General features: G+C 45.0%; 1 protein-coding gene, 5 long non-coding RNA genes, 1 other non-coding gene and 1 pseudogene across 77 annotated transcripts; 4 read left to right on the top strand and 4 right to left on the bottom strand.

Annotated features, from left to right (window-relative positions):
- Positions 1–49,515: 49,515 nt before the first annotated feature.
- Positions 49,516–71,084, bottom strand: LOC147353371 (uncharacterized). Of its 2 annotated transcripts, none has more exons than XR_015145120.1 (3): positions 70,925–71,084; positions 51,005–51,132; positions 49,516–49,684 (listed from the first exon to the last, which is right to left on the bottom strand). It is a non-coding gene; the product is annotated as an uncharacterized LOC147353371 (long non-coding RNA). The 2 variants fall into 2 exon arrangements; XR_015145121.1 differs by lacking the exon at positions 70,925–71,084 and adding an exon at positions 59,358–59,784.
- Positions 71,085–220,646: 149,562 nt separating this feature from the next.
- On the bottom strand, positions 220,647–220,753 carry LOC147353370 (U6 spliceosomal RNA). The gene has a single exon (XR_015146755.1). It is a non-coding gene; the product is annotated as a U6 spliceosomal RNA (small nuclear RNA).
- Positions 220,754–241,757: 21,004 nt separating this feature from the next.
- On the top strand, positions 241,758–249,278 carry LOC147353369 (uncharacterized). The gene is made up of 2 exons (XR_015145119.1): positions 241,758–241,911; positions 247,078–249,278. It is a non-coding gene; the product is annotated as an uncharacterized LOC147353369 (long non-coding RNA).
- A 7,381-nt stretch (positions 249,279–256,659) lies between these two features.
- Positions 256,660–734,812, top strand: LOC147353366 (uncharacterized). 50 transcript variants are annotated; one of them, XR_015145070.1, is made up of 10 exons: positions 256,669–257,376; positions 259,992–260,162; positions 269,800–269,894; positions 308,135–308,335; positions 505,560–505,986; positions 508,631–508,676; positions 559,551–559,711; positions 650,005–650,128; positions 668,443–668,648; positions 692,857–693,015. XR_015145070.1 is itself a non-coding variant. In XM_086349561.1 (8 exons), the coding sequence occupies exons 5-8, from the start codon at positions 505,978–505,980 to the stop codon at positions 656,652–656,654; spliced, it is 393 nt and encodes a 130-aa protein (XP_086205687.1). In that variant the 5' UTR covers positions 256,660–257,376; positions 259,992–260,162; positions 269,800–269,894; positions 308,135–308,335; positions 505,560–505,977; the 3' UTR covers positions 656,655–658,456. The 50 variants fall into 50 exon arrangements, 2 of the variants coding, with proteins under 2 accessions (XP_086205687.1, XP_086205688.1); XR_015145050.1 differs by lacking the exon at positions 668,443–668,648 and adding an exon at positions 340,069–340,243 and having other exon boundaries at positions 256,783–257,376; positions 650,005–650,265; XR_015145054.1 differs by lacking the exon at positions 668,443–668,648 and adding an exon at positions 490,683–490,798 and having other exon boundaries at positions 256,784–257,376; positions 650,005–650,265.
- On the bottom strand, positions 359,330–364,107 carry LOC147353368 (uncharacterized). 3 transcript variants are annotated; one of them, XR_015145117.1, is made up of 3 exons: positions 363,797–364,107; positions 363,134–363,370; positions 359,330–359,613 (listed from the first exon to the last, which is right to left on the bottom strand). It is a non-coding gene; the product is annotated as an uncharacterized LOC147353368 (long non-coding RNA). The 3 variants fall into 3 exon arrangements; XR_015145116.1 differs by having other exon boundaries at positions 363,134–363,817; XR_015145118.1 differs by lacking the exon at positions 359,330–359,613 and adding an exon at positions 362,387–362,551 and having other exon boundaries at positions 363,134–363,817.
- On the top strand, positions 470,759–470,978 carry LOC147353367 (cytochrome c oxidase subunit 6C pseudogene; annotated as a pseudogene).
- On the bottom strand, positions 699,927–848,053 carry LOC147353365 (uncharacterized). 17 transcript variants are annotated; one of them, XR_015145103.1, is made up of 6 exons: positions 845,462–845,928; positions 824,506–824,688; positions 807,418–807,477; positions 777,940–778,036; positions 705,743–705,811; positions 699,927–705,528 (listed from the first exon to the last, which is right to left on the bottom strand). It is a non-coding gene; the product is annotated as an uncharacterized LOC147353365 (long non-coding RNA). The 17 variants fall into 17 exon arrangements; XR_015145097.1 differs by lacking the exon at positions 807,418–807,477; XR_015145100.1 differs by lacking the exon at positions 807,418–807,477 and having other exon boundaries at positions 699,927–705,525.
- Positions 843,400–848,557, top strand: LOC147353364 (uncharacterized). 3 transcript variants are annotated; one of them, XR_015145115.1, is made up of 4 exons: positions 843,400–844,565; positions 845,409–845,531; positions 845,928–846,059; positions 847,009–848,557. It is a non-coding gene; the product is annotated as an uncharacterized LOC147353364 (long non-coding RNA). The 3 variants fall into 3 exon arrangements; XR_015145114.1 differs by having other exon boundaries at positions 845,928–846,554; XR_015145113.1 differs by lacking the exon at positions 845,928–846,059.
- Positions 848,558–1,023,093: the final 174,536 nt, after the last annotated feature.

Genomic DNA, 1,023,093 nt, shown 5'->3' with positions numbered 1-1,023,093 from the left:
GTGCTAGCCAGCGTGTGCATTCCTATGTGTGAACATGGGCTTACAGTTACTGTCATCAGGAAACGTCTTCGCTGGAGTGCCCTGGTGGCCTAGTCCTTAGGATTCGGGGCTTTCATTGCCATGGCCTGGGTTCAGTCTGTGGTTGGGGAACTGAGATCTGGCAGGCTGTTCAGTGAGGCCAAAAGAAAGAAAAAGAAATGTCTTTAAAGCTGTTTTCTTGTTTTAAAAGATCCCTCCTGCCCCCGCTCTGTCTACGCTGGGCTCTTGGCCAGTACGAGCCGGCAGCCTGGGGAAAACGCTCCTTCTGCTGATGAAAGAGAAGGGCTGGGCTGTGCCCTGGGTAGTCTGCCCTTGACCTTGGCATGGCTGTGGGCAGAAGGGCACCTCAGCTCTGCCCTGTGAGAGGCTGTCAGGGCGGGAGCCTGGAGAGGGTGGAGCTGGGCTTGGGCAGAGCAGGATGAAGGGGTCTTCCTTAGTGTTACGGGGCAATACAGAACTTGAAAGACATGGTGAAGGCTTATGGGCCAGATGTGTGTTTGCGTCTTAGCTTGAACATTTACTGGCTGTGCCGATTTGAGGAAAAACCACTGCCCTTTGGTGAGCCTCAGTTTCTCATCTGCCAAATGGGGACAGTGGGCTCCAGATCCAGCAGAACTTTTGAGTGTGGCTGGTGCAGATAAGAAGCTGAAATTTTAATTTACTTGGGGATGTTCCCCCAGGGATCAAACCCAGGTCTCCTGAGTTGCAGGCAGATTCTTTACCATGTAAGCCACCAGGAAAGCTTCTTTAAAATTTAGTTCAAATAGCTCAGTTCAGTTGAGTTCAGTTGCTCAGTCGTCTCCGACTTTTTGTGACCCCGTGGACTGTAGCATGCCAAACTTCCTTGTCTGTCACCAACTCCCGGAGCTCACTCAAACTCATGTCCATTGAGTCAGTGATGCCATCCAACCATCTCATCCTCTGTTGTCCCCTTCTCCTCTCACCTTCAATCTTTCCCAGCATCAGGGTCTTTTCCAATGAATTGGTTCTTCACATCAGGTGGCCAAAGTATTGGAGCTTCAGCTTCAGCACCAGTCTTTCCAATGAATATTCAGGACTGATTTCCTTTAGGATTGACTGGTTTGATCTCCTTGCTGTCCAAGGGATTTTCAAGAGTCTTCTCCAACACCAGAGTTCAAAAGCATCAATTCTTTGGCAGTCAGCTTTCTTTATAGTCCAACTCTCATATCCATACATGATCACTGGAAAAACCATAGCTTTGACTAGATGGACCTTTGCTGGCAAAGTAATGTCTCTGCTTTTTAATGTGCTGTCTAGGTTGGTCATAGCTTTTCTTCCAAGGAGTAAGCATCTTTTAATTTCATGGCTGCCGTCACCATCTGCAGTGCTTTTGGAGCCCAAGAAAAGTCTGTCACTGTTTCCGTTCTTTCCCATCTATTTGCCATGAAGTGATGGGACTGGATGCCATGATCTTAGTTTTCTGAATGTTGAATTTTAAGCCAAGCATTTTTCACTCTCCTCTTTCACTTTCATCAAGAGGCTCTTTAGTTCTTTGCTTTCTGCCATAAGGGTGGTGTCATCTGCATATCTGAGGTTACGATATTTCTCCCGGCAATCTTGATTCCAGTCTGTGCTTCATCCAGCCCAGCATTTCTCATGATGTATTCTGCATATAAGCTAAATAAGCAGGGTGACAATATATAGCCTTGACATACTCCTTTCCTGATTTGGAACCAGGCTGTTGTTCCATGTCCATTTCTAACTGTTGCTTCTTGACCCGCATACAGATTTCTCAGGAGGCAGGTCAGATGGTCTGGTAATCCCATATCTGTAAGAATTTTCCACAGTTTGTTGTGATCCACACAATCAAAGGCTTTGGCATAGTCAATAAAGCAAAAGTAAATGTTTTTCTGGAACTCTTGTTTTTTCGATGATCCATGGCTGCTATGCCAGATCTACCACTAGAGGGCATCACTGGAGGCTTTCAAACAGTGAATGTGGCACCATCCAATTTCATGTAAACAATAAAGCATCAGACAACTCTTTCTTTGCGCCTCCCCATTTTTTTCTTTTCTTTTGCCCATGAACTCCATCCTTCTTCACTGGGACACTGGAAGGCAGCAATGGGTGTAAAATATCCAGCACTCCCTAAGTGCCCATTGTATTGTGACTTCCTGAATCTCCTGCCAGAGGTTTTGTTGTGACTAAACGCCCAGCCAGCCTGAGTGGGGCCAGCCTGAGGGGGGTGGGCCAGAAGAGTCATCGCTGCTGAGCTTTGTCATCTTCGTCTGAGATGGGGAAGGGAGTAGGGGGTGTGTGGTGGCTCTGTATGCAGATCCAAGTCTAAGGCAAAAATCCTCATTTGTGAGTCTCTGAGGAAGTTAGGCTCAGGGCTGCTCAACCTACTTTGTTCTGAAACCAACTGCAGCAAGAACTAGAGGGAAAATGAACAGCCTGAAACGTGGGAGAAGCCCTGTTCTGCTGCCAGCCTGCCTTGGAGTCTTGGGGCAAGTTGCTTGGCATCTCTGGGCCTCTGCACTCATCCGCTATCACAGTGATGACAGTAGCCGTCTCTTTTGACCCTGTGCAAGGAGCTTTGTGCACACAACCTCATCTCCCCCTTTCAGCTAGTCAGTGGGACTGGATGAACGTTCCCCCAGTTTGCAGTCTGAGTCCCTCTCGGATGAGGGGAGCTACTCAGATCACAAAGCCAGAGAGTGGCAGAGTCAGGTTTTGAACCCAGGTTTGTCTACTCCAAAGTCTATGGTCTTCCGGCCTTATGGCACCAGCTTGCATGGATGGGGGAGGTGGCGGGGGATGGAGATGCTGGTGACAAGGTGGAGGAGGGCACAGCCCGAGTCTTCTCCAGCCACTGCCTCAATACCAGAACCCCCTGATCCTTAGTGTCCTCATCTGAAGAGTTAGGATAATTCTGTAGTCAGCCTCAAAAGCTTGTTATGAAGCTGAAGCCGACTTTGATTGTGCAGATGTCTTGCACTATGGGCGACTGGTCGGTGTTGAAAAAGCAAAAGCATTCAGAACAAGGAGACCCATGAGGTCAGGGAAGCATCAAGGAGGAGGTGGGACTACAGCCTGTGAAGGCCCGGGGTAGGGGTACAGGGAGAAGGGAATCTAGCAGAGAAGATGGGGGAGGGCTGCAGGGTGGGGGATGGGGTGAGAAGACACCAGAGTTGGGGAGCCGTCTCTGGCATGTGGCAGGGGACCCTTGTAGCAGATGCTGGGTGGGGCAGCATATGACAAGTGTTCAGTAAATACTTCATCTTCCAGACACCAGCCCCTTATTGTGGAAGAGAGGGGCAGAGATGCCCCCAACCCCCAAATCAAGAATGAACATGGTTTATTCTTCGCTCAGGGGATACCAAGGCTCCTGTCTGCTGCCCCTGTACTTGCTCCCCTGCCCCTCCCATCAGTGCCCATGCTGTGGTCAAACACTCAATCATGTCTGACTCTTTGCAATCCAGTGGACCGTAGCCTGCCAAGCTCCTCTGTCCATGGGATTCTCCCAACAAGAATACTGGAGTGGGTTGCCATTTCCTCCACCAGGGGATCTTCTCAACCCAGGGTGTGAACCCGTGTCTCTTACATCGCCTGCATTGGCAGGCAGATTCTTTACCACTAGCACCACCTGGTGCCTCTGGACTCTAAAGACTTCTTCCAGGTCACAGCGCTGTGCCTGAGCTAAAGTAACCACCCCTGGGGAGCAGGGTGAGCCCAGAGAGGTTGTGCAGGCTTGCCGAGGGCTGCGTAGCCTGGAATCCATCAGCCCTGGGTGTTGGGTTCCTGGGACAGTGCCCTACCCCACCCCCTGTCCCACCCCAGGTAGAGTCTGTTCCCTATGGCTGGATGGGCCCCTCTTTCCCCCTGTGTCTCCCCAGGGGCCTAGTCTGAGCTGCTGGAGGTTCTGGTCACCTGCACCGTCTCTTCTCATCTCTTTGCCCAGAAAAGAAACAGATTATTTGGGGGACATGAATGCTGAGTTTTACATCTTTAATCTCTCTCTCTGAGCTACATATTCTTGCTTAAGAACTTGAAAAGGGAAAGCAGCCATAGAGAGGTTTTTCTTTCCAAGAAATGATATCTTTTTCCTCTTTTTTTTTTTTTAATTTTTTATGCAGGAGGGTGAGAGCTGAGAATAATTTGTACTCAGGAAAGAAAAGACAAAGGTGCTGCTAGCTGCTAGGCAATGGTCAGGTGTGGCCTTGAACTGGGGAACAGAATATTAGAGGCATTGATTTGTTCATTCAGGTGTTTGTTTGTTCATGAATTTGTTCATTCACCGTGTGCCAGGTGGCATGAGAGATGCAAAGGGGAGCAAAATCCAGTCAGAGTCTTTGCTGGGGCATCTTCTGCAGAAAAGCCAGACTTGTCTTTTTTTTCCAGTTCATTTCTCATTCTGTTGCCAGAGGACTTGTCCTGAAACACAAATCCAATCACATCATGTGCTTGCTAAAACCCTCAGGGCCTCCCCGCTCATTTAGGTCACGGGAATACAAACTGGTGAGGACAGGCACTTTGTGTTATCTCCTTGGGTCGTCTCTCCTCTCCTCCCCTTCCATCGTATCCCCTCCTCTGCCACCCTTCCAGTCCACCCTGCCTATCCATGCCAACAAACTCAGAATGGTCTACATTGTTCAGCCCAGAGTTATTCACGTCAGTGAATTCAAGATGATCTGTTTTGCCAGGTCAGGACTAGCTGAGCTCAAGGTTCAAGATGCTCTGCACCAGCTCTGTCCAATAGAAATACAGCGTGTGCCACATGTTCCAAGTTCTCCCATAGGCACATCCCAAAAGGTGAAAAGAAGCAGGTGAAATCAATTTTAATAATGTCTATTTAACTCACCAGATTGAAAATGTTATCAACATGTACTCAATATAAAAATGATCAATGAGGTCGTTTACCTTTTTCTGCACTGTGTCTTTGAGATTTGCTGTGTATTTCATACTTAGAGCACATCTTAATTTAGAGGTTAATATTTCACTGGAAATACTTGGTTAGAATTTAGATTTCATAGCATGTGAATTAAACTAGAATGCAGTATTTAGTTCCTTAGCTTCACTATGCGCGCGCGTGCTTAGTTGTGGCCAACTCTTTGTGACCTTTTGGACTGTAGCCCGCCAGGCTCCTCTGTCCATGGGATTTCCCAGGCAATAAGATGGAGCGGGTTGCCATTTCCTTCTCCAGGGGATCTTCCTGCCCCAAGGATCGAACCTGCATCACCTGTGTCTCCTGTGTTGCAGGTGGATTCTTTACCCACTGAGCCGTCGGGGAAGCCCTTAGCTTCACTAGTGACATTGCAAATGCTCACCCGTCATAGGTGGCTAGAGGCTACCATTTTGACTGAGCAGTTCTGCACCCTTCTTCCCAGGATTGTCCAGGCTTTCATCCGGGATGGTCTACACCCTTGTTTCTCGGAGGTGGCGCTGTTGACTTTTTGGATGGGTACTTTGTTAGGGATGAGGGTGGCTGCCCTGTGCCTTGCAGAATATTTAGCAGCATCCCAGGCTTCTACCCACCTTGAGCTGTGACAGTAGAAAATGTCAGGCATTAACTAGGCCCCTTGAGGGCAAAATCACCCCCACTGGGAATCACAGGTCTACACTGTCCAACCCGGGACTATCCACGCTGTCACATTCAGCAGCCTATACATTTCCTTCCAAAACTACCTGTGCTGTCAACTCCAGGATAGCTAGCCTAATTCAGAATCATCCCTATTACTCAACCCGTGGCCTCCCCTGTTCTGTGTAGGACTGTTCACCCTGCTCATTCTGGGGGCGTCTAAACCAGAAGCCATGAGTTGATACCCCAAGAGCAGAACCAGGCCTGCAGATTGGTTTTATGTGGCTTACAGAAAGTTTAAGGATATTTGAATTAGTTGCCAGCCTTTTAACATCAGGCGATTTCACATAAAAACCCAGATTTCTAGTTTATCTGGAAAGCTCTGGTCTCACGGAGACCCCATTCCCATTTATTAAAATCAGCTCTCAGTTGGAACTGAGGCCTGATCCCCTGGTGGGCTCCTCTGCCCTTTCCCTTCTGTGTTCATGAGGTCCCCGTGCCCCTCATTTAATGTAACAGTGATGCCTGCCGGAGCCCTCTGGGCCTTCGAGTCTGTGACCCCAGGGCTACATGAGTCTGAACACTGGTCAGTCTGGGCTGGCGTAGGAGAGAGGTCACATGTCAGAGGCCTGCATGTCAGAATCAACCGTGCAGCTCCTGAAACACAGTTGACCCTTGAACAACACAGGTTCGAACTGTACCAAATTTTTTGCTTACCCTAAGATTTCTTTCAGTAAGTGCATACTGCAGCACTGCACAATCAGCAGGTGTTGACTCTGCGGATGTGGAACCGCTTACCTGCAGGGCTGACTGTAAAGTTACACCTGGAGTTTTGACTGCCTGAGGTCGGGGGTCAACGCCCTGAAGCCCTGCCTTGTTTAGAGGTCAACTGTATATGGATTCCCAGGTTCATCCCAGATTTTCTGAAGCAGGAACTGGGGTGGGTGTGGGGAGGCATGTGCATTTTTTGAAAAGTTTCATGGTTGAGTCTGGTGGTACCTTGACTGACATGTAATCATGTAAAAATGTTGATGACACTTGTCTGGGTGGGCCCCCCTCCCCGTCAGTAGTCCACAGTAGATGAGCTGTCTGGAGTGATCCTGGGTCTCCAGCTGGGCTTTGTAGATGCTCCTAGGCTCCTGGCATCATTGTCCCTCAAGGCAGCTCCAGAGTTTGGACCTTGCCTTGCTGGACCAGAGGACTGCAGGGGCCATCGTCTGTGGATTGAATTGGGCAGGTGGTCCCCTCCTCCTCCTTTGCCCCCGAATCTAGCTGTAGCTGCACCCTTGTGGTCTTGTGGACCAGAAGGCTTATGTAGATAGATCACACTGTGGTGAATATTGGGGTGCTTGGCCCAGGTCCCCACCTTGAGGGCTCATATCCCTATCCCTCGGTTGCTGAATGTATCAGTTCCCAGCTGCATCTCTCACTGGGAATTGCCTCATGCAGCGTTATGGTACCCTGAGTCCGGTACACGTGATACCAAGACCTGCCTCCCCAGCTCCAAAACTTTCATTGGATTGGCTGAGACCTCAGCTGCTGCATTGCAGGTCAGCTTCTCCCTCCACCCAACCCTGCCTTCTTCTCTTCCTTTCGAGTGTATCTCCCAGAAACGCTCCCCAGTAAGCCTCATGTGTGCAAAGTTCCATCCCAGAGTTTCCCAGCGAACCCGCTCTAGGACACCATCTTTCTGGCAGTTCTTTGCTAAGAATTGGCATCTTTTCAGCACCTAGAAAATCATCTCAGAACATCTGGGTCCTTTTACGGCTGGAAATTTTGCAGAGAAATGGGCCCTCCAGCTGTGGCTCATGGCCCAGCGTCTGCTGTTGGCTCAGAAAGTCCCTGGATCGTTTGGAGACTGTTGCGGCCACCTCCAATGTTGACATAAAACAAGGAGAGGCAATGAGAAGTACATTTCATTTAAATAAGCCAAATCCAAATGCTTGTACACCACAGCTGTTGAAGAGGAAACTGCTCCAGCTCCCTGGTTTCCTCCAACTGTGCCTTCTGTCCTTTTCAAACCTGTGTTTGTCATTGAGCTTTCATGTACATGTGCACAACCCAAGGTTTTGCTTCCTGGTTGATCAGCCCAAACTGGAAAGGTATGTCTTGTGGCTGGTTGAGCCCTTCACCACATCTCCCATGCCAACCACCTGAGTTGTATTTCCAAAAACCATGTCTTTTCTGGCCAGTTCCCTGCTCAAGAGTTCCTGTGGTTACCCCATCATCTTCATAGTACAGTTCAAGTTCTTTGATCTGGGACTCTGGGCCAGCCATGGGCAGATTTCCTGTGTGATTCTCCTACTTCCTCTCAAGCCAGTTCTCAATGCCCCAAACTCCAGCCAAGCCAAATGAGCTAAACTTTTCTTGAACATCCCCTGCTTGTATGTGTCTAGGTGTCAATGGATGTGCTGTTTCTTCCACCTAGAAATCCCTTTGTCCTTTGTGTGGTTGTAGAACTTCTACTCATCTGTCAAAATCCACTTTTAACATCACCTCCTCCAGGAAGCCCACCCTCATTGCTCCGGAGAGAATTAATCTCTGTTGTCTCTGGGCTTCCCCTGCATCTGTAGCCCTTTTTTTTTTTTTTTCAGCATTATCACTAGTCTCACGCCCATGACGTCTGGTTTTTGATGGGGATGGTAGATACTTGTCCAAGTTGAGTGGTGATGCGAGTCAGGCTCTCTGTGGCCAGCCTTACTATCCCTTGGCTGGGAGTGGGTCCCATACCACAGTGAAAAGCTTGAAAGGCTGGAGATTTGAAAACTTTAAATGAGAAACTCATATCCTGTCCTAGGCACCTTTGGCTAAGAACTACCCTAGATGTCTCTTAGACTCTGGTCTAAATTCTACTCTTCTATTTGCCCCACATGTTCCTAATCTGGGAACAATGCTGAGCTACAACAGCAGGAAGCATCCAGAGATCTCTACTAAAATGGAATTTGAAAAAACCAGGAGGTGAGTTCCATGGCTCCCACCTTTGCACCCATCTCTGCCACACGGCTTCAAGGCAACGAGGTATAGACCAGCCCCCAGACGTTTACTTCCTGCTTTCCTTCCCAGGGAGTTGCGTTAGGGGCCCCCTGGTCCGGGGGCATGATTATGTTCCCTCCTTCCCATTCTAAGATCTCCCCCAAAGCTTCTGTCTCTAAAGGCAAGTTTGGATTCAGACTCCATCTGACTCCCAAGGCATGGAAGACATAATGTGGTTGCTGCATTTTCTACCCTTTTGTTTTCAGTGCACTTAGATGATGTTTACTCTGTGCTGGGCACTTTTCTACACACTTCACATCTTGTTACATGTTCTTCTTCCTGGGGAAGCAGGCTCTGAGTCAGATACTTGAAGGCAGGATTTTCATGAAAGAGGAGGGGTTGTTTTGGGCTCAGCACCAGGGGAAGGAAGGGGGAAAGAGCAGACTGGGCAGAGGGGGACTTGAGCTGTGATGTAGTCCTGACAAAGAGCTCAGCCAGCCCATGGGAAGCTCTGGAGCTGGGATGGTCTTCTGGAGCTGGCTGAGTGGGCACAAGGGCATGGACCTTTATACCCTTGCATTGATCAGTCGCTAACACAGGCTGCCCCGGAAAGAGATGTGACCTTGGACAAAGCAGTTTTCTGCACCTCCCGACAAAGAGGGCTGACAGCTGGAGGCTGTCTTCCAGCAGAAATAAGGCTTTCATTTCTGAAGCAGAAGACACATCATAACATCCGTCACCCACATATTACCTTATTTAATTCTCACAGCAGTCTCGTAGAACTGGTATTATTATTGTCCCCATTTTACAAATGAGAAAGCTGAGGCTCAGAGGAAGATGAACATGCTTTACACAAGGCCACGTGGCTCGTGTGGGGCAGAGCTGTGATTCCAATGCAGGCTGGCCAGCACCCCTCCATCTCTGCTCCTGAACCTGGCTTTGTCTTACTTAATTTGCCCCAAGACCCCCTCAAGGTCACAGCTTCCAAGAAAGATGGCCCAGGCATCTTTGCTAGAAGCTACCCAAGACTAACACAACATTGTAAATTAGCTACACTCCAGTACAAATTTTTAAAAAAAGGATGAACTCCAAGCACTTAAAAAATCTGACTTTTGATTAAAATTAAGTTGAGGCCAGAGGCTTCCAGCTTCAGGACTGGGTACCTGGAGTGGACATAAGCACTTTAAAGGATGCAGAACCCTGAATTAGTCGTTAGCTTTTATTTAGATAGATACGACAAGTGCAACAAATATTTACATAACCAGTTGTCATGGAGTTCAAGAGAAAGTCATATTTATTCTGTATCTTGTCGTCATAAAGTCGATTTTCTGTCCAAGTGCATTTCCTGAGGGGACAAGGAGTGTTCCTAAAATATCAGAAGGTTTCTTCTAATAGTTTCAAGGACTGTCGACTTTCACTTTTGAGACTGAGCATTCGTGATGGAAACTAAATTTGTTAAGAACATTTGTCAAAAACTGTTTGTTTACTTAAAGTTGTTACCTTCGATTTTTACAGGAGGTTGGCTCCTTTCCCTAACTCTGTGAAGATGAGCCCACGTGGGCCTCACAGATCGAGTTTGAATGAGCCCCACCAGCACACACAATGATGCCCCTTCTCAGTTAGGAATATAAATAAAGGCATTCTTCCTTCTAGAAAGAGTATTTCACAAGGAGAATAAGTGAAAAATGAAAACATTAAAAACACAGCACAGAAAACTTGAAAACACGGTGAGAGGCCCCCTCGACCCAGGGTCTGTCTGTCTGTCTGTCTGTCTGCTGACCCGCTCAGGCCAGGACCACCAGCCACACTTCACTCCAGCATCGTGGTCAGTCCTACTGTTAAGGTGGTGGTTTGATCTTGGGGTGCTGTGGGGTGGGTTGTTGGCATCCCCAGGAGTCAGAATGTGACCTTATTTGGAGATGACAGAGGGAATCAGGTAAAATGAGGTCCTTAGGGTGGACCCTACTCCAACGTGACTGGTGTCCTTATAAAACAGGGAAATCTGTATATTGACGCACATAGCAGGAAAAGTATGTGAAGGGAGAAGATGGCCGTTTCTAAGGCAAGGAGAGAGCCCGGAGCAGATCCTTCGTTCCCAGTCCTTGGAGGGAACCAAACCTGCCCGCAACTTGAATCCGACTTGCAATCCCCAGATCCTGGAGACAGTCCATCTCTGTTGTTTAAACCCCTCGATTGTGGTGTTGGGTTGGCTGTAATGTCATATAGAAACACCCGAATGAACTTTTTGTCCAACCCAATACTTTGTTATGGCAGCCCCAGCAAACTTAGACCTTATCAGGGCTTTCCTGATTTCTCCCGTTTTAGTGGGAGTTTCATCAGCTACCTCATTCTGTGCATCCTGCCTGCACACCAAGGGGCAGAAGTCTAACTTCCTGATGAGGGCACAAGCTGCCAGAGTACTTTCCAGAAAGTCACCCCCGACGCCCACCCCCACCCCTACTGCCCTGTGCAGCCACCGTCGTGGCAGGTAGCCCTGGACTCACTCGTGGGCGCTTCTGCCACGCCCGCCTGCTCTGCTAGCCATAGCCTCACTGTCTCCACGCCTGCCTCCCGAGGGCTGTGAACCCTCCGCTGTTCATTTTCACTGGCCTCAGTGCCGTCGTGATATTTCTATCCAGATAGTGCCCTGTGTCCTTGCCCTTTCATCCTGGCCCCAAGACGGCCTGTTAATGGCGTCAGTCACACCAGAGGGACACTCTGGGGCCAGCACCTGTCAGGCTGTGATTCATTTCCCTCTCTAGGTTCTCGGTCTTTCTTGGGTGCCATCTTTTAAAGGGAAATTGGCACCGAGTTGAAGATAGCAGATTCGGAAAGTGTGAGAAGAAATGTATATTCCACTGGAGAGCCAGGGAAATGCTTTAAATATAAGCCACGAGTGCAGTTGCAGAGTTGGGCGTTGTGAGTGAGAGCCCTGTGTGTGTGTAAATCCAGGGGACCCAGGGTGCGGTCCTGGGTTGTGTGTGTGAGCGCAGGTGCTGGCATCTGTGGAAGGATGCATGTACCTCAGTGCGGATCTATGTGTGAGGTGTGCACTCTGTCATGTGTGCAGATAGGTGGGACTGAGAACACGCGTGTGCATGTGGTTTGTAAGCGCATGGGTGCTGGGTCTGCAGCGGGCAGGAGGCAGAGTTGGAATGGGACTGGTTTGTGTGTGGGTCCCAGAGAAGGTTTTCTGAGGGATGAACATCCAGCTCCCTCTGGCACGTGCTGTCCTCGTCACTTGGCTGCTGAGGCCGTATTTAGAGGCAGATGTTCCAGCCTCCTCGGCCCCCTCGGTGAGCTGCCTCTGTCCTGCTTGCCTGCTCTCATGCGTGTGGTCTCTGCTGAGAGCGTGGAAGCACAGGCAGTGTCCTTCTGCCCTGAGCCTGGCTGAAAAGGTTCCCCTCCGCGCTGCATAGTTCATTCTAAGAGGTGGGGGCCGCCGCAGCCCTACTCCCACCAGCCGGGTCATGGTCATGCACCATCTAAGCCTGCTCTGCACATGGTCCAAAGGTGGCTTTTGGCTCTAGCATTCCCTGATCGCTCTGATACTTGCCCTTTAGTTTAATGTAACAACGCAGTATGTGGGGCGCCCTGCTGGGAACCTTCGCCTTCCCAGCCCTTCCAGTTTAGACAGAGAATGCAGGTGAAGTTATCTGCTACTCTGTTAAGGAAGCCCTCAGTAAAGGTTGTCCATGTGGATGAAGGTCAGCAAGGTTACCCTGCCTTCTTTCCTAGCTTTCAGATCTTCATTTTGGGCCTGTGGTTCTGCTGTCTCCCTGGCTTCAGCACTTACTTCTCAGCAGCTGAGAAACCCCCAACCCCCAAGTCCCATGGAACCCCACCAGTGAGGTCAACTTCCACCCTAACTCATAAGGGGCCTTAGACAGGTTTCAGTCAACTTGCATCTGTGTTGAGTCTTGCCTCACTGGAAGTGCCAGTCCTCCAGGTCAGGAAGCCAGGCCTGTCTCTCCTGCTGCCCACCAGGTCCTTCTCCCCAGATGGACCCTCCTCAGGGAGACCTAGGCAGGTGACAGCCTATCATGTGTGATGATGCTCGGTGACGTCAGTGATGATGCCAGGGTGGATTCAGGGGCCAGGTGGGACTGGGGTGTCCTGGGTGCATTTCCCAGGACTTGCAGAGCTCAGGGATGCTCCACTGGGGCAGAGTTGAGGGGTCTAAAGGGCTAAGGACCCCACGGATGCAGAGGTGATGCTCTCTCAGACCACATGCTCAGGTCCTATGCAGGTGTCCTGCCTGGAGCGTCCATCTTATTCTACGCACCCTCTGGTCACTGAAGACACAGCAGCACCTGCCTTACCTTGCCTTTGGGGTATCTCTGTCTCTCTTGCGTGCCCCGCATAGACCTGGACACACAGCAGGTGGTCCCTCTCCGCTTCCATTCCACCCTCGTCTTCTGTCACTTTCTGGGGTCTTTGGACACTATCCTTCTGTCCATACAGTTTCTCCTCCTCATCATTGCTCCCTCTGTGAAATAATTGACTTCCAAGAAGGCAGAACCAGGAGCCAGCTTGTGGAGGATCACGTGATGTCAGTATAGGGTTGCCAAATTAAATATAGGATGCTCTGTTACATTTGAATTGCTGATAAAGAACAAATACTTTTTTTTTCTGTTCTGACAATAGGCTGAATGTTTGTGTTCCCCTAAATTTCATATGTTGCAGCCTAACCCCCAATGTGGTGTTGGGAGTTGTTAGGTCATGAGGGTGGGGCCCTCATGAATGGGGTTAGTGCCCTTATAAAAGGGACCCTAGAGAGCTCCCTGGCCCCCTCCACCATAAGCAGACACAGAGAAGACTGGCTATGAACCAGGAAGTGAGCCTTTCCCAGACATCGACTATGCCGGTTCCTTGATCTTGGGCCTCTGGGACTGTGAGGAATGAGTGTTTGTTGTTTCAGCCAGCCAGGCGAGGGTATTGTGTTATCGCAGCCCAAATGGGCTAAGATGGAAAGAAGTGTGTCAGGTGCAATGTTCGGGACAGACCTGCTGTGAATTGTGTCTCTCTGCAAAATGCGCCCCAGGCCCAGCCCCTGGTGCCTGTGAATAAGACCTCACTTGGAAATAGGACCTTTGCAGATGTAATCAAGTGAAGATGAGGCATACTGGAGTAGGGTGTGCCCTAAATCCAACATGACTGGTATCCTTGTAAGGAGAGGAAAAGAGACCCAGGAAGGGAAGATGGCCACGTGAAGACATGGACACATGGGGAGAATGTCATGTAGTGACGGAGGCAGGGGTCAGAGCTATACGTGTACCCGCCTAGGACTGATGGCAACACGAGAAGCGAAGGGAAAGGCGTGGAGCAGAGTCTCCCGCAGATACTTCAGGGACAGCGTGGCCCTGCCAACACCGTGATTTCCGACTTCCAGCCTCCAGGACTGAGAAGGGTTAATTAAAGCCACCCAGTTTGTGCTCCTTGTCCCAGCAGCTCTAGGAAACAAATGCACTTATACAAATTATACGTTGTTTGTCTGAAACTCAAATGTAACAGGCCGTCCTGCGTTTCTGTTCGCTGCGTCTGCTGCTGGTTTCTCCTCTGTGAGACTGTCAGTGACGCTGCCTTGTTTCCCTGAGGACTCAGCATCCGCTGAGGTCCCCGGAGTGGGTGGGGTCCTGCTGTGAGGCACAGCCCTGCTGTCGTTTTTTGGGACCCCCTGCTCAGTTCAGTAGCTCACGCACCAACTCAATTTCCCTCTTCATTAAAGATGAAAGAAAAAGAAGGGTGTCTTGCCATTTGAGGACATCATGCTAAGTGAAATAAGTCAGAGAAAGACAAATGCTGTATGCTCTCGCTTACATGGGGAACCAAAGAAATAAACAACAAACACCCTAACTCATGGATACAGAGAACAGATTGGTAGTTGCCATAGGTGGTGGTGGAGAATGGGTGAAACGGATAAAGGGGGTCAAAAGATACAAACTTCCAGTTACAAGATAAATAAGTTCTGGTGAAGTAATATGCAGCATGGTGACTGTAGTTAATAATATTGGATCGAATATTTTAAAGCTGCTAAGAGTAGATGTTTAAAGCTGCTAGGATTAGATGTTTAAAGTTCTCATCACAAGGAAGAAAATTTGTGAATCCGTGTAATGATGAATGTTGACATAACAGTGGTGATCATTTTGCAATATATACAAATATTGAATCATGTACACCTGAAACTAATATCATGTTATATGTTATTAATAACATTTCAATTACAAAAAGACAAAAGAACTCACCTTAAAACCCTGCAGGGTGGCCCTGGAGAGGGAGAGCTGACTGCAGCTTGACTCCTGTGGCTGGGGTGGGGAGGTGGGGGTGGAGGAGGGTGGGGTGGGCCCTGGAGCCTCAGGCTCCTGGCTTATAGGCGGGTGGATGGGTCAGTGTCTGGGTGCTTGTGAGCTGAGCCCCTGGGTAGTGTTTGCAGCCCTGACAGGGCCATAAGTTACTGTGTGGTCTTGGGCAGGTCCCTGTTCCTCCCTTTGGTTTCCCCAACTGAAAGGAGAGAGGTGGCTCGACCTTGAAGGCTCTAACAATGCCACCCCCCACCCCTCCAATCCTGACCTACTCCGTGCCTCCTGCTTGCCACGTCCGTTTCTTGGGAGAAGTGCACTTCAGTTAAAATCCTGATCTGGAGCTAATTCTTCCGACATCGACAGACCTGAAGGCACGCCCTCGCCCTTCTGTGCTGGTGTGATTCAGGCACCCCCAGAGGGCCTGCCTGCCCCAGAGCCTGCTTTGAGCCCGACCCTGGTCCTGCCGCGGGGGCCTCCTCTCTCCTTCAGAACAGAGCTGGGGGGCAGGCTGAGGAAGGCTGCTGTCCCCGAGGGAGGTCTCACGATGACCAGTGAGCCACCACCTGGCAGGAGATCTCAATGTGGGCAGCGTCCATCCACCACCCGGTCACCGCCTAAAGTCTGGGGCTGTACACTGAGGTTTAGAGAAGAAGGGAGGCGAGGTAGTGGGGGTCAGATGGTTAGTCACTGCAGAATCCAAGCAGATGAGGGATAAACAGCTGTGTAAATGGGGCTAGTTTCTGTTGGTCAGTTTTAAAAGGGATGATGCCTGTGTATGAAAAGGAAGCAACATCTCTGCTGCAGTTGTAGATACACAGCGCCTAAGTGAGCACAGATGGGGAGGGCTGGGAGAAGGGCCCTGGGCTTTTAGTCCTGGTGTGCTGAATGTGCTTGTCCTGGGCTGTCCTGGGGTATCCTGGGGGTGTTCTGAGCTGTCCTGGGGGTGTCCTGGGCTGTGTTGGAGTGTCCTGGGCTGTCCTAGGGTGTCCTGAGCTGTCATGGGGTGTCCTGGGCTGTCCTGGGGGTGTCCTGAGATGTCCTAGGGGCATCCTGGGCTGTGCTGGACTGTCCTGGGGTGTCCTAAGCTGTCCTGGGGGTGTCCTGGGCTGTCCTAGGGTGTCCTGGGCTGTCATGGGGTGTCCTGAGCTGTCCTGGGGGTGTCCTGAGCTGTCCTGGGGGTGTCTTAGGGTGTTCTGAGCTGTCCTGGGGGTGTCCTGGGCTGTGCTGGAGTGTCCTAGGGTGTCCTGGGCTGTCCTAGGGTGTCCTGAGCTGTCATGGGGTGTCCTGGGCTGTCCTGGGGGTGTCCTGAGATGTCCTGGGGCATCCTGGGCTGTGCTGGACTGTCCTGGGGTGTCCTAAGCTGTCCTGGGGGTGTCCTGGGGGCTGTCCTAGGGTGTCCTGGGCTGTCATGGGGTGTCCTGAGCTGTCCTGGGGGTGTCCTGAGCTGTCCTGGGGGTGTCTTAGGGTGTTCTGAGCTGTCCAGGGGGCATCCTGGGCTGTGCTGGAGTGTCCTAGGGTGTCCTGGGCTATACTGAGCTGTCATGGGGTGTCCTGGGCTGTCCTGGGGGTGTCCTGTCCTGGGGTGTCCTGGCGGTATCCTGGGGTGTCCTGAGATGTCCTGGGGGCATCCTGGGCTGTGCTGGAGTGTCCTGGGGTGTCCTAGGGTGTCCTGAGCTGTCCTGGGGGTGTCCTGGGCTGTCCTGGAGAGTCCCAGGGTGTCCTGAGCTGTCCCGGGGTGTCCTGGGCTGTCATGGGGTGTCCTGAGTTGTCCTGGGGGTGTCATGGGCTGTCCTAGGGTTTCCTGGGGGCATCCTGGGCTGTGCTGGAGTGTCCTGGACTGTCGTAGGGTGTCCTGAGCTGTCCTGGAGAGTCCTGGGATGTCCTGGGCTGTCCTGGACTGCCCTGGGTGTGCCCTATGTGACTTCAGCCAGCCTCTTGGCACTACTAGCCCATTTTCCTGTTAAAGCGGTGATGTTGATGTTCTCTGTCAGGGACATCGTGGCATCTGAAGAACTCGGCAGAGGCCAGGCCCCAGGCCTACGGCTGCCATGTGGTAGGGGCCCTCTCCATGTTTATTCAGTCGAGCCTTGGCTGGGCCTGACCCTAGGATGCAGGGAGAAGCGCTTCTTCCTTGTCTGGAAGCTACTATCCAGACAGACAGACCTGTGCCAAGGCCACTGTGGCCAGGGCTGCAGGAAGAGGTGGCCTGGGGGTTGGGGGGGTCTGTGGGGGAAAGTCAGAGGTGGTCCCCAGCACCCTCTAGTGATTGACACTGCCTGCAAAGTGGGGCTGTCCAAGGGCCTGTCAGGAGCCTGTCAGGAGTGTCTGAGCTGTACACCAGCTCTAAGACCTCCCATGGTTTTCCCAGGATCAGGGACTCTTCCTCAGAGCTTTTCAGAGAGGAGTAGAGCATGAAGGTTCCTATTGACCTGGCACCCTGAGCGGGGAGGAGAGGGACAATAACTCCTGGCTCTGGGGCTGTAGACTTGCCTGTTGAAGCCTGTGTGAGGCCCTGCTCCTGCCCCGCCCTTCCCAGAGTGGCCCAGCCTGCCTTGTTGCACCAGCCTGTCCCCTGACCCCAAGTGTCACCCCTGAGCTGCTCCTGACACCTTCCCCCACCTCCAAACCCTCCCTACCCCCTACCCCGGCTCTGCTGGGGCCTCTGTGCAGGCCCGGCATGTTGAGGGTTGGACTGAAGGGTCCAGGGGCCAAGCTGGTTTCCACACACGGGAGGAGTCGGCCCTACCAGGGATAGCTCTGCCATCAGGTCGCTGTCCCTCGGCTGTTCCCCACCCGCAACAGGCCTGGTCACCCGCTGTGGAATGATTGGGCTTGACATGTTCATCTGCCACCTGTTAAAACTCCATTTCCTGGGACCGAGCCGGCACGGTGGGGCGGGCTTGAAGGCCTCACTGTGGACCAGCTGCCGCAGCCGCTTTACATACAGCATAAATATTAGTCTCTCTGAGAAGGAGGCTCGACTGCAATTGTCTTTGGCCGGGGGATGTGACTGGGCTGTTTGCCTACGTTCCTCCCTGGCTTCGCCTCGTTCAGCAGACCCTTCCAGAACCCTGGAGAGCTGGGTGTTGGCTGACCTCAGTCCCAGGTGGGATGCAGCTCCCAGATTCCCCACAGGGAAGAATCCCAGCCTGGACAGTGGAGGGGGCAAGAGCGTGTGTGGGCGGCAGCCTGGTGTTCATCTGTTGGGAAGCGCTGGGTCGCTTGCTTCCCTCCTTGACATCGGCCTCTTTCTCTGCAGACTGGGAGCAAGGACCCTACCAGGCTTCATGCTCCTACACCTGGTCCTTGACGGGCAGGGCCTCGAGGGCAGAGCTGATGTGCACTGCCTGCTGCCCCACTTGCGGTAGGGGCACCTGCCTGCCCCGCTTGTACCCTGCCTCACCCTGCCCGGGGTGGGCCTTGCCTCTGGAGTCACCAACCTGGGCGTGAACCCTGGCCTCATTGCCTCCATCCACAGTGAGCACCCAGGCTCAGTGTTGCGCTTGAAGTGACACACAGGATCTTGTCCAGGCCACTGTGGACACAGACACACCACTGAACAAAATGATTTCCAGCAGTTTCAAGTGCTGTGACTGCGGGCTCCGCTGACCCGGGTGATGACTGTCTCTGAGAGGAAGTGACGCAACCACGCTGAGATCTGAACCTGTGTGCCCCTGGGTTTCTTCTCTGCAAGGTGGCGATGGAGGCCCGCCCCTTGCCTGAGCTATAAGGCTTAAATGAGATTGTACCTGGGAAGGGTCTGGCCACTGCAGGTCTCGGCCCCTGGGCCTCTGAACAAGTCCCCCTTAGCATCTGGCTGTTCTCCCTGGTGACCACGTGGCTTCTCACCTCATCCTCAGGTTCAGGCTTCCCACACATCAGTGTGAATCCACATCATCGGGGTTGGGGGGAGCTGGAGAAACGTGTTACAAATACAGATTCTCAGGCCTTCCTGCAGTCATTCAGCAGAGCAGGACAGGGACCCTGGAGTCTGTGTTTTTACAAGCACTGCGTGAGACATGGGTAGCTCATGAAAACACTTTGGGAATTGTGGCTTAGAACCCCCACCCCCCAGCACCCCAGGAGACACTGTATCCCTCCTCCAGCCTTAAAGACTCTACTCTGTAAATCAGCAGGCTGGTGGTTTTGGGGGTACAGCTCGCTTCTGCCCCAGCAGACCTGGAAAAAGCTGCTCTGAGAGCCGAGGCCTGTCTGGTCTCAGTTCTGGGCAGGGTTTGCCCGCTGGACCGTGTGAAATGCTGCTTTGAAATAACCAGCTGCTCAGAATCCCAAAGTGTCCTGAATTGATTAGCACGCAGAATGTCTTCTGAGAGCTTGAGGGGGAATGTTAAGTACCACCGCTCACCTGGAATGATGTGCTGAGGGGGAGCGGTTTTCAGGTCCAGCAGCCCGAGAGGGCAGCAGGGCGTGCTTCATCCCACGTGAGCGGAAGACAGTGCCCCAGGGGCGGTCGGCTGGTGGGTGGTCAGTGGGTGGGGAGGGGCGTGTCCTGGGTGCACTGGGGCCACTCTGAGAGGTCCAGAGGCTCAACCCAGGGTCCTCTACCCTACCCTACCGTCTTCCTGCTGCTTTCCTGGCCTGAAGCTTTCTCACAGACCCAGGCGCCTCATCAACATGTATCACACACGCTAGTGTAATAACAGCTGCTAATTATATATCCTGGCTATTACCCCACTGCCGGTTGTGGGAATTGAAGCGGGATGATCGGGGGTGGGGGTGGGGGGGCCAGGAGCACTGCCCCCTCCCCCACCCCCATATGGTATTTTATTCACAAGGGCTGCTCCCGCCCCCTCCCCGTTGGATCCTATCTGAAATTTGTTCTTACTTCCTGCCTCAGCCCCGCCAGCCCCACCCAGCCAGCTGTGATCTGCGGCTGCAGCCTGGCCCTGGGGGAAGGTATGGGAGCCCAGCATGGCTGTTGTCTGGGGCGACTGCCAGCCAGTGTCATGGGGAGGTGGGTGCAAAAGCAGGCAGGGACACCTACCTGGGCATCCTCTTCTTTTGTTGTTTCCTCTATCCCAGAGCCACCCACCGGTGACTTGCTGTGAATGGCCCAAGCCCACCCCCTCCATCCTCTCCCCCAGACAAGACCTGCTTAGACAGCACTAGGGTGGGGGCAGCGCGCCCCTGTCACAAACAGCCAGGCCAGTTACCCCCCTGCTCCGTATCCCCTCCTCCCACCTCCAGCTCTTCCTAAATCCCCTGGGCCTCTGTTCCCACATTTGCATAAGGGGGACACTAGCAACACCCACCTGGCTGGAATCAAGTCCGCGGTTCTCACTCCTGGTGTTCCAGTTGGAATCACCGTGGTGATTAAAACAAGTACCAGTGCCTGGGTCCACCCAGAGACCAGGCCTGAGCGGGTTTCATCAGAATTTCGGGGCAGCAGGGTCTGCACATCTGCATTTTTAAAAAACTGCCAGGCGACTCAGGTCTGCAGCTGGGGGTGAGAACTACCCCTGATCTAGAAGCTTCCATGACGGGGTCTGGCACACGGCAGACCCTCAGCAAGCGAGGGCCCTTGTTTCATGATTGTTTACTGTGTTAAGAGTATTAAGTGGCTTTACCTTTACTTGTTTGTAATCAGTGGACTAGAAAGAGCTTCATTAATTAAAAAAAATCCTCAGTAAAAGAAACGTAAATATATACAGGGTTCGTTAGTAAGGAAAAGTTACCAGGTTCAGTGTCTCCTTCCCCAGAGGAGAAGGGTTGCAGCCAAGGCTGGTTAGTTTCCCCCAGCTAAGGACATAGGGTTTTGGGGGGGATTTTCAGCAGGTTTGGGGGATACGGGAGGTAGCCCACAAGGGACACCTGGGGAAGCTAAGGGTCTGGGCCCAGGGCTCCCTGACCCATCCCCTCCTCAGATGTAGAAGAGGCTTGAACTTCAAACTAGGAACTCAAGGTAATCAGAACACCCCAGGGCCAGAGGCGTTACTACACACCAGGGGCACTCCCCACCCCACCCCAAGAAACCAGGGTGGAATTTCCCATCACCTTGAGGGGCAGGGCTCAGGATCTTATCCCCAGCACAGGGCTTTCAGAATGAGGCACGGGGTCCCTTGGTTAGGGACCCCAAGGGGCCTTGAAAGTGGGCCCCGGCAGGGAGAGGAGGCCAGTCCCTCCTACTGGGACAGCAGGCTGGAGTGTGCTTTTACAAACCTGTATGGGAAAGTTATGACCAACCTAGATAGCATATTCAAAAGCAGAGACATTACTTTGCCAACAAAGTTTCGTCTAGTCAAGGCTATGGTTTTTCCTGTGGTCGTGTATGGATGTGAGAGTTGGACTGTGAAAAAGGCTGAGCGCCAAAGAATTGATGCTTTTGAACTGTGGTGTTGGAGAAGACTCTTGAGAGAGTCCCTTGGACTGCAAGGAGATCCAACCAGTCCATTCTGAAGGAGATCAGCCCTGGGATTTCTTTGGAGGGAATGATGCTAAAGCTGAAACTCCAGTACTTTGGCCACCTCACGCGAAGAGTTGACTCATTGGAAAAGACTCTGATGCTGGGAGGGATTGGGGGCAGGAGGAGAAGGGGACGACAGAGGATGAGATGGCTGGATGGCATCGCTGACTTGATGGACGTGAGTCTCAGTGAACTCTGGGAGTTGGTGATGGACAGGGAGGCCTGCGTGCTGTGATTCATGGGTCACAAAGAGTCGGACATGACTGAGCGACTGATCTGATCTGATGGGCATTAAATGACCTGGAAGAGCCAGTAAAAATACAGGTTCCCAGGCCCCACCTCCGATTTGGATAGAGTGGGTCTGGGGAGTGACTCTGACTTTTTGACAGCTTGCTCAGGCATGAGAGTCATGGTGGTTGGGGAGAGGCAGGAGCCAAGCTCCCCAGGTCCCCCGGTAAATGTGGGGAACCCCAGCCCCTCTCCCACTACACCTCCTAACTCTGCCCGAACACCCTGCCGTTGGGGGTCCTCTGGGGGCATTTTCCAACCTCTCTGCTACTCTGGGCCTCTCAGGGGCCCCCGTGGGCATCCTCTCATAGGGGTGGGTGAGTGTGTGTATGTGTACGTATGCACACGCTGGTGCTGCATTTGCTTGAAATAAGCTTTTTTTCTCTGAGCCAGTGTTATTCCCCTAATACTCAAATATGATATGCTGCTGTGCCGTTCTATTTGCAGATGATTTTTCTCTCTGATGAGGAGAATGTCAAAGACCCCAAGTAAATGAGTGGAGAGAAAGAAAAAGTGCTATAATTTATAGGAATTAGGAAGTGAAGATTTCAAGCCCGGTGCAGGCTTCAGGGCTGGGGCTCAGGCAGCGAGTCCCCCTGTAATGGCAGCGGGGGAGGGGGCCACTTTCTCCGTCTGGTCCCAGGATGCTCAGGGGCTGGCGGGATGCAGGGCTGATACAGCTCAGTATCACCTCACCAGCCCGGTCCTTTCCGCCCTCTGCTGGCTTCTCCAGCTACTGGCCCTGATTGTGTGACGACTTCTGCACCTTCCAGTATCCTTCAAACCTTACTGTTGCCCTGGGGACACATCTGTGTGGCTTGGCGTTCAGGACCCCTCCGTCACTCTCCCTTGCTGTGCCCTCGGCTTCCTGGATGAATTATTTGTGGAGTGTATGAATGAACCATCCCCACCTTGTCTTGAGCAGACCCATCTTCTCTACACCCTTGCTCCCACTAGTTCCTCTGCCCTGAGTACTTCCTGCCTCAACTCCACATGCGCACAGCCCTCCGGCTTCTCCAGGTCCCACAGACAGGCTTCCTCGTCCCTCAGCCTCCTCTCAGGGCTGTCGGCCTCCCTTCTTCTGTGCTCCCACCCCCCTTTGTCTTGATTGCTGAGTGCTGATCACAGCCCGCCTTCTTTTATCTCTGCCTTTTTCCGTATCTGCTTTTTCCCTTACTGTTCGCCTCCATGTGACTTGAATGAGGCTAGAGGCACACAGTAGGTGTTTAATTACTCTTCGCTGCAGAGCTCATCAGGTGGAACACGTACAGTTTTGAGACCTCAGTGAGGGAAGCTGGCACCTGCCTGCAGGACAGAGGCCTGGGAATAAAATAAGAAGTGCGACCTCTCTTCTAAATGGTCCCCACCCCAAGCCTCTGTCCGTAGAAAGTGGGCTCTCATTGAGTTGCTGTTGGAGCCAAGCCAGCCACTGATGTGGGTGATAACCCAGGCTTTATTCCTGGAAACTGGGGCTAAGGGACTCAGCCTTATCTAGCTGTGGGGGAACTGAAGTCCCCCCAACAATGAGGCAAGGGACCCCTTAGGAGGCGTATAGCACTGTGAGAGCATGGGCCTTGGAGTTTGCCATCCTTGCTCTCCTTTCTTAAATCTACTATGTGACCTCAGACAAATTTCTCACCTCTTTGAACTTCAGCTTCCCGGTTTGGAAAATGATGCTAACGATAACCTTTAGGGTCATTGGGAATATTGGGGGTAATGTCTGTAAAGTACAGGGCACCTTACAGGAGCTGGATAAACAACTGTGTGATGATCACTATCATAATCAACAGGCCTGACTTTTAATTCATTTTCTCTTGCAGTCATTGTTGTTACATCCAGCTGCTGGTGCCCGTGCTAGCATCACCTGGGGCCGTGAGCCAGCCGTTTCATAATTAGCTTGGCAGGTGCAGAGTGTGGCGGACCCCTGCCAGGGATCACAAATTAATTAGTGTCGTTTGTGGAGAGGAAGCCCCTTTGGCAGCCTTGCCGGGGACAAGGCAGGCCCGTGGGCATCTGACCTCAGTCTTTGTGGCTCTGCAGAGGGGTGAGGCCCCTGAACGTCAGCAGGAGGTGGGCGCTTTTAGGGACTGCCTGTTTGGCCCATGGTTAGTCGGTTCCCCCCCCCCGGTCCCGGGCTCAGGGGAGCCATGAGAGAAAACTTCTTCACCCCACCCTGGTCTCTGGCCTGTGCATATGCCTCAGTCTTCCCTCCCATCAGTCCCACCACTCTCTGAGCCTGGGTAGTCCCTGCTCTTCAGGCCCGCAACGCCCGCAGCAGATCACTGGATAGCACCCACTCATCTTCTTGCAGCCTCCAGCGGCCCAGAAATCATGACTCCTTCATAAATGGCAATGGCAACTTCTGTGTATGTCTGGGGCCATGGGGACACACTGGCACTGGTGTTTTCTGAGGATTCTGGCCTCGCTTCATCCTCCAGGGGCAGTGTGCAGGCTGGTGACATGCTTAGGTCTGCCCACACGCACCCTTGGGGTCATCCTCGCCTGGATCTCACTCTGCTGCGGGCCTTGGGCAAGATGCTCTTCCTCAGTGCAAATCGTATGCTTTCCCAAGTCTCAGGACTCCGAGACAAACTCTTCACACAGGTGAACTATCTCACTTACTAGCTGTGGTGTAACCAGTAATAGCTGTGTCCTTCCCATTCTGTAGGGAGACTCCAAGGACATGGAGTCTCAGAGATCAGCCCGGGTCACAAAACTGATACAGGTTGGGGTTAGGATTTGAGCCTAGGCGTTCTAACTATATAATGTCTTTTTAAAAATTGAGGGGTAATGATGATATAGCAAAATGCACAGATCCTAGGTATTCAGTTCATGACTGCTGACAAGTGTATTGACCCATGTAAGCAGCCCTCTAGACGGGGTACAGGACACACCCTTCATTCTTCAAGCCTCTGCTCCCCACGAGGAGGCACCCACGTTCTGATCGCTGTCACTATAGGTACACTTCATCCCTGAATTTTGTAGAAGTGGGATTATACAGTGTGTTTACTCCTTCATATGCACTTTAAATATTACCTGTATCACTCAGCTCAGTGTTTCTGAGATTTATCCATATGGCTGCATGGATCAATAGTTGGTTGTTTTTATAGGTGAGCAGGATTCTGTGGTATAGATACCCCATGCTTTGTTGATCCCTTCACTTACTGATGGACATTAGGGTAAATTCTAGGATTTCTTCCCTTCCAGGGGATAGGATTCTATTCATCATGGATTAAGATGAATAAAGATGCTCTGAACATTGACCTATAAAACCTTATGTGGCTATGCATCTTCATTTCTCTTGGGTAGATAGTTGAGGTGAAATCACTGGCTTATAGGGAGGTGTATATTTAACATTATAATTGCTAGACAGTTTCTAGGGCAGTTGGACCATTTGACGCTCTCACGCCCAGTGTAAGAGAGTTCTAGCTGCTTTGCACTCTTGCAACATTCAGTGGTGGTGTTCTTTTAAAATTCTAGCCACTCTAGTGGACAAACTTGGAGAAGGAAATGGCAACCCACTCCAGTATCCTTGCCTGGAGAATCCTATTGACAGAGGAGCCTGGTGGGCTACAGTCCATAGGGTCCCAAAGAGTCGGACTCAACTGAAGTGACTTAGCAGTGGACAAAGTAGTGGTGTCTCATCACAGTGTTAATGGACACTTCTGTGATGACTAATGCTGTTGCTGCTGCTAAGTCGCTTCAGTCCTGTCTGAATCTCTGCGACCCCAGAGACGGCAGCCCACCAGGCTCCCCCATCCCTGGGATTCTCCAGGCAAGAACACTGGAGTGGGTTGCCATTTCCTTCTCCAATGTGTGAAAGTGAAAAGTGAAAGGGAAGTCACTGAGTTGTGGCCGACTCTTCTCGACCCCATGGACTGCAGCCCACCAGGCTCCTCCGTCCATGGGATTTGCTCCTCCATCCATGGGGTTTTCCAGGCAAGAGTACTGGAGTAGGGTGTGATGACTAATGATCCTGGTCTTATTTTGCATCTGCATATTGGTCATTTTCTTTCATGATGTATCTATTCTAGTCTTTTGCCCACTTAAAAATATTTGGTTGTTTGTCCTTTTATCGTTGGTGTGTAGGAGTTCATTGTGTAATGTGGATTTGAATGTATGTCTTCCCCAGTCTGTAGCTGCTTTATTCATTTTCTTAAAGGTGTCACTGGTGGCAGAAATTGGCTGCAGCCCCGCCCCATTTGCTCATAGAGGATTCCTGGGAGTGTGAAGTAGAAGGTTGCAATGTGTTAAGTATACAGTAGGTGCTCAAAAGGAGCTTATTTACTTTCCCCTACTCCCTTCTCCTGGCCAAGGCCTCCCAGATCATTTTCTCAACTGAAACAGATTTCCTGTCGCCTCCATCCATCTGCTCACGTTTTACTCACCCTTGAAAGCCCAGTTTAACACGGGCCTGTGGCACCAAGCTCCTTACGGTGTCCGTGGAAACAACCCCAGAGCTGGGTCAAATAGCAGGGACTCTCTCTCACTGAGGGTCGTGTTCTCCCACTGACTTCCGGGAAGGTGCTACAGATTGAGAGTGTGTCGCTACTGAGTCCATTTGGCTGATGCAGAAACTGAGGGAAGAGGAAGGTCCGCTGACTCACCATAGTTACTGGTACAGCCAAGATGGAGACGGGGTCTTCAGGTCCACAGGCAGCAATCGGCTGTGCGTCCGTCACCACTGACCTCACCCCAGCCCTCCCCGTTGCAGGGCTGTCTCCTCCTCACTCAACACAAACTGTTTGTGTCACCCACTCCCAGGGCCCGCACTCAGCTGCTGACTGTAGTCATTAATCCCTCCAGGGCCTCCCAGACCAGGGGAAACGCAGGTGCTCCAGCTGTTAGAGTACAAAGTGGTGAGAGGCACGACTGCAGATGGATGCACCGGGCACTGTGGGTGTGAGGGGGTCCTGGAAAGAGCACCGCTTTCACTGCCTGGGGGCGGGGGTGTAGGGGGACCCCAGGAGCATCGTCTCAGGGGAGTAACGCTTGAGCCAGGGTTTGCCGACTGAATCGCCTTTTCCCAGGTAGAAAGCCACGTGGAAAGGAAGGGCAGCACAGAGAGAGGGGAGATCATGTGCTAATGTCCGAAGACACTGACAAGTACAAGGGATTCAGGGATGCGCGTGTTTACAGGCACCACCCCGTGGGCAGCGGGGTTTTGGGGGGCTGAGCTTAGAGAGGTCCGTCATAAAACACATGACGTGTCAAGTAAGAAATTTGGGTTTTCTCCTGAAAGCAATGGGGAGCTTTTGGAGGATTTGAAGATGGGGGAGGGCAAGGGGTTAAGTGCTGGAGGCCGCCTGTCTGTGGCAGTTGCTAGGAGGATGTGTGGGGCTATGCTGCTTTAACCTGAGACCCGTGGGACACTCCTCCTGTGGTCGGTCCAGGTGAGAGATGACAGGGGCTGCCTGACCCCGGGCAGAGGGCATGGGAGTGGAGGGAACACCCATTTCCACCCAACAGAGCTGCTGAGAACTCATTGGCCACGATGTAAATAGAATACAGTTCGAGTCACAGTAACACAATGCGATCACTATTCAAAAAGGACAGAAGGGAGGCGTCACTGCAGAGAAGCATCATGCCTTTTGGATGGCCACACGTGGACCCTGCCTCCCCCGTATCTGTCTGGAAATGGACATGGCTGTGTGTGTGACCCTGGAGGTGGCTTTGGGACGGACGAGCTGGTGGTGAGCCTGGATGCAGAGGCATGATGCGGGGGAGGTCAGAGAGCCTGGGGGTGGGGGAGGAGTGGACGGGCCCTGCCTGGCATCTGGAAGTTTCGTGTGGTCAGACAGACGTGCATCTGCCTCCTGCCTCTGGAACTCTGCTGTTGGAATAAATCTCTTAATCCCTTTAAGCCACAGTCTCCTCATCTCTGTAGTAAGGCTGATAACAGCCTCTGTCCTGGAGGTGTTTGGGGATTTAGTGCCAAAATGTATGTGGTTGTTGTTGTTCAGTCACTAAGTTGTATCTGATTCTTTGTGGCCCCTTGGATTGCAGCACGCCAGGCTTCCTGTCCTTCGCTGCTTCCTGGAGTTTGATCAAACTCATGTCCATCCAGTCGGTGATGCCATCCAACCATCTCATCCTCTGTCGTCCCCTTCTCCTCCTGCCTTCAATCTTTCCCAGCATCAGGGTCTTTTCCAATGAGTTGGCTCTTTACAGTTGGCCAGAGTATTGAAGCTTCAGCTTCAGCATCAGTCCTTCCAATGAATATCCAAAGTGCATGTAAAGAAAGCAGTTGGCATGCTATTAAGCTCCATACCTGCTGGATTCTGGGTCATCTGCAGAAATCACTGTGAGTGTTTCCTGGTGTTGTTATTTCCCCTGTCCTGCCTCTGGAAACTGCCCAGCCTCAGGGCAAGGCACAGATATGGGAGCCAATTCCTAGGAAAACCCATCACTGATGCACTGGAAGCACCCCTGCCCAATCCATAGCAGCCATGAGCCCCTAAAAGGGCCTTGGCAAGAGTTATTTGCACTTTTTTTTGGTGAAGGCCCTCCTATTGCTGCTCAACACCCTTTGGCAGGTTTTCTGGGCTGTGCCCACCAGGCAGTTAAGGAACTGACATCCCAAAGGTAATTTCTCCCCAAGGAGGTATTTTATGGGTTGTTGATGCTTCACTACTGCTAGGAGATTTCCCCCTGACCTGTCCCAGGCTAAGCTTGCACCAGCTGCCCGGGACTGTGCACACCGGGTGGCCATGTGCCTCCTCAGCTAGGGAGGATGGAGCAGGCCTGACTGGGAAGACCACGAGGATTCCTGATTGTACTTTCCTCTCTGCCGTGGGCTGTGAGGGGCTCAGGCCAGTGAATAGTGCCGAGATTGCCCGACAGCATTGTTATTACTGAAAACCAGAAAACCGCCTCCCTCACTCCCAGGGCAAAAGGAGGCAGAAAACTCATCGATAAGTGTCTTAATATGCAATTGCCATTGACTCGAGAATAGCTATTAAAAGCTATCAATTATTTAGCTATAGGAATCTGGGGAGGAAAGCCCTTAGGAGCACATCTAAAGCTGGTAGAGTGTCAATAGTAGAGTTATTAATTTCCAGCTCCGAGATGGTATTTAAAACATGGGTTATGAAAGCCCTTCAGAGGAAGAGAACTTTCACAGTCATGCAGATGCTGAGCTAAGGAAACTTCTGGGGGCATCCAGAGTGCTGTTCATACTCTGCCTCCAACACAGTCCTGCGTGAGGTGTCTCAGACTGGGGCTGGGCCCACAGGAGAAGACCAGGTGGTCGTGTCTGCCTACACTTGACCTTCCTCTTCTCTAGCCAGAGGCCTCTTTAGAGCTATAGCTCTGTCGGGTGCTGGTACCCAATACGGCCACTAGGGGGAGCCGAGGTTCTCAGCCAAGAGCTGCGCTCCCGCCTTGTAAGAAGCCCAAGGGGACCCTGCAGCATCGGTGCTTTTTCCACCCAGGATTCGGAAAGCAGGCTGGGCTGGGGACAGCGTGGCCGCTGACCGGCCTGGCAGAGGTGGACAGTATTTAAAGGAACCCCCATCTCTAAGCGATATCCGGGTCCCTCCTCACTAATCTGCCTCCCTCCTGAATGCGAAAAGCGCAGTTACATTCCAGGCGGCACACAGCCGACTTCAAGGTGACCTCTCCCGGGAAACCTTCCAGAGGCGCCTGTCGCGTGACAACTCCAGGCCCCCGCGAGGAGGAAGCTGAGGAAGGTGTTCTGTTTCTTCCTCCTCTTCTTCCTCTTGCTGCTGGTGACTGCCCACCCCGCGCATTTGATTGAGCACCTCTGATTTGCAGGCAACAGTGGGCATTCTGTTGGGGTACTAAAGGATGGTGGGGACTTCTTTGAGAGACAAAGCTCTGTATTCAAGGGTTTTCCACTCAGTTTGGAGATACAGAAATTTGATTCAATACAATAAACATTACCCGATTGCCCACATGGAAACAGTAGAGTATGGGGCAAAAGAACCCATCTGGTGACAGAGCTTTTCAGTTTTGGCTTCACCTCAGAGAGCCAGTGTGACGTGTTACTTAAACCTGCTTGGTCTCTATTTCCTCATCTGTAAAATGAGTCAGACATTCCTGGGTTCGCCACAGACCTGTTTTGAGACTCACATATGGCCATGGAAGAGAGAGGCTTTTTTTTTTTTTTTTTAATTTTTATTTTATTTTTAAACTTTACAGTATTGTATTAGTTTTGTCAAACATCGAAATGAATCTGCCACAGGTATACATGTGTTCCCCATCCTGAACCCTCCTCCCTCCTCCCTCCCCATACCATCCCTCTGGGTCGTCCCAGTGCACCAGCCCCAAGCATCCAGTATCGTGCATCGAACCTGGACTGGCGACTCGTTTCATACATGATATTATACATGTTTCAATGCCATTCTCCCAAATCTTCCCACCCTCTCCCTCTCCCACAGAGTCCATAAGACTGTTGTATACATCAGTGTCTCTTTTGCTGTCTCGTACACAGGGTTATTGTTACCATCTTTCTAAATTCCATATATATGTGTTAGTATACTGTATTGGTGTTTTTCTTTCTGGCTTACTTCACTCTGTATAATAGGCTCCAGTTTCATCCACCTCATTAGAACTGATTCAAATGTATTCTTTTTAATGGCTGAGTAATACTCCATTGTGTATATGTACCACTGCTTTCTTATCCATTCATCTGCTGATGGACATCTAGGTTGCTTCCATGTCCTGGCTATTATAAACAGTGCTGTGATGAACATTGGGGTACACGTGTCTCTTTCCCTTCTGGTTTCCTCAGTGTGTATGCCCAGCAGTGGGATTGCTGGGTCATAAGGCAGTTCTATTTCCAGTTTCTTAAGGAATCTCCACACTGTTCTCCATAGTGGCTGTACTAGTTTGCATTCCCACCAACAGTGTAAGAGGGTTCCCTTTTCTCCACACCCTCTCCAGCATTTATTGCTTGTAGACTTTTGGATCGCAGCCATTCTGACTGGCGTGAAATAGTACGTCATAGTGGTTTTGATTTGCATTTCTCTGATAATGAGTGATGTTGAGCAACTTTTCATGTGTTTGTTAGCCATCTGTATGTCTTCTTTGGAGAAATATCTATTTAGTTCTTTGGCCCATTCTTTGATTGGGTCATCTATTTTTCTGGAATTGAGCTGTAGGAGTTGCTTGTATATTTTTGAGATTAGTTGTTTGTCAGTTGCTTCATTTGCTAATATTTTCTCCCATTCTGAAGGCTGCCTTTTCACCTTGCTAATAGTTTCCTTTGTTGTGCAGAAGCTTTTAAGTTTAATTAGGTCCCATTTGTTTATTTTTGCTTTTATTTCCAATATTCTGGGAGGTGGACCATAGAGGATCCTGCTGTGATGTATGTCAGAGACTGTTTTGCCTATGTTCTCCTCGAGGAGTTTTATAGTTTCTGGTCTTACATTTAGATCTTTAATCCATTTTGAGTTTATTTTTGTGTATGGTGTTAGAAAGTGTTCTAGTTTCATTCTTTTACAAGTGGTTGACCAGTTTTCCCAGCACCACTTGTTAAAGAGATTGTCTTTAATCCATTGTATATTCTTGCCTCCTTTGTCAAACATAAGGTGTCCGTATGTGCGTGGATTTATCTCTGGGCTTTCTGTTTTGTTCCATTGATCTCTGTTTCTGTCTTTGTGCCAGTACCATACTGTCTTGATGACTGTGGCTTTGTAGTAGAGCCTGAAGTCAGGTAGGTTGATTCCTCCAGTTCCATTCTTCTTTCTCAAGATCGCTTTGGCTATTCGAGGTTTTTTGTATTTCCATACAAATTGTGAAATTATTTGTTCTAGCTCTGTGAAGAATACCATTGGTAGCTTGGTAGGGATTGCATTGAATCTATAAATTGCTTTGGGTAGTATACTCATTTTCACTATACTGATTCTTCCAATCCATGAACAAGGTATATTTCTCCATCTATTAGTGTCCTCTTTGATTTCTTTCACCAGTGTTTTATAGTTTTCTATATATAGGTCTTTAGTTTCTTTAGGTAGATATATTCCTAAGTATTTTATTCTTTCCATTGCAATGGTGAATGGAATTGTTTCCTTAATTTCTCTTTCTGTTTTCTCATTATTAGTGTATAGGAATGCAAGGGATTTCTGTGTGCTGATTTTGTATCCTGCAACTTTACTATAATCATTGATTAGTTCTAGTAATTTTCTGGTGGAGTCTTTAGGGTTTTCTATGTAGAGGATCATAGAGAGAGGCTTTCTTAACTGCGAAATAAGTGTCACTTCTTTTTAAAGTCCCCAAACCCTCCCACCACCAAGTGTCTGTCTTCCCACACTTCTCCTGGCTCAGCTAGAGCCATCTGCATGCACAGCCATGATTTACCTGTCATTCAACAGAGAACTCAGAGTAGGGATGGTGGATATGCCTGGTTCATTAAGCTCACAGCCTGGGGACTTCCCTGGAAATCCAGTGGTTAGGACTCAGCGCTTTCACTCTGGGGGCCTGGGTTCAATTCCTGGGCAGGGAACTAAGATCCCGAAAGCTGTGTGACAAGGCCAAAAAAAAAAAAAAAAGTTTAAGCTTACAGCCTAGTGATTTGCAGGAGTGTTTACAGATGTTTGGGGTAAGGTGTTGGGGTGAGGGAGGGGGTGAGAATGCCTCACTGCTTTCCAGTTTAGGGTCCTGGGCTGACGGTGGTACATCCAGGTGTGTGGGGCCAGGTGCAAACAGGTGGCCACTGACTGGGCTTGGGTCTTGGCTGATGCCCGGGGGAGAACCTGACCCTTGAGAAGCTGGCCACAGGGCCTGGGCTGTGGACACACGTATTGGAGCCCTCAGGGCAAGGTGGGCATCGAAGCCCTGGGGGTGGGTGGGCTCCAGCATGGGGTGGGGGGCAGCATTTCGCTCAGGGTGGGCTGGATGTCACTGAGGGTCATGGGGCGGTGTCATCAGAGGCCGAGGGTGTGCACAGTGCTGGGTCACAGAGTGGGAGACCTACCCCTTCTGGACTATCCATCAGTCCTGCCTTGTTGAGGGAGGTGGTTTGGTGCCAGTGAGCCCCTCTGGCTTATGCTAATCTGCCTTTCAGATGAAGAGCGAGCAGGTGCTTTCAGCAGGCAGCAGAGCCCAGCAGCAATTTACACTGGGTCTTCTTTCCTGGTTACTTTTGAGAAGTGATGCTATTTATATATATGTGTGTGTGTATATATATACACACACACACACACCCTAGTGATACTCTGTTTCTTTTAAGTACATTTGTTCGAGTTACAAATAAAGGGAGTCAGGGTGAAGGAAAATATTAAATAAGCAATAGTCCAGGAGGTGCAGGAATACAGTAAAAATCCCTTTGCTCCTTCACCAGTGACTGTAGTGGGGTGAGAGCCCAGGTTTGGCGTCATGGATGGAGATCCTCTGATTCTTCTGGTGGTGGCCCTGGACTTCTGAGCTTCAGTTTTTCTATCTGTAAACAGGGTTTATAAGACCTTCTCAGAGGAATGGTGGTGAGGAGCAAATGAAATGATGCGTGAAGAGCACAGAGCCAGGCATACAATAGGTGCTCAGTCATTGCACATCGTTAGGCATTTTAGCCTGTAGTGGGTGTGCGTGGGGCTGCAGAGTATGGGCAGAGCCTCGGGGAGCATGCCCCTTGGGTGTGGAGGCAGGAGGAGGTGTGGGATGCCTGAGGAATGGTCTGGGAGGGACCAGGGAACCTGTGGGCCAAGGTGGGAGAGCCTGGCTCAGCCCACCCAGAGCCCCTGGGAAGAAGCCAGGGGGCTCTGCTGTATGCTTCAGCCTCAGGAGGGAGTGGCCTTCTCACTCTGCTCCACCGCTCCACCTCCCCTTCCTTCGGGATTTTAATTCAGAATTACAAGTGGGCATATTCAAAATAAGATTCCGGCAATACTGACCTTGGAAGTTCCAGCCTGGAAGGCCCTCTCTTCTCCTAACTTCAGTGTCAGTGCACCGGTGAGAATGGCCCAGTGTCTTCTGGGAGCGGCGGGCTCTGGCTGACAAAATCACCGTTATTCCCCCAACTTGTAGACAAGAGTGCAGGCGCGTGTGCTAAGTCACTTCAGTCATGTTCGACTCTGTGACCCCGTGGACTGCAGCCCGCCAAGCTCCTCTGTCCATGGGATTCTCCAGGCAAGAACACTGGAGTGGGTTGCCGTGCTCTCCTCCAGGGGATCGTTCCTCCAGGGGATCTTCCTGACCCAGGGACTGAACCCGCATCTCTTATATCTCTTGCATTAGCACCTCCTGGGAAGCCTGCAGACAAGAGGACTGCATCCAAAAATATTAATGAACTTTTCAGTCCCTTTGTTGCTCCCTCCCTTCCTTCCAGAGGTGTTTATTGAGGGCATAGCAGGCACTTGCATTTTAACCTTTGCCAAAGCTGAGTGCCTCCTCCTCTGGCAGAGGCCTACTTTCAGTTCTTTAAACACGAGCAAGAGGCAGAAATTCTAGGCCCCGTGTCACTTGGATCAGCCCAGGAGTTCCTCTCTGGTTCACCGGACTCCAGTGTTCACACAGCATTCAGGTCACACGTGCAGGTGCTTTGAGCCCATCTGCCTGTGTGAGTTCACCTTGCTGGTCTGTTGGCTCAGTTGTCCGTGTCCAGCAGGAGATCTGCTTCCTTCTCTCCCCCAGGCGGCCAGGCTGGCTCTGTTCCGCCGTCCTCCATGTCCACTGTTTCGGTCATCACGCCTTTGTGTGTGGGGTTCCCCCTTTCTGGAGCGCTGTTTTCCCTCTTCTTCACTTCTGGGGATGCCCCAGGCTTTTCCTTCTCCAGGAAGTCGCCCTGAGGTTCTCCAGTGCTTCCCTGCCCCGAGGTCCCACGTTTCAGCCCCACCTCGAGCCCACTAGCCCTGGATCACCTGGGGTCCCCACTGGGGAGGTGACTCCCGGGGGCTGGGCCTTAGAATGGGTACTTGCTGAATGCTCATTCCATATCCACCCACGTGCTTCTGTGGAGGCAGGTGCTGGACTGACCCCGTTTCAGGTGAGGAGGTGACAGCTGTGCTCAGGGTCACACAGCAGAAGAAACAGAACCAGGGCTGGAGTTCAGGTGCTCTGGCATCCAGAGCCCCACACTCTGGATGCCCCCCCGCCCCGCCCCACCCTGCCCTACGCACAGTGCAGGCTCGGGGAGCCGAGGATGGAGCGGGTCCAGATGCTGGGTTAAGCATGCTGGTTGGTGGATTTAACGTAGGAGGTGTCCGGTGGGCATTAAGCAAGTTTAGCCACGTGGAGACGGGAGCTGCTGCCTGTGGCTGGGGTTGGTGTCTCTGTACAAAGCCCCCCTGATTACCTGAGTGCTCACTTCTATCCTTGGAATGCCGTCCCTCCTCCGCTACGACTCAAAGCGTTTATTTAGTTTTGCTTTGCTTTATTCCCCCAAGGGTTTCAGCTGACCTACAAGAAAACATTCAATAAAGTCGTAATAAAATATAAATAAGGGCAACAAGGGAGGATGCTGTTCACATCACGACACGGCATCTGCTGCATCTGATGGTCCTTCGTGGATCAGATGATCCTCACTTCCCCAGCCCTTCCATTCAGAGAGGTCATGCCCATCATATGATTTGAGCTTAAATGTAAAGATTCAAGGTTTTTCTCAGGTTGTCCTGTGCAGGCACTGTCAGTGCGTTCGCTTCCTAGAAACAGTGGCTGATTTGAAGGGCCCGGGTCACTGTTAGCCCCCCTGATGCTCTTCTTGATCAGCTCCTCATGCTGAGAAGGTGCCCTGCCCTCTGGCCATAATCTTTCCAGGTGAGATGAAAGATACTGTTATACACAGGCTGTGTGTGCTCACTCGCTCAGTTGTGTCCGACTCTTTGTGGCCCCACAGACTGTAGCTCAGCAGGCTCCTCTGCCCATGGAATTTTCCAGGCTAGGAATACTGGAATGGGTTGCCATTTTCTCCTCCAGGGGGTCTTCTCAAACCAGGGATCGAACCCACATCTCTTGTGTCTCCTGCATTGGCAAGCGGATTCTTTACCACTAGTGCCACCTGTTATAAATCGGGACAGTGTCTCAACTCTCAGAGAGACTCTGGTTGGGCCAAGGGGCCACCTGAGCCAGGCGCCGAAACGCCCTCTCCCCGGGGGCAGGTGCTGCGCCCGGCTGCCTGGGCCACTGAGTCACGTGGCTGCTGGTCCCACAGACGATGCTGAACCATCCGCTGCTCCGATTTGCTTTCCTTGCCTTAAGGAGACGTGGTTACTGGCTTGGGCTTGTGAGCCTCGAGCTCCGAGAAACCAGGGAAAAGGCTATTGTGCGGATGCCGAGTTTTGCTTGCTGGGAGCGCCTGGGGGAGCCAGGAGGAAAGCTGACCCTTGTGAGCTCCCAGGACACACATGGGACCCAGGGATGTGTTCCTTCCTTTCTCATCTGCATGGTGATCTGCAGCCCTGCTGGGGAGGCAGAGTGACCGTGAATATGCAGGAAGCAGGAGATGCTCCACCTGGGGCACCGAAGACCATGGTGACGGACGTGCCACCTGCCTTTTCAGGGAGAACTTTGAGAACTGGGCCGGACAGTAACGGGGAAGGAGCCTTGGGAAGGCCCAAGTTTGAGTCCCAATTGGGTTTGCTCTTGACAGGCTCTGTGGCCTCAGGCAGGTATCTGACCCCTCTGATGTCCGAGGATGACCAGATTGGATGTCTGTGAAAGGCCCGGTCCCCATGGGAGACCAGAACCAGCAGGATGTGGACACCGCTAGGCTACTCTGAGTGGGTGAGGTCCCTGCCCTTCCAGAGCCCGGCTCTGACACGCAGGAAGACACACAGGTAGACTCTCACACATGGAAACAGGGGACTGCAGCAGGAATCCATGCCCCAGGGAAGCCCTGAGAGGAAGCGCCTGACCAGCCTGGAGGTGGTGGTAGCTTAGGACAGGTAGGAGTCAGGCAGATGAGGCAAGCAGGGGGACAGGGAATCCCAGGCGGAGCCAAGGCCTGGAGAGGTGGAGGATCCAAGGATTTAGGGGTGTCTGGGGGATAGCATTTTTTGGGATCGGGGAGCTACGAGAGAGGGGCCTGGCTTGTAGAAAAGGATAAGATGGTGCAGGGCCTTGACCTGTATCCTTCAAGCACCCCCCTCCCCCAAATCCAGTGCCCCCCAGTCTTGGGGCAGGACTGTGGTTGTGAACCCAGAGTGTTTTCAGTGTGTGTCTGCAGTGCTGGGGGGCTTCCCATTGCCCTAACCCACAGGTGGAATCCCATCACGCCCCCACTCTAGACCCCTCCTCATCTCCTCTCTGCCTTCCTGATGAATGAAGCCTGTGCGTTTGGCCTGATCTTCATGGCCTTGTGTGATCCGACCCCACCCCTGACCCCACCCTCACCTCTCTCCCCTTCTATTTTTTTTTTTAAGATTTTTTAATTGGAGGAAAATTGTTTTGCAATGTTGTGTTGGTTTCTGTCATACAACAACACAGAAAGTGAAAAGGGAAAGTGTTAGTTGCTCAGTCATGTACGACTCTTTGGGACCCCATGGACTGTAACCCTCCAGGCTCCTCTGTCTGTGGAATTCTCCAGGCAAGAATACTGGAGTGGGTAGCCATTCCCTTCTCCAGGGGATCTCCCCAGCCCAGGGGTTGAATCCCGTCTCCTGGATTGCAGGCAGATTCTTGACCATCTGAGCCATCAGGGAAGCCCACGACAAAGCAAACCAGCCATAATTCTACATCCATATCCTGCCCCCTCCCCCTTCGCCTTCAGCCCATTCTTCCCTCTCACTGCGCTCATACTGTCTTCTCCTGAGCCTCCTTTACCCAAGTCATTCCTGCACATCCTGTGGGGCTCAACTCAGGCTTTCCCTCCTCCAGGAAGTCTTCCCTGACTCCCTCTGAGTGCCACGGCCCCTGTGCTTCCCCATCTCAGCACATTTTACCCTCATCTCTTTGTCTGGCTTCCCCACCAGGCCTGCACTGATGTGGGAGTAGGTCTGTGCTAGTCCCTCTGTTCCCCGGGTCTTAGCACTTAGTAGGTACTCATTAGTCACGGTTGCATGAAGGAGTGATTGAGTGAATTAATGAAGGGCTTTGATTTCTTGGCAATCTGCTCACTTCCCTGACCCCAGCTGGGGCCTTGCACACTTACATTGCTACTTCAGAGATTCTGGAGCTAAGCCTTTACTGCTTCGATTCACTGTATGTATTTTTATTCTGGCTTTTCTATTGCACTGCCTGGCGCACAATAGCACTCCACTTTTTATATAACCAAGCCCACCCACTCTGTTCTGTCGCCTGAGCCCCTCGGATTCTTCAATAGGAAGACTTTTAATCTTCCTGAGCACAGCCATTTCAGAAGCGTGTTTCAAAGCTTCTTGAAAGCAAGATGCTGCAGCTTTGATGTCTCTGTTAGCACCTCTGCGGGAAATGTAGGCTGGCTCACTGAGGTCTCGGGGCCCCTGTGGGGCCCTGAGGTGTGGGGGACTGAGCCGACCGTCCACTTGGACTGGAGGGGACGAGAGCTTCCCCTTCCACCCAGGCTCCATCCACTGCAGGGCCCTCTTCTTCAGTGACCACTGGGGCTTCTGCACACAGGCCTGCATCCTCAGGGCCTTTGCACCCCTTACCCAGAGGCTGAGACTGTCTTCCAGCTGCACCCCTCCCTGGACATTGCCCTGGGCCGCGGGGACCTGCCTTACCCCCGGTGTAGCCCATTCCCTTAGCTGTGGAAGAGGCTCATGGAAGATGGGCTGCAGTTCTGGAGGTCTTGATTAGGACAATTCCAGGGGAACACCCTGGCTCCAGAGCTCTCCTGGAATCAGCCGAGGCTTTAGTCACTGCCCCACCACCCACTGCATTGCGGTCAGCTCCTCCCTCTGCCCAGCCCCACCTTCCTCTCTCCCTTTCTTGTGTGTCTCCTGGGATCACTTGGCAGTAAGTGTTCTTCATGGACTTTCTGTCCCAGAGTCTGTTTCTAGGGAACCTGCTCTAAGACCTCCTCTCAACTGTGAGGTAACAGGGACTTCTGGTCACCAGCTATCAGGGAGTGACTGAGAGGGTGTGGGTGATGAGGCAGCCCAGAGGAACGCATCCAATACGGATACCTGGAGTGTCATGACCAGAGCCCCAGGGTCCCTCTTCTTCTTTGGACCTGATTCCTGCAGGGCCCCGGGTGGTCTTCATTACAGCCTGGGTACAGGCTGAGCTCTTCTGTCAGGTCTGGGTTTGTGTCTGTCTTGGGATTTTGCCTGAGGGAGTGTGATAGTCAAGGCTTGTTAAGAGCCGGGTACAGTACAGTTCTGGAGAAGGCAATGGCAACCCACTCCAGTACTTTTGCCTGGAAAATCCCATGGATGGAGGAGTCTTGTAGGCTGCAGTCCATGGGGTCGGTAAGAGTCAGACATGACTGAGCAACTTCATTTTCACTTTTCACTTCCATGCATTGGAGAAGGAAATGGCAACCCACTCCAGTGTTCTTGCCTGGAGAATCCCAGGAACGGAGAAGCCTGGTGGGCTGCAGTCTATGGGGTTGCACAGAGTCGGACACGACTGAAGCAACTTAGCAGCAGCAGCACAGTACAGTTCAGTCACTCAATCATGTCCAACTTTTTGCAACCCGGTTGACTGCAGCACGCCAGGCTTCCCTGTCTGTTACCAACTCCCAGTGCTTGCTCAAACTCATGTGCATCGAATCAGTGATGCCGTCCAACCATCTCATCCTCTGTTACCCTCTTCTCCTGCCCTCAATCTTTCCCAGCATCAGGGTCTTTCCCAGTAAGTCAGTTCTTGGCATCAGGTGGCCAAAGTATTGGAGTTTCAGCTTCAGTATCAGTCCTTCCAATGAATATTCAGGACTGATTTCCTTTAGGATTGACTAGGTTGATCTCCTTGATGTCCAAGGAACTCTCAAGAGTCTTTCCCAACACCACAGTTCAAAAACTTCAATTCTTTGGTGCTTAGCTTTCTTTATGGTGCAACTTTCACATCCATACATGACTACTGGAAAAACCATAGCTTTGACTAGATAGACCTTGTTGGCAAAGTAATGTCTCTACTTTTTAATATGCTGTCTAGGTTTGTCGTAGGTTTTCTTCCAAGGAGCAAGTGTCTTTATTTTCATGGCTGTAGTCACCATCTGCAGTGCTTTTGGAGCCCAAGAAAATAAAGTCTGTCACTGTTTCCATTGTTTCCCCATCTATTTGTCATGAAATGATGGGACCGGATGTCATGATCTTAGTTTTTTGAATGTTGAGTTTTAAGCCATCTTTTTCACTCTCTTCTTTCACTTTCAAGAGGCTCTTTAGTTCCTCATAACTTTCTGCCATAAGCGTGGTGTCATTGGCATATCTTATTAATTGGCATCGGCATGGGTTATTAATATTTCTCCTGGCAATCTTGATTCCAGCTTGTGCTTCATCCAGCCTGGCATTTTGCATGATGTACTCTGCATAGGAGTTAAATAAGCAGGGTGACAATATGTAGCTTTGATGTACGCCTTCCCTAATTTGGAACCAGTCCATTGTTCTGTGTCTGGTTTTAACTGTTGCTTCTTGCCCTGTATACAGGTTTCTCAGAAGGCATGTCAGGTGGTCTGGTATTCCCACCTCTTTAATAATTTTCCAGAGTTTGTTGTGATCCATACAGTCAAAGGCTTTAGCATAGTCAGTGAAGCAGAAGTAGATTTTTTCTGGAATTCTCTTGCTTTTTCTAAGTCCCAACATATATTGGCAATTTGATTTCTGGTTCCTCTACCTTTTCTAAATCAAGCTTGAAAATCTGGAAGTTCTTGGTTCTAGTACTGTTGAAACCTTACTTGGAGCATTTTGAGCATTACTTTGCTAGTGTGTAAGATGAGTGCAATTGTGCAGTAGTCTGAACATTCTTTGGCTTGCCTTTCTTTGGGATTGCAATGAAACCTGACCTTTTCCAGTCCTGTGGCCAATACTGAGTTTTCTAAATTTGCTGACATATTGAGTGCAGCACTTTAACAGCATCGTCTTTTAGGATTTGAAATAACTCAGCTGGAATTCTGTCACTTCCACTAGCTTCATTCATAGTGATGCTTCCTAAGGCCCACTTGACTTCACACTCCAGGATGTCTGGCTCTAGGTGAGTGATCACACCATCATGGTTATCCTGGTCATGAAAATCTTTTTTTTGTGTAGTTCTTCTGTGTATTCTTGCCACCTCTTCTTAATATCTTCTGCTTCTGTTAGGTCCATACTGTTTCTGTCCTTTATTGTGCCCATCTTTGCATGAAATATTCCCTTGGTATCTCTGTCTTTCCTTTTCTCCTTTGCTTTCACTTCTCTTCTTTTCTCAGCTATTTGTAAGGCCTCCTCAGACAACCATTTTGCCTTTTTGCATTTCCTTTCCTTGGGCATGGTTTTGATCACTGCCTCCTGAACAATGTCACAAACCTCCATCCTGGGTACGCAGGTGATTTATTGCTTTTCAGTCATTCAGTTGTGTCCAACTCTTTGTGACCCCATGGACTGCAGCATGCTAGGCTTCCCTGTCCTTCACTATCTCCTGGAGTTTGCTCAAACTTATGTCCATTGAGACGGTGATGCCATCAAACCATCTCGTCCTCTGTCATCCCCTTCTCCTTCTGCATTCAGTCTTTCCCAGCATCAGGGTCTTTTCCAATAAGTGGGCTCTTTGTATCAGGCGGCCAAAGTATTGGAGCTTCAACTTTAGCATCAGTCCTTCCTTTAGGATTGATGAATATTCAGAGTTGATTTCCTTTAGGATTGACTGGTTTGATCTCCTTGCTGTCCAAGGGACTCTTTTAAGAGTCTTATCCAGCACCACAGTTGGAAAGCATCAGTTTTTTGGCACTTAGTCTTCTTTATGGTCCAACTTCCACATCCATACATGACTATTGGAAAAACCATGGCTTTGACTATTTGGACCTTTGTCAGCAAAGTGATGTCTCTGCAGGTGCTGACCTCTGGTAAAAGCTGGATCCAGAACTCAGCTTGGCCCTCAGACCTAAGGGATTTTTCCTACATCCTGCTGGGGAATCCAAGGTGGAAACAGGCCCCATGGACCACATGCACAGGAACGGCCATCCTGCCTCTTGCCGTTTACATGCTGCCATAGACTGTGTCCTCCCCAGGCTCATAGGTTGAAACCTAACCCTCAAGGCGGTATTTGGAGGTGGGGCTTTGGGGAGGTGATTAGGTCATAAAGGAGACCCCAAGAGAGCCCCCTCACCCCCTCAGCTGTGTGAGGACACAGAAGATAGCCAGCTGTGAAAACCAGGATCCCATCACACACCCAACCTTCTGGCACCTTGAACTTGGACTTCTAGCCTCCAGAACCGTGAGAAATAAGTTTCCATTGTCTATAAGCCACCCAGTCTGTGATATTTTCATTATAGCAGCCTGAACAGACTGAGACAACCCATGGACATGGGAAGCACAGGCAAGTTTCCTAAAGTCACCTGTACTTTCCACTGCTCCTGGAATGAGTCATGTCAAACTCGATGGCTTAATACAAAACAAGCTTACCATCTTGCAGTGCTTGAGGCCAGAAATCTGAACTAGGTCTTGCTGGGCCCAAATCAAGGTGTTGGCAGGACATCTCAGGAGGCTCCAGGGGAGATCTGTTCCCTTGTCTTTTCAAGCTTTTAAAGGCTCCCGCATTCCTTGGCTTATGGCCTCCCATCCCATCTGCAAAGCCAGTTGCGTCTTTCCACATCTCATCTCTCACATCTAACTCTCTCTCCCCCACCTTCCACATGATAAGGACCCTGCTAATTTCATGGGTCCCACTGAATAATCCAAGCTAATTTCCCCATCTCAGGATCAGCTGATGTAATTCCATCTGGGACCTTAGTTCTCCTTTGCTATGTGGCCTCATATTTGCAGGTTCTGCCCATTAGAATGTGGACATCTCTGTGGGCCATTATTCTGGCTTTCATGTCTTCTCTGTGGTGACTGGTTGTCAGCACACCCTCCACCGTCTGTCTTTTCTTTCCCACACCTGTGGAGGTCCCTTCACTTTTATTTGAAACTGTGTCTTAGGGTCTTCTTTGAGGATTGAGGGATCAAACCAATACACTTAAATAAAGCTTTCAAATTAAAGACACAGCTCAGAGATAAAGTAAACCCAGGCTACAAAGACACATGACTGAAAGCAAGGAGCAGTGATTGGACCTGGCTCATTGGGGCTGCTCTCTGGGGGTGAGCGCCTCCCCCGCCCCACCCCTTGCAGAAAGAGGTACCCAAGTTGAGGCAATGACCAGCCTCCACTAGCCCGTCCCTCCACCCCCCAGACTCCCTGCCGTGCCAGGTACCAGGTGTCACTCTGCTAATGAATGACTCATTTTCCTCACTTAGCAAATTTCAATTTTAAGTAATTGCCTGAATCAAAGTTATTTATTGGATCCTTAATACATTTCAGATTTGAAGCTGGTTTTGATTAGCCTCCATCGCTATTAAAATGGAAAATACGTTTTCCATTTGGTGGTGATTTTCCTCCATAACGACACGGCTGCTAATGAATACTGTTTCAGTCGTCACTGAACTTGGGGCACGCATCCTGGATCGTCCTTTCTGTCTTCAAAGGAGTTTTTTTTTTTTTTCCTCACAATCACAGCCCTTGCTGTGGCCAGGCACACACTGGGCATTCAATAGCTGATTGGATGCTTTCTTGATGGCAAAACAGGCCCTTAGTTCTCTCCAGCAGGTGTTCTGGGCAGCCTGGGACAGCAGGCCCCTCTTGGGCTGCACGAGGAAGGTTCAGCTCATGCCCCCCAATCGACCCTGCTTCCCATCTGGGGCTGCGTGGCCCTGGACGCGCCCGAGCACCTCCTTCTGGGAGTGAAATCAGCTACTGACACCGGGCAGTGGAGGCAGGGCATGGGGCCTCTCAGGGGAGCCACCGGTGGAAGGAGTCTTTTCTGAAGTGCTCTCCTAGCTGGCTGCTACGGCTCTTGCTCATAAGCCACTGCTCAGTCTGTCAAGGGTTGGGGGGGAGGGGTGGGATTTTTTTTTTCATACCCGTGAGGTGTTGGCAAATTTTGAAAAGAACAAGCCCTTGTATTTGTGACAAGCCTCACTGAGGCGGAACAACTCATTTTAGAGATGCCTGCCTTGGAGATATTATTTACCTCATTATAAAAGAATCCCGACAGTCACCAGGTACAGCCCTAGCTCCACCACCTGCAAGGCTCAGAGGGGCCAGCTGAGGAGTGGAGGCCTTGGAACACCAGGGACACAGATGAGGAAGGGACCCACAGTGGCGGGGTTTGAGTGGGAGTGGGGCGCAGACACGCCTTTGGGAAAGCCACCGGGGTGCCATCGGTGGGAGGCATGTCCGGATCATCTAGCCGGGAGCCCCGAGTGTAGGGTGGGGTAGGAGTGACTTCCTCTCCACCTTTTCACAGGCCAGGCGTCTGGAGGAGCCATTCTCATCCTCCCAGTGATGGCAAGGCCCTTATAATGTGTGGATTTTTGTTTTTGAAACACACCGTAGACTAGTCCTGAAGAACACATCTCTGTTTAACATGAGGCTGGGGAAATGATTCTTGTTTATTAAAACATACACACACAACAAAATCCTCTTGACTTTGTATTACCAGAATCCGCCTTGAGGCGAGGGTAAGGCGAAGGAGATTCTATTTTATTTATTAAAGGAAACACATTTCCTACCTGTTTCTTGACTTCAGAAGCAGACACCACGAAGAATGAGACTCCCAGGAGATGGGAATGCAGCCCGGGAGGGAGAGGGAGGGAACCAGGGCTATCAGGCCCCGTTCCACTCCCCAGGGTTCAGTGATGCTGCTTCTGAGGGCTGAGGACCAGCCCTGTGTCCTCTTGTGCCTCTGGCACTTTTCAGGTGCTCAATGACTAGTTTGTGAATGAATGGTCTCATTCAAACCCCAGGACCCCCTCCTGGACTTGCTCATGCCGTCCCCTCCTCCTGGCTGGGTCATGTTGTACCCGCCCCCTTCTCCCTCCTGATTTCTCTTGACTTTGGGCTCCATCCTCTATTACAGGACCTTCAGCCTCACCTGGGGGTTTCTCAGAGTCCCCGATACTTGAGAGCCCCTCTCTGCCCTTTCATAGCGTCCTCCGTCTTCCTGCTCCTTCTACCCACGTTGTTGATTTCCATGAATTATAACATCCTATGGCAGCAGTCTCTCAGAGCTCTCTGAGATGCTGTCTCCCGGGCTGCAGTCCTCATTTTGCCCCAAATAAAACCTAACTCTGGATAAGGAAATGGCAACCCACTCCAGTGTTCTTGCCTGGAGAATCCCACAAACAGAGGAACCTGGCAGGCTGCAGTCCATGGGGTCACAAAGAGTCACATACAACTGAAGTGACTTAGCACATAACAGCTTTGAAGACCGCCCATGCTCAGAGCTCTCTCCCGAGGCCCACCTGGCTGCCCACCCCCAAGGACCCCCGTTGCCTGAGTCCTGCAAGTGCCCAGGGTACGCTGTGTAACCTGCAGAGGTCAGCATAGAGCTTGTCTCCTCCTGCGTGTTAGATGGTCACCCGGTGTGTGTGGGTGTGTGTGGGATGGGGGTGCTCCAGTGCCAGCGCATTGGAGCCGCCCGTGCTTGGAGTTCCACGTGGTGGGTGATCCTTCCGCAGGAATAAAGGCAAACTCCAGGCACCCTGCCAGGTCCCCTCCAGGGCTGGCACCTTCACCCGCCTCTCCCGATCTGAAACACCCCTATGCTGTTTTCAGAGTTTCTAGACTCCACCAGCAGCAGCCTCGTTGCTGAACGGTAACACAAGTTCAGTTACCATTTCTGAAAAATCATCTTAGAGACTTCGTATCATATTTGCCTCTTCAGCTTCTCTGTGGATCATTTTGTGTCCTGTATTTTGACAGTGAATTTCTCCATGCATTAAAAAAAAATCACCAATTAAAGCAAAAACAGAGAGAGACTAAATGAAATTTCACTGATTTCTGCCATCCGGGCAATGCCCCAGATTCTTCATGTAGTCTGGAAAGATATGGAGGCTCGATTACCCACAGAACTGGGTCAGTACATTGTACATGTCAGAACATGTTTTTTTTCACCCTCAAATGGATACTGGGTGTCATTACTAAAGCAGCCGCCACACCTGCGCTGGCTCCGTCTCCCCCAGAGTTCATGGGGGAGAATTTTAACAGCTACTTAGGTCCTTAAAACAAGCGGACTTGTCCTCACTTTATAGATGGGGAAACTGAGGTTCATGGAGGTTTAGCAACTGGCCCGAAGGAACTTGAATTTGAGTTTAGGTCTGTTTGTTCTGTGGCTTCCCACATGGCGCCAGTGGTAAAGAACGTGCCTGCCAATGCAGGAGACGTAGAGATGTGGGTTTGATTTTGATTCTTGGGTCAGGAAGAGCCCCTGGAGGAGGGCATGGCAACCCACTCCAGTATTCTTACCTGGAGAATCCCATGGACAGAGGAGCCTGATGGGCTAGTCCATGAGGTCCATGGGGGTCGCAGACTTGGACACGGCTGAAGTGACTTAGCACGCATCCAGTCATCGTTTGTTCTAATAGCAAGGGTTTTTTCCAGACTATTGAATTATATAGCACATGCTTGGACTCTACCTGCCCTGGTTAGTATGTCTCTGTAACAAATTACAGCAACACTTAGCAGCTAGAACCAATAAGTTAATTGTGCTCCCAGATTCTGTGACTGGAGTTCAGGTAGCACTGTCGGCTGCGGAGACTCTGATTGGGCAGTGACTTGGCAGCAGATTCTAGAGTCACCAGGAGGCTCATTCATTCATTCATTTGTCTGCTATCTGAGCTGGGATGATTGGAAGACTAGGATGTTGAGCTGAACCACCTATACGTGGTCTCCTTACATAGTCTGGCTTCTTCCCAGCCAGGGGGCCACAAACTAGTTTGATGCCTTTCATGGCAGTTCAGAGGGACAAGGTGAGTGTCTCAGAGAATAAGATGAAAGCCTTGTGACCTTTAAGGACCCAACCCTGGGGCCTCTTCTGCCTCATTGTACTGTTGGAGGAGTCACATGCCAACTGAGACCCCAGAGAGGTGAAGTAGACCCCACCTCTCAGTGGGAAGAGAGTTAAGGCCACACTGTGGTGAAGATTTGGGAGGGCGGCATCTGGTTGTGTTGCTGGGAAATGCAGTCTGTCTCTCTCTGAAGCTAACCCACTGTCCATCAGTAGGTTCTATAAATGGGCTGCACTTTAGAAATATAAATGCAACCCCAGTATGGAGTCTTAAGAGGGGACAAGAAGGGTGGTCCACACCATCATCAACTGTCCTTCCAGACAGTAGATCTCTCACACACACGCACGCACACACACACACGCACACGCACACACACATAGCCCACACTTTCCTCCGCTCTCATGGTACTGGATTGGCTAACTTGTTCATTTCAATTGAATCCACCCTAACGAAGGTTCTGGAGTGCTGGGAGTGGGGTGAGGAGCAGGGTGCTGCTCAGGACCTTAGCCTGGGGACACAGGACAATCTGTAGGCCACCTGAGGAGTGTGAGGGAGGGGGACAAACCCTGCCTGTGGGTGACTCGGGGAAGGGCCAGTCTGAGCTGGGAAGAACAATGGAGGGTTTTGAGTTCAGGAAGGTTGTGAACGGTGGTGGAGGCTGGTGGATTTGTGTGAGTAGATTTGTGTGAGCTTCCCTCTTCGCTGGGGAGACCTCTCCTTGCCCGATGGTGTCTGCCTTACCTGTGCGCTCTAAGGAGAGGGGGACCTTTCCAGGGAGTCCCGTGCTTTTATTATGAAGAACAGGATAAAAGAAGGAGACACAGAAGTGAGGAGAGAGGGAGAAGGGCTGGGGAGAACTTGCAGGCTCTGGCAGGAGTGGAGGGAGCAGGGCGCTGGGGAGAGAGCTGAGGTTCAGGGCTCACAGGGACCCTGAGCAGCAGTGGTTTGGGGAGAAGGAGGCAGGAAGGAGGTGGGAGGAAGCATTATCGGGGGGCCTGTTATGACCTGGGACCTCTGAGGGGTCTTTGAGCGCCGCAGGTACAGGTGTGAATGACTTCCAAATCCGTTGTGCATGCTGCAGAGCCCAAGGCCAGGCTGGCTCCCCAGCTAAGCCGGGGAGGGCAGGGCCCACGTCCTGCACGGGGCTCTCAGGTATTCACCGTGGCCGCAGTGGAAGGTGAGCCCTGCAGCACAGGTGTGCTAAGGCTGGAGGGAACTTGAAGCTACAGGATCTGATGGGCTGTTTGTTAAGTCTGACCTTCACCTGCAAGACAGTGGGAGCCACTGAGAGGTCAAGTGGAACAGTGACAGGTCAAAAGACTGACTCTGCCTGCAGCCCAGACATTGAATTAGAGGGGCTGAGAGTGGACACAGCGGGTGGGGGGCTGGAGGAGGCTGAGAGAGCATCCTGGGGGTGCGGACGAGGTGAGGGAGAGACGAGCGCTGGGGAGGACTGGGACCAGAATCACAGGACAGTGGATGAGTGGTTTGAGGGGGTGACGGAGAGGAAGGAGCTGAGGCTGCTGCCCAACTCTAGATGGGTAACTGGGGAGATTAAGTGAGACGAGGACTCACCTGGCACAGACCAGCTCGCTGCCCAGTAGTAGGGGCCAGCTCCCATTAGAGCAATATAACGTTGTCGTGTGTGTGATGAGTTATGAAGCTCTGTCCCTGCTATGAAGCATGAGCCCCCTGAAGGCAGGGACAGCCTTGCCTTCCTTGTTCACTACCGTGTGCTGGACAAGAGGCAGGCGCCCCTAATGTATCCCTGGAGCGAGTGGGTAGTAGTGAAAGTCGTTCAGTCGTGTCTGACTCTTTGCAACCCCGTGGACTATGCAGTCCATGGAATTCTCCAGGCCAGAATACTGGAGTGGGTGGCCTTTCCCCTCTCCAAGGGATCTTCCCAACCCAGGGATCGAATCAGTTCTCCCGCATTGCAGGTGGATTCTTTACCAGCTGAGCCACAAGGGAGTGAGTGAGGAATGAACAAACCCATAGCCACCGCCATAGCCTCCTCTGGTCAGCAGATGGCGCTGTTCCCGCAGGCGTGGTTGGTCCAAGCAGCTGGGTCCCAGGGTCCATGGTCCCACTGGACAGATGTGATGGCTTGGGCTGTTGCAGGAGTGTAACTCCTGGCCCACTTCCCTTAATTAAAATGGCGCAGGGGAGCAGTCGGCCTGCTCCTGGGAAGCTGTGTGTGCCTGTGCGTGTCCCTGTGTGCGTGTGGCCCTGCAGGTGTGTGTGCCCATGTGTGCGGGGCCGGGGGCTCCCCTCTTTGTGGGCAGGTCAGAGATCACGTGGGTTTGAGAACTGTGACTCCTTAGAGCCTTAGGTTTTGGGTTCCATGGAGAGACGGACGAACATTTCTTTGCTGAACATGCTGCTTCACACACAGACAGGGGCTCCCCGCAGCCACTCCTTAGCCCGGTGCTCACATCTCCCTCCTTCTGACCCTTGCCCTCCTTTCCGGAAGTCCCCTTTACCCCCTTGAGGTTCTGCCCTGTGGGCGGGATGCCTGGCGTGGGCGCCTTGGTGTCCGCAAGGTCCTCAGGCTGAAACGTCCTCGCCACACACAAGCCTTGTCCATTCTAGACCTGCCTTGCGCACCCCCCATCCCCACCCTGTGCCCCCCACCCCAATCCCACCCTGCGCCCCCACCCCCAATTCCCACCCTGCGCCCCCCACCCCCAATCCCACCCTGCGTCCCTCACCTCCATCCCAACCCTGCGCCCTTCCCCCCCATCCCCACCCTGCGCCCCCCACTCCCCCACCCTGCGCCCCCCACCCCCCACCCCGCGCCCCCCACCCCCCCACCCTCCCATCCCCACCCTGTGCCCCCCACCCCAATCCCACCCTGTGCCCCCACCCCCATCCCCGCCCTGCGCCCCCCACCCCCCATCTCCGCCCTGTGCCCCCACCCCCCCATCCCCACCCTGCGCCCCTCACCCCCCCACCCCCACCCTGCGCCCCCCACCCCCCCACCCTCCCATCCCCACCCACACCCATACCCTCAGCCCCTCAGCCTCTGGCAGGGTGGCATTTGGCTCTTGTTCTCTTCTCTCGTTCCTGTTTGTCAGTTGGTTACTGAACTCTCAAAAAATTTTCTACAGACCAGAACAAGCTAGGAAACAATTTTAATGTTTGATTAACGCGAGCCTGGCAGGTTGCTGTCCATAGGGTCGAGAAGAGTTGGGCACTACTGAATCGACTTAGCACGCACTCCAAGGCATGGTCCCGCGGAGCAGCCCGTCTCACCAGCGTCTAAGGGTGGTTCACAGGTCTCTCTCTGTGTAAATTTTGGTAAAAAAACATATAACAGAAAATCTACCAGCTTAGCCATTTTTAAGCATGTAATTCAGTAGTAAGGAAATTCATTCACATTGTTTTGAAACTGATCTCTGGAACTTTTTTATCTTGCAAAACAGAATCTCTGTACTCATTAAACAATAACTCCTCTTTCCCCCTCCTCCAGCTCCTGACAGCCCCCATTCTACCTTCTGTGTCTCTGAATTTAACTACTTTAGGTACTTCATGTAAGTGGAATCATACAGCATTTATCTTTTTTTCAACTGGCTTATTTCACTTTGCATAATTCAGGTTGGAGGATGTGACAGGATTTCCTGCCTTTTTAAGTCTGAAGAATATTCGTGTGTGTGTGTGTGTGTGTGTGTGAGAATCTGTCTCAGATATAAAAAAATCCATTCATCTGTCAACAGACATTTGGGTTGCTTCCAACCCTTCCCTACTATGAATAACGCTGCAATGAACATGCGTGTGCAAATCTCTCTTCAAGACCTTTCTTTGAGTTCTTTTGGATATTTACCCCAGAGTGAGATTTCTGGATCATGGGCATTCTATTTTTATCTTTTGAGGAAGTGTCGTACTGTTTTCCATAGTGACTGCACCACTTTATAGTCCCAAGCCCAAGCGTTCTAGTTTTTCAGAATCCTTGCCAACACTTGAAATTTTCTGTTTTTTTTTTTTTTTTTCTGATAGTAGCCATCTTAATGGGTATGAAGGTAATACTGTCCTTTTTGATTTGCATTTATATAATGATTACTAATGTTGAGCATCTTTTCACATCCTTGTTGGCAATTTTATTTCATGTTTGGAGAAATGTCTATTCAAGTTCTTTGGCCATTTAAAAATCAAGTTATTTTTATTTTTTTATTGTTGAGTTGTAGGGGTTCTTGATATATTCTGGATGTGGACCTCTAAACAGATAAAAGATTTGCAACTATTTCCTCTCATCATGTTGGCTGCCTTTTCACTCTGTTGACTGTATTATTTGATGCCCTGGCTGGGACCCTTTGACTGTCTTATACTGGACTGTTAGTTACTCTCTTTGGAGGGTCAGCCTTAACAGTGTTCTTTCATTCAGTCACTCACTGATTCATTAATTCAGGAGGTAGTTTGGTCCCTGCACTCTGCCAGCAGGGTGCTAGGCCCTGGGGTGGGGTGGTGGTGGTCAGTGGTGAGAAAAACAAGTGAACAGGCACAGGGGAGGCCCCTTGCTCCTCGTGCCCTGCTCCCCTCATGCCCGGGCCGGCTCCCCTTCCAGCCTGAGTTGGTGGCTGGTAGCCAGCTCCGCGCCATTCAGCCTCACCTTGCTCTTTCAGCGGCCACATCCTGGGCTCCAGGTCCTGCTCATTTGCTGTCTCAGGCAGTCCCCGATGTTGTGGGGCCCCTCAACTGGCAGTGTGAACATGCCCTTGGGATATGCTTTCATCAGGTCTGTAAGACACGGAAGCGACTCATGAAGGAAGAGGTTTACACCCACAGGTCCCTAGAAACAGGGTCACATGGGGAAGGACCAGGGTGGGTCAGGAGACAGAAGAAGGAGAGCGCTGACCATGCCTGGAGCTTTTATTTTGGATTTCACAGGAAGGAGTGAGAGAGGCAGGCTAGGTCAGCTGAGCTAGCTTAGAATTGGATAGTTTGGGCGGGCTTTGGGCTCTGGGCTGGAGGGTGGTCCCCAACGGTGCTGTGCCTGGGATGGTTTAGGGCAGGGGAAGACTGACATGGGGTATGAGAGCTTAGGGATGTGCACTCGATTGGTTGGTTTGTGTGAGTGGCTGACAGGAGTTAGCCAGCTCTGGAAGGCCAGTGTCTCCAGGATCCAGGCCTCAAATCCCAGAGCACCAAGAATACAGAAAATTAGAAACTGAAAGTGAAGTTACTCACTCGTGTCCAACTCTTTGCGACCCCACAGACTGACTGTAGCCTACCAAGCTCCTCCGCCCATGGAATTCTCCAGGCAAGAATACTGGAGTGTGTTGCCATTTCCTTCTCTAGGGGATCTTCCCGACCCAGGGATTGAACCCGGGTCTTCCGCTTTGTAGGCAGACGCTTTACTGTCTGAGCCACGAGGGAAGTCCCACAGAAAATTAGAAACTCTAGTCAATACAGGGCCTTAATCTCCCTGACCCCTGGGGCAACTCTCAACCCAGGGGGCTGGGGGCTGGGAGCTGGTGGATAAAAGCTGCAGCTCCTGTCCTTGGCAGGTGGAAGGTGGTGGGGGGCAGTTCCAGAGCCTTCTCACTGCTTCCCAGGAGGCCCCCATGTTGCCCATACGCACCTTTCAATGTCTTTTCTTCTTCCCTGGGTCGCTGTCCCTACTCCCTGGCTGCTGCACCCTGGGAGCTCTCCCCAGTACGCTGCCTGCACCCCAGTCCTACCTGGGGCAGTGCCTTCTGGGAGCCCCACTTAAACTACCGACTCCTGCTGCCCTGACGCTTTGCACTCGATTCAGGGCAGACATGCACCAGGAAAGCTTCCTTGAGAAAGAGACATTTTCCTGCAGCTGAAGAAAGACTCATCGTTTAGTGGGTCAAAGAGGTGAGGAGACAGCAGTCTGGGCAAGGTCCTGAGCTGGTGGGAGGAGCATGGCCTGTTCTAGGAGGGCATCTAGCAGTCCCCCCTGCTGGTTCCACACTCTTCCTGTCCCCACGAACCCACAGAACCAGGATGCCAGTGTGCCTTTCACCAAGGTCCAGCCATTTACAACCAAGGGGAGAGTGTATCTGAGAGTGGACACATTCATGTTTCAGTTCTGGGGTATTCCGGGGGGTTGGTGGGTGAGACCCCTTAAGAGAGAAGGGCAGAGACTCAGGTGGTTGGTCTCAGTAGGCTGCTCGGCTTGTTTTCTTTCTCCAGGGCAGTGGTAACAGCAGGGGATAATCAGGCTGCTATGTGTAAGTGGTACACACTCCTCACTTGTTTTCTTTTTTAAATAGTTGTTTGTTTATTTTTGGCTGTCTCGGGTCTTATGGGCTTCCCAGGTTGCACCAATGGTAAAGAACCTGCCTGCCAATGTAAGAGACATAAGAGATGTGGGTTCGATCCCTGGGTCAAGAAGATCCCCTGGAGGAGGGCAAGGCAACCCACTGCAGTATTCTTGCCTGGGAAATCCCATGGACAGAGGAGCCTGGTGGGCTACGGTCCATAGGGTTGCAAAGAGTCAGTCACGACTGAAGTGACTTAACATGCAGTTTGCATGCAGGTCTTAGTTGCTGCACACGAGATCTTCCTTGCAGCAAGCCCGATCTTTCATTGTGGGGTGGGGGCTCAGTAGTTGTAGTATGTGGGCTCAGTTGCTCGGCATGTGGAATCTTACTTCCCTGACCAGGGATCAAACCCATGTCACCTGCACTGGAAGGCAGATTCTTAACCACTGGACCACCAGGGAAGTCCCTCCCCTCTTATTTTCTTCCTTCCAAGATTTCCCCAAGATTCACCCCTCTCTGGGTCCTGGGGTTGTGGGCCCAGTTGGCACAGTGGTAGCCTTGCCTGGTTCCCAACAGCACTCACCCAGGATCAGGAAACTGGATTGTTTGTTTCCCTTTCCACCTCAAAAAGGATTCTGGTTAAGCCCAGGAGCCCAGACATACTGTGGCCCCTCTTTCTTGCTCTAGTTCTTCTTTCCTCTCCCACTGGCCCATCCACTGCACTGGGCTCAGCTCTGTAGCCTGCTGGCAGCACACGAGTGGTGGGGGGAGAGGCATGCAAAGACCTGGGTGGGTTTTTAACAGATTGACTGGAAAACTTATGGAGATTCCAGATCTCAGCTGGGGAGAAAAAAGCCCCAGAAGACACAGAGCCCAGCTCTCTTGTGCTGGAGGCCAGACAGATAAGTCAGGTGCCTAGCAAGGCTTCTGTTTTTGCATCTCAGGCAGGATGGGTGGGTGGGCTAGGATAAGGGAGGACCACAGCTGAAGGTGAAGGTGCAGTGAGCAGCTGTGCTGCAGGCGCTGACGGAGCTTGGAGAAATCATTCTGACAGGCACATCCTCCATGCTCTGTTCTTCCTGGAAGCCTCTTTCCTTCTCTATCCTGGTGGACCGCCCCCAGGCCAGCAGAGCTGGACACACAGAGGCCTGGCTGGGCAGGTTGGGGTGGGGTGGAACGCCTTTCCCTCCTTCCCCATCCCTTCCCTCTCCATCCCTCCATCTCTCTGCCCAAACCTTGGCCTGGGCAGTTCACTGTGGTCAGGACACGCTCATCACCAGACTCTGGATGCCAGAGAACTTGTGGTGAGGCGTCCTGGATCTTCATACAAAACAGAGGCCCTGGCACCCCAGTACTGCCTTGTCTCAGAAGTGAACTTTCTTTTTCTTCCCCTCATCCCCCGCCCCTGCCCCCACCGGTTCCTTTTATCCCTTTTTCTCTTTTGGATCAAGATGGCCTGAATTAAAATCCTATATTCCCCTTGACTTGGGCAAGTTCCTAAACCTCTTTGTGCCTCGGGTCCCTCACCCATATGGGGATAACAGTAGGCCGACGTGAGGGATTAGCCCACAAAATGTTCCTAACAGCTCGGCAGTGAGGAGGCGTCACCTGTTAGTTACTAGGATGGTACAGGGCCGGAGGTGCTCCCGTGCTTTTAGGACCTTAAAACTAAGCACAGAAAAGGGGAACTTTCAGACATATTCTCCACTGCCTGAATTTAAAGTAAGGTCCGGTGAGGACAGGGTTCACACTGGAATGTGGGATTCTGCGTCTGGGTACCACTCTTTGGGAGAAGAGGTAAAATCTCAACAAGAGAAACGTCCGTCCTCTTTGGAGGGGTGTGTGTGACGGCAGCGGGCATCTGCTGTCCCCTTTAAAATATACAGACAGGAGGGACTTTGCCTGGGACTTAATGGCGGCCGTTTCGGGGCTTGCGGCGCGGATGGGGGTACCGGAAGCCCAGCCGGACGGAGACCTTCAGCCCCCAGCACGGGCTCGGGGACTTGCCCGCTGCGCGCTAGGGCTCCACTGGCCGCCAGGGGGCGCTGTGGCCACGCGGCCGCCCGCTCGCGGCCCCGTCCGGCCCGGCCCAGCGAGCCGCGCCTCCCGGCAGTGCCGCGGCCGCGCCCGCGCCAGCCGCCCGCCTACGCTGCTCAGCCTGGGCTCCGCGTCAGCCCCTAACCCCAGCCCCAGCCCCCGGCCCCAGCCTCCATAGCCCGCTGAGACCTAACGCCCTACCCGCCGTTTGCTCATCTGCGAAGTGGCTCCGCGCCCACCGCCCCCTCCCCTTATCGGCCAAACCTCCGTCCCATGCCTTCTGGTTTCTGGTTTGTGTCCTTAAGGTCACGGACCCTGGAACTCGGTGCCCACAGATCCAGGCCCCTTCATTTGCCCCCTCAGAGCTAGCGACCTCTCCTTGCTCCCTGCAGTCTTTCTCTCTCACTGTCCTCTCTCTTGCTCGGGTTCAGCAGAAGACTCTGCGTTTGATCCCAGGTCTCTTCTCTGCGGGGCAGCTGCTCTTCCATGCCCTGGAGCATCGATCCTGCGGCCGCCAGACCTGGGCACCTTCATAGGCACCTTTAATTCGATGCGTCCAGACCTGAACTCGTCACTTCCACCCCCCGCCTCAGCCTGCCGTTTCTCGGTGGCCCCTTCAGCCCCACCACCCGCCAAAGGGGACAAAACCTTAGGCTTCTGAGGACCGGATAGGGCTGTCCTGAAGCCCACCCACCACCTGCATCGGACTCGTGGGCACGTATGGGGCCCTACTCAAGTGCTGGTTGAAGCCGGCCCTCTGAGGTGGTCCCTGAATGTGTATTTTGGACAAGTGACCGGGAGATGCTAAACTTTGAGAGTTCCTGCTCTGAAGGCCTCTGTGGGCACTGGAAGAGTATGGACCCCTGACCTGGGTGTGAAGATTTACCTTTGAGGTGTTAGGCTAAATACATGTGGGACTATCTGTAACCAGATCTATATGAGAGACTGCTAGGGGGGTGGGTCTGTGTGGACCACCCCCCCCCCACCCCCGTAGGTGGTGTGGGGTGCAGGACTGGGTGGGAGGAAGGGGTCTGTGAGGAGGAAGGCCCGGTGGTTTGGCGTAGTGGGAGGGCAGCTTGTGGGGGACTGGGACGGGCAGAGGGCATTGGAGCCCTTGGGTCTTCGTGTTTTTTGAGCCAGGAGGGACCTTTTATTCCAAGCTCCCATTGCTCTATTGACAGGGAAGCCGATCTCGATCCAGAAGCTAGTCCTGCCAAGGGAGGGCAGGCGGCCTGGGCCAGGAGCCCTGTCACCAGGTCAGAGGACTTTGTACCGCCCACCTGCCTGGTGGAGGCAGTAGTGAGATGTCGTAAGTTCGAGAGCACTCTCCAGGATGAGAAGGCCTTTTCTCCAGCTGGAGGGTGGCAGGTCACACGGGTCTGCCCGGCCTCGCTCTGTAGTCCAGGTCCTGGGCCTGGAGCAGAGGAAACAGGGAGAGCCCCTGGGGCCATGGCTAGCCTCCTTCAGAGACTGCAGACACAGACTTGAATGTGCTGCCCTTTTCCTGCTCATCTTTAGGGAGGGGGTGGGGGTGCCTCCACGAGGGGCAGGGACCTCCTGGGGGGAGGAAATGGCAACCTGCTCCAGTATTCTTGCCTAAAACATCCCATGGACAGAGGAGCTTGGAGGGCTAGCCCCGTTGAAGTGCATGCTAACACCACGTTTCCATAAAGTTGGCAGAGTAATGACTAATTTTTTTCTGAACAGGGGGCTTACACATTCATGCTTTCAAAGGCATCTATAGAGGGTACAGAAAGCACGTATCTCCCCTCATCCTGACCCCAGCCTCCCAGTTCCTCTTCCTGGATGCTCTGTGCATGTTAAAGCATACATGTCCATACGTCTTCTCTTAAACACAGAGCACATGAGCCAGCCTGTTCTGCCCCTTGCTTTTGACTTAAAAAAATAATTTAAAAAATCTATCTTAGAGGCTGTTTTCATATCACTCTATGAGATTGATCTGTCCCCAGCTGAGTTGTTAAAAGCATGTCTCTGGGGACACTGCCCGTACTTGAATCAGGGTCCATCACTTACCGGCTGGTGACTGTGGGCAAATTGTTTAACCATGCTTTGTTCCAGTCCCTTCATTAAAAGAACTAGGGTATTAATACTTATTTCATAAGATCATTGTGAGGATTCAAAGACAAAAACAGTCCACGCAGACCCTGGTATGCAGTATGCTCAGTAAATGTTAATTATTAAATTCTTCCCTCATTTACTTTAATTTTGAAAAAGCACAATTAAATTTAAACCTTATCTCACCCCCCGTAGTGATGCCATGCAACAGACACAGGCTCCAGAGACCCTCTTACATCCTGGCTTTGCCACTTGCCAGCTGTGTGCTCTTGAAGAAATGACTCTTCAACCTCGTGAGTCCTGCCTCACCCGTCTGCAGGATGGGGATAATGGTCTAACCCCTGCAAGGTTGTTGGAGGGTCAGGTGAGCAATGGTTACAAAGGCACCTGGAACAGCGCCTGGCGTGTGATACAGAGGACGGTAGTCGGAAACAACAGCAGTCAGCGTCCCGGGCACGGAATGTGTGCAGTCTCACCTGGGCCCCAGGAACCCCAGTCAGGCTTTCCTTGAGCCCGTCCCACATGCCCACTGCTGCTCTGTGTCTGTGCTTCTCTCTGCCAGCTACTGTGTTATCCCCATTTTCCAAAACAGTGAGACTGAGGCTCAGAGATGTTTAGCAACTTGCATAAAATCACACAGCTGATAGAAATCTGATTTGGTGTATGTCTGGTTCCAGACCTAAAGTGCACACCTTGCACACTCACTGGGGCTCACGGGTGCCTGCTTCAGCACTCCCTCTCCCCCTTCCTCCTGTCTCCCTCCCTCCCTTCTCTTTTTTCCTCTTCCTTTTGTTCTTTTCTGACTCTTTCTTTAAATCTCCCTCTCTTTGCTCCAACTCAGGACTGATGTCAGGGTGTCTTCTGGGGGGCACCGGCAGAAAGTAGTAACAGAAGCAGCCCCCTGTCCTCCAAGGGGCTGACCTATCCCAGGGCCTGCCAAGAGACCAGCCCTGCAGGGGAGTGAGAGTGTGTGTGTGTGTATACTTCCTGCATGTATGTTCCATGTATGTGCTGCCTGGGGACACAGAGATGCTACAATAGTCATCATGTATGTGCTGACCACTTCCAGAAAGGCCTGGAGTCCTTTACAGCAAAGAGGCAGAGGCAGGAGGGACGGGAAGCAGGAGCGGGTGGAGGCCCACAGGCCCCAGTATGCGGTTGTGTGAGTTGTGTGTGCCTGTGGGTGGCAGCTCCTGACCTCCCTCTGCCAGGGTCCGGCCTGTGCACAGTGGAGGGACCTCTGCCCCCAAACGCTTTCTCTGCCCACCCCAGCTGTGGCTGCCCATCCAAACCTCTGTCCGTGGCACGTGTGCCCAAGAGCCAGAGGAGGCTGGGGCCGAGCAGTGGAATCTCACAGACCTGCCTTTCCCCTCTGGCTCTGTGACTTCTGAGCCCCTTCGTGTTTCTGAGCTCATTGGGCTTATCTGGAAACCTGGGCAAGTGACGGCTCCTGAGTCTGGGTGGGATGGCGTATGAGCGCTCGGGCCAGCTCAGCAGAGCCGGGGATCAATACCAAGGTCAGTGGTTCTTTCCTGTCGTGGGTGGAGAGGAATGTCTCCGGAGGTGGGCGGTGGGGTCTGGGAGCCCGAGGGCCTGGGCAGGGTCCTCCCCGCTCGGCTCTTAGCCTGGCTGCCAGCGCAGTTCCTGGCCTGCACACATCTGGAAGCAGTTGTGTCCAGCTGCCGGGCGGGGCTCAGGCTGCGGTCAGGGCTGGATGCCCGAGCGCTGGAGACCTCCCCGGGGCCCACAGACACCCCCTCCGAGCAGGGAAGAAAGGCCAAGGAGAAAGAAAAGAACAGGAAGAGGGGCGGAAGGCTGGGGACTGAGGGGCGAGGACTGTCTTTTTGTTCTGAAGAAACTTTTGGCTTTTACCAACAAATCAGAAAATCCGGCAGGGGGAAGCCATTTTTCCCTCCAGGCCCGCCTACGTCTGAATCAGGCAAACCTGAGACACACATATGTTTTTGTTTCTAAACGAATCAGAAGGACTCCAGGCTTGTACGGGGTCCTAAAAGTACTCGTTGAAAATTGCTCACGTTCCACCCTCTCCCGTGAAACTTGTTTCCATGACTTAAACATTTCCAGCAACTTGCCATCTCTTGCTCTAACCTCAAGCGGCACTGGGCCTCATTGAAGAAGTGCCAGCGTGTCCAAGTGTGCTGGGGGCCGGGAAGTGTGGAGCGAGAGGGGGTGAGGGCCTGGGGTTGAAATGGATTGTTCTCTGGTCACAGACAGTGGTCGAACCATCTAGTTCTGCTCCCTCATCTTAGAGCCGAGAAAGCAGTCCAGAGAAAGTCACACAGCCATGCGACATGGGAGGGCTCCGGGCTGGCCTGTGTCCAGCCAGCTGCTTTACAGCCTCCCCTGGATGCCTGGAAACGCATCTTATTTGTGATGGAGCCACGTCTGTGCATGATGTAGAGGCTGTATCATAGGAGGCACACGGTGGGGCTAGCAGTGAGTGGGACCTGACTCTGTGCCTGAAGTTGGGGGCTTTCCCAGCTCAGTTTCCTGGTGTGTGATATTGGGAGCCTCTCGTCTGGGCCCTCCGTGCCCCACGTGAAGATCCTAACAGTTGTAACTGTACTAACATTTGTCATTTAATGAGTGCTTACTTACCTGATGCTGGGAAAGACTGAGAGCAGAAGGAGAAGGGGGTGACAGAGGGTGAGACGGTTGGATGGCATCACCGTCTCAATGGACACGAGTTTGAGCAAGCTCTGGGAGATGGTGAAGGACAGGGAGGCCTGGCGTGCTGCAGTCCATGGGGTTGCAAAGTGTCGGACACGACTGAGCGGCCTCACAGCAGAACGCTTCCTCTGCGCACTTCTTGCATTTCCTCCCGTTTGAGGCTCCAGCACTTTCAGGTGGATCCCATCACTGGCTCCACTCTGCAGATGAGGAAGCCAAGGCTTCGGCAGGTTAAGTCACTCAGCCAAGATGCGGAGTCACGTGCTGGACTTGGGTGTCCAGGGGCAGATGTTACCCTCTTACTGGCTACTCTGCTCTTTGCCCCCATGCTTGGGATGAAGGGTCAGCAGGGTTTCTGGATGGAGAAAGTGAAAAGGGCTGTGTTCACTATTAAAGCAGCCTGGTGGCCGTGGTTCAGAGTGGACTGGAGGCAGAAATCCCCTTCTTGGGTGCCCCCCAGCAGGCTCCCCCTCTTCTCTCCTGGAGCCCTGAAGCCTCTGCAGCAGGGCCCCAGCCCCCCTTGCTTCCGGAGTTAACTCTGAGCATCCAGGCAGGAGACGCTGAGGCTCATGGGCAGCCCCTCCCCGTGTTCCCCCCTAGGCTGCTGGCTCTGCGCTTCATCCCCCACGATGGCCTGGCACGTTGGCCGCTCCAGGCTCTGCCAAGGCAAAATTAGAATGTGCAGCTCCTGTGGAGAGGGCGGATTTAACCAAGCCTCCCGCCAGGCCCTTCCAAGTGGCTGACAGGAGGTCGGGGAGAGAATCCGGGGCCTGTGCCCACGACATTCCCGGCGACAAGGACATCTCCGGGCTGGCTGCTGGTGGCTCAGATGCTGTCCCCCCGTGCTGGGAGTTGCCGAAGGACAGCAGACACTGGGCTCCTCGCCCCTTCTTGCCTGGCTCAGGCTGGGCTTGTCATAATGTTCCTGACCGAGGGAGCTGGGACTTCCAGAACATTCCTCCCTGGACTGGGGGCTTGCGGGCAGGGGGCTGTGTGGATTGCTCCGAGCCCACTAAATGGGCACAGCTTCCTGCTGGTGACAGCTGGTACTTTTCTGGTTTATTATGTTCAGTTTTTTGTTTTTTTTTTAAGTCCCTTTCCTGGGGCTGGGCATTTATCTATTATAGATATGATAAGGGAGATCAAGTTGGAGAAGGTTACATGACAGTAATTGGAGGGCTGTTTGGCCCCTCCTCAGAGCTGCTGTGTGATTTCTGCAGTGTATTCTGTTCTGAGGCACTTGAGGAAATAGCAGCTGAAGTGGTTTGCCGGTTTGCCAGGTAGCAAGGCCCAGGGGGTGGGATTCTGTGCCTGGGTGAGAAGGTGACACCTCTGGGTGGAACTCTAGAGGGTTGGTGGGGGGCAGGGCCCCTTTACCCAATGGGTCTCAGGCCAGGGATCTTGTCCTCGATACTCTGGCTCCAGACTGCTGAGCAGAAGTGGGCGGGGCACTCGCACTGGCCATGGGCTTGGGCCGGGCCATGTCCTGGCTGCAGGCTCCCCGCTGTGTTGGTGTGGGTGGCAAGCCTGGGCCCTCCCTGGCTCGGTCCTGTAACTGCAGACTCTTGTCCTGCACCTCAGCACTGTCAGTTGCTCTCTCTCTCTCTGGCATGGCAGGTGGTAGGGGGTCTGGCCAGGTTCCACGAACTGCCGGCTCTGGGGACATCATGGACTTAGGACAGGCAGAGGGTAGGGTTCAAGGGCTTGGCACCAGAGGCAAAAGTGTGCAGCAAGTTGAAGGAAATGCAAGCCTAACAGATACCTGACTTTTATGCGTCTCCTGTCATGAGATGTTCATTCACTGGGAAACTGCACCAGAGGACCTTGAAGCAAGAGACTGTGTGTGCCCGGGATTGTCTTCTGTGGCCACATCACCTGGGCTTCTGCATGCTCTGGGTTTGGGTTCAGTTTGGCCAGGAGGAGGCAGCAGGGCTCGGCAGAAAGGAGCAGCCTCACATCTCTGAGTGCCCACTATGTGCCAGGCATTGTGCATATGCAAGTCCTTGGGCCCTCCTGAGGCCCTGTGGGGTGGGAACTGGTGCTGTTTCCATTTAACAGGTGAGAAAACCGCGCTTGCAAGAGCTTAAGAAATCTGTTTAAGGTGACGCTATTACTAGGTAGGGGGCAAAGCTGGGATCTGGGCTCAGAATCATCTGCTGCCACACTGCCCCCCACCCACTTCCTTCCAGAAGTCAGGGCCGTCTCCCTGATGCTCCAGAGGCTGGTCAGTGAACGTTTAAGCTTCATCATGTTATTGCATCTCATGAGAACGCACAGCTGCAGAATTCAACCTAGCTGGTAGATAGGTCTCCTCGTATACACAGAATTCACAGTGGTGGGTCCTGGGAGCCAGAGCCTCAAGTTGATGACAGACAACGCCGGAGAGCCTGAAACCAGGGCAGCGAAATGCCTTTTAATAAGCACATCCTCAGAACCGCACGGCAAGTGCTGAGCCCTGCAGGAGCCGACCGGGCACAGAATTCAGATCAGCTGCTGTGCGTTTCCCCTTTTGTCACCTCTGCAGTGACAGCTCCTCTGGATTCTCCCCCTCAGGCTTCTGACAACTTCTGTCCTGCTCTCTGGGGTCCAGTAGGTCTCCGCTTGATCCTCCTTTCTGTCCAGAGGGGCAGGGATCTTCATCCCTGGGGAAACCAGAGCTCCAGGGGCATGGGTGCCTGTGGCTGCAGCTGGGACCGGCAGGGCCTCGTTGCTCCTGGCCCTCCCATTCCTTGTGTGGCAGGAAAGTATGCCTCATGCTGGAGACACGCCTTGAGCAAGGGCATCAGGCCCTCAGGAGCCCCAGTCAGGGGAGCAGGGCGCGTGTAAGGCCAGGTGACTAATCCTGCCGTTTCTCCAAGATCAGATGCACGTCTCATGGAAATATGCGTGCTTGATGGCAGCATCAGAGAGGAATCAATGGGTAGGGAGCCTGGATTAGAGGATATTAAGCCAGGATTTTGTAGTCTGTCTTTCTGTCAGGAGAGTCAACAGTGGGCCAGGTCGATTCATCTTCCTGAATAAACAAGTGGATGAGTCTTCAGAACTGCATCCGTGGCCCAGCTGTGAGTGTGTCTTGTGTTCTCATGCTGGGGAGTGTGTGTGCGTGCGTGTGAGGGTGAATGCATGCATGTGTGGGTCAATGTGCACATGTGTGTCTGTGTGCACATCTGTGCAAGGGTGAGAATGTGTGCCTTGGTCTGAATGTTTATGTGTGTTTGTGTTCTGGTGTCATTGTAAATGTGTGTGTGTATGTGCATGTGAGTGTTTCTGAACGTGTGTATGTGTGCGTGTGTGCATTCTGTGTGTGAGAATATGTTGTCTTCATGAGTGGGTATACAGCATATCTGTGCAGGTGGGTGTGTGTGAGTGTAAAGATGCATGCACTGGGATGTATATATGTATACGTATGTGTGCCTGTGTGTGCAGACGTGTGTGAGAGAGAAATGGTGGGTGTATGCAGCTGGGGTTCAGTTTCTTTACAAGGCTCTCTGAGAAAACATGTCTGGGGTGTTTAGAGACATCGTGGGATGACCGGCCCATGGCCCTGACCACGGGTGGGTGGCTGTGCAGCTAAGCTCATACCCTGTGCTGTAGCCACAGCCTCCTGGCACAGTCATGGGTGCATGACCCTCGGGACCAGTGAGGGACAGTCTTTGAGCTCCTCAGGCCCTGGGTGCGGAGCCCAGCCCTGCCTCCTCTCTGCGGACCGTCTACAAACTACCAGCCTCCTCAGGCTTCTGTTTGCTGCTGTTTGCTGACCTATAAAATGGGGTAGTAACTCCCAGGAATTGATGAGAGACCCCGAGGGGACCTGGGCAGGTGAAGGCGCTGCAACCTTCGAGCACTGGGGACTGCCCGTCCTCCCGCCCCACTCTGCCTGGGCTCCGGGCTGTCCTCGGAGGGTGGCTGTGTGCAGGGCTGTGTGTGAAGGCACCTGGGCATGTCACACCACAGGCTCCAGCCTGGGCTGCACGGGGCCCCAGTGTGTCCACACACATCCCTCAGAGCACGTTTCCACCAGGACAAGCCATCTAGAAACAGAATGCTCCTCAGACAGTCATCTCTGTGTGATTTCAGGGTGACCCTGGGAGCTGGGACAGGACCAGGGCCATCTCACCAGCCATGCAAAGCTGCACGGTCACCTTCTGGTGCTGGGGCAACAACAAGGGCTCCAGAGACACAGAAAGGGGGTTCAAATTTGGGGCTGGTCACTGCCCAGCTGTGTGACCTGGGGCCAGCTCCTTGACCTTTCTGGGTCTTGGTTCTTCTGCTGCAGATCCTAACCACCTAGCTGACTTGCCACCCCCAGGGAACTGCTCTTGGGAGAGTCAGAACAAGGGGTAGGTATTAGTTTCCTCTTGCTGCTGTAACAAATCAGCACAGCCTCAGTGGCTGAAAACAACACAAGATGACTATTTTATTTTAGATCTGAAGTCCAGTGGGTGTCAGTGGGTTAAGGGCATTAAGGGTATGGTGTTGGCAGAGCTGTGTTCCTTCTGGTGGCTCCAGGGGAGGTGGGGTGGGGGGGCGGTATGGATAGCTCTCTTTCCTTTTTCCAGCTTCTGGAAGACACCCACATCCCTTGGCTCAGGGCTGCCTCCTCCATCTTGAAAGCACATCAGTCTGCTTCTCTGTCATTATATCTGCCCTGACTCTGGTGATCCTGCTTCCCCTTTGTTGGGACCCCTATGACCATGTTGGACCCACCCAGTTAATCCAGGATAATCTCCCATCTCAAGTGCCTTCATTTGACTCACACCTGCAGAGCCCCTCCCTTTTGTCATGTGAGGTAACATATCACAGTCCTGGAGATCAGGATGTAGACATCTTTAGGGAGCCATTATTCAGCTTACCATGGTATCCACATGGCAGCATAGATGTGCCCTCGTGCCCCCTTGGAGAGACAAAACGTCCATTGTCCACTGTCTCCATCATCTTACAAACATTTATTAAGGGCCAACTGTAGGCCAGACTGACCCTTGCCCTCAGGGAGTTTATATTCTAGCTGGGCAGACCAATAACAAACAGTAAAATGTATGATGCAGCAGGTGGAGACAAGTCCTCTGGAGAAAAGTAAAGCAGAGGGGGGCCCGGGGTGCTGAGGGCCGCCCCCACAGCCTCTCTGGCGAGGTGATGTTGGAGCAGAGCCCGAGATGAAGCAAGAGAGTGAGTGAGCCACGTGGGTGCCAGAGGGAGGGATGTTCCTGGTTGTTGTGGGTTGAATCGTGTCCCCCACAAAAGGTATGTTCAAGACCCAACCCCTGGGGGCCTGTGAATGTGATCTTGTGGGAAACGGCCTTTGTAGACATAAATCAGGTGGGAGCTAAGATGACCGGATGGGCCCTACACCTGATCACTGATGAAGCTTGCATTGGGCTTCTTCTGTAGCGAGTTTACCTCCGGCTGGTGAACCGATCAGAGCACTAGCCTCTTCTCCTCCTTCTTGGTAAAAAGACAATAAATCACAGCAGCTGTTGTTTATTGTCTGTTCAGTGCCAGGCAAGTTGCCTCTTCATTGTCATCCCTGCCTCATCATCCCTCTTCTCACATGGCTCAGCCAGGCCATTATTGTTAGAGCCCCATTTCACAGATGAGAAAACTGAGGGTTGAGGACACTGAGCAATGGCATTTGCCTACACACACTCAGCTACTGAACTGGGGAGCTGCGGCTCAAGTGCAAGGATGCGCCGTTCCCCACAGCCCTACAGTGGGAGCAACTGGAGGGCAGGGCCTGTTCATTCTTTCCTCTGTTATCTCTCGCACAGAACAGCCAGTTAAAACATATTGATTTTCGCCTCCGTTAATGATCTCTTAAGTCTTGACAAGAGAGTTCAGTTCAATCAGAACTTCTGACGAATCCCAAACCAGCTTTCCCTCCTATGTTATTCATTCTGTAAACATTTGCTGAGAGTCCCTGCATACCTGGGACATGCTGCAGGGTTATTTGCTCTGTTCCATCTTGAATAGACTCTAATTATATCTATAGTTTTGAAAAAGTAGTTTTTTTGTTGGTATTTGGGTAAAATCCTCTGAGTAGCCCCTGGAGTGACCTCTGAGGAGCCCAGAAGTCACAGCTGGAAACCTTGCCTCTCCAATGGGCGGCACCGTGCTGATTGCTGCTCCCCTGTGGCCTTTGGAGCCCTGGCTCTGCAGGGCTTCCTGTCCACCTGTACCTCCCTGGTGATGCCTGCTCCTCCCTGGGGGGACACACACCTCGTGGCCTCCCAGACACTCTGGTCCTGGTTCATCATGCTTTGGTCCCAGAAGTATTTTCTTCCAACTACTCTGGAAAACTGTCTTCCTTCTTTTGACTCGTGCCACTGTCACTAGCCAATCCCAAGAGCAATCAGGATGGCAATGTTTTGGGCATCTTGGGTGACCTGGGGCCCCTGGGGGCAGCTATTCTTAAGAGCCTCTCAGCTGATGGCTGGGATGCTGATGTTTTGTCTGTGCCAGGATGCGTGTGTGGGTAGAAAAGACATAGTTGGTGGTAGGAAGCCCTGAGAAATGGTAGAAGGGCTTCATGGAGGGAGGAACTGAAATAAGACTGTATCAACCAAGATGACAAGATATGGGCTACTGCTTATCCAGTTGCCCCTGATTCAAAACTGTTAACAACAATGAGATAACTACCTGAAAAAGCCCAGACTGCAGGATCTTGCCCCACCAAAATGAAATATAAATGGCACAGTTTCCCCGCAGAGCAATTCAGCATCATGCATTAAGATTTAAACAAGCTCCTACCCTTGATGTAGCAATTGTTCTTCTAGGATGGAAGTTAGCTAAATCAACAGATGCAAAAAGATTTATGTATGAGGTTGTTTATCACTGGGTACAGTAGCAAAACTTTGGAAAGACCCTAAATGTCCAACCATAGGCAAGTGGTTAAATGACCTGTGTCCATCTGTCTGTCCATCTACTCAATGGAATGATATGCAACCATTTAAAATGATGCTTGTGGGTTTTTGGCTGCCATGGAAACATAATAATCATGGTAATAGTGTTTCAAATGGGCCAGTCACTGCTCTAAGCATAGTTTAAAGGAATAACCCAGTAACATGGTGACTCAGGGACAACGGCAGAGCGATGCCCATATGAGAGATGAGAAAGCGGCAGCCCAGGAAGGCGGAGAGCCAGAACTTACTAGCTCACGTGGCATTTGAGGTCTTGAACCCCAACTGCTTCCTCCCATCTGCCACTCCGCCTCTCACCATGACCACAGAGATGGAAAAATCAAGGACACAAAACTGCATGTCCCTCCTGATCCACTTTCACAGGGGAAGGTGTCTGCTACACACAGAAGAGAGTCTAGAAAGGAAAACATCTGTAATGGTGGGAGCCTCTGGGTGATGGGGTTAGGGGGAGTTCTCTTTTACCTATTTTGGATGTTCTAAGGAAATGGCAACCCACTCCAGTATACTTGCCTGGAGAATCCCAGGGACAGAGGAGCCTGGCAGGGTACAGTTCGTAGGATCACAAGGAGTTGGACATGACTGAAGTGACTTAGCGCACACACACACACACACACACACAAATTCTTTACAACAATTTCTATATTACTTTTATTATAAAAATAGTGACAAAAGAGAGGCAGGGGACAGGCAGGTGTCTGGTTGGTTGCTGGGATCCTGGCCACCCTTCTCCTGGGGTGGAGGAGCCATGGATATGACCTCGTCTAGCTCTTGGCTATTTCTTGCCTCGTGGGAGGGAGGTGCGGGGAGGGTTTTGTGCCTCCAAAGAGAGAAAGAAACAGTGACCCCTGTGTCCTCTGACTCTGGTCACGGAATCCTGGGGTAGGAGTCCTTCTTGGAGACAAACTAGGGACATTTCTCCCTCAAGGCCTTCTTAGAACAAAGCATAAAGGCTGGAAAAAGGCCTGAGGATTATTTGGGGCATTGGTTTTTCATCTTTTATTTTTTTTTTTTTTTCCTGGTGGCAGAACACTTCAAGCAAGTCTTACTCATGATGCAGGGCAAGAAGTGATTATCTTGCCCTCAAAGAACACGTTTCTTTTAGAGAAGAGACTTTTGGAAAAATCCCTTGAGAGACTCCTTGGATGAGTGTGAAGTTCTAAGGGTATGAGCTAAAAGGAGACAGTAAAGCAAAAAGGACTTTTCTCTATAAGAAATGAATATGAATTTTGGCATGGAGCAGGGAGGAAGGAGGAGAGGAGGAGGAGGAGCAGGGAGCAGAGAGGATTTGGGAACCAAAGCAGTTGGGACCAAAATACTTTGATTTCTGCTCCCTGATTGAACCTTAACTGATGTGGGGATGAGAGAATGTTTAACTTTGACCTTTGTTTTCACCTCTGGGTTGCTGAACAGACAAATGCTTATTAATTCAGTGTCATTTCTGGAATCTGTGGAATTGTGAGTCATCAATGATTGATCATGGAGATTATCATTATATCTAGTTTGCATAACAACTGGGTAATAATATGAGAATATATATCTTTTTTATGTATTCAGTTCAGTTTAGTCACTCAGTTGTATCTGACTCTTTGTGACCCTATGGACTGCAGCATGCCAGACTTCCCTGCCCATCACCAAGTCCTGGAGCTTACTCAAACTCATGTCCATTGAGTTGGTGATGCCATCCAACCATCTCATCCTCTGTTGTCCCCTTCTCCCACCTTCAATCTTTCTCAGCATCAGGGTCTTTACCAATGAGTCAGTTCTTTGCATCAGGTGGCCAAAGTACTGGAGTTTCAGCTTCAGCTTCAGTCCTTCCATTGAATATTCAGGACTGATTTCCTTTAGGATGGACTGGTTGGATCTCCTTGTAAGAGTCCAAGGGACTCTCAAGAGTCTTCTCCAGCACCACAGTTCAAAAGCGTCAATTCTTTGGTGCTCAGCTTTCTTTATAGTCCAACTTTCACATCCATACATGACTACTGGAAAAACCATAGCTTTGACTAGACAGACCTTTGTTGGCAAAGTAATGTCTCTGCTTTTTTAATATGCTATCTAGGTTGGTCATAGCTTTTCTTCTAAGGAACAAGGGTCTTTTAATTTCATGGCTGCAGTTACCATCTGCAGTAATTTTTGGAGCTTTCCAAAATAAATTCTCTCACTGTTTTCATTGATTCCCCATCTATTTGCCATGAAGTGATGGGACCGGATGCCATGATCTTAGTTTTCTGAATGTTGAGCTTTTAAGCCAGCTTTCTCACTCTCTTTCACTTTCATCAAGAGGCTCTTTAGTTCTTCTTTGCTTTCTGCCATAAGGGTGGTGTCATCTGTGTACCTGAGGTTATTGATATTTCTCCTGGCAATCTTGATTCCAGCTTGTGCTTCATTCAGCTTGGCATTTCACATGATGTATGCTGCATATAAATTAAATAAGCAAGGTGACAATATACAGCCTTAATTTACTCCTTTCTTGATTTGGAACCAGTCTGTTGTTTCATGTCCAGTTGTAACTGTTACTTCTTAACCTGCATACAGATTTCTCAGGAGGCAGGTCAAGTGGTCTGGCATGCCCATCTCTTTAAGAATTTTCCACAGTTTATTGTGATCCATACAGTGAAAGGCTTTGGCATAGTCAATAAAGCAGAAATGGATGTTTTTCTGGAACTCTCTTGCTTTTTTGATGATCCAGTGGATGTTGGCAATTTGATCTCTGGTTCCTCTGCCTTTTCTAAATCCAGCTTGAACATCTGGGAGGTCATGGTTCACATACTGTTGAAGACTGGCTTGGATAATTTTGAGCATTACTTTGCTAGTGTCTGAGATGAATGCAATTGTGCAGTAGTTTGAACATTCTTTGGCATTGCCTTTCTTTGGGATTGGAATGAAAACTGACCTTCTCCAATCCTGTGGCCACTGCTGAGTTTTCCAAATTTGCTGGCATAGGGAGCGCAGCACTTTCACAGCACCATCTTTTAGGATTTGAAATGTATTTTCAAATTTGTGTGTATTTGTATATATGTATTAGTATCTAAACATTCACAATGAAATATAGGTAAACATTCCTTAGATAACTAGTGAGAACCTCCTATATAGCACAGGGAACTCTACTCAGTGCTCTGTGGTGACCTAAATGGGAAGGAAATCTTAAAAAGAGGAGATATATGTGTACTTATAACTGGTTCACTTGGCTGTACAGCACTAACTAACACAACAGTATAAAGCAACTTTAATAAAAAGTTTAAAATCTATATATAGGTAAGCATTCTTGGAGTAGATAAAGTCTGATCTTTTTGTTTACTTGTATTTAGAAATTTTATCAATTGTTGAAGTATAAATTATTGCAGGAGTACTGTAATAATTAATTTTGATTATGAAAGTTATTTTTGTTTGCTAAGTCATCTTAACATATTTTCAGCTGACAAACAAATAGGGAGATAGAGTAACAGTCAATACAAATATTGAGAGTATCAGCTAGATAACTTTAGGAAGAATATGATTTCCTTTCCAAGCCAACCAGTCTTTATAAAATTTAAATATTAATACAGAACAGAATAATAGAAATTAGATTATATCACAATTATAATATTTTAGAGTTATTATTATAACTGCATGCATAACATTAAACAAAATAAAGTAATAACTGCATCCAATTTTTAGTCCTTTAATTCTGTCTAGGCAATCTATTTAGGTCATGAGAATTTGAAGAAAATATTTGGAAATTTTTCCATATCCTGGGAGGATGAATAAATACAATGTCACCTCTGTTACCTCGAAATAGAAGGAAGAATCCAAAATTATGTACCATGTTCATGATGAATCTGACTCACATGTAATTCAGAATATATATATATATGTATAAAGAAAGTGTTGGAGAAAGATGAGGCAAGCCCCCAGGATCTCGCTTCTCCCATGACCTCAGTGAAGAGGGAGTGTTTATTTAATATCACAAATGTGAGCTCAGTGTCCACAGGGCCACCTTACCTCTGGCAGTTCTGAGGAATCACTATTCCTGCCCTAAGACATCGAATGCTCAGCATGTGAGTGCTAAAAACGTACATTATACAATTATAATAATAATTAAATCTAAAAAGATGCCAGAATTGTCCTTTGGTCTTAGAAGGAAGTTCCATGATGGTGTCATTTGGCCTCACTTAGGACTAAACGCTAATTTTGACAAAGCCGTTTGGCCACAGTGTGCTTGCCTTGCACCAAGCGTGTAGTTGGTGATTGCTGGTGTGCCCGTCTGCATCCACACTGGACTGTGACACGCATGAGGCAGAGGCTGTGTTACCACTTCTCTGCTTCATCTCAATAGTGCAACTTCTGGCATGTGTAAGTCCTCTGTCAATTCTTGGTGAATGAACAGAGTACAGCAGGAGGCATCATCATTGTTATTACCTAGTGGGCAGCTGTGAGGCAGCTGCTGGGAAGTCAGGGCCCCCACGGAGGGTGCTCACCGCGCCCCCGCCCCCAACACATACACTTATCAATCAGAATGCTTTTAGTTCCAGGTTGTGAGGAGTAGAAAAATCAATGTGAAATGGCTTAAGTAATATAGAGAATTAGGGGAATTTCTTGACTCACGTGTCTGCAGAGTCCACGGTCTTCGGGGCCATGTGCTTCACCAGTCCCTGAGGTTTGTGGTGCCGTCGTCCACAGCCTGCCTTTGTCTCAGCCTTTGAGGCTGGGACTGTTCATATCCTCCACCTTGGGACTCCCCGGAGAGAAGGGCTGTGGTCGCGGGGGGTGGGGTGGGGGGGGTGGATTGCACTTTGATTGGGCCGATTGGGTCACATGCCCATCTTTCCGCCAATCACTGAGGCTAGAGAGGCTCTGATTCTGCTGATTGGTTTAGGCAAATAGGGCCACCAAACAGGCTCTCGGTGACCCACTGGGCAGGGGTGGAGTGGGGTCTAGGATGTGCTGAGTTGGATGTATGTTTCCTATTTCTTCGAACAAATCATCACAAACTTAGTGGTTTAAAAGAACACACAATTTACTATTTCATGGTTTCCGTGGCTCATGAGTCTGAGAGTGGGTTAACTGGGGCTCTCCGGTCTCACCAGGCTGAGCTGTGACACCTCACAGCGTATTGGTGGTTGGCAGAATTTGTTTCCTTGAGCCACAGAGGTCCCTGTGTCCTTGCTGGTAGTGGCTGGGGACTGTTCTCAACTCTTAGCCCTCAGGTCCTTGTCACCTGGCTGCCTCCTCTCTGTGAGTAAAAAGCACAGCTGTTTACTTCACCCAGGCCAGTGAGATACGCCTCTCTGACTTCTGTCTCTGAACCTGTAAAAAGAGCTCCCCTGTGATTAACCAGAGTCACAACCCATTAGGGACCTTGATTCTATCAGCAACATCTCTTCAGCTTTGCCATATCAAGTAACCTAATGAGGAGAGAGACACTCCAGTGTAGTCACAGATTTCTGTCCATACACAAGGGGAGGGGATTATACATGATGTGTACATCAGGGAGCGGGAATTCTGGGGACCATCTTAGACTCTGCCTGCCAGTTGGGTGAGCATCACCACGTTCCCCAGATTCCACTTCGTGTCTTGTCCAGATATCCCAACCCCAGTCCCAGCTGTGGCCACTGGGACAGCAGTCTCCAGAGAGAGATATCTTTCTCCTTTCTGCCTCTGCAGGGTGCAGACCTCTGTCCTGGATGAAGTATCAGAGCCCCTCAGAGTGAGTTAGCAGCTGGATGTCAGAGTGCGGTGCTGGCCAGAACTGCCAGAGGCCTGGACTAAACATTTTTCAGACAAACATGTGAAGTCTTTATTTACCAGATGACTTTTTTTGGGTGCTTACTAGCTCCCTGGTGGCTCAGTTGGTAACGAATCTGCCTGCGATGCAGGTAGACCCAGATTTGACCCCTGGATTGGAAAGATCCTCTGAAGAAGGAAATGGCTACCCACTCCAGTATTCTTGCCCAGAGAATCCCATGGAGAGAGGAGCCTGGTGGGGCTACAGTCCATGGGGTTGCAAAAGAGTCAGACAGGACTGAGCGAATGAACCATCACCGTCAGATACCAATTATTGCACTATGTATCTTTTCTCTATTATCTGATTGAATCATCCCAACAGCCCATGAGACTGCCATTAGTGGCATTTCCATTTTATTCCTATTTTAAAAAGAAAAGAGGGCTCAGACAGGCTGGCGTTTGCCCCAGGTAGTATGGCCAGCAGGTGGCAGGGCTGGGACTTGAGCACAAGGTCCCGCAGACCATGTAGCACACGAACTTCACCACTCAGGTAAAGGCCTGCCCCCAGAAGGTTCCAGACCATGCAACCTAGCCCCACATTTTGCTGATGGAGGAAGGGTGAGTATAAGTTCAAGGTCGGGGCATTATTGGGTTTAATTTCAAATCTGAGCCTGGGGCTTGCAGACCAAATCCAAATGAGGGGACAATATCTGGTTTGTTCCTTCTCCATGCCTGGGAGCACCATGTCTGGGATCTGTTGGAATAGATCTTGCAGGCTGTAGAGTGCCTTCCACAAGGGAGATCCTCCCAGAAAAACAGTCCTTTCAGCGCCAGCTGGAGAGGAAAATGCTGGTAGCTTTTTAATTTACCTTGTGAAATGGCTGCTGCTGGGCGTGAGTGACGGCCATCAGATCGCAGGCGAGAGCCAGGCACTTTGGCGCCGGGTCCCTACTCAGGAGGACATGGGGGTGAGGGAGGGGGTCTGAGAACACGGCTGGACGTTCCCTGCTGAAACAACACTGCAAAGCTCTGAGCATACTCAGAGGCTGGGCTCTTTGCTTCAAGGCATCTTAATTACTGAGAGAGCTGGCAGCAGGGGGAGAGGGCTGAGCGGAGGACAGCCGGGCTTGGCCAGAGAGAAATGGCCCAGATGTTGCCAGCTGAGCTCTGTGCGGATACGTCCGCAAACACTCCCAGGAGGTGCTGTCCAGTTGAAACAGAATATGACCCATGGATGCAATTTTAAATTTTCTAGTCATTACAGAGGAAATCAGTAAACTCTATTTTCATAATCTATTTTAATTAACTTGATATAGTAAAAATACTTCCAACATATAATCAATATAAAGAGGAAAGTTTTATTATTTTTATTGTACAAAGTCTTGCAAATCCAGTGTGTATTTTATACCTATGGCACATCTTAACTGGGACTCATCACATTTCAAGGGCCCAGTAGCCACGGGCTGTATTGGTTTTGTGCTTAGTACAGCCTCCTCTGCTCAAAGACCTTCCATGGCTCCCTATTGTCCAATCTGTTGGAGCCAGCTATTATTATGGTAATTTGTGTTTCTGCCTGCCTCTCTCTTCAATGCTAAGAGTTTTTATGGGATCTAACAAGGCACTTATTATGCACCTACTGAGTCCTAGTGGGAAGTTCCCTGAGCTGCGTTAATTGTATTTTCTATCAGCTCTCGGCAATTCTTCCTGGGATACAGGAACGCATCAGCCATTGTGTTAAATGCTTTATGTAATTTTCTGATTTAATTCTCAGTACAACCCGTGAGGTAGGTATTTAATCTCCATTTTACAGATGGAGATTGAATCCAGATTTGTTGGTTTCCAAGTTGCTCTTTCAGCTACATTGTGCAGGGCCTGACACCTTATCTGGACTTATCTGTATTAGCTTCGCTGAAGTGAGACTCTGGTTTCTTGGCTCTTTCTTGGGGTGAGCATATGGAAGTGGCAGGAGGGACCAGGAATCTATTGGCTTGTGCATCCTCCTCAGTCATTGCGATGCTCTATCAGCTTGGGCCCCAGGAGTGCGGACAGTGGCCTCCGTTGGGGGCAGGGGTGAGCAGAGCCAGTGCTCCTGGCAGCCAGGCAGCAAATTGGAGCAGTGAGCACCCCCTCTGCCTCAGGCTGATAACTGGACTCAGCACCACGGGCTTCTTGAGCCACCACTCTGTGCCTGATGCATTATTCACGCTCGTTCATTGCCAGAGAGTGTGACGCTTAGCCTTGGTGCCTTATTGAGAGCACCATAAAAATAAAATGTCAATTAGGATTAGCCCCCCCCCCCCACAAAAAAAGAAGCCAATGTTATTGTACATCCTTTTAGTGAGTTCCCTCTAATTAGTCAAATAAATATGCAGTCCTCCCACTCGGGTGTGTGTTTATTTGCTTTAAAACATTGTAATTACATCCTCCGCTTTGGAAACTTCTGGGAACCGGAAACTCTGCACATGGACTTTGGCTGAGAGGACTGTGAGCCAGTGCTTTGCTGGGATGACTACCGCCAGTGGAAGTTGTGGGATAAGCTTTCAGAAGCAGACCATGCCTTGCCCTGTCCTCACTCTAACACTCTCAGTGGCTCCAAAGGGCTTACTGGCATCAGACCAACTCCACTGTATGCAGAGGAGAGGGAACTGGGCAGGAAGCCTGGAGAGGTGGGTTCTGCAGTACCCCAAGTGGTTCCCTAACCTCTCCACTCTTTGCTTCCTCTTCGAGGAGGCAGTTCTAGTTGCACCAGCCCTGAAGCAATGCTGGTTTCCAGAACCATCACTGGGCTCTCCCCTTCCAATCCTGCAGTTTCTCCTCATCCTGCAAGAAAACATTGAGCTTCAGTTTATATTTAGGTTATATTTATTTCTTCTATTTCTGTATATGTTAGAATATACATGTGTGTATGTATATATTCTTTACCAGCTTAGCCACCAGGGAAACCCCCCATATATATATATATATATATATATATATATATATATATACACACACACATATATATGTATTTTGTGACCCTATGTACTGTAGCCCACCAGGTTCCTCTGTCCATGGGATTTTCCAGGCAGGAATACTGGGGTGGGTTGCCATGCCCTCCTCCAGGGGATCTTCCCGATCCAGGGATTGAACACATATCTCCTGTGTCTCCTGCATTGCAGGTGGATACTTTACCACTGAGCCACTGGGGAAGCCCCTATATGTATGTATATATGGTTGGTGATGTGTCCGGTCTGTAAAAACTTTTTACTAAAAATTCTGTGTGATTAAAAAAAAATAAGTGGAGATAGTTAGTGTGAAGAGGGAGGACCCTATAGGTGAAATAAATTGGAATCTGAAGACCTCCTTTAGGATCCTGGTCCTCCCTCTGACTCAGTGCATGGCTTTGGGCAGTACTTGACCTTCCTTGTCCGGAAATAATTCTGGTCTGGAGAGTTCATTATAAGGGAGGATCTTCTGAAGGCTGAGTTACATAGTGCATGCTAAACTGTTTGATAAGTTGCATCCCCTCTCTAATGAATGGGGTGAATACAATGGGGCAAATCCTTGCAGCAGCAGCTCCGGCTGGGTTTTATATACATTTTGGCTCAGGAAAAATAACAAAGCTCCAGAAGGTGGGGATTATTATGACCATGAAAGCTCAAGATTATTATGTCAGAGAGGAGGGGGTCTTGGTCAAGGTCACACAGCTAGTGTGTCTTCCTGTCTGGTTTTGAGTCTAAAACTCATGATCTTCCCATTGTGTCAGACTGTGATTTGATCTTCAGAGCTCACACAGTATCCTGTAAATCAATTTGACAATTTTCTTCGTGTCTCATTGCCAGCCTAGCATAGATTTGCTCATTTAAGATGCCATTGACCTTATCTAATAAAAAGAATCAGGATCCAAGGAGTCTGTTTAATTCATTATTAAAGATCATTTCCTGTTATTATCTTCCCTGTAGCAAAATTAGCTGTTAACTCTCCTGTTAGCATAACCCAGCCAGGATTACTAGGAAATTAAGCAAAAAATCAGTTCAGTGATATGTGAGCTGAGCTCAGGGAATTCCCCATCTTCAGTGCATATTAACATTATGCCTTAGAAGTCGAGGAAATATTCTGTTAAGTGGAAAAAGAGTTGCAGAAATTTTACTTTAAAAAGTCAAGTAAGAAGTTACTTTTTTTTTTCTTCAAGTAAAATTAATTTTTGTCTCAGGGCAAGAAAAAGTAAATTAAAAATCACACGCGCCACCTCCTCGCAGGCCCAGTTCCTTCTGGGTTTCCATCCCAGATGGCTGGAGGTTTAGGTTTCTCTAGCCTAGTTTGGGCCTTGGAGGATGCTGGGCTGCAGGGTTTCTGCTCCGGGAGGCCCTGACTACGACAGGGTGGGGCAACCTGCCCCTCTTTCTCGCTGCCTACCCTTGCAGGTTTTCCCTTCCTCCTGGGCAGTTGTTTGGGGTGAAGAAGGGAGCAAGGACTGAGGTCCTGGTGCCCCAGGGAGGGCCTGTGTTTCATCATGGTCAGGGGGATGACACAGGGTTGCTGGGACTCTGATCACCCCCTCCCTCCCCACTGGGCGGCCAGTTGCCCATGTAGGCGGGCATAGAAGTGGGGAGCTTTGGACTAAAAGGATGGGGCAGTGAGCAGATGCTTCTCAGTAGTGAAAGGAGGTCGTGTCCGACTCTTTGACACCCTATTAACTGTAGCTCACTAGGCTCCTCTACTCACAGAATTCTCCAGGCAAGAATACTGGAGTGGGTTGCCATTCCCTTCTCCAGGGGATCTTCCTGACCAAGGGTTTGAACCCAGGTCTCCTGCATTATAGGCAGATTCTTTACCATCTGAGCCATTTCCTCCTCCAGGGGATCTTCCTAATCCAGGGACTGAACGACATCTCCTGTGTCTCCTGCATTAAGAATCTGCAGGCAGATTCTTTACCTGCTGAGCCATCAAGGAAGCTCTTGCTTCTCTGGTAGGAGGAGCCCAAATGCAGGAGAGGCCTGAGCTCACGGTCTGCAGCCCCCTGGGCCCACAGCTGGCTGTGTGTATGGGGGGCACACGGCAGCCTAATCTGGCCAAGGAGCCACTGGGCTTGGACTAGAGGATGTGGGGTGAACTCCTAGCTCTCTAGTCTGATCATGTTTCTTCACTTGGAAGATATTAATAGGAATTTAATAAGTTCTGGGGTTTTGGTGAGGATTTCAGGCGGCTCCAGCAGCACAGGACTCCCAAGGTCTCAGCACAGCCATAGGTGACCATGCCTGGCCAGGGACACAGGAAGGGACAACACCTTCCTGCTGTTTGCTGGAAGCTCTACTGGGCTCACGACATGTGAATTAGGGCTCCAGTTCTTGTGATCCAGTAACTCTCAAGAATACTAGAGTTAGAATAATCAGAATGTTGACACAGTCAGGGGTCCTGGGAGGCCTTATAGGGTGGTCAGCCTGTCTCGGTTTATCTAGAACTTTCCTGAATTTACCACTGAAGTCCCAGGCCTGGGGAACCCTCCTCTCATATTACCCACTATGGGCACATTTCTAGGCAGAAAGGGACATCTGGTCACTGTACAAATCTTTTTGGTCTAGAGACTTAGAAGCAAGATCATGGTTTGGCTCAAAATCATATGTCTGGGGGCAGCCGTGCCGTTTTTAACCTGAACCTATGATTTTGGGCAAAGATGGAATCCAGCCTGGCTCCTCCTGAGCAGGGATCATCCCACAGGATGGGCATCCGAGGTGATAAAGTTGCCGGGGGTTCCTCTTACCTGTTGGTATCTGACTCACAGTTATTCTCTGTTAACTCCATTAGCTTCCATTTGCAAGAGTTGCAGCCATCAGGAAACCTCTAGATGCTTTCTGTTTAATGAAACACAATTTGATTACATATCAACAGAGTCCCCTGGTGGGACAGACTTTTCTGGAGGCTTTCGGCCTGCCTGCCCACTCTAGCATGGTCTCTGCCCTTTGGAGGGGGCATCCAGTGGAGGCTGCCTAAGTCCCCTGCTGGGCAGGGGACCCCCAGCCCCCAGCTCACCCATTTGCTAGTGGCAGCTGTTGAAAACCTTCTCTCATGGACATGCGGGTGAGGGGTGTTTTGGTGGGTCGCTGGGCCCAGTATACCAGCAATGCTTTGTAGATTCAATCTGTGTGTAAAATTTACTCTTTGTTGCAACTGCCAGTAGTGTCATGGCCAATGTCAAGCAGACCAGGTCTGGGACTGGGGTGATTGAGTTGGTTCAAGGTAAAAAGTGAGAGGGGCTTCCCTGGTGGCTCAGCAATAAAGAGTCCACCTGCCAGTGCAGGAGACAGGTTTGATCCCTGAGTCAGAAAGATCCTCTGGAGTAGGAAATGGCAACCCACTCCAGTATTCTTGCCTGGAGAATTCCATGGACAGAGGAGCCTGGTGGGCTCCAGTCTATGGGGTTGTAGAGAGTCAGACACGACTGAGCAGACAAGCAAAAATAGGCAAGTTCTGTGCACCATTCTGATAAATGATTGAATCCAAGGAGGGGCTCATGGGAACCCCAACTTGTAGCCGGTTGGTGAGAAGTACAGGTGACAGTTGGCCTCTGAAGTGGGACCAGTTTTGTGGGTCAGATCACTTGGCTTGTGGGCTCTGATGTTAACCTCAGGTGGACTGTTGGAGCTGAACTGAATTGGAGGACATGTAGATGGCATCAGAGAATTGCTCGGCTTCTGGGACATCTACACATCTGGCATCAGAAGTAATGGGAGCGTGGCAGCAGTATGAATGGTAGAGGAGAAACACAGGAGTATTTTTCCATTTCCACTTGCACAGCAGTAAAATCAGGGTCCCTTCTGAGGGTAGAAGCAGGGTGAGGGGAGCACGTGGTTCACCCCATCCTGTCCCACAGTTTCTTAGAGGAGAAACTATTTTAATTGTTGGAAACATCCTAGATCTACACAAAATTGCTTGACAGTGGCTTTTTAAATTCTACTTGTATTTGGCAATGCAAAGACCAGAAAAATTTCCATCAAAATTGATAAGAGACACAAAAGCAAACAGCCAGGACTCAGCTGGAGAGGCCACCTCAGTCCTTCCATCGTCGGGTTCCTGGATGGTCCCACCCCGTTCTGCACAGGAGTGGCGTTTATTCATAGACTCCTTTACTGCGTTGCCTCTCTGGCCTCCCAGTGTTCTTTCTCTCCCTCACTGGTTCCACGCATCCAGCCATAGCTGTCTGTGGTTTCTCTCTTTCTGTGCTTGTTTGAAAACAGTGTCACAGCAAATTGCCCTTATCTCACTGTGAATCCCTCGGGGGCTCCTCTGGGTTCCAAGAGTCTCTCTCTCTGCTCTTCTTTCTCTTTTCCTACTTCCTGTGCTTACTCTCACTGGAGACTCGGATTTCCTGGGCAGTCACACGGAGGTGTCGCTTACTTTGCAGGGTTAGCTGTCATCCTCGCCTGGGAAGGTAGTGATGCTGAGGATGACCTCAGGGGCACCCGGCCACTTGTCTCATATCCCTCCCACCACATAGTTAAGAGATGCTGAGCTCATGGGGAAGAGAAGGAAGGAAAGGTTTGAGAGGAGGTGTTTCTTGATGTGGGGAAGGTTGTTGTTTTCAGTTGCCAAGTCATGTCTGACTCTTTGTGACCCCATGGACTACAGCACACCAGGCTTCCCTGTCCTTCAAGATCTCTCGGAGTTTGCCCAAATTCATGTCCATTGAATTGGTGATGCCATCCAACCATCTCATTCTCTGTTGCCCCCTTCTCCTGCTGCCCCCAATCTTTTCCATTTTCATACAGCCAGAGAATCAGAGAAACTGAATCCCATCCTCCCCCTTGCCTGCCAAGGGCTGTAGATAACCCCCTATTTCCCTATATGCAAAATTAAGGCAACCAGATAAGTGAATTATGAAGTCCATTTCAAGCTCTCAAAGCAGAGGAAGCAGGACCGGCCCATAAGGCCTTACTTGGGGCCGAGCCCTGCCCCAGGTCCCCTCCATTTCTCCTTCTAGGAAGGAGTTCTCATCCTTGTTTTACACATGGGGCAACCAAGGTTCTGAGGGATTACGCCTGTCCTGTGAAAACATTTCTAAAGCCAGAGACCAGATCCAGATTTTTCTAACACTGGAGCCCGTTTCCCTAACTCCAGAGATTTTTCTAGCTCTATCCTTTTAAAAAACATGACACTGTGATGTTCCTCTCAGGAAAGTTTATTTTTCTACCCCCATTTGTACAGTGTGTTCCATGTCATGGAGAACTTTTCTTTAAAAAAATTTGCAAGGGACAAGGGATGTGTTATGTCTTCAGCTTTTGGCAACTTTGCACAGTAACCTCAACCGCCTTTTGGCTCCCGGCTTGCAGGGATGGCATTTCAGGCATGTGTGGTTGTGTAGAGCCTGTGGTTTAAAATTTTAACGGAGGACCCTTACTCCCATCTGTCTGTTCTGGCTCTCGCCCTGTCCCTGAGTTCCGTTTGGTCACCGACTCTGCAGGGCCCCCCACCTCCCACTCCTGTCCTCTTGCAGTTGAGACGGGCTGTGTCCCCCCCCACCTTCAGCCACAGGCCTGGGTTTTATCAGCACAGTCGACAGGCTCCACTGGGCCTTTCAAGCTTGATGGCAATTTGGATGTCAGTTTCTGGGAAGATCAAGATTAATATTTGATGACATTACAAAGTCAACCTGTTCTCTTTTCATCCCAGATAGAATTAAAAAAGCAGAGTCCTCACCAGGACACTCCCCAAAGGAAGTGGGAGACAGTTGGTCTGGGAGCCATAGCGGGTTGGTGAGGGTGGCCTGGGCCAGGAGTTGGCAAGCTTGGGTACTGGTCTTGGCTTGGAAACCTGTTAGCTGTTGACCTCATGCTAGGCTCACCGTCTCTGAACTCTCACTTTCCTCCTGCACAAGCAAATAATCGCTCAGGCTAGCAGAACTTTCATTTAGAAATGATGCTGTCTTAAAAAGAGGATCAGCTTGTAGAGATGTTTCTATACTCCATGCAGACTTTAGGAGGGTCTGGGCTTTTTGAGGGGAGGGGTCAGAAGAGCAAGGAGGGGCCCTGGAGAGCAGGTGAAGAAGTCTGGGCAGAGGAACCAGCTCTGTTGCTAGGACCTACGAAAGGTTCAGGATGCCTGCTCACTGTGCTTGGGCTCTAGGGGATGTGGAGGGCAAACAGGTGTTCGTTATGTGGGTGAGTCCAAACTTCTGGGAGTCTCGTTTGATGCTCGAGAGAGGCTCTGGGCTCCACTACTACCAGACTCTCACCTGTCCTGCGCCTTGGCTTCCCCAGCATCTGCACGCAGTACATGTGTCGTAAGAGTCTGTGGAACAAGTCAATTGGGCAGAAGTCTGTTTCCAAATGAGGGTGTCTCTTCATGCACCTCCAGGATGGCTTCTTCGGCTTGGAGTCTGTACTGGCTGGAAGGAGAAGGCAGGACTGATGGAGGCATGGGCTGGAGCAGATGTGATGTCAGGCCACCAGCTGCCATGCTGGGAAGAGGGTGGGCGTCTGTGTCCAGAGTTATATTTGAAGACTGAGCTGAATCAAAAAGTCTTGTAGGGTTTGGTGACACTGGAGAGGAATGGAATCCCTAGAAAGAAGGAAACACGTCCAAATACCCACAAAAGAAACCTCATTTCACTCCCTACAGTCGTTCCCTAGAGAAAGCCTCCATGTTGGTAATAATTTCAGGCAGTTATTACCAGATGGAAGTTTTCAGGGAGACCCTAGCTGACATGGCAGTTACTGGTGTGATAGAAAGAGATCCTCCCTAATCTTAGAAGAATTTTTGCAACAGCTTGGAAATAAACAAGACTAATGTCACCAGGACCTTTGTATGTAGAGGCATTTAATTACACTGGAGCTTGGAATCCTATATTATGGCATCTCATAGGAAACAGTCCCTCAGATGGGAAGCTCGATTGTGGATCATCCTTGAAAAGAGAGGTGTCTTGTCAGCTTTCTGTACGGTGATCTTTGCATGCAGGAAGAGCCATGTTAAATCATGATTTTCTTTGAATATTTTTCCACTGAATGATTTTTGGCCTGGATCAGTACTTTGAGGATGGCATACTGAAGAAACAATGAGAGATGTTTTCCTTATAAGGGTGTCTAAAATAATGCAAAACTCAGGAGCCACAAAATAATAAATTCAATTCCATTAAAATGGACTTAGCTAAGTGAATGATAAATAAAATCAAAAGACAAACATCAAATTTGCAAGATGTTTGCAGGCTATGTCACAGAGGAAGGGCTGGCTTTTCTAATATATAAAGAGATCCTACAGATCAATAACCAAGGACCATGAACTTCATAGAAAAATGGGCAAAGGGTATGAACAGAATGCATGGCATAGGAAACAAAACTTCTTCTTAAGCATATGAAAAGTTGCTTAGTCTCACTAATAAGAAATGAAAACTACATTCAGAAAATCCATTTCATTTTTCAGATGGGAAAGGATCAGAAAGTTTGACAACGACAAGATAGTAAGGAGTGTGTATGTATGAATGTGATGCTGCTGATAATATAAATCATTATCACTTTTATGGGAGAGCAATTTGGTGACATAGTTTTCACCCGTGAGTCCAAGTTGTGAATGTTATATCTACAAATGACAATGGTTTTCCACATACACTGAAGTTTCCCAATCAGTGTTTCATGGAATAGTTTCTCCTAACACAATGCGGAAGAGTTTCAGGGACACAGTCTGAGCAACGCTGAGATGTATGATGCATTACGTAGTTAGAATGTATCTGGGAACCACAAACACCATCCAGGTCTAGCTGTAGTCATGTTCACTGGCCCTCTGTAGAAAGAGAAAACCTCTCTGAAACCTCAACCTTCGCTTTCTGCTCTTTGAAATGCATTTCAGCCAGAAGTATGAATGCCAGGGCCTTGAAAATGGTTCAGAAACCCAGGGGAACTGCCTGGGGACAGACTCTGCTCTCTGTGGCTGGGACAAGGAGATGGCAGGGACTTTCTTTCTGCAGGAACCTCCCTGGTGTGAGATGAGAGACCAGAGACTGCGCTCGCAGCATTAATTAGGAGAGAGCAACATTTGGAGACAATCTGTTCAGGAAACCCTGCCCGGGACACGTTTGCACCTTGGGCTCCCGGCTGCTCTGTGCCAGCAGCCTGGCTCCTCGAGTCTTGATGGCATTCTCTGGCATTCTTCTCCAGCAAGTGTGGGCAAATCTCCCTCTTCAGGTTCTCCTCCTTAGCTTCAAGGTGAAACAGGTGATTTCCTTCATCTCTTCTTCTCTGGAGCCAGCGAGCAGTAATGATGCGCTCAGGGCTGAGCTAGCATCCAGCGGAGCTGCCACAGAGCCTCCAGCCCGTTCCCGAAGCAGACAGGTGAGGAAATACAGACGGGCAAGTGGAAAGCAGGCGTCGTGCCCACAGATGGGGTCCACGGACCAGCTTTGTGCCCCGTCCTCTGCTGACCTCGGACCCCCGGGGGCAGGATGGCTCAGGGCTGGATGGAGTTCCCCGTCCTCTGCTGTCTGGCGACTTGTTTCCATTTTGCCTGCCAGGGAAGGGTGTGTCTTCCACCTGTGACATTGACCCTGGCTGCCCATGACAGTCACTGGGGAAAGCTTAAAAAGTGATCACTGCCTGGATCCCACACCCCCCCTCCTGCCATATAGATTTTTATTTAATCGAGATGTTTATGAAGCTCCCCAGGTGATCCAAATGTGTAGGCAAGGTTGAGAACCACAGATCTGGGATGACCCACCATATATATGAGGATATTTTTGAGTGTGAGTAGAGGCAAGTTAACCATGATTCTGATGTTTGGGGCTGTCCTAGGCAATCTAGAATGCATAGTCTCCCTGATTTCACTTGGAGAGACCCCAAAAATTGTTTTCTAAGAGTACCTGATTATAGTTTGTTGTTGTTTTTAAAATTTCTAAGTGGATGCAAACCTTGGTAATTTTACAGTATTGTAGAGGATTATAGGAAAGTGTCAGGAATCTGATTTTGAGTTCTGTTAAAAATCTGCCTGCAATGTAGGAGACCCAGTTTTGATCTCTAAGTTGGGAAGATCCCCTGGAGAAGGAAATGGCAACCCGCTCCAGTATTCTTGCCTGGGAAATCCTATGGACAGAGGAACCTGGAGAGCTACAGTTCATAGGGTCGCAGAGTTGGACACAATTGAGCGACTAACATCTTCATCTTCACATGTTTTCAATGTCCCAGTTTCCTACTGCATGTACCTCCCCTCTGAGAACCGGAGGGGAGGCAAGGTCTAGTAATTTCAGCCCTTTGCGCTTCCTCTTGTAGCACTGGGGAGTCTGACACTTGCTCGACCTGTAACCAACTGTACAGGTCTCTGTAACCAACTCTGTAACCAACTCTCTCTCCTGCAGCGTCTCGGGCAGTGGTGGGTGTAGAGCTCTGCATCTGGACTCAGCAAACCTCTCTGAGCTTCAGTTTCCTCATCAGTAAAGTGGGAAGGGCACTCCCAGTCTCAAAATGCTGTGGTAAAGATTACATGAGTCCCTTTTATACCACTGGGGGGCCCAACAGAGAGCAGAGTACAGGCCTCTTCCATGGGCCATGGTTTTCTTTGCAAAGAGCCATGTTCTTATTGGGTGACAATCTCTCGATCCTCTTAGAAGTGACAGAGGATAATTCCTGCAGTGTTTAGGAAGAATGGGTGACCATTTCATACTGACATGATACTGGGAATAAGTGAAGTCTGTTATAAATATATTTTTTTATACATACTTGATCTTTGAACAGTGAAGTGAGAAGCTTTGAGCATGCCTGCCTATTCTGCAGATGGAAAGATTGAGGTGCTTTGTGATCTAAAATCTCACAGTAGCTAACTCTGCAAGGAAGAGAGGAGCGTGGCATTTATTGAGAATCTTGGGTGCTAGGTACTTCTACTTACTTTATCTGATTACAACCTTTCGACAACCCTCTGGAGGAATTCTGATTATCTTTCTGTCTAGGCTGAGGAAAGTAAGACTCAGAGAGGTTGTGTAACTTGCCCAAGACCACACAGCAAGGTGGGCAACTGGGTTGTGATTCTGATTCTGCCTGACTCCAAAATGCAAGCCCAGATCCCATTGGAGGGAGCCATGCCTTTTAGGCCATGAGTGTAATATTGAAATCTCTGGAAAATGCCTGGTTGTTTGGGCTTATCTTTTTATTTTTAAAAAGATATTGTTTATTTAGCTAGCTAGCTACCTCCCTAGCTGTGCTGGGTCTTAGCTGCGGCATGTGAAGTCTTAATTGCAGCACGTGGGTTTTAGTTCCCCAAGCAGCGATTGACCCTGGGTTCCCTGCATTGGGAGCAGAATCTTAGCCACTGGACCACCAGGGCAGTTCCTGGGCTTATCTTTTTACACCCCCATCCCAGTGGGGTTCTCCTGGTAAGGAGATATTGGGGCCAAAACGTGGACACCTGGGTCCATGGCTCCGTGAGGCGATGGCTTCCATCTTTGCCCTTGCCTCCCTTCCACCAGCAGTGCTAGCACACCAGCTCCTGTATCCCTGGGGATACAGCGTGCAGTCTGTGACACGACCCCTGTCCTCAGAGAGCGTCCACTTCAGCAAGAGAGAGAGCCATCTGGGAGGCAGAATGAAGGAGGTGCCAAGGAGGGGTGGGCAGAAGGACAGGTTTGGAGACTCAGAGGTCCACAGCAGGGACTGTTCAACATCACACTGCAAGTCAAGGAAGACTGCATGGAGGAGGTGCCTTTGGAATCTCATTTTGGAGCAAGGTTGAGGTAGATAAGGAGAGGGAGAGCAGAGGGAACACGGGCAAGAGCATGGAAGCACAGAAAGAGGCCAAATGTTTGAGAAAAGAGGCAAGTCACCCCGGGCAGGGCCACAAGCAGTGAGGCTGAAGGGCAGCTGGGGGGCAGCGCCTGTGCCTCTGGGACAGCACGTGGTCTGTGAGGGATGCAGACCCTCAGGGATGCAGACATCAGTTCTCCTGCTGCAGTTTGCAGTCAGTAGGCAAGGCTGGAGCCAGTTCCCATGGCCTCGTCTCTTCAAATTAGGCTGAAGAGGTGAAATGACTCCATCGCTGCTGTTTTGCCAGTTGCCTCTTCTCTCAGGACTCCTCCCTGTTAGATCCAAGGACGATGGCATTCACACCCGCCCACGGGCCTCTTGGATCATTCCCAAGGCCATTCAGTAGAGACTCCACCTCACTGCAGTTGTCAGGAGATCTCTGCTATTTTCTAATCCTGTTCTTACAAAAAAAAATTCGCACATTGAAAAGGCCATGTTTGGAAAAATATTATATATATATATTTCTTGGTAAAAACAGGCCATAGTTAAATCATTATGCTGTTGTCACAAGCTGAATTTTATTAGCATTTCACCTGTGGTTTGGTGACAGACACTGGCTGGCTTGAAAACCATTGAAAAGGAATTCTTGGTTGATTAATTTGTTCTTGCTCCTCACAGTTCTGACACCTAGGAAATACTTAAACTGTTATTTTACCACTTTGTGCAAAACCAGTCTGAGTGTCGGAGAGCTGTGTGGGCAGAATGTGGATGTTTTTGACCTCAGTGGTGGGAGTCAAATTTGAAATTCGCAGAGTCCAGCGCACCTGGAATTGGAGGGACTTCAGTGATTGAGAAGTCCAGGGCTTTAGTTGAGAGCTGCTGGTACCCGGCTGCTGACGTGCATACGGTAGATCAATATCTGCTTGTATACCTCCAGTGACAGGGAACTCACTACCTTTACATCAGCTCTGAGATGTTGCTAGTGGGCACGTTTATTTATTTTGAAGTATTTATTTATTTGGCTGCACAGGGTCTTAATTGTGGCATGCCCGATCTTTAGTTGAAGCACGCGAACTCTTAGTTGTGGCATGTGGGATCTAGCTCCCTGACCAGGGATTGAACCTGGGCCCCCTGCATTGGGAGTGCAGAGTCTTAGCCACTGGACTACCAGCAAAGTCCCAGGACATGTTTAATGACGTCACACAGGAAGTAGCACAGCCTCCATGTGTTTCAGTTTTAGCTCCAGGGTTAAGCTGGAACAGCCTTGGGCCTTCAGACCCAGGAAGCTGTTGACTGCACCAAGAGGACAGAGATTCAGGTGCAGACGAATGTGGGCTGCCCCCTGCCAGTGACTGGGAGGTCCCTGGAGTCTGCCCTCAGCAATAGATGTGTAGACTCAGGGTCTGGGGATCCAGGAGGAAGAAACAGACACCCCAGTGCCAGGTGTGGCAGAGGAACAAGGTGGTTTGTGCAGAATCTTGCAGACCAGATGAGCTTGGAGGGTATCTCCTCCCCTGTCCTGGTTAAGGTCCTTGCCAGTCCTCAGAGGGAAAAGCTGGAGCTCAGAAATCACCGAGTACCTGTATCATTCATTCAACAAGTATTTGCCTGTATGTTTCAAATCATGTATTACAGCAAAGTGATTCCTACGGAGTGTGGCCTTGATCATGCTCACCAAACCTTTTTGCTGTTGTCTTAAAGTCAGGTGTGAAAGCTGCCCTTGGAAGGATGATAGACAGATGGTATTACAGATGCATTTCTGGACCAAGGTTGACTAGGAATTTGGCTGGGGTCTGGAGCCCTGGGTCCTGACCTTTAGACTCCAAGGTCTGGGCAGCCACTGGGCCCCAGGACTCCAAGATGGTGGGGAGGGGGAGAGAAGGTGTAAGAGAGAAAGAACTGCTTTCTCATCAGGCTCCCCCAGAGCCACCGGGGGCACTTATTCACCAAGCAGAGATGCAGAAGGTCTGCGGTGGGTCTGGCCTCTGCAGTTTGAGCAGGCTCCCCAGGAGATGCTTGTTTGAGAAAGGCTGCCCTTCAGAGCACCATCGTAACCAGGCATGGCTGTCCTAGGTGTGCCGTGCATCACAGAAAAGTGTTTCTGTGAAAGATGATAAATGTTGCACCAATTTGCATCCTGTAAATTGATTGTGTTGCATCCTCCTGCCCTCTGTGCCATCTCTGGTCTACAGAGAACTCCAGTGTCTGAGAATCTTTTTCTAAAGGGGCTTGACACACTGGCAGGAGTCACCAGAAACAAATACTTCACTCCTTCCCACGTTGTCCTGCTTGACGCCTGGAGAAATCTCTCGTCTTACCCGCTGGACCTTGGCAACAGATGCTGGTCCACAGCTTGCACCTAACAACCCGGTCTGGCCATTTTCTCCGTGGTTCAGTCTGTACCTGCTCCCAGCTGTGGGTCAGAGAGCTGAGACCGCCAGTGTGCAGGACAGCTGTCAGAGCCTTGGTTAGCAAGAAGCAGGCCCTGCTTCCCCGGAGCCCAGAGATGGTGTGAGCAAAGTGGGCTCTGAAGATCCTACTGGTGAGAGGTGCCTTTCTCACTTCAGCTTTTAACACGTCTTGTGAGGAAGAGCAGGGCAGAGCCCCCAGCTGCGTAGGAGCTGTAGACACTGGCATGTGGGCCCATGTCCCCTGCAGTGGCAGCGGGGGAAGGTCTTGTCACAGGGAGTCCCCCTGGGGTTCTGCACCCAGCCACGCTTCCAGCCTGCTTTTCCCCCTTGACCTCCAGGGAACCCGAGCTCCACATCCCACTGAACGTTTAAGACTCTCTACCTGCCTTGCATCGTGACCCTGGCCTAGGCTGGGTGTTACAGACTGAATGTTTGTGTCCTCCCCAAATTCATATGCTGAAATTCTAACCCCAGTGTGATGGTACTAGGAGGCGGGGCCTGTGGGAGGTGATTAGGTCATAAGGGTGGAGCTCTTATAAATGGGATGAGTACAACTATAAGAGACTCCAGAGGGGTCCCTTGCCTTTTCCGCCATGTGAGGACACAAAAGACAGAAACCTGTGAACCAGGATGCAGGCTCTCCCCACACACGGGATCCGCTGGCACCTTGACACCGGACTTCCCAGCCTCCAGAAATGGAGAAATACATTTCTTTTCTTAGAAGCCTCCCCGTCTGTGATACGCTGTGAAAGCTGCCCAAACAGACTAAGACTGGAGTGAAACAGACTGAACTTGAGCAGATGGCGCCACTCGCTGAGACTCAGTGCCCGCATGCACATGGCGAGGCTGCCCGCCTCCCACGGCATTTGTGGAGGAGCGTCATTGGGTTCCCTCTTTCTTGCCTTGCAACAATTTATGCCATCTTATTTTCTGCCTGTGAGGACAGCACAAGCTTTTATTCATATCTGGGGTTCTTCATTGCACCTAGCTCAGAGCCTGTCATTACATGAGAAACCAGTGGTCAGAGGGGAGATCGCAAACCCTCAAAGACTCTGGCTTCCCCTCCAGGTGGGGAGCGAGACCAGGCCTGTGCTTACATCTGTGTGACCTGACTCTGTACTGGATCCATCTGTCTCATGTCAAAAATGAAGCTCAGTTTCCTTCCCAGTTCTCAGTCTCTGAGAGTATCCTCTGCGCCGGGCACAGAGGGGTCCCTGCACGCTGTGCCCTCCCCCTGCCCTCCATCTTGGAGTCCTGGGGCCCAGTGGCTACCTGGACCTTGGAGTCTAAAGGTCATTTTCATCATGAGGTCTTGGTTTTTTCCAGCTTTGAGTAAATAAAATTAAAACTGACTGGGTAATAGTACAACAATGACCGGGGCCTTCAGAAGCATTTGGGGACCTGATTTAGTGTTTTTACCAGTATTCTTATTTTTTGTAATGAGCCTAACCTGCTGTTTAGAGTAAAATGCTATTTTCTCATGTGGCATAAATGCAGTATGTATGCAATTGAGCCCAAATAAAATTACCGTTTATGTTTTCATCAAACGGGGAATAAGCTGATGAGGACAGTTGAAATGCAATTCATGATTATGTAAATTAAGCTACCTTCAGGACACTAATATGTAGATAAATGAGGCTTTCATTATTGTGAATCAAGATACCATTAACCTTGAAAAGTATATACAACTGTCACGAACATTTCTTAAAAAGTAAAAAAAAAGAAATCGACAATCTCGTTTTGTGGTTCTTTTTTTCCTTAAAAAAACTATTGTCCTAATTTTATTTTCTTATTAGCTTTTTAAGATATAGTTAACAAGTAACATTGTGTAAGTTTAAAATGTACAATGTAAGGATTTAATACACATATATTGTGAAATGATTATTAGAGGAGGGTTGTTAATACCTCTATAACTTGACATAATTCCCATTCTTTTTTTTTGTGTGTGGTGAGAAAAATCCCCACTCCAGTACTCTTGCCTGGAAAATCCCACAGACACAGGAGCCTGGTGGGCTGCAGTCCATGGGGTCGCTAAGAGTCAGACACGACTGAGTGACTTCACTTTCACTTTTCACTTTCATGCATTGGAGAAGGAAATGGCAACCCACTCCAGTGTTCTTGCCTCGAGAATCCCAGGGACGGGGAAGCCTGGTGGGTTGCCGTCTATGAGGTCGCACAGAGTTGGACACAAATGAAGCGACTTAGCAGCAGCAGCAGCAGCAGGTGAGAAAAATCTTAAATATATTTAAAATTTACTCTCTTAGCAACTTTCTAGTGTATAATACAGTGTTTACTGTGATCGCCATGCTGTACATTAGATCCCCAGACCTTATTCATGTTATCAAAGAGGGGAAGTTTGTACCCTTCTACTGACATCTCCTCATTTCCTCAACCCCCCAGCCCCTGGCCATCACTGTGCTAGGGCGTCTGAAAATTTCTGAGGCGTTCTATGGATATGCCTGCTCCACTCTTCTTCCTCCTTCTTATGGCAGAATTCTTAACCCTTGTGTGCTTTCTCTTGATCCTGCAACACATCAGGCAGGGTGCTGGCATCCTCCCTTTTATTTTCCCAGAGGTAGAGCTGACTCTCAAGCTTGCGGTGTCCCTGTGGACTGAAGATTTGGCTGGCCTTCTGTGCGAGCTCACAACTGTCTGCCAGAGCTCATTTTCGCGGCCATCGGGGGTGCACACAGAGCGCCAGCCCTAGGTTGGGGTTGCGTGTGGGTGAGGCAGGTGGAGTACTGGGGTGCCCCTGGACCAGGTGGGTGGATCCTCATCCCAGGTGGTCCCAGTGGCTCGTGGAGAGGCTCCTTGATGGAGTCCAGAGTCCTTGCTCCTTTAATACCTTCTGAGGTTTGATCTGCTGTTTCACCACGCTCTTCTTGTCCTCCCATCGCACAGCTCATGACTGTACTCTGCAGGGAGCGAGAGAAACAGGCTTCTTTGGCGATGTCCTGCACAGTGGGGGAAATCGTTTGATTTCCCCACTCACTCACTCACTCACACATTCTCATTTTCCCCTGTGGGACAAATCACGGGCCAGAAGGATCTCTCTTGGTACTGAGCTGTGTCACCTTGGGGGAACCCTCTCCACTGCATCCAGACTTGTATTTTTTTCTGCTGTGACAGTGGGCTAGAACTTCTCTGCTGGAAACCTGAACTTCCACGATGGATCTGTCCTCTGTGACAGATTGTTCCTAAACGGTGTTCTCTAGGGGCTCCTGGGCTGCAGCCAACAGGGGCTGGAACCAGTTTGTGGTCCACTGCAGAGTCAGCAGGCAGGGCCCAGGTTTGTCTGCCCATTACCTAGCACACAGGTGGGCAGACTCTTTCCGTCCTATGGTGTATGGTGCTGGATCCCACAGCTCCCACACAGGCACTTTTGTCCATCAGTGGGCACTGAGTTGTTGCTCTTGGGGGATACAAATAAAGGACATCTTATTCAGCCATGTTGTTGGTATCTTGCAGTTCCCTCTGTGGGTCCTTAGGCCAGGCTGCCTGAAGATTCAGCTCTGAATACAGCAGGTCTCAGGCTCAAAATCACCGTCAGTGCCTTTGTAATGACTTCTTCGGGCCCTGTATTGAACTCAAACAAATGAGGATGGTGCTTTCTGGGTCCCTTCATATGTTTATTTTTCCTTGGAGAAATTAATTCCCCAACACTCCACTCCCAAGTGTCTGTTGTTGAGAGTAGTACATATTGAGGAGGAAGGAGACCTGATTAGCGTTCTGATTCGGTTACTAAGTGGATAGATAACCATACATCTTCCTGGGTCTCAGCTCTGTCATCTGTAAAGTGGGGATGATAAGACATCTTGTGTATCAATTAGGATTCTTTGGCTGTAAGCAGCAGATTCTGAATGTAGCTAACTTGAGCTGGAAAGGACTTTGTTGGGAGGATATGGGTGGGGAATTTAGAAAAACAAAGGAAAAACTGAAGAAACTTCACTGAAAGAATAGAAATCATGGCACCCTTGGGGACTTAGTCAGCAGATTTCAGGCTGCCTCTGCTGAGATGAATGGACAGAACAGTTTGTTTTAAGTCATTGTTAAACAGTTTGTTTAAATCATTCTGCTCATGATATACGTGTGTGGGAGGGTGAGTCAGGTTGGCCTCATCTGGGCCAGGTGTCCACCTCCCGCCTGGAGGAGGGGACTTGTTGACCTCTAGTCCCACCAAGATGGTGTGTGGTAGGTGAGGGGAAAGCAACAGCTGCCTGCAGCGTTTCCTTATCTGTTACTGAGTGTCTGTGGCAAGGGGCAGAGCCAGAAGGTGAATCCAGACCTTCTGACCCCACCCTCTGGCTCCTACCATCTGCTTTCAGTGGCCACTCCAGATGGAAGCAGACAGTGTGGGGGTCCAGCGATCAGAGCTGGGGGCAGCGTAGGGGCTGAGACTCAGCATCCCAACAGACCAGAAAAAGGAGCTGGCCTGAGAACACCCAAAACCCTGGTTGCTTCCTGGTCTGTTGACCTTGGAGGGACTTGGATGATCTCCGTCGGAGCCGGGGTGGGTGGGGCCTGGCTGCTGTGTGAGCTAAGCGGATCTAGTTGTGTTGGGGTGTGGTGGTGGGGGTGCATAACCTCAGGGTGCCCCCCAGCTCAGCACTTGGATCGGCACCGCTCAACTTTGTCTATGCACGAGTGTCACCCAGGGAGCTTTTAAGTCCCTCATGCCTTGGCTACATATCAGAACCTGAGTATCTGGTGGAGGTCGATGTTTAAAAGCTCCCAGGTGATTCTTTGGTGCAACTGGGGCTGGGAGTTCTGTTTCTGGGCTGCAGTCATGCAGCTGTGAATGTTGGCTGAGAATCTCCTGTTGCTCAGGGTTTGCTGTCTGGGTGGCTGACAGAGTCCCTGCATCTTAACTTGATCTGTGGTGCACGGGTGTAGCGTGGAGAAATCTCAGATGTGGGGAGCTGGCTGGAGGCAGAACTCAGGCCTCCTTGGCCCTGTTCCCAAATCTCTGAGGACCTCTTTTTAACTCTCTCAAACTCTAGTCTTTGGCTTTGGAGTTAAGAGCCAGTACCACCCATCTGAATGCAGGGAGTAAAGGGGAAAACTGTAGGATGAAAATAAAAACCCACGTCTCCAAGAGCTGTTCTGACACATGAGATTCTAGATAGAAGTTAAAGGGACCAGAATGTCTTCTTCTATCAATGTGGGCCAGTCTCGACCTGTGACATCTTGCCATACTAGGTAAGGGGACCTCAGTTAGGCTCTTGGGGAAGGACAGTGAAGAGGTGAGGTGGCATGGCGGGGGCGGTGAGAGAGTGTGGAGGGAGGGGTCACAGTGCTCACCCTCCCACTGGGCAGTGTTGGCATTTCCATTTGGTTGCAGAGGCAAGTGTCCACATAATGTGTGGGGCCCAGTACAAAGGAAATGGGAGAACACTTATAAAAAATTACAGAGAATCACAAGATGGTGATTTGTTGTTTAGTCTCTAAGTCGTCTGACTCTTTATCGACCCATGAACTTTAGCCCGCCAGGCTCCTCTTTGCCTGGGTTTCTCAGGCAAGACTACTGGAGTGGGTTGCCTCCTCCAGGGGATCTTCCGAACCACAAGATGGGGCTTCCCAGGTGGTTCAGTGGTAGACAATCCACCTGCCAATGCAGGAGACATGGGTTTGATCCCTGAATCGGTAAGATCCCCTGGAGAAGGGAATGGCTACCCACTCCAGTATTCTTGCCTGGAGAATCCCATGGGCAGAGAGGAGCTGGGGGGCTGTAGTCCATGGGGTTGCAGAAGAGATGGACATGACTGAGTAACCAAACAGCAAGATGGTGATTGCAGAGCATAAACAAAGTGTGGGGCCCTGTGAGATGGCACAGGTCGGCCCCACACCCGTGAAGCTGGTCCTGCCTATTACTCTGGAGTTTCATAGGCCCTCAGGACTTAGGAGGGAGAGAGAGCACGTCCAGATGGGGTTGAGACTGAGGAAGCACCCTAGCAGTAAGCTCATTCCTGGGAGGAACCCTTGACCAGGTCCTGCCCAAGGAGGAGGGTTGAGTGGGTGTGGGGGCGAGCTGCAGGATATTTCAGACCACGTCCACGGGGTCAGTGCTATGGAAGGAAGCTCTGACCAGGATGGGGAGTGAGAGCTGTAGAGAGATGGTGGGGCGTGTGTGTGGTGATTCACATCACTGCCCACCCCCAGCCGTAGGCAGCCTTAGTGATCAAGTGCTGCTTGATCTTCCCAGACGGGCGTCTTCCACCAGTGCCTTTCACATCCCCCGGGGATCTTGTTAGAAAGCAGAGTCTGTCTTTGTAGGTCAAGAAGAGACCTCAAAATTCTTCATTGGCACCAAACCCCAGGTGGTGGTGTTGCTGTGGGTCTGTAGACTACATTTCAGGTGTGGAATTCCTGCTGGATCCTTCCTTTCGATTCCCAGTTCCTGCTGTTGTCTTACTGGCTTTCCTGGGAACATTTCCTACAAAATCACTTTGTTCCAAATCCTCATCTTAGAGTCTGCTTGGAACTTTTCCTACGACATTCATGAATTCATGAGGTGGGTAATGCCATCACCAGTTTGCAGATCAGAAAACTGAAATCCTGAGAAGACAAGTCACTGGTACAAGGTCCTGCAGCCAGTAAGGGGCAGAGAGGGGCCTTCATTCAGGTCTGCTGGACACCCAGGCCCACTCTCCTCTCCCCACACCATTCGTCAGGTGATTCTCCCCCTGGTCCTCAGCCCCCTTGGCCATGCCCAGCGTTTTGCCTCATTGTGTTCAGGTTCGGAAACCAGTTGGGAGCAGTTACAGGCCACCCCTGCTCCCCCTTCTCAGTCAAGCCTCCAGACTTGGAACCCTTTGTGCCGTGAAAATGCACCGAGATCTAATTGCAGCGCCAGCCCCAGGATTCCAGTCCTCCACTTGACATGAAGCACCTCTCAGGGCTCCATTTTTCTCTTATTTCGGCCATAAGACAGTTAAGCAGCAGGTTCTCCGGAGCCATTAAATACGGCAGAATGTCGGGATCAATGGAAAGCTCTTCTGTCCTTTCATCCACGCGGAGACAGAGCGGAGGTCAGGTGTTGTGTTCTCAAAGGGCTCTCTCAGCCCTGCCACCCAACGGCTGGGAGGCGGCACGGACTGCGTGACATCCTGTCACCCCGAAACAGCTCGTTCTGTTCCCTGATGAGATACTCAGGGCAGATGAAACGGCATCGACCTGCTTGTAATGGTAAACACCACCCCAGCTGCCTTCATAACTGCGACTGCCTCCAAGATGCAAAGAAAAGGGACAAATATTTACTTTCTGGTTTGGAGGAAGCACGCCCATTTCCTAAAAGCCCATTTTAACCTCGGACCCTGAAAAGCAAAGCGTTTGTGGGGTGCCTGGCTGCCCCTCCCAGCCAGACTTCAGTGCAAGATGTCTTAAAGCCGGCTTCTCCGGCCGGGGTCCTTCCGCAGGGTAGGGGGCGTTGTGGAGTTAATGCTTCACAGAAAATGAACAAGTATTTTGGTGGAAATAATGAATATGACTGCGAGTGGGTGCAGCAGTGGGAGGGGAAGGGGGCCAGGGTACTAACGAGAAGTGGGAGGAGGCCTGGGTGCCCCGGCCTCCTTACCCAGGCAGACCTCAGTTTATTGCCTCATTTTAATGTGCTTTGAAGATAGGGCGGGGTTTTTTTTTCTTACAAATTGAAAGTTTGTGGCAACCCTGCGTAGAGCAGGTCTGTCAGCACCATTTTCCCAAAGTGTTTGTTCACTTGACTGTCACGTTTTGGAAATTCTTGCAATTTTCACACTTTTTCATTGTTATTAATATTTGCCGTGGTTATTTGTTGGTCAGTGATCTTTGTGTGGCTATTCAAAAAAAATGACTCGCTGAAGGTTCAGATGATGGTTAGCGTTTTTTAGCCAGATAGTATTTTAAAATTAAGGTATGTATATTGTTTTTTTAGACTTGATGCTGTTGCACACTTAATAGACTATAGTATAAGCATAACTTTTATGTGCACTGGGAAACCAAAGCATTTGTGTGACTTATTATTTTTTTTTCAATATTTGCTTTACTGCAGTGGTTTGAAACTGAACCCCCAAATCTCCAAGGTCTGTCTTACAAAGAACCACACTGCATAGAAGTGTCGCTCGCTCCCCTCTCTGTCTGAGGGTCACTTCTTATTGTTGTTCAGTTGCTCAGTCGTGTCAGACTCTTTGCGACCCCATGGACTGCAGCACGCCAGGCTCCTCTGTCTTTCACCACCTCCTGGAGTTTCACTTCTTGGTCACCTTCTTTTAAGTGAGGAGCAGGGGCTCCAGGAGGAAATGACTTTCCTTTAAATCTCAGGTCTGCCCCTGCGTGCAAAGTGACCTGAGCACTTTCCCTCCTCTCCCCACTGGTTGTCTCCTCATCTGCGCGGGGCTCATGCAGCTGTGCGCAGATCACTTTGGACAGAAGAGTGAGTCCTGACTCGGTATGTGATATGCTTGCAATCAGTTCATAGCTGTCAATCTGTAGTTTCCAACACAGGAGAGCCTTCAGGGAAGGGGTGGTCAGCCGAGCTAGGTCAGGATGGTGGGTCAGAGTTACCCAGTGAGTGAGGATGGGGGCTGTTCTCTATAAAGTGCATGAGTCCATCATCTGGCACCTCCACCCCATTTGTATTTTTAGTTTATATTTTACTTAAGGAGCCAACAGCGCTCTGGATCAAATGGCAGCTCAGGCTGTTGGCTCCTTCCTTGAACCCAATCCGTGACATGCCAGCAGAAGAAGGTGGAGGCTGATGGATCCTAGAAGTGCTCTCAGCTACTGATATGAAGCTGTGAGACCCTTCGATAAGCAGAAGAGGGTTGGGTCCTAGTATGGGATGACCTGGTGCCTTAGAGTAGGAACAAGAGGTGGAAGGAGCGATGGGTCCTTTCTGTATCACCCCAGTAACCCTCACTGGGGGAATCTGGGTTTTCCATCACTGCAGCTTAAGGCTCTTCTGGAGCTCAGGTCCTGGTTCCCATGGGCACAGGAAGGGATCCTGTGAAGGCCTGGTCATGTTCAGCCTCTCATGCAGGTACACTAGCAACTCAAGAGAGGAGTTGTAATGCTGGTAGGAGAATAACAGGGAGGGCGTGTTGCTGCTCCATGATGGGTGCAGGAGAGGTATGTCTGGGATGCAGCAGGCACACTGGGGTACCAAATGAACAAATAATAATAGGTGTGGTACCCAGGGAGGGCATGGTACCCAGAAGTCTCATACCTTTTGAAATGAAGGAGTGGCAGGAGCCCAGACCAGTAGAAGAGCTGGCCAAGGGTGTGTGAGAAAAGAGCTAGGGGAGTATGTTAGCTTCCTTTGTGCTCAGCTGCTCAGTCACGTCTGACTCTGTGACCCCATGGACTGGTAGCCCACCAGGCTCCTCTGTTCATGGAAATTTTCCAGGCAAGAAAACTAGAGTGGGTTGCCATTTCCTACTCTAGGGGATCTTTATGACCCAGGGATCAAACCCACATCTCTTGTGTCCCCTACACTGGCAGGTGGATTCCTTACCACTGCGCCACCTGGGAAGCCCTATAGTAGCTTCCTGCTGCTGCTAAATTGCTTCAGTCGTGTCCGACTCTGTGCGACCCTATAGATGGCAGCCCACTAGGCTCCTCTGTCCCTGGGATTCTCCAGGCAAGAATACTGGAGTGGGTTGCCATTTCCTTTTCCAATGGATGAAAGTGAAAAGTGAAAGTGAAGTCGCTCAGTCGTGCCCGACTCTTCTCGACCCCATGGACTGCAACCTACCAGGCTCCTCAGTCCATGGAATTTTCCAGGCAAGAGTACTGGAGTGGGGTGCCATCGCCTTCTCCAAGTAGCTTCCTAGGCCATAACAAATTACCATAGACCGAGTAGCTTACGCAATAGAAATGTATTGTCTCACAGTTCTGAAACATAAAAGTTCCAGATGAAGGTATCAGCTGGGTTAATTTCTTTTGAGAGCTTGTGGATGGCCTTCTTCTATCTTCACATGGTCTTTCTTCTGTATCCGTCTATGTCCAAATTTCCTTTTCCTTTAAGGACCCTGGATTGGATTGGGGTTCTCTCTAATGACTTCATTTTACCTTACTTACCCTTTTAAAGGCTCTGCTGCTACAAACAGTCACATTCTGAGGTACTAGGGGTTTGGATTTCATCACGTGAATTATTTGGGGACAGAATCTATCCCATAACAAGGAGGTTCATGATGAGTATCAAAACCTCAGGACCAATGGCCCCAGTAGGATCTGTGACCTATCCCACTACATCCGTCTATTGTTTGTTTGTTTATTTATAAAAGAAACTGTGACCAGTCACTGTTACCAACCTGGATTCTTGGACGTTTTAATCAATAGAAATTGATAAGAGGCCAGACGAGAAATTCAGGCAAGGCTTTGCTGAGATTTGTGCTGCAGCCCAAGGAAGTGAGAACAAGTAGCAGATGCCCTTGCTGGCTCCCCAAGGTCAGGGGTTTGGAGCAGGTTCCTTAAATGGGCTGAGGGTAGGGGCAGATTGGTGGGTCAGGCTGGAGGGCTGTCTTAGGTGGTCTGCTCACCCTGTTGGTGGTGCTGTGTGCAGGCATCATGTGAAGTACCCTGCTTTTGCTCCCAGCGCCTCAGAAATGGCAGTTGGGTTTTGGCCTTTTTTGGTATCTTTTTGTTCATACTTGACCCAACTGTGCATGCATGCAGGTTATTTTTAGTCCCTTATAGTTTCTTTGTATTCTGTTGTTCATGTTTGGAGGTGCAAGTACTCTGAGAAAGGGTCCCAGGTCCAAGCTCGTTTCATCACCACCTTGAAAAAATCAGTGACAGAACAGAATGAGCTTGACATGGAGCAGAATGGGGTCTGAGCAGTACCTGGGGTGGACTGGACGCTCAGAGCCCTGCCTGTGTTCCCTGGGCACTCACTGTTCTCGGGCACATGGGCGGCTGCCCACTGCAAGCACCTGTGATACCCTCCCAAGGGCTTCCTCTGGTATCTCTGCTTGTGTTCAGGACAGGCAGGAAGTGCTGGGAGTGATGCCCCCAGGGTGGGCCCTGAACTGGTGAAGGAGGAGTTGAAGGTTAGATAAACTCGCTTCTTCATCCTTCATCCAGGATGGAGGCAGGGACCCTAACGAGTGTGCTATGCTTTTTCCCAGAGGTCATTAGTGGGTGGAGCCCCAGTAACCCACAATGTAACTTGCTTATTCATGTATCCTGTATTGGCTTGCTTGCTCCCCTTCCTGTCTCACTTCCCTGCTCTCTTACTGTACTTTTTGGGATCGCTTCCCAAACAAATTACTTGCGTTTATATTCTGTGCCAAGATTTGCTTCTGGGGGAACCTCCGTGAAGATGGGAAGAGGAATGGAACCCCATTTGAGTGCCTGCTGTGGGCTGGGAATTGTGCCAGGCTGTTCACATCCTCATTTCTTTTAATCCCATGAGGCTGGATTTATCATTCCCATTTTAACACATGAGGAAACTAAAACTAGACAATTTCCTGAGGTCCCAGCACCCCGTCCTAAAGTGGTGGAGCCAGGGTTATTTCCGATGATGTGCCCATCCCAGTTCCAAAGGTCAGGGTGCTGATTGTCCTGGGCCAGTCCTGGGCCTAGGAGTCAGGAGCCCTGGGTTCAGGTTTCAGGCATAGCGTTACTTGGACCAGTAACTTTCCTGCTCTGGGCCTCAGTTTCCCTATTTGTGAAATAAAAGAATAGGGTCAGAACATTTCTGAAAGCCCGTTTGGCTCTTGAAATCTAGGCTGGGAGTCAATCAGCCCCATCCTACCCAGGTCTCACCTGTGACTTGTAAGGCGAGATCTTGGAGGCTGTTCTGGAGGGTTTAACCTCTTAACTGATCTCTTACTGAGGTTTATTGACAGGTGGATGTTTAAGGATTATATGGATTATCTCCCTGCAATAAGACAGAAAACATAATTCTCCTAATGTCTTTTGACTCTAGGAAAAGCAAATTTCTTGCCTGTTTTGAAATGTCATGGGGGGAAAGTTGTTGGAATTCATTGATAAAACTGTAATCTTTCCCCATGTATTTCCCACGAATGTCATAGAAGTCTTTCTGCCAGACAGTTTCTATAGACTTAATGAAGAGAATGGAGCAGGGTAGGATGCTGGATGGCAGCAGATTAATGGTTGCTTAAAAGATTATGCATGGATGGCAGCTGATGATGGATGGGAAGTTGGCACATAAATGCTAAGGGCTTTCTGTGCACCAGCACCACACTAGACACGAAACATGCAGGGCTTGGATGAATCATCTCATTTCTGAGATAATTCTGAGAACTATTTCCATTTTTGAGATGAGAGAATTTAGGTTCAGAGAGGCTAAGTGGTCCGAAAAAGGTCACACAGCCAATTGGTGGCAGAGTTGTAAGTTAGACTCAAACCTGGTCTTGAAGAGTGAAGGCTTTGGAACAGGAAAGTGGCTTGGATTTGAATCTTTCACCCACTGGCTCATCATCATGTAATCCTCAGCAGGTCACCTGGCCTCTTTGAGTCGCAATTTCTTCATCTCAAAAGTGAGAATAACACCATTAACGGGATACTGGGTATGCTGTTAACACAGTTCTAGGTGTATGCAAAGTGCTTAGTGTATCACTGTGACATTAGTCTGCTCCTTCCCCACAGGGTTGCTCTGCTCTCAACCTTCTCACCCCACTCCCCTGCCCACCAGTAAGGTGATTCTGGCTGCCTGGTATTTCCCTGTGGGTCATTGGCACCTGGAGCCAAGACCTTTGTCTTACCCCTGCTGGCGTCTCCTGCCTCTGTGTCATTTGCAACCAGAATGGCGTGTGGACAGTTATCTGCACTGGATTCTGTTTTTTTCTCAATGACTTTTTTTTCTTTTTTTTTTTTTACTATTTTTCCATCTTCAGGGCATCTTTGTCCTGTTCTGGAATGGTCAGTGATGTCTGCTGGTCTCAGTAATTTAGGATCCTGTAACTATTCATTGCCACCCAAGCCATCCATCCACTGACTGCTCCTAGCACACAGTCTGTACTCTCTCTCTACTGAAGTCATTGCCCAGATCATATCACCTCTGCCCCTTGCTTAGAAACCTGGCTCTAGTTCATGACTGTCAGAAGGTTATTGGCAAACATTTCTTCATCTATCTGCCATGGTGCCTAAGACCCCACCATTAGAAAGTTACTTGTTTGGTTAAAGGTAAGGTGTCTGCTGTTAAAATGCAACTATCTGTTCAGTTCAGTCAGTTCAGTTCAGTTCAGTCACTCAGTCGTGTCCGACTCTTTGCAACCCAATGAATCACAGGACCCCAGGCCTCCCTGTTCATCACCAACTCCCAGAGTTCACCCAAACTCATGTCCATCGAATCAGTGATGCCATCCAGCCATCTCATCCTCTGTCATCCCCTTCTCCTCCTGCCCCAATCCCTCCCAGCATCAGAGTCTTTTCCAATGAGTCAACTCTTCGCATGAGGTGGCCAAAGTACTGGAGTTTCAGCTTTAGCATCATTCCTTCCAAAGAAATCCCAGGGCTGATCTCCTTCAGAATGGACTGGTTGGATCTCCTTGCAGTCCAAGGGACTCTCAAGAGTCTTCTCCAACACCACAGTTCAAAAGCATCAATTCTTCAATGCTCAGCTTTCTTCACAGTCCAACTCTCACGTCTGTAGAATATGCAAACCAAGTTCTATTACTCATCCACACCTTAGCAAGGAATGCCTTTAAGGAAAGGGCCCCAGAGTTGGTCAGACACTGGTGGTTCCGAAGTTCTCCCTGGTGAGTGAGGAAATCTCAGTTGAGTTCACAGCCTCACCCCTGACCCTTCGGTACAGTTGCCAGGCAAATCTGGGGACTCAGAGCAGTATCAGAGACCAGATGTACAGAGGGTGCAGTTAAAGAGGGAGAAATACAACCAAACATAGCCCCAAACTCAGAAGACTCTGGGCCTCACCCCACCTCCCACACAGTATTTACTGCAGAGCTTGACAGGCAAGTATGAGAACCTCTTTGAAATCGACAGATGCTCTGTTCAGAGAGAAACAGTGCAAGGGAAGCCAACAGGGAGCAGATTGCTACCCATGGGGGCTCTAAAAACCAAGCATCCAGGCCTCCCTTCCAGGGTAGGGCCCGCACTCATGAGAAACTGCTGATTGTGGGATCAGAACCGAGCAAGAGAGGGGCAGCAGAGATGCAGGGAGATGAAGTCCAGGTAAAAGTGGGAGGAGGGACAGGGCCACGAAGTCTCAGAGAGCAAGCCACGTACTTTTGAACACTACACACAATAGTAGATGAAGGATCCCTAGGAAGTTAATATTTCTAGCTTCTGAACAATGCCTCCTAAAAGTTCAGGAAAATTATTTTCACCTAAAAAGAGCCATAGAAAAGAATCAGGATGAAATCCGAGACGAAGTTGTTATGAGAAAGCAAGAGAATAAGGAGCAGAATAACATTTCCTGGGCTTCCTTGGTGGCTCAGTGATAAAGAATCCTCCTGCTGATATAGGAGATGCTGGTTTGATCCCTGATCTGGGGAGATCCCGTGGGCCACGGAACAATTAAGTCTGTGGGCCACAGAACAATTAAGTTGGTGCACCACAACTGTTGCGCCTGTGCTCTGGAGCCTGGGGACTGCAACTACCAAAGCCCGCATGCCCCAGAGCCCGTGCTCTGCAATAAGAGAAGCCACCACAGTGAGAAGCCTGGGCACCGCAATAAAGATTGGCCTCCACTCACAGCAACTAGAGAAATGCCTGTGCAGCACAGAAGACCTGAAAATAAATAAATAAAAATTTATTTTTTTAAAAAAGAAGAGTAACATTTCCTCAGGCAAAGAGACATGCCATAAAGCAGAACAAAAGTGTATTAGTAACTTTCTATTTCAAGTGAATAAAAGACATTATCATACAAAATATGATTAGAAAAATAGACACAAAGTGAAAGAACTCAGGAAAGAATTAGAAATAAAAAGAAATAAAGACTAAATGGTAAAAGAATATAAACATCTTAATAGAAATAGAAGGTGACAGAAGAAAAAAAAAATCAAAGGGAAAGGAAAAGGATTCAGGAGAGATAAGTATTGAAGATAAGCAGAGACAATCCAACACGGGAACAAGAAAGAAGAAAACCAACATGAAATACTCAGCCATAAGCAGGAGTGAAATAGTGCCATTTTTCAGAGACGTGGATGGACCTGGAGACTGTCATACAGTGCGAAGTCAGTCAGAAAGAGGAAAACAGATATCGTATAATATTGCTTATATGTGGAATATAGAAAAATGTGATATGGATGAACTTATTTGCAAAGCGGAAATAAGTCGCATGTGTAGAGAACAAATTTATGGTTACCAAGGAGAGGAGAGGGGGTGGGATGAATTGGGAGATTGGGATTGACATATATACACTCTTAAGGATGAAATAGAGAGCTAATGAGAACCTAAAAAAAATGTGATGCTTAAAAAAAAAAAAATGAAAACCAAGGCTAAAGCACAGAAAAAACCTCCAAAACCATAATTCAAGAAAACTTTACTGAAAAAAATATGATTTAAAATTAAATATTGAAAATATGCTTCATATTTTCTGTCCCTGGGAATATTGAAGCAAATCAGTGAATTCCAAGACATATTCTAGTAAAATTACTGGACAATAAATAAAAGAAAAATCTGTGGGTATCCACACCCAGAGACCTAGTGATTTCAAGAGAAATGGAATTAGATCATCATCAGAATTTTAAAAATTGATACTTCATTTTTCAGGAGAAAATGGATTAACATACTTATTGTACTTGAGGAAGGAATGTATGAGCCAAGGAGTTTGTGTTTACCAACTCTGACATTCAAGTGAAAAAGGGAACAAACTATTATCTGTATGCAAGAACTCAGGAAATTTAATTACTCTGAGACTTTAAAGAGGACTCTACTAGCCACTGAACTTCAGACTGCCCAGTTAACTAGAAAAACATTAATGTAAGGAATTAATTAAGTAAGCTCTAAGTATAGGATTACTTGCAGAACTAACAAAAAATAAAAATAAAAGATTAACGAGAGAGAGACTAGTCTGTGCTAAATGCTAAATGCTCTGACAGTGTAAATAGATTGTAGTTCTAAAAGTGGTAGGAGAATAAGAAGGTACAATTTTAAAAAATTACCTTATTGCTTTTAGAAAACTTTTATTGAAGTCAAGTTGACTTACCATGTTGTGTTAATTTCTTTTGTATAGCAAAGTGACTCAATTATGCATATGTATATCCTTTTTCATATTGTTTTCCATTATGCTTGTCACAGGGCATTGAATGTAGTTTCCTGTGCTATACAGGAAGGCCACGTTGTTTATCCGTCCTGTATATAATCGTTTACCTCTGCCGAACCCAAGCTCCTATTCCTTCTCTCCCCTACCTCCCCTTCCACTTGGCAGCCACAAGTCTTCATATCTGTGAATCTGATTTTGTTTCATAGACATGTTGATTTGTATTGTATTTCAGATTCTATGTATAAGTGATACCATATGGTATTTGTCTTTCTTTTTCCGACTTCCTTTGCTTAGTATGGTAATGTCTAGGGCCATCCACTTTGCTGCAAATAGCAGTATTCTTTCTGATGACTGAGTAATACTCCATTGTATATATGGACCACATCTTTATCCACTCATCTGTTTATGGACAGGCAGGTGGTTTCCATGTCTCGGCTATTGTGAATAGTCCTGCTGTGAATACAGAGATACATATATCTTTTCTAGTTATGCTTTTGTCTGGATGTAGGTGGAGGAGTTGGATTTCTGGGTCACATAGCAACTCTATTTTTAGTATTTTGAGGAACCTCTGTACTGTTTTCCATAGTGGCTGCACTGAAAAAAAATTCTTTTTTAACTTTCAGTAACCATATTGGTGATGATAGTATTAATATTATTACTCTGAAATTATTATGTATGTAGTATGTGGTAAAACAAAAAAAAATCATAAGGTTAAAATTCTATCATCTCCTGAGTCTTGAGAATCATTATTTGTTAGAAGAAGACACAGTTGTAATGGAAAAGTGGTTGTGTGCAAACCCCACAGTCTTGAATTCAAATAGGAAGTGCCACTCAGTATATATCCATGTTTTGAACATCAGTTCATATCACTTTTAGTAGTTAGGATGAGACCTAACTCATCCTTTCTTTTGGCTGAAGAATATTCCATTATATAGTTTTACCATAATGTATTTGAATATATATAAATATATATATTTCTTCTCCAAATTTTACTATTACAAATCATGTGGCAGTATATCTCCATGATATGAAAGAATATTTTTGAATGAAAAATTACTAGAAATAGAGTGCAAGGTCAAGGACTATGATCTTTGAAGTGTATTATATAACTGCCTTCTAAGAAAGGTGTATTGATTTTAATTTCTACTAAGAATGGATGAGAATACTGTTTTCTCACAATCTCATTAACCTGTTTACAGTCTAATGGGGAAAATGTTGCTTTGATGTATTTATTTGATCATAAAGTGATTTGATCAATAATGAAAACCCTTTTTACAAATTTATTGCCCATTTCTCTTATTTTGTAAATTGCCTGCTTAAAATTTGGCTCATTTAAAGTTGAACCCTCTTTATTGTTTATTTGTAGGCACTTTCAACATATTCTGTGTCTTTATACTGTTTCAGTTGTACATTTTGTAATTATTTTTTCTTAACCTGGCACTTATTTTAATATGAGAGACTTAAAGTTTTTATGTAGCGTGACTTGCCATCCCTCCTTTAGTGACTCCTGAATTTTCTGTAACATTTTTTAAAAAGGTCTACTTTACCTTCAAGTCATAATAATTTTCTTGTATTTTCTTCTAGTGGTTTTACATTCCTTTATTTAACATTTAGATTTTTAATCACTGAAATTTTATTGTGTGTGGAGTGAAACAGGAATGTATGTATCCTATCTATAAATCACCTATCAGTCATCAGTCTGCCCAACAGACAGGCAATTTTCCTTTAGAAAATAGTATTTTCCCTGTTGACTTGAGAAGCCACATTCTACTCACTACTGCTGCTGCTAAGTCACTTCAGTCGTGTCCGACTCTGTGCAACGCCATAGACGGCAGCCCACCAGGCTCCCCCGTCCCTGGGATTCTCCAGGCAAGAACACTGGAGTGGGTTGCCATTTCCTTCTCCAATGCATGAAAGTGAAAAGTGAAAGTGAAGTCGCTCAGTTGTGTCCGACTCCTAGCGACTCCGTGGACTGCAGCCTATCAGGCTCCTCCATCCATGGGATTTTCCAGGCAAGAGTACTGGAGTGGGGTGCCATTGCCTTCTCCCTTCTCACTAAGTTATATATAATAAGTGTTCTTTGTCCTTCATTCTGTTACACTGGTCAATGCCTATTTCTTTGCTGGTACCATACTCTTTTTTTCCCCTTAAGGATGAGGGACAAGAAGAGTTTGTGGATTTTTTCTGTTCACATATGTAAATGGACCAAGACAACACAGACCTTGTTATACCAACAGTCTGCTCTATAGATCTTAGGGTCCTCTTTCAACTTATCCCTCTGACTTTTCGGGTCCCTTTCTTGGCTTCCTGGGTCCTCTTATTCTCAGGGTCTTAGTTACCTGCTAAGGGCCATTTCAAGTATTTATATACCCTGACAAAATCTGTACCAAACCGAATTATTTTAGATAATATAAATTTCAACGTTTGGAACTGGCTTTCAGGTTCCCTGCCGTTTTATTCTTTCACATGTGTCTTCACTCTTCTTTCACATTTGCTTCCCACGTGACCTTAATGATCAATTTGTTAAATTAAAATAACAATTAGGATTCTGCTTGAAGTTGCACTATATTAATACATTATTTTGGAGAAGAGGAAAGAAATATACAGAAATATATGTGTGTCTTCACATCCAAGGGTATCATCTCTCACTCTAGGTCTTTTGAAAATGCCTTTTAGTACATTTTCATAGACAGTGCTTGTATTTTTCTTGTTAAATGTATTTTTAGATGCAATATAATTGCTGTGGATATTTTGAATGTGGTTCTGCTTTCCACTGTATTTTTCAGTATATTTTACAACTGATATCTGCTTACATAAAGTTAAGCTTCCACATTTAAAAATATTTCCCCCCAGAAAGCAAGAGGGAGAGTCTGTTCTTGTGGAGATCTTAAGGGACAGGACAGCTGGGCTGGGACTGGGAGAGTCATACGTGATTTTGTTCTCTTCTTCCACATTTGAGGGCTGGCTCTGTTATAAGGTGAGCCTCATTCCTGGGTGGATTTCTGCATTGCTTGAGCCCTGGATATCACTGAGTCAGCACATCAGCTCAATCAGTGACCTTCCAGGATGTCCAGACACCTGTGAGATTTATAACAAAATGCTACTTCTCCCTTTCCCAAGCCTCCCCTCCTGTGCTCAGAGATGAGGATTCGTGGTCGGCCAGAATGGTATCTATTTGCATCACAGAACTCAGCATTTTATGTGGACTATGTAGTCTCCCTTGATAAAACTTCTAAATAAACTTTATGGCAGGAAAATTTAGACATTTCCTGTAATATTAGATATTTTCAGGAGTTCTGGGGTAGAGAATATACCAGCTTATTATATCTCATGTTGCTCATTCCCTGTGGAAATTGGTACAAAATTGCACTGACATGTGCAGGACCAGACCTTAGGCAGTGCGTGAAGCCACTGGGGTCTGTGTTTTTCAAGCCTGTGTATGCATATACTTATATGAGGCTGGCTTTTGGGTAGGCTCCCTGGATTTGGGTTAGGCTTCCTGGCTTTAGGGCAGTCTCAGCACTCAGCAGGACTGAAATCACGTGCAAAGCCTTCAAATTAATATTGAAAACTGTCTAACTAGTTGTACAATTTGATTTAATAGGATGTCTGATGAGTGACACATGGTTGTTTGTCGACTAAAAATATCTTGAAGACCTTTGAGCAAACCAGGGGAGACCTCTCTCGTGTCGCATCTCAAGAACAGCTGCGCCCTGCCCTGGGTGCACATAATTGCTGAAACTGACTGGGGAGAGCTGGAAGTGTTGATGCTGTCATATTAATTTGCTCTATAAATCAACACATGAACTTGACAGCCCTTTAAAATCTTTATCATCATGCATCTATCTTTTGTATTCCAAAGGAGCCTTATCTGACTTCGACCCAAAGCAACTTATATTCATTAAACAAATATGTATTGAGCATTGACAGGAGATGAAGATGGGTACTGGCAGGGTCTGGGACCCGTCTTCAAGGATCTCACTGTCTCATGGGGAAATAGACATATAAGCAAGACATTGCAACTTAGTGTGATCAGGGCAGTGATAGAATTAGGCATCCAGGTTGTGTTGCCACAAAGATTCATTCATTTTTCATTCATTCATTTATTCATGTCACAAAGATCTACCAAGATATAGGGGTGGCCTCTGCAGACATAGGACACAATGGTTATTTCAGGGAGCTCAGTCGGGGAGCAGGAAACAGGCATATAAACAGATCATAAGTAAATACAAGCTATGGCAATCTGTAGAGGGTATGGTGGGGCAGGCCATAACAGGGAGAGGTCAACTCATGTAGGAGAATCAAGGAAGGCTTGTAGGTGAACTGGTGCTTGAGCTAATTCTTGAAAGATGGTCAGGTGTTTATATCCCAGGCAGTTAAAGACGAACAGTCAATGATGGGAATGACATGTGCAAAAAGGCCCTTGTTTGGGGGTGGGGGGGGCAGGCGGTGCAGAGAGAACCTATTGTTCAGGACCAGGAAGTAGTGTGGCATGTACTGAGCATGGTGGGAGTGGGCTGTGGTGAGGGGCTGACCTGAGAATCAGGTGAAGGTCAGTCACATCACGAGTGGTCTTAAATGCCCAGTCAGGGAGCCGAATGTTTTCCCCACACCTCATAGACTGTCAAGTCCCAGCCTGGCTCTTCCTCAGCTTCCTCCCTTTAGAAATGTCAGCTTTAATTGTTGCCATGATATAAAACACAGTGCAAAGTCTCAGGCTTGAGAATGCCATGCACATGAAATAGTAAGCTTTGAATTAAGTTTGATCCCCTGTTTATGAGTTTTCTGGCTTGATTATCTGTTCACTTTTTTTTTTTTTTTTTAATCAGGCCTCACCTTAGAACTAGAGAAGCAAGCTGCATAATCACAAGCTACTCCGTCCTCTCTGCACTGGGTGATTCCATTCTGGATAAAGTATGAGGAGTATGAGGATAAAGTATGAGGATAAAGTATGACCTGGCCCTAAAAGAGCCAGGTCAGTCTGACTTCAAAATTCCTCCTCTTTTTGAGACCATGTATTGCTCTGATTTTGGTTATCTACTGGGTTTATTCCCCAATATTGTGAACAGTTTTGACCAGGGATAATGGATCTGTCCTCAGAGGGTGCATATGGTGTGCTGCTGCTGCTGCTGCTGCTAAGTCGCTTCAGTCGTGTCCGACTCTGTGCGACCCCATAGACGGCAGCCCAACAGGCTCCCCCATCCCTGGGATTCTCCAGGCAAGAACACTGGAGTGGGTTGCCATTTCCTTCTCCAGTGCATGAAAGTGAAAAGTGAAAGTGAAGTCGCTCAGTCTTGTCCGACCCTCAGCGACCCCATGGACTGCAGCCTTCCAGGCTCCTCCGTCCATGGGATTTTCCAGGCAAAAGTACTGGAGTGGGGTGCCATTGCCTTCTCCAAGCATATGGTGTGAGTTTGGGTTTAATATGCTGATATGCTTTATATCAGGGTGTCCCTGATAGCTAAGTTGCTAAAGAATATACCTGCAATACAGGAGACCCCGGTTTGATTCCTGGGTCAGGAAGATCAACTGGAGAAGGGATAGGCTACCCACTCCAGTATTCTTGGGCTTCCCTTGTGGCTCAGCTGGTAAAAAATCTGCCTGCAATGCAGGAGACCAGGGTTTGACCCCTGGGCAGGGAAGATCCCCTGGAAAAGGGCAAGGCTACCCACTCCAGTATTCTGGCCTGGAGAATTCCATGGACTGTATATTCCATTGGGTTGCAAAGAGTTGGACATAACTGAGTGACTTTCACTTGACTGGATGAAGCACAAGCTGGAATCAAGATTTCCAGGAAAAATATCAATAACCTCAGATATGCAGATGACACCACACTTATGGCAGAAAATGAAGAACTAGAGAGCCTCTTGATGAAAGTGAAAGAGGAGAGTGGAAAAATTGACGTAAAATTAACATTCACAAAACTAAGATCATGGCATCGTTCTCATCACTTCATGACAAAGAGATGGGGAAACAATGGAAACAGTGAGAGACTTTATTTTGGGGGGCTCCAAAATCACTGCAGATGGTGATTGCAGCCAAGAAATTAAAAGACGCTTGTCCCTTGGAAGAAAAGTTATGACCAACCTAGACAGCATATTAAAAAGCAGAGACATTACTTTGCCTACAAAGGTCCATCTAGTCAGAGCTATGATTTTTCCAGTAGTCATGTATGGATGTGAGAATTGGACTATAAAGAAAGCTGAGTCCCGAAGAACTGATGCTTTTGAACTGTGGTGTTGGAGAAGACTCTTGAGAGTCCCTTGGACTGTGAGGAGATCCAACCAGTCCATCCTAAAGGAAATCAGTCCTGAATATTCATTGGAGGAACTGATGCTGAAGCTGAAACTCCAATACTTTGGCCACCTGATGCAAAGAACTAACTCATTTGAAAAGACCCTGATGTTGGCAAAGATTGAAGGCGGGAGGAGAAGGGGATAACAGATGAGATGGTTGGATGGCCTCACCAACTCAATGGACGTGAGTTTGAGTAAACTCTGGGAGTTGGTGATGGACAGGAAGACCTGGTGTGCTGCAGTCCATGGGCTTGCAAAGAGTCGGACACGACTGAGCGACTGAACTGAACTGAACTGATGCTTTGTAAGTGATCAGGATGGAAAACATGGCAAATGGGCCCCCAAACTTATAAGACTACAAAAAAGTCTGCATGGAAAATAGAATAGAAAATTCTTCGTTCTAACATATATTCAAGTGGTCTCTTATGAAAAAAAATTCTGATATTAAAAAGAAATCCAATCTTATCAAGCTCATTTATTGGGCAGTGTTTGCTAGCATTGCAAAGTATTTTCTTCTTTAACTGCATAGTGTGCTTACTCATTCATTCACCGATTCATTCATTCCACAAACATTTGTTGCCTGTGCTGTGTCCTGGAAACAGAGGAGTAATACATGGTCAGTGTCCTCAAGGAGTTCATGATCTAGAAGAAGAGAGAAATACAACACTGATTACAGCCTAAAGTCATATATGATAAATTATAGCCCTTTGGTGACACAAACTTTTCTGCTGGTCTCAATTTTAAGCATTTTGTGTAATGTTTAGACCGTGTATCATGTGAGTGTCTCAAAAATTTGTCAAACTGTGTACTGCCACCTTAGTCATATTCTAGTTATCAACAAAGTACTTGAGGGTAGGGGAGTGGTACAGACGAAGGTGAAACTGTTCACCTCAGATTGGAATGTGAATCCATGTGCTGGGACTCAAACCCAGCCATAATCCAGTTGGGGATTCTAACCCATGTGGCCAGGACTCAAACCTGGCCAAAATCCAGTTTGTGACTTGAATCCACACGGCTGGGATGCAAACCCAGCCAAAACCCACAGTTTTTCAACTGAGATCACACACCTGGTTTCAGATTCTTGATGTCTCATTACAGAAAGAATTCAGTGAGAGCCAAAGTGATAGGTAAGAAGTGGATTTATTTAGAAAGAAACAGACTCCACAGACAGTGTGTGGGCCATCACAGAAGGCTAGAGCAGCCTGGAAATGTGGTGTGGTTGGCTTTTATGGGCTGAGTAATTTCATAGGCTAATGAGTGGGAGGATTATTCCAACTGTTTTGGGGAAGAGGTGGAGATTTCCAGGAACTGGGCTGCCGCCTCCTCTTGGTCTTTGGTGGCTGGCTTTGGAGCCGTCACGGTGCCTGTGGGCGTGTCATTTAGTTTGCTAACGTGTTGTTACAAGCGTACGTGTGGGTGCTCCGTTGCTCAGTCCTGTCCGACTCTTTGCGACCCCATGGACTGTGGCCTTCCAGGCTCCTTTGTCTGTGGAATTTTCCAGACAAAAATGTGCATACTGAAGCTCAGGTCTAGTGGAAGTTGGATTTGTCTGCTGTCTTGGATCCATTGGTTCTTATCAGTTTATGTCCATGGGCTATGTGTCATTCTTGTAAAGTCTGTGCCCTGCCTCCTTCCCTCCTGTTTCCCTTTGACCTCCATCACTCTATTTCCCCCTCCTCTAGCCCCTGGCAACCACCACTTGATTTTCTGTTTCTATGAAATAATTTTTTTTGGCTCTGCCGTGTGGCATGTGGGATTTTAGTTTTCTGACCAGGAATCGAACCTGGGCCCCCTGAAGCAGAAGCAGAGAGTCTTAACCACTGGATTACAAGGGAAATCCCTGAAATAATTTTTGTGTGTGTATGTGTGTATTTTTTTTGAAGATTCCCATATAAATGATACCATACAGTACTTGTCTTTCTGATGGCTTATTTCACTTAGCACAGTGGTCTCTAGATATATCCATGTTGCAAATGGCAGGATTTCCTTCTTTTTTATGGCTGAATAATATTCCATTGTGTGTGTCTATGGATTTATAGCACATTTTCTTTATTCACCCCTAGGTCAAAAAGTACAAATTTTCAGTTATAAGAAGAATAAATTATCAGGATCTCATGTACAGCATGCCAACTATAGTTAATAATGCAGTATTGTGTACTTGGAAGTTGTTTAGAATATGTATTAATATTTCCCTGCCACACACACACACACACACACACAAAAAGAGTTAATTATGTTAGTTATGTGAGGTGATGGATATGTTAATAATCTTGATCTTGTTAAACATCCTATAATGTATATGTATATCACACCATCACATTTTTTACACTTTGTAAATGTATACAGTTGTATCTCAGAGAAGGCAATGGCACCCCATTTCAGTACTCTTGCCTGGAAAATCCCATGAATGGAGGAGCCTGGTGGGCTGCAGTCCATGGGGTCGCTAAGAGTCGGACACGACTGAGCGACTTCACTTTCACTTTTCACTTTCATGCACTGGAGAAGGAAATGGCAACCCACTCCAGTGTTCTTGCCTGGGGAATCCCAGAGACGGGGGAGCCTGGTGGGCTGCTGTCTATGGGGTCGCACAGAGTCGGACATGACTGAAGTGACTTAGCAGCAGCAGCAATTGTATCTTTCAATTATTTCTCAGAAAAGTTAAAAAAAGAGAGAAATACTTCTCTGAGGCTGACACATGAGCTGACTTCTGGAAGGAAGACTGCTGGAAGCAAGTGCAAAGGCCCTGGGGCACAATGGAAACTAGTTTTTCCTCCAGCTGAAAGCTAGTGCAGCTGGAAGAACGTGGGCCACCTTGGAAGCTAGCTGTCCTTACTCAGTGTTTGTAGAAATACTGAACTCCCTCTCAGACTTGTGGACAGCAGAGATGTGGCAGAATAGGATGAGACCTGGCCCAGGAGACCACTTACCAGTTTTTTAACCACAGATGCTGACTTCAGTTTCCCCATCTACCCCAGCGGGGATTCTTACCCACTCCCACCCCAACCTGCTTATCTGTAAGACACTGTGGGTGAGAAAGTGCTCAGGAGCAGTACAAACTCCATTGTTATGGACTGTATTATTATGAAGTCCTTGCCTTGCTTCTTCTTACCTCAGGAATACATCTGTGAGGCGAAGTGAGGTAAAGCGGTTATGCTCTCCACTTTCATGTTGAAAGATGGTCGTTAATTAAAAAGACTTAAGTTTTTCTTCTTAAGCACACAGTAGTGTTGGGGAAAGCAGCTGACTGTCCCCAGCTGCCTGTAGACACCCGACCGGAAGCAGCAGACAAAGAGCTGATTATGACAGAAAGGCGCCGGGGCTGTTAGTGCTATGGAGCTGACAGATGCCATTAGCAAGTGGGAATGAAAAGGAAATCGGCCAGTTGCCAGGAAAGACGCCTCTCTGTGCTTCTTAGAAATCCGGTTGGGCAGAACAATAGGGATGGTGCTTGATGGGGTGAGGGTCAGGGCTGGGAACAGGGGTATCTTAACCATAGATCCAGACCATCGCCAGCACTGCAAGGACTTGAGGACATAATTCTTCTCACATTGGGAGTAGGTGGGGGCCAGGAGCAGACAGTAAAGAAATCCAAGTTGAACTTTGAGGGTTAACAGTTTGAGGTACATGATAGGTTGAATGATGTCCCCCTCCTTCCGCCATCCCAAAGTTATGCTGAAGTCCTAACTCCTAGTACTTTAGAACGTGACCTTGTTTGGAAATATGGTCTTTACAGAGGTAATCAAGATGTGATCCTTAGTGTGTGTGTGTGTTAGCCACTCAGTCGTGTCCGACTCTTTGTGAGTCCATGGACTGTGGCCCACCTTGAGATTCTCTAGGCCAGGATCCTAGAGATTGCCTCTAGGGGATTGGGGTTGCCTCTCCCTCCTCCAGGGGATCTTCCCAACTCAGGGGTCGAACATGTGTTTCTTGCGTCTCTTGCATTGGCAGGTGGATTCTTCACTACTAGTGCCTCCTGGGAAGCCCCAGAGGCTTTACGGACCTTATCTAAGATGCCTCTTGGCATTCTACATGACCAACTCTCTGATTATAATTGATGTAGTTAAGACATGATTTTTTTTATTAATTCTTACCTTGTTCTTAAACATTTATTTTTAACTCCACTACAAGACTTCAGTGCGTGGATGTGTTAATCACTCAGTCGTGTCCAACTCTTTGCAATCCCATGGACTATAGCCTGGCCAGGTTCTTCTGTCCATGGAATTCTCCAGGCAAGAATACTGGAGTGGGTAGCTACTTCCTTCTCCAGGGTATCTTTCCAATCCAGGGATCAAACCTGGGTCTCCTGCATTGCAGGCAGATTATTTACCATCTGAGCCACCAGGGAAGCCTGAGGTCCTTTGGGTGGGTCTAATCTGATATGTCTGAGCTCCCTATAAAAAGGGGAAAATTTGGACCCAGCCCCAGACATACACAGAGGGAAGATGGTGTGAAGACTCCCAGGAAGAAGTTGGCTGTGTAACTGGAGTGCTGCCTCTTCAAGTCAAGGGATGCCAAGGATTTCTGGCCAATGCCAGAAGCTGGAAGGGACAAGGAAGGATTTTCCACTGAAGTTGTCAGAGAGAGCACGGCCCTGCAACACTGTGATTTAGGACTTCCAGCCTCCAGAACCGTGAGACCATGTTTCTGTTGTTTTAAGACACCCAGTTTTTAGTGCTTTGTTAGAGCAGCCCTGGGAAACTAACACGAGGCACTCCCCTCAAGGGTCATTTCACTTCTCCCTTAAGACCAAGGTATAATATTTTTGGTACAGATGGGAGGGAAGCAGTCATTTTCTCAGGGCCACTGCCAATTCATTCAGATACTTATATCCCGACAGTGCCAGCCTGCATGTGTGTCTACTCCGTCCAGGTACCGTGAAAGTGGAGCATCTCAGTGGTGAGTAGAAGTAGATGCTTCACAGAAAAGTGGACTTGGACCAAATATCAGCTCTGCTGCTCACAAGCTGCGTGGCCCAGGGCATGCTACTTTCCCAAGTCTCAGTTCTCATGTCTGTGAGAGGAGGACTATACCACCACCCTCCTGGGATGCTGGGGAGATTCTCTGGGAATATGTATGTGAGCTGTTCAGCCCTGACCAAGCCGAGGAAGTGTGGATGGATTATGATTAAAGTGATCCTGTCCAGCAACTGTTTTCTTCAGCTGCAGGCATTTGCTAGCTTGATGATTGTAGACTGTGGGAGGAGTTCAGTGGCACCAAGTCTGACCCCCATGACTGACACCCTAGAGCATGGGGCATGGACACAGCCGTTGGCACCCTCCCATCTCCCTGAGGACTGGCTCAAGGGCCTGGCTGTTGGTTCCTGACTCCAGGGTTCCCCAATCTCCACTCTGAATGCTCCTGCTATGCCGAGGATCTCTTATAAATCTCTTTCCCCTCTGTCCCATGGAAGCTCACAGTCCTTCATGATGGTTAATCTAAACAGGATGCCTTCACTGATTAAAAAACTTTATACAAATCATAATTGTTTCTACTCCTTGGGGGTTTTACCATTTAAAAAAAAGTAGAATTTGTTAATGTCAGAGAAGTTCTGATTGATGGAGTAGATTTGGCAAATATATTTTTGTTCTGGATTTGGGGAATGATACCTCTATAGACTTGTCTTTCCCCACCCCCCACCTATTCAAGTTCATATATTGAAACCTAATCCCCAATCTAATGGTCTTTGGAGGTGGGGCCTTTGGAGGTGATCAAAAGCCCTCATGAATGGGGTTGGTGCCCTTATGATAGAGACCCCAGAGAGCTCCTTTACAGCTGCTGCGAAAGACACAGCAAAAAGACATCCCTCTATGAACTAGGAAATGGGTCCTCACCAGACACTGAATCCGCTGGCATCTTGATCTTGGATTTCCTGGCCTCTTGAATTGTGAGAAATAGATTTCTGCTGTTTATAAGCCACCAAGTTGGTTTTGTTACAGCGATGCACATGGACTAAGACGGTATGAACCCGAGAATAAAAGATCATATGTCAGCAATGGAACATGTTATTTTGAAAGGCTGCCACTGTGGTCTCTCCCATGACAAGCCACTGGCTTGGCATCAGTTTCCACCTCCTTTTTAGCCTAGGAGGGCTGAATCTGGGGAGGTCATACTCCTTTGTCCTGCTTCTATCAGAGATTCCGGGCTTGCTCACCTGCTCCCACTTCCTGATCTGGGTCTGGAACTGCTCGCATATCTGTGGCTTCCCGTCTCCTCTCTGCCTTGCTCTCCCAGCTGGATCTGATTTTCTCTGGATGGATGTAGGCTGGACCTCCCAGCTTGTTGGATACTTTGGCGTGGCAGCATCAGAGGAACTGAGGACCCTGGGGGACGTCCCTACTCACATAGGGCTTCAGAAAGAGCACGGGCTCAGAGCTGTATGACCTGCCCTCAGTGGTTGGGATGTTTGGAATGTGTTGCTACTAAGCTGGCGACAGCTTTTAGACAGACACCCCCGTGTGGTCTTCTGTGGGTGTTCTTGCTCTCTTTTGTCTAAGATGAGTTGTGATTGAGACTGGAGAGGAGCCTATTGTCTGGAAAGAGAGCTGGCCCCCAACAGGTTTTTATTTTTGTTGTTGTTTGTTTGTTTTTAATAAAATCTGTGGTTCTTAAAGGAGAGAGCTCTGTCGATTTTGAGGTCCTGAAGATCTACTTTATACAAAACCTATGTCTGCCTTTGTCTGAAGGGCAAGGTGGCAGGTGGTCTTTTCCCCAAGACTGAACTATATTTGGAGGCAACCCCCACCCTCCCTGTATTAAAGGCATCCAAAGAAAGCCTCAGGCTAGATTAATTTGACTCCTTAAACTTGGGAGATTTTTAAATTCTTATTAGGGAGACTGAGATAACTTATTAGATAAAATAATCCTTGCAAAGTTGGCGATCTTTGGCCAGCCCATCACTTCCCCTGCCTGCATCTCCGTTTTCTTATCAATGCAATTGTTAGACTGATAGTGTCATACTTCATGAAGCTCTGCAGATCAAATAAGTTCACATAAATTATAAAATGTTAAACAAATGCTGAGGTTTGATGGTCATTATTATGAGCATAGCATCAACCATCCATCTCAGAACAGAGGAAATCTGCAAAGTGACCTGGAGAATTAATGGGACCAGTGACATTTATCCTTCAACATCCATCTCTTCCCAGTTGTTGGCTTCTGTCTCCGGGACTCGACATGGAAGGGGGTGGGCAGGTAGTAGAATTGCAGTGAGTTTCTCTTTTTGGTTTTAGCATTTCTGGCTGGGGGCATATGTGTGTGTTGCTAAGGGATACTGTTAGAATATAAAACCCTAGGTCACGTGAGGAGAGAACTGCTAGCATTCAAGCTCTTTCAGTGTCTGTCTGGTGGGTCCTCACCTCCACTTTCCACTTTTATAATCGCTTTTTTGTCTTCTCTAGACTTAGCTCTCTGCTACATTGAGGGAGGCCTCATCCTGGCAAGGACCCATCTAGGGATGGGACCTGGCAAGGTCTCTTCATCAGACTGGGATCACACTTTTCCTTTTTCAGGGAGTGAGGAGTTGTGCCAAGTCTGATATTTTATCACAGCCAGAGGACCCCGGAGAAGGCAATGGCACCTCACTCCAGTACTCTTGCCTGGAAAATCCCATGGACGGAGGAGCCTGGTGGGCTGAAGTCCACGGGGTCTCAAAGAGTCGGACACGACTGATCGACTTCACTTTCACTTTTCACTTTCATGCACTGGAGAAGGAAATGGCAACCCACTCCAGTGTTCTTGCCTGGAGAATCCCAGGGACGGGGGAGCCTGGTGGGCTGCCGTCTATGGGATCGCACAGAGTCGGACACAACTGAAGCGACTTAGCAGCAGCAGTAGCAGCAGAGGACCCAGGAATTCCTGAATCCTTATCTCTATCCAGTCTCCCTTCTATGATGTCCAGGAGGGAAAGCTCTTCCCAGATAAGGGGAAGAAGAAGAAGGAAGGGGAAGACTAAGAGGAAGAGGAAGGGGGAGGGAAGGAAAGTTTGTTACATTGTTTAAGGCATGTTTAACCCCAAGAACTAGATCGATTTCTGCTGTGAAGAACTCCTTTTGAAAATCTAAGTGGACTCTAGAGACATCAGAGTAGCTCTCTCTGTCCATGTGCCTTTTAAGAACAGACCTTGCTGAGAGAAAAAACTTCACTCAGAGACCCTTGCAGAGAAGTTTTGAGAGCGTCAGAATAGGAGAGTCCCCGTTTCTGGGGTGGCTTGTTTATCCCTGGCTTGTTGGTCTTGGGTGGCCCTTGAGTCTGGAGTCCTGATAGAGTGGAGAGAACAGGCAAAAGGGATGGAAAACCATGTCCCTGCCACAGGTCTTTCCACCCTGACTGCATGGAAGGAAGAGATAGAAAAGAAGAAGCCGTATACATACAGATTTGATGCTACCTCCAGCCCAGAAGGACTTTCTGCTCACCTCCTCATCTTGTTCCTTATTGTTTTGAAAGTAAATTTTTTATTTAGAACAAGAAGAGATATAACAAATCACTCATTTAAAAAAGACCCTGACAAATGCAACAAACATGATAGAAACTTAAAAAAGATAATTTTATTATTTTCTTGCCACGTCTCTGATATTTTTCTCCTATAATCTTTGGCTGTTTATTATCATTGTCTCTTCATATGGCAACAAATTTATAGTAATTTTCTACAGACATTAGATGGGATAATTCAATCTTTCCTCTAGCATGACTGATGGAAATATATGTATTATTGGTGTTTTATTGCAGTTTTTTTCCAGCTTCACTGCTCTTTATTGGTAATAGTGTATATATTTTTAGGGATTTAGTCAAAGTTGGGGATTTAGTCAAAGGGATTTAGTCAAGTTTCCTATACTTAAAATCTCTTATAATTTCAAGGCAGATTTTTAATTCAGTTGATCATTTTTTTTTTGGCTTCATGGCATATGGGATCTTAGTTCTCCAGCCAGGGGTTGAACCCATATCCCCGGCGTTGGAAGCACAAGTAAGTGTGCTTACTTCCTATTAGAAGTAAGAGTCCAGTCTTAACCACTGGACTTCCAGGGAAGTCCCTGAAGTTGCTAATTGTAAAAGAAGTATTTTTTTATTGAGATATAATTCATACAAAATAAAATCCATCCATTTGAAGAGTATAATTGACCAAGTTGTACACCCATCATCACTATCAAATTCCAGACCATTTGCATCACCTCCTAAGCAAGCCGGATGCCCACTAGCAGCCACTGCCCGTTCCTCTGTCCTCCCCAGGCCTGGCAGCCACTGTTGTACTTTCTGTCTCTGTGGACTTGTCTATTCTGAACATTCCCTATAAATGGAACTGTACAGTATGTGGCACCTTTTGTCCGACTTTTTCCACGCAACTTAATGATGCCAAGGTTCATCCATGTAGCGTGTATCACTGCTTAATTTTTTATGTGGTTGAATAATATTCCACTGTGTGGATATGCTGCATTTTGTTCATCCATTCATAAGTTGATGGGTGTTTGGATTGCTTCGATATTTTTGCTGTTAGTAGTACTGCTATGACTACTCATGCACAGTTCTTTTTGAAGACTTATGTTTTCATTTCATTTCTCTCAGGTATATGTAGAGGAGTGGGCTTCCCATGTGGCGCTAGTGGTAAAGAACCCACCTGCCAATGCTGGAGATGCAGGTTCAATCCCTGGGTAGGAAGATCCCCTGGAGAAGGGCATGGCAACCCACTCCAGTATTCTTGCCTGGAAAATCCCATGGACAGAGGAGCCTGGCAGGCTACAGTAATGGGGTCACAAAGAGTCGGACACAACTGAACGACTTCACTTTTCTTTCTTTACCATATGGCCAGCAATCGCACTCCTCTACATATGCACGTGTGTATGCTAAGTTGCTTCAGTCATGCCTGACTCTGCCATCCCATGGACTGTAGCCCGGTAGGCTCCTCTATCCATGGGATTTTCCAGGCAAGAATACTGGAGTGGGTTGCCCTTTCCTTCTCCAGGAGATCTTCCCAATCCAGGGATTGAACCTGGGTCTCCTGCATTGTAGGCAGACGCTTTACCGTCTGAGCCACCAGGGAAGTCCTGGCCATATGGTAACTTTGTATTTAATTTTTGATCTGGAGACTTTCTTAAACATGATGTGCAATGATACCTCTTGACCTTGAAGGCAGGTTAAGGTTGGGTGGTGGTGTGGTGGGCCTGGGGAAGGGGGACTGTAGAGCCCCCAGCGGAGGTCTTCCAATGCTCCCTTCTCTCTGTTTTGATTGCCCAGAACAATGTGTCCAGTGGCAGGGGCACCACAGGAAAAATAAACATATTTATGGGTTGCATTTCTAAAAGGTAGAAAATGAGAGTAATTGCATTTAGTCCCATGACAGAAAATGCATTCTTGCCCTTTAATTACTTAACACAGGGCTAAAGAGTGGGCTGTAGACCTGGGCTACATGGGTTGGCTTCCTAGCTCTTCTACTAACTAGCTGTGGACCTTGATTCAGCTACTGAAACTCTCAGCGCCTTGCTGTCATCATCCATAAAATGGGGAGGTACTAACATTGATCCCTTCTTTGTGGATCTGTTGTCCTCACATGATAATACATGTAACACATGAAACAGGGTCCCTGGCAAATGCTCAGCCTATTTTAAATATTAGTAATTTTATTGATCTTCATAGGAAAGGAGACATGTCAGTGAGGACCTGTGCCTAGTCTCTGGCCGCTAAAATGGTAATTTTGGGGGGCATGTTTGAGAAGTAGCTGGCAAGAAATGGCACATGAATGTATGAGCCCAACTCAGTTTGCAGCCCTGACTCCAGCACAGAGCCTGGCCAGGGCTTGGTGGGCAGCAAGCGTGGCTTGACCTGAATCTCAATAAATATTTGAGGACTCTTAATCAATTTGTCCCTGAAATGCAGTATGTGGAGTGGGAGGGACTTTTCTAAAGATACGCCGGCTTCAACTGTGAAATCCTCCTGTGTGTCTGGAAGCCCAGGTCTGGCTTCTTCTGAGATTTTCTGTCTTCTGGAGCTTCCCTGCAGGCTGAGACTTGTCAAAGTAGGTTTCACTCAAAGGAAAAAAAAACTGGGTCAGCGATTCGTGCCCCATGTCTTTTGCCCCTTTTTCCTTTCTAGAAAGTTGAATGTATGAATCATTTGGAGCTTAGAGGAGGAATAGCGAAATCCTAGGAAATCCATGTTATCTGTTCTATTCTGTTCTAGCCTTGCCTCGCCTAGCCTGTCCTATTCTTAGTTTAGCTATCTATCCCGATATCTAGCTATCCAATCTTTATCTTTTTTCCACCTTTGGTTCAGTTCAGTCGCTCAGTGGCTCAGTCATGTCTGACTCTGCGACCCCATGGACTGCAGCACCTTTTTCTACCTTAGCTGTGCCTTTTATGTTTGCTATTCATTTGTTCAACTATCCAGCTCACCCATCCACCCACCAGTGTTTACCCGCATTGGTGATGGATAAGAGATAAGTAGGGAACACATGGGAGGGCACATAATTGCAACAGAATGTGTGGTGTGAGAAGTACAGAACTGGAGCTCTGAAGAACGTAGCAGAGAAGCTGGAAGTGAGGTGACACTGGAGTTTGAACGATAAACAGGAAGTTAACGGTAGAAAAGATGGAGAGAGTGGTACCGGGGCGGGGGGGAGTTGCGGATGTTGGTTTTCAGAGATGGAGAGGTGTCCGTGGGGAGGCTGGGACAGAGGGTGCGAGGCAGGGGTTTCTGGGGGATGAGATTCGACTGGCAGGGTCTTCAACTCTATGCTCAGACATTTGGATTTTCACCCTGTAGCTCTGATGTATTAGAGAAGTAGTTCAAGCAGGTGAGTGACTACAGTTTCAAAAGGTCTCTCTGAGAGTGGGTGTGGAGAATAAGTAGGCAAGGATGGTGGAGGAAGGAGATGGGGATAATGGTTAAAAGACTCTTTTAATCATTCAGTCTGTAATCAATAAGCAATTTGCTGGTGTTTCATGAGCCTTTAATCAGATAATTTGGGACCGTGATCCAGCTTTAATGCTATGTGAAACATACGGAATGCATTTTTACTTTATTTTTAATGTTTTATTTCATTTTGATTATTCATGCTGTCTGGTGGACTTTATTGTATTTTCTTCATAGTGCAATCAAAGACCTGGGTAATTGATTTTTTTTTCTAGGACCCCCTCTCCCTATCATACACACATTATAACACTTGAAACATGTCACAGAGACAGCCTGTTAAGACATGACTAGATTTTATGGGCTTCAAATACAGAACACGGTCATCTCAGGTTTTACATGAGCCCTACAATCACTCTGTGCCTGTGGCTAGAAGGTCTTTGAGGTGGACACACCTTGTTGACCTCCTGGCCCTTCCATTGCATGGAAAGGAGGGCTGCTTAGAGGAAGGGGGTTGACCTTAGAGGTGGAGCAGAATCCGCCTCTGGGGGTGAAGCACGTGGTCCTCCATCAGTGGCCCTGGCCCTCTCCTGGCCATCAGGGGTATTTGCACACTAGAAAGTGGGTGTATTCACGAGGCTTATGCACAGAGGGATCCAGTATCTTCCAAGAGCAGCCATCATCCTCTCTTCAGATTCTACACACAGCCTGGTGGCCGCAGATTGGATTTCCGTGGTCCTTTGATAGCAGGACCAAAGCTCTCTGGGCATAGGTGTGAGTTCCACTGGTGGGGACGATCCATCCTCCTGTGGGAATCAGTGCTATGTGCTCTGGGTCAGTGTGAAGAGCTTCACGTGATCTGGTCACCTGGGGGCAACTCGAGTGTCCAGTCCTGCACAGCTCCAAATTTCTCTGCAGCTCTTTCCCTGAACCCAGGTCCACAGCCATCAGTTTATTTGTCTGCCTGGGCTGGTATTTCTGACCCCAGGTGAAAGGACATTTAGCTTTCAGCTGAAAGCATCACTAGGAGTCTTTAGTAAAACCAAAGCCAAGTTTGTTTGTTCCATCCTGGTAAAGAGATAAAATGGGCTTCTCTATGCTTGTTTTTTCCTCATATAATCATTGATCTTACCTAGAGCTTTTTAAAAAATTAGCTAACATTCACAGTTGAGTTAATGAACAGAGTTGAAAACCTCCAAATTGATGATGCAGGTACCTTCTGCTGGCGGGGCCAGGAATGGTGGACATGGCCCAGTGTGGGGCTCTTGGCTCATTGTGCAAGGCAGGGACTCTCTTTTCTAGAAATCTACATCTCCTACAGCCATCCATTTTTCAGTTTTTCAGTTCAGAATCTTGGCCCTTGGATACAATCATTGTAGGTTCCTTGAATGAATGACTCTCCCAACACTCAGGTCATGTAACCTTAGTTGTCAAGGTTTTTACCTGGCCACATGTCCCTCCTGAAGGCCACAGCTGCAGAAGCATCCTGGAAGGAGGAAGTCCACCCCTTGGGTGAGCCACCAATAGGGGAGTTGCTTAAGATGCTTAAATGCTTAGAGCACCTCGGCTACAGGAAGAGATGAATGTGCATTGTTCACCATGGAGGGAAATAAATCTTCCCAGGGGTGCCTATTGATTTCTCTCTGTAGGCTGGAAGATTTGCGTGCCTTCCAAGAATTCAACAGTGTTGTGAGCCTAGCAGGAACTTAGCTTTCTCCTGAGTTTGGGGAGGTCATGGGCATCCACTCCACAGTTAGATGCCCGCGGGTGACAAACTGGTTCCTCTATGTGAGCATTGCGCTTAAACAACAGCATTAGTAGTTTTGTTGAAGAGACTAGCCTTGTTCTGATCCCTTTATATGCCCTAGGATACAAATGGTGTTATTGTCCTCATTTTACAGATAAGGAAAATGGAGATCTAAAGATAAGCCACTTACCCAGTAATAACAAACACTGAAAGAACTCTTTCTATTAGACTCTCACTCTCCTGCGCCAGGTTCTTCATATTACCCTCATTAAATCTTCCATGATATACGTACTATTACTATTTACATTTTTGTTTACAAGGATGGTCAAGTGCAAAAAAATCAAGTAACTTATTCAGGGTCGTGGAGATGATGTCAAGTCAGGCTTGGGCAGTACCTTGGCCAGGGTTGTTTCAGTTTTCAACCGTCACACCATCCTGCTTCTCAGGAGATATTTAACTAGAATAACTTAGTTATTTGTGAGCTTAACTATGTTGTTGGATTTTCCTCTTCAAGGAATAATGAATTGTCTAAATGATTATTATGCGATGTTCATAACTTATTTTCATTTTTGAAGCCAGTCTGCAGAAACTTAAAATATATCAGACTGAACACTAAATGGGATTTCTACAACATTTTTGTGAAAAGTAATCATCAGTATCCGTTAAAACAAATAACTCACTTATCTTTTGTTATTCACTGTTCTCTCTTTGGGAAATTCTCCTATAGAAACAAAAGCACCAGGGAGATTAGGTATATGATGAAGGCATTTTTTGCAGCATTGTTTGTAATATCAAAAACTGGGATGAGCCTGACAGCCCATTATTGGGGTGGAGAGAGTGAAGATTCATGAGTAGGTGGATAAATCATGGCTTGTCCATAGAATGGGATGTTGCGTAGCTATTACCTGAGGTATGGTTAGATGATAGGAGCAAGCAGCGGAAGACACATGCATTGCTCAGCCACCCAGTCGTGTCCAGCTCTTTGTGACCTTGTGGACTGCAGCATGCCAGGCCTCTCTGTCCCTCACCATCTCCCAAAGTTTGCCCAAGTTCATGTCCAGTCCATTGGTGATGCCGTCCACCCATCTCATCCTCTGATGCCCTGCTGCTGCTGCTGCTGCTAACTCACTTCAGTTGTGTCCGACTCTGTGCAACCCCATAGACTGAAGCCCACTAGGCTCCACCACCCCTGGGATTCTCCAGGCAAGAACACTGGAGTGGGTTGCCATTTTCTTCTCCAATGCATGAAAGTGAAAAGTGAAAGTGAAGTCGCTCAGTTGTGTCCGACTCTTCGTGACCCCATGGACTGCAGCCTACCAGGCTCCTCTGTCTATGGGATTTTCCAGGCAAGAGTACTGGAGTGGGTTGCCAGTGCCTTCTCCGTCTGACGCCCTAGGAAAGTCATATTAAAAACCAAATGAACTGATGTCTCACCCGTTCCTACATGCATGTACATTTGACTGTTTGAGTCTTAGAAGCATGGAGAGGGGTGTGGAAGGACACCCTTGCTGTTAGCATTCATTACATGAGAGGTGGCCCATGCAAGGGGAAAAATGAAGTTGGGGTGTCCTCTTAATATCCTGTGTTATTTCACAGGAAGTGTTGAGCATTTGCTTTTGAAGCTTTAAAAAATACTTTAAAAAAAATGGAAGTGTAATTTGCATAGAGAATGCTTCATTTGGTGCGGGCATGCACAGTGATATCTTAACTGTGCAGCTCCATCAGGTTTGACAAATGCTTCCACCCATGTAACCCAGACCCTTCTCACGTCATAGGACGCCTCCATCGCGCCAGGGAGCCGCTGTGTGCCCCCACCCCACTGCCATTCCCTGCTTAGCCCCTCTACCAGAAGCAACCGCTGTTCCAATTTCTTTCACCATAGATTAGCTTCTCCTGTTCTATGACTCTCTGTGAATGGAATTTAGCATTGCAAATTCTTTTTGTGTGTGCATGGCTTTTACTCAGCACAGTGTTTTTGAGACTCATCTACTTTGCTGCATGTATCAATAGTTGGCTTCTTTTTATTACTGAGTAGCATTCCACTGTATGGATATAACACAGTTTGTTTATCCATTCTCCTGTTGATGAACATTTGGGTTGACTCTTATGAATAAGTTGTTATGAATGTTCTTGTATAAGTGTCTTTTTTCCCCCACTGTGGACATAAGTTTGCGTTTCTCTTGGATAAATAAATACCTGGAATTAGAATTGCCAGGTCAAAGGGTAGGTGTATAGGCATATACTTAATTTTATAAGAAACTGACAAAGAGTTTTCCAAACTGTTTGTAACATTTTACACTCCTATCAGCAGTGTATGAGAGGTCAGATTGCTTTACATCCTTTCCTGGAAGTTTGATATTGTTAGTTTTGTATTAGTCTATTGAGTATATAGCAGTATCTCCTTATAGTTTTAATTTATCTTTTTCTAATGAATCATCATGTTGAGTACTTTTTCATGTTCTTAAATGCAGACTGCCTGGTTCTAGCTATGTATATCAATACCACATTTTCTTGATTAATATAGCTCTATAGTAAGTTTTGAAACCAGGTAGTGTAAGTCCTTCAACTGTTTTCTTTTTCAAAATTGTTTTGTTCTGGCTCTCATCAAAGTTTTGGGTACAGTTCTTACATATATTTGGTTAAATTTATTCTTATGTATTTCATAATACATAATCCTCATAAGGATATTTCATCCTTATGTTTTTTTTGATGCTCTTATAAACACTACTTTAAAAATTATAATTTCAAATTGTTTTTGCTAGATTATGGAAATTCAATTGATTATTTTATGTTGAGGCTGTATTCTGCAGCTTTGCCAAACTCACTTTTTAGTTCTGTTTTTTTTTTTTTTTCGTCAGCTTCCTTAGGATTTTCTACACATGTAACTATATTACCTACACATAAACAGTTTTATTCCTTCTTTTCCAGTCTATATACCCCTCCCCCACCTTTCCCTGCTTTGATGCAGTGATTCAGACATCCAAAAAAATGTTGAAGCGGTGAGAGTAGACATCCTTGCCTTGTTCTCTACCTTAGGGAGAAAGTATTCAGTCTTTCACCATTAAGGATGACATTAACTGCAAGGTTACTGTGGGAAACCTTTTGTCAGATTGAGGCAGCTTCATTGTTATTCCAAGTTTGCTGAGCACGTTTATGAGGAATAAGTATTGGATATTGTCAAGTACCTTTTCTGCTTCTATTAAGATACTTATATGCAGTTTCTCCTTAAGCTGTTAATATGCCACATCACATTGATTGATATTTGAATGTTAAATCAATCTTGTCATCTTCAGATAAACCTATTTGATCATGATGTATTAATATATATACACACACAGACATATATATGGGGCTTCCCAGGTGGCACTGATGGTAAAGAACCTGCGTGCCAATGCAGAAGTAAGAAATGTGGATTCGATCCCTGGGCTGGGAAGATCCCCTGGAGAAGGGAATGGCAACCCACCTTAGTATTCCTTCCTGGAGAATCCCATGGACGAAGGAGCCTGGTGAGCTGCAGTCCATAGCATCACAAAGAGTCGGACATGCCTAAAGCAACTTAGCACAGCATATATATATATATATATATATATATATATATATATATATATTTCAATTTGCTTTCAATTTGCTTACATTTTGTTAAGGATTTTTGTATCTGTGTTCATGAGGGATGTTGGTTTGTGGTTTTCTTATACTTCTCCTTTAGAATGGTTTTAGTATCACAGCCATGTTGGTCTTACAAATGAGTTTGTTAGTGTTTTATTCCCCTGTTTTCTAGAAGAGTTTATATAGAATTGCTATATAGAAGAGTTTACATATAATTACATAAAATTATTCTTTCTTAAGTGTTTTTATATGATTCATCAGTGAAGCATTTTGCATCCGGGGTTTTCTATGTGGGAAGGTTTTGATAATAAATTCAATTTCTTTAGTAGCCATTGGGCTAGTTTTATTTTGTGTTTCCTCTTGTGTCAGTTTTGGTCATTTCTGTTTTATAAGAAATTTGTTAATTTCATTAAATCATCAAATTTAGAGGCATAAATTGTTTAGTATATTCCCTTCTTTTTTCTGTTGCAGTGTAGATGGTGATGTCTTCTATTTCATTTCTGATATTGATAAATTTGTGTCATTGCATGGTATATATTTTTTCATCTTTTTACTTGTCATTTCTTTTTTCATATTTAAAGTAAATCTCTTATAAAGAGTTGTAATTGCATTTTGCCTAATAAAAATGTAATCTGAAAATTTCACCCTTACATTTAACATGATTATTTGTATTATGTATTTGTTACCATCTTTCCAGTTGTTTTCTGTTTGTCTTAGTTATTCTTTTCCTTCTTTCCTGTTTTTTTTTTGGATTAATTGGGCATTTTTGTTTGTTTTTTTTTGCCACACTGTGGGATGTGGGATCTTAGTTCCTCAACCAAGGATTGAACCAGTGAACCCTGCCATGGAAGCAGTGAGTCTTACTGGACTGCCAGGGAAGTCCTTATTTGGGCATTTTTTGATATTACATTTTATCTTTTATAGTGAATTTTTATCTATACTTATTTGCTAATACTATATCACTTATAAATAACCACTTATTGAATAATAAAACCTTGCAGTAGTGTACATCTATCCTATTCTTTATGCTACTGTTTTCATATATTTTATTTTTCCATTATACATTGTTGAAATACGTTGTTGGTTTTGTAACACTTTTGAATTTTAGAGAGATTTTCTCTCAGCCTGAATAACTTTCTAAAGAAAAAAAAGGATTTGTTTTGGCATTCAAGTCTACTGGTGATAAAATTTTAAAGTTTTTGTTTGTTTAAAAATGTTTTTTGTATTTTCATTTTAAAGCTGTTTCCACTGATTTAGAATTATAGTTAACAGTTTTTTTTCCACTTTAAAGATGCTCCATTATTTTCTGCTTTGCATTGTTGCAGATGAGGAGTCAGTGATAAATCATGTAATTGCCTTCTCTGTAATGTGACCCACCCCACCTTTGGCTCTTTTTAAAGATTTTCTCTCTCTTTGGTTTTCAGGATGTGCTTAGATTTGGTTTTCATTACGTTTATCCTGGGGGCTTCCCTGATAGCTCAGTTGGTAAAGAATCTGCCCAGAATGTGGGAGACCTGGGTTCAATCCCTGGGGTGGGAAGAGCCCCTGGAGAAGGCAAAGGCCACCCACTCCAGTATTCTGGCCTGGAGAATTCCATGAACTGTATAGTCCATGGGGTCGCAAAGAGTTGGACACGACTGAATGACTTTCGCTCTACTTCACTTCACTTCAAGTGTATCCTACTTGGATTTTGTTGACCATCTTGAATCTGTGGATTGATATTTTTCATCAGTTTTGAACAGTCTTTGGCTTTATTACTTCTTTAATTTTTGTTGTTTGTTTTTGTTTTGTTATTTGTTTGTTTTTGTTTTTGTAAACCCTAATCTCTCTCTCCTCTTCTTTTGACTTCTGATTTATTCCAGAGGCTGTGGAAGTCTTGTTTATTTAAACAAATTAATAGGCTTTTCTTGAGAGGGAACAGTTTTAGGTTTAAAGAAAAGTTGAGTGAAAAGTACAGAGAGTTCTCATCCACTCCCTTATTAACACCTTAAAGTTTCTGCTCTTGGTAACATCTTATATTTGAATGATTTATTTACTGCAAATGATAAACCAACATTGGTGTGTCGTTATCATCCACAGTCTGTAGTCTTATGTTAGGGTTTACTGTTTGTGTTGTACATTCTATGGATTTTGACAGATGTACATGTATTTACCACTATTATATCATACAGAATAGTTTCTTCATCCTATAATTTCCTTGTGCTCCAGCTACTCGTCTCTCCCTCCCACCTCCTAAACTCTTGGCAAACACTGATCTTTTTATTGTCTCCATAGTTTTGCCTTTTCCAGAATGTCATATGGTTAAAATCATATAGAATGCAGACTTTCCAGATTGACTTCTTTCAGTTAGCAATATGCATTTGTTTCTTCAATTTTTTTTTTTTTAAATAGAATTTAACTTATATGCAGAGTACATCATGAGAAACACTGGGCTAGAAGAAGCACAAGCTGGAATCAAGAGTGCCAGGAGCAATATCAATAACCTCAGATATGCAGATGACACCACCCTTATGGTAGAAAGTGAAGAGGAACTAAAAAGCCTCTTGATGAAAGTGAAAGAGGAGATTGAAAAAGTTTTCTTAAAGCTCAACATTCAGAAAATGAAGGTCATGGCATCTGGTCCCATCACTTCATGGGAAATAGATGGGGAAACAGTGTCAGACTTTATTTTTTGGGCTCCAAAATCACTGCCGATGGTGATTGCAGCCATGAAATTAAAAGACACTTACTCCTTGGAAGGAAAGTTATGACCAACCTAGATAGCATATTAAAAAGCAGAGACATTACTTTGCCAACAAAGGTCCATCTAGTCAAGGCTATGGTTTTTCCTGTGGTCATGTATGGATGTGAGAGTTGGACTGTGAAGAAGGCTGAGTGCCGAAGAATTGATGCTTTTGAACTGTGGTGTTGGAGAAAACTCTTGAGAGTCCCTTGGGCTGCAAGGAGATCCAACCGGTCCATTCTGAAGGAGATCAGCCCTGGGATTTCTTTGGAAGGAATGATGCTAAAGCTGAAACTCCAGTACTTTGGCCACCTCATGCGAAGAGTTGACTCATTGGAAAAGACTCTGATGCTGGGAGGGATTGGGGGCAGGAGGAGAAGGGGATGACAGAGGATGAGATGGCTGGATGGCATCACTGACTTGATGGACATGAGTCTGAGTGAACTCTGGGAGTTGGTGATGGACAGGAAGGCCTGGAGTGCTGCGATTCATGGGGTCGCAAAGAGTCGGACACGACTGAGTGACTGAACTGAACTGAATGACATTTGATGTTGCACATCTTTTCATATGTTTATTCATCATCTGCATATCTTCTTTTGTAAATTGTCCAGATCTTTATAAAAATTGGGTTGTTTGTTTTCTTATTTTGAGTTCTTTGTATATTTTAGATACCATTCTTTTATTAGATATGTGTTTTCAGTGATTTTATTCCAGTCTGTGGCTTGTATTTCTTCTCTTAATAGTGTTTTGGTTTTTGTTTGTGCTGGCAGAAGTTTTAAATTGTGATGAAGTTCAATTTAGCGATTTTTCCCCCCTTAATCGTGCTGTTGGTGCTGTCTCTGAAAAGTCATTGCTAAACCCAAGGTCACCTAGATTTTCTCCTATTACCTTCCAGGAGTTTTATTTTGAAATTATGTATTTTATTATTTATTTATGGCTACTTGCAGGCTTCCTCTAGTTGCAGCGAGTGGGGCTCCATTCTCTTCATTGCAGTGTGTGGGTTTCTCACTGTGGTGGCTTCTCTTGCTGTGAAGCACGGGTTCTAGATACACACAGGCTTCAGTAGTTCTGGCACGCAGGCTGGTTGCTCTGCCACATGTGGAATCTTCCCAGATCAGGGACCGAACCCACGTACCCAGGGTTGGCAGATACATTCTTTTTTTGTTTGTTTGTTTTTTGGCAGATGCATTCTGAACCACTAGACCACCAGTAAAGTCCATCTTCCAGGAGTTTTATAGTTTTGAGTTAGTTTTTGTGAAAGATGTTGGTCTGTCTTTAGATTCAGGGTTTTTTTTTGCATGTAGATATCCAGTTGTTTCAGCAGCTTTTGTTGACAAAGCTCCTTTTTCCACTGAATTGCCTGTGCTCCTCTGTCAAAGATCAGTTGATGCTACGTGTCTGCTGTTTTCTTTTTTCCTTAAATCTCTGTATTTCAGTTTGGATATATCGTTTCTATTACCCCATCTAAGTTCTCTGATGTTTTTCTGCTACAGTGTCCAATCTGCTTTTATGCCCATCCATTGAATTTTTCAATTCATATATTTTAATTTGAAGTTCTCAAATTTCTCTTTGATTCTTTTTAAGAGTTTCTGTATCTCTACTAAAATTCTGAATCTATTCCCTAATTACTTTAAATCTTTGAACGTATTTCTGATAGCTGTTTCAAAACACTTGTCAGCTAATTTCAACCTCTCGATTATTCTTGGTCTGTTTCCTTAGACGTATTTTTCTCTTGATTATGGGTCACATGTTACTTATTCTTCACATGACTAGTAATTTTTGGTATATTGGAAATTATGGATGGCGCATTGTATTCTGTGATTTTCCTTTAAGGAGTGTAGGTTTTTTCCTGGTAGTTAATTGTAATGTAAAAAAAACCCAAAACACCTCAGCTTAATTTTTTTAAGCTTTATAAAAATCTTAGGATTGTTTTAGAATAGTCCTTAGAAAAGACCCTGATGCTGGGAAAGATTGAAGGCAGGAGGAGAAGGGGATGATAGAGGATGAGATAGTTGGATGGCATCACCAACTCAATAGACATGAGTTTAAGCAAACTCCGGGAGATGGTGAAGGACAGGGAAGCCTGTCCATGGGGTCACAAAGAGTTGGGCATGACTTAGAGACTCAACAGCAAAAGAATAGTCCACTTGGTGAGAGTGGTCAGATGTGTTCTCTCTAAAGTCTCTGAATGGCCAGGATTTTCAGGGACTTAATGCTGGGTGGGTGGAACTGCTGTGTTTCCCAGAACTGTGGGATCTCCGTTCAGACCACTATTCCTCAGTAAGTTGTTCTTAGTCAAGCCTTTTGGCATCTTGTCCTGTGTAAGTGCAGCTTAATATTTGAGCAAAGATTTAAGAAAACCTTTATGTGTGTGTTTCAAGTTCCTTTTTTTATGCCACGCCCTCCTCTCCAGTATTTCACCCCTCGGATTCCAGCTGGCTCAGTAGAATTCCAGTCTTCGTGTCCTCAGCTTGCTGAGATGTCCGTGGTCTGCTTGGGCTCCATCTCTTTGCAGGGTCTAGACTCCAAGTTCACACAGACAGCCAGGGCAGCATGAGGCCCCTACTGCCCTCCTTCGTTTCCCTCCTTCTGTTATCCAATATCTGAAAACAGTTGGCTCATATATTTTGTACAGTTTTCTAGTCATTGACAGCAAGAGGGCTAGGAGCTAGTCTGATATCAGTTACTTTGTTACAGTTGGCAGGAGTGCAATCACTTTTTGAAGAGCAATTTAATAAAATAATGTTTTTGTAGAAGAGAAATGAATTGCAAAGTATTATCTAGCCAGAAGCATCTAGGGTCATCGAATGGGATGAGAGAAATAGTAGAACATTTTGGTTTGGGTAACATTTAGGAAAAATGCCTTCTTTCTCATACCCTCCTGGCTCCCCTTCTCCAGGCCATGAACATTTAGAGGGCTGATATCTGAGTTGGCGGGTGGGGAGAGTCGAGGGGAAAGGGGAAAAGTAACCACACCTGTTGCCTCTAACTTAATTAAAGGTTTCTGTCCTAATGACCCAGTCTGGTTCATTAGGAGCCAGCAGGAAATGTGGGGCAGATACACAGCACCTGTTTGTTATCTCTGACCACTGAGCTCACATCCCCATCAGGGCGTTGTGGTGAGGTGGGTGGTGGCTGTGACCTAGAAGATTCAGAGGTCAGGTTCCCAGAATCTCACCATCCCACACTGTCTCCTTTGGCCCACAGAGAAAGATAAAAAAAGCCAGAGGATCAGGGCCTGATAGATGAGGAGACAGGAGAGGTAAGGGGCAAAGATGGGAGCTGAAGGGTGGGGGCCCAAGGCTCTGCTGAGAATGCGGCTGGAACTCTGACACTTACTTGCAGTTGGTTGAGCACTTCCATGGTGCCCAGGCCTACGAGAGGCTGACTTTCTACTTGGGGACAGGATATTATATTGAACTCTCCCAACTAATATAGAAAATCAGGTTTATTTAAGACAAAGCTTCCTGGGACAGTCTGTGGAAATACCAGAGGATTCTCTCTGGGGCGAGGACCCCCACGTAGCTGAGTGCCCAGCTTTACTTACCCTGAGAGAAGTCTCTGTCCTGGTGGGCGGGCTGGTGGAAAAGGGCCTCTCCAGTGTCAGAAAAGGCTTGATCTAGGCTCTGAGCCACATCCCATGGGGCTGTCAGTGGGAGTCTTGGGATTCCTTTGGGAAGGGGACTCTTTGAACTTGAGCCATCTCTCCTGCCTTCCAAGTTTCTGGGCTCCCACTCCTCTAGAGGACTGACCCACTCCTCTAGAGGGCTGACCCCTCCCACTAGGCCAAGGAAGATCTCTGTCTGAGAAACTCCTCCGAAACTGATTTGCTTGCCTGCCTCTCAGGCACAGCTCTGAAGTTCCTGGCAAATTATTTTTAGAAAGCAAAAAAGCAGGCAGATGGAATCCACCAAGTTGATCATCGGGTATGGCGTCTCCAAATTTCTTAATTAAAAAATTTAGGTGATTAAATTAGAAACAGCTCATAGAGATTTTTCTACCTTGGGAAATCTGAATTTTTAATGATGCTGGTGGTAAATGCAAGCCTCGAATCCAGGCTGCTAGGTTGGTTCAGCAGAACAGTTTCTACCACAGTAGACTGTTTCTTGGTATAACGTTGAAAAGGAAAAAAAAAAAAGACCCCAGAATGGCCTCTCTCAAAAACAGCAGTTCTGTGTGGAGAACCCAGGGTGCAGGGATGAAGGTGGATTGCAGCCCAGCAACTTCATGCTGCAGAAATAGAACAGGAGAGCCATAATCAGAGACGTTCCCACCCACCCAGCTCTGCAGCGTGCGATGGTGGGTTTTGCCAGACAAAGAAGTCTTAAATAGGGGTTTTTAGGAACATCCAAACTAGAGTTTCTCACCATGACATTTCGTTGCTTGGAGAGGTTGCTGGGGTGGTTTGGTAAGTTTTCAAGATAAAGCAACACTTGGATTATCACATTCCCAAATCATGACTAAGAAGATCCAGGCTGTCTAAATAAAGGGAAACAATCCTATTTAGTGGCCTCCAAATGTAATTAAACTGTCAAGTCAGTAATTTTCTAAATGTGGACACCTCATGCGTGACTAACACCTTCGTTCCCCAATCAAAACACACTAAAGGAAGGAAGAAAACAAAACAAAACAACAGAGAGATTGCAAAATGCCCTCCTAAGAATTCAGCCTTGAACTCTGCATGTGTGGGACAGGTTTCTAGCCAAGTTAGTCGTTGCTGAGAAAGTCTCTCTTCTTTTCACGAAGCTGGTTGAATGCTGATCAGAATCTTGACCCAGGCAGCAGGTGGGGCTCCCCCATGAAGGAGAATGAAAAAGTTGTAGCTACAGCCCAAGCATCGAAGCTGAGAAGCAGAGGTACCAGGATTGACCTTGGGTGTCTGCCTCTGCGGCCTGCCATACCCCAGGCTTATTGCCAGTAGCAAGAGCTTTCGCCACATGGACATTTGGTGGTTACTGGTTTTCCTGCAGCACAGAGGCCTGCAGGCCCTGAACTAGGGAGTAGCATGTGCCTGTTCCCTTGTGGGTCAGGTCAGAGAGATGGGGAGAGAAGGACAGGCAGGAGAAATTCCAGATCTGTAGCCCTAGCTCTGAGATAACTTGGGAAACAGCAGAGTGTGGTGAGAGGCAGCGTCCAGTACCTCTGTGCTTAGAGGGGGCTGTGTCCAGTACTGACCTCCCTGCAAGAGACAGCCAAGCTGTGGGGAGGGGTCCATTTCAGCAGGAGGCTAAAGAAAGGGCCAGGCTGTTTACTGGGCTCATCTCATGAAAGGAGTTGGAAATTGGCAGAAATTTCAAATTCTGACTGCGGGACTGAGCTATTTCTGTTGAAAACATTTGAATGACTTTCTCCCCACCCCCACCCCCTTCTTCCACAATGTCAGATGGGCACACTTCCAGGCCTGCCTCCGCACCCAGCCAGCCTCCCAAAAGCCGCCTGGTGCTGTCTCTGCTGAAACCGTGAGGAGCCTGGCTGAATAAATGGCCCGGCAGAGTTCCGTGAGCGCTCAAGTTTAATATGCACTTGACCTCTTTGTCTTTCAGAAATGAAATTTATTGAGTTTGGATTCCAGCGCCCCCGGGCCCCCACTAACATCTAATTAACCAGACCACACTTTGACTTCAAAAGTGCAGGGAAATGAGGAGATGTATTTGCTGCAGGAACCTCAGGGGAGGGGCTGGGGAGCTGAGCCAGGGATCTTTTGAAGTGTCTGTGTTGGTGGTCTGCCATCCTGCCAGAGTGCCAGATAAGCAGGTTGGCCTTCCTTTTTGCTGTCTTCCCCTCACCCCCCAATAAAGAGCGATTATCTTTCCTTTTGTTGCCATTGACCCTTCTTGGCCTAAATTTCCCAGGCTCTGAATCTGAGTTCCTTTGATGTACCAGCAGATGAGGGGGCAGCCAAACATATCCCCCGCCTCAAATTGTCTCCTACTGCCTTGCCACTGTACTCGAATCCCCACCACAAAACTGCTTCTTTATCATCAGGGCGATGTGTCTAGGAAACACCATGAAAATACATCATCAGAGACAAGATAATGCATTAATCCCTGAGAAGGAGAATCATGACTTATTGGACTGCAGTTTGAGAACTACTGATTCAGTCCAATTCCCTATTTGTAGGCTGCGAAGGTAGGAGAAGAGAGGCAAGGGAGGCAAAATTTGGCATTTGTCTGAAGTAACTAAGAATAACGGCCTCTGGGGATCCTAACCTGGGAGGATGCTGAGCATGGCTCACCCTTGAGAGATGGGCTGCTCCTCACTGGAGTGGACCAGCGGGGCCTCCTGGGGGCATGGAGGGTGTGTTGGGACCTTGACTACAGATCATGGAGCCAGGTCAGGGCAAACACAGCCCTGCTCACCTAGGTAGAGGACTAGGTAGTTGGCCAAATGCAAAGCGCAGAGGGTTGTGGGCACTTGAGTTAGGTCATGGTGCTTTCCAAGGAGGTCCCATCCCATCAGGCAGGTGGGATGAAGCAGGAACAAGGTTGGGAACACAAGCATGAGGTCACGGTTGTTTGGCAGATAGATGAGATAGTAATCATAAGTCCCTTAACCCAGGGGTGAGTATACAGTATATGCTTAACAAATGGTCTCATTCATCACAGTTACTATATTCAGATACTGCACGTGAGGGGAAAGGAGACATTTCAGAGCCTGGGTGAGAGGGACAGAGAGAGGGAGGGATGGAGGTGAAGACCAAGGACAGGGCAGAAGTCAGGGACTCAGAGAAGGTAGAGGTGAGTCCTGGTGAACCGCCAGGGACAGGTTTTGGAAGCTCCAGTCTACCCTGGGAAGAGGAGGGAAGAGGCACGGGGACAGGTGGCCAGCTCTTTGCCTCCAACAAGTGTCACGTGGTCAGGGACCGTTTCTCACTTGTTGGGGAGTGTAGCTACAGCATGTAGCAGGTTCTCACTGCATAGAAGTAGACATTGAAACCCTGCCCTTATCTCCTAATGCTTATCGTTTAAAGGTCACTTGGCCTGCTTCCCAGCTGCCAGTTTCTACATTTCTTTGCCTAAAGACTTTCTGAGTTTGCTGAAGCCTACCTTGTCCCACTGAATGGAAGACCAGAAGTGGGAAAATTAACACCACAAGAAAAGCAGCCATCAGTCAATGGCTGAGTGTGTAACATACCCCATACCCTAGCTTCTTCCCCTCTTTGGAGGGATAAGTCAAGTCTAAGGCACAGGCTATACAGTGAGTTTCTGAGGTCACCATAGGGGGAACTTGATAACTCATCCCTTCTTGGCCACCTTCCTTTTCTTCACTAACTTTTGTGCTCCTGTCTGGATGTTTACTTCACTTCCCAAATAGATGGCTAGCACTTGAATTCTTATCTGAGGGTCTGCTTCTGGGAGAATCCATACTAAGCCAGGTCCCAGTAGCTGCTTACTGGATAATGGATAAGTATGTGCGCTGGGACCCAGCCAGAGTCACTGCCGCTTTGCCCTTACTGCTGCTGGCATTCCTAAAATGTCCTGGGCACAGGCAGCAAATGGGGTGTCCACAGATTCAGAAACACACCTCCCAGTGTACCAGGAACTCCAGGCTTTGTTCCCAGGCTTTTCCCTGTGTCTTTATCTTACTCCTCTTTCTGGCCCAGTGAAGACGAGAAGATGCTCTCTGCTGTATCTCTCGGCCCATCCTTGGCTGTTCTGCTTGGTGATCCCTCTCGTATCAAGAAAGAAACTTCCCTTCATCACTTATTTCAGAGGCTGCCTCCTCTCCATCTCTCATCCTTAATGATTCTTTAAGGGAATTAGTCAAGAAGTCCATCATGTCTTTGTGGTTTAATCTCCAATAAAGGATGGGAAGATGGGATAACAGTGCCTGTTGTGCAAAACAAAAAGACCTGCATTTTGGAGAGATGACTCAAACAAAGAGATGGAGTCGGGGCATCTAGGGAATCCAGGCTGCCACTGGGCCCTTCCTCTGAGAAATTTGTTAACCAGTCTCCAAGTCTTGCACAATTAGATGACAACATTTATTTGCAAACAGGAAGGGTGATGGTGACAGCACCATAATTTATGTCTCAGTAAGTAGCTCAAGCCCAGCATCAGAATGGATCCATTGCCACTTAATCTTCTGCCTGGTTTTCACATTTTTGCATTTATATTGGGGATGTAAGTGACAAAATAGAGCATGTGACAGGCCAGGTTGTTGTCAACTTCATTCTCCGATTGCCGATCGCTCTGGTTTTTGATAAGATAATTGCTCTACTTTGTGTGTGTTTCTTGCTTCTTGTGTGGCAAATTGGGTGATGTCGGGGCTGTCCCTGGAGCATGTCGCCTCATGAATTTGCAGACGGGAGGAGTAGATAGTGATTGCTTTGTTATATGAGGTTGGAAGCTTCCCAGTTAGGCAAAGAACATTCCAGAAATTCCAGACTGTCAGGTCCTCTTGTTTGTCTTATAATCATAGGTCAGATTGCCTCACTAGCATCACCATAACCTATCACCCCCTCTATTAGAGGGAGAATATAATTCATTGTCTAAACTAAAACCCTTTTGAGGATGAAAGGGGGCACCATGACTGATTATCCTGGGATGACAGCTATAAATTGGCAAGTTGGGACCTACAGTCACACTCTCTTCTGTGCTTCTACAGCCACTGTGATGGGGAGCTTCTTTAAACCGACAAAGTATATATGTAAAAATCTGTTTTTTTTTAAACCCATACTTAATAAATAAATATACATTTATTGTAAAGTTGAGAAGATAACAAGGATGTCTTTTTAACCTTTTCTTTTCACTATTATATTGGCAGTCTAAACCAGTATAGTAAAAGAAGAATATGATACAGAAGGCATAAGGATTAGAAAAAAGAAACAAGACTACCAATTTTATGGACAGTTGTGATTATCTATAAAGAAAACCCAAGAGTCTTTAAAGATCATAGCTAGAGTTAATGAGAATTCATTAAGTTTGTTGGATATAAGATCAATATCCCAAAATCAATTGTATCCTGTCCATTAGCAAGAAGCCATTAAAACACTACTTACAATAGCAGCACAGAAGTGACGCGTGTAGAAGTAAATGTAATGGAAGCTGTATTAGATCTAGGAAAGAAAATAACACTGAAAGAAAACCTAAATGGCCAGAGAGCTATACCATGTTCAAGGATAATATGACCTCTATATTGAAAAGATGTTGGTTCTTCCCAAATTAGCTTATAAATTTAGTAACAGTTCCAATAAAACTCCTAACAAGGTATTTGTGGAACTCCTTGGGCTTATTCTAAATTGGATATGGGATAACAAAGGGCAAAGAACAGCTTTTGGACACTTGGAGAAGAATAAGGTGAATATTCACTCTGTCAGACACCAAGGCTTGTTATAAAGCTATAGTAATTAAGAAAGTATAATATTCTTATGGGGCCAGATAAATAAGCAGAACAGAAGAGAGCATACAGACAAGCACCTGCACAAACCAACTAGTGTCAGAGATGGCACAGCAGACCAATGAATGACGTGGGGGTGATTAATTATTCATACCAAACAATCAGATTAGCAACTCATACAAAAAAAATAGATTCCAGGTGAATTAAACACCTAAGAAACAAAACTTAAAAAGCCGTTAGTGATGATTTAGAAGGATATCTTCATGAGCTCAGTGTAGAAATAACTTTTTTTAATTTGAGTGCACAAAATTGGATTAATCATAATCCTTGGTTTATCATTCTTGTTCCGGTTTGCTTTTACTTTGCTACCTTCAGCTATTATTAATAATGCAGTAAGCGCCTATGAAACCACCACCTGAAACAAAAACCAGGGCCTTGAGATAATAGCCTGCACCTGAAAGGGTGCCCCCTGCGTCCCATCCCCTGAACCACATGCCTGTTATTCTGTTTATTTTCTCTTTATATAGTTTTATTCCAATCAGTTTTCCTAAAAGTGTATGTTTTGATCTAATTGTTTTTAACTTCTAGAAAGGTATCATGCTGTTTTCAATCTTCTGGGAATTACTTTATTTTATATTATATTGCTAAGATTTTTCCATATAATTATGTTGCACAGTAGTTAGATTGTTTTATAATATTTCATGTGTGAATATCTCCCATTTTATTTGCTCTCCCAGTGATAGGCATTTGGTTGTTTTTAGGATGTTTGCTTTTATGAATGATGCTGTGATAAGCATTTTTGTACTGTCTCCTGTTGTACCTATGCAATAGTTTACCTTGGGTATCCTTAGGGGTAGAAAAAGATTTCTCAACAAGATACAAAATGCACTGAGTATTAAAAAAGGATTGGTAACGTGACTTTATTAAAACTGCGAACTTTGGTTTTTCAACAGACATCTTAAAGCAAATGACAGGACAAGTTATAAACTGGGGGAAGATATTTGCAGTATGCACAGCCTAAAAAGATTTAGTATCAAGAATATGAAATAGAGCTTATAAATCAAAAAGGAAACTACAAACTACCAAATTAAAATGGGTAATAAAGGACATGAACTAACAGTCTTCATATAAGACTACATAGAAGGCCCATATATACGTGGAGATATTTCACCTTTCTTTAACATCAGTGATCTGGGAAATGCAAATTAAAGTTGCCATGAGATTAATTTTATCCACTTAATTGGCAAAATTAAAAGTGTGAAAATATCTAGTACCAGAGTGGATCTTGGGCCTTAAGATCTCTGGGACATTGCCCTGTTGGGATAATAATTTTAGAAAACATTTTGTCTTTGTTTCCTTAAGTTAAACATGCATACAGGCGAACCTCATTTTATTGTGCATTAGCTTTGCAGATGTTGTGTTTTTTACAGTGAAGATTTGGGGCAACCCTGTGCTGAGCAAGTCTATTGGCACCGTTTATCCAACAGCATTTGCTTATTTTGTGTCTGTCACATTTTGATAATTCTCACAATATTTCAAATGTTTTCATTATTATTTATATTTGTTGTCTTGTTTGTCATCTTTGATGTTATTTTGCAAAAAGATTATGATTTGATGATGGCTCAGTTAACTTTTTTTTTTTTTAGCAATAAAGCATTTTTAAATTAAGGAATGTATATATATACATTTTGAGACATAATACTATTGCACACGTAATAGACTATAGTATAGTGTAAACATAACTTTTAGGTACACTGGAAAACCAAAATATTTGTGTGACTCACTTTACTGTGATATTCACTTTATTGAGGTGGTCTGGAACCAAACCTACAGTATTTATTGTAGGAAGATTATTTACCACTGAGCCACCAGGGAAGCCCCTGTGTGTGTGTATACATATACATACATATATATATGTATGCATATACACAAGCACATATATATATATATACACACACACATACACACTTACACACACACACATACATATATATACATAGACACATATACACACACACATATGCTTATGCTACAAGGCACAAAAGCCCAAGCCATAAAAAAGGTCAAAAGTTTTTATTAACAAATATTTATTTTAAACCTCTATTATTAAAAGACCACCTTTGAAAGTGAGCAGCCAACTGCTTAGGAGGAGATGCTTGCAATAATATTACAAATAAAGGACAGGAGAATGTGGAAAGAACTACTGTAAATCAGCTAGAAAACAAACACCATTGTGGAAAAGTGGGCCAAAGGCACGAACAGGCAAACTAGGGAAGAGCACAAACAGCGATAAGCAACTACAGTTCAAGCTCACAAGTCATCAGGAAAAAAATGCAAATGAAAACTGTAATAAGATGCTCTTTCATACCCATCAGATGAACGACGACAGCAGTGTGCCCCAGTACCAAATGTTGTGGAGAATTTGGTGCCACAGAATTGTTTTACATCGCTGCTGGGAGTATAAATTAGTAAAAGCAATTAGGAGAAAAAAAAATTGTGAATTTTCAGAAAAGTGTAACATGCATAAACCCTTAGGCCTAGTTATTCCATCCTTAGATGGAAACTGGAAAAACTCTCATGTGAGTTCACAAATGTGTGCAAGACAATTCCTGACCACAGTGTACAATAGCATCGAATTGAAACACCCTGGTCTCCAACCATAAAACAATGAATAAATTAGCTGAGTAATTGTCATAATGGAATGCTCTGCAGAAGGGGTCAGCAAACCTTTTCTGTAAAGGGCCGGATAGAAGATGTGTTAGGCTTTGAAGGGCATGCAGTCTCTATCATAGCTATTCAACCCTGCTGTTGTAGTGGGAAGCATTTATAGACAATACTTATATGAACAGCGTGATGTGTTCGATAATGTATGAAAACATGGCTAGCGGATTTGACACATGGGCCAACTTCTCTAAGGAAATGAGAGTGACTCCACTACAGTGACATCTGTCAACATGGATGAGTTCCACCAACATGAGGTTGAGTGAAGAAGTAAGTTGAAGAACTTGTCTGAATGAGATGGGTTCTTTACCATTGCGCCACCTGGGAAGTAGTAGACTGAATAAAGAAGCGTGCTCACCAGAGTGGGTGGCATCATCTAATCCACTGAGGGCCAGAAGAGAATAAAAAGGCGGAGGAAAGGAGAGTTTACTCTGTCTGCTTGAGCTGGGACATCCGTCTTCTCCTGTCCTTGACATCAGTGTTTCTGGTTCTCAGGCTGTCAAACTTGGACTGAGGGGTACTGTTGTCTCTCCTGGTTCTCAGGCCTTCTGGTTTGGATCAGCACTACCCTGATGGCTTTCCAGGGCCTCCTGCTTACAGATGGCAGATGGAGGGACTTGTCACTCTCCATATTTCTAAGAGTCAATCCTTCAAAATAAATCTCTTTTTTATATATCTGTATTTATCCTATTGGGGCACAAGTGTATATAGTAAAGTATGAAGAAGTGCATGTGATGATAGACACCAAGTTCAGGAGAGCAGTTCATTTGGGGGTGGAGGTAAGGTTAGAGTGATGAACGGGGGGCAGGGGCAGGGGACATCAGCTATACTAATAAAGTTTGATTTCTTAAGTAGGATAATAGATACCTGAGTGACTGGGTAGTATTTCTTACACCTTTTTGTGTATCTTAAACATATCATGTATAGATGTTAGAGTTGGACTATAAAGGAAGCTGAGTGCTGAAGAATTGATGCTTTTGAACTGTGGTGTTGGAGAAGACTCTTGAGAGTCCCTTGGACTGCAAGGAGATCCAACCAGTCCATCCTAAAGGAGATCAGTCCTGGGTGTTCATTGGAAGGACTGATGTTGAAGCTGAAGCTCCAATACTTTGGCCACCTGATGCAAAGAGCTGACTCATTGGAAAAGACCCTGATGCTGGGAAAGATTGAGGGCAGGAGGAGGAGGGGGCGACAGAGGAGGAGATGGTTGGATGGCATCACAGACTCAACGGACATGAGTTGGCTAAACCCTGGGAGTTGGTGATGGACAGGGATGCCAGGCGTGCTACAGTCCATGGGGTCACAGAGTTGGACACGACTGAGCAACTGAACTGGACTGAACTGAAGCATATCATAATATACTTAAAAACAACACAAGAGACTCCTAAAGAAGAAATGGCTTCCTTATTGTGATTCCATATTACTTTATGATGTGTCCCTGTGTCTGCCTAAAATTGCTTCTTTGTCCACATCCATGAAGCCCTGCTCAAGGTCTCCAGGAGTGAGGGCCTCTTTATCAAATGGTCCTTCTTTCCTTGTCTCTTTTGCTTCCAGAAGACCGGGAAGCAGAGACAGAACTTTTTGTGGATGTTTTCTGTTATGATTTCCTGGCACCAGACACTCTAGTTTGTCTATACCAGTGCCAGCGGGGTTGAATGGTTTGGGAAGCCAGGGCAGATTGGAGGGTGGCTGAGTGTGAGTGGTCTCTGGCTTCTCTCAGATGAAGGGGCCTCACCCTTGGAGGCTGTCTCTAGCTCTCTGGTCTCTCCTTAGCATCTCTGTGGAGCCCAGTAGGTAATCACTGGGGAGTCAAGGCTTTTGGACTTTAGGCAAGTGGTTTGACTTCTCTGCGTTTGTTTCCTCAGTTGAAAATGAGGAATCATAAACCTGTGCCCCGTGTTGCTTTCTGTAACCATGAAAAGGGACACTTTGTGCAAAGAAGATGGCAGCCATTCCCGCCCAAGGTTCTAAAGAGAGAAGGGTGCACCATACATTTCTTGAAAACACATACCATCCAATAGCGAGCTGCAGAGAGGACTGAGTCTCCCCCTTCTTTTAGATAATTGCGATACAGAGCCATGTTATATTTTCTGTTTGCCTCTCTGGGTTCCCTACCCACGTTCCACCCATTGGCTCTATGGATTTGACTATTTTAAATATCCCATGTGAGTGGAATCAGGCAGTATTTGTCTTTCTGTGATTGACTTCTTTCATTTAGCATAATGTCTTTAAGTTTCATGCATGTTGTCCCAGATGGCAGTATTCCCTTCTTTTTAAAGGATGCATAATATTCTTGTGTATGTATGTGTGTGTGTGTATGTGAACATATATATTCAGACAGAGAAATGTCATTGTGTGACATTGGACATCAATGTCCAATCTGTCATTGGACGTTTAGTCTGTTTCTGCATCTTGTCTATTTCAGTCGAGCTAAATGAATAAGCTCTAAAGATCTGCTGTTTGTCATTGAACCCGTAGTCAACAATACATTGTACAGTTAAAATTTTGTTAAGAGGGTAGGTCTCACATTAAGTATTCTTTCCACACACATGCAAAGCCACTGAAGGAAAAGGGGTGGAGCAGGAAGCACAGAATTTAATCATGTTTCTTTCAGAGCTTTCTGTCTTGAGAAGATTTATTTCTGCCATGATTACAGTTCTTTCCCTTTCTCTTCACTGTAAATGAGATCTTTTTCTTCTCTTCCAAATTTTTACACTTTGTCAGGAGGTGTTGTCATTATGATTGGTTTTTTAAAGTCTGGTAAATCTAGCATTATATTATAGAATCACAGCATTAGAGAAATCTTTAGAGGGCATTTCATGCATGCAGAGGGAATCTTTACTGTAGCTGTTCTGGGAGGTGAGCCTTGGTTTTTGATTGCTTCTAGTAATGAAGAACTCACTGTAGAGGAAGCAGGTCTTTGAATTCCTTTTCACATTGCTGGGGAGTCAGGAGACCTGTGTTCTAGTATGAGCTCCATCACCAACTGGCTGAGCAACATTGGGCAAAATGCTCTTTTCTGTGCCTTAGTTTTCTCATCCATCTGCAAAATGGGATCATTTCAGTTGAAAGATAGTTGCAAACTGAGCACCAGATCACAAAACTCAGTCAGTCGCAAACTGAACACCAGATCTTCCTCTGAGACCAGGCAGGGCTGGGAGCTTTCTGTGGGGAAGAACTGAATTTTTTCTTTTATTTAAAAATCTTTTTTTTTTTCTGGTTATAGAAATAAATGTGTTCATTGTTAAAAAAAAAATTAGGAAAAAAAATTAGGAAATCACCTAAGAGCATTAGGCAGAAACTGAAAATTGTCCTAAGTCCTACAAACAAGGGATGACTCCTGTTTACAAACTAAGCTGTAAAAGACCTAGTCATCTTAATAAGAGTGATTAAAGCAGGATAATAATAGTACTAAACAATGCTACAAGGAAGCATGAATAGCAGCAGAAACCAAGCCTTTCTCTAAACATTTTACATATTTTAATCTCATTTAATTCTCACAATGGAGACCATTATCTCCGTTTTATAGATGAGGGGATTCTTGCTCAAGGTCACACAGTAGGTGGCAGAGTTTGTGCTCTTAACCACTAGGTCAAATTTAATATGGAATTTTGAACCTGTCCTTTCAAAACATCATGCCCTGTACATTTTACCTTATGAAATGGATGTCGGTGAGTAAGGTGTAACAGCCTCTTGGATTCTGCAACAGGCAAGGTGGATGGGTATGCGTATAGTTGCCCTGCTACGTGAGCTCAGCCACCTTCCAATGAGTGCCTGCACCAGTGGTGTGCTTTTTTTCTTTTTGACTGTGCAGCACAGTTGCTGCTGCTGCTGCTAAGTCGCTTCAGTCGTGTCCAACTCTGTACAACACCACAGACGGCAGCCCACCAGGCTCCTCCGTCCCTGGGATTCTCCAGGCAAGAATACTGGAGTGGGTTTCCATTTCCTTCTCCAGCAGCACAGCTTGCAGGATATTATAATAATTGTGTTTTAAAACCATTTAAAATAAAATTGAAACTGCTGCTGCTGCTGTTGCTAAGTTGCTTTAGTTGTGTCCGACTCTTCTCGACCCCATAGATGGCAGCCCACCAGCTTCCTCCGTCCACGGGATTTTCCAGGCAAGAGTTCTGGAGTGGGTTGCCATTTCCTTCTCCAAAATGGAAACTAATATTCATAATATAAAAACAGGCAAATTTAGATCTTTCTCTAATTTGAGACAAATGATGTTTTACAAAGCAAAAAAGCTTGATTTGTTAGCAACTAGATTAAAAATTGACATTTGATATCATGTTTAGATTTGGGACCTAATTGCATATTTAATGGGATCCAAAATTGAACAATACATTGCAACATTAGAAATAGGTATACACTGATTTTAAGACCTGACATTTAACATGCCTGAAATTTCTCTTAAAATTGTTCTTAAAAGTAAATTGTGTCCTGTTTCCAAAACACGATAAGAGAGAGGGTTTGCAAGCCTGCCTCTACTAAATAAGACACTTTGGGCCGTAGATGTTTTTTATTTCTAATAAGTATAAAAAGTCAGTTGGACAGAACAGTTACTCTCTTTCCTCTTTAGAAAATGACTTGAAGTTGTGGAGACTTCTTGATAAGTTCCTTTAGAATTTTGTTCAGATGAACGCAGTTTCTAGATCTGGCTGAGATGGTCTGAAGGTGCATTTTCCAGGATTGCCTCCCTTTACGTTGCTCTCATGTTTCCACGTCCCAGGGTGAGAGGGCCTGGTGTTTGACCTCTGCCTGGTGTTTGACCTCATGTCCAGTTGGCCTCTGCTGACCTCTGCACAGGACTCCCTGGCCAGCTTAAAGGCTCTTGAAGCATTCTGCTTTAAAGAAAAAAACTCCCACATTTGACTGAAAAATTTTTTAATTAATTTCTTTTTCTTTTGCTGCACCACATAGCATATTGGATCTTAGTTCCCCAAACAGGGATTGGACCCACACCCCTTGAATTGGCAACGTGGAGTCTTAACCACTGGATCACCAGGGAAGTCCCTTGACTGATAATTTTGATTGTTGCTTTTTAAGGGATAAAATCGAAACAGACAGTTTTATTATTATAATGACAGAAAATCCTGGAATCCATTTGTGAACCCTGGGTGGAGATCGAACCCTTGATTGGAAGATGGTCATTTGGATAAATGTCCCCTCTAGCCCTTTGCTGGGTATTCTGTGTTTCCCTTTGGGCATAGCATGCTGTAGATGGAGGCCTAATTTATTTCAACATCCCCATTCAGAAACTTTTCAGGAGTGGAAAGTAGCCGGGTTTGGGGGGGTCAAAGACCCTAGATCTCTTCAACCATAGCTATTTTCTCTCTCTCTCTGTCTCAGTTTCCTCATCTGCGCAATAAACGCATAGAACGACTTGACCTTGACTCGTGTTCGGAAATGGATTCTCTCACAAGACAAGCACCAAGTTCCTTGTTCACCCATCTCATGGCAGCATAATTTTAGACAGCCATCAGTTTCCTTGAAAAAACCCCATGGAGATGACACCGTTCACCTCAGATTGGGACTTGAACCCATGGGACAAAACCCATGGTCCTCCAACTGAGATTACCTACCTGGTTACACAACCTAACAAAGCTCAGGTTCTTGATATCTTATCTCAGAAAGAATTCAGTGAGAGACAAAGTGATAGGTAAGAAGTGGATTTATTTAGAGAGAAACATACTCCATCTCAGAAAGTGAGAGTGGCCTCAAAATGTGGTGTGGTTAGCTTTTATGGGCTGGGTGATTTCATAGGCTGATGAGTGGGTGGATTATTCCAACTATTGTGGGGTGTGCTCAGTGGCTTCAGTTGTGTCTGAATCTTTGCAACCCCCATGGACCGTAGCCCCCCAGGCTCCTCTGTCCATGGGATTCTCCAGGCAAGAATACTGGAGTGGGTGGCCATTCCCTTCTCTGGGGGATCTTTGCAACCCAGGGACTGAAACCGCATCTCTTACATCTGTCTTCTGCATTGGCAGGCAGGTTCTTTACCACTAGCACCCCTGGGGGTAGGGGCGGAGAGTTCTAGGAACTGGAAGTTCCACTACCCACTCTTTGGTCTTTGATGGTTGTCCTTGGAGCTGTCACGGCACCTGTGACAAGTCTCATTTAGCTTGCCGGCGTGTTACACTGAGCCTCCACGAGGCCCAAAGTCTAGTGGAAGTTGACTCCTCCGCCGTCTTGGACCCATTTGGTTCTCATCAATTGACGTTGTGTCCTCAGGCTATGTCATTCTTTCAAAGGTTGTGCCCTGCCCCCTTCCCTCCTGTTTCAGAGAGGCTTCTATGCGGGCAGCCAACTTTGCTTGAAGAAAGTTTCAGAGAGAGGCTAAGCTGCCATTTCTACTCTCATTCTCCCTGATGAACGGTGAGCTGCCTTGAGGCTGTGATTTTAGGGACACCAAGACCCCAGGAAATCCCCGTTATCTTCTCGCTGATTTGAAGCTGTCTTTAATGAACCATCTTTTTTCTCCATGGGGAGGAGAGAGGCAGAGACAGAGTGAAATTTGTGTCTTTTCAGCAGGATGAATTGATAGAGAAAGCAAGAATCAAAATGAAACTCACAGTTTGGGTTCTGCTTCCTTAGGAACCAGAGTTGGGTCAGTCTTCTGGGGTGAAGGATTCTTCTTGGAATCTTCCAGACTCTGGTCAACCTGGAAGCCTTCTCCTTTGGTTTCACACCTGCAACTCCAGTTCTGCCCTCTAGAGGGTGTGGGACCCAAACTCCAGGGCCCTGGACCAGAAGCCCGTTCTGGAATTCTTGAATGATCTTGTGGGAGAAGGTCCTGGGAGCTGGAATTATGTTGCTTGCCTGAGTTCACAGCTGGGGAAAACAAGGCCTAGAGAAGGGAACTCATTCAGGGTCACACACGCTTAAAGGCAGAGCCAGGGCAGGAGCTCAAGTCCACTGGCCCTGAGTTCAGGCCTCTGCAAACCCTGATGATGGGGAAGTAAGGCCCTACGGAGGAGGTGTCCCCAACCTGTCACCTGTCCACCCCGTTCCTCAGCCACTTTGTTCATTGTGAAGGTTTTGGTCTTGGAGTCATCTGAAATAACTAAGTAAATTCCCTTAAGCTAGAAGCTCCCAAGACCGAGACCTAGGCTCTCAGGCCTGCAGGAAACTTGGGAGCACTCTTGATTTGAAAAATCTGGGGAGCACAGGAGATGCAGGGTCTTCTGCTCCAGATGAACTTCTCATTCAGGGAAGGATTCCCAGAGGAGGTGGCACTTGAACCTGAATCAAGAGGTGAGCCTGTGTCAGGGGCAGATGGCACAGTCTGGAGCAGGTGGGTGGTGGAAATGTGGGGACCAGACATGGAAGGTGGTCCTGCCACGGTGGGCACAGCACCTCGTGCCAAAGAGGAGGTGCTTTTCCACACAGGCCACCAGGAGCCACAGAACAGCACAGCTTAGAAAGGTTAACTCCCTCCATGTCTGCCCCAAAGGACTGTCCTTGCAGGCATTTGAGAAGCAATGGGTTAACAGCATGAACGCTGCCTCTCCACCCTCACAAAATGTCTCTGCCACACATTGGGCCATCATTCTCCCTAATAAAATAATATGAAGCTCAATTATACTCCTGTTCCCATGTTCCTGGACTTCATTAAGCACAGAGGGATTAAAAACTTGTATAAATTAATCAATGTACCATAATCCTAAAAATTAGAAGATGAGTCCTTGAGGAAGTAATGTAATACAGGGCTTTTTAATTAGCAGGGCCCCCGAGATTCTGTGCTCTCTCCCCTGCATGTCTTGTGTTTATGAATTGCTTTATCATCTGCAGGGGAAGGGCCCCGCAGACTCCCGGCCTGTTCTAAGGAAACGCTAGAAGCCGTGTTAATTCCCCTGGCTCCTCCCCTCCTCAGAGCTGGAGCAGAATGACAGAGCTGGCCTGGCGTTTCTCTCTTCCTTTTCTGCCCCCCAAAAGACTTTCGAAAGGAAACTCAGAAAAACGATCCAGAGGGGACACTAAGCTATCCTTTTTCCCGGGGGGAGGGTGTGTGTGTGTGTGTGGAACTCAGAGCACAGATTCTAGAGCCACATGGGTCTGGGTTTGGATTCTCTAGCTCTGCACCGTGGGCAGGTGACCTGCCCTTGGAAAGTCTTTGTTTGCTCCAGTTCCTCCTCTGTCCCAGGCCTTGGTGAGGAATGCCTCCCTACAGTAAACAAGAGCTTCTGGGCTCTCTCAGCCACACCATCTCTCCTCCTTTCCGACACAGGCCAGATAGCATCTTCTCCCTGCCGGGGCTTGGCCATCTTTTTCTTTTGTGACCTTTCTCTCTTCTTAACTTGCTATCCTTCTCAGCAACCGTGAACCATGCCAACTCTTTCCATCCTAACAAAACCCACCCATGATTCCTCCTTGACCCCACTTGCTCTCCAGCTCAGGCCCCTTGCCTCTCCTCCCATCTCGCACTCAGTCCACTAGAGCTGGACCCTGTCCTCAGCACAGCACTGACATTCTTTTCATTAGGGTCTCCAGTGACCCTAATAAAGACCCCAGCGTCTTTATCTTACTTACTTCTTTGCACTCGTGGACTCAGATGATCCTTCCCTCCTCCTAGAGCCCTCTCGGGTTTCTTCTTGGCTTTTCAGACATTCCTTCTCAGACTTTTCCCTCCCTCTTCTATCCCAGGAGCATTGGTGTTTCTCAGATTTGTTATCTATGTTCTCCCAGCGATGCTCACCCACTGCAGAGCCTCTCTACCACCTATACTCAGGGCTGTCACAGGCCTCCCTGGCTCTGTCCTCTCTTCTCTGCTCAGACCCGAACCTGCTTGGTCATTCTGCTTGAGCATCTTACAGGCTCTTTAAACTCAGTGTGTCCATGACAAAACCCAACTCCTTCCTTTCTCAAGAGGGTAGGTCTTCTTTAGCGTCCCAGTCTAGAAAATGGCACCAATATCCACCCAATGATGTAGAAACCTGCTTCTCCAACACAGGGGCCAGGACTGAGATACTATATCCCCCAGGCCTGGCACAGAATCTCGAAAATACCCAGACCTTTGGTAAATGGATCTCGTGAATGAATGGAGGGCTCCATTTACTTTCTTTTCCATGAAGATTTGCTGGCTCACTTGATGAATGAGAACATGTGTTCTGTGAGTCCATCTTTCCTAATGGTTTCACTAGGACTGAGGCTGACACTGACCTTGATGCAAATCAGGACTCTTGGGTGGGAAAGAGTCCTCAGCTCCAAGCAGGAAGCCTCCATTTACTTGTTTCTCTAGCTTCTCATTTATCAAAGGGCCTCTGAATTAGAAATAGAAAAGGCCCCTGGAGGATGTCTCTACAGTGCCTGGAGAAGCAGAGATTCCATCCTGTGTAGGGAGCTGCAGGGTCGCAGCTATGCTGCCCCATGCGGGGCCCAGTGGGGACAGGTTTCTTTGGTGACCAAGGGCATGGTGCCTGTCCGGCACCCACCCGCTCTGCTGCCTGGAGGCGCTTCCCCAGCGTCAGAGGCTGGGCTGTGGCAGTTCTGGCCCTTCCCCCTGACCAGTCTTCTCCTGGGGAAGCATTTGCTCTGTCTTCTGAAGAATGACCAGATAACGTGGGACAGTCACTCACACCTGCACGCGAGGCAGTGCCACTCCTGTTTCATTCATTTCAGAATCTATTTTTATCCTGGCATGTTTACCCTGTGTATTTTGGGAAACAAAGATATGCACACACACACACACACACACACACACCAGCAGTGCTGCCAAAATTCACATTCACACTCCTCTCCCACACAGGACTTTCCCTTGAACGTGGGGGCTCCTGCGGAGCCCGAGCCTGCCCCTGGATGGGGCCGAGGACCTGGCCAGGAATCGGGGTGCAGGGCTCTTTGCCAAGTAGTCCGGGCAGTGCTGGGTTCAAGACATCGTGGCAGGAAGTCCCATCTGGCTCCTGCATCTCCCTGGGGTGAGCCCCCTTCTTTAGCGCCTCTTCTGTCTCTTGGGGGAGTCTGGCTGCTCTCTGGTCAACAGGAGCCTGAGCTGGAGAGGCAGAATCCCTCTGCCCCCTTGAAGAAGGCATGTTAAGTGAGTCAGTCGTGTCTGACTCTTTGTGACCCCATGGTCTATAGCCCACCAGGCTCCTCTGTCCATGGAATTCTCCAGGCAAGAATACTGGAGGAGGTAGCCATTCCCTTCTCCAGGAGATCTTCCTGACCCAGGGATCAAACCCCGGTCTCCTGCATTGTGGGCAGACTCTTTACCATCTCAGCCACCAGGGAGGTCCCTTGGATCCCCTCAGATCCATCCTTGCCCCCCTCACCACACTGTCAGCTAATGAGGTGTGACGGGGGCAGACAGGGCCCTGGGTCAGGAGCTGGGAGGAGTCAAGTCTCCATGCAAAGGAACTCTTGCTTTTGTTTCCCGACAGCTCTCATTGACACAGGGTCTTCCGTGCCCTGGGGCTCAGGGAACCTCTCGATAATTTTCTAGGTGGCTCCAGTTCTGCCTTGTGGGCCTCAAGGACAATGGGCAGGAGACCTTCCTCATTCTTTCCCAGACCAGGACTGGCTCCGTGAATTGGGGAGGATTTCTGGAACTCTGAGAGAATTCAGGGAACAACTTGGGGACACACAGGGAGAACGTTCAAGTAGATGCTCCTAAAGTATGGACTCCCTACCACCACTGCACACACAGTGAGTGTGCATGTGTGCACATGCGTGTACACACACATACACACACACACATGCACACACACGGGTTAGCACTGTCTTCCAGAGAAGTTAAGCCACAATTGCCAAGGGCAGGCATATTCCACACAGATCATTGTGTGACTGTGAATCAGCCTGCAGAGCCCAGGCCTGAGTTTGGGACAGTCTGCAGAGACTGGTCTATGGCCCAGCTTTCATAATTTTTAAAAATAATAATAATGAAGAAAAAACAATACAATCACAAAACCCTAATGCTCAAGGGACAGTAAAACCAGAGTGGCTCATTGTTTTCCTTTGGAAATCTAAAACTTGGATTTCCTAACTTTTTTTTAAGGTAGTAGCATTTAGTTTTGAAACAAAAATCCCCATGCAGACATATTCAGTAAAATGCAGAAAATCAAGGTGAGCGGTGGAAGGGGGCTGGGGTCTGTCAGCTCTTGCCTCCCGCTACTTCCCTCTCTTCAGCCTGTCTGGGGTGGTGAAGGGGGGACTTTCAGGAATCTTTAGAGCAGTTTGAAAACCACTGACCTCAGAGAACAAGGCCAGCCCACTTTTTCCCGGGGGTCCAGTGAGATCCTGGGTGCTGAACCCAGATAGCTTTTCAGTATCACAGCAGTTGATGGAAAAGTGACTCAGCCTTGTCTCTGATGGAAAGAGAAGAGGAGGCCTGGGCCGCATCCCTGAGTGGCCCTCTCTAATGGGGATCTGGGTGCCTGGGGGAGCTGTGGCCTGCAGATTCCCACTCACACAGAAATATAACAGCTCCGCGAAGCACCTGCTGGAGAGTAGGACCTGACATCTGGGCAGACCCATGCCCCACTGCCCCACGCCCCAACCCTGTGGTCTCCAGGTCAGACCCAGACCTGTCTCCTTTCCCTGCAGAGCCACCACCTCTTGCAGTAAATGCCTGCAGCCCAACTGGTCTCAGAAGCTTCGCAGCCACAGAACAAGGCTCCTGTAATTTTCCTCACATCTATTAATACAAGGACACCTCTGAGAATTTTAGTATTTGCTTTATCTATTGACACTCATGAAAGAGAGTCATTATGGACCCCACATGTGTTTCAGTGCCCTTTTCTAGTGAGACAGTGGCTTCTGTGGTCCTTGAGTTAAATGCAGAGGAAAGGGGCCTAGAGAGCGGGGGGGTGCTCTCACAGCCTTAGGAGAGCGGTTATCTCAGAATGTTGACAGCAGTGTGAAAGATGAGTTGTTGATGTCTCACTAAAGTTTATCTAAGAAACCTCTTCACCCACTGCCGCACTTTATTCCCTCATCCCGTTTCTGACCTTTGTGTCACCAGGGCAACCCACAGTGCTTGCTGGGGTGGGGCTGGCTTATAACTGTCACTGACCCGTCATTCTCTGGTGCTGGGCCTCAGAAGTTTCCTCCTGGGATGAACTGTCATTTGAAGAGCCCCTTGAAAGCATCGAGGCTTTGCCTAAAATCTTAGCAAAGGGTTATTTCTTGGGAATTTCTCCATATCCAGGATCAATAAGTCAGAGACATTTCTGAACTATGGAGACCTACGTGCTGAGCAGGGATTGTGTTCTAAGGCACCATGGGAGTGCTGTCTTCACTGAGTCTTGCTGCTAGAGAAATCAGCATGTGTGTTTTGACAGAGAGGTGAGGCCTCACCTGGTGGGAGAGGATGGATGGAGAAGAAGTGTTAATTAGAGCAACCCGATGCTCAGCTTCTAGGACTTATTATTTATGCAGGAGCCCTGAACAGCTTTCCCTGGTCCAGCAACAGTCACCCTCCACAGATAACTGGGGATATTAAGGAGAGGGAACGTCTTCCCAGTTCATGGGAGGGTGCTATGTGATCCAAGGTGCCAAGAACCTACAGGAAAAGGTCAGATCACCAGGTGGGCCCTCGGAGGGTGAGGGTGGGTGCTGGCTGAGGAGGCTGCACATCTGTGTGTTTCCTTCTCGCATTGCTCCTCCTGACGCTCTCCCCCCTTGCTCCCATTGCTCCTTGAACCTTACCAGGGGATGTGAGTTGCAATGGTGATAGGAGAGGAGCTAATCTCAGAGAAACCCTGGGGAGGGTTAAAGTCACGAGAGAGAGAGAGGATTCTGATATAATGTCAGCCATCGTCCCAACTTCCCCCAGAGCTGGGCTTCAGGCAGTGTGCCGCCTTTCCCTGCTTGACAGGTGGGCAGGTGGGACCAAGAAAACCTGCCGCCTGCTGAGACTCAGCCTTGTCTTCGTCTCATCCCATTACCCTGGTGACCTCGGGGGTCACAGATGCTGAAGGGAAGGCGCTGTCATGGTAATATTGGGCCCTGGTCTCCATGCCTTCGAGATGGGGCCCTGTGAGTGTGGAAGGGTTATTTTGCTGAGCACAGAGGTAGCTGGTTGTGAGCTGCACTCACTTCCAGGGGCTCCCCTCTGTCTCCTCTTTGCTTTTAAAGGGGCAGGAGGGGCCTCCTCCAAGGTTTTAACGTCTCTCCTTATACACAGACAACCTCCCTGTGAACACTGCAGAGACCCTGGCCTTCACCAGTGACCTTCCTCTTGGGAGAGAGGCATCAGGAGGGTCCTGGAGCATCTCCTGGATGCTGGAGAGCAAGCTCAGCAGTGATTAAGATTTCCTACTGGAATGTTGACAAGGAGATAAAAGATGCAGTTCATATGTTGTTGTTTTTTTCCTTTAAATTACAAATATTCATCATTTGAATGCATCCTTCCCTCCTTTCCTTCCTTCTTTCGCTTTCCTCTCCCCTGCCCCCTCAATCTGCTGAGCACCAAGGCTCCATAACAAGTCTTGAGGATGCAACAAAGAATAAGTCTGGGGCCCTGTAGGAAGTAGTCTGTGACCCGTATTTGAGGAGATAGAGGTTAGACATCTCAACTGATGCTGACTTCTGTAGAGGAGGCTGCATGTGGTGTGTGGGTGCAGAAGAGAGGACAGATAACTGGATCTGGAGGAGTCATGAGAGCATCTCAAGGAAGTGACCCTTGAGCTCCATCTTGAAGGAAGAGATTTCTATACAGGGTGGGGGTGTGATGTGCCTGGCAGAGGGTACTCTGTGCAAGAGTAGGGGACACACTGGGTGAATCTGACCGTTGTTTTCTGTGTTGGTCACCAAGGCCAGCCATGATGGCAGATTTGGGGCACCCCCGTCATCCTCCTTTTCCTCCTCCGAGGTGTTGCCCTCTTATGGTGCAGCTCTAACCTGCCTCCAGGAGCAGTGCCTTCCACTGTGGGTCATCCATCCAGAAGGTCCCCATGCCTCACATCTCAGGCCTGGCCAAGACCAACTCTCTCACTGCTAGTTCTGGGACCTGTGTTCAAGATCTAGAGCCGAGAGATCCCCGAGTTTGTAGGGAGTGATACCAGGTAGTAGCAGACATTCTCAAACAAAGATTCCGTGGCTGGGGTGCAGCATTAAAAAAATCTCAAGTATTAATGTTAAAAAGAACTTGAGGGTGGGGAGGCATAATTTTCTCTGAGTTCTTTTTACCTCTCCAGGAGCTGATATCACTTGAAGTGGGAGGGATCATCTTTCCTAGCCAATCTTAGAGACCTCCTAAGAAAGCTGGCCTCATGCTTTGGAGTTGTGAAGTCTAGGGAGCAGAGGTCAAGATGGGATTACAGGCAAAGCAAGCCTGTTGGACTTTGCATGGGGGAGTCCAGAATTTGGGATTTTTGAGGTTTGTTTCAGGCTTCAGAAAGTCTGGCTACGGGCTGTGTGGAACGTCAAGGGATGAGATAAGAATGGGTCGAAGCAAGGGCAAGACTGCCTCCTCTGATAAGGTTTGCCTAAGCCTTCTCTCCAGAAACAGGGAGTTGGGTTGGGAGGCAGATGGGCCTCTGGGAAGCACTTGGGAAGTTGTTATATTGTTGCTCCTGACGTTTTCTTTCCTGGGGTCAGGTTTGAACCAGGGAATTAGTGACCCGGCTCCTGCAGGGTGAGTCACACCCCTTAGTGTTGTCTCCTAACGGCTTCTATCTGAATCCACATCCTCCCAGAATCTCAGGGGCAGGGCCCGGACAGCGCGTGGGTCCTGTCTACTGTCACTCTCCACTGCCAGGTCCCAGGGCACCCAGGCTAGGATCGTGCTTGTACCAAACCCCCCTCTCACTGTGGCTTACTGCTTCTGCCCAGCAGTGCTCCTCACACCCTCGGCTGTAGGGCCACGCCCTTCTGCGGTGCACGGGCCTCACAGGCCCCTACCGCGCATGCGCACAAGCTACTCCTTTGGCTACGACTGCCTTGCTCCCTCGCCGCCTGCTACATGCGCTCAGAGTCTCCGGTGCACCAGCTCAGATGTTGCCTCCCTGAGAGGGCTCTCCCTCTCTCCTGGGCTAGCGCCCCTGAGTGGTCCTATGTGTTTCTACTGCTGGAACCTGCTCTGTGCATTCATGATGGAGAATGAGGGAGAGGGTGGCTAAATGCCAGCTTGGTGGCTGTGCGTCTGTCCTCACTGTTCCTGTGGCCGCTCCAGGTGGTCCATGCGACCGTTCTTGGATTTGAGGAATAAAAGCTCTGTTTTCAGCTTTCATGCTGGTTTCTGTTTTTCCTTAGAAGTAAGAGAGATGTTAGGCAAGCCACTGGTGTGTCTGGGGTGGAAGCTCAGAGTGTGAGCTCTGCACAAGCTCTGCCCTGGTGCAGCCAGACGGCCACAAGGGAGCACCTGTGATGGGGCTGCCTCTCTAGTATCCCAGGCTTGTGCTGGAGCAGGATGAACGCTGGAGCATGAGTGCCACCTAGAGACCGGGTGTGGGCTGGTGGGTGGGGGATCCTCCTCTGATGCTGCCCCACAGACCATGCTCCTTCAGGAGCAACGAGGGGCATGCAGCGGGTGGAATAGTGCCCCTCCCGCCAAATTTATGTCCACACATAACCTCAGAATGTGACCCAATTTGAAATTAGGATCTTTACAAATGTAATTGGGCTTCCCAGGTGGCACTAGTGGTAAAGACCCTGCCTGCCAGTGCAGGAGACTAAAAGATGTGGGTTCAATCCCTGGGTCAGGGAGATCCCCTGGAGGAGGGCATCGGCAACCCACTCCAGTATTGTTGCCTGGAGAATCTCGTGGACAGAGGAGCCTGGTGGGCTACAGTCCATGGGGTCGCAAAGAGTCAGACACGACTGAAGTGACTTAGCACACACACACGTATAATTAGTTAAGAATCTCAAGATGAAGGCATCCTAGATTTAGGGTGTGCACTAACCCCAATTCCCGGTGTCCTTATAATCAGAGGAGAGGACCCATAGAAACCCAGGAAGAAGGCCTTGGGAAGATGGAGGCAGACTGGTATAGTTACAAGCTGAGGGAGGCCAAGGTGGCTGAGAACCCTTGGAGGCTAGGAAGGACCCTGGAGGGGGTCCTACCTCAGTGTCCCCAAAAGGACCGCATCCTGCTGATACCTGGCTGTGGCCCTCTGGCCTCCAGACCTGTGTAGGAACACAGCTGTATTGTATGAAACCACCAGGTCTGTGCTGATTTGTTAACAGTGGCCCTAGGAATTTTGTGCAGGGTTGAGTTTGGGGCGGGGGGGTGTCTCTCGCTTTGCTTCTCCTCTTCCCATGGCCCTCAGGCTTCCCCATACAGCATCTTCTCTGATATGTGTATGTTCCAAAAGGTTGATGTCACACGGATGAAAAAAACTGGGGCACAGACTGTGGGTGCTAGGTGGTTAGGACACCCAACTAAGGCTGTCATGTTCCCGCCCTCCACACTAACCCCCTGATAGATCTCAGCCTGCCTTCTCCCCTCTGATAGATCTCGGCTTGCCTTCTCTGTCTGTGAGCTTTTCTTCCTTTCAAAATTAGATCCAACAGGGGAGGAGGTAGCAAAGAGACAAACAAAAGGTTATTGGCCAAATTAGGAGTTCAGAAACATCCTTGGTTTAACAGCCTCATTCTGGCAGGTCCTGGGAAATCAGGACTGTTCCTGCCTCTGCCCATGTGTCCTGTGGTTCTAGGAACCAGATAAGCAATGTGTCAGTTAGCTTTCACTGGGTAACAAGCCACCCCCCAATCTGGTGCTTTAAAAAACCAACATTTATTTAGGTCACGATTCTCTGGGTCTGCATTTTAGGGGCAGTTGTGCAGTTCTAGTCTCGGTTGGACTCATGCATTTGTCTGTGGTCAGGGGCCAGGTTGACTGGAGGTGGACTGGTCCATAGTGGACTCCCCAGTGGTGGTTGGATGGTTGTCGCTTAGGGTCATGGGGGAGACTGGGACACGTGCCTCGAATCCTGCAGCAGGCCAGCGGGGCTGTCACATGATGATGGCAAGGTTCAGGGAAAGAGAGCAGAAGCCACAAACCTCTTGAGGCCTCGGCTCAGCCCATCACTTTCTCTGCATTCTGTTAATCAAAGTGAGTCACAGAAGCAGCCCAGATTCAAAAATGGGGAAATAGCCACTGTCTCAAGTTCAGAGGAACTGCTAAATCACATTGCAAAGGACATAGTCACAGGATGGGGAGAGAACTGGGCCATTTTTGCTAACAGTCCTCGCTGGGCAGCCCTTTCTTGGCCTGGGTGCAAGCTCACTCAGCCTGAGTTCTCGGCCATCCTTTGCTGTCCTCTCTGGCTTCCCCGGTGCCTCAGATAGTAAAGAATCTGCCTGCAGTGCAGAAGACCTGAGTTTGATCCCTGGGTCGGGAAGACCCCCCTAGAGAAGGGAATGGCTACCCACTCCAGTATTCTTGCCTGGAGAATTCCATGGACAGAGGAGCCTGGTGGGCTACAGTCCATGGGGTTGCAAAGAGTCAAGACATGATTGAGTGACTAACATGCACACACTGACACAGAGGAGTCCTGTAGTGAGAGGTGAGAATAGAAGCCAGTTTTTAGTATCTGTAAGCCCAGGCTGGACCTGTAGTATGTCATTCCAGAAACCTTTCCTTCATCAAACATTTATTCGAGCACCACCGCAAGGCCAGGTATAGAGACCACACAGGCAGGTAGGAGATCCTCATGGTAAAAAGCTGGGACTTTGGAGTGGGTCAGGTCTGGCTTTGGATCTCTGCTCCTACAGGCTGGGGCAAATCACTGTCTTTTTCATCAGCTTGTTTCATTATCAATAAAATGGGGGTGATAATGTCTGTGTTGCAGGGAAGCCTGAATTAGATGCCCAAGGTAAAGTGCTTCGCACAGCACCTGGTCCACAATGAAAGCCTGCTAATGGTGCGATGATTATTAATAATAAATATGGGCTCAGGGAATGCATACATGAACGAAGGTCTGGGCAACTTTCAGCCAAATGTGCATAATTCAGGCCTGCTTCCTCCCCCACCCAGCGCAAATGAAATATACAAAGGATCTAAGGGACTCCATTAGCCACTGCGAACTTTCTTTCATAGCAGGAAACCTGTCACAGCTGTGGCCAGGGCTTCTTTGTGACTGGGGCACGGGGATGGGTTAATAACACCCCACGCCACTTCCAGGCTCCAGGCAAGCGGCACCCCCTCCCCGCGCCCACAAACGCCCCTTCCTCTTGTGCTGTGTGTGCCCTGTGGAAAACCAAGCCGCACCGCACCAGTGGCAACCAGGAGGCATTTCCCCCTCGGTTGCCTGGACGATTTTTGTCTCCACACCTGCAAACAACCTTGGCTTTCCCCTTCTCTCCAAATCAAAGCCTGTCTTTGCTTTCCATGCCGCCAGCCTCCCAAGTGGAGTCTGTGGGGAGGGCCAGGAGAAAGCTAAGGATTATAGATGCTCAGCCCGGCCCCTCTCCGAGGCTGGAGCTGTTTTTAGCTCTGCCTGTCCTGCAGGCAGGCCTGGCCTTGGGGTCTGGGGCCAATCTGGCAAATTAATAACAGGACAAGATTATCAGGGCCCTAATACAGCCAGGAGAGGGGAGGAAAGCCCCCTCTTGAGCCCCCCTGGGTTGGAGGTACTTCCTTACTTTTTCTTTTATTCTGTTGGAAATGACAGTTTCCCCCTTAAATGTGCCTCTGTCCACATGCTCTTTGTCAAGCGACCCGGTGTAATTAAAGACAACAATAAACTCCCCCCTGCACCCCCCACATATTTTTAGTGGAAAATACAAACGTATTTTCTGATCGGAAACTGCATGCCGGCCTGAGAAATGAAGAGGATGTGGACGCTGCGGGTTTTAGGGGTGGAGGAGGGAGCCTGAAGCTGCCTGGAGGAGAGAAAAGGTTTTCTTAAAAGGCATTTGTAAGTTGAGGCCGCTCCCAGGAGCCTGGGCTGGGTGGGAGTTGGGGTGGTTGGTGCGCCAGCCAGCGGGTAAGTTTTGCTTTTTAAGCAAGAGGGTTAGATTCTGGAGGAAAACGGGCTCCAGTCTGATACAATCTGTTGGCGAAAATAACTCTGGATTTGGATCTAACAAAGACTATAAAAGAGAGGCTCAGAGACTTGTTTTCCAGCCTGGTGGGAGTCAGGGTGGTTTTAAATGAAGGGCAGATGTAGCCTGAAGCCAAAATCTGCCTCCCCCGCCGCCCCCCACCCCAGTCCGGCTGTAACCTTATTAAAAGGATAAAAAGAAAGGCAGTACTTTTATGGTCAGAAAGAAACGGTGTGACAAGGCGGTTTTCCCCGCAGAGAGAGGGGTTCTGGGGATTCTGGTGAAGAGGTGGGCTCTTGCTTCTCTGCAGGGGGAGAGGAGGAAGGGAGGTGGGGGCCGGGGGCCTTGGGCCGGTGCAGGGGTCTCTGACCTGACAGTCAAGGTCAGGGTGGGGGAGGAAGGGCAGGAGGCGGTCCCCAGCTGCCTGGCCTCACAGGTCAGGTCAGCCCCCTCCCCACAGCTCTGCTAGCCCCCAGGATCAGGCATTGTGACTCCAGAGGAAAGGGCCCTGAAGCGGAAGCCCTGTCAGGGAGCACAGTGCGTGCACCTGGGACAAGCTCGGCCCCTTAAACCGGTGACAAAAAACAACGCTCCATGCAGTAGGGACTTCTTACCCTTAAGCACTCTCAGGAGGGGGTGCTTGCTACAGCTCAGGTTTGGGATGCTAGAGGGACCAAGTTTGGGACCGAGTGAGAACTGTCCCTATACCCGTGACCATCTGAGCAGCTGCCCTCTCCTGTCTGCCCCTGGGTTCAGGCATCAGGACCACCAGGTGTGGGGCTAGGGGTCTGTGACAGGCTCTCATACTCCTCAGGACCGGAGTCCCGGCAGGGAAACTGAGGCAGGGCCCCACCACTAGAATGGCAACCCGAGGGGCCTGGAACAGAGAGGCCCACTGCCCAGTGGACCCAGAGTCAGCCTGGGGCTGCTGGGAGGGGGGCTATGACCAAGAGGAAGGGGCCAGCGAGGCCTCCATCAGGTGTGGAGGGCGGGCAGTGGGGGGCTGTTTCATCTGGCTTCAATTCTCCCAGCACGTCCCCTTCTCCTCTGCCTGGTTCCACGGCTCCAGGCTTTCCGGCTGGAATGTGTTTTCCAGAAGGTAGCCAGAGAGGTCTATGTAAATCACATATCTGAACATTTGCTGCTTTCTCCCTCAAATCCTGCCTGTGGCTCCCTGTTACTTCCGGGATGAAGTTCAGACTCCATCATGTGTTAAACAAAACTTCCTGCATCATTCTCTCATCATTCTCTCTCGCCCCGTCACCCTGGGGTCTGATGGACAGAGCTGGGATTCCCTGATTGGACCCCTCACTCACCGCTCGTCTGTGTCTCTCCCAGCCCTGCCCTGTTCCCTCCTTCTGTCCCCAGGGCACCTGCCCCCGGGATGGACAGTCCCGCATGTCAGTTGGCTCTGGACCTCAATAATTTGGGTGTCTCTGCTTGAGGACTTTCTCTGGTCTGAGGAGGACACTCGGCCTGCTGTCTGGGTAGGATAGCGATGGGGGGTGAGGTGGGGGTGACCAGACCTCTGCCACAGGGATCACCTGCAGTCCATGAGGAGTGGGAATTGGAGACTAAATATCCAGCCTGCCAGGGCCTTGAGAGTGCAGTTCCAAGCTGTGCTCTAACGAGTTCTCAGAGGGCCCTGGAAGGGGGGCTTGTGTCCTGGCTGCCTCCACAGGGACCCGCCTGTTGATACTTCCCTATCTTCTCTGGTGTTTTGTACTGAATGCTTGTGCCCCCACCCCCAGATTCATATGGTGAAACCCTGCTCCCCAGTGTGATGGGATGAGGAGGTAGAGCCTTGGGGAGGTGATGAGGTTGTGAGGATGCACCCCCATGAAGGGATTAGTGCCCTTATAAGAGTCTTGAGAGTCCCTTGGACAGCAAGGAGATCAAACCAATCAACCTTAAAGGAAATCAATCCTAAATATTACTTGGAAGGACTGATGCTGAAGCTGAAGCTCCAACACTGGCTACCTGATATGAAGAACCGACTCATTAGAAAAGACCCTGATGCTGGGAACGGTTGAAGGCAGGAGGAGAAGGGGACGACAGAGGATGAGATGGTTGAATAATAGCATCACTGACTCAATGGACATGAGTTTGAGCAAGCTCCAGGAGATAGTGAAGGACAGGGAAGCCTGGTGTGCTTCAATCTGTGAGGCCGAAAAGAGTCAGACTTGACTAAGCAACTGAACGACAACAGGAGTCCCAAGAGAACCTGCTTACTCCCTCTGCTTTCTGCCACGTGAGGGTACAGAGAGAGGTCAGCACTCTGACCCCGAGGCAGGTTCTTGCCCGGATCCAGTGGTGCTGGCACTCTCATCTCACACCTCCAGCTTCCAGAAATGTGAGAAATCAGTTTCTGTTGTTCGTAAGTCATTGAGACTAAGGTGATTTGTTGTAGCCGCCAGAGCTAAGACATCTGTCTTCCCCGCTCTCTCACTGGCTTCCTTGGATCACCCCAGTACATCCCATCACACCCAGTTTTAATCTCTGGATCTACTTTGTGGGGGAGCCCAAGCCATGACACAGCTGCTATTCCTTTTGTCTGGAATGCTAACTTCTCTTATCTGTTGGTTAGCAGATTGGGCATTCCTGGGTAGGCTTTCCTGAAGTTAGCTGCCCTGCCCTGTGCTCCTGGGCATGTGGTCTGCCCTGTGGCTAGCTTGCTGGTTGGCAGAGCATGTCAGCTGGTCTGTGTGGCCCAGGGCATGGGGCCCTCAGCATCAGGGGCTGTGCATTCACGTCTGTGTAGCCAGTGACCTGAGAGCAGGGGTTCAATAGGTGTGTGTTCAGGGTGCTGACACGAGGGACACTTGTGGTGTTAGCTCTCTTCACTTGGAAGCAGCAGCAAATATTGTTTCCCGTGCTTCACAGAGTCCTCCTCCCTTGGCCAAATACATAAAATATCTTGCATCTGTCTAGAGTGAGGGCTTCTTCAAGTGCTTTTCTGTGAGGCTGGGTCTCACCTAAACTCTGTGATGAGCAGACAGCATCACTCCATTTTACAGATTAGGCTAACTGAAGCCTAGGCTGATTGGCCAGCCCAAGACAATAACCAAATAAAGGAGGAGATTGCAGTCCAGAGAGGTTAGGTAAACATCCCAGAGGCACACAGCACAGAGCCAATAGGAGAGAATAGGAGAGACAGGCCTGTCTGCCTCTGGAATCCACGTTCTTGCTCCTGGTCAGCTCGACAGAGTGGATGCCTCCTGCTGTCCTGCTCCTTGTGGGGGGCCCACTCCTCCACTCCTCATTTCGTTCTTAAAACCATCTGCTGAGCTGGAGAGCATAGCTCGGCTTCTCAGAGGAGGATACTGAGGTTCTGAGAGGTTCCAAGCTCTGCCCCCCGTACATCTCTGCAGCCAGTGTTCTTTCTCTGCAGTCAGCCCATTCCTTTCCCCCTCAACTGTCCCACATTTTATGCCCCAAGGCAGCCAGCTCAGGGAGAGGATTATTTCAAAGATGTGTCTGGCGAAGATTTAATGGCAGGCACTGCTCATAAACTTTGGGCAATTGTGTCTGCGGGACCCAGAGTTCCAGGCAGAGATGCAAACGGTGGGCTGGACCAGCAGTGCTGAGGCAGCTGTTTGGGGCTGGCCAGGCCCCCATGAATGTCTGTGCCCTGGATTTATGAGGGTTTGTTGCAGAGTGAGGAGGAGGGAGAGAAGATGGGGAAGGAGAGAGGTGGCAGAGGAGGGAACTGCTTCCCTCAGATGGAGCTCTCCCTTCTCCTGCCAGCCTGCACCAGACCAGTCCCTCGGGGTTTTCTAGAAACAGCCTCATGTATCTTCTTCCTCCTTTGGAGAGGTGGGAGGTCATGTGGAGAAGGCCGGACGTGTGCCAAGTGGAGAAGGGCTGCTCATCATCTAAAGCTCAGTCGGCCTTGGCACCTCCCTTCTCCCGCACCTCACATCCCACCAGTCACCAAGGCATCAATTTTCCCTCTTAAATAGACTCTGTCTCTTGGCTCCTTTCCGCATCGCTCGCCTGGACAACTGGAGGAGCCTCCTTGCTTCCACTCCTGTCCAAAAACTGTCCCTCCCACGCTGGCCCCGGAGTGACCCCTTTACAGACGCACACCTGACCGTGTCGTCCGCCTGCTTAAATGCTTTTGCAGTGTACTGTGATGATAGAGTTCACATACACACAGTCACGTGTTGGTAAACCGGCTGAAAAAGGAAAGCCCTGATTTACAGTGTGTGCCGATTGCCTTGGTATAAGGACTGCCACTATTTCAAGTTGTAAAATCCCGGCTGGCAGCATGCAGTGGCTTTCCTTTAGTGGCAGGCCATGGCCCTAGCACATCCCTGCATAGCACTGACGAGGCGCCGGGCACTGCTTTAGGGTTTGTACCCCTCTGGGTCCTTCCCCTGCCTGGCAGGGCCCTCTCCGCCTGTCTGTGCTTGTCCAGATTCTCTGCACTCCTCCGGCCCACTCCCACTGTTGCTTGCCCCAGGATGCCTCCCCTGACCCACCCCCACTGCTGGAATAGTTGGGAGTACTCTCACAACACAGTTGCCATGTCTTCCTAGCAGAATCCCGGGCCCTCTCCTTTGGGGAGGATGGTTTCTTTCAGAGCCCCAGCCACCATGTGTGCATTCTGGGTGTAATGAAGCCTTGTGAGTCATCAGGTCATTCCAGGGAGCTGATACAGCACCAACAATGTGGTCAGGTTCAGCGTAGCTGTGGGTGGGGGAGACAGAAGAGCCCTACCCTTGGGGACCAGAGAGCTGGCTTTGGGCTTCCTGAGCATCAGGGCATAGGAGCCACGGGTCAGCAGCTCTGGCACTGTGTGCTGATGAGTAATGGCTGTTAATCCTGTGCCTGAACCTGAGGCACTTCCTGGTTGCGCTTTCCCCATCACCGCAGTGGGTGGAGGCCATTCACTGCCATGCCCTGATGGCGTGCCTGTGAATGGGAAGTCAGCAGTGCTGAAGGGGACTTTTCAAGGTCAGGATGTACCTTTTCTATTGCGAGTTCAGTTCTGTACCGAAGGAAAGAATGCTGTTGGTGACTTCTGCCCACTCCCTTAAGGGGTAGAGGGTGCTCCCCAGTCCTGCTTGGAACTTGCTGTTCCCACCCCACAGCTTCCCACCATGAAAAGACTATTGTCTAGATAAAATAAACATTTACTTTCAAGGAACCTATAAAATTTATGTAAGTGCTAGCATAAGTGTATTAAAAATGTGGATTTTTTCTTTTTGGTAAGAGCAAAAAATTGGAAATAACCTAAACATTCATCAGGATGGGATTGCTTAAACCAAGAGCAATACACTTATGAAACACAACGAGATTTTCCATTTTAAAAACTGTGGTAGACCTCATGATTTGGATGATGGCCCAGGTTCTAAGTGGGATAAGTGGGGTAATCTGCAGTTTGGTAAGTGGGGCAGGGCAAGCTGCAGAATGTTTCTGATGGCCCACCGGCGGGAGAGGGGGACAGTGTCTCTTGTTTACAGTTATCCTCAAACCTGGTACAGAACCTGGCCTCAGGAAGGGCTCTGTAAATATGGCTATTATCACTATTGTCAGCAGGCCATACATAAATGATGAACAAATCCTACTTTGTATAATCCTATGTAGAGGCATTGAGAAACCTGGAAGGAACCTCATGAAAACATTAATAGAGCTTACCCCTGTTTGGAGTAAAATTGGCCAGGAGGGGATAAGACACTCACTTAAAATGTAAATATTACCTGATTAAACTTAAAAGCTTTTGGACAGAAAAGGAAACTATAAGCAAGGTGAAAAGACAACGCTCAGAATGGGAGAAAATAATAGCAAATGAAACAACTGACAAAGGATTAATTCCCAACATATACAAGCAGCTCATACAACTCAATACCAGGAAAACAAACAACCCAATCAAAAAGTGGGAAAAAGACCTAAACAGACATTTCGCCAAAGAAGACATACAGATGGCTAACAAATACATGAAAAGATCCTCAACATCGCTCATTATTAGAAAAATGCAAATCAAGACCACAGTGAGATATCACCTCACACTGGTCAGAATGGCCCTCATCAAGAAGTCTACAAACAATAAATGCTGGAGAGGGTGTGGAGAAAAGGGAATGCTCTTACACTGTTGGTGGGAATGTAAATTGATACAGCCACTATGGAAGACGGTATGGAGATTCCTTAAAAAACTAGGAGTAAAACCACCATATGACCCAGCAATCCCACTCCTAGCCATACACCCCGAGGAAACCAGGGCTGAAAAAGACACATGTATCCCATTGTTCATTGCAGCACTATTTACAATAGCTAGAACGTGGAAGCAACCTAGATGCCCATCAACAGATGAATGGATAAAGAAGTTGTAGTACATAATGGAATTCCAATGTGTGATACACGATGGACTATTACTTAGCCATAAAAAGGCATTTGAGTCAGTTCTGATGAGGTAGATGAACCTAGAACCTATTATACAGAGTGAAGTGAGTTAGAAAGAGAAAGATAAATATCGTATTCTAATGCACATATACAGAATCTAGAAGAATGGTTCTGAAGAACTTTACAGGGCAGCAATGGAGAGACAGACATAGAAAATAGACTTATGGACATGGGGAGAGGGGAGGAGAGGGTGAGATGTATGGAAAGAGTAACATGGAAACTTCCATTACCATATGTAAAATAGAGAGCCAATGGGAATTTGCTGTATGGCTCAGGAAACTCAAACAGGGGCTCTGTATCAACCTAGAGGGGTGGGATGGGGAGGGAAATGGGAGGGAGGTTCAAAAGGGAGGGGATATATGTATACCTATGGCGGATTCATGTTGAGGTTTGACAGAAAACAACAAAATTCTGTAAAGCAATTATCCTTCAATAAAACAATAAATTAAAAAAATATAAATATTGTTAGAATTTAGTATGAGCTTGTATTATTTTTGCAATTAGAATAAAAACCAAAAGAAGTGGGGAAAAGATCCCCTAAAAGTCTTTCTCCTATAGGCAAACACACTCAGCTATCCACATACATACTTGGGTCTTTGCAGGCCTGGGGGTAAGTCCTGCTCTATTGATTTCTGCCTGGTAAACTGTGGATAGTAAGAGCTCTTCTCTCACAGGCACTAGAGAGAACCACATGCAGTAACGAGGGCCATGTGCTCAGTACAGCTGCCCCTAACAGAGCAGTGGCTTGTAACCATTGATTGCCTTCAGCCTTCCCATGGAGTTTCATCCACTGACTCACCCTTGTACCTTTTTCCACCCCTGGGCCTTTGCTTGAGGTCATCAGAGTATTATTAGTATCGTTAGTTTCGTGATCAGGGATGAAATTCTCAGGAAGATACAGCCTAACTGTCATTTTGTGGCAGCCATGACCTGGAGAGGTTACGTGGCTTGCCTAAAGTCACACAGCTCCCAAGTGGTAGAGATGGTATTGGCACTAAGCTCCACGGTCCGTGCTTTCCTTGTACTCCACTGCCTGGCGCTTACTTAATGGTTTGTCTTCCCAAGACTCCTAGAGGCAGAGATGCTGTACCAAGACGAAAGGATCACCAGTGGGGCCCTTTAACAATTGGGCAGAGTCCACCCTGCCTAGTGGCCACTCCCTCTGGAGTAAGAAATAGCGAGGCTGGGGTGGAGAAGCACACCCACATGTCTATGGACTCAGGGCCCCCCTCCTACCCCCTCCCTCTGGCCAGACCTCTGTAATTACATACCTGCCTGGGCTGACTTCCCATGAAGAGGCTTTCCTTGGTTGTCACGAGCCTCAGAGCCAGTCAGATTTCTGGGTTTAAAACTCTGCTGTCATTAACTGTGTGCCTCGAGTGACTTAGCTGCAAAATGGGGAAAGAGACCTGCCTGCCAGGCACATGTTGAGAATTAGGGCAGATGGCGGTTACACCTGCCTGGTGTGGGGTCTGGTGCACCACGGGCAGTGGTTGGATGAGAGACAAATCCAAATCCTTGTGATTAAAGGAAGGCACTTTGTTCCTGGACCTGGGGACCACCTGCCACATATAATGAGGGCTAAGACAAGAAAGAAGTTGTTTCTGACTGTCTCAAGTATGTATAGGCGCCTTGCCACTATTCTGCTGCTGCTGCTGCTAAGTCAGTTCAGTCGTGTCTGACTCTGTGCGACCCCATAGACGGCAGCCCACCAGGCTCCCCCGTCCCTGGGATTCCCCAGGCAAGAACAGTGGAGTGGGTTGCCATTTCCTTCTCCAATGCAGGAAAGTGAAAAGTGAAAGTGAAGTCGCTCAGTCGTGTCCGACTCTTCGCGACCCCTTGGACTGTAGCCTACCAGGCTCCTCCATCTATGGGATTTTCCAGGCAAGAGTACTGGAGTGGGGTGCCATTGCCTTCTCCAGCCACCATTCTGGAGGACCCTAAATATGTATGTATGGGAACTGGCTAGTGAAGTGATTGACAGCAATGTCTGAGGAGCTTTAAAGTCCTGGTTTCAAGTCCAGATCCACCATTTTCTAACCCTCTGAACTTGGGCAAGTCCCTTGAAATCATGAGCCTCCATTCTTTATCTGTAACTGTGGGTGAATATTAATATCTACCTTGTTGTGAATACTACATGAAAGAAAGGATAGAAAATACTTTGTCCAATGCCTCATGTGTGGTAAATACTAGTAAATGTCAGCTTCTTTGAGTATTTTATCATAGTTACTGTCACTACTTTCGTAGTACTGTAGTCATGCTATTCACCAAATATTTTCTGTTTCCTTCTGTGTTAAAGATAGGATTGTTCTTCTCTGACCCATGAAAGTTAAGCAGGGCCTCTGACTTGATCTGGGCCAGTGAGTCGCTTATGGGTCACTCTGGGCAGGAGTTTTAAGGGCTCGAGTCCCTTTTGTGGGGTGAATTATGGGAGAGTGGGGGCACTTGTTGCAGCAGCATGCCTCGGCCTCTCCTGACTGACACACCTCTCCTGAGCTGATGCCAGCATAATGAGACCGCGGGTGAGAGATGGCCTTCTGCTTTGCTGTGAGGAGGGAAAAGAGAGAGATGAGTTTGTGCACTCCCTCACATGGAAAGTTTTTTTTTTCCCAGTGGAGTGTTCAAGCTAACAGGCCGAGCATCCTCCTTGCTCTCCCTGGGGGAATTGGGATGCGTGTGGCAGGCTGATCAGATGCACAACGAGATCGCAGCTGGGCATTTCCTCTTCGGCCCTGTGCCTGAACTTGCCCCACCTATTTCTCCGCGATAAGCGGGCTATTTGTGCTTCAGGATCACTGCTCACAAGGATTTAAAAATTGTGCTCCTGTGAGGCAGCCCTGGTGAAACTCCCTGGCGCTTGCTCCCTGCCAGATCCATGAGTGGGCTTCCTGGGCAGGGCCACCAGAACAGGCCTTGCCTGAAATATCACCCCTCTGGGGGGGCCCTCTGAATCTCTGTGTCAGGGGTCATAGAAGAAGGTGGTTGAAAACCCAGGTCCTCATGGAGAGCTAATGTTTTAACTCACACTCAGTGGAGATTTTATTTTCTTGGGCTCCAAAATCACTATGCATGGTGACTGTAGCCATGAAATTCAAAGATGCTTGGTCCTTGGAAGAAAAGCTATGACAAACCCAGACAGTGTATTAGAAAGCAGAGACATCACTTTGCCGACAAAGGTCCATATGGTCAAAGCTGTGGTTTTTCCAGTAGTCATGTACGTATGTGAGAGCTGGACCATAAAGAAGGCTGAGCACCGAAGAATTGAGGCTTTTGAATTGTGATGCTGGAATAGACTCTTGAGAGTCCCTTGGACTGCACGGATCTCAAAGCAGTCAATCCTAAAGGAAATCAACCCTGAATATTCATTGGAAGGACTGATGCTGAAGCTGAAGCTTCAATAGTTTGATCACCTGATGTGAAGAGTCGACTCATTGGAAAAGACCCTGATGCTGGGAAAGATTGAGGGCAGGAGGAGAAGGGGGAGACAGAGAATGAGCTGGCTGATGGCATCACTGACTTAATGGGCATAAACTTGGGCAAACTCCAGGAGATGTCGAGGGACAGGGAAACGTGCTGGAGTGCATGGGGTTACCAAGAGTCAGACATGACTTGGCAACTGAACAGCAACAGTTACAAATGGATGTAAAGTTATTCAACCTAGACTATTTCAGTGGAGGCGAGCAAAAAGAGACCAATTCCTGAAAGTCAGGAGATAGAAATGAAAGGAGTTAAAGGTCATTGAAAGGGAAGATTGGGGCTAGGCTGGGCACCCAGGCGGACTCCCTCTGGGAGATAATGCAGGGTCTCTGAGGTCAGGCGACATGGGTTCAAAACCTGCTCCTGCCGTTTGGCCCCTGTGTGATGTTCCGGGGAAAAGGTGGATGGTTCTGAGGTCAAGCGAATACAGTTGGCTCTGTTCTTGAGACATGCAGATGCCTGTGCTGGGTGGTCCATGGGGCATTCAGAACGTCACTCTCTCCCCGCCACATCTGAATGCCTTCTCCTGTATGCCTTAAAATGTATTTGCACCAAAACCAAGAGCCGTCTTTTCTTTGTTTCACTGCAGGGATGCAATTAAATGAGCTCAGTTAAATTTTACAGTTGACCATTGAGCAAGGAGGGGATTCGGGTGCTGGCCGTCCGTGTAGCTGAAGATCCATGTATGACTGATAATCAGCCATCCTTGTGCATGGTCCTCAGCATCTGCAGGTTCAACCAGTGGCGGATTGTGTAGTCTTATGGTATTATATCGAGACAAATCCATATATAAGTGAAAGTGTTAGCCACTCAGTCGTGTCCGACTCTTTGCAACCCCATGAACTGTAGCCCACCAGGCTCCTCTGTCCATGGGATTCTCCAGGTAAGAATACTGAAGTGGGTAGCCATTCCCTTCTTCAGGGGATCTTCCTGACCCAGGGCCCCCTGTGCAGTTCAAACCCATGTCATTCAAGTGTCAGCTGCATTGAGTTCTCACTCTGGGCAAGCCCAGGGCTGGGTATTGTGGAGAGAGAATGTCGAGAGAAGGATGCTGCTGCTCAAGACACCGATAGACTTAGTCTGGGTAAGGTCATTTCCCCTTCTCCGGGACTCAGGCGCCATATGTCACACAGGGAGAGACCAATGGCATCTCCTCTGACCCATCCTGGGAGGGCTAAATGAGATGGGGTGTGTGAAAGCCATTTTCAATAAGCAAAGTCTATGCAAGTGTAGTGTTTCCATTCTTATTGAATCCTTTGGTGTCTACTCGGAGCTCACCCCTGATTGTGTCCCCGAGGCCCCGGGATAGCTTGCTGGGGTTTTCCATGGGGTGACTTGATCAGAGACTTTCAGCTGGACACGGTTTTATCCGAGGGGCCCCAGGCAGCTTCCCATGTTCAGTCTGGGAGGAGAAGGGCTGTGTGTCTTCGTCCATCAGTGGGTTCCCAGCCGAGAACCAGATCCCTGCATTCCTGTTGTGAGGAAAGACTAGGACTGTACTCAGCGTCTGGTCTGCACGGCCATCTGCCAGAGAAGCGTCTTCAGTGTTGGAATAGCAGAGATTCAGAGCAAGGCTGCGGAGATGCATTGTAATGTCTGCGAGGATATCATATGCAAATAGCAGGGTATCAGCCAACCTCTGTGAGCCCCTTGAGAATCAGGAAAGTAGTCTCATTTTTAAGGTATCACTGACTTTTATGATTACTGAGCCCAGAGGCCCCGAATAGAGCTTCCTGATGGTTTCTTCTCTGAGTTTCTAAGCTTTTAAAAATAAAATTGTTATTGTCATAGTTTCAAAGTTGACCACAAGTTTCCTGGCTTCCCCCCATGGGCCTAGGGCTTCTGGGTTGGCCTGGGCAGGGCTGTGGGTGTGTCAGGGCATGGGTTTTCCCTCTGGGAAGGTGGCTCAAGAGTGCAAGCCACATAAGCTGGCTACTTTCATACAAAACTCTTGAACTGAGGCCTACCTCGAGTTAAGCTTGGTGCTGGGTGATGGAGGAACAAAGGCATGACTGTTAGCTGGTCTCCTAAGGGGTGGGGAAGGAGGCACATGGAGTCAGTGGCAAAGGAATGTAAAGGAAATGTCCCCAGATAGCTTGAGAGTGTGGCTGGCCAAGGAGAGGCTTTTGAGCAGATGTATAAAAGCGTTTTGGAATCCCCAGGTATAGAAAAGGTTCATGAACATTTCAACAGATGGGTCAGTGTGGTTGAGGAGTAAGAGGTTAGGAGTTCAAGTGTGAGAGAAGATGCTGGTGGGAAAGTGGTGTGCGTAAGATGGGGGTGGGGGCAGGGCAGATGGGAAAGGCCTGAAATCCCAAGGAGGAGGTTGATATCATCAAGTGGTTTGGAAAGATCTTCTGTTTGAATGGCTTCCCTGGTGGCTCAGACGGTGAAGAATCCACCTGCAATGCAGGAGACCTGGGTTCAATCCCTGGGTCAGGAAGATCCCCTGGAGAAGGAAATGGCAACCCACTCTTTGGCAACAAATTCTTTTCCAGAATTCTTGCCTGGAAAGAATTCTGTCCATGGACAGAAGGAGACTGATGGGCTACAGTCCATGGTCACAAAGAGCCAGACATGACTGAGCAACAGACCCTTTCACTTTCTGTTTGAACACTTCTTGTGAGGGGAAAGTCACTACCTCTGGGGTAGCTGACCCCACCATCAGCAGTGACTCATAAAAAGTACTTCCTGAGAGCAGGCCAGTGCCTATTGGCCTCAGAGGGGTCTGAAGGACCACCCTAGGCCATTCTTGGTCCTTCCATCCTTGTTTTTGTCCTTATTAGACTGATGGGCCTTTGGCTTTAGATAAGCATGATAACTTCCTTTTACCATGATCATCACAAAGTTTAAGCAGGTGCCCAGAACTTCCAGAACTTTCTGTTAATGAAATGTTACTGAGCTTGGCCTACTCTAAGGAATTCACCTGAATTCATCTCTTCAGTTTTCTCGGTGGCTCAGGACTTGGGGGATTTGAGGTTCAACAGTCCTGCTTCTGAATCCCATCTCAGCTGCTTTGTAGCTTTCTGACCTTGAACTTGTGGCTTTCCTCTCCAAGTTCAGCTTCCTTTGCCTGTCACAGGGCTTGCTGTAAATGCAGCTCCTTCCTTTCTGGTTAAGAGGCATCTCTCTTCCCAGGCTGTTGAGGTAGAGTTTTGGAAGGTCACTGGTCAGTACTGTCATTGAGATGCTTCCAGAGCCCCTGACGCTGTTTTTATTACCTTAGTCCCCCTGGGAATTGATTTATGTGTTTTCTGGATAAAACAGGCCTCTGGAGGAAGACTTTCTCCTGTTTCCGTAAACGTGTCTGTTTTAGGGCTGCACCCTTCGTTCCGGTTCTGTCTGTTTGGGATGGACGTGCAATCTGCATTTTGCACTCTGCCTTGGTCTGTTTTCAGACAAAATATTTTGACAGTGCATTCTTCATCTTGCCTCTCTAACTGTCTTTGGGAGGCCCTGGGATTTTGCTTTTCCTGAGCCTTTGGCTCTGTAATCCTCTAAATCTTGAGTGTCCAGTGGGGTCAGCCAGCCTGGCTGCAGGCCTGACTAGGAATGTGAAACTACCCAGTATTAGAGAAGGCAGGCTCCCAGGGGCTCACCCAGGTCACCCACTGCTGTCTCAGACTGGAGATGGAATCCCAGAGAGTAGGCTTCGGGGAACTGTCTGGAGTCACAGGGCAAACTTGTGGCTGAGAGGCGTCCCTCCCCTCCCTCGACTCCACATCCTGCTCTCAGCTGGGGCCCCAGAGCCCCGTGAAGTCGCCTGAGTGTTCCAGACGTCTGTTCATTGGTGCTGTGCGCATTTCCCAGGCCTGCTCATCTTTCTGTGGGTTACCACCCCCATCACTGCCCAGTTCCATATTCAACCTTATTCATGATCAGGATGCTTGATGTGCAAACCCCAAAACTCAAAGCCAATCAAATGGACACTTCCTGAAGTCCATCCAGTTCCTGGCTGAGGGGGATGTTGTGCTGTGGGAAGGTTCAGGAAGCCTCCCGGGCAAGTGGTGGATTCCAGCAGCTGTGATTCAGGCAACTAGAGCTGTAACTATTCCCACCTCCCCCCAACACACACCCACCCCTGTTTCCACTAACAAACTGGCCCCACCCTGGGCCTTGGGAACATCAACTTGTGTCACAGTTTTTCTAAGAGTGAAATGATGCTCACTCTTCATTTTTATGTCGCTACCACAACAAATGACCACAGACACGATGGCTTCAAACAACACAAATTTTTTCTCGGTTCTATAAGTCAGGAGCTCAGACAGAGTCGTTGGGGCTGAGAATCAACATGCTCTGTGGCTACTTCCTTCTGGAGGCTCAAGGAGAGAATCCACTTCCTCATCTCTTCCTGTATTCTTTGGTTTGTGGCCTTTTTCTTCAAAGCCAGACACTTAGCATCTTCTTTCTCTGAATCTTGTGTCCTCACTCGCCCTGCTTTTCCGTGTCAAATCCCCCTTTGCTGCGGTGTTTGTGAAGACATCTAGAACTCGCTTGGATAATCCAGCTCATCTCCCCATCTCATGATGTTTTATTCAATCATATCTGCACAGTCCCTTTTGCTTGCCTTGGGAGCGGATAGTCACTGGGTCCAGAGACTGGGCCAGGGGAGGTTGTTGGAGACCACCCTTCAGGCTTCCACAGTCAGTCCATGTCTCGCCCATTTCACAGGCTTGGAAGCTGAGGTCTAGAAAGGTTAAGGAGTACAGGGAATTCAGATCTCTGATACCTGCTCCTTAATCCTAGGACTAAGGCTTGTTGAGAGCCTTTGGGCTCTGTAGGTTGCTCTTTAAAGGTGAATAGTCTGACACTTTCTCACATTGGTTGGTCATTTTCTGGGGGTGGGGGTCACTTCATTATTCCTTCAAAATCTCAGATAATACTCTATCCCCTTTCTCCCCCCACCCCACCATTTTCTGCATCAATAAACTGAAGCGAGTAACACTTAGACTTGGTTGGGTTTTAGGGAAGATTGCAATAAGAGAATTGTTGTGGCCTCTACAAAGCTGCCCTGGTGATCAGTGAATGCACCCTTGCTTCCTTCTTTCCCCCGGTCCTCCTTCCTTTCTTCTGCTGTAACTGGGGATCATCCCAGCGGCCATGAGTGTTGGGTGCTGATGACTCACAGCTGCCCCCTTCTCTGCAGACTTGCCCTCCACTAAACAGGGGCTGCTTGACAAGCTGGTGCCCTGCACTGCCCTCTTCCCGCCCCAGCTGTGGCTCCGGGCACCGACTAACCGAGGCACACAGGGCTGGTTTCCTTCTGCCAGGTGGGACCACCTTTGGTGCAGTTCATGCTCTAGGGCTCCCCATGGGATTAGGCATAGCCTCTGCTCAAGGTCACATCCTTCTTAGCTCCTCCTCTGTGCTGCTTCCCTCATTCTGCCTATCCTAAGAGCCCTCCGCCTCCACTCAGGGCACCCCGATCCTGCCATGGGCTCCACTTCTAAGGGACCCACCCTAAGTCACTTTCCCTTCTGCCTTTTCTTTTTTTCTTCTCTCTCTTCTTTGTTAGGAAATCAGGAGAGCACGATGTCATGGAAACCAAGTCAGGAGAGTTTCAATCAGAGGAGAAGCCACCCCCATCAGACGAGGGAAGCAGTCACAGAATCAGGACCTACGCTCATCAGCCTTGGCCTTGAGAATGTTTATTGGTGCCCTCCTGTCTAATTGATCATCAGGTACAGTTAAATGTCACCTTCCTTCTTTTGTGCTGGGTCTTTTGTTGTTCAGTCGCTCAGTCGTGTCTGACTCTTTGAGATTCCATGGACTGCAGCATGCCAGGCTTTTTTTCCTTGTCTTTCGCCATTTCCCAGAGCTTGCTCAAACCCCTGTCCATTGAGTCGGTGATGCCATCCAACCATTTCATCCTCTGTCATCCCCTTCTCCTCCTGCCTTCGATATTTCCCAGCATCAGAGTCTTTTCTAATGAGTTGGCTCTTCGCATCAGGTGGCCAAAGTATTAGAGCTTCAGCATCAATCCTTCCAGTGAATATTCAGGATTGATTTCCTTTAGGATTGACTAGTTTGATCTCCTTGCAGTTCAAGGGACTCTCAAGAGTCTTCTCCAGCACTACAGTTCAAAAGCATCAATTCTTCAGCGCTCAGCCTTCTTTATGGTCCAACTCTCACATCCATACATGACTACTAGAAAAACCATAGCTTTGACTATATAAAAACAAACTTTAATGGTGGAAAAATGTCAGGGAAGTCAGTTCTCCTGCCTTAGCTTCAATTTGCATACCTGCAAAAGAGCTGAATGATCCATCCAAAATTTTCTGATTCTAAGAAGGTATCCTCATGTGATCTTCTGCAAATAAGAAGAGTACCAACAGTCCCACTTCCCAAGCCTGTGATAAGTGTCCTTCACAGGTGCTGAGCAGAGGATGGGTAGCATCTGCTTCAATTCTCCAGCCACCCTGTGAGAAACAAAGTGTCTGTCTTATCCCCCTTTTATTGTTTCATCAACTTGTTTATGTGCCGAGGCCTCCTGGATTCGCGTCTCCAGCCTGTACCTCACTCCTTAAATCAGCTGGCTTTGGTGTGTTTCTTCTAACCCTGTCTTAGTTCAGGCCTGCCACCACAAAAAATACTATAGAGTGGCTGGCTTAAATCACAGGAATTTATTTCTCCCAGTTCTGGAAGTCTGAGGTCAGCATGATGCTGAAGGCTGTCTTCCTGGCTTGCAGTTGGTCACTTCCTTACAAGTTGGGGAGGGAGGGGAAGCGGGAGGTAGGCAAAAGTGCTCTCTCTGATGTCTCTTCTTATCAGGACTCTAACCCCATTGTGAGGCCCCCACCCTCATGATTTTATCTGAACCTAATCACTTCCCAAAGGTCCTCATCTCTAAATACCATCACACTGGGGCTAGGACTTTGACATATGAATTTGAGGGGTTGGGTGGGGAACACAACTCAGTCCATAGCAACCCTTGACCAAGAGTACATTAAACAATCACAGTGGGGCTCAGCCCAGGGCAGGAACTCTGGTAGATATTGTAGAACATCCCTCAAGGTTATCCATCCAAAACAGTGAGGGAGTGGGTTATTCATCCACTGATTCCCATCAGCCATGGATTGAGGACTATTTCCAAGAGGTACTGACCCCCGGCCCCTCTGGTCTGCCTGTGTGAGCTGAGTACTCTCCAGGGACCAGGAAAGGCCCTCGGGCAGGGCCAGGCGCCTGCAGTTGAAGCTGTTGGGCCTGCAAGCTCAGGTGTGGTCCATGCAGAGAAGGGGGTGCCCTGGTGACTTTGGGAGGGGCAGTTTCTATGGAATTGTGGGTGCAGAAGTCCCAGGGCAGTCGGTTGTCTCTGAGCGGGTGGTGAAGGGGCAGAGCTGGATTGAGGACGTCTCCTGAGTGAAGACGATGGGGGCGTGGAGTCAGGAGTGTTCTCAGGCATTCCCTGGTGGTCTAGTGGTTAGGATTCAGCACTTTCCCTGGGTTCAACCCCTGGTCAGGGAACCAAGATCCCACAAGCCATGGGGTGTGGCCAAAAAAAAAAAGGAGAATAAAACAGAGAGTTCTTGTTTCAAGATGGGAGGCTCAGGTACATGCTTTTCCATGGATGGGGATGTTGAGGGTGGGGGTGAGGGAATGGTGGGTGATGCAGGATGCAGGGAGGGAGGTCTGGACATTGAAGATTTGAAGGCAGGTCAGAGGCTTGAGGGAGTGAGGTCCTGACACAAGTAAAGTGACTGGTCGGTGGGAAGGACAGAGCCTCTTTTGAGCTGTGAGCAGAAGGAAGAAGGGAAAGTGGGGACCCGCTGAAAGTGGATTTAGTAAGGTACCATGAAGAGAGTTGATTGATGATGCCTTCTGTTTTACTGGTGAGGTCAAAACAAACAAATGAAGAGAAAGAGGTAGGGAGGGCATGGTATTGTTGCCCCATTTCTTTTCTCTTATTTTGGAGTGGAGCAAGAAAGATAGCTTATTTCTTTTTATACAGAAACACTTCTCATAGCTATCAAAATAATTGCATTTTCTCTCATTGAAAATAAATACACATCAAATGCTTCCATGCATTTAGTAAGTTTCTCAGGCTCTTTGAAATTATGTATTGGTTTCGCTTGTGAGCATTGCATGCATGTGTAATATAAAATGTAGTTGTATTTTTGAAGGGGAATTTGGAATCATTAGTAGTCTTAACAATACATGTAGATTTTGACCTGTCAATTTCATGAAATTTGACAACTTTCAAGTTTGAAAAGCCAATGGAGAAGATATCAAAGGCAGATTAAGAGCCAGGAGAAAAGGATTCCTTGGGTATTAGGAAGAGAGAAACAACTAACATTTATTGAATGATTACTGTGATCCAGGACCTGTTAGCTAGGGTTTTCTAGTCACTGACTTCCACAGTTCTATGAAGGAGATACTATCGCTATCCTGGTTTTAGAAACGGGAAAAACAGAAGCATAGCCGGGTATTAAGTAACTTGCGACAAGTTATAGACCCAGTAAGTGGCAGGACCAGGAGAAGTTTTCCTAGTTCCAGTGCTTATGTTGGTACCACGTATCTTAGCCCTGTCATCTGAGACTCATCTCCATCTGCTTATCTCTTTTTCTGGGTCTGTTAAGATAAAATTGACATCAGTCAGTTCAGTTCAGTTTAGTCGCTCAGTCGTGTCCGACTCTTTGCGACCCCATGAATCGCAGCACGCCAGGCTTCCCTGTCCATCACCAACTCCCAGAGTTCACTCAGACTCATGTCCGTTGAGTCGGTGATGCCATCCAGCCATCTCATCGTGCGTCGTCCCCTTTTCCTCCTGCCCCCAATCCCTCCCAGCATCAGAGTCTTTTCCAGTGAGTCAACTCTTCGAATGAGGTGGCCAAAGTACTGGAGTTTCAGCATTAGCATCATTCCTTCCAAAGAACACCTAGGACTGCTATCCTTTAGAATGGACTGGCTGGATCTCCTTGCAGTCCAAGGGACTCTCAGGAGTCTTCTCCAACACCACAGTTAAAAAGCATCAATTCTTCAGTGCTCAGCTTTCTTCACAGTCCAACTCTCACATCCATACATGGCCGCTGGAAAAACCATAGCCTTGACTAGATGGACCTTTGTTGGCAAAGTAATGTCTCTGCTTTTGAATATGCTATCTAGGTTGGTCATAACTTTCCTTCCAAGGAGTAAGCGTCTTTTAATTTCATGGCTGCAGTCACCATCTGCAGTGATTTTGGAGCCCATAACACTGTGTAATTTTAAGGTGTGGGATGTTACGATTTGATACATGTATATATTGTAAAAGGATGACCACAGTAAGACCAGTTAATATCTCCATCACCTCATATAAATACCATTTCTTTTTGTGTGTGTGTGATGAGAACATTTAAGGTCCACCCTTTGAGCTACTTTCAGTTTATAATACAGTACTGTTAACTATTGTCATCATCCTGTACATAGATCCCCAGAAGTTATTCATTCATCTTATAACTGGGGGGGTTTGTACCCTCTGGCCAGCATCTCCCAGTTCCCCCAGCCCCTGGTAACCACTGTTCTCCTCTCTGTTTCTCGGAGTTTGATCTCATATGGTGAGATCATACAGTCTTTGTCTTTCTCTGTGTGGCTTATTTCATCATTGCCCCGTTTTTTTGGTCCTGGGGCACCATCAAGGCTCAAATCCAGAAAACCCACATGGTGTCAAGAACTCTAGTGGGCTGATACATTTTTTGCAAATTCCATGACAAATAAAAAGTCCCATTAGTGTATTAGTCATGAACTGACTAATACACATTTATGGAGCTGATCACCAAATTACAATGATGAAAGGGATAATTCTTCAGACTTTAGGAAGTGATTTCTAGTGATAAACATCTACTTTTTTTTTCTCTCCTACAGTCTAACTGCGGGAAAAAAAAAGGGCAAGACTTGTTGCATGTAACATGTAATATTCTTCATTTGCTGCTGTGATCTTCACAAATGGGATTCTGAACAAGAAATTCAGCTTGAGTTCAGTGTCCTTTTGTGCTAAAATGATAGGTACAGGAACAAATAAAATTACATATTTTTGTTGTCTTTGATATAAGATACTCAGACTCTCTAACATGACAGGAGACAACTTTATTTTCTTGACAAGAAACAAAAAGAAGCCTGAACGGTGTGATCATTAATGTTATGAGCCGTGGTTAGACATCATGACAGTAAACTCGGAAGGAGATAATAACTTTCAGTGCTCCCAACTTAGATCCTGCGCCTGCCATCACGTGCACTTCTGCATGGTTTATAGTTTTAATATTGTTCTGTGGGTTTGTCCAAATCACGTTATGGTGAAATCCCTCTCAAAGAAGATGCAGCTGAGTAATGAAGAACAGTGTTTGCATTCAGCTTCATGATGAATTCCTTTGCTGCGGTCTCTTATACCCCTTGCGTTTCATTAGGTAGGAATATAGTCAGGAGGAACAATTTGTAACTTTGTAAATTTCTACTCATGCATTGGACACAAAGGGAAATTCTGTGTACTCCATTCTGGAGTACAGATTACCAAGGACATCAAAGATTTTAGTCCAGAGGGGCTTAGAGATGTGCTGTCCACAGTCACATGTGTGAATATCTCGTCTGCAATTTCTGATTTTTTTTTTTTTTTAATCACACATGTGGAACTGAATTCTCAAGAGTTCCTGGGAATTCTGCACAGTTTATTTAGGATATTGAGTCCCAGGATGATACATTGGGGCCGGGAAGTAAGCAAACTCAAATGTTGAGTGCATTGTGGTTTGGTGAAAATGATCAAGTGGCCAAGAGCAGGAGCCCTGATACTGAGTCATGTGTGGGTGGAGGTAGTTTTATTCCCTGAAAAAGGAAAACTGAAGAGCTAGCATGGGACTGTCTCCGAGGCTCATCTCACATAGGCTAGGATTCTACCACCCTAGATCTGACCTCCGTTTCTTCCTGCAATTGGCTCTATCACCTGGGAATTTTCAAAAAGTGGGGAGGGTAATCTTAATGGGAAACCTATTTCCACGTGTCAGTGAGATCCCTGCTGCTGCTGCTGCTAAGTCGCTTCAGTCGTGTCCGACTCTGTGCGACCCCATAGACGGCAGCCTACCAGGCTCCCCCGTCCCTGGGATTCTCCAAGCAAGAACACTGGAGTGGGTTGCCATTTCCTTCTCCAATGCATGAAAGGAAAAGTGAAAGTGAAGTCGCTCAGTCATGTCTGACTCTTCGAGACCCCATGGACTGTAGCCTACCAGGCTCCTCCACCCATGGGATTTTCCAGGCAAGAGTACTGGAGTGGGGTGCCATCGCCTTCTCCAAGTGAGACCCACAGACAAGGTGAAAGGGTCAGGGGACAGAGGGAAATGAGAGGCCTGCTTGATTTTTATCACCATGGGTGATTCAGGTGGGAGAAAGGCCTTTTTCTTGAAAGACAGGTTATTTGTGATGGAAAAAACATACAGGTCAGTTTCTAGCTGATCTGACCACTGGCCAAATATGTAGGGGCGGGTAGTGTCATAAGGAATGTTTTCTACATCTTAAAAGACTGTTGCCTTCTTGAATTGCGCCGTGATAGCATCATGATAATGTGAAGCGAGCAGTTGTAAAGAAATTATTAAAAATTAGCAATGGGCTACAAAATGCAAGGTGGCAGATTGGTGCCCACGGTGCTGGGGAAAGAATAATTTACAACTTCCACGTGAAGTCTCAGGTTGTTTGTTCTTTGTTTCTGGAAGCAGAACACAACATTTGCAGTCTGTTTTCGGGAAGTTAACCTCTTGTTAATTTTGGAAGCTGTTGTCAGCCCTCAGCCCCACCTCCCTTTCTCAGCTTCAGGGACGAGGCACAGGGAACAGCATCATTTCCGTGTATAAGCTCGCTCATGAGCCCCCAGAGGGATCCTGCTGTGCTGCCTGAGGGCCTGGGAGCCCCGGGAGAACCGGGACTGTGTTCTGTATGGCTGGTGTGTGGCACATAGTAGGTGCTCACGGAGGGTCTGTTGACCCTGCAGCTCCTGGGAGCAACTTTGGCACAAAGAGCAGATGAGATTAGGAGGAGATGAAGGGGCATGGGACTGGGGCATTCGTCACCCGCATTTCCCTGCAGCCGACTCCTTCCAGGAAGCAGAGGACAGCCAAGCCCATCTTTGGAGCCCAGCCTCTCTTTGTTCTTCTCATCTGCTCTCAGTGCTGAAGGGCGGCTGGCTGAAGAGCAGGATGGTCAGAAATACATTTTTCTGCAGCTCCTGCATTCAGCAGCCAGGGTAAACATGCCAGTAGCAGCTCCTAGACTGGACTTCTTCAAGGCCCATCCAAGGGCACCGTGGAGGGAGAGGAGCTGCTGTCCCATGGACGTGGCTTCCTGGAGGAGGGCCGAGAATGCCTGTGCTCTGCTGTTTGGATGAGAAGTATCTTGAGTTTCTACGCTCACATTCTCACATGGACATTATTCAGCTTTTGCTAATTGGCTTTACGATTTTCCCAGTAGTTAATATTCATCTGTCAAAGATGGAAGCATAAATAAATAACTTTGGTCGGAGCGCACCTTCTTATTAGGCCATACATCATGTTAGAAAGTTCGCATTCTTTAACCAGGAAGATGAAATTAGAAACATCTTGAAAAAGCCTTCTTGTTATCAATCATGTCATCTTGAACATGTTTCGAAGCTTGCTGCTGGCATCCAGAATAGATGTTTTATTCAAAAGAATGTATTTAAAGAAAATGACAGCACTTTTCGATTTCAGCTTTTTTAAAAACAGGAAATCTTTCACGCCCTCCTGACTCAGAGCATTCCAGCACCTTGGCGGGGGAGCGGCGTGGCTGGAGCCTTTTCCGGATGTCCCCGCAAGGGTGGAGAATTTTCTGACCTTTTAGAAAGGGAGTGAGACAGAAAGATACATGGATCACCACTCAGCAGAATGTCCTGGGTCTTGTGTGGCTTAAAAAAAAAAAAAAAAAAAATCGTTCTTTCTGGGATCCAGGCTATTCATTTATGAAATGAAAAGGTTGTATAAGATTAGCGTCTTAGCTTGGACTGCTAAGACAAATTACCGCAGTCTTGGGGGCTTAGGTAACAAACATGGATTTCTCTCAGTTCTCAGGAAGCCCAAGATCAAGGCACTGGTAGATTTGGCATCCGCGGTGGGCATTCTTCCTGGCATCTAGAGGTGCGTCTTCTTGTATCCTCCCAGGTGGAAAAGCGGGATCCTTCGTCATAAGGGCAGTATAATCCCATAGTGCGCTCACGGGTGTGTGCTATGTTGCTTCAGTCATGTCTGACTCTTTGCGACCCTGTGGACTGTAGCCCCCCAGGCTCTTCTGTTGGTGGGATTCTCCAGGCAAGAATATTGGAGTGGGTTGCCATTTCCTCCTCCAGGGGGTCTTCCCGACCCAGGGGATCAAGCCCAATTCTCTCTGGACTCCTGCATTGCAGGCAGTGTCTTTACCTCAGAGCCACTGGGAAGCCCAATCCCGTAGTAATCCTATCACAAAGGCCCCACCCTTATGACCTCGTGTAACCCTATTACTTCCCAGGGGCCTGACCTCCAAATACTATCCCATCAGTACTTTCCTGGCCTGGGACCACTGCCTGCTTCTCCCAGGGTTGGGGACCATAGCATTAGACGTTCTCTGAGGCCCCTCCAGCTCTGACCTGCTTGACCCCAGGAGGGATGAGATGAGGGGTTCAAGTGGCTCCCCACTTCCAGGAGGGTTCCCCAGCCCAGCCCTGCCTGCGTTAAGTTCCACAGCACAGGGCACATAGGAAGACAGTCCCTGCAGCAGGAGAACAGGATCTTTGCCTCCACTCTGCCCTGTTGGCCTTTACGGCCTTGGACGAGTCACTGCCCCTCCCTGCGCCTCACTTTCCCCATTTGTAAAATAAGGCAGTTCTATGGGCTCCAGTCTAGGAGTTAGTAATTCCTCTGGGAGTTAAAAGATAGTTAAAGTCTGGATATATTTCTGCAAAACAAATTGAACCGGATCTATTTCCCTAAAGCCCAGACTTGATGCTTTCAAACTGTGGTGCTAGAGAAGACTCTTGAGAGTCCCTTGGACTGCAGGGAGATCAAACCAGTGAATTCTAAAGGCAATCAGTCCTGGATATTCATTGGAAGGACTGATGCTGAAGCTCCAATACTTTGGCCACCTGATATGAAGAGCTGACTCATTGGAAGAGATCCTGATGCTGGGAGTGACTGAAGGCAGAAGGAGAAGGGGACGACAGGATGAGATGGTTGGATGACATCACTGACTCATGGACATGAGTTTGAGCAAGCTCCAGGAGATGGTGAAGGACAGGGAAACTTGGTATGCTGCAGTTCATGGAGTCACAAAGAGTTGGACACGACTCAGCAACTGAACAGCAACAACAAATCTTATGGGGAAGCATCTTCCTTATTGCAAAGACATTTTGGAATCTATTTGTCCACAAATGAATTGAGAAAACAAAGGGACTTCAGGTTCAGGCCTCTGGTCAGCAACAGAGGTCATTCTAGGGGCAAGAACCTTTAGAACTTTCTCAATCCCTGTTGGTCCCACAGAGCAAATCCCAGAATCAACAAATTCCATTGAGTTGGCATCCAACGAGTCCTGGAATGTTGGGCCTAGAAAAAGAGTCAAACATCTTCCAGTCCAATCTCCTCACCTGACAGTTGAGAAAATACATGTCTGGAAAAGGACCTAACTTCTCCAGGTCATAGCCCACGTGGTGCAGAGATGAGCCAGGGCTCCGGGGCCCTGCTGCAGGACTCTCATTATGACCCTCAGTTTGCTTTTTGTTTTAAAAGCATTAACACAGCTCCTCAAAATGCACAGCTTGATTTTGAATTCTTTCCCTTCTTTAAGCATAAATCTTAAGTCGTGGTTTGTAAAAACACATAGACACAACCTACACTCGAAGCCAAATGCGGGTAACCACACCCATCTGCTGCCCTGGATTTCCAACAGGAGCGGCTGTCAAAAATCTCATCAGGGACAGTTTGCCAAACACTTCACAGCCGAACCTCGTGGAGAATTAATAATGTTAAGTGTGTCTGTGACATCTCATAGGCGTCAGAGGGGTTGATTTATGACAAACATGTGTTCCCCCCAACCCCCACTTAAAAACGGAAGGTGTTAGATCGAATTACTGAAGGCAGCAGGCCAGGACAGACACAATTAGGACAAATCTCAGCTCCTAGGAGCCCACAGTCCGTTAGGACAGATATGCCTCGTAAGCAGGATGGGCTATCAGAACGACTGAGGTAATTGACACAGTGCTACGGGCCCCGGCGGAGATGGGGACCACTCTGGCAGGAAGATCATGGCAGAGAAGCGTCTGGACCAGGTTCCAGAAGTGGGGGAGGATGCGGCACGTGCAGAGTGTGCCCTGAGGCTCCAAGGTGAGAGTACACGATGCACATTCAAGGAGTAGTGGATGTCAAAAACGTGAATCAATGAAGCTAAAATACTCCCTCACACCATACACAAAAATAAACTCAATGTAAGACACGACACCAGAAAACTCCTAGGAGAGAACATAGGCAAAAAATCCTCTGGCATAAACTGTAGCAGTATTTTCTTGGATCAGTCTCCCAAGGCAAAAGAAATCAAAGCAAAAATGAACAAGTGGAACCTAATCAAACTTATAAGTTTTTGCACAGCAAAGGAAACCATCAACAAAAGAAAAAGACAGCATGTGGACTGGGAGAAAATATTTGCAGACATGTGACCTACAAGGGTTAACTTCCAAGGTGTACAAACAGCTCATACAACTCAATATTAAAAAAAAAAACAAAACACAAAACTGACAAACAACCCAGTCAAAAATGGACAGAAGACCTAAATAGACATTTCTCCAAAGAAGACCTACAAATGGGCAGCAGGCACATGAAAAGATGTTCAACATTGCTAGTTACTAGAGACGTACAGATCAAAACGACAGTGAGGTACCACCTCACACCAATCAGAATGGCCATCATCAAAAAGTCTAAAGATAATAAATGCTGGAGAGGGTGTGGAGAGAAGACAGCCCGCCTACACTGTTGGTGGGAATGTAAGCTGGTGCAGCCACTATGGAGAACAGTATGGAGGTTCCTCAGAAAAGTAAAAACAGAGTTACCATATGATCCAGCAATAAAATGTTTTAAAATTAAGGTACATACATTGTTTTTAGAGACACCAGGCCATTGTACATTTAACAGACTATAGTACAGTGTAAACACAGCTTTCCTGTGCACTGGGAGACCATAAAATTCATGTGACTCGGCTTTATTGTGATATTTGTTTCTGAAACTGAACTCACAATATCTCCAAGGTCTGCCTGTAATGAAAGCTAGCATTTGCTGGTAGGTTATGCACTGGGTTAAGCTTTACCTAACCTGTGTCACTGAATCTCTGATATAACTTTCTGGGGTAGATACTGCTGTTATTCCCATTTAATAGATTAGGACCGTTGTGGTCTCAGGCACGGGCCCCACCTTTACAGTGTCCAGCAAGAGGGCGTCTCACCTCTGCTCTGATGTCGCAGTGTCACAAATGGCCCAGTATCAGCGCTCGCTGCTCTTGTAGTCTTATGAGCAGTCAGGCACATGCTGTGAGTCAGCCCGTCACTTATAAAGGAGTGAGCTGACTCTTTTAATCTTTGCAGCAGCCCTACGAGATTGGTGTATCACTCCTCCCATCCTAGGGTTGGTGAAGCCGGTGCCTGTTCCCATGACAGCTGACATCAGGAGAGCCAGGGTCTGGTTGATTTATCTGCACTGCATCGCATGCCCAAAGATTTCAATTTAATTGCCTGGGGTGGAGTGAGATATTGGCATTTGAAAAAGCTACCTGGGTGATCCTGCTTCGTAGCTGGGCTGAGACTCTGCTGGCCTGGTGGCAAAGCTCATATTCTTAACTAAGATTAAAAAAAAAAAAAAAATCCATGTACTTCTCTATTCATGATGTTCATGGTTTCCAAAACCTAGATCTTTGTTCAGTAAACAGGCTGGCTTCAAATAAAATAAAGTTTGAATCATACTGCTACTACTATTGTTTAAAAAGAAAAGGCAGGGGGAAAGAAGCTTTTTCAAAAATTTAGATATACTGGTACATTAATAGGAGTGCCCAGGGCAAAAATAGCTTTTACTTACCTGTCAAGTTTCTGTCATCACCTGCCATCACAACAAACTTTATTTTCTAAAGATACTGAAAAGCATATGAACCATAGGGTTCTTGAATGGTGGGAAGTGTGGGTTTTAGCAGGCAAGCACAAAACAAGTTTTCATCTTCATTTTTCTCCTCTTGAGAAAAGAACCGCTGTCCCAGGGCTCCTGGAGAAGCTGGGAAAGGAAATTTGACTTTCAGGACTTTAGAACTAAGGAGATGAGTGTGGAAGACAGTTTATAATATGGAAATCTGCCTAGCTGAGCTGCTTGCTTCTGTTTCTTGGGGCCAGTGCTCTTCTGAGTTCAGACAGGACCCTGGTCTCAGCGTGGTCTCCAGCCCTCTTTGGGGCCTGCATGTCATGCCAGTTAATAGATGACCTGCTTTCCTGAGCTCTCACAGCTTCTCTGCCTCTGGTAGTTGTGGACACATTCTTTACCACGTGAATAGACTTGTCCCTGCTTCCCGAAAGGGTTGTGTGGGCTCGGTGTCAGTGCCTTCAAGGAGGGGTGAGGGTCACAGGCTGCCTCCAGGACCAGGCATGAAAGTGAAGTGAAAGTGTCAAGCGCTCAGTTGTGTCTGACTCTTTGCGACCTCATGAACAGTAGCTCACCGGGCTCCTCTGTCCATGGAATTCTCCAGGCAAGAATACTGGAGTGGGTAGCCATTCCCTTCTCTAGGGCATCTTCCCGACCCAGGGATCGAACCCAGGTCTCCTGCATTGCAGGCAGATTCTTTACTGTCTGAGCCACCAGAGAGGTTGTGATTTCAAAAAGTGGATGGATTGCTTGGATGTGTCACATGAGTTAGGATTCCTAGCAGATCTGACTTTGGCAGTAAGGTCCGGCCATGCTTCTCTGGGGCCTGTTTAGAGGTCATGTCTGTTATTGCCAAAGGGGCTTCGCAGGGGAGGGGTGACCTCCACCTGCTTGTGAAGGAGGGACTCACCTCAGTGTGGACATTTAAGTGACCATGAGAAAAAAATGGTCTTCTTATTTTTTTTTTGCTAAAAGTTAATGATAACTATAATGATAGTAATAATATAAATAATAATAACTACACCTAGTTTTGATTGCCAGCACTGTGCTTAACACATAACGAATACTGAGTGTTCTATTTCTCACCATAATCCCCCTGTGATAGGTTTACTTTTAGCCCCATTTTACAGATGAGAAAACTGAGGCTTAGGAATTCAAGAAGATGGTCTTCAGAGGTGGCAGAGCCATTTTATTTTACCTGGTCTTTTTATTTCTAAGGCTCATGCCCTTTTGTCTATCAGGAGTACAGATCTAGAAGGTTATTTATAAATTCAATTGAAACATACCTGTTGGAAAGTTCCTATGATTAGTTCGGATCCGATTTCTGAAGGAAGAGTAGGCATGTGTGGCCTCTTGCACGTGACCTTCTTTCAAAGGGGTGTAAGCTATTGTGATGTCACCCCTTCCACTCCAAGCTTCCCGGCCACAAAACCGGGTGATACCTACTCCTTCAACTGTTTCCTGCTGGGCCCTTCCCTCTCCTGTCATGTCGTCCACTTGATCCATGTTTATCTGGAAATGTTCCCCGTTCCAAATATAAAACTGAAAATACGATCCCACTGGGGGCATTTTTTTTTTTAAAGGAAGGAACTGTGAGATGTGGAGTTTTAGAACTACAAGGGATCTCAGAGACAATGTAGCCCAACTTTGTACATGAGAAAGCCGAGGCCCAGGAGGGAGAGAGAAAGCTGCCCAAGGTCACTGGACCGTCAGTGATGGGTCTACACGCCCATGGTTTACTCATCTCTTGAGTGAGGCGCACAGCACGGCTAAGGGGATGAATTAGGGTTACATTTGTGACATACTTGGTTTCCTATTTACTTGGTACACAGAGGTGGCCAGCTGTATCTTGGGGAGAGATGATGAAAGCTGGCATCCAGGTGGTGGGGATGGAGGGGGAGGGAAAGTATTTGGGCTGTGAGAAGAATGAGACCTGGTGACGGGCTGTGAGATGGAGGAGTTCTCAGAGATGGATGACACCTAGGTTTCCTCAAACGGGTTTCAAAGGATGAATAGGAGTTTACTCAGAGTAGGGGAGGGATGGCCCTTCTCACAGAATGAATGACCTTGTGAAGGCAGAGGGGTTGGTGGATTTGCTGAAGCTCGCGATAGGCATCTTTTGTTAGACTTATGTTACCCCAGAGCACAGACAACAATGAAACCGGCATCTTAGCAGCTCAGCAGCAGTAATAGCCACAAAAACAGCAGGGAGAAAGTGAAAATCAATGCTTGAAACAATGTTTGAAAGACATTTTAATGCCTCTGTTGACTGATATCTCATGAGCGCCATCCAGAAGCTCAAGTTAATGAAATCTAATCAACTAGCCTCCCTCCTTACATGGCTTATCCCGGATGTCACCTGAGCTGTGGACCTGATGACTTCACAGAGACATCCCAGGCCCACAGCAGCTGCCTCTTTCATGGTTGTTATCTGACCCCGGATCACAACTGGGGGTAGTGGGCAGCGGCAGGACTCATCCCTGTAGCCACCAGAGCAGTTCCAACGTCTCCTTCATTCCTCCCCTAAAATTTATATCTTAATCAGACCTCACAGACATGTTGGTTTCTGACCAAATTGCTGAAGCATGCAAAAGTGCCATTTATTTTGGAATGCTAAACCAAAGCCTATTTTCTTCTGTTTTGTTCTTGTATTTGAATTTTTATCTGTTCCATTTCCGGAGCTGATCCTAGGTCTTGAGATCTCAGGGCTGGGAACTTCCTTCTGAAAAGGATGTGTATGCGTGTGTGTGCGTGCATGCATGCACTCATGAGTGCACGTGTGCATATGCATACACATGACTCTGTACAAACTGCTCAGCTCCTGAGAAGCAAAGCTGAGTGGGTGACCTGGAACCACCCCTGCCTGAAGCCTCCCCACTTACTGGGCATGTCTGACTTACAGGCCCCATATCCCCAGCAGGGATGCCCCAGATAAACAGGTCTAGGCACATCAGTCCTGCCTGGTCAGCTCCGCATCATGGTCTTCCCCACTGTTACAGCAGCCTGTGGGCACATTCAAAGCCACAGGGTACTTAACCCAGAATGCTGGGCTCCCAGACTCCCTGGACCAGAGAGTTTGCCATAGTAAAGTCTAAGGAGCCCATTGAACAGCATGTTTCCTCCATGTTGCTCTGAGCTTGCCCAGGTGGAGAATTTGTCACCAAACAGGGTAGATTGCACAGCATTGAGCACAAATGCTGACCTGAGCTCAGCACTTGCATCATCATCTCACTTCATGCTTTCTGCAACCTCGGTGGCCAAGAGAGGTTCAGGAACATGCCCACAATCACACAGCTGATGAGGGTCGGAGCAGAACCGAGAACTGGGACAGTCCTGGGACAAAGGTGGTTGGTGAGCTAAACCATGGTGCGGCTACTGTCCCCACCGTGTGGCTGTGACATGTCTACACTGTATCAGTTACAGAGGGATTAAGAATCATTTCCCCAGGTACCTGCTAGTTGGAGAAAGAGTGAACGAGTCACCCTGAAAGGCTGGGCCTCTCTGGAAGAGGGATGAGGGCATTGGGGCATGCCAGAGGAAAGGATCCATGGTGGGGAGGGGCCCCAATAGCCAGGCTTTGGAAGGAAACTCAAATGACTTGGAAACTCAAATGAAGGAAACTCAAACTCCTCTACTAGCCTAGAGGAGGGGGTTGTAGAGAAATGTCTGAAGCTCTTTGAAGAACCCTAAAAGAATTAACTAATGCCCCATGTCCCCAGTATGTAGTTTCTCCATAGCATCGAAGTCTGTTTTGATGAAGGACCTTTCAATGTTCGTGACACCCAAATGTGGGAGGACCTGACTCATATGGTAGTGAGTGCCCCGTCCCTGGAAGGATTCTATCAAAACAGGAACCATTTGCCTTACTTGATGAGAATTTCAGTCTTCATTAAATGCACTGGGGGTAGGTAGCAAAGAGAGCCTTTTAAGTCTAACATAAAACTGAGCCAAATTTTTAATTAATTTTCCACATTTCCAGGAAACATTAGCAACAGACATAAAGTTTCATGTGGAGAGATGTTCTTTTCAGCATTATTTGTCATGTGAAACATTAGGAACAACCGAAATGTCCCCACATCGGGTATTAGGGAGGCAAAATGCAGTATTACTTTATAATTCAGTATTAGTTTGTCACTATGCTGAGGTTTTATAAACAACGTGTAAGTCCTAAGTCACAAGAGCAACTCACCACATAATGTAAGTGACAAAGGAGGGTGCAAAGTTATATAAATACATGTATGTAAAAGTATGTGAATATATGCCTATGTATTCAGGTATGCAAATCTATGAATAGGAGTGAGTACACGGACCATAAGAAAATGCAAACAGTGTTAATGGTCTTTTGGTGAGCTATTTAGGGCAAAATTTCTATCTGTATGCTGCCAAGTTTTTCCACCAGGGGCTGTATTCCTTTTATAATCAAACTACAAGTTCTTAAAATGTTTTTGAAGCCTGGAATGACATGGGGAAATACAATATCACGTTAAGTGAAAATTGCAGAATGCAAAAATGTGCATATATTATGACCCTAATTATGTACATAAATTTAGTTATTTATTCCCCATTTGTTTCATGGAACATATTGGTAACAACTTGGATGACACACCTGCAACGTCCCCCCTACCCCCAACAGCCCCCACCAGGGGAAGCCTAAAGCGAATATCTGAAAATGCTGATGACTTTCTCTAAGCATTATGGGTAATTTTGTTTTTCAACTGTATTTTCTTCAGTATTTTCCAAAATATTTTTTGTGTTTTTCTTTTCCTATTAATGTTTCTATAGTCAAGAACCCCCCAAAAGCCAAAAATCAATTCTTGCACCCTATTAGAAATCCAGTGATGGTCAGTTTCCCTCCCTGTTGGCTCCTGTGTGTGAAAGCGCTCAGTCGTGTCTGACTCTTTGCAACCCCATGGACTATACAGTCCATGGAATTCTCCAGGCCAGAATACTGGAGTGGGTAGCCGTTCCCTTCTCCAGGGAATCTTCCCAACCCAGGGATCGAACCCAGGTCTCCTGCATTGTAGGGGGATCCTTTACCAGCTGAGCCACCAGGGAAGCTCCTGTTCCTTCTTTTTGTCCCCAGTGAATGGGCAGGCGGATGAACCAAGACCTTCCAGACAGCAAAGGTCTGCTGGGGTATGTACTCTGCAGGAGGGGTGTCCGTGGGCCCTACTCACCTGATCATGTTCCTCTAGGGCAGAAGGCCAAGCCCATCCCCAGGTTCAGCCAAGTTTCTTGCCTGGTGTGACCCTAAGAAGTGCTTGGTTGTCACTCTGGAAATTGGCTCTGGAAATCCCAGGTCTCAAAACGCCTTGTTAAACAAAGCAAATTCTGTCCTTGTTAAACAAGGATGAATCCCATCCGAATTCATCAGCTTGAGCCCAGCCTTGCTGTAATCCCTAGAATCACAGTGGATAGTAAACAGGAGGTGGTGACACCCCTGGAGCACACCTCCAGTTTACTTACACTTTTATAAAGAGGTAATCTTCAAAAGTGCAGTTAATCCCACCATGCTTTATCATTTAAATGTGGCCAGAGATGATTGCTGACATACAGCTGCTTAACAGCAGCCCTTAGTACCACATTAATCAGTATCTAATCCAGAGTTTGTATTAAGATGGAATGAGATTTAAAAAGAAAGAATACAAGCCTCTCACAAGCCCCTCCACTGTTATTTCGATAGAATGCCCAGCTTTTCCCAGCAGTTTGGGAGTTTGACTGAAAAAGCTTTGTTTGAATACTTTTCTTACATGAAAAAGACACGTAAATGGTAAACTGTCAAAACATAAATGTGATTTTTTTTCCTTTGGAGGAATTGAATTACCTCCACTTCACTTAATACCTTTGTGGGGAACTGTCAATCATTCTACCCAAAATTGGGGGAAGGGAGCAAAACCACTCGTAATCTTCCAGCATTCTAGAAAGATAAGCCGCCAGTTGGCACTCAGGAGCCTCTTAGTTCCTGTCCTTCCCAAGGCGTTATACATTATTGGTTTTGCTCCTGATTCTATGAGTGACCTTGTAACTGTCTGCTGCTGCTGCTGCTGCTGCTGCGTCGCTTCAGTCGTGTCTGACTGTGTGACCCCACAGATGGCAGCCCACTAGGCTCCTCTGTCCCTGGGATTCTCCAGGCAAGAACACTGGAGTGGGTTGCCATTTCCTTCTCCAATGCATGAAAGTGAAAAGTGAAAGTGAAGTTGCTCAGTCGTGCCCGACTTTTAGGGACCCCATGGACTGCAGCCTACCAGGCTCCTCCGTCCATGGGATTTTCCAGGCAATAGTACTGGAGTGGGTTGCCATTGCCTTCTCCTGTAACTGTCTAGTAAATCCCTTTTTAAAAAAAGTTAGTTGGTTTTTGTTTTTATAGTTTACACACACACACACACACAAACACACACATACACACACACACACCTGGTACAAATGTGCTGAAGAATAATTTTAAAATATTGAGGTTTTAAAAAGTTCTTTTAAGAAAGCACAGAAATTAAGTAGTTAAAAGGACTCTTCTCCCCAGTATTCCTACTAAAAATAAACATGATATTTTCAAGGCAAACAGGTGCTGAAAGGGTGGCATTCAGGAGATTTCCTCGTGGGTCAGCTGCCCTCTAGCAGTTTTCTGCTCTCTGCATCTAAGGCTCTTAAATGTTATACTTCAGTTCATCCTGATGCTAAAACAGCCCTGGGTCTGGACAGCGAGTGTGGGCCCTAAAGCAGATATTTTCCCTCTTTTTACTGAAGGTGTCTTCTTACCAGCCCTGCTTGCCCCCGTTGGCACCTATTTCTGTGGGAGGAATCTCAGGAGTGCCAGGAGAGGGGGGGATTCCCACTTCTTGCCTGAGAGAAACCACAAGTTGGCGTGTGTGAGCCCTCTGGCAGGGTCCCCTTTCTTACTCCTCTGTCAGTGCCTGGCTAGTCATATCTAACGACCTTACTCTCTTTTTTTTAAATGCATTTTCAAAGGTTTTGGTCCATGAAACACACATTCTCTCTCTCTCCATGAACTCAGTTTTGGCTTTGTAAAGTTGAAAGCAATGGCTTGTAGGTGGGAAAGTAAGATCTCTTAAAATGAGTAATTACATCATGCATTCAGTGCTTATTACCTACATGTATCAAAAGTGGAACTTGGCCTTATTTTAGTCATTTTCCTTCCTGTTCACCTCCCCTAGCCCCTCCGTTCTTGAAGAGGCAGTTTCCCTCTGGAGACACCTGACGTCTAGGGGGTCTCAAAGGTGGCCACCTGCACCCAGAGACACTATTACCTAGAGTGGTGGTTTTCAGACTTTTTGGTTGTCTTTCTAAAAGCAGCAGAACCTTAATTTCACATGATGTATGAAACTGGAGCTCCAATACTTTGGCCACTTAATGTGAACAGCTGACTCACTGGAAAAGACCCTGATGCTGGGAAAGATTGAAGGCAGAAGGAGAAGAGGGTGACAGAGGATGAAATGGTTGGATGGCATCACCGACTCAATGGACATGAACTTGGGCAAACTCCGGGAGATGGTGAGGGACAGGGAAGCCTGGTGTGCTTCAGTCCATGGGGTCAAGGAGAGTTGGACATGACTTGGTGACTGAACAACAACAATAACAAAGATAATGCAGGCCTGAGCCTGTGTACAGAAGCCTCAGGCCTGAGGAAAACCAGGGCAAACCTAACACTGACTTCTGCAGGCTTAAGGTTAGTTGGTCTGGACATCTGCATATCTGTGAGTAATACTCTAGTTATTTATTACTGGCACAAGGGAAGGTGAAATGTTTATGCCGTGCTGTTCTGCCTTGATAGAGTTCTTGATTTTGTCTGTCAAGGTAGGGGGTCATCTGTGACTCAGTTAAACTCATCGATGCAAAGGTAATATGTTGGGATCATGAGAGAGACCGGGACCCAGGCTTCTCTGTCCGCCTGCCTTCACTACCACTGAATCTCACAGAAGTCCCTGGCAGAGCGATGATTATGTTCAGGTGGAGTAGCATGCTTGCTGTGTGCCAGAGGCTGTGCCCATGGTCACACGCCTGTCAGCTCTTTCAGTGCCCACAGCAGTCCTAGAAAGTAGGTGCCATTTTACCGATAAGCAAACTCAAGTTCAGAGATGCTGAGGACCTCACACATGGTCACAGCACAGTAACTAGAGGGCACACCGGGATCTGTACCCTGGGACAAGACTCCAGAGCCCACGGTTCTGTCTGAAGTTGGCTCTGCAAATTCTAGCTTGATCCAGCAGTGGCGGATCCTGCTTCCCTTTTCTACTGCCATTGCTCTCTGCTCGCCCCTTGCCATCTCAGCTCTCTATTTCTCTCCTGGTCCCTTGCCTGGAGACAGCCCGTTCCATGTCTTCATCTCACTGGGTACCCAGCGGCTGCTGACACCTACTCTCACCCTGACTTAAATGTGGACCTCACTAGGGCCAGCTCCTGGAATCTACTTTAGGAAAGATAAAGGGGGAAAGTTTTGCCTCCACAGGCAAATGTAAAGGGAATGTAATTTGTGGTGTGTGATTTCAAACACTAAACTCTTCCTGGGCTGAAAGCTCTGTCCTGCCACTGGTCGCTGCTGGCTGGTTCTCCACACCAACCCCCAACTCGCCAGCTGTGTCACATGTGCCTGATTGAGGAAAATCCATCCATCCTTTTAAGGAGAACAGAGATGACAAATGCTCCTTCCCAGTGTCCTGCAGGCTGAGATGCTGGATTCCTGCCAACATCAGGCCAAGATGGAAGCCACGTGGGCAAATAGTCTGGGGGTTTGGATATGAGAAAACTGAGAGCCGAGGATGACGAACTGACCTGAGAGGATTCCACGTGATCCAAGTGAACAGGGTCCCAGGCTGAGACTGTTGAAGTTGGAGCTAGAGGAGAAGGCTATGCAGATGCAGCTTCCAGCCAAGGTGAGGACCAGAGTGAAAGAGGCGGGGAGGGCCTTGTGCAGAATGCAAGGAGGCCTCCTTCTCAGGACCTTTCTATACAAGTGTGTCTGTTTGTATAGAGACAACTACCCAAATCATCTGTTTGGCCTTCAGAGCTGCTTCCCCCATGGCTGCTTTCACAGGCCTCCCCTCTGCATCGCATCTCATCTAGTCACAGATGAGGGGAGGCCCAGAAGACAGGAAACGGGCTCTTGCATCTCTTCCTTTCAACCGAGAGAAGGTGGGCAGGGCCCTGGGGCTCGGTAGAAGCCCAGGTCTGCAGCTGAGGCTGGGGGCCGCGGGCATCCTGGTGGAATCTTTAGCTTAGTCCAGGAGGTCACAGGCCATCTGCAGCAGCCCTGCAGTTCTGAGCAGGTAGGGGAAGAGACTGTGAGGGGACAGAATGTGGGATCTACAGGCAGAGTCCTTGAGAGCATTCCAGTTTACTCTCACAAGAGAGTGAGCTCTAGACTTTTGTCTCCTGGTTCTCAGCACCCTCCACCTCTTCCTCCTTCCCATGGCCTTCCTGGTCACTCAGAGTGAAGGACAGCGTCCCTCTGCTCAGATGACATCTGACTCTTCCAGCGTTCCAGCCAGGCCCATCTGCCTCCTCAGCTGAGACTTGTGCATTTTTCTGTGTTCTCCCTCTTTCCTGCTCAGCTCACCCTAGGTCGTTAAGCCCCCTAATGGTGGGGCCTGGGCACCAAGCTTGTAGGAGCTCCACCCGGCAGCTCTGGAGATCCTGAGGGAGATGGGACCTGGAGGAAGGGGCCCTGACCCTGCAGCATTGGAGAGAGCCCAGGGCCAGTGGCCAGAGGTGAGGGACAGAGGGTTGAGGCAAGTCACAAAGCAGAATCAGATGTGGGGGAGGGAGGGTGGGCACAGCAAGGTTTCATAATTAACCAGGATTCTCCAGTGGCAAGCGACAGAAACCCAACTTTCTGGTTAAAGGGATAGAAGGCATTTATTGGAAAGCACTGGAGTAGCCACAGATTGGAAGAAAGTTTCTCCCCATACATCTTTCCTCCCATGGATATATTTGCATAGGAAGGTCCTGAGAAGGAGGCCTCCTTGCATTTCACACAAGGCCCCCCACTCTTTCACTCTGGTCCTGGCCTTGATTGGGTGTTCATCTTCACAGTCTTCTCCTCTAGCTCCAACTTCAATAGTCTTGGCCTGGGACCTTATTGGCTTGGATCACACAGACATCTCGGGTCAGACCCTCATCCTTGGGTATCAGTTTTCTCATATCTTAAATGAATAGGTGGGACTAAATGTCTGAAGATTCATGAGGTCGTCGTGTCCTTTCACTGTCTATCTCTTAATGGTCTGTGGGAGGTGGCCCTCGTAGCACATGGCACGCACCACACAGCATGTCTCCTTACATGTGTGAGAACGCATCTGTCTCTTCCCCAACATCCATTACAGCCCGGATCCACCGAGAACTGAATTCCATGGCATTTCTCAGGATCCTTGAGGCCTGGGCCAAGCCCTGCATTGGGAAAGACTTTTTTATGATGCAGACAAGGTTGGGGAGATTTTTCTCCAAAGGTGTGGCAGCTTGGGAATAGTTGAATGTGTTGGATGGCCTGGGGAGGGCATTCCCCTGCATCTCAGCTCTGCCTTGCACAGAGAGAGGAGGGGCAGGCGCCCAGAGAGCTGCTGATGGATGAGATGAGGCCCCAGGAAGAAACTCAGGGCTCCAGCCTGCCTTCTTCTGCCAGGGTGGAGGCTGCGGGTCCACAGCGATGTTCTGTGTAAACCGTTTACTCCAGGCTGCCCATGAGCTCCAGTCTCTGATGCTGAGAGAAACCAGATGGCCAGGTCAGTTGGAAGTGAAGGGTTGGGGGAGCTGGGAAAATGAGCTATTCTCTTCTCTCAGCCCCACTTTCTCTTCAGGAGTCTGAGAAGGACTAATAAGAAAATTTCGCCATCAGAAAGAATAATGGATTCACAATGTGGGCATCTGAAATTGAATCCCAGTTCTGCCACCCACCCTTGGACAAGCTGACGAGCCTCTTTGAGCCCCAGTTTTACCATCTGTAAGATGGGCCTGACAGTATAACCTACATTACAAAGTTGTGTCTGAATGTTAGCTGTGCAAATACTGTTTAAGTTATTCTCTCATTTTTGAATGAGCCCATTGCCTGGTGAAGAGTTACAGGCGTGCCTTGTTGTATTGCCTTTTGCCTGATTGCTCTTTGCGGATACTGTGTTTTTCCCAAATTGAAGGTTGTGGCAACCCTGCACTGAGCAAGCCTGCTGGTGGCATTTTTCTAACAGCCTTCACTCACTTCATGTCTCTCTGTCACCTTGTGGTAATTCTTAAAATATTCCCAACTTTCTCCTTATGTTTTTTACAGTGATTGGTGATTGGTGATCAGTGATCTTTGATGTTACTATTTTAGTAGTTTTGGGGTACCTCAGATTGTGCCCCTACAAGATGATAACTTAATCTATTGTTGAAATGACAACAAAGGATTCATATATTACATAAACTCAGTGGATAAAGCAGGCATAGTGTTTGAGAGGATTGGCTCCAATTTTGAAACAAATTCTACTGTGGGTAAAATGCTGTGAAACAGTACCACGTGGTACAGAGAAATGGTTCATGAAAGGAAGAGTAGTTGATGTGGCAAACTTCATTGTTGTCTTATTTTAAGAAATTGCCACGGCCACCCCAACATTAGCAACTACCACCCTAATCAGTCAATAGTCATCAGCCTTGAGGTAAGACCCTCCACCAGAATAAAGCATGACTCCATGAAGGCTCAGATGATGCTTAGCATTTTTTAGCAATAGAGTATTTTTAAATTAAAGTATGTACAGTGTTTAAAAAGATATAATGCTATCTGTTGTTGTTCAATCGCTAAGTCGTGTCTGACTCTTTGCGACCCCATGGACTGCAGCATGCCAGGCTTCCCTGTCCATCACCATCTCCCAGAGCTCACTCAAACTCATGTCTATTGACTCAGTGATGCCATCCAACCATTTCATCCTCTGTCATCCCCTTCTCCTGCCTTCAATCTTTCCCAGCATCAGGGTCTTTACCAATGAACTGGCTCTTCACATCAGGTGGCCAAAGTATTGGAGCTTCAGCTTCAGCATCAGTCCTTCCAATGAATATTCAGGGTTGATTTCCTTTAAGATTGACTGGTTTGACCTCCTTGCTGTACAAGGGACTCTCAAGAGTCTTCTCCAGAATCATATTTTGAAAGTATCAATTCTTTGGTGCTCAGCCTTCTTTATGGTCCAATTCTCATATCTGTACATGGCTACTGGAAAAACCATAACTTTGACCATATGAACCTTTGTCAGCAAAGTGATGTCACTGCTTTTTAATATGTTGTCTAGGTTTGTCATAGCTCTTCTTCCAAGGAGCAAGCATCTTTGAATTTCATGGCTGCAACCACTGTCCACAGTGATTTTGAAGCCCAAGAAAATAATGTTATTGTACATTTAGTAGACTATAACATAACTTTTATGTGCATTTGGAAGCCAAAAAATTCATGTGACTCACTTTATTGTGATATTTGCTTTATTGCAATGGTCTGGAACTGAACCCATAGTATCTCCAAGGTCTGCCTGTATATCCTAAATTCAAGGTTTCTAAGTTGAGTGTGGAAAGCTCTGGATCCTAAGTGATGGCTGGGTTAGGGGTATGGGGTGGGCAGGGCTTTGGTATGAGGCTGAACTCTATCTTCCGATTTCAACCAGGGAGGTTCCACTCACATGGGTTTTATGTGTCAGGGATCCTTAGCCTGTTGAATGTCACAGAAGGACTTGCTGGACTAAAGCATTCCAGCAGCTGCTGTCAGAGTGGAATGCGCCCTGCATTGGCCAGGTCAGGTGATTTACCAGCTACTCAGATGTGCTGGGTTGTGCTGAGGACCAAGGATGCCCACGCGGTCCCAGCACATATGATAGGTGCTGTCCTGTGTCAGCATGGACATGCATGGACACTCTGGGAGGTGGAGAAGGTCTCTGGAGCTCAGCTAGGGTCCCACGACAGTAAGCGGACGATCTGATCTGAGACTAGGTTTGGGAAGCCCCTGCTTTCTGGGACACGTGTCACCGAGCAGCCTCGTGTGCCCTCCCTGACCATCTGCTGGGAATGGCTTTCCCTTTAGTTGACAGAGAAGCACTGCACCGTGTTGACATTGGGAACGGCTCTTGCCTGCTCTGGTTCTTCCATATCCTGCCTCTAGCCTGAGTCTGCTTCAGAAGATGCTGGGGTTTTCATGAGCTCTGAGCTTGACACTTGTGTGCACGTTCTTTTGTGGGTTTTTGGTCTCCATGTCTGGCTGTTCCATGGCTAAACAAGTCTCCTCCAGGTTGTGTCACATGCCCTTGTTCATCGCTGAGCCCCACTTGGTGCAGAAGCTGGTGGTTTTCTGGTGACCAGTCCATAGCAACATGGGGCCTGACATCAGGAATCAAAGATATTGCATGTTCAAACACATTGGTCTTTCTTAATTGACTCGTTTTGTGGAATACACATGAATATCCATCAAAAGGTAGAAGAGCCTCACATTGTAAATTTTGATTTGTTTAGAAGAAAATTACATTTTCTTTCCCTTTCTCCCCTGGTGCCATCATGACCACGTGTCTATCATCCTGCATTAGGGCAGCACCTGCATAAAATGGAAATGAGTGGAAAAGGAGGAAGGGACACATGAGCAGAGCCTTTAGCTACTTTACCAAAATATAGACATCAGTGCCTCTGTGTTAAAAGCTGAGTCTTTACACGCAAGGGGAACTCAATAAGTAACCACAGAGATTGCCCAGGAGGGAAGGAAAACGCCAGACTTTCACTCTTCTCTAGGGTGCACATGCTCAGTCTGTTACTGAGTTTCCAGCTTGGGTGTAATGAGTTTTGGGTAGCTTGTGAGTTTTATGTACACCTTTCCCCAAAGTGTTGTGAAATGGAGCAAAAGAGTGCATTCAGAATTCTGCCCCTGGAGCGTCTAGAGGTTTGTCCTAACCTCAGTCAAGCCCGGTGAGACTCGAATTCTGTATCTGAAGGATGGGTTATGCAAAGGGAGCGTTTCTGGACTTGGATGTTTCCTGTGAGACCAAATAGGGTTGGTGAGGACTGAGCGCCTGAACTGAGCTGAACTGAAGCTGCTTTGCCTACCTCTCAGGGGTACTAAGGAAGTCACAGGTATGGTGGATGTGACAGCGCCCTGAAGTGATGAAGAAATCTGTGCAGAACTGTATGTTGTTGTAAGTTCTTGTGGCTGATGCTCTGTGATCCCTCCAGTTGGCTGAGGAGTGATGGAGGGGTGCTGCTTCAGAGGACTTGGCCCTGGGCTGGACAAAGACTGACTCAGAGCCTCCATTCATTCCCACTACCCAGGGTGCAAATGTCCTGGGAGTTCTGTTTTGGCCTCACGTGTCTAGTGATCACGTGTCTTGGCCCCTTACTGTCTTTGTTCGACTGGGACCTGGGCAAGGCTGCTTCTAAATTCTGTGAACTCAGGTTTTATCCAACATCTTGATGCAATAGAGAGGAGACTCCCACCCGCAAAGGCCTTTCTCCCAGTTTCCTACCCCTGACCCTACTCCTGGGTCCCTGTAGGAGTTCTGTAGCTCCTCCATACTTTCAGGAAACTCAGCTAAAACAAAGAAGAGATTTTTCTTTTTTAATAATCTGAGGGACAAAATCTCATACAGAAGGAGTGATGGTTGTGAAAAGTCCAGGGTAAAGGTCAAAGTGGGGCTGAGTGTTTCATTCACATGACTGTGTAATTTGTACATCTGTGTGTGTGTGTTGGGGTGGGGAGGCTGGACCATCAACACCCAAACAGCATATCTAAATGAGACATTCCAGGAAAATGAGACACACTAGGCTTTCTCCTTTAATATCTGAAATGGAAAAAAAACAGTCCTTCCAGCAACCACAAGAATGTCTGTTGCCACGAGGGCTCCAGCCTCCAGTGATCAGGCACTGATTCAGAGGATTAGACTGAAACTCTGGTATTGGCAGGGAGGGCAGGAAGAAAGGGGGCCCCATTTGGGGTCTGATCTGTAAAGCAGACCACTTAACAGTCCAAAGTGGAGGCTGTGTTAGACACAGCTGTGAGGAGAACTGTCTCAGAGGACCCAGCCATCCTCAGTGGAGCTCAGAGGAAGCACCAGGAATCAGGTCTCCACCCCGGTCTGGGCGGAACAGGGAAACTGAGGCCTGATGTGTAAGTGGTTTTGCCTTCTACCTCCAGCTCATCAGCCTTGTGGCCTTGAACTTGGACACTGCCTGCTGTCTCCAAGTCCAGGGCTCTCTTGGGGCCCTCAGAGAATTCAATCAGTCTCTGCTACTCCTCGCTTTCTGGATGCTCAAGACAAGGCCTGCTTGAGCGTCCAGGAGGCCCTGCTGGGCAAGGCCTGCCATCCACCCCCACCCCCACCTCTTCTAGGAGGCTGCCTTCAGCTCCCCCCAGCTCCGCCTGAAGCCTCTGGACCTGCCACTCTCCTCCTCTATTTACAGACACTAATCATTTCCCGTGCAATTGAACAACTTAAGCTGTGAAAATTTGATAAGACAATTTAATTGTCAGCTTCTACGTATCTGCTCAATATAGCTGGGTTTCTCAAGAAGGTGAGTTGGCAGTGTAAGCACAGACACTTAATTAGAGAACTAAGACAATGGAGCTAGATTAGGGGGCCCCCAGCACCTACCAAGCCCAGACAGATTTCTCTGCACTCTGCTTTACAGATGGAGCCCTTTTTGGAAACTTTGTTGGTGCTGTCCTCGGGATGGTATTAACAACAACATAAAGATGCAGGTCGCAGACACTCAGTGTGCAGAGGGGAGTTGGCTTTGCATGGGGCAGCTCTAACCTCTTAGGAGGGAGCTTGATTTTCGAGGGAGAAGTGGGTGGGTTTGATGGGAAGGCATAATTCGGCTTGTGTGGTCACAGCTCAAGGTGATTTTATCAAACAGCCTCCCCATTGGTGGAGAAGGATGGGGACTGGTACTTACAAGAGTATTTACAAGTCTTTGTGAGTTACTCATTGCTGTTCAGTGGATTTTTGTCTTTTCCTGGGTCTTCATGAGTGTTTTTATGGCAATTTGCACAATGCCATGTCATGGGGGATTGGTCCTGATTTTAGACCACATCCTCATTTTATTGAATCGAATCCTTGTGATAAAGACAATTCTTTAAGGGAAGGATAAGAATGTTTATTCCTATTTCAGAGGCAGATCCTGAGACTCAGGGAAGTTAAGCAGCTTGCCTGAAGCAACACAGCTAGAGAGAAGGATCAGGATTCAGGTAGATTGTAGTGGACACTGTTGGGGCTCTGCCCACATCCCCTGACCAATTCTGTGTACCCATTTCAGCTCCACGTTCCTGTCTCTGACCCTCCCAGGACGTCTTCTCCTTGATCTACTGGCAATCCCACTGCTATCTGAGCAGCCTGCAGCCAATGAACAACCAGTGCTGGAGTACAAAAGGCCAGCTCCCTGCTAGGAGGCAGGGCAGAGCCTGAGGTGTAATTTATGCTCCAGAGTCCCCCACTAGATCAGGCGGAAGCTGGGAGCTGGCCTCACATCACACCTTTGCTGCACTTCTTCCCTTTCCTGGCTCTTCATCCTCCCACTCGTCTGTTTCATTTCCTTCTTCCTCAATATATCTCCTACCCACAAATTCTCATCTCAGAGTTTGCTTTTCAACCTGACCTAAGTCATGGATGTCTGTTTGACTCCTGCCTGTCCTTTTCTGGGTTATTCCTTTAATGGCTCAGACAGTAAAAAATCCACCCACAATGCAGGAGACCTGAGTTCGATCCCTGGAGTGGAACATCCCCTGGAGAAGGGAATGGCTACCCACTCCAGTATTCTTGCCTGGAGAATTCCATGGACAGAGAAACCTGGCCATGGGGTCGCAAAGAGTCAGACACGACTGAGCGACTGACACTTTTACTGCCCTTTTCTGGAGGCCCTGCAGCCTTGTCCCTCGTTCCGTGGTCAGTGTATCTCCCCAACTGGACTGTGAGTGTGGAACACAACCAGCTTGGAATTTCTGCCTGGTCTCTGATTCATAGTAAAATGGAAGACAAGCCAGACGATTTGGGGTGAAATTCCTTAGCTTCTCTTGTGCCCAGCTTCCTCATCTGTGCAGTGGGAGTAATAACAGTGTTGCCAGTGAAGGACTGTCGTGAGGAGTAAATGAGTTTGCATCTGGAAAACACTTGGCCCCGAGGCTGTCCTGAATGCTCACTACACGTTTGTAATTATCATTTGGAATTCAAGGCGCTGACATCCTAGTTGGGGTTCAAAAACGAGGTCATCATGCCTGGAGTTCTTGTAGGGCAGGAACCAAGCCAAGCATTCAATACGCTCTAAGCACTTACTAAAGATAAATTTGGGGGAGGTAGAAGATTTTTAAAGGCTGTTGTTGAATAGACAGAGTATTTGCCTGCCACTGTCAGGAAGCGTCTTATAATTTTGCTGTGATGTGTCACGTTAACCTTTCTGTCCTCTCTCAATCTCCCTTCACTTGTGGGACAAGTTTGCCAAGCATTTCACAAGCACTGTCAAGGGGAGAGAGAGAGAGGAAGGCGGGAGATGGGCCGAGTGAACAGAAGGAACCGATAGCGGCACGGCATTCCCCAGGCGCCCGCATTTAGGGCCTGATTAACTGAAAATATTTCCCAGCTTCTGAAGCATTTGATTAAAGTCAATTGGCGAGAAAGAAGAGAAGCTCTTACAAGGGCTAATTTGAGGCTCAGAAAACTTGAATCTGCCTAAACCTCACATGGTCGGGTTTGGAGCGCTGGTGGTTGTGGGTCCGTGTGGAGAGCGTTTTGCCATTCAGGGAGTGGGTGGTTGGCACCCGCTGCTGCTGGCTCTCAGGCCCCCACACTCTCTCTTTGTGGCTGTCTGGCTGCGGGAACTTGCATTCTCTTTTCTTCCCCTTGTGAGGGCTTAGGCGCTTTTCCTTTCTGAAGGCACAGAAATAGACAGCTTTGGATTCAGAACACAGCCTCTGTTGCCTTCTTCTTCCCCGAGATGCCTGCAAAAATCAAAGTGGGGCCTTTGCGGCGCAGTTCCCCTGCGTCCTCTTGATGTGTTAGTGGGTCACGCTTGCTGCACTGCCTCCCTGCTGGCGGGACACTGTTATACCGGCAGATCCGCTCTCCCTGTCCCCTCGGATCAGGTGGCACAGAGCCAGGCGGGGAGGTTCTCCTGCCGTGAACCACGCTGGGCTAACTTTTGATCTTAGACATGGAATTTCCTGTAAAGTTGCAGACAGAGAGAGAGGATCTAATCCTGGCTGCCCTGCTTATTAGCACAGCGAGGCCTGGGGCAGGAGGCACATTTTGTTGCCCTCAGATGGTGTATTCATTTTCCATGGCTTGTAGTGGCTTAAAACAGCACACTTTTTTTTTTAAGCTCACGTTCTATAGGTCAGGAGTCTGGCATCATGCAGCTGGTTCTCTGCTCAGGACATTAGGAGGCTAATTCCAAGGGGAGGACTGGGCTGAGCCATATCCTAGGAGCTATGGGGGAGGAATCTGCTTTCAGGCACCTTTAGGGGATTGGCTGAAAGGAATAATTCAGTTCCTTTTGGGTGAAGGACTGGGGTCCCATTTCCTTAGTGGCCATCAGTTGGGGGTCTCTCTGAGGAGTTTAGGGTGTCAGGCGTTCCTTCCTGTGTGATCACCTCCAACCTAAAGGCACATCAAATCCCCCTTGTGCTTTGACTCTCTCTGACTTCCTCTGCTGATGCCAGCCAGAGAAAGTTCTCCGTTTTAAAAGGCGCAGCTGTTTGGGCCAGGACCACCTGGATAATCTTTTTTTTTTTAAGGTCACTTGACATGAGACTATAATTGCATCTGAAAACCCCTCTCAGCAGTACCTAGGTTAGTGTTTGATTGAGTAGCCAGAGGATGGAATATCAGGGGCTGGGGGGGATTCTGCCTATGACTATGATGTGGTTGTGATCAGAGACCCGCAGAGCCTTGACCCAGAGAAGGCAATGGCACCCCACTCCAGTACTCTTGCCTGGAAAATCCCATGGAAGGAGGAGCCTGGTGGGCTGCAGTCCACTGGGTTGCTAAGAATCGGACACGACTGAGCGACTTCACTTTCACTTTTCACTTTTATGCATTGGAGAAGGAAATGGCAACCCACTCCAGTGTTCTTGCCTAGAGAATCCCAGGGATGGGGGAGCCTGGTGGGCTGCTGTCTCTGGGGTCACACAGAGTCAGACACGACTGAAGCGACTTAGCAGCAGCAGCAGCAGCAGAGCCTTGACCAATCTCCTCCATCCCTGTAACATCCCTGAGGGAAGGAGGAAGTCTCCCAGGGAAGCTTGAAAAATGGCAACCCAGTTACCAGCTTCTTATTCTCAGCAGGGCCTCCTGGTAGCCCTCAGGAAGACCTCTAGGAACCAGGTGAGGTGACCAGGTCTGAGATCACAGGCTGAGGCGTCTTTCCCCAGTTCCTTAGCAACCACGTCCCCTCTTTCTTTCTTCCATGGCTTCCCACGACCAAGTAGGAGCTCTCAACAGCACTCACAGAGAAAACTGTTGCTACTTCTTCTAAAACTTAATATTACAAGATGTCAGTTATTTTATATTTCCTATATTTGTTCACTGAAACAAATCATTGGTGACTCCTAATCCCAAGGAGAATCCAATTCTCACTCAGTTATCTTCTAAGTTCTTTTAAAAAGGCATCTGAAGGAACAGAGGGAGCAAAATGGTACACCTCCATCAGAAACCCAAGACTGGCAGCCCACCAGCTCAGGCATCTGGGGGCAGTTTCCAAAGAGGGCCAAGTGAAGATTTCTGCTGGAGGCCAAGCATGGGCTACCATTCTAATGGGAGTGAATCGATGAGCTCAATGGAAGGAGGGTAGGCCTGGGGTCTTTCCCTCTCTACAGCATTCTTGAGACCGAGGGCCAGGTCTGACCCAAAACCTGGACGTCTACCTGTGGTTTAAGTGGTAGTTCTGTATCGACGGCCTCAGAGCACAGTTCTTCTTGCTTCTCTCTCTCAACCATGACCCCAGAACTTCCCCGTGGAGGCTGCCTGGGACCTGATAGAGGGACTCACTGCCCAGGCAAGTGTGGCCCAGGATTACAGGCTACAGTGCAGTGGATGGTGGAGGAGCCAGACAGAGCCCTGGCGTAGTGCATTTTGGGAACTGTAGTTTTTAATGAGCTCCTTTGTTTCAGGGAACTAGGCATTCAGGGTCCAAGTCTTTGCTTAGTTCTTCCATGTCAGCATAGGTAGTGCACTTAGCACGGGATGGATTCTTAAACAAGTGCACCAGCCAACATGCGTGGTCTTCTTGCTATTCAAATGAGATGGCTCTCTATTTTGGTTCAGAATTAGAATATTCTGAAAAAGGAGGAACAAGGGGGTCCTTACCTTCAGGTTATTGAAAGGCATATGAAACTAGTAATTAAAATAGTTTGTCACTGTTGTAAGAATCAACTGACAGATCAGTGGAATAGAATAGATGGTCCTGTGTTAAATAGAATTTGAAACAGATTAAAAAGGCTTCAGAAAGGAAATAATAAGGGCAAATGGTTCAACAAAGTGTCTTGAGAAAACTGGCCATTTGCAAGGAGTATCAAGTTAGATAGATCCTGATCTTTTACCAAATATTTTACCCTAAATCTCCCCAGTTATTAAGAAAAATTCAACCCACCCCCATTTGATATACTCTACAATTAAATGGCCAACAACAAGCTAGGTAAACTTCAACAAATATTTGACAGACAAAAGGTCAAAATCTGTGCAAGACAAAGAGATCTTTGGCACAACATGGGGAAAAGTAGCAAAGAACATGAACTCACAAGTCAAGTCAAAGAAACCATCTTTAAGAAATAGTCAGGAGAACTAATACATGTTTACAAGTGTGTTCACTGCAGTGCCACTTGAAACAAACATTGCAAAAAAGAAAATTCCGTGAATGTTTGACAGTTGAAGAGTGGTTAAACAGATGATAGTATGTTCATGTGATGTAATTTTGGGCAGTCATTCTAATCGTGCTTGAGAGAGTATCTGCCTGCTTTCGCGGGACCAAATGTGAAGTTTCGTTTTTAAACAGTGGAAAACTCAATATGCTGTACGAGAATGCCACCCGCCTCCCACCCCGGCCACACACACACCTGCATATGCCCTGCTCGCACAAGAGCCGGTTAACAATGGATCTCTATGTGTGATGCAATTATATGGGATTATTTACTTGCCTCTGTATTTTCTCTTACATTTTATGTATCTGTTTTCCAAATTTCTATAATGAGCTTTTTGCAGGCAAGTTATATGCTATTTTACTAAATCAATAGCTGTGAAGCTTGTGAATGAAAACCTGCAAACACTATGGGAACAAGTAGATATAGGTTGTGCTTATTAGTAGAAAATCACAATATTGTAAAGATGTAAGTTCTCTTTAATCTCTTTATTAATAAATTAATCTATAAGCCTAATGAATCCCAATTAAGACACGAAGAGGATTTTACTTTCAAAATTTGACAAAAGGATTGGAAAGTCACCTGGGGGAAAATGTGGAAAAATAGGACAATTCTGTAAAAAATAGTAATAGAGAGAGGGTGGTAGCCGGAGATCTCATAATGTATCATGAAGCTATTGTACGGTAATCAGAATGTTTGGTTTCAGGAAAATGAACAGAATGGAACCACTCTCTCCCCCATCCTCAAATATACTAAATACCCAAAAGCACTTCCAATTAAATCTTGGGGAGGGAAGGATGGATTATTTAATGAATGGGATAACTGACCAGCCGTTTTTGAGAAAGACAATTAAAGCTAGGTTTCCAGTTCTTTGTTTCTTTCTCTACATGAGTCCGAAGGTGGCTTTTTAAAACACTGAAGTGAGATGGTGCCACTCCCTGGTTTGGAGCCCCACCGCGGCTGCCTGTTGCCTTTAGAAGAGCGCCCCCATGCTGTATGGCGGAGGCCCTGCAGGGAGCCCTCCTTTCCCGGGTTTCTTCTCTTGAGGATGCACGGATCTCCTCTATGTGCTCTGGGCTGCGCAAGCTCCTTCCTGCGCGGAAGCTGTTACCCTGAATACATGCTCTTCCTCAGTTATTTCCACGGCGTTCTCCTTGTCATGAGACCCGGCCACCCCCACCGTCTTTCATAGTCTCCTGCTTTATTTCCTCCATAGTTCTTGGCATCTTCTAAAATCATTTCCTCCTCCATTCACATTTTGTGCTGGGTCTATCATCCGTGTACTGGGGTTGGCGCCCTTAGTGGACGGCTGTCTTACCTGGCCCTGTTTGTGGCAGTAACCCGGTGCCTGTAACACCTGCTTGGAACACAATAAATATGAGTTCTGCCTGGAACAGAATAAATATGAGTCTCAAGGAATGATTTTAAGCCTGAAAATGAAAGGAGAGATGCTGAGGAAAAGTGAAGAGCTTTGTGGGAAGAGGAGGATAAAACTGACTAGATTAAATGAATCAGTGGCGAGGACTCACATTGTTTCAGGCACTGATGGAGGCATTGGGGGTGCAATGGTGCACAAGACCTGAGAAGGCCCTGGCCTTATGGAGCTTATGTTCGGGATGGGAAAGCAAGAGGAAGCAATTAAGTAACTGTATGTTGTGATAAATGTGACTAGGAAAGCAGACAAGAAGCTGAGACAGAAAATAGAAGAGGAGGGCGTGCCGTTTGTTGGGGGATCATGTGAGTCTGCGAGAGAGGTGACATTTAAAGTTGTGGCCTTGGAGAATGGGAGGAGGAAAGAACATTTCAGAAGGAGAGGAAGCAAGGAATAAAGAACTGACATAGGAAAGAGCCCAGATATGCTTGGAGTGAAGGGAAGGATGTATTGAGGCTGGAGAATAGGCAGCATCTACAGCAGGAAGGTCAAGGCAAAACTGTGGAATTTATTCTAAGAATGATGAAAAACAACAGCTTTTAAGCAAAGAAGCAATGTGATCTGTCTTCAGTTTTAAAAAGATCACATTTGTGGCAATTGTAGAATTGGGAGAATCAGTTAAGAGGTTATTTTATACACTAAAAAAATCCATGGCAAAAAATGTGATGAAGAAATAAAAAGTAACAATATATCAGGAAAAGGAAAGTTTATACCATTTCACCTAAGGCTGCTTTTCTGAATTTATAAGAGGGTTATATAAAGTGATATGAAAAATAAAAGTTTAAAAATTGAACAAGGGCTATATAAACAGGCAGTTAATAAGGAAACTCCCGCCTCATCTCTCTCTCTGTCTCACTCTTTGACACAAGTACACGTGTACACACAGCCCTTCTAAAGAAAACAACACTGCACAATAATTGCCAATCAGCATATGAAAAGACATTCACGGTTAGTCATAATAAAAGAGAATACAGATCAAAATAGTAACAAGATTCCATTTTTCACTTCTCAGACTGGAAAATATTAAGAAGCTTTCTCTTTTCCAGGGTTGACTAGAGCTTCGGCAAAGGGACAATTCTATGTCCAGTTAAAATGGGAGAAGAGTGTGTGAAGGGCTTACTAGTGTGACCTCTCTGAACTACAGTTTAATTCATCTTTCAAGACTTTAAATGCACGTGGCATCTGAGCAGCAGTTTCAGGGCTGAGAACATACACTCTCAGGTGTATGGGGTGCTCTGTTGGAATCCTCCACAAAACCGCAAATGACCAGCAACAGGGGTCTGGTTAAATCATTTCTGGTTTACCCATTAATAGAACAGTCTTTCCTCCTTATAAAAAGAACAAGTTGAATCTCTATATACTTCTGTGTAACCTTGTCCAAGGTGTACTGTTACATGTTAAAAAAAAAAGCAAGGTGGAAAACACACACACAAACACATCCATAATGTTATATGCAGAAATCATTTTCTGGAAGGGTCTCTCAAACTTTTATATAAACCAGGGCTGCTATGGGGGCATTTTTACTTTTCATTTTACACTCTATGGTGTTTTAATTTTTCAAATCTACTTGATGAAGTATAATAAAAATTTGTTAAATGTTAAGTTGAGCAGACTTGTATTAAAAACAGGACTCAGGTTAGCTGTCATCATTCCAGGCACAACAAAAAATAACTCCTAATAATAAGTAATAAAGATCACGAATAACCCCCTGCATTTGGAGGATTATATACCATTTAACGTGATGTCTTCCAACATGACCTCATTTAATTCTCTGGGACAGTTGCAGGGATCCCCATGTTACTGATCAGACACTGAGGCTGTTGTGGGAAGCTCAGAGTCCCTATCTGGTTCTCTAATTCCCTGGCCAGGGCTTTTTGGAAGCCATCAGTTGAAAAGGCAAATGTTCTTTTCCCCTGCCCATGCCAATTTGGGCAAACGTTGTGCATTGTGAATTTCTCAGCTGACCCATCATTTGTAGTATGACCTTGGGCGAGTCGCTTCCCCTCTGTGGACGAGCTCTGATGCATCTCCACGCTGTAGATATCTTTGATTTATGCTGAATGTCTTGCTGAGGTAATTGGATTTTCAGGGTGGTGTGTCATAACTCATTCCTAAAAGTTTGAAACACAAGTTCATGGGCAACATTTAAAGAATTGGGGTCCTGAGCAGCCCTGTAAATCACTCATCCTACTGTAGAGCGCATTTGTCGTACCCTTGGAATGACTGTTTGGGGGAGATGTGCAGACGCTGGCCCAGCTTACTCTATTTCCAGCTCAGGCCATGCACTTTCATGCAGGTGTTCACTTACTTCCTTCCCTCCAAAAGCCACATGGCCCTTGTCTGGCTCCAGCACCAGCTCTAGCACTGCTCTGACTCCATCTCCTTATATGCATGCATGTGTGCTAAGTCATTTCAGTTGTGTCTGACTCTTTACAACCCATGGACTGTAGCCTGCCAGGCTCCTCTGTCCATGGGATTCTCCAGGCAAGAATACTGGAGTGGCTTGCCATGCCCTCCTCCAGGGGATCTTCCCGATGCAGGGATCAAACCCACATCTCCTGCATTGGCAGATGGGTTCTTTACCACTAGCGCCCCCTGGGAAGCCCATCTCCTTATACATGTTAGTATTAATCCATCTTCTCAGAGTAGTATTCCTCACCATGTGGCCTTTGAGCCCAGAGCAGAATCTGAAATGTCCTGTATACTGGAGAAGTGCCTGGGAAACAGATCATAAGCTGCTGCTGCTGCTAAGTCACTTCAGTCGTGTCCGACTCTGTGCTACCCCAGAGACGGCAGCCCACCAGGCTCCCCCGTCTCTGGGGTTCTCTAGGAGTGGGTTGCCATTTCCTTCTCCAGTGCACGAAAGTGAAAAGTGAAAGTGAAGCCACTCAGTCGTGTCCAACTCTTCACGACCCCATGGACTGCAGCCTACCAGGCTCCTCCATCCATGGGATTTTCCGGGCAAGAGTACTGGAGTGGGATGCCATTGCTTTCTCCGGATCATAAGCTAACCTTGGCTAATTATCTCAGCTTGTCCTGCTGTTTAAGACTTTGTGTCTTTGAGTTGTAGATTTTGTAGTTGAAAACTTCCAGAATCTTAGAATCGGGCTATGTAATTTGGGGAAATGATAGAGTCTTAGAAACAGACACCCTTGATTTGAACCCCAGCTGGATCCCAGTCTCCTGGCCAGTGCAGCCTGCATGGTCAGGGCCCCTCAAGGCTCACCAAGACAGTTCAGTGTGTTCTCATCCCATGGGCAGTACTTGTATCTCCACGCCCAAGGGGTCCCCCCTAGACACTTGTAATTAATATACTGTCGAACCACATGAAATTGTCATTTCTGTTGGTCAAACATGATTGGATAGTGGCAACTCTATTTTTTTTTTTTTTGTAGGCAGTGATTTCTTTTCTCTCTTTTTAAAAAAGATATTTATTTATCTGCATTGGGCCTTGGTTGTGTCCTGTGGGATCTTTCATTACAGTGCACAGATTCTCTAGCTGTGGTGCACGGCCTCCAGAGTGCATAGACTTCAGTAGTTGTGGTACTCGGGCTCTCTAGTTGTGATACACAGGCTCCATCGAGCATTCATGGACTTCAGTAGGTGTGGTTCGTGGGGTTAGTTGCTCCACAGCAGGCATGTGGGATCTTAGTTCCCCAAGCAGGGATCGAACCTGCATCCCCTGCATTGCAAGGTGGATTCTTAACCAGTGTACCACCAGGGAAATCCCAGATAGTGGCAGTTTTGTTGGATGAAGGTTGATGCTTTTGAACTGTGGTGTTGGAGAAGACTCTTGAGAGTCCCTTGGACTGCAAGGAGATCAAACCAGTCAATCCTAAAGGAAATCAACCCTGAATATTCATTGGAAGGACTGATGTTGAGGCTGAAGCACCAATACTTTGTCCACCTGATGGGAAGAGCTGACTCATTGGAAAGGACCCTGATGCTGGGAAAGATTGAGGGCAGGAGGAGAAGGGGATGGCAGAGGATGAGGTGGTTGGATGGCATCATTGGCTCAATGGGCATGAATTTGAGCAAGCTCCAGGAGATAGTGAAGGACAGGCAAACCTGGTGTGCTGCAGTCCATGGTGTCACAAAGAGTCAAATATGACTGAGCAACTAAAGAACAATAACAAAGTTCTGTAGCTCCCTTATCCCTTGGGTTGGGTTTTTGGTAGGAGCAGAAGGCTTACTCAATAGAATTTCCCTGTTGAATCCACCCAGTCAGCACTGTGTAACTGGTTTAATAGTACACCATTTATCACCTGTGCCCCTTTCTTATATTACTTCCTCACTTCCCTACTGATATTTCCTAGGGTCACCTCTCCAATCAGCTACATGCGTTTCAATTTTGCCTCATGATCTGCCTCTGGGGTAACCCCAATCAAACCTGCTCAGGGCTTCCTTTTGGAGTATGGCTTCATTGTTGAGATCAAATGAGATCATGCACGTGAGGCATGGAATGCACAGCAAGTGGGAATCAGTAGCAGCTGCTACTGCTTTCACATCTAACGTGTTCCTTTGAGAGGCATGGTAACTGAAGTCTGGAGAGGAGAGGGGGCTTTTTCAGTGCTGCTTCATGGCTCAGCATGGGCTCGCTTTTGGCTACACCCAGGGTAGGTGATGCCAGAGGCAGACAGAGCACTGGCTGGCTCCCTTCTCGCTTTCCTCAAGCTGTTGCAGTATAGGGTGTGATGGGGCCACTATTCAGGACTCTCCTTTGTCCACATGGGCAGGGATGCCCCCAGGTGCTCACAGCTTGTGCACAAATCTGGACTGTCCAATGGAGAGGGTGGCATTGGCACATTGGTAGCGTGGGGTTGCCCAGATCAGACCAGAGGGAGGACTGGGCAGGGCATCAGGAGTAAGGGCCCCGTGCTGCCAAGACTACCTTGGCTGGACTGCTTGGTCCAAATGGCAGGAATCTTGGGTGGAAGCCTTGTCAAAATGTCAGCTCCAAACAGACTGAGGGATAAGACAGATGAGCATTTTGGAGCGACTTCTGATTCAGCTGAAAGTTGGACTGGCATCTAGAGTGGAAAAAACACTCCCCTCCTGCTCAACTTTGGTTTAGGTGGGGCAGGTGGGAAATGGTGACAGATGGTGACCTCCTGAGAAACTCCTTGGAAAGAAGTTGCCTTACTGTGTTGGACACAATTCTGGGTTTGGATTCTGGCCCTGGCTGTGTTCCTAAGTCAGTGGCAAAACCCTAACACATCAAGCCAGTTTCCTCCTCTGTCAGGTGGGAATTCTAATGTGTCCCTCAGAACAGTCCTGCAACCGTCTTTCAGGAAAGATGGCTCAGGCTGGTAGGAACTAAATTCATCCTATCAACACATCTTCATCCTATCAACACCTCTCACACATCTTTATTGCTAGGCAATGGCCAGGGCCATAATTCAAGTTCCAGGGGATAGTACAAGCTTGGATGTGGTCTGGACCAGGGCTATTGTCTAAGAGATAATATTTCCCAAAGTTTGTTCTAGAGAGCAACATTTTTGTGAACCATATTCCTCACTAAAATGGTTCTATGGTGATTAGGTTATTTGGCACACCAGAAACATTAACTCACTTTTATGTCAGTATAAAATAATAATGTATGCTCTGTTGTATCTGACTCCTTGGTGACCCCATGGACTGTAGTCCACCAGGTTCCTCTGTCCATGGGATTTCCCAGGCAAGAATACTGGAGTGGGTTGCCATTTCCTCCTCCAGGGGATCTTTCCAATCCAGGGATCAAACCTACGTCTCTTGCATCTCCTGTACTAGCAGGCAGGTTCTTTACCACTAGTGCCACCGTTAAAGCCAATGTTAATTCATGAAGCATTTATCATACCAAAGCCCAGTGTGAGGCACATGGGTGCAGAAGGGAATGATACACGAGCCTGGTCAGGACGGGCTCAACATCATTTAGGGAGACAGGCTGGTGAGGTCATTATTACCGTAAATGTGCTAAGGATTAGAGCACAGGTGTATATGGGGAATGGGGCTAGAATGGGGAAGAAGTGATTTAGTGTGGATGGGAGTGGTCAGACGGTCTCACCCATGTCTGTTTTTCTAAGGTTGGATACATTTGTCTGGTGGCAAGATGACTCACAAGATTTTCCCAGAAATCACAATACCATATATAAGTCACCAAGGCTTAAAGAAGCAGGGGGTGTTTGAGAAGCTGTATGACATTTGACAAGTTTAAATGAATGGATAGTTCCTGAGAGAAGGGGCATATCCCCTCATATGGCTCCACAGCCCCATCCTCTCCGCATTTTATTTTGAAAAATAGAAACTGGGTGTGTGGCTCTGTTGACCCTTTGGAAACACCATAATCAAATGTAGACAGCTACTCAGATTGTCTGTGTCACCAATGAGAAGATGCTACAGAAATGTGGCAGCTAGGAGACAGCCAGGCTGATGGAGGTGACAGGCACGGGGAATGCTGACAGTGATGAGTCTCCACTCATCACCTCAGTGCTGTGATGCTGGCAGGGATGGATTCACAAAGTGAACCCTCCGGAGCAGTGCCTTGCAAGTTTGACTCTGCATATGTTATCACCTGGGAGGCTCGTGGAATCCTGAGGTTCTGCATGTCTAACAAGCTCCTGGGTACTGTCCATGGTGCTGATCCCCAGACCTCACTCTGAGTAAGGAATCTCTAGAGAAGGGGTTGGCAAACTAGGGCCTGCTACTTATTTTTGTGAGTTAAGTTTTGTTGGAGCACAGACATAACCATCTATTTATATATGTCTATGGCATGTTCACACTATGTGGGCAGAATTGAGTAATTGTGACAGACACCATAAGACCTGAAAAGCCTAAAAGAATTACTATTTGGCCCTTAACAGAAAAGTTTGCCTATGTCTGCTCTAGAATAATGGTTCTTGGACTTGGCCATATGGTAGAAATACCTGGGGAAACTTTAAATATCCCAATGCTCGGGATGCACCAAAACAAATTAAGCCATACTCTCTGGAGGTGGTCTTCAGGTGTTGGTATTTTTAAATCTCCAGGTGATTCTAATATGTAACCAAGATTAAGATTCTAATATGCAACCAAGATTAAGAAACAATGCTGGAGAGGTTGCCATGGTCTGATTTGCATTTGCCTGCAATTAAAAAACACATCATTAGGAGGCAGCGGCACTAGCTAGGGTATGCACAAGAGGCAGAACTATTAGGCACAGCTACCTGGATAACTCCAACTGGCTCTTGTCACCAAGATCTCCTAGTATAATTGGAACTTGAAGTAAAAGCTGAGAAACCACTCGTAGGTGATCAGCTGATAACCTGTCTTACTCAGCTAAGGCAAGCCTGTGGATGAATGGGCCTCAGAACTTGGCACAGATTAACTGCTTTCAGACTTTAACAAATGACCCTGATAGAAATTGCTTTTTGCCTGGACCTTACCTTTTCCAGTCTTGGCTGTTCTCATCTGAATTTTGTCCTGGGTCCTTTGTCAGGAATTCCATTCCTTATGTGGTATATCCTATGACTTAAATCATACTAATCATTTGTATAACTGGGCTTCTGTAGTGGCTTGGATAATAAAGAATCTGCCTATAATGTGGGAGACCTGGGTTCAGTTCCTGGGTTGGGAAGATCTGCTGGAGAAGGGAAAGGCAACCCACTCCAGTATTCTTGTCTGGAGAATTCCATGGGCAGAGGAGCCTGGTAGGCTACAGTCCATGGGGTCGCAAAGAGTTGGACACAACTGAGTCACTAACACTTTCACTTTTCAAGTATAAATGGCATCTGCATGGCTCTCAACAACTTATGAAGGACTTTCACATCTATTATTTCATTTGAATCTTCACAAGACCCTTTGTGTGGGGTTTATTTCCAATTTATAGGTAAGGACACTGAAGTTCCTAGAGTGGAAATGAGTCTTATAGAACTCATTTTATAGAACCAGTGAGTATAGAGGTGGGACTCTTACCCAAATCCATCCCTGAACCAGTGGTGGCAAGGGTTAACACACTCCTAACAGGAGAAAGTGCTCCCTTTTGGCCAACATTGCCTCTTACTGCCCCTCTTCTCTCCATGATGCAGCTCAGTTTTTCCTGCCTCACTTCCTGTGTCTCTCTTCCAACTCCTTTCAAATGAATAAAAGGTTTTACAGCTTCTTTATAAATACTCTGCAGGTTTCAATCCAGCCTTTTTGTAGATTCAAACAAAATCCCCAAAGGGGTTTGGTTCCCTCTTCTTTTTCCTTTCTGCTCAATACGTTTGAACCATATTAAATCTAATGCATCAGAACCTGCATTGAACGCAGGCACCCAGTAATTGACTCACAGGTGTGAGTTTGACCTTTGACACTTGTGCTGTCACTTGAGACCACCAAGGGTCACAGGGAAGACAAATAACCTCCAAGTTGAATTCAATTTCATTTCCTCTGCCCCAGTGAAACTTTTTCACCTGTCAGCCTCACAGTCCTTGAGAACAAAGAACCAACCTCCTTGACTCTGACCTGGGTGGGCTGCAGCATTTGGAAGCTACTGAGAGATGGATGTTGGGCTACTTCAGACTGGCCCTTTGCCCTGGGACATGGTTGTTGATTGGATTCCAGCATCCCAATTGGTTTTCTGTCTTAAAGTCCTTACCTTTCACTTTGGGGAATGAAGTGTCCAAACTGCAAAGGCAAAGGGAGAGGAGAGGTCCAAATGCTTATAGTTGAATTTGTGCTTCATCTCCTACCTTATACTATCAGGGAATCAATTTCTGATGTGCTCCTCTGAACAGAGAAAATGCTTAACAAAGCAATACGTGTTTAAATGTCCAATGGGAAACATCAATTTTGGAATGGACAATAAATATAAGTGAAGAATATTCAATGTTGATAAACATTGACAAAACATTATGTTTTGTCTTTAGAGATTGACATACTTCAAACCATAAGGAAACAAAATAATTTGTTAGTGGTGGGTTGGGGAAATGTGGGTAATTAGAGAACTCTAATGGGCTGTGCTAAAGTGAAAATCAGTCAGTGGTCACATTAAATCAGGGGGTTTGGTCACAAATCATGGATACCATGGACACGCTTGAACTAGTTTAAGTGAAAAATAGTCTTTATTGGAAGGCTATTTAGGATAGCTCATAGAATTAAAAGAGAAGATGAGAAATCAGGCTATGGAAAACAGGCAAGTCCATGAATGAGAAATGGATCTTCAGATGCCACCAAGACTATCCCTCTATATCTCATTTCTGTCTTCAACTCTGTTCTTTCCTTGTAAATTCCCTTCATACCTGCAGGGTCACCTGCAGCTTCCAGACTCACATCTCAAAACTTCACCGGTGAGAGGATAAGGGATCTTCTCTCCTGTATCAGTTAATGTTTTCTGAGGAAAGGCGTCCGATTGGTTAGATTAGGATCACATGTCCAAGTCCTGGACCAATCATTATGGCAAAGAGGTAGGGCTGGGAAGATAATAGCTCCTACTCAGAATAGAAGGCAGGGCTGTAGGGAAGAGAGTGACTCCTAGAAGGTTTGGCCTTGGGAGAAGTCATTGAGAAGCTCTAATTTCTCTCTGTACATTTATGACTTGGGAAGAGAATACAGAAAACTATAGGGACCATTTATGGTGACTTATATGTGTGATAATGAGGGTCTGGCAACCCACTCCAGTATTCTTTTTTTTTTTTTTATTTTATTTTATTTTTAAACTTTACATAATTGTATTAGTTTTGCCAAATATCAAAATGAATCCATCACAGGTATACATGTGCTCCCCATCCTGAACCCTCCTCCCTCCCCGTACCATCCCTCTGGGTCATCCCAGTGCACTAGCCCCAAGCATCCAGTATCGTGCATTGAACCTGGACTGGCATCTCGTTTCATACATGATATTTTACATGTTTCAATGCCATTCTCCCAAATCTTCCCACCCTCTCCCTCTCCCACAGATTCAAAAATATGGAACGCTTCACGAATTTGCATGTCATCCTTGCGCAGGGGCCATGCTAATCTTCTCTGTATCGTTCCAATTTTAGTATATGTGCTGCCGAAGCGAGCACCACTCCAGTATTCTTACCTGGAGAATCCCATGGACAGAGGAGCCTGGCGGGCTATAGTCCATAGGTTGCAAAAAGTTGGACGCTACTGAAGCAACTTAACATGCACGCATATATGTGATAGGATCCCACCCAACTGAGGTTTTTTTAGTTAAAAAATATGGATATTAACCATCATATTGGTTAAAACCTTGGTAGAGTCACTTATCTGCTCTCAGTTTCCATTTCTGTGTTTATTACATGATATCAATAAAACCTCTTAAGCTTGATTCTTTGCCTCGGGGTTGGCTTCTGCTTCATTTGAACCCAAACTAAAGACCCTTTGGGAAGAGGACAAGATGTATTCTGGTCAACTCAGCTTCCTCTGATTAATTGGGGGGGGCCCTCTGGGGGAGCCATATAAGTGACATTTCGTTTTGTATGATGAGTAACAAACTTCATCAGATGAGGTAACGAGAAAGGGAAACTTCGTCCAGTAACTGATGCTGTTGGGTTAAAGATGGATGACTTTGAAAATTAGTGTTGAGTTTGAGGGGCCTGAGGAAGATGGAGGCAGACTGGATTTGCTGTGTCCCTTATTTGGTGAAATCCATAGGCTTTGCTCTCCCCTGATGGAGTAAACAGAAGCTGCTCTGTTCATCTTTCAAGGGCAGAAGCATATCTTCCACTTCTTTTTTAATCCCCTCATTGGAAAACTGCATCTTTTCAGGTTTGTAATTGTTGAGATTCTGGAGGAAGAAAAGTGCCCTGATTCTTTTAAGAACAAAGAGGGCCCTTCAATGAGGAACACTTTCTCTGGTTGGAAAAGTACACAGGGAAATCAGAAGGCGTGTGATTAAGAGTCTTTTGTCTTCGGTTTGTGACTTTGGGAGGAAGGGAAGCAGAGAGCCTCCTGGGATGCGGGCAAGGGTTTAACACTTTTCTTGAAGTTCCTGGGGAGCGGGTGCTGAGAGGTCTTCGATAGGGAATCAGCACTGATTCCATCGTTCATCTGCCCTTTGCTCCTCTCATTCCTCCTCCCCAACCAGGGCCAAGATCAAGTTCTAAACCTGGGCATCGGGTAGGTCCTTGTGACCTTTTCCCAGGCTTTCCCCCGTGGCACTTCATGGCTGGCCTGCCCTCTGCCATTCTTCATGCTGTTCCCTGTGCCTGGGATGCCCTTTCTCACTTTGCTTCCTTGGCTAAGTCCTACATACTCAGCACACCAGAATGCAGATGTTTTCCGGACACACCCTGGTGTATATAAACCCTCTCTCACACCCCTTCTTGGACAGGTTCTCTGTGCACCTCTCTTACTCCCTGTCACTGTGCACAATGATTTGTTTAATCACCCAGCTCCATTGTCGGGTTGTGACTCGCTGTGGGGGTCACCATGTCAGACTCATTCTGATCCAGCAGAGGGGCCACAGTGCCTGGCCCATGGTGGACACCTAGCGTAGGTTTGGTAAAAATAATTGGATGTCCTTCAACTTTACTTTTTCATGTTCACATGTTCCATCTCTTCACCTCAACCTTAAATACCTAGGGGGTAGGTGTGATTTATTTCAGGTTCTCTTTCTAATCATTGTTGCTCTCCAACTCTCAAAGCATCGCTGCCAGCCTGGGCAGGCTCTTGTGTGTGATAAGTGGCCATTGGATAAGAGAAGGGATGACATTCACTCTTCCAGCTTCGGAACTCAGCGTGGTGTCTTCTATCTCACATGGAGACGCTGTCAGAGGCTATTTTTACCATCCTGTCATGCTTAGAAAGCTGGGTCCTTGATCCAGGTCATTTCTGAGTCAGAAGGGATATAGTCTTCAGATCCCTATACTCAGAGTAAATCCTTGGCAGAGCCTCCTGCTTCAGGAGATGTGACAGGTGCTCCTGCGGCACACCTCACATACCTGTGGGTGACGAAAGGCAATCTAACACCTGTCCAGGCCTCCACTGGGGCTCTCCAAGTGGGCTGATGGGATGTCAGGTCCTGTGTTAAGAGAAGGGCTGGAGCCACCCATGTTATAGCATCAAAGCTCCTCCAGCAATGGGCCCTGCCCACTCCTTGGTTGCTATTCACAGGGCAGCTCCTGCTGGTCTGTTCGAAGTCAGATTCCTCTGGGAAAAACACACCTTCTCTGTTATCCCTTGTGGGCTGCATGGTGTAGGGCAATGCTCGAGGGCATGGGGGCAGGGAACTGCTTTCTGAGTCTGTCCGTGGTGAGCACTGGAATCCGAGGTGCAACTGTCAGTATGGTCTCCCAGATCTTGGCATCTAAGTTGTACAGGGGTACCTGAGATTTTGTGAAGCTTGCAAAATGATTCACTGAGAAAGACAACCCGAAATATGAACTACATTGGATTTATCAAATAGTACTGCCATGGCTCTTCTACTTTCAAGTAAAGTATCATACAGTATGGATATGATGTTAACCTCTTATCTCTTTCCTTCTGGGAAGTGGTCAGACTCCTCTGAGCCAGACCAGACAGAGCTTTCAGTATTTCAGCACTGGGGATGGAGGCCTGGAAATACAGGACAGTGGAGTGGCATCTTGTGCTTTGTTAACTAATGCAAATTCAAAGAGACCGAGAGAAAGAAAAAAGAAAGATCAAGACAGGGATAGAGATGAGGGAGGGAGGGAGGGAGAGGGGAAGGAATTAGTAGTTTGCCTGGTCTAGTGGTTATGCCTGCCATTCTCAATGAGCCCTTGTCCAGGCAGAAATGAGTCATGACCCTGAGTCTAGTCTGCTGTTGGTCTGGTACCTGTGAGCCTCTTCCAGGTTGAGCCCCTGGCTGTGATCTCACTTTCTACAGAGGTGTGCTTCTTACATCCAGCTCTCTTTATTACCTGATGCCCATTACTGAATCCATTATACTGAGAAACATCTTTTACTGAGCAGGGCTGTATGTACCAAATGAGGCAAACTGTAGTTCATGGACAATTTAAGTGAGTCTCTGGGGACAGTTTTAACAGAATTTTTTGCTTTACGTGCTGAACTAAGGACCCCAATTTCTGGGTCAGATGTAACTCCACTAAAAGGATAACAGTAATGATGAGTACAACATAAACAATCATAACAGCCATCCTTCACTGTACTTACTCAGCCCAGCCATGAGGATAGGTACTTTCCACAGACTGTCTTCATTTTATCTTGACAACAATCCTGTGCATCAGATATGATGGTGTTTTGATGCAACCTTTTTAATTGAGGTATACATTTCCTAGAGTATGTTTTGGTGACTTTTTTACATGTACACATTCATGTTACCACCACCCTAATCAAGATGGAGCATTCCCATCCAATTGCAAGTTCTCTCATGCCCCATGGGCCCTGATGAGATGGTCATTAAACTGGCTTCCAAGACCATAGCTTATGACCTCAAGTGCTAGGACTTCATATAAATGGATAAATACAGTGTATACTTTTTAGTATTTGGTTTCTTTCTTGCAACATAATGTTTTTGACATTCATACACACACACACACACACACACACACACACACACACACATATGCTTATATAAACATATGTGGGGTTACATCCTGATAAACCCACATCATAAGCTGAGATTATTGTAAGTTGAAAATGCATTGAATACACCTAACCTACCAAATGTCATAGCTTAGCCTAGCCTATATTACCTCAGATGTACTCACAGCACTTACACTAGCCTACAGTGGGGCAAATCATCTAACACAAAGCCTATTGTATAATAAGTGTTGAAAAGCTCATGTAATTTATTGAATACTGTACTGGAAGTGAAAAACAGAATGGCTGGCTGAGTGCAGAATTTTTATAAGTGTGTGGGTTGTTTTCTCTCATGATTGCATGGCTGACTACGGGCTGGGGGCTCGCTGCCACGGCCCACCATCTCTAGAGAGTATCATATTACATATATCTAACCCAAGAAAAGATCAAAATTCAAAATTCTAAGTACAGTTTCCACTGATTGAATATTGCTTTCAAGCCATTGTAAAGTCAAAAAAATCTTATGTGGAACCACGTAAGTTGGGGACCATCTGTATATAGACATGGTGGTGTGGAGGGCAAGGTAAGTTAAATAAGGTCACATAGCTGGCCAGTGGCACAGCGTGGATTTGAGCCGAGCTCCATCCTACCCCAAAGGCTCTTAGCCTCTGCCTCTGTGTGGGGAGGGTCATGGCCGCTCCAGTTTTCTGGTCCCGGGATGAAGCCTACACAGAAGCAGATGAACATGTACAAACTGACTACAAACAGGAAGATACAGGATGCGATAAATGTACCGGTACCACCAAGAGCCCCTTTCTGGCCAGTTGTCTGCAAATGGATCAGACCTTGGAGATTCAGGCATTTTCCAGCACAGGAGGCTAGGCTGTCACTAAAGCCAGAATCTCCATCCCTTTATTCTGAGCCTTGATTCCTGAATTTAACAGAAGAGGTGTTACTTTGATGTTCGAATCGTGCCTTTGATCAAAAGCTTGCTGGCTCCCTCGTGTCTCTTAGAACAAGACAGTGGTTCTATTGTGCTGGCGCGTGTTGTAACATTTTGGACAGCAGAAATGACATTTACATGAAACAGCCATCCTTGGAATGCATGAGATAAGACACTTTCAACAGCTCCTGGAAGGAGAGTCTCCAGCGTTGACTTTAAATCAAACAGAAGTAATATCGTGTCATCCTGCTCCCCCATCTCTACCTAGTGTTAATTAAAATCCTGATAACAAGACTCAGAAAACATCCAGATGAGGGAGACCAAAGTACCACTTAAAAATATTCAGATGAAAGTACAGTTCAGCAGGATTAAAGACAAAAATACCCTCCCTCCCTCCCAACAGTCTTCATTCTTCTGTGGCTTCTACTGGATGAGATGATTAACAAGCAAAGGTGATTTCTAAGGCTCCCCTGAACCCTGCTCACCACCCCCTTGGAGTTTTCAAACGGAACCATTTGAAATAATTGAACAATTACTTTATGCAATGTTATCAAAGTTTATTAAATTGTTCCCATTCGCTTTGTCCAATTACCAAATTTGGCTGATTGGCGTATTGCAATGCAGAGTGGTGAAGGTGTTCCTGGGGTGGAACCTCATTACTTTTGAGCAGAGAAAGGTTGCAAATTTCCTGTAGTTCAAATCCTTTCCTCTTAGAGATTAGGAAACGGAGGCTCAGAGAAGTGAACTGAGCTGGCTAAGCTTCATGGAAGCTAGAGACAGGGCATGGCCGGGCCCCTTGCTCCTCAGAAACCCCATCTATCTGCAGAGCTCTAAATGGGCAAACCGTGTGTTGTCCCCACCATGGCCAGGGCATGCTTCCACATTCCTGCACGTCTCAATTAGTTCCAATTTAGACATGACATCAAGCATGCACTTAAAATGCAAATCCATTCGGACAGGACAGGAAATAATAAAGGTGGATTATTCCAGTGCAATTCAGTAGCTCCAGGGTCTTGGAATTGTGAAGGGACAGACTATGCTATGCTATGCTAAGTCACTTCAGTCGTATCCAACTCTGTGCGACCCCATAGTTGGCAGCCCAACAGGCTCCCCCGTCCCTGGGATTGTCCAGGCAAGAACACTGGAGTGGGTTGCCATTTCCTTCTCCAATGCATGAAAGTGAAAAGTGAAAGTGAAGTCGCTCAGTTCTGTCCGACTCCTAGCGACCCCATGGACTGCAGCCTTCCAGGCTCCTCCATCCATGGGATTTTCCAGGCAAGAGTACTGGAGTGGGGTGCCATTGCCTTCTCCGTGGGACAGACTAAATGGTCCTAAATGAAACATTGTTCTTTCTTGGGGGCTAAATATCTAACTTCCAACACTTTGCATCTCTATCCCTGTCTCAGATTCTTCTTCCTAGACCTCATTTGGACCTTGCTTTTATGTTTAAACTTTTATTATGGAAAGTTACCAACACATGCAAAAGTAAGAGAGTTGTATACAGCAGACCACTTCAACAGTGACCCACATATGACTCATCCTGGTCTGGCTCTGTTGTCTCCTGCGTCCCCACTCCCTGCACAATTTTCAAGCAAATCACAGGCATTGCAACATTTTGTCTGTACATTCTTCATTTGGTCGTTCAGTGTGGACCTTGCTTTATTATTTTTTTTAAAGTCACTATATTTTATGTCAGTGAAATATGTGCTCTATGAAAATTTAAACTAATGAAATGTTATACAGCCATTATAATAATATTTCTAGATGGGAAATTATCCTTCATAGTTTAAGATAATTAAAATCCCAGTGAAATGAATGTTCCATTCTGTAACACACACACACACACACACACACACAGTCAGAAAGGATGTATATTAGATTAGATTGTAGTTTCTTTTTTTTTGCTTATTTCGCCCCTGGTTTTTTTTTCTTTCTTTCAAGAAACACATCATTTGTGCAACAAAAAAGAGCCTGAGGGGTTAAAGTCAGTTTCATAAAGACAGTGTGAGAGACTGGAAAAGGCATGCTGGGTTCTAGTACTTGACTGTAGGACAATGTACCAGGGAAGATGAAGTGACCCTTGATGTGTGTGTGTGTGTGTGTGTGTGTGTGTGTGTGGTGTGTGTGTGTGTCTGTGTTGGTAGGGGGGGCTCCTTAGTCAAACTCAGTTAATAACATGAGTGAAGGTGATTAAGATTTTTCAATTCAATTCATGTTTTACGAAACACTTACTCTGGCCCACACATTGTGTTACTTGTTGGGATCACAATTATGAAACTAGAAAAGGAACGAACATATTGTAGACTCTTATTACTCCAAGCCTGGTCCAGGGATCAGCATCACCTGGGAGCTTGTTGGAGATTCAGATTCTCAGGCCCCTGCCCCAGACTTACTGAATCAGAATCTGTTTGTAATAAACTTCCATGCGGGATCCGGATGCACATGAAAGTCTAAGAAGCGCGGGGCTGTCGCAGGGCATCCTTGACTGTGGGACTGTGTCTCATGGGTTTCTGCCTCAGCCTCACTCAGAGCCTGTTGAGAGGAGGGGATGGTGGGGATGGTCAGGGCTGTAACCTGGCGTTTGTGGGTTCCTGATGTATCTGTGTTGACCAGGTGAATGAGTGATCATCCTTACACACTGTTTCTGTTCCTATCCCACAGTCTTTCTGACTCACCACTGCCAAGGAAGATCGTCAGACACCTTGGCCAGGCGTTTGAGGCCCAGGACAGAAAAGCTCTTTGCAATCAATTTCTTTATTCTTGAACTTCCATCCATCCTCTCAACACCGTGCTTAGGAACTCAGACAACACTGGTTTATGTTTAAAGCTCAGATGCCATGCCATCTCCTCCAGGAAGCCTTCCTGGGATATACTGCCAGCAGGATCTCTTCCTTCTCCATACTTTGGCAGGGCTTACCATCAGTGCCGATCATTGGTCCTTTATGAACGTGCTGCTGTGAATAACCTTAAATTCCCAAAGCCTCAGTCTCCTCACCTGTAAAATGGAAATCATAGTTTCTTCCTTACGGGGAGCCTTGAGGATAAATTGAGAAGTATCTATACAGCACTTAAGATGATGTATACCTAGTATGTTCTAGGAATTCAGTTCATAAGTATCAGAAAAACATTGAACTTCATGGTAATTCTATGAGGCAAGTATCAATACTGTTACTTTCCTTACTTTACAGATGAGGGGACAGAGACAGAGAGAGGTCGATTGGCTTGCCTGAGGTCACCACAGCAAGTGAAGAGAGAAACAGAGGAAAGCTTAGGTGTCTACCTAACTCAGACGTACATACTCTTGTTATTTTGTGTATGTGATAAGAACACAACTTATCGCACTAGTGAGATCTACTAGTATCCTAGGGGTGTAGTACAGTCTTGTTAAGTACAGAAACAATGTTGTGTGGCAGATCTCTAGAAGTTATTTGTCTTCTTAACTGAAGCCTTATACCTGTTGAATGGCAGCTCCCCATTCCTCTCTCCCCCAGCCTCTGGAAACCTCGAATCTGCTCTCTGCTTCTCTGGTTTGAGTGGAATTCTACAGTATTTGTCCTTCTGTGGCTGAATTACTTCACTTAGCACAACTTCAGGTTTTGTTCATATTGTTTCATATGGTAGGATCTCCTCATTTTTGAAGGCTGAATAGTATTCCATCATGTTCATTTAGAAATTGGAACACTGGTTGTTGGGAATGTAAAATGGTGCAGCTGCTATGAAAAACAGTATGGAGGTTCTTCAAAAAATTAAAAATAGAACTCTATGTGATCCAGCAAGCCCACTTCTGGGTCTTTGTCCAAAAGAATAGAAATCAGGATCTCATAGATACAGTTGCACTCCTAAGTTAATTGCAGTGTTGTTCACAACAGCTGAGATATAGAAACAGTCTAACTTTCTATCAGTGAATGAAGGAGTGAATACATTCTTAAACACCTGCTTTTGGTGGTTACCCAGCAGAAGGGCAGTACTTCTGTCCCTCTGTCCCCGCCTCCCAGTGTCTATCTGCAGTATACAGTTGCATATATTGATGCATGTTGGTTGCATATTTCTCCTATCAGCAAGCTCACCTTTAGGAGCTACAGTCTGGCTGGAAAAGGTACCCTCTCCATCCCCACTGACCAGCTCAGATGTCTTGGGACAAAGACATCCAGATATTCTTGTGAGGTGATGTGGCCTTCTTCATGGCCTTTTCCAGCAGCAGGCAGATGGTCTCCATATCTGACTGCCCACCCATAGCATGAGTGGTTCTTCCTAGTCATCAGACTGAGTTAGCTGATAGAAGTCAGGAAAGAGCCCTGGATTTGAAGTTAGGAGACCTGGGTTAGAGCTCCTTGATTTAGATGTTGTGTGAATGTCATTAATGCTCTGTGAGCCTTGTTACTTTGTCTATAAGATGGTACCATGATATCAACATCACCAGGCTATTCTGAGAATTGTACAAGAGCATGGAGAAAAGGACTCTTTAGACGTCTGGTGTTCAAAGCATAACCCAATAGAAGGGCATAGGGCGAGGACATTGACTGACTGCACAGTCTGTAGGCGGTTGTTCAAGGCAGCATTGTGTGATCGATCTTTTGCTGGAAATTAGACCCCAAATAGAGTTTTAATTACTAATCTCCATAGTTATTTTAAGTAATTACATAATATTCTCGAGCTGATGTATCCCAATCACCTGGACCATTTCTATTAGACCATTTCTTTTAGTTTATATATTGAACTTCCTTAAGTATCTCTGTTTTTTTTTTCACTTATAACTTAGGATAAATTCCTAGGAGAGTGATTAGTGGGGAGTGGGCAGGCGGGATGTTATGTTCATTATTCTGATTCTTTGAGTGTATTTTCACATTGCTCTCGTATAACATAAATCTTACCCTGACTTCACTAGTGTTGGGTTTTTACTGTATTTTCTAAAATAAAAAAATGCCTATCTTTGTGTTTTTTTTTTTTTTAACAAAAACCCAGTGCGGTTGTCACCCATTCATCTGAGTATCTTTCACAAACTCATAGTATTACACTTATCACATCAAATGGTAAACGACTTATTTTTCAGTCTTTCTCCCAGCCCCCCACCCCACCCAGATGTGAGCCACAGGAAGTCAATCTATACTCCCCTTACACAGCTGGAACACAGTAGGTTTACAGTCATTGTTGAAATGCCTGTAAATCTCTTCCATCTTGCTGAACACCTAAGTCATCTTATAATGTGTTGAAATAAAACTTAAGATTAGCTTTGCCCTGGGACAGTGAGTGTTGAATTAGAACCAAGACTCTGTTGGACTTTGAAGTTCTAGGAAATGGAATCTCAGGTTTATTGAAAACATAGCTGCCTTCCTAGGAGAGGGTGGGCAAAGCCTCTCAGTCTGATGTTTTGCAGAGAAAATTTGGGTCCATAACCCAGTAAACTGATTATAGATAAGATAGTTCCCGGCAAAGGCTGATGCAGGCTGGGAGGTCTCGGCAATACACACACCACGTGATTTAATCAGATGCAGTCCCTGGTCTAAAGAGACAATGGATGAGAAGACAACCTGGATATTATTGCAATGAGGGATGCTGTTTCAAAGGAGGGTTTTTAGAAACTTATTTTAAGCTGAAAGCCAGCCAGAGATAAGAGCTGGGCTGATGAGGAGGCTGTGTGTAAAGAGTGTTTGTGCTGTGGTTTCTGGAGGGACGGTGGGGGAGCTTGGGAAGCTGGTGGGAGGATGAGTGATGCTAGTCAGGGGTCTGCTGGACGATACTTTGAAATAACAAAGAAGAGATGCTCTCTACAGTATAGGAAAAGAAAAGAAAACAAAGCTAGGGAAGGCTGCCAGGTACTGGGAAGCATGAGGGGAGTGGAAGGAAGGAGGGCACATGTGGGGCATCTTCTGTGGGCTTGGGAAGTGGGGTACAGCCCTCTGCTCAAGACATCACCTCTGAGGTCACACTGAGGGGTGTACAGCGGGGACAGGCAGCCTGCAGGAGGCACTGTCCATCTGTCTCAGCTTCTCACCCTCCACCCTGGCCTGTCCAGCCCTTGAAGCCTTAGACCCTCTGTGTGCCAGCCTGACTTTGGCCAAAATCTCTTCCATGGTTGCCTCACCTCCTTCTCTCTTTCCAACCCTCCATCTTTCTAGCTGCTGCCCAGAGTGAGTGACCTTTCAAAGGAGTTCACCATTTCTCCGCTGAGACATGTCAAATCCTTCCCCGTCACTTCCACAGAATCTCTTGAGTGTGAGCTTCCAGGCCTCCCAGGGCTCTTCCACAGGGACCTTCATTTTCTCACTTCTGTCATGGCACACCCCACCCCAGGCTTCCTCCCCTTCAGGTTCCTGGGAGGGTTTTCTGTTCTCGGATCTATGTGCTTTTGTATAAGTGACCCTGTTACCCCGGAATTCCCGCCCTTGCTTGTCTGCTTGGAAAATGTCCACTCATCGTCCAAGGCCCAGTTCAAACCTGCCCGGCACCGCCCCTCAACCCCACCTGGCTTTACAGACATTTCCTTGTTCCCATTTTAACATGAACAGAAATAGTTATGGTAAAGGAATGAAGATCTCACTACCCAATGGGATAAAAGGTGGAAAGAAAAAGACAGGGAGAAAAAAAAAGGACACAGACATAGAGTGCCTGTTTTGTGCTGGGCAGCTCACTGAGCTGGTCATATTTGGGCATTTCCAAGACACTAAGAAGAAAGACACTAAGAAGAAACTGTGGGTCCAGGTAGTGAAATGACTCACTTGAGGTCACCCAGCTGGTATGAGGCTGGACTCCAAGGCCCGTGGACACTGGGCAGTGTCCTCAGCAGCCCTGAAATTGTGGTCTGGAGGCCCTGCTTTCTCCCCCAGGGAGGATGGCAGTGGGGAAAAGAAGCCTAGACCTCAGTTCCAGATTCTGATACTCACCTGGTCCTTTCAACCTCAGTCTCCTCTTCTGGAAAATGGGCATTTGGGCAAATGACACTTAAGGCTTTTCCCCCTCATGTCTATAGTTGATGATCAGAGTGGAAGGATGTGGTTAAAAATGGCCTAAATAGTATTGGAGGTCTGGCCCTCTCTCCTAGTTCCTTTTCATGTGACTTTCTGACTTCCTATTGCCCATCTTACAATAGGGATGGAGGAGCCTGCCATGCTACCATCCATGGGGTCACAAAGAGTCGGACACGACTGCATGACTAAACAACAACATCTTACAACAGGGCACTCAGTTGAGATGTCCGTCAGGGTACCTTTTTTTTTTCTTTTTTTTTTTAACCAAATATATGGGGTTTCCAGGCAACCAAAGGCCTCAGAAATCCTTGAGCTCACCCACCTGGTTTCTTCAAGTTGACATAAAAGCAGTTGGGATGGTCAGTTATTTCCTTCCTCAGAGTTAGTCTTTTCTACTTGGAAATATGGGTAGACAGCTTAGTGTGGAAACATATACAGTACCACGGGGATTAACGGGCTTTTGTTTCTGTCCTGACTCTACTGCAAGCTCTGTGTGACCGTGGGTTAACTATGGGTTAACTACCTTCCCTCTCTGAGCCTTAGTTCCATTTCCACTGAAGAGGAAGTAGATAGTTTCAGCAAAACCATTATTGGATTTTGAATGGCAGGTAGTACTTGTCCTGCTGCACAACCAAACACAAATAAGCCTTGTAATGAAGAGAGACCCAGGAGGGTCTGGGCTCCAGGAGTCATTTGGGGTCTGCCCACACCTGGTTCTATCACAGCATCTGAGGGAGCTTTTCTCCTCAGACTTAGTGCAGGCTTGACATCATGTGTTGAGGGTGCCTGGGCCCACACAGGTGTGAGAACTGGGTATAAACTTGGATACAGAGATCCCCTTCCTCCTCCCCAAGGATTCAAGAGGCCATACATGTGCGCCTGGGGTAGAGAGAGGAGCAATCACTCAGGCAACATTCCTCCTTTCTTTTTTTATTTTGACTGCACTTTGCAGCCTGTGGAATCTTAGTTCCTCATCCAGGAATTGAACCCATGGCCCCTGCAGTGGAAGCATAGGGTCTTAACCACTGGACTGCCAGGGAAGTCCCCATTCCTCTTCTTTCAAGTTCTACAGGTTCTCTTCTTTATGCTCAACACAGTTCTTGCCACTCATCCTGCAAATATTTATTCAGCTCATGTTATGCCTCCTGAGCTCTGTTTTAGGTTGAGGAACTGCAGCAGAGAACAGAACAGACGGAGATCCCTGCCGTGTGGAGCTTAGTTGCTGGTGGGGGAGACAGAAGAGAAGCCAGCAGATGGATCTAGAAGGCTGTGGGTGGTGAGAAGCACTGTGGAAAACAGCCTTATCAGGAGAGGGCAGCAGAGGTAACCATGGACGCTCTTCTGAGAGGTGGCTGGGCAGGTGGGGTGAGGAGAGTGAAGTGAGGAAGCGAGCTGGCAGGTATCTGGGAGGAAAGTCTATCTTTCTCTGCTTCTGAGCTGCAGGTATCTTGTCCCACATGTTCAAGAAGATTTTAGGTTTGGAGGCTGTGTCTTCTGTCACTCCAATATTCTCTCTAGTAGCTAAATGCAACATGGTGGGGCGAGTGAGGTGAGGGGAATGAAGTGAGGGAGTGAGGCTGTCTTGTATCTCTCTCTCCAGTCTGATCCCTCAGTTTCTGTTTCGTTGAGGACTGTGGTCCGCCTAAGAGACAGATGTTCTCAGTTTGCTTGAGGCAGCGGCCATGTCAGTCTGGGCTGAAGCAGATTCTCCTTTGAGCAGGAACATGGACGCCTTGACACCTACTGGGTGACACCATCTTACTTCCCCTGGAAACAGTGTTGCAGAACTTGATGGCTGATCCTTTCATGCTCCTTGTCATGAGAGCTTCAGAGTGACTTGCAGCGTTAGCTCATTAATGATCATTAAATGTTTGTGGAGAGTCAGTGCCTGACAAGGGCTTTCCTGGGGGCTCAGATGGTAAAGAATCTGCCTGCAGTGCAGGAGACCAAGATTCAATCTCTGGTTCAGGAAGATCCCCTGAAGAAAGAAATGGCCACCCACTCCAGTATTCTTGCCTGAAGAATCCCCATGGATGGAGGAGCCTGGCAGGCTAGAGTCCGATGGGTTGCAGAGTTGGACATGACTGAATGACTAACACCAGCAATCTAGCAATGCCTGACAAAATGAGAAGGGTGGAATGACAAGTACGAGGCTCTGACACATGGACTTCTCATCTGCACTCCTGTTTGCTGGTGGGGGGACACCCCACCTCAAGACAGGAATGCTCATCAGGAGAGAAGGCAATTCAAGTGGCACGTATTTGGTCCTCATGTTTGTCAGTGATTCATGAAGTGATTATCAACATTCAGAACCACTTCATGAATCAACCAGGAGCTGGGAAGAGATTTAGCCATAATGAGCTCATTTCCATAGAAATAGAACCAGACCCACTGGTGGGTCAAATAGTTGCACTGCCTTGGACTTCATAGCCTCCCGTCCTGCCACCTCCTCATTTCTGACAGGCTCATTTCAGGCCTCATTATGCTTTGTCGCTTTGTGCTCTAACCAAGAGCTGCCACATCCAGGAACCTCACAGATGGTGGATTCAGAGTCCTTTGTTCATCTGGGAAGTGGGCATCTCTTGGGGCCGGTTGGGAGCTGAACTGTGTCCCCTCCCATACAACAGCCATGAGTCGAAGTCCTAACCCCTGGTACCTGAGACCATGACAGTGTTTGGAGATAGGGCCTTTAAAGAGGGGGTTAAGGTAAAACAGGGTCATATGGGTGGGCCCTAATCCAATAGGCTGATACTTTGGCCTCTTGATGAGAAGAGCCAACTCATTGGAAAAGACCCTGATTCTGGGAAAGATTGAGGGCAGGAGGAGAAGAGGGTGACAGAAGATGAGATGGTTGGATGGCATCACTGATTCAATGGACATGAGTTTGCACAAACTCCAGGAGATAGTGAAGGATAGGGAAACCTAGCGTGCTGCAGTCCATGGGGTCCCAAAGAGTCAGATGTGACTGAGCGACTAACAAACAAACAAAGTCTGATGGGACTGCTGTCCTTAAAAGAAGAGGAGATTAGGACACAACACATGAGGAAGGAAGGTCATATGAAGACACAGGAAGAAAATGGCCATCTTCACGCCAAACAGAGCTTTCAGAAGAATCCATCTCTACCAACAACCAGTTGATTTCATATTTCTAGCCTCCAGAACTGTGGGGAAATACATTTCTGTCGTTTGAGCTGCCCTGTCTGCAGTACTTTATTATAGTGTCCCTAGCTGACTAATCGGAGAAGACAATGGCACCCCACTCCAGTACTCTTGCCTGGAAAATCCCATGGACAGAGGAGCCTGGTAGGCTGCAGTCCATGGGGTCGCTAAGAGTCAGACACGACTGAGCGACTTCACTTTCACTTTTCACTTTCATGCCTTGGAGAAGGAAATGGCAACCCACTCCAGTATGCTTGCCTAGAGAATCCCAGGGATGGGGGAGCCTGGTGGGCTGCCATCTATGGGGCCATACAGACTCGGACATGACTGAAGCGACTTAGCAGCAGCAGCAGCTGACTAATACTGGGTTCTTGAGTGCAAATTCTCTTGGGAACCTTTGGGGCATTCAGACTTAATTGACAGGGTTGCATTAGCAAGGCACCTTCTCTGGAGGCTTTTTAATTCCTTCTCCCAGAGGCTCACCACCTTTCTTCCCACATCCCTGGAACTGGCTGTCCTTTGATACTGATACTTAAGAGGAAAGCCCATTTGAACACCTCAGGCCACTGGGGGCTTTCTTACTACCGGGCCTGTTACCCCATTGTCTTAGCTTGGTTCTACCTAAAAGCGGATCCTAAGAAAGAAATGGGTACACGAAGCTTACCTGTGATGTGATCCCAACAAGCATTGTGAGGGAGTGGGGAGGCCAGACAGGAAAGAGAGAAAGCCAATAATCGGGGTGTTACTGCTGGTAATTGGGTTCATTCTCACTGGGAGCCCTCTGGAGAGTGTGTGGAGCAACACCTAGGATTGTCTCATCAAGGAGCAAGGGAGCTGAAGCATTTATCTTGCACCAGCAAGGTATCAGCTCTCGCTCCTCATTGGCTGAGGGTCTTGTCTGTAACCCTCCAGCACTCTGGCTTATTTTTCACATGGGCTGAGTGTGCTCCTCCAACCAGCAAAAACCTGACGCAGGGAGATGTTGCCATGGGTAGCAATGTTGGCAGTGACAGCTAGTGGGGGCAGAGGGGCTCTGGAGCAGCCTGCAGGGCCACACCAAGCCCCTTCTCCCTCTCCAGACCTCCCCTTCTGTGGGCTCCGGCATGTTCTGCACCTCGCCCACCCAGATGCAAAGCAGCATCTCTGGCTGAACTTTAAGCTCCTTTCCAAGAGGTATTTGCTAGATTAACACCCAGAATGTGTTTCCATGGTGGCACTTCAATAGAGTTCTCCCGGACTCCCCACTCACCTCGATGAAAGGCAGGGTCTTGCAGAAACCAGAATGAAAGGATTCCTTGGCCAGCTTCCCTTTCTGTTGAAAGGATGGCTCCATCTCCCAGATCTTTGCTCCCATTGCTTCAGAAAATTCCGGGTGTGCCAGCACTCACTTGGCAGTGGGGTGGCGAAGTATTTCTGGAGCGATTGCTAGTGTTTCTCATGTGGCTTCATTTGAAAGTGGCAACTTTCTGGGTTCTCTTCTGCTGACCCTTTTAAAGGAAACTGTGATGTAATTTCAAGATGGTTCGATAAGTGTTTAGATATGACCTGTGAACATCCAGGCTTGAGGGCTGGAGGGGAAGTGTCCCACATGCCATTTGTGGAGGTCTGGAGGGTGTGACAAGTGGAGAAGGAAGGGAACTGGGTGGTGGGGTGAGGTGGGGAGCTTGATGAACCACAGTGAGATGACCAGGTGGATGTAGGGTACAATTCATGGAGCTGGAGAAGTCAGGGAGAGGGGCTGCTCTGGGGTGAGGACGAGGAGTTCAACTTTGACCCAGCTGAGTGTGGGTGTCAGGAAGAGGCAGGCTCGATGGATGGGATCCTGCCTCAGGAAGAGGACTCGATGGACGGGATGCCCGTCTTCCTTGTGCCCTGCCTGCCTGGGCCCTGCCTGAATTTCCTTTCTTTGCATTATGGCTTCACTTCCTCCTGATTCTGGCATCAAATCCAGCGTCCTGCCTTGCCCTGATGGTTCTCTCTGGTTCCCCGTGAGGCTGGATGATACTGTGAAAGGGACATCTCATCTGAAATGAGGCAAAGCTACACTTAAAGCTCCGCGTAATCACTGAAGCGTTCTCGAGCCCGGAACAGCCACTGGCCTCCAGTTTCCTCTTCTCTCCAGGGCTGTCTGCTCAGCAGTCACCCCTGCAGAGAGGTGTACCCTGACACCCCACCTAAAACAGGACCTGTCCCGTCGTTCTCCGACTCTTACCTTGCTTATTTTTCTTCAGGCCTGTTACTGCCACCTGATGTTTAAACGTTTGTGTTTACTTGTTTATTGTGTGTATGTGTCTCCTGAGGTTGTCGGCTCGACGATGATAGAAACACATGTAAACATCGTCAAGCACTGTGCCTTGCTGTACCGCTCAGTGTACAGAGCTGCCTAGCACGTAGTAAGCTCTCAAGCAGTGTTTGTTGAACGAGTGAGTAAAAGAAATCGACCTCTCAAGACTGTCGATGTGAAAGGCCAAATGTGTGTCAGAAATAACAGATGACAGACTTCCCTGGTGGTATAGTGACTGGGACTCCACCCTCCCCATGCAGGATGCCCAGGTTCAATTCCTGGTCAGGAAACTAGCTCCCACATGCTTCAAGGATGAGTTCACATGCCACAACCAAAGATTCCACGTGATGCAATGAAGATTGAGGATCCCATGTGCCGCAACTAAGACCTGATGCAGATAAATAAATAAACAATAATGTCTTAAAAAATTACAGAAGAATTACACAACTCTAGGGCTCAAGGAGCCATCTCACCAGGAAAAAAATAAAACAGATCCCCTTCTAGCTCTTGTTTGGAACAGAAAAGGCCTGTGTGAAACACATACCAAGCGTTCATTTGATCTGTTGGACTTACTGTCCCGGCGTGTTGAAGGTAATATTTCATTGGATTTCACTGTGTGTTTGAAAGCAAAACAATTCACATTTGAAAATCTCATTACTAGCATCTTCCCTCCAAATCCATTAACGGCGTGAGTGTTTCTGGCAACTGAGATCACCTCGGATTATAGTATGAAATGCAGCTCTGGGGAAAACTGTATGTTTCAAGATGTTTGTACCATTCAATTGTCAAATATTCACACGGTTATGATTCTCAAAGAAAGCACACAATGTAGGGAAATTGGTAACAAAATAAAAGCTCCGGGATGTATTGAGAGAAGGCGGCCAAAGGATTCCTCCCTGACATAGCTAATCCCAGGGACGGGAAATTAAAAACCACGCCAGAATATCAATGCCTTGCCCTGAGGATGGCTGGCTTTCTTTGAGCGAGATTCCAGGTCTCAGCCCACATAGCAATTTCGGACTTCTTCACTGCAGCTTTGGGTCTCCTGCACTGCCCTTTCCCCATCCGGGAGACAAGAGACTCCTTTCCTCTCACCCGGACTCGCTTCATCAGCTAAATCTGAGAAGTTGGGTGACATCATTAGATGACATCATTGGATGACACCAGTAGAGCTGGAAAGGTTCTGTAAGATTGAAAATGAAGGGTCTTCCCTGGGGGTCCAGTGGCTAAAACTCTGTGATCCCAGTGCAGGGGGTCCAGGTTCAGTCTCTGGTCAGGGAACTAGATCCTGCATGTCATAACTAGTAGATCCTGAATGCTGCAGTGAAGATGGAAGACCTGAGTGCTGCGCCGAAGACCCAGTGGAGCTAAACAAATATTTTTTAAAAAGATTGAAAATGGAAAAATTGAAGGTTGGGGTTCTGTCGTCAAACAAATTTGGAAGTTACAGCATTTGATACCTTCTTCTTGGAGCTTCCCAATTCACCCAGGCATGTTCAAACCTCTGAGATGTCCCGTGGTCAGATACCTGCTTGTGTTTATTTAACTTAGCATTGTCCCAAATTAACTGGCTCTTCAGGCTTTAATTTGACCACATGAAGCAGTCACATTCTATGGAAAACTAGTGCACAAGTTGAAACAGCCCCTACCTTCAACAGATGAGGCAACAAACTACAGGAAAGCTATCAAAGTGCCTGATCACTTGGCTGGTCAATGGCAGAGGTAGGAAGGACTGGTCACTGGGGACCATGACACCCAGTTCAGGGCTCCTCTTCTGCCCTTCTTTAATTCACTTCACCAGAATTCCTCTTGTTCCCATCCCACCCTGTCTCAACTCATCCCATTCACTCTGTGAATGTTTCTTGAGCACCTGTCATGGCCAGGTGCTGTTCTAGGTGCTGGAATACACTGGTGAATGAGACAGACATAAGACTGGGTCGTCCAGAAACCCACTTTGCCCTCAGGGAGTTAAGTCTAATTTGGAGCTTCTCATCATTTTCTTCCTATCTTTTCTCCTTCTTTTCTCTCTCTCCCTCCCCTCTTTCCTCCCTGTCTCCCTCATTCCAGATCATGCTTCATTCTTAACAAGATAAATGGCTCTGAAACTCCACTTAAATTACATCGCTCCCTGGGTGAGGACCTTAATTGATTCCTTTTTGTCTCTCAGAACAGGTTTAGCCTGTGGGCCCCAGAGCTCCATGGAAGCAGGGTCTGTGCTAGTCTCTCTCTCTCTGCTGAGCAGAAACCCTGCATCATAGTAGGTGCTCAGTTCATACCTGTCCCAGGACTGATGGCTGAGCACTTGTCAGCTCTGCAAGACATCCTGGGACCTTGTACTCTTAACTCACTTGCTCAGCCTGAAACCCTCCATCCATGGCAAGTTGTGGCCCTGATGGGGTTTCCACACAACCCTAGATTCCTTTCTTTGTGATTCTCCTTGAACTGATTCTCCAGAAAACAGAAGCAAGCATTCAGTCCCTCCTAGTTGATTCAAATCCCACACCCAGCTCAGTTTCTTACCTCTTTTATGAAGACTTCACTGAAGTCCTTCCTTTCTTCCTTTCTCCCTCTCTTCCTCTCTTCTTCCCTTTCCTACTCTTTATCAGGCATTATGCTTAGTCCTATGAATACAAATAGGAATCATCAGTTACTTATGTCTTTGAGAATTTCATGGTCCAGTGGAGAAGACAGACAAGTGACTAATTATAATGCAGCATAATTTTGCCATGACGGAGGCACTCACAAGCTGCCAGAGGGGTCTCTAAGTGGGGAGTACATTCATGTGGGGTCAGGAAAGGCCTGTAGAAGAAGGAGATGTACATGCTGATCCTTGAAGCAAAATATGAAATAAGACAGGAGGAAAATTGCTGGGCTTGGTGGAGAGGAAGAGAGTATCAGGTGTAAGAGCCGCAAATCAGGGATATGACGCCTAAATTTGCCAGCAGAGGCTGTGGACCCAATCATCTCTAAATGTTATTTGGGGTCAAACCTCAAATCACATCCCAGTTTTGTGATTAGCTCTTCTTAGACAAGTTATTTAGTTTTGGTTCATCATTTATGAGATCAGACTCTTCTTAGCACAGAGATGGACACATAGTAGGTGCTCAATAAATTTATGTTGAACAAATGAATGAGTATTTCCCAAGCAGTCTTTATTGCTGAAAGTATTTGAAGTGATGAAATTGCCAGTCATGTCTTTGTTATCTTTCTCTCTAATTTTTCCCCCGAGGGATGTACGGAGAGGACAGGACATACTCAAAGACTTGAGAGAAGCTGTTCCTTCCAAAGAACATTCTTCAACTTCCATTAGCTCCAGCCTTGACCTTTCTATTTAAATATAGATGATAAGCTAAATGGAGCCTATTGTTCACCTCCTCCACCCCTACATTTTTCTGAGTAAAATGTACTCCATGTAGCCACAAAAGTGTTGGCAGTGACCCTTTTAAAAATTGCCAGGTGATCAGATTTTTACTAAATCTGACTTTTTCTTCCTTCATTCTCCTGACCTCTTGCCCTGCATTAAAACACAATCTTTCTGTGTCTCCATCCCCTGTCAGTGTCTGGCGGCTCCCCGCTCTGCTATCATTTTCTCCTCTAATGAGTTGTTCCATTGAGCTTGGCTGCCCCTGCCACCCCTGAAGAAGAATCATATTTTAGGGGTTCCCTTTGCCTCAGCAGAAATTGGAGGAGGGCACAGCTGGCAGAGGAACAATTGGCATTGATCAAGTAAATAGCTGTGCCAATCACTGCATCTGGGGCCTCTTATTCCGCATCCCATTTAATCCTTACAGTGACTGTGGTGGTTGTAGGGATTCAGAGTTCAGGCTTCGCTCCAACCCATTAAATCAGAATCTCAGGGATAGGGTCCAGACATTGGTATTTTTGAAAAGTGCTCCAGGCCATTCTGATCTGCAGGCAAAGTTTAAATTACTGCCTTACACCAGGCTGCTTCTCAGAAAGCATGTTTTGGAGACTTGTAGGAGCCATCAATATAAATACCAGTTTGAGGATGAAAGGGTACTTGGAGTGAGGCCATTGGTTGTGGTCATAACTTTGTTCTCAGGCAAGAACAAATAGGTTCTTTGGGGAATAATCTAGTCAATCAAAAATACTCTTTCAGCCTTTTTTCCCGTCCCTCAAACATAAGGGAACCTGAAGTGCTAACAGTGATAATACCCAGGGGACATTTCACAAAGTAACACAGGAAGGAAGTCTAGCTTGAATAGCTTTCCCATATAATGAATGGAGTATTCATATCGCACACAGCCTAAGAGTTGTGTTCGTGGTGCCAAAATCTCAAGATCTGCTCTTAAGATCCACCACTGCAGAGGATCACAAACAGAAAATTCAATCCAGGAAGATAAGGTGTGTATTTTGCAGATTCCACACTAAAAAGTTTAATAATTTCCTGTATTGAGATGAACAGATCTTCTCACAAGAGGTAATTGGTTGATTGTGTATTCTTTTGCATGTGAGACCTGGACAATGTTGATATTGTTTCAGAATAATTTCCCTAAGCTACATGTGCCTGAAAGTTCCACTGAGTCCTTGCTGGGAGCACTTGGTACTAGAAATGTACAGCAGAGATATTGGCTATTAGTTGTAGTCTGTTTGATGCATATTTGTTAACATAAATCAGATACTAAGCTACTTTAATGCTTTCCATATTATGGATTCAGTCACTTCCTGTCATTATGTTATTAGTAAAGGAATCCCTCCAGATTTGTAAAGATGTGTATTGAAGACTAGTAAGCTTAGTTGAACGCATGTCCAAGTTCTCTAACCCTGGATGGGAAGAGTAGGCAAGCAGTGTCATTTTACAGAATATAGGAGAAATATATTTAGATTCTTTTGGGGAGAACAACTAAAATAAGTGTACCCCAATCCTGTACCCCATGATCAAATCACAGTAGAATTAACTATAGACATACAAACACAAAAATAAAGATTCAAATTATCCTTGTTGTGATTTAGTCACTAAGCCATATCTGATTCTTTGCCACCCCATGGACTGACTGTAGCCCATCAGGCTCCTCTGTCCATGGGATTTCCCAGGCAAGAATACTAGAGTGGGTTGCCATTTCCTTCTTTGTGACCCAGGGATCGAACCCACATCTCTTGCATTGGCAGGCAGAGTCTTTACTGCTGAGTCAAAAAGGAAGCCCAAAGATACAAATGGACCCTAGAAAAATGCAAAAAAAAAAAAAAAAAATTCCTGTATTTATTCTTGGAATCATTTCAACTGTATAATGGAGTCATTAAGAGCATGGACACTGAAGCTAGGCTTCAAGGGTTTAAATCCAAGCTCTGCCACTTATTACTGTGTGACCTTGGGCAAGTCACTTAATTTCTCTGTGCCCCATATTTCTCTTCCTTGAAATGACAATGACAACAGTACCTACAATGAGAAAGCTGCCATAAAGATTAAATCTGTTAATGTTTATAAAACATGTAGAGAGAATAAGATGGTGGAGGAGTAGGTGGAGGTGGAGTACATCTCTTTCCATGGATACTTTAGTAATACACCTTCAGACACAGAAGTGCATGCCGAACACCAGCTGAGAGCAGAGAGGAATACCTGACCAGAGGAAAAGAAAATATAGAACCACGCAAAACTCGGTAGGAGGAAGGAACTAGGGGAAAAAACAGGGGTGTTAGTAAGACTGGACCTTCCTTTGGTGGGTGGGGGAACTGAAGCAGGGGTCTGATCCCCACATTGGGGTACTTGTCTGAGTCAGAGGAGAAACATTTAAGACTGAGAGTGAAACAGCTGATCTGTGGCAGCCTAAATGGAATGAAAATAAGACAGTCCTTGCTGCAGCCATACATACCCCAGACAGGGATGTGGGTTCCCTGGAAGGCACAGCAGCTGGGAGCTGGAGTTTGGGGAGTGTGGAGTGATCCCAGGTTGAGGGCTGCTGTTGACTGTGGAGAGACAGATCAGGGGGAGGTGAGGGAGGAGATCATGGTGGGAAATGCCTGTGGAGGAAAGCCAGGCATCCATGGAAGCAAGGAAATATTACTGAGTCATGCGTAGAGGGTGGGGCCATCACCATAGCCTCTCTCTCCCCACAGGCCAGCATCGGCAGCTGAACAATAGAGAGGCTGGCCCATCAAATGCCTGATGCACTGAACTACAGAGCAGGACCCCACCCAGGGTGCCCCTTTAAGTGCCTGACTCTCCGATCTACAGAGAAGGACCCCAGGCAAGGGAACCCTCTAAGTGCCTGAATTGGCAGAGCTACAGAGAAAGACTGGCGAGAGAGGGCTTCTGATCACCACAGACAAGAGGCTTGAAAAAAGACTCTGATAGGGCCATAACTCCTGCATGGAGGCAGTCCATGTCCCTGCACACTTGGTGCCACCAGGGTCCCCACAAGCCAACCAGCTGTGCCACCTTCATGCTCAACTCTCATTGGGTCAGAGCTGCCACAGGCCAAAAGAATCTTGTGTCTATGCATGCAGGGTCGCTTTGGTAGTGTCTGACTCTTTGCAACTCTGTATACTGTGGCCTGCCAGGCTTCTCTGTCAGGGAGCGGGGTTCTCCAGGCCAGAATACTGGAGCATATTGGCCGATATTAGTTGTCATACCCTTCTAGAACACTCTATTTCCTGCTGCCCTAGCTGCCCACTCCCCTGAGTACCTGGTACTGCCAGAACCCCTACAACCCAAGCATCTGCACCACCTCCACACCTGGCCCTCACAGAATCAAACCCAAGTCCACCAGGGCAGTCTCAGGAGCAAACCCCAGTGGACGACCCACATGCAGGGGTGGAAATAAAACCACAGTTGAAACCCAGGGGGCAGTGTGGCTAAGGAAGAAGACCCAAAGCCTTCCTACCAGCTGTACAAGCTGCAGATTCAACACACACAATCAACTTGGCAGGTGCTGTGTCTACGGCACATATAAAAGGACTTGGAGAGCGCTCACAAAAGAAAATGCACTACTTCTGATAGCTGTGGACATTGGAGGCGAGAACACCCAGGAGCAGGACCAGATTAGAATCTGAGCTGCCCCCACAGCAGGTCCAGAGATCAGCACAGTGTTGGAGGGCTTCCTAGGGAGGTGAGGTGGACTGTGGCTCCCAGCGAGGGAAAGGACTCTGACAGCAGCGACTCAAGAAAAACATTTATTATTCTTATTTTTTGACTTGTTCTGTAGATTCTTTTTTTCTTTTTTTTTTTTTCCTCAGTCACATTTTTTATTGTTGTTATAAACCTCTGCCTCTACATTGGGCTTTTGCAGTTCTGTGGAGTTTTCCTTTTTTTGTTGTTCTCTCTCTTTTTTTTAAGTTTAATTTTTTAAACCTATTATTATTTTGTCTATATTTATTCCTTTGCTTGCTTTTCCTACTGTTCTTTTCCCCTTGCAGTTACTCTTTCAGTTCAGTTCAGTTCAGTCATTCAGTCATGTCTGACTTTTACGACCCCATGAACCACAGCATGCCAGGCCTCCCTGTCCATCACCAACTGCTGGAGTCCACCCAAACCCATGTCCATTGTGTCGGTGATGCCATCCAACCATCTCATCCTCTGTCGTCCCCTTCTCCTCCTGCCCTCAATCTTTCCCAGCATCAGGGTCTTTTCAAATGAGTCAGCTTTTTGCATCAGGTGGCCAAAGTATTGGAGTTTCAGCTTCAACATCAGTCCTTCCAATGAACACCCAGGACTGATCTCCTTTAGGACTGGTTGGATCTCCTTGCAGTCCAAGGGACTCTCAAGAGTCTTCTCCAACACTACAGTTCAAAAGTATCAATTCTTCTGCGCTCAGCTTTCTTTATAGTCCAACTCTCACATCCATACATGACTACTGGAAAAACCATAGGTTTGACTAGATAGATCTTTGTTGGCAAAGTAATGTCTCTGCTTTTTAATATGCTGTCTGCTAACTGCTAAGTCACTTTAGTCATGTCCGACTCTGTGCGACTCCATAGACGGCAGCCCACCAGGCTCCCCTGTCCCTGAGATTCTCCAGGCAAGAACACTGGAGTGGGTTGCCATTTCCTTCTCCAATGCATGAAAGTGAAAAGTGAAAGTGAAGTCTGTCTAGGTTGGTCATAACTTTCCTTTCAAGGAGTAAGCGTCTTTTAATTTCATGGCTTCAATCACCATCTGCAGTGATTTTGGAGCCCAAGTTAATCTTTAGTGTATATAAGTCTTCTTTATTTACCTCTAAGTAACTTTGCATATCTGTTCTTTCTTTCTTTTCTTTCCTTTCCTCTCAACATATTTGTTAGTTTTATTTTCATTGCTTTGTTCCCCAGTTGGCACCTTGCTTTAGTTTTGTTTTGCAGTTTGTGCTTTAGTTAGTTTTGCTCTGGTAGATATAATTTTTGGCTTCCTTTGTTCACCAGGTCAGTCTATTGTACTTTATTTTTGTTGGACTATTTTGATTTTCCTTATGGGTTTATATGAATATGTGTATATGCAGTCACACTTTTTATGTTGTTATAAACCTCTGCCTCTATGTTGGGCTTTTGCAGTTCTGTGGAGTTTTCCATTTTTTTCCTTTTTTCCATTATTTTTTCTTTTCTCTCTTTTATAATTTTAATTTAAAAAATCTGTTATATTTTGTCTACATTTATTCCTTTGTTTGCCTTTCCTACTATTTATTTCCCCTTGCAGTTAATCTTTAATGTATATAAATCTTCTTCATCTACTGCTATTTAACTTTGCATATCTATTCTTTCTTTCCTTTCCTCTCAGCATTTTGTTAGTTTTATTTTCATTGCTTTGTTCCCTAGTTGGCACCTTGCTTTAGTTTTGTTTTCCAGTTTGTCCTTTAGTTAGTTTTGCTCTGGTGGATATAATTTTTGGTTTCTTTTGTTCACTGGGTTAATCTATTGTACTGTATTTTTGTTGGACTGTTTTGATTTTGCTTATTGGTGTATATGTATATGTGTATATTCAGTCACACTTTTTATTGTTGCTATAAACCTCTGCCTCTACATTGGGCTTTTGCAGTTCTGTGGAGTTTTCCATTCTTTTTTCCTATTTTCTTTTTTCTTCCTTTTTTTCCTTTTTAATTTTTTTAAGCCTATTATATTTTTTCTACATTTATTCCTTTGTTTGCCTTTTCTACTGTTCATTTCCCCTTGCAGTTAATCTTTAATGTATTTAAATCTTCTGCATCTACCTCTATTTAACTTTGTCTATCTATTCTTTCTTTCCTTTCCTTTCAACATATTTGTAACATTTGTTTTTATTGCTTTATTTCCCACTTGGCACCTTGCTTTAGTTTTGTTTTCCAGTTTGTGCTTTAGTTAGTTTTGTTCTTAACTGATAAATATAATTTTTGATTTACTTTGTTCGCTGAGTCAATCTACTGTACTTTATTTTTGTTGGACTGTTTTCACTTTGCTCATGGGTGTGTATGTATATGTGTATATTCTATTATTTTAATTATTATTTGCCTGATTTTGTAACTGCCATTTGCTGGGATTCATATTTGGTTTCTTGTTTTTGGATGTTTGTTTTAATCTGACTAAATGCCATAACAAACCACTTGTGGAATCTTCATTCCTGAACAGAGACCAAGCCCTGAGCCTTTGGAGTGGGAGCACTGACTCCAAGACCCAAGACTACCAGAAAACTCAGCACAAATCTCACTCTATACAAACCTTACACAAACCACTGGACCAACCTTAGGAGGGCAGAAACCAAAAGGAAGAAAGAATTCAACCTTGAATCCTTATTCAACCTTAACACAATAAGTTAAAAAAAAATAATGAAAAGGCAGAGAAATACTACACAAATGAAGGAAAAAATAGAAGCACAGAAGTCCAAATTGATGAAGAGGAAATAGGCAAACTGCCTGAAAAAGAATTCAGAATAATGATAATAAAGATGATCAGAAACCTTGAAAACAAAATGGAGAAAATGCAAGAATCAATTAACAAAGACCTATAAGAATTAAAGAATAAACATACAGAGACAAACGTCACAATTACTGAATTAAAAATACTCTAGAAGGGATCAATAGCAGAATATCTGAAGCAGAAAAACAAATCAGTGAGCTGGAAGATAAAATGGTGGAAATAAGTTCTGAAGAGCAGAATAAAGTAAAAAGAATGAAAAGAACTGAGGATAGTCTGAGACCTCTGGGACAATATCAAATGCACCAACATTCAAATTATAGGGGTCCCAGAAGAAGAGAAAAAGAAAGAGTATGAGAAAATTTTTGAAGAGATTATCGTTGAAAATTTCCCCAATATGGAAAAGGAAATAGTCAATCAAGTCCAAGAGGCACAAAGAGTCCCATACAGGATAAACCCAAGGAGAAACACGCCAAGACACATAATAATCAAACTAACAAAGACTAAACACAAAGAAAGAATATTGAAAGCAGCAAGGGAGAAGCAACAAGTAACATACAAGGGAAACCCCATATGCTTAACAGATGATCTTTCAGCAGAAACTCTGCAGGCCAGAAAGGAATGGTAGGATATATTTAAAGTATTGAAAGGAAAAAATCTGCAACCAAGATTACAGTACTTGGCAAGGATCTCATTCAAAATTGATGGAGAAATAAAAAGCTTTTCAGACAAGCAAAAGTTAAAAGAATTCAGTACCACCAAACCAGCTTTACAACAAATGTTAAAGGGACTTATATAGTCAAGACATATGAGAGAAGTAAAAAGATCTACAAAATCAATCCCAAACAATTAAGAAAATGGCAATAGGAACATATATATCAATAATTACTTTAAATGTAAATGGATTAAATGCTCCACCCAAAAGACAGAGACTAGCCAAATGGTTACAAAAACAATGGTTACAAAAACCCATATATATGCTGTCTATAAGAAACCTATTTCAGACCTAAAGACACATACAGACTGATGAAAATGAGAGGATGGAAAAATATATTCCATGCAAATGGGAAGCAAAAGAAAGCTGGAGTAGCAATCCTCATATCAGACAAAATAGACCTTAAAATAAAGAAGATTACAAGAGATAAGGAAGGACACTACATAATGATCAAGGGATCAATCCAAGAGGAGGACTAACAATTGTAAATATCTATGCATCCAACATAGGAGCACCTCAATACATAAGACAAACACTAACAGACATAAAAGGAGAAATTGATGGTAACACAAAAATGGTAGGAGACTTTAACACCCCACTCACACCAATTGACAGATCATCAAAACAGAAAATTAATAAGGAAACACAAGTCTTAAATGATACATTAGATGAGATGGATCTCATTGATATCTTAAGGACATTCCATCCAAATGCAGAAGAATACACCTTCTTCTCAAGTGCACATGGAACATTCTCCAGGATAGACCATATCTTGGGTCACAAATAAAACCTCAGTAAATTTAAGAAAATTGAAATCATATCAAGCATCTTCTCCAACCACAATGCCATGAGACTAGATATCAATTACAAGAAAAAAACTGTAAAAAACACAAGCACATGGAGATTAAACAACACGTTTCTAAATAACCAACAGGTTACTGAAGAAATCAAAAGGAAATAAAAAAATTTCTAGAAACAAATGACAATGAAAACACAACTCAAAACGTAATGGATGCAGCAAAAGCAGTTCTAAGAGGGAAATTTATAGCAATACAATCCCACCTCAAGGAACAAGAAAAACATCGAATAGACAACCTAACTTTACACCTAAAACTACTGAAAAAAGAAGAACAAAAAAACCCAAAATTAGTAGAAGGAAAGAAGTCCATAAAGATCCAAGAAGAAATAAATGAAAAAGAAATGAAAGAAACAGTAGTAGAGATTAATAAAACTAAAAGCTGGTTCTTTGAGAAGATAAACAAAATTGAGAAGCCTTTAGCCAGACTCATCAAGAAAAAGACAGAAGAATCAAATCAACAAAACTAGAAATGAAAAAGGAGAAGTTACAAAAGACAATGCGGAAATACAAAGGATTATAAGAGACTATTATGAACACCTATGTGGCTATAAAAGGGACAACCTGGAAGAAATGGACAGATTCTCAGAGAAGTTCAATCTTCCAAGACTGAACCAGGAAGAAAGAGAAATTATGAACAACCCAATTACAAGCATTGAAATTGAAGCTGTGATAAAAAATCTCCCCCAAAACAAAAGCCCAGCACCAGATGGCTTCCCAGGAGAATTCTCTCAAACATTTAGGGAAAAAAGAGCCCCATGATGAAAGTGAAAGAGGAGAGTGAAAAAGTTGGCTTAAAAGCTCAACATTCAGAAAACTAAGATCATGGCATCCGATCCCATCACTTCATGGCAAAGAGATGGGGAAACAGTGAAAACAGTGGCTGACTTTATTTTTTTTTGGGTTCCAAAATCATTGCAGATGGTGATTTCAGCCATGAAATTAAAAGACACTTACTCCCTGGAAGGAAAGTTATGACCAACCTAGACAGCATATTAAGAAGCAGAGACATTACTTTGCCATGGGATTTCTTTGGAAGGAATGATGCTAAAGCTGAAACTCCAGTACTTTGGTCACCTCATGCAAAGAGTTGACTCATTGGAAAAGACTCTGATGCTGGGAGGGATTGGGGGCAGGAGGAGAAGAGGACGACAGAGGATGAGATGGCTGGATGGCATCACTGACTTGATGGACGTGAGTCTGGGTGAACTCCGGGAGTTGGTGATGGACAGGGAGGCCTGGCATGCTGTGATTCATGGGGTTGCAAAGAGTCGGACATGACTGAGTGACTGAACTGAACTGAACTGAGTCAAGGCTATGGTTTTTCCAGTGGTCATGTATGGATGTGAGACTTGGACTATAAATAAAGCTGAGCACTGAAGAATTGATGCTTTTGAACTGTGGTGTTGGAGAAGACTCTTGAGAGCCCCTTGGAGTGCAAGAAGATTCAACCAGTTCATCCTAAAGGAAATCAGTCCTGAATATTCCTTGAAGGCACTGATGTTGAAGCTGAAACTCCAATACTTTGGCCACCTGATGTGAAGAACTGACTTATTTGAAAAGACCCTAATGCTGGAAAAGATTGAAGGCACAAGGAGAAGGGGATGACAGAGGATGAGATGGTTGGATGGCATCACCGACTCAATGGACATGAGTTTGATTAAATTCTGGTAGTTGTTGATGGACAGGGAGGCCTGGCGTGCTGTGGTCCATGGGGTCACAAAGAGTCGAACACAACTGAGTGACTGAACTGAATGCCTGTATTTCTAAAACTCTTTTAAAAAAGTACAGAGGAAGGAACACTTCCAAAGTCATTCTACTGGTCCACCATCACTCTGATACCAAAACCAGACAAATAAAACACAAAAAAAGAAAACTACAGGCCAGTATCACTGATGAACAAAGATGAAAAAATCCTCATAAAAATTTTAGCAAACAGAATTTAGCAACACACCATAAAGCTCATACACCATTATCAAGTTGGGTTTATTCCAGGAATGCAAAGATTCTTCAATATATGCAAATCAATCAATGTGATACACTATATTAAAAAATTGAAAAATAAAAACCATATGATAATCTCAGTAGATGCAGAAAAATCCTATGACAAAATTTAGCACTCATTTATGATTCAGTTCAGTTCAGTTCAGTTGCTCAGTCGTGTCTGACTCTTTGCGACCCCATGAACCACAACACACCAGGCCTCCCTGTCCATCACCAGCTCCCAGAGTTTATCTTGTCCATGTGTTGGTGATGCCATCCAACCATCTCATCCTCTGTCATCCCCTTCTCCTCCTGCCCGCAATCTTTCCCAGCATCATGGTCTTTTCAAATGAGTCAGCTCTTCACATCAGGTGGCCAAAGTATTGGAGTTTCAGCTTCAGCATCAGTCCTTCCAAAGAACACCCAGGACTGATCTCCTTTAGGATGGACTGGTTGGATCTCCTTGCAGCCCAAAGGACTCTTGGAGTCTTCTTCAAGACTCTAGAGTCTTCTCCAACACCACAGTTCAAAAGCATCAGTTCTTTGGCACTCAGCTTTCTTTATAGTCCAACTCTCACATCCATATGTGACCACTGGAAGAGCCATAGCCTTGACTAGATGGACCTTTGTTGGCAAAGTAATGTCTCTGCTTTTTAATATGCTGTCTAGGTTGGTCATAACTTTCCTTCCAAGGAGTAAGCGTCTTTTAATTTCATGGCTGCAGTCACCATCTGCAGTGATTTTGGAACACCCCCCAAAAATAAAGTCAGCCACTGTTTTCACTGTTTCCCCATCTATTTGCCATGAAGTGATGGGACCAGATGCCATGATCTTAGTTTTCTTAATGTTGAGCCTTAAGCCAACTTTTTCACTCTCCTCTTTTACCTTCATCAAGAAGCTCTTTAGTTCCTCTTCACTTTCTGCCATAATGGTGGTGTTATCTGAATATCTGAGGTTATTGATATTTCTCCCAGCGATCTTGATTCCAGCTTGTGCATCTTCCAGCCCAGCATTTGTCATGATGTACTCTGCATATAAGTTAAATAAGCAGGGTAACAATAAAACTCTTCAAAAAATGGGCATGAAAGAACCTACTTCAACATGGTAAAGGCCATATACGATAAGCCTACAGGAAACATTATTCTCAGTGGTGAAAAACTGAAAGTATTCTCCCTAAGATCAGGAACAAGACAAGGGTGTCCATTTTCACCACTATTATTCAGCATAGTTCTGGAAGTCCTAGCTACAGCAATCAGAGAAGAAAAAGAAATAAAAGGAATACAGATTAGAAAAGAAGTAAAGCTCTCACTGTTTGCAGATGACATGATACTGTACATAGAAAACCCTAAAGATAGTATCAGAAGATTACTAGAGCTAGTCAGTGAATTTAGCAAAGGCACAGGATACAAAATCAATACACAGAAATCACTTGTATTTCTATATACTAACTATGAAAAATCTGGAAGAGAAATTAAGGAATCAATCCTATTCACCATTGCAACAAAAAGAATTAAATATGTAGGAATAAACTTACCCAAGGAGACAAAAGAGCTGTATACAGAAAATTATAAGGCACTAATGAAAGAGATCAAAGATGACATAAACAGATGGAGAGATATTCCATGTTCCTGGGTAGGAAGAATCAATATTGTGAAAATGACTATACTACCAAATACAGTCTACAGATTCAGTGCAATCCCTATCAAATTGCCAATGGCATTTTTCACAGAACTAGAACTAAATATTTCACAATTCGTATGGAAACACAAAAGACTCCAAACAGCCAAAGCAGTCTTGAGAAAGAAGAATGGAGCTGGAGGAATCAAGCTACCTGTCTTCAGGTTATAGTACAGAGTTACAGTCATCAAGATAGTATGGCAGTGGCACAAAAACAGAAATATAGACAATGGAACAAGATAGAAAGCCCAGAAATAAAGCCCCACACTTAAGGGTACCTTATTTTTGACAAAGGCAAGAATATACAATGGGGCAAAGACAGCCTCTTCAATAAATAGTGCTGGGAAAACTGGACAGCTACATGTAAAAGAATGAAACTAGAACACTTTCTAACACCATAGACTCAGATAAACTCAAAATGGATTAAAGACCTAAATGTAAGACCAGAAACTATAAAACTCTTAGAGGAAAACATAGGCAGAGCACTCGATGACATAAATCAAAGAAAGATCTTCTATGACCCACCTCCTAGAGTAACAGAAATAAAAACAAAAGTAAACAAGTGGGACCTGATTAAACTTAAAAGCTTTTGCACAGCAAAGGAAACACTAAGCAAGGTGAAAAGACAACCCTTAGAATGGGAGAAAAAAATAGCAAAGGAAACAACTGACAAAGGATTAATTTCTAGCATATACAAGCAGCTCATACAACTCAATACCAAAAAAACAGACAACCCAATCAAAAAGTGGGAAAAAGACCTAAACAGACATTTCTCCAAAGAAGACATACAGATGGCTAACAAATGCATGAAAAGATGCTCAACATCGCTCATTATTAGAGAAATGCAAATCAAAACCACAATGAGATATCACCTCACCCCAGTCAGAATGGCCATCATCAAAAAGTCTACAAACAGTAAATGCTGGAGAGGGTGTGGAGAAAAGGGAATGCTCTTGCACTGTTGGTGGGAATGTAAATTATACAGCCACTATGGAAGACGGTATGGAGATTCCTTAAAAAACTAGGAATAAAACCACCATATGACCCAGCAATCCCACTCCTAGCCATATACCCTGAGGAAACCAAAATTGAAAAAGACACATGTATCCCATTGTTCATTGCAGCACTATTTACAATAGCTAGAGCATGGAAGCAACCTAGATGTCCATTGACAGATGAATGGGTAAAGAAATTGTGGTACATATGCACAATAGAATGTTACTCGGTCATAAAAAAGGATGCATTTGAATCAGTTCTGATGAGGTGGATGAACCTAGAATCTATTATACGGAGTGAAGTGAATTAGAAAAAGAAAGATAAATATCGTATTCTAACACATATATATGGAATCTAGAAAAATGGTACTGAAGAATTTATTTGCAGGGAAGCAATGGAGAAATAGACATAAAGAATAGACTTATGGATATTGGGAGAGGGGAGGAGAGGGTGAGATGTATGGAAAGAGTAACATGGAAACTTATATTACCATATGTAAAATAGATAACCAACGGGAATTTGTTATATGGCTTTGAAACTCAAACAGAGGCTCTGTATCAATCTAGAGGGATGGGATGGGGCAGGAGATGGGACGGAGCTTCAAAAGGGAGGGGATATATGTGTACTTTCAGAGAAGGCAATGGCACCCTACTCCAGTACTCTTGCCTGGAAAATCCCATGGATGGAGGGGCATGGTGGGCTGCAGTCCATGGGGTCGCTAGGAGTCAGACACGACTGAGTGACTTCACTTTCACTTTTCACTTTCATGCATTGGAGAAGGAAATGGCAACCCACTCCAGTGTTCTTGCCTGGAGAATCCCAGGGACGGGGCAGCCTGGTGGGCTGCCATCTATGGGGTTGCGCAGAGTCGGACACGACTGAAGCGACTTAGCAGCAGCAGCAGCAGCAGCATATGTATACCTTTGGCTGATTCATGTTGCAGTTTGACTGAAAACAACAACATTCTGTAAAGCAATTATCTTTCAATAAATAAATTGAAAAAATAAAAATAAAACATGTAGAACAGTGCCTGGCACAAAATAAAAAGTATATATATGTTTGTTAAATAAAAAGCAATGAACTCCCAGCAGCATTTCTCAAATTTCTATGTGTACATGAATCACATGGGGATTCTGCAGAAATACAGATTCTGATTCAGCAGGTCTGGGGTGGGGCCTGAGGTTCTATATTTCTGGCAAGTTTCCGGGTAACATTGACGCTACTGGCTCATGGCCACACTTGGCCTAGAGAGGGGTCTACATGCTCCTGCTTGATGGAGAAGGGAAGGGTTTGGGTATGATGCATCTCCTCTATTTAACTTGCCTCTGTTCCCCAACAGCTGTTGAAGGTAAACTCTTGGAATCAACTTCTTCTAGTTTCTAGGAGAAAATTTCTCCTTATGCCCATTAATGCTCTTGCTTGTTACCCTAGGACCCAGTCACTTCTAATCAGCAGTGCCATTCAGTCATCTGGCTTCACTTTGAATAAGAGAGCAGTGAGGGGTGGAGATTCAAATCTCACTGATGATGCAGCATCTTAGGGACCAGTCAGTGTCTCCCCTTGTGAATGTGGGCTTCTCCATGTAAGTGTCTCAGAGGTTAACATGCAAAAATGGTTTGTCTCATCTTGGATTTGAGCCACCTCAGCACTCACTCTTTTTGTGATCCTCTAGGTTTATGGAAGAGGGATGGGGAAAAGATGAGACCACCCCCACACTACTGAGGAAAATGGCTTTTTCCCAGCAGTCACACTAACATTTTGGAGATTTGTTTTTTGAATATGTGTTCTATGTGCGTGTGTGCGTGTGTGCTAAGTTGCTTCAGTCGTGTCCAACTTTTTACCACCCTATGGACTGTAGCCCACCAGGCTCTTCTGTCCATGGGATTTTCCAGGGAAGAATACTAGAGTGGGTTGCCATGCCCTTCTCCAGGGAATCTTCTCAACCCAGGGATTGAACCGGGGTCTTCTGTATTGCAGGCAGACTCTTTCCTGTGCCCTGATATTTTCTCAGGCTCTTGTTTTAATATATGCTTTCCCCCCATATCTTCTTCTTTAAAAGAATGTTAGCTCCTTATTGTTTAATTGACATATAATTAATAGTCAGTGAAATGCACAGATCTTCATAGCACAGTGTAATGAGTTTTTGCAAATGAATGTTGCCATGTAACCCACATCTCTGTCAAGACACAGAACATTTCCCTCCCCTAAAAAAAAAACAAAACATTCTAACTCCTCCTTCCAGTCCATCTTTCCCCCTGGCTCTCAGGAAAACACTGCTCTGATTTCTTTCAACAGATTAATTTTGCCTGTTCTGGAACTCCATATAAATCTAATTGTGCAGGATGTATTCTTTTGTATCTGGCTTTTTTCAGCATCATGTCTTTGAGGCTCATTTGCGTTGTTGCATGTATCAGTAATTCATTCCTCTTTATTGCTGGGTTAACTTCTGTAGTATGATTATAACTCCATTATTTATCCCCTCACTTGTTGAAGGACATTTGGGTTGTTTCTAGTTTTGGGCTATTATGAACAAAGCTGATGTGGATATTCTTGTTCAACTCTTATTGTGCACATTTTCATTTCTCTTGAGTAAATACAGGCAGACCTCATTTTATTGCACTTAGCTCAATTGTGCTTCACAGACATTGGGTTTTTTTTACAAATAGGTTTGTGACAACCCTTTATCAAGCAAGTCTATTTGGCACCATTTTCCCAAAGCATCTGATCACTTTATGTCTCTGTATCACCTTTCTGAAATTCTTGCAATATTTTAAACTTTTTCATAATTATTATTTTTGCTAGGTTGTGCTGTGATCAGTGATCTTTAATGTTACTGTTGCAAAAAGAAGATGGATGTTCTGAAGCACTTTTTAGCAATAAAGTATTTTAAAATTAAGGTAGGGACATTATTTTTTTAGACATAAATGGTGCTATGTGCTTAGTCGCTCAGTTGTACCCAACTCTTTGTGACCCCATGGACTGTAGCCCCGCAGGCTCCTCCATACATGGAACTTTCCAGGCAAGAATACTGGAGTGGGTTGCCATTTCCTTCTCCAGAGGATCGATTTCCCAATCCAGGGATTGAACTCTGGTCTCCTGTATTGCAGGCAGATTCTTTACTGTTCGAGCCACCAGGGATACTTAATAGACTACAGTATCCTGTAAACCAAATTTTTTTTTTTTTTTTGGTGGGCCACTTTAAAAATGTTTATTGTTTCCATTTGGTCCACTGCGTGAGTAAGGGCTCCAGCATGGTTAAAAAGCTGCCTAGTGGCTGCAGAGAGAACCTTCAGGCAGAAGTCTTGACACCGGGAGGATGCCAGAGGGGCTCAAAGGCTGCTGGGTCTTGGGAGGCTTCTAGTTGTGCTGAAAGGGCGAGCATTTGGAAGAGATATTGATGCAGCCCAGCCTGGGGACCAGGCAACCTGCGGAGGTCAGTCACGTGGTCACGCACCTTTTTGATGAGTTTCACCTGCTCCTCCAGGAAGCGGCTCTCCCGGAAGTCACAGAGCTGGGGGTCTGCCGGGGCAGAACCTAGGGCATGCAGATCTGGAAGGCCTGGTTCAGGTACTTCTCCAGGACCGCGAAGGCTTCCTTGGCGTCCTGGATTTTACCCCACTCATCTTGGGATGGTCTGGGCATGCCAGAAGAGGGCGTGGCCACCACAGTGGTTTTGCATTTTTGAGAGACGTTGGGATCTCTGGAGTTTCTCCTCAGACAATTTGCGGAAAAATTTGGCTCACACCCTCCGGAGCCACATCGTTGCCCCGGAGAAGCCCAGAGAGAGGTAGGTGCGGGAGGCCCGCAGATGCCTGTTGACCAGATGATTGACAACGCCTCCACTGGGGTGGCATAGTTCTACTAAGTCTGGGAGCTCAACCAATGTTGATAGGTAATAAGGAGCTAAGCTCAAAAAAACAAAACAAAACAAAAAAACGATGTGGCTGGTCCCGGAGGCTGAGGATAGCTGAGTGGTTGTTTCCAAAGGCGCAGCTTGAGAAAAAGGTTGGAGGGTGGTCAGAGGCTGGAGGAGGGGGCGTCCCTGGGTCTGTTCTGACCAAATCCTGCTGAAGCAAGAGACAGATTGGTGAACCACTGAGTGAACCACCTTACTTGCTCCGGGGAAACCGAAATGTTTGCATGACTTGCTCTGCTGAGGTACTGGCTTTTTTATGGTGGTCTGGAACTGAACCACGGTAACTCTGAGGTAGACTGTACACAGGTGGAGTTGCTGGGTCCTAAGGGTGGCGAATGCTTAACTGTATATGAAATTGCTAGACGGATTGCTAAAGTGGCCATCTTCCTGATGTTGTTGTGCTCCACATCCTCATCAGAATTTGATGTTGCCAGTCTTTTGAATGTCAGCCATCATAGTGTGTGCATAATTGTATATCATCTTTGTTTTAATTTGCATATTCTTGATGACTCATGCTATTGAGCCACTCTCACGTATATTCATTTGTGAATTGCCTGTTCAAGTCTTTTTACTCATTTCAAAAATTGGGTTGTCTTTTTATGATTGAGGTTTGAGAAGTTCTTTGTATGTTTTAGATCCAGAGGCTTATTAGATATGTGTTTTGTGAATACGTTTGTGAGTTTTCACCCGATCTGTGCCTAACATGTTCTACTTATTTATTCATGGTTGCACCGGGCCTTTGTTGCTGTGTCTGGACTTTCTCTACTTGGGGTGAGCAGGGGCTACTGTCTGTTCTCTGCAGGGGCTTCTCGTTGCAGTGGAACCGGGGCTCCAGGCACTCAAGTGTCAGTAGTTGGAGCACGTGGACAAAGTAGTTGTGGTACTCAGGCTTAGTTGCTCTGAGGCACGTGGAATCTTCCCAGACCAAGTGATTCGACCCATGTCCCTGGCCTTGGCAGGCAAATTCTCATCCACTGTGCCACCAGGGAAGTCCAGTTATTCTTAATAATGTCTTTTCATAAATTAAAAAAAAAGTTTCCCCTTTATGATGAATGCTTTTTCATTCCTATGTGAGAAATCCATGTCTGCTTTAAAGTTGCAAAGGTATTCTCTTGTGGTTTCTTTTGGCAGTTTTATAATTCTAAGTTTTAGTGCATTATTTATTGGTTGGGTTATTTTTTATTGTAGAAGATGCAGAGATGAGATATATAATGATCCATCTTGAATTAACTTTTGTGTATGGCATGAGGCAAGAGTTGAAGTTGTTTTACTCCTTATAGATAGCTACTTGTTGCAGTACTATTTGTTGGGGAAAAAACCCTGTCTTTTCCCTCATTGAATTGCTTAGATTCCTTTACCCCCAAATCAACTGATTATATAAGCATGGATCTTTCTGGACTCTGTTCTGCTAATTTATGTGTCTTTCATTACCACCATCACAGTGTCTTGATTACCATGGCTTTATAGTAAATCTTGAAATCTGGCAGTATAAGTCCTTATCTTACTCTTTTTCAAGATTGTTTAGCTCTTCTAGGTTCTCAAGATGATTTTAAAGTCACCAGTTTCTACAAATAAAAGTTAAAGATTTTGTAAAATTAAGGTTTAAATACAGTGAAATGTACAGATCTTACAAGTATGTAAGCCACACTCTTATCAAGATATTTCAACAACCCCAGAAAGCTCCACAGTGCCCTTTCCTAGTTATTCTGCTTTCTCAGAAATAACTGCTATCCTGATTTCTCTTACCAAAGATTAGTTTTACCTTTTCTAGAACTTTCTCTGAAGGAAATCAGGCAATATATATGTTTATGTGAAAACTTCTCTCTTAGTGTAATACTTTTGCTTTGTCTATCAGCGATTTGTTCATCATCATTGCTGAGTATTATTTCATTGAATGAATATGCCACAATTTCTTCATTCTTTCACCTCTTGATGAACAGCTGGGCTGCTGCCAGTTTTTGGCTGTTGTAAATAAAGCTGCCACAGTTAAGTTTTGTAGAAGACTTTTTTGTGGAGAGGTGCTTTCATTTTTCTTACATAAATACCTTACAGTGAAATTGCTGGTTATAGACTAAATGTATGTTTAACACTGTAAGAGACTACCAGAACCCTTTTCAGAATGGTTGTAATATTTTGCAATCCGTGAGCAACATACGGGCCTTCTGAGCATCCACATCTTCACAAAATTTGGGGTTCATTTTAGCTAATATATAGGTATGTCATAATATTACAGCTTTAATTTGCTATTCTCTGGTGACTAAAGATGTTGAATAAATTTTTATATGCTTATGTCTTTTTGTGAAGTGTCTGTTCAAACTTCGAAGTGAAGTGAAAGTTGCTCAGTCATGTCTGACTCTTTGCAACCCCATGGACTATACATACAGTCCATGGAATTCTCCAGGCCAGAATACTGAAGTGGGTAGCCCTTGCCTTCTCCAGGGGATCTTCCCAATCCAGGGATCGAACCCAGGTTTCCCTCATTGCAGGCAGATTCTTTACCACCTGAGCCACAAGGGAAGCCCAAGAATACTAGAGTGGGTAGCTTATCCCTTCTCCAGCGGATCTTCCCGACCCAGGAATCAAGCTGGGGTCTCCTGCATTGGAGGAGGATTCTTTACCAACTGAGCTACCAGGGAAGACCCTGCATTATTTATTAGGTAAGTTGTTTTTCATTGTAGAAGATAAGTATAGAGATAGAGGTATAAAATATATATCCCTATATATCCTTTGTCAGATTTTTGAGTTTTTTCTCATTTTTTGACTTGTTTAATCATTATAAATGTCTTTTGACGAGCAAATTGTTTTAAATTGCATTTTAATAAAGTCCAACTTTTCAATTTTTACAGTAATTGTTTTAAAATTTATTTTTAATTGGAGGATAATTGCTTTGCAATATTGTGTTGGTTTAGCCATACAACAATGTGAATCAGCCATAAGTATACACATATACCTTCCCTCTTGAACCCCATCCCACCCCTCTTGATCATCATAGAGCACCGGGCTGAGCTCCCTGTGCTACATAGCAGCTTCCCATGAGCTATCTGTTTTACATATGGTAATGTATATATTTCAGTGCTACTCTCTCAGTTCATCCCACTCTCGCCTTCTTGCATCAGTTTTTTAGTGGCTCCTGAATTCTGTATCTTAGCTATATGAAAGTGTATCTAGCCCAAGTTCACAAAAATAGTTTTCTATTTTTTTCCTAGACATCTAAATTCACTTAGTTCTATAATTTTTTTGTTTTTGATTCCTTAGTATTTTCTATGTGCACCATTATGTAGTCTGCAAATAAAGGCAGCTTTACTTTAAATTGCTTTTATACACCTTTCATTCTTTTTTCTTGTTACACTGACTAGAACCTCTATTCAAAACGGTACTAGAAGTGGTGACAGTGGACATTTCAGCCTTTTTACTGATCTCAGTGAGGAAGCATTAAATCCAATCTTAGTTATAGAGTATATATTCTAATACATATATTCCAATAGATAATACCAGGTTTAAGGATATTTCCTCTGTTTCTAGCTTGAAAGTTTTCTTCTCTAAATTGTCAAAAGATTTTTCAGCACATGCTGAGATTATTAGAGTCACCACCCACCTTATTCTATTAACATGCAAATTTAACAGTTGGCATTTGACTGTTAACCAACCTTACATTCCTGTGATAAATCTTATGTGGTCATGTTGTGTTGTATTTTGTAGTATTTAGTGGGATTTGATTTGAATAATATTGTGTTAAGGATTTTTCATGAAAATTTCATGAGGTATATTAACCTGCTGTTTTCTTTTCTTGTGATTTTTTTTTCTGGTTGTGACATCAGATTTGTGCTAGCCTCATACAATGAGACTGAAATTATGTTCTCCTCAAGGTTTGTGAATGTGTTTGTTTAGAATTGACATTATTTCTTCCTTAAATGTCTGATAAAACTACCAGGAAAATCTCCTAGACCTGGAGTTTTATTTGTGGGAAGATATATAAAAGTTCACTTTCTTTAATAAGTATATGGAAATTTAGATTTTCTACTCCTTGAGTCAGCTTTGGTAATGTGTTCTAAGAATTTGTCCATTTAGCCCAAGTTTTCAGATTATGAGAATGAAGTTAATAATATTTTCTTATTATTTTAACATATGTAGGATCTGTAGAGATATGTTCTCTTTAATTCCTGATATTGAGTATTTGTGTTTCACTCTACTTCATCAGCCTAGCTTGGGTTTTATCAATTTTTAAAAAATTTCCATTTTCCTCATATTTTGATTATTTTCTCTTATATCATGTTCCATTCTTTACTATTATCTTTTTTCTTTCTGCATACTTTGAGTACTATTTCCTCATTTTGAAATAATTTCAGGTTGAAGCTTAGGTAATATTTATTTTTCTTTTCTAAAATAAACCTTCAGAGCTACAAGTTTACTTTTAAGCATTGTATTAGCTGCATCCCACAACATCCCAACATTTTGGTATGTTGTGTTTTTATTTTTCTCATTTAAATATCTTCTAATTCCTTTTATAATTTCTTCTTTAATTTATGGGTTATTTAGAAGTATAGTGTTTAATTTCCAATATTTATAGATGTTTCTGGAATCTTATCATTAATTTCTAAATTTTATTTTGTCAGAAAACAAACTCTGTAGTATATGAATCCTTTTAAGTTTGAGACTTGTTTTATGGCCAACAAGTTTTAAGGTCTATCTTGGTGAATATTCTTTGTGTACTTGGATAGACTATCAACTAGGTTGAGTTGATTGTATTGACATTTTGTATATTCTTTATTATTATTATTTTTTTGTTTGTTTACTTGATGCTATAGAATGTGAACCCTGCTCCCTCCACGCCCCCCACCCCCCACACCAATTCATATGTTGAAATTTTCTCAATATAATGGTGTTAGGAGGTGGGACCTTTGGTAGGTAATCAGGTCATGAGGATGGAGACCTCATGAATGGGGTTCATGCCTTTATAAAGGATACCTCAGAGACTTCCTTGCCCCTTCTACCATTTGAAGACACAGCAAAAAGACAGATGATTGTAAACCAGGAAGTGAGTCCTTAGCAAACACCAAATCTGTTGGTTCCTTCATCTTGGATTTTCCAGCCTCTAGAACTGTAAAAAATTTCTGTTGTGTTTAAGTCACTCAGTTTATGGTCTTCTGTTCTAGCAGCACACTGGGCTAATATATTTTATCGATTCATAACTGTGATAAGTACAGCTGACAGGTTTGAACTATCGCTTGTACAGGGATATTTTTCAATAGTAAATACTACAGTACTATATGTTACATGATTCAGTGGATCCACAGATGCAGAAGAACCTAGGATATGGAGGGCCAACTATAGATTATCCTTGGATTCACTCTTGTGTTGTTCAAGGGTCAATTGTATTGAAATCTGCAACTCTAATTGTAAATTTATGATTTTTCCCATTCTGTCAATTTTTGCTTCAGTTATATAGAAATATGATTGTTACAGCTTCTTGATGAATTGACATTTTTGCCCTTATTAAATGTTTCTCTTTATATCTGGTAATGGGGCTTCCCTGGTAGCTCAGTTAGTAAAGAATCCCCCTGCAATGCAGGGGACCCCAATTCGATTCCTGGGTTGGGAAGATCCACTGGAGAAGGGAAAGGCTACCCACTCCAGTATTCTCGGGCTTCCCTAGTGGCTCAACTGGTAAAGAATCTGCCTGCAGTGTGGGAGACCTGGGTTCCATCCCTGGGTTGGGAAGATCCCCTAGAGAAGGCAAAGGCTACCCACTTCAGTATTCTGGCCTGGAGAATTCCATGGACTGTATATAGTCCATGGGGTCTCAAAGAGTTGGATATCTGGTAATACTTATCTTGAAGGAAGTCTACATTGTTTAATACTAATATAGTTATTCCAACTTTCTTGTAGTCGGTGTTTTCATGGGTCTTTTCATCTTTTGACTTCTACCCTATTTGTGCACTTTTGTATGTGACGTAGTTAGTGCCCGATATTTTTTAAAAATCCAACCTAATGAATATTATCTTTTAATTTGAGTGTTTAGTTCTTTTGCATTTAATTAAATTATGTGGTTGGGTTTCTATATATATATTTTCTTTTCTTGTTTCCTTTTGAATTAATTGAACATATTCCAGTGATTTATATCTCCTTGATTGGGTTGGTAGCTATAACTCTATGTTTTATAGTTTTAGTGATTGCTCTGGGTATACAATATATACCCTTAACTTATAACAGTGTAGCTTTTAATAGTTTACTACTTCACATTTAATATAAGAACCATACAGCAGTATAAAGATATTTTCTCATTCTTTTGTGCTATTGTATTTTCACTTCATTTTACTTCTGCTGCTGCTGCTAAGTCGCTTCAGTTGTGTCTGCCTCTGTGTGACCCCGTAGACGGCAGCCCACCAGGCTCCCCGGTCCCTGGGATTCTCCAGGCAAGAACACTGGAGTGGGTTACCATTTTCTTCTCCAATGCATGAAAGTGAAAAGTGAAAATGAAGTCGCTCAGTCGTGTCCGACTCTTCGAGACTCCATGGACTGCAGCCCACCAGGCTCCTCCACCCATGGGATTTTCCAGGCAAGAGTACTGGAGTAGGGTGCCATTGCCTTCTCCAATCATTTTACTTCTACACATTATAAACCCCAAATACATTGTTACTATTTGGATTTAAATGATTTTTTAAACCCCAAATACATTTGGGGTTTAAATACTGTTTGTATTTAAATCCAAAATACTATTTGGATTTAAATGATTTTTTAAAAAATCAAGAAATGAGAGGAAAATATTTAATAGTTACTCACATATTTTCTATTTGTTGTGCTCTTCATTTCTTTGTATAAATATAAATTTTCATCTGGTATTATTTTCCATCTTCCTGAACAACTTCCTTCAATGTTTCTCATAGTAAAGATTTTCTAGCTATTGATTTTTTCAGTTTTTTCCTATCTTATAATTTATCTTGCCATAATTTTTAAAGGCATTTACTCTGGATATAGAATTATAGATAGATAATGTTTTTGTTTCATCCCCTAAAGACATTATTTTCTGAGTTGCATTATTTCTGGTGAAAAGTTGATGGAAACTGTTCTTTTTTTCTCCTATATATTATGTTTCTACATTCTGGCTGCTTTCAAGATTTTAATCTTTGGTTTATCTCAGTTTGATTGGGAGTTATTTTCTTCAATCTCTGAGTTAATATTTGTCATCAAATTTGGAAAATTTCCAGCTGCTGTTTCTTCAAATATTTTCTCTAACCCAATCTTTCTCCTCTCCTTTGGGACTATAACTTCAAGTGTATTAGGCTACTTGATATGGTCTCATGGTTGAGATTCTGTTCATTTTATTTAGCCTTTTCAACTCTAGTGCTTCATTTCAGATACTCTGTATAGCTTCCTCTACAAGTTTACCGATCTCTGCTTCTGGAGGGGTGTGATTTCCATTCCTCCATTCAGTAGGTTTAACAATTTCAGATACTGTGCTTTTCAGTTTTAGAATTAGCATTTGTTTTCTTTTTAATTAATAGATTTTATTTTTTAGAGCAGTTTAAGTTTACAGAAAAATTATGCGGAAAGTATGGTGATTTCTCATATACTGCTGCCTCCCCACACATAATCTTTTCTGTTAATGCCTAGCATTAGTGTGGTAAAGTTGTTAGGATTGAGGAATCAGCACTGATACATTATTATTAGCTAAGTCCCAGTTTACATTAGGGTTCAGTCTTTGTGTTGCACATTCCTACAGGTTTTGATGAATGTATAATGGCCTGTATCTACCATGATTGTATCGTATACAAGTTTTACCACCCTAAAATCCCCTGTGCCCCACGTTTTCATCCCTTTCTCCAAAGCCCTGGAAACCACTGATCTTTTTGCTGTCTCCATAGTTCTAGCTCTTCCAGAAGGTAATATAGTTGGAATCATACGGTATGTAACCTTTTCCGACTAGTTCTTTCACTTAGAGATGTGCATTTAGCATTCCTCCATGCCCTTTTGTGGGCTTCCCAGGTGGCGTTAGTGGTAAAGAACCCACCTGCTGATGTAGGAGACATAAGAGACTGGGGTTGGATCCCTGGGTTGGGAAGATCCTCTGGAGGAGGGAAGGGCAACCTACTCCAGTGTTCTTGCCTGGAGAATCCAATGGGCAGAGGAGCCTGGTGGGCTACAATCTATAGGGTTGCTAAGTGTCGGACACGACTGAAGCAACTCAGCAGCAGCAGCATGCCTTTTTGTGATCTGATGGCTGTTTTATTCTTGTTGCTAAATGATATTCCATTGTATGGAGGTACCACAGCTTGTTTATCCATCCATCTGTTGAAGGACATCTTGGTTGCTTCCAAGTGTTGGCAGTTATGGATAAGGCTTCTATAGACATTCATATCTACTTCCCTAGTAGCTCAGCTGGTAAGGAATCTGCCTGCAATGCGGGAAACCCTGGTTTGATTCCTGGGTCGGGAAGATCTCCTGGAGAAGGGACAGGCTATCCACTGTAGTGTTCTTGGGCTTCCCTGGTGGCTCATTTGGTAAAGAATCAGCCTGCAATGTGGGAGACCTGGGTTCCATCCCTGAGTTGGCAAGATCCCCTGGAGGAGGGCATGGTAACCCACTCTTGCCTGAAGAATCCCTAGGGACAGAGGAGTCTGGCAGGCTACAGTTCATGGAGTTGCACAGAGTTGGACATGACTGAGTGACTGAGCGCAGCACACAGACATTCATATACAGGTTTTGGTTTAGACATACATTTTCAGCCGTTTTCCGAAGTGGCTGTATGATTTTGCATTCCCAGCAGCAACAGCTGAGAGTTCCTGCTGCTCTGCATCCTCATCAACATTTGTTGTCAGTGTTGTGACTTTCTGCCATCCCGATAGGTATGTGGTGTTCTCTTGTTTATGACGTTCATTATTCAACTGAGACTTTCTTTTGTTCTCTTTATATATTTTTTTTTATTTTATTTTTAAACTTTACATAATTGTATTAGTTTTGCCAAATATCAAAATTAATCCATCACAGGTATACATGTGCTCCCCATCCTGAACCCTCCTCCCTCCTCCCTCCCCATACCATCCCTCTGGGTCGTCCCAGTGCACTAGCCCCATGCATCAAGTATCGTGTATCAAACCTGAACTGGCATCTCTTTTCATACATGATATTTTACATGTTTCAATGCCATTCTCCCAAATCTTCCCACCCTCTCCCTCTCCCACAGAGTCCATAAGACTGTTCCATACATCAGTGTCTCTTTTGCTGTCTCGTACACAGGGTTATTGTTATCATCTTTCTAAATTCCATATATATGCGTTAGTATACTGTATTGGTGTTTTTCCTTCTGGCTTACTTCACTCTGTATAATAGGCTCCAGTTTCATCCACCTCATTAGAACTGATTCAAATGAATTCTTTTTAATGGCTGAGTAATACTCCATTGTGTATATGTACCACAGCTTTCTTATCTCCTTGAATTTAAGAGCCACTTAAAATTTTTTTTTCCTGCTCATTCTATCCTCTCTGTCTTTTCTGAGTTTGTTTCTACTGACTGGCTTTTCTTCTGTGCATCTTACTTTCTCCTGCTTTGCATGTCTCGATTGTCTTTTTGACTTTTCATTTTGTATTGGCCTATAACTGATTAACAAACAATTTTGTAATAGTTTCAGAGGAACAGTGAAGACACTCAGCCGTACATACATATGTATCCATTCTCCCCCAAACTCCCTTCCTATCCAGGCGGCCACATAGCATTGAGCAGAGTTCCATGTGCTATACTGTAGGTCTTTGTTTGGTTATCCATTTTAAATATGTGTGTGTGTGTGTGTTAGTCACTCAGTCATGTTTGACTCTTTTCGATCCCATGGACTGTAGCCTGCCAGGCTTCTCTGTCCATGGAACTCTCCAGGCAAGAATACTGGAGTGGGTAGCCATTGTCTTCTCGGGGGGACCTTCCCGACCCAGGGACCGAACTTGGGTCTTCTGTATTGCAGGGAGATTCTTTACTGTGTGAGCCACCAGGGAAGCCCATTTTAAACACAGATTGTGTTTATTGTATACTCTACTTTATGGATGCTAAGTTCTTGGATGTCTAGATTTTGATGTCTGTTTGACAGTGCTGTGTGTGTGTGTGTGTGTGTGTGTGTGTTTTTCCCCCAGCAGAAAGTGAATTGACTTGAGGAGCTCTTAACTTACCCAAGACTTTAAAAAAGCTTTGGGTGGACAGGGGAGCCTGGTGGGCTGCCGTCTATGGGGTCGCACAGAGTCGGACATGACTGAAGCGACTTAGCAGCAGCAGCAGCAGGGTTAGATTAACCCTATTTGTAAGGTGTGGCCCTTTTAGTCTCTCTACTGAATGCCCTTGGTGTTTAACAAAGTCTCTCTGCCCTCAGTGGTTGGAACTCCTGGCCCTGTGTGACCCTGGGGAATTCTACTCAGAGTTTTTCAGAAGCTCTTTCCTCTCATCAGTGTTGAGTTGGCATTCTGGAGTCTTGCTCTGTGCATTCAGTATTTAGTATTTAGCCAAAGATTCAAGAGGACTCCTATGCAAAATTTTGGAGTTTCTCTCCTTCGATAATTTCTGTTCAGTACCTGCCCTAAAGCTTCCAGCCATCTCAGTCACCTTCAACTCTCACCCTCCTAATGCATCATCTTCCCCTTCGATTTCCTCTCCTGGTCCCGTGCCCCTGTCCCTGTGCCCTGAGGCATCACCCAGGCAGAAGGCTGGGCCTCACCTCACGTGTTTTCCGTCCCTCAAGCCTAGCATCCTGCTCCGCCTGTTACTCACATCTGAAATCAGTTATTTAGTGTGTCCTGTCCAGTTTTCTAGTTATTTGCAATGGAGGCAAAATCTGGTATCAGTTATCCCTTCATGGCTAGAAATAAAACATTCCACTCATTCTTTTCATGTGTGGGTTTAATATTCTTTCCATGACTTTTGTGTTTCACAGCATCAGTCTTACCTGGCATCTGAGGCCCTTGCTTTTTCTCTTTCTAGAAGGCAAATCTAATACTATCTTGATACTTACTAATCCTTTAGTTTGAACATAAAGACTAGCATTTTTTAAAGTAGCATTAACTAGCACACACCCAGGGTGCTCTGGAGTTTTTAACCCCACATTGTGCTGTAGGCATGACCATGATCTCACTCTTGCAAGTGAGCAAAGGGAGGCTGAGATTGGAGGAGTGATTACCTAACCCCTTTCAACTGGTTGGTGATGGCTGTCTGACTCAAAGCTCTGTTGTTGTTGTTGTTTAACCACTAAGTTGTGCTGATTCTTTGCAACTCCATCGACTGCAGCCCTCCAGGCTCCTCTATCCATGGGATTTCCCAGGCAAGAATACGAGAGTGGGTTGCATTTCCTCCTCCAGGGGATCTTCCTAACCCAGGGATTGAACCCAGGTTTCCTGCATTGCAGGCAGACTCTTTATTGTCTAAGCCACCAGGGAAAAGCCCTCGTGTAAAACATCTTCAAAGAACCTCTGCAGCAAATAAAAAAAACATATCTGTGGGAAACTATTGTGCCACACTGGATATTATGTCAGTCCTTTAAAAAAAAAAGTGATTTCCTCTGTGACGGAAGGAAACCATTAAGAGAGTGAGTGGAAGAAAATCCCCTTTGTAGCTTTCGGCTGCTCTTTGTGTAATGTTGCAGGGAACATGTAGGTTCTTTCATTTGAATCCTGATTCTGCCTCAGATGCTTTTTCAGTGTTTTGTTTGTTTTCAGTAAAGGAATCTGAAAAGTCTGGCCCTGAGTGACTGGCAGTCTCTAAGATGGTCCCTAGTAATCCCTAAGTTCTGCCGGTGGTGCTCGTCTATGATCCTCTCATCTTGAACATGGGCCAGACTTAGTGATTTGCTTCTAATGAAAAGAATATAACAGAAATGATGGGATGTCATTTCCAAGGTGAGGTCACAAAAAGGCTGTGCCTTCCATCTTGGGCACCTTGTTAAGCTCTCTCCCTCGCTGGCTCTGACGGAGGCCAGCTGCCATGTTATGAGCTGTCCCAAGATGAGGCCCATGTGGCAAGAAACCGACGCCTCCAGCAGACAGCCAGTGAGCGCTGGAAGCCTGCCAGCGGCCGTAGAGGTGAACTTGGAAAAAGCTCTTTCCCCCATGGAGCCTTCCTGTGACGGCAGATACTGGATCGTAGCCTGTAGGGGACCCTGAGCCAGAGGTACCCAGCGGAACCGGAAAAATAAATGTGATTAAGCTGCTGGATTTCAGGATAATTTGTTATTAGTGATGCATAACAAATGCAGTGTCTGGCACAAAGCCGATACTCTTGTTATTAATTGTTTTCTTTCTCCCTGGCTTTCTTCTTTTTGCATCTCAGGGGAATGGTGACTTTTGTGGTGGCCTGACTCTGCTCATCTGCACGAATGGTGCTCACACTGGACTCTGAGCTAATTGGAAGCGGAATTCCCCAATGTGAGCTCTCCCCATTCTCCCTTGTTTGTTTGTTTTGATATTTCATTTGGGTGTGGTGAGAGGTGAAATTTGACATCCTGATTGTTTCCAGAGCTCAGAGTTCTAATGTACTGCAAGCATTTGGACAGAAATTGTGGTTTGTGTTTGTAGCATCCCTTTTACAAACATTCAGGCTGTTCAGTTAAGTTCAGTTCAGTCGCTCAGTTGTGTCCGACTTTGCGACCCTATGAATCACAGCATGCCAGGCCTCCCTGTCCATCACCAACTCCCGGAGTTTACTCAAACTCATGTCCATCGAGTCGGTGATGCCATCCAGCCATCTCATCCCCTGTCGTCCCCTTATCCTCCTGCCCCCAATCCCTCCCAGCATCAGTCTTTTCCAATGAGCCAACTCTTCGCGTGAGGTGGCCAAAGTACTGGAGTTTCAGCAATAGACACAGTGCGGTTCCACCACGGAAAGACAGTCCTGCATCACTTCCTGTGGAAGCACTTAGGGGTATGTGTTTTTTTGTGAGGTTTTTTTTTTTAAATCCCCCTTTTCCTTCTTTCTTACATTCTCTGGCTGACTGTAAAATTAAGTCTTTCCTCATGGGATCACTTTGAACTTTTATCTCTTCTCAGATATAGGATCTCAGCTTTCAGGCCCCCCCCTCCACCCTTTTCCAAGTTCCGAATCGACAGATTGCAAACTGAGATGCCTGAAATCTTCAGGGTATTGTTCACTTGATAAAATGTCCATCTTTGGCAGTGCAGACACTTGTGGAATTTCTGGCTCTCGCCTGCCAAAATGAATTGCATTCGATCTCCCTGAGAATTGAAGAGAGCCAAAGTCTTAGATCTAAAGAGAGATGACTGAGGACGGGTCCCCTACTTTTTTTTTTTTAACCTTAAAATTTCTGAGATGTATGGTTTTTCCCTTGTGAAATCTCAAATTGGAGGAGAAAAATATCCACTAAATATTTGCTGGTCCCTAGCATCTGTTCCAGATGATTGAGGAACAGTTTTACTCCTTTAAAAAAAAATGTTCTTATTACAACACAATCAAGGTTCAAGAATCTGCTACATTCTGGTGGGGAATTGCTTAAAGGATCTGGTCCCTCCACCCATTGCTAAGTCAGCACTTAGAACCCTGTGGGGGCAAGCAGGCTTGTGCAAGGCAGTAGGGAGAGGAGCAGGTTTCTAATATGCCTCATGTGGTCTGTCTGTCTGTCTGTCTGTGTCATTGTGTATGTATGCAGACAGCTATTTGTGTGTACTAGGATTCTGAAATCTGAGGCTATAAGCCACACCTAGCCCAGTGACCGATCTCTAGTATCTCACACCCAGTGTCATAAGATCTCTGAAAGCTACACATCTGAAATGTGACATTTATACTCTTCCCCCATGTCCCTACCCACCAGTTTGAATACTTTTACTGGATCTTTGGTTTGATAGCATTTAATGGTACCACCACCAGCCCTCATGGGAGCAGGGCCAATGCCTCTCTTGTTCTTCAATGAGCTCCTGATCCTTCAGTGTCTGGCTCATAGTAGGCACTCAATAGATATCTGTTAACTGTTGAATAAATATTGCTGAATGTGTTGCGTAAAGAAGGAAGGGCCTGGTGAGAATTTTCAGAGGACTGACTCTAAAATGTTACTGATGATCATGTTCATTCCATACCATGGTGTCCTCTGAAGAAGGACCCTGGGGAGAAGGAACTTTCTTGTTTTCAGTTCAATTCAGTTTAGTCGCTCAGTTGTGTCCAACTCTATGGACTGCAGCATGGCAGGCTTCCCTGTCCATCACCACCTCCTGGAGCTTGTTCAAACTCATGTCCATCGAGTCAGTGATGCCATCCAACCGTTTCATCCTCTGTCATCCCCTTCTCCCCCTGTCTTCAGTCTTTCCCAGCATCAGGGTCTTTTTTAAGCAGCATCAGGTTCTTCTTATTTTAGGAAGGGAAATACTTCTGCCTCTCATGGGGGAAAAACAAAAATCACATAGCTTCAGTTGTGTGGACATAGATTTCCTCTTCAGGCTGGCTGCTAGGAAACTCAAAGTGTCTGTTGATTGACCCCTGGTGACAACACAAGATTTTATGGAATGCATTGTTTTATTAGGGTCAGTTCTTCTGTATTTTCTCTCTAAGCAAACATTTCTCACTGACCCCTAGTATTTGGTGATTGTGCTATATGTGTCTTTGTAAATAGTCTTCAGTTCTGGCGAGTGAATGTGCTAAGTTGCTTCAGTCATGTCTGACTCTTCATGACCCCATGGACTGTAGCCCGCCAGGCTTCTCTGTCCATGGGAATTTCCAGGCAAGAATACTGGAGTGGGTTGCCATATCCTCCTTCAGGGTGAATACATAAGGATAATGCTGTGGAAAGGGAGTGGGAAGTAAAGGAACATTGGCAGAACAGCATGGTGTGGTGTGGGAAACAAAAGGGGTCCCCAGAAAAGGAGGGAAGCAATAGTGGAGGAGGAACATGGGGCTGAGAGGGTGAGAATCAGGGTTGGCCCCTCTCCTATACCTGAAGCACATCCTGGGAGCTGGTCTGTGAGGGCTGATAGAGTTGGACAATGGGCAGACATCTGGCTGGCATCTCTGGGTAAACTTGTGGCCTGGAACCCTCTCAGAGTGGGGAGTGGACACACACACAACCAGGAGTGTGTCCTTGGAGTCAGGTTTATATTTCTACTTTGGCCACTATCAGTGGCCACTTGGCTTCCCTGAGCCTCCGTTTCTTATCTGTGAAATGGGGTAATAACAGTGCATCCTGCTTGGGTTCTCTTCCGGGTTCAATGAGGCAAAGAACAGGAAGCATCTGAAAACATACCCAGTGCTTCTGTATTAGTCAGTGTCAGCACTGCACTGAGCCCGCCGTGGATTCCTCTCATCAAGTCATCTCACAGCCAGGGTGGAGTGGCACTGGAGAGAGAGGGGGCTGTGGCCTCAGTCAATTTCTGTGCATTTATTAGTAGTCCTTTGTTATAAACTTTTTTCCCCCTTAACCCAAATGTAACGGACCTTCCTCAGATTGTTCCTGTATTCCATCAGCACCTTCTGACTGTAGGCAAATCTCATAGAACTTGGCATCAGTAAAAAATACATTCTGAAAGTTTTGAAAAATAATGCCGATTCTTTTTTAACCAAAGCTTTCTTAGAGGGGTCAAGGGAATACATTCCTGCACATTCCACAGTGAAACTCTAAAAATCCATCTTAACGTCTCAGTTTCCAGTTCCTCTTCAGGGCAGCTGTTGAATTCCCCCCACCCCTACTTCCTTCCCTCTCTCTCCATCAGCTTTCTTTTCTTTCTTCTCCCCTCTCAGGCTGTGATCCTCTGGTTTTCCTTCTCTCTCCTGGGCTCTTAGATTTCTGCATTATTTAAAGAAAGGATCATCAAATCTTTCTGTGAAGGGCCAGGTAGCAAATATTTTAGGTTTTTGAGGCTATATGTTCTTTTTCACAATGGCTCAGCTCTGTCTTGTAACTTGAAGGCAGCCAGAGGAAGTGAATGGGCATAGCTGTTTCCATAAAACTTTGTAAAAATAGGAAGTGGGCTTGGTTTGGTCCATGGGCTGTAATTTTTGACCTCCTGATTTCAAAGAAATTCAGGAATTTTTAAATCTTCACCTGTTGATATTTCTTTCGTTCTTTACCACATGCAGCAAAACTGAAGATTCTGTTATGGATGTGTCATGGATTATTGTGAATATCCATTTCAATTTTCTATTTTCTCCCTTTTATGTTGACTGCTGCTGCTACTGCTGCTGCTAAGTCGCTTCAGTCGTGTCCGACTCTGTGCGACCCCATAGACGGCAGCCCAACAGGCTCCCCCGTCCCTGGGATTCTCCAGGCAAGAACACTGGAGTGGGTTGCCATTTCCTTCTCCAATGCAGGAAAATGAAAAGTGAAAGTGAAGTCGTTCAGTCGTGTCCGACTCTTAGCGACCCCATGGACTGCAGCCTACCAGGCTCCTCCGTCCATGGGGTTTTCCAGGCAAGAGCACTGGAGTGGGGTGCCATCTTTCCCACACTGCCTGTAAGACACATGTATTTGGTACCACTGAGCCCTGAAGTTAGTGTGACTGGTTTCTCAGGTTCCTAGGTGAAAGGTGTGTGTGTGTGTGTGTGTGATGTTTGGACAAGAGTTCTCTTAGCCAACGATGGGAAAAATTAAGGTCCTTTTTTTTTAGCCTCTCTCACTTTCTCATTTGTTCTGGGAAGATATTCACCTCAGACTGCAATGTAAAAAGTCCTGGGCTGGAGCCGCGGGATCTGATGTTGTTGTTGTTGTGTCAGTACTGTTGTGTTGGACCTTAGCAAGTCCGTTCACTCCCTGGTTTGGGTCTTTCGGGTGTTGAACTAGAATCTTGGATCACAAGTCTTTCAGCAGTTGACTCTTATTCAGATGAAATCTTCCCCGGAGTCCGGATGTTCACGGAATGAATGGGGGCATCAGAGCCCTGTCCAGAGCCCTTTTGTCCCATCCCTCAGTCTCCTCCTAACCTAAGGAGACCCAGGAGCATCACCTGGAACCCAGGGCTTGAGGCAGCATAGATGAAAGTTTACTAAACTGCGATACTCCGGCTTCTGTCTGAACTTCTGTCATCGCCCAGTGTTCCAAACATCTGGAACATTGTTTATTCTCCTCTGAAATGGCAGAGACTTGTTATAAATTTGTTCTTATACACTTACTTATCTATTTTCCTGGCTGGCTTTTTACTCCTTAGAATTTTTAAGCCTACCACTCGGACTCCTTACTTATCCTCTATGGCTCAACTCCAAAAACCCACTTCTAAGGTTCATCTAAGTAACTGACTTCTTAGAGAAAACTTTTGGAAGATCCGCTGAGTCTAGAAGAATCTCAAGTCACAGCTTTCAGATAGCCTTGTTTATATGGACCTTTCCTCCCTATTGGAGAAGGCAATGGCACCCCACTCCAGTACTCTTGCCTGGAAAATCCTGTGGACGGAGGAGCCTGGTAGGCTGCAGTCCATGGGGTCACGAAGAGTCGGACACGACTGAGCAACTTCACTTTCACTTTTCACTTTCATGCATTGGAGAAGGAAATGGCAACCCACTCCAGTGTTCTTGCCTGGAGAATCCCAGGGACGGGGGAGCCTGGTGGGCTGCCGCCTATGGGGTCTTGAGGGGTCGGACACGACTGAAGCGACTTAGCAGCAGCAGCAGCCTCCCTATACCTAAGAACTTAGAAGGATGCAAATTCCTACCAGCAAGAGTTGACATGGTTCCAGTGGGACAATGCTTCTGTTCCCACATCAGGAACATGCCTGGGACCTGGTGAATCACTGAATTCATCTTTAAGAGGAGACCAAGTGTTACTGAACTGATTTTATTTAGATTTCCTCTCCTCTGTTGACATTCCCCCCTAGTTATCAAAAAATAAGGATGATTGCTGCTGCTAAGTCACTTCAGTTGTGTCCGACTCTGTGCGACCCCATAGACGGCAGCCCACCAGGCTCCACCATCCCTGGGATTCTCCAGGCAAGAACACTGGAGTGGGTTGCCATTTCCTTCTCCAATGCATGAAAGTGAAAAGTGAAAGTGAAGTCTCTCAGTCGTGTCCAACCCTCAGCGACCCCATGGACTGCAGCCTTCCAGGCTCCTCCATCCATGGGATTTTCCAGGCAAGAGTACTGGAGTGGGGTGCCATTGTCTTCTCCGAAGGATGATTGGGGCAAGAAAATAGAATTCTGGCTGTTAGTGGAAGGGAGCGTGGGGATTGAATGACCTGCAGGTTGAAAAGTTTTCTTGTGAGAAATCCGTGGGGAGAATGTTAGAAAGTGACACTTCCTAACGTTGGACGTGAATATCCTACATCCTGGCCACGTCAGAGCTCGTTCTGCTCAGTTCTGTATCAAAGGGCTCTTTCTCCATCTGAATAGGTGACAGATTTTGTCATCTAGTTCTATCCAGATCCTGCTGCTCTACTGTCCACTGGGACCCTTCTGGCTTCAGAGGAGGCTGGGATGGGGCTGTGACTGGGCCAAACCTGACATAAATGGAAACAGGGATTCAAAGGCAAAAAAGAAAATGATTTAGAAAAGGAAACCCAAAGAAATTACAATTAGCCGCAGGTGGCTGAATCTCCATTAGCCTCCCACTGTGCTGTTGTTCCATAGCCAACGTAGATTCTCCAGACAATGTTTAAAAGCTATTCTAGCTAAATTAGCAATCATGTAAAACCTTCACTCAGAATATATGTTTATCTGCACTTTCCTCTGAACAATTTCTGTCAAGGAATCACATGAACAATCGAGGTCAGAAAAGACTGATAAAGAGGAAAGATGTCTTGAGCAAGGCATCGAACATTTGACATTAGCTCTGCGTGACTGAATGATTGTTTTCCCTAACTAGGGTGGCTGTCTTGGTTTTTACCTGTGGTCATGGCATCATGGTTAGTAACATCCCCCTCGACTCTTTTCTTCTGAAGAGTTCCTTGGACTCTTTTTTTTTTTTTTTTAAAGCATGTATGTATTTATTTTTGGCTGTGCTGGTCTTCACTGCTGTGCGGGCTTTTCCCTCATTGCAGCACGTGGGAGCTACCCTCTAGTTGCAGTAGGTAGGTGTCTCATTGTGGTGGCTTCTCTTGTTGCAGAACACAGGCTCTAGGGTGCTCAGGCTTCCATAGCTGTGGTGCGTGGGCTCAGTAGTTGTGGCTCCTGAGCTCTAGAGCACATGCTCAGTAGCTGTGATACACAGGCTTAGTTGTTCCACAGCCTGTGGAACAGGCGGGATCTTCCTTGATCAGGGATCAAACCAGTGTCTTCTGCATTGGCAGGAGGATTCTTTACCACTGAGCCACCAAGGAAGCTCCCCACCTGCCCCAACCACTGACTTCTTAAAAGTCTCAAATCTTTTGAAACAGTAAATCAAATGGTCCCTCTGTATACGTATGTGGTGAAAGCTCCAGTCTCTCAGAAGGTGTCGAAGGTGATGTAGTAGCCTAATCCTTTTCATACATGATGGTCCAAAACTTAGACCTCAAAATCTTGAACCATGAAACAACACCTTGTTGGCAGATGGCATTTATCACAATTTATACATCTTAATATAGCATACTAGAACCTTAAATTCATTATTACAGTGTGAGATGTATTGTAGACCAAGAATTTTTCATTTTTAAGAATCACAACCTGGATTGATATTTGTTGTCGAGTCAGTGGTCTATTTGCTGTAGTGTATATAAGACCTAAGGAAGAAACTGATTGGCTGGTTTGGTTCATGTGCCTACCCCTTGGATCAAGCCTTTGTGATCAGGGGAAGAGCATTCTGATTGGCTAGGCTTGGATTAGACATATGCTCCTGTGGCCAGAGGAGCTGGTTCGGTAACTGACAACCCCAGAAGAAATACCTGGAATGAGCCAATGAGGTGTACTTCTCAGTGGAAGGAGTTGGCCATCATCATCGTCATCATCAGGAGAAAGGGGAGGAGCAGGAGATGGAAGGAGAAGGGGAAGTTATGCTAGACAGATGAGACCAATACATAAGCCCATCCACCCATATCCTTCATGCTCACAGAACCCCTCATTACTGCTGCAGACTCTTGAATAAAGGAACAGAAGGGATGATCACTCCCTAGCATCTTAGATAAAATATGCTTTCGACTGTTTTTCCCCTAGCAAGGAGGTCAAATGCTACAGCAAAGAAAATGTAGGCTATGGAGTTGGACAGATCCAAGTTCAAATCTCAGCCTCAAAACATGTTTGCTATGTGATCTTGGGCAACTTGCTTGAATTCCATAAGCTCTGTTTCATCATTTGCAAAGGAAGCAGCAAGACCCAACACATAATATGTACTGAGGATTAAATGAGAAAAATATATGAAAGGCTTGGCATACATTGTCCGACACAAAGACATCAATAAACATTTGCTCAAGGCATGAATTAATTAATTTGAACTTCACAGGTCAGAGGGGACTTGGCTGACTTTGTCCTACCTTGATCACTCAAGAGCAGAATGAGTTTTTCTTTTCTCATAAAACCTGATGCTATAACTGTCCCCATTTATAGATGAAGAAACTGAAACTCACAAGACAAGAAACATAATCCTCTAAAATAAAATCAAGAGTACTCTGACCCAAAGGAAGGGAGGTAATATTAGAACAAGGGCCTGTTTTAAACCATGGTTAAGCTGCCAGGAATTGGCTAATTACTGTTTTCCATGTATCAACAGTATGACAACACCGCCTTTCATCTGTGAGGAGAGTATACCTCCTCCAGACCTCACTTGATCTGAGACTCACCTTAGCACTCTACAAGGAGAAGACAGCCTCTGTTAGGTCCTTAATAGATGTAGCAATAAGCTGGAAGTTTTAAGTCATTCAGTCATGGTCACGTAGCTATCAAAAATCCCAGCCATCCCCGCTTTTCTTATTCTTTGAATTTTATCTGGTATTTATAAGTGACTAATCCAAGATGCTCCCTAGCATATGTTGCAGCAACCCGGGATCTGGGAAGTGGTTTCCTTTACCTGTGAGCGACCGGCTGGCAGGTGGGCAGGGGGGGTAAGACTGGACCATGTTCATGGTCATGTGTTGTGTGCGTGTGTTTTCCCGAAGGATGAGTCATTTACTCATTTGTTCCCTTTGGTTTGATGCACTCGAATAGCTCCTGTGCACCTGCCGTGGTCTGGGGACCTTGCAGGTGCTGGAGGCCTGGTGGCGCCCAGCAGCCCTGCTCCCTGCCCTCAGGGGACTCACAGTCCAGAGCCTTCTTTTCCCTGGAACCTTCACCACCCTCCTCTCAGCAGCAGGCTGTGTTGGCTGTTTAGAATCTACTAACTTGGGGAGCTAAATTATTTACAGATTCTCTTTAGGAGAACATCCAAAGGCTTCAAGGCAGGTTCTGTTTCTGAGGCCTGGGGTCAGAGATCCTTTGAGAAACACTGCCCTTCTCTTATTTCTCTCTCTCCTTTGCCCCCAGCATACCACAGATTCAGAGCAGATCTCTTGCAGGAATCATTCCTAGGGGAATGTCTGAGCCCGTTTGAATATGTCCCTCTCTGTTCCCTTGAATTAAACTCACTTGTGGGCCCTGATGGGCCTGGAGGAAGAAAGTGACGCCTCCTAATGAGAGCAGAGGGGCCCAGAGCCTGGCGACTGTGTCTGCTCCCCCTACCCCACCCCATTCTTCTGCCAGACCCCACCCACACTGGGGCTCCTCCTCTGGCACTCTCCCCACCCCTGCTGCAGGCCCTTCCTGCTCCCCTGGTCCTCATGGCACCAGGTCAGGCCTGTCTGTAGGATCTTTCTTAAATGAATGTGTTCCTTTGGGTGCCCCCAGTGCCCAGAACTGTGCTTCAGGGAGAGGACTGGGAAGAGAGCACAGGAGACCTGGGCCTGGGGACACTGGGTAGGGGTGGTTAGATTTTTAATTCAGGCCAAGATCAGCAGAACTGAACTGGGGAAGGGGTGGGGAGAAGGATTTGGAAACTTAAGGGAACACAATAGGGAAGAAGGTCTGCATAGAGGCACATAACTGGTTGGTGCTGGAGCTGGCCTCGGAGGCTGGGTCCTCCTGACTCTGGCTAGTGACCACATGACCATTTATTTAGTCATCTCCCAGGCATAGACCTCATCTCAATTGCTGCTTGCCTAAGGAAGGCACTTCCACCGTACCAGCTTAGGAGAGGTTCCCTGTGATAGGTTCTCACAAGGTCGTATGATCTTCACCAAACACAATCATCGCCCCCCCACCCCGCCCCGCCCCCGTGAGTGCTTGTGTGCTAACCTGCCCAACGCCTGCCTTCCTCCTGGGGGTCATGCTGGTCTTGTTCCTCCCAGAAGCCCCAGTAAAACATCTGGAACATATTAGGCTCTCAAAAAATGTTTGTGGAATGACTGAAGGAATAAATGCTTGAGCTGTAGATTTCTGATCTTCTTTACAAGCTTTTGGGCTGAGATATTCATCTACCTCCGTCAAGACTTCCTGGCAAAGAGAGAGATTGACTGTATAATCATTGCAATTCACATACATTTTATCTCCAGCCAGTTTCATTTTACTCCACACAAACATACAAATAAAAAATATTTATGTGAACTTCCAGAAAGATACATGGGAAATGAAGAAGCCACTTAAAGCCAAGGTGAGGGATAGTGTATTTGCCGTCAGAAGCCAATTTAATCAGCTCCAGTCCTCTGAGGGACGAGGAAGGCAGGGACCTAGGGTCTCAGAGAAAAGCCTCCTAGCTCCACGCTCTGTGGCTCTGTGACCCCTCTCCCTGTAGTTCCCACATCACGTAGCTGCTTCAGTTTCCACCATGAAGAGTTATTGACACTTTGAATTTTCGGATTCCAATTAAATTTCAGGACTTTGCATGGGTTTTGTTCCAAACTGTTGGGAGGGCCTGAGATGGTGAGACAAGGAAACAGATGAGGAGTGAGTGAGGCAGTTATAAGAAAGCAGAGCCCCTAAAGAGGGGTAAGGAGAGAGAGAGAAAGAGGGCAGAGTTGTGCTCTCAACACCAGCATTGGCCTCTTCTTGAAAATCTCCTCCTATTAATTGAAGGAGCCCAGGCTGGGAGATAGAGGACTTATTAAATGATGCTTGACCGAGTTCCTGTTGCATTCCAGGCACTGGGCTGGGCCCAGGAGAAACAACACAGGGTCCCTTTTTAAAACTTTATGTTTTTTAATTGAAGGGTAGTTACTTTATAAAATTTTGTTGTTTACTGCCAAATATCAACATGAATCAGACGTAGGTATACATATGTCCCCTCCCTCTTGAACCTCCAATAATCATACCAAACTCCTTGTATTTCTGTACTAATCAAATGCATGTGTGTGTGCTAAGCTGCTTCAGTCATGTCTGACTCTGTGCCACCCTAAGAACTCTAGCCAGCCAGGCTCTTCTGTCCATGGGATTCTATGGGCAAAAATACTGGAGTGGGTTGCTGTGCCCTCTTCCAGAGGATATTCTCAATCCAGGGATTAAACCTATGTCTCTTACATCTCCTTTGCTGGCAGGCGGGTTCTTTACCACTAGCGCCAGCTGGGAAGCCCAGGATGTCTCTTTTCATGTTGATAAATGTGCAGAGACAGGAGTCGGTGGAGGTCGTGGGGGCCCTTTACACTGAATAACCAGGAACAAGCTCTTTGGAAATGTACCTGTTAAGCTGAGAGCTGAAAAATAAGCTGTGCAGAGAAGGAAAAAGCACTTCTGACAGAAGGCACTGCAGGTGCAAAGGTCCTGAGGCAGAAATGAAGTCTGTGAGCTGGAGGGACTGGAGGGCAGTGGCGTGGGTGGAGCAGAGTGAGTAGGGGTTATTGGCGCCTGGCGAGGGTGAGCAGCTGGGCGGGGACATTTGTGCTGGGGTGAGCAGGCATGGTAGAAGGTTGGACAGGAGGGATGGTGAGGAGTTCTGAGCTGTGATATGCCCTGGTTTCAGTTTTACAGACGTCACCTTGGCTGCTCTGGTGGGGTGAGGATGATGAGAATGGAGGATGTGGAGGAAATGAGAGGAGGCTGCCAAGGCAAACTGTTGAATAAGGATGAAGGCACTGGAGAAGCAAAGGGACCAGTTTGGAAGCTTCCAGGTTTTATCTCTGGTCTTTTGACTGGTCCTAGGATCTCATCCACAGTTTCCCCATCTGCTAAACAAGAGCTCCTCTCGAATGTTTTCTCCTAGCTCTGGGTATCTTGGAGGGTCTGTTGACTCTGTCCCCGGGAGCTTTTCCAAGGTCTGTGTCTGTTTGCTTTTTCTCTCTCAAAGCTGCAAAACCCTCACTGGAAAGAATTTTGATTTGTAGTTTAAAGATAAATCTAACTTTCTAAAGTCTGTTCCTATGCTAAGCACGTGAGTACCCTGCTTCTTGGTGGGAGGTGGTGAGTGAGGGTGCTACATTATTAATAAAATACGAGTACATTAAAAACATGCATCTTCATGTAACTTATGTAGGAAACGTGATTGTCGGCGGAGCTTTTTGGCAAGTGGTTGGAAGTGTGTGTTTGCCTCTAACCTTTGAAAGCTCTTGATCAGGCTGGGGTCTTTGTTTCCAGCAAAGCCCTTGACCCCTCGTGGTTTCAGTTCTGTTTACTCTTGGCAAGCGTTTCTGGTTCAAAGGGAGAATCTTTAAAAGCTGGATTGGGAAAGTCTATAAAATCTTAACGCATCTTTGACATCAAATAGCTCTTTCAAAGCAGTGATTTGATGAAGTAAATAGGAGCGCGGCAGCATGAGCCATATGGAACGCATTTTCCATAACTGCTCTGCACTTGAATAACAAAGGAGAAAAGTTCTTGGCACGGGGAGTTTGGGATTTTAATGACCCTTAAATATTTGGCTTAGTTGCCAGATGTGTTTTACCAGGCTGAAAACCCCAAGGATAAGCCCTGCCTTTCTCTTTGGCAAAACATAAGCTAACATGATGTTGCTGTTCATGAAAAGATGTTTGTGCCTCATTGCAGAAAGCTTAATTCACCATGATTTCCTTAATTATCCACCCCCCTCCCCCACACTGGCGTCACTCCCAACAGGCCTCTGAGCGTGGTTTCTGATTTGAGACGCTGAGCTGTTTGACGATGCCGCAGATACGCCTTAATTATTCGAAATTGGGATCAAAGGGTTGAAACGTTTTTCAGAGCGAGTGTGGTGCATGAGACTGGGGCGGGGCAGGGGGCTTTGGCATCCTGGCGTGGCTCTGCCCTAAGTGACCGAGGAGCTGCACAACTCAGTTGATGCTTTAAGCTGAACTGGAGCAGCATCGCCTTCCAGCTGTTACTCTCAGGTTCTGGTTATGACTATGAATGAACCGACCTCTGCTAAAGGCACAGACATACATGTTCGCTACCTCTTTAGGTTGTCGTCTTGAAAGTCCTGGTTTCTCTCAGTGTCCGTTTACTTCTTGGACCATCCATGTGTGGAAATGCAAAGTGGTTCTCATTTCAAGACAGCCTCAAAACTCGTTTATCCAGTTTTTGTGCACTGATCAGTGGATAGTGGATTCCTAGCAACCTTCCCCAAGGGAGAGGTACGTTTGCAAGTTCAGACGGAAGGGCCTTCATTGAGATTGAGCCAGGCATCCCCATTTCATAGACGAGGAAACTAAGACTGGGGTAGAAGTGACTTGCCCAAGGCCAGGTGACTTGTCAGTGTCAGAACCACACTCACAATGTCCCAAATTCATCAGCAGTTTGGCCCACAGTGACTTCTGTTTACAAAAGTAAGATGTTTCTTCATGAAGATGCTGCTTTCCCGACACAGAAGGTTTCTAAGAGTGTGCCCTTCGGGAACGGAGGAGCAGTAGCAGTGGTGTAAGTCGCTCAGTCATGTTGGCCTCTTTGTGACCATGTGGACTGTAGCCCGCCAGGCTCCTCTGTCCGTGGGATTCTCCAGGCAGGAATATGGGAGTGGGTAGCCATTCCTTCTCTAGAGGATCTTCCAGACCCAGGGATTGAACCCAGGTCTCCTGCATTGCAGGCAGATTCTTTACCATCTGAGCCACCAGGGAGGGAGGGGCAGATGAAAGGGAGCAAACCATGCACCCTGCTCTGAGCTAGAGACTTCCTTCCAGTGCTGCTTAGTCTTCCATTAAAAAAAAAGTCCAAAACATTTTATGGAAAAAGACGCTGAGTTAGAGACAGTAAGTGACTGTGATGTCGCAGAGCCAGGTGTAGCTCCAGAGCCTGTGCCCTTCCTGGGATGGGACAGTCAGGCCCTGCCTGTGGCTGCACAAGGTCTGGAGACCTGGAGCTGGACAGCTGGGGCTCTGCCTCTCTGCTGGACCCAGTGGATGGATCATTGCCTTTCCCAGTTTCTGTCACCCTGGAGGAGACTCTGCATGCCCCTCTCAGCTGGCAGAGCCCCAGGAATGAATCCACTTCCCATCCTTGCTCATAGACGGATATAGAAAAAGCCCAGGTCCCCCTGTAAAATTGGGAGAAGGTTCAGAGAGGCTCAGACCAAAGTAGCAGATATTGGAGTATACTTAAAAAATTAAGCGCATTCTGCACACTCATTGAATCAAAGTTCTTTGCCTCACAGTGCTCAGAGCTGTGGGCGGCCTGGGACGGTCACCAGAAGGGACAGATGGATCACTGCCCCCTCCCTTCACCCCGCCCCGCCCCTCACCTGGCCAGCTCCTGTAGGAGTTCCTCCTGGCTAACTGACTGCCTCCCTCCCCTCCATCAGTTATACTCCTGGGATGGGCAGTGGAAAGTGTGACAGTGCATTAAAGAACAAACATCATCAAGGGGTAAAGAGATCCTACCAAGGGGATGCAGGGAGCCCAGGCTGAGAACCAGGGAGTGAGGCGAGAGAAGAAGGGTCAGGAGTGCCCGGGACGGGTCTCAGCCACCCCTGGGGAGGCTCTGGTGTTCCTGCCCCTCACTGCATCCTCATCTCTGCACCCAGACGAGCAGGAGACCGCTCAGCCCTGACGTGGGTTGTGCCAGTTCCTGAACGTAGTTTCCGGGTGCAGAGGCTGCAAGCATTGAGGACTGTTAGCCGCCTGGGCTTAGAGTGTGTGAGGGGAGTCGCTCTGGGGGTCTTCACTGGGTTGGCTCCCTGGCAGAGCCAACTCCCCAGCCATTGGGCAGAGTGAGCGGTATGAGGATGAGCAAGAACTGGGTTGAAATCAGGCGGCTTTGTGTACTTTCAGGCATGTTAATTAAATATGGGCATTATATACCCCAAATCTTCACAGGAAGTCGATTTATCGTACCTCATTACCAGATTTTACACACTCCACTTGGGCGAGACTGATGTTCTATATTATAAAAGAATGCTGGATTTTATGGTCCCAAACCTTCAGATATTAAGAGAGAAGCATTTAGAAATGACAATGATGAGAAGCGAGGTGGTGCTTGTCAGCCCCTGATGAGATGCTGAAGCCGAATGGAGTTCATGTGGGCCCCTATACTCTCTGGGTGCACCGCAGGCAAGAGGGGTCACTGTGAGTTCAGGTTGAACTTGACCCAGCTTCTGTCCTGTCAGTGCCCGTGGGCTTCATTCTCCACTTCTCAGATTGCCCTGTGATGTTCACAGGCTCTTAATGGGTGTAAGAGGTGTGTGTAGGGCTCTGTGTGTGCGTGTGTGTGCAGGGGTGAGGGGTGTGTGTGTAGGGGTGAGGGGGTGTGTGTGTAGGGGTCAAGGATGTGTGTGTAGGGGTCAAGGATGTGTGTGTGTAGGGGTGAGATTTGTGTGTATGTAGGGGTAAGGGGTATATGTGTGTGTGGGTGGATAGAAGTGTCTGTGTAAAACTTAAATATGAATATTTTAACTCTGTCACAGGAATAGATTAAAATGTCAGATCTACTAGACTCTTAGTAAAAAAAAACAGCAGGTCTCCAACCAGTTCCTTCTCACCTGCTTCCTGTTCCCTGGAGGCAGCACTTTCAGCTCTTAGCTGCTTCTGTCTGTGTTCACCTTTACATTTCTAAAGACCACACCTGTGCTTTATTTTTCATGTGTGCCATATTAGGTGTGATCTGGGGACTTCCTCGGAGAAGGCAATGGCACCCCACTCCTGTACTCTTGCCTGGAAAATCCCATGGACGGAGGAGCCTGGTGGGCTGCAGTCCATGGGGTCGCTAAGAGTTGGATACGACTGAGTGACTTCACTTTCACTTTTCACTTTCATGCATTGGAGAAGGAAATGGCAACCCACTCCAGTGTTCTTGCTTGGAGAATCCCAGGGACAGAGGAGCCTAGTGGGCTGCCATCTATGGGGTCGCACTGAGTCGGACACGACTGAAGCAACTTAGCAGCAGCAGCAGCAGCAGCAGCAGGGGGCTTCCTGCCATGGAAGATGAGGGTTCAGCCCTCTTCTGCCTTCTCCCACTATCCCACACCCTTCCACATGCATATTCCCCTCCTCCAATTCTCCTAACATAATTATTGTCCATTTTGGTTCAATAAACTGTTTTTGTGATCATGGAAATATTATTCACATTGGGCCATGTGCTGTCTTTTGATCCTGTTGGCCTTCCTCTGCAGCTGTGTGTTTTGTCCAGATTGTATGTGCACTTGCCTGGCTCCTGTGCATCCCAGGCTGGCTGTGCCTTCTGGAAGGTGAGCCTGCTGGGTACGCTCTCCTCGGCTCTAGAGCCTGCCACACCCTTCTCAGGCTGGGAGGACCTCCGCTTCTCCTCTCCATTTCCTGTGCCCCATCTTCTGCTTCTTGGATCCCACCCTCCTCTCCAGTTTTGATCACTTCCTCGCTGGATAGGTGACTTCCTCTCAAAGTGCATGATGATTAATTTTGAAGACTGCGCAGGTCTCGTTGTTGTCCTCACTCAGCTGTTTCTGACTCTTTGCCACCCCGTGGACTGCAGCACACCAGGCTTCCCTGTCCTTCACTGTCTCCAGGAGTTTGCTCAAATTCATGTCCATTGAATTGGTGATGCCACCCAACCATCTCATCCTCTGTCACCCCCTTCTTTTCCTGACTCAATCTTTGCCAGCATCAGGGTCTTTTCTAATGAGTTGGCTCTTCGCATTACCTGGCCAAAATATTGGAGCTTCAGCTTCAGGATCAGTCCTTCCAATGAATATTCATTCAGAACTGATTTCCTTTAGGATTGACTGATTTGATCTTCTTGCTGTCCAAAGGACTCTCAAGAGTCTTCTCCAGCACCACAGTTGAAAAGCATCAGTTCTTCAGTGCTCAGCCTTCCTGATGGTCCAACTCATATATCTGTACACGACTACTGGAAAAACAGTAACTTTGACTATATGGACCTTTGTTGGCAAACTGACGTCTCTGCTTTTTAATACACTGTCTAGATTTGTCATAGCTTTTCTTCCAAGGAGCAAGTGTCTTTTAATTTCATGGCTACAGTCACCATCTGCAGTGATTTTGGAACACTATAGAAAATAAAATTTTGGAACCCAAGAAAATAAAATCTGTCACTCAGGAAGACCTATTTTCCTTCCTGAGCACTAGATTGCTCGTTAGCTGGGTATAGTGTCCTAGGTTGCAAGTATCTAGTTTTGTCCCCAGTTTTGAATTATCTTCTGGGTTCCAATATTGCTGTTGATGACATAGACAGTATATTTGTCTGTGACCTGCTGTATCTTTCTGGAAACTTTCAGTATTTTCTCTCTCTCCCAGTAGTGTTGGGGTATTTCACAATGATGTTCCTTTGTACTGATCTCTGTGCTGTCACTGAGCTCAGCTTTCCAAGGATCCTTTCAATCTGGAAATACATGTCCTTTGGGGACGTTCTTTTGTTTCTTTGATACTTTTCTGTTTTTCTTTTCTTTCTAGAATGCCTAGCACTCAAATATTGTTTCTGTGGATTGATTGTCTAGCATTTTTTTACTTTTCCTCTTCCAGTTCTGGTTGTATTTGACAAGTTTTATTTATTCTTGTTATTATTTTTTAAACAAAGTACAATTGCTATTTTATGGATGTAGTATTTTCTTATCTCTCGAAGGATATTACAACTGTGATTGTTTTTCCTTCTTGTATCTCTTTGTTCGCTTATTTATTATTTGTGAGCAGAGACTTCCCTCAAATGCTTGGCGATTCTTGGTTGTCTACACTTGTTTGAGGGAAAGGTCAGACGACTGGTCAGGAAGGTAAATGTGCGGGGCCAGGCGTGTCAGCTGGGGCTTGGCTGTCTAGACGTGGAGCTTAGACCTGTGGGGGGCCAGGCGTGTCAGCCAGGGCTTGGCTGTCTAGACATGGAGCTTAGACCTGGAAATGCCTTTGTTTCTCCCCCTGTCCTACACCCTACCCGCTGTCACTCATTCCCCAGGAGCCCAAATGTCAGTGCTATGGGTCTCATCTCTTAGACTGGTTGCTTTGCTCAGGGAAGAATTTTCTCCTGGGGAGTCAGGCTGGGCTGGGTGGTCCTGGTCTCCCTGCTCTGGATGTCAACTTCTTCTCAGTCTTCCTGTTTTCAGAGTATGCCTGTCCTCATCCCCAAGTTGTCCCTGTCGACTAAGTCCTGAGCCCCTGTGACTCATTATCTCCAGTAAGCAGTACTAGCAGAGCCTTCAGCTGGACGGTGGAGAGGGCAAACAGCTGACTGCATGGGGAGGGGCTGGGGCCATGGCCGCCGCTCGTACACATTCTCAGTGAATTGTCCTGTTTTATTCTCATCTGCACACTCCATCTTTAGAGCTTCCCTGTGATTCCAACTCTTGAGACTGTTGAGGCTTCTGTAGTCTTATCAGATGTAGCTGTTGATAGCATGCTTCCTCAAATTCTCATGATCTCACCTGCCTCCTGGATCCTTGGCCACTGGCTGGGCCTCAGTTATGGTGGCAATGACCTTTGCCCCCCTGGTCCTGGGCATCTGGCTGCCAGAGGCCCAGCTATGTCTCCTCCCTTCTCCTCTTTCTTCCCCCCTTAAAAGGGGTTCTGGTATCCCCAGCCAGCCCCAGAAGGGACCCAGCCAGGAGAAAGAAATGGGCTTCAACACACACAAAATTACACCAACTTCTTCCTGAGTTCATTGGCCGGGTTGTCTGAGAACAAAATAAATGAATCCATCGCAGAACGTCAAGTGGCTGGGAACTGGAGGAGGCCTGCTGACATGTGCAGACTTGGCTCTGGGTCCATCCTTCTTCCAGATTTGTGAAAAGCCTTCTCATCGTCATTCTTTCACCTGACATCATCGCAGACATTGGAGACTTAAGGATGATTGATTTCTTTTTATTTTGCAAGAAATCATAAGAAAACTTGGAGGAGCCAGAGAGAAAATGTTCTGGGCATCACTCTTGTTTTGAGAGTCGAAAACCGTCTGGTTCAGCAGTGTAGCTGAACCAGTGTAGCACGTGCTCTGGTGTGTGCTCAGTCGTGTCCCGACTCTTTTGCGACCCTTGCGCTGTAGCCCACCAGGCTCCTCTGTCCATGGAATTTTCCGGGCAAGAATACTGGAGTGGGCTGCCATTTCCTCCTCCAGGGGCTCTTTCTAACCCAGGAATTGAACTCTTGTCTCTTGCGTCTCCTGCGTTGGAAGACAAATCCTTTACTACTGCACCATCTGGGAGTTTCCCTGAACTACATTTTCAGGTCTCACTGTGACAGCCTGTCTCCCCTGTAGGCACCTCCTCCTCCACATATTGCTTTCCCACTAGGTGTGCTGAAGGGCCAACACTTTTCTTGCTTATCTCATAGCTACAGCACTCAGAAGGATGCTCGGGGTGGTTTCGGTGTCAAAAATACCCTTGGCATTGGAGACTGGAAGTCCCTCAGTCATTCCCTTGAGGTCTTGCATAGCTGGGGGCACTGACCTTTGAAGCAGGTAGTACAGAGGGTCTGTGGGAACAGACGGGGCTCACACATCTGATATAGGCCATCCAGCTGCAAACAGGCCTTGGCTGCCAGGAGGAGAGATTCCATTGTTTTCTTCTCAAAGATGGTGCAGCATCTCTGGAATGAATGAAAACTTAACTTTAGACATTGCTTCCAGCCCAGAAAAAATTCTTCCTTCTTAACCTCGCATCTTTGGCAACATCTGTTTGTCTTGGCAAGATCCACTTGGTATGCTGGCCCTTCCGGCTGCGCTGTCAGACCTGGGAACAGCATCTTTATCTCCTCCCAGAGCAGAGTCTGGGTCTTGCATGCAGAAACCAGACACATGTCAGTCCTGAGTGAGTTGGCCTTGCCATTCAATCCAGACCATTTCTTAGCTTCAAAAATAAATATGTTAAGTATGAAAATTGTGAAATGTAATAATGAATATCTGTGAATCCAAAATTTGATGTAAAAAAACCATGCAAGACCAACAGCACTGATGCTCGGCCTCCCTCTCACAAACATAAGCTCTTTGCTGGGTCTTGTATGTGTCATGCTCCTGCCTTTCTTTAGATGGTTACCATGCATGTATATACTCTGGAACAATATATTACCATGCCTTATTTTTTGGTTTAAGTCTATAAAAATTCTTTCATGCCGTTAGATATCCTTATGCAACTTGCTTTTTCTCTCTTGCCATTAGATCTGTGTACAGATCCTTTGTTAATTTTCACTGTTGTTTTCTAGCCCCTCGTGGAACCATACCACAATTTATTTCTCCATTTTCCTTTTAATGAATGTGGTGTTTCTCATCTTTTCTAGAAAAACAAGTGCTCTAAACAGTCTTGTAACCATATCTGGGTGCACATGCAGTATATACCTAAGAATAAAATTACCAGGCCATATGTAAAACTCAAACTAAACTGTACTAGCTGACGCCAAATTGCTTTCTAAAGTGTTTGAGTTAAATCTTATACACTAGAGAGAGAGGATTAAGTCCCATTAATGTATATCTTCTCTGGCACTTTATATTGTCAGATTCTTTAATTGGGTGTGAAAATACTTTCCATCTTGTTTTCAACTTAAATTTTCTTGATTACATAATGAGGTATCTTTTCAAAAGTTCATTAGCTATTCTAGTTCCCTTTTTTGAAGATATCCATTCAAGTCTTTACCATAGTTTTAAGTTGGATGGTGTGTTTCTTTCTCATTGATTTTTTAGGACTTAAATACATCAATATATCTGGATTCTAATTATTTGACCTCATATATATCTGGCAGATGTCTTTCCCTGCTCGAGCTATTGTCTTACCTTCTTTCGAGTGTCTTTTGACACCTGAAGTTTTTAATTTTAGTGTAAAGTGATCACTCTATTCTTTTTTTCTTGAATGGTTTATTTTACACGTGGATGATCAGTTCAGCTGTCCTAGCACCAATGAAAGAGTCCTACTGTCTCCTACTTACTTGAAAAATCAGCTTCTTAAAAACAGTTATGTGTATAGATAATGGATCTATTTTTTGACTCTCTGTTTTGCTCCTTTAGTCACTGCACCAATACCACCTTATCCATTTAATAATTCTTGGTGACTGATGAGGCAGTTTCCCCTCCCTTTGGCTTCTGTGGTACCTTGACTATTTTTGTCCCTGTTTGCCTATTTAAGAACTCATTAAAATATGCATAAAATATGATCTAAAAGTGGATGTCCTCATGTACCCTGTTAACAAAGCTGATTTCCCAAACTCTTCCATATTTTTGAAAACTGTTTGAATCAAGTTCGGGTAAAGTCCATTCCAAGAGTTTGTCATGGTCAGGGCTTTGCTGTTATAGTACCTCAGTGTCATTTGAGATGTTGCCTCTGTTGCATGTGTTTCTTGAAAATAGAAAAGAGACTTGATCAGATTCAAGTTCATTTTGGGGAGGGGGAGAGGCCAGACTACTTGATAGGTTTTAGAAAGTATGCACTTCCAGCAGGGGATGTGCAGTATATAATTGTTTCTGTCTTGTGCTAATAGTGACCATGGATCATCATGCTTAAACCCATTAGTTCGCTAGGGATTACAAAATGGCAGCATTCGAATTCTATCATTCCTTCCTCCTTATCAGGCTGGAATTATTTTATAGAGATAATTTCCTCTAACTGTTAATTACTTGGAGGTACATTTTATGAAGGAAAATGGGACAAGTTAGGCAAGAATCAGTTATCCACACTGAGCAATGTCAGTTAATTCTCTCTTCACCAGTTTTTGAAATGGCTTCCTCCAAAGGTAACAAATACATTTTAAAAAGTATTACAAGTTCTTGGGTTAGAAACTGTCACAACATTGTTAATCTACTATACCCAAATACAAAATAAAAAGTTTTGAAAAACATATTCTTGGGTTAAATGTTCATGCTTTTTCCCTTATAGTTATTATTCTCACTGATGTCCAAATTGCCCCATCTGTGGCCATGGGAGCTGCTTCAAGTTGGATCCTGCAATTTGTTTTTTACCTAACCCAGTTATTTTGTTTGCTTTTCTGAAATCAGAAATTACAAAATATTCCAGGCTCATCTTGGACATTTTCAACTCCAGACCTAGAATTAGCCATTTGTCCAAAAGTCCTGGTTTATATTAGTGCAAAATGCTATTCAGAAAAACTAGTCTCTGCATTAGGAGGCTTTGTTGCTAGTAACTTAGTCATTGTTTCTGGACTGTTAGAGTGGACAGAGATAGGGAATATGCACTTATGTAACAGACAGACAGACATGTGCATGAACCGTACAACATGGGTTCTCAGGTTGGTGATTGCATGGTCCCTATTTAACTTTATCAATCTTACTTCTGTAAGATTTCCCCCTGTGGTATTAATATCATTTTGAGTTCTCACCAAGTGTATGGAAGTATTTTTTTCAGAAAAATGTTGGGTGAGAGTTGGTATCTCCATGTAGTTTTAATTTACATTTGTCTTCTTTTGAGCAAGTTGAAAATTATGTGAGTTTTGAGGTAGGTGCATATGTGTTTATTCATTTATTTATAAATCAACTTGTCAAGTTGCACTAAAAACCTTGTTGGGAATATTTATTAGAATCGCATAGAATCCATAGGCCAATTCTTCTGAACTTGATATTTTTATGATATTGAATTTTTCTGCCCATGAACTCCGTCTATTTCTTTATGTGTTTAGGTATTCTTCAATGTCTTTCAATAAATCTTTTTAATCTCTCCCACAGAGGTCTTGAGTATCTTTTGTTAGAGGTGCCTAAGTCCTTTATGTGTTTTGTTGCTATTATAAATGGAATCTTATAAAATTTCATTTATATGTACTTGATAGTAGAGTAAATATAATTTATTTTTGTCTATTGCTCTTAGGTCCAATGATTTTGCTAGTTTTCTTAGTTTTCTATTAATTCTAATAATTATAGATTCTTTCAGGTTTTCCATGAAGATCATCATCTAGGGATACTGATGACTTTGTGTTTCTATTCCAGTCCTTCTGTGTTTGATTTATTTTTCGTGTCTTGTCTGCTGCTGAATTTATTCAGGATGACATTGGATCACATAAAAATCTTAGGTTATCTGTTTTGAGCACCGTCAGGGGTAGTGCTGGTGGTAGAGAACCTGCCCGCCAGTGCAGGAGATGTAAGAGACACAGGTTCAGTTCCTGAATCGGGAAAATCCCCTGGAGGAGGGCATGGCAACCCACTCCAGTATTCTTGCCTGGAGAATCCTCTGGACAGAGAAGCCTGGCAGGCTACAGTCCATAGGGTCGCAGAGTTAGATACGACTGAAGTGACTTGGCATGCACCTACTCACATGCTAAGCACTGTGAGGTGTCCCCCATCTGGCCAGAGAGAAAAACCTGACAAGCTTTCCTCTTCTTTCCTTGCCCACACCCAGTCTCTTTTAGGATATGACTTCTTTGCAGTGAGATGTCAGCCAAAGTTTTGCCAGTTGACTTGCGGCAGTGAAGCCTCCTACAGCTTTGCTTAGTCAGCCTGGCAGAGGGTGATGTGTTTTCTTAGACGGCACATCATTGCAAGCAGGATGGGCTGGGCTGAGACCCCAGAGAGTCAGGAAAACCCTGGGATAGGGATCCCTGAATGAGAGCTAGGTCACATGGGTGGGGTGAGACTGAGAAGCAGAGAGCCTTGTGTCCTGAAGATCCCAGGGGTCAGATATGAGAAGCCATTCCGTTGGCGTCAAGGCACAGGAGGAAGTAGACCATAGGGTGAAGCATAAGTATTGGGAGGTCAGTAGGCTCTAGACCATGGTGAGGAGCAGAAACAAGTGCCCGAATCCAGACTGTCTTGCCTGGATGTTATTTCATCAACCTTAGGTCTTGTGTGTACCCGTGGGTCAGTGTGGTTAGACTCAAGTTCAGCGCTGTGAGGACTGAATGCGATTATACATGCAAAGCCCCAGCTCGTGTCCTGGCATGCTGTAGGGGCTTAATCGACAGCAGTTCTTGGCAGGTGGAGCATCTCTGTAGACATTAAGTGCTGTATCTGCCAAGGGCTGCTGTCGATTGAACCCTGTTGCATGCCAACACACCAGCTAGGGGCTTTGCTGTCTGTTAGCTGTGGGTTCTCCTGCCAACTGGGTCATCCCCCCATGTGCCATGGCCCCGATGTGTTCACTGCAGGCCCATTATAGCACCCATTCTGGCAAATGCTCCCCTGGAGCACACTCATGTTTCCCCGGTCTGCAGATTCTCAGCATGGTATCCTGCCTTTGATACTTGGCCTGTTGACACGTCCCAGAGTCTTTGGTTTCTGGGCAGGGCTCAGGCTGCAAGCCTGGTGGACAGATTAGTCTCCGGCCCCCATAGGGTTCGGGGGCCTCTGTGTATCCTTGGCACATTGTTTCAGTGGTGGGCTTATTTAATATAGACTGGTCTTTATCCTAATCACTCAGGAAACAAATGAGCAATGCAAATGCCTAAGGCTCAACTCATCCAGGCCACAGAGAATTATGGTGGCTCCAGATTGGAGTCTGCTGTTTGCCTGAAACAAGCCTCTTCTGGTCATGGCCCTCAGCTCTCTCAGCTCAACTGTCCAGGGTTCTCTGACCAGACACTGGGTGTCCCCTTCATGGTTTCTCTGCTCAGGCCATGCTCCTGACTCCAGGCAGTATCTTTCTGCAGTAAAGCTCAGCTGGGGGAGGGGTGGAAAATTCACTGCTCTCATATCCCTTGCACTATTATCCTGACCAATCTCCTCTCACACATTTTATTCTTCACTTTATGATAGCTATTAAAGACTGTTAGGAGCTCTCTCAGTTCCTTGAGGAATATTTATGCCTTTTATAGGACTCTCGTGAAGGAGAGGCACCCTTATTAGGAGCAGGCAGGGAGAGTCTGTATTGAGGGGCATTCGGTGGCCTCCTCGCCCAGAGGATCATGGTACTGAGGCTCCCTGTTCAGCTCGCTAGTTTATGCAGCTGTCTGAACTGTTTTCTTTGGGGCGGGGGGAGGTTAAGGGATCTCTGAGAATTTCAGACAGCATGGAGAGACTGCATTTTCGCTGAGATCTTGCTGCTGTTTGCACTGTCATCTGCTCCAGTGGGAAGGGTGGGAGGAAAGGGGCCTGCACGAGCGGTTCTGATTTTGCAGCCTCTCCCCCAACGCCTGACTTCACTTGTCCACTAAGGAGCTGGCACCTGGCCAGCAGCCTGGGTTTCCTCCTGCTGTGTCCCCAGTGGCTTTAGTCCCCACCCCATTTCACCACTCTGCCTTCCTAGCACATCCCGTGTTTCATGGAACTGGAGGCAATCTCCAGCTTTTTTTTCCCCCCTCTTTGAGTGTTTTCAGTTCATAGCACAACCAAGTGGAAAGTACAGAGGTTTCTCATGTACCTCCTGCCTTGACATATGTGCAACGTGCACCCCCGACTATCAGCATCCCCCACAGAGAGGTCCGTTTGTTAACAGTCGATGAACTTATTTTGACACACTATCCCCCAAAGTCCAGTTCTGTTACAGTTTGCTCTTAGTGTTGTATATTCTGTGGATTTTGACAACTGTATAATGACATGTATCCACCCTTTCAGTTAAGAGACAGAATCATTTTACTGCCCTAAACATCCTCTGTGCTCTGCCTGTTCATCTTTCCCTTCCCACCCAACCCATTACAAACACTGATCTTTCTAGTGTCCCCATAGTTTTGTCTTTTCCAGAATGTCATGTAGTTGGAATCACAGAGTCTCTAGTCTTTTCATATTGACTTCCTTTATTTGGCAGTATGCATTTAAGGTTCCCTGGCAATATGCATTTCCGTCGCTCATTTCTCTGTTCAGCACTGAATCTATTTCATCATCTGGATGTACCACAGCTTGTTGATCCGTTCACCTACTGAAGGATGTCTTGGTCGCATCCACGTTTTGTCCGTCGTGAATCACACTGCCATAAGTATCCATGTGCAGGTTTTTGTGTAGACATGCTTTTCAGCTCCTTGGGTAAATACCGAGGAGCACGATTGCTGGCTTGTATGGTAAGAATATATTTATTTTTGTTAAAAACTGCCAGAGTGGTCCAGCCCTGTTTTAAGTCATATCTAGCCCTCCTGGGAAGTATCCACCGGAGGGATTTTGAGGACCATTCCCTTTCTCTCTCTCCCACCACCCACACTGTCCAAGTTCTGTTAATTCCCCCTCTTCAGCCTATCTCCAAAAGGCCTCATCTTTTCCAGAGGGACTACTGCAAGGGTCTTCTCACTGTGAGTGTCCAGGCTTCCTGCAGCCATGGGGAGAAATGAATGATGCCCATGGCTGTTACCATGGTGACCAGAGGCGGGATAAAGGATAAATGACTACCATGAACTCTGTCATCTAGTCTTCACTTTTCAAAGTGTGATCCCGGACCACCTGCAGCAGAGTTTAGGGATGGTTTAGACAGGTGGATTCCCAGCTGCTCCACAGATGGAATGAATCAGACCCTCAGGAAGTGGCTCCAGGACTTTACGTGCATCACTTCTCACTTTATTCCCTCAAAGCTGATTCTGAGCTTCACTGTGTTTTGAGAACTGCTGACCCATGTGCTGGGTCTGCCTCTCACCAGTCCCTGGGCCTAGAAAAGGACATGTCTCAGGGCCCCAGAATTCCCCTCCGGCCCGAGGGCGTCTCCTTGGACTGGGGCTCTTCTGCCCTGCTCCCCAGCAAGCCTGCCTCCTCCCGCCCTCCTTTTCCCCACTCGGGCCTGCTGTCTTCCTCCATTTCTCTGTGCCTTTTCCTCCATCTCATTTTAATTGATTCCGAAGTGTTAAGGCACTTAGTATGAATTTGTGTTTCGCTGAAATCAATCTCTTTCTGCAAGCTTGCTTCCCCCTTCTTTCAAGTCAGCTAAATCTTGCCTCCCCAAAATTAAATGGCTCCGGGCGGAACCAGCCTTGAGTTGATTACCTAATGCCGTAACAGCTCCAGTGCTGCTGATCTGGCCTGACCTAATTTGACCCAGCAATGCCACCCGGTCACAAGCAGAATCCACATTGTGCTGTGCCCTGTGTGTTACCCAGGGGATGGCAGGGAGGAGAGAGATGCTTGGCGGGGAGGCGGAACCTGTCTATATGGTCGTGGGAATGTGTTGGGGAGGGGATGGTCCTGGCCTCTGAAATATGGGGTGACCCAAGAGAAGATAAGCAAATGCTTTCCTTCCTCAATGACTATTCCTTATCCTCACTGTGGGCCTGGAAACCTGGAGTCCCTGCGTTGTGAGAAGACAGGAGGTGTCCTGGAAACAGATTGGGTGTCTTGGGGTGACTGTGTGACTGTGAACCTATTTCTTCATCCCAGAGCAGTGACTATCCTGTTAGGCCCCCACCAGAGGATGGATCTGCTGTTACTATCAAGGCTCCGATTAGCCTGCTCATTGTCCAGGTGGCGAAGCTGATACTCGGTGTCCCCCAGTGGCTCATCTGAAGTCACATATCTGTTCTGCACAGTAAATGGCAGAGCAGGACTTGAGCCCAGCACTGCCGGCTGATGTCCTTGGGCCTCCCCTCCCACAAGGCCTTCCTGAAGTGCCCTGCTTGGAGCCCAGGAGGAAGGGTCCTGGCGGGCGGGGTCTTCACTCCCTGACTTCCCCCTTTCCATGAAGGATGGATGTGGCTTCCTCTGGCTCTCCTGCTCACTGATCATGGTTTGAGCCCTTCCTTCCTTGGGTCTGAGAAAGTTCAGACTGGCGAAGGGGCCCCTACCACCCCACTGTGGATGCCCGCAGGCTGCTGGGCTGAGAGTAGAGGCCTATCTGTGAACATTAGTCACCCCACGAGAGGCAGATCAAAGCGGGAGGTTCACGTGTGCTTAGTAACAAAGTCTTGAGTGGTCTCGACCTCCAGGGACTGGGTTTTGGTCCAGAATCTCACTCCCATGCCATCTTTCACCTTGGTTCCCTCAACTGTCAAATGGGAGAGAGTTATCACGTGTCTGTCCCCACTCTGGTCCGATGGGGTTGTCATAAAGAATGGACGAGTTAATGGATGTGAGTGTCCTTAGCACATTCCTTGGCACACAGTAAGTGCTCAGAAATGTTTTATTTGTACCTATGAAAGTGTGAAAGTGTTAGTTGCTCAGTCATGTCTCTTTGTGACCCTATGGACTGTAGCCTGCCACACTCCTCTGTCCATGGGATTCTCTAGGCAAGCATACTGGAGTGGGTTGCCATTTCCTTCTCCAGGGGATCTTCCTGACCTAGGGGTTGAACCCCAGGTCTCCCACATTGCAGGCAGATTCTTTACTGTTTGAGCTACCCATGGAGATACAATAAAAATAATACAGTAAAAATATGTTAAAAAGGAAAAGAAAACCTTAAAATATCTGAGAGTGATGTATCGGTCGGCAGTCATAGACAGGACAGATTTCAGCAAGTCTGCCTGCCAAGGGCATGCCTTTGGCCCTGCAGCCCAAGGGACAGGACGCGATTCCACATCATAAAGATACCTGTCTTAGTTAAAAAAAATATACAGAGGGTGATTAGGGGCTGTGCTGATTACACGCACATGAGAAAGTGCAGGCTCTGTTGATGAGGTTAGCGGTTCTTCTTCCTGGTTGCACATCACCCCAGGTGTCTCCCATTATCTCCAGAAGGGTCAGGAACCACTCAAGATGTTATTAATTTTAATCCATTCTAATTAAATATATAAATGGGCCATGTACCACTTTGTGGAAGGAGAAAAGGGGGAAGACAATATCTTAAAATCGAATCTGTAATTCTTAAGCGTGGTGGCCTATGTCTTGCAGGCTGAGAGTGATTTTTTTTTTTTTCCCCTGATTTCCTTTCTTGCTCCTCCTCTCTTCTCTCATTATGTGCCCTGCTGGGTCCTCTGACTGATACGGGTAAAGAATGGTGCTGTATGGAGAGCCGGCTGGGCCATAGGATAAGTGAGGCTGGTAGGGTAGGGGGGCGGGTCCTGAGCCCTGGGTTCTTGTCTTGTTTGCCTCTCATGCTGCGTGACTTTGGCTGAATCCATTCTGGCTGAGTCTCTTATGGGGCTCATCATCCTGTTCTTTCAAGGTGAGCTTCAAGGCAGCGGTGAACGGGCCAGCGCACAGGTCTGCCTGCATTCCTCAACCGCGTTTATTAAGCGCATTCACTGTCTTGTGCCAGGCCCTGGGCCACACGTGGGGGAACAGCCATGAGCAAAAGAGGGTGGCTCCGTGCTCTGGGGCAGCTCATAGCAGAAAGGGGTCAGCTGGGCTCTGGGCACCGCATGGGAGATGTGGCCCACCAGGGAGAGCTGCTGCTGTTGCTTTGGTACCGGGACACTCCTGGCCCCTCCAAGACTGTTTCCAGGGTCAGTAAGGACATGGTCCTACCCCACTGTGAGGACTGAAGGGGGAGGGACTATCCCCAGACTCCAGCCTTTCCCTACAACAGTTCCAGAGGAGGTGATGCACTCAGCCTTCTCTCTGTCTCTCAGTGCTGTGGGATGGGTGAGAGACAGAGGAAGGCTCCCAGCTCAGCATGGGGTGGGGTGGGGGGTGGACAGAGCCTGCCCACTGGCCCAACTCTGAGTGAGGAGAAAGGTGTGCAGGGCTGGGGAGGTGCTCAGTCACATGGAGAGGGCCAGGCGGCTGGGGAGAGGACGTGCCCTGGATACTGAAAGCTTTCCATATGACCCTGAACATCATATCTTCCAAGGGCTCCCTGCAAGGTGTCTTCCCCACAGTGAGGCCTGGGGTGGACCTGTGGCATTCTAGGGTAAGGGGAGTAAGTAAGGAGTAGTGTTAGTCACTCAGTCATGTCCGACTCCTTGCGACCTCATGGACTGTAGCCCACCAGGCTCCTCTGTCCATGGAATTTTCCAGGCAAGAATACTGGAGTGGGTTGCCATGCCCTCCTCTGGGAGTCAAACCCAGCTCTCCTGCATTGCAGGTGGATTCATTACTGTCTGAGCCACCAGGGAAGCCATTTATGGAGCCTCTTACTCAGGAACTCAAGAGACCCCGGAGGCACTGGGTGAGCAGAGCCAGGGGCTGTAGGAAGTGGAATCCGGCGGCTGCCAAATGCTGAGCAGTGGCCCACGGGGAGACCTGAAAGCGTCTCTGAGGCACCCTGTCCTGGTCACTGAACGTGCTGCTCGGCCACCACCTTTATGAATGTCTTTCTTCCCCTGTGTCTTCTGCATCTGGTGAATGCTGGCTCGCCCTTCAGATCTCAGATCTCCTTTCCTCCAGGAAGCACTGCCGACCTCCCTGGGCTGTGCACTGTGCTGTCCCCATAGGGATTCACAGTACACCCCCACCCCAGTCCCCCACTTGATTCCTTCGTGTCAAGAGTCTCAACCCCTTGAATCCAAATGGCCTGTTTTTACATCTTTGGCTGCATTAGACCATGTGCTGCGGCTCCGGGCACTGAGTAGGTGTTCAGCAAATGCTTCTGGAATGAATGATGTTGGGGTTACTGGCACAGAGCCAACACCGGGATGTGGGCAGTTCCGGGCCACCTCAGCAGGAAGTAGATGTCACCGCCGCTGTCAGGGCCCGGGGTTAGGTGTCCCTGGCTGGGATCACAGATGGTCTGGAGGGTTCTGGGTTTCCCCCTTTCTGCTCCCTCTTCCCCAGGTTGTTCACTCCTGGTGCTTGAGCTGCAGCTACATCCCCAATTCTTTAAACGTCTTGGGTGGTTTCTCAAACATTTTACCTCTAACGTGCTTTGCATACTGCCTCACGTTTGAAAACCGACATATAATTTAAGGAACATCTAATCAATAGAGTCTTGATTCATTTTTCTCTTAAATCATCAGTATTATTGTTGTGAAGAGCCTATTTGAAGTTCAGGAAGGTTCTTAAGCATTTTTAATAACCATTTTCTTCCCTTGCGTCCTGTTTTTTGTAAAACTATCTTTTTTAAAGATACTTTTTCCAGTGGATGAACAAGCTCAAAATGCCAGATTCCCAATCGCTTAAATTGTGTATGATATGCAGTTCTGTCAGTAAATGGACTTCTCCAGAATACTTTCACATAGATATATAGATACACATTTTTAACCAGAGCAGGTTTTGCTGGCGGTTATCTGAGGGTTATTAGGTAAGAGTTCTTAGCTCCCAGTTGTGACTTGCGACTGGAGCCAGAGTAAGGGGGTCTGATCTTCTCCAGTAATGGCTCACGTTTCACACTTGGAGGTGTCAAACAGTTTTTTAAAATTTTGTGGCCGTGCCCCGTGGCATGAGGGATCTTAGTTCCCTGACCAGGGATTGAACCCACACCCCTTACTTTGGAACTGCAGAGTCTTAACCACTGGACCACCAGGAAAGTCCTTGGGTCACATCTTTTAAGCACTAGATACACATGTGGGTAGGCAGTTTTCTTCATTTCACTGGATCTGATGTGCTCCTCTGTCCCTGCTGTGTTTTGCCAGTTACATCATACTTGTACAGAGTACTTAGTGCATGCCAGCTGTCATGTTACACTCTTACCTGCATCTTCTCATGAAGCTGCTATCCCATTTTACAGACAAGAGCATTGGGGGGGGGGGTTTGTGTATGAGTTTCCTGTGGCCACTGTCACAAATGACTGCAAACTTGGTGGGTGAAAACAACAGAAGTCTAAGCTCTCACAGTTCTGGAGGCCTGAAGTCTGAAATCAGGGTGTTCATAGGGCTGGACTTTTGAGAGAATTCCTTCCTGGCCTCTTCAAGCTTCTGGCGGCCCCAGCATTCCTTGGCTTGTGGCCGTTTCACTCTGATCTCTCCCCTGTGGCCACATTGCTCCCTCCTCTTCCTGGGTGGCATCTCCTCCTCTCTGCGTCTGTCTCCTGGAAGGACGCTTGCCACTGGATTTAGGATGCTGTGGATAATCCAGGATAGGTTCCTCTGAGGGTCCAACTTTTTTTCATGCAAGGTGTGGTAATCACAGCTTCTGGGAGTTAAGACACGGTCGTATCTCTTGGAAGCCACCATCCAACCCACTACAGCTTGTGAGGAGCGCAACCAGGACCCAGACCCAGGCGGTGTGGCTGCAGGGGTGGGGCTTATCCACAATGCTGTGGGCCTCCTGCTGTCTGGCTAATGTGCCAGGACATTAGTGATAGCGACTGCGTAAGTTGTCAGGCTCAGTCAGCCTTTTTGGAGTTTTACTTGGTCTTTCCCCGTAAGAGTACTCCTATCCTGTCTTAGTCTGTGTGGGTTGCTGTAGCAAAATACACTGACTGGGTGATTTTAAACAGCAGAAATTTCTTGCTCACAGTTCTGAAGGCTGGGAAGTCCAAGATCAAGGTGCCAAGGTGGTCACTTTCTGGTGAGGGTCATCTTCTGGTTCAAAGCCAACACCTCTGTGCTGTGTCCCTGGGGGTGGAAGGGGCTAAGGATCTCTCTAAAACCTCTTTGATAAGGGCACTAATCCTGTTCAGGGCTTCCCGGTGGTGCTAGTGGTAAAGAACCCAACTGCCAATGCAGGAGACATAAGAGACACGTGTTCAGTCCCTGGGTTGGGAAGATCCTATGGAGGAAGGCATGTCAACCCACTCCAGTATTCTTGCCTGGAGAATCCCATGGACAGAGGAGCCTGGTGGGCTACAGTCCATGGGGTCGCAAAGAGTCGGATATGACTGAGTGACTTAGAAGAACCCCATTCATGAGGGCTCCATCTTCATGACCTAAGAACCTCTCAAAGGCCCCACCTCCTAATACTATCTTCTATGGGGGTTAGGATTTTAGCATATGAATTTGGGGGGCGATTTAAGGATTCATATTTGGAGAAGGAAATGACAGCCCACTCTGGTATTCTTGCCTGGGAAATCCCATGGACTGGGGAGCCTGGTGGGCTGCAGTCCGTGGGGTCGCAAGAGTCAAACATGACTTAGTGACTAAAACAGCAACAACAACAAGGATTCATAATACAGCATGTCCTTTCTGTTTCCTTGTTTTTGTATTTTCTTTTTCTATCATCTTGACAAAATATTTGGGTCCTTTCACTTCAGCACATGAACTCTAAGTTTATGTGGCTAGTGTTCTATGCTGAGGACCATGGCCTAACATTGTGGACAGTTACGGGTCTGCCACTCCACCCTGACATAGCAGTGAATACTGACTGGGATGTGTGGTTCTTATATTACATTAATAGGTAGCAATACATGTTAATATACCTCTGTTATCAGATTGGGCTTCCCTGGTGGCTCAGATGGTAAAGATTCTGCCTGCAGTGCAGGAGACCTGGGTTCCCTTCCTGGGTTGGGAAGATCCCCTGGAGGAGGGCATGGCAACCCACTCCAGTATTTTTGCCCAGAGAATCCCATGGACAGAGGATCCTGGTGGCCTACAGTCCATGGGGTAGAAAGTGTCATATTTTTTGGCCAGAAAACATCAAATATGAGCGATTTCATCTGACTCAGCCTCATGTTTATTTAAAATCTATCACCCATCAGCATTCTCATCTCTTCCCACAGCTTGTCTTCCTCTTTTCTGCGTCTTCCAAAGGCCAGCTGAACATGCCAGTCTCCTGCATGTGTCTGGGATTTCAGCTCGTGACTGGTCTGACCCATCTCCATTCTTCAGTTGTTTAGACACATGTCAGGCAGGTTTGGTGCTTTGTCATGCCCCAAATCCCATCCTAATTTTGACTGTCTCCAAAGAAGCCACAAAGCAGCCAGCCCATCTTGAAGTCATCAGCTTGCCTTAAGGGTTTGGGAGCGTCTGTTTGAAACCAGCCTGTTATTTTCCTGCTTTGTGCACTGTGGCTGCTAGCGTGAAGTACTTACGGGTAGTGTCGGGTTGGGTCCAAGTCTAAAAATACCCACTTCCCTTCAGCATCTGGTCTTTTCTGGAGAGTGCCCTGACTCACAACCGGAATTTCACCACACTCTAAACATTTACACATTTAATGCATCCTGAAATATTAACCTATATTATGCACAAGCAGCAGTGTAAATGTTTCCTTTCCTGGCAAGGACTGTGTTATATTGGAAATCATTTATTGAGATTTATTTCTTAACAGGGCAAACGGGCTGTTTGTATTGTTAAGGTTCCCAAAAGCCAAGGTGGAAATTCTAGGGTGGTGTTTACATGGAGATTTGGAGTCCCTAGGAATGGCCCTCCCAGGACTGAGCCGTCAATCAGTCTGTGTACATTTTTCAAGCATGCATGATCTGTGTGCCTACGAGATAAAACAGTGTGTGACCTTGGGAAAATTATTCCACCTCTCTGAACCCTCATTCCTATAGTCCCATCTGAAGATGGGGGTGATAATAATGGAACATGCTTTGTAGGGTAGCCAGAAGAGCCCATAAACTTGGCCCAGAGTCAAACCTACCTCCTTCTAATTCCAGATAAAGAAGAGTATTTTGTAGAAAGTGAGTTCTCTGTTGCTGAAAGTGTCTTGGCAGAGATGGAGAAGTTAATCAGCAAGGCTCTTGCTAAGGGGATCTTACTGCTGCATGAAAGAAGGGGACTTACTAGCCCCTAGACTCTCTAGCCCTGAGAGTCTAGGATTATGTGCCGTCTGGATCTGGAAAGAAAGATGTGTGTCCTGGAAGGAGAGAAGCAGGAGAGATTATCAGAGACCTAGGAATCTGGTTCCCAGCACAGAGGTAACAGTTCAGTCAGTTTAGTTGCTGAATAGGCACTCAATAATACATATCTGCTGAGTACTAGCTGTGATGCCAACACAGTACAAGGTCCTAAGGAGGTACCACAGCATCGGTCCTAAAGGAGCTTTGCCTGAGAACATCTGATCCCATCTTAAAGGATCTGGGGGGGAACAGTACAGAGAAGAGAAAGGGAGAGAGCTAACATTTGTCAGAGGCCTGCTGTGTAGAAAGCATGGGGTATATTATCTCTCTAAAACTTTGTGAGTGATACACTATTATCTGCACTTTACAGGTGCAGAAATGAAGTCTCAAGGAGACTGATTTAATCAGTGCTTCTGTATCAGTCAGGATGAGCTAGGTTATGCTGTAACAACAAACAGCCCCTGACTCTTTGTGACTGAAAAACAGAGATTTATTTCTTGCTCACTCTACATATCCATTGTGGGACAGCTATGGGGTCCCTTGCTGTTCTTCTCATTTAGGAACCCAGCCTGATGGAGCAACCACCATCTAGAACCTTGTCAGAGGGTGGGGGGAAATATAGTGAAGCAGGCACTGGCTCTTAAAGTTCTGATTTCATTGGCCACAGCAAGTTGTATGGCAACACCCAACTTCCAGGAGGCGAGAAGATCGATCTTACCACCTGTCTGAAACGAGGGTGCCAGGAGGCTGGTGCATAGCGCCATTGATGACCAATCTCCCGGCAAGTGGCAGGGCCAGAAGTCAAGTCCCTGTCATATCTGCTTTATCCTGTCGTTCTAGCGTCTGGTGAGTCTCTGACCTCTGCATTGAGAAATGGCCCCACCTTGGTGACAGGGAGAGCACTGTGACCAGCCTCTCCTGAAGCCCTCTAGCCCTAAGCACCCTTGGTCCCACTTATCATCCAGGCTCTTCATGAGGACTCTGCCCACTGATGCCATGAGCAGTGTGAGAGGCTTGAGAAAGGCTGCAGAGTGCCTCCTCCCCTTGGCTCCAGGAATAGGGAAGGCCCTCATGGCAGGCAGAGACCAGGTACCAGTGAGAGCCTCATCAGCAGGATGGAGCCAGAGAAGCTGGTGGTGATCTGAAGAGAACAAGAGGATGTGAGGGGTGTACAAAAACCCAGATGGCCAAAGGAGAGCCATCCTTGAAAGTAGCTTAGGGTCTGCTCATGCTGCCATCACAGGATCTGCCACCTCGGTGGCTTAACCCAAAGAAACTTATTTTCTGACAGTTCCGGAGGCTGGATGTCCAGCATCAAGGTGCCACAGGGTTGATGCCTGATGTGGCCTGCAGATGGTCCCCTTCTCGCTGTGTACTCACACGTTCTTTCCTCTGTGTGCAAACCTGGAGGGAGAGACAGACACAGAGATGGCCAGCTCTGGTGTCCTACAAGAGTAAGGTCTTGCCCCCGCCACCCCCCACCCCCCAAAAAAATTCTACACTGGAGTGATGGAGAAGGCAGGGAAAGCGGGACTGAGGCCCGGTTGGAGCAGTTCGCTCTCTGTCATCCTCATTGCCTTGAGGGCTTGGCTGCTCTGTCCACAGAGTCAGGGTGTGCCAAGTTCCTGGCTTGGGATAGGGAGAAAGCACACAGCCCTTCCTGTCGCCCCTCTGACCCACTCTTTCTTGGTTGGCACAATGGAGATGGCCACTCTCACCTCGCACAGTTGTCCTGACAATCAGTGGAGTGAGGGTTTGTGATCATCTTAAGGAACTGGAGTTGCCTCGGAGTGCCCGTCCCCTCGGCGTGCCTGTCCCCTACCTTGTGTCCACACAGCAGTCAGGACATAGTAAATATGGGTGGGTTGAATGTGGGGCCAGGAAGTCACAGGAGGATGACCAACGTGTGTGGGGAGCTGGAGGCCCTCTGCCCATCCTGGGCCAGAGCACATTAGCTTCTGCCTCAGGGGGCATGCGTGATGAGAGCAGCCAGCCAGCGTGGAGCCGAGGAAAGGCCGACCATGAGCTTTGGGGTGGATCCATGGGTTCAAATCCCAGCCTCCCCCCTTCCCAACGTTTCCTGGACGTATGATGTAGGGCCAGTTATTAGGGCCAACCTATGACCCAGTGACTCAGTCTCTCTAAGATGGGAGTACCGGCCCCTTCCTTGGTGGAGATGAGGACCAAAGTCCAACATGTCTAACATGTGGGAGGGACTCAGTTCGCAGTAGCTAGTGCTGTTGAGATATGGATCAGCTGCTGGGGCCAGTGGACATTTAGACCATTGGAGAATTAATAACTCTGTCCTCTTTCACTGCCTTTTTCTGGGGTGGGGTTGTAATGTGGTGCCCCCTGATGATGGCTCCATGGCCGTCCCTGTCACAGTCCCTCCCTAAATCCCACACCTCGCCTGAGCCTCTCCATCAATGAGCTCCCCTTGTTTCCTCCTGGGCTGGTGCTTAAGCTGCGGATGATGGAGAATCACAGTCCTTCATCCCCAACCGGTCTCCTGATGGGAGGGTGTTTAAGTTTGACCAATGGCTTAATATTTTGTCCTCAAGAGGAGGCAGCCTCTCTGAGTGTCCCACCCCCCCAGCTGTGCATCATCGTAATGGCCCCTCTTGGAAGCACCTGGATGTCATCTGGAGAAAAACAGCCCCTTCTTCCAACCTTGGTCTTTTCTGCCAGTGTCATCAGTTTCTGACAAGCCCTTCTGATTTCTGCTTTCCTCCAGCCCTGCTGGAGGTGTGCAGGGCTCCCCATGGCCCTGGTAAATCCCTGATGGCTTCTCTGTTATTCCATTGTCCTCCCTTGATGACTCTTCCTCCCTCCTCATTATTCTTGCAGGACCACGGCTGTGGGTGCATGAACTCCTCTGGGCTGAGGCCCAGAGATGCGGCTGGATTTATGGATGTTCTTAATGGCACTCACAGTCAGATTCCCCTGGGCATTGTGAGGATGCCTTCAGCCACTTGGGGGTCCGGACTGGGCCTTTTAGTTGTATTCAAACTGAGTTTTATTGAGCACCCACCGCTGGCTGTAGCTGTTCTGGGCAGGGGGTCTGCCTTTCACAGCTTACCAAGTCTACCCTTCGTCATCTGCATAGTAAGCATCCCCCATTCATTCACTCGTGCATCCTCCAGGCATCTGTTCCACACAGTGATGGAGCATCTCTTCCACAGAACGGACTGCACAAGGGCTCTGTGCTTCTGGTGTTAGTACAGTATAAACAGTCCCTGACTCCTACAGGCTTATGGGGAAAAGGAGACAGACACATTACCTCATTCCTGGAATGAGAAAGGAAGGCATTTTGGGAGCTCAGGAGGAGAGTCCAGCAGGGCAGGGATTGGGAGGGTGAGGAGGGGAGATCAGATAGGCTTCCTAGAGGAGGTACTTCCTAGCCTGAGTCGTGAAGGATCCATAGGACCGGGACCAGCAAAGGATGGCGCAGGGAGGAAGGGTGAGCAGGCAGAGGTGACAGCATGGACCCCACCCTTACAAAGGTAAGAGCAGGGACTGGTGGCTGCCATGGTCCTTAACATAGGATCTGGCCCAAAGTCCTCATTTTATTTATTCCAACTGTTAGGTGGACAGCTAATATTTAAGGAACTGCTTGAATCCATAAGCCTCAGTTTCCTTATCTGTAAAGTTACAAAAGTGAACTTGTTCATTTCTGCTCTTCTCATGAGTTTGGACCTGTTTGGTGACTTTGCATTCCAGTAGCTGAGCTCAGCTTTGACATTTATTATGTGTTTTCTTCCCAAGCACGTGCTTGATCTGGCTTGGCTGCTGAAGGCTGGAGTTAGTGGGACTCCTTGGCTTCAGGGGCCAACGTTTGGTGGAGAGAAGCATCTTTCTCCATCCCAGGCCACCACAGACCCATGTGAAGCATATAAATGCTGATGGAGTTCACGTCTTGTCAATCAGTGTTGCCAAGGAAACCAGGGTGTTGCTATGAAAGCCTCTGCCAGGCTGCTCTGGAGAGAGAGGGCTGGGGTGGCCTTTCTCTCTAGCCCAGGAGAATCATGCCCACCAAGGAATTCCCTGCTGTTAAAGGACCCAGTCTGTGTATTTGTAAAAACCTTTCCAATCACTGCCTTTTCTTTTCTCTTCTTTCTTGTTTTAGAACTTCTCTCAAGGAAAGCCTGAGGACTAAAGTGGGTTAAAACCAAGGTGTGAAAGCCTCAGTGACTCAGGCTGGAGGAGGTTTTCAGAGAGATCCCGGCAGAGTCTGGTCAGGCTGGCTACCCAGCGCCTGGCCTTCCTCTGAGCCCTGACCTGAGGTTTGCAGGATCTTCCCTGGACTTGGGCTCCATCCCTGCATTTGGTGAGTCATTGGCCAAAACAAGCCAATTAGCACAAAGTGCTTGTGGTGCTGTGGCCCTTCCTGCCCAGCGGGGCCCACTCCTCAGTCCTCCTCCTTGTTAGCCTTGTCAGCTCTCCGGTGAAGTGCTTTGTGCTGTGACACTTCCCTCCAGCCACAGGTCCTGGGATCACTGAACCTGACCGCTTTCCTTCTTTTCCAGTGGCCAAGGCATGGGCTGTTCCCTTCTCTCCAGTGCATTTTCCACTGTGGCCTCTTGTTCTCTATTTAGCCCTGAGCACACTGTTCTGGCATAGTGCAGACAGACTCCAACCCACCCCATCGTGTCTGTCCTCCTTTCCTGCAGGGCCAACAGGGTGGCGAGCGGTGACTGAAAGGGCTGATTCCTTATGAGTGTTGTTTTTCAGTTGCTAAGTCATGTCCTACTCAGGCTTCCCTATCCTTCACTATCTCCCAGAGTTGGCTCAAATTCATGTTCATTGAGTCAGTGATGCCATCCAGCCATCTCATCCTTTGTCGTCCCCTTCTCCTCCTGCCCTTACATCAGGGTCTTTTCCAGTGAGTTGGCTCTTGGCATCAGGTAGCCAAAGTATTGGAGCTTAAGCATCAGTCCTTCCAATGAATATTCAGGTTTGATTTCCTTTAGGGTTGACTGGTTTGATCTCCTTAGTGTCTTATGAGTGTAGTAGTACTTATGTGTATAGTAGATTGACTAGTTCTGAGTCTTCACTTCCTCCCTGTGATAGGATTATATACCCACACCCCTTGCCCTGGGAGTTTTCTTTCTGTAGAGAAGGTGGTGTGCTTATCTCTGCCTCATTGACTCTGGGTGTGGTCATGGGGTGTTAGCCAGTAAAATGCATGTAGATGCACAAAAGCAGGGTCTCTCACCGTACTTGTGTGATTTCCCTCAGACTTGCACTTCTGCCATTTGTTAGAAGAAGGGGATGCCCAGATGAACTGCTGGCCCTAGAGACAGATGTGGAGACTGGAACTCAACTCTCAGCCAGCAAAGCCAGATGTAGAGCTTCCCCTGAAGTCTGCAGACATTAGAGCAACTAACATTGCTATACCACTGGGAGCTGGGAGTTGTCTGTTACACACAGCAGCTCTGCAGAAAACCATCTGATTGTCGTAGGAAAAACTCAATGCAGGGGCTGCGTCATTCTCCGGCTCCATTAGACCCTACATAAGAACACAGTAGGAAAGCCTCAGAGAGTTTTCTGAATGGAGACAGAGCGTGGGAAGCTGAACTGTGGTTCTTCACTCACTGTGCTTGGTTGATACTCTGCTCCCAAGTCTGGGTCTGATGGAATCTACTGCTGTATTATAGCCCAGATTTGTATGTGGAATCTCTCAATTTTAAAGTATTGAATCAAGTTCATATGCCACTCTGCAGGCAAGACAGAAACACTTCTGACCAGCCCATGGATTGCCAGTTTACAGCTTCTGTTTCATCTACCCTGGAGGTACCCCTCCTTGGAGTTAGCTTCCATTCTCATGGAAGGACCTGGGAAAGCAGAACAGCCTAGTGCTCCAGCCTGTTCCCTGGATGGTGTGCCTTTGGTGCTGCTGAGACAGTCCAGGTATTCAGGAGGAAGAGCACAGGGCTGAGTACCCAGAGATTGGAGTTTGAGTTGGAATCCCTCTGCTAGTTCGACTTGCTGTATGACCTTGAGCGAGTCACTTTCCCTCTCTGGGCCTCAGTTTTCTGATCTGTGTAATGACTTTACTACTTACAAGCTGAGAAGCTGGGAACAAATTACTTAACCTCTCTATATGTTAGCGTCCTTATCTGTGAAATGGGTTTACTGCTGTCCACCTGACCGAGTTAAACAGGAACTGAGTCGGACATTAACAGAGGCTGTGAGCACACTGCCTGGCACCCACAGTCCACTGGAAATTCACTGTGGCTCCTGCTGCTGCTGCTCGTTATTAACAGCAATAATAAATGAAAACCATGGCCTGGGATTCTCTACCAGGAGCTGGGGACAAAAGTTGGCACATATAATTCTGGGGTAGCTGTCCTCATTCTAGGTACTGTTAAGAAAGGTACTGTTCTTATTTTCTCTTGTCTGGTCTAGGGTCCTGCTACATCATCTCATTCCCTGCCTGAACCCCTTGCTGCCCTGTTAGATGTTCCCATTACTCTCAGTTTCTTTACTCACAGCCACTTTGCAGCCCCATCCCCCACACCCAGGCCAGAGCACCCACCTTCCACAGACAGGCTCTCCTGGGCCTCCTCCCTGAAAGAGGGCTCTGCAAGGGGTTTCATGCTGAGATGTGGGACCCTTCCCGACTGCCAGCCTGCTGCTCACCAAAGTTTCTAAACCCTATAGCACCCAGGTCTCTTTCCCCAGGCCTGGACCAATATGGATCAGAACCCTGGCCCAGCTGCCAGAAAGCTGGGGCGACAAGGTGAAGGTGGTGTAACATTTGATTCAAAGCAGTGTCACAAATTAGCAGACCCTCTCTGAAATCAGGGGACAAGAACTTGCTTCAAACTATCTTGAAAGAAAAAATAACTGATTCATATAACTTGGAAAGTCGGGGATTGAGCCAGGGTCTCTCAGACATTGTCACCTGTCTCTCCCATCTCCGCCATGCCCTCATGCCTTCTTGGTGGTGCTGGGTAAGTGTTCTCCGGCTCTTTAGAGAATGTGACTGGTGGAAACCCAAATAGAAACAGGACTGCCCTTTACTTCCAAGGAAGGGTTCTGATTGGCTTGCCTTGGACCAATCACTGTCCCTGGGGGATAAAGAAGCAAGTTTGTCCGAGCCTGGCTATAAGCCTATTCACTGCAGCAAGTGTGTGTGAGGTGCACTGTCTCCAACATTGCCCCTAGAACCCCAAGCAGGGTGGGGTGTGGCTCTCCATAGGAGATGTGCTGGGCTGCCAATGAATACTTTGCCTGTCCTGTCCAGGATGTTGTGCAGAAGCCTCAAGTCTCTTTTCTAGGTTCTTTATAAATGTCATATAACAACTCCGGGTGGGGCAAAGTGCCAGTTGACTCTTAACTGTAAGAAGGTCTCCTGCTCACTGTAAAGGGGAAGGGGAAACCGGTTAGACTCACTGCTCCAGAGACATCAGGGATGATGAAAGAAGCACAGGTGGGTTTGCATAAAAGCAGGGATTGTCTGACAGGTACTGTGGAAAGCAGAGGCTGGGTGTTGTATGGCATCGTGGGCCCACCTGTGTCTAGGTGGCAGGGAAAGTGTTCCTGCTCCCACGTGGGAGGTGGTCAGCCTGCAGCTCATCGCCTGTGCCTGGTCTGGTTCTCCACCCCAGCCCTCCCCGACTCCTCCAGTTTAGGCCTCCTCTTCACTCATCTGGTCTCATCTTTTCTCTTCACTCTCCCACTTCCCTTTGTCCTCCTGTCCACACGCCACGGAGCTGTGGGTGAAGGTCTTAACTGTCCTCCCTGGCTGCAAACCTTCAACAGAATGAAGTCTCATTCTATTCGCATGAGACTTCATTCTACTGAAGTCTCAGCACCTTTGTTACATGTTTGCTCCAGACTGAAAAAGCACAGGTCAGAGTCCAATTGGCCTAGATTTGAATCTTGTTGCTGCCCTCTAATACCCATGAGACTATGGACTTGGCAGTCACCTTCTCTGGGACTCGGCCTCCTGTAAAATGGAGCTGAAATCCTTCTGTCCTTCTCTATCCCTCCTGCTTCTGTCTCTCCCTCCTTCCTGCTTTTTCTCTCTCTCCCTCTCTCTGTCCCTCCATTTCTGTCCCTTCGTCCCACTCCTGCTTTCTGTCACTCCTCCGTCCCCTGCACACACGCCTTGCAGTGTGCATGGAGCACGCAGTGCAGCACAGATACGGAGCACGTCCTCAGTGTCCGCCCGTTGCTTTGTGTTCTCCGCCTGCATGTACCTTTGTTGTATGACGGAGAATTGGTTCCATTTTACCCTGGGTTGCTGGCTCAGAGCCTCTGAAACCCTTGGGATTTCCCAAGTGATGGGAGTATGTTTGTAATTCATGAGCTCCTTGAACTAAACCTAAGTTATGCTAATGCGATGCGATGACTCAAGATGCAGACAGGTCCCCAGAAAGACCAGCTGTCTGATTAGAGGGCTGGAGCTTTGAATGAGCCTTACGTCTGGGCTGTGGGGAGGGGCTGGGGATTGAGTTATCAATCATCCCTCTGTAACGAAACCCCAATAAAAACGCTGGACACTGAAGCTCAGTGGAGCTTCCTGGTTGGGGAGCCTGTCAATGTGCCTGGAGGGTGATGCATTCTGATTCTACCAGGAGAGTTCCACATAGGAGCTTGGCATTCGGGTTGCTCCCATCCCAGACTGGCCTGCTGTGTCTCTTCATTCAGCTGGTCATAATCTGTATTTTTAATAATAAAAGTGTAATAATGAGTCGAGCACTTCCCTGAGTGCTGTGAGCCATTCTAGTGAATCATCAACCCTGAGGGGGACATGGGAACACTCCTCTCCCCCAATTTGAAACCGGCTGGGCAGAAACATGGATGGCCTGGGGACCCCACTTGCAGTTGGGGGTCCGAAGTGAGAGCATCTCTTGTCAGGAGGACTGCTTATCTTGTGGGCTTGGCACTAACTGGGTGGGTAGCACCAGCATCGAATTAGAGTTCACTGGTTAAAGTTGAGACAGAACTATCTTCTACTGGGCTGTTCCTCTCTGTGGGCTCTTCTCCTGTAATATGTGTTTCTACCTGGATTGTTCCTCTGTTTCTCACCGAATCAGAAACTCCTATTCATCCTGTAAAACTCAGGAGATGCTCAATTCTCAGAGGCTTTCTCCTCAACTTAGGGAAAATTCCAAATACAGGCAATTAGAGAAAGTATTACAAGCAACTCACATACTTATCACCTGCTTCAACGGGCACCCGCTTGCTGCTCTTCTTGCTTTCTCTCTTACCACCCCTTCCCCTCAACTTTCAGAGGCTCTTCATGGTCTCTGCAGAGAGGACCAAGGGGCCTGTTGAGGTCAAGGAACTGAAGACGTGTTTGGGGACATACTCCGGGGAGTGCAGCAGACCTGGGGTGTAGCTGCCTCGCATCAGTGCCTTGTATGCAGAGGAAAATGAAACGAGATACACACTTACATAAAAGCTGAATTGGCACGACAAGCAAATTTACAGAAAGAACTGCCTGTCATTTGAAATAATAAGACTAGCATTGTTTGCAAGGCAGCAGATGGGAAAGAGCGTGTCTCCTCAACTGGGGTTTATCTACCAGCCCCATGTTGGTTCAGTTAACCAAATATTTTCCCAGGAGCAGTGGGGTGGCCTGGATGGGATCTAGGACATGGTCATGTGTCGGAGAGGGAGGGAGCGTGGGTGGGGAGGAAGGTGTTCTGTGACTTTCCGACATTCTCGCTTCTCTTAAAGACTTTTACTCCATCCTTTCTCCTTTCCTCCCTCCCCCATTCTTTCCTTTCTAAACTGCCTATGGGGCTCTAGAATTGTATCAAAGGCTGGGCTTTTGGTGGTGATGCTGATGGTAAAGATAGCAAGAATATTTAATAACAAGCACTTATACAGGACTTATCACACAGCAGGTAGAGTTGCCAGAGTTTTACACGCATTCATTTAGTGAATTACACCAACCTATGAAGGTCAATTACTATCTGTTTAACAGATGGTGAAACTGAAAAACAGAGAAGTCAGGTCACTTGTCCAAAGTCACAAAGCTGCTAGATGTGCAGAAGTGTGGTTGCCGGTTTTCATGGACTCTCTTGTGTATAATTTTTGAGAATCACACAGAATGATGCAGTATTCATGAGTTCATGGTTGATAGTATCCAGGAGAGATAGGAGCCAGGGAGGAGAGGAGAGAAGAGAGGAGAAGAGAGAAACACTTTATAGAAGAATGACAGCGGTCAGGGTAGAAGAAACGAGAAAATTAACAATTTGCAATCTTCAGTGCAAGAAACCACAAGAGATGCTGAGATTATTGGGTGAAAGGCATTGGGGAGCAGTATATTAATATGATTCCAAAGAACAACCCCACAGATTAGCTACAGATGACGGGGGGGAATGGGCCTTTCCATGGAGATACCTGGTAGTCACCGCATTATCTGACGATCAAGCCTAGGGTCGCCAAGAGCAGGGAATCCTTTTGGTACAGACTTCCTGATGTGATACAGGGAGAAGTTGATGGCATCCTCTACATAGTATTCTTGCCAGGAAGGTTTACTCTGAATGGAATCATGAGGGGACAAGCAGACAAGCGCACAATGTGGAGTCTTTCCACAAGGCCACTGGCCTGGACCTTTCAAACAAAAAAGGAAGCCACTGCCCAAGAGCAACAAAAGCCCTAGGTGCATGTGTATATTTGTGTGTATATGTATGTCTGTGTGCGGTTGCATGTGTATGGGTACGTACACGTGTGCCTGAGGGTCTGTATATGTGTGACTGTGTATATGAATGCGTGTATGCATGTATTTTGGAGAAGGCAATGGCACCCCACTCTAGTACTCTTGCCTGGAGAATCCCATGGATGGAGGAGCCTGGTAGGCTGCAGTCCATGGGGTCGCTAAGAGTCGGACACGACTGAGCGACTTCGCTTTTACTTTTTACTTTCATGCATTGGAGAGGGAAATGGCAACCCACTCCAGTGTTCTTGCCTGGAGAATCCCAGGGACAGGGGAGCCTGGTGGGCTGCCGTCTCTGGGGTCGCACAGAGTCGGACACGACTGAAGCGACTTAGCAGCAGCAGCAGCATGCATGTATTTAGATGTGCATGTATACCTGTGTATAGACGTATGTGCGTGTGCATGTATGTATGTTTGTCCTATGTCTCTCTGGGCTGTGCTTTCCAAACTTTAGCGTGTACAAACCTTGTACATGCAGACTACCTGTCAGTCTTATTAAAAGGCAAATTTTGATTCAGAAGGTGGGGGGTTGGGCCTGAGCCTCTGCGTTGCTAACAATACCTGAGGTGTTGGTCTCATAATTGCAGTTTGAGTAACAGAAGTCTAGATTAAAGGAGGCCAAGGAGCAGGACCTCTTGACACAATGTGTGAAACTTCATTGGTTTTAGATTCAAAGAAAGAAACACAACTACAAAGGCAGTCCATCTTCCCCAGGAGCAACTCGGGAGATTTAGCCTGGGCTATGCATTAGGCGAATTATAAGCTTATCGTTAATTTTATTACACGATTTTATAGGAGAATGTCCTCATTTTTAGGGGTTACTTTCAAATGGTTTATACTCTATACACTGAGTCTACACACACACACACACACACACACACAGAAAGTGTGTAAAATAATAATTAGTCATCAGATGAAGGGGGTATGGGAGTGCATAGTACTTTCCTTTAGTTTCCCTGTAGGATTGAACATTTTCAAAGAAAAACACTTGGGGAAAATGAGGTTGGGAGTAAGAAATGACCTTGTAGGGCTCTGGAGGGAAATGGGAGGGCGGTTCAAGAGAGAGGGGACATATGTAGACCTGTGGTTGATTCATGTTGATGTATGGCAGGAACCAACTAAATTCCGTAAAGCGATTATCCTTCAATTAAAAAATAATTAAAAAAAAATGACCCTGTGGGCTGCTGCGAGGTCAGAGCAGGTGTGTCTTAAGCTCAGATGGTGACCCTGGGGCTGGGGCCTGCTTGGAATGCAACTCCCCTTCCCTGCTTTATCCCACAAGCCAAGGGAGTACAAGTGAAGGGCTCCAGCGCTTCTGGGTGCCAGGCCTTTCAGGGTCTCCCATCATGTAAATGGGTTTGGTTCCCTGCATGCCTAGGCATCCATCTCCTGGGGTCTAAGTCTGGTACTTCTCATCTACTTGTCTTCTGAGTCTTGTAACTTTTGTTCTTGTCTCCTTGCTCATGCTCTTCTTGTCTGATGGTTTATTTTGTTTAATTAAAAACTTTATTTTTAGGGCAACTTTAGAGTCATAGCAAAATAAAGAGAAAGGTGCAGAGCTTTCCTGTATACCCTCCCCCTCACACACACAAAGTCTCCCTCATCATCATCACCCCTCACCAAAGCGGTTGGCATGTTATGACTGATGCGCCTCCCATAACACATCACCACCCTCAGTTCATAATTTATATCGGGGTTTATTCTTGATATTGTGCTTTTATTTTCAAAATCCATTTGGTATTCTTTCCATGGGATTTTGTAAGGGAGAAAAAGTAAATCTGGATGTAAAACTCATCTTCATTCCTAGAAGTCACTGCCTTTTTCAATTAAAAAAATTCTGGCTCTGTTAGAGCCTCACTTGTGTAGGAAAGTCTTGCTTTTGTGGGGCATTTGGAGGCTCAGGGAAGTTGCAGGCAGCACCTGGGCTTCCTCTGGATCCTAGGAACGGCATTGATGGCTGCCCCAGGTGTGGAGTGAGGTCAGCCCCTACCCCGCTTCTGGGCTCACAAGGTCGCTTCCTCTCTCCCGAAGCCCGCATCATGGTTTCCTTGTCCCACTGCAGTGGATTGCACATTTGTGAGTTACATGTCTGTGTTGAAATTAACTGGCTGGAGCCAAGGGGAGAAAACAGAACACAAGTGAGAAGTGCATGCTCCGGGGCTGGCTCCCGCTTTGGTGAGGAAATGCCAGTTTCTCTGTGGCCACTGCAAAGGCTTTCCTCCTTTGAAGAGAGCTTTCTGCTTCCCCAGTGGCTCAGTAGGTTGAAAATCTGCCTGCAGTGCAGGAGACACAGGAGGCACGGGTTCAATCCCTGGGTCAGGAAGATCCCCTGGAGGAGGGCAGGGCAACCCACTCCAGTACTCTTGCCTGGAGAATTCCATGGACAGAGGAGCCTGGCGGGCTACAGTCCTCGATGTCTCAAAGAGTCAGACACGACTGAGTGACTAACACTTTCTTTCACTTTCTGCTCCATGAAACATTTAGCAGGCATGTTGCAGACAAGGCTGGCGATGCCTCTGAACCTTTTGGCCTCCCTTCTGAAGTGCACTGCCCCCTGTTCTGTAATAAAGAGCCAGATGCGCTGGAAATGCTGGCTGGTGCTTTGGAGGCCCTGGTGAGGTGGGTTCTCTCCTCTTGGTCAGATGGGCGCTGACCTTTCCAGAACCCACTGCCCAGCGCGGTGCTGCCCCTGCTTGCGAGCATCCACGCCATCTTTGTAGAAGCTGCCTCTGGGTTCATGGTCTCTAGGATGAAAAGTTCTTTCCTGCTGTCTGCCCTCGGTCTGCCTGACTTTGTTCCTTCACCCTCACAGGGCAGAACAGAGAGGGTCCCTGTGACGTGATCTTTCCATTTACTGCTTTACCCACTCCCTGTGACTGTTCCTTACCTAGCTGATTCTGAAATACATATAGCCGTCCCTTCCTATTTGTCCTGTAAGTTACTTCATGTTGTTTCTTAACTACTTCCTCTTCAAAGGCGTGTGATTCCCTGTCTTCCCTGCCCTTCCTCATCCAGGCTTCATAGCTCAGAACCCTCTTTCTCAAACAAATTCAGCTGACCCACTTCCTAGCTCACAGTCAATCCTACACTGATTCTACCGTGACAATGAGACTGAAGTTCGCCTTCGCCCTCACTAGGTGATCAGGAGACCTTGGCTCACTCTGCACATCACGTCACATCCACTGCCTGCCTCTTGGGGTTCGTGGCCTGTGACTCCCTGACCCAGGCTGCACATTAAAAGTGCTGGCTTCCTTCCCCACTTTCTCCTGCTGTCTCATCCCTCTGTTCAGGCAGCTGGTATGTTTTGGGTGTCTGCTGTGTGCCAAGTATTTTTCTAGATTAGTGCTATCCAGTGGGAAGATAAGGCAAGCCACATAGGTAATTTTATTTTAATTTTATCACTACTTTTGAAACGTTTATTTATTTGGCTGCACTGGGTCTTAGTTGAGTCATGTGGGATCTTCAGTCTTCACAGTGGCATGTAGGATCTAGTTTCACTGCACCACCAGGGAAGTTCCACATGTGTAATCTTAGATGTTGCAGTAGGTACATTAAAAAAGGTAAAAAGGAAAAGATGAAATCAATTTTGATAATATATATAATATATTTAACCTCATGAAAGTGTATTTGCTCGGTCATGTCCGACTCTTTGCAACCCCATGGACTGGAGCCCGCCAGGCTCCTCTATCCATGGAATTCTCCAGTTTAACCTCATAGGTCTAAAATATTATCAACTTCAACATGTAATCAATACAAAGATATTAGTATGATGTTTTCCGTTCTTTTTATGGTTTGAAATTTGGTGCGTGTGTGACACATGCAGCACATCTCACTGCAGGGGCATTCCTGCCCCTGATACATTCCTCGTTAGAGAAAGAATTAGTAAGCAAGAAAGCAAGGTGGACTCTAATCTTAGGCAGGCATGCTTTCTGTGTCACTTGTCTGTCTCTCACTAAGTTAGAAGCTCCTTGAGTGCTGCCTGTATTCAAGGTAGTGGTTAAGACTATGGGATAATGGATTGAATCTCATCTGTGATAGGCAGAATCAGAGCCCTGGTGGTGTCCATGCCCTAATCTCTGGGATCTGTGTGTATGTCACCTTCAGTGGCAAAAGAAATGTTGCAGGGGTCATTAAAGTTAGGGGTCTTGGGATGGGGAAGATGCTTCTGAATCATCTTGGAGTGTGGGGGAGGACGACGGACGATCTCATCACATGTGTACTTAAAACACTTGTCTGGCTGCGGAGAACTAGAGAGATGACATCATGAGAAGGGCACAGCCTGTGTTGCTAGCTTTTGTGATGGAGGAAGGTAGTTTTAAGCCAAGAAATGCGGTGGCCTCTGGAAGCTGGAAAAGGTAAGGAAACAGATTTTCCCATAAAGCTGCCGGAAAAGAACGCAGCCGGCTGGCGCCTCCATCTCAGCCTTTTGAGACCCATGTTGGACTTCTGACCTAGAGGATTATGAAATTATAAATGAGTGGTGTTTTAAGCCACTAAATTGTGATAATTTGTTACGGCAGCAATAGAAAATGAATATGGTTGCTTTGGGATTGAATGATGAATAATTCACCTTTCTGAGATTCAGAAATTAGTTATATATACCTCGTGGGAGTTTTCAGTAGATAAAAATGAGCTAACGGCTATAAAGCACTCAGTACAGTGTCTAGCCCATCGTAAACGTGCACTTACTGTCAGCTCATGCTACATGGATCACTGCGGCTTCTCAGCGGGGCTGGCCCAGAGCAGGGACTGTGTCAATGCTGGTTGAATGAACACTGAGTGACTGGCCTATCACCGTCTTCCAAGACACGGTCATCAGCTTCTTAGAGATCGTCAGCTCCGTGATTTTCCAGAGTATGGAACCCAAGGGGATTCTCATGGCACACAGTCAAACATGTTTCATTTGAGTCGTTATGCATTTTAATGTGTGTTGGGGGAAAAAATATGGCTGGCGTATCAAATCTATTATTCACAGATAAAGGACAACAAAATGAACCCATTTTTAAATAAGTGTTGTGTAAACACTGGCTCCCATGTTGAGGGTGATAGGTGACTGGCTGAAAGCCTGATCTAGCCAGCTCTCTCATTCTAGAGATGGGGGTTGGAGGCTGAGGGATTGAGGGTGACGTGTGGGCTGCGTGTGGCCGTGAAGCCGCCTCATCTCTCAGCTCCCTGCTCCTGCTCATATACTGAGCTAGTTTGAGTTGGGACCAGCCCTTTAGATTCCTTACAAACCAACAGTCAGTCTTCAGGAATGGAAAGCTTTTCAAGTGAATCTCCCTCGTGTTGTGGACTTAAGGGACATCCTTAGTTCAGTCTGATCCCCATGTCACTTATTAACATCTACAACCAAGGACTAGGAAATGTACACACAGGACCTTTATTTTAGTTCCAACACTTTCTGGTTGTTCAAGAATAAAGTACGGCTAGAGCCAGCTTGGGCAGAGAGATATTTATTGACTCATGGACAAGTAGGGTTGAACAACCAAAACTCATAGGGAAGATGAAGACACAGCTGGGCTTTGGGCACTTCCCACGTCAGGGGCTTGGCCATCACTCAGTTCCCCTCTTGTCTCCACTTTCCCCGGTGAATGTCTGCTTACTGCTCCTGGCTTTCATGTCTCAGCCTTGCATCTGCTGCTGCCACGTATCAGTGAAGATATGGGTTTGATTTCTGGTTCCAGTGCGAAGAATCCCAGAGACAAAATCTCTGATTGGCTGGATATGGCACTGAATATCCATATCTTGACCAATCAGATTGATTGGACTCTGGACCAATCAGATTAGCCCAGCTTCAGTTGAATGTCAAACCCAGGACCAATCAGCTGTGTTCAGTGAGGAAGTGGAGGGGGCAAGGCCAAGGAAGAACACGGCTCTTTCTCTCAAGCTGCAGGATGCTGGTTTGTAAACAGGTGGTGGTGGAACAGTGGTGGTCTGACCTAGGCAAGAAGCAACCTCCAGACCAGCCTGTGGACCCACAGAGGTTACTTGTATGGCTCAGACCTCTGCTTCTGCACTTACTAGTCTTTTTACCCTGAAAACATTTCCAATTTCTTTAAGCCTCAGGTCCCACATCTATAAAAGTGGAAATTTGATACTTATTTTGTAAGATGTTATGAGGATTGTAGGAAATAACAAGTGAAAATATCTAGTGCACAGTAGGGGATCAAGAAACTTTTGCTTCCTTCTTTCCCAAGTGACCAATTTTTCTTCTGGATTTTTGCTTAGGAAGCAGATTTCTCAGCTCATGATTGAAACTCTTCTCTTATTATTTCCTCCTGTTGATTGGAAAAAAGCAAAACTAGTTCCCTGCTATAATTACTTCTTCTAAGACTGGTTTTTAAAACATACTGGGTTAATGATAATTGGAGAACATACCTAGGACATCAAAAAAATATGTAGGTCACACTAATAGTGATTGCTGGAGTTCCTGAAATAAACATGATGGGAACTGTCTAGAGAAATGAACATTATGTAAAATGCTAAAAGGGTTGGGGTGGAGGGGGAGGGAGGAATCTGCTTCCGCTGGGGAAGGTGCCTCAGGAGATTGGCATCAGACTATGGGTCACATGCTCAGACATGGTCCAGAGTGGACCTCTGTCTTCAAATGGGTCTCAGGTCTGGGTGATAGCCGCAGATGTGTCACGAACTCCTGAGGACTGGCTCAGCTGTGTGATAAGGAGATGAAGAAAGTCCTTTCAATAGTGGAAGAAACTCATCTCTCCAGGAGATGAGAAGAGCCTGGCAAACCTCTGGATCATGTAGACACGCTGCCTGCTGGCGCAGCCAATCCGATCCTGTCTTTAGAGTAGGAGAGAAGAAAAGTAAAGGATGATGGCTTTGGGGTGGTGAGGCAGAGGTCATGAAGGAAGAGGGAAGGAAGGGAAACACTAAGGGGAGACCCCACACCTTCACCCAGCCCCCTTATTCCTCTGTCACTCCATCTGTCAGCCATCATTGCTCTGCCCTCTTGTCGGTCCACCTCACTGCATACATAATTCACTTCTTTTCGTGGTCTAAGATGGGGGCAATGTGAGTAAGTCAGTGCTGGAGCAATGGAAATGAATTGGACAAGTCCTTTCCTACCTCACTGAGTTCACGATCGTGTATTTTGCACAATGCACAGTAGAAGAAAGGACTGTACATGTAAAAATAAGAAAACAAGAAAGAATCAGAGCACACACTACAAAGTCTGATCCATCAACTCAATTATTCCATCAACTCAATTAATCCATCAACACAATTACTCAATTACTTTTTTTTTTCCCCCTGAGCTTTGTTCTATGAACAGCGTTCTCATTCCTCTGGGGAAATTTGTCAGATCAACTTGAATCGGGGTGCTCAGAACAATTATTCTCTCTGAAGTACTGCTTCCCTACTTCCTTCACCTTCACAAAATATTGCGTCCTGACCTGCTGGAAAAGGCCAAGGCCCAGTCAGCTTGGCTCTGAGTCTGCATTTGTGAGAGATGATGTGGATGTGTGGAAAGGACACCTGCCTGGGAGTTTGGAGTCTGAGTGTCTAGTCTCTTTGAGCAAGTTTCTTCCTCTCTCTTGAAAGTGAAAGTGTTAGTCATTCAGTTGTGTCCAACTCTTGACAATCCCATGGACCGAAGCACACCAAGCTCCTCTGTCCATGAAATTCTCTAGGCAAGAATACTGGAGTGGGTGTCCCCTCACTTCTCCGGGAGATCTTCTCAACCCAGGAATTGAACCCAAGTCTCCTGCATTGCAGGCAGATTCTTTACCTTCTGAGCTACCAGGGGAGCCCCCACCCCCACCCTTTCTTGGTAGGGCTGTATAACTCTCGGTTTGCCCAGCTCTGACATTCCAAAGCCCTCAGGTTCTTCCACTTCCATCTCTGCATGCTTTGGCCTCAGTGTTGATACAGATGGAACATCAGTATCCTCCCCTCTCCCTCCAGGAGACGAAATGTTGCACCACAGACCAGTCAACAAAATGTTTTAATGAGATGCTTTATGCCATTTCCTTAAAAAAAAAAAAAAAAAAAAAGTCCCTTTGTTGCCCACATAAAAGACCAACAACGTCCAGGATACTCAGAGGACACCAAAGCTAGCTGAGAATATAAGGCAAAGCTCTCTGGCCTTTTGGAAGCATCTCAGTGCCCCTCGAATATGCCAAGCTCTGCATGAAGCCCTGGACCCCACTCACTAGCTGAGAACTGGTCCTGCCCTTGAGGAACACACATTTTCCTGGGGAGCTGGGCAGGGTGCAAACACTGATGCCATGAAAAAGGTGCCATGCACAGGCATCCGGGTGCAGAGGATGGAGTAGGGAAGGGTGCCCAGCTGAGAGGGTATTAAGCCAGAGTCTTGAGGCATGAGTGGTAGCAAGATGGGGACAAGGAAATCAGGATGAGAGAGACCCTCATGAGGGAAGATGTGAAGCTGTGTAACTGAGTGATTTTAAAAAAAATTTAAATTTTTTATTTTGTATTGGGGTACCCACTCCAGTACTCTTGCCTGGAAAATTCCATGGACAGAGGAGCCTTGTAGGCTACAGTCCATGGGGTTGCAAAGAGTCGGACACAACTGAGTGACTTCACATTATAGCTGATTAACAGTGTTGTGATGGTTTGGGTGAACAGTGAAAGGACTCAGCCATACATATATTACATGTATCCATTCTCCCTGAAACTCCTCTCCCATCCAGGCTGCCCCATAACATTGAGCAGAGTACCCTGTGCCATACAGTAAGACCTTGTTGGTTATCCATTTTATATACAGAAAAGTGTGCATGTCCATCCCAAACTCCCTAGTCGTTCCCCCTGCCAACCATAAGTTCACTCTGTGAGTCTGAGTGATGGTTTCATTTTATTTTTTAAACTATCTGTCTATCTTTCTGTGTCAGGTCTTAGTTGCTGTATGTGGGATGTTTGATCTTTGTTGGAGCCTGCAACGTCTTTGTGTGGCATGTAGGGTTTAATTCCCTGACCAGGGCTTGAACCCAGGAACCCTGCCTTGAGAGTGAGGAGTCTTAGACACTGGACCACCAGGGAAGTCCCCGAGTGATGGTTTAATTGCAGGTACACAGGTGCTGCTGGCATCTGAGGTTCAAATGAGGAGTAGTGTCCTTAAAGGCCTTCAACATGAAGCTAAGGAACTTTACATTTATCCTAAAAAGGAAGAGATTTTAAAGGGTTTAAAACAGAATGAGATGCTATCTTAGTTTGGGTTCCCCTGAAACCAGAGCCTGAGATGAGAACCTGGATGCAGTTCAGTTCAATTCAGTCGCTCAGTCGTGTCCGACTCTTTGTGACCCTATGAACTGCAGCACACCAGGCCTCCTTGTCCATCACCGAGTCCCGGAGTTCACCCAAACCCATGTCCATTGAGTCGGTGATGCCATCCAGCCATCTCATCCTCTGTCATCCCCTTCTCCTCCTGCCCTCAATCTTTCCCAGCATCAGGGTCTTTTCAAATGAGTCAGTTCTTCGCATCAGGTGGCCAAAGTATTGGAGTTTAGCTTCAGCATCAGTCCTTCCAATGAACAGCCAGGACTGATTTCCCTTAGGATGGACTGGTTGGATCTCCTTGCAGTCCAAGGGACTCTCAAGAGTCTTCTCCAACACCACAGTTCAAAAGCATCAATTCTTCTGCGCTCAAGTTTCTTCACAGTCCAACTCTCACATCTATATATGACTACTGGAAAAACCATAGCCTTGACTAGACGAACCTTTGTTGGCAAAGTAATGTCTCTGCTTTTGAATATGCTGTCTAGGTTGGTCATAACTTTACTTCCAAGGAGTAAGCATCTTTTAATTTCATGGCTGCAGTCACCATCTGCAGTGATTTTGGAGCCCAGAAAAATAAAGTCAGCCACTGTTCCCACTGTTTCCCTATCTATTTGCCATGAAGTGGTGGGACCGGATGCCATGATCTTAGTTTTCTGAATGTTGAGTTTTAAGCCAACTTTTTCACTCTCCTCTTTCACTTTCATCAAGAGGCTCTTTAGTTCTTCTTCACTTTCTGCCATAAGGGTGGTGTCATCTGCATATTTGAAGTTATTGATATTTCCCTTGGCAATCTTGATTCCAGCTTGTGCTTCTTCCAGCCCAGCGTTTTTCATAATGTACTCTGCATAGAAGTTAAATAAGCAGAGTGACAATATACAGCCTTGATGTACTGCTTTTCCTATTTGGAACCAGTCTGTTGTTCCATGTCCAGTTCTAACTGTTGCTTCCTGACCTGCATACAGGTTTCTCAAGAGGCATGTCAGGTGGTCTGGTATTCCCATCTCTTTCAGAATTTTCCACAGTTTATTGTTGTGATCCAAACAGTCAAAGGCTTTGGCATAGTCAATAAAGCAGAAATAGATGTTTTTCTGGAACTCTCTTGCTTTTTCGATGATCCAGCGGATGTTGATAATTTGATCTCTGGTTCCTCTGCCTTTTTGAAAACCAGCTTGAACATCTGGAAGTTCATGGTTCACGTATTGCTGAAGCCTGGCTTGGAGAATTTTAAGCATTCCTTTACTAGTGTGTGAGATGAGTGCAATTGTGCGGTAGTTTGAGTATTCTTTGGCATTGCCTTTCTTTGGGATTGGAATGAAAACTGAGCTTTTCCAGTCCTGTGGCCACTGCTGAGTTTTCCAAATTTGCTGGCATATTGAGTGCAGCACTTTCACAGCATTATCTTTCAGGATTTGAAATAGCTCAACTGGAATTCCATCACCTCCACTAGCTTTGTTCGTAGTGATGCTTCCTAAGGCCCACTTGACTTCACATTCCATGATGTCTGGCTCTAGGTTAGTGATCACACCATCGTGATTATCTGGGTTGTGAAGATCTTTTTTGTACAGTTCTTCTGTGTATTCTTGCCACCTCTTCTTCATATCTTCTGCTTCTGTTAGGTCCCTACCATTTCTGTCCTTTATTGTGCCCATCTTTGCATGAAATGGACCCTTGGTATCTCTAATTTTCTAGAAGAGATCTCTAGTCTTTCCCATTCTATTGTTTTCCTCTATTTCTTTGCATTGATTGTTGAGGAAGGCTTTCTTATCTTTCCTTGCTATTCTTTGGAACTCTGCATTCAAATGGGTATATCTTTCCTTTTCTCCTGGCTTCATGTGGCTTAAATAGAGGATGATTCCAGGAGATGGAAGAGGTATGGAAAAATGATCCAGGGAAGAAAGAACAGTGGAGACTGTGTGTGTTGTTGAGCTGGTACCAGCTATGACCAGGAAAATCTCAGTCGTGTTGGGGACCTTTAATGAAGTGTGTAGAACATGCCCTGGAGTTGTCTCACTGAAGAATGGGAGGTGGAGACATTTATCCCCTGACCTTCATCCTTCATTAATTGGAGGTTGCTCTCAGAGGCCATAATTGCTTGCACGTATGGGCTGTTTGCATGTAACTAATGCCCAAATGCACTGCAAGCCCTGCCCTCACTGCCTCTCTCAGACCACTGCACACATGCGGACATGGAGAGCAAATTACCATAGATGCCAGAGGACCCTGCCTCACCTTCTTCCCTCTGCCTGACCTCTTCCTTGTGTGATGGTAATTTTCACAGTCAAAGGAATTTTAATCAATCATGGGTTTCAGCTGGGCTGTGTGACTCTAGAGAACGCCCAGAGGTAGAAAAAACAAAGCAATATCTCAGTGTACACTTGAGATGGGATACTGGGTGTGTGCAGTGGACTGTCCTTTACTCCAGTGGGCTCAGGGATGTGGAGCACCATCCACACACACAATTGGATTTGCCTTTTACAACTTCACCTGGATCTTAGTAAGGAGTACGGACTGGAGCGGGCAAGGCTGACAGCAGCAGACATATTTTATGGGGGAAATTCTCCAGTAATTATCTGGAGCCCAGTCAAAGCCAAGTGATTTGAATGTTCTCAGTGGCAAGTTTGGTGCTTCTCTAAGAAAAACCCAGAGCAGTAATGGAAGTGGCTCTCTGTAAGGACACTGAGGGTGAGAAGCCCGTGTTACCCTGGTCTATATTAAAGGATATTTTTCTCCCGACTCCTTGGGTCTTGAGACTTACTCTTGGAGGTGTTCGGCAGCAAGATAAGTGGGGTCAGGTACCAAGGAGGCAATTGAAGTTTTGACCATTCCCCTTTCCCAGAACCTCTAGAAGGTGAGTAAATATTTATGAACGCAGAGCAACAGCTAGTTATAGAATTGGAACTTCTGTCTTATTGCAGTGGTTCAATTCAGGCATTCACCTTGTTGGGGAGAAATTAAAGATTAAATCAGAGCTTTCAAATATCCTGTGGGGTATATTGCTCTAAACGTGGAGCATCCATATCAGATGCCTTTGGTCCAGAGAAAGAATGGTTGCATTAATTTTTTTTTCTTATGGAGAAATAACATTTAGACCCAGAGCTTGTCCTCTGCATTTTCAGTGTCTACCGTGTAATTGGAGTAATTCTTCTCTTTCTTTTATATCTGCTACCTGTGGGTGAGAGGAAATAGCTCTTCATTGCTTTGAAAAACATCTTTCTCTAGACTCTAGGGCAAAGAAATCCCTTGCCACTCCCTGGGAAACTCAGGACAGAGCAGGGTCTGCAGAGCAATGACTAAATGTTAACACTTTTCGCTGGGAGTGTTGGACCACGGCTGTGGAGTTGGCCTTGGTAGGAACCGGATGGAGTCTGGTCTTATTTCCCACAGCTAGGTTGTAAAGGTGTCTGTGACTACAGGTCTGTTCTCTGAGCTGTTGTTTCCGTGTAAATGGTGCCTGTCTGCCCTTCAAGCCCTGCCCCCACTCCCTCTGTCAGAGCACTGCACACATGCAGACATGCAGCCGAGGTGACCACTGACACCAAAGGGCTCTGCCTCACCTCTTCTCTCTGCCGGACCTCTCCCTTAGGTGGCCGTCAGTTTTAGAATCAGATGGGGTTTAGTCAATCTTTTCTCCATGGATAGCCAGTTTAATCTTCCTAGAGCAATAATTCTAGCAAATTTGTCTGTGTTCATGGAATAAAGGGGGCAAGGAAGGCCAATGATATTTTCACGGGATTCTGTGATTTGCATATAGTGTGTGGGTGTGTAAGTCACTTCAGTCATGTCTAACTCTGTGTGACCCCACAGATTGTAGCCCACTAGGCTCTTCTGTCCATGGAATTCTCCAGGCAAGAATAATGGAGTGGGTTGCCATGCCCTCCTCCAGGGGGTCTTCCTGACCCAGGGATTGAACCAATGTCTCTTAAGTCTAACCTGCGTTGGCAAGTGGGTTCTTATACCACTAGCGCCAGGTGCTCAATAAACATTTCTTGGATGAACAAAGGATTGAATGAATGGCATAAAGCAAGATGCTAGGCACGAAAAAGATGGTATTGAAATACCAGCGGTGATTAGGACCAGCGACATAATTTGTGCGGCCCAGTGTAAAATGAAAATGCATGGTCCCTTGTTCAAAAATGAAAATTCAATACAGCACACACGAGAGCATGAAGCCAAGCACAGGGCCCTTCTACACACAGAGCCCTTTGTGCCTGCGCAGGTGGGATGTCTGGGTACCAGGCTTTGAGGGCGACTGTCTCTGGGGACTGGAATTATGCAGTGAGCACTTTCCTTATTTTGAGCCTTCTCTATAGTAAACATGAATACTTTTAATAATCAGGAAAAAGTTATTCTAAAACAAAACCTATAGAATAAGAGCAGCTGTATGTACTTTGGACCACAAATCACGAGATCTGGCTTCTAACCTTGATTTTCTTGTGACCTGACCTTCGACGAGCCTTGCCCACTCTGTTTTTGATTTCCTTCCTGGGATGGCAAGAAGAGGTCCTGGGCCTCCTCCTGTCTGGTGATTCTTGGATGCTAAGATTATCACCAACATACTCAGAGAGTATCTTGGACACAGAGGTTAGAAAACCATGGAAGGGCAGGTTTGCCAGCATCTTCTCTGAAGAGCCCTTGGAAATGTTCCTGGCCAGGCTGTCATGAACATTATCCTCCCCATGAAAATGTCCTCCTGCGAGAAGCTACTGGTCTCGGGGGAATGGATGCTTTGTGTGGTCCTAAATCAGCAAAGTGGACGAGGACAGAGGGGCCAGGCAGCCACCACCTGTCATTCTCACTCAACGCTGTGGCCCAGGCGGGGGCAGGCAGGGAGGGGGCGATGTATGGCACGCAGCCCCCTGTTTTCTTACAGTGATTGCATGAAGACTACAAATATTTGAGCTGATTGTACTCGCTTACATGCAGCAATGAATCATCTCGTGATGAGAGGCCTGAAATACGCCAGGATGAAATTAACATCAATTGAAACAGAAAATGGATTCTAGCTCCCACCACAATGAGTTTTAGAAGAGGGGCCCGGGGAGCCTGGAGCTGACGGCTGCTATTCTTAGTGCCAAAAATGCCTATGCCACGGGTATTGCTTTTTCTATCTTTATTAGAAAGCTGCTTTTCTGCCCCTTCTATGGGGGCACCTTATAATCAGACTTTGTCTAACTGAGGTTCCTTCTTGACTTTTCTGATCTCTGGGGGAAAAATACAAGAAAAAGGAAACTAGCACAAATATTTAGAGTCTGTGCGTGCTCAGTTCCTTCAGTCATGTCTGACTCTTTGCGACCCTGTGGACTGTAGCCTGCCAGGCTCCTCTGTCCATGAGATTCTCCAGGCAAGAATACTGGAATGGGTTGCTGTGCCTTTCTCCAAGGCATCTTCCTGACCCAGGGATTGAACCCGTGTCTCTTATGTCTCCTGCATTGGCAAGTACCTTCTTCACCACAAGCACCACCTGGGAAGCCCATTTAGAATCTAAGGAAGAGGAAAAATGAGGAATTGTATTCCCTCCTCCAAAATCCTCAAAACACAAAAACATTTGAGGTTCACTCCTCCCTAAATGCTAGGTGACTTCAGGTGTTCAACAACTGATAGTTTTAGGAGGCAGCACAGAGCTGAAGCATTAAGGAGTGTTACCTGCCCTTCATTTCCTTTCACTTCTCTCCTCTGCTGGTCATTCATTTCTTTATTGGCTTTTGGATCTTAAAAACCAAGCCCTGCAGGAAGCAGGAGGAGCCCACACCTAGAGACAGATTTGGGAGAATTCGTGGTGAGTCCTCGCAAGGCTTCCTATTGCAGAACCAAAAGAGGATTCCTAGGCGGATGAGATCAGACCTGTGGGGGATGCAGTGTGAGTGTAGATGCTATGGGGTCTCTGAGAGAAGCTTCCAGGTTTATGGCACCCTCCTCAACCATGAAGATGCCCAGCAGGGGGACCCAGCTTCCTGTGACCTTCCATTGCTGATGCCTGATCACCAGCCTTCACTCTCTGAAGAGTCCTGCCCACATGTCCCAGCCACCTGATGGAGCCTGTTGGGTGGACCAGAGTTAGAGTAGATTCTCTGGGCAGGGATCTAAGAGGCCCAGGGAGCTCTGGTCAGCTTGTTGTTGTTTAGTTGCCGAGTTGTGTCTGACTCTTTGTGACCCCATGGACTGTAGCCCACCAGCCTCCTCTATCCATGGGATTTCCCAGGTAAAAATACTGGAGTGATTTTGCCATTTCCTACTCCAGGGGCTCTTCCTTCCCAGAGATCAAACCTATGTCTCCTGCATTGCCTGGTGGATTCTTTACCACTGAGCTACCAGGGAAGCCCCTGGTCATCTTAGCACTTAACTGAATCTCAACCTACTCAGATTTGAAATGCGGTTAGTACAGCACACTCAACAGAGAGGGGTATGGATTTAAATTATAAAGCATATAAAGCTTCTGGCCCTGTGCCCGGCATGTGGTTGCCAGCTGGTGGAGGGCAGCCCACCATCTGATGCTCCAGGAGCATCCACTCCTCCCTGGGCCGGTGCCTCAGCCTCGCCCAAGCCTCACTCTGATTCCATCCAGTCTTCTCCAGGACCTAGCATTGATTGAGACTGAATCCACTTAAGAAACAGAGATCCAGAGCCAGGAGCTTTTGGAGACCATAGCAACATTGTTCTGTTTTTTCCTCTCAAAAGGAGAAATATATTCTGGAAATGAGAAAACTCAACCTTTAAAAGGAGGGCAGTGCTGTAGCAAGTGGTGTATCGACCAGCCTGGTGTTTAGCGGATAAAGTCTGTGAGTTGGAGCCTGTGTCTTTTCACTTAGGACTGAACAGCTGGAGCCTAACCTCACTTTAACCTCTCTGTGACTCAGTTTCCTCATCAGTAACTGATGATGATGGCAGTGACCTTACAGGGTTCTGAGGATCTCCTGAGGGAACTCATGGAGGGAACTCCTCCTCTGCCTCAGAGGATGCAGGCCCTCAGCAAGGACTCAGGAAGTATTGGCTGCTACTGTTGTTTCATATGTTCCATACCTGGCTGCCCCTCCTTTTGTCCTGGTTTGACTTGTCATCTAATTGGGCTCTCCAGCGGGCAAAGATCAAGTCTTCTCTCTGGCTTTTCTAAGAAAGAGAGCTTTCCATTAGGACTTCTGGGCCTGGAGGGCCGTTTTGAGCTGAGCCTGCTCTGGGGACTGGAGACCATGGTGGAGACCCAGGTTTCTCCTCCCCCTTGTGCCTTTGGCTTTTCATTCTTTCCTCTGCCTTCCTTGCTTCCTCAGACCTTGCCTTGGCTTCCCTGTGTCTGTCTGTGACCTCTTACTTCATCTTTGAGAGCTCCTTGAGGTGGACTTCGGAAGATCCTGAAATGAAAACTGGAGTACCAGTGGTTATTTGCAAGGTGATTCCAGGAAATATCAGGAAGCGGGTAAGGCCGTGAGGAAGAGATGAGCAAGGGAACCAGTGAAGGGTGTGTTATCAAGGTTATTACTTTGACTGGAGCCTAATCCCTTTGAGGAACCTGGGTCGTCAGTGTGGAGTGTCTGCCTCTAAGGCAGTCTACACAAGGAGCCAGAGAGCTGGGGTGTTTATATACCAGATCTCACTAGTCATTTTCAGGGCTACTGTGGGAGCATTAATGGTCAGCACTCCCAACTTCCTCTGTGTGTTGGCCAAGCACGCTCCTGCAGGGAGAGTTCCCGGAGTTTGCAGGAAGCAGTCTTCAGCCAATAGAGATGAGGACCTAGAGGGCATGGGTGGGGGCACATCCAGGGCACCTGCTATGCCCTCCTCACTGCTAAGTGACAACTCCTCTCTGTTTTGCAGTTCCAGACATGGGGTGGGGGAGAGGAGAAAGAGTGAGGAGGAGTTATAAGGGGTTTCCCTGGTGGCTCAGATGGTAAAGAATCTGCCTGCAATGCAGGAGACCCAGGTTCAATCCCTGGGTTGGGAAGATACCCTGGAGAGTGGAATGGCAACCCACTCCAGTACTCTTCCCTGGAGAGTTCCATATAGGGTGGGGGAAGGGTGAAAGAGTGAGGAGGAAGTAGGGAGCAAAAAAGGGAGGGAGTGCAATAAAAGGGAGGGAAAGAGGGAGAATAAGAATGGGAATGGATAGTAAACCCGGGAGAGCTGTATGGTCTCTGCTCCACCCTTGATCTGATGAAATGTGACCAGGAGGGCTTATATGTTCCACTGGGGGCTTTGGGAGGGGGACATTCATTCAAATGTCCTACGGGTTATTCCTTTTAGACATATTTCTTTGTATAGTTTCTTTCTATAATTGCCCACAGGCTAGGATGACAGAAGTGGGTTTGTTCTAACAGCTTGAGGAGACAGAAGGTGGCATCCAGTGGTATCCATCCCGTTCTCCTTTTCCCAGCATCTGCATCAGCAAGCTACACCAAATTCCTTTCCACCCAACAGAGAGGTGACAAAAAGCTGCATACATCCAGATGGTGCCCTGAGACAGTGGCCAGCCCAGAGCAGTTGTTTCACCTTAAAACAAGCCTCATCTTGGCTATGTCATCACCATGAGAGAAGTCACACATGGCTGTGCTGTTTTCTCTCTTCTTTGCAAAGAAATGGAGGAGGAAGGAACAGCTTCCACCCCTATATTGTCTTTGCTCTGGAGTAAATCTCAGCTAGGAATAGCAGAATATTTTGGCTGAACTCTACCAGAGGAAGAATGAATCAAGATTTAATACTCTGGAAGCAGAATCATTTTGCAGGATGCTTGGGCAGGATTCTCCTGGAACAATGATATTCAAACTTAAACAAGCATATGAGGTCACCTGGTGATCTTGCAAAGATGCAGATTCTGATTAAGTGGGTCTTTGATGGAGCCAGGGAATCTGAAATTTCCAACAAGATCCGAGGCACTACCCAAGTCTCCAGTCCAAGGACTTAAAGTAGCAAGGGCATGACCTTTAGGTTTAGACATAACTGGATTCAAATCCTGGCTCTGCTCCTTCCTTGCTGGAGGAGGTTGAACAAGTTATTTTGCTTATCTGAGCTTCAGTTCTTTGACACTGAGAATGTGGACCAGGATTCTTACCCCTCAGGGTTGATGTAAGGATGTGATGGGATTGTTTCTGCCAGTGAGCCCACATGCACCATCCCACACTTATTCTATTGCAATTCAGTCATGTGACATTCTTTCTCTTCTTTCTGTGATCATCTCTCCACCCTGGACAGTGGTATCTGCCAATTTCAATCAGTATCAGGCTGCTGACTGAAGACTAGCCTGGGGTAGATACGGGCTTGTGGGGGACTTCTGTGCAGCATGGGTTTGTCACTGTCTCCTAGAAGACCAGCGTGGCTGTCTTTAAGAAACAGGAAAGTAAATTCAGATAGTAGGTGGGGTCGGCAGTTCAGCCCATCCTTTGGAATCTGGTTGGGATCTTGTCACCCTACCCCTTTCCTGCTCATGGGGCATCCCCTGGAATCCACTTCCTGACTCTCAACTCAGTTCTGATCCTGTCCTGGTCCTGTACTCCCACGCATACCAACGTGCTTGGTTTTTAAATACTCCTGGGCTTGAGTTGCAAGGGACACCTCTCCCCAGGTACTCTTACCAAGCAACAGCCTTTTTTCTTTCCGTCGGTCCCCTCATTTCCAAGGCAGTGAGCAGTTCCATCTCTGAGTCTCAGTTTCCTCATCTGTACAATGCTGATTGTACTTCAAGCAAGATCTACATGCTTACCAGCTCTTTCTCCATTCAGGGGATCAACTATAGCAGTCCCAACAGTTTTTTTTCTTTGCCTCCTGAACTCCATTTATCAGCCTTTTTTGTTCTTCATCACTGACCATTTGCTCCAAATCCTGCCCATTTCCAGGTCCTATTAATGCAGTGCTGCCATAGTCGCATGAAATGGTGCACCCTGGGGTTGCACAGTATGCAGCCTGCACAGGTGTGCATTGGTGCCTCACACCGACCTCTTGCTTTGGACACACTATCCTGTACTCTAGGTTCCAAACTCATCCCTTCCCCACTCCCAGATCCTAAAACCCCAGTGTGGACCAACCGCCTGGCTTTCCTTCAGCCTTGATAATTGACTTCCAGAGTAAAGCTGGAAGGGCTTCCCAGGGGGTTCATTGGTAAAGAATCTGCTACCAATGTAGGAGATGCAGGAGGTGCAGATTCGATTCCTGGGTCAGGAATCCCCTAGAGGATGAAATGGCAACCCACTCCAGTATTCTTTCCTGGGAAATAGCATAGAGCTTGGTGGGCTACAGCCCATGGGGTAGCAAAAGAGTTGGACACGACTTAGTGACTAAATAACAATAACAACAATGACTCTGCAGTCCTACGCTTGGATATATGTGTATCTGGTGAAAAAATGATCCAAAGGATACATGCACCCCTGTGTTCATTGCAGCTCTGTTTACAATAGCTAAGACATGGAAGCAACCTAAATGTCCATCAATAGAGGAATGTATAAAGAAGATGTGGTACATATATACAATATTACTCAGTCATTAAAAAGAATGAAATAGTGCCATTTTCACGAACATGGATGGACCTAGTAATTGTTCAATGCATTCTCTAGGTAATAATTACCAGTGAATTGGTGTCAGGATATGGAATAAAACTCACTCAATAAAACCTATTTACTTTGGTCCAGCATGCCCTGAAAAGGACCTCGAAACAGTGTAGAACAGTTGGCCTCAAACTTTTAGATTTAAAAACCTTTAAAATGTCCAAAAGTATTTTTGGAGCATGTTAGAATAACTGGCTTCATACTTGGCTGAGAAAGACAAACAAAGCAAAACAATAGCAACAAAATATCTTCTACCTTATACCATCATCATTTCATTAAAGGACATTTTAACATTACCCTCAAGATGTCAAGTATATTGATCTCAGAATAAAGACAATTCCATTAAAGTAAATAAATGCCTCTTCAGTTTTCTCATTTGCTCTCTTCCAATGTAAACATTTTCTTGGGTCAGCCTAAAGTCCATGGGCACATGTTTGGAAACAGGCTTTCAGAGTTCTAGGGCCTGAAGCCAATGTTTGGAAGCAAGACTGCAGGAATAATTGAATAATATCCTTGGTGAGGCTACTCTCTCCACCTGAATTACCCATATCTTTGACTGGCTCTCTCCTATCTTCTTTGTAAGGTTCAAATCGGGGATGGTTTTCTTTAGAAAGTCTTTGGAGCTTTCCTGGGTCTGTACCCCCATCAGAGCACACATCTCACTGTATCCTAATCGTGCATCCACATGTCACTCCCACTCATCCTAGAGTTCCATGAAAACACATCAGTGAGTAGCCAGCATCTGTTGGTTATCAAATCACTATCAGAGAACTGCAGCTCAGACAAGTGAACTGACCTGCTCGACTTCTCCCAACAAGGAAGCAGCACAGCTGGGATTTGAATCCGGTTATGTCTGAATCTAAAGGTCAGGCCTTTGGTACTCAAAGTCCTTGAACTGACTTTAAGGACACTGCTTTGCAGCATGTTAGGAATTTCAGATTCTCTGGTTCTGTTGAAGACTGAATGAATCAAAATCTGCATCTTTGCAAGATCATGAGGTGAATTGTGTGCTCATTAAGTTTGAATATCATCATCCTAGGAGAGTCCTTCCCAAGTGACCTGCAAAATGATTCTGCTTCCAGAGTATTAAATCTTGATTCATTTTTCTTCTGGTCGAGTTTGGCCAACATTTCTAACATACAGCCATTTCTAAGCATACAGTAGGTGCTCAAACATTTGTTGAACAAATGAGCAGGTGTACACCAAGCAGACAAAGAACAGCCCAGAGAAAGGGAATAGCATGACTGAAAATCAAGCCACTGTGGAGGAGGATGTTGTGTGTGAGAAGAGGGAAACAGCTAGTGTGTCTGGGCGAGAGGACACGTGAAGCTGAGTCTGGGTTGGTAAGACTGGAAAGAGGGCCTGGAGTCAGTTCTTGAAGGACCTGACATGCTTTGTGTGTGGTCTTGGACTTCATCCTGAGCAGCAGAGGGATTCTGGAACAAAGGAGGGAGACATATGTGCTTGACTGTTATAAAGAACATTCTGGAAGCTGACACAGAACATAGAATAGTGGAGTGGGACTGCTGGAGTAAGGTAGACCAGTTACCCTGCTGTTGCTGTGGTCCATGAAATACAATGATGATCTAATCTGAAGTGAGGTATCGGCAGCGAGTGTGGAGGGTGGGGGGCATTTGAATCTACGGCTCTGTGCACGCACTCTTCTGGGTATGTTCCTGGAAGCAGCTTGGAGACAGCACGACCAGATGTTCCTTTGCAGGATGTGGCAGAGGTGGCTATCAGGTGCGCTGTGCTGGGAGGCCTGAGATATGAGTCAGTACCACTCCAAAACATCATTTGAGGAGTCCAACTGTGCAGGTTACCGTGTAGCTAATTTTGTTGGGAAGAAACAGCCACATTTAAGTGGTGGGTGTTCAGGGGCTTGCAGATTGGCACATATCTGGATGTTCCCCTTTGCTTTGCTGCCCATTAGGAAAATGCAAGTCTTACAAAAGCGGTACTGTGGCTCGGAACATTTTTCATTAGAGTAAATTTGTCTCCAAATTGACTGTAAATTATATTGCATTTTGTTTGAAAGAACTTTCTGAATTAAAGTAGGGAGCCAAGTATGCAGTACTCAGTGTGAAACATAAGTTCAATTACCTACAGTTACGAGCATGTTCTCCTCCACGTGTGCAGAGATGGCATCTCATATGTGAAGGGTTTTCGGACTGGAAGCTGTTTTATGGATCACTCAGTTTTGGCATTCCCAAAATAGAGATGAGAGGACAGAGATGGAAATAAAACTGGCTGAGGTCACATAGCAAGTTAATGGCAAAGATGGAATTGGCTTAGGTACCCTGATGTTGCTTTGTGATGAGATTAAAGAAAAAAAGAAAGTGTTTCTGAATTTTCATTCCACAGAATATTCAGTAGTTCTTTCTCTCTAGAATAATGTTAGAATAGCTGTGCATTGAGAAGATTCTAGACAGATCTAGAGAGAAAATATATCTGAAGATGTCAAATCCCAATTCATGACACTGAAAATTCTAGAAAGGGCAGCAGAGCTACCACGTGCTGTAGTTTTCAGTGTTGTTCAAATGAGCAGCCTACCACAGTCCTGCTTTCCCATCAAGTCTGATTTCATGAAGACTGTTTTATTAGGCTTTGGCTTAACCTGACACAGGTGAGCATTCAGATGAACACCTAAGGCCCATCTGATGCTTGAGTCTTTCTCACTCCCTGCAGACAGTCCATTGCCACATTCTGCTGATTTCACTTCCTGGATCTTGGCTCCATCTCTCCTGCTCCAAGCCCAAGTCCACCACTCTCATTGGAACCATTTAAATAGCCGCCTATCAGTCTACTTCCCTCCATTGCTGACAAAACCTACAGTCCAGTCCCCAGAGAGCAGGGAGATTTGATATTTTTAGCTCAAATCTGATCACTTTGACCTATTACCCCCACAGACATCCTCACTGTGGCCTGGTGTAACCTGGTCCACCCCAGTCTCTGGCCTGCTCACCCTCCAGTCTCCATGCTATTCTCCATTCTTGCCTACAACATTCGCTTCCATCTCCTTATCTGCCAGGTCTCTTCCTGCTACAGAGCTTTTGTAGATACTGGTTCCACTTGCTCCCACCCTCCAACCTCCCTTTGGCTATTTAATGCCAACCCGTTCTTCAAACCTCAAAAGTTATTTTCTTTCTCTTGTAAATCCTTTACAGATCCTCAGATAAATTCATTTCCTCATATATTTTTCCCTGGCCCAGTACCCTGGGTTCATTCTGTCAGTAGGTGAGGCTGGGGGAATATCTCACTCAGAGCGTGAGTGGTGGGAGGGGCAGTGGGGAATCCAGAAGCGTCAAGTTCTGAACTTGAACCTGATAGTTTTAACGTCTGAGATTCAGGTCACTGGGTACCCAGTGCTCTCTACCCCTGAAAGTGAAGTGTCTGTCACTCAGTCGTGGCCGACTCTTTGTGAGCACACAGATAGTACCCTGCCAGGCTCCCCAGTTCATGGGATTCTCCAGGCAAGAATACTAGAGTGGGTTGCCATGCCCTTCTCCAGGGGATCTTCCCCATCCAGGGATTAAACCCAGGTCTTCCACACTGCAGGCAGATTCTTTATCGTCTTAGCCACCAGGAAGCCTCTCTACCCCTGTGTGTTTAGTTGCTCAGTCATGTCTGACTCTTTGTGGTTGTATGGACAGCAGCCGCCAGGCTCCTATGTCCATGGGGATTCTTCAGGCCAGAATACTGGAGTGGGTAGCCGTTCTCTTCTCCTGGACCTTCCCAACCCAGAGATTGAACCCAGGTCGCTTGCATTGCAGGCATATTCCTTACCAACTGAGTCACCAGGGAAGCCACTGTTGCTGCTACTGCTGCTAAGTCGCTTCAGTCGTGTCCGATTCTGTGCGACCCCATAGACGGCAGCCCATCAGGCTCCCCCGTCCCTGGGATTCTCCAGGCAAGAACACTGGAGTGAGTTGCCATTTCCTTCTCCAGTGTATGAAAGTGAAAAGTCAAAGTGAAGTCGCTCAGTCGTATCTGACTCCTAGTGACCCCATGGACTGCAGCCCACCAGGTCCCTCTGTCCATGGGATTTTCCAGGCAAGAGTACTGGAGTGGGGTGCCATTGCCTTCTCCAGGGAAGCCGCTAGGCAAGCACACACACACAAAAAAAGCGGAACCTTTTCAGATTCCTGTGCTGGCTTTTCAAGATGTTCCTGTTACATTCCCAGCAGAGCTGGTATTTTCTGCCTCCAAGTCTAGGAGGGTTAGAGATTTTATCTTAATAGCTAGAGTTAGGATGTGGGGAAGGAGGAGGACAGCGTGGACAGTTCTGAATTTCATTCACTGTTTAATCCCTGTACTCACCAACCCTCAATGCAGAAAAGAAAGCACCATCTTGGGGTCCTTATAATTTGTTCTCCACGCTTTGACTCTGAAAGCCCCAGATCTGAGCTGCCCCCCATCACCACCACTCCATCCTCTGCACATCCCCACACATCGGCAACACGAGCTCACCCCTACTTTCCAGGGGAGGGCTGACAAGGACGCGTCGTCATTCAGCGTCTTCCTTTTGCAGGGGCCAGCAATCCCTCCTAGGAGCTTCGAATGTCTTAGCAGTTGAAGGAGCGAAGTGAGATGGTGTAAATGAATGTGCCATTGCAAATGCCCTGCTCCTTTAATTTATGATTTGGGATCACTCAATTCTGCCAAGTCACAGAGTGATTTGTGATAACATATTCCAGTGATAATTTAGCAGAACCCAAAGGATATCTGAATGGAGCTGCTGAAACCCTGGCTCTGGGGCGTCCCCACAGGGGACTCTGTTCAATAAACAACTGCTTATTTACTGACTACCCTTTGGGAAGGTGGACCCAACCTCACCTCTGCTCTGTCCCTTGCAGATTGGCCGGCTGGACCCTCCTTAATCTCATTTCTCCATTGCCTCAGGCCCCCAGGTGCTGCCTGCTTTCCTCTGAAATCATCAGAGTAGTGGTGAGAGGGGTCAGCATTTATCAAGAGCTCAGACAGAGCAGTTACTTTGCTTCTATGCGTCATCTCATTCAATACAACACCCCTTCAATAGGTAGCTGTTATTTCACCATATAGAAGAGGAAACTGAAGTTCTGAGAGGTTAATTGGCTTTCTGGAGGTTAGCGCTGGTGGTGAAATGGGGATTTAGCCCCACATCTGTCAAAATTCCCGAGGTTACAAGAAAAAGGGATGAGATAAGGCACAGAGAAAGTGAGCCCCATGGGGAACAGCTATTCTGATGAAGTGATGGGGCCCCTTTCACTGGCTGTACCACCCTGTGCCAGAGGTGCCCAGGAGGTTGGGTAGCACAGAAACCAGGATTCCTCCTAATCCTTAAATTCTGCGATTCTCTTGCATGCTGTGGTTCTATTCTCAAGGTCCCCAAATATCTCAGTGGGATTGTACCATCATGTGGGAATTGATTTTTCACATCTTATACATCATCTCCAGCATGATGAGATTACAGTACTGATATTGTTACTGGGCATCACTAATTGAGTTTGTGATAGAAACTGAGGGAATGGGATGATGGATTTGAAATCTATAGGGCTTTCTTTAAGAATCCTACTAATCGTGAATATATTCTCAAATTTGAGCTATATTTTTCTATCTTATCAGCCCTGGGATTTCTTTGGAAGGAATGATGCTAAAGCTGAAACTCCAGTACTATGGCTACCTCATGTGAAGAGTTGACTCATTGGAAAAGATTCTGATGCTGGAAGAGATTGAGGGCAGGAGGAGAAGGGGACGACAGAGGATGAGATGGCTGGATGGCATCACTGACTCGATGGACGTGAGTCTGGGTGAACTCCGGGAGTTGGTGATGGACAGGGAGGCCTGGCGTGCTGCGATTCATGGGGTCGCAAGGAGTCGGACACGACTGAGCGACTGAACTGAACTGAACCGAACAGTTAAGAGGTTGAGCATCAGAAATAGATGGAGCTGCTTTCCATCCTGACTCTGCCACTTACCAGCCATGTGAACCTGAACAAGTCATTTCATGTCTTTGACCTTGTCTCCTTACCTGTAAAATGAATCTTTTGGTGCTTATCCCATGGGCTACTGTGTGGTTGAAATAACGTAATACAAAGCATTTAACACAGTGTGTGGCACATACTGCATTGCCTGTGAGATGGTCCTTGTTGTCATTATGATGCTTAACTTGGTGTTAGCTACTGTGCAACACTCTGTTACTATTCTTAGAGCTCACAGTGACATAAATATTCTCTTCACTTAAAGACATGATCCACAGGCTCAGAGAGGTGACATCACCAACCCAGGGTCACTCAGCTTGAAGAGTGACCTTTAACCTCCATCTCCTCAGGTTCAGTTCTCCTGCTCTGCCCTACAGAGTGTGCTTCCTGCCTTTTAGAGGCTGGTGGTCTCCCGTACATGCTGCACCCGAGAAGATGCCCACCAAATGTTTCTTTGACTGCATGGAGAGGGACTGGGACCTTGGCATCTCCATCTTTTTTCTGTAGCACATTCCTTCCTCTTCTCTGGGCCCTAATCTCCTTAGATGTAACACACAAGAGGGTTTGGACCAAATAGATTCTGTAGCCCCTTTCTCATTGTTAACTGTTAACTAGCCCTAAGCACGTAGTAGGTACCCTGTGACTTTTCATAGTGAGGCTGGGAGTAGAAGGAGGCAAGCCAGACACCTGGGTTGCAAAATTTAAGGAGGCACAAACTCTGTGGGTCCTGCCAGTGCTGTGTGGCACCTGGGAGTGCGTGACGCCTTAAATCATATGCCTTTAGCCCCTCTGCTCTCACCCCAGTCTCACTTCTGCTTCATAAGGCTGGTGGAAGTACAATGACTCAATGGCCCAAACAGGTGTTTTTTGTTTTTTCCCTCTTTTAAAACCCCAGTGATGTGTAGGTGATTTTTTTAAATAGGAATTGCCGGTACTTTGAATAGCTCTGTTCAAAAAGACATTCTTGAAAAAGCCCATTATTATCTAGTTATATATTTTAGGCTTCTGGGGAAAACAGCAATGGTATGGGATCGTAAGAAATAGAAGGCATGTGATGGGAAAAGATGAAATTACCGTAACAACCATTAGACTAGCCAAGGAAATAATTTCCAATGATACAGTCATTATTGGTACAAGCTTCCCCCCCAAAAAAAAACAGACCAACAGAATTTTCACACTTAATTCTTTGGTTTAATTGTCTATTTGTTTCAAAGTGAAAGCTAATTAAAAGATTATTTTCATATGCTGTAATCACACTACAGCTAACTGTTGGAAAATTTGCGATTAATTGATGCAACAGTTGACATAAGAATGCATTTTTTAAAAAATAACATCACTATTTGAATACACAGAGTGAAGCAATTAGTCCTTCATTAGTTCTGAGTTATTTCAAATGCTTTGAAATACTTGTGTGTTTAATGTTTAATCATCAAGGAAATATATCTGGCAATGCTGCTAGCCCCAGCATCATGAATTAAATATCATCCCGTGGGAGCAGGGAGAGTTCAGGAAGAAAAATGGCAGCCTCCGCAGGCCTGGGGATGGGTACATTCCTCCATTGTCTGGGCACTGGCACAGTGAGGGCTCTTAATGAGTCAGTGCTTCTCATGCTTGTCGCTTCCCAGACGTGGCTATGCAGGGTGCAGTTGGTTGCCTTGGAGGGGAGCTGACTGGGAGGGACAGCTCCCGAGTCTAGAGCCCCCTACCAGTGTGGGGGTGTTAGAGAGAGTGTCAGCATCCGCAGGAGAAGGTGAGGGAGGGATGACAGGTTGGCAGACTGAATGCGGTATCTAGAGTGTGGGGACCAGCATTCTGGGCAGGAAGATGTCACTGGAGTCTCAGCTGGAGGCCTGGAGGATGGATGGGGACGTGTTTCAAACAACAGAGCTTGTTAAGGGGGTGCTTCCTGGTGAGAAAGCTTCAGAGGTATGGAGACTTCAAGAGGTTCACTGGCAGACCATGAGTGTGTCTTTGGTGTGTAGGTTAGAATCAAAGGGATCCGTTCAAATTGGCAGTGAGAGTTCTTCCCAGGAATATCCTTATGGCCATCAGATACAACACGTAACAGAACCAGAGGTCACGTTTTCCCTGATCAGTGGAAAATACATCAAAGGCTGAAAGTTTTCATCCTTTGGAGACCTGACTGTAGACAATAAATAAGCATTCATAGCTAGGCTTCATCCTGAGCTCTGTGTTGGGTTTTCTTATTTAATTCTCAACGTAGTCCAGTGAAGTAGCCATGCATACATAGTTTTCCTACTCTACAGGTAGGGAAACTGAGGCATGAAGCGATTAAGTGACATATTAGACTGGACCTCTCCCTTACGCCTGTCTCATTAGCTTGTAGAGTAAATAAAATATGATATTCCCTATTGTTCAGAGCAGTGTGGCTTGTATGGGATAGAGAAACTGCTCAAGGACACACACACACACACATTCGGTAAATAGATGAACCAGTGTTGCAAGTCAAGTCTTTCTGACTCCAAATTCACTCAGGGCTCAGTGTGGGTATGCATGGTTCTGCTAGTGTGTCACGGGTGTGCAAAGACGAAGAAGAGCTCTGTTGGTGCACCATGCTATCATGAGAGACTCACTCTGTGTCATCAGTTTAGCAGAATGGAAGCAAATGTAGCTTCCAGGGGACCCCAGATTATGTCCTGTCTTCTCAGAAGATATAGTAAGGATTCTTCAGGGCAGGGATTAAAAATATCAGAAGCCCGAGACTGGGCCAATGACAGCAAAATGAAGTGCCGGGCTTCACACCTGCGATATATTTTAAGACTGGAGATGAAAAGTCTCAGGGAGTGCGGGGGGAGGGGGGAACTGGGAGTGACAACGGCCTTCCCCATTTCTAAAACTTGTGAAGGTGAACAGTGGAATGATGCTTCAGGGCTCTGTCTACCTGTCTTTTGTGGCATAAACTGAGGACGGGACTCTAGGCCAGGCCCTCTCTGCCATCTACAAGTCTCTCCTGTAGAGTGGCCCCCCCTGTCCATAGAGAGGCTGGAGTGCAGTGGAGAGACTAACCATGAGAGGAGCTGGGAGTTCAGTGCGGAGTGGCCGCAGAGTTGCGGCTCAGGCTGAAGAAACAGTGGGAGGGGGCAGCTGGCTGCACCGGGAGCCAGAGGAGTGGGAGTACCCTCCTGGTCTTAAATTTCCTTGGGGAAGCCAAGGACAGGGGGAATTACAAGGTCGGGAACCGTGTGTGCTGTGTGGACTGGGGGCCTGGGGAGGGCTTCAGCATCACGGGGGTATAGGAGGCAGATGCTGAGCTGCTGGATCAGCATCGAGAAGGCCTTGGAGTTCCATCAGTCTGGGGAGCCCGGATGTCCTCCGATAGCCAGCACGCTGGGAGCCAGCACACATTCGTAGACAGAGAATGCAGGAAACCAGTGCATTTCCCAGGAGGTCAGAATCAGAATGTGTTTGAGGCGGTGATGAAAGCCCAACCAGATAAACTGGGCTGCTTCCTTTTTCTCGGAGGCCTGCTTTTTTTGTATTTCTGTGATTCTAGTCTCCCTCTTTTTTTTTTTTTTCTTCTTTTTTTCTGTCTCCCTCTTTTTCCAAAGCAGGGAAGATACACATATTCTGCATTATCTCACAAAACTAAAGGCAATCCAAGACGGTAAAATGCATAGCTGAGGGAGTGGGGTGGAGATTAGAGTCTCTAAGAGCTCGGGTTCAGGTGTGGCTCCAGAGCTGGCAACAAGGTTCCCGGCGGTCTTGGCAGAGCCAGGCTCCGTCATGGTCATGTGACACACTCAGACCGCGTCCCCTCTTATAGGAAATGCTCTCGAGGAGTCAGCGAAAGCAGTCTTCGAAGGGACATTTCAGGAATTTCAATAAGCTATTCTCTTTAAAATTTTTAATTAATTAAATTAATTGTTTAGTTTTCATTTGCTCTACCTGACATACAATATTGGTTTCAGGTATACAGCATCCTGAATGGATATTTTTTTCCTTTCACTGAATTTATTTATTTATTTAGTATTTGTTTATTTGGCTGTGCTGGATCTATGGTCTTCATTGCAGCAGGTGGGATCTAGTTCCCTGACTAGGGATTGAACTCAGGCCCCCTTTATTGGGAGTGCAGATTCTTAGCCACTGGACCACCGGGGAGTCCTTACATTTATCTTTTTAATTCATGTATGGTTGATTTCCAATATTGTGTTAGTTTCAGATGTACAGCAAAGTTATATATATATATATATATATATATATATATGTATATTCAGATTATTTTCCATTATAGGTTATTACAAGATATTGAACAAGTTCCCTCTGTTATACAGTAAATCCCTGTTGCTTGTCCATTTTCTATGCAGTAGTTTGCACCTGTTAATCACATGTTCCTAATTTATCCTTGCCCTGTCTCCTTTCCCCTTTAATAACCATATGTTTAGTTTCTACGTCAGTGAGCCTATTTCTGTTTTGCATATAGACGCATTTGTATTATTTTTTAAGGCAGTCAGATATTTTCGCACGTTATGGAATAATTACCACCGTTACTATCCAGCACCATACAAAGTTGTTACAGTGTTTTTGACGGTCTCCCTTATGTGTCCTGTTGCATCCCCGTGACTGATTCGTTTTCTAGCTGGAAGTTTGTGCCTCAGAATCCTGTTCCCGTATTTTACCCGCCCCCCATACCTCGTTCGCTCTGCCAACCACCAGTTTGTTCTCTGTGTCTGTGAATCTGTTTTGGTTTTGTTTGTCTTCTTTCAGATTCCACATCGGATTGAAGTCATACAATGTCTTTCTCTGACCTCCTTCTCTTAACATAAGGCCCTCAAGGACCATCTATGTTGTTGCAAATGGTGAGGTTTCATGGGCTCCTCCAAGGAGGGCTGATAAGTTTCCACTGAAACTCAGTTTAGCGCCAGAAATTCTGAGGGTGGCAGAGCAAAGGAACGTGACCCAGGCTTGCAGATCTTTCTCCATCTGGCTTGATCACAGCCTAAAATCTAGGCTAACATGATGGCTTTTATTCTTTTAAGGCATTGGCTTCAGTTTCTACAAAGGTGATTGGTTTCTTATATGCAACCCCAGCATCCCACGTGTAACAGAGAAGACCTGGGTCCTCTGGACTGTGGGAGAGACAGAGGCTTGGCTTCTCGGGAGCCTCAGGGACACCCCAGGATTTCCAGGCCTCTGGGGAAGATAATCTGGAAAACTGCTTATCTGAAGGAATGACAGACAGCACACCCTCTGGGTGATGCTCTGTAAATATTATTCCTCTCGGCTGGGGTCTTACGAGTTTTGGAGGGTAACATGCTCGGGTGAAGATTGATGTTCTGTACTGCTGCTTGCAGGTAATTTTGCAAATGCTGACAAGCAGTCAAGGGCCCAGTGCTCCAGGATCACTTAGCCTCTGGTCCCAGGTCTCAGAGGGTTCCCACCTTTGAGAATCCAAGGTCCTGAGAGTGGGCTCTGGGGCTGTGTCGCCGCCACCTTGGCCTTGACGGTAAGCGGGCTCATTCTGACAAAGTCTCTCAGGACTGGGTTGCTCTAGATCTTTTTAATTGTTTCTTGACGTGCCTTTTAAGCTGTCACGCTGAGATGTGATTCCCATCTCTGTTTACCCAATCAGTCGCTGGGGGAGACACTTGGAGAATTGTTATGATTAGACATCAGCCTGCACACACGCTCTTTCCCCTCACCTCTCCATCTTCCCAAATGTCTCTGGAGCTGCCAAGAAACTGGCAAGTTCTTTGGCAGCAGCAAAAATAAAGAACCCATCTTGGGGAAGGGAAGCAACTGATTGGTCCTCTGTGATGCTGGCTGGACGTGGAGATCCTGTCATGCTTAACCAGACAACTGCTCCTTGCCTGGCACCAAGATGGTTGGGGGCAGTGGCTGTGGGCAGGAAGGGAATATATGCTCTGAGGGGCTCATATGGTCAGGGGGCCGAGGCCAGCACACTCACACATTAATCTGGTTATACAAATTGAATCCTGAAGTGATTCAAGGAGGGATGATCAATTCCAGAAACAGACAAGCACCTCTCAAGAGCTGGGTCTTAAAGGAAAGTGGGCTATAAATAGGGGAAGAATGGGGTCCCTGCTCAGTGGTATGTCAGCAGTTGTGCCTGGAGCTTAATCTGCTGCATCCCACTTAGCTTTCCCAATAGCCTCCTGGGAAGGAGGGCCCTGGGTGAGGACGGCCAGGTGTGGAGAGGTCATCTGAGAGCACATGCTCCTACCTAGCTGAGATAGGACTCTTAGGTCTGTTCAGCCCACCTCCAAGGTCTCTGAATCCTCTGTTACCTGTTACCCATGTTGCCTCCCATCAGAGACCTGAGTCAAAGCCCAAACAACAGATGTAGGCTGGTGCAGAGAAGAAAGATCTGATGAACAAAGAGAGATGAGAAGATAACTAGTGACCTTGGCAAGTTCTGGATCTCGGAAGCCCAGGTCGTGATAGTTTAGAGGTAGGTGGTGCTAGTGGTAAAGAACCTGCTTTACCATGCAGGAGACATAAAAGATGCTGGTTTGATCTCTGGGGTCAGGAAGATCCCCTGGGGGAGAGCATGGCAACCCACTCCAGTATCCTTGCCTGGAGAATCCCCATCGACCGAGGAGCCTGGTAGGTTACAATCCAAAGGGTTGCAAAGAGTTGGACACAGCTGAAGGGACTTAGCATGCATGTACACACAGAAGTTTGGGGCCAGGGTTTCAAATCTCAGTAACGTTTCTTAGTTAAGAAGTCATTCAACCTTTCTTAGCCTCACGTTGCTCAGCTATCAGTGAGGGGTAATGATAGCATCTTCTTCAGAGGGTTGCGTTGAGAATCAAATAAGATGAAGCATACACAGTGTTGGACTTGACCTCTGACCCAGAGTTGGCCTTAGACAAATACTGGTTATTACTGTTGTTGATGAGTGAGAAGTAGCAGGTGTGGTAGGTGAGGCAGCTGAGAGGAGAGGGAACAGCACTGTGATCTTACGACATGGAAAGTGCTAGAGTTGGAAGGACACTTACGGATCCTTTTGTCTGAACCTCCCCATTCTTAGGGGAGTAAATGGTGGCCACCATGGAGAGAAAGACCTAGTCCAGGTCACACAAATCTTGATGGAAGGACCAGGACTTACACTTGGATCTTCTGCTTTTATGTCTTAGGCTGCATTCTCCAGAACCTCCCATGAAATCCCTCCACTGATTTCCTCCCTTCAAGGATCGTTGTTGTTCCTTGTTCAAGTCGCTCAGTCGTCTGACTCTTTGCGACCCCGTGGACTGCAGCATGCCTGACTTACCTGTCCTTCACCCATCTCCCCAATGTCATCCAGGGTAGTGATGACTCTCAAACTTGTTAATCTCATTGTAGGGAATATTTGAGGAAAGAATGTCTATCAATCAGGCCAATTCATCCTCAGAAGAAAAAACAATTGTTGATTTTGCACTGGTTTAGTAAAATACTGAGTCACTTAGCTCAAAGGACGTGGAAGGGGTGGGGAGACAGGATTAATTAAGACACTGCTGCTTCTGACCTCCAAGTTTATATTTGCTCCTCTCTGTCACACTCCTTCAGCCATTTCTGTGCTGAAATTAAGAGCCGTGGCTTCAAATAGAGCCACTTGCTTCACACACTCTTCCTTGCTTGCTTCAAGAAACCCTATCTTTGTGGCCAACTCAAATAGTGTCAGTTGTTAAAAAACGCCAAGGGACAAAGAAAACAAAGAAATGTTTCATCTGGAAGAAACAAAGGCACTCACAGACAAATGAGGGGACAATTAGTTTTTGTTTGGGCTGAAGCCAGTGGAGTATTTGTCATGTAAGTGGGAGTCTGTAGAATTTATTAGGATTACTGTAGGGCAAGGAACTCCATTTGGAGAGGGGAGAAAAAGCCCAGGGGCGAAACAGGCCCGTACACATTTTTATGAATACTTACAAAAAAATCCAAGCCAGAAGTAACCCACCTAATATTTGAAATAACCTCACCACCAATGGTAATGTAATGTTAATGAATGGCCATTTAACTAAGCCTTATTTTGGGCACTCTACATTGGTGATCACATTTAATCCTTGTAGGATGGCGCAGTGGTAAAGAATCTGCCTGCCAAGCAGGAGACACAAGAGACACATGTTCGATCCCTGGGTCAGGAAGATAACCTGGAGGAGGAAATGGCTACCCACTCCAGTATTCTTGCCTGGAAAATTCCATGCACAGAGGAGCCCCGAGGGTGACAGTTTATAAAATCACAAAGATTGAACACAGCTGAGCATGCATGTGCACATACCTTAGGGATCGCGGTTAATCCTTGCAGGGCTACAAGTCACATGTTGTTATTCCTCCTTTGGTAGTTAAAGACACCAGGGCCAGAAGGGGCTGAAGCTTGGAAAACTACTAAAGTAGTAAATGCTGGAGGTGTGATTTGAGCTCTATTCCAAGGCTTCTTCCCCAGTTCTACCTCCTCTGAAATGCCCTGGGAGCATAGGTAGGATCCATACACCCAGCTGATACATCAGGAGTGATGTTGCCAGTGTGGACATCTGAACAGGGCAAAGGTGTATGTCAAAGTCTGTGGATGCATCCAGGCTTCAAAATCAAACATTTCCATAAGACAAGTAAGAATGTGGGGACTCCGGCACAGTAATTCTAATGGAAACAGGTTTACTGCTGCCTGACAAGTTGGAGTTAATGCTTTCTGAAGCCTGCCTTCCCTCCTCTGACATATGCAGGAGCATGTTTTCTAATGCCTTTCTCTGCCCCAGACACCCAGCAAGATTTGGCTTGATAGGGACTTGCTGATCTATTGACCAACTGATGGATTGATTAATTGATATATTGAAGTTGTATGGTTTGGGGCTTCCAGCTTCAGCTGGGAATTGATTTTAATCTTCACAGGTTAAGAACAAAAGCTATCAAATCCCTTACAGGAGATGGTGATGAGACAAAATCTTATTAAAGAGAAACCGACAATTTATCATCTCCCAATAGCTCCAGGCCCAATTTTGTGTGTGTATTCTTGCCAGGATCTCAGTGTCTTGTTCAATATCTAATTTATCTGGAGCTGTGTTGAGGGAAGAGCATCTCCTTCATTGAAGCATTGCCTCCAGTTTTCATAGAGTAGTTACACAGCAAAAGGAGAGGACTTGGTGCCCATAAAGGGCTTTGTCTGTGTAAGGGGACACAGGCATGTTTTCTCTGAACCTTGCACCATGACAGTTTTCTCCCAAATGTTATGGTCCTTTTTTTTTCTGATTAAACATCTTGCATATAAAAACATATTTATTAAAAAGCCTTTGACTGTGTGGATCACAACAAAATGTGGAAAATTCTTAAAGAAATGGAAATACCAGACCACCTTACCTGCCTCCTGAGAAATCTGTATGCAGGTCAAGAAGCAACAGTTAGAACTGGGCATGGAACAATGGACTGGTTCCAGTTTGGGAAAGGAGTGGGAGTACGTCAAGGCTGTATATTGTCAACCTGCTTTTTCACTTATATGCAGTGTACATCATGGGAAATGTGGGACTGGATGAAGCACAAGCTAGAATCAAGATTGCCAGGAAAAATATCAATAACCTCAGATATGCAGATGATACCACCCTCATGCCAGAAAGTGAAGAAGAACTAAAGAATCTCTTGATGAAAGTGAAAGAGGAGAGTGAAAAAGCTGGCTTAAAACTCAACATTCAGAAAACTAAGATCATGGCATCTGATCCCATCACTTCATGGCAAATAAAAGGGTGAAACAATGGAAATAGTGAGAGATTTTATTTTCTTGGGCTCCAAAATACTGCAGATGGTGATTGCAGCCATGAAATTAAAAGATACTTGCTCCTTGGAAGAAAAGCTATGACCAACCTAGACAGCATATTAAAAAGCAGAGACATTACTTTGCCGACATATTTCCATCTAGTCAAAGATATGGTTTTTCCAGTAGTTATGTATGGATGTGACAGTTGGACCATAAAAAAAGCTGAATGCCAAAGACTTGATGCTTTTGAACTGTGGTGTTGGAGAAGACTCTTGAGAGTCCCTTGGACTGCAAGGAGATCCAACCAGTCAATCCTAAAGGAAATCAACCCTGATTATTCATTAGAAGGACTGATGCTGAAGCTGAAGATCCAATACTTTGGCTACCTGATGTGAAGAACTAACCCATTGGAAAAAACCCTGATGCTGGGAAAGACTGAAGGCAGGAGAAGGGGACAACAGAGGATGAGATAGTTGGATGGCATCATCGACTCTGATGGACATGAGTTTGAACAAGCTCAGGAAGTCGGTGATGGACAGGGAGGCATGGCGTGTTACAGTCCATGGGGTTGCGAAGAGTCAGACATGACTGAGCAACTGAACTGAAACATCTTTTGTTTTTGTTTTGTCACCTTGATTTTAGAATTTTTCTCTCACCCTTGCTAAGTACTAAAATTTTATTTAGCAAAACATATGTAATGCATTGCACAAGCTAATTAACGCTTCTAACAGCACACATAAATTGGACCTTCTGACCAGTGGAAATGTTCACCTCATCTGGTTTGGTCAGGAGGCTGCCTTGTTCAGCACCCACCACAGAAGAGCTGAGTCTCCAGGAAGAAGGCTACTGGATATGGATTTGGGCCTACGGTATTGGCTGGGCCCAATACTGTTGGCCCAGATCCTTCTCCTACTCTTAATCACTGGGTCACAGTGATTGGTTCTGGGCAAGAGGGGGTGGGGTCATGGGACTCAAGTGTGGCCTATCAGATTCATCCTTAGGCATGGCATGTGGGCTCTGAGAGATTTTATTTCCACAAGGCTTGCTAACCTGGGAGGGTAGGGGCAAGGCTGCTGGTGTCTGCCTTTCCAGTTACAAGGGGAGAGTGTACTTAAGAGCTGAGGAGGAGAAGGCGAAGTTCACAGATGGGAAGAGAGCCGTGATCATAACGAGGTTCCTTAGCTCCTCACTTAAGTGACTCAGGGAATTCTCTCTGCACTCCAAGTTAGTTTAAGTTGTGCTTCTACCACTTACAGTCGAGTCTGAGACAATATAGGTGGGTTTATTTTCTCCATTTTACAAGAGCTAAATCAAGGCTCAGAGTGGTTAAGAGACTGGAGGCTCACACAAGTGGTAGCTGGCAAAGCAGGTTGGCCTGTCTCAGAAGCTGCTGGAGTAAGTGTGACCCAGTATCATAACACTGCCCTGGATATACCTTGCTTGAAAAACACCTGGTTTTATCATCAAGGCTTATAGCCTATTCCAAAGAATCAGTCACCTCAGGGTGAACAGGACACCTTCCTCTGCTTTCCCATTATTCTCTTGACTTACTTCATAGTCATACTTTACTTTCTTTCTAAGTAGCGCTAAGTCGCTTCAGTTGTGTCTGACTCTTTGCAACCCTGTGGACTATAGCCCGCCAGGCAGCTCTGTCCATGGAATTTTTCAGGCAAGAATACTGGAGTGGGTTGTCATTTCCTCCTCTAGGGAATATTGCCAACCCAGGAATCGAACTTGAGTCTGTTACGTGTCCTGCATTGGCAGGCAGGTTCTTTACCACTAACGCCGCCTGGGAAGTCCTGTTTTCTTTCCTATGTTTTCACTAAATATAGTAAAATTATTAACATATGGATATGAGAGTTGGACTATAAAGAAGGCTGAGTGCTGAAGAATTGAGGCTTTTGAACTGTGGTGCTGGATAAGACTTTTGAGAGTCCCTTGGACTGTAAGGAGATCAAACCAGTCAGTCCTAAAGGAAATCAACCCTGAATATTCTTTGGCAAGACTGATGTTGAAGTTGAAGCTCCAGTACTTTGGCCACCTGATGCAAACAGCTGACTCATTGGAAAAGATCCTGATGCTAGGAAAAATTGAGGGCAGGAGGAGAAGGGGGCAGCAGAAGATGAGGTGGTTGGATGGCATCATTGACTCAATACATATGAGTTTGGGCAAGCTCTGGGAGATAGTGAAGGACAGGGAAGCATGGCATGATGCAGCCCATGGGTTCACAAAGAGTGATACATGACTGAGCAACAACAATTGATGCATGAACATTGTAGAAGTTACAGAGAATCACAAAGAAGTCAATAAATTTACTCCTAACCATGCCACCTAGAAGAAATCAGTATTAAAATGGTGTGCTGTTTTCTCTCCATGCAAAGGTTTCACCTCATTCATCTGTGCCTGGAGAACAGATAAAATTGGCTCACACCATCACTCCATGGCTTATAAAGTCCCATGTCCTGGATGTGAGTCCAGGTTCTGTCCTCTACTAGGTCTGTGATCTTGAGCAGGTCACTGAAGCTCCTAGAGCCATTTTCTGATCTGTACTTATAAAGGGTGGTACAAATAACATAATTGTGGTTTCTACAAAAATTTTTTTCTTTCTACTCACAAAAAGCTTTTACAAAAATTTCTCTGTGGCATCCCAGTGTATAAAATAGAGAAAGAGGAGCCCCTTGGTTGAGTGCAGAGCCACCTCTAACTCCATGTGGTCTATGCTGAGCCTTCAGGTGAACTGCGGGGCACAGGGAGCTATTTAAAGCCCATGGTCTATTATTAGATCATTTCCAAAGTGCTTTCATCTAAGAAACTGGAGGAAAAATGGCCAAGGAAACTTTACAGGGCTGGAATCAGAGAGAGGATAGGCTAAGTGGCAAAGAAAAACTCACCACATTCTCTCCTGTGATACTAAATTAACAATAACCCTACGCAGAATCCGTTTTGAGAAGAAGATGGTGCTGAGGAGAGTGAAGTTCTCCTTCTGGAGTTTACTTGGCCATTGCTGGTCAGGTCCTTCTTATGAGGACCCCCCGCCCCTTTCTCCAACTGCATGTCTAGAAGGGAGGGGACAAGCCAAGGTCTGAGACCACCAACCCTATCTACGTAGATGCCCAAAGACACTCCCCTTGGTCCTTGGAGTCATTCAGACGTATCTGTTGAGTACTTGTTCTTTGCCAGATGTGTGGCAGGTGCGGTGGACAAAACCAGCCAGTACCCTGTTCTCACCTTCTTCTCTCAGAACTTGCTGCCTCGCTGGGGAGTTAAATGTAAACCATCCTATTATCTAATTTTACAATCTGGCATGTTAATGTAAAATTGCCCTCTTTGTATGTGATGGATAGATCCAGTCTGGGAGATCAGGAAGACTATGATCACATTTCAGCTATGATCTGAAGTTAACAAGCATTCCATGCCAAGGAAGAACGTTGTGCAAAAGCCCTGTGGTGGGCAAGGGATTAGTATCCTCCCAGGACTGAAAGAAATCCAGCATTTTCTGGTGTGCAAGATAAGCCTGAGATGGGAGACAGGGACCAGGACAAGCAAGTTCACGTGGGCCGTGCCAACAATTTTTTTTTTTTAATCCCGGAAACCATGGAAAGCCAGAGGCTGTGGCACCTGCCCATTTGAGAGATTATGGAAATTGTTTCCAGGAAAGGGCCTATAGAGATGGAGAAAGGCAGATGCATCTGAGAACTTTTGGATAGGAAAATAAAGACTTGGTAGTATATATGTTATAGTAGAGTGTATTCGTTTTCTATTGCTGCTATAACAAATTACCACACACTTAAGGCTTAAAAGAATAGCAATTTGTTCTATTTCAGTCCCGATGTCCAGAAGTAGAAATAAGTCTCAAAGGGCTAGAAATCAAAGTCTTGGCAGGGCTGGTTCTTGGAGGATCCAGGAGAGAATCTGTTTCTTTCCTCTTCTATATTCTAGTGACTGCTGGCTCTTTTGGCTTGTAGCTGCATCAGTCCAATCTCAGCTTCCATCATCACATGACCCTGTCCTCTTCTGTTACCACGTCTCCCTCTGCCTCCCTCTTGTAAGGACTCTTGTGATTACATTTAGGGCTCACCTTGATAATCCAGGATGATCTCTGCGTCTTGAGGCTGAAGATACTTAAGATTCTTTCATCACATCTTCAATATCCCTTTGCCAGGAAGGTAACACAGGTTCACCGTTTCCAGGGACATCTTTGGGGACTATCATTCAGTCTATCTTATGAGGCAGGGAAGAGAAGAGAAGAGATCATGGGTGTTCTAGCTTTTGAATTGGATAGATGGTGCTGAGATGGAGTTGGGGTCCAAGATGTTTTGGTCGCACTGAGTTTCAGGTGCCTTTGAGACATCCAAGGTCTGCTGTCCATCAGGCAGTTTGGAAACACAGATCTGGAGTCTAGAAGAAAGGTTGGGGCTAGAGACACAGATTTGAGACGGAAGACAGTAGACTAATGCTGTGGTAGAAATATAGCAGAGTGTGAATAATGTGGCATGAATGAGCTTGTATATGAAATAAGAGAGCCCAAGATCAAGGCTTGAAGACCTCTTAGAGGAGAATATTGAAGTAATGGCAGTTTTCAGGGAGAATCAGAGAGATAGGAGGAAAACCAGTAAATTTCTGAGTCAGAAGGCAGGAGGAGATGATTTCAAGGAGAAGGGACTGATCGACTCTGTCTACAATGTCTGAAGGCTCAAGTAAGTTGAGAGTTGAAAATGTCCATGAAACTTATCACATGAACTTCTATGTCAGAATGGGAGCAGAGGACACCTTAGGTTGGAGCAGGTTGAGGGAGTTAGTGGATGGGAAGAAACCAGAGAGCAAGTATAGAAAATTCTTCTATATTCATGTATGTCTTTCTCTCTGTGTATATATTATATATTCACAGTCAGCTTTCAGATCACTTGTCAGCCATTGCTTCTTCAGGGGAGGTCTTCCTGACCAGTCGACCCTCACTTTTGTTAAGTCCTCCTAGCCCTGTTTCTCTGTGGCCCTGATTGAAAGCTCGGGAAATCTGTTTTTTTTTTTTCCCTCCATGTGATTATTTTATCTACATCATTCGTCCTTACTGCTTATGTAAACTCCTTGAAAGTAGGTTCTGGATCCACTATTGTTCCCCATTGTATTCTGAGAACATAGTCCAAAGCTGGCATATAGTATGTACTTGAGTGAGTTTACTGAATGAAAAAAAAAAAAAAAAGATCCAATAAAAGCTATAACTGTGAAATCAGAGATGGAAGCAGTTTTGCTTTCTAGAAGGAAGCTTACTATATTTAAAAGTGCACAGACTGAATTCAAAAGCCCAGAGTTTTAAATCCAGAAACTTCTGTCTTTCAGTCCTGTGGTTTTGGCAGAATCAGATTAGCTGATGTTTGGAGCCTCGGTTTTCCCAGCACTATGATGGAATGATGGCTTTAATGTAGATTATACCATCCACCTGATTGAGGCTGGTATGCATTTTTTCTTCCCAGAGCCCTTCTGCCTTGTCCAGAACTGACAATCAGACATGTAAAGCGATTGGCATCCATGGAGTTTTCAGAAGTGATACTTTGGGAAACTAGAAATGATAACAGTATGAAGGAGAGCCTGGAGTACAGTAACTATTTAAGAAATCCTGCCCCTTAGTCATGTTGGTTTGCATTTTGTCCTTAGCAAGTTGTGGCTGGGCCCTCGTTGATGCACGAGGAATGATGTGCTAATTAGAGGAGGTGCCATGGTGGATGCTGGCCCCTGCTAATGTTGATGAGGGCCCATGGTGTCTGGGCAGAGAGAAGGGGGTTGGGAGGACTGGATCCTCCTCACAGGGGCTTAGCCTTCCTCTTTCCTGATGCCATTCCAGCTGGGCACCTGGCAAAGGAAACTGAAGGCTTTTCCCACTGTGCCCACACCTTTGAGGTCACATGCAGAGATGAGCTGCCTGCTGGAAAGCTGCAGTGACTCTGGTTTATTAATTTGTGCCCCTATAATTAAACAGTCGTATTAATTAGCATTTCTGCTCATGTTTCTTCCTTCTTCATGTTAGAGTTGAAGCTCAGAGTAATTATTTATATGATTTCTCAATTTGTTTTGGTTTCTGTTTTCCCAAAGTGATACTTCTGCAAAATTCATACATAGCACTTATTTCGCATGTCTGATTGTCATTTCTTGACAAGGCAGGATTGCTCTGGGAGCAAAATTTATCAAATGCTGTCTGTGTTATGGACAGTAGGTAATTCAGAGCACCCATTATTTCGGATGCATTTTCAAGGAAATTTGCAATCTCTGTACACACTGCCAGCAGTTCTTGGATGTTTTATTGTGTGTGTGTTATATGTTGTGCATATGGGAGCATGTAAAACTTTTTTGTGAGGCAATTATTTCTTGGTTTGGTATCATCACAATGAACCACCATTTTGTTTTTCAAGTACTGGGTGAGAATAATGGATATAACCTGCATAGCACGGAGGGAGTCAAGTGTTTTATGGCTTGGTTTAGGGATCTCCTTTTTGCCAAATATTTCGTTTCATGGTTGATGGGAATATTCCTTCCACGGGCATTTATGGGACCTGTTGAAACAGCTGCTGTCACTCGAGGTGAGGCAGCCTCTAATCCCTATTTCTGAAGCATTTATTACTGACCCCCACACCCCCCCCACCCCCACCCCCCCTGCCCAGGAAAGATAAGGTCAAGGTGATTAATGGGTCAACACATGAAACCCTGAACACACAGGCAGACAGTGGAATACAGTGCCTCATCATACTGAAAGATGCAGTCACAGGAGACCCATAGGTAGGCAGTTGGTAAGGAAAAGAAGACAGAGGAAAGGAATCAGTGAGGAGAGGAAGGGAGTGAGCATTCGTGGTGGCCCTGGTTTGCACTGGACACTTTGGGGACATATTCTCTTTCTAGTTACAGAGCCCCAGCAGCTTTGGCATTTAGTCCTGTCCCGAAGCCCCATTTTATAGATGTGAAAGTAGAGGCTCCGGTGAGGATTGAGTGACTCCTCCAGGACTGTCTGCTGGAAGGTGTCACAGGAAGGATCAACCCCCTGCCTGATTGCACAGCCCATCCCCCTCCTGTCTCCCATGCAGCGACACCCAATGCTAATTAGCCAGGGCTTTGTATAGCATGAAAGAATCTACCAGCAACTCACAATCCCCAGACTGTCTACTGTCTGACAGGCTTTCTGCTCTCAGGATGCACAATGCTCAGTGCGTGTAGGGAGCGCGTGACTAGGGAGTCAGAACCAAGTCCTCAGCAACCTTTAAGGTCACAGTGATACTATGAGCTCTATGTGCCAAGCTTGTTCAAAACCTTCTACGTTTGTGATCTCATTCGATCTGCACAACCGCTGCTAGAATAGGTGCTTCTCTTTATCCCCAGATTATAGGTGAAGAAGCTGAGGCGTGGAATGGTGAATGGAGAAGTGCGAGAAGCGGGTGTGGTTGCTGCTGTCATCCTAGGCCTGGACTGGAGGTGGCCGGCAGGCACTGGGGGCTGGTCCAGCTGGGAGTGCAGATGGAGCTGCCAGGCAGATGGAGTGTCCACGACAAGCTCTGGGCCCTGTGCCACACCTGGCCTGAGGGCTCCATGTGGGAGGCTGAATGATGCTGTGGGGATACAGGCCCATTCTCGTAGAACTGAGGCATGAGCAGGGGGTAACTGAAGCCCAGACAGGAAGCACTGAGCTCTGAGTCCAGCAGCAGGACGGTCAATGGAAAATAAAGGAAAGAGCATGGGCTTTGGATTCTGGCCAAACTTGGTTCTCATCTTGGGTGCCTCACTTACTTAATGTGTGACTTTGAACAAGACACTTAATCCCTTGAGCCTAATGTTTCTTCTATCAAATATGGGCAATAGGACTTGCAGGGTAGAAATGAAAATTACATAAGACGTTGCCCAGAAAGAACTGTAGTCAGTGCTTAGTACAGGATGGGCATGCCATAAACATTTGAGGAAGGATGAAAAGGAAAGAACCCAAGTGAGGAAATCATGGGCTTCTTCATGGAGGAGGTGGCATTTGAATTGGGCCTTAAAGAATGAACAGGGATGATCCGGGTATTCCCCGGTGGCTTGGCAGTAAAACATCTGCCTGTGATTCAGGAGGCTCAAGTTCAATCCCGGGGTGGGGTGGGGAAGATCCCTTGGAGGAGGGCCTGGCAACCCACTCCAGTGTTCTTGCCTAGAGAATGCCATGGACAAAGGAGGCTGGCAGGCTCTAGTCCATAGGGTTGTGAAGAGTCAGACACAACTGAAGCAACTTAGCACACACACATGCACGCAGGATGATCTGACTTTTACGTGAACAAAGGCCAGAGATGAGTCCAGGATGGGCTTGCTGTAGGTACCTGCCGGGGCAGGCAGAGTAGCCCAGGAAACTCAATGAGGCTCCAGGAGGTCTTGAGGGCATGAGGAGCAGTGTTCCCCATGAGGTCCCTACCGTGGTCATTGACCTGGTTAACATTGATTGAGAACCTGCTATGAGCCAGACCCTGTGCCTGGTGGGCACACATATTATACCCACCTCCCTGTAACAAGAGACTCACTTTTGGAGTTGGTTGTCCAACTCACTCAGGTTGGATAACAACTCAGCTTGACTAGTGAGGCAAGTTAGGGGTCCAGGCCTTTTCATCATATTGTCCCTTGCATCTTGCATCACCCCTTCCCTCCTTGTGAAGATGAGCCCCCAGGGTTGTATGCATTACTGTAGCCACTGCCCAGCTCCAAGAATCTAGGGGTTCAGCCCTTACCTGAACCGAGCTTCCCAATGAAGACATACCCCACTCAAGAAGGCCGTGCTTCGTGGCACCTCTGGCACAAACATTCCGAATTCTAGTCGTGGAAATAATTTAGAAGACGGAGATGAAGGTTATCATTTATTTAGGGGGCTTTATCAACAGAGGCCCTCTCTGACTTTAATAAGTGAAATGTATTGCAGAGAACGGGGATCACTGAGGCATGAGACACTGTGTCTGCCCACGGAGGGCTTTGAATAATTTACATCCCGGAAAGATATTTTATGACAGTGCTTATAATCTTCTTATTGGTTCAAAATCAACATTTACAGCACACGTCTTTGAACTGATGCAGCCGATAAGCTTATCTCTTTATTATGTGACACGAATCAGTCTGCTCAGGGAAGGGCGGTTTTGGGGAAATTGATTTCTCTTTGGATCTCAATATTTTTCTTTTCTCCCCAAACAGCTGATAAATAATAGAGGTCAGCTTATTAATATTTCATTTTAATTAATATATTAGTAGAGGGAGCTCTTTTAATTCAAAGGGGCATGGCAAGGAGGCTTTGCAAAGGTGATTCATCTGGAAGCTGTATCTCTGATTAGACCTGGCTCCAGAGAGGTGCCCGCCCTCATCCGTCTTGACCTCCCAGCATGGGAGGGAGAGGTGCAGTCAGGGAGCCGAAGAGGGCTGCAGCTTTTTCAACAGGAGCCTCTTTCCAGTGATTGGCTGAGTCTGATCAGTCCAGAAGAGGAATCCTGAGGCACTAGGCACCTGGCAGACAATACATAGAATGTTTTACTCACATGGTTCTGCAGTGTGTGGGGCCTGCTGATGAAAGGGCAGGGAAGGAGGTGGATTATGGCACCTAAAAGTCCAGAAAGCTGTCTGTCTTTCTGTCTGGGCATGCACATATGCATCTCTCACTTGCAAGGTGAACGCAACCAGTGCCAGCCTGAAGGCAACCTTATTTAAAACATTTCATTTTTATTTATTTGGCTGTGCCAGTTCTTAGTTGCAGCATGTGGACTCTTACTTGTGGCATGTGGGATCTGGTTCTCTGACCAGGGATCGAACCCAAGCTGCCTGCATTGGAGACTGGAGTCTTAGCCTGGACTAAGTCCCGTAAAGGCAGCTTTAGAGTTCCATACCAATGGCCAGATGGTACCTCTGTGTTTCATTTGGGAAAATTAATCCCTTGCTCTGAGCCTCTGTCTTCCCCTTCACAGACTGGGATAATGGGTGTTCATCTGACAAGGCTGTACTGAGAGTTAAGTGTGGTCATTTATTTAAACACAGCTCTATTCTGAGTAGAACTTATTCTTATGATTCTAAACTGAGAGGTCCCAGTGCCCAAGGAAAGAATTGTTCCACCAGGAAACACAGCTTGATTTTAGGAAAAAGACAGCTAAAACATCTCTTGGACTTTGGGGTTCCTTGTGCTGCTAAACCAGCAGGCAAAGTAGGAGGTCACTGAACTGACCCTAGGAAAGTGACCTCAGTTGCCATGGCCAGTTGGGTTGCTGCTACAGCACAGGAGGTGGGCAGGGAGTTTATGCTTGGAACCCAGGGGGTTTGCTGGGGCACCTCCCAGTACTCCCTATCCCAAAGTCCTGACCAGCCTGACTGTGGCAACCCAGTCAGAACCAGACCACCAAGGACTCTGACCTCAAAGAAATGAGGCTTGGTTCACCTTCAAGGTAAAGAGCCCTCCCCAGCCGAGGGTCAGGGGGAGGTGGGATGGGTGGTAGATAAAGAACCTGTGACTCCAGACTGGAGCCTGATGGCCAAGGACTCAGGTGAGAGGATGGTCCAGTTGACTTTACCCTGCAGTGACTCAGTAGCTGATGGGACTTCCATGAACTGTGTTTTGGTTTGGGGACTACTTCTCACCAAGACAGTAGTGGATGCCCCTGGCTTTCTGGCTTGGGAGACTGATCTTTCTGGAACATCATTTTACCCTGTTGCCCTCTGGCTTCCTATCAATTTTGGTCAATGGTGGGATCAGAGAGGAGGTGGGGGATGGGAGGAGAGCAAGCTCCCTGCCCATGTGAGCCTAAGAACTGACTGCGTCTATTGACATAAAGTCACGGAACCCTTTGCAACACAGCCCGTTCTGTCCAGTTCTAGCTCTGAGTTTTGGGAACATCCCTTCCCTCCCTCCCCATGGTCACAAGCCCTGGGGTCCTGCCTTGAGCATCTCTGGTGTCTTTCCCTACACCTATGTGAACAGGTGCTTTATCCAAGTCTCCCTCACAACCTGTTAGAGTGTGTCACCATCCTTTTACCCTGGTAGACCCCAGTGAACGCAGGTAGCAGCCGTGCAGATATGGGCTGTGGTCTGGATGGGCTGAGTTTGGACAGGCGGACAGGGGATTAGAGGCTGTAGTGGAAAGTTAGGAGACCGGGTGAATGCTGAGTTCCCCCAGGTGGGCTGTTTAGCCTCTCTTGGCCTCTGTTAACTTCAATATGTAATGATAACAACCAGTAATTATTATTATCATTGAAGAATAAAATTATATATATTGTACATGTTATATTACATCATTATATTATACTATTATATCATGTGATGCATACAGTTATTAAATAATTATAACTGTATAATTATAATAACTAGGAATAATAATAATGTCTCCACAACAGGATGAAATGAATTTCAAGATGGAAGGAGACTAAATAAAGACCTGGCATGTGATAAGTTCTCAGTGAAGCTGTTTGTTGCCTCTCCAAGGCACACAGTAGGCTTTCAACTGATGTTAGATAAACCTGAATGAGAGAGAGAAAGTGTGTGTGTGGAAGTGGGTATGGGCCCAGGGGGTGGATGAGGGTTGTGCTGGACAAGAGACAGGTCTGCCTGCAGAGGTCCTTGAATCTGTACGGAGATTTCAATCCAGGGAACATTCAGAAGCATGTCTGTTTGGGTGAGGGGGATGAGATCAGAGAAGGCCTCCAATACCAGGGTCGTTCTGTGAAGTCAAGGCGGGGCCTGGAAGTGCTCGGCAAAGACTTCTCTGAGGAAGGGAAATTGTCTGGGCCAGACTGGAGGCAGGGAGGCCAGAAGGGGAGGAAGGTGTGGCTCGTGGAGGATAAGGACCAGGAACAGACACTGTGCCCCGTATGATGATCTGGGCCTCCAGCCCTCTGGCCTCCACCTCCTTGGGCCTCCCCTGAGAAGTCAGTGTCCATTCAGGCCTGAAGCTCCCCTACACTGGACTGGAGGCCCGCTAGGAGGCATGACCTCTCCCGAGCTGATCCACAATTCGGAAGCACGTTTGTATTTCAAAATGAACACAGCACACAGGTTTATAAGAGGAATCTGGGACCAGGAGTATAAATTAGAAATTGATGCTACAGAGTCAGGCATAGTCCCACTGTCCCAGGAAGGTGGACTTGGGGGTCTTTTTGCTTATTCTTTGAGCAGATATTGGCTTCTTCCTTCTCTGTGCTGAGCACTGGGCAGGAAGGAAGGCTGGGAGCAAAGATGGACACAGGCTTCGGTGGCTGTCCTTGAGGAGGTGTTTGCTCCATGTAATTAAGGACAGCGGATCGCTGAGAGCTCTTTCCTCACTTTTCAATCACAAACATTCCATTAGTCACACTGCCTTGGAAGTCCTTTGACAGCCTCGTGGGTAGAATGGGCGCTGACTGGCACGGTGCAGAAAATTCCTGCTGTAGGCTGACGGCGTGGACAGTTTTGGATGGAAAGGAGCTGTATGCCCCGAGTGAGAGGTTGGGCAAAGACAGAAATGGCCAGAGGGTTAGTTTAGGGTGAGGCAAGCGAGGCAGGCTTGTGCCAGTGCAGGAGCAGAGCTGATCTTTATTTAAAACTGTGATAGTTTGTCTGTCATGGATCTCTTGGCATGAACTTCGATCTCAAGAAATACCACATTAAGATATTCTTTACCTTGATTACCGAATGTTCTGGCCCCTTTAAAGTTTGCACCCGAGCCTGGTGCCTCACTGCCCTCGCCCTAGTTCTGGCTTTGCGTGCACTTACTTTCTTTACTCTTCATCCCTGAAACCTGGCAGAGATCAGGCCCTCCCGGAAGCTGCAGCATGTTATTCCTCCAGCTTCATAAAATTCCAGACCACATTTCTGGGCACCTTCGTCAAAGAAGCGCCAAGATATGTGAGGGTCTCTCTACAAGACCGAGTGCCAGGGCTCCTTGAAGGCAGTGTGGCTAGTCCGTCTCCACCTACGAACTCACCTGTGGCTTTTGAGAAATCCCTTAAGCAATCTGGTCTCCACTTCTCCATTGGCAAAATAAGGGGATGGGACAGATGTTCTTACCTGAGGCTCAGTCTTCTGTATTGCTCTGCATTCCCTGCTGGACCGTTGGGGAGAGACCATGGCAGGCACATCCCCAGGCCAGCCCCTCTTGAGAGTCATGGACTGAGAAAAAGTCAGTATGAAAAACCGTTGGTGTTTCAAACAAAAGTGCTGAAGTGATGTTCTCTGGGTGTGAGCAAGGGAGGGAATGTTTATTGGTCTCTCAAACTTCTTCTGAGAGCATACGACTTGTGCTAGCTGTTGAGGGAAGCACAGAGGGGGTTTAGGGAGAGCTCGCACCTGCCCTGGGCTGGTGGGCAGAGTCTTGGGGATGGATTGATGTCCGGAGTGAGAGGGAGAGGATGACACAGGCTAAATGGTGTGTGGAAAGTAAGTCCAGACATGTATTTTAAGGACAATCTGGCGAAGATTCTTGGAAATGGGGAGTCTTGAAGGATGTGCTTCTAATGCTGGCGAATGCTGTGAACCCAAAGAGGAGCCTGGGCCATTGGTCAGGGTCTCTGAAGAAAGCAGATGGAAGGAAGCAGATGGTGCCCGCAAATGGAAAAATCAATCAGTCAATAAGTGGACTAGTTATAGCAGTTCAGGGATGGTTAAGGGAAAATCAGCAAGGGACAGGGAAGCACTTTGGGACAGCATTGGAGAGCCTTTACCATCCCGGACCTGAACGAGAAGGGGAAAGGATGCTCCAGGACCTAGAAGCAGCTGTCAGTGTAGATGAAGGCCAGGACAGGAGCCGAGGCTTTCAGGACCAGAGCAGCTGGGGTCAGAGTTGGGAGTCAGCCTCCCTCCACTCTCTTCCTCACTCCCATCTCTTGTCGGCATTTCCCACGGGATGGACCTTGAGTGATATCGTTTGGACAGGGCAGTGTCCCGGGGCCCAGACCAGGGTGGAGAGGGAGTCTGGAGGTAGCTCACTGGGCTGGATGGTGGGGTAATCAAGTGAAACTTTTTCTGTGCCCATGATTGCGTGGTTAAAGGGTGGAGGAGGAGGGTGAGCCTTCACACCCTTGCTCACTTACTGCTCACAACACCCAGCTGGGAGCGCTCATTACCTCTGTTTTTCAAGCGAGGATTGACAGTTGTCTCAGCCAGCTGCAAGTCCGCGAGTGTTTTTAGTGGGGGTGGGGAGGGGAGTTTGACCTTCTCCTGGGGCCCCTGCAGGGGGATTTGGTTCTGCCGCTGTGCTGTGATCTCAAGGCTCTGTCATGGTAAGAAGCTGTTTGATGATTCCTGGTTGAGATGAAAACATCTCCCTGAAGGCACGGCTCAAGGAAGGAGCCAGGCAGAGGGAGAAGACACTGCACACATGAGATGAGGGCATTAACATGGGTCCTGCCAGTGGCAGGGGTGTCAGCCATGCTCTGTGAGGCTGGCCAGATCCTGATGGAGCTCGGGGCCCCCGAGAGGGGAAGATGGGGGCAGATCTTCAAACTGGGGCTCCACAGATCTTCAAACCTACTTTCCTGCCTGCACGCCTTCAACCAAGCAGGCTTTCTGAATGCTGATGAGATGCCAGGTCTGGCTGGCAGCTGAGGCTTATCTAGTGAATGAAAACATCTCAACATCTCCTTGTCATCATCATCTGTCTTCTCTTCACAACTAGTGCTGACTGAGCTTTGCTAGGTTTTGGGCTTTGCATTCAGTCCTACAAGTCAGTTGATGCATTTAATCCTTGCAACAACATAGCGGGGCTGGGTGTTCATGCCTTTCTGCTCAGAGAGACCCAGGCACTGAGGGGCTTGCACTGGAGTGAGAGATACTGACCAGGGAACCATCAGGATCAGGGCCACCATCACAGAATCGTACGCAGACCTTCCCGTCTGCTGTGTGTCTTTGGTCAGGTTTCTTTTGCCATGGTTCCCATCATAGAAGCCTCCTTGTGAGGCTGTTTGGAGGGTGAACACGCTGGCCTAGTGCCTGGCACGTAGTGTGGCTGGACAGATGTCAGCTGTTACATTGTTGCTTCTCTGACTGCCCTTGTCACAGCTTCTTTTGGTCCTTAATCTTCCTCTGTGCTTCCTCTCTGTTTTCTCTGTATGCTTTCCCAGCCCAAGGGCCTCCTCCATTGGCTTGGGGGTTCCCCCAAGTACAAGGTCTTGAGATTTCCCAGTTATGTTGCCCAGTTAAGTATGCATTATGCTTGCATTTTTCCTCACTTGTCCCTTTGGATTCGAGATGAGACCCCAAGTATAGGATGGAGCAATGCATGTGCTCTTCCATTTACGCCGGGGAGCAGCCTCCCTTCTGCTTTCCTTTCCTGATACGCGTTGTGCAAGGGCCTGGGAGAACTATCAACCCCTCTTGCTGGCCCTGCTCTTCCACTGGGTCTTTCTGAGGGGGCCCCACCCCTCAACCCTTTGTCTCTACTGCAAGTCATTGAGCTTCCCTGGGGTTTCCGCCTGAGGCTAAGCAGGTGGACTTGGTCCCCTGGTGGGGGCTGGCCTTTGGATAAAGTTCCAAACGCAGGGTATAGGCTCCTGAGACTGGAGCAGAGGCTGGGAGGTAAGGGGAGTAGACTATGAATGAAAAGAACAAGAGGCAGGACCCTGAGGGTGAAGGAACTGCCCAGAGAGCCAGTGGAAGGTGATGGAGGCTGTATGGCCTGTCCTGATTGGCCTGGGGCATCCTGATTGGCTTGGGGTGTCCTGATTGGCTTAGGGCAGGGGTGGGACCAGCTAGGATATCCATCTGCCTGCCCTGCTGTGCATGCGATGGCACTGGCGAGAGAAGATTGGGAAGAATCAGGGCACGTGACAGCATGTAACGAAGCTGTCAACCTGGGGCAGAGACATTTTTATTAGCTTGTGCATGTACAGATGTAGCAATTTTTAGAACGGGAGAACAGTGACAGGTGCCCTGGAGCTGCCAAGGCTCCTGCAGGCCTGAGCGATACATTCTGTATCTCAGGCTCTGAGTGAAAGTGGGGAATCTTGCCCCCTCTACCCATGATGGGGTCCGGTGTCTGAGGGAAAAAGCAGCAGGCCTCTATTGCTCCGGTGCAGAGGTTCTCACGTTCTGGCATACCAGACTCACCTGGAGGGCTTGTTGGGTGGAAAAAACCCAAAAGAACATCCATGGGGATTCTTTTTAGTAAATCTGGAAGGGGGCCCGAGGAGTCATATTTCTAGCAAGTACTCTTGTGCTGCTGAGGCCATTCTTCTGAGGAGCCACAGTTTAAAGAACCACTAGCTGAGAAATCTGTAGGTCATTCCACATGGGGACCATCTGGAGTGTGGCTCCTGTTATCAGTACATTGTCAGAGTTCCCTGGGTGATGCTGCTGTATCAATCCACAAATACCCAGACTGCATCCCCACTCATCAAATCAGCTTCTGAATATGGTTTTGATGACAGAATTGAGAATTATTATCTTAGGCCATAGTGGAGAGGCAAAAAAAAAAAAAAAATCCCAACAAAATACAGCCTACATGATAGATAGAAAACCTCCTAATTATTTGGGTTGACTCATTGAATCAGCCAGCAAATATTTCTTGAACGTGAACCTTGTACCAGGAATTGGGCAGACAGTGGAGACAGAAAAATGCATCAGCTATGGTGGTAAATAATAGGCAACAGATGTCCACCAAGGTGGTGCATGTCGAGGGGAAGCAGGAAAGGTGGTATCAAGGCATGTGTATGTACACGTAACGGCCTTAGGCTCTCTCACTGCTCTCCTCGGGGAGGAACCCAGCTGCCTGCACTTGGCATATGGTTCCTGTACATCATTCACTGGAAGCAGACACATTGGTTCTCAGAGTTTCCTTGCGTGCAGATTCCTCTACCCATACAGCACCGTGAATATAGACTAATTACAAGCAAACTCTCAAAAAGAGTGATTATGTGGCGGCTGATTTACAGCATTCTTTTTTTACTCCTTCCCTGTCTGTGGCTGGGAAATGGAAGAGGCGGCTTTCTCTGTTAAACTTCAATGAGCCCTGGTCCCCTTGCCTGCCTTGGGGAGGGTTGAGATTTCTGTCGACTGGGTGAAGTTTCCCGGTGGTTCCCCTGGGCACCCCCTCAAAGCAGCAGAGAGCAGCCTTAGCACCCAAACTGGGCTGGGAGTGGGTGGAGCTGGAGTATGGGTGGAAGATGGCATTTTTTTTCTCCCTCTAGTGCTGCTTTTCTTAGCAGTAAAAAAAGAACTAAGACAAATGACCCTATTCCAGGTGTTTAGGTGTGTGTATATGTCTGGGTTAAAAAATGTAAAGACTTCAGCGTTAAGAAACCTAACCTTCAAAGTCTCTGTTGTGTCCATTTTGTTGTGTGACCTCAGGCAATTCCCTTCCCCTCTCTGGGTCTCTAATGACAGAATTGGATGAATTGGCTTTAACATCCAAAGGATTATGAACTTGCAAACAGTTGACCCTTGAACAACATGGAGGTTAGGAGTGCAAACCCTCCTCACAGCCAAAAACCTGCCTGTAACTTAGAGTTGACCCTCTGTGTCCATAGTCCCTCCATGTATGCAGATTCAACCAGCTGGGGATTGTGTACCACTAGTGTTACCACTATTGTGGTTCAGTCGTAAGTCGTGTCCAACTCTTTGTGACCCCATGGGATCTTTGTGACCCCATGGGATCTTTGTGACCCCATGGACTGCAGTATGCCAGGCTTCCCTGTCCTTCACTATCTCTTGGAGTTTGCTCAAACTCATGTGCATTGAGTTGGTAATGCCATCCAACCATCTCATCCTCTGTCTCCCTCTTCTCCTTCTACCTTCAATCTTTCCACCATCAGGGTCTTTTCCAATGAATTGGCTGTTCACATCAGGTGGCCAAAGTATTGGAGCTTCAGCATCAGTCCTTCCAATGAATATTCAGGGTTGATTTTCTTTAGGATTGACTGGTTTGATCTCCTTGCAGTCCAAGGGACTCTCAGAAGTCTTCCCCAGTACCATAGTTTAAAAGCATCAATTCTTTGGTGCTCAGCCTTCTTTATGGTCCCACTCTCACATCCATGCATGACTACTGGAAAAACCATAGCTTTGAGTATATGGACCTTTGTCAGCGAAGTGATGTCTCTGCTTTTTAATATGCTGCTGCTGTTGCTAAGTCGCTTCAGTCGTGTCCGACTCTGTGCGACCCCATAGACGGCAGCCCACCAGGCTCCCCCATCCCTGGGATTCTCCAGGCAAGAACACTGAAGGGGGTTGCCATTTCCTTCTCCATGCATGAAAGTGAAAAGTGAAAGCAAAGTCACTCAGTCATGTCCGACTCTTAGCGACCCCATGGACTGCAGCCTACCAAGCTCCTCCATCCATGGGATTTTCCAGGCAATGGTACTAGAGTGGGGTGCCATTGCCTTCTCCGTTTTAATATGCTACTATACTATAATAGTGTTCTATTATAGTTTTTACTGTTGGAAAAGATCCACATATAAATGGACACATGCAGTTCAGAGAGTGTTGTCCAAGGGCCAGTGAACTGTGTTTTAACTTTGAAAACCAGGGTTTGACCCAATTAGAAGCATAGATGGAGACAGAGGGGACCCTAGAGTTTATTCATCAAGTCATTTGTTTTACTGATGGAGCTCCTGAGGGTTAGAAAGTGGAGGAAGGACTTGTTCTTATCAGAAGAATGGGGAAGACAGCATTGTCCACCTAATAGTGTTCTTGTGGGGATTCAGCGAGAGCAGTGGTCTCCAGCAGCCTAGTCTGTAAATCTCTTGAGGGCTGGCCGGAGTAGCCCCCTTTCCCCGTTCTTCATCTTGTTCCTCAGTTTTTAGCACAAGGCTTGGCACACAGTGAGTAGTTACTAATTTCTGGATTAAACAAAAGTGGTCCTGGACTATGGGAAAGCAGCTCTCCCCAGGCCTGGCGAATGGACCACACTGGAGTGCTCCCTTCCGGAGGGCTGCGATCAGTCAGCGGTGGGGCCAGTGCTGTGTTCACGTCTCTCGGAGGTGAGCGCACCTGCTACGGGCACCTGCTGCCTTGTTTTCAAAGGCAGCTTGGGCCCTTTCAGCTCGGAATGAAGGCAGAGAGCCTTTTGCAGCTTCTGTCTGCTTTCAAGTTAATTTCTTTAGGTGGAGTTGTGGTTTTTTTTTTTTTTTTTTTTTACTTTGTATGTACATATTTTAAACGATACTCCAAAAAAACATATCCCTTCGTTAGTGTTCCTGCTGGCCACCCTGAGTTCAGCATTCTTGGGCACGGAGGCTGGGGAAACAGCAGTTTGGTGACAGTGTGTTGACCTCCTGACTCCCCCACATCAGCAGACCCGTATGAAGCCAGATGGACTTCAGAGAGGGTGTAGCATCCCTGTCTCTCCTCACTCACAGCTCGCTCCTTTCAGGGTGTAGGCATGGACTCAAGGAGAACCCAAGAGAAAGAGAGATGTGTGGGCAAGCCTGGGAACTCAGCACTGAGGTACAGGAAGGATGCTAAGGCCCTCCACTTCTGCTTTGCCCTCTGGCAGGGCCACTTGCGAGTCATTTACCTACTTCCCTTCACTGTAAGGACAGTGGGTTTGGGCGCTGTTTCCTCATCTGGAACACTGGTACTGCAGTCATGTTGGAGCAGTGCCCACTTTGCAGGCACTGTGCAGGCTGCTTCCATACTGTGTAGCTTCCTAGCAGTCTCACTGGGTAGCTACTGTGCTCATCTCCAAGACGATGAACATGGAATCCAGAGGACTCAGTCCTTTGTTCAAGGACTTGTGGCTAGTATGCTACAAAGCCAGGATTTTGAGGGTATCAAAGTCCCTGTGGTTCAGACGGTAAAGAATCTGCCGGTAATGCAGGAGACCTGGGTTTGATCCCTGGGTCAGGAAGACCCCCTAGAGAAGGGAAGAACACTCCTGCGTTCTTGCCTAGAGAATTCCATGGACAGAGGAACCCAGCAGGCTACGGTCCATGGGGTCTCAAAGAGTTGGACACGACTGAGTGACTAACACTTTCACTTTTTCACTTTCAAAGTCCTTATGTTTCCCAGGACCCCTTGTTGGTTCCCGCTTCACTTCCCTACAGTATTCTCATGGTAACCAAAGGACCTGCCTTTGCCCTGTGCGCTTGGCGATGGCCTTTTGCCCTCCTGTGTGATGGCTCTTGTCCCCAGCCCCTTCTATTAGACACACGGGTCACCCACCATCCCTGTGTCTGCTGTCAGGGCCCCAGTGACTTCTCCATCCTCCTCTCCCACCTCCCTTCACAGAGCATCTGTTCTGATGGAGCCAGACTCTGCCTGCCCTCCCCCGCCTGCCCCCACCTGGAACTCCTAGCACAATCCTTACCTACCACTGCCTTTCTGGGCAACATGTCCTGACTCTCGAATAGACTGTAATTTTGGTTTTATGTTTTTCACTAAGTTTTTCCATCTGGTTTTAAGTCCCTCTATTCCAGAAGTCCTTAGGGGTCACTTACGTCAGTAGCATCCAGGTCTCTGGTGGGCTTGCTAAAACATAGATTGCTAGGTGCCACCTCCACCGTCTCTGAGTCACTTCACTTGGGGTGAGGACTGAGGGTTATGCATTTCTAACTTGTTTCCAGTTGATGCAGCAGATGCTGCTCTGGGGTTTCCTGTATTTCCTAAGAATCTCTTGGGGCCTTGTTACTGAGAGGGAGTCCATCCATTGCCCACCGATGTTTGAGAAGCTGTGTGTGGGGAGTGCATGTTCTGCCTTTGAGAAGCCTGCAATCTCGGTAGCAGCAATTCTCAAGCTCAAGTACACTTAAGAATTACCAGGGGAGCTATAAAGATACTTGGTGCCTGGGCTCCATCCCAGAGCAGTTTGAATCAAAATCTCTGAAGCGGGGCCTGCTGTTGTTGTGTTTTTTTTTTTTTTTTTTTTTTTTGCATTCCCCAGAGGATCCTGAAGTATAGCCAACCAGGGTTGAGAACCACTGGTCTAGGGAGGTGCAGTCTTGTGAATGGAAAATCCCTCTGCTAGAATCAGCCACATTTTTGAACATAGACCCCAGGGAAGTGGTTGGGCTGAGCTGAAGGGAAGGGCTTGAGTCAGGTGTCAACAACCCTGGGTTAGCTCCTCCTCTGCTTTGTGGCTTCAGGCAAGTGTCTCAGCTTCTCTGATCTGTTTCCTCTGGAGCCCAGTGTTTTGGCAGGTCTGGGGGACCTCTGAGTGGCTTTCCTCCTCCTAGTGATCCTAAGAAGAGCCATGCCATGAGGATGGATCTGTCTTACTGCAGATATTAATAAACTCAAGCACTGGTGCATGCATGCATGCTAAGTCGCTTCAGTTGTGTCTGACTCTGCGACCCTATGGACAGCAGCCCACCAGGCTCCTCTGTCCATGGGATTCTCTTGACAAGAATACTGGAGTGGGTTGCCATCTCCTTCTTCCCAATTGCTGATACATAACTGAAAATAACAAAGGAGAAATTAAAAAAAAAAAGTTGACTTATGAACAGCACAGGGGTCAGAGGTACCAATCGTCCCTATAGTCAAAAATCTGAGTATAATTTACAGTTAGCCCTCTGTATGCACAGTTCCTCTGTATCTGTGGTTCTGCATCTGTAGAATCAGTCAACCAAAGATTGTGTCAGACTGTACAAACCACCTGCCAGTGCAGGAGGCATAAGAGACGTGGGTTCATTCCCTGAGTGGGGAAGATCCCCTGGAGGAGAGCACGGCAACCCACTCCAGTATTCTTGCCTGGAGAATCCCGTGGACAGAGGAGCCTGGTGGGCTACAGTCCATAGTGTCACCAAGAGTCAGACACAACTGAAGCGACTTAGCACAATCACGCATGTCTACTATTTTAAAAAATCCACATGTAAGTGGATCCATGAAGTTCAAATCCATGTTGCTCAAGTGTCAACTGTGAAGCAAAACTGTCTATTTGCTAAAACAAGATGAGAACTTAGGCTGGCAGGCCCATGAATTCCATCTTGTCTTATAGAAAGTAGCATGGTTTATAATGAGTGTGTGTTTGTGTGTGTGTGTATTTTCTTTAATTTCATTATTGAAGTGTAATTTCTTTACCACATTGTGTTAGTTTCTGCTGTACCACAAAGTGAATCAGCTACCTGAATATATACATCCCGTCTCTCTGGAGCCCTGTGGCCCCCCCACCCCTCTAGGTCACCGCAGAGCACCAAGCTAAGCTCCCTGTGCTATACACTCGCAGCAGCTTCCTACTAGCTATCTGTTTCCCACATGATAAATATATGTCAGTGTTACTCTCCCAGTTTGTCCCACCCTCTCCTTCCCGCTCTGTGTCCACATATCCATTCTCCATGTCTGTGTCTCTATTCCTGCCCTGCATACGGGCTCGTCTGTACCATTTTTATTGCCAGCGGGGCCTTACTAAGAGCCATGGTTCTCAGACTGCTGTTGTGCCCAGACCAGCACCATAAGTGTCCCCTGGGAACTTGTTAGAAAGAGATTCTTGGGCTCCACCCCAGATGCCTTGAGTCAGAAGCTCCATGGATGGGGCCCAGCAGCCTGCAGTTTAACACACTCTCCAGGTGGTTGAGATGCACACTTCAGTTTGAGAACCACTGAGGTGGAGCAATGTTGGTGTTACTTGCGGCTCCTCCCCAGCCCCGCTGCCATCTGAGCACAAAGAGTTGATCTCAATCGTGGATGCCGTGTGCCCCACAGAACACCTAGTTTCCAGCTTTCTTAAAAAGCAAGAACTATGAGAGAGCTTGGCAGCTCGTGTTTGTTGTATGCATTGGCAGTTTTTGCCTTACACAAATTATGTACATTTTCTCCTCCTTTGGCTTCGGAATTTATTTCATGTCCTTTGTTTAACACAGATGAAAGGGAGAAGCCGCTGCTACCGTGTATGACTGAGATGGTTATTTTCCTCTAAAAGTGTTGATGTTCAAGTTCACCCTTGGGATTGCTCTATCGCTGCAGTTACAGGAATCTAATCAGATTACAGGGGAGAAAAGTTATCATTTAGATGTACGTTGTTCTGTGCAGGGGAAAGTGCCAGAACATTCCGGGGGAATGTCAATCAGCAGCTGGACCCTGATTCTAGCAGGCAAAAGGGTGGGCTTGAAAGGCTGTGGAGGAGAATGGCTACATTGTGTCAAAGCAGTTAAAAGGGAAGGGCTCCTTTACTTTCAGCACAAGAGTGCTGCCTGTAAGGATTCTAGGTCCGCTTTTGTGAATATGAGACTCTAAGAAGTGTTGCAATTGTGAGCTGTGGGGGACGATGTCACCTTGATCCGCCAATTACTGCCGCCAGCAGTCAAAGGAGCTAAACATCTTCACATGCTTCCCAATCCGCTTTCATTTGATCACCCAAAGAGGTGCCTGGGACAATAGTCATTGGATGTGACATTGATGTGATATATATTTGCTTCAACTGAGAGGAGCAGGTGTCTTTGAAGAGCCTGAAAATGGGAGAGTATTCTGATCCCTCTCCAGCTCGCTGACACCCTCAGGAAGGGAAAATAAGTTCTGGCATTAGTCTGACTCTTGTTTGACTGAAGCTTCAAGACATTAAGCTTCAAGCTTAATGACCATCAAATCTGTGACCCCCCAAACTGATCACAGCCTCTTGAACCATCACAGCATCTGCCCGCTCTCAGGCAGACCCCAGAAACCTTGGTATTGCATCCTGTCTCCATGCCTTTTTCACTTGCAAAGGTTTCTTTGAATTTTATCTCAAGACAGTAGGCTCGAAACCCAAACACTGGATAATGGCGTTTTGCTGCCTGCTCTCCTTAATTGATGTCTGGCTGGTTCCTACCTCCCCCATCCCTCCACCAATTTAGCTCCGGAAACATCTGTCTTTTTATCCACCAATAGAGTCTCGAAAGGGTAACAAACCTGTTAGATAAAATATCAAAGTTATGAATTCTGATTTAATAAATGTGCATTCAAGAGATGATTCATGGCATGTATGATGGTTTTCAATTGCTTTCTCAAACAGTTCATGCTTCATTTCATTAAGAGCTTCAGTCAATGCCAACTGATTAATTATCGCAGCACCAGTCATCTTTTGTTTGGTAAATACATACACGGGGCCCGTCTGGGCTAGACTGTATAGAAATTTGTCTTAAATGCAAATGAAAGTGTTCTAAAAGAGACATTTTATAGGTGTTTTTAAAATTCCACTGAATATCGGACCTCATTAGTATCTTTGCCTAAAATATGCCTACTAGGTACCTACAAGTGCCAACTCTAGGCTAAATGCTTGGAGGTTGTGTTCAGACCTGCCCTCAGCAAGCTTACAGTCTAGTGACTGCAAACCCTTCTATGTGAATGATTTTAGGCTGAGGCATTCTGAATCCTGATTACTCAGGGTTGAGGACTTTTAAGTCCCAGCTGGGCCATAAAGTGGCTGTGTGACATTGAATAAGATGTATCAACTCTATAAGACTTGGTTTCTCTTTTTGCAAATGACCTTGTTGCATTCTGTTGCCTTCCATCTCTTAGCAGCACTGATGTGATCTTGAGGTATTTTTGTTTGCCTCTCACCTCAATTTCAGTGAGAGAAACCATAGGATCAAAACACTGAGGCTCAGCTAAGAGAGTCACACTAGAATTCTTCACTTCAGAAAACCTATGAATCTTTTTCATGTACTTTGTTCACACTATGACCATAAAGTTGCAAAAATCAAAGGGGAGGTCTCATTTTGTAAGAGATTTAGCAACATTAATAGGTGGAAACGAGTGGCCATTTCTTTGCATTGTTCACTGAAGAAGACCTCCTTATTTCTCCTCGCTTTTCTCTGGAATTCTGCGTTGGGTATATCTTCAGTTGGGTATATCTTTGTCTCTCTCCCTTGCCTTTCACTTCTCGTCTTTTCTCAGCTATGTGTAAAGCCTCCTCAGACAACCACTTGGCATTCTTGAATTTCTTTTTCTTGGGAATAGTTTTGGTCACTGCTTCCTGCATAATGTTGTGAACCTCTGTCCATAGTTCTTCAGGTACTCTGTCTACCGGATCTGATCCCTTGAATCTATTTGTCACCTCCACTATATAATCATAAGAGATGTGATTTAGGTCGTACCTGAATGGCCTAGTGGTTTCCCCTACTTTCTTCAAGTTAAGCCTGAATTTTGCAATATGGAGTTTGTAATCTGAGCCAGAGTCAGCTCGAGGTCTTGTTTATGCTGATTGTATAGAGCTTCTCCATCTTTGGCTGCAAAGGATATAATCAATCTGTTTTTGGTACTGACCATCTGACGATGTCCATGTGTAGAGTCATCTTGTCGGTTGTTGGGAAAGGTGTTTGCTATGACCATTGTTCTCTTGACAAAACTTCGTTAGCTTTTGCCCTGCTTCATTTTGTACTCCAAGGCCAAACTTGCCTGTTACTCCAGGTATCTCTTGACTTCCTACTTTTGCATTCCAGTCCTCTATTGTGAAAAGGATATCTTTTTTTGGTGTTACTTCTAGAAGGTATTGTAGGTCTTCATAGAACCAATCAACTTCAGGTTTTTCAGCATCAGTGGTTGGGGCATAGATATGATTACTGTGACATTGAATGATTTGTCTTGGAAATGACCCAAGATCATTCTGTTGTTTCTGAGATTGCACCCAAGTACTGCATTTCAGACTCTTTTGTTGACTATGAGGGCTACTCCATTTCTTCTAAGGGTTTCTTGTCCACAGTAGTAAATGTAATAGACATCTGAATTAAATTTGCCCATTCCCATCCATTTTAGTTCACTGATTCCTAAGATGTTGATGGTCAATCTTACCATCTCCTGCTTGACCACATCCAATTTACTTTGATTCATGGACCTAACCTTCCAGGTTCCTATGCAATATTGTTCTTTACAGCATTGCACTTTGACCACCAGACACATCCACAACTGAGCATCATTTCTGCTTTGGCCCAGCTGCTTCATTCTTTCTGGATAATCACCTTCAGGCATCACAGCCTTGTTGTGGTGAAGGAACTTGGTAACTCAATGAAGCTATGAGCTATGGCATACAGGGCCACCCAAGATGGATGGGTTATAGTGAAGTGTTCTGACAAAACGTGGTCCGTTTCTTCCAGGAGGAAGAAATGGCAACCCACTCCAGTATTCTTTCCTGGAGAACCCCATGGGACAGTATGAAAAGACAAAAAGATATGACATCTGAAGATGAGTCCCTAGGTCGGAAGGTGTCCTGTCGAGTGGGCTACTGGGGAAGAGTGGAAGACAGTTATTAGTAGCTGCATAAAGGATGAAGTCACTGGGCCAAAGTGGAAACGATACTCAATTGTGGATGCATCTCATGGTGAAAGTAAAGTCTGATGCTGTAAAGAGCAATATCGATATCCTGCTCCTCATCAAATCCCCACCCACTAACCTGGAAATCCATACATGACCACTGGAAAAACCATAGCCTTGACTAGATGGACCTTTTTTGGCAAAGTAATGTCTCTGCTTTTCAATATGCTATCTAGGTTGGTCATAACTTTTCTTCCAAGGAGTAAGCATCTTTTAATCTCATGGCTGCAGTCACCATCGGTAGTGATTTTGGAGCCCCCCAAAATTAAGTCTTGACACTGCTTCCACAGTTTCCCCATCTATTTGCCATGAAGTGATGGGACCAGATGCCATGATCTTCATTTTCTGAATGTTGAGCTTTAAGCCAACTTTTTCAGTCTCCATTTTCACTTTCATCAAGAGGCTTTTTAGTTCCTCTTCACTTTCTGCCATAAGGGTGGTGTCATCTGCATATCTGAGGTTATTGATATTTCTCCCAGCAATCTTGATTCCAGCTTGTGCTTCTTCCAGCCCAGCATTTCTCATGATGTACTCTGCATATAAGTTAAATAAGCAGAGTGACAATATATAGCCTTGACATAATCCTTTTCCTATTTGGAACCAGTCTGTTGTTCCATGTCCAGTTCTAACTGTTGCTTCCTGACCTGCATACAGGTTTCTCAAGAGGCAGGTCAGGTGATCTGGTATTCCCATCTCTTTCAGAATTTTCCACAGTTTATTGTGATCCACACAGTCAAAGGCTTTGGCATAGTCAATAAAGCAAAAATAGATGTTTTTCTGGAACTCTCTTGCTTTTTTGATGATCTGGCGGATGTTGGCAATTTGATCTCTGGTTCCTCTGCCTTTTCTAAAACCAGCTGGAACATCTGGAAGTTCATGGTTCACGTATTGCTGAAGCCTGGCTTGGAGAATTTTGAACATTACTTTACTAGCATGTGAGATGAATGCAATTGTGTGGTAGTTTGAGCATTCTTTGGCATTGCTTTTCTTTAGGATTGGAATGAAAACTGAGCTTTTCCAGTCCTGTGGCCACTGCTGAGTTTTCCAAACTTGCTGGCATATTGAGTGCAGCACTTTGTCAACAAAGGTCCGTCTAGTCAAGACTATGGTTTTTCCAGTGGTCATGTATGGATGTGAGAGTTGGACTGTGAAGAAGGCTGAGTGCCGAAGAATTGATGCTTTTGAACTGTGGTGTTGGAGAAGACTCTTGAGAGCCCCTTGGACTGCAAGGAGATCCAACCAGTCCATTCTGAAGGAGATCAGCCCTGGGATTTCTTTGGAAGGAATGATGCTAAAGCTGAAACTCCAATACTTTGGCCATCTCATGTGAAGAGTTGACTCATTGGAAAAGACTCTGATGCTGGGAAGGATTGGGGGCAGGAGGAGAAGGGGACGACAGAGGATGAGATGGCTGGATGGCATCACTGACTCAGTGGACGTGAGTCTGATTGAACTCCGGGAGTTGGTGATCACAGGGAGGCCTGGCGTGCTGCGATTCATGGGGTCACAAAGAGTTGGACATGACTGAGCGACTGAACTGAACTGAACCTGGAAATCTTTAGATACTTCCTCTTGATTTAAATACCATTATGATGGTCGTCAAATGGTGATTTTATTTTTAATTGTCATAATTTTTCTACCTTTATTAGTTGGTATTCCACTGTAAGGAAGAGCTTCCCCTTCTTTCTAATTTGTTTATTGTTTATATCAGTATGGACTCATGGATTTAGATTTTATCCAGTGGGTTGAATAAATCCCTATTATTATTTGTTTTGATGTTCACATTGTCTTAAATGTGATCAGTAGGAGACTCGTCACGCTGGCTCTTTGTGCCCTTTTGAACATATTCCCATCAATCTTTGAGGCCTTTTTACTTTCTGGTGCAGAAAACAATCTTCCAAGTTCATCTTGTACTTTTCATGCCCAAGTTCTGGAAGCAGCTATCTTTTCTAGGGACATCTGGTTCCTTTTAGTAAAGAATGGTATTTAGAAACTGAGATCTGGGCAGTGGATGTGTTCATAGCTACTGGGCTGTCATTGCTTCTAATTTGACTCAGCCAACTGAGCTAGGAAATCTATATATGATTATATATATGCACACGCAATGTCTATCTGTCCATCCATCTACCCATCTACCTACTCTTTGGTATACACACAGATATCTATATCAGGTCTTCCCAGTCATGATACTAGTGAAATTTTTGGTGGGATAACTCTTTGCTATGGAAGCTGTCCTTTGTATTAAAGGCGGCATAGCAGCATCACTTGCCTCTCCCACTGTGTACCAGTTACAACCCGGAATATCATCAGATGTTGCCAGTTGTCCTCCAAGGGACAAAATGACTTCTGGTTGATAACAACTGATCTGTGCACGTTTCCATAGCTGTTTCTGTATAGGTTTTATTTTTACTTGCATATTTATTTGGCTATGCCAATTCTTAATTGTATGTGAGATCCCTTTCCCTGACCAGGGAGTAAACCCAGACTGCCTGCATGGGGGGTGCAGAGTCTTAGTCACTTGACCACCAGGGAAGTCCCTGTTTCTACAGAGATTTTAAAAAGATGAATTTATGCCAATACCTTCAATTTCAGTTTAGAACCTCAGTACTTTGACTTCTCATCTTTTCCATGTCTGTAAATCCTGTCTCTGACAACTAGAAACCCAGCTCCCATTATCCTTAATATAGTTATTTCTTTGCCTATTTCTCGTGTATTTAATCAGTCTCCCTGCCATGCGACTAACTTCTCTTGGCCCCCTCTCTTGGCCTCATGGGCACAACAGGCCACCACCATCATCCCTCTTATAATTGCATTCTTCCAACTTTGTTTTCCATGATAAATTTCAAATTCCATGAAGGCAGGGAGCAAGCATGTCCCATGCATAGCTGAGTCCCCAGCACCTGGCATGGTGCTGGTGTTTAGTTAGCGCTCAGTATCTGTATGATAAATGAGTACAAGTTTGTATGCAGGGCTCAGATGGTAAAGAATCTGCCTGCAAGGCAGGAGGCCTGGGTTCGTTTGACCCCTGGGTCAGGGAGATACCCTGGAGAAGGGAGTGGCTTACCCACTCCAGTGTTCTTGCCTGGAGAATTCTATGGATGGAGGAACCTGGCGGGCTACAGTCCATGGAGTCCCAAAGAGTTGGGCACAACCGAGTGACCAACACAGTTTTCAGTTTTATAACAGCAGAGAAACCTCACCTCTAAGCACTTGAGTCTCTGCTTTATGCCCATTTTCTGAGTAGGAAACACCGAGACTGAGGTCCAAGCCTCTTGCACCATATACTTAACATGAACATCTAAGTGTCTCTTGGCCTGCATCTGTGCTGTCTCACCCATCAGACAGTAGACCCTTTCTGGCCCTACAGGTATTTGCGCTCGGTGGGGTTGAGGAGCTGCATTTCCAGCTGCTCATAAGTGTGTATCTGTGATCCTGTCTGACAACAGGGAGGCTGCTCTTTGCTTCCTCTTCCGTCCGGCCTCATCCTTAGTAAGCCCACCCCTGTGCTGCTCTTGGCTCCCCTCTCTGTAGCCGCCTACATTGTTTGTTCTTCTTGGCTGAGCCTGCCTTGAGTAGACTGTTGATGCAGAAAAAGATTGTTTCTGTGGCACCCTGAAGGGTTTTGAAATAAAGCTCCTTTCAGTTCAAAGACACCTGGCCATCTTAGTACCAATGGTGATACTTAACCAAAAAGAGGAGCAGAGATGCTGGCCTGCAGCTCCCTTCCAAGCCTTTATCTGAACCTGATGAGGCAGCTTCCCTAGTGGGCTATGCAGATCTTTCTGAATGGTTCAGGGGCACGGAAACCCTGACCTCCCACCCACCTCCCACAGCACATGGTGGGTTGCTGGATCACCATAGACCTGGCTGGCTAGCACAGTGGCAGGGGATGAAGTGCAGTATTCCAGAAAACAAGCAGCCCACAAAGGAAGCAGCCCTGACCTGAAATTCTATCAGTCTCGTCTCAAGGTTTTAGCTCCTTTTCCTGGCTCGCTGTGAGGCCCTGAGAAACACGACCTCAACTGTAAAAGAAGCTGGTGGGTCAGGAGGAACTTAAAGGACACTTAGAGGTGGGTGGGCAGTGATTCTGAGGAGTGCTTCCTGTTGGGACAGATGGCAGGGGACAGAGAAGGGTCCAGCCATTGGCAGCAGGAGGCCGGCCTTGGTTCTTGTCTGGGCTTTGCCCCAAGCCTGACCTTGGAGCAGCATCTGTCTTGCTCAGGCTGGTAGCCTGATCCCTGGGAGGGCGTCTGGTGTGGATAAGTCTGCCATCAACCTATCCTCAGTGTTTGCTTTTGCTGGATGAACTAAAACTCCTTGGGTTTCAGGTTCTGACTGATAAGATTGGGACAAGGAAGGATGGAGATGATGCCTGGCAAGCCCTGGGCTTTCATATCTGGCTCCTAGTCAGTGCTTGAGGATGCATTGCCTTGGTCGTTGCGTCATGCAGGTCTTCCCTGCAGTTCAGACGGTAAAGAATCCACTTGCAATGCAGGAAACCTGGGTTCAATCCCTGGGTTGGGACGATCCCCTGGAGAAGGAAATGGCTACCCACTCCAGTATTCCTGCCTAGAGAATCCCATGGGCAGAGGAGCCTGGGAGGTTACAGTCCATGGGGTCGCAAAGAATCAGCCATGACTGTGTGGCCAACACTTGCATTATCCAGGCCATTTGCTTCTGGGAGAGGGCTCCTCCTGCCTCCTCGGTTCTGGGTTCAGCGCTGGTTGCTGGGCAGAACTGAGAGCCACTGATGGCCTGCTCAGTGCCCTGCACATGCCATATGCCGTCACATTTCATCACCACAGTTGCCCCTAGACAGAATCCTCCCCAGCTTACACCTGAAGCAACTGGCCCCCGGGCAGGTAAAGGTTTCTGTGAGGTCCCTTGGTTAGGAAGTCATCACACCAGGTTTCAAACCCCAGGTCTGTCTGACTCCAAAGTGGATGCTTTTTCTGCCACCTCTCAGGAGGGGGGCTGTTTGATTTTCCTGCCAAAGTCCATCCACTTGCCTGACACAGGAGCCATCTTTGGGGTGACCAGGCCTGTGTGAGGGGAGAGTGGGCACCCTAGGGCCCTTAGACTCCTCTAATCCCAGCAGAGGTTCTTTGCTACCCACGCTGGCATTCCCTGGCAGATGATATGGGTCAGGCCAATGGGTCTTGGCAGAGAAGTAACTACAGCAGCCTCACAGGCACTTTGTTTGATCCAGTGGCTAATGGGGTCATTAGCAAAGCAAACTCATTGTAGGTGTGCCTCCCCACTGATGGTTGCTGCCAGCTCCGTGGCCGTTTATCATCCTTCTGCTTCCCGCCTGGGGTGCAGGCAGTGACATCAGAGTGGTCCTGGAAAGGTAAACTCGCTTCATAACCATCCCTAATGCTTGTGGATGCCCTCTGGGGTCCTCCTGTGGTGGGACCTTACAGCTGCCTGGACCTCTGCCTGGAAATGGGCCTCAGTATCTCAGTACTCTCAGTACATGACGCGCCGGGCCCCGGGGACACACAGGAGATGGCATGTTTTGTCCCCAGGGCAGCCTGCAAGTCTCCTCCTTGAAACAGCACCAGCTAGACAGGATCAATTTCCCATTGACTTTCAGGCCCATCTCAGACACAGTGTAATTCTTGACTGAGGGCTTATAAAGGCCATTGACTGTCTTATAAAAGATTTAAACACTTGCCTTGTGGCATGCAGGAGCTCTATCTATCACAAGGCCTTTTTGACAATTCGAGGGGGTAGCCTTGAATTGGGGGAGGGGTCTTTGGCATTCCCACAGCGAACAGACAATGTCTTCTGGACTGGGCTGTGGATGGGTCAATAGCAGGACCCTCCTAATTCTTCACCCAGGGGGTTCTTCTCCACAGGGAGTCAGGCTCCTCTTGCTGAGTCTTGCAAACAAATCACAAATCACACAAGATAGTCCTCCTGTGGGATAAGCGTGGCCTCTCTTGGAACACAGGGCACACAGCTGGGACACAATTGGAAGCAGAGGTCTGTTTATCTTTCACAAAGGATTTTCTAGGTAATGCCCAGAACCATAATAATGATCCTGGCCACTTGGTTAGTTCTACTCTGTAAGTCTTGTCCTCTTTTTAACTCACAGAATGACTCTGGATGATCATATCTGACTCTGGAGCTGCGATGGTCATATTCATCTTAAAGAGAAACTGAGTTTCGAAGAGGTTAGGTGTGTGTCCCACCAAGAGAATCTCAGTTCTCAGGCAAAGCAGTATTTTCCAACTTTCCTGTCTCCTACGCTCCAGCAGCCCATTCTGTCTCTGTCCATTCACTGTGTAGCCAGCCCCGTAGTGCTTCCAAGGGAAAGAGAGAGGAAAGGGCTGATAGGATTTCTGTCCTGGAAGAGCTTGGTTGAGTGGGCTTGTGTAGACAGGGACCTGGGTGGTTGCATTTCAGCGTGTTTTGGGCTCTCATGACTTTTTATGGTCAAGGAAAATGGGAGCAGAGGGAGCAGAGGGAATGGGATGGTGAGAGCTCTTGGAGGGGCGCAGAAGAATGGGTGGTCAGTCAAGTGTGGCGTCAGAAGGCAAGCACAGCACTGAGACAGAGCACACAGCCTCCTGGGAGAACTGTGAGTGACCTGTTAGAGAAAAGGCTCGTGATGTGCAGGGTGCGGGCTGACAGAGGAGAGTGGTCTGGCCTCCTCACCCTCACTGATGGCATCTCCCGCTCCTCCCCTTCTTGTTCACTTTCTTCTGTCCACGCTGGCCTCCGAGCTGTTTCCCCAGCACTCCTCAGGGCCTTTGCACTGGCTCTTCCCACTGCCTGGCCTGGTCTTCGCTGGACATGCTTGAGACTCACAACCCCAACTGCTTCAAGTCTTTGCCTCAATGTCCTTTTCTCAGTCAGGGTGATTCTGACGACCTAGCTGACACTTGTCACTTCCCCGCACTCTAGATTTCCTTCCTCCATCACTCATCTTTTTTCCAACAGCACTTACGGCCTCCTAGCATACCATGTGATCAACACACTTCTGATGATGATTACTTTTTGTTTTCTCCATCAGCTAGAATGTAAGCTCCATGGCAGCAGGAGTCATTGTTTCTGATTTATTGCAAGTGCCTAGAACTGTGCCTGGAGTGGAGGAGATACTCAATAAACATTTAAGTAGATGAATGAATGTATGACTAACCTTCAGTGGGTAGCATGCAGAAGGGTTGGGATTTGGAGTTGTAAATAATGAGGGGGGCCTGGGCTATATTGCGGACAGTGGACCTGAAGGAGGTTAAACAGAGGAGTTACATGGTTATGGTTTGTTTTAGAGAGGCCCCTCCAGAGACCTTCGGTGGTGATGAGGAGGGGCAGATGGGGATTGGGGGAGAACCAGGGAGACACATTCCAGGTGAGAGAGGAGGAGGTCCTGAGCCCTCCCAGGCGAGTGTAGGGGCTGGGGAGAGGGGGACATCTCAGGGGGACTGGACAGACATGGGTCTGTGGCTGCTTGGAAAGCAGGACTGAAGTTGATTCTTCAGCTTGAAGTTGAGTGGGTGCATGGAGAATCTGGTCATTCATTGACTCTGAGACCACGACCCGGGGAAAGCATGTCATACAAAGTGTGTGTGTGTGAGTGTTGGGGAGGGAGGCAGGTCCATGCTGGACTGCAGGCTGTGCTGACCATGTCAGGACATTGTGCATTGACTTGGAAGTTGGGAGTCATTTACCTTGGAGCTAACCAGGTCACCAAAGGCCTCCAGTGATGTGGAATTATTAACTGGCTCAGTAGAAAGATGGTGGGGAAATCAGGGTTAGAATTAGCATTCTAGGGTGGACCAAATGCCTCTGGTGAGAACACTTTCTGACTCAGGGAGGAACTCAGTGCTTCTCAGGTCAGAATAGGGAGTGTAAGGTTATTTCCCATGGGGCTACGCTCAGGGTGCATGCTTCTGCTTCCTCCTTCATCCTCAGCATCCTATGCTGGGGGCGTCCCATCCCTACTCCTCTTCTTGGGCCCTTCCATCATCTCCTCTGCCTCACCTTCCTGCTCGTCACACATCTGTGTGGCTGCCTGTGGCCTCCAGGCCTTTGCAGACATCACAGCCTCTGTGCTGAGTCATAGACAGCCCAGATCCTAAAGGGCTTCTCATGTTGGACCACGTGGACCCTGGGGTCCTGTGGACAGACACCTCATGCCACAGTGGCAAGAGACCAGGTTTCAATCCAAGTTCTGCTCCTGGACATGGGATCTAAGGAAAGTCCCCTTTCCTTGAAAAATTTCAGAGTTCTCATCTGGAAAGAAGCATAATCATGACTGCCCCATCTCTCTAGGTCATAGTGCTGAGGGTTGAGGGTTGGAACTAACAATTGGGCGTGCAGTGGGAAGGGGGATGGACCCTTTGATTCGGAACTTGCAGATATCCCTATGAGATGGCATCTGGTTCTTATGGAAGTTGCCTCTCACAGCATCTCTGTTAAGTGGTGTCTTCTGTATGACAACCATCTCAAGAAACGACTGCATACAATTTGTTCCTGGAAAAGACGTGACTATTATGCTGTAAAAGTATTCCACTTTGGGCCACATTTGATGAATTTCCTCTGAAAGTTTAAAAAAATTACTTTTCTCTCCTACTAAAAGCATTATTTTTGTTTCAAAAGAGGGAAGTGAATATGTGCCCTGACTGAGGGGAGCCCACATCCATTTAGATTCCCGGTCACCTTGCTTTAGTTAGCCCTCAAGGGCACCGCTGTAGGTCCTAAAGGGCCTTTCTTGTGCACAGGCATGGTAGCACAGGTGTGGCCCCGCGAGGCAGTGGGAACGCTGTCGGAATGCTGAGTCGGGAGAGTAACAGTCCCGTTTTCCCTCCCTGGCATGGAGTAGGGGCCAGATTAGAATCTTTGGACAAATATGGAAGTCCAGAACACAGCACTGAGAGTGGGATGCAGAACTGGGAAGGATTTAAAAGCTATTAAGCAGGTAGATTCAGAGCTGATGGAACTTTAAATTAGTAGATGGGAGAAGGAAAGACTAGAAGAGGGTCAAGTGCAGCTGCAGGTTTGTTATTGACTTTCTTAGAGTAATTTCATGGCCAGTGAAGGTGAGGAAGCCGGGTGAGGAGTGTGGGCAGCTCTTTGGAGAAGCTTGTCTCTGTGAGGGGCAGGAGTCGAGGAGAGAGGGTCAAGGGGGATTTTTCTTCTCTTTTTAAGGTATGAGAAGCCTGTGCATGTGTGTATGCTGAGGGGAAGGGGTGTTTGGTAGGGGAAGCCTGGAAGCACAGATTATAGAGTGATAACTGATGGGTTAGACTCAAGAGTGACGCCTGGTGCAGAGGAGGGCGGGAGCAAGTCCCTCTTCTCCTGAGGAGGGCCTGAGAAAAAGAGATGGCGGCTTCAAAATGCACAGGCAGTGACACAGAACTTGGAGAGAGTTTATACCTAATCCCTCTATTGTCACTTGGAAGCAGGAAGCCAAGCACTCTGCTGTGGGACTGGTTCTTGAGGACAGTGGAGCTGATCTTCTTAGAGCGATGGAGGGGTTGGCCTGGGAACCAAGATGTGTTGATAGGATAATACATTGGTGTTTCCGTGACTATGGGGGAATTGATCACACTCTTGGGTCCTCAGTTTTCTTTTCCGAGCAGTGGGGTTTTGTAACGATTTGGCAGTGTTCATGAGAAAGCAGTGAGAAAATATTAAGAGCCTGGCACAGTGTCTGGCATATGGCCACCTCCAAACCGGTTGATTCCTCCTCCCCTAGATCCTGTGCATATATACTTTTAAATTTACTTATTTTTAATTGAAAGATAATTGCTTTACAATATTGTGTTGGTTTCTGCCATACATCAACCTGAATCAGCCACAGGCATACATATGTCCCCTCCCTCTTGAACCTCCCTCTCATCTCCCACCCCTTTAGGTTGTCACAGAGCCCCGGTTTGAGTTCCCTGAGTCATACAGCAGATTCCCACTGGCTGTTTATTTTACATAGATCCTATATATTTTTTTAACAGTGGTTGGGTCATGACCTCCAACATGAGGAGGGACTCAGTGGGGCAGCCCCAGGGGCAGAGGGTTGGTTTAGGGCCTGCTTGGGTTCTTCTGGACATGTGCCAGAGGCACTGAGGAGCCTGACGGGCCCAGAGAATGGTTAATCTGATGGATTATAAGAGTGGGATGAAGAGAAAGATTAAGCCGAGAGGTGGTGTGCGCAAGGTGAGCCACTCAAGGGGCTGGGCATCATAGTAAGGTCAGACAGAAGACGGCAGGTGATTCAAATTGCTAAGAAGATGAAGGCTGGGGTCACATATTTGATTTTAAGATTTCAGAGCCAGAAACTTTTTGAGTGATCTTAAAATCTAGGGTATGGCAGCTGATGTGGAGGTACAAATGGTCACTAACATGCTGAACACAGGGTGAATGCTTTGGATGGGTTTTCTCATTAAATCTAACAATCCCTATTTTACAGAGGAGGAGCCAGGGCACAGAGGGAAGAAGCAGCTTGATCAAGGAGTCACATCGGGTCATGGCTGGAGGCTGGGATGTGCTGGGTGATCTGTTCTACTCTCAACTGCTACTCGTAACACCCTGATAGCAGCTGGCTGAGTCAACTCTGTGTAGGATACTGTCATCCAGGATGATGGCTGGTTGGGGTGGAGAGGACGATGGTAAAATGGGGACTGAGTCTTAGTGTGAAGTGTGGACCATACCCAGTGACAGCTGAAGCGTCACTCTGCCCGCAAGCTCCACCACCATCCACACCGGTCAAGTCCACTCTGGGCTTCAAAAGGGTTGATAGGCTTCCCGTTGGGCATTTACTCACCCTGGTGATGGGCACTCAGCTTTCTGGTGCTGAGGCTCTGTGCCTGGTAACTGGAGGCTGCCCTGGCACAGGATATCAGGTAACAGCCATCAGTGGTGAGAAGTGGAGCAGGGGAGGGATCAGCCTTGAAATGGCCCCACTACTATTATAGTGGGGAGCGCCCCCTGCTCCCACGAGAAAAGCAGAGCTGAGCAGGGCATGCATTGACCTGGGGAAGTGAGTGGCTGCTGTGTTCTTTCTCACATTCCCTTTCAGGCCCATATGTCCCAAGAGGTGTCAGTACCCCGAACGTGTGTCTTTGGAATAATCCTCGTAGTGCAGTCTGGATCCAGGCGAGTAATACCTGGAATACTCTGGTTGTTTATCAAGTTTGTCCAATTATCTCGATTGGTTCTTTCCTTTCCCTTGTTCTAGTTGAAATCTTTTTTCCTGTTTATCCCATCATTTAAGAATGTAGCATGGTGAGGTAGAAATATCTGTATTCACTTGTTTGCCTTCGTGCGTGCTAAGTCGCTTCAGTCATGTCCGACTCTTTGTGACCCCGTGGACTCCTCTCTCCATGGAAATTTCCAGTCAAGAACAGTGGAGTGGGTTGCCATTTCCTCCTCCAGGGGATCTTCCCAACCCAGGAATTAAACCTGAGTCTCTTACAGCTTCTGCATTGGCAGGCGGGTTCTTTACCACTGAGCCATCCAGGAAACCCATTCGCTTGCTTATTTGGCAGCTGTGTTTTGGATCCTTCAACAGATACTGGAACATGGGTTTTGGAAGAAGGAGGGCTTGGCTTTAATCCTTGTTGTGCTGTCCTTGTGGGCAGTGGCCACATCACGACACATTTTGGATGTCACCGACGAGCTGCTTTTAACCTGGAAATGATAGGGGTGCTCTGTGACCATGGGGGAATTGGTTACACTCTTGGAGTCTCAGTTTCCTTTTCTAGGCAATGGGTTTTTTTTTTTTTTTTTAGCAACTTGGCACAGTGTTCATGAGAAAGCAATGAGAAAATATGAAGATGTGTCAAATGGCCATATCCAAACCTGTGGTTTCTCCTCTCCTACATCCCATACATTTTTTAACTGACAGAGCAGTGCCATTTCCCCAGAGGAACAGGTGTCCTGGCTGCATTGCATTTTCTGTGTCTGCATGGTGGGCACCGTATTGATGCTGATGACGAAGGTCACTTCGGCCATGGGTGCCCATGAGTCCAGTTAACCCAGCTGAAAGATGACATTTTTGATTGGAACAGGAAGAGAGGTGTAAAGAGCTCATTTCAGAGCCCACTGCTTTAGTTCCTAGCGGCAAAGGTCTAGCCTCCCTCCCTCATCCTCCTAATTCTGCTGGTCTGGAACGGGCCCGGTCAAGGGATGTGGTGGGACCTGCTTGGCTGGCGTTTGCACACTAATCCTTGACGTTGGGATTGACCCAGGTGTGAAACAGTCCATGACGCCTTACAATTTAGGAAGCTGCAATTGCATTCTTCACACCAGATACATTTTACAGATGATCCAGGCCTTTTCTCTGCGGGCAGCTTCCATTTCAGCAATTCTGGACCTGAAGTAAAGTCACGGGGTCCAAGGCAGCCACGCTCACTTGGGCTTTGCGGGAAGTCAGCATCCTGTCTTGGCCTCACCAGGCATTTCAGCTCGGATGTTGTACCATCGGGCTGCATGTCATGTTTCTGCTTGCACATGGCGTGACATTTGTTCAAACAGGAGAGGCACTGTGGTTCTGGGGAAGTAGCAAAGAATTTGAGTGATGCTGCCTGGGGGTGACGTCTGGCTTTCGAGCTCTCTAAGTCTCTATTAGGCCAAAGCCACACGGTGCTTATGAAGTCCAACTGTATAACTGTGTGTGAAGATACCAGGAATGATGAGAAGAGCTCTGTAGAGGTTACTGTTTTATTTATGATTATCCTTCAGTTTATAGACCCACATCCACATTTGGAGGTTAGGCTACGGGAATGTCACAGATTATTTGTTAAAATATCATTAATCGCTCAGGCACCATGGAGTAAGCATGGCTTAATATTTACACGCTTGTTATTTACCTTTAAAACCAGTATTTGATTGGTCTGGTAAAGTGACCTGTGGATGAGTGGGAAATTTTGGGTATCTATTTTCAGGGATTTTTTTTTTTTTTTCTGTTCGTTTTAGTTGTGTTTAAAAAGTCATTGCATCATCCTCATCCTCAAAGACTTTAATGGAGATTAAGTGAATGAAATTCCCAGTCTTGTCAATGTTAATTACAAAAACAATGCCCGAACTATCAGATTTGATGCACTTGGAATGGTACAAAAAGCCACCGACGGGGCCTTATAGTGGAAGCTGATGATTGCCAAGGTCCCCCTTCTGCCTGTGTCTGCCTGCCTGCAGCAGCCCTCAGCCCGGACCCCTGTCCTCACTGCAGGCCCCTGCCCTCCATCTGTTGCCCCATGGGGCTTCCAGGGGCTGAGTCATGCCCCCTCTGTCTGATACTCACCCCCCAGTTTCCTCCCGCTCATGATCTGTGTTCCAGTGTTTCTGTACCTTCACTGTGCACGTTTGTTTTGGTAAGACTAGCATCCCTGAGGAGCACCACTGGGAGACGGCTACCATCAGTGAGATGGTCCATACTGTTCCTCTTACAAGAATGACCCATCTTCTGAACTTTATTCAGTGCCAGCCCACTTTCTGCAGAGATTTGTCCTAAACAGTCCAGAGGGGGACCCGCACCCCTTCAAGTGATTCACTGTGCCAACTCAGAGCCAGTTGGAAAATTTTCACAATATGAGTTGCTTTTGACATTGATGCTGCTGCTGCTAAGTCGCTTCAGTCGTGTCCGACTCTGTGCGACCCCATAGACGGCAGCCCACTGGACTCCCCCGTCCCTGGGATTCTCCAGGCAAGAACACTGGAGTGGGTTTCCATTTTCTTCTCCAATGCATGAAAGTGAAAAGTGAAAGTGAAGTTGCCCAGTCATGTCCGACTCTTCATGACCCCATGGACTGCAGCCCATTAGGCTCCTCCGTCCATGGGATTTTCCAGGCAAGAGTACTGGAGTGGGGTGCAATCACCTTCTCCGTTTGACATTGATGAGATTCTAGTAAATAACTGATGCTGAAGCTGAAGCTGCAATACTTTGAACACCTAGTATGAAGAGCTGACTCATTGGAAAAGACCCTGATGCTGGGAAAGATTGGAGGCATACGACAGAGGATGAGATGGTTGGATGGCATTACTGACTCAGTGGATGTGAAAGTGAAGTCGCTCCATCGTGTCTGACTCTTTGCAACCCCATGGACTGTAGACTGCAAGGCTCCTCCATCCATGGGATTTCCCAGGCAAGAATACTGGAATGGGTTGCCATTTCCTTCTCCAAGGGATCTTCCCGACCCAGGGATCAAACCTGGGTCTCCCAAGGGATCTAACCCAGTTCTCCCACATTGCAGGTAGACTCTTTACCTTCTGAGCCACCAATAGACATGAGTGAGCAAACTCCAGGAGATAGTGAAGGATAGGGAGGGGGTCACAAAGAGTCAGACACAACTGAGCAACAGAACAACAGCAACAAACTGTGTGCCTTCCCCCTCCCCGATTCCCATTAGGAACAATTGCCCTTCTTAGACACCTTCTTTTGGTCCCTCCACACTTACTTCATCTATCCTATAGACTGTGAACAAGCATATTTGACCCCATGTAAACACTTAGGTCCTGTCATAACCTCTGCACAGAACATACCTTCAATGAAATTCATCAAGTGCATTCATATTATGGCTTCGTGTGGATCTTCAGGGACCCAGACCATTGACTCAGGAACCTACCCAAATGATGGTAACCAGGCTGCCCGTCTCTGGTGCATATGAAGTAAGACAGGGCATGAGGGCAATGATGAGATGAGGTCTGTTTAGAACGGAGTATGAGTTTTCTATTGCTGAAACTCACTACAAGCTAAGTGACTGAATACAGCACACATTTACTCTCTTACCTCCCTGTCGGGTAGAAGTCTGGCGCAGTCTCATTGGACTGAAATCAAGGGGTCAGCAGGGCCACATTCTTCTCTAGAAGCTCCAGGGGAGAATCTATTCCTTGCCTTTTACAGCTTCTAGAAATGAAAACCCACTCCAGTATTCTTGCCGGGAAAATCCCATGGACAGAGGATTTTGACGGGCTACGGTCCTTGGGGTCACAAAGAGTTGGATGTGATTGAATAACTGAGCACACGCACATAGGCTGCCTGCATCCCTGCTTCCCAGTCCCACTTTTCCATCTAACTGTGTGGCATCTCTCTGACCATTCTTCTGCCATCATCTCTTCCCCTGACTCTCCCTCTTGCCCCACTCTTCTGCTTTTAAGGGTCTTGGGATTATGTTGGGCCTTTCTGGATAATCCAGGATAATATCGAATATCTCTATCTTAAGGTCAGTTTATTAGCAGTCTTCATTCTGTCTGCAGCCTTAATTCCCCTTCACTATGTAACCTAACATATTTACACATTCCAGGGATTAGGGCATTTTTTGCCTACCACAGATAGAGACTAGGAAATATGATACCTGAATCCACTTTGCCTTTCCCCAGAGTGAAAGCATTCAAACATGTAAAAGACATGCGCATCGTGAGAAAATAGGGGTCATGGCCAGGATAGCTGCTGCTGCTGCTAAGTCGCTTCAGTCATGTCTGACTCTTCTCGACCCCATGGACTGCAGCCTACCAGGCTCCTCCATCCATGGGATTCTCCAGGCAAGAGTACTGGAGTGGGGTGCCATTGCCTGCTCTGTGGCCAGGATAGACTCCCTGGCAAATCACTCAGCCCACCAACCATCAAGCACCCACCCAAACAGCATGATTTACTGATGCCTGGTACATACTAGAGATTCTGAGGCAGCTGTCTCTAGTCATGGGGTGTGAGAGAAGATGACATAAGGAGACAAAACACTGATGAAGGCATCAGAGAGGAGTGGGTACATCAGCAGACGCTTGAAGGAGACAGAGGTCAGATGAAGACTTCTCTGGACAAAGTAGGGAGAATGTTTCTGGCAGAGGGCACAGGGTGGACAGAGTATAGAGGTATAGACTGGCACAGCATGTTCCAGTATTGGCCAACAGCTCTCTTTTTGCCATCATGGACCCTGTGGAGGCCTCCTGGGATCATGACTTCTAAAATGCCAGTTATGTCTAGAAGGCTGTGACCTAGGGCATTTTGGCTGGCAGTAAGCAAGGTCTTCCAAATTAGAGTACACACCTCTTTTTAAAACTGAAAATGATTATGCCTGAAATGAACCCACATTTTATTTAGGGAAAACAAAATCGTGACTTCTGGAGACACACCAAACAAAACCAGAGTCATCCAGGGAGAGGTAACCCACCTCTCTGGAGCAGTAGCCTGGTTTATGCTAAATTCTGAAGCAGTGTTCACAGAATCCATGTGGGATAGCATCCCTTGGAGATTTAACTTGTTTAAAAGTAAGCAAATAAAATTCAGGGGTAAAAAGGAATCAGACAGTTGCTTGATGTAATTTTGGAGGGCAGTTGATAGTAGAGAATGATAAGAGGTAGGTGGAGTTAAAGGCTGTATCCTGTGTCCTCAAAACCCGTGTATCGAAGTCCTGACTCCTGGGACCTCACAATGTGACTGTGTTGGAAATATGGTGTTTAAAGAGATAGTGAAGATAAGATGAGGTCATTAGGGCAGATCCTAATTCAATGTGATGATCGTCCTTATAAAGGAAATTAGGACACAGACTCGTGGAAGACCGTGTGAAGACACAGGGAGAAGTTGATGCTCTATAAACCAAAGAGAGAGGTCAGCCCTTCTCACAGTTTGATCTCAGTCTTCTAGCCATCTTGAATCGTAAAAAAAAAAAAAAAAAAAAAAAAATCTGTTGTTTAAGACACCCAGTCTGCAGTGCTCTGTTATGGCAGCCCTAGAAAACAAATAGAGTAGATCATAAAAGTCATAAAAATTACTGAATGCCCTGTGACCTGGATGATGCCATGATGCACCACTCAGATCTCCTTTCCAGTCTGATGGCCTTCTTCCTCCAAGTGCTGGAAATATAGCTGGCAGATAGCCTTCAGCTATCAGCCTCTTTCAGGAAAATGACTTGTCCAATTGCCTTGTCTCCAAGGTCACGCCTCCTTTTTCAGGGTGTTCTGTGTCCAAGACTTGTTGACATGTGCATATTAAGGCTTGGTCCCTTTGACCAAATTGGTTCAACTCCAAAAGGTCACCTGGCTTCAGAGCTCCCCTTAGAGTTGACCAAGGCCTCTGTTGGGACTGCATCCTGGCTTCTCAGCTTCCTTTCAATTCTTCTTTCTTCCCACATTGCCCTTCCACATGAATTGATCCCAAGGCTGCTCCCCAGTACACTGCAGTATGCTGACTATTGTCTCAGGAGTCTTCATCTTGAAGAATGCAATCCGTGACATGGTGGACTTTATCCTCTTGGCATTAGGGAGTTATTGAAGCATTGTATTCTGATGTGATATTCTGATGTGGTATGATTTATACTGTGGCTGGTTTGAAGGCTAAATTAAAGAGAATGGGACAGAAGCTGGTAGACCAGTTGGACAGGGCAGAGAGTAGGTAAAAGAGAAGGTGATGGAGGCCTGGTAGTAAATGATTGTTCTTCACCTACAGCTTTCCCTGGAGCCTCTACCTGTTATAGGAAGCTCAAAGTCATTCCAGTGTATGAAGTGCATTGTCCTGGCTTGATTGGCATTTACACTTTGCTCACAGTATTCAAGGGAGCTCAAGTCTGGCCTCACATTCCAAGATGTGAGAGCCAAATAATAGCTCAGATGAATGCATCATGGGTGAATAATGAGAGCTTAATGCTCTGGTACAGCCTCAGGGATTTAGAGATGAATCAGAGGATAAAATATACACTTTCTCCTTACCCCCTACAAATGCAAGTGTCTCAGGAGCTTAATCTGACATATGCAAGATCTCACACACTGGCCCTAACTACCTGTGGCTCCTCCCTCACATCACACCATGCTGAACCCTGAACACATAATTAATGCAGTTCCCTCTGATTGGACTACATTCCCTCTTGCTCTGTGACCTTCATTTACCTTATTCATCACCCAAGTCTCTTTTCTGCATTTTTTGCTTCCAAGAAACCTTTACTGGTGGCTCCCTCAGGCAGGCTGGTTTAGGTATATTTTTCCTGTATTTTTATAGTCCCTCTCTCTCTTTCTTTCTTTTTTTTTTTTTTTTGACATTGGACTGTAACTTCAGGACAGTAGAAACTATGTCTTCTTAGGGATTTGGAGCAAAAGAAGCACTGCAATTTTTTCCCATTTGAATTTCAACCATTAAAGGATATATACACAGAGAACTGATTACTGAGTGGGGATCCCTTTCATCTAGTTTCATAAGTTTTTAAACACCTGATAACCATCAAACCTAGAGATTCTAGTAAACTGTGGAGGAGCTTGTGGCTTAGACCGAGGACCAAGTGGTATCTCCTACTTGTTACCTTATATGTATTTAAACTTCAGAATCTGCAGAGTTGAGCAAAGCACAAGAAAAGAAGCATGACCTGTAGACTCCAGGTTCCTAACCTTGTGGAATAGGAACACAGGCCTGCTTGCATCCAGCATAGAAGTCAAGTAGGGGATCAGAGAAGAAGGAGAGAGGGGCAGTGGTGGGTTTGTGCCCTGAGAGGGATCCTGCCCTGCTGGTTTTATCATAGAGGGGACAGGAGGAGGAGAATGTGTGGTACCAGAGCCTGGAGGGCAAAGGGCAAGGAAAGGAGGGGCATGTCTTTGGGACAGAATCCCTGCTCACTAGGAAGATGTAGCTCATTGAATCTAAATTGGCCAACTGAGCTAGACATTCCTCCTTCCACAAGAAGTGGGGAGTAAGAAGTCAGAGAGAAGACCAGAGTTCCCTCTAAGGCATTTCCCTACTTGGGAAAAGTGGACGGAAATGTGGCCTTTATGAGATGAAGTGGAAGCATGGAGGAAGGAGCACACATGACTTTCCACCCAGGCCTTTTGATCTCCTTGTCCCCAGAACCCAGGATGAGACTGACCCAAAGTGGCTATCAGCCCGTGCTTATTGATGGAGTAGGAGAATGGATCACTCAGTGGATAAGGAGTGTTGGTTGCTCTGAGTTAGCGACCTGACTTTGAAGGGTGTTCTGGTTTCCTCTTTTGGGGCAGATAGACTAAACTCTACTATATTGAGGTAGATGCTGCAGTATGCTTCTGGGGTCCCCCTTCAATGAGGACTTACTGTCCCAGCTGCCAGAGGACTGTTGGCAGACACCCTTGATACCTGTCAGTCCCTTTAAGAACTGCAGAAAACCACCCCAAGAAGGATCGCAGATCATGCCCTTCCTTGGGGTGCGCAATCTGATATTGAAGAGCTGCCATGGGAGTATCAAGTATTTGAGCTTAACTTGGAACAATGCTGAAGGGTCAGTTCTAACTCCTTAGCTTCCCGTGGGGTTGGCAAAATCTGCCACTGGCCTTGCAGCACAACAGAATGTCTCTCTCTGCTACTGACTTCTGTTCCCTTCCTTTCCCGTGTTTCAATCTGAAGGGCATTCTTCATAAACATCCAGCATGCTCAGCATCTTAGCGTCTCCTTCCTGGGCAATCTGACCTGAGACACTCTCCTATGTATAGTGTGTTCTGATCTGGTTTGGGAAGAACCAGGAGTGAGTTAGCTTAAGTGAGAAGGGGCAGGTCTGGGAGTGATGGGAAAGGGGGCCCAGCCTTGTGCAAAACTGGATCTAGAGTAAAAGTCCCCCAACAGAATTTGTTCAAGGTCTGATTGGTGTAACTAGTGACATCTTATTGCAGTGATGCTCAAAAGTGATGCTATGTGTAATGTGGACTAGGATGATGGTGGTGACTCAGAAGCAGATTGCTGGTGTTATCTGGATAAAGTGACTCATTGGACCCTGGGCCCAATTACAGGAAACCCTTTATCTCAGACAGTCAGGTAGTCCATCGGTCAACAGATAGTTCTAGAACTCTTCTTTGATGAAGTGTGCAAAGTTGGACAACAAATTCTTAAAATTACAAATATAATATAGTTGTCATAGCCATTAGGGTGACCTAGAATGTGCAAGGTGATGGGACCCCACTCCAGTACTCTTGCCTGGAAAATCCAATGGATGGAGGAGCCTGGTGGGCTGCAGTCCATGGGGTCGTGAAGAGTCGGACACGACTGAGCGACTTCACTTTCACTTTTCACTTTCATGCATTGGAGAAGGTAATGGCAACCCACTCCAGTGTTCTTGCCTGGAGAATCCCAGGGATGGGGGAGCCTAGTGGGCTGCCGTCTAAGGGGTTGCACAGAGTCGGACACGACTGAAGCGACTTAGCAGCAGCAGCAGAATGTGCAAATATGGGTATGAGTCAGATCCTTTCTGGAGAAGAATGAGGCAAATTGGAGAGAATATTTTGAACTTTAGTTGTTAAAACCGTATTCCTCAGATTGGTCATAGAGACTGAAAAAAAAATTTCCTTTTGTCCTGCCTGCATCCCAGACAGCCTCTAGGGAGTTACATTCCCCATATGTTAATTTCTTATGAATAAGTAATTCTTTAAGTACCTCCTTTGTGGTCAGTTCTGTGCTGAACACTGGAAAAAACAAAACCCAGAAAACTGTGGGCCTACCCTTGTATAGCTCTCAGATTCTTGTAGGAGGCAGACACAAAAATAGAAAAAATGGTGGCATTGGGGTTCAAGTAGATGGTTGATGACTAAAGAACCAGGAACACGTGTGGGTGGCTTATAACCACAGCCACCCACAAAGGTCCAAGGAAGACGTATGTGTGGCATAAACACAGGACAAGGGGGTAAAAGGCCACAGAGTGACAAGACGTCCTTAACTGGGCAGAGAAGACCAGAAAGACACTGGGTCCTGCTGAGGTCCCCATCACCCTGACATCCTAAGGATTCATGTGAAGGCAAGTCTTGTGTTTGCTTTGTCTCAGCATCTTCCATGCCCAAGATCAGGTCTCAGATCTCTCCCCTCTCTCCACACAAGGTTCACACAGGGAATTATAGGCATTCAGTGCTTCTGCAAGTTGAAGACAGCAGAGCATTGAGAGATGAGACTAACCACCTGGGACAGGTCCCAGGTCATCAAGGACCAACCACAGTGATATCTGTAGAGTCTCTCATTTGTCCTGAGAACCAGTGACTTGAAATTGTATGTTCATCAAAATCACCTGGAAAGCTTTAAAAGAGGTGGCTCCATGGTCTAGTGCCTAGACAGTGTCTGCCAGTTGGGTGGGGGGCAATGAGAAATGGTTAGCAGCAACATACGAGAGTCAGGCCTCTGGGTTCCCGAGCTCTTAGATGTGGACTCAAGGGGAGTGATGGGGTACAGATGTCACATCCTGGTTAGCCACATCCATTGGAATCAGGTTGACTGAGTTTGCCAGTGACAGCGATTCCACATAAGAATAAAAGCTTTACGTGAGAGACCAGCATCACTTCCAAATCCTTACATTGCCCTGGCCCTAAGGGTATTAGAACAAGCTGGGAAAACTTTCAGATGTTCAAACTCCAGGAAGGAGAAACCATTTCCTCACAAGATCACTGGTCCCATTCTGGAGTCATGTGACTGTTAGAAAGTTCTTCCCAAGCCCATACCTTCCACCCATTGATTCCTATTCCATCCCTAAGTGTTGATGGGATGAGCCAGAATCTGCTGCTTGAGGCCTGTTTTAGCTGAAATTAATAATCAATGAAATCTACAGTCAATAGGCACAGGGTGAAACACATGAAGGTGACCAACCCTAATTTAATGAGAGTGATTCATCACCTTAAGCAAAGTGTATTGGCCCCAGATATTGGAATTGGGTCTTTAGCAGGAGAACGGGGCTGCTTCAGGAGGGAGAGAATGGAAATATACACAGGACCTTGATGCATTAATTCTGCTGATGGCCCTGCACATGAAATGTGGGCCCCTCAGCAACAGAGCTGTCACTGAGCCACATTTGTAGGTCACATTTGGGTGGGAAAATGATTCACGCAAGGCATTTAATATCCAGAAACATAAGTGCTGATTATCCAGTGAAGAAAGTACTGGGCAACTCATTAAGGAACATGTTTTTGTCCCCACACTGGCCTAAGTTTCACAATTAGCATCCACACCAACACAAAATGCAGATACAGTTGTGAAATGAATTTTGAAAATTGAGTCCCTTAAGATTTGCGGTTCCCATGCCAACTGTGTCTATTTGATGCCACTCGGATCGCGATTGCATAAAATACACTTCCTATTCTAGCACTTCCATATCTTCGTAAGGGATGGGGTTGACATCCATACTTTTTCAGTGTGAAAAATAAGGCTCTATTGTTGAAGCCACCTTTGTGGGTCATTTCTCTGCTCACAGCTGAAAGCACCCGCACTCTTCCTCCAGGCTCCTGCCTTTTGTGGGCTCTCCCTCTCAGCACGTCTTTGCGCTTTTGCATGTTCAGGGTCTCAGCCTGAAAGCTCGCCTAAGCTCTTTTTCATCGCTCCTCCTCCTGAGCCACCACCCACCTTTTTACCCAAAACTGACTGGGTTGAGTTGCACAGTTGCATCCTTGGCCCTCTAATACTTTACCCCCTCTTCTCTTTGTAAGATGACCACCCCTCACCTCTTTTTGAACCTTCTCTTGAAAGGCTTTAGAAAGGCCTGGGTTGCCAGACCCCATAGCTGCATCCCAGCCCCCTGCTCTGGTGTCTTCGCTTTCTCTCTCTTCCCTGGAGCCTTTCTTCTGGGGCATTCATGAATCTCTGGGCTCTGCCCTACGCCTAAGCTCTCTTTCCCTCCTTCACTCACCTAAAAGCCAGTTTACTCTGAACATCTGAGGTTCTCTTCTTCTCTTTATCTCTAGTATTTCCTTTGTTGATCTCATCTCTGGGTTTCAGGAAAGACCTCCCTGTGAGGTTCCCCCATCTCCATACCAGTCCTTACCTTTAGAACTCTGGGGGCTGGTGTCAAAGCCCACTGAATACCTCAATCCACATGTCTTGTTGCACCTCAAACACAGTACCTGAACTCAAGCTCTTTGCTTTCTCATATGACTGTTTTTACGAGGGCCTGCTGGCTTGGTTTGAGGAGGCCCAGGCCATGGCATGTGTCTCATTTTACTACCGGCTTCCTTTTCCAAGCCAGAGCCCTGCTACTAGGCCCTACCATGTCAGAACAAGGCAGAAGTCAGGCTGCCTGGACACAAGGCCCTCTGGGTGCAGGAATAATGCTTTATCTGAGTTTAATCGAGCCCATGGGGACTCCCAGGACCTTGAACAGAGCTCAAGCATCAAGTGATGTTCTTACGTCTCTTACCATGGGGCAAAGAGAGAGAAACTGGAAGACAAAGAGGCCCTGGATCTTGACTTACGCACTCTGGCGTGTCACTTCTCCTCTCTCACTAGGATGCCGAATCTCTGGAGGCATCAGTGTTTCCTTTGCTCCGTGCTTGATCGCCAGCATCCAGGACAGGGCTTGGTGGTACCTCGGGAAACATTTGTTTAGGAATATATTGAACTATTTAAGTACATTCTCAGCAGATTCTAATATAGAAATAAATTCCAGCGACTTGAGGTTCTTGAGTGGTTCGTTCTGTCTAGTTGAGGTTTTCTATTTCAGGCTTGTCGTGCAGGAACGTCACTGCGGTCTGCGCCAGGAACCAAGGGGAGGCTCATGGCTTCTTCAGTGAGGGAGTTTCTGAATAGCCTCTGGCCAAATAATATTGGAAAACCCTCAAAATATGCATACACATCAAGTGTGAACACTATACAACCATAATCAAAACCTGAGCTCTTTCTTTCTCTTTCTTTTTTTTTTGAGCATCAAGAGATGGTGAGTAGTGACCTAAAAGAGAAGGAAAAAATGTGGTGGGAAGTACATGTATGCATGTAGCTGATTCACTTTGCCGTACAACATTGTAAAGTAAGTTTACTCCAGTAAAACTTTAGAAAAAATAAAAAAGAGGAAATGAGCAAACCTTACAACTGACAGAGCAACAAGATCAGGGACTTGAACAGATAATGTGATGTCTGGCACCTTGAAATTGTTCCCGTTAGTCTTTACTTGTCAAAATTGCATTTGCATCTGTATTGGAGAAGGTCTTTTTTTATGGAACAAGTATAAGTCCAGGGACTCTTGAGATACCTAGACGTTGTCTACTGCTGGTAGTGGGGACACTGCTTAGATAACAGGCTGACAGCTAGAAAGGCTTTAGCTGGGCTTTCTGGAGGTCCATGCATGATGACGTGCCATCCCATATGGCAGCATGCCCTCTTGGGTTTGGGGTTCTCAGGGAGCTTTCTGGGTGCATGAGTGCTAAGTCGCTTCAGTTTAGTTCTGTTCAGTCGCTCAGTAGTGTCCGACTCTTTGCGACCCCATGAATTGCAGCACGCCAGGCCTCCCTGCCATCACCAACTCCCAGAGTTCACTCAGACTCATGTCCATTGAGTCAGTGATGCCATCCAGCCATCTCATCCTCTGTTGTCCCCTTCTCCTCCTACTCTCAATCCCTCCCAGCATCAGAGTCTTTTCCAATGAGTCAACTCTTCGCATGAGGTGGCCAAAGTACTGGAGTTTCAGCTTTAGCATCATTCCTTTCAAAGAAATCCCAGGGCTGATCTCCTTCAGAATGGACTGGTTGGATCTCCTTGCAGTCCAAGGGACTCCCAAGAGTCTTCTCCAACACCACAGTTCAAAAGCATCAATTCTTCGGCACTCAGCTTTCTTCACTGTCCAACTCTCACATCCATACATGACCACTGGAAAAACCATAGACTTGACTAGACGGACCTTTGTTAGCAAAGTAATGTCTCTGCTTTTGAATATGCTATCTAGGTTGGTCATAACTTTCCTCCAGGGAGTAATCGTCTTTTAATTTCATGGCTGCTGCTGCTGCTGCTAAGTCGCTTCAGTCGTGTCCGAATCTGTGCAACCCCATAGACGGCAGCCCACCAGGCTCCCCCATCCCTGGGATTCTCCAGGCAAGAACACTGGAGTGGGTTGCCATTTCCTTCTCCAGTGCATGAAAGTGAAAAGTGAAAGACTGCAGTCCTGTCCAATTCTGTGTGACCCTATAGACTATAGCCCACTAGGCTTCTCTGTTCATGGGATTCTCCAGGCAATAATACTGGAGTGGGTTGCCATGCCCTCCCCCATGATGTCTTCCTGACCCAGGGATCGAACTCATGTCTCTTACATCTCCTGCACTGGCAGGCATGTTCTTTACCACTAGCACCACCTAAGAAGCCCAGCTTTCTGGGAGTGCTGTTGTGTTCTCCCAGACTCTCCAGGGGCCAGACTTGGTTTGGTGCTCTATAAATAATTTCCTAAAGATTTTCCTTTGCTTTCTGACAACACAGGGGCTGGCTAAGGCTGCCTGAATCCCCACTAGGACATGTTCTTGGTTGGGGTTTCTGAGGGTATCACTCGCGGCCCACAGTGATAGGTGACCTGTAGAAGAGTTCTGATCTTCATGGGGGCAGTTGTACACCTATGAGGCATGGCGGTTCTGGAAAATGTTTCTTTTCTGGACTAGTTGGGTCCTCTTTGTCACTATTTTAGCCTCTTCTCATTTCCCTGTGTTGGAGCTTCACTTTCTTGTCTTGGGTAATCAATTACACAAGAAAACAAAGTTTTTTCTTTATTGACAGTAACCGGGTCCCCTAAACCATTTCAAGCTTATTAGTAGACACCCCTGACTGCAGTGGGAACCCATGTGCGTTTCCATTTGCCTCATCAGTGAGTGAGAGGAACTGTCTTACTACAGCCTTGCCAGCTTTGAGTATTATTGTATTTTATTAGTCTTTGCCAAATTAAAATAAAAACAACTATTACTGGTTAAGTTTTATTTCTTTAATTACCTAAGAGACTGAGCAATTTTTCATGTGTTGATTGGTCATTTGCATTTCTTCTTTTGGGACTTATCTTTAACCTCTGTGAATTAATGTTTTGGGTTCTTCCCTTGATGAATTCATAAATCAAAGCAGCCAACAGTCAGACCCATATTAGTATATTTGTGCTGCATGGCAACTACATTCCATTCTCTTCTTGTTCACCATGTACAGAATTTAGTCTGGATTCAAGGCTCAAGAGCAGTATGGAAGTGGAATATCTACTATTACTTCATTCAGACATGTATTCATATATGTGTATATGTACACACATATACACATTACATGTATGTATATATTAAAATATGTGTATATATATTCAGTATGTTTCTATATTCAAGTATCAGACTTGAATGGGGAAGATTAGAAGCTATGACTTCAGTGAAGAGTCTTCTCAAGTTGAGTCCATATGAGAGCCCATGAATCAAAACACATTTTTACAGTTGCTCTCCAAATCCCCTAGAATTAGTCTCTGGATTCAATATGATAGAAAATATGCTAGTCTTTAACAGTAGCCCTTGTGTGCTTCTAATTATATGTTGGAATGCCTCTCTGGTTTCCGTGCCCTTGACCAGCCACTTCCCATGACAGGTAAAAGGGTGGGAGTGTCTAAGTGACCGGTGTTTAAGTGATGTGATCAGGTGTTTCTTCCAAATCCATTATGCTCTATTTATGCTTCGTGCTGCAGAGGTGGGTTTCCCCAGCTAAAAATATGAACACATGCCCAGCAGCTCTTTTCTTCTGCGGAAGCTGTATCTATTTCTGCAGTCTGCATGGGGAGGTGGGGCGTGTTCTGGGCAGAGTGGGGGCCCCAGGAGGCAGCAGGGCTGCCAGCCCCAGGGCCCCCCAGAAGTGCAATCTGGGCTTGGTTCAAAGCCAGTGGAACCCCCGGATGAGGGACAGGTTGTAAACACTGCTGTGTTTATCAGGCCCCAGAACCAGGAGACTGGGGGTGAAGGGAAACGCGAATCTATTCTATGGTAAAGATGACTTATCCAATAAGCAAAGTTTATTAAAGTGCTCACAGGGTTGGTGTTTAATGTTTGCAGATGCCATCAATCTCATTGGTCTCGCCCACCCTGTCTGCTGCTCTCTTCTTCCCTTCCCTCACTGTTGTCTCTCTCTTTCTCCCCCTCTTCCTTCCCTCACTTCTTCTACTTTGTGGTCTCTGTTTGCTGCAGGAAGCCCAGGTGGTGACTGTCACAGCTCAGGCTCATGCACCTTGGCCTTCACACCCACAGCGGGCCCTGGGGACACCCGTGTCCGTCAGCGGTCCTGTCATTGTCCTGGCTACTGACTTAGCCTTTGCCCCCAGCTCACTCACCTGACTTTCCCACATCTCTCTCTCTGTCCTTGCTCACTGACCCTGCCCCCATCTCACCATGTGAGCATCTAGCCCCCAACTCCACCCTAGGGTGCTGTTATCAGCCTTCCTGCCAGCCACTTCTATCTCATGCTGTCCTTCAGGGCCCAGGCCCCTGTTGGTTTCCTGTCTGGCTAGCGGACTCTTGCAGTCTCGTGTCCTAGCTTTGCATACTCCTAGGTTCAGCTTATTCACTGATCCAGGTCAGAGACGCTCGAACTCTTGGCTTCTGTCCTGTGGGACCCATTCCAGATGGGTTGCTGGCTTGGCCTTTCCTGTAAGATAAGAACATTAGTGACCATATGCCTTTAGAAGGAGGAAGGTGATATCCAGGTAGGAAATGCTCATTCAACATAACCTTCCTGGATGTTTATTCCATACTGGGGCTGATCTGGGGGCCAGTGTCTCTCTGAACTGGTCAGATTGCCTGGAGTTGGGGCTCAGCTCCAGGGCCTGCACCTATGGAGGAGAATCCAGGGTAGAGCAGCTAAGAGGGTGACCAAGCCACTGCAGACACTTGTGAGCAGAGTCCTTCACTCTGCATGGAGACCTGTCATTTCTGGTTCCTGTGTTCAAGTCCTGGCCTGCTGCTTCTGCTGCTGCTAAGTCGCTTCAGTCATGTCCGACTCTGTGCGACCCCATAGACGGCAGGCAGCCCACTAGGCTCCTCTGTCCCTGGGATTCTCCAGGCAAGAGTATTGGAGCAGGTTTCCATTTCCTTCTCCGATGCATGAAAGTTAAAAGTGAAGTCGCTCAGTCATGCCCGACTCTTAGCGACCCCATGGACTGCAGCCTACCAGGCTCCTCCATCCATGGGATTTTCCAGGCAAGAGTACTGGAGTGGGGTGCCATTGCCTTCTCCCAAATCCTGGCCTATTGCATGACTAATCAGTGCCCACTGGCCTGGGAAGGAAATAACCCATGTTATGAATATAATGGTTGAAGGACTGGGTTTTCTAGCCAGTAAAAAAGGGAGGCTAAGTGAATCTAATGGGACAACTTGGAGCACTGTCACAGCAGAGTGCTTCATGGGATTCCCAACCCCTGACCTGGGATTGAAGGGAAGCAGTTATAGAGATATAGATTCCAACTCCCCATCCGGAAACCCTAGTTTAACACAGATGTGAGCTGAATCCCAGGGTGATGAACTTCTTGATAGTGGAGGAGATATTCACATGGAAGATGCCATGTGACCTCGTAATTGTGATGTTGTGAAAGGGAATTCTTATGAAGCGTAATGGAAGAATCGTTAATTGGATGCCTATTGTGTGCACGGGACTCTATCAGGCTCTGAGAGTGGAGAGATCATGGAAGCTCTGTGTCCTAAGAAGTGCTCTGGCAGCTTCCTTAATTTGATGCTCACTTTAAATAGAAAGGGTCTCCATGACTCCCACTGTGTACATGGGGAAACTGAGGTCAGGACAGTGCTGGGCATTTTTCTAGAAGCATCCTGTGTTGAGTGCCTGTGGTGGCCAGGTCCATGGGAAGCGCTTACTTGCCTCTTCTCAGTTGGTCTTCCCATCAACCCTGGGATGAAGATACTAGTGTTAGAGCTTTGGTCCAGCATCACACCCCACTCACCAGCCTCCTGATCTATTGCTGTTCCCATAGTAGCAATTCCCAAAGACAGGTTTCAGACATGCAGTCATAAAGAGACTCATAAGCTCAGGGTGGAGAGGAAGCAAGAGATTAGAAATCAGTGGAGGATAATAGGAAGGAAAGGGATAAGACTTTCAGAGTCTGCTGTGGGTCAGACAGAGCCTTATCTACATGTAAGATTTGATACAAGCAAGGTCCATACAAGTTAGATGATTTCACTACCATTTTGCAAATGATGAGCTGTGTGGCTCAGAGAAGTTAAGGTAAGTGGTTTACATCCCAAAGGTAATTAGAACCAAGGCTTGGGTACTTATTTACCACCATTACTATCACCATTCTTAGCCTTATTGTTACCACCAGTACTGGTACTCCTAGTACTACCGTTACAACGAGTAGAACTACTGGCTTCTATTGCTACTACCATGATTACTTCTCACTACCCCAGGTGGTGCAGTGCTAAGGAATCTGCCTGACTACAGGAAATGTGGGCTGCATCCCTGGATCAAGAAGTTCCCCTCACGAAGGAAATGCCAACCTGGTCTAATATTGTTGCCTGGAGAATCCCATGGTCAGAGGAGCCTGGTGGGCTACAGTCCATGGGGTCACAAAGGAAATGCCTGAGAACACACACAGCTCACCATGATTACTGATTAATGACTACTGTTTTCTCCTCCCACTCACGACAGAGTCTTGAGTTGCATACGTCTCTGTAAGATCCTAGACTAAGCTCTTTCAGATCTACTTTATTCAATTTTTAAAACAACTCAGTGAGATTTCAGATATACAGTCTTTATCCTAAAGCTGATGATTTGCCCATGTTGTGGGTGTCAACATAGGGATCCTTGATCCACAGGAAGAGAACAGGAGGTGGAATTTGGTGAACCAGGAGCTAGTTTTCATGGGTCCTAACACATATTCATATGTTTTTATTAAGTGTGAGATTAAAAAAAAGGTCAGCCTCTTTTCACTGGAATTTTTGCTCAGGTTGGTCTCTCTCTAGAATTCAAGTCAGGTAAGGTCTCCAGAAAGAATGAATAATGTTTTCTGTCAGAAAGAAGAGCCATGCTGATTTCCGCCTACTCCTCCCTCGTCAGGGGTTGTGTCGGATGCTCTGCATGCTGTCTCTCTTAATTCCCATGCTAGGAGGTGGGTTCTCTCGGCCCCATTCTACAGATCTGGAAGCTGAGGCAGTGCCAACGCAAGGAGCATGTCCAAGGTGGCATCTCCTGTGGGGCATGGTCCCTCTGGCCCCGCCTGCTCCAGCATGGGGCCTCCGCAGCAGCAGAATTAACATGTAAATCAAAATGTAATTGGCTTTGTGTGCACAGTTTAGATAAGATTTACTTTTGAAGAATGACTCCATGTTCTAACCCAGCAGGCCCAGCTCCACGCGGCCCACTTGCACTTAATAACGGCCAGGGAGTGGGGCCATAAATATTGCAAACGATGCGGCTTGAACGAAACGCCCTATGAACCATAATAAAACCCCCCGTGATTAATTCCAGAACGCGCTCTGTTCATATTAGACCTGCAGTGGCTCCCCTGATGAGATCAATACAGCGTGGTGGAGTGATCCTAATAGAAGTGTTATTATCTTTTAATCTTCGGGAAAATGCCAACTTCTCGAATCCGTCACCAGGCCGCCTGCTTTATTTTCTTGGTGCAACCTTGAAGGCAGTTGTTTTCCCCGAAATGAAGATACATTAGAGTCTTTTCAAGGATTTATCAATAATAGGACCTGGTCCTTCTTTGCAGGGCCCACGGCTAAAAGGCACATTTGTATGCGGCAAGTCAGAACTGGTCATGGTGACCTTTGCTGTCAGCTGCTATTTTCCCAGTAGACAAATGCCTCCGGGGAGTGAGTGTTAAAGACAGATATTCACAGGAGGGAGACGGAGACGCGGGAGGGGAAGAGAAATAACACCACCAACAAATAGCGGAGGGAAGGTTGAGGCCAGGCATGTCCCCTGTGGGACTCCGGGTGACAGAGGTGGCCTCCGTGGCCCCCAGCAGGCAGTTGGTGTTTTCCTACCATGTCTGTGGGTCTCCAGGGACCAGAGTTTAGTGGAACTGGCTGGGAGCCCTGGAAAATGAAACGGTACTGTCCTGTCGTGAGTGTCCAGGAAAAAAGGAAGGAAGACGAGGATTCCTGAGCCTGGTGTCAGGGGTGCTGGACCTTTAGGCCCACAGGAGGCAGGAGAAGCTGTAGAGGGACTTGGCATCATTGTGGGGACACCTCCCTGGCAAGTGGAGGTACGTGGGCCACACCTATTGGACATGACATGAACCAGTTTGTCAGGGATGATGCTGGGAGGTCTGTAAAGGGTACCAACATTGCGCCTGCATATGGCCTGAAGATCCTAATGGAGGTGCGGCACCAGGCCCAGAGGTGTCAGGCCCGGCTGACAGCCCCAGGGCAAGGTGGTGGATGGAGCCCATGGGAAGGAGGAGGAGTCTTTCAGGGTCTTTCTTTAACTTCTCTGCTTAAAGGAGAGCACACATCCCTGAAAGGCAGCCTTGTTTAGAGGAGCACTGGCTTTCCTCTGATCCCACTCTTATCTTATGTTGAAGGGGAAACCAAGGCTACAGTGGGGAATGATGGAGGTATAGGGCTCACAACAGGTTATCTGGGCTTCTGCCTCGGGTTCTGTCTGTCTCTTCTTGCTCCATGCTGTCATTCAGGGGCCCAGGCTCCTTCTGTGTGCAGGGTCTGCCATTCACAGGGGCTTCTGAATGCTGCATTTTATCATCTGTGTCCAGCCAGCAGACCAGTGAAGAGGGAGACGGGAATGGAGGATCTCATGGGCAAATATGAGGATCATGGACTCTGTTTGAGACCGATATACCTTTATTTATATATATAGTGTGTGTGTATATATACACACACACACACACACACATACATACACACTTCCCTGGTGGCTCAGATGATAAAGAATACGCCTGCAATGCGGGAGACCTGGGTTTGATCCCTGGGTTGGGAAGATCCCCTGGAGGAGGGCATGGCAACCCACTCCAGTATTCTTATCTGGAGAATCCCTATGGACAGAGGAACCTGGCAGGCTACAGTCCATGGGGTCGCCAAGAGTTGGACACCACTGAGCAACTAAGCACAGCATGCATGCGCCTGCACACACACACACACACACACACATAATTTCTTTATCTGGCCATGTGGGGTCTTTGCAGCACGCAGGATCTTTGATCTTCATTGTAGCATGTGGGATCTAGTTCCCTGACCGTGGATTGAAGCGAGGCCCCCTGCACTGGGAGCACAGAGTCTTAGCCACTGGACCACCAGGGGAGTCCCTGAGACCCATATACTTTTTGTCCAGTTTCATCGCCCTGCCTGAACATGAGGTACTGGGAACTGTTATCCAGCGGTGTGTGCCACAGAAGAAGGGGGCATAGGACTGTGAGCAACTAGCTTTTCATGACTCCAGCATCCTCATCTACAAAACTAGGGGACAGATGACCCCTTATTGGGCCACAGGAGGGACTATAAGGAAATGAAAGGTATGAGAGTTCTGATAAATAGTAGGTGCTACATTGGTGTTAATCTTACCCGCTTGGTTTTGCCAGTCCCTCTTGTCATGGACTAGAGACGGGAGCCCACTTTCAAGTTTCCCCTCTGACTCCGTGGGGCTAGATTCCTGGTGGCTGGGCTCTGCTCTTTGGTGTGATTAGAGACAAGGTCCCTTCCACATTCTGACCTGGCATTGAAGATGGCTTTGCCTTCTAGCCCAGCTCACTGGAGGCTGTTGGGGAGACTCCCTACCTGCTCCCTGCTCTCCCCTTATGTCCCTGCCCCTTCCGTTTACTTCCATTATTGCCCTGAGATGGTCTGTGCTCTGACCCCAGCATACAACACCTGGCTCCTGAGATTCAGCTTTGCCATACCTGGTGTGTTCCAGGAGTCACCCTGAGCTGCCTGGTATCCCACAGTGGTGGGGTTACCTTTCCCTTATGACCTTGTGACCTTAGGCAAGTGGCTTTGCCTCTTTGAAGCTCATTTGGATTATAAAAATCCTATTGTTCTTCACTCGCTCAGTCATGTCCAGCTCTTTGTGACCCCATGGACTACTGCACACCAGGCTTCCCTGTCCTTCACCATCTCCCAGAGCTTGCTCAGACTCATGTCCATTGAGTCTATGATGCCAACGATCTCATCCTCTGTCACCTCCTTATGCTCCTGCCTTTAATCTTTCCCAGCATCAGAGTCTTTTCCAGTGAGTTGAGTCTTGGCATCAGTTGGCCAAAGTATTGGAGCTTCAGCTTCAGCATCAGTCCTTCCAATGAATATTCAGGGTTGATTTCCTTTAGGACTGACTGGTGTGATCTCTTTGCTGTCCAAGGGCTTTTAAAGTGATGTGAAGCCGCTCAGTCGTGTCTGACTCTTTGCGACCCTGTGGACTGTAGCCTACCAGGCTCTTCCCTCCATGGGATTCTCCAGGCAAGAGTACTGGAGTGGGTTGCCATTTCCTTCTCCAGGGGATCTTCCCAACCCAGGGACTGAACCCAGGTCTCCCGCATTCCAGGCAGACGCTTTAACCTCTGAGCCACCAGGGAAGCCCGAGGCAGAAGGGCTTTTAAGAACCCCTTTAAAAATAACAACAGGTGAACTCCCAGGAGGAGGAAATAGAACCCTGGCTGTGAAACTGCTGAGCACAAAGCCCCACAGAACAGCGTGGATGGGGGGGCGGTGACTGTGTCTCAAAAGTGGCATTGCGTGCTGATGCCCCCTTCCTGATGATGCTCCCCCGCACTGACATCCCTTACTTTCTCCAACTAGGAGGTCAGGGTCCTCTGTGAGAGTGATCATCGTGGCAGACCTGATAAGGTGGGGTTGGAGGACCAATACTCATAGTCAACCACTCTCCAGGGTGATGCTGAAGGCCTGGCACCTTCTGGTGCCCCTTCTACTGGAGCTCAGCTAGATCACTCAGTCATTTGTCACCAGTCCAGATTCAGGGATGCCATAGCTACCCTGCACTGAGGAAGTCTGTGTTCGTGGCCTGAGCAGAGAACCGAGGAGAGCTTTCAGTTCTGCAACATTTTACTTTCCCAAACCTTCCCTCTGCACCCTGCTGAGCTTTTAGCACCAGGCAGATGGGCTCTAAGTAAACTCATCAGAGATGAAGGCAAACGGAACAGGTGAGAACAGTGGTGGGGTGGAATTGGGGGGGCGGTTATAGATTCTTGCTTTGTGAAAGAGCTCCTTCCCGTTGTACCTTGGGCCATCTGTTCTTCCTTTACTGAGAAACACAGACTTTTATGGCACCTTGAGTTTAGGATGGCGCTCTCAAAGGAGGCCTGAGCTGGGCTGACAGGGAACTCCAGCATGTTTCCCATTCCCTGCCATTTAAGTACTTGTCTGCCTCTGTGCCTTGGCTCTGCTGTTAAGCAAGCCAGTCATGCCCTGCTTGTCTGTCTTCATTGTGCCCTTTTAAGATCTCCCAGAAATACAGCATTTCCAGGACTCTTCTGATGCTTTGTTTTCCAAACACACATCTGCATCTTCTGGTAGGGTATGTTAGGGTGCCTCTTCTCCCTTTGGCTAACCATAGTAACTGATAATCATAATCATAATAAATATTAATAACAGCCAACTTTTTTTTTTTACTGATCTCTACATACCAGGAAATTTCTGACAATATCACAGTTAGTGCTCACAATGACCCTTTGGAGGAGGTTCCTTCAGAATCACCAAGTTATTGATGAAAAAACAAAGGTTAAAAAACTTACTGAAGGTCTTCCAGTCAGTAAATAATGGTTCCAAGATTTACTGCAGACTCTTATGACCTCCAAGTCCATGTTCTTGACCACGGTAATTTGTCTTCAGGTTGACTATAAAGTTGAGATCTTATACGTAACTGACTTGGCCACAACATCGAAGGCAGAGAATACAGGAGAGAGGATGGGATTTGAAGTAAGAAAGATCCAATTGGATCACCCTTTTGGCTTGAGGATCTTGGACAGTCTACTTGAACTCTTTGTTTTTCCTTTTTTCTTCTATAAAATATTGAACATTTTATGTACCACAGGTTTGGATGTGATGGAGCTTAACTAAGATCAGGCTTGTAAAGTCGTCACTCCGACAGTGTCCCATAGATAACACTATTAGTCAATACTTACAGACACTTGCCCCGAGACACATTTTTCTGTATGATGGTATGGATTAACTCAGTTAACCCCTTATAAAAATGCTGTGACTGGAATGGCTATACTAATATCAGACAAAGTCGGCTTTAACACAAAGCATGTTACTGGAGTTAGAGTGTCATTTTATAGTGATGTGAAAAGATCAGTCCATCAGAAAGTCACGACAAGTATAAATATGTATGCACCTCACGGCAGTGCTCCCAGATGCATGAAGCAGAGGCTGATGGAACTGAGGGGAGAAATAGAAGAGTCTAAGATCACAGTTAGAGATGTTACTACCCCACTAAGAGAAAAATAGGGAAGACTTAAATGACTAAGATCAGAAATGAAAGAGGGGATATTACCATCGACTTTACAGAAAGATTTTTTAAAATCAAGTTTAAGGGAATACTATGAAAACCTATATATCAACAAACCAGAAAATAGAATGTTTGAACAACACTATATGCAAATTAAATCTATTTATAGAACATTCTACCCAACCAACAGAATATATTTTTATACCATATTCTAAGCCATAAAAAGCCTTAATAAATGTAAAAAAGATTGAAATTGTATCAAATATGGTCTTCAGTTACAATGTAATGAAATTAGAAGTTAATAATCCAAAGCAATTTGGGAAATACACAAATATGTAGAAATTAAACAACATGCTGCTAAATAACCAGTAGGTCACAGAAGAAATTACAAGAAAAATTGGAAAGTACTTTGAAATGAATGAAAATGATTATGAAACATACCAAGACTTATGTGATGCTGGTAAATCAGTGCTTAGAGGGAAATTTATAATGTAAGTGACTATATTTTTAAAATAAAGATCTCAACAACCTAACCTTCTTCCTCAAGACATTAAAATAGAAGAACAAACCCAAACAAGCAGAAGGGAGAAAATTATAAAGATCAGAGTGTAAATTAATTCGATAGAGAATAGAAAAGCAGCAGAGAGAAATCAATGAAACCAAGTGTTGTTTTTTCAAAAAGACCAACAAAATTGACAAACCTTTATTTAGGCTAACTAAGAAAAAAATAGGGAAGATTCAAAATACAAGAATAAAAGACAAATGAAAGGACCTTATAGAAATAGAAAAATAAAGTATAAGGAAATTCTATGAATAGCTGTATTGTTCAGTAGTGAGAGGTATTGATGTATGTGTTCTCGTGGCAGCTTAATCATTATGGAATCTTCCTTAGCCAAACACCCAGCATGAATTGGAGACTGGTCACACCTTGATGTGACACGCACAAAATAATCCTTTCCCTTGCCCCGTATACCCTGGGTTCCTTATTAAGAGAAAACACAATCTGAAGTAGCTCTTGTAGTATCTACCATCTGTGATGCTCTGAAGCTACTACTGTGAAATGCAGATCCAAAGCCCTTCAAGGTACCTCAATCCAGCAAGTGATCCAGATTAATAGAAGGGAATGGGATGGGGTTAGGAACACAGGCTGTGGAGTCAGAAGGACCAGATCCCAATTTTGTTTTGAGCATTTGACAAGATGCGTTACTGCAGGCAAGTTGTTGATTCTGAGCTTTAGTCACCCTGGCAGGTGAGACGAAATGAGAATATCTTTGTCAGTTATTTTGAGGATTAAATGAGATCACGCACGGTGAGTCCCCAAGCTTGGTAGATCCAGTGTTTGAAAAATGTCTGCTGTTGCCATGAGCATGATGGTACAGCCTTGTTCAGGTCATGGTCCCTGATGCTGGCCAGCGTCCATGATCACGGATGCAGAGGGCTGCTCTGGTTGTTTCACACACTTTTATTCCCTTCCAGGAGTATATCCTCATTGGATAAAGGAGGCGAATGGAGCCCACAGAGGTTAGATCACCTATGGGGGCTCCCACAGTGGGATAGTCCTTCAGGGACTATTATTATTAGAGGGTTATTAATAATAAGACTAATAAAATAATAATAATAAGACTATTATTATTAATAATAAGACTGTTATTAATAACAATAAGACTATAAAATAATAATAAATTGACTATTACTATTAAGGGGTTATTCTGACCCTTTCTGCCCTTTCCTGCACTGCCACATTCATTTAAAAGACAGCGGGAGGCATCATGGTAAGATCACAGCCTGCTGCTGCTGAAGGACTTGGTCAGCCAGCTGTCCATTCCCGTGAGCCTGTTTCATTCCCAGGCATCTCTACTTGCTGGGTGGGACTTCTCATGCCTGAGGTTGAGCCAGAAGGCATCTTGGCCAAGTGGCTGGGTAGTGGGATTCATAATAGCTTGTGACTTATATCACGGATACGTCTTCATTAGTCTGTGTCATCCATTCCAATGGGAAGAAGGTGAGCTAGAAATGCTGCTGGCCAGCACTGCTCTGGATGCCAGACTCTCCATGTGTGGCCTGGCAGTCTTGGTTTCCCTTGGGTTTCCTGCTCATGCAGGCCGAGGGCTCAGGTTCTCTGCTCTCATCATTGTGAAGCTTCTGCTGCACTCACTGGTTTAAGTCACGATTTTTGAAAGGAAACATTTTTGTTCCTGGTCCTTCAGCTCAAGCTTAGACAGCAGGGATGTCCCCTGGACATGTCATCATTACTCATTTTTGCAAATGTGGTTGAACTGCGGCTTCAGGAAGGAACTTGTGCGAGGTCACGCCCATGGGTACGAGGCAGTACATGGGTGCAGCCGGTGCCCTGAGCTGCAACGCTGCCCGACTTCGGGGGTGAGGGGTAACGGGGGCTTGGTGGACAAACCTCCAGCACCTCTTTCTTCCGGACCAGCTCTCCACTTCTCTTGGTTTGGAGTGGGGTTGTGTGCACAGAAAGAAAGGCTCCTGTGTACTCTGAGGGCTCAAACTTAAAGGCTGAAGTGTGGGTATTTTCCAGGGTAGGGGGGAGACAAGCCCTCCTGGCAGAGGGGACAGCCCACTGGAGGCGGTCCTTCCTTGCTTCCCTCAGACAGTTGATGGTCTGTTGTATGGTGTCCTGAGGGTGGGACCTCGGAGATAGAGAGCTTAGTCCTTGCTCAGGAGTATCTCAGAGCCCAGGGACAGTAGGACTTAGCAAGGCTTGACTCTCCTCCCTCTGCCATGCCTACCTTTGGTGTCACTCTGGGCTGTTGGCCCTGTGAACCTCAGCTCCTTGTTGGTGGGCGGGCGGGGGGGGTTCCCTCTCCTAAAAGGACCGAGGAAGATTTTGCATATAGGACCGTAAGAGCCTTGACACCAGTGGGCAGAGATGCAGAGGAGATGCTGTCTGAGACCTGAACAGCATCTTGGAGAAGGTGGTGAGTGAGGGCAGCCCTACAAGGTTGCGGGGAGGACGTGAGTCTGACCCATGAGTGCTTATGGGCCTCTGATGTGAGGAGCTACAGTTTCTAGAGTATTCCTGCACAGAGAAGTGCTTAATAGATACTGGAGGAATGAATGAATTGGATAAATAAAGGGAATGGCAAGGGAATGAGAGAGGACACTGTGAACGAATGAAGACATCCAGTAGTGATGTAACTCACCATTGGCTGGGCTCTTAATCCGTGCCTGTGCCTTGACTTCTAGTATTTCATTTAACTGGCTCATCAACCATGCAGGCCGATGTGTTTGTACAGGTTTCAAAACTGAAGAAAGTAAAGCCAGAGAGAGGTCGAGAGACTCTCCCAAAGTCACACAGTCAGGCTATGAGAGGACCAGGCTTTTGTCCTTCGATGTAGCTGCAAAGCCCTTGTTCTGAGACGTGCTTTCTTTCCTCTCCACTGTGACTCAAGAGAAAAGTCAATTTTCAGTGGTCGTGGTTGTTTGCTAAAAAGAGCAATTCCCTTTCCTCCATCTCTAATTTTCCTCCAACTAATTGCAAATTAGTGGTAATTTTCAAATGAAAAGAGGGAGCCTGCATGCCATCCATTTGTGCTTACCCAGCAAGGCCCTGGGCCTGTGACAGCTCTGTTGCCAAGGCAACCCTGCATCAAGGCCTTCCCTGGATCCTTGGTGGTGCTGCCCTAGACTCTGGAGGTGGGGCCACTTACCCTCTGGGTTAGCCTATTGCTTTGCTCAAGTGTCCCTGGCACAGGCCCAGAATTTCAGTGTTAACAAGGCTCGACTCTTACCACTGCTCACTTTGATCCTCTCTATTTTTAGGAGTGTAGAATTAATAATAATAATAAAGAAGGAAGAAGAAAAAAGTCCTGACAAAGAAACTTAGCTGTGTAAACTGCAGGCTGAAGAAGAACTGCCTTCCCCACAAAAAGAAACATAGGGAAACCATTATTCTCTTTAATTCAACTGCTATATTGGCGATGGAACAGGCTTCCCAGCCTCAGGATCCTGTGGATGCAGAAGGTCCCGCCTTCAGTAGATTCAGAAGCCTGGTGGATGGAAGAGGTGTGTTTAGAGAACCTCCACTAGCTCTTACTCCAGCCCAGAACGGGATCCTTAGGAGGGGAACTCTTGAACCCGGAAGGAGGGAGATCTTTGCAGAGAGTTTTTATGTGAGCGTGTGTGCACATTTTCAATCCATAACAAACAGTTGCTAATGACCTTCTCTGTGCCTAGCTCTCAGTATGAAACAGTAATGGGTGGATTCCTATACCCTACTGTTAAATAGCTGTTCTCTAGTGAGGGAGAGACAGAGAAGGCAATGGCAACCCACTCTAGTACTCTTGATTGGAAAATCCCATGGACGGAGGAGCCTGGTAGGCTGCAGTCCATGGGGTCGTGAAGAGTCGGACACGGCTGAGCAACTTCACTGTCACTTTTCAGTTTCATGCATTGGAGAAGGAAATGGCAACCCACTCCAGTGTTCTTGCCTGGAGAATCCCAGGGACCGGGGAGCCTGTTGGGCTGCTGTCTATGGGATCGCACAGAGTCGGACACGACTGAAGCGACTTAGCAGCAGCAGCAGCAGTGAGGGAGAGAAATGGCCAGTGAGACGCTGTGAGTGATGTGATGACAGGAATAGGGTGTGTTTGCAGAACGTTTGCAGACACTGGGACAGGAGCTTAGTCTAGAGAGAAATTAGTGACTTGCTGGAAAGATAAAAGTAGGAAGAAACATACCCTAGGCAGAGGGAATAACAAATACAGAAGCATGGATATGAGACGGAGGTTCATGTATTCTGGTTTCTCTCAGTGGCAAGTGTGGATAGGATGTAGGATATAAGAGACTAGGGGCGGGAGTCTGGGGATAGAGAACAATCCACGTCAAGTAACATTACAGTGACAACAAGAGCACTCTAGATCTGGATGTGGCACCGAATGGGGGCCAGGCCTCTGTAAGAGCTTTAGATCATTCAAATACTGATGCCGGGCAAGGGCCCAACATCACCTTATCCCAACAGGACCAGAAAACCCATCCAGGAGAGTGGGGTCAAGACCAAGAGCTTCCTGGTTCCCGGTTTGCAGGGAAGTTTGGTGGCACCTTGTCTCATCTCCAGTGTGTGTTTCAGGGGGGCTTCTCCCATGGAGGTGAGGCATCAGCTGACAGAGAGAGACATGGTGGATTTGTAGGAATCCATGGACTGGGACCAAGAAAGGATTTTCATTTGTTTTGGGCATTGTCCTTCAACTTCTACCAAGATGGTGTGAATGGAGGCTGGACCACAGGACAAAAGGCCAGGGTATTTTTTGTTGTTGTTTTTAGAAAATTTTTATTAGAGTTTTTCTTTACAGTTGATTTACAATGTTGTGTTAGTTTCAGGTGTACAGCACAGTGAATCGGTTACATATACATTATGTATATGTATACATATACTTTTTTTTTAGATTCTTTTCCCACATAGTCCATTACAGAGTATTGAGTGGAGTTCCCTGTGCTCTACGGCAGGTTCTTATCCATTAGGATGGGGGTGTTGACGATGTAGTGTGGACCCTTGTGCTTAGTTGCTCAGTTGTGTCCGACTCTTTGCGACCCCGTGGACTGTAGCCTGCCAGGCTCCTTTGTCCATGGGAATTCTCCTGGCAAGAATACTGGAGTGGGTTGCCATGCCCTCCTCCAGGCATCTTCCCAGCCCAGGGATTGAGCTCAGGTCTCCCGCATTGTAGGCGGATTCTTTACTGTCTGAACCACCAGGGAAGCCCAGCATGGACCCCTAGAGGCCCCCAAAGCTCAGACCATGTGGTTGTGAGGGACATATGTCTGCACTGAGAACACTCCGACTCATGGTCTTGCAAACAGGCAGTTCCTCGGATACCACAAACACACATGCGCCCCACACCTCTCCACCATCCCGCTCCATCGCTCTGGTGATCTGCTGTGACATCTCTTGTTCCATTCTGCCTTTCTCTTTTTGGCATCTTCTAAAAAATTACTATTAATTAAGGTCAAAAGTCATACACAATGAAATGCAATTCACTGAATTTGGACAGATGTGTCACACATAACCAAAACCCCGATAAAGTCCAGAACATGTCCACGCCCCTAGAAAGTAAAAGTCCCCTCCAGCCCCTTTCCAGTTAAGCCCTACTCCCTGCAGGCTGCCACTGTCCTGATGGTTACCCTGTGAACCTCTTGTAAATAGAATCACAGTGTCTTCTCTTTGGGGTCTGTTGCTTTGGTCTTGTTGCTGTCTCCTGTCCTCTGTTCCCCATTTGGAGGAACCAGGAGCACCTCCCAGGACTCCCTCGTCCTGTTCCCAGAAGTTTCTTTGGGATTCATTTTGTCCAAGTGGGAGTCATGTCATTTCTCTAGGGTTCCCTCTTACATCAGCATCATGCCTGACCTGGGTCAGGGGTCCACCAGAAGCCACTGCTCAGATCGGCTTCAGAGCTGAATGCCTCAGAAGTTCCTTTTACCTCCTCCCCTCTGTGTGCCTCGCCCGTGTGATGGGAACGAGGTGGCTGTGCCTCCTTCCAGGAGCTGTAGTAAGATGATGCTTGTAAAATTCGTAGCGGGGTACCTGCCACTTAGGAAGTACTCAGTCTTCCTTTTAGTATAACAGGTTCAGAGAATGCAGAGCTGAGTGGTTGCTGCTTAAGAAAGACTCATTACCTGCAGAGGAAAACGTGGGAGCTGCCTCCTCCCATTATGCAAGGACAATGATCATTCTGGGGACTTAATGTGTGTCAGGAGCTGTTTTAAGTGCTTTGTATAAATACTTTAAATCCCCACAATTCTGACCATATAAGAGAGACTGGAGGGATAGTTTGGCAGCTTGTCAGTGATGGTACAAGTAACCGGGGGACTGACTGGGCTGCTATCCCAGGAGATCTGCCTCCATGCACCTGACTTTTTACCACTGGTCTTTAACAGGGGATGGTTCCTTTAAAGTACTCCCACATCTGGGTAGCTTGAAAGAGAGTAGGGCTGACCCTACTGGGTCAGTTGAATTGGATCAACGGATCGAATCTCTACCCATAAATACTCTGAAAAATCTAGGATCTGTAACTTGGTCCTTAGATATATGTGTGTGTGTGTGTGTGTGTGTGTGTGTGTATCAGGGATGAGATTTGTAGCCAAGCAGTCCGCTGAAACAAATCCTTCTCCACAAGTGGGGTTTATACTTGAGGAAAAGAAAAGTACACCCACTGAGTAGTCACATTTAGGATTAATCAGGACACAGTGTTCCCTGAGTGTGGCATTCTGGGTACTTGACTTTCATTTGTGTTACAAAAAAAAAAAAAAAAAAAAGGATCAGGTTTTGCTAAAAGCAGACAACAATGGCAGCCCATGAAGTGTTAGAGAGGCAATCGTTTCCCTGAATATTCCCGTTCAGGGCACCAACTGGATACCCTGCTGGCGGGTCTCTGTCTCTGTCCGTGTCAGGAACCTTCCGGAGGAGGCTGGCAGGTGCCGGCTGTTCATGCTGTCTGAACTGGAAGCTCTTACCTGGGCTGGGTGAGTGTTTCCTCCTGAGATCTGGGGTCTGGCTCTTTCTGAACCCTGGAGAACCTTTATTCTCTGGTCACACACCCCCTTGGGACTTGCCTCTTGACTTTGGGAGACATTTGCCCTTACAGTTTTGTTAGTCTATAATAAATGGTCTTATTCACTTATACCTATTTCTTCAGGTTTAACCTTTTGGAATCCTAGTGATAGCATTGTTCAGTGAGGTTGATGACAGTGAACTCAAGGCCATTACTGTGAGGAATAACTGATTGACTCAAAGGCACCTCTAGCAAAGGAGACGCCTCAGCTCATGCCTCTTCCCCCTAACGGTTCTGTTTGTGTGATGCAAGAGAGAAGTTCTCTTCCTTTTGTTTCTTGCTTAAACCCCAATAGCAGTCTCTGGGGGGCTTGGGAGAGATTCTAGTAGCTTCCTTCCTCTTCTCAGCATCAAAATTCTAGTTCTCTAACCTCCTAAGGAGTAAACTTGCTACAGTCACAATAAAGTCCTTGAGGAATAAATTTCCAGTAATAATGATAATGCTAGTTGTAGTTTAATGATCAATCACATATGTCGTCGTTAATAAGTACTTATGAAATGAATGAATGCTGTGATTGTTCGTATTCACAACTACCATGCAAGGAAGCCCCAGCCCCTCCCACCCATTTTAAAGATGAGAAAACAGAGGCTTCTAAAGGGTAAGTGATTTCTGAGTGAAGGATATCACAGAATTAGGGTTCAGAACCTGGCACATGCATGCCCAAATCCTTTACGAGAATCAGACCATAAAACTGCCAGGGCTCTGTCCTCCAGAACAGGTCTGCTCTTGCCTTGACTTGTAATTTATTTGTAGATCCCAGTCTGCAGAATTGATTCTGAATTTATGATGCACACTCAGATCTTCTGTGACTTGTGCTCCTGGAATTTCATTAGGCCAACCTGTAATTGTTGTGGTAAATGTTTACACATCTATAAATTATTATTTAGGCATGAGGGGCAAGGTCAACCTTTATCTTTTAAGGTGCCGGGTACAGACACAGAAATTTCCCAGCAGACAAAGGGGCTGAGATCTGATTAATTACGGGCTGTGTTGGTGTCATATTGACAACACTATTTCTTGCTGTTAATTTTGAAGCCCCAAATGGGTCATCTTTCCTGAGCATGAAAATTATCACCCTTTTACCGATTGTTTTGCAAGTGATTCCATTTTAAATCACTAATGACTATTGATAGCTGATGTCTTTACCCAGGAAGGAAAGTTCAAGATGCCTTTGGGATTTCAGGCTGAACTTTATTTTACTGTATTTTTTTGCTGTCTGTTCAGACTGATACCTCTATTTCCAACTCATTTACATTTTTGGCATCATATACTAATTGCTTAAGAGAATTTCAGTTGTAGCATTAAAGAAACATTTATAAGTGGAAAAGAATTGCTTAAGATGACTAAACACCCATTAGACCTCAGACACCTGTATGTGTACCATCAAATGCAGCACCCACATGGGGTAGGTGGCATTGTTACTTTTGAGTTGTTGAAACTCAGATCCGAAGCTCGAGTTAGGCAAGGTCCCATGGCTAGAATAGTGTGAAATAAGGTCTTTGTGGCTACAAAACAAATTCTAACGCATTTAGGCTTTGCACCAAGAAGGTGAAAAAAAATAATTGTTATTTCTTCTTCTTTTTTTAAAAAATATTTGTTTGGCTGCATCAGGTCTTAGTTGCATCAGGTGAGGTCTTCCTTGTGTCCTTGGGATCTTCTGTTGTGGTGCACAGACTCTGTACTTGTGGTGCATGGGCTCAGTAGTTGCGGTGTGTGGGCTTGGTTGGGGATCTTAGTTCCCCAACCAGGGATTGAACCAGTGTCCCCTGCATTGCAAGACAGATTCGTAACCACTAGACCACCAGGGAAGTCCCATAGTTATTTTTCTATTTCCTGTAGAGGTCACACTGTCAGCTTACACAGTGCCCTCGATGACAACAAAATTACCAAAAATAATAAAACCTTACCTTCAACAACACTTTCCTCAGTTCTTGGGACATAGGAAAGGGTTATGTGAACTTTATGACCTCAGGATATCTTCAAGGATTTTCTTCCCAATATTATCTTCCCCACATTTCCATTTTTTTCAGTCCTCTTTTTTATTTTCACTTTAATCTGAAACTCCCTGTAGGTCATGTTCATCTCTGAAGGCCTAGCAGATGGCATAACAATAGGCATAGAGTACACACTTAACAAAATCTTGGTCTTCCCTTATGGCTCAGCTGGTAAAGAATCTGCCTGCAATGCAGGAAACCTGGGTTCGATCCCTGGGTTGGGAAGATCCCCTGGAGAAGGGAAAGGCTACCCACTCCAGTAGTCTGGCCTGGAGAATTCCTTGGGGTCACAAAGAGTCGGGCACGACTGAGTGACTTTCACTTAACAAAATCTACTGAAGGAATACAGGGAATGTGCAAGTCCCCATCTCTACCCAAAGGAAGATTATGAATACAACCATTGCCAGAAGGTAGCATCCTGCATGTTTATATGTATGTGTGTGTACATGTACACACATATGTACACAGAGGCATTCCATGTTTCTAAATTCTCTACATTTCCCTTGTAGATAATTCTATCTTACCACTGATAGGAAGAGGTAGTAAGAGCATTGCTCTGTCCTTGGGAAAACTAAATTGGAAGGCAGTATTTTCTGAAGCCATAAAAAGAGTTAGAATCCTGATGACTAAAAGCCTTAAAGTCTGTAACTTGAAACCAAAGTGTCCCCTCTGTACTTGGGAAAAGTCTGGGAGATGCTTTCCTAGTGCCCTCAGTTAGACGGGGACATTCAGCCTCTAGAGGATAATTATTGGCACTGAAGCTTTTCTCTCCCATACACTAGGCAAGCTCTTTCTCCTGTTCTGCTTGCCTCCTGGGGCCTCTGCCTTATTAGTAGAGAACTGCAAGGTTGGGCTTATTATTCTGGCCTCTTCTTTTCTCTTCCGGCCCACCCTCTTTTTGGTCGAGGTTACCCTTAATGTAAAAATGGCCCTTTATAACTCAAAATGCAAGGGTTCCATCAGCAAGTGAATCCTCAGGTTCAACTTGTACTCACTGACTACCCACTGTGTGCCAGGACTTTTCACATTTAATTACCCGCAAAGACACTTTACTCACTGAAGCTCCTACTGTGTGTCTGTTCCTTTGTCATAACACTGTAGGGATCAGCAATGAATGAATGGCCTGGAATCAGCCCTAAAGATCTTGCTATCACACCAGAGGATGGCAGTAGGTAGGATCTTTTAGGAATCAAGAAGGCCATGGAGATGTGGCCGGACTGTAGAACATTTAGTGCCCTCTTGTATAACTTCCAGAATGAGCCAGGATCCTCACCTTTGTGGAAGATGAAGCCTAACTGTGTTTGTACAACACTGAATTGTTTATAAAGACTTTTTGGCCCCTCCCATGTTTGCTGATAAATGAGAGCAGCCCACTTGAGCAAGGGAAGGCCTTATGTAGGACCCCTTTGGAAGAGCTTTCTTGGCTTGTAAACCCTGCCAGCATTTTAACTCAGATGTCTGAGCTGTCTGCCTGCCTCAGCATAGTCTGGAGGTGTTTGTTCACTAGAATCTTCTAGGGGAAACATAAATATTAGTTGAAAGGGTTCAATTCACTTTATGAAATTTAACCAAAAGTAATGCAAATGTATCTGTCCATGTGGAATGTTTGCTCCAAATAGCCTGAGGTTGGGTCTGGTCTCGTGAGCAGTCCCTTCTGTCAGGATCCTGGAGTCACATTTACAATGAGTAACGATGTCCAGGTCCTGAGCTGATCCGTGCTCACCACATGGTTCTTCACTGTTTGATGTCCCCTGACTGCATCCTACAGCTAATGGCAAGAAAGAGGGTGAAAGAGGTTAAAACAAAAGGCTAAAGTTGGTTTTACACTCTATCCATGAGCTGTAGGTGTCCCAGTTCTCCTTTCTGTCGTGAAAACCCAGGTGTGTCATAATGTATGGGGCAAGCTAGTATCCTCCTCTTGGCTTGCGTTTCCTCAGCTGTTCCACAGTAAGCTCCTCTCCTCAGCTCTCTCCTTTGAAATGAGGAGGGCCCTCATCTCTGTAGTATAGGGGTTGTTGTTGTTCTGTCGCCAAGTTATATCTGACTCTTTGTGACCCCATGGACTGCAGCATGCCAGGCTTCCTTGTCCTTCATCATCTCCTGGAATTAGCTCAAACTCATTTTTGTTGAGCCGGTGATGTGTGTGTGTCTGTGTGTGTGTGTGTGTGTGTGTGTGTGTGTAGTGGGGGGAGGGGAGGGTGTTAATCACATAGCAACACATAAGCAGACACCCTTGGAGGGACACTGACTGGCCTTCTGAGATGAAGCTTAGAAAGGTTGTTGGAAGAGCCCTGGCTTCTAATTTGTCTGTGTGTCTGTATCAAAGGGAAGGGAATCTTTGCCTCCTTATCCCTGAAAATGTGAGTGACTGAAGAGACTGGAAAGTCACCTTTGGAAGAGGAGTCCTGACACCTTCTCCTCTCTGCTGTATTCTTTGTGCACAAAGTCACCTCCTCCTAACCCCACCCGTCCAAATGCTGCCTGGGAGCAGATCATGGTCATCACCCATCCTTGCCAAGCCTGTTGAAACTGTTCATTGTTCATTAAGGCTGGGCTTCCCATCAGAGAGACCGCAGCGGGCTGGGAACTGTGAGAGGCAATGTTCACTGGGGTTTCCTTTTTGTACAGGGGATGATGTAGAGAGGTCTGCACATGCTTCATCCTACTGACCCTTCCCAGTCCCACTGGGAGACAGGCAGGTACTCACGAGTCCTGTTTAATGGATGTGAAAGCAGGTGGGGCTGAGTCAGCCACTCATGTGGTGTTTGCTGCAGGGTTCTATCCATACCTTTAACTGTGATTGAATGAGGAACTGTTAAGTGAGGGAGGCTGTGAAGAGGACCCCATGGGGTCGGGATCACAGGAAGTGAAGGAACGCACCCTCACTTGAGGTTCTAGCTGAGGAAACAGACTTGACACGTGGTTGCCAGGGCCCAAGACATCTGGATTTGGACTCAGAGGTCTCATGCCTTTGACCCCTCCACTGTCTTGCTTCATAGGAAGACCCCAACCTGGGAGTGTGTCTCCAGTGGTTAGGGGTGAAACCTTGAGCAACTCGTATCATCTAGATTTCAGTTTCCCCTTCTGTCATTTGGGGGTCAAACTTTCTCTCCTGCGAGCGATGAAGGGCTTTTGAGGGTCCTCATCAGACCCAGTTTGTGCAACAGTATTTGCAACCTCTTGGTCTCTGTGCATTTCCAGGAAGCACCCTGAGTTTCCCTTCTGTAGATACCATCATGTTTTTAAGAGGCATAGTTTTCATGTTTAAATAAGTTTAATAGAATTCTAGCTAAGCACAAGCATGCCTCTTTGTTTTGGCTTTGACAAATTCTGAAGCTTTCAGTCTGTAGGAATCTTAATCCCAGGGTAACTTTCACCTCCTCACTGGCGATGACAGTGTCTTGCATCTCAGAGGTTGAGCCAGTCAGAGCAATGAGCCTGGGATGAATTGAACTGCAGCTCGGTGGTAATTATTTCTTTTTCTTTTCAGTAGATTCCTATTAGCTGGTTAATGTCTGCATTTGCAGAGGGCTCTGTGCTCTGCATATGATTCGGCTCACCTCCAGCGTCCCAGGCTCAAGCCTGAGCAGCCACTGAGCCCATCACGAGCAGCAATTCTTTCTGTGTCTTCTCACCCCTGCTGGCCAGCCACCAAGCGCTGTGTGCTCTTCATACGACCTCTTCATACTCCTGCCTCCATTGTTCCCACTCTGTCCTTGCTGTACCTCCCTTTGTTGGATTCCTCATCAGCTTTCTCCTGCCACAGTCTTTCAGCCTCCTCACTGGCCTGGCAGCCCGACACTTTCTGTGTCTCCTCTAATCATTGTCCACAGCACAGCTGGCAATAGTTTTTGGAAATACAAATGTCCCTCCTCCATAGGAAGGGGCAGGGATTCCTTGAAGTTGTGGAAGCAGGATGTGGAGCCAGCAAAACCCAATGTCCTGTGATCATCTCTCCATGTGTTTGCCATCCCCACTCCCTCCCCCTCTGTAGAATACAAGCTTATGGAAGTCAGGGATAAAGGGATCCAGTGTTCTTCATCTTCATATTCCCAGCAAGCCACCCAGTGTCTCCTGCAGAGGTTGTATCGGAACCTTTTACTGTGCACGAATGAGCAGTAGTTAAGTGTACAAGAATGTGAAGAGGAGCCCATCAGACTGGGGTGATAGGAGGTGGACAAAAGATGTCACCTGTTCTTAGGTCTGAACCTGCACAAACAGGCTAGACACAGGTTATCAGAGCCCTAGAGGTCAAGGATTCAGACAGGTGATGTGAATGCTGGGAGCAGTATGGAGTGACACAGAGATATGTCAGACAGGGCAGTGTGATGGGCAGAAGGGCTAAAAGACAGGTAGGAGCCATGAGCTGGGGTTTCGCTGAGGACAGACTTGAAGACCTGGGTGTATGGGAGCCCTCTGACCTTGATCTCCATCATGTTTCTACTCCTTAGAGTAGTTTGAGCTGGGAATATGAGCCTCTGTTTCTCAATCTGTTAAAAGGGAGTTGAGCAGCGTAAAAGAGTAAGGATACTTCCTCCTCTGACAGTGTAGACTTCCAGGGAGGAGAGATTTGGAGAGAAGGATGTGGAGTCTGGAATCAGACAGATCTGTGTTTAAATCCCAGCTCCGCCCCTTGCTACCTACGTGAACTTGGGCAGGTTACTCAACATCTATGAGCTTCTGTTCCATATTCTGTAAAATGGGTAATACCCACCTCACGTGGGTTCTGAGAAGACTAAGTGGGGTGTTTATAAAGATGATAGGTTTTGAAGAATAGTTGTTGACACGTTCATTGGGCAAATTTAAACTCCCCCTTGGCAGTCACATCCCTTCCCTTCCACCCTGGGCTCTGCCGTCATCTGACCTCTGCTCCTTCCTCCTGCCCTGCTAGCTCGAGTCGGCCTCCTGTCTCTCCCCTGGCTGCCTGAACTGTTCTGATTCTTCTTTCTCCTGAAAAGCGATTTTTACATCCCTGGCTTTGTGTGTGCTCTTGACATATGTTAATGTTTGGAAAATCAGCCTGGAACAGAGCGGGGAGCCTTCCAAACATGAGCCCAGAGGCAACAAATAAATTACTTTGCAGCAAGGGTTCTATCTGTTGCAAGTTAACACTTAACAAAGGAAACAATCCCCTTCTGTTTTGGACACCTTGGGAGCTGTGGGCATCCTCGCCTCTGGGTCAGAACCCCACTTGTGCTGCAGCTGAGGATGGGACTGTTGTCAGAAGTGCCTGGTACCATGTGCCCAGCACTAGGTGCCCAGCATTGTGCAAGGCCATTCATGCACATATTTCACATGAGAAAAGATGGCGTATCAAGGGTAATCAACTTGCTCAAACTCACCCACAAAGTAAATAGGTGAAGCCAGATTTGAGAGCAGGTTTGTTAGATTCCAAAGGGAAAGTGAAAGTTGCTCAGTTGTGTCTGACTCTTTGCGACCTCATGGGCTATACAGTCCATGGAATTCTCTTAGCCAGAATACTGGAGTGGGTAGCCTTTTCCTTCTCCAAGCGATCTTCCCAACCCAGGGATTGAACCCAGGTCTCCTGCATTGTGGGCAAATTCTTTACCAGCTGGGCTATCAGGGATTCCAAAGCCTGTGTGTTAACCGTTCAACCTCATGACCTCTTAGTAAATAAGTAAGGAGCATCACTTTTTGTTCTGAGAAGAATGTGTGTATTTTAGAAGATTTCCTTTGGTTGAAGCATGGGTTAATGATAAGAAGGAGACAGACTAGGGCCAGAGTTACCAGGTAAAAGTTTGTGGTGATTGGTCAGGTGAACAGGAAGCCTGAACTGGGGCCAGGAAGGCTGAGATTCATCAGGCACAGGGGTGCCCAGGGCTTTCCCCCAAGTGCACTGGCCTTGGGTCTGTGGCAGTGGAGGGCTAATCCCAGAACCTGTCTGTATCCACGATAGGTCTCTACCTTGGTCATTCAGGATGTTGCCTTTAGCTCTAGCACAATGTGGTAGATTGTTGGCAAAAATGGCCACAAAAATTCTTCCTGACCTTTTATTCAGTCACCTTTGCAGTGTAACTCTCTGTGTAACCTGTCATCAAGCAGTAGAGTCTCTTTTTCCACTCCTTTAAATCCTGATGTCATTTGGTCAGTGGGACATTAGAAAGTGATATAAGAACAGAGACTTGAGTACGCTGGGGCTCACCCACTCTTGCTGCTCTTTGGAAGCCTGAGACTTCCTAGGAAAGATGCCCGAGTTAGCCTCCTGAAGCATGAGACCCTATCCTGAGCCAAGATGAGCAGTTCTAGCTCAGCCCGCCCTTAGACCAGCCAGACTCCAGCCACCAGCAGTGTGAGCAAGGCCACACAGCACAGGCGAGCTGCCAGCTGACCGTGGAGATGAGCCGAGTTGGCCCAGACCAGGAGACCTGCCCAGCGGACTCACAGAATTCTAAGGAACAATAATGCTTATTGTTTCAAGGTTTGGAGTGGTTTGTCTTTCAGCAAAATTATAGATAATATCAGAGTCAATGGGCAGAAGGAGCTCAGGGTCTCTTTTGTTTCTAAGTTTCTACTACCTTTGCTACCTCTAGTGCAGCTCATATATATCCTGCACTCTCTGAATTGGAACCTGAGAAACACCCCAGATATCCTGTCACTGTTTCTACATGTTTGTCGTACATATGTCATTTAGGAAAACCCTTTATACCTCAGATTTTAATGAATGTTTCTATTATAGAAATTACATCATAGTAGAATGACAACAAATCAGATTAGAGAAAAGTATATATTGACTGTTAAACACAATCTAGTTATGTTCAACTCACAGGAAGGTAGAGTAGATACAGTTCTGTTCTTTTTGCTAAGTACCATTAGGAAATCTGGATATTATAAACAAAACAAATATAAGAAGATTCTGAAAGGTGGAAAGAAGAAAGCAGACAAGCTCGGAACATCGGGCATGAGGAATGATGCAGTCGTGGATTTTCTTTTTGCTTCGTCTGTTCCAGACTTGTAGCTGAAGAATCCAGTAAATCAAACACTGATAGGTACAGACAAACAAAAATCCCAAGAAAAAGCCTGTTTTTTTGTAGTCAAAGGACAGGAAAAGAGATAGCCTAGCAAGACTGGAAACTTTAATACAATAACCACTAAACTTTATAGTTAGATGTCTCAGAAAAAACAGTGACTCCTTCCCCATCTATGCTGAAGTGAAGGCCAGGTGGGGTATCTATAGACTTCCATTTATTTTTCCCAAGAGAAACCCTTGCCTGGTAATGCCAGAAGGGTTTAAGTGGGGACTTTCATCCCTGTTGGTTGTGATAAGGAACCTTGTCTCCTCTGCAGTGGAGACTCTGGACTTCTTCCCCTAAAGGAAATAATGAAATGCCTCTCCCCTCCTCCTGCTGGGTGGTGTCAGAGGAGGCCACCAGGGGAGTTAGGACATCCGTCTGTAACAAGATCACACTTTCACACTTGCTCTGTGGTAGAAGTCAAAGGGGTAGGAGTGACTCATCACTCCTACCCCTCTCAGACTGAGTGATGTCAGTGGAGGCACACTGAGGGGTGGAACTCCCTCCTACCCAACAGGAGTGAGAGGAACTCTGTCGGTTGTCACCAAAAGTCAAGTGGGAGGCCTGGACTTCTATCCCCACCTGGCAGTAATGATACAGTCTGCTACCTATGACAGGACATTATATATATAAATATATGCTCATCAGTGATACTGCCTCTACCAGAGAAGCGTCAGAAAAAGCTAGCTGAAACAGAAGGTTAAAATAAGCTCCAGATGAATTAAGAATTTGGGATATAATACTATTATACATAAAACAGATAAAACAATGAAGACCTACTGGGTGGCACAGGAAACTATATTAAGTATCTTGTAATAACCTATAATGTAAATAACCTATAATGGAAAAGAATCAGCAAAAGAACATATGTATAAACCAAATCACTTTGCTGTACACAAGAAACATTGTAAATCAACTATACCTCAATTAAAAATATACAGTAGCAAATAAAATAAGCTCCAGAGCATCACAACACAATATCCAACATTGTCCAGGTCTCAGTAGAAACCAAAATCATACCAATTAGCAGAAGAATTTCAAGCTGAATGAAAAGAGGCAACCAATAGATATCAACACAGATGATAGAGATGTTAAAACTCTCTGACAGAGATATAAAAGCAGCCATCAAAGCAATGCTTCAGTGAACAATTACAACAACACTTGAAACAAATGAAAAAAGTAGAAAGTCTCAGCAAAGAAATAAAAAGCTTTAGTAATGAAGGAAAGATACTATGAAGAACCAAGTGGGGATTTAACACTGGAAAAGAACTGAAATGAAAACTTTGCTATTGGGCTCAATAGCAAAGTGGAGGCAATACAGAAAAGAATCAGTGAACCCGAATATAGAAAAATAGAAAAGGCCCAAGAAGAACAACAGAAAATAGGCTGAGGACTTCCCTGGAGGTCTGGTGGTTAGAACTTCTCCTTCCAATGCAAGGGGTGTGAGTTCAATCCCTGGTCAGGGAGCTAAGAGTCCACATGCCTCAGGTCCAAACCCCCCCACCCCAAATATGAGACAGAAGCAATATTGTAACAAATTCAATAAAAATTTTAAAAATGTTCTTTATCAAACAGCAACAACAACAACAGCAAAGAATGGTCCAAATCAAAGAATCTTTCAAAGAAAATAGGCTGAAAACAAAAGAACAGAGCCTCAGAGACCTGTGGGATTATAAGAAAGATCATATATTTGTGTAATTGAAGTCCTGGAAGGAGAGGAGAAAGAGAGAGGCCTGAAAACAGAAACTCAAAGAAATAATGGCAGATTTGTCCTCTAAATCATAACCCAGTAAGCTACATAAAATAGAAAATCTAACTAGCTAAATCTTAAAAAGGGGGCGAGGTGTTCTCTTCTGCCACAAGTCCAAAGAAATTGTTAGTATTGGTCCAGCAGGCCATTAATGTCAGGATAGATTTTTCTGCCATTTTTTTGTCCTTTCCCCATTGGGCATAATTTAATAGCAGCAGCTCTAACTACCACATCAGCATTACAGGCAAGACGAATTAGGAAAGGCAGCACAACCTGTACGTATCCTCCTTTAACCGTGATGTAAAAGCTTTGTGTAAAACCTCAAAAAAAAAAAAAAGAGAGAGAGAGAGAGAGAAAAGCTGAAAACTTCCCAGATTTGATAAAAACACATGGATGTAGAAAGTCAAGAAGCTGAGTGAACCCTAAACAGGGTGAAACCAAAAAAAGTCCACCAAAATACATCATATTCAAACTTCTGGAAAATAGAGACAAAGATAAAATCTGGAAAGTAGGGAGAGAGAAAGTATATCTATAGGGGGGAAAAACCCAGAAATTGAATGGCAGTAGGCTTCTCAGAAACCTCAGAGAAGGCAGAACAAGGGGCACAACACAGGATCTGAAAGAAAAGGATTCTCAACATGCAATTTTATATCCAGCAAAGATATCCTTTAGGGATCAAGGGGGAAATCAAGGCATTTTCACATGAGGGAAAACAGAGAATTTGTCACTAGCAGATCTACCCTAAAAGAACAGATAAAGGGAGTTCTATAAACATAAAGGAAATGATAAAGGAAAGAGTTCAGGAACACCAGGAAGGAAGAAAAAGTGAGGAGAAATGTAAGTCAGTACAATAGACTTTCCTTCTCTGAAGTTTTCTAAATTGTGTTTGAAGCTTGAAGCAAATTTCTTTTCTTTTTTCTTATTCTATCAATATTTTCTATTGACGTATAGCTGATTTACAGTATTGTATTAATTTCTGCTATAGCAAAGTGGTTTAGTCATACATATATATGAACCTCAGCCTTCCATTCCATCCCTCCCACAAACCCCTCCCTCTTGGCAACCACCGATCTATTCTGTATGTCTCTGATTAGGTTTCTGTTTTATAGACAGGTTCATTTGTGTTATATTTTAGATGGCATATATAAATGATATAATATGGTGTTTGTTTGACTTCCTTCACTTAATATGATAACTCTAGGTCCATCCATGTTGCTGCAGATGGCATGTTTTCATTCTGTATATGGCTGAGTAGTATTCCATTGCATAAATGTACCACATCTTCTTTATCCATTCATCTGTTGATAGACAGTTTGCTTCCATGTCTTGGCTATTGTGAACTGTGCTGCTATGAACATAAGGGCATGTGTCTTTTGGAATTAGAGTTTTGCCTGGATGCCCAGGAGTGGGATTAATAGTTCATATGGTAATGCTATTTTAGGTTTTTTGAGGAGCCTCCATACTGTTTATAGGGGCTGCAACAGCATATAGTCCCACCAACAGTATAGGAGGGGGTCCCTTTTCTCCATACCTTCTCCAGAATTTGCTATTTGTAAATATTCTTTTTTAAATGATGGCCATTCTGACCAGTGTGAGGTGGTACCTGTTTTGATTTGCATTTCTCTAATAATTAGTGATGTTGAGCATCTTTTCATGTGCCTATTGGTCATTGGTATGTCTTCTTTTTAGAAATGTCAATCTAGACCTTCTGCTCATTTTTTTGATTGGGGTTGTTTTTGTTTTTTGTTTTTTTGGTGTTGAGTTTTATGAGCTTGAAGCAAAAATTATAACACTGTCTAATGTGGTTCTAAATATACAGAGAGGTAGCATTTAGAACAATTATAGTCGGGGGGGGGGTGGATGAATATAAAAGAAGGTAAGATTTCCATACTTCATTCAAACTGGTACAAGGATGACACACAGACCACCAGACTGGGTCCCTCTGAGGGCTGTTCCCACTGAGTTTACCCAGCCTCTCAGGCTGATCCAGAAACTTTTTTCTGGGGAATCAGGAAGCCTTGTTCTTTCCATCAGTAACTTGCTGTGTGATCTTAAATAAATATCTTGTTCTATCCATGTTTTAGTTCCTAAAATTGTAAGAAAAAAGAAAATGACTTTAAATAATCCATGAAAAGATTTCTTCAAAGGGAATTTTGTGACATCTTGCATATAAAGCAGAAAATTTAAAGTTGGAAGAACCCCGCCCCTCGCCTTGCAGGGACCGCACAGTTTGATAACTGTCCTTCTCTGGGGACTTCATGACATCCTCCAGTGCCTCTCACTGCCTTCTCTTGGTGACATCTCCCCGAAGATCTAGGCTCCTTCCCAGAGACTTCCTCCTCAGCTACCATGCTTCTTCCCCCATCGGCCAAGAACACTGGGAAACTCCAGAAAGTGACTTTCTCTTCTCTGTGCCTACTATGATTGAATAACATGTAACGTCTCAGGGCCTTTCCAGCATGCACTTGCTTCTCCCCGAGAGGTAAGGTTGGTGTCCTTGTGGCATGGAACCGTCCCGGGCCTGACAGTGGTCCTAGCCACCTGATTTCTCTGTGGTTTGTGTCTATGCTTGGTTATACCTGGAAGGCTACACTGAGCTATGGTTGGTGGGACTGTGTGTGCCCAGCCTGCAGGGATGGAGATCTGGCTGGGAGAACAGGCTTATTTTCATGCTGGGACATCCCTGAGTACCCTCTTCACAGGGGTAAAGCCCTCCCCCATCTTTACTCCTACAGGGGACAGGGGTCCCCTGGCAGGGAGCACATGGCAGGTGCTGCAGTTGGCAGTCATCTCCCCATGTGATCACAAGCCTGGTGAAGGCAGGAATAGTGTCTTGCCCCTCTTATTATCCCTTCAGCCCAGCACAGGATCCGGCTCCAAACAGGAGACCTTCTGTCCAAAGAAAGTTCAGCTTGTGAACTAAACTGCAGGGCTCTGTCTGCAGCTTCCTCTCAGTTGTGATTAGCAGCTGGTAAAATTCCTCTCCAGGTGGTTTTTGACCTAACAGGTGCACACGTGGAAGGTCTTTGCAAGGCATTTGAGTGTCTGATTTATTATTAACGGGAAGTGTTGGGTCTGGAGCAGATCCAGGAAACAGTCGGAGACACGAGTAAAGAGGCAACAGCTCCTACGAGGAAGCTTTAAAGTAAATACCGCCCCTAGTCTGGGGCAGCAGAAACAGGCTGTAATGGATGAGGTGTCAGACCTGTGAGGAGTTGCTTGAAACAGGCGTTCCCTCCCTCCTACCTCATCTGCTGTCCTTTCTGCCTCCCATTGCCTGCCTGGAGCAAATGTCAGTCAAGGTTGTACCTTGCCCTCGGCACTGAGTTAGGGGATGGGAAAGATAAAGAGGTTTATAGTGCATATCCTGTGCCTTCAAGACACTTGCAGTATGGTAGGAGACAGATAACAAATAGCTGTAATAAGAATATCAAGGTTAGACTGTATGAGAGGCCAGAGGGAGCAAGCACAGATCACGCCTAGCTTGGAGGTTTGAAGAAAGCTACATGAAGGAAGAGGTGGATTTGAACTTGAGTTGGGAGAGGATTTGAATCAAATAAGGACACAGACTTGATTCAGGAAGACCAGCTCTGAATCCTGGTCAGCAGCCAGCTAGCTGTGTGGCCTTAGTAAAATCACTTCACCTCTCTGAACTTTGGTTTCCTCCACCACAAAAGTGGTTAAACTATTCTCCTATAGTTGTCCTTTCTTCTTAGAACATCTGGTCTTTCTCTACTACAAATTCCCATGAGCACACACACACACATACATATTTACGGTATCTCCAAGGGAAACACAAAAAAGGTCTGTCCTTGAAGTCACATTCTCCTTTCGGCTACTACCCATATCATTGCCTTCCTTTAGAACAGACTCCTCATACAAGTTGTCTACTTATCTCTCCATTCTCTGCTCACATTCCTTCTTGTCCCAGATCCATTCAAGCTGTCATCCCTACCACCCCACTGTGATTGCTTGGGTCATGGTCGCCAATCACCCACCTGATGCAAAAACCACAGGTCAGCTCTTTGATCAGATCTTACTTGACTGAGCATGACTTGACACAAGTGACCATTTTTGCCTCCTTTTATAAACTATAATTTTATTTCTTTATTTTTGGCTGTACTGGATCTTCATTGCTGTGCAGGCCTTTCTGTGGTTGTGGTGAATGGGGGCTGCTCTGTAGTTGTTAAGTTCAGGCTTCTCGTTGCGGTGGCTTCTCTTGTTCGAGCACAGGTTCTGGGGTGCACGGGCTTCCGTAGTTGCAGATTCCAGGCTCTAGAGCACAGGCTTGATAGTTGTGACACGTGGGCTTAGTTGCTCCCGGGAGTGTGAGATCTTCCCAGACCAGGGATTGAACTTGTGTCCCTTGCACGGGCAGGCAGATTCTTTACCACTGAACTGCCAGGGAAGCCCTTGCCTCCTCCCTGTGGCTTCCAGGATGCCTCTCTCTGTTGGTTTCCTCCCAGTTCCTCCCAGCTTGTGCCTCCATTGCTCTTTGTTTCTCTGAGCATCCTCTAAATGCTGGACTGGCCCAGAGCTCAGTTCTACAACCTCTTCTCTTATCTCCTGGCGCACTTCTGGTGATCTCAGTCAGTAACACCCTGACATCTTCCCAACGAATATCACTGTTCCAAACTCCCTCTTTCCTGATCTCCAGCTGTCTGCTGGACATCTTCTCTTGAAACTCTGATTAGCATCTGAATCCCAGTATATCCAAAACCAGACTCTTCGTCCTCTGTAACCACTCACTTCCTTAGAAGCTTCCATCGGCTCTGTTTTGACAATTTCACTGTTTGTGTTGCTGAGGGTAAAAACTTTGCAGTGGTCCTAGACCCTTCTTTCTTTCAGGCTCCACATGAAATCCACAACCAGTGTCTGTCATGGGCTCTCCCTTCAAAACACACCCAGAATGTAAGCACTTCTCGCTCCCCGCCCCCCCCCCCACCCCGTTCCCACCCTGGTTCGCATCACCATCACCGCTCAGCTGGCCTGTGAAGGTTCCCTCAGGGTCGCCTGCTCCCACTGTTGGCTCATAGTCAGAGCCACCCTCTTGTCATGTGCCCTGTTGTGTGGCTGTCCTGTCCCAGCCCTAAAAGCCAAAGTCTTGCTATGACCTGATGGATCTGCCCCCATCCCTCCTCCTAATTTCTCATTCTGACCTTATCCCTTGTCTGGATGCTCTGTTCAAGACATGCTGACTTCCTTGAAGTTCCTCGGATCTACAAGTATGCTCCCACCTCAGGGTCTTAGCACTGCAATGGTTGCAACTCTTTTTCTATTGTTTATATTGCAGAATGGTCTTTATCTTATGAACTACTGAATATTCTCACAAGCCCAGCCATTTCTCTGCTAGTTCTCATTCTTGGAAAGAAGGTCTGTTGCCTATTGTTGGGAGAAAAATGAGTTCTGGCAGAGTTTGAATAGATCCTTGTTCAAATACTTGGGGCCAAGAAAAATGAGAATTTCTTGAGGTGGGTTTTGGCTTACCTGGAGACTTGCCTTCTGTACAGGTGGTGGGATCAGTAACATCTTGGCATGTTACCAGAGGTGACTTGGTGGCTCTCCTGGTCCATGAGGTGGACCGGGTCACTGCTCGCTTCCTCTGTCCCTCCCACTCTAGCTGGACCCCTGCCCTCTGTCCTCTGAATGTTTCACATGACTTACAGATCCTTCTGCCTCAGGGAAGCCTGAGGTCAACCCCTCCTAGCTGTGCTGTATCCCACGCTCTGTCTGTCTCTAGCCTTTGTCTCACTGATTTTCCGATTCTATATGCTTGCATCACATTTGCTTTCCTTAATTAGGCACTGAGCCCCAGACTCATTTGTTCTTCTGCCCCAGTGTTTTCCAAACTGAGCTCTGAGTCAGAATTACCTGCGGGTAGACATGCAGATTCTTGGCCTTCTCCCTGAGCACGAAAACCTGAAATCTGTTTTTTAATCCTGACTGCAGAACTTCTTGCAGAATTTGCACTTAATTTTTGGCTCATCCAGGGTACTGTTGCTCATATAATTTAGGTACTATTTATTCCAATTATATGGGGCTTCACAGGTGGTGCTGGTGGTAAAGAATCCACCTGCCAGTGCAGGAGATACAAGGGATGTGGGTTTGATCCCTAGGTTAGGAAGATCCCCTGGGGAAGGAAGTGGCAACCCACTCCAATATTCTTGCCTGGGAAATTCCATGGACAGAGGAGCCTGGCAGGCTGCAGTCCATGCGGCCACAAAGAGTTGGGCACAACTGAGCAACTGAGTACACACACACACACACACACACACATTCTAATTATATATATTAATATATACATATACACATATATGTATATATGTATTCTAATTCTGTACTTATTAGTCATTTCAAATGGAACATTTAAAGGGTGAGGAATTAAATCATTTGAAACATTGAAACACTTGTCATCCTTAGATGGGTTTTTATATTTTTTATAAGTTTTTATTGGAACAATAAAACCGTATTGCAGAAAGCTTAGAAAATAGGGAGAAAAGCGTAATTTCCCCCAATTTGATGCAACGACTATTTTCACGTCAGTATGGTCCCCTTGGGCGTCTGTGGAGGAGTGTTCATAAACGTGAGCAGCATCGGACGTGATGTGCAGTCAGAAAGAAGAGGCTGGGAGCAGAGATTCCACTCTGGGCTCTGTGCTGCTTGGAGGTCGTGGCCCTGGATTCATGGAGAGGCCTGGCCCAGGGCTCTGCGAGAGTCCCAAGGGGAGGAGGTGCAGAATCACTCCGGGCCCAAGCCGCCAGCCTCCCTAGAGCTGGTGTGCACAGTGTGATTTTGGTCTAGCCTGTGTCTGTTGTCACTGCCTGTGTGCAGGGGGCCCTGCTGCTGCCCTGGGGCTCCCAGGCTGGGGTAGGGGTGGAGGACACACATAGACAGCACTTACCACACTGTGAAATGCATGTCAGTCTGGAGGGGGATGCAAACTGGGGCCCTGGAGGAGGAGGTCCAGCCACTGACTGACCATGCCAGAGAAGGGAGATGGTCAAGGTGGCAAGTTAGAGGCGGGCACAGCTTGTCTGGCCCTGCGTTTCAGGCACAGCCGATGGCCATATGGGATGGTACAGGCGCACGCCCATCTGGGGCCCTTACAGCCTCTGTTCTCACCCCTGACTTGTTCCCAGGGGGGCCCAGGGACTTAGAAAAAGAAAATATCAAGACTGATGCTGATGCGAGAAGCTGTATCAGTGTCACCCCCCAGCAGGGAATGGCATTTTCTCTCTTTATGATTTTACTATTTTTGCTGCAGTTCTGGGATATTTAAAATATACAGCAATTGACAGAAAATGATGAAACTCGTACATGTATACATGGGATAGATTTAAACAAAGATATTATTTTGCCACATTTGATTGTTATTTTCTTTAAAGGGAATTTAAAAAGTTATACCACTGAAATCATCTTTGTAACCCTTATGGATTACGCTTTTCTCTTGGTATCCTTAACTAGAGGTAAACACTATTTTTGAAGCTGATATGTGTTTCTCCTGTATGTGCTTTTTTGCTTTCATCACCTGGGTATGTGGTATGTGCTTTAAAGCATATTTCTTTCCTTCTCTCTGTTTATCTATCAATCAGTCATCTATCTGTTGTTGTGTGTGCTCAGTTGTGTCGGACTCTCTGTGACTCTAGACTGTAGCCCACCAGGCTCCTCTGTCCATGGAATTGCCCAGGCAAGAATACTGGAGGGGGTTGCCATGCCCTCCTCCCGAGGATCTTCTCAACCCAGGGATTGAACCCTCATCTTCTGCATTGCAGGAGGATTCTTTTGCTAAGAGGCCGTGGAAGCCCAACTATCTGTTGTATGATACATATGTTTTGCAACTTACTTTTGTTTCCAGTTCTCAATACTAATTTTTTGAGATTTACTCACATGAATCATACAGAATCTGATTCTTTTATTTTCCTGGCTGTAGTGTGTATTTCACTGTTTGAAAATACTGAGATGTACTCATCCCTTCTCCTTTGAATGGACACTTGAGCCGTGGTAGAAAACACCCTTCCTTGTACTTTCTTCCATGTATGTGTAAGAATGTTTCTTGATCATATTTCAGAGATAGGGTACTTGGGTTTTTGGAAATGTGCATTTTAAGTTTTCACTACACATTTCCAATTGCTCTCCAAAGAGTTTGTACACATTTTCACTCCTGTCAGCTGTGTAACAGATCCCATTTTCTAGTGTCGGTATTATCACACATCGCAGTTTTTGACAATTTGATGAGTATGAAGCCAGCATCTCATTGAAAATTTTATTTATGTCTCTAATGATTAGAGAAGATGACTATGTGCTCATATGTTAATATGTGTAAGTTCTTTATATTTTCTGCATACTAACACTTTGTTGCTTATACATATTGAAAGTATTTTCCCTCAGTCACTGATGTGTTTTGGAATGCTGTTTTCAGGAATTTCTCCCTTATAGAGATTTGTAAATCTTTCCTTTGGAAAGTTGTGCCCTTTCATTTTGTTCAAGGGATCCTCCCTGTCCTGGGGCCATAGCTGCATAGCGGGCCCTTGAACAGTCAAGGGCTAGGGGTGTCAACGCTCTTTGCAAGGGAAAACGCACACAAAATTTCTGTTCGGCCCTCCATATCCACGGTTCCTCCCCATCAGTGGTTTTTCATCCTTGGATTCAAATGCACTGTGGATTGTGTAGCACTGCTGTGTTTACTATCGAAAAATATCCACGTATAAGTGACCCTTCACAGTTCAAACCTGTGTGTTCAAGGGTTAACTGTATACTCTAAGATTTTCCTCCGAAAGATACAAGGTTTTAATTCTACATGTAAATCCCTAACTCAAGTGGGTGAAAAAAAAGAAAGAAACCTTTTTTTCAACTTGGAAAAGTTCATGAAATTAGACTGTGTAGTTTTATTATGGTAAAGCCAACACAACATATCCTTGAGGAGGGCATGGCAACCCACTCCATTATTCTTGCCTGGAGAATCTCCATGGACAGAGGAGCCTGGCGGGCTACAGTCCATGGGGTCCTAAAGAGTAGGACATAACTGAGCGACTAAGCACAACACAATGTAACCATGCCTTAAGTCAAGAAACAAAACCGCAGGGCCAGAGAAACGTGCCATACGCCTCCCTGTCAGTCAGAATGCCTTTGCCTTGCCCCAGTTAGTCACTTGCCTAAGTGTAACGGCTGTCACATACCCCTCTCCTCACCCCCATCTCAAGATTTCCTCTCTGCCCTGGTCCTCCCAGGATTTCCATGCACTCCCTCTGGACGTCCCACTTAACAGAGGCCTGACCCTTCCTGGAGAAGGCCCCTGAGCTTAGGCTTGAAGGAAGAGCGGGGTCTAGAAGAAGAGAAGAGTATTCAGAGCCAGGGAGAGATGGAGCTAGCAGGTTAGCCATTGAGAGGCTGGGGGCTTTGCGTCCTTCCTTCTAAGGAGCTGGAGCAGAGAGCATTTAGTGTAGCAGGACGAAGCCAGAAAGATTTCAGCCTCCCCTCATCTTTCCCAGCAAGAGGCTGAAATCATTTCTCATACATCGAACAGAGAAAGAATATTCTCCTCTTAATGCTTTAAAGAGGGAAGGGGGCGAGAAAAAATGCACAAAATACATAGAAACAGACGGGCTTGCAGAGAGCAGATGTTTTGCTCTAAGATCCCTTCCATCTGACGGGGAAAACAGCTGGTGCTTCTGGAGCCACCCTGTCACCTTTCTCCGCCAGCCGCTGTGCTTATTTCTCTCTCCGTTTTCATTTGCCTTCTCACCTTCATTGACCATGGCCTGGTGGCCCACTCTTCATTCAGAATCACGTCCCCCAGAGGGTGTTGGGTCATTGTAGGTTCAGGTTCACATTCAGTTCTGATTGAGACAGACTCAGAGTCTTGAGACTCAGGCTGTGCACAGGACCCGCTGTTGGGCTCTAAGCATTAGGACTGGAGGTGCAGACCCCTGGCTCGCTGCCCAACCCTGTGTCTGGTCCATGCTCACAAGTGATCCAAGACTTAACAGAATCCCAGTCCAGTAAAGAACAGACTTTTGGACTCAGTGGGAGAAGGCGAGGATGGGAAGATTTGAGAGAATAGCACTGAAACATGTACCTTGTTGTTGTTGTTCGTTCTCTAAGTCATGTCCGACTCTTTGTGACCCCATGGAGCATATGTAGCACATCAGGCTTCTTTGTCCATGGGGTTTTGCAGGCAAGAATTCTGGAGTGGATTACCATCTCTTTCTCCAAAACATGTACATTGCCATATATAAAATAGATGACCAGTGCAAGTTCAGTGCATGAAGCAGGACACCCAAAGCTGGTGCTCTGGGACAACCCAGAGGGATAGGTGGGGAGGGAGGTGGGGGGGTTCAGGATGGGGAGTCACATGTATACCTGTGGCTGATTCATGTTCATGTATGGCAGAAACCATCACAATACTGTAAAGTAATTATCCTCCAATTAAAAACAAAATAAGAATCCCAGTCCATCTTTACTGTGAAAGTGGAGTGGGCAGGTTAGTCCAAGTGGGCAGGGGTTTGGGGAGGAAGTCATTCAGACTGGAATCCCAGAGGAGCTGTGGGGAAGAAAAAGAAAAAGGTGAGGCCCCATTCTAGGTGCTGAGGAATCCTAGTACCAGCTGGTTTTCTAAGGCAGATCAGAATTTAACCATGTCTCCTTTGCTTCAGAACTCACTGTTTTTTAGAGATTTAAAACCCATTAGGGACTGGCTTAAGAAGTTAATAACCTGTTACCATGCTGGAGAATTGCATTTGATGTTGTTTATAGCTATTTGGCTTATGAAAATAAATACATTAAGATTGGGAGTCAATTCTTATTCACACCACTTACTGAAGGCAGATCATCCAATAATAAACAAATATCATTAATCTTAAACCCACGTGGGGAGAATTTCATTTTTTAAAAACTAATTGTACTTGTGGGATTTATATATATATATATATATATATGAACCTAAAAAAATGTGCAGTAATACAATAAACTTTGCATGTGTGGTACAGAATTCAATTTGTGTGGGAAAGACAAATTAACTGTGAAACGTAACCAGGAAAAGTAATGTTGATTACAAGGAGCACATAATTAGGACAGCTTGGATATGCAGTGGGTTCTTCTTTGCTTCTACTAAGCCTGAGCACGACTGACTGGGTATTCAATTTGGTTTTAATTATCATATTAATATTGGTTATAATTTCCATAAATGACTCTTAAGCCACAGGAATGGATAATAGAGTTGAAAATCTATTTTTTCCAACTTTTTCCTGTTCGAGCATTTATTCCCCAGTTATCAGGGCAGCCCGTGCAGGGAGACAAAATCACCCAATGGTGATCATTTCTCAAGTGTGACAGTTCCAGATCTTTTCTGAAGCCAAGTTATTTGCTTAATTTCACTGGTGACAGTTTATTCATTCACAATTAGAAACACTTCCTTATCTAAGTGAGTGTGCTAAGAACTCAGAAATTTAGAAGTCTTTGTCCTCGCATTAAAATTTAGCAAGAGAGATGTACATGAAAGCTTTTTTTAAAAAAAAACCCATTAAACTGTGCTGAGATCGATTACCATCAAACACATTAAGGTCAGTGACGATCTAAGATGATAGAAACACACAGAAGAGGGAGAGTAAAGCCTTCCAGGGGTGAAGGCATGCAGAAGGGTGCTTTGTGCTGGGTTTTGATGGATAGATAGGAGTTTACTAAAGGGAGGAGGAAGGAATGGTTTGAGTCAAGAAAGTACATGAGGCATTCAGAGGTCAGAGGGAAGTTTAGGAGGCCAGAGGGCTAGGTTAATGGGAGAGTGAAGCTGGAGAGGCAGAATTCATGTCAGCTCGTCCACCCACCTTGATTACATCGTCTACTCCCGATAATCAGCTCCCACCTAAACCAGACCGGAAACCTTAGCATGGTTCTCTCTACCTCCCCACTTGCACTCCTCTAATCTGTCTTCCATATTACAGCCAAAGGGATCTTTCTGAAACCCGCATCTTAACATATTGCTCCCTTTGGCCCTCAGAATAAAGTCCAGATCTTCCTGATCCATAGAGAAGCTCCCAGAGCTAGTCTCTGCCAACCTCTCAAACTCACATCCCATCAGCCACCTTCTTTGTCCCTAAGCTCCCACCACCCTGCCCTCCTCTTCATTCTGAAACCTGCCAGCCTGATTCCCTGCTCTGAGCCGTTGCACATACTATTCCCACCGCCTGGTCAACTTAGTTTTCTAAAACAAGCATCCCCTCTTTCCTTCTCCCATCATCCTCCCACCTATTCTCAGGGCTCTTTGTGTTCTTTCCTTCCTTTTATTCCTATAGCCTGTATGCAGTCTGCAATTGTCCTTTTCACTCAGTATCATGTGTTTTTCTGTGTCTGTCTTTCTCATTAGAATTCAAATTCCATAAATGGGGGATTGACGCCTGTCTTGCTCACAGCTGTACACCCGGTACCTGGCACCGTGACAGGCACCTTCTAGGTTCCGAAAAATTACTTCTTGGAGAAAATAGATGGAAGGGCCAGAATCCAGAGGGCCTTGTGTGCCATGCCCTAAGCTTTAGCCCTTATCCTGTGAACCATAGGAAACCAAGAGAGAGATTTAACCAGGCCTGCGATGAGCATGGCATGGGTCCGCCTGACACAGAAAATTAAGTTTAAAATATTTTCAGTAATTTCACTCATATCATGACTTCACTGGCATCCCTCCGTGGCGATGCAATGATAGGAACAAAAAGCAATTTTCATTTCTCGAGTAAAACATAAAAACCTCTCCCTGCAGAGCTTTAACGCGCTCAGAATGAAAACTGAACCCACAGCCCCAGCCAGACAGACGAGTGAGCTGGTTAGCGGGAGGGATGGCGGGTCGCTGACAGCAGAGGGGCCTCTGGTTCGCAATTTTAAGGGGACATAAAACGCTGGCTGGCTTTCACAGAACACCGGGCCGAGCTGCAGAAAACTGTAAAATCTCCCTGTTGCAATATAAATATGGGATGAAAGTTGATTAACCAATTTTATGTTGTTATCTGAGCCTTCAATCCATTTGCACTTGAATTAAAAAGACACAAATTGAGTTTTGGCTGGACACACATTTTTCGACAGGCAGTATAGGTAAAAGAAAAGCGGTTTAAATTCCTTTTTCACTTGAAATCTTTATCTGGCAGAAGGTTTTCTGTGATGTCATGCTGCTTGGTTTCTGTGGAATAACTGCCAGGGTTTAGCAAGTCAGCCCAGATTCTATAGGCTATAATAAAAAGGACATCTCTTGAATTTTATTCTTGGGCTGGTGCATTCTTCTGGCCATGGACACTTTCTCGGCTAAGTCATTGCAAGAGTCTTCTGTCTGGACCCCCCATAGCTCTGAAGGCTACTTCTAGTCTGTCTCTACCCAATCCCTAAGTTCAGTTTAGTTCAGTCGCTCAGTCGTGTCCACCTCTTTGTGACCCCATGGACTGTAGCGTACCAAGCTTCCCTGTCCATCACCAACTCCCGGAGCTTGCTTAAACTCATGTCCATCTAATTGGTGATGCCATCCAACCATCTCATCCTCTGTCATCCCCTTCTCCTCCTACCTTTAGTCTTTCCCAGCATCAGGGTCTTTTCCAATGAGTCAGTTCTTTGCATCAGGTGACCAAAGTATTGGAGTTTCAGCTTCAGCATCAGTCCTTCCAATGAATATTCAGGATTGATTTCCTTTAGGACTGACTGCTTTGATCTCCTTGCTGTCCAAGGGACTCTCAAGAGATCCATTGGTTTCTATTTTATGCCTTTCTGGGATATTCATTTCAGTTCAGTTCAGTCGCTCAGTCATGTCTGACTCTTTGCGACCCCATGAATCACAGCACACCAGGCCTCCCTGTCCATCACCAACTCCTGGAGTTCACTCAAACTCATGTCCATCGAATCGGTGATGCCATCCAGCCATCCTCTGTCGTCCCCTTCTCCTCCTACCTTTAGTCTTTCCCAGCATCAGGGTCTTTTCCAATGAGTCAGTTCTTCACATCAGGTGGCCAAAGTATTGGAGCTTCAGCTTCAGCATCAGTCCTTCCAATGGATATTCAGGACTGATTTTCCCCAGGATAGACTGGTTTGATCTCTTTGCAGTCCAAGGGACTCTCAAGAGTCTTCTTCAACACCACAGTTCAAAAGCATCAATTCTTCTGTGCTCAGCTTTCTTTATAGGCCAACTCTCACATCCATACATGAATACTGGAAAAACCATAGCTTTGACTAGACAGACCTGGTGATGTAATGTCCCTGCTTTTTAATATGCTGTCTAGGTTGGTCCTAGTTTTTCTTCCAAGGAACAAGCTTTTTATTTCATGGCTGCAGTCACCATCTGCAGTGATCTTGCAGCCCCCCTCCAAATAAAGTCTCTCATGGTTTCCACTGTTTCCCCACCTATTTGACATGAAGTTTTGGAACTGGATGCCATAATCTTAGTTTTTTGAATGTTAAGTTTTAAGTCAACTGTTTCACTCTCAACTTTCATCAAGAGGCTCTTTAGTTCTTCTTGACTTTCTGCCATAAATGTGGTGTCATCTGTGTATCTGAGGTTATTGATATTTCTCCTGGCAATTTTGATTCCAGATTGTACTTCATCCAGCCTGGCATTTCATATGATATACTCTGCATATAGGTTAAATAAGCAGGGTGACAATATACAGCCTTGATGTACTCCTTTCCCAATTTGGAGCCTGTTGTTCTATGTCCAGTTATAACTATTGCTTTTTGACCTGTATACAGATTTCTCAGAAGACAGGTAAGGTGGTCTGGTATTCATCTCTTGAAGAATTTTCACAGTTTGTTGTGATCCACATAGACAAAGGCTTTGGCATAGTCAATGAAGCAGAAGTAGATGTTTTCTGGAACTCTCTTGCCTTTTTGATGATCCAACAGATGTTGGCAATTTGATCTCTGGTTCCTCTGCCTTTTCTAAATCCAGCTTGAACATCTGGAAGTTCATGGTTCACATACTGTTGAAGCCTGACTTGGAGAATTTTGAGCATTACTTTGCTAGTGTGTGAGATGAGTGCAATTGTGTGGTAGTTTGAGCATTCTTTGGCATTGCCTTTCTTTGGGATTGGAATGAAAACTGACCTTTTCCAGTCCTGTGGCCACTGCTGAGTTTTCCAAATTTGCTGGCATATTGAGTGCAGCACTTTCACAGCATCATCTTTTAGGATTTGAAATAGCTCAGCTGTAATTCCATCACCTCCACTAACTTTGTTCGCAGTGATGCTTCCTAAGGCCCACTTGGTTTCACATTCCAGGCTGTCTGGCTTTAGGTGAGTGATCAAACCTCATGGTTATCTGGGTCCTGAAAATCTTTTTTGTATGGTTCTGTGTATTCTTGCCACCTCTTCTTAACATCTTCTATTTCTGTTAGGTCCATACCATTTCTGTCCTTTATTGTGCCCATCTGCATGAAATGTTCTCTTGGTATCTCTAATTTTCTTGAAATTATGCAACCCCTAAGACTTCTCACCAAATAGCCATAGAACTATTCTTCTAGTGCAAGCCTGGACCTGCTCCAAACCTCTCTGTGGATTGTTCATTAAGAACACAGTTTAATTCTTTGGCATCATCATCATGGTCTTAGACAATCCATCTGTGCGTGCCTTACCTTTCTAAACTCACCCGTTTCTTCTCCATTACCCTCCCACATTGACATGCCCACCGTATTCTATTTTCCAAGCTCACCTACCTGCCTGTTTACATGTCTCAGAAATCATCAGGTGCTTTCTCATCACCTTGCCTTGCTCCTGCTCTTTCCTCAGCCTTGAATGGTGCCCTTCCCAACTCCATCACTCCCCATGCAAATGCTCTACCTCCTTCACAGTCAAACCTGGGGGTGCAGCAACCCTATTCAGGGAAGCGACCTGGGAGACTGCAGCACTCCCTGGATGGCTTGGGGGTCACATTCACTGGGGCAGGTGTCAGGTCAGGAAGGGCTGCATCAGCCAGGTCAGAAAAGAGAAATTCCATCCAGAGAGAGGTGTGTGTGTCCAGGGATGTGCAGTCATGGTTCTAGATGACACCAGTGCCCAGTGAGGCAGGTGTCCTGTGGTCTTGAGTATCGTGCCATAGAGAGATCCCAGGAAGGTCTACCCCATCTGTATATCCATACAGAGCTGTGACCCACTGGGGCTCAGTTCCCATGGGGTTCTGATTCTGAGTTCTGCGGGGGCAGCCTGGACAGTTCATCCTGAATCTGCATCCCCACTTGCCTACACTGTACCCATATTCATAGCTCCTTGACCACATGAATCCCCCAGAAAAGCCTGTGAACAACAGAGTAATCACTCTTGGCTTAGGTACATCCAGTCCATTCTGGGACCCTTGACCTGTTAACCTGGCCTCATAACCTATAGCCAAAAGCCAACAAAAATGTTCCAGTGACATCCTTGCCTTGTTGGTGAATAACATCCTGAGCCTTCACCCTAGCTGCCTTCTGCTCCCATTCCACAAGGTTCCTTGGCCACTCAGTATCTGTCCTCTAGTCTTGTCTCCTGTCTGTGGACTGCTGTCTGTCCCTCAGCCCCAAATCGTGATTTGAGTCTCTGGCTCTTAGCTCTGGCTTTTGACTTCGACCCCCAGCACTCCAGAACCATTCTCTCTGCTCTACGTGCCCTGGACACCATCCTCCCCTCAGTGATAGTGGTAGGCTCTGAGTTCTCTCCTGCTGGGCGGTGCACTCATCATGTATCACTGTGTGACTCCCCTCTGCTCACTGAACCACCACCAGCCCTGTTAGTTTGATCTTCAGGGCTTTTCCTACCCTGGCCCCTCACTAATCCAGGCTGTCCCTGGCTCTGTGCCCCGCAGTGCACCTTATGCTCCAGCCCTTCTGTGTAAGTTGTGTTCTTTAGCACACCGTGAACTTGACATCTCTTTACCTTGTTGTGGCTCTCCAGTGCTTTGTAGTGGGGACCTCTGTGGGACTAGGAGGAGGCTTCAAAGTTAGATTCCACAATCGCAACAGGGTTCAAAGCCAGAGCATTTGTGTGACCTTGGGCATATCACTTAATCCTAGGGATCCTCAATGGACTCGTTTGAAAAAGAGAGTGATGACCCCCACTGGAAGTGTTGTCATAGGATTCAGGGTGACACGATGCCTGGCATGTTCCCCCCCACGGCAGAGGCAGGATAACTTGAGTGCTCCATCGCAGGCTTTGCTGACAGTTAGGAAAGGTGCTGGTGCTCCCTTGAAGAAAGTGTGAGCCTGACACCCTCTGAGGGTCAGTGGGCCCAAGGCTCAGCGAGTGGAACCTGCTCCTTGACATGCGTCCCCCTCCTTCGGAGGCTGCACTGGGGCTACCGTGTGAGCTGCTGATACAGAGAAGGTTCCTGATGGTCCTGGGCCCTCACTGTGTCTGCCCTTGTGATGAGTTGTGGTTCCAGTTTTAGAATTTCTCCCAACACTGCCCAGGGAACTGTCACTTAGCGAACCCCTGAGCCGAGACGATTCCATGGCACTGGGGAAAGATGGGGAGTCTCTGGAGAAAATGCCCCTGGCCAGGAGGATCTGCTGGCTGCGGTGGATGGGGACCTCCACTGGCGAGCACGGGGCCAATTTCTAGGGCCACTGCTGATTTTTAAAGTGACCCTTGGAGATTCTCTTCCTCTCTTTATGCCTGTTTCTTTTTTAAAAATTAATTTTTATTGGAGTAGAGTTGATTTACAATGTTGTGTTAGTTCCTGCTGTTCAGAAAAGTGAATCAGTTACACATATATGTATATCCACTGCGTTTTAGATTCTTTTCCCATGGAGGCCATTACAAAGTATTAAGTAGACTTCTCCATGCTATACAGCAGGTTCTTACTAGTTACATGTTTTATATATAGTTGGGTGTATATGTCAGTCTCAATCTCCAAATTTATCCCTTTCTCCCTGCCCCCTTGGTAACTCTAAGTTTGTTTTCTACTTCTGTGACATGTTTCTGTTTTGTAAGTAAGTTCATTTGAACCATGTTTTTAGATTCCGCACATAAGTGGTAACATATGATATTTGTCTTTGTCTGACTTACTTCACTCAGTAAAGTGCACTCTGGATCCACCTGTGTTGCTGCAGTGGCATTATTTCATTCTTTTTTTGTGGCTGAGTAATGTTCCATTGTATACATGGAACCACACCTTCTTTATCCATCCCTCCACTGATAGACATTTAGGTTGCTTCCATGTCCTGGCTATCATAAATAGTGCTGCAAGGAAGCACAAGCTGGAATCAAGATTGCCAGGAGAAATATCAATAACCTCAGATATGCAGATGACACCGCCCTTATGGCAGAAAGTGAAGAACTAAAGAGCCTCTTGATGAAAGTGAAAGAGGAGAGTGAAAACGTTGGCTTAAAGCTCAACATTCAGAAAATTAAGATCATGGCATCTGGTCCCATCACTTCACGGGAAATAGATGGGGAAACAGTGGGAACAGTGTCAGACTTTATTTTTCTGGGCTCCAAAATCACTGCAGATGGTGATTGCAGCCATGAAATTAAAAGACGCTTACTCCTTGGAAGGAAAGTTATAACCAACCTAGACAGCATATTAAAAAGTGGAGACATTACTTTGCCAATGAAGGTCCATCTAGTCAAGGCTATGGTTTTTCCAGTGGTCATGTATGGACGTGAGAGTTGGACTATAAGGAAAGCTGAGCACTGAAGAATTGATGCTTTTGAACTGTGGTGTTGGAGAAGACTCTTGAGAGTCCCTTGGACTGCAAGGAGATCCAACCAGTCCATCCTAAAGGAGATCAGTCCTGGGTGTTCATTGGAAGGACTGATGTTGAAGCCTAAACTCCAATACTTTGGCCACCTGATGCGAAGAGCTGTCTCATTTGAAAAGACCCTGATGCTGGGAAAGATTGAGGGCGGGAGGAGAAAGGGATGACAGAGGATGAGATGGTTGGATGGATGGACTCAATGGACATGGGTTGGGTGGACTCCAGGAGTTGGTGATGGACAGGAAGGCCTGGCGTGCTGTGGTTCACGGGGTCACAAAGAGTTGGACATGACTGAGCGACTGAACTGAACTGAACATTGAAAATGAAGGTGTTAGTTGCTTAGTCATGTCCAACTCTTTGTGACCCTATGGGCTGTAGCCTGCCAGGCTCCCCTGTCCATGGGATTCTCCAGGCAAGAATACTGGAGTGGGTAGCCACTTCCTTCTCCAGGGATCTTCCCGACCCAGGGATCAAACCTGTGTCTCCCGCATTGCAGGTAGTTTCTTTGTCACCTAGGCCACCAGGGAAGGAGGTGTATGTATCTTTTTGAATTACGATTTTCTCTGGATATATACCCAGGAGTGGGATTGCTGGATCATATGGTAGCTCTATTTTTAGTATTTTAATGAACCTCCATACTGTTCTCCAGAGTGGCTCTACCAATTTACATTGCCGTCAACAGTGTAGGAGGATTCCCTTTTCTTCACACTCTCTCCAGCATTTATTTGTAGACTTTTTGATGAAGGCCATTCTGACTGGTGTGAGGTGATACCCTCTTATAGTTTTGATTTGCATTTCTCTAATAATTAGTGATGATTGAGCATCTTTTCATGTGCCTCTTGGCCATCTCTGTCTTCTTTAGACAAATGCCCAGTAGATCTTTTTCCCATTTTTTAACTTTATATTGAACTTCATGAGCTGTTTGTATATTCTGTAGATTAATCTCTTGTTTGTCTCTTCATTTGCCTCAGTTCCCTTAATTGAAAAATATAAGCACTGTCCCAAGAGATCTCTAAGTTCCCCTGAAATGCTTACACTGTGTAGTTGATATTAGCGAGTGGCTCATGACAGCCCTCCACCCACCCACAACTTATAATGCTGAAGTCAGGTGCGGCTATAGAAGGCTGGCACCTTCACAGGGCACTCAGTAATTGTCATACCCTGTAAGTATTTATTCACGGGAAAATACAGAACGTATTTCCTTATGTTCTTTTAGTGTCTACCCTGTCCCCGGTGCTTTCTGATATTGTAGCATGAATTCCGCCTTGTGTTGGTGTATGTTTCCTCCAGTGCAGACTCTGAGATAAGGATCAGGGTGCAAATAGTTTATTTGGAGGGTGATCACAGGATGCATGATGCTTGAGTAGAGGAGAGAGACAGAGAAGACAAAACTCAATTAGGGGTACTTACATGAATGAGGTGTTGCTGTGGGCACCTGGCGGGCAGTCCCCCTGAGATTTATCTCAAATCTGTACCATTGTGGGGGAGAAGCTGCAGGTTTACAAACCACCTCCTGGCCCTGGTTGGTAGAGAGCCTCCTAGGTGTTAACTCTCTGGCACCTTGATGTGCCTCTGGTACAGGTCACTCAAGCTGCCTTGGCTGGCAGCACCTCTATGCAGGAGATACTGAAGGCCATTGCAATATCCAAACCACCTGCCAGGACCCCTGGGGCAGGTCAGAATCAGTGATGCACTGAAGTCAGCTCAGACTAGCACCCAAGAGCCCATTGTCAACTTTTCAAGAATTTTTGCCAGCTGTTCATGAAACACAGTCATTCTTGAACATTACAATTTACAATCTTGCGTGAAATACATTGTATGAAAGACAAAGGTAACAAGTACTAACATCTCATCCAGTTAATTTACTACACATTGCTACTCTCTATGTTCTGAGGTTAGTATACTCATATGGCAATAATACAGTTTGATGACATGTATGTATGTCATCAACCACTCAGGAAATATTTACATCATGGGGATCAGCAGATGTTATCAAGACTTTTTTCTTTTTTCCTCCAGAGAACAGGTGGTTAAGCATCAACCAGCACCCCCGGTTGGGTTGCTCCTGGCAGGGCACTGAGCGTGTCCATTACACAGCCTGTCGCAGCAGCCAGGGTCTGAAATAACCTACAGAATTGTGAAGCAGTGAAGACACAGACAATAGGCTAGGTTTCCAGTGGTGATTCCCAAAGCCTCAGTGGAGAACTGAGGTCCTCAGGCTGCAGCTGCGTCTGGCAGAGTTGGGAAATGGTAGGTGTTAGAAGCTGCTGGTGGGTTCAGGGCATCCCTCTGCGGTAGAGACTTCATGGCCACCTTTACCCCGATCCACAGCAGCAAAAGTTCTGCTGCCATGCAGGCTGCCCTTCATGTGATGGACAGGAGAAAAAAAAAAAGCCACATCTGGATCTCTGACCACAAGGGATTCTGAGAATGATTTTATTTTATTTTTTAAAGTGACAAATGTGTCTTTTATTTTTAAATAAAAATTTAAATTTACATTATTTTTAATTAAAAAAAATGAAGGAACTTTTTAGACAGCCCAATAGATCCCACATTCTACTTTGCAGGTACTACCTTTATAATGACAAAAGCTTATTTAAAAAAAAAAATCACTATTTCCTATTGGGCCCACATACAGCTTTTTTTTTTTTTTCTTATTTTCTAGTTTTGCCAAATATCAAAATGAATCCACCACAGGTATACATGTGTTCCCCATCCTGAACCTTCCTCCCTCCTCCCTCCCCATACCGTCCCTCTGGGTCGTCCCAGTGCACCAGCCCAAGCATCCAGCATCGTGCATTGAACCTGGACTGGCATCTTGTTTCATACATGACATTTCACATGTTTCAATGCCATTCTCCCAAATCTTCCCACCCTCTCCCTCTCCCACAGAGTCCATAAGACTGTTCTATACATCAGTGTCTCTTTTGCTGAGAATGATTTTAGATTTCTGGCTTCAGCATGGCAGAAAAGGGTTGAGTGCTGAGAAAACATTTCACTGTCTGCCACTGGGGACACCTTTCTCAAGAGCCTGAAAGTGGGGGGCTGCCTAGTGGCCACCCTGTAGCCCCAGAGCTCAGCAAGGCCTGGGTGCAGTGGGAGGTCAGTAAGTGTGTATGAAGTGAATTAATGACTCTAGAAGAGGAAATTTTGCTTTCTTTGGCTGGTCCTCATCTTTGTCAAAAAAGAAAATTCTGAAAGCGAATTTAGGCTCAGAATGAAATATGTGGCCTGAAAGCTTACCCCACTCCTCCCCTCCCCTCCTCTCTCCTTGCCCTCCCCTTTTCCCTTTCCTTCCCCCTTCTGCCTCCTCTCCTTTCCCTTTTGTTTTTGTCTTTTTCTCTTCTCTTTCTCCTCTCTCCCTCAGCTTCCATATTAAGATACCTGCTTCTCCTTCAGACACACAGGACGACCTTCAAACCCAGTTCATGGCCTCTTGCATTCCATGCATGGCATCTTTTAGCTAAACATCCCCCTTTTTAGGTGGTCCCTCAGGGCTGCAGGATTATCAGGTCTGGAGGAGTACCTCGTGAGAATTAGGACCTGATATTATTGGGATATGTGGTCCAGGAGATGCCTCCCCCACCTCAGGTAAGGCCAGGCTTCTGCCCTCAGGGAACACCGCGTCTTCCTTGCTGGGTGGGCATGTGCATGGTCCGGGCAGCCTCTCTGGCCCTGCTGGCTGGAAAAGGTCATGTGCTCTTGTCAAAGTATGACATATATGCCTAAGTGGCAACATCACAGGGTCCCATTTCCCCTGTGGATACCTTGATTACTTAGTTAGTGTTAGTTGCTCAGTTGTGTCCAACTCTTTGCAACCTCATGGACTGTAGCCCACCAGGCTCCTCTATCCATGGAATTCTCCACGTAAGAATACTGGAGTGGGTTGCCATTCCCTTCTCCAGGGGATCTTCCCAACCCAGGGATGGATACCTTAATCGGGGTTTTTAAGGACAGTGTTTTATGGAAAGAGACATTGGTGTTGCCGTGTTGGCTCTGGTTGTGGTGTGAGAGCTCAGTGTGAGCCCTTGGAGAAATCCCTTTATCCTCTGTCCCAGCTTGTTCACGTTTAAGACAATGTGCTCTGAGTGCTTTCAATTCTATCCAGATAGCCCTCCATGAGAATCAACCGTGCTCGGTGTGGGGAGAGGCTGTGACCTCCATGTGGGATGGGGTGGGGATGGCCGGAGCTGGGCCATGTTGGGGTAAAGCCCAGGGATTTGCATTTTGACTTGGGCTCCCATGTTGGGGAAGCGGCATACACAGCCCTCTTTCTGTATCAAGCCCACCTTTACCCTCATTGTTGTGACTGCTAGAACTGGCCTGGGTCACTGTGCCTGAGAGGAGAGGTGGGAACCTAGCCCCTTCTCTCTCATCTCCAGGGGAACAGAGGCAGGGTCAGCTTCCCAGAGCACCTGCGAGGTTCCTCTCTTCATGCTGTGAAAATAATGAGGAGGGTATGGGGGGGCTCCTCTTTAGACACAGACACCTCTTCCTCTGTCTCTGTCAACCTACAGACATTTCTGAGTTCTTACACTGAGATTAGTTTGATCTCTTACACTGAGATCAAACCCACACCCATTTTTTTTAAAAGTCAAACGTGCAAAAATCCAAGAAACACAAAAAACAAAACTATCATAAGCCAGAATTGGGGTCATTGAGCATCAGCTTAGGTATTAATAGCATAAAAGAGCAACCCAGAAGTCACGGTCCCACCTGCATGGAGCCCCACAGAGCCCACGGAGGGCCGCGGTGATGTGCAGGGCTGTGCGCACCCCTTGCAGGGTCATTCAGATGAGTGCCATCCCTGGGGCACCCAAACTTTCTTTCTGACATTGTAGACTGGCTTCACACAGACATGAGGTGCATGAAAGTAGGGGCTTCCCAGCCATCTCAGTGTACAGAAAGCCTCTCAGTCACACCAGGGGCCAGGTTGGGACAGAAACATTGATTCCAGCCCTTGGAACTGATAGGAAATGCTCCTGACAAAGAGTGTTAGGAATATGTCTAGTGGGAACTGAGTGTTATATGGCTTTACTTGAAAGCAATAGAGAAATGATCAAATCTATTGACTGTCTACAATGTACCTGAAATCATTTTCCATACTGGGGGCACAGCAGTCATTCAGACTAGGTCCAGTGGACCTTAAATAGGCAACCCATGGGAAAGGCAGGTAGCTGAAGCTGGCTTTGGGGCCATAACAACTATAGACTTGAATTCCTGTAAGATTTCTATGATTCAGATTCTCTCAAAGTCAGTCTCTCCACCCAGCTTCTTCCTGTCTCTGCTGCCTTCAGGAGGGGCACACGATAGCCTCCATCCTCATTTCTGCTCCCATCTCAGCATCCCAGGGCTTCCCAGGTGGCGCTAGTGGTAAAGAACCCCTCTGCCAATGAAAGACATAAGGGACCCAGGTTTGATCCCTGGGTTGGGAAGATCCCCTGAAGGAGGGCGTGGCAACCCTCTCCAGTATTCTTGCCCAGAGAATCCCTTGGACAGAGGAGCCTGATGGGCTACAGTCCATAGGATCACACAGAGTCAGACACAACTGAAGTGACTTAGCACACACGCACGCTTTCAGGATCCCAGCCAGATGAAGAAGATGTTAAATGAGGAAAATTGTGTTGATTAGCAGATATTGTGAAACCGATCGGACAAGAAAAAGTTCTAGGTCTGGTGGATGGAGTCCAAGGAGGCTGAGAGGTGGGCAGCTCTTAGGGACATGGGCAGGCAGATTGCATAGTGGAGAGTGCTTCCTTGGGTGGCCACTTGTGCCTGAAGAAGAAAGCACAGCTCAAGAAGGGGGACCATGTGACCAGCCTGAACAGGAACCAGGAAGGTGGGGGTTGTCTTGTGACAGGCGAATGGCTTTCTGGTTCTGAGCTTGGCTGCCTGTCCCTGGCGGTACTGCCTACATGTAGGGAGAACTCCACCTGCGGCCTCCCCCGTGTGTCTCCATGTACTGTGCACATGTGGTTGGTAAGAGTCATTGCATCATGACTGTTTTCCAGTATCCTTATTTTCTTCGTCCTTTTCCTGTGCCTGGAATATCCTGGGCTCAGTTCTAATCTCAGATCTTTGCTTCAACTCCAGCTCCCTGCAAACCCCATCCCTAGACGCCCATGTACTCCTTTTCCTTACTAAAATATTACATGCCTTTAAGATGATCTCAAGCCCCCTTTTATTGGGAAACCCTTGCCTGACTACGCGTGCCCTCCAGTCCCTGAGTATTAGTTATAGTATTAGAGTCGCAGCATGTATCATTTCATTCCATGCTCCAGTACCTCTAGGAAGTTGCAGTCCTTTCCTCCATTGTACAGATGGGGAAACTGAGACTCCGTGAGGCCTAACCTTGTCCCAGGGAGGAGGAGCTGGAGTCTGCAGCTGTATCTACTCTGCTGCTGAGAAGTCACTCAGTCATGTCCGACATTTGAGATCCCATGGACTGTAGCCCACCAGGCTCCTCTGTCCATGGGATTCTCCAGGCAAGAATACTGGAGTGGGTTGCCATGCCCTCCTCCAGGGGATCTTCCTAACTCAGGGACTGAACTCCCATCTCTTACGTCTCCTGCCTTGGCAGACAGGTTCTTTACCACTAGCGCCGCCTGGGAAGCCCATGTCTGCTCTACTCTGTGTTATATCCGCACTTCCTGGGGAGGTCACTTGGCATTCAGAGCAGTGAAACTTTGGGCTGCATGAGCATAGCATGGGGAATGTTTCACAGCGTGATGGCCAAGCTGCAGAAAGAAGCAGACTCTGGGGTGCGGACCCAGCCCTGGGTGATTATGGCTGGTCGGTCACACTCAGAGAACCACTGATTTAAGAAATGGACGTTATGGTGTAAGTGACAGCTTGGGTTACCTGGAACTTGGGATTTGAATGGTTCCCCAGACCTATTGAATCAGAATATCTAGGGTGAGTGGGCCAGGAATCTCTGACTAAGTGCCCCCAGGTGGTTTGTAATCATCTGTCGAGTTGGGGAAAGCTGATTGAGAGTCAAGCCCACCTAATTAGTGCTTAATTGTATTCTGCTTTATCTTCTTCCCCAATTAGTTCTTCTGCATCAATTAAGCTCCTTGGAGGCTCAGACAGAGCACTCAACTCAGAATTGTCCCAAGAGCTTGTGTGCTCCTGGGCAGGTGACTAATGTTGCTGGATGTATCTGTGCTCAGAGGAGAGGGGTTTCTGGAATGGAAGGAAGGGGGCTGCCGGTAAAGCTGACACGGGCTCCTACACCTCCTGGCTTGGCAGTTGCTGTGCCTGTCATCTCAACAAGACTGAGTCTTTCCTGCTGCCTAAGGACCAGGTCAGGTTTCTTTCATTCTGTGAAACAGAGTGAATGCCATTGAGCCTTTTGATCCTTCTATAGATTGGCCTGGGATTGGTGCTGTCCATGGTGGGTGCCTTCAGGATCATCCTGGGCTTGATGCTGTGTTGGGCACATACATGGTAGGCACACTTACCATCTGCTCTTTCCTTCCTGGAAAGGGCATGTTACCCACCTTGAACATTCCCAGAGTGTAGAACAGTGACGTGCACAAATAAAGTTAATATTTTAGTTTCCTGCTTAAATCTCAAGAGATACTATCAGACATTATGATACCATTGCAGCGAATGTGAATAATGTGTGTTGTGTATATGTTTATTACTCCCACTTTTAGGTGCTGGATTCCCCCCTTACCCAGTCCAGATTCTTATACAATGTTGCTTTCTGGAAGTTAATTTTTGTTTGTTTGTGAATGAAGTTATTAACTTCTCAGGGTGAAAACTTGTAAAGGGGTGAATGTGTGTTCTTTGTTGAAAAAATTTTCTTCTTAAAGCTATTCTAGACTGTACTTAAAGACTCTGAGCATTTAATGATAATGTTTATCATTAAAATGAAAATAATAATAGCTACATTATACATTTCAAATATCTCTGAGAAAGCATTTATCACAGTGTACACATATAGCAAGTTCTCAAATTGTAGCTCCTTGACACAACACCAACAACGTGAGGTTTAGGCAGAAGGTAGAGCATGTATTTGTCACTATCAAAAAACAATCAAAACAAAGGAAATTATAAAAAACTCAGTGTTGGTGATGTTGTGATGGACTAGGTACACTTTTGTAGGTCTATTTATTATTGCATATCAAGTCATAAATATTTTTACATACTTTTGTTAGGATGTCAGTTCTATGAATTACTATAAGAATGATTTTTTAAAAAAGAGCAAATTTAATTATAGACATCAATGTAATTTTCACTGTGTAATTTACAAAAAGGGAAACAGAAAGGAACTTACATGACAAAAATAGGAGATATATAAATTATAGTGATTCAACATATGGAATATTTCATAGCAATTAAAAAGGCCAAAAGCAAATTCTATGTAAAAACATGAACTGATTTAAAATAAGTATAATATTAAAAAGACAGTTTAATTTACATTTTGATTTAAATTGTACAGAATTATATATATACATAAGTGTATGACTTACAAATAGCTATGAAAAGAAGAGAAGCGAAAAACAAAGGAGAAAAGGAAAGATATTTCCATGTGAATGCAGAGTTCCAAAGGATAGCAAAGAGAGATAAGAAAGTCTTCCTCAGCAATCAATGCAAAGAAATAGAGGAAAACAACAGAATGGGAAAGACTAGAGATCTCTTCAAGAAAATTAGAGATACCAAGGGTCCATTTCATGCAAAGATGGCCTTGATAAAAGACAGAAATGGTATGGACCTAACAGAAGCAGAAGATATTAAGAAGAGGTGGCAAGAATACACAAAAGAACTGTACAAAAAAGATCTTCACGACCCAGATAATCACGATGGTGTGATCACTGACCTAGAGCCAGACATCCTGGAATGTGAAGTCAAGTGGGCCTTAGAAAGCATCACTACGAACAAAGCTAGTGGAGGTGATAGAATTCCAGTGGAGCTATTTCAAACCCTAAATGATGATGCTGTGAAAGTGCTGCACTCAATATGCCAGCAAATTTGGAAAACTCAGCAGTGGCCACAGGACTAGAAAAGGTCAGTTTTCATTCCAATCCCAAAGAAAGGCAATGCCAAAGAATGCTCAAACTACTGCACAATTGCACTCATCTCACATGCTAGTAAAGTAATGCTCAAAATTCTCCAAGCCAAGCTTCAGCAATATGTGGACTGTGAACTTCCAGATGTTCGAGCTGGATTTAGAAAAGGCAGAGGAACCAGAGATCAAATTGCCAACATCTGTTGGACCATCGAAAAAGCAAGAGAGTTCCAGAAAAACATCTATTTCTGCTTTATTGACTATGCCAAAGCCTTTGACTGTGTGGATCACAATAAACTGTGGAAAATTCTTCAAGAAATGGGAATACCAGACCACCTGACCTGCCTCTTGATAAACCTGTAGGCAGGTCAGGAAGCAACAGTTAGAACTGGACATGGAACAACAGACTGGTTCCAAATAGGAAAAGGAGTACATCAAGGCTGTATATTGTCACCCTGCTTATTTAACTTATATGCAGAGTACATCATGCAGAGAAATGCTGGGCTGGATGAAGTACAAGTTGGAATCAAGATTGCTGGGAGAAATATCAATAACCTCAGATATGCAGATGACACCACCCTTATGGCAGAAAGTGAAGAGGAACTAAAAAGCCTCTTGATGAAAGTGAAAGAGGAAAGTGAAAAAGTTGCCTTAAAGCTCAGCATTCAGCAAACTAAGATCATGGCATCTGGTCCCATCATGTCATGGGAAATAGATGGGCAAACAGTGGAAGCAGTGTCCGACTTTATTTTTTTGGGGCTCCAAAATCACTGCAGATGGTGACTGCAGCCATGAAATTAAAAGACGCTTACTCCTTGGAAGGAAAGTTATGACCGACCTAGATAGCATATTCAAAAGCAGAGACATTACTTTGCCAACAAAAGGTCTGTCTAGTCAAGGCTATGGTTTTTCCAGCAGTCATGTATGGATATGCATTGGACTGTGAAGAAAGCTGAGCACCGAAGAATTGATGCTTTTGAACTGTGGTGCTGGAGAAGGCTCTTGAGAATCCCTTGGACTGCAAGGAGATCCAACCAGTCCATCCTAAAGGAGACCAGTCCTGGGTGTTCATTGGAAGGACTGATGCTAAAGCTGAAACTCCATTACTTTGGCCACCTGATGCGAAGAGCTGTCTCATTAGAAAAGACCCTGATGCTGAGAGGGATTGGGGGCAGGAGGAGAAGGGGATGACAGAGGATGAGAAGGCTGGATGGCATCACCGACTCGATGGACATGAGTCTGAGTGAACTCCAGGAGTTGGTGATGGACAGGGAGGCCTGGTGTGCTGCGATTCATGGGGTCGCAAAGAATCGGACACGATGGAGCGACTGAACTGAACTGAACTGAAGTGTGTGACAATTAGAAACAAAAAGACAGGACTATGTTTGATTTGTTATATTGATGTTGCTAAGTTTATTATATATACATACATATCTTTCAGTGTTTAAAATCTCCATGATAGTTCTGTGAGATAGTTTTTATTACCTTTATTATTGAGATGAGGAAACAGACACAAATATTTTGCTAAATCACATAGCTATGAAAAGGTGAAGGAGGCTTGAAACAAACTGTCCCTCTAACTCCCAAATCTGTGCTTTTTTGGGTCAGTTATTCACAAATTGGGCTTCCCTGAGAGCTCAGTTGGTATACATGTGTGCATTTGGTGTTGGCTTCTCTTGAGAACTCATTTCTGAGTAGACTTTATCTCATATTTCAACAGTGTTGATAAAGAGATATATTGTCATATGGTTGGCCTCAATATTTCCCCTTATTCATGAGTATATGTAGACTCCTCTTGCATGGACATTAGACTTGGCCATGTGACTTGCCTTGGCCGATGTGCCATTGGCACCCATGACAAAAGCAGGCCTTAATAAACACCTGTGAGCTGGGATTTGTCCTCTTGAAACCCAGCTGCCATGTTATGAGGAAGCCCAAGCTAGCCACAGGGTAGGCTTTCAGGGAACTAAAGCAAACGAGGAACCCTGGTTGAACTCCCAGCTCACAGTGATCACCAACTGCCAGCTCACAGGTGATCACAACTGTAGATGACAGTGACCCTTGGTGAAACCCAGTGAGTAGAGGAAACAGCCAGTGAGCCCAGCCAACCCATAGATTCATGAAAACCAGTAAAACTTTCGTTGTTTTAAGCCACTTAAATTTGGGTAAAAGACTTTGATGCTAGGAAGGATTGAGGGCAGGAGAAGAAGGGGACGACAGAGGATGAGATGGTTGGATGGCATCACTGACTCAATGGACATGAATTTGAACAAACTCCAGAAGATAGTGAAGGACAGGGAAGCCTGGCATGCTGCAGTCCACAGGAGTCACAAAGAGTTGGACACAACTTAGCAGCTGAACTAAAACAACGAATTTGGGGATGACTTGTTATCTAGGAGTAGGTGACTGATATACTACAAGTGAAAAATTTTAAGTACCAGGATAAATTTAGCACATAGTAGGTGCTTAATTAAAGTGGGTATGAGCAAGAAGGGGTAAGTTCTGTCTCTTGTCATTCAGATTCCCTTATGACTGTCCACTGTAGCCTTCTACTTTATGAAGACAAGCTCTCTGTTGAACGGGATCTATCTGTACCACAGGCCAGCAATCCTGACTCAGAGCAGTCCTTCCTAGAGGGCAGATGGTACCGTTCCATGGCAGAGTGGGCATTGTCCTTTAGAAAATGCCAGATCCTTTATAAGCTGGAGAGTTAGAGTCCCTGCTTGGTAATTGCCCTGCCCCCTGCTAGTGCTTCCTTTATTGGCTCCCATAATAAAGCTCAGTCTCATGCTCATTTTTTAGCTTCCTAAATGGAGCCTGCCATGGAACAGCCATTTGTATCGGGATCTTAGGCAACCATGGCTGTTCCCAGCCTCAGCAGCCCCACCGCCACTGCCTCAGTTGAGGTCCCCGTCATCTCTCCCTTGGATAATTACAGCTGCCCCTAACAAGTCTCCTAGCATCTTGGCTTATACGCCTCCATTCCATTCTCTGTAGCAGGCGGTAGGCCATTTCTAAAGCACAAATTGAATCATTTCACTCTGGTTTTTTAAAGTCCCTCCAAAAGGCTCCCCACTGTCTAAAAGCAGTGTCTCTCAAACTGGATTAATGAGCGTTTTGTAGAATATGGGCTAGGAACGAGATTCGTAGTTCAATTTGGCAAATCCTGGGTGAAACAGAGTTTTCCAGGTATTTGTGTGTGTGTGTGTGTGTGTGTGTGTGTGTGTGTGTGTGAGATAGGACTTCTCAGAGCATTCAGTATGCTGATACAGATCAAGATTCTTCAAAAGGGGTGATATAAAATGCAACATTTACTAAACTTACTTTCTTGGAAGGCTGTCTTTGGTTCATTGAGTTAAGGTTTAGAATTTTTGAAATAATAATTCCAAGTTCCTTCATTTGACATGCAAGCTTCTTCATGATCTGACCCCAGCTTATCTCTTCAACTCAAATCCCTACGTTTTCCCCAAGTTATTGCTTATGAGAACTTAACGCTTTTGCATCCACATTCCTTGCACCCCAAATCTCTTCTGTCTCCTAGCCTAGTTAATTTTTATTCATCCTTCAAATCTCAAGTCAGTCTTCCCTCCTTGGGGAAATATCCTGTCCTCACTCTACTCCACCCCACTCACCCCAGCCTCACCACCCTGACCTGAATTATATGTTCACCTCACATCATCCCATGATTTTTCCTGTTACAGTAACTTCTACACAGCCTTATAACTGCCTGCTAGTCTTTCCTTCTGTCTCCTTAGCACTTAAGTGTTTATTGAATAAATAAGCACTGAAAAAAAGAACAAATTTTGAGACATATGCTGTTGACTAAGAACTTCTGAGAGCAGGAATGTTTGTAGTAGGTATTTTTTCAGGTACCAATCCACCCATGGTCCAAACATATCTTCATGTTAATCTTACTCCATAGATGGTCTTTGGGATGCTAACTCCTTGGACCACATAAAATCATGTGAACAAAACTGGGCATAGTCAATTTAACTCTCTGAAACTTTGGACTTGACAGTTGCTGGAATGTTGAACTACAGAAAACATAGACTCCAGAGCTCTGGTGATCATTCTATGTGGGAACAGATGGGAACAATGGGAGCAGAGCTAGAGCAGAAGTGTGAATGCTCAGATGTTCCTTAGAAATAAGCCAAGATGGGGAGAGATGGTGGCCTGTGTTGCTAACTGGTCTTACATGCTCCTTTCAGTGGTAGCTGAAGCCTGGCTCTGTTGGTGCCTGTGTTTCAGTTATAAGTGTACCATTCTGATGAATTTCCTTTTTCCCACTCCAGTTTGTCTGAAAGGGGTTCCTGTTATGTGTTACCAGTAGGGTCTTGACTAAGCAACATTCAGTTTGCTTTCCTTGAAAAGCTCAAATGTGGATGGCCTTATCCTCATGCTTCTCTTTGTCATGGCCACGTTGTGAATATTAATGGAAGTACTTAGGCAGGTCGATTGTGCATTGAGAATATGAAATATGTGTGTCACTTAAAAACAAATGATTGTCAACATAGCGTCTGGGCTGAATTAGTCTCACCCAGCTTGTCACAGTTGATCTGAAAGGGAAGCTGTGACAATGAGTCTGTGCCAGACTTTATGCTTCCCGAGGTCAGGACCTAAACATGCAGATTCAAGAATGTGCTTTCTGACTAATGATTTGTTATCATTAACTTGATGCACTGGTGGATTTATAGAGAGGAAAATGTTAATAAAAAGGTTCTTTGAGCTGCATTTCTGCTTTGCTGAGCTGTCATTCCATTAAGCAAATTTGAGGCAACGTAATTGCTACAAGATTCTCCATATTTGCAAATGAATTTGTGACATTATTTGGGAGATGAATGGGTTTTTACCTTGACTTATTGGACTAAATCCATCTTGTTTTCAGGAGATGTGATGATTATGGTTTTCCATGAGCTTGCAGGGTTGCTAAAGCAGTTTGCTGTTGACAAGATAGCAGACAGATAGGCCTGATTTAGATCTAGACACTGTCCCTTACTAATGGTGTGACCATGGCGCAGTTGCTTTTCAGAGCCTCAGTTCCCTCATCTGTCACGTGGGCCCATTGTTAATACTTGGCTTATGGGGGTTCAATGATAAATTTGATGATGTGAGACATTTCTCTGAAGAAGACATACAGATGGACAGCAGGCACATGGAAAGATACTCAGCACCCCTAATTATTAGAGAAATGCAAATCAGAAGCACAGTGAGGTACCACCTCACGCCAGTCAGAATGACAATCATTATAAAGTCTACAAATACCAAGTGCTGGGGAGGGTATGGGGGAAAGGGACCCTCCTACTCCTACATTGTTGGGGGGAATGCAAATTGGTGCCACCACTAGGGAAACACAGTATGGAATTTCCTCCAAAAACTAAAAAGAAAGAGTTGCATTTGATCTAGGAGTCTCACTCCTGGGCCTATATCCAGAGAAAACCATAATTTGAAAAGATGCTTGCACAGCAGTGTTCATTGTAGCACTATTTACAACAGCCAGGACATGGAAGCAGCCTAAATGTCCATGACAGATGAACGGATAAAGATGTACTGTATGTGTGTACACACATACACAGTGGAGTATTATTCAGCTGCAAAAAGAATGAAGTAATGCCATTTGCAACTATGTGGATGGACCTGTAGATGATCATAGTAAGTGAAGTAAGTCAGAAAGAGAAGACAAATACCACATGATATCACTTATATGTAGAATCTAAACTCTGACACAAATGAGCATATCTACAAAACAGAAATAGACTCACAGATACAGAAAACAGACTTGTGGTTGTCAAAGGGGAGGTGGGAAGGGGTGGCAAGGGTTGGGGGTTTGGGATTAGCAGAGGCAAGCTATTATACTTAGAATGGATAAGCAACAAGATTCTACTGTAGAGCACAGGGAACCATATGCAACATCCTGCTACAAACCATAATGGAAGTATTTATGTTTATGTATATGTGTAACCGAGTCCCTTTGCTGTACAGCAGCAAGTAACACAACCCTGTAAATACAGGTAACATGTATACATCAACATTTTTTTAAAAATTTTGATGATGTGTGTTAAAAACAAACTGGCATCCAGTAATTAGTAGTTAATTCCTCTTAAACTGTCTTTTGATCATGCCTTTAGAGCAAGAAGGAAATTTGCAATGAACACAAATATACACAGATCTAATGTGTGACTACAAATGTAGGATTGGGGCCACACCTGGCTGGGGTGAAGGGTGCTGGAGTAGTTGCCCTCCCCCTACACGCCTGTGACAGGTAGCATCCAGTAGGGGCAAGACTGAGCCCATATAAGTCGCAGTCAAAGCATAGCCATCCCAGACTTTAGCTTCATGATCATAAAGTGCATGTTCGAAACCCAGGGAATAGGCTGGGGTCACATGTGAGTACCATATAGTCATTTTAATTGCCTGATGGACATGGTGTTTGAAGCACTTGTAGTTTTAGAATGTTCTGTGGGATTCTAATTCCTTTCCCGAAAGAATCTGACAAGCAATTTATGAAAGTAGTGTGAAGCTGGGGATGATATGGAATTTAGCATAAAACTTGCATTCTGGTTATTCTGACTGGTTCCGGTTTCTTTGCCCTTGGGCTCATTATTTCACCACATGAATCCTGTTTCTGTATCTTTAAGATGAAGATAATATCACCATGTGACACAAATACATGTTTATTCATTCATCCAACAAATGATATCCGCAGGGCCAGGGATCTAGCAGTGAATAAACAGAAACAATCTTAACCTCCACTGGGGGAGGAGGTGAGATAATAAACCTCTTAAAAAAGTCAACTTTAGAGTTTGTCAGATAGTGGTAGCTGACTTCCCAGGAGTGAAACAGTTCAGGGAAGAAAGACTTCAAATGTCAGCAGGAGGTGGGGTCATCACTGTGGAACAGAGTGGCGGGGCTAGAACATCGGCAGAAGGTGGTATGTGAATAAAGACCTGAGGAAGTGAGGGAGCGGCACTTGATGATGCTGGGGCAGGGTGAGAGCATCCCAGGCAGAGGCACAAGTGGGGGCAAAGAACTTGAAGTGGGAGTAGATCTGGAGAGTCTGAGGTGGCCAGAGTGGAGTCAGCAAGGAGGAGAGAGCAAGAGCTGAGGAGGAGAGAAGCAAGAGCTGAGCATGGAATGGTAGGCAGGACAGACAGCTTGGTAGGCAGGACAGACAGCTAGGTAGGCCTTGTGGACCTTTGTCAGGACTTTGACTTTTCCCCGTGAGTGCGATGGGAAACCAGTCACTGGAGAGTGAGGAGATCCATTAACAGTACAGGCTGATTTATGCTTAACAGTATTATCTCGACCCCCAGTGCCCTTAAAGGGAAGCCACAGACCTTTGGAAATGTGGCTGATGAGACAGAGGGTCTGACTTTTCCTTCTTATTTCATTTGAATTACTCTAAATTTTAAAATAACTTGTTGATTTGGTTGCATTGGGCCTTAGCTGTGGCACGTGCAGGCTTCGTGGCATCAGGCAGGGTCTTCCTCTGCTCTGTGCAGACTTCTCTGCTTGTGCTGTATGGGCTCGGAAGTTGTGTCACAAGGGCCCTCTAGTTGTGGCACGTGGGCTCCACTGCTTGCGGGCTCAGTGGTTTTGCCTGTGGGCTTAGTCGCACCACGGCAGGTAGGATCTTAGTTCCCCATTGTTCTTTGTTGTTGGTTCCCTGACCAGAGATCAAACCTGTGTGCCCTGCGTTGAACCACAGACCACCAGGGAAGTCCTTAACAATGATTTCTTCATTCGGTGATTGGAAAACTTTTAAGTGTGTTTGGAACAACTTGGGTATGTGAATGTCTTTTTTCAGCTTTACATTTATGAGTTCTAAATATAGATCAGGTATTTCCAATAACATTTTTACCATCTGAATTGAAACGTTCTATAATTGTAAAAGATACTTCTCATTTGTAAAACATAGAATGAAAAAAACTAAGGTTAAAAAGCCTCAGTGATGCTGTTATATTCACTGTATGTTTAAATAATAATATTTTGAATCTATTGAGTTCAGTTCAGCTTAGTCGCTCAGTCATGTCCGACTCTTTGCGACCCCATGAACTGCAGCACGCCAGGCCTCCCTGTCCATCACCAACTCCCGGAGTTCACTCAAACTCATGTCCATTGAGTCGGTGATGCCATCTAGCCATCTCATCCTCTGGCGTCCCCTTCTCCTCCTGCCCCCAGTCCCTCCCAGCATCAGGGTCTTTTCTAATGAGTCAACTCTTCTCATCAGGTGGCCAAAGTATTGGAGTTTCAGCCTCAGCATCAGTCCTTCCAATGAATACCCAGGACTGGTCTCCTTTAGGATGGACTGGTTGGATCTCCTTGCAGTCCAAGGGACTCACAAGAGTCTTCTCCAGCACTGCAGTTCAAAAGTGCTGAAAAAAAATTCTTCGGCACTCAGCTTTCTTCACAGTCCAGCTCTCACATCTATACATGACCACTGAAAAAACCATAGCCTTGACTAGACGGACCTTTGTTGGCAAAGTAATGTCTCTGCTTTTGAATATGCTATCTAGGTCGGTCATAACTTTCCTTCCAAGGAGTAAGCGTCTTTTAATTTCATGGCTGCAATCACCATATGCAGTGATTTTGGAGCCCCCAAAAATAAAATCTGACACTGTCTCCACTGTTTCCCCATGTATTTCCCATGAAGTGATGGGACCAGATGCCATGATCTTAGTTTTCTGAATGTTGAGCTTTAAGCCAACTTTTTCACTCTCCTCTTTCACTTTCATCAAGAGGCTTTTTAGTTCCTCTTCACTTTCTGCCATAAGGGTGGTGTCATCTGCATATCTGAGGTTATTGATATTTCTCCTGGCAATTTTGATTCCAGCTTGTGCTTCTTCCAGCCCAGCGTTTCTCATGATGTACCCTGCATATAAATTAAATAAGCAGGGTGACAATACACAGCCTTGACGTACTCCTTTTCCTATTTGGAACCAGTCTGTTGTTCCATGTCCAGAATCTATTAGGTTTTATATAATACAGTAATGCTAATTTCACCTGCTTTTTTTTTTTACATTTTTAAAATATAACGCCTGCAAAATTATGAGTGGCAAACATGGCTCACGATTAGAGAGCAGTGATGCAGAAAAAGTTGTGCACTACGTTTTGTTTATATGAATGAATTTATTCATTCTGTCATTCATTCTTTCATTACAAATGTCCTGGGTGCTTTCCATGGGTGGAGCACTGTGCTCCTAGAGAGAGGTTTGGGTGCCCCCAAGCTAAGCACAGAAAAACTGATGCTTTTGAACTGTGGTGTTGGAGAAGACTCTCGAGAGTCCCTTGGACTGCAAGGAGATCCAACCAGTCCATCCTAAAGGAGATCAGTCCTGGCTGTTCATTGGAAGGACTGATGTTGAAGCTGAAACTTCAATACTTTGGCCACCTGATGGGAAGAGCTGACTCATCTGAAAAGATCCTGATGCTGGGAAAGATTGAGGGCAGGAGGAGAAGGGGATGACACAGGCTGAGATCGTTCGATGGCATCACCGACTCAATGGACATGAGTTTGGGTAAACTCCGGGAGTTGGTGATGGACAGGAAGGCCTGGCATGCTGTAGTTCGTGGGGTTGCAAAGAGTCAGACATGACTGAGCGACTGAACTGAACTGAACTGCCCTCATGGGACTTCTGTTTTAGGAGAGACAGACAAAAAAAAAAAACAAAACAATCAAATAATGCAAAATCATGCTAAGTGCTATGGAAGCAAAAATAATGGTATGAGAAAAAGCAGGGAGGGGATTTTGGGTGGACTGTGGAGGCAGCCTCTCAGGGGACCTGAGGAATTACTGCTGCTGGAGGATTATTACCAAATTGCCATGCAGAAGTGCTTTTTAAACCCTCAAGTGCTGTCACAATGAGTTATTGTTAATATCTGTGTTCTTAGGGGCAAGGCATTCGGCTGGAATATGATCCCCTGGAGAACAGAGACTGAGTCTCAGTTAACATTTCACAAGGGTGTCTGCCTGGTGTCAGACACTTTTGAGGTGTTGGCGAGGATGTGAAGCTCCAGGGATGCCTGGGGAGATAGCTGCTGCTTCTGCTAAGTCCCTTCAGTTGTGTCCGACTCTGTGCACCCCCATAGATGGCAGCCTGCAGGTTCCAGATTCCACCGAGTTTAGTTGGAAGGAAAATGCAGTGGTTCAAATAGGAGTCAGGTGTCCTCCAGGCTGAATAAATGGTTTGCAAGGGGGTGTGGTAGGGATCCTAGGCAGGTGAAGCCCGAGTGAGTGGAGAAGATGCTTAGAGAAAGAGGATGTAACCTGTGGGTCTGAAGCCTGTGGGAGCTTTGAGAGGTGGAGAGGAGCAGGGAGGGTGTTCAGGACAGGAAGCAAAGGACAAGCAGACGTTTGAAAGTGGGATCTGTGGCCAAGACTAAGGATGCTCCCAGGAAAGAGGAGGAACGATTGCTATTTGACTTTGTCCTTTGCAGCCAAAATGGTGGGTCTGGTCTTTTGAGTTCTGAGAAGTCACTAAATATATGGCTCCAGAGAGAAATGAGATCTAAATATAGATTGGGTCTTTCTAATAAAAATGTACCATCTGAATTGAGTTACTCTGTAATTGTAAAAGCATTCCAGATTTTGAAAATTTAGGATGAAAAAAAGGAAAAAGAAAACTCAATTATATTTTTTATATTTATTCTGTGTTGAAATAATATTTGGATATATTGGGTTAAATAGGTTATAGTAACATTACTTTCACCCATTTCTTTCTACTTTTGTTTTAAAGTAACAACCAGAAAATTTTAAATTACAAGCACTGCATATGCATGTGTGCATGCTCAGCTGTGTCTGACTCTTTGCGACCCCATGGACTGTAGCCCACCAGGTGCCTCTGTCTATAGGATTTTCCAGGCAAGAATGCTGGAGTGGGTTGCCATTTCCTTCTCCAGGGGATCTTCCCAACCCAGGGGTCAAACCTGAGTCTCTTGAGTCTCCTGCATTGACAGGTGGGTTCTTTACAAATATTGCTCACATTCTGCTTCTGCTAGAGAATTCTGCTCATGGTGCTGCCATGGCCAGCACACCAGCAGGGGCAGCCTGGTCCCAGGCCAGCCTAGGTTTCCTCTCTGTGAAGGTCTTCAGATGGCTCTTGAATGTCAAGGGTTTCAGACACCCCTACAACTCCTTGCATGTGGACATCAGAGTCACAGCCCCAACTTCTTAATGAGATGCTTAGTTTTCTCATTGAAAGGGAGAAGTGGTTCCTTGATCAGATGCGCCCGTATTTCTTTCCACTGAGAGCCTGGTTCCTTGCCACGTGTCACTCTAGTGAAGCAGAGACGCTTGTCCTGCGTTTGTAAATCACGTGCATGGGGAGAGAGATCTTTGGCTTCAATTCACACAGTGTAGACAGGATCCAAACCTAGATCCTGGGCAAGTCCTCACCCTTGATGCAGTCGTCAGACCCTTGAAAATAATGCTTTCAGGGACTTCCCTCTCCCCATTTCTCAGGTAAAAAACTGAGACCCAGAGACAGAGACTTTGTCAGGGATCCTGCTACCACTGTCTTCATCACCAGCAATTCCCTCCTAAGTGGAATTCCATGGAGAGAAAGATGGTTTACCCCCTCTGGAGCCAGGAAGAAATCTGGGGTCTCTCTTCTCCTAGCCCATTAATGTGGGACAGTAAATCCAATATTTTTTGGGCACTCATTTGAACCAGGAAAAATGCTGCCAAGGTGATGGTGGCCTGGTCGAGAGCGAACGTCCCCTTCCCAAATCCTGTGCGCACCCCTCCCCCTGTCTCCCGTGTGTCTGGCTTTCCTGCCTCCAGGGAGACTGGCAGCTGTGGACAGTGCAGGCTGGGTGGGGATGGCGCTGGCTCTGGGTGACACACAGAGGCCCTGGCTGCTACTGATCTCGTCCAGGATTCAGGGCTGGGAGCCAGGCGGGCGGAGATAGGCTCACCCTGGTGACAGGACCTCCTGCATGCTGTTTATAAGCACATCTCCTGCCATCTGGGCCCTGTCCCCATGCCTGGCCTCCGTCCTGGGAAGCCGAGCCGTGTCACACACACACATACACACTGCACTTTGATGTGTCCCAGGCCAGAAACCTGGGTAGAAACCTGAGATGGAGCAAAAGGCTCATCCCCAGGGACGACCATCCCCAGGCGTCGCCATAGACTCCTCAGAGCTCATCAGAGGCCCTACCCAGGGCTTGTTGGGAGGTGCTGGGCCCCCAGCTCTGCTGCCCCCAGCCCAGGGATGTGACAGCAGCTTGGCAACAGGATATACTGCTCCCCTCCCTAGTGTCACCTGTGGTCACGGCTCTCTGTTGATTGACAGCATTTCACATCCCTAAAAATTACGTTCTTCATCTGAAAAGAAACACCCTGAAATGTTAGCAACAGTAAACGTCTTTGGGTGTTGAGTCTATGGATGATTTTTCTGTCTCTAATTTCCTTTTCTTTCTTCTGAACATTTTCTTCACGAAGCCTATATTACTTTATAACAATAATATTGGAACAAAGGTTTCTCTTTTTTCCTGCCTAAAAGGCAGGCTATGACTCCCATGGAGCAGATTGTCTGCTTGGAGCAAAGATGAATGTTTCTGAATTTGCCCTAGACCCACCCACATCCCCACATGCTTCATCCTCCTTTTTGCTCCAACCCTATTTCTTCTTCCTGGCGGCTGCAGGGATGGTGGTGGTGGGGAATGGAGGGGAGGATGCCCTTCTCTCCATGCTGAGAGCTTTATATACTTTGTTTCACTTATTTGTCAGCAATAAAGCGGGTCATAAGAAAGACACACCATGGGGAAGGAGAGCCCTTTGAGGCTGGTTCTGGGCCCCCAGCAGCAGTTCACGCATCCCTGCCCAGGGTTTGTCCCATGGCCGTGTCGCCTTCATCACACACCACGTGCTGTCACTACCACTCTTCTGCTGCAGCTCTGCTGCACCGTGCGGCTTCCGCTGGACATGTCCACTGTTGTCTGTCCTCCCCTTTTGCAGATTATATTAGTCGTGATTCTCTTTTATACACCTGACCTGGGAATTTGACTCTCTGAGCTCATCTCTGGAGCTTTCTCTTTCTCCACTTTGTCCAGTGAAAGGAGGAACAACCAGCTAGCTTCATTATGTCTGTTGTTTTACCAAAAATGTTTGCAAGTATCAGATGCACAGTCATCCAGCCCACGCTTAGTGTAAGTGGTTGATGAGGAGGATGCAGTGCTGGTGCCGTGTGTATTGCTGCTATCACATGACGGCTGTGGACCGCCAGTGGTCTCTTTACTCCTGGAACTACAGTCAGTAGTGTTTTTACATCTAGTCAGATTAGAGAGCCAATTCCATAAACCCCATAACCAATTCAGGAAACTCATCCTTGTGTATTTCTCTGTCAGTCTGGAAGGACATCATTGTTGAGCTGTCAAGAAGAAAAGCTATCATGGCTTCTAGTTCTTTGACAAAACCTCAGATGTGTGGCCTTCTGTCCCATCATTTCATATTGTTGGAGCATTTATTGTCTCCCTGGGAGATGCAACTTTGTGTATGTTTGCTGTGGCTGAACCAAGAAAGAAGGCATATGCATATTTCTACAGAAATTATGATTCCATAAAAGATTTTGAGGAGATGATAAGGCAAGTATGTTTCAGAGTGCAAAGTGATTTTGGAGGAGAAAGAATTTCTTTGCGTTGAGTTCCATGGAAGTTTGTCACTGACCTTTGTTCTTGTTTGGACTTCCCTGCTGGCTCCAACTGGTAAAGAATCCGCCTGCAATGAGGGAGACATGGGTTCGATCCCTGGGTTGGTAAGATCCCTTGGAGAAGGCAAAGGCTACCCACTCCAGTATTCTGGCCTGGAGAATTTCATGGACTGTATAGTCCACGGGGTTGGAAAGAGTCGGACACTACTGAGTGACTTTCACTTTGTTCTTGGACTATGAAAATATGAACTATGACTATGTGGGCTAAGGAATAGTTTCTCTTGATAAATAAGTGATTAACAAATACCATGGACACCAAAAAAGTAATCCTTAAAGTTCTGTTCCTCTGGAATCACTCTTGGTTTCAAAATCTATGTTAGTCATGGTTCTGCAGAGAAGCATAACCGATAGAATCTATCCATCATCTGTGTGTCTGTCTGTCTACGGAATTAGTTCACGTGATTGTGGAGGCTGAGAAGTCCCAGTCGGCAAGCTGGACACCCAGGAGAACTGTTTTTGCTTCCAGTCCACATCCGAAGGCCTGAGAACAAGGAGGACAAGTGGTGTTAGTTCCAGTCCAAGGCCAGGAGAAGACTGATGTCTCCACTTGTGCAGTCAGAACAGGCAGAGTTCCCTTTTATTCAGCCTCTGTGTTCTATTCAGGCCTTTGATTGATTAGGCCCCTATTCAAGGCCTAATGAAGTCCACCCTCATAAGGGGGTACAATCTACTCAGTCTAGTGATTTCTCTTGGTAACCAGAGCATTTCTCAGAATATCTATTTACCAAGCTGAGTGGACGAGAAATCACGCATGTTATATTATGGTGTATGTGTGTATGTGTATGTATGGTAGTGTTTAATCACTAAGTTGTGTCTGACCCCTTGTGACCTCATGAACTGTGACCTTCCAGGCTCCTCTGTCCATGGGATTTCCCAGGAAAGAATACTAGAATGGGTTTCCATTTCCTTCTCCAGGGGATCTTATCTTTCCAACCCAGGGATCAAACCTGTGTCTCCTTCCATTGGCAGGTGAATTCTTTACTGCTGAGTCATCAGGGAAGCCCTGTGTGTATGTATAAGCATACATCTATATAATTTATTGAATTTTATTTAATTAGTAACTTTTATATACTAAAATTATATTTTTGCATAATAATGATCATATTCAAAATAGTTTACCTCTGGAAGGCAGAAAAGGAAACGAGATTAGAGAGGGATTCACAGAGGCTTCAAATTTATCTATAATATTTTACTTCTCAATAAAATGCTAATATTTTATTAAGCTGGGCAGTTGTGAACCAGGTGTATTTTATATTATCTCAATACATTATGACATGTTGAAGATATTTACAATGTAAAAGGAAGGAAGGGAGTGAGGGAGGGAAAAGGAAGGATGGAAAGTAGGGGGAAAGGGGCAAGAACAGAGGAGACCAGGTGACACCCAGAATGATGCCAAAATCAGGCCACAGAACCAGCTGGGAGGAGCCCCTGCCACCACTGTCCCCAGAATGTAAACCATGGCCCCAACACCATTGCCACCCACTTCCAGAATAGAGTCTCTGTGGTGCCCTGTCCCTAGATCTTTGTGTCGCCAGCTCCCAATCCCATTCAGGCACATCCCAGGTTACATACCTTACTCTAGATGCCCAGGGGGAGGGGGAGGAGAAAGGAGGTAGTTTGCATTTTCACCTTCTCTAGGAAGAGGCAGTCCCTGATGCATAATGTGGAGAGTTTCTGTAGCGCAAGAAGGGTATGAAGGTTCTAATAACAGCCCCAAATTAAAAGCCCAGTGCCAACCATGCCTGAGAAGACTGGGTTCCCTCTGCAAGATCCCAAGCTGGGTCTTGGACCACCAATCCTTCCTTCCATCCTGGCCCATCCCCCACCCTATGCTCCCAGAGGGGCAGATGTCTTCAGCCCAACTTGATGGACACAAGAGAACTGCACTTGCCAGAAGCAAAGACTGAAATCCACATCTGCTTAACTTCCAGTTAAGAGAGGCACTTCCTATAGAAGCTTGCACCTCCTCTCGCTGGTTTCACCCTTATCACAGATTTGGTTCCTTCTAGCGCTCGCTTCATCCTTGCCAAGGGGGAAAGGCCAAAGAAGAGGTGAACTTTTCCTTTGTTGTCCTGCATCAGAATACTTTGGTGAGCATTGGCTTTACCAAAGCAAACATGGCAGCAGACAACCAAACATGGCATTGAACAGAGACCTATGTGAGAGCAGGCATTTTCTTTTTTTCCCAGTCAGTGACCATGGGTGTTTCCAGGAGCTGGGACTCTCTTCACATTGTTCTGGGTGAACATCTGTATCAATAGTCCACCAATAGAAAAGACTAAAGATCTTGAGTGCAAGTATGAAAAGGGGCGGGGCCAGGGTACAGACGTGCCTAAAGAGAAGGTGCCTTGGTGCCAAAGACATGGGTTGTATGCAGAACACCGACCCTTCTTCAAACCATCCGACTGTGTATTCAAGGCTCAGAGAAGAGTCACATTTTCTCAAAATTCAGTAAGAGGCATCTTTCTTTTCAATCTCCTGCCTTTGTGTAGCAGACGCAATACTCTCGTGACAAATGCAGGTGAATTGAATTTTGTTTTGTTTTTTTCCCCATAATAATTGCATACAGCAGAAAACTAATGTGTTAGTTATCAGAGGTGGCAATAAGCATAATGCCTGATCCCAAACTTGAAATTGCATAACTTCAGCCAAATGGCTTTTGATTGAATTGCACATTTATTTTCCTTGACTTTTTTTTTTTTTCTCTCTTCTTTTTGTGAAATCTCCATTTACCTGTGATGATCATAGCTTATTAGTGGGCTACTTTGGAGCACACTAAAATGAGAGCACTCTCATTTAATGCACCACTGCCTTACCCACAGGCTCTTAGATGCTCACCCTGAGGCCTTTAGCATTTCTCTCTCCAAACCTAGACTCTAGGATATATGTTTTTCCAATTCATTTTTTTAATGCACAGAATCAGAGCCTATGTGTCTATTCAGGAGAATGGGGGCTTTTGTTCAGTGAGTAGAGCCTGGTATTGAAAATGGATATCACTTGAGCATTTCCTATGTGCCTGGTGCTTTATATAGATTATATCTAATCCTCACATCATCTGAGGAAGGGAGATATTATCCTCACTTAACTGATTACAAAACAGCATGTTAAAGGAGATGATAGACTGGAAGGATGAGAGAAAAAGAAGGATAAACAATAAACTCTGGGGTTTGGCCTGAACACAAGGTGGATGGTGTTGCCCTTAAGAGCTGGAAACCTGGGTAACAGGGATTAACTGTGGCGTGAAGATCAAAGGGATGGTTTAGAAGTCATTTAATTTGAGAAGCCCCACTATAGGCCAAGTGGAAATGTCAGTCACAGGGTTGATGAATATAAGAGTTAAGAGAGTATTGAACTTTTGCGCTGGCCTTGGAATCAGTGTACCTAAGTAACCACACTCAGTGCCAGCTGCCTGGCAAGTGTCTGAGCCCAGAGTGCCCCCCAACCCCTTGCTGGGCTTTGTGATTGCAAAGCCCAGCTTCCCCCTCTGTCCCTTATACCCTGCTCCTGAGCCCAGGGGGAGGACGGATGACATTCAGAGTCAGTCACCCTTGCTGAGGCCTTTAGGCTGGGAAATAACTGTAGATTTTACAACTGCAGGAAAGGATAAATTTATCAAAGCAACATATACATTTCTATGCCTCATTTAATTCCACCTAAACACAATAGAAGATTGGAAGCTGAAATTCCCCCATGAGAGATTTCACTTCCTTGCTTTAAATCAGAATTATCATGAGAATTGCCATCTCATCCCGTCAGCCAGAGCTCTCTGATTCTTCTCAGAGTTCTCACAGATATTCTTACTCCTATTTCCACTGAAAAGGACTCTGAAATTTGGTGCTTAGAATGCCATGTAATCTCCTTTCCTTTGATTTTGGTCCAGACCAGCTCAGTTTAGAGCACATTTATTAAAAATGTAAATGTGTCCAATCTGATGGAGAGAAACAAGGGTGTGTGCATTATTCCCTAAAATGAAAGTTATGATGTGAGGTCTGTCTAAGAATCCTATTAGGGTAGAATGTAATTGCATGACCATCAAATGAAGCTACATTAAACCACTTGTAGCTGGACATTGTTAACTACCTTTAAGGAAACCAGCTACATCATGAGCCTGTCTGTCTGGCAGTAATGGCAGTAAATGTGGGTTTTGGTCCTGAAGGTGGTTTCTGGTTATCATGGGTATATGGCATGGCTCAAGAGGGACTTACTCTTAAGACAGAAGAAGGATGTCTATCTGCGAGACATCATAGGAGAACAGAATGAGGAGTTAAAATGAAGTCAACGCCTGGGCATATAACACCAAAAGAACTTTGCGGATGGAGTTGAGGGGGCATTTGAGGCCACCATTCAGCCTGGGTAACATTAGTCTACATAAAGTTACCATAAACACATGAGTGCATATAAACAAGTTTAAAAATTGGGGATTTGAACTTCACAAAATCACTGGTCCCTTCAGTACCTTCTCTTGAATTTTTGCACTGTCTCTAAACACTGAGATTGTCAAGAGAAACCAGTCATGTCATCTTTGAGTCTAATATCCTTTGGTAGTTATTCTTTAGAGCAAAAATCAAGCTTTGGTCTAGAATTCCAGGTCTTTATCCATCTGGCCTCATTTCACCCAACTCAGCTGCTGCTGCTGCTGCTAAGTTGCTTCAGTCGTGTCCGACTCTGTGCGACCCCATAGACGGCAGCCTCCCAGGCTCCCCCATCCCTGGGATTCTCCAGGCAAGAACACTGGAGTGGGTTGCCATTTCCTTCTCCACACCCAACTCAGAGTTCCCACCAAATCACCTTGGCTGTCCCACTGTCTCCACTTCTTCTACCAAAGGATTTTTGCTCCCATTTCTCTGTGTCCACTCAGCAGTCCTTCATCCTTCGGAGCAGCTGGCTCTGTGTTGCTTTTGTTCAGCAGCCCCTGCAGCTCCTTGAGCGAGGAAGCTTGTCTCTCATCCATGAACCACTAGGGCTCACACAATGACCCCATGATCAGGTACTCTTCTAGCCCAGCCCCAGGATTGTTGGCTTCTCCAGCAGGTGTTTACACAGCGGTCACACTTTCCCCCAGGCTATCAGATGAGTATCCCTGACCTCAAGCTTCTCTCAGGGTCCCCAGTCCGCCAAGGAGGCTGGGCTCTAGGGCTTTCCAGTTGAGTCTCTAGGAACATGGAGTCTAAAGGAAACTTGCTTCAAAGCCTTGAGACCACAGACAGTTCTTGGCCAATTCTAATGAGAAGGTGCCTGTTGGCCTCCCTTTACCAGGTCATCTGGGGAAGGGTTTTCTAAACGTAAAGGATCTGGGTCCTCGGCTCTCATGCCTGTATAGGTAGAGGGAGCCGGCCAAAGGAGATGAGTGACTCCAGTGGACTGCTTGTCAAGGTAGTCAGTTCCAGGTTCTCTCCTAAAAAGTCTTAGTAAAGGAAGACAGAGTGACTCAGAGCTGTTTCCTCAGAAACACGGGCAGGGCTGACCCTCCCTATACTGTCATTTTTGTACCATTTGTGTCACACGCCTGCTCCTCGCTGGAGGCTGTACCTCGGTTACCTCCCTACATCTACACACACACCAGTGAGTTCTGAGTCTGCCCTGGACACGAGGTCCCACTGGAGGACTTGACGTCTGACTGTCTCCACCTACAGAGAAAAGGAATGGTGTCCATGGAGTGCTGAGGATCCCTGGGAAGGGGGTGCAAGTGAAGATTACAGACCAGCAAAGATCGAGAGTCAAATGCCCACTATGCCTACAAAGACTGAGCTCTTTTTCCGAGATCCTTACTGTGGCCAGACCAGACCCTGGTCTGCATCCTTTATATACAATACCTCCTTCTTCCGCCCTGACCCCCCACCACTTTAGCATCCTCAAAACCACTCTGAAGTGGCCACTGTGACCATTCACAGAGCAAAAAGAATGGATTGTTCAGTAACTTTCCCTGAATCTCATGGTTAGTAAATGCTGAAGCTGGCATTTAACTCAGGATCTGCCAGGTCAGAGTTCGAGTCCAGCCACCATGATAAGAGGTGGCCTTTGGAACCCGGGGGACTGGGTTTTCTTCTTCGCCTCACACAACTGAGCATGGAACATAGTTCTCTTAGCAGTATGTGTTGGCATAGAAATCCACACTATGTTCTTTGCAGTTTTGATCCAAGGTTCAGGAGTCCTCTGAGTTCAAGGTCAAACACATGACATTCACTCATGTGAGAAATACATTGCTGTCCATCTCTGGGTACGGATTTCCTGTTAAAATATGTTTTCCTTGCCTCTGTACTTATGCACATGTTTTTCTCTTCCTGGAATGCCTTATCTTTTCTTATTATTTATGATTCCTCATTCTTCAAGGCCAGCTACAGCATCTCCTCTGGGGTGACCTCTCTTCTGCTGGAGATGCCAGGGTGAGGCACTCTGTGTTCAGGTGTGCCCTATTACTGAGAGCCACAACATGGAGCCAGAGCGGCGTCAGCAGCTGCCACCTTCACGCATAACTTTGTTCTGCACAGCGTGGCAGGCTGTGAGGTGGATTCAGCACAGAGGAGTGGTTAAAATTGCTCTCCCCTTGGAAACTAGACTCAGGGAAAGACCCGGCTTACTGCTTCTGTCGGTCCCCCTCCCTCCAGCTCCTGGAGGAATTATGTAGCACAGTAGAGTTCCCTAGAGCATGTGCACATCTGATGGCAGAACTGAAATTCAACTCCTTTAGTGAAGCTAATGGGCTTCTGCCGTGGGCACAGGGTCAGGAGAAAAGGGATGGTTGAAGAGACACCTGGATGGCAGCAGCAGACTGGGCTTTGCAGCCTCCTGGGGAGCCCAGGAATGGTGTCTTGAAAACCCTGGTACAAAATAAACTTCGTATATCTGTGGAGAATTCTGCAGTGTGCCACGAAGCCCCCAGCCACAGAATTTCCTCAGCTGGAAAAAGCTCCCACCCCAAAGTCTGGCTCTAATTTTAGGGTGGCCCACCTTCCACGGCTGAGTGCTGCAGGGGTCGAAAGGCCTGGCCCTCTCACCCCAACTGCTGTGCAGGGTCCCCAACTCTTTGAATTCCCTGTAGAGTTGGCTGAGCCTTCTGTAGAGACCCCACTGTACTTTACCTGCTCCTTCTGCCCAATCCAGCTTCTTCCCTTGCCCTCCTGTGGAGCACAAGAGGGCTTCATAATAGACATTTGCCTTACCAACCTCTGTCTCAAATTCTGCCTCCCAGCCAGTCAGCTTGAGACAATACCCAGAGCGATTTTGCCTTAAGATATTGTGGAAAATGAGAAGACCAGAGGGGCCCAGTCCTTCGTCAGTGGTATGGACCTGCAGCTCCCCTGGTCAGTTATAAGTGAGGAATGGTTGAGGGCAGGCAGATGGGGAGTCCCAGAGATGCAGGATGGGTTTGTGAATGATCACATGCATGGGTGAGTGAGGTGACCTGTGGCCTGTGTGCTCCCTGGGGGCTGAGCTCATCCTGGTCCCTGGTGAACCCATCGCTCACTGGTTAGTGGCTCCTTCATCCCAAGAGGGGCCTCGGAGGAGCCATCTATCTGTTCATCCTCTGCCTCTGCCTGGGTAGAGACAGACTCCATCTGGTTCTGAGGGGTCTTCAGATGGTGCCTGGTCTGGCAACGGTGGAGGAGACCCTCCTTCTGACACATCTCTGCCTCCTGTCCCTTTCCTTTTAGGCCCTTTTATTAACTTGCTAGACCTGCCACAGACTGGGTGAATTAAATGACTGAAACCCACTGTTGCCCAGTTCTAGAGGCTGTAAGCCAAAATCTAGGTGTTGGCTGGGTTGGTTCCTTCTGAGGGGGTGGGCGGTGGGGAGGAAGGGTCTGTTCCAGGCGCTCTCCTTGGCTTGCTTGTAGGTGGCCATCTGCTACATCCTTTCACATCTTACACTTGTTCCCTGTGTACTTGTTTGTATCCAGAATTTCCCCATCTTACAAGGATAGCGGTCATATTGGATTAGAGTCCACTCTCATGACCTCACATTAACTTGGTTACCTCAGTAAAAACCTCATCTCCAGATAAGGTCATATTCTGAGGTTCTAGGATTTAGAACTTTAACGAATGAGTTTGGGGTGGAGGGGCTCAGTTCAGCTCACAAGCCTGGCTTCTTCAAGCCAAGCCTGGAAAAGGGGCATGGGGACAGCATGCTGCCTATTTCTGCTCCCTGTTTCTTGGAGACAGCAGGAGCTCTGGGGACTGACATCTGAAAGCACTTTGTGGGACAGCCTTCCCTTCAGGGGTCTCTTTCCATGGCCTTGGCCATCACTGTAATTAACACTTTGGAAACCTCTGCATTTCCCATCTCTTCTCTTTCTTGCTCAAGTCCAACACAGTGTTACACCTATCCTCTCCTGTAACCTTTAACTTAACGATGTTCCTAATCTAACCCTCCCTCTGTAGGCTGGATTACTGTTATGGATTTTTGAATTTGACTCTTTCCTGCAAGTTTCCTCATCTTTGACATGATGTTCTGTTGTTGGTGGATGCTGGGCTTCCTTGGCATGGATATTGTCAGTTATGTGATAACTCAGATTGGGCGCAGGAATCCACTGGAGCCAGTCGGGTAGCTCGACTCCCCAGCAGTACAGGGATGGAAAGTTAGAACCCATTGGCTTTGCTGGCTTCTCCCTTGAGCCTAGCCTTGTTTCTCATATGTCGTTAGACAGCAGCTGCTGTGGTTTGAGTTCTGACTTTTCTACTATAGCACCCACCTCAGCACCCCACATTTTCTCTTCTCCTCAACTGCAGAGAAACTGAGCGTTTATCCCTGGTCTCTCCCTGACACGGGGTTGAAATGCCCACAGGATTGTGACAAACATGGTTCCAATCCCTCCTCTCCCTCTGGGGCCTTTGGTAGTATCCTTCCCTCCTTGAGCTGCTTTGGTTTCCTCTTATAGAATGACTTTGATGGTAACTATTGCACATGGTTGACCTGAGGATGAATACCATGGGAATGAAGTTAAATCAGGATGCACAGGGCCAGGCATGTGGGCAGCTGTTGGGAGTATCTGTTCTTCAGAAGGCAGCTGGGAATAGGTTGGTGGGGAGACAGGCTGGAGGAGACTCAGGCTCATACTGCCTCCCGAGCACAGGTGCACACACCTGCCCAGGATGACCCTGGCCCTTAATATCACTATCTCCATCCACCCTAAACTGCTCCCTGGATCCCGGGGCAGCAGAGCTATTCAGAGGGCCTCTTAGGGAACAAGGCAAGGTGGCAGCAGTGTGGTGCCGTGAACTTGGAAAGCACTGCCCACCCTTGTCCTCTACATATCCTTCACCTGTGCCAGCATCTCAGCCTCTCTGAAGTCCCACTGCCATGAAGAAAGTGCGGCTGAGCCTCCTCCAAAGACTCTCTGTTGCACCGGCCTTGGTTGCTGCACGCAGGCTTTTCTCTGTGGCGAGTGGAGGCTGCTCTCGAGTTGTGGTGCACGGCTTCTTGTTGCGGTGGCTGCTCTTGTTGTGGAGCACTGACTCTAGGTGCAGGGGCTTCACTAGTTGGGGCTCATGGGTCCTAGAATGCACAGGCTTCAGTAGTGGTGCATGGGTTTAGTTGTTCCATGGCATGTGAAATCCTCCTGGACCAGGGATTGAACCCGTGTCCCCTGCATTGGTGGGTGGATTCTTATCCACTATACCACCAGGGAAGTCCTTTTCCAAAGACTTTTGACCTCAGAGCTTTTTAACTGAACTGTCAGGCAGGACACTGGTGTCCTGAGGACCTCCTGGCACTGTGTGGGATCACTGGGTCAGGTGTGCCTCTGGTCCCTGCCTCCTCTCTGGCCACAAAGGCTGAGGCAGCGTGTCTGAGAAAATATTGAGCCATCCCAAACTACATAAACCCCATTCCCCCTGCCATCAGAGCTTCCCTTTCCATAAGTAGATGAAAAAAGCATCCGTTGCAGAAAAATAACATGCCTTATGTGGCAGACCAGTTGGCTGCCTCTCTTTGTGGGGTGTGTTGGACCAGGTGTGAGTAAAGCTCCCATTTATCAGGAGCTCACTGCCTTAGCAGCTCCCTGGCTCTCTGAGCCTGCTTGTCCTGGACCTTCTGCCTCTAGGCTTTGAGATGCCCCTGCCCCCTGGCTGATGTCAGAGAGGACAAAAATATCCAAACTCCTCAATCCCAAGCTGACCTTGGAGATCAAACCTCCTTCAGTCCCTCTCCCCTCTCCCAGGAGGCTACTGTTTGTCCTGGTGGGGAAATGAAAGCACCCTGGGTTGCTTGACCCTTGGGCCTCATGTCTGCATCTATTGCTGAAACCTTGGTGGGAGGTGGGGAGTGTCCTTGGTTGGTTGTGCCTATTGCTGCTCCTGTGAGCCTCTGTCGTCCCTCCAACAGGATTGCCTTTCCTCCCCATCCTTAAATGTTGCAGTCCCACCACATCATCCTCCCAAATCAAGATTAAACACTTCCTTCTTCTTAAAGTCTTCCCTTTTTCCTTCTGCAGATCCTCTGAATTGTCCTTGTGATCTGGCTTAGGTCATAACTTCTGTGCATGATTTTCCCCCTCCTATTAGGCTGCAAACTTCTCAGGGGAAGCCAGTCTTACTCTAAGTGTTTATTGAGGACCAACCATGTCCTGGGACCTTAAGTATTTTGTATCCTAATCACTCTGGGGAGGGGGAGCATCTTTATCTTCATTTTATTAATGAAAACTTTAGGGTTGGGGACATGGAGAGACTTGTCCAAGGTAATGATATTTCAGAGGTGTCAAGGCCTGAGTTTGAACCTTGATCTAACTGAAAACTTCATGTTATCACTTGAAGCTTCATAGCATCAGTTCTTTTCTCTTTTAAATAAGATTTTGACAAAATTCCATCCCCAGATTCCAAATTCTATTCCCTTGCAATAAGAGAAATGCAACTCCATCGTCCATTTAAATGTGAGCAGTTTTAAACAATGACCTGAGTGGATGGAGATGCTGGCAAACTTCCTAGACTGGAAGGTTAGGCTTTTCATGCTGGGTGTTTGTTATGCTAATTAGTACCAATAAAACCAACCTGCTCTGCTGTGATTTTTCTGACCAGAGGAAACTTCCAATCAGAAGGCTTTGTGGCCCTTCATGACACATCTTGACTGTTGGAAGGAGAATACCAGTCATACTCAGGGGACCCCTCCAGGTCCACCAAGGTTTGCAAAGCTGCCCTCAGCACACAGGGATGTGTTGAAGTATAATGGATCATAGCACTAGCTCTCAGGCCACAGTGTCCTGGTGGGACTTTAACAGACTCCGAGCACCACATCGCCCCTGGTTAAGCAGGCTGTCTGGAGAGGGCTAGGGCATCTGTTTGTGCACAAAACTCTGCAGCTTTGAAGACAGCTGAAGGTGGGCATCACTGGTCCCTGGTGGGAAAGACCCAGGCCATAGGAGGAGCAGTGGAAACACAGAGGGATGCCCAGCCTGGGGTCCTGTGATGGGCCCAGAAGAGCAGGACAAACTACATTAGGGAGTGTTCTGGGGAGGACAGGGATCCCAGCGCAGGGGGTGACTTCTTGGCTTCAAGGATACTTTTGAAATTCTAGGACTATTACAGCATGGCTCCATTCTCCATCCAAAGTGGAAAAGAGACTTCAGAAGAGAGAGGGCGACCTTTGCAAACAAGTTTAAGTATCTGCTATTCACCGGGCCCTGGTAGTACAAAGCCTGAGGCATCCATAATGGCAGGTAACAGGTTGGGCTGTGTGATGCCGAGCCTTGTAAATCCTGCAGACACGAGCCACTCAGTGCTGATGGAGCAAAAAGCCCTTCCAGACTTAGCACACTTGCCAGGCCCTGAGCCGCCCTGCTGCCCTGGGGCTGCTGGTGACCTCGTTAATCCCCATGCCTGTCCCAGCCTTCCCAGCCCTCCTGTTAGCCAGTGGTTCATTGGTCATTTCTGATTCAGTCTTGAGAGAAGTTGTGGCTAGATCACAGGAGGCCAGGACTTGTACCCTCAACTCCTGGGTTTCAAATTCTACTTCTGTCACTTACAAGCTGTGTTTCCTTGAGTGATTAATCTTTCTGAATTCCTGTTTATTTTTATATAAAAGACTTTTACAGTGATTTCCAGGTCACAGGACTTTGGTAAGAGGGAAGATGAGTTAATGCATGGATCAGCAAAATTTTTCCATAAAGGATTAGATAGGACCTGTTTTTTTTTTTTAATTTATTTTTTAATTGAAAGATAATTGCTTTACAGAATTTTGTTGTTTTCTGTCAAACCTCAACGTGAATCAGCCATAGGTATACATATATCCCCTCCCTTTTGAACCTCTCTCCCATCTCCCACCCCATCCCACCCTTCTAGATTGATACAGAGTCCCTGTTTAATTTTCCTGAGCCATACAGCAAGTTTCTGTTGGCTATCTATTTTACACATGGTAATGTAAGTTTCCATGTTACTTTTTCTATACATTTCATCCTCTCCTCCTCTCTCCCCATGTCCGTAATTCTGTTCTCTATGTCTGTTTTTCCATTGTTGCCCTGTAAATAAATTCTTCAGTACCATTTTTCTAGATTCCGTATATATGCATTAGAATACAATATTTATCTTTCTCTTTCTGACTCACTTCACTCTGTATAATAGGTTCTAGGTTCATCCATCTCATCAGAACTGACTCACATGCATTCCGTTTTATGGCTGAGTTAGGACTGATGTTGAAGCTGAAACTCCAATACTTTAGGCACCTGATGCGAAGAACTGACTCATTTGAAAAGACCCTGAGGCTGGGAAAGATTGAAGGCAGGAGGAGAAGGGGACGACAGAGGATGAGATGGTTGGATGGCATCACTGACTCAATGGACATGAGTTTGAGTAAACTCTGGGAGCTGGTGATGGACAGGGAGGCCTGAGGTGCTATGGTTCATGGGGTCAGAAAGAGTCAGACACGACTGAGCGACTGAACTGAACTGAACTGAATATTCCACTGTGTATATGTACCACAACTTCTTTATCCATTCATCTGTCTATGGACATCTAGGTTGCTTCCATCTTCTAGCTATTTTAAGTAGTGCTGCAATGAACAATGGGATACGTGTGTCTTTTCCAATTTGGTTTAGATAGGACCTATTTTAGGCTTCGTGAGCCATGCTGTCTCTTTTGTGGCTGTTCCAATAAAACGTTACTTACCTAAACAGGTGGTGGAGTAGTGGGGCTATGGATTTAGGCCTTTGGTAACCCCTGAATTAATGCATGTAAAACAGCACAGGGCCTGACACAAGGCAACCCATGTACAGTGATGGTTGTTAGTATTATCATTATTCCTATTACTAGTCATGTTCAGGGAGAGCTGAGCAAAGTCCCCAGGTTCTAGTTGGAAGGTGTGCATGCAGGGAGTAGGGATCCAGGAGATACTGGTGGGTGGTACCGAGTGAGACCATCCCACAACCATCCTGTGATATTTCAGAGCACTCGGATGTTCTCAGACAGCTGCAATGATAGAAGGACTGTTAGCACAGGGCAGAGCAGGGTAAACGTATGTAGGGTAAGTGTGTGTGTGCGTGGTGGGGAGGGCATGAGAGGAACATTTAACATTCTTTGCCAGACGGATCTCTGTGCAGTCATAGAGGAACTCCCTGTGGCTATTTGTCACTTAGAGTCTCTACCTGTAACTGATAGAAAAGCCCATCACCTTTGTTGTTGTTCAGTCACCAAGTCCTGTCCAGCTCTTCATGACCCCATGGACTGCAGCACAACAGGCTTCTCTGTCCCTCACCATCTCCCAGAGTTTGCCCAGGTTCATATCCAATGAATCGGTGATGCCATCCAACCATCCCATCCTCTGTGACCCTCTTCTCCTTCTGCCCATCACCATGCTGCTGCTAAGTCACTTCAGTCATGTCCGACTCTGTGTGATCCCATAGACGGCAGCCCACCAGGCTTCGCCATCCCTGGGATTCTCCAGGCAAGAACACTGGAGTGGGTTGCCATTTCCTTCTCCAATGCAGGAAAGTGAAAAGTGAAAGTGAAGTCGCTCAGTTGTGTCCGACCCTCAGCGACCCCATGGACTGCAGGCCCTCCAGGCTCCTCTGTTCATGGGATTTTCCAGGCAAGAGTACTGGAGTGGGGTGCCATTGCCTTTTCCAGCCCATCACCATAGCAGGGCCCTAATTGGAAACACTGCCCTGAGACAATTGTCTCCTTTGTTAGAACATGTTTGGGACCCTCTGCAGCCTCAAAGATACCTGGAGCCGGGGAGAGCATGGGACCACCTCTGTAACTGGCCCATGGTGTAACTCCTTCTGATTCCTCTTCTCAAAGTTCTAGAATACTCTCTAGAGCCTTTTCTCATTGGCTTTCAGATGCACTGTCTCAGTTTCATACTAGAACCCAGGGCTGGGGGATCCCATGCACAGGAGTGTAGGACATCCCGACAAGATGCCTGCATGATGGTGTCTTTAGGGGAGAATTGAGAGGCTGCTGCCTCAAGTACGTGTCAGGGATCCTTCCCTGGGGACCACACTCACCTTCTACACTGAAGACCCTGGCAGAGGAAAAATAGACTTTTCTAACAGCCCCACATGCTGATCTGTCTAGATAAAGCCTTGGGAAAGAACATTATTATCCAACAGCAATGCTGGAACATTGCCCAGATATCAATTTCTGGATGAGTCACCACAGATTCTGCGAGAATGGGCCAGACAGATTCTGAAAGGTCCCAGAGCTCTTGGCTCATTTGCAGCCCGGGTCTAAACGTCTTCGCTTTGCTGAGGAGACTGAGAGTCATGCCAGGGTGTGTCTGGCTTCCCATCCCATAGGCGGGCAATGAACCTTCCAGGCCCAGGACCAGAAGACCCCCATCTAGCCCTGCATCTCAGGGTCACACCTGGTTGGGGGCCATGCCTCTTATCCATGCTAGTGGTGTCTGTCTTGGCTGCTCACATCTGGGCACCCAGCCCCTGGACCAGGCCTTGGTCCTTGGCGGCTGCAGGTGCGTAATTGCTGACCATGAAGGCACGTTCCCCACTCTGTGCTACCAGTGGGACCTCCTTGGAGAAATTTTAACTCTTGTGGCCTCTGTCAATTGGGATTACAAAGACACTGAAAGAGGAAGGGGCAGAACATTTGAAAATAATCCCTCGCATCTGTCCAGGGAAGCTGTCTCAAGCTGGGTTCTCCCAGAAGCAGGTTTTGATTGCAGGTGTTTGGTCTTGTGGGTGATCAGGGAAGCACCTCCTGTGGGATCCCCAGATGGCTCTAGTGGCAAAGAACCCACCTGCCAAGGCAGGAGACATAAGAGCTGGAGGAGGGCATGGCAACCCCCTCCAGTATTCTTGCCTGGAGAATCCCATGGACAGAGGAGCCTGGCCGGCTACAGTCTATAGGATTGCAAAGAGTCGGACATGACTGAAGCAACTTAGCACGCAGCGTAGCACCAGCAGGGGGCCAATACAGAGTGGGAATGAGCAAGCTCTGGGTATGGAGGCACAGCCCAAGGGGGCCTCTGGGAGACTTGGAGTCATGCCACCTAAAGGTGCGGAGCCAGAGTGTGGACCACCCACCCACCTCCTTGCTTGCATGCATCACAGATGTCAGCCCCGCCCCTGCCACAGGCTACACAGAAGTGCCAATGAAGGCTAGCCTCGCGAAGATGACTGCTGCTCCCTTCCTCCTCTGGATGAGTTAGGAAACCGAGGCTCAAGGCAATTAAGGGACTTTCTGATAAGCAGGAAAGCTGAGTTTCAAGTCCACTCTTCTCTGGCTGCGGAGCTCTGCTCTCTCTGCTGTACTGTGGGTTCCAGCACTTTCCTCGAGTGGAGCATGGGATGAGAGGGTCCCCCAGCAGAATCTTCCCTGCCTTCTTCTGGGCCTTCACTGCCCTGGTGAATTTCCCTTATAACATTCTTCCTCCTCCTCCTGTTCAGAGCAGTTCACTTTGCCTCATTATTATTTCATTGGGCTGAGCTTTAGTGAAACACAGCCCTTAATTTGTTTATTTAACATTCCTGGTCTGCAATTGCTGATAGAGTAAAACTGATTAATTAATTAATTGTAGCCTGCCACGGTTCCTGCCAGATCACGACGGTATTCCAGACACTGATGGGAGCTCAGGCAGAGGAGGGTGGTGACAGATGGGTCATGGAGCCCTGGCCTGAGGGCAAGGCAGGGAAGGGACAGGCTGGCCTCTCTCAGTCCTGACTTTGCCAGCTTCTGAGGCCACTCAGGCCTGGTTGAGGCAAGAAGCTGGCCTTCTCCCCAGCCACAGGGAATCCAGATCCACCATGTTTCTTTGTGCAATGCCTTTGGCTGTGTTTTGGGGACCTAAGATTTGCTTTGGTGTGATTGTCTTTCTGCTAGATTGACCCAGAAGTCCCAGAGAAAGGGTTGCCAACATGAAGCTTGTCTGAAATGGTCCTTGTTCGAATGGGCTTGGCTGGGATGGCTGGGAACTCTGGGGAGCCCCAGCCCCTCGTTGCAGCAGCCAGTCTCGTCAAGTCTAGTGTGCCATGGCTAGAACTCAGGCACTTTCTTCCTGTTTGAGATCAAGACTCTGCCGTCCTCTGGGAATTGGGTCTGGAAGGATGATGACCTTTCTCTCATCCTACAGTCATGTGCTGACCCAAGACCCTGGCCCCCAGGATTCAAGTTTTGCCCATCAGGTTGTCCTCCTGTGACCTCTTCTTGTATCACTGTGACACTGACCAGTTGTCATCTGTTCCTAAATTCGTAAGTGTTTATTAATATGGCTGTTATGTGTCAGACTCTGTCCTAGACACTAGGGCACAGATGAGGCCCCTGTCTTCAGGGGCTTCCTCTCTTCCATCCAGGAAATGCTGCTTTATTTTGGCTCCTTCTGCACCCTTCCTCCATTGCCCACCAGCCCTGGTGGGTCGTTTCTCTCATGTTTGTTTAAAGTACCTCCTGTGTACTGGATGTTAATTTCCTTGGTGGCTCAGACAGTTAAGAATCTGTTTGCAATGCAGGAGACCTGGGTTCAATTCCTGGGTCTGGAAGATCCCCTGGAGAAGGGCATGAAAACCCACTCCAGTATTTTTGCCTGGAGAATTCCATGGACACAGGAGCCTGTCTGGCTATATAGTCCATGGGGTCTCAAAGAGTCAGACATGGCTGAAGCAGCTAACGGCACTATATACTGGATGTTACCTCCTTTGATTTCCACCATAAGTCTACAAGCAAGAGTTACTATTTAACTTGATGGGAGATGAAGACTCTAGGAGGTGACTTGACCTGTGTCAATCCACAAGGTGTCAGGGGTAGTGCTTTTAACCTGGGGATCGCACCTGAAGTTCAGAGCCCAGTCTATTCGTCTTGGCCCACTGAGCCCCAGCCATCCCTGCTCTGTTCTGTTCTGGCTGTTTTTGAAATGGCCATGAACAAGTGTGCTGTGCTGGGGCGTTTCTCCCAGGCTTTGGAGAAATGGAAGCTCTTGTGAAGTTGTATTTGTAGTACTTTAGTTGCTAAGTCCTGTCTGACTCCATTGTGACCCCATGGACTGTAGCCTGCCAGGCTCCTCTGTCCACGGGATTTCCCTGGCAAGAATACTGGAGTTGCCATTTCCTCCTCTAGGGGATCTTCCCAACCCAGGGATCAAACCCACGTCTCCTGCATCAGCAGGTGGGTTCTTTACCACTGAGCCACCAGGGAAGCCCAAAGTTGTATTTAGTGATCCTGTAATTACCTTTGCCTTGGGAAGGAGGAAAATGGCATAAGACAGTTTTCCAATGTTGAATTCCTCCTTGGACCTGGCCCTAGCTACTTAGCATGTCCCATCTGGTCAGGACATACAGGCCAGTTTCAGGTTAAAGCCCAGCCCTCCAGGGGCTTTAGCGTGTCCCAGTAGTCTGGGCTATATGGACACAGTGCTCACAACTTTATCTTAAATGCTTGTTGCAGCTCTACAATAAATACCTGTTGAAGAGTGAACCAAAATGAATGAATAAACTATTCAAATTTTGACCTTGTCTTCGGCTACCTGGGGGGCCTTGGGGCAAGTCACTTCACTTCCCCGAGTCTGAGATTAGTGAGCTATAAAATGGAATTTATAATGCAGAGGGTTGTTAGGGAGATGAAATGAAATAGTGTGGAAATATCCAGCTCAGTTCCTGGTATACAGTAGGTGCCAAGTATGGCATTCCAAAGTCAGCTTCAGACAGGGACAGACAATGTGTTTCAGACTGGTTTCGTGCTCATCAGTCCCAGGGCATCGTTTCCTCTTTATCTAATCCTCCTGGAACTGGACAAATGCAGCTGAAAACCGTTGTTCTCACCACCCCGGCAATGCTGGAAACACACGCCTGGTTTATTCTCAGCCTCCTCATCTGCAAAATGAGGACACGGGACTCTCATGCAGGGAGCTGCACAGACAGCGTGCAAGGCCTCGCCCACCCCTGAGGACCCTGGAAAGAATGTGTGAGGTGTTATTTCCAGTGTGCTGGGCAGAAGGATGGCAATTAGGAAGGATTAATTGTAATTACCTATTTATCTCTGAGATTTGACCTAGGAGTGTTTCTGTTCAAACAGTGGTGCTGAGCGGTGCTCAGCTGGGCATAAAACCTCCATCTGCTCCTTGGTTCGGGTGGACGGGGCCCAGTGGTGGGGGTGGGGCCGTCCGCCTCTCAGCCTCACGGGCTGGCTGTGCTTTGTTGTCACCTTGAGTTGATCACTTTGCAGAAACACCGGTGGTGGCTCGAGGACCAGCTTGTTTGTCTTTCACTTTTTGGGTGAGGAGTAGAGAGACATTTCTTACAAAGCATTTGGGGACAGAGACTTGAGAAGAGACATAGTGGGTTCTAAGGAAATGTTAGGATTTGTTTAAATCATTGAAGTATTAGAGAAAAGGTAAGTGATTTGCTCTGAGGCTGCTGTGCTAAGGTGAAATATTAGAAGGAAAATACCTGTTGATGAGGTTCAGTTCAAAGCATCCAGTTGTCTTTTAAGCCACAAAGATTTAGAGATGGTGGTGGGAAAGATGTTATGGTGGGTGCAGAGTTAGGTGGCAATGGTGATCTAAAAGCAATTACAGTAGAAGTGTCTTTAAGGAGTCCAAGGTCAGGTGAGAGAGACTCATCGTGGACATTAACAACTATACCAGTCATCATGGAACGACTGACCTGGACAAAGTGAGGGCAGGAAGCCAAGATGGGCTTCTTAGGTGGGGTGGTGGGAGGTTGCTTCCCAGAGGCAGCATGAGTCTCCTTTTTTTTGGCTGTGTTGGTTCTTAGTTGTGGCACGTGGGATCTAGTTCCCTGACCAGGGACCAAAACCGGCCGCCCTGCACTGGGAGTGTGTAGTGGTAGCCACTGGACCACCAGGGAAGTCCCAGCATGGGCCTTAATAGAGGGAAAGATATAAGCATATCAGGACAAGAAGTGGTCATTTGGGCCTAAAAAGCCTTGGATCAGAGGCCCTGAGAAGGGTCTGACTATGGGACTGGTGGGTGCAAGTCAGACTTGCTTAGGGATAGGCTGGGTGGAAGACTCAGATCCCAGTTTCCACTTTATGAGCTGGTAGCCAGGCCCCTGGGCTGGGTGACCTCCGTCTCAGGGCCTCATTGTCCTAGGTAAGTCTCATGATTAATTAAAGTAAGAGTATGAAAAGAAACGTGAAGAGATTGGTTTTGGTTGAACAAACGCAACTTCTCCTCATTCTTCTAATTTCCTGAAAATCAATCCCATGTGCACAGTGACCACTGGAAATAAGAAGAGGAAAGCCCGTGACCCACAGATGGCCACTGGGTGTGACGGCCAGTCTTACCCTCGTCCTTCCCCTGGACAGCTGATGGGGAGTCTGCATCAGAAGGTGAAGCCTGAGACTGTGACCACACCTCTTCTGGGCACCCCGACAGCCACACCAGGAAGATGAACCAAATAGGTTTCCTCTGCCTGTTGTCCTTCAGCTGAGATCTGACCTCCCACTGTGGAGTTAGGTACACGCTGCAGCTGCTTCTATGGCAAAATATTCCTACAAACAGTGAGGAGAACTTCTGCAGAGCCTACTGTGGCAGGCAGAGTAATGGTCCCCAAAGAGGCCCATGTCCCAGTCCTTGGACACTGCAAATATACTACCTCACATGGCAAGGGGAATTAATTAAAGTTGCAGATGAAATTAATGTTGCTAGTCAGCTGTTCTGAAAATAGGGAGATTATCTTGGATTATCTGGGTGGACCCAGTGTATAATCACAAAGCCCTTGAAAGTGGAAGGCAGAGCAGAGATGGCAGCATAGCAGCCCAATACGAAGTTGGCCCCACATCACTGGCTTTGAAGATGGAGGATGGGACCATGAGCCGAGGAGCGTGGGCAGCCCCTAGATGCTGGAAATGGCAAGGGAACAGCTTCTCCCCTGGAGCCTCCAGAAAGGGACACAGCCCTGCCAATGCCTTGATTTTCACCCCGAGAAACCCGTGTCAGACTAAAATCTATAGGACTGTAAGATGATAAATTTGTCTTGTATGAAGCTACCAAATTTGTGGACTTTGTTACACCAGTTATAGAAAATTGCACCTACCTTCCACCTCTAATTCTCTTTCCTGAATTCCAAAAGACACAGTCATTCAAGTGTTCACTCACTCATTCACATATTCACTTGTTCCTACATCTAACTCATGTATTCCTATACTTCAGTTTCCTGTTTTGTAAATAGAAGTTAATAGAAAATATTTCATGGAATCTTTTTGAGGATTAAACAAAACGGGTAAAGGGCTTAGCATGTTGACAGGCTCCGTGCAAGCTCTTATAATGTTAATGTCTCTATTATTATTATTTTTCTTGTTGCTCAGTCAGAAAACATTTCTTGGGCACCAGGCTTATCCAAGCTCTTCCTGAGCTCAGGCCGGTCCTTTCTGGATGGAAGAACAGGTTGGACGAGGGTCAAAGAGAGTTTTCCCCGAAACCTCTCTCAGTAACTGTTTTACGGGTCATCTCTGCCTACAAGGCAGACTGCTAGATTTAGTCCTTCCACTAGGCTCATGGCTGCTCTGGAACAAAACCAGAGGTCTCTTATTAAGGAGACAGGGAGATTGGATTTTAGTAGGAAATTACCCACATTTGGTAAAGCTTGGAAAATAAAGTTAGAATAGGCAATACTTATACGAATCATTAGGTACCAAGGCCTTCCAAGGTGGCACTAGTGGTAAAACAAAACAAACAAACAAACAAATCCCACCTGCCAGTGCAGGACATGTAGGAGATGCTGGTTTGATCTCTGTGTCAGGAAGATCCCTTGAAGGTGGGCATGGCAATCCACTCCAGTTTTCTTGCCTGGAGAATCTATGGACATAGAATCCTGGCAGGCTACAGTCCATGGGGTCTCAGAGTCAGACATGCCTGAAGTGACTTAGCGTGCATGCATTAGGTACCCTATCTTTTATATGTCTCCTTCCACTTAACCTTGAAACCACAAAGTTAGTAATCTTGTTCCTGTTCCAATGTGATGAAACAGAGACACAGCATCACACAGCGATAGGCGGGGCAAAATGGAACCCCTGGACTCCAAGAACACTGGACTTCCAAGTCCATGCCCATCTTTCCACTACTACCTCATCTTCAAGGTGGTAGACAAACCCAGCAGACTGAAATCCCCATTTCTTCCTGCTCTTTGACTCTCTGGCTTGACTGTAAAATGAGGTGTTTTCCCCTGCAGGACACAGGCTGGTTTCCTCAGGTCTTTCCAGCACCTCTCCTTCAGTGTCGGGGGACAGTGTTGCACTCAGCAGCCACACGGCCCTTATCCCTGGGTGAGTGCAGCCAACAGGGAGCATCCCACGTAAGCCAATGCGAATACAGCCATCACCACTGAACAGGGCTTCCAAAAGAAAAGCTGTCTCTATCTCTGGCTCTTGAGAAACCACGTGTCCTGTTAACATTTCCTTTGCAGCTTCTCTGGGCTGCAGGGGGCTGTGCCCAGTACTGCCTGGCACATACCAAGTTCCTCCTCTCGCCGGGGTTTTCTTGCATCATCGAAGCCCATTTAGCCTTTCTGTTCATACTTTAAGACAACATTTTGCTTCCTGGGCACCACGGGAGAGCTGAGCCCATCTCTTGTGAGCCAGTCACGTGGAAAAACCCTTCAAGACACAGGCAAGGGGTTCTCATGGAGGGTCCATCTGCCTGAGCCAAGGTCTGCCATCAGTTGTCCTAACTGAAATTGAGGCACATTAATAATGACAGGGCTTCCCGGCTGGCGCTAGTGGTAAAGAACCTGCCAATTCAGGAGAAGTAAGAGATGCAGGTTTGATCCCTGGGTCAGGAAGATCCCCTGGGGGAGGGCACAGCAATCCACTCCAGTATTCTTGCCTGGAGAATCCCATGGATAGAACAGCCTACTGGGCTATAGTCCATAGTGTCGCACAGAGTTGGACATGACTGAAGTGACTTAGCATGCACACACGCAATAATAAGACAGTCGGCCAACAAATAAAGCTTCCCTGGTGGCTCAGATGGTAAAGCATCTGCCTGCAATGCGGGAGACCCAGGTTCGATCCCTGGATCAGGAAGATCACCTGGAGAAGGAAATGGCAACCCACTCCAGTGTTCTTGCCTGGAGAATCCCAGGGACAGAAGAGCCTGGTGGGCTACAGTCCATGGGGTCGCACAGAGTCGGACACGACTGAGTGACTTCACTTCACTTTAGCTAACATTTGGAAATAATTCTCTGAGTAAAAATTGGATGAGTGATCAGGCCCAGTAGCCGAGGTGAAATCTCTTAGATGAAAGCAGCTGTGCTTCTAGATACCCAGGGTGACTGATGGTAGAGGAAAGCCCTTGTGCATCTCTGGGATCACGTGTCTCTGGGAGGTGTAGGATGCCCAGGGGTGACTGATGGTAGAGGAAAGCCCTCATGCATCTCTGGGATCACATGTGTCTCTGGGAGGTGTAGGCAGGGGTCTCACAGTGTCCTTTCCTAACCCACTGTGGGAAGCGCCTCTGGGGCTGAGCTGTGAGCACTTAAACCGCAGGACTGGAGACACACCTGTGCCTTTCCAACCCCAGCACTGTCATCCAAACAGCATGTTTTCCTGCCGTGGGCTTGAGGAATCTCGCTCCTAAGTTAGATTGGCAGCCTGAATTATCAGCCGTCATTCCCAGCCACAGGACGGCTGTGATGAGTAGACAAGGCAGGATGTGTGCGCTGCAGACGTGCAAATCGCCTTCACATACCCAAACCTCCCTCACTTGCTTTGTCAACATTTCCTCCAGGAGAACAGTTAGGTGTCCTGTAGTTTTTCCTGGTTCTTTCTCTGCATGTTTATTTTTCATGCAGCTGAAATAGAGTCCAAAAAAGAGAACAGGCAAAATAAAGTTGACTTGATAAAGTACTTACCATGAGTGTGGCTTTGCTCTAAGGGCTTTATAATAATTATATTGTTTCCTTATGGCGGTACTCTTATATCAAGTCTACAGATTGAAAACGAAGGTTTGTAGAGATTATCCTGCCCAAGAACAGTCAGCTAGTAAGTCCAGAGCCAGGATTCAATGCAGATTGGTTTAACTATAGAGGAATTCTTTGCCATTTACACTATATAAATTAGAAACCTCCAATAATATACATGTTTACCCTCAAGTCTTAGGCAGTGGATGTTTCTTATTATTTCCTGGAGGCAATACAAAATGCTGCTGTACCTTTGAAGCCTTCAGATAAACATTAAATTATATCTGATTAAAACTTTGATCAAAAATCCTGTTGCCGTGTCCCCACATTGAAAACTAGAATTCCATGCATGAGAGATCTGATCCCTTCTTGTTAAACAGAACATTCAGCTCACCAGAGCATTAGGGTTCTGAGGATTCCAGGTAAAAGAGTTTTCTCTATAAAAAAATGTGATATATACATTTTGGAGAAGAACTCACAGACTGTGTTTTGAGAAATACTTGGGAGTTAGTGGTGGCTGTATCTAATGACTGGACAATACAATGGCACCCCACTCCAGTACTCTTGCCTGGAAAATTCCATGGACGGAGGAGCCTGGTAGGCTGCAGTCCATGAGGTCGCTGAGGGTCGGACACGACTGAGAGACCCCACTTTGAGTTTTCACTTTCATGCATTGGAGAAGGAAATGGCAACCCACTCCAGTGTTCTTGCCTGGAGAATCCCTCGACGGAGGGTCTTCATTATGTTCTCTCCTTTCTCTTCAGTTCCCATGTCCTGTCTGGGAAGGTGGGAGGGGAATAGAGGAGAAAAATTATTCATGCTTCATTTTTGCCTTTTAAGTGTCTGCTCGCTTCATGGGTGGGAGGGGAGATGGTACAGAATCCACAAATCACAGTGACAGTGGAGTGTGCTCTAATCCACTGGAAGCTTCCTCTTCTACACCGGGCTTCCCATCTGATAAAGAAGAGGCTTGAGTTAGTCTGCTCTGAAGTCAAAAAGACCTTCTGTGGGTTGTATCTGTTGTTTCCTCTGCACTTCCCTCTTTCCTCAGGAAGGGACAGTGTAAAGGGATCACATGTCTAGGTATCATTTCATCTCAACACAAGTCCTCCAGGCTAGGGTTTCAGCCAGTTTATAGACAAGGAAATTGAGGCTCTGGGCATTTAAATGGCTCATCAAAAGTCATGTAGAAGTGGGAGAAGAAGAGGGTGGGATGATTTGTGAGAATAACATTGAAACACACATATATATATAACCATATGTAAAATAGATAGCTAGTGGGAGTTTGTATGATGCAGGGAACCCAAAGCTGGTGCTCTGTGACTGCTTAGAGGGATGGGGTGGGGACGAAGGAGGGAGGGGAGTTCAGGAGGGAGGGGCCACATGTATGCCTACCACTAATTCATGTCGATGTATGGCAGAGGCCATCATAATACTGTGAAGTAATTATCCTCCAAATGAATAAATATTTTTTAAAAGTCATGTGAACAGTAAATGGTGGAGCTAAGCATTAAGTCTAGGCATTTCATACCCTGGTAGGAGTTGGGGTCTTGTAAGAGGCTACAATTTCCAGCAGGGAACACTGATGCAGAAACTCTGCCTGGGAAGAAACTCTGCCCCACCTAGGGGTGGGGTGTCCAGTGGTATATCCTGGCTTTGTCCAAATCCCCACCTCCTGCATCTTCAAGAGAAGGAATTTATTGCCTATAAAACTCAGAATAAAGTTTTAGTTATTAAAAAAATGCATTTCACTCAAATGTTATAAATAAGGCCAAGGGGATTGAATGATTGAATGTTAACAAAATAAGCCCCTTAGAAATAAATGAACATTTCATATTGTGCTTCATTTTGGTTTCATGTGCTCCAAAATAGCACTTCAAGTGATTAATGTTTTCTTTATTAACCATAACTAAACCCAAGTAAAACCTCGCTCTTTTCTCTCACAAGTTTCTTAAATTGAGGTTAGTTCCCTTCTTAACAGTAACCCCTTGAAAGCCACTGTAGGCAGTTCACAGTGGTAGAGAGAGTATACCCTTTGTGTCAGGCAGACTTGGGCTCCTATCTCGGTGCTGTGACTTCCTAGCTGCATGGTTCTGGAAGAATGAGCCTTAACTTCACATTATAATATGGACATTTTAATGTGAGCCTCACAGAATTATGGCAGTCTGTTACCTGGGTGGCCCCCAGTGAACCAGGTCTCCTGGCAGCCATGAGATTTGAATCTAGGCTGTGTTTATGGCTTGTTTAAACCAACAGAATGTGGTAGAACTTCCAAGAATACTTTAGGTTTTCTAAAGTTGTGATTCTCAAAAGGAGCCTTTTTTTGCCCCTCATGGGACATTTGGCAATGTCTAGAGACGTGTGTGTGTGTGTGTGTGTGTGTGTGTGTGTGTCCCAATTGGAAGAATGCTGCCGGCATCTAGTGAGCAGAGACCAGGGAGGCTGTGAAACATTCTGCAGTGCACAGGATAAGACTCTGCCACCCCGCTATGGACTATAGCCCACCAGGCTCCTCTGTCCATAGGATTTACCAGCAAGAATATTGGAGTAGGTTGCCATGCCCTCCTCCAAAGGATCTTCCTGACTCAGGGATCAAACCTGCATCTCTTAGGTCCCCTGCACTGGCAGGCAGGTTCTTTATCACTAGCACCAGCTGGGAAGCCCAACAAAGAATTATCCACCCCTAATTGTCAATAGTGCCAAGGTTGAGAAACCCCGTTTTCCCATAAAGGCTTACACTGGGAACTGGCCCTCAGTCTCCATGTAAGAAAACCCATTACCTTGTTGGAAAAACCATACAAATATGCTGCCTGGAATTGTTGAGGCCACAGTGAGAAGAAGAAGCCCTCAGACTCCCTGGAGAGAGGGAGAGAAGCCTGGCCATCTCATCATCCAGCTGAGCTCAGCCCATCACAGCTTCCTTAGCAGCAGAATACAGCCAGTGAGAGATCACCAGCAAGACCAGCAGAAGAACTTCCCAGCTGAGCCCAGCCCCACTGGCAGAATCGTGAGCAAAATGGAAATGTTTTGTTTGTTTCAGGCTAAGTTTTGGGATGTTTACATCAGTGGATAACTAAAGTGATAGCATATATGAAAGGAAACTAGAGTGTCTCAACCCATATAGGATTCCTTCAGCAGGGGATGCTGTGATATGTCAACCAGAGTCCCTCTTCAGGACTCTACATGCATCCCCCCAGCTGCTAACAGTATTGATGGCTGACAGTTCACAGTTGAGGGCTTCTGTGAGATTTGCCTTCTATTGAAAACAGTTGCTTCATCCAAGCTCAGAATGCCTTCCCTGGGATAGCCCACATCAGATGACTGGTCCATGTGCAGGAAGAAAGTCCTGGAACCCTTGCCTTCAAGTAGGTCAACAGTGAAGGGTCATTTCACCAGTAGTGCTACCCAGGACCACTGCTGAGATTGCAGTTACTCAGCCCCTCCCTCAGCTGGCTCCAGCTTCTGTCACCTCTTCCTGGTCTTAATCTTGAGGAAACTCCTCCCAAGAATCTCCTGTATGCAGATCTTGATCTCAGAGTCTCTTTCCCAGAAAGCTGACTTGGAGTATCTTTCTTCTTCCTGTCTTCCTCCCACCTGGATATTTTTGCCCTAAGACTTCCAGGACACAAGATAATTTGGCTAAGAGCACATTCCGGGGCACTGAACCAAACCACAGTCCTGTTCCATCACTGGCTTTGCGGGTCTCTGTTAAGTTTCAGTTGCCTTGACAAGGAAGAAGCAAAAAGCCATGCCCTGAACGTGACAAGAGATTCAAAAGTTTAACTGTAACTCTGGAAAACTTATAAATAGCAAAGAAACACAGGGAAACATATTAATCTTCACCAGAAACGCAAGAAGTGCAAATTAAATCCACCTTGGGATACCATTTTACACTGACTAAATTAGCAGAACAAAGTAAAAATAAATTAAAATACGCATTGCTGGTGACATTGTGGTGAATATTGGGTCCTCTTAATCTGCCGGTTTAAATATAAATTGCTCAGCACTAGAAAGCGATACGACAGTACACAGTGGAAACTGTACAGATGCAGTTGCCCTCTGGCCCATTAATAAGAATGCATCTGAATAAATTTAAGAGAGGTTTGGGGATTTAAATTCTGATCTCTTAAATTTCACCAGGCTGAAAAACAAATGTAGTGTAAATAAATATGTACTGGAAAACAAGAAGCTAGAACATAGAATTGGAAGATTGGGAGATCTGTATTATATAAGAGAAAAAAGAGCAGCATTGAACATGTGGTATTGTTTCTCGGAGCACAGTCTTTTCACTACCATTATCCAGATGGCCTGGGGTGTTGTTAACAGATGCAACTCTGAGCCTGACCCCAAATCTCATGTAGCACAGTTTATGTGAGTTGGGCCTGGGGACCTGCATTTTAAGTGAATTATCCAGGTGTCCATATGCCTCCCACATATAACCGTTTTAGATTGAAACAATCCGTTTATGCCTTCTTTTGGAGGGGTAGAATTGGGAGGGACATTATCTTTTTCAAATTTGCTGTGGTTATTTTGTTATGTTTTTATAATTGTTAAGAGAAAAAAAAAGTAATTTTCCTTCTGCACTCTGGAGAAAAGTCATTTTAATTATAGGTGTCTTAATAGTTCCTCATTAAGGGGCATAGCTTAACCTCATCCACAGGGGTAGGTTAAGTATCAAGAGAGGAAAGTCTTGCACTGAAGCAAAGGAGCATTCTTACCATTATTCATCTTCCTGGTAATAGATATTTATGATATATTTAAGAATCTCCATTATTAACCACTCGCAAGTCCCCTTGGGTTCTGTGTCAAGCACACTGTTAGCTCCCAGCTTGGGAGATTGGGATGGCTTTGGTGTGGTTGGAGCCATGTCACTGGGCTTAGGGAGAGCTGTTGTGAAGGTTGAGGCAGATATATTAAATCCCAAAGCTTAAAAATGTTGTACTCTTCAATCTGGAGAGGGGCAGAACACCCACGAGACAGGCATACTGCAGGCATGGAATTAGGAACACAGGCAGACACATCAGATTTAAACCCTGTCACCCCCTCCTTGTCTTGCGCAGTCATTAGCACACCGAGATAAAACCGATGTATATTTCTGTCTCAAGACCTTGTTCCAGTGACTGTGTTTTTAGTATTTCTTTCTTTCTTTGCTGGTGCTGGTCTTATTGTGGCATGTGGATCTTTAGCTGCAGCTTGCAAACTCTCAGTTTTGTCACGTGGGGTCTAGATTTCTGACGAGGGATGAACCAAGGCTCCCTGCACTGGCAGTTTGGACTCTTAGCCAGTGGACCACCAGAGAACTCCCTCAATGACTATTCAACTCTGTTAGCCTAGCAAACCTTCTGTTCTAAAATTTTAGAAAAATATGTCTGGCTTTGTCAGAAACATTTTTTTTTTAAGTTGGTAGTTCTGCATGTGAAATGATGTTAAATTTATTTCATGTTATTCTGGTCTGGGCTTCCTTGGTAGCTCAGTCAGTAAAGAATTTGCCTGCAGTGCAAGAGATCTGGGTTTGATCCTTGGATAGGGAAGATCCCCCTGAGAAGAAAATGGCAAACCACTCCAGTATTCTTGCCTGGAAAAGCCCATGGACAGAGGAGCCTGGTAGGCTACAGTCCGTGGGTCACAAGAGTCTACAAATTTGAAGAATTGATTGAATAAACATATATTGATATTTCTGTAGCAGGTTTATTTATATGAAATACTTATTTGAATCTCACTGTATGTTTTTAAATTAATTTTTATTGGAGTATAGTTGACTTATAATGTTTAGTTTCTGCTGCACAGCATAGTGAATCGGTTGTACATACACATGCATCCTTCTTTGTAGCTTATTTTCCCACGTAGGCCATCACAGAGTACTGTGCAGCCTTCCCTCTGCTCAATGGCAGATCCTCATTAGTTAAACAGAGTACTGTGTATCTGTCAATCCCAGTCTCCCAGTTTACCCCTCCCCCTCCCCTTCCCCCTTGGTGCATCTTTAAGCTCCGTATCAGAGGAACACGGGTCAGGGAGACTTTTCAGAGGTGAGCCCTCAGTGCCAGGTTAGGTTTCCTCATTTCCAGCCCTGTTACTGATGGGAGGGAATGAAAGAGGATTAGAAAGCAGGTACTATTTATGTGTGCATGCGTGCTTGCACACACATGCACACGCACACACACACACACACACCATGAAAGAGCCTCAAAAGGACAAATGAAGAATACAGTGAAGAAACATTACGAGGTTATGGAAGGCAAATACTGCTGATGATGAAATCGAATGAGAGAGGCAGAAACGTCCATTTCCATGTCTGTGACATCTAAAGAATACGAAACAAATGTCTGTCCTTGGGTATACGTGAGCTAGGGGGTCACTAAGGAACCAAATGGCTATAGGGGCTGTGACTTCAAATTAAGTTGTGCAAACCTTGGTGTCCAGAAAAGTCTCAAAGGTTTTGCTTTTCTAACAAAAGAAATAGTGATTAGTAAAGGACATTTCTCTTAAGATGGATTCCTGTGATTGAGATTTCACCAAGTGGATTAAGGATAAGTATGGATAGAAAAATGCATTTAATTCAATATTTATTTTCTTTATATCTTGCCCCATTTGTATTAGCATTTAAGCAGTGCATCAGGAACTGCTAGTTAGGGTAACTGTGGTCAAATGTCCTAACTAAAATGGCCTTTTTACTTTAATACTAAACTGTTCAATTGAAAAAACTCATGATTGTTTTCTGAATCTCTGGCAAAATGTGTGTTTTGTAATTTAGACCGTGGATCTCATAAGGGAGACCCTTTTACCCATCTGAAAAACCAAATACAGAATGACAGCAATCGCGTTCCAGTAGTGCTAAAGTCTTTAGGTCAGTTAGCTCTGGGTACATGTGTGCGTGTCTTTTCTTCCTTCTTCTAAAACAGTTTAAGTTTACTTATAAATATAGATTACTATGATACAGTATTTTCAAAACATAAAAATCGGAGTATTATCATCAGTTAAAACTTAGGGTATACAAGGATCATTTATTGAGTTTTTGTGTGTGTGTGTGTTTAGCTATATGTTTGAAATAGTTTCCTTCTAAAAGCAAAAACATAAGCAGAAAAATTATCTGGACCATATATAAATCATATGGTAGACTGCCTCTGTGTGTGTCACAGGTAGTAAGTAGGCAGAGTGTTTGTTTTATAGGAATCAGCAACATTTTTGTAGAGGGACAGCTCATAAATATTTTCAGCTTGGTGGGCTATGCAATGATCTCTGTTGCATCTACTCAGCTCTAAAAGCATCCATAGAGAATACATGAGTGATTGGATGTAATTGAGTTCCAATAAAACTTTATTTACAAAACAGATGGCAGGCCAGAATTGGTTGTAGTGTGCCAATTCCTGGTTTAGAGAGTGTACTAGGCATAATGTGTATCATTAGAACTGTCTTTTCACACTCACCATTTTACTTAAGAGGAACCCAAGGCCCACCCAGATGAAGTGACTAACCCCAAGACACACTGCAAAGCACCAGATTTCTGTGCTGTTCTCTCAGTCCCTGTAACAGAGTGGAAACCAAAATGACAGCTCTCTCCATAGAGTGGAGGGGGCTGGAGGAGGGAGTGGCAGGGCAGAACAGAGTGACAGTGCATGTAAAGGTGCCCCCGTATCTCCTCTCCCTGATGATCACTGGGACTTCTCTGCATTTTGTCCATGTTTTCATGTTTGGTTTTCAGTGGTGGAGGAACCACCAGGCAGGAAGGCTTGGACCTGCCATCCACTTGGTTCTATGGCCTTGGAGCAGTCACTGCTCCTCTCTGGCCTTCGTGAGGGGCTTGTCTGGATGATCTTGAACTCCCATTCTGTTCTCGACTTTTTCTTCAAGTGTGTTCTTCAGCGTCTTCCCCATCAATCCCCAATGATTCCTGAGTTGGGATTTACTCTGGCCTTGGAGGCAGAGGGGCCATAAGTTAGCAGCGCCACCCAGGTGTCACCGGGTTACCTGTTTTCTCTGCTTACCTGGTCAACTCACTTCCCTCAGAGCATCCCAGAAACCCTGATGACCTCATTGCTTCTTGGGCCCAGAGCTGATTACCATAAAAAAGGCACTCACCTGCTCAGAGAGCCTTTCCGTTTTTGGCTCTGAACCGCTGAGCTGGGCATTTTACCAACTCAGTAGTCTTGCTTATAGATTTATCTATCCCTTTAGAATCTCCACTTCTCTCTGAACTTCTTCACAGTAAGCAGTTTTGTAACAAACCAGGCCCTGGCTTCCGCATACGCTGGGCCGGGCTAGATGCAGCCCTCCTGTGGACTTGTTCCTGGTGAGTGTGTTATAGCCACTCGTCCATGTATTTTTGCCAAGGACTCAGATTGTTCTTTCTCCACTGCAGGACTTGCATCACTTAAGTTAATTTTAGTTTAACTCTAGTTCAATTTTCTTTTTAGAAAATATGGTGCAGGAATCGGAGTACTGGACTAATCTAGAGACCTGGCTTTAAGTCCTGTTGGCATCACGACTTAGATGTGCTATTTCGGGCAAGTCCTATAACCTCTCCCAGTGGCCCAGGCACTCAGTGTTACTCTCCAGGTGAATCTAATGAGCAACCAGGCTTGAGAGCCATAGGTTTTAATCATCCAAATGATATCACTGATATGAACACACATTTCAAAAGGACTTAGCAATCGGTTGTGCTATTACTTTTGTTGTTTATTTCTATTTAAAAGAAAGATACCAAAATCCTATACAAATAAATCCCCAAGAGAAATAAAATGAGCAAGTGAATAAAATGAAGCAGTGTGATACGTGACCTATAATAAGAAGTGTATGTTTTGTTTTTGTTCTGTTTCTGGCTCAAAGCTTGGAAGTTCTGAGACATAAGACCAGTGCAAGTATCTTTTGCTGTGATGTTTGGTCTCTTGTCCTTTATTCCTGAAAGGGCTGCAGAGTCATAAAGGTGAAACCAGTATCTTCTTATTCCTAACAATTCCCTTTCAACCACACCTGGGTTTTGTTAATGAGGTTACTTCTGAAAATCCCCTAGAGCTAAGGGAGATGATTGGCAGCCCAAAGCTCATTGCCTGGGGAGCCAATCCTGTGATTGGAGAGTTGGAACTTCCAGTCCTGCCCCTGACCTGCTGGGAGGGGAAAGGGGCTGGAGATTGATGTCAGTCACCATGGCCAATGATGTAATCAGTCATTCCTGTGTCATGAAGCTTCTACATGAAACAAAAGGCTGGGTTTGGAGAGCTTCTGGTTGGTGAACAGGTGGAGATTCCTGGAGGATGGCTGGCTGGAGAAGGAATGGAAACTCTGTGCTTTGCCCTATGCATCTCTTCCATCTGACTATTCCAGAGTGCTGTCTTTCTATAATAAAACTGTAATCTAGTAAGTGAATGTTTCTCTGAGTTCTGTGAGTTGCTGTAGCAAATTAAACAAACCCTAGGAGTGGTTTGGGGTTGTTGGAACCTCCACTCTGTAGCTGGTCGATCAGAAGAATAGGTGACAACTTGGGCTTATGACTGTCATCTGAAGGTGGTGGGGGAAGTCTTGTAGGACCAAGCCCTTAATCTGTGATGCTGCTGCTAAGTCGCTTCAGTTGTGTCCGACTCTGTGTGACCCCATAGATGGCAGTCCACCAGGCTCCCCTGTCCCTGGGATTCTCCAGGCAAGAACACTGGAGTGGGTTGCCATTTCCTTCTCCAACGCATGAAAGTGAAAAGTGAAAGTGAAGTCGCTCAGTCGTGTCTGACTCTTCGTGACCCCATGGACTGCAGCCTACCAGGCTCCTCATCCATGGGATTTTCCAGGCAAGAGTACTGGAGTGGGGTACCATTGCCTTCTCCATATCTGTGATACCTGACATAATTTCCAAATTGATAATGTCAGAACTGAGTTAAATCGTAAGACACCCAGATGGTGATGCAGAACTGGCCTCAGAATCTTACACAGCCCATCCTGCAACATATTTTAGTTTTTGAGATTTTTCTTTTGAGGTATCAACCTTTCTAGATTAAAATTAGGATCAAGTAATTTAACCACCCAGTAGCCGCATGGAAGGGGATTAAACGTGTTGCCAATTTGTTTAATTCTGTGGAAACCCTGGGTGTTGAGGTTGGTGGCACCATTTTTCAAAGTGAAGCAATTAGAGCTTGAGAAGGCAAATCACTGTAAGGAAGTTTCTGTCACTGCGAGTGGAAGTGACAGGACCAAACATCAGAGTCAAGGGCACTTTGCATTAGATCTTCACTGCTTCCTGATCCTGCCACATGGAGCTTAAAACCCCATCCTTTCAAATTGCAGATGACAAGTGAATAATGCTAACGATGGCAGTAATATCACAGTATCATCTTATGTGATGTCAAGTCTTTAGGATGCTTTTATGTATTTTAGAGAATCATCATATTGAGATCACAACCACAGACGTGACTACTAGGAGGCTGTCCTTAATATAAAGGTAGAGCTACTGAAGTGACTTTGCCTGCCTGCCTGCCTTACAGGTCCTAGGAGGGAGTCTCTTAGGGAATGAGTGCTATAAACACATGGTTGATAAAGTTATCAGGCTCTCCTATTGTTACCCTACCCAATGCTGAGGAGGACACTGGGTCACTGACTGCTTAAGACACCACCAGGGAAGACATAAATTTACCAAGTGACCCAGCAGATCCACTCCAGGGTGCCTAACAGAGAAATGAAAACACTTCTACACAAAGACTCACACACCAGAGTTCATGACAATACTAGTTGTGATTGCCAAAAAGTGAAAACAGCACAAAAGTCCTTCAACACATGAACCAGGTAGACAAAATATGGAATACCCACACGAGAGAATATTATGTAGTCATAACAAAGAATGAAGTACTCATACTGGCTACAGCATGGGCAAATCCAAAAAAGCATTATGCTGGTTGAAAGCAGCCAAATGCAGAAGACTGTATAATATATCTTTCCCTTTATGTGAAATACCCAGAAAAGGCAAATCTACAGAGACAGTAAACCAATCAGTGGTTGCCTGGGGCTAGGAGGTGGAAACAGGGGTTAATTACAAATGAGCACGAGGATCTTCTGGAGCTGATAGAAAAGTTCAAAACTGGAATTGTAGTCGTGGTTGCATGCTATGTAAGTTAACTAGAAAATAAATCATTGACTTGCACACTCAAAATGAGTAAACATTATGATATATACATTCTATTTCACTAAAGTTGTTTTGTGTGTGTTTGTGTTTTTAGGAGCCCATCAGGAGTATGACAGCAAAGTCGGTGCAGTTCAGGCTTTGACTTCTCCTTTTATCACCAAGATTTTTTGGCAGAACATAGAAGGAATTCCAGCCCACAGGGAGTTGCCCCAGAAATTAGATTCAAGAGACATGTTCAAACCAATCTGCAGCCTATAAATTTATATGAAGAAACTGATCTTCCCAGAAACAAGGAGGTTCATGTCATCCCACCAGGGCTTCGACTTGCTGCATTGAATAACCAGGAACTGACTTTCTGGTTATGGCTGGATGAAAGCACTGGGTGATGGATGGGGTCAGGGATGTTTCACAACAGCCACTCAGGAGACCTGGGAACCAAACCAGTCACTTACCGGAGAGGCCGTTCATGGACCAGTTGCTCATGTTCCCAGATCCAGTGACCCTTCTCCTGGATGTTGCTGGTGAGTCATTGTCAAGTCTGTCCCTCTCTTTTCTGCTTTACCACTTTCCATTCAGATAATTATTGTTCTGTTCCAGCAGTCTTTCTCCAAGCCAGCCCATTGTGCAGTATTTTAGGCTTTTTTGTCCTTCTGTATGATGACATTATGTATCTGTCTTCTTGAAACTTTGGTGTGGTTACACCGACCCACCTTTGTGAGAGTAAGCTGTGACTACAGAGGCCAGTGCTCCCAGGACTCCCCAAAGGCCCTCTTCTAGACTCTGGAGATGCCTGCCATTCCTGGGGACAAGGCAGCACGTGCAATGGCTGGGTTCATTGGTTTGAGCCTGATAAACTTCCTATTCTCTTAATACAGATGGAGCAAACAGCTGCCTGTTCTCTATGTGGGTTCAGTATTGGAATGTAGCATTCTCCCTGCGCATGAAACCCCAATCCCTCCAGCTTCCTCCTGCCCCTTCCTCATGGAGTTGGATACAAAGACTGGCATAGAACTGGGTGAACAGTGTGCGGCCATTACTGTCCATTGTGGGTGGGCCAGTCTGACATGTGTATGTCACATCATTTCTGCCCCTCTCATCTCCTTGAACTGCCCATGACTCAAATTAGGATGCTTGATGCTGGCGGGCTATCTGCATGTTTTCAAATTAATTAGCGAGCTTTGGCTGCTCCTTGGGAAGGGTCTGCCAATGCGCTGTCCCCCAGCTCCAGCCCTGATCCCAACCTTTTACTCGATCCATAGTACTCACCATAACCTTAGCTTTAGAATTGGATGAACCCTATCTCAAATATGATGAGAATACAAATCACTTAACCATGATGGCTGACACAACTTTATTGCTAATATTATTATTATACTTTTAGCCACTGCTTTATCCTAACCCTAATGGTATGAATCCTATCTTCAGATTTTATTTTAAAAAATCCCTTCCTTGGTTGAATGCTTAAAGTGTCCTATATCAGAATATCTCTCATCTATCAATCAATTTATCTATAGATTGATAATCTATAACTCTCCAAAACAATTTCATTAGCTGCTAAGCTGTCTGCCATCATCTGCCTATCTTCCAACCCTGCCTATCCAATCCAGGGTTTTTCAGTATAAACACCATGAACATTTTGGGCTGGATGATTTTTAAGACTATGTCCTATGCCTGTAGAGTGGGTCCCAGGATATTGAACCTCTGGTCACTAGACTTTGGTAGCTCTTCTTACCCAAGTCGTGTTGTGGCCATCAAAAATGTCTGCAAACAATGCCAAATGTCCCCTTGGAAGAAGGGAATGAAATCAATCTAGTCTTTCATTTATCCATTATTATTATTATTATTTTACTGCTTCTTTCTAGAAGGTACAACATAAAGACTCTTGTCATTTTACAGATGAAGAAACTGAGGCTGAGAATTTAGGTGACTTATATAAGATTGCATAAGTATTACATGATTGATCTGGGTTATGAAATTAGATTTGCCTATTTTAAAGCACCTATGTCTTCTCTATCATACAAGGCTATTTTAAATTAGATGCCATTGTAACCATTTGATCCTCAGTGCCATCGTTCTCCTTTATTCCCAATTTAAAATCTTCCTCAAACTTAAATCTGACCCTCAAGTCCAAACATATGTCTTCCAGCTAAAACATAGGTGAAGGTATCTACACCCCAAACCTCCATTCTAATCCTGTCCTCGACTCAAGATGTAACCCTATTTCTAGCCCCAGTTCTTAGTTACTTTTTTTTAAATTAATTTATTTTTTACTTGAAGGATAATTGCTTTATAGAATTTTGTTGTTTTCTGTCAAGCCTCAACATGAATCAGCCATAGGTATACATATGTCCCCTAAATCTGGTTTCCCATCATCCCAGACGATGAGAGTGTTAACCTGAAGAGTGCCTTCCAGTGGCAGTGAACCCAGTGGCCGTAGACAAGCTTGTTTGCAGCCAGGGACATGTATATTACTCCATTCTAAAGAAGTAGGATGCAGATGGTCCCTTCTCTGCTGATCCACTGAGGTTGTATGCATGGAGGCCCTGTTTGTCGCAGACCCCCTTAGGTTGGGATATTTGGCAATTTCCAACAGTGGGAAGCTTCTGTTTGCCTTCTTCAGTGACAGGCTACCTCTGAAAAACTGAGCAAATGAAGAAGAGGTTTGAAACCAATCCATTGGCTTCTCAGAGCCTGACATATTGTTTTCAGCTTCTTCCCAGCAGTTTTGATTTCTGCCCCACTACTCTGAGGCCTATTAGATGGCTGACAGCTTCTGGCCTCCATGTCCAGAATTCAAACATGCAGAGACTTCTTCTTCTTCTTTTTTTTTTTTTTAAGCAATTAACAGTGATGCTTGGAAGAGATGGCAACAAGCTGAAAAAAATTAATTGAAAACTTAACCTTCAAATAAAAATACTTAGACCTTAGGCATCCATTTGTAAGCAGTTTATGCTGTCTGTGTGCATTTTGTTGTATTATTTAAGTGTTTTCTACACCATTTCTGATTAATACAGCCATGCTATTTTCCAGTCCAGTCTCCTTAATAAATATGTGTGTCAAATATCTGTTTCCTCCCCTGAATGCAGAGGCTTTTAATTCCCCTTGTTTGCATGTGCTAACTGGTTGTGTAACGAGATTAACAGCTCTGTCTTTTCCTTTCTGCAGATTTTTAGAAGAAAAGCCAGTGGGCTCCCAGACGAAGTTAAAAAAGGTACCTTCTTTAATTTTGCATATTGTTAGCTACAATCCGGTTGCTAATGTTTGTTTTATTTCCATCTGTCAAAAGCAATGCCAAAATACGTTGTGTTTGCCTTGAGTTGGCTCAATTAATCCTTCTCTGGAAACAGTTCTGTCATTTCATGTTTGGTTAAGGCCCTGATTCAGTAGCTACCAAACGGGGGCCGGTGCACATTTAATACAGCTTTCTGAGAAGTGGAATATCTGTTTGACAAAAGGGAAAGGTGGGGTAGCGCCCTTATAGGAATGTCGATCCGGAGCCAGCCCCATCGCTCCTGTGGATACAAACGTGGATTTTAGCTTGATCCTGGGGAACTAAAAGAATCCAGCAGATGGATCACACTATGAGAATGGCTTGGTGGGGACTCAGTCTGGGGCAGACCACCCTGCCCAAAGGGCGGCCTCTGTCTAAGTCTTGATGATGGTGTATGCGTCAGCCAATGCTGCTATAATGAAATACCACAGACTGGGCAGTTTAAATGACAGACATTGATTTTCTCGAGGTTCTGGAGGCCAAAGTCCAAAGTCAGCAGGGTGGGTTTCTTCTGAGATCCCTCAACCTGGCTTGTAGGTGTGGCTCGTGTCTTCACATGGGCTTCCCTCTGTGTCTGTGACTTGTCTGTGCAAAGTCTCCTCTTTTTATAACCACCCGTCATACTGAAACGGACCCACCATAATGAACTCATTTTAACTCATTGACCCTTTAAAGACCCTGTGTGCAAATACAGTCACATCCTGAGATGCTTGAAGCTAGGACCTCAACGTACGCATTTTGGAGGGATGTAATTCAGCCCACAACAAATGGTAACCAGAAAAAAAATGAAAATATAATGAGGTAGGAAGGGACAAATCTTAGGCCAAAAGCTGTAAAAGCAACCACTCTGTAATTCTCTCTCATACCCTCCCCTCTCACGTTTCTTCCTTCTCTATCTCTGAAGAAAAGCTCTCGTCACCATTCCTGTATATTAGCATATTTTACAGAAGGTAAGCTTTTAAATCAGCATGCTCTGAGTTCAAATCCTGACTTGACTTCTTCTTAGCTGTATGACCAAGGGCAAGTTGTTTAAATTCTGACTCTCAGCTTCTTCCCCTTAAAATGGGGCTAATAACTAAACCCACTGATTTTGTTTTGTAAGGATAATAAGATATACGTGTGAAAACCAGTGGTAAGCCAAGACTGGGGAAATGGGGGTGGTCTGCCCTGAGCGCAGGTGGTAGTGGGGGTGTGTTGTCGATAGGAAATAGGAAAGTAGTAACACAATTTCCATTTTAAAATTAAAAACAATTTTTTTTTTATTTGGCTGTGCCAGGCCTTAGTTGCAGCACTTTGGTTGTGGCGTATGGGATCTGGCTGCCTGTGGCTGTTCAGTCACCGGGTCGTGTCCTACTTTCTGCGCCTCCTGGACTGCAGCAGGCCAGGCCTCCCCGGCCCTCTCCATCTCCCAGAGTTCGCCAAGTTTGTGTCCATTGCATCGGTGATGCCATCCAGCCATCTCATCCTCTCACGCTCTCTTCTCCTTCTGCCCTCAATCTTTTCCAGCCTCAGGGACTTTTCCAGTGAGTCACCTATTCGCGTCAGGCGTCAAATGACCAAATACTGAAGCTTCAGCTTCAGGACCAGTCCTTCCAGTGATTATTCAGGGTTGATCTCCCTTAAGATTGACTGGTTTGATCTCCTTGTTGTCCAAAGGACTCTCAGGAGTCTTCTCCAGCACCACAGTTTGAAGACATCAATCCTTTGGCTTTCTGCTTTCTTTACGGTCCAGCTCTCACAACCATATATGTTCACTGGGAAGACCATAGCCTTAACTATCCCTAGTTCCCTGACCAGGGATCATACCCAGGCCCCCTGCCTTGGGAGTGCAGAGTCTTAGCCATTGGACCGCCAGGGAAGTCCCAAAGTTCCTTTTTAAACAATGCCTGTAGTAAAATACTGTTGCCCCTCTGGGAAGATGCTGCCCCGTGCTGCCCCACCCTCCCTTGTCTGGAGTTTCTATCTATTGCATATTAAATGCATGTGTTTATGCTTCCCCCTCCCCCACACACACTTGTGTCTTGAATTTAGTCATTCTCAGGACAACTTAACCAAAGGTATTTCACATGACTGCACATCTTATTTTTTATTCATTTTACTCAGAAATTGCCAAACCTCAGAGCTAAATTATATATGACAGAGGAAAGTCATCATTTAGTTGTTGTTTTGAAAAGAGGAGGCCCGGTCACCTCTGGTTAGAGCCTTCCTCTTCCTTCCCAAATCTCTTCAGTTCCTCCGTCCAACTTCCAGGGCTGGTTCCTCCCAGAAAACATCCAGATATGAGTTAGGAATCAAGGTAGGCAACCCCTAACCGCAGGAGATGTGTGTGTGTGGCTGGGTCTGTTGCTTTTATGATTTCAGGTCCGTTTCTGAAGTGGTACCCCATCCCTTGGCGTCTTTATATGAGGTAGCTGCTTGTGTAATTGCTGTAATGTGTGAGTAGCTATTTTATATAAACAAAGAGAATTGGTTGGTTGTGCTAAAAAAAAAAAATGGCAACATAAAGCAGAATTCCTTTTTTCAATGGATGACATCTGTCTTCATATAGCATCAAAAAGTCTAAACCCTTAGCATGAATCATTAAGCTTTCCCAGAAAATATTTTACGTTGGAATTTTACAAAGTAACTTCCTCAACCTAGATCTCCGAAGGTAGAAGAGATAGATGATGGTGTGTACATTGCATGGGTTATCTTGCAATTATTAAAATGAAGGCTTTGATGGTCATGTAATAAAATGGAGCTTTTTGATCATATTAAGTGAACAAAAAGAAGCAAAATGCTCTATAATACATGTGCTAAGTCACTTCAGTCATGTCCAACTTATAGACTGTAGCCCGCCAGGCTTCTCTGCCCATGGGATTCTCCAGGCCAGAGTACTGGAGTAGGTTAGCTGTTTCCTCCTCCAGGAGATCATCCTGACCCGGGGATAGAACCCGCATCGCTTCTGTCTGCTGCATTGGCAGGCATGTTCTTTACCACTAATGCTACCTTGGAAGCCCCATGTAATACATATTGAAAGGTTTAACTGCAAAAGGCAAACACATCAAATTATATCTAATAATATGTAAAATTTGGCACACTCACACAAGAATGCCCTTGGAAAGGGCCCTTTCCTGTGGAGCGAGTGGTAGGTCTTTTATCTGCTCTGTCCACATTGGGTATCGGAAGCTTAAACCTGTATCTTGCATTAGTTTAGGCCTGACTTGGATTTCTGTAGTTAATGGGTTGTATGAAGTCTGAGGGTGAAGGGTGGGATGTATTAATAATTTAGGATATAACAATGGCACTCAACGAGGGGTTAGTGTGGTGGAACCCAATCTGAGATGGAAACTTGATGGAGATTTCTAGATGGTTAACATAGCCATAATTCAGATAACCTTTCAATATATTGAAGCAGGACCTTAATAAAAAGCCACAATGTCTTCTTAGTAGGATATGGTAAAATGTCTAGCTTGTGTTTACTATGAGAATCATCTTTCTGCTCAGATGACTCATTTTTGCCAGCCACGTTCTCTCCCTGTGCCCTTCTGGACACATTATAGACTTGCCCCAAGACAACACTTCTGTGGGTCAGGCCCGTAATTGGCAGCTGCAGACTTTTCCAGTTTCTGTTATTAGTGTCTGTTCAATTGGTAGAATGTGAATAACCAAGTTATTGTAAAGCCACATGAAAGGCATCCTGCTCTCCTCCGTGCCCCACCATGTGCAGCCACACCTCTGCTTTGTTCTGTGAGGCTTCTTCTGGTTTTTGGTCCCTCATCTGACTTCTCTTTGTTTGCCCTAGGACACTGAGCTGTGGAGGGGTTTTGGTAGCAGCAATTATTTTTCAAACTGGGAAGATATGAATGATAAAGGGACTGTGTCAGCTGCGGGGCTGTAGATTCCATGCCTTTTCCTAAACACTATGATTCAACCCTCCCACTGGAGTCTGCCTGGTGGGTCACTTCACGCCCAGAGCCATGAAGCTCCACGTGGAACAAGGGGTCTGGAAGGACACATATGGAGATGTTACTAGTGACTGCATTTCAGTCTTGGGGTTACGGGAATATTTTCTTCCCTTGTTTTCCAAATGTCCTTTGATGACTTTGATGAAAAAGAAAAGACTATTTTGTTTTTTTTTTTTTAACCATAGTAGTCTTGCTGTTTTTTAATGTGCATGTCAAACTGCTTGATATCATGTGAACTAATTCTGTTAATTCAACATTTTTTATTGTCACACATGAGAAATGGAAATACTGAAATTAATAAAGAAGAATAATTTAAAATTTCCTTTAAAATCATTACTATGTGCTGGATGCTGGTAGGAAAATCTTTCTAATTTAAAACTTTGAGAAACATATTTGTGAACTAAAATAAATAGAATAAATAGAAAGGAATGGAGATTATTGTCCATGGTATTATAAAATATGTGGGTATGGTTCATCCCAACCTTTATTTAATCACTTGTTTATTCATTGAACATTTTATGTGAACTTGGCCATTGGACGCACTGATGACCCAAGTACAAAGTCCCTGTCCTCAGGGAGCTTACAGTCTAGGTAAATTTTCTATCAGAATGTATTCTTGTCCTACTCTTTGCAACCCCATGGACTGAAGTCCACCAGGCTCCTCTGTCCATGGAATTTTCCAGACAAGAATACTGGAGTGGGTTGCCATTCCCTTCTCCAGATTCTAGGATTAACAAATACTAAAAATAAAAGTGGAGAAAAAGAAAACTGATAGATTACAGAACTATATTTTGCATGCATGGGAATATGTAGGATAAAACTTTATTTTCCTCTTTACCCAATACCCACACACACACACACACACCTACACACCTATAGTGTCATCCTGTCTTTACCTGGCTCACAGACCCAGGATTTATACAGTCATAAAAATAGTTAGTCATTTATTTAAAGCACTTGTTCTTAAAAGGAGCATTTGACTCCCCTACATCTTGTTCACTCCCAGTGGTATCTACTCATGGACGGTTATTAAATAAATGAAAGCAGTCAGTGAGGTCAATCAGGCACCCTTATATCCGAGGGGCCATCACTCCTACAAGGAAAGGGCTGTATTGGGGCAGAGATAAGAAAGCCCTGGCAGCAATGCATACAATAAAGGTGCATTTCATTGAGTCATTGGTTTAAAGTATCAGAGAATCCAACAGATGGATTAGTAGATTATCTCACTTCAGTCTGCCAGGACCTCAATGGAAGAACACTTATTACAGACTAGCCATTCCAGGTGGCATCACTCAAGAACTTTTATTAATATATATATATATATTTATATATGTCTTACATATATAAAGACATACATATATGTCTTACATATATATATATATATGTAAGACAAAGGGGTGGTTGGGAATACTGCCGAACAAAGAAACAACTTCATCTTGAGAATGATCTGTTGTGTAAGTAGGATGTGGAGGGCACATATAGAATGTTTGGTAAAACACAGGAAGTTGGGACCCCAAAGCACCATTGGAAAGCCTTCTTGGGAACAACTACAACACAGTCTGATATGGGAACAATGGAGTGAGTAATGTCAGAATAAGTTCCAAGGAAGCTAACACTCAGCTGCCCATGGTGAAGACAGACATACATGATTAGAAAGTAAAATCCAAGCTGAGTAGGAAAAATCTGAAAACATGTCCCCAGACCAGATCCTTGCTTCCCTCTCTCCCTCCCCACCCCCCATCCTTCCTTTTCTTTCCTTCAAGACTGTGTATCAAACAGCTGACATATATCAGAGAAATACAAAGCAAAAGATGAGGTAAGGACAGAGAGACAGGACGGGTATAACTCATACACGGTTTTAGATATTTCTAAAGATTAAAAGCGAGCAATTGAGAGAAAACAATCATCAAGGGTGTAATTAGATACAATTTTCTGAAGCTGAAAGGATCTAAATATGGAGATCAAAAATCCCCACTGTATTGTTTAAAAAGATAAAGAAAGATCTACACCTAGAAGAGCAGAGTAAATGCCAGGAAATGAAACAACTTAGTCAGTGTTTCCACAGAAAAGCGTGTGACCCAAGAGTGCTCTGCCTAAATGGCCACTTATGGGTGAAGGGAAAGAAAAACCCTAAACTTCAAAAAAAAGAAAAGAAAAACTCTATAGACAAACACAAAACAAAACAAAAACCATACTGAAATTGAAAAACTTCCAAAATGCATTACCAGTAAAATCTTATTTGAGGAAAAAAGAGCTTGAATACAATCTATACTCAACAAGTAACTGACTTGAAATTAGTGACTCAAAAATGGGAAAACCATGGCATTAAGAGTGATTGTGAGAAAAGAAAACAATATAAGGTCAAAAGCTACAAATAGCCTTCCAATTTGAATGTATGTTCCAATGTAATTCTCAAAAAAGATGGTCTCAATTATGCTACTTACACAGTACTAGTAGAAAATGATATTAGAAAGGGGACATGAAAAACAAACTCATTCAATTGCTCGTCTTACAAGAGTATGAGAGTTGACATTAAATCTTACATGTCAGACGAAAATATGATCTAAATATATAAAAGTCAACCAAGGCAAAACTTATGAAAGGGTGAGTTCCTCCCAAACTCCAGGGGAAAAATAAGCCAAATATAGCCAAAAATAAAGAGAGCAAGTGATAACAGGATTGATATAAAACAAGATGGCCGAGTCGGTCATGTGCTAACTATTCATGTGTGTGTCATTACCTCATTGCATCCTCTTTTACAGATGGATAAACTGAGGAACAGTCACTTTAAACACCTACAAAGTGCTTGGATTAGATCTCTTGATAGATAGTAACTGGGACACATATTAACTTGCCATGTCAGAGTCATATAGTGACTTGACTCTTGGCATCTCCCGTGGCAGGCAAAGCCCTCATCTTAACCTGCCTTGGACAGAAGATACTATCTAAAATCTGTAATATGAGCTTCTCATATTTTATCCCCATATAACATCTCCACTGTTGAGAATATGGAAAAAGATGGCAGAAGGAAGAAAAATATATGGAGAGTCCCTGACGGATAATACTGTTACTGTAAAGAAATGGTGAGATTTTACCTAGGGGTAACCTATTATTTGCCTCTCATTTTACCTATGTTCTCAGAGTGCTGAGCTGACTCTATAGCCTAGAGGCATGCTCGCTTAACCAAGACATTCCAACCCATAGCCAGGAGTGAAATCAAGGGCTGACAGTTCACAGCTCTGCCTCCCAGAGGCAATCGCACAAGGGAGCTGGGTGTAGAGACTGCTGATGAAAGGAGTCTGTCGGCAATTTTTGGATCCTTTTAAAAGATCCTGTATGATTAACAATATTTTCCAAAAATTGAGAAGACTGAATTTCTCCTATTGTGTTCAACAGTAAAATCCCATTCAGGACTACATTAAACTAAAAGAAAGGAATGTGAAAAAATCGGTTGCAAAATACTACTGAGGGAATGCAAAAACAAAGAAAGCAGAGCTGACAACCTTGGTTTCCAACAAACTTTATTCCAGGCCAAATAATATTAAAGGAGACAAAGAGTGTCATTTTACAATCTACAGTACAGATAAAATAGTCATGAAAATTTATTTGCCGAATGACACAGCATCAAAATATATAAAGCTAAGAATGTTAGAAATAAAATGGGAAATTTACAGGAACACGTTTGTTTGGGGAGCTGGTAACATACTTCTTTTACTCAAGGCAGATAAAATAGAGTAAAATCACTAAGTACATAGACAAATTTAAATAAAACAGTAACACTATTCCTGTATTAAAATTAAAATGCTTAAGTTTCACCAGAAATTTTATAAAATTGTGTCTTATTCTAAGCCACAACTATAAGCACAATAATTAAATAAAAATAAATAAGCAGATGTTTTGTAAGGTCAACTCTCCAAGTTTAAGGCCAGATAAATACAAATCAAAAATAAAAAGAAATAATGAACATTAAAATTTCTCTCTAAATAATTTTGGGTTGATGAATAGTAGGAAGTCAGTTGCTAATTACTTAGAAAATAAAGGTAAGACTATGCCATTGTAAACCCATGTTTCATTGCCAAAGCTTTAATCCAAGGCAAATTCATATGGTAAATCAGTTCCTAATTTAATAAGAAGTGAGAAAAATAAGTTAATGAGTCTCTTTAAGATGTTAGACTGAGAACTCAAAACTAACCTAGGGAGAGGAGGTAAATGCAAATGATGGACATAAGAACAAAAATAAAATACTTATAAATAGAAGAAATAAATCATTGTAGGAAATGGTATTCAATCCTTCTCCCCAACACCCACCACTTCCCCCCATCACATAATACTGAAAGTAAATAAAATAGATACCTAGGTCAACTTCTGGTAATCTTATTAAAAAAAAAAAAAAAGAATCACCATTCACCCTTAAGGAAAATTAGAAATACTGGATAATGTCAAATATAGAGAACGTTTAAAAATAAGAAAATGCCGTTAGGGTGTACCACTTGAGGTAAACACATTGATAAAAATATTGATAAAATCAATTATTTAGAGAAGAAATAGAATTAACTGAAACTGGCTCAAGGAAAAAAAAAAGCCCAGCTAATTAACTACATAGATGAGTAACCACAGAAGAAAATGAACGTGTACTGTTTTAATGTGGCAGACAGTTTCATCGATGGGCACTCTCAAACTATTGAAGATCAGGTAATTTCTATGATTTATAAATTCTTCCAGAGCACAGACAAAATATGAATATGTACTTCTAAGCAATACCACAGACTATACAGGTCTGATATACCTTTCTACCTTTTGACAATGCAAGAAGACAAGGTAGCAAATCAACATACATTTAAGAGAGGACTGTAGGGACATACGCTACGGAGTTTATGGAATGGATTGAGATGTAACAGTCTTAAAACCAAACAGGCCCTATAGTTTGGAAAATCTAGAGAAAGCGCTCAATCTATCAAGTTCTCTCCTGTTCTTTATCACACGTACGTATTCCAATGCACACACATATTTATGTATTCTCTCTTGCATGCACACACACCTGCAAACACAGAGCTTTGAGACTCACCCTCACTGTCTACCTTTCACTGGAAGCCCCAGGAGTTCCTCTGATGAGAACAGCAGGTAACCATCCACAACATTATGGGAAATTTATTATAAACATGCGTGTTCCAGAACCCTGCTCAGTGCTCAGGTTTCCATTAACTTCTCTACCGCTTTATTGTTTCATCACTCAGTCATGTCTGACTCTTTGTGACCCCATGGACTGTAGCCTACTAGGCTCCTCTGTCTGTGGAATTTTCCAGGCAAGAATACTAGAGTGGGTTGCCATTTCCTTCTCCAGGGGATCTTTCCAACCCAGGGATTGAACCCACATTTCCTGCACTGGTAGGTGGATTCTTTACCACTGAGCCATGAAGGAGGCCCCTACTTGCTTTTAAAGATTTAGAAATGTAACCTAGAGAGCTGCAGAAATAAAAGTGGTGGCCGGAGAAATGTGTCATTCTGGATTATTTATTTGTGCGTGAAAAAGTGGTGCAACTCACGGCAGGGAGCCTGCTTGTTGGAGTAGAAGAAAATTAAACTTGAAACCAATGAATGAAGAGCTGTGGCCAGTATTCCAGGAAACCTGGGTGGTGACTACTGATGCTCTTGACCTTGGCTCCTAAAAAGAGTAGGTTTAGTTTTTTATTCCTCCCAGTTTGGGGTGAGCAAATAAACAAATAAATAATTAAAAAAATCACTGTGGGGGCCTTTGCTTAAGAGGAAAGAAACATTGTTCTAGAGGACTCAAAGAAAAAGTGTATCTCTAAAGATTAAATTTTCTAAGATAAGTCTAAAATATAAGAAGTCTAAGGCAAGTCCTAGAAACAGTCAACCTCTGTGAAATAGAATCGAGGTGGTACGACAAAGGCAAGAGATTAAGATGAATGCAGAGGGGCAAAGAGAGTCCCTTGGGGTCAGAACAGAGGACTGGAAATCTCAAAATGTTGTGGTAGAATTTTAAATTTGCATTGGAGGCAACAAAAAACAGCTGACATCACAGTATAAGCTGTGACATCCCTGGAGTCAATTGTGTGGACTGGAAATGAGAGAAGACACATTGTAATCTGCCATATGGTCTCACTGAGGGATTTGGAACATATTTTAATTTACGTTTTGGTAATTTAGGATTCTAATTTTAATTTCCCATTTTGTTTTTTCACTCTGCTCTAATCAGATGATTCTTTTAGAAGCTACTGGGTATATGTAGACTGTGTAGACTTCGGCTTCCATGCAAAGTTACCCCAACCTGCTGCATAGTTCTTGGGTCATTCTTAAAATTTTTCTTCTTTGTCATCCTCTAACTAGACCCCCAATGTCCATAATTTCCTTCTGAGTTAGATCTGCCTCTCTTCCATCCCCTCCAGGCTTTACTTTTAAACATATATGTCTTCTAATCAACTGTGCACTAGAAAAGCAACTAACCCGTTTTATTAGAAGTATATGAAAAATTAATTGCCAATAGATGTTAAATTTTTTTAATGGTGCTGCCTGAAGTCATGAAGAATTCTTCTTTGAGAGTCAGTTAAGAGACCATTATGATCATTATTTTAACTCCTCAGTATTTTTTTTTTTTCATGGTTCTTTGGTAATTATTCACTCTCATTCTACATAGCAGATTGATTTAATTATTTAGGTGTTTTGTATATAAAATCATTTTAATGAGTATTGATTGAAGTGCACATTTGTACAACTGCGTTGGAGTATCTATAGAATAAGGCCATTGGGTTTCTTTTGGAGTAATTCACAAAGATGGGGTGTCTGTTGTTTTAACAGAACTAGGAGCTGTTTGTCTCAGTTGTAGGAATCGTTGGAAGGATTAGAGATGAAGATTAATGTAGGACATTTCTTTAACATCCCTGGGAGCTGGGATGAGCCCTCCCTCCCAGCCCCAGCTGTTCTGGAATTCAGGGAAAGCCTCAGCTTGTACTTTGTCCCAAGCTTCCTTTTCTAGAGTTGAATACAGCTGCCGGGCTGCCAAGGGACCATGTCTCACGCAAGTTGTCTGCGTGGCTTGAGGTTTAGTTTGCAGTTGTCTGCGTGGCTTGAGGTTTAGTTTGTGTAGTTACAGTGGAAGGAGTAGGATGGCCTCTGTGTAGGAAGCATGGGTTACTGCAATGGAGCTGCCTCCTCAAGCCAGGTTGCCTGACTCTATACTGAGGGCTTCTCAGCTGAGGTTCCAGTCATCTTGCTCTCTAGAGTTCTGTGGGGTGCACTGGAAATCTCCCTGTGGAACAGTCAGTTACTCACTTGCTCTCTGACAGCTCAAGGACTAGAAGATCCCTCTGGGTATTTTCTGTAGTTCCCATTGAGCTAAATAGGGATTCTAAATTTTAAACAAAACAGCCTGAACTATTGGATAGCAGGAAGGGCTGAAGTTGTTCTGGGAACCATGTATTGTAGCTCCTTGGTTTAGTGGTTTACTGAGGACTACCATTGGGCTGGCATCGCTGACTTTATTTGCAAAATAGAGAAAGGGGAGAAAGAGAAGAGAGATAAACCAAAATCCGAGGATCACCTTTCTCTTGAGAAATTTGGATATATGGATCCACCGTGTCAATATGCCCCCCTGAGTAGGAGAGAAAGAACTTTTATTTTCAGGACCGAGCCGAAGACTGAACAAAAAGTAAACCAAAACAGACAGACAAACAGAACTAGAGCTTTTCTCTCTGGGGACTGTGAAGAAGGGAAAGTCAAACTAACTCCCGAGTCATGAATCCTGGCTCAAGTCACATGGAGTTAGGATTTTAACTGAGGAGGGATTTTGGGAAACTATGAGTTCAAGCCACCACTGTGAAGAAAGACACATGCAAACGCGTTGACAAACAGCTCTCACTGGTAATTACATTTTTCTCAGCCTGACCTAGAGTGGAGTCAGGATTCACCGCTAGCCTCACACTGCCTTGGTCTTCTCCACTCCCCTACCTCTCCCGTAAGTAATAGTGATCATGTTCTAGCTTCTCTTTCTTCTAGTTTCGACTTCCCTTTCTCAGTCCTAGGGGCTGGGGCAGACTTTAGACAGTGGATCGGTCCTGAGTGCAGTTCAGGTGTGGACAGAAAGATTCATGAAGTGAAATTGCTCTCAAGGTCCTGGAAGGCCAAGACAAAGTGACTGCCCCGGGTAAGAACAGGTTGAGACATGAGCATAGAAGCCTGGCCTGAGCAGGAAATGGATGGCACACTTGTACTGCATCCTTGATGGAGAAGGGAGAGAGATGCTGTGCTGAGAGCAGGACCCAGCCAGCTTGAGGAAGCTCTGCAGAAGTACCTGATCTTCTTCTCCCTCTCCTGAGTTTCCTGCAGGGTCTCTCCACTGCTGCTGCTGTCACTTCAGTCGTGTCCGACTCTGTGCGACCCCAAAGACGGCAGCCCACCAGGCTCTGCTGTCCCTGGGATTCTCCAGGCAAGAACACTGGGGTGGGTTGCCATTTCCTTCTCCAATGCATGAAAAGGAAAAGTGAAAGTGAAGTCGCTCAGTCGTGTCCGACTCTTCGAGACCCCAGGGTCTCCACTGGCCACATCCAAAGAGATGCCAGAAAGCACGGGCGTCCCTGGTGCAGTCCTAAGTGGTCCTTCCTCCAGGATGAGGGCAGGAGAGGAGACGGAGAGGCAGGGGCTTGGAGGTAGTGGTTGTTGTCATTCAGTCGCTCAGTCGTGTCCGACTCTTTGTGACCCCGTGGACGGTAGCCTGCCAGGCTCCTCTGTTCATGGAACTCTCCAGGCAAGAATACTGGAGTGCATTGCCATTTCCTTCTCCAGAGGATCTTTCTGACCCAGGGATTGAACTTGCGTCTCCTGCATTGGAGGCAGATTTCTTTACTGCTATGCCACCGGGGACTTGGAGGTTGCACAGCTCAAAAGTGGAGATGTGTGGAAGTCTGGAGAAGTCCTATGACTTTGACCCAACTGCTGTCTCCCTGTGCCATGGCACCCATCAGTCGCGGGGAATGTCAGTGTGAGAGGGAAGGCATGGGAGCTGAGTTCCCTTTCCTGCCCTGTCCACTGGACAGATGAGCCCGATGCCATGCTGCCTCCCATGGGACAGGACAGTGATTTCTAACAGAAAGCTCTCCCCAGATAACACACCAGTCCGTGGGCTAAGAGATGTCTCAGGCTCAGGAGAGCACAGAAGCACGTTTGGCAGGATCGTTGATAGCCATGTCCCCATCACTGGACTAAAAGAATAAGAGCAGCTCATGAAAGCCCTTCTGGTTATGGTGCGCATGCCAGAAAATGCAGTGATGTCTTTCATCATTTGGTTTTAGTAGAGGTTGTTTTCAGATGGAAGCAATCTGTCTTTCCTATGTCTGGGAAGAGTGGTTATTAACTATGTAGAAACTGTCTCTAACAGTGGGTCAATTAATTACTGCATTTTAGAGCTGCTCCTTGAAAAACAGCAATTAATTTCACTGCGTTTCTGGGTATTTCTTCTCTACACCTTATCCATTTGCAATCACTGTTATTCTCAGCAGATACGGAGACTTGATTATTTCTGAGGGCTTTACAAGAGATCATATTCCATTTTTTTTTAATGAATGCAGGGAGAGAATTGGGTTTTAATTATCGCCGACACCTTTTCACTGTTAGAAATAGGCTTAAGAAGACAGAAAATGGGAAGAATTCATACTGAGAGTTGGGACATACTCAGAAAGACTATTTATCCAAACAAATCTTAAGTGAAAAATGCTACCTGATCTGCAAAACAGAATCCAAACACAACGTGGGGTATTTCTGTTTACTGATTAATATTATTTGTATTGTTCTGGTCTATCTAATGGGTTGCTGCTGCTGCTAAGTCGCTTCAATCATGTCCAACTCTGTGTGACCCCATAGACGGCAGCCTACCAGGCTCCCCCATCCCTGGGATTCTCCAGGCAAGAACACTGGAGTGGGTTGCCATTTCCTTCTCCAGTGCATGAAAGTGAAAAGTGAAAGTGAAGTCGCTTAGTCATGTCCAACTCTTTGCGACCCCTTGGACTGTAGCCCACCAGGCTCCTCTGTCCATGGGATTTTCCAGGCAAGAGTACTGGAGTGGGGTGCCATTGCCTTCTCCGATCTAATGGGTTAGTTTTTCTATAAGTTTTTTTTTTTTTTTTCTGGGTGAGAAAAATGAAAGGGACTATTCTCACCTCTTCCTTAACCTTTTAACTCAGCTTCAGCTGCATTATCTTTGACTGGGTTGGAGCCTGCTGCCCTCCTGTTTAGTTTCTCAAAAAAACTACAGAGGGCTTGACTGGCTTTTCTCCAAAGGGCAGTTAGCAATCATTTTTCATGGCCATGTATCACCTGGCTGTGGGAAGTGGCTACATCTGGGTTTAGGATACACGTTGGGCACTTCACGCTGACCTTGCCTGACCTTCTGAGGATGTGTGCTTTCAAGCCATTCTCATAGATAGAAACCGAGGTCTCTCAGCCTCAGCACTTTTAACGTTTGGGGCTGGCGGATTCTTTGTGCACTGGAGAATGTTTGGCAGCATCCCTGGCCTCTACCCACTAGATGCCAGCAGCAGCTCTCTCCCCTCAGCTGCGAGCATCCAAACTGTCCCCAGACGTTGCTGAATGTCCCCTGGCGGGCAAAATCAACTCTAATTGAGAGCCACTGGTATAAACCCAGCTATTTATGTTTACAGAGATAGATGACAGCTAGACTGTAGATAAATATACACGAGCATGTGTATTTATAGCTTAATAATATGAGAGTTGTGGGTTTTTTTTGAAAAATTTTGTATCTTAGGCTCAAGAAATAGAATCAATCTATAGATAGATATAGATATGGATATGGGTATGGATATATAAGAAGAGTTTTTTTAATAGGAATTGGCTTATTTGATTATGGAGGCTGAGAAATTCCACAGTCTGCCATCTGCAAGCCAGAGAAACACGAAAGCTGATGGTATAATTCACTTTCAGTGCAAAGGCCTGAGAACTAGGGGTACCGATGTCCGAGGGCAGGAGAAGATGGATGTCCCAGCTCACCAAGCAGAGCAGATTCTCTCTTCCTCCACCTTTTCGTTCTAGTCAGGCTCTCCATGGGCTGGATGATGCCCACCCACATCCATGAGAATAATCTGTGGGTTCAAATATTAATCTCTCTTGGAAACACTCTCATAGACACACTGAGAAATAGTGTTTTACCAGCTATCTGGGCATCGTGTAGCCCTGACAGGTGGACATGTGCAATTACCCATCATGCCTTGTGGTGTACATCAAGGGACATGTGGATTTCAGTCCAATCTTTGGCAAAAGCAAGCTCTGGGATCCTCCTTCCTCATCTCTGGATCCTAACAATGTTGACCCCGTAGGTTTTGGTGGAAAATACGTGAGCTTGCCAAGTGCTTGTTACTGAGCCCAGGATGCAGCAGGGGCCCCAGAAAAGCTATTTCTGCCCACATGCAGAAGCTGTTCCATCAATAAATAGATGGATAGCTGTGGTGGAGACTGAAGAGTCACCCCCACATGGACAAATATTTCTGCCCTTTTTGCTCTGTGTCAGCTGGAAGAGATGTCAGTCTCTGTTTCATGTGTATCACTTCACAGGAAATGGCTTTTCTTTAAAAAGTACGTGTGTGAGCAACATACACATGCTCGTTGCAAAGCTTCAAACACCACAGTTAAAGCTCGCGTCTCTCTAAGGCCACCCCCATCCCCGGGAGCAACCGCAGGCATGAGATTGAGGTATTTCCTTCTCATGTTTCTATGTCACTGTCCGTTTATGTGTGTGACAGAACATGTTTTAGTCTTACACACTGCTCTGTTGCCTTTTTCCTGCATATACTGTTAGTATACAGACTAGGCTCATTCATTTTAATTGTTATTTGGGCAATCCACAGTATAAGGTCTTCCATTTTTTTCAAATTTGGGGTTACTACCGTCAATCCGGCTGTGAATAGATTACATCTCATTGGGCATTTATGTACAGTAGTTACCAAGAAGTAAAATTGTTGAAACAGAGATAATATGCGTATTTTAAATTTTAACAGAAAAGGCCAGGTTGTCCTCCATAGTGGCTGGAGCATTTTATATTACCAGCATTCAGCAGCATCAAACCTTCGGTTTTTTTGCCATTCAGATGGAAACAAGCAAACAGGTATTGTTTTAATTTACATTCTACCGATTACTGCCCAGAACGGTATATTTTCTTATGTGTGTTGCCTTTTTTTTTTCCCTTTTGAGATTTGTTATTCCTTTCTCATGCCTGCCTTTGTATTGGATTGTCGTCTTTTTCCTATCGATTGTATGACTATTTTGTGTATGTTCTGCATCTTAATTCTTTGTTATACACATTGCACTAGAAAAGACTTCAAGACCCCGCACAGTAAGCATTTCAGAGGGCATCAGGTTAAAAAGCTGCTGTCGGGGATAGTTAGTGAGCTTGCTCAGCTGGGCTGTGATCCTGTCTCTCAGTCCCTGCTCTCCCAGTTACAGCCATGATGTGGGCTCTGCTCAGCTGCAGATGTCTCCCCGAACCTTCTAGATCTCCTGCATCCTGGGCCATCCCCCACCACCCTGCCTCTGTGCTCAGAGCCCGAGGCCTGCCCCTGCCCCAGGCCAGCACAGCAGTGAGCCTCACAACCCTCCTTTCCTCCAAGCAGCATTCCCAGTGTGCATCCTATGCCATCTGCGGAATATTGATAACCATGTGAGCAAACAAGACTCAAGACAGAAGTCTGCAAGATACTCAGCTGAAGCAAAGTCAATACCTATTCTCATTGCAAGCCAGTTTTTCCTCTCAATGCCTTTGCTCTGCTACCCTGCATGGTATCCTTCCAGGAGGGGGTGAGTCAGCAGCATTGCCCCCATGCCTTTGATAAGACAGGGCTTCTTCTCTAAGCCCACCTCACCACAGAGGGTGGTTCAAGGCATTTTGCTGTGGTTCATGCAACAAGGATACGGCATGAAAGCTGTCACAGGCTCTCCCTGGAATGGGTTTGTGTGTGTGGGTATGTGTGTGTGGGGGGGGGATATGTGTATGTGTGTGTTCATTCCATGCAGTGTGCTAGTCCTATTTCCTTTGTGATCTTTGGGTATCTCCCCCCACATACAGGGCATTGCATGCAGTAATAGTTTCATGACAGCAGCTAAATGTTGGGTGTGCTATGCTAAGTCGCTCAGTTGTGTCTGACTCTTTGCAACCCCATGGACTGTAGCCCACCAGGCTCCTCTGTCCATGGGGATTCTCCAGGCAAGAATACTGGAGTGGGTTGCCATGCCCTCCTCCAGGGGATCTTCCCAACCCAGGGATTGAATCCAGGTCTCCTGCATTGCAGGCTGATTCTTTACTGTCCGAGCCACCAGGGAAGCCCATGATATTGTTGGTACCAGCAGAATAAATGTGGGAAGTTGGGGTGGAGCTCCCAGGATGGTGCTGATGACAAGTTTGCAGGCTTGGGTTTGATGAGCTGGATGACTTTGGAGCATTTACTCAGTCTCCATGGGTGGGAGTTTGCCTACTCTCCATTGAGAATGTTAATATCTGATTGTCTGGAGATTGAGGAAAGTCAAATGAGATAATGGATGCGCTGGCCTAAAGCTGGTGCTTGGATGTGTTCTCACAGCAATGTGTTTGCAGTTTGCATCTTGACGCAGTGTGATGTGTCTGGGAAACTCAGAATCTCGAGTGTTCTCTGATGTCCCCAATCCATTCCTTTTTTTCAGAGAGACATGTAGCACTTATTATGGAAATAATTTGGGGGCAGGAGAATATAGTGGTACTCATCCTTTCTCATGGTTCTTCCTGTGGCCTCCCATAAGTTTCCTGATTTTTTTTTTCACTCTGCTGAAGCAACAGCTCTTCACACTTGGTGTTTTTTTCCATCATTTGCAGAACCAGCCCATCGCACCCTCTTGAGGTACCCACCCCCACCAGTGTGCATCATCACCTCTGCAGAGATCTGAGTCCCAACTCTGTGGGGCCCCTCCCCAGAGCTTCCTAATTCCAACCTCTTCTCTTTGTTTTCTCAGCCCCAGGGGGCGGTAGCTACGCCTACAACTGGTTGAACTCTGATGCCCTAAGGTTCTCTTTTTACCCTCTGAAGTACCTAGTTATCACCTTTATTTCTACTGAAGAGTTCTTTATACTAAGTTCTTTCTGTTCACATAACTGGATTGGGTTCTGTCTTCAAACTGGAGTCTCACAGATGAAAGAAGGATGAACGGAAGTAAAGAAGGAAGGGATGGGCTCAAGGGAAGGCTGGGCATTGCTGATCCTCTAATTCCATGTCTTGTGTTCATCCCTGGAGCTCTTGACTGGCTGAGTCACACCCTTCCTTCTGATGGAAATCCAAACACTCAGTGCGCAAGGCTTCCCTCAAACACAGTAACCCATTTACCATAGATTAGCTGGTTAATCATGATGTGTCTCTTGTTTTCTCCTGGGATTGGCTGCTCAAATGTGTTTTTCTTCAAGGTGTTTTCTTCAAGGAAAGCCATCCATAATTCATTAACATGTTCTGGTGATGTTGATTGGTGTTACGACGATTATTACACTGTTGTATTAGGTTATAGGTATTAACATTGTCTCTTTTATGGGAAACCAGTAATGAGCCGCATACACTTCCAATAGACTCAATAGAGCCCATGAGCTTGATGTTTGGAGCCTGCTTATTTCATGAACTCAGATAGAGCCTGAGGACTTTTCTAGTGATGGACTCAGGAGTGTGTGCTCTGAAATCAGACAGCTTGGCTCTGCCTTCTATTTGCTGTGGGGCTCTGGGCAATTCACTTAGCTTTCCTGCAGTCAGCATCCCCAGCTCTGAACTGGTGTCAGTGATGATCTTGATACTAACAGTATTGTTACTTCCTCATAGATTGTTGGCAGATTAAATAAGATCAGCGAGCTTAACATACTATCTTAGGGCACCCAATATCTATCATTGCTTCAAATAAACAGTTCCAGACACAATATTTTTGAGCCCCAAAGAACTTCTTTCTGTTCCAGCCCCAACTTTGAAGCTGGTTTCTCTCACCAGGTACTCATTTAAACAAAGAAGTGGATAGACTTTATTTTTGTGTGCCAGAGTGGTCTAGAATAGTGCCTGGCCTTTAGTAGGTACTTCATAATGCTTACTGAATGAATGAGTCCATTGGCAAGCTCCGGGCTTTGAGATCATAGCGATTGAGAATGAATCTATCATCTAACACTGCATAGGCTAGATAAGATACTGATTCTCCATGGTCCTCATGTTTCTCATCTATAACTGGGGACAATAAATACCCATCAAACTATTATTGTTGTTGATGTTCAGTCGATCAGTAGTGTCTGACTCTATGTAATCCCATGGACTGTAGCATGCCAGGCTTCCCTGTCCTTCACCATCTACCAGAGTTTGCTCAAACTCATGTCCATTGAGTCAGTGATGCCATCCAACCATCTAATTCTCTGTTGCCCCCTTCTCCTGTCCTCAATCTTTCCCAGCATCAGGGTCTTTTCCAATGAGTCAGCTCTTCGTATTAGGTGGCCAAAGTATTAGAACTTCAGCTTCAGCATCAGTCCTTCCAATGAATATTCAGGGTTGATTTCCTTTAGGATTGACTGGTTTGATCTTCTTGCTGTCCAAGGGACTCTCAAGAGTCTTTTGCAGCACCACAGTTCAAAAGTATCAATTCTTATAGTTGTTCCCCAATGAGAAACCCTGGGAAGCTTGTTAAATAAGATGCCTATTCCCAGGTGTGGTCAGGAAATGCTGAGTCAGTAAGTCTGGGATAGGCTCTGATGCTTATGTTCCAACAAGCTTCCTAGGATGGGGGGAGGGTGTCATGTGGGTGCCCCGAGGACCATACTCTGAGAAACATGGCATTGCAAGTTCAATGTAAGACTTTAATGTTGCTGCACATGGAATACTCCTGGCTGGTGTCCAGTTCGTTTTAACACCTTCCTTTTCATAAATTGAGGATCCTTTGTGGTGGGGTGCCTTCTGGAGTTTATGTCAAGACATTTGGGCTTCAGTGTCAGACCTGCTGAGAAGACAGCTGTGAGAGATAAGGTAACTTACTTAACTTTTCTGGGTGTCTCTTTTTACCTCATTCATAATACAGACTTGAAGGGATCTTTTTGAGAGTATCACATGAGAAACTGTATAAGAAAAACACTTTGCAAACCATAAAAGGTCTTTCAAATGTTATGTTTTCAGTTTATGGGTTTATTTTCTTGTTTACGATGAGCCCCTAAATCCATATCCTTAATCCTAAACCAGAAGTGATTTTTTTTTTTCAAATAGAAAGTCATTTATAAGGTGAATTGGAATCAAGTTAACCCAGGGGACTACTCATAAGCCACAAAGCCAGAGTTGAGAGTAGACTCAGGTGTCAGTGGCCAGCCTAGTGGTGAGGTGACTGATACAGGGCCTGAGGACTGAACAGGGGGTAAGTTGAGGTCTGGCCTGTGATGCTGCCCAGGGCTCCTCCTCCTGTCACTGCCAGAGGCCCCAGCCTGGTCCATGCTGCTCGCTCCCCGTGTTCTAGTCTCCATCTACATCTCTCTCTCCTCCTCTTCTGCCCTCTACAGGGTGGGGTCAGGGAGAATCCCGCACCTTTCCTGTTGCCCCCTCCATTTCTCTCATTATGATGAGAAAAGGCCATATTTCTGGAACTCGGACCCTGGCAACTGTCTGATTGAACAAGACCTGATGATGGGGAGAGTCAGCATGTTTCTGAGTCAGACAGACTTAAACTGGAATCTGTGCCCTGTGAGTTTTCTATCTCTGATACATCCAGACAGCCTCTGACTCTCATTCTCTTCCTTACCCCGTGGATGGTAGCCCCCCAGGCTCCTCGGTCCATGAGATTCTCCAGGCAAGAATACTGGAGTGGGTTGCCGTGCCTTTTTCCAGGGGATCTTCCCAACCCAGGGATTGAACCTGGGTCTCCTGGATTGCAGGGAGATTCTTTACCATCTGAGCCACTAGGGAAGCCCAAAGATAAGTTCCTTTCTCAATTGACGTGATGAAGAAATGGGAATAAGGAGTGGAAGAAAGAGGCGTTAATCCATCACCTACTGTGCATCTGGCCCTCTGGCTGTGATACCTCGTGTGGTCCTCTGAGGCCAGTGCTGTTGGGTTATCAGCAGCATCATCCTGTTCAAGCCAGGTGTCAGGAGAGCTGGGAGGTTTGCCCCTTCCCCTGACCAGGGTCTCCCCAGCACCTGGGACCTGGCACATATGCTGTCATACTCTCTCCATTTGGAAGGAAATGGATCCTACCAGCAGGAAAGTATCAGCAATTTGCCCAAAGCTGCATGGCCTGGAAATGGCAGAGCAGGAGCTCCACCCCAGCCTGCCTGCTTCTGAAGCCCTGATACCGGCATGCCCTTACGTGTGGGTGGCCCAGCTCTTGGGTCAGGGACAGGCTGGGTGCCTCTGCCACACCCTGGACCCCTGGGACCTGTGTTCTCAGGGACTGCTCCTGTCTGCCTTAGATCTTTCCTTTCCCCCTCACCATCTCCCAGACTCACCATCACCTCATTAAAATGCAGTTGCGCGATTCATCAACCTCATAGGAGAAAACAGTTAGATAAAATAGAGACAAATAGTAGTATTTGCAAAGACGAGTAGTCCTGAGCTTCCCACCTTCTCCAGGGGCTAAATGCACACTTGGAGCCATGCCACCCTAACCATCAGGAATCCCCCCAAGGGTAGAGTGGGTTTTTTTCTTTTTTTTCCTCTTCTGTCTCTTACATGATCTTTGATCTTTACATTTCGCCCACCATCATGAAAGCTAATGGCATCATTTTCATGCATGGACACGGGCCTGCCAGCTGACAGTGGTTAGCAATTCTTATTACAAATATATCTTCTAATTCCCGAGCTAGAATTGTAAAGCTTTTCTATAGTGACACTGAACCAAAATATCGAAATTGCTCAAGCCTTTAAAGAAAGCAGCAGCAAAAGGTTGCGGAACGCCTTTTAAGTAATGCTGCAGCCAGGCTCCCCGGAATACAGAGCGGATGCCTGCCTGAGTTTTCCTGTCACCTCAGATCACCCGGGAACTCAGACTCAAAACTTCCAGCGCCTATGGCAGGAGTTGAGCAGAGAGAAAGAGAAAGAAGATGGGTGTGTGTGTTGGGTGGAGGGTGAGGAGAGAGGGAGAGGAATCTCTTTGAAAAGAAGCTCTGGCACAGGTTTTCATCATTGCCGCGCTCTGAACGAGGAGGGGTCACTGGGGGTTGCAATAGAAGGCTGAAACAGGATATGTCTATCAGGTGCCACCTGTAAGCCTTTGGCTGGAGGAATCCGCTTCCCTATTTTCAAGCCATGTCCATTTGGAGTCTGCTCCAGACACAGTCCACCATTCACATTCCTGATGGGACACCTCTTCATTTCTTCCCCCCAGCCCTAGGTGAGCCAGGCTGTACAGTCTTTGATGTTCCACTACCTACTGGGCTTCTCTCTGTCACAGACAAGCAAGTATAGACAAGTGGGAAACCTTCTGGCTTTGCAATTGATCTGAGTTTCTGTCTTGGGCCTGTGACTTAGGATATAGGCAAACCATCGAACCTCTTAAAGCTTTTATTAATTCACCATTAAATGGGGTTCATGATATTCACTGTGTGGAATTGTTGTGTGGGTTAGATGAAATAATATTCGCATCTGCATGAAAGACGGGGCTTACTGTCTCTTTTTGGCTCTCTTCACGTGTGATTTGGGGTGGCTGTCTTCTTTAGAAGATGGGCTTCCCTGGGAGACCATCTGGCTCCACAGCTCTGAGGATGCCTCTGGAATTCGGCTTCTCTTCTGATCTCTCAGCTCTGTGGATCCCTGTGTACTGGCTTCTTTCTGCAGACTGGCCTTCTCCCTGGGGTTAGGAAGATGAAAGGTGGCAACCCTCAAGTAGAACCATGTCCTCATGGCTTACCATTCAACAGGGGCAGGCTGCAGTGGAAGGGAGGGACCTTTTCCCCCATGAGATCCCCATGTTAATCTCCAGGAAGGCTGGCTGGTCATCTGGGTCACAATTTCCACCCACAGATCCCACGTGGGTGCTAGAATAGTACATGCCTAGAGTACCAGATGGTGCTAGTTGTAAAGAACCTACCTGCCAATGCAGGAGACATAAGAACTACAGGTTTGAACCCTAGGTCAGGAAGATCCTCTGGAGGAGGTCATGGCAACCCACTGCAGTATTCTTGCCTGGAGAATCCCATGGACAGAGGAGCCTGGTGAATTACAGTCCATGGGGTCACGAAGAGTCAGACATTACTGAAATGATTTAGCATGCTTGCACACACTGCCTCCACCCTCATGTTCTGGAGTGGGCAACTGGGTGCCTGTTCCCCAAGGACCCCTGGGCCAGGGACAGTTAATCAATAGAAGCACACTGCTGGTACCAAGAAAATGGGAGGATCCCTGGGAAGTGAGAACAACTAGATGTGTGTTGCAATGCCAAACTCTACTTTATAAATCAATCAACAAGCAAATGCATGATTGTGGAGTTTTGAGCAAAGAGCCCTGGCTTACGAATAGGGTAAATTAAGTTCAAGTCCCAATGCTCTGTTAACTCGGGTGACCTTGTATATTTAGACCTTGCCTCTCTGGGACTGCGGCCCTGGGCTACGGACTTTTCTGGTTGAATCAGAAGATCTCCAAGGCCCCTTCCAATGTTGCATGTCTATTATCTGTCCCCTGCTGCTTTTTAAGAAAGAATTGTAAGTTAATTGGAACACGGCCCTTTCTACAGGCTCTGGAGAAAACCATATAGAGATCTATAGGTTAAACAGGGTAATGACAGGTTTTCCCTGACTTAGGGGAAGTGTAATTCAGAAAGTGAAAAATAAGTAAGACTGGCCGTCGTATTTAGGACACTGCTGAGTGTTCTTCAGGGAAAACCACAGGCATAGGCATTCTGCAGGCTGACCAGGGGAGGGCCAGCTTGTCTGGCAGGAGGGCTGGGCTGGGCTGGAAGGACAAGGACAGCACAGGGAAAGCACATCACTATCACCATTCCCAGGATTAGGCACAATTTATTGGGTGATCACGTAGCCTTCCACTGAAGAGGTGAGCAAGCAGAGGCTCTGAAAGGGGAAGGGACTTGGCCTTTGTCTCCCAGCCAGGACTGGGGTCAGAGAGCCCCTGGGCTGAGTTCCTCAGGCTCCATGGAAAGGTCTGAGCCGTATCTGCCATGTGCTGGCCCTGGGTCAGGGATTGGGCCCACTTGAACATGAAGCCCAGAGCCTAGGGGTCCTACCTCCCCTTCCCTATCCCTCCTCCCTCTTCCTGCTCATACCTCCCAGCACATCTGACACAGGACTCCAGATGCCAGTTGTTGTTCAGTCACTCAGTAGTGTCTGACTCTTTGTGACCCCATGGACTGCAGCACACCAGGCTTCCCTGTCCTTCACCATCTCCCAGAGTTTGTTCAGACTCATGTCTCTTGAGTCACTGATGCCATCCAGCCATCTCATCCTCTGTCATCCCCTTTTCCTCCTGCTCTCAATCTTTCCCAGCATCAGGGTCTTTTCCAATGAGTCAGCTCTTCACATCAGATGGCCAAAGTAATGGAGTTTCAGCTTCAGCATCAGTCCTTCCAATGATATTCAGGGTTGATTTCCTTCAGGTTTGACTGATTTTATCTCTTTGTTGTCCAAGGGACTTTCAAACATCTTCTGTAACACCACAGTTTGAGAGCTGTGAGAGCTCTATAATGTAAGAACTTGAGTGGTACTTAATCCAGCAGAAGGCAGCTGTTCACGGCTCAGGCTGCAGCCAGAGGACCCAGTGGTCAAGGCTCCTGGGGAGAGCTGGGCCTGTGCTGCCAGAGCTCTGGGCACTGCTTGCCTTTCTCGGACCAGCTTTCATAACTGCTGGCCATTTCCACCAGCCTTTGTTTCTCTCTGCATCTATGTCTGCCTCTCTCTGACATTTTTGTTTTCCTTTGGTTCTTTTGCCCCTTATGATGCCATTTGCTTTTGAGTTTCTTTTTTCTCTTTCTGCCTCTCAACTCCTTTCCCATCTGCATCTGCCTTGCCCTCTTTTTCCTCTCCTGCCGCATCTTTCTCTGTCTGGGATCTCTGTCTTCCTCTCTCTGCTGCCATCCCTGGCCCCTGCCCTCTGCTTCTTCCTTTGCAGAGCTCAGCTGGCTCCATGCAGAGCCCAGCACCCTCCCTAGCTCAGCCCCATCTACCCTGGAGCTCTACATCCTGGGGACTTCTGCCCCAGTCTGGCTGAAATGGAGGGCGTCCGCCTCTGGGCTTTTCCCCAACCCCTCCTTCTATGAGGTCCTCTCAGCCTGGGGATGTTGTGAAGCACCTCCTTTACCCCAGATGGGAGCCTGGGAGAGTGGAGGAGGCTTCCAGCGCAGAGAGCCAAGACATGAGGCATGAGGCTCAGCTCTGGCTCTGCCCTCCTCCTGGGCCAGCCCAGCTCCCCTCTGTCTACAGGTATGCCCTCCAGAGACTCCACTGCCATTGCCCAGCACTGTCCCAGAGGAGGCAAGGGCCGGGGGAGAGGGTCATCTGTGTAGTGGGTCTTCAGGGGATGCCACCCCCGTGCCGCCAGCCATATTCCTGTTGTACTCCAGGGGCAGCCCTTTACCCCTCTGGTCTAAGACCACTCACACACTCCACAATCGATCAGAATCCATTGAGCACCTGCTGTATGCACAGTCTTGTGCTAGGTGGTGCCCTGACACCTACAGTACAGTCAGAAACAGTCTAGGCATGTGGCCCCTCTCCATCACAGGGCTCATGCACCATGGGTAATATCAGAGAGCAGATAAGAGCTGATGGTGCTGGGTGATGAGGCCTGTTAGGGGAATCGAAACACCCTGTGGGCGGGGTAGGGCACCCAACCAGGTCAGGAAGGTTTAGGGAAGCCTGCTCTGAACACTCTCATGAGCCAGGACTGAAGACTGGATTAGATTTTCCTGGTAAAAGTGTCGATTTGTGTGGCGGGGATTCTGTGAAGCCTTGGAGGTCAAGGAGAACTTTCCTCCTCTTGCTTGTTCCCCAGAAGAACACACCTTCATTCTTCAAGATTCAGCCCACATGGACCCTCCCTCCTCTGATTTCCTGTAGACCCTCCTCATTCCTCCAGGAGAGCCTCGTGTCACTTACTCCCTGACAGCCTGGTCCCAGTGGACAGGGGCCATCTTTGACATCCCAGAGCCTGGTACCACATCTGAGAATAGTCCATTCTCAGTCAGTGTTGTGGAGTTCTGATATATGAATGGACAGAAGGGTAGATGAATTAAAAAAAGAAAAAAAAAAGAAGGCGTTCCAGGCATGATGTGAACTCCAAGGCTGCCAAAGCTTTCTCCATCCACCCAGGCTCCCTCCAGAAACCCCATTTCTTTCCAGTGTCCTGGGGATTTTTTAAAGGCTGATCCATCATTATCTCAGGCTGCCAAGAACTCCTTTTTCTCCAAGAAATCAAACTAACCCCCAAATATTGGGTGCGTTCGTGTGTGTTTCCTGCAAGCTGGGGCCTGGCTTTCGAGAAGTAATCAATTCCCATTGATTGGCAAAATCTGACTTGTGTTTTCTCAGCCAGTTTTGGATGGCAAAGTTCATTAAAAGCGGGCCTCTGGCAAGCAGACACCCCTCAGAGCTACGGTAATAAGGGCTTGTTATGCCAAGCAGCAGGATCTGCCCTAAAGAGTCCCTGGCATGATTTCGTGGGGACTTGCCCATCTGTAGCAGCATCTTTTTTGTAAATGACTAATTTGACCATGGTAAATATCCATGAGGAGTTTTTTCCTGAGTTTGGCCAGTGGACAGTTGGGAGAGAACTTGATGGAGAGGAGTTGGGTGAGCTTTTGGCCTTTAACGGTGTGGACACCCCCTCTTCTCGTTCCTGCTCTGATCCCCACTTTCCTGGACAGAGATTTCTCTTGGCACCAGGCAGGCAGAGGCTCTGCTCTGGAGCCCTGTGGCCTCTCGGAGAGGACAGGCACATGTCTCTGCTGCAGTTGTTTGCTTTCAGAGGCTCCACCAGCTGGAGCTGGGAAAGTATCCATTTCTTCCTGAATCTGCACAGGGCAGCGACTTCTGGAAGTCATCAACTCTGAAAGCAACCAGTGGAGGGCCCCTGTGCAGGCAGTCCAACCCCAAAGCAGGAGCTTACTTTGAACTGGTGTTTACAGGGTGCCCATCATGTGCCAACATCTGTGATGGGCTCATCCACACACATAGCTGCCTTCATATCTTTTATAGCAAGCTCCAGAGCTGGATGGAGGTCATGATGCTCTGGTCTGAAAACAAAGCCTCATGTTTTGCTTTCCATTTGAAAATGTTCACATGGAAGTCCTGGAAGGTGATACAAAATAAGTGTTCAATTCCTTTTGAGAACTTGAACCTAGAGGGTCGGGAAAGGCTTTGAATTTTCACTAAACATTCTAAACATGTTATTTGTAAATTTAATATGTAGTTATTAAAATACCTATTATAAAAAAATTAGAAAATACAGACAATAAGGCAAGAAAAACATGACACCTGTAAGACATGATTAACATTTCCATTTTCATCCAACTAAACTAAGTCTTCACACACCCAAGTTCATGTAGAGATGAGCCAAGATTTGGCTCAGATTTGGCAGTGTTTTCCGCCCTCCTGAAGTTTCTGAACGTGTTTTCTGCATAACCCTTGGTCCTAGGAGACTTTCCTCTAGAGGGAATAACAGGCTCTATGCTCAGACGAGAGTGCGATATGGTGGGTCCCATGTCTTAACAATTGATAATTCACAGACAGTGTGCTTACAGTGTATATTTGCTTATTAAAGGCTCTGAGAAATCCTATAAAACTCCCACGAAACTTCATTGTGCCCATTTTGGAAAATGCATGCTCCCTCCTGCCTCTCTGTGTCCAACCTTCCCCTTCCACTCATGTCTCGAGTCTGTGTGGGCAAGTGGGACATCCCGATGGAGGCAAGAGAGCAGTGATCTCGGAAAGTCACTTCTGGGAGGAACAGTGGGAATCTTACTGGCCAGTCCTGTATTTTATTTTATTTTATTTTTAACAGATGAGGAAATTGCAAAGGGGAAATGAGAGTGCTTCACCCAGGGTGACAGAGGAAGTCAGTGGCAGAATTGGGATTTGAACCACAGTCTCAAGAGCAGGACCTGGCCTCCTATCAGATGTGACTCCTTTCAGAGGCCTGAGGTTTAGGCCAAGTGCTTATGCAAAGTGGGGCCTAGCTTCTCTGGCTGTGGTGTGGTGAATGTCTCCACCAGAACCCAATCATGAACGCTAAGGTTTAGCACCAGAATTACACCATGGTGCCTGGCTAGTGTTTTGCTTTTGCAACATAGTGGGGGTTGGTGGTTCTGGAGAAGAGTCTTGAGAGTCCCTTAGACAGCAAAGAGATCAAACCAGTCAATCTGAAAGGACATCAACCTTGAATATTCATTGGAAGGACTGATGCTGGAGCTCCAATACTTTGGCCACCTGATGGAAAGAGCCGACTCATTGGAAGAGACCCTGATGTTGGGAAAGATTGAGGGCAAGAGGAAAAGGGTGTGACAGAGGATGAGACAGTTGGATAGCATCACCAGTTCAATGGACATGAACTTGGGTAAAGTCCAGGAGATAGTGAGGGACAGGGAGGCCCAGTGAGCTGCAGTCCATGGAGTTGCAGAGAGTCAGACATAGCAACTAAACAGCAACAAGAGGCTGTTTCTGGGAGGTGCCGCTTCTGCTCAGTTTTCCTAGCAGCCCCCACCCCTTTCCATGGCACATAAATTTGGGACCCAGCCAAACTTGTCCTGGAGCCTCCTGGGGGCCACACTCTGTGCCCAGTGTCTTATCCAGTTCCTCCACTCAGTCTGCCCAGAGATCCCATGGGTGAAGGGGAGCAACCCCACTTTGTTCACACGCCAGAGAGGACCAGGTTACATTTCCATGGCCAAGAGCCCAGGCCCCAGGAACCACGCCCCACCTTCCATGAAACCATCACTGATCAATAGCTTTGAAATCCCAACACTCCAAGTGGCCTGTGGGGATTAGAGATTCCCGCACTTTACGTTCATTACTTTTTCATCTTTTCCTGAGCATGAACTAGAAGCCAGGAACCATCTAGACAGTGAATTCAACGGTAATGAGACACATGGTTGGGGACTGTTGTGTAAAGACCTCCAAGAGGTAGTGGTGCTGGAAAAGCTAACTTCTGGGTGCAGGAAAGCGGAGGAAGGCCTTGTGCTGAAGGGACAGCTGAGATGGATTTTCAAAGATGAAAGTGTTAGTCTCTCAGACGTGTCCTACTCTTTGCGACCCCATGGAATGTAGCCTGCTGGGCTCCTCTGTCCATGGAATTCTCTAGGCAAGAATACTGAAGTGGGTAGTCATTCTCTTCTCCAGGGGATCTTCCCAACTCAGGTGTGGAACCCTGGTCTCCCGCATTGCAGGGAGATTTGTTACCATCTGAGCCACCAGGGAAGCAGGCTTAATAGGTAGAAGGCAGGTGGCTTTCTTTTCAGGGGAAAAGCTTAGCTAAAAGGGTGGAGGTGTGGAATGGCACATCTGGAGCCCAGCTGTACCCAGGAACGGGGTGGGGTTTGGAGGGAAGGGAGCGACCTGCCTCAGTGGTAGGCAGTGGTCAAAGGCCACATCTGGGCAATGGCATGAGTAGATGCACATTCAGAAAAGAGCATGATCCGCAGGGCTGGGGGCAGACTAGAAAGCCCCCAGGGGATGCGTGAGAACCAGCAAGGAGACAGTGCCCTGAGCCAGGGGGTGCCTGGTCAGTGGAGTGGCTCCGAGACTGTCATGGAGGTGGTGGAGGCACCTGAGAGGTGAAAGTCAGGGAGGGTCTGCTCAGGTTGGGGGCTGCAGAGGGAGGGACCAAGTCAACTTCTGTGTCTCTAATCAGTGTAATTGCAGAACACAGACCATCGTCTCAATTTCACGTGAGTATGAGCTGGTAAATGCATAACTAGTCACAGTCTGATAGCTAGACTTTGGAAGTCTCTTCCCATACATTAAATCATTCATTACTCATTTTTCTAGGCCTGGTCTCGAACAGGCGCGCCAAGGGCTGGACAGTGGGGAAGGTCTGTTCTAGGTGTAGATAATGAGAGAGTACTTTGTTGGCAGAGAATTCAATAAAAATCAGTCAACTTCTGTTATCACCTCATGCCAGAAACTCTAAACAACGTCAGGAATGAAATACAACTTCCTAGCAGGTAGATTTCTCCCACCACTGATGGGCCTTAATTTTTCAGTTTGATCCTTCAGCCACCAGCCTTACTGGCTAAGTAAGCCAGTGTCATTGAGGGGGCTACTAAGTCTGGATTGGAAGGCTTTTGAGTGTCTTTCTTAAGAACATTTTTGAGGGCCTCAGTATCCCTATATATACCCCCTTTTCAATCTTTAGACTCCCTACAAACTGCCCTAAAGAGTGGGCAGTGCCTCACAGCTTCTTACCAGCAAATCTTCAGGTGTATTACTGATCAGGGCCTCTGACCAGGAGGAGACCCAGCCGGCTCCTCCCCAGGGAAAGCACTCCTGGGCCCTAAGTAAACCGAATAAGTCATGCAAATGTCCTCCCCCACCCCCAAGGAACCTGCAATCTTTGGCCTTTCTCTGGGGGCAGCAGCAATGATTCACAAGGAACATACAACATATTACTCACGGTGGGCGCCGTGTCAGGGCCTCTTGGTATTAAGGCTCTAAATAAAGCTTTGTTGTGAACAGTGCAGGACTGGGGGAGGAACTGCAGGCGATTCCTCCAGAAAGAATCTCCCGAGTCACCTCCTGAGACGGTGGAACCTGGCAACCAGCCTGGAGGAGGGCAGGGTCAAGGCTGTAAGTCTGGTTGTAAATTGCCAGGGGCATGCTCAGCCATTCTTGCAACTGCAGGTCTCTGGCCCCTCTGCCTTACATTTTCATGAGCAGACTCAGGGGGTCTGATTTTGGGGTGGGAATGATCGTGGGGGACACTGGGACACAGCATCTGGACATGAAGACAGAGCACTCACCAGGAATCATGATTTTTATGTTCCTCCTGGTCTGACCTTGCTGCCCCAGAGCAAGGTCAAGTTCCTGCCTCTACTCTGTGCTGTAGATCAGTGGCTTGAGACTGCAGTTCTGGGTCACGCCCAGCTCTTGGGTGTCTGCCTCCTAACCCATGCCACCTAGGGCCAGGCTAGAGCTGCAGATACAGCAGTTGTTATCCATAGATGTGGGACCTGCATTTGCTGACTGCTGACCAAACCCTTGGGTAAGGCTGCTCTCACTGATACTCCTTCCAACAGGTGGGCTCAAGTGAGGCCTTGGTTTTCCTTACTGTCCCCCAGACTCCAGACTGATACACATTTGCTTAACCCTGGTAACCTCTGGGTGAAAGCGGTGTCTTATGTTGCTTGCACTTTTGCTGCCTGATTACCAGTGATGGCGAACACTCTAATGTGTGATGTTGGTTTATACTTCTGTTTTGGGGAATTGCCGGTTCAAATCCTTAGGTAACTTTCTGTCGGCTTGTTTATTTAATCTGTTACCTATTGATTTGTAGACATTTTAATATGTCCTCATCTTTAACCCTTTTTCTCATGACCAGTATTTTTTCTATCTGTAATGATTTTGAAAATATTTCTCATTCAACTATGTAACCCATTGTTTTGTTGGGTCTCTTTACAGCATTTGTGCTTAGAAAGACTGACTTAACCTTAATATTAGAAATATATTTCTCTGAGCTTTTTCTAATTATTTGACATTTTTACTTGTTTAGTGTGTGATGCTTTAGTAAGTCTAGAACCTATTTTTGTGACTGTATCAGGTAAGGAGCTAGGTAGGAATCTACATAATTCCTTATGTCATATGAATAGCCGCTTGTTTCCACACCATTTACTGAACTGTCCAACATTTCTCAACAGATTTGACATGTTCCTTTGTCATGGAGAATGTTTCTATATGCATGTGTTTTTATATACATATATGTGGGTGTGTTTTACCCACACTCAGACCTCTATCTGTATATTTGTATTCTCGACATTCATAATTTTAATGGAAATATGGGGAGTTGAGTAATGGGCATTGTGGTTCTGATGCCATTCTTGAGGTCTATGCATTAATAATAGCAACCTAACATATCTCGGCCAAGTCTATATTGCTTAACATATATTTAGCAAATAATGTATCTTGTGGGTGAACATAAAAAGCTATTTTCCAGGGGTTCTTACCTTCTGAGAACTCTCATGCCCTCATGAGTGGGCCGACATTGGACATGTTTTCAAGGCTGAGAGATTTATAAATAATTAAACTAGCATCTGAAATCCTGGATTGGGTCCTGGAATAGAAGGACTTTAGAAAAAACAGTTGATATCCAAATGAGAGTTCAGTTAATAGTATTCTACTAATGTTAATGTCTTAGTGTTGACAGTTGTGAGAATTATGGAAGATATCAACATTAGAACAGGCTGGATGAAGGGCGTATTGAAATTCACCCTACTACCGCTGCAATCTTTCAGTAAATCTAAATTTATCCAAGGATAAAAAGTTTACTTAAACATTTTATTTTTTCTAAATTAGCATGCAAAGTTGTTATAAAAATAGAGATGTAGTCACGAGCTCCTCTTGGTCAGTCAGTAAATGTGTCCCAGAGGTGGAGCCTTTGAGGTGAGTGGCTTCTAAAAGACTCTTCATCAATTTGCGATTTGGTTCACATTTTTCTTTCTTTCATTCCTTTTTTTTTTTAAATTAATTTGGCTAGGCCAGGTCTTAGTTGTGGCATCTTCATTGAAACGTGGGATCTAGTTCCCTGACCAGGGATTGAACCCAGCCAGGTCCCCTGCATTGGAAGCATGAAGTCTTAGTCACTCGACTACCAGGAAAGTCCATGTTCTCATTTTTCTTATCATAAAATGGGAGAAAATTGTAAGATGAAGCTCTTTCTGTGTTTTGTAGAGTGGCTTGTTCGCTCTATCGGGAAGTCCCTAGGCTCAGACTTCTTTGAACATCTGCAAATTTCACACTCAATAGACGCTTAATGAGTTTTGCCTTCAAGCGGGCATAAGTCATCAAGTTGTAATATTGAAAGTGCAAGGAGCTCAGGTCAGAAGAAAAATCATCTGAATTGCAGGTCCACAGACTGACCTGCTGTGGTCCTTTGGCACAACAATTAGATTCTCAGAGCCTTGTTTGCTGATTGGTAAGGTGGGGATTAAGAAATTGCTACCTCCCAGGGTTGCTGTGACAATTTAACATGGGAACACGTGTGGAAAGTATACCTTTCAATACATGGTATGTTGCCAGTGTCTATAAACAAAGTTCCCTTCCTCACTTGCCTCACTGTTGCAGCATTTTAACTCCTGTTCAGATTAATATGGCAGCAAAGAAAATCTGGTTAACAGCCAAAATCTCATTTAGAATTTGTCACCATCTTCTTCCAAACTGTCTTATCACTCAGTGGTTACATTTCTTTCCAGTGCTGGGGACAATCAAGCAGCTTTCTGAATAATGCAAAATGTGATTTTTTTCCCAGGATGATATTGCATGAGGAGGACATCTGAGTAGAAAGGAATTTTTAGTAGACTCACTGTCACAAATCAGATATCAGGAAATAAAAACAAGACTCAGGCAGTACATGGGCAGTGTCAAGTTTCTTAAAAAGCAAGCATGCAGTCCTGGTGGAAGTTGAATACGAGCTCCGTTCTGGGTGCAAAACAGAGAGGTAAAAGCAGGAGCTTGGGCAGGGCATCCACGTCACACAACCCAGGAAGAGGGCACGTTTTCCATATTGTTGTTCAGTTGCTAAGTCATGTCCGATTCTCTGCAACCCCGTGGACGACAGCACGCCAGGCTTCCCTTTCCTTCACTGTCTCCTGGAGTTTGCTCCAACTCATGTCCACTGATGCTATCCAACCATCTCATCCTCCACTGCCCTCTTCTTCTTGTGCCTTCAGTCTTTCCCAGCATTAGGGTCTTTTCCAGGGAGTCAGCTCTTCATATCAGGTGGCCAAAGTGTTGCAGCTTCAGCATCAGTCCTTCCAATGAATATTCAGGACTGACTTCCTTGAGGATTGACTGGTTTGATCTTCTTGCAGTCCAAGGGACTCTCAAGAGTCTTCTCCAACACCACAGTTCAAAAGCATCAATTGTTAAGCACTCAGCTTTCCTTATGGTCTAACTCTTACATCCATACATGACTACTACAAAAACCATAGCTTTAACTAGACAGACCTTTGTTGGCAAAGTAATGTCTCTGCTTTTTAATATGCTGTCTAGGTTGGTCACAGTTTTTCTTCCAAGGAGCAAGAGTTTTTAAATTTCATCGCTTCACTCACCATCTGCAGTGATTTTGGAGCCCCCCACCAAAACAAATAAAGTCTGTCACTGTTTCCACCATTTCCTCATCTATTTGCCATGAAGTGATGGGACCAAATGCCATGAGTTTAGTTTTCTGATGTGGAATTTTAAGCCTACTTTTTCCACTCTCCTCTTTCTCTTTCATCAAGAGGCTTTTTAGTTCCTCTTCACTTTCTGCCATAAGGGTGGTGTCATCTGCATATCTGAGGTTATTGATATTTCTCCCAGCAATCTTGATTCCAGCTTGTGCTTCATCCAGTTTGGCATTTCACATGACATACTCTACATATAATTGAAATAACCAGGGTAACAATATACAGCCTTGATGTACTCCTTTCCCAATTTTGAACCAGTCTGTTCCATGTCTGGTTCTAACTGTTGCTTCTTGACCTCCATATGGATTTCTCAGGAGGCAGGTCAGGTGGTCTGGTATTTCCATATCTTGAAGAATTTTCCACAGTTTGTTGTGATCCACACAGTCAAAGGCTTTAGCATAGTCAATAAAGCAGAACTAGGTGTTTTTCTGGAACTCTCTTGCTTTTTCAATGATCCAGCGGATGTTGGCAATTTGGTCTCTGGTTCTTCTGCCTTTTCTAAATCCAGCTTGAACATCTGGAATTTCATGGTTCATGTACTGTTGAACCTTGGCTTGGAGAATTTTGAGCATTACTTTGGTAGTGTGTGAGATGAGTGCAATTGTGCAGTAATTTGAACATTCTTTGGCATTGCCTTTCTTTGGGATTGGAATGAAAACTGACCTTTTCCAGTCCTGTGACCACTGCTGAGTCTTCCAAATTTGCTGGCATATTGAGTGCAGCACTTTCACAGCATCCACTTTTAGGATTTGAAATAGCTCAACTGGAATTCCATCACCTCCCCTTGCTTTGTTCGTAGTGATGCTTCCTAAGGCCCACTTGGCTTCGCATTCCAGAATATCTACCTCTAGGTAAGCACACCATCGTGGTTATCTGGGTCATGAAGATCTTTTTTGTATAGTTCTTTTGTGTATTCTTGCCGCTTCTTACCATCTGCTTCTTTTAGGTCCATACCATTTCTATCCTTTATTGTGCCCATCTTTGCATGAAAAGTTCTCTTGGTATCTCTGATTTTTTTAAAGAGATCTCTAGTCTTTCTCATTCTATTGTTTTCCTCTGTTTCTTTGCATTGATCACTGAGGAAGGCTTTCTTATCTCTCCTTGCTATTCTTTGGAATGCTGCATTCAAATGGGTATATCTTTCCTTTCCTCCTTTGCCTTTTGCTTCTCTTCTATTCACAGCTATTTGTAAGGCCTCCTCAGACAAGCATTTTGCCTTTTTGCATTTCTTTTTCTTCGGGAAGGTCTCTATCACTGCCTCCTGTACAGTGTCACGAACCTCCATCAATAATTCTTCAGGCACTCTGTCTATCAGATGTAATCCCTTGAATCTATTTGTCACTTCCACTGTATAATCGTAAGGGATTTGATTTAGGTCATACGTGAATGGTCTAGTGAATTTCCCTACTTTCCTAATTTTAAGTCTGAATTTTGCAATAAGGAGTTCCTTTAGGATTGACTTTAGGATTTCCTTTAGGATCGACTAGTTTCGTCTCCTTGCAGTCCAAGGGACTCTCAAGAGTCTTCTCCAGCACCACATTTGAAAGCATCAATTCTTCCTGGCTCAGCCTTCTTTGTGGCCCAAATCTCACATTCATACATGATTGCTGGAAAAACAATAGCTTTGACTATATGGACCTTTGTCAGCAAATCGACATTTCTGCCTTCTTTCCAAGGAGCCCATACTCTGCCTGCTAGAGGTTCTGCAGTGTGCTTCCTCCAGGGGGCGCTCGGCAGCCTTGGGGCCACATCCTGGCTCCTAGGCTCAACTGAGACAAAATTCCTTAATCCCTCCAGACTTGATGTCTGTCTGTAAAATGGGGCAGGATTGGATGACTTGATAGATTCTATAGCGTCCACTGCAATACAGTACAATTTTCATGAACTCTCATTAAAATTAGTTTCACAGAGTCCATTGCTAGGTGAAATTCCCCTTTTTTGTCATTATTGAGACTATTTGAAAAATACAGCATAATGTTCAAAAAATGGGATGCATGAGGCCATGCATGGTATGATGCCATTTTGTAAAGTTCAGTTCAATCGCTCAGTCGTCTGACTCTTTGTGACCCCATGAACCGCAGCACGCCAGGCCTCCCTGTCCATCACCAACTCCCTGAGTTTATCCAGACTCATGTCCATTGAGTCGGTGATGCCATCCAACCATCTCATCCTCTGTTGTCCCCTTCTCCTCCTGCCTTCAATCTTTCCTAAAATTGGTCTTTTCAAATCAATCAATCAACTCTTCCCATCAGGTGGCCAAAATACTGGAGTTTCAGCTTCCACATCAGTCCTTCCAGTGAACACCCAGGACTGATTTCCTTTAGGATGCACTGGTTGGATCTTGCAGTCCAAGGGACTTTTAAGAGTCTTCTCCAACACCACAGTTCAAAAGCATCAATTCTTTGGCATTCAGCTTTCTTTATAGTCCAACTCTCACATCCATACCTGACTATTGGAAAAACCATAGCCTTGACTAGATGGACCTTTGTTGGCAAAGTAATGTCTCTGCTTTTTAATACGCTGTCTAGGTTTGTAAAGTACATAAACAATAAAAGCTAAATGATGTATCTTCAAGGGATACATTGATATGCATATGAGGTGTGTACATCTATGATATATCAATATGTATGTATTATGTATCTATAAGCAATCTGGCAATCTGTGAATGCAGGATTTCAGGATGGGGCTTAATTCTGGCAGGGAGAAGGCAGAGGTGGAAGGAGAGAACACTCAGAAGGTTTCAGCACTTTAGTAACAGTGCTTCTCAGGCACAGTGGTCAGCTCTGAGGATAGGTTTTATGATTTTTAAAAAATTTCTTTCACATACCTAATATATATTTCGTTATGTATGAGATACTACATAGTTTAAGTTATAATTATGAAGAAACCCAAGGTGACCACTCAAGTTTATGTTAAAGGGTTTATCAAATGAAAAAAATCCTAAATACGTTATTAGTCGTGAGATGTACAGACATCTTCCTTGATGGATCAGTGGGGAAAGAATCCGCCTGCAATGCAGGAGACACAGGAGATGTGGGTTCAATCTCTGGATTGGGAAGATACCCTGGAGAAGGAAATAGCAACCGGGTCTAGTATTCCTACCTGGGAAATCCCATGGACAGATATGCCTGCTGGGCTATAATCCATGGGGTCGGAAAGAGACACAGTTTAGCAACTAAGCAACAAGACTATACCTGTATATAGTCTTCAGCATCAGGCGCTCAGCAAGAACTCCTTTCCTGTTCCCTTTCCTCTATCGCTCACTCTCAGTTTCTCCACCCCTACTTCTGATGGACCCCATGACAACCCCAGGAGGAAGACAGGTGGCATCCTCACGTGGGAACTGGAATAGAAGAGACAGCCCAGACGCAGCTTCTTCTCACAGGCTGCCTTGGTCAGCTCCAGCAGATGCTTTGCCTTTGGGAGCCTGATATTCCTGTCAAGTAGGGACATCTTTGACTGCCTGTTTCGGGGGCTTCTGGGCAGGGATGCAAGGGAAAGCCCTTGGACATGTTACAGGCATCCTTAGGAGATAGGAGAGAGGGCCGTGTCTCCAGAATCTGGGAGCATCTGCCCATGCCACTGACTGGTGGTCCACGTGCCCCTCGTTGGTTATGAGACGTTGGTGTGGACGGCAGTGCTTTCTCATGCTCCCTCACGGCCTCGGCCCATTCACGTGTCTCCCTTCTGCCCAGCTGCTCAGCCTTAGGGTGAAGGCACAGTTCATAGCACGACATCTGTCACCCATGGGCCATGGGTCATGCAAAGGTCAAGACCGCTTTCTCCCAGGTCCCCTGGGAGCAGAGGGCAGCTGCTTTGATGCCCCTGCCTGCCCCTTGTGGGCTTCAGTCAGGAGTTCCCCTTGAACCACAGTTGCGACACTGCACAGTTTGTGACCCATGGAATTCAGTGCTGGTCCACTGGGGGAGGGCTTTTTAGTTCCCAGAGGTGTTGGCATGCAGACGCGTCTCTGGCCTGCCCCGGAGGGCACACTGTGGGCTTGGAATGATTTTTGATGATTGGGAAGGGGGGCAGTGAGGAGCCTCACTGAGCTGGGCGCCTCAGAATTCTGGAGATCCACACGGCCTGAGCTTTCAGGACCGCCGCTTGGTCACACATCCTTTCAACCTGTTATCACCGCGCCTGGGACACCTCGCTAATTAGGCTGTGTTCCCCATGGCCTGTCAGGTTCTTCTTATCTTTTCATTCCACCCGGGCCAGGTTTTAGCTGCCTGACCTTGGACAGGTGACCTCAGCACCCTGAACCACAGTGGCATCATCTGTAAAAAAGAAGAAACGATGCCTTTCAGAATTATTGTGAAGATCAGAGCTCATGTGTGCAGAATTCTCAGCACTCTGCCGGAGGCCCTGAACATTCAAGTTACTCCTCAAGTCCTGGCTCTGTAATTGTTGTACCACCAGCACACAGAATCTGACTTTGGGGGCCCAATGTGGGTATTTGATGATGGTTTGATTATTGTCCCTATAAATTCTTAAATCTTAGAATGGGAAGCTGGAAGGACAAGATATTTTTGAGCTGAAATATCTGTTCTTTTCCAACTTGAGACACATTTTCTTAAGATGCATTGAATTAAGGAAATGTATTTCTTCCCTCTCTTATCATTGAGGCAATGCCACATCTATCTGCTGTGTGGGTTCTTGAAGGCTACATCTCCGTCCTTTGTTCATCTTCTTGTCTGGGGTTTGTTGCAGATTCACCTGCCACCCACCACCTCTTGGAGCCGCAGTCTTCTGGACAAGCTAGCTGCAGAAAGCCCAGTAACTAGTCAAGGCTGTGCTCTTGCCTCCAATAGATGAGGTCAAGCCACACTTAGCATATTTAAAATGTATTTTTCCTAACTTGCTACCTCCTAACAAAGAAAGAGCCATATCACACCCTCATTAGCTTCAAAGAGAAATACTGATGTTTGGTGTTTATTTTTTTTCCCTCCTTTTCTTGCATTGGCAAGAGATTTAGTTTTGCTTAAAGGGAACACAGATGATGCTAATGAGACCACAGTGTCTTAATTTGCATATTAGATGAGATAAATATTGAGCTAATTAACACCTAGGATGAATTTGCCTTGCCTGGGACAATTGCTCTGTGGTGATAGTAGTTCTCTGCTACTTACCCAGGAGCGGAACAATTTGAAGAGAGAATCACTTCCCCACAAATACTTCAGGCCAATCAAAAATCCTTCAGAGAAATGCCATCCAGAAATTCTTATGCTAATTTGCAACAAATCCTGGACCCTCTTTCAAGTTAACCCTGATCCTGTTGGCAAGTGATACCAACAGAAGGTCTGTCCCACAGACCAGAGAAGAACCGAGTGCAGCTGGGAAGGATGGGGGCTGCTGGCAGGAGTAGCTGGTGAGTCCCATCTGGGATCCTGGCGGAGGGTTTGAAAAGGACAAACCAGGGCTGGACAGTCTTTTATTCTAGGAGCAGGACTGGCTTCATAATTTACCACATACGTGCATGCTAAGTCGCTTCAGTCGTGTCCAACTCTGTGTGACCCTATGAACTGTAGCCCGCCAGGCTCCTCTGTCCATGGGATCCTCCAGGCAAGGATACTGGAGTGGGTTGCCATTCCCTCCTCCAGGGCAGTACAAAATAGAAATGTGGGGTCCCTTGTTCAGAAATTAGGAAGCTCAAGATGGCCACAGTAGAATGTCAAATCAATAGTGGTCCTTCTAAGCAGGGGGCCTTCTGTTCTACTGAACAGCTTAACATGCTTTAAAAAAAAAAAAATCTTTTACCCATGCTGCACTGCATGTGGGATCTTAGTTCCTCAGCCAGGGATCAAACCCATGCCCCCAGCCTTGGCAGCATGGCACCGTAACCACTGGACTACCAGGGATGTCCCACACCTTACATGCTTTTGAAGTCTGTCCTGTCGTATATGAGCTTTGGAGAGAAGAAAAGAAAGGAGGACGTTTAAAAAAATAAGTAGTATTTCACATCTAGCGCATTTCATGAATTAAATGAGTTTAGATGCCTATAAAGAAAATGAATGAAGAATGCTGAGCACCAGACCTGCCAGGGTTCCCACCTCCCCCTTTCGCTGTCATTTTCCTCTCCTCTCTGCATCTGTTTGCATCTGTGAGTCACGGACTAGGGCTCTTGACTCTGCTGCCCATACTGTCCAGAACTCTTCCCTGTCTTCAACAATGCTTGCTTCGCTTTCCACTTGCAAGTGTCAAGCTTAGCTCTGCCTTTTGTATTTTAATTGCTTTATCTCTTGCTTTTAATGAGCAATCAGGGCTATTTCTTTATTGAGGACCTGCTGGGAAATTTCAAGCCGAGTGTGTGCGTATGAAAGGACCAGGTGAAATCCCCGTTTTCTGGCGTGATGAGCTGAGGGGAGGTGTGGAATTGCCATCTATCTAAGGGAAAATGTCCACTTAACTTGCGGGCTTAATTCAAAGGAAATGTCAAGCACTCGACTCTCTGCTTTGTGGCAACTGAAGAGAAGATTGGAAGGAGGGTTGGTTGAAAATATCTGAGAACACAGCCACAGCAGGGGAAATTAACTTAGGTGAGTGTGCGTGCCTGTGTGTGGTGGTATGCGCCTGTATTTAATGTCCAGCATTGCCTGTCAGAATTAACTCCCTAGCAACAAGTAGGCAGAAATAAAGGTCGCAGAACCGTAGGCTAAACTAAGAGAAGCTATAAACTCATCATTATGGAGTAAGGAGCTATATTTGTGCAGGGCACAGTTGATCATATAATCACTTCCAAGGAATGCACCTTCTTACCCCAGATCTTCTTTCCTTTATCTGATTCATAATAATGTTGCCAGTGGGATATTTGTTTCTTCGAACTTCTGTATTTTTCTACAACCACCTCGGTGTCCTCCGCTCAGCTTACCGCCAATACCTGTGCCTGTTGATTGACGGAGATGTAGGAAGCCATCAAATGCGTTTCCTCCCTGGGGGGAATGGAAACCACGTGCCTTCAATTAGTGCCTCTCCTCCTGGCTGGACCTCTCCAGTATGACAAAGGCATCAGGTTACAGAGGGACGTGGGGAATTGTCCTAGCAGCACCACAGATGTCACACGCATCCCAAGCTCTCAGAGACAGCTGAGCTCAATGATCAGAAGCACGGCGATGCGTCCGTGTCATCTTTATGGGGCTCCCCTGTGCCCTGAAGTGCAAACTTCCTGGCTTCAAGCGATAACAGTGTTGCCCCATATGGGAACAGGGCTCTCAGAGCTGCCAAGTTGACTGCTTAGGTCAAACTGAACAAATATTCTATGTGAGTTAAACAATCTCTTAAAAGCCAAACCATGAACATGACACATTGCAGCACTATAGAGACAAGCTCCCCGCTTTCCCCATCTTAGAGCAATGGAAAACTGGTATGTTTCTTTCCCAGGGGAGGACTGGAGGAGTGAAAGGTCTCAGTGTTCCACTGTGTCAAGCACAGATGGTGGGGGTGGGGACGGCTGACGTCAGATGTCTGTGTGAATGTGTGTCGGCAGCCATGGTGGTTTTCAGCTCGATATCCTTCTTGTCAACCTGACCGTGCCCCGTGTCATATGTACTGTTGTTGCAGCAAGGGGGACCCTTTCCAGGCCTGAGAGTGGGATCTCGTCTAGCAGTCGGAAATGAAGTGTCTGAGGAGACACACGTGCTGACAAAGCAGAGACTTTACTGGGAAGGGGTGCCCGGGCAGAGATCAGTAGGGTAAGGGACCCCAGGGGGAACTGTTTTGCCATGTGGCTCGCAGTCTCAGGGTTTATGGTGATGCTGTTGGTGTCCAGGTTGTCTCTGGCTGGTCATCTTGCTTGGCTCTTAGGTCGACTCAGGGTCCTTCCTGGTGGAGCATCAATCAGCCAAGGCAGATTCTAACGAGAAGCACTCTGGGCAGTTGGTCGTCTCCTCGCTCCTTTGGCCCCTCCCAAATTCTTCTGGTACCATGTTCCTCATCAGGACCTCCTGATGTGAGACAACTCAGGCAAGCGGTCCTGAAACTTCCACAGCGGGAAGTTTCCCTCAGTGGTTCCCCAACGCCATCTCAGATGGAACCGTGGACCATTGCGTTAGTCCGCTGGGGCTGCAATCACAGACTGGGTAACTTAAACGGTACACATTTATTTTCTTGCAGTTCTGGGGACTGGAAGTGTGGGATCCAGCTGGGGTGGCTTCTGAGGCCTCTGTCTTTGGTTTGCAGGTGGCTGCCTTTGGAGAAGGAAATGGCAACCCACTCCAGTATTCTTGCTGGAGAATCCCATAGGCAGAGGAGACTGGCAGGCCACAGTCCATGGAGTTGCACAGAGTCAGACAGGACCAGACAGTCAGTCAGTCAGTCAGAGTCACTAAGTGCTAAGCGACTTAGCACACACACATGAAATACATAGTATTATAGCATAGAATTTTATGGAGAAGCTAAGTCACTTTCTAAAGGCTGTTCAGCTATTATCTGGCAGAGCCTGATTCAAATCTCACCTGTTTGGCTCTGAAAGACATGATATCTCTATGTCCCCATCCTCTCCCAGGCATATACAACCACAGTGTCTCCATTGTCATCAGCTGAGAGCACAGATGCTGTCATATAAAATGGGCCATGCCTGTGATGTAGAAAAAGTTCTAGGTGGAACTGGAAGAAGTGAGGATTATTATAAATTATCTTGTCTTCCTGCAAAATACCAGAGGCAGACTCAAAGAGAAGGTGGCCTTTAGCTGGGTCTGATAGAGTTACAAGTTTGTGGTCTTCATTAACGGTCAGCAGAGGAAACTGCACGGTGAATGCCAAGCCTGCAGGAAAGGAAGAGTGTACCCTAACCACCTATTGTTTGCCGAGGGTATTAATTCAGCGAATTTTACTGAGTACCTGGGCTGGACCTGGATCCCAGAACGGACAAGGCATGCCTTGTGTCCTTGAATAACTCACAATCTACTCAGGGAAACAGCATCATGTTTTGCTCAGTGCAACTTGGCCATGGGTTGGGGTGGTGGGCTCTGTGCAGCTCTGTTATGTGGGGTCATCTAGCCGTGTGGTGGCATGCTTCACAATCTGGATATTTCTCTGGAAGAGTCCCAAGTTTGTGGGTGTGGACTGGCCAAGGTCTGATGAAGAGAGCCTTTGTTTTTTCACCAAAGCAATCATTTCTAAGAGAGTGGGGACTCAGCGTCTCCCATCAACCCAGAGTCGAGGAGAAATTAAAGCTCTTGATCTGCAGTTGATCAGCTATTAAAGTCACAGTGTGGGATGTTTCTGTTCTGTGTCTGGGTTTTTTTTTTTGCTTTGGCTTTGTTTAATATTTGCCTTATTGGGGGGAAGGGCACTTCTTCATTTAAAACACATGGGAAGTGTTCTTGATTTATGCTGTGGAGGGTCCAATTTGTGGGATAGATAACAGGTGCTCTTTGGGAGAATTAAAATGACATTGTTGTGAAATGTTTATGCTAATGAATAGCTCAAGTGATCACTCCTGCTCCTGGGCTGACGGCTCAGGAGTAGCTGTCACTGCCTGAGGAGCAGGTTCTGAGGCAGTCTCCTCCACATCCGGGCTCCTTGACCTTTAACGAAAAGTTAGGAGACAGGACAAACTCTCAGTTACTTATCCCCAGTTAGGGACTTGCTGTTTTTTAATATTTTAACACACTTACTTGATCCCACGGCAGGCTGTGCAAGGCACCACAGGTATCCCCGTTCTATAGATGAGGAGCCGGAAGTTCAGAAAGCTCAGGGAAGTTGCCTGAGGTCACACAACTTGTCAGAGGTCTCGCTTGCTCTGTCTGGTTGGAAAACTGGTGTCTCTCTTCTGTAGAATACACTTTCCCTTCTAGGCTTTAGGATTCCATTCATTGGCTTTCAAGATGGCTTGTACATTTTCTGTGACAGTCGGAAAGATAAAGGTTGGAGACAGAGTTGTGCCTCATCTGACATATGAGGTGAGGGGGGCTTCTGTAAGCCCCGGATAGGCAGGCCTGATGTATGCAGACTCTCCAGAAGCTTGAAGGGCTGGGCCTGGTGGGTGGGAGGGGAGCAGTCACTGTGCACTAACCATTATCCTGTGGACCTTATATGGACAGAGCAGCCTTTGTGGTATATACTGTTACTTCCACTCTGTGGAGGATGAAATGGAGACATAATGATGATAAATGAGTTCCCCAACATTATTTGACAACCAGGAGACAGGGCAGGGATTTTAAACCACTGGCTTCTAACTCCAAAATCCATACTTTTTCAATTAGGTCACCATGTCTCCTAGTCAGGGGCAAATGGGAAAGTGCAGAAACATTCTGAGGGAGTGTGAATCAGTGAGGGGGATGGGAAATGAACAGTCATATTTGGGAGGAGGGGACAGCCTGTGCAGGACGCCATCCCGTGAGGAGAGTCAGGGCACTGGAAGTGGGCCTTGGGGATGGGCGGAGCTGGCCATGGCTGTGACAGTCTATGGTGAGTGGGAGAAAACGTCAGATTTGGGGAGAAGGCTAAAGGGGCCCTCTTACCCTCTGTGCGAGGCATTCGAAACGATCAAGCTAAAAAATAATGGGTGTCCTCTCTTTGAGATCTCCGTGCACTCCTTACACGAAATTGAAAAAAAAAAAAAAAAGATGAAACAAACCTAGTTATGCCGTAAATGCTCTCCTCACTTCACAGTGTTATTCTCCATTCCAACACCTGGAGACAGGTGGGGCAGGCGGGTTGTTTTTATTTTGCTTTGTTTTATGGTAGCCTGACAGCCTGCAATGAAGCCAACTCTGGTTAGAAAGAGATGCCTCCATTCCACTTTGGAAAGTGCAATGCAGGAAGCAGGAAAGTTTATTCTGTGTTCTATTATCACTGATACTTGGATAGAGTGACCACAGTCAAGTCGGTAGTTAATGATGGAAAAGGGACGTTTAATAGTGCTACACAGGTGGGTCATGTCTCTGTAATGGGAAGCTCAGTAGTGTCACACAGGATGTGACTTACCTCTGTGTTCTGTGCTTTTGATAGCAAACAGGAAGTGACTGGTGCTAGCAAAAGGGGGTTAACAACACTGAGGTAAAAGTGGAAGCTTGCCCCAGGGCTCACACTGTAGCCATAGTTGCTGTACAGTCCTGTGGTTGGACCATAAACAGTGGGACCTCACAGGTTGGCAACTAATAAACAAATCTGAAGAGTTAGGAACATGAGTCCTCTAGCCAGAAATGGATAGTGCAGTGCATACAGACCATGGGGAACAAGCATCTCAGGGGCACCCATTCACTCTTTCAAAGCGTATTTATTGAGGGCCTACTAGAGAAGGGGTTAAAGATGCATCATCTTTTTGGAGCCCACGTTCTAGAAGCTGGTGAACTGGGCCAAATATTCATTGTACTATTCATAATAGCCAAGACGTGAAAGAAACCTAAATGTCCATCAACAGATGAGTGGATAAAGACGATGCGGTACATATATACTATGGAATGTTACTCAGCCATAACAGTGAAATAATGCCATTTGCAACGACATGGATGGACCTAGAGATTATCATACTTTGATGATCATACTAAGCCAAAGACAAATATCATAGGATATCACTTATAGGTGGCATCTAAAAAGATGATACAAATGAGGAGAAGGAGGGAGGGTCTGTGTTCAGTCATGTCCAACTCTTGGCGACCCCATGAACTGTAGCCCACCAGGCTCCTGTGTCCATGATACAAAGTAACTTATTTTCAAAACAAATAGACTCACAGACACGAAAAACAAAGTTCTGTTTACCAAAAGGATATTCATTTTGGTATATCAGTGGGTTTGGGCTGAGGAGGAGAAATGAGTGTGGTATTAACATATACACACTACTAAGAATATAATAAACTGTACAGTGCAGGGACCTATACTCAATATCTTAACCTATAATGGAAAAGAATCTGAAAAAGAACTTATATGTATAACTGAATCACTTTTCTGTATACTTGAAACCAACACAACATTGTAAATGAACCATACATCAATTTAATAAAAAGGAAAAGAAAAATGAACTTGTGCACCCTCCCCTACGTGGGTTGTAGATGATCAGACAAGCTTTGGAGCAATGCTTTCAAATGCTGGTTTGTTAGAACACAGATTCGGATTCGGGAAGTCTGGGCCAGGGCCTGAGATTTTGCATTTCTGTCAGGTCCCAGGTTCTACCAGTGCTGCCGAGCCTGACCTCGCAGTTAGGAGCGTGGTCCAGGCTCCCAGCCCACCGTGCTGTCTGTGTGGTCTGTTCATTTCAGTTTGTGGAGTCACATGCATCAAGTTCTCCTTGCAGCATGGATTTCAGCATATTCAGTAAATCCATCCATCATCTTGAGGAAAGGGGCCAGTGATAGATTCCTTCTCAATGTAGATAGAGACCTGGAGGAGGCTCCATCTCCCAAGTCTCGGGGTCAAGACTAGAACAGATTGCAGGAATACCTCTTACTGCCCTTTCACTTTCCACTTGGTCTGGATTTCAAGGGCTGCCCCTAATTATATGGAACTTGAAATTGGTCAGGTTCATGCTTGCCTTGAGTTTGTGCTCAGTCGCTTCAGTTGTGTCTGACTCTTTGCAACCCCATGGACTATGTAGCCTACCAGGCTCCTCTGTCTATGGGATTCTCTAGGCACACTGGAGTGGGTTGCCATGCCCTCCTCCAGGGAATCTCCCTGACTCAGGGATCGAACCTGCATCTCCTGTGTCTCCTGCATTGCAGAAGGATTCTTTACCCACTGAGCCACCTGGGATGACATGCTTACCACCTTGTATTTTTCAGAGGAGCCTCCAAAACACAACTTGTTCCTTTCGTCTCAATAAAAACACACTTTTTTCAGGCCATGAGTGCCTGTGATGCTGCAGACAGACAGACCCACATGTTCTTTGTTGTTTCTGGTTACAGTTTTCAAATCGGGCCATGTTTCAGCAATGCGATTAGTCCCCAGACTCCCAGTTGGGATGCTGAGATTTCCGTAGTTCCCAAACTTCCAGCTTGGGGAGCCTTGGTTTTGTCCATGTGCTCCGTTGCCCCTTTATAACCGACACTCAGAAGCAGTGAGAATGAGGACATTGGAGTGGGGAACTGAATAATGGCCTCTGAAAATTGGAAATCCAATTAAAGTGGGAGGCCATCTCGTCCGCACCCTTGGTAAATAGTATAAAGTGAAGGAGCTATAACCTCTGAATTAGCGTGGAGAGAGAGGCAGTGGAGTGCAGCAGGCTATCAGGGAAAGATATCGTGTTTGAAAATGAGGGCTTGATGCAGCATGAGGAGCAGAAAGTGCAGGCCTTTTACATTTTGGCCAGAGCTCAGCAGCTTCTCCTGAGTTCCTGGAGGGATGAAATTTCATCGGGGAGAAAGGGGACCGACATGCAGTCGGCCGAGGCAGACAGAGACGAAAAAAAAATGCAGTCTAGGGTAAATACTATTTATTCTAAAATATGAACTACAAAGAGAGTAATTGTTTGATCATATGGGACCTTTAAAGAACTCACTTTTTGTGACTTTCTTCATCCAGGCACCATTACTTCTGTGCTGCTCACCTGTTCCCCTGCCAAATGGGTATGTAACCCAGTTAATGAGGCCACTGTCCAACACTCACTGCAGAAAGAGGGGGAATTTCACCTGGGATGAAGAACACACACACACAAAGAATTAAAGAAAAAGCACTGTTTTGTGAACTTTATTTTTTGCTCAGAAAGTTTGGAGTAAATGGAATTGGCCATAAGAAATGACAGGAGAACGCAAAGCACCGTTTACCCCATGAATGTAATAACAGTAGGGCACATACTTGCTTCCTTGATAGCTCAGTTGGTAAAGAATCGACTGCAATGCGGGAGACCCCAGTTTGATCCCTGGGTTGGGAAGCTCCCCTGGAGAAGGGATAGGCTACCCACTCCGGTATTCTTGGTCTTCCCTTGTGGCTCAGCTGGTAAAGAATCCACCCGCAATGCGAAGACCTGGGTTCAATCCCTGGGTTGAGAAGATCCTCTGGAGAAGGGAAAGGCTACCCACTCAGTATTCTTGCCTGGAGAATTCCATGGACTGGGGTCACAAAGAGTTGGACACGACTGAGTGACTTTCACTTCACATACTTGCTGGAAACCACTAGACTCTTAATTAAAGGGGCACAGATCTTGAGATTTCCACATATTTAAGGATTAATCATCTCTATATGCAGTGCCACTGGCACAAAGTAGTATTTAACATACAGTACTCGTGTTTCTTTTAAAACTCACCCCAAATTCCAGATTTAGGCTTTGCTTTTATAAATATGGTGGCTGTAAACTCCAAGCCGAACCAACTTTTATTTTTTTTCCTCCTTTCGACTTTAAGAGCAAGCCTCATAAAGTCGCTGAATGTTTCAGAATGCCTACACAATAATTTTTAAGTCATTTGCAGATAAGGGAAGATTCCATAGCTCCAAGAAATAGAATAAATACTGGCCACCTTCATTAACCTGCTAAATTTCAGGGAGAGATAATGGTCGCTAAGAGAGGCTCACTGTCGGTTATCTAGCCTGCGGACACCTCTGTAATGAAACACGGGGAATGATTGGGGGTGGTTTGCAGCAGTTTATTTCCAACACGGTGGAGCTTGCGCTTATTCATGTGTTCAGCCGTTTGACGTCTATCAGGACCTGTGCCGAAAGGCCATGGTAAGAACGAACGACATCAGCAAACACAGAGAAACCGGCTGCTGCCTGCTCTGTGTTCATAGTCGAATCTGTGAGGCAAACACAGACTAAAGAATCAGTGGAGAAACGCAGGATGATGTCCACAGTGAGTGGAAGGATGGGGACATGGTGCCCTGAGAGCTAATGGCAGGATTGACCGGGTCAGGGAGCATGAGGGAAGCTTCCAGCAGGAGCAGCCCGAAAATGGTCCTCCTTCTTCTAGGCATCACCCCTTCGTTCCTTCAGTGTTTAAGGGTTTGGCTCACCTTTTTCTGAATCCCCCTCTACTCTGATCTTCACAACGGACAAGCAAGGCAGAGGCCGTGGTTGCCATGTCACAGACGGGACCGTGGGACAGGAGCGGGCGAGAGCAGACTGCCTGGGAAAGCCCGGCCTCTGGGGTTTTGCGCCATCGTCCTTGCTGTCAATCAGCCTTGGGTCTGTTTGCATCTGTTGCTTTCTGAATGATGTTTTACATATTAAGCCTGATGAGATGTAGCTGTGACCACCAGCCCCTCAGCAGTGGTGAAACTCTGAGTCACCGAAATCAAATACCTCAGCTGTCAGCTGGCCGTGTCTGTGGATTACTCTCTGCTGTGGGCCTCTGTGGTCTCCTCTACATCCTTAGCTCCCCTCGACTTGACGCTCTCAGGGATGGGACCCTGGCTGCCTCCTAAGCTGTCTTGGGACAGCTGCACATTTTAGAAGGATCTTTAGGGTAAGCTGCTCAAGTTCTCACAGGCGTCTTCTGCTTGGTCACGTGACTTTTGGAGCAAGGATTCATGGAGAGATTTTCACAGAGGTGGAGGGAGAGGATTTGGGGACCTTCTGGAACATAACAGGGTAATAAAATGGGGCACATTCAGTCTGCTCTGAAATGTGGGGTTGCTGGGTTTGTTCAGGGACAGAAGGCATTCTCCCTAACCTCCATTAAGAGTAGAACTCTAAACAAGCAGGACCTGCATGAGACATCCTGGGTGGTCCTCCTAACAGATAAAATGCGTGCATCCTCTCCTGCTCATCCACCAGTGTTTCCCCAGCTCCCCCATACCCGGTTCAGTGTTTCTGCATGAAATTCATAAAACAGTGCGCTGTGAATTAGATGAAGGAGGCCCTGGCAGGGGAGCGGGGGTCTGTGTGGCTAGCGTGTGTGCCCTTGACCCTGCTGGACTTGCCACAGTGGCTAGAAGTGAATGTCTCCTGCTCACACTCTGAGCCAGCTGTCCCTGGGACCTCCTTTTGGAATCACTGGGTGTCCTGCAAATTACAGCTGGGAGTCAAGAGCTATAAGTTCCTGTGTTTCTTTAGATGATTACTGTAGACTCTCCTTATTCCCATAAATAGGCCAAAGATAAAGTGTGTAGAGCCAGTGCAGGCGGCCCAGGGTTTCTCTCAGGTGGCAGGCTCATACTCAAGAGGTAGGCTCAGACAAGGAGAGGTGGGGACTTCATGCTGCAAAACCTCTGCTAGTGAAAGGAGAAGTTCTTTGGCTTTGTTCAGGGAGAGAGACATGAGAGTTAGGCATCTCAGGAAGGACATGACCTCTTCCAGATACACACCTGGGAGCCCGATGCCATCCTCCCCTACCTGACAATACGCTTGGCTCTCAAGGAAGCAGAAAACAGAAACATCACTCTGCTCAAAAGACAGAGATGGATTTAGCATCAACTGATGAAACTCAGCTAAGCTGTGTATGAGAAATAGTGATACTTTATCACCGGCTCTAAGCAACATGTCAGAACAGTGTCTGATTGCTTGGGGAGGGGCAGGGGAGCCTGACACATGGATTCAAAGGTGCCTGTTTTGCAGATGAGAAAAGCCAGACAATCAGGAGGAAGCCATACAATTTGGACTCTCGATTTTCCAGCCTAAGAAGCCCGCTCCTTTTCAGGTTTTCTCCTTAGGAGGCAACACCTGGTGCTGATGTCTAAAGCCGGCTGGAGGGAGTGGCCCTGTGGAAGGAGAAAGCCTCCGCCAGGGGCACGCTGCAGTGGGTGCTGCTGAAGACTCCCAGTGCAGCGGGATGGACACAGCCAACAGTGGAGAAGACAGGTAGAGGCTTCTTGCCGTAAGGTTTGAATTCGGGTGTCAAAGAAGGACCTTAATAAGCACTGGAATGTTGTTATCCTTCCCCAATTCATATATTGAAACCTAATTCCCAGTATGGCAGGATTTGGAGGTGAGACCTTTGGGAGTTGGTGACGAGGTCATGAAGGTGGAGCCCTCATAAATGGGATTAGCATGTTTGTAAAGGGCTTCCCTGGTAGCTCAGATGGTAATGAATCCACCTGCAATTCAGGAGACCCAGGTTCAATCCCTGGGTTGGGAAGATCTCCTGGACAAGGGCATGGCAACCCACTCCAGTGTTCTTGCCTGGGGAATTCCATGGACAGAGAAGTCTGGTGGGTTACAGTCCATAGGGTTGCAGAGTTGGACACAACTTCGTGACTCACACTTGCACTTTCAAAGGAGACTCCAGAGAGTTCCATGGCCCTTTCCAGCTTTAAACACAGTGAAAAGATGGCCCTCTATGTACTAGGCAGTGGGCTCTCACAAGACACTGAATCTGCTGGCTCCTTGGTCTTGGGCTTCCCAGCTTCTAGAGCTGTAAGAAGTGTTTGTGGCTTTAGCCTTCCAGTCTGTGGTGTTGTGTTGTAACAACCCAAACAGACTGAAACAGCAGGGCCTCCTGGTGAGGTGCTGGTGTGGGCAGAGGCCTGTTGGGGGCGCGCTCAGCGAGTGGTCATACGAGGCTGATCACACCCTGTAGTTCGGTGCCTGCGGGTGCATCTGGTCACAGAGAGGGGACAGACACAGGCTTCCTGTGCGCCTGTGGTCTCTCTGATACAGTCTCTGGCCTTCGACACTGTTGACATTTTGGCTGACTCTTTGTTGTGGGGGCTGTCTGGTGAATTGTAGGATGTTTGACATCATCCCTGGCCTCTTCCCCAATTGTGACAACCAGAAATGTCTTCAGACTTTTGCCAGATGTTCCCGGGGGGTTGATGCTGCTCTTACTCCAACCTTGTGGCGATCTCAGCAGATGACTTCACTCCTTTATGCTGATGTAGGGAAACGGAGGCTAATGATTACAAAACTTGTACCTGGGAGCGCAGGGATTTGAAACCACCTTTGTTCCCATCCTTGACAAGATTCTACCTGACTGCTGAGGTGGAGCAGGGTCAGGGCAACCTCTTGGACTTGGTTGCAGTGAGCTTTGATCTGTTTTTGCATGCTTAGGAACTTGCCCCTGACCTGGTTTGCTTCTGAATAGGCAGAAGCCCCCTATGTGGCAGGACAGCAAGCTGTTGGGTTTTCATCTCTTTTGGTATGCCTTATTAATGTTCTTGTGTAGCATACTGTGAACTGATGCATTCACTCTCAGCATTTACTGAGCTCTGACCCCATCCTCGGCATGATGCTGGGTGCTTCTGGGAGAAGGATGAACAGCCTGATCCTTACTCTCATGACTTTATATCACAGCTGGGGACAGACCGCAAGACAGTAACAACCACCACAGCAGCAGCAAACCCAAACAGCACACTCTGATGAGAAACACTGGGGATGAGAGAGCCGGCTAGGTAACCTGAGCTCTGAAGTCTGAGAAGGCTCTGACTACGGAGGCGGGTGGAGGCTGTTGGAGGCAGAGGGAAGTCAATGCTAAGACCCTCGAATGGGAAAGAGTTTGGTTTGTTTCAGAAATGGGAAGAGCGGTTTGTGGGACTGGATTCACAGGGAGACCCACCACCCTAGCAGTAGTGGCTGAGCACAAGAAATTCCAACTAGTTGCCCTGTGGACAAGATTTCTGGAACAGCGATGACTTCAGCATGGAGAAGAAAGCAGATCTGAACGTGTCTGGAGTTTCTCAGGAGACATGTCATTCTCCCAACATGTTTCTGTTTCTCCCCCGGACTTTCATATGCTGGAGAGGAAGACATTGTCCCCTCCCCGTCTAGGTTCTCCTGGCTGGTATAAGAACCAAACTGACATGTAGGACACCTTAACAGGAGAAGATCAAACAAAAGCTTGCTGAACATGTATCTGTGGAAAGACCCAGGAAAACTAGCCTGCCAGAGTGGCTGAAGTCCTCACCTCAAAGACCATCTTCAGTTAAAGACAAAAGAGGAGGTTGGGGCAGTGGTTCAGGACTTCAGAGGGGAGGAAGGTAGTGCACAAGGAGATGGAAAAGCAAAGTGCTGGGTAAATAAATGTTTGCCGGGCCCCCTGCAGACACACCAGGGCACAGAGTGGATGCTCATCTCTGGGTCCCCTGCGGCCCCAGCCCCACCCCTGAGGTCTCTGGAGATTACTCTATTATGGGAACAAGCCCTCTAGCTAAATACTTTTATTCAGTTAAGGGGATGGTCAAAGTTTCTTCCTAAGTCTTTTGGGCCTTGATTCTTTTTTAGCGCAAAGGAATCCACATGCCAGAGAGACATTTCAGGGGGGTGGATTGTGCTGCCTGGCAGACCCTCCATAGCTGGGATAGGGGATCCTCAGGGACTTCCTGCTGCTGGTCCCCGAAGCTGAAAGCCCTGCAGCTTGGGCTTCGAGGCTCTGCCTCCATCCTAACCTGTGAGAACGAACCCCCCGTGCCTGTGGCGCCCCTCCAGTCCCTGCGCAGCTCTGCGTTCACCCGCTCTGGGCTCTGAAGTCATGGTGGCCTTAGGGTTCCCCTGTATTATGCCTCCTCCTCGTCCTCCAGCCCCGAGGTGGCCCTGGCCACTCCAGTCTCTCTTTCTTGCTTGTTCCCCTGACTGTCCCAGGGTGAATTCTTCTCATCACTTGGCATCTCAGTTTGCCTGGAGCCTGGCCTCTCTGTCCTGCTGGGTGCATTGGAAGCAGTTGTGGGAGCCCTTGCCCTGAGCTTGCCTGGAGCTTTGCAAGTCCTAGGGACCCAGGGACAATTACCCCACCCACACTGCCTGCCCCTGGGAACGCACGGCTTTCAGGCTGAGGGGCGTGAAGGGGCCAGCATTTCCTGGACTAGGAGGCAGCCCGGGGGCACAGTGAGACAGGCTGGGGTTTGCCGTCCACAAGACTTGAGATTGAATACAGGCCCCAGAAGGCAGGAGGGTGGATTCTTGGTTAGAAAGTTCCAAGAGGTGGGCGCCTGTCGGATCACAATGCTGGCAGCCAGCTCAGGTCATACTCCCAGTCCTTCTTCCCCAGGGTGGGGGCCTCAGTGTTTTCTGGACCCGGGCAGCGTGCACGCCTCTCATCCCTTTGTCTCTCGGATGCACTGCAAAGAGAGAGCGCCTCCCCTCAGCTAGAGTTCTCCTGGTCGCCTGGGGCTGGAAGAAACCGTAAGCTAGGGCATTTGATGTGGATTCCAGCCCAGGCTTCGCCATCCATTGGTGGATAGGATTTCAGACAAGTGGCTCAACCCGGCCGGGCCTGCATTTCCTCAGATGTAAAAGGCAGTTAATGGATCCTCCGAGGAGGGCAGTTTGCCTGGTGTCGAGCACCTCCAGAGGTCAGTGTCCCCTCCGTTTCCTCCTTTCCTCCTCACCCTCATCCCCATCCCACCCTCCTGAATGAAGCCAGGGTGAGATCACTTGAGGACAGGCATCCTTTGTCTCCCTGTGAGAGGCCCCCTCCCCCCACCTCCTGTAATTGTCAGCAACAAAGTTGGAAAATAAGGACGTCTGAAGCAGCTTTCAGCACTGCAACATCTGCACCAGACAAAACTCGGAAAGCCCTCAATCCCCATCGTGAATGCGCTATAAAAACAATGTGGCAGAAATGAAAATTGTTCCATCATAATATTTCACAGTTCTTTTTGACAAAAGCCAAGCCGCCCTCATGAATACACATTTCCCAGCATCTTATGCATTATGCATCAGCCTATAGCAGGGGACCTGGGAATTGCCAGGCCCTAGTAAAGGGCCTTTGAAAGTGCCTATTTTGTAAACAAATGGAGCCCAGGCCCAGCACTCAGGCTCTTTAGGTAATTTAAGACCGACTCCGGCTGCCAGGGTGGGGACCAGCTCTTCTTAAGGCCGTAAGTGGCAGGTGTCTCCAGCGTCCTGTGGGTGGAGAAGGGTGCCTCAGAGTTCTTTAATTTCTGAGTGTCCAAGGTGGCCATCAGAGTGATAGGGACACTTCCTCCTGGAGCCAGAGGCAAATGTGGCCAAAATGCCAGATGAGCCCACCAAGGTTGGCTCGGCAGTCAGGCTCCTGAGACTCCCAAGAGTTTCCAGGTATTGAACCCCGTGCCCGGAGGATGCTGATGGGTGGAGGGCATGAGGAGGTCTGGGCACACAGATGCTGGCCTGTCTCAGTGGGCTTGTAAGAGGCATCTCTGTTTGCCCCAAGTAGGCAAACCAGAAGTAGGTTATTAAGCATGTATTATTGTCAGTGGGAAATCCCTTGAAGATGATTCACTAAGGGGAGACTGAGGCCAGGCGTTTTAAGTGACACGTTCAAGGTCACACTGGTTAGTGAGCAGCGGGGTCTGGGGCCTGGGACCTGCTGGAGGCTGGTTTTCTTTTTCCCGACACCTCCCACTGTCTCAATCATGAGTTGGCAGCAGCTGCAAGGACCAGGGGCAAAATGGTTACTGATTGCTGTGATTTAAGCAAAGGGCAGCCTGGGATCCTTACCACAGCTCTGGAAAAGAGTGTAACGCAGGGCTGTTTTGTGTCATTTGGAATCTGTCCTCCACCGTGGCCTTATTTGAAATGGTGATGGATACACGGTGGATATCTATCCACTCATTACATTTTATCTGTTGCACTAACAAGGTGGTGATTGATTCATTGCTATTAATGCATGTATTTATTTCATAAGCGTATTCAACTCCCATTAGGGGGTAATGCAAATGGCTTTGAATTGAGGGACAGGAACTGTGAATTTCAGGGTTGCTATGCCCTTTTCCTTCCTCCTGTGGACCTCGGATTCTTTCCTGTAAAATGTGGGGTCCGGGAAGGATGGTGTCTAGATTTCACCACAGCTGAGCTCTCCCACCTGCTGGTGTGTGAGTGCGGGCACTGTGCAGAGGCCGTGAGGAAGTCAGGGGGAGAGAGGCCCACCTCGTGCTGTATAACCGCATCTGCAGGGCTGGGCTCCCCCACGAGGGGCAGCGGGGGCGGGATCGACCTCAGTTAGGGGAGCTCCTCATTACTGCACCTGCTGCTCTACAGCTGTTGGACCCGCTTGCTGATTGGTGCAGTTTGACTAATGAGAGCAGGGACAGCTGAAGGCTGATTAAGACGAGGAGGCAACATTACCCCTCACAGACACCTGGAAGAATCAGCTTAGGAGACAGCTACTTCCCCACCCTCTGCCAACCCGGGGAACATGCAGACGGGGGAGGTGACTGGTTGGGGGGCAGTTGGGATCATCTCTAACACTGAGAGCCAACCTGTTCGACTCTCTGAAAGCCTAGAATAAGTGATGCTCAAACTGCTGGGTATTTGTTGTGCTTCCCTGGTGGCTCAGACGATAATCTGCCTGCAATGTGGGAGACCCAGGTTCAATCCCTGGGTTGGGAAGATCCCCTGGAGGAGGAAATGGCAACCCACTTTAGTATTCTTGCCTGGAGAATCCCATGCACAGAGGAGCCTGGCAAGCTACTCTTGGGTTACAAAGAGTAGGACACGACTGAGAGACAACAGCTTTGCTTTCTTTTTACTTTCATTGTTAAAACACTCCCCGTCCTTGGAGTTTCTGATTCAACAGAGATGTGTGTGTATGTGGTGGTAAAGTTTTGTATCTCAAAAAATTCCCAAGTGATGCTGCTGGTCCTGGAGCCACACTTTGGGAATCATTGAGACAGAAAAAAAAAAAAAAAAAAGAGTATCTACAGATCCTTAATTTCCATTTCTCAGCATCTTTACTCAAAACCCCTCCCAAATCTTCATAAAAGTAATAACTTCAACTTCTACAATTGGCACAGTAGTAAGAAGTGTCCTTGAGCCACATAAATAGTTATTTATTTGGTTTCAAGCCAAGAAATAATTTTCCCTGAATAATGAAAGGAAAATATTCAAATTCAAAGCCTTAGAAATTCAGAAAAGTATAAAAATGAAAATAAATGGAAATGCATCACAGAGAGAGAGCAGCTATTGACCTGCTGCCTTCCCTTAAGTTTTGGCAGCTGAAACGTAAGGTCTTTCTGCTGGTCTGGTGCCATTTTCCTAAACTGGGATCCTTGGGAGACTTGCAATCAAAGTAACAAGAACAGTAAAACCAGGAACAACAGCAATAACACAAAAGATATATTTTAGAGCCTCATCTGAGGTCAGAATCTTTGGAAAATGCTATGGTAACCAAAATTTCAAAGCTGAATAGTTTTCCACTGGAGACTTAAACCCTGATGGGCATTCAAGGAGGCACTTAGGGTGGGAGTGTCTCTAGGTTCATTATGCCTCACAGAATCCCTCCTCTTCTGTCTGTCTCCCCCAGCCCTGACCCAGGCTTTTTAATTAGTCCTCCTAGGGGAGTTGCATGGAGAGTTGTAAGAAATTCACTCTGAGTATAAAATATGAAGTTTAAAACTTATATCACTTTCCTTTTCCTCTTCCTTTTTTTTTTTTTGGCTGTGCTTTCGTCTCGTAGTTCAGGGTCTTAGTTCCCCAACCAGGGATTGAATCCAGGCCCATGGCAGTGAAAGCGTGGAGACCCACCCACTGGACCACCAGGGAACTTGGCACATGTCATTTTCTTTCATTGGTCATTTTAGGTTTTCTAAAAGGAACTGCCTGTTTTGTTGAAACTTCAATACATAAGCAAGAAATGGTCATTTCATCTCTATTCTCACTCCTTAGACAATTGAGTCAGGCTTCAAAGCCTGTACTTTGCATGGCTGTGACATGAGCTTGCTATAAGCTGCCTTCCTCTTCTTCAAGGGACACTGATTCCATCATGAGGTTCCCACCCTCATGACCTGATGTAAGCCCAATTACCTCCCTAAGGCCCCACTAAAGAATACCATCACACAGGGTGGGGTGGGATGGGTGGGGCTGGGACAGTTAGGGCTTCACCACAGGAATCTGGAAGGACACAAATGTTTAGCCCATAGTAACAGCTTTGGTTCCAGCTCACCTCCTGAAGACTGCTCACGTTTCTGAAAGAGAGATGGTGGCGCTCGCCTGATCTGTATTCTGGTCGTTGTGTGATGGGCGTGGCCTGCAACACACCCATGGTTGCCACCTCCCTGCTCAGGACTTACCACTTCCTCTGTCTGGATTGCCTCTCCTCCATCCACCCCCTTCAGTTAAGTTCAGTCTCTCAGTCATATCTGACTCTTTGAGACACTATGAACCACAGCACGCCAGGCCTCCCTGTCCATCACCAACTCCTGCGGTCCACCCAAACCCATGTCCATTGAGTCGATGATAACATCCAACCATCTACCTCATCCTCTGTTGTCCCCTTCTCCTCCTGCCCTCAATCTTTCCCAGCATCAGGGTCTTTTCAAATGAGTCAGCTCTTCGCATCAGGTGGACAAAGTTTTGGAGTTTCAGCTTCAACATCAGTCCTTCCAATGAACACCCAGGACTGATCTCCTTTAGGATGGACTGGTTGGATATCCTTGCAGTCCAAGGGACTCTTAAGAGTCTTCTCCAACACCACAGTTCAAAAGCATCAATTCTTCAGTGCTCAGCTTTCTTTATAGTCCAACTCTCACATCCATACATGACTACTGGAAAAACCATAGCCTTGACTAGACGGATCTTTGTTGACAAAATAATGTCTCTACTTTTCAATATGCTGTCTAGGTTGGTCATAACTTTCCTTCCAAGAAGTGTCTTTTAATTTCATGGCTGCAATCACTGTCTGCAGTGATTTTGGAGCCCAGAAAAATAAAGTCAGCCACTGTTTCCACTGTTTCCCCATCTATTTACCATGGAGTGATGACACCGGATCCCATGATCTTAGTTTTCTGAATGTTGAGCTTTAAGCCAACTTTTTTACTTTCCTCTTTCACTTTCATCAAGAGGCTCTTTAGTTCTTCTTCACTTTCTGCCATAAGGGCGATGTCATCTGCATACCTGACGTTATTGATATTTCTCCCAGTGATCTTGATTCCAGCTTGTGCTTCCTCCAGCCCAGTGTTTCTCATGATGTACTCTGCATATAAGTTAAATAAGCAGGGTGACAATATGCACCCACTTAATGTCTACTGGACCTCCAAGACTTAGTATTGCCTTCTGGCAGTTTCCTCCCCCAGAACTCTCTCTTCTACGCTGTGTTGATCCGTATCTCCGTCTCTCCCACTGGGCTGCCAGTTGCTCTGTGAATGCAGGGACCGTACGTCCCATCTCACTGCTGTCCTCAGTGCCTTGCAGTCTGCCTGGCACGCCACAGGTGCTCCACAGTGTCCAGGTCAGTGACGGTGATGCTGTGCACTGCAGAGAAGGAAAAAGACACATTAGAAGTAATGCTGTAACCATGGGTGAAAAAGAAACACACCAGCAGAGACTATAAGGAAGCCTTGAAGACAGCAATATGATTGCCCACAAATATTTAAACAAAAAGTCCTCCAACAGCGATTTACCAGGGCCAAACCAAGAGAAAAGCAACTCATCGAGGAGACAAATGTCAAGACCAGTGCTCAAAAGCCCAGGCAGGTTTTCCTGCGAGGGTTGTGTGTTTGCTTGAACCTTCCATGCTCATAGGTTGATCTCAGGGGGGCCTCTGTGTCTGATAGAAGCAAGCTACCTACAAATCATGGGGCTGAGAGTGAGCTCGAGCAGTTTATGATCATCTTAATTAAGCCACAGAACTTTATGCACAGCCAGCCTTCAGCCAGCCTTTTGATCCCAGACAGAAATCTAGTAAAGCTGGTTGGGGGAATGAAAAGACAAAATCTGATGAATTTTTTTACTCTGGCGGGTGTAAAAGTTGGCAGGTTTGATGACTCTAAGAGTGATCTATTTGCCAACAGCAATATTACATTAAATTGGGGAGACCGTTCCATTAAATGCAAGCTAAGTGAGTACCCTGAATAATGACCTAACATTATGTGTCCAGGGGTCTGTTGAGGCTGGAAAGGATGGAATTAATAACATTCCTGCTTTAGGAATGTGGGAAAATTCCACATTTTCTCCAAAGGAGTACTTTCTAAGCTTATTTTGAGTCAGGGACTAGTTTGAGAATCTGGTGCAAATTACAGCATAATGCATGAGTTACACACACAGAGCACTTTCTCAGGGAGCTCATGAAATCCTTAGATGCCCATCTGTGGATTCTGGTCAGGGATTCCTGCTCCTAGGAGACTGTCTGGTCTGGTGAACAGGTTTCCAGTTGCAAATGTGAGGAATCACTTTATCAGCATCATCTCTGAAACTTTTCATGATACCCATTTGCTCCAGTGATCTGAGGATCACTGCAACCCTTTAAGAATGCAGAACCAAGGTGGGGCTAAGATATGGATGTTTTGAAAAGCACCCCTATGGTTCTTGAGACCCATCCCTCACCTCGTCATGAGCATGAGTGAATAGGTCAAGAGAGAGCAGTGGGCTATAGACCCCTTGCCAGAGATACATCTAATATAGTACTACATGGTCTGCTGTTGGTTGAGTCCATGAATGTGGAACCCTGGATATAAGGGCTGACTAGAGTTACGTGCAGATTTTTGACTGTGCAGAGAGGGTTGGTGTCCCAACCCCCATGTTGTTCAAGGGCCAACTGTATATCTGATATAGATATAGAAGTCTATCTAATGGACTGTATTAACAGGTAATACTAATTAAGTATATCTAATACAAAAATCTATCTAATGGACTACATTAACTTAGGTAATACTAATTATCTTAGTATATCTAATATAAAAGTATATCTAATGAAGTATATTAACTTAGATAATGCTAATTATCTAAGTATAGCTAATATAAAAGTATATCTAATTGAGTATATTAACTTAGATAATATTAATTATCTAAGTATATCTAAAATAGAAATGTATCTAATGGAGTATATTAACTTAGATAATACTAATTAAGTATTTCTAATATAGAAGTATATCTGATGGACTATATTAACTTAGATAATGCTAATTATCCAAGTATATCTAATATAGAAGTGTACCTAATAGAGCTAGACCTGGATTCAGATCCCTTCCTCACTAGCCTCATGACCTTGCTCAGGGAACATTTATTTCTTCTCTCAACCTCTGTTTCTTCATCTGTAAGCAGTCATTAGAAAGACTGAACTGAAGGGCATGCAGTTTTTGACACAACCTAATTCCCTTTATTTAAAGGCAACACTGAAGGTATAAAGCAGAAGTTTCATTACAGGGTCTTCTTAAGAAGGAAGTGGCAGGCACTGGATGTGCTGGCTTGCATTTTATGCCTGTTACAAAGTGAAGATGTAGATGGGAACTTGCCATGTTGCTCCTGGGGGTCTGAGGTGTTGGGAAACTGCTGCGTTTCTCAAAGTCTGCTGTAAGGGGATTTATTACTTGTAAAAGCCTCAAGGAGATTCTTTGCAGTGAAGGTTATGAGTGAGTGAATATTACCAGTAGAGTTGGGAGTGTTTCGCCCTATGGTGACTTTCCTGCTTTGGTTTCCGTGGGCATTCTGGGTCATCAGAAAAGCGTACAAAGGTGGACAGTGCTATGAAAGATCCCTTTTTGTAATTGTATGATTTTTTAAATTAGAATATAGTTGTTTACAATGTTGTATTAGTGTCTGCAGTACAATGTGAATCAGCCATAAGTATATACACATCTCCTCGCTCTCCCCATCCCACCCACCGAGGACATCGCAGAGCACTGAGCTGAGCTCCCTGTGCCATACGGCAGGGCCCCATTAGCTGTCTCTTTTACACACGACATTGTATATATGTCAGTCCTAATCTGCCAATTCATCTTGCCCTCCGCTTACCTCCCCATGTCCACATGTTCATTTTCTATGTCTTCATCTCTATTTCTGCCCTGCAAATAGCTTCATCCATTCCATTTTCCTAGATTCAACATTTATGTGCTGCGGCACCACTTACAGTAGCCAGGACATGGAAGCAACCCAAATGTCCATCAACCTATGAATGGATAAAGAAGAAGTGGTACATGCATACAATGGAATATTAGTCAGCCATAAAAGGGAATGGAATTGGGTCATTTGTAGAGACATGAGTGTCTGTCATGCAGAGTAACGTAAGTCAGAAAGAGAAAAGCCCATTTTTTGATTGGAGTGAAATGATGGCAGTGTTGGGTGGCTGCTATAGGGCTCCAAGGTCTGGCCTAACTAAGGGCATCTTGCTTGTGCACAGGTCTGGAGGTGAGTCTCTTGGGAAGTCAGTTTCTGGGCATCTGCTGTGTCAGTCATCCTTCCCTCCAGAGTGGCTATGAGAATCATCAGTAAGCCCTGTAAGGCACTGAGTCTGGAGCGAATGGTGGTTCTGTCCGTCGCAGTGGCAGCGCTGGTAGACTGTTGAAAGTGAAGTGAGAGTGGTAGTCAGTCAGTCATGTCTGAGTCTTTGGGACCCCGTGGACTGTAGCCCGCCAGGCTCCTCTGTCCATGGGATTCTCCAGGCAAGAGTACTGGAGTGGGTTTCCATGCCCTCCTCCAGGGGATCTTCCGGACCCAAGGATAGAACCTGCATCTCCTGCATTGGCAAGCAGATTCTTTACTGTCTGAGCCACCAGGGAAACCCTTCACAAAATGAGTCCTGCTCCAATCTGCTTGGGCCATTCAGGGCTGCATAACCCTCATAATAATCTTTGCTGCTTCCTTGAAACTTTTCCAGAATGCTCCATCCACCATGTTGGTGCATGGCACACACATTAGAAATTTCATCTTCCCCTTTAAGTAATGAAAAATTTACTCTTCCCCTACTAAGTTCAGCAAACATTGACTCACAGCCCATTTCAGGTTGTGAGAGGAACAGTGGTCAGTGTACCAATGTCATGTTTTAAATATTTGCTATGGGTGTCCTGTGCATTTTTATTATTAATATTTTTGAAACATTTCAAATATTTGAAACTCTCTGTCCCACCCTATTTCTCCTACTTGTAGGGGGCATGTTCATTCTTCATTGCACTTTAGCAGCAAACCATGTTGCCTTCTTTGGAATACGGGGTCCCTGCAGCTCTATTTGGTTTCAGATATATTGGGAAAGAACAAGATGACGCCCCCTTTGCTTCTATTTCCAATTTTTAGAGAGGCCTTTGACACTGATGTTTCATCCATTAAGATATTAATGCTCCAGTTGAAAGTTGCTGGAAGAAGAGGAGATTAGTTGAGTGTGGATATTGTCCCTGTCGCCACAAGTGACAGGCGATGTGTATTCCATCACGATCCACAGAGGCTGTCATCAGGGTGTCCAGAGACAGCTTTTGTCTCATACACACCTGAGTTCAGCTTTCAGTCAAACAGTCGGTCCGTGATTTTATTTTTGTTTTATTATTGTCATCATTGTCACCACCAGCACAGTTGACACAACCCACAGGGTGTCTCTTGCCAGTTAGTGGAGGCGACTCTTCATTGAACAATGGAGGGTGTTTTGTGTGTCTACCTTCCACCCATGAAGGCCACTTGTGTCTCACAGCGTGAGTGCTTTACATGCATTTCCAAATCCTCTGTTGCTGGGCACTGTCCCCAGCTGAAAACTCCTTGGGGGGTGATTCAGTGAAGAAAGATAGTGGGAGGGAGAAGCAAGTTAGAGACGTGAAGATTCTGAGCTTTGAGACTCCCGAGCCAGTTAAGACATGATCTTGCTCATCCTCTTTGACGTTAAAAATACACTCACGCTGACGTTCCGAATAACCTCACAGCTCACTGGTTCGTGTCTAAGCTCCTAAGGACTCAATCTCACTCTTAAGGACTCTTCCTCACTCTCCCATGGGGCCAAACCTGCGTTTCCCTTTCCTTGAACTTCCTGAATGTTAGTCACTCAGTTGTGTGACCCCATGGACTGCAGCCCATCAGACTCCTCTGTCCATGGGATTTTCCAGGCAAGGATGCTGGAGTGGGTTGCCATGAGCTTCCTACGTTGGCTCAAAATACTCTTTTCTACCTGGAACATCCTCCCTGCCCTTCCAAATTCAACTCATCTGAGGTCTAACACAGACAGCCTCCCTCCGGGGCTCCTTTTTTCTGTGTCCACTGTCAGGTCTGGTCAGGTCTTATGTTTTCTCTGTATCTGTCATCTCTCTGTCCAGACTGGAAGATGTTTGAGGACAGAGACTGTGTGATCCTCTTTGGTTCCTCTTCAGCACCAGGACTAGAGTGCTGATTGCTTCTGATCTGTGTGGCACTGTGGCGGGTTTGCTGGGCAGAAAGACCCCCTCCCTGGTGTGGGTGGTTCCTGCCTTCCCACATACCTTTGTTGAGCTTTCCCACACACATCAGATCCTTAGAGAAGGTACTTACTTGAACGCAGCTGCTGGGCAGAGGTCGTTCCTTTGGACCGTTTTTTTTTTTCTTTCTTTTCTAATGAACTTAATCATTTTGAATATCTTTTCCAGAGCAGAATACATGAAATGACCCTGACTTGGCTGAAAGCCGTCTCTCGAGTGCTTTGGGAGGATTAGAGGAAGCTCTTTCACAGCCTCTTGGCATGACTGGCTGCCTTTTCCTTTCTTTGGGTTAGCAGAGAGTGAGATTTGATCCTCATTAACAAAGGAGGGGAGTCCTGAGCCTTGCATTTTCTGTTGGCTGGGAGAGAAGCAGGGGCTGGACTCTTTGGAGAAGGGAGGCTGGTATTTTCAGTGATGCCAGCTTGTGTCTGAATGTGGGGGCTGATAACAGACACTGACGAGGCAGCTTTGGGAAAGCCAGTGGGCCTCAGAGAAAGAGAGAGAGTCTCAGGGTCAGGAGAGAGAGTTGTTAGCAGCTGAAGGGTATCAGCTCTGGCAATGGGGGCCATCTCCAGCCATGATGGAGGCAGGATTCAGGCTCATAGTGTAAATTCAAAGTCGGTGATAACATTTTTTTTCAGATCAGATCAGATCAGTCGCTCAGTCGTGTCCGACTCTTTGCAACCCCATGAATCGCAGCACGCCAGGCCTCCCTGTCCATCACCAACTCCCAGAGTTCACTCAGACCCACGTCCATCGAGTCAGTGATGCCATCCAGCCATCTCATCCTCTGTCGTCCCCTTCTCCTTCTCCTTCTGCCCCCAATCCCTCCCAGCATCAGAGTCTTTTCCAATAAGTCAACTCTTCGCGTGAGGTGGCCAAAGTACTGGAGTTTCAGCTTTAGCATCATTCCTTCCAAAGAAATCCCAGGGCTGATCTCCTTCAAAATGGACTGGTTGGATCTCCTTGCAGTCCAAGGGACTCTCAAGAGTCTTCTCCAACACCACAGTTCAAAAGTATTAATTCTTTGGTGCTCAGCTTTCTTCACAGTCCAACTCTCACATCCATACATGACCACTGGAAAAGCCATAGCCTTGACTAGACGAACCTTTGTTGGCAAAGTAATGTCTCTGCTTTTGAATATGCTATCTAGGTTGGTCATAACTTTCCTTCCAAGAAGTAAGCATCTTTTAATTTCATGGCCGCAGTCACCATCTGTAGTGATTTTGGAGCCCCCCAAAATAAAGTCTGACACTGTTTCCACTGTTTCCCCATCTATTTCCCATAAAGTGATGGGACCAGATGCCATGATCTTCGTTTTCTGAATGTTGAGCTTTAAGCCAACTTTTTCACTCTCCACTTTCACTTTCATCAAGAGGCTTTTGAGTTCCTCTACACTTTCTGCCATAAGGGTAGTGTCATCTGCATATCTGAGGTGATTGATATTTGTCCCGGCAATCTTGATTCCAGCTTGTGTTTCTTCCAGTCCAGCATTTCTCATGATGTACTCTGCATAGAAGTTAAATAAACAGGGTGACAATATACAGCCTTGATGTACTCCTTTTCTTATTTGGAACCAGTCTGTTGTTCCATGTCCAGTTCTAACTGTTGCTTCCTGACCTGCATACAACTTTCTCAAGAGGCAGATCAGGTGGTCTGGTATTCCCATCTCTTTCAGAATTTTCCACAGTTTATTGTGATCCACACAGTCAAAGGCTTTGGCATAGTCAATAAAGCAGAAATAGATGTTTTTCTGGAACTCTCTTGCTTTTCCTATGATCCAGCGGATGTTGGCAATTTGATCTCTGGTTCCTCTGCCTTTTCTAAAACAATGGGACATATTAATCAATGTGTACTGAGAATGGAAAATAGTACAAGAGCACCGAAGAACAGTGTTAGAGAAGACTCTTGAGAGTCCCTTGGACAGCAACAAAATCAAACCAGTCAATCCCAAAGGAAATCAACCCTGAAAATTCATTGGAAGGACTTATGCTAAAGCTCCAATACTTTGGCCACCTGATGTGAAGAGCTGACTCATTGGAAAAGACCCTGATGCTGGGAGAGATTGAGGGCAGGAGGAGAGGGGGGACAGAGGATGAGATGGTTGGATGGCATCACTGACTTAATGCACACGAGTTCGAGCAAACTCTGGGAGATGGTGGACAGGGAAGCCTGGTGTGCTGCAGTCCACGGGGTCTCAAAGAGCTGAACATGACTTAGCAACTTAACAACAACAAAGTTGTTTTCTATGTGATATTCAGATTCCTAGTTCAGCACCTTCTGGAGATAGGAGAAATTGTTTCATGCTTGGGGTTGCTTCTGTGGGAAGAAGGGGCATTTCAGATGGTCTCTACTGGATCCTACAAGATTCTTTTGCCTTATGTACATCTCCTTGTTATTTCTGCTTTGGGTGTGTGGACATACTCTTGCTTTTCTTCTTTCTCACTATGGCCTCTAATGAAGTGCTGGCCATGGGGTATCAGGTGGAACTTCAGAGCAGGAGTGTCCATCAAAGACCCTTCACATTCTTTCATTGTTGTTCAGTTGCTGTCTTGTCTGACTCTTTGCGACTCCGTGGACTGAAGCATGCCAGGCTTCCTTGTCCTTCACCATCTCCTGGAGCTTGTTCAAACTCATGTGCATTGAGTCAGTGATGCCATCCAGCCATTTCATCCTCTGTCACCCCCTTCTCCTCCTGCCTTCAGTCTTTTCTAGCATCAGGGTCTTTTCTAATGAGTCAGCTCTTCACATCAGGTGGCCAAAGTATTGGAGCTTCAGCTACAGCATCAGTCCTTCAATGAATATTCAGCGTTGATTTCCTTTAGGACTGACTGATTTGATCTCCTTGCTGTTCAAGGGACTCTCAAGAGTCTTCTCCAGCACCAGAATTTGAAAGCATCAATTCTTCCATGCTTAGCCTTCTTTATGGTCCAACTCTCACATTCGTACATGACTACTGAAAAAACCTCTGCTTAGTGTTAGCATTGAGTGAGAGGCTGAGGGTGACTGAGATTTGCCTGGAGTTGGGCCATTGGGATCTCCTTTTAGCCATGATATGCAGACTCTGAGTCAAGAAGCAGACTCCTTTGAGTCCACCCTCAGGTTCAAACAGGGATTGGATACTATTGTGAGATCTCAAAGGAACAAGCAGAGGGGGAATTTGTCTGCATTGCCGAAGAAGGTGTATCCTCAAGTTTTGTCAACTGCATCACTGGTTTGAACTCACATCTTTCTCAGAACATAGTATTAAAATATCCCACTCATCCGCTCTGTGCTCCAGAAATACAATAAATAGCAGCCCTATTTTTAAAGGATAATTCAGCTTCATTAAGTAAAGAGCTGCTTCTCTTTAACATGGTTTTGAGGTTTTGCTGTCTAAACAGTGTGCCGGGTATTGACACCCAGGCAGAAGTGTCTCCAGTGTGTATTAATAGGCCTGGCTGTTTCTGGCAGTGCCACTCCCTCACCAAGCATTCTTTAGCCAGTCATTCCAACCAACGCTCTTGGCCTCATTTTCTCATGTGTATGCATGTGGGGACAAAAGTCTGCTCCCGCCTTTATCGTGAGGATGTGATGCAGTAAGTCAGCTCCACGGCCCTCGCCAAGTGCCTTGTCCATTCTTCCGCTGTTCATTCACTGCGAAACCACTGCCAGAGGGTGCTTCGGGTGGCTCCTGTCCTTTGAATCAGTCCCTTAAGTTCTCTACCGCATAAGAATCTAACAAGAGGTTTAATAATTAAAAACCTACCAGGCTGAGGTTAAAGATCTCTGGTTCCCTTTCACCCACATGCCATCATAACTATCCAGTTCTGGCCCAGGAACAGGAAAGAGGAAGAATTACCTTCCCATGGAGAGGAGGAGCAGGGCCTTGGTCAAAGGGCAGTTCTTGCAATCGGATAGACTGGTTCAGATTCCAGATGGGCTGCTTACTGGCTGCGTTTAGAGCAGTGACTTATTTGCCCACAGTCTGGATCCCACCATTTGTAAAGAGGAACAATAAAAGCTATCTTAGAAGACTCTTATGAGACCAAACACAATGATGCTTAGATGATGCTTTGCAGCAGTCGGTGAGTAGTGGTTGCATGCGAGACGGGAAGACTCAGCATGAACAGATGCTATTGAGGTGGTGGTCTTAGGTCCCCAGTCTGTCTTTTAGTTCTTTCCTTCTCCCCCAGGCTCTGCCCACCTGCACTCTCACCACCCAAGACAGCCTTCTCACGTGTCTGCCATCAGAACTCTTTTAGAAGGGGTGTGGATGAATCCCTGGTCCTTCTTCACGGGCTGGACTGGGTGGGCTCCCTCTTCATGTCTCATGCCTCTTTTGGCTCTGTGAGGTCAAAGACTGTTTTCAGGAGAGGAGAATTTTTTAGTATTGATTTTTATTCATTTATTTCACTGTGCCAGGTCTTCGTTGCGGCATGCAAGATCTTCAGTCTTTAATGCATCATGTAAACTCTCATTTGTGGCATGCAGAATCTAGTTCCCTGACTAGGGATCGAACCCTGGGCCCCTTGCATTGGGAGTGTGGAGTCTTAGCCACTGAACCACCAGAGAAGTCCCATGAGAGGAGAATTAAGCCCCTGAAATCCTTTAAAATTTTATTGAAATATATAGAAAAGTACATATATTGTCAGTATATAGCCTCTCACAGCCTTGCAGAATTAACAGACTTGTGTCATAGGCATCCAGAATAACAAACAAATCATTGGCAACTCGTTAGAAGCCCCCTTCCTCGTTGTCCCTTCTGGTGACCAACCCGCAGGGTGACCTCCATGGGCCTCCTGTGTACTCTATATAAATGGAATCACGTGCATGTACTGTTCCATCTGACTTCTTTCACTTGACCTTACATTTGCAAGAACCATCAGTGCTGTCGTGTATGGTTGTCAATTGTTTATCCTGCTTGCTCTGTAACAGCCTGTCGGTTGACACATCCATTCCAGTGGGGATGGGCACTTGTGTTGTTGTTCCCTTTACAATCCAGTAACATCGCTCTTTAAGGTGGTCATGGAGCCTTTGTTCTAAACACCACCTGCCTCATCTGCTTTCTGAGCTCAGGGCAGCCATTGCATTGGGCTCCAGGGCGATGGTAGAAGTGCGACTTTTCACACAAACGTTAATTTTGGACCTCAGGTCTCTCCAGTGACAACCCAGGAAGATAGAGCAGGAATCTCCCAATTGTTCACATGATCAAACTGTGGCTGAGAAAGTTTAGACATTTGCCTGAGGCAGCAGATCTAACAAATGCTAAAACCAAGATTCTAATCCAGTTTTTAGCTTCTCTAAATATTCTACTCCTTTCACAAATCATACCATCCCTTTGTAAGATTTGATGAAAGGCTCACCTTAGCTGGGGGTTAAAGAAACATGGTTTTATTCCAAAGTGGTGTCTACTAGAAGTATGACCAGGTCAGTGCTTCCCTGGGCTGACCAGCTTCTTCCCACCTTTAAGATTAAAGCAGTAGAATGCATTGCCCACAGGGAGAATAGGCCAGTAAGTAAAACTCAAACCAGACTACAAGGTTGAAATCTTGATTCCTCCCCTCATTAGCTGTGTGACCTTGGGCTAGTTACTTGCCCTCTCTGTGCTTCTGTTTACCCATCCATAAAACGAGGATACTAAAAGTTGCTCTCTCACAAAGCTGCAGTGAGGATTAAACAGAAAGTGAATGTGTGGCACTTTGCATAATGCTGGGCATTGAGTTGAAATATATATATATATATATTTTTTTTTTTTTTGCACTTCCTATTATAATAAAATACAAGCCCTTTGGCAGGACTGACATTCTAAGAACCGGGTACTGTCATTTCAGCCAGCACTTTGAATCAAAGATCTTCACCAGCTCCTAAATAAACGTTACGTGGCTGCTACCACCGCTTCTCTTTTTGGAGATGTCTATTAAAATTATGATTCAATTGTCAGAAACAAAATATTCTTAAGATGTCTTCAACCATACCCTCAAATTATATGACACTGCCTGGCTTTAATACCCATCTAAATAGTTACACCGCTGACAGGTTTCAGGAGCAGCGTTTGCTCTCCCATTCCTCTCATTAACTTATGTAGCAACATCATAACTCTCTGGAAGGATTAAAAAAAAAAGATGTTGGCATATTCCATCTGAATTCATTTCAGATAGCGTCTGTGTCAGAGCATTTGCATATGAATGAGATGACTTGACGTTGGATCATTAACATGGGAGCATTGCCGTGACATATTTTAGAGTTCAGGTTCAACGGGTGGAGGCAAGCCCGGCAAGAAAGGTGGGAGACTTAGCCCATTTGAAACTGTGCTGGAATCGCCTGACATGGAATCTCCATCCCAAACGGGCCATGGTCTGGAACCCTGGGTTCGCCTCTTCCCTTTAGGACAGCAAGTCCAACATCCCACCCATCCTCCCCATACCCCCAGTGTTCTTGCCCCATGGAAGGGGTCGCTCTTAGTGTTAGCTGAGTCATGGTATGTGTAACCTGAAGCAGCACTGGGTGGATTACCAAAGGAAGAACTGCCTAGGCTGGAGACGCCGTGACCCGACCATGTGCTTTCTTGGAAGTACAATTGGAAATACCATTTATTTTACTGACATTTGAAAAAGTGTTATGAGTGGGCCGTGCCTTTGCACTACTGTTTGTGTCACTCATGAGGCTGGTGCACTATTGGTCTCCCTGGTTTCCGCCTTGAGACTCGGGCTCTCCTTGGATTCTCTGGGCAGTGGGACCACAGTCTTCTGTGTGTGCCTGGCTCATGGGGACTCAAGCCCAGTCTTGCCCCTCACAGACAACTCAGCGCTGTGACATCAGAGGTATCTGGTCATTGATTTTATTATTTTACGACCACACAGAGGTCTTGTTTTGGTTTCTTTTTAAAAATTTATTTATTTTTAATTGGGGGATAATTGCTTTACAATATTGTGTTGCTTTCTGCCGTATATCAACATGAATCAGCAATCAGCCATAGGGATTGCAGGCAAAAGCTGAGCTCACAGAAAGGACAGAAAGTGTTTAGGTGAGAGAGGCTTTTTGAACTATGGTGTTGGAGAAGACTCTTGGGAGTCCCTTGGACTTCAAGGAGATCAAACCAGTCAATCCTAAAGGAAATCCGTCCTGAATATGCATTGGAAGAACTGATGCTGAAGCTGAAACTCCAATACTTTGGCCACCTGATAATGAAGAACTGACTCATTAGAAAAGACCCTGATGCTGGGAGAGATTGAGGGCAGGAGGAGAAGGGGATGACAGAGGATAAGAAGGTTGGATGGCATCGCTGACTCGATGGGCATGAGTTTGAGCAAGCTCCGGGAGTTGGTAGTGGACAGGGAAGCCTGATGTTCTGCTGTCTATGGGATTGCAATGAGTCAGACATGACTGAGTAACTGAACTGAAGTGCAGGTCACTTAGATTCAGATCAGATCAGATCAGTCGCTCGGATTAGGTTGTCTTTTAAACTCACGTTATCACAGAGCCTGATGTGAGTGGTATATGGGTTCCAGAATCTCTAACAACTCGGGGAGGAGTCATCTACCATTCCTCATTCTCCAGTAAGTAGGCAGAGCCTCGTGAAGTTTCGGTGACTTGGCCATGGCCACCCAGCTCCTATGTGGGTTTGCAGGAGCCAGAGAGTCTACTTAGCAGTGTCTCCTGCTCTGGCTGGCCGTAGTGCTGCCTTCTGCTTTTCACAACATTATCCAGTGAACCCTGATGCGAGGTTTCCACCCTGACCCAGAGACATGGTGTGTACCCAGGAGAACAGTCACCCAGGTGGGCAGTGAGCGCTCACTCGGCTTCATTGCTCATAGGGTCTCGGGATCCTTGGGGAGAAGCATCCAGAGGCTGAGATAAGAGACCATAACTGGCCTTGAGTGGTTTTCTGTGTCTCAACCTGAGAATAAGTTGTACAGAGCAGCAGCCATCAAGGATGGTCCCTAAACCAGCAGCATCTGGGACCTTGTCAAAATGCAAATTCCCAAGCTCTACCCAGATCTACTGAATCTGAAACTCTGAGCCTGGGGCCTAGCAATCTATATTTCAACAAGCCCTGGAGGTGATTCTGATTCATGCTAAACAGGACTCCTTCCGGAGCCCGTGTTCTGTCCTTCTCAGCAAACCCTTTGCCACTGCCGGCACAGACTGAGACTAAACAATAACTTCCCAGGGCTGCACAAGAGGGGACCCGGTCTGCCGGGTGGCGCCTCCTGATCCCTGGAGCCGGAGAGGCCCCTGAGTATCCGTGGGGATCAGGCATCCTTCCTGGATGAGATGCTCCTAGAGTGGGAGTGCTCTGCCTTCCAAGAGGCAGACCCAGGTGCCCTGGGTCCCTGCCCACCTGCTCCTGGTTCCTCCCAGCAGCACTTCCCCCTTCTGGAAGGCTTGTGACTTGGGAACACTCGTCCAGACCTGCACGCGTGTGATTCTGATCATTAGCACCTTGTAGTTGGGATCCTTGCCTTGTAAATCTCTTTGTTCCCTCAAAGTTCAGGGGGAGGGAGGCAGGAAGCCTGGAGGAGCTCTCCTTTCAGCCTGTTCTGCTCAGAGTAGAACAAAGCCAGCCTGTGGGGAAGACGCTTTGATCCCAGACAATGAGAGCGGCTGGACTAAGTGTTTGGAGAGACCAAACAGCTCTGGCACAAAACAGATCAGTTACTTTGCCTTTTCTTTTCTTTCTTCTTCTCTGTTTTTTTTTCTTTTAAGATCTAATTCATGTACTAGAAGTTTAAAAGTAAGTTGTTTTGAAGGATGGTTTTTCCAGTCACAGGCTTTAACCTGAAACATCTGTGTGCTGGGTGCCCGAGACAGACTTGGAGGCTGTGCTGCTGCTGGGGCTGCCCTGAGGTGAGCCCACCCCCTGCCCCGCCCAAGGGTCCTGCCCTGCCCTCAGGCCATTGAGTGACAGCTGAGACTAGAGGATGCTGGAACTGGGAGGAACCTTGGGAAAATCTGCTCATTTATCCAACATAGTTGCCAAGACATAGGAAACTCCTGAGTTCACACCTAAAATGAATACAGTAAGCATGCCTGTATGGAACACCGCCTCTATGCCAAGCACTAAGTGTGTCCCATATCATTGACTCACTGAACCTCCGTCTTAGCTCTTAGCCTCAGGGACCTCCATTTTCTCAGGTGGTTTATGGTAGTTTTAATAGTACTTATGAAATGGGTGGGATTATTGTCCCATATTCCAGAAGAGAAAAACGGAGGCACGGAGAGGCTGGTAATGTACCCAACCAAGGTCACCCAGCTGGATACATGGCAGAACCAGGCTGCAAACCCAGGCAGCCTGGCTCCACGCTCTTCACTAGAGAAAAAGGTCTTTTTGGTCATGCAGTCCAGGGCTCTCTGACGGGAGTGATGGAGTGTTGCAGGGAAAATCCAGCTGGTCCTGGGAGCTCTGGAGACTGTATCCTCTGTTACCAATGGTGTTGTTACTGACACATGTAGACTCTGCACAATGTGGCCAGGGCTGAAGGGGTGGACAGAGTGTCATGGGAAAGCGGAATAGGAAACCTGGAGCGCAGAGCTGCTGGATGGCCACGAAGAGGACAGCGAATAGTCACAGAAGAGGAGATATGGGAGCTGAGTCTCTTTCTCTCCAGCCACATTGGGGAGAAGAAGCAGAGGGGATGTCAGGCAGGGGAAACACTGTATGCAAAAGACTGGAATTACTCTGGAGGGATTTGAGGAGGCTTTGGGCTTCCCTGGTGGCTCAGACAGTAAAGGTAATGCCTGCAGTGCAGGATACCTGGTTTCGGTCCCTGGGTTTGGGAAGATCCCCTGGAGAAGGGAATGGCTACCCGCTTCAGTATTCTTGCCTGGAGAATTCTGTGGACAGAGGAGCCTGGAGGGCTAATCCATGGGGTCATAAAGAGTTAGACGTGACTGAGCAACTAACACTTCCACTTTTGCCAGCCAGTTTCAGCTCATGCTTCTCATTACCCCCTCATCCTTACAGAATCTCCAAGGTTGCTGGTATGTGAAACTGACAGAGTTAGAATTATGAATGATCAGAGCTTAAAGGGACCTCAGCATACCCTTTGGGTTAATGAGTAAACTTATATCCAAATAGCAGAAGCCAGTGACAATGGATTGACCATGTTTGTTCTCATGCCCCCCCACAGCCCTTTAACTCTGGGAAACCTGAACTTTAATTGCTTCCTGTATGTCCCTTGTTCACCCACAACCCTGATCTCATGTCCTTTTGTGCTCATTACCCCTCAGAGCAAGCCCTCTCCCATCCTTGATGCCCAGGTCTCACCCATAATCAAAGTCCAGTTTAGATGCCACTTCCTCCAGGAAGCACTCCTTGCTTCTCCCAGCTGGGAATAATTCCTTCCTTCTTCTATTTCTCTCATGGCAATGATGGCTTCCACATGATGGAGAGAGAAAAGACCTCTAATATTACTCTCAAACTGACAGTTCAGCACTGTTTGGTCTAATACATTCCTCGGTGTCTGATGAGGCAAGACTGAGAGTGAGGCAAGACTGAGACTGGTCTTTAGGCCACTGAAAAGGGCCTAGGTTCAGCCGCACTGTTGAATTCCAAAGGCCTGATACGCCTATGATTTTTCCTTCCTTGCTGCCAAATCAGCTCTGCTTATCGACTGCTATTTTAATGAAACCTCCTGGTACCAGCTCAGGGAGGATATTTTTATTAGATACGATTGGGTGGATTCTCATGTTGAAAGCATTTGGTGTAAAACATGAACGCATCCAGTTCTCAGATATCCTTCCAAATATTTCCTTTGAAATCGGAAAATTACCAAAGAACTTGTGATAAGACGATGAAAAAAGAAATTAAAAAGTGAAGATGACGTGCTTATCTTCCCCTGCCCCACATTCCTGCATGGGCGGGGCTTTGGCAATTTGAAGATGAATTCAGTTAGAAGATTAGATGGGGCCAGACTTGGCTGTGGCCCAGAAAGGCTCAGGAAGGCGGTCAGTATTCTGGTCTTCTGTTTCTCCCTGTCTTCCAACAGCCCTTTGGGAGTTGGAGTCAGACAGAGAGGGTAACAAGTCTGCCTTACATATGGTCAACTCTATTAACATATGATGCCCCTGGCTTTGTGGTACCTAAGTTCTCAGCATCAAGGAGAACACTGTGATCAGTGTTTATGGACCTTCCCTTCCTCTACTGAAAACCTCTTTCCTGATCATTCACTAACCTCTACTGAAAACCTCTTTCCTGATCATCACTCCCCTAACTCTGCATACAGTAGACACAAAGGCTTAAACCTTGGGCTCTGGAATCACCACCTGAATTCAAATACTGGCTTTACCACTTTATAATGGGGCAACCTTGGGCAAAGTTACTTTACCCACATCACTCTGTTGCCTTATCATTAAAATGAGGATAAATGATAGTACTCATTTCCTAGGGTTCTTATAAAAAGAAGACAATTCATTTAATGCATTTAACCATAGCTGGCATATAGTAAACCTGGCATATAGCAGATTTTTTCATCAGAATCCTTCCACAATAATTACACCTTATAACAATCAACCTTTTTGTATGTGTGTGATCTCTTTTTTTTTAAATTTTCTTGGATTGTGGTTGATTTAAAATGCTGTATTAGTTTCAGGTGTATAGCAAAGTGATTTATCCCTCCCCCTACACATTTCCCTTTTGATAACCTTAAGTTTGTTTTTGATATCTGTAAGTCTGTTTCTATTTTGTAAATAAATTCATTTGTATAATTTTTAAAAATTAGATTCCACATGAGTGATATCATATGATACTTGTCTTTCTGTGTCTGACTTCACTTAGTATGATCATTTTTGGAAGTGAAAGTGTCTGACTCTTTGTGACCCCATGGACTGCAGCCCACTAGACTCTTCTGTTCATGGGATTCTCCAGGCAAGAATCTTGGAGTGGGTTGCCATTCCCTTCTCCAGGGGATCTTTCTGACTCAGGAATCAAACCTGGGTTTCCCACATTGCAGGCAGATTCTTTACTGTCTGCGCCACTGCATCCATTGATGTTGCTATTTTTTTTTAAGTTAATTTTTGTTAGAGTGTAGTTAATGTACAATGTTGTATTAGTTTCTGTTGCACAGCAGAATGAATCAGTTCTACATATACATATATCCATTGTTTTTTTTTCATTCTTTCCCCACAGAGGTCGTTGCACAGTATTGAGCAGAGTTCCCTGTGCTGTACAGTAGGTCCGTATTAGTTATCTATTCCATATGTAGTGGTGGCCTCTACTACCTTGACTTGGAAGAATAGCTTTTGTCTGCCCTTGGGCTTTTCCTGGATATTGGCCCAAGACCTAAGGCTTCCTTGCAGATGAAACTTATTTTGGGTTGGCAGCTATTCCAGGAGTCCCGTGAGTCCTCATCAAGCCCTGGGTCGAGCTCCTGGTCCTGGCTGTCTTGCCTGTGGCCCTTAGCTGTTTTCTAGCCTCATGTCTTCCACTTACTCCTGATCTGGGTATCTTCCTCTCAACCCTGCCTCCTGGCCTCAGTTCCTTGAGACGTGGGGAATGTTAGGAACCTAGCGTCCTGGTCTGCCGCCTGCCAGGCACTCCCAGGCTCTGTGCCCTATTTCCGCCCTCTGTCTGGGCCCTGCTGGCTCTTCTTTGAGCTGCCCCATCATTCAGTTCTGGTGTCCCTTTGCCTGCTCTCAGTGCTTTGCTGGGACGTGAGTTCAGGTGGTCTCTGTCTCTACTGACTCCAGACTAAGACCTTACTTCCGTGATCTGAGGGAGTCCTTCTGATGCAAACCTCCCAGCCAGTGACCCTCAGTATTCCTCTGTCCTCATGGACAGCGGCATTTAGAGAGGTGGCCCTGGGCAGAGATGCCAGAAAGTCCCCTTTTTACTGGGATACATAAATAACGGGAAATGTGTTTAATCCTTCAGGCCAACTTTAGTTCCTTAACCATGTGGAATTCTGGAGTCCTGGGTAGATCCAACATAGACCAGCCATATCTTTCCTGGCCAGAGGTTAGGATGTGGTGACTGTGTATGCACACGCTTTATGTGCCTTTTGTATACTCTTTTTTTTGTAGACCTCCACCACTTGTCTGGAGCCACCATCAGGTGTATAATAAAAATTCTCTCTCTGTGCTGCTGAGCTGAAGGAATTAGATGCTCCTGTAAGACAAAAGGAACTTCTTGGTACTCCCAGAAAACTGGGATATTATAGCACTGCAACACCACCTTTAGATGGTAAACAAATACATTCCTGCGAATCTACTGTATACCAAGCTCTAAGACAGTTTCTTTACTGTGTAATCTAGAGTCTTTCTTGATCCCTGAATTCTGGATGAGATAAGCTTAGCCCAAAGCCTTTCTGAAGATTTTTGAGATTGTCAAGGCCTCTTTATCTCATGGCAGAACAAAATGTTTCTTCTTTTATTAGGAACAAATATTCATAAAAGGCAGCTGGGATTGTAAAGCTTGTTTTTGCTTTTTTGTTTTTCCTCCAACACAAATATGTTTTTTGTTCTAAATTTTCTTAAAAAGAAAACAAACAACAACAACAAAAAACCCTTAAAGGTAGACATTTTTAAGCCCACTTTACAGGTGAAAAAATTGAGTATGTATTAGTTCTTTTAACTGTTTTCTTCTCTCACATAGCAAATAGCTGGCAGATTCATTATTCAAATCTAGATCTTTGTGTCTCCAAATCCATGTACTTTCCACTCATTTAAATGGAGTTGGGCCTTCACATTCAGAGATCAGCTTAATTGTGTAACTGACAGAGGTTTTATAATCTCATCTTTATAACACTGGGTATGGTAGATGAAGTCTGTTTTCCTGGGAAGTATTTTAATTTGTGCAAGTTAACTAGGAGTTTCACCTATGCCGTCTAAATTTTGACCCTGAACTTTTACATCGCAGAAGTGATGGGATAAATAACGTATCAGTCTATTAAGGCTCTTTGCAAACATAGAATAAATCAGGCCCCAGCATTGAGGGTCTGCAAGAAGCTTTATTGCCTGAAAATAGATGGTCCAGTATTTTAGTTAAAAATTGCTAGGTTCCAGAACTTATTAGGAATCTGCTTGAAATTCTGTACTGTCCCAATTTTATCTTCAGAATTGAATTAATTAGCCAAAAAACATTTGCATATGTAATTTGTTTTTTCTTCAGATGCACCATGATAACAAGCTATTCTTTTACATCATTAAGATGGAAACATATTATATTTTCATGCAAAGCAGAATCTGTTATTTTTTAAGTGTCTAATCCCCTTGTCATTAAAATATTCAGAAAATAAGTGTATGTCAGACAGTGGGTGCCCTGAGCCTTTGGAAGTCAGACTTGCAGTTCATGAGGCCATGGATGTTTCATCTGTAACACAAGGAAGGAAGTTGTCCCGGACGAGAGACTCAGAGGAGTTACAGCTCCATTAAGGTGCCCACAGAAGGCCGGTTCCTAATTTGAAATCGTGTTAGGCGTAAGAATTGAGGAAAGAAGAGCCAGAAACGGTAACTGGCATCAGCCTTTATGGTGCCATTTCAAACAAAAATTTTATTGTCGATTTCGATTTTGTGACCTTGGAGGCTTGAGAACTCATGGCCATTTTTGAAAATGTATCCAGCTTGATTAACCTCATTGTCTATAAAGCTATAGTCCATGAAACTGCCTCCTCTGATACTTTTCTTAGAGGGAATTATCATGGAAATACATTTTAAAGATGTTATCGATTTTAAAATGACAAGGAGAGGAAGTTTATCCAATTACCAAATATATATTACCACTGTTTGATAAGTACCAGGAAATAGGATTTTATCAACTATTCCTGGGAAATTGGTGAATTTCTTTCCTGAATTTACAGAGACATGCACCGTGGATTTTTATTTTAAACATCAGAAACAAGCTAAGGGATTTTATAAGAAGATACTCTTCAACCGGTCAGTTGTCTTTCTTGTATAGCTGTGACTCAATTCAACTTACTGTTTCTCCTCCATGTCAATATAATGAAAAAACAAACAAATAAACAAACAAAAAACATGCCCACTTATTCTTTTTGACTTCTTAACATCCAGAGTAAAGTTATCATATTGCTGAGGGAATTAAAAATTCTGGTGTTCGGAATTGCACGAGATTCAAAGAATGACCTGTGTTGGAAATCTGTCTCTTGTTCTCCTCCAGCCCACGTTGCTGTTACCCTGGGGAGCTTCTGTTCTCAGAGCCTCAGTTTTCTTTCTTATTAAGTAGTAGTAGGACTGAAAGGGCTTCCCAGGTGGCAAAGTGGTAAAGAATCCCCCTGCCAGTGCAGGAGACACAATAGATGTGGGTTTGATCCCTGGATTGGAAAGATCCCCTGGAGGAGGAAATAGCAAACCCACTTCAGTATTCTTGCCTGGAGAATCTCATGGACAGAGGAGTCTGGCAGGCTATAGTCCGTGGGGTCACGAAGAGTCAGACATTACTGAGTGACTTAGCATGCAGAAATGAGGATCTCTTAAGGATGTAACAAAGTTTCTGGTGATCTGATCATGCATAGATGGCATTTACAAATGATGGTTCTTATGTTTAACTCGGAGAGGACCGTTGTATGGGTCCTAAAATTCATAAAATATATCAAACTGTCTTTGTCTCTTTTATGTGATGGAGTAGTTATGTCTTTCCTGATTGTCTCCTGCAGGAGGACTGGGCTTGATTGGTGTAAGTCACCAGGAGATCATCCAGGTTTGCTTGAGCTGCCTGACATAGAAGGACCAGGTTGTCTATCACTAGATGTGATCAGGAAGGGTCTGGGCATGCCCAGTGGTGGACACTGGAGAGAGATGTCAGGATGAGATCAAAGTTCAGACCAGATGACCCATCACTCCATTCTTTGCTGATGTCCTAAAATTCTCTGATTAATCAGACCCTCTACCAGTGTAGAAATCACATCTCAAATTAAAGGCCCAGGGTCAGATGTATCACCCTTCTGATGTCTTATAGACTTGACCTCCATGGATGGACCTCAGTTGGTCTGTCTTGGGTCCCCTCCTAGCTCTGCCTGGTCCCCACTTTCTCCTGGTCCAAAGAGTCTGCACTCAGAGTTTGTTTTTTTTTTTTTTCCCCTGTCCATTTCAGTTCCCTTCAAGCCCTCTCTCCTCATGTGTTCTATATGCCCCACCTTCTTTGTCTCTTATCTTCACATTCCTGACTCCCTTCAGGACCAGGAATATCTACCTTTGATTGACATCTGTTCATTCAAGTTTACTTCACCTCTAAGAAAAGTGAACCCTGAGAAAACTGGGGCACTCCATTGGGGACCAGTTCTGAAAGTTACTTCTTTACCTGCTGGCTTCATTCAAGAAATGTCCCATGGGAAAGAGAGTGGGCTTTGCTTGTAGACCTGAGTTCAAATCCTGGCTCTACCACTTGCTGACTGAACTGTTGGGTAAGTCTCCTTATCCCACAAAACCATCTTCCTTTCCATCGTATAAACAGTGATGCGAAAAACCACATCCAATTCTACCTCTGCCAGGAAATCTTCTCTACTAAAGGAAGGTACTAAGAGTATTCAAATCTTTATGAAATGATATCAAACTAATATCCTTTCTGGATTCCTTTCTGCGAAACAGAAGAGGAAACCCACTGTCGGGTAAAGGGTGAAGAAGAATCGAAATTCCTGTTTCTCAAATGTCTTCCGCACATGTGTCCTCACTGAAAGTGAAAGTCACTCAGTCCTGTCCAACTCTTTGCGACCACATGGACTATACAGTCTATAGAATTCTCCAGGCCAGAATACTGGAGTGGGTAGCCATTCCTTTCTCCAGGGGATCTTCCCAACCCAGGAATCAAACCCAGGTCTCCTGCATTACAGGTGGATTCTTTACCAGCTGAGCCACCAGGGAAGACTGCTGTATCCTGCCTATAATTTGCTGCGGGAAGCCTTACTGGTGTGTCAGGGGGTGGGTGAGTACTTTGGGGGATTAGATCACACAGAAGGGCTACCTGAACGGCTTTGTTCTCCATGTGGTGGATATTGTGAACAGACATGGGAGTTCAGTTCAGTCACTCAGTCGTGTCCGACTCTTGGCGACCCTGGACTACAGCACGCCAGGCTTCCCTGTCCATCACCAACTCCTGGAGTTTACTCAAACTCATGTCCATCGACATGGGAGTAACATGCAAGAAAGAGGGTTTGGACTGAGAACACGATATTTAGTACGTGCCTTGTCGCAGACTACCAGTGGCCAGGGCAATTCATCTAAACTGGTGGTTAGCAAACTTTTTCTGTAAAGGGTCAGAGAGTACATATTTTTGGCTTTGTGAGCCAGATACTTTGGGGTGCAGCCCCTTAGCTCCTCCACTGTGTCTTGAAAGCAGCCACAGATGACACATAAGGGATGAATGAGAATGGTTGGTGTCCAAGAAAATGTTATTTACATAAACAGAAAATGGGTTAAATTTAGATAGTAGCAGTTCCAAACTGTTTCCTTAATCTAAGCCGCAGTGTATCCCTCTTCACCATGGGGGCAGTAGAATTTCAGGAAGATTAAATAGGACAATGCAAACGAGGCATCTGAGCCCACAGCCTGACCCATGAAAAATTTCCATAAAGTTACTTCTTTCTGTCTCTTTTTTTTCCCCAAAGTGCTTCTATACAGTGTGGAGTTAGAAAAGAATGCACACAAAGGTCCTTCCCAGCCCTGTGGTTTTATGAAATTGTCCATTAAAAAAAAAAAAGAACAAGAAAGAGAGCATGCCAGGGAGAGAAATTGTCTGCATGTATTTTTCCTCTGCAAAGTCTGACCACAAGAAACATTAAATCAATCAGATGACAAAGCAGAATATGAAAAATTGAGTTGGTTTAGTCCCAAGTTTTCAGGAGGCCTGTGCTATTGGGATCAGAAGCAGACTGGAAAAAAAAAAAAAAAGGGCCGCGGGGACAGAGGTGGGGGGGACTGTTTTCTACATATTCTGTGCATAGGCTATTCCGTGACTCCCACATCATTCATCACCGAAAAACTTTGAGTGCAGTAAACATTTCCCCTAGTTTAGTAGCGGCTCTGACCAAGAACAAAGCCATTAACATAAATGCAGATAAATACAAGGCAAATAATGATATTCCCAATTGCTTCTGTGTCAACCAGCTCAGCCCATCAATCTTGCCTGACTGGTTAAGAAGGGACTCAGAGAATTTATAACCAGGGAAGATTTCTTTCTAAAGCATTTCCACCTCCCAGACAAGGGGAAGGATGAATCATCCAGAAAGTCCCAGGAAATCAAATGAACACACTTCATCTTCAGAGCATCCCACCTGAGGTTCTCTCTTGGTCACTGCCGCCCTGAAACCACACTCCTTGGAGAAAGATAGAACCCAGGGAGCTCTTGGTTGCCCATCCATCCTGGCAGGGGAGAGCACTTGGCCAGGTTTCTGCATCCTTGGTCTGCTAACACTTGTTCACAGTTCAGTGGCAGAGTCTCTCAGCCTCTGGCTCTGCCTGCCTCTGCTGCATTCACTTCATCAACTTCACCTCCTCATCCACTTTTAAGCAACAGTGTCCCTGGTCTTCTCCCCCCAGTGCCCTCTTCATTCTATTACCTTTTTCCAGCCATCTCATTTACTCCATGTTAACAGGTTCTACCTACATCCCAGCATCTCCCACATCTTGATCTGCCCGGGCTTCTCCTAGAAAGGGTGCTGTCTTACATTTAACTCCTGGTTGCTCTTACCATCTGCCTGCAAAGCAGACACATCCCATGTAACTTATCTACCTTAGCTCCTAATTCTGCTCTGCCCCTATTGACTCTTTATCTTTTTTCCCCTAAGGTAAAATCACAATATTATTTACTATTCTTAAAAATTGAAAGTAGTGTATCTGATAATAAATGGTCACATTGATTATGATAGATAATAGTAGCATATTAAATTTTTCAAGTTTTTAAAAATTTTATTTATTTTCGGTTGTGCTGGGTCTTCATTGCTGTGCAGTTTTCTCTCTAGTTGCCAAGAGCAGGGGCTACTCTCTAGGTGGCAATGCACGGGCTTGTCTTGTTGTGGAGCATGGGATTTAGAATACACGGGCTCCAGTAGTTGCGGCTCTTCACTCTAGAGCACAAGCTCAATACATGGCTCACAGGCTTGGTTGCCTGTGGCATGTGGGATCTTCCCGGACCAGGGACCGAACCCATGTCTCCCGCATTTGCAGGCAGATTCTTTACCACTGAGCCACCAGGGAAGCCACCACATATTAAAATTTAAAAACAACCAGAGGGCCCAGCAAACACCCTGAGGATCTGGAATGTTTTTGGCTGTAAATAACAGAAACCTCAATTCAAATATGGTTTAAACAGTGAAAGTGTTAGTTGCTCAATCGTGTCCAACTCTTTGAGACCCCATGGACTGTGACCCGCCAGGCTGCTTCTGTCCATGAGATTTTCCAGGCAAGAATACTGGAGTGGGTTGCCATTCCTTTCTCCAGGGGATCTTCCCAACCCAGGGATTGAACCCGGGTCTCCCCCATTGCAGGCGGTTTCTTTACCATTTGAGCCACCAGGGAATCTCTTAACGATAGGAAAATAAATGATTGCATGTAAGTGTAAGGCAGCTCTAGGTACCACAAGATCAGTAATATAAATGAAGACATAGAGTCTTTCTCCCTATTGAGTCTTTATAGGTAGCTCTCTACTGCACTCAGTAGCCCAGATCAGAAACTGGGCCATGCTGGGTGCTTCCCTTTGTCTCAGCCCTAATGTCATCTCAGTAGGCATGACCTAGAGATAAGAACTTCCCGGAAACCTCTCCAAAGTGTTTCCTCCTGGTGTATGTGATCACGTGAAGGGTCTCATTCACTGTGACCAGAGAGTTGTTTTATTTTGGTTTCCTTGCCTCAAGTCCCCCTCCCCCCGCCTCTTCCACAGTAGATGACTTAGGTTTTCTGTCTGCTATGGTGGGATGACATAATTAGTGTTTCCACTTGATGCAGATGTCCACAATCTGCAGGAGCTGCTGTGGGGCCAGAGTTAGAATTGGAATCAGGGATACATCGTTCACAATCTGATACAGTAACTCAGGCTAGGGGAGAGAGAGGGCTCCACTCAGGAAGAGACAGAGTTGTATTTTTCTGAGTCTGTGTGTCAGGCTAGATGCTGTCACACTCAAATGAGCTGGTCTTAAACCGCTTCGAGGAAGAGACTATTGTCGCACATAATACATGTGAGAAGATACTCTTTCAATGAGTTCTATTTAGTTGATCTCTTAGTTGTGCTTAGTAGCTCAGTCGTGTCCGACTCTTTGTGAGCTCATGGACTGGGACCCGCCAGGCTCCTCCTGGGGATTCTCCAGACAAGAATACTGGAGTGGGTTACCATGCCCTCCTCCAGGAGATCTTCCCAACCCAGCGATGGAACCCAGGTATCCCGCATCGCAGTCGGATTCTTTACCATCTGAGCCATGAGGGAAGCCTGATCTCTTATTTAGGATGTGACAAATCCTGGATTCAAATTTAAGGCTGCCTGTGTATAAAAACCTCACCCTAAATCCTCATTGTCCATCTCCCTGAGGAGGGAGCCAACAGAATTGTGTTGCTAGACATGTGGAGAGAAAAGGTGCTGAGACTGGGGCTCCTTAGACAAGACACATCTCTCAAGAACACAAGTGTAAGGGGATCAGAGACTTTATTATATATTTTATTCATTGATATATAATAATCTGTCCTAAGGGAACCACTCAATAGATGTTTATTGAATAAATGAATTAAATCACACAATCCTGCAACTTGGACCTGGAAGCTACATTTACCCGGAGACAGCATTGTCTTGTGACCTTGCCAATGTCCTCCCCTTTGTCTGTCCTTCTCCTTGATTCTGACTGCTATGTAGAAAAGACTTCCTCCCATGGGATTTTTTAGACCTGAGTTTGAGGGCAGCTTCCCTGGTGGCCCAGACAGTAAAGTGTCTGTCTGCAATGCAGGAAACCTGGGTTCGATCCCTGGGTTGGGAAGATCCCCTGGAGACAGAAATGGCAGCCTACTCCTTTACTCTTGCCTGTGGACGGAGGAGCCTGGTAGGCTACAGTCCATGGGGTTGCAAAGGGTTGGGCACAACTGAGCAACTTCACTTTGAGAGCAGGAGTATTTGTTGAATGGCACTCAGTTTGTTTGTTGAAGGCACTCAGCAATGTTTATTGAATGAATCCTGGACCACTGAGTCCCTTGCTTTTTTTTCCTCCCTTGGCAGGATGTGTCAAAGTTTTCCAGGCTCTGTACCTCACTTACTTTACCTTCCTGGTGATCCTATGGAATCTGCATGTGTGTGTTTGTGTGTGTGCTCTGTGGCTCAGTCTTGTGCAACTTACAACCCTATGGACTGTAGCCTATTAGACTCCTTTGTCCATGGAATCTTCCAGGCAAGGATACTGCAGTGGGTTGCCATTTACTACGCCAAGGGATCTTCCTGACCCAGGGACAGAACCCAGGTCTTCTGCATTGGCAGGTGGATTCTTTGGCTCAGGATTCTTTGGCTCTGAGCCACCTGGACCCTGACCCTAATCCTACCAGAAACAATGATTCAGCTCCACCTCTAGACTCCATCCTGTGTATGGTGGAATTCTGAGCTAGTGCAAATCCCAGTGAAGAAAGGACACTTCTGTCTCTGCTTGCTATCCCTGCAGACCATCTTATTCACCATCTGCCTCAGAAATTATTTCTCCTTCAGTTGCACAATAACCACAGCAGTATTGGGAGAAACACTTTAAGAATTCCTCCCCCTCTGCCTCTTTGTCTTGGAAAATATCTCACCTTGCATATCTGCATCTCTTGGTGTCAGTGTCAAAGTAGAGACCAGGAGAAAGAAAAGACTTCCATGGCTCAGGAAATCCAGATTTGATCCTGGTTCCATGTCTTATCACCCATGTGAATTTTAAAAGACCACTTATTTATTTAAGCCTGAGTTCTTTATCTGTAAGAGAGGGCTGCTGCTGCTGCTAAGTCACTTCAGTCGTGTTCGACTCTTTGCGACCCCAGAGACGGCAGCCCACCAGGTTACCCTGTCCCTGGGATTCTCCAGGCAAGAACACTGGAGTGGGTTGCCATTTCCTTCTCCAACACATGAAAGTGAAAAGTGAAAGCGAAGTCGTTCAGTTGTGTCCGACTCTTCATGACCCCATGGACTGCAGCCTACCACGCTCCTCTGTCCATGGGATTTTCCAGGCAAGAGTACTGGAGTGGGGTGCCATTGCCTTCTCCGAAGAGAGGGCTAATTGACTTTTTTGATGGCTATTCGGCAGGCTGGTGTTACGCCTTTGGCGGAGAGCCTGGCCCAGAATAAGTGGTCTCTACATGTTGATTTCCTCTCCCTGGGTTCCCACACCCTGATAAACCCCACCTACCCTAATACAGGCTGATATGTTTCCTGCTTAAATGAACTGGCTACAGGCAGTGAATTTCAAACCATTATACAGGGTGATTGCATTGGGCTGCAGGTCACCTCACCTGTCCTAATGGCCCCAGCCAGGCTGCAAGGGGCTCTGGCCTTTGGCTAGTGACATTCGGACCTGTCTGCCTGAATGTCAGTCTTCTGGAAGGTGCTAGGCCCCTAGATGCCAGTCACAGCTCTCAGGGCTGATCGATATGCTGTAATGTGTGCCTGCGGTGTTTCTCCAGACAGGAGGGGACTGGCTGAGTTGACCCAGTGTCATCTGGCTGGCTGGCTGGCTGCTCATTTCTCTTCCCTCACCTGTCTTCTTCCTGAGCTGGGCTCACCATGTATCTCAGGGCTCTGCCTGGCATGCTCCCTCCTCCCGTTGTGCCTCCTCAAGGCGACTCCAGTCCTGCCCTTGCATGGTGTCTCAGCGGCACATCCACTCATTCGCTCTATCTGTTCATCCATCCATCCCTTGTTTGCCTTTTCTTTCTCTCATGAACAGCTGTGGGGCATCTCCCATGTGCCATGCTCTTGGGAATTTTCAAGTCCAGTTCTCCATAATTGGGGCTGCCTTTCCACTCTAGAAAGTAGTGATGAGCACAATCAATGTTCAGAGACTTTTGTTGTGTCATTACTTGTTCCTGCATGCTTCCCTGGTGACTCAGTGGTAAAGCATCCCCCTGCCAATACAGGAGATACGGGTTCGATCCCTGGGTTGGGAAGATCCCCCAAAGGAAGGCATGGCAACCTACTCCAGTGTTCTTGCCTGGAGAATCCCATGGATAGCGGAGCCTGGCGAGCTGTGGTCCATGGGGTCTCAAAGAGTCAGACATGACTAAGCAACGACAGCAACTTGCTCCTGCCACTCCAGCTGCAGGGATGGTTGAGGGCTCAGGGCTGGGTGGGGCGGGGGATCGACTCTTGCTAGATGTTCATTCAGACCTGTGAGCTAGTTCTGTTCTCAGAATAGCCAGCCATCCCCCATCCCTCCTTCCTCTGTAGCAACTCAGACACATTCTTGCTTCTGCAGTTCTAGTTGCTTCTGTGGTTGTAGGCGCTTCTGCAGCCGGGCATCAGCCAGCGCTCTGCCAGCTATTGATCCCGGCTTTTCCTGCTCAGCTCTTCAAATCAGAGTTGCTTCTTGGCCAACCGGGGAAGGTCCAGCCATTCAAGATGACCCCAGGAGTTCTCTTCTTTCTCTGTTTTCCCTGCTTTCTCCAGTGAATTCTTTGATGCTGCTCTGGAGGCAGTGCTGTGCCAGGCAGACTTCCACAGCATTGTCATGCCAGCTGTGGTTTACCATGTGTCTGATGCCTTCCTTCTATCTCAGAGGGACTTCTTTCCTTCCTGAAAGAAAGTGAAAGTGCTTGTCGCTCAGTTGTGTCTGACTCTGTGAGTCCATGACTGTAGCCCGGCAGGCTCCTCGGTCCATGGAATTCTCCAGGCAAGAATATTGGAGTGGGTTGCCATACTCCAGAAGATCCTCCCAATCCAGGGATAGAACCCCAGTCTCCTGCATTGCAGGCAGGCTGTTTATTACTGCTTGAGCCACCAGGGAAGCCCTTCCTTCCAGACTGTGCCTTAAAGAAACAGTCACCCTTTGTCTCTCTGCTCTGTGCCTGGGGGTTGTGATTCCCTGAGCAGGATTCCCTGTGCTGGGGCTTTCTCAGGATTCCTCCCAACAGGCATCAGGATCCTTTGGCAAAATGGCCTCTTGCAGCTCTCCTTGGACCTCCTAGGATTCCATAGATACTTATGCAAATGAGACTCCCTCCCGTGGCCCATGCTTCTCTATACTGTTGGGGGCTTCCCTTCACAGTAATGAACATCTCATCTTAATTGCTTGTGTTTATGGTTCAATAGTGCATCGTTTTTTGTTTTTTTTTTTTTGCAACACCAGCTCACAGCAATATCTTAAATTACCCAAGCCTGCCCACTTTCTTTTATGAACTCTGGCTTGTGTCTGATGAGCACTTAGACTTTTAACCATTTATTTCCTCCACATGACAGGGAATGAGGCACATAAAATGGATGGGAACAGTAGAGAAGGGGGAAGCACCAGAGACTCGGGACCCATAAAAGTAGTGTACAGTGTGTGAGGCCAATATGAAAGCAATGAGTTTTTAATATACAGTGTGTGTAATACATTCATATCCCTAATAAAGTCAATTATCGTCAGATCCGTTATTTCTCAATTTTCCACCTCAGCTCAGACAAAAACAAATCTGGAGCTATTCAGAAGAAAAAAAAAAAAAATACTGCAGTCATTGCCAAGGCAGCAGCTGTCAAAAAAATTGTTTAATAAGTGCCTGTTTAACACATCTACCCTCCCAGGAGCCGGGGTAATGTCAGGAACAGCGTTTGCCATGAATGTAACCTGAGACAAAACTGAATCTTTGCCCTTGATTTGAGCAATTATCTTGTTCTTTGCTACTTTTTGAAAATTCCAGTTGTCATTCGGCAGGCAGCAAGGCAATAGAAGACAGAGCATCATCTCCGTCTTGGAGCTGTGTGTCTTTAGGGACATGGCTACAGTCCATAGGGTCGCAGAGAGTGGTACACGACTGAGTGACTAAGCACAGCACAGTTTGCAGATGACCTCCATGAACCTGTATGCGCTGTTTCACCTCTCTGGATCTGTCCCCACCGCTCCACTTCTCTGTGCTTTAGTTTCTTTATGTGTTTAATGAGGGAGTTGTTCCCAAACCTGACGGATCATCAGAATAATTTGTTGTCTTAAATTTATTTATTTTTAGATTCAAAAGTGAATATTTATTTGGACTAGGAAAGAAAATCACAATAGATTGCCCATAAAAAATCTTGCATACATTACAAACTCAAAGAAGTCATATTTTTTTTTTTTTTACCAATACATTTATTTTTAGCTGAAGCAAAGCATTGCTAATTTGAGCAAAAACTTTCCTGTATCATTGTCATTACTATTTTTAATTATAGGGGCATATTAGTTGGAGAAGGAAATGGCAACCCACTCCAGTATTCATGTCTAGAAAATCCCATGGACCGAGGAGCCTGGTAGGCTACAGTCCATGGGATTGCAAAGAGTTGGACAGGACTGAGCAACTTCACTTCATTCACATTAGTTATCTACTAATACATAAAAATATTATCACAAATCTAGTGGCTAAAATCTCCACATCTTTATTACATTTATTCCGTCAGTTTCTGTAGATCAGGGGTTGTGAACAGCTTGACTGAGTGCTCTGCTTCAGGGTCTCACAAGGCAATGATCAAGGTGTTGGATGGGGCAGTGGTCTCATCTGAGGTTGGACACAGGAAAGTGTTGTGTTTCCAAGCTCAGGTGGTCAGCAGAATTCAGTTCCTTTTAGCTGATTGGACTAGGAGCCCCAATTTTGCCCTGGAGAAGGGAATGGCTACACACTCCATTATTCTTGCTTAGAAAATCCTATGGACTGAGGAGCCTGGTAGGACACACTCCATGGGGTCACAAAGAGTTGGACATGACTTAGCAACTGAACATGTGGGTTTGAGGCTACCCTCAGGTCCCAGATAGTTGCTGGCCATAGAGTTGTCTCTGTTCCTTGCCATTTGGGCTTCCCCAATGTGATCACCTGCTTCATCAAAGCCAACAAGGTAGAGAGTCTAACAACACTGTGTTGCAGTCTTCTGTAATGTAACCATGGAGAAGGCATCCTGTCACCTGGATGTGCTGTGTTCTGTTGGTTAGAAACACATCACAGGTGCCACTCAAGGAAAGGAAAGCAGGGCTTACACAATGGTGTGAACACCAGGAGGTAGAATTAGGGGGTCTACCAGAGAGCGTGCCTACCATGAAGAGTAATACCTGATAGGGTTTTTTTCTTTTTTTTTTTTTAAGCAAAAGGTACAGAAAGCTGTGAAAGTGCGTTAGTTGCTCAGTCATGTTCGACTCTTTGCGACCCCATGGACCGTAGCCCACCAAGCTCCTCTGTCCATGGGATTCTCCAGGCAAGAATACTGGAGTGGGTTGCCATTCCCTTCTCCAGGGGATATTCCCGACTGAGGGATTGAACCTGGGTCTTCTGCATTGCAGGCAGAGTCTTTTCCATCTGAGCCACCAGGGAAGCTCAAAAGCTGTGAAGTATAAGGTCAAAGTCTCCTTTCCTCCACTCATGTTAACCGTTTCTCTTGTAAGGTTTTGGTGAGTTGTTACATTAATCTCCTAAGGGTGCCAACACAAATGATCACACACCAGCTGGCATGAAACAGCAGAAATGTGTTCTTTCATGGTTCAGGCATCTGGGAATATGAAATCAAGGTGTGGGCAGGTCCGTGTTCCCTCTAAGGCTCTAGGGCAGAGTTCTCCTTTGCCCCTCTCCTTGCTTCTGGTGGCCCCCAGCAATCCCTGCCCCTTGATTTGTAGCTGTATCATTTCAGTCTCCACCTCAGTCGTCACCAGGGCATCTTCCCGGTCCGTGTTTTTTTCTCCTCTTCTCAGGAGGACACTGGCTCTTGGATTTAATTGAGTATGACCCCATCTTAACCAATTACTTCTGCAGAGACCCTGTTTCTAAATAAGGTCACATTCTGTGGTTCTAAGCAGACATGACATTTTCATGGGACACGGTTCATTAACGAGTGGTTAGTTCTTCCTTTGGCATTTGCTGCCCAAACACTCACCCTCCCTGTGAGTCATTACAACCACCTCCCCACTGTGAAAGATGAGCAGTGTTAGACGGCAGGAGAAGGCCGTGGCAGACAGTCACTGGGCTTATACTAGTCAAGTGTCCTGGAGAGATACTCAGTCTCTCTCTGCCTCAGATTCCTCATCTGTAAAATGGTCAGACAGCAGCATAATAGTATTTCACTTTTAGGTTTGTTAGAGGATTAAATGAGATGATATATGCAGAGCTCTTAGAACAATGCCTGGCACGTAAGAAGTCCTGTGACAAGGTCAGCAGTTACCTGTCACTTCTTCCCTCTCCACCCCTGCTTTTTTGATATTTAGAAATAGTATGTTTACTATTTGTTTTCTTATTTCAAGTTACACTTAGGAGCTTGAAGCTTTTTAGGGCATGAACCACCTATCTCCTTACATGGACTTGAAATAAACATTTCTCTGCTCCAAACTAAACAACAACAAAAAATTACACTTAAATGAATGGATTAGTTATTTATTATAAGTATATATAATATATAAATAAATTCAATATTATTTCTCTATATGTTTATATATTTATCTATAAATGTTATATACAATATACTCATGATTATAAGTGAAAAATTAAATATTGGTTTTTAATGAAAATTGGTGTATTATTTAAGTGTTATATGTTTGTACTCAAAGCTCTTTATTGCTTAATCTATTTAGTACAGTCTCTAGTGACTTCCATCTTAGATGAAGGAACTGTCAACCCCCTTCCTTTCCCAGCAACGAACGTCTCTTTCCTACCTCCTTACCTCTATCTTTTTTTTTTCACTATGCCTGTTTCTCCATTGCTGCCTTGTAAATAAATTCTTCAGTACCATTTTTCTAGATTTTGTATATATGCATTAGAATATGATATTTCTCTTTCTCTTTCTGACTTACTTATTCTTTCTGTCAGCTCTATCTTTATTTTCCCTTCTTGATTTTTATATTTAGTTTATGATGTTTCTGGTGTAGTCTTCTATTTTTCATTAAGAGGCTAAATTTCAATAATAGCCTTTACATCAAAAGCCGACATTCTTACTATAATTTAACATTGTAATAATATTGAAATATAGAATGTATAATTATAAATTATAGAATATGTAATAATATATGAAACATATTTTAATATTATTATATACAATAAAATATATGTGATAATGTCTACTATTTACATGCTTATAAGTAATAAGCATTCTAAATACATTATATATTAATGCATTTAATCTCTAAAGCAGCCCTTTGAGGTTGGTGACATATTACAAAGGAGAGAACTGAGGCCCAGAGAAGTTGAGTATCTTTTCCAAGGACACAGAGCAAGCGGTAGGTGCCGAGTTTGAGCCTCATCCATGACCTCAGAGCCCTTGCTCAGAGCCAGTATATTCTGTGACCTCTCATCATCCATGTCACTGATCATAGTCACATGGTCATCTGGACTCAAAGAAGGGAATGCAAGGCTGTGCCCTAAATTCATATCACTTGAAGGAATTCAGGGAAAATATAACAACTTTCTTTCTTTCCTTACATCCAATGAATTCCTCGAAAACAGGCTGCATTTTAGTTTTTCTTTGTCAGCCCATGTGTACATATATATATATATATATATATATATATATATATACATATATACACACTTGCTTCTCCCAGGGGGTTCTTTTAGTTTTTCACAGCAGAGAAAAATCTCTGCCTTCATTTTCCATTAAGAGTTTGCCGCTTCTTCATCACACGAATGAGATGACAGAGTCAACTCCTCTCCTGAAGGTGTTATTTCTGGCACCTGTCGGCTTCCTCTCCCCATTTGGACTGATTGCTTTTTGCTGCACACTTGTCATCCTGCGATTTCATGTTATTCATCTCTGGGTTTAGTTTCCATTTTTCCCTGGATTTCCTGGACCCCTTCTCTATTTTCCTTGGATTTCTTCTTCATTTGGCTGAAGTGTATTCTCAATTTTATTGCTGTTTTGGAGAAACTATTCTTTGCAGAAATGTTAGTGTCCTTGTATGGATGTTGTCTGAGTGCATAATTTAAACACATTTTCCCTCAAAAGGCGAGCACGGATGTGAATCTGATTACCGTCCCATTGAAGATAATACCTTCCTTCTCCTTAAGCTCTCAGGATTTCCTCTTCATCTCTGCTAGTCTGGATGCTCACCAGAATGTTAGGGAAGAGGTTTCTGTTTATTCATCCTCTGCAGCACTGCCCATGAATCTGTAATCCAGAAGACCTAAGTTCTTTTAGTTCTATGATTATTTTCTGGGAAAATTTCATTTGTTAAAGAGCAGTTCCTGGTTTCCCCCAGGTCTAGATTGGTGCTTAGTAATTTGGCTCCTTAACAAGATTCCCAAATGACTTTATTAGTCAATGGTGTCTGGGAACTCTGACAAGAGAGCCCCTGAGATCCCTTGCCAGCCTTCACCCTTTAACAGGGTAGAGTGGTCAGGGCGGTGTTCTATGATGTTGTCACGTGTGCCTCCCCAGCATGATGGGTGGAGGTGTGAGCCTGGCCACCCGCCTTGCCCTCAGCAGTCTTGCAAAGGTCATGTGCCATCTTGTTTGTAGAACTGCTCAGAAAACTCTCTTGGGATATCTAAGTGTCAGAAGTTAATTCGTCAAGGTGTCGCAGCCTTTGGTGAGACTCTGTGAGTTTCAGCAGACCACATCTCTCGCTGTGCCCTCGTGGAGAAAGTGTCTATCCTTGAATTCCATTTCTGCTAAACCTTTTCTTCATATCACCTGCTTCTTGGTCCCTGAAGATGATATCGACCCGAGACAGAGCCATCTGTTTTGACTTTCCCCTCGCCTATCCTCTTTCCATTACCTTTGCCGATTTCAGTATCAAATCAGGCTTGGTGTCCTACTCTCTAAAGAGCGGTGTCTCCTCACACTCTTCTGTAAATCGTTATTATTAATAACAAGGATAATAACGATAATACTAAATAGCACTCAGGTAAAATCTTCCATTACAAAATGCTTTCATAAATAGTACCTCTGGGCTTCTGGTTTATGTAGGAAACACAAAAACTGATTTAAAAAGATGACTGTTCTATCCAAAAATGTGTTTGCTTTTCTGGGTTGAATTCATTTGTTTGATTGAAAATCTCATAAGGAAGATGTGTGTAGGAGACGTCTGGGCTTGTGGAATAAGTGCACTGAGAAGCACTAAAATAGTACATCCATAACCCAAATGTTTGGACATACGTGGGCGACAGATCCGGCTTATAATGGAAAAACAGGGTCATATAGACATAGTGGATTCAACGCCTAAAGTGGAAAAATCACAGTCAAGTTTCTGAAACACTCTTGTGGAATCATGTTGTTGTTGTTCAGTGGCTCATTCATGTCGGACTGTTTGTGACCCCATAGACTGCAGCAGGCCAGGCTCCTCTGTCCTTCACTATGTCCCTGAGTTTGCTCAAATTCCTGTGCATTGAGTCGGTGATGCTGAATCTTAAGGCAACCCGATGTAAGGCTTCTTGGGAAGCCTTCTCTCTCTAAGGACGGTGGTGGCTTTAGGTGTTTTTCAAATCTCGGTGCCACCATGTTCTGATTTGTAAAATGGGGGTTAAAATTGATCTCACAAAGGGCTGTCAGCACCTACCAGTTTCTAGCACATGGGATTAGGCTGCTCAGACTGGAAAGTAACGTTGTTGTTGTGATTATTGACATTGCTTTAATGTTGTGCAGCGGGCACTGGAAATAAGGATATTTTATTTTTTTGTAATTTTTAAGTATAATATACTTGCGTGAAAATGCACACAGATCATACACACACAACTAGAGAGATTTTCACACAGTGCTGCTGCTGCTGCTGCTAAGTCGCTTCAGTCGTGTCAGACTCTGTGCGACCCCAGAGACGGCAGCCCACCAGGCTCCGCAGTCCCTGGGATTCTCCAGGCAAGAACACTGGAGTAGGTTGCCATTTCCTTCTCCAAGCCATGAAAGTGAAAAGTGAAAATGAAGTCGCTCAGTCGTGTCCGACTCCTCGCGACCCCATGGATTGCAGCCCACCAGGCTCCTCTGTCCATGGGATTTTCCAGGCAAGAGTACTGGAGTGAGTTGCCATTGCCTTCTCCTTTACACAATGAAACATACCTAAGTAACCAGAACTGGAACCCCAGGACTCACCCTAGGGTTGCCCATGTTCCCTGTATCATGACCTGGCATGAACTGCCACCAAATTGTAACTCATAACTTCTGACACCATAAGTTTATTTTTCCTCATTTTTCCTGGTCTTGAGCTTATCATAAATGGGGTCATATGGTATAAACTCTGTTTTTTTAATTCATTTGGTTGGTTGGCTGTTTTTGTGGATGTGTGGAGGGTCTGGTTTGTGCATTTTACCCATGTTGATCATTCTGTTGGAGAGCTTTTCTCCCATTGCCATGTAGACACTGCTTAACTTCCGTGTGGCCATTAGGCAGAGTGCTGCTGTAAAGTGCTCCAGTGCATTCCTTTAGAAGAATATAAGAGGTTAACCATCTTCATTCTAATAATGTAGCGGGTAGGGTGTTTTTCCTCACCCTCTTCCTGTTCAGCTAATTGATCTCCAAGGCTCATCCAGCCTTCTCCTCAGTTTACGAGCCCTGACACTTCTGTTTGCTGTCTGAACTGTTGCAGTAACTGTTTTCCATTCCTGTATTTCTCGTCTCTCCCAGCCAAACTTCAGCACAACCAGGATTGTCTTCTTGAAACACATATCTGGTTGTATCACTTTCCTGCCCAAAATTTTATCCTCAATGCCAATTGAAACAAAATGAAATGATACTACTCTGAGCTTTTGGCATAATGGGGATCCATCTTGAATGAGCTCCTGCCCACACTTCTGTCTTCATCACCAACTTCCTGTCTGTATACTGGTGCCATATTGGATTGGCCCCTTGGATGCTCCAACTCTGTCTCATCCTGTTGTGACCCTCCCTTCCTGCCAATGTTGAATTTCTTCTTATGGTTGAAGACCAGCCCAAGGTCATCCTGTTCCAACAGTACTTTCTGCCCCCATCTTTGTGAAGCCAAGTCTGGCATCTTGGGACTTCTCATTTTGTCCATCAGGTTAGTCCAACTCACTCTGACCTATTGAGTGAGTGCCAGGTCCGAAAGCTGGGCTCACAGCTTTCTCTATTGCTCAGTTCCTCTCGAGTCCTTGTTCAGCTAAGGAGGCTGTTTTCTTATTTCTGTAATGACTCTTCCTCATCCTCATTAAGGAAGAGGGCACCCTGGCACAGGTTCTTGTCAACACAATCCTCATGATTTGGGAAGTGGACCCAATTTCTTATTTATGCTAAATATTTGAGAATTACTATTTCATAAGTTAAAAGTCACTTTTACTTGTGTAACTATCTTCCCCCTCCCAAAGTAAGTAAATAAGTAAAATTTGCATTCCTCTCATAAGAAGCCTTTTCATTTTTAACAAGACCCTAGGCCATCACTTGGAGTCTGACAGATCCCCTTACCTGGGATATGGTTAATGCTACAGGAACCTTGAAAGGGCTAGAGTGATGGTAAATCAGAGATTCCCCCCACCAGTCATTCTGATGGGGTTAACACTCTCTCCTCTTTAAACTCATTCCTGCTCCCTGCCTTGGAGCCCTATAGCCATGGGCCAGTGCCTCTATCTACCTGACATGGAGCTGTTATCTGTGCACACACGAGTGTCCCTCATTCATCTTCTCTGTCCCCCTGCTATCCTAGCCTACTTCTTACCCCTAGCACCTGGCACACACCTTGCACATAGTAGGTCCTCAGTGAATACCTGCTGATTGTAAGAATGAATGTTTGCTTTATAAGTGAAGTAGCTCAGTCGTGTCCATCTCTTTGCGACCGCAGGGAATGTAGCCTACCAGGCTCCTCTGTCCATGGAATTTTCCAGGCAAGAGTACTGGAGTGGGTTACCATTTCCTTCTCCAAAATGGGCAAGTAAAAGTAATTTCCATCGGGGAGATTACATTCATGTTTATTTTTTTTGGTTTGAAAGTTGACAGGAGAAGCGTTAGTTGATTTCATAAATAGATATTCGTTAATATCTGATGTGTAGCTACAGGTCCTAAGGACGTGCAAATTGGCGGCATCTTACAAGCTGACTAGGACCCACAGTCCATCCTTGCCTGTGTTCAATTTCAAGTGTGATTTATGACTGCTGCCTCTGTGTCGAGGGTTAGGGTGGAGGCTCTGCGTTTGTTACCTGCTTTCATCCTTATTTCTTATGTGTATAGTTCAAGGGAAATATCAGTTCTCAACATATACACATTCAAGCAACAAACCTGTCTCCCCAGGCTGATAAGGAGCTAAGTTGGATGGATTGAGAAAATGTCACCATAAGGACCAATGGAGCATTAGTGGGGTTTTAATCAGTAATCCCCTCATGTTAAGGTGATAGAGAGTTATCTTATCAAACAGATATTTATTTGCCACTATCCTAGGCACTATGTGGAGAAGGGAATGGCAACCCACTCCAGTATTCTTGCCTGGAGAATCCCATGGATGAAGGAGAGCCTGGTGGGCTACAGTCCATGGGGTTGCAGAGAGTTGGACACGACTAAGCGACTTTCCGTCACACACTCACTCTAGGCACTGTAAGCACAGTGGTGAACCACTATCTCTTCATTCTCATGGAACTTATGTGTCTTCTGGGGGGAAGCCAGATAAAACAGGAAAAACACAAGTAAACAAGCAAATGACTTAAAACAGTTCCAAAATGTGACAGTAATAAGACCATAGTTCATTGATTTTTTTAAGACACATTTCTTTTCACCTTTTATTATTGTTGAAATTGTGATGTCTTAAAATGGGAATGTGTGTTTAATATATTGTTTTTTTCCCCCGAGAAGTTATTAAGTTGATGCTTTGACTTCCAATCGATGGTGTCTCAGAATAGAGGAAATATGGTAATAATAAAAGCTCACATTTATTGAACTCTAACTATGAGTCAGGTGTTGAGTGGTGTGCTTTGGAGCAGTGTCCCTTTTGTTCTGGGTAACAACCAGATGAAGCGAGGAGAAGCCTCTCTACTTTACAGGCGAGGGAGATGAATCTCAAGGAGGTGAGGTGTCTGGTTTAATGTTGAACACGTTGCAGGGGCCACTACTTGAGCCCCGGCCAATATGACTCTGCTCTCCTAGCCCCTCTATTACTCCACCACCCCACTTGCTCAACCCCTTGCTCCAATCCTTCTTAAGATAGCTGCTGCAAAGCAACTGATGCTATTAGGATTTCTCCAGGTATTCCTAGCACTTCCCTGCTGACTCAGCAGTAAAGAACTGGCCTGCCATGCAGAAGACATAGGAGATGCAGGTTCAGTCCCTGGGTTGGGAAGATTCCCTGGAGAAGGAACTGGCAACCAGTATTCTCGCCTGGGAAATCTCATGTACAGAGGAGCCTGGCAGGCTACAGTCTACGGGGTTGCAAAGAGTCATACACGACTTAGCAACTAAGCAACAACAGCAGGTATTCCCGAGGTGGCTAAGTGGTTTTCATGTAGCTAGGTTTCAGTTTGCATGCTGAAAGCTAATTGACCTGAATACAGGCTGCATAAAAACACCCACAGAGCCTATATCCTCCAGTGACTATTGGAGCAAGAACTGGGGACCCCTCTTGGTCAATAATCTCAGATTCCTTGACCTGCTCAGATGACTATTTAGAAAAGGAGTATAAAGCAACCTCTTTGCTACCTTGGGGTCCTTTTAGACGTGTGATCTGGTGATAAAGGGAGAAAAGTCTTCCTATAGGAGGATAATTTGCCAGTAAGAAGATGCTGGAGACAGCTTCTAAACCAAGCCAACCCCAGAGAGGCTTAAGTGACTTGCTCAGGACCCCCAGGCCAGTTAGAGGATCAGTAGTAGGTCCCTGATCTTTGGGTCCCCACACAGTTTTTTAGTCTCACCTGTGGCTTCTTCCTTTCTCTTAACCTCCTTCTCTCCATCTTCACTCCTTTTCTCCTCCCCACTTCTTTGTCTCTTCCTCCCTTTCTCCACCCTTCCCTTTCAGTTTCTTTTATCTAAAGAAGGGCCTAGTAGATTGAAAAGGTATTAAATAACTTTGGTGGCAAAAACAGTGATGAGCAGGAGCTAAAATAGAAAGTTCTGGAACTTGTGCAAGTATGATGAACCGCTAAGATTAGTTTTGGATTGATTTATGTGGCTAAATAGTTAATATGCTCAAAGGGGTTTTAAAATATGAGGCTTGTAATTAATATTTATAGATCTAAGTGATGAGAAATGACCAAAAAAAGAAGGCTGTTGGGCTGACTCAAAGAGTCAAAGATCTCCTGAGATGATACAGGCAAGAAGCGGGGGAAGGAGGGGGTGCTAGCATGTTCCTTCAGTTCAGAGACGGTTGGCTCCACCGCTAACGCAGAAGGAATCCAAAACAGGAGCTCTTGGGGAGAGGCTGTATCTGCGTTGGAGGCATGAAGGGCTTGGAGGCAATTTCCACGTTCATTGAATTCATCTCATACAGGCTGGACTGATTTGGGTTACACTGAGCTGGTGCATTGACAGGAGCACAGCACTCCAGCACATGAACTAGTAACCTATTTAGAAAATTTGTGAAAAAATTGGAGATGCAAGGCTTTTAAATTCAGCAGGGTAGACCACAGAAACAGAGGATGAAAAGGACTTGTGGAAGCTTACCCACCGTGTCTGGGCTGGGCCCCCGAGGCTGTGTCACATCTGGTCAGCTCTCTGGCCGCCCCTAGAGAGGACATGTTTGTGGTTACAGATCTGTACCCTGGAGTTTACTATTCCTGCAGACCTCATCTCTCTTCAGTGTGTACACTGTTTATATATATTTAGTTAGACTGCATCCTCCTAAGCAGAATATAGCACACTGCCTTGGAACTTCCTCATTGCCAAATGAATGTTTAAGAGCCTGTCATTAGTTTATAAACATAGATACAGAAGGAGAAACTCATTTTAAGAAACTCTGGCTTTCTGATTTAAAAAAAAAAAAAATTATAGAATGATGAGTTACTTCACCAAAGCATTTCTTCATTAAAAAACAAAACAAAACAACAACAACAAAAATAGTTCACTGGGAGTACCTTTCAAATAAAACAACACAAACCAATAATTAAAAAAAAAGAACTTTTAAAGTTTATACTTTTAAAAATATATTTAGTGTATAAATTGAGGCTGCTCTGCCCATGTGTACACAATGAACCGTGCATGCCTTTCAGCTCATTCATTCCTGCAATGGTACAAGAGATATTCAGGTGGATCCTGTGAGGAAAACAGAAGTAAAATAGTGTCTTTGTCTTCAAGTGAAAGAAATCGTCACTTCCTATTGTTTGTGATCTCTACTATGTGTTATGAAAATAAAGTGTCTGCCATAGAAGATTCAGAAAATGCAAAAATGAATCCCAAGGAAGGAAGCAAATAAACTTATAATATTTATACTCAGAAGAATTCACTGTGGAAATATTTATCCATTTCTTTCCTGTTGCTGTTGGGAGTGTGTGTGTGTGGGTGGGCAGGTAGAGCTGAGAACAGGATTTGAGAGGAGGGGATGCTAGAGATGCTGTTTTGAGCAGAGGCAGGGCGAGAGCTTTGCAAATCATAATGAGTAATGGACATTTCCCTTTGGTGAGGAGACATGTGGATAAATTAATGGCAAGTGAGTGGTGTGATTTGAGTGTCTGGAATCTCTTCTCTCCTAACTTGTGTGTGAAAGAGGAGCTCCACTTAGCTGGATGGGTATATCAAAGGGCAGATGGACGATGTTAGCTAAAAGCCTACTGATCATATGACATCACTAGGCAGGCACCATGCTAAGAGCTTGACATGGATTTCATTTAATCCTCTGACAACTCTTCAGGTGAGGAATTCCACGTGTCTCTTTTGGAGATGATCCAGCGATTGATGCATTAAGAGAATCAACATGTCACCCAGATACCGAACAAATGGTGGGACTAGGATTTGAACCCAAACCATCTAGCTATATGGAGAAGGCATTGGCACCCCATTCCAGTACTCTTGCCTGGAAAATCCCATGGGTGGAGGAGCATGGTAGGCTGCAGTCCATGGGGTCGCCAAAAGTTGGACACGACTGGGCGACTTCACTTTCACTTTTCACTTTCATGCCTTGGAGAAGGAAATGGCAACCCATTCCAGTATTCTTGCCTGGAGAATCCCAGGGACGGGGGAGCCTGGTGGGCTGCTGCCTCTGGGGTCGCACAGGGTCGGACACGACTGAAGCAACTTAGCAGCAGCAGCAGCATTTAGCTATAGAGTCCTGTGGTCATTCTCTATCTTGTTAAATAATAAGCCAGGCTAAAATGTAGTGGCTGAAATCAACCTTCATTGATTACAATCATGGAATTCTGGCAGGGCTCTGCAGGGTGTTTCTTCAGCTCCATTTGACATTGGCTGAGGTCAATTGGTGAGATTCAACTGATGGCTGAGTTTAGGGGGTAGGGCTCAAGGTGATTTCTTCTACTTACTTGATTCCTTGTCAGGGATGGCTGGATGGGGTCTTGGCTGGGGGTAGTGACTGAAGCAACTTCATGTGATCATTCTAGGTTGGTGGTCATCTTGGGGTAGCTAGACCACTTACATGGCCCCTCGGTGCTTCCAGAAACAGTTGCAGATGGAAGCTACCAGTCACTTAGAGCTTAGAAAGTGGCACTGGTCACTTCTGATATTTTTCTATTAACCAAAGTGTTGCAGAACTCCCCCTAGACTCCTAGGGAGGGACATAGGACTCCTCCCCAAATAATTTTTGGTCATCTTTAATCTCCACACATCCCAGTGCTTAATCCCTGAGATAAGAGGCTATCTTTGAATTCATTCATTTTCTAACTGATTGATTGATTAACCTGGTAACCAAATACATGCTGAACAATTGCCATGTGAGGGACACTAGGATATATACAGCAAAACAGAATGCAGACAGTTTCCACCGTGGATGCTTCTATTACATGAGTGAGAGGGGCAGTGGTAACCCAGGAACAGAGAAGATAATGGAATGGGTGTGGGGAGGGGCCCGAGCGGGTTTACGAGAGACAGGGCTCCTGAGGAAGGAGTCCAGACCGCTTCACCAGAGGCCGTGCTGAGGATGCAGTGTTTTACCTACAGGCAGAGAGAGGAGCAGAGGGGAATATAAATCTTCTAGAAAAGGAGAAATAGTAGGTCCCTAAAACTTAGAAGGGGGAAAAGACTCCCTGAATCTGCAGAGCAGAGAAGAAGCTAAGATGCCAGAGGGATGTAGAAAAGTTGGGGTGTGGCCCCAGTGAACAGAGAGCCATGGCAGGAAGGACCAGGCCACCCAAGGCTCATAAGCCAGAGAACTTTCATTTCGTCTTAATGGCAAGCATAAGCCACTGGGTTTGGGGCAGGCATGTGGCATGATCTAAAATATATTCATGCTTCCAGGATGTTAGGCACTAAGCTGTGTGACTTTGAGGCAGACATTAACGTCTCTGTGCCTATTTTCACACTTGCAATTAAGAGGTTTGACTGATTTGTAATGATCTTTTCAACTTTCATATTCTGATTCTGTTATGTCCCTAGTTTGTGTTTTCCCCTGGGGTCGGCCCCTTCTTTATTTTACCAAGAAATAAGCTACCCCTTAGCCTCTACAGCCCAACCTTCACGAATGTTCTTCTTGGGCCCCTTTGTCAACACCAGCCCTGCCTGAGATGTTTCATCCACAAGGAGTGTTGTACAGACCAGAGCGGGAGACAGAGGTTGGAAAGAACAGGAGTTGTGCATTCCAATGGCTCTTCAGTGGATTTCAACTCTTGACCTGTAATGCTTCCCAGCTGTTTTGAAGTAATACATCCCATCTTGATTAGCCTCCCCCCTCCCCACAAATGTGATCCAAACAGAGGGGAGTTGCTTCAGGGAACCATGCCCCTGCTGGCTCTGGGTTTGCAGTTCCTGGCTGAAGGCAGTCACCACCCCAAATGCAGGACGGGCCAGGCCCCCTCCTGCTCCCTCTCCACAGAGGGAGGCTGCCTCTTGAACAGCCTGTTCGTACAACGTGGAGAAAGAGGTGGGAGCAGGGGCAAGCCAGAGTCCCTGCCTCCTTACCCACCCCCACCCCCCCACCCCCACCCCACCCCCGCCATCAAATAACATCCCCCAGGTGGTGGGAGCTAAGTAGGAAAACACAGAGCTCCAATTCCAAAGTACACATTGGAATAAATGAAAACCAACTGGACTTGAGTTGGGTGGAGGGAGAAGAAATTTCAGCTCTGAGGGTTTTTTTTTTTTTTTTAACAAAATGTTAATTATGGGGTGAACTCAAAAGGAATGTGCTTTCTCAAGATGAATTTCCTAACATGGTAGAAAGCAGACAGCATCCAGGCTGCAGCTTGGCCGGTTCCCTGGGACAGATGTCTGTATTTGGCTGTCAAGATCGACCCTCCATCCATCACCAGGCCTGGGGTCCAGGCACCAGTGGCCCACAGGAGTCAGGGAGGGGCCTACAAATCCTCGAGTCTCTGTGATTCTCTAAAACCCAGAAATGCAGACCCCTGGGTCCCATATTTGGTTTCTCTGAAAATAAGCCTTCAAGGAATTTTCTTTTTCTTTTTACATCATGAGAAAATGTCCTAGGAACCCCCATTTTTGTTTTGTGTGTCTCCTAGCATGTGCTCAGCTAAAGCACATAACATCTTCTTGTAAGTTTGTGCAAATTAGTTGACAAAAATTTCCTGTGATTCCATGGACTCTTCATCTGACCTCCCAGGACATTTACTGCACGTCTGCTGTGCACCGGGCCATGCGATCATTTGGTGAGTGTATGTGCAGCGTTGTTCAAACCAAACCTCCAAGTAGAACACACTGCCTTCTCTACCTGGATCCTCCTACTGATCCTGGCTCCCAGTGGCCTTCATTCACCCCCTGACTCACTAACTTCTTCACTGTGTTCACTGCACACACTCCTCCAGCTTTATGGCTCTTCCCCAAGTGGGCCGGGCAAGCACTCCTTTCCCTTCTTTGCAGACCCTGTGCCCTCTGGCTGGGAGGAGCTCCCATTGGCCCTCCCCAGCCTCCTCACCCCCTGTCAGCTCATCAGAGGGCTCATTACCTGGAAAGCCTTCTTTGCAGGTAGAAGTAGCCCCACCTTAGCTCGGTTCCCACTTGTAATCTAGGCCTCAGCCATTGTAAGAGGATTTCACTTCTATGGTCACATCTTCTTCAACAGGCTGCGGGCTTTTGGAGGGCTTGAGCACCTGACTGCTGTTTCTCTCTTTCTCACACTCCTGGCCCAGTGTCTGCCAGAGTACCTGCATAATAATTGCTTTCTGACTGAATGGGAGCACTTATTAAGTAGATGCAAAACTCTGAACAAAAAAAAAATCAAGTTTACAAATAACAGTAATTTCTGTTGAATGCAACGAGCATTTGAATGTCTGTGTGCCCAGACTTTGTAGGGCACCTTTGGGTACCAGAGCCCAGCGTTGGTGGATGCCTTGTGTCGCTGTAGCAGGGCTACTGAAACTGTCGCAACCAGGACTCACTTGTTCCTCCTTTCTCCCTGATGGTTCTAACTCCTGAGTGAGCCCTGAGAGTCAGAGAAAGATTTCCCAGGTGAGCAACTCAGCCCGAGACAAGGAGACTGTCACTTACAACGCAACCCAAGCCCTTGGCCTCAGTCACCTTGTTTTTTAATACTTCACACTGTTCCATTTCAAAAGGGATTGATGGTAATGTATCCTTATAGCCACAGAGGAGAGTGTTGGAAGTTCTGTTTCAGAGATGAAGAAATGGAGGCTTAAAGGTGTTGTCATTGGCCCAAGGTCATTCATCTGCTCACTGTATATCTAGAAATCACTAAGAAACACTGGCTTGAAATCTCCTCTACTGGGCCCTTGTCTTCTCTCTCAAGATGGCCCACCATCTTGCCTTCCTCCATCTCTCCCCCACCTCCATCAGAGTGCCCAATATTTTAAGTATATATATTTAAATCCCCTAACAGATGTGTGAACATACATTTATTGTCATTACTTATATGGCATCATCGGGCTGGGCTCTATTTTTTATACCTGCCTTTCTTTTTGTCGTCATGCCCTCTGGGACTTCCTGGTCCATCCAGAGTTGCCAAGGTAAATCAGGTTCTACCTGCAGAGGAGGGTCCAGGGGACATGGAACTCTTGGCATCAGGCTTGGGTCTTGTCAGGAATAGTTTCTGCGACGAGAACGGAGAGTTGGTTGCAGCTGTGGGTGTGAGACACTAACCCCTAGGAGGAAAGGTAAGGATTCAGCCAACATAGACAGCCCTTTCTGGACTTTCCACCAGTCACCCCACTGTTCCATCTATTCTTGTGGTGGTTGGGGGACATCTTTTGTTTCTATATTTTTATTTTTTTAAATTTTTACTTGGATGTGGCCTGTCCTGTCAGCCCATTCTTTTATGCCAGTGTGTGCAGATTAATTCTATGGGTAATTCTGATGGAAAATTGGATGAGTTGGCCAGAGAAACTTCAGTAGGGGAATTAAAAGTAGTCATTTTGAGAGAGGAGAAAATAAAAGCACAGTTTCGATCATTTCAGGCCCAGGGCACTAGCTAGAGCTGAGATTTTCAGCGTGATCATTCATTTTCTCGTTTTAATTCTGTTCTTAGATAACCTTTGCATCTGGAAGGGGAATTCTTGGCCCATCTTTAAAGGATTCTCCACTGCCTGGTTTGTTCACTAGATGGCATGGCTCAGACTGGCTGAGTTGCTGAGATTCAGTCTGGCTAAGGAAGTTCTCTGTGGACCTGTGTCAAATATATCAGCTGTCTTTTGTTGCATTCCTTGGGGACAAATGGCCCTGTGAGTGGAAGAAGTAGGGGGCTTCTTTGATTTTTAGCAGGAGTTATCACTGGAAAGGAAGTGTCTGCAGCTGTCTTAGGAAAGATTCACAGAACCAGGCGGTGCCTTTTCGATCATCTTGTCCATCTTGTGGTTTGTGAACTTGTTTATAGAACAGAACACTTTCCTCAGCAAAATGCTATTCAGAGCCGAAGATGTAACTCAGGAAACAGCAGAAGTATGTGCTGTGGTTGCTTTGTGGATTTGAGAAACATCGATCTTGTCCCTTTCTCTCTTTCTTCCTTTCCCCTCTTCCTTCCTTCATCCCTTTCTTCTCTTTCTTCTTTTCTCCCTTTCATTTTCCAGAGTCGGGAACTGAGGATGCGCAAGGACAAGATGTTTATGGCAGTTCTTGGCCCTAAACTAGTCGTTGAAAGATCTTTCTGTGAAACCGCTGCCTTGTTTATTTAAATCCCCCAAGTTCCCAAAGCGAATTGTTCTAAATTCCCTGGGAGTGACACCATTGGTGGATGGATACACACATTTGCTGAATCCACTGAAAGCTTCTGTTGCCTCCAGTATGTTGACACTGATCATAAATTCAAACAGGACCAGAGTGACAGAGATGAGTGTGTGAATTCTGGGCCAGACACTGGACAAATACTTTCATGCCTTGTTTCATTTTTCTTCACAAGAAAAATGTGGGATTTGTTTTTCTATCCCTACTTTACAGATGAAGAACGTTAGATGCGGAGGCTAAACTTTTTGTACCAACTAAATCTATGAGGGTGCAGATGAAGCTCTTATAACAGAGACCCTAAAACACAATGGCTTAAATACAGTAGAAGTTTGCTTTTTCCTCCCATAATAGTCTGCAGGAAGGTGATCCAGGCTGACTGGGTGTGGCTGGCTCATTTCAACATATGGCTCCCATCCTGCCTCTGATGTGGGGTTTTCAGCTTTTATCATCTCCTCACCAGCAGAGAAGCCAGATGGTCAATAAATGATTGGATCGAGATTTGAACCAAGATTTATGTGATTCAAAAGTCTGATGTTGCTATGCATTGAGGAAATTTCCCCCATTACTCTCACCCCAATCACTACAGACCAGATACAGTAACAGCCTCCGGTGGCATCATTAGGTCTTGAAGCTAGCTTCCAAGGTGGTTCCTGATGTTTCTTTCCTCTTTATCACCATTGTTGTTGTTTAGTCGCTCAGTTGTGTCCGACTCTTTGCAACCCTGGGAACTGCACCATGCCAGGATTCCCTATCCTTCACTGTCTCCCAGAGTTTGCTCAAACTCATGTTCTTTGAATCAGTGATGCCCTTCATTGTCACGCCTCATGTAATTCCCTTCCACGCTGAATGGAGCTGATTTGTGTCGTCAGTGGGATATTATGGACAGGCTATAGTGAATGCCTTTTGAGGAGGCTCAGTCCTTACAGACTTCCTGGGGTCACTAGCTCTGAGGAAGCCAGCCACCATGTGGTGAGGACACTCAAGCAGCCTTGTGGAGAGGTCCACCCCATAGGGAACGGAGGCTCCCACCAGCACCAACTAGCCAGCCAGGCGAGTGAGCCCTCTGGGAAGCAAATCCTCCATCTTAGTCAGCCTTCACAGAACTGTAGCTCTGACCCAATCTTAAATATAACATCATCAGAGTTCCTGAAATAGAATTAATCAGCAAAGCAGTACCCAAATCCCTGCCACACAGAAGCTATGTGGGATAACAAATATTAATTTTTATTTTATGTCACAAAATTTTGCAGTCATTTGTAATATAGCTATAGGTAACTAATACATTAGCACAGATGCTAGGGTAAGAAGATATACTTAAAAAAATTATTTTGTTAATTTATTTTATTTTTGGCTGCACTGGGTCTTCGTTGGTGTGCAGTCTTATCTCTAGTTGTGGCGAGCGGGGGCTACTCTAGCTGTGGGGCGCAGGCTCCTCGTTGTAGCGGCTCCTCTTGTTGCAGAGCACCGGCTCTAGGGCATGCGGGCTTCAGCAGCTGTGGCTCATGAGTTCAGTCGTGTGGTTCCCAGGCCCTAGAACACAAGCTCAATAGTTGTGGCACATGGGGTTAGTTTCTCCTCAGCACGTGGGATCTTCCTGGACCAGGGATCGAACCCAGTTCTGTGTTGGCAAGAGAATTCTTTGCCACTGAGTCAACAAGGAAGCCTGGGTGTACTTTGTAATTGTTATTTATGTATTTAAAATTATTTATGTACTTATTTGGCTGTGCCAGGTCTTAGCTGCAGAATGTGGAATCTAGTTCCATGACCGTGGATCAAACCTGGGTCCCCTGCTTTGGGAGTACATAGTCTTAGCCACTGAACCATCAGGGAAGTCCCAGGATGTACTTTTTTTTAGATTAAACTCTAGCCAGCTCCTCAGGAAAGCCTTACTTGATTCTATTAGGGAAGTAGTTTTTTTTTTTTTTTTTCTTTCTCCTTTTTCTTTGTATTGTGGCTTCTTTATCCTACCTTGTGTCATGCAAAGCTGAAATTTTTATTTTCACAGATCAGTTTCCTTCTCTAGACTGTTCATTCCTCAGTGACAATGTCTCATGTTCAGATTCACCTCCCCTGTGCCTCCCAGTGCCAAATTAAATGTGTGTTCACGTGCATGACCAAAATCTTCTGCCAATCCTTTGACTTGGCTGTTTTGTAATATTATGCACATATTTTCTATAAATGCAGCCTCTAAAAACATGTTCATGTTGCCTTTTACATGAATCCTCTCAGTTACTTCTTTGTTACAGTAACAGGCTTTTAAAAACACTCTGTATAAATAAAAGATAAATCTCCTAAGGGCCAGAGATCATGCTGTTTGAGGAGCTTGTACAAATAGTTGGCACCTCCTTATTCTTGAAAATCAGGCCTGAAATCTCATCAAAACAAATGTTCCCTGGAGATCCCCAGAGCTGAGGAGATTTATTTTTTAATTACATTATCTCTTATCCTATTTAGAAGAGGCCAGAAGGGGGCCTGTCAGGATCCTGCTCAGCTCAGGTGTCTCCTGCTCCCCTGGCCCAGGGTGACCCCACTTTCTGATGGGACCCAGTGTGTTTCTGAAGCCATCTCATTTCCAAACACACATCCATCCCTGTGTGTTACCTCTTGCAAATGCACCGAAGATATCTCACCTACATACTCTTCTGCTGCTCTGAATTTAGAACTACTCCAGAGTGGATCTGAAATGCATCCTGCATCCTTTTTAAACCTATATATTACTGTCAGTCTTCAGACTCAGGAAAGTTTGGGGAATTTGTAAGTCACAGGGAATTGAGTTTGGGTTCAACAGACGAAGAAGTTGAAATGTTTTCAGGCATGATTGTGGCTTAACAAACGGAAAGATGGGGTGTTTTGTGATGGTCCACGTACCCTTGACGAGATTGCCGTTGACACACTTCTTCATATGCCTCCAAATTTCCTATTTTGGCTGAGCCATTGGTCAGAGACTGGCGTGTGCACTAATCCGCACCTTCCTCCTCCAAGAGGTGCATTTCCATATGAAGTAATGTTAGGGAGCAGATTTCCATTTTTTTTGCTTATTTTTCCCAGTGACATTAATTGACTCACATGGGGCAGTGGTTAAGATCATGTTTATGAGATGGTCATGCATCAATGCATCATCAGAGAGAAGGGATGTAAATTTCATCCCCCATTACCTGCACCCCCTCCCACCCCAAACACTCCACACTGAGCCTCCCAGATGGGAGGTAATAATGTGTTGATTATAAACATTTTCCACGCTTACTCAGATTTAAGACTCTTATTGATCCACACCATTGATTCAGTACCGCTGTATGCATACATCTATATGTACATATATCTATTTTAAGGAAAACATCAACTTCATTAAATTCCTGTATAAATTTTAAGATGCATCCAGGTTTTTGAAAGCTGATGCAAATGGAAAAGAAATATCTGTCACATACTTCAGGATGTTTGGTAAATTTCTTGAGAGGTGAACGTTCTTGCTTCCCAGAGGTGATCAGGCAGAAACGTGAAGGGAGGTTAATGCATGAAAAGGGCTCTAAAGACCTATCAATGTGTTTCAGTCCAACACAAGACTGAAAGGTCTTTGGGAAAACAGATGATGTCACATCCATTGCTTGGTCCCCAGCACCCGGATGGATGCCCAGCACCCAGTCACTTGAGAATTCTCTGTTGTGTTAGAGATCAGAGGATCTCCGTGACCCCTTCCAGGTTCTATACCTGCTCTCACATCTCTCCTGTCACAAGGCTGTGGCCAACATTGGATGAGATCAAACACCTAGAAGTCCTGGTGAAGTCAAGTTCTCAGAAAACAGATGTCAGCTCCTTTGGGTCCTCCTCATGATCGCCCCCACCCACCACCACCCTTCCCTATGTTTGCCCACTCAGGATCGAGGGCTTCCCTGGTGGCTCAGATGGTAAAGAATCCTCCTGCAATGTAGGAGACCTGGGTTTGATCCCTGGGTAGGGAATATCCCCTGAAGTGGGGCTTGGCAACCCACTCCAGTGTTCTTGCTTGGAGAATCCCCATGGACAGAGGAACCTGGTGGGCTATAGTCCATGGGGTCACAAAGAGCTGGGCATGACTGAGTGACTAAAGACAACAATGATCCTTCAACAGAAATTAAACTCTGTAGACAAATTCCCCAGGGCCTTTCTGAAGACATACTCTTTCAGTGAGAAAATGAGTTTATTGACTTCTCTGCCTGAGAGGAACACAAGATACAGCTCTTAGTGTAGGGGGGTGTGGGCTGGAGTTAAGGCTGCAAAGGGCCCCCCTCCATCCACTAGTCAGGGGCAGCATCCAACCCCACAGGAGGCTCCCCTTCCAGCCCCCTCTCCTCCAGGCTGTGCCACACTGTGGGCTGAGGGTGGGCTTTGCAGCCCACAGCTGGGCTTCCATTGCCTGGCCCGCTGAGTGAAGTCTGTGCTCCTCGGGATCGCATTCAAAGCCTAGTTCTTGGGCCTAAGTTGTACTTTGATCTTTATCTTCAAACTATTATCTGTCACATGCCTGGAATGTCTCCCACATTCTTGATCCATTCACATGGGCGATTCACCTGGGGGGAAGAGAGAATTTTCTTTTACAAAGACCCAGCTCATCCCTTTTCTCATGGATGGGCTTTGGAAGCAGGGGGACAGTAGTTTGAAGCCCAGCATTAGTCTTCCCGGAGCCCCACCTTGTGTGTGCTGCCTCTCCACCCAGGATCACCCTTCACCATCTGGAAGGACCTCTGCTCACACCCTTTGTCCTCACTTGCTGGCCTGATGCAGCTCACAGCAGGCCACCTCCTTCCTGAAGCTTGACAGACTAGCCTTTTAGAGTAAAAAAAAAAACTTCATTAGCTTTGGTCTGCCTTCCAATCATCCAGGTGGAGAGGAACCTTATATGTTATGCTGGAGGTAAGGGTCATTTCTCCAAATGCAGTGGAAGCCAAAGAAGAATGTAAAACAAGGGGGTGACAGTATCATATTTGTGTGTTACATCACTCAGGACAGATTCTACAAGGGAGAGGTGGAAGGCAATGACAGAATTTAGGAGTTGGATCAAAATTTAGGTTTGGAGCTGTTGGCACTTAGACTTCGACTTCATCCCTTATCTTTCTCCTTGTCTCTGCTTTCCAGCTTTAGAAAGAAGCCAGGATATTCTATCTTCTTTTCTTTATTTCTCCCTCTTACTTCCTCCCTCACCCTATGTCTTTGCTAAACAGGTCTTCCATGGTTTCAGCTTTCCCCAAATGATTCCAGACCCTGAATTCCAGTAACGCCCCCTCACCCCCCTGCTCCTGGAATCTAAGAAGGCAGCAGCTTCTCAGATGCACTGCTTTAACCTCACATATTCGAGTTCTCAGCTCTTTCAACATTGGCGTAACCAAATTCCTGTCTTCACTTCCTTTCATTTAAGTACTTAGGGTGGTTTCTGTTTTTCTGTTCGACTGAGACAGCTGTCTGTTGGAGTCATACGTGTAAAACACGTGAAGGTCTAAGTAAGGGTATGGGCTTCCCGGGTGGCTCAGAGGTAAAGAATCCACCTGCCAATGCAGGAGATGCAAGAGGCATGTGTTTAATCCCTGTGTTGGGAAGATCCTTTGGAGGAGGAAATGGCAACCCACTCCAGTATTCTTGCCTGGGAAATTCCATGGACAGAGGAGCCTGGTGGGCTACAGTCCACGGGGTCGCAAAGAGTCAGACACGACTGAGCAGACAGACAGACAGAAGGGTATTACCCCAGGGCTGGAGGAGAGGAGGTCTGGAGATATCTTTAGTCAGAATCCTATCTAGAGTTGTAATTCCTTGTATCCTTGACCCAGAAAGTATCCTTTGCCATTATGACTGTCCACCAGCTCTTGAACATCAGTGTCTTTTCAGGCCCCTTGTCATGTCACTGATCCTGTAGAGAAAGATGCTTAGTCAGGTACGGATGCTTCAATTTATCACCAGATTTTAAGGAGTCAAAAATACCAAAACAGTTGGTCTGCAAGTTGATAGAATAGGAATTTTTGTTCATTTGTGGCTTAAGCTAGGGTTCTACCTAGCTACATGATCTTGGATGAGTCAGTTTCCTTTTGTGGGGCTTGGTTTCTCCATCTTAACAAGTATGACCCTAAAACTCACCATCCTTTCTACTATTCTGAGAGCTTATCACGGGATCCGTCCTGTTGACTGGATGAGTTCTTACACTAGTAGTGCCTGATCCATGATATTAAGCATACAGAAATGTTAATAACCTTGTTTCCCTTTGAAAAGCTATGAGAGTACAGATGGATTTCCTAGGCCCCATCTGAGCTTTGCACCCAGCAAATCAAATATCACACATTTAAATGTCCTTGGCACTGCCAGTGTAGACAGAAGTCTTAGCCAGATACTGCAGGGAAGTTTGGTTCATCCACCATCGAGCAGTTCAAAGTCAGACTCTGTTTTTGAAATGAACCAACTTGCCTCTCACCGTCTGTTTTCTAGGACCTGGGATGATGCACACTCTTATTTCCATTTGTAGCCTAATCTATTCCCAGGAATATGCACTGAAAACCAAGAAAGAAATGTCATCCTTTGGCTGGTTACCCTTAAATACCAGAAACCACCTTCTTTTTTATTTTCTTATTTTTTTTTCCATATTTAAAATTAGCATCCTCTTCTAAGAAATATCTTCATTTAAATATATTCATTTCTCTGTAAGAATGGAAAAAAAGCACTTATTCCTGAACTGGCACTAAGACTCACACTGGAGATGTCATCACCTTATTTGTTAAGTAAAATTCACTGGGGCCTTAGTGGTACCCTTACTATATAAACTTTATTGTGGCTTTTGTTTATTTTATTGAGGATTTTGAAGGCAACTTATAACCCATAAATAAATGTGTACTTTGTGGCAGACACTTTGCTTATCTTTAGGTTTTCTGAGGTTAAAGCTATGTGGTCCCTTCCCTTGGGGATCTCTGTTTTTGATGGGAGAAATAGAGTTGTGAATGGTATTCACTGTATTATTGGTGGGTGTACAGTACTGGATACCTCTGTGACTCCTGTAAGTCTTGCCTTCATCCTTCAAAGTCAAAGAGTGGCCACTCACGGTCAATTACTGAATTGCAGGTATAGAACCAATGAGGAGTGAGCTGTAAGGATTTTAGGACTAGAATTAGATCTTAACTTCCCAAACATTGGCCAGAAGAGTCACATCACTAATTTTTCCAATATGGGGATTTATATACCTGATTTTCAAAAGTTTGATCTGTCAATTTGAAGGTATACCGCAAAAGTCATAAAAAATGGTATATGGACCAGTAGTTTCTCTGTAAGGAATTTACCCTAGGAAGCTATAGATACACTCAAAGTTATTGTAAGCGTGTTCATTACAGTGTTATTTACATTAGGGGATAAATTATACTTATAGAGTATCAGTTCACTGAATTAGGGTAGATAGAGATAGTGGAATGCAATGCAGTGATGACATTGAAAAGTACTTAATGGCAGGGAAAGAAACATGACATACAGTTTGATGAAACAGAAGGTGATAAACTTTTTTAGGCAAGGAGACTACATTCAAATATTTATGTGTATCTGTGTATGCCATATAAGGATAGATATAGATGCAGGTAAACATACTTAATGGAAAAAATCTGGAAGGATATGCACTCCTACTTAGAAGTGGTCATTTCTTGCTGGGGTTATTTCAGGTGACATTTACTTTCTTTTGTATATGTATTCTACAATGTATGTGGATTGCTTTTAAGATCAGAAAATATGCTGATTTTTTAAAAATGGGACTGGCTTCTGGGTGTGCTGGCAGAATAACAATGGTGAGGACCAGTTGGCAGAGCCATCAGAGATTTTGAGACTACAGCCTTCATAAAGTCACTCCAGAATGAACCCCCACCCCTTTAATATCACTTTGGACCATTTGGAAATGGACACTACAGACATGTCTGTGTATGTAAGAGTTGGGGTGGTTGTGGTAAAAGGGTCTCCTTGGATGACATAGGGTAGTTGGTTTGGTTGGACACTGATGATGGACAATCTTAACCAGATGGAGATCAGGGAACAGAGGCTCATGTCAGTGATTCCAGCTGCTTCATCTACTTCTGAAGGAACTGATGTCTCAACAGGTGGGTGATTAGAATAACTTGGAAACAAGATGGGAAAGCAGTTGCTCTGAACCACAACTTCAGACTTCAAATCAGGATGATGGGTGAGGGCCAGCCCTCCACTTGTCTGATTCATAAGGGAGGTTGTGAATTAGAGGCACCTAATGATGATGGATCACAATAAACTGTGGAAAATTCTGAAAGAGATGGGAATACCAGACCTCTTAAGAAACCTATATGCAGGTCAGGAAGCAACAGTTAGAACTGGACATGAAACAAGAGACTGGTTCCAAATAGGAAAAGGAGTATGTCAAGGCTGTATATTGTCACCCTGCTTATTTAACTTCTATGCAGAGTACATCATGAGAACTGCTGGGCTGGACGAAGCACAAGCTGGAATCAAGATTGCCAGGAGAAATATCAATAACCTCAGATATGCAGATGACACCACCCTTATGGCAGAAAGTGAAGAGGAACTCAAAAGCCTCTTGATGAAAGTGAAAGTGGAGAGTGAAAAAGTTGGCATAAAGCTCAACATTCAGAAAACGAAGATCATGGCATCTGGTCCCATCACTTTATGGGAAATAGATGGGGAAACAGTGGAAACAGTGTCAGACTTTATTTTTTTGGGCTCCAAAATCACTGCAGACAGTGATTTTAGCCATGAAATTAAAAGACGCTTACTCCTTGGAAGGAAAGTTATGACCAACCTAGATAGCATATTGAAAAGCAGAGACATTAGTTTGCCAACAAAGGTCCATCTAGTCATGGCTATGGTTTTTCCAGTGGTCATGTATGGATGTGAGAGTTGGACTGTGAAGAAAGCTGAGCACCGAAAAATTGATGTTTTTGAACTGTGGTGTTGGAGAAGACTCTTGAGAGTCCCTTGGACTACAAGGAGATCCAACCAGTCCATTCTAAAGGAGATTAGTCCTGGGTGTTCATTGGAAGGACTGATGCTAAAGTATTGAAACTCCAATACTTTGGCAACCTGATGCGAAGAGTTGACTCATTGGAAAAGACCCTGATGCTGGGAGGGATTGGGGGAAGGAGGAGAAGTGGACGACAGAGGATGAGATGGCTGGATGGCATCACCAACTCTATGGACATGAGTTTGAATAGACTCTGGGAGTTGGTGATGGACAGGGAGGCCTGGTGTGCTGCGATTCATGGGGTCGCAAAGAGTCGGACATGACTGAGTGACTGAACTGAACTGAATGATGATGGTATTTATTCCCTGAGACCAGCCAGTAATATACTTGGACACATCTCAAAACAGTGTCCTAGGAGCCACATTCTAAAGAAGGAAGAAAAACAAAAATGTTAGTTCCTCTATAAGGAATTAAAAAAACAAATCACCTTCTGTTTGGATTTCTTTGTGTTTCATAGTAAGTACAGGGAGGATGTAATCTCCTTAGCTCCCTCCCTCCATACATTTCCTCTCTTTCTACTCCCCTTTGTAATTACCAGTAAGCAGGAAGGTGTTGTTAACCTGAGTGATCCAGGAGAGCCACTGTTGAGCATGGTGACCGTATCTTAAAAGTCCTCATCCCCATGTTTCATTCCTTCTTTTCCACTCTTGCTACAAGCCTGGGTGGAGGGCCATCCTCAGGACCAGTTTTCTTCCTCCATCTTTCCTGACTGTGCAGCTGGGGAAATAAGGGGGTCAGAGCACCTGGCTTATCCAGCTTTCTGGAGCAGGCCTGAATTTCTGTGTGGCCTGCAGTCTTCCCATTTAGAAACCTAGGAAAGAAATGGGTCAATGTATTGACATCTTGGTCTGGAGAATTCTCTGTTACGTGGGGCTTCCTGTACACGATCAGATGTTTAGTAGCATCCCTAGCCAGTAACTCTGTCCCCTCCATTTATGACCACCGCAGATGTCTCCTGAGACTATTAAATGCCCCCAGTGGGGTAAACTCTCCTCTGGTTGAGAAGCACCGCTTTTCACTTAGGACTTGCTGGGTGTACTTTCGGCTTCTGTTTTGCATCCTTGGGTACTAACAGATAGTTTCTGGATACACATAGAAGAGCCACATCACTGAGGGTTCAGTTTAGAGCTGTCCTAATACACAGCCATGTTGAGAGGTCTAGACCCACTCCAGCAGGCTTTAGACACCTTGTGTGTGTGCTGGGTTGCTTTAGTTGTGTCCGACTCTTTGCAACTCCATGGACTGTAGCCTGCTAGGCTCCTCTGTCCATGGAATTCTCCAGGCAAGAATACTGGAGTGGGTTACCATTTGCTCCTCCAGGGGATCTTCCCGACCCAGGGCTCAAACCTGTGTCTCTTACATCTCCTGCACCGGCAGGCAGATTCGTTACCACTAGCACCACTAGACACCTCGTGGAGGTGGATTTTCCTCCTAGGCACCTTTAGGCAGCCTATGGGAATCAAAGCTGGCAGCTTGCCACGGCCAGGGGAGTCAGGGCACCAGGTCTTGTTCTACTTCCTGGTCCCTGAGCATTTTGGCTGAGCTCAGAGCCCACGGAAGGGAGAGGCCATCATGGAGGCGGGGAGCAGGGCAGGAAGGAGAGCATGCAGGAGTGGGGTCAGGAATTTCCTTAGCTTCATTGGAAACAGATGTCTAGCAGCAGCAGCAGAGGTGAAGGGCGGGGCTCTGCTTGAGGCTAGCAGGCTTGGCTGCTTCCCCTCTCCACCTCCCTCAAACTTCTCCCTGCCTCCTTCCCACCCCCGCAAGCACTATTATTTAAGGCAAGGGTTCTGGCTTAAGGGAAGCTGCCTTCATGAGAGCATGAGCAGATGTGATGACTGTATTTGCATGTGGTCAGAGATCATGGGATTAAAGCACCTCAGGGTAGAAAGGTCCCTTTGTGATCTGAGTTCAACACCTTCATCTGAGGTCAGAAACCAAGCATGCAGTCCAGGAATCCAGGTGTTAATTTAATTCCCAGGGTCTTCGCCCATAACCCGCCCATTCCTTGAAGCCCTCTTTTAAGAAGTAACTGGGGTGGGGAGGGAGGTGGGAGGGGTTTCAGGATGAGGGGACACACCTACACCCATGGCTGATTGATGTTGATGCATGGCAAAAACCATCACAATATTGTAAAGTAATTAGCCTCCAATTAAAATAAATAAGTTACTTTTTTTAAAAAGTCAAAATATAAAAAAGAAGTAAACCCTCTAAGATCTAATTGAGCATATCTGTCATTCCTAGCCTGTGCCTATGGCAGACATCACTAATTGATCACAGAGTTTTTTCCCCACGGGGTTTTGATGCTGCCTAATTATCCTTTATCCAAACAGCACCCCGGGTAGGTGGTGCCAATCAATCGGATATTAAAAGTGTTTTCTGCACCTTCTGGTGACTTGGTCTGTCAGTCTTTTTAGAGATACATGAAAAGTAGGGCCTGGGGGAATGTGTTAATTTGAGATTGTCTTTTGAGAAAGGGTGAAAGGAAGTATGTCACAATTGTAGGCTATTCTAGAGCCTTTGAAACCTCAGTGTGGACATGGAGTACCTGGAAGATGTTTCTGCAGTGCAGGAAGTCTGGAGAGAGGCCTGAGAATCTGCAGTTCTAACAAGCCCCTGGGCGATGCTGACGCAGCTGGTCTGTGGATCGCACAAATCCACCCAAGCCCGCCAGTTCATCATGTAGGAAACTGTGGTTCCCAGAGGATGAGGGAGGAATCAGGTCCGTTTCACCATACTCTTTGTTAGTCCCTGGACACAAGGATTTCATTAATGTCTGCTCCTCGCTCTGTTTGGCTGATCTCTTTGGCCGGGTATCTGGCCTGCAACTACCAAACCTTTTCAACCAGAGGCATCTCAGAATTGATGTCCACCTCAAATCTGGTGTATTTAGAACCTGACTCCAAGTAAGAACTATTATATGCCTTCACATTTTTGGTCTTTCTGGAACATTCTTAAAGATACTGTGGGAGGTCGTACCGTGCTAAGAACTGAACCTTAACTGAGGACAACAGAGTGGATGGATGGTCCCTGAAAGGTCTATTTCCTTTGAGCGGACCTCGTTTATTTTGGAATTGCCTGCTGCTGGAAGGAAAACTAACATGGACTGTCATGGCTTAAGAGGGGGGTAGGGCTTCATGTTTTGGTAAATAACCTCTGAGTTGAGAAAACGTTTTTTGTTTTTTTTTAATCCAGCCTAAATAAATAACTGGGTTCAATCCCTGGGTTGGGAAGATCCCCCAGAGAAGGGAAAGGCTACCCACTCCAGTATTCTGGCCTGGAGAATTCCATGGATTGTATAGGCCATGAGGTCGCAAAGAGTCGGACACCACTGAGCGACTTTCACTTTCAAATAACTGCAAGGGGAAAGGTGGTGGGGAGGGGGTTTCTTTCCTTTCCCTCAGTAATTGAGACATCTCACTCTGGCATAATTATATTGTCAAATGGAAGATGCTTCAAGTAATTAGGAACATAATTAGTCAAGCTTTTCTGCTCCCTGTGTCCTCGACTAAAACACATGCCTTATATCCAGTGCCCTTTGCAGCACGGGACCATCTTTAACAAGAAACACTTTCTTCTTCTTTTGCTTTTAATGAACAAAAGGAGAAAAGGAAAACAAAGAGTCTTTCGGAGATCAGAAATGCTACTTACTTGGTATCAGTTAACAAAAATCAGATATGTGGAAAGATAACATTAAGAAACATCATATACTGTGACTTTGGTCAAGGTTGCTGCTTCTGCTGTTATTACTATTATTAATAATAGTAGTGGTATAATTTCTTCGAACTTGGTATTCTCAGAGTTCGTGAACTTTCTCTCTGACCATCTCTTCATCAGATACAGAAAAGCCTTGGATTTTTCAACTGATTTTACAGAGTTTGTAAAGAAGTTTCTTGATACCTCAAGTCCTCCCTGCCAAGGAAAGCAGAGACATGAATGAGCTCAAATAGACTGTGGTCTCTTTTAGAGAAGGAACCTGGTTTTTGTCCATAAAATGCCCTTGACTATGGTGGGCATCCAGTAAATGGTGACCCCCCCCAGTGGAAACTGGTATGTGACCAAACCATACAGACTCGGGATGAAAGAGGGCATTGTTCCATTCACAAGTTCTCAGACAAGAGCTTCACCAGGGCCTCCATACACACGAACTCTCCGAGTTCTCAGAGCCTCCTGACAAACAGGTATTAATCATCCCAGCTCATTGAGAATTGAGCCCAGTGGGAGCCCCAGTCTACCATGATGAGCCCATTCACAGGATGGAGGGGGCCTCAGTCTCCCCTCCCCTCGCTGGACCCCTACCACTCCAAGGCCTACAGCTGCTCCTGGCTTCAGTCTGGATGTGGCTTCCCGCTTCTCTCCTACTTCTGTATTAATATTTGCCTTCCTGACTCTCTGGGGTCCGGGGCCAGGGGGTGGTGGTTGGGAGGTGGAAGACTGTGGTACAAGACTGTGATACAAAGACAGCAGACCCTGGAATCAGATACGTCTAGGCTTGAATCTAAGCTCTACTTATCCTGAAGCAAATTACTTCATCTCCTTCATCCTTGGTCTTTCAATCTGTTAAACAGGAATCAGCATATGGATGGACAGAATGATGGATGGGTAGATAGATGGATTAATTTTAAAAAAGCAAATAATTAATAGGGAAGTGATGGGTGAGTGGGTGAGACATGTTAGCATTAACATGCCTAAATGTGTAAGAGTGATATCTCCTTTTAAGGAAACTACATGCTCGTTTTTGGTTCAGGATCATAGGGATCAGGAGAGCGAGGCATCAGAGAAGCGAGTTTACAACCCAGCTGGGGTCCTTACAGTTAGTTTTGTTTCAGGTCAGCATTTACCACATTCGTGCCAAGGAACATGAGGCAGATGCTCCATAAAAAGAGGGTTCGGTGGTCCAGGGTCTTTGGGAAATTGAACCCGTTCTTGGAGATTCACATATACAAGAGCATCATATTGAAGCCTTTGAGAAGTTTTATAAATACTTGTTTTGTGGTAATAATACTTGCTATTGTTTAAAATCCAATGTGTCTGCAAAACATGCTCACGCAGCCTGTCTTTCACATACTGCTTCTTAACTCACTCCCAGAGGAACCACATCCTGTAGGACCTGTCTTTCATATGCAGTGGCCAAGACTACACAGCACTCTCCATGTGGGGTCCATCCACACGGGCTGGTGGTCATCGAGAATCACATACATGCTGTGGATGCATCCTCCCAAACGATCATGTGATGGGATTAGGACCAGTGTTACCACCACCGCCGTTTCACAGATGAATGAATGGCACTCCGGCAGATGGAAGGAACTGTCTGAGTCTACACAGTTTACAACTGACAAGTTTAACTTCATCCCTGGTCGCTCAATGCCCATTCTCTTAGGTCCACATGTACTCGTGTCCGTAGTTACTGGGGTCTCTCTCTGGTGCCTGCTTGGTGATGCATATCTGTTGAAACAGGTCTGGGCAGCCCATGCACTTCACTCTGCAAATGTGGAAACAGCAAGTGCACTTCACAGCCTGACAAGCAGCTCTCCAGCAAAGGATAATGGAGCAGGAGAGAATGATCACACTAACGAAGGCGGTAATTGCACTTACCAGGACTTGTAGAGCACTTTGCTGTTTTGTGAGTGCTTTCACACATGGCACCCCTCTTATATCATCACAGCAACCCAATGAGTAAACTGGGCTTGGCGCTTTTGCCCTCACCTGACAAGGAGGAAACCGCAGTGCAGCGAGGTAAACGGAGGAGCAGAATCTCATGCGGTGCGCCGGCAGCAAGTGCATCGCCCGAGGCCGCTGCCTCTCTCCTGACTAGCTCTATTATTTGCATTACCACCCCTCAGAGAACATGGTGCAAACAGACCTGTCTCTTGCCGGTGTCTGTGCTTTCCAACTGCCCACTTCTATTCTTTCCTCCTTCCTCCATTTAGAATGAAAATTTCAAAATCCTGAGATATGCAAAGAGAACAGTCACTCATAATCCCACCGTCCTGAGATGACCACTGCGTATTTGCATCTAGTATTGTTTTATGCCCATTTGCCTGTTATTACATTTTCTCAAAAGCATACTTTTAAATGTCTGCAGTGAGTTTCATTTTATCTTACTTTACATTATCCTTTTGTTGTTGGGTGTTTAGAACGTTTTCATATTTTCTGTAATTTAAGTAACATGATAAACATCATTATACATAAATTTTTGGGAGCTTAAAAAACAAAACACTGTCCTTGAGATAAATTTCTTGAATGAAATTTTAGAGTCAGAGTGTTTCCAGATATTTAAGACTTTGGGTGGATGTTCAAAATTGCCATCTAGAAAAGTTTTACTAATTTTATAGCACCATGAGCAATAATTTTCTGCACTTACTATTACTCTTTTTGAACTTTTAAAAGTTCACAGGCATTGTTTTAATTTTTGTTTCTTTAATTACCAGTTTGGATGATTTTCTCTTTTTAAATATTCACTTTTGGTTGGTCATTTTTATTTCTTCTTTTGCTAATTTCCTGCTCATGTCCTTCCTATGATTCTTATTACAATGATCATTATTTTGCTTTAGGTATGCTTTTCTTATTAATATCTTAGGAATCTTTATATATTAAGGGGGCTAATATTTATGTTGCAAATAATGTTTCCCTTAGGTTGAAATCATAATGAGGTAAACACTGTGAGGCATGTTTTTAATTGATGAGAGAACTTATAGGGGGTAAGATCCTGGCTCAGGATGAAGAACACATTTCTAGTAAGGAAAGAAAATTATGTAAAGAAGGGATTTATGGTTTTGTGTTAATCTTATTTCATGGAGAGGTAAACCAAGACTCAGAGAGTTCCAGTAATTTGCCCCAGGTCACATAGCACAAAATCAGAAACAAGATTTGAACCCAGGTCTGTCATCTCCAGCTTCTGTGTACTTTCCATTGTGTGTCTCCCTGGCATCCCAAAGGGAGGTGATCATCAAAGCTATGTTGCAGATATACATTGATTGCAGTCCCTACTGGGGACTGCAGGACGACTTCCCTTCTGGGGCAGTGGATAGGAATCCGCCAGACAGTGCAGAGGGACACAGGTTTGATCCCTGGTCCAAGAAGATCCCACAGGCCATGGGGGCAACTCAGCCTGTGTGCCACAGCTACTGAGCCCACGTGTCACAACTCCTGAACCCCCACACCCTAGAGCCTGTGCTCCACAGCAAGAGAAGCCACCACAATGAGAAACCTGTGCACCTCAACAAAGAGTAGACCCCACTTGCCACAACTAGAGAAAGTCTGTGGGCAGCCCCAAGACCCAGTGCAGCCGTAAATAAATAATAAATAAACAGATTGTTCGCAGTCCACAGGAAAGACCCGATGAGGAAAGAGACAAGAGAATGAAGAAAACAATTAGGAGACTGAGAATTGGAGCCCTTAAAGAAATACATTCAAAGACATCAAGGCAGAGGTCTTCATTCATAAACGAGAGGTGGAGCAACATGACCAAGCCACCTTCCTCAATCCACACCTTGCATCACCCTTATCAGCACCAACCTGGCTGCTTTTAAGGCCACTCTTGACTTTCTCTGAGCTAATCTCAAAGATTGATTTTCTTAAGAAGACAGATGTGGAGTACGCTTTTGGGTGGCACCATTTGCAGTATTTCAGATTCCTACTTTCTGCTTTCCCTTTCTCACATTCCTATTTCTCTTTATTTATTTTTCTTAAACTGCTGAGTCTGATAAATTAGGGCTATTAAGAGACTGTTTGTTATTCCGTCCTGAGTTACTATTTTTAGAGCTTAAAACACTCATAAATATATGGATGCCCTGACTGTAAATGGATACATTTTAGCCAGTGAAAAATTCATTTTCTCTAATACACGTTTTTAAAGTGTCCTCCTGAAGTTCTGCACAATATCTCACCATGATCTTTCACTGTTCCTCCCATTTTTATCCGATAAAAGCAGATCCATCATCCGTGTGGTTCCTTTTTCTCTGCACCATAAATAACAGCTGGGAAGGGGGGCATCTCCCACAACACAGCAGCTTCGGGTTTTAACCAGTTTTGGAATTTATTGTTCAGCCTTCTTGGGATGGGAGCCAAAGGTACCTGCATGCCCCTCAGTTATCTCATGGCCTCTCTCGTTTTGGACAAAGGCACTCCAAGTACAAGCAGAGTGAATTTTGCATCTGATTTCATCCTGACTTTCTGGATGGAAAATCAGATATGAGGAAGTCTTCATATGATGGTCATACACCCAAGGGGTCTTCCCAGGTGGCTCCGTGGTAACAAATTCGCTTGCCAATTCAAGAGATACAGTAGACGCGGGTTTGATCCCTGGGTCAGAAAGATCCCCTGGAGTAAGAAATGACCACTCACTATAGTATTCTTCCTGGGAAATTCTATGGACTGAGGAACCTAGCAGACACATTCCATGGGGTCACAAAAAGTCAGACAAAACTGAGCACACACATATATACCCAGGATCTTCTGAGTCAGCCTCAGTTTTTGACTATAAACCCAGTCAAATTATTTTTTAATATTTGTTTTTATTTATTTGGCTGTGCCGGGTCTTAGCTGTGGCATGTGGGATCGAATTCCCTGACCAGGGATCCAACCCGGGCCCCCCGCATTGGAAATGTGGAGTCTTAGCCGTTGGACTACCAGGGAAGTCCCCCCCCCAAGTGAAATGATTTGAGAGTGACCGTTTTTAAAGCTCAGATGTATCCTGGTTTGGATGACAAATTATATAGTCACTGTGGATGTAGGTTTAGAAACCCCGTGCTCTATATTGCTTCTCATCTTTTCCCTATTTCCCATCAGATCTTCATTCTGTGTGTTGAAATTTTCTCTCCTTTCCATCAACCACTTATCATAGTCAGGAGACTTACTATCAGAGGTAACATCTCCAGACTGGAAAAAAAGAAAGATACACGATGTTAGCTCCCACCCTGTACGAGACTCTATGCTAGAAGCTTTTCAAAAAGTCATGCTTTCATTCTAAGGACAACTCCCAAGAGCTGCTGTAATTCATCAATATCAAGAGGCATATGTTTTCATTCATTAGTATCTGGAAATTGGGCCATGCCTTATCACTGATGTCATCTTGTAATTGCCGTTGGTCATGTAGCATTGTGGTGTACTTGTCATGGTCTGTGCTTGTACGAGCATCAAAACTGACAGAATGGGTGTCAGCAGCTTGGAAGAAAATTGTAGAAGCTTCTTTCAGATCCCAGGAATCAAATGATTGTGGAGAAAGGCAGGCAGTGCTTATTGGCAAATAAGCACTCTTTAGCCATATTTGGGGAGCAGACATCAATAGCAGACCAGCTCTGCATCACTGAAGAGCCACATTCAACACAGCAAACATGACTATTGGTTTCTTTTAAGGATTCCTGTAAGAAATGCTGTATCACCAATAACTTTAATGATACGGGGCGGGTGGGGGTGCGTGTTGTTTGGAAAGTTACCTGATGATTTTTGGATGGCAGAGTAACTCTGACTATTAAGAACATCGAGGAATACTTCAACACATTTGAATTTATAGTTTATTTTTATTTAAAAATTTCCTTTTTATTCATGCCAGAGAGTGACATGGGCTTCCCAGTTGGGGCTAGTGGTAAAGAACCCAGCTGCCAATGCAGGTGACTTAAGAGATGTGGGTTGGATTCCTAGGTTGAGAAGATCCCCTGGAGGAGGGCCTGGCAACCCATTCCAGTATTCCTGTCTGGTGAATCCCATGGATAGAGGAGCCTGGTGGGCTATAGTCCAGTGGGTCGCAGAGAGTCATACACAACTGAAGCGTCTTAGCACACACGCATGCAAGAGTGACATGAGATAAAATCTATATGGATTAAATCTCAAAGAGATTTTAAAATAATTTTAAATATAAAATGAAATTCCAAGAGATTAAAAACATTGAGTCAAAGGTTTGCGGAAGTATCCTTTGTTTGTTTGTTTGTTTGTTTTCTTAGTGGTATATAAGAAAACAGGTGTCCAGTCATTGATGGTGTTTTCTGGTGAGTAGTAGTTACTCTTGAGCTCATTTCACAGGTGAGACTAGAAAGACATGTATTCCCAAAGGTGACACAGTTAGCTAGTGGCTGTGTAGCTGTGGGGTTGGAATGAGTCAAAAAGTTGACTTAGATAACAGTCATGGGGTTGCTGCAAAGTGCCAGGCAATGTCTGGGAAAGTCAGAAGGAAACTCGTGTGGTCTCTACTCTCCCAGAGCTTCTGGTCCTGGGAGCAGAGGGAGTGCCTCGGAAGATGGAGAGGCAGGTAACTGTGATGCTTCCTGAAGGGTCTGATGGTAGCAAGAGATTCAGCCCTGAAGCTGGGGCTCTGAAGCAGCACCCACGAGGAAGGGGCTCCCAGACTCTGGCCTGGAGAGGAAGGAGGGAGTATGAACCCATTGAGGAATCTGGGGAGTAGGAGCGCTGTTTCACACAGCGGGACAGCAAGTACCAGCAAGCATCAGCGCACATGGCCGCTGAATCTGCCGCCTGCATCCTTTCCGTGAGGGTACCTTGTGGAGTTGCTGATGCTGACTGGCTGGGGCAGTGCCCTGCGGGAGACAGCAGCAGCTCTCCTGGGGAGAAAGAAGATTAACTTCCCCAGGAACTGATGCTTTGGACTCGCTCTGCCTAATTCTCACAGAAGTAGGGGGCTGGCATTAAAAACTCCAATCTCAAGGTGAGAAAAGCAAAGTTCCAAGTGCTAACCCGCTGTGCCCAAGTTCACACAGGTCATAAGTGATGGAGGTGAGATGCAGACCCCAGAGGACTGGACTCAAAGTGAGTTTGTGTTAAACATCAAAGTAGGTCACACAGCTCCAGGACGAGAGGAGCTGCAGGATCCATTTGACTCCGTCCCCGCCATGCCCTGGTGTGTTGCTGGAGGGGAGGGAAACAGAGGCCCCACGGGTGAGCGGTGACCTTCCCCAGGTCACACGTGGCCAGTCAAGCTAGGAACAAAGGTGTCAAGGAGCGCCTTCTTCACTTACTCATATGTCCATGACTTTCATCAACTTGTGTTTAAGGGCCGTTCAAGCAGGACAAACCACCGCTTTAAAGCAATTACTCGGTGATGATCAGGAGGGGCCGGGGGATTCTGTTTGCTTATGTGTGTGAACCTGAAATGCCTACTTTCTTAATTAAGCTTTAACTCTGCCTTTTGCCTCAAGCTTTTCATTTTTTTCCCCCTCTTTAACAAGTCTCAGCCTTTCTCCATCACTGGAGGCCTTGGACTTTGCCTGTTTCATTTCTCTCTTCTGAGAAGCATCTTCTCCTGCCCCACTACAAGTATACCTCCCCTTTCTAGCCCCAGTTCCCAGCTGCTCTTAATTTCATGATTATCAGCCATGGGCAGTCTTTCTTGATGACTCAGAAGCAAGGGATGCAGGGAATTCTATACCTGGGACTCCTCCTTCCCACCCAGCTCCCCTCAGTGCCACTCACCCTTTCTCAAGAACCCATCCGAGGTCTCGAGCAGCCTTCCCTGATCAGCACCAAGTTTGTTTGAGGTGCTCCAGGTCTGGCCCTCATGGCTCTGGTGACTTCGTGATTTTGGCTTTGAATCTCCAGCAACTGGCAATGCATCTGGTACGCAGGAGATGCTTGATAGATGCTTCTTGAATGAATGAATGCGTGAAGGAATGAATGGACAAACTAGGCCAGTGTTCAGGTGAGTGTAGGTGTCTGCAATGGCTGTTGGTGGGAGGGAGTTGTTATCTGTCTTATCTTGGGAAAGACTGAAGGCGAAAGCAGGGGGCAGGTGATGATTGGATGGCATCACCGATTCAATGGACATGAATTTGAGCAAACTCCAGGAGAAAGTGGAGGCAGAGGAGCCTGGTGGGCTGCAGTCCATGGGGTTGCAAAGAATTGGACATGACTCAGCAACTGAACGACAGCAAAAAGTGTTAGGAATCACTTACCACAGATGAAGATGTTTAGAGAAGTTTAATGGGCGTGTATTGGAATATCTACTTACCCAGTGTCCTCCAGCTGGACATAGTTTATGCCTCAGTTCCTGCCTAACCTTGATGGAGAGTCACTGAACCCTGCTTGCTGGTTTTAAGCGTTTGGTTGTGCCCTTAGCTTACCTCTCACCCCTAATCGGGAACCCCTTAGGTGTCGTGAGTGTTCCATATACCTGTGCATTCACTCTTCCGTGAGATACTTATGTAACGACTACCGTGCTCTCAGCACGATGCTGAGGCAGACAGACACAGGATCCTCGTCTCTGGGGACCTAGTAAGGTGGTGGCAGAGAAGTTAGCAGCTGGGCACAGTCAGGTGGGTGAGGTGAGGATGCCCATGGGAATACAGAGCAGACGCACCTACAACGGGCTGGTGTCATCAGAAACGGCTTCCAGGGAGAAGGAGGCACGCCGCCTGCTAGTCAACACAGGGGAGGGAGAGAGAGAACGGGGTTATCTGTAATAGCTTTCCCAAAACTTAAAGCTTAAAACAGCCCCCACTTTGTTGTGTCTCCTGGTTCTGTGAGTTGGGAGTTTGGACAGCACTCATTCAGGGGTTCCTCTGCTCCACCTGGCATCAGCTGAGGTCCTTTGACAGCCTTCAGCTGGACGATAGCCTGGTCTAGGGGATGCAAGAAGGCTTTGCTCTCATGCCTGGGACCTCGGTGGGGATGGTTGAGAACTGGCCTCTCTGGCAGGCAGACCACTGTCTTACAGGTCACGCAGAGCTCCCTAGAGAGGGCGTGGCAGCTGCCAGTCCCTTAAGGCATGGGGGGCACAGGCCAGCAGGGCGTTTCTTCCCCGGGCCCCGCTGGACAAGGCAGCCATGGAGCCTGCTCGGGTTCAAGGGGAGAGGACGGAGGCTGCCGTTTGTGGAGGGAGGCAGCCGCCTCGAATCTGCCGTCTTGGAGAGTTGGAAAGCAGGCTCCAGGCAGAGGTGGCAGAATGTGGAGGTGAGAGCCTGACCCAGCGGGTGACTGGAAGGAGCCCGCAGAGGCTGCAGTCATGGAGCAGGCTCCAGAGCAGGCAGAGGTCCCACAGAGCAGAACTTGTTGGCAGGTGTCCTGGAGACTGAGATCTACCTTGGGAAGTTACTGACAGATTCAGAGCAGGGATGTGACATGATTGGATCTGCAATTGAGAAGGACCACCCTGATGATTGTGTGGGGGGAAGGTGGGGGAAGGTTGGCAGAGGGAGCTGCGGACACTGGCTTGGAGGACAGGATTGAAGGAATGCCCGTGAGAGAGATGGAAGCCTTCGAAAAGACGGGGGTGGCAGGAAGAGAGCTTCCCAGGTGGTGCTAGTAGTAAATAACCCGCCTGCCAATGCAGGAGGCATAAAAGATGTGGGTTTGATCCCTGGGTTGGGAAGATCCCTGGAGGAGGGCATGGCAACCCACTCCAGTATTCTGGCCTGGAGAATCCTGTGGACAGGGGAGCCTGGCGGGCTATAGTCCATAGGGTTGCAAAGAGTTGGACACGACTGAAGCAACTTGCACGCGTGCACGATGGGAAGAACTGAATAGAAGCAGGAATATTAGGGACATGGGTGCAGAGGAGGACTTAGCATCCCACCGGCCCCTGTCTCCAGCTGCCCAGCCTCACTCCTGCTTATCACAGAAGACCCCATCTGGTGCCATCTGGACGACAGACATCCAGGCAGCCATGTGCACACCAGTCCTGCACACACAGTTGCACAAGCAGCCGAGATTTAATCCCAGCAATTCCAACAAGCCTCCATCAGCTTCCTGTATGTGAAAAATGGGGATGATCATATTAAATGTGACAAACATTTAACCATCTCTGAAGCTGTGATCTTGGTAGCAGCTGGGAAGAAATGATAAAGTGGTGATAAGGATGGAAATCAAATTTCCTGTCAGAGGAATTGATAAAACATTTCCTTTTGCTAAACAAAGAGAGGTTTTGATTGACCTGATGTATTTTAAGCCTTCAGGGGCCTGTTCTGGATTCTCAGATCTGGAATTGGGAGGCCTGAGGATTTCCTTCTCTCCATATTGCTCCCCTATTTTCTGGAGAGATGACGAGACCCACAGAGCATTCAGGTGTGTCAGTGTGCTTGGATGTGAAAGCTGCCCTGTCCCTCCCCTCCCCAGCTGAGTCACTTACCCTCTGAGCCTGTTTCCTTATTTGTAGACTAATGGTCTCCACTCATCACAGTTGGCATGAGCATCACATGACATCCTGCAGACAGCTTGATTACCACTGCCACACTGACCCTCACAAACATTCTCTGTGTTCAGTTAGGGCCTTCCCAGCATGAAAAAAGCTGAGCACCAAAGAATTGATGCTTTCAAGCTGTGGTGCTAGAGAAGACTCTTGAGAGTCCTTTGGATAGCAAGGAGATGAAACTAGTCAATCCTAAAGGAAATCAACCCCGAATATTTATTGAAAGGACTGATGCTGAAAGTGAAACTCCAATACTTTGGCCATCTGATGTGAAGAGCTGACTCATTGGAAAAGACCCTGATGCTGGGAAGGATTGAGGGCAGGAGGAGAAGGGGACGGCAGAGGATGAGATGGTTGAATGGCATCACCAACTTGATGGACATGAATTTGAACAAACTTGGGAGATGGTGAAGGACAGGGAAGCCTGGCTTGCTGCAGTCCCTGGGTCACAAAGAGTCAGACATGACTCAGTGAATGAAAAGTGCAAAGGTGAGGGGATGGAGGCTCCTAGGGGTCAAGCAGCATATCCAACCAAGGTCACCCCCAGGAAGAGGTTTGAAGTTTGATGCTGGTGACACAGCTGAGACTTTCTCTGTGGCTCTGCAGCACAACTCTTGGAGAGCAGATGGCATCATGTGGAAGCAAATGTGAGCTCAGCTCACTGAACCACCTTCTCACAGGTATTTACACAAACATGTGCATGTGTGGTAGTGAGCTCCCCACCACCAGAAGTATTCCAGCAGATGCTGGAGTCACCTGCTCAGCAGCCTGGTTGAGAGAATTTGTGACTCATGCGAGGGAGCAGAGCAAGTCAGCTTGGAGAGTCTACATAACCCCATCAGTATGTATCCTGAACAAATGCCGAATCACCCCCAAGGGGTTGTTTACAGCCAGCCTCTCGACAGTGGATCCTTTGCTTGGTGGCCTCGTGTCAGGGTGAATTGGCCCTCTGAGGGGGTGGCTGGCCATGCCTCTAGACACACCCGGGGGCAGCTGGGTTTCCTAGAACAGCTTGGTCCGCAGCAAACAGAATCCCAGTCCCCTGCCTACAGCTGGCTTCTGCCAACTCCATGAGGCCTCTGTGATGGAGGCCAAGAGGGACTTGCCACAGCTTCCCGGGGTGTATCGGGTTTCTCCACCAGCAGGGAACCCTGAGGAGACCCCATCTAGTATTGTGCTGAGGAGAGTGACTGACAAGAGCTAACTCTCCTCTGAAACAAGCGGGCTGGCCGGGCCCTGGGCTGAAAACAGCGTAATGGAGTGTGCTGGATTTCCGCTTCAGCCTTCCTCTCCCCTGTCTGTCTCACTCTGGCCCGGCACCCACTCACTTCACGTTTGACTCACTTTAATGGCTTGGTCGTCTCTCTTGGGGCTCAGCAAGCTTTTTCTTAAAGACCAGAATACACAGTTCCAGCTTTGTAGGCCACATGGTCTTCATCACAACTATTCAGCCCAAAGCTGCTGCCATTGTGCAGAGAGGGCTATGGAGAGCATGAAAATAAATAGACATGCCTGTGTAATAAATACAGCCTTAGACAGGACAGAAACACAGAAATAAATACAGCCCCAGGCGAAATGCAAATACATGGGCTTGGATTAAACTGTACTTAGCAGGAGAGGGTGCAGGCTAGATGTGACCTATGGGCCTCAGTTTCCTGACCTGTTATTTCTAGCTAGTCCTTAACAAATCAAGAGGAAAAGAAAGTCCATCCCTCATGTCAGTGCCTGGTGGTGGGGAGTTACAATTCATTCTGCAAAGTGTGGGCCATAAAATGGCAGCATCAGCCTCACCGTAACAAGGACCCGGGAGATTGTCAGAAATGCAGAATCTCGGCACCTCCTTTCTCATCCTCCTCAGCCTCCTCCCCCCAATTAGAATCTGCATTTTCACAGTTCTGTAAATGATTCACATACACATTCAAGTTTGGAAAACACTGGGTTTATGAGATAGAGGGATCTTGGGGGTAGTAATTAAAATCAGAGTTTATATAATTTGTGTGTGTGTGTTTGTCATTGTTATTGATGATTGTACACTGAGCTAGGAAGTCTAAGTACTAGAAACATGTGGACTCTGCCAGTAGAGGATCAGTGGAGAGAGGGTGATTATAAAACTTCTTTGGATAACTGTTGTGATGATAGCTAATCTTTGCAGTCTTTGGCATTCTCCAAACTGATCTAACAAATGAAATTCTAGCCCTTTGTATGGAAGGTCACAGCTCTGCTCAGCTCCAGGAGTGCCCTTTATATGTGATGCCCCTGGATTTGTACAGTGCACAGCCTGAGCAACTGGCCATAGCAGCCCTGTCTGGAAGGCAGCTTTACTGCCTTGGATTTTCTGATGTATAAACTGAGGTTGGCAGTTTGTGAGAAGAGAGGGATATGGAGGTCTGTTTGGAAGAATGCTTCTGTAGTTGCATAAGGGAGGAGAAGAGGCAAATGGCATTTATGTAACATTTGCCTTGTCAGAGGCATTTTTGCATTTTGATCCTCAACATCCTGTGAGGTAGACAGGTATTACTACTGTGGCTTCCATCTTCTGCTTGAGGAAACTGAAGCTAAAGGGGAAGCCGGGACTCACACGTAGGCCCCCATTCCCCTCATCACGCCCCCACATGGGGTGTCCTCACCAAGCGCAATGCCACCCCTTTCCTCCCAGGTGTGAGGCCCCTTCACCTTGTCCTGCAGGAAGGTCAGAATGTGAATGGCCTGCAGGCATCCCAGGTTGGGGACTTTAACTCTCCAAGACCTGAGCTGAGCCTTGGAGAGGTGGCTCCGTGGGCGCAGGGATGGGGCCTGGGGAGTCAGGGGCACTGGCCTCTGGGCTCACTTATCTCACCATGGCTGCCGAGGAGCCGAGAGACCCTCAGCTGTGGGTTTGTGTTGTCCAAGCCCGTTGTATCTCCTTGAAGGATGAAGGTGCTGTAGATGGATGGCTGGGGCACGCTGCCCTGTCCAGTGGGTGGGGCCTCTCTTCCCCACCTTGACTGTGGCCATGCTGGCTGTCTCCTGTCTCCACCAGGAAAGTCCTTAGGCAGGGTTTAATGGGCCTCTCCGACCCCAAGCCTGACCCTTGCCCAGTAGGAAAGGCCAGGTACCTTGGGGATCTGAGATGCGGTCTGTGGGGGTGGTTACCTTAGGAGACGCCTGTTATGATGCGATTGTGAGGGAACTGCTGGTTCACGTTTGGAAGTGACATCTGGCACCTTGACTGTTGGCCAAAGGTTTTGCTGAAGCTCCTGCTCAAGAAGAGACCATAAGAACCTGGAGTGACAACCCCATTATTCAGGGTACCCAAAGTCCTTCATGTTCCTTCCCACGCTCACTGCTGTCTCTGTCATTAAAATGTATTGTGGATTAATATTTGAGCAGCCACACAGGGCATGCATGTCACCAAGCCCCACACTTCTCATCCATTTCCACTCCCTGCAGCACTCTGGTCTCCCTTTGGGTTTCCTGTTACCCTCCCTTAGCCCTTCCCTATCTGATCCACACCCTCCCATCAGAGTGGACCGGAAGATCTCGACTCAGTCAGTGTCAACATCCCCCAAACACTCCCGCTCATCCCCTCCCCTCCAGCCTGAGGCTCAGATCCCATTTACACCCTGGAGCTCTCCTCCTGAGATAATCTCTGAGGCCCACTGTCTGCTTTTCCTTGGTTTGCATTCTGTTGAAATAATTCCCTGCTATGTAGGCAGCTTGTGTGGCAGGTCCCCCGAGAGGGACCGTTGCCTGAGCTGGGGACATCCTTCTTAAACCTCTCCTTAGGCGGAGCTTCATTTTGATCACAAGAGGCAGTGGCCTCTGTTATGGAATTTCCCCCTGAGTAACCTCAGGCAAGTCTTCTAACCTCACTGACCCTCAGTTTTTTGTCTCTAAAATGGGGGCGATCACGGTACCTACCCTTCAGGGGATTGTCGGGAGAATTAGTTAAGAGGATGGCTTTTAAATACAAAGCGTCCCAAAAGCTTTCATGATTTTAAGCTTTAATAACATCAGAAGCATTTATGCTATCAACCTACCGAATGCATTATTTGCAAGTTGAAGTTTTTCCATTCTTGAAGTGTTTAGTTTTGTGAATTTCTACACTTTTCATTTTAATTTTCATTTCAGTCAATATTTGCTGTGTTCAGCCAGAGGGACTGGGAAGGGAAAAAAAAAATAAAGGAAATTTAAAGACTTATTTTTAAAAATTCACAAAAGTGAATAAATGCAAAAGAAATTTAGGCCAACTTTCAAATGAGTTTTTGTATATTTATAACATTTCTCTCTCTGAAGTTATTAAAGCTTAAGACTATACTAAGACTTAGTAAGTGCGGCCAAAAGAGAAGTTCTTCTCTTATTATCTCTATCAGAGTCATCACTGTCACCATCATCATTTGGTCCAAGCCATCATAAAGGAAATCTTTCTTTGATACTGATTACTGGAGACTAAGCACCCAGGTTTTGTTCCTGCCCCTCCTTTGGTGCTGGTTGGGGTCCCGAGGCCTCCTGTGCCACTGCCTTCCATCTGCATCCTACAGGGCTGGGTTGCCATGCTGTCATAGGCTTGTATCCCTTGCTAGGTTTTTTTCTTCTTACCCCCTTACTCACCCATCTGTTGAGCTTTAAGAAGACAAGGTGGGCTCAGACCCTGGCGGGCAGCAGGGGGTGGGGGCGGCATACTGTGGCAGTGCCACAGAAGACTGGCACCCATGTTCCATTCTGAACCTAGAAGTCAGTTCATCCCATTCACCTCCTTCCTCCCAGATCTCACTCTGCCCTTGACCCTGCCCACCACCGTCTCCGTTTCAGGGGCACGTCTCCTTGGACTGAGCTCTCTTGCCTCCTTCCTTATGGCCTCTACACCCCTGCTCAGCCCCCAGCCACCCTCTCCAACCTGCTTCTACCAGGCGTTCTGGAACCTCCACTCCATCTGTTATGGAGCTTCCTTCAATGTATTAACCTCCTAATGGGAACCTTGACCCTCATGTTCCGCTGATGGAATATTCCTCCCATCAGAGACTTGGCAGGAACCCCTCAAGTCTCAGAATATGGTGTCCAACAGAATCCTGCGGGTGAAAGAGACAGGAGGTTTAGGGGGAATCTTCTGCTTATAGCAGCTGAGTCTGTAGCAATCTCAGCTGCATGAGATGGATGTGACATGAATGTGTTTGCATTTTTTTTTAACCTGTGTTTATAACTGGTTTTATTTAAATTAATTTATTTACTTTGTGGCCGCAGGACCTGGCATGCGGTATCTTAGTTCCTGATCAGGAATCGAACTGCCTCCCCATCATTGGACGCACAGAGTTTTAACCACTGAACCACTAGGGAAGTCCCTGAGTTTGCTCTTAAATGCTGAATGCCAGGGGCCTCTATGGGATCCAAGAGGCAGGCTTTAACCTGGGTCCCTTCAGCCTGGAGGCCCTGGAAGGGTTGACCAGGAAGAGCATGATGCATGAGTGAAGAAGGGAAGAGGCTGGAGCCCAAGAGAAGTACGAGAGAAGCTCACCCAGCAGTGATTCTGGGAAGACTTGGTTCACAGAGTCTGGAAGGGGATGGGGATTCAGTGAAGTAGCATAGAGTGGCTGATGCCAGAGAGAGGCCAGGATGGGTGAGGATCGATGGAGGTGGCTCCTAGGAGACGAGCAGTGAGGCTGGAAAGAGCGCTGTCTGTCAGGGTGGGTGGTGCTGAGAGAGACCACAGGATGGTGTGAGGAGGTGGGATGGTGTCTGGAATCACACTGGCCACAGCAGGAACAGCAGCGTGCCCAGAGTGAAAACAGTGGACGATGGTGGTTAGAGATGAAGGGACTTGAGAGTAACTGATGCTGAAGGAAAGGATTCAGCGTGTGGTACTTTGTGATGGTTTGAGCTCTGCCACCTTCTGAAGACCTGATGGAAGCTCTGAGATCCACCCTCAAACTTGACCCCCTACAGACAGACTTTACATCTGTGGTGCAGACTTCACACACCCTGTGAAACCTACCGGGACTCCAGGAGGAGCCGCAGGGTCCTTCCCCAGGAGGGAAGATGCTGGGAGGTGGGGAGACAGTGGCGCTGAACTGGGGACACTCAGGTCTTTCCTTGGAGCCCTTGCTTCCTTCTCTCATTCAAGGCCACGCTTCCCTCTTTCACTAGGACTGTTCCCATTTTATAGGCAGAGAGACTAAGGCACCAGGACTGGGGTTAGGGGTTATTCTGATTAACTCCCTGCAGCAGAGGCAGGAGGCAGCCCGGGACTGGGAGTCGCGTGGACTAATTAGCCTCTAATTGAGTTCCCTCTCCTTCCTCTCTGGCATCACAGTGACATTAAATTACAGGATTCAAACATATAATTTCCTAAACTTAAATGTGATTTATCTTAATAGGACTTTGTACCGGGTCACTTTATCATGTACAGTGTCAGAGACCAGATCTATTATTCACAGGGACTATTAGGGAATCAGAGACAGTGGAACTTGGAGAGACCTTGAGAGGTCAGCTTGTGTTCAACTCCGTGGCCCCCAGCCCAGCTGCCCCCAACCCTGGGCAGCACCTCGCCCCATGCTGGTGGCCTGTGGATGGATAGCTGGGTTTAAGTGTGAGCAGAAAGGGAGAGACCCAACCTTCATAAACCGGACATCCTGCCTGGGGTCCAGCTCAAAGCTTTGTTGCTGTGAATCATCGCCTCAATTTCATAGACTGTGTATAATGCCGGCCCTACATCCACGTACCTTCATTCTGTCTGGCCAGTCACTGAGCTGGGTGGTTCATTAGAGAAATGGATCAGAGTCAGAATATCTCAGAGCAAGAAAAGGGCTGGTATATTATATCACTGATTAACTCATCAGTTCATTCGCTCAGTCATCACGTAGTTTAGAAAGGCCAGCCTTGCTGTACAGATGGAGAAACACAAACCGAGAGAGGAGAAGTGATGTGCCCAAGAGCAGAAGCAAAGCTTCGATTCAAACCCAGGCTTCTGCAGGCCAGACCATTTTGTCCTGTCTCCAGCTGCCCACCAGCTGACGTGTGCTCTTGGCAGGTGGCCATGGGGGAGTAGAAGGCTGATGTTTATCTCCATGATGAATTGAATTCCACTTGGCAACTTGATCTTCAGCCTTTGTGACTTTGGGAAGACAGGGGGTGATCAAAAGAATATATTTTTCTAATGAAAGACACCTTTGGAAATACAATATACTGCTCTGTCAGCCTCCCGAGTCAGGGGAGGAGAGATGGGGAAGATCTGTTGTGAGCAAGGCTGCCATTGACAAGTTGATCTAAACGTGTGCGGGCCATCCAGTCTCTGGAGCACCAACCATACTCTTGAAATTGTGCTGAAGAAGTTCAAACACAGAGGGGTAGGGCTCACACGCAGTTCTGAGCTGCAGGTCTGGACCCAGGCCACTGGAGCTTGAACCCTGAGTCAGCTTGAGCGTTTAATAGCCCTGTGCCCGGCCAGGCAAAGACTATGATACTCACTGTCTTGGTTTCCTGTTCTGTAAAACTGGGGTAGGTGGACTTTGCTCATCAGGTTGTTCTGAGGATACAGGAGAAAAAGCATGTAAGATGTGTAGTGTGGGGCTGGGTAGATACAATGTGAATCCCCTCCCTGTAATGCTGGCTTTTATTAAACACACAGTTACCTGCTTTTCCCAGATCAAGAATAGACAGAGCTGGGCACAATCTTCTTGGGGCAGCATTTGCCTCACTGGTGATCGCAGACATGTGCTTCTGAATTGAGGGGAAGGAAGGGGAAGCCCCTTGAGACCTGAGTCTTCTCAAGCCCCATCCTCGTGGGAGCCAGGTTTCTAGCTCATAAAATGAGGAAAGGAAGCCCTTTTAGTTTTCCTGTTCCCAGTTGTGGAGTGAGATAGGTTCCCATGTGTCAGGAGCAGCGTGGGTATCAGGGAGGTTAAAGGCGGTTTAGACCCAGACGTTACAGTCTGAATGTGGCTGAGATGGGTGCTTGTTTTCCATCTGTGACAGCCACATGGACAAACTGCTGTTTGGAGGGGGAGATGATGTGGGGGCACCAGGGGTCGAGGGGCACCAATGTGCAAGGGCAGCTTAATGGATTCTGGTCAGGAGGGGCTTCAGGGAGGAGGTGACGTTTCAGCTGACGGTTGAAGGAGGTGGAGGTTCTGAGTTTTTAACTTAGTTTGACAAAGATGGGAAAGTACCTGGATTACTGGAAACTCAGTGGGAAGGGATAGGGCCTTATAGGTTTGAGGTGTGTGTGTGTGTGTGTGTGTGTGTGAGGGATGAGGTTTTATAGGTTTGAAGTGTGTGTGTGTGTGTGTGTGTGTGTATAGCTTGGTTAAGGCAGCAAGACAAGATAGGGAGGAAGCCTGGTGCAAGTGGGGCTGGGAGAGAGGTGGCACTGAGTGTGTGTGGCAAGCTTGGCGTTTACTGCCTCGAATCAACAAGTCATCACAGAATAGGCAGCTGATTCATCAGGGGTGGTCCCGGAGGCTGTGATGCTTAAGCGGGGAGCTGAAGGCCTGGGGATGGCTGGACAGGAGGGGAGAAGCACAATCAGGAAATCCCAGGGCTGTCAGAGGATAGAGAGATAGCCCGAAGGACAGTCAACCGTGTTCCCCTCAGCCCTGAGTTGAGGGTAAGAATGGAAGCAGGTGGTCGAGATAACGCATGGATTGCAGTTGGAGTCAAATTATTCAGCACCCTACGAGCCCTGCAGCCACCAGGATCCAAAAGACAGCTCGCCGGCAGGGGGCTGATGGGGTTTCTTTGGCTCCAAGCCCCTCCCCAGCTGACTCAGGCCCGCAGATGATGCTATTTGGTTGATTGGCCCTTGACTACACATCTGTCTACCTGGGCACGGAGGATGCCGGCCATCACTGAGGATGTTAAATGCAGATTTGTGGCTCAGTCTGTGGAATCCATTCGGCACGAAGAGAGTATGATATTACCCAATGTTTATGGATGGCTGCGTCTAAAATATCCATTCTGAAGTCCACTGAAGGATGAAATTCCTTGTTACTTTCGTAGATTCTCTTGTCTTATTTCCCCCTCTCTGTAGAGGAACATAAAGCATTAGTATTTTTAGCTCAAAGCCTGGTCATTTTTCTAATCATACCTGAATGAGAAGGAAAAGCATTTTGTTGGGGGAGGTTTTGATGAAAACAGTCACAGCCTGAAAAGGGTCCTCTAAAGCAACCCCTTCCCAACCAGGGTCTCTAATTTGTCACATTGGCCTCATCTGGACGCTGAGGGCAGCAGCAGCTCAGGATGTCTCAGCATCTGTCGGTGATCCTGAGGCTCATCAGGACTCAGGATTGAACTCTTAAGCAGCCCAGCCTAGAGCCCCACCCAAGAAAAAAGTAGGAACCAAGCTGAAGCCTCAAGTCCTCGTCCCTGTCTCTCTCCATGGTCAGCATGTCAGTGCTCCTGGGGGTTTTATTTTAGTGTTTTTATTTATTCTTTGGCTGCTCTGAGCCTTCAGTGTGGTGCAGGGGCTTTCTTTAGTTGTGGCAGGTGGGGGCTCCTCTCTAGTTGCAGCCTGCATCTTCTCACTGCGGTGGCTCCTCTTGTTGCGGAGCACAGGCTCTAGGCAGACAGGCTTGGTGGTTGCAGCAGACAGGCTTGGAGGTTGTGGCTCTCCGGCTCTGGAGCGCAGGCTCAGTGGTTGTGGCACAAGGGCTTAGATGCTCCGCAGCGTGCGGGTCTTCCCGTGTCAGGGATCGAACCTGTGTCCCCTGCCTTGACAGGTGGATTCTTACCCACTGCCCCATCAGGAAAGTCCTCGCCTGGGGATTTTATAAAACGTCTCAATAGTCCATGACCCTGGACTGAAATGCTTTTCACTCCACTAGCTGCACCTCTGTCCCATGTCCGTCATGGTTCCCCGCTACCCAGCAGTCCTGCCTTCTCCTTGTTTGCCAAATTAACTTTTTTGCTGGTCCCTAGTAGAACCATCCACCCCCTGCCTTTGACCTGCAGTGCATCACCTGCCATGCACTGTGGTGTTCGTGCCTTTACATGCCCAGTGATGCCTTCCTTTATGTCTAAACTTTCGGATCTTCTGTGTATAGATAGTGTCAACTGGCACCAAAGATACGCGCTGAGTGAATGAACCCATGAGTCAATTGACAGAGAAACATTTCTACTGACAGCCTAGAGCCTGTTTCACTATAAAGACTGCAGCTCACCCACACGGAGCATCTCCCCTTGCCCATGTTACATCGCTGTGCTGTGTACTCAGACTTTCATCTAGGGCATCTCACTCAGTAATGATATCATTAGTGATGACATTAGCGAACCCCACTCTGGGCGGTGGGGTTTGAACTGCATGCAGCTGGGCAGTGATACAGACACAGACCTTGTACTCTCAGAGCAACAACTCTCAGGGTTGTTGTTGTTTAGTCTCTAAGTTGAGTCTGACTTTTTTGCGGCCCCATGGACTGTAGCCCGTCAGGCTCCTCTGTCCATGAGATACTCCGGAATACCAGAGTGGATTGCCATTTCCTTCTCCAGGGGATCTTCCTGACCCAGGGATTGAACCCACGTCTCCTGCACCAACAGGTGGACTCTTTACCACTGAGGGAAGTTCATAGTCTGCGTGGAGGCAGCCCATGACACAGGATAGTGGGGCTAGCAGAGTTCCAGGACAGGCAGGATGCAGGACGCTATGGGAGTTCAGGACAGAGTATCCTGCTCAACTGGTGATTCCTGGAGGGATCCCTGGGGAAGAGCCTTTTCTCCAGAGACAGGTAGGGTTTCCAGCCCAAAGGACACAGGAGTACCCGCAGGCTGGGGACCCGGCATGCCTCTGGAGGGGACCTGGGCTGGAGGGTGTGGTGTGCTTTGATCTGGGTGGTTACGGCAGACCTAGCTGTGTCTACCTCACCTCTGGATGCCTTCTCTTGCCTTGATCTGGTGCTTAAAGGCTGGAGGAAGCCTCCCTGGGGGTGGGGGACCAGCCTTGGGCAGTGCCCTGCCTGCCTGCCTGCTCCTGAAGCTTCAGGGTGTATCCTGGAGGGAAATCCTTCCTGCTCAGTGAGTCAGCTCCTTTTTCACATATCCTCTCTCCTTCTCTGAACACTGTGCAGGCAGCAGCCCGGCCCTCTGTGAATTGTTAATCCCCCCGCAGCCCCTGAGGCATGCTGGGATGTGGGATACTTAAGAGGCAGGCCCAAGAGGCTGAACACCTCTTGCTATCAATACTGATTTCAATCTGTCACTTAACCTCTAAGGCTTTCTTCCTCCTCAGAATGGGAATAACGCACCCATTTCCTTGGCTTGCTTTAAGGATTAAATACAAAAGCCTATGTTATCAGTAGCACATAGTAGGTGCTTTACACCGCCACTGCTTTCCCTTCTTTTCCATTAATAGAACCCCCAAAACCCAGGTTCTGATCATTCAGCTCCAACTAATCATGATGCCAGCACTTACTGACCGTCAGCACCCACCATGCACTTTACCACACTGCACCCTCTGGCGATATTAATGCCCACTTGACAGATTTCAAAATAGAGGCTCAAAGGGGTAGTTACTTGCCCAGAGTCCCAACCTTAGTAAACTGGGGATCACCCTGGCAGTGTGATCCCGGAGCCCTCGCTCCTTCGTGCCTTCCCAAACCTCCTCCTCCGCTGGCTCCATGCATATGGGCTGGTGGAGACCCTTGTTCTTGCACCTTCCAGTCCTTCTAAAGTAAGATGCTGTGAGCAGCTGACTCGCGACATGGGGAGGAGCACACTGTTGTAAATAACCATCGTAGGAGAACAGGAGGCCTATTCTGGACCCCACACCCTGACAGGTCCTTCTCTCCCCAGGCTCTCGTTTAATCTGGAGGAACATACACAGGCTGGTTGGATGCAAGTCTGCGTGTCGGGATTCAGAGAACAGACTCAGGCAGTTGTTGATTACATCAAATGCATCACTGGGCCTGTGGAGGAGGTGAGTTCCCTCCAGGGAAAGGCTCCAGTGCTTTTCAGGGGAATCCCAAGGAGGTCTGATCAAAGCTTGGGTGGCCTGTCTGCTTCTTCTGAAGAGAGGACGCCAGCAGTGCACACGTCGGCACCCACAGATACCAGGTGTGTTCCAGTATCACCTCACTTCATTATCTCACATGATCCAATAGGGAGGCTCCATGGATGAACAAGCTGAAGCTCTCAGGGGCTAAAGACTTCAGTCCCATCACACAGATTGGACTGGATTCTAGATTCAACTTTGGGTCTGTCTGGACTGAAATCTGTGCTCGTCTGCCTGTTTCCAGCTGGGCACCCTCTTGGAGAATATGCTGTGTGCACCAGAGTTAAGGCAGGGGCTGCGGGTTAGGAATACAGGCTCTCAGTGGTCCTTTCAAAGACCAGAGTGAGACGTGGGCCATAATGATCAGCAGCAGGGCATCAGAGGCACGCTCTATCTCCATCTCATGAAAGCCTCCCACCCCCTGTAAAGTGGTGTTGTCAGGGTGCCCATTTGACAGAGGGGGAAACTGAGGCCAATGCTGAATGAGAACATCTGGCCAGTGAGGCCGGGGTGGCGGACTCGAGTGAGCAGTTAGCGTCCAGAGGTTTTCTCTGGGTGTCCTGGCAGTTGCGGGACAGGGCAAACACAGGAGGCCACTGCCTTTTGTGATTTGGAGCTGAGTCGGGGCTCACGAAAGAGGGTGGTGCCTGGGAGCAGTGCACGCATCAACACGGGGGGACAGCGAAGGTGAGGGAGCTTGATCCCTAGGGAGGTGGTTACCCTAAGACTCAAGCTGGGACACGGGGTGAGGCTGCCATTGGAATGAGGCAGAGGCTGAGTTCTCAGGAAGAGGCCTGGGGCCAAGAGTCGCCTGCAGGGAGTGAAGCCCACAGAGGAGGCTGCCCTTCTTCCACTGGCTGGGCTGGGCTACTCAGTTGGGTCCATCAGTCTTGGTGGGGAGGGGAGTGGGGGCAGCAGCAGCCTTCAGATTAGATCCCTGTGACCCCCCACTCCCACCCCACCGCTGCCACATCTCTCTTCCAGGAGCACCATTTCTCCCATCTCCTACAGAGCTGGTGGCTGCAGGCTTCTTCATGGGAGGGGTCCCCACTTCACAGCTGGGCACAGCATGGACTGAGGCACCATCAGTGCTTCCAGAAAAATGCCAATCGGTGGGCAGGGGTGGGGTGGAGAAGGAGGAAGATGAGCCAGCCCTTCCCACTGCCTGGCTGAGCACTACTCACGTTTCCACAGGGAGGAAGAAAGGCTCTGCCTGAGTTCTCACGAAGGGCTCCGGATTGCCCCTGCACATTGCAGAACTCCCAGGGTCTCTGTCCTTGGGAAGAGAAACACACAAGACACCTGAGGATGGGGGTGAAGTGGGAAGGAGAGAGGCCAAGACAGAATCAGAGAGAGCGAGAGAGTGCCAGCCATCCCTGGGCAGAGCCCCCGCTGGCCACACACAGTGGGAACGGGCACGTCTCTCAAGCCCCCACACAAGAATCCACTTTTGAGCCATGCAAGGCATAGCCTTTTATCCTTGTTCACTAGAAATAATAGCTCTGCACCAGGCCTGGTGAGGAATGGGACTGGCATTCAGTGAGCTGGGTCTGCATGGGGCGGGGGTACTCTGTGGAAGAGGTGGCATGGGCCCTGGTCTGCATTTCCTTTTACAAAGGGTTTTTCCTCCCATGTGGGTTTGCCTTCATGCCTGGTTCTGGCTCCCATCTATCACAGCCCTAGAATCTTCCCTCCTCTGCTTCTTGCAGCTTGAACCTCAATCTCCCTCTCTCCCAGTCATGCAGACCACAATCTACAAAGGCACTTAGCTCCAACCTGTGTTCAGCAACAGATGGCGCCTTCACAGCCTCCCAGCCTTGCATCCCCCTGCCTTTCTTTCAGACTCCTCTCCTTGCCTCATTCGCTTCCCAGTCAATTACCTTAAAAGAACTGCCTGCACTTATTTGCCCCATCGTTCGGTTTTATTCTTGTGTCACCATCACTTTCACCACCCAACTCTATGGAGATGGTTTTCTAAAAATACCAGAAAAGTGAAGTTGCTCAGTCGTGTCCGACTCTTTGTGACCCCATGGACTGTAGCCTATCAGGCTCCTCTGTCCATGGGATTTTCCAGGCAAGAGTGCTGGAGTGGGTTGCCATTTCCTTCTCCAGGGGATCTTCCCAACCCAGGAATCAAACCCAGGTCTCCCGCATTGCACACAGACGCTTTACAGTCTGAGCCGCCTCCTAAATGTCACATCCTAGTGACTCACCACTACTGATCCTATGTTAGATGCTGTTGACCATGAGTTTCTGCTCCCAGCCTCCTCCTCCTTTGAATCTGGTGACCCATCTCTCGTGGTCCTTCTACTTCTCTGCCCATTCCCGTGGGTGTTGTTGATCTCCGTGGCTTCTTCCTTCCTCTGGTCTCACTGTCTTCTGTTGGAGTAACGTCTGGAAGACTATGGACTTCATCCACCATCTGCCTACACATTGATGATGCCAAAATCTCTCTCCTCAGCTCTACTCAGGATTTCACATTGATGTGTGGTTGCAGGGGAGCCGGAGTGATGCTTTGGATGAGCCAGGATTAGGGACTGCCAGGGTGTGTGTTTCAGAAGGTTAGATTGGTATGGCAATTAAATGAGTTGTTGTGAATGTAGGCAAAACAATAGCCTTTTAATTCCATTTAGATAGGAAGCAGAGTTAAATTAGAAACTCATTGCAATGTAATTGTATTTGCCTTCTTTTTAGCCTGTATCTTTGTTATAAATTAATTGACTCTATATGCATGGGTTTGTTTCTGGGCTGTCTGTTCTGTTCCATTGATCTATGTATCCACTTTTTTTTTTTTATGCCAGTAACATACTATTCTGATTTTTATAGATTTGTAATATAATTTGAAGTAAGAGAGAGTGTATGCCTCCGACTTTGTAGTTCTGTCTCAGGATTGCTTTGACTTACTTGGGGTCTTTTGTGATACCATTAAATTTTAAGGTTATTTCTATGAAAAATGCCATTGGAATTTTAATGGAAGTCTGTAGATTGCTTTGGGTGATATGGACATTTCAACAGCATTAATTTTTCCAATCTGTGGACATTGAATATCTTTCCATTTATTTGTGTCTTCTTCAATTTCTTTCATCAGGATTATATAGTTTTCAGTGTACTGATCTTTCACCTCTTGGTTAAATTGATTCTTAGGTATTCTTTTTGATGTAAATGGGATTGTTTTCTTGATTTCTTTTTCTGATAGTTTATTGTTAGTGAATAAAAATGCCACAGATTTTTATATGTTTATTTTATATCCTACAAACTTACTGAATTCATTTATTCTAACATTTTTTGGTGGCAATTTTTACTGTTTTCTATGTATAATATATCATCTGCAAGTAGTAAGTTTTAATTTTTTTCCAATTTGGGTTCCTTTTTTTTTTTTTTTCCTTGCCCAGTTTCTCTGACTGGGACTTCCAATATTATGCTGAATAAAAGTGGCAATAATGGGCATCCTTGTCTTGTTCCTGACCTTCAAAGAAAACCTTTCAGCATTTTACCATTGAGTATGCTATTAGCTGTAACACTAGATTAAAAAAATTAACTATGGTGAAGTACTTAAAACACAAAATTTATTTTCTTAACCATTTTTGCGGCTACAATTCAGTGGTATTCAGCACATTCACATTGCTGTGCAATCTTCACTACCATTCTTCTGCAGAATTCTTTCCATCTTTCAAAACCTGAATTTTCTACCTGTTCAATGACTACTCATTCTCTCCCCTTCCCTAGTTCCTGCTAGCCACCATTGCATTTTCTGTGTCTATGAATTTGAGTACTCCAGGGAGCTCTTATAAGTGGAATTCTGCAGCACTATCTTTTTATGAATGACTTCTTTTACTTAGCATAATGCCTTCAGGGTTCATGCATATTGTAGTATGCGTCAACATTCCCTTCTTTTTAAAGGTTGAATAATATTCCATGTGATGTATATGGCATGCACCCAGGTGTTAACTGATGAGCTTCAAGTTGAAAGTTGGTTTGAGGTCTTCTTTTGTGTCTGAATATGAGTCTCATAGCTTAGAGCTTTGCTGGAGAGAAACGGAGATTGAAAAGTAGATTTCCCCTGCCCTCTCCAACTGCACCCATCTTTATGGCCTTTATGTTCATTGAGTTTATTTTTCAATGCTTAGACTTCAGTAAAATCTTCTTGAAATTGTTGATCACTAAGTTGTGTCCAACTCTTTGCAACCACATGGACCGTAGCCCACCAGGCTTCTTTGTCTATGGGATTCTCCAGGCAAGAATACTAGAGTGGGTCTCCATTCCCTTCTCCAGGGGATCTTCCCAACCCAGGGATCAAAGTCAGGTCTCTAGCATTGCACACAGTTTCTTTACCATCTGAGCTACCCAGGAAGTCCCTAATATCTTCTTAGTTATGCTAAGGGAAACAGGAAAAGGTGGAAGTCCAGACTCAGGCCCTAGGTGGGAAGCAGCACGCCATGCTCCAGAGCCTGTTAAATGATGTCAGTGGGTAGCAAAGTGAGTTACCCCCAAGGGAAATGGGCAGTGGGGCCGGAGCTTTAGGTCACTGGGCTGATGTCCCACCCCTCACGGGGATGACTGGTAATTTTGGCCAGATCTTCCTTGGGCATGAAGAATGCTGAAGACCATCCTGTGTTTTTATATTTTCTCAGCTTGTGGCATGCAGGTGGGCAGGAAAAACTCAAACCACACTTCACCTTGGGACTCCTTCCCCTCCTTGGATCAGAACCACACCTTTGATATATTGCTGTGTGAGGAGAATGCGCCATGTCCCAGTTTCTATTTCATCGTGCCTCTGAGTTGTATTCACAGTGCTAACTTTTCTACAAAGAAATACTTGTAGAAATGCTGGATGCAATAGGAAGCTTTTAAATGAGAAAAATGGAGATTCTATATGCCTACTTGGATACCAAGATTCTGCCCAAAAGTTAAATTTATTTGGAAAGAGTCTAAACTGGTGTTTCCCTGCCCCTGATATAATCTCTTCTCCTCTCTCCCCTTCTCTCTCCCCATCCTCCTCCCTCTCATGAGCCTCATATGAGGGCCACATGGTTAAAATGACTCTTGACTCTTGTTTTTGTCCATTGAAAACGTGACCAGTGTCTGCTGGGTGTCTGGGAACCTTACAAGCTTGCCTTCTGCAGCCCCTGTAAGTGGCTGAATTAGTGTTTCTCACCCTGTCCTCAGACAGAATTTGTTATCAAAGCCCAAGGTACAGTGGAGGCCAAGGCAACCAGCTCAGAGGCCAACAGAGCCTTGAGGATTGTAGCAGAAGATGGGCATTTTTTTTCCTCTAAAGAAGGATTTTAAAGATTATCAAGTTGCTCCCTTTCAGACAGAGAGCAGAAATACCAGAGGCTGTAGTTGTCGAAGGAAAGTTGACAAAGTTGAAAGTTGGTCAAGAGGTTGGAGAGAGGAAGCTATTTTCAGCATACTGAAAGGGCACCATCTGAATTTAGTCAGAAAAATGAGGTCCTTGGTTCAAATTCCAGCCCCCTTCAGGGGCTAGCAAGCCTGAGCCAATCATTGACTTTCTCTGGACTTCAGCAGAAGGATATTCCTTTTGGTTTCAGGGAAACCTGGATTTACTGGGGCACTGTCACTCACTTGCCATGTAACCCTGGGTGTGATGTTTAGCCATATCTCTCAGCATCCTTATCTTGAAGTGGAGATTATAACATCCACTCATTTGGGCTGGCTTTTGCGAGGAAGGCTCTCAGCTCACTCCGACTAGGTGAGTGTCATTCCCAGATACTGCCTGTGGCGATAGGATGGTGAGAAAGATAACGAAATGGTACTTGCTGGAAATCCGACTGCCCTCCCAGTGCTCCTGCACAGTGCCAGGGCCAGTTCTGGAAGGCGACATCTCACAGACCCCAGCTCCGTCTACATGCGGCTCAACATTTTGACTTGGCTCCCTTTGTCCAGAGATGCACAGGGCTGCGCCGTTTTGAAACTGAATGACACCCAGTCTGTTCTGATGTCTTGGCGGGTGTGTTTATTTACTCAACACGTGTTGTTATATTTTCTCCCAGCACGCGTCCTTCTCCTGCGTTTCAAGGTAGAAGAGCCATTACCTCTAATGAGAGCTCCTTTGTTGCTTGTGTGTCACTTAGAATGTTCAAGAGTGTGCTCGATTTTTAACCTTTCAGTGCATCTCTGTAATAGCATGCCACCCTTAAAAAATGAGAGTCAGCTTCCCTCTAAAAGGAGCAGACACCGATTTTCCACCTGAAAAACCCCCACTCATCCTTGTAGGGGCCTCGGTTCTGCTGAGGATGCTGTAAAGCACCGTGCGTGGAAAGGCAGGGGAACTGCTGCCTGTGGGCCCCTCTGCTCTGCTGTGACCCACGATGCAAATGAGACCAGTGCCTCGAAGGATGCCGCGTTCTCAGTGCATGTAAGCACCGCCCTAGGAGCCTGCATCACATCACTAGGAAGTGCATGGATGGCAGCCCTATTTTTTTTTTAAGAGGCTTCAATATCACCTAAGTGAATTAATGTTGCCAAGAAAGGCATTTGGAGAATTGATGCATTAGGAATAATTGTCTTCTGGATGCTCCCCTCACTTGATGGATTCATTCTGCCCTTTTATCCCCATTGCTATGGAAGCAGTCCCTGCACCTCTTTTCATCATCAGTCATCATCGTGGAAACCTCTTTCCTCCAAATGAAGCGCTAACTGCTCCCTGAACACAGCAGACGCCTCACCTGAATGACAGAGCCCTGCTCATCTTTCAAGACCCACTTCATCTCTACACTCTTGCCAGATTTCCTGACACCAGCGTGTTTGCTCCCTCCCTCCTCTGCATCCTCCAGTACTCTCTTTGGGCTTCCCTGTAGCTCAGCTGGTAAAGAATCCACCTGCAATGCAGGATATCCTGGTTTGATACCTGGGTCGGAAAGATCCCCTGGAGAAGAGATAGGCTACCCACTCCAGTATTCTTGGTGGCTCAGTGGTAAAAGTGGTAAAAGAATCTGCCTGCAATGCGGGAGACATAGTTCAATCCTTGGGTTGGGAAGATAGATCCCCTGGAGGATGCTATGGCAACCCATTCCAGTATTATTACCTGGGGAATCCTCATGGACAGAGGAGCCTGGTAGGCTACAGTCCATGAGGTCACAAAGAGTCAGACACAACTGAGTGACTAAGCACAGCACAGCACTTTCTTTATATCAGTAACTCTACAGTGGCACTCCCACCCTGATCGGCAGTTAGCCGCATGCATGTCTTTTTTTTTTTAATCAATTCATTTATTTGGCTGTGCTGGGTCTTAGTTGTGGCATGCAGGATCTTCAATTGTGCTGTGTGGTATCTAGTTCCCTGACCAAAGATCAAACCCAGGTCCTCTTGCATCGAGAATGCAGAGTCTTAGCCACTGGACCACCAGGGAAGCCCCTGTGTACATGTCTGTTTCTCCTCTTGGACTGTGAGCTCAAGGTTAACTTTGGGGAACACATTTTATTTTTTATCAGCAGCACCTGCCTAATAGTGCCCAAGATATATCTGGCACTTCTTATAACTCTGGAGAAGAAGAAAAAATAATGCACAGAAGAGTTGACTATTAAGAGATACCAAAGCTGCTGTAGGGTAGGAGGAGCCAGAGGCAGCTAGGCTAAAAGGTATAGGGAGAAGGGGCTTTCCTCCTCTATAGTAAACGCTCCCCTTCCACTTGGGAGTAGATAGAGACCTGGGAAGGGTAAGCTTCATGTCCAAAGGCACACATGATCCAGAGCTGGGGCCATCACTCAACAAGGAAGCCTGTCCTCTCAGGCAGGCCAGCTCTTCTTCTCCAGCACCACCTCTGAGGCACTATCTTGAAGGAAGTAAGGGAAGCAAAGTGGCACTACTGAAGGATAATGCCAAACATAAGCCAAGAAGAAAGCAGACAAGTCTCTGCCTCACTTCATGTATCCAAGTCCCTCCATAGCTGTCTCTGGCTAAGTCCCAAGAGCTTGTATGCTTGGCTGGGACTGGAAAGTGGATGTTAGCAATGGATCCATGGGATGATGGTAGCCATGAGGTCATGGGGCTGGCATTGCTGGTTGCCTTTCTAGATCCCCTCTCTTGTCCCTATGGCTCATGAGCCCTACTTTATACCCATGACCCTGTGCTTTGGGAGGCTTGTGGGGTTTATCTACAGTAGTTCAAGACATGCATGGGAGTTCTGCCCCCTTGCTAAGGGTGGGTATGGACATGGGTCACAGTTCTGGCCAATGACACAGGAGGACCAGTCTTCCTCACTGTTGAAGAGAGACTTCTGCAAGATTGCCAGATTTAGTAAACAAAACAGAAAAAAACAAATCCAAACAGAACACCCAATTAAATTTGAATATCAGATAAAGGATGTATTTTAGTCTAAGTATGTTCCATGTGCTGTTTGAATGCCCCAGAGCAACATCCGTGAGGTACCCTCCTCCAGAGTTCTCCAAGCTCTCAGAAGGCTGATGAAACCCTTGGGCTGGGAGAGTCACACACAGATTTAAACCTCCTGGGGTTCAGACACTTTGATGAGGGCACATTCATATTCACAAGGCTTGCTTCAGTGCCCCTTCTGTCTTGAAGTGTTGTTTGGTGCTCCAGAACCATACTTGTCTGTTTGCATGTGTTTCCTAACATCATTCTCCTTTTATCCAGCCTCCAGTAATGCTGACTGTGTTTTAAAAAGTCATAGATTTTCTATTTTACCTGGAGGTAGGGCTGTGGGCAACTGTTTGAAGCTACAGAGGAACATCTCTAGAATATCTGGGATGGCAGGTTGGCTTGAAGGGTGTTGAGTGGTGAGTCATGTCTTCGCTGCCTGGCCTAGAAAATTCATTGTAGCTCAGTTTTCTCATCTCTAAAACTATTCCTGATCTCACAGGGCTGTTGTAACAATTCAAAATAGATTAAACGTGCATACCGGTACAGCCACTTTAGAAGACACTTCGGCAGTTTCTTATAAAACTACACCTACTCTTATATGATCAGTGGTCATACTCCTTGATATTTACCTAAAGGAGTAAAATGCTTATATCTACACAAAGACCTGCACATGGATGTTTATTCATAATTGTCCAAACTTGGAAGCAACCAAGATGTCCTTCAGTTGGTATGGATAAATCTGTGGTAGATCCAGATGATGAAATATTATCCAATCCTAAAAAGAAAAGAGGGCTTCCCTGGTGGCTCAGTGGTGAAAAATTTGCCTGCCAACGCAGGAGACGTGGCTTCAATTCCTGGGTTGGGAAGATCCCCTGGAGAAGGAAATGGAAACCCACTCCAGTATTCCTGCCTGGGAAATCCCATGAATAGAGAAGCATGGTGGGCTACAGTCCATGGGGTCACAAAGAGTCAGACATGACTTAGCAACCAAACAACAGCAACAAAAAAGAAATGAGCTATTAAGGCATGAATAGGAATAGGAAACAAATGCATGTTATTAAATGAAAGAAGCGAATCTGAAAAGGCTCCATACTGTATGATTTCAACTGCATGGCATTCCAGAAGAGGCAACACTATGGGGACAGGAGGAAGATTAGTGGTTGTCAGTGGTTGGGGAGGGAGATGAATAGGTGAACTGCAGAGCAATTTTTGAGCCATGAAACTACCCTGTACAGTTCTATAATGATGAATGCATGCCATTCAACATGTGTTTAAACTCATGGAGTGTACAGCACCAAGAATAAACCCTGGTGTGAGCTGTGGACTTGGGTAATAGGTTAATGTAGGTTCATCAGTTGTAACAAATGTACCACTCTGGTGGGCATGTTGTTAACGAGGGAGGCTAGGTGTATATGGGGCCGGGGGTCTGTGAGCTTACCTTGCTTCTCAATTTTGCCATGAACCTAAAACTGCTTGAAAAGCCAAAGTCTGTGTTTTGTGTTGTTGTTGTTGTTTTTAAAAGAGGTGAAACAGCAAGGAGCTCAGTGATAGGGCACTTACTGTTTTCCGAATGGTAACATTCGTTGCACGCATTCTCGGGGGCAGTGACTTTGTGCTATTGTACGCTTCTCTCTGCCACTTTTGCTTTGATGAGCTCTCTGGGTTTCCATCAGGCTAATAGTAATAAAGTTGTGAAGAAGGATTAACTGACTCTGAGCCAGGAGGCCTGGATTTCTGCCCAGCCTCCCACTGCTTCCTAGATAATAAAGACCGAGGAAACAAATGAAATCCAGGAAGCTACAGCTACTGAAATGAAGTGAGTGATGGTGATGATGATGATAGTAACAAACACTTGTATAGTTCTCATCAGTCCTGAAGCTTCTTAGGGGAGATTTATTCCTGATAAGGAGACCTGAGGCTGTTTATTTCATTGGATCAACAGCCCTATTTGGAGCACCAGCATTATGTCAGATACTATGCAGGGTATGAGACACACAGATATAAATAAGACTTAGTGCTTGACCTCAAGGAATATCAGTCTAGCAGGGCAGAAGGCTGATATTCATAATGGTGATGCCATACATTACGAGCTAACCAGATACCATAAAGTGAGCTGTGAGGGCATAGATGAGAATAGTGTAAATGATGCTAGGTGGGAGGGGTTTTCAGGCAGGGGGTCTGTGGGCCTTGATCCAACATGTGATCGAATGTTGTAAAAGGGAGCCAAACAAAAGAGAAGAAGAAAAGATGTGGATGTATATAGTTATCTTTAGGGTTTAGTAGGCCCTTCAGAATCTTTATTTTGCTCTAGCCATCCGATCAGGCTGCTAACTCATTACAAATATTACTATATTTTGTTAAGTCAGATGTAACTGCTCTGGGTCAGATTCAGGGCCTATGTAGTTGCAAAGTCCTTGGACACCTCTAATAGATCAAATGAAAAATTGGTACATCTCAATAGCTTCCTAATGAAATTTATGGAAGATTTTAAAAATAGAATGCATGTTAAAAACAGATTTGCATTTCAATCGAGAGTAAAAAATTTATTTTTTAATAATTCAGCATATTTTGATTTGGCCTTGAAGATTCAGTTCAGTTCAGTCGATCAGTTGTGTCTGACTCTTTGCAACCCTATGGACTGCAGCATGCCAGGCTCCCTGTCCATCACAAACTCCCAGAGTTTATACAAACTCATGTCCATTGAGTTGGTGATGCCATACAACCATCTCATCCTCTGTCATCCCCTTCTCCTCTTGCCTTCAATCTTTCCCAGCATCAGGGTCTTTTGAAATGAGTCAGCTCTTTGCATCAGGTGGCTAAAGTATTGGAGTTTCAGATTCAACATCAGTCCTTCCAATGAACACTCAGGTCTGATCTCCTTTAGGATGGACCAGTTGGATCTCCTCGCAGTCCATGGGCCTCTCAAGAGTCTTCTCCAACACCACAGTTCAAAAGCATCAATTCTTCAGCGCTCAGCTTTCTTCACAGTCCAACTCTCACATCCATACATGATTACTGGAAAAACCATAGCTTTGACTAGACAGACCTTTGTTGGCAAAGTAATGTCTCTGCTTTTTAATATGCTATCTAGGTTGGTCATAACTTTCCTTCCAAGGAGTAAATGTCTTTTAATTTCATGGCTGCAGTCACTATCTGCAGTGATTTTGGAGCCCCCCAAAATAAAGTCTGACACTGTTTCCACTGTTTCCCCATCTATTTCCCATGAAGTGATGGGACCAGATGCCATGATCTTAGTTTTCTGAATGTTTTTAAGCCAAGGTTTTCACTCTCCTCTTTCACTTTCATCAAGAGGCTTTCTAGCTCTTCACTTTCTGCCATAAGGGTGATGTCATCTGCATATCTGAGGTTATTGATATTTCTCCTGGCAATCTTGATTCTAGCTGTGGTTCATCCAGCCCAGCATTTCTCATGATGTACTCTTCATATAAATTATATAAGCAGGGTGACAATATACAGCCTTGACGTACTCCTTTTCCTATTTGGAACCAGTCTGTTGTTCCATGTCCAGTTTTAACAGTTGTTTCCTGATCTGCATACAGATTTCTCAGGAGGCAGGTCAGGTGGTCTGGTATTCCCATGTCTTGAAGAATTTTCCACAGTTTATTGTGATCCACACAGTCAAAGGCTTTGGCATAGTCAATGAAGCAGAAATAGATGTTTTTCTGGAACTCTCTTGCTTGTTTGATGATCTAGCGCATGTTGGCAATTTGATCTCTGGTTCCTCTGCCTTTTCTGAAACCAGCTTGAATATCTGGAAGTTCATGGTTCACATATTGTTGAACCCTAGCTTGGAGAATTTTGAGCATTACTTTACTAGCATATGAGATGAGTGCAATTGTGCAGTAGTTTGAGCATTCTTTGGCATTGCCTTTCTTTGGGACTGGAATGAAAACTGACCTTTTTCAGTCCTGTAGCACTTTCATGCATTGGAGAAGGAAATGGCAACCCACTCCAGTGTTCTTGCCTGGAGAATCCCAGGGACGGGGGAGCCTGGTGGGCTGCCGTCTATGGCGTCCCACAGAGTCGGACACGACTGAAGTGACTTAGCAGCAGCAGCAGCAGCCACTACTGAGTTTTCCAAATTTGCTGGCACATTGAGTGCAGCACTTTCACAGTCAATACAAATTGGAGGTGTGTTCGCTATGTAAACCACACTTATCAGATTTAAAATCCAGGGACAATCACATGACGTTAAAATAAAAAGAAACAGAGGACAGTTTTGTATAGACCTGTCTCCACCCTTTGTCTGTAGTGCCCTGAGAAGGAAGCGTGTCAAACCGGGTCTCTTCACAGCCTAGAGGACGTCTTTCACAAGGCTCCACCCAAGAGTACCAGAAAGAGACTTACCTGGGGGTCCAGTGGTTAAGACTCCACACTTCTACTGCAGGGGAATGGCTTCAGTCCCTGGTCAGGGAGCTGGGATGGCACATCCTGTGTGCCCTGCCCCTCCCCTCTCAAAATAAAGATTCCCGAAGATAGTTGAGAGAAGCTTTCGTACCATGAAAACTTTCCCAGGTGAGACAATTGGGCCATAGTTAATGAAACAAGGGCTGATGATATGACCAGCTCCCAATTCATGCGTTTAAAGAATTAAGTAATTAGCTTTCTTCCAGAGTGATTCTTTCTGCTTAATATTACACATACTTTCTAGAATGATTTAGTTATTCTGGAATTTTTCATCAAGAACAAACCACCCCTAGTCTTAATGGCTTAAAAAAACAGCCTTTTATTGGTCTTATAATTCTGTGGACTGTCCTGACTGCATCAGCTGATATCTCCCAAGACCACACATATATCTGTCATTGGCTGGTTTCTTGGCTGGTGACTGGTTGATCTGGGATGGCCTCACTCAGATGACTTGCAGTTGACAGAATGCTTCATGGCCTCTCATCCTCTAGACTGGGCTTGTTCATCAGGTGATAAGCAGGTCTGTGTGAGACTGGGGATGCTGGTGTATAACCAGGAGTTTGACTTTTGATGGATGTTTTAAGATTGGGATGATACAGACATAGAATAGAAGATACAGAATAGGCAGTTGAACATAGGAGTCCAGAGTTCAGGAGCAAGGTATAGGCTAAAGATATATATTTGGAAATCATCTATAATAATATCATTTGAAGCCACGTGCCTGGAAGAACTCAGCATAGGAATATGAATAGAAAAAATGTCCAAGGCTAACTACTCTGTAGCTGTTGGGAAGGTGTGATTCAAACAGAGAGCGACTGAGAAGGAGAAGCCAATGATGTGTCATGAAAATGGAGTTACGTCCTAAAAACCGAGCAGAGGGTGGGGCAGAAAATATTGGAAGGAGGAGAGAGTCGAACACTGCCAGCAGATCAAGCAAGAGGGCTGCGGAGTGGCCAATGCATTTAGCAACATGAAGGTCATGGGTGCCTTGGATAGGAACTGGTGAACAGTGGTGGTGAAAGCCTTCTTGGGTAGTTTCAGAAGATAATAGGAGGAAAGGAAAAGAAATAGAGACAATTTTTTCCTCCCCCAAATTTTACTTTGAAAATTTTCAAATATTCAGAAAGGTTGGAAGAAGAGTACAGTAAATACCCATATGCACCGCCCCCCCCCGCCACACACACACCTAGATTCTGTCCTTAACATTTTAATAGATTTGCCTTCTCACATCTGTTTATCCAATCCTATATTTACTTAGCAATCCCATCTTTTCTATGCTAAAGGAATATAGAATTGAGGCAGCACTGGAATGAGATGGGGAGAGAAGACCTTTCTGTCCATGTGGTGTATCCGGGCATATATGAGCGTGAACACATGTGTGTACATACATGGCAGCCTGTGTTCATATGCTGAAGAGGATGATCCCCAGGAACAAAGACGTGGCTGGAGGACCTACTATTGGAGTGATGTGTGTAGGTGGGAAAAGGAGCACAGACTTCGGTTCAAGTGGGAAACTGGCCTTAGAGAGGTTCATCTCTAGTAATGAAAGAGGGTAGAGACCATGGACAGTCACGTGGATTGCATGAGATCAGCACCTTCAGCCGGTACTCTGGGCCTGCCTTCCGTTCCCAACTCTCCAGCAATGATGAGCTCTGAAACTTTGGGAGAATAGCTTACTTAACCAGCCTCTCGGGTCCTCTGGCACCTCAGCTGCAAAATGAGTCTAATTATGAATGTTATAGTCAGGCTCCAGGGAACTCTGGAAATTGTGCACTGGGGATGTTGGTTTTGTTGTTATTTTTGTTACACACACTTTCCCAGAAGAGCTTTGCAGGCTGCTGTGATTCTGTCCCTCTCCCTGCCTGGGGACTTGCAGATACTGAATGAACTACCCGGGACTTCTCAGGCTTTATGAAGGGACCCCCGTTAAGATCCCTTCAGGTTAGCTGATGGACCAGCATTCCGCTGGAGGGCAGGGAGCATAAGGAGTGTCACAGAGGACTTGAGCCCCTTTCTACTCGGCGCGGTCCCTGTTCACTACAGCCAGGGGCAGCGGCACCGGGTCCACTCCCCTCATCCTCCCCCTCTTTGTCTTGGGCCAGTGGAGCAGAGTCTAAGGCCTGGGATCCAGTGTTGACTGTTCTAGGCTCATGTTTATTCTAGCAAATGTGGTGTTTCTGTACCAAAGCGCCTTTGTTCTTTCTGCAGCTTTCCACATCTCCTTCCAAATGCTTGGAGTTATTTGCATCTGCAAAGAAGATAGGTGGGTGACCTGTCACAAGTAAGCACACACAGTGAAGACAATCTTACTGCAAAAATACATGAGATATATTTAGTGCTGCTTAATTAGAATTAGCTGTTTTGGATTCATTTTCCTTCCTTTATGGTGAGGCTTTACATTAAAACCCGAACACCCTGGGCTTGCACTTAGTATGATGGAGAAGCCACAGGGCTTGAGATCGGGGTAAATTAGGCTAGAATACAGATTCTCTCACCCCGGGCAAGGTACTACACCACTCTGTCGCAGTTTCCTCACCTATAATCTCAGGCTGATAGTTTTCTTATAAGGGTGCTGGAAGGATGGAGAGAGATCATGTATGCGAACAACCCCAGTACAGGGCCTGGAAAATAATAAGGTTCGTTACTGTTAGAAAGTGTTAGTCACTCAGTTGTGTCTCACTCTTTGTGACCCCAAGGACTGTAGCCCGCCAGGCTCCTCTGTCCAGGGAATTCTCCAGGCAAGAATACTGGAATGGGTTTCCATTCCCTTCTCCAGGGGATCTTCCTGACCCAGGGATCAAACCAGGGTCTCCTGCATTGGAGGCAGATTCTTTTCCATCTGAGCCACCAGGAAAGCCAAGGTTAGATTTTAACATAATGGACTGATGAGCATACCACCAGCCATAATGAAAATAATTAAATACCCAGACATGATAGCGGAGTGTGTGTTGTGTACCTGGGTTGGTGTCTTGTTGTCTTTATTGGCTGCATTAACCATGACAGATAAAGAGGTTATGCAGACACTGTTTTCTTCTTTGAAAGTAAACTCTTCTCAATAATTAAAATATGTAATTAACTCCCAATCAAATTCAGGTCGCCAACCTCTATTTTAATTTTTATTATTCTATTGTATTCTACAATATTCTACAATAATATTTACAATATTATTCTATTGTAAAATGACTGAATGATTCTCTTGTATGTTTGTCTGAGAGGTAAAATACAGGACATCTAGTTAAGTTTTAATTTCAGACAAACAAATATTTTATTCTAAGTATGTCCCAAGTTATACTGGGTTGGCCCAAAAGTTGGTTCGGATCTTATGGAAAGACCCAAACAAGCTTTTTGGCCAAGCCAGTATTTGAGATAGATTTTCGGATAAGCAATGACTTTTTACTATAAGTCTAACTGGGAATTCCAAGCTTTAATTTGCTCAGTTCCAGGAAATACAGCATCTGATGTGTGTGTGTTCAAAGGCAAGGAATCTTGAGCATGAGGTATGAGGCGTGTGGGTATGACAGAGGTCACGATGACCTCTGGAGAGGCAGGATTTCCCCAACCCTGATGTCTAACGTAAGGTTGGGATATCACCCACCCTCTCCTCTCCCACTTCTGAACGTCATCTCCTTTGTGGAAACCTTTGGCTTTTTTTTTGTTTTAGAGCTCAATTACGTAATGATGAAATTTTGCTACTTATCCAGTTAGATGGTCAGGACTTATTTCTGTTTCATTCAGTCCTGTATCCCCTGCCACACAGAGGGCTGGCACATAGTAGGTGGTCAGTGAAAGTTCACTGAGTAAATGAGCTGGTGTGGATGTGTCAGGGATACAAATTATGTTCCCAAATCTCTGCTAGGCAAAAGGATCCTGGGATGGATGAAACAGATTTAGTTCCTGCACAGCAAATGAGAAAAGTAACAGCTGAGAATACAGTATCACTTACCTGAGGGGATTTGATTGCTCTGCGCCTCAGTTTGCACATCCTATATGGAGATAATCCATCTGCCTCAGAGGATTGTATTGAGGGAAAATGAACATCCATATCTGTGTTTAAAACTATCTCTGTATCTACTGTGTGTGTTTGTGTGTTGAGGGTGAAGCCAGCTGGTAAATGCTAGATTTCCTAAATTAAGTGGTTCCTTTCCCTTTTTTTCATGTTGGAAAACTAGCATTGGGCTTTGTGTGCACCTTCTCCTGTTTCATCAGGGGAAGAGTAATGCCTTGACCAGAAAGGGTTCTAAAGGTCATGATTATAGCAGGTGGATTTTTTCTTTAAATATGGAATAAAATTTCCAGATGCATGTCTTTGATAGCTGAGGGACTTCATCACAGACTCAGGCAAACATTTGTACTTCTGCCTTCCAGAGGACCTCTGAAAATAGGGTGCTGATGATCTGACAAAATATCTCCACCTTTCCCTGGGAGTCCTGAGTTTCAGACAGACTGGGGAGGGGAGGGGGTGATGAGATCTTATAGCTGACTGTTGTCTTTCGGCTGTGTAAGTCTGGAGTAAATTAAAACCCTGAAACCAAATGACAAGACCTGGGGAATCTGTCCCCATGTGAGACTCCCTGCTCCTTGGGAAGATACTTTTGACCCTCTGTAAGGTGCCTAGGGAGCTCATAACAAAATCTTCTAATACACTGCTCTTGCTATTCGGAGCTCATGGCTTTTTCAAGGAGCTCAAAATCATTCACCAGCTACATGATTTCAGTATGAAACTAGATATTAAGTGCAAACCTTCAGCCAATAAAACAGTTTAGTTGAGAATGTAAATACCCCAAGGTCACAGAATACCGAGAGTGAAGTGCAGACGGCCTTGTGCTCTTCCTGCCCTTGTGCATCCCGCGGCCCTGGGAAGCACAAGCCAGCTTACGAGGGTGTTGTGAGAATACATTAGAGTTGCTGTGGGAGCACTGTCTGTTTTGTTCTATTAGGGTATGTCAGAGTTATTTCCTTCTCTCAGGGGTTTGTACACCTACTAATGCCTAAACTCAGCCTCTCTGCACCAGTACCAGATTGAATCTCAGAGACAGAGTTTTGAGTAAAATAGAAAATGATAGCTTTATTGCTCTGCTGGGCAAAGGGGGACACAGTGGGCTCATGCTGCTCCAAACTGTGTCCCAACACGGGGTAGGGATTTGGTGAGGAGTTTTATACCGATGGTTCAAGGGCAGGGTTGCTAATAAGGATGAGGGTGTGTGCAGGGTCTGCATTCCTTTCATCTGGCCTAAGGTAGACTCTTGATGAGCTTCTGAGGTTCTTAAGGTTATCAAACTGTGACCTTGTCTCTGGAATGAAGAATGCTTCATCAAGTGGTTAATGTCTTCCATTTATTGGGGTTTTAAGTTCTGCAGAAGAGCTCAAACATATCCCTGAAGGCAGAACCAGGACCCTGTCCCAAGGCTGCACTGTTGATTCGTGGCTTCTCCTCCCTTGACTCTGCATTCCCTCCTTTCCTTGGTTAGCAACTGTTTGAACTGCCCTTTGGAACACAAGGAAGATCATGGAGGCTGGAGCTGGCTCTCTACAAATGAGAAACCGGAGACACGGAAAGGCTTTGGCGCCCAGGAGCCCCGCAGCGTCTCCTGCTCAGCTTCACTACCACCAGGGGTGCTTTGATTCAAAGAGTGTGATTGGTGTTTGGAAGACCACCACAGAAAAATGTGGCCAGGTATTTGTTCAGGGGTATGCTTTCCTTTGGCCACCTGATGTGAGGAGCCAACTCATGGGAAAAGATCCTGATGCTGGGAAAGATTGAGGGCAGGAGGAGAAGGGGACGACAGAGGATGAGATGGTTGGATGGCATCACTGACTCAATGGACATGAGTTTGAGCAAACTCCAGGAGATGATGAAGGACAGGGAAGCCTGGCATGCTGCAGTCCATGAGATTGTAAAGACTCAGACACGACTTAGCAACTAAACAATGATGCTTTCCTTGCCTTCTCATGCTCCATCTGAAGATTTGAAGTCCTGAATTTCTCAGGTCTGTCATAAATTTCTAGAGTAAAAACTAGATTTATTAAATTGGGCACATTTGTTTCAAACCTATTCAATCCAGATAACAACTCATTTTAGCATGATTTTTCCACTTAATAAGAACACTTTTTCCAACTCGATTTGGCAGCTCTTAATAATCGCAGACAGAATAACTAGAGATGCAAGATATTAAAAAGTAGATTGTTGAAAGAAGGAACAGCAGTGCATGAGTTGAATAGCAGAATGTACCCAGCAATATGTCAAACACATAATAGAAGGCGATTTCATAGGATTTAAGAATCTAATAAGTTCCTAGAAAGACAAATCTTAGATGTCGAGCTGAGTAAATAAATGAAAAATTAAATCCATACAAGAGACAATGTATGGTGAAATTTTAATTCATTAATGGAAATTCCAAAAACTTCTGGAGTGAAGTACGGTGGGCTGGGTGGGCCGATTACCTGCAGAAGGATGTGAATCGGGTTGACATCAGACTTCTCAGCAGCAACAATGGATGCAGCAGGTAATGGATCAATATTCCCAAATGTCGTGGAGACAATTAACTTTGAATCTGGATTGCTAGATCCAGTCAAGTTTAATTCAAGCTTAAGGGTAAAATCCAGAGATTTTCTGATATGCAGAGGTTTGGAAAATTTGCCACATGCAAGATCCCTTGAAAAGAATTAACTAGCAACGAAGAAAAAATCCAGAAGAGAAGAAGTAGGATAAAAGAAACAACTGTTGAACAAATACATCAGGAAAAACCTTATTTTGGGGTTTAAAAAATTAATTTCCTAACTGGAATACTTCAGCTGATTTCAAATGCAGTGTGCTTGGGCTGCATAAAGGAGGCAGATGGAATTTAAAGCCTGCTGAAATTCTTGTAACATAGAGAACGTAGATGCTGATTATCTCTAAAATTGTTCTGAATAATCCATGTTCAAGTATGTTTATCAGAAGTATAAAGTACCAATTATAGAAATAGATCTGGAGTACAGTCCCCAGGCCACTAACTATTCTGGTTAGGGGAAACAGATCAAAAGAACCTCAATTGATTCAAGAGAAGTCAGAGAAGAAACAAAGAATTAGAAAATAACTGGAAAGAATGGCAAATAGAGAATGAATTAACTCCTTCATAGTATTGTAATTACTAATTATAGACTTGGACACTTATATCCAATACTATGAATGAGTTAATGTTGCTTGTTAAAAGACAATGATTCTCAGACTGAGAGAGAAAACCCAATCCTCTTTATGCCATTTGCCACAGGGACGTTAAATCACAGTAATAAAAAAAAAAAGTTCACGATGAAGGGATGTAAATATGTCCACAGATCAGAGTGCATTTAGATCAGGGGCCAATATGAGGACCACATACAGATCGTGGAGGCTCTTCAGGGAGTATCAGAAACTTGAAATCTCTCCTGAAGGGAAATGAGAAGAAATGTAAAGAATGGCATGACTTAATAAGATTTGCATTGGAGAAAGATTACTAGGCCCATCAGGAAAGTTTTCGAGGCAGGTCAAGCTTGTGGTGGGGAACATGCAGTAGATATTCAAGAAATTCATGCATGGAGCAGTAAAGAGCTGGACCGTGTCACAGCAGTGGAGAAAAGATGGTCAGTATTGTTGATTTCAAGGAGACAGACTCAGTAAGACTTGGAGATGAGGGGAAGAGAATTGCAAGTTGGTGCACAGGTTTCTGAAGTGCAAGCCCTGGGGGGCATCTTCACCAAGATGGGAACACACGGGGAAGAAGATACAGGGAAGGAGATGATGAACTTGTGCCTTGGTGTACTGGGGTGTTGAGCGACAGTTGATTCTCAAGATTCAGATTTTGATTGGCTATGCAGATCGTAGAGCCACTGTCTTACCAGGGGAAGGAGTCATCATTAATTTATAATCGGAGCTTGTACTACAGAGCCAGACTTGCTTCTAAGAGGTAATATTCTTTAGATCCATCGTCTGAAAAGCTGTAACTCTGACACGAGGCCTGACTCTTTCCTTTTACATTCAGTGGAGAGAAAAAAAGGAATGAAAATAATCACGTCTTCCTCAACCCAATTAGGAAACCTGAAGATCTGATGAAGCAAAGATCATCTCAGTCACTGAATTCCCAAGGCTGTGCAGCGATGGGAATGGTGTAGGTGAGAAGGGGAAGGATGGGACTGTTCTCGATGCCTTCTGGCATGAAATGAAGCACTAACAGCAAAACATTTAGGAAAATTAAGAAGCCCCTTGTTGCTCTCTGAGGAAAAGCAGCCCCTTGGGTGAAATGGTTGCTAATTATCCTTCTATCTAGTCATTAGTTGAATGTGATAATTGACTTCACAGATTACAAATGACAAGATTTTTTTGAGCTTTCCCCAGGAAAAAAAAAAAAAAAACACCCCCTACTCTCCCCATACAAAATGAAAAGACCTAGAGTGGAAACAGGGGCTTATCACAGTGTGGTCTGCTTGGAAATTCCCAAGATCATTGATTGGGATAAGATCTTCCAAAATGTGGAGACGCTCCAACCAAAAGAATAAAGAGTTCCCTAGATTCCTCTTCTTCCTCATATTTGAGAGAACTTCTGGGAGACACCTGCATTTGTGTGGCTAACCAGATTCCAAATTGAGTTACTTCCCAGATCTAACTGTTTTCTCAACCTGACAGGAGGGAAATGTAGATGGAACCCGGTGACTCTGTTTTCAGTCCTTGGAATTTGCTGTATTTTTTCTGAAACTTTCAGTTGTTCATTGTTAACTGCTTCCCGAAGGAGCTGACTTTTGAGCCACGACTTGAAGGAGGGAGGCATTTTCTGAGTAGAACGGCATCAGGTTAGTCTTCTTTCAGAAAAAAGGGCACTCACCCTCCCCTGTGCTTCTACGGCACTCTGCAAATACTTCCTTTACAGTTGTGGGATCTGCACCGGATTTATTTGTAATACTTGTAAGACTATTCTTTATTATTAAATTTATGCTTTAAAAATTAAGATACACTCCCCAAAGAACTCAGGATTTGGAATCTCCTGGGTAGAGTTAAACAATCTATTCAGATAACCAGCTAATGAGTATGGATGTGAGAATGGATGCAGTTGCCAATGGTAATAACTAAATTGCAGTGGAGGAGGCAGGAAGGCAGGAAGACCCGGTCAGTAGAGAAGTGACTCTCATTCTGTCTCTATTTCATTTGAGGGGAAAACAATGTTCTCCCAAATCAATGGATTCTAGTATCTGGAGAGCCAGAGGGGTGGGTTTCCTTGGGAGCCTTTGCATCAGAGATACGGATTTCCTGGAAAGATTTGAACACCAGGGGAAGGGAGTTGGGCTCAGATGTCTCCTTCAGTGAGAATGGGTTGGAGTCAGAAGGCAGGTGGTTTGGGAGGGCAGCAACAAGTCACCCAGCAGAGGCTGGGTTATTGCTTTGATCCAGGTAAGAAGGAAATAGTAGCTTCTCAGAAATGTATGAGGAATCCAGGGCTACTCTGTTCTGTGTAAGCCCCCACTTCCTCAACCAAGCCCTTGACTTTCCAGTGTAGCCAGAGGTGGGGCTTGCAGATACTGTCACTGTGAGTGATAAGCCATACAGATCCTATCACTATGAATGACTTGGGACCAGGCAAAGCTATGGTTTTTCCAGTGGTCATGTATGGATGTGAGAGTTGGACCATAAAGAAAGCTGAGCACTGAAGAATTGGTGCTTTTGAACTGTGGTGTTGGAGAAGACTCTTGAGAGTCTCTTGAACAGCAAGGAGATCAAACCAGTCAATCCTCCAGGAAATCAACCCTGAATATTTGTTGGAAGGACTGATGCTAAAGCTGAAACTCCAATACTTTGGCCACCTGATGTAAAAGAACTGATTCATTGGAATAAACCCTGATGCTGGGAAAGATTGAGGGCAGGAGAAAGGGACGACAGAGGATGAGATGGTTGGATGGCATCACTGACTCAATGGACATGAATTTGGGTAAACTCCAGGAGTTGGTGATGGACAGGGAGGCCTGGCGTGCTGCAGTCCATGGGGTTGCAAAGAGTCGGACGTGACTGAGCGACTGAACTGAACCGTTAGTGGCTGATGAGAAGGAGCGTGGGGAGAGTGTGTCCTGAGCTTTCATTCTGTGCTAGTTACTATCCTAACACTTTATACGCATGAAATAGGGCTGACATTTTATCTCCTAAGGAAAGAGGAACAGTTAATATCCCTTGGACAGATGAGAAAGTGAGGCTTGTAGAGGTTCACTATTGTGCTTAAGGAGAAGGAAAACTTCTGAAAATGGGAAAACTGAGTCCTATTTCAAAATTCTGAGTAAGAACATTTGACGTTCAGAGGACGAAGCTGTTCCTAATAGCTTGTTAGACCAAGGCATCTAAGTTGAGAACTGGGAGCCATGTCTAAGAGCTGACGTGAGGAGCTGGGGGGCATCAGGGTAGCAATGATGCCAAGAGCAGGAACTATCTGGGTCAAATAAATGGGCAGGGGCCCCAGAGAAATACTGAGACCAGAGACCAGCAGCCTAATGTTGTTGACAGAACTCTTAGCAGGTTGTTCCTAGGAAGTTGTAAAGTCCACTGAAAGGTCCTAGGATGGAATGGCTAGGCACCCTTCTTAGAGGGAGGGTGATACCTTTTATAGTTCAGGGAGGCAATTGTGTGCTGGAGGAGGGGCTTTGGAGACAGCCAGGGAGGTGTGCTGTGTGACAGACTCAAAGTTAACTTTAACCGGAAGGATTCAACCTTGTATGCAGCTTGACTTTGTGCTGATACTGCCTACTTGACCTTGGATGAGTGACTATCCTCTCTTTGTTCATTTTTACAAGGCAGATCTCATCTAATACTGACATGACATGGTTGTAGGGAGAATTCCGGGGGATAATGTAGATAAAATTATGTGGCATTTGCCTCCCTCCTCAACCTCTTCCCTCCTGGACACAGTCCCCTTGGTGGCTGACAGAGCGTAGAAGGGGAGTTGAGTGCATGCTTGGTGGAGCCTGGAGAACTCCTCAGGAACCCGTGATTGACAGCTTCAGCTCCTCCCGGGACTGGTTGGGAGGGAAAGGGCAGGCTGGTGGGACGTGTACAGTGGTAACTCGGAGCAGCACCAGCGGAAATCCTTTTTGAAAGAGTCACTGTGAACTTCTTATCCTGTAGGCAGGCCTGACCTAGTATGCCCAGGTTCTGTTTGAATTGAGAAATAAAATACAGGGAACCGTGCTAAGCACTTACTCGTTAGACACTTAATGCCACCTCCACTGGGAAGGGATGTTGGACGTTGAGGCCAGGCTCAGGGAAGAAGGAGGGACTCTCTGTTGGCCTTTCCTGGGTCAGAGCCCAGCCTTGCTGCGTGCTTCACAGCTGCCGCCACTGGGAGAAGCAATTTGTCAACTTTATACCTTTCTGCTTTATGGTCTGGTGACTTAATAGGATTCGACCTTCCCTGGATTCCATTTCAGTTGGGTCAGACACTGCACTTCAAGTTAAAATTGGGGCTCTGACACAGATGATGAGGAATGGGTGAGGTGTGTGGACTCGTACCCATGGGAGGACTCTAGCTCCAGATGCTCTGAGCCAGAGAGACCAGTCCCTGTGTCCACGTGGTTACCCGGCCAGAGCTCTAGACTTAACATAACACTGTGACCATCCTGCCTCCCCCCAGCACTGCAGTGGACCTACTCAGCTATCGACCCATTGGGAGGAAGCCTCAGTGCTTATGCAGCAGTGGAATGGAATTCAAAGATGGGCAAAGACACTGTCACTGCCAGGGGCTCCTAAGATGACAGCTTTCACTTGGCCAGTCTGTGTTTAGCGTCGCTGTGTTGTCAGTCACTGTGGCAGACAGCGAAGGGAATGGAAGGATTTCAGCCACGTTGCCAAGGAACTTGCCTTCCAAGTGAGAGAAAGTCAAGGGCATGCATGACTGTAATACAAGGCAGAAAATGATCAGACTAAGGAGGAAAGCTGTTATAAAACAAGATGGGAGAGCGAAAGCTTTGGGGGTGTTGCGAGACAGGTGAGAAGCCTGGAAGGCTTTATAAGTTGAAGTGAGCTTCTGAAGAGGAGAGGGATGTGGGCAAGCGGGCCTTGAGATGAGGGAAGGTCAGTCTCAGAGGAGACAGGCATAAAGGCAGAGGTCAGGGGTGTGGCGTCATGCCAGGCATAGGGAACAGAGTGGTCCATGGTGTCTCGGGCTGGGGTGTTCCTGGGAGACCTGCGCTGGTGATGGGCATATAGCCAGAAGTAAGAGCTAAGGCTTCCTGGGACAGTGCTATGGATCACTGTTTTAAGCACTTTTTGTGTATAATATGGGCTTCCCAGGTGGCACAGTGGTAAATAACCTGCCTGCCAATGCAGGAGACACCAAGTTCAGTCCCCAGGTCAGGAAGATTCCCCTGGAGTAGGAAATGGCAACCTGATCCAGTATTCTTGCCTGGAGAATTCCATGGATAGAGGAGCCTGGCGGGCTACAGTCCATAGGCTCACAAAGAGTCGGACGTGATGGAGCACATGCGCTTGTATAATATATGTGTGTGTCTGTTACATCATCTGTATCTGAGCACTGATTTGAAGGGAAAGAGATTATACTTACTAAATCTTCACATCCCTATGAGTTGTTACTATTATTCCCATTTGATAGTTGATGAAACGAAGGCTAAAATAACAAAATCTGTAAGTAAGTTGTAGTGTCACTTGTAGCTTAGGCAGAAGGATGGGTTTCAAAGGCAGAGAGGAGGGAAGGAAGGAAGGTAGATGTCTCCCAGGACCGACTCTCTCCTGAACGGGGTCCACTGGCAGCCAGTCCCCAGGCAGGGTCTGCGTGTGCAGCCTGCAGTCGCTCCAGAGCAGCTGTCCTCGGCCTTTTCGGCACCAGGGACCAGTTTCACGGAAGATAACTTTTTCCATTGACTGGAGTGGGAGGGTTGGTTTGAGGATGATTCAAGAACATTGCATTTATTGTGCACTTTATTTCTGATATTATGACGTCAGCTCCACCTCAGATCACCAGGCCTTAGGTCCCAGAGGTTGGGAAGCCCTGCAGAGGACAGAGCAGCCCATACGCACGGCAGTACTGCTCCCTTCTGATTCCTGACCTCTGGACTCTGTGGGCACGGCAGGCTCTGAGTCATGTGCCCTTTCTGTGCGTCATCCCCTGCTGGTATCACATGGTTGATGCCCTTGGCTTTCTCTAAACGAAGGTGTCACTGAGACGCAGCTCAGGGAGGATCATCGAGGAACATGAGGGAGGTGGTTGGGGACCAGTGTCCTGTGATGAACCAGGAGGCCCGTCATCCGCCCACTGTGTCCAGAAGGAGCTGACTGCAGAAGGCAGATGGTCTCACCTTTGGGATGATGGGCTCCAGCCAGGGGTTCAGAGTCTGCCCTTGACCACTTCGGTGGGTCTTCATCTCATCCAGGAGCTACTAAAAGTGAATAACAGGAGCTTTTCATGAAAAAATGAGTTTTGTCGACTTTTGGGACACTAATCCTTCAGAAATAAGTTGAAAGGATTTTATTATGAATGTTTATCGTAGCACTGTATGCATTAAACAAAAAGTGAAAACTCTCCAAATGACTAGAATGCTAGCAATCCATCAACAGGGAAGTGATTGAATAAACCGTGGTATTTTGGTGCATTTGCACTGTAGTAGATTTCAAAGCTACTCCAGTGAACGATAAAGATCAATGTCCATTAATCTGGAAAGATGTCCAGGAAAACACTGTCGATGACACAAAAAGATGCTGCAGAATAATGTATAAAACTTTATATGATTTTTTAGTGAAAAAAAAGGAGGAAGAAAAAGAATAAGTAAACCTGTATATCTTTGTCTGCGTGGCTATAAGCATAGCTAAAACAAGAAACAGAACAATTAAAAAAAATGGTATCATTTCATTATCTTAAGGCAAGGCATGAATTTGAAGAAAAATAAATTTTAAATTCTTTATAAAGTTTCTTATTTAACTTCATAAAAAATCATGCATTTATTTTATAATTAAAAGTCCAACAAGCTAAGCATTGTTATATGGATGAAATTGAGGGAAGAAAGGGAAGTAGAGCTACATTACACAGTACATTAAATGCCAGAATATAGACTCTGTGATTCATATTATACACCAGAATTTTTAAATACAGTTTCCAAGTGACATGAGTACCATAAAATACCTCTAAAACAGTTTTTTGATAAAATAATTTGTGGAAAGTTACCCAATATATTCTATTATATCCATGGGTCACCAATATACTTATCAACCTACTTATCAATATCTTGTCAAAGCCATGGAGAAATCCTGCATTTAAACATATTTTTCGAAAGTACTACTCTAGTTTCCCAGATGTATTTTCAGAAAACCTTTCGTTTGCATTACATTTAGCTGGAAAACACTCGGTAAAATGCTTGAAAAAAAAAATCCTTGATTTTATGGTAATGAGTAGCTTCTGGAGGAGTAAGAAGAGTTGGACAGATTTTCAGGGAACGATGTCATGAGAGCCACATGCTTGGTAAAGGAGGGATCCAGGGTAAAGACAACCAGCTGGGGAGGAGGAGACAGTGGCATGAAAGAGGACAGAGGTGTGGAAGTGGAGAGTAAGGAGAGCTGGGACTTGTCTGCATAAAGTCAGCAGGGTGTGGTGAGAGGAGGCATGGGAAGGTCAAGGGAAAGGAGTCAGAGAGCATCTGTGTTTTTTGCTGTGGGGTGTCTGGTGCTGCTCTGAAATGGGGAATGCCAGGAGAGGAGCAGTCTGTGATCCAGGAGGATGGGGATCAGGAGGGGCGTTTGAAGAAATGTCCAGTGAACAGGTGGATGTACAAACCCCAACTCTTGTGAACCACACTAATCTATCACCAGTCAGGAAAGAGGATGTTGGCCTTACTGGACTAAATTTTCACCTGATAACCCTGCGGCCATAAAGCCAGGACCGAGGTCCCTCCAGGAGGAGATGCGGCCCCAGCAGGAGTTCTGTCCCTTAGAAGATTGAGTCTTGCTAAGCGAGCCTTTGACAGCACAGGGAAACACTTTCTTGCCTTTTTTTCTGAGACTCATTCTCTTGTGCCTGGAATTCTGAGAGGGTAGACCTCACACTGTGGGCTCCAGGGTGGTATAAGTTTATCGAGGCCAACCTGGTGCTAGAATGAATATGCCACAGAGTTCAGAGATCAAGTCAGATCTGCTAGGTCAAGTGATCTGATTTTCAACTTTTACAAGTTGCTCTGAGTTTGTTTCCCTTTTGTTTTTCCCAAGACATTTATCAGTCTGAATTGGAGGCACAAAGAATTAAGGGGAGGGTTCTGTATCCATAATGGGGATGATATTTACATGACAAACAGCACCCCCTGAGGCCAATGTAGACTTGACAGCAGAAGTTGGTGAGAAGTCTCTGGAGCAGGGTGATTATTAAGGGCAGAGTTTTAGGTAGAGAGAGGTCCAGTCACTACTCCCCACTCAAGCATTATTCCTCTTTTCAACCTTTAAAGGAGGTTTTCCAAACAGGGACCTAAGGCACAGTGACTTCACGTTCTCTTCCTCTGGTCATTAACCATCTTTAGTTCATAATGGCTGCCATGTCTAGGTGAAGGAAAAATAACCTAAGGGGTTTTCCCATTCTGTTCATTGTCCAGTTGCTAAGCTGTGTCCCACCTGTTGTGACCCCATGGGTGGTAGCATGCCCGGCTTCCCTGTCCATCACTATCTTCCAGAATTTGCTCAAGTCAGTGATGCCAACCAACCATCTCATCCTCTGCCACCCTCTTCTCCTCCTGCCCTCAATGTTTCCCAGCATCAGGGTCTTTAACAGTGAGTTGGTTCTTCACATCAAGTGGCCAAAATATTGGAGCTTCAGCTTCAGCATCTGTCCTTCCAGTGAATATTCAGGGTTGATTTCCTTTAGGATTGACTGGTTTGATTTCCTTCCTGTCCCAGGGACTCTCAAGAGTCTTCTCCAGCACCACAGCTCAAAAGCATCAATTCTTTGGCACTCAGGCTTTTTTATTCTGTTCATAACATCCACCACAATACCTGTCTCCCCTATTCACTAGAAACGGTATGCATCTTGAGGACAGATTGGTGAGGTTTCAAGTTCTCCTTCATACCACGTTTAGAGCTATTTTGTGTTAAGAAGAAAGGTTGCTGTCACAGAAGGTCAGATCTTCAGGACATTTCTCACCCTAGTATGAGACTCAGACATAGTCACACAGGATGGCAAGACCCCCCAAAGCAGCACCTGTGAGCTGTCGTCTGTTGGGACGTAGCTTTGTTACAGAGCAGTATCAATGAGATTGATTTGAAGATGGGCTCTTAGGTTGTCAGCGGGCCCTTGGGCTTAGGATCAGAAGGCAGTGGCTGAAACTTAGGGACTTCCTGGTAATTCTCACTCCATGTCTAGTTAGGTTCTACCCAGAGCTTTGTATTTTATTTTTCTCTCTTATGAAAAATACACTGTAGATTATGTAGTTCATTTGAAGCAAATTGCCCTAAGTAACCCCAAAGAGCATGTCCTCTCCAACTGTCAATTTCAGCAAGGGAATTCTTTCCGAGACCAGGAGTGGTTTTGTTCTGGGATCATGCAGGTTGTTTGGGGCAGAGCCAGGCATGCTGACTTCCTGGTAGTGTTACACAATCATGACATGTAACTTCCGCAGTTGAATGTAAAGACAAAGATTGAATGTCTACCAAGTATTGGGTGCCATGCTTTGTCCTGGAGAAACAAAGTTGGGAATGAATTGTTCTTTCCTGGAGACACAGACAGTACACTGGAGGAGCCTCAGACAATGGGGCGATCCATGCCCAAGAGCGTAAGTCTCATGAAGCAAAGGCTTTAGTTTCTTCGGTCGTTTGGTGTTTCTGCAGAGCCTGACACAGCACGTGGCACCTAGGAGGTGATGCATTTGCACTTGTTGGATGAGTCATGGGTAGAGGTTTGTACAGGGAGCTGTGTTCTCACCACTTTTGAAAGTTATTCATTCTGTTAACAAAGCCACAGGATTCTGAGAAAGCTCAAGAGAGGGTTGTTGGTGAGATACATTTTAGAGGTTGACAAGAAGCTCACCAGAAACATAGATGATTATAGAGTCGAGGTAGAGCAAAGAGCACCACCAGGAGTGTGGACTTATTTCCATGCCAAGGTCTTGGGATGTGGGCATTCTCAGCCCCGTGTGTGGTCAGAGCCCACCTGTGGGTGGACTGGAACAGCAGGGGGAAGAGACCAGGGGCCTGATCATGTAACGCCTCTCAGTCTTTGCAAAGGAGATTTTATCTTTTGACAGTGGTCAACTAGAAGGAGATTTCTTGTTATAGGCAACCACTTATGACCTGCAGAATAGGGTAAATGACTTTTTTTTTTTGCTGTGACTATAATGTTTGATTTCTCAGAGAAAAGTGCCAGATGAGCTCTGCAAACAAGTGAGACTAAATGGGACTAAAATGTCTCATCGCTCCTGTGGCAGATGTAGTGCACACTGGGGCCTCGGGGCCAATCTGGTCCCTGGGAATGCACACAGTCCCTCCAGTCCTGTGGTGTTTGCAGGAGGCTCAGCGGCTCAGTCCCATTTAAATGCCAGATTTCAGGGGAGGGCCGGGGGAAAGGTGTGAGGTGCGGTACAGGTGATCTTTGCAATAAGTGCAGGAGAAGAGTGTATTGCAGATGGGAGAGGAAGGCAGATAGTCTTAAAAAGCAAAGTAGCTTTGTTAGGGTGGAGTGGAGGCTGGGGAGACATCAGTCTTAGAATTAGATGGGCTCAGAGTTAAATCCAGACTTGGTCCCTTAAGACCTAGGGGTCGAGGTTTTTGCTTAACCTCTGTGAACCTCAGTTTTCTCATCTGAATAATGGGGCTAGTAGATTTATCATATGGGATGGCTGTAAAAGTGAGATGAAATGCTAGTTGGTAGATTGTGCTCTCTGCCTCCTTTCTCTCCTTTTTCCAATAATAAGGCTTGATGCTGTGGGGCATTCAGAAAGGGAGAACTGGTGTCCCTGGCTCATTAAAGGAACCGATGGCCATGGTGGGATGTAACTGACCTTAGCAAGTGGTAGACAACAACCAGGATGGGAGAAAGGTCTTGATGCAGGGCTGCAGTGCTCAGGGCAGGGTATGGACCTTCCCATTGGTGCACAGGAAGAGCAGAGTGGGCTGGAAGACCTTGGCATCTAGGATAGGTGCTAAGAATTTTGACATTTTGGAGCTGAAAATAAAAGATGGGGAGAGAGCTCTTTGAACAAAAGGTGTTTAAGCAGTGTAAGTTATGTTGGGCGTGACACAAGTTGGGAAAAAGAAGGGGTGCAATAGGCTATAAACCTTTAGAGACGTTCAGGGCGGTATTGGAGACCCAAAAGTCCTGAGAGGGCTTCCCAGGTGACTACGTTGTAAATAATTCACCTGTCAATGAAGGAGATGTGGGGCTGATCCCTAAGTCAGGAGGATCCCCTGGAGGAGGAAATGGCAACCCACTCCAGTATTCTTGTTTGGAAAATCCCATGAATAGAGGAGCCTGGCAACCTACAGTCCATGGTGTCCCAGAGTTAAGACATGACTGACTGAGTAACACTCACTTTTGGGGCTTCCCGGATGGCTCAGAGGGTAAAGCTCTTTAGACCAAAGCTCCTTCCAATGAGGATGGGTGTTCTGAGAGTCTTAAGTACCTCTTGACAACTTTCTTAACAAGTGGGGGCATGTAAACAGTGGACCGCTGTTCTTCCTGGATGAGAAAGTGTCAGCATGGACGTTCCAAAGGTCCTGTTACAGATGAGGCAAGCGATGGTCAACTAAGGTAACAGACTTGTTTATTTATCAAATGTTTATGAAGTGTATTCAATATGAACTTTGGGGGTTCAGAGATCAAAGAGGCTCATAGCAGTAAGTGTGATCTCTGCCTAAATCAGTTCTGTCTCTGCTCTGCTGAAGGCCCAATAACAGCCTCCTACTTGCCTTCAAATAACCTCCTGGACACAACTGATAAGGTCGCATGTGACCTGGTGCTTACAGCTCTGTACTTATCTCATGCTTCTTGTCCCTCTTGGCTATTCGATTCCTTGAATAGATTCACACGTGACAAGCTTTTGCTGGCCTCAGGTCCTCCTCACAGGCAGTTCTTTCTTATTGAAACCCCCTTTCCTCTGCTTTTCATACAACAGATTATTTCTTATCTCTCAGATCCTAGTTAAAAATGTTTCGTCCTCAAAAGACTTTCCACGATCAGTCTAGCTACTATCCATGTCCTTATTTTTTTTCTTAAATTTCACTGATGTATAGTTGATTTCCAATGTTGTGTTAATTTCTGCTGCACAGCAAAGTGACTCAGTTATACGTATACATATATATATATCCTTTTTCTTATGGTTTATCACAGGATATTGAGTATATTTCCCTGTGCTATACAGCAGCTTCCCACTAGCTGTTTTACACATGCTAGAGTATATAAATCAATAGTACTCTCTCAGTTAGTCCCTCCTCTCCTTCCCCCACAGTGCCCATAAGTTGTGGGGCAGAGGATTTCAGGCAGAAGGAGTAACAAATATGCTAGATTAGGTACACAATAAATACTTTTTTAGTATAAGAATATCCCAGGAAATATTTGGGACATATTTGTACCAGGACATATATGTTGTTTAGCTGAAATTCATATTTTACTGGGCATTTGTATTTTATCTTATAATTCTACATATATTCTAGTAAGGACCAGCAATAGCACAATAGGCTTGGGTGAGAGAAAGATGAAGGGCAGATGAACTCAAGGTGTCTTGGGGAGCAGGGGATGGCAGGCACAAAGGCTCAAGGGCATTGCCCTGTGAAAATACCAAATTGTTGGGCCAAGGAGCACGGCTTTGATTCTGTGAGCAATGGATTATAGACGGGAGAGTAGCCAGACAGGATCTCATCAAACCTCTGAACACCAACCTCACCTTCTTCTACCACAAAGAAGTTCTCCCAGTTCTCTTGGAGCTGGTGATAATACATTCCATGTAGGAATGGGAATGTGGGTTGTCTTTGGTCTGTATGTACTGTTGTTTGTGGGAGTTGGTTTGAGTTCCAGTTCTATGTGAGCTGGGTAAGTTGCTTCCCCTCACTGGGTGTTGGCCATCCCATCTCTAAAATGAAAGGATTGACCAGATGTCTTTAAGGCCCCTCTGAGTTTAAACAACGTTGAGTTCTTATTTTGAGACCCCATAATACATTCTAGTATGGTATCCGGGAAAACAGTTTAATGGCGAAGACTTCAGTGTCCACTCTCAATGCCTTGCAATGTGCGACTGCCTCTTTCCTTAGACCGTATCTTAGGATGGCTTCCCTAGCAATGGAGTCTAAGACATGGATGATTCTTATGCAAGTGGCTTCTTGAAGGAGGATATTTTAAGGAAAAGGAAACTGAGAGGAGTAAAAATAGGGCAAGAGAAAATAAGTGAAGAAAGGATGTTTTCCCAGCCATAGACTTGTTTTTGGACTGATCTCATGAGGAGTTCTGAAGAGGTATGGTCCCATCGTAAAGAAAGTCCTGTAAGTGACTCTCATGTCAGTCATTTGTTGGCTACATGAAGCCACTGTGGGGGCACAGCTGGGAATCACCTCTCAGTGCACTCTGGTCTTGTGGCTCCTGTTCGTCAAGGTCAGTTCTTCTGAGAGATTGCAGCTCTGAGCCATGAGCAACCAGCATTCATGGGGGTTGGGAGATGGGTGCCCCCACCAGCAAAGAGGATCTAGGCAGAATAACTAAAGGTGACCGCTGAAGTAGTTAGTCCTCAGAACACCTAAGAAAAGATGTGTCATTGGAAGTATGAGTAAATAAGAGCCTAAGGAGATAAGGACAAAGGCTCTAACATACTATGTGAACACTTTCAAGGCACATCTTTTTATCTGGGACTCACTTTCTGTATCTATGAAGTGGGAACACTAGATCACACTTTCTCTCAGTAGTCTGTCACTGCTCCAATATTCACAGGCTCGGAGTTCAGCTACCTTAGTTCAGACTCTAGCTCTTCCACAAGTCTGTCTGGGTTTGCCCAGATGAATGTCCTTTGGACTTTAATAGTCACTGATGAGCCTCATCTGTAAACTGGCAACAGTCATAACAGCAATAACAGCACACATCCTGCACAGTTAGTATAAAGATGAGTGGGATATAAAGTGTACATAAAGTGCTGAACTTGCATCCTCTTTTGCTCCCTAATATCAGTCACGCACACCTTAGTAAGAAATGTAGAACATGTTGTCCTGGGAAATTTCTTAACCAACTCCATTTTTTTCTGATTGAGGGATGAAGGCATGTTTTCTTATCTGTAATAATTACTAAGAAAATAAATTTAAGCTGTGCTATCTGTAGTCAGGCTGGGTACTTAGGAATAGGGTTCGAGGTCTTGCCTGGGCTCCTGAATCTACCACCAGGCAGCCGCCAGCTTTCTAAGCCCTGTGCCTTATGTGCCTTCAGGCAGTGTCACGGGAGGTTTAAGGGAGCTGGGGAGACCTCAATGAAACTTGTTCTCAGCATACTGCCTTAGGAAACCGCACGCAGATGGGCTTGTGCTGATTTGAGGAAACAGAAGGAAAATAATTCATGGTTTCAAAACTTGACATTTTTTATCTTCCCACCAGATATGTCATGTGCACTATATTTGCAGCACTTCTTGGCCTGACTTTCTCAAGCTTTCTCAAGCTCAAGATTCAGGAATTATACTTGACATTTCCTCCCAATATGGTCACGAGAGGCAAAGAGGAAGGGCTCTGTCATTGGTAGGGAAAGAAATGCGGGCTTTGGAGACGACCAGACCAAGGTCCAAGTACAGGCTCCAGTATTGAGTCATCACGGGATCTCCTTCATGTTTTCTCCCTCTGAGCTCAACGCTCTGCAACCGTGAAATGGGAATAATCACTGGTTCCCAGGGATGGCACAGGACTACAGGGCAGTCAAGCCTATGCAGTGCCTGTTTAGGCTACAAGCACGTAGGTCAGCCTATACCTTCAGAAGAACTTACGTAAGTAGCTCTCGTGAGGTTGTTCTCACCCCTAAGAAAACTGTTCAGAGTCTTACAACAGTGCATCTTAGAGGCAAATCTCAACAAATGTCTCACTCACTCTGAAAGGGAGTTCCTGACCACTCTCCTATTCTACCTTCTTCCTCTGTCAGCTCCTTCTCTCCTCCCCAAGCTTGGCACCTGTTATAGCCATGATCCCACATCTCATGAACTGACCCCCATGGAGAGAATTCCCACATTGCAAGGTGGAGAGGATCTTGAAAACTGGTCACATAAAGTGAACCTGACCTCTCTCCATGCTGCCGCATCAGCAGTTCTAACAGTGAGGAGGATGAAGACCTAGATGGTCAATGAGCCACACGGCTGGGAAGGGAGGAAGGCATTCCATGTGATACAGCTGGGAGCCAAAGCCAGGAGGTGGACAGATCGGGCCCACACCTGTGTATCACTGGGAGGCCTGTGGGAGCCTCCAAGGAGGCTGGCGGGTGAGGGAGGCTGAGTTGGGATCAGGACCCTGTAGTATGATTGGGTATCAGGAGTCAGTCCCGGGCAGGTGAAAGCCCTGCTGTCCTTGAGGGAGATTGGCTCCATCTAGACCAGCATCCACACACAGGTGGGCTCAGCATCAGGAGGCTGAGTGCATCAGCGTGGCTCAGGCGCACACTGGCATTATTGCCCCATCCCAGTCCCTTCTCCCTCTGAGCCTGGACAGCACAGCACCCAGGGCCTCAGAGTGCAGAGCCTAGTCTTGCCCTCCAGGAGGAGGCAGGCTTGGGAAGGTTCTGTGTTGTCAGAGCCCCCTTTTGGGCTCCAGGCTCCCCGGGGGAGCTGGAGGGTTCAGCCAAGAAGGCATAAAGGTGGGGGTGGGGAAGAGTAGGGGAACACTCACTCCAGGAGCAGTGGGCTCCGACCTTGATGAAATGACCTTGTAAGTTACTCACGGAAGGCAAGTAGCCTCCTCTGAGCTCCACATCCCCATTTCTTAGACCTTCTATGTTCCATCGGAAAGACTTGCGGTGACCTAGTGGCCCCTATGCCTCTGACCCCCATCGTCATCCTTCTTCTCTTTCCCATGTATCAGTTTGTAATTTTCTCTCATTCCCTTCGGAACCCAGGCAGGTCCACCTTCAGCTGCACACCTGCATCTTTGCTCACTTTCCCAGAGCCTTCCTGGTGGAGGAGGGGGGTGGCTTCCCTTCTCCCCCATCACTGCCTCCCACCCGCCACTGTTGCCATCTTCCCTACATCCCCAAGGGGATGGTCTGGCCTTCATCCTGGTGGCATGAAACACACAACCCCCCGCACCCCATTCCCCCACCTCATCTTCCGCCTTTCCATGTCACACTGCCTGCATCTGCCCCCAGGGATGGCGACTCTGACCCCAAACTGTCAGCTCGCTCTTTCACGCTCACTTAGAGTGCATTACAGACATATTGTGCAAAGAGCTTCCATTTACAGAAGCATCAATGTGCAGTTTTTGGGCTGTGAAGGACAAGTGCACTCCTGTCATTTATTGACCAGGAAAGGAGGGCTGCAGGTCTCACCCCAGCCAGAGAGTGGGCTGGGGACTGAGCCCCAAGAGGAGCAGGCCCCTCCCATGACTAGAGGGACAGGGTCTCCCCATGCTCAGCATCTTCTGCTGGTCATCCTTGCCCCCATGACCACCTTGCCCCCATGACCGCCAGGCCCCAGGGCAGCCTGAGGCTGCTGAGAAGTCCCCATATCTTGGCCCACTGCCTCTACCATTGTTCTTTCTGAGCCCTTCAGTTCCTTTAATATTGAAAGAAAATTTAGCCTCCCACCCTGGCTAGTTCCCCTTTAAACTATGCCCTGCACCCCACCCACCCTATCTGGTTGTCTTTCCTGGGTCCCTGTGGCTCTGATTGGGTCTCCAGCCCTCCATGACTGACTGCCTGCTCAGCGTGTGTGCTGTGAGCATGGCAGGGAGGCAGGGTCATGGTACGTCAGAGTCCCAGAAGTGGCCCCATAATTCTCTCCCGCAGGGCTCTGCCTCACTCCCTGCACAGCACTGCCTTCTGTGGCTGAGCGCATTGCACCCTGAGACTGTTGAGCCCTTCCTTGCTCTCCCCTCCCCCTCCCGCTGCATGTCCCCTCCTTCAGCCACAAAGAGCATCCTGGAGACACGTCCCTGCTCTGCGGTGTCACATCTGTGCCTAGACTGTGCCCCTCCCTCTCTGCTGGAATGCTGTTTCCGCCTTCCTTTCCTTGAATGATTCCTGGTCATTTTTAGCACTGACCTCAGGAGGTGCCTTTTAGGGGAGAGGCCACCCAGGCTCTGGTTCACCTCTGTCCATCTCCTTTTTTGGGGCCCTCATCCGTAACATCCCTGTAATACCCCATCCAAACATCAATGCATCTCTAAAATAGGATGTGGGGATGGCCAGAGCATGGGCCACTGTCTTAGTCTGTCCTGACTTCTGTAACAAAATAGCCTTGGCTGGGTGGCCTATAAACAACAGAGATCTCTTGCTCACAGTTCTGGAGGCTGAGAAGTCGAAGATCAAGGCACCAGCATGGTTGCCTTCTGGTTATGGGCCCCTTCCTGGTTCGTGGCCCATGCCTCCCACTGTGTGTGCACACAGAAGTTAGGGCTAGGGATCTCTCTGGAGACTCTACTATTATTATAAGGGCACTAATATCATTCAAAACAAAGGGAATGGATAAAGATATAGTAAGGAGATGCACAAGGTATCTAGACATCACTGTGCAGCTTCCAGTAATTGGTTGAAAGCAGTGAGGCAAACAGGTTTGTCTTTCTGATTGCATAGCGGTGTCTGAATGGTAGCTTAAGGATCTTTCATTCTTAGTCTGCCTCTTAGATTGATTGACACTGTGAGCATGTGGGTGAATGTGTGAGTGTGTGTGTATTGTGAGGGGAGGTTTCCTTTCCTCACAGCACCAATTGAAAACCCTTGTCATCCCGGCATGCAACAGCCAAGGGACAGAGCCCCAAGGATGGGTTTATTGCTGGGTGAGTTGTTGGGGAGGCCCAAGCATCTGCTGTTATTCTTGTCTGAGTGGCTGCGGTTTGGGAGTAATGCTTGAACTGCTGCCGGGGTCCCCCTGTGACTCAGACCCGGGGACTGATGATGGGTTTTGTCATGTTTCTGAATAATTACGGAGCAGCTTCCATTTGTGAGGACTTACTCTGAGGCCATCACAGTGTATTAGTGGTCAAGCAGGCTGCGTATTTGAGAGTTTAAAAGGTGAGAGAGGAAACCCACAGCCTGGAAGATAAAGTTGAGCACTATAAATAATTGTGTGCCGTGCATGGCGGCTACGTCACAAGAAATGCCGTTTCCCGGAAGGCATGCCTTCCAGGCCCCTTCACATATGCACGCCAGGCTATTTCTTCAGCAAAGCCGGCCCAGGATAAGCTGGAAGTTGGGGTGAGCAGACGTGCTTCTCGAGGCCAGGCATTTTCCCAGCCGTGGAAATGTTCAGCCCAGGGCTTCATAGAGAGAACTGAGGAAGTGGCCTCAGGGGCAATGAGTCTTCTTTCTCTCTGAGCCTCAAGCTTTCGTTTTTCTGTAAAATGGAACAAAAGGTGTAAGAACTGCCCGTCTTATGAGGCTGTGATGGTGGTCAAACCGGGCGATGCATGTGATGTAAAAACGAGCATCTGGGCTGATGTAAGGATGCTGTCACCTGTATGAAGAGGTGTGCCTTCACTCCCCTCCATTTGTGGTGTCTCCCTGCGTGCGACCCTAGCGTTCCATTTCCTCCTGTGACTTGGTGAACGGCAAGGCGTGGGTTTCTGTCTCGGGGCGGGGGTGGGGTGGGGGAAGATGATTTACAAGAGCTGGAGTAAGCCAACTGTAAAAGCTGACAAGGTGGGCTCCGAAGACTGAACTAGAAATGCTCCCCTTGCTGAACTCAAAGGAAGTATGGGCAGGAATGGAAAATCACTCAGAATTCAGAAACAGTGGCCACTTACAGAGTAAAGCCACTAAATTACGCCCAACCAACTGTCTTTACAATAAGATTACAGGTGATCCAAAGGAGCAAAACCAGTCCATACTCAAAAGGAATGGGTTGTCCTTAGTGCCGTGATGTACAGAGTCAAACATCAGCTACCACTGACAATTTATGTGAAAAAACTATGGAAATAGATATGTCCCATGCTGGATGTCTCTGAGCTTGCTCAAATTAATGTTCTTTAGTTTTAAACAGTTGATAATAAGGTAGATATATAGGTATTGATAACAAGGTAGATATATAGTAGTTGAAAGAAAGAAAAAGGGAGGGAATGTGGGTAGGTAAATATAAATAGAACTAGAATAAACTATTTTTTTCCCTCAACTTCCAATCCTTCCTTTGATGAAAGAAATGCTCATGCATTGAAAAGACCAGAGAAGAGCCTTGTGTTCAGAGTTGAGGAGTCTGTAATAGAATTCCAGTGGGGACAATTGCTTGAAGCCCCCATGTGTGAACTCACACCTGCTTGTACACATAAGTGTATCCTATAAAAGAAAGGAGTTGGTTCTGATTCATGTGTAAACAGCCTATCCCAGCTTCAGCCACCTAAGATCTATTCATAACGGTGAGGTTTAGTTGAGAAAATCTCAATACCTGGGCAGAGTTACCATGTGGCTAGTAGAGCAGCCATCGTATATTTTAATTATGGCAAGAAAGCAACTTTTTGATAGAATGGGTGAGCACAAACATTTGGCAACTTCCTGCATGAGTGCAAATGAAAAGCAATTCTATTAGGGCTGTTATTTTTTTTTTTTCCTCAAGAATGACTTCCTCTGTGTAGTAATAGGAAGCTTTCAGGAAATTATTCTTTCTGGCACTGCTGGTGTTGAAGCACCAGAATGAACCTGCATTCAGTAATCTAAGTAACTTTGTTTTCCAAGTTAATTAATTGAATGATTCTTGATGTTTGACAATGAAATATAACATGGTAACAGCATGAGGCAGTTTTCTCCTTTAATTTAAAAAAGCAAGAGTCTTGTCTACTCCATTTCATATTAGATCCACCATTATTATGCAAAAGCAGACAGAGTTGATGGGCCAGGCATTTTTTGGGTCAGACATTTTTTTCCCCCTATGCATAAAGCAGTATAGACTAGCGATTCTCAAATTTGAGTGTTCCTCAGAATAATCTGAAGATCTTATTGTTTTAATTACTTGATTTTATGCCAGGTCTTAGTTGCCACATGCGGGTTCATCTTTGTTGTGGCATGTGGAATCTTGAGTTACAGCATGTGGGATCGAGTTCCCCGACCAGGTATAGAACCCAGGCCCCCTGCATTGGGAGCATGGAGTCTTAGCCACTGGACCACCAGGGAAGTCCCCGAAGATCTTTTTAAAATGCAGACTAGGACCCAGTAGGCTTGCAATGGAACCTATCTGAGATCCTGCATTTCTGTCAGTCTCTCAGGTACAGCTTATGAGGCTGCTCATCCATGAATCCCACTTTCAGATCTCTGTATCAATGATTCCCCCACAATATCTCTGTGGGGGAAGGGAAAAGAGGGCAGGAAGGAGATGCTGGGGCTGCGATGGGCTACTCTTCCCCATCAGCCAGTAACCCCTGTCCTGTGTATTAACTAAGCTAGGGGAGCTTTTAGGGTGAATTGAGCTGTCAACCACAGCTGTGGCTGAAATCAGGTGTAGGTCAGAGGGCTATTAACCTGGGCACCAAAGCCATCTGCTGCATTAGGACACAGTGGAGTGTAAGAAGGAGATTGCGTCTGGCACCCAGGGTACCTAGGCGTCAATGTTAACTGCCGGGTGCACCAGGAATCCACAGACACGTGCCTGAAATAGACCAGCTCCAGAAATTAGACCAGCTCCAGAAATTAGACCCACAGACGATGCTCAGAAGCAGCCACCATGAAAGGCAAATTTGGATGCTTCAGAGTCTTCAGACTTAATGAAGTTTCTCAGAGCAGCACCTAGGTGTCAGTTTGGTGTCTGTCCCCTTGTTGTCAGGCTTCCCTGGTGGCTCAGACAATAAAGAATCTGCCTACAATGTGGGAGACCTGGGTTCGATCCCTGGGCCGGGAAGATCCCCTGGAGAAGGGCATGGCAACCCACTCCAGTATTCTTGGCTGGAGAATCCCATGGACAGAGGAGCCTGGTGGGTCCATGCAGTTGCAAAGAGTAGGACATGAGTGAGTGACTAACACACACACACACTCCCTGCTTGTCACTGAGTCACCTGAATGTGCACTGTCTCCTGCCTGTGAGGTCACCTTGGGAGCTGGAGCTGGAGCTTGCGCATGAGTGGTGGTGAACTCTGTGTACTCAGAAATCCTCATAGACCTAGGTTGAAATAACCCTCATTGCTATGTACTGGGCTCACTGGCCAGGGTTCCAAACAAAATCCCACAGCTTCAAGGCTGCTTTGCTTTTCTCTCAAGCTGTTAAAGGAACAATCTAAATACATCTTTTTTCATTTGTCACTTATGAACAGCTGTAGACCCGGAGATGTCTCTTTTGGGATCAGACAGAGTTTAAAGGAGAAGCAGGGTTGTGAAATATTCTTTGACATTTCGAATATAATCAGTTAACAGAATATCCAGATCGGGATGGGGGATCCCCCGACACTAGGCTGTGAGGCTCAGAGGCACTGCCAACGCCCTCATCAGTTTTAGGCCTGCCAAAGCTGGAGCTCTGTCGTTCCCAACGCCCTGGAAAGGCTGCTCCTTTATGGCCGTGCCACCACAGGGGCTCAGATGATTAGGCATCTCTAATGAGCCTAACAGAAGACAATGGCATCTGTTATTTACCTAGGGAGAAGTTAGGAGGGGAGGGACATGTGTGTGTCCTGGGGACCCTTTATGCAGTATTTAACTAGGGTTGGGATGAAAGGAAGCTGGAGGGGGAACATCAGTTAGGCCTAAGCATATGGGAGTATTTTCCAATCAGACATAGGATAGGCTCTGTGTTGTTCCGACCAGGGCAGAAAAGAGAGATGGCCTCTCACATCATGCAGGAGGAAAGGGGAATAGCACCTGGGGAGCACCCACTGCCTACCAGGAACCAGCCCTTTGCTTCTACATAGTTTTTCCTAGAATGATGCCAGACTCAGTAAACCACGACTTAAAATTTTTCTACTTTAAATGAAGAAATAGAGGTTCAGAGACCTTAAGACTTATTTATTCTTTCAAAGCTAGAAAGTGCTGGGACTTTCAAATCTAGATCTACTTGAGCCCAAGGTCAAGAAATTCCCACTCTGAGTAATTTTAAAAGCATTATCATTATAATATTAAGGCTGTGGATGAAAGAGGCATACACTGCATATAAAATGCATGCAAATATCTTTTTCTCTATGTGAGTATTAATTTTGGCTCTGTGCTTCCTGGAAGGGAAGTCAGGGAGGGAAATAGTAATGAAAATATTTTGCAGACTGATGAGGCCTGTCAACTTTGAAGACAAGGTGTTTAAAGCGTTTTGGTACTATCATCTTCAGACTTCATGCATGTAGCTCTTCAACAAAATCTATATAAAGTTATATGATCCATTTATATATATTTGTATAGGCCCTCCTACTCCAGCCCTACTTCCCCTATAATGCCTCTTGAAGCTCCACCTCTAATGCGTATCCCACCTGCACTGTTTCAGCGGCATCTCCCAGCTGTGTACCTTACAGTTTTTTCCAATTTTATTGAGATATGATTGACATACAGCACTGTATTAGTTTAAGGTGTGCAGTGTATGGACTTGATTTAGGTGTACTGTGAAGTGATTCAGTAAGTTTAGTTAACATTCATCATTTCATACAGACACATACACACAAAAAAGAATGTTTTTTCCTTTGTGATGAGAACTTTAAGGATTTACTTTATTAGCAACTTTCAAATAAACCACATAGCAGTGTTCATTACAGCAAACATGTTGTATGTTTTGTCCCCAGGACTTATATATGTTACAATGGAAAGTTTTTACCTCTGACCACCTTCATCTAATTAGTACTCCTTCCTCCCCATCTCTAGTAGGGCTTCCAGGGCAACTCAGTGGTAAAGAATCCGACTGCCACTGCAGGAGCCACCGGTTCAATCCCTGGCTTGGGAAGATCCCCTGGAGTAGGAATTGGCAACCCAATCCAGCATGCTTGCCTGGTAAATGCTGTGGACAGAAGAGCTTGGTGGGCTGCAGCCCACGGGGTCACAAAAGAGTCGGACACGACTTAGTGACTAAACAAAAACCAGCTTTAATAACCACAAATCTGATCTCTTTTTCTATTAATTTTTCTTTTTAAAAAAATTTTTATTGAAGTATAGTTGATTTACAATGTTAATTTCAGGTGAATCAGTTATACGTATACATATATCTATTCATTTTTAGATTCTTTTCCCATATGGGTCATTACAGAGTATTCAGTAGAGTCCCCCATGGTATAGAATAGGTCCTTATTAGTTATCCTTTCTGTATATAGTTGTGTGTATATGTCCATCCCAATTTATCAACCCCCGTACCCCCTGAAATCCATAAGTTTGTTTTCTATATCTGTAACTCTATTTCTTTCTTATAGATATCTATGAATTTTTCTTTAAGATTCCAAATGTAAGCAAGATCATACAGTATATGTCTTCCTCTAATTATCCTTAACACAATGCTCTCAAGGTCCATTCATGTTGTTGCAAATGGCAGGATTTTGTTTTTAATGCATGAATAATACTCTATTATCTATCCATATTTTATACGTGTATATATAGTACTTATCTAAAGATATTATATCACAATGTCTTCATCCATTAACCCATCAGTGAACACTTAGGCTATTTCCTTGTCTTGGCTCTTATAAATAATGCTATAGTAAACATGGGTGTGTCACTCTCTCTTCAACACGTGTTTTCATTTCCTTTGGAGATATACCAAGAACTGAGATTGCTGGGTCATATGGTAGTTTTATTTTTAATTTCATTTTTTTTAAACAATAATTACTTTATTTTTATTTTTTTTTTTTACTTTACAATATTGTATTGGTTTTGCCATACATCAACATGAATCCTCCACGGGTGTACATGTGTTCCCCATCCTGAACCCCCCTCCCACCTCCCTCCCCATACCATCCCTCTGGGTCATCCCAGTGCACCAGCCTAAGCTTCCTGTATCCTGCATCGAACCTGGACTGGCGATTCGTTTCTTATATGATATTATACATGTTTCAATGCCATTCTCCCAAATCATCCCCCACCTCCCTCTCCCACAGAGTCCAAAAGACTGTTCTATACATCTGTGTCTCTTTTGCTGTCTCGCATACAGGGTTATCGTTACCATCTTTCTAAATTCCATATAAATGCGTTAGTATACTGTATTGGTGTTTTCCTTTCTGGCTTACTTCACTCTGTATAATAGGCTCCAGTTTCATCCACCTCATTAGAACTGATTCAAATGTATTCTTTTTAATGGCTGAGTAATACTCCATTGTGTATATGTACCACAGCTTTCTTATCCATTTATCTGCTGATGGACATCTAGGTTGCTTCCATGTCCTGGCTATTACAAACAGAGGTGCAATGAACATTGGGGTACACATGTCTCTTTCCGTTCTGGTTTCCTCAGTGTGTATGCCCAGCAGTGGGATTGCTGGGTCATAAGGCAGTTCTATTTCCAGTTTTTTAAGGAATCTCCACACTGTTCTCCATAGTGGCTGTACTAGTTTGCATTCCCACCAACAGTGTAAGAGGGTTCCCTTTTCTCCACACCCTCTCCAGCTTTTATTGCTTGTAGACTTTTGGATCACAGCCATTCTGACTGGCATGAAATGGTACCTCATTATGGTTTTTATTTGCATTTCTCTGATAATGAGTGATGTTGAGCATCTTTTCATGTGTTTGTTAGCCATCTGTATGTCTTCTTTGGAGACATGTCTATTTAGTTTCTATTTGGAGAAATGTCTATTTAGTTCTTTGGCCCATTTTTTGATTGGGTCATTTATTTTTCTGGAATTGAGCTGCAGGAGTTGCTTGTATATTTTTGAGATTAGTTATTTGTCAGTTGTTTCATTTGCTATCATTTTCTCCCATTCTGAAGGCTGTCTTTTCACCTTGCTTATAGTTTCTTTTGTTGTGCAGAAGCTTTTAATTTTAATTAGGTCCCATTTGTTTATTTTTGCTTTTATTCCCAATATTCTGGGAGGTGGGTCATACAGGATCCTGCTGTGATTTATGTTGGAGAGTGTTTTGCCTATGTTCTCCTCTAGGAGTTTTATAGTTTCTGGTCTTATGTTTAGATCTTTAATCCATTTTGAGTTTATTTTTGTGTATGGTGTTAGAAAGTGTTCTAGTGGAACCTCTATACTGTTTTCCATAGTGGGCTTACAAATTTACATTCCTACCAACAATGTACTAGGATTCCCTTTTGTCCACATCCTTGCCAGCATTTCTTCTCTTGTCTCTTTCACCATAGCCATTCTAACAGGTGTGAGAAGATATCTCATGTGGCTTTGATTTGCATGTCCCCAGTGATTAGTAAGACTAAGCATCATTTCATGTATCTGTTCATCATTTGAATCAAATATTTTCTTTGGAAAAATATCTATTCATGTCCTTTGCCCATTTTTTTAATTGAATTATTATTTACTTATTAATTTTTGGCTGTGCTGAGCCTCCATTGCTTCACAGGCTTTTCTCTAGTAGCTTTTCTCAATGGGGGCTACTCTTGTTCCTGTGCACAGGCTTCTCATTATGGTGACTTCGCTTGTTGAACCTCCCAGGCTCTAGAGAACAGGCTCAGGAGTTGTGGCTTGCACACAGGCTTTGTTGCTCTGCAGCATCTGGGATCCTTGGGATCAGGGATCCAATCTAGGTCTCCTGCATTGGCAGGCGGAATTTTTTACCACTGAGCAACCAGAGAAGCCATAATTAATTTTTTTTTTGCTACTGAGTTGTATTAGTTTTAAAATACACTTTGGATATTAATTCATCAGGTATATGATTTGCAAATATTTCTTCAAATTCTATAGTGGTTGATTCTTTTGTGGTGTGGAGGCATTGTTCAGTTCAGTTCAGTTCAGTTGCTCAGTCGTGTCTGACTATCTGTGACTCCATGAATCGCAGCACGCCAGGCCTCCCTGTCCATCACCATCTCCTGGAGTTCACTCAAACTCACGTCCATCAAGTCGGTGATGCCATCCAGCCACCTCATCCTCTGTCACTCCCTTCTCCTCCTGCCCCAATCCCTCCCAGCATCAGAGTCTTTTCCAATAAGTCAACTCTTCACATGAGGTGGCCAAAGTACTAGAGTTTCAGCTTTAGCATCATTCCTTCCAAAGAACACCCAGGATTGATCTCCTTTAGAATGGACTGATTGGATCTCCTTGCAGTCAAAGGGGCTCTCAAGGGTCTTCTCCAACACCACAGTTCAAAAGCATCAGTTCTTCAGCGCTCAGCTTTCTTCACAGTTCAACTCTCGCATCCATACATGACCACTGGAAAAATGATAGCCTTGACTAGATGGACCTTTGTTGGCAAAGTAATATCTCTGCTTTTCAATATGCTATCTAGGTTGGTCATAACTTTCCTTCCAAGGAGTAAGCGTCTTTTAATTTCATGGCTATATTCACCATCTGCAGTGATTTTGGAGCCCAAAAAGATAAAGTCTGACACCGTTTCCACTGTTTCCCCATCTATTTCCCATGAAGTGATGGGACCAGATGCCATGATCTTCGTTTTCTGAATGTTGAGCTTTAAGCCAACTTTTTTACTCTCCTTTTTCACTTTCATCAAGAGGCTTTTTAGTTCCTCTTCACTTTCTGCCATAAGGGTGGTGTCATCTGCATATCTGAGGTTATTGATATTTCTCTCAGCAATCTTGATTGCAGCTTGTGCTTCTTTCAGCCCAGCATTTCTCATGATGTACTCTGCATGTAAGTTAAATAAGCAGGGTGACAATATACAGCCTTGACATACTCCTTTTCCTATTTGGAACCAGTCTGTTGTTCCATGTCCAGTTCTAAATGTTGCTTCCTGACCTGCATATATGTTTCTCAAGAGGCAGGTCAGGTGGTCTGGTATTCCCATCTCTTTCAGAATTTTCCACAGTTTATTTGTGATCCACACAAAGGCTTTGGCATAGTCAATAAAGCAGAAGTAAATGTTTTTCTGGAACTCTCTTGCTTTTTCAATGATCCAGCAGATGTTGGCAATTTGATCTCTGGTTCCTCTGCCTTTTCTAAAAAAAAAAAAAAACCAGCTTGAACATCTGGAAGTTCATGGTTCATGTATTGCTGAAGCCTAGCTTAGAGAATTTTGAGCATTACTTTACTAGCATGTGAGATGAGTGCAATTGTGTGGTAGTTTGAGCGTTCTTTGGCATTGCCTTTCTTTGGGATTGGAATGAAAACTGCCCTTTTCCAGTCCTGTGGCCACTACTGAGTTTTCCAAATTTGCTGGCATATTGAGTGTAGTGCTTTCACAGCATCATCTTTCAGGATTTGAAATAGCTCAACTGGAATTCCATTACCTCCACTAGCTTTGTTCGTAGTGATACTTTCTAAGGCCCACTTGACTTCACATTCCAGGATGTCTGGCTCTAGGTGAATGATGACACCATTGTGATTATCTGGTTCGTGAAGATCTTTTTTGTACAGTTCTTCTGTGTATTCTTGCCACCACTTGTAGTGTGATGTAATTCCCCCTACTAATTTTTTAAATATCTTAAAAATATATCATTGCTAAGACCCATCTCCAGGAGTATTTTTCCTATCTTTTTTTCTATGAGCTTAATGTTTCATGTCTTCCATTTAAGTGTTTAAGTTCAGTCATTTTTATGAAGGGTAGACGATAGGGATATAGCTTCATTTTATTTTTATAAGTGCTTTTCCCCAGCAACACTTCCTAAAGCTATCTTCAGTTTCTCCATGACTCAGCAGTGTCCACAGAACTGGAAAAAGCTCCGTTTTCATTCCAATCCCAAAGAAAGGCAATGCCAAAGAATGCTCAAACTACTGCACAATTGCACTCATCTCACACACTAGCAAAGTAATGCTCAAAATTCTCCAAGTGAGGCTTCAGTAGTACATGAACCGTGAACTTCCAGATGTTCAAGCTGGATTTAGAAAAGGCAGAGGAACCAGAGATCAAACTGCCAACATCTATTGGATCATAGAAAAAGCAAAAGAGTTCCAGAAAAACATCTACTTCTGATTTATTGACTACACCAAAGCCTTTGTCTAGTCAAAGCTATGGTTTTTCCAATAGTCATGTGTGGATGTGAGAGTTGGACCATAAAGAAAGCTGAGCGCCAACGAATTGATGCTTTTGAACTGTGGTGTTGGAGAAGACTCTTGAGAGTCCTTTGGATTGCAAGGAGATCAAACCAGTCAATCCTCAAGGAAATCAGTACTGAATATTCATTGGAAGGACTGATGCTGAAACTGAAACTCCAATATTTGGCCACCTGATGTGAAGAACTGACTCATTGGGAAAGACCTTGATGCTGGGAAAGATTAAAGGCAGGGGAGAAGGGGATGACAGAGGATGAGATGGTTGGATGGCATCACCAACTTGATGGACATGAGTTTGAGCAAGCTTTGGGAGTTGGTGATGGACAGGGAAGCCTGGTGTGCTGCAGTCCATGGGGCTGCAAAGAGTCAGACATGACTGAGCGACTGAACTAACTGACCATATATGCATGGGTTTATTTCTGGGTTCTCATTTCTGTTCCATTGTCATATGCTTTGTTTTAATGCCAATGCCATACTGTTTCAATGACTACAGGTTTACAATGCAGTTTAGAACCATAAAGTGTGATGCCTCCTGCTTTCTTCTTCTGTCTCAAAATCACTTTGGCTATTTGGGGTCTTTGGTTTTTCCATATATTTTAGGATTATTTTTTCTACTGATGTAAAAAATGCCATCAGAATCTTGACAGGAATTGTGTTGTCTCTCCAGATGCTTGTACAATATTTTGAACTTTTTATTAACAATTTTGGGCTTTTATTATTGCTTTTATTTCTATTTCCTTGGTAAAATGACCTAAGAAAATATTGGAACAATTTGTGTCAGAATGTTTTGCCCATGTTCTCTTCTAGGAGTTTAATGGTGTCATGCCTTAGATTTAAGTTATTGGGCCTTTTTGAGTTTGTTACTGTGTATGGTGTGAGGGTGTATTCTAACTTCATTGATTTACATGCAGCTGTCCAACTTTACTGACACCACTTGCACAAGAGATTGTTTTTTCCCCATTGTGTATTATTGCCTCCTTTGTTGAATATTAATTGACCTTAGGTGTGTGGGTTTATTTCTGGGCTCTCTATTCTATTTTATCCCATTGATCTATATGTTTTTGTGCCAGTATCACACTGTTTTGATTACTGTAGCGCTTAGTCTGGGAGGTTATGCGTTCTGCTTTATTCTTTTCCCTTGTACTGCTTTGGCAATTCTGGGTTTTTTAAGTTCCGTATATATTTTAGTATTACTTGTTCTGTGAAAAATACCATGGGTAATTTGAAAGGGATTCCATTAAATCTGTGGATTGCTTTGCATAGTGTGGCCACATTAACGATATTAATTCTTCTCATCCAAGTGCATGGGATTCAATATCCTTATTAGTAATTAATCTATTCAGATATTCTATTTCTTCCCAATTTGGTGTTGGTAGATAATATATTTCTAAGAATTGTTCCATTTCTTCTAGGATGTCCCATTTGTTGGTATATAGCTGTTCACAATAACCTCTTCTGATCCTTTATATTTCTGTAGTATCAAATGTAATGTTTCCTTTTCCAGTGATTAGACTAGTTAAAGGCTTGCCAATTTTATTTATCTTTTTAAAGAAACAGCTCTTAGTTTAAAAAATCTTTTCTATTGTTTTTCTGTCGTCTGTTTCTGCTCTAATATTTATTATTTTCTTCTTTCTGCTAAGTTGGAGTTCACTTTAATTTTCCAGTTCCTTGAAGTACAGTTAGCTTGCTTATTTGATATCTTCTGTTTCTTAATGTAGGTATTTATTCTTATGAGCTTCCCTCTTAGAACTGGATTTGCTGTATCCCATAAGTTTTGGTATGTTGTATTTCCAGTTTCATTTGTCTCAATGTACTTTTCTGTTTCCCCTTTAATTTCTTTTTGATCCATTGGTAGCTCATGAGAGAGCTGTTTGATTTCAGTGTTCAAGAATTATCCAGTTCTCTACTGTTATTGATTTTTAGGTTCATGCCATTTTGGTCAGAGATACTCAGTATGATTTCTATCTTCTTAGAGTTTTTCTAAGACTTTTGTTACCTAACATACCATTTATCCTAGAAAATGTTCCATGTGCACTTGAGAAGAATATGTATTCTGCTGTTGTTGTATAGAATGTTTTGTATATGTTTAGTCCAGCTAGTCTAGAGTGTTGTTCAAATCCACCATTTCCTTATTGATTCTCTGGACAATCTGTCCATTTGTTGAAAGTAGGGTATTAAGATATCAAACTATTATTGTACTGCTGTTTATTTTTCCTTTTACTTTTGGTTTATATACTGAGGTGCTCCAACATAGGCTAATTGTAAATATTAAAACTGCTAGATCTTCTTGAAGAATTGATGCCTCTATCATTCTGTAATGTTTTTCTTTGTTGCTTTCAACATATTTAAAGTTTATTTTATCTATTATAAGTATAGCTACTCCCTGCATTTTATTATCATTTGCTTGAAATATCTTTTTTTTTTGTTCCTTTACTTTCTGACTTTAAAGCTGAAGTGAGTCTTGTAGGCAGCAAGCATATCATTGGATCTTGATTTTTTAATTCCTTCAGCCATGTTGCATCTTTTGATTAGAGAATTTGTTTACTTTAAAAATAATTATTAATAGGGAAGGACTTACTATTGCCATTTTGTTAATAGTTTTCTGACTGTTTGGTAGATCCATTGTTCCTTGTTGTTTATCCTGCTCTCTGTGTGTGTGTGTGTGTGTTGAAGCCTTTTGGTATTAAGTATTCTTTAACCTGATGATTATGTTCTTTTGGGTAACTACTACAAGTTTTATCCTTATCATTACCACAAGGCTTGCATAAAGTATCTTAAAATTAGAACATCTTATTTTCATGTTAAAATGTATACATTTTTAATATTTCACATCCATAGCATATTGATATGGTTATTTTTATGACATTTGTTTTTAGTTTTTAACTACAGTTGTAAATGAAACATCTTATTACTGTATTATAAAATCTGTGATTATAAACTTATTTGTAAGTTTTTGACATACTTTATGTTTTTATGATGTTAATGAGTGTTCCTTTACTTTTACTAGAACTCTTTCACATTTCTTTTTTTTAATATAAATTTATTTATTTTAATTGGAGGCTAATTACTTTACAATATCGTAGTGGTTTTGCCATACATCAATATGAATCCGCCACGGGTGTACACGTTTTCCCCATCCTGAACCCCCCTCCCACCTCCCTCCAATCCCATCCCTCTGGGTCATCCCAGTGCACTAGCACCAAGCACCCTGTATCATGCATTGAACCTGGACTGGTGATTCATTTCACATATGATAATATACATATTTCAATGCCATTCTCCCAAATCATCCCTCCCCACACTCTCCAACAGAGTCCAAAAGACTGTCCTATACATCCGTGTCTCTTTTGCTGTCTCGCATACAGGGTTATCGTTACCATCTTTCTAAATTCCATATATATGCGTTAGTATACTGTATTGGTGTTTTTCTTTCTGGCTTACTTTACTCTGTATAATAGGCTCCAGTTTCATCCACCTCATTAGAACTGATTCAAACACACTCTTTTTAATGTCTGAGTAATATTCCATTGTGTATATGTACCACAGCTTTCTTATCCATCCGTCTGCTGATGGACGTCTAGGTTGCCTCCATGTCCTGGCTATTATAAATAGTGCTGCAATTAACATTGGGGTACATGTGTCTCTTTCAATTCTGGTTTCCTCGGTGTGCATGCCCAGCAGTGGGATTGCTGGGTCATATGGCAATTCTATTTCCAGTTTTTAAGGAAACTCCACACTGTTCTCCATAGTGGCTGTACTGGTTTGCATTCCCACCAATAGTGTAAGAGGGTTCCCTTTTCTCCGCACCCTCTCCAGCTTTTATTGCTTGTAGACTTTTGGATAGCACCCATTCTGACTGGCGTGAGATCATACCTGATTGTGGTTTTGATTTGCATTTCTCTGATAATGAATGATGTTGAGCATCTTTTCATGTGTTTGTTAGCCATCTGTATGTCTTCTTTGGAGAAATGTCTGTTTAGGTCTTTGGCCCATTTTTTGATTGGGTCGTTTATTTTTCTGGAATTGAGCTGCAGGAGTTGCTTGTATATTTTTAAGATTAATTCTTTGTCAGTTGCTTCATTTGCTATTATTTTCTCCCATTCTGAAGGCTGTCTTTTCACCTTGCTGATAGTTTCCTTTGTTGTGCAAAAGCTTTTAAATCTAATTAGGTCCCATTTGTTTATTTTTGCTTTTATTCCCAATATTCTGGGAGGTGGGTCATACAGGATCCTGCTGTGATTTATGTCGGAGAGTGTTTTGCCTATGTTTTCCTCTAGGAGTTTTATAGTTTCTGGTCTTATGTTTAGATCTTTAATCCATTTTGAGTTTATTTTTGTTTATGGTGTTAGAAAGTGTTCTAGTTTCATTCTTTTACAAGTGGTTGACCAGTTTTCCCAGCACCACTTGTTAAGAGATTGTCTTTTCTCCATTGTATATTCTTGCCTCCTTTGTCGAAGATAAGGTGTCCATAGGTGCATGGATTTATCTATGGGCTTTCTGTTTTGTTCCATTGATCTATATTTCTGTCTTTGTGCCAGTACCATACTGTCTTGAGGACTGTGGCTTTGTAGTAGAGCCTGAAGTCAAGCAGGTTGATTCCTTCAGTTCCATTCTTCTTTATTAAAATTGCTTTGGCTATTCGAGGTTTTTTGTATTTCCATACAAATTGTGAAATTATTTGATCTAGTTCTGTGAAAAATACCGTTGGTAGCTTGATAGGGATTGCACTGAATCTACAGATTGCTTTGGGTAGTATACTCATTTTCACTATATTGATTCTTCTGATCCATGAACACAGTGTATTTCTCCATCTGTTTGTGTCCTCTTTGATTTCTTTCACCAGTGTTTTATAATTTTCTATATATAGGTCTTTTGTTTCTTTAGGTAGATATATTCATAAGTATTTTATTCTTTTCCTTGCAATGGTGAATGGAATTGTTTCCTTAATTTCTCTGTTTTCCCATTGTTAGTGTATAGGAATGCAAGGGGTTTCTGTGTGTTGATATTACATCCTGCAACTTTACTATATTCGTTAATTAGCTCTAGTAATTTTCTGGTGGAGTCTTTAGGGTTTGTGCAGAGTGACAGTTTTACTTCTTCTTTTCCACTCTGGATTCCTTTTATTTCTTTTTCTGCTCTGATTGTTGTGGCCAAAACTTCCAAAACTATGTTGAATAGTAGTGGTGAGAGTGGGCACCCTTGTCTTGTTCCTGACTTTAGGGGAAATGCTTTCAATTTTTCACCATTTAGGATAATGTTTGCTGTGGGTTTGTCATATATAGCTTTTATTATGTTGAGGTATGTTCCTTCTATTCCTGCTTTCTGGAGGTTTGTTTTTTTATCATAAATGGATGTTGAATTTTGTCAAAGGCTTTCTCTGCATCTATTGAGATAATCATATGGTTTTTATTTTTCAATTTGTTAATGTGGTGTATTATGTTGATTGATTTGCAGATATTGAAGAATCATTTCTTGTAAGTCTAGTGATGAACTCCTTCATCTTTTGTTTGTTCAGGAAAGTCATTAACTGTCTTTCATTTTTTGGTAATTCTTGGTTAACAGTACTTTCCTTTCAATGTTTTAACATATCATTCCATCCTCTTTTGGCCAAAAGTTTCTATTGAAAACTGCACAGATACTCTTATGGAGGTTCCTATTTATGTAACTTCCCTCTTTTCCCTTGCTGCTTTCAAAATTCTGTGTCTTTGACTTTTGACAAATTAAGTATAACATGTCTTGGTGTAGCCCTATTGGAAGTCAATCTATTTAAGATTCTTTAGGCCTCATGGATCTGCATGTCCATTTGTCTCCCCAGTTTAGGAAGTTTCCAACTATTATTGCTTTAAATATACTTTTTTTCTTCTTCTCCTGGGATCCCCATAACAGTGATGTTTATTCTTTTAATTTTGTCCCATTTATCCTGCAGGCTTTCTTCACCCTTTTTCATTCTATTTTCTTGTTCCTCTGACTGGATAATTTCAAATGCCCTGTCTTCTGGATCACTGATTCTTTCTTCTGCATGGATGAATCTACTGTTTAAGCCCTCTACTGAATTCTGTACTTTACTCAGTATATATTTTTTTCTTTGGGATTTGTTTGTTGAACTTGATTTTGTTCATGAATTGTTTTACTAATTTCATTTAGTTCTGTGTGTGTGTGCTTATAGTTCACTTAACATTTTAAAATATGATTACTCTGAATTCTTTGACAGTTCATAGGCATCCATTTCTTTATGGCCAGTTATTAAAGCTTTATTAGTTTACTTTGGTGGTATATCTTTACAGTTATTTTTTGTGTGTTATCTTTTATTTCCTTTGTTGGTGTCTGCACACTTTAGTAAGTAGTCTCCATTTCCAGACTTTACCAGACCGCTTGCTTGGTTTTCTGCATGTGTCAGTTTGGAAGGTGGGGCTTGCTCTCAGGGTCTGTCTAGGTTAGGTTTCCTTGTTGGGTTGGGCTGTACTCAGCTTTGGGTGGGGCTATATGTTAGCTTCCCTGCCCAGTCAAGCTGAAGAATAGGCCTAAGACTCAGCAAGATGTTTGGGAATCAAATAAGACATACCTGTATGCTAAGCTTTTTGGTTAGTGTTGGCCATTATCTTGACTCTGCAGACCAAAGCTGCTGGTCATATACCACTGTACTGAGGGCTGCAGAGTATGCTACCAGGATTCCCAGGAATGCTGGTTAGGGATTTTGGTTTGCAGGGTTGGAGGCTGTATGCAGCATGAGCAGGGCTACAGCTTAGTTTCACTACACAGAAAGGTAGGGGTAGTCACAGAACAGGCAGACCTCTCCATCAAACTCTTTGGCCAGGTGGGGTCACTGGCTTGTCTCTGCAGAGTCACTGACCAGGTTCCCTGCTCAGGTGCTGCAATGCCAAGTAATTTTTCAGGTTCCAAGGCTTCATGGTTGAACAAGGCCATGAATTAGCTCCCCTGCTCCCCTGTGTAGGGGTTAGGCTCCAGTTAGGCTTGAAATTTTCATCTGAGTCCCCAAATAAAGCAGACATGTACTCCCTTGAGTTCCCCACCATCTCAGGTCTGCAGCTGAGTGAACCTAGTGGTTAAGACTTCCTGTAGGCAGGAACTCATTCTGCCAAGATCCAAGTGTTGGTTGTTCAAACCTCTCCCCTCTTCTCCATCAGTCTGAGTCTCAGCGGCCAAGGCTGCAGTGGGGACTCCCAAGAAGTTACTCACATTGCTGGGGCAGCTGGATGTGTACCCTGGATCTTCTTATCTCACTGGAGAAGCTGTAAGCTCAGGGGAGCCCTCCTGGTGTGGTGCCATGCCAGCCTGGGGAGGGGCAGTGTAGTCAGCGCATAGCTGTTCCTCTTGCTCTTCTCCTGTAGACTGCCTCGGTCTCTGTGGTGCTTTAGCCTCACTCCCATGTTCTAGGATTTTCTCAGTGTTATCTTGTCTACTACTAGTTGTTCTTCTAGGAGGAGGAATGAAACCAGTGACTCCCTATGTCACCATCACCTCCACCCCATAATTTATAACTAGGCAGCCTTTTCTGGTCTATCTCTTCATTGTTCTCTATTTCCTCCTGCCAGTTTCTTTCCTGTGTCTCGGGGTTTCCCAATGGCAGTGAAATCACTGCATCCCTCGTCTGTCTCTATTACAAGGTCCAGTAAAGATGGATGGCTCACCCAATGTTGTTGGAAGGTTCTCTTTTCTTTCCCCCGTAGAGATCTGATGCCAGCAGGCAAGTGTAACTTCTGTGTGAATAGAGTATGATTTAAATTCTTGATAAAATTTAAATCTTTCTAAGAATGCTACACAGGACACTTTATGAGTAAACAGGCCAGGAAAGGAAAAGTAGGATTCCCTGAATCATTTAGCCAGGAGTTGGCAGCTCTGGAGATAAACAAGGAACCTCTATTCCTGGGTCTCCCCATCTTACTTGGAGCTTGCTAAGCCCACCTTGGGTCAGGGCATTTATATTTCCTTTTCCTTCTGCCTAGAATGCAGTTTCTCCTGTCCTTGACTGTACGTTTCTAACCTTTATCCATCAGGTCTCTACTCAAATGGCAGTCCTTCAGAGAGTCCTTACCTGACCACTTAAATTTTTTTTTTCATAGAGACTTAACATGGTCTGCAAAATTTCAGTAATTTAGTTGCTTATTTATTGTTTGGACTTCCTCTAGAATTTAAGCTCCATGAGGGCAGGGATTGACTCCTTATTCACTACACTATCCCCTGTGCCTCAAAATATTGTGCTGCCCCAAATATTGGGAAAGTGTCCAACTCTTTGTGACCCCTTGGACTGTAGCCTGCCAGGTTCCTCTGTCCATGGAATTCTTTGGGCAAGAATACTGGAGTGGGTTGCCATTCCCTTCTCCAGTATTAGGAGAATAAATGAATTGGGGATAAAGTATGCCTTCAGTATATCTGAAAATGTGCTTCGTGTACCATATGGGCATCACCTGGGATCACCTGTATTACTGCATTGTTAGAAATGCACAGCCTCACTGTGGACCCAGCACTCTGCATTGTAACAAGCCCTCCAGGTGCTTCTGATGCTCAAGCCTGAGAGCTACTAGTAGAGCAGTGCTTTTTTATGGATCTTGAATATGCATATGAACAGACCTGGGAAACTTAGTAGAATGCGGATTCTTGTTCAGTAGGTCCTGGAGAGCTCAGAGAACCTGCATTTCTAACAAACTCCAGGTAGTGGTCATGCTGCTGACCACTCACTTGGCATGCAAGGAGTCTTTGCAGTCAGTCAGTGAGCTGTAAAAATTACTGATTCTGGTCTCTCCCTTAGATGTTCTGATTTAAGTCATCTGGAGTGCAGCTAGACTGGGGGCTTCCCAGGTGGCAAAAGAGGTAAAGAACCCACCTGCCAGTGCAGGAGACATAAGAGATGTGGGTTCGATCCCTGGGTTGGGAAGATCCTCTGGAGAAGGGCATGGCAACCCACTCCAGTATTCTTGCCTGGAGAATCCTATGGACATGGGAGCTTGGTGGGCTACAGTCCATAGGGTCTCAAAGAGTCAGACATGACCAAAGCGACTTAGCATGCACACATGAAGCTAGACTGGGTCTTTTTAGAAGCTCCTCAGCCAATTCTAACATACAGTCAAGACTGAATTGCTCCCTTGGAAGGTTTTCAGGTGTATGCATCCTCAGAATGCCACTGGGTGTGTGGACAGGTGATGCCCATCAGCTCAGGGCAGCTCTGAGCCAGGATATGCTTAGAGTTTAAGACACTATAAGACACAAGACCTGAGGGTGCTGTGGAAACCTAGGAAAGGAAGTCTATAGGGAGACAAACTCAAGAAGAAACTGTAAGCAGTGAGGGAAAGTAAATCCCTCAGCCCCCTCAGTGACCTAGATCTGCAAACTCATCTTCTCAATACAAGGGCTTGATGATGCCCAATCCACACAGATCCAATGAGCACAAAAACCAGTGATGATTTTGTCCTGAAGATAAAACTCCTGCGGATGAACAAATGTTCCAGGGATTACATTAGCTAGCCAGGTTAATTAAAAACAACTCCAATAATTAGTTTTGTGCATCAGTTTCTTTGTTATTAGTGCAGATGCTTTTCATAGAGGGGACAAAAGCTCCTCAATGAAACCTTGCTGGCTTCTCTGTCTCTCCTCTGAACTTGTGTTCCCAAAAAAAAAAAAAAAAATGTATCATGCATTCAGAGGGTTTGCTAGATTTAAAATAAATCATCCCTTTAGCATATGCAGCCTCAGATACATTGAGTTATACCTTGAGATGAAGAGACATAAAAACATGCTGTCTTATTCTGTCTTCTGTTGCTATTAACATGCCCAATGGGACATCTTATAAGAGGGTTGATGTTGATTAGGATGTTTTCAAGAATGCTAAAATGAACAAGAACATAAATATAAACTCCTTTCCTAATGAAGTAGATTTTTAAAAAGAGGAATGTGAAAGAAGACATTGTGAATGTAACAAATGAGACACAGGAAGTGGGTTGTAACCCTGAATCTACTTCCTTGATTCTCCATTTCATCATCCCAGGCTACCATAGATGAATAGCAAGCTCTGGGAGGCATTACTCAGAATTGTGTTAAGATATCACATTTGACTAAGAACAGAATTACCATATGATCTAGCAGTCCCTCTCCTGGGCATATGTCCAGACAAAACTCTAATTCAAAAAGACATTAATACTTGCACTGCTATTCACAATAGCCAAGACATAGCAACAACCTAAATGTCTGTGAACTGATGAATGGATAAAAAGATACACAAACACATACACACCATGGAATATTACTCGGCCATAAAAAGAATAAAATAATGCCATTTTCAGCAACAGAGATGGAACTAGAGATTATCATACTAAGTGAAGCTAAGTCAGAAAGAGAAAGATGAATACTGTATTATACCACTTCTATGTGCAAACTAAAATAAGACATGAACCTGTCTATGAAACAGAATCACAGACCTAGAAAACACGCTGTGGTTGCCAGGGGTGAAAGCATTGAGGGAAGGATGGCGTGTGCAATTAATATAGCATATGTAAGCTGTTATATATAGAATGGATAAACAACAAGTTCCTGTTGTATAGCAGAGGACTGTATTTAATATCCTATGATAAATCATAATGGAAAAGAATATGAAAAAAGAATGTATATGTATATCTGAATCACTCTGATGTACAACAGTAATTATTACAACATTGTAAATCAACTATACTTCCATTGGAAAGAAAAAAAAGACACCACATTAGGTGAGTCTAGAAAACAGTATGACCCATAGCTTTTTCTGGGAAGGATCTCTTATACGCCACAACCCCAGTGGAGGCAACCAGTTAGGCAAGGCCTGTATGAAATGACTCTGTTCTCCCCAGTCACTGTCGATTTTTCTGGCATGCACACACATCTGAGCCAGGCCAATCAAATTCTCTGTCCAAAAAATTAGTGAACTAGAATAGGGTAACATTGAGTCTGGGAGTCTTGGGAATGAGCTGCTAGAATGCTTGAGTCCATTCTAAAGGAGATCAGTCCTGGGTGTTCTTTGGAAGGAATGATGCTAAAGCTGAAACTCCAGTACTTTGGCCACCTCATGCGAAGAGTTGACTCATTGGAAAAGACTCTGATGCTGGGAGGGATTGGGGGCAGGAGGAAAAGGGGATGACAAAGGATGAGATAGCTGGATGGCATCACTGATTCGATGGACGTGAGTCTGGGTGAACTCCGGGAGTTGGTGATGGACAGGGAGGCCTGGCATGCTGCAATTCATGGGGTCGCAAAGAGTTGGACACGACTGAGTGACTGAACTGAACCGAGAGCAGCATTCTGCTATGGAACTTTCCCAGGGATGACAATATTCTATAGCTTGCACTGTCCAATCCAGTAGCCACATGTGGATACTGAGGAACTGACCCTTTCATTTTGCTTAAATTTACATTTGAATTTAAGAGCTAGCATCTGTTATATTGAACGGCACAGCTCTAGAGCTGTTTTACAGCCTTCAATATCTACTAAGGAACCCCAAGAGGCTCTTCTGTTATCTCTTTTGCCAAGTTTTGACTGTTCAGCCATTGCATCGTTTTTGTAAGACACCCCAGGAACTTTGCAATAAATCCCCCAATTTAATTCAGCTAGCCAAAGAGTCTTAATTAAGACAGGGTGTTAATTAAGCTAAAAGCTTAAATACTGTTCTTTAGTGGAGGGATGTCTGTCCATCACACTAAAACCATCCAGATGCAAAGATACTGGACCTCCTCTTGCCTGTGGGTGTTCTACCAAAGTAGGAATGAAGAAGGAAGATGAAATCTTTACTGCCCATCTAATACCCTAAGCAAACTATCTTAGGAAGTCACAAGGCGATCCTATTTGAAATAGGAAAGAATTAGTGGTGCAATTTGCTAATGTCAGAGTTACATGATACTTAGCCTTGGTCTAGGGATCTGGAAAAGTTGAGCTCACATTCTGCCTATTCCTCTTTTCCTCAATGAGATGTGACAAGCTATGTAGTCAGCATAAGTCTCAGTAGCCTCCTAATTTTAAGGAAGCCTTAAAACTAGACTATCATTAAGGTCATTCTACTAGGCTGTGATAAGTTATAAGCCACGAGGGTCCTGACACCTTCTTATTCACTGTTGTAACCTTACACAGCCAGTGTGGAATCCACTGTTGGCATCTCAGACCTTGTCCAGGGGAAATATGGAAGCTTCATCTTGAAGCTGAGCTAGATTGGGGCCAAAGGTTAACAAACTCCTGAGGTTTTACAGGAGGTCATTACATTGGCAGTGTCCCAGTCTGACATTCACGGACACAGTCTGACTGTGGGTGACCTTGAGTCTCTTCTCCATGTTAGGAGCTTTGGTTTCCCCAATCACAAGACAAATGGGAACTTTACAATTTAAACGATGCAACCATCATCACACAATAATTTGTATAACTCTCCTAACAAGTTTGTGAAGGAATTCCTGTCTTACCATCATTTCTACCATCATTGCATTGTTGTTACTACTTTGCAAATGGGGACACCAGAGCTCAGAGTGAGGAAGCCAGTTGATTCAGATCCCAATGTTAATACGCGGAGGAGGCAAAATTCACAACCAGATCTTCTGACTCTAAATCCAACACTTAGTTGAGAAGAACATCTGTATCTGCTTTAAAATTTTATGGAGACAGATGAAATACCATATGTTTAATACTTTGGTGAGAAAATGTGAAGCAAATAAAGTTTGCATTTTCAGAGATGAGAAGGGCAAGAGTGTCATTCTTTTCAGGGATCTGGATTTTGAGGTGTGTTCCTGAAAGTTTGGTGCTTGGATGTTAGCTACAAGATAAAAATAGGCTAATAGTTGCGGGGAAATCTGGAGAGCATACCTTACATATAGGTCAGATTACTATTCTGTGTTTAATTGTAGCCAGTTCTTTGGACACCTAGCGTATTCTATCATTCTCATTAAACCCTTACAATGGCCCAGTGTGGTCAATACTATGATCTGTACATTTAATTTGAAGGCGGTTTGATGCAGAAAGGCTAAATGACATGTCTGAGATCACAAATATAAAAGTTGACTCAGCCAAAAAGTGATACCTCCGATCTGCCTAACTGCCAAGCTCAAGTTCTCAGTCATGAGGTGATTATTTCCTTCTTGTTAATTATGAACCTTTGATAAACTCTCACCTTAATGACTCATCTGTTTTACTGACACTGCATGAAAAGAAAGCAGGGTCCACACGGGGACTGTCGTAGGACTTGGAGGGGCCAATGTGATGATGCTAAGAGCGCCGGCATGAGAAACCCTGGGCGAGGGGGCCTTTCCTAGCTATTTCCTCTCTAGTGTTAACACCGAAATACCACGGGGGTGGGGCTGAGGCAGAAAACTACCTTCATGCTCTCACTAGATCATGTCTGACGGAATGTCCTTGTTCATCTTGGTACTTCCCAGGTGGCACAGTTGGTGAAGAATCTGAGTGCCAGTGCAGGAGACATGAGATTCGGGTTTGATGCCTGGGTGGGGAGGATCCCCTGGAGGAGGGCATGGCAACCCACTCCAGTATTCTTGCCTGGAGAATCCCATGGACAGAGGAGCCTGGCGGGCTACAGTCCATGGGGTCATATGAGCTGGACACAACTGAGGGCACGTGTGCACACACACACTCTCACTAGATCGTATCTGACAGGATGCCCCTTGTTCATCTTGGTACTACATAACCAAGCTCAGAGCCTGGCCCAGTAGACTCTGCTGCATACATGAATCATTCTGACTTCTAATATTGCTAATAGGTAAGCATACCCAGACTGTGCACCAGCCTTTGTCTTATTTTAATCTCCCATAAAGCACCATTTATGTATTACATGTGCAGAATGCAAGAAGATGAATGTGACGTTAACAATGTGACTTAACAACAAGTATTACAGTTTCTCATTAAAATTTACAGTCAGCTGTTACAGGAACACCCTCACTTGTGGTGTGTGGTTAGGAAATAACCTGTATTTGGACCAAAACAAGAGCCCCTCCAGAAGGTTCCACTATATCAGGAACATCCTGGGGCGTTGTGGCAATTTTTTGAACAGGCCAAGCCAGGAAAGCATAGTGAAACCCATGCTGAGGATGTTTTGGGGAATCTTAGAGCTTTCATGGACACCTGAAGTTTTTCCTCTTATCAACAGGCTATCTTAGAGACAGAAAGTAATCCATTGTGGAAGTGGGATTTCATGGTTTCCAAGTTAGTGATGACTTTGATATCCCTGTGCTGGAGGTTACTGGTCTTTGGGTACTTTGGTTTGAATTCATCTACCACCTGACCTGCCTCTTGAGAAACTTATATAGGTCAGGAAGCAACAGTTAGAACTGGACATGGAACAACAGACTGGTTCCAAATAGGAAAAGGAGTACGTCAAGGCTGTATATTGTCACCCTGCTTATTTAACTTATATGTGGAGTACATCATGAGAAACACTGGGCTGGAAGAAGCACAAGCTGGAATCAAGATTGCCAGGAGAAATATCAATAACCTCAGATATGCAGATGACACCACCCTTATTGCAGAAAGTGAAGAGGAACTAAAAAGCCTCTTGATGAAAGTGAAAGTGGAGAGTGAAAAAGTTGGCTTAAAGCTCAACATTCAGAAAACGAAGATCACGGCATCTGGTCCCATCACTTCATGGGAAATAGATGGGGAAATAGTGGAAACAGTGTCAGACTTTATTTTGGGGGGCTCCAAAATCACTGCAGATGGTGACTGTAGCCATGAAATTAAAAGACGCTTACTCCTTGGAAGGAAATTTATGACCAACCTAGATAGTATATTGAAAAGTAGAGACATTACTTTGCCAACAAAGGTCCATCTAGTCAAGGCTATCGTTTTTCCAGTGGTCATGTATGGATGTGAGAGTTGAACTGTGAAGAAGGCTGAGCACCGAAGACTTGATGCTTTTGAACTGTGGTGTTGGAGAAGACTCTTGAGAGTCCCTTGGACTGCAAGGAGATCCAACCAGTCCATTCTGAAGGAGATCAGTCCTGGGTGTTCTTTGGAAGGAATGATGCTAAAGCTGGAATTCCAGTACTTTGGCCACCTCATGCAAAGAGTTGACTCATTGGAAAAGACTCTGATGCTGGGAGGGATTGGGGGCAGGAGGAGAAGGGGATGACAGAGGATGAGATGGCTGGATGGCATCACTGACTCGATGGACTTGAGTCTCAGTGAACTCCGGGAGTTGGTGATGGACAGGGAGGCCTGGCGTGCTGCGATTCATGGGGTCACAGAGTTGGACACGACTGAGCGACTGAACTGAACTGACTGAACCTACTTTATGGCTGTAATAAGGAATTGTTGGTCTGGAGAGCTCCTATCAATATCAAGGGGAGTTCACATACATGGCTTTGTTGTTTGTAACTCTCACATACTCCCAAGAGTCTGAGAGGCAAAGACGGAGTGGCCAGGAATGTCAAGAAACTCTGATAATGGCGTATTAGCAAGAACTGTATAACACTGAGCTAGTTAGTAGGAGGAGAGATGCTCATTAGGAAGGAAGAATTATTTTTCAGACTCCTGTAGAGCCAATTATTCACTGATAATCAAAATGTTCAGTTTTATATAAGATTTAATGGGAGGAGATGACCATATGGAAAGAGATTTTACCCAGACTGAAAGTGTGTTTATGACAGAGGGCCATGTCTATGCCGTACTCTCCATGCATAGCACTGTGTCAACCGCACCATCTAATATCAACAACTGTTTGTTGATAAACGGAACACAGTGATTATTCAAGAAGGGACTTTACAGGAGTCAGAACTGTCTGAAAAGTACAAGGGCTTCCTGGGCGGGCTATCAGTTCTGTCACCATAAATTTATTATCAGAGTTGGGCTAGTCACCTGTCAGGTGATCTGTTCATGTGAGAAATGCCTAGATAGATAATTTTCTGAGATGCCACAATGATGTGCCAGAAAGATGTCTGCTATGATGGACACAATATAATATAAATCACTAATCATATATCAGTCCTTGGAGACCATTGTGTTAGTGAAATGGATTTGTGATTGGATTGGCAACGACCCTGAAGGGAGAAAGAGAGCTCTGACTGAGGAGGAGAACATAGTAGGGGGGGTAGATATGCTTGATTAAAAATGTACCTTTAGAACTGATCAATTATAATCTTGCCTGGAAACCAAATGTCTTTCCCCATAGAACCTATAGGCTGCTCTGCCAAAGTCTTGGTAGAGTACCTCTTGCCGAGTCTAGTGGGACTAAAGAGGAACTTCTACCCCTACCAACTGAACACATTAGTTGTCATTTCTCTATTATCAGGCTTTCCCCACACCTTTAAATCAAGAGTTTGACAGATATCTACTTACAGTGTACACATTCATCTACCCATCACTCTTTTCCCCATTCCTGGAAAGTACACTGTATTGGGTTTCAAGTGATGTGCTATAAACAATCTCTGTAAAAGAAGGGGTCTGATGACTTTCCTCCTAGAGTCTTTCCCTTTTATAAGGTATCATCACACAATCATACCAGTGTTTTCTTGGATCAGTCTCCCAAGCAAAAGAAATAAAAACAAAAATAAGCAAATGGGATCTAATCAAACTTATAAACTTTTGCACAGCAAAGGAAACCATTAAAAAAGCAAGAAGACAACCTATAAAATAGGAGAAAGTATTTGCAAATGATGTGTCAAACAAGGGCTTAATCTCCAAAATATACATACAACTCAAAGCAAAAAAACAAATCAAAGCAAAACACAACCCAACCAAAAAATGGGCAGAAGACACAAATAGAAATTTCCAGTGAAGACATATACAGATTGCCAATAAGCATATGAAAATATGCTGAATATCACCAATTATTAGAGCTATGTAAATCAAAATAACAATGAGGTACCACCTCATGCTGGCCATCATTAAGAAATCTACAAATAATAAATGCTGAAGAGGGTGTGGAGAAAAGGGTCCCCCCTACACTGTTAGCGGGAACATACATTGGTGGAGCCACCGTGGAAAACAGTATGGAAGTTTCTCAAAAACTAAACATGGAGCTGCCATCTGGTCCAGCAACCCCACTCCTGGGCACACACCCGAACAGCCGTAATTCAGAAAGGAACGTGCTCCCCTATGTCCATATTCACAATAGCCAAGAAACGGAAATAACCTAAGTGTCCATCAACAGATGAATGGATAAAGAAGATGTAGTACATATATACAATGGAATATTATTCAGACACCAAAATAACAAAATAATGCCATTTGTAGCAGCATGGATGCACCTAGAGATTATCATAACATGAAGTCAGAAAGAGAGAGACAGGCAAATGCCATGTGATATAGCTTATGTGTGGAATCTAAAATATGGCAGAAATGAACCTATCTGCAAAGCAGAAACAGACTCAGAGACATAAAGAACAGCTCTGTGGTTGCCAAGGGGTCGGGGAGAGAGAGGGTGGACTGGCAGCTTGGGATTGGTAGAAACTACTACATTTAGAATGGATAACCAACAAAGACTGCATAACACAGGGAACTATGTCCAATCTCCTGGGATGAAAGCATCATGGAAACTAATTTTAAAAAGAATTTATATATGTGTATAACTTTATATATGTGTTGGGGAGAGAGAGGGATTTATATATGTGTATAACTTTATATATGTGTATAAATTTATATTTATGCACACGTATATATATAACATGAAGTCTTCTGACTTCATGTTATGATAATCTCTAGGTGCATCCATGCTGCTATAATTTATATTAATTATATTAAATTAGCACAATTTATAATGTGCTAATTTCTGTACAGCAGAAGTTAGCACATTATAAATTGACTATACTTCAGCTTAAGTATAGACAAACAGAAAGAAGAAAGGCACAAGGGCTTCCCAGAATTGGTGGAGAAAGCACATTGTGTATGAAACCATGAGTACGGAAAAAGGTGAAGAGCAATCTAGGTGTTTTATTTTATCTGGGTGAGTTATGTGGCCAGACACCAGATATCTTTAAAAGTCGGACTAAGGACATAGGGCCTTCCCATCAATGTAATGGTGATCCTTTGAAGGTTAAGCAGGGTAATGCCTTATAAATAGCTTTTTGGGGAAAATAATCTGGCGGCCTGGAGGAATATGGACTTACTGCATGGGACAGAGTTATAAGGCAGAGAAACTAGACAGAAATGTCTTATTCCAAGTTGGCTATTTTTCTGCTGGAAAAAAAACCCTCAGCTTCCAACGAACTGCCTTTTATTATGACACAAAAGCCATAAAAGTAGTGATGTATATAAAAGCAGTACAGGATGTTTTTAGTGGCTTTATGAAATAAAAACAGCAGTAGATAGTTAAAATTGGAATGCCCTGCATCAGGTTATAACCATCTGAGTTTGGGAAGTTGCAACAGCAATGCAATCATATTTTTATAGCCCTAGCTTCATCTTTTCACTCAGGTAACTGAACTATGAGTGGGTGAGAAGGGAAAATCCAGCCAATCAATGCCATTAAAGAGCAAAAGATGAGAGTCATTGAATTTCAGTGGTCATAGAATTTACCAGATTGATAAAAGAATCATTATGTTCCCAAATGAGAAATATATGTGGTATGAATAAGGCTAAGATTGACACTTGGGAAAACAGGGTCCCTAACAAAATAATACCAGTGGTAGAAAAGCAGTCACATCAGGCCTTTGTTTCATACCTATCTCAATTCTGAGGAGGGTGATTTTCACAATTCACTGATGTAGACTCTGGGGTTCAGAGAATTTGAGAAACTTGCCCACGGCCAAACAGTGAAGACATGGTATCCCAGGATATATCCCAAGATGGATGCCATCTCTCATGTTGTATATTTTAATACATCATGAAGTTTTTCATGGATTTTGATTTTTCTTTGCTGGTCTGTGAGGGTTCAGTATCTTTCTGAAGCAACCACTGTGGGTCTCAGAGTGGATGTTTCATTTGTTCACCTGAGACAATCCTGCTGGGGACTTTTAGAAAAGACTGCTTTCTGTTGGCAAAGTTGACAGTCTAGGATCTTCCGTAGGATGGGGATGGAGGTAGACACCTTTGATGATTACACAATCAGCTGAAGAATGGTTCGCTCCAGATAAGTGATTTGCTTGGTGCAGGGCATTCTGACAGATGTGGGTATTAATGGATATCATATCACATAATCCATACCATGAAGACTTTGATTTTGCCCCCTACTTCACCCAAGTTTGAGGTCATAAAATGATATGCTAACTTAAATATTACTATATCAAGGAATAAAAGATAGATAAGGTATCTGAATATACAAAATGCTTCCAAAACTAGTTAATTTATTTTGCTACCATCATGACCCAAAGAGGAATCTGAGGCCTGGAGTGTTATGGAGTCTGAAAGGCAGCTCACAGATTGAAAGCTCAATCAGGCTAACTCTTACACCTACTCTTAAATGACCTCATGAAACCACTGCTATACACATTCTCTACTTGCACAAATGAACAAAGATGGTTTTGATTCGGTAGCATTCAATTCTATGAAAGGGGGAAATATTTATATCTCTTTATGGGTTATGTTAATAGATAAAATCATGTAGTTGAAGTCAGCTACCATGTTGAAGTACTTCCAAAAAGCTATAAGAAAGAGAAGAAAATACAAGAGTAGAAGGGTTGGGATTGAAAGTATAGGCTCCATGGTGAGCCAGGGTTGGCCTCTTCACTCCATGATTTCCTAACTGTGTGAATGACAGTTGTACTTGCCTGTAAGGTGGTTGTGGGGATGAAATGACATGATGCCTGTGTTCTGCTCAGCTCTGGGCTTCAGTTCAGTTCAGTTCAGTTGCTCAGTTGCATCCAACTCTTTGCAACATCATGAATCGCAGCACGCCAGGCCTCCCTGTCCATCATCAACTCCCGGAGTTCACTCAGACTCATGTCCATCAAGTGGGTGATGCCATCCAGCCATCTCATCCTCTGTCGTCCCCTTCGCCTCCTGCCCCCAATCCCTCCCAGCATCAAGGTCTTTTCCAATGAGTCAAATCTTCACATGAGGGGGCCAAAGTATTGGAGTTTCAGCTTTAGCATCAGTCCTTCCAATGAACACCCAGGACTGATCTCCTTTAGGATGGACTAGTTAGACCTCCTTGCAGTTCAAGGGACTCTCAAGAATCTTCTCCAACACCACAGTTCAAAAGCATCAATTCTTCGGCGCTTAGCCTTCTTCACGGTCCAACTCTCACATCCATATGTGACTACTGGAAAAATCATAGCCCTGACTAGACGGACCTTTGTTGGCAAAGTAATGTCTCTGCTTTTGAATATGCTATCTAGGTTGGTCATAACTTTCTTTTCAAGGAGTAAGCATCTTTTAATTTCATGGCTACAGTCACCATCTGCAGTGATTTTGGAACCCCCCAAAATAGTCTGACACTGTTTCCACTGTTTCCCCATCTATTTCCCATGAAGTGATGGGACCAGATGCCGTGATCTTTGTTTTCTGAATGTTGAGCTTTAAGTCAACTTTTTCACTCTCCTCTTTCACTTTCATCAAGAGGCTTTTGAATTCCTCTTCACTTTCTGCCATAAGGGTGGTGTCATCTGCATATCTGAGGTTATTGATATTTCTCCTGGCAATCTTGATTCCAGCTTGTGCTTCTTCCAGCCCAGCATTTCTCACGATGTACTCTGCATATAAGTTAAATAAGCAGGGTGACAATATACAGCCTTGACGTACTCCTTTTCCTATTTGGAACCAGTCTGTTGTTCCATGTCCAGTTCTAACTCTTGCTTCCTGACCTGCATATAGGTTTCTCAAGAGGCAGGTCAGGTGGTCTGGTATTCCCATCTCTTTCAGAATTTTCCACAGTTTATTGTGATCCACACAGTCAAAGGCTTTGGCACAGTCAATAAAGCAGAAATAGATGTTTTTCTGGAACTCTCTGCTTTTTTGATGATCCAGCAGACTTTGGCAATTTGATCTCTGGTTCCTCTGCCTTTCCTAAAACCTGCTTAAACATCTGGAAGTTCACAGTTCACGTATTGCTGAAGCCTGGCTTGGAGAATTTTGAGCATTACTTTACTAGTGTGTGAGATGAGTGCAATTGTGTGGTAGTTTGAGCATTCTTTGGCATTGCCTTTCTTTGGGCTTGGAATGAAAACTGACCTTTTCCAGTCCTGTGGCCACTGCTGAGTTCTCCAAATTTGCAGGCATATTGGGCTTGGTACCTACTAAAAGTTCCCATCGTGATAGATATCACAGTAGTCATAGAGACAGTACAATATGAACTGAACACTTATGTGCCAGGCATTTTTGTAAGTGACTTATGCACATTTATTCATTTGGTCCTCATGACAGCAATAGGTATTTTTATTTTCATCTCTATTATAAAGATAAGGTGACTGAGGCACAGAGATGTTATGCAATTTGTCTAAGGCCTCACAGCCAATAAGTGGTACCCAGTAGTGGGACGCAGTAGCCTGTATTCTTAGCCACTATGCTATGTGTCTTCTCTAGTTGTGAAAGACCCTTAATAAAGTACAGAGTGGGCAAGGAAGTGCCCAGTTCCTACAGTTAGAGACCAAATGTGTAGGCCACTGAAAACAAGCCAGGGAAAACTTTAGGGTGCAAAGGAAGGGTGACATCCCACCAAAAGCATCAACATGGCTCATGAAAGTCAGGATTTGAGATAGGCCTTGAAGTATGAGTCAAGACAGGTACAGATGAACACATAGAGGAGAATATTCAGGTAGCATGATATACAAAAAGAACAGTTTGAACTCTGTTATGTGGGAATACTCAGCAAAACTCTATAAAATCGTGAACATTGGGTTATAGAGCACCTGACTTCCCCTGAACTATTCAGCATGATGCTGGTGTAGGGTTCTGACAGACCCACGTCAAATTCAGCTCTACTGCTCATGAGCTGAGGCTTTGACCCCTCTCTCTCCTTATAGCTCTAGCTCAGTCATTTAGTTGTGTCTGACTCTTGCGACCCCATGGACTGTAACCCACCAGGCTCCTCTGTCCATGGGATTCTCCAGGCAAGAATACTGGAGTCGGTTGCCATTTCCTTCTCTATGGGATATTCCTGACCCAGGAATCGAACCCTCCTCTTCTACACTCACAGACAGATTCTTTACCACTGAGCCACCTGGGAAGCTCCTTATCTCAGTATATCAGTTAGTAAATGGGATTATCATACCTCAGAGCACTGCTATGATTCTGCATGAGGTGCTGTAGATAAAGGGCCAGCGGTGGGTTTCAGTAGTAAAACTGGCTTCCAAGTCAGGTCCTTGCCACGGCTTACAGGTGAGACTCGGGAGCATTCAGAGTGAGAGCTGCCGGGTAAACCTGAGTTTGCCCAGCCAAGTATTCTACCCACCGTGTATATCAGTTGTGATTTGGAATTCTCGCTCGGCACACCTTTGGAGTATCTAAACCCACATCAAGTTTGTCTAGGAAACACAACCTAAATCACCTCTGGAGAATTTCTTCCCCTTTATTTTTCTAAAATTCTTACAACTTCTATCATGGAAGACTGTTAATTATTTCGGAAGGGTCCATTTCTGAGAATAGCCTTATGTGCCTAGGGAAAGGCTGGGGCACACCACTTCTGACCTGCTTATGTGACATGAGCCTCCTAAGGAGATTTGCCAAATAAAATACAAGATGCACAGCAAAAAACTTGCATTTAGCATAAATTTAACAAATATTTTAAGTAATACTGAGGATATACTAAAATGTTTTGGATATGCTTATACTAAAAAATATGTTCATTATCTGAAACGCAAATTTAACTGAGTGTCATATATTTTTATTTGTTATGCCTGATAACTCTAACCCTAAGGTCCAGGGAGCCCAGTAGGCTGGGATATCAGTTTTGGAAATCAGATCTTGGTGTTCAGATCCTCATTCACTAATTGACTGTATAATCTTTCACTTGGGCTCTGCAGATGGTGCAGTGGTAAAGAATCTGCCTGCCAATGCAGGAGATGCAAGAGACATGAGTTCAATCCATGGGTTGGGAAGATTTCCCTGGAGTAGGAAATGGCAACCCACTCCAGTATTTGGCCTGGGAAATCCCATAGACAGAAGAACTTGGTGTACTGCAGTCCATGGGGTTGCGAGAGAGTCAGACGTAACTGAGCACACGCACACACACATACACACAATCTTTCACTTAATCTCTCTCAAGTGAAAGCTTATATTAACCATGATAATTATTGGTGAAGATATTCCTCTTAGAAACACTGAAAAGATAAAGTGAAGTAGTATAGGCCAGTACAACTGGTATACCTCCCAGTGCATAACAGAAGTGTCATACATGTGAGAGTAACTTTATGTGTTGTTTGCAAAGTTTTCTGTCAACAGTGCTATTCCCTGAAATTGTACAGACTAATTATGGCTATAAAGAAAGCTGAGTGCCGAAGAATTGATGCTTTTGAACTGTGGTGTTGGAGAAGACTCTTGAGAGTCCCTTGGACTGCAAGGAGATCCAACCAGTCCATCCTAAGGGAGATCAGTCCTGGGTGTTCATTGGAAGGACTGATGTTGAAGCTGAAACTCCAATACTTTGGCTACTTGATGCAAAGAGCTGACTCATTGGAAAAGACCCTGATGCTGGGAAGGATTGAGGGCAGGAGGAGAAGGGGACAACAGAGGATGGACGGTTGGATGTCATCACAGACTCAATGGACATGGGTTTGGGTGAACTCTGGGAGTTGGTGATGGACAGGGAGGCCTGGCATGCTGCGATTCATGGGGTCGCAAAGAGTTGGACATGACTGAGTGACTGAACTGAACTGAGTTATGGCTACCTTTTCTCCAAGTCCATCAATGGATAGGTTGTAGATCTGAGATTATAACTCAGATGTCCAAACTCCCACTACAGGGCTTTCTCTAATATCTCTGGTAGCCTCTCTCACATGAGTAATTGTTTTCTTCAGTTAACTGGAGGAAGACTCAGAATGAAATCATATCCCAACATTTGCAGCATGGTTCATTGCCATGGCTTGCTTTAGAGTCTGTGAAAGCAGGATTCCTTAGGAAAGTATTTTTCTCTTATGAGTATGTTCCCAAAGATGGGAAGGCGATTTTAAGTGAAGGAATGAGGAGTATGGTGGTGGAACCCGGATCACTCTCACCCAGCACATACAATCTACAGCAGTGCTATCACCGAACATGAACTATGAAGACACGAACTCCAGAACTCACACCAAACCCTCAAGATTTATGTTATGCCCAGTTTACAAAGGACGAAATTGAGGCTTGTTGGAGTTATCTAACCTTCCCCAAATCATATAGGCTCTAAGTGGCATAGCTGGGATTCAAACCCAAGTTTGACTCCCACCAAAGCCATTTCTTTCTACTGCCCAAGGGTACTTCTTGTTTTTCCCACTTTTTCTCAGCAATCATTAAAAAAAAAAAAAAGCGTCTGTTTCATGAACCAAGAACATGCCTCTCCTGGCTCCTTTTCCTCCCTTTCCAAACCATGAAGAGGGAAAAAGAAACAGGGTCTTGTGAAATTTCTCTGTATCCTTAGGGACTGCAGCCACAATGCTTAGATTGCTCAGAATTTCACCTTCCATATTTCCTCAGCCACGGAAGTCAATCATTGCCACCACAACTCCAGCATAGCTGGTCCCTTGTTCTAAGCCTGAGAAATCCCCTCAGGATCTTATTTCATGCAGAGGGACAATGCCAGGCCCTGGAGGTACTAGTGATCAAGGGGAACAGAATCTGAGACAGGCCTGTCTCATTTATTACCATGTGGCCTGGAGAGAGAAACCTTATTTTATGATGATGATCTGCCTCTCCAGCTAAAGGATACCTGTTCTGACATGATCCATACTCAGAGCATAGGGTGACCTGATGCAGCCACAGAAACAGAAGGAAGATCTACCAGCTGAGTGCACCTGGATAACTATCATCAGTGTCATGGTACAGTGAGTTGCAGGCACTAGGGGACTGCTTAATCAAGAGGGAAAAGCATCAATTGCCTTCTTCCTCTTTAACCCCCTCCACACCATAATCTAGTGAGAGAGACAGACAAATAGAGAGTATGAGAGGTTCTGAGTGAGAACACAGGGAGCCTGGAGGGAAAGTTGACTGTGAGAGAGCAACCTCAGGGTCGCTTTCTAGAGGGGATACCACCTAAGTTGATCCTTGAGGAATAAGAAACCATGTTCCAAGTATAGAGACTAGAGAGCATGTTCTGAAGAACAGATACAGAGTGACATCATCAAGATAGTGATGTCATCAAGATGGTGACATAGGTTGTTTTGGACTTTAGAAAACCTATGAGAAGACCACTGACCACTATCTATGGACAGGACAGTAGTGTAAAAATCCTAGAACATGGAGGTGAGGCTGAAGTTTGTCCCCACAGAGAAGGAGATAGGCCACATTAGAAGATTATGAAGAGTGCCTACACTCTGAGCACTGCCTCTCCCCTACACTGGGGCAGCACCACACCGAGAGGGCCCACCTCCCCATGCACCAAGCCTACAGTTCCTCCAGTTGTGAAAGCACCAAGGGTGGACGTTCAGCTACCCTGGCATTGTAGAATGCTTCTCAGGAGGCCGACTTGCATCTCATTTTATATGGATTGTGGGTCAGTCTGTGAAATCGGAACACTGGGCATCAGGTAGTGATGGAAGACAATGAGGCTTACAGCAACCAGTGCTCAAATTTTGGCAAACCAAGTGCCTACTTGCAACAGTGCCTCAATATATCCCAGATGCACTGTTTATCTACAGGGCTATTGGTGGCCCAGTCTGAGCAGAGAATTGCATCAGGGAGTTGGTCTGCCTGATTCAAGAATCCAAATAATAAGCTGTGTTGGTCTTAAAGCCAGTTCAGCCATGCCTTTTAAGCAGGGAAGTTGATTCATAGACTTTCCTACTGCTGCGTGTAGCTCCTATTCCTGCCTGAGCTGGAAACCCGGCCAGAGCATGTGGAAAGAACCTTAGCCCAGTAGCACTTTAGTAGAGAGTGTTGCCAGTGACTCTGCCTATCTGCAGACCCAAATCAGTGGCTTGTTCCAGCCAGAGAGCTTGGTCCATAGTCATACCTGATTTGGTCCCCAAACAAAATACCTAGCCAGTCCTGGGGTCTATTCTGTGGCCCCATCTGGACAGGGAATCTAATTTACAGTCTTACCCACAGTTGAATATATCCTCCCACTCTCCTAGCCCAGGAAGCTTAACCAGAGTTACTGGAAATCTGTAACACATCCTGCAACCCTGAATAGAGTGGAGTCTGGCTAGTGGCCTTGCCTATCTGCATAGTCAGGTGCATAGAACATGTCTGCATAGTTCTGTCTAATTTGGTCACAAACAAGGACCATAAGGGCTATATGGCAGTCCTGCACAAGTCGGAAAACTAATTCAAAGCCCTGACACTGCTGAAAATAGGCTTCAGCCTGCATGACCAGAAACCTAGCCAGAGTACATGGAAAGCTGTGTAGCCCATCCTGTGGCTTTCCATACAGTAGCACATGAACAGAGAGCACAGCCAGTGCCTCACTCAGTCTGAAGAGCAAAGCCTGTGGCACCTTCTGCTTGGGGAATTCTGTGTGTAGTCCTGCCATATATGGGTTCTTTTAACAATCAACTGTGATGATCATGGTGCCCATTCTGGTCCTCCACCTGACAACAGAGGATTGTTGAAGCTAATTCATAGCCCTACCTACTGGCTGAGTATAGTACCCAGTCTTACCATCTAGAAAGCCTGACCAGAGAATCTAGGCCACTGCAGAGCACACCCTACAGCTGCACTAAACAAGAAGCCAAGCAAACAGTCTTATCCAAATGTTCTTAGCCAGCAGCACCCCCATCCAACTTTAGATCTTGGGCAGTGGTCTTGCCCCAGACAGACCCAGATAGCAAGTCCCACTGCCCAAGGATGCTACCAGCTGACATGTCCAGAGCCTCAAGCTGAGCTGACTGTAAGAACTGTCTTGCTGAAGTGAAAATGTGAAGTCTAGAAAAGGGGACGACTTAACTCAAACACAGATACCAATTTGAAGAATCAAGAGTCATGAAAACTCAGGTTTACATGACAACAAAAGGAAAACAATAAAGCACCAGTAACTGACTCAAGGAATAAATATCTATGAACTTTAAACTGTGAGACAAAAATTTCAGAATAATCTTCTTAAAGAAATTTAAGGACTACAAGGACAGACAGCATAAAGAAATTAGTGAAACAATGCATGAACAAAAGAAGAAGTTCAACAAAGAGGTATAAACCATCAAAAAAATGGAAAAACAAAACACTCCAAACATTAATTCTAGAGATAAAGGACACAAATATTGAACTGAAGAATTCATAAGAGCTTTAACAGTAGACTCAGTCATGCAGAAGAAATAATCAGTGATCTAGAAGACAAGGCATTTGGAATTATCCAATCAGAGAAGCATAAAAGAAAAAGACATGAGAAACTGTTAAAGGGAAAAATAAGCACATCATAGGAATTCCAGAGGGAGAAGACAAAGAGAAAGAAACAAAGTTTCTTAAAGCAAGATCTGAAAACTTCCCAGACTTGTGGGGGGAACAGTCATACAGATTCATGAGGCCCAAAGGACTCCAAACAGGTTAATCATGAGTAGGGTAACACCATACATTAAACTGTCAAAAGTCAAAGTAAAAAATAAAAAACAAAAAATAATAATTCTGAAAGCAGCAAACCTATAAAGTGAAGAAAGTTACAGTCAAGGAAACCCCATAAGATTATCAGCAAATTTCTTGATAGAAACTCTTCAGACTAGGAGAGAATGGAATGATATAATCAAAATATTGAAAGAAAAGAGTTGTCAACCAAGAATCATCTACCCAGCAAAGCTCTCCTTCAGAAATAAGACACATAACAATTTTCTCTAATAAACAAAAGGTGAAGGGGTTCATTACAATTAAATTGGCCATAAAAGATATTCTAAAGGGAGTTCTTTGAGTGGAGTTAAAAGACACTTATTAACATTATTAAAAATATATGAAGTTAGTGTAAAATTCACTAGTAATGGTAAATATATAGTCAAATCAGATTCTCTAATATGGAAAGAGTGGTATGCAGTTCACTTACAACTCTACTTTAAAAATGAAAAAAACAATGTATTAAATATTTCCAGAACTATAATAGTCTGTTATTAGATAAGTAATATAAAGTGTGTAAATGATAATATCAGTAAACTAAAATGAGGAGGGAAGTAAAAATGTAAAGTTTAGAAGTGCTATTGAAGTTAAGTTGTTATGGCATCACTGACTTGATGGACGTGAGTCTGGGTGTACTCCAGGAGTTGGTGATGGACAGGGAGGCCTGGCGTGCTGCAATTCATGGGGTCACAAAGAGTCAGACATGACTGAGCGACTGAACTGAACTGATAACTATATGTATAATGTATTATATGTAAGCCTCATGGTAACCACAAATTTAAAAGTGAAGTACCTGCACAAAAGATCATGAAATCAAAGCGTACCTACCAAAAAAAGTCATCATATCAGAAAAGACAACAGCAGGAAAAAAGGGAACAAAGGAACTAAAAACAGAAAATGTTTAATAAAATGGCAGTATTAAGTCCTTATGTGTCAATCATTACTTTAAGTAAAGGAATTTAATTAATAAATTAAATGAATAAAGGAATTTAATAAATTAAATTTAACTTATTATTATTATTTTTACATTTAACTTAAGAAATTTAATTCTCCAGTCAAAAGACATATAATGACTGAATGAATTAAAAGTAAGATGCAACAATATCCTGCCTACAAGAGACTTTCTCTAGCTTCAAAGACATACCTAGGCAGAGAATGCAGGAATCAAGAAAGGTATGTCAAGCAATGGTAACAACAAAAGTGGGACTAGCTATGCCTTTATCAGACTTTAAATTACTAATGGTTAAAAATACAAAACAGGTCATTATATAATGATAAAAGGGTCAAGCTTTCAAGAAGGTAAAGTAACTAAATATTCACGGACTGAACACTGGAGCATCAAAATATATCATGCTAAACTAACAAGACTAAAATAACAAGCAATAATAATAGTTGTGGATGTTAATATGCCACTCTCAACAATGGATTCCTCATCCAGGCAGAGAATCAATAAGGAAACAGAGAATTTGAACAACATGAGAGACAAAATAGATCTAACAGACACAGAAAACATTCTGAAAACAAGAATATACATTTTTTTCAAACATACAAAAGACATTTTCTAGGATAGATCATATGTTAGACAATAAGACAAATATTAGCAAATTGAATAAGACAGAAATCATATGGAGTGTCTTCTCTGACTTATATAAATGATACATGATATAAAACTTGAAGTTAGCAACAGAAGGAAAAATTGGAAGATTTACAAATACGTGTAAATTAAACAATACTCTTCCTTAAAAACCTATGGATCAAACATTAAATTAAAAAGGAAATTAAAACATATCTTAAGAGAAATAAAGATTAAAAACATCAAAACCCATGGGATGCATAAATAAGAGACATTTATAGCTATAAGTGCATATTTGAAGTAAATAGAAAGATCTGAAAAAAAAACATAACCTAACTTTATACCTCAAAGAACTAAAAAAGAAGAACAAAGTTAGCTCAAAGTTAGCAGAAGGAAGGGAATAATAATGATTATAACAGAAATCAACTAAGAACAGGAAATCAACAGAAAAGATTAACAAAACTAAGAGTTGGTTCCTTGAAAAGATCAAGAAAATTGACAAACCTTTACATAGACTTATGAGGAAAAACCAGAGAGGACCAATATTAACACAATTATAAACGAAAGAAGAAACATTATAACTGATACCTCAGAAATAGAAAAGGGTCCTAAGAGGGTACTATGAATATCTATATGACAACCAACGGGACAGCCTAGTTGTCTGACCCAAGAATCGAACCAGAGTCTCCTGCATTGCAGGTGGATTCTTTACCAACTGTACTATCAGGGAAGCAAACCAACTGGAAAACCTAGAAGAAAGAGATAAATTTCTAGAAATTAGAGCCTACCAAGGCTGAATTAGGAACAAAGAGCAAGTCTAAACAGACCAATTAATAGTTAGGAGTTTGAATCAGTAATAAAACAAAAAACCAAAGTTACTGTCAACAAATAAACATTTAGCCAGGGCTAGATGGCTTCACTGATGAATTTACCAAACATTTAAAGAAGAATTAATTCCAATCCTTCTCAAACTCTCCCAAAAAGTTAGAGGAAGAAACACTACCAAACTCAGTTTACAAGGCTAGAGGAGCCTTGTGGGCTTTAGTTCATGGGATCACACAGTTGGACCACCACCAACAAATTACATTGATACTAAAGCTACATGAGAACACTACAAGAAAACTCCAGACAAGTATCTCTGATGAACACAGATGCAAAAATTCAACAAAATACATGAAACCAAATTCAGCAGCATGTTTAAAAGGATCAAATACCATGACTGGACAGGATTCACACCCAAGATACAAGGGTGCTTCAAGAGACACAAATGAATATGTGTGGTACATCACAATGATATAACAAAAGATAAAAATCATATGGCTGCCTAAATAAACACAGAAAAAACATTTGGCAAAATACAATAACCTTTTATGAAAACTTTCAACAAATTAGGCATAGGAGCAATGTACTTAAGTGTTGCTGCTACTGCTAAGTTGCTTCAGTCGTGTCCGACTCTGTGGGACCCCATAGACGGCAACCCACCAGGCTCCGCTGTCCCTGGGATTCTCCAGGCAAGAACGCTGGAGTGGGCTGCCATTTCCTTCTCCAGTAATAAAGGTCATATATGACAAACCCATAGCAACATCATACTCGGTGGTGAAAGGCTGAAAACTTTTCTCTAAGATCAGAAATAAGACAAAGGCTCTCACTTTCACCACTCCTATTCACCATAGTAGTGGAGGTCTTAGCCAGGGCATCAGACAAAGGAGAGAGGGAAGAGAGGAAAGGAAAGAAGTCATAGCATTGAGAAGGAAGAATTAAAATTGTCTCTATTTGCATTCTATATTTATATATAGAAAGTCCTAAAGACTACTAAAAACCCATTAGATCTAATCAACATAATCAATAAGCTGCAGGATACAGTCAACTTACAAACATATTAGCATTTCTATACATTAACAATGAATTACTTGAAAAATAAAGAAAACAATCCCATCCACAGTAGCATGTAAAACAATATAATACTTAGGAATAAATTTAAAGAGGTGAAATATCTCTGCACTGAAAACTATAAGATATTGATTAAAAAAATTGAACTCAAATAAATGATAATGTGTTTACAGATAGGAAAAATTAATATTTTTAAGATATCTATACTATCCAAAGCCCAGTATTGACTCAGTGCAATTACTATCAGTGTTCTGATACCAATTTTATAGAAGTAGAAAAAATATAGATCCATAAAAGATGCCCAATAGCCACATCAGTCATTAAAAGTCAATGCCAGAGGCATCACAATTTCTGATGTCATGGTAATTATAAAGTAATAGTAATCAAGAGAGAATGGTATTGAAATAAAAAACAGACTACTGGAACAGAATCAAGAACCCAGGAATAAATCATGTATATACAATTAATTACTACTTCACAAAGGAGTCAAGACTATTCCATGTAGAAAAGTCAGTCTCTTCAAAAAATAGTGCTGGGAAAAAATTGGACATTCACATGTAAAAGAATGAAACTAGATCCCTATCTTCCACCAGTCACAAAAATTAACTCAAAGTGGGTTAAATACTTAAATGTAAGACATAAAACCGTAAAATGATAGAAGAAAGCATAAGGGAAAAGCTTCTTGAATCCTGGCAATGATCTTAGGATATGATAGCTAAAGTGCAAGCAGCAAAATAAAAATCAAGTTGGGTTACATTGAACTAAAAAGCTCCCACACAGCAAAAGAAATGATCAACAAGATGAAAAGGCAACCTACAGAAAAGGAAGAAGTATTTACAAATAATGTATCTGTTACAAAGTTAGTGTCTGAAAGAGATAAGAAACTCAGAAAACTCAATAGTAAAAAAAAAACTCAATCCAATTTTAAAATGGAGATATTTTTCCAAAGATAATATTCAAATGGCTAACAAATACACAAAAGTGCTCAACACCACTAATATTAGGGAAATGCAAGTCAAAATCACAGTGAGACATCACCTTTTGCCTGTCAGAATGGCTACTATCAAAAAGGCAAGAGGTAGTAACAAATGCTGGTGAGGTTGTGGAGAAAAGAGAACCCTTGTGCACGGGGTTGGGGGGAATGTAAATTTGCATCAACTCTACGGAAAACTGCATGGAAGTTCTTAAAAAAAATCAAAAATAGTAATTTCAAATGACCTAGCAATCCCACTTCTGGGATATGTCCAAAGAAAATGAAATAACTATGTCAAAGAGATATCTGCCTCTCAGTGTTCATTGCAGCATTATTTACAATAGCCAAGACTTGGAAACATCCTAAGTGCCAATCCACAGAAGAGTAGATAAAGTATATGAGGTGTGTGTGCATATGTATACATACATACATATGCACATACGGACATAGACTTAAATAATATTCAGCCATAAAAAAGAAGGAAATCCTGCCACTTGTGAAAACATAGATGGACCTTGAGGACATTCTGCTGAGTGACATAAGTCAGAGAAAGACAAATACTATATGATCTCAGTCATGTGTAGAATCAAAAAGAAAATTCCTAAATTAGTAGAATGAGATCAGATTTATAGTTACCAGAAAGAAAGAAAGTGAAGTCGCTCAGTCGTGTCCGACTCTTTGAGACCCGGTGGACTGTAGCCTACCAGGCTCCTCTGTCCATGGGATTCTCCAGGCAAGAATACTGCAGTGGGTTGCCATTGCCTTCTCCAGGGGGTCTTCCCAACCCAGGGATCGAACCCAGGTCTCCCGCATTGGAGGCAGACACTTTAACCTCTGAGCCACCAGGGAAGCCTAATAGTTACCAGAGGCAGGAGGAATTGGATGAAAGTATCCAAAACACACAGACTTCCACTAATAAATGCTGGTGATGTAATGTACAACATTATAAATATAGTTAACAGGGCTGTATGATATATTTGAAAGTTACTAAGAGTAAATCTTAAAAGTTCTCATCACAAGGAAAAAAGATCTATAACTATATAAAATGATGAGTGTTAACTAAACTCACCCCGGTAATCATTTTACAATATGTACATGTCAAGTCATTTTGCTGTACACCTTAAACGTATACCACTTTGCATGTCAATTATATCTCTATAATACTGAGGGGGGGGAAGAGAATACATGCAAAGATCGAGGCTTCAAAGAGACATTTTGAAACCTTTTCACATTCAAGTCTCTCCTGATGATAGGAGCCCCGCCTCATTTCGTATCAAACGTAAATACACCCACACAGCTCATATTACACTCTCAATTTTCACTTTTGGCAAAATAAGATTATTTCTATAATTTCATCTTTTGTATTTATATAGAATTCTGTAAATTGAATTATCTTTGACTAGTTACAATGTATTGGTTTGCAGGTGTGTAATTATGTGTTTATTCCCTTTGTTTTCAAATATATAATCCAATCCATCTATATTTCCAGACCTTGAACACTTTTGCAGGCCCTTGACATCCCTGGGTGTCAAGGGCCTCCTGTTTACAAGGCTGAGAGGATGAGTCAGTTCTGAGGAGTGGGACATCTTGAGGGAATTGTTTGGGGTTGTTTGCCCAAGGGGCAGACAGTGAAGGGGGGTGGTGAGGGTGAATACTTCTTGAAAGATGAGGGGACGTAGGCAAGGGCAAGGACATTTAAGTGCTTATATTTCAAAATGAAGACTTTAGTCCAAAATAAATGGAGAGCCACGGAAGCTTTTTAAGCCTGAGAAGACAACTCCCAGTTACATACTGGTTGGTGGTTTTGAGGATGCCCTGGAGATGGGGGATGGTGAGGAGGCTGCTGCTCATCTCTGATCTTGGAAGCAGCAGAGAGACTTGTAGAGCACAAGGCAAGGACGGCAAGAAGCGGGCATAAAGCAGATGGAGCAGCAGAGGGCTGGAGAGGAGGCGGGTCTGGGAGCCCAGTTTGGGCCATGCTGAGGCTGGGACTGTTGGTGTGAGTAGCTGTGTGATACATGGGAATCTTTTAGCAGCCAGGCTGCTGGAACCCCTCATGGTTGCCAGGCTGTAACCAGAGGCTGAAGCTAGCCCATTAGCACCATGGGGCTTTTCCTTTTGGAGGAAGGCAACTGTGAGAACCAGGAATCTGACCTATGACCCTGGCTGGTCCTAAGGCCTGCTGAGTGCACTGGTTAAAATGTCAGCAGCCATCTCCTCCATGGGAAACATCTTTCTTTCTCAGCCCCTGGCCTGTGCAGACCCCAGGAGGGAGCCAAGAGTTCATGGGTGATGCCAGCATCCTCATTCCCTGCGGTTCCTAAGTCTGAAACAGGGAGACTGGAAACTCCACAATTGATGGTTGACATGAACAGCACTAAATGAACCCAGCAGATGTGTAAAGACAGCATCTTACTCTCAGGCAGAGGTCTGTCATCCTGTGTACAGCAGAAATAATCATGTGGATGATATTGACACGAGTTAATATTTATCATGCGTTCACTATGGACCAGACGTTGTGCTGAGCACCTTATGTGTGGCTTCTCATTTAATTCTCATGACTTTATGAGGTAGGTTCAGGGAGGAATAGATAAAGCTAGGATTCTTAGCCAGCTGCCAACTCTAGGGCCCATTCATGTGATGTCTCTCAACTCTCATCCTTTTGATTCATCTAATTCAGTGACTTTTTAACTGGGAATGATTTCTGTGCTTCTTAATCCCCTATCCCGTGGACATCTGACAAGATCTGAGACATTTTGGATGGTCACAACTGGGGTTGGGGCGTTGCTACCGGCATCTCATAGGTGGAGGCAGAGATGCCCAGAACAGCCCATAGAACAAAGGATTATCCAGTCCCAGATGTCAGTAGTTGAGATACCCTGGCCCAGCACCAGGGGCCAGATAAACATTCAGTAATGTCTGCACGGCTTTGGGTTAAACACTTTGCTTCACCCACTTCCTTTCTTCCACCTTCAGCTGTTTATTCATTTGTTCCTTCATTCAGGAAACTGCAACCCTCTTGTGAAGATTTTCGTAGCTTCCCTGATATAAACAGGTGGCTCGTCTTGGCTCAGTGTGCCTTTTAATTGGAAAGGAAATCACACTTTTTTCTCTTCACCTGGCTGATAACTAAACTTGGGTTGAGAAGGTGTTCTCCCTGGAAAAACGTTGTATGTCAGTGCTTCTTTAAAAAAAAAAAAAAATCACAGGTTGGTGTAATTAGCTGGAAGTCTAAGGACAGTGTTGATCCCAAAGCTGTGTGTGTGTGTGTGTGTGTGTGTGTGTGTGTGTGAAAGACAGAGAGAGAGAGATGCCCTAAGGAAATCAGTCTGTGTGTGTGTGTGTGTGTGTGTGTGTGTGAGAGAGAGAGAGAGAGAGAGAGGTGCCCTAAGGAAATCAGTCTGTGTGTGTGTGTGTGTGTGTGTGTGAGAGAGAGAGAGAGAGAGAGAGGTGCCCTAAGGAAATCAGTCTGTGTGTGTGTGTGTGTGACAGAGAGAGAGATGCCCTAAGGAAATCAGTCTGTGTGTGTGTGTGTGTGTATGTGTGTGTGTGTGTGAGAGAGAGAGAGGTGCCCTAAGGAAATCAGTCTGTGTGTGTGTGTGTGTGACAGAGAGAGAGATGCCCTAAGGAAATCAGTCTGTGTGTGTGTGTGTGTGTATGTGTGTGTGTGTGTGAGAGAGAGAGAGAGGTGCCCTAAGGAAATCAGTCTGTGTGTGTGTGTGTATGTGTGTGTGACAGAGAGAGAGATGCCCTAAGGAAATCAGTCTGTGTGTGTGTGTGTTTGTGCGTGTGTATGTGTATGTGTGTGTGTGTGAGAGAGAGAGGTGCCCTAAGGAAATCAGTCGGATCCCAGAGAAAACAATTAGAACCACGTGGTTTTTCATTCACCACTGTCTTCTGAAGCACTGCCAAAACATTTGAGATGAAGACAAAGGGATCATTCACGCTCAGCAGCCCACCCTGGGGGACAGCAGAGTGCCCCGGATGGAGAAGGGCAGGCAGTCTGCCGGCTCCCACCATTAGGGCTTTATTAGTGGGGCAGACACAATTTAGAGAGTCAATGAGGGGTCCAAACACTGCTCCCGGTCAGAGAGGAAACCTTCCAAACAGCACCTGCTGTGCCCAGGGAGCTTGCATACAAGGGCTCCCCACCTAATTAGTGTCCTCCTGAAAGTGCAAAAGCAGAAACCCACAAGGATTTCCTGTGACTATTTAATTACAGTTGGGTCTCTTTTGTCTTAAAACCGGCTGGAGTCTGCTAGTCCATTGCAGTACCAGGGGGGAAGATGTACAAAGCCTCCTAATGAGTTGGCCTCTCTGTGTTTCTGTCCTTCCCTGAGGGTGAGAGAATTGTCTGCTTCGAAAACTGACCAAGTGGAAGTAGCAACCTATTGAACTTGAGGAAGCTCTGGAAGTAATGAGCTCTCATCAGCAGAACAATTCAGACCTGGGCAGAAGAGTCTCTTGGCATGGAAACATAGAGAAAATTCAAGAATGAAATTCAGAAAGAAAAGGGAAGAGAGATTCCACTAGATTTAAGATGCTCCCCAGATCTGAGATTTTAAGCTTCCAAGTAAACAAGTCTTATGTATAAAAAAATGCCTGGTCCAGTGGGGGAGCTTAATGTTCACTAAATGATGAATTGACTGAACAAATGAAAGAATAAAGGCCTGGGGGCACGTAAAGAAATAAAGATTTTAGCAGAAATCCCCCATACAAATACAAAAATTCCTCCATGAATTTTTAAGTTAGGGGTCAAATCTTCATTTGAAGTTGGTTTCTGGTTATAAAGAGTCCTTGGCTTCACAGGACCAATGACTTTTCTTTCTCTCTTTTATGCACTCTTGTTTTATACACTCTACACTTCAGGGAAAATCTTTGGGAAATAGTAATTTTGAGATCTTAGGGAAAAAAGCATAAGCCCAAGGAAACGATTGTTATTCTCTCCCTTGGAGAAGATTAGTGGGTAAGTGCTGAGTTGTAACAACTTGCATAGAGAGCTGAATATAAAACCCCAAACAAAGGGCAGTCAAACCCAGGGCAGCAGTAAAGACAAGGAAATTTCCTGCTTTTTATTTAAAGCAAAGTGGCTCAGCGGGGTGTATGGAAAGTGAAGTTTAATGGTGTGAAGTTCAGAGGTCTACATAAAGTCCCCTGCTCTGCCAGGGACTTACCAGGTGGCCTTGAAGAACTGCCTGTTTCTCACACTTCCTCTTCTGTAGGGCGGAAGCAGTAACATCTGCCTAGCATAGCATTCCAAGTATTTCTGAATACCAGTAAGATTGCACTGTACCCACAGATGCTATTTAAAGATAGTGTAACTCTCTAGCAAACTCTTATATGGGCATCTCTGTATGGTCCTCTTGTGTCAATGCTCAACCTTAAACAGCCGGTTTGGAACTTGCAGTACCTCTGCAAGAACACCTCACTGTAGAAAGACTGTTACTTCTATATTAACTATTCTTCTTGATCTAGCAGAAAATGAAATAGGAATATAATTTCCACTATCAGAATATATACACGGTCAAGTGGTGCTGGTGCTGAAGAGTCTGCCTGCCAGTGCAGGAGACCGAACAGACCAGGCTCTGTCCCTGGTTGGGAAGATGCCCTGGAGAAGGGAATGGCTACCCACTCTAGTATTCTTGCCTGGAGAACTCTATGGACAGAGGAGCCTGGCGAACTACAGTCCATGGGGTCGCAAAGAGTCAGACAAGACTGAGCAAATGGGCACAAACACACACATTTTATTTACAGATATTGCCAAAAATGCCATAAAATGGGAGAAAGGACTCTGACCAAGCAATAGGGAATGTGGGAATTTGTGCTTTTTTTTTTTTTTTTTGGTTCTTTCCTTCCTCTCTCTCTTCCTCCCTCCCTTCCTATATTATTTACATGATTGGCATATATTATGTCTTATGATAAAAAATTAATGAGACTGATTCCCTGATCTCAATGACTTTGGAATTTATTGGTGGTGAAAGTCAAATTGAGAGAGAACTGAAGCAGAGGATCAAATGCATCTGAGAAAGGCTGGGGTGGGGTGAGATGTCTAGGGGGGCTTCTTGGGGAAAGAAATGCTAGGTTTGGCTTTTGAAAGGTAAATAGGAGTCTGGAAGGAAACAAAGGATGAGTGGAAATACAGGCCAAGGAAACTCCATGTGGTTCCACAGAACTGAAGGGGAACGTGACCATGAGCACATTCTAGGGAATAAAACCACAGGGATAGAGAGATGCCTGACTGTGAAGGGCCTTCTGTGTCATGAGGTGCTTTGGTTTCTCCTAAGAGTTATAGGGAACCATGGAAGACCTTAAAATCGGGGTACTGATGTGATCCAGTTGTTGTTTTGAAAAATCATTCAGTGATCTATTGGAGGTGGAATTGCAATGGGGAGACCAGAGGCAGGAAGACCAACTTGGGGGCTGCTGCAATGAAGTAAAAGAGAATGGTCAGGATGCAGATCAAGGAAGTAAGGGAAGAGAAGAAGAGGGCGTCTTAGCTGATGGCGGCACATCAGACAAAACCACTGGGATGAGCATCCGCAGGTCACGGGAGAGCAGAAGGCTTCCTTGCTCTGTTCCACCTCAAGCTTTTTGACCCCAGGCACATCATTTTGCCTCCTTTAACGTTATTTTTCTAATGCATAAAACAGCGAGTTTATAGAGCTCACTTTTAGACAGGGATTGTGTTTATGGACCATATGTCTTCATCATCTGTTGGAGAACATTCCAGGTAAAGTGATAATTGGTTTCGTTTGTTGGTTTGCTTAAAGAGATGGGACAGTATTTTAAGAAGATGAAGTTGGACATCTTCCCTTTCTTTCTTTGTGTAGAAGCAAGCAATTCCATTATCTTGTGTAGATCACAGAAGGTCAAGTAAGGAAACAGTTTTATTATAATAGACCAGTCATCTTGAAAGCTTATAAACTTACTACAATTAAAAAAAAAGTTGTCATTCCTCTGTGGATTTCCATTGGGCAATGAAGATAATGTGCAGTCTCACCTTGGTTAAAACCTAATGCACCAGAATTGATACCTTGAATTCCTTCTTTTTCCTTTGTCTTTTATTTTCTCCAGTTGCACCCTTATCTACATGACCTCATCCACTACTGTGATGTTGTTTAATCACCTATGATTCAAACAGCTATTGTTTCAGACAGCTGCTGTCCACTGGGACATATTTGCAGCTTCCAGTGGGCTTTGATTTCCAGATAAAACCTTTCTTTTGCATGTAGAGTTTCCTAAATATTTATTTATTTGGCTGCATTGGGTCTTAGCTGCGGCATGTGGCATCTTTGTTGTGTCATGCGTGGTTTTTCATTGTGGAGCGCAGGCTCAGTTGTCTCGTGGCATGTGGGATCTTAGTTCCCTGACCAGGAATTGAACCCATGTCCTCTGCATTGCAAGATGAATTCTTAACCACTGGACCACCAGGCAAGTCTCTATAGTTTCTTATTTTAAAAGACAATTCCTTTGCAGCCCTCTGCTTTCACCATTCCTCACTCTCATTTGACCTCAGCTGAGAACTCAGTCTTTGAGATGTCCTCTCTTTCCAAAGATTAAGGCTGTTAAGGGGAGGGATCAAAACCTATGAAAAAGTTTTCCTTTGCAGAAACCAATGACTCTGTTCAGTATCAAAACTCAAAGGCTTATCTTCAGAAACATGGATCACTGCCTCTTTTAACCCTTTCAATTCTAACTCATTGTGTATTTATGGTATGTTAATGACTGAACCTTAGTTTTCTCACTTACAAAGTGGAAATAATCATATCTATTTCATAGAGATTTTTGCAGATTGAGTCTCTATATAGAGCTTGGAAGACATGTGTATCTGTCAGGATAGATTAGGTTTTGCTGCAATAACATTCAAACCCTGCTTCTTGGTGGCTTAAAACAACAAAGGGTTATTTCTTTTAAAAATTAATTTATATATTTGACTGCATGGAGTCTTAGTTGTGGCATGGGAGGATCTTTAGTTGCAGCATGTGAGATCTAGTTCCCTGGCCAGGGATTGAAACCGAGCTGCCTACACTGGGACCATGGAGTCTTAACCACTGAACCACCAGGGAAGTCCTAGGATTATTTCTTGTGCAAGCTTCATGGCTGATTGAATTGGGGCAGGGGGACTCTGCTCTCTGTAGTCCCACAAGGATCCAATCTGTTAGAGATGCCATCATCTTATGACATCAACATCTCAATACCAGGCTTCAGGGTAACTCAGATAATTCATAGTCACATTTCACTAGATAAAGACAGTCATGTGGCTATGCTGAACCTCAAAGGTACAAGGCCATATAATCCTTACATGTCTCTGGACAGATAGAAGGACTAGGAACACTGGTATGGGAGGAATGATGGCACCATGGTGGTGACACAGATCATTCTTGACTTTGTTTCCCCTCACAGGAATAACTAATTACTATTTATGAACAATATACCATTTTGAAAACTTTAGAACATAGGCATGAGGCAGGAGTATACCCCCTGCACCACAGACACTGAGACAAATTGTGTTAGGAGGGTAAGAGAACCTCCCTGATCCTACAGTTTCTCCAGGGGGCAAAATGAGGGCTCTGGTAGACATCCTGCTTCCCCAACATTGTGAGCTGCCTCTGAGGAGACCCATTTGGGTCCCATCCCATGGGAATGGTGTGGAAGTCTGCAGGGCTTGACCATGGGCAACTGGATTGTGATGGAGAAGAAGGGAGGGTCTGGCAGCAGCCAGCATTTAGATCTTGGCAGATTGAGTTCCTATTGTGTGTGTGTGTGTGTGTGTGCGCGTGCACATGCGCTTGTGTGTGCTCAATCATGTATAGCTCTTTGCAACCCCACAGAGTGCAGCCCACTAAGCTCCTCTGTCCATGGAATTTTGCAGGCAAAAATACTGGAGTGGGTTGCCATTTCTTCCTCCAGGAGATCTTCTTGACCCAGAGATCTAACCCATGTCTCCTGTGCTTCCTGCATTAGCAGGTAGATTCTTTACCACTGCACCACTGGGAAGCCCCAGGTTCCTAATACCAGTGCCTAAATATTGATAGAAGTCTCAACCAGTGACTTTGCTCCTCTGTAGAGACAAGATGGTGGTGCAGTCTGATCAGGGAATCTGGTGGAGCACAGGTCTGCTTGATTTGGCACCCCAAAAGAAGAGGCTTGCCATCTCAGAGCCTGGTCTTCCTCTCCTTGTAGGCAGGGGAATTAGTCATGCCTTGCCCATTGCTGGGTATAGGTCCTCACTATCCCAACCAGGAACCTGGCTGAAACAACCAGGAAGCTACTTATCCTAGCAACACTGGAACTAAGAGCTTAGCCAGCAGCACTGGCCATCTTTAGAACAAAGCCAGTGGCCTCTTTTGGTCAGGGAACTTGGGGGTACAGCTTGGCTGGAGTCAAGTCCCCAAACAAAAAGCACTGTTGCCTTGGAACAATTCTGCTGCTCTCCCAGACTGGGGAGTTAATTCGTAGCTCTGCCCACTGCTGAGTATAGCTCCTCATCTGACCAGGAGGTTTGACCTGAGACCCAGGAAGCTGCTCAGTCCAGCAACACTTCAGATGTGACCTCAGCCAGCAGGTCTGCCCATGTGCAGAACCAGCTGATGATCCAATCTGGCCTGAGAGGTTGGTACACAGTTCTGCCTATTTCACTCCACAAACTAGAGTCTTATCAACCTTGGGGCCTGATCTGAAGCTCCTGACCTGCATTAGTGAAGGTAATCCATGTCTGCACCCATTTCTGAACCCAGCCTCCAAACCTGCCAACCAGGAAACCTCAGCAGAGCTAGTAGAGATCTCTGTAGCCCACCCTACAGCCTAAACTACAGCAGCACTTGAATAGTGAGCCTGACCAGTGACTCAGTGCCTGCGGAGCCAAGACAGTGGCCCCACATGTTCAGAGAGCTTAGCACACATTTATGTTTGAATTGACCTCCAAAGAAATGAAGATTTATGAACTGTCATACAAAGAATTCAGAATATTCCTCTTAAAGAAATTTACTTAACTTCAAGAACACACAAACAACAAAACTAGGAAAACAATGCATGGGAAAAAGAGAGAGGTTCAAAGAAATAGAACCCATTCCCCTCCTAAAAAATGAAAATCCTGGAACAGAATACAGTGATTGAACTGAAGATTCAATAAAGAGTTTCAACAGCAGTCTTGGCCATATCATTCAACCAGAATGACCACTGAACCATTCAACCAGAAGACAGGACACCTTAACGTTATCTAGTTAGAGGAACAAAAGGCAAAAAGAATTTTTTTAAAAAAGTAAAGAAAGCCTACTGGACATAGGTGATAACATTAAAAGAAAAAAAAATCATATTAGAAAAACCCCAAAAGGAGAAGAGAAATATAAAGGGACAGAAACTGTATGTAAAGCAATAATAGATAAAACTTTGCAAACCCACAGAAAGAAATGGATATCCAGATCCATGAGGCACAAAGGATTCTAAATAGTTTAAACCTGAATAGGGCTTCACTGAGACACATTCTTATTAAATTTTCATGTCAAGGAAAAAATAATTTTTTGAAAGCAGCAGGCAAAAAGGGACATGTTACATACAAGGAAACATGATAAGACATTAGGCAGAATTCTCAACAGAAACTATGCATGCCAAGAGAGAATGGGGTGATATATTCAAAACACTGAAAATGGGGGTGGGGGGAGGAGGAATCTGTCAACCAAGTATTCTATACCCAGCAAAGCTGTACTTCTGAAAAGAAGGAGGGATAATGACTTTCCTGAACAAACAAAAGCTGAGGAAATGCATTACCACTGCTGCTGCTGCTAAGTCACTTAGACCTCACTTAATATAAATTCTAAAGGGGTTTCTTTCAGTGGAAGAGAAAAGGATGCTAATTAACATCATAAAAACATATGGCTACATCAAACTCAATGATGATGATAAATATATAATCAAAGTCAGATTTTGTAAATTAATTAAATTACAGCTGAGTAATTAAATTAAAGCTCTAGATAAAAAGTTAGAAAATAAGTTAAAAAGCATTAATATAATAATTTGATACTGGATACATAATATAAAAATATGTAAACTGTAATATCAACAACTTAATATGTGAGGGGTAGGAGAAGTAAAAATGTAACGTTTAGGAATGCTATCAAGTTGTTATCAGTTTTTTAAAAAGATGTTAAAAATAGAATGCTCTAATTTTAAGCTATTTTATATAAGCCTCATGACAACAACAAGAGAAACCCAGGAGTACCTATGCACAAGAACAAGATAAAGATGTCAAATTATACTCATACCTTAAGACATTAAATTACACCAAAAAAGACATAAGGATCAGAAAAAAAGAAACAGTGGGTCTAGAAAACAGCCAGAACACAATGAACAAAAGGCATGAGTCCTTATTGATAATAATTACTTGAAACATAAATGAACTAGATTTTTCAACTGAAAGACACAGAATGGCTGAATGAATTTAAAAATAGAGATTTAACAATATGTTAAGAGACTCATTTTAGCTTTAAAGACACACACAGACTGAGAGTGATAAGATTAAAAAAAAAAAGATATTTCAAGCAAAAAGTAACCAATAAAAATCATGTTCTGTGTGCTCAGCCACGTCTGACTCTTTGTGACAGCATGGATTCTGGCCCACCAGGCTTCTCTGTTCATGGAATTTTCCAGGCAAGAATACTGGAGTGGGTTGTTGTTTCCTACTCCAGGGGATCTTCCCAACCCAGGGATTGAACCCACATCTGTTGAGTCTACTGCATTTGTAAATAGATTCTTTATCACTGTGCCACCTGGAAAGTCCAAAAAAAGCATGGGTAGCTATAACTATATAAGACAAAATAAAGCAAGTTAAAAATGGTAATAAGAGAGAAGGATCATTTTATAATGATAAAGAGGTCAGTTGATCCAGAAGATAAATCAATTGTAAATATCCACTCCAGTGTTCTTGCCTGGAGAATCCCAGGTTCGGAGGAGCCTGGTGGGCTGCCGTCTATGGGGTCACACAGAGTCAGACACGACTGAAGCGACTTAGCAGCAGCAGCAGCAGCAGCATGCATCTGACATCAGAGCACCAGAATATATAAGCAAAAACAGAATTAAAAGGTGAACTATACAGAAAAATAACAATAATTGGAGATTTTAAATCTCCATTCTCAAAAATAGGTATGTTATTGGACAGTCAATAAGTAAACAGTAGATTTGATCGAGGGAACCAAACAAGCATATACAGACTGTTCTACCCAACAATAGTGGAATACAGTCTTCTAAAGCACAAGCAAATTTTCTATGATGGAGCCTATGTTAGAAAACAAAACAAGTCTCAACAAATTCAAGTATTAAAATCCTATCAAGTATCTTCTCTGACCACATGATATGAAACTAGAAAACTAGAAATCAATAACAAGAGGAAAACTGGAAATTCATTAGTATATAGAAATTAATCACCACTTCTGAACAGTGAAGGGATCAAAGAAGAAATTAAAAGGGGAATAAAAAAGCCTCTTGAGACAACTGAAACTGGAAACACACATACTAACTAATGGGATGCAGAAAAACCATTCTAAGAAATGTAAAATACAACAGTATTGTGCATAAAATCATAAAATAGTTTTAAAATACTGGCATAAAGAGATATGTGGACCAATAGAACAGAACTGAGAACTCAGAAAAGAAACTCCACATATATGTATGGTCAACTAATATTGACCAGAGAGCCAAAAAAAATGCAATGGATTAAAGACAGCCTCTTTACTAAATGGTGCTGGGAAATGGATATTGATTGACATGTAAGAATGAAACTAGACTCTTATCTTACACTACTCATAACAATCAACTTGAAATGGATTAACGATGTAAATGTAAGATCTGCAACCATAAAATTCCTAGAAGAAATATAGGAAAAAAGGTCCTTGGGGTGGATCTTGCAAATGAATTTTTGTACTGTATATAATAGCTAAAGCATAAGCAACAAAATAAAAAAAAAACAAGAGAGACTACATCAAACTAAATGGCTTCTATTCAGCAAAATAAATGATCAACAAAATAAAAAGACAACCTGTAGCATGGGCAAGAATATTTGCAAATCATGTATCTGACAAGGGGTTAATATCCAAAATATATTAAGTCACACAACTCAATAGCAAAACTAAATAATCTGATTAAAAATGGGCAACCAACTTAGAGATTTTTTTCCAAAGAAGATATTCAAAAGGCCAACAGCTACCTGAAAAAGTACTCAACATTAATTATTAGGGAAATTTAAGTCGAAACTACAATGAGACATCACCTCATACCTGTTAGAATGGCTACCATCCAAAAAAACAAGAGATAACGTGGTGACAAGGATATGAAGATAGGAAAACCCTTGTGTACTATTGATGGGAATGTAACTTGGTACACTCACTGTGAAAACCAATATAGAGGTTTCTCTGAAAATTAAAACGTGAACCAACATATGATTTAGCAATTTCACTGCTGGGTACATATCCATAGGAAATAAAATCACTATGTTGAAGAGTAATCTGCATCCCCTTGTTCACGGTAGCGTAGTTTATAGTAGCCAAGACATGGAAGCAACCCAAGTGTTCACTGATGCACAAATGGATGTAGAAAATGTGTGTACATCCATATACTATACACACGCTATATGTGTGTGTGTATATATATATATGTGTGTGTGTATATATATGTGTGTATATATATATACACAATGAAATACTATTTGGCCATAACAAATAAGGAAATTCCGTCATTCGCAACAACATGGATATACATTAAGGGCATAATGCTAAGTGAATTCAGTCAGAGGGAGAAAGAAAATACTGATCTTACTTATATGTGGAATTTAAAAACAAAAAAACTCAACACCAAACTCATTAACACAAGAGATCAGAACAGTTGTTACTAGAGACAGGGGTAGGGGTGGGGAAGTTGGATGAAGTTGTTCAAAAGGTGCAAACTTCCACATATAACAATAACAAGTACTGGGGATATGGTGTGCTACTTTATGACTTCGATTTATACTGCTGGTGGTATATTTGAAGGTTGCTAACAGGGTAGATCCTTAAAGTTCTTATAGGGAAAATAGCTTTTTTCCTTCGGTCATGCTGGTGCGGCTTGTGGGGTCTTCATTTCTGGAGCAGGGCTTGAGCCTGGTTCCTCAGTGGTGAAAGCACTGAGTCCTAACCACTGTACTGCCAGGGAATTCCCCAGATTGCTTTTTTTATATGTATGACAGACATTAACTAAATTTATTTTTTTAATCATTATGCAACATTTATGTCAGGTCATTATGTTATTCATCTTAAACTTATACAATGCTCTATGTCAATTATATCTCAATAAAAATGAAAGAAAAAAAGAAACACTGGTTTGTACAAGAACACCTAAGTTTCTAAACAATGGAGCCAGCTCCCATTATAAAAAACATATCAGTATGCACAATAAGATGCTTCTAAAAATCAAACACACATGCTTATGAAAAAAATATCTGGAGTGTGAGTGTGTGTGTGTGTGAGTGTGTGTGTGAAGTATACCCTATACCTGTATGCTGTGTGTGTGCGTGAAGGTGATAAAGTAAGGGGAGCATCAGAAATATACTGACAATTACAGATTTGGGGTTGTGTTCATGGTATGCCACTTTGCTATAAATTTTTAGAGGTTAATGGGGTAAATAATTGGTTTTAATATTCACGTGGTAATGCGTTTTGAATATATATTAAAGTAAGGCTCGCGTAAGCTGCCTAATAACCAGAAAGATCTCTTTGGCTCCCAAGAAGAGCCAAAACTCTCAGAAGGAGAAAAAAATAATCTAATAACTTTATTCATGATTGTTGGGTTACCAGCAAAATACAGACCATCTTGGTATTAGATGGAATCAGCCCTACTGTTACCTGTGTGATGGTGTGCAAGGTGCATCGCCTCTCGGACAATTAGTTGCCTTAAATGTGAAACAACAATAATACCCTACTTGTTTCATAATCTTGCATTTAATGCATAAATCCCATCAAGGATCATTTAGGCTTCCAGTAACAGAGGACTTATTCCATTGATATGGGGCCTGTTTCCTTCCTGGGTAGTGCAATCAGAAACTTCTTTCATACATTGATCTGAAACCCACTGGTCATTAAGGATAAGGATCTCCTCCCATCTATGTAGGTCCTTGAAAGAGGCAGTGTATCTCCTTAGGTTCTGTCCTCATACTGCCTGAAATTTTCCATTTCATTCATGTTCCCCTGTTCTGGATGGTGAAACCATTTGAGAACATTTTTCTTTAAATTTAACAACTGCACTGTATATCACTTATGCTCCCAACCACTGCTAATGTATCTTATATAAAATAGTAAGCAGAAAGGAGGAGGATAAATGAAAAACAACAAAAAAGCAATGTGTCTGGTTAGAATGGCCATTGTTAAGAAGTCTGTGAGTAACAAATGCTGGAGAGTGTGTGGAGAAAAGGGAACCCTCCTACATTCTTGGTGGAAATGTAAATTGGTGCAGCCACTATGGAAAAGAATTTGGAAGTTCCTCAAAAAACTAAAAATAAGAGTTGTCATATGATCCAGCAGTCCCACTCCTGGACATATATCCAGGAAAAACTATAATTTGAAAAGATACATGCTACCAGCCTCTGGGGTGGGAGAAGGTCCCCGGCAGTCACAACAGTTGAGACTTGAATAGGACTAGTCATACAATGAATAGTATGTTCATTGCAGCACTACTCACAATTGCCAAGACATGGAAACAACCTAAATATCCACCATCAGATCAGATTAATAAAGCAGATGTGGTGTATGGATGTATGTGTGTGTGTGTGTGAAAGTAAAAGTGTTAATCACTCAGTTGTGTCCAACTCTTTGCGACCCCATGGACGAGGCTCCTCCGTCCATGGGATTCTCCAGGCAAGAATACTGGAGTGGGTTGCCATTCCCTTCTCCAGGGGATCTTCCAGACCCAGAGATCAAACCTGGGTCTCCCGCATTGCAGGCAGATTCTTTACCATCTGAGCTAACAAGGAAGTCCTTACATACACACACACACACACACACACACACACACACACACACGGATACATACAGTGGAATGCTACTCAATCATAAAAAGAATGAAATGGAGCTAGAGATTATCATACTAAGTGAAGTAAATCAGAAAGACAAATATTATATGATATCACTTACATGTGGAATTAAAACTTAAAATTCAGAAAACTAACATCATGGCATCTGGTCCCATCACTTAATGGCAAATAGATGGGGAAACAATGGAAACAATGAGAGACTTTATTTTTGGGGGCTCGAAAATCACTGCAGATGGTGACTGCAGCCATGAAATTAAGACACTTGCTCCTTAGAAGAAAAGCTATGACCAACCTAGACAGCATATTAAAAAGCAGAGACATTACTTTGCCAACAAAGGTCCATCTAGTCAAAGCTATGGTTTTTCCAATAGTCATGTATAGATGTGAGAGTTGAACTATAAAGAAAGCTGAGGGCCAAAGAACTGATGCTTTTGAACTGTGGTGGTGAAGACTCTTGAGAGTCCCTTGGACTACGAGATTAAACCAGTCCATCCTCAAGGAAATCAGTCCTGAATATTCATTGGAAGGACTGATGCTGAAGCTGAAACTCCAATATTTTGGCTACCTGACTCGAAGAACTGACTCCTTGAAAAAGACCCTGATGCTGGGAAAGATTGAAGGTGGGAGGAGAAGGGAACAACAGAGGATGAGATTGTTGGATACAAACACCATGACTCTGAGCAAGCTCCGCGAGTTGGTGATGGACAGGGAAGTGTGGTGTGCTGCAACTTATGGGGTCGCAAAGAATCAGACACGACTGAGTGACTGAACTGAAGATGTGGAATGTAAAATACAGCACAAATGAACCTACCTACATGTCCAGTCAATCACCATGAACATTCAATTGTTTTTCCTAAATATCGGCAGAGTCTGTGAACCACTCCCCTCCTCTGTCACTACCACCTTCCAGCCAGCCAATGTTGATTCGTTGATTCTCATCAGGATAACATCAACAGCCTCCTGACAGCCTCTCCCCACGTACCCTTGCCCCGTTCAGATGCATTCTCTACCCTGCAGTCAGAGCAATTTTAAAAATGTGACTATGATTACAGACTGTTCATTGTTTAAGAATCTTCAATGGCTTTTCATTTAAGAATAAGTTCTAAAGTCATTCAGTCAGTTCAGTTCAGTCGCGTCCTACTCTTTGCGACCCCATGGACTGCAGCACGCCAGGCTTCCCTGTCCATCACCAACTCCTGGAGCTTACTCAAACTCATATCCATCAAGTTGGTGATGCCATCCAACCATCTCATTCTCTGTTGTCCCCTTCTCCTCCCGCCTTCAATCTTCTCCAGCATCAGGGTCTTTTCCAGTGAGTCAGTTCTTTGCATCAGGTGGCCGAAGTATTGGAGCTTTAGCTTCAGCATCAGTCCTTCCAATGAATATTCAGGACTGATTTCCATTAGGATGGGCTGGTTGGATCTCCTTGCAGTCCAAAGAACTCTCAAGAGTCTTCTAAAGTCTAAAGTTGTTACTGTGCTTTAAAAGGCTATCTGTGATCGGGCCATAACAAACCTCTCCACCTCAGCATTTCTTGCCTTATCTACCCAGCCATCCTGGGACCCACAGTCAGTCCTACTTTCTGACCAGATGCTTCTGTTAACAGGCACTAAGCACTTACCCTTGGATGAAAGTAGCAGTGAGCTTTAGGAAACAGGATGTGCATGTTTTTTCTCCTCCCTTTCTGTTTTCTTAAATATTCTTCATGGAATCACAACCTCTGTTAACTACAATATTTTATTGTTGTTGTTTAGTCATTAAACCATGACTCATTAAGCCATGTCCAACTCTTTTGCAACCCCGTAGCCTGCCAGTAACTCTTTTGGTTCCCCATAACTCTTTTGGACTGTAGCCTGCCAGGCTTCTCCATTCATTGGATTTCTCAGGCAAGAATACTGGAGTGGGTTGCCATTTCCTTCTCCAGGGAATCTTCCCAACCCAGGGATCAAACCCACATCTCCTGCATTGGCAGGCAGATTCTTTACCCCTGAGCCACCCGGGAAGCCCAACTATAATATAATTGATACTAAAAGAATGAATGAATGAAAGATATTTTTCATGTTCCCACTAGACAAGGAAGATTTGTAAAAGGGAAATAATTTCTAGGGTTGGCTAACCAGAAGAGGGATTTCAAACAGAATGTCTGCCTGTGCACAGAAAGAAAAGCAGGGACTAAGTATCTGTGTCACCCATTTATAATTATGAAATAATCATAAAATAAGTTGAGAAAATATTACCATAAGGCTGGTAGGATTCAGAATAAATCTTCACAAAAGAGCATTAAGCAGTTGCTGTGACAAGATTGAGCAAGTGAACGAATGTCCTCCTATTTTTCAAGGTTTGTGGGGGCAAGCGCTCCCTTCCTGCTCCACAAGGCTCACTGTAGCCCCCTGCTTCACACTCCCTGGTGAGAGTGTTCTCAATATGAATTGCTGGTGGTGGACTCACAGGGCTCCACTGAGGAAACAAAACTCTGGATATCTCACAGTTCTATTGCTGCCAACAGAATTTTTAATCTATAAAGGAAATTTTATTTTTTCCTCTTTTCCTGATTCTTTTTATAATTCAGAAGAAAGAGCAGTTCTCAGATTCTATCCCATCTACAGCATTTGAATCTATTCACAATTATTTAAAAGTGCTGCAAGTGGTCATTGACTTTCACATATGTCCCCGCTTGGGAGTGATGTGTTTGATGGCACCCACCCCTTTTCCCTTCCAACTCCAGTCACAGCTCTCCTGGTCCAGGGCTCCATCCCAGAGGATGCTTTCCCAGACAGCTGATGTCTAGGATACAGCCTTGCAGCAAGTATCCAGGATATCAGTGGACTTCTCCACTAGTCTGACAGCAGTGCACGGTTTAATGTTCAGCTGATTTCAAGGTGGTGGCCACGGTCTCAGCAAGTGAAAGGGATGCAGCTTCTGTAACCACATGACGACTTCCCAGGTGCCCACAGCAGATTTAGACAGCAGCCCCATGATTACTTCCCTGAGGACATATTCCTGGATTCTCCCTGGTCAGTTCAGATTGCCCTATTATAGGCTGTCATAACCACATGCTCTCATTACACATTTACTTCCTGATTTCTTTGTTTTTCTCTTGTTAGGATAAGTTCCACGAAGATGGGGTTATAATCTTTTTTATTCATTCACTCCTTCCCTTTATGTTTTCCTTCCTTCCTCCCCCTCCCTCCTTTTCTCTTTCTTCCATATATATATATATACACACATACATATTCCTTTTCTCTCTCTCTCTCTCTCTCTTGGCAGTGAAAGCCCAGAACCCTAACTGGGTTGCATAGGCCACCAGGGACCACCCCCCCCCCACTCCCTTTATGTTTCTATTTACTGTTTTATCTCCTACGTCTAACCCAGTACAAGGAACATGGAGGAGTTCAGCAAGACTTGTCAAATAAATGCATAGATATAAAAATACTCAAGACATTCTGATTTAGGTAATAGTGAAGCTTGTATGAACAAAGCTAGTGGAGGTGATGGAATAGTTGAGCTATTTCAAATCCTGAAAGATGATGCTGTGAAAGTGCTGCACTCAATATGCCAGAAAATTTGGAAAACTCAGCAGTGGCCACAGGACTGGAAAATGTCAGTTTTCATTCCAATCCCAAAGAGAGGCAATGCCAAAGAATGCTCAAACTACTGCACAATTGCACTCATCTTATACGCTAGTAAAGTAATGCTCAAAATTCTCCAAGCCAGGCTTCATCAATATGTGAACCGTGAACTTCCTGATGTTCAAGGTGGTTTTAGAAAAGGCAGAGGAACCAGAGATCAAATTGCGAATATCTGCTGGATCATGGAAAAAGCAAGAAAGTTCCAGAAAAGCATCTATTTCTGCTTTATTGACTATGCCAAAGCCTTTGACTGTGTGGATCACAATAAACTGTGGAAAATTCTGAGAGAGATGGGAATACCTGATCTGCCTCTTGAGAAATTTGTATGCAGGTCAGGAAGCAACAGTTAGAACTGGACATGGAACAACAGACTGGTTCCAAATAGGAAAAGGAGTACGTCAAGGCTGTATATTGTCACCCTGCTTATTTAACTTATATGCAGAGTACATCATGAGAAACGCTGGACTGGAAGAAACACAAGCTGGAATCAAGATTGCCGGGAGAAATATCAATCACCTCAGATATGCAGATGACACCACCCTTATGGCAGAAAGTGAAGAGGAACTAAAAAGCCTTTTGATGAAAGTGAAAGTGGAAAGTGAAAAAGTTGGCTTAAAGCTCAACATTCAGAAAATGAAGATCATGGCATCCGGTCCCATCACTTCATGGGAAATAGATGGGGAAACAGTGGAAACAGTGTCAGACTTTATTTTTTGGGGCTCCAAAATCACTGCAGATGGTGATTGCAGCCATGAAATTAAAAGATGCTTACTCCTTGGAAGGAAAGTTATGACCAACCTAGATAGCATATACAAAAGCAGAGACATTACTTTGCCAACAAAGGCTTGTCTAGTCAAGGCTATGGTTTTTCCTGTGGTCATGTATGGATGTGAGAGTTGGACTGTGAAGAAGGCTGAGCGCTGAAGAATTGATGCCTTTGAACTGTGGTGTTGGAGAAGACTCTTGAGAGTCCCTTGGACTGCAAGGAGATTCAACCAGTCCATTCTGAAGGAGATCAGTCCTGGGATTTCTTTGGAAGGAATGATGCTAAAGCTGAAACTCCAGTACTTTGGCCACCTCATGCGAAGAGTTGACTCATTGGAAAAGACTGATGCTGGGAGGGATTGGGGGCAGGAGGAGAATGGGACGACAGAGGATGAGATGGCTGGATGGCATCACTGACTCGATGGATGTGAGTCTGGGTGAACCCTGGGAGTTGGTGAAGGACAAGGAGGCCTGGCGTGCTGCGATTCATGGGGTCACAACGAGTTGGACACAACTGAGCGATTGAACTGAACTGAACTGAAGCTTGTACTGAACTAATAATTCCAGAGGAAACAGAAAATAAGGATACAACATAAGGAAAAAAAAATACAGGAATTAAAGAGTGCCCCCAAAGTAGAAATAAACACTAAGGATTTTATTCTTAAAAAACAAAACCAAACAACAACAACAAAAAAACCCAGCCACGTTTGATGAGACCCACATTTATTTTTCCTCTGAGGCTACTCTAATAGTATGGGTCTGACAGCTAGAGCTCAAGCCACAGTACTTTGGGTCTAAGGAACCAGAGACAGTTTAGGGGCTTCCAGATATCTTGGAACACTGAGGAGAAAAATTCTAAGAAGAAAATCACTGAAAATAAAATTCCCAAAACCCACATATGAACTCTTCTCTAATCTGGGCCTAAATACTTAACTATGAATGTTGGAGTGAGGCTATAGGGAGCCCAGAGGCAATATGAACAGCTGAAGGATAAGAGAGCTAAACAGAGATTTAATCTCCTGCCTATCAAAGAGGCACAAGAGTATGGAGTTAGAATCCCTCTATGTGAGAAGCTTGGTAAATATATTTTGTTTTTTGTTGAAATTGGAGAGAGGCCAAAACTTAGAAGTAAAGACTCTGAGAACTGAAAGATTTTACCACGAAGGGCAAAATGAACATAGCAACAACCTGACAGACTCTAACGGTAAGGCAGGATCAAGATGATCTGTGAATAACTACTCAACTGCCAGGGCAGGAAAGCAGCACTGTTCCGAAGGGACTAACGTAATTCAGAGTCTGTACAACCAAGTGATGACGCCCAACACACACTTTTAACAATTATTAGATGCATGAAAAAGCAGGACAGTGGTGAAAACAGTCAATAAAAGTAGACCTGTAACGTCCAGCAGCTGGAATTAGCTGGCAATCAGTTTAAACTAACCAAGGCAGGACGTCCCCGGCGGTCCAGTGGTTAGGAATCTGCCTGCCAATGCAGGGAACATGGGTTTGATCCCTGATCCAGGAAGATTCCCTATGCTTCAGGGCAAATAAGCCTGTGCATCACAACTACTGAGCCCACGAGCTGCAACTCCTGAAGTCTGTACCCCTAGAGCCTGTGCTCGGTAACAAGATAAGCCACCACAATGAGAAGCCTGTGCGCTGCAACGAGAGAGAAGCCCTCACTTGCCTCAACTAGAGAAAGCCCACACACAGCAATGAAGACCCTGTGCAGAAGAAAAAACAAATTTTTTTAATTAAAAGCAAATAAAATAAACCAAGTATTCTGGGGAATAAAGACAATATAGGAGACTGCAGCTTCCCTGTCCTCCCACAAAGGTCAGTGACTAGAGAGCTACCCACAAACACACCTGAAGACATTTTGGCAACACCATCGAACCAAATGTATGAGAAGAACGGCAGAAGAGGAAGGCAGCTTTGTTTTGCCTGCCTCGTCCCATGTCCCAGGCTGTCTTTGTTCAGCTCTGAGAAGGAACTTCCCAGCTAGTAAAAGCTCCTCTCACCAGGAGAGGAAGAGAGGGGTGAGTGACTAGCTTCTTCAGGCTTTCTGAGCACTGTGTGAAGGACCAGCTTAGTTTTTTCCATCCTAGATAAGCAAAGAGAGCTGGCTAGGGAAAAGAAAGAAGAGGCTATTATTAGCAAACACACAGTGGAAATGATTTGGTCAAGAGAGATCTTTCTTCCAGACAAATTCAGCAGCTTCCACCACACACCAGGTTATGGACTGGCTGTGCAGATCTTGCCAGCTGCCTTACCGGTGTTTATGTTCACTGACACTGGTTGTGATTCAGTCCTTCCCTGCTCCCTTCACACTCCTCATACCCCACCAGGGCTTATGCCCACCCTGCAGCCATCTAAGGTCTTTCTGGCAGTACAATATAAAACAACAGCCCTTTGGGTCCCCTCTCCTCATCAGAACCCAGGATCTATGCTCACAGCCAGCCAGGCTTTAGGAGCTAAGTGAATACTGATTTTTGAAAAAGATCAACAAAATTGAAAAACTTTTTGCTAACTAACTCAAGAAAACAGAGAGAAGACTCAAAAATCAGAATTAGAAATGAGAAAGAAGACACTGAATTTGATACTGCAGAAATATAAAAGATCATGAGAGACTTCTGTGAACAGTTATATATCAATAAACTGGACAACATAGAAAAACAGATACATTCCTAGGAATATACAACCTACCAAGAGTGAATCATGAAGAAATAGGGAATCTCAACAGACAGATATCAAGGAAGAAGATAGTATTAGTAATCAAAACTCCCCAAGCAGAAAAGCCCAGGCAGACTGTTTTACTGCTAAATTCTACAATATTTACAGAAAAATTAATGCCATCTTTCACTAACTCTTATAAGAACTGAGGAAGAGAGAACACTCCCAAACTCATTTTATGAGGCTATCATCAACCTGATACCAAAGCCAGAGGACACAAGGAAACTACAGACAAGTATTCCTGATGAATATTGATGCAAAAAATTCTCAACAAAATATTAGCAAACTGAATGCAACAGCACATTTAAAAGCATCGTTCACTATGATCAAGTAGGATTTATGTAAATTTAGGATGCAAGGATGGTTCAATATGCAAAGCAGTAAATGTGAAACACCACATTAACAGAATGAAAGATAAAATCATGATCATCTGGATAGATGCAGAAAAGCATCTGACAAAGTACTGTATCCTTCATGATAAAAATGCTCAACAGATTGGGTATAGAGGGCATACACCTCAAAAAGTAAAGGACATATATGATAAACCCATAGCCAGCATCATTCTCAATAGTGAAAGTTTTGAAAGCTTTTTTCTAAATTCAGGAACCAGATAAATGTGCCCACTTCCACCACTCCTATTCAACATAGTCCTGGAAATCTTAGCCAGAGCAATTAGGCAAGCAAAAGAAATAAAAGGCATCAGAACAGGAAAGGAAGAGGTAGAAATGTCTTTGCAGATGATATGATTATATATGTATGAAGTCCTAAATTATATATATATATATATAAAGTCTCCACCAAAATCATAACTAAGTCAATAAATTCAGTAATATTGAAGGGTATAAAATCAACATACAGAATACAGTTCAGTTCTGTACATTAGCAATAAAACATATAAAAAGAAAACAATCTTGTGTATAACAGCATTAAAAGTAATAAAATACTTAGAATTAAACTTTTTTTTTAACCAATCCATTGATTTTTAATGTATGTAGTGTAACATTTTCAAATATCAAGTGAAAAGCATATTATAAATCTATTTTTTGGCACTTTAACATGTCTTTAATGCAAATGTCCGTTTTAGTATTCATTTGGTGCCCAAGCTCCAATGAATCATTGGAGTGGAATTTTGCTGCCTACCAGGACCCTGAGCTAGGGGTGGGGGCAGAAATTAGCAGAAGACCCGTGACTTAATTCTGGAACTTCTTGGCTGCATGGTCCTAAACCATTTTCTGGATTCCTTGTGCTTCATTTTCATCCTGTGTAAAATGAGTCTTAATGGTACCTGTTCCTCAAGTGCTTAACTCAGTAAGGTATAGGCCACAATGCTTACTCTCCTGGTTTGGGTTCGTATAAGCATGGTCTGTACTAACCCAGTATATGACCTCCTCGGCATGTTGCATGTTGCTGAATAACTGCTAACATCTGTGTCTAAACATTGGTATACACTCAGGCCAAGAGTTTCAAGAGATGGTTTGCTTTTATTTCCATTACTCTGGGAGATGGGTCATAGAGGATCCTGCTGTGATTTATGTCAGAGAGTGTTTTGTCTATGTTTTCCTCTAGGAGTTTTATAGTTTCTGGTCTTACATTTAGATCTTTAATCCATTTTGAGTTTGTTTTTGTGTTTGGTGTTAGAAAGTTTTCTAATTTCATCCTTTTACAAGTCGTTGACCAGTTTTCCCAGCACCACTTGTTAAAGAGATTATCTTTTCTTCATTAGCTTCCAATTAAAATAAATTAATTTACAAAAAAAAAAGGAGATGGTTTGATTCTGAATTTTGCAACTCATGATATGTTCCTTGAATCTCCAAATTTTTCTTTTCTTTCTCCCTAATGTCCTACTGTGGGTTATCTTAGAAAAGTCTGTTGAGGAACTCCAAGCTTGGTGAACTCCAGTTCTCGTACACAAGATCTATCCTCCAAGAGCTTAGTAACAATATGGTAACAGGAACAGAGCTAGCACATGTGTGGCTAGCCTATGGCCCAGTCTGTCATATCTGGAGGAAGAACCACAGCATGCATTCTGGCAAAGGGACTTACAGTGAAACGGACTCAGTCCCCAGTTTGTGAGAAACGCCATGCGCTGCACTGTGCTTTCTTAGCCCTCAAAATCCCAGCTTTGCCTCCAGAGCTGCTTAGTCTCCAGAACCATTGTCCCCAGTCAGGTTGGAGGACTTCAGGCTTCAGAGGGTTGGCAAGAAGAGATCTAGAAAAGCCAGGCATCCCAGACACATGCTGCAGGAGGGAAACGAGATGAGGACAGGTTTCTTGCTTGCTATTATTTTAGGCCAAGTGACAGTCAACACAGTCACAAGAGAGTCTGACCATGAATTAGCAAACTCAGTTATGTTCCCCAAACATGAGGCTACAGAAATCTGATCTGTTTTCCCAGAAGGCCTTGCCAGGTGCTAGCAGCTAGGTTTAAAAATGTCAAGTGATGTCACAGATAGGTTTTTCTGCCTTCACCCACTCCCCTTTTCAGTTACTTCCCACATCTCCCCATCTCCTTTTTCTTCCCTTGGACCACTCCCTGTGCCTCCCAACAGTATCATGTGGAATTGAAAATAGTGCTGTGCCCTCCTGATTTGCTGCTGGAAGGAACTTGTTTGTTCCAGAGGCAAAGGGGGCTGAAAGAAAACAGCTGGTGTCTGGTCAGCTTTGTTTGTATTCTGCTGTGATGGTGATGAACTGTTTTCCTTTGGCCATCCTTCCTGCATGGTTGGGTCTGGGGGCGCTCTGTCCTGAGTACATTGCTTCTTTATTATTATTTTTCTTTGGGTCTCTCTTTGCTGGCTTATTTTCTATCACATGCCACTGTAAGATTCATTTAGGGTGAAAGTAATGAAGGCTTTTTTTTTTTTTTTTTAAATCAGCATCCTTGATAAATGTTCTTAAGGCTCTGAATGTAGAATACAGGGCTAGACCCAGATGTATAAAGTATATACCTTTTCCAGAGGATTACAATCTACCTAAATAAGTAATCAAATTTAATTCAAGTTCATACAGGGTGGACAGGGCAAAGAGTAGGGGCGGGGTAGTCACGGATCTTGGTCATTGCCGGGTGCTGGGTCCCTAGGATACATCTTACATGAGTGACCCATCCTAACACCCCTTGAGAAAAGGGTGGTTCCCATTTTACCCGCAAAGAAAATGAAGTCAGGGAGGAGAGATGGCTCCACACAGGTGTGATGTGGCAGATCTCATCTGCCACTCTATGAGGGGGAAAGTAAGAGGGTTAAATGATAGGAATTCAAGGCAGAATTATTAATATTAGAGAGCCAAGGTCCAGCAGTGATTCTCAAAGTGTGGTCCCTAGACCAGATGCATTAGCACCCCCTGGGAACTTGTCAGGAAGGCACATTCTGAGGCCCCACCCACACCTTCTGACCAGAACCTCTGGGGGTTGGAGCCTAGCAATCTGTGTTTTAACCTGGTCATTTTAACCAAGTTACTCAGAGACAGGAAAATGTTGACAACCACTGACCAGGGAAAAGAAGTCCAGCTGGGTGAGGGAGCAGGCACCCGGAGATGGAGACAAGATGATGATGCAGGACTGAGTAGCAAACTTGGAGCATCCAAAACTTTGAGAAGGCAGCATGCAAACCTCACTGGGAAAGAGGGGCCTGATCTTAGCACACTCTCAGCACAGCCTGGTATCCTGCCAAGGACAGAACCTGAGGCCTCAGCTGGTTCTCTTAGACCCAGCGTGTTTGAATCATCACATTACAATGAATTCAGCAGGCAACAAAGGTTGTGCTATCTGAAATGCTCATGCTCTGGTGCTTATCAAGCATCTAACCATGATGAAACTCCTGCAGGTCTTGGGTGGAAGACCATTTGTCCTTCAATTTTATTTTTACATTAATTATTGTGAAGTAGAGTTTAAGTGTGGACCATATCCTCTGATTCCAGCTAAAAAGATAAGCACATTTGTATTTGTGTGGACAAGCCTGTAGATTTCTAACTGTTGTCATTACCTGGATAAAAGCAACACTTTTAAATAACAGTTCCCCTACATGATGAGATTAAAGATTGTTCTTATTGCTGTTAACAAGAATACTCATGGGTTGGTTGTGTAGATGAACAGAAAGTATTTCTATTGTTGCTTGGAGTTGTGACATCATCTGTTGCCTAGTAGCTTTACTTGGGGCTATCTCTCAGAAAATTGATAAAAAGACAGAAACATAAAGGATTCAGAAGAAATGTTCCCTGAACTCTATTATGAGAACTTCTTTTCACATGTTTATCCCCACATTTTCTCCTTGGAAAACATTAGTTTTGGGTAGAAAAACATACCAAGTACAGTTGTGGGGTTTTTGTTTTTGAGCTACCTATTATATAACTTAGAATCAATCACTCTCTGGTTATAATAAAATATACCAGTTGACCTTTAAACTTTTTTGGCATCTTGAAATTGAAAATGAACTGTTTCTATCTGGATCGCAAGGAAAAATTAGAAAAACTCAATCCTGACATCATTACAGCTTGGCATTTTGCATATATATGTTCAAAGGATGTGTGTCCATGATGTACCAAAAAACATCATGCTGGTGCCTGTTTCTTCACAGTCTACTGAACATCCAGTGTACAGTATAGTGTACATCCCAGTGTACAGTTGAATGTACATTCAGTGTGCAGTATACACCCCAGTGTATGGTGTACAGTCCAGTGTACACTCACTGTCCAGTATAGTGTACATCCCAGTGTACAGCCTAGTGTACAAGTGTACATCTATGTACAGTCTGATGTATGGTCCACTGTACAGTGTACATTCCAGTGTACAGCTGGAGTACAGCAGGCATACAGCCAAGTGCACATCTGGACACATCTGGTGTACAATCCAAAGGCACATCTCAGTGTACACAGTGCAGTGTAAATCAGTGTATGTCTGGTGTACATTCCAATGGAACAGTCTGATGCACAGCCCAGGATACACCAGTGTATATCTAGTGTACACCCATGTACAGTCCAGTCTGTGCCTGTCTCTTTCACATTCATAAAATCTTATGAATAGCTCTTACAGTCATTCTTACAAGAAATGGCAAAGAACAAATAATGAATAGGTTCAAAGAAGAAAGGAAAAAAGGAACAAAATTTAGGCAAATTGAAAATCGGATTGCTTGACATTGAATTCAGGTCAGTGGTGTGCCAGAGCTCTCTCGTATTGTCCTACACAAGCAGTGTTCAAAACAACAGGAATTTTGCCAGCTGATTATTAGGCCCTTTGTAGCTTGAAACTGCTGGGAACAGTTACACCTGGGAAATCAGCAAGCTCTACAAGTCAGGGCGTTTATCAGCAAGTCCAGGTTCTAGTGGGCAACTGACATTCATGGTTGTGGTACAGTTCGTCCAAGTTCTTGTCCATCCAACATATGATGCTACTAAATCTCCCAGATGCCAGTGACCGGCAGTTCACGTCCTAAGTATCTCCCTGGTATGTCCCTTCTCCCCCATCCTGCCATCTCTGCCTAGTTCCTGTCTTTATTGTCTCTGCCTTAGATTACTGCTATTGCTTCCCAGCAGACTCCACCCCTGGAACAATATCATGGTTAAAGATATCACTAGAGGGACTTCTCTGGTGGTCTAGTAGTTAAGACTCCATGCACCCAATGCAGAGGGCACAGGTTCAAATCCTGGTTGGGGAACTAAGATCCTACACATTGCATTGTATGTGTGTTAGTCACTCAGTCATGTCCAACTCTGCAATTCCCATGAACTCTAGCCTGCCAGGCTCCTCTGTCCATGAAATTCTCCAGGCAAGAATACTGGACTGGGTCACAGCTAAGCCAAAAAAAAAAAAAAAAAAAAAACCTACCACTAGAATAGTTTAGTATGAACCCTGCCAGTCTGGAATCTAAGAAAATAAGACTATTATCTTTGACTACGGGGAAAAATAATGTGTAACACATTCCTATATAAACAGGGAATTTTTGATTGACTATAAAGTAGGTGCTTTTATTTTTTTCCTCTTTTGATGTAGGTTTCTACACATTGAATCCATAACCATAGGTTTTATTTTCGAAATAGTTGGCCATGGCTAGGTTACAGCCTGTAACTATGTGACAGGGATGGTAATATGATCACAGTGGTGTTGACCCCATGACTTTTAACCTCAGGGTTGTCCTGTTCTAGCCAGCCGACCAAAAGCAATTTGTCAATGAAAACATCCACCAGAGGGAATGTTCCTGTGGAGCATGATTAGACCTATTTCTGTCTTCACTCCACCCTAAGCTTAGTCTGGGGGAAGAAGTCTTTCAAGCTGCCTCAGCACTGATTTTCTGTCACCCAGGCTGGTGTAAGTGTATCTATAATTAACACTGGTAGACATGCAGAAATGCAAGAATGCCATCTTCTCTTCTAATCCATGCAGATTCATTAAGAAAGTAAAATATCTATGAGTCTCCTGCAAGGTTTCCTCCTCTGGGTTGTAGAAGCTCTCTGGCTGTTGGCACAGCACTCTGGGCCAGGAAAGTTCAGAGAATTACTTCAATCATATGACAGCTTTGTCTGTTTAAAATGGAATTCAATGTTGGCTTCCTTCAGAGGCATTCATTGAAAGTCTGTGCATGATCTGTTCTTGTAGTCACTTAACAGTGTTTCTTATGTTTGCTGGCCAGTGACAGCATTCCTCAAGATCATTAGGATGAAATGGGCTTACTGGGATGTGATTAGGCTCCTGTGGCTCATTCTGCATCTTGTTCCAAGCAAGAACAGCAGCTGTCACCAGGCCATTAGGGATTGCCACCATGGGCACAAGTGGAGGGGTCTTAGAAGTCAACTTAACCAAGGAGAGGAAAGATCTGTAAAGTAAATGCTATAAGACTTTGATGAAGACAAACAAATGTAAAGATACCCCAAGTTTATGGATTGGAAGAATGCTGTTTAAAATGTTCATATTATCCAAAGTCATTTATAGATGTAGTATAATCACTATCAAAATTCCCATGGCATTTTTCACAGAAATAGAAAAAAGTCCATGCCCAAATTCTCATGGATCCACAAAGGGCCTCAAATAGCCAAAGCAATCTTGAGAAAGAACAAAGCTAGAAGCATCACATATTTTTATTTTAAACTAAACAATAAAACTATAACATTCAAAACTGTATGGCACTGGCATAAAAATAGACACATGGAATAGAAGTGGGAGCCTAGAAATAAACCCCTATATATATGGGCAACTAATATTTTATAAGAGTACCAAGAATACCCAATGAGGAGAATATAATCTCTTCAATAAATGATGATTGGAAAAGTGTATAACATACAGAATAATGAAACTGGATCTCCATCTTTCACAGTGACAAAATAGAACTCAAATTGAAGGCTTAAATTTAAGAATTGAATCCATAAAATAATTATAAGTAAAATAGAGAAAAATCTCCTTGACATTAATCTCAGCAGTGATTTTCTGGATATGATAGCAAAAGCACATGCAACAAAAGCAAAAATAAATAAGTGGGACTACAACAAACAAATGAGCGAACTTCAGGAGACAGTGGAGGACAGAGGAGCCTGGAGGGGTACAGTCCATGTGGCTGCAAAGAGTTGGACATGACTTAGCAACAGAACAGCATCAAACTGAAAAGGTTTTGCATAGCAAAGGAAAAAATAAACAAAACCTAAAGGCCATCTGAGGAATGAGGAAAAATATTTGCAAATCATACATCTGATAAGAGCTTAATATCTAAATTATCTCAATACAATCTAATAGCTAAAAATCTAATAGATTAAAAAATGGACAGAGGGCCTTAGTAGACAGTCTTCAAAAGAAGACATACATATAGCCACTGGTACATGGAATGCTGGTCAACATCATAAATCATCAGGGCAATGCAAATCCAAACCTTACAGCAGTTAGAATGCCTGTCATCAAAAAGACAAGAGGTAAGTGTTGGCGAGAGTGTGGGGAAAAGGGAACTCTAGTGCGAATGTAGGAATGATGTAATGTACTCTAGGAATATAAATCGGTACAGCCACTAGAAAACAATATGGGAGTTCCTCTAAAAATAGAAACATAACCACCATATCCTCCAGCAATCCTACTTCTAGGTATATTTCCAAAGAAATTAAATCAGGATCTTGTAGAGATATCTGCACTTCCATGTTCATTGCAGCATTATTCACAATAGCCAAGACATGGAAACAACCTGTGTCCATCAACAGATGAATGGATAGGAAAAAATGTGTTTATTTAAACATAGAGAAAAAGGAATATTATTCAGCTCTAAGAAAGAAGTCTTGGTGTTTGCCAACAACTTGGATGACATTGAGAGCTTTATGCTAAGTGGATAAGTCAGAGAGAGAAAGATACAATACTGAATGATATCACTTATATATGGTAGCTAAAAAAAGACAAACTCAGAGAAACAGAGTAGAATGGTGGTAACCAGTAGTTGGGGGTTAGGTGTAATGAGTAGACACTGGTCAAAGGCTACAAACTTCCAGTTATAAGATTAACAAATTTGGGGCTCTAATGTAGGAGCATGGTGCTTATGCTCTACACTATATACTTGAATATTAGAAGACAGTAGCTCTTAGATTTTCTCAGTACAAAAATGATATGGTAACTATGTGACAGATGGCAGCTAATGATGGTAATCATTTTACAATTAATAAATGTATCAAATGAAGATATTGTAACCTTAAACTGGCACCATGTTACCTTGTCAATTACATCTCCATGAAGCTAGGGGGAAATGTCTTTGCACTTTGTTAAAAAATAACCAATATAAAATGTTAGAGATAAAGATAATAAGTAGATAATTTCAGGAGATATAACAACTTAGAAAAGGCTCAAATAGAGATCTTACATGGACAGCACATCAGCTAAAATTAAATAAAAAGAATTACCGATTAACAGAAGATTGGATCCAACAAAAATAATTCATAAATTTAAAGACACATTAACAGTAATCATTTTAGACTAAGAACAGAGGAAAGAAAAACTTGGACAAAAACCCCATAGCTGTGTCCAAGAGGATAGGAAAGGGAGAATTAGGGGGATAAAAACTGTATATTGGAAAAAATGTTGGCCAAAGTTTTTCAGAGTTTGAGCAAAATCATCAACCCACAAATTCAATAATCCCAGAAAACCTCAGGCAGAACAAATACAAAGGAAATCACACCTGAGCACATTACAGTTAAACTGCTGTCAAACAAGGTAGAAGACAAACCTTGCAAGCTTAGGGGATGGAAGGTGCGGAGATGTCTACAGGAGAACTCGGAGAAGAATGACAGCGGATGTATTATTTAAAAAGAAAGCCGGAAAAAGCGTGAAGACTGGAAGATAAAGGAAAGACATCTTAAGAGTGTCATGGGGTGATGTGTGGGGAGGGACCATTATATAGATTGCTCCACCAAGTGCGAAAATATCCTTTTTAAAATGACAGAAAAAAATAAAGACTTTTTTCCCAGTAAATAAAAGCTGTGAAAATATATCCAGACTCATACTACAAGAAGTGCTATAGGAAGTTCTTCAGGTTGAATGGGAATAATACCAAATGATCCATTACATCTGAAGAGCACTGCAAACATTAAATATGAAAAGCTGTATTTTCTTTTCTCAAATTTTATACCATGTAATGAACTGTTTAGAGTGAAAAATAATAACTGGAGGCTGATAACAAAGTATTGGTAAAATATGTGATGGTAGCACTAAGACAGGGTGGGAACACACTATTTTAGGCTTTGTCATTATATGTGAAGGGATATAAAGTTAATTCAAATTAGGTTTGAATTTGAATTTATCAAAATAGGTTTAGATAAGCTAAGGATGCATATTGTTATCAGAGTAACAATTTTAAAAAGACTAACTAAAAATGAAAATGCCAATAAAGGAGGGAAGTTAAAAAAAACTCAGAAAGGTGATTATACCAAAACCAGACAGCAAGGGGAGAACAAGAGGACCAAGAACTGAGAATGCAAATAAGCAATAAACAGCCTGCTGGTATAATCAACACAAACTATATCGATATTTCCATCAAATGCAAAGAAACTGCACATTCCAATTTAAAGGAAGAGATGGTCGCACCAGACAAAAAGAACTACCAAATACATGTTTTTAAGAGATCTCCTCTGTCCATGGGATTCTCCAGGCCGTGATACTGGAGTGGGTTGCCATTCCCTTCTCCAGGGGACCTTCCTGACCCAGAGATCCAAGCTGGGTCTCCTACATGGCAGGCAGATTCTTTACCATCTGAGCCACCAGGGAAACCCTTTTAGGAGATACAGGGTAAGTATAACCACATGGATGAGTTGAAAGCAAAAAGAAAGAAAAACAGTGAACAGAACCTTAATGCTCTATGTGGCTATGAAGAGGCTTATACTGCACATCGGGTAAAGACGTCAAGACAAGGAGGACTGCCATAAGTAAAGAATAGGATTTAATACCAGCTTGAGCATACTGGTATTTTGTAGAACAAATACCAGCAGCTGCAAAATGCACGTTCTTTAAAAGTACATGTGGCACATTCACAAAGACAGACCGCACGTTGGCCCTTAAAGTGAAGTGAAAGTCGCTCAGTCGTGTCCAACTCTTTGCAACCCCGTGGACTATACAGCCCTTGGAATTCTCCAGGCCAGAATACTGGAGTGGGTAGCCTTTCCCTTCTCCAGGGGATCTTCCCAACCCAGGGATTGAACCCAAGTCTCCTGCATCCTTTACCAGCTGAGCCACAAGGGAAGCCTGCTGGCCCTTAAAAGATGTTCCTAAAATCATCTACTGATTGGAATTATACAGAGTATATTCTTGTACAAGAGTAGAATAACATTTGAAGTCAGTAAGATTTCTGTAAGATATCTAGAAAGGTCTAACATACTTGCAAATTAGTAGAAATCACAAAGGGGGCGGGGTTAAAAATATTTTGAAATAAAGGGTAATGAAAGCACAACCTATCAACATTTGTGGGCAGGAACTAAAGAAAAATTTAGAAATGAATGTGTAAACTGTAAATAATTATATCAGAAAAGGAGATAGGTTTAAAAATCAGCGATTGAAGCTTCCACCGTATGAAGCAAATAAAAGTATAAGTTAATCACAAAGGAAAACAAAAATCAGGAAATGATGAAGATGAGGTCAGAAATCATGACCGAAAACAAACCAACAGTGACCAGTGCTGAGTTGTCAAGTCCACAAGGCCAAAGTTTGTTCTCCAAAAGGATTCCTAGACCAATTAAGGAGAAAATATAAATGACAGATACTGTTATGATAGAGGAGAAATCAGTACTGTATTATTGGTCCCCAGACTGCCCAGGTTTCCTGGGATGACTCAGCATATAGACAGACTCATGGCTAAGTGTTTTGTTTGTTTGTTTTACAGCAAAAGGGTATAAAACGAAATTAACAAAGAGAAGCATTTCATGGAGTGATGTTCAGAGGAAACCAATGTGCCAGCAAAAATGGCACTGATGGCATTCCTATCTGTAGGGCAGGGACAGAGACACACACATGAGAATGGGTCTGTGGACACGGTGAAGGAGAGGGTGGCGCAAATGGAGCGAGTAGCACTGACATATATACACTGTCGCGTGTGAAACAGACAGCTAGAGGGAAGCTGCCCACAGCAAAGGGAGCGCAGCTCGGCGCTCTGTGGTGACCCAGAGGGGTGGGATGGGGGGAGGGGGGCTCAGGAGGAAGGGGATAGGTGTATACTTTTGGCTGATTCCTATTGTTGTATGGCAGAAAGCAGCACGACATTCTAAAGCAATTATCCTCCAATTAAAAATAAATTAAAAAATAAAACCATGCTTAGTTTCCCCACAATGACTTATGACAGCGTATGTAATACATCTGACGAGCTTAACAGAGACACAGTGTTCAGGGATTCGGGGGGCTGGTCACGTATGCAGCCTCTGTCTATCAGATAACAAAATTCCAGGGAGACTTTCCTGGTCATCCAATTTCAACCTCTGGTCAGGGAACTTGATCCCACAGTCTGAGACTAGACCTGGTACAGCCAAATAAGTATTTTAAAAAATTCCAGAAGGAAAGTACATATTTAGCACGCACCATATTGTCTATACAGTTTAGAACAACGAGGACCCTCCTGAAATCCAAGTTTCTAGATGCTAGGCAGGGGCCAACCTTGCAAGCAGCTCTTTCAAATGACAGCAGTCAGATATGCTGTGTTACCTCTTTTTCTGCACTAGACACCCTACAAATATGACAAAACTGACCATTTTACACTAATATCAGAATGACAGAGGAGAATAACAACAAACCCCATAAATATTACAAAACTAACAACTTTGTGTGATTTGTCAACTGAAACAAAATGGTCAAGTTTCTTGGCAGTGACAACATATCAAAGCAAACAGGAAAGATTTTGAATGGCAATATAGCTTTCAAGCACTTTCACAGCATCATCTTTCAGGATTTGAAATAGCTCCACTGGAATTCCATCACCTCCACTAGCTTTGTTCATAGTGATGCTTTCTAAGGCCCACTTGACTTCACATTCCAGGATGTCTGGCTCTAGGTGAGTGATGACAGCATCGTGATTATCTGGGTCATGAAGATCTTTTTTGTACAGTGCTTCTGTGTATTCTTGCCACCTCTTCTTAATACCTTCTGCTTCTGTTAGGTCCATACCATTTCTGTCCTTTATCAAGCCCATCTTTGCATGAAATGTTCCCTTGGTATCTCTAATTTCCTTGAAGAGATCTCTAGTCTTTCCCATTCTATTGTTTTCCTCTACTTCTTTGCACTGATCGCTGAGGAAGGCTTTCTTATCTCTCCTTGCTATTCTTTGGAACTCTGCATTCAGATGCTTATATCTTTCCTTTTCTCCTTTGCTTTTCGCTTCTCTTCCTTTCACAGCTATTTTTCAGGCCTCCTCAGACAGCCATTTTGCTTTTTTGCATCTCTTTTCCATGGGGATGGCCTTGATCCCTGTCTCCTGTACAATGTCATTAACCTCCATCCATAGTTCATCAGGCACTCTATCTATCAGATTTAGTCCCTTAAATCGATTTCTCACTTCCACTGTATAATAATAAGGGATTTGATTTAGGTCATACCTGAATGGTCTAGTGGTTTTCCCTACTTTCTTAAATTTAAGTCCGAATTTGGCAATAAGGAGTTCATGGTCTGAGCCACAGTCAGCTCCCGGTCTTGTTTTTGCCGACTGTATAGAGCTTCTCCATCTTTGGCTGCAAAGAATATAATCAATCTGATTTTGGTGTTGACCATCTGGTGATGTCCATGTATAGAGTCTTCTCTTGTGTTGTTGAAAGAGGGTGTTTGCTATGACCAGTGCATTCTCTTGGCAAAACTCTATTAGCCTTTGCCCTGCTTCATTCCGTACTCCAAGGCCAAATTTGAGCTATTTCAAATCCTGAAAGATGATGCTGTGAAAGTGCTGCACTCAATATGCCAGCAAATTTGGAAAACTCAGCAGTGGCCACAGGACTGGAAAAGGTCAGTTTTCATTCCAATCCCAAAGAAAGGCAATGCCAGAGAATGCTCAAACTACCGCACAATTGTACTCATCTCACACGCTAGTAAAGCTAAACTCAAAATTCTCCAAGCCAGGCTTCAGCAATATGTGGACCATGAACTTCCAGTTGTTCAAGCTGGTTTTAGAAAAGGCAGAGGAACCAGAGATCAAATTGCCAACATCTGCTGGCTCATGGAAAAAGCAAGAGAGTTCCAGAAAAACATCTATTTCTGCTTTATTGACTATGCCAAAGCCTTTGACTGTGTGGATCACAATAAACTGTGGAAAATTCTGAGAGAGATGGGAATACCAGACCACCTGACCTGCCTCTTGAGAAACCTATATGCAGGTCAGGAAGCAACAGTTAGAACTGGACGTGGAACAACAGACTGGTTCCATATAGGAAAAGGAGTACGTCAAGGCTGTATATTGTCACCCTGCTTATTTAACTTATATGCAGAGTACATCATGAGAAACGCTGGAGTGGAAGAAACACAAGCTGGAATCAAGATTGCTGGGAGAAATATCAATAACCTCAGACATGCAGATGATACCACCCTTATGGCAGAAAGTGAAGAGGAACTAAAAAGCCTCGTGATGCAAGTGAAAGTGTAGAGTGAAAAAGTTGGCTTAAAGCTCAACATTCAGAAGACGAAGATTATGGCATCTGGTTCCATCACTTCATGGCAAATAGATGGGGAAACAGTAGAAACAGTGTCAAACTTTATTTTTTTGGGCTCCAAAATCACTGCAGATGGTGACTGCAGCCATGAAATTAAAAGATGCCTATTCCTTGGAAGGAAAGTTATGACCAACCTAGATAGCATATTCAAAAGCAGAAACATTACTTTGCCAACTAAGGTCCATCTAGTCAAGGCTATGGTTTTTCCAGTGGTCATGAATGGATGTGAGAGTTGGACTGTGAAGAAAGCTGAATGCCAAAGAATTCATACTTTTGAACTGTGGTTTTGGAGAAGACTCTTGAGAGTCCCTTGGACTGCAAGGAGATCCAACCAGTCCATTCTGAAGGAGATCAGCCCTGGGATTTCTTTGGAAGGAATGATGCTAAAGCTGAAACTCCAGTACTTTGGCCATCTCATGCGAAGAGTTGACTCATTGGAAAAGACTCTGATGCTGGGAGGGATTGGGGGCAGGAGGAGAAGGGGATGACAGAGGATGAGATGGCTAATGGCATCACTGACTCAATGGATGTGAGTCTGAGTGAACTCCGGGAGTTGGTAATGAAGAGGGAGGCCTGGCGTGCTGTGATTCATGGGGTCGCAAAGAGTTGGACATGACTGAGCAACTGAACTAAACTGATAGGTTTTAAAGAAATCAAATTAGGGGGGAAGATTACAAGAAAACCCTAGATTCATACAGTTACTCTGGTAAATTCTATAAAATGCTTTAGGAAGAAATAGCATGAATCTCACACAAACTCTTTCAGAAAACAGAGGCTCAGGGAGCATATCTGACTTGTTTCATAAGATCATCATTACTCTGATACCAAAACCTGACAAACATATTATTAGTAAATAAAATTATGGTTCACTGTCCATCATGGTTATAAATGCATACTTAAAAGTATACTAGAAGATTAACCGAGAAATATATAAAAGGAGTAATGCATCATTGGGATTTATTCCAGGTAGTCAAGATTGATTGATGTAGGCATGTTAAACCAATGTAACTTAACCCATTAGCAAAATAAAGAGAAAAATTACATGACTACCTTAATAGATGCAGGAAAAGCATTTGACAACATTCAGTTCCCATGAGTGATCATGGAAGGGGGGTAAAAAAAAAAAAAAGACCTCAGCAATCTAGAAATAGAAAGAAATTTTTTTCAAGCTAATAAAAGACATGAGGTATAACCAACATTATACTTTAGGGAGAAATACTGGATGTTCTACTTGAGATTGGAGAGAAGACAGGGTTTCTGTTCATACCATTTCTGTTCAACATTGTGCTGCATATTTTAGCCAGTGCACTAAAGCAAGAAAAATAAGCTACATTAGAAAGAAAAATCTTTATGCACAGATGACATGATTTCGTTTACAAAGAAAATCCTAAGACATCTTAAAAAGAAAAAACCTACTAAAATTAATGTCCACGTAGCAAGGTCACAGAATGCAAATCAACATAGAGGAATCAGTTCTATTTCTATTGATGGGATTGGCATCTAGTTTCTAAAATGATTTTTAGTGACCCCTTGCTTCCCACTATTTACTCCCTGTCTAGTTGGCTCAGACGGTAAAGAATCCGTCTGCAATGCAGGAGATCCAGGTTGGATCCCTGGGTTGGGAAGACCCCCTGGAGGAGGGCTTGGCAACCCACTCCAGTATTCTTGCCTGGAGAATCCCCATGGACAGAGGAACCTGGCGGGCTGCAGTCCATGGGGTTGCAAAGAGTTGGACCTGACTGAGTGACTAAGCCCAGCACACAGTCTCTGCAGACACTGAATCAGGGCTGCCTTAAGTGACTGGTAGGATAAGCAAAAATGACTATGTGTAGTTTCTAAGGCCAGGTCACAAAAGGCATTGCAGCTTTTGCTCAGTCTTTTGGATCACTCTCTGTGGAGGGAGCCAGCTACCCTGATACGAAGACGGCCAACCAACCCCACAGAGAGGCTCACACAAGGAGAGTGATCAGCATCAAACCACCAGCTTTGTGAGGAGCTTATGTGTGATGAGCTCACCTAGTTAGGGTCAAGCCTTCAGATGACTGCAGCCTGATTTTACTTTTTCCTGCAGACTTAGGAGAGACTCTTGAGTTGAAACTTCCCATCTAATCAGTTCCAAATCTCTGACTGATAGAAACTATGAGGGGAAATAAATGATGACTGATTTTTTGAGCCCTGTTGGAAGGTGTATTGTACAGCAACTGATAATGAATATAGAGATTAGAAAATGAAATATAAAGTAATACAATCTACAACATCAAGAAAGTATTTGAGGATATAACTTTATATGTCAGGTTTTATGCTGTAAACTACAAAACACTGTTGTGGGGGTGGGGGGAGGCGGGAAAGACCTAAGTAAAAGATTCACCATGTTCATGGATTAGAAGATTCAGCACTGTAAGATGTCTTCCCCTCCTCATTGTTCTATAAAATTAATGTCTTTCTTATTAAAATTCCAACAAGCCTATTTGTACTAATTGATTAGTGGATTCTAAAATTTTTATGTAAATACAAAGGAGCCAAAACTATCTTGGATAAAGAAGATAGAAGACTTACAGTATCTGAATGTTAAGACTTAAAAGAATTCAGTAATGAAGAGTGTGTTATTGTAATGATGAGGACAGACAAATCAATCAAGCATTACCAAATGGAGAATCTGTAAATAAATTCATACATATAGACGTCAAGGCAACTCACTGGGGAAAGGAAGGTCTTCAAGAAATAATATTGGAAGATGTTTCTAACAACTTTTTTTTTAAGTTTTTTTTTTTCTTTGAAGTGAACCATTTCCAAAGTCTTTACTGAACTTGTTACAACATTGCTTCTGTGGTTGATGTTCTGATTTTCCAGATGTGGTTCATGTGGAACGTTAACTCCCCAACCAGGATCAAACCTGCACCTCTGCATTAGAAAGTGAAATGTTAACCAATGGGCTCCCAGGGAAGTCCCTCTAACAACTCTTAAAACAAACAAAAAACAGTATTAGATCAGTTATTTACTAGATGCCTTCAGAGCACTGCAGCCCGGTTTTACTTTTTCCTGCAAACTAAGGAGAGACTCTTGAGTTGAAAAAAAAAATGGGAAAACTCAATCCTTACTCATACCATTCACAAAAGTTAATATGAGATGGATAGTATACCTAGCATACCAGCTAAAACTAGGTAACTTCTGGAAGAAATGTAAGAGAATATCTTCATGCCTTAAAGGAGATGCAAATTTCTTAGCTGGGACCCAAATAGCACTCATCATAAAAGGAAAAAAAAAAAAAAAAACTTTAGTAAAATTAAAATCTGTTCTTGAATAAAAGTAAAAAAAAAAAATACATCAGGCTGGTAAACACATTTGCAATGGAAGCATTTTATCTAGGATATACAAGAATTCATGCAGTTCATTAATAAAACAATAGCCCATTAAGAAAATGGACAAATGATTTGTAAAATAATACACACATAGCCAATAAGTATATGAGAAGATGTATCACACAATTAGTCATTAGAGAAGTACAAATTAAAACCACTGGGAGATATCACTTTGTAGACTGACATCAGAACAGCTAAAGTTAAAAAGACTGACAATACCAGGGGATTGGTAAGCATGGGGGGCATCTTGCAATTTGATGGGAATACAAAATGGTTCAGCTGTGTTGAGAAATAATTTGGTAGATGCTTATAAAGGTAAAGATATAGCTACCCTGTGACTCAGAAATCTCACTCCTCTTTAGCCAAGTGAAATGAATGCATGATTATTTCCACAACAACTGTACAGGAATGTTCATAGCTTTACTTGTTATCGCCCAAGCTGTTATCAACCCCAGTGTCCACCTACAAGTAAATGGATTAACTGTGATACATTCTTATAATAAAATACTATTCGGCAATAAAACAGAACCAATTTTTATTGCACACTACAGCAGAGACAATGTAAAATCATTCTTCTGGGAGAAAGAAGTCAGACCGAAAAGCATACTGTATGATTCTGTTAGGTAGGTAGAATAGGGAAAAGGAGTCCAGAATGGCGGTGGCTAAAGGACAAAGAAGGGAAAAGCCCGCGAAAATAGAACAAAGGAAGGTCTGAGGACCGGAGTGAGGACCTCAGGTAAAACAAACAACACTCCTGGCTGGCCCAATTTACACAGGACAGGCCCAGGGAGAGATAAACATATAAAAAGAGGAGCCAAAGCTAGCTCTCTCGCGCGTGAGCGCGCTGGGGCGCTCTTCTCTTCTTGTCTTTGGATCGTCGTGCCCTCACGCCTCGAAGATGGATTTTCCTGCTATCTTCTAAATAAAATAGAGCTGTAACACTGAGCTGTAACACTGGTTTGTCTAAGAGCTATAACATGGTCCTTTCGAGACCTGAGAGCTATAACATGGTCTATCCAAGACCCGAAAGCTGTGACACGCTGAGGGGGCTTTAATGTCCGTCACTCCAAATCTTTGTTGTGACGAGACAAAGAACCGAGGAACACACACTCCATTTAAATGAAGCTCTAGAACAAGCAGAACTCACCTTGTGATGACAGAAATCAGTGTTTGCCCCTGCAAGGGAAGTGGGGTGAATACTGGCTCGAAGGGGCAGAGGGGAACCACTCTGGGCTGACGGGGAAATGTTCTGTATTTTGACCGGGACACTAGTTACATGAGTGATCTGTTTGCAAAACTCAAATCAGCTGCACCCATAAAAACAAAACAAAACAAAACAACTGTTGTATGTAAATCGTTCAGTTAGAAAAAGTAAACACCAAAACACTTTTATCCTCGGGGTCAGGTTGGCTAAGGGAGAAGCTGGGACATTCCTGGTTTGGGGTTCTTCAACCTGGGAGTCTCCATTCGGAATCATGCCTGTTCTTTTCTGCCCGCAGTCCCCAAAGACACCCTCCCCTTGGAAAGGGGTGACCTCTGGCTTGGCACGTCTCTTCAACCCTCCCTCTGACCCACAGGGCTCCCAGCCTGCCCACCCTTTTCTCCACTTCTGACTCCATCCCAGACTCACAGATATAAAGCCTCCCAGCTGAAACAATTTTCTTCCTTCTGCCCCTGAGCTCTTGCAAATTTCAGGTTGATTTGTCTCTAGGGAACAATCTCCACTTAAAGTCACAGCTACCAAGAGGCTTCTCTAATATCAAAAGCATTCGTGGAGCTCAAAGCCATGTTTTCCTTTGCGGGCTAACCTGCCTGCAGTCACCAACTCTGCCTTGTCCTGTCGCACTTTTACAGCGAGTGCAGGCAAATGGGGCCCGCTTTCCTTAAAAACTCCTGTACCTGACAGGTGACCCTGAACCTCACTTTTCATCCTGAGTTGTTGCTCCCCAACGCAGAGACAGAAAGGCAGGCTCTGGCTTCCTGAGTCCCCATCAGCCGTTCTGGGGCACAGGGACATCTCATCAGACCACCAACCCCTTTGGCAGACAGCATCTCCCTTCCCAGCACACCCCACGTGTGAGCCTTTCCTCCTTCACAAACCATCAGTAATGATATTTTCTCCCGGGCCGACACCTGCCTTATTAGAAATGTGCTCCACTCAGCAGAGCAGAGCCCAGGCCTCCAGCCTGCCCCAGGGCTGGCTGAACCCAAGAGATGAAAGACAGTCGATTCAGAACATCAAAACCGAGTCACCGAGATTTGCAGATACTTGTGTCCTTGAGGGAGCTGTTAGGATCCAGGGATATTTTCAGAGTCACCTGACTGGATGTGATTTGGGGGCTTCGTTAGTCCTTGTTCAATGGCATGATCCAACCTTCCTCCATCTTGGCAAGTGTGGTTTGCATTTTGGGGAGCTCCCTCTGCACTCACACAGGGCTCAGGGAGTTTGGAACTCAGATAACAAAAGTTCTTAGAAGGTCCCCCTGCATTCTTTGTGTCAGCTCACTGCAGATCAGCAAAGGAGGGCAGGGATGCGTGGCTGCCTGCATCTAAGGTAATAGCTCGTAAGGACAGGGAATGCTACCTGGAGTCTGCACACAGCAGAGAACACTGAGCTGGAGGGGCAGGGGGCTGAAAAACATCCTGCTGTAATGAGAGAAACAGTCATGCAGACTGTCTTCCCAGACATACTGCTATCAGGAAGCTTGAAGATGTTCTGGGAACCTGATTTCCTTGAGCTTTTCCCAGGCTGGAGGCTCCAGGGGGTCCAGACTGAGGCCATGGGAAGGCATTAAACTGTGTGACTCGGGCATAAAGAACACACATTTCTAGTTCTGACCCCACAGCTGGGTTCCAAATGCTGATCAGGAGTCCCTCCTTCCAGGGCTGTTGAGCAGCATGTGTCCAGATCTGTCTGCTACATGCCCTCCTCATGTGACTTCAGTGGTCTTCCCTGCTCGCATCGGCCTGGCGCCTGGAGGCTGGCTGTGACCAGAGAGGGGGACACAAAGGCAGTTGAGACCAGCACAGGTTTTGCATCTTTAGAAAATGAAGCAGAAAGGTATAGTGGGCAGCCGCTGGGCAGTACAAAGCAGAATCAAAAATAATACCCAGGCTTAGGGGTGAGACACTTGTGTACTTGAATCCCAGCTCTGCCATCAGCCAGCTGGTTGGTTTTGGGAAAAAAACACTGATGTCTCTAAGTCTATTGTTTCTTTATCTGTGAACTGGGGAAAATATGTGGTATCTGGTGGCTGTGTGAATCCAGGTAGGTAATGGATATAATCAAGTGCTCAGTGCTGGGCTTAGCACACAGAAGCATGAGTAAGTGGTTGTCTTGGCTTACCAAGTTTAAGTTTGAGTCATTACGCCCGAGTTTGAGACCAAATTTCTGTCATTTCATAGCTACGCTGCCTTGGGCTACTAAGACAGAATCTTTTTAAAAACTTCATTGTCCTTACTTACAGGACAAAGAAAGTGATGTCCAACTCATCAAATTGTTGAGCACCCCCGCACAGCTCTTCCCGATCCCCTGCCACGTGGAGTACTGCTCTCAGACTTTAAAGTGCTTTTGCAAAGGCACGGGTCATGATCAGTATGTCTGTGATGGGGTCTGAGAGTCTGAGTTTATAACTCACATCCAGGTTATGCTGATGCTGCTGGGCCATGGACCACACTTTGAACAGCAAGGATATAAAGTTAATCATTCTGAGAGGGGGGGGTGGTGTGTGTGTGTGTGTACCTTTACACATGTGCATGTGAGTGTATACATGTGTGTGTGCCTTTGTCTCCCATGCACAGGGCAGGGACCAGGTTGGACTCTCTTCCCTCCATTCTTCACAGATGGGTCCACCCCTGTCCAGGGCTCAAGACAACTTTCACAGGCAGGAGGCTCCAGCTCAGTCTTGTGAGACTTTGAACGAAGTCCCCCGCAGTGACCTGGAGTGGAGAAGCCCAGCTCCACCTGTTGGCAGCCCCATGATTCCATCTTGGATCTCCTCCACGTCCCTTCACCCTCAGAGTCCTTGCCCATACACATAACTTTCGATTCACCACCCTTCAATGGACATGAGTTGGAGCACACTCTGGGAGATAGTGAAGGACAGGGCAGCCTGACGTGCTGCAGTTCATGGGGTCGCAAAGAGTTGGACATGACTTAGCTACTGAACAACAACAATCCCACCCCATGTTGGCTTCTAGAACTCTCTACTGGTCTTTGTGCCCAGGATCCAGTGTCCCTCCATCTGATGCTGCTATCCTCTGCTCATGGACCATAGGCTGCCCTCCTGGGTGGGGAACATACACTGAGTCCATACATCCATGGACATAACTAACCCTAATCTATCTGCCGGGTCAGGACTGACCCTTCCTCTGTCAGAGACCTCAGAGCCAGAAACCCAGTTTAGTGCTTGCTGCCTGTGGAAGCTGAGCCTGACCCTGCAATAGACCCCAGCACCCTCCCCTCTGACCGCTTTCAGGCCTGCAGGATTCCCCTCCAGAGTGACCCCCTGCCATGTCCCAGGGTGTGAAGCAATAAACCACAGAGTCCCCAGCTGCTGACGAAATGACTGGAAGAGCTGGTTCCTTTCCAGGAAGAGAGGAAGAACGAAAAGCAAAGCTCTTTTGGACGCTTACAGAGGTGTCTGAGGTAGTGAGGGGTGGGTGAGGCAGAGGGCATCCTCTAAGTCAGAGAGCTTCAAATCCCGTGCCTGTCGGAGGCTCCTTCCACACACACACCCCCATCACATGTGCACACACGTATTCGCACACACCTGCAGCATCGTCATCCACACTCACTCGTACACCCTCGTTCACACGCCCTCACACCTACCCTCACCCGCGGCCGTCAGCCTCGGGCGCAGTCTGTTCACAGACTCGCCTCTTCTTCTCGGAGCCCCCAGCACTCCTGTGGGTTTCTGCCTTCTGTCTCATTCTGCTCTGTCTCTTTCAGTCCTCCTCGCCTGTCTTTTATTTTCACGGCCTTTCCCTCTGTGCCCTTCACTCCTTGTCTCTGTCTTGCTCCCCTCTCCCTGTCCCCTCTTCCTGTTACCACTCTTTCTCTCCTTCCCTGCCTTTTTCTGAGCTGTCTGCTCTCTGGGGCTCACTCTCTCTTGTCCTATCTCCCAGCATCTCTGAGCTTCTCCATCTCTGTCTGTTTCCCCAGCGTGTGGGTATATTTTGTCTCCTCACATACCTCAACCAGGCTGAACAATGAGAGAAGGGAATGGCCAGCTGTCTTCCTCATCAGAGCCTGACAATCTGGACTTAAGCCCTTTGAGTCAACCCAGCAGGCCCTCTGCTTCCTGGCAGGAGAAGAGCTGGGAGGTCCTGCCTGAGTCATCCCATCCCCACATCATCCAGTGGGCATGGGTCAGACACCGCCCATCAGTGATGCAGACAGCTAAGAGGGATGGACACAGACACACACACACATGTATCAGCTTCCAAATCTCATTGTAAACACACCCTCCTGCCCTTTCTACCGTCAGTTCTGAGGAGAATCATTTCTTCAGCCTTTACTGTCTTCCCTGAGGGAATTCTCTGAAGGGTGGGCTCGTTTCTGCTTTCTTCAACCCTTTTCAAATAATTTACAATGATTATGAATGATCTTTGTTAGAAGAGAAAAAAAGTCATGAAATAAATAATTAGTGTGTTAACCTTAGTCATCTTTGGACCCACTTTTCATGATTCTGTGATAGCTCCTGACTTTGTGAATTCAAAAACAAAAGAATGTTATGTGTCAATTATAGCTCAATAAGGGGCTTCCCTCGTGGCTCAGCTGGTAAAGAATCCACCTGCAATGCGGGAGACCTGGGTTCGATCCCTGGGTTGGGAAGATCCCCCGGAGAAGGGAAAGGCTACCCACTCCAGTGTTCTGGCCTGGAGAATTCCATGGACTGTATAGTCCACGGAGTAAGAGTTGGACGTGACTGAGTTACTTTCACACACACATGTAGCTCAATAAAAAAAGAGAGAGAACGTTAGCACGCATGAGGAGTGTAGGCTTCTATGCTGAGGAAAGAAAGTCATTCTACATAGAAAGGGCCTCTGCTTCTCTTTTGAGCTTGGAAGGAGGAATTTCAGAGGTGATTGATACTTTTTAAGTATTTCACAACAAGAATGATAGATTAGGTGATTAGCACCTGCCCAAGCCATCATTTGGCTCCTCCCAGTTTCTCAAGAACTCACTTCATCTGCTTAGGTGGAGCATTTGAGTGGTCCAAAGATGCCCAGTGAAATACCAAAACCCTTGAATTTTGCAGGTGACATCAAGAATATCAAAGATGCGCCATGTACAAGGAGACTCAAGTCATTTTACAAAAGGGGAACAATGCCTATAGCATTTGCTGACACCTTCTCTTATATCCTCCTTCATAGCATCACAAAAAACAAAATGCCCCGTCTAATTCCATCCACGGGCCTCGGCTGTCTATTACATTATCCCACAATTAGCACAACAACGGGTGATCTGGGCGGGTGGAGTGATATTGCTGCGAATGACCTATTATTATCTTCAGATTACATTTTCCATGGAAATTAAATGAATTCTGTCAGAGCTCTGGGGCCGGGGAGAGAGGAAAATGCCTCATTGTTCAGTTCCGCGAGCTGGAGGGACTGCACGTGGCGATAAAGAGACCTGTGTTTGTGCAAACAAGGCGTGGGCTTCCAGTTTGAAAGATGCATTTGTTACACCAAAGCTCGAAATAGGAAATGTGTGTGGGCAGAAACAACGGAGATGAAAGGGGGAGAAAACTAATTATTACTACCGCTGCATATGCGTATTGGGGTATTTATATAATGTGCTAAACTTCTTCTGTTGGGAAAATGTTTGTCATATCAGTGAGAATGAAACTTTACCCTGAGAAGGGGTGTTCTAAGGCTTCATGCTTTTAGCTCAGTGGTTTTTTTTTTCCTTAAAAATTATCTTCTGCACTTTTCTCTTCTCTCCACTTGTCTTTCAGTGAACACTCTCCTTTTTCTCCATAAGTGTGCCTTTTGTTTTTCTTTCTCAGGCATATGGCAGTTATTAGTATCAAGTAAAGAGCGACTTAGCAGCAGCAGCAAAGAGTCAAAGGAAAAATAGCCTTGGCCTGAAGCCACAGTGATCTGGGGAAACAATATTAAAGCTGAGAAATCTATAAAAGGTCAGAGACTCATAGAGACCTTAACTTGGATGGGAAAACATACCTTCAGCCAAGTGTTCTGAAATGAGGAGGAAGAAATGGGGTGACCGCCTCCTTTTGGAAAAGGAGTTGAGTTCTGACTGATGAAGGTGTTTTCTCATCTGTAAAAGGAGAAGGACAGGTATGAATCAAGTCTCTCAAACTCTTCTACTTCTGATAGTTGCACAAGGCTGATTAGTATCTTGACTCATCCATCCAGCAAATATCAACTGACTTACCATTAGCAAGCATTGTGCTGGGCATTGGTGAAGACTGAATCTGGGAACAGTACATACAACTAATGAGCTAAATCCTAAACAAGCCCTTTTTACCAAGCACCCAATAAAACTTTACCCCTTTCCTTTTTTTTTTTTTTTGGTGCACATTTCCTTTTAATTTTATTTTTTCAGTTAATGTTTAGGGACTTTCTGGTGGGCCAGTGATTAAGACTTTGGCTTCCATTGCAGGGGGTGTGGGTTCAACCCCTAGTCTGGGAGCTAAGATCTCACATGCCACACAGCCAAAAAAAAAAAAAAAAAACACCAAAATGTAAAACAGAATCAGTATTGTAACAAATACTAAAAATGGACCACACCAAAAGCAAAATCTTTAAAAAAAAAAAAGTAATGCTTAATTGAAGTGATTTATAACCTTATGTTTTATGTTGGTTTATAACATGATATAAGTTCTATGATGTACAACATATGTGTACACATGTTAACTTCTGTGTATACAACATGCTTACCACCAAAAATTTAGTTTCTAGCTGTCAGTACCACAGGGAAAAGAATGAAAGTAGACCACTATCTCACATGGTACACAAAAATCGTCTCAAAATGGATTAAAGCCTTGAATGTTAAGACTGAAACCACAAAACCAGAAGAAAACATAGGCTGTATGCTTTTTTGACATTGGTCTTAGCAACATCTTCCTGGATACGTCTCCTTGGGGAAGGGTAACAAAAGCAAAAATAAACACATGGGTCTTCTGCATAGCAAAGGAAACCATCAACAAAAGGAAACCTACTGAATTGGTGAAGATACTTGCAAATCATATATCCTATAAGGTGTTAAAATCCAAAATATATAAAGAACTTGTACAGATCAACAATGATAAAACAACCCCTGCCCCTGTTTGAGGCACCTTTTTCTCAAGAGTAGGAAGACTACTGCCATCTCTCCATGGCTATGCATCTTCGTGTCTGAAATAGGAACAGGAGGACCGTGATTGGATACCCAATTCATCAGCACAAGGGTAGAGCGGATCTGGAACAAGGTTGCAGCTAAGCCATCTGAGTTGTTGGGGAGTGAGGATCCTCTATGTATGTTTTAATAAGGACTAGTAAAAACCAGATTTTTGCGCTCATTCTCTTAGTCAAGAGGTGCTGCAGACACATGGAGGAACCTGTGTTTTGTTTTGTTTTCCTTTTTGGATTTTTTTTGGAATGTAATGGATCATCAACAATATAACAAATATGGATTGGGAAGAGAAGAACATCTTTCCCCATCCACAGTGGAAATGATGCTGGTAATGCGCATTCTGGCCATTAGGGGATGTGAATCTTTTCAGGAAATTGCTGAAATGCTATATGAAATGCTCAAGGGAGAAGAATGCAATGGTGTTTAAACTTATGTGAATCAGAATCCCTTGTGGCATATTAAGATTCTGGGTGCATGTGTACTAAGTCACTTCAGTTGTGTCTGACTCTTTGCAACTCTATGGACTGTAGCCTGCCAGACTCCTCTGTCCATAGGATTCTCCAGGCAAGAATACTGGAGTGTGTTGCCATGCCCTCCTTCCCAACCCTGGGATGGAACCTGCATCTCCTGTATTGCAGGTAGATTCTTTACCCCTGAGCCAGGGAAGCCCAGGATTCTGAGTACCACCTTCTCATTCACCTGGTCTCATTCAGTTGGTCTGGGCTGGGGCCAGATAATCTGTGTGTGTAATCTTATAGGTGGTCTTACAGGTATTCTTTGTCCAGGCTGAGAGAAATATCCCTGATACAGGAGTGAAGTACTTGAATTCTGCCCATATTAGCCGAGTAATTGTATACAAGACCCTACAACATATAGAGTATGTCTGCTGAAATCCCAAGGAAGAAAATGGCCATGAAGATTGAAAGTTAATCTATATTAGGGCTTCCCTGATGGTCCACTGGTTAAGAATCTACCTTGCAACATAGGGGACACCAGTTAGACCCCTGGTCTGGGAAGATCCCACATGCCACAGAGCAACTAAGCCTGCGAGCCACAACTACTGAGCCCACAATCCTCAAATCCTGAAGCTCATGTGCCCTAGAACCTGTGCTCTGCAACAAGAGAAGTCACCACAATGAGAAACCCATGTGCCGTGACTAGCTAAGCCCCTGCTTAGCGCAACTAGAGAAAAGCCCACACACAGCAATGAAGAATCAGCACAGCCAAAAATCAATAAAAATAAATGCATAAATTGGCATATAAAAATTAAATAAAAATAAAATTAATCTATACAAAGCAATTATGCCAGTCTCAGTTGACATTGTGTGCTTAATAATACCAACTCATTACCTTTATCCTGTGAGAAGGGTAAGAGGTTCTGGGATGTAAATGTCACCCATTGACAGTTCCCAGGCATATCACAGACTGGTAGAAATGTATGGAAGGAGTCCAGAGTCTCAAATCGAATAAAGCTGTGAGGCTAAGGCATGGAATTGGAAGAGAGGCATTTAGCTTAGAAAAGCTTAGGAAGAGGATCATGCTGATAGGAGATGGTGCAGAGAAATTCCAAAAGCAAGACACCGTAGGGGCCTTTATGACATCCCAGTGTGATCTGGAGCTGGCCTGTTGGCTCATTTAAAAAGGTCAGAAGAGGGTAACCACAAGTTTTATGGTAACTGCAAAGACTCCAGGTGACCATACACAGACCATCATGCACTCCAGAAGGATCTTATCTGTGAATCAACACCAATACATGTTTTTTTTTCCCCTTTCTTTTCTGGTATGAATTATACTTGATTATTAGTTAGCTTCCTAGAACAGTTCTAGAAAAGGTCTACATGGCTTAAGTTTGAGTCAACAGTTTGTTCCCAAATGAATCCTAATGAAAAAAAAAGTCACATTCAAGCTCTATGAACGAAGTCACTGAGTTAACATTCACTTTTGTAGCTAGCACATTCTAAGATAAAAGTTTGCAGTTTGCTATATAAAGAAACTAATTAATACTGAATATGTAGAGTGAATATAGTATAATATATACACACACAGACACATTTATAGTTTTAAAACTATTTTATTGATCCAGCCCTGTCAAATCACTTTACAGATAATTTTCTCATTTTGGCATCAAAGTTGCTGATGTTATAAATACATCTTTCCATTACTTTAATTATTTCTAACATTTCAAAACATGCTTTTCATCTGTTTCCAGCTATTAGTTTAGGGATAGACATACCATTTATAATGAGATAGTTTCCTATATTTTAGAGCAGAATGGTGATTTACATGTAATACAAATTTCCATGGAAGAATAAAAGGGTTGATTTTACTTCACTGAAAAATGAGTATTGAAACAGGAAAATAATCTGGAGTCTCACAGGTGTAAAGAAACATTTTCATAATACCAGCCCCACTGCCCAAGTGTGGACCAATTCATCTTTGAATTTTCAATTCATTGTCCCTTTTCTTAAAAAATTAAAAATGCTTTATTTAGATACAATTTACTTATCGTATAGTTCACCCATTTAAAATACACAACTCAAGAGTTTTTAGTATGAAATTGTGTAACCATCACCACAGCCTGAATTTCAAAACCCATTTATCCCTCCAAAAAGGAAACCCCCTGCCTCTTTAGCAGTCTTTATTATCTCCCAGTTTTAGGATAACCATTGACCCATTTCCTGTCTCTATGGATTCACCTATTCTGGACATTTCACATAAATGAAATCATGTAATACATATTTTTTTTCCCCTGACCTTACACTTAGGATATGTTTTCAAGGTTTATCCAGACTATAGCACGTATCAAAACTTCATCCCTTTTCATTGCTTTTTATCACGAGAGTATATCACCTTTTATTCATCCATTCATTTTCTGTTGAACACTTGTTTGTTTCCACTTTTTGGCTTTGTGAATAATGCTGCTATGAACATTCATATACAGATTTTTGTCTGGATATATGTACTTATGTATCTACCTAATAGTGGAATTGTTGGGTCATATGACAATTCTATGTTTAACTGTTTAAGGGAATGTCAAACTATTTTCTAAAGTGACTGCATCACTTCACATTCCCACTGGCACTGTATAAGAGTTCCCATTTCTTCATATCTTTGCCAACACTTGCTAATTGCTGTTCTATTATAACCATCCTACTGGGTATGAAGTGGTATCTTATTGTGGTTTTGATTTGTATTCCCTAATTACTAACGACATGAACATTTTTCATGTGATTATTGAGATTTGTGTATCTTCTTTGGAGAAATACATATTCAGACAATTTGGCCACTTTTTAAATTTGGACTTTTTATTATTGAGTTATTAATTTCATTTTCAGATATTTCATTCATAGTGTACAGAAATACAATTAATTTTTAGCATATTGCTCTTATATCCTGGAACTTTGTTAAATTAATTTGCTACTTATAATGGGTTTTAATATTAAGTAAATTCCTCAAGGTTTTCTATGTATAAGATTACCTTCAAATATACTTTGACTTTTCCTGTCTAATCTGAATGCTTTTGATTTCTTTTTCTTACCCTCATGCCCCACATAGAATCTCTGGTATGATGTTGAACAGAAACAATGAAAGCAGTCATCCTTGCCTTCTTTCTCATTTTAGGGGACAAAGTATCCTGTTTTTCTCCACTAAGTTTTAGTAGCTGTGGGTTTTTCATAGATATCCTTTATCAGATTCAGGAAATTATTTTCTATTCCTAGTTTATTGACTTTTTAAAAAAAATCATGAGGGAGTGTTGATTTTTTCAAATCCTTTTCCTACATCTATTGAGATGATCATATTGATTTTATCCTTTATTCTATTAATATAATGTATTGTGTTAACTCAATTTTGGATGTTAAATTTGCCTTTTTTGTATAAATCCCACTTGGCTTTGGTGTGTAATTCTTTATAATGTTTCTAAGTTTGGTGTGCTAGTATTTTGTTGAGAATTTTTGCGCCTGTATTCACAAGAAATGTTAGTCAGTAATTCTCTCATGATGTTTTTGTCTGATTTTGGTATCAGCCTATTACTGGCCTCATAACCATATGGTATCACTTACACGTGGAATCTAAAATATTTATGACACAAATGAACATATCCTTGAAACAGAAATAGAGAACAGACTTGTGGTTGCCAGTGGGAAGAGCTGGTGGGGAAGGAAAGGATTGAGAGTTTGAGATTAGCAGATACAAACCATTATATATAGGATGGCTAAACAACAAAGTCCTGCTATATAGCACACAGAACTATATTCAATATCCTGGGATGAACCATAATGAAAAAGAATGTGGAAACACACACACATATGTAACTGAATCACTTAGCTATACAGCAGAAATTAACACAACATTGTAAGTAAATTATACTTCAATAAAATCTTTAAAAGACCCAGAATTGCCAGAGTAATCCTGAGGAAAAATAACAAAACAGGAGGTATAACCTCTCAGACTTCAGACAATACTACAAAGCTACAATAACCAAAACAGCATGGTACTGGCACAAAATGGATATATATGGAACAGAATAGAGAGCCAGAAATAAACCCACACACCTATGGTCAATTAATCTTGAACAAAGGAGGTAAGGATATACAATGGAAAAAGACAATCTTTTTGGCAAGTGGTGCTGGAAAAGTTGGACAGCCACATGCAAATGAATGAAGCTAGGACACACCCTCACCCCATATACAAAAATAAACCCAAAATGGCTTAAAGACAAGACCAGTCACCATAAAACTCCTAGAAGAGAACATTTTCTGACATAAACCAATGTTTTCTTAGGTCAGTTTCCCAAGGCAATAGAAATAAAAGCAAAGTAAACAAATAGAACCTAATCAAACTTACAAGCTTTTACACAGCAAAAGAAACCATAAACAAAATGAAAAGACAACCTACACTATGGAAGGAGATATTTGCAAATGATGCAACTGACAGGGCTTAATTTCCAAAATATACAAATGGCTCATACAACAACAACAACAAACAAACACAATCAAAAAATGGGCTGATGATCTAAGTAGACATTTATCCAAAGACATACAGGTGGCCAACAAGCACATGAAAAGATGCTCAATATCACTATTAGAGAACTGCAGGTCAAACCTACAATGAGGTGCCACGTCACACTGATCAGAATGGCCATCATTAAAAATTTTTCAAATAACAAATGCTGGAGAAGTTGTGGAGAAAAGGGAGCCCTCCTACACTAGGGTTGGAATGTGGTACATCCACTATTGGCCCAGCCACCCTGGAAAACAGTACAGAGGTTCCTCAAAAACCTAGAAATAGTGTTTCCATTTGATTGAGCAATCCCACTCCTGAGCACATATCTAGACAAAACTATAATTCAAAAAGACACATGCATCCCTATGTTCATAGCAGCACTATTCACAATAGCCAAGACATGGAAACAACCTAAATGTCTATTGACAGGTTGACTGTATAAAGAAAATATGGTCTCTCTCTCTATATGTGTGTGTGTGTGTGTGTGTGAATATATATATATATATATGGAACATAACTCAACATAATAAAAGCCATATACTATATGACAAACCAACAGCAAACATTATCCTCAATGGTGAAAACTGAAAGCATTTCCTCTAAAATCAGGAACAAGACAAGGTGTCCACTCTCACCACTGCTATTCATATAGTTTTGGAAGTCCTAGCCACAGCAATCAGAGAAGAAAAAGAAATAAAAGCAATCCAGATTGGAAAAGAAGTAAAACTCACTGTTTGCAGATGACATGATCATCTACATACAAAACCCCAAAGATACCACCAGAAAATTACTAGAGCTAATCAATGAATATAGTAAAATTTCAGAATATAAAATTGATACACAGAAATCTCTTGCATTCCAATACATAACAATGAAAAAAACAGAGAAATTAAGGAAACAGTTCCATTTACCATTGCAATGAAAAGAATAAAATATTTAGGAATAAATTTACCTAAAGAAACAAAAGACCTATATATAGAAAACTATAAAACACTGATGAAAGAAATCAAAGATGACACAAATAAATGGGGAAAAATACAATGTCCGTGGATTGGAAGACTCAATATAGTGAAAATGAGTATATTACCCCAAACAATCTATAGGTTCAACACAATCCCTGTAAAGCTACCAATGGTATTTTTCACAGAACTAGAACAAATAATTTCACAATTTGTATGGAAACACAAAAAAACTCAAATAGCCAAAGCAGTCTTGAGAAAGAAGAATGCAACTGGAGGGATCAACCTTCCTGACTTCAGATTATACTATTAAATTACAGTCCTCAAGATAGTATAGTACTGGCACAAAGACATAAACATAGATCAATGTAACAAAATAGAAAGCCCAGAGATAAATCTATGCACCTGTGGACACCTCATTTTTGACAAAAGAGGCAAAACTATACAATGGAGAAAAGACAATGTCTTTAACAAGTGGTGCTGGGGAAACTGGTCAACCATGTATAAAAGAATGAAACTAGAACACTTTCTAACACTATACACAAAAACAAACTCAAAATGGATTAAAAATATAAGACCAGAAACTATAAAACTCTTAGAGGAAAACGTAGGCAGAACACTCTGTGGCATAAATCACAGCAAGATCCACCATAACCCACCTCCCAGAGTAATGGAAATAAAAACAAATGGGACCTAATTAAAATTAAAAGCTTTTGCATAATGAAGGAAACTATAAGGAAGGTGAAAAGGCAGCCTTCAGAGTGGGAGAAAATAATAGCAAACAAAAAACTGACAAAGAATTAATCTCCACAATATACAAGGAGCCCACGCAACTCAATACCAGAAAAACAAACAATCCAATCAAAAAGTGGGCCAAGAATTAAACAGACATTTCTCCAAAGAAGACATACAGATGGCTAATAAACACATGAAAAGATGCTCAACATCCCTCATTATTAGAGAAATGCACATCTAAACCATAACGAGGTATCATCTCACACCAGTCAGAATGGCTGCCATCAAAAAGACTCAGTTCACTTCAGTTGCTCAGTCGTGTCTGACTCTTTGCGACCCCATGGACTGCAGCACACCAGGCCTCCCTGTCTGTCACCAACTCCTGGAGTTTACTCAAACTCATGTCCATTGAGTCAGTGATGCCATACAACAATCACATCCTCTGTTGTCCCCTTCTCCTCCCGCCTTCAATCTTTGAATTCATCAGGGTCTTTTCCAATAAGTCAGTTATTTGTATCAGATGGCCAAAGTTTTGGAGTTTCAGCTTCAACATCAGTCCTTCCAATGAATATTCAAGACTGATCTCCTTTAGGATGGACTGGTTGGAACTCCTTGCAGTCCAAGAGACTCTCAAGAGTCTTCTCCAACATCACAGTTCAAAAGTATCAGTTCTTCGGTGCTCAGCTTTCTTTATAGTCCAACTCTCACATCCATACATGACTACTGGAAAAGCCATAGCCTTGACTAGACAGACCTTTGCTGGCAAAGTACTGTCTCTGCTTTATAATATTCTGTCTAGGTTGGTCATAATTTTTCTTCCAAGGATTAAGCATTTAATTTCATGGCTGCAGTCACCATCTGCAGTGATTTTGGAGCCCCAAAGAATAAAGTCTGTCACTGTTTCTACTGTTTCCCCAACTATTTGCCATGAAGTGATGGGACCAGATGCCATGATCTTAGCTTTCTAAATGTTGAGCTTTAATCCAACTTTTTCACTCTCCTCTTTCACTTTCATCAAAAGGCTCTAATTTAGTTCTTCTTCACTTTCGGCTATAAGGGTGGTGTCATCTGAATATCTGAGGTTATTGATATTTCTCCCAGCAATCTTGATTCCAGCTTGTGCTTCTTCCAGACCAGCATTTCTAATGATGTACTCTGCATATAAGTTAAATAAGCTGCTGCTGCTAAGTCACTTCAGTCATGTCCAACTCTGTGCGACCCCATAGACGGCAGCCCACCAGGCTCCCCCATCCCTGGGATTCTCCAGGCAAGAACACTGGAGTGGGCTGCCATTTCCTTCTCCAATGCATGAAAGTGAAAAGTGAAAGTGAAGTCGCTCAGTCATGTCCAACCCTTAGCGACCCCATTGTAGCCTTCCAGGCTCCTCTGTCCACGGGATTTTCCAGACAAGCAAACTGGAGTGGGGTGCCATTGCCTTCTCCAGTTATATAAGCACAGTGACAATATACAGCCTTGACTTACTCCTTTCCATATTTGGAACTAGTCTGTGGTTCCACATCCAGTTCTAACTGTTGCTTCCTGACCGGCATACAGATTTCTCAAGAGGCAGGTCAGGTGGTCTGGTATTCCCATCTCTTTCAGAATTTTCCACAGTTTATTGTGATCCACACAGTCAAAGGCTTTGGCATAGTCAATAAAGCAGAAAAAAAAAAGTTTTTCTGGAACTCTCTTGCTTTTTTGATGATCCAGTGGATGTTGGCAATTTGATCTCTGGTTCCTCTGCCTTCTCTAAAACCAGCTTGAACATCTGTAAGTTCACAGTTCACGTACTGTTGAAGCCTGGCTTGGAGAATTTTGAGCATTACTTTGCTAGCGTGTGAGATGAGTGCAATTGTGCAGTAGTTTGAGCATTCTTTGGCATTGCCCTTCTTTGGGATTGGAATGAAAACTGACCTTTTCCAGTCCTGTGGCTGCTGCTGAGTTTTCCAAATTTCCTGGCATATTGAGTGCAGCACTTCCACAGCATCATCTTTCAGGATTGAAATAGCTCAACTGGAATTCCTTCACCTCCACTAGCTTTGTTCGTAGTGATGCTTTCTAAGGCCCACTTGACTTCACATTCCAGGATGTCTGGCTCTAGGTCAGTGATCACACCATAGTGATTATCTAGGTCATGAATATCTTTTTTTGTACAGTTCTTCTGTGTATTCTTGCCACCTCTTCTTAATATCTTCTGCTTCTGTTAAGTCCATACAATTTCTGTCCTTTATTGTGCCCATCTTTGCATGAAATGTTCCCTTGGTATCTCTAATTTTCTTGAAGAGATCTCTAGTCTTTCCCAGTCTATTGTTTTCTTCTATTTCTTTGTACTGATCGCTGAGGAAGGCTTTCTTATCTCTCCTTGCTATTCTTTGGAGCTCTGCATTCAGTTGCTTATATCTTTCCTTTTCTCCTTTGCTTTTCGCTTCTCTTCTTCTCACAGCTATTTGAAAGATCTCCTCAGACAGCCATTTTGCTTTTGCAAATTCTCTTACACTGTTGGTGGGAATGCAAACTGGTACAGCCACTATGCAGAACAGTGTGGAGATTCCTTAAAAAACTGGAAATAGAACTGCCATATGTCTCAACAATCCTACTGCTGGGCATACACAGTGAGGAAATCAGAATTGAAAGAGACACATGTACCTCAATGTTCATTGCATCAGTGTTTACAATAGCTGGGACATGGAAGCAACCTAGATGTTCATCAGAAGATGAATGTATAAGGAAGTTGTGCTACATATACAAAATGGAATATTACTCAGCTATAAAAGAGAACACATTTGAGTCAGTTCTAATGTGGTGGATGAAACTGGAGCCTATTATACTGGAGCCTATTAAACTGGAGCCTATTATACTGGAGTGAAGTTAGAAACAGAAACACCAATACAGTATATTAACATATATATATGGAATTTAGAAAGACGGTAACAATGATCCTACATGCAAGGCAGCAAAAGAGACACAGATAGATGTAAAGAACAGACTTTAGCACTATGTGGGAAAAGGCAAGGGTGGGATGATTTGAGAGAATAGCATTGAAACATGTATATTGCCATTTGTAAAATAGATGGCCAGTGAAAATTTGAAGCATGAAGCAGGGCACTCAAAACTGGTACTCTGGGAGAACCCAGAGAGATGGGGTGGGGAGGGCAGAGGGGTTCAGGATAGGGGGACACAAGTGCACCTGTGGCTGATTCATCTCCATGCATGGCAAAAATCACAATACTGTCAAATAATTATCCTCCAATTACAATAAATAAATTAAAAATGTAAAAACAAAAAGCCTCTTGATGAAAGTGAAAGAAGAGAGTGAAAAAGTTGGATTAAAGCTCAACATTCAGAAAACTAACATCATGGCATCTGGTCCCGTCACTTCATGGGAAATAGATGGGGAAACAGTGGAAACAGTGTCAGACTTTTTTTTTTGGGGGGGGGGGCTCCAAAATCACTGCAGATGGTGATTGCAGCCATGAAATTAAAAGACACTTACTCCTTGGAAGGAAAGTTATGACCAACCTAGATAGTATATTGAAAAGCAGAGATATTACTTTGCCAACAAAGGTCCATCTAGTCAAGGCTATGGTTTTTCCAGTGGTCATGTATGGATGTGAGAGTTGGACTATGAAGAAAGCTGAGCACCAAAGAATTGATGCTTTTGAACTGTGGTGTTGGAGAAGACTCTTGAGAGTCCCTTGGACTGCAAGGAGATCCAACCAGTTCATCCTAAAGGAGATCAGTCCTGGGTGTTCATTGGAAGGACTGATGCTGAAGCTGAAACTCCAATACTTTGGCCACCTCATGTGAAGAGTTGACTCATTGGAAAAGACCCTGATGTTGGGAGGAATTGGGGGCAGGAGGAGAAGGGGACAACAGAGGATGAGAGGGCTGGATGGCATCACTGACTCGATGCACATGAGTTTGGGTGAACTCCGGGAGTTGGTGATGGACAGGGAGGCCTGGCGTGCTGCGATTCATGGGGTTGCAAAGAGTCAGACATGACTGAGCAACTGAACTGAAAAACAAAAAGAATAAAATAGTACTCAGCCATAAAAAAAAGAATGAAATAATACCATTTCAGCAACATGAACAGACCTAGGGATTTTTATACAAAGTGAAGTAAGTCAGAAAGACAAATGCCATGTGATATCACTTATATGTGGAATCTAAAATACGACAGATGAATTTATCTATGAAACAGAAACAGACTCACAGACAGAGAACCGACTTGTGGTTGCCGAGGCGGGGGGGATAGACTGGGAGTTTGGGATTAGCAGATGCAAACTGTTATATATGGAATTTATAAACAACGAGGTCCTACTGTATAGCACAGGGAGCTCCATTCAATATCCTGTGATAAACCATAATGGAAAAGAAATACAAAGAATGTATGTGTGTAAGTGTGTGTGTGTATAAATATATATAAAATACATACCTAATGTGTGTATGTGTATATGTATATACACACATATATACACACATACACACACATACATACCTGAATCACCTTGCTGTACAGCAGAAATTAACATTGTAAGTCAACTATAATTCAGCAACTTAAAAAACATTACCAGTTATATGCGTGCATGCATGCTGAGTCGCTTCAGTCATGTCCAGCTCTTTGCGACCCTATGGACTGTAGCACACCAGGCTCTTCTGTCCATGGGATTCTCCAAGCAAGAATACTGGAGTGGGTTCCCATTTCCTACTCCAGGGGATCCTCTCTATCCAGCAATTGAACTCACATCTCTTAGTCTCCTGCATTGGCAGGCAGGTTCTTTACCACTAGTGCCGCCTGGGAAGCCCCTTACCAGTCACAGGTGCAAATTATTATTTGACTGTTGGCTTAATTTTCAGGTATCTAAATCTGAGTGTGGACATATTTAAATGTTTGCAATCCACTTTGATTTGCTTTTGTGTGTGTTTATTCATAATCTTGTCTATTTTTCCTATGAAGTTTCTTTTCTTTGTCAATATGTTAAGGTTACTTTAAATATTATAAGACCCATGTTGCATGCAATGCAAAGAGATTTGGGGAATATTATTTTCATATTAAATTTGTGTATACTATATTGTGTTATAAAATTTCCTTTCAATTCTGACTTGAACTAATGTCCCCCCTATTTTCTGTAAAACAATTTTAGGTTCTCAGATCTGATCAACAATGTCCCCATGCCCTATATATCCTATGCATGTTTCTTGAGTTTTATGTAGTATTTTATTTTTATATTTAAGACTTAAATGTATATAAAATATTCATGTATATGGCCTTAGACATTTTTTTTTAGATGGATAGCGAGTTGTACCAATACCATTATGAAATAATCCACTCTTTTCCTGTGGATTAAAATGTATCTTTGCCACTTTTGCTGCTTCTCACAGTTATTAGTCTTTGGTATATAACAAGTTTAACTTGTTAACATTTAATACTTGTACTGACATATTCATAAGTGAACAGTCAGGATTTTTATACTATCTTCATAAGATTTTGGTGTTTTGCTAGCTGCCTGTTAAATTGGTTAGTTTTCTGTTTTTTTTCTATATCTGAACATACATAACATTTGATTGTTTATTAGAAATGATGGATGAAAGTCAACTTTGAATTTGTCTTGTTGCCTTTTTAGTGATAAATTTTAAATTATGTTTCCAGCATTATCTAGGGTAATATTGTATTCTATTTTTTCCCTTCTTGAATCAATCGTGGTAATACATATATTTTTTAGGAAATTATATATTTATTCTAAGTTTTTCAATTGATTCCATAAAGTTGTAGCTATGATTTTCCCTTAATTATTTTAATTTCCTTTCTGTTTGCAGTCATGTCTTCTTTCTCATAATATTACATGTTTCTCTCTTCCTCTACCTCTCTGAGTGTGTGTGTGTCTCTCTCTCTCTAACAAAACCCATAATTGGTCTATTTTATGCCTGGAAAATCCCATGGACAGAGGAGCCTGGTAGGCTGCAGTCCATGGGGTTGCTAAGAGTCAGACAAAACTGAGCAACTTCACTTTCACTTTTCACTTTCATGCATTTGAGAAGGAAGTGGCAACCCACTCCAGTGTTCTTGCCTGGAGAATCTCAGGGACAGGGGAGCCTGGTGGGCTGCTGTCTATGGGGTCACACAGAGTCAGACATGACTGAAGCAACTTAGCAGCAGCAGCAGCAGCATTGGTCTTTCCAAGGAAACATTTTTGGGGTTTCATTGCTTTCTTAAAAACTTGATCAATTATATACTTCATTAAATCCTTCCTATCTTTTGTTTCTTTTTTCTGATTAAATTTCTTTAAATTTCTTAGCTTAGTCTTATTTTTAAATTCTACAATGAATGCATTTATCAATTTAATTTGTAGCTGTACATTTTCCCCTGAGAATAGTATTTTTTTTTGTTTGTTTTTAACTTCTGTAGGTTTTGGTATGTGAGTATTTATGTCTTCATTGATTTCTAGGTTTGTAATTCAATTATTTAGGGGTATTGTTTTTAGTTTTCAACTAATTTTGATTTTGCTTATTTTGGGTAACTATTTCTGAAAGAGATGGGAATACCAGACCACCTGACTTGCCTGTTGAGAAATCTGTATGCAGGTTAGGAAGCAACAGTTAGAACTGGACATGGAACAACAGCCTGGTTCCAAATAGGAAAAGGAGTATGTCAAGGGCGTATATTGTCACCCTGCTTATTTAACTTATATGCAGAGTACATCATGAGAAACGCTGGGCTGGAAGAAGCACAAGCTGGAATCAAGATTGCTGGGAGAAATATCAATAGCCTCAGATATTCAGATGACACCACCCTTATAGCCGAAAATGAAGAAGAACTAAAGAGCCTCTTGATGAAAGTGAAAGAGGAGAGTGAAAAAGTTGGCTTAAAGCTCAACATTCAGAAAATTAACATTATGGCATCCTGTCCCATCACTTCATGGCAAATAGATGGGAAAACAGTGGGAACAGGGGCTGACTTTCTTTTGGGGGGCTCCAAAATCACTGCAGATGGTGACTGCAGCCATGAAATTAAAAGACACTTACTCCTCAGAAGGAAAGTTATGACCAACATAGATAGCATATTAAAAAGCAGAGACAGTACCTTGCCAACAAAGGTCCATCTGGTCAAGGCTCTGGTTTTTCCAGTAGTCATGTATGGATGTGAGAGTTGGACTATAAAGGAAGCTGAGCACTGAAGAATTGATGCTTTTGAACTGTGGTGTTGGAGAAGACTCTTGAGAGTCCCTTGGACTGCAAGGAGATTCAGCCAGTCTGTCCTAAAGGAGATCAGTCCTGGGTGTTCATTGGAGGGACTGATGTTGAAGCTGAAACTCCTAAACTCTGAAACTTCAACTTTGTTGAAGTGCTGACTCATTTGAAAAGACCCTGATGCTGGGAAAGATTGAGGGCAGGAGGAGAAAGGGATGAGAGAGGATGAGATGGTTGGATGGCATCACCAACTCAATGGACATGGGTTTGGGTAGACTCCGGGAGTTGGTGATGGACAGGGAGGTCTGGTGTGCTGCGGTTCATGGGGTTGCAAAGAGCTGGACACAAGTGAGCAACTGAACTATGTCTGGATTTCTGAATTTGTTGGATTTTGATTAAGGAATGTGAATTTTATAATCTCTTTAATTTTATTAATTTCTTTTGTGACCAAGTATATAATTGCATATATTCCTGGTGGCAATAAGTTGGCATAGTGATTGGGAGAACAATTTGTCAATGTGCAGTATTGCTATGGATGTGTGTATTCTGTGACACAGTCATTCCACTTATATTAATACATTTGTATGAAACTCATACATATGCACAATGTCTCCTGTATATGTATATGGGTGTGTTTACAAGTTTGCACAAACATATTGGGAAGATAATGTGCATATATATGTATATATATACATGTATATATATACATATATAAAATTTTATTTAAAAAAAACTGGAATATTTGCAAATGAAGTGACCAATGAGGGATTAATCTCAAAATATCAAACAGGTTGTGCAGTGGTATATCAGAAAAACAACTCAGTGTAAAAATTGGCAGAATATCTATATAGACCATTTCTCCAAACAAGACATACAGATGGCCAAAAAGCCACATGAAAATATGCTCAATATCACTAATTATCAGAGAAAGGCAAACAAGACTACAATGGGTTAAATTATAAATACATCTGTGTGTATACAGATATATGTATATATATGCATGCATGTATAACAATCACTTTGTTATAAACTAACAGAATATTGTAAATCAACTATATTCTGATAAAATTTTAAAAGCACTGGAATTACCCTAATTATTGTACAGATAAGTGGCCTCACACTGGTCAGAATGGCCATCATCAAAAGTCTACAAACAATAAATGCATGAGAAAGAGTGGAGAAAAGAGAATCCTTTAACATTGTTGGTGGAAATGTAAATTGGTAAAACCACTGTGGAGAATAGCATGGAGGTTCCTTACAAAATAGAACTACCATATGATCCAGCTACCCCACTTCTGGGCATAAATGCAGAGAAAACCATACTTTGAAGGGATACACGCACCCCAATATTCATTGCAGCACTATTTACATTAGCCAAGACATGCAAACAACCTAAATGTCCATTGACAGAGGAATGGATAAAGAAGATGAGGTACACATATACAATGGAATACTACTCAGCCATAAAAAGAATAAAATCATGTCACTTGCAGTGATGTGGATGGACCTAGAGATTGTCACACGAAGTGAAGTCAGAGAGAGATAAATATCATGATATCACTCATATGTGGGATCCAATTTTTAAGATTATATAAATGAACTTATATACAAGACAGAAATAGTCTTACAGATTTTAAAAACAAACTTCAGTTATCAAAAGGGAAACATCAAAGAGAGGGATAAATTAAGGGATTGGGATTAATATATACACACTACTATTTATAAAACAGATAACTAAGAAGGACCTACCATACAGAACAGGAAACTCAGTATTCTGTAATAGCCTAAATAGGGAATGGGAAAAGAATATGAAAATTATATATATGTCTGTGTGTATACACATATATGTATATATATATGCATGTATAACAATTACTTGGCTATAAACTAACACAATTTTATAAATCAACTATACTCTGATAAAACTTTAAAAGCACTGGAATTACCCTAATTATCCTACAGGTAAGTGGCCTTTATAACAGGATTGAGTAAATGAAATACAGTTGAGTCACACAGTGAATTTCTATACAATAATTAAAATTAATGTGTATAACAACATAGATGAATCAACACAGAAATATAATACGGGATGCAGACAGTAAGACATGAAGTGCTATGCACAGTATGGAAGCATCTATTTAAATCTGAAGTGCTTGCACCAATACTACACCTTATTTGTGCAAGCATCCACATGTATCCACATACAAAAATATACATGAAGAGGTTACATATCAACTCTCAGATATCGGTTCTCCCTCTGGGGACAGGGAGGGAGGTGAAGCCATACTGTATTATTTACTATTTAAAAGAAAATTGAAACAAAGATGGTAAAATGATAGCAGCTGTTTAATCTCCGAGGAAAGTACCTGGGTGTCTTATTATTGCCTATTCTCTCGCTTGCATTATTAGACAGAGCAGTTGTTCGGCTGGTTCACCACTGTTACTCAGCGTGAAGCACCGAGCTGAGGAAATTTCTCAATTTTAAACAAGTTAGGAAGTGAAGTTCAAGTTAAATTACACAAGAGCCTAAAACTAAAAGAAATGACTTTTTAAGCCTAGAAAATAGACTTGACAAGATTAGGATGAATCACTTTAAATTATTGCAGAGATTTCTAATAGAAGAATTGGATTTGTTCTGCCTAGGGGGCAAATGTAGAAACAGTGGTTTGGAACTGAGAAGTCTCAGATCCTAACCCAAGTTATGGCAGATCAACCCAATGGCCAGAAGTATCTACAACGAGAGGAAGTGACTTTTTTGACAGATGTTCAAACAGAGGTAAAACAACGCTGTAAATGCAAGATGTAGCAATGCTCCACAATACTAACGGATATACTTTACTGAGTGCTTTCTATATTTTAAGCATTTTAAGTGTACTAGTTTTTAAAATTTCCATAACAACCTTATGAGTTTATAGCAGTTTGTACAAATAACTGCTATGAGGCTTGCAAAGCACATACCACAGTATCTGGCACTTGATCATCTCACAGGGAATCATGTAGTTATTATTTTACAAACAAGCTTGATTAGGACCCCACTTCTTATCCCAAACTTGGTAGTCAACCAGAGGGTTATTATAAAGAGAATAGACACTGAGTCTTAACACATTCATACACAGTGAATTTACTACCTAAGTCACTCCTTCGTGAGGTGGTTAGACATAGAATAAGGAAGCAAGGATGAGGTGCAGGTATTTCGACCAAGATAACACACGCCTGTCAAACCTGGGTGTTGGAGAAGGCATTGAACCCAGAAGTCTGTAAGCTTGGAGTAGTAGAAAGGTCTCTGTCTTTTACAAGTGGCTTTGTGTCCCTGAGCTAGTACTTTTATGTCACCGAATCTGGGTCTCCTTAGCTTGAAGTCACCTTTGTCTCCAAATTCTATGCTGTTTAGATCCCATGTGGGGTCAGTGGAGACAAGTTCTCAGAAAACAGATGACCCAATTCAGTTGACCCTTGAACAATGTAAATGTTAGGGGTGCCAACCCCTTAATAATTGAAGTTCTACATGTAACTTCTGACTCCCCCAAACCTTAACCACTTATAGCCTACTGTTGAAAGAAGTTTTACCTTACCTATTTAATGTAAGCAATTGGTTAACACATATTTTATATGTTATGTGTATTATATACTGTATTCTTACAATAAAGTAAGCTAGAGAAAAGAAGATGTGTTAAAATCATAGGGACTTCGCTAGCGGTCCAGTGGCTAAGACTTTGGGCTTCCAGTGCAGGGGGCCTGGGTTTGATCTCTGGTCAGGGAACTAGATCCTGCATGCTTCAACTAAGAGTTGGCAGGCTGCAATCCCGCATGCCCCAGTGAAGATCAAAGACCCCAAGGGATGCAATTAAGACCTGGTGCAGCCAAATAAATAATAAATATAATAATTATTATATTTAACTTATAAAATAATTTAAAATAATTGTATTTTATTATTAAAAGTAGTAAAAAAAATTATAAAGAAGAGATATACATTTATACTATATATGGGTATTTATTGCAAAAAAACCCCACATAAGTGGACCTGTGCAGTTCAAACTCATGTTATTCTAGGGTCACCTGTACACAAACAGGAGACAGAAGCTCTTTCCTTAATTTAAACCTGTTGATAAACCTGCTGTATTAACTATCAGGCCTGTTTGCATACTGCATCCTATGTGGCTGCTTCCTCCCAATGATGGACATGTTCGGAGCTTTTCAGATCCTGGGAATGATTTGGGTGGATAATGTCAGCTGATTATGAATTTCTGATGTGTGGCCCATAGCTATTGGTGATGAATCAGGCTGCTACACAAGGGGACTTTTGATCAAGAGCACATTTCCGCATAATGAGAAGTAAAGTAGTGCAGATTAATGGTGTCAGCATTTTAATGGGACCTGGGAAAATGGCTGGGTGATGGATTCTTTTTGCAGAGAGCAGCCCAGTCTTCTGCTTCTCAGATTTGCATCCGGGGGAGCCCAAGGGGAGCCACTGAAAGGCCATTGCCTCTCCCTTTGACAGGTGTTGGCACAAGAGTTTCCTTTTTGTGGGCACCTCCTCTTTGGGGCTGTCCTTTCCCCCACTGCATGTGATACTCGGAGCAAGAGACAAGGAACATTGTCCAGGGTCAGGAATGTCAGAAGCACCATCATTAAAAAACATGAAGGAAGTGTATAGTCATTGGGGAGTGCTAGGGTCATGAACGTGGCACTTGCCAAGCAAGGAAAACTTATGAAAGTGGCCCATCTTTATGTCTGGGTGTGGGTGTACACCGGACCTGCCCTCTACATAAGCTTTGTTACCTCAAGTAAACCTGGAGAAGGAAGACCTGTCAGTAAGTGAACATCACCTATAAGCAGCAGACAGGGCCAAGCTCAAGGCCAAGGCATTTCATGAGGTTTGGGCTATTGCTGTGAATACCAAGTCGTATCTACTGAACATCTACAGGATGCGGAGAAGATGCACACCCTTTGCATTTATCATTTCAGTGAATAATCCCCCTGCAGTGAAGGTATTCATATTACCATTTTATGGATGAGGAACCCTAGGCATTGGGTGTTTATCTGCCTCTTTTGAAATTACATAGAAAACAATAATAACAGCAATAATAATCATGATTATACTCATGATCATAATTGCTAACATTTGCACAGCTTTCACGATGAGCTGTCTCCACTCTTCCATGAGCCTGCTGGGTATGAATTTACCAGAGTATCAAAATAATGCTACAAGATCGGGCATTGTAGTTTTACATGTACAAATGTGGAAACTGAGGCACCATAAGGTTATATAACTTGCCCAGGGTCACACATATAAAGATATGATTTGAATTTTAGCATCTTGTATTAACCTCTATGCTTATGAGTCAGATGTAAATGCCAACTTGTAGTGATAACTGGAGTACACTTTTCCCAGTCCTCCCTGCTTCCTTGTGTAACTCCTCATCTGCCTGTGAACTGCTAAAATTACACACTCATAAATATTTATATAAATGTCACTGACCCCTAAATTGAGTTGGGTCTCTGATATATGTTTGCATGCTATTCTTCCTCACTTTTAACACCCATCACAATTTCCTATGAATTCTTACATAACACTGTGTCTTCCCTTGTAGATTTCAAGCTGCAGCAGGGCAGGTGATGGACCATCTTTGCTGAACAGCATCCATATGAATAAAATCACATTTCTAATTGTTACCACATTTCACAAATACTCTTGACAGCATATTGGCAACTGGGAAGGTGTATTTTATAAGGTCTAAGATAAATATTCACTGGAAGGACTGATGCTGAAGCTCCAATACTTTGGTCACCTGATGTGAAGAGCTGACTGTCTGGAAAAGACCCTGATGCTAGGAAAAATTGAGGGCAGAAGAACGGGGCGACAGAGGATGAGGTGGTTGGATGACATCACCGACTCAATGGACATGAGTCTGAGCAAACTCTGGGAGATGGTGAAGGACAGGGAAGTCTGGCGTGCAGGAAGTTCATGGGGTTGCAAGGAGTCAGACACAACTTAGTGACTGAACAACAAGATAAAATATAAAACCATATGTCTAAGCAAACATTCCTACTGGGATTTTTATGGTGCTCCAGGGGGCACCGTAAGAATTAGACAAGAGCATTCCTGAGCAGTGAACACTGAGCTGCAGCAGTGATGCCTGATGCCCCAGGACAGCCAAAGAGAAGAGAAAACCCCTTCTTACCATGTGCTATGAAAACAGCAAATAAACCATGATTTCAAATACAAGCTCTAAATTGAAAAACTATATGCCTTGACTTGCAATCAAATTTCCTCACCATGGCAACTCTGTCTGGCATGATTAGTGATAGGGAGCAAATATGGTGCATTATTAATGATAGCGAGTGGGTTTTCTAAGCTAAGTCATGGAATAAACATTTGTAGATGAAGGGATGAACAAATGATTGAATAAATGAATCAATATAATACATTCGTGTTTGCTCTAAGGAAACCTAAGAATTTTTCCCCTAAGGAAAAATTGATGCTTCTCCACCACAAGATGCTTCTATTTCCAATGATCCTTTATGTGTACACACTACAGTTTCAGGCCTATTTCCTGGTGATTGTCTATGGTCTAAAGATGAACGTTAGGATCTGCATTTTACAAACGAAGAAAGGGCAGTTTGCAGAGGTGAAGAAATTTTTTTTAAATGATGCATCATGGGGACCTCCCTGGTAGTCCAGTGGTTAAGAATCCACCATGCAATGCAGGAGACATGGTTCCATCCCTGGTTGGAGAACGAAGACCCCACGTGCCACAGGGCAACTAAGCCCACGTACCACAACTACTGAGCCCACAGGCCACAACTGGGGAGTCTGTGCACTGCAGAGATATGATACAGAGGGGACCCTGCACATCATAAGTAACACCAGCACAGCCAAGTAAATAAAATAATGTATCATTATTGTTGTTGCTGTTATCTTACATATGCCCTTGCCTTTGAGCAACCTGTTATATGCTAGGGATGATCAGCCCAAAGACAAGCTCAAGTGCAGCAGAGACTAATGGGCTTGGCTGCCTACCAAGAAAAGAGTGGAGGGTCCCAGAGACCAGCACAGCTAAGGACTGCCAGCTGGATCTGAGGAACAAGCAGAGAACTCAGCTACTGTCCCATTTAGAGCAGCACTTACTATGTTCTCAGATCTGTAGTGGTGACCTACTTCTTGTGGCCTCCTCATGCTGGGACATTTGCTCATTTTTCTGCTCCCGAAATCCATGACACTCTGATGTTTATAAGTCCAATGTCAGTCTCACTGCTTGGAACGTGTCTTTAATATTAAAAATGTTTCATGATACGTGGCTTTGTTTATTCAAACCTCATTCTTCCCTCACATCTTAATGATTTTAAAGCTCAGACTATTAATCTTACCCAAGTTAAACCTTCCTCCCAATATGTTCTTTTATAGATATTTCTCAACACAGAAGCTTACATTCATTGCCCTCTATGGACTTTCTTGGGGACAGTAATTAGCTGTGAAGCCTTGTTATCAGTCAGAAATGCTGAAGGAAGTGTTCTAGTATTAGGTCCGACTGGGGGGTGGAAGCTTTCTGGGGTATTCACCCTGCTGAAGTTACTGAATCAAACAATTTAATTCAGTTCATTTTGGGAAAAACATTGACTTTCTCTCTGCACTGGCTACTGTGTAAGTCTAGGGAATAAGATTTACTGAAGCCATCATCATATGGTGATAAGAAGTAAGAGATACAGTAGAATTACAAACAATGAGCTCCATGTAGAAATTTATATAAATAGAGTTCTAGCAGGGACTTCCCTGGTGGTCTAGTGGTTAAGACTTCACCTTCTAAGAGCTGGGGGTACAGGTTCAATCCTTGTTTGGGGAACTAAGATCTCATGCTTCATGGTCAAAAAACACAAAACAGAAGACAAAAGCAATATTGTAACAAAGTCAATAAAGACTTTAAAACTGGTCCACATCGAAAAAAAAATCTTAAAAAAAATTGTTGTTGGGGGAAGAATTAATTCCATCAGGGGAGTTGCTGGGCAAAGTTTCAGGACATAGATAAATACTGAACCAAAGTATGCACTAGACTAAGAAGGACGACACCATTTGACACCAAGGTAAGAGCAGGAGTGAAGACAGCAGAGGGGCACAAAATAGTTTGTGCGTTATGTTGGGAGAACTGTTTCTTCTGCCAGTGTTCTGGTTTCCTTCATTTCCAAGAATAAAATCTTCTTTCTCGGTGTTGGTTTTTTAAACTACTCTTCCTTCAACCTGTAACCATATCCCCAGCCCAGCTCTGTCCACTTGCCTACCTTCTTCCCATTCCTTTAATTCTCAGCTTCCATGCCACATTCTCAAGCTGGCCTGTCCTAACACACTAGACTCAACTCTATTGTTTGCTTTATGCTCTCATCACGTTTTTGAAATCCTCTTTGTTAACTTTCATTACATCCTACATACTTGCTTAATGCCTACCTTCCTCAATCCAGGGTGTTAATTAAATAACGAGGTCATTAGACTGATATGTCTCTAATCCACAGACATAAGCACATTAAAATCTAGTGCTGTAAATACCTTGAAGCTAGGAAACTGAAACACTAGGGACAGCCAATCACAGACAAGGAGGCTTTCAGCTACAGCCAATCAAATACTTTCTTCTTCTTTGCTTCTACATTGTTTCTGTGTAAGTCTTACTTCTGGCTCCTGTTGGCAGAGAGCTCCTAAACCACTTCTGGTTTGGCATTGCCTGATTACAATCAAGTTTTGCTCAAACTCAAAAATTTTAATATGCCTCAGTTTATCTTTTCAGAAGAGTAAACTCATGCAGGCTAGACTGTGTTTGGTTCTCCACGTGTTCTCAGTACCTTCCTCAAGACCTGATCCCTAGATACCACTTGTCAATTTGTTTCTTTGTGAAAATGGTGGGAACTGCCTAGAGATGAGGAAAACATTGACAAAGGAAGAGGAAATTACAGCAAGTTTGAGCGATGTCTTCCATGCAAACATGCTTCCAGACACCTTTATTTGAAAAGGCAAAGTAAACGGAAGAAACACAAACATAATTTTCTTTGAGCTTTTAAGGACTGTTTTATAGGAAAGGAAGATAAAATATGGGTAATTCACAACTATATATACATACATACACTTGGAGGCAGGGGGTAGATGGGCCCTGCCTCTAGGGTAAAGCAATTGGAGACTCCCTGTGGACCCGTACTCCAAGACGAGAATGGCAGGACTATTGAGAGAGGAGGCTGCTGCTAAGTCACTTCAGTCGTGTCTGACTCTGTGCGACCCCATAGACATCAGCTCACCAGGCTCCCCTGTCCCTGGGATTCTCCAGGCAAGAACACTGGAGTGAGAGGAGGCTAGGCCCCACCTAGATAGAAGGTAAGAAACCATATATTTCTCATTCTTGAAGTCTGGAGACCTCTCCAACTACACATGAGCAGAAAGGCTCCTTAGAGGTCAAAAGGGGTGTGATGCTAACTAATGCCAAACTACTCATAGGCCTCTTAGATTCTATCCTGGCTAAGAGTCACATGGACACACAAGGGAGGATCCTGAGATATACCAAATATAGACTCTGAACCAGGTGAATCAAAATGATTGGCTGAGGAAAATCAGAAGAAATTCCCCATAAAAGTGATTCAAACTATCACAAATGCGTGACTCGGGGACTCTCTCTCTGAATCTACTCACATGTCTATGCTCATGTGAGTAGTACTCACATACTGCGCTCTTTTTTTTCCTAAAAAGTACATACTTCTCTATTTTCCATCTTTGTGGGAATTTTTTTTTTTTTTTTCCTGCAAAGTCAAAGAATCAGGGCCTGTCACTGACCATTGGTCTAGTGGCTAGGATTTAGTGCTCTCACTGCCATGACCCAATCTCAATCTCTGGCTGGGAACTGAAGCCCTGCTTCAAACTGCTGCAGGCTGAGGCTCCCCTGGATCACACTGATAATGATTTCTGAGAACTTAATCTCACAGGAAATGATGGTGCTAGAAAAATAGTCTCATATATGTGGCAGTCTTTAAATGTTCTTCAAAGTATGGAGTAATTTATCCATGCATATACCTCAAAAGAAGAAAGGAAAACGAGGGGGAAGACTAAGGGTTCATTCATATCTATGGTAATGGGAAGTAGACGCAACCACATAAATGAAAAGGCCTGTCCAGTCTTACTAGAGGAATGTAGCACCTTGGCTATTGGTTGATTGATTCATTCACCCAGTGAATGTTCACTGAGCACTTGCTCACTCAGTATCATGTCCATCGTTACACCAGGCTCAGACCTTTTTCTTACAGAATTCACCATCCAATAGGAGAAAGACATCAAATAAATAATTAAACGAGAATTAATTCACCACAATGGCCAGGGCACTACCAAGGAGAAGCACAGATTTGAGGGTAGGCTTGGCCACGGGCAAGGCCATGAGAAGGCATCTAAGACAGCTCGTGCACTGGCACTGAGAGAGGGAAGCTAGAGTCAGGCCATGCTCACCAGGCCTTGCGGTGTCTTGAGTGCGTCTAGCCCACCTGCTGGCACCCATAACTCTCGTGGGTTCATTTTTACTTCTCATCATGTAACGAGTGACACCAGATCAGTTCAGTCGCTCAGTCATGTCCAACTCTTTGCGACCCCGTGGACTGCAGCATGCCAGGCCTCCCTGTCCTTCACCACCTCCCGGAGTTTACTCAAACTCATGTCCTTTGGGTCAGTGATGCCATCCAACCATCTCATCCTCTGTCCTTCTCCTCCTGCCTTTGATCTTTCCCAGCGTCAGGGTCTTTCCCAATGAGGCAGTTCTTCGCATCAGGTGGCCAAAGTATTGGAGTTTCAGCTTCAGCATCAGTCCTTCCAATGAATATTCAGGATTGATTTCCTTTAGGATGGACTGGTTGGAACTCCTTATTGTACAAGAGACTCTCAAGAGTCTTCTCCAACACCACAGTTCAAATGCATCAATTCGTCAGCACTCAGCCCTCTTTATGGTCCAACTCTCACATCCATAAATGACCACTGGAAAAACCACAGCTTTGACTAGACTCACCTTTGTTGGCAAAGTAAGGTCTCTGCTTTTTAATATGCTGTCTAGATTGGTCATAACTTTTCTTCCAAGGAGCAAATGTCTTTTAATTTCATGGCTGCAGTCACCATCTGCAGTGATTTTGGAGCCCCAAAGAATAAAGTCTGTCACTGTTTCTACTGTTTGTCCAACTATTTGCCATGAAGTGATGGGACCAGATGCCATGATCTTGGTTTTCTGAATGTTGAGCTTTAATCCAACTTTTTCACTCTCCTCTTTAGTTTCAACAAGAGGCTCTTTAATTCTTCTTAGCTTTCTGCCATAAGGGTGGTTTCATCTGCATATCTGAGGTTATTGATATTTCTCCCAGCAATCTTGATTCCAGCTTGTGCTTCATCCAGCCCAGTGTTTCTCATGATGTACTCTGCATATAAGTTAAATAAGTGACAATATACAGCCTTGACGTACTACTTTCCCTATTTGGAAGCAGTCTGTTGTTCCATGTCCAGTTCTAACTGTTGCTTCCTGACCTGCATATAGGTTTCTCAGGAGGCAGGTCAGGTAGCCTGGTCTTCCCATATGTTTAAGAATTTTCCATAGGTTGTTGTGGTCCACACAGTCAAAGGCTTTGACATAGGCAATAAAACAGAAATAGATTTTTTTCTGGAACTTTCTTGCTTTTTTGATGATCCAGCAGTTGTTGGCAGTTTGATCTCTGGTTCCTTTGCCTTTTCTAAATCCAGCTTGAACATCTGGAAGTTCACAGTTCACGTACTATTGAAGCCTGGCTTGGAGAATTTTGAGCTTAGCTTTACTAGTGTGTGAGATGAGTGCAATTGTGCGGTAGTTTGAACATTCTTTAGCATTGCCTTTCTTTGGGATTGGAATGAAAACTGACCTTTTCCAGTCTTGTGGCCACTGCTGGGTTTTCCACATTTGCTGACATATTGAGTGCAGTACTTTTACAGCATCATCTTTTAGGATTTTAAATAACTCAACTGGAATTCCATTATCTCCACTAGCTTTGTTCATAGTGATGCTTCCTAAGGCCCACTTGACTTCTCATTCCAGGATGTCTGGCTCTAGGTTGGTGATCACACCATCATGATTATCTGGGTCATGAAGATCTTTTTTGCGTAGTTCTTCTGTGTATTCTTGACGCCTCTTCTTAATATCTTTTGCTTCTGTTAGGTCCATACCATTTCTGTCCTTTATTGAGCCCATCTTTGCATGAAATGTTCCCTTGGTATCCCTTGGTTCCCTTTTTCTAAGTTAAGGGCCTGTATCATGGCCTTCCACCTGTCTTTACCAGTATGACTATTTCTTAAACAGAAAAACAAAACAAAACAAAACAAAACTGGGGTCCTCTTAGAATATGTGCACAAGAGGTCTGGAAAACACAAAAATGGACCTTAATCCCCAACCTAGAGGTGACTGCCCCTCTCCTTAGTGAGCTGACCCCCAGACCAAAACCAGTGTGAAGAATTTGACACAGTGATAGTCTTGTTTAGAATAAGAATAGTAACATTATAGTTTTAACTTCTGGATTATTTTGAAATACTGTCTCCCTAGACTTTCTCTCCCTTTTGATTATCTCTAGGTTAAAGAAAAAAAAGAAGAAAACAGAAAGAACATAAAAAGCAACAACAAAATAAACAGCTTCTAGACTCTCTAACAATTCCCAGCCAAGGGCTCATGCCAGTTACTAGATCTATGATGTAGAAGCAGCATCCTGACTTCTGCTTGATTTCATGACTTCCTGATTTACTTTGAATTTAAATTTGGGGATGGGCCAGAAGTCTAGATTGGGCACAGGTTTTAATCCTCTAGAATGCTAAGGTTAGGGAAGAGGAGATGGGTGGAAATGCATGTGAACTGAACTGAAAATGGCATGAACTGAACACTAGTCAGTAATGAAGGATAAACATTCCCCAACAGGGACTTCACCCCCACCATCTCACAGTACTGACTGTTGGCACATTTTGGATCCTGCTGGAATACCTTCTGTGATGGCTAATCTCAATGTCAGCTGGGCCAGGCTATGGTGTCCTGTTTTTGGATAAAACACTAGTTCATAGCGAAGGTATGTGAAGGTGTTTTCTTAGATATGTGTGTGTGTTAGTCACTCAGTCATGTCCAACTCTTTGTGACCCCATGGAGAGTAGCGCACCAGGCTCCTCTGTCTATGAGATTCTCCAGGCATGAATACTGAAGTGTGTAGCCATTCCTTTCTCCAGGGGATCTTCCAAACCCAGAGACAGAACCCAGGTCTCCCACATTGCAAGCAGATTCTTTACTGTCTGAGCCATCAGGGAAGCCCTTTTTAAGATGTTACTGCTGCTGCTGCTAAGTCACTTCAGTCATGTCCGACCCTGTGTGACCCCATAGACGGCAGCCCACCAGGCTCCCCTGTCCCCCGGAATCTCCAGGCAAGAACACTGGAGTGGGTTGCCATTTCCTTCTCCAGTGCATGAAAGGAAAAGTGAAAGTGAAGTCGCTCAGTCGTGTCCGACCCTCAGCGACCCCATGGACTTCAGCCTTCCAGGCTCCTCCATCCATGGGATTTTCCAGGCAAGAGTACTGGAGTGGGGTGCCATTGCCTTCTCCTTCATAACATATGAACATTTAAATTGGTAGCTTTTAAGCAAAGCCAATTACCCTCTGTAATGTGAGTAAGCCTCATCCAATCAGTTGAAGGCCTTGAGAACAAAGACAGGTTTCTCAATGTTGAAGAAATTCTCAAGACCACAAATTAGAAACCCTGCTTGAGTTGTCAGCCTGCTGACCTTTGGAATCCGAACTCAAGCCTGCAACGTCAGCTCTGATCTGAATCTCCAGCCAGTCCTGTGAATTTCAGACTTGCGAGTCACCACATCACAGGAGCAAACTCCTTAAACAAAAACAAACCCTACATATATCTTCAAAGAAAGCCTGCTACACTGACAAGAGCACTTCCTTCTCAGGAAAGGTCTGCTGGGTCTCACTTCTACGTCAGATCCCGGGAATCTCAGATGGCAGTACCAGAAGTGACCTTACCCCGTTTGGCCAGTGGATGAAAATCTCTGTAAACTGCAGTGATACTCAACCTCCAGTCACCAGGGCGGGTGTCAGTCAGGGTCTCCCTTGACTATCTTCACAGCACTAGGGGCATGCCTGGCTCATGAACCACTGCAGACCCCCAGTCTCCCCTGGTGGCCATGCCCTTCTCCCTCCTTTGAACCACCACTCCTGCCACTGCAAAAATGAGGACTTAAGAGCAGAAGGAAAAGTAAGGTTTCCTCTAGCTCTGCAGTGGTAAGACTTTCACTTTGTTGAACATCAGAATTAAAAGGGCAAAACCTCCACCCCGGACCTCCACAGCTACCCCCGCAGATTGGCTGCAGAAGAGAGCCGGGCGAGAGGTAATTAACCACTGCCGATCACTTACAGCTCAATGGGAAGGCCTGGGTCCAGGAATTCCTTTTGCCAGAGGTCCTGGGAGCGTTTGCTGAGGAGAAATGAGTTTGCAAATAAGCACTTTTCTTTGAAAAGGCCCCCTTTCCCCAGCTCCATTAGCTCCCAGCTCGGCTTTCAGCTGCGAGGGCTGTCTTTTCATCTTGAATTTGACATATTCTTCTACTTTAGCCCAGTCACACAGAGCCCTTTGGCAAGCCACTCTCTCCCCCACTGTGAATTGTTGGGTACCAAGGCGGAGAATCAAGTTCGAGGTCGGCCAACTTCTCCCCCACAGCCCTCTGACTCTGTGTCTCTTTGTGTTCAACAATGGGTTTCCACATTTTTGGTTTTCTTTGTCATCAGGAAAGATATTGGAGTCAAACAAAGGGAGAACAAGAATTCCAGACGTGCTGAGAAAATGAGTGAGTGAGTGAGTGTGTGTGTGTGTGTGTGTGTGTGTGCGTGCGCGCGCGCAAGCGCAAGCGCACACATCTGCATGCTGTCTCTAGCCACCCACAAGGCCATTGATCAGCATTTGCAACCCTCAGGAATGTGTGTCATTTAGGGTTGAGTTAGCGGTTGGAGAAATGTTCCTTCCAACTTCTTGCTGTAATGTTTAACCTCTTTCTCCTCTTCGGTGAGGTGAGGAAGCAGAACGCCCTGTGTCTCTGCTCTTACCTGCGGCACTTCTTTAGAATGCAGTCCCAGCTCCCCATCTGCATCGTCCAGCCATTTTCCTTTTCTTGGATTCTCAGCCTGTGTCCTAAGCTTTTCTCATCTCCTGTCTTTTGCTCCCTCCAAAATATGCTCTGACCACATCCTAAGGGATCTTTCTAAGATGTGGATCTGACTACCTAGCTGCCCATTTCCTGGAGATTTAAGTCTAAGCACCTAGGGGTAAGTCAAGGTGCCCTGGGGTTCTGATCATACCCACCACAGCCCCTCGGCTTCCCTTTCTCTTCTCTCCTTCTCGCTCTCCTTGCCTTTCTCTCTCTCCCCACCCACTCTCTTTATTTTTTGTAGCTGTGCTCCTTTCTTGATATCAGTTTTTTGTTTGTTCGTTTTTAAAGGTAAACTCTGCCCTTCCCTAAACTCCTAAGTCCTGATCTACTCTTGCCACCCTAGATGGGTGAGCCATTTATGAAGTTTTCACTGCTCCTCTCCATTCTCAGTGTATCACCTGCATTTGCTCACCTTTCTGGCCAGCCTGAAAGCCCTCTGGGGTGGAAGCTTTCTATCCATAATGGAGCCCTGCATAGCGCGGGACATGTAAACTATCCTCAGCTATTGCACTGGACTAACAGGAGGCATAATACAAATATACTGTAGGAGTTACCCACTCTGACTCTGTAACTGGATTGGTGCAGATTGAATCCTGGCATTCATTGCCTGAGCCTCTATTGCCTTACCTGTGAAATGGGCATAATCATATCACTCTCAGAGCACAGCTGGTCAAAATTCACCAAGATACTGCATACAAAGTGTTCAATGCACCCCTAATATAAACAGTTAATAAAACATTGATATTTACCATCTTTGGGAGGTGGAGACCTGTTTATCTCCTCCCTCTTTGTTCATAGGCCACCTCCATCGCAGTTCCCCACCGAGGTCATTCATTACAGGGGAAGAAAGAGTTAAGCCTGACTCTTCACCACAAATCCACAGGCACTAAATAAGGCTCCAGCGCTGAGGCTTTAAGTATGGGCTGCAGTTAACTATAAACAGCTGTTGGAAGATAATAGCCTTCTACTGGTAAAATAAGGCCAGCCCCCCTTCCTCACAATGAAACCTTTCTTGTAAAGAGCATTCAGAACAGATAGATAGATCTCAGTCTGGCAATAATCAGAATTAAGAGATGGGGGATGGAGGGGCCTTCCCAGATCAGGCCGACATATATATATATATAGCAATTATATTTCCCTTTCCAAAAGCCCAAACACTGGGCGTCTCTTATTGCAGTACATTCCCCCTTTTGTTCCAAGTGGGATACAAAACTCTGGCTCCTGCTGCTCCCTTTCTGGGCCGGCATTAACTCTCATAACAGGCAAAAGAACAGACATTAGCCAAGAAGACATACATATCGTTCTTTATACTAAAGCGCTTCCCTCGGCTAATCTCTTCCCATTTTAGGAAACTGTGTTTGAATCAGAGCTCAGCAGTGTGAGTCTACATGGAATTTAGGCACCTTTAGGCCCATTTTGGAATATAACAAAGGTGAGGTTCCTGCGAGTTGCTTCCATTGTGCTGGACACAGATGCATGGGATGGGCTTGGGGAATAGATTATGGAAAACAATGTTTGTTTCAGAAAACATCCAGAATTTGTTAAACATGTCCCTGGTGTCAGGCAAACAGGAGGCATTTGATGTCTGTGTGTTCTTGAGTGTGCTCATCAACATCCATGTGTGAAGAATGATGAAACAACTCCAGAAGCAAATGGAGTTGCTTTCAGAGAGTGGGTGCTGGAGCCAGTATTTGAAATGGCATTTTGAGTGGGTTGTCTAGTGTAAATTCTACTCATCCATCCATCTAGCCCATCCTTTCTTCCATCTTTCTATCATCTATTGTTCTATAACCTCTCTCTATCTATTGAGTTTGTTGAGAGACTCAGAAAAACTAAGTAGTTTACACAGTGTCAATCAGAAAGTTAGAAGCAGAAACAGGAGATGTAGCAAACCTTACGACTCCCAGGCTTGTGAGTCAATCAGACATGGAAAATCATGGGACTAAAGTCATAGCACTGTTGCAAAACTTCTAGGGCCCACAACAGATTTCCCAACCTGGGGATCTGGCATAGGGACTGAGAACCCCCAGAGAATTTGACTTTGATGGGCCAGTGGGATTTGATGAAATCTTGGAGGGCACAAATAAACCCTTGCATCCACCAGGACCCAGGAGAAAGCAGCAGTGACCCCATAAGAGACTGAGCCAGACTTGCCTGAGAGTGTCCAGGAGCCTCCTGGACAGCGGGTTGGAAGCATGGGTTGACAGTGGTCTGCTGCAGGGTCAGGAGTACTGAATACAATAGTCCTGGGAGCCCCAGCTTGCTGGAATAAGGTCCTTTGTATGAGGTCACCATTACCGCCGTTCCCCCTACCGTGGATTGGTCTCACAGGGAGGGAATACAGCCCCAACCATCAGCAGAAAATTGGAGTAAAGACTTACTGAACATGGTGAGACTTTATTGGGTTGGGGGGGGGCTCCAAAATCACTGCAGACAGTGACTGCAGCCATGAAATTAAGACACTTGCTCCTTGGAAGAAAAACTATGACCAACCTAGACAGCATATTAAAAAACAGAGACATTACTTTGCTGACAAAGCTCGCAACTTTTGTTGCCGAAGTTGAACTGGAATACAAAAGTAGGAAGTCAAGAGATACCTGTAGTAACAAAAATTTGAATGCAGAGTTCCAAAGAATGGCAAGAATAGATAAGAAAGCTTTCCTAAGTGAACAATGCAAAGAAATAGAGGAAAACAATAGAATGGGAAAGACTAGAGATCTCTTCAAGAAAATCATAGCTACCAAGGGAATATTTCATGCAAAGATGGGCACAATAAAGGGCAGAATCCATATGGCCCTCACAGAAGCAGAAGATATGAAGAGGTGGCAAGAATACACAGAAGAACTGTACAAAAATGATCTTAATGACCCAGATAACCACAATGGTGTGATCACTCAACTAGAGCCAAACATCCTGGAGTGTGAAGTCAAGTGGGCCTTAGGAAGCATCATTACGAACAAAGCTAGTGGGGTGATGGAATTCCAGCTGGGCTATTTCTAATCCTAAAAGATGATGCTGTGAAAGTGCTGCACTCAATATACCAGCAAATTTGGAAAACTCAGCAGTGGCTACAGGATGGGAAAGGTCAGTTTTCATTCCAATAAGAAAGAAAGGCAATGCCAAAGATTGTTCAAACTACTGTACAATTGCACTCATCTCACACCCTAGCAAAGTAATGCTCAAAATTCTCCAAGCTAGGCTTCAGTAGTACATGAACCAAGAACTTCCAGATGTTCAAGCTGGAATTTAGAAAAGGTAGAGGAACCAGAGATCAAATTGCCAACACTGCTGGATCATAGGAAAAGCAAAAGAATTCCAGAGAAACCTCTACTCTGTTTCACTGACTATGCTAATGCCTTTGGCTGACTTGGAAAATTCTTCAAAAGATGGGAGTATCAGACCACCTTACCTGCCTCCTGAGAAACCTGTATTCAGGTCAAGAAGCAACAGTTAGAATGGGACATGAAACAATGGACTGGTTCCAAATTGGGAAAGGAGTACGTCAAGGCTGTATTGTCACCCTGCTTATTTAACTTACGTGCAGAGTAAAATGTGAAATGCCAGGCTGTATGAATCACAAGCTGGAATCAAGACTGCAGGGAGAAATATCAATAACCTCAGATATGCAGATGACACCACCCTTATGGCAGAAAATGAAGAGGAACTAAAGAGCCTCTTGATGAAGGTATAAGAAGAGGGTGAAAATGTTGGCTTAAAACTCAACATTCAAAAAACTAAGGTCATGGCATCTGGTCCCATCACTTCATGGCAAATAGACGGGAAAACAATGGAAACAGTGACAGACTTTATTTTCTGGGGCTCCAAAATCATTGTAGATGGTGACTTCAGCCATGACTTTAAAAGATGCTTGCTCCTTGGAAGAAAAGCCATGACAAACCTAGACAGCATATTAAAAAGCAGAGACATTACTTTGTCAACAAAGGTCCATCTAGTCACAGGTATAGTTTTTCCAGTAGTCATGTATGGATGTAAGAGTTGGTCCATAAAGAAGGCTGTGTGTCAAAGAATTGATGCTTTTGAACTGTGGTGTTGGAGAAGGCTCTTAAGAGTCCCTTGGATTGCAAGGAGATCAAACCAGTCTATCCTAAAGGGAATCAGTCCTGAATATTCATCAGAAGGACTGATGCTGAAGTTGAAGCTCTAATACTTTGGTCACCTGATGCTAAGAGCTGACTCATTAGTAAAAAACCCTGATGATGGGAAAGACTGAAGGCAGGAGAAGGGGATGGACAACAGAGGACGAGATGGTTGGATGCCATCACTGACTCAATGTCCATGAGTTTGAGGAAGCCCTGGGAGATGGTAAAGGACAGGGAAGCCTGGCATGTGCAGTCCATGGGGTTGCAAAGAGTCAAACACTACTGAACAACAGCAACAAAGTCAAAGTCTCTGAAGCTTGGGTAAACAAAACTCAGAAGGAGTGGTAGTAGGAGCAGCACTCAGGAGTTATGTTCTGTTTCTTGCTGTGGTCTCAAGAGAAACAGTGTTGTCTGCTGATGTCGATCCCCAGCTAGACCTTATATCTTGGAAAGTAACAGGGATGGTAAGTACTGTTGAATTAACGAATGACTTATGGACCTGCCCACTGCTGTGAAGGCAGCTTTTGCATGCCTAACAATGCAGGAGTAATGAGTACCCTTGGTTATCCTTATTGGAGTTAATCATGAACCAGTAAATGATGGCCTGAGAGATGGACTCTAGTTATTCCCATTTTACAGATAAGGAAACTGAGGTCTGGAAAGATTACAGCACTTGCTTCTTGTCACTCAGTTAAGAAGTTCCAGAGCCAACCAAGGTTCAAAGCTCTATTTTCTGACCTACACCTTGATGTCTTGACTACTAAGATGCCTTACTGAAAAATAATTGAAAAATCATTGCCCTCCATGTATGATGCAAAGCATACTTGTGTTTTTGCTTTGTGTCCTTAAACTGTCAAAAGTGTACCATCCTGAGAGATAACTTTGTCAGTCCTATTTGACATGAGTGAGATCCGAGGCTCTGAGCAGGCACCTGACTTGTCCAAGGTCACTCAGTTTGTGAGATATGGAGATTCCTAAACTCAAGTCCCATGCTTCTTTCACGACAGCATTGATGTGCTGTGCTGTGCTTAGACCCTTAGTCGTGCCCGACTCTTTGTGACACCATGGACTGCAGCCCGCCAGGCTCCCCTGTCCATGGGGATTCTCCAGGCAGGAACACTGGAGGGGTTGTCATGTCCTCCTCCGGAGGATCTTTCAAACCCAGGGATCGGACCCAGGTCTCCCACAATTGCAGGCGGATTCTTCACCGTCTGAGCCACCAGGGAAGCTATCTTCCTGGATATTTTAAATCCACAAGGTGTTATCTGTACTGTGTCCTAGCAAACACAGGTTAAGATCACCTTTCAAAAAATTCTAAGATGTTACCAACTTCAAAATGATCAAACCAACCAAAGAAGAAAAAGGAACAAGGTCCCAGGCTTGGGTTGAGACAAATGTGACAAATGTAGCCCAACTTCTCATCAGTTACTTCCAGGCCAATTCCAGTCAATTACTCTTAGATCCCTGGACGGTTGTGCCAAGAAAGACCATAATCATAATGGGAAAGCATCCGTTGATACTGAATTAAGCAGGTACCATGTTGGAATGCATATGGGTGGCTGGGAGGGAATGTCTTATTTGTCTTTCCAGATGTCCTTTTCCCTTTTCACTCTGCTCTGTGGTTGACCCTACACCAGAGGAGTCCCTTACTCTCCAGTCTCTGGCTGGGTTTGGCCAATGGGGGGCCCACCAGGAGACTGAAAGGAGGGAGAGATGAGTGGAGGTGGTGGTTTTTAGTTCCCTGATTCCCTTGCTGTGGGACCACCATGGCTGATTGCACCCCCTCAGAGGAATGTCACGGCCTCTGCTGGGAGGCTGTCTGCTCTTGGCATTCTCTCTCCAGATCCCAATCCTTCCCCCTTCCTCCTTTACTAGCCCTGGGTCACTGTGCACTGCACGTGTCTTGAGGGTTTCTCACATGGTGCTAGGTCTGTAGAAACATTCTCTTTACCAAACTCTCTCCAACTGGAGTGTGACCAACTGATACACGGTGCCGAATGGCCGAGTGGTCGTGTCATATGGGAACATGTCATGGATGGATGGATGAGTACAGCCTCTTGTGGAAAGGGGATCCTAAAGATGCTTTTCCTCTTTTCTCTCTTGTCTTCCCTTCCCTTCCTTCTCTCGCCTTCTTTTACTGGTGACATTTTATTGTATATTATTATATATTACTGGAAAAGATTGGGGGCAAAAGGAGAAGGGGGTGGCAGAGGATGAGATGGTTAGATAGTATCAGTGACTTAATGGACATAAATTTGAGCAAACTCAGGAGACAGTGGAGAACAGAGGAGCCTGGCGTACTACAGTCCATGGGGTTGCAAAGAGTCAACCAGGACTTAGCGATTGAACAACAACAACAACAACATTATTGCAGACCTTTTTTGGATCTGTCCAACCTCCTTCAACTGAAGACAATGTTGCACAGTGAAGAGTGTCTGGGATCTCACACCCAATGGAACAGACCTGGACTCATTCATATCCAGCTCCAGCCACACCTGAGTGTCCAAGTTCCAAGCTTGGATGGATGGTTAGACATTTGGGGCCTCAGTTTCCTATACAAAATTGGGATAATAACACCTACATCACTAGGTTTTGTGTTATTTTTTGCTTGGAAGACATGGCACCTGTAAAATTACTGTTATTTATAACATTTGACCAAGTTTACATGGATACAGAGTAGAAATTTTGGGATAAGGCTTTTTTTTTTCCCATCTGCCCAAAGTTAGCAGGATGGCAGGGTTCTTTCCTTCTTCCCTCCTTCCCTTCCCTCTTCCCTCACTCCATGACTCTTTTCCTTCTCTTTCTATAATAATTAATCTTGTTGCTTCTTTAACCCTGACAACTTAGAGGTGGTTCTCACCTCTAGGAGTCCTGGAAGACTCAGAGAAGAGGGAGGATTTAACCATCAGCTTTTCATACCATAGAAGCCTCAGCCATCCAGACCCCAGTTAAATTAGATGTTGAGCTTCCTGAAGAGAGGAATTGATATTATTTGTTTCTTTATCCCCAATTCCTGATGTACAGTTTATATACAGCAAATGATTACTGAGTTAATGAGTTATACTGGGTAGTCTTGCTTCCCATAGATATACGGCTTCCCTCCTTTAAATGTGGAATGACTAACTTTTTTATTTAAATCATTTTGAATGAAAACCTTTTCGAAAAATCACCATTTCAAGTAGAGTATACAAAACACTATTTGCATTTAAAAATAATTTGGAAACATCTTTCTGAGCACAGATTATGCCACCATACTTAAATGAACCGGTGCCATCAAGGGAGATTGAGTTGTAGAGACCCTTTGCTTCTTAACCAAATGTTCCTGGATGGTTTCCTATTTTAAATCCTTAAAGCCCAATTTTTCTACTCACTCTCCTCTCTTTCCAGTTGCTGTTTCTAACATGTTGTGGGACTGGATACCAAGAAATTATGAGCATTTGAGTTCTGTGTAAAGTGAGAGTAAAAAGCTCTGAAAAGGTGTGTGCAAAGAGGGAATGGAATGAACACCACCTGCTCTGACTGTTCAGAAACTATTTTCTTGGTATTTTTTAAAATGATGTTAGATATGAGAAAGCATTGGTACCTAAGAATGATTTGGGAAGACAAAATAAAACATCTGCTTTTTTTGCCAAAGGAGGCCAAAGAACACCTTGAAATGCCTTGAGGTGGCATCTGGGCCTAGCATACCTGTGAGGGATTTTATTTGAAGTCCAAATTGTCCATATTGAAATGCCCATCCCTCTAATGTGGATTCTTACAGGAATCAGAAATGAAGTTTACACACATAGCCTCAGGTTCAGATTAGCTTTATCTGGGGTTCTGTCCCCAGAGTAGTCAAGGGTGATGGAAGCAGCAAGAGTCCCTTTGGAGGAGGGAGGAAAAGCTGGGTTCTGGGATGGAGCTCCCTATCCTATGTGCCAACGGGAAACCAAGCCCTTTCTGGCCCTCAGCTTGCTCATCTGTAAAACAGGAGTGACTGTACAGCTGGTAAGGCGTCCCAACGTGGGCCTGAAAATGATAGGAGGAGGAGCAAACAGAAGTATCCTGTAAAGACAAATGTTATCAAAAGTGTTCAAATGGTAACATGAGTGCTCAAGTGTCTCGCATGATGATGAAGGCTCATTTCCGGTGCTGGCTGTGAATCTCACTGTGCTTGTGTGAACTTCTAGGGGAGAGATTCCTGAACCAACCATGGGAATCTGAAATGAAATCTCCTCTGGACTTTGGGGTTAAAGACTTTCCATCTGGGAGCCTGCAAGCAGCTCCAAAGTCAACTTCAGTCCATCTCACTCTCCTACAGAAACTTTACAGCTGACACTGTGTTTAGGGCCGGAAAAGGATCTGTCTGTCCTAGGATGCTGCTCTGCTTGGAGGCCAGGCAACTCTGAACTTTCAACTTCTATTGCAGTAACTGCTTCACGTTAAGCTCTGATCAGTTTGTCTACACCATTTCTCTCTGAGAATCTCTGCAGATTCTGATCTTTCTGTTTTACTTTAAATACCTTTAAAGACTATTTCTAAATGTCAGTTAATTCAACTTATTTTTGAGTGTGTGAAACAAGAGTACTGTAAACAGTGAATAAATGGGAGATAGATGATGAAAAATAAATGAATAATAAAACTTGTACAGCACAAAAAAGGCACTTTAATGCATACGCACACGTGCGCGCACACACACATACACATTTAGGAAATCGGGAATTCCAGGAAAGAATGTAGACTGTGACAAGAAAACCTAACTGTGTTACGAATGTGTAAGACAACCTCATTGAAAAGGGTGGGAAGAAAAGGTGCTGACCTAAGTAATTTTGGAAATGAGTAGAGTCTTCAAGATTGAAGGCAAGAAGAATGACATAAGCACTGTACCCAGGCTGACAAAGTTGTTTTCCATGGGGCTACAGGTTAACAGTTCTGATACTGTTGTGCACTGGAGCGAAACAAATAACTGAATGGATGGCAGGAGATGGGAACAAGGTTTCTCACTGCTGGAGTGGAAACATAAATGAGCAAGATGAGGAAGCTAGAGTAATTCACGTGCTCAATGATCAAAGCTGGAAACATCAAGATGAACTGATATTTCCTTACTATAACTGCAGATGGTTACAGATGGAAATATTTACATGGGTGTATACACAAATGTGTGTGTGTATATATATATATATATATATATATATATATGCATGTATACATGAGTCAGCATACACATGCTTAGGTAATACATATTTTTTGATCACTTAGCTGACAACATCCAAAAGAAACAGTACCCCAGCGGAGAAGGAAATGGTAACCCACTCCAGTGTTCTTGCCTGGAGAATCCCAGGGACGGGGGACCCTGGTGGGCTGCCATCTATGGGGTCACACAGAGTCAGACATGACTGAAGTGACTCAGCAGCAGCAGCAGCAATGAGCACAGCTAGTACCCAAGCTAGATCTTGGTTTTTAATACCATTCTCCATTAAGAGAAACCAGGGCTTCTTGGAAAAATGCTCTAGGACTTGAGCAAGAAATATATAAAATGAGCTTGACGGAGAAGGTAAGAAAAGGCTCAAAATTTTTAAATGCTCACAATGATGTAGGGATGTCAAAGGAGTACAGGTGCTCGTTGAAAGAACTGAAAGAAGTCTCAATAGCCAAAGCTAAACAATTTACAGCAACAAAAGTATGTAGTGTTGGATTAAAACTCAAAGTAGAAAATGCACATTTATGAGTCTATACATATCTAAATAAATGATTAAATAAGTTAATAACTCAGGGAGGAGGGACAAATAACCTGTTTAAATGATTTCCAGACTATTTTGTAGATACTCTTGTCTTTAAGGAGGGGAAGCATAGTTTCAGGCTCTCTAGGTTTGGTCTGCACACTGTGACTTTGTTCCCAAGAATGTATGAAAATCAGGGGGGAGGGGATTAGTAATTTCACAGTAAAGAAATCTGACACACACTACCTTGGTCTTGTGATCAAGGTCAACCTCCACCCTCATAAATCACGTTGATGATAAATAGCTTTGATAGGACATGATGGAAATGGAGTTTTGCCACTGTAGTTCTCCTCTCAAAAACCCATAACTCTAGACTAGCCATGGGAAACCATCAAATTCCAATAAAGGGACATCCTACAAAATACTTGGCTCCTTAAAACTGTCAAGGTCTACAAAAGCAAGGAAAGTGACATGTGGTCACAGCCAAGAGGGACCGAAGGAGACACGACGATGAAATGTACTGTGATATCCAGGATGGGATTCCACTGCAGAAAGGACAACAGGTGAAAACTAGGATCTGAATAATCTGTAACTCTAATAATCATGCATAAATATCAGTTGGTGAGTTACAGTAAATATACTAAACTCACGCGTGATGTTAATAATAGGGAAAACAACATGGAGTACAAGGAAACTTTCTGTACTACATTTTCAATTTTTTGACAAATCTACGACTTCTAAAAATAAAATCGATTTTTTAAATGAATGAAAAACAGTTATAAATTTAGCTTTACAAATTATTGAGCAGTTGCTATGTTTACTATGTCCCAGACATTGTCATATTTGGAAAGCTCAAGATTTTGTTTGTTACTTCATTTAATTTCAAATCCATAGAGATGCTGTGTATATTAAAAAATGAGAATATATTTCAAGTGATTAGAACAGTGGCTCAAACCTAAGGGACCCTCAATGATTTTTTTGGAGGGTGATGATGATGATTAGGTTTTGCTTTTTACTTTTTAAAATTGAGATATATTGATGTACAATATTATGTAATTTATAGGTATACATCATAATGATTCACAATCTTTAAAGGCTGTACTCTATTTATAATTATTATAAAATATTGGCTATATTCCCTGTGTGGTACAATACATCCTTGGAGCTTTAATCCCTACCTCTCTCTTGCCCCTCCTTGCTTTCTCCTCCCACTAATAACCACTAGTTTGTTCTTTGTGTCTGTGTCATTTTGGGATTTCACATTTAAGTGAGATCACACAGTATTTGCCTTTCTGACTTATTTCACTTAGCCTAATACCCTCCGAGTCCATCAGTGTTGTTGCAAACAGCAAAATTTCATTTTTATGGTTAAACAGGATTCCATTACACACACACGTACAGACATACCACTTGCTAAGTGGGAGAAAATATCTGCTAATGATATGATCAGGGAGTTAATAATCAAAATATATACACAGCTCATACAACATGACATCAAAAAACAAACACCATGATTTAAAAATGGGCAGAACAAAAATATACATGCACCCTAATGTTCACTGATCACTATTTATAGTAGCCAGGCGATAGAAACAATCTAAATGTCCATCAGCAGAGGAATGGATAAAGAAGATGTGGTGCATACACACAGTGGAATATCACTCAACCATGAAAAGGAACAGAATTGCATAATCTACAGAGATATGCGTGGACCTAGAGACCATCATACAGAGTGAAGTGAGTCAGAAAAGCAAATGTATAATGTTGCTCCCATGTGAAATCTAGATAAATTACGCAGATAAACTTACTTGCAAAGCAGAAAGAGAGACACAAACACAGAGAATGGACATATGGATACCAGAGGGAGAAGGGAGGTGGAAGGAGCTGCCAGACTGGGGCTGACATGGATCCACTCTTATGTATAAAACAGATAACTAGTCAGAATCGACTGTATCGCACAGGAACTCTACTCAGTGCTTAGTGGTGGCCTCAATGGGAAGGAAATCCAAAAAAGAGAGGATATGTTTATAACTGATTCTCTTTGCTGTTCAATAGAAACTAATACAATATTGTAAAGCAACTATACTCCACTAAAAACTAATTTAAAAATCTTCCCACAAAGAAAATTATATATCTAGCTGGCTTCAAGGTAAATTCTACCAAAAAAATTTAAAAATGGGCAGATCTGAATAGACGTTTTTCCAATAAAAAGACATACAGATGGCCACCAGGCACTTGAAAAGATGCTGAACATTGTTAACCATCAGAGGAATGCAAATTAAAACCACAATGAAATATCACCTAATATCTTTCAGAATGGCTATCATCAAAAAGACCACAGATAAAATGTTGGTGAGGATGTGGAGAAAAGGGAACCCTTGTACAATGCTGGTGAGAATATAAATTGGGGCAGCCACTGTGAAAAACAGTATGGTGGTTGCTCAAAAGCCTAAAATCATGTGACCTACCATATGACCCAACAATTCTACTCCTGGGTATTTATCTGAAAAAAAAAATGCTAATTTTTATGAAAAGATACATATACCTCAGTGTTCACAGCAACATTATTTACAATTGCCAAAATACAGAAACAATCTAAATGTTCATCAACAGATGAATGGGTTTTGCTTTTTAAAACTCATAGATATAGCCTAAGGTGACTCCCCTGCTGTAGTCTGGGGCTGGTCAAGGAAGTTTTTGGATAAGGTTTGAGTCCTTAAGGATGAGTAACAATTTGCTGAGTGAAGAGGGCAGAGGCAGAAAATTGCAACTGACATAGATACACCGGGCTTCCCTGGTGGCTCAGCTGGTAAAGAATCTGCCTGCAATGTGGTAGACCTGGGTTCGATCCCTGGGTTGGGAAGAGTCCCTGGAGAAAGGAACGGCTACCCACTCCAGTATTCTGGCCTGGAGAATTCCATGGACTATCCATGGGGTCACAAAGAGTCAGACACGGCTGCGCAACTTTCACTGATACTATGGACAATATAGATAACTAATGAGAATCTACTGGACAGCACTGGAAACTCAACTCTGCTCCAAAGGAAAGGGAATCCAAAAGAGAGGGGATTTATGTAAACATATCATTGATCTACTTTGCTGTACAGCAGAAATTAACACAACAAAGCGACTTCCCTGGTGGTTCAGTGAACAAGACCCCAGGCTCCCGATTCAGGAGGCCTAGGTTTGATCCCTGGTCAGGGAACTAGATCCTACCTGCCTCAACTAAGACCTGGCACAGCCAATTAAATAAATATTTTAAAAAGAAGACGTTAGCAACATTGTAAAGCAGCTATACTCCAATAAGAAAAAAGTTAAAAAGATTATAAAAAAGAAGGCAGAGGCAGCATTCCTGTGGTGGAACCAGCATAGTCCAAAGCAGGGAAGTATTACCCCAAGTGTCCTATAAGTCAGGATGCAGCTTGATGTGATCTGCTTTTGCTGAAGAACGTTACAGAAGGCTGAAAGGAGGGAAAGGAAGGCTGGAGTGATCAGCAGTGGCCATGGCACAAAAGGCACTCGGCTAAGGAACCTTAGCTTTCTTCCAGAGAGCCGGTGAGACTTTTCAACCCTGCAGAGAAGGCAATCACGTTCCCATTTTGGATGGACTCACACCCCTGGCTGCGGTTAAGAGCAGGGTGAGAGTACAACCAGATGGGAAGCTGGAAGGCTGGGGAGCTTGAAGCTGTCTGAAAAGCACAACATTTTCTTGGGGCCACGTATAACCTTCTGACTTCCTAAACTAACCACGCTTTTGTGAAGCGCCTGTCTAAATATTCTCTTTTGACGTGTATTAGCTATAAAGGTAGACGCTGACTTTGGCACAGAAATACATTTGTGAGACAGATGGAAACGTTCCCTTCACGACTGCTTCTTGTTCCAGCCTTCCTTGCCAGGAGAAAAGAATCCGTGCTAGAAACGAGAAATTTGAAACTCCAAGAACTGCCATTTTGAAACTCTCCCTCTCTTCATACACAAAGCCATGGTATTTTACAGGTCCTGTGTTTTCCATTCATTTTGCCCTAAGTATTTATGATGGCTAACCCCAAACCAAACTTTAACAACAAGCTATTATTCTTGTTAACCATTCATGGTTAAATGGACAGAACCCAAATCTGAAATTTGGGCATCCCTGTTCTTATTCCAGCTTGGCTACTTACCAGCTGTGGGACTTTATATGGCCCTTCAATATTTTGGATCCCATGTTTCAAAATTTCTTCAATGGGAAATATGTCCCAGTTTCCACCAGCATCAGCCACATAAAGCCATCACCAATCCTGACTCCTTCATCTGAGGTTTCCAGAAGGATTAAACACAACCATGGATAGAAAAACAGCTTGCTTTTGTCATCAGCAGGGGCTTCCCTCATGGCTCATTGGTAAAGAATCTGCCTGCCAGTGCAGGAGACACAGGTTCCATCCCTGGTCCAGGAAGATGCCACATGGCATGGAGCAACTAAGTCTGTGCATCACAAATACAGAGCCTGTGCTCTAGAGCCTGAGTGCCCCAACTACTGAGCCCACATGCTGCAACTGCGGAAGCCTGTGCTCCATGACAAGAGAAGCCACCACAATGAGAAAATCACGCCCTGCAATGAAGAGTAGCCCCTGCTCGCCGCAACTACAGAAACGCCTGCAGAGCAACAAAGACCCAGCACAGCCACAAATAAATAAATACATTTTTAAAAAAGATAATAGCATATGAATAATCCTCAAATTGCAATGTTGAGACTTTGGTCAAATTCAGTGCCTGGCACCTACTAGTCACTGAGAGAATATTTGCTGAATGAAGACCAGGTCATTTATTACAGCCGTGTGCCCCCTGTGCTAGTTGGACGCATGCTCTATGACATGGAAATGAGGAATCAATCTGTCCTGGTACTGCTGGCTTTCTGGCATAGAGTAGCTTAATGAACTGTGAGTATAAGCACTGAAACAGCTTTGGTTGTGTTATTATTAGAGACTCCAGATATGTCCTAAAACACGTGTATGATCTCTTAGAGTGGGCTTGGTTCATTAATCATTGAATCCACTGAAAAACAAAGAGATCCTTTCATGCAGTATCTATCTATTACCATCATACTGATCATTTTCTTATTCCCCAGCTAGGTAGATCACTTTTGTCCTTTATGCTCAGGGCCAAACAGTAGTTTCCATCACAGACTCCATGTCTTGCTTTTGTTACCCTAAACTGCTAGGTTTTATGTCCTCCCTTCCTTCCATGTCTTGAGCTAGCTTTTCTCCCATCAGGGAAGCCAGATGCCTTTTTCACTAAGGACATTTTCTTAAAAAACAAACCAGACCAAAACAGACATAAATCCTTGATAAACAGGCCTCCAAACACGGCTAAGTAAAGGTGGTATACACAGAATATTTTCTTTTGCCTCTCTCCAGCTATGTGGACTACATGCAAATTCCTCTGTGGCAGACACTAGATTTCTGCGCCTTAGTATTTAGCATAGGGTCCAGTACAGAGCAGAAAATAAATACTTGTGGAGAAAATAATCTCTTTCTTAAGAAACCACCACAATGAGAAGCCCTTGCATCACAAGTAAGAGTAGCCCCTGCTGGCCCCAGCTAGAGGAAGCTGGTGCGCACCAATGAAGACTCAGCACAGTCAAAAAAAAATAAATCAAAGGCTGGATGTTGTTTCAAATATCTCAGGACTTGACTTGGACACAGGGATAATTCAGTACTTTGCTACTCGAAGTATAATCTATAGACCAGCAGCACTGACAATAGCTTGGAGCTTGTTAGCACTGCAGAATCCCCTGCCCTGATTTGAACCAATTAAATCACAACCTTCATTTTAATGAGATTGAGGCGATTCATTTGAGAACCACTGACCTTGTCCAATGGTTATGAACCTGAGCTGAAAACTGAATTGTCTAAAGAACTTAAAATATATATACATATAATTTTGCTATCAGGGTCCCATGGATAGAGATTCTGATATATTTGGTCTGGGAATGTTGCTTGGATATTAAGATTTTTAAAAGTTCCCTATGCCACTCAAGCGATAAGCCAAGGCTGAGAACCACTGATCTGGTCCAGTTTTTGCGTGTAAATATAGACAGTTCTCCACTGAGCTCACATGCCACAGCTACAGAAGCCCACACACCTAGAGCCCGTGCTCCACCACAACAGAAGCCATCGCAATGACAAGCCTGGGCACTACAGCAAGAGGGTAGCCCCTGCTCGCCGCAACTAGGGAAAGCCCACACATAGCAATGAAGACACCATAGCAATTTTTGACACCAGCACAGTCAAAAATAAATATTTAAAAATATATATTAGATTGTTCTCTAAAGCTGGATGGACACATCTAGATATTCAACAGCACTTTATAGAGAATAGTGACTGAGCAACCTTTAGTCTACTACTTCTTTCTAAATCTCTTCCCTCCTACAGTCTTCCTCAAATGATCAATCTGTTCCTGTATCGTAGAATATCCAAGATGCATAGGGGCCCCTAGTAGCCATTTGTCTTCTATGACTTACCACTCAGAGCTGATGAGTAGAAGGCAGACTCAAGCTGAAGGGATCAGATTCTATCTTCTAGGAGTCTGAAACGGGGACCAGGAGCAGGACTGATGGTCTTGGCTGCTGGCTGGTCCTCTCACAGGTGAAGCCGGGATCCTTGGGGCTACACAGTCTACCCTGGGAATTTGGAGCAGAGAAGGGCTGTAAGGAAACAGAACAATAAATCAAGTACGTGACGAGAAGTAGGAACAGTGAAGGGGAGAGAGTCAATTTTTAGGTTTACTTATGGCTTCCAGTTCTTGTTTCCAGACCCTTCCCTAGCTAAGCTCAGTTGCAATTCCATCCCATTATTTCATGAAACATTACTATTTATAATTTACCACAAGCATTTTTCCTTAAGTCAGCTCAAGTTGGGTTTAACCTTGGCAAGCACAAAATGTCCTAACTAATTCAGTCATCTTATTTCCCCGCTTAATTCTGATCAGCACTTTAGCACACATGTGACATCAGTGAAACCCATAGTTAAGAGCTGAGCTTCGAGGCCATCCAACTCAAAACAGGGATAAGGAATATCCATATGTGATGGCAATTCTCTTTTTCAATGAGGGCATTATTATTAAAAAAAAATCCATATGATTGAGGCTCTAGTTAGACCTTTCCAAAAATAGCTACTGTTTAATCCTCTCAGCATTATCGGCATGATACAGAAAACAGAACCTGGGTTTCAGAGCGCTTGACGGAGTTTCCTGCGGTTGTACATCTAGAAAGGGGGCATTGTTTGGACTCAGGTCAGTCTTTCAGACTTTAAACCCATGCTTGGGGACCAGCAGGGATGGGTGGCAGGGAAGTGTGTCGGGTGATAAAGCCGAGTGAGTGAGGGAGGTGAGGGGTGAACAGCCTGGTTTGTCATCAATCAGGGATCTGATAATGGAACAGATTAACCAGAGCACCTCAAATATCTCCCCCTTCTTCTCTTGAATGAGATAATGACTTAGGAATGTTTGGGGGTCACCCTCCCTGAAGACTGTATATGTTCTTCTACCTCATTACAGTGGATTATATGGCGTCTTACAGATCGTGGCCTCAATAACCCTTGTCTGAAACCATCTGCAGACAGCAACCATGAAACACACCTTTCTGATGTGTGCTTTCTAACTCATCCTAGGACATATTTGAAGAGCAGCCTGCACCAGAATACTCTTTGTCCCTTAAAACTACCAACTGCAGCTGTCCCCTGCCATTCTCATTCATGCCTACTTTTCATCTACCATTTGGGTAAAAACCAAAAGGCTGTGGGTTTGTCCACTGTTCCCATTGAATTAGACTTTCTAATTGACTGGAAGAGTAGACTTTCTAGTCTGGCAGTGGAAGCTAAAGGAATGTCCACTGGCCTTTCATTGGGGACTGGAGTCTCTGTGAAAGGAAGTGGCTATGATCACTCTACTCTCAGAATCTTGTGACTTCTACCCAGCAGATAGGTGCTTCTGGGAAGTTCAGGACACATCTGAGGGTTATTTTGATATTTATATTCCAACCTCGTGATAAGAAGTATAAGAAAGCAAATCTTGTCTTGATTGTATGAATGCTATTAGGAAGGTATATCCAGTTCAGTTGCTCAGTCATGTCCGACTCTGTGACCCCATGGACTGCAGCACACAAGGCTTCCCTGTCCAGCACCAGCTCCCAGAGTTTGCTCAAACTCATGTCCATTGAGTCATTGATGCCATCCAACCATCTCATCATCTGTCATCCCCTTCTCCTCCTGCCCTCAATCTTTCCCAGAATCAGGGTCTTTTCCAATGAGTTGGTTCTTTGTATCAGGTGGCCAAAGTATTGGAGTTTCAATTTCAATTTCAGCATCAATATTCCAATGAATATTCAGTACTCATTTCCTTCAAGATTGACTGGTTTGATCTCCTTGCAGTTCAAAGGACTCTCAAGAGTCTTCTCCAACACCACAGTTCAAAAGCATCAATTCTTCAGTGCTCAGATTTCCTTATAGTCCAACTCTGACATACATACGTGACTACTGGAAAAACCATAGCTTGGACTAGACGGACCTTTGTCAGTGAAGTAATGTCTCTGCTTTTTAATATGCTGTCTAGGTTGGTCATAACTTTTCTTCCAAGGAGCAAGCGTCTTTTAATTTCATGGCTGCAATCACCATCTGCAGTGATTTTGGAGCCCAGAAAAATAAAGTCTGTCACTGATCCCATTGTTTCCCCCTCTATTTGCCATGAAGTGATGGGACTGGATGCCATGATCTTAGCTTTCTGAATGTTGAGTTTTAAGCTAACTTTTTCACTCTTATCCTTCACTTTAATCAAGAGGCTCTTTAGTTCTTCACCTTCTATCATAAGGGTGAAGCACAAGCTAGAATCAAGATTGCCGGGAGAAATACCAGTAACCCCAGATACGCAGATGACAGCAACCTTCTGGTAGGAATCTATACTGCTCCTGCTGCTAAGTCGCTTCAGTCGTGTCCGACTCTGTGTGACCCCATAGACGGCAGCCCACTAGGCTCCCCCATCTCTGGGATTCTCCAGGCAAGAACACTGGAGTGGGTTGCCATTTCCTTCTCCAATGCATGAAAGTGAAAAGTGAAAGTGAAGTCCCATTAGGGCTGAGATTGTTCTTGAGCACCTACTTTACATCAAGTGCTGTGTCAGGTGCTAACAAGTACTGTTTTTCCCCTCTGAAGGGCCATCCCCTCCTGTCCATTCTCACTCAGTTTGCAAAACACCTCCACCCCATCCTTTTGAAGCTTTTCCTGATCACTTTGGTCCACCCAACTTACTCTGGGTGCCATCTTGGATCTGTATACATTACCCTAGGGATGCACCTGTCATTCTGGAGGGACTGCAAATGCATCTCTTTTCCTAGAAGTTCACTCTCCTGGACCAAACCTCCTTGAGCACAGAGAGCATGCTTCAGCCAGTTCTGGATCTTCAGCCTCTTGCTCTGTGCTCAACAAGCAGTCCATGGTCATTTGATCATGCACCTCAGTATGTCAGCTTTGTTGGTTTGCTTTTACATCTTCATTTTGAAGGTGAAGACAACGAACTCCACAGAGCAAACCCCCTTTGCCCTTAGGTTACATCAGACCTAGGCTTAGAAACAAATGTACCTGTCCCATGAATGTGCATATTTTAATTTTCAAACTACCAATATATAAAAGGCATGCACACTTCTAGCAACCTCCCTTGTAGGAATTTATTCTATGAATACAGTCACAAAATGTTTGTCAGAACATGTACAAGGATGCCCCTCACTGCACTGGTTATATTCAGTTCAGTTCAGTTGCTCAGTCGTGTCCGACTCTTTGTGACCCCATGAATCGCAGCACACCAGGTTTCCCTGTCTATCACCAACTCCCGGAGTTCACTCAGACTCACATCCATCAAGTCAGTGATGCCATCCAGCCATCTCATCCTCTGTCGTCCCCTTCTCCTCCTGCCCCCAATCCCTCCCAGCATCAGTCTTTCCAAAGAGTCAACCCTTCGCATGAGGTGGCCAAAGTACTGGAGTTTCAGCTTTAGCATCATTACTTCCAAAGAAATCCCGGGGCTGATCTCCTTCAGAATGCACTGGTTGGATCTCCTTGCAGTCCAAGGGACTCTCAAGAGTCTTCTCCAACACCACAGTTCAAAAGCATCAATTCTTCAGTGCTCAGCCTTCTTCAAAGTCCAACTCTCACATCCATACATGACCACAGGAAAAACCATAGCCTTGACTAGACGGACCTTTGTTGGCAAAGTAATGTCTCTGCTTTTCATGCTTTTCAATATGCTATCTAGGTTGGTCATAACTTTCCTTCCAAGGAGTAAGCATCTTTTAATTTCATGGCTGCAGTCACCATCTGCAGTGATTTTGGAGCCCCCCAAAAAATAAAGTCTGACACTGTTTCCACTGTTTCCCCATCTATTTCCCATGAAGTGATGGGACCGGATGCCATGACCTTCGTTTTCTGAATGTTGAGCTTTAAGCCAACTTTTTCACTCTCCTCTTTCACTTTCATCAAGAGGCTTTTTAGTTCCTCTTCACTTTCTGCCATAAGGGTGGTGTCATCTGCATATCTGAAGTTATTGATATTTCTCCTGGCATTCTTGATTCCAGCTTGTGTTTCTTCCAGTCCAGTGTTTCTCATGATGTACTCTGCATATAAGTTAAATAAGCAGGGTGACAATATACAGCCTTGACGTACTCCTTTTCCTGTTTGGAACCAGTATGTTGTTCCATGTCCAGTTCTAACTGTTGCTTTCTGACCTGCATACAAATTTCTCAAGAGGCAGATCAGGTGTTCTGGTATTCCCATCTCTTTAAGAACTTTCCACAGTTTATTGTGATCCACACAGTCAAAGGCTTTGGCATAGTCAATAAAGCAGAAATAGATGTTTTTCTGGAACTTTCTTGCTTTTTCCATGATCCAGCAGATGTTGGCAATTTGATCTCTGGTTCCTCTGCCTTTTCAGCTTGAACATCAGGAAGCTCATGGTTCACATATTGCTGAAGTCTGGCTTGGAGAATTTTAAGCTTAGCTTTAGTAGCATGTGAGATGAGTGCAATTGTGCAGTAGTTTGAGCATTTTTTGGCATTGCCTTTCTTTGGGATTGGAATGAAAACTGACCTTTTCCAGTCCTGTGGCCACTGCTGAGTTTTCCAAATTTGCTGGCATATTGAGTGCAGCACTTTCACAGCATCATCTTTCAGATTTTGAAATAGCTCAACTGGAATTCCATCACCTCCACTAGCTTTGTTTGTAGTGATGTTTTCTAAGGCCCACTTGACTTCACATTCCAGGATGTCTGGCTCTAGGTCAGTGATCACACCATTGTGATTATCTGGGTTGTGAAGATCTTTTTTGTACAGTTCTTCTGTGTATTCTTGCCATCTCTTCTTAATATCTTCTGCTTCTGTTAGGTCCATACCATTTCTGTCCTTTATTGAGCCCATCTTTGCATAAAATGTTCCTTTGGTATCTCTGATTTTCTTGAAGAGATCTCTAGTCTTTCCCATTGTGTTGTTTGCCTCTATATCTTTGCATTGATTGCTGAAGAAGGCTTTCTTATCTCTTCTTGCTATTCTTTGGAACTCTGCATTCAGATGCTTATATCTTCCCTTTTCTCCTTTGCTTTTTGCTTCTCTTCTTTTCACAGCTATTTGTAAGGCCTCCCCAGACAGCCATTTTGCTTCTTTGCATTTCTTTTCCATGGGAATGGTCTTGATCCCTGTCTCCTGTACAATGTCACGAACCTCATTCCATAGTTCATCAGGCACTCTATCTATCAGATCTAGGCCCTTAAATCTATTTCTCACTTCCACTGTATAATCATAAGGGATTTGATTTAGGTCATACCTGAATGGTCTAGTGGTTTTCCCTACTTTCTTCAATTTAACTCTGAATTTGGCAATAAGGAGTTCATGATCTGAGCTACAGTCAGTTCCTGGCCTTGTTTTTGCTAACACTAAACCAGTGTGGTCACTTATAGAAGGCCAGCATATGCCCTAGAATGACATCTAAACTCTGATTTTATGGAAAGCATAATTCAAAAGGACTAAATATATTTACAGGCAAATGTATAAAAATCACTACTGTAAACAAAGCATAATACTGAAGAATATGTAGAAGTATCCCTTCCCAAGGAGAAGGGAATGGCTACCTACTCCAGTACTCTTTCCTGGGAAATTCCATGGACAGAGCAGCCTGGTGGGCTATAGTCCACTGGGTGGCAGAGAGTCAGACATGACTGAGCAACTAACACGATACACTGGGGTTTCCCAAGTGGCTCAGTGGGTAAAGAATCCGCCTGCAAAGCAGGAGACTCAGGAGATGTGGGTTCCATCCCCGGATCATGACGATCCCCTGGGAGGAGGGCATGGCAAGCCACTCCAGTGTTCTTGCTTGGAAAATCCCATGGACAGAGGAGCCTGGTGGGCTACAGTGCTAGTGTGGCAGTGACTGAAGTGACTGAGCGCGCACATGCATCATAGCAGCTATTGCCTTGTTCTTAATATGCAGAACATGCAAATATTTTAATTCACTTAATTCTCATAACTATCATGAGCCCCATTTTACAGAAGAGGAAGATGAAGCAAAGAGAGGTTATCCTGTTCAAAATCAGAGCTGGAAAGTGGGAGAGCCGGGATTTAGTGCCATCTGAGAAACTGTTCTTGCCTGGAGAATCCCAGGGATGGGGGAGCCTGGTGGGCTGCCATCTATGGGATCGCACAGAGTCCGACACGACTGAAGTGACTTAGCAGTAGCAGATAAACTGTTAAATGTGCAAATTCCCCACCCCAGTGGCTGAATCAGAATCTCTGAGAATGGGTCCCAGCAACCTGTGATGGAACAAGCTTTCCAGACATCAGGTCAGAGAGGCCCTGCTCTAAGCCAGTTTGCTTCCCCAGGCACACTATTTCTAAAGGAAACACAAAACTCTATTAGCTGTTGAGAGACTGTGCTTAGAAGAGGGGGTGGGGAAGATGGTCACTTTAACTTTGTTACTTATTGAACTCCTCAGATTGTCTAGACCTACCTATATTGCATTACTTCCATTTTGATTGGTTTTAAAGGTCAAATGAACTCACTGGGTAGGCGGATTATGAGCCATTTTTATGTCTACTTCTCTTTATTGAGACAATAAGAAAACAAAGTTAACCAATATATGCTTTAAAATTTTTTTTTTTTTTTTTTACAAAGTCCCCCTTGGAAACATCCCAGGGAAGATGCCAGGAGAACTCTCCCACCGGAGATCCGAACCTTGCATCTGCCTAAGGGAAAGCATCTCCTGGCAAAACAAATGATTCTTTCACCACCTGAGGAGCTGCCCTCCACCCCTTAAATTGGTCGCATCCATCACCGTCAGCCCAGACGTGGTTGCTGTTCAATCCTGAGCCCCTGTGTGATAATTGGCATAATTTCCCCGAGATAATGTGGAGGTTAATGAGCTACAGGAAGCTTCAGGCCATCCACTGTCATTTTCAGCTCAGGCAACTGGGGTTTGATGAGAGTGGGGGGAAATCTACCAAAAACAAGAATGAAGAGGTCACAGGAGAATGTGGGTGCAGAGTGGAGACCAGAGTGGGAGAGAGGGGTCCTCCCAGCCCATCAGTGATGACACTGCTCTGGATGGAAGCCCCCTCCTCCTCTCAGCTTTGTGGGAGAGTCTCCATCCAGGAGGCAGTGCGGTGCACCCCAGCACATTCCAACCCTGTACGAGGCTTAGTATTTTTTGTTGTTGTTTGCTCATTAAGTCATATCTGACTCTTTGCGACTCCATGGACTGTAGCCTGCCAGGCTCGTCTGTCCATAGGATTTTCCAGGCAAGAACACTGGAGTGGGTTGCCATTTCCTTCTCCAGGGGCTCTTCCCAACCCAGGAATTGAACCCGTGTCTCCCATGCTGGCAGGTGGATTCTTTACCATTGAGCCATCAGGGAAGCCCTAGTATTTTTTAGGACTGTTCAAAAAATTAAAAAATAAAAATGAAATATCCAGAAGATGATCTACCTTCTTAGAATTTCTGAAGCACATGAGAATGTTTAAGGCTCTGTGAAATTCAGCAGTAAGGAAGTAGGTTTAGTGTTGATTAATCTAGAGTAGTAATCTAGCTTAGAGTCATCCAGGCTAAATTCACTATGGAAACATATTTTAAAATTTTTAAGTTCAGCTTCGGGTTGCTTCTAAGAGAGTCAGAGAGTTGTATTGTATTCACTGCAGTATAACCTGGGAAATTCTAATACAAACAACAGTAAGGTCTCTAGACTAGACTGTTAAAACCATGAATGCATTCATTTATTTAACAATCGACAGGCTGTGTGTGCCCTGCAGGTAGGTATTGGGGCTGGGAACCCAGAGTTGAAAGCAACTCTCTATCTACCCTGAAAGCCTTCACAGTCTAGAAGGAGAAGGGGATATAAGCAAACAGGAAGGATGCCAGAGAAAAGGCTGTGGGAGAGGCAAGTGCCTCCAGCTATGAGAGCACAGGGCGGAGCTCCTGCCACAAGAACTAAGGACAGGCACTGGCAGCTCAGTAAGGGGTGGGGGAGTCCCCAGGGAACAGGAGCTAAGCACGGCTTTCCCCTCAGATGACCAGGCTCTGTCATCTATCAGCTCTGTACTTTAAGGCACTGTATTTATCCTTCTGAACTCAGGTTTCTTTAACTGAAAATGGATCAGTAAGAATACGGAGCTTATAGGTCTGGCCCAAGGACTGAACACACATCACTCAATTAAATATGGTGCTGTGGGGTAGAGGAGAAGCTTTCGAGTGCAAAGGTGGATTCCTCAGGTCAAGTACTGAGGAGGCACAGGTGGCTGACATGGCTGTGCAGGGGGGCGAGGGACCACTAACGAGTGTCTGATGAGTGCCCGGACAACGGGGAGGGGAGAGAGAAGAGGGCATACGGCAGGTTCCTTTGCCCCTTTCTACTTTTGGGGGGAATGTGTATGAATATAGGGCTTCCACGGAGTATATGAATATAATTAACTTTCCATCAAACCAGGGTAAAGTAGGTTGAATAAAGTGCAAAGTGAAAGTTCTCAGTCACATGGTCATTAATTTGACTCTTTGCAACCCTATGGACTGTAGCCCACCAGGCTCCTCTGTCCATGGGATTCTCCAGGCAAGAATACTGGCATGGGTAGCAATCCCCTTCTCCAGGGGGTCTTCCTGACCCAGGGACTGAACCCAGGTCATCTGCATTGCATGTAGATTGTTAGGTTGAACAGTGTCTCCTAAAAAGATATGTCCCAGGAGTGCAAAGTGGGCCTTCGGAAGCATCACTATAGACAAAGCTAGTGGAAGTGATGGAATTCCAGCTGGGCTATTTCAAATCCTAAAAGATAATGCTGTGAAAGTGCTTCACTTAATATGCCAGCAAATTTGGAAAACTCAGCAGTGGCCACAGGACTGGAAGAGGCCTGTTTTCATTCCAATGCCAAAGAAAGGCAATGCCAAAGAATGCTCAAACTACTGCACAATTGCACTCTTCTCACGCACTTGCAAAGTAATGCTTGAAATTCTCCAAACTAGACTTCAAAACGGTATGAACTGAGAACTTCCAGATGTTCAAGCTGGATTTAGAAAAGGCAGAAGAACCAGAGATCAAATCGCCAACATCCACTGGGTCATAGAGAATTCCAGAAAAGCATCTACTTCTGTCTCATTGACTCTGCTAAAGCCTTTGACTGTGCAGAACACAACAAAGAGTGGAAAATTCTGAAAGAGATGGGAATACCAGACCACCTTACCTGCCTCCTGAGAAACCTGTATGCAGGTCAGGAAGCAACAGTTAGAACTGGACATGGAACAATGGACTGGTTCCATATTAGGAAAGGAGTATATCAAAGCTGTATATTGTCACCCTGCTTATTTAAGTTATATGCAGAGTACATCATGCAAAATGCCAGGCTGGATGAAGCACAAGCTGGAATTAAGATTGCAGGGAGAACTATCAATAACCTCAGATATGCAGATGACACCACCCTTATGGCAGAAAATGAAGAGGAACTAAAGAGCCTTTTGATGAAAATTAAAGAGGGGAGTGAAAATGTTGGTTTAAAACACAACATTTAAAAAACTAAGATCATGGCATCTGGTCCCATCACTTCATGGCAAATAAATGGGAAAACAATGAAAACAGTGACAGTTTCTTTTCTTGGGCTCCAAAATCACTGCAGATGGTGACTGCAGCCATGAAATGAAGACACTTGCTTCTTGGAAGAAAAGCTATGACCAACCTAGACAGCATACTAAAAAGCAGAGACAGTACTTCACTGACAAAGGTCCATCTAGTCAAAGCTATGGTTTTTCCAGTAGTCATGTATGGATGTGAGAGTTGGACTACAAAGAAAGCTGAGGGCTGAAGAATTGATGCTTTTCAACTGTGGTGTTGGAGAAGACTCTTGAGAGTCCCTTGGACTGCAAGGAGATCCAACCAGTCCATCCTAAAGGAGATCAGTCCTGAATATTCATTGGAATATTGGATCTGAACCTCCAATACTTTGGCCACCTGATGCAAAGAACTGACTCATTAGCAAAGACCCTGATGCTGGGAAAGAGTGAAGGCAGGAGGAGAAGGGGACGATAGAGGATGAGATGGTTGGATGCCATCACTGACTCAATGGACATGAGTTTGGGCAAGCCCCAGTAGTTGGTGATGGACACGGGGCCTGACATGCCACAGTCCATGGGGTTGCAAAGAGTCAGACAGGACTGAGTGACTGAACTGAACTGAGTTTGAACCCCAGTACCTGTGAAGGTAAGAGTATTCAGAAATAGGGCCTTTGCAGTTGTAGTAACTAATTAAGATGAAGTCATTAAGTTAGGCCCCAAATCCAATGTCTGGTACCCTTATAGGAAGAGGAGAAAAATAGACACCTTGGGAAGGAGGCTGTATGAAGATAAGAGGCAGAGATCAGAGAGGCAGGCAGCTGTGAGCCAAGAACACTCAAGACTCTCTGCCACCAGCAGAAGCCACCAGAGAATCAAGGAACTGACTTCTTCTCAGGCCTTCTAGAGGGGACCAGCCCTACCAACACCTTGATTTTGGACTCCTGGCTTCTTCAACTGTACTCAACTCCATTTCTGTTGTTTTAAATCACTCGGTTTGTAGTGCTTTGTTCAGCAGCCCTAGGAAAGAACTTTCTAGGGTTTCTCAACTTCGACACTGTTGACATTTGGGTGGAACACACTCTCTGCTGGGAGGTGGGGGCCGCTGCTCTGTGCAGGTTATCTGACAGCACCCCAGCCTCTCTCCACTGAATGCCAGTAGCACCACCATGGCATGACGAGTGAGAATGTCTCAAAATATTGCCAATATATCCTGGGAAGGGGGAGCTCGAGGGGCAAATCTCCCCTGGGTGAGAACCATGGCTTGCTTGCTCACTCATTTATCTATTCGTCCATTCATTCATTCATGCATTCACTTATATTTGATTATTTTCTATAATATTTACATAGAAATGAGTATGGACCAGGTTATCTCTTTAGGCTCTGGGAATGCAATGGAAACAACAGTCTTTATGTTCATGAAGCTTACAGTGGAGTACAGAGTCTAAGCAAATAATCCACAAACCCTTACAAAGTGGGATAAATACCCCAAATCAAGTGACCATGGTTCTAGACAAAGGAGCCTGACTTAGATGGTGGGCCCAGGGGGTTTGATGGAGGTCTGAGAAATGAAAGGTTGCCTAGGCACAGATGACAGGGGCAGATGAGATTCCCACGTAGAGCTAAGGCCCTGGGGTAGAAGGAGCATGGGGAAGGGCAGGAAGATGGTGGCTGAGGGAAGGTGAGGGCAGGGCCCAGGATCTGGTCGGTATCCCAGAATCAGATCTGGTTACAGGGCAGAAGGAAAGAAATGCCCAAGCAAAAGACAGAAAAGGCCCCCTGGGAACTACGTCATTGATCTCCAAGGTAATTCTGAGACAACTGGCCGTTGATTTCCACCCACCCCCCACCCCCTGCAACAAAGTGGGGCCCTTTCTGCCATACGGCTGCAATCCCCCACGTCTATATGGGACACAGGTAGACGCAGTTTCTGGGAAGGGCTGTCTGGCTTTTTATGGTTTAAAGAAGAGATGTGCAGCGACCATCAAGTCAGGTAATAAAAAATGCTCAGAAATCTATATTTATGCCCTGTAGCTCTCTGGCAAAAATAGCATATTGTCCTACAAGATGGATGCAGCCCACTCCTTCCAGGGAGTACCATGTTCCCTAGAAGGCCCTTCGGAGATGGATGTGCTGCCTGGTGGCCCGGAGCTGAGCTCTGGGGAGGAGCCCTGCTCAGCAGGCACTGGATCTGAAACAGCGTGCACCCCCATTCCTACCACCCCCATCTCCACTGCCCTCATTCTGCACTGTTGTACGGACACAAGTCTGACCACAAGGCTCCTGGGCAGAGGACCTTGGCATGAAACACTGGTGCCCGTCCTCTGGGTCTGCAGCTCATGAGGAAGGACCCCCCCACTCCTTGGATTCTTAGCTTTCTTTTCTGTAAAATGGTGTGAACAATCTCTGCCCTGGATTTGCCAAACCTCTGCTCTAGGTCAGAGAAGAGTCCCGTGTATGAACTACTCCAGAAATCATGACATGCTTCACAATACAGGCGGCCACGGACCCTGGTGTATGTGTGGACATGGCATCCAGAGTCCATATAGATTCAGGGGTAAAGCTTAATCTCCTCAGCTACCAGCTTTGAGACTCAACTCATCTATAAAAAGGGAATAATCATGCTGTCATAAGAATGTGTCCAAAGGAGTACATATTTAAATATGGAGGCCTCCTAGCACATTCTTGACTCAATGCCTAGCTGCAATTACTAATGTAACTGTGGACTTTGGGAAGTTGTAAAGGATGGGAAGGGCTTCCCAAGTGGCCCCGTGGTAAAGAATCTGCCTGCCAATGCAGGAGATGTGGGTTCAGTCCTTGAGTTGGGAAGATCCCCTAGAGGAGGAAATGGCAACTTGCTCTAGTACTCTTGCCTGAAGAATCCCACGGACAAAGAAACCTGGTGGACTACAGTCCATGGGGTCGCAAGGAGTCGGACACAACTAAGCAACTGAGCACACACATAGAGGATGGAAAGGAATATAGATTAACCTCCTGGAGGCTGCGGAACTGGTGTCCAGGGCCCTGTACACTGAGGGCCTCTGATGGTCACCTGGGCAGGCTCCCAGCTTGAAGCCCCTGCAGCCTCTTCCATCCCCAGCACACACAGCAGCATCCCCCACCCGTCCATGGGCCTTCCCCATGACGCCTCTCATACCTGCTCCATCCTCTCCTCCTTCCCTTACTGTCTCTCACGAAGGCTGTGCCATGGAGCGGGCCTCCTCCCCTCCATTCAGGGGACTTGGTCACAGCTGTCCCCCTGGGCAGAATCTCCCCATCCCTGCCAGCGGAGGCCAGCTCCTGCATTTCTCTGCTCCCTGAGGATGCTGTCTGCCCTTTCTTACAATTTCTTACACGTCCTTCTTAACCCTTCCATCCGTGTGGTACAGCCTCCCCAGAACCTTCTCCATTTACCTGTCCACCTGCCTAGACTGTGAGCTGGTGGGGGCTGGGTCTGAGCGGGTTCTCACCACATCCCTCTCAGGGTCTCTCCTCCTTTCTCCCTTCCTCTAAGATCATCTCATCATCTCGGCACCCTTACCTGCCAAGAGCTGTGCTGGGGATAGATTCAGAAGTAAGCCTGGCTGTCAGCCCTGCCCTCACGGAGCTCACATCCCCTTATGTATGGGTGGTGAGGAGTGGCGGTGGTGGGGAGTTACTACAGGAAACGATGAGATATTATCAGGTCACTACAGGCTCCATGCTGAAAAATAAAGCAGGATAATCCTGTAGGGACTTCCGTTGGTGGTCTAGTGGCTAAGACTCTGAGTTCCCAATACAGGGGGCCCGGATTCGATCCCTGGTCGGGGAACTAGATCTCCCATGCTGCAACTAAGACCCAGTGCAGCCTAATAATCAAATCTTTAAAAAAAGAAAAAGAAAAAAAAGAATAAGCCTGCAGAGAGTATCATGAGACGCTACTTCAGAAAAGGGAAACCAGGGCCCACCCAGTGTGTTGGGGACCTGGCAGGGCGTCCTGGATGGGCTGTCCAATCTCTTTTCAAATCCCAGACTCTGCCCCTGGCCCAGGAAGTCAATTCAAGGCAACCTGTGCCTCTTCAGCAAGAGTGTTCGTTTCCTGTGTGTTAGTCGCTCAGTTGTGTCTAAATGTTTGAGACCCCATGGACTGTAGCCTGCCAGGCTTCTCTGTCCAGGGAATTCTCCAGGCAGGAATACTGGAGTGGCTTGCAATTTCCTTGTCAGGGGATCTTCCTGACCCAGGGATCAACCCTAGGTCTTCCGCATTGCAGGCAGATTCTTTACCTGCTGAGCCACCAGGGAAGCCCTTTGTTTCCTAGCCTGCTGTAATAATTACCACCATCTTCATGGCTCAAAACAAGACAAGGTAACAAAGGTCTGACACGCCCTGATCCTGGAGCTATTATTATCCTGGAGCTGGACCTGGGCCAGCCCAGCAGTTCAGTCGCTCAGTCATGTATGCCTCTTTGAGTCTGCAGCACACCAGGCTTCCCTGTCCATAGCCAACTCCTGGAGCTTGCCCAAACTCATGTCCATCGAGTCAGTGATGGTATATAATCATCTCATCCTCTGTCGTCCCCTTCTCCTCCTGCCTTCACTCTTTTCCAGCATCAGGGTCTTTTCTAAATGAGTCAGTTCATCACATCGGGTGGCCAAAGGATTGGAGTTTCAATTTCAGCATCAGTCCTTCCAATAAATATTCAGGACTCATTTCCTTGAGAATGGACTGCTTGGATCTCTTTGCAGTCCAAGGACTCTCAAGAGTCTTCTCCAGCACCATAGTTCAAAAGCATCAATTCTTTGGCACTAAGCTTTCTTTATGGTCCAACTCTCACATCCATACATGACTACTAGAAAAACCATAGCTTTGACTAGACGAACCTTTGTTGGCAAAGTAATGTCTCCGCTTGGAAAATCCCATGGATGGAGGGGCCTGGTGGGCTGCAGTCCATGGGGTCGCTAGGAGTCAGACACGACTGAGCGACTTCACTTTATTTTTTCACTTTCATGCATTGGAGAGGGAAATGGCAACCTCCTCCAGTGTTCTTGCCTGGAGAATCCCAAGGACGGGGGAGCCTGGTGGGCTGCCGTCTATGGGGTTGCACAGGGTCGGACACGACTGAAGTGACTTAGCAGCAGCAGCAGGTTGATAATAGCTTTTCTTCCAAGGAGCAAGCATCTTTTAATTTCATGGCTGCAGTCACCATCTGCAGTGATTTTTGAGCCCAGGAAAATAAATTCTATTACTATTTCCATTGTTTTCCCATTTATTTGCCATGAAGTGATGGGACTGGATGCCATGATCTTAGTTTTTTGAATGTTGAGTTTTAAGCCTGCTTTTTCACTCTCCTTTCACTTTCATCAAGCGGTTCTTCAGTTCCTCTTCACTTTCTGCCATAAGGGTGTTGTCATCTGCTTTTCAGGTTATTGTTATTTCTCCTGGCATCTTGATTCCAGCTTGTGCTTCATCCAGCCTGGCATTTTGCATGATGTACTCTGCATATAAGTTAAATAAACAGGGTGACAATATACAGCCTTGACATACTCCTTTCCCAATTTGGAACCAGTTCATTGTTCCATGTCCCATTCTAACTATTGCTTCTTGACCTGTATGCAGGTTTCTCAGGAGGCAGGTAAGGTGATCTGGTATTCCCATCTCTTTAAGAATTTTCCACCGTTTGTGGTGATCTATATAGTCAAAGGCTTTGGCATAGTCAATAAAGCAGATATTTTTCTGAAATTCTTTTGCTTTTTCTATGATCCAGTGGATGCTGGCAATTTGATCTCTGGTTCTTCTGCCTTTTCTAAATCCAGCTTGAATATCTGGAAGTTCACAGTTCACATACTGTTGAAGCCTGGCTTGGAGAATTTTGAGCATTACTTTGCTAGCATATGAGATACATGCAATTGTGCGGTAGTTTGAGCATTCTTTGGCACTGCCCTTCTTTGGGATTGGAATGAAAACTGACCTTTTCCGGTCCTGTGGCCCCTGCTGAGTTTTCCAAATTTTCTGGCATTTTGAGTGCAGCATTTTAACAGCATCATCCTTTAGGGTTTAAAATAGCTCAACTGGCATTCCATCACCTCTGCTAGCTTTGTTTGTAGTGATGCTTCCTAAGGCAAATTTGACTTTGCATTCCAGGAAGTCTGGCTCTACATGGGTGATCACACCATCATGATATCTGGGTCATGAAAATCTTTTTTGTATAGTTCTTCTGTGTATTCTTGCCACCTCTTCTTAATATCTTCTGCTTCTGTTAGGTCCATACCATTTCTGTCCTTTATTGTGCCCATCTTTGCATGAAATGTTCCCTTGGTATCCCTAATTTTCTTGAAGTGATCTCTAGAGTTTCCATTGAATTATTTTCCTCTATTTTTTTGCATTGATCAGTGAGGAAAGCTTTCTTATCTTTCCTTGCTAGTCTTTGGAACTCTGCTTTCAAATAGGTGTAGCTTTCCTTTTCTCCTTTGCCTTTGTTTTTCCAGCTGGGAATCATTTCATCCTCTCGCCCTAAATCCTGGGCGAGCCCAGATCCAGCAGGAACTGACAAGGGCCTGGTCTGAGGCAGGACAGCCACCCCCTCCTTGTCTAGCGGTGTTTTTAAATATGAGCACACTGGTGAGTGTATCTGGGGAGTGCTGGGGAGGAGCTGAACAAGGCTGCAGAGGAGGAGGATAAACTGGTGTTAAGGAAACCCACATGGTCTGGCACTAAAGTTTCAAATGCCATAAAAGAAAACCAGAAGTAAACTTAATTCTAAGTGAAAGGCTGCTATAAATCTGTGCAGGGAAGCAGGAATCCTCTGGGTGAATGGATACCAACTTTGGGGCTGGTTCTTCTCACCTGCTGTAAGGTACTAAACCCCCAAACATACATTAATATCCGAACCCCAGAACCTGTGAACACAACCTTATTTGGGATGAGGTCTTTGTGAATGTCAGTAAGGATTTCCAAATGAGATTATCGTGGATAACCCAGATGGGCCCTGAATCCAATGGCAAGTGTTCTCATGAGACATTTCTAAAAGATTGAAGGGGAGAGGACAATGGCCTCCCAGTTCTAGAGGTCAGCAGTCTGAAGTTTAGGTACTGGCAGAGCTGGGCCCCTCCAAAGGCTCTGGGGGAGTGTCCTCTTTTGCTTCTCTAGGCTTCCGGTGACTCAGGTGTTTTTTTTTTTTTTTTTAATTTTATTTAACTTTACAATATTGTATTGGTTTTGCCATATATCAGAATGAATCTGCCACAGGTATACATGTGTTCCCCATCCTGAACCCTCCTCCCTCCCCATACCATCGCTCTGGGTCGTCCCAGTGCACCAGCCCCAAGCATCCAGTATCGTGCATCGAACCTGGACTGGCGACTCGTTTCATATATGATATTATACGTATTTCAATGCCAAGGTGTTCCTTAGGTTGTGGCTGCAGCCCTGTAGCCTCTGTCTCCATTTTTCACGTATCTCCTCCTTTGTGTCTGTGTCCTCTCCCCTCCTGTCTTACAGAAATATCTCATGAGAGCACTTGCCATTGGATTCAGGGCCCATCTGGATGATTCAAGATAATCTCATTTGGAAATCCTTATTCACATTCACAAAGACCTGTTCCCAAATAAGGTTGTGTTCACAGGTTCTGGCTGGTGGCTCAGGTGGTAAAGAATCTGCCTGCAATGCAGGAGACCTAAGTTCAACCCCTCAGGGGTTGGGAAGATCCCCTGGAAAAGGGAATGGCAACCCACTCCAGTATTCTTGCCTGGAAAATCCCATGGACAGAGAAGCCTGGTGGGCTACAGTCCATGGGGTCACAAAGATTCGGCACAACTGAGTGACTTTCACTCATAGGTTCTGGGGTTAGGGTTAGGTATCTTTGGGAATGGTCGTTTAGTACCTTATAGCAGGTGAGGGGAAGAACCAGTCTCAAAATTGGTATCCATTCACCCAGAGGATTTCTGCTTCCTTGCATGGATTTAAAGCAGCCTTTACTTTGATTTAAATTTATTTCTGGTTTTCTTTTACAGCATTTGAAACTTTAGTGTCAGACATGTGGGTTTCCTTATTAGGCACGTCACTTTCTCCTCCTCCTCTGAAGCCTCGTTCAGCTCCTCCCTACCACTCCCCAGACACACCCACCAGTGTGCTCATACTTAAAAACACCAACAGACATGGAGAGGTGGCTGACCGGCCTGGGACCAGGCCTTTGTCAACTCCCACTGGATCTGGGTTCGCACAGGATTTAGGGAGAGAGGATGAAATGATTCCCAGCTGGAAAAACAACCCTGTCTGCTGGGCTGGCCCAGATCACAGAGAAAGAACTGGAGTCTCAGGGCGAGTTCTGCTTTTGTTTTCTTTTCCATTTTAACTCAAACTCCTTGTTTCTGTTACTGAAACTCAGACACACACAGACACACATGCAAACAAGTTCAGCTGAGTATGAAATAAGTAGAAAATATAAAATGAAATGAAAAATCTTCTTCCCTTTTCCTTTTGCCAAATTCCACCTTTCTAACTTTCTCCAGAAATGCATTTTCTTCAGAAGAGAAGCACGTCCCCACAAGGATATGCACTTGTGCATGCTCCGCTAGAGTCGGTTTCTATTTTTACACTTTATATATGTACTTATTTATACGTAAATGCTTTTCATTATGTAAAAGGGCTATCCTTTCTCACGCCTCTGCACTTGGCTCTTCCTCCTGGTGGTCTATCTTGGACAGCTTTCCTTATTGGGTTACGTGGATTTATCTCATTTTTAACAGCTGCAAAGTACTCCAATGGGCTACTGACTTGAGTTACCAAGAGCTTAGCCTCTGACTCAGCCTGGTGCTTGCTCACTGTAGCTGTGCATAGAACAAATACACATATCAATAATAGGATATATAAAATAATATTTATACACGAAATACTGGGTTGGCAAAAAGTTGTTTGGATTTCTCAATAACATCTTATGGAAAAACCCAAGTGAAATATTTGACCCACCCAATATTATAATATTACAGCATATATTATTTTATATATAATTTGAATAATTATATATTAACATAACATATATCATAGGGCTTCCCAGGTGGCTCTAGTGGTAAAGAACCCATGTGCCCATGCAGGAGATGCATGCAGGTTTGATCCCTGCGACAGGAAGATCCCCTGGAGGAGGGCATGGCAACCCACTCCAGTATTCTTGCCTGGAGAGTTCCATGGACAGAGTAGCCTGGCAGGCTACAGTCTATAGGTTCGTAAAGACTCAGACACAACTGAATAGACTTGGCATGCATACATAATATATACCATAATTATATAATAAATTACATATCATTTAATTATCACAATTATAGGTGATTGTTATCCTTACTCTAGAGATCAGGGCCTGAAATTTTCATCTCCGACATGAAGCTTGGTTAGCTAAGGCTGAAGGAGGTAAGGCGCTTTATGCAGAGTCCAGGGGAGTGAGATTCCAAATGCTTTATTCTTTACACTGTGCCACATTCCCCACTGTTTTACTTTCTTTGGATCATCTGGCACAAGCCCCACCCTTTGGTTTCCTTCCTGCCCTTCCAAGTCAGTTCACAGTTCCTAAAGCCCAGCGGGAATGTAGACCGGCTTGTGTCTAAGTAGGGCAGCGGGAAGGACCCTGTATGGAGCCTGGCTGGCTCCTTGATGGGCTGTGAACCCTACGCCCTCCAGGGCCCGTGTGTATCTGCATTACTTCCCCTGCAGTCTTCTCCAGTGATCACACTCGACAAGAAAGAAAAATAAACTTGGCCTGGAGTCAGCCCATCCTGATTCTTGGGTGGGCCTGAGAGCTGTGGGGTCAAGTCACTTTGCTCAGGGCCCCAGTGACAACACCCTGCTCTTTGAAGTGGGCCCAGGAGAAGGGTGTGCTGGGTGAGTGTAATGGGTGCAGCAGCTGCCAACCTGCTTAAGCCCCAGGCTGGCCTATGGTGGCCTCACTGTCGAATTAAGTCCCATTTTGCAACATTTACTGACTCACTGTGATATAATGCTGGCTTTGGAACCTGTAACCTTCTAGCCCAAGACTTTGTGCTCCTGGGAAAGCCCTGAGCTCTTTGAGCCTCTGTTTCAATCACCACTAATGTCCTCATGGTTGGGTTGCTGGTGAGCAACTGGGAATGAGAGACAAGAAGTTTTCGGTGCCGAGCTTCTCAATTCACTCTGCTGTGAATTCAGTGCACCTGGGGCGGGGCGGGGTGGTGGTGGCTTGCAAACCCCAATGCACAGGCCACACTCTCCATCAATTAAGTCAGGCTACCTGGGCTGGGGCCCAGGAACCAGCGCTTAAAAAACAACCAACCAACCAACCACCCAGAGCTTCCAAGTGTAGCCACTTCTGAGAACCAGAGAGCAAGTGGCAAGGCCCACCCCATACATAGTCATCACTCGGCAAATGCTCACGGCCGCCTCCTCTTCCCTAAAATCTAAAGACAACATAAATCTCCAAATGCTTTTGAAGAAACCTCTGGAACTTTAAGCCAAACAGCCAAGGTGAGGCCAGGGCCACCGTGTCCATGAAGCTCCCTGACTCGCTGTCTACTTTCTTAAAGAGCAAGGGCAGTTTGAGGTCAGGGTGTAATGTTTGGGAGGCTTCTGGGAAGTGAAGCAATGGCATTTCTGAAATTCCTGCCCTCCCTTCTTATCACCTTCTCTTTATCAGCTTCGCTCTGAGCCACTGTTGGTGCCTCAGGAGGGAGTGCTGAACCAGAGCGCCTCTAACAAAGCCTGGTGGGGTGGGGTGAGGCGGGTGTGTGGGGGCAGGCACCTTGTGCAATCCTCCGTGAGACTCAGAACCCAATGGACTCCAGGCCCCACTAAATCTGTTTAGACTCACCTCCGAAAGTCAGCTTTCCTTGGTTGCTTAATTTGGGGCCTGTGCATTAAGATACTGAAATTAATCATAAACATGGGCAAAGCTATAAGGACTCATGGCCAACCACCCCACTTAGAGAAATTACCCAGACCACCAAGTCCTCGAAGAACATCTTGGTCACATCTGAGTGGGCCACCATGGTCCCCCCAGTCGACGCATCCCCCCATCAACAGCCCCCCGCCATTCCAGTGTCCACCAGGCCTTCACAAGGTTTTCTCCAACTACGGCCCACTGGCATACAACCACGTCAGGGCTGACCCAGCCAACTGGGCTTAACACAGGCCCTCGAGGCAGCCGTGGGCTCGCTCACACATGAAAATCCTTCTCTAAGGCTTTCTCAGAGCTTGCTGCCTGGTGTTTCTGTTTCTCTGCTTTTCAAGAAGCAAAGACCAGGAAAGGAAGCTGAGTGGCGTTCTCTGTGATTTATGGTACCCCTCTCTGTTTTGTTCTGGATACCCAAGTGTCTGCTCCACTAAGCCACGAATGCCCACCCAAAGGCACACAGGCAACCTACCTGGATAGAGCAGCGGGGACTCGAGCTTGGCGTGGGCGAGTTCCTGAAGTGAACTGCTTACAGGAAGGAGGTAACTACCCACGGAGGATCTCCTGACTTGCCTTGAACCACCTGGAATTACTTCAACCTGTGTGAAAACTTTGCTTAAAGGCCCAGAATCTGTTCTCTCTTCCTCTTTGCAAGTTCTTTTCCCCAAAGTGTGGTACAGAACCTTGTTTCCTGGGATGTTGATAGAGGGAGAAAAACATCCTGTTGTCAAAAGAGCATGTTAATTACAAGATACCAAATTTATCTTTCACATAGTCAAAATGCACATTAGTCTCTTAAAGGTGCCGAGAAATTCTGCAGTTTGAAAAAAAATGTTGAAAAAATAATTTTTAACATTGTTTATGCCAAGATTTCCCAGAATTATTTGACGAAGGAATGCTTTTTCTTTTCTTTTCTCTCCTTCCAACTCTCTTTCCAGTCTAACTCACTAGCAGACCATAGAAATAATGCTCTTCAGAGAAAACCTCAGGAGATGCTATCCTGAAAGAAAGAGTCCTTCATTCAATGTGCGGATGGAGTAATGAGCCCCTAGCAATTCCCCTTTCAACAGGTACACCCTCCTCTCCTAAGCCAGCGACCTCCACCTCTGCAGAGTCTCTGCTCCTGCCTAAAGCACCAGAAAGCTAACCTGACCGGAAGGAGTTTCCCAGGCTTGGTGTCAAATGTTTTCACGTGACCACCATTGGTCAGGGCAGGGAGCCTCAGGATTCGGATCCACATGTTTCTTCTGCCAATGCAGTGAATGCTTATGGGATTAATGTGGTGTGTGTGAGTGGTGGTGAGAAAAGTTGGTGCTTCAGCTGTAGGCCTGGAAAATTCAGACTATTTGATTTAGGGCGCCAGCGACCAGGTGCCAGCCATTTGTTTATATTAGTGGTGATTGGAGACTCATCCCAGGATGCTCAGGGGTCTCTGTGATGTGAGAAAAACCAGGCAGGATTGGAATGTCTTTCTGGCGCCAGGTCCCTCAGAAAGCTGTGCCTCCATGCTCTCTGAGATGGGCCCCCAACTTACTGATGGGGAACCCAGGGCGCAGGGATGAGAGGTAACAGGCCAAGGTCACTTGAAAATGACACATTTGAAGCATCTGCCGGTTCTGGGGTGGGTCCCATTGTGACTGCCAGCTGCCAGAACCCCACATGCCTGCCACTCCTCCTCCCCATGGGCGCTGGAGCTGGGATGCAAAGCCATGCATACCTCATAAAAAATAACAATAACAGTCTGCGTGTGTGTGCGCGCACGCGCGCACGCGCGAGCATGCAGGAGCCTGTTTCTGCAGGCATTTAACAAATATTTGCAAGTATGTGCCAGAGACTAGGGACATGAGAGGGAACAAGGCAGGCAGCCCTCTTGTCCTGAAGGTGAAGCATCTGGGTAAAATGATGAAAGACAAAACACTGCGTTTGAAATCCACAAGTGACTCTGGCTCAAAATGAGCAAAATGATGTGTGGAATTAAACAGGAAAATCCTTCCCCTTGCTTCTGTCACATTCTTACAGGTCACATCAACCTCAGCTGCCTTAAGGGAAAGATTCCAGCAGAAGAGAATGAGAAAAAGAAAAGAATCTCCTAAGAATCAAAACTAATTTACAACTTCTGCCAGACACCCCGAGAGGGACTTTAACAGATCTGGTGACTATTGGGTAAAAGTGGGAGGTGTGGTTTTCACAAGTGCACACATCAGTCACAAACACACACCTAAACACATACACACTCAGCCGGCCTGATGCGTGCTCCAGGCAGTCCCCAAATTTTTAACGCAGACCATCCTCTTTAACATTGTTCGTCAACTCAACAATCCACTGTTAATATGCCCATTTCACAAATCAGGAAAACGGAGTTTCAGTAACTTAGCTCAGGTCAGACTCTAACCGACAGCAGCCGGGGTCAAGCCTGGACTCCTCACTCTTGGTTCCATTGCTATAAGGGACTCCAGCAAACTTCATAAGCCACAAAGAAGACAGGGGCAAACTTGGAAACCTGGTGGCTGGAGGGTCGGGAAGCCTGGCTTCCATTCTCCTCTTCCCGTCAGCCCTGTGCCTCCCAGGGCATCTCAGCATCTCAAGTCAGAGAACTAATTCGAGAAAGTGGGGCTGAGTGCGAAAGCGCCAAAACCAAAGCCACTCCCAGACTGTGGGATGCTTCCCTTTTGTCCTTCTCTTTCCAACCAAGGCGCCCCATCCTTGAGAAAGGTTTTACTTTCTTTGGCTGGAGAGCAACGTCTGCGGGAAGTCAACAATCCCAAGACGAGGGAGACAGCCAGGCAGAAGAAGACAAACAAAACTGACACCGAGCAAAAATGCAAAGGTATTCACAATGCGAGCTCTAATGCGCTCTCCCCTGCCTGAAGCTTGCCAGACACAGGGCTTTGAGAAAGAAAGAAAGAAAGAAAACAATCTGATTTGTATGAAAGGGGCCAAAAATAACCTTGCATTCTCCTGCAGAAGAAAACAGAAAACTCGGCGGTTTCCTCCTATTTGGATGTTCTTTTCCTTGGGTTGCGGTCAGCAGGGTGAACCTCTTAGCTCAAGACCTGCAAAGAGACAAGAGGCCAAGACACTCAGGCAGGAGGGAGACAATGGGAATCCGGCTGAGAAGGGGGCTCCTAGAGTCTGATTTAAAGCCCTGGCTTCTCCAGGGGCAAGTGGGGCTGGAGGTGGGGGAAAAAGGCCTTCATTTGCATATGTTAATTTAAAGCTATTTTTAATCAGTAATAGGCCTGTTTTTTCAGCCTTCTAAAAAAAAATTACACTGTGTCCCTACTTCCCATCCCTATTTCCTCTGTACTGCTTCTGACTTGTTTTGGTAGAAGCCTAATCCCTGTTGCTTCCAGGCTATTCCTTTCTGCCCCACATTTTCTAAAATACAACTGTGATGTCCATCCTTGCTTCAAAGCGTCCAGTGATGTCTCATCAACCACAGAGAGCCATCTATATCAGGTCCCAAGCTTATTTTATCCCTGTCTCCCTCTAACCTCCGCCAGCTCCCTGAGTAGTCCATGCTTTCCCGACTCTTGCTTCCCTCGGTCAATAAATCTCGTTCACTCCTCCTTCCTGAGTCCTTGCCTTTGTCCATTCTTTACAGCAGAACTCCTGTCTCTCCTCCTCTAGCCCCAAGTGGTCCCTTTTCTCCGAAGGAAGAACTCTTTTCACAAATGCTCTTTCAGTGGGTTGTTGCATTTGCCCTAAAAACAAAGTACAGTTTTCCCCAACCTATTCATGGGGACGGCTTCCCTGGTGGCTCAGCAGTGAAGAATCCACCTGCCAATGCAAGAGAACTTGGGATCAATTTCTGGGTCAGGAAAATCCTCCGGAGAAGGAAATAGCAACCCACTCCTGTATTCTTGCCTGGAAAAATCCCATGGACAGAGGAGCCTGGCAGGCTACAATCCATGGGGTCATGAAGGGTAGGTCACGACTTAGTGACTAAACAACAGCTGATGAGGAACCAGGGCCCAGAGAGGAGAGAGAACATGCCCAAGGTCACATAGCTCATAAGTGATGAACTTGACACACCTCAGCTTCTGGGCTGGATCCCGTGGTGATTGGCAGCTGCCAAAACCACATGTGAGGCCCCTGACGTTATTCCTGAAACGTCTAAATTGCACCATTGCTTCTGAAATAATTAAACAGCGATTCCAGGTGTTTCTGCTGCTGGAGAGAGAACTGATGATGCTCTGGACTTTTTTGGCCTCTGGTTTCTCCACAATGCAGAGAAGCTATTTTTAGCTCAGAAATCAAGCAGGGTATGATTATCCCTGCCAAGTTTTTTTTTTTTTTTTCAAGTGCATACCCCACTGCCAAACACACTGGAGAACTCTGAGCAGGCCAAAGAGAACACAAATGCAGACACGGAAAACCCAGGACAGAGCAAGGGGACCCATGATGAGCAGGTCCAGGGATTATGTGAGGGCTGTTGAAGGTCTGTTGGAATGCTTTGATGGATGAAGACTCTGTTAGTGATGGTGAGAACAGAGACCCAAGGTTGGGAGTCCTAAAGTTGGAAATGAGTGTTTCCAGTGCTGAGACTCCCTGGGCCCCCACCTTGCAGCCTTGAACTTGCAGAGGAGGGGCCACTGCTCTAGGTACTCCCCCAGCCTCATGGATAGTGAGTCTTACCAGCTCCCTTGAGAAAGCACTGGCCCTAAGCACTGTCTCCCCCAGACTCACAGTCTACCCAGAGACCTGGTGAAGGGGTCAGCCTCCTTTCAGAGAGATGTGGGCTGACTTGGTCCTTCCCAGCAGTCCTCAGGAGTGAATTGCTGAGATAGAGAATCCAGAACCTTGGCGGTCTGTGTTAGAAATTGGACCTTCCCTAAGACCAGGTGGCTGTGGTCAATGAGCTATGATGCAGATATACTGGAAAGCTTTCTCATAAGAGACACATGGAGGGAGGCAAAAGCTCCTTTCTGCCTGTTTCAAATGCCTGGGACTGCAGCAGCCATCCGGGCACAAGCTAACCCCTTGGGGATGGTGGAGTGGAGGCTGGGAAGAGCTTAGGTCACAGAAGATGTTGTGAGTCCCTAATTATTCAACTCTGAACACCCCCTTCCATGTTTACCATTTCTGTGGCTTTGGGCATACCAACTAAGTCTCATTTGCTTTTTTCTTTTTTGTAAAGTAAGGATAAAAACCCCATCTCATAGTGGAGATTGATGAAATATGAATTAATTCATCTGATATGCTTAGCAGAAGGCTTTACACTAAAAAACGATGACTATAGTAATAATACCATAGTTAATAGTAACAATAATGCTGCTGGTGATGCCATTTATCCTGGGGAGAGTGTACTCATCACCTGAAAGTGAAAGTCACTCAGTCGTGTCTGACTCTCTGTGACCCTATGGACTATACAATCCGTGGAATTCTCCAGGCCAGAATACTGGAATGGGTGGCCTTTTCTCTTCTCCAGGGTATCTTCCCAACCCAGGGATTGAACCCAGGTCTCCCTCACTGTAGGTGGGTTCTTTACCAGCTGAGCCACCACGGAAGCGCAAGGAAATTAGAGTGTGTAGCCTATCCCTTCTCCAGAGGATCTTTCCGAAGCAGGACTTGAACTGGGGTCCACTGACTTGTAGGCGGATTCTTTACCAGCTGAGCTACCAGGGAAGCCCCAATCATCATCACCTATCATATCCCTACTTTGGATACTCTGATTTTCTTAGTGCACTTTGAGACTATGTTAGGGTTTTGCTTGTCTGTGGTTTTGTCCTTTAAAGTTTTAACAATGATCCCTAGAATATATCCATGTCCATTTTTTTTTTTCTAGTGAATTATACCATAGATATGTCTCTAGGGTAAGGTCAAGTTAGGTCTTTCTCCTATGAGCTGCTGTTGGGCCAGCTCTCCTCTGCATTCTGCTTCCTCGGTGGGTTTGTGAGCAGAACCAGGACTGGGCGCCAGTGGTCCACCCGGGCTGGACTGCACTGGATGCTGTGACTGATGGTGCCCCCAGGCGTTGGCAGCCTCATCCCCTGCCCGTGCCACTTTAACCAGACACACTGATGCTCAGTTGTAATGACCATGACCATGAGATATGAACCCCCAGAAGATAGTTCAGGACAACTCCCCTTCAGAGGCGTCTCCAGCTCCCTCAGGGGTAGGCTCAGCCAGTGAGGGTTCTGGCAGGTCCTCTCATCTGCGTGGTCTAGAGCATCTCAGGGCGACTGGCAAACTTCTCAACATGGCCCAGAAGGTGAGACTAACACAACGCTGTGGTTGTGGAGAAGGCTCTGGAGACAGATCCTCTGGGTCTGAATTCACCCATTCGTGTTTGGTGACCTTAAGTGAGGTATGTGACCTCCTGGGTCCTTTCATTGGCACTTCCACTTTTAAAATGAGGCTGTCAGACTCTGGGGCTTCGAGACTTGAAACTGCTGGAAACATCTATTTCTTATGAGGCATGTATTAATTTATTTATTTTCCCATAAAGAGGCTTCTTCTAGGGTGAAGGTTCTTAGAGTTTGAATAAAATAATTCTTCTCAATTTTTTTTTTAGTAATATTCAATTGTTTTCATTTCTGGATGAAAAGGCCCCAAATTTTACACAGTAAAATTTCACATCAATCTTTTATTTCTACCAGATAGCTCAAGGTTATGATGTTCTCTTGTCTCTGAAAGAAAACAAGGCCAGACGAAGCAGAATACGTGAATCGGCTCAGCGTTCCCCTCGCAGGAGCGGGAGGGGTAGACGGACACTGCAGCCCTTTTCCTGTAGTTCATAATTCATTACTGTAGAGATTTATAAAGGCCTTTTCAGAAGCGCTTCTCAAAACCTACTGGAACAGAAACTCCATATACCATAGTTAAACCTACTAAATTGCTGTTACAAGGGGACAGCCGGGTTGGGTTTGAGGAACCAAATGTGACCAGTGATATGATCCTCCGAGACACAAGACTCTACCTCGGCAGGGGCTGATGGGCACCATCCTGAACTCCTGGCGTTCAGAAGACCAGCAGGGAACCCAAGATTCTTTTTGATGGCTTCCCCTTTCAGGAGTCTTTCAGTGGGAACCCCTCCACTCCTGCCTCCATTCCCCTTGCTAAATTGCTGAGTGTGCTTCTCAACCCTCATTTCTGATTCTTTCTAGGCTGTTCCCTCCATGCCTTACTTCTTCCAGAAATCAACCCTTGACCAGGTCAGGAGCCCCTCCTCTGTGCCCGCACTGTGCTGTACTCGACCTGCTGGTCACTGCTGGAATCACCCATTTGTTCGTCTGAATCCTTCCTTAGCCCGGGAGCGTCAAACAAAGGAGGTCTCACCTCCTGGCTTCCCACTGGATGTCCAGCACCCAGCGCAAGGCCCAGCATTCTGAAAAGTGCAAGTGTTGGTCTTCCAGTCGAGTCTGATTCTTTGCGACCCCATGGAGTATAGCCCTTCAGGCTCCTCTGTCTATGGAATTCTCCAGGCAAGAATACTGGAGTGGGTAGCCATTCCCTTCTCCAGGGGATCTTCCTGACCCAAGCATCGAACCCAGGTCTCCTGCATTGCAGGAAGATTCTTTACTGTCTGAGTCACCAGGGTAGCCCCTGGCACTCTGTGGAGATGTTAAATAAATAGTTCTTAATGGACTTCCCTGGCAGTCCAGTGGTTAAGAATCTGCCGGCCAATGCAGGGGGCACAGGTTCAAGCCCTGATCCGGGAAGATTCTACATGCTGTAGACAACCAAGCTTGTGTGCCACAACCACTGAACCCCGTGCACCTAGAGCCCATGGTCCTCAACAAGTGAAGCCGCTGCTGTGAGAAGCCCGCACCCTGCAACTGGAGAGCAGCCTTTCACTCACCGCAGCCAGAGAACTCCCGTGTGTAGCAATGAAGATCTAGTGCAGCCCAAAATAAATATACGTAGGAAACCAGCTCTTGAAAAAACACATGGATTTCTACTCCTCATTTTCACTGGAAAAAGTAAAAGTGAAACTCGCTCAGTCATGTCTGACTCTTTGTGACCCCATGGACTATACATCCCATAGAATTCTCCAGGCCAGAATACTGGAGTGGGTAGCTTTTCCCTTCTCCAGGGGATCTTCCCGACTCAGGAATCAAACCAGGGTCTCCTGCATTTCGGGTGGATTCTTTACCAACTGAGCTATCAGGAAAGCCCCACTTTCACTGGGGTGATTTAACTCAAATCCTGTTTTCCACCAGACACATCCAGAAACCTCCACTCACCCACTTCCACCCACTTCACCTCACACCTATCGATCAGGTCTCTGAAATCCTCATTATGCACACTACAGTGTAGGGTTTAAGATGATGAATTCTGGACTGACATTTTCTGAGTTCAAATTCAGAATTCCTCAAACACTATCTGTGAGATCTTGGGCAAGTAAAATGGAAATGTTAGTACCTATCCCTCAGTATTGTTGGGAGGATTAAATGAGGTAATATCTGTAAAGCGCTTTGCCTGACTCAATCCAAGGGTTTTTTGAAATGAAATAACCAACAACTTAACTGTAACTTGGGGTTTCTGGAATGTTCACTCAATGTTCATTCTGCTACTGGGAAGAATCTGGGCTCTTGGAACTTTTTCTCAAAAGACCGGACATCCAGACCACCATCCTGGAGGCACTGAGTCTCGTACTGAGACTTTGCCCACACTACCCTTAGAGCTGGTGCTGGCCTGGCCTGTAATGGTGTTTGAATGTCTTTCTCCCAGTTAGGGAAGAAGTTCTCCCAAGACAGGCTTCACGGCATTGTATCTCTGTGTCTCAACATTTCACAAAATGTTTGGACCAAAGCTAGTGCCCAGTAACTGTTTGTTGAATGGATAAATGAAAACAATAGACACATAGCCACCTAAGATTGGTACCCATTGCTCCTTAGTGAGCTCTGAGCATCACACACCTTTCACTGTCCTAGGATGCTGGCTTTTACTCTAGGACTAGTTCACATAGCTGGCTTTTTTTCTCGGAGGTCTGCCTCAGGTTTCCAACCATGTACTAAACCCAAGCCCACAAAAGCTGATGTTCCATCTGGGGCCTGACACTGGTTGCATCCTCTCTCCACCCACAATTTGGCAAGTATTTCTAGAAAACCAGTGTTCTGGGCTCTGTGCTGGACACTGTGGACATAGGTGTGGGTCTTGTCCATGAACCACATCTCAAGTGTGACTGCTCCCTGGAGAATTCTGATGTTTGGTTACTGTGGATATAAGCACTGGGCTAAGACCAGATTTGAGTACATCATGCCTGCTAGGACACCAAGCCTCTGCAGGTTAGTTCTCTAACCTGGACTCAGCCCAATCCCATCTCCATTCTGCCTCTTCTCGGCAGCCGGCAGCCAACACCCACTCATTATGCTCTGCACTCGAGTCTCCTGACATCTCTCAGAAAATAAATTCAAGTAGCATTGCTGTCAGCTCTCCCTAACCCTGGACTTTCGTGGAAATTGGTCACCTACTAGGCTAAAGGGAGTTTCTAGATGTAAACATTCATCACTCCCCACACTATTCTAAAATAATTTCCTCTTAAATTCCAACAGTACTGTATGATGATGATACCCCCTTACACACAAAAAATTAATATGGTCCAACTGGTTATAAATTTTGTACTCACTTCCTCCATATTTACAGGTAGTCATAAAAAATGGACAAGTCTCATGAGCTATATAGATGGGTCGCTGTATAATTGCCTACAAAGAGAGAGAAAAGCGTATTAAGGATATAGAAGTAAAAGAATAATATATAATTCATAATATGGAGATGAAAGGTGGGTGAATATGAAGTGGCCCTTCTCTTGAAAATGTTTAATCGTTTTTTAAATACCAACACACCTTACTATAAAGACAACATGGCTTATACAAATACAATCAGTAAAATCCTACAGTCTTTAATCAAAAGATTATGAAATTCTCAAATAGTCCCTAGGATAGGGCATTTATGAATTTGGCCTGAATATATCAGTTAAATACAGATTTCTTAATAGTTTATCCATTATGTAATGAAATAATATTTATATAATGACAATTGCATACTCCATAAGTGTAAGTTAGATTTAATGAGACGTTTATTGGCACAAATGATTAATAATAAAACTCTCCCTGTGGAAGGTAATTCATACACATGCAATATGGCCAAGAAGAAAAGCTCTTTTTAATGCTTACCTTGTGTGCCATGTCCAATTGAAATCAATTCCTTGTTAAAAAACATCAGCCTAAGACTCCAGGGCAACAGTCGTTTGGAGTGAGACAATGGACAAAGGCACCCTTTTAAACATGTTGAACTTACAGCAGATTTGTGTCAAGATTTAAACTTTATTTTGCCAGTAAATTGGTACTTTTTCTTCAGTAATTTATGGAAATGTCTCAGGGACCAAAATAAGCATTTAAAAAAATTTTTTGGGGGGTGCACACTTGAAAAGTAGACAGTGTGGTAATTATGTGATCATCATCTCAAAAGTGACAAGTGCAGAATTACATGATATATGTCAAGCTCTTGTCAAGTGCCAAACACTGTGCTAGGTGCTCTACCCCACAATTTCAGAGAAAAGAAAAAAGAGTTTGTTTGGGGCTTGTAACTAGAAGAACATCCTGGCTGCTAACTGTCATGACGATCCTGAAGCAAGTAATCAGGAAAGCAGTACTAGGCAGACTGGGACTTGCAGCGTTTAAGGTATAATGTGTCTAAATGCCCATGTATAGCTACTTACATTGCCCTGTTTACATTAGGCGCATCATAAACATGGGTTTGAGTTCTAGACTGACTCCTTTCTACTTGTGCTTCACCCTCAATTAAGCCACAAAATGCCTTAAAGTCTCTGTTTTCCTTCTCAGCAAACTGGTGACATTGAGGTGTCCCTTTTACTTCCCATACTTAAGAGAAACAAACCACTTATTGTCCAAGGGCTGGACTCCCGTTGCCCCTTTCCCGACTCCAAAGAGAAAGCACACCAGAAGATACAGTTTTATTTGTGTGGTATCCTTCATACCTGCTACAGCAACTTGTGCAGAGAACACACTAATTAATATTGGAGGAATGAATGGGTGTGTCTATTGAACTCTACTTAAAATTTCCTCAATTATTTCTTTTATTCCATAGTAAGATAAAAAGGAGAGATGTCACAATACTTGAATTCAATGTACATGTGTTAATAACAGTGTACTTAGAGCACCCAACTGCCATGATTTTGGTCCCTCCTGGAGAACTGCTGTATCACTGGGAAACTGTCATGGGCCAGACCGCCTTTCCTGAAATGAATCTCTTATGAGCAGTGTCATCCCTCAGTCTGTAGTTTTCAAAATTGCTATTCTGCATTGGAAAACATACTTCTCAGGAAAAACACAATCTGGACTAACCCTGAGGTTTATTTGATTTCTCTAAGTCCAAGCTTACAGAAGATACTAAGGATGATTCAAAAGTACAAAGAAGGGACTTTCCCGGTTCTCCGGTGGTTAAGAATCTGCCTGCCAATGCAGGGGACATGGGTTTGAGCCCTGTTCTGGGAAGATTCTACATGCCATGTGATAGCTAAGCCAGTGAGCCACAACTACTGAAGCCCACGCACCGCTGAGCCCTTCTCTACAAGAGAAACCATGCAGTAAGAAGCCTGCGTACTGCAACTAGAGTGGCCCCAACTTGCTGCAGCTAGAGAAAACCTGCACACAGTAACGAAGACCCAGTGCAGCCAAATATAGATAGACAAATACAGCAAAAAGTGTAAGGAAGAAAGACTGAACAGAGTTAGTCATTTACCAAGAACAATTTTGAGGAGTGAGGTGCTTAATACATATTTTCTGTTCTAATTTTTGCTACAATTTTAACCACGATTATAGTTGGGTAGAGGGGCTATGGATTTTGTTTATTCTGTGTGTGAGTGCTAAGTCGCTTCAGTCGTGTCCAACTCTATGCGACCCCATGGACTGTAGCCCGCCAGGCTCTTCTGTCCATGGGATTCTCCAGGCAAGAGTACTGGAGTGGGTTGCCATGCCCTCCTCCAGGGGATCTTCCTGACCCAGGGACGGAATCCCCTCTCTTATGTCTCCTTCATTGGCAGGCGGGTTCTTTACCACTGGGTGCCACCTGGGAAGCCCCTTTGTTTATTTCACTCCACTCCAAATTTTCAGGCAGTAACATGGAATGGTTATAAATGATTTATATGCATTTTTCCTAAAATGTGCAAATAACTACAAGAGGTTTGGGAAACTCTGTGCTGAGCATAGGCTCTCATCGGATTTGGAGGGTGAGGATTTTCAATCCTACCTCCACCATTTAGTAGCTGCATAACCTTGGAAGGGAATTCTTAACACCTCTGAGTCTGGCTGACTTGCTGTTAAATGAAGATGATGATAATAACAATCTAATAAGATTCCTGACCTTGGAGACTCAACTTTGCTCTTAAGAAAGAGAAAATCACATCAGTCCCAACAACTCTACAGTACAGCCTTTCTAAGACACGGAAACTGAGGACATGCTATCACTTGTATCTCAAAATCGCCTCTTCCAAGGCTTTTGGGATGCACACACAGAGTGTGGACAAATCACACACACACACACACACACACACACACACACACGAGACACACAGTTTCTCTCTCTCTCTCTCTTTTTCTTTTTTTGCCAAAGAGTAAGTCCATTCCTTGAACATCAGTAATTTTTGGACCTTATATTTCCTAAAGTGAGAAAGGTGTTTTGGATATACATTCTCCAGTAACTCCTAAAATGAACACATTTCTGTGAATCAAATTCCAGTTCAATGTGTCCAACAGACTTTTCATTGTCAACTGAAAAGCAGAAAAGATGATCTTGCCCAGAAAAGTAAATTCAGACCACATTTCAGTAACTGATAGGGAAGGCCATCTTTGACTACCTTCTCACGCCCCCTATCCCCAAACCCCTGATCCTTTCAAATGTGCCTTGAAAAGTATGGGAGAAAAGTCTAAGTCTTCACAAAATCTTGTTATCTTTTCTGCCTGGGAACACAGCAGGACCACGGCTCTCAGGCTCCCTTGCATTTCAGCGGAGCACAGAGCTGAGTTATGACTGATGGTATGCGAGCAGAAACAGCAGACTTCCCCGGGGATCCAGGCCAACCTCCCATGCAACCTGCAAGGCTTGTCCCCACTGCACCAGGAGGAAGGGTGCAGAGCATCCATGGGGGCTCTGGAAACTCAGGAGATGACAGGACCACTAGGTTGAATAGCTCTGTGTCTCTGAATCACAGTATTGGAAGACCACCCCTCAAATGTCCAACTCCATACAACCTTAGCAGGGGATACACTTTTTGTAAATTAAGCCACTGAAGTTTTGGGGTTGTTAGTTACAGCACTCAGCCTCACCGTGATACAGGAAACAAATCTGAATCTCACTCCATGATGACAGCTGATAGACAATTCCACAAATCCATCCCAGCGGTAAGGACATTTACAAATGAAAACAGAATTTGTTGACAATCGGAGGTACTGATCTTGAAAGACAGAAGTTGAGTTCAGAACTCAGGAGGCTCTGCTGGGGAGGCATCTGCTCTGTACCTGCCCCCCAGCCCCTGAGGGCCAACACAGCCTCAACAGACAAGAAACTTCCGGGGCCATCCTCTTTCCCACCCCTGCCACCCTAATCACTGCCTCCAGAAAATGAGAGAACCTCCACAGTATTTTTAGATCAGCCTAATTTCTAGAAGCAGCCACATGTGGGAACTGGACTTCAATGCTCCTGCTGATACCTTTACTATTTAGTGTGTGTGCTAAGTCACTTTAGTAGTGTCCGACTCTGTCCAACTCTATGGACTGTAACCTTCCAGACTCCTCTGTCCGTGGGATTCTCCAGGCAGGAATACTGGAGTGGGTTGCCATACCCTCTTCCAGGGGATCTTCCTGAGCCAGGGATTGAACCCACGTCTCTTACATCTCTGGCAGGCTGGTTCTTTACCACTGGAAAGCCCTGCTATTCAGTATTGCTATTCAAATAGTATTAGTATTTACAACAATATAATAAGTCTGTTTCTGAGCCTCTATCTTATAGGGCATTATAACTTTTCCAGCTATCAAGTCCAGGAAGTAGACCTTATATTCTGCCTCTCTCAATAATCCCATAGACTCCTGGGGTATGTGCACTCTTCCCTTGGGTTCTGTGTCCTTGATGATCAGGCTTTGGGATCACTCCCCTGGGAAGCTTTCACGGGGTACCCTTTAGCTGGGTTCCCATGCTCTCATAACATCCAATGCTACTGAATGACGTTGATTTCAGTGAGAGTATATTAGAAATATTTCACTTTGATTCTCTCGGAATGTGAGGGTTGAGTCAAAACAGTTTCATTTCCAGCACTGGGGGGACACAGCCTGGTGTATCCTTTAGTTCACTTCAGAAAGATTCATTGAGCACCTGGCTGTGTACCAGGTGCTAGGTAGTCAATGGGGACTAACAGCTGTTAGGGTCCCTGCTCTTGTGGCGGTAATGGTCTAAAGATGGGAGATGGACAGTGAGCACAGACTGGCTCTAATAAACACACAGGCATGGGTGGTGGTGGTGATCTGCAAGAAGCAAGCATGTTTCTGTGACATTATCTTTGTCTTTCCCCAAACAGACCTTTTAGACAAGAGTTTGGGTGCAAGTTGTTTATTTGGGAGGTGATTTCTGGGAGAGCAGTGAGAGAGTGGAGAAGTGAGACAAGGAATTGAGGCATGTGAGTAAAAGTTCACAGCAGATGATTGCTGTAGGTGACAGTCACTCAGCCTTCCTGGCAGCTCTGAGACTGTATGGACCATGCCTGAGAACTGCACCCTGTGGGGCAAGACCACAGTCTTAGGAAAGATCAGAGGCAAAAATCAAACACAAATGGATGGATGGATGGATGGATGGGTCCTGTATTCTAGGATTAAACAAGAGGATTGAAGGAGGTAATGGATAAGAAAATAAGGAGCAGATGGGGAATAAATCATTGCTGGATGCATGGTGATATCCACTGGCCTCTGTGAGGGAATGCCTGATTGTCACCCACAGTGTATTTCTGCACTGGGAGCTTCGAGAGAATACGAATATGCTAGATACACATGCAAGGAGATGGAAACCCAGCCTGAGTTTTCTCATGCGTGCCAGTGGACCTCTGAAGAAATTTCAAATGTATTCAGAATAAATTACCTTCAGCCGAATGATGCTGTGTCCCATAGACTCCTCATGGTCTGGAAACAAGTGGTTCTAACTCAACCTTCCTAGAAGTCTTTGATCCATCCCAGAAATGCTGACATGGCACAGCCAGGCCTGTAGACAGAAGCATCCTGACAAGTGAAGAAAGGAATGCAGGAGGTCCCTGGAGCAGCCTGAATATGGCGCAAGAGTGAGCTATTTACACAGATGTGAACACTTGAATATTTATTTTACCTCTTGGAATTGTTCACATGTATACATTAACAAGCACACATTCATTTCTATTTACTCACTTATTCATTTAGTACATATTTATTGAGCATCTACTAGGAACCAGCTGCCAGCGATCCCATGGTGGATAGAGACACCATGTCTCCTTCTCAGAGATTTCCCTAGTGGAGGCTGAGGGTGTTCAGTGTGTGCATATGTGCTAAGTCGCTTTGGTGGTGTCCAACTCTTTGCGACCCCGGGGGCTGTAGCCCACCAGGCTCATCTGTCCATGGGATTCTCCAGGCAAGAATATTGGGGTGGGTTGCCATTTTCTTCTCCAGGGGATCTTCCCAACCCAGGGATCAAACTCAGATCTCCTGCATTGTAGGCACATTCTTTACTGCTGAGCCACCAGGGGAAGCCCAAAGATGTTCAGTACATATACAGAGTTATGATATGGTAAAGAAGGAAATCATACAGCCCCCCATGCGATGACATCTATGGTCATACAATTTACCTCAAATGCCTCCTTGAAGAAAGGGTGGATGAGTAGGAAGTAGGAGGTAAAGGTGTGAGAGACGAGAAGAGTGTCCAGCCAGGGGGAAGAGCCCCTGTCAAGACCACGACCAGGCAAATGACTGTGGTTCATTCAAGGATGAGGCGAAATGCTGGGGAGGCAGGAACACAGAAAGACAGCGAGACCCCGGCAGAAGGCGAGGCTGTAGAAATGGGCAGGGGACAGATACACAAAGTTTCCTGCCCATAGTGTCTTACATATTTCAAAACGTGTTTGTGGGCAGTAGATTAAGCAGATTTTACAGATTAACCAACTGAGGTTCAGAAAACATTTGCATAAAAGAAAGAGAAGCTGTATGACCCAAGGAGCTCAACCAAGTGCTCTGTGACAACCTAGAGGGGTGGGATGGGGTGGGAGTTGGGAGGAGGATTCACAAAGGAGGGGACATATGTATACCTGTGGCTGATTCAGTGTTGATGTGTGGCACAGGCCAACACAACATTGTAAAGCAATTACCCTCCAATTAAAAAAAAAAAGAAAAAGAGAAGACACCTCAAGGAATTTCCTTATTTCCCTTAGATCAGCAGCAGACACTTCTTTAGAGACTTCCCTAAGTAGCTCCACTGGTAAAGAATCTGCCTCCAATGCAGGAGAATCCGTTTCGATTCCTGTATCTGGATGATACGCTGGAAAAAGGATAGGCTACCCACTCCAGTATTCTTGGCCTTTGCTGGTGGTTCAGCTGGTGAAGAATCTGCCCACAATGTGGAGACCTGGGTTTGATTCCTGGGTCAGGAAGATCCCCTGTTGAAGGGAACCTACTCCTGTATTCTGGCCTGAAGAATTCCACAGACTGTATAGTCCATGGGGTTGCAAAGAGTCGGACACAACTGAGCGAGCAGATTCTGCTGCCTCCTTAGATACTTCTCTAAAAAGTCTTTTGGTCATGCCACACACCATGTGAGATCTTAGTTCTCCGACCAGGGGACCAGGGATTGGACCCACACTCCCTGCATTGACAGCACTGAGTCTTAACCATCTGACCACCCAGGAAGTCCCAGCACATAATTCCTGAGTGCTCAGTATGTGCTAGGTCCTAGCAGGCACAGGATTAGAAGAGGGTGGGTGGCCAGATGAACACTAGAGTCTGGAGGCCACAGGACGCAGAGGCTCCCATGTGCCAGTCAGGGATTTCAGGGGACCCTGTAGATTAGAGAGACCACCCGCCTTCCCCTCATGCTCTGCAGTCTATGTAAGGGCCAGCAGGGGATACTGAGTCAGAGACCTATTTTGAACCTCATCTCTGTTGCTTACCATCAATGTGACCTACCTGTCCTAACTGAAGTCTCACTAATCTCTACAAAATGGGAATCTTGACAATTCCTGCCTGACATAATATGTGAGGGGAGGCCAAGCAGAAGAGGCTGCCTGACCTTGTAGATGGTATGTAGTCACTGCCATACAGGAGGAGCGGGGACTGGATCCCCACTTATCAGATCCACATTCCCCCACATCCACAGCCTCTCCATCTTCTCACTGTAACCACTGTGGAGATGCTAGACAATCTCATGCCTCAGCCCCTGGATCCTAAGATCCTTAAATGCTCCAGGCAGTCGCCACCAGCTGCTGTGGACTAAGCATGGATTCCCCACACTGGTTCCTCCTGCAGGCAGGGATCCAGCTCCAGGCAGGCAGACTCTCACATCCCGCTGTGCTGAGAACACAGGGCCGTCTTCCTTGTGCTCCCTCGGGCCTTTCTCCTGAAGCTCTGATGCCTCTGAGCATCTGAGATGGCTCGGTCCAGCTGCCCATGTGGAAGCCGGGCCCTGTGGCTCTGAAGGAGGTTTTCTGGGTGGCAGCCTTGTACGTCTGGGAGCACCTGATTTTCTGCTGAGAATTTCAGGTCAGATGGATTCCCTGGGTGCTTTCCAGACTCATCCCCAAATGACTGAGATGATGAAAATGGTAACTGTGCCTCTTGTTCCTCTCTCCCACGATGGAGCACTATCCCCTCGCAGTGCCTGGAGCCCAAAGACTCCTTCAAAGCCTGCTCTGCCCCTCAAAGTCTCCTTGCTAAACCCCGGCTCAAGCTGCCCAGAGGGAGGCACCCGAGCAGCATTTCCTGCGACAATCACGTGACAGATGACGTCCCAGGAATGACAGAGCTATGGCAACAAAAGCCAGAGCCCTGGGGACATGTTCTTTGGAAGAAGTTGGCAGTGAGAAGGCGTGAGAAGGTGAAAGCTGATACCAATATCTATCTATCTATCTATCTATCTATATATATATATATTTCAAGTAAGTCTATACAGAGGTCTTGAAGAATTTTAGATATTTGGGAGTCTCTTCTCTTCCATCGGGCTTCCCTCATGGCTCAAATGATAAAGAATCTGCCTGCAATAAGAGAGACCTGGGTTTGATCCCTGGGTTGGGACGATCCCCTGGAAAAGGACATGGCAACCCACTCCAGGATTCCTGCCTGGGAAATCCCATGGAAAGACGAGCCTGGTGGGTTACAGTCCATAGGTTCGCAGAGTCAAACACAATTGAACGACTAAACACTTTCACTTTTCTCTTCCAGCAGAACTAAAATTTCAGCCCAGATATTTACTACTTGTGTTAGCTGACTCCTCTGTTCTCCTGTTTCTTCACCTGAAAATAAGGAATCGTATTTTAGCTTTCTGTATGAAGGGCTATTAGGGGAAATTCAATTAAAAAAAATTCAAAACATTTGACACATGGTAGGTGCTTCATAAACATAAGTTTACTTTGTATTACTTTATCTTTTGCTTGAATTTAGAATGTGTGCAGATCTGCTTTGACTGTTCATTTGTTTATTCATCAAATATTAACCTCTCACCTCCAATGTTCTAAGCCACAAGCTGAGAACAAGGGGTAGAAAAACATGATCCTTGCCTGGGGCCCCAGGTCTATCGCTCACTTGAGCCTCTGGTTATGATGAAAAGTCTCAGGTGTCAGGCAGAGTTCAGAGATTCTATTTCCTCTGGTAGCTTTATGACTTTCGGGCTGTTCCCCTCCAAATTGCACTCAGTTTTAACTTCATTAACTTCCTGTTCTGTCACAACAGTTGAACAAGAATTTCTCCATGAGCAGTATTCAAATCAGCTTTTAATGAGCTATTTAATTAAAGGCTAATTGAGGTGAATTCATTAAAGATTTCTAAATTATGCTTATCAGGGTAGCTATGTTTTAAGATAAGTTTTAAATATTTGTTTTATATTGCATTGTTTGATCATAAAAGTATGTATAAAATTACTTTTTAAAATTACTAATTAGAATGTGGGTACATTTTTCTCCCTTAATACTTGAGTGGGGCAGTTAGCAAATCAATTTAATATATGTCCAGGGTTGGGCTGAGGCAATAAGAGATTACTAGTGATTACAGCTGAGGCTGTGTTTGGTCCATGAAGAATGCTCAAGACTCTTGAGAAGAGGTGTTGTTGGACTGTCTTTGATCTGGTGTTCCAACTGCAGTGTAAATCATAACTGCTTAGATGCAGGGTTCTCACCAAGCCCTGAGGACTCCTGGGTTTCAAGTTGACTCTGTAGAGAATGGGACTACATCTTTCTTATGCTCAGTACCACTTGCAAAATGAATACGTGAAACAAGTCACGGTCTCCCCAGACACACCAGGGCAGCCCTAACCCTTAGAATCCCATTCGATGGGGCTGGAAGTTTAGCTCAATAAACATGCACTGAACATCTCCTCTGTGCTAGCTATGGCCCCAGACACCAACATACAGATGAATCAAGGTCCATGGTTCAGTGAGAGGGATACACATGTCAGCAGACAGCTACACTCCACTGTGATATGTCTGTGCTTTGAGACCAGGGAAAAGCCTCAGGAGAGAAGGACAGTGTGCTAGCCTGACTCAGGACTTCCCATGAGGGATAAGACTAATTCTTGATGGACAAGTAAATGCTGCCCCAGCAAAGAAGTGGAGAAGGTCATCATTGGCACAGCAAGTCCAACTAAGTGGAAGAGTCTGATGAGCATTAACATGGAATTCAAAATTGCTGAATGGAGATGGGAACGGGACAGAGGGTTAGCTAGGAAGTCAGGTGATGGACAGATCATGAAGTGCAGGGTAGGAATTTGAAGTTTGGACTTGAACTTTAAGGTGCGTAGCATGAAAGTGTGAAAGTGAAAGTCACTCGGTCATGTCCAGCTCTTTACCACCCAGTGGGCTGTACCTCTCTCCATGGGATTCTCCAGGCAAGAATACTGGAGTGAGTTGCCATTCCCTTCTCCAGGGGATCTTCCCAACCCAGGGATCTAACCCAGGTCTCCTGCATCGCAGGCAGATTCTTTACTGTCTGAACCACTCTCTCTATGCATAAGGGTGTAGAGCCATAGAAAATCTGTCCCCCTCACCCCTCCCCCCTACACACTGAAGACTTTAAGAAAGGAAAGGGCAAGCACAGACTACAATTTATAGCCCCTGGGGCAGTGTTATAATGTCAGGGCAAGAGACGAAGACTCAAGGCAGGTATTATAGTTTCACTGGCGATTTTTGCACTCTTTAGGCGAGAGGGTGGATAGCTAGTGGGTTGTAAACAGATTAAGGAAGGAAAATCCAAGAAAAAACTAAGACATAAATATCCTGAGGCTGTGTAATTTGCATGGAGCAAGAGAATGGTCTTAGCTGAGCTGCTTTAAAAAAGTACCAGAGACTGGGTGGCTTATGAACAATAGATACTTGTCTCTTACAGGTCTGGAAGCTGGAAGTCTGAGATCAGGGTGCCAGCATGGTTGTGTTCCTGTGTTGGGGGTGGGGGACTGCTTTGGGCTTGCAGGCTTCAGACTTATCTTCTTCTCCCACGAGGGTGGGAGAGCTTTCTGAGGTCTCTTTTATAAGAACACTAGTTTCATTATGATGGAGAAGGCAACGGCACCCCACTCCAGTACTCTTGCCTGGAAAATCCCATGGATGGAGGAGCCTGGTAGGCTGCAGTCCATGGGGTCGCTAGAGTCGGACGCGACTGAGCGACTTCACTTTCACTTTTCACTTTCATGCATTGGAGAAGGAAATGGCAACCCACTCCAGTGTTCTTGCCTGGAGAATCCCAGGGACGGGAAGCCTGGTGGGCTGCCGTCTACGGGTCGCACAGAGTTGGACACGACTGAAGCGACTTAGCAGCAGTTTCATTATGAAGGCTCTACCCTCACAAATAATTGTGTCCCAAGGCCCCACCTCTAATACCATCACACTGGAGGTTAGGATTTCAGTATATGAAATTTAAGGCCAGGGGTAGGGCAGGGATCTCTTTGGTGGTACAGTGGCTAAGACACTTCCAATGCAGGGGGCCTGGGTTCGATCCCTGGTCAGGGAACTAGATCCCACATACCGCAACTAAGAGTTCATGTGCTACAATTAAACATCCCCAGTACTGCAAAGAAAGTGGAAGACCTGGCACAGCCTAAATAAGTAAATACATATTTTTTAAAAAAGAAATGTAAGGGGACACAAATATTCATCTCTAACAACAGGGGAAAGGAGAACGGGAGGAAGTGCCCAGATTTAGGTCTTAGGTATCAGACTGAGTGGTGGTTCCAGGAGCCAAGACAGAGACTTTCAGTCAATACACACCTGGAACACTCTGATGCCTGCATTTCATTTTAGGAGAGATAATACCCAACTTCAGGAAGATATACAACCAGGCTGGTGGAGGATCTGAATCAGCTGCTGTGTGCAGCTGCTAAAGGAAATGGGGCTGCTGAATAAGGAGCCTCAAACTGGTGGGTGGCTGTCCCAGGATAGAAGGGGGCAAGCCATGTGCCTAAGGGGAGGACAACCTTATTTTCTTGTTTATATGGACACTAACAGAGTGAGTGAATCAACAGTGGAATGGAGGAGAGTGCTATTGAGTGGTGAGCTCCTTCTTCTAGGGAGGCTACAAGAATAAGCTGGGGTACCTGCCATAGCTTTTCTAAAGGAGATTCTTTGGAATCCGGATGGAGTGAGGGGGTGGCTGGTGGCACTAAGGCTGCAACTGAATGGCTCCCTGAATCCCTGATTGCACTAATTAATCAATCATTTGGCCCTCTCTTGCCAAGACTAGCTCCCTCATCCTGCGTGTGCACATGTGAGGTGAATGAAGAAAACTCCCACTATAAATACTGTGGAAAATGGTGCTTGGCTAATATCACAAACACTATTGAGTAAAACCACTTTCTTTTTAAAAAGTTACTTTGCAATTTACGTTGTAAAAGCATTCCCAAGGACGGGGTGGTCTAAGAAGTAGAAAGGCTGACATGAATCAGAAACGCCAATCCCAGGGTCCCTAGTAGGTTCAGCAAGGGGAAGGTAGGCCCTTTCCTTGCACGCTTCCTCCTGACACAGTGCCTGCGGACCACCTGGTGTGTGGCAGGCCAGGGGAGAGCAGTGTTTATCCCCTGGCACACAGATTAAGAGGCTCCCTTACACAAACTCACCAGCAGTTTAGAGAAGTCTCTCACCTACATAGGACAGACAAGAAAGATAAGTGTCACTCTACTGATGTTAGGGCAAAACCAGGGTTTTCACAGGGATTGGGGGAATGGATTGACTCATTCGTTGGTTTCATAAACATGCATGCATTCATTCACTCTTCTACTCATTCAGAACTGGCTTTCCCAGTTCCATCTTGATGTTCTCTCCTCTCCTCTAGATCTCACTTCCCCTGTCTTCTCCTGCTTGGGCAACCACCATAGCTCCTAACTGATCTCCCTACATTTATTTCTGCCACCCCATGAGCTCTTCTGCACCCTTCTCTCAAAGTGACAGCTTTGAAAGCCAAGCAGCCCCATGCCTCACTAGTTTATTGCCTTCGATGGCTCTTCTACACTTTGAAAGATCCCATCCAACTGGCCTTCAACAAGTGCTGTGGGCTGAACTGTGCCCCTTTCCCCCAATTCATATGTTGCCGTCCTAACCCCCAGGATCTGAGGCTGTGACTGTACCTGGAATCAATGTCTTTAAAGAGACTTTAAAGAACCACCTTTAAAGAGGTGGTAAACTACAATGAGGTCATTTGAGGGAATTCCCTGGTGGTCTAGTGGTTAAGACTCCACACTTACACTACCAAGGGCCTGGGTTCAATATCTGGTTGGGGAACTAAGATTCCCACCTGTCGTGTGGGGTGGTAAAAAAAAAAAATTAACAAATAAAAATATGAATAGAAAATGAGGTCATGTGAGTGGCCCTGATCCATTATGACTGGTGTCTTTATAAGACAAGGACCTTTGGACACAGATGGTTACAGAGGAAAGACCACGTGGAGACACAGAGGGAAGACAATGGCCATGTGCAGGCCAGGGAGAGATGCACCAGAAGAAACCAACCCCGACACTCTCATCTCAGACTTCCAGCCTCCAGATCAGATCAGATCAGATCAGTCGCTCAGTCGTGTCCAACTCTTTGCGACCCCATGAATCGTAGCATGCCAGGCCTCGCTGTCCATCAACAACTCCCGGAGTTCACCCAGACTCTCGTCCATCGAGTCAGTGATGCCATCCAGCCATCTCATCCTCTGTCGTCCCCTTCTCCTCTTGCCCACAATCCCTCCCAGCATCAGAGTCTTTTCCAATGAGTCAACTCTTCGCATGAGGTGGCCAAAGTACTGGAGTTTCAGCTTTAGCATCATTCCTTCCAAAGAAATCCCAGGGCTGATCTCCTTCAGAATGGACTGGTTGGATCTCCTTGCAGTCCAAGAGACTCTCAAGAGTCTTCTCCAACACCACAGTTCAAAAGCATCAATTCTTCAGCACTCAGCCTTCTTCACAGTCCAACTCTCACATCCATACATGACCACAGGAAAAACCATAGCCTTGACTAGACGAACCTTTGCTGGCAAAGTAATGTCTCTATTTTGAATATGCTATCTAGGTTGGTCATAACTTTCCTTCCAAGGAGTAAGTGTCTTTTAATTTCATGGCTGCAGTCACCATCTGTAGTGATTTTGGAGCCCAGAAAAATAAAGTCTGACACTGTTTCCACTGTTTCCCCATCTATTTCCCATGAAGTGATGGGACCGGATGCCATGATCTTTGTTTTCTGAATGTTGAGTTTTAAGCCAACTTTTTCACTCTCCACTTTCACTTTCATCAAGAGGCTTTTTAGTTCCTCTACACTTTCTGCCATAAGGGTGGTGTCATCTGCATCCAGAATCCTGAGGAAATACCTTTCTGCTGTTGAAGCCTCCAGTCTGGGGTACTCTGCTATGCAGGCCCTGGTAAACTAACATGCAGAGAGTTTCCCAAACATGCAGAGTTCTGACAAAGCAGAGCCTTCTTGGTTCCAAGAGAGTTCGCTGCTCACCCTCTGTACACCTGAGTCCTTCTCAGTCCCTAGTGCCAACTGTGTGTGTGTGTGCTCCGTCACTAAGTGTGTCCAACTGTTTTGTGACTCCATGGACTGCAGCCTGCCAGGCTCCTCTGTCCATGGGTATTCTCCAGGCAAGGATACTGGAGTGGGTTGCCATAGCCTCCTCCAGGGGATCTTCCCGACGCAGGGATAGAATTTGTGTCTCTTAGGTTTCCTGCACTGGCAGGCAGGTTCTGCACCATGAGGACCACCTGAGATGACACCTTTTCAGAAATGCTTTCCTGCCCATATGGAAAGCAGCTCCCTCCTCTCATTCGTCTCTCAGGTACCTGTTCACTTCCTTTCTCCTGCTCTCTAGAATTACCAGCTAAGTCAAGCCTCCTCTACATACTGTAAGCTCTCTGAGTGCAGAAGCCACACCTCCTTTGTTTATTGCTGGCTCCGAGTAGACCCTCAGCTGATTTGTCAAAGGAATGAATGAATGCAACAGTGATTGAGCAGCTCTCACAACCTGTCCTTTACCTGACATGCAGAAGAAAGAGACGAACACATCAGTCCTGGGCCCTCTCAGTGTGGGACATAAAATCCTACAGGTAAGACTGACATCAACCAGGTAAACAGAATAAAGTACAGTAAGGTCGGGGCTTCCCTGGTGGCTCAGTTGGTAAAGAATCTGCCTGCAATGCACGAGACCCGGGTTCAAACCCTGGGTGGGGAAGATCCCCTGGAGAAGGGAATGGCAACTCACTCCAATACTCTTGCCTGGAGAATCCCATGGACATAAGAGCCTGGAAGGCCACAGTCCATGGGGTCGAAAAGAGTTGGACATGACTGAAGCATCTAAGCACAGCACACCATAGTAAGGTTGACATACAAGTAGCTCGCCCAAATTCTAAACTCAGACATCTTTCTCATACGCCAGGGACTTTCCACAGATGACTGGTGAAGAGGATGTCTTACTGAGTAATTTCTGGTGAGCTGCAATGGAATGAAACATCAGGACTTCCAATAAGCTGCTTTTTCACTGAGAAACAATTCAGCCTCAGATTGGTGGGCTTGCACTCAGGCGCCCCTCACTCTCCTAGCAGCAAACATGCAGATTCTATTTCCCAGGAGAGTCCCTAATGGAAGCAGCACGAGGCAGAGGATCCATCATGCTCCAGCTGGAGCAGAGCTGAGCGGAGAGAAGGCCAGGGAGAATTTACTACCTCTAGAGGCAGATTGATTAGAAAGAACTGCCAGGCAATTTCCATTTGCATTTTTGCCCTGGTAGGATTGGGGAAAGGGAGATGGTTCTGAATGAGCACAGCCCCATCATTTTCTCCTAAAACTTGTTCCAATTTGTCTCCCTGCTCCCAGAAGTTACTACCTTGCATAATCCAGGGAGCGAGGTAATCAGCACTTTGAGTTACATCAGTTTTGCCTGTTCCCTTGATAAAATGGCAAAATTCGCCTGTGAAATTCTGGAGTTCATTATGGTGTCACTTTCTCTCCCCTTAAATCAAAGCCATTTTATCAACCTTCGGTCGAACCAGGTTCCAGAAATGGCATCTTCGCTTCCTCTTGCTTTCAGTGATTCAAACTCGTTTGCTGATTAAAAAAAAAAAAAACCCAGGCAGTACCATCTCTGGGTGAGATTTTAGCTCAGACTTTGCCAACTGCTCACTAGAGGTGGACCTGAATTCCCACCACTCACCACCAAATGGAAAACAGTTGCCCAAGGGACAGTTGTGGCACCGCGAAGCCGCTACCAAGTTGGGGACACATGTGGACACAAACTCTCACACAGGCAGACCTTAATTGAAAAATAAAACAATTAGCTTTTACTACTTCTGAAATAACAGAGGGAAGCCCATTTATAGGATGACTGGGAAGAAACAGCCATACGCTGTTTCTTTTTTAATAACATTGAGTTGTGTTCACAGTTAAGCTTATTAAAACAGGAGAGCGGAACAGAGTGGGGACGCCAGCATGCCAGTTCATTGATTATCCGGGAGCAGTCCCTGCTTCTTATTCTCTTCTCAAAAACAAAACAAAAGTCTTAAACTGGAGAAAAGACTTCCTGTCAGTAGGGGCTTGTGTTTCAATCTGTCCCAAGGGCAGGTCATGCAAGGCTGTGCACCGAGGGGCTTTTGAGATCTGCAAGAAGAGAGTAAGGGTTCTGGCCGCTGTGTGTCGGCGGGTCTATGGGGGAGGTGGTTTACAGACGGGTCTGCAGTAACACTGCATGTCTGGTGGGGGTGCCCCCACGGGGCTCCAAACTCGAGGCGAGCCTCCAGCCAGTGAGCCTATTTCCACAGCAACTCTGCACCTGCCGGGTTTTCCTTTGTATTCATAGGTGCTCGTGTGAGGTACGGGGACCCTTATCGGGCTGTGAATGGGAAGATCTCTGCTCTCTCCTGGCACTTAGCCACCCACAGTGTATCCGGGGGCCCCGCAGCTCCTCAGTGTGGCTTACAAAGCCCTCTAAGAAATGGCCCCCAGAATCTGTCTTCCTTGCTAGCTACCCTCACCCACAATTCACACCTAAGCACACACATCGGCCTGTGCTGCTTCTACATCTCTATGCCTTTTCACACAGTTCCCCCCAAATTCAGCTATATCCTTCCTCTTCTGGTACATTCTACATTATCCTAACAGTTTCCACTTGGTTTAATCCTCCTTGGTGAAGCCCCTGACACAGTGTTTCCTCGTCTCAAATTCCGGCAGTTCTCTGCGGGTTCTTCTCTATAGCTATTATGGTTTCTGTCTTTTCACTCACTAGCGTATCTTAAGAGCAGAGAAAGTCTCAGCTCAGGCATCTGGCACATAGTAGGTGCCCAACAATATCTGCTGAATGAAGTGGAAACCAATGAGACACACTGGTGTGCCCTGCTGCGGGGAGGAGATGCTGGTGCAGGAGAAAGGAGTCTTGTGGGTAGTTTCATTGTTTTTCTCATCCAACCTGTAGAGTTCCATAGGGATATGACCACAGTGCAACATGCATCTCCATTTTATTATCATTTGCCTTTTTAAAATGATATGGATAAAATTATGAATCAGGTGAAAGAAGTTTTTAAGAGCTAAAGCTCCCCTTAACCAGAAACCAGTGATTTTATCTCTCTAATGTCTGTCCATATGGACATGTGCTTTGCATAACTGTGGTCAAAAGTCACAATCAGGCATTTTGCTTTTCTCCCTTTTAAAATAACTGATTGAGTTTTCCCTTCTCATAGTTCTTCAAAGTGTCCAAGCAGACACTTGTATTTTCTTTTTCACAGATCAGTAAATGTCCCATTGCTACATATTCTTCACACTTGCTTCCTAAAGAATGGGGAAATGTGTACAAATGTAGCTATTCGGTGTCCAACTACCTAGGTTAAAATCTCAGCTCTATCACTTTCCAGATCTGTGACATTAATGAAGCTATTTAACCTCTTGAAACTTCAGTTTCTTTTATTCTGTAAAATGGTCATAATCGTAGCATTTAATAAATATTATTATTATTAACATTTTAAATATTAATGAGAAACTGTCTAAGCATAATTCCTGGAACATACTAATAGGTCAGTAAATGTTAACTGTCTTATCACTGCAGTTGTTATTGGTAGAAGAAGATGGTAATTTAAACTAAAATTTTACATCTGTCATCTATAAAATAGAATTAATCCCTGAATAACATGTTTTTAATTGTTATTTTTGTTCCCAGAAGGATTAAAAAAAAGATGGTAATAGTTAAGATGTCTATATTTCTGAAAATAATTGAACAAATGTCTGGTAATCTGATTAGAGGTCTGTGCATATGCGTGTAATTAGAGAGAAATTTACACTAATTTTTAACCACTGTGTGACTCCACTTATACACATGTCTGAAGTTGAGAGTAAACTGGGTAATTATGACATCAAATTACAGTTGATTGTTGGTTTAGTAGAATAGGGATGGTTCTATTAATAAACTGTTTTCTGATGATTCTATTAATAAAATTGTTTATTCTGTGGTGGCCAAGTCTTGGCCCTATTTGGGCTTTAGTTTTCTCACAGCTACATCAGGCTGGTAGACCAGATGATCGGCAGAGCCAATTATAGTTCTAAAAGTTATTTCTATTCCCTACATATCTGCTTTTGGCACATGAATGGATTTTCAATGAAGAGTCTTTTTGCTTTTGGTTGTTCCTCCTATTTTCTATACCTCTGTTGGCTCAGATGGTAAAGAATCCGCCTGCAATGCAGGAGACCTGAGTTCGATCACTGGGTTGGGCAGATCACTTGGGGGAGGACATGGCAACCCACTCCAGTATTCTTGCCTGGAGAATCCCCATGGCCTGGCAGGCTGCTGTCCATGGGGTCGCAAAGAATGGGACATGACTGAGCAACTAAGGACACACACATAGTGAATAGAAAGTTTTAGAAGGAACTGTTATCATGAAAGTATTTGACATTCTACTGAGTTGCCATATTGAAGAAATATGTAGTAATATATAAAAGAGTGAGCCACTTTGGGGAATAATGTTTACGTCTCCTAACAAATTCCTCTAGGCATTATGGTGCCTTGGAGTCCCGGAGAAGATGCCTAAAGTATCCCATTGGGGTGGGCTTGATAACCCCGGAGGACACTTTTGTAAACTTAGAGTTTGTAAAAATGCGTCTTCCGTACTCTAGAAAGATGCTTCACATAAGGAACTGCAACAATGAACTCTTATTTTCACTTAGTCAACTCCTTTTTTAAGCTAAAGGAAAGGTAGTGTCTGACTGCTTCTTCCCTGAAGCTGAGGCAGAGACCTGGGCGTACAGACACTGTGGGTTTGTTTCTCTGAAAAAATGCAGGGTATGCACAGTTCATAGATGGAATCCATACATTGGTCCCTCAGTCTGCCCCTTGCCAGGATTTATGTACCAGCCACCTGCCATGTAGACAACAGTGGGCCATTATGGTGCTAAAGTTAAGCTCCTCTCAGAGCCAAAGTAAAGAAAGGCAACTGTGTTTATTTGAAATACATAATCAATCATAACCTTGTGAATAGCCACTTTTCTATTAATGCCTTCATATATCATCTGAAGCCGTCTTGATTCTACATAATTCTCTTTTGTCTGGTTCCTTGTCTTACACTTCACTGTTCCATTCAGGGGGCAATGCAGAACTGCTACTCAGAACAAGTATTTCCTCTATATTCACTCTTTAGGTCCAGTGTTAGCAAGAGAAACATTTTCTGTAAATAACGTAGAGGGGAATGACTCATAAATACTTCACTTACAAGGGATTTGTGAGCAGGGAAAAGATCAAATGACTTTTGAGGACTGAGTCTCAGGGTTTAAATGCTAACTTGGCCATTTAGTATCTGCGTGAGCACAGGCTAATCATTACTTTTCTGAACCGCAGTTTCCTCAGCTGTAAAACAGGAGCCTCATAGGGCTGCGTGTAAGTCTACACACAGCCAAGTAGTTGGCTACCCAATGGTTCATGAGCATGATGCCCACAGGAGAATCTGTTGAGGGTTATTTCCCATCCGTGCACGCTCAGTCATTTAGTCACGTCCAGCTCTTTGTGATCCCCCAGACTGTAGCCTGCCCGGCTCCTGTGTCCATGGGATTTCCCAGGCAAGAATACTGGAGTGAGAGTGAGTTGCCATTTTGTTCTCCAGGGGGTCTTCCTGACCCAGGGATCAAGCCCACGTCTCCTGCGTTGGCAGGTGATTCTTTCCTGCTGAACCACCTGGAAAGCCCATTCTGTTACTGTTGTTCAGTCGCTAAGTTGTGTCCGACTCTTTGAGACCCCGTGGACTGAAGGACGCCAGGCTCCTCTGTCCATGGAATTCTCCAGGCAAGAATACTGGAGTGGGTTGCCAGTCCCTTCTCCAGGGGATCTTCCCGACCCAGAGATCAAACCTGGGATTCCTGCATTGCAGGCAGATTCTTTACTGTCTGAGCCAGCAGGGAAGCTCTGATGATGTTGTTAATATCTTACTATTATTCAAATTACCTACATTCGTAAAGAAAGGAGGAAAGACTCTGCCATTTATTGAATTTATACTATGCACCAGATATTGGATATTTATGTCAAGCTAATAACATTTCGACCTCATAGCACACAGTACACAGCCAGGTACCAAACAGGCTATCAGCAAATATCTGTCAAAAGAATGAAGACATAAATAAACGACCCTCTAAAATGTATTATTGTCCACATGTACAAATGAGAAAAGGCAGTTTATGAAAAAGTAGCCTTTGCCAGTGGTCTCAACAAATATGCCCACAATTTTATAACATCTTTGAGGATGAGTTTTAATCAGCAATATTCAGAAAGTCAAGTTTTATTTCTTCTTAGTGGAGAATTTTGAGCTGCAAAATCAGCAGTTTAGAGAATCCTGCTGTTTATCAAATGTTAGAATGCCAGCCATCAGCAGACAGGACAACTGTACTAATGAAAATGTATGGCTTTTATTCTTAGGTCAATTTACACAATGCAACTGGAATTAAGCTGCAACAACTACAAGCCTTGTACAAAACACTAGGATAATTTTTAATGTTACAATTACCATAAACCTTCAATATCCTGTATTTACAAATAGGTCATGGAGAAAAAAAGTTTCCAGCAGGTGTAATGTTAATACCCTTCTATAAGTAACTTAAAAAGGCACCTAGACCAGATGCTAAACCAAATAAAATCCATAAGTTCATTTTCTACTTCCCATAACTAGGAGAGATTTTCTATGAACTCCTGTTGGTCTTCTCTGTAAGTCAGAAGAACAGGGTCTCCCACCCTTTACAGTGTTATCTTCAGAACAGTCTCTATCCTTAGGAGTCTACTCCAGTGATGATTTCCAGAATTACTCTCAAACAAACTTCAGATTAGAACTGCCTAGCCCTGTGAAGTGAAGTCGCTCAGTCATGTCTGACTCTTTGCGACCCCGTGGACTGCAGCCTACCAGGCTTCTCCATCCATGGGATTCTCCAGGCAAGAGTGCTGGAGTGGGTTACCATTTCCTTCTCAATAGCGAGATTAAAAACAGATACAAAGACTGGAATTCACCATCCTTCCCCCGCCCCAAGTTTAGCAAACAGGGGAACACTCGCAGCTCCAGATGTTAAGGGGCTGCTGAGGCAGGAGCCTGTTGGCTTATCCCCAAACCATTTTCTTTTCTCATAAGTAGTTAACTTTGCTTATTATTGTTGTTTAGTCTCTAAGTCCTGTACAACTCTTGTGTGACCCCATGGACTGTAGCCTCCTCTGTCCAAGGGATTCCCCAGGCAAGAATACTGGAGTGGGTTGCCAGTCCCTTCTCCAGGGGATCTTCCAGACCCAGGGATTGAACCTGGGTCTCCTGCATTGCAGCTGGATTCTTTACCGTCTGAGCCACTGGGGAAGCCCAACTCTGTATACAACATGGGGTTAAAAAATGAAGAAAGCAGAAGGCAGCTCATGATGAAAAATGGATTTTCTTTTTCTTTTTTTTTTCCTATTGAAAGCCTGTGTAGCAATTTGGGCACTACTAGATTGAAAACTTGACAGTGAATTGGAGAAAAGTGGTTTTTGTGGGTCGTCTATTAATTTACTGAGTTGTACAAATGTGTAGCCTCTAATTGGGATGTTGAGTGCCTTTCAAAGGTCAGTGTTAAAGTCAAGAGTAAAACTGCAGTGACTCTCAACTTGCTGAATTCTGCCAAGTTGAGTAATCTACCAACAAATTTAAATTTTTCTTGGATATCCCAAAAAGGCACATTGGACATTCAATTGTTGTCCTCAGTCACTAAGTCAGGAATTCTTAGCAGCAAATTAAAGAGAATTGAGCTTTTTTGGGTGTGTGTGGAATGTGTGAGTAGGGGTTGAGGGGAGTCCACTGCTTATATTTTCTCATTTCTTTTTTCAGTGAATATTCATGAGTATACTTAATATGTCCCATGCTCTGGAATTAAACACTGGGAATACAGAACTAAATAAGAAAAATATGTTGCCTTTTTGAAAGTGTTTATGGTCTATTTGGGAATGAGGACCATACAAACAAGTCAACATGAGTATTCATAGCTATGACCAACTTAGACAGCATATTAAAAAGCAGAAACATGACTTTGCTGACAAAGGTCAGTCTAGTCAAAGCTATGGTTTTTCCAGTAGTCATGTATGAATGTGAGCGTTGGACCATAAAGAAAGCTGAGTACCGAAGAACTGATGCTTTTGAACTGTGGTATTGGAGAAGACTCTTGAGAGCCCCTTGGACTTCAAGGAGATCAAACCAGTCAATCCTCAAGGAAATCAGCCCTGAATATTCATTTTAAGGACTGATGCTGAGGCTGAAGCTCCAATACTTTGGCCAACTGATGCGAAGAACTGACTCACTGGAAAAGACCCTGATGCCGGGAAAGACTGAAGGCAGGATGTGATGGGGACGACAGAGGATGAGATGGTGGGTGGCATCACTGACTCAATAGGCATGAGTTTGAGCAAGCTCTGGGAGTTGGTGATGGACAGGAAAGCCTGGCATGCTGCAGTCCATGGGGTCTCAAAGAGTCAGACACGACTGAGTGACTGAACTAAACTGAGTAGTGTAGTGAAAGTCACTCAGTCATGTCCAACTCTTTGCAACCCCATGGACTGTAGCCCACCAGGCTCCTCAGTCTATGGAATTTTCCAGGCAAGAATACTGGAGTGGATTACCCTGCCCTGCTCCAGGAGATCTCCCTGAACCAGGAATGAAACCTGGGTCTCCTGCATTGCAGGTAGATTCTTTACCATTTGAGCCACGAGGGAAGCCCTTAGTAAAGTAATTATAGATTATAATTATGATTTGTCCTTTGCAATTCATCAAATAGTTACTAAACTGTCATTTCTTGATTTTAAAGTTTCACTTTGTATTTACCTAAGTATGCGTGAGAAGACCCCATGTGGAGAAAGTTGAGAGCCTGTGATGAATCTCATAGACAAAGATCCAGAGTAGAATGTTGATGGTATGAAGGTGCTGATGAAGGGTGCTGAGGGAATTAAAGGCACTTCCTGGAGGAAATGGCATTGAGTTGGGTCTTGAAAGCTAATGCAGGGATCTGTGAGCAGAAAGTGAGGGTGAGGAGGCAATTGCAGGAAGAGGAGGTGCCTTTGGCAGAGGCATGATGTAAGAAAAAGAGCATGAAGCGTTATGAAATGAGGAGAAATTTGGAATGACAGTATAACCTTGCATGGGAGGATGATAATGGGGTGAGATAAGTCTGAACTGGTGAGTTAGAGGCTTTTGACAAAAAACTCCGGAATGTGTACTTTATAGTCTGGGTAACGGGGAGTCCAAAAGTTCCATAAGCAGCCAAGGACCCCACTGTCCAGACAGAGAGTAGTTCGGTCAGCTGCAGCTTTCAACTGAGGGTGGGGATTAGAGGATATCAATAATGGTCATGATCTGGCCCTAGTTGACTCTGTAGCTGCCTTCCTCACCATTGTCCCCCTGGATTCCAAGTACAAAAAATTCCCAGATTTCTTTCACTGCACTATTTTTGGTTTCTGGATCTTCAAACACTGTGGAGCGTGTGGGTGTCATACTCTCTCCTCCCTGGCTATCTGGCTCTTCACATACTCTTCAGGTTTCAACCCGGATACTAGTTCCTCCGAAAAGTATTATTTGATTCAGCAAATTTGAGTTAGGCCCTGCTGTGGGTTCCTCCAACTCTTGGTTCTTCTTTAATGAGGCTATGTGTCACATTTATGTCACTGCTTGGTTATTTATAAACAGTCTACCTCCCCTTCCCCTCAGCATCTACATATATAAGTGGTCTGTGAGCTCATATGGACAGGAACTCAGGGAATAAATTAATGAAGCATTCAATCTGGCTTATGTTCCTATGGTTCCAATGGCTTTAAAAGACTTAATTTTTAAAATTACTTATATATTTACTGGAATACAATCCACGAAAGTCCTTGTTAAGGTAGACACATTACGAAATGTGGTCGTGCGGCCGCCTTTTAACCCATGTCCCCAGCTTTCTGATCCCAAAATGGTAACAGCTGTAGGACCACGGACTGCCCCATCCCTCCCCACCCTTGCTGTTTCTTGCATTCCTGCCATTATGAGAGGATTTACTAGGGTCCTTTTCAAAGGAAGGGGATCAGGGAGAGCTTTGGCAGAGGTGTAAAAATAGTGCTGGAGCTGAGTGAATAGAAGAAGCCTGATCCTGAGCTGCTGTGAAATAGAAGATGTGGACGAGCGCAGAGCCGCAAGGGCGCAGGCCGCACACAGCTGCCACGCCTGCACCTCGGGCCGCCCGGCCCGTCATGAGTGACACCTGCTTCGGCTCAATCTTAGCTGTTGTGGGATTACAAGCAAACAGAGATCAATTAGAGTCTTTGGGTGAAGAAGTGGATTTTTTCAGCTGAAACGTCTGTCCAAATTCTAGATGTCCAGAAGGGGAAGGTGCAGAACCATCCAAATCTGAAGAGGGCTAAAAACAGAAATGGAAGCTGAAGTACAAAGTTGGGGGGCAGGTTGCAGGTGAGTGGCCAGACTGAAGATGGGGTGCAGGGAAGGGTGTCACGTGGGGTTATTTCATAGAAAAGTCATTATCTGGGTTGCTTTTCTGGCCTCATCTTTCCTGGGTAGTATGCGCCAGGCAAGACTAGGCTCCAATCATTTTGTTTTCCTGCATTGCCTTACCTTACTACCACCACCACTAATGCACATAGACATACTCACAGACACACAAACACACACACACCCTTCTCTTCTGTACCTGCATTTCCTGGATCATCCTGAGGTCAAGGTTGATCCCCAGGGCTGACAGAACAGTATGCTCTCCCAAGTCACATTTTAATGTAATTATTATCTAGGTCACCAGGAAGAGCAATCAATAGCCACAAAACATCAGAGAAAGGCTGCAGAGGTCCAGAGCAAGGAGTACATATGAAGCCCTGTCTAGGTCTGACTCAGAGATTGACTGCTCTGGTCTCAGGCACTTCCCACACTGAATTTAAGAGAAAAGGGCCACTGCCTATTATAAGACCCCTAACCCAGCAGAACACAGAACACGATTCTTCACAGATGGGACACTAGAAACATCCTGCAGAGAAACTTTTCATTCCAGAAGAAACCCTCAGCACCTATGAAGCCTACATATAATTAGAAACTCACCTCATATAATTAGAAACTCTATTCATCTTTACTTAGAATTCAAGTCTACTTATTTTATGCTGCCAGATACTTGTTACATTTGATTACAAGTGAAGAACTCATAAGTTGTAAGTCAGTGTTAAAGGAGGCATTCGTATTTCTCTATTCTTCAAGTATTGTCCTGTGTGTTCCTTGGACCATTCATCTATCTCTTTTCTCTAATGTCTCTGAAGAAGGGACCGAGAAAGGAAAAAGTGAACCATGCCATTTGATTTCGGCATGTTATACATTATAAAAAGAAAGTAGTTTTTATTTTGAACATACTTTATTAACTCTAATGCCTGGTGTAAATAGACAAATCATAAGATTCTGCCACGTAGGGACTTTTCCTAAATGCCTACTATATTCCCTCACCCGAGGGATCATCAACTCCTTCAATCCAAATGACCTGCTTCTTCCTCTCATGGGCTGGAAGATGGAGCTCTTGATCAAGGACTAGCCACTGGGCAGAGCTGATGGTAAAGAAGTGGGAGGCAGAGTTATAAAATATGGGATGCTGGGATTGGGAACTAGGAATGCGCCCCTGAGAAATGGGAGACTCTTGGGGCAACAGCAAACAAAGCTGAAATCTTATGATAAAGCTGAGAGAAGTTCTAGAGGGGGAAAATATATATATATATATGCATATATATACACATATGCATACACACACACACACACACACACACACACACATATATATATATATATATATAAAAGAATGCCCAACTCCGCATCAGGTAAAAACAGATGGGCAGAGGAGGGGTTTAAGAGTACGTCTACGATGGTTGTCTTGGACATCTGCCCTTCATCAGATATTTACAGACCATATGCTTTGAATCCGGTCCTATACTAGATGATGGGACTTCCCAGGTGGCACAGTGGGAAAGAATCTGCCTACCAGTGCAGGAGACACAAGAGACCTCCGCTTGATCCCTGTCTTGGGAACATGCCCAGTAGGAAATGGCAACCCACTCCAGTATTCTTGCCTGGAGAACCCCATGGACAGAGGAGCCTGGTGGGCTACAGTCCATGGGGTCGCGGAGAGTGGGACACAACTGAGCGACTGAGCGCAATACAACGCCTCCACTGGATGGTGAGGTTACAGCAGTGAGCAGAAAAGACTCTCACTCCCTGACTGGCATTTATATTCCGACATCGGTGCTCAGGAGGCAGAATGCAATTGGGGTTTAGCTAGTTTCAAGCCTTGGTTTAGCTGCTCACTGGCCATGTGCCTTAGGGCAAATCACTTAATCTCTCTGAATCTGTTTTTTTTTCTTTTTTTCATCTGCGAAGTGGGAGTGGAATGATATGATGCACGAGTCATGCATGCAGCATGCACTGCACTGTCAGAAGCTATGCTCCCAGTACGTGGAAGCTCACAGATGTGTCTTTGGGCTCCCAAGGGTGGCTCAGCCTCTGGAGTAAAGCAGACACTTATGCTCAAGGGCCGACTGTTTTAACATTCTTTGATGGTACATTAGCATATGGTGCTATCCATTAAGATCTTCCTATTCCCCACTTGCCATCATAAGAGGAAACTCAATTCCTGGTCACCAAGGTATATTTGGGACCCAAAAGCACCCAGAAAACCCTTCACAGCTTCCATATGAAAACTGATAAACATTATCGGACAAGCATTTAACTGAGTCATTTTTAGTAGTTGATGTTAATCTTAGTAGCAGCCAACTACCTTGTCTTCCTTATGGTAAATATGTTCCCACCCTTTGGGACTCAAGGGGAGAGAACGTCTACAGGGCATGTGGGCCAGAACCGAATAAAGCAAAGCTCTGGGTCTGTAAATAGCAGATCAATGGGAATGAATTCTCCTTTAGAAATTTCTTGAGAAAACACGATCCTACCCATTTTTTACTTGGCTGCCTGTTTTTCCAGTATCAATCATTCACCCTTCAGTGAAGATATTAAGGGATTCATAAGTGCTGAGATGCCTATGGGGTCACAGTTGTTTATTGACTTAAGGTTATTTCCTTCAGTCAATGTTTTTTGCTGTTTTTACATGAAAAATGCATCACAAACTGATAATATCCAGCATGGTAACATCAGCATAGGATGCTGGGAGGCCCATTGTTGGCTCCTGGCCCTATTCTTTCTCCCCAGCTCCCGTTCCTTTGGCATTCTGGCCCTTTAACAATATGACAACAGGAACTGGAAAAGTGATTCCTGCTTCTGATGCAGGCAGATCCCTTCTGATCTGATGGTACAAGTTTGAGTATAGAACCAGCATTACAAGCTGTCCTGACTGAATTGCTGAACTTTCAGTTGTATTATTTTATGTGTATATTGTAAGCCTTCATCTGTATGTGGTCTTTATCATAAATGTTTCTTTGGGAATTTTCAAATTGAAAGAATTAACTACTCAACTCAAGATTAGATTCTATCCTGTACATTTTAAGACATTTTTCTATGAATTAAACTATTTAATATTGTTTTGACAACATCCTACGCGTATGAGTGAGTGTTACTTTCTCAGGTGGGTCTGACTCTTTGCAAACCCATGGACTGTAGCCGGTCAAAGTATTCTGTCCTCTGTCCATGGGATTCTCCAGGCCAGAACACTGGAGTGGGTTGCCATTTCCTTCTCCAGGAGATCTTCCTGACCCAGGAATTGAACCTGGGTGTCCCGCATCGCAGGCAGATTCTTTACCATCGAAGCCACCGGGAAAGCTCTACCACGTGGGTAGCAGATATTAAAATAGCAACCCAACACAGGCAGATAATATTATGGCTACTTTCTGATGAGAAAAAGGAACCTCAGACACTGTCACCAAATGCATGGTGAACAGATCCAATCCAAGCCAACCTGGAATTCCTTTTAATCCAAGCCAATCCAAGACAAGGTACCTCTTGTCTTTTGTTTCAAGTTTCTGCATGTGGATAACTTGAAGCCTGCAAAGGGGTGTCATCAGTCTCTTCTTGTGCTGTGGGTTTCTAATCAGTTCTGAGTCAATGTCGGGATGGTGTTGATCTGTATCGGAAGCTGAGAGCTTGAGCCAGCTGGAGTCCCCGTGGCGATGAATGATGGGACCAACCTTCGAACTTGCCATTAATAAACTGAGCTGTTCATGTTTCTCTGTGGCACAGCCTGACATTTAGACTGAAGGTTTGTAATTCCAATAAACAGCTCAGGATGTGGTGTGTGTGTGTATTTGTCACACAATTAAAAGCTAAACTGAGGAGGCTAAGGCCTTCATTAAAAGCCATCCACTTTTATTTATTTAGTGTTTCGGGCACCTAGAGAGAGTAAAAATCAGGAATAGGCCTCCAGGGGACAGCTTTTTACGTACTAGCCGGTGATACCGGCCTAACTGTTGGACTGCAGACAACCTGATTGTTAGGTTTTTTAAAAATGAACCAAAGAATGTAGTCTTCTGAAGAAATCAGACATGCGATTATTTTCCCCGGATACAAAAAGACCTGAGAGATCTCCCAGCCCCTTCTTTGATTAATACTGCTTGCGGTGGTTACACACTGCTCAACTTGGCATTGCATTTATCAAAATTTGCCAGAGCAGACAGGCATTGCCGCATGAGAAGGATGATTATAATGGGCCCCTGTGCTCCATAGGAAGTATCTGGGTCCCATGAATGCAAGAGGTGGGCAAGTCAGGATGAGTTTGTGTCTTGGGCTCTTGTTCCTTCTTCCCAAACTGAAATGGTCCCATATGCAGCTCTTAAGATGAAGGTTTGGGGACTTCCCTGGTGGTCTAGTGGGGCTAAAACTCTGTGCTCCCAATGAAAGGGACCAGGGAATGATCCCTGGTCTGGGAACTAGATCCCACATGCCACAACTAAAGATTCTCCCATACTACAGTGAAGATCGAAGATACCACATGCCACAGCTAAGACCTGGCATGGCCAAATAAAAACAAATCAAACTCTTTAAAAAAAAAAAAAGATGAAGATTTCATCCTCATCTTCCACATCTACGTGGCAGATGTTCCTCAGGGACGCCAGTCTCTTCTCCTTTGCCCCCTCGCTCCTGCCAAAGGCTGGAAGAGAGAGAAGGGCTTCAGGAGGTGCCACCTGGGCCACTTGTTTCCAGATGCTGGCCCAAACTATCTGCTGGTGATTCATTTGGAGAGTGACATTTAAAACACATACACGTTCCTGAGCACTATCCCCCCAGTGTTTCTGTTTCAGTGTATTAAATGGTGGATCCCAACCTTTTTGACACCAGGGACTGGTTTTGCAGAAGACAATTTTGCCACAGACCCAGGTGGGGTGATAGATTCACGATGATTCAAATACATTACATTGATTGTGCTAAGGATTACCTGTATTTGCAGCTACTCCATAGCGCTAGGCTTACCATCTCAGCTGCACCTATCAGCAGCCACTAGATTCTCATAAGGAGTGTGCAACCTAGATCCCTCGCATGTGCAGCTCATCATAGGGTTCACTCTCCTATGAGAATCTAACGCCACGGCTGATCTGACAGGAGGTGGAGCTCGGGCAGTAATGCCAGTGACGGGGAGCAGTTGTAAATATGGATGAAGTTTCATTTGCTCTCCTGTTGCTCACTACCTGCTGTGTGGCCTGGTTTCTAACAGGCCACAGACCACTACTGCTTCATGGCCTGTGTGTTGGGGACCCTGGTATTAAAACACACACACACACACACACACACACACACACACACGATTCTGATGTTGAATCGGTTTTGTGAAACACTGATTTTTTTAATGCCATGCTGACCTTGACTTTCCATGCCCAACCTTTGTCTGCATAGACCCTGAGCTCAAAGGGCATTCCCTGGAAACTTGAACAGGAGAGAGGTCTTCGAGGTCCTCTTCTTACAAACCTGAAATATATCATCCTAGTCCTCACACAATTGCCATCGCTGAACTGGATGGCAGCCAACTCCTCTAACTTTAATTGAAGGTTGTGCTAAAAGCTGAAAGAATGAATTCAACTTTGGCATTTGCAGTAAAATTTTGGCAGATAATGTTGACCTTCATATTACTCCATGGCCCTTTCAAAATGGCCCAGAAAAGAAGTTTCACTCAGAAATCAAGGTTCTCTTTGACTCAGTTACAGAGTCAGGAGGATTTCTCACATCACAGGAAAAGCATCGAGTTTCCTTCTTTATCTTGGATGCCAGGGAGCTCATAGCGCCAGCATTTGGTGACTCACAGAAACACTTTAACCCTTATTATGCTATATCTGTTTCCTTCTTACCCAATTATTCTCCTTTTAAAATTTCTACACTGTCTGTCATTTTAATAAAAATTTGAAAATATTTTGAGAAAAAAAACCAAACATTAAAATTGAGGATTTAGAGAGTACAATATGACACCTGTGGGAAGAAGAGTGCAGGTTTTTGAAGTCCCCACTGGAGGCAAATACAGAAAATGAGATGGCAACATCCCTTCTTCCTTTCTTTGTCTGTTGCAAAATTTCCCTGCCTTAAACTCTTTCTTGTGCCCTTCAAGAAAATCGTTGTGCTATTGGACAAGTCTTTCTCCACACCCAGGCCACATCATAGATCTTCTTAGACTGCGAGTATTATTCATCAGCATGAGCTACGTTTTTAATATTTCCAGGTTCACACACATAAAACTTTAAAATTATATAGGTCTATAGATTTCTCTTATTACTTTTTATATTCAAATCCATTAATATGAAAAATTTCAAAGCCATTTTAGATTGGAAGTAATTCAGCCAGATACGATTTGAATATGAAGTCTGATTTTAGCTGGTTTAGAAATAGTGAGAGGGTGTTGCATATGGCTGCCCCTATTTCAAGAGCCTGGCTAAGCTCAAAACCATAAAGTTCACCTTCCATAGAACTGCCTCTCTCTCTGAATCCAAAGTGCTCGCATAGGCCAGAGCTAGGCATGAGGGACAAAGCTTTCCTGACCTTTCCCCAAATAACCTTGCAACACACACACACACACACACACACTCACACACATAGAGGAATGAATAAAAGAAAAGAAAAGAACAACAAGCTAAAAATAATCTCTGGAAGTGAAATTTCTAATTTTTAAAAGGAAGAACTTGGGAAGCATTTTTCACAGGCCTTAAACATGTCCAAATCTGTATACCTAGTTATTCTATTTATAGAAATTAATTCCACTAACTTACTGGAGATATTCCAAAAAGAGAGGGGAAAAAAAAAGACTATGTTCAAACATCTCACTGTAATGATATTTATAGCATTAAAAGTTAGAAAAAATCCAGCATCAGTGGAGTAGGAGTGATTACAAAATTCAACATACGTCCATTAACGGATGCTTAAAGACAACAGCTTCACTAACTAGCACAGAGGTGTCATGAGCGAGCAATTTCTCATTCAGTTTAATAGTCATTAATATTATATTAATATTGTTTTGGCAGGGAAGGGCATTTTAATTTAAATAATTTGCTTCTGGAAGCAAAAGTGGAAGTGTATCCACAGAACAGAAATTTAGATTCTTTAATTGTATTACCGGAGAAGGCAATGGCACCCCGCTCCAGTACTCTCGCCTGGAAAATCCCATGGACGGAGCAGCCTTTGAGGAGATCATTTTATTGTTTCTCAATGGCTTCAACTTGGCATGAGGAGAGGAGTATGAATATTCCTTAATCACTTCTTATCCACAATTTCTTACAAGTGTTTTGGGATAAAGTCATCATAAAACATGTCAAAATATGTTTCTTTGTTGTCACCAGCTTGAGGGGGGAAGCGGGATTACGGCAACTTTTAAAATATGGTTTAATTTTCTAAGTGCACTAACCCCATTTTGTAGTAGGGCCGGGGTGTCCCAAACTCTCCCTAAAATTTTCCTGAGGATCTTTAGATGAGAGATGCTCACACACGTGGGCTCCAATGAGCGGTTCATGGCCTCACATACAGTCTCCCAGTGTCTGGGCTTCTGTGGCCTGGGAGGAACTTGTACCCCTGCTGCCGCCCAGTGAAGACCCCCTGGGGTGGGGGGTTCTGAGGGTTCTGGTGCCAGGGCACAATGGTCCACGTCTCCTGAAGCCACACACTCTGAATCCGCTCAACGCCTCCCAGAGACATGGGAAGTCAGTGCTTTAGACTTAAGTAAACTATTTTGGGGGAAAGAATAACATATATACAGAAAAGTGCATGGATCATAAATTTAGAGCCCAGAGGAGTTTTGTAAAATGAAAACACCTGGGTATCCACCACTTGGATCAAGAAATAGAACATTCCAGCACTACAACACGGAAGGACCTAGAGATGATCAAACTAAGTGAAATAAGCCACAGAAAGACAAATATCATATGATATTGCTTATACGAGGAATCTAAAAAACATGATGCACATGAACTTACATACAAAACAGAAACAGACTCACAGACATAGAAAACAAACCTACGGCTACCAAAGGGGAAAGGGAGAGGAATAAATTAGGAATACAGGATTAATACACACAACTTCATATCGTGTTCCCTGGTGGCTCAGATGGTAAAGAATCCCCCTGCAATGCGGGAGACCTAGGTTCAGTCCCTGGGTTGGGAAGATCCCCTGGAGGAGGTCTTCCAAACCACTCCAGTATTTTTGCCTAGAAAAGCCCCACAAACAGAGGAGCCTGGCGGGTTACAGTCCATGGGGTTGCAGAGTTGGATACGACTGAACAGCTGAGCACAGCATACAACTTCATATAAAATAGATAACCAATACGAACCTCCTGTATAGCACAGGGATATAAACTCAGTATTGTGTAATAAACTATAAGGGATATAATCTGAAAAACATCTGAAAAAAGTTATCATTTTGCTATACACCTGAAACTAACACACCATTGTAAGTCAAATATACTTCAACAACAAAAAAAGAAAGAAATAGAACATTCCAGGACCCCTTGTCCCAGTCACTCCCCTCACAAGGTAACTAATATTCTCATATGTATACCCATCAACTTGTTTGGCTAAATTTTGAACTTTACATAAGTGAAATCATATGTAGCACATTCATCATTGTACTGTTGATGGACATTTAGACATTTCCAGTTTGAATCCATTGTGAATCAAATCAGATCAGATCAGTCACTCACTCGTGTCCGACTCTTTGCCACCCCATGAATCGCAGCACACCAGGCCTCCCTGTCCATCACCAATTCCTGGAGTTCACTCAGACTCACGTCCATCGAGTCAGTGATGCCATTCAGCCATTTCATCCTCTGTCGTCCCCTTCTCCTCTTGCCCACAATCCCTCCCAGCATCACAGTCTTTTCCAATGAGTCAACTCTTCGCATGAGGTGGCCAAAGTACTGGAGTTTCAGCTTTAGCATCATTCCTTCCAAAGAAATCCTAGGGCTGATCTCCTTCAGGATAGACTGGTTGGATCTCCTTGCAGTCCAAGGGACTCGCAAGAGTCTTCTCCAACACCACAGTTCAAAGGCATCAATTCTTCCGTGCTCAGCCTTCTTCACAGTCCAACTCTCACATCCATACATGACCACAGGAAAAACCATAGCCTTGACTAGACGAACCTTTGTTGGCAAAGTAATGTCTCTGCTTTTGAATATGCTATCTAGGTTGGTCATAACTTTCCTTCCAAGGAGTAAGCGTCTTTTAATTTCATGGCTGCAGTCACCATCTGTACTGATTTTGGAGCCCAGAAAAATAAAGTCTGACACTGTTTCCAATGTTTCCCCATCTATTTCCCATGAAGTGATGGGACCGGATGCCATGACCTTCATTTTCTGAATGTTGAGCTTTAAGCCAACTTTTTCACTCTTCACTTTCACTTTCATCAAGAGGCTTTTGAGTTCCTCTTCACTTTCTGCCATAAGGGTGGTGTCATCTGCATATCTGAGGTTATTCATATTTCTCCCGGCAATCTTGATCCCAACTTGTGTTTCTTCCAGTCCAGCGTTTCTCATGATGTACTTTGCATGTAAGTTAAATGAATCAAATAGGTATGAATATTCTTTTATTGTCTCAGCCTTTAGGTTTTCCTTGCCATAAAAGCGTTCTTTAAATTCCCGGCCTTAGTGACATGGCTCCCAACCTCCCTCCAGCCCACCTCTGCCATCCAGAACAAAGTCACAAGTCATCACTGTCGCTGAAATAATCAGCGCTTTCTAGAGCAAGGAGTCTCAAATGCAGGGAGGATACCTCACTAGGCATGTCCTTTGAAAGCATCTCCTGGGAAGGCACCCTTAACCTGCACAGTGAATCAGACACTCAAGGGACCCATGCTGGAGGCACCCAGATTCTCTCCAAACCCCCTTCCTTTCTCCTCCCACAAGCACCCATGGGTGGACCTCACTTCTGTCTCCTCTGGGTGGTATACCTTCTCCAGGGCTCTGGAGTACTCTCCCTGCTACAACTGGGATAAATGCAGCTTCGATTCAAGCCAGGACTCCGGATCAGTACTGGAAGTGGGTCCTGATGAGAAAAAGGTTAAGAAAAAGTAAGTTAGCTATTGACAGTCATTAGCATTTGCTCCCCTCCTCCTGGAGGAGATCAGTACAGCAATGGAATTCTCTGCTTTGCATAAGACAGTGATTCTAATAAGAATAAGAGTTGAAAAATATTGAACATTCGCTGTCTGCAGGTACTGTGTTACTGTGTTATTGCAGAACTTCCCAAGCACCCAGGCCATACCTTAGTTCTTAACACACATATACCATATACTCCCCAGTGGCTTTATGACATAAATATTGTTATGTCCACTTTCCAGACAGGAAGGCTGAGGGTCTCACTCTCCAAGTCACTTTCCTAAGGTCACTCAATTAGGAAGTCGTGGAGGAAAAGGCTAAACTTGGGTTTGTGTGGCTTCAGAGAATATGGTATTTTTCTCCTTGCTACTTTGCTTCCTACTGAGGGATGTCTATAAAATGCTTTTCTTAGGGAACTCTCTTGCAATGGGTTGGTGAGAATTTAAACTGATATAGCCACTGTGGAAGACAGTATTGAGAGTCCTTAAAAATCTAGGAATAAAACTACCATATGACCTACCCGTGGTGTTGGAGAAGACTCTTGAGAGTCCCTGGGACTACAAGGAGATCCAACCAGTCTATCCTAAAGTAAATCAGTCCTGAATATTCATTAGAAGGACTGATGCTGAAGTTGAAAGTCCAATATTTTGGCCACATGATTCAAAGAACTGACTCCTTGGAAAAGACCCTGATGCTGGGAAAGATTGAAGGCAGGAGGAGAAAGGAATGACAGAGGATCAGATGGTTGGATGGCATCACTGACTCAATGGATATGAGTTTGAGCAAGCTCTGGGAGTTCCTGATGGACAGGGAAGCCTGACATACTGCAGTCCATGGGGTCGCAAAGAGTTGGACACGACTGAGTGATTGAACTGAACTGATGACCTAACAGTCCCACTACTGGGCATATATCCTGAGAAAACCATAATGAAAAAAGGCACATATACCCCAATGTTCATTGCAGCACTATTTACAATAGCCAGGATATGGAAGCAACCTATATGTCCTTGACAGATGAATGGATAAAGAAACTGCGGTACATATATACAATGGAATATTACCCGACCATAAAGATGAAGGCATTTGAGTCAGTTCTATTGAGATGGATGAGCCTAGAATGTATTATGGGACTTTTCTGTTAGCTCAGCTGGTAAAGAATCTGCCTGCAATGCAGGAGACCCCAGTTTGATTACTGGATCGGGAGATCCCCTAGAGAAGGGACAGGCTGCTCATTACGGTATTCTTGGACTTTCCTGGTGGCTCAGACAGTAAAGATCTACCTGCAGTGCTGGAGACCTGGGTTCAGTCCCTGGGCTGGGCAGACTCCCTGGAGGAGGGCATGGCAACCCACTCCAGTATTCTTGCCTGGAGAATCCCCATGGACAGAGGAGCCTGGCGGGCTAAAGTCCATGAGATCACAAAGAGTCAGACACAACTGAGTGACTAAGCACAGCACAGCACAGAGCCTATTATACAAAGTGAAGTAAGTCAGAAAGTGAAAAACAAATATCACATATTAATGCATACATATGAAATTTAGAAAGATGGTACTGATGACCTATTTGCAGGGCAGCGATGGAGACGCAGACAGAGAGAACAGGCTTGTGGACACGGGGGCAAAGGAGAGGGTGGGACTAATGGAGGGAGAGACATATACCTACCATATTTAAAATAGATAGCCAGGTAGGTATTTGCTGTATGGTGCAGGGAGCTCAAATTGGGGTTCTGTGATAACCTAGAGGTGTGGGATGATGTGGGAGGTGGGACGGAGGTTCAAGAGGGAGGGGATACATGTATACCTATGGCTGATTCACGTTTACGTTTGGCAGAAATTAACACACTATCGTAAAGCAATTGTCTTCCAATTAAAAATAAATAAATGTTTTGTTTTGTTTTGTTTTAAAGAAACAAAGAAAGCTTTTCTTTTTAGTAATGACAGGTAACGATGCCCAGCACTGGGCTCCATAGTAACTGACTTGCAGGATAGTATTATTGGAGATGAGAATACAAAGAATGATGCTTGCCTAAGTCTGCTGTGTTTATTTATCATGGTTCTGAGCCCTTCTTCTTGTACTGGATCTTTGTGCAATTGGATGGCAGCGGTGCTTATCCGTGTGAGGGTCAGAGGAAGCAGAGCCCACATTAATGGGATCAGAGCACCTTCTCCGCAAAGCCACACCAACAGGCCTGGCCCGTGTTGACCCCACAGCACATAACGTCAAGCTGTTAATAGGAAACAGTGCGATTTCCAACTTGCTTTCAAGTCGACTGTCATCCAGCGTGGAAGGATCCTCATTACCTTCTCAGCAACAGAGCTCTGGGATTGTAACTCTTTCTCCCTCCTGCGGATACAGGAAGTAGACTCAAGTCTCCCTTCCCTGGGATTGATGACTGCAATTTGTCTTTCTGGGGCTTCCACCAGGCTCCGGCAGGCAGTAGCCTGGCCGGAGAAGCCCTCCCCATGCTTCCGAGTCAGCAGATTGTTTCTTGGCTGGCCACGCTTCAGCACCTTCCTGATAAATATTGTATTGATTTCAGGGCCTTTTTCCTTCCATGTGGCTGACAATCCTTGGTTGGCTGAGGTAGGAGAATGGGGAGGATGGTGTAATGATAGCCGCTCAGCAGGTCCACACACACAGCCTTAAGCCACCTGATGCTACTCATTTATTTATTTAACAAATGTAATAAGACACGGATACCTCTGGTACCAAAGAGGACTCAGCAGGAGGAGAGGCCTAGAGATGAATCAGTGGGTACAAGGATATTGATGGGAAAAGGCAAAAGAGGTAGCATGAAGGACCAACAAGGCATCCACTGAACGGAATTCCATTCCTCTTTGAATGACATCTCTGGTTCCTTCCTCTCGGAGTCTCCTTCTACTGAAGATGTCATCTCCTTCTTCAGTCTCCTTCTTAACTATTAATAATTCTCCATCAATTGTTAGGCATTCTTTTTTATTGCAATAGAAGACAGACAATATAAAACTGACCATTTTAGCCATCAGGTGCATTAAATATTGATGCATTCACATGAGTGTAGAACCATCACCGCTACCTAGTTCCAGAGTTTAGGTTGAGAGCTCTAATTCATCACGCCCAAAGGAAACCTTGCACCTGTCAAGAAGTCCTTCCCCATTTCCCCTACTCCTCAACCATTGACGACCACCAGTCTGCCTTCTGTCTGTATGGATTTTTACCTGTCCTGGAGATTTCATATAAATGTAGCCATATGATTAAAGGACTTTCGTGCCTGAGTTTTTCATTAGCATACTATATTCAAGCTTCATCCTTGCTATAGCATGTAGAGGATGTGGAGAGATTAGAATTCTCTTACACAGATGTGGGAAGGCAGAACAATGCAGCTACTGGGGGAGATTTTGGCAGTCCCTTGAGAAGCTTAACATTTAATTAATATACAATCCAGCAATTCCACTCCTAGGTATATATATTCCAAAGAACTGAAAATAGGTGTTCAAACAAAAACTTGTCTGTGACTGTTCATAATAGTACTATTCACAATAAACAAAAGATAGAAACAACCCAAATATCTATCAACTGATGAAAGGATGAAAAATGTGGTACTGTAGCCATACATCAGGGATCCAACGGGGATCACTCTCCTGCTTCAATCCTTCCTCGGCTTTCCATCACCTCCCATGTGAAACTGCAACGCACCATCCACGGCCACAAGGTACCAGGTCATGAAGCCCATCCTGCCTTTCCAACCCGGTCTCACATTACTCCTCTCCTTTCTCATCACCTTCTCACTTTGATCTGTGGCTTCATGAAGATGCCAAGCCCTTCCGTGACTCAGGGTCTTTGGGGGATTCTTTGTCCTTGGTTTTCAGGTTTTTTAGATTCATGTATGCTAACACCTCTGTTATTTTCCCAATTTCAGGCCCTGTTAGTTTCCTTTCAAAACACTTCCTAGCATTACTTACTTATATTTTTAATGGCTGTCTCCCCAAGCTCTGCCTGAGTAGCAGATTATGTATGCTCTTGTTCCATCACAGGGTACGAGCACCTAGAACAGAGCTGGGTGCCCAGCAGGTGCTCAGTAAATGCCTAACGTTGTTGTTCAGTTGCTCAGTCCTGTCTGTCTGTGACCTCATGGACTGCAGCACACCAGGCTTCTCTGTCCTTCACTATCTCCCAGAGATTACTCAAACTCATGGAATCATTGATGCCATCCAACCATTTCATCCTCTCTTGTCCCTTTTTCCTCCTGCCCTAGATCTTTCCCAGAATCCGGGTGTTTTTCCAGCAAGTCGGCTCTTTGCATAACATGGCAAAAGTATAGAGCTTCAGCTTCAGCATGAATGAATAATTTTTTTAAGTTTTTGGTGAATGACACGTGACCAGTTAGGCAATAGCTACCACGTGATATGTGGACATCTAGGAGCAAAAAAAATCAAGAGATTTGAGACTAGTTCATACCTGAGGAGGCAGTGCCAGCATCTAGGTGGAGGAGCAATGAAAGTTCAATGGAGCAAAAAAATATTTATTTTCATCAGGGCACTTAAGACTCAGTGTGACTGTGGACTCCTCTGAAGCATTAGAGGTGTGAAGGCAGCAGTGGCTGCTGGCCTTGCATGGGCACCTACAGAAGCACCATGGGGGTAGGAGGGACTGGGTTTCTTACCAACTCAGATTTGGAGCCTAAAACTTCATTTTGCACAGAACCAGATGACTCTTTTGGGAGCCCGGTGAGGAATCTCGACCTGCGCACTCTGCCTCCCTGCTACCTCCCCCATTTTTTTTTCTTCCAGATTTTACTTTAGTAGCATGAGAATCCCCCTCACTTTCTTTTTAACTTGCTGCCGCAGAGCTTTGGTGATAGTCATCCATTTGTATTTATGCCTAAGGCTTCCTGCTTTAATTTGGTCTTTACTTCATTTTCAAGTTCATGTGATTATGTTCTCAGCTCCAGGTTGGTTTCGTTTTTGTTTTCCCAGGGCCCCTCGTGAGCAGTGCAGGGGGTGAGGAAACAAGCCGCTGGCTCTTCTCCCTGGAGCCACAGCAAAAAGACTACAGGGTATCCCTCTGCTCCTCTTCCTGCAGCACCCCCTTTTTCTCTCTCCCTGAGACTTGTGTCTAGAGAGAGTTTGCTTTCATCATTAATGTTCAAACTAGGTGATTTCAGTTTGAAATCAGATATCAGTTGAGTTCAGTTCAGTTGCTCAGTCGTGTCTGACTCTGTGGCCCCATGAACTGCAGCATGCCAGGCTTCCCTGTCCATCACCAACTCCCAAGGCTTACTCAAACTTGTGTCCATCAAGTCAATGATGCCATCCAACCATCTCATCCTCTGTTGTCCCCTTCTCCTTCCACCTTCAATCTTTCCCAGCATCAGGGTCTTTTCCAGTGAGTCAGTTCTTCACATGAGGTGGCCAAAGTATTGGAGTTTCAGCTTCAGCATCAGTCCTTCCAATGAATAGTCAGGACTGATTTCCTTTAGGACGGACTGGTTGGATCTCCTTGCAGTCCAAGGGACTCTCAAGAATCTTCAACCACAGTTCAAAAGCATCAGTTCTTCGGTGCTCAGCTTTCTTTATGGTTCAACTCTCACATCCATACATGACTCCTGGAAAAACCATAGCTTTGACTAGATGATCTTTGTTGGCAAAGTAATGTCTCTGCTTTTTAATATGCTGTCTAGGTATATGAAAGAATCTAATTTGAAATGTCTACAAGATGCTGGCTTTATGTGTCTTGTAGCTTCTCTGCAGTGGGCAAGCACATGAGAGTGGGAATTAAGAAAGAAACCGGGCAGCCTGGCAAGCCATGGGATGGGAGACAGGGCTCATTCAAAGGTCACACAGTGACCTGGTAGCTAACTGGATTTCATATCTCTGGGTTCAGTATGCCTGATGCTGTGAGAGGCCTGGTGATTTCTAGCCTAGGTTGCGTGGAGTACAGGGAAGAGTGAAAAGGGGTTGAAAGAAGAATATTCAAACTATAGCTCTGCCACTTATCGACTATACAGGCAAGCCACTGAACTTTCTGACCCTTAGTATTTGCATCAGTAGAGTAGTAGTTTCTACATGGTAAGATCACGGTGAGAATTAAATGACTTCTTATGAGATTTAGATAAAATTATATGTGTGAGGGCTTACAGCATCATATACAGTCAGCCCTCCATATCCACAGAGTCAACCAACTACAGATTGAAAATATTTGGGGGGAAAAAAAGTTTCAGAATGTTCCAAAAAGCAAAACTTGAATTTGCCACATGCTGGTAACTATTTACATAGCATTTACATTGTATCAGGTTTCATAAGTAATCTCGAGGTTATTTAAAGCACACAAGAGGGGACTTCCTTGGTGGTCCACGACTAAGATTCTGAGCTTCCAATGCAGGGCACATAGATCCCTGGTCAGGGAAGTAGATCCCACATGCTGCAACTAAGGGTTCACATGTCACAGCTAAGAGTTCACATGTCACAACTGAGAGTTCACATGTCACAACTAAGAGTTCACATGTCACAACTAGAGATCCTGCATGCTGCACCTAAGACCTGGCACAGCCAAATCAATCAACATTTTTTTTTTAAGGCACACAGAAGGATGTGCTTAGGTTATACGCAAATAATGTGCCATTTTATGTAAGGGAGCATCTGTGAATTTTGGTATCAATGGGGGTCCTGAAACCAATCCTCCTACCCCCAACAATTGACAACTCTACTTCCCTGGTAGCTCAGATGGTAAAGAATCTGCCTGCAATGCCGGAGACTTGGGTTTGATCCCTGGGTGAAGAAGAGCCCCTGAAATAGGAAATGGCCACCCACTCCACTATTCTCGCCTGGAAAACTTCATGGATGGAGGAGCCTGGAGGGCTACAGTATAGGGGATTGCAAGGAGTCAGACATGATTGAACAACTTTCACTTTCAATATTAAAAAAATATTATTACTAATATTAACCATATTATTATTACTGTTATTCATATTATTATTAACACAGAGAGAGGCAATGCAGTATGAATTATGCTTTGCCTGGGTTTGAATCTCAGCTCTGATCTCAGTAATGGAGGGATCTTTGGCAAGTTGCAGATTCCTCTTCTATCATGTGAAAACAACTCTTGTCATCAGAGCAAAGCTCAATGAAAATGATGGGTACTGAAAGCAAATTATTGTTCTTGAAAGCAAGTACCCCCTGCGCCTCAATCACTCTTTAAGATCAAATGCTAGTCGGGTAAAGACTGATACCTAACCTCAGCCATGGCTGCCTAGACTTAGCCTTCTCTGATACCAATACTGGATATGATTATTTTATTGCGGTAGCAAGAGAGTAAAAGCAGACTCTCTGGTGCACTTAAAGCCAATGCAATGTTATTTGCAGGTGCATTTCCATTGTCAGAAAACAATGGAGAGGGAGAAAAATATTACCGTTCCCCGACACCTAACAGCTATTTCCCAAAGAGCTGACACAGGTGACTCATTGTTATCAACATAAGTGTTACTGCTTCTGCCGGCAGAGGGCTGACCTGGTCCTCTGTGTCTCCTCCAGGGCACGCTGTGGGCTGGGGGTCAGCCCAGCTCATGGCCCTCCATTATTGATAACAACGAGAACTGACTGAAGAAGGTGAACCACCATCTGATTATTCCAATTTTCAAAGAATGTGTCTCCCACAGTTATACGAGGCACCACGTTCTTCCACAGGGCCCGCTTCCATTTGGTTTTTAATGAAAGGCCTGAGCAGAGAAATTAGCTTTCTGAACATTCCTTTTTTTTTTTCTTCTCCTCTAGCATGGTGTAATAAATGGTTTAGGGTCTGGAAGCATAATTTACTGACTTCATTTAAACTGGACTGGAGGTGATGCTATTTACACAGCTGGTCTTGTACTGTGCCTACTCACGTACTCCTTGCACATCACAGAAGGTAAACTCCTATCACCAAGTTTCAGGTTCCTTATTAGGAACGGTATGTTTTTTTTCTAACCTTATGTGTTTAAACATGTATGAACAGAGTGAAAGCAGAAATGGTCAATTCGAAGGTATTAGAAAAACTGATGAATCTTGAATCCAAACAGTGGGGTTCGAATATTAATATCAATATTAATACACTTATATGGCTGAGGATTTATCACCTTAACCCTCTGAGTTTATTCAATCTCCTCCATTCATTTATTCCCAGCAATATTTGTTGAAACAGATACCCTTCCAAACACTGAAGATATGGTAGTGAAGAATCGTATGCTTTCTGGGCCCTTCATTTAAATGGTGTTAAGACCAACAAAACACACATTTCAGCAATTATATAATCACGGTTGTAAAACATGCTTCCAAAGAGATAAAGCAAAGAGATCAGTGAGGATGACACTGAGAATCACTTCAGATGACGAGGTCAAAGATGTGCCGTTAGAAGAGGAAACATTTGGGCTGAGACCTGAAGGGTGCTACCAGGTCAACCACATGAAGAGTTGCTAAAAGAAGCATCTGGGGGACTTCCCTGGTAGTCCAGTAGTTAAGAATCCACCTGGCAAGACAGGGGACACAGGTTCAGTTTGTAGTTGGGGAACTAAGATCCCATGTGCTTCAGGGTAATTAAGTCCGAGGGTGGCAACTGCTAAGCCCGTGTGCTCTGGGGTCCATGCACAGCAACCGGGGGTCCAGGTGCCACACAGCCAAATAAATGAATATGTAAAAGTAAGGAAAGAAGCGTCCTGGCAGGAGGAACAACAATTGCAAAGGCTTGGAAGTGATGAAGCCATTGAAATACAGCTGAGGAACAGAAAGAGATCAGGATGCTAAGCCCTGGAAAGAAGGAACAGGACATGTTTCGACAAGTAGGTAGGAGCCAGAGCATTTAAGCATTTGTAGGCGACACTAAGGAGACCGGAGTGTGATTGTCCAAATGGAATGTGCATTGGAACCATCTGGAAGACTTTAAAAAACACCAGGCCCATCCCCCCAGGGATTCTAACTGGTCTGGGGTCAGGGCTGAACATCAGGATTTTAAATCCCCCAGGTGTTCTAATGCGCAACCACAGCTGAGACACACTGTTATAGATTGATGGACATTAACTGAAAGATTTGAAGCAAGAGAGTGACCATGACCATGATTACATGAGAAACTAAGTTTTCCTCCTTGAGCAAAATGAGAAGGAAAAAACCAAGTCTGTACCTTTGTTATGAGGGTTGAATGCAATGACGTATGGAAAATAGTGTTGACAGTACATTCGATGATGTTTATCAAAAGGGTTGTGATTCTTACATTTTAAATAGTTCTTTATTGTTTAAAAATCCTTGCCTATTTTATCTGTGTGCATAATTTTTTAAATGGGGCAACATCCCTAATGGGTCAAAAGTCTACTAGGACACCCTCACTGGTTTCCAACTGAAGCCAGGTGAATTGTGCTGAATATATTTTCTCATAGCAGTTAGGGTCATGCAAGTCATCGTTTTGAATGTCTGTCCTGTGGCTTGTCACAGAGCGGGAGAATGCTCAGAGTAGAGGTGGCAAAGATGTCTTTTCTTTCTCTTGAGGGTTTGGGGTCTCACAGGGACCACATGAGATGGTGGGAGGCACATCCTACTCAAAGAAAGTGGGCTGTCCCACAGAGGCAACCGACCTGGACCTGCATGCTGGAAATTGCATCCCTTGGTACCCCTAATACCCTCAAATGCACTGTGCATGCAAGAAAGATGTATTTGGGGTTTCCAGGGAGAACCACTGTGATAATGACTCTGAGAGGGCTTTGCAGGCTTCCAATCAGTGCATTAAACATGCATTTGAATCATATGAAAGACTTGTGAAAACATATTTCTGGCCCCACTTCCAGTTTCTGATTAGGTAGGTTGCAATGTGGGAGACCTGGGTTTGATCCCTGGGTGGGGAAGATCCCCTGGAGGAGAGAAACCCTCTCCAGTATTTTTACCTGAAGGATCCCCACGGACAGAAGGAACCTGGTGAGATACAGTCCATGGGGTTTTGAAGAGTCAGACACGACTGAGCGATTAAGCACAGCACAGCACAGGTTGGAGTGGAGCCCAAGAATCTGTATTTCTAACAAGTTCTCAGATGATGCTGATGGTCCTGAGACCACACTTTGAGACCCACAACTTTGGACTATAGATAATTAGAACGAACACTTGCTAAGTCAAAGAAGGCTACAGGGTCCTGAGAGCACTACGGGCTTTTTAATTTTTGACCTTTCTGTTCTCAGGCTTTCAATTATTACAAACTTTTTTTTTTTTTTCCCCAAATGAAGCTGTCAAGGCAAGCTCTGGTCCCTGTGACCATGGTTCCTAAGAAACCTCGGTTTTATGAACTAACTGGGCAGAGGAGCCTATGATGAAGCCACACCAGCCACCCTCTGCCTGCAGCTCACACTCTTCTGGCCTCAGGAAGTGACGCAAAAGCGTTTTGGAGGCACTTCCTTATCTCCCCATGTTCATCCATGAATTCCAAACTAGAAACTGCTGCATGTCCTCGTCACCTGTCCTTCTCACCTTCCACCCATCCCTCCCGGTTTCCAACCTCCCCCAGTGCAGGTCTTTAGTCAGTTTCTCTAACACATGATGCTCCACTCGATCTACCTCTTCCCAGCCCACCACCAGATCTTTTCTCATGCTGTTTTTTTGCCCAGACACCCTCACCCTCTCTCTCCGTCTAGGAAGTTAATCCCAGATGCCCTTCCGATTCCACTCTGATATGTTATGTCAAGTCACAGACACGTGGACAGGGTGCTGGAGGAGCCCAGGCAGGGCTGGAGAAACAGCTTTTCCAGAGGATGCGGCATTTGATGAGGGCCTTGATGAACAGGATTTTGTTAGGTGGATCTAAAGTAGGAGAGAGTAAATAATAAGAACCAACAACACAGCATAGGGAACTCTATCAATACTCTGTAATGACTTCTATGGCGATAGAATCTTAAAAAAAAAAAAAAGTGGATATACGTATATGTGTAGCTAATTCATTCTGCTGCACAGCAGAAACTAACACAACACTGTAAATTAACTGCACACCAATAAAAAAGTAATTATAATATCTTTCTAGATTCCATATACATGTGTTAATATGCAATATTTATTTTTTTCCTTCCGACTTACTTCAGTCTGTACAATAGACTCTAGAAAGATGGTACAGATGAGTCTGTTTGCAGGGAAGGAATAGAGATGCAGACCTAGGGAATGGACACGTGGACAAACAGGAGAGGGAGGGTGAGGCATATTGGGACAGCAGCCTTGACATGTATACAGCAGTGTGTAAAACAGACAGCTCGTGGGAACCTTCTGTGTAGCACAGGGAGCTCAGCTCAGTGCTCTGTGGTGACCTAGGGGGTGGGCTGGGGGGATATATGAATGGGGATATATCCCTATTCATATATGAGTAGGGGATATATCCCCCAATAAGGAGGAGATATATGAAAACATATAACTGATTCACCTGTACAGCAGAACATTGTAAAGCAATTATACTCCAACACAAAAAGTAATTATAAAAATAAAAATAATAAAGGAGCTTACAAAAAATAAAATAAAGTAGGGGAGAATCTTTCATTCAGTCCAAGAATCACAGGTAAAGGGACAACACTGAGCAAGTGCCTGCGTGGATGGGGGCTGTGATGACGTTAAGTGGTTGCAGGAAATGAAGGTGTCTGTGCCCGAGGTGGGAGATGAAGTGGGACATGTATAATGAGGTGACTGGGTCAAGGGCCCTAAATCAGCCTTCCCTGGTGGACAGCCCATAGGTCAGGGGTTAAACCCTCAAATGCCTTCACGGATAGGGCAGAGAAGGTCAGTAAACAAAACAGGATGAAAATAAACCAGAAGGAAGTGGTAAAAACCAAGTCGCGTTAGTAAATGCAGTTTAAAAATACTCAATTTGAAATTTAAATATGACAAGCAATATTTGAAATCTAAATTTGGCAAAGTGGAGTGTCTTAGGTCAGGCCTCAAGAAGTAAATCCTGAGATGAGGATTCGTATGCAAGGTGTTTATTTAGAAGGTGCTGCACCCAGAAGACAATCTGGAAATGGAGGAAGCAGGGCGGGCCCGGCAAGAATCCAAGCAGGGGAGGGATTACAACAGCTTCCAGCTCACCTGCAGGAGCTTTTGGAGTGGAAGTGACATCTCAGTTATCCTGACCTGAAGCGAGGGGGCTTGCTTTTAGCGTTCTTGCTCCCATGTCCATCAGTCATGGTTTAGGGCCACCCTACACAATGGAAACCTCTAGGCACTTTGAACTCCCTGTGCAAGTAGGTGACGACAGCCCAGTCACCAACTGCAGGACGCCAAGAGAGGGTCAAGCAGAGACTGCAAACAGATACACAAAAATCTGTGAGGAGTCTCATCCATATCCTTTACAGGGGTCTCACTTATAACCTCTGCTTCAAATAACAAGGCAACTGCTCAGGAGTTTTAAACCAAGGAGGTCAAGCCAAGCTCACCTCCAATGCAGACCCCTGATTCTGGACAATGTAGAGGATGGCCTGGAAGCGGACAAGAATGAAGGCAAGATCAGGTTGCTTTCTCCTTGAATATGGACATTTATATTTATTAGATATGGATACTTATGTAAATACTTATATTTATATGTAGATATCCTCCATTTAGGGCTTCCCAGGTGGAGCTGGTGGTAAAGAACATGCCTGCCAATGCAGGAGGCATAAGAGATGTGGGTTTGATCCCTGGGTCTGTGAGATCCCCTGGAGGAGGGCATGGCAACCAACTCCAGTATTCTTGCCTGGAGAATGCCATCAACAGAGGTGCCTGGTGAGCTACAGTTCATAGGCTCGTAAAGAGCTGGGCACAACTGAAGCAACTCGGTATGCACGCATCCTCCATTTAATTATGACTCCCTTAATTTCTCTCAAAAAATCTGAATTATGATGAATTTTCCAAATTTTTGTCCCTGGAACACAATTTGCTTTTACATTTTGACCTTGTATTCAGAAACCTTACTAATTTCACTAACTAGTAGTTTATGTGTTGAGTCCTTTGGTTTTTCTATATATCTAATCATGTCATTTGTGAATAAAAACAACAATAAAATTTACTTTTCTAGTGGTATGTCTTTCATTTCTTTTTTCTTGCCTTCTTTTCCCTGACTAGAGCCTCCAGTGCAATGTTGACTGGATGAAATAAGAGTGAATATATTTCTCTTGTTTCTATGCATAGAGGGTAAAACATTAAATATTTAGTAAAAAGTTATTATGGTTATTATGTTAGTTGTACTTTGTTTAATGTCCTTTATCAGATTAGAGAGCTTACCTCTATTCCTAATATACTGAATGTTTTTCCCCACTTATCACAAATAGTTATTGGCTTTAACAGAAGCTTTCTCTGCATTTATTGAAATGTTCATATGTTTTTTTCCCCTCTCCTTTATTCTGCTTAAGTGGTGAGTTCAGTGGATAAATACATGTTGACTGACCTGTCCATTATAGTAATTGCTTTTTTTCCCTCCTAAATTATAGGCTATTTCAATATACAGAAAAGTACAAAAAGTTACAAAAAGATATTACAATACCTATTGACCACATTATTAAACTGTTTGTATTTTGCCATGTTTCTTATTTTTTTGCAAAGAGATAGAATATTAGAGATACAGCTAAAGACCTCCCATATCCTCCCTTCCACAATCCTAAAATGGATGAGAAATCTTCCCATGAATGTTTTTACACTGTAAGTTCATATATGTGTCCCTGTACTACTTTTAGGCAGAGAAGGCAATGGCACCCCACTCCAGTACTCTTGCCTGGAAAATCCCATGGGTGGAGGAGCCTGGTGGGCTGCAGTCCATGGGGTCGCGAAGAGTCAGACACAACTGAGCAACTTTCCTTTCACTTTTCACTTTCATGCATTGGAGAGGAAAATGGCAACCCACTCCAGTGTTCTTGCCTGGAGAATCCCAGGGACGGGGAGCCTGGTGATTGCTTCTTGTGTTTGTAACATGTAGATTGGTGGCATCCAACTGTATTGTTACTTTTGTGTGTCCAGTATAAAACAAGTATCTAAATGTATTTGATTTTGTAAAGGAATGATCACTTTCACCTCCTCAAACTCAGTATCATTATTGAAGTGTCCACCATCACTCACTGATTATACATATGTGAAATACAGAAAGTACTCATTTATATGCAACCATGTTTTGGGACTCTCATTCCAACAATGTAACAATGGTACATAGAAAGACTGACCTATTTGACTATCTGCACCAATACCACTCTGAAATAATTATTATAGATTCCAATTAAATGTTGCTACTTGTTAGAGTAATCTTTACCTTTTTTCTCTCACCTTTACTCATCTGTAATAATTTCAGGTTAAACTTATCCAGTGCTCAAAAGAAATCCTTTGGGATTTTGATAATATATGAGAGTAAACTTTGACTATGCCAACACCTTTGACTATGTGGATCACAAAAAACTGTGGAAAATTCTGAAAGAGATGGGAATGCCAGACCACTTGACCTGCCTCTTGAGAAACCTGTATACAGGTCAGGAAGCAACAGTTAGCACTGGACATGGAACAACAGACTGGTTCCAGATAGGAAAAGGAGTACGTCAAGGGTGTATATTGTCACCCTGCTTATTTAACTTATATGCAGAGTACATCATGAGACATGCTGGGCTGGAAGAAGCACAAGCTGGAATCAAGATTGCCAGGAGAAATATCAATAACCTCAGATATGCAGATGATACCACCCTTATGGCAGAAAGTGAAGAAGAACTAAAGAGCCTCTTGATGAAAGTGAAAGTGGAGAGTGAAAAAGTTGGCTTAAAGCTAGCTCAACATTCAGAAAACTAAGATCATGGTATCTGGCCCCATCACTTCATGGGAAATAGATGGGGAAACAGTGGAAACAGTGGCTGACTTTACTTTTCTGGGCTCCAAAATCACTGCGGATGGTGATTGCAGCCATGAAATTAAAAGATGCTTGCTCCTTGGAAGGAAAGTTATGACCAACCTAGATAGCATATTCAAAAGCAGAGACATTACTTTGCCAACAAAGGTCCGTCCAGTCAAGGTTATGGTTTTTCCAGTAGTCATGTATGGATGTGAGAGTTGGACTATAAAGAAACCTGAGCGCCAAAGAATTGATGCTTTTGAACTGTGGTGTTGGAGAAGACTCTTGAGAGCCCCTTGGACTGCAATGAGATCCAACCAGTCCATCCTAAAGGAGGTCAGTCCTGGGTGTTCATTGGAGGGACTGATGTTGAAGCTGAAACTCCAATACTTTGGCCACCTCATGTGGAGAGCTGACTCATTGTAAAAGACCCTGATGCTGGGAAAGATTGAGGGCAGGAGGAGAAGGGGATGACAGAGGATGAGATGGTTGGATGGCATCACCGACACAATGGATATGGGTTTTGGTGGACTCCGGGAGTTGGTGATGGACAGGGAGGCCTGGCGTGCTATGGTTCATGGGGTCACAAAGAGTCAGACACAACTGAGCGACGGAACTGAACTGATAGAGTAAACAATCTATTTTAGCATAAGTAAAAATTCACATCAGATTAATTGAAGTATATATGATATATTTGAAATAGTAAATCCTCCCATTCATCAATATGGTCTATTTCATCTTTTATGTAGGTCTTATTTTATATCTTCCTGTACATTTTAGGAAATTTCTTATAATATTTTATATAACTTTTGCTATTGTGAGTCTTTAAAAATTACACCTCCTAATTTGTTTTTACTAGTTATAGGACACTGTTGCCTTAAATATTTTGTGTATTCTCAAATTGATCTATTACCTAACAGTACTGATAAACATTCTCGTTATTTCTAATACAACACCTGTCAATATTCATGCCCTTTCATTTGCAACAAGGGCACTATGATTTGTGAAGACTTTTGATTTTTTTCCTTGTGGCTCAGCTGGTAAAGAATCCACCTGCAATGTGGTAGACCTGGGTTCGATCCCTAGGTTGGGAAGATCCCCTGGCAAAGGGAAAGGCTACCCACTCCAGTATGCTGGCCTGGAGAATTTCATGGACTATATAGTCCATGGTGTTGCAAAGAGTTGGAAATGACTGAGTGACTTTCACTTTCACTTTTTCACTTTGATTCTTTCCTTACAGTTGTTTTTCTTCCTTCTTTTCCCCTTTCTTCCTTCCCTCCTTCCTTAGCTTGCTAGTTAAGACCTGCAGAGTAGAGTTAAATACGAGATATAATAATGGAATCCATACCTTGATCCTGAGTTTAATAGAAAAGGTACTAAATCTTCATCATTTATAGGTAAATTTTGTTAGGGTAAGGATATTTCTTTTCATGGCTAGTTTCCCAAAAGTTTGTTTGTTTCAAAATCATAACTTGGTGCTAAATTTTCCTACATTTTTGAGAGGATTATATAATTGTTTTTACATTAGGTTTTCTAATATTTGACTATTGTTCAAATTCTTCCATAAGTCCTATTTAGTCATAACAGTCCTGAATTCCTTTTGCTAACACGTAAGGCAGGGTGCTATTACTCAATAATATCTATATTATTGAGTAAGACCAGTCTATAATTTCCCTCTGAATTGTTGGAAACAGAAATTTTTACAAATTACAAATAAGAAGTAAGAGGTGTGTCATATAAGTAGGTACCCTGTGACTGAACTGTTACTATATTTCTAAAATGTTGATGGCTGCAAATGGGATCAGATTTAATTTAAAAACCAGGGGCACCATTAAAACTTTTGCTTTGCAGTTCTTGAGAAGGACTGCCAGGGAGATCCCCCTGTCTAAGGGCTTCAGGAAAATGTGGGTTAGATTCTTGGGGGTGTGGGCAACATGTGAAAAACCTTAATCCAACAAGGGGTCTCATATGGCTCCTGCAGCATGATGGCAGACCAGGGGCTGACTGGGAGGACCTGAAGAGCTCAGAGTCCACAACTGAGCTCTTAGATTTACATGCCTTTATTATATTACCTTTGTAAAGTCCTGAAGCTCATTTTTGAACAGCCTGGTTTCAGCTGTGCTTTAAGGGGATTAAGGGAGAGCCTAACACCCACTCCTTGGGCTCAGAGGAATGGGTAGCTCAGTAGCACGAAGAAGCACTGAGATGAGGCAACAGGTGATTGGTGAGAACAGAAAACAGCTGTCACCAGAGTGGTAACCAGAGATTGACATGTGTCAGCTGGCCCAGAACTGAGCAGAAAACATGAGTATGCCCATTAGACCTCTGAAAGAAAATCCAACTTGAGGAATCTTAAACAAAAAATAGAATTGACTTTATCACATTAGTTGAAAGATCTAAGGACGAAAGGCAAGGCCAGCTACAGAATATGCAGGATCTGCTGCTGCTGCTACTGCTAAGTTGCTTCAGTCGTGTCTGATTCTGTGCAACCCCATAGATGGCAGCCCACCAGGCTCCCCCGTCCCTGGGATTCTCCAGGCAAGAACACTGGAATGGGTTGCCATTGCCTTCTCCAATGTGTGAAAGTGAAAAGTGAAAGTGAAGTCTCTCAGTCGTGTCCGACTCTTCGCAACCCCATGGACTGCAGCCTAGTAGGCTCCTCCGTCCATGGGATTTTCCAGGCAAGAGTACTGGAGTGGGGTGCCATCGCCTTCTCTAATGCAGGATCTAGTGAAAAATACATTAGGAGTCCTCTGGAGGAGGCAAAATCAACCTCTTTTTCCACTGCCCCATCCATGGTGAACATGTTTACCAACCCCCGATGCAAGAACTGCAACTTCCACTCTGGGACCCCACTTAGGTCCTGCTGAGTTGAATGACTGCTGAACACACTTTGGTGCTCCCAGCCTGGGGTAGAATGCCCACCACTTAGCCCCACTCTAGGATATTTCAGGGCGCCTGCCAACACAACCCTCTTCCTAATTGCATCCAGGTCCTTGCTGGGGGTTAAGGGTAATGGTGTATTGAGACCCCCATTCTGTCTCACTTCCATGCTACCCCAAGATGGAACATGGCAGAGGACAACAGCTATTGAAGAAGGGCCAAAGAGTACAGGGGTCAGGGGACCTCCCTGGTGGTCAGGTGGTTAAGAATCTGCCTGCTAATGCAGGGGACACGAGTTTGATCCTTGGTCTGGGAACTTAGATCCCACATGCTGCAGGGCAACTAGATCCGTGCACCAAAACTACTGAGCCTGCGCTCTAAAGCTTGTGAGCAGCGACTACAGAGCCCACACACCTGAGAGCCCCCACTCTGCACTAAGAGAAGCCACTGCGATGAGAAGCTCGTGTGCGACAACCAGAGAGTAGCCCCTGCCCTCCCCAACTAGAGAAAGCTGGCACACAGCCATGAAGAGACTGCTCCGCAACGAAGACTCAGTGCAGCAAAAAAAAAGAAGTACAGGGATCAGGAACTGCGGTGGTGCCCAAGGCATAGGAGCCCGGGAGCAAGCAGGTGAGAGCTTGCCCTAGGGAGGGAAGGAGCTGGCAGGAGGCAGAACCACTCATGGGCTTCTACACTTGCTCTACTGTCCCACTGGACTTCACTCACACTTTGAAGATACAATCATTAACAATTCAAAAGAGTGATTTCAAAGCATTAAACTTTGTAGGGCCCTGTGTGATTGCACTAATGCTCTGGCTTGTGAAACCACTCCTGGTAATGAGATGCAAAGGCAATATTATCTGTCTGTTGTGGCTCATCCCTCTCTCCTAGGCGGGATGAATTCTCACGTAACACTCGGTGACAGAGTGGCAGCCAGCACCTGAGCGCTTGCATCTCTCCAGATTCCAGTTCAGGAGGAAAGAGCCACCTCACCCCACAAAATGTGAAAAAATTCCTAAGACTGATGAGAGTTCTAGAACTGCCCACTTTTGAACTAATCACTGTGCCCAAGGAGTTCAACTTCAGCAGATCCTGGAGACCTGAGTTTATCCTCAAGAGATGAGAAGGAGGAAACTTCACCAAAACCATGTAGACCTTGGCTTTTTGACACAATAGAGGAAGTGATTGGTATCCAAGGAAAGCTGACTTTTAAAATCTGAGAATGGTGTCATTAGGATGTTTAAAAGTTTTATTGCTAAAGATATGAAATAAAGTCAAAAGATTATAAAAGTGTAGAAGACTAGGTACAAAGAGGTGGGTAGGATCAAGTGTTTAAAAAAAAAAAAAAGCCATAATGTAACTGAAGTCTAAGAAGAAACTATTACATTTGGGAAAGAAAGAATGACTTGTGATCCTTGAGATACAGAATTTAAAAGTTACAAAGTTAGCATATATCACATTGAAAAGGTTGTTCAGTAATAATAAACTATTGCTATTTCAGATTCTGTTGATTTCCTGGGGATAATTCCAGTATGAAAATAATTCCACTAAGGGCATGGGATTCATCCACCAAGGGCAGTAGAGATGAAAACTGAAAACATTTCACCACTGAGACTGTGAACAGAAAAGTAACATTGAATGAAGCCCGTATGAATGGCAGGCTGTAGAAATAAGACCCTTCTTTTGAGAATAAGTTTCCAAACTCTGCATGAGTGTGTGCTTAGTTACTCAGCCATGTCTGAGTCTTTGTGATCCTATGGACTGTAGCCCACCAGTCTCCTCTTAACATGGGATTCCTCAGGCAAGAATACTGGAGTGCATAGTCATTCCCTTGTCCACGGGATCTTTGCAACTGTGCTCTTTCTAAAAGAATGCAACTTAACTCATATCTTATACTACTCACAAAGAAGGCTTACATGTAAGACCTAAGACCATGAAACTCCTAAAGAAATCATAGGAAAACAGCTTCCGTAATGTGGGTCTCTTTTAGAGCTTTTTGGAAATCACACCTAAAGCACAGCAACAAAATAAAAAATAAACAAGTGGAACTAAACCAAACTAAAAAACTTCTGCATAGCAAAGAAACTACCAAAAAAGTGGAAAGATAACCTATGGAATGGGAAAAAATATTAATATTTGTAAACCACATATCAGATAAGGAGTTAACACTGAAACTATGCCGATAACTCATACAACTCAACGGAAAAGAAAATCCAATTAAGACTAGGAAGAGGATTTGAATAGACATTTTTCCAAGAAGATATTCATATGATCAACAGATATATGAAAAGATGTTCGATATTACAAGTTACTAGGGAAGTGCAAATTAAAACCACAAAGAGATATCACTCTATGCTGGTTAGAATGGCCATCAATGAAAAGACAAGAGACAACAAATTCTGGCATGGATGTTGAGAAAAGGGAACCTTTGTGCACTGGTGGTGGGATTGTAAGTTGGTACAGCTACTATGAAAAACAATATGCAGGTTCTACCTAATAACTCAGCAATTTCACTACTGGATATATATGCAGAGGAAATGAAAATACTAACTCAAAAAGATATCTGCACTCCCTGTTTATAATAGCCAAGACATAGAAACAGCCTAAGTGTTCATCAATGAATAAATGGACAAAGAAATTGCAGTGATTATATCAGTGGAATATTATTTAGCCATAAAAAATGAGGGAATCCTATCATTTGCAGCAACATGGCATTACACTAAGTGAAATTAGTCAAAGACAAATAGTGATCTCACTTAAATGTAGAATCTAAAAACAAAAAGAAACACCCAACTCATAGAAAAAGAGAACATATTTCCAATCACCAGAGGCATGTGTGAGGTCAGAGGAGAGATTGCAAGAAGGTACAAACTTATATTTAAAAGATAACTAAGTACTGTGGAAAATTCTGAAAGAGATGGGAATACCAGACCACCTGACCTGCCTCTTGAGAAATTTGTATGCAGGTCAGGAAGCAACAGTTAGCACTGGACATGGAACAACAGACTGGTTCCAAATAGGAAAGGAGTACGTCAAGGCTGTATATTGTCACCCTACTTATTTAACTTATATGCAGAGTACATCATGAAAAATGCTGGGCTGGAAGAAGCACAAGCTGGAATCAAGATTTCTGGGAGAAATATCAATAATCTCAGATATACAGATGATACCACCCTTATGGCAGAAAGTGAAGAAGAACTAAAGAGCCTCTTGATGAAAGTGAAAGTGGAGAGTGAAAAAGTTGGCTTAAAGCTCAACATTCAGAAAACAAAGATCATGGCATCCCGTCCCATCACTTCATGGGAAATAGATGGGGAAACGGTGGAAACAGTGTCAGACTTTATTTTTTGGGGCTCCAAAATCACTGCAGATGGTGATTGCAGCCATGAAATTAAAAGATGCTTACTCCTTGGAAGGAAAGTTATGACCAACCTAGATAGCATATTCAAAAGCAGAGACATTACTTTGCCAACAAAGGTTTGTTTAGTCAAGGCTATAGTTTTTCTTGTGGTCATGTATGGATGTGAGAGTTGGACTGTGAAGAAAGCTGAGCACTGAAGAATTGATGCCTTTGAACTGTGGTGTTGGAGAAGACTCTTGAGAGTCTCTTGGACTGCAAGGAGATCCAACCAGTGCATTCTGAAGGAGATCAGCCCTGGGATTTCTTTGGAAGGAATGATGCTAAAGCTGAAACTCCAGTACTTTGGCCACCTCATGCGAAGAGTTGACTCATTGGAAAAGACTCTGATGCTGGGAGGGATTGGGGGCAGGAGGAGAAGGGGACGACAGAGGATGAGATGGCTGGATGGCATCACTGACTCGATGGACGTGAGTCCGGGTGAACTCCGGGAGTTGGTGATGGACAGGGAGGCCTGGTGTGCTGCGATTCATGGGGTCGCAAAGAGTTGGACATGACTGAGCGACTGAACTGAAGTACTAGAGATGCAATGTATAATGGGAGGATTATAGTTAACACTACTATATGATAGGATACGTGGGAAAGTTGTTGAAAGAGTGGATCCGAAGAGTTCTAACTACAAGGAGAAGTTTTTTATTTTCTTTTTATTGTATCTATATGAGAAGATGGATATTAACTAAATCAATTCTGGTAAGTATTTCACAATATATTTAAATCAAACCACAGTAATGCATAATTAAACTTATATAATGATGTATGTCAATAATTTCTCAATAAAACTGGAAAAATGTGTATAAGATCATAAAAATGTACATGCATATATGCTTATGTATATATGCATATTTATGTGCATATGTTCAGAAACACAAAAGAATTAGTATGTTTTATAAAGAATAGTTTCTATTAAAATTTCTTCCCCTTTGTTTCTATGTCTTTAGTCTTTGTCTCTCTCTTTCTTCCTGACTTTTCCCCATCTCTGTTTATAGTATGTTTTTCTTTTCTTCTGGGTAGGATAAATTTAAGATGGAGCATATGAGCTGGAGAAAGTTCATTCTGGATTTGAATTTTTGCTAGCTACTTGCTAATTGTTATGACTTTGGACAATCGGCTTCAGGGTTGCTAAGATCTCTGTCTCCTCCTCTGTAAAGTGAAGATCAGTAGGTTTCCACCGCCAGTGCTTGTTCTGAGGATTAAACAAATTTCTATATATGAAATTCTTAGCACACTGACTTTCATGGAAGAACTGAATCTGCATATGATACTGTGTATAAGCTCCCTCTCATTCTATATTTTTAAAGCTGTTTGGACCATTATTTTTCTGAATAACAGTGTATTGCTCTCAGCTTTGACTTATGAAGTATCTTACTCCTTGATGGCTAAGGGAGGAACCTACGTGAGGACAGAATCCTCAAATGGACTCTGTGGAGTTCACAAGAGCATCCCTATTGTTGACGGAGACTGAGTCCCAATAGTTCTAGGCCATAATGCTGGTGTGTGTCGGAGAAAAGAACTGGAACAAACCTGACTCATCAGTTTGCAGTACCATCTTCCTCTCCTTAAAACTCTTCAAAATTACTCAGCTCGCTTTGGGATCATGAAAATAGATATGGGAACCAGCATGTATTAGAAGTCAACCATGTGCTGGAAAATACATGCAGGGCATTTTTTAAAATAATACTTTCACATACCCCCTCCATCTCTATGAACTTGCATAACCTACACATTATGTATAGTTAGCTTCCTTTTCTAGATAAGAAATGATCTACTCAAGGTTATTGAGTCAGAAAGAGATCAGGATGTGTGAGTCTTGGGCTGGCTGACTGCCAAGTCTCTGCTTTCTCTACTTCTATTGTTGTATGTGATGCTGTTGTTGTTGTTACTATTACTATCATCATGATAATGTTTTGTCATGGTGGTTGCTGAAGGTGGTGATGATTCATACTGGTACAATGTACCAGTACTACTTTTCCCATCATGATGCTGACAGACATTTCTTCAAGATATTAAACGTTGCCATACCAATGGGCTCAATTGACAGGAAAACTATGCTTCATGTCAATGTAAATTGTATTAAAAATGTCACAAAGAAAACAGGGATGGGAGAAGTAGATTTTAGTTTATCAAATTATTATATAAAAGATTGACAAGAATGCCTCCTCTTACAAAAGTGTAAAAAAGGCACAGCATATCAGTGTAACATTTATCCTTCTCACAGGCAGAGAAATGGGCCTAATAAACTTTCAATGACATTTCAGTCTTTCACTGAATATTTTTTTGAGAAATATGCATATGGTACTTCCCTACAGGCTCCTTTCCATGTCAACATTGTGCTTTGCCACCAGACTGACCCATTCATAGCCCACTCATTCATCAGCCAGGACAACGGAACTCTGGACCCCCCAGGACATGTCCAAGTGCACATCTAGGACATGTGATTTTATTTATTACCTTTCCTTACTTGATTCTACAGCCCAATGACCCCTGAGTACTTGCTTGGCTTCTTTTCCCTGTTACTCACCTGCCCTTGGAACCAAAGCCTACACTGAGTTCTCTGATTTGACAGCCGGTATTGCAAATTTGGAAGAGGAAACGCCAGTTACTAGACCTCTCTGGCCATTCTTAGTTTAAAAAATGTAACACAATTCTGGTGATTTCTGAGCATCACTTTGTGATACTGTGTGTAGCTGTGTAGCAAATGCCCACGTTCAGGTCAGGACTGACTCACCATTCTTCCTTCCCTTCCATATTCCCAAAGGAGAATCTGAGCGCTGTCTCAGTGGAAGAAATGTTTGTGAACAGCACAAGGGTAAGTGCCGATATTTCGAACAGTGCTTTCATATCAGTTCAGGCTAAATCACAGCAGGTGGTTTGGTTGTGGTGGAAGCACTGTGAACATTAATACATGTCTGTGTGTGTGCCTGCATACTCTGCCTCATGTGATTTTTATCCCTTGAAAATCCAGAGGGTGAATTGTTGTTGTTCAGTCGCTCAGTCGTGTCTGACTCTTTGTGACCCCATGGACTGCAGCATGCCAGGATTCCTATCCTTCACCATCTCTCAGAGCTTGTTCAAACTCATGTGCATTGAGTCAGTGATGCCATCCAACCATCTCATCCTCTGTCATCCCCTTCTCCTGCTGCTTTCAGTCTTTCCCAGCATCAGGTCTTTTCTAATGAGTCAGCTCTTCACATCAGGTGGCCAAAGTATTGAAGCTTCAGCATCAGTCCTTCTAATGAATATTCAGGACTGATTTCCTTTAGGATTGACTGGTTTGATCTCCTTGCAGTCCAAGGGACTCTCAAGAGTATTCTCCAACACCACAGTTCAAAAGCATCAATTCTTCAGTGCTCAGCTTTCTTTATGGTCCAAATCTCTCATATATACATGACTACTGGGAAAACCATAGCTTTGACTATATGGACTTCTGTCGGCAAAGCAATGTCTCTGCTTTTTAATATGCTATCTAGGTTTGTCATGGCTCTTCTTTCAAGGAGCAAGCGTCTTTTAATTTCTTGGCTGCAGTCACCATCTGCAGTGAGTTTGGAGTCCAAGAAAATAAATTTTGTTACTGTTTCCATTGTTTCCCCATCTATTTGCCATAAAGTTATAGGTCCAGATGCCATGATCTTAGTTTTTGAATGTTGAGTTTTAAGCCAGTTTTTTCACTCTCCTCTTTCATTTTCATCAAGAGGCTCTTTATTTCTTCGCTTTCTGCCATAAGGGTGGTGTCATCTGTGTATCTGAGGTTATTGATATTTCTCCCGTAATCTTGATTCCAGCTTGTGCTTCATCTAGTCTGGTATTTCACATGATGTACTCTGTATATTTGTTAAATAAGCAGGGTGACAATATACAGCCTTGATGTACTTCTTTCCTGATTTGGAACCAGTCTGTTGTTCCATGTTTGGTTCTAATTGTTGCTTCTTGACCTTCATCCGGATTTTTTAGGAGGCAGGTAAGGTGGTCTGGTATTCCCATCTCTTTGAGAATTTTCCACAGCTTGTTGTGGACCTCTCTAAAACATGATTTTCATTTCCTTACTATTTTGTACAATTGTATGGAATGGCAGCCCACTCCAGCATTCTTGCCTGGAGAATCTCACGGACAAAGGAGCCTGGCAGGCTTCAGTCCATGGGGTGGCAAAGAGTCGGACATGACTGAGCGACTAACAGTTTCAAATCTTCACTTTCATGTCATTACTAGGGGTATTCTGAGGTTATAGATACTCATTTCTCTCTAACTAGTGTTTAAAAGATAAGGTCTGAAAGAATGCTGACTTATAAGTTAAAGAGGACTCACATTTTCTTTCCATTTCTCACTTTCTGTCTGTCACATTTCTCAATCTCCAAACTATGTTGAAATGTAGTTTGTTCATACTCAACGCATAGAAGTCAAATAAAGCAGAGACACAAGATTCTGATGATTAGAAATGAAGTTGTCCCATACCTACTTTAGAAAGTTTGGTTTGTGCTCTGTTTCTCTGCAGAGCTATTTCAATGTGGAGTTACGGACATTGACCCCGCAGCTGATAATCTTACAGTTCAGTTCATTTCAGTTGCTCAGTCGTGTCTGACTCTTTGCGACCCCATGAATTGCAGCACGCCAGGCCTCACTGTCCATCACCAACACCCGGAGTTCACTCAAACTCACGTCCATCGAGTCGGTGATGCCATCCAGCCATCTCATCCTCTGTCGTCCCCTTTCCCCTCCCAGCATCAGAGTATTTTCCAATGAGTCAACTCTTCACATGAGGTGGTAGGGGGTTCCCAAATGGATTGTCAAAATCTCGAGGGTAATGGCAAAACTTGTTTTCCCATTATATCACCAGAAGAGGGTTTGAAACATTTTTATTTGAGATATCGACAGAAAAATTGACCCTGAAGTCTAGAGAATTTGGGGACCTCAGCCAGTCAAATAGTAAATTTGTAAATAAATGGTGAAATTAAAAGGTACCCATTATTCAAGACACAGACACTCAGGCAGTAAGGAGCTTCACGAAGAGAGGGATGAGTAGTTGACATCAAATGGTTCAGCAACTTACAGGAAAATGATGGCTGAGAAGAGACCATTAGTTTTGGATGAGTAAAGGATCATCTGTGATTTCTGAAAAAGGAATTTCAAGGTCGTGGTGGGAACAGATAAACAATTGCAAGTGATTGCAGAATGATTGCATGCAATCTGTACTCACAGCTTTGCTGAACTCTTGGTAGGAGATTCCAGGACAAGAAATAATTGCATTAGTAGGGCTACTTTGAATGCTAAGGCTAGTGTTATATACAGATCTATTCATAAATCTAAACAGAAAACATCCTACAGAGATGAAAGAGGCATCACGGTCTGCCATGCCACCATGGCAATGCAATTAAGAATATTGTTTTGAAACTAAAAGCTTGAACAAACATTAAAGTAAATTCTTATATTGTAAATTACACATAATTTGTCACTAAGCAGGGGGTTAGTCTTTTCTCAGGTTTTTTTTTTTTTTTTTTAAATACTTAACATCTCAAGGCACTTTGAATAGATATTATTGAAACAATGAGCCTTAAGGAAAAGTTGGGATATAGAGCAGCCTAATTATTTAAACTACTCAGGAAATTATGTCCCTTCCTGCTTTCTCTGTATCTGCCTCATTCTCTCCTCATTTAGTGTGTTCTCTCTATCTGTCTGTTAGCAGAGAAGACATAAAATGCCAGTTGAATTTTGAGGGCTCTGGGGAAAGCCTCCATGGCTCTGAACACCAGATTCATCACTTCCCAGCTAGGTCACCTTGGGGAAGCTTCTTTTTTTTTTTTTAATTTTATTTTATTTTTAAAGTTTACATAATTGTATTAGTTTTGCCAAATATCAAAATGAATCCATCACAGGTATACATGTGCTCCCCATCCTGAACCCTCCTCCCTCCTCCCTCCCCATACCATCCCTCTGGGTCGTCCCAGTGCACTAGCCCCAAGCATCCAGTATCGTGCATTGAACCTGGACTGGCATCTCGTTTCATACATGATATTTTACATGTTTCAATGCCATTCTCCCAAATCTTCCCACCCTCTCCCTCTCCCACAGAGTCCATAAGACTGTTCCATACATCAGCGTCACTTTTGCTGTCTCATACACAGGGTTATTGTTATCATCTTTCTAAATTCCATATATATGCATTAGTATACTGTATTGGTGTTTTTCCTTCTGGCTTACTTCACTCTGTATAATAGGCTCCAGTTTCATCCACCTCATTAGAACTGATTCAAATGTATTCTTTTTAATGGCTGAGTAAAGTCAGAATGGCTGCGATCCAAAAGTCTACAAATAATAAATGTTGGGTAAGCTTCTTAACATCTCGGACGCCTGGTTTTCCTGCGCCTTTAAAATTGAGTAACAAGTGTCCTTTTCTCACAGGGTAAGTTCTTAGTGAGGCAATCTATGTAAAGTGAATGTTGGAGTGCCTGATATATATTCACCATCTAGTGACAGTCCCTTGAATGGCACCAAAACCCATAGTGAATCCACATCTGAATGACAAATGTAGGTGGTCAAGCAGGAACCACTTGTGTGAACCTGTGCACTCAGCTGTGTTCGACTTTTTGTAATCCCATGACTGTAGCTTGCCAGGCTCCTCTGTCTATGGGATTTTCCAGGCAAGAATACTGGAGTGGGTTGCTTTTTCCTTTTCCAGGGATCTTCCTGACCCAGGGATCGAATCTGCATCTCTTGTGTCTCCTGCATTGGCAGTGGGATTCTCTACCTCTGCACCACCTGGAAATCAGGATTATGCTATTTTGTGATGATCAGATTAAACCTATAATTTCTGAGTTGCATTATTGATTCATTTCATCCTTCTTTTAGTATCTGTTTTGTACCTCTCTGATAGGCACTGACTAAACTTCGTGGTATTAGTACCCCTTCAAACCAAGGGGAGCTCATTGCCAAGGTATGTGTGTGCTTAGTCACTCAGTCATGTCCTACTCTTTTTGACTCCAAAAAGACTGGTGGACTATAGCTCACCAGTTTCCTCTGTCCATGGAATTCTTCAGGCAAGAATACTGAAGTGGGTTGCCATTCCTTTCTCCAGGGGATCTTCCCAACCCAGAGATTGAACCTGGGTCTCCCGCTTTGCAGGTAGATTCTTTACTATCTGAGCCACCAGGGAAGCCCTTGCCAAGGTGTGTGCTAAGTTGTTTCAGTCATGTATGACTCTTTGTGACCCCATGGGCTATAGCCCACCAGGCTCCTCTGTCCATGAGGATTCTCCAGGCAAGACTACTGGAGTGTGTATAAATGGAGTGACCCATAAATGACCTCTCTGTGCCTCAGTTTCTCCTTTAAAATAGAGGCAATAACAGTAGCTTCTTCCTGGGATTACTATGAGGACCAAATGTTTAATACACGTGACATGCTTGGCAAAGTGCCTAGTCATAGTGAGTACTTGTCAAACAACATCTATTTATTGTCATTGTTATTCTTGCTATTGTTATTTTTAAAGACTAAAATAAAATGTGACAAGAGGTAGTGAATATATACGTACAAAGTATCAAGTGAATAAATAGGCAGAAACACTTAATTCAGGATCAGACATTTGAGAACATTTTTCAGACAATGGTACTTTTGCATTAGGATTTTGACAACAAGAAGAAATTTTCCTGATAGAAAAGGATATTCCAGGGTTGGTAACAGCAAGATCAAAAGTATGAATGCTAGATGTTGGATTTGGAGGCTGGAGAGACATTTGATGCTATTAAAACCGAGACCCTTAAAAATGAGTTCTGAAGCGAGAATCATATCCCTAGACAAATGAGGACTGACATATACACACTATGTGGAAAACAGATAACTAATGAGAATCTACTGCACAGCACAGGGAACTCGACTCAATGCTCTGTGGTGATCTAAATGGGAAGGAAATCTAAAACAGAGGGGAGATATTACCTGATTTACTTTGCTGTAGAGCAGACACTAAGACAACATTGCAAAGCAACTATAGTCCAATAAAAAATTTTTTAATGAGTTCCTCTGTCAAGTTTATGATTAACCTCTCTATCCAAAATGTTATTTTCTTTTTTTGTCTAATATCTGTTCCCCCTCAAGATTGAGGGGTATTGAAGAAAAGGAGGGGATTGAACCTGGATCCACGCCCCAGTGTCCCTGTCCTTTAAGGTAAAAGGCCTCTGCTAAGGTCCATCTAGTCAAGGCTATGGTTTTTCCAGTAGTCATGTATAGATGTAAGAGTTGAACTATAAAGAAGGCTGAGCGCCAAAGAATTGATGCTTTTGAACTGTGGTATTGTAGAAGACTCTTGAGAGGCCCTTGGACTACAAGGAGTTCCAATCAGTCCATCCTAAAGGAGATCAGTCCTGGGTGTTCATTGGAAGGAATGATGCTGAAGCTGAAACTCCAGTACTTTAGCTACCTGATGCGAAGAGCTGACTCATTTGAAAAGACTCTGATGCTGGGAAAGATTGAGGGCAGGAGGAGAAGTGGACGACAGAAGATGAGATGGTTGGATGGCATCACCACCTCAATGGACAGGGTTTGGGTGGACTCCGGGAGTTGGTGATGGGCATGGAGGCCTGGCATGCTGCGATTCATGGGGTCACAAAGAGTCGGACATGACTGAGCAACTGAACGAACCAAACTTAGTCTCCCAGGCCTCCTCTGAGTCTCAAAAGGATGGCTCAAGAGTTCATTTTTAGGAAATGGGAAGATGTAGAAACAAATAATAGCTGTTGGTTGGGGAAACCAATAACAATTTAGATTATAAGCTAGCTGCATAGAACAGTCACCAAACTTCCACCTCCCTAAAAGATACAGATAAAAAGTCTGATACATATTTGTAAGCTGTTTTTACAGGAAGCAAACCCCCACCAGATGAAAACTGCTGACCACAAGCAGAGACCCCAGACTGGCTAAAACCAGATTGGTGAAGCTTGAAACTTCACCTTGATGCCAGTCAATCTGAGAATTGTGCACAAGCTGATCATGTGCCCTGCAGCCTCTCTCTCACACTACCTTTAAAACTTTTGTCTTCTAACCGCCAACATGGAGATGGTCTTATGATATTAATCCACCATCTTCCCAGGTTGTAGGCCCCCTGAATAATGCAACTTTTCCTTTTCCTCCAACACTTGTCTGTCAGTTATTAGCTTTTTGAGTGGCAAGCAGCTGAACTTGGGTTTGGCATCAACCTCTCTAGTTATACCATGAAATAATTCTTTCATTTTGCTAATCCATGATTCTTAGCATAGTGTCTGATATGTAACGGTTGACTGGATGGATGGATGGGTGGAAAAGACGGATGAAAGGATGGAAGGGAAGAAGCAGGAACAGATTGAGGGAAGGAAAAATGGCTCCAAGGGTGTGAGGAGGGAAGGAGGGATGGAGGGAGAGTTGGGTGGGTGGATGGATGGATAAATGGATGGAGGGTGAGATGGATGTTACTGTCGTCCCAGCCTCCTTTCCAATGATGGCTGTTAGTGGCACATTTGGGATGACTATTTTGTACTTTAGTCTGGTTTAAACATCCCCTCCCAGGGCTTCCTGCACTTTGCTCAAAAAGGCCAAGTCTAATCGATGAGCAAACTTGATCCTACAACCCTCAAAAGGCAGCTGTGTGAAGAGTGCCTTTGAATTTGTGGTAATACTACAGACCTCAAGATTCTCATAATGAATCTGGCTGTCAAATTTTAGAGGTTGCCAGAACACATGGCAGAAGAGAGTCCTTACTTGCAAAGAGTCTCACCTAAATATGTTTTCTACCTTCTAGGAGTCAGCCAAGCATTGACGATATAAAACCACAGACTCACATTCCTATTCTGGTACTGCCTCCAGCCTTAAACTGTCACCTCTGCTTACAAGAGCCATCAAAGAAAGGGTCCTAGTTTTGCTCCATTTTGGAGCATAAGCATCTGGAAACTGACTACAGTGGACAGTGCTAAATTCCTCAATTGTGTGCATGTTTTCTCTTTTTCTTTCTTTCCCATTTTGATTTTTTTTTAAACTGCCTTTTGGATGTTTGGTGCCAAGTTAAAAAAAAAAAATCAATAAACCCAACATTAGAGCGGCAAGTTTAATATAGCTCACCTTCCTGGAACACAGACCTCAGGGAAAGCAAGAAACATCATGTTGAAATGGTGCTGAGCTCAGACCGCGAAAGATGTTTGGGATGGAGAGGACTTGCTCAGCAAGATTTTGATACCTTCAGATGCAAATGAGACAACTCCTGCAGGAGCAGTCTTGGCATGAGAGCATGTTGAGATATTTGTGGGAGACGATAGCCCAGTGAGCTTCATCGGCCATACTGGGAGTACAAAGGCAGCATGCAATGCAAGAAGATCACAGCTCTGCCGTCACTGGAGGTCTGCTGGAAGGTTAAAGGCAGAACTCGTCATTTGAGTCCTGTGGAGACCGGTCTCGCCACAGAGAACAGATTGCTGCAATTCTTACCACCCCCAACAGTTCATTTCATGAGAAACAGATGATCATTTGAGTTCGGGTTTTTAGAACACACATTCAGAGGCCCAAATACATTGGGCAATTTGAACAACCAACATCAATGACTTCACTCATCCGTTCACAGGTTAAACAAATGTTCGCTGAAGGTCAGCACTGAGATACATTGGTGAGCAAAACCGGCTTCTGGTCTTGCTTTTGTCAGGTCTGCAGTCTGGGCTGGGGAAGAAAGACAGTGGTCAGACAACTGCCCAAATCAATGTGAAATTACAATTGTGATAGAAGGGCTGTGGCCAACGACTGTTGGATATTTAGGCCCCCCAGCCCTTCATACGTAAGCTCTCATTTAAGTCTCAACAACAGCACTTTCATTTGATACGTTCATCCAGACTGTCAATCAACAAAACACAAAGTTCACAGCAGCCAACTTTAGCAGCAAGGGGATTTTGAACAGGAACTGAGATGACTTAGATATTACAGACTTCACAGACCCTGTCACCTTCTCATCCTTGTGCTTCTCCCATTAGCTCCCACTCTGTCTTTGTAGTAAGTAATGATTCTCCAGTTGCTGACTATGTGAAAAGAGCTAGGGAGGCAAATGCCTGTGTTCCTCCTTGGTCCAGCCCTCTTGCCTGTGAGCCCAGTAGAGGTGGTACTTAGAGTCCAGACAAAAATCAAGCAAGTCATTACCCTTTCCTATTCCATCTGACTCTCTGGGTGTCTACTAAATAAAAATGAAATGTTATGAATAAAGTGCCATGACCACAGTGTTTAAGAAAAGCCAATCACTAAAGCCCATAATTGATTATTAATTTTTACTAAAAGGGTATGTGGCTATCTTACTGCAATAAGATATTGACATAATGCGAAAGAAGAGACACTTTATAAATAGGAGGCTCCATCACTACACTGATTAGTTGGACCAGCACTTCATGCAATGCGATTTTTGTTTAATAAGTCACATTATAAATCATCTTCTGAAATGTTAATTAAGTGGTAAAACATTTGCTGAAAGTTAAAAGTTACCAAGAATTTAATTATAACCTTGTGGATGCCATTTCCAGTCAATTATGGATCCTTCTTATAGTCTTGATAAACCACAAAATGCATCCCATTAATGATCAATTGGTACTAAATTAGCTAGAATTAGTTTTTATTAAATCTAAATTAGATTTTTATTTGTGATACAATAAAATAGTGCACCCAGCCCTTTCCACTATGACTGGGGATATTTCTGTAGAGTGATCACCAGATGTCTAATTGGGCCATTAATAGATACAGTTCCCAAATTACATAATCGGGGGACCTGAAAAGAAAACAAAATGATTATTCAGCCAGCAGACCATCTTTTTTGCATCCTGCCTTTCAGTTGGGGATGTCAACCAACCCCTCATTCTTTTGGAAAATCATGCTTGTCAGGGCTGGATTCCTACCAAAAATGGTCATTGTGACCCCAAAACCACCAGCTTCAAAGTTCACCAGCACGGAGATGGCAGTCACGGAGACTGCCCAGAAGTTCCCTCTCCCACAGGCGGCTCTTCCAGGCCGTGCTGCGCCTTCAGGCAGGTATAGCGAGCCTGTGCAGGGCGTACAGAACCACAGAGGTAACGGGGTGCTTACACAGCTGATGGGAGTCCAAACGCTCAAGCCCATCTCCTTCCAAAACCAATTTTCCAGATGAGTTTAGTTTGCTGTTCCAAAGCTTTTTCACTTCACTGTTTAATATACCACAGAAGGGATTGCAACTTAACCTCTCCATTTATGTCATCTACTTAAAACACTTTATAATTGCTTTCCCAACATGTTCAGTTCATAGTCTCAAAGTGTGTCCGCTGCCATCTGTGTTCTCTTAAGAGATAGTTCTGCGCCCCCTCATATAAATAGGCTCTGTTCAGCTTTCATCTGTAAAGGGGGATGAGGGGTGTCAGCTACGCTGCTCACTCTGGTACCCAGGCTTCACTCTCTGATTCCTGTTCGCCCAATAGTTTTCTTAAAACTCAGGAAACTATACCAACAAACAAGCAAAAATAGGTGAAATATAAAATAAAATTAAAAAGTAAGAGCTCTTTATATATAGTTCTTAAAACTTACTTTTAATTGGAGAGTAATTGCTTTCCAATGTTGTGTTGGTTTCTGCCATACAACAACACAAATCAGCCATACGGATACCTACGTCCCCTCCCTCCCCACCCCCATCCCACTCTAGATCATCACAGAGCACCAGGCTGAGCTCCCTATGTTATACAGCAACTTCCCATTAGCTCTCTATTTTCCATAGGATAATGCATATGCATCAATGCTACTTTCAAGAGAGACTACCCATCAATGAATTACATAAAGCTTATAAGAAGGCAGTGAGGAGTGCGTCAGCTTCCATCAGCATCTGCAGTCTTCTTAGTGATGCCGTGCCATCCACCTCCTCCAGGAGCAGTGGGGAAGCTCTGTGCAGGATGGACCATAGCTGTTCAGGACTGCTTGTATTATTGGCGTCGTTCTCTTAACTGCTTCCTAAGTGTAGGCTGGCCCATCCCAACCCTCACTCAGTCAAGGAATCTGTATTTCCAATCACTCTTTCTTTAGGAACTCATTCATTTAGCAAACAGTCAGGAACTGCTTTTCTGCAGAGCTGGGCACTTAGACACCAGGGTGCAATGGTAAAATTGACTGACAATGGTCCCTGTTCTCAAGGGGTGCCATCCAAGTGGGAGAAACAGACTATAAGTGGAACTATATATAACTGCAAATTGCCACAAATGCTATGCAAGGCAAGAAAGAGTGAGAGCTGTAAGGAAAATAATGGGCTTTCCTGTGCTTCAGATGGCAAAGAATCTGCCTGCAATGCAGGAGATCCGGGTTCGATCCCTGAGCTGGGAACAGCCCCTGGAGAAAGGAATGGCAACCCACTCCAGTATTCTTGCCTGGGGAATTCCATGGACAGAGGAACCTGGCAGGCTACAGTCCATGGAATCACAAAGAGTCAGACATGACTGAGCAAAAATAATGGAGGCTTCTTTAATTAGGTGGACAAGATGGGTATCTTTGAAGACTGGTGATTTAAATTGAAACCCGAGTGGGATTAAATCCAGAGGAAAAACAATGAAACAGATCTTGCAGGGGAAGGAGTTTGGTTATTGAAAAAATGTAGGAGGCCTGGAAGAAGAGCAATCATGGCATGGTGAATGAGGGGGAAGGTGGCATGGGCAGAGAACTAGGAGGCCATAGGAGGTGGTAGTCAACACAGGCCATTAAGGAGCGTGAGAAGAGATGAGGCAGTTGGAGAAATCAGGCAAGAGAACAAGCTGATACGCTTGGGCTCTCAGGTCATCACTCTTGCTGATTGATGGAGAATGCACAGGAAGAGGCTGAGATGAGGGAAGCATGAATGGAGGCTGCTGAAATTCTCCAGACAAGAGAGATGGGGGGATGGAGGGATAGGAGGTGGAAGGGAGAGAGGTGATAGACGGAGATGCATTTTAAGAAAGAACCAGAGGGAGGGGTTGGTTATGAAGCTGAGGCTAGAGAAGACTCAAGAAGGCGCCTAGGTTTCTGGCCCGAGCACCTGAGTTTACTAGTTCATTCAGCTTGTAGTCCTTGAGCACTTAAAGCACTTAGTATACGCCAGACCTGGATATGACAGAGGCGGGCCCGACAGCAAAGGTTCATGCTCTCATGGAGTTAACATCCCTTGAGAGGAGAGCTGACAAGCTAATTGCAGAGAATTCCTTCCCTTTCCAGTCATTCAGAATCTGGTTTTTGGAGGACAGGACATTCGTCAGCTACAATTCTAAGACAATTTGCTTTGGCGAGGACTGTGACTTGCTCTCATCCAATATAAATTCAGTTTCTTCCAAAATGACTTTGCTTGTCTCCTGCTGGGTCAAGACAGATTTCAGAGACCTCTTTGGTGCTGTTATATTACAAATGATTACTAGGTCTAGGGTTTCCTCTATGGGTGTGATTCAAGAGGCACCATGAAATGCCTTTCGCTTTACCCCCAACCTGCTGAAGACATGTGGAAGTCTATATTTGGGGCTTCATCCATGATTTATCATATAATGACCTCACAATCAATTCCATTTTTTTATATAAGGTCTCCTTCTAATTATTACAGTAATATGGATTACCTATATAAAATCTGGGAAAGAAAAAGGAAAAGTAAAAAAGTATAATCAGTCATGATGCTATTCAAGTTTTATAAAGCAGTTTTATAATTCTGGTGCTCTCTTTATATGCATACTTCAATGAAGCTTTTATTATAAAATTTTTTATTTTGAATTTAACAGTAAGACAAATCTGTTTTTCAAATGTTTTTCATAGCTACGACTCTAATACCCTGGACGCATAGGTTGTTTCAATGTATCACTATTCTAAGCATAATTTCCATAAAGTGTGCATGCACTTCTTGTGCTATTCAGGATTAGTTCATCTCTGTTTGTATCCTGGAAGTAGAATTAATGGGCCAAAAGGTAGGAATGTTTTAAAGGCCCGTGATACATACTGTTAAAATGCTTCTAAAAGGTTTGTGCTAATTAATGCTCCTTAGAGAAATGCAGGAAAGAAAGTTAAGCCAAACTCTTTTAAGCATCATTTTCTCTTCTCTCCCGTCTATTAAATTTTTAATGTGTGTTAATTAGATGGGTGAAAAATTTCCTCTCGTTTTTGTAACAGCCTCCTTTTTAATTTTTATTAGAGGTTGGAACCTACCTACTACCCTACATGGTCCTATAAGTCATTTATAATTCCTTTTTTGTGAATTGTTTTGTTCATGTCCTTTACTCCTATACTGGGTCTTAGCTTTAAGTTTTTCTGTCCTTATTTATTTCTATGAAATCTGTATATCTGTACCACCACTGCGTTCTCTTCTCCTTTGCTGGCTTTTTCTTTCCTAGCCTACCCCCTGGCAAGAAGAAAGTCTTTAAATATTCATCACATACATAGATTTTTAAAAAAATGATCACTATAATCAAGAGAAAGTTTTTTTTCCCCCCAATTAATCACTCCCCTATTTTAAAAACCCTAAAAATCAGAAGTCTACACCACAGAGAACTGTAGGGAAGCACAAACAGTGAGCTTCCTCCTATTACTGATTCCCTGTGGGATCCAGGTGGACCCTGCTCTGGAATTCAGTCTCTCCTGCACTGACCATGGAAGGACACTGATGGAGCTGAGTCAGGGCTCGAGATGGAACCAGAGAAGCAGAAAGAGGAGGAGAGGGTGTGGCTTCAGAAAGTACACTCCCCTAAAGCCGTGAAAACCAACGAGCAAGCAAACACCACCAACAAAATGGGTGCATACATAGTGAAAGTGAAAGTATTACACCCTCAGTCACGTCTGACACATACATAGTGAAAGTGAAAGTATTACACCCTCAGTCACGTCTGACTTTAACAAAATGCATGCATACATAGTGAAAGTGAAAGTATTACACCCTCAGTCACGTCTGACACATACATAGTGAAAGCAAAAGTATTACACCCTCAGTCATGTCTGACTTTAACAAAATGCATGCATACATAGTGAAAGTGAAAGTATTACACCCTCAGTCACGTCTGACTTTTTGTGACCCCATGGACTGCAGCCCGCCAGATCCTCGGTCCATGGAATTCTACTGGCAAGAAAACTGGAGTGGGTAGCCATTCCCTTCTCCGGGGTATCTTTCCAATCCAGGGATTGAACTCGGGTCTCCTTCACTGCAGACAGATTCTTTACAGTCTGAGCCACCAGAGAAGCCCCATGCATACATAAGCTAAGAGCTATCTGCAACTGTCTTCTAATCACAAAGCCATTTCATGATTGGCTACTGGCCATTAGTATTTTCTCCAGGAATGGATGAATCTAAATATCCTTCCAATCATGCTGCCCATAGTAGCTCCTCTTTGTCCAAATCAAGCAAAAGCTGCTACTGTTGATTGTAATTTTCTTTTATATATATATATATATATATATGTATTTCTACACAGAGAGATAGAGTCACAGTTCTCTAGTAAAACTTATATATAAGTTTTACTTATATATATGCAATATATATATATATATATGTTTACTTATATATAAACATATAAGAGAGAGAACTGTGACTCTGTCTCTCTGTCATGAGTGTATTTAACCATGCCACTACTCCTCAGCCACAACCATATTGATTCATTTATTGATCTCAGCACAATCTGTTCAACCTTCCTTATTGACAGGTCACTCTATTTTGTTGATGATTTATTCATAAATGTCATATTCATAAAGGTGTGTGCTCTGAGTGTTTATGTTCCAGATGTGGTGTCATTTAGGTTAAAACCCAATGTTATTTATACCCTAGCTCCAAGGAGAGAACCCTGACTCTTGTGAGGGTAACTGGCTGCTGCCATATGGCAGGGCTGGAATCACAGTTTCACAGCCTCCTGAACCCTGTGTCAAATGATTCCTACTAAGCCCACCATGCAACTTCAAATGCATTGTTCTTACAAAATGTATTATCACAAATATGGTGACTTCACATGAATTTTTTTAATTTTACAGTTTCATACACTAGAAGTCCAACATAGGTCTATCTGAGCTAAAAGCATGATGTTAGCAAGGCAGTGTTCCTTCTGGAGCTGCAGGAGAGAATCTGTTTCCTTGACTCTTCCAGATTCTATGACTGCTCACATTGTTTGGCTCCTAGCTCCCTTCCTGTGTCTGCAAAGACAGTTAACACGGCAACCCTCCGACCATACTTCCATTGTCACATCTCTGTCTGCCCACAGCCAGAAAAGATTCTTCACTTCCAAAAGCTCATGTCATTAGACTGAACTTACCCAGATAATCCCAATGATCTCTGTCTCGAAGTCTTTCATCACATTTGCCAAGTCCCTTCTGCCATGTAAGGTAATGTATTCAGAGTTCCCTGGAATTACGATGTGGACTTTTCAGGGGGAGGTGTGTTTCATTCTTCCTATTTGTCTTAGTCGGTTCAAGCTGCTATAACAAAATGCCACAGACTGGGTGGCTATAGACAATGGGAATTATTCTCTCACAATTCTGGAGGCTAGAACATCAGGGTGCCACTGTGGTCAGTTCTGGAGAGGGTCTTCTTCTGGACTGCAGACTGCTGACCTCTTGTTGTGTCCTCACATGGCAGAGGGCAGACAGAAGCAACAGGCATTCCACTGACACTTACAAAGGCACTAATCCCATTCATGAGAGCTCCACCCTCATGATCTCATTTAATTATAATTACCAAAGCCCCAGCTCCTAATAACATCATCACACTGGGGACTAGAGTTTTGACATGTGGATATTTGGACAGATACTACTGCAGGAGAACTTGTCAATTCCAGAAAAATAAACAACCCAGTCAAAAAATGGGCCAAAGAACTAAACAGACATTTCTCCAAAGAAGACATACAGATGGCTAACAAACACATGAAAAGATGCTCAACATCACTCATTATCAGAGAAATGCAAATCAAACCCACAATGAGATACCACTTCACACCAGTCAGAATGGCTGCTGTCCAAAAGTCTATAGGCAATAAATGCTGGAGAGGGTGTGGAGAAAAGGGAACCCTCTTACACTGTTGGTGGGAATGCAAACTAGTACAGCCACTATGGAGAACAGTTGTGGAGATTCCTTAAAAAAACTGGAAATAGAACTGCCATATGACCCAGCAATCCCACTGCTGGGCATACACACCGAAGAAACCAGAATTGAAAGAGACACGTGTACCCCAATGTTCATCGCAGCACTGTTTATAATAGCCAGGACATGGAAGCAACCTAGATGTCCATCAGCAGATGAATGGATAAGAAAGCTGTGGTACATATACACAATGGAGTATTACTCAGCCATTAAAAAGAATACATTTGAATCAGTTCTAATGAGGTGGATGAGATGGAGCCTATTATACAGAGTGAAGTAAACCAGAAAGAAAAACACCAATACAGTATACTAATGCATATATATGGAATTTAGAAAGATGGTAACTATAACCCTGTATGCGAGACAGCAAAAGAGACACAGATGTATAGAACAGTCTTTTGGACTCTGTGGGAGAGGGTGAGGGTGGGATGGTTTGGGAGAATGGCAATGAAACATGTATATTATCATATGTGAAACGAATCGCCAGTCCAGGTTTGATGCATGATACAGGGTGCTCAGGGCTGGTGCACTGGGATGACCCAGAGGGATGGGATGGGGAGGGAGGTGGGAGGAGGGTTCAGGATGGGGAACACGTGTACACCTGTGGCAGATTCATGTTGGTGTATGGCAAAACCAATACAATATTGTAAAGTAATTAGCCTCCAATTAAAATAAATAAATAAATAAAAGCACATTAAAAAAAAAAAAAGAAAAGAAAAACAAACGCAGTCTAAACTTAGAGTGAATTCTTGGTTGTAAGCTCATCAACTTCCCATCCTGGGCAAGACTTCTGGTCTCCTAAGGTTATATGTACTAGAGGTCTAAATATGATATAGAAGAAAAGTATAGAGATGATTCATAAGCCACTCTGGAAATTTTTTTCTGGGTGGCGTTAGAAGTGAGGCATCACCATCATCAGCTTCTGGTCTTCCCTGCAGTCGGGGAATCGACCTGCTCATACAAGCTTCCTAGGAAGCCAGAGTCTCAGAACTGTGATGCAGCCCCCCACTTATCCCACAGGACTCCATTCCCCTTCCAGCAACCCTGGATCATAGGCAAAGATGCTCCTACATTACTGTCTATACACTTACACCCTCCTTAATCTCCCAGAGAAGAGACAACCTTGGGAACTTGGATTATCTCAACTCAATGATTACAATTTATACATACTTTGAAATATCATTTATTTACCTGGCCTTCTACTCAGTATATCAAATCCACCTCAAGTCTCCATGTTCAAAATTAAATTCATCATCTTCCTCACATTACTTGCCTAGAACTTGTTTCCTTTTGGCATTTCCTATTACAGCTAATGGCACTAGCGATCACCTTTAACTCCCATGGGTCAACTGACCTCCTAAGTAATAGTTGAATTCTTCCCCTTCACCAACAATCCCTGGTTTAAGCACAACCACCATCTGCTATCTTCAGTGGTCACCCAGCAGATGCCTTACGCACTCTCTTTAGAATTTAGGTATAAGTCACTCAGTTGTGTCCAACTCTTTGCAACCCCATGGACTGTAGCCTGCCAGGCTCTCTGTCCACGGAATTCTGCAGGCAAGAAACTCTTCTCAAACCATTTTTTTTTTTTCAGGGGAAAAAAAAAAAAAAAACAGGACAATCTTTTCAAAATAATCAACCGGTTGCGCCATCCTGTCCCGTCTTCACCATGAGGAGCTGTTTGGTCCACCCCGGCCCTGGACTCATCTTCAGCAAGCATCCCTTCACTTAACACTTTCACCCACCCAGAACCTGGTGTGCAGCTCACAGAATGTCCTGTGTTTCTCACTAAGAGAAGGCTTCTGAATGGGTTCTTCCCTCTGTCTGATACACATGTCCACTACCCTCATCTTCTGCCAACTCTATTTATCTAAAGAGCTCATTTGCCCTTCAAGTTTTGATTCAGATACCTAGTTCTCACCAAAGCCTTTCTTCACCCTGCTCAGCCACATCAGATTTCACTGCCTTTCCTGCAGTTTGTGATGTATATCATCTGCCTAATAAATGCATGAAATCTACAATTTCAACTAAGGTTGCCCTATTTCAGCTTCACATATATTACTGCACATTCATTATTTCAATAGTTTGGTAACTGATCTCCCTTTCTCCAGCTTTCTCTTCCTCTTCCACTTTCCACAGTATCACAAGTATGATCCCTCACACGTGTAACTCTGATGATGCCAGGCCCCTGTTACTTATTTATTTATCAGTTTATTTATTTAATTGGTATGCCCATTGCCTATTGAGAGAATTCCAACACTCTTTAGCTTTATTCATAGCCCTTCCAAATTTAGGCATCTCCTACTGAACTCCCCTCCTTTCTCCTCCACATCTTCACACTTACGGTCAATCTGAGCTGGTCACTGTGGTTGGGATTTGAGGCTCTATTTGCAGCCTTGCTGTCCCCTCAATTGCTGTTTTCCAGCTCTGCTTGCCTTGGGCTTGCTCAGCCCAAGCTGCTGGCTGGCTTCGATATCAGTCTTCATTCATCCCGTCCAGGTGGTCATGCTCTCTCCACCCCGTCAATGCTCACTCCTCTCTCCACCACTCACATAGCACAGCAAGACTAGAGCTGTAACACACAGATGTCCTCCTCATGCGTGTTTTCTTCCAGTTAATACCTTTTCATTGTTGTTGTTGTTCAGTCGCTCAGTCACGTCCAACTCTGTGACCCCATGGACTGCAGCACACCAGGCTTCCCTGTCCTTCACCATTTCCCAGAGCTTGCTCAAACTCATGTCCATTGAGTTGGCGATGCTCTCCAACCACCTTGTCCTCTGCTGTCCCCTTCTCTTCTTGCCTTCTATCTTTCCCAGCATGAGGGTCTTTTCCAGAGTTGGCTCTTTGCATCAGGTGGCCAAAGTATCAGAGCTTCAGCTTCAGCATCAGCCCTTCCAATGAAAATTTAGGTTTTATTTCCTTTACGATTGACTGGCTTGATCTCCTTGCATTTTGACTGAGCTTCTATTATACTCCAGGCACTATGGACATGAGGATGAATAAGACATAATGTCTGCCCTCTGGGAGTTTGTACTCTGATGAGCAAGAGACAGGAGAGTAGTAACTGAATGTAGCCTTCAAAGTATTATGGTCAGCCCAAATGATCTATAAACTCCAGATGGAAAAAAAAAAATCCTATCTTTGACATCCTTTTAACTCTCATATATTTTAATGAAAACGTGTTGTTCCAACAATCATCAAGGCCTCTAGGGCTTGGGGTAGAAAATGTGACTGTCCGTGTCTAAACACAAGAAGATGTAGCAAAGACCATAGCATTCTATAAATCCTGCCTATTAAGAGTATTTTCTACATCAGGAATGGAGCCAGATCGAGTCTCTGCAGACCCATCCCATGTCTGTCATTAAGAGCCAAATGACTACACTCTTTACCCAGAATAATGAGCAGCAGTGCTGTTTGCCATTATAACTTATGACAGCCAACACCATTCAGAGAGGCACCTTGAGAATACAGCCTTAATGTGGTGTTGTCTTAATCAAATACTTCTTTATCAATTGCTTATGGTTCAAAAAAAAGAGAGATAGGTTTGCATAACTGCCCCTAAGGAGAGGTATTAGCTGCAGCAGCTTTATTATGTCTTTGCACAAATCGACCATGATGACCCAGATCCTGCTGGATTCATTTTTAGAGAAATAGTAATAACTCCAAAACATGGTCAACCAATTTGGTTACATATATGCTTTAAAAATATTAAATATTGGGTTTCCTTAGGGGCCCAGTGGTTAAGAATCAGCCTGCTAAACATAGGGAACATGGGTTCAATCCCTGGTCTGGGAAGATCCCACACACCTCAGAGCCACTAAGCCTGAGCGTCACAACTACCAAACCCTCATGCAAAAATTAATGAAGCCCATGTACCCTAAAGCCCGTGCTCTGCAACATGAGAAGTGAAGTGAAGTGAAGTAGCTCAGTCGTGTCCAACTCTTTGCGACCCCATGGACTGTAGCCTACCAGGCTCTTCCCTCCATGGGATTCTCCAGGCAAGAATACTGGAGTGGGTTGCCATTTCCTTCTCCAGGGGATCTTCCCAACCCAGGGATCAAACCCAGGTCTCCTGCATTGCAGGCAGACCTTTTAACCTCTGAGCCACCAGGGAAGCCACCGCAATGAGAAGCCCAGGCATCACAAAGAAGCGCGGCGCCTACTGGCTGCAACTAAAAGCTTGCGGGCATCAACAAAGACCCAGTGCAGTCAAAAATAAATAAATGAATAAATAAATACAAGAAAAAATAAAACATTGAGTTGTCTTTAAAAACATATTAAGTATTTTTAAGGGCAAAAGTGAGAAAAGCTGTTTGCACCAAAAATGGGAGATAAGACAATAAATATCTCTGTTTCTTGAATTTTCTAAATATTTGCCTCCCTGCCTTTGATTCTCCTGTTCCATCTATCTAGACTTTCTCTCTATACTGTTCCCCAGGCAAGCGTATGGCTTCCTCAGCCATGCCCTCCTCCTGACAGCATCACATGCTGAGCTCATTACAGCCTAACCCCCACTAGCTTGTGAACCCAAAGAAGGCAAAGGTTGGGTCCCATTCTGGGTGTCTGTCCAGTGAAGGAAGAGTTCATTCCAGTTGGTTAGAAAACTAATAACTAAGTGGTTAAAGAAGAGAAAATCTAAATATATCCTACAATAGATGATGTGATTTCATAGTAAACATCGTCAATAAAATACTTAAAGTCATCAATAAAAAATAATTAAAACTCATCACTACTAAATAAACATATTTTTAAAAATGATAATGCCAAATGCAGTAATAACTTATAGTAAAACCGGAATAGACCACCCACAGCAGTAGCTCAATGATATGCACAGAATTTTATTTATGCTAGGGAAGCAACTGGGAATGAATTAGTAAGCTATGGTGTATCAATCCAATAGGAAATTCCACAGCAATTAAAAGTGATAGTTACGAAGACAATTCAGACATGAAACTGTTATGAAATTGTATGTTTTACAATAAACAAAAGCTGCAAAGAAAACAGAAACAGTTTGACTTTGGATGTCACAGTGAGGGTGAATCTTTAATATGTTTTATTTTTATTTTTATTAGTGTGCTCTACTGCTTCAGCAGCATAAAAATTGATCATCTTTTTTAGGGCCATGTTCTAAAGTTCTGTATTAAAATGCAATATGATCTCTAGCAATTTCAGTTTTGTATAACACTGTGACTCAACACCTTTTTTATTACATTTTGAAAATATCCCTTTCACCTCCTCACACAAATACTGTATTGATATGTGTGGGCATCTGGGTGACTGTTTTGACATTCTTGCATTTATGTAAAAAAAAAAAAGTCACAGGAGGAGTCTAGGTAAAGGTGATAAACTGAAGACACACACATTTTCTCTCCCTCTCAGAATCTCCTTTAAACAACAATATAGGGTTTCTTTTTGTTTGTTTGTTTGTTTCATTTCCATTATGGTTTATTACAGGATATTGAATATAGTTCCCCATGCTGTATGGTAAGATCTTATTATTTATCTATTTATATAGCATATATATATGCTATATATATCTATATAGCAGTATTTTTATCTACTAGTCTCAAACTACCAATCCTTCCCTCCCCTACTCAGGGTTTCTTTAAAAAGCCTGAACAACAAGAATGGAGAATGAAAGAGCGGGGAACATCTACAAAATTTGGGAAGTTCAAAAGCAGATGGATAAATTACCTGACTAGTACTGAGAAAAATGAAACAAGCTGGTAGTAGGGAAAGTTGACAAGCAACTCTATGGCAGAAACCAACACAATATTGTGAAGCAAATATACTCCAATTAAATTTTTTTTTTTTAAATCAAAGGAGAAGCAACCCAATTGAGACCATAGGACCCCTGAGTGGATCAGGATTAGACATCACCTCTGAAAGTGAAGGTGAAGGTGAAGATGGTGCTTTCTGTTTTTTTCTTTGGCTGCAACATATTGCTCGTGGGATCTTAGTTCCCTGACCGCAGACTGAACCCAGGTCCTTGGCAGTAAAAGCATAGAGTTCTAACCACTGGACCACTATGGTATTCCCAAAGATGGTGCTTTTAAGGAGCAGGACCCCTGCGGAATGCATACCCGAGAAACGTTTTGATTTCCAGAACTGCTGCCCCCACTCAGCTGGACAACCTTCTTTCTTGAATGCCAACATGTAACTGGAGGTTTTTTCCTCTACAGAAGATAAAGCTTGTGCTTCGTAATGTAAGGAACTTTATCAAATAAATGTGTCTATCTGTCTTTTAGAACCATCACACTGGTCCCTGGAGTGAAGGGTATGAAGGGTGAGATGGAGCCAGAAGGCAGGGAAACCAGTGAGTCAACTTGTGAAAACTGGGTAGGAGATCGCTGGCAGCAGAAGCACTGGAGAGAGATGTTTTTGGGAAACAGAAATCACAAGGCTTAGTTAAGTGATTTGATGTAGAGGAGAGGCAGAGGAGAGTAAGTCAAGGACGATTCCCAGTTCTTCCTACTGGATGACTTCTACATGGTCTCTATATGGCTCTGTCTCCTCCCTGCTCATTGTTTTATTTATCTCAGGATTTTTGTCATAAACCCTGGTAGCTCACAGGTGCTTCCCTGTGGCTCAGACTTTAAAGAACCTGCCTGCAAGGTGGGAGACCTGGGTTTGATCCCTGGGTCAGGAAGATCCCCTAGAGAAGGAAATGGCAATCCACTCTAGTATGCTTGCCTGGAGAATTCCATGGACAGACAACTTGGTGAGCTATAGCCCATGGGGTTGCACAGAGTCGGGTACGACTGAGCCACAAACACACTGGTAACTCAAATCTTTGGGGAAGGAAGTGGAGAAAACCTTCCTCAGCAATGATTTCTCCATCCTTCCTCTACTCCATGCTCCAGAGCAGAAGCGAGTTTTAAGGAAACTGGGGATAAAAAGCAGGCTGCCATTTGTGTGAGGTGCTTACAAACCAGGTAGTAGTAATTTAGGTGTTCACACAGTAGATGTGTAAATGCAGAATGATGTCATTTTCTGTGCAAACTAGCCATCATCTGGAGCGACGATTCTATTTGTCTTTGCCATTCAAATCATTTGGGGAATAACAACTCACCCTAGCATCACTGGGCTTCCCTGGTGGCTCAAACAGTAAAGAATCTGCCTGCAATGCAGGAGACCCAGGTTTGATTCCTGGGTAGCGAAGTACCCTGGAGAAGGGAGTGGCTACCCACTCCAGTATTCTTGCCTGAAGAATTCCATAGACAGAGGAGCCTGGCAGGCTACAGTCCATGGGGTTGCAAAGAATCGGACACAACTGAGCAACAAATACTAGCATCAAACCTGTCCCAATACACGTCTCCATCTAAGCTGTTGATAATTCTTGCATGATATTGTGGAAAAGTTGTGCATAGGAAAAGGGTGAGATGAAATGAATTCTTGCTTTTCTTTATCTGGGCAATGCTTCTTTTAAGTGATACCTACTGGTGTTTGACAGTAGAATGAAGCACATTTTAATGTCATGCAACCTTTTAAAAAACCCTATTTTCTTCTTTTTCCTGTCTTACTGTAATTGTAGAAGGAATCAATAAATAAAGACATTGACCTTGACAATGGATAAATATGGCACCTAGACTCAGTTTAGCCATTACAAAGTTACATGTCTCATTATCCTGGCAAGTTCCTGGAAGCCACATGCAGTTGAGCCTAAAAAAATCCTATAAAATCCTTTTCATTGTGACCAAGGAACAACTGCAGAGTATCTGCGTGGATAATACTGCCACATCTTTTTTAGGAGAACAGCTGGTAGCTCAATGGCCTTCTTTCTTTAAAAAAAAAAAAAGTGCCTCTTGCTCTGAAGTTTCAGCAGGAAACTGCTGCTTCATCATCGAGTCATGTCACATATTTTATGGTGCTAAACTTTGCCGTAGGAGTTGAGAAACAAAAATGAAAGAAAATTGATGCACTGTATGAATCGGTGCCAGTGAACAGAGAGTAATGGGTGAGCATAAAACTCAGCATCTACCCAGAGTGAAGGGTACACAGTCCGTTGACATTCGGAACTTGAACATGAGCACCATTTCAGATGCCTGGAGGGAAGATAACGCTCAGCGGAGGGTTTATCGGTGGTGGTGCAATCTGATCGTGGGTTCTGGTACAATTTCAGGGGGATGAAGTGTGTAGGAGAATGGACTCAGATGAAAAGGCTCTGACTCTGAAAGATCAGAAATGATGTGACAGACTCCTTAGAAATGAGGAACAAGAGTTGGCTAGAATACTTTCCACATGGACGCAGGCATGGATGCAAAAAAATGCACCTGCCCTTAGCATGTAAGAGGAGAAATAACTCTTGTTTCATGATTTTCAAAGGGAGACAGTACACCAGAGTAATTAATGAAAAATAGTATTAATGTAATTTATATACAGAGTCCTCAATAAATCATTAAGAAAGAACATCCCAATTACACATAAAGAAATGACACCAACACTGAGCATTATGCAAGAAGAAATCTATCCAGTGAACAAGCATTTAAAAGGTTTATCCTGAATAATAAACAGACTGCTAAGAACAGCCATGACATATTATTTTGCATCTTTTATTTTGATAGAAAAAGATAACACAAAAGATGCATTGACATGGCCATACTTTTATATTGCTCATGGCAATAAATTTTTATAAGTCTCTTTTTGGAAGCAATCTGTCAATAGGTATAAATACATTCCTATCTGGTAAACAACATTCTTTTTTTTTTCCATTTTAAAATTCTTTATTGAATTTGTTACTGTATTGCTTCTATTTTGTCTTGGTTTTTTGGCCACAAGGTATGGGGGATCTAAACAACATTCTTGAAAGCTTTTCTGGGTTTAACAATCTGAAATGCAGGAGAAGGTGCATATATGAAGATGTTAATTTGTGTGTGTGTTTCAAGTTGGAATTCTCCAGTCAAGAATACTGGAGTGGGTAGCTATTAGCTTCTCCAGGGGATCTTCCTGACTCAATGATCGACTCTGGGTTTCCTGCGTTACAGGCAGATTCCTTGCTCTCTCAGCCACCAGGGAAGCCCCTTTAAATGGAGGCAGTCTTAACGTCCAACGTAGGGCAAGTTAAATAAATAGTGACATATCCATTGCCTACATGACTTACTAAACATTCTAATTATGATAACTTTATAGCAATGTAGAATATATAGTAAGCAATTATATATTCAATTAAAGGGAAAATAAATAAGAGGAATATTTAATGGGAAATATACTGTATTAGAAACATGAAAAATAATAGCTAACATTTAAATAGCATTCTTCATTGCTATCCACTTTGTTAAGCACTTTGCATTGATTATCCTATTGAATCTCCATAACAGCCCCATGAGGTTAGCATCCCGTTCACAGATGTGCAAACTTTGACTTGGAGATATAAAGTTACTTGTCTAAAGTGACAGAGCTGGTAAGCAGACTTAGATATTCTGGCCTCTGCTCTGGAGCTCTTAACCGATGCTCCGTAGCACCCTTTCTGAAGGAATGAAAGAAAAGAACTGGACAAGAACATGAAAAAAATCAACATAAGTATATTCAGTGAGTGGGATTACCACCCACAGTTTCTGGATATTAGAGTTTCGTTTCAATAATATAAACTATTCTCTAAAACCTCTATTTCTGATGAAAAGGAGATGGATACAAATGACTATACTAAATAGATATCATGAAGGGAAATGGCAACGTGGTCTCTCATTCAATCTTCCTTCTTCAATCTTTACTGGGGAAAAAGAGGCTCTAACCATCCGCCTTCACCATATGTTATAGTGAGGACAGGTGGGTCAGCTTATTACCTCACTGCTGGGATCTTGGGGTCAGCATTATGACATTTTGAGTTGGCTATTTCTTTGTTGTGGGCACTGTCCTGTGGATTACAGGATATCTAGCAGCATTCTCAGCCTCTATCCATCAAATACCACCAGCACACTCTCTCCAAGTTGTGATGACCAAAAATGTCTCCAGACATTGCCAAGTGTCTCCTGGGGGGCAAAATTGTCCTAGGTTGAGAACCAGTGCCTAAAGAATTCATTTCCTTTCATTTGGGTTCCATGGTCTTCCTATGAAGATGTGAAAATGTTAGTCACTCAGTTGTGTCCAACTCTGTGTGATCCAATGGACTGTAGCCTGCCAGACTCCTCTGTCCATGGGATTCTCCAGGCAAGAATGCTGGAGTGGGTTGCTATGCCCTCCTCCAGGGGATCTTCTAGGCCCAGGGATCGAACCCAGGTCTCCCACATTGTAGACAGATTCTTTACTATCTGAGCAACAAGGGTCTTCCTATAGCCTTTTGATATTAACTGGATATTAATACGACTGTCCTAGAGTGCTTTTCCTACTGAGAAGAGGAATCCAATCAACCAACACGAGAATAACTCTTGGGACCAGGATGGTTCTATTTCAGCTTTGTAAAGAAAGCTGACCACTTGACATTTACACGGATCAGTCAGCCTCTTGGGAATTCTTCAATTTTTAAGTCCATACTCCAGGGACAACAGGGGGCACTACAGAGTGCTTAGAATTTGGCATCAAGCAGACAGACCAAGTCTTCTTTTATTGACTAGGTAGGACTGATCTTACCTCTCTGAACCTTGATTTTTATCATATTTAAAGGGAAATACTAGTACCTACTCTGAAGAACTGAATTGAGGATTTGAAAAGAAAGAATACATAATCAATAAGAAATTTTAGGATAACCCCAAGGAGTTTACAAGGTGGAGTGGGGGTACAGAAACATACGAACATAAATTCAGTGTTGGGTGAGGGGTTCCATGAGTATGTCTTTGCTCCAGATTAGACTGGCCTTTCCCAGTGGATGTTTTCTAGCTCCCTTACCTCTCTCATCATTGCATTCATCACAGTTCAAGAGATCTTCCACCAGACTATAGGTTAAGAGGGCATGGATTAGGTTACCTCAGTACCCCTACTACCTGCATGGTGTCTGGCTTACATTAGGCACTGAAAAAAGAATTTTTAAAATAATTAAGTGAAGAAATAACTGTTGAATGTACGTGCTAAGTCGCCTCAGTCGTGTCTGACTCTTTGTGACCCTGTGGACTGTAGCCCACCAGGCTCTTCTGTCCCTGGAACTCTCCAGGCAAGAATCCTGGAGCAGGTTGCCATGCCCTCCTCCATGGAATGTTCATTATCCAAGGACCGAACCCATGTCTCTTTTGTCTCCTGCACTGGCAGGCAGGTCCTTTACCACTAGCACCGCCTTGGGAAGCCCTTTGAATGTACAGGGTGTGATGAAAAGAGAGAGAGATGAATGAATTCTGCCTAAATCAGGGGCAGAAATACAGTCAAGAAAGTGGCTACATTTGTGTTGCCTCTTGAAAGAGGAACAGAGTTTCTCTAGGCAGAAATAAATACGAAGGATGTTCCAGACAATGGTGAGTACATACTAAGGTCTGACTGTGAAAAGCCATGTTAAACAGTATGGAATTCAACCTGAAAAGCACAGAGGGTCCCACTGGGACGTTTAAAAGTAGAACTGTCATTCTTAAACTCATAAATGTTGCCATGAAATCTCTGAATACTTTTTAAAACTGTGATTTAAATATGGAAAATATCAAGCACACATGAAAGTATAAGGAAGAGTATAATGAACCCCCATGATTCTATCAATCAATTTCAGAATATATTAGCTCATAGCAATCTCTGCCTCATCTATAACCCTATCCACTTTCCTTATCTTGGGTAATTTTGAGGCAGGTTCCAGACACCAAAGTATTTCATCTGTAAGTATCTCCTTTTCTATCTCTAAAAGCAAAAGACTATGATGCCAACACAACCATGATCCTACAATCAAACTTCCCTCTTTCTCTCTCTTCCCCTCCCGCCCATTCTGTATCCTCCTTCTTCACCCTCCCCTCTTTGTCTTCCTGAGTCTCTCACTTATTTGTTGAAAAAAACAAATCCTTTGTCCTAAAGAATTTCTCACGTTTTAGATTATGTTGATTTGGTGTCGTTGAACATGCTGCTCTCCCTCTTCTATTTTCTCTAAGCTGGAAATTAGATTCAGAGGCTTGACCAGACTCAGGTTTGATTTTGGCTTTTTGGCAAGACAATTTCATAGGTATCCTGTACATCCACTGGAAGGTACTTAATGTCTGCTTGTCTCTCTGTGACATTAACAAATATTGATCATTTCTTGGATGTGTTATTTCACACAGTGTACAAATTGCTACTATTGCATCATTCCATCTTCAGCGACTAACTGGGTGACTAATTGGGATCTGATCTGATAAAAAGAAACTGTCCCTTATCAACTACTCTGTTACTATGAGGTACAATTTATACAGGAAAGGCTTCATTCCTTTCCTATATTAACCAGTATTCAAAATGAAGAAACCAGTTCCCTAAAATTATCCAAAAGTAACCAATGTGCTGTTGTTCTTAAATGTAATTCTGACCTCATGGATGGGTTCAAGTGTATGTGATGAGTTTCATTCCATTGCAGATATGATCCTTATTTTCTCACTGCCTTTGGGCTCAATTTGGCTCTTGAGTTCTTCTGATCCTACTAAACTTTGACAGCCACCTTGTTTTCTGGCACAACGTGATGATAAAGAGCTTATCTTGTACCAAAATTTCTTAAAAAATTTTTTCTTCTTTAATGGGAGAAGGCAATGGCAACCCACTCCAGTACTCTTGCCTGGAAAATCCCATGGATGGAGGAGCCTGGAAGGCTGTAGTCCATGGGGTTGCTAAGAGTCAGACATGACTGAACGACTTCACTTTCACTTTCATGCATTGGAGAAGGAAATGGCAACCCACTCCAGTATTCTTGCCTGGAGAATCCCACGGACGGGGGAGCCTGGTGGGCTGCCATCTATGGGGTCGCATAGAGTTGGACACGACTGAAGCGACTTAGCAGCAGCAGCAGCAGCAGCAGTACCTAGAGACCACATTTCTTACACCAAAAGCCCTCATTGCTATTGCTGCTGCAACTCATTGCTATTGAGTTGCCCATTACTTCTAGTTGTTTGCAAATAATAGAACTAAGATAAATGCAAGCAACAGAACTAAGATATACACTGTTTTATAGGTGAAATACACTATGAATTTTAACTTAGGACTACTATTTTAATTATTTTAAAACTTGATTTCTTCAATAGTGTGTCTTTGTTCCCATACTCTTATGTCAAAAATCCTAGTTCCCAATGTTGTTGCTAACATCACTGTATATTAGATCAGTTCACTTCAGTTCAGTTCAGTCGTGTTTGACTCTTTGCGACCTCATGAATTGCAGCATGCCAGGCATATTTGATGCCTATCCTCAAATACAACAGTCTCATAATAACAGCACCAACATTACCACAAAAAACAATTACCAAAAGAAAGTTGAGGATTTTTTGGAGTTAACTTTGTATATCTTATCAGAGATGTACAGTAAAACCGTGTGTTTTAAAGTTATTTGAAATAATCCCCATCTGTGCTTATGTCAGGCTTCCCAGCTGTCTCAGTGGTAAAGAATCTACCTGCCAATGCAGGAGACACAGAAGATGTGGGTTCAATTCCTGGGTCAGAAAGATCCCTTGGAGGAGGAAATGACAACCTACTCCCAGTATTCTTGCCTGGAGAATGCTATGGACAGAGGAGCCCGGCGGGCTATAGTCCATGGGGCTGCAGAGTCGAACACGACTGCACGTACTAGTGTCAAAAATTTAATAGGCAGTTAATTTGTTTTAGTCTTCATGCTGATTTTAGGAAGTCCTTTTAAAAAGTTAATTTTGTTTTATAAGTATTAAGACTGTGATGTTTAGAGAGTCAAGCCTATAACACAAGGCATATAATCCAGAGAGCTGAGATTCTACGCTTCTCTCATGTTTCTCCCCTTTTGGAGCTTTTAAAAATATGTCAAATTATGTGTGTATCTGTGTATTTGTATCTATTCCTTTGCTTACATACTATACACCTTGATTTTGTCACCTTAGAGTACATTTTATGTATCACATATTTCTCATACTTGCATTACACCTGCATTATATGACGTTAGTATTTAAAGTCTAATCTTAATGGCCATTTTCCCCCAAGCTTTGCTATTACAAATAGTGTTACAAAAATGTTTTTCTACATATTTCTTTTTATATTTTTGTTTGTGTATCTTTGAGGTAAGACACTTAGAGAGGGCTTGCTGTGTCAATGTTAAATACCTAAGTAATTTGCTAGATATTGCCAATTTCTCTTCCATATTCATTATATTTTTGCATTTCCCCCAACAATGCATGGGAATACCTATGTCTCCAGAGAGCTGCCAATAGAGAATGTCATTATTTGGATTTTTGCCAACTTGAAAGGTGAGAACTAGCATCTCACTGTAGTTTTAATCTGCATTTCTGTTATGATCAAGGTTAAGCACCTTTTAGTATACTTACAGGATTTTGCATTTCTTTTTTGAACTGTCTAATTATCTTTCCTTCGCATATTTCTATAGAATTCTTACTTCTATTTTCTATTTTTAGAAGATTGTTTTCATATGAGGGATACTATTCCTGCCTGATTTAAGTTACAAATATTTTTTCCAATTTGGAATCTGATCTGTGACTACCTTTTAAAACAGACATCTATCCATGGTTTGCAATTTGCAAGCCACGTTTAGATTATGGATTTCATATTGATGTAGAGTTGAAATGTGCAAGGTCATCTTCTTAAATCCTTGAAAAACAAGTGTCCTTTAGAGACTATTGCATTACTTGGAACCAGGTAAGTTATTTAAAACATCATTTGAGTTTTCTACCAGTTGTATTTATAAGAACAAGAGCATAAAAAAAGCAGAGTTTTACCAACCCCTCCATGATAATTTTGTATGGATACCATCAGAAATATAGTGATTTACCCATCTATATTTTCATGTCTTTCAAATCATTAACATTTAAACACCTGGAAACTGATTTTTGGTAATTAACCTTTTAAAAACGAGTAGTCTATTTATCCGTGTGTTTCAAAGGTTTTGGCACATCACAATAGCTCCAAAAACATTTAAAGATATACCATAAGGGGAAAAATAAAAACAAAAGGACAAAAAAATAAATGAACAGAAAGTGGACAGAAACTAGAGACTCAGCCAAATTCTCTCACATAGCATGACATCTTCCACCAAGATATCTATAGTAAAGACGAATTTTATCTTTCAAATCTCTGAATTCTCTCCCTAAGAAAACTGCATCAAAAGAAGTCCATATTTAAGGCATCCCTATACCTAGTCCAGTTCAGTCACTCAGTCGTGTCCAACTCTTTGTGACCTCATGAATCACAGTACGCCAGGCCTCCCTATCCATCACCAACTCCTGGAGTCCACCCAAACCCATGTCCATTGAGTCAGTGATGCCATCCAACCATCTCATCCTCTGTCATCCCATTCTCTTGCCCTCAATCTTTCCCAGCATCAGGGTCTTTTCAAATGAGTCAGCTCTTCTCATCAGGTGGTCAAAGTATTGGAGTTTCGGCTTCGGCATCTGTCCTTCCAATGAACACCCAGGACTGATCTCTTTAGGATGGACTGGCTGGGTCTCCTTACAGTCCAAGGGACTCTCAAGAGTCTTCTCCAACACCACAGCTCAAAAGCATCAATTATTTGGTGCTCAGCTTTCTTCACAGTCCAACTCTCACATCCATACATGAACATTGGAAAAACCATAGCCTTGACTAGACAGACTTTTGTTGACAAAGTAATATCTCTGCTTTTTAATATGCTGTCCAAGTTGGTCATAAGTTTCCTTCAAAGGAGTAAGCGCCTTTTAATTTCATGGCCGCAATCACTATCTGCAGTGATCTTGGAGCCCCAAAAATAAAGTCAGCCACTGTTCCCTCTGTTTCTCCATCTATTTTCCATGAAGTGATGGGACCGGATGTCATGATCTTAGTTTATATAAAAGTTATTAATAATATTTATTTTATGCCAGCAGTGTCCAGAAGTATGATTCCAGAGGAATCATAGCTTTTTTAAATGGAGTCAATATAAATGTGAGGTTGGACACACCATCTGTGCTTGAGAAGGTTTGTCTCTCTTTGTCAAGGATGCAAGCAGTGGATTAATTATGGGAAGGACTTTGCTGGGCCTGGGAAGGTGAAAAAGAGGACAACCAATGATTCATCCACGGTCTGCTCATGTGAGTTATGGAAGAATATTATTCAGGTTGAACTGTTATAAATAGAGGGAAAGAGAAAGATTGTAAAAAACATTAAATTTGAAAGCGACAAACTTACAAATTCTGTGGGAAGTAGAACTCTACAAACACATTACCTGTAATATATGTTTGGATATATGTATTGTATGTGGAAAAATACATAGATAAGAGTGACAAATTCCTCTTCAAAAATCTACTAGCAAATTGTAATATTACAGCTCAGAAAGCTAGAGAAAGAAAGAGTATTTACTGGGTACTATCATAGGCAGAATATTTGGCATACTTGAACTTCAATCTTTCCAAAAAACCCTATGAGGATTACAGCCAAGGAGACGAAGGCCCCATGCAGTTACATAATTTTCCAAAGTTTACTCACAAGAAGTAAGGAGGCTAGAACCCAAGGCTGAATCTGTAACTCTTCATTACTTTTTTCCCCACTATACCTGCTGACTTTAAAATACATTGATGGTTTCCCCCATTACCACCATAGATCTGTGTCTCAAGTCCATTTGTTCTCAACAAAGAGTCACAGGACTCTGAGAGTCTGGGCCAAATTTTGTTTTTCATTAAATGGAATTATGAGAATAAACAAGAAATATTGCTAACATAAAATGTAATGCACCCTTCTGCTCAGGAATGAGTTAGAAATCCAAGAGAAAACCAAATCAAGCCCACAACTAATAACTAGGTGTTTTTCTGGCTGAAGCAATGATACAAGGATTTCTTACTATTGATGTTCTATTCACTGGGTTGAGGCAGAGCCTGGAGAACTCTTGGATCTTTTATTGGAACAGTGATTATCTCCTAGTAGAGACAGAAAGATCTCCTTTGTTTGTAACACAAACTACTTGGGTTACCTTATCATGACTCTATCAGGCTCTAGGAAGTATAATCGTAATGTAATTGTGAAATGAAGATGTAATTTGAGGATAGTCCATTATGTTGTAGAGTTTCCTCTACATTACTTAAAGTATTTTGTGAACAGTAAGTTATTTAATAATTGACAGAAATCCTGTCTCCATCTATCTTCTGACAAATAACCCTAGCCAATATATATACTTAAAAATCTTTGGACATAAACTGATAAAGATATTTTGCACAGAAAAACTGAGCACTTCCCAAATGCTTCTAGGTCCTTTCAAAGAACAGAACTGATAAATTAAGTCTATTGGATATGTTATAAGTCTAATTCTGTACCACAAGATTTTAACTTGACTTCTTCAGCCTACAGTCTTCATGTTCTTTCTTTTATTCAGAAAACCCTGCTTCCTGACATGACCAACATTCCGACTCCTTTATTTTTCTATAACATTTGCCAATCTGCATGAGGACATCAGCTCCACCTTCACATTATTTGACTTGGTGAAAGTCAGAGGCAAACGTTCTGATCCTCAAAAATAAGAACATCACTCCCAGATGTTTGGGGATAGTCTTTGGGGTTTGGACTCAGCAGACTTTAGCAGACCTATATGGGACTCCCAGATCTCCCAGGTCTACTGAGGCTGCACAATTCTTCTCTAGTGTTTTAGCTTCAGTGAGAGATCGCACCGGAAGATGTGGACAGTGCATTGTCACCTCCCTGCAAGGCGGCTAATGGTACAGCCATACTCAATGGAATTCTGACTCACTCACCAGCTGAAGTCACTTAACCTCTCTGAATGTCAGTGTCTTCACCTGCGGGGTCATGCCCACCACACACGTATGTGTGGATTAACTATGATTTTTAAAGTAGAAGCAGTTCTGTTCGTGAGGAAGCTAAGGAACTGTAGGTGAGAAGTTGCATTCATCCAGAAATCTTTCTATAAACTATCTATGTGCATGCCTGTGTGCTAAGTCACTTTCATCATGTCCAGTTCTGTGCGACCCTATGGACTGCAGCCTGCCAGGCTCCTCTGTTCATGGATTCTCCAGGCAAGAATACTGGAGTGGGTTGCCATGCCCTCTTCCAGGAGATCTTCCCTCCCCAGGGGTCAAACCTGTGTCTTTTATGTCTGCCTGCATTGGCAAGCAGGTTCTTTACCACTAGCGCCACCTGGGAAGCCCGTAAAGTAAATGAGTGACTTAGCTCTAAGCTTCCTGAGCATGGGCACTGTTTATGTTTTGTTCACCCCAGAAATTTAAGGGTTTAGCACCTTGCCTGGCACAGCACAGGATCTCAAAGTCATTATTTTTGAGCAAGAAGAGACATTAATCAATCATCAGGTACTTCTTGATTGCTTTCAATGCACATGTGTGTGGAGCAGATGGGAAATACATGGCTGTTCTATCACAAGCTTTATGACAACAGTGACCCTATCTAACTGGCTCAGCTCTTTCTCTATAGATCTATAGTGTTTCAAACTGTTTCTGGTACTATTACAGATGCTCAATAAATATGGGTGAAGTGAGTGAGTCCCTCTGTCAAGTATACATGGAATTTTAGGGAGAAAGCATATATACATTAAGATTTTGAGAACCACTCAGCCCCAATCTGTGGGCGCTGGAGATGGGCAGGGCTCTCCAGGGGAGAAGGGGGGCTTCTTTGAGGAGGGGGGAACCCATTCCTGTGATGCATGAATGGGCTGTGAGGAAGCGGAAAAGCGGCAGGATGGCCGTCTCCGAGGGGAACAGCAGGCGCAAACACAGAGAAGTCGGATGCAAGACGCTTGTGGGTGGAGAGAGATGCATAGGAACAGGGTCACCCCACAGCATTTCCCGAAGCAGCCTTCAGCACTGATGGAGATCTCACTCTCTTCTGTCCTGGGTTGATGGATGGGACCAGCCATTTACATTCTCTCAATCTCAGGCAGTCCTGTGACATCCTGGTTGCAGCACTTATCGCAGAGGACCCTGGAGCTGACAGTGTCTCTCAAGATTTCTGAAACATGAAAATTGCCATTTGAAATCCTTTAACTGTTTTCTGTCTCTCAGACTTAAATTTGCATTTATCATTGTAGAAGAGTGTCTCGTTCTCCATGGAAATCACTTCAAGGGTTTCCTAGATACTAAAACATTGAACAAAGTTCCACCCCAAGTCCCTGGAGAAAATGGAAACCTTGACCTACTTGAATGCAGGTGATTTAGGCAGAGAGTAAGTTCTACAAGCCTGTGCAGTTGACCATTCTGCACATAGCTCTGGGGGCAGAAATTATGTTTTCATTATATATATATATATATATATATACACACACACACACACATAAATGAATCTACTTTAGAGTTATGGGTGATCTTCTTTGGTATCTATTGCTAGAGACAGAATACTGTACCAAAAATAGGTAGGCATATGGATGTGAGGGGAGTTTTGGAAAGAATAGATACATATGTATATGTACGGCTAAGTCCCTTCACTATTCCCCGGAAACTATCAGGCATTGTTTGTTAATCAGTTATACCTCAATACAAAATAAAAAAGTTTTTTTTTAAAGGAACAGGTAGGCACATGCTTATTAACCTCTTTCCATTGAAATAAAGTCACTGAAATTCAGATGTCTGGGTTGATGTGACAACACAGATTTAATTTTTTGTGATGCAAAATGTGACATTATTTAACACCAAAGTATGGAGGTTGTGCAATTCTTTTTTAATGTGTTTCCAATTCTGTAGGTGACTCTAAGCTCCATGAGACTAGACAACCATGACATTTTCACCTCTCTGGTCCTCACTGTACTTGGGGCCTGGGTCCCTGAAGGGCAAGCATGCTCAGGATACTGTCTATGGAAGGAGGTGGGCTGCCTTGTCCTTCCAGCACTCAAGCAAGGCAAGGTGGCCAGCTGGTGCCATGGTTGTCCATGCACTGCGGTTAAGAGCGTGGACTCTGACAGCATATGGCCTGAATTCCCGTTCTGACGTGATCCTTCCCTACTAGATCAAGTTGGGCAAGTCACTTTACCTCTCCATGCTGTGTTTTTTTTTTAATGTATTAGGTAATACACTTAAGTTTCCTTTACTATGCTCTATTTCTTCTCACTACAGAACATATCGTGTAACAATCTATAGTTTTTTATGCCATTTTTTCATCTCTTTCTCCCCTCAGGAGTGTAAACAAAATGCAAGGATTTTTGATTAATCACGAGTATAAATTATTTTTGTATTACTCATAGCACAGTACCTGGCCCACAGTAGGTGCTCAGTAAAAGCTACCTGACCAAATAAAGCACTTAGAAGGATGCTCAATAAATGTCAGTCGTCGTTAACATTTCTCTTTCTTCCCTTCTATTACTCACAGTGTCCAGGAAAGTCTTCACATGTAAGCCTGGTCTCTAGTGTATGGGGAACAACACAGAGCAACCTGTTTCAGGGCTGAGACATGATGGCCCTACCACCTCCATGGTTGGTAGCTAACCTACCAACCATGGAGGTTGCCTGTATTGCAGGAGCCCCATAAGGGAATTTTCTCCGGTTTATAAGGCAGCAAAGTCTGGACATTTATCTGATACAAGGTAAGAGGGGGGGAAAGAAAGCTAATGCTCCTTTATTTATTTTTTTTCTACCAGGCGTGTTGAGCTTATCTCAGTAGAGTTACAAGGAGAGAAGTTCTACATGACTTCTCATCTCTGTTGGCAGATGTTCTGTCTCACCTTTGAGATAACAAGATAACAGATATGATAATATTAATAACAACAAAGGTGTCGCTGATACCATACTCTTCTAAGCCGTTCACATGCGTTATCACATTTAATCCCAACAAATCGGAGTTAGTCACATGAGCATTTTAGATGAGGAAACTGAGGCCCAGGAGGTGAAGCCAGGTGCCCACTGTCACTTAGTGAGGAAGCCACAGGAAGCGGAAGCAGACTGTGTGTATCTGAGCTCATCAGCACAGTACTACACTGACTTTAGATGTGGGCATGGGTCCAGCTTTTGAAGGCGGGTGACAGTGAGGAAAAGGCATGGAAATCACCATTCACAGAACAGGACTTCAGGATGTGGGGTAAGAGGCCCTGAGTGAGGGGGGACTGAACACGCCTAAGAAACCTAAGAGGTTTTCTAGAAGTGGTGACATTTCCAAGAGACAGCAGGAGCAAAGCAAAGGTATTTCATAGGCCAAGAGCATGCAGACACGGAAGAGAAGAGGCTTCACAGGCAGTGGCATGTGCAAAGACAGAGACAAGAAAGATGCCGCCACCGCCAAGGGGTGCTGAAATCGGCAACTGGCCTTTACTGAGGTCTAAATGTTTGTGTGCATAGAAATCACCCTTGAAGCTATTACAAAGTGCAGGTTCCTGGGACTCCTCGCGTCCAAGGACAGAGCTCAGGAGTTCCACTTTAGCAAGAACTCCAAGTGCTTCTGATGATACCATGTGGATCACATTTCAGGAAATGTGGCTATTTATGGCTTTTAAGAAAGGAAACATGAAGAATGTGACCAGATCCCTCTTTCATAAAATCTCTCTCATGGGGCAGGAAGGAGAGCCTGGAAGAGAAGAGCTGAGTCATAGGGGTCTCTTAGAAGGCTGACCCAACAGTCCAGTTGAGAGAGGCAAGGGCCTGAGCCCAGGCATGGCTGAGGCGGTAGGGGTTCTCCTGCAAGCAGGCTCAGAGCTACCGGTGGCTTCCCTTATCTGAGCATCTTCCTTCGATTGAGTCATGACCCACTGTCTGGGACAATGATAGTAGAAAGGTCAGCTTCTGCTAAAGGAAAACTCCATGTCAACAGCAGAAATGAAACATGCTCTGGAATTAAAGGAGGCTGACATACATACAGAGTAATTCAATCAGAAATATTTTGAGAAGTAGGGTTTTTCAACTATCATGACATTTCAGCATCCAGGTAACATTCTGAGATATTTCACAGACACCCTTAATTAACTCAGCAGTAAGTAATGCCAAAGAGGTGGCACCACATCAGAAATGAGTTGTATTTATTACTCAACATCTACAGAGGACATACTATGGTGGTTAGAGACAGTGACGGGGCGGACTTCCCTGGTGGCTCAGAGGTAAAGAATCTGTCTGCCAATGCAGGAAACAGGGGTTCCATCTCTGGTCCAAGAAGATCCCACATGCTGTGGAACAACTAAGCCTGTGCACCACAGCTACTGACCCTGTGTTCTAGAGCCTGGGAGCCGAAACTACTGAGCCCACGTGCTGCAGTTATTGAAGATCGCATGCCCCAGGGCCTGTGCTCCGCAACAGGAGAAGCTGCCATAATGAGAAGCCTGAACACTGCAACTAGAGAGCAGCCCCACTCGCCACAACTAGAGAAAAGCCCACACAGCAACGAAGATCCAATGCAGCATGAATACATAAACAAAACTATTAGAAAATAAGAAAAATAAATAGTGACGAGGCAAGAATGGCTTGGATTCAGCATGCTGCTTGGGGTGGCCGTGATGGAAGAGAGTCACACAATGATGCCACTGGGTTCTAAGTGAGGCCCAGGTACAAGTCTACAAGGGTGCAGAGGTGGGGGAGAGAGAGATGGCTCCTGGCTGAGATGACAAGCTGAGAGGCAGTGGGCCTTGGAAGAGGTGCCTGGTTGTACATGCAGAGATTGACAGGGAAGAGATTTTTAGGCTGAGGCAATAGCTTAAGAACATGGCTATGGAGAGGCAGATGGAGATTGAAGACATAGGGCATAGACACGCACATAAACTGAAGCTTAGGGTTCACAAATGGGTGAAGGATTGGAAATAACAAGTAAAACAAACTACACTTACTGAGCACTCACCACGTGCTGGGAGTACTCTAAGTGCCTTGAGTGTATTGACTCCAAGTCTTATGGGATGACTCTTAGGCCTACCAGACAGAAGGGGTGAAGGGCCTTGAACACTGGGCTAATAAGCTGGGATTTATTCTTCAGGCTGGCAATCTCAAATTGCTCTGTCCTGCCCTCGTGTTCCATGGAGAAGCTTTGGCGGTGCTCTGGGGCATGACATGAGGAATCCAAGGGGCGAAGTACCCCCCTCCCAAACTTCTAAAGTCTAAGTGAAAGATGACCTGCTTTCAGCTATTTGGTTTTCTAGGCTTCTAAGTGAGGTTTTGCTTGGAGAAAATATTACTTTCATAATTTTTTGTCTGTAAATTATTTGGAACATCATGATAAAAGTTGAACATATAAACACAAGGTGAATCTGGAAGTAAGTAGAGGATGATATAAAGAGGAAAGCCAGCTTAAAAGTTGTTTAAGTACTCCAGGCAAGAGACCCTGGAACCTGGGACTTCCCTGGTGGTCTAGTGGCTAAGACTCCATGCTCCCAATGCAGGGGACCCGGGTTCCATTCCTGCACAGGGAAGTAGATCCCACATGCCTCAACTAAGAGTTCACTTGCATACCACAATGAAGGTCCCATGTGCCACAAGTGAAACCTGAAACAACCAAACAAATAGGTAAATATTTTCAAAAAGAGAGAGACAGAGAAATACTAGAACCCAGTGCTGGAGCGATGACAGTGATTATGGACGGATCTAGAAGGAGGGCATAGGTGAGCTCCAGATGACTTGAGAACTGAGTGGGGAGTGAAGAAGAGGAGAGAAGAAGACAGGATGGTTCTGATGTGAGCAGAGCAAGGAGGGTGCAAGGGATGCAGGGAGGAGCTCAGGTCTGGGTGTAATCAGGTTCTGTTTCATCAGGCTTCCAATCTTCTCTCTGCAGAGGAGTCAGCTTTCCCACCGGGAAGGACGCTGAAGTTATTCTACACCCAACGAGGCATTTCCAATGAAGTAAGACCTTGATAAATCTGTACTGATTTAATTTGACTATCCCATGACATCATCTCAAGTTCAAGTTTTAGACAAGGTGGCGACAGAAGGTGCCTTTGCTTTGGACTCAAAATAGATGGAGGAAATGAGACAAGCTTCCAGGCAGCTCTTGGGGTGTGGGCTCATAAGGCAGAGTGATAGATCAGAGAAAGCAATGGTTTTTGCAACTAGAAGGACTCAGTTTCCAGTCTTGCCTTGTGCATTTTCAGATGTGCCACTCTGGAAGGGTTTCTTAACTGTTTTGCATTTGTTTTTGCATTTCCTAAATGAGAGAAATAAGTCCTTCTAAAATGTTGTGATAATGCACCATGATAATTTATGGAATACTCAGAATACTGTTTAGGTATTCAACAAGTTCCATGAAAATATTCACACTGCCAGCCCCCACCCAACCATTCTAGAAGTAGTTCCTTCCCTCTCATACCACAAGGTCATACATCTTAACATAGTTAGGGAACGTTTGTGCATATGGAAGACTACTAGGTAAATTAATAACACCATCCATGATATTCTTTCAAGTGCGTCCAAAGGTGATCAATTCACTAGGCCAGGCTGTGAATGAGGGTTACACTTAGCTCAGTACTAGAAAGAGGTAAAACCCTCAGTTAGAGATAAGAGAACCTTGCCAAGGGCATGGCATTTTATTATAAGTACATGGGAGGTCAGAAATCTCAGAGAACTGACGTCCTTTCATACAGTACTTTGTCTTTTTTTTTTTTAATAAGCTTTTAGGATTTTTAGTATACTTCAGATGTGACTATTTTTCCTACACACACACACATAACTTGATTTTACAAAAGAAAAGTCCAGCTTCTTGAATTAAGAACAGTAATTGTGAAGGTGAAGTCAAATACTGAGGATTAATATCAATGCCATTTGTAATTTGCATAGACTACAAAAGTAATCAATCTTGCATTGTTTTAAGTTCAATGAGTACACAGCAGTTGATGACTTTGCCTGGGATAATCCTTTTCAAATGTTATTTTCAATTCAAAAGTGCCTGCTGAATAATACTGGATTTTGCTGGCAGGACAATGGTATGCTGCCCACGGAGGGCAGGTCTGCCGTGGAGATGAAGGGATGCTGTGGAAGCAGGGAGCACCTGCGGTACCACCAGGCATTCCACATGAATGAGGAGGAGGCAGGCATCTCCTGAGGTTTGTGTTTCCTGCTTCTCCAGGCACAGTCAAGGCCTGGCACCGACCCAGAAGGAGGGCAGATTTAGGATATGAATGCCTCCTTGTAGTTTGTTGAAACTAGCTTGTATTGTCTTGCAGGATTCAATCGTTACACACTGAAACATTTTAGGAGCTAGTCATTGAATTGTTGGTAGCCAGAAACAGAACATGTAGGGATATTTACACCAGGGAAATTGGCAAACTCTCCAGTAAGTAGGAAAGACTTGAAACCTAGCATTGCCTCAGCACATACCCTCTGGACCAGAGATTATCTTGAGAAGTATTTGTTGTCAGTGAGATGGCTTTAAGCAAAGGAGTCCCTTACCAACCTCTGCACATGCTAAGAGTAGGACACGACTGAGTGACTTCACTTCTACTTTTCACTTTCACCCACTGGAGAAGGAAATGGCAACCCACTCCAGTGTGCTTGCCTGGAGAATCCCAGGGACAGGGGAGCCTGGTGGGCTGCCGTCTATGGGGTCACACAGAGTCGGACACGACTGAAGCGACTTAGCAACAGCAGCAGCAGCAGCAGCACATGCCTAAACTTTCCATGTCTCTCAACTGTTGAAAACAGAGGAAAGGAATAGCTCTTCCTCCTTTTTTCTCTTACTCCATTTCCTTCCACTCTGGTCTGCATCACCAGACTCTGCTTCCCAACGAAGAGCAGCTAGGTTCTAACATGGCCATTTTGATGAGTTATTTCTACATTTTTGACAGATTTTCGCAGACTATGATCTACCTCTGAAGTGCAATAACATCCCAGATGGCATCTTCAATGAGGTATCTGAATGGCCGTTAATTCCGAATCAATATGATTACTCAGAGCGAGCTGTGTGTGTGTGTACAGAGCACATCTGTGGGTGTTCCCAGCAGCAGGCATGCGCGACTTAAGAGCAGAGAGGGATTCTTTGAGGAAGCAGCTGCAGGGTGGGGAAACAGTTAGCAGGATGGGCAGGGTAGAATGATGGACATTTAGTTATCTTGTATTCTACAGGATGTGTTTAATCTCCAAAGCAGAAACCAAGGAATCATTATTCATTTATTCATTCACTTATTCCTTTTCTTTTGTCCAACAAGTATTGTTGAGCATCCATGGCACCACATCACGTGCTGAAAAGAGAAGAGTGAAAAAGACAACTGCCCTGGGGAGTTGCCACATAGGGGATAAGTGGTAGGACGAAGTCAGAGCAACAGGCAGGGGGCAATCCTGCAAGGCCAGGTAAATACTTTCTTATGGGGAATTTATCCTAAGTTCAAACAGCTAGAGGTGATGTGTTGAGGGTTTTTGTTTTTTAAGTATACCTTAGGCTACTGGGGAAAACTGGAAAGAAACAGGAGAGGAACATGAGAAGACCCTGCGTCCCTGACTCTCATTCATTTATTTGCAAATCCCTAGACATTCCTTAATGTATCTAGAGCCTGTGCCCACTCTGCCATACTGATACATTCTATAAGAGAGTGATGCGCAGAAGTGTAGGCACTGACCAAACAATAGATGGGTATACAACTTTAGAAAAGAACTTCTAAACCTGTTTATGAAATCCTGATTTCTCTTTTCCTTATACTGCATGCCACACTGATGCAGGTTTGCAGTGCCTTGCACAGACTGTCCTGAACTTGTTTCTGTTAAGTGTTTGGAGCATTAGTTGTGCAAGTTTTAGTAAAGGGGCCTTCCATTGCTTTCTTACTCATATGCTCCTCCACTTAAAATATTTCAGTGGTGGCTATTCATGTAGAAAAGTAAAGAATCTCTGCTTACAGAGGGGACAAATAATTCTTAGCAGTCCACACGATCCATGTATTCAGTCAATAGACCTGCATCAGTGCTAGGTTTGAGGATCTAATGATGAAAAAGGTGTTTCCTGCCTTGGGGAGCGCTCTGTCTGATGGCACATCCGATAATCCAAGATGCAATGATATAAATGCAATGATAAAGAGAAGCACAAGGTCTTAGGGGAGCCAAGAGAAGGAAGCCAGGAATTCAGCCTTAGAATGTTTCTGGAAGTACCAATGCCCATGCTGAAGCTTACTTCAGGAGTGGGAGTCAACCATAGAGAAAGTGATAGGAGGTTATGGAGAGGACCATCCAGCCACAGGCAGACATGTGCAGGCAAGAGAGCCCCAGGGCCCATATCTGCACTGAAGCACTCTTTCAACTACATTTGACCATGTGTCTTTATATTGTTCTTTTCCCTGAGAGTACCAGTTTTGGAAAAGCATGATGCCATTTCCTCCATGGTTGTACCCAAAATAATGTCTTATGACAGAAAGAGAGCAATCTGTGGGTTGCACAGAACTTGATTTGGCTCCCACCTGCCCCACTAGCTGTGTGACCTCGGACAGAGTACCGTAAACTTTCAGCTTCAGTTTCCTCATCTGTGAAGTCGGGCAGTAGGGCTTGTGAGTGTTCGCTTACATGAGGTTCTCTCGGCAAGAGGACACTCAGTGGATGCTGAAAAGGACTGAGGTGTCATTTAATGGTCTATGATCCAGCTGATATTTATGTTCAGATCTTTTTGTTTCGTGCGTCTGGTTGTGTAAGCACAGTCCTAGACTGAAAACAACCATGTAAGTGGATTTAAGCCTGAGAACCAGCCTTGAGGCAGTTGCTTCCTCTGTAAATGGAGAGCTCTGTTTAGGTGCGCTTCCACCTTTGAAACCTGAACACCAAGATTCAAAGCCAACTCTAGTTAATGGGGCCACCTGCTACTTCTCCCAGCAGAGGGGTAAATCCACGTGGTCAGGGGACAAGGGGGATGTATTCACCAGGTAGCTATTTAGCTTTTTATTGGGATCTTCAAGGTAACACAGGTAATTTCCATTTTTGTCATATGTCATTTGAATTTCTATTTTCTATAGCAATGAGACCTTAAAAGTTTCTCTCTAAATATTGTATATTGACAGTAATTGTTTGCAGAAAGGGGTTTTAGGTCATTCTCCTAATTGGTTTTGCATAATTGATTTGGGAGTGTTTTATAAACTTGAATTCTGACAGTTGTATCTAGAATGCAATTTATCCCATTGTATCCAGGAACTATCCATTTTAAAGTGTATCATTATTACATGTAATACTAAAGAAGAAATATTGCTGCCAATTAAACTATGACACAGTGATTCCTTATGACTGAGTTTTTAAAAACTACTTTGAGATGTATTTAGACACAGATTTTTGTCACATGGAACTCTTGTTAAAATTTCTCTTTTAAAAATAAACTTTTTTATAAAGAGAAATAAATTGGTCATGTGGGCTTAGTCACTCAGTCGTGTCTGACCCTTTGTGACCCCATGGACTGTAGCCCACTAGGATCCTTTGTCCATGGGGTTTCTCCAGGCAAGAATACTAGAGTGGGTTGCTATGCCCTACCTCCAGGGGATCTTCCCAACCCAGGGATCAAACCCAGGTCTCCCACATTGCAGGCAGATTCTTTACCATTTGATCCACCGGGGTCAAGGTATTAATAAAACTGCTTCATATTCAAACAGAATATCTTCAGGGTCACTTATGAATTCACAGCTATTAACAGCTGGTCTTTCCCATAACAAGACCACTGGTGATATAGCCTTTCTTGAAAGAGGGTACTGTTATTGTGATGGGGATTCCCCCCTAAACTAAAGATACTTATTCTGCGACTTGTAACACATATGCATAGGCAATGACAGCTAATATCAAGATTTCTGCCTACCAGACTGATAGCATTCTGATTTCAGAGGTGTTAACATGTGAAATAAAAAACAAGTAAGTCAAATGTGTCTGAGAATTGCTAAAAAACAGTACAACTATAAGGTAGAATTACTTGGGATTCATCAACTGGCTGGGCTTATTTTAATCACTCTGGACCTAGATGATTATTCAGTGATGAGCCAGGAGCCACATTTTCAACTTCATGATCAATATTTCACTTCATGAAGTTAGAAAAGGTCCATCATGACTGTTTTACAGTTCCTGCTAAAAAATTCCATTCTGGACCCCAAAGTCTATAGCATCACTTCATTCTGCTCAAATGGTACCTTGGTGACATGCCCAGTGCCACATGACTCTTCCAAGAAAATGGGAACATTCATTTGGCAATAACACTAACTGCCCACAGTGCACATGATACAAAGGGAAACTTTTTTCCCTCCAATTTTATATTTTATCTCATCAATTTTCCCCTTCTATTTCACTTCGAAAATTGCTGCACAAATCTCTGGTGGAGCTATGTGTGTTAGAAAGGCTTTTTACTTACTTTCTGCTCCTACCATCTGTACTTCCCATTGCGTACCTGACATGCCAGGTAACTGGAATAACCTGCAGAAAGGGACCCTGGGAACAGCGCTGGGCATCACACAGCAAACCAGAGCAACACTTCCCTGTGTTTCCGTGATGAATCAGCCCCCGTTTCTAACTAGCAAGATATACATCAGAGCTTGCTCATCTATTCTTCTATGTGTATGTACATCTGAGTCGCTTCAGTCGAGTCCAGCTCTTTTCGACCCCATGGACTGCAGCTGGTCAGGCTCCTCTGTCCATGGGATTCTCCAGGCAAGAATATTGGAATGGGTTGCCATGCCCGCCTCTAGGGGATCTTCCCGACCCAGGGATCGAACCCACGTTTCTTACATCTTCTGCACTGGCAGGCAGGTTCATTACCACTAGCGCCACCTAGGGAGCCCTTTCGTCTATATATTAAGCCAAAATGTATCAGCTAGACTTTGTACACTACCGGGGATATATTGACATAAAGAAATACCCGTGCCTTCCATGAGTTCAGAATCTAGCAATAGGACGTACAGATCATCAAAGAAGCCAAAGGCGTGCTTTAAGTACTAACGCCAAAGTAACTATCGGGGACTATGAGAGTGATGAAGTGGGCTGGGACACTCAGATAATAATCAGAGGGGGAAGGGGATCAGTCTTAAGAGGGAAAATGTAACATGAAACAGAAGTGTACTTATTAGGTTCAAAAACAGAACAGAGAGACTTCATGTGTGCTTCAACCAGTTCCCTGTATGGTGGCAGCTTCTGTAACCACTGTTCATTATCAAAACCAGGAAGCTGATATTGTTACAATACAATACCCAGTCTATAGACCTGACTCAACTTTCACCAACTTTTACATGGATTCATTTTGCCTTTATATATAACGAATGCATTTTAAACCTGAGGGTTTTAATGTAGCTCTTTGCAGGGCATGTAGGAAGAAAGAAAGTTTAGAATTCAAGCAGAAATTGTCCTTCCTTGTCTAATGTCCTTGTTAGTGTCCAGTGAGCAGAGGTGACCTCACTGCAAAGGGTGGTGATGAGACAGGAGACAGACAAGTCAAGAGCGATCAATCCCAATCCCTGTCTGAGTGGAATGCCACAGTCAGGCAGTGAGCCAGCTGTTGAGCACTGCCAGTAGCACCCAGCATCGTTTGCTTCATAATATGTCCCTAATGTCAGGTGGCATTGCTTTCTATTTGAATTTGTATGAAAATGCTAATGTGGTATATTGGAAAGGTGCTTGGGTCTCCTCAGGGTCAGACCCACTAAGATGTGAATCCTAATTGATATTTACCAGCTCTGCAACCATGAGGAAACCACCGTATCTGAGCAGTAGCCTTTCCATCTGTGAAATGGGCATGCAAAACAGCACCTCCCTGGACATCCCTGGTGGTGCAGTGGTTAAGAATATGCCTGCCAATCCAGTGGACATGGGTTCGATCCCTGGTCAGCTACTGAGCCTGCACGCTCTACAGCCCATGCTTTGAAACAAAAGAAGCCACTGAACTAAGAAGCCCCTGAACTACAAACTAAAGAGGAGCCTTTGCCTGCTGCAGCTAGAGAAGAGCCTGTGTGCCATGACAGAAGCACAGTGCCACCAAAAATTAGTGAATCAATAAAAGAAACACCACCACCCTGCAAGGAGGCGAGACTTCGGGCCTCACCTAGGAATTAGTAGGCGCTTAATGAAGGTGGAGTGCGATTCTACTAAACACCAACATTCTAATGTGTCTTTTGCATTCTATACCCTAATGACCGACCCAACACTTTTACTCTTTTCTTTTAAACTATGGAGAAATGCCTGAGAGTTTGCAAAATGCTTACACATACATATTTCCTGTTTGTTCTTCTCAACAGTCTTGTAAGACTCCGAAGGATGCCTGGCCTGAGGTTACAGAAGTAGTAAGTGGCAGGGCCAGATCTAATCTTGCATCTAATGATTTCAAATTCCATGTTCCTCCTGCTGTATCCAGCCGTCTCCCAGCTGCCAAAGGGGTTGTCAAGATTCTTCTGCAGAAGAGAGATGAAACAGCTCTGGATAATTTAGGGGCGAAGGAAGGAAAGCTTTCAAGTTTATCACACAGTCAAAGCTGGAGTGTGAGTTCATTCCTTCAAGGGAGCACCCCGGAGCATCTGACATGATATTGAGTTTTGTTTTGGTTTATGTGTTTCCTGTGGCATCGAGAGGATATTTTTTGTCCCTTCTCCTGTTCTCTGCCAAGTCGACTGTTTGGTTGCCCATTAAGGGAGGATATATGGTGTGTTTCTCTTTCCTGCTCTAACCTGAAGTGTTAGAGTGAAAAGGTACCGAGAAAATAGATTGCTTTTTTATTTCTGTTGAGAATCTATTGTTTCTAGGGTAATTAGCAAACAGCTTGGCAAATGTTATTGGGTGGAGGACAAAGAGGGAATACACATAATTATTTCTCCTAGTTAGAGACCAGAAGTCATGTTTATCCCTTCGGGAAGGGAATATAAAACATTTCCAATAAACATATCTGGTCAGGTAGCTGTTCTCTACTAGGGAAAAGTGTCCACAGCTCCTGGTACAGAAACACGGAGAGGCATAGCCGATCCACCATCATTATTAGCCTCCCAGCCAGCCCTGTTTTCACTCATAAAAGTGTGCTTTATGCCTCGCAGAGTCAGTTCCAGTTGGAGTCTGGTATGAATGTGCTCTGGTGTGAGGGGGCACTGTGAGGTGTGAACTGGAGTGGGATCCTGACTCCTTGACTGCTAGTGAGACCCTGGACAAACTTGGTTATTTCCTGAAGCTCCTCTGCATTCTCCTTTATATAATGTGGATTCCCATACATATTATATAACTATATTAAAGTGTTAATGTGACGATCAGATAAGAACATATGTTAAAAGCCTAAAATAATAGTTTGGCATATAGTAGGTGCTCGATAAATATCAACTTCAACTCTTTCCTCCCGTGATGTTTCTGTTCATTCCCTAGAGGCAAGCAGTCAAACAGAATCTATCACGAGCCGATGCAGTCTCAGCTGATTACCTACCTCACCCATTTTTGCACCTCTCACGGCTCCGGCCCTGTTGGCTACAAGGTTCAGACTCTCTCTGCCTGGAACTTCCCTGCTGGTACAGTGGTTAAAAATCTGTCTTTCAACGAAGAGGACACCAGTTCAATCCTTGGTTGGGGAACACAGACCCCATATGTCATGAGGCCACGACCAGAGAGTCCACATGCCAAATCAACAGAGATGGAGTGCCACAACTAAGCCCTGAGGCAGCCAAAATAAATAAATGAAAAAACAAAACAAAACAAAACCTCTCTCTGTGCCTGTTGACAATGGGGCTGCCATCTTGGGGAGTGGGGCACTTGGAGACACTCCTGGTTACTATGTCCTAAGCATTTGCCCCCACCCACAACGAGATGAATGGGAGCAATTCTCCAGCCAATTTTCCAGTTACATGGAAGAATGTTTCGCAGTTAACAAAGCTGTTGAGACTAAATGGGTAATGACCATATGCAGATTTCCAAAGTGTTCATTTGTTTGTACCCAACACGGACTGAGGGACTGGGATTCTGAGTGGCCTTCAAGTCATATTTAGATTGTGGTAGATGTGGATAAACATTGAGACTAGAGAGAAGTTATCAGTGATGACATGGTCCTCAGCCATGGGATGTGGGAAATGTCAGGCAGGGCCACAGACCTTGGAATGAAGATCCTTTCTTCCTATGCCTGAAGCCTGTCACCCTCCCACACCCAACAAAGACATTTTCCTCACAAAGTCTGACTGATTCCCTTTCTCAAACTCAAGCTAGATTAACTGCTCCAGATCTGCACACTGATGGCATCCACAGGGCTCTTCACACCCTGTGACAATTTCTGATGAATAGATGAGCTGTCTGCTTCCATCAGCCAGGGGTTAACTGAGACGGAGGATCACAAAACTTGGTTCCTATCCTGGTACCCGTCACATGGCAGGTATTCAATGATGGTTGCAAAGGAGAGAAGGAGACTGGAAGGAAGAGACTTCTGAATAAGCCCCATAGTTTCTCTCCTACGAGCAGGAATTTTTGTTCTTTTCTGTGACACAGAACTAAACCACCAGCACACCCCCACCTGTCTGTGTGTCCCATACTCCGCTCTCAGTAACCTCCTAGAGGAAAGCTGCCCGACTCCTCCAGAGGGAGATTATCAGGAACCTTCCTTTTCAAGAGCCTTCTCCCTGGGTTCCTTCCTACGTTTCTTATTGAGGTTAGGAGGAGGAAGGGGCAACAGAGGATGAGATGGTTGGATGGCATCACTGACTCAATGGAGATGAGTTTGAGCAAACTCTGGGAGATAGTGAAGGACAAGGAGGCCTGGTGTGCTGCAGTCCATGGGGTCGCGAAGAGTTGGACATGACTGAGCGACTGAACACCAACAAAGAAGGAAAAACAATGGTGGCTTAACCCAAGAAAGAGCCTTATTTATCTCCCAAGTGAAAGATGTGTGGTACCGGAGAGTCCAAAATATCATGGTGCCTCCTTCCTTTGGGTCCATAGAGACCAAGGGTCTTGATTTCTGCTCTATCTCATCGTCAGGGTCACCTTAGGATCCATATTTGTACTGACTCCGCAGCTGCAAGGACAAGTTTCAGGCTGGAAGAAGGAAGGAAGGCAGGGTGGCAAACTGGAGGAATCACCTAACTGAGTTGACTCTTGCAAGTGCAGACCATTCTACATCACTTCTACACACACCTCTTTGGCCAGAGCATAAGTACATGGTAGTGCTTGACTACAGCCACCTTTTTATCCAAGAGGGGAATTATTCTCCTGCCTCAAAAAATCAGGGTTTCAGTATTAAGCAGTTCAGAAAGACTACTCCTTGCGATGGACAACCAACAGCCACAGCATCCAGGGTAAACATGAGTGGGAAAACAATGCGAGTGAATGGAGTTGTAGTTCCCTCTTCTGTAAAGACTTACGCCCCTAAATGCCATTTCTCCTGACAGGCACAATTCAGACATCTATCTCAGGGAGAGAGAAAAAGACAGAGAAAAATGATGCCTCCTCCTCAGTTTCATGGAAACAGCCCAGAGAAATCAACCAGCAGGAAAGAAACAAGTATGTATTAATTTCCTACTTGCTCCAGGCACCAGCACACAGTTTATCTTATTTAATTCTCACAACAGCCCAAGAAGGGAATTATTATTATTTCTATTTTGCATACCGAGACTCAAGTTCAGAGAGGTTAAGTGACTTGCCCAAGGTTGCAGAGTTCATAAGGGATGAAGCTGAAATTCAAACTAAAAGCCCTTTACAGTTAGCTCCTGTTTCTTGTTTAACAGTAATTCTCGACACAAAAGTAAAAGAAGAAGGAGGAACCATGACAACATCTCTGATTCAAAGAACAAAATGCCCTTGAATTTTGGCTTCACATTGGTGTAGAATATTAAATGTTCACTGTCCCTTTCATGTACAAGCATTTGTCTGATAGACAACATTTTCTGCATATATGAATTCTGAAAATATTTTAAATCTCAACCAAGATTCTCTATGATGTTGGAGAGCTGAACACAAAACTTCAGAGTCTGAATGTGAATGGTCCACGGGCCACTTAACTCATGAGGTTCTGTCTCTGCTGAAGCAATGCTTATGCTTACTGGTGTGAGAACTGGGCCTTACTGGGCTTCTAGGATACACAGGGAATTAAAGAGAGATAAGACTGGTGCTGCAGAAGGATCCCTCAGGGATCTAAGTGCAATCCCTTAAGGATCAAAGGGAAGTTAGAGGTCACTGTGGCCAGCCTCCCACACATGGTGGAATGCTGCCTAACATCATTCTTAAGTAATCATCCAGCCTAAGGAAGAAGTCTTTAAGATGATCTGTTTTCCAAAGTCAAGCATTTTATTGATGGGAAAGCCCTTTTAAGATGTCTGTCTTTAGTCCGTTTCTGGCTGTGCTGTCTTCATTGCTGTGTGGGCTTTCTCCAGTTACGATGAGTGGGGGCTACTCTTCATGGTAGTGAGCAGGTTTCTCACTGTGGTGGCTTCTCTTGGTGCAGAGCACGGGCTCTAGACGGGCTTCAGTAGATGTGGCACATGGACTTAGTTGCTCTGAGGCATGACAGATCTTCCCAGACCAGGGATTGAACCCACGTCCCCTGGATTGGCAGGTGGATTCTTAACCACTGGACCACCAGGGAAGTCCAACCACCCCTTTTAAAATAAAGCCTAATACCATACTCCTGAGTTTAACAGCAAAGAAGTACTGAGGGTCTCACATATACCATGCTTTTATATAAATTACCTTCAATAGTCCTAACACTGTGCCTATAAGCCTATGAGGGAGCTAGAGATTACCCTTCACCTTTTGTAACTGAGCGAAGGGTCTGGGAGTGCAAGATTCTCCAGAGATCACACAGCTAAGCCTATCAGCCAGCCCTGCTGGCTTCAAAGTGGATGTTTTTCTCATGCACAGTCACTGCAATTTGCTCTTGGTCCTTGTCCTTAACCTCTGGTCCCTTCTTCCATGATTCTGGCTGGCCGGATGTTAATAGTACCATAGCCTCCTCCATATGGGACCTGACTTACAGACTATTCATCATTTAATTGACCTTTGCAGGATACCTGTCAACTTTTTCAATGATTTTCCTGACCATGGCTCTGCAAACTGAGCAAAATCCGCTGGCTGTGGTGGGAATGGGATGGAGTTTCCACTCTTTGCCTTTGAAGACCCTTGTGTCTGTTCAGCTGAGCCTGTTCTTCAGTTGATTTCAATCACAAATGCTCTGGAGTCACTGGGTTATTCCAGTTAACCTATCACAACTGTGGACTCAACTGAGAAATCCCAGTAAAAGGCCCAAACCCTGTTTGCCTAGAGCTCAGTCTCAGGGAATTGACACTGGACACTCAGGCCTTTACATGCACTCCCATCACTGCGAACCATCCTTCAAAACTGCGGCCACCCTGTCTTTAACACACTGTCTCTCTGGGAATCAATAGGACATACAGAAAGGGCACCAGCACTGATGTCCAGTTATCTATGCTGCATGACAAACCACGTCCACACTTAGCAGCTTAAAACAACAACAATCACTTACTTTGCTCCTGAATCTGCCGTGTGGGCAGGGCACAGGAGGGACAGTTCATCTGCTTCATGTGCCTCTGGTGGGGCACATTCAACAAGGTATTGGAGAATCCACTTTCAGGACAGCTTGCTCACATAGCTGGCACATTGGTGCTGTTAGCTGAGAGCCCTGCTGGAGCTGCAGATCAGGGCCAGGGGCCCTAGTTCTACTCAACCTGTATTTCTCCATGAGCTTCTCTGGTTTCACCACAGCATGGTAACTGGGTTCCAAGAGCGAGTGTCCCAGAGGGACCAGATGGAGGGTGCAGGGCCTTGGCTAACTGAGCCTGGGGAGTTGTGTAGTATCACTTCCATTACACTGCATGAACTGACAGCTCATTACACTTGGCCTAGAGTCAAGGTGGGGAGTGGGAGATAGACCTGCCTATCAATGCAAGGTGTGTCAAAGAATCTGTGGTCTACAGACCCAGCATGGAAGGTGTTCAGCTCTAATATGTACTTTTGTACGATCTGGAGCAAGTTGCTTTACTACCCTAAACCCTCCCCTGACCCTTTTTTTGGTTTGTTTGTTTTTTAAAGGCAGAGTTTTATTTATTTCTTGTTTTTGGTTGCACAGGGTCTTAGCTGTGGCACGTGGGATCTTCACCGAGGCACACGCTATCTTTTGCTGCAGTGTGCGGACTTCTCTCTAGTTGTGGCACACAGGCTTAGTTGCTGCACGGCATGTGGGATACTAGCTCCCTGCCTAGGGATTGAACCCATCCATGTCCCCTGCATTGGAAGGCAGACTCTCAACCACTGGACTACCAGGGAAATGCCTCCTTTCTCTTTTCTATGATGGGAAAGAGTAGAATCTCTGAAAAGGTGCCTCTCAGACGTGTGAGTTGGCTTCCTCCTCTCCACTCGGTGTCATACTGTTATTCAGTTCATATTATCTGAATAAATCAGCTCATCCGAAATGATCAGTTCATCCTCGCCAGCGTCTCCCAAATTTTTGATAAAACTTTCAGATAGGTTAGAGGGCTGGGGCACGCCACTGGAGGCCGCTCTTTAAACTGGCCAACTCACGCTCTTCTGAGGCAGTTACTCAGTCCACAGTGAATCCTAGCTAGCCCCTGGGAGTTTGTGAAGTCTTCCTAATTATTCTCTTCCACATGCGCCATCATCCAGGAAGCGGTGAGGAAGGAAGGGACAGGCAAGGGAACGACGGAGCCGACATGGATAAGCACATTCAACACTAGCTTCATGCTGATGTATTCAAATCATAAATTCAAGATGCAGGTTAAGAATCCATTTTCTGAATAGTCACATTAGATGAGTTTAGCTAGGAAGATTTTTTAGAGAAAAAAACAATCCTGGGGGAAAAAAAGGATTTAGAAATCCCGAACAAAGGGAATTTTTTAAACAAAAAATTATATTGGGATTTTGGGGGGGCAGCACAATTTGGTCCCAAGTCCCTTTTATACTAGGCCACCTAGTCTTACCCCAGTGGAAGTGATTGCCATGGAGAACCCTCTCTTGATAAAATATTTGCAAAAAATCCATTTTCCTTTGTCTGCTGATATCTTGACATCACATCATTTGATTCTTGGAGAACTTAAAGTGGTTAGAAATCTTCAAGGAATTATTTTATATATTTGAATAAAACTGTTAATTATTGCATTCTGTTGTGAAGGCATGAACCAGGGAAAAGATAAAAGCATCTTTCACATTTAATGTCCCAATTAATTAATTTTTACTTATAAAATTGGAGCCTTTGCCAAGGCTTCTGGAAGCATTATAAAAGATTGATGTCATAAAGATAAGAATTTAACTGGGTCAAGCCCAACCATCAGACTATTCTTAATTAGGAATGAATCTCTCTATAATTTCTATAAAATTGGCTGAATAACAGATGACATACTAAATTAGTAATGTAATTCAAGGGGTATATGATTTGGAAATAGGTTGCTCCTTTATGCCAATGTCATCCATGGTGCTTTCTGCCCTGATTCACTCTGCACGTTGTTGTTTATTTTCCAACTTCAGAAAAAGGTCATTTTTAAGTACAGATGTTGCCCAGGACATGTATGCCTGCCCCCTCCATGCCAGCTCCTGGTACTGAATGTAAAATACTGGCCTTATAGATAGGAAAACCTGTGCTTGTGTCAGAAGCAGCGTCGTTTCAGAAAGGTCACATTTGAAACTTGTTCAGTAAGTTAGCTTGGAAAACATGGACTGTGTGCTGTGGTGGTTAAGAATCAGAAAGTCTGGTCCCTCAAGGAGATTCCAGATACTGCCTAGGAAGGTAGCTTTCATGGGAAAAAGGGAGAAAGGATGTTTGAGAGATCTGAAACACATCATATCACAGCATCATGGATGAATCTCATAAAAGTAATGTTGATAATATGTATCATTTTATTCCATTTATGTGAAGTCCAATAACAGTTAAAAACTCGACTCTGATAATAAATGTGAAATTAGTGGTTACCTATGAGATGGATTTTACCAGAAAAAGGCATACGGAAACTTTCTGGATTGATGGAAATGTTCTATGTCTTGATCTGGGTGGTAGCTAGACATGCACACACACAAAATTTTATATACATATATGTAAATTTTAGGCTGGTACATTTTGCTTCATATGAGCTACACATCAATACAATCACACACAAATATAAAGATTCAGTACAATAATAACAGTGTATATGTCACACAATCCTAAATATGGTGACTTGAATTTCCAATCTTAGAATGTAAGATTGTCTCTACTAGGTCATGTTTGTCAAAGAGTGGTCCCTAGATTTCTGCAACAGAATCAGCTAGAATTTTGTTAAAAATACAGATCCCTGGACTTAGGCTACTCCAACTTACACACACACTACCAGTGGAAATGAAGGATTGAGAAAGCTGCCTTTTCAGTAAGCTTCCCATACAATCCTCACATCTCCTAAGAAGAAACCCAACAAAATGTATCTTGGAAAAGTTATCCGTGAACCAGTCACTCTGCATTTCTTGTTAGCACAGATAGGCTCATCAGAAGAATCAGTGAATTCTGAGGAACCTCCCTTTAGAATCAGTAGGTAAACTCAGGACAAAGAGTGATGAGTCCTTCTACTAGGCACTTGTCATGAGTCTTTATTTATATCTCTTTTAATTTTCACAACTATGATGTGAGACTTAGGTTAACATCATCTCATATTCAAGAGGTGTGAACTGAGGTTATACTGGATAGTCAGCACCCTCATGGTCACTATAGCAGAAAGGGAGGAGTCACCCAGATGTGGATGGCTCCTTAGCTCAGATATTCAGCCACTCCTGTGGAGTGTGACTTCCGTAGATATGTGACAATCATGGAGTCCCAGTCCTTCAGCTGGGAGGGTCCAGGGCAAGACAGTTCTCAGACTACAGAGGGCTGGTTCTGAGCCTTAGAGGACAGTTAATAAGGAGCTAAGATAGACAAGAAGATGAGAAGAGGCAGTGGAGTAGACTTGATCAGTTCTTTGATGGTGGTTTTGTCCCTAAGTCGTACCTGACTCTTGCGACCCCATGGAGTGTAGCCTGCCAGGCTCCTCTGTCCATTGGATTCTCTAGGCAAGAATATTGGAGTGGGTTGCAATTTCCTTCTCCAGGGGATCTTCCTGACCCAGGGATTGAACCTGGGTCTCCTGCATTGCAGGCAGATTCTTTACTGACTGAGCTCTGAAGGAAGCCCCTTGATCAGTTTTGTAGGAGACAAGTTTCAAGAATGATTGGATGGGGACTTCCCTGGTGGCCCAGTGGTAAAGTATCCACCTTGCAATGCAGGGAACGTGACTTGGATCCCTGGTTGGGGAACTAAGACCCCACATGCCTCGGAGCAAATAAGCCCGTATGCCACAGCTAGAGAGTCTGTGTCCCACATCAAAAGACCCACAAGACGCAAGGAAGATCCCTCATGCTGCAACTAAGACCCTATGCAGCCAAATAAGTAGATAAATAAATACATTTTTTTAAAAGAATGATTGAGTGAGTCTTGGACTTTCAAGGGAAAGAATGAATAACAAATATGGATCGGGAGGCTGGGGCAGACTGGGGAGGGTCTCAAATGTCCAGTTCCCACGCTGGCCTTTACTTTGAGGTTATAAGGAAATAATGAAAGTAACTGAGCCAGGCCTTCCAGGATCTAATACCTGATGATCTGAGGTGAGCTGACATAATAATTATAAGAATAAAGTGCACAATAAATGTAATAAGTCATCCCAGAACCATTCCTCCTCGGTCCGTGGAAAAACCACCCTCCACGAAACCAATCCCTAGGGCCAAAAATGTCGGGGACCACTGTCTTACAAGATGACTCCAGATGCCAGCGAAGTCACTCTGACCTCAGCGCCAAGAGTGAACTGATGAACCACTGCCCAGGAACACGCATGCTCCCCTCGTCTTTCCAGTAGACTCTCTTCCTGCTTTTCTTAATCTCTCTCTTTCGTTTTCAGCTTTTGGGCCAGCCCTTTATTTAACGATATGGTTAGTCTAGTCTTTGCAGAGCAAAAGTTTGTATTGCTTGACTAAATCCTACTTCACAGAAAGTATATTCAGCCATTTTACTAAGGATTGAACTGATGTATGCATATTGCATATAATTTGATTTTGTACATTTCTCTTCATATGGCTTACTTTTTTGTAATGTACTTTTAAAGCTATTTGTAATTATGTTCAGATCTTTAGGTAGGTGAGATTAGCCCATTTCGTGGTATATATATGAGTTTAGTCATTCATACATTCATTTCACTTGAAAATGGCAAATATCTGAAAGGGTTGGTGGAAAACTGACTTTGATTTGGAGTTAGCTAGGGCACATTTAATTTTTCCAAAGCTGAGGGCAAATTTAGAATCTCTTACACTGCTGAATTGTAATGCTGCACCTCAAGAGTGTGACAGGCCACACAGAGCTAGGGGAGAAGAGAAAGCACGTCTTGGAAAGAATTATCTACCGAGCTAAAGGGGTGACCTATGCAAAATTTGTAATTGTAAAATTTGACCTTATGAATCACACAGCATCATGGCCACTGGGAACACACGCTGTTGCTTATGCCTACCTCTGTCCAAATACCTTCTTTTTTTCTTTTAATCCTAAGTGAAATACATTTCAGCTCTGTTTCATTTTTCTGTTCTTAAATGCAAATGAAATTTTGTTCAGCTGTAAACTGAGTACAGCATGTGGACTTCAGCATGTACAGATTTTTGCTCTGTTTTCAAAAGAACTCTTTATTTCTGGAAATCACCTTTATAAACAATGTGGGAAAATTACACAACTCAGCCTGACTTCACTGTTTATTTTTCAAGACCACGTTTCTCCAGGCTGAGGTTAGGATAACTATAGCTCTTGCCCCATCAGTATGGTTTACTGAGCCCAAGGCTAGTCACAAGATTTGCGGTAGAATGGTAAATAAATCTCTCTTGAAAACTGGGCTGGATTCTTTACATGCATTTTCTTCTATAGTCAACCAGCCCTTTGGATTATTTCTATCTTAAAACGGAAGCAAATGAGGCTGAGACACTTGAGTGCAGAACAGGAAAGGAGAATTTTGCACCAGAGAATTAAGAATGGTGAGACAAAAATGAGCGACAACTGAAAAGGAGCCACAAGGTCCAAACAAATGCAAGCTTAGCAGCCAAGACAGTAAAGTGGAATAAAACTGAAAAAGAAAAACCTGAAATTATTACAGAAATCTGAATATGGAAAACAGTCATAACTTCAGTAATAACCATAACCATTACCTCCAGGACATCCCTGCCAGGGATCAAGCAATGAACTGTTTGGGGCGTGACCAGGAACAAAACAAATTTACTCTCTGCCCTTGCAGAGTTCACAGCCTCGAAGGGAAACGGTGCTTTAAAAAAAGAAAACAGGCTGTCAGTCAATTTTAAACTCTGAATGTTGCCTTGAAGACAGCCCCAAAGGAGACAGGAGCCAGTGGCAACAAGCCTGCTTGCAAAAACTTGGTGAGTGTCACCAGGGGCAATCTCCTTCTGCCCCATCTTGTCTCCACCAGTCATGGACTCATCCGTAAGTCATGATAGTTCCCCCTCTCATAAGAAAAGTTACCCACGAGTACCTATTAAGCATCTCTTCTAAATGCATAATGGCTACAATGTTTGATCTTTCTCCTTTGAAACTAACTTTTGCCAAGTCTCTGGTTTCAGTTTGAGGACACTTGGCATCTCAGCTGGTGAGCAGCTGAACTAGAATTCAAATTCTTTTCTTTAGAATCTGGTCTGTCCTGTGCCTCCCCCAGGACAGGGAGCAGGAATGCATTTACATCTCCCATCTTTCTCAGTTCCAGTACTTTAAGAAAGGCAGCTTTCTCTCATCCAAGAATTCACCTCTCCAGTTTTGTACACAGCTGTACTTGTTTTAATAAGCAGATAAATAAATGCATGAATAAGCAAAAACTGCAACAAGTCATGTTCATGGAATTTTTTTTTTTTTTGCATCCTAGGAAAATAAATGGATTGGGTGAACTTGGCCCCAAGCGCTGAAACTCAGTAGTTGCTCCATTACAATTAAGCAGCCCTGGAAGAGAAGTTTGGCTTTTGACTCTGGAGAGTAATTTAGCTTTGGAAGTGTCCCAAAGTGCTTTATATCAACATCACAACATTGGTCATTTCAGTGAGATCTTTGTGTAATGCCTAGAAATCTTGCTTTGATACTTGAAATTGAAGACCCAGAGGCTTCAAGTGGAAATAAGTGTTCTCCTTTCATATGTGGTCCTTAAATTCTGATTGGTTATTGCATTTGATCAATATGGGCTTCAGAGCAGAAGGGATACTGTACAGAGGGAGGGAGTCAACAGAACTGTTAGGGCAGATCCTGGCTATAGGTCTTTGGGCCAGAAGAGGCATCGGGGTATCATAAAGACTGTGAGGGACTTCGACTTAGAATGACTTGGTTTCAAATCTCTGCCTGAACCTCACTACTGTGTGATATCACAAGCAATGTGACATCTCCAAGTCTCACCTGACATAAAGTACAGATGATAATACAGATACTATTGCTTGTGTTGAATAACTAGAACAAAGGAGGCACGTTAGGAAAGTTGTGACACACCCAGACTTTGTCAGAATTAGTTCTGATATCAGCACTATTTGCTGTCAGCCCCCAGGCTAGGACTGTGGTTGACCAAGAGCAGAAAGGAACACAGCACACAGGTAAGACCTTCTTCTGAGAAAGATCCTTTCCAGATGCTACTGACATTCTCCCAATAAGAACCTTAGATGACTATGCCAGAGACAAGTCAAGAGTGAGCACTTGGTGGGGAGTCAAGGACACCCGAGCTCCCCCAGGGCTGTCACTGGGGGCACAACTTAGAGTAAGTCACCTGAACCATCTGGGTCTCAAGTTCATGAGAACAGAAATGGCGGCAGTGGGGTGGGGGCAGAATGGAGCCGAGAGAGACCATAAGCTTCTCTCAGGTTCCACTCTCAGTAATGAATAGAACACAACCCAGGGTCGTCAATTTCTTTAGGAGGCTGATTCTCAACATATACATCGATCCAGGAAAATAACAAATAAATAAAATTAATGAAATAAATAAATAACACAGACTGTTGAACAATGTACTATTTTTCACAAAGAATAAATTGGTATCTCCGTGGATTGGCGTAATAGGATGGTTTTTTTTTCCTTTTATGGAAAAAAAATGGTTTTCAGGGGCATAAGTAGATGGTCTTTGTCAAACCTATATGTCTGTATTTTCATTTAAATGTAAATGCAGCTGTGAGTCTTAACAAATCCACACATACACCCCACAGCCTTTGCAGAGAAACCCCAGGAACAGTGAGCTCTTCAAATTGAAATTCCTTCTTAAATTATTTTTTAAGTCTCTCAAGATCATCTTGATAATTGATTTCTTTTATATTTCAAACATCTTTTTTTTTCCCCTGCGAAGCGGAAGAAAGCACCAGCATCGGTGGAAGAACTCTGATTGTCAAGACGACGCCATGTGCTGCCAGCTGGGGAGACATTTGTGCAACTTACACGGAGATATAGATATATTAGTTTGGGGATTGCTGCTTTCAGAGCAAATATTCCATTGTCACAAATACCGTACCCTCAAGCCTAGGTGCATGTATTAATGGCTTCATTATTACGATTTGGTTACTGTTTCAGAACCGTAAATCCATCAGTTATGATAATTTTATAAAATGAAGCCACAAATACTAATAAAAGTTTTCAGTTCAATAGAGCATCAACAATAATCAGATTTTATAATGCAGGGAAAGTTGGGAAACAGGATTTTTAAGGTATAAGAAAATATTCCCTAATTCAAAATGTTTGCCTGCATGTTCAAGCATTAGCCTGGGCAGTATGTTTTTCCTACTCCCCTCCCTACCAATAGGCATCATTTCTCATTGTCTACTGAATAAAGCCCATGCGTTCTTGCCTGGCATTCAAGAGCCTTCCCCTCCTGCTCTCGATGAACTTTAAACTGCTTTCCCAATACTTCCCTTGGTGAACACTGCATCTGTCAGGACAGGCGCATCCTCAGATCCTGCCTCCTCTTTGACATCACACTGTCTTTATTCAAAATGAAAGTGAAAAAAGTCAAAGTGTTACTCACTCAACCTGTCCAACTCTTTGTGACCCCATGGACTGTGGCCCACCTGGCTCCTTTGTCCTTAGGATTCTCCAGGCAAGAATACTGGAGTAGGTAGCCATTCCCTTCTCCAGGGGATCTTCCTGATCCAGGGATGGAAACCAGGTCTCTTGCAGCGCAGGCGGGTTCTTTACTGTCTGAGCCACAAAGGAAGTCCAAGTCTTTATTTAAGGCAGCCCTCAACTGATATGCCTTTCCTTTCAATTATTTTTCTCTAACATCCAAATTAAATTTTGGTTGGACTTCAAGAACTTTCCTCTCTGTCTTTTTTTTTTAAGATTTTTTTTTTGATATGGACTATTTTTAAAGTCTTTATTGAATCTGCTACAATATTGCTTCTGCTCTGCGTTTCAGTTTTTTGGCCTTGAGGCTTGTGGGCTCCTAGCTCCCCAACCCCCTGCACTGGAAGGCGAATCTCAACCACTGGACGACCAAGGAAGTCCCTCTTTCCTCCTTGTCTTGCACAGAGTAGGTTCTTACTACTTTATCTATGATGAAAGATTGCATAAAATAAATTTGTTTCTGCTGCCTATATAAGAACTGTAGATTTCATAGCTCTAAGGTGGGCAAAAAAAAAGTTTTAGAAATAAAAGAATATTAAAGCTCATTAGGGCAATTTTGCCAAAAGGAAATCTGGAGAACAGGCAGCTCTGATTTATGCCAGGAAATTGTTTTTCTTTTTAATCAAGTGTATAGCCATTTATGTAGTTATTAAGCAGTCAGACTGTTTAAAGGGAGTTGGCTGGCCTCCTTCAGGTTAAAAACCCTTGATCATAATGCACAAGATTGAACTAGATTCACAGAATGAAATGCCGACCTATTTTCTTTTCTAAATTTCAGAGGAGTCATCGGTCTTTCCACTTTTTTACCTCCCTTCTCTCTCCAGTCATTCTCTTAGTCTCATTTGCCAACTTTACACAGAGACCCACAACAATCCTACACACCAACTATGCCCAGGCTTCATCATAAGTATTTCAAAGTGCACTATTAAGGCAAAAAGAAATCAAATCTTATTAACAGGATCAACTTCTGAACAACAAGTCTAAAAATCCATTAGACATAGAAGTGACAGTGTCAGCAATACGACTTGGAGAAATCATTTAATTAAAACTCTTTTACTTTTGAAAGCTGATTACTTGCATTCTGGTGGCTTTTAGCATTAAAACCTTGACGAGTGTACACTCCACAGTGGGCTACAATCCCCTCAGAGTTTGTTTGCCAAAGACTATTGGGTACTCTGTCTGTCTTGTCCTACCAAGTTGATTTATCCTCTGAAGAAAACACATATAAAGACCATGCACCCAAGAGGAGGAAATTAATGCCATAAACCTGTCATGAAACATTTCGAGTCAAAATAAGATCTGGTGAAACTGGAGTTCTTTATAGTGGATGATGGAAACTGTGTTACAAAACCAAGTCATCCAGTCCCAACTCCTTCAAAAGAAAAATGCCTAAATCTTTCAGAGAAAGAATTGCTTTATTTTTTGTTTCTGTAATTTCCACCGTTGCAACTGAATTTAAGGGAATTCACTCATTCATTCACTTATTTTTTTGCTTTACAAACTTTTAACACGTGGAAGGAGCTGAGGATACAGCAAACGACAGGACGAAGTCCCCATTGCCGGAGAATGGAGGCATTCTTTAAACACAGGAGGATCCAATTTCACAACCATTTGTCAGGAGAGCAACCCTGACTGAGGACGTCCAGTCTGGAAGTGGGATGGCTGGTGAAGGTTTGCAATTAGTAAACAGCTTACAACCTTGCTATTGTAAATATGCTAATAAGATAGGCCCCAATATTTTGACTTCTTGTGGGGGGAATTCCCTGAGCTCTCCCTTATGAAATACCAATTTTGTTTAAAAAAAAAAAAAAAGTTAGTTACTTGGTTCATATATACAGCATTATACAAAACGGAGACATCATTTTGCCAACAAAGGTTTGTACAGTCAAAGCTATGGTTTTTCCGGTAGTCATGTAAGGATGTGAGAGCTGGACTATAAAGAAAGCTGAGTGCCAAAGAATTGATGCTTTCAAGCTATGCTATTGGAGAAGACTCTTGACAGTCCCTTGGACTATAAGGAGATCCAACCAGTCAATCCTAAAAGAAACCAACTCTGAATACTCACTGGTAGGACTGACGCTGAAGCTGAAGCTCCAATACTTTGGCCATCTGATGTGAAGAGCTGACTCATTGGTAAAGACTCTGATGCTGGGAAAGACTGAAGGCAGGAGGAGAATAGGGCAGCAGAGGATGAGATGGTTAGATAGCATCACCGACTCAATGGACATGAATTTGAGCAAATTCTGGAAGTGGAGGATAGAGGAGCCTGGCATGCTGCGGTCCATGGGGTCACAAAGGGTTGGACAACTTAGCAACTGAACAACAGCAACAACAAGGCAACATTTCTAGAGAGAAAGCAGTTAAGTGGTTCCAAGCTGACTTTGCTCCTTGCGTTAGATCTGAGTCAGGGATGTTTTGATCATCTTAGAGGTGCACTGAAACACAGCCCACAGCCTCCTAAGTAGGGACAGAGCCGCTCAAGGCTGACTGGACTGACTCAGGTAAGTCCGACCCAAAGTCAGAGGCCTCTCCCAACCTCCTGAACGTGCAGAGCCTTTGAGAGTGAGGTCTTTGGACATGAGTGACTGTCTTTTACTTTGATTTCTAGACCTTATTTGAAGAAGAAAACTGTTTCAAGCAGCCTAAGAACTACTATAATTTTTAAGTATTTTGTATTGCAATTCACAGTAACCTATTTTTGAGTTCTATGGGAATAAATATTTAATATTTTTCCTCTACGTAGCTATCTATATTGCTCTTAATATTATATTGGCATCTCACTTTCAACCATGGACTGTTTTATTTGTTGATACTATTTGTACTGTAACAATTTTTCTACTTCTATTTTTGAGGATATGCATGGATAATAAGGTCTCTTTTTTTTTTTAGGTTTTATGAAGTTAGATTTTTTTTTCTTGTTACGTATATTTTTATTTTATTTTTTCTTTTTCTTTTTTAAATTTAATTTTATTTTTTAAAAGATAATAAGGTCTCTTAGAGCAGAGCTCTGCAACCATCAATAGTATCTTTTAAATATAGTACAGAAAAGAAAGAAAAATCTATTTAATAATGAACTGTGTTTTTGGATACATATGTTTCAAGGAATTATTAATAGACTGTGATGATGTGTTTCCAATTCGGTTACGAATAATGTATGAGGGCTTCCCTGGTGGCTCAGTGGTAAAGAATCCACCTGCCAATGCAGAAGACACGGGTTTGATCCCTAGTCTGGGAAGATTCTGCATGCTGCGGAGCAACTAAGCCCCTGCCCCCCCCAACTACTGAGCCTGTGCTCTGGAGCCCGGGCGCTACAATTGCTGAAGCCCTCACACCACAATCACTGAAGCCCTTGCTCCCTAGAGCCTATGCTCCGGAACAGGGACCACTGCAGTGAGAAGCCTGCTCGCCGCAAGAAGAGAGCAGCCTCCGTTCGCCACAACTAGAGAAAAGCCTGTGCAGCAACAAAGACCCAGCACAGCCAAAAATAAATAAGTAAATGAATTTATAAAAAGAATAATGTATGAGAAGAATATAGTAGTATCCATTATGAACAAGCTGTCTCTCTGCCTTTCTCTTCCTGGAGCTGCACCTCCCCACCCCCTACCCCAACTACACACACATTAACCAGCACTGAAGTTCCACCCATATTCCAGAAAAGCTACTTTCATAGAGGTAATAGTTGAGTCCCAGTACCTACTATTTCAATGAAATATTGAAATAATACAATATTTCAATGTTATTCACTGAAATATTGAATAATATTTCATTATTTCAAATAATTAAAATGTTTGAATTAGCAAATTTTCATTAGCATATTTCAATTAACTGATCATTCTACATTTGTTAGTTTTATGGGGCACTTATATTAGGTCCGTCTGTCTGTCTCTTTCCTCTTAAACGCATGAGAGGAGAGTAGGAAGCTAGGCCATGATCTCTTTCTCACTCTTCTGTCTTTTCTTCCCATGCGGCTGAATGGAAGATGGTAAAAATTAAAGCTAGGTTTGGACTTGGTAGGAAAGTCAGCTCTTTAGTGCTGATTATCAACCCTGAACCACAACCCTGCTCACTCGCGTTTTCTGTGCTGAGATTTGGGGCTCAAGCCCACCTGACAATTAAGGCTCTTCCCCTTTCCTTTGTTCCTGTTTTCCATGTGTTCACTGTCCCTGGACAGGGCGCGGAAAAAGGAGGGTGTCTGGTGAATGAGCCCAGAAACTTGGGGTGCAAATACCATCTGAACATCATTAGTAAGACTGACTCTTCACATGTTCCTCGTATCTGCTAACCTCCCTAAACCAATGCCACAAGGTCTCCTGGATGCAAAGCAGCCCTTGAACTGGGCTTTGAGCTGGTAACACAACATATATGGTGTCAATTCTGGTCTTGGGTTTTTACTGGATGCTGATCATAGTAGACCCTTTTGATTCTCAGCAGGAGACCCAGTGGACTCAGATTTTAAAAGCAAAAGATCAGAGAGCAGGAGACAGAATGGCTCTGGGCCATGAGAAGGAATTAGCTTCATGTGGAAAAGTGATTCTGACCTCACAAAATTGTTTGGGTGCCAACCACCGCTCTCTTTTGAGCATTTCCCTCGAATTTGATCTTGCTTATTGGGTTGTGTGATGAAAGACTTTTATTGATTAGCACTGAGCACTTGAAAGTTAAGTGGCTCTGTGGAAAATGGGGAATTAGATGATCATTATTTTTTATCTTTTCTGAAAAGTGCAATTTCTAGTTAGACATCTGACTAAATAAAACCCAGGGTGTCTTTATATACCTGAAAGTAAGTGAAAAGTGGACTCTCAAACACAGCATTTCTACATGATGGGATTTAATTAAATAGTACACATGAACCGAGGGAGAGGAAGGGTTTCACACCAGAAGTGAGGTGGCACTTCTTTTTATGAACTGGTTCAATGTGGAATGGGTATACCTGTTGACTGTCAAGATGCCCTTGACCCTATCAAGTTCCAGACAGGTCTCAGCCCATGCTTAGTCACTCTGTTTTTATCCCCCGGATACCCTCTACAGACATTAGGAAGCTTCCCTAAAGCATGCCTTGGCCCACCTGGTCTCTAAGCCCATCCTCAGAGAAAACCACTGAGAACTGCACGCAGGTGAGGCTAGTACACCCCAGCATGTGAGCCTCGCACCCGCCATGTCTGCTAACCTTTAAAAAAAATCGTTATCACTGTCTGATGCTCCCTCACCAGTATCTCTGCTGCTTTCAGTGGCCTTGACCGTGTCACTTCAGAGCTGAGAAGACTGACAACAGCAGAGACTCTTTACCTGGACTCCAACATGAGTGGATGGGCTGGCATATTGTGGGTAAAACGGTTTCCATGTTTCCATGCACAAGATGGGCAGGGTCTTTGCTTTCCTGGGGGCTTGCACTTTAGTTGCATGAAGCAAACCATGAAGGAAATAGACCAGTACACTACATAAAGGCAGATTGTGACAAATGCTACAACCAAAAAATCTATAGGGCCCTTTGACAGAATTGCATCCGGGTTTGTAGGGGCAGGTGGGCAACATCGAGGCTCTGAAATGACCAAGTGTTCTGAAGCCTCATTCCACCCCCCACCCCGCCAATGATTCATGCAGTTTTCATTACCACTTCTTTCTATACTCATATTCATTTCAATAGGGAATTTATTTTACAGCTGGTCAATTAAAGTTCAGAATGGAGAGGTATGTGCCATACTTTCCCTCCTGTTTTGTGTCTTCACGTATAACGTTTTCTAACCTGAGAAGAAATCTGGGAATCCTACTGTACCCCTCCCCAAAACAAAGAAATCTGTTGAGCATTAACAATAATGGAATCAAATCCCAGGCTGCCCCACCCCAGTAGATACTGTGACCTGGGTTTGCTGGACCCATTTCACTCTGCGTTTGTGCGTGCTAAGTTGCTTTGGTCGTGACGGACTCTTTGCCACCCTATGGACTGTAGCCCGCCAGGCTCCTCTGTCCATGGGATTCTCCAGGCAAGAAACTGGAGTGGGCTGCCATACTCTTTTCCAGGGGATCTTCCCGACCCAAGGATCAAACCTGCATGTCTTATGCTTCCTGCATTGGCAGGTGGGCTCTTTACCACTAATGTCACATGGACTTGGATTGTTGGAACCACACTTTATTGCCTGGCTAGTCTGACCATCCCCAGCTCCTCCATGGTTCTCTTATCTTGACCTGTGTAGCAAATAACACTGAGGTCCACAGTGTTACAACTGAACTCAAACAGGTTATGATCCTGAGAGTTCCCTTCTAACCCTGGTTAACTAAATGTTTAAAGACATGGGCAAGAGTCTGCTGGTTCTCCTATTCTACTGGCTTCATCTGCGTCGTAGAGTGTCTGGCTCCATGGGCTGCTGGGTGTGAGTGAGGGCTCCCTTGGCCCCCTTCATTCCCAGGTAATCTCTTTAGAAAATCGCTTCCAAAGAACAGAAGTTACTTTCCTTGGGATCAAATACAGCCCCTTAGAAATAGAAGATTCAGAAAGAGTAACTTGGTTAAATTTTTGTTTCTCATATATAGTCAATAAAACAAGGTTATTTAAGATTTCTGGTAAATCACACGGGGCCCAGAAGAGTCCACCCACGCTTATGGGTTGAGGTCATGAATAGACGGAGGAGGAGACACGGGTCCCGGGCAAGACGACTGTCAGGATCTCTGCTCACTTCTCCCAGTGGACCAGCAGGGTGATGGCAGGAGGGGTAGAACTGGGCAGAGACTGGATGAGATGCTGAGATTAACTTAAAGCCTCCCATTCTGATCCAACGTAAATGAGAGCAGAGTCTGACTCCCTGACAAAAACCAAACAGCTAACATAATACCTTGCATTTCAGTGAAAACAAACATACATGAAAATAAAGGCATGGCATTTTGAGCCACTGCTGTTGCTAAGTCGCTTCAGTCGTGTCCGACTCTGTGCAACCCCATAGATAGCAGCCCACCAGGCTCCGCTGTCCCTGGGATTCTCCAGGCAAAAACACTGGAGTGGGTTGCCATTTCCTTCTCGAATGCTTGAAAGTGAAAACTGAAGTCGCTCAGTCGCTCAGTCGTGTCCGACTCTTAGCGACCCCATGGACTGTAGCCTACCAGGCTCCTCCATCCATGGGATTTTCCAGGCAAGAGTACTGGAGTGGGGTGCCATTGCCTTCTCCGTTGAGCCACTGAGTAAGGTTCAAATCTAAATTCTTCCATAAACAGGACAAACTGCTTGGCTTCTTCAATTCTCACCCTCCTATTCGGCTAAGTGGACATAAATGGGAACCAAAACCCCTGTCCTGTGAGGTTCCTGTGAGCAGTAAAGGAGAATGTGGGGCACAAGGAGCCACGCCTAGTGTGCTCCTCTGTGTGGGGACAAGTATCTTTGGGAGGAAATGTGCTGGTCCCAGATGCCAGGAGTGAATGGGAAGCTCAGTCTGCAATGAAGTCTCCCTGGAGGATGCTTGAAAAGGTGCCAAGGCAAACGGACACTAAGTGGCAAACAAAACGCCTTGTCAGCCTCGGCCCAGAGGATGCTGGTAAGGAAGGTACTAATTAATCGCCAGGCAACCATAAGGTGTTACGGAGCCTGCTAAGTTTAAATATGCTTTATTAACTGACATCCAACATATGGTGCACGGCTATGAGGTGGATGAGACTAGTCTTAAAGGTCACTGTCACCCAGATGAGCAGATCTGAAGTGGAGAAATTAGTTAATGCTTTCTTCTGCTGATTTAGTGTGAACACATCCCAGGGAGCTGAGGCACTCCAGATGGCGGGCTGCAAAAATAGCGAAGAAAGATGATGTGTGCTAACTGTTTCCTAATGACACCAGGGGCTCAGCGGGGGCAAGAGAGAGAAGGCGTCTTCTCTAAGGGGTGACTGAACTCACGGGCAAGACAGAGGTCTCTCTACCTGGTTCTCAGGAGATTAAATCCCACCTGCACCAAACGGAAAAACTTCCATCCATATTATTAGCATTATGTCTTCTCCTTTCTCTTCTTCCTCCCCCTCTTCTTCTTCCCCTCCTCTTTCTTCTTTTTCACTTATTATTATTAGTTTCAGCTATTTTTTAATTTTTAACTTTATTTTTAAATTAATTTATTAAACCATAGTTGGTTTACCACATTCCAACAGTCAGGCACCATTTTGTGTTTAATGTTCATCATTTCACTTATTTCTCTTAACAACTCATTGAGGTAGTTGTGGTTAAGAATGCTGGCTTGGCATCATCCAAATGTCTACCAATAATAAATGCTGGAGAGGGCATGGTGGAAAGGGAATCCTACACTGTGGAAATGTAGTTTGGTATAGTCACTGTGAAAAACAATAGGGAGTTTCCTTAAAAAAAACTAAAAAGAGTTATCATATGATCCAGCAATCCCTCTCCTGGACACAAATATGGAGAAAACTCTAATTCAAAAAGATACAGCAAAAGAGACACAGATGTATAGAACAGTCTTTTGGACTCTGTGGGAGAGGGCAAGGGTGGGATGATTTGGGAGAATGGCATTGAAACATGTATATTATCATATGTGAAACGAATTGCCAGTCCAGGTTCAATGCATCATACAGGGTGCTTGGGGCTGGTGCACAGGGATGATCCAGAGGGATGGGATGGGGAGAGAGGTGGGAGGGGGGTTCAGGATGGGGAACACATGTACACCCATGGTGGATTCATGTCAATGTATGGCAAAACCAATACAATATTGTAAAGTAAAAATAAATAAATAAATAAATAAAACTGAAAAAAAAAAAAAAGACAAAAGCGAAAAAACCAAAAAGATATATGCATCCCGATGTTCACGGCAGCACTATTTACAACAGGCAAGATGTGGAAGTAATCTAACTCTTCATCAACAGAGGAACATATAAAGAATATGTGGCATATATGTAAAATATATGTGAAATATTACTTGGACCTAAAACGGAATGAAATAATGCCATTTTCAGGAACACGGATGGACCCAGAGATTATGAAGTAAGTCTGACAGAGAAAGACAAGTATCATATGATATCACTTAAATGGAGAATCTAGAAAAAAAAAAGATATAAATTTATAAAACAGAAGCAGACTCACAGATATAGAAAACAAACTTACCGCTACCAAAGAGGAAAGTTGGGGGGATAAATTAGGAGTTTGGGATTAGCAGACCACATACATATAAAATAAACTACTACTACATATAAAACCACTACATATAAAATAAAAAACAAGGTCTTACCGTATAGCACAGGAGATTATTGATATTTTCAGTACTTTATAATAAAATGTAATCAAAAGGATCTAGAAAAGAATACACACATACACACACACATAACTGAATCACTTTGCTGAGTACCAAAAACTAACATAACATTGTAAATCAACTATATCCCAATAAAAAAAGAGAAAAAAGAACGCTGGCTTGAGGGCTCAGACTTTATGGATCCCAAACCTATTTGTGTGACTTCCAAGAAGTGAGCGCTCTGTGACAGCTCCTTGTGAAGATGATGCTGCCACCGACCGCGCAGGTAACTCAGGCTCATATGAGTAATGCACATGAAGCACTTAGAATAATGCCTGGGACACGGCAAGTACTCAGTAAATATTACTGTCCCCTCCCGAGATGATTTTCCACCTTTTCATATAAGGAAAAGTAAGATTCCAGATGTTAAGGAGCATACCCCAGGTCATATGACTCATGCTTGCAGACAGATTCCAGTCTTACTCCTGAGATCTACTACCCCACCCCAGGCAGCAGATTCTTCTTCGGGGGAAGAACATACCTTTCAGGAAAGGGGAGGCAATTTGGGAGAAGACAACTGTCAATCCCCAGAAGAGTGATGTAGCACAAGAAGGGAAATTTGGAAACCTAACCAAGGCCAGGCCTGAGTGATTTTTCCCTTCTATTAGAGAAAAATCTTGGTGCAGCAACTAAGGAAAACTGTATGGAGGTTATTAAAAAAACTAAAACATAGAGTTTCCATACGATCCAGCAATCCCACTCCTGGACACACATCCGGAGAAAACTATAATTTGAACAGATACAGGCACTCCACTGTTCAGTGACACTATTTGCAATCACCAAGACACGGAAACAATCTAAATGCCCACTGAAAGAGGAATGGATAAAGAAGATGCGGCAATATATACAATGGAATATTACTGAGCCATAAATGGGGTGAAATAATGCCATTTGCAGCAACATGGATGCAACTAGAGATAATCATATTAAGTAAAAAATCAGAAAGAGAAAGACAACTACCGTATAATATCACTGACATGTGGAATCTAAAAAGTGTGACACAAACGAAATTATGTAAAACAGATACACAGACATAGAGAACAGACTTGCGGCTGCCAAGAGGGAGGCGGCGGGGGAGAGGCGTGGACCTGGAGTCTGGGGTTAGCAGACGCAGACGATCGCACGCAGCATGGATAAACAACCATGTCCTGCTGTGCAGCACATCGAGCTACATTCAATACCCTGTGATAAGCCATAACGGAAAAGAACATAAATGTGTATATGTGGACAGCTGCATCACTGCCGTACTGCAGAAATTAACACAACATTGTAAATAAACTATGCTTCAATTAAAAAGATAAGTCAAACAAACTCATTCAGAATTTGGGCAGGAAGGTGAAGAAATATTGTGAAAAAACAATCTTAAATGTTAAATAATAATAATGGCAAATAAGGCTTCCCTGGTGGCTAGTAGTAAAGAATCCACCTACAATGCAGGAGGCACAGGAGATTCGGATTTGATCCCTGAGTTGGGAAGATCCCCTGGAGGAGAGCATGGCAACCCACTCCAGTATTCTTGTCTGGAGAATCCCATGGACAGAAGAGTCTGGCGAGCTAAGGTCTATGGGATCACAAAAAGTGGGACATGACTGAAGTGACCAGACATGACTGAAGTGACCGAGCATGCACTCTGACAAATAATACTTACCAAGTCCCTACTAAGTGCCAGGTATTAGTTAAGTGTCTTGTACCATTTATCAATATCATGTCTTGTATCATTTTCTGTCTCCACAGTGACTAGAAGTTTGTCCTGTCATTATCTCTGCTTTATCCATAAGGGAAATGGGGTACAGAAACGATTAATATGGTACCCAGAGGCACATGGTTAGAAAGTGGAGGCACTCAGCTTTGAACCCAGGCAGTCGGGAGCCAGAGCTCCGGCAGCCCACCATTGCTCCCTCCTGGTCCCAGTGAACGACACTGTGGCTTCCAGGGCAGGAGTCCTCAACCTGAGCAAGCACACAGGTCACCTGGACTGGCTTGTTAGACAAAGACTGTCAGAGACCACCTCCAGAGTTCTGACCCCAGGTCTGGGGTGAGGCCCAAGAACCTGCATTTCTAAAAACCTCCTGTGTCATGCTGATGCTACTGGTTTGGGGTCACACTTTAAGAGCCATTGGTTAACCATATTTCAGAGCTTGAGTCAGAATCACAGAAAAGTGGTTTGGGTCCCAGATCTACCACATGGTAGCTCTGTGACATCCAGCTAGTCACTCAATCCCTCCTAGCTTCGGTATCCTTATCTTGCTCAGTAGGGGTCTAAGTCATTATAATCTTATTGACTATATAAATAGTCATTAAAAGGATGCAGTTAATAAAACCCATCTCCTAGTGCTGTGATGGAGACTAAATAAAATACCAAGTATAAAGCACCTAGTAAGTAGCCTGGAACAGAATAATAGCTCTCACATGGTGGTAAATAAATAAACTTGTCACAAAATTATTAAGCCTTCCTGTGTACACAGCGTGGGGAGACAGAGAGAGATTACGCCACATTTCCTGTCTGGGACAAGTCAATTTAAGGACTGAAAAATGTCCAAGAAGCAGCACAGATGCCTGTACAGATGTACACACAGTCACCAGGACACACATACACACTCATGTACACATACATACACCCACACATACAAATAGTACAAATGCAAAGTCAGCCAATGCTGTGTCCACCCAGGAGTCTGCAGAGCACTAAAGAGAGCCCTGGAGAATGAGCACCAACTTCCACATGGACATTCACAAAGACAGGACCATCTCCACGGGCTCCTACAGTATCCAGGCATGCAACTACTGTTCTTACTTATTTTTTTAAAGAGAAAGACTGAGTGCCGACTCTGGATCAGGTAATCCCCATCTGGCTGGAGGCTGAGCACCATGCATCTCCTTTCAACGGGCAGGCAAACAGATCTGAGATGCTTAAGCAATTTGCCTTAAGTCTCACAGTGTGTGTGTGTGTGTGTGTGTGTGTGTGTGTGTGTGTGGTGGTGTTTGTGTGTGGTGCTGTATGTGTTGCTGTTTGTGTGTGTGTGTGTGTGTGGTGTTGTGTGCGTGTGCATGTAGTGCTGTGTGTTGGGGCTGAGAGCGGGGTGAGCAGGAAGGCTTGTCTTCTTTTCCTTAAACCCCAGGGAGTGATCCTGTCACTCTGCCACACGATTTCCTCTAGTGCAGTGTTAGCCAGCTGAGCTCTGAAACTTCAAATTCACAATCCCCTGGCTTTAAAGCACGTCCCCTGAGGAAGGCAGAGAAGATGTAAATGCATGTACCAAAATGAGCCCGGAACATCTGAAGCAAACTGGGCGAGTTCCAGGGTGTCTTGATGAGACACTGTCTGGAGCCCCTGGGACAGCTGCCTCCTTTGATGACTCCCATCCCGGCTCCCTCTGCAACCACCCGCGCCTCTCCGCCGCCCTCCTCAGAACACACGGGCTCTCTGGCGGCTCATCTGAGCAATGATGAGCTGAGGGCAGGTTGCTCTTCTCCCCAGATCCACCCAGAACACCCTTGTGCCTCTGAAAGACAAGAGCTGGCTGTATCTCTCTTTGGCAAATAATTCACTGTGTGAGAGAAGAGGGGATGCGCTTCTCCATGGATGCAGGAACAACTCATTTGGGCCCCCAATCTGTTCCCCAGATACATCCGCTAGTCACTGAAGAGATGCAGAATGAGGGGGTTCAAGGATACTTGATGTCTCTTTAAGAACAGTTATGCTCCATTTACTCAGATGCCAGACTTCTAGTAACTTAACCAAAATTTAGTCCTGAAATTAGATAAATGAGAAGGCCTTAGATAGCGAGGAATGGCTTTCCAAAAGCCCCTTAAACACACATACACACTTTCTCTCACTCACTCATTTTAGAACTCAGCGGGCTGTAACTTTGTACATGTTTCTAATAAGTCTGCTTATGTGGTTTCCAACCTATAGGAGACAATTAGAAAGGTGCCATTTATTGGTTGGCCCAGGGAAGGCGATAAAGCAGATCACTTGCTAGTTCAATGAAAGATCCAAATACAAAGAACCAGGAACCCTGTCCTCCAAAGCAATCACACAAACTACCAGCGGTAAAGAAATACACAAGTGACAGTCTCGGGGAAGGAAATTTTGCAATTGGTGTTAATATCGGCCCAAGAGAGAGAGCTGGCAGGCAGCAGGGTGAGGAGTATGCAAGCCTGGCTGAGCCGGTACCCACAGGCCTTGGAACAGCATCTCCGACTCAGGAAGTAAGATCTACTTCCTGCGAGGTTGTGGTTTGGAACGGAATTATCAGGAGAAGAGATGAGTCACCAAGGAACAGAGGGGCATGCCCTGCATGTACTACAAATCTGAGCCTCCCGTAAGGCCAGTTAATGTTTTCCCTGGCAAAAGAATGCTAGTCAGTCCGCAGCTTCATGAACGTGTACCCGGAAGAATATCTTTGCACTTAGATGGATAGGAGCTCTTTTAAATACGCCTAGAAACAGCAGCCCAAGTTGGGGAACGTGGCTTCCTTGGCATTGCTCAGATCTCTGGATTCTTAGAGTCCCTTTTGTCTTGTCCAAGTATTCCTCTGAGAGGGTATGAACCTCCGTTCCCTGCTATGGGTATGAGATCCGGGACATTTCATTTGTTTGTTTTCATTGCTGCTTGTTAGTTCTGAATCCTGGCAAAGGCGGACTGCCCAGACCCCAACGGAATCAAGTTGATGATTGTGAGATGAAGAGAAACAAACAACTGTGTGAGTGCTCAGCCTGGGGAACGCGAGTCTGACTTCAGAAGGTTGGGACTAGAGCGCCTTAAAATCCTACACTTCTAAGTCAGGTATTCTGTGGTTCTCTGATTCAGACACCACCAAGTGAGAGAAAACTCTGGCATCAGTTTAAGGGAAACCTGAGTTTAAAGAACACTGGTTCTTCTTTCCTACTGTCTTCCTGCCTCCTGTTGTATTACAGAACTTGAGAATCACATAAGCAGCCATGTTTCCGGCTTTGTTTTGGCCACTGGGAAGCCTACGTGAAAATCTGGATGACATTTCATGTGAAATGTTCATGTAGTGACTGTTGCTTTTGTGTGAGTAGAACCTTTTTTCCATAAAGGATAACAGACTCATTTTCCCAAGCATATAGGCAATAGAGTGAGACTGGTTTGATCATAATAAAAATCCCCTAGCAAGAGAGATTTGTCCAAGTATGTTCCTGTGACCCAAGCTGGGCCAATCAGAGTCCTGTTCCAAGATTTTTCTACCAGAAGAGGTGGAGAAATGCATGCTTTCCTGTAAGCCATACCACTACACCCCCTTTACATGGTACACAGAGAAACAAAGATGAGACACCCACAGAGAGGGTTCTGACAGTACTCGGGAGCTAATTCTGGTCAGCCTCAAGGCCACTTCCACCACTCCTCACTCCTGCAGTAAATTTCAATACAGCAGTGACTTCCATGTTGGTCTTCAAGTAACTCCACACTGGATTTCCAGCACTTGCAACCAGAACCTGAAGACAGGGTCTCGCACACGGATCTTTTCCCTGGCTTTCCTATTTTCCCTTCAGCTTGATTCCTTCAATTATTTGCTCTTTTCCTGTTGTATCACATATAATTTTCTAAACTGCCTCCAATTCTTTGTGAAGAGCAGCCGAGTATAAACATGTATGTCGTATCAGATAATTTCAAATACAGTATTTTCTCTCTCTGTCACAACTGTTGATAATGCTTGTCTGTGACATTAAGGAAAGGTTAACCTGGTTTCTATATTTTCTGCTTCAAAAAGCAAAGAGGAATGTGATACATTAAATAATGGTCTCCCTTTAAACAAACAGGTACCCAATGGGGGAAACGCTGTCTCAGTTATCTGGAGAATTCACCTACAAGGAAAAGCACGCACCCTAACTTGACCAGACACATGCAATATCACCATATTAAAAAGGTATTAAAAGGTGACAACTCCTAGGACAACCCAAAGTGTCTTGGTAGCTGTTATTTTAGTATTGGTAGTTGGTATCTTTTTGAGAAATGATTCTCTCGGCTACAGAGACTTCCTAAAGCATAACCATCTTTCATCCCAGACTCTAATTTCCTGGAGACCATTGTGTATGATGATTTTGTGTGTGTGCCTCTATGTATTTTGCCTAGTCAAATACACCCCTCTGTGCAATGATGTCTTCCTTGATAGAGGAAAGTAAATGATAACAGGACCCATTTCTTTGGTGAGCAAAGGCTTAAAATACAAAACCTTCTGGTTTTTAGTTTAAATTACATTCTTTTATAAAGAAGTCATCTCAGAGGTGTACTTATTCTGAAAGGGAATGCTGCAACTGAGCCAACCCGCTAATGGGCATGCAGTGATGAGATTGTCACACCCACAGGGTACCTGCTGAGCCTGGTGATAGGGGGTATTTAATGAGGCTGAAGAGGAAAGAAAGGTTATGGTGGCTGTATTTGTCCAGTGGATAATCTAGTTTGGGCATAATCCTCCAAATGGATTAACTGTTCCCTCAGAAGAAGATTTAAAATGCCCCTCCTTAAGCCACAGTGGTCAGAATAAATGGACCCCATCCTCTCCCAACACATTCACCACCACCACCACCACCGCCAGGACCATGGGAGGGACAGTGATGTCCCTCTGAAGACACCAGAAGTGCATCCGGTAGTAGGTACAGCATCTTGGCAAACAGAAATTGATGGGGATACCTCCTTACTAATGCAGTCTGACTTCAGACTGAAGGACAAGGAGTCTGGGGGTGCTCAGTGCTCATGGCATAGAGTGATACACGTGAATGTGCACACACGCATTACACGCACACTGGCTTTCTCCAAGTGAGCCAGACCTTTCCCACCAAACACAGTGGCTGAAGGTTTCTATGAGCATCTCTGGGAGGAGGAAGGAGAGGTCAAGATTAGAACTCCCTGTCTGTCTAGATCCAGGAGCCCTGTATTTAATTATACCCATTCTCATTCCAAATAAGAGTTAAAGATGCTTTGTCTCTACATGTGTGCCTTTTACAAAGTTCTCAGTACGGAATATAGGTTCAGTCACGCTTAATAATACAAACCATCACAACAAGTGAGGGGAAGAACATGGCTTTGGCATCCAGACCAGCCAGTTCTGTTCTTTGCCTTCCTGCGCAACCTTGACAAGTGCCTTAACCTTTAAAAGGTTTCGAGTTCTTCACATTTAAAATAGAGATATTAACACTACCCATTAGAGTTGTGAGGATTTATGAGATTAGATGTATGAAAGGGGCTTGGTTCAATGCCTGGCACATTTAAATGTTCAATAAATGCTAGCTATGATTATTTTATTATCATCATAATGATTATTAGTATCATTACTAGGATTATCATGTTCATAAATTCCTTGAAGGATTGTACTCCTCTTATAGATATTGAGGTAGGAAGGATGGAAAGAGTAAAGTTGGGAGAGAAGGCAGAAAGGACAGAAAAAAGTATGGAAGGAAGGATGGAAGGAATGAAGGGAGGGAGGGAGGGAAGAACTAATGTTTTAATTGGGATTGTTATGACCAGTGCATTTTCTTGGCAAAACTCTATTAGTCTTTGCCCTGCTTCATTCCGTATTCCAAGGCCACATTTGCCTGTTACTCCAGGTGTTTCTTGACTTCCTACTTTTGCATTCCAGTCCCCTATAATGAAAAGGACATCTTTTTTGGGTGTTAGTTCTAAAAGGTCTTGTAGGTCTTCATAGAACCATTCAGCTTCGGCTTCTTCAGCGTTACTGGTTGGGACATAGACTTGGATTACTGTGATATTGAATGGTTTGCCTTGGAAATGAACAGAGATCATTCTGTCGTTTTTGAGATTGCATCCAAGTACTGCATTTTGGACTCTTTTGTTGACCATGATGGCTACTCCATTTCTTCTGAGGGATTCCTGCCCGCAGTAGTAGATATAATGGTCATCTGAGTTAAATTCACCCATTCCAGTCCATTTCAGTTCGCTGATTCCTAGAATGTCGACATTCACTCTTACCATCTCTTGTTTGACCACTTCCAATTTGCCTTGATTCATGGACCTGACATTCCAGGTTCCTATGCAATATTACTCTTTACAGCATTGGACCTTGCTTCTATCACCAGTCACATCCACAGCTGGGTATTGTTTTTGCTTTGGCTCCATCCCTTCATTCTTTCTGGAGTTATTTGTCCACTGATCTCCAGTAGCATATTGGGCACCTACTGACCTGGGGAGTTCCTCTTTCAGTATCCTATCATTTTGCCTTTTCATACTGTTCATGGGGTTCTCAAGGCAAGAATACTGAAGTGGTTTGCCATTCCCTTCTCCAGTGGACCACATTCTGTCAAATCTCTCCACCATGACCCGCCCATCTTGGGTTGCCCCACAGGCATGGCTTAGTTTCATTGAGTTAGACAAGGCTGTGATCCTAGTGTGATTAGATTGACTAGTTTTCTGTGAGTATGGTTTCAGTGTGTTTGCCCTCTGATACCCTCTTGCAACACCTACCATCTCACTTGGATTTCTCTTACCTTGGGCATGGGGTATCTCTTCACAGCTGCTCCAGCAAAGTGCAGCCATTTCTTCCAACAACACAAGAGAAGACTCTATACATAGACATCACCAGATGGCCAACACTGAAATCAGATTGATTATATTCTTTGCAGCCAAAGATGGAGAAGCTCTATACAGTCAGCAAAAACAAGACCAGGAGCTGACTGTGGCTCAGACCATGAACTCCTTATTGCCAAATTCAGACTTAAATTGAAGAAAGTAGGGAAAACCACTAGACCATTCAGGTATGACTTAAATCAAATCCCTTATGATTACAGAGTGGAAGTGAGAAATAGATTTAAGGGCCTAGATCTGATAGATAGAGTGCCTGATGAACTATGGAATGAGGTTCATGACATTGTACAGGAGACAGGGATCAAGACCATCCCCATGGAAAAGAAATGCAAAAAAGCAAAATGGCTGTCTGGGGAGGTCTTACAAATAGCTATGAAAAGAAGAGAAGTGAAAAGCAAAGGAGAAAAGGAAATACATAAACATCTGAATGCAGAGTTCCAAAGAATAGCAAGAAGAGATAAGAAAGCCTTCTTCAGCGATCAATGCAAAGATATAGAGGCAAACAACAGAATGGCAAAGACTAGGGGTCTCTTCAAGAAAATCAGAGATACCAAGGGAACATTTCATGCAAAAATGGGCTCAATAAAGGACAGAAATGGTATGGACCTAAGAGAAGCAGAAGATATTAAGAAGAGATGGCAAGAATACACAGAAGAACTGTACAAAAAAGATCTACACAACCCAGATAATCATGATGGTGTGATCACTGACCTACAGCCAGACATCCTGGAATGTGAAGTCAAGTGGGCCTTAGAAAGCATCACTATGAACAAAGCTAGTGGAGGTGATGGAATTCCAGTTGAGCTATTCCAAATCCCGAAAGATGATGCTATGAAAGTGCTGCACCCAATATGCCAGCAAATTTGGAAAACTCAGCAGTGGTCACAGGACTGGAAAAGGTCAGTTTTCATTCCAATCCCAAAGAAAGGCAATGCCAAAGAATGCTCAAACTACCACACAATTGAACTCATCTCACACGCTAGTAAAGTAACGCTCAAAATTCTCCAAGCCAGGCTTCAGCAATATGTGAACCGTGAACTTCCTGATGTTCAAGCTGGTTTTAGAAAAGGCAGAGGAATGAGAGATCAAATTGCCAACATCCACTGGAGCATGGAAAAAGCAAGAGAGTTCCAGAAAAACATCTATTTCTGCTTTATTGACTATGCCAAAGCCTTTGACTTGTGTGGATCACAATAAACTGTGGAAAATTCTGAAAGAGATGGGAATACCAGACCACTTGATCTGCCTCTCGAGAAATTTGTATGCAGGTCAGGAAGCAACAGTTAGAACTGGACATGGAACAACAGACTGGTTCCAAATAGGAAAAGGAGTTCGTCAAGGCTATATATTGTCACCCTGTTTATTTAACTTATATACAGAGTACATCATGAGAAACGCTGGACTGGAAGAAACACAAGCTGGAATCAAGATTGCCGGGAGAAATATCAATAACCTCAGATATGCAGATGACACCACCCTTATGGCAGAAAGTGAAGAGGAACTCAAAAGCCTCTTGATGAAAGTGAAAGTGGAGAGTGAAAAAGTTGGCTTAAAGCTCAACATTCAGAAAACAAAGATCATGGCATCAGGTCCCATCGCTTCATGGGAAATAGATGGGGAAACAGTGGAAACAGTGTCAGACTTTATTTTTCTGGGCTCCAAAATCACTACAGATGGTGACTGCAGCCATGAAATTAAAAGACGCTTACTCCTTGGAAGGAAAGTTATGACCAACCTAGATAGCATATTCAAAAGCAGAGACATTACTTTGCCAACAAAGGTTCGTCTAGTCAAGGCTATGGTTTTTCCTGTGGTCATGTATGGATGTGAGAGTTGGACTGTGAAGAAGGCTGAGCTCATACAGGGGTGAGCAGAGTACCTTCCAGTGAGAAGGAAAAGGAAATGCAAGGGCCATAAGATGAGGGGGAAGTTGGCATGGCTGAGGAACTGGAGCAGGTAGGCGAGTAGACAGGGTTCAACTCCAGTGTCATCTCCTTATAGATCCCCACCGCTAACCGTCTGTCGTATCACCAGTAACCCTCTACCATATCACCATATTTACTCCCTTGAGAGCATGTATCACAATCAAAAATCACCTTGCTCGGGTATTCCTTGTCCAGGCTTATCATCTGTCGCTCTCCCATGGTCTCCACGGGCCATGTCTGTCTTGCTGCATTCCATAACGCTGCATCCCCAGCACCAAGAGTGAGGTCAGGCAGCAGACAGGTACACCAGAAGTCTCTGTTGTTTGGGTGCATGAATCTTAGGGTGGAATATGACAGCCCAGACCTCTCCTGTCATTAACCATCCATGGTCAATGCTGTAGCCTGGCCACCAATGCTTCAACCTGACTGGGGCTAAACACAACCAGCCAGGCAAGCAAGCTGTCAACTCGTAATAAGTCCATTCTCAGTATGGCTACACGATGAAACTTAGAACATATGAAAAAAAAAGTGAAAGTGTTAGTCACTCGGTCGTGTCTGACACTTTGTGACCGCATGGACTATAGCCCACCAGGCTCTTCTGTCCATGGAATTCTCCAGACAAAAATACTGAAGTGGATAGCCATTCTCTTCTCCTGGGAATCTTCTCCACCCAGGGATCAAACATGGGTCTCCCACATTGCAGGCAGATTCTTTACCATTTGAGCCACCAGGGAAGCCCTAAGAACATATGGCTGGGGGAAAAAGAAGCAGAAGATTACGTACATGCTGTTTAAGGACAAAAGGGCACGACATGCAGGATACAGAAGCAAGAATTCAGCTTCTTTTCTAACTCGCGCAAAGAACAGAGGACCTTCATTTCCCATGTCACACTGAAGGTAATGCCATCAAATTCGAAGAGTGGAATAAGGCCACTACCTGCTAACTTACAGATGATGTCCAGAAGGGGATTTGAACACAGTTTCTTCCATGGACACTGCATCATTTGGAATGGTCTTTAAAAATAGTTTTAGATATGCACTGACGTTGTTTGATATTGCCACGCTGAATTCCTTTTGATACTACATAATATTCACAAAAGAACCCTTTAAAGCTCGATTTTAATGCCTGAGATGCCTGTTTGCAAACCAGCTTCAATTCTATTCTGAGTCAAAAAAGAAAAACTTCTATGAGAATTCAGGACCTGAGAAATATGGTTCCGAGTCACACAAATGAGCTGTAAAAATGGAAAACATGTGGGGTAAATAATATACCCTGTGGACAAGACAAAATATGTGAAAAACTTATATCTCTACTTTTGTTTTTGCTGTGCAGTTTACACAAATCACTGCCTAAGCATTAATATTTATACTCTGAAGCAGTTTTTTTTTCCTACCATGCCCATCAAACTGTCACATAATCAGGGTAGTCAGTATATCACATAGCACAGGGGAGAGCAACTTGCTGGCCTCAGTTCCTGTAAATATTTTTCTTTTGTGCTGGATTAAGATTATTCTCATGGTAGGGGTCCTTGCAGAAGTGAAGTTTGCCAGCATATTTTATGATTTTAAAAAATATGGACACTTCAAGTTTCCACAAAGTTGGTGTTAATGTTCTGCCCGGGAGAGACCTTTCTGACCTAGCCCCTGAAGTTTTTGAGGTTAGTTCATCCTGCATTTGTTTTTAAGCTAAAGAGAGGTCCATTTTCTGCAGAGAGATATTTTTCTTGGCAGAAAACACAAAATATCAAATTCATTCTTGGGTTATGGCTTATTTGAAAGTACCCCTGCTGTTTCTTAAACTTCCTGACAGAGACGCCTGCTCTCTCTCTGCTCCCTGTTCAAATAATCGTAGGAACTGCTTAACATCTCAGAACAGAGGTAAAGCTCTTTTGGCTTGATGTCCACAAGCCTGCACGCTCTGACCTCAACCTTCCTGCACTGTAAGATGTGTGTCTCTGTGCTTTCCTTTGTGGGAGGGGCCTGTGTGGCAGAAAGAGTGAAAGGGCTGTAGTCAGGTGGGTCTGGCTTTGCAGCTTGCTTTCTGTTCTTGAGTCTCTGCTTGACTCTGCCTAGTCTAGCAAAATGGTTAAGGGCTCTGGCTCTAGAAAAAGGCTGTCTGAATATAAATCCTTGCTCTTATGCTTTCTTGTTCTATGGGACTTAGCACAAGCAATGTGATTTTTCCAAGTTTCAGTAACCTGTAAAATGGGGATGAAGACAAGTATTGGTTTTCACAGCCTGTTGTGAAGAGTATGTGCATATAAGATAACTATTGCTGTATATCAACTTACCAATGGCATTTTTCACGGATCTAGAACAAAACATTTACAACTTGTATGGAACAACAAAAGGCCCCAAATAGACCCCTTGGCAACCTTGAGTAAGGAAAATGGAGCTTAAGGAATCAGGCTCCCTGACTTAAGACTATACTACAAAGCGATAGTAATCAAGACAGAATGGTACAGACACAAAAATGGAAATATAGATCAATGAAACAACAGAAAGGCCAGAGATAAACTTACAATATATTTTAAAAATACACATAGCTTGTAGACTTTTTTTACTGACTAAATTTTGTGGGTGCTGATTCCTTCAGCCCAGATTTTTTTGATCTCGCTGATCTTTGTCTCCAGAAATACAGACCCTGCATGTGACTTTGGCAAGTGTGGGAACTGGCTGTGTTGCTGCCTCTCAGACCAGTAATTCTGCCCACCATAGTGAACTCCTCCCCACTATCATCAGGTATATGAGTTTATGAATATTCTGCCAGGGTCCACATAGAAGTTTCTCACCTAATTGATGCTTATTCAGGGGAATAAGTGGAGAAGGCAATGGCAACCCACTCCAGTGGTCTTGCCTGGAAAATCCCATGGATGGAGGAGGCTGGTAGGCTGCAGTCCATGGGGTCGCAAAGAGTCGGACATGACTGAGCGACTTCACTTTCACTTTTCACTTTCATGTGTTGGAGAAGGAAATGGCAACCCACTCCAGTGTTCTTGCCTGGAGAATCCCAGGCACAGCAGAGCCTGGTGGGATGCAGTCTATGGGGCCGCACAGAGTTGGACATGACTGAAGCGACTTAGCAGCAGCAGGAGCAGCATTGCTGTATAACAAACTAACAAAACTCAATGGCTTCAAATAGAAACCCTTTATTATTGCTCATGAGCCCACAAGGTTAGCTGGGCAGTTCTGTCTTAGCTGGGCTCACATATGCTTGATTGTTATGCTACAAGATGGGTAGGAAGCTTTGCTGGTCTTGGCTGTGTCCTTTCATACCCTCTCATGTCCTTTGCTTCCACAAGGACCCTGACCATGAAAATAATCTTAATCCAGCACAATAGAAAAATATTTACAGGAACTGGGGCCAGCAAGTTGCTCTCCCCTGTGCTATGTGAGAGATTGCTCAAGGTTGGTCTAGTGTGGTGTTGGCGGGAACAACTGGGTTCTCTTCTTCATGGTGTCTTATTTCCCAGCAGACTCTCCTGGACTGGTTCTCATAGTAGATGGACCAAATAGAGAGAATGAAAGGGGAGCCCTGAGAAGGAAAGTGGTAAGGGCAGAGAAAGTGACTCAAAACCTACTGAGTCCTTGGCTCTGACTGAGTATAACATCACTTCTGCCACAGAGCAAACCCAAAGTCAAAGAGAAGGGGGTCTGAGACTTACAGAAAGGGACCTGGCTAAGGAGAGGCCAATAACTGGGGCCGGCATTTATGATCAACCCAGGACAAAGTGTAAAGTACTTAGCACGAACATAACCATATAGCAACTGCTTAATAAAAGTTAGCTATAATGACAGATTGAATATTGCCAGATAGTATCGTTGTGAGGATTAAAACTCAAAGAGACAGCTATGAGTACACTGGCATTATTTACCATGGAACGTGCCATTGAACAGTGGTAGTCACACTGCCTGTATTCTAGACCAGCAGGACTCTATCTTCTGTTCTTTTCAGGTATCTTTGCTGTGGATGTTTCTATAGCTGAGGATGCTCTTTCTGTGTCTTCAAGATCTCGTTCCTGATTGATCCCACTCCCCAATGAGACTGTCCTTCCAATGACTCTAGAGAGTCCTGTGTGTTCACATTGTGTCATCAGGCCCCTTTCTCCTTAGACTTTGGTTATTGATGTTGGTTCAATATCTCCCTGATGATTCTACCGGTTCCTTGACAGCAGAGACTGTTTAGGAATCGTATGTTTATTTCTTTCTACACTTGTTGCTGTTGTTGTTCAGTTGCTAACTCATGTCCAACCTTTTGCGACCCCAAGGCCTGCAGCATGCTAGGCTTCCCTGTCCTTCACCATCTCCCAGAGTTTGCCCATATTCATGTTCATTGTATTGGTGATGCTCCCTAATGCTGCCCCCTTCACTTAAGTGCTAGACAAATTTGGGAGTTGGGGCAGTTGAGAGTGAGTATTTTCTGACTCTAGGAATAGTGGTTAATTTTTTAATATATTATATTATTTTTGCACCAATAACTCCACGGTTTACTTGCATAGATAGAAAGACATAATTAAGTTCTATACTTTATTTTCTCTCAGTTTGGTCTGCTGTTTATGTTTAAAACGTTACCATTAGAACTTTGTTCCTTGTGCTTAAGGCATGATTACTCCTTAAAATGGCTCATCTATAAATTACTTTTATGGTAATTGATGCAGTGTTTCAGACGAGGTGTTTACATATACTAATTTATGCCTAATAACTCTCGTCTGCACATGTCAGCTCTTCCCTTAATCCTGCTGTTTTCCGCAGTCTTAACCTGATTCCACTGATACCTGTGGGACACGGTAACTGGTTTCATTCCCCAGAAATCATTACTTTATGTCCAAAGCCCTGGAGACTCATGTCTATATTACCTGCACCTTTAGAAAGGAGAGATGCACCATGGCTTTGCACCCTCATAGAAAGGCAGGCTGAGTCTCAAAATTCACTTTCAATGTGTCCCTTCTCCTCTGTTCAGGCAGCCAACCTGCTGCTCTCAGCTTCTTTTCTCCAGATGGCAAGCTTGCCCAAACTTCACTGTTTTTTATGCCTTTCACTTCTTTACTTTTCTCCAAAGTCAAAATTAAACCAACACCCACCCTGAGGGTAGGAGGTAGAACCAGTCGCCAGTGACGTATTACTTTCTTGTCATTCTACAGGCCAAATTTTCATGCTTGCAAAACCATTCATTTCCAGGCTGTCAGAGAGCCTTGTATTATGCTTTCTGGTTTGGGGTGGTGGTGGTGTCATGCTGGTGTTAATTCAGGGGTTTATTTTTTAATATCGATGTTAGATTTACTTTACCTCTGCCAACGTCTGTGAAGGAAAGACAGTGGATAAATACAAAGCATCATTATTAACTATTATTATGCTGACATGTAAAACATAATGCACTCCTGACAGCTTGGTTGAGTGGAATCAGATGATGTTTATATATTTCAGACCAGTTCTTAGTACCTGTGATTTTTGCTCATGCTTTTGAAATTTTCAACATTTAGAACCCTAATGAAGCAGGCAAACTATTCTGGGGAGGCAGAGTGTGGCAGGGTGGAAACTGCATGGGCTTATGTAGATCATGTTTAAATTCTACTCTCCAACGGAGAAGGCAATGGCACCCCACTCCAGTACTCTTGCCTGGAAAATCCATGGACGGAGGAGCCTGGTGGGCTGCAGTCCATGGGATCGCTGAGAGTCAGACACGACTGAGTGACTTCCCTTTCACTTTTCACTTTCACGCATTGGAGAAGGAAATGGCAACCCACTCCAGTGTTCTTGCCTGGAGAATCCCAGGGACGGGGGAGCCTGGTGGGCTGCCGTCTATGGGGTCGCACAGAGTTGGACATGACTGAAGTGACTTAGCAGCAGCAGTAGCAGCAAGCACTGGCTAGAGAGGGTTTGTCTAAGAGGCAGTCTCTGCAGAAAGAGTGGGCTCTTCCAGTGATTGTGGTCCCAGAAGTGCTAAAAGGAAATAGCTGTTAAAAAACACAATTATGAACTTAGTCTGCATAGTAAAGTCAAAGAAGAAGAGGAGAGATAGATGAGCCACCTTCTATAAAAAGGACTGCGCTGAGGTTTCTATGCTGCCCTGGGGTATTGTGTGTGAATGCAGCACTCAGAGAGCCCAGCATTTCCCCAGGAGGAGTGAAGGCACTGAGAAATTCAGGGTGGAGGAGAGATCCGAGCAACACGATGAGGGTAGCAGAGTGGCTGCCTTCAGTCATGTGAAGGGTAGGAGATGAAAAGATGAAAATGTGATAGCGTTGTTCTTCTCTTCCACAAGGGGGACCAGAACCAGTGGGAAGGTTGTTCCATAGAATTAACTGGGATGCCCAAAAAGAAATTTCTAGAGATGAGACTAATTCAACAATGAGTGCACCTACCTGAAAATACTGGGGTCATTCTCTACCGAATATTGAATGGAGATGGTATTACTCATCATCTCAGCGATGAGCAGTGAAAACTACCAAACTCGGGTGCATGTGAGCACAGATGATTCAGAAAACTCTGATATTTCATGAGTTCAGTGGGGGAAGATCTAGAAGGGGTTGAGTCCAGAGCTAGGGCTTCAGTGAAGTTTAAGGATTGACAGCTGGAGGACATGTGAGATGAAAGCAGCAGCAAAAGCAAAGATTATGAGTGAGAATGAGTTTTCCAGTGAGCATGAGGACAGTGATGAAACCAAGCTTGTGCGGAAGGCAGAGCTGGAGGGGATGGTGGGAGATAAGACTTGGTGCAGAGCATGGGCCTCGAGCATCCAGGACACCCTTAGATCTGTTCTTGATTCTACAGGTAATAGAGAACCCTTGACAACTTCTGAATTAGTAGGTTGGGAGAGGTTGGCAAAAAAAAAAAATATATATATATATATATATATATATATATGTGGTACAGTATTTAATTTAAGGGAGATAAGTCAGTTGTAGAATGAACTGAAATGTGAAATGTGACAGAAAGATAAAATGTTGAATGACATGAACTGAAGATGCAATGCTCATGTCCCTCCCACCAGAAGAGGTGGTGGTGACTCTTTACAACACACGGTGTTAGTCTATTTTCCACATCTGTCCTTCATGCCACAAACTTGCAGTTGGCAGAGCCTCTCTTCCACTTATCACTCTATCTGGCCCTTAGAAGGTGCTTAATTTTTGATTATGAAAGAAACAGTCCAGTTACAGTATAAAATGAGAAGAGTATATGCATCTGGCAAGGACTAGCATGCATGAAAATAGGGAGAGATAATTTTAGAATTACGGAAATAACATTTGAAGAGACTCCTGTGAGTGGTTCTGATCTGGTGATGGGAACTATCTCCACTTTTAACCCACATTTATTTATTCACAAACTATTTGAGCCCTCCTCTTTCCAGAAAAGGGTATGAGACGCTTCGGTTTGGTTTTCTTTTACAATAAATGACTTGCCTAAAAAGGAAAAGAAATAGAATATAGTAACAAAAAGAGGATGCCAAAAACAGCCTGCCTTTAAAAGGAGGACTCAACCCAGTGTAGCAAATGTAGACAGTGGTCACAATTGTTTGCTTAGGTCAAGTCATCAGGCTTCCCTGGCAGGAAATCATAGCCAGAGAAGTGGAGCTGTAGTCAAATGGGAGCTGGAAAATTTGTGTAGCAGGTGTCTGGCTAACAAGCCACATTTTCAAGGCAGGTGGGATGGTTGGTGATGGACTACCTCATTCTACTTCTGAGAATGGAAACAAATGCTGTAGCTGAAGCCGGTGACTGCTTGTCCCACTCTTCTTGGGCACCTTCAAGTTCAGGGAACCCCTGGAAGCCCAAGACCTCTATCCATTCGCCTGGCTGTGTACACCAGTGACAGACAAGCACCTCTGAAATTTCATTGTCCTTGACAGAGACCCCATTAGAAGGCTGGATCATCTACTAAGCTTCCTCTAGATTCAACTTCAAGTTTTATGTTGCATCAATATGAATCATGGTAAAATCTTTCAAATGAGCCTGCTGCTACTGCTGCTGCTGCTAAGTCGCTTCAGTCGTGTCCAACTCTGTGCGACCCCATAGACGGCAGCCCACCAGGCTCCCCCGTCCCTGGGATTCTCCAGGCAAGAACACTGGAGTGGGTTGCCATTTCCTTCTCCAATGCATGAAAGGGAAAAGTGAAAGTGAAGTCGCTCAGTCGTGTCTGACCCTCAGCGACCCCATGGACTGCAGCCTTCCAGGCTCCTCCATCCATGGGATTTTCCAGGCAAGAGTACTGGAGTGGGGTGCCATTGCCTTCTCTGATGAATCTTATATTGCCCCCCAAATTCGTATGCTAAAATCCTAACCCCCATGCTGCTGCTAAGTCACTTCAGTTGTGTCCAACTCTGTGCGACCCCATAGACGGCAGCCCACCAGGCTCCCCCATCTCTGGGATTCTCCAGGCAAGAACATTGCAGTGGGTTGCCATTTCCTTCTCCAATGCATGAAAGTGAAAAGTGAAAGTGAAGTCGCTCAGTCGTGTCCGACTCTTAGCGACCCCATGGACTGCAGCCTACCAGGCTCCTCTGTCCATGGGATTTTCCAGGCAAGAGTACTGGAGTGGGTTGCCATTGCCTTCTCCTCAAATGAGCCTAGACGGAGGGATATGTATTGTAGAAGGAATATGGATTTAAAGTCAGACACTCATGAGCTAAATTTGTAACTTCCCCATTGTGGGACTATGGAAATTATTTTAATCTCTGTGACATACGATCATCTTAATTGTTAAATAAGAATACTTTTAGTACTTGAAGTCCATAGGAGCTGTAGGACATAAGCTGATTTTTAATAGGGTTCCAATAATTATTGACCATAATAATTAAACCTATTAATACTTATACAACATATGGGGGAGGCACACATGCATTCAGACTTCCCTGGTGGCTCAGACTGTAAAGAATCTACCTGCAATGCAGGAGACCCAGGTTTGATCCCTGGTCAGAAAGATCCCCTGGAGGAGGAAATGGCAACCCACTCCAGTATCCTTGCCTGGAGAATCCCATGGACAGAGGAGCCTGGTGGGCTACAGTCCATGGGGTCTCAAAGAGTCAGATTTAACTGAGCAATTAACATTAGCTCTACATGTGCGTTCACTCATGTGCTCTTAAATAGCATACCCATTTTTTTTTTTTTTTACTCATTTTACAAACGGCATCTTGTGACTTGAGCGAGTTACTAAAGGTCATACAAACAAGCAAAGACTGGAGGAGAACACAGAGCTCAGCTTTCACTATCCACAGGCTGTGCTTTTTCCAGCCCACCACTCTCCGTCAGAAGCTAAATGCCAGCCAAGGCCATAAGACTCTAGTTGTCGGATTTTCAAGTTTTCTTCACGGAGAAGATTACATTCACAGAACTTCTCCTTGAAGAGTCTAAAGTGAGTAACAGTAAACCTCATCCTGAATGAGGGAAAATCTAACAAAGAGTCATCAAACTTCTGGGACTATATCTCTTCTAGGTTTCTCAATAGAACTGATCCATTTCATCATGGTTAAAGTAAATTATTTTAGAAGCACAAAGGCAGTAACTAGTCACCAGACTTATGAATAAGCATATGTATAGGTTAATATGAACATCCTTTCATGAGTGGGATCACAGTGGAGTAGAAAAAAATCTGTCTGTCTGGGTTTGAATCTATGCTTTGGAGCCTAAATGAGTTGCACAAATTAAGACAAAATTATTTAATTCCCCTGAGCCTCTATTTTCTCATCAGTGAAATGGGTATACAAAACCTAATTTAAAATCTAGATATAATATGAAATAGCTCAAACTATATATCAGGCCACCAGTGTGTATCCTCAGTTGCTAAGTCATGTCTGACTCTTGTGATCCCATGGACTCTAGCCCATCAGGCTCCTCTGTCCATGGGATTTCCCAGGCAAGAATACTGGAGTGGGTTGCCATTCTCTTTTCCAAGAAATCTTCCAGACCCAGGGACTGAATCCAGGTCTCGTGCACTGCAGGAGGATTCTTTACTAACTGAGCCACCAGGGATGCCTAGGCCACCAGTAACTGGCACATAAAAACAAAGACATTTTATTCTTCTACCTTTGAATGATGTGGTTACAAACTCTAATGCTGACAACTTTTTCTGCAGACAAAACCCAGCTGCTCTGAAGGCAGCCTTTATTAGGAAGTCAAGTCCAATCACCTATTTTCCATTGATTTGGAAAGGAAAGCACCAATGATAACCCAGGCTACTCAATATCTTCGGTATTTCTGGTGTCAAGGGCTAGCCAGGGCTGTGATTGATAATGTTGGTGAGAAGTCTCCCATTGTATTCTTCACTTTTCAAACCAAGACCACAAGAGCCAAACAAATCAATTAATTAATAAGCAAGAAGAGAAGGAAATGATGGCCTGGACATCCTACGAGACCCAGGAGGCCAGGGCAGCTCTGAGCCCCAGGGCTGGTGCAATGGGCAGAGAGCAGCACCGTGCATTGCGTGAGCGTGCTTTGAAGCTGGCTCAGTGAACTGGGCTGTGGTTTTTCTGCATCACTGAAGTCGCATCAGAGTTTGACAAATCCCTTTATATCCCTCACTGAAAGTGGACTCATAAACATCACCCCCTTTGAAGGGAATTTTAAAGATAGCCCTTTTTTGTGTTCACACATCAAAGCAAGATGACATTCCCCTTGTTCTTATGTGAACTGTTATTAGCCTCACAAACTAAGCCTGTGGATGGTCTTAGTGGGGAAATTAACATTTCATTTTCAGGAGGCAAGAAAACGACAGCTTTGGCAGTCATATAGGTTCACTGCCTGGAAGGTAAGTAGGCCTTGGATCTCTTTTATTGCCGGGTCTGCCAGGGCTCCGCAAAACTGATTTTAAGTTAATATTGGGGGAATCTGGAAGACTTTGCCCAACCCCTAATGGATTGAGCACTAAAATCGCAAAAGCTCTTCCTCTGCTTGAGATTCTGCTCATCTCATGAAAGAAGCATGAAACATCTGGACATGATGGGATAAAAACGGGCATTAGGATTTTGGGGTACCCTATGCAATGAAGATGTCCCAAATCCCTCGGTTGGCTGACATGATGCAAGTAGCTTCGCCTCTGTGGGCCTCACTTCTTTTTTCTATACACAGTGGGACTGCTGACTGCATCTTTCTAATGCCTCAGGAGTCACATACAGCAGGGCTAAGAAAGATCCAGTTTCCCCTGTGGTGAAAAGGGGTTATAGACTGAACTGTGTTCCCCTAAAATTCACCCATTGAAGTCCTACCCCATCACCTCTGAATGTGATCTGATTTGGAGATAAGGCCTTCACAGATGTCATCACGTTAAAATGAAGTCATGAGGGTGGACCCTAATCCAATCTGACTGGTATCCTTGTGTTCCAAATCCTTGGAATTTGGACAGAGATGCATATAGAGGGCAGGCTTCCAGGTGACTCAGCAGTAAAGAATCTGCCTGCCAATGCAGGAGAGGCAGAAGAAGCAGGTTCCATCCCTGGGTCGGGAAGATCCTCTGGAGGAGGAAGTGGCTACCCACTGCAGAATTCTTGCCTGGAGAATCCCAAGGACAGAGGAGCCTGGCGGGCTACAGTCCATATGGGGTTGCGGAGATTCAGACACAACTGAGCACGCAGCACACAGACTGCAGACAATGGGCGGAAGGGAGACGGTGATGGAGACACAGGATATCAGGGATATCCCTGGTGATGGAGACCAGGGATAAACCCGAGAGAGGCCTGCAGCAGCCCTTCCCTCACAGACCGTAGAGAGAGCCCAGCTTGCTGACACAGTGACTTTGGACATCAAGCTTCCAGAAAAGAAAGACAATACATTTCTGTTGTGTTTAGGCCATGAAGCTTGTGGTCTTTTGTTATGATAGTGCTAACAAACTAATACAGAAGGGCTGATGGGTTCTGGCTCTCCTTCTGAAAGGGGTGACTGGGAGGGAGAGGATCTGAAGTTCAACAGCAATCTCTTTTTCCAATTGAAGTCCTCTCTAGAAATGACTGGCCCTTGCTAACACTCAGGTTAGTATCTAATTATCTCAATAACACAGTTGCCATGACAACTGAGTATAAAGTTTAGTTTCAGAACTTGAATCTAACATGCTAAAATCTCCACAGGATATTTTCTTTGACTGAGAGTAAATTAAGCAAAGCACATGCATGCATACACAACACGATCTCTCAAAAACCATTAAAAAAGGGCCTACAGCCTCTGACTCATCTCTCAGTGTTTGAGAATATGAGACATGCGTTGCCATTAACCATCTCTGCCTTCAACTGACATTTACTCATTCAATTGGCATTTACTGAGCAACTATTATGTGCCAAGCACAGAAGGAGAACTCTTGGCAGCCTAATTGCTCATATCAGAGAAAGCTTGAGACTGTTTGAATATCTAGATTGAAAAATGACATATTTGTCTGTGGTGGGTTAAGGTAGGCTCCATGAGAAGAGGGGCTGTGCTTTGTCCATCATCACGTCCTCCTCTGTGATGTAGCAGAGCTCCATGCAGCTTGTAGATGCTTAACAAACATGCAAACATGCATTGAACACATGAATGAATGGAAAAAAAAAGAAAATTCAAAAAAACACTGAAATTGGACTAGAAATCATGAAATGCTGAAACATCTGGCTGTGGAAATGAAAACGATGTTAGCTAATATTTACTGAGTGCTTCCTTTACTTCTGGTACCAAGGACTCCGAATCAAACTATGAACCATTTTGTGTAACATTCACAATTGTTTCTGCTGGAGTGAGGCATGTGTCCATTTTATGCATGGAGAAGACAAGTCTTTGGGAGACTAGGTAAATTCCTTGGAAGAAAAGCTATGACAAACCTCCTGGAATTCTCCAGGCAAGAATACTGGAGTGGGTTGCCCATTCCCTTCTCCAGGGGATCTTCTTCATCCAGGGATCGAACCTGGGTCTTCTACATTACAAGCAAATTCTTTACCATCTGAGCCACCTGGGAAGCCCATGACAAACCTAGACAGTGTGTTAAAAGGCAGAGACATCACTGTGCCTACAAAGGTCCGTATAGTCAAAGCTATGTTTTTTCCAGTAGCTATGTATGAAAGTTACAGCCAACCTAGATAGCATATTAAAAAGCTGAGACATTACTTTGCCAACAAAGGTCTGTCTAGTCAAGGCTATGGTTTTTCCAGTGGTCACGTATGGATGTGAGAGTTGGACTGTGAAGAAAGCTGAGTGCCGAAGAATTGATGCTTTTGAACTGTGGTGTTGGAGAAGACTCTTGAGAGTCCCTTGGACTGAAAGGAGATCCAACCAGTCCATCCTAAAGGAGATCAGTCCTGGGTGTTCATTGGAAGGACTGATGTTGAAGCTGAAACTCCAATACTTTGGCCACCTCATGCGAAGAGTTGACTCATTGGAAAAGACCCTGATGCTGGGAGAGATTGGGGGCAGGAGGAGAAGGGGACGACAGAGAATGAGATGGCTGGATGGCATCACTGACTCGATGGACATGAGTTTGAGTAAACTCCAGGAGATGGTGATGGACAGGGAGGCCTGGCATGCTGCAATTTATGGGGTTGTAAAGAGTCGGACACGACTGAGCTACTGAACTGAACTGATGTATGAATGTGAGAGTTGGATCATAAAGAAGGCTGAATGCTGAAGAATTGATGCTTTTGAATTGTGGTGCTGTAGAAGACTCTTGAGAGTCCCTTAAACTGCAAGGAGATCAAACCAGTCAATTTTAAAGGAAATCAACCCTGAATATTCACTGGAAGGACTGATGCTGAAGCTGAAGCTCCAATACTTTGGCCACCTGATGGGAAGAGTCAACTCATTTGAAAAGACCCTGATGCTGGGAAAGATCAGGGTGGGAGGAGAAGGGGTGACAGAGGATGAGATGGTTGGATGGCATCACTAACTCAATGGATAAGAGTTTGAGAAAACTCCGGGAGATAGTGAAGGACAGGGAAGCTTGGCATGCTGTAGTTGCCAGCATGGGGCTGCAGAAAGTCAGGCATGACTTAGCAACGGAGCAACAACAAAATTCCTTGCGATTATACAGAAATAGACCTGCATATAGATCCAAGTTCAAAGTTGTGCCCCTCAGACTGCTGCCCACCCTCCCATTTTCCACGGAACCCTGGGTGTGTTGCCTGCTCTCTCCAGGCTGGAAACTCCCACTGAGAAATAGGAGGGTTTGTGGCTTATATATCCTCTCTTAAATATTTTTCACTATTTTTTCATAAAATAACAGCCCTAAGGGGCAACTTGAAGAATCCAGACATGTATTTTGTCTTTGTCCCACTTTCAGTAAACCATGGAGGGATTTTTATTCAATCTTACAAAATAGAGAACAGAAAACAAAATATGACCACTTGGCAACATCTCCTTCCAGGAGGATAACGCGGGTCTGGATGACATCTCACTCGGCAGGATTTCAATACTGATTCCAAAAATTGCCAAGGGACGTCATTGGTTTGCATTTACATAATTGATAAAGTATCAATTCATGTTAGTAAATGAGAAGGCTTGACCTTAACACATGGGTTATTTGGGGTTAAACGGTGTCATCCCTTGATGGAGAGTGGTCTTTTAAGGGGATTCTGCTGGACTCTGCAGATTGGTTGAGTCACAGCAAGTTGCTGCCTTTGTAGTCCCCTTTCAGATAAGAGGGGGCTTACCTTCTGGAATTGCTAAGCAGAGTCAGACTGAAGAAAAAAGGGAGGATGTCAGTGTCCTTAACTAAAATAATGAGAGCAAGACAACTTGACCTGCCTCCATAACAGTGAGGTTTCTCAAATAAAGGAGAAATTGAAAATGACGTTGCTTTGAAACTGAGATGTGAGTGTGCTGGGGGTGGGGGTTGGGGAGGAGGAGTAGAAAATATCTGAAAAGGGCTGACCTGCTTTTAATGCATAATATAAACTTTCCTGTGAGCAACTTTGCAGGCATGGTAAACCTGGCCCACAGCCATGAGGTGTGCATGTTCTTATTCATTTATTCATACGTGCGTTCAGCGTTGCTTATCTGCTGAGCCTGACGCTGTGTTGGGCAACTGCAATGGTGGCTGAGAATGCTGAACAAAGTGTGCCAGTACCCAAAGGGCTCCAATTCTAATACAATATAGAGATGTAAATACAGCGATCAGAGAAGACCAGCGTACCAGGGGAGCATGGCAGTGAGGACAACTAACTCAGCTTGGGGAGCTGGAGTTGGAGGCAAATTTTAAGGGAAAGGGCTCATCCATGGGACCATTAAGTGTGGGAAGCTGGAGTCAACCAGAATGTGAGGAGCAGGCAGAGGGCTCAGCATGGGAAACTAAGGCTGTGTTGGGTCCTATATAATGTCTAGTGTGACTGGAGTATAAAGCAAACATCAACCCACAGTGCTCTGCCCTACACCTTCCTAGCTTTTATCAAACATGTAAGTCATTCGCTGCTGGTGAGTGTTTTTAATAGTATCCTCACCAGGCTGAAAGCTCTACAAAGATAGGAATTCTAACTGACTTATTCTCCGAAGCTGGGATGGCCACTGGCACACTCTGGATTGTCACTATTCATGGAATATTCACTGAACAGATGAATGGATGTGTATGGACACATATCATAAGATGAGACCAGGATCTTATCTCGATCATGTCAGACCACAGAGAGCCTTGAATGCCACCTTGGAGGTGCTCACAGGATATTTATTAAATGAATGAAGAAATGAAAGAAAATTTACAAAAGCACTGAAATCAAGCTTGGAATCATAAAGTCTACAGTGAGAGGGAAAGACTGAAGTATCCTAAAGAGGGTATTGGAAAAGAATTTATTCTACCCAAAGAATAAAGAATCCACCCAAAGAATCCTTTATGAGATGCTGATTATATGGGCTTGGTGGTTTGCCACGTATCAGTGATTTAAAGACAAATAAAACATGGTACTCTTTTGAAGAGGACCCTGATGGCGCTAGTGGTAAAGAACCTGTCTGCCAATGCAGGAGATGTAACAGACGCAGGTTCGATCCTTGGGTTGGGAAGATCACCTGGAGAAGTGCACGGCAACCCACTCCAGTATTCATACCTGGGGAATGCTATGGATAGAGGGGCCCAGTGGGCTACTGTCCAGAGGGTTGCAAAGAGTCAAACGTGACTGAAGTGACTTGGCATACATGCAAGGTCACTGGAAGCTAAAAGCAAATAATCTAGGAGGGAAAGAAGACATTTACTCTGTACCTTTAAATATTTTGGAGATTTCCCTAAAAGGGAACATTTAGATTTTATTTTTCATGGAATCCAATGAAAAACAGGACTTGTGCGTAAAAGAATTCTTCAGTAGCCACATGTAAATTTCCTAATAGCACAAACCATACTGAGGAAGACTTAACAGCCATCTCACTCTGCACCGTGGACCAGCCAGCTATGGTGCAAAGGACAAACCCAGTCCACCATCTGGTTTTGGATAGCTGTGAGCTAAGAAAAATTTTTACATCTTTAATTGCTTTAAAAAAAAAAAAAAGAACAAGATTTTGTTGTCATGTGAAAAGTATATGAAATTCAAATTTCAGTGTCTATGAATAGTTCTTTTGGAACATGGGCTTCCCTGGTAACTCAGTCAGTAAAGAATCTGCCTGTAGTTCAGAGAACCAGGTTCAATCCCTGGGTTGGGAAGATCCCCTGGAGAAGGAAATGGCAATCCACTCCAGTATTCTTGCCTGGAAAGTCCAATGGACAGAGGAGCCTGGTGGGCCACAGTCCATGGGGTTGCAAGAGTCAGACACGAGTTAGCAACTAAACCACTACTGGAACATAGCCACAGCCATTCCTTTATGTATTGTCTATGGCAGCTTTCTTGCTGTAACAGCAGTTGTGTCATTGCTGTAATACAGTTCACAAAGCCTAAGATGTTTACTTTCTGGACTTATAAAGAGAAAAGGTTGCAGACCACTGCTCTAGACTCACTGTGAGTTTGCGAAGCAGGGTTGACTCCCAGCATGCATTTTGGTGACCTTTTTCTTTAGAGGTCCTGCTTCCCAAATCTGTGGTTCCTGGCAAATTAAAATTGTAACGACATTGGGGAATTTCATTTCCTACTTCTTAAAATGAGTGCCTTGCAAATGATGATGGATTATGCCTTTGATGAGGAAGGAAGGGGACCTACAGCCTAAGTATGAAATGCACATCTATTTTAGATCAATGCTACATAGCTGGAACAACAGTGGCTTGAGGTCTGGAAGTCAGTGTTTTCATGCTGCATGTGTGGACACCTCACATGCCTCCCCGCTCCATCTGGACCCAAGACCCCTTATGAATCAAAACAACAGGGCCTGGCGGATGGTCTTCAAGATCACTTCCAGGGCTGAACGTCTGAAGTTTTGCCTCACAAGTCACTGTTTGTACTCAGGGCTCTGCCACCTCCTTGTAGGGGTGCGTTTTACAGAGAGCGAGCTCATGGACCGCCATATACCTCTGATTGATTACATATGTGTGGCGTGAACAAGAAACACACGGGAATGAACCACAGGCTGGAATTCCAAATCTGCAGGAAGCATGGGAACAATTCGGGTCCTGCGCTTTGTCCTGCAGTTTCAGGATGTGTTTGTCTCTTCACTTGGAAGTAACTAGGTAGAGACAGGCTTACATTGTTTGAGAAGGGCCTAAGGGGGCTGAATTTCAAAAGAAAAGGTAAAGTTGCAGCCTGAAGTCAGAATACTCCTGCCCTCTCTCCCCACCCACAGCCAACCTTTCGGCTTTAAAAGCTGCAATCTCTTCCCTGCTTCACTCAGTGATTGTTCTGCCTCAGAATTTGCTAACAGGGGCCTGGTGGCCCTTAACCAGGGCAGGACTAAAGTTCCAACACTGACCACTGGGCACATCCACATGGTTTATCTGGACCCCTAAGTGGTCCCCCTTGTTCTCCCTTAAGAGTCCAGATCGGAAGCTGGGAAGGTGCTTGCAAAATATCCATGCTTACGTGACTGTTTCAGTTGTTAAATCGTAATACAGTGTGATTTCGCTGAGATGAAGTAATTACAGGGGGAGAGAAGGAAAGTCAAATGATACACAAACACGTCCTTTCTGATTGTCTAAGTACTGATGTGCTCTCTGACGCACATGCATTACTCCTCTCTGATGCTGCCATCACACAAAAGGCTCCACCGCTTTGAGAGCAGAGATGAGTGCTACTTTGGCTAATGGTCTCATCCATAGATTTGGGCAAAGATGCTGCACTTATGGGCCCTCGGAAATTTCTCAAAGAGGTTGTCATCATTCTAAACCAACACAGCTCATGTTTTAATATTTTAATATGAAATTTACAATTTAAGCTCCCTGCCTCCAGCGCTTACTCTAAAGCACAGGGCATTTTGTCCAAATCATGACTCTCCCATGTTCCAGGTGTATAATCTTAAAAAGAAAAAAAAAAAATTGCTTAAACTTCCTGATGCTCAGTTTCTGCATCTTTTGTGGTTGTTCATTGTTCAGTCACTCAGTTGCGTGCAGCTCTTTGCGACGCCGTGGAAGCACCAGGCTTCCCTGTCCTTCACTATCTCCCTGTTTGCTCAAACTCATGTCCATTGAGTCAGCGATGCCTTCAACCATCTCATCCTCTGTCATCCCCTTCTCCTGCCTTCAATCTTTGCCAGCATCAGGGTCTTCTCCAATGAGTCAGCTCTTCATATCAGGTGGCCAAAGTATTGAAACTCCAGCTCAGCATCAGTCCTTCCCATGAATATTCAAAGGAGGAGAATAAAAGAACATACCTTGTATGGCTTTTGTTTTCTTAAATATATTTGAAAAGCACTTATCTGAGTGCCTGGCACAGAGTAAGCACTAAATATATATTAGCTGTTACTCTATGTATTTTAGGAAACTTCCACTTGTCCTTTGGGCTCAGGTGTTATACACCTGGAAATCTGTCCTCACCCCTGAGGTTTGGTGAGGAGCCTATCCCTATTAGCCCCTTCCAGCTTTCTCTCCCTACCAATGTCAACACTGTTTCATAATTATCTGGTTACTTGCCTCTCTTGTAAACCATAGATTTCTGGAGAGCTGCAAATCTCTCTAATTTATTTCTCTATCTCTGGCTTTCTCCTGACTCAGATATGTAGCTCTGATCAAAAAAAATTGTTGTGAAGTGTTAGAAAATGAAAGTAATATGCACACTGAAGCAACAAATTACAGGGACTTCCCTGGTGGTTTAGGGGCTGTATGACTCCAGGCTCCCAACACAGGGGGCCCAGTTTCGATCCCTCATCAGGAACTTAGATCCCACATGCTGCACCTAAAGATACCACGTGCTGCAACTAAGACCTGGCGTAGCCAAATAAATAAATATTAAAAAAAAAAAAAGAAGAAAACAAAAATACCCACACAAAATCATGGAGCGTACTGGTGAACAGAAACTCACTGCTCTTAGAATGATAATGAAAGAGAAAGCCTAAAATCTTAGCAAGAACTCTATACAGCCTCTTTCTTGAATTTTAGCCTCTTCTCAAAGTCATGACCCTTTCTCCTTTTACCTCTTCTCTGTACTCTCAGCTGCAAGAGAAAATTTTCAGCACTTTGGGCCATAGGACGTTTGCACAGGCAAAGGTTCCTTCTGTCTGGGACTCTAACATAGTCTCATCTACTTTAGATCACAACTCAAGTCTCACTCTCTTGGGGGAGCCTTACCCACCCCTCAGTCTAGGTTACATATGCTAGTTACATGCACTTGCAGAAATCTGTTCTGTCCTTTTTGAGATCTAATTTCAATTTTAATTCATTATTTAGTTTGTGATTATTCAATTAATGTCTATCGTTCCTTAGTAGACTATAAATTCCATGGGAACAGGGGTCAAATCTGTTTTTGCTCGCTCTCTTGTATCCTCAGTGTCATGGTCAGCATCTGACACCCAGTAGGTACTCAATAAATAACTGCTAACATATTAATGAATGTAAAGCAAGCAGCTGTGCTTCAGAAGCAGCAGCAGAACACTTTTAGTTTTCTGCTGAGAATTAGAAATCTTTATTCATTATGTTCAACCAGTGGCAGGTATTTACACGTGTTTCATAAGAGGCAGGGGCTTCCCTGGTGGCTCAGTGGCAAAGAATCCACCTGCCAATGCAGGAGACCTGGGTTTGAACCCTGGGTTGAGAAGATCCCTTGGAGAAGGGGATGGCAACCCACTCCAGTATCCTTGCCTGGGAAATCCCATGGACAGAGGAGCCTGGTGGACGATAATCTATGGGGTTGCAAAAAGAGTCAGACTTGACTTAGTGACCGAGCAACAGCAACTAAGAGGCAGTTCCCCCACCTCATTATTCAAGGCTCATTTAAGATGCTGTATTATAACTTTCCTGCAAACACTGGACAGCACATAGATGGAACAATGGTTAAAGGCAGACCAATCTTGTTTCCAGTCCCTGTAGCCCAGGCTATCTTCCCTACCCACACCGCCTCACCCCATATTTTTTATCTGTCAATTTGTAATTATCCTATTATCTTTGGTTTCAATATGTCCATTTGAAATGAACTGGGCTATGTTCCCAGCTTTCGGGAAATTACATAACTAATTTCATGAAAAACTGTGTTAACCCTATTCAATCATCCTTTACTCCTCACCTTCAATCTCCTGTCCACCTTTTCATGCATTTAACAGCCTCAGAAGGATGTCGATCACCTTCAACAGGCTGACCTTTCTACATCCCATTCCACAGCCGTGGGTTGAAACTCTCATCATTTCACTCATTGCAAAGAAATGACTAAGAGCTCCCCGTGCTCTTTCTCCCCATTCTACTACCCAAGAGACTGATAGGATCAACTTACAACACAAACACTTAACCTGTAATGTAAGGTTCTTAGCAGTAGGTATTTCCGATTTCTCTAGTCTTACCTACTTTATCCCTCACCGTGAATTAGATACCCTAGCAGAATGGAATTTTCCATAAATGCCATCCACAACGCCAGATCCTTGAAATGACTGCTAGATTCTTCTGATCAGCTCCAGCTGCCTTTCTGCCACTGGAAAAATATCTCTTCGTGTATCCCTTAAAAATCAGATTAAAAATCATCTCCTCCCTGAAGCGGATTCTAACTTTCCAGAGAGAATCAGTCACCATACCTTCTGCAAAACCGTAACTCTATTCATACATTAAGGATTAAAAAATATGTATTTTAAAACAATTATCTCATTACATCTTTCACCTTTGCTGGACTATAAGGTCCATGAGTGTGAGATCTATCTTACAATCAAAACTTTTCCTTTATTATTGCCCTGCTATCAGGAACATAATACCATTATAATATATTCAGTGAATAAAGACTTTAGCTTAAAATATATATCTTTTTCCTTTGATAACAAGCATTTACTCCACAAAAGAAATGTGTTCTCCTCTGACATTGAAGTGGTATTTTGTTGAGGCAGCAGCCAGTTGAGAAATATAAAAAGTGGGTAACATCTGCATTTTGATGTGTGTATGCCTGTAGTAAATTTTCATTTATGATGATCAAAAAGAAAGGGAGTTTAAGGAGTTTATGTTTTAAGAGAGACTGTAAAAATAACCTAGATTGTGATACTGCCATTTTTAATTTTATCTCAGTTCTGATGAATGTTTCTCTTTAAAATGTTTGCCTTCGTAAAGAATACTGATAACCACCCCCCAAAACAGATTCCCCCAACTTCCTGCATTTCTAATCCTTTGATTTGGGTTCTTAATAAATACCAATGGTAAAACAAATAGTGAATGATGGTTTTGAGGTTTTGGGGATGTTATTTTCATCTACTTTTGGGTTTCATAGATTTAATACATATTGCTGCTGCTGTTGTTCAGTCGCTAAGTCAAGTCCAACTCTTTGGGACCCCATGGACGACAGCACACCAGGTTTCCCTGCCCTTCACTATCTCCTGGGGCTTGCTCAGATTCATGTCCATTGTGTTGGTGATGCTATCCAATTCTTTACTTTCAATATGTGCTTTATTTATTTCAAGAATTCAAGTCATTTCAATTCCATGAGCATTTATAGAATGTCTACTGTATTCCAGGCTCTGTGTTAGGGGCTGGTGGTTCTGAAACATGAAACAGAGTGCCTAACTTTAAGTAGTTCTAAGTCTGAGCCCGCGATTTCAAGGAGTAAGATCTCAGGAATGATGGCAATAAAGGAAGGGTGTTTACATAAGGGGTAAGTTTAGACTGACTCTGTTGGGAAGGTGGCTGGCAGAATTGACTTCAAAATGTGGTGACTTTTGAGCTGGGCTTTGAAGGCTGAATAGGAGTTGGCCATTATCTGGGAGAAGAAGCAAATCAAAGGATTTTAAACTATTTTTATAAAATAACATTGCAGTTAATTTCAATTAAGTTCAGAATACAGATATTAGAGTAGAGAAGAAAAATAGTAGAAATGATATGATTTGAAACAGCTTTCCCCTTCTGGCCTTTTTGCTGTTGTTTCATTGTCTTTGGGGCTGCAGGAAAAAATAATTTCTGAGGGCTGCTTTGATGTATATGAATTATTCATCATTAAGAAGTCAAGCAGCTGACACTAGCCTTTGTTAGAGCTCTCGAGGGTGTGCTAGCCCCCCTGGAAAAGCAGTGTGGTTTTTAATCCTCTGCCCCATGTGAGGGTCATCTGCATGTGGAGGAAGGTCTTGGTCAGTTTTTCTCTGACTGATGCAAATCAGGGAATGTTGTGAGCCTTCACATTCTCTCGTTTTTTTCCCACTCTTTTTAGGATGAAAACCGTTTGTCATTGGAGACACAGGTGCATGCACACACATACACTCACCCCAAAACCATCTGGGTGTGTGGCCTGCCTGCTTCATTAAAAATCCAGAGCCCAGACTGACGGGGAGGCACGGCCACCTAATTCATTAGTGCTCTTGCTCCAACACAGGCAGCTTGACCTGGAGCAGTCAGTGCTAACGGGATGTCTCATTAAAGCAGATTTTGTCAGAGTTTTCCCCTGCCATTTAACATTCTCTGGAGCGTTGTGCGGGATGTGGGGCCGAGGAGTCTCTTGTCTCACCCAGGGTGGAACAGAATCCACAGTGGAAAGACTGAGGGGTGTGGAGGGTCCACCGTGTGCCGGCGCGGGCGTTCCCGAGCACTCTCAGTAACTCTGCGAGGCTCACGTGTGTGGTCTCACACGTGTGCTAGTAGTATGAATCATAGTGTAACATTTCATGTGAGCTTCTGAGGTCTTAGCAGCTATAGGAAATGCTTCAGGTGCATTACTCCATTTAACCCTTGAAAACTCTAAGACAAATGCATTATTATTATTCCCATTTGCAAAATGAAAAAAGCAAGACTGATGCAGACCAGTTAACTTATTCAGAGGTCGAGACAGTTTTTTACATAATCAGGCTCCAAAGTATAAGTTCTTTCTACTGTGTCATTCTACTTCTGCTTTTATCTCCACAGAAGACTAAGAAGCAAGACTAAATTCAACAAGAAGAATGACTAGGGTGAAACTGGCTGTACTTGTTGCTATTATTGAAACCAGCATCTGTTGGTTTGCTATGTGTCATGTCCTGGATACATTACTCCATTTGCCTATCGTGTTTAATTCTCTTTACGACCCCATGAGGTAGGCACTCTATCTCTTTCCATTTTACCAACGTAGAAATAAGGGTTTAAACTAGCTAAGTAACAAATGCCAGCCAGACTTTGATCTCAGATCTGTCTGATTTCAAATCAGAAGGAAGAAATGGTAACTTGAACTAGGGTGATACATGGAGATGAACAAACAAATATGAAAGGTATTAATGGCTTACAACTGATAAAACTTGTTATCTTTGTTGAAATATAATTCAATTTACCAGCCTTTTATTGGAAACCTGCTGCTATGAGGCATTATGCTAAGACCTAAGTATATTAAGGTGAATATCACACTACTTTATCCTTATAAACCAGATGCTTACAAACAAGAGAATCAATGGACATGGACAAAAACAATGATATTGCTAACATGCATTTTATTAGAGGAACAGGCAAATAATATACTGGCAAACACTCAGTCCTTATCATACACCAGGCATGCAGGTAAGTGTGGTACCTATGAAATTTGATGTTTTTCCTGTTACTATCATCCCCATATTACAGATGAGAAAAACAGAGGCTGAGTGAAGATAAATAACTTCTTCTAGATCACAGAGCTAGCCAGACACTCAGAGAACAAAGATAAGGTCAGTATTATTTCCAAAATAATTCCATTAGTCCTGGGCTAAAATGAATTCTACCGAGAAATGGAATCTGCAAGGGAGGAAAGTTGAACCAATCCCCAAGTAAAAAGGGAAGAGCTAGCTCTTCAGGGAAGACCTAGAAAGAGTGGATAGTTTGTTTCAGCTGACTCTCAGCTCACTGCAAACCCTCAGATTCATGCAAATTAATTCTTGCAAATTAATAACTCGATTGCCAGTTGCACAACTTACTGGTTCTTAGACTTTGAGACTCCTTTTCACGATGTGACTAACAGGCATCCTAACATCTATCTGACAGGGTTGCAGTAAGATCAAATGTGATAAAGCAGACACCAGCCCTGGCAGAGTTTGTCTGGGATGGAGTAAAGGCTCAACAAATATGACAGGCCACCCAGTGCCCCCTTCAGTGAAGGACTGGTGACCACGGCAGCTAGGAGTGCTGTCTGCCAATGACCTTCAGCTCTCAGCCCCTTCAAGGATTCTCTCAGGTCAAGGTCATGACACTGCCTGGGGCAGCTCACATCCTGTGATTGGTCACTGCAGGGGCATAAGGACACTGGCCACAGATCCTGAATCAGAACTATTCTGCTGGGGTCATTTCAGCTCCAGTCTCAACTTCAGGTCAGCCACGTCTGTCACCGTGCTTTCCATTTCTTTTCTCCCTGCTGATTCCTGCTTCTTTCTCCTCTCTGACACACGAGTTGGTTCTCAGGGCACCCCTTGATAAAGCTTATGCTAAATCCCAATCTAGAAACCACGCCCCAGCTATCTCTGTGGTTCATACTGTCAACATCAACGGCAATGGGACTAGAACAGGCAAAGTGCAAGGAACATCATGGATCTAGGTTAGTGTCAGGATGTGTAAGAAGTGCTCATCTGGAAGACAGCTTTATGTGATGCTGACTGCGTGGTAAGAGAGCTCACCTTTTGCCCTGTGCTAGCCCACAGAACTCTTCATTCAAAATATTAATTGCTGACATCTACTTTAAAGATGAAGGAAGTTGGTTGGGTTCACATGGGTAAAGACTTGACCAAAGCCACACAGGTTTAAACAGTAGAGCTGGCTGACTCTGGTCTGCGGTAATCCCTAGTAGGGTGAAAACATCTCACAAGGATGGCCCATGCATGCATTTTCTTCTTATTTGTGATTCTCTGGGGCTGCATCGTATCTGTGACAGCTCCACACAAAAGTGGTGTTCTCTACCTAACAGGACCTCGGGAGCCCAAACAAAGCTCTGCTCACCATCAGCATTCTGTCCTGTCTCCCAGGGCTGTCAGCCAGAGTTGGCCAGGGAAGCGATGGAGCTTTAAAAGGTTAATTACCATTAATCATTATGAGAAGGTGGCTTATTATCAATTCATAAATTCAGAATAAAATTATTTTGCTGACAAGCAAAATGTCCCAGTTGCCCTGTTGACCTGGTTTCTATTCTGAAAAATAAATAATTTTTTTCTAGATTATGGTCTTTGTGTAAACTACTATCTTTTCCAACATGCCATGTGGAGAAAACTTAATTAAATTCACAAAGTTGACTAAATTATTACAAACTTATCAAAAGCCTTTTAGAGTACATGTGTATGAGTATTTGTACAGGCCCAGATGTAGACATGGACATCACCAGATGGTGGACACTGAAATCAGATTGAATATGTTCTTCACAGCCAAAGATGGAGAAGCTCTATACAGTCGGCAAAAACAAGACCGGGAGCTGACTGTTGCTCAGATCATGAACTCCTTTTTGCCAAATTCAGACTGAAGTTGAAGAAAGTGGAGAAAACCATTAGACCATTGAGGTATGACCTAAAGCAAATCCCTTATGACTATACAACGGAAGTGAGAAATAGATTTAAGGGACTAGATCTGATAGACAGAGTGCCTGATGAACTATGGACGGAGGGTCATGACATAGTACAGGAGACAGGAATCAAGACCATCCCCAAGAAAAGGAAATGCAAAAAAGCAAAATGGCTGTCTGAGGAGGCCTTACAAATAGCTGTGAAAAGAAGGGAAGTGAAAAGCAAAGGAGAAAAGGAAAGATATACCCATATGAATGCAGAGTTCCAAAGAATAGCAAGGAGACTTAAGAAAGCCTTCTTCAGCGATCAATGCAAAGATATAGAGGAAAACAATAGAAAGGGAAAGACTAGAGATCCCTTCAAGAAAATTAGAGATACCAAGGGAACATTTCATGCAAAGATGGGCTCAATAAAGGACAGAAATGATAGAGACCTAACAGAAGCAGAAGATATTAAGAAGAGATGGCAAGAATACACAGAAGAACTGTACAAAAAAGATCCTTATGACCTAGATAATCATGATAGTGTGATGACTCACCTAGAGCCAGACATCCTGGAATGTGAAGTCAAGTGGGCCTTAGAAATTCTAGCATCACTATGAACAAAGCTAGTGGAGGTGATGGAATTCCAGTTGAGCTATTTCAAATCCTGGAAGATGATGCTGTGAAAGTGCTGCACTCAATACGCCAAGAAATTTGGAAAACTCAGCATTGGCCACAGGACTGGAAAAGGTCAGTTTTCATTCCAATCCCAAAGAAAGGCAATGCCAAAGAACGCTCAAACTACCACACAATTGCACTCATCTCACACGCTAGTAAAGTGATACTTAAAATTCTCCAAGCCAGGCTTCAGCAATACTTGAACTGTGAACTTCCAGATGTTCAAGCTGGTTTTAAAAAAGGCAGAGGAACCAGAGATCAAATGGCCAACATCCACTGGATCATTGAAAAAGCAAGAGAGTTCCAGAAAAACATCTATTTCTGCTTTATTGACTATGCCAAAGCCTTTGACCGTGTGGATCACAAAAAATTGTGGAAAATTCTTAAAGAGATGGGAATACCAGACCACCTGACCTATATGCAGGTCAGGAAGCAACAGTTAGAACTGGACATGGAACAACAGACTGGTTCTAAATAGGAAAAGGGGTACATCAAGTCTGTATATCCCTTGGACTGCAAGGAGATCCAACCAGTCCATTCTGAAGGAGATCAGCCCTGGTATTTCTTTGGAAGGAATGATGGTAAAGCTGAAACTCCAGTACTTTGGCCACCTCATGCGAAGAGTTGACTCATTGGAAAAGACTCTGATGCTGGGAGGGATTGGGGGCAGGAGGAGAAGGGGACGACAGAGGATGAGATTGCTGGATGGCATCACTGACTCGACGGACGTGAGTCTGGGTGAACTCCGGGAGTTGGTGATGGACAGGGAGGACTGGCGTGCTGCGACTCATGGGGTCACAAAGAGTCGGACACGACTGAGCGACTGATCTGATCTGATCTGAAGGCTGTATATTGTCAACCTGTTTATTTAACTTATATACAGAGTACATCATGAGAAACGCTGGGCTGGAGGAAGCACAAGCTGGAATCAAGATTGCTGGGAGAAATATCAATAACCTCAGATATGCAGATGACTCCACCCTTATAGCAGAACGTGAAGAAGAACTAAAAAGCCTCTTGATGAAAGTGAAAGAGGAGAGTGAAAAAGTTGGCTTAAAGCTCAACATTCAGAAAATGAAGATCATGGCATCCAGTCCCATCACTTCATGGCAAATAGATGGGGAAATAATGGAAACAGTGGCTGACTTTATTTTTCTGGGCTCCAAAATCACTGCAGATGGTGATTGCAGCCATGAAATTAAAAGACGTTTACTCCTTGGAAGGAAAGTTATGACCAACCTAGACAGCATATTAAAAAGCAAAGACATTACTTTGTCAACAAAGGTCCATCTAGTCAAGGCTATGGTTTTTCCAGTAGTCATGTATGGATGTGAGAGTTGGACTATAAAAAAAGCTGAGTGCCAAAGAATTGATGCTTTTGAACTGTGGTGTTGGAGAAGACTCTTGGGAGTCTCTTGGACTGCAAGGAGCTCCAACCTGTCCATCCTAAAGGAGATCAGTCCTGGGTATTCACTGGAAGGATTGATGTTGAAGCTGAAACTCCAATACTTTGGCCACCTGATGCAAAGAGATGACTCATTTGAAAAGACCCTGATGCTGGGAAAGATTGAGGGCAGGAGGAGAAGGGGACGACAGAGGATGAGAGTGCACTCTGGGAGTCAGTGATGGACAGGGAGGCCAGGTGTGCTGCAATTCATGGGGTCGCAAAGAGTCGGACACGACTGAGTGACTGAACTGAACTGAGCTGTGGAGTTACATGTCTATAGATAGAGATGCATAGAGAGTATTACCAACACCTTAAAAGGGTGTTTTACAGGTCACTCCTAGATGAGTCTTATGATAAAAGTTCTCCAAAACTTTTCTTGTCAGATATTTTAGTCAACAAAATGTTTAAGCTTTCAAGGTTGCAACCTGCAAGACTCAATCTGGCCAGACTTCAGGTTGCAATTAAGGTATTATTAAAACCATGCCTCTCCATCATAATTCAGAATTTGTTTGTTTGTATTTTCCTTAAAGGAAGTATGAAGCAAGATAAAATAATCGAAACTATTAAAAATCACAAGAACACTCAATATTCACCATTTTAGAGTTCTTAGAATGTGTCTGAGTGTTAATATTATGTGGCAACTTGACTGGCCACAAGGTATCCAGATATTTGGTCAAACAGTAACCTGAATGTATTTGTAAGAATGTTTTTCAATGAGATAAACATTTAAATCAGTACACTGAGTAAAGTAGATTGCTCTCCCTAATGTGGGTGGGTTTCGTCCAATCAGTTGAAGCTCTAGGTAGAACAAAAGGCTGACCATCCCCTGAGTAACAGAGAACTCTTCCTGTCCAACTCCCTTTGGACTGAAACATCCTCTATTTTTCCTTACATGGGACCTCAACTGAAACACCAGCTTTTCCTTCACTTCAAGCCTGCTAGTCTTTGGATGGGAACTATGCCATTGGGTCTCCTGGGCCTCAGACTGAGACTGAACCAAACAATCAACAATCCATTGTCTCAAGCTTGCTGATGCATCCTGCTGGTCTTAGGACTCACTGTCCTCCATAACTGTGTGAGCCAATTATTTAAAATATATCTCTCTAGAACACTGACTCATGCACATCTTATGCATAATGTTAAGTGAAAGTCACTCAGTCGTATCTGACTCTTTGTGACCCCATAGACTATACAGTCCATGGGATTCTCCAGGCCAGAATACTGGACTGGGCAGCCTTTCCCTTCTCCAGGGGCTCTTTCCAACCCAGGGATTGAATTCAGGTCTCCCGCATTGCAGGTGGATTCTTTACCAGTTGGGCCACAAGGGAAACCTGCATAATGCTAAATATCATACTAAATATTGTATTTCACTCAATTTAGTATTAAAATAAACTTAAGAAAAAGTCACATTATCCCTATTTCACAGATGAGGAAAGTGATGTGTTTTGTGGCACCCCCCAAAGCTTGGCCACTTCTCCGTCTCAACGATCTTCTTCAAGTAACTCTTTTCCTTACCCTCTTACACACTTGACAAGGTTTTAAGATTGGGAAGTGTGTTATTTTGCTTGACTACCACAGTGAGGACTCTTAGGTATGATGCATGAGAGGTCGAGGA

Source organism: Bos grunniens, chromosome 18 (genome assembly GCF_055505025.1).
Source record: "Bos grunniens cultivar Pamir isolate PY7600 chromosome 18, Bosgru_T2T1.0, whole genome shotgun sequence".
NCBI classification, from domain to species: Eukaryota; Metazoa; Chordata; class Mammalia; order Artiodactyla; family Bovidae; genus Bos; species Bos grunniens.
Note: the sequence above shows the minus strand (reverse complement) of the source record. Positions and strands in the feature narration are given on the sequence as shown.

What these genes read in the sequence shown, in the direction of transcription:
- LOC147353366 (XM_086349561.1), top strand. An exon ending in CCCAGACGAAGTTAAAAAAG is followed by an intron (nt 508,677 to 650,004) that starts GTACCTTCTTTA and finishes TTCTCTCCCCAG; the next exon opens with GCTCTCGTTTAATCTGGAGG. An exon ending in TCACTGGGCCTGTGGAGGAG is followed by an intron (nt 650,129 to 656,440) that starts GTGAGTTCCCTC and finishes TCATCCTTGTAG; the next exon opens with GGGCCTCGGTTCTGCTGAGG.